At 42.8% G+C, this 1,153,433-nt stretch overlaps 6 protein-coding genes across 18 annotated transcripts; 2 read left to right on the top strand and 4 right to left on the bottom strand.

Moving 5' to 3' along the window:
• Positions 1-11,757: 11,757 nt before the first annotated feature.
• On the bottom strand, positions 11,758-254,915 carry usp48 (ubiquitin specific peptidase 48). Of its 10 annotated transcripts, none has more exons than XR_010016075.1 (28): positions 252,515-254,915; positions 220,525-220,645; positions 216,837-216,993; positions 188,631-188,758; positions 180,547-180,671; positions 159,437-159,545; positions 157,083-157,216; positions 145,724-145,806; positions 131,510-131,689; positions 126,915-127,049; positions 110,750-110,899; positions 110,133-110,333; positions 94,547-94,661; positions 80,384-80,526; positions 75,959-76,033; positions 70,218-70,342; positions 67,165-67,287; positions 56,240-56,301; positions 46,207-46,317; positions 33,042-33,175; positions 32,329-32,435; positions 20,706-20,810; positions 19,934-20,095; positions 17,937-18,062; positions 15,183-15,231; positions 14,780-14,806; positions 14,346-14,422; positions 11,758-11,895 (listed from the first exon to the last, which is right to left on the bottom strand). XR_010016075.1 is itself a non-coding variant. In XM_063033066.1 (27 exons), exons 1-27 carry the CDS (start codon positions 252,646-252,648, stop codon positions 14,400-14,402), a joined length of 3,114 nt encoding a protein of 1,037 aa, XP_062889136.1. In that variant the 5' UTR covers positions 252,649-254,915; the 3' UTR covers positions 13,206-14,399. The 10 variants fall into 10 exon arrangements, 5 of the variants coding, with proteins under 5 accessions (XP_062889137.1, XP_062889136.1, XP_062889135.1 ...); XR_010016074.1 differs by having other exon boundaries at positions 11,761-11,898; XM_063033066.1 differs by lacking the exon at positions 11,758-11,895 and having other exon boundaries at positions 13,206-14,422; positions 56,240-56,271.
• Positions 254,916-287,837: 32,922 nt separating this feature from the next.
• Positions 287,838-304,994, top strand: ldlrad2 (low density lipoprotein receptor class A domain containing 2). Its single transcript, XM_063033160.1, has 5 exons — positions 287,838-287,919; positions 293,483-293,735; positions 293,799-293,998; positions 298,986-299,135; positions 304,963-304,994. Exons 1-5 carry the CDS (start codon positions 287,838-287,840, stop codon positions 304,992-304,994), a joined length of 717 nt encoding a protein of 238 aa, XP_062889230.1.
• A 28,438-nt stretch (positions 304,995-333,432) lies between these two features.
• On the bottom strand, positions 333,433-879,978 carry hspg2 (heparan sulfate proteoglycan 2). Of its 4 annotated transcripts, none has more exons than XM_063033469.1 (93): positions 879,736-879,978; positions 764,094-764,223; positions 762,645-762,737; positions 700,944-701,053; positions 695,464-695,522; positions 676,521-676,681; positions 667,889-668,017; positions 664,034-664,288; positions 658,755-658,874; positions 657,123-657,254; positions 653,401-653,545; positions 651,785-651,936; positions 645,180-645,326; positions 644,816-644,979; positions 641,326-641,505; positions 639,845-640,041; positions 637,070-637,217; positions 636,078-636,205; positions 635,256-635,342; positions 635,110-635,168; positions 634,756-634,829; positions 632,715-632,855; positions 631,730-631,912; positions 629,649-629,825; positions 622,051-622,169; positions 621,514-621,625; positions 621,128-621,238; positions 620,083-620,210; positions 614,287-614,373; positions 585,508-585,557; positions 584,166-584,242; positions 571,752-571,892; positions 570,552-570,746; positions 551,923-552,015; positions 547,751-547,834; positions 546,953-547,183; positions 544,353-544,466; positions 540,790-540,917; positions 539,215-539,301; positions 533,421-533,479; positions 528,500-528,664; positions 527,087-527,197; positions 524,246-524,346; positions 523,978-524,158; positions 518,041-518,091; positions 505,472-505,585; positions 502,225-502,377; positions 493,838-493,983; positions 484,093-484,228; positions 477,258-477,409; positions 476,710-476,839; positions 475,265-475,416; positions 473,493-473,619; positions 470,096-470,247; positions 469,884-470,007; positions 468,088-468,239; positions 467,869-467,992; positions 465,482-465,633; positions 465,263-465,386; positions 460,327-460,478; positions 460,108-460,231; positions 458,235-458,386; positions 457,210-457,339; positions 455,275-455,426; positions 452,505-452,634; positions 447,991-448,131; positions 442,999-443,133; positions 439,494-439,675; positions 436,756-436,951; positions 433,044-433,223; positions 431,355-431,615; positions 426,077-426,239; positions 422,063-422,160; positions 413,689-413,955; positions 409,913-410,025; positions 407,626-407,773; positions 406,680-406,790; positions 398,407-398,491; positions 394,764-394,908; positions 384,526-384,628; positions 381,604-381,713; positions 380,164-380,272; positions 378,171-378,269; positions 376,380-376,601; positions 375,082-375,326; positions 374,059-374,230; positions 370,388-370,510; positions 355,967-356,042; positions 354,312-354,390; positions 347,855-347,925; positions 342,540-342,623; positions 341,238-341,341; positions 333,433-339,401 (listed from the first exon to the last, which is right to left on the bottom strand). In XM_063033469.1, the coding sequence occupies exons 1-93, from the start codon at positions 879,802-879,804 to the stop codon at positions 339,229-339,231; spliced, it is 12,438 nt and encodes a 4,145-aa protein (XP_062889539.1). In that variant the 5' UTR covers positions 879,805-879,978; the 3' UTR covers positions 333,433-339,228. The 4 variants fall into 4 exon arrangements, with proteins under 4 accessions (XP_062889539.1, XP_062889538.1, XP_062889537.1 ...); XM_063033468.1 differs by having other exon boundaries at positions 475,265-475,413; positions 664,034-664,291; XM_063033467.1 differs by having other exon boundaries at positions 664,034-664,291.
• Positions 879,979-983,021: 103,043 nt separating this feature from the next.
• On the top strand, positions 983,022-1,077,601 carry LOC134337855 (chymotrypsin-like elastase family member 3B). The gene is made up of 6 exons (XM_063033161.1): positions 983,022-983,043; positions 985,890-985,984; positions 986,067-986,164; positions 1,005,463-1,005,599; positions 1,045,357-1,045,499; positions 1,077,419-1,077,601. The coding sequence occupies exons 1-6, from the start codon at positions 983,022-983,024 to the stop codon at positions 1,077,599-1,077,601; spliced, it is 678 nt and encodes a 225-aa protein (XP_062889231.1).
• Positions 1,077,602-1,093,173: 15,572 nt separating this feature from the next.
• On the bottom strand, positions 1,093,174-1,100,935 carry LOC134337834 (guanylin-like). The gene is made up of 3 exons (XM_063033132.1): positions 1,100,806-1,100,935; positions 1,094,547-1,094,733; positions 1,093,174-1,093,369 (listed from the first exon to the last, which is right to left on the bottom strand). Exons 1-3 carry the CDS (start codon positions 1,100,875-1,100,877, stop codon positions 1,093,305-1,093,307), a joined length of 324 nt encoding a protein of 107 aa, XP_062889202.1. The 5' UTR covers positions 1,100,878-1,100,935; the 3' UTR covers positions 1,093,174-1,093,304.
• Positions 1,100,936-1,129,578: 28,643 nt separating this feature from the next.
• LOC134337956 (guanylin-like) lies at positions 1,129,579-1,137,203 on the bottom strand. The gene is made up of 3 exons (XM_063033400.1): positions 1,137,047-1,137,203; positions 1,135,755-1,135,941; positions 1,129,579-1,130,339 (listed from the first exon to the last, which is right to left on the bottom strand). The coding sequence occupies exons 1-3, from the start codon at positions 1,137,116-1,137,118 to the stop codon at positions 1,130,248-1,130,250; spliced, it is 351 nt and encodes a 116-aa protein (XP_062889470.1). The 5' UTR covers positions 1,137,119-1,137,203; the 3' UTR covers positions 1,129,579-1,130,247.
• Between the last annotated feature and the right edge of the window lie 16,230 nt (positions 1,137,204-1,153,433).

Raw genomic sequence — 1,153,433 nt, forward strand, 5'->3', positions numbered from 1 at the left:
GGCCAGGAGATTGCAGATGCTGCAATCTGGAGCAATACACAATCTGTTGGGAGTGGGAAATAGGGCAGGGGGTGGGAGAAATTATTGGTACTTACCTTGATGCAGGGTTTAAACCCAAAACCATCAGCCAACCCCCTCTTCCACAAATGCTTCTCCTCTTGATTTAATCAGGATTTGAAACTGACTTACAGGAAGATGCTCATTTTAAAAAAATAAGAATCTTTTCTGGTGGGAGAATTCAGAAACTTAAAATGAGAGCCAAATCACTCAGGACTAAAAGCAACTTTCATTTTCCAACCACATACAAATTTCCTGGGGGGTTGGGATCAAGTGGAGATTTGAATACTAACAGATTCGTTAGCTAACAGGTTAAAGGACAAGGAGGCTAGGCTGCAGATCAATAATCATGGAACAGGACAGTCCAGGTGGTCTGTGTAGACTCCTTTTCTGGTAATCAGCACATCCCTGGTCCTACACATGTAGTCCGTCCATAACATCCAACATAGAAAACAGTTGTTTATCGACTCCCACGCTGCATAAAGCCTGATTTATACTTATACACCGTAGACCTGATTTATACTTTTGCGTAGTCCTATGCCGTAGCAAGCATGCGTAGTTGTGTCTGCGTCGCTCTGCAATTCACCGCCACAACGCTAGTTGGCGGTGGGGTTTCTATGCCAGTGTTCAGTTTCTTCGTGAGAGACATAGACGAGGAAATGCATTTCAAATATTTTCGGATGTTGACAGGTAGACTTGACGATTTGGTTCATCGTCTCCAACCATTTATTTCGCGTCAGTGTACAGACCTGGTAGAGAAAAGCAACCGGAAATGCGATGCTACCAAGCAGACCAATCGCAGTTGTTGCGGTCTGTGTCGTCACAACGTGTGTTACTTTTTTGGGGAGGTGCACATCATCCTATGGCGTAGGGTACGCGGTACCTATGGCGTACATTTGACGCAGAAGTATAAATTGGGCTTAAGTGTTCTGCAAAAAGGGCCTTCGGGAATACAGATCTCAGCACAGAAACATTATTTACCCTGTTTAATCCTTTCTACTTCAATTAACTCCAACCATCGCTCCCAGCCCTTTTTAAAATAAAGTCGGTTAGCCGATCAGGTGTAAGGGGGGGAGGGAAACAAGGTATAGGTATCAGAATCATTAAGTTTTAACTAAGTGTCAGCTTCTTGGAAATTAAAGTGCGCCACTCACACATGGCACTGTATCGTATGAAGCAACGGAGCGCAAACGCTCTCTTGGAACAAGGGGCAGAAACTATAGGAGCGAGGAGGGCAAAATAGCCCGGAAACACCCAGCGGTCTGTGACTAGAAAATTAAATCCCTGTGCCTTGCTAATAAGATCCGTACATTTTAAAACAGAAATCTGAAATACGGATATTGCGGTAAATGCTCAACAGATCAGGCAGCATTTGCGGAGGGCGAACAGAGTCGGCATTTCAGATGAATTTAATTGAAGATGTGCAGCGAGCTTCAAACAAGCTGGAGATTTCGCCAGGTTATTGGGCACAAATTTAATGCTACTTATCTTCTCAAAGATGTTGTCTGACCCGCTGAGTATTCTTTCCCAAAGCGAAAACATCATGGTAACAATTCCGTGGTAACGAAATTCTCTAATCAAATGGAGACTTCTAGTCTCCAGCCGCGGGCAGGTAGACCGTAAGGGATAGGGACCCCTTCCCTCCACATGAGGAGGTCCCAATCACAGCATCTGCCCCACACAACCCTTCTCTCGTCCACAGATTCACCTGCCAGGTACGAAGCTTTACCAGGTTACCTGTTCGCCGGCCGTTTTCTAAAGGAAAGGATGAGGAAATACGACGCCACTTTTAGCCAAATTTCTGCATTTTTAAACGATAGTTAGCGACACCTTACCAGGTAGGAGAGGGAGGGTATTCATCAGTCCCACCCAGAACACCAGCGCTTTCTGTCAGTCTCCATCCGATGAAGCTGTACAGTCTACAAATCCAGGCACTTTTTTTGTCTGCTTTTGAAAGATGATTTAATTTGCAGTCTGTGTATCACCAGTTCCTATCGGACTTCCACCGACCGTAGCGACCCAAAAGCAAGGAGATGCGCCGCGTTTGCACACCCTCCGCTCGTTAACCCTCGGTATAGGATGTGACGCAGGCCGGGTGGGGCTCGATCACCTGAGTCACTCAGGCTCCAGGTATTCCGTCCATCAACACATCGGAGTCGTGCACCGACCATATCGGGATCAGCTTCGAACAGTTTTATTTTGGGTGGGAGGGTAGTTAGGCAAATCTTCCGCATGGAACTTCTTCCATTAACCAAAGGAGGGAGAAAATACCTCCGGCGGCATCACTGGGACCGACGAGCGGGAACGCCCTGCAGGCTCCCCAGTTAGCCTGCCTGGCAGCCGGAGAAACTGGGAAATATTGTCTGATGATTATTTGTGGGATTCTGCTGTTTGCGGGAAAATGATGATCTAACTGCAGAGCACTTTGGTCTCTCTTCAGCAAAGATCAAAACTCAACGGAGCCTCTGCAGGGTAATTTATATAGGTAGCTCGTGTGCAAAAAAGGTTCGGTTCCCGGGTCCACTCTTGACACTCTCAGAACAGATTGTCTCTCCACTGCTCTGACCGCAGAGCACCGTAAGATCACTTTACGGAATGATTCCACTGATGCCTGGCACGTCCCCCACCTGATAAAGCTAGTGGCAAAATGAGGACCAGTGCAGCTCATACCGCCATTGCTTTAAGGGTGCTGTTAAATAAAAAGTTGAAAATAAAACAAAACTATTGTTTCTGGAAATCTAAAATAAAATCAGAAAATGCTGGAAACACTCAGAAGGTAGTTCTGCAACTTGAAAACAGAAACAAAGTAATCATTTCAGGTGGAAGAAAGACCCTTGTCAGAACTGGGAAGAAAAGAAGAAGCTCGCTAAACTGAGGAAAAAGTGAATATGACGGGGTAAAATATAAAACATAGAATAGTACGGCACAGTACAGGCCCTGTGGCCCACAATGTGCCGACCCTTAAACCCTGCCTCCCATATAACCCCCAACTTAAATTCCTCTATATACCTGCCTAGTAGTCTCTTAAACTTCACAAGTGTATCTGCCTCCACCACTGACTCAGGCAGTGCATTCCACACACCAACCACTCTCTGAGTAAAAAACCTTCCTCTAATATCCCCCTTGAACTTCCCACCCCTTACCTTACAGCCATGTCCTTTTGTATTAAGCAATGGTGCCCTGGGGAAGAGGCACTGGCTGTCCACTCTATCTATTCCTCTTAATATCTTGTACACCTCTATCATGTCTCCTCTCATCCTCCTCCTCTCCGAAGAGTAAAGCCCTAGCTCCCTTAATCTCTGAGTGCAGACACTCTAAACCAGACAGCATCCTGGTAAATCTCCTCTGTACCCTTTCCAATGCTTCCACATCCTTCCTATAGTGAGGCGACTGGAACTGGACACAATACTCCAAGTGCGGCCCAACCAGAGTTTTACAGAGCTGCATCATTACCTCGCAGCTCTTAAACTCTATCACTCCACTTATGAAAGCTAACACCCCATAAAATTTCTTATCTACCTGTGCGACAACTTTCAGGGATCTGTGGACATGTACCCCCAGATCCCTCTGCTCCTCCACACTACCAAGTATCCTGCCATTTACTTTGTACTCTGCCTTGGAGTTTGTCCTTCCAAAGTGTACCACCTCACACTTCTCCGGGTTAAACTCCATCTGCCACTTCTCAGCTCACTTCTACATCTTATCAATGTCTCTCTGCAATCTTCGACAATCCTCCACACTATCCACAGCACCACCAACCTTTGTGTCGGCTGCAAACTTGCCAATCCACCCTTCTACCCCCACATCCAGGTCGTTAATAAAAATCACGAAAAGTAGACGTCCCAGAACCGATCCTTGTGGGACACCACTAGTCACAACCCTCCAATCCGAATGTACTCCCTCCACCACGACCCTTTGCTTTCTGCAGGCAAGCCAATTCTGAACCCACTTGGCCAAACTTCCCTGGATCCCATGCCTTTTGACTTTCTAAATAAGCCTACCGTGTGGAACCTTGTCAAATGCCTCACTAAAATCCATGTAGATCACATCCACTGCACTACCCTTATCTATATGCCTGGTCACCTGCTCAAAGAACTCTATCAGGCTGGTTAGACACGATCTGCCCTTCACAAAGCCATGCTGACTGTCCCTGATCAGACCATGTTTCTCTGAATGCCCATAGATCCTATTTCTAAGAATCTTTTCCAACAGCTTTCCCACCACAGACGTAAGGCTCACTGGTCTGTAATTACCTGGACTATCCCTACAACCTTTTTTGAACAAGAGGACAACATTCGCCTTTTTCCAATCCTCCGGTCCCATTCCCATGGACAATGAGGACATAAAGATCCTAGCCAGCGGCTCAGCAATTTCTTCCCTCGCCTCGTGGAGCAGCCTGGGGAATATTCTGTCAGGCCCCGGGGACTTACCCATCCTAATGTATTTTAACAACTCCAACACCTCCTCTCCCTTAATATCAAAATGCTCCAGAACATCAACCTCATTCATATTGTCCTCACTATCAAGTTTCCTCTCATTGGTGAATACCGAAGAGAAGTATTCATTGAGGGCCTCGCTCACTTCCATAGCCTCCAGGCACATTTTCCCACCTTTATCTCTAATCGGTCCTACCTTCACTCCTGTCATCCTTTTGTTCTTCACATAATTGAAAAATGCCTTGGGGTTTTCCTTTAGCCTACTTGCCAAGGCCTTCTCATGCCCCCTTCTTGCACTTCTCAGCCCCTTCTTAAGCTCCTTTCTTGCTTCCCTATATTCCTCAATAGACCCATCTGATCCTTGCATCCTAAACCTCATGTATGCTGCCTTCTTCCACCTGACTAGATTTTCCACCTCACTTGTCACCCATGGTTCCTTCACCCTACCATTCTTTATCTTCCTCACCAGGACAAATTTATCCCTAACATCCTGCAAGAGATCCCTAAACATCGACCACATGTCCATAGTACATTTCCCTCCAAAAACATAATCCCAATTCACACCTGTAAGTTCTACCTTATAGCCTCATAATTTGCCCTTCTCCAATTAAAAAAAATTCCTGTCCTCTCTGATTCTAAATTTTTCCATGATAATGCTAAAGGCCAGGGAGCGGTGGTCACTGTCCCCCAGATGCTCACCCACTGAGAGATCTGTGACCTGACCTGGTCTGTTACCTAATACTAGATCTAGTATGGCATTCCCCCTAGTCGGCCTGTCAACATACTGTGACAGGAATCCATCCTGGGCACACTTAACAAACTCTGCCCCATCTAAACCATTGGAAATAAGCAGGTGCCAATCAATATTAGGGAAGTTAAAGTCACCCATGATAACAGCTCTGTTATTTTTGCACCTTTCCAAAATCTACCTCCCAATCTGCTCCTCTGTATCTCTGCTGCTACCAGGGGGCCTATAGAATACTCCCAGTAGAGTAACTGCTCCCTTCCTGTTTCTGACTTCCACCCATACTGACTCAGGAGGATCCTGCTACATTACCCATCCTTTCTGTAGCTGTAATAGTATCCCTAACCAGTAATGCCACCCCTCCTCCCCTTTTTACCCCCTCTCTATCCTTTTTAAAGCACTGAAATCCAGGAATATTGAGAATCCATTCCTGCCTGGTGCCAGCCAAGTCTCTGTAATGGCCACTACATCGTAATTCCATGTATGTATCCAAGCTCTCAGTTCACCCCCTTTGTTCCTGATGCTTCTTGCATTGAAGTACACACACTTTAGCCCTTCTACCTTCCTACCTTTACACCGTTTATTCTGCTTCTCTCTCCTCAAAGCCTCTCTGTATGTTAGACCTGGCTTTACTCCATGCACTTCTTCCACCGCTGTCTCGCTCCGAGTCCCATCCCCATTGCAAATTAATTTAAACCCTCCCGAACCATGCTAGCAAACCTACCTGCAAGGATATTGCTCCCCCTCGAGTTCAGGTGCAACCCATCCAATCTGTACAGGTCCCACCTTCCCCAGAAGAGATCAGGTTGATAAGCTGTAAACGAAGTTACCTGGTCAGTGAGTAATCAGGAACAGATGGAGAGTGAGGACATGGGAGAATGTAGGTTGGGAAATGTATAGTAAGGCTTTCCTTCACCCAGGGGAACAAACAAGCAGAGCCTGCATTTGAAAAGCTTCTTCATGTCAGTGTTGGATGTGTTGAAATATCCAAGAAGAGAATTTGCACTCTGAATTTGCACACCTTTTGCACTCTGAGATTGTTCTTGTTTAACAAATTTAAAGCTGTAGCATCATTTAGTAATTTACAGTAAGGAACTGAGTCAGCATGGTAGTTGTGGTTAGCACAACACTTTACAGTACAGGCAGCCCCCGCTCAATTCCTGCTGCTGCCTGTAGGGTGTTTGTATATTCTCCCTGTGGGTTTCCTCTGGGTGCTGTGTTGTATGTCAATAAGTAAAAGAAAATGAAGTTCCTGCTCACCATCAAGCACCCATTTAATGCAAAAAATAAATTAGGCATCGTCTGTGGAGGCAAAAAGATGGCCAATGTTCTGGGTCAAGACCATGCAACACAGAACCTCTTGAATTATTGAACATAGGAATAATGTGCTGACTAATCCCATCTACCTGCACATTGTTGAAATACTTCCATTCCCTGCCTGTCTAAAAACCTGTTAAACATTGCTATCATATCTGCCTCCAATATCCTTTTGACAGTGTGTTTCAGCCACCTATCATTCTTTGTATAAAAAATTTACATCATAAATCTGCTTTAAATTCCCCGTCTCCTCACCTTAAATCTATGCCTTCCAGTATTTGACATTTCCATGACTCTATTCTAATTATAAATACACCTTTCATAATGTTATAAATCTTTCAACCCGTCACACCCGAGAAAACAGGAGGCATCCAGGTGAACCTCATCTTCACCCTCTCCAAAACTTCTACACCTTCCAGTAATGCAGTGACCAGAAAACCACACATAATTCCAAATGTGGCTTATCCAAACTTTTATACATGATTTGAAACTTTCATACTCAATGCCTTGACTTAACTTCCAGTGTGCAACAGCTTTCTGGTAGTCAAAAAGTTAAGAAATCTGAAAAAAAATCACTAAAAATACCTTTTCTGAGGTAAATTGTGTTATCACCACAAACAGTGAAGGGGGTGAGCGATGGCAAGGCGAGTTCGGGGATGAGCCGAGATGGTGTATTACGGAATTGTTGCGGATGGAGTTCTGATGCCCGGGTATGAGGTTCGATCGCTCTGCACGCTGAGAAAAGTCGGGGTCTGGGCAGAGGAGACAGTGGCTGTGCAGCTGGCACCAAGCTGATTTGAAGACCTTGAGGCTGGGCCGGTAGCAAGTTGCCGGGCAGTGTGGTTCAGGCCCGGAGCCTCTCACTGCAGTGGTACCCGGGTCCAAGCGCGAGGAACGATACACTGTTCAGACAATTTAAATGGCAGCCCAAATCTGAGGCAAGAGCCAATTTCACTCGCTATCCATGATGTTCATTTCTCTATCCAGGGCGCCAGAGTCTTTCACAGTTCCATTGTTTGGTCAATTCAGAGAGACTGAAAAGACAAGTGTTCTGGGATCCAGGACAACTCTCCATGGTGCTGAGGCTATGAAGACTGCCCTGGCAGCTGTGCTCTGTGCCTGCTAATATGATGAACTGATAAGTAAGGCTTTGGACCCACTCCAGGATTCGGATCTGAGGACTCAATTTTGGTTCAATTTTTGTTGTTTGCTTGATTTGTTTTTTTTTTCTCTTGCACATTGGGTGTTGGTCTTTTATTTTTATTCTTTTCTTTAATTGGGTTCTTTCGGGTTTCTTGCTCTGTGGCTTACAGATCACAAGATTGTATAACTTATACATTCTTTGATAATAAATGTAAATAAATGTAAAAGTAAAAATCTTTGATGAAAGACAGCTTCTTTACCACCCTATCCATCTATGTTGCCATTTTCATGGAGCTATGAACTTGCACTCCAAAATCCCATGCTCATAAGGGCCATTGATCACAGAACAGACCATGCTAGAAAATTCCAGTTCAATAACTCTGAAGTCAGTCAACACAAAGACTTGCCTCCTTAGATAAAGAGTGTGAGTAACTTCTCCAATGCTCCCAGGAGCACCAAACTGAGACCAAGTGCCAGAGATTTGCTGTGATCACCTGGACCAAATGAAGGCCGGAGTTGAAAGTGACTTTGACCTCTACAGCAAGAGCAACTGAGGTCTACATCTATGGCTAGAGTTGTCCTGGAAAATGTTACATATCTCAGTAATGGCAGCCTTGATTATTGGAGTCTGCATAGACATTATTCTTAGGAAGTCTGAGTCGAATTTTGTATCTCTAAAATGCTCCATAGGTGCACATTTGTGGCTCTTACTGCAGTACACCACCTCCTGTGGCAGACGATGCTTAGCTCAGACCTTCCAATTAAAAACTACTCCCAGGACTCCAGGTGAATGAGCAAACTGCTGTGAGTTCTGGAGTTTCACTGTGAGATCTTCTGCTTTTAGCAGCTTAATCGTTTAAAGGACATCTCTGTGAAGAGTATTCCGTTCTTTCACTATTGACCAGCTCCATTCTATGTCAGGAGCAGATCTAATACTGATAAATGCTGAATGAACCAATGTGGATTATGACAGAAGCTGCCTGGCCTAATCCTGCCTATTGGTTGATTTTATCCATAAATAATCACTTTTGTTCTCTACTCTGAATCTATTCCAGATCACATGGGTTTGATAAAAATAATGTAGCTCAATGTGATTTTATTTCTTTGCAATTGTTTCATCCAGGATCTTCGTTTTTAATGCAAGTTCTCCCTCAGTTGAGGCTGAAATGCTGGACTGTAAATGGATCAGGTGGAAGAGAGAATAAGAGATTGGGAAGACAAGTCGGGAAATAAATAATAATGACAAGTCAGAAGTGATGAGACCAGAATCGGTGAATGAACATTGGACACACGGTAGAATAGCGATAGAAAAGGATCTTTGCTCTTGACGCCCTGGAAGGAGATGTGAAAAATCATTTCATTTGCTTATAGCATTATGGACTGGCTATGTGAGATCAAGATTATGAAAAATTCAAATGTTCCCAAGGACTTTGGTTGAAAAACGAGGTGGGAATCCAGAGATGCTAGCTCATGTTTTTTATAGTGGCATCTGAGTCCCAGTGAGGGAGTTCTAGGAAATTCTTGATGAGTACAATTGCCAAGGCTTAGAGAGGACCCATTTAGTTGGGTTTCCTTTACTGGTTTCAATCCGCTCAAAAATTTGGAGATGGAGTCACTGTAATAAAGTTGATACATGGTTTAATGGTCCTATTTCCATAATCAGCATAAAGACTGGGGCACTCTGTGTACAAGTAAAATCTGGGAAGATTTAACTGTTTTAAAAAATAAGAAACAAAGCAGAACAGGTATGTAAAGTTCTTTTGAATGGGACATGTTAAAACGAGTAAGAGAGTATCCGTATAACTGGATGGCAGAATGGGGTTCTGTTTGAATATTATTGAGCCATGAAGTAACTGGTGGTATGTGAACATTCGCTGCAAAGCCTCAAATAGGATCTGGTTATGGCACACAGCAGGTGCAAAGTGCTTTGAGGTCACTATGCCCTCTTGCTAATAGGAATTATGGGAATGTCAACCCAGAGTCTTCTTTCTATTGACCTCCTTGGTAATAATGAGGTAGCAAGTATGTGCACTGGGATCACAATACTCAGTTGTAACTTGAACATACAAAATAACCAATTTCCCCCTGGGATCAATAAAGTATGACTATGACTATAAATGGATCATCCTTTCTTGACTTTCATTTTTAAATAGACTTTGTTGTTGAAATAACTTTCGATATCGGCATTCTAGAAAGGCACATTAAGAAAATGGGATCCAGCTTTACATAAAGGATCTTGAGTGGTTTTATTATTTTAGACCACCTTGACAAACACCTATGTCAGGATGCTGTTCATCGACTGTAGCTCAGCACTTAATACCATCATTCCCACAATCCTGACTGAGAAGTGGCAAAACATGGGCCTCTGTACCTCCCTCTGTAATTCGATTGACTTCCTAACCTGAAGACCACAATCTATGCAGATTGGTGATAACATATCCTCCTCGCTGATAATCAACACTGACGCATCTCAGGGGTGTGTGCTTAGCCCACTGCTTTACTCTCTATATACTGTGTGGCTAGGCCTAGCTCAAATACCATCTACAAATTTGCTGACGATACAGCCATTGTTGGTAGAATCTCAGGTGGTGATGAGAGGGCGTGCAGGAGTGAGATATGCCAACTAGTGGAATGGTGCCGCAGTAACAACCTGGCACTCAACGTCAGTAAGACGAAAGAGCTGATTGTGGACTTCCGTAAGAGTAAGACAAAGGAACACATACCAATCCTCAGCAGGATCAGAAGTAGAGAGAGTGAGCAGCTTCAAGTTCCTGGGTGTCAAGATCTCTGAGGATCTAACCTGGTCCCAACATATCGATGCAGTTATAAAGAAGGCAAGACAGTGACTATATTTCATTATGAGTTTGAAGAGATTTGGTATGTAAACAATTACGCTCAAAAACTTCTATAGATGTACCATGGAGAGCATTCTGACAGGCTGCATCACTATCTGGTATGGAAGGGGCTACTGCACAGGACTGAGAGAAGCTGCAGGTGGTCTTAAATTTAGTCAGCTCCATCTTGGGTACTAGCCTACAAAGTACCCAGGACATCCTCAAGTAGCGGAGTCTCAGAAAAGCAGCATCCAGCGCCCGTGACATGCCCTTTTCTCACTGTTACCATCAGGTAGGAGGTACAGAAGGCTGAAAGCACACACTCAGCAATTCAGGAACAGCTTCTTCCCCTCTGCTATCTGATTCCTAAATGGACATTGAACCCTTGGACACTCCCTCACTTTTTTAATATATAGTATTTCTGTTTTTTGTATGATTTTGAATCTATTCAATATACATATACTGTAATTGATTTACTTATTACTATTATTTTTTTCCCTTCTATATTATGTACTCCATTGAACAAGTTAAGTTAACAAATTCCACGTCACATGCCGGTGATGTTAAACCTGATTCTGATTCTGATATTCTTCCAGTACAAGCTTAATCCAATGTCATATTTTCCCAAAATAAATAAGCCATCAATGCCTTCCTCAGATTTCAGGTCATTACACAAAGAAGAGTTTTGTTCTCAGGAACTACATCTCACCTGATGATTCCCATCTAATGTGAAAGGCTTTATATACACATTGGATTCAACAACCTAGGTCTTTTCCTTTCCTACCCCCATCTCCCCAACCTTTGGAACACACTTCTTCAACCTCCCTACTTTTGCCAACTGCCTTCCTTAGTGTGCCCTCTCCTCCAGTTCCTGCTTGCTTTCATTTATTTCTTTCTTCCTTATCCTCTTGACTTCCGTAAGCTGTCCTCAACCATCATAAATCCAGCTGCCTGTGTAGATCAGATATGGTCATACTGAGGACAGGCTGGAGGGGTTGAGTCCACTAATCTTGCTCTTTTCGTATTTCATAAGTAGTAACAAATCCTCCATTTCTGAAAGATGCAATGATTTCAATATAACTAACAAGCACATGTGATTTGGTAGTTTGGCTGCCAAAATTCTAATTAAGTTTAACCAACACAACCATTTCTTTCCTTTCATAACTTACAATATTCAAGACAGATTTTATTACTGCTTTTAAAGACAAATCACAGTAATCTGTAATCAGAGGCATCTTTATTTTCAGTTGTTTACAGCTCTTGGTGAACATCTGGGAGTTGAAAGTTGCTTTGAAAGGTGCAGATCTGAGACACATGTTGTTACACTTACTAGAAATTATATCATGCTGAGTCCCAACTGAACCTGCTAACAAAACACATAAAGGTTATCACATTAAATGTTAAATATTAGCCAGATTTTTGCCAGCACATTCTTGATATGTGCAAAAGAGTGGCATTCAGTGAGTATGACAAGAGAATAGGCAGTCTACTGTGCGATAAAACGAGTCTAATGCATTTCCACAGCACTGAGGAGAATTCCCCAGGGTTATAAACTGTCGTTCATGATATTGTGCTCAGGTGGCTAAAGCAATAAAAAAAAAATTTTCTGCAACATTATTTACCGTCAGTCTAGTGCTCCCACATCGCAGGGGAGAGTTATTGCAATATATGAAAGATGTTTCAGAAATATGATGAATAATAAACATCCAACTCATTCATGCACATAGGTTCTGGGTAGCTGAAAAGCAAAATATGACGCAAACACTTAGATCAAGAGTCCCTTTGGGAAGAAAACAGTAAATATTTCAGGAAGTCAGCGAAGGAAAAAGAAGAATAGAGGTGGATGGAGTGTAGTATTAAATGATAAATGGGGTGAGAGAACTCAGGACAGGCAATACAATTTGGATCTGGTGACACTGCAAATGATAATAGCTAAACAAAATACCAGCATCAATGTTCACAATAAAAGAGAAGCTATTAAGTGAAATTGTGGAAGTCAATGGTGTGTCCCTAAGGATGCCAAATGCTTCACTGAAAGATTAAGTGCTGATTCTTAAGCTTCTGTTGAGCTTAATTAAACATACTAGAAGCAGAAGACAAAGAGGTATCAGCAGAGGGATTTAAATCAGAACATGAGTGGACACTCATGGTCACACATGTTGACTACGTTTAGTGAAAAAAATCATCCATTCTATTCCTGATCTCTGCAGTTTAGGGAAGGAATTGTAATGAGCGTACATGCAGCAGTTTAAAGTAGCCGCAATACAAATTGATGATCACCTGGAATAGTGGCCAATGGGGAAAGACATGCTCTTCCATTTCTTGCATGTGTATGGGAAGTTTGAATGGGCAAGGTGTGGTGGGAAGGTTGATCAACGTGTAATGGAAGGAACTATCTGTTCAGACTGCCAACGATGGGGACTGGTTCCAATGAAAGGGCTTCAATCTGAAACATCCACTTTTTCCCTCTCTGCATTTTCCTGTTTTTATTTGTCATTTCCAACTACTTTTTTTTTGCCTATTTTTTACTCTCTTCCTAATCTTTTTCAATGTATTATCTTTTATCTGAAGTGGGCCTTCATGACTCCAGAACAATTTACCATCGGGCTGATCTTTGACTATAATTAATAAATTAGCCTACCAGTACAAACTTAACTTTTGTATCTGTAATACAAAATTGTTTACATAAAGGGCCACTGAGAGACGAAGACAAGACAAAGGCACGGAATTCTGAACAGTAATTTGGATACAAAGTGTGTTGCTCAGAGATTTCTCTATGTTTATACTAAACACTGCCTTTACTCATTATGTATTCAATATTAAAATATATAGGCGGGTCTGGTCAGTGCCTCAACATCTTCAGGCTTAATCTTAAAAAATAAATCACATTTTCTGCAACCATCTCTTCTTTTATTTTATTACAGTAAAGTTAAGCAATATAACAACTCTAGTGGATTTGTCATTCTTACCACAGCATTTCTACAATAAACGCAGTTTGTACAACCCTTTTAACAGGATTTGGAAAAAAAAACCCACTGTAGCACACATTCAATTCCTTTTCAAGCAAATGTTGTATCAAAAGAAAACAAAACAGTAAAATGTATTAAATCAGGAAGCATTGCATTTATTTACAGCACTTCAGTGGTCCTAGTACAATATTACTTGAACACATTAGGAGACATTACTTATGTAATAATGCAGGCAACTACTCCACTGTGTACACAGCTTAAGTTGCAAATGTGAGGATCTCTTTCATACTTGTAGAATATTAAACCTATTCATCTTATTTTTGCATATTACATTCTGAAATGCAGCTCTGATGTGTTAATCTGATATTTATTACAGAAATTAACTTGATATTACACAATTTTAAGGTCAATTTGGTGTGTCATTCTAAGCAAAATCGATTGTGTGGTGGGATCACACAAAAAAAGTCATTACTGGTCAAGTGGCCAATAACAAAACCAACAGTTATAAGTGCCCGTGGAGGGAACTTTACTTCAAGCTGCTGGGATACATTAGCCATCAAGAAACCACTTATGTTTCAAACACATTTTTAGACACAGTGAACTGAGAGGAACATCTTTCCCCTGATATTAGTCAATTATCTGGCCATCATCCTATGCCAAGGCAGCATATTAAGTGATTTACTTTCCTCTATCGCCCTTTGAGCCACATTCAAGACACTGCACTTTTGCATATAAAGGCAGGAGTTGCAAGCAAATTTAAAGACTGGTCATTTCTTTTTAAAAGTATAAACCAAGTCAGTGTGCATATGCCCAGTGCAATGTCCAAGTGATTTTACCCACATACTTTTCCCACTTCCAACTTCCATTCAGTTAGCTTCAGCAAGCAGGTGTCATCACTTCAGTGGCCCAACAGACCAGTACCTGCAACAACAACCATGCCACTGTTTAACAATTCTTCATGACCAAATAATGTCATTAATAGTCAAGTGATTATGCTTATAACATATCCCCCTCACTCTACCAACAAAAGAGTGAAAAGGAGGTGTGACTAATAATCTAGGCAAACAACATCCAAACTTGCTATAGCATTACTGATAGCGAGCAAAATATCACTGCTTGGGCTAACAATTCAGATTGAAAACAAAAAATATCATTTACTGGGCGTACTGACTCTTACCAAATCATTTACTAATATTTAGGGTATTGTGTACCACAAAAAATGACAGATTGCAGAAATACTTATAGTGTTAAACCACAAACTTAATTTTATAAACTCACCTTTAAAACCCTCTTCAGGCATACACACTGGAAAAAGAGTGACATATTAATTAAGAGCTGCAATTTAAAAAGTTATAAAATCAAAAAACTCAATTTATAAAATAAAAAAGGAATTAACTATTATTCTTCATTAAAATTTAGAATCAAAATGATAACTATTTCAATATTTATTGCTTATTTATTGTTATCATATTTTTCTCTTTCTTTTTATATTTATACAATTTGTTGATTTTTTTTACACATTGGTTGTCACTCATCCTGTTGGGTATGTACATCGATAATAAATTTACTTTGAACTTTATTGATTATAATCTTCCACTGAAAAAGCCATTGCTCACTTTACATGGAAAATTAAGTTGAATTGATAAGCTATATTGATAAATCTATTAGTAAAATTTCCTACCTTGCATTATATCATCCATTGCTGTATAATCAGCAATTGGTTCATCAGCCTAAGGTGCAGAAGATAATGAAAGCAAATTCACAATACTGGCCACAAGCTTATACTCAACTCAGTAACATTTTATGATTTTAGATTAAATTGCTACCCATGGCATATGTTATGACTTCAAGTGAATTTTCATTATATTATTAAGAACAAATTAAACAATTAAAAATTTGCAGAAAATTTCTGCTTTGTATTGCTATGAACACAAAACAATAGGCCATTTGGATTTACCTGGTCTGTGGCAAAACTAATGGTGAATTAACATGTTTATTAAGTGGCTGATTGGCAGGAGACAAAGACTGGGAATAAAGTGAGTCTTCTCTAGTTTGCTCCCAGTGACTAGTGGTGTTCCACAGGGGTCTGTGTTGAGACCAATTCTTTTACGTTAGAATTGTTGGCTTTTTGCAAAGTTTGCAGACGATATGGTGGAGGGGCGGGTAGTTTTGAGAAAGTAGCAAGGCTCCAGAAGGATTTAGACAGATTAGGAGAATGGGCAAAGAAGAGGCAGATTGAATACAGTGTTGGGAAATGTACGGCCATGCACTGTGGTAGAAGAAATGAAAGGGTTGTCTATTTTCTAAATGGAGAGAAAGTATTAAAAAAACTGAGGCGCAAAGGGACTTGGGAATCTTTGTGCAGGCTTCACTAAAGGTTAATTTGCAGGTTGATTCTGTGGTGAGAAAGGCAAATGCAATGTTAGCATTCATTTTAAGAGGACTGGAATATAAACACAAGGATATAATGTTGAGGCTTTATAAGGCACTGGTGAGGCATCATTTGGAGTACTGTGAACAGTTTTGGGCTCCTTATCTTAGAAAGGATGTGCTGAAACTGGAGAGGGTTCAAAGGAGGCTCACGAAAATGATTCCAGGATTGAATGGCTTGTCATATGAAGAGCATTTGATGGCTCTGGGCTTGTATTCACTAGAGTTCAGAAGAATGTGGGGTAACCTCATTGAAACCTATTGAATGGTGAAAGACCTTGATAGAGTGGATGTGGAGAGGATGTTTCTTATGGTGGAGAGTCCAGGACCAGAGGACACAGTCTCAGAAAAGAGCAGCATCCTTTTAGAATGGAGATGAGGAGGAATTTCTTTAGCCAGGGGGTAGTGAATCTGTGAAATCTTTGCCACAGGCTACATTTGAGGTAGAGGCTGATAGATTCTTGATTGGTTAGGCGTGAAAGGATTTATGGAGAAGGCAGGAGAATGGGGCTGAGGAGAATTGGATCTGCCATGATGAAATGGCGAAGCAGACTCGATGGACCAAATGACCTAATTCTGCTCTTATATCTTATGGTCTTTTGTTGTAGAGATCAAAAGCATATAGAAAAAGGAAATACGATGAAGGCATTTAATCTTTTCTTGTTTTGTTGGATTAAGGTATGTGAATTTATCACACACTTCTAAAGATAATGCTGCTACATCAAGAGAGAATGTAAAGAGTCTGTTCAGGTAAAAGATAACCAGTCCAGTGATCCGCATACATTCCAAGGCTTCAGCTAAATACTTATATTATTTATTTAATGCCTATATCATTTTTAATGTAGAAATTTAACAGCCATTTGAAACTGAAATACACTGAAATACTTCATACTAAAATAACCAGATATGTAACTCTAGATCCAAATATAAATGCTGTAGATATAGGAGAAAGTTATGGACATGTATTAAGATACTGGAAGAATCAGCACAACAGACCTCTGTCTTAGTGGTTTCTAATCTGACAGCATCAACATCTGTTACTCCAACTTCAGGTAACCCCTCCCCTTTGTTTCCTCCCCCCTTACCCCTGTATACTTTTATCTTTCTGGACTTTACCTTGACTGCCTCCTTTCCCCTGCCCTCATTGCCTCCCATAACCTTCACCATCCTCCCTCTAGTTCCCCATCCCATTTCTTTTATTCCATGGTCTACTCTTCTCTCCTATCAGATTCCTTCTTCTCCAGCCCTTTGCCTCTTCCACCTATCACTGCCCAGTTTCTGGCAACATCTCCCCCCCCCACCCCCATGATACACATACCTTCCCATCTTCGCCCCATCATCTGGAATCACCTGTCACCCACAAGCTTATACTACTCCCTCTCCCCCTTCTCCCTTTTATTCTGGATTCTGCCCTCTTTCTTTCCAGTCCTGATGAAGGGTATTGGTCTAAAACATCAACGTTCATTTTCCTCCATTGTTGCTGCTTCACATGCTGAGTCCCTCCAATGTTTTTTTAATGTTGCTCATATTTTATATGCCATGACTATGAGAGGTTCAAACTTCAAGCTCTTAGGTGATTTCAACCTACGGCCATTTCCATGGGTTACAGGCAGTCCAATTACAGTGGCCTTGTGTTTATTAAGGAATACATGCAATGAAATGCACTAATAAAGGAGCTGAAGACTGAGGATATTTTTTATTTACTGAGCACGAGTAGGCCCTTCCAGCCTTTTGAACCACACCAGCTAGCAACCCTTGATTTACCCCTAGCCTAATCATGGCACAATTTACCTACAAATTAACCTACTGATGTTATTCATTATAAACAAAAGCTGAGATTAGATTACAGAATACTGCTAGCAAATAACTGAATACTAAGTTAATATACCGTTGACTAAGTTAAAGTAATTGACTATATTAAAGTCAACATATATCCAATATATCATGGCTTTAATAAATAAAAGCATCATAATATCAGCAATAACAAAAGTATGTCAAATAATACCTTTAGTAGAATAACTGACTCTGGGATTACTCCCAGGTTGCCCAGTGTGGCAGTATCATCAGTTAGCATCCGTCCTTTCAATGACAAGTTCTGATCAAACGGTGCGACAGAAAATGCATGCATGATCTATAGAAGGAGAAGTTATAGCTGTATATCAGAAATTGCTTACGTGGACAACCTACACACATTCCTAGCATTATCTAAAGCTAACAAATATTTATTTTTAACAATAGGAGGAAATTCAAAAAGTGCATTATTAATATAAATCATGGTTTATTTGATAACTGCTTCATGAATTGGCATATTGGGATATTATTGCACATCAGTATACATTGCATCTGCTGAAATAACATTTCACATTCCCATCAATTTTTATGCCATGGACCATTAATTAAGGGGTCTACGATATTCAGGTTGGGAGCCCCTGCTCTAGAGCATCAATTTAAATTGTACATCTGCTTTATCAGTTGAGTTTTCATTTCTTTTATATTGTTCTATTTTAATTCCACTAATGGAAACAAATATGTTAAAAAACAGAACTACTTTTAATGGATCTATGATCATTGTCAACTCTAATGCAACCAAAAGAAACCTCATCCCACAACACCACTCTTTAATAACTAAACTTAGGTTTCCTTTAGTTCTTAACAGAACTTCTTGTCACTGGTTCAGCCCATGTACTCAGAGGTGCCATTAATTAAAACCCAATACAGTAGGGGAGAAAGTTATAATAACAGTAAAAAATTTGAAAAGATCTGCCCATGACATAGAAGGATTCAGGCCAAATGCTGAAAAATAAGTTTAGCAGATTCTATTGATATCTTGTTGTCTGGTACATTCCTATGCTTATTGACTTCATATAATTGAAATTTTCAGATCATAAATGATCCAAACATGTCTAATATGCTTTGACAAATCTGAACTCTATTAATCTGCTTTTTACACCAGGCATCCAACTTGCTTTACATATACATAAATATATACTATATTACCTAATTTACACACACACACATTGTCATCATGGAACAGAGAGTGAGTTTGTAAATTTGGCAGGAGCAAAGGATGTTGGGAATGCTGAGGATGTAGGGGTGTGGGACAGGTGGAAGAGAAGGAATACTAGGTGCAGGGGTGTGGCTCGGCTATAGTCACACCCAGCCATAAGACACCAGGCAAGGTCATTAAATTCCAAACAATTGGTTTATCGAATGTTACAGAATGTCTCTCTGGTGCTTCCTGCTCCCTCCCCTCTTGCTTCCCCTTTGCCCAACCATGATGCTCCTCTCCCTGCCCCCTTCCCACTCTCAGTCCACACGAGAGACCCATATCAGGATCAGCTTTATCACCACTCACAAATGTCATGAATTTTTTTTCTTTTTGTGACAAAGGTACTGTGTGAAGATCTTAAGCACCCTAACTATATAGTACAACAATCAGTTCTCCTGGTATGTTACCCTACTGATTAAATCAGCTCAATTAAGAGAAATGTATGAATAAACTCCTCTCGGGCTTCCAGCTGGGTACAGGTATCAATTATAACCGACTTTTCGATGACAAACTCTGCTACCTTCATCAGGGATGATGCCTGGGCATGTCTAGCCTGGTGGTATTTTTACCCCCGTAGTCCATCCCTCCTGATCGGTTAGTCCTCAGTCAATCACGATTCCGCTCTCCCACCTTGTTTACAATCGAATTCCAGTTCTTACTTAGAGGCAGATCTTTTTCTTTGTTAAAATTTATTTACTCTCATTTTTCTTCAATGGCCTCTTTTACCAGGTAGTCCCAAAACCCATAGGCGAGGCACAGTAGTTTTGTGCTGTTGAAGTCAATCCTATAGCCATTGCGAATGCAATGTTCGGCTCCCGCGAATTTCTCAGGGTAACTGAAATGGATACATCTCCTGTGCTCCTTGATGCAGGTTTCCACTGTACATCAAGAGAATGTACTTCACCTAAAACCAACAACTCTAATACTCCAAGAATACATGCAAGTATTTTTACCTGTATTTTCAACTCCTTGAGAGTCTGATTGGCTGACACAATGAGCTCCTTTTCCCCACGAACTCTATGCCGTGTACTGCGTCGAATTCCCTGTTTATAGTACGTGCTACTGCCACCACCAATACAAGGGTGCATCAATTTCCGCCGCTTTGCTCCATTACTCTGAAACAGAAGTTTGGAATTCTATCTCAACAAGCATCTACACAACAGGAAAATAAAAGATCATCTGTTCCTTCCAAATACAAATGTGTAATCAGTGCAGCATTTCAAGTTCAGTCACTATTTAATTCCTTTAATTTTTCAGTGGCCAGCTGTTGACTACCTTGTCTAGATCATCTGATATTAATTCTAGGCAAGCTCTTGTTCTTGTTTATCTATCATTTCCTGTTCAGTTGTAATGCTATTACTATCTGTTCAAAGATTATGTTTGAATGATAATTTATTTCTAAAGCTGCTGATTGATAATGCAATTGCTTGCCAGTATGAATGTAATTTCAAGGCAGTTCAAGCCATAGTCCAAGATGATTACACAATGCAGTCAAAACATTCCTTGTTGTGTATTTAATATTTCAGTACTAATTGAATAATCTTATGTATACAAGTAGGTTGACATGTTGGAAATCTAAAAATCATAATATGTTGAAAATGCTTAGCTAATCAGGCCACATATGTATGAAGAGAAACAGATTCAGCATTTCAGGTTAAAGATCAATGAGATTTTTGGCGGTCACTTGTTTCTGACACATTGCTTCAAATGTCAAATGCATATCACCTGGCTGAAATCAGGATCCTTCTCTCCTTCTGTTTTGCCTTCCTCTCTGTCTTCCTCAACCTCAGAACCACTCAGGTTTAGCTCTGGTGCACCTTCTTTCATTACCTGAGGAATAATGCAATGATGATCTGACAATGTTATGACAATATTAACTAGTTACACTTTTAGGCGAAACATATAATTACTGTTTCAGAATAGAAGCGAACTAGAAATAGGCAGAACTAAGCCACACAATGACACTCTGCTCACTGACATACTCTCTGACAATCAAAAAGAAACATTTACTTCCTGATAGACAATCCCTCCCTATACCCTTTGACCTCTGACTGTCAATGTGAAATGTCGCGCAGCATATCACAGAAGTACTTGTAGGAAGTTATGCAGTGCATCACTTTTGCTCTGGAAGTGAAACACACTGTGCTGGAAGCTACCATCACAATTAACAGCAGAACAGCAGGCATCTGTTTCCTGATCATCACAGACTGAGGCCATTCAAAGTTCCTGGGACATTCTGACATTATAGGCATTGCCTTCTACTGCAGCAATGAACATATCTCTGGCACAAGTAGATTACTGTTCTGCAAGAACGGATGCCTCACAGGAAGTCAATTCACTCATTAGGAGGCAGTGTTTTATCTGTGAGAGTAGTGCAGGAAAATAATACGCAACTAAAAGATCACTCACAATCATCTTGAATGGCAGAACAAGCATGGGGGAGGATATCCTAACAGTCCAATGTCACATTCTGATCCTATGAGGGTGCTAATAACATTGTAGGGATTGCAAGTTCTTCTTAAGCCCACCTTAAGAAAAATATTCTAGACTGCTCTGTTTTGGACAATCTTAGACCCATTTGCAACCAGCCCTTTCAAAGTAAAATTTTAGAATTTAATAGAAATAAAAATTCTAATCTTGACAAGAATCAGTCAGGTTTTAGATCAAATCGTAGTACAGAAACTGCATTACTTAAAATAGTTAATGACTTGCAGCACAATGCTGACACAGGTAACAAATCAGTTCTTGTTCTCTTAGATCTGAGCGCAGCATTTGATACTGTAGAACACAATATTATCACAAACTGCCTTAATCAATGGGTAGGTCTTTCTGGTATTGCCTTAAGCTAATTTCAATCTTATATAACAGGAAGAAAATTCTTTGTTAGCTGAGGCAACTATGTGTCCAAAATCCATGATATTGAGTTTGGTGTGCTGCAAGCATCAATTCTTGGCCCATTGTTGTTCTCACTCTACCTGCTCCCATTAGGCCAGATTATTTTAAAGCACAAGGTGAATTACTACAGCTGTGCAAACAACATGCAACTGTATTTATCTATTACACCAGAGGATCCTGAGGATCCAAACCCTCTGGTCTGGTGTCTTACTGCATTATAGATTGGATAAGTTTGAATTTCTTTAAACTAAATAAGGAAAAAACTGAAATGTTGGTTATTGGTAGCAATAAAAAATGTGAATCTTCGAAATAAACTTGATTATCTGGCCTTCCATATCAAGCCTGTAGTAAAGAATTTCGGCGTTATTAATGACTCCAAGCTAAATTTCAAATCATATATTAACCATATTACTATGACTTCGTTCTTTCATTTAAGGAACTCTACAAAAGTTTGATTTCTTATAACATTTCAAGATGCAGAAATATTGATACATGCTTTTGTATTTAGTTGATTAGATTACTGTAATGCACTATTTTCAGGATTGCCTAAGAAAGAGTAAGTCAGCTGCAGCAGAAGCAAGAATCTTAATCAAAAAAAAAGAAAATCTGAGCACATTTCATCCGTGTTGGCATCATTACCCTGGCTGCCTGTGTCCTTCAGGATCAATGTTAAAATACTATTAATTGCATATAAGGCTCTGAATAATCTAGATCCTCCATACGGTACTGTAGGTTAAGTCTTAGGCACCCTAGATTTTTTATAGAAATTTTGTTTTAGACGTTTATTTTTGTCTTTTGTTAAAGAAAGTAACATATTAAGTAATAGACTATTTTTCAAATAAAAACGTGATTGCTTTACAGGTATACAGTATAGCCCAGTGCATGGTTAAACAAAGATAACAAACAGTTGCTAATGATCAATGACATAATGAATTGAATGAACTAAACTGATTTAACTGAAACAGAAATGGGTGTAGAAGGAATCAAACTGGTCAAAGAACAACCAAACTAAAAATTGAGGGTGTCGCAGGTGAGACAGTTTAACCTTCAAATCTTACACCATGACAAGAGTGAGCATAGCAACAAGACACAAGGTGGTTATTCTGCATTAGCAAGGCCTCGCCCAAGCAGTAATTTCAAGATGTGCTGTCCAAAGTCTTCTGAAGAAGCACAAAGAAACGGGCATGGTTGTGGACCAGAAATGCAATGGTCAGCCATGGAAACTGAAGGCAGTAGATGAGAGATACATCAAACTGATATCCCTTCTAAATCTTTAGAAGTCCAACATTTGCCATCAGCTCTGAACTCACAGATACCACTGGAACCTAAGAATACCCCTCTACAGTCCCCTAAGATATAGGAGCAGAATTAGGCCATGCGGCCTACTGAGTCGCCTCTGCCATTTGATCATGGCTGATCCATTTCCCTCTCAACCCCATTCTCCGACCTTCAACCCCTGACTAATCTAGAACCTATCAACTTCAGCCTTAAAAGTACCGAATGACCAGCCCTCCCAAGCCCCCTATGGCAACGAATTCTACAGATTCACTACTTCTGGCTAAAGAAATGCCTTCTCATCTCTGTTCTAAATGGACGCCCCTCTATTCTGAGGTTGTGCCCCCTGGTGCTGGACTCCCCACTATAGGATTCATATTCTCCACATCCACTCTACATAGGCCTTTAAACATTCAAAAAGTTTCATAGAAACATAGAAACATAGAAAATAGGTTCAGGAGTAGGCCATTCGGCCCTTCGAGCCTGCACCGCCATTTATTATGATCATGGCTGATCATCCAACTCAGAACCCAGCCTTCCCTCCATACCCCGTGACCCCTGTAGCCACAAGGGCCATATCTAACTTCCTTTTAAACATAGCTAATGAACTGGCCTCAACAGTTTGCTGTGGCAGAGAATTCCACAGATTCACCACTCTCTGTGTGAAGAAGTTTTTCCTAACCTCGGTCCTAAAAGGCTTCCCCTCTATCCTCAAACTGTGACCCCTCGTTCTAGACCTCCCCAACATCGGGAACAATCTTCCCGCATCTAGCCTGTCCAATCCCTTTAGGATCTTATACGTTTCAATCAGATCCCCCCTCAATCTTCTAAATTCCAACGAGTACAAGCCCAGTTCATCCAGTCTTTCTTCATATGAAAGACCTGCCATCCCAGGAATCAATCTGGTGAACCTTCTTTGTACTCCCTCTATGGCAAGGATGTCTTTCCTCAGATTAGGGGACCAAAACTGCACACAATACTCCAGGTGTGGTCTCACCAAGGCCTTGTACAACTGCAGTAGTACCTCCCTGCTCCTGTACTCGAATCCTCTCGCTATAAATGCCAGCATACCGTTCGCCTTTTTCACCGCCTGCTGTACCTGCATGCCCACTTTCAATGACTGGTGTATAATGACACCCAGGTCTCGTTGCACCTCCCCTTTTCCTAATCGGCCACCATTCAGATAATAATCTGTTTTCCTATTTTTGCCACCAAAGTGGATAACTTCACATTTATCCACATTAAATTGCATCTGCCATGAGTTTGCCCACTCACCCAACCTATCCAAGTCACCCTGCATCCTCTTAGCATCCTCCTCACTGCTAACACTGCCACCCAGCTTCGTGTCATCCGCAAACTTGGAGATGCTGCATTTAATTCCCTCATCCAAGTCATTAATATATATTGTAAACAACTGGGGTCCCAGCACTGAGCCTTGCGGTACCCCACTAGTCACCGCCTGCCATTCTGAAAAGGTCCCGTTTATTCCCACTCTTTGCTTCCTGTCTGCTAACCAATTCTCCACCCACACCAATACCTTACCCCCAATACCATGTGCTTTAAGTTTGCACACTAATCTCCTGTGTGGGACCTTGTCAAAAGCCTTTTGAAAATCCAAATATACCACATCCACTGGTTCTCCCCTATCCACTCTACTAGTTACATCCTCAAAAAATTCTATGAGATTCGTCAGACATGATTTTCCTTTCACAAATCCATGCTGACTTTGTCCGATCATTTCACCGCTTTCCAAATGTGCTGTTATCACATCCTTGATAACTGACTCCAGCAGTTTCCCCACCACCGACGTTAGGCTAATCAGATTGCCCCTCATTCTTCTAAATTCCAGGGAGTACAGGCCCAGAGCCATCAAGCATTCATGATATGAAAAGCCTTTAATTGCCAGAATCATTTTTGTGAACCTCGTTTGAATTCTCTACAAAATCAGCACATCAATTCTCATGATAAGGGGCCCAAAACTGCTGACAAAACTCCAAGTGAGGCTTCATCAGTGCCTTATAAAGCCTCAACATTACATCCTTGATTTTCTGTTCTAGTCCACTCGAAATGAATGCTAACATTGCATTTGTTTTCCTCGCCACCAACTGAAGCTGCAAGTTAATCCTGCGTGAAACCTGCACGTGGACTCTCAAGTCCCTTTGCATCTCGGACTTCTAAATTTTCTCCAATTTAGAAAATAGTCTACGCTTTTGTTCCTTCTACCAAAGTGCATGATCATAAACCTCCCAACACTGTATTCCATCGGCCACTTCTTTGTTGATTCTCTTATTCAGTCAGAGTGCTTCTGTAGCCTTCCTGCTTCTTCAACACTCTCTGCCCCTCAACCTATCTTCATATTGTCCACAAACTTGGCTATAAAGCCATCAATTTCATCATCCAAATCATTGATATACAATATAAAAAGTAGTGCTAACCCCAACCCCTGCAGACACCAGTAGCCTATCAGAAAAGTCTCCCTTTATTCCCACTCTTAAGCCAATCAGCCAATGTGCTATCCATGCTAGTATCTTCCCTGTAATACCTTGGGCTCTAATCTTGCTAAGCAGTCTCATGTAGGGAACCTTGCAAAGGCCTTCTAAAAATTGAAGTACACAAGATCCACCGATTCTCCCTTGTCTATCCTACTTGCTATTTCCTCAAGTAATTACAACAGACTTGTCAGGCAAGATTTTCCCTTAAGGAAACCGTGTTGACTTTTGCCTATTTTATCATGTGCCTGCAAGTACCCCAAAATTTCATCCTTAACAATTGACTCCAACATCTTCCCAACCTCTAGAGGTCAGGCAAACAAGCCTATAATTTCCTTTCTTCTGCCTCTCCCCTTCTTGAAGAGTGAGTGACATTTTCATTTTTCCAGTTCTCCGGAACCATGCCAAAAACTAGTGATTCTTAAAAGACATTACTATTGCCTCCACAATTTCTTCAGCTACCTCTTTCTACACCCTAGGGTGTAGTACACCTGGTCCAGGTGATTTATCTACCTTTCAGCTTCCCAAGCACCTTCTCCCTAGTAACATCAACTCCATTCACCTCTGCCCCCGACACTCATGAACTTCCGGCATACTAGTGTCTTCCCACAGTGAAGATTGGCGCAAAATACTTGTTCATTATGTCTGCTATTTCTTTGTCCTCCATTATTACCTCTCCAGCATCATCTTAATACAGAACATAGCACATTAAAGCACATTACAGGTCCTTCGGCCCATAATGTTGTGTCGATCATGTAACCTACTCCAGAAACTACCTAGAATTAACCTGCCACATAACCCTCTATTTTTCTAAGCTCCATGTACCTAGGAGTCTCTTAAAAGACCCTATTGTATCTGCCTCCACCAATGTCGCCAGTAGTGCATTCCAAGCACCCACCACTCTCTGTGTGAAAAATTTACCCTGACATCCCTCTGTACCTACTTCCAAGCACCTTATAACCATGCCCCCTGGTGTTAGCCATTTCAGCCGTGGAAAAAGCTTCTGGCTATCCACACTATCAATGTCTCTCATCTTATACACCTCTATCAGGTCACCTCTCATCCTCCATCGCTCCAAGCAGAAAAGGCCAAGTTCACTCAACCTATTCTCATAAGGCATGCTCTCCAATCCAGGCAAGATCCTTGTAAATCTTCTCTGCACTCTCTCTATAGTATCCAATTCCTTCCTGTAGTGAGGTGATCAGAGCAGCCTGATCTACTCTTGCCTGTCTTTTACTATTTATATATCTGAAAAAGCTTTAGTTATTTTTGTTATTACCTTCATATTTCATCTCTTTGTTATTACCTTCATATTTTATCTTTTCCCTCCTTATGGCTTTTTAGTTGTCTTCTGTTGGGTTTTAAAAGCTTCCCAATCCTCTAACTTCCCACTAATTTTTGTTCTGTTATATGCCCTCTCCTTTGCTTTTATGTTGGCTTTGACTTCTCTTGTCAACCATGGTTGTGTCATCCTGCTTTTAGAATACTTCTTTCCCTTTGGGATGTATCCACTCTAAGCCTTCCAAATTGCTCCAGAAACTCCAGCCATTACTGATCTGCCATCATCCCTGCTAGTGTCCCCTTTCAATCAACTTTGGCTAGCTCCTCCTCATGCCTCTATAATTCCCTGAACTCCACTGTAATACTGATACATTTAACTTTACGTTCTCCTCTCAAATTGTAGGGTGAGTTCTATCATACTTTGATCACTGCTTTCTAAGGGTTCCTTTACCTTAACCTGAAACCTGAAACGTTGCACAGGACCCAAAGTAATCAATTCCTTAGTGGGCTTAATCATAAGCTGTTCTAAAAAGTCATATTGTAAGCATACTATAAATGCACTCTCTTGGGATCCAAAATCAGCACCACTCTGATTTTCCTAATCTACCTGCATATCGGAATCCCTCATGATTTATTGTAACATTGCTTTTTTGACATGCATTTTCTATCTCCCGTTGTACGTCTGAAGAAGTCTTGTCAGAAGTGGTCTTCGTGGAAGAGTAGCTACTAAAAAGCCATGCCCTAAAGTGGAAACAAAACCAAGAGGCTTACCTACACACAAAAACACAAGGACTGGGGTGCAGAATATTGGTAGCAAGTGCTCTGGACTGGTGAGTCAAAATTTGAAATTTTTGGCTCAAACAGAAAATCTGCAGTCAACAATGAAGCACAGCGTAGGCTCCCTGATGGTTTGGGGTTGCATTTCTGCAAATGGATTTGATGATCTGGTCAGAATTAATAGAATCCTCAACACTGAGAAGTAGATTCTTATCCATCATGCAATACCAAACGGGTGGTGTCTGATTGGTCTGAACTTCACTCTGCAGCAAGGCAATGAACCAAACACATGGCCAAGGTCATAATGAACTATCTTCAGTGACAAGAAAAACAAGCAGCTCTCCAACAGATGGTATGGCCTCCACAGAGCCCCGATCTCAACATCATAGAGTGGAGAATCAGAGGAATCAGCCAAATCTGCAGGTATATTCAAAGCAGAAGTTGATAGATCCCGGCTTGGTTGGGGCATCAAGGGATACGATGAGAGGGAAGGTAAATGGGATTGAATGGTATCTGGGATCAGCCATGATGAAATGGCGGAGTGGACTCGATGGGCTGAATGGCCTAATTCTGCTTCTTGGTCTTGTTATCGATCTGTCTGGTATTACCTGGAGATAGAAACAAGCGAGGCAGCCAAAATCTGCTGAAGATCTCTGGCAAGTTCTCCAAGATGTTTGCAACAACCTACTAGCCGACTTTCTTATAAAGCTGCATAATGGTGTACTCAAGAGAAATGATACAATTTTAAATACAAAAGGATGGACACACCAAATATTGATTTGATTTAGTTTTTTACTGTTGAATTGAATTGACTTCATTTCTTACATCATTCACATACATGAAGAGTAAAAATCTTTTGTCTGTCAGAATGTGCATTGTGCAATTTATAGTAATTTGTAATAAATAGTATGTACAAAAGGACAGTCAGTACAGCATAGAAATACAATTGTATCAGCATGAATTAATCAGACTGATGGCCTGGTGAAAGATGCTGCCCTGGAGCCGGTTGGTCCTGGCTTTAATGCTGTTGTGCTGTTGTACTGTTTTCCCGATGGTAGCAGCTGGAACAGTTTGTGGTTGGAGTGACTCAGGTCCCCATCGATCCTTCAGGTTTTCTCTGTAAATGTCCTGAATAGTGGGAAGTTCACATCCACAGATGCGCTGGGCTGTCTGCACCACTCTCTGCAGAGCCCTGTGATTGAGGTAGGTACAATTCCCATACCAGGCAGTGATGTAGCCAGTAAGGATACTCTCAATTGTGCCCCTGTAGACAGCCCTTAGGATTTGGGGACTCATGCCAAACTTCTTCAACCGTCTGAGGTGAAAGAGGCGCTGTTGTGCTTTTATCACCACACAGCTGATAGATACAGACCGTGTGAGATCCCCAGTGATGTGTATGCCGAGGAACTTAAAGCTGTTCACCTTCTCAACCCCAGATCCATTGATGTCAATAGGGGTTAGCCTGTCTCCATTCCTCCTGTAGCCCACAGCCAACTCCTTTGTTTTTGAGACATTGAGGGAGAGGTTGTTTTCTTGACACCACTGACTTCTTTGTAGGCTGCCTCATTATTATTGGAGATAAGGCCAATCAATGTAGTATCGCAGAAAATTTAATTAACGGTTGGGTGGTGACAGTCATGGGTATACAGAGAGTAAAGGAGGGGTTTAGGATACAGCCCTGAGGGGTTCCTGTGTTGAGGGTCAGAGGGGCAGAGGTGAGGGAGCTGCCTCTTACCACCTGCTGGCGATCTGACAGTCCAGAATCTAGCTGCACAAGGCAGGGTGAAGGCCGAGCTCTCTGAGCTTCTTGTGTGCTCTTAATAGTAATTTTTTTTTGATATTTCAAAACTTTTAATTTATTTTTGAAAGCATCTTTGCTTTACAGAAATCCTTTACATGTGCTAAGACTTTTGCACAGTACTGTGTATTTTGGAGCCTGGCGTATCTCCGTTGGTAGAGTATTCCAGATTTTTGGTGCATAAGGCTGCATCACCAGTTCTTATATGCTTGGCTTTAGGAACATTAAGCAACACAAAGGAACACTATTCATGGTTCTAAGATCAGGATTAAGGATGTAAGGGGGTAGACATTCCAAAATATATGGAGGAGCCTGATAACACAAATAAGAGTATATTAAAATTAATCCTGAGAAACACAGGCAGCCAGTGTAATTATAGCAAAACTGGAGAAATGTGCTCCGATTTTCAATCTTTGAAGATTCTTGCTGCTGCATTATGAACAAGTTGCAGCTGATTTATATCTTTCTTAGGCAGTCCTGAAAAGAGTGCCTCACAGTCGTCTAATCGGCTAAAAACAAAACTGTGTATCAATTTTTCAGCATCTTGAGAAGTTATAAGAACTTGAACTCTTGCAATGTTCCTTAAATGAAAACAGTCTTAATAATGTGGTTAATACAGGTTAACCTTCACTAATCCGACCACCTGTAATCCGGTTCCTTTGATAATCCGCACTGATTTCAAATTTTCTGCGCAACTGTAATTTCAAATTTTCCGGGCCACCGTACCAATCTGCTGTGCATTGTTTTGGTTGTGCTAGATCTGTTCACGTGTTGGCACACTCTTGTAAGCACAGACAGGCGACTCCTGCTTGTTTTCCTGCATTTACTAATATCATTTGCATGAGGTGTGGCTGCCCGGCACCCGCCCATCTCACCCGCCAGCAGCGGGGGAGCAGGCGTGTGCTGGGTCGGTCTACCTTCTTGGCCGCCTGCCAGCAGTCGCGCACTGCCCGTCAGCGTCACCCGGCCGGTGCCTCCATTCTCTTCTGCCTATGACCTCAGATCAGACGTGGTGACCTGCTGACTTTAAGCATATTATTAAGTGGATGAAGAGAAACTAACAAGTATTCCCTCAGTAATTGCGAGTGCAATGTAGTCTTCGGGGTAACTGCAAGTCTGTGTCTTTGCTATCGCTTAGCTCACGCTTGAGTGCTGGTAGTGGATGCACTTTATTTTTTGCCGGTGGGGAGGGGGATTGTTGCTCGCTGCCGCTTACACGCGGGAGGGAGGGAAGTTGGGGGGGAACTTAGGGGTTCTAACATTTCACTGTCGCTCATTCACTCCTCTGTTTTCATAGATGGTTGCGAAGAAAAAGCATTTCAGGATGTATATCATATACATTTCTCTGACGTTAAATGAACCTTTGAATCCTTTGATATTTTAAACTTATGATGAGGCGGTTAGCTATTGCTTAATGTGATCTTTCGGTAATTCGGCATTTTCACTAATCCAACACTCCTCAGGTCCCAATGGTGCCGGATTAGTGAAGGTCGACCTGTATATGATTTGAAATTTAGTTGAGGGTCAATAATAACACCTAAATTCTTTACTCCTGACATGATTTTTAAGGCCAGATGATCAAGTTTATTTCCAAGGTTCATATTTTTATTATTGCTAACAATGACCAAAGTTTCTGTTTTTCCTTATTTAGTTTAAGGGAATTCGAATTCATCCATTCTATAATGCTAGTAAGACACTGGACCAGAGGGTTTAGAGCCTCAGTGTCATCTGCTGTAAAAGGCAAATACAGTTATGTGCTGTGTTTTGAAATAATCTGACCTAATGAGAGTATATACAGTGAGAACACTGAGCCAAGAATTGATCCTTGTGGCACACCAACCCAAAATCATGGATTTTAGATGTACAATCATCACAGCTAACAAAGAATTTCCTTCCTGTTATACAAGATTGAAACCAGCTTAAGCAGTACCAGAAAGAACTACCCATTGACTAAGGCGGTTTATGAGAATGACGTGATCTACGGTATCAAATGCTACACTCAAATCTAAAAACAAGAACTCATTTGTTACTTGAGTCAGCATAATTCTGTAAGTCATTAATTCCTTTAAGCAGCGCAGTTTCTGTACGATGATTTGATCTAAGACCTGACTGATACTTGTCAAGAATAGAATTTTCATCTCTATTAAATCCTAAAATTTTACTTAGAAAAGGCAGGTTGGAAATAGGTCTAAAATTGTCCAAACAAAACAAATTATTTAGAGAATTTCCCAAATTGTAATTTAGAACTGTGGACATTCATAAACGGATTCTTACTTAATATGCCCTAACACATTCCTGAATATGGTTCATAAACTAGTAACAGAAATGTGTGTAACTTTATAGCTTCAGCATTTAAAATGCACTCCACATCCATGCATTCACACAAACTTAAGTATAGTTGTTGCTTTGATGTGCACTGCTGTGGTGCTTCAAACAGGATCGGGTGCAAGATTAGCAAATACTGTATCTGACTTACATTCAGTGAACAGACAAACATTAATGCAGGGTTCCATTCCTGTGAACTTATTGTAACCTGAACAGTTTGCAAGCCAGAAATGCACCTGTGACCCACTTTTTCAGGCAGCAGAAGAGGCCTACAGCCCAGCATAAGCTGGCAAATCCATCTCAGCTTCTTTCAAATGTCATTTATAGGTATGTGTTGTACATAAGCTGGAGAGGACTTGTAAGTGCGCTACAAATTACAAAAAGATCATCACAGATCACAGCGTTCACTGCAGAAGTCCCGCAGTGAGACTACAATTTGTTTTTATTGAGTACCATAAACTAAAATCACAGGACCCTTTTTAAGATATAATTCACAAAAATTTATTACCTTTATACTCTCTACCACTTTACGGATATATATGGTGGCCTGAGTATACTCTCTTAAATCTCGCTGTTGTTGGCAAAGCAGTCCTTCTCGACATTCTCCACACAGACCTACAAGTAAAAATGCAAAAGGAGAAGCTAATGACCTTTAAACTTAAAACAAGTATCTGTGCATTCAGTAAATATGAATATCAAGCACTAAGATGATCTGTTTCAGCCAGTGCAATTGGCTGGTCATACAGTTAGCTTACTTACAACTCCACTTACAGCTTTATCCAACAGTTACACATTCAGCATTTTATGTTTGAAAATAAAGTTAGGCACTAAATAGCCTCCTCTTGTCCCTATTATTAGCTTAGGTTCAAATTACATAATTTAAAGGTTATGTCCAATTGCAGTTGCACTTTTATCTGTTTAAAGCTTTTGTTTTGTTACCGCACATTGTTAAAATGGAGTTAATTCTCCAACCGCGTCAAAACTTAGATTGCATTTTTCAATTTCAGAGCCTGTTATATTCTGTACCTCACACTGAGCATATACAAAATATTATTTGTGCAAAGATTGTGAGTGACAGCAGTGTGGTTAAGGTTAAGCATAAAATTTGCTTTGGGGCTAGAGGAATAGAATACCTCTGATGTTAGATATACATTTCTGTAATTAACGTTAATTATTCAATGTAAGAAACATCATGCCAACCCTCATGGGAAATTCCCTTACCAGGACTAGTACTATATTCCAATTGTACGGTTCCAGTTTCTCCAGTTTTTCTCAGTCGAATGACTTTAATTGTGTTATCAACAACAAATAATTTGTGGATGATGTCCCATTCACTTGGCCATATCAGAGCTACACTGTGCAAAGGAAGATACAGGTTATTGAAATTTGAAAGAAAGTTCAACTTAAACAATGAAACATTCAATATTCAAAATCTCAGTAGTTGTGGTTTAATGTTGCAAAGTAGACCGCCACATAAAAATGTAAATATTTTATCACTGACCTTCAGTGAAGATGGCCAAACATTAAATGTACCAGCTATTCACATGAAAACTGTCAATCACTGCATATTATCCTGGTTTATCAAAATATTTATTTAGTCAACAGTCATTGAAAAGTACAGAACAGTGGCCACTCTCTCACGGTGGTGTCCGAAAAGAGGATGCTGTCTAAGTTGCATGCCATCTTGGTCAATGTCTCCCATCCACTACATAATGTACTGGGTGGGCACAGGAGTACATTCAGCCAGAGACTCATTCCTCCAAGATGCAGCACAGAGCGTCACAGGAAGTCATTCCTGCCTGTGGCCATCAAACTTTACAACTCCTCCCTTGGAGGGTCAGACACCCTGTGCCGATAGGCTGGTCCTGGACTTATTTCATAATTTACTGGCATAATTTACATATTACTATTTAACTATTTATGGTTCTATCACTATTTATTATTTATGGTGCAACTGCAATGAAAACCAATTTCTCCCTGGGATCAATAAAGTATGACTATGACTATGAGATTCTAGTCTGTGACAAAACCATTTAAACTGTCTACTTCCATCGATCTTCACCTTGACCATAGCCCTCCATACCTCTACCATGCATATCCCTATCCAAACTACTCTTTTTTTTTAATACTTTATTTTCAATATCCAAACTACAGTTAACTGTTGAAATTGAGCTTTCACAGACTACTTGCACTGGCAGCTCACTCCACACTCTCATGACCCTCTGAGTGAGGACGTTTCTTCTCATGTTCCCCTTAAACTTTTAACCTTTCACCCTTAACCTCTAGTTGTAGTTCCACCCAACATCAGTTCAAAAAGCCTGCTTGCATTTACCCTATCTACAGTGCCTATAAAATGTTTTCACCAACTTTGGAAATGTTCATGTTTTACTGTTTTACAGCATTGAAGCACAGTGGATTTAATTTGGCTTTTTTGATATCGATCAACAGAAAAAGACTCTTTCATGTCAAACTGAAAACAGATCTCTACTAAGTGATCTCTAAATTAATTACAAATATAAAACAAAAAAAATTGATTGGTTAAGTATTCACCCCCTTTAATATGACAGACCAAACCATCAATGGTGTAGCCAATTGGGGCCATGCACAATTCTAATTTGATGGAGACAGCCGTGAGAGCACGGAGGAACATCTGGAGTAACTTCTGAAATGCCTGGTTCGCTGCCGCTGCTACTGTGCAATCGAGAATCTCTGGAGGGAAGGCCCCAAAATCCTCGGCTTTGCCTGCTGCTGGCGACTGGGGCTGGGGTCGAAGCGTTCGGTAGAGATGGTGCTCGGTGTCGGAGGGCTGGTCGGAGCTCGAAGTTTTCGGACGATTCAGAGTCAGACTGTGGTCAGATATGGCAGGGAGAGTTTTCTTCCTTCTCCCGTCTGCGTGAGATGTGGGACTTCCGAGAGACTTTGAACTTTTTTACTGTGCTCACGGCCTGTTCTTCATCAAATTACAGTATTGCTTACATTGTTGTAACTATATGTTATAATTATGTGGTTTTTGTCAGTTTTTCAGTCTTGGTCTGTCCTGTGTTTCAGTGATATCACACCAGAGGAATATTGTGTCATTTCTTAATGCATGCATTACTAAATGACAATAAAAAAGGACTGCGTGTCCTCATAATCTAAATAGTTAATTGGTTTTAGAGGTCACATTATGAGTTAAATGGAGATCTGTTTTTGGAGACCTATGTGCAGTCAAGGTGTTTCGATTGACTGTAGTAAAAATACACCTGCATCTGGAAGGTCCAACTGCTGGTGAGTCAGAATCCTGGCAAAAACTATACCATGAAGACAAAGGAACACTCCAAGCAATTCTGCAAAAAGGTTACTGAAAAGCACATGTCAGAAGATGGATACAAGAAAATTTCCATGTCACTGAATATCTCTTAGAGTACAGTCAAGTCAATCATCAAGAAATGGAAAGAATATGGCACAGCTGTAAATCTGCCTCGAGCAGGCAGTCCTCAAAAACTGAGTGACTATGCAAGAAGGGCACTAATGAGGGAAGCCACCAAGAGACCCATGACAACTCTAGAGCTTCAGTGGCTGAGATGGGAGAGACTGAGCGTAAAACAACTGTTGCCCAGGTGCTTCACCAGTCACAGCTTTATTGTAGAGTGACAGAGAAAGCGACTACTGGAAAAAACTCACTTGAAATCTTGACTTGAGTTTGCATGTGGGAGACGGAAGTAGCTTGAAGAAGGTTTTATGGTCTGATGAAACCAAAATTGAGCTTTATGGCTATCAGACTAAATGCTATGTTTGGCAGAAGGGGGTGAATACTTATGTAAGCAATTGTGTTTTATATTAGAAATTAATGTAGATCACTTCGTAGAGATCTGTTTTCACTTTGACACGAAAGTGTCTTTTTCTGTTTATCAGTGTGAAAAAAAGCCAAATTAAATCCTCTGTGATTCAATGTTTAGAAACATAGAAAACATTCAGCACAATACAGGCCCTTCGGCCCACAAAGCTGTGCCAAACATGTCCCACCTTAGAACTACTTACGTTTTACCCATAGCCCTCTATTTTTCTAAGCTGCATGTACCCATCCTGGAGTCTCTTAAAAGACCCAATCATTTCTGCCTCCACCGCCGCCGTTGGCAGCTCATTACACGCACTCACCACTCTCTGCGTAAAAAACTTACCTCTGACATCTCCTCTGTACCTACTTCCAAGCACCTTAAAACGATGCCCTCTCGTGCTAGCCATTTCAGCCCTGGGGAAAGCCTCTGACTATTCGCACGATCAATGCCTCTCATTATCTTGTACACCTCTATCAAGTCACCTCTCATCCTCCGTCACTCCAAGGAGAAAAGGCTGAGTTCACTCAACCTATTCTCATAAGGCATGCTCCCCAATCCAGGCAACATCCTTGTAAATCTCCTCTGCACCCTTTCTGTGGTTTAACATCCTTCCTGCAGTGAGGCGACCAGAACTGAGCACAGTACTCCAAGTAGGGTCTGACCAGGGTCTATATAGCTGCAACATTACCTCTCGGCTCCTAAACTCAATCCCACGATTGATGAAGGCCAATGCACCACGTGCCTTCTTAACCACAGAGTCTATCTGCGTAGCAGCTTTGAGTGTTCTATGGACTCGGACCTCAAGATCCCTCTGATCCTCCAAAATACCAAGAGTCTTACCATTAATGCTATATTCTGCCATTATATTTGACCTACCAAAATGAACCACCTCACACTTATCTGGGTTGAACTCCATCTGCCACTTCTCAGCACAGTTTTGCATCCTATCAATGTCCTGTTGTAACCTCTGACAGCTCTCCACACTATCCACAACACCCCCAACCCTTTGTGTCATTAGCAAATTTACTAACGCATCCCTCCACTTCCTCATCCAGGTCATTTACAAAAATTACAAAGAGTAAGGGTCCCAGAACAGATCCCTGAGTCACACCACTGGTCACTGGCCTCCATGCAGAATATGACCTGTCTAAAACCACTCTTTGCCTTCTGTGGGCAAGCCAGCTCTGGATCCACAAAGCAACGTCCTCTTGGATCCCATGCCCCCTTACTTTCTCAATAAGCCTTGCATGTAAAACAATAAAACATAAAACTTCCAAGCGGGGTGAATACTTTTTAAGCACAGTATACCCCTCATAATTTTGTACAATTTTATCAACTCTTCTCTCAATCTTCTACGTTCTAAGGAATAAAGTCCTAACCTATTCAATCTTTCCTTATATTTCAGTTCCTCCAGACCCAGCAAATCCTTGTAAGTTTTCTCCGTACTCTTTCAACGTTATTTATATCTTTCCTATAGGTAGGTGACTAAAACTGCACACAATACTCCAAATTAGGCCTCACCAATGTCTTTTACAACTTCAACACAACACCCCATCTCCTGTACTCAATACTTTGATTTATGAAGGCCAATGTGGCAAATGTTTTCTTTACGACCCTATCAACCTGTGATGCCACTTGCAATGAATTATGGATTTGTATTCTCAGATCTATCGCATTCCTTAGTGCCTTACTGTTCACTGTGTAAGACTTACCCTGGTTGGCCCTTTCAAAATGCAACATCCTGCATGTGGCTATAATACCATCTGCCATTTTTCAGCCCATTTTTCCAGCTGGTCCAGATCCCGGTGCAATCTTTGATACTCTTACTGACTGTCCATTATGCCTCCAACTCGGTGTCATCTACAAATTCGCTTATCCAATTAATCACGGTATCATCCAGATCGTTGATTCAGATGAAAAACAACAATGGACACAGCACCAACCCCTGTGGTACTTTAATAGTCACAGATCTCCAGTCAGAGAGGCAACCATCTACTATCACCCTCTGGCTTCTCCCATAAAACTAATGTATAATCCAATTTACTACCTCTATCATTTTCTATTGTTATCGATATACTTTGAGGTTTCAGACACTAACTCAACAAATTAATGAATGGCCATAACTGTCTCCTCCCAAAAATACATGCGTCTGATGAAGTCAAAGAAACAAGAAATGTTTGTCTTTATCAGATATCACAAGTAAAGTAGCACAGCTGCCATCAGATGTTCTATCCACTTACCTGTACTCGTTCAAAGTTAATAACATGAGAACTGCAATCTAAGAAAAGATTTAACTTCTTTGTAAGGGTACAAACTTTGATTCAATGGGTCTGCGAAACTACTAACCTTAAACAATGTCTTGAACTTTACAAAGGGCAAATGAGCAGCACTCACCAATGAGCTGCTGCATGTAATGGCAACAAATTAATGTATTTATTTATTTATACTTGGAGATACAGCGTGGACCAATGAAATACACTGCCCAGCAGCCCACCCATTTAACACATTGTCCTGTGATGAGGCTAGTTTTACAATGGCACTGGTACAACTTTGGACTGTGAGAGGAAATCAGAGCACTCAGAGGAAACCCATGTAGTTACAGGGAGAACGTATAGTTGGCACTGGAATTGAAGTTTGAACTCCAACACCACAAGCTGTAATAAAATTGTGTTAACCACTACACTACTGTGGTGCCCATTTTATCATTGTAAAACAGCCTGAGATGCTTCCAAAGTGGATCATCATACAATTTCAGGGCAGATTGCCAATAGCTTGGCTGTGAGATAGGACTTCAGAACGAGATAAGGCAGAAATGCAATGGTTGTAGAGAGAAAATTCCAAAGCTTTTGGATGTACAGTAGACTGCTAAAGGTATTCCCAGGAATAGCATTCCCAACAATAGTGAAGTGATTAATTCAGTGTTGTGCAAGAAGCTATAACTGGAGGACTACTGGCATCTTGAGGGAATGGAGGTTAGAGGCTGCCAATACAGAACAATGACCAACTTGAAAGTGGAGGTAAGAACTATAGAACCGAGTTTCTGCTTGAATGGTAGCTACTGCAAGTCATTGAGCTCAGGAGCGCTGGGACAACTTAAAAGTCATGGAGGAACAGAAGTGGATTGTAACGGTCAAGGTAACATATGCAGGTATTTAAAAAAAACTATTTAATAGGATGTAAGCTACACTGGCAAGACCAGACTTATTGTCCTTCCCTTATTGTGCTTAAAAAGATAGTGAAGTCATCTTAAATAGCTGCAGTCTTTTTGGCACAGGTAATCTTAAAGTTTTTTGGAGTCAGGCACTCTAGGATTCACACCTTGTAGTAATGAATACCAGAACAAAACCCAGAGAAACACAAATGTGACTGTCTAATGATATACGCCAAATGAGCAGACAGGAAAAAATATATTGTGAATGACTGGTTACTATGAGGTGCTAAATAAAATTGGGTCAGAATAGCGTATGACGTCAAGGGGAGAAAAGGTACATACCATATATTTGCAAAGACAAAAATTCCATCCACGTGGTATATTACTACACTGAAGAGAATGCATAACTATAGGCTTCTTTCACTCAGGGAGTAAAACTTCAACACCTTACACTGATCCAACTTACTGATATGGAAGAAATGCATTAGAACAGAATGTGAATTTATAATTAGAGGCATGGGATATAGTTTAGAGGAAAAATGGTGACTACTTTATCCTAACCTGTAATATGGAAATTTTGATTCTACCATATCGAATTGGAATGTTTAACTTTAATTGTCATTTTCTTTGCAGTTTAACAATTAATTATCTGCTTGTATTTTAAATAGCCTTTATATGCCTAACAGTTTGATATGCCTCTAGTGGCTGTACGAAATATAATTCTAGAAGCCTCTTAGCTTCTTTGTACTTCATTGAGTGAATAAGTGCTTTTTCATTATTTAAAGTTTACTGCAATATTGGATAAGTATTTTCTAATTAGTTGTCTCCCATTTACAGATTTGAATGGAATTTCTCTTATCTCTGGGTATAAAAGCAGCTGTTTCAAAGTACAAAGCATGTATACAACACATAAATAACCCTGAGACTCATCCTCCTGCAGGCATCCAGAAACACCATGGAACCCATTTAGGGACAACGTCAAAACACAATGCATGAAAATAAAGAACAAATCATGCAAACATTAAAAGTGATCAAATAACACACAGAATATTAAACATCACATCACAGAGACCCCAAAACAGTCCAGGAGTGACAACCACTGTCAGTTCAGTTTAGCGCTGTGCCAGTGACTGCAAATCCCAGATGCAGAGCCAAATAACAAAACAAATAACCATAAGCACATGGAACATAAATCGCAGAGTCCTCCAAAAAGGAGTCTACAACAGTGGAGCACGTTGGGTGTTGAGGACATTAAACATCAAACCACGAAAGCCCTCGAGAAAGAGTCCCACAGCCACGAGCCACCTTTGCGGTTTTATGCTAGGCACCATCTTTAGCTTCTCTCTCCAAGTAGTAAGACCTTCTGTCCCTGTTTGCTTCAACTTCCCTTATCAACTTTTGAAAAGACAATCATGAAACAACAAGTTTTATTTCTCGTTCCTGACTGAAGAACCTTGGATTTAAACACCAGAATCCACAACCACAATAAAGGTTCAGACTGTTTGCCAGAGAAAGGTAAACATTTTTCACCTTTAAATTTTAACAATACACATTGACTATTTGTTTAACATCCAAGCGATATTCTTTAAGCAGATCCTAGGTTATGTCTCGTAATGTATATATTCAAGGGATATATACAGTGAATTCCACAGATCACTATTCTCTATCCAAAGAAATTCATCCTCATCTCCCTTCTAAAAGGACGTCTCTCTATCCTGAGGCTGTGTCCTCTGGTCTTAAGATCCCCCCACCACTCTATCCAGGTCTCTCAGCATTCGAAAGGTCACCCCTCAGTCTTCTGAATTCCAGTGAGCAGTGGCCCAAAGCCATCAAACTCTCCTCATGTAACAAGCCTTTCAAACCCAGAATCATTTTCACGGACCGCCTTTGAACTCTCTCCGATGTCAGCACATCCTTTCTTGGATAAAGGGCCCAAACTGTTCACAACACTCCAAGTGAGGCCTCACAAGTGCTTTATAAAGTCTCAACATTACATCCTTGCTTTTGTATTCTGGTTCCTCTCAAAATGAATGTTAACATCACACTGGCTACATTCACCACTGACTCAACCTACAGATTAAGCTTTAGGGAATCCTGCATGAGGACTCCCAAGATTTTTGAATGTTCTCTCCATTTAGAAAACAGTCTACCCTTTTATTTATTGTACCAAAGTGCATATCCATACACTTCCCGACACTGCATTTCATCTGTCACTTCTTTGGCGATCTGCTGAATCTGTCTGAGTCCTTATGTAGCCTCTCAACTTCCCCAAAACTATCTGCCCCTCCTCCATCTTCATGTTATCCGCAAACTTGGCCATAAAGTCATCATCCAACTCAATGACATATAATGTAAAAAGAAGCGACCCCAACACATGTGGAACACTAAGTCTCCCTTTACTCCCACTCTTTGCCCCCTGCCAATCAGCCAATGCTCTATCCATGTTAGTATCTTTCCTGTAATGCCATGGGTTCCTAACTTGTTAAGTAGTCTCATGAGTGGCACCTTGTCAAAGGCCTTCTGAAAATCCAAGTACACAACATCAACCGATTCCCCCTTGAATATCTTGCTTGTTATTCAAAGAATTCCAACAGATTAGTCAGGCAAGATTTTCCCTTAAGGAAACCTTGCTGATTATAGCCTATTTTATCAAGTGCCTCCAAGTACTCCAAAACCACATCCTTAACAATTTACACCAACATTTTCCGAACCACTGAGGTCAGACTAATTGGCCTATAATTTCCTTTCTTTTACTTCTCACCCTTCTTGAAGAGCAGAGTGACATTTGCAATTTTCTATTCCTCCAGAACCATGCCAGAATCAATTGATCTTGAAGGATCGTTACTAACTCCTAAGTGGAAGGATGGATCTTAGGAGATGATGAAGCCTAATGGCGACTCCTTTGCTTGCATCTTCGGAAACAGCTCTATTTCTATCTTTAATAGATCAAATTTTCCCTCTCAGTGTTCTTTTGAAGACCCTGACCAAGAGTTACACACTGACTTTGGTTCTTTGCGCTCCTGGGGTCTCACGACTGACCACTATTCGACATGCCAAGGACGCGGCTTAGAAGACTAGCACGCCTTTGGAGTTTCGGGATTTTGTGGCTCTGGAGGTGGGTGGACTTGCGGTGCCTCTGCAGGAAATCAGTGTGTCGTGGGAGACGGAAGATTGAAAGCAACAAGTTGGCTGCTGGCTGTATGCCTAGAGACCTGAGTTCTTTGGGCACAGTGCTTGGAAAAAGCGACGCAACAGACCTTTAACATCGTAAATGAGCGAGTTGTTTGTTATGTCTCCCCACTTGCTGTGAAATGAGGACACCTCTTTTTCCCTTATTGGGGGGAAGGAGGGAGGGGGGATGGGGAGAGGTGGGGAGGTGGAGGGGGAGAGGGGGGAGGGGGAGGGGAGAGAGGAGAGACTAACTGTGGTATGTCGAATGGGTAAATCAGAAGTCTTTGGGGTACTGCAAGTCTGTGCCTTTACTGATGCTTTGCTGCATGCTTGAGTGCTTGGTGGGGGCTGCTGTTGCTTTTTTGCTGGTGGGGGAGGGGGATCGTTGCTTTGCTGCTGCTTATGCATGGGAGGAGGAGTGGGAGGGCTTTGGGGTTCTAACATTTAACTGTCAATCATTCTTTGGGGCACTCCGCTGTTTTCGTGGATGATGATCGTAATTTTGGCCTTTTAGCATGCATTTTCTGTCTCCCTTTATCAGTTGTGGACCACATCTTTACTAATGTTTAGAGATCTGTATGTAACAGTACTTGCAACACCGTGTGTTCGACATAGTGATCAGCAGCACTGGGGCTCCACAGGGGACTGTCTTGTCTCTCTTTCTCTTCACCATTTACACCTTGGACTTCAACTACTGCACAGAGTCTTGTCATCTTCAGAAGTTTTCTGATGACTCTGCCATAGTTGGATGCATTAGCAAGGGAAATGAGACTGAGTACAGGGCTACGGTAGGAAACTTTGTCACATGGTGTGAGCAGAATTATCTGCAGCTTAATGTGAAAAAGACTAAGGAGCTGGTGGTAGACCTGAGGAGAGCTAAGGTACCGGTGACCGCTGTTTCCACCCAGGGGGTCAGTGTGGACATGGTGGAGGATTACAAATACCCGGGGATACGAATTGACAATAAACTGGACTGGTCAAAGAACACTGAGGCTGTCTACAAGAAGGATCAGAGCCGTCTCTATTTCCTGAGGAGACTGAGGTCCTTTAACATCTGTCAGACAATGCTGAGGATGTTCTACGAGTCTGTGGTGGCCAGTGCAATCATGTTTGCTGTTGTGTGCTGGGGCAGCAGGCTGAGGGTAGCAGACACCAACAGAATCAACAAACTCATTCGTAAGGCCAGTGATGTTGTGGGGATGGAACTGGACTCTCTGACGGTGGTGTCTGAAAAGAGGATGCTGTCCAAGTTGCATGCCATCTTGGACAATGTCTCCCATCCACTACATAATGTACTGGGGGGGCACAGGAGTACATTCAGCCAGAGACTCATTCCACCGAGATGCAACACAGAGCGTCATAGGAAGTCATTCCTGCCTGTGGCCATCAAACTTTATAACTCCTCCCTTGGAGGGTCAGACACCCTGAGCCAATAGGCTGGTCCTGGATTTATTTCCTGGCATAATTTACATATTACTATTTAACTATTGATGGTTTTATTAATATTTAATTATTTATGGTGCAACTGTAATGAAAACTAATTTCCCCCGGGATCAATAAAGTATGACTATGACTATGAACTCCCTTCAGGGTCTTTTTACCTTTTCATTCATTAGGTTCTACCCACACCTTCAACACCTTCTGACCCTATCTCACTTTTTTCTAATGATTTGATTTCATTTTTTATCAACAAGCCATGCCACATCCTCTGTCTACCCATCTGTCCTTGGACATTAAGTTCCCAGCGATACACTTCTTTCAGCCATGACTCAGTGATGCCCACATCATGTATGCCAATGTGTAAATGTGCTTCAAGTTCATCTACCTTATTCTGTATACTGTGCACATTCAAATATAACACCTTCAGTTCTGTATCACTCCTTTCGATTTTGTCCACCTTTTACATTGCAACTCATCCTGTTGACTGCAATTTACCTCTATCATCAGCCTTTCCTCGCTAGCAGTCTCCGTACACATTGCCTGTTTGTAATCTAACTACCTCATCCTCAGCACTATCTCTCCAGTTTCCATCCCCCTGCCAAATTAGTTTAAACACTCCCAAACAGCTCTAGGAAACCTGCCGGGAAGGATACTGGTTTCCCTCAGGTTCAGGTGTAACCCGTCACTTCTGTACATCCCAATGATCCATAAAACTGAACCCCTGGCCCCTGTACCAGTTCCTCAGCCACAGAGTCATCTGCCAAATCATCCTATACTTTCGCTCACTGGCATGTGGCATAGGCAACAATCCATAGAATACTAGCCTGGATGTCCTCCTACCTAGCTCCCTAAAGTCTCTCTGCAGGACCTCATGTCACTGGTGCCGATATGTACCAAGACTTCTGGCTGCTCCCTCTCCCCCTTTAGAATCCCATAATCCCGATCTGAGATATCCCTGACCCCGGCATCTGGGAGGCATCTTCAATGACTATGGTCTCTTGGTGATGGAGTCCCGGATCCAGTTGCAGAGGGATCACAGAGACCCAGGCTTTGAAGCTTGTTGATTTGACCTTAGAGTATGACGGTATTGAATGCTGAGCAGTAATTAATATAAACTGCAGCCTGACGTTCATATTGCTACTGTCCAGGTGACCAAAGGTTGAGTGAAGAGCCAGTGAAATTGCATCAGCTGTATATCTATTGTGGCGATAGGCAAATTGCAGCGGGTCCAGGTGCTTACTTATGCAGGAGTTGACTCTGGCTGTGACCAACATCTCAAAGCAGTACAATTGAGTGCAGCTGGTTGAAAGTTGTTGAGGCAACTCACCCTGCTCTTCTTGGGCAGTGGTATAATTGTTGCTCTTTTGAAGCAGGTGGGAATCTCTGCCTGCAGCAGTGAGAGATTGAAGAACTCCTTGAATACTCCCGCTAGTTGGTTGGCACAGCTTTTCACTGCACCATCAGGGCCTGACACTTTGCGAGGGCTCACACTCTTGAAAGATGTTCTGACATCGGCTTCTGAGATGGCGATCATAGGGTCACCAGATGCTGCAGGGATTCGCACAGGTATAGTTTTGTTTCCCCTTTCAAAGCGTGCATGAAAGGCGTTAAGCTCATCTGGGAGTGAAGTAATAGAGACATTCATGGTATTAGGTTTCACCTTGGCGGATGTAATGGCCTGCAAACCTTGCCAGAGCTGATATGCATCTGATTCAAACTCTAACTTCAATCAGAATTGTTTATTCACCCTTAAAATAGCCTTGGACTTCTTGCATTGTTCTGGATCACCAACCTTGAATGCTATAGATCTAGCCCACAGTATTCTATAATTCTCTTGGTTCATCCACGACTTTTGGTTTGGATATTATGGTATGTCCTCGAAGGCATACACCCATCCACACAGGTCTCGAAGTCAGTGACAACTGTGGCATATTCATTCAGATTCGAAGATGAGTCCCTGGATATTGCCAATCCACGCACTCAATGCAGTCCTCTAAGTGCTCCTTTGCCTCTCTTGACCATACCTCCTTGGTCCTCACCACTGGTGCTATGCTCTTTATTCTCAGCCTATAAAAGGAGTGCAGAAGTACAGCCAGGCGATTTCAAAATGTGGGTATGGGATGGCACGGTAAACCTTCTTAATGGTGGTATAACAGTGGTCAAGTGTGTTGGCTCCTCTGGTTCCACAGGTGATATGCCGGTGGTAGTTGTTCAGACACTTCTTCAAGCTGGCCTGGTTGAAATCCCCCACAACAATAGGGAAGCATCAGGGTGTGTAGAAATCTGATTTCTATTAAGCTTCTTTGTGAAAACTGATTCCAGAAATTACTCCTGAATATCTTGCCTTTAACTTTGAACAGTTTTTGATTTTCGTGTGAGATTATAAATTTATAGCAATCATTAAAAAAAATCATAATTTTTTTCTTAATTCAACTACCCGTAAATCTTCTGAAGGAAATAAAGGCCATATTCATGCAATCTATTCTATTAAAATCACTAAAGCCCTCGTAAAATGCAACTAATATGCACTGTACTCAAGAAGACAGCTTGGGGTGTGCTGCCCAAAGTTGAACACCTCTACTCCAGATCAGGTCTTGTCAATGAGGTATATAACTGATATCTCTGGTTTGTATTTCAGCCTTTGAAGAATCTCTTTCACATGAAGGTAATATCTTTGAATTCGGTTACTGAACAAGTGATGAGATCCAACACATTTTTATATTTTAATCAGGTTTCAATAAAACATATAAGAAAACAATTAAAACACTTAAATCACAAATAATGAAAATCATGGAGTAAGACTCACTGTTTTGAATCCTCTTTGGTCATTGACTCTGCCGTAAACATGAGGCCTCCATGCGGACAGAGAAGTGCATTGTTGCCTACAGACGATACAGGACTGCATTTCGTTGGCTTCCTTCAGCAAGCAGAATCAAATGAAAGTAGTCAGAGGAGGGATTTCTAGCAATGCAATACACGTACAATGAAAGACAACTTTGCATGTAAATATTATAATGGAAAATTGCTTCAATGTCTCTGCTCAGATTGTAGCCTTACAAGGTAAGTTTCTCCTCTGTATCTTATGACTGTTAATTGAAGGTATCACTTTGACTTACAGTATACTGATGGACCTTTGTAATGATATCCCTTCCGTCTGTACAGTATCTTAATTGATGCTAGCTACTGTGCAAGGTACTGTGTGAACCCTGCTGAGGTAAGTTAATTATACCCAATATTGAGAATGCTGAAGCTATTCATGTTCAGCTCTCACCAACAGTGACAAGTTGCCAGCACAATTTCCATCAACATTCCTTCAAGTTTTCAAAAGGTTTAAATTACAGTACGCAGTAACAACATTTAAATTTTGATTAGCTTCATAACCAACACACAAGGATTAACATTTCATAACAGTAAATTATTTATCATGTCTGATTTGAATACAAGCAACACAAACAATGCATAGCATAATTGTTTAGAATCAGAATCAGATTTATTATCAGGTTTATTATGTGAACTTTATTAACAGCAGCAGCAGCAGTTCAATGCAATACATAATATAGCAAAAAAATTAAAAACAAATAAATTACAGCATATGTACCTGTATATTGAATAGATAAAAAATCTTACAAAAAACAGAAATACAGTATATTAAAAAAGTGAGGTAGTATCCAAGGGTTCAATGTCCATTTAGGAATTGGATGACAGAGGGGAAGAAGCTGTTCCTGAATCACTGAGTATGTGCCTTCAGGCTTCTGTACCTCCTACCTGATGGTAACAATAAGCATGCCCTGGGTGCTGGGGGTCCTTAATAATGGACGCTGCCTTTCTAAGACACCGCTCTTTGAAGATGTCCTGGGTACTTTGTAGGTTAGTACTGAAGATGGAGCCGACTAAACTTACGACCCTTTGCAGCTTCTTTCAATCCTATGCGGTACCCCCACACCCCCCCCCCCCGATTCCAGAGGAGTATGTCCACAATCACCTTTGTTTCCATCAGATTTAAGCAGCGATAGTTTACTTAATCGCATGAAGACATCATATTAATGTACTGACTTTGGAAGCAGTTGTGGTTTTTTGCTGTATCAGGCTGAAGCAAGAATATTTAATTGTATCCATTGAGAGTTCAGTTGCCACACGAGTTGCCATTCGAGGCGCCCTGTAAGTATACTACATGTATCTTTTACTCATTTGTCATGTGTCATTCCTGTAACTCATTCCCAATCACCATTTCTACAGGAGGCTAATAATGGACAAGAGAATTTCAGCATTGTGTATCAGCAATGTTGGTATTTATGTGTAATGCTAAAGAGACGAATATTCTTTTTCAATCTAATCTTTGAATCATATCAATTAATTTCAGATGATCTTTTAACCATTATAAATAACAGTGCACACTGCGCCAACACACCTGCATTAACTGCGGATTGGGTAAGCAGAGTACCTTTCCTGAATGACATCAGTAAACCAGACTTTTTAAGGAAATTTAATAGTTACACAATTATCATTATTGATAAAAGCATTTTCTTAAAAAAAAAACACGATTATTTTCAGTACTCCAGAATTACCTACCGAATACTGAAAGACCTAGATAGAGTGAATGCGAAGAGGTTGTTTCCAATAGCAGGAGAGTATAGAACCACAGGGCACAGATCCAGTAATTTAACTACAACATGCCACTGCCTAAGTGGGGAGCATTATCTACCATCAACACTCAGCTGACCAGTTCTCCTCAAACTTGGAAGAAGAGTACAGTAAGCAAAAAGATCACAGATGAGGAGTAACAACATCTTTCTAACTTTAAGTCCATGCTTGCTCCTAGCAGAGTAATCTAATCCAATCATTAGATGAGGAGCAGCACAGTAGTTAGTGTTATATTACAGCACCAGTGACCTAGGTTCAATTCTGTCACTGTCTATAAGGAGTTCTCCCCTATTCGCTTGGGTCTTCTCCAAGAATTCCAGCTTCCTCCCACTTTCCAAATATGTACAGTTTAATAGGTTAATTGGTCATGTGTGTGCAAACGGGTGGCACAGGCTCATCAGGCCAGAAGGACTTGTTACTTCGCTGTATTTCGAAATTTAAAAAAACCCAATTCCCCTCTATTTCCTTGTACCGCTGCAATTTATTCTGTTTCAAAACTCATCTATTTCACTTTCCTTTCTCACTTGGGTTAACTTACAGAGGCCAATTAAAACACATCTAAACACAATTAACACATCTCTGGGATGAGGAAGAAAACTGGAGCTTGCAGTAGAAACCATGATGTCATTGGGAGAACATACAAACTCAAAATAGACAATGTTATAGGTGAGGATCAAACCCAAATGATGTGAGGTAGCTGTCCTAATTGTTGTGCCATTCTGCTGCCCTACACTAATGAGTGACTCATTATCATGTCTTCTGGTTGTCTTGGCATATCCCATAGGTCTATAAAGAAAGAGAAAACGTGGGAAGGTCAGCAGAATCTGTGGAAAGTTAATGTTTTAGGTTTGAGAAGTGAACAGCAAACCTGAGGGATAAACCAATTTCAAAGTGTGTTTGCAAATCTATCTGGTGTAGATTTATCTGTCCACAACAATGCTGGAGAAAGTCTAACATTCACATTAAGAACCTCATGGTTACATGGCACTACTATTGCATTAAATTGGATAGGTTATAAACAGATCTGATAGCAAAAATTGTGCATCAGGAAAGTGCTGTGAGCCACCAGCAGAATTCCATTCCATTGCAAATGTAACTTGATATACCCCTCATTCAACCACTACCACCAGTCAGCAGACCTATGAAAATGAACAGCGCAGAGGTGTACCAAAAAATGAAATATTAACCTGGTGAAAATGCAACAAAAACTTCTATTGAGCAAAGCCATGCAAATACTAGGCAACGTAGTCACCAATAATCAGATCTAAGCTCTGCTGTTCAGTGATAGTCAGCAGTTAATGGTTTTCGAGAACAGCTAACTGGCAACAGCAGATCCAAGAAGGTTCCTATTCTTAGTTGTGAGAGGATCCAATATGTGTGCCCAATGACATAGTTGAAACATGTTCACTCATAGTTGAACATTTACAACATGTTCAGTCAGAAGTAGTTTACCCATGTCACTCCATTATTTAAAATGCACAGCATCACAGAAGCTAGTCCTCATTGATTTAATTGGCGCCATGGGATATCAAGAAAGAGATGAAACCATTGGATTCAACAAAGGCCATGGAACAAGACAATATTCCAAATCCAAACAAACAAGCTCAAAGCAGCTGCGGAGGTTGACTCTGTGGTTAAGAAGGCGTATGGAGTATTTGCCTTTGTCAATCGTGGAATGGAATTTAGGAGCCGAGAGGTAATGTTGCAGCTATATAGGACCTTGGTCAGACCCCATTTGGAGTACTGTGCTCAGTTCTGGTCACCTCACCACAGGAAGGATGTGGAGGCCATAGAAAGGGTGCAGAGGAGATTTACGATGTTGCCTGGATTGGGGAGCATGCCTTATGAGAAAAGGTTGAGTGAACTTGGCCTTTTCTCCTTGGAGCGACGGAGGATGACAGGTGACTTGATAGAGGTGTATAAGATGATGAGAGGCATTGATCCTGTGGATAGTCAGAGGCTTTTTCCCAGGGCTGAAATGGTTGCCACAAGAGGACACAGGTTTAAGGTGCTGGGGAGTAGGTGCAGAGGAGAGGTCAGGGGTAATTTTTTTTTAATTCAGAGAGTGGTGAGTGCATGGAGTGGGCTGCCAGCAACGGTGGTGGAGGTGGATACGATAGGGTCCTTTAAGAGACTTTTGGATAGGTACATGGAGCTTAGAAAAATAGAGGGCTATTAACAGTCAGTTACCACACAAAAAATCAGCTCAGCTGTATAAGCGCTGTGGCTATAACAAAAGGCCAAAAGCTTAAAGTGAATAACTCACCTTATGACACCGCAAAACATTTTCACAACCTGCAAGGAACAAGGAGGGTGAAGGAATACTCTCCATTTGCTGGAAGTGCAGCTGCATCCAATGTTTCTCAAGGTATTCAACACCATTCAGAGAACCATTTGTATGAATCTCTGACAAACAAAGCTGGTCCACCTCAAGGATGCGTGGTTAGCCCACTGCTCTACTCTCATGAGAACCATGACAGGGTGACTAGGCACGGCTCAACTGGCACCTATAAATGTGACGATGATACAACTACTGTTGGCAGGATTTCAGATGATGATGAGGAGGCATACAGGAGTGAGATAGATCAGCCAGTTGAGTGGAATCGCAGTAACAACCTTGCACTCAATGTCAGTAAGACAAAGGTATTATAGACTTTGGGAAGGGAAAGTTGAGGAACACACACCAATCCTTATTAAGGGATCAGCAGTGGAAAGGGTGAGCAGTTTTAAACTCCTGGGAGTCCGGATCTCTGAAGATCTATCCTGGGCACAACATATTGATGCAATTACAAAAAAGGCACGACAGCGGCTATATTTCATTAGAAGCTTGAGGAGGCTTGGTATGTTACCAAAGATTCTAACGAATTTCTACAGATGCACCGTTGAGGGCATTCTGACTGGTTGCACCACCATCTGGGATGGAGGAACCCACCGCACAGGATCGGAAAACGGCAGCAAAAAATTACAAAGTCAGCCAGCTCCACCTTGGACACTAGCCTCCCTAGCATCGAGGACACCTTCAAAAGGCAATGCTTCAAAAAGGCGGCATCCATCATTAAGGACCCCCATCACCCATGACATTTCCTCTTCTCATTATTACCATCAAGAGGTAGAGGAGCCTGAAGACACACATTTGAAGTCCTGCCGAAGGGCCTCGGCACAAAACATCAACTGTACTTTTGTCCATAGATACTGCCTGGCCAGCTGAGTTCCTCCAGCATTTTGTGTGTGTTGCTTGATGCTTTAGAAACAGCTTCTTCTCCTCTGCCGTCAGATTTCTGAATGTACACTACCTCACTATTTCTTTCTTTTTTTTTGCACTACTTATTTAATTATATATTTATTATTTTAATTTATAATTTTTTTATTATCCAACACAATGTACCTCCATTGCAAAACATCATCTTTCACGACATATGCCAGTGGTAATAAACCTGATTCTGATACCACATGTACCATCTTGGAAATGGACTACAGTACTCAACTACGCTATTTCAACAGCACCTCTCAAACTGTCCAACAAGCACAAGGGAACAACACAACCTTACCATTCCCAATATGTGTCTTATCCTTTCTTGAAAATATTACTGGTCACACTAGCTTGTTCTAACCACACCGTTACAAAGTACCCATTTGAGCAACACTCGGTTCATATTCACCATCTCACATATTCCATCACTGCGTTCCAAGGCTGTAGTGGGCACCACTTACAAGCACCTACTTGCCAAAATTGCTAGGAGAGCACCTATATCTATTCTGGAAATTACGGAGTTTGCATGACTTTGCCCTTGCAGAAAAATTAAAGCGCTTAATACTCCCTTGGTTAATGCTGTGGAAGGACTCAGCTACTCCTCATGATCAAATTGACAACCCATGAACAATTTGGGACATACATCAGCGACACATATGTTACATTGAGATCAAATTACGAGGGGTGATTGATAAGTTCATGGCCTAAGGTAGAAGGAGTCAAATTTAGAAAACCTAGCTCATTTATTTTTCCTACATTTACACACTTAGTCCAGTGGTCGTAGAGCATATGGATCCCTTCTTTGTAGAAGTCGGCATCTTGGACCTCCAGAAGTGGTCCACAGCAGGGGTGATTGATATGTTCTTGGCCTACGGTAGAAGATGAGTTATTAACTTCAAACTTCCTGCATTTTCACTCAAAGAGTTGAACTGCACATGCATTTAACAAGAGTTGTATATCTCATCTCCTTCTACCTTAGGCCATGAACTTATCAATCACGCCTGCTGTGGACCACTTCCACAAAGAAGGGATCCGTACACTCCACAACCGCTGGACTAAGTGTGTACATGTAGGAGGGGACTATGTCGAAAAATAAATCTGCTTGGTTTTCTAAAATTGACTCCTTCTAACTTAGGCCACAAACTTATCAATCACCCCTCGTATATTAGCTCTACTTTAATTTTCTAGGAAGACACTCCAATGGCACAAGATTGGTTCGATTATAGCCTTACGTATGCCTATTTCTACTAGGAGCTTGACTATCAACTGACTTTCTCTGTCAACCCACACCTTTTCATCCTATACCCACCCATATCATTCTGTTTGCGAATGTCCTACATTACAAGTTCAGGCCACTCTCCTCAAACAAGAAAATGATATTTATTCGGCAAAGAATGAAGCATCAATGACTAGCCAAGTTTGTCTCATCTCAACTTCCACCCCCAAACTGACTCCATTGCACAACAATCATTTTGGATGACTTCATGAAAGATCAACTTTAATGATTCTGAACAGTGAAGGTTCTTGGTTGTACTAAGTCAGTGGTCCCCAACCAAGGAAACAATATGATTTGGCGATAGGAGTAAGCTGCACCTTTCCTCATTCCTTGTCATGCCCACTGCTGAGCCATTACGCATGCGAGGTCATTACCCGCGCGCCATCCATGTCAACGCGGGAAGAAGATCAACTCCTCGAGCTTGCAAATGATGGCGGGCTGAAAAGTATGTTTGACATAACATCTCTGCCGGCATTCTGGGTCAAAGTCAAGGCTAAATATCCTGAGATAGCCAGGAAAGCAGTGAAAACGTTGCTTCCATTTCCAACATATCTCTGCAATGAATGCAACGAAAACCAAATTGCGGAATACACTGGACATAAGGAACCCCCTTCGAGTATCGCTGTCTCCAGTCACTCCTCGACAGGACTGTCTTGTTGCAGGGAAACAAGCCCAGGGCTCCCATTGATTCAGCGATATTGGTGCGTTGCAATGATTTTATATGTTCATACGGGGAAAATATGTGCTGTGTGTTTAATATCTAAACGTTACTTAAAATGTTATGATGCTATTGACTTACTTATATAACCATATAACAATTACAGCATGGAAACAGGCCATCTCTGCCCTTCTAGTCCGTGCCGAACGCTACTCTCACCTAGTCCCACCAACCTGCACTCAGCCCATAACCCTCCATTCCTTTCCTGTCCATATACCTATCCAATTTTTCTTTAAATGATAATATCGAACCTGCCTCAACCACTTCTACTGGAAGTCCGTTCAACACTTACTTCAAGCTCCCCGTCCTCCCCTGATAATTGACTTATCACTATATTCATGCGAGGAAAATATGCGCTGTATGTTTAATATTAAATTCGTTAGAGAAATCCTTTTAGAAATGAAATTGAGTGTATTAGCCACTTATCACATATATTCCGGTCGTGATTAACACTGCCCCCCCCCCGCCACAGAATCGCCAAAAATAATTTGTAGAAAAAAAAGGCACGTACATGCATGCGCAAATCACGCATGCGTACTGGTGCCCGCGCAAGGCTTCCTGGTCATTGTAGTCTCTTGGGGTAAACAACGTATTTGACTGCTACTCTTGTCCGTTGGCAATCCTACCCCCCCCACCCCACCCCCTGGGTCGGCCGGTCCACAAGAATATTGTCAATATGAAACCGGTCCGCAGTGCAAAAAAGGTTGGGGAACCCTGTGCTAAGTAATGAACACTATACATTTATTTCCCTTGGAGGAAAGGAAGTTAGAACATGATATTAACGTAATATTACATATTGTTAAAAGTGTGAAACATTCAAATTGAAGTGCCCTAATAAAGTTTACATTTCATAAAATGTTACTTCAAGTTAATTTCAAGCCAATAAACATCTGCTTAAATCAGTTATGAGTAAGCTAAATATTAATTTAGAATGAGCATGGAAGCACAGGTCGAATTAAAGTAAAATGCTGACTACTCCATTCAACATTCAGTATGTCATGAGATAGATTTCTCATTGTTTATAAAGTATTACTTTTAAAAATGTGCAATGTTGAAATAGGCTTAGAAGCAAGCCGAAAAATACTGTCCTTACCAAAAAAAAATCTTTGGTGCTGGTACAAAGAGGAGTTATCATCTCAGAGTGTATGGGAACTTATGTGTCCCTGGAATGTGAGGTCAATACTCTGATTTTAAAGAAAAGCCTATTGAAAGAAAAATTCAAACTCAGAAAACTGCAGCAATGGGTGTGCCAGTGAGTCTCACTTCAGTGATTGGTAAATTGATGGAGAAGATCCTGAGAGGCAGGATTTATGAACATTTGGAGAAGCATAATATGATTAAGAATAGTCAGCATGGCCTTGTCAAAGGCAGGTCGTGCCTTACGAGCCTGATTGAATTTTTTGAGGATGTGACTAAACACATTGATGAAGGTAGAGCCGTAGATGGAGTGTATATGGATTTCAGCAAAGCATTTGACAAGGCACCCCATGCAAGGCTCATTGAGCAAATAACGAGGCATGGGATCCAAGGGGACCTTGCTTGGTGGATCCAGAACTGGCTTGCCCACAGAAGGCAAAGAGTTGTTGTAGATGGATCATATTCTGTATGGAGGTCGGTGACCAGTGGTGTGCCTCAGGGATCTGTTCTGGGACCCCTACTCTTTGTGATTTTTATAAATGATCGTGTTGAAGTAGTGGAGGGATGGGTTAGTAAATTTGCTGATGACACAAAGGTTGGGGGTGTTGTGGATAGTGTGCTGGGCTGTTAAGAGTTTACAGCGGGACATTGATAGGATGTGAAACTGGACTGAGAAGTGGCAGATGGAGTTCAACCCAGATAAGTCTGAGGTGGTTCATTTTAGTAGGTCAAATATGATGGCAGAATATAGTATTAATGGTAAGACTCTTGGCAGCGTGGAGGATCAGTGGGATCTTGAGGTCCGAGTCCATAGGACACTCAAAGCTGCTGTGCAGGTTGACTCAGTGGTTAAAAAGGCATATGGTGCATTGGCCTTCATCAACCGTGGGATTGAGTTTAAGAGTCGAGAGGTAATGTTGCAGCTATATAGGACCCTGCTCAGACCTCACTTGGAGTACTGTGCTCAGTTCTGGTCGCCTCACTATAGGAAGGATGTGGAAACCATGGAAAGGGTGCAGAGGAGATTTACATGGATGTTGCCTGGATTGGGGAGCATGCCTTATGAGAATAGGTTGAGTGAACTTGGCCTTTTCTCCTGGGAGCAGAGGAGGATGAGAGGTGACCTGATAGTGGTGTACAAAATAGTGAGAGGCGTTGATCATGTGGATAGTCAGAGGCCTTTTCCCAGGGCTGAAATGGCTAGCATGAGAGGGCATTGTTTCAAGTTGCTTGGAAGTAGGTACAGAGGAGATGTCGGGGTAAGGTTTTTCATGCAGAGAGTGGTGAGTGTGTGGAATGTGCTGCCGGCAGTGGTGGTGGAGGCTGAGGAAATGATAGGGTCTTTTAAGAGACTCCTGGATAGGTACATGGAGCTTAGAAAAATAGAGGGTTATGGGTAAGCCTAGGTAGTTCTAAGGTAAGGACATGTTCAGCAGAGCTGTAGGTTTTCTATGTTCCTAAAGTTGAAAAGCTGAGAGCAAATTTGTAGATCTGAAAATATTTCAAAATAAAAATTGCAATGATTTAATGATGAAGAGTTGGACAATACTAAGTGCTGGTGATAATAAATGAAAGTATCTGGGTGCACATCTGGACCAAGGTGTGATACTCCCGGAAAGACAAGTGATAATTGTGTTATCCCTTTGGTTTTTGCTATTTGTGGAATTGATTAATGGGAAAACTATTTTCCAAGTAAAATACAAATGACATCACTCCAATTATTAAAATGAAAAGTTATTTTTCAACAGTGTTTAGAAACTCATTTGATTCTTCTTTTTTTATTTATAAAAAACAGAATTGATATAAAACAAAATCACCTGATAAACTTCTTCCATTCTTCAACAAAAAACTGGGAAACAACATAAAGAACATCAGTTTCCTGGAAAACAAATTAAGAAACTGTAAATAAAAATATCACAATATTATATGTTACATTATTAAATCAAGTTAGTCAAAGCAGTTCATATTCATCTTTGGAGAAGTATGAGAAATGAGGCTGTATGTTAATAAAAGCATTAGCCAAGGCAGTTATAGATATTAAAACATATTCTTAAGTAGTATTTTGCTAATGATCAATATTATTGCTCATATTCTTTTTGTTCCTGAAAGTCTGCTGTTATCCTGGTTGAATCCAGTGGCATTTAACAAAAATATGCTGGAATAGCTCAGATTAGTTAGCATCTATTAAGAGAGAATAAGTGCTTCGATTCAATAAACTTCCAACAGCATTGATCTATTTCTCTCTTTTCACAGGTGCTGCCTGACCACTTGAGAATTCTGCTTCTGAATTATCAATTCTCTGAAGAATTCTCCCCAAACAGAGGCCAAAATTTCGTGATGAGAATTAAAAAGCTGGAGGCCATCCCCTGGTGCCTTTGCCCCTTCCCAAAGTACAAGAATATTAGGTTATTGTCAAACAAAATTTGCCAAGAACCCTATTTTCTCCTCTTTGCTATTAAAACAACCATCAATTCTGCTCACTCATCAATTTTGTTAAAGTCCATGCCTCCTTATAATGCTGCTCAATGTAAGTTTGGATTTTAGTACTATTAGACCATAAGACATAGGAGCAGAATTAGGCCATTCAGCCCATTGAGTCTACTCTGCCATTCCATCATGGCTGATCCCAGATCCCACTCAACCCTATACACCTGCCTTCTCGCCATATCCTTTGATGCCCTTGACCAATTAGGGAACCATCAACCTCCAACCTAAATATCCACATGGACTTGGCCTCCACCGCAGTCTGTGACAGAGCATTCCACAGATTCACTACTCTCTGGCTAAAAAAATTCCTCCTTACCTCTGTTCTAAAGGGTCACCCCTCAATTTTGAGGCTGTGCCCCCAAATTCTGGATACCCCACCATAGGAAACATCCTCTCCACATCCACCCTATCTAGTCCTTTCAACTTAATAAATATTATTCAATAAATAATGAGAACTAATTATATTTTCTAATTTCAAAAAAGAGAACACTTCCAGAAGTGTGTTAACCTAGAATAACATCCAAAAATTAACGAAATAATACATTTCACATTTATTAATGTTATGTGACAATGTCTGCCCAGCCAAATGAACATATTGCACCTGAATCAGCTTTACTTACCTTTTGCTCCTTTCCTTTTCTGCACAAGCATATCTAATTGCCTCAATCACATTTAATAATTTTAACAATTTACTTCCATTGTTCTGTTCAATGGAAACACAATCAGTTTTCTGTTCCATATTACTTCTTTGAATTTTGCTCACTGATACTTGAATACAGAAGTGACAATGATGTCTAATTGACCTGAAAGTTTCTTTTATTCATGTTCAGAGGATCAAATAAAATCACTTGAAATCGCCTTTTTTTAAGAGCAAAACCTTGCCAACTTTCATTATCATACGTAAGTCTTTTTAAATTCTCAAGAGGTAATAACTTGATTTTACATTAATTACATACTTACAGGACTGCTTTTACCCATATTATTCTGCTCATTTCACTTACAGTCAATTTTCAAACTAAAGAGGTAGGTTGATCAAATACCACCTTCTCTAATGCTTTTGAAAGATTACGTGGCTGCTACTTTGTGCAAAGAAATCTACCATTAGTTCAAGGTTAATTATCATTCAACCGTATATGAATATAGCTAAACGAAGCAAAGTTCCTCCGGGGCCAAACTGCAAAACATATTACCAACAACACATAGTACATATAGTTATGACAGCAAAAAATATGGTGACCAAAATAACGCACAGATCCCTGAAAGGCATAGCCTGTCGATTGATGATACATGGCATGTGGTCCTGGTCTAGCTTGTTCTTCCACTGAACATAACACTGGAGAACAGCACCAATGGGAGGGGTCAGCCCTCAACCCAGCACAGACTCCAGTGTGACCACAGAGGTCTCTGCTCCCTCCCACATAGGGTTGCCAACTGTCCCGTATTAGCCGGGACAACCCGTATATTGGGCTAAAAATTGGTTTGTCCCATACGGGACCGCCCTTGTCCCGTATTTCCCCTGCTAAGGTAGTGTTCCTATGAAACCGTTCGTAAGCTGAAATGGCATAAAGCGAAGAAGCAATTACCATTAATTTATATGGGAAAATTTTTTTGAGCGTTCCCAGACCCAAAAAAAACCTACCAAATCATACCAATAACACATAAAATCTAAAATAACACTAACATATAGTAAAAGCAGGAATGATATGATAAATACATAGCCTATATAAAGTAGAAATAATGTACGTACAGTGTATCAGAATCGGGAAGATTAAGGCAAAACCAATTTGGAGAAAAAAATCCACACAGGTGCCCGCGCAAGGCTTCACGGTCATGGAAGTCTTTCTCGGGGTAAACATAAGCGTCCTGTATTTGACTGCTACTTTTGTCCCTTATTTGGGAGTGAGAAATTTGGCAACCCTACTCCCACACCACCTTGGCATCGCCTCCCCTGGGTGGCTGCAACAGGAATCACTGTAGCCCGAGGGCTTAGTCTTTGCCACAAGGGAAACAATGCAGCTCCCCTGCTGTTGGTTTTGCTGATGAACCAATGCAGTGGACTTGCATTACCAATGTCCACCATGATCTTGCGATCACAAGAAAATTGTCCACACCAATTACTCACACTTTCTTTGGACTGTACAATGCCTCAACACAACATTAGTACACAACAAGTCTAGGTGACAATACAACGGTAGGTAATAAGTACAGCTCTATCACTATTGAGCAACTCACTGATGGGGTAGACCTGCAGTATTGATAACCAGCAGTGTCTTGCGATTGTAAAAAAGACAAAGAACAAATAATTACATCTTTGGTTAGATGCGGAATGGCCGCTGCATCTGAGTGTGTGCCATCTTACCAGAAACCAGCATAAAGAGCAATGTGTACAGAACAAATAGTCTATACTGAATAGTCTATAGTAAATACATGTTGAGGAATAAACATTAGTTAGGATCTTGGCTCCTGTGTTATCTTCAAATTATGCTTTGAGATCTTCTCCATTCAAGCAGAGTTTTGTAGGAGAAATGAAACACATGGTCATTGGTGTAATTTCTCCTACAAATGACGCCAATGACCCAGCAAAGATGCACCCATACTAGACCCAGGTTGACGGCAGTTCCATCCCCCAAGGTGACCAGAACCTCTGAAATTAAATGAGGTGGTTATCCCCAGTATAAAAGTAGCACAAGCAGATCAGAGCATCTTGGAATTCCTGCCTCTCCTAAGTTACATTTCCATGATGATGGCCTACAGAAATGCCAGATCTAGTCTTAAGAAGTTCTGACAACGGGGTTTTAAAAGGCATGACTCTGAGGTATGAAAAGCTGTTTTTATGAGAAGTACTCAAAAACCTAAAAAGGCATTTTCTAATATATTATAAAGTTTGAGGATCAGAAATAATTATCTGCACTCCTGGTAGGCTGATCCAGAAGATTAAGATGTATGGCAGAACTGAACAGATTGGGTAACTGTCGCCATTTTCAACGGGATCCCACCACCAAACACAACTTTACCTCCCTCTCACTCACTGCTTTCCACAGGGATCACCCTCTATGAGATTCTTTTCTCTATTCCTCCCTGGCCAGTGATCTTCCTCCTAGCATATCCCTGCAAGTGGAAGAACTGCTAAATCTGTTTTCACCTCCTCTCTCACCTCCATTCAGGGCCTCAAACAGTCTTTCCAGGTGAGGCAACACTTCACCTGCATGTCTGTTTCACCTCAAGCAGTACTTTATGTACTTTATGAATCCTTCAGTCAGTCACAAGAATTGCAAATCAGGGTCAGGTAAAATTTCTATAGATTCCAGCATATGCAGGGGTGAAGGGGAATGAGAGGGTGGATGAGTTGGCAAAGAGGGCGTTAAAGAAAGAAAATATAGAAATGCATTAGTATCAGTAAAGCAGAGGTTAAGTGTGTAATCTGGGAAAAAATCAACCAAATGTGCCAAGAAAGATGGGACAGGGAGGGGAAAGGGAGGCATTTATATCAAATACAAAAAAGTGTTGCAGGTACTGGGGGAGGTAGTGGTTCCACAAGAGAGGAAACTGGATGGACTAGGTTAAGGCTGGGGCACTGTGCATTAAACAAAACATTAAAAATGATAGGGAAACACCAGACAGGATTGTGTGAGGAATGTCAGGAAGAGGAGTTAGTAGAACATGCTGTTCTGAGTTGCAGGAAGTATGGGATACAGAGAGAGATGATGAGAATTAATCTAAGGGAATTGGGGGTGCAGGAATTCACATTAAAAGGGTTGCTAGGCATGGGTGAGAGAGCACAGGTTAAGGTATTTTTAGCTTTCTTAAGGGGTACAGGGGTTTTTTTTATAGGATATGACGGATAAGCAGGAATAGGGTACTAGGATGGCCAAAGAGGGGAGGATAAAGTGTAGATTAGGGTATGTGCGTGTGTGTGATTGGGTGAAGGGATTTAGAATATTGCACACTCCGGAGCAGAAGGTGGTGGTAATGCACCATTAAGCTGAGTGCCAACTGCTGTAAAACAAGACGGAGAGAGAGGGAGTCTGTCTTGGTCATCTACTGCATCCGGTGCTATGGTGAGACCCAATGTAGATTGGGAACTAGCTTTATCAAGCTCCTTTGTTCTGCCCACAAAAAACAGGAATTCCAAGGGGCCAACAACTTTAATTCCACTGCCCATTCCCATTCCGATATGGTGGTGCATTCCCTCCTCTAACTGCTCAATGAGGCTACTCTCAGGTTGGGGGTGCAATACCTCATATTCCTCCAACCTGACAGCATGTACATCAATTTTTTTAACTTCTGGTAATTTTTCTCCCTTTTCCCTCCCCTCTTTTTCCACTCCTCTTCTGGCTCCCCTCTTACCCCTTCTCTTCTCCTCACCAGCCTATTACCTCCATCTGGTGCCCCTCCTCCTTCCCTTTCTCCTACGGTCAATTCTGTACTCCTATCAGATTCTTTCTTCAGCCATTTACCTTTTTCCACCTCTCAGCTTCTCACTTCATCTCCTACCCCCACCCACCTACAGGTGGCTTCACCTATCACCTTCCATCTTGTACTCTGTCTCTTCCCCCCACTTTTTTTTTCACGCTTCTTCCCCCTTCCTTTCATGTCCTGATTAAAGGTCTTGGCCCAAAACTTCGGCTCTTTATTCCTCTCCATAGATGCTGCCTGAGCTGCTGAGTTCCTCCAGTGTTATTTTGGATTTCTAGTATCTGCAGAATATCCTGTGTTTATGATTAAGATACATGTGACTTTGCTCTTTGGATTTGCAATCAGCTTGCCCACAGAAGACACAAAGTAGTGTTTTATTAGACCTATTCTGTCTTTAAGTCCATACCTACTGGTGTTCAGCATGAATCCGTACTGGGACCTCTGCTGTCTGTGACATGTACACAGTAAATGACTTTAATTGAAAACCTAGACGGGTGGGTTAGTAAGTGTGCAGGTGACACAAATACTGGTGGGACTGTGGAGAAATGGCAGATGGTTGCTTTATCCAGCTACGTATGAGGGCAAATCGTTGTATAATCTAGCTAAGTATCAGGTGTTAGGAGATCAAAGATGTAAAGAGACAGTACACAGTTAATGGCAGGACCCTTAAGTGTTGAGGTACAGAACCTTTTGGTGGGCTACAATCATTGCAAGAAGTCCTTTATCGGTGAGGCAGCGTGAGCTTTAAAAAGCTCAGGGCTTTCTAGAACTTCTCAGCAGATTGTAATCATTGCAAAATGTTGTGGGTTGGTGAGGCAGTATCAGGGTTAAAAAGAGCTCAGGGTCTTTCAGAACTTTTCAAAGGGCTACAATCATTGCAAGAAGGCATTTGTTGGTGAAGCACCAAGAGGTTTAACAAGAGCTTGGGGCTTTCGGAACACTTTGGTGGGCTGCAATCATAACGATCTCTCAGGCACTCAGCAGGAGCCAAGAAAAAAAGAGGTGAGGTGTAAACAGTCTGGCCATTGTTGGAGGGATAGGTGCTAGAGAGACCAAGCTTTGGCTCAACAGGCTTAGTTGAGAACAAGTGCAGTCTATAACTTAAGCTTGAGAAATTGGAGGTATAACAAGTGTAGGCAGGATGGTAGTTAAGGCAGTAGAATGCTCCTCCTTTGATCTGTGGGATTTCAGGGTACCTCACAGTCTCCCTGATGACTACATCTGCAGGAAGTGCACCCAACTTGAGCTCCTGACTGACAAGGTCAATGAATTGGAGCTGGATGTACTCAGGATCATTTGGGAGGCTGAAAGCCTCATAAATGAGACTTCTACTGAGGTGGTCACACCCAGAATGTAAGCTCCAGATAGTGGATGGGCCACCGAGAAGGAAGGAAAGTATTCAGTCAGTTCAGGGCTATTTCCCTCAGCAACAAATATACCTGTTTGGACATTGCTGGGGGACACAGTAGCAGCAGCCAGTGGCCGGATCTGAGGCTCAGCAGGGAAGGGTCAGGTCTGGCAGAGTGATAGTGATAAGAGACTTGGTAGTTAGGGGGTGGATAGGAGATTCTGGGGCCGCAAAAGAAATGCCAGGACGCTATGTTGCCTCCCAGATGTCTCAGAAAGAGGGAGGGTGTGCACATTGGCACCAATGACACAGGTAAAAAGGAGGAAGAGGTCCTGCGCAGTGAGTGTAGAGAGATAGGGAGGAGGCTGAAGAGTGGACCTTCAAGGTACTCCCAGTGCCTCATGCTAGGCAGGTTAGGAATAAGATGATAATACAGATGAATAGTTGGCTGAGTAAGTGGTGCGGGAGGGGGCAGGGTTTCAGGTTTCTGGACCATAGGGATCTCTTCTAGGGAAGGTATCACCTCTACCAAAAGGATGGGTTACACCTGAACCCGAAATTGTATAAAGAGGTAGGCAGAGGATGTGGTGTGGCCCTGTTGGTTAAAAATGAAATCAAATCTTGAGAAAGGAGTGACATAGGATCAGAAGATGTAGAGTCCTTGTGGGTAAAGTTAAAGAACTGCAAAGATAAAAAGACACTGATGCAAGTTATATATAGGCCTCCGAACAGTAGCTAGGATGTGGGATAAAATTACAATGGGAGATAGAAAAGGAATGTAAAAAGGGTAACGTTACAATAGTCAATATGCAGATCTATTGGGAAAATTAGGTTGGTGATGTATCCCAAGAGGGGGAATTTGTAGGAAGCTTATGAGTTTTTTTTTAAGAGCAGCTTAAAGTTAAGCCCACTAGGGGAAAAGCAATTCTGGATTGGTTATTGTATAATGTACAGGATTTGATTTGGGAGCTTAAAGTAAAGGAACTGTTAGGAGCAAGTGATCAAAATACGATAGAGCAAACACGAGGAAATCTGCAAATGCTGGATTTCAAGCAACACAAATAAAAATTGCTGGTGAACACAGCAGGCCAGGCAGCATCTATAGGAAGAGGTACAGTCGATGTTTTGGGCCGAGACGTTTTGTCAGGAATTCACCTGGCAGTTTGAGAGGGAGAAGATAAAGTCGCATGAATCAGTGTTACATTAAAATAAAGAGAATTACAGAGGCATGAAAGAGGAGATGGCCAAAGTTGACTGGAAGCGGAATTACGGCGGAACAGCAATGGCTGGAGTTTCTGGGAGTTATTTGGAAGGCACAGGACAGATACATCCTAAAGATGAAGAAACATTCTAAAAGGGAGGATGAGGTAACCGTGGCTGACAATGCAAGTCAAAGTCAGCATAAAAGCGAAAGAGGGGGCATATAATATAGCAAAAATCAGTAGTAAGTAAGTTTTTAAAAACCAAAAGAAGAAAGCTAAAAAACCAGAAGGGGAGAAAAGATTAAATATGAAGATAATTTAGCCAAAACTGTAAAAGATGATACCAACATGTTTTTTCAGATATATTAAGAATAAAAAAGAGCCAAGAGTGGATATCAGACCACTAGAAAACGACACTAGAGAGGTAGTAATTGGGCACAAAGAAATGGCGCATACAGTTAGCAAGTATTTTGCGTCAGTCTTCAACTGTGGAACACACTAGCAGTATGCCAGAAATTCGACAGTGTCAAGGGACAAAAGTGAATGTACTTAGTATTCCCAAGGTGAAGGAGCTTAGGAAGCTGAAAGGTCTGAAGGCAGATATGTCACCTGAATGAGATGGACTACACCCCAGGGTTTTGAAAGAGGTAGCTGAAGAGATTGTTGAGGCATTAGTCATGATTTTTAAAAAATCACTAGATTCTGGAGAATTGGAAAAAAGCAAATGTCACTCCACTCTTTAAGGGAGGGAGGCAGAAGAGAGGAAATTATAGGACAGTTAGCCTGACCTCAGTGGTTGGGAAGATGTTGGAGTCCATTACTAAGGATGAGGTTTTGAGGTACTTGGAAGCATATGACAGAACAGGCTGAAGTCAAGGGGAACTCTTACCCAACAAATCTATTGGAATTCTTTGAGGAAATAACCGGCAGGATAGACAAAGGAGAGTCAGTGAGTGTTGTTTATTTGAAATTTCAGAAGGCCTTTGACAAGATGCCGCACACGAGGCTGCTTAACAAGATAAGAAAAGATCAAGGCAAGATACTAGCATGCATAGAAGATGGCTGACTGGCAAGAGGCAAAGAGTGGAAATAAAGGGGGCCTATTCTGGTTGGCTGGCAGTGACTAGTGGTGTTCTGCAGGGGTCGGTATTGGGACCACTTCTTTTCACTTTATATGTCAATGTTTTGGATGACGGTTTTGTGGCCAAGTTTGCGGACAATGCGCAGAAGGTAGAAAAATAGGTGGAAGGGCAGGTAGTGCTGCGAAAGCAGAGAGTCTTAGAAGGCCTTAGATTGGGAGAATGGGCAATGAAGTTGCAGATGGAATATAATGTAGTGAAGTGTATGGTCATGTATTTTGGCAGAAGGAATAAAAGCATAGACTATTTTTTAAATGGGTAGAAAATTCAAACATCAGAGGTGGATTCCCTAAAGCTTATCTTGCAGGTTGAGTTAGTGGTATAGAAGGCAAATGCAATGTTAGCACTCATTCTGAGAGGACTGGCACATAAGAGCAAAGATATGATGCTGAGGTTTTGTAAGGCATTAGTCAAACCACACTTGAACTATTGAAAGCAACTTTGGGCCCCTTATGCAAAAAGGATGTGCTGGCATTGGAGAGGTTCCAGAGGAGATCCACAACAATGATTCTGGGATTGAAAAGGTTAATATACGAGGACCACTTAATGGTTCTAAGCCTGTCTTCACTGGAGTTTAGAAGAATGGGGGGTGGGGGATCTCACTGAAACCAATTCAATATTCTATCAAATATTAAAAGGCCTAAATAGAGTGGATGTGGAGAGGATGTTTTCTATAGCCTAGAACCAGAGGCTGGTCAGTCTGTGGAATTCATTGGCACGAACAGATGTGGAGGCCAAGCCATTGAGTATTTTTAAAGCAGAAGTAGATAGGTTCTTGATTAGTCAGAGCATCAAAGGTTACGAGGAGAAACCAGATAAATGTTTATAGGATTATGAGGGGCATCAACAAAGAAGACAGCTAGTTATCTTTTTCCCCAGAGTTAAAATATCTCCTACTGAAGGCCATGCATCTAAGCTGAGAAGATTTAAGTTCAAAGTAGACGGGTGAGGTAATTATTTTTTTAAACAGAGAGCGGCAGGTGGCTGGAATACGCAGCTAGGGGTGTTAGTAAAGGCAAATATGAAGGTGGTGTTTAACAGGCTTTTAGGAACATAATGTGCAGAAGATAGGAATATATGCAGTTGTGTCAGCAGAGGGACGGGTTTAATCGGCTTTCAATTGCTTGTGTTATGAGCTTGGCCCAACTTTGTGGCTGAAGGACAAGTTCATATGCAATACTGTTCTATATTTATCTGGCACATGGACACTCCACTTTACATATGAGTGGGTGGTCCTGACACGTGCTACATCTCATAAATGAAGCCAGAAAATTTTTAGATTCTTGTAATGATTTATCAGAGTAGGGGATCTGTTTACGGGTAGAAGTTTTAAACAAAAAATCAACTCATTTTTGTGTGGGAAACACGAATCAAATGACTTCTACTTTATTTTGCTTTAAATGCTTAAAAATACTTTTTGGTGCCATTGACAGTCTCTTCCCATCTTGTGTGTAAACTGCATGTGAACATCCTGGAGATTATGCTAAACCAAAATGACAGTTATTTATTTATTTAGTTTGAGATACACCGCAGAACAGGCCCTTCAGGCCCAACGAGCTGCACTGCTCAGCAACCCTAGCCAAATCACACAATTATTTACAATTACCCGTCCCCCCCCCACCCCCATTCTTCTGGAAACTCACACATGCGCTCACAGGAAAGATGTACAAACTTCTTACAGAAGATGCTGGAATTGAATTCTGAACTTCGACACCGAGCTGTAATAGTGCGCTCACCACCAGGCTACCATAGCATCCTAAGTGTATAATGACTATAAGAATAAGAAATTCTCCGACAACCTACATCATCAAATGATAAATAAACTAGTCATTTATGGCATTGCTCTTTGTGGGACATTGCAAATGCATAACTACAACATTGAATGGATAACACTTTAAACTTGAACTCAACTGCGATACTGCAAATGAATAGAATGATAAAGTTCCATATATAAACTCAGATATTTCACATGTGCTGCATGTTTTACCTTGTTCTGATAAGAATCCAAGTTAAGATCTTCTAAATGGAAAAAATAAATTTCTCATTTATAACATTTTTAACAATATACATAATCACAATTTAAATCAGTACCAACGTTTCAGATACCAATTGAGCAAAGACAGTAAAGATATCTGATCAAATCCTCTCACCTCAGGCCATTTGATAATGAGTGGTCTATTTTTATCTTGAAAAAGACACAGAAGTGCTGATTTCTGCTCATTGGCCATCATTTTGCTCAGGGTCTCATTCTCCTCGCCTTCCTTTTCTAACACCTTTTCCACAAAATAAAAAGTCTGCTGTTAGACATAGGAAATCATAATCAATAACAGAAATGATGGAAGATTTTGGTCAGTTAACCTGAGTAAAGAAGCCGCAGCACTGTATGGCAGTTTATTGTAGTTTGCAGTCTCATATTGTACCTTCCTTTTATAATTTCTTGCATTATTTGCAATGCCATCGCGTTCCCTCCGATCTGGTCGACATTTATATGTCGGGCGGCACCTATTTAATTAGCTTGTTTATTTCGGCTTTTTTCTTAAAGATGTGCTGGGTGCGTTCCGGACACCACTGTACCCCTGCATGCTTCGCGGCAATGTATTGGTCCACAGCCCAGAGGTTGGGGACCACTTCAGTAATTTATGGGAATAGGCGGGAAATGAACAGAAAGAAAATAACCAAGGAAATTGGGTGTACAATAATTCAAAAGTTGGTTGTCCTGATGCTGCAAGAGTAATAAAAAGTGCCATTCAAAAAGGGGCGATGACACAGAAATGCTGTGCCAAAATTACAGAGACAAAGAGCCATAATCCATCCATGACAGGAGTTATCAAGGAAAGGAATGTTTTACACATGTGGTGGAACAATAACATCTGGAATGACAGGAATGTGATGAATGTAAAAATGGAACACAAAGCAAAGAGTAATTCATCCTGCAAAGAATATGAAAACAACATCGGGTATAAGGGAGGACCAGACATGTAAAGACTTGTGCAATTAAGGGAAGCTTCAAGAGATTTGCAAAGCCTTAAATGGGGAGAGATATGTGAAGTAATTCACGATTACAGTCATCAGTTGCACTGGAAGGTTTTGATGAAACCGCGTAAAACCTACTACCTGCTGCTTTGTTTGGATGGAGCAACTCTGGCTGACTTCTTCAAGAGTGCCCAGTCCACCAGCCCATGGTAACTCAGGATCAGACAAAACAACACATTAGGGAAAACTGTGTATGTGGGAAAGGCTATCTATTGAAGACCAGAATAAAATCTACCCAGGGATTGGTCCTGTAAAATATATACCAAATTGAATAGACCCAGATGCAGATACTGGATATTCAGCCTATATGAGGATCAACTGGAAAGCTGGAAGTGGTCTCTGAGATAAGCGAGTGGATAGGATTTCCACAATCCACGCTGACACAAAGGGATTGAAAAATGTAGAATGCATAGTCCCTTAATCTAATTGACATGCAAATGAGACATCTGAGGCCACTTACTTCAAGAAAGGAAGAGTACAGGAGCAAAGGAATCAACCTAGGGTTACATGTACACAAGGAGAAATATACACTTAGGCTAACAAGATTTTAAAACACTCATTTCCATTGGGAGAGATACGAAGAGTTAAATTAAACTTCTACTGTGATCACCACACTGGCATCTTCATGGGAGGTTTGGTGAGAGGTATGCCCTCTGATACTATCTCCGCCACCTGGAGAGGGATGGGCTCCGCCAGGTTTCAGATGCCCAAGACACGCTGTACGAGGAGCATACCAAAAAAAGCTTGTCATGACGACGCCCCAATGACTCCATCAGGAGGTAAGGGCAGGCACACACACACACACACACACAATCAACATAGTGAAGCTGGTGAGTGGAGGGTGGTGAAACTGTTCTGATTGTGTGTGTGACACCATCAACAGGTGGATATGGTGAGTAGAGAGGACAGTGGCCAGCATATGACATTTTTTGACTGATAACACTGGACAACGAAGATTTTGTTTCCTGAATACCTTTAGGTGTATCTTATGAATTTTGGGCTACTGATCATGAAAATCACCAGGAAATTTCCCTATCACGCACAATTTTTTGAAATCACTTATGTTTATTATTTCAATTCATAATTCAAGTCAATTAAAATGTTGTCTACAATGTAAGCTGGAAAGTTTCCTATCTTGTCCAGGCATGCTTGGGCAGGCTTAGGTGGCACGGTTGCTGCATGGCAGGACAGGTTTTAGTAATAATTATTGGGTTCAGTACTATAAGGATGGAATTTGCTATCACCATGCACAAACATTTCTATGAAGGATTTTGATATTTGAGACAGATGCTTCCCAGAATAACTGATGCCAAGATTAAAGAAAGCATTTTTGTTGGTCCACAAATCAAACAGGTCATCAATGACAGGCAATTTGAAGAATTTCTAGTGGGACTGGAGAAAGTCACATGGAAGGCATTCAAGGAAGTTGCTGAAATTTTCCTCAGCATCTACAGAGCACCTAACTACATGCAGCTGGTTGAAAGCATGCTTCAAGCATATAAAATCATAAAATGCAACATGTCACTAAAGATCCATTTTCTGCATTCCCATTTAGACTTCTTCCCTGCAAATCTCGGTGCTGTTAGTGACGACCATGGTGAAAGGTTTCACCAGGACATTGCGGTCATGGAGAAAAGATACCAGGGCAACTGGAATCCATCAATGCTGGCAAATTATTGTTGGACACTTAAGCGAGAAGCCTCAGACACTGAGCACAAATGAAAATCATTAACAAAATATTTTTAACTTGGATGAACTATTGCAAAGCATCAGCACCATTATGCAATTAAACACATTAGGGTTAATTTGTTGTTTCTCCAAATCCCTACGTGATACAAGTAGTCTGAAATTATATTTGTGTTCATCTTCAAGCAGTCTATCATAAACAAAAAATTCTGAGGAAGCGACACTTTTGAAAAAAATTGTTGTCCAGTGTAATGTCTATTTCTTCTGGAAATTGACATTATCATGTTTTCATCAAGGTCATTTTTTTTCAATTGAATAACTGATAAAATCCTGTAACTAGATTCCAATCAAACAAAACTGTTGAATTTTGATCTTCTCTTCTAAGGAAATATCAATCTCACAGTGTAAGAAACAACAAATAATTTTACAATTTAATTTACAATTAAAATTACATTTTAAAATCGAAACTATATATAGCTGTTACCTGACACTGAACACAAGGTGAGTGATAATGTATGAATTCTGGTGATTTGGGGAAATAAGCCTTTAGTCTATGCCATGTTTCATCAGAGACAAGTCTTCTTTCACTTTCAGACGTGCATAAGTCTCCTGTTGAAAAGATTTGTAAATTATTCAATGTTTTTGTTCATTCTGTTAAATTTCAGACATGAATGTTTCTCTGTTCCTAAAAATCTTTCCAAGTCTATAAATTTGCTGACAGTACAACTGCTGGCAGAATTTCAGATGGTGACAAGAGGGCGCACAGGAGTGAGATACATCAGCTGGTTGAGTGATGTTGCAGCAACAACCTAGCATTCAACGGTAGTGAAATCGAAGAACTGATTGCGGACTTCAGAAAGGGCAAGTCAAGGGAACACACACCAGTCTTCATAGAAGGATCAGAAGTGGAAAAATTGGGTAGTTTCAAGTTCCTGGGTGTCAATATCTCTGAGGATCTCTCCTAGGAGATATGGTATGTCACAAACGACACACAAATTTCTACAAATGTTCCACGGAGAGCATTCTAACTGGCTGCATCACCATCTGAGGGGCTATTGCACAGGATCAAAATAAATTGTGAACTTAGTCAGCTCCGTGATGGGCACTAGCCTCCCCAACATACAAGACATCTTCAAGCAATGTCTCCAAATGGCAGCATCTATCAGTATGGACACTCACTACGCTGGACATGCCATCTTCTCACTGCTATCATCAGGGAGGAAGTACAGAAGCCTTGAAGGCACACACTCAATCATTCAGGAACAGGTTCTGCCATCTGATTACTTTTTATAGTGTCTATAAAAGTATTCCCCCCCCCGGAAGTTTTCATGTTTTATTGTTTTACAACATTGAATCACAGTGGACTTAATTTGGCTTTTCTTGATGCTGCTCAACAGAAAAAGACTCTTTCGTGTCAAGCTGAAAACAGATCTCTACAAAGTGATCTAAATTAATTCTAAATATAAAACACAAAATAATTGATTGCATAAGTAATCACCCCCCTTTAACAAGACACACAAAAACATCACTGGCGCAGCCAATTGGTTTTAGAAGTCACCTAATTAGTTAAATGAAGACAACACACACAAAATGCTGGAGAAACTCAGCAGGCCAGGCAGCATCTACAGAAAAGAGTATTGTCGATGTTTCGAGCCGAAACCCTTCGGCAGGACAAGAGAAAAAAAGTTGAGGAGTAGATTTAAAAGGTGGGGTGAGGAGAAAGAGAAGCACAAGGTGATAGGTGAAACCTGAGGGGGGAGGGATGAAGTAAAGAACTTGGAAGTTGATCAGTGAAAGTGATGGAAGGGCATGGAAGAAAGAGAAATGGGGAACTATTTTTGGAGACCTGTGTGCAGCCAAGGTGTTTCAATTGATTGTAGTAAAAATACACCTGTATCTGGAAGGTCCAACTGTCGGTGAGTCAGTATCCTGGCAAAAACTACATCATGAAGACAAAAATACTCCAAGTAACTCCACAGAAAGGTTATTGAAAAGCAAAGTCAGGAGATGGATACAAGAACATTTCCACCCCTTGGAGTACAGTTAAGTCAATTAAGAAATGGAAACAATATGACACAGCTGTAAATCTGCCTAGAGCAAGCCGTCCTCAAAAACTGAGTGACCATGTAAGAAGGGGACAAGTGAGGGAGGCCACCAACTCTAGAGCAGTTACAAACTTCAGTGGCTGAGATGGGAGAGACTGCACATACAACAACTCACATCAAAGTTGCTGGTGAACGCAGCAGGCCAGGCAGCATCTCTAGGAAGAGGTACAGTCGACGTTTCAGGCCTTCTTAGAGATGCTGCCTGGCCTGCTGCGTTCACCAGCAACTTTGATGTGTGTTGCTTGAATTTCCAGCATCTGCAGAATTCCTGTTGTTTACATACACCAACTGTTGCCCAGGTGCTTCACCAGTTGCAGCTTTATGGGAAGGTGGCAAAGAGAAAGACATTGTTGAAAAAATCTCACATGAAATCTCACCTAGTGATTGCCAGAAGGCAGAAGGGAGACTTTGAAGTCAGTTGAAAGAAGGTTTAATGGTCCAATGAAACCAAAATTGAGCTTTTGGCCATCAGAGTAAACTCCATGTTCGGCATAAGCCAAACACTACACATCATCAAAAACACACCATCCCTACTGTGAAGCATGGTGGTGGCTGCATCATGCTGTGGAGATGCTTCACTGCAGCAGACCGTGGAAGACTTGTGAAGGTAAAGGGTAAAATGAATGCAGCAAAATACAGGGGAATCCTGGAGGAAAACCTGATGCAGTCTGCAAGAGAACTGCGACCTTGGGAGAAGATTTGTTTTCCAGCAAGATAATGACCCCAAGCATAAAGCCAAAGCTACACAGGAAAAACTTAAAAACAACAAAGTTAACATCCTGGAGTGGCCAAGTCAGAGTCCAGACTTCAATCCAATTGAGAATTTGTGGCTAGATTTGAAAATGGCTGTTCACTCTTGATCCCCATGCAATCTTACAGAGCTTACGCAGTTTTGTAAAGAAGAATAGGAAAGTTGCAGTGTCCAGATGTGCAAACCTGACAGACCTATCCAGACAGACCCACGGCTGTAATTGCTCCCAAAGCTGCATCTACTAAATACTGACTTGAAGGGGGTGAATACTTATGCAATCAATTATTTTGTGTTTTATATTTGTAATTAATTCAGATCGCTTTGTAAAGATCTGTTTTCATTCTGACACAAAAGTCTTTTTCTGTTAATCAGTGTCAAAAAAGCCAAATTAAATCCACTGTGATTCAATGTGGTAAATCAATAAAACATGAAAACTTCAAGGGGAATGAATACTTTTTATAGGCATTGTATATATTTTTACTGAAATTAAAGTCTTTTTTTCCTATTATGTATTCCTGTTAAGCCAACAAATTTCACAACATATGCTGGTGATATTAAACCTGATTCTGAAGTCTTACAAAGAAATTCTGTACTGTTTAGCATATCACTCTTGAAGCATTGGAGTTTTCATTAGATTGCATGTCTCAAAGGTTACGATATTCATCTAATCAAAAACAGGTCATCTAAGCTGCTACCTGATGTGTGTCTGAAAACTGGAATGCATGTCACCATGGGGCAACAGGCTCCAAACCTCTAACAACTTAGTCCAAACAAATTGGAGTGAAGATTCTACCTAAAAGCTTACTAATATGTTTATAGTTCTTGGTGTGTATCTATTTCTGTCCAAGAACATGGTTGCACAGGTTCATCAATGCAATGCTCTAGACCCATGCTTCTTTAGCAATGAGAAACGAGGGAGTTAGCTGACAATTCAGTTTGTCAGCTTCTTATACATGAAGCATTCAAAACATGGATGACATTTAGGTTTGGACTTGTAAATGGCATGTAACCTTTCTGTCACACAGTTCCAAACAATGATTATATTGAACAGGGAGAGCATCTCACTACTCCCCATTGACAAAGAGTGGCATTACCATTGACAAATAACAGTAAATCGTTAATTTATATGACTGGGAAAAAAAGTCACAAATTTTAAATACTGTTAATATTTATATAAAATTGAAAACAAACTACAAAATCCTATTTTTGTTTATAGGTGAAGGAAGAAACAGTCTAATTTCTTCTTACTATCCTACAATAAAGAATTTGACTTAGCAGAGTGATCTTAGACTAAATGGCTTCCTCATTTGCCACTCAATTCTCTCAAAAGTTATTTATCCAGTCACACCCATATCCTGTATAAAGCAACAGTCATACTTAATAATACTCCGTTTCTTATTATCAACAACCTTTTATTAAATCCTTGTTCAATTTCATTCCATTATCAGCTTCACTTTTTCCAATGACAGCTTCCATTAGCAAAGTAAAATAGTGACTAGATCTTTTGCTAAAGATTTTTAAATCTATGACTTCAAAAAACAGAACCTCTTGCGAGAGGAACAACTTAACCTTTTTTTGTCTTTGTCAAAACCTCATAATTTTCAAAACTTACCTTTTACACCTCCCTGCTTCAAGGAGAACAATACTAACTTTTCCCAAGTTTTTCTGACTGGAGTCCATTACCCACAGTAGTATTCTGACAAACCTCTGACGTATTTTCTAATGGCTTTATATACTGTAATTTCCAAAGTGTGGTCTCCAAAATCAGATGCAGTTTGAAGCCCAATCATTTTTGAAGTAGTAGCAGCCTGCTTTCATATCCTGTACATCTGTTAACTAATAATCCTAAGTGTTTTCTAATCACCTTATCATCCTTCCCAGCACCTTTAGGTAATAGCCATTCTAGCTTTTCTGCTGATTTTCAGTTTCCAAAATCATATCAACAACATGCTCTCTTTCCACATTAATTTTCCCCAAGATGAATTATTTAACATTTCTTCACACTCAACTTCACCTGGAAGTCTTCGGTTCATTCCATTTGTGAACACCATTCTAGCATATTCATCTACCTTCATCACTCTTACATAGCATTATGGTTTTCTTATTATCCCTATACCATCTTCAACTTCATAATTTTGCTCGCCACACTGAAGTCCAGGTCATAAACAAAACCTGATAAAAACAACGGATACAAAACTGATCCATTGAGAATTTCATTGTGAAAAAAACTGGTAGCTGGGGAAACATCCATCCACCACTGCCTTTCGTTCACTATCACTCAGACAATTCTGTAGTCATACACCCACTTTCCCTGAATGTGCATGGCTTCGATATTTGAAGGTAGTCAAACAGTAGTATTTACCTTGCATTAGCCATTTGAAAACCTTCTATTCAACATCACAGCTCCACTTAGATACAACCTCATCAAACAAGTTAATGCAGTCAAGCATCAACTGTAATAATCGTAATAAATGAAATTATAAAATCAATATTCTTGAATAACTCTTGCCAAACTAAATGAGCTGATTGTCTTTCGATAATAATTTTCATTACTTCCCCATTAATTTGAGAGAAACATGAACATACTTGGAGTACAAAGGGCAACTAGACAACAAAGTTTGACATTAGTGCTGATAAAATGCATCAGTTTACATTTGCTTCCATCAGCCATCTTTATGTCCATCTCACCAAAATATTGATAGCTCTGCAGCGTGAGACTGTCTTCCACACTACCTATAACTCCGCCAATCTTTGTGTCATCTACAAATTTAATTTATTGTGCCTCCCACATCCACGTCTTTTATGCATATTATCCTAACACAAATACTGTGAAATTTGCCACAAGTAACCAATCGCACAGACAACTCTTAACCCTCTCTTTGTCTCCTATTGCCAAGCAAATTCTGGATTTAATTTGCTAACCTGCCCTGAATTCATGGGCCCTAAATGTTAGGGCCAGTCTCGCACACAGGATCTCATTAAAGGTTTACATGTGGTCCATGTAAACCACATCACTGCCCTGACTTCATTGATATACTTTATTACTTCTGCAAATAATTCAAATTGGTTAGACAGGCTCTGGTACTGACAAAGCCACCTTGGCTATTTTAACTATCCCCTGCCTTTACAAATAATCAACCTAGAAACCTCACTAGTTAAGAAAGTATGTTTCATTAAGGTCAAATAACTATTGTGTTTCATCACACCATTATCAACAATCACACCCAGCAAGTTACTACATAGAATACTTCAACAGAAGTATGAAGGAACAAGGCTACTTCATAGGACAAGAATAGCTCAGGATTAAAGAGAGTAAAGTCAGAAATTTACAAGAAAAGAATTTCACTGTATTAAATACTTCTTAATTACCATGTGGACAGACAAGGTCTTCATTGAAATTCAGGTCCTCGCTTTCTTCTTTCTCTCCTGTTACTTCATCATCTCCTTCAACAAATTACAACATTAAATGAGCTCTTCAAAAGGTACACAACAAAAATGTCAACTAAACTCAAAACAGTTTATGAGCATAGATTAAATGGTTACATAAACAGTACAACTTCTGGTAAACAATCTAAAATGAGATGATAGTGAGCTAACACTTCTCAAAACAAACTTTTCAAATCACCAATTTTTGTTATAATTTTTTTAAATTTAGAGATGCAATGTGGTAATAGGCCCTTCTGGCCCAATGAGCCCAGTACTGACTACTTACACCCACGTGTCATAGGATTAAACTGGAACACCCAGAGAAAACCCATACAGTCACAGGGAGAACATACAAACTCATCACAGAGAGCTGGTGCTGTAACAGCGCTGTGCAACCGCTTCGCTACCAGCCATCACAAGGAAGCTTTGAAGGGTTGGTCTCATTGTTTGGAATACAATCCTACATGAAATTCAGTTTGAAAGAGATAATCAATTGTTGAATATGTCATGTAAATGAAGGACACCTGGATGTAAATTTTTGTTAATGAGATTGAAGCTTACGATATCCTTAAGGAAGTTACTAACACTTTAGTCTATGAAGGTTCTCACTCATCCAGGTCACTATATATCAAGCAGTAGTAAATCTAGACACCTGAACTTGCTGTGTTGTCTAGAATACATTTTGCCACTCATCTGAGAGGCTCCTTCAGTTCTGATCCATGTGTTCCAGCTTATAAAGTCTGAGTTGTTTAAAGGTATAGCAATCATATGAGGGTCGTTGAGGTAATGAGAAGGCCATTAGTCTTATTTTTGCATGAGTGGAGGTGTGAACTGTTGTGAAGACATGGGGTAGAGATGTTAGGACTGCACTGTAAGTAGCTGATAGGTGGTGTACCTCTGTTCAGGGATGGGTTTTCCAGTTTGACAAAGATGGCTTCTTTAACCCCTCTTTCAAACTACCCGAGTCTCAACCTGAGGTGTAAGCCCTCCTATGTCGGGCCATTAAGACTCGGCTGTATATCTACACCTAAAGGACAAGGGACACTCCTTTGATGATAACAATATGCACATTTTGGATAGGGAAGTCAGGCAGTTTGAACACAGCAAGTCCAGTTGCCTTGATTTACTAATGCTTACTACTTACAGTTTTATATCATTTAAAGTTTCTCATTCTCTGAACAAAGTTTAATTTACATACACTTGGCAATTTGTCATTTAAAGCACTTATTATGGCTTTGTTCAAATGTCGACACTTCAATTAGAAACTATGAGCTCCAGCCACACATCAGCAGACAGTGCCGCTCTCTTGAAATCGGTAGAACCAATTTTCAGGAATATAAAATACACTCAACTCCAGAGTAAGATGTTATACACTGGTAAGATATCTAATTTCTTGTTACCTAACTCTTCTGAAAGAGACATAACTTCTTAGCACTTGGGTAATAATCCTCCTCATAGTCTCCTTCACACAGCCATTCAATTACCTTATATTACTTACACAACTGAAACACAATTTACCTTTTTGCAGAGCACCCACGCTGTCTGCAAGCAGCACCCTTACCTTCCTGCTGCCTCTTACTTCAATTTACCATCTCTTTTTCATTCTGATGTTTGTGTCCTCCTGATCTGTCGTTTATGAGGCCTCTGCAGGTTTGAGGATTAGCACTTTATCTTTCATCTGGGTATGCTGTAGCTATCCAGACATAGCATAAAATTCCCCTACTTCAGGTAACTGCTTTCACCTGCACTTATGATACCAGCCCCATCAGTTTTTCCCTTCAACGCAGCTTGACAGGTCCCTCAGACAAATACGAGAGGTGATTGATAAGTTCATGGCCTAAGGTAGAAGCAGATGAATTATACAGCTCCCGTTACATGCACATTCAGTTCAACTCTTTGACTGATTATGCAGGAAGTCTGAAGTTAATAATTCATCAGTCAATAACTCATCAGGGGTGATTGGTAAGCTCGTGGCCTAAGGTAGAAGGAGATGAGTTATTAACTTCAAACTTTCTGTATAATCACTCAAAGAGTTGACCTGCATGTACATGTAACGGGAGCTGTATAATTCATCTCCTTCTATCTTAGGCCACAAACTTATCAGAGAGAGAGAGTGTGTGCGTGTGTATGTGTGTGTGTGTATATATACATATATATACACACATATATATACACACACATATATACATACATATACACACACACATATACATATATATATACATACATACATATATATATATACATACATATATATACATACACACACATATATATACATACACACACATACATACACACACACATATATATATACATACATATATATATATATATATACATACATATATACACACACACACACACACACATATATATACACACACACACATACAGCTATCTCTATCATACTATCTCTAACAACCCATTTGACTGGGGACTTCTAAAACCCAAACCCACAGCCACCTGGGCCACACAAATAACCCATTGACCTATCTATGCCTAACTATCTCTCTACAACTTAAAACTAATTTTTTCCCCCTTCTCCAGTATCTTTGACCAGAAACATTAACTCTGTTTCTCCTTTGAAAGATGGTGCCTAACCTGGGAATGTATCCATCATTGTTTTGCTTCAGATTTCCAACATCTACAGTCTTTATGATATACATTTATCCCAGCACTGGAAAGCTACTCACTAAGCTCACATATGAAAACACTGCCACAGTTCAGCTGCAACAACAGTATCTGAATGAAAATGATCATATACAGGCCTTAATACTTGTTTCAGAATTTATCCCTAATCGGTTAGCTAAATTCTGGTGTGTTAGGTTGGTGGGGGGAGAAGTTTTTCTCATTAAAATAAACACTGGCCTACAAAAGCACCAAAACCCTATCTCTATAATCTAATAAAGCACTGGCAAGCAGAAAGAAATTGTTTTCCTCCTGTGTTTTTCTTCACTGCGTCTGGGTGAACCAACATGATATCTGCTCATGTCCGCTGTACAACATAATCTGTGCAAGAGAGTACTAATTGCAGCCTGGGAATTAAGCTGATCATATTAATAGATTCTAAAGTTTCTGAGCTTGGCAACTGTGGGTATAAGATATCTATTAAGGAAAATTTATTTATTTTGTTTGTAAAAGAAAAGCTGTTACAATATTTTGCAGCAGCTAGATTGTATGGAAAATTTTTAACCCAATTTTTCCAGTGGTTTACCTTGTAGACATGGGACCAGAAAGGGAAATTACCTTTTAATATTTTTCTATTTCCTTACGGACCAGGCTAAGTGTTCTGCTACCCACACGGAAACCATGGGCCAAGAGAAAATCTGCAGATGCTGGAAATCCAAGCAACACACACAAAATATTGGAGGAACTCAGCAGGTGAAGCAGCATCTAAGGAAAAGAATAAACAGTCGATGTTTCAGGCCAACAGCCTTCATCAGGACTGTATTTAGTGTGTGTTGCTAAGAAACCATGGGACTCCAATATGACAGGCTATCCTCTTCTTCCTCTGACCACGGTGCATTTCTGAACCTTTAAGTACTTAAGCTCTTCCAGGCATCTGGCAGAGTGTTCTGCCGCCAGTCACCTGCTCTTTCTTACTGTTCAACAAATGGTACCATTTGGATTTAGGCCTGACAAGGAAGAGCAATTCTGCATTTGCCCTAGCTTCCTGCATTCATGGCTGATTTTTGACATCAAATTGGCTTAGGCATGTTTAGTTCTTCATATTTACTACTTACTGGAATACCAAAATGCAAATGTTGTAGCTTGGAAGTGAAATTATATCGTGACTGAAAGACAGAATGATGGCATGTTGCAGATTTGGGTTGTACCACAGCACATCCCAGCTGCATGACTTGATCTTTACCCTTCCCATCCCATCACCTATTGTGCCTTTCAGCTGACAAACCAAAGCAGCTCAGAGGCTGTAATTAACCTCATTACAATTGAGGTATCATTCAAAGAACTAAGTTGTGAACAAAGTTTTCACTCTACAAAAGTGCATTGAGGGAATCAGTTAATTTCGAGAATGAGAAACGTTAAACTAACAGGTCTACATGGAGCTTAAGGATTTACACAATATGCATGCCTTCTAGAGTCTTAACTTTTAGGTGAACCATTAGCATTAAACATCTCCAGAAACCAATCAAGACTGACAAATCCCCGTAGCGTCTGAAGATGATACAGTGAATCATCAAGTTTGTATCCAACAAAAATGCATCCAACAAAAAGGCAAACATACAACAGTGATGTCATTTACAAATTTCCTACAGGAAGTTGGCTGCGTAATTTTTGAAGCATCTATTTCCTCACTTTCCCTCAAAACAAACTTAATTAGAATAATCCTGCTTGGAAAAATACCTTTGGCATGCAAATTGTTTGGACCTTCACCATTGCTTTTCCCATTAGTGCGATTGGAATCATTTTCCTTTCCATCCAGCTGATCAAGTGCTAGTTGGCGCCAGCTCCGAAGTGAAGTTTTCCCCACCCAGTATCCTTCATGGCTAGGAAAGTCACAGAAATTGAAATCTAATATATTCCTTAGCTTAAAAAAACACTTAACCATCAATTCCTAGGTTTATAAACCTGACAGTTAATACTATAGTGGATTCAAACTGTTTTGGGGGAAAAACTCAAACCATTCTAGAAAATAAGAAAAGCTTTTAAATCAGAGAAAAATTGCAATTTTTAAATTTATGTAGAACATTAGATACTGTTAGTTACCCTGCCATACTCACTTATTCATGAAGCAATAAGTTGTTACACAACTCCCCTGCTAATTACCAAATCTGCTTAATTTTCATTCCATTGAAAGCATTGGAATGAGATTATGTGGGTTTGTTAGTGGGCAGGGAACCTGCTGTGCAAGATTGCAATCAAAGTGATGAAATTATATTTTAACTTTCTGTATTCTGTATGTTGTGCCTTAGCAACACTGGACTATTTAAACAAAACCGCTAAAGATAATTAAATAATTTTCGCCTCTACGTGCTAGTCCTAAAAATGCATTAATCATCTCTCTAGTTGGCTGTTTTGCTCAGCTTGTATCATGGTCGCAGAAAAATCAAGAGCAATATTTATGCCATGCATAACTGATTCCTGCCTTGTTTTTAGGAAAAGCAGATATATCAACACATTAAAAATTCTGTGTACAAGTGTCACATACTATTTCTTGTCAAATATTTTATGTCAGCGTGAAAGAATACCATTTGAACATTTGTACTGAAAAATCTCAAAAAGATATAAACATTGATACTACAAATGGGTCACTTATTAAACCATCAAAGAAACTTAAAAACAAGAGAAAATCTGCAGATGCTGGAAATCCAAGCAACACACACAGAATGCCGGAGGAACTCATCAAGCCAAGCAGCATCTATGGAAAAGAGTTCAGTTGATATTTTGGGCCAGGTCCTGGCTGAGACCCAGGACTCAGCCCAAAACGTCGAGTGTCCTCTTTTTCACTGATGCTACCTGGTCTGCTGAGTTCCTCCAGCATTTTGTGTGTGTTGCTTGTATCAAAGAAACTTAAATGGTTTTGGAACTGCATGTTCTAACATCCTTAAAATATGCCCTATAATAACAGAATGCATTTTATACCAACAGCATATGTATTAATATCTCTTAAAATACTACTTCCAAAGCGTCAAAATGTCTTCCTGCCTAGACATTTTTACCTCAATCATTACAATATGCTAAAAACTACTGTAGGACATTCTGAATAAGTAGTTTGCAGAGCCTCCCAACAGACGTTTCAAAGTAGACGTCTGTGGCTTCTGATGCTAAAAGTATTATAAGTGTTTTGAAGTACATCCTTCCTAGCTAGTCATGGATTGAAGTCACACCCGATTCAATGTGTCATTTAGGCCAATGTTTGTAATGATACATAACAACATTGGAAACTAGGATGTAATCAATAACATTTATTGCCCTTCCGTTGCATTCAAAAAGCTTTGTTTGAGAAAAAGTTATTTTATGAGCTGTCTGTTAATTGTGTTCCATTTTCATGAAAATTCCAGGTTCCAAAATCATTTAAAGAATGGATGAAGCAGTTGTCAATATGACCATTGGAATGGTGTATAAAAGCAATTAAGTCTTGCTACAGAGTACTAATAAAACCACATCAAGAACTGTGAGTATAGTATTTTTTTAAGGTTCTTTGTTTTTCACTATTCAGGCTCCTATGGTATCACCACAGCTATACAGACTCACATGAGTGAGTTTGAAATGATTTTAGTTCAGCGTTAGAGACAATGAATGCCTCAACTGAAAGACATTAATGAAATGCCTTTTGTGTAACAAATAATTGTTTGACCAATTTTTCCCTAATATTGATTAGTTATGCTAATGGAATAACTGGATTCTAATTTTTGTAACTGGTCTGCTTGTTTGAAAACACACAACAATTGCTAATTAGCTTTGTCAGATGTTATGGTGCAAAATTTTTTATGTGATTGGTAGAAAAAAAGAAATAGGTCAAAGAACATTATCTTGATAAAGCATACTTCAGGTTTAGAAAAGATCTACAATTGCTTAATCAGTACTGCCAGCCAAAAATCTAAATAAATGTTCTTGGCAGACAACTATGCTGAAAGAAACCTCACCTACTGTCCTCCCACAAGTACAAAACTACTAGTGAGCTCATGGTTAAAGCTGAAAAGGTGATCAATTTCAGGATCTTCAAGCATTGCCCACACCTTCCTGGAAGATAAAACTGATATGAGAGTAAGAGAAGACTGCTGCTATATTAACTGCCCTGTGACTTACTTTTGACCCAACAAACAATCAAATTATCCCTCACTGGGTAATCTGTGATTTCTGACAAAAGTTAAAATCTTATATTTGTCCACTGATTTATTCACCTCTTCAAAAGATTCCTTAAGTATAGATTTATGGTCACTTTCTCTGATCAGCCAAAAAATTTGAAGTAAATCATTTACTCTTCTTTTCCTTGGGCAGTCCTTTGAGATTGACGATGACTTGCTTCCACTCCAGTTCTTTGGTTTCCAAGGTGACCAACGAGTCTCATGCAAGATTCACAAGTACCACTACAAATGGTGCACATGCTGCTGGACAGAGCAGGCGGATGGTTACAGAGGATGTTGTGTGCTTCTTTCACTCTTTGTACTTGGTCTCTGTAAGCTGCTGTTGAGTGATCCAAGATGCTCTGTGCCATCTCCACACTGAGTGAGCCAGGGATCCCCAAGACTCAGGAAGGGATTACTTTTCAACACATTGCTGCAAACGTCCTTGAAATGTATTTCCTATCCCTCAGACAAATATTTTGTCATGGTAAACTTGGAAGAGGGCAATTATTACAGGAGGCCAGTGTTAGGAAGCCGTCGACATGTCTCATCCTTTGGAGCTGGGCTGATCTAATTCAAGCCTTGATGCTGGGCTAGAAGATATTGACACTAAATTTGGAGGATTTTACTAAAACAGCAACTTGTACTACTTCTTTTAGTTTTTTAAGTTACTTTCCTACAGTTGATTGCCTACATTATTCACTCTATTCAGGATGGAGCAATTTCCTGACAGTAGATGTTTGGCTAACTGGCATTTACTTTGATTTCAGCTGAAGATGTTTAGGAGCATTATTTTCTTTATCATTCTCCTTTTCATCTGTTGATTTTAGTGAGTCCATATCGCTGGTATAAAATTATTTTCCTTAGGGTATCCAGCACATTACATCCTCTTACCCCACTGCACATGGTCTTATTAAATAAGTATTCCATATACTTACCGCTTCCTTCTTTTGATTTAACCCATGTTTCCTTTGACAGTTTTCCTAATTTTAGTTTTCTTAAAAGTGCTTTTGATATTGTTGCAAATTCTTCTCCTGCGAGCTTTCTGAATCTACTTTGACATTTTTAATAATCTCTGAATACAGAATCTGTGCTAAATTTTGCAAGTTTCTGTACATGTGATTTATATTTTATATTTTCTTTGCTTTAAGATAATTCTGGCAAATATCTTAAAAACAGAGGTGGATCGCCTGCCCTCTTAAGAGTACAAACTAGTTCAATAATCACAAATTACTGCACACTTCCGAGTCATCTTCTGTTGCTAACCCATTAAGAGATTTGTGCAAACACATCAATATTAGGCTTAGCTTGATTTAGAATATTACTGTTTCATACTTCACTATTTAATGTTCAAAGTTCAAAGTAAATTTATTATCAAATACATATGTCATTATATACTACCCTGACATTTGTTTTCTTGCAGGCATTTAGAGGAAAAGTGTATAGATGATGAGAGGCATTGATCGTGTGGATAGTCAGAGGCTTTTTCCCAGGGCTGAAATGGCTAGCACGAGAGGGCACAGATTTAAGGTGCTTGGAAGTAGGTACAGAGAAGATGTCAGGGGCAAATTTTTTTCATAGAGAATGGTGAGTGCGTGGAATGGGCTGCCAGCGACTGTGGTGGAGGCTGATACGATACAGTCTTTTAAGAGACTCCTGCACAGGTATATGGAGCTCAGAAAAATAGAGGACTATAGGTAACCCTAGGTAATTTCTCAGGTACAGATTTGTGGGCTGAAGGGCCTGCATTGTGCTGTAGGTTTTCTACGTTTCTATGAAAATAAAAATACAATAGTATTAATGAAAAACTATAAATCTATAAATACTGATAAACAACCATTGTGCAAAATAAGTCAAATCATGCAATTTAAAAAGTAAGTAAATAATACTGAATTGTAGTCCTTGAAAGTGATTCTTTAGGTTGTGGAGTCATTTCAGCATTGAGGTGAATGAAGTTATCCATGCTGATTCAGGAGCCTGATGGTTGTAGGTTAATAAATGTTCTTGAATCTGGGTATATGGCATCTAAGGCTCCTGTATCTCCAGCCTGATGGTAGTAGCGAGAAGAAAGTATGAAATGGATGATGTGGGTTTTGATGATGTATGCTTCTTTCTTGGGGCAGTGCTCCTTGCAAATGTGCTCAATGATGAGGAGGGCTTTACCATTCATGGGCATTGTTGTTTCCATACCAGACCATGACACACATAGTCAGGATACTCTCCACTATGTATCTACATATGTTTGTCAAAGCTTTAGCTGACATGCTGTATTTACACAAACTTCTATGAAATAAATTGGTCCCAGTATGATCCTCTGATATGGTAACACCAAGGAATTTAAAGTTATTCACCCTCTTCATCTCCAATTCCCAAGGACTGGCTCATCGACCTCCAGTTTCTTTATCCTGTATTAAATACAGCTCTTTGGCTTTGCTAGCATTAAATGAGAGAAAAGGAAGCTGAGGGGTGAACTGATAGAGGTATCGTTTTCCCCATAGGAGTATTAAAAACATGAAAGTATACATCTCAGATGAGAAAGTGATATAAAGGGGATCTCAAAGGAAAGTTATGTTTTGTTTTAAACACCAAACATACTTGATATCACAAACTTGATATCATGCCAGAGGGTGTGGTGGAATCAGATACAACCACTACATTTAGAGAATAGGCAAGGCAGAGAAGAACTCGATCCTATTGTGGACAAATGGGATTAAGTGCAGATAAGCAAAATGGATGACATGGTATAAGACCATAAAACATAGGAGCAGAATTAGGCCATTCAGCCCATCAAGTCTGCTCCACCATTCCATCATGGCTGATCCTGGATCCCACTCAACCCTATAAACCTGCCTTCTCGCCAGATTCTTTGATGCTTTGACCGATCAGGAAACGATCAACTTCCGCCTTAAATACACGCATGAACTTGGCCTCCAGCTCAGTCTGTGGCAGAGCATTCCACGGATTTATTACTCTCTGGCTAAAAAAATTCCTCCTTACCTCTGTTCTAAACGGTCGTCCCTCAGTTTTGAGGCTATGCCCTCTAGTTCTGGATACCCACACCACAGGAAACATATGCTGAAGGACCTGAATTCTGTACAACATGACTATGACTCTATCATTAACTTCATTCACATTATGATCACAATTAGATAATTAGTTAGCTAAATCTAGCTCATTAGTCACAAGCCTGAGTGCCTGAATGTCATTCTAGATTTTCCACTTCTGTAGGATCTGGAATCATAATCTTTTGACTACACATCTCTACAATAGAATGATCAATCATTTACTTCATTGTTACGTGTGGAATCTTGCTCACTTTCAAGGACCCTACAACTTATGTTATCAGTTTTGTCTTTTTCTCTCTCTTCCTTTATTTTCACAGTTTGTCTTCTTTTGCACATTGGTTGCTTGTCAGCCTTTGGCTATAGCTTTCCACTGACTCTATTGTATTTCTTTGTTCTTCTAAGAATGCCAAGAAGAAAATGAGCCTCAAGCACGGTTACATATACTGTATGTACATTGATAATAAATTCACTTTGAACTTTGCTGTGTACACGGTAAAACCTGTTTCTCCATACAGTGTAGCTACACATCAAAAAATACGTATCAGTACCCAAGTGCATCCAGGCCATTATTTAGATGCAGCATTTACACAAATACATATTTATTTGCTCTTTGCTTTTGTCAGAGAACTTTAAATTAAAATAAAGCTTTGAATTCCCAAAGATACCTTGCAGGTGTGGTATTTATGCACAATGCTGAACTAGTCAGAAGGATGACAATAACAATATAAACTGCTCTACCTGCACCCATGTTGATAGATTTGATTTTCAAAAGAAGTTCATTGAAACTTTAATTTTAGGAGGAGACTTCCGGTAGCGCTCATGGAGTGAAGTCGCGTTCTTGACTCGCTCCATTACCTCTGAGTTTTTTCTCTCTATGGTCAGCTATACTTTAATATCGGCTATGTCTAAGAACGGGAAAGACGGCAAGGATGGTAAACCTCCGGTTAAACCGAAAGCTACGGATCTCCCTCCGACTGAATCACCGGTGACTTTGAAAGCGATATCGGAGTTAATTCAGAGGGAAATTTCAACCTCTGTTAGGGAGATGATTCGTACAGAAATTATGGGCTTTGTTAAAGACCTGATTCATACGGAAATCTCAACTAAGTTCCAGAAAATTGCCGATTTAATTGATAAGATGCAAACATGTATTGCGGAACATCAGTCGGCTATATCTGATCTTCAAAAATCCGCGCAACAAAGTGAGCTTAAGATGGGGAAAGTCGAAGAAACAATTAATGTAATGAAGAAGAAACTTGACTTTTTGACTTTTAAAAACTCTGACTTGGAATCTAGAATGCGACGGCAGAATTTACGAATGATTGGCGTCAGGGAAGCCGTGGAAGCTAACAACCCTATGAAATATTTCTCCCAACTTTTAAAAGATGCATTCCCTACTGTATTTCCTGACCAACCACCGTTACTGGATCGTGTTCACAGAATCCCATCATACTCGTCTAGGTCAGATAGACCGAGGCATGTTATCTTACGTTTTCATTACTTTCAAGACAAGGAGAGACTGTTTCGATTCGCTCGATCTAAAGGTTTCATTGATTTTTCGGATCTTAAGTTCCGATTCGTGGAAGATTTCAGTAAACCAATCTGGGACCAACGGGTCCGTTACAGATCCGTGATGTCGGAATTCTATAAGATGGATTTAAGACCAGCGCTGCTGTACCCTGCACGTCTAAGGATTCGCATGTTAGATGGAGCCCTTCGTTTTTTTGATTCTCCATCGGATGCCCAGAGTTATCTGGATCAACTTTCATCTTCAACATCTTAATTGCCTTTTTTTAAATTTTCTCCGTTGATCGGAGGCTGTGAATTGGTTGGTTTTAACTTTTCTGTGCCCTATTTGGGCAGAAAAGTTTACTTTCGATTTCTTAATATGGCTGCTAAACTTTCTTTTTAACTGCGTCATTTCTTTCTTTTCCCAGGGGATTCTGAGTGGTTACTTCCCTTTTGTCATCTTACGTATTTCCTGTGCGGCCTTAAATTTTGTAGTTTTTTTTTAAATTTTATTCTGTTTTGCTTTTTATAATCATTTTATGTTAATAATCCTATTTTTTTTCTGTTGCTGTGTCTATTTATGAGTTTGAGGTTTATTGTGGTTTTTTTTTAATATATACTTTCCGGCTTTTGTTCTGTTCTGTGTGTATTTTAATTGAGCTAACTTTTTTTTACTTATTTTTTTACTGTTTTACAATTAGCTGACCCTTTTCATATTTATACCTTTTTTTTAGGGAGCGTATACCGGAAGTCATGGGGGTAGTTTTAGCGCTTGCTTCTTTCTGGCGGGTCTGCTTTAGATTTCGCCTTGGGGTCTTGGGGTGGGGGGTGGTGGGAGGGGCTTCACGTTTTAGTTTGTTTCTCTTTGGGCTATATACATTATTGAAGTATTGGTTGCGTCCTTTTCCCCGGTATCTTTTGTATGTTCTGTTTCCTCTCCGGGTTTGTGGGTCGCGCCTATTGTCAATCCTCCTTGTTATGGGTTGACTTTAGGATTTATGGAGTCTATTATTAATTTTGTCTCCTGGAATACTAATGGTCTTAATCATCCTATTAAAAGGAAAAAAGTTTTTAAAGTGTTCCGGAGACTTAAAGCACAAATTTTATTTTTACAAGAGACCCATGTACGGAGGGGGGACAGACTACGTTTTTTCAAATTCTGGAAGGGACAACAATTTCATTCGAACTCCAATGCTAAGATTCGAGGTGTCTCTATTTTTATAGACTCCTCAGTTACTTTTATACAACAGGATATTATCTCTGATCCGAATGGTAGATTTTTACTGGTTAGTGGTTTACTATTTAATAAAAAAGTAGTTTTGGTTAATGTTTATGCTCCTAATATGGATTGTCCGGAATTTTATAAATCATTGTTTGATCAGTTTCCGAATTTGAACGAGTTTTCATTGATTTGGGGCGGAGATCTTAATACCTGTTTATCTCCAGCTTTGGACCGTTCGGCTCCTTTACGGACTTTACCTAATAAATCTGCAAATTTGATAAATTTTTTCCTTTCTGATTCTGGGTCGACGGACATTTGGCGTTTTCTGCATCCTCAGGAAAAAGATTTTTCCTTCTTTTCACATGTTCATCATTCCTATTCAAGAATTGATTATTTTTTCATTGATTCTCGTCTCATTCCTTCAGTGATTAAATGTGATTATGATTCTATAACCATTTCGGATCATGCTCCACTTAAGCTTTCTATTAAAATTATGGCCAATATACCAAACAATAGACAATGGCGTTTTAATTCGCTGTTGCTTCAGGACTCGGACTTTGTTAATTTTATGAATGAACAGATTGAGCTTTTTTTTACAATTAACCATACAGAAGATATTTCGGTTAACACTCTTTGGGACACTTTTAAAGCCTATATTCGGGGTCAGATTATTTCGTATTCCGTTGCTTTGAGGAAGAAACAGAAGCAGGAGGAGATGGCAATTGTGGACAAGATTAAAGAAATTGATAAGAAATATGTTATGGCTCCTTCTGAGGAGCTATACAAACAAAGAACTGAACTTCAAATGGAACACAGTTTACTACTCTCGTCCTCGATTGTAAACCAATTAAAGAAAACAAGAAGTGATTTTTATGTTCACAGTGATAAAATTGGCAAGCTGCTGGCTAATCAATTGAAATCTAATTATGTTAAATCTCAAATCAATCAGATTTATAACCAAAATGATCGATTGATATTGGATCATGTGGGGATTAATCAAACCTTTTGTGATTTTTATTCTTCTTTATATCAATCAGAGTCTCCTCGAGATTCTAAATATATGAATGATTTTTTAGATAAGTTAGACTTCCCTCAGATTTCACAGGATATGTCTTCTTTATTAGATACTTCCATTACAATGGATGAGATTAAGAATGTTATTTTTTCTATGAATCTGGGGAAAGCTCCTGGCCCTGATGGGTTTACCGTTGAATTTTATAAATGTTTTGCTTCTTTATTGATTCCTTGGCTCTATAAGGTTTTTGAGGCTTCTTTGAAACTTGGTAAACTTCCGGAATCTTTTAATAGAGCATCAATTTCTTTAATACTAAAGAAGGATAAAGACCCTGCTCAATGTGCATCTTATAGACCAATATCTTTATTAAATGTTGATTCTAAAGTTTTTTCTAAGTTATTAGCAAATAGACTAGAAAAAGTACTTCCTTCTATTATTTCGGAAGACCAAACGGGTTTTATTAAAGGTCGTTACTCTTTTTATAATATTCGTACATTGTTAAATATCGTTTATACTCCCTCACAAAATGTTCCTGAGTGTGTTATTTCTTTAGATGCCGAGAAAGCTTTTGATAGAGTAGAATGGCCTTATTTATTTAAGGTGCTTGAAATGTTTAATTTTAGCTTGAAATTTATATCCTGGATTAAACTGTTATATCACTCCCCTGTAGCCTCGGTTCGTACTAACTCCTTAAACTCACCTTTTTTTCCTCTCTTTCGTGGTACTCGACAAGGCTGTCCTCTTAGTCCCCTATTATTTGATATTGCATTAGAACCTCTTGCAATTGCTATTCGAGAATCTTCAAATATTACTGGGATAACTCGGGGATTAAAGTCCCATAAATTATCACTCTATGCTGATGATTTACTTTTATATATTTCTAATCCTGAGAGATCCATTCCTGCTGTTTTAGAGTTATTAGCACAATTTGGTCTTTTCTCAGGTTATAAATTAAATCTTAGTAAGAGTGAACTTTTTCCGATTAATAAACATCTTCCCTTATATTATAAATTTCCATTTAAATTGATTAATAATTACTTTTCATATCTTGGGATTAAAATTACTTGTAAACATAAAGATTTATTTAAGACTAACTTTTTACCATTAATAGACCATATTACTCAACTTTCATCTAAATGGTTTCCCTTATATTTAACTTTGATTGGTCGTATTAATGCAGTTAAGATGTTTTTTTTGCCAAAATTTTTATATGTGTTTCAGGCATTACCAATTTTCGTTCCTAAATCTTTTTTTGATAAAGTTGACTCTAAAATTTCTTCATTTATTTGGCAGAATAAGAATCCGAGACTGGGTAAAATACATTTACAGAAAGCTAAGAGAGATGGAGGTTTAGCATTACCTAACTTTAGATTTTATTATTGGGCTATTAATATTCGACATATGAAATTTTGGTTACTTGACCGGGACATACTATCTATTCCTAAATGGGTAGCATTGGAATTACAATCTGTTCAGGGTTATACACTTGGTTCTATTTTAGGTTCCTCTCTTCCTTTTGATTCGAAACGCCTTAAGCAGGTCTCTAACCCGATAGTTAAATATGCTTTGCGCATTTGGTTTCAATTCAGAAAATTTTTTGATCTTAATCAATTCGGGTTAGCGATTCCTATTTTAGGCAACATATTTTTTCCTCCCTCTTTTACGGATCGCGCTTTTCAAACTTGGAAGACTAAGGGTATTTTACGGTTTTTGGATTTATTTTTAGATGGTTCCCTTATGTCTTTTGAACAATTATCTAATAAATATAACTTATCAAGAATACATTTTTTTAGATATTTACAAGTTAGAAATTTCCTAAGTACTATACTTTCTTCCTTTCCAATGCTTCCTCCTATATATATTTTAGATTCGATAATTAACCTTAATCCATGTCAGAAAGGTGCATCGGCTATGATTTATAATATTATTATGAAACTTAGGAAAGCTCCATTTGATAAGATTAGGGTAGATTGGGAACAGGAATTGGGGCTTACCATTTCTGTGGATGATTGGGGGCAGATTTTACAATTAGTTAATACTTCCTCTATTTGTGCTAAACATTCCCTAATTCAATTTAAAGTGGTTCATAGAGCACATATGTCCAAAGATAAGTTAGCGCGTTTTTACTCGCATATTAATCCTTTCTGTGATAGATGTTCGGGGCAGATAGCCTCTTTAACTCATATGTTTTGGTCTTGCCCTACTTTGGAAACTTTTTGGAGAGATATTTTCAATATTATTTCTAAGGTATTAAATATAGATATCTCTCCTCACCCTATTACTGCTATCTTTGGACTACCTAAAATTTCTAGTAATCTTTCCCCTTCAGCCCGTAGAATGATTGCATTTCTTACTTTAATGGCGAAAAGATGTATTTTACAACATTGGAAAGAGCTTAATGCTCCAACTACCTTTTTTTGGTTTTCTCAGACGATTTTATGTTTGAATCTGGAGAAAATTAGAAGTAACCTTTATGATTCTTCATTTAAATTTGAACAGATTTGGGGACCTTTTATTCGATATTTTCATTTAATGTAATATTTACCCTTCTTGTTTTTTTTTCACTGTTTTAATGGAGGTCGGGATTGAGGACGTGATTTTAAGTTTACCTCTGTTTGGTTTCAAGTTAGCCCATTGCTTTGCTTTGCTTTTAGGTAGTTGCACGGTGGGATTTTTTTGGGGGGTTTTTTTTTCTTTTTTTTTTCCATTGATATATATAAAATCTAGTATACTATTATGTTATCTTGGTTTCTTATGCTTAAATTACATTGTTTGTAGTATTTTCTTTTTGGTATTGTTATCTTTTGGAATTTTATTGTACTTTAACATTGTATTAATGTTTATATGGCTTACCTTTTTTGTATACTTACTCAATAAAAAGATTTAAAAAGAAAGAAAAAGAAAAGAAACTTTAATTTTAGTTCCTATTTGTCAGCATGCAGCATAAAATTGATGTCTGATAAAAAGTTAATATTTAAAGGTTTCATGATTGTAAAGCATTGATAGAATCACAACTTATGGGCTTTAATTTTGTTTTTAAAACATTTTAAATACAAAAATTATAAACAATAAATGATAAATTTATCCATAAACTGTAATACTTAAAGTCCATTGAATATTTTATCAAGGGCAGAATGTGATTAATGATGGGTAGGATTGGGCACCTTTCCAATGAAAATGACAAGTCTTCCACTTGCACGGCACCTTTAATGTAACAGAAATTGGCCAAGGTTCTTTACAGAATGATCGTCCAAAACAAAGTGATGGTGCCATGCAATTCAAGGCAAGTGGCAAATTAGATCCAAAGCTGTCTTGGTGATAGAATGGCATCTGAGTAAGGGTAGAAAATTTTGATTTGAAGACTGACCAGTTTCATAAAACAGTGATTCATATTGGGACACTTGCTGCTTGAGCTTTAATCTTTCGGACCAGTTTCCACATAGGAGCTTATCAAACACCTTACTCCAGCGCACTACATCAAATACACTGCTTTCATCAATACATATTGTTACCTCTCTGAAAAATTCTATGACTCTCTAAAAGTTTGGAGTCTTATGAACAGTTGAGCTCACTAGCTAGGGAAGGATAAACTGCCATTGGAGAGTGTCCAGAGGAGGTTTCAAAGAATGATCCTAGGAATGAAAGGGTTAACAAATGAGGAATGTTTGATGGCTCTGGGCCTGTAATCACTGCAGTTTAAATATTGAAAGTCTTGGATAGAGTGGATGTGGAGAGGATATTTCCACTGGTGGGAGAGTCTAGTACCAGAGGGCACAAGCTCATACTAGAAGGGTGTCCCTTTAGAATGGATATGAGGAGGAATTTCTTTAGCAGAGAGTGGTGAATCTGTGGAATTCATTGCCACAGACGGCTGTGGAGGCCAAGTCATTGGGTATATTTATAGCAGAGGTTGATTGGTAAGGGTGTCAAAGGTTGCACGGAGAAGAGGGCAGGTGCATGGGTTTGAGAGGGAATATAAATCAGCTATGTTTGAATGATGGAATTAATGGGCAAAATGGCTTAATTGTGCTCCTATGTCTTATGGTCTAAAAGCTCAGTAAATTAGCTTATAATATGCAATTCAGCCCATTTCCTTAACTATAAAGCCAAATGACACAAAATCATAGATGCAATGGCCCAAAGTACAAGATGTTCATGTTAACTTTAACTGCAGGAGTTGCTGATAATGGGGTGCAAATTATCTGAAGAAATGACTCTTTATTTAACTCAAATCAGAAAAAGCAGCATGTAGCAACAACTAAAAAATATCTCTTAAGCAGTTAAGACTTTGATCAGGCCTTTCTCCATTTCTCTATTCAAGGTTTCCATTTTAAGTTGCTGTCTTGTCCAAATTGGTAGAATCAGGAAAGTATACATTTTCACCATATTATTCCTCCCAAGCTATTTTGCAATAGAAAGTTCAGAGTGAGTCGAAAGCATGGAAGAAAATCTTCAACAGCTCCTCCTAAGAACAAAATATCCTCCCCATCTAGAAGGACTAGCATAGAAGGCCCATGTCAACATCATCACCTTCAAGTTTTCTTGCAAGTCATGCAATACCAATGTGAGCTGGAAAAAGATTTGCATTCCTTGATCATTGGATCAAAATCCTGGAACTCCCTACCTAACAGCACTGTGGGAGTGCCTTCATCACAAGGAATGCAGCAGTTCAAGATGGGAGATTCACCACCACCTTCTCAAGGGCAATTAGGCATAGGCATTAAATGTTAGCCTTACAAAAGGATGTTGCTGTTGCTGCATGAAGAAGAAAAATCCGTAATGAAAACCTGCAGTATAGTGTCACAAAGCATATCAGTGCATTTAAAAGTAATCCAATTCTACCAAAAACATGATAAGCAATGGCTTTCAGCAATTAGGAAATAATTGGGATAGTTTAAAAAAAAATACCTTTGTAATGTGATTCGAGTTAGGTTGGAGATAATCTTGTAATCTTCATTTAATTGATTCTTTAATCTAAGTATCCTACATTTCTCCATGACACAATCTCTACATAAAGCAGAAGCTAAGGATAAGAAAAATGCTTGATTAGTTTACCTTATTTACAAATTTTATACTCCATGCTTTTACTTCTTACAAGATGCAAATTATGTTTGTAGGCAGATAACGAAGTCTAATATTTTCTTTTAAAAGCAGTATTTTGATAATTAACAAATGCAGAATTTCACTGGTAAAGAATTAATTGGACAGGTTCTGCTACTTGAGTGCATCTACACTCCAATCTTTACTCTTATTTTAAGAAAACAGCATCAGTCTCCTCCCCTTTAGATACACAGTTCTAATATGATACAGTAACCATGCATGCCCAATAATTTCATTAGATGACTTTAAAATAGATACCATAAACAAATAGTGCTAAAATTTACAAAACTGAGTTTTACTAAAATTTCATAAATTCACACACAAAGTTGGATTTGAAGCGATTACAGAACAGGCAAAGATGATCGAGAAGAGTAAGCTCCACACAATACTAGGTACAAAACCAAGAAGGACCTGATACAAGGTTTCCCCCTATTGAGTAGTTTCAGCAAGCTCTGCCTTTATTTTTAACGCAGAAAAATAAGTTGGATAATCAGGAATTGAAAAAGAGGGGAATAAAAGGAACAAGAAATAAGCTTGCAACTGGCACAGTAGGAACATCTGCAGACAGATATTCCTACTCTAATCAAATCAAAAATGTCAGTTATGTGTATGCAGGAGGGGAGAAAGGCAGGGTGCAGTTGCAAGGGTAGTTTTCAAAATCTGAGATGTAATAGAGAGCTTCATGCATTTGAAGTTCAAGATTAGAATAACTGAAAGACAATGCTTGAAGGTATTTCATTTTCTTTTAAAAATCTGCTTTGATGATGCTTAAATCAACATTTATCAGAATCTGATTTAATATCACTGGCATACATCGTGAAATTTGTTAACTTTACAGCAGCAGTACAATGAAATACATGATAATATAGAGAAAAAAGTTAAGTATATATAATGTCTTTTAAATAATTAAGTTAAAACTAGTGCAAAATAACAGAAAATAAAAAAACTCGTGAGATAATGTTAATGGATAAATTGTCCATTTAGAAATTAGATGCCAGAGGGGAAGAAGCTGTTCCTGAATCGCTGGGTGTGTGTACCTCCCTCCCAACAGTAACAGCCTGAAGAGGGCATGTCCTGCATGTGGGGATCCTTAATGATGGATGCTCATCTTCCTAAGGCACTGCTCCGTGAAGGTGTCTTGGATACTACGGAGACTGGTACCCATGATAGAGCTGAATAATTTTACAAGTTTCTGCAACTTATTTCGATCTTGTGCAGTTTTAGGAAATCTAGAACAGGACTTAAAATTTTACTGATTGGTTGCTGATTTGTAACATTAAGTGGCTCTTTCTCTATAGAAGCTACTGCATTTCCAAATTTTGTTTTATTTTAGATTTACAGCATATGCAATAACTTTCCTTCAAGTTTTACCCTGCTTTCAAATTAGAGATATGGTTGCTTTCTGATTGTAAAGCATCAGCATTCCACTAATGCCGAGATTCGGCCAACTAATCCAATTTCTTCTCAATTATTTACAGATTATACATACTTGAAATGCATGCCTATCTAATTTAAAATAGGATCTTGAGCACTTTATTTTTATTCAATTATATATGCAAAGTCTTCTTGTAGTAACATGCTTACAATGCTGCGAAAATTGTCACCCCAGGGTGTATCTGACCCAAGTTACTCACACTACATAATGAAGTCAAGTCTTAGGCAAGTTCAGAATGAACAAGAGTACATGCTTCACACAAGTTGCTGGTGAACGCAGCAGGCCAGGCAGCATCTCTAGGAAGAGGTACAGTCGACGTTTCAGGCTGAGACCCTTCATCAGGACTAACTGAAGGAAGAGTTAGTAAGAGTTTGATGCTTGAATTTCCAGCATCTGCAGAATTCCTGTTGTAAGAGTACATGCTTTCTTATATCAGGTCCTGGAAAAATTAAAGATCTTGTAGTTAGGATCCTTTTGGAAAGACTGATCACAGTATGATTTAATTGGTTTTACAGATGAAGGGTGCAAGGTTTGATCAAAAACCAGTGTATTCTGCCGACACAGGGGACACTGCAAAGGGATGAGAGAAGAGCTGGCGAACATACACTGTGAACACAGGCTATAATGTGGGTTAATTGAGGAACAGTGGAAGATTTTCCAGGTGATTTTTCACAGTGATTAACAAAAGTATGTTCCAGTTAAAAGCAAAGACAATAAAGATGGGGAGACCCTACCTTGGATAACACAGGAAATAAAGAAAGGCATCAAACTAAGAGCTTATGGATACAGTTGCCAAAAATAGTAGGAAATTTTAAAAGAACAACGAAGAACCAGTATGCAAGAACAAAGGGATGATAGAATATGAATGTATAGTTGCAAACAGCATAGTAAAAGTATAAAGCAGAAAAGGGTGGCTAAATGAATATGGGTACCTTAGAAGATGAGAAAGGGGATCTAATAGTCAGCAGTGTGGAAATGACCTGGGCTTCAAACAACTATTTTGTGTCAGTCTTCACAGTGGAGGACATGCTAAAGACAAATGCATGAATGTAATGAGAAGTGAGGATCACAATACAATCGCTATCACTAAAGAGAGAGGTAGTTGATCCCCTGGTCCGAATAGAATGCATTCCAGGGTACTGAAAGAAATGGTGCAAGTTATTGCAGCAGTATTTCTGATAATTTACCAAGCAGATTGGAAGACAGCAAGTATCATGCCACTATTTAAAAAAAAAAGTATGTAGGCAGAAGGTGAGTAAGTATAGGCCAGTTAGCTTAATGCCTGTAGCTGGGCGAATGCTTGAAGCTATCATTAAGGAAAACCAAGCTGGCTGGATAGAAATAATTCCATCAGGCAGACTCAGTATGAACTCAGGAAGCACAGTCCAGCTTGATAAATTTACTGGAGGTCTTTGAAGATGTAATGAGTGCAGTGATAGAGGGGTTCAGGTGGATGTTGTATACTTGCATTTCCAAAAGGTGTCTGATAAGCAGCAAAAAACACTTAACTATAAGGTAGGGATGCATGGAGTTGAGATAATGTAATGGTATTGACAGAGGATTGGTTAACCAAGAGGCAGAGAGTTAGGATTTGGTCAGCAACCAGTGGTGAGTGGAATGCCACAGGGCCCTCAACTGTTCATGATATATATTAATAATTTGAAAGAGAGGACAAAGACTAGCATATCTAGTTTTGCTGATTACACTAAATTGAATGGAAAAATAAATTGTGCAGAGGAAGTGGAGCATTAAAGTGAGGTCATCCATTTTGGAAAAGAAAATAGAAGATGAGATTATTATTTAAATAGTGAAAGACTGCAGCATGCTGTTGTGAAGAAGTACTTGGGAATGCTTGTGCACGAATCCCATGAGGTTGGTTTGCAGGTTTGTTGGTTCCATCATGTGCACTAGGCTCTTCACCATAGAGGACATCTTCAATAAGTCCTCATCTCATTGCTAACATCAGGGAGAAGGTACAGGAACCTGAAAACACACACCCAACATTTTAGGAACACCTCTTCCCCTCCACCATTAGATTTCTGAACGGATCATGAACTCATGAACACTTCCTTCACTTTTTGCATTAAATCTTTTGATATAGAATTTTTATTCTAACTGATGTAATTTTATTTTAAGAATTGCACTGTACTGCTCCTGCAAATAACAAATTTCACAACATATGTCAGTGATGATTTCAATTTTCCACACCAAGACTGGGAAGCCCATTCTGTAAAAGGGCTGGATGGTTTGGAGTTTGTCAAATGTGTGCAAGATAGTTTTTTGCAGCAATACTTAGAGGTACCAACAAGAGAAGGGGCAGTGTTGGATCTCCTGTTAGGGAATGAGATAGGGCAGGTGACGGAGGTATGTGTTGGGGAGCACTTCGGGTCCAGTGATCACAATACCATTAGTTTCAATATAATTATGGAGAAGGATAGGACTGGACCCAGGGTTGAGATTTTTGACTGAAGAAAGGCTAACTTTGAGGAGATGCGAAAGGATTTAGAAGGAGTGGATTGGGACAATTTGTTTTGTGGGAAGGATGTAATAGAGAAATGGAGGTCATTAAAAGGTGGAATTTTGAGTATACTGGATCTTTATGTTCCTGTTAGGTTGAAAGGAAAGGTTAAAAGTTTGAGAGAGCCATGGTTTTCAAGGGATAATGGAAACTTGGTTCGGAAAAAGAGAGGGATCTACAATAAATATAGGCATCTTGGAGTTAATGAGGTGCTTGAGGAATATAAAGAATGTAAAAAGAATCTTGAGAAAGAAATTAGAAAAACTAAAAGAAGATATGAGGCTGCTTTGGCAAGTAAGGTGAAAGTAAATCCAAAGGGTTTCTACAGTTATATTAATAGCAAAACGATAGTGAGGGATAAAATTGGTCCCTTAGAGAATCAGAGTGGATGGCTATGTGCAGAGCCAAAAGAGATGGGGGAGATTTTGAACAATTTCTTTTCTTCGGTATTCACTAAGGAGAAGGATATTGAATTGTGTAAGGTAAAGGAAACAAGAAGGGTAGTTATGGAAAGTATGATGATTAAAGAGGAGGAAGTACTGGCACTTTTAAGGAATATAAAAGTGGATAAGTCTCCGGGTCCAGACAAGATATTCCCTAGGACGTTGAGGGAAGTTAGTGTGGAAATAGCAGGGGCACTGACAGAAATATTTCAAATGTCATGAGAAATGGGGATGATGTCGGAGGATTGGCGTATTGCTCATGTGGTTCCATTGTTTAAAAAGGGTTCTAAGAATTATCCCCATAGGAGATAATTCTCCTAGGAATTATCGGCCTCTGAGTTTGACGTCAGTGGTGGGTAAACTGATGGAAATTATTCTTAGAGATGAAATATATAATTATCTGGATAGAGAGGGTCTGATTAGGAACAGTCAACATAGATTTGTGCGTGGAAGATCATGTTTGAAAAATCTTATTGAATTTTTTGATAAGGTTACTAGGAAAGTTGACGAGGGTAAAGCGGTGGATGTTGTCTTCAGTAACACCTCTGACAAGGTCCCACACGGAAGATTAGTTAGGAAGGTTCAATCGTTAGGCATTAATATCGAAGTAGTAAAATGGATTCAGCAGTGGCTGGATGGGAGACGCCAGAGAGTGGTGGTGGATAACTGTGTGTCAGATTGGAGGGCAGTGTGTAGCGGTGTGCCTCAGGGATCTGTACTGGGTCCAATGTTGTTTGTCATATGATCGGGATGATGGGGTGGTAAATTGGGATTAGTAAGTATGCAAATGGTACTAAGATAGGTGACGTTGTGGATAATGAAGTAGGTTTTCAAAGCAGAGAGATTTAGGCCAGTTAGAAGAGTGGGCTGAAAGATGGCAGATGGAGTTTAATGCTGAAAAATGTGAGGTGCTACATTTTGGTAGGACTAATCAAAATAGGACATACATGGTAAATGGTAGGGCATTGAGGAATGCTGTAGAACAGAGGGATCTAGGAATAATGGTGCATAGTTCCCTGAAGGTGGAATCTCATGTGGATAGGGTGGTGAAGAAAGCTTTTGGTATGCTGGCCTTTATTAATCAGAGCATTGAATATAGGAGTTGGGATGTAATGTTGAGATTCTATAAGGCATTGGTAAGGCCAAATTTGGAGTATTGTGTACAGTTCTGGTCACTGAATTATAGGAAAGATGTCAATAAAATTGAGAGAGTACAGAGGAGGTTTACTAAGATGTTGCCTGGATTTCATCTCCTAAGTTACAGAGAAAGGTTGAACAAGTTAGGACTTTATTCTTTGGAGCGTAGAAGGTTGAGGGGGGACTTGATAGAGGTGTTTAAAATATGAGGGAGATTGATAAGTGTTGACGTGGATAGGCTTTTTCCATTGAGAATGGGGGAGATTCAAACAAGAGGACGTGAGTTGAGAGTTAAAGGACAAAAGTTTAGGGGTAACATGAGGGGGAACTTCTTTACTCAGACAGTGGTAGCTGTGTGGAATGAACTTCCAGCAGAAGTGGTTGAAGCAGGTTCGATGTTGTCATTTAAAGTTAAATTGGATAGATATATGGACAGGAACGGAATGGAGGGTTATGGGCTGAGTGCAGGTCAGTGGGACTAGGTGAGAGTTAAGAGTTCGGCACGGCCTAAAAGGGCTGAGATGGCCTGTTTCCGTGCTGTAATTGTTATATGGTTATATGTTATATGATAAACCTGATTCTGATTCTAATTGCGAGGTGTAAAAGGGTCATCATGAAGGCATGAAAGTAGCCCTTCACTGATAAGAGTGATTGAATACGAGAGCAAGGGTGTTATGCTGCAACTGTACAGGTAACTGATGAGGCTGCATCTGCAATACTATGTGCAGTACTGGTCACTTTCCCTGAGAAAAGATATACTTTGAAGGGAGTGCAGAGGAGGTTCACCTGGTTGATTTTGGAGATAAGGGGGTTAAGCCTATGAGGTGAGATTGAAGCCTGTGACTACTCACTGGAATTCAGAAGAATAAAAGGGGATCTTAAAGAAATATATAAACTTAGGATATAGGTATAAATTTACATATGTATAAATTTAAATTTATATATAGATTTACACCATACGCTGCATCCGCAAAACAAACAGCATTATGAAGAACCCCAAGCACCCCTCATACAAACTCTTCTCCATCCTGCCATCTGGCAAAAGGCACCGAAGCATTCGGGCTCTCACGACCAGACTATGTAACAGTTTCTTCCCCCAAGCCATCAGACTCCTCAATACCCAGAGCCTGGACTGACACCAACCTACTGCCCTCTACTGTGCCTATTGTCTTGTTTATTATTTATTGTAATGCCTGCAGTGTTTTGTGCACTTTATGCAGTCCTGGGTAGGTCTGTAGTCTAGTGTAGTTTTTGTGTTGTTTTACGTTGTTCAGTGTAGTTTCTGTATTGTTTCATGTAGCACCATGGTCCTGAAAAACGTTGTCTTGTTTTAACTGTGTACTGTACCAGCAGTTGTGGTCGAAATGACAATAAAAGGTGACTTGATTTGACTTGAAAGAGATAGATTAGATAGATGAAGGAAAGTTGTTTCCATTGGTAGGTGAGACTAGAATTAGGGGATAGAGTCTAAAGATTTGGGGATAGATTTAGGATGGAAATGATGAACCACTATTGCTTTTCCCAAAAAGTCATGAATCTGTGGAATTCTCTGCCTGGAGAAAGGTTAGAGGCTTAAAAATACTCAAGACACAGTTAGAAAGAGGAATTAAGGGTTATGAAGAAAATGCATGGTATAAGGAGATAAGTCCACAACCAAATCAGCCATGATCTTTATGACCAGTGGAGCAGGCTCGATTGACCAGGTGGCCCATGCTTGCTTCTATTTCTGAAGTTCCTCAAACAAATTAAGCTGATTATAGAAGCCGGCAAACAGAAGACAAATATAAGACCTACTCAGCCTTCTGAACGTAAACCAGGGTATAAGAGTGGCTGAATGAGCTCTATTCCCAGGAGTGTTATGGAATGCTAAGTTTTCTGGTTTGTACCTAGCTTCTGAAACAGTGATGAATGGGAAAGGGTTGAGTGTGATTTTTGTTTTGTAAGACAGGTAAGAAACAAGCACAGACACAGCTAGAGAAAAGCTATTAACGGATGTCAATTAATATGGGATTAGGTCCTCAAATGTGACTATAGGACTGCTTTGATTACCACAGACTAAAATAACTGGGTTGAACCGAGGGTAATTCTTTTATATATAAAGAGAAAGGGGTATTTATTCTTATGAATCTATTGAAAACAGGTGATCCTCCAATTTTCAACATCAAATTCAGGGAAGTGGTACAGAACAGAAGACGGCGGCATGATGCAACGCGCAGCGGCCACTCTGGTGATGCATATCTGTTATCTGCCAAGTCAGGTGCCGTGCACAATCCTGATTTGATGGAGACATACGTGAGAGCTCGGAGGAACATCTGGTGAAACTTCTGAAATGCCTGTTTAGCTGCCGCTGCTACTGTGTGATCCAGAACCTCCGGAGGGGAAGGCCCCAAGTCCTTGGCTTTGCTTGTTGCTTGGCGGCCGGGGCGGGGTTGAAGCATTCGGCAAAGATGGTGCTCGGTGTCGGAGGCTCGAAGTTTTTGGACGGACTCAGAGTCGGCTGTGGTCGGGTGCTTCCAGGGTGCTGCATCGGCAAGTTTGCGGCGCTGGAGGTTCATGGCAGGGAGAGTTTCTCCCTTCTACCGTCTGCGTGAGATGATAGGGTTATCGGGACTTTGAGACTTTTTTTTACCGTGCCCATGGTCTGCTCTTTATCAAATTACGGTATTGCTTTGCAGTGTTCTAACTATATGTTATAATTATGTGGTTTTTGTCAGTTTTAGTCTTGGTCTGTCCTGTGTTTCTGTGATATCATACTGGAGGAACATTTTATCATTTCTTAATGCATGCATTTCTAAACGACAATAAAGGAGGACTGAGTGTCCTCATAATCTAATCTAATCTAATCATAAGGGAAAATTGTAAGGCATATAAAACTAAAAATTCAAAAATCGAAATGTCAGCAGTTCAAAGGTATTAACCCCCCTTTGCTCAGTACTTAGTTGAATCACCTCTCGCAGCTATTACAGCCAGCAGTCATTTTGGATAAGTCTCTATTAACGTTGCCCAACGTGATGGAGCAAGATTTTCCCATTCCTCCTTGCAAAATTGCTCAAGTTGTGCGAGGTTAGTTGGGGCGCAGCAATGGACAGCAATCTTGAGGTCTTACCAGAGATGTTCGATTGGATTAAGGTAAGGACTCTGATTGGGACATTCAAGGACATCTATTTTCTTCACTTGAAGCTACTCCTCCGGCAGTGTGCTTCGGGTCATTGAAAGACTAACTTCCGTCCCAGTTTAAACTTGCTGACAGAGGTTAGTAGGCTTTTATCCAGGACCCCTCTGTACTTAGCAACATTCATCTTCCCATCAATCCTGATCAGATTTCCAATGCCTGCTGCTGAAAAGCATTCCCATAGCATGATGCTGCCTCCATCGTGCTTTACAGTAGGGATGATGTTATGTGGCTGATGCGCAGTATTAGATTTACGTGATACATCCCACTTCATGTTAAAGCCAAAAAGTTGACCTTCAGTGTCATCTGGCCACAAGACATTCTTCTCCATCTTTACGGTATCTTCTAAGTAATGCCTGGAAAGACTTTGCAAAGCATGAATATGCTTATTTTAGCCAGGGCTTCTTCAATATATACCCTTTTTGTGCAAGGCCTTAGAGATTGCACAGTCATGAACTTCTCCAGTTGCAGCACTGACTTTTGCAGCTCACTCAGAGTGACTGCTGGCATCACAGTAGTCTCCCTTGAAGGTGCCATTCTTCTCCAGTGACTAAATTCAGAGGGGCGGCCTGACCTAGGTAGTGTGGCTGTCGTTTCACGTCTTTTTTCCCACTTTTTCATGATGTACTGCACTGAGCTCCATGATATGTTCAGTCCCTTTGAGATACTCTTGCACTTTCCCCAGATTTGTACTTCTCTATTATCATTTTCCTGACTTGTCTTGAATGCTTTTTTGTCTTCATTATGGTATGGTTTGTTGAAAATCTACCATACTGTTGGACCTTACAGAGAGAGTGGGGGTATTTATTATTATGAATTCACACACACACTTACAGTATATGTCTTAGGCATATGTAAAAAAAATTCTGTAAAACGAAGATGCTTTCAAAAATAACGAAATGAAAAGTTTCTAAGTATCCAAAAATCTACTACAAAGAACAGTAAGCAGTAAAACAAAAATATTTGATGTGACCACTCTTTCACCTTCAAAACTGCATAAATTCTCTTTGGTACACTGTCATACAGTTTTATAAGAAAATTGGATGGTACGTTGTTCCAAGCAGCTTAGAGAACTTGCCACAGTTCTTATGCAGACTTGGGTTTCCTCTCCAGGTATTCCCAAACCGCGCTGATGATGTGGAGGCCATACCATTTGTTGCAGAACTTCGTGTTCTTCATTTCACTGAAGATAGCTCTTTAAAGACTTTGGCCAGGTGACTGGGGTCATTATCCTGCTGCTGAATAAATTTGAGACGAATCAGACGCCTCCCTGATGGCATTGCGTGATGGATGAGAATCTGCTTGTACTTCTCAGCACAGAGAATTCCATTAACTTCAACAAGATCATCAACTCCATTTACAGAAATGAAGCCACAAACCTGCAGCAAGGGAACCTCCACCATGCTTCACTGTTGACTACAGACACTCATCCATGTAGTGCTCTCCAGTTCTTCTATGGACATGCCTCCTATTTCAGACAAAAATTGCAAATTTTGACTCATCAGTCCAGAGCGCTTGCTGCTATTGTTCAGCAACCCAATCTTTATATTTTTGTGTGTGGGCGAGTCTCTTGGCTTTGTTTCCACTTTGGAAGAATGGATTTTTGGCAAAATTCTCCATGATGAACACTTCTGACAAGATTTCTACAGACTATAGAGGGATGTACTGGGGTTCCAGTGGTTTCTATAAGTTCAAAGCTGATAATAATGCTGGACTTCTTCCAATTTAGAACAGATGTCAGCTTGATGCATCTCTCATCTGCTGCACTCAGTTTCTGTGGCGAACTAGTTTTTCTGGTCCTCAACCTTAGACCAGAAGACCTTTGATGCCATGTCTAATCAAAAACCTATCACTCACTGCCTTAATTACACCTAACAACTTGGCCTCCACAGCTGTCTTTGGTAAGAAATTCCACAAATTCGCCACTCTCTGACTGAAGAAATTTTTCAGCGTCTCTGTTTTAAATGGACACTTCTCTATCTTGAGGACATGCCCTCTTGTCCTAGACTCCCCCATTATGAGAAACATCCTTTCCACATCTACTCTGTCTAGGCTTTTCAACATTCAAAAGGTTTCAATGAGATCCCTCTCATCCTTCCAAATTCCAGCAAGTACAGACCCAGAGCTATCAAATGTTCCTCGTATGATAACCCTTTCATTCCCAGAATCATCCTAGTGAACCTCCTCTGAACCCTCTCCAATGCCAGCATATTTTTTCTTGGATGAGGAGCCCAAAACTGTTCACAATACTCAAGGTGAGGCATCTCCAGTGCCTTATAAAGCCTCAGCATCACATCCCTATTCTTGTATTCTACACATCTTGAAATCAATGCTAACATTGCATTTGCCTTCCTCACCACCAACTCTACCTACAAGTTAACCTTTTGGGTGTTCTGTACAAGGACTTCCAAATCCCTTTAAATCTCAGATTTTTGGATTTTCTTCCTATTTAGAAAATAGTCTGTGCATTTATTTCTTCTACCGAAGTGTATCACCATGCATTTTCCAACATTGTATTTCATTGGCCACTTTGTTGCCCATTCTCCAAATCTGTCAAAGTCCTTCTGCAGCCTACCTGTTTCATCAACACTACCTGCCCCAATCATCATAACATCTGCAAACTTGGCAACAAAGCCACCTATCTATTCCATCATCTAAGTCAACATAAAAAGAAGCAGTCCCAACACAAACCCCTGTGGACCACCACTTATTACCTGCAGCCAACTAGAAAAGGATCCTTTTATTCCCACTCACTTCCTCCTACCAATCAGCCAATGCTCTAACCATGCCAGTAACTTTCCTGTAATACCATGGGCTCTTAACTTGGTAAGCAGCCTCATATGTGGCACCCTGTCAAAGGCCTTCTGAAAGTCCAAACATACAACATCCACTGCATCTCTTTCATCTATCCCACTTGTAATCTTCTCAAAGAATTCCAACAGCTTGGTCAAGGAAAAACTTTCCCTTAAGGAAACCATGCTGACTTTGTCCTATCCTGTCCTGTGTCACCAAGTACTCCATAACCTCATCCTTAACAATTGATTCCAACGTTTTCCCAACCACTGAGGTCAGGCCAACTGGTTTATAATTTCCTTTCGGCTGCCTTCCTCCTTTCTTAAAGAGTGGAGTGACATGTGCAATTTTCCATCTGGCACCATGACAGATTCCAATGATTTATGCAAGATCGTTGCTAATACCTTCACAATTTCTACCTCTTTCAGAACACTAGGGTGCAGTTCATCTGGTCCGGGTGACTTATGTACCTTTAGGTCTTTCAGCTTTTTGAGCACCTTCTTGCTTGTAATAGTAACAGATCTCACTTCTCTTCCCTCACACCCTTCAACATCTGGCACACAGCTAGTGTCTCCAAGTGAAGACTGATGTAAAATACTCATTTAGTTCATCTGCCATCTCTCTGTCCCCTGTTATTATTTATTCGGCCTTATTTTCTAATGGTCCTATATCCAATCTCATCTCTTTTTTATTTTTTACATACTTGAAAAAACTTTTACTATCCACTTTGATATTGTTTGCTAGCTTGCTTTCATATTTCATCTTTTCCCTCCTAGTGATTTTTTTAGTTGCTCTCTGTAGGTTTTTAAAAGCTTCCCAATCCTCTGTCTTCCCTCTAATTTTTGCTTTGTTGTATGCCCTCTCTTTTGCATTTACATTAGCTTTGACTTCTCTTGTTAGCCGTGGTTGCACTATTTCACCATCTGAGTACATCTTTGTTTTTGGAATCCATCCATTCTGATTTCTGCATTTTCCCCAGGAATTCAGGCCATTGCTGCTGTGCCATCATGCATGCCTGCCAGCAGTTCCTTCTAATTTACTTTGGCGAACTCCTCTCTCACACCACTGTAATTTCCTTTACTCCACTGAAATACTGCTAAATCAGGATTTACTTTCTATTAAATTTCAAGTTGAGCACAATCATACTATGATCACTGCTTCCTAAGGGTTCTTTTACCTTAAGCTCCTTAATCGCCTCTGGTTCATCACATACTATGCAATCCAGTATAGTGGATCCCCTTGTATGCTCAAGGATGAACTGCTCTGAAAAGCCATCTCGTAGGCATTCAACAAACTCACTCCCTTGAGATCCATTACCAATCTGATTTTCTCAATCTATCTGCAAGTTAAAATCTCCCATGACTATCATAACATTGCCCTTTTGACACACCTTTTCTATTTTCCATTTTAAGCTACTGCTGGGAGGCCTATATATAGCTGCCATCAGGGTCCTTTTACCCTTGCAGTTTCTTAACCCAACCCACAAGGATCCAACATCTTCTGATCCTATGTCACATTTTTCTACTGATTTGATGCCATTCTTCCCAGATGCCACCCTCTCTGCCTACCTTCCTATCCCTCTGATACAACGCGTAACCTCAGACATTGAAACTTGCCCATTTCCTAGTGCTTCTTCAGAAGAGCTTGGACAGCACATCTTTAAACACTTATCTGCTTTGAAATAACCCTGTTGATGCAGGATGACCACCTTGTTTCTTGTTACTAAGCTCACTCTTGCCATGGTATAAGAATTGATGATTTGGAGGTTAAACAGTCACATCTGCCACACCTTCACCTTTTAGACTGTTTGTCCTTTACCCAGTTTGATTCCTTCAGTTAAATCAGTTTAGCTAATTCAACTCATTACCTCATTCATCAAGATGGCACCACTGTACAACACTCACTTGGTCGACATCTCTCAGAGAGCTCATGAAAAGGGTCTTCTTTACTTCTTATATATGTTTCTGGGACTGTTAGAGCTTGCAGTATACAGCTGCAAGATTGGTTTAGTAATCCAGTGCTTTGCCATCTCCGAGCAGATTCCAGGAAGCGAGCATGTACTCCACGAGGTCATAACTAGGACAGCCTCATTGCAAAGAAACTTCATGGCAGGGCGCGAGCTGATGTTCGACTCCAGTGTGCTGGTTAAAGCGTCCATTAATCGCCAATAAAAGCATGAAGGAAGATTGAAACATTGAGGTGAATGCGGAAGGCGAGGGAGAGATCAGCACTGACTGCCTTCCTTTTGATTGCTGCTGAGAAAGGGCCTGTCAGCAGCCTATCGCTGTGTGTCTCCCTGTGGCAGGTGTAGCCTCATGTGGTGTCCCACTCTTTCGATGAATGTCAGTGGTTCCGCGTTTATGGATTGGACTATTGAGTTTACATACTGTGGATTTTTCCAGGCTTATGGTTTTTATATTCTGTGCTTTTTTAATCACGTGTTCCTTTCCTATTTTGTTGTGTGAGGGGAGGGAGTTTGAGGGTTGATGTCCTGTTGGTTTTTTGTGTGAAGGAGGGCTTGTTTTTTGGAGGTTGATGTTCCTTGTTCAGTTTCATGCAAAAAGAGGGGTTTGGGGGTTGTTGAACTTGTCGCTGTTCTTTTTTGTGCGGGGGTGGGGGGATTGATGTTTTTCTCTGAACAACTTTCATGTTCTTTCTTAGCACCTGTTTGTTATCTTTGTTTTTATCAAGAACTAGGCTATATAGCTACAAAGTAATCAAGTTTTTATTTTTAAAAGTGGTCTATTTCTTAATGCATTACTTGCTTTAACAAAATACAAAGATTTCTCCCTGCAACAATTAATATTTTTGAAAATGAATGTTTGGAAATCTAAAATGTGCTCTTTTCTACTGACACAATAATCCAGAAGACAAAATAAACATCTAAAACAAAATTTATATAAAAGGTCCAAGGTAGCTAAGACTTTTTGACAGTAGTGCAAGTGGGTGCGAGTGTGTTCAAAATAATTCCAGATAGCACCAATGTGAAACATAGAAACAATTATGATACAGCTGAAATGAATCCAAGATAAAAGAATCTTGGAAGAGTAATAGCACACAATACTTCCATTAGTCCCCATTAAATGTAGTCTGGTCAAACCTGTTTACCAAATTATCAAGCTGGAATTCATGAGCACTTTTTCATCTGACAGGACATTAATTCAAATAATGAGCAATAAGATTACGACCAGAATTCTGTGTTCCAAACAAGTTTCTCAATAATATTGACTTAACTGCTCTGCTTGAAAGTTTGCCCCTCTATAAATTAACATTGTGTTTTGCATGTCAATCACATACCCATATTTATATATCTACAATTCCTAGCCACTTTTGACTGTTATAAGGAGTTTTCTTTCACTGTAGAGAACATTGTACATATAAACAAGAGAGGTTGTAAGAAATTTATAAAACAGAATACTCCATGTACTGGGAATCCTGAAATGAAATGAAAAGTGCTGGAAATAATACATAAGGCAGTATCTGTGAAGGAAAAAAGTTAGTGCCACAAGTTTTAAATCAGAATTAGGAACAGCGGAACTGAGTTTTAAAATACAGGGAAACTGAGGTAAGAAAAGAATGCAAATGAAAATATGGTATACTACAGAAGGGAGAAGGGAGAACGAGTAGCAGTAACAAAATGAGTGAAAGGTTTTTGTTTTGGAAGAAAATACTCAGTACTTCTTGGAAAGTTAAGTACTCAGTTATGCAAAAATACACGAAAAATTGCAAATGCTGGAAAGGCTGAATATCATAAAACGTGGGATCCAGAAGGCTATCTGTATTATACCTAACTGAAAGTTGAGGTGTTGTTCCTCAAGCTCCCATGATGCACCAGTGGTCCTGGAAGCTGAAGCATAGATTAAAATTAATGGTTCATATGAAAATGAACTACTTACCATCTAATCTGGGGCCACCTCCATATCTGGCATAGAAGATGTCAGCTGCCTTCTGAGAAATCCTTTTAACATCACAAATTTTATCAGGAGTCAATCTGTTATGTGCACATAACTGCTGAGAATTATCAATTGGCTTTGTTGCTGCAGAGTCATCCAGCCATTTTCGTAGCCAGTCTACTGGTAGAAATTCATAATGCTCTCCTACAACAAATAATAGGTAACTTTTAGATCCTGGTTTTAAACTAGCAACACTACCTTGTAAAAAGATATGAACTTAGACATTTTCAATGTCTGAAACAGTTAGCAAACTTCTTTCATGATTGGAATCTCCAATCAACCTTTAACACCAACTATGTTCCAACGTCTAGCCACACTTCCAAATTTAATCTGTGCCTGACAGAAAGACCTCTATTTCAGTAATACAGTAACATCTGCAAACACTGCCCTTCCCACCTATGCACTGCTACAATTCAGTTATCATTATCTATATAATTTGGCCTGCGTTACTGACTCATGATTGCATACAAATATTTCAAGCGGCTGAAACTCCTCCTTCAAATGAAATCTTTTATATAGATGTGCATATTAAAAAACTCCATCTTTTAAAATATACATACCTTCTTTTGCTGGTAACATGTTAAAGAGTTCTTGCACTTCCTCGTGCTTGGCTTTGCCCTTGTCTACACTCTGCTTCCTCATCTCAGCCATTTCCATGCACCATTCTTCAAATTTTTTGTTGTCACGTTCAACCATTTTCTGTAGATGTGCTGAAAAAAGGGAAGGAAAATCCTTTGGAAAGTGAGTTAACTATGGGTTTACTGTTTATAGCCAATGGAAATACAATTCTACCATATAACAATAACAGTTTAACATATAACGATATAACAAAAGGAACAATAGGAATCTTGCTTTGAATGGACATGGCATGAATAGTAACCACAACTTGAACTTAGATGGACACTTTAATATAGTAAAACTACATGTATGTGTTTAGTCAAATCCAGCCAACTAAAGAAAATATTTGGGCATGATCAAAAACTTCACCAAAACCTTAAAAAGAGGCAGAGGGGAGTAAAAGTTTGAAGTTTAACTTCCAGAGCTCAAGGCTTTGCCAGCATGGTTAGTGTGGTATAGCAATGTTATTCGGGAATAACTAAGAGGCTGGAACTGGAAACACCTGCATCACAGAGCATTGTGCAGGGGTGGAGCTGCTTGGAGATATAAGGGCAATATATCTGATAACATTGATGAGAAATAGAAGATATGCCTGGTCCTCGGGTTGAGATTCTAAATTGAAGAAAGTCCAATTTTTAAAGATATCAGAAAGGATTTGACAAGTGTGTATTGGGGCAGGCTGTTTTCTGGCAAAGGTGTACTTGGTAAGTGGGAAGTCAGCAAAAAGTACAATTTTGAGAGTACAAAGTTTGAATGCGCCTGTCAGAATATAAGGTAAAGATAACAGGTGTAGGGAACCTTGGTTTCCAAGAGATATTGAGGCCTTGGTTAAGAAAAAAAATAGGAGATCAAAAGTAGGAACAAATGAGAACATTATGAAGTATAAGAAATGCAAGACAACATTCAGGAAAGCAATCAGGAGGACTAAAAGAAGGCATGATGTAGCCCTAACAGACAAGGTGAAGGAAATGCTAAGGGATTCTACAGATACAGTTGCAAGAAAAATTTTGTGAACTCTTTGCAATTATCTGATTTTCTACATTAATTATTCACAAAATGTAGTCAATAATACACAAACACAATCTGCCTAAACTAATAACACACAAACATTTGTACTTCTCATCAATACTGAGTACACCATTGAAACAATCACAGTCTAGGTTCAAAACGCTATGTGAATCTCTGAAGTAATGCTTTCTACAAAACCTATTTGGAGTCAGATGTTCCAATCAGTGAGATGAGATTGGAGGTGTGGGTTATAGAGATCCCCTGCCCTATAAAAAGACACACAAAGTCAGGTTACTGACAGAGTCTGCTATTCTCAAGAAAGATCTGTTATGTGCACCATGCCTCGATCAATATGTGCACGATGCCGCGATCAAAACAACTTTCAAAGGACCTTTGAAGAAGAATTGTAGAGATGCATGAAGCTGGAAAAGGCTACAAAAGCATTTCTAATGATCTGAATGTTCATCAGTACATGATAAGAGAAACTGTCTACAAATGGAGGAAATTCAGTACTGTTGCTACTCTTCCTGGGAGTGGGCAACCTGTAAAGATCACACCAAGAAAACAACATGCAATGTTGAAGGAAGTGAAAAAGAATCCAAAGGTAACTGTAGGCTTTCTATGTAACAGCAAAAGACCTGCAGAAATCTCTAGAACTTGTTAAAGTCTCCGTTCATGTGTCCGCTAGAAGAAAAACACTGAACAAGAATGGTGTTCAAGGAAGGGCATCACAAAGCTGAGAAAACCACTGCTCTCCAAAAAAAAACATTGCTGCACGTCTCAAGTTTGCAAAAGACGACCTGGATGTTCCACAACGCTTCTGGGACAATGTTCTATGGACAGATGAGACAAAGTTGAACTTTCCGGCAGAAATGCACACCGTTATATTTGGAGGAAAAAGGGCACTGCACACCAACACTAAAACGTCATGACAACTGTGAAGCATGATGGAGGGAGCATCATGGCTTGGGGTTGCTTTGCTGCCTGAGAGCCTAGACAGCTTGCAATCCTTGAGGGAATAATGAATTCAAAATTGTATTAAGCCATTTTACAGGAGAATGTCAAGGTAGCAGTCCATCACCTGAAGTTTAGAAGCTGGATGATGCAACAAGATAATAATCTGACACATAAGAGTAAATCAACAACAGAATGGTTTAAAAAGAAGAAAATTTGTGTTTTGGAATGGCTAAGTCAGAATCCAATTGAGATGCTGTGCCATGACCTGAAGAAGGCTGTTCATACAAGGTATCCCAGAAATATTGAAGAACTGAAACAGTTTTGTATGGAGAAACGATTTAAAATAGCTCCTCACCATTGTGCAAATCTGACCAGTAGCTACAAGAAACGTATGATGGAGGTTATCGCTGCTAAAGGAGGTTCTACCAGTTACTAAATACAAGGGTTCAAATACTTTTTCCAGCCTGGACTGTGAGTGATTAAACAATCTGTTCAATAAAGACATGACAAGTATAATTGGTCTGTATTATTAGTTTAGGCAGATTGTGTTTGTCTATTATTGTGACTTACACAAAGATCTGACCGCATTTTATAACTAACTAATGCAGAAAAACAGTAATTGCAAAGGGTTCACAAACTTCTTCTTGCAACTGCATTATAAGAGCAAAAGGATTACAAGGGACAAAATTGGATTTCTGGAAGATCAGAATGGTAATCCACATGTGGACTCAAAAGAGATAGGGTAGATCTTAAATGAATTTTTGCATCTGTACTTACTCAGGAGACAGACACAGAGTTCATAGGAGTGAAGCAAAGTGGCATCAACTTCACTGTACAGATTACAGAATAAGAGGTGTTTGATGTCCTGAGGCAAATTAGGGTGTTTAAGTCCCGAGGGTCTAACAAGGTGTTCCCTTGGATCCTGTGGGAGCCAAGTGCAGAAATTGTCAGGGCCCTAGCAGAGATATTCAAATCATCCTTAGTGACAGGTGAAATACCACAGGATTGGAGGATAGCCAATATTGCTCTGCTGTTTAAGACAGGCTCGAAAAATAAACAGGAAATTATAGGCCAATGAGCCTGACATCAGCAGTGGGAAAGTTATTGGAAGGTATTCCAAGGGACTGAATATATGAGTATTTGGATCGACATGGACTGATTAAGGATATTCAGCATGGCTTCATGCGTGATAGGTCATGTCTAACCAAGCTTACATAGTTTTTCAAGGACGTTACCAGGAAAGTGGATGAAGGCAAGGCAGTGGAGGTTGTCTACATGGATGTTAGCAAGGCGCTAGACAAAGTCCCTTACAGGAGGTTGGTCAAGAAGGTTCATTCGCACAGCATTCAAGATGAGGTAGCAAATTAGATTAGACATTGGCTTTGTGGGAGAAGCAAGAGAGTGGTAAATGGTTGCCTCTCTGACCAGAGGCCTGTGACTAGTGGAGTGCCACAGATATCAGTGCTGGGTCCATTGTTGTTTGTCATGCGAGAACCTACACACTTTTATAGAAGCTTCCTTCACTGTGCTATCAGAATTTGGAACAGCCTTCCAGATGCTGTGGTTGGAAACATCTGCAACGATGGGGTCCAAGCCTTCAAGAGTCAAGTGCACAAACACCTATCATCTCTGGAAGGGAAGTCACATGCTTCTTCATAAGCTATCATGAAGGGGACCAGGATGGCAATGCTTGGTTGTTGGTAGATAGGGTTAATACCTGACTTTCAAGAGCACTTGTGAGTTATGTTCCGGCTGGACTTAGTCCTTAAACTGTTGGAGAACAGTGCGGAAAGTACAGGGGCTGTTTTCTCCTGGTAGGGATTAGTTTTTAGTTCCAAGTGCTCTTGCCACGTTCTGTCACCCTGCAACCTTATCCTTCAGACTCTTTGAATTATGGAGGACAGCAGGTGTATGAATGTCTCTCTCCAGCAGACTTCATCATGATCATCATGACTCCAGTATTTCTACTATTTTTTAATGTTTCTTAATTGTACATATGCTTTTTTTGTGTTCTATCGCTGGGCAGCAGTGAACCATCTGATTGGCCTATCAGAATTCTCTTTGGGAACCAGTTGACTTAATCAGCATTTCTTATCTGGTTATTGTTCACGATTGCAATTAATTAAAAAAAAAATCTACATGAACAATCTGGATGATAAGTCTGAGTCTGACCCTGTGGTGCAGAAGGGTGGGACAGAGAAGAGGAGAGCTGTCGTCATTGGAGACTCTATAGCCAGGGGAGCTGACAGGAGATTTTGTGGACGTGAGAAGGACACCCGCATGGTTTGCTGCCTCCTGGGTGCCAGGGTCCGGGATGTCTCTGACCGGGTGCACGACATCCTGGTACGAGAGAGAAAGCAACCAGAAGTCGTGATACATGTTGGCACCAACGGCATAGGCAGGAAGAGGGATGAGGTCCTGAAGTGTGAGTTTCGGGAACTAGGCAGTAGGCTGAAGAACAGGACCTCAAGGGTGGCTTTCTCAGGATTGCTGCCAGTGCTACATGATAGCGATGGTAAGAATTGGAGGAGATGGCAGTTGAATGCGTGGCTGAGGAGTTGGTGCAGGGGGCAAGGTTTTAGATTTTTGGATCATTGGGATCTCTTCTGGGGAAGGTGGGACCTGTACAGATTGGATGGGTTGCACCTGAACTCGAGGGGGAGCAACATCCTTGCAGGTAGGTTTGCTAGCATGGTTCAATGGGACCTGGAGCGCTAGAGCTGTGAAAGAAGTGCATGGAATAAAGCCAGGTCTAACATATAGAGAGGCTTTGAGGAAAGAGAAGTAGAATAAAGGGTATAAAGGTAGTAAGGTAAAAGGGCTGAAGTGTGTGTACTTCAATGCAAGAAGCATCAGGAACAAAGGGGGTGAACTGACCGCTTGGAAACATACATGGAATTATGATGTAGTGGCCGTTACAGAGACTTGGCTGTCACTAGGGAAGGAATGGATTCTCAATATTCCTGGATTTCAGTGCTTTAAAAGGGATGGGGGGGAGGGGAGGAGGGGTGGCATTACTGGTCAGGGATACTATTACAGCTACAGAAAGGGTGGGTAGTGTAGCAGGATCCTCTTTGAAGTCAGTATGGGTGGAAGTCAGGAACAGGAAGGGAGAAGTTACTCTATTGGCAGTATTCTATAGGCCCCCTGGTAGCAGCAGAGATACCGAGCAGATTGGGAGGCAGATGTTGGAAAGGTGCAAAAATAACAGGGTTGTTATCATGGGTGACTTTAACTTCCCTAATATTGATTGGCACCTGATTAGCTCCAATGGTTTAGATGGGGCAGAGTTTGTTAAGTACGTCCAGGATGGATTCCTGTCACAGTATGTTGACCGGCCGAACAAGGGGAATGCCATACTAGATCTTGTATTTGATAACGAACCGGGTCAGGTCACAGATCTCTCAGTGGGTGAGCAGCTGGGAGTCAGTGACCACCGCTCCCTGGCCTTTAGCATTATCATTGAAAAGGATAGAATCAGAGAGGACAGGAAAATTTTTAATTGGGGAAGGGCAAATTATGAGGCTATAAGGCTAGAACTTGCAGGTGTGAATTGGGATGATGTTTTTCAGGGAAATGTACTATGGACATGTGGTCGATGTTTAGAGATCTCTTGCGGGATGTTAGGGATAAATTTGTCCCGGTGAGGAAGATAAAGAATGGTAGGGTGAAGGAACCATGGGTGACAAGTGAGGTGGAAAATCTAGTCAGGTGGAAGAAATCAGCATACATGAAGTTTAGGAAGCAAGGATCAGATAGGTCTATTGAGGAATATAGGGTAGCAAGAAAGGAGCTTAAGAAGGGGCTGAGAAGAGCAAGAAGGGAGCATGAGAAGGCCTTGGTGAGTAGGGTAAAGGAAAACCCCAAGGCATTCTTCAATTATGTGAAGAACAAAAGGATGACAGGAGTGAAGGTGGGACCGATTAGAGATAAAGGTGGGAAGATGTGCCTGGAGGCTGTGGAAGTGAGCGAGTTCCTCAATGAATACTTCTCCTCGGTATTCACCAATGAGAGGGAACTTGATGACAGTGAGGACAATATGAGTGAGGTTGATGTTCTGGAACATCCTTGCAGCACTCCACTAGTTACAGGCCTCCAGTCACACAGGCAACCATCTACTACCACTCTCTGACTTCTGCCACAAATCCAATGTCTAATCTAATTTTGATGGAGAATGGACGTGAAAGCACAGAGGAACATCTGGAGAAATTTCTGAAACGCTCGTTCGCTGCTGTCGTTACTGCATGGTCAGGAATCTTTCAGAGGGTAGGCCTCAAAATCCCCGGCCTTGCCTGCTTTTGGCGACCGAGAAGGAGGTCAAATCGCTCGGACAGAGATGGCGATCAGTACTCGGTGTCGGAGAGCTGATCAGAGCTCGAAGTTTTCGGATGACTCAGAGTCGGATTGTGGTCGGCATGGCAGGGAGAGTTTTTCTTCCTTCTCCTGTCTGTGTGAGATGTGGGACATTTGAGAGACTTTGAACTTTATTGTGCTCATGGATTTCTTCATCAAGTTATGGTATTGTTGCACTGTTGTAACTATATGTTATAATTATGTGGTTTTGTCAGTTTTTCCATTCTTGGTCTGTCCTGTGTTTTGTGATATCACACCAGAGGAAATATTATATCATTTCTTAATGCATGCTTTACTAAATGACAATAAAAGAGGACTGCGTGTCATAATCTAATTTACTACCTCACCTTAAATGCCAAGCAGCTGAACCTTCCTGACAAATTTCCAAGGCAGGACTTTGTGAAATGCCTTGCTGAAGTCCATGTACACAATATCCACTGCTTTGACTGCATCCACTTTCCTGGTAAAATCCTTGAAAACTTTAAAATATTGCTTAGACACAACCTACCACACACAAAGACATGCTGACTATCCCTACTCAATCCCTGTCTATCAAAATAGTCAATTATCCAGTCTCTTAGAATGCCTTCCAATAACTTTACCACTGCTGATGACAGGTTCCAGATTTATTCTTAAAGTCTCTCTTAAACAGCTGAACGACAAAAGCTATCCTCCAATCCTCCAGTACCTCACCTGCTAAGGATGATTTAAATCTCTTCTACAGCCCTTGCAATTTCTGCCCTCACCTCCCACAGGATCTGAGGGAACACTCTGTCAGGCCCTGGGGATGTGAGCACCCTGATCTGTCTCACACAACAAACACCTCCTCCTCCGTAAAATGTATAGGTCCATTACCTCACTGCTGCTTTGTCTCACTTCTATAAACTCTGCATCCATCTCCTAAGTAAATACAGACACAAAAACTTGATTCAAGATCTCCCCCATCTCTCTTAGCTCCATGCATAGATTACCATTCTGATCTTCCAGGAGACTAATCTGTCCCTTGCAATCCTTTTGCTCTTAAAATATCTGTAGAAGCCCTTCGGATTCTCCTTCACCTTTTCTGCTAGAGCAATGTCATGCTTTCTTTTAACCCTCCTGATTTCTTCAAGTGTTCTCTTGCATTTCTTATACTCAAGTATCTCATTTGTTCCAACCTGTCGATACCTGTAATACACCCCTCCGTTTTTTCCTTAATTAAGGCCTCCTATATCTCTCAAAAACTAAGGTTCCCCAAACCAGTTATCTTTGTCTTTTATTTGGAGCAAACGAGATGCTGAGAATGTTGTGGATAGTACATTTAGTGAGTTCATCACATCGCAGCTTAAGGATCCAAGGAAAGATAGGGAATGGGTGACCAACAGGAAGAGTAGTAGCAGGAAGGTAGTACAGGGGTCTCCTGCAGTCATCTCCCTCCAAAACAGATTTACCGCTTTGGGGTCTGTTGGGGGAGATGACTCATCGGGTGAAGGCAGCAGTAGCCAGGATCATGGCACTGTGGGTTGCTCTGCTGCGCATGAGGGCAAGAAAAACAGTGGCACAAAGAGTGTTGTGGTAGGGGATTCCATAGTAAGGGAAATAGAGAGGAGCTTCTGTGGCCGCAAAAGGGACTCCAGAATGGTGTGTTGCCTCCCGGGTGCAGGGGTCAGAGATGTCTCGGAGAGGCTGCAGGGCATTCTGAAGGGGAGGGTGAGCAGCCAGCTGTCGTGGTGCATGTAGGTACTAACGATATAGGAAGAAAGCGGGATGAGGTCCTACAAGCTGAATTTAGGGAGCAAGGAGATCAATTAAAGAGTAGGACCTCAAAGGTAATAATCTCAGTATTATTACCGGTGCCACGTGCTAGCCAGAGTTGGAATAGCAGGATAGCTAGAATGAATATGTGGCTTGAGCAGTGGTGCAGGAGGGAGGGTTTCAGATTCTTGGGGCATTGAAACCGCTTCTGGGAGAGGTGGGACCAGTACCATCCGTACGGTCTACATCTGGGCAGGGCTGGGATCAATGTCCCAGGGAGAGTGTTTGCTAGTGCTGTTGGGGAGGCTTTAAACTAATATGGCAGGGGGATGGGAACGCACACAGAAAAGAAGAGGGCAGTGATGCAGAGACCAAAGCTAGAGTTAGTGAAGGAAAAAGTAAGAGTAGAGTGCGTAAAAGTAAAAAGCAAAAATTGCATAGGTCACTAGATTCTAAAAGGACAATAAGGGCACTTTATCTAAATGCCCGTAGTATTAGAAACAAGGTTAGTGAACTTGTGACACAGGTCAGTACAGAAATCCCCCACTTTTCGAACATTCGCTCTACGACACCTCACTGTTACGAAAGACCTACATTAGTTACCTGTTTTCTCTAATAGAAGGTGTTTTCACTGTTATGAAAAAAGGCAGCGCGCGAAAAAAAAAGCAGCATGTGCCCCGAGCAGCCGCTCTCCCCCGGATTCGGAACGGCATTCTCGCCGGCATTGCTTTAACACTTGCCTGTGAGCATCGGTTTGCAAGATGGGTTCTAAGGTATTGGAAAAGCCTAAAAGAGCTCGTAAGGGTGTTACACTTAGCGTAAAACTAGACATAATTAAGCGTTTCAATCCTGGTGAACGAAGTAAGGACAAAGTGAGTTTGGCTTGTGGAAGTTGATGAAGATGATGTTGAAGAAGTTTTGGCATCCCATGACCAAGAACTGATAGATGAAGAGCTGATGTAATTGGAAGAGGAAAGGATAACAATCGAAACCAAATACAGTAGCAAACGGACTAAAAGTGAAGTCGTCCAGGAACTGAACATGAAACATCTGTGTGGGATTTTCGCTGCAATTATTACAGAAAAGTACGACTTTAATTTTGAAAGGTTTAGGGCATATTTGCAAGATGGCTTGAGTCCTTACAAAGAACCGTATGATAGAAAAATGCGCAAGGCTAAGCAGTCAAGCAAGCCTTCCACATCAGCCACAGCAGACGACGAACCTTGACCTTCAACATAGAGGCAGGTAGACATAGAAGATGACCTGCCTGCCTGATGGAAACAGACGACACCTCAGTGTCCCACCACCCCATCCCCCGGGCTGCGGACAGATACCGATTCGCGAAGAATGCAGCGGTAGCCGGGAGGCACCCAGCACATCTTTAAGAAAAAAAGCCGAAAAAAACAAGCTAATTAATCAGGTGCCACCCGGCACGTAAATGTCAGCCCAGATCAGAGGCCATTGCCCATTGTGTCGCCTCTGATCTGGGCCAACATTTACGTGCCGGGCGGCACCTATTTAATTAGCTTGTTTATTTCGGCTTTTTCGTAAAGATATGCTGGGTGCATCCCGGCTACCGCTGCATTCTTCACAGATCAGTATCGGTCGGCAGCCCAGAGGGTGGGGGCCACTGCACCACCCCAACCTCTGACGACTCAGCCTAACACACCATCATCAGTGTGCTCGGTGCTGACTTCCCAATTCCAGTAAGAGATACTACACTGTTTATACATTATTTCTACCTTATATCGGCTGTGTATTTTTATGCGTTATTTGGTATGATTTGGCAGCTTCACAGCTTAAAGGTTACTGGAGAGAGATTTTCATCCCAGAGCAGTTGCATGAGATTTTCTGCCGAGAGTGCTTGCGTGAGATTTTTGTTGCAAGAGAACAGTGCAGGCAATGATTGTGGAGAAATATTTCTACTTTATATAGGCTGTGTATTTATCATATCATTCCTGCTTTTACTGTACGTTACTGTTACTTTAGGTTTTATGTGATATTTGGCATGATTTGGTAGGTTATTTTTGGGACTGCGAACGCTCACCAATTTTTCCCATATAAATAAATGTTAATTACTTCTTCGCTTTATGACCTTCCAGCTTATGAACCGTTTCATAGGAACGCTCTACCTTCGGATGGCGGGGGAAACCTGTATTTGGTATGATTTGGCAGCTTCATAGCTTGAAGGTTACTGGAGAGAGTGCTTTTGCCGAGAGCGCTTGTGCCGTGTTTCTGCTGAGAGCGCTTGCGTGAGATTTTCTCTATGGTGGGCAGTGCAGACAATGATTGTAGAGAAGTATTTCTACTTTATATAGGCTGTGTATTTATCATATCATTCCTGCTTTTACTATATGTTACTGTTACTTTAGGTTTTATGTGTTATTTGGCATGATTTGGTAGGTTATTTTTGGGTCTGCGAATGCTCACAAATTTTTTCCATATAAATTAACGGTAATTGCTTCTTCGCTTTACGACATTCCGGCTTATGAACCGTTTCAGAGGGACGCTCTACCTTCGGATGGCAGGGGAAACCTGTAACAAGGCATATGAGTTAGTGGCCATTACAGAAACCTGGTTGCAAGGTGGAGATGACTGGGAATTAAATATCAAATGGTATCAGGTAATACATAAAGATAGGCACGAAGGCAGAGGAGGTGGGGTGGCACTCTTGATTAGGGATGAGATCAGGGCGATTGTGAGAGACGCTATAAGATCTACAGAGCAGAATGTTGAGTCCATCTGGATAGAGATTAAGAATAATAAAGAGAAAAAAAATCACTGGTGGGTGTGGTCTATAGGCCACCTAGTAAAAATATTTCAATGGCAGAGGCGATTAGCTGAGGCTTGTAAGAACGGAACGGCAGCTGTTTTGGGGATTTTAACTTTCACATAGACTGGGTGAATCAGGTTGGTCAAGGAAGTCTTGAGGAGGACTTCATAGAATGCATCCGTGATGGCTTTCTTGAGCAACATGTTAGTGAACTTACAAGGGAAAATACAATCTTAGATCTAGTCCTGTGCAATGAAACAGGTAAGATCAACGATCTTGTAGACAGGGATCCTCTTGGAAAGAGTGATCATAGTATGATTGAATTTCGCATTCAGATGGTGGATGAAATAGTGAGATCAAAAACTAGTGTATTATGCTTGAACAAGGGAGAGTACAATGGGATAAGGGAGTATAGGAGTTATAATGGGATATAGGAGTTGGCTGATGTGGATTGGGAGCACAGTCTATTTAGTAGGACAGTTGAGGAACAGTGGAATACTTTCAAAGAGATTTTTCACAGTGGTCAACAAAAGCATATTCTAGTCAAAAGTAAGGACAGTAAGTGTGGGGAGAGCCAGCCTTGGATAACTAAGGAAATAAAAGGTAGTATCAAATTAAAAGCTCATGTACACAAAGTCGCAAAGAGTAGTGTGAGACTGGAGGATTGAGAAAACTTTAAAAAGCCACTGAGAAAAACTAAACAAGAAATAAGGAAAGGGAAGATAGAGTATGAAAGTAAATTAGCACAAAATATAAAACCGGATAGCAAAAGTTTTCATAAATATATAAAGTGGAAGAGGGTGGCTAAAGTCAATGTAGGTCCCTTGGAAGACAAGAAGGGGAAATTGATATTGGGTGATAAGAAAATGGCTGAGGCACTGAACGACTATTTTATGTCGGTCTTCACGGTGGAGGATACGTCTAATATGCCAAAGAAGGATATTATGTACGAAATGGGAGGTGAGGACCTCAATAAAATCACTGTCACTGAAGAGATAGTGATGAGCAAACTGGAGGGCCTGAGGGTAGATAAGTCCCCTGGTCCTGATGGGATGCATCCCAGGGTGCTGAAGGAATTGGCAGAGGTTATAGCAGACACGTTGGTATCATTTATCAAAACTCTCTAGACTCTGGGCAGGTCCCGGCAGATATCATAATAAATGGCGGAGCAGGCTCGAAGGGCCGAATGGCCTACTCCTGCACCTATTTTCTATGTTTCTATGTTTCTAAATAGCGAAACATTTAGAAAGGAGTGGTTCCATTAGACAGACGCAGCTTGGATTCAGAAAAGGCAGGTCCTGTTTGACAAACTTATTGGAGCTCTTTGAGGACATAATGAGTGCAGAGGATAGAGAGGAACAGGTGGATGTCGTATACTTGGATTTCCAGAAGGCATTCGATTAGATGCCGCACAAGAGATTTATAAATAAGATACGGATGCATGGAGTCAGAGGAAGTGTACTGGCATGGACAGTGGATTGGTTAACCAATAGAAGGCAGAGAGTTGGTATAAATGGGTGTTTCTCCGGTTGGCAGTCAGTGGTGAGTGGGGTGCCACAGGGGTCGGTGCTGGGCCCGCAGCTGTTTACCATTTACATTGATGATTTAGAAGAGGGGGCTGAGTGTAGTGCAGCAAAATTTGCTGATGACACTAAACTGAGTGGAAAAGCAAATTGTACAGAGGATGTGGAGAATCTGCAGAGAGATATAGATAGGTTGAGTGGGTGGGCCAAGGTCTGGCAGGTGGAATACAATGTTGGTAACTGCAAGATCATCTACTTTGGAAGGACTAATAGAAGAACAGATTATTATTTAAATGGTGAAAGATTGCAGCATGCTGTTTTGCAGAGGGACTTGGGAGTGCTTGTTCATGAACCATAGAACCATAGAACACTACAGCACAGAAAACAGGTCATTTGGACCTTCTAGTCTGTGCCAAAACATTATTCTGCTAGCCCCATTGACCTGCATCCAGTCCATAACCCTCCAGACCTCTCCCATCCATGTACCTATCCAATTTATTCTTAAAACTTCAGAGCAAGCCGTCATTTACGTCAGATGGCAGCTCGCTCCACACTCCCACCACTCTCTGAGTGAAGAAATTCCCCCTATGTTCCCCCTAAACCTTTCCCCTTTCACTTCAAAGCCAGGTCCTCTCGTATTTATCTCTCCTAATCTAAGTGGAAAGAGCCTGTTCACATTTACTCGGTCTATACCCCTCATAATTTTGTAAACCTCTATCAAATCTCCCCTCATTCTTCTACGCTCCAAGGAATAAAGTCCTAACATGGTCAATCTTTCCCTGTAACTCAACTCCTAAAGACCCGGCAACGTCCTAGTAAATCTTCTCTGCACTCTTTCAATCGTACTGATATCCTTCCTACAGTTAGGTGACCAGAACTGCACAGAATACTCCAAATAGCTCAAATAACATCTACAAATTTGCTGATGATACAACCATTGCTGGTAGAATCCCAGATGGTGACGAGAGGGTGTACAGGAGTGAGATATGCAACCAGTGGAGTGGTGTCACAGCAACAACCTGGCACTCAATGTCAGTAAGATAAAAGAGATGATTGTGGACTTCCGTAAGGGTAAGACAAAGGAACACATACCAATCCTCAGAGGGATCAGAAGTGAAGAGAGAGAGCAGTTTCAAGTTCCTGGGTGTCAAGATCTCTGAGGATCTAACCTGGTCCCAACATATCGATCTAGTTATACAGAAGGCAAGACAGTAGCTATACTTCATAAGGAGTTTGAAGAGATTTGGCACGTCAACAAATACACTCAAAAACTTCTGCAGATGTACTTTGGAGAATGTTCTGACAGGCTGCATCACTGTCTGGTATGGGGAGGGGTGGGGGGGGGGGCTACGGCACAGGACCAAAAGAAGCTGCAGAGGGCTGTAAATCTAGTCAGCTTCATCTTGGGTACTAGCCTACAAAGTACCCAGGACATCTTCAGGGAGTGGTGTCTCAGAAAGGCAGCGTCCATTATTAAGGACCTCCAACACCCAAGGCACGCTCTGTTCTTTTTTCACTGTTACCATCAAGTAGGAGGTACAGAAGTCTGAAGGCACACACTCAGCAATTCAGGAACAGCTTCTTCTCTTCTGCCATCCGATTCCTAAATGGACATTGAACCCTTGGACACTACCTCACTTTTTTAATATACAGTATTTCTGTTTTTTGCACATTTTTTGATCTATTCAATATACATATACAGGAACTGATTTACTTATTTATTTATATTATTTATTTATTTTTCTCTTCTATATTATATATTGCATTGAACTGCTGCCGGTGATAATAAATCTGATTCTGTTTCTGATAGGTGGAGGGGTAGTTAGTGCTGAGAAAGTAATGCGATTGCATCAGGACTCAGACAAATTGGAAGAATGGGCAAAAAAGTGGCAGATGGAATACAGTGCTGGGAAATGCACGATAATTTATTTTGGTAAAAGGAACAATAGTGCACACTTTTAACTAAAACGGGAAAAAAATTCAAACATTAGAGTTGCAAAGGGCTTTAAGAGTCTCGTGCAAAACTACCAGGTGGTTAATTCACAGATTGAGTCTGTGGTAAAGAAGGCAAACGCAATGTTGACATTCATTTCAAGGGGAATAGAATATAAAAGTAAGGAGATAATTCTGAGGCTTTATAAGACACTAGTCAGGCCACACATGGAGTATCGGCAATAATTTTTGGGCCCCATAGCCCAGAAAGGATGTGTTGTCATTAGAGAAAGTCCAGTGGACGTTCACGAGGATGATTCCAGGAATGAAGGAGCTAACATATGAGGAGTGTTTGGCAGCTTCGGGCCTGTACTTACTGGAATTGAGAAGAATGTGTGGTAATCCCATTGAGACCTACTGAACATTGAAAGGACTAGATAAAGTGAATGTGGAGAGGATGTTCCTTTCGTAGGTATACCCAGAACTGGAGGGCAGAGCTTCAAAATTGATGAACAGAAGTAGAGAGGAAAATATTTAGTCAAGAAGTGGTGAATCTGTGGAAATCTCTGCCACAAACTGCGGTGGAGGCCAAGTGTGTGAGTATATTCAAAGAGGAAGTTGAAAGTTTCCTCATTGGTCGGGGCATCACGGGATATGGTGAAAGGGCAGGTGTATGGGATTGAATGGGATCCGGGATCAGCCATGATGAAATGGCAGCGCGGACGCGATGGCTGAATGGCCTAATTCTGCTCCTATGTCTTATGGAGATATGGTACAGCAGCGAAGACATGCAAATTTCTACAGATGTACTGCAGATAGCATTCTAACTGACTGCATGACCGTTTGGGTTGGGGAGTAAGGGGTTACTGCACAGGATCAAAATTAGCTGCAGAGAGTTGTAACTTAGTCAGCTCCATCATGGGCACCAGACTCTGTCCCAAGACATTTTCAAGGAGGAATGCCTCAAAAAGACAGCGTTCATCATTAAGAACCTCCCATCACCTGGTCATGCCTTGTTCTCATTGTCACCAGCAGGAAGAAGGTACAGAGCTGTGCACAGTTTCTTCGCATCTGCAGTCTGATTTCGGAATGGACATTGAACCCATGAATATATATTTACTGTAATTCAGTTTTTTCCTCTATTAGTATTTACTGCATTGTACTGCTGTTGCAAAGTCAACAAATGTCACAACATATGCCACTGATTGAGGAATATCCTTCTCGTCCATCAAACATCCTATTCCCCTCACTTACAATCCCCTATTACAACAGCTCACCTCCTCTCCTCCTTCCCTTCTGAGCCACATTGCCAGACTGGGAGCCATACTGCCAGACTGCTGTGACTTCCCTCTGCTAGGTTATTCCTCCACTCCCACAAGTTGCCTGTTGTTGAGGGTGCTGGCCACAGGGGTACTCTGCACTAGCTGTTTAACCTCTTTCATCCTGACTGTCATCCTATGTCCTGCACCTTGGGTGCAACCACCTCTCTATATTCGCTGTCTATCACTTCTTCAGACTCCCGAATAATCTGGAGTTCATCCAATTCCAGCTCCAGCTCCTTAATGCGGAGTATTCAAAGCTGCAGCTGGATGCACTTTCAGCAGGTGAAGTCATCAGAGACCCCGGAGGTCTCCCTGCCTTCCCACATCCCACAAGAGGAGCATTCAACTATGCTACTTGTTATGCCTTCTGCTCTAACTGTGCAATTATAAATACATGAACTAAAATAAATCTACAGCCTTAATGCAATCTTAGATCAACATTGTTACCAATGTTAAAGTGCATCAAACATAAGAGAAAAACATTGATAGGGACATAGAAACTTACATGGGAGTTGAACACTTATTTCCTTTTCATTGCATACTTCCACCTTCCGTCTGTACACCAACATGTAAGCGTTTCTTGAACAGTGGACACCTTTAACACATTTAGGTTTGCGTGCCTGTGATTTCGAAGGCTCTGCTACAATAAGAGCAACATTAAACCTCAATGTTTGTACCAAAGGAAGAAATGAAATGTGCAAGAAAATCCACCTTTAATTGAGAGCTACAGCGTTCTACCAGATAATATAATTATTTTTAACTATCTCTCTTAAATTTTATTGCAAAGGAAGCAGATATACTTGTATTACTTTGTGAGATGAAATATTCTAAAAAGGCATTTTAAACTGCAAATGTTGAACACAACCCTTCCAAATAAGTTGATTTGAAGACAGCATGACATATAATTGATTTGAAATATGGTTCCTGAGACCCCAATCCAAATGCAGTACTTTTGAATATGAGACTTAAACATATCACAAATTCTAACAAATCATCTATGTGCTGCCCTAAGGTAATATCAGTTGAAACAATGTTAGGTTCCCCATGTTTACTGATGATACTTAATTGTACTGCACCACCATGCTGCTACTACTATGTACTATTTAGTGTTTGATCAGTATCAAGTCCAGGATGGATCAAATTTTATTTCAACATGGCATCGATACGATTTAAGGCTAGAGTTCTTGACTCCAACTAAACTCAATTCCTAAATCTCCAATCTGATTCCTCAGGGAGGCTAAAGACAGGTACAGGAGGAAGCTTGAGTGGAAACTCCAGCAGAACAACATGAGAGAGGTCTGGAGGGGGATGAGGACCATCACTGGGTTCCGGCAAACTAGCAACAGAGGAGTTGAGGGAAGTGTGGACAGGGCCAACGAACTTAACCTGTTCTTTAACAGATTTGACATTGTGACCCCTGCCCATCCCCCACATGAGCCATCTGTTGTCAGCCCCCAATCAACACATGTTCCACTCTCCCCTCCTACCCCTCCTCACAGTCCCCCACCCTGCTCTCATGACTATACCCCTCCCCCACACAAAACTACCACAGTGGGCTTCACGGCTGAACAGGTGAGAAGACAGCTGAAACGTCTCAACCCAAGCAAGGCTGCAGGACCGGATGGTGTCAGTACCAGAGTGCTCAAAGCCTGTGCCCCTCAGCTACGTGGAGTACTTCGCCATGTATTCAACCTGAGCCTGAGGCTCCGGAGGGTTCCTGGACTGTGGAAAACGTCCTGCCTCGTCCCTGTGCCGAAGACGTTGCGCCCCAGCGGCCTCAATGACTTCCCCCATCATGAAGACCCTGGAGAGACTTGTTCTGGAGCTGCTCCAGCCTATGGTCAGGCCAAACTTAGATCTCCTCCAGTTCGCCTACCAGCCCCGACTAGGAGTTGAGGATGCCATTGTCTACCTGCTGAACCGTGTCTACGCCCACCTGGACAAGCCAGCGAGCACTGTGAGGGTCATGGTTTTTGACTTCTCCAGTGTGTTCAACACCATCCGCCCTGCTCTGCTGGGGGAGAAGCTGACAGCGATGCAGGTGGATGCTTCCCTGGTATCATGGACTCTTGATTACCTGACTGGCAGACCACAGTGCGTGTGCTTGCAACACTGTGTGTCCGACAGAGTGATCAGCAGCACTGGGGCTCCACAGGGGACTGTCTTGTCTCTCTTTCTCTTCACCATTTACACCTCGGACCTCAACTACTGCACAGAGTCTTGTCATCTTCAGAAGTTTTCGGATGACTCTGCCATAGTTGGATGCATCAGCAAGGGAGATGAGGCTGAGTACAGAGCTACTGTAGGAAACTTTGTCACATGGTGTGAGCAGAATTATCTGCAGCTTATGTGAAAAAGACTAAGGAGCTGGTGGTAGGCCTGAGGAGAGCTAAGGTACCGCGGTGTGACCCGTTTCCATCCAGGGGGTCAGTGTGGACATGGTGGAGGGTTACAAATACCCGGGGATACGAATTAACAATAAACTGGACTGGTCAAAGAACACTGAGGCTGTCTACAAGAAGGGTCAGAGCCATCTCTACTTCCTGAGGAGTCTGAGGTCCTTTAACATCTGCCGGACGATACTGAGGATGTTCTACGAGTCTGTAGTGGCCAGTGCTATCATGTTTGCTGTTGTGTGCTGGGGCAGCAGGCTGAGGGTGGCAGACACCAACAGAATCAACAAACTCATTCGTAACGCTAGTGATGTTGTGGGGATGGAACTGGACTCTCTCACGGTGGTGTCTGAAAAGAGGATGCTGTCTAAGTTGCATGACATCTTGGTCAATGTCTCCCATCCACTACATAATGTACTGGGTGGGCACAGGAGTACATTCAGCCAGAGACTCATTCCACTGAGATGCAGCACTGAGCGTCATAGGAAGTCATTCCTGCCTGTGGCCATCAAACTTTACAACTCCTCCCTTGGAGGGTCAGACACCCTGAGCCAACAGGCTGGTCCTGGAATTATTTCATAACTTACTGGCATAATTTACATATTAATATTTAACTATTTATGGTTCTATGACTATTTATTATTTATGGCGCAACTGTAACGAAAAACCAATTTCCTCCTGGGATCAATAAAGTATGACTATGACTATACTCTGAATGTTATCAGGTGGTTCACAACCATATTAGTCCACGCTCAGTTTCAAGCTCCATATCCTCCTCACTTTCTCAGATTTGTGCAAATGATTCCTGACATCATCCAACGTTGAGTTGAAGAGGTAGAGAGCAGGACCGCCATCACTGCAAACTAGAGAAGAAAATGGAAAAGAACAGCCATTCCATGACACTCCACACAGCTCCCACTGAGGAATTATTAACCAGTGCCAATAGAAAAAGCATATAAACAAGTCGAGGACAGCAAAAGGGCGCTAAATCACAGCCCCAGTGACTCAAATTCAATCTTAATCTCTGGCGTGATCCGCATGGAGTTTGCAAATACCCCTGTGACTCTGTGGATTTCCTCAAGGTTCTGTAGTTTCCTCACACAATCCAAAACTTTGTGGCCAAGTTTGCGGATGATGCTAAGGTAGGGAGAGGGGCAGACAGTGTTGAGGAAGCCGGGAGCCTGCAGAAGGCTTAGGCAGAGTAAGAGAATGTACAAAGATGGAATACAGTGCAGGGAAATGTATGGTCCTGCACTTTGCAGAAGGAATAAAGTCACTGACTAGTTTCTAAACGGAGTGAATTCAAAAAATCAGATGCGCAGGATTCCCTACAGGTTAACTTGTAGGTTGAATAGGTGGTAAGGAGGGCAAAGGCAATGTTCGGATTTATTTCCAGAGAACTAGAATATAAAAAACTATGTAATGCTGAGGCTTTATAAGACATTGGTCAGATCGCATTACAGAGATAAAGAGGTGGTTCACAAGAATAATACTGGGAATGAAAGGGTTAATGGGTGAGGAATGTTTCATGGCTCTCGCCTGTACTCGCTGGAGTTTAGTAAAATGAGGGGGAATCTCACTGAAATCTATCGAATATGGAAAAGGCCTAGATCAAGTGGATGTGGGGGGGGGGGATGTTTCCAAAGTAGGTGAGTTTAGGACCTGAGAACAGCCTTAGAACAGAGAGAAACCTATTTAGAACAGAGATGAAGAGGAATTTCTTTGGCCAAATGGTAGTGAATTGAGTATATTTAAAGCAGAGGTTGATAGTTTCTTGATTAGTCAAGGCATCAAAGGTTACAGAGAGAAGGCAATAGAATGGGGTTCATAGGGATAACAAATCGGCCATGATGGAATAGCACAACAGACTCAATGAGCTGAATGTCTTAATTCTACTCCTATATCTTATACAGGTATGCAAGTCAACTGTCCACTGAAAATTAGCCTCATGTGGAGGAGAATCTGAAGTGAGTTGATGGGAACATGAGGAGAATAAATTGGGATTAATGTAAATGGGTGTTTGATGGCTGGTGAGGATTAGGTGGGCCGCAAGGCCTGTTTTTGGTTTGTATGTATCTACAAAAATGTCTGCAACCAAGTGATCTTTCCAATCACTTTGCATGGAAGGTACATAATTTGCAAGATGATAAGTTAAAAGGGAAAGAAAAAAATCAAAGTTTTTTCTTAAAATTAATGTTGCAGCAAAGCAGCTATCAGTAGCATACTTTTATTTCAACACATATGGTTGGTACATCAGTTACTAAGCTTTGATTTAAACAGCCTACACTTAATGAGTAATTTTCAGATAGGCTTGTCCATCAATGGTATCTATAAACCACTATACTAATTAAATACCAATGACCAAATAAATAACTATTTAACTTGTGCAAGAGCTTAAGCTTAAGATACAGTGGAATATTTTGATCAGCACAGGGTCCAATGTGCCAAGACTATGGCATGGCATGAGTTCGTTGTCAGAATCCTCTGCATGCAGAGCTTCCCATCTCAGCCGTGGGCATTTGACTGCACAATATCAGAGCTGCATTGGAAGAGACAAATAAACAAATTGCATAACTTACCACCGAGCTAAAACAGTGTGTAGCCCTGACAACTAAGGACCAAACATGCAGCACAGCACACTCATTCTACAAAAAATTATTTGTAAAACTTCTGAACTCATCCCAACAGCAAGTCTTTGGTTGCTTACCAAGATCTTCCTCTATTCCCAACTGCAGCTTCTTTCCTTCCATTTTCTCAATCTCCTCATCATTAAATTTATACCAGTCGCCAGTCCTGTCATCTCGTACGTGTGCAATGTAATGGCCGGAATATGCACTCACCCCTCTGTGGATCAGCACTGCACTTAACTCATAAACACAGCCAATATCTAGCAGGTAAGAAAAACAGAAAAAGGCAATTTCTTCAGTGCACAATATGTCAGTGGCAACAATTCTAACACCAGTCATAAGACTTTTAACAATCCTCCAATGGAAATAATCTACCATTAATTTTTGAAAAAACAAAGAATATTCATGTATAACCTTATATCCAGCCCTTGGTAACAAATGTTACAAAATATTCTAAACAGAGAGTGAAAAAAATGTTGTTTTTTTTCCCTAGAGTTAGAAAGAAAATCATGATGCTGATATTAAATAATTGTATCTGTGATTCAGTAATCTGCTTCATATACAAAAAGAATTACAGAAACTTGACACAGGTGGCATTCCTTTGTGCCGATATTGGCAAAGAAGGAGCAACTGAAACTAATCCCACTTCCTTACTCTTATTACATAGCTTTGTATTTATGCCAGAAGGAGGACTGCTTCAGGTATCTTTTGTAAATATGTGAAAAATTTCAGCCTTACTTTTTTGAGCAGCAAGTTCCTAACACCCGAAAGACTGAATAAAAATATTTTTCACATGCCTTTATTCCTTCTCTTCCACCATTCTGAGGAAAACAAACCTTTCTTATTCACCCTACCAAGGTATCTCAGTTTCGTACAACTTGATTAAATTTCCCCAAAGCGTTTTCTGTACCTCAAAAAAAAAATCCAACCTGGCTACTAGTTTCTCATATCTAAATCTCCATTCCTGGGAACATCCTCCTAAATCTTCTCTGAACCATCCTTTTCAGCCAGCTCATTTTGTACTTATGACTGAGAGGCACAGCTTCAATGCCATTTTTAAGATTGCTGACAACACTACTATTGTTGGCCAAATCAAGGGTGGTGACGAATCAGTAAATAAGAAGGAGACTGAAAATCTGGCAGAATGGTGCCACCACGTGACTTACTCAATGTCAGCAAGACCAAAGAGATGATTATTGACTTTAGGAGGAAAAAACTGAAGGTCCATAAGCCAGCCCTCATTGGGATATCAGAAGTGGAGAGGGTCAGCAACTTTAAATTCCTCGGTGTTATCTTTTCAGAGGATCCGTCCTTAGTCGAGCATGTGAATGCCATTGTGAAGAAAGCACGGCAACGCCTCTACTTTCTTTGAAGTTTGCAGTGATTTGGCATGTCATCTAAAACTTGAACAAACTCCTTTAGATGTGTGGTGTAGAGTATATTTGCTGGTTACATGACGGCCTGGTATGGTATGCCCTTGAACGGAAAATCCTACAAAAAGTAGAGGATACAGCCCAGGCCATCACGGGTAAGCCTCCCGACCAATGAGTGCATCTACATGGAATACTGTTGCAGTAAAGTAGCATCCATTATCAAAGACTCCTACCACCCATACCATGTTCTCTTCTCTCTGCTGCCATCAGGAAGAAGGTACAGAAGTCTCAGGACTCACACCATCAGGTTCCGGAACCGTTATTACCCCTCAGCCATCAGGGTCTTGAACCAAGGATAATTTCACTCACCTCGTCACTGTTCCCACTGAAACAGACTCACTTTCAAGGACTCTTCATCTCATTCTTGATAGTTAGTCCTTATCTACTTTTTTTCTCTTTCTTTTCACATTTGCAGTTTGTTTTTGTTTGTACATCGGTTGTTGTCCACCCCATTGGATGTCTTTCATTAATTCTATTGTGTTCCTTGTATTTATTGTGATTGCCCACAAGAAAAGGTTTATGGTGACATGTATGTACTTTGATAATAAACTTACTTTGAATTTTGAACTTTGCACTCAGTGTATCACAGTGCCTTTCAATCTGTGGGTCATGATGTAGGGTTTCACTGTGAACCTGAAGATCATGCTAACTGCGCCTCAATGCATAGAATCCACAGTGATTCTGGCCACTGAAAGGAGGCTTTTGAAAGCAGCTCAGGTAATCACCTTCTATCTGAGACAACTGGGAGATCCATCTGTAGTGCCATCAGTGCCACAGTTGGACTTGTTTGCTGTCCATCTTTACAATCATGATATCTCTGGGTTCTTCTTCCCAAATGCAGATGATGAGATTAGGTATTAGTGACTTAAAACATTTTACTGACTAGGTTTAGAACTTCTGCAGGAATACCACCTGTTCTCGAAGTTTTGTCATTTTAAGTTGGGATATGGCCTTCTCAACTCCTTATCAGTCAGGCATGGCCACAAGACTGCAACAAACACATCAGTGAAATTGTATCTAGGACACACACATCATGGACAGAATCTTTTCAAAGTTATCTGTGCAGTGGGCAATGACTAACTTTATGTCTTTGATAAGTTTGCCCGAACTTTTTTATTCTGTGAGATGCAGCCTTGGACATTGGAGTGTTGATGCACACTACAGCACAGAGGAAACCATGCAGATCATGCCTGTTAGCAAGTTGTTGTAATTCCTGCACTACTCGCTGTCCACAATCTGTCCATTAGGTCATTGATTTTTTTTGCTGGGCCTCTACCTTCAGACGATTGATCTTCTGTCTTTTCACTGAATAAAGTGAAGCTTCCAATCCATGAATGTCATCGTATTTTTATTTATTTTATTTTATTTGCAAGCATCTGCACTTGGGTTACTCAGCTTGGTACCCCATCTAATACTTCTTCTGACCACGGTCCCAAATACATTTCAGACCTTGTGGCTACAATGGCCCAGAACCTCAGCGTTAGACTACCTCACATCCCAGCTTATCACCTACAGCCCAACGGCCTATGTGAGCCGTTTCACTGCTCTTTAAAGGCTGCTCTGAGGGATTCCCTGACGTATGAGTGTTGGCATAATCATCTACTGTGGGTCCTGCTGGAGCTCATAAGAGTGCCAAAAGAAGACCTGCAGTCACCCGCAGCTCACTTAGTACACCAGCAGAGATTACAAGTGCCAGGTGATTTTATTCCTGCTCTGAATAAAATCTGTTGGCCTGGTCTGCGTCTCAACAGCATCCCACCCATCTCAGTAAATTAATTCATTTGTACCTATTCCTACCTCCCATCACAGCAAAGAGCACTCTTGGTTTCCTGTTGACCTCGTTTGTTTTCGTCTGCTATCTCACACACCAACATCCAGTTAGGCCTCCTTACGATGATCCGTTCCACACTTTGGAAAGGAACTAGGAGACTTTTATCATAGACAGGAGGGGTAAACCTGAATGTATTTCAGTATGTCGGCTTAAAGTGGTCTACCAAGATTTGGAGGATTCCGCTTACATGCCCATTGTCACAACATGGCCATAAGCGTTGTCAACACTCCTCTGGATGAGTCAGAGGTACCTGCTGTTCCTCTACCCATGGAACATAGAACCCAGGCCATATGGCTCATCCAAGCTCTAGACAGGCTGACAATGCCGGTTTTAGTGAATTCTGGGGAGGGGTAATGTAATCAGTGGAAACATACACAATTCACAGCCACCAACATAGAGTTGGGATCTCATTACGAGGCTGGTCTGTGTGACGGCTTATTACGTAAAGTTCTGTTACTGAGTGTCTTGCGTTCAGTGTATGGAGTACAATAAACAAACTGTTACAGCTTTACTTAAACAAACATACAACACCTCACACCGTTTTATTTGCAAAAACCTACAGTACAAGACCAACTGCACAGAGTACAGGACAAATATGTTATGGTCAGAAGGAAAAACAAGGATGGCAAAGTAACAGAACAATGGTTGGTGAAAGAGGTGATGAATTTAGTCAAAAAGAAAAAGGAAAAGTATGTAAAGCTCAGGAAATTAGAATCAAACAGAACCATTGAGGATTATAAAGAAGTCATAAAAGAATTCAAGATGGAAATTAGTAAAGCCAGGAGGAGCCATGAAAGGCAAACAGGAATAAAGTGAATCCCAAGGCATTCTATACATACATCAAGAGCAAGAGCATAACTGGGGAGAGGGTAGGGAAAGGGGGCAACATTTGCTTCGATGCAGAGGATGTGGGTGACGTCCTTAATGAGTACTTTACATCAGTATTTACCAAGGAGAAGGTCATGGAAGATCAGAGCAGAGCGTATTAACATGCAAGGACATTTCAAGGTAAAGGCAGAGGTAGCGTTGGGCCTCTAAGAGCATTAAGGTGGATAAGTCCCCAGGGTCTTATTCAATATACCCCAGTTTACTGAAAAGCAAGAGAAGAGATTGCTGGGGGCTTAACCAATATCTTCATGTGCTCTCTAGCCACAGGAAAGGTCCTTGAGGACTGGTGAATAGCTAATGTTGTTCCAACATTCATGAGGATTATCAAAGATAATCCTGGAAACTGTCAGCTGGTGAGTCTCACATCAGTGGTAGGAAAGTTACTGGAGAGAATTCTTTGGGATAGGATTCATGAGCATTTGCAAAACCATGGCCGAATTAGGGAGAGCCAGCAAAGGTTTGGGCGGGGCAAGTCATGTCTTACTAACTTAATTTTGTTTTGTTTGACAAGGGTGACTGATGAAGGTAGAGAGCTGTGGATGCTGTCTACATGGATTGTAGTAAGGTGTGGGAAGTTCATCCAGCAGATTAAGATACATGGAATCCATTGTGAATTCAGAATTTGGAATCAGAACTGGCTTGGCCATAGAACACAAAGGGTAGTGGTCAAAAGGACTTTTTCTAGCTGGAGGTCGGTGTTTAGTGGTGTTCAGTGTGGATCTGTGCTGGGACCTTTGCTGTTCGTGATGTATATAAATGACCTGAATGAAAAGGTAGATGGGTGGGTTAGTAAGTATTCACATGATATGGAGATTGGTGATGTCGTAGATAGTGTTGAAAACTGACCAAAAATACAATGATATAGATCAGTTGCAGATATGGACGGAAGTTTAACCCAGCCAAATATGAAGTGTTGCACCTTGATAGGTCAAATGTACAGAGACAGTACACTGTTAAGGGCAGGACCCTTAACAGTGGTAATGAGTAGAGGGATCCAAGTTCATAGGTTCATGAAAATGATTACACAAGTTGATGGGGGGCTAAGGTGGCTTATGAAATGTTTCCTTTTATCAGTCGAGGAGTTACGTTGAATGTCAAGAAGTTATGTTGCAATTTTATAAAACTCTGGTTAGGCCACATCTGGAGTACTGCATACAGTTCTGGTTGTCCATTATAGTAAGGATGTCAAGGCTTTGGAGAGAGCGCAGAGGTAGTTTCACAGAATGTTGCCTGGATTAGTGGAGGGCATGTGCTATAAAAAGAGGCTGGACAAACTTGGGTTGTTTTTGCTGAAGCGGCAGAAGCTGGGAGGAGACCTAAAAAAGGATCATAAGATTATTAGAGGCATTGATGGAGCAGACAGACAATGTATTTTTCCAAGGGTTGAAATGTTTATACCAGAGGGCATGCCTTTAAGGTGAGGGGGTAATTTCAAAGGAAATATGAGGGGCAAGTTGTTTTTAAATATACACAGAGTGGTGGGTGCCTGGAATGCACTGCCTCGGGTGGTGGTAGTGGCAAAAACATCAGAGACTTTTAAGAGACATTTAGATAAGCACATCAATGTGACGAAAACTGAAAGATATGGACATTGTGTAATAGGCAGAAGGGATGAATTTAGTTGCCCATTTAATTATTTTAGCAATTAATGTTATAGTTGATGTTTATTTTCATACAAAGAAAAGATTTAAAAAAAGCTACCATGTTTCAACATAAACTGGAACACTGATTCACAAACAGAACAATTTTTAAAGCAGTTATCTAGTGAGAAAGCTTGGCCACACCACTGTTGCATTATTTGAAAAGGAAAGTAAATGAAAAATTTCATCTTAAGATACTGTAATGCCATACCTACAACTAAATGAACTACTAAATCTTCTTAATTTGTTATTGCTATGAATTTAACCACAATTTTGGACTTCCAGGAAGGGGTAAAATGGTTTCAGTGAATATTTCTGGGCTTCAGGTTATTTGCTATCCACTCAATTCATAGACATCATTCGTATTTCAACAGCACTTTGAGTCTAGTGTTAAATTACACTAAGTTCTCTTATTTCTGTTTCTTCTCTCTAAGAAATTTCTGGCAGAGGCTGATAGCACAGATTACCAAGGAAACCATGCCTGAATTTAACTTGCCTCAAGCCTCAGCAGACAAATAAATTACGTTTACTACACTTGCATAGAAGGGCAATCTCATATTTCAGTGTTAGTACTCTGTTGTTTTCTGTGATTTCTATCCTAAACATGGAGACAGTTACAAAAGGAGCTTCCCTGAAAGACACATGACTGATAAACTATAGGTGTCTTAGCGGGATAGCCGTTGAAGCTACTGACATCTCTGCAGGATGATAATTTAGTGAAGTACCACACAAGTTAAAGCACCAACATATTAATTTATTACAATTATTTTGCTAAGTTTTTGGTAGTTAAAATATTTACATTACAGCATGTACACAAAAGCACAAAGGAAAAGGAAAATCAGCACATTAATAAATAAACTATTTAAAACTATCCGACTGGCTTAGTCAGCTCTCTCAGTTTTATTCCATCACTGGAAAATTGCACAAAAATATGGGAAATATTTCATTTTCTCAGTTGATGTTCATTCAAACAAATGCCATAGTGAGGGACTTATTATTCCGTCTGTTTGGAGAAAATCCAGTTGGCAAAAAAAGGCACTTCTGTGCCTCTGGAAACGAGAGCTCAAAGTATCACGATCTTTAATTATCTGCTTTCTGTGTGCACTTTTAATGTTTTCGATCCAAAATACGGCACTATCTCTTAAATGGATGCCTCTGACACCTTAATGCAGCTGATAATGCAGAACTAGCAAAAACAAATCTCACTCACTGTATGGGCAGGAGCATAGATACACCAAGAATCAGGACATTTTGACAAATAATCCAGGTTGATGCTTGTAATCCTTCAACCTTACCACATCTAATATCACTTAATAGAGCATTCTGTTCCTTTCTCCTTCAGGCACTTGACTGTTTCTTTTTAATATTTCTATTCTATTCACCCAGGAACTTCATGAGAAACAAGAATGGTGAAGGTGTTATTAGATTGTAGGAATTACAATTCCTAAATTTTAGATTCAGTATGCAGAAGCATTTTTACTTCTTTCCTACCAAATCTTCTTCCCACTTTCAAATTACAGCATTCCTCAAGCTTAAATTTCTGAAGAAAATGCCAAAGATCCGCTCGATTTTTCCTGTCATTTCTAGTATAAACCACGCAAATCTTGAAACAAGAATTATGTACTGTTTTCTATGCAATAACTTCTCTTTGACATCATGCTGTTAATAACTTGGTTCTAGTTACAGGATTTGATCTCCCAGCCAACACTATTTTATAATCAGAATCTGAATTAGATGTAATATCACTTGCATATGCTGTGAAATTTGTCTCTGCGACAGCAGTACATTGCAATACATAATAATAGAAAAAACATGAATTACAGTATATATACTGTTAAATTCAATAATTGGATCAAAAATAGTTCAATAATTCAATAAATAGTTAAATTCAATAATTAGAACAAAAATAGAAATAAAGTATTAGTGAGATGGTGTTCATGGCTTCAATGTCCATTCAGAAATCAGATGGCAGGGGGGAAGAAGCTGTTCCCAAAATGTTGACTGTGTGTCTTCAGGCTCCTGTATCTCCTCCCTGATGGTAACAATGAGAAGATGGCATGTCCTGGGTGATAGGGGTCCTTAATGATGGATGCCACCTTTTTGAGGCATCACTCCTTAAAGATGTCCTGGATACAAAGGAGGTCTGTGTCCATGATGGAGATGACGGCAGTCTGACCACCCCACCCCCATACCAGACGGTGATTCAGCCAGTTAGAATGCGCTCCACGGTACATCTGTAGAAATCTGTAAGTGCTTCTGGGGACATACCAAATCTCCTCACACTCATAATGAAATATAGCAGCAGTTGTCTCTTTTTTATAGCTGCATCGATATGTTGGACCCTCAGAGATAATGCAACCCAGAAACCTGAAATTGCTCACTCTTTCTACTTCTCATCCCTCTACGAGGACTGGTGTGTGAAGTGCACAATCAGTTCTCTGGTTTCACTGCTAGTGAGTGCAAGGTTCTTGCTGCAATACCACCCAACTAGCTGATATAGCTCGCTGCTGTACACACCTCCGTCACCATCTGAAATTCTGCCAATAATAGTTGCATCATTGGCAAATTTATCAATGGCATTTGAGCTGTGCCTAGCCACACAGTCATGGGGTGTAGAGAGTAGAGCAGTGGGCTCAGCACACATCCTTGAGGTGCACCAGTGTTGACTGTCAGCGAGGTGGAGATGTTGTTTCCAGTCTGCACAGATTGTGATCTATCAGTTAGGAAGTAGAGGATCCAATTAGATTATGAGAACACTCAGTCCTCTTTTATTATCATTTAGAAATGCATACATGCAATAAGAAATGATACAATGTTTCTCCGGAGTGATATCACTGAAAACAGGACAAACCAAAGACTAACACTGACAGAACCGATGACTATAACATATAGTTACAGCAGTGCAAAGCAATACCATAATTTGATGAAGAACAAACCATGGGCATGGTAAATAAAGTCTCAAAAGTTCCCGAGTCAATCGACTCCCGAGTCCCCGACAGCGGCGGCAAAAGGGAGAAACTCCCTGCCATAAACCTCCAGGTACCGTCAACTTGACGATGCCTTGGAAGCAGCCGACCACAGCCGACACTGAGCCCATCCGTCCAAAAACTTCGCGCTTCCGACCAGCCTCTCCAATACAGCCTCCCGAGTGCCATCCTCTGCCGAGTGGCTTCGACCTCGCCCCGGCCACTGAAACACGCAAAGCCAAGGATTCCGGGGCCTTCTGCTCTGGAGATTCCGGCTACCACACAGTAGCAGCGGCAGCGAAGCAGGCATTTCAGAAGTTTTCCCGATGTTCCTGCGTACTCTCACGTTCGTCTTCATCAAATCAGAATTGTGCATGGTCCCCTACTTGACAGATACAGAGATCACCACCGAAATGGCCGCGTGAGCTGCCATCGCACCGCCATCTTCTCCTCCTCCAGTTGCAGAGGAAGGTAGAGAATCCCAGGTTCTGGAGCTTTTCGATCAGAACTATCGGAATGATTGCGTTAGATACTGATCTGTAGTCAATAAATATAGGTATTTGTATAGTCCAGTTGGTCCAATGCCATGTGAAAAGTCAATGAGATCGCAGCCAATGTTGGCCTGTTGTGGTGATAGGCAAATTGCAGCAGGTCCAGGCCCTTGCTGAGACAGGAATTAATTCCAGCCACAAACAACCTCTCAAAGCATTATTACTGTAGATGTGAATGCTACTAGAAGATACACATTCAGGCAGCTCACCCTACTCTTCTTGGGTACTGGTATAACTGTCGCCCTTTTGAAGCAAGTGTGAGCTCCCGACAGTAGTAATGAGAGATTGAAAATGTCATTGAACACACCCGCCAGTTGGTTGGCACTGGTTTTCAGAGTCCTACTAGGTACTCCATTGGGCCTGTCGCCTTGCGAGCGTTCAGCCACTTGAAAGACAGCCTAATGTTGGCCTCCAAGACAGAGTTCACAGGGTCACCAGGTGCTATAGTTTTATTCTCTCTTTCACAGCAGGCATAAAAGGTGTTGAGCTCATCTGGGAGTGAAGCGTCACTGCTATTCATGATGCTAGGTATTGCTTTGTACTAAGTCATGGCCTGCAAACCCTGTCAGAGTTGACATGCACCTGATTCTACCTCCAACTTTATTCGGAATTGTTTCTTTGCCCTCAGCAAGACGTTCCTAGTTTTCTTGTACAGAACTGGGTCACCAGACTTGAATGCCACAGATCGAACCCTCAGCAGACTATGAACCTCCTGCTTCATCCACAGCTTTTGATTTGCGTATGTACTGTATGTTCTCGTAGGCACACACTCATCCACACAGGTTTTAATGAAGACAGTGGCAGCTGTGGCATATTCATTCAGACTCGAAGATGAATCCCTTAATACAGTATAGTGCACCAATTCAAAGCAGTCCTGTAAGTGCTCCTGTGCTTCCCTTGTCCATACCTTCTTGGTCCTCACTACTGGTGCTGCAGTCTTCAGTCTCTACCTATACTCAGACAGTAGAGTACAGCTAGGCCATCAGACTTTCCAAAGTGTGGCCGTGAGATAGCACAGTAAGCACTCTTGCTGGTGGTGTAACAGTGATCCCTGTGTTGGCTCCTCTTCTACTACAAGTCATTTGTTGATCATAATCAGAGACTTTTTCAGGCCGACCTTGTTACATTCCCCCAAAATGATAGGGAAGGCAACAGGATATGCTGTTTCATGCCTGTTTACTACATCGTTCAGTTCAGTTAGAGCTTGTTTGACACTGACCTGAGGTGGACTGAAGCTGCCATAATGTAAGAGCAATGTATACCTAATGGTATTCATTGTTGCCTATTAAATCAAGACCTATGCATACTGCCTAACCTGCTGAGTGTTTCTAGCATTTTCTGATTTATTTCCCAGCTTTTACTTTTTACTGGCAACAAGCCAGCTCAGCTCATTTCCCACTTGAGTTGTGAAGATGGCAGAGTCACAGTTACTGCCACCATGACACTGGATTGTACTATTGCAGTCTACCCATCTGATTCTCTTATTGGGTTTACTGTTACTGAGAAGGGCAGTCTGAGCAGTGCAAACTTTCTCTCCAGATGAAAACATACGTCTACTATTCTGCTCCTGCCCCTGGAATTTGCATTTTAGCCAATCAGCTCAAGCTGCTGAAATCATCCACTCTGACATCACAGACAGCTTTGACATCAAGAGTTATTTAAGGAATCCTCCAAGGTCACCTACAATGTACTCAACTAAAAACCAGAAACCATTCACTATTTCTCATAGGATACTGGAAAAATACTTTGTACAAGCACCAGCTCCAACAAAAGCACTGAAATCACAAACTCTGAAGGGAATGTACAAGGTCAATCTGTTTGCTTCTGCAAGCCATTTGACCAGGTACAATTTATAAATCTAGACTAGAAAGCTTGTACTGCGATCATATTATTTTAAGACCATTAGGCCATAAGTCTTAGGAGCAGAATTAGGCCTTTCAGCCCATTGAGTCTGCTCCAACATTCCATCGTGGCTGATCCTGGATGCCACTCAACCCCATGCACTTGCCTTCTCACCATATCCTTTGATACCCTGACGGCCCTCAATTTTGAGGCTGTGCCCTCTAGTTCTGGATAAGCCCACCACAGGAAACATCCTCTCCACATCCACCCTATCTACTCCTTTCAACATTCAGTAATTTTTGCATTGTTTGCAAGTGGAGAACATGTTGGTCAGTAATAAGATTGAAAGAGTTCAAAAAAATTGGAAGGATGTTGCCGGGACTTAAGGACCTGCGTTACAGGGGAAGGTTACATATATTAAGACTTTATTTGCTGAAGTGTGAGAGAATGGGGTGAGACTTGATAGAGGTATACAACATTATGAGGGTATAGAGTGAGTAAATACAAGCAGGCTTTTTTCACTCATATTGGGTGAGACTAGAACTACAGGTGAAAGGTGAATTATTTAAGGGAACCTGAGGAAAACTTCTTCACAGATGGTGATGCGAGTGTAGAACGAGCTGTCAGTGCAAGTAGTGGATGCAGGTTCAATTTCTATACTTGAGAAATTTGCATAAGTACTTGGAATAGGAGGGATAAGGAGGGCTATTATCCAGATGTGGATTGATGGAAATAAGTGGAAGAACAGTTCAGCAAAGACTAGATGGGTTGAAAGGTCTACTGCTGTGTTGTGGTGCTATATGACACTAACAAACACTGACCTGTACTTGGGGAGAAAGCAAACCCTTCTGCTAACGGCTGTAGCAGAGTTGATCTGAGGCACAAATAAAGCAAAGCGGGGGGGGGGAGGGGTTTGATATTCTGCTAAAACTATATTCTTTACAAGCCCTATGCTCAGTGATCCCCAATAAAAGGAACTGAAATGAACTATTTTGATATTCATTTTGTTGGGGTTTGGGTATTGTTGGCATTTATTGACGTCACTAACTGTCCACATGAGCTGGTGGCAAACAATCTTCTTGAAGGGCACACTGATAATGCTCATAATTATTGTGAGATAAACACCTTTTTAATGCAATGCTCTAGCAATTGCCCCTTCTGGTACATCTCTTCCAGTTATCATCTTCACAGCATCTTTGATTTTATGAAGGTAATACTGTCACCCACAGATGTAGCTCAGAGGAGGTTCATGAAAATCATTCTGGGAATAAAAGGGTTACCATACAAGGACTGATTGATGGCTCTAGGCCTGTATTCCCTCATTCTTCTGAATTCCAGGGGGGTAACCTTATTGAAACTTATCAAATATTGAAAGGCCTCGATAGAGGGGATGTGGAGAGGATGTTACCTATGGTGGGGGAGTCTAAGAAGAGGGCACAGCCTCAGAATACACAGACGTCCATTCAAACAGAGACGAGGTATTTCTTTAGCCAGAGTGGTGGTGAACCTGTGGAATTCATTACCACATGTGGCTGTGGAGGTCAAGTCATTGGGTATATTTAAGGCATAGGGACTGACAAATTCTTGATTAGTCAGGGCATGAAGGGTTATGGGGAGAAGACAGGAGATTGTGGCTGAAAGGATCAGTCATGATGCAGTCTCGATGAGCCAAATGGCCTAATTCTTCTCCTATATCTTATGGTCTTATTGTCTAAATGTTCAGAGTGATTGTTGAAACTATATTTAGTATAATTTCCATAAACATCTTAGGATGAACACAGCTGACCTCCATGCCTGTAAATATTTTTTCAAACCAAAAGCAATCATTTGTGTAACACGCACAAAAAATGCTGGTGAACGCAGCAGGCCAGGCAGCATCTATAGGAAGAGGTACAGTCGATGTTTCAGGCCGAGACCCTTTGTCAGGACTAACTGAAAGAAGAGCTAGTAAGAGATTTGTAAGTGGGGGGCGGGGGAGATCCGAAATGATAGGAGAAAACAGGAGGAGGAGGGATGGAGCTCAGAGCTGGACAGTGGATTGGCAAAAGGGATACGAAGCTGGAGAAGCAAGAGGATCATGGGACGGGAGGCCTAGGAAGAAAGAAAGGGGGTGGGGAACCCAGAGGATGGGCAAGGAGTTATAGTGAAAGGGACAGAGGGAGAAAAAAGAGAAAAAGGGGGAAAGAATAACTAATAATAATAAATAAATACCATCCCTTATTTATTTATTTCAGATTTTATTTTGGATCTCCCCCTCCCCCTTTCAAATCTCTTACTATCTCTTCTTTCAGTTAGTCCTGACGAAGGGTCTCAGCCCGAAACGTCGACTGTACCTCTTCCTATTGATGTTGCCTGGCCTGCTGCGTTCACCAGCATTTTTTGAGTGTGTTGCTTGAATTTCCAGCATCTGCAGATTTCCTCGTGTTTGCAATCATTTGTGTAATTATTTGCAGATTCTACACCAAAATGTAAATCAGATGACAAATATTTCCAAAGGACCAACTTAACATGTGACGACTTTTCCTTCCGAGCTTTTCTTCTGATAGGTCTATTAAAGAGGAATAAAATAATCAGATGCTGTACACACCATCTACTACCCATTTGCAGCCTTGTATCTTCTTCCATTGCCTATTTACCTCTTTTGAAGGCATTTCATTTTTTTTAATAAACAATGTCAACTGACAGAGCATTACTTCCCATCAGTCACATATCATTTTATATTTTAAAATACTTTTTACACCATCAGAATATTTAATACTTTTCTTTATCTGGATCAAATTTTAGTTTTTCTCATGAAGATATTTTCAGAGTTCAAGCTCAAAGTAAATTTATTATCAAAGTACATATAATTACCATATGTAATCCTGAGATTCATTTTCTTGCCTTCAATGTCACTTAAAATGACCTGTGAATAAACTTACTTTTATATTCAATGGATGGTATAAAATAGGTAAGAACTACATCAGCACTGAGCAAATATTTTCATCATGAGCTAATGGGCAGGCTTAAGGGTTTTCAGAAGATGTATTTTCCACATTGCAAATAGGTTTGAATTAGATCCTGAAAACTAAGAACAATGAATTCCAGAAACAATGGAAGTCCAACATCATTACTGAACTGATAAATATTAAATTACCCCTTACCTTTCCTTTCAAGATATGTAGTTAAGTCTAAAACTTCAGGAAAACTGATGTAGGAGTTTAGTTTTTTCTTATGACCAGTTTGCCTGCAAGGTTAAAATTTCATAACTTATTGACAAATTCTGACTCAAGCAAACCAGTTTTTATTTCAAAATAAAATTATGTAAATTCAGAAAAACAAATGTAATAAAGATAAAAGTAAGAGTGAGCTTCTGGTATCATTCCTCTATTTGATTAGATTTTAAGTTAATGACCGATGTAAATATGCAACGGTGCCCTGCTTGGTGTTAGCCTGCTAAGTGAATCCTTAAAACTCTTGGTCTTTTAGTCCCAATCCTAACAGGTCCTTATCTCCTGTACTTTAAAAAGGACATCCACTCAGGACATCTTTACTGCTGCATTAACATCAAAAAATGCTGTAACCATGTATGTCAGGTTAATGTTTCAGCCGTAAAGGGTGAGACAAGATGGCCAAGCAAAGCAAGTAAGGAGCAGTTAAAATAAGATTAAGCATGTTTAAATGTGAAATATGTAGCTAAGGTAAGATTGTGAGCAAGGCCCAGCTGACCAGACTATCTAATATAAAGAACAAATGAAATATTAAGTAAAAATGATGACCAGTTCTTCTACAGACAAACAGAAAGAATGAGGTTACTGAACTTAGTAAAACCAAACCTGGTTTATCCAATGTATAAAGATCAAAGTTCAAAGTAAATTTATTATCAAAGTACATATATATGTCACCATACATAATCCTGAGATTCATTTTCTTGTGGACAAATTCAATAAATCTATAGAATAATAACCATAACAGAATCAATCGTAGCATGCAGAAAAAAAACTGCAAATACAAAAATAAGAAATAACAGTAACAAATAAAAAGCAATAAATATTGAGAATACAAGATGAAGATTCCTTGAAAATGAATCTGTTGGTTGCAGGAACATTTCAATGATGGGGCAAGTGAAGTTGAGTGAAGTTATTACCACTGGCATAGAGACTGATGGTTGAAGGGTCATAACTGTTCCTGAACCTGATGGCATGAATCCCGAGGCTCCTGTATCTTCTTCCAAATGGCAGCAGCAAGAAGGAGAGCATGTCCTGGGTGGTATGTTGGATGTTGCTTTCCTGAGACAATGTTTATTGATTGATTGACTTATTGACATGCAGTGCAGAGTAGGCCCTTCCAGCCACCCCACCCAGCAATTCCACAATTTAATCCTCGCTTAATCATGGGACAATTTACAATGACCAATTAACTTACCAACTGCTACGCCTTTGGAACGTGGGAGGAAACCCAAGCGGTTATGGGGAGAATGTACAAACTCCTTACAGGCAGCAGCAGGAATTGAACCCGGGTCACTAGTATTGTAAAGCGTTGTGCTAACCACTACACTACCATCATGTAGACATGGTCAATGGTTGGGAGGGCTTTACCCTTGATGGACTGGGCCATATCCACTACTTTTTGTAGGATTTTCCATGTAAAGGCATTGGTGTTTCCCTCCCAGAATGTGATGCAGTCAGTCAATATATTCTCACTACACATCTATAGAAGTTTGTCAAAGTTTTAGATGTCATGCCAAATCTCTGCAGGCTCCTAATTAGAGGCACTGGGGTCCTCCGAAAAAATAACACCTAGGAATTTAAAGCTGCAAACCCTCTCCCCACCTCTGATCCTCCAATGAGGACTGCCTCATGGACCTCTGGTTTTCTCCTGAAGCCAATAATCAGCTCCTTGGTTTTGCTGACAATTATGTTGATATGGCACCACCTCAGCCAGATTTTCAGTCTCCCTCATATATGCTGATTCATCACCACCTTTGATTTGGCCTACAACAGCGGTGTCATCAGCAAACTTGAATATGGCATTGGAGCTGCCACACAGTCATAAGAAAAAAAGTGAGAACATGGGACTAAGCACACAGTTCTGTGGTGCACATGGAGATTGTGGGGATCTTCAATAAACTTTCTCCCTCTCACCTTAAATCTACATGCTCTAATATTTACATTTCCACCCTGAGAAAAACAGTGATATCTACCGTCTATATGCCAGTCATTTTATATACTTTTAACAAGCTACCTCTGAGCCTCCAAAGCTCGAAGAAAAACAATCCAAGTTTGCCCAACGTATTATTTTAGCCAATATGTTCCAAATCCTGGTAAAACACTTCTGTGCCCTCTCCAAATCCTCCACATCTTACCTATACTATAGCAACCAGAACTGGACACAATACTCCAAATGTGGCCCTAGTAAAGATTTATACAACTACAATATGACTTAATAATATTCATAATTATTACCCTGACAAATAAAGAATCAGAATCTGAATCAAGTTTAATATCACTGGCACATGTCATGAAATTTGTTCTGCATAGTTCTTACATTCTTATAAGAAATATTAAAATATATTAAATCAGAAGTGCAAAAAGAGAGCAAGCAAAGAAATGAATGGTGATGCAGTGTACATCACTTTACTGTTCATTAACGAATCTGATGCCAGCATGCAAGAAGCCCTTCCTAAAATGTTGAGTGTGTCTTCAGGTTCCTGTACCTCCTCCTTGATGGTAGCAGTGAGAAAAGGGCATGTCTTTGGTGATAGGGGTCCTTAATGTTGGATGCCACTTTTTTGAGGCATCGTTTTTTGATGTTTCCCTTGTCCATACCTTCTTAGTCCTCAGTACTGGTGCTGCAGTCTTCAGTCTTTGCCTAAACTTACAGAATAGAAGTACAGTCAGGTGATCAAACTTTCCAAGTGAGGGCATGGAATAGGACGGTATTCATCAGTGGTGTCATCAGTTGTGATGAGTTTGAGTACAGAGAGGAAATTAAGAACCTGGTGGTATGGTGCAAAGACAATAACCTATCTCTCAACGTCAGCAAGACGAAGGAATTGGTTGTTGACTTCAGAAGGAGTAGCGGACCGCACAACCTCATTTATATCGGTGGTGTGCAAGTGGAACAGGTCAAAAGCTTTAAGTTCCTCAGGGTCAATATCACAAATGACCTGACTTGGTCCAACCAAGCACAGTCCACTGCCAAGAAGGCCCACCAGCGCCTTTACTTCCTGAGAAAACTAAAGAAATTTGGCCTGTCCCGTGAAACCCTCACTAATTTTTATAGCTGCACTGTAGAAAGCATTCTTCTAGGGTGCATCACAACCTGGTATGGAAGTTGTCCTGTCCAAGACCGGAAGAAGCTGCAGAAGATCGTGAACACAGCGCAGCACATCTCACAAACCAGTATTTATTATTTTTGTTATTTCTATCTTTTTGTATTTGCAGCCTGTGGTCTTTTGCACACCAGTTGAATGCCCAAGTTAGTGCAGTCTTTCATTGTTTCTATTATTGTGCATTTATTGGGAATGCCCTCAATAATATAAATCTCAGGGTTGTATTAGGTGATCTTCTTCTTCGGCAGTCCATCGATTTCGATGTTGACTGTTTTTCACGCCTTGCACAGTAATAAGACAGACGGTGTCGTGCCCCCACCATACAGTCTCTCTGGGCTTCCAAATCTGATGCTAAGTGGTACACAGGAGTGTAACAGACTTAGTGGATAAGGAAGCTGCCCCGCAGTGACAACTAACTAGTCTACTGATGCCATCCGATGACCAGCACTCTGGTTCCTCCGCATGCCAGTGGTGGCTGTACCATTGACCCTTTTGGATTTATCTGCTACAGACATCATCAGACGCCCTGCTGCCGGCATCCTCATTGCGTGCAGCCTTTGCCTGAAGAGGCATAACCAACAAAGTAGCAAAGATATGCTTACCTCGTTGACTTAGCTAGCCATGATCCTACTACTAGATCTAGTCTAGTAGTATACTGATGGAACATCACCTTCACGGCCAGGTTAGACCTGCCAGAGGACAAATCTCCGCCGTACTTCGCTGATGTTCGGCCAGTGTCACTAGATTTTGTAGGTGATATACAGTACACGTACTTTGATAATAAATTTACTTAGAACTAAGCAGAGCAGGGGCTATTCACAGAGCCTTGTGGTGCTCCTACGCTGATAGAGCTTGTGGACGAAATGTTGCCAATCCAAACTGACTGGTGTCTACAGGTGAGATAATTGAGGATCCAACTGCTCATGGTCTTGAAACTCATTGATTAGTTTTAAGAGGATGATAGCATTGAATGCCAATCTGTTGTTGATAAAGAGCATTCTGATGTATTCTTCTTTGCTGTCCAGGAGTTGATATATTTCATTACCAATCTCTCAAAGCACTTCATCACAGTGCATAAATGGACGATAATCACTGAGGCAGGTTACCATGTATAATTGACATCGGTATAATTGATGACTGCTTGAAGTAGGTGGGCACCTCAGAATGCCGAAACTTGAGGTTAAGCATACAGGTGAACACTCCAGCCAGTTATTCAGAACAAATCTTTTGGACTACCAGGTACCCAATCTGGCCGGATGCTTTCCATGGGTTCACAATCCTGAAGGATGCTCTCATGTTGGCCTCAGGGACTGAAATCACAACATCATCGGTCTCTGTGGGAGTTCATGAAGTTTCCTCCATGTTTTGACAGTCAAAGTGAGCACAGAAGGCATTGAGCTCATCTGGGAGCGAAGCCTTGTTGTCACCTATGTTGCTTGGTTTCACTTTGTAAGAGGTAATAGCATTCAAACCCTGACACAGCTGTTGAGCTTCCTTCGGTGATACATTTGGTCTGGAATTGCCATTTCACACCAGATGGCTTTCTGAAAAATCGTAGCTAGACCTTTTGGTCACCAGACCTGAATACCACTCTGATCTGGCCCTCAGTAGACTGTGGATCTCATGGTTCATCCATGGCTTCTAATTGGGGAAGACTGAATGATTTTGTGGGGGAACACTCCTCTATCACTGTTTTTATAAAGTCTGTGACAACCGTGGTGTATTCATTCAGATCCTCTGAATGAGTCCTTGAACATGGCCCAGTTCAGTGATTCGAAGTAATCCCGTAGCTGCTCTCCCATGACCACCTCTTTGTTGTCCTTATCTCTGATGTCTTCTCTTCAGCCTCTATCTGTATGCACGTAGCAGAAGAACAGCCAAGTGATCAGATTTCTCAAAATACAGTCTAGGCATTCCTAATTGTAGCATAGCAGTGGTTGAGTATGTTGTGCTGCAGATTATAAGCTGATAATAACTGGGCAAAGATTTCTTCAAACAAGCCTGATTGAAGTCGCCAACTATGATCTAAGGTGCATCACAGTGAACTGTTTCTAGTTTGGTTTTTAGCGCTGGAAATAGTTACATTCCGACACGTCTCATTAGCAGGGCAGAAGCACGGTCGCATTGTTTATTCCAGGGACCAGCTGATTGAGCCGGCCGGTTTAGCGAGCAGAGCAGCGGACACCCCTGCTGAAATCTGGAGGAAAACACACAGAGGATGCAGAGGGGGACCACAAAGGCGAGGAAAGAGGATCGGGTCAAGACAACAGAGACTTATGGAGAAGAGGTGTTCGCTGGGTAATAAAATGGACGAGTTCACGGCGCTAGCCAGGCGTCAGAGAACATTTCGGGGGTACAGTGTTATGTGTTTTACTGGAACGGGGCTGCACGAGGACATACCCGATCAAATCTTTTCCATGGACGGCTTCCAGACCGTTCGGGCTGACTGGAAGTGCATTGAGAGCGGTAAGCGTAAAGGAGTTGGGTGCTTACTGTTCTGGTTAACAACGAGGATGGTGCAATCCAGGTCATATTACGATCGAGGAACGTGTTTATAGACCAGATATTGAACTTTTTTGCTGTTGGACCCCGGCCATATTCCACCGAGATACAACACAGAGCGTCACGGGAGGTTGTTCCTGCCTGTGGCCATTGAACTTTGCAGCTCCTACTGTGGAGGGTCAGACACCCTGAGCCAATAGGCTGGTCCTGGACTTATTTCCATCTGGCATAGTTTGCATTTTGTTGTTTGATTGTTTGCGGTTTTTGTATTGCTATATTTCTGCTCTATTCTTAGTTGGGGCAGCTGTAACAAAACCCAATTTCCCTCGGGATCAATAATGTATATCTATCTATCTATCTGTAACATTCAATATCTCAAGTGCCTGATTAATGTCGGCTTTTCATGGTAGGTAAACTACAGTCAGGATCATGGAGGAGAACTCACTTGATAAGTAGAACGGTCGACGCTTAATTGTTATAAGTTCTAGGCTGAGGAACAAGAGGTTGACAAGACCAGGACCTTTGTGTCCAAGCACTACAGGGTGTTCATCATAAAACACAGGATGCCCCCCCCACCCCATTTTTTGCCTTCTCCCAATCAGGAGATTGGTCCACCCTGTATATAAAGCAAACCTCAGGTCTTATCAGCAAATTAGGTGTGTTCAGAGTGAGCCATGCTTCCATGGAACACAGAATGCAACAAATCCTCATCCCCTCAGCAATCATGTGCAATCTCTCAATCTTGTTCTCCAGCGACTACACATTTGTTAACAAGATTCTGGGTAGAGGAACTTCCATTTCTTTGCATTTCAGTCAGGCTTCAAGTCCTCCCCTCCTCCCTCTCTTCCAGCCACGGTGATGTACTTACTTCCACTTAAAGGAGCTATACCTGCATGCTTGACAGTTAAGTCCACCAAGCTCATGAAATCACTCGTTAATTAAGACAATTCAAAGGTACATTGCTTAAAGGGAAACTATAGACTGCAGATTGCAGTGAGTAATTGAGAACAAGTATATTTAGAAGTTTTGTAAGCAGCCTGCAACACATCACCATAGTTCACTGGCACCATCTTGGCAATCTGAGGAGACGTACATCAATATGTTGGATCTAGGATAAACCTTCAGAGATGTTGACACCCAGGAACTTGAAACTGCTCACCCATTCCACTGCTGATCCCCCGATGAGGACTGATGTGTGTTCCCTCAATTTGCCCTTCCTGAAGTCAATTCCTTGGTCTTACTGACACTGTGTGAAAGGTTGTTGTTGCAACACCACTCAACCAACTAATCTATCTCACTCCTGTATGCCTCCTCATCTCCACCTGAACTAAATACAACAGCGTGGAGGGGTGTTTTTCTGAGTGGAGCTCTGTGACCAGTGTTGTTCCACGAGGATCAGTGCTGGGATCTCTACAACTCCGATGAAAACTTAAATGGTCCGATTAGTAAGGTGACAGAAAAATCAGTGGAGTTGTGGATTTCCTATGTTTGATTCACCTGCCCCCCCCCCACCTGTGCTGCAAATTTCAGAGAGCAATGCACTTGCACCCCAAGATCCCTATATTACTCCTGAAGGTTCTGTAAGTTATTACCAAAACGAAGCAGCTCGCACTTGCCGGAATTAAACTCCATCTGCCATTTCTCCACGTTTACCACTGGTCTGTATCCTGCGGATTCCTTTGACAACTTTTCTTTCAATCCACAACTCCACTGATTTTAATTAGAGAGGTCCCAGCACAGGTCCTTGCAGAACTCCACTGGTCATAACTTTACTCAGAAAAACACCCTTCACCACTGTTGTTTATCACCAATCCAATTTTGGATCAAACTTTCCATCTCGTAGTGGATAGCCTACCATGAGGGACCTTGTCAAATGCTTTACAATAATCCATGTAGACAAAATGCACTGCCCAAAACACATCAAGTATCATTAACTTCTCTAAAATTTCATCACAAATTTTTAAGTCAGGATTTTCCAAATTCAAGTAAATCCTGTTTCTAAGAATCTCTTGCTGTAATTTCCCTACCACTGATGTAAAGCTCACCAGCCTGAGCGTGGGAAGGGGGCAGGGAGAAGCGAATCACTGTTGGGAAAAGGGGAAGACAAAGGGGAGGGAGCAGGAAGCACCGGAGAGACATTCTGTGATGATCAATAAAACAATTGTTTGGAATCAAATGAACTTTCCTGGTGTTTCACGGCACTGGTGTGTCTGCACCTGTGTTACTTCCCACGCCTGGTACTCCTTTACTGCACATGTCCCTCACCCCTCCCATGGCGTTCCATCTCACCCTTCCCAACATCCTCAGCTCCCGCCAGATTTACAAACTCGCTCTCCGCTCCACACTGACAAATAGAGTACTGTACAAAAGCCTAAGGCACTGTGGTTAAAGTGGGTAAGAGAATGGAAGGTGGAATTTAACTCCCACAAATATGATGTGATCTATTTTGGGATGCTAACCAGTGTAGGACGTACATAGGAAACTTCAGGGCTCTGGGGATTGTTGATAAACAGACACCCCTGGGTGTACGTATCTAATTCACTGAAAGTGGCAACACAGGTAGGCAGGAATGTGGCTCCTAGTCCACTTATCCTTCTCCACTGATCTTCCACATGGCATTTATCACTGCAAGCGTGACAAGTGCTACACCTGCCGATACACATTCGCCTTGGATGTTGGGGTCACCTATTGAATCCAGTGCTCCGGTGCAGGGCCTCCATAAATGCTGCCTGACGTGGTGAGATCCTCCAGCATTTTATGTATACTTGGGAAGCTCACCTCTGCAAGCCAACGCACTGAGTACATGAGTTAGGATGTCATAATTAAGTTGTACAAATATGATGAATACACTGAACATGGAGTACTGTGAGCAGTTCTGGTTACCACACGATTATGATAGAAAGAGCAAAAAGAAAAACAATATTCACAAGGATGTTGTCTAGATTGGACCTCTAGGGAGATTAAAGAGGCTGGGTCTGTTTTCCATGGAGCAAAGGAGGCCGAAAGGAAACATGATAGAAATGTATTAAATTGTGAAAGGCGTAGATATTGTGGCCCCTGTCCATCCCCCACGAGTCATCTGTTGTCGGCCCCCAACCAACACATATTTCACTCTCCCCTCCTACCCCTCCTCACAGTCCCCCACCCTGCTCTCATGACTATACCCCTTCCCCACATGAAACCACCATGGTGGGCTTCACAGCTGAACAGGTGAGAAGACAGCTGAAACGTCTCAACCCAAGCAAGGCTGCAGGACTGGATGGTGTCAGTACCAGGGTGCTGAAAGCCTGTGCCCTTCAGCTATGTGGAGTACTTCGCCATATCTTCAACCTGAGCCTGAGGCTCCGGAGGGTTCCTGTACTGTGGAAGACGTCCTGCCTCGTCCCTGTGCCGAAGACACCGCGCCCCAGTGCCCTCAATGACTACAGACCAGTGGCATTGACCTCCCACATCAGGAAGACCCTGGAGAGACTTGGTCTGGTGCTGCTCCGGCCTATGGTCAGGCCACACTTAGATCCCCTCCAGTTTGCCTAGCAGCCCCGACTAGGAGTTGAGGATGCCATTGTCTACCTGCTGAACCGTGTCTACGCCCACCTGGACAAGCCAGCGAGCACTGTGAGGGTCATGTTTTTTGACTTCTCCAGTGTGTTCAACACCATCCACCCTGCTCTGCTGAGGGAGAAGCTGACAGCGATGCAGGTGGATGCTCCCTTGGTGTCATGGATTCTTGATTATCTGACTGGCAGACCACAGTACGTGTGCTTGCAACACTGTGTGTCCGACAGGGTGATCAACAGCACTGGGGCTCCACAGGGGTCTGTCTTGTCTCCCTTTCTCTTCACTATTTACACATCGGACTTCAACTACTGCACAGAGTCTTGTCATCTTCAGAAGTTTTCTGATGACTCTGCCATAGTTGGATGCATCAGCAAGGGAGATGAGGCTGAGTACAGGGCTACTGTAGGAAACTTTGTCACATGGTGTGAGCTGAATCATCTGCAGCTTAATGTGAAAAAGACTAAGGAGCTGGTGGTTGACCTGAGGAGAGCTAAGGCACCGGTGACCCTTGTTTCCATCCAGGGGGGACAGTGTGGACATGGTGGAGGATTACAAATACCTGGGGTTACAAATTGACAATAAACTGGACTGGTCAAAGAACACTGAGGCTGTCTACAAGAAGGGTCAGAGCCATCTCTATTTCCTGAGGAGACTGAAGTCCTTTAACACCTGCCGGACGATGCTAAGGATGTTCTATGAGTCTGTGGTGGCCAGTGCTATCATGTTTGCTGTTGTGTGCTGGGGCAGCAGGCTGAGGGTAGCAGACACCAACAGAATCAACAAACTTATTCGTAAGGCCAGTGATGTTGTGGGGATGGAACTGGAATCTCTCACGGTGGTGTCTGAAAAGAGGATGCTGTCTAAGTTGCATGCCATCTTGGACAATGTCTCCCATCCACTACATAATGTACTGGGGGGGCACAGGAGTACATTCAGCCAGAGACTCATTCCACCGAGATACAACACAGAGCAGCATAGGAAGTCATTCCTGCCTGTGGCCATCAAACTTTACAACTCCTCCCTTGGAGGGTCAGACACCCTGAGCCAATAGGCTGGTCGTGGACTTATTTCCTGGCATAATTTACATATTACTATTTAATTATTTATGGTTTTATTACTAATTTATTTTTTAATGGTGTAACTGTAACAAAAACCAATTTCCCCCAGGATCAATAAAGTATGACTATGTCTATAAGCAGGTAGCCAGAGTCTGCTCCCATGGTAGTAATGTCTAAAACTGGAGTGCACAGGTTTAAAGTGAAAAGGAGGAGGATTAAGTGGGATCTGAGGGGTAAATGTTTTACACTAAGGATAGTTGATACCTGAAATAAGCTGCAGATGAGGTGGTGGAGACAGGAACAGCAAAAACATTTTAAGGTGTATAGGTACTTGAATGAGCAAGGCATAGAGAGATATGGGATTAATCCAGGCAAGTGGGATTGGAATAGATTGGCATGCTGGTCGGCATAGACTCGGTGGGCTGAAAAGGCTGCATAATTCTATGACTCCATTGTTCCCACTGGGAATCAGATAGGGCACTACCATCAACTGCAATGCTCCCACAATTATGTTAAAAACCATAACAGATGCCCAATTCCTATATGGTTTCTTCAAAGCCATTCCACACTCCCATTAAAAGGCATAAGTGAGCTTTCCGATCATTTTGCTGGAATGAAAAAGCCCATGAGTGGAGGAGCAAGGTGCAAGGCAAGCTGTCCATCAAGAGGTTCAGAATGTTGAACAAACCTAGTACATTGATAGAGAAGCTTATTGCATGAGTACACGTTATCACTCCCTCAAAACCCTACACCAAAACTATTATACCTGATTTGAAAACTCAATTTGATTCAAAAGCTAAACATAAGTGTGAAGATATACCCATACTCACAAAAGCATTAATCTATGCGCATGAATGCTTAAACTTCAATTAATAAAATCTACAAATTATAATTACATAATTTTAAAAAACTCACTGAAAAATTTACACAGTGAAAAATTCAACACAGATTTCACAAGGAATTGTTAGACAAAGTATCATGGCACTAAAAACAACAGTATTGGATATTCCACCACAGCAAAAAAGCAATTGTAGATTGGTGATGTTTTCAGATTTTTAAACTATGACTGACCTGTCAAAGACAAACCTCAAAAGCTGCAAATTGAGGGTTCTTGGAAGGCTGAGAAGTTTAATTTTTCTGGTGGCATTCTGTTTATCTTGACATTCATCACAAAAATACCTATTGTCCCCCTCCAACTTTTCTTCCTGAAATAAAATTCAAGATTAGCAAAAAGAAAGCGAAAATATTCAAAGCAAATTTTACATGCATTAAGTAGCTTCTTAATTAGCCAGTGATGTTTATAAAATTAATGGACATCTATATTTCAGTGTTCTAAATCAAACTGAATTTCTATTTAAATAAAAACACAAAACACACCTGGCAATATTACAGAATGTGGCAGTGATATGCAGGACAAGGGTAAAACTTGATGTACCAAATATCACATGATGCTTTGTTTAAACATTCCACATAAAGTTAATAGCACAGATAGAAGACTGGACTGAAGAAGTGAACTGTAAACTAAACACAAAGAAGGGAAGTATACTGATGATAGAAGGATTGGTGCAGCATGACACAAGGATAGCAAAATTGGAATGTACTGAAAATAAAAAAAGGTTGATTTAAATGGAAAATGAAAAAAGTGAATTTAAGTCTCAGGTCTTGGGGGATTAATAAGATAAGTGTAGCAGAATTTGGACATTGAACTTTTACAGGAGAGAGAGATCAAGACTGAAGTTTGTTATGGCATTGGTGGTTGGAATTTTCCTGTGACTATCTTATTTTAAAAACACATCTAAATCATTTGTTTACCCTGTCCTGTAGCTTTTATGTGATTCATTCACAGGACTTTTATCAAAAACCTCTGAAAATCTAAATTGGCAAGAACACGCTTTCCATTTTTCAGAAGCCAAGATGGTGCATCAGCTTGCACATTGTTTCTACTCTGCATACATAGATACTTAAATACCAGAGGAAAACAGAGAGCACGTTTATGATCAAGGAATACTGCAGACAGTGTAGCTATAATTAATTGTGTATTTTGTATGCATTAAAATAATGCACGTTTAGAAATACTAAACAGTTGGATGGAACTATTAACCTTTGCTGCAGTAAAATTTTAAATCAACTGGTCATTTTAATTATAAAACTGCACAGTCAGAGCAGCTGCATGGGTTTTAATCTATTTCCTATAAACAATTCTTAACAATATTTCCTTCTGTTTTTCTTTTCTCAGACTACATTTGATCAGAAATCATGGCCTGTTTAGGAATCTCAACAGATGTCAACTACTATTCCACAAATTCTGCTTGGTCACAAATTAACTGATGAATTTACCTCAAAGATTGATAATAAAATTAAAAATTTGTTCAACAGCGATGACCAAACTCTGAACAGCAGTACGTGTTAAGTAGTGCTGTAAGAACACGAAGGAAACTGAGGTTTAAAAACATTAAAAAACTAATTGCTGAAGGTTATTGATCACAAACAAGATAAAATCTGCAGATGCTGGAAATCCAAGCAACTAAAGGTACTTACTGGGTCAAACAGCACCTGTGGATGGAAAGGAACTGCAAATGTTTTGGGTCAGGACCCTGCAATAGGACTGAGTAGAAAGGGAAAGTAGGCTCGTATCCCACATTGTCTACTTTTCAAACTTCAGGCAATGCTCATCTCTTGCATTCCTCCCCTCATTCCTTCCAATCTATCCCTGTCCTCCTATTTTTGTTCCCTTTTTCTTATAAACAATCTTTAACAATATTATCAATCCTACGGTAGCTTGAAAATTTAAGTCTGCACTAGTCATCAGTGATATAGATTGTTCAGTTTTGTTTCTCTTTTTTCATCAGAAAACCACCTAGCATTCAGTATCAGATTTGTTTCCTGTTTTTGCATCTTAAACTGCAACTGAAGGTCTATGGAAAGGAATCAATTCCACATGAGCAAGAAGTTCTTCAACTTGCCTTTAACTAGCTGTGCCACCATGCAGAACCCAACTAATCTTATTAAAACTTGGAAAAATACGTTATATTCATGCACACTGCTCATCTGTGTCTAATCATAACTTTTAATTTTGAACATAAATGTTCTATAATTTCTGATACAGAAATAATAAATTCACAATAATGCATTTCAAAATGAGTATTTACATAGGCAGGATTTTAACCCCACAGTGGACTTGAAAGAAAATTAATAGAACTATATATACAATTTTTCAATCTCATGCCAATGAGAATGCCAGATTTAATATAATAAGGACATGAGAACTTGTAAACTTCACAACTTTTGGGTCAAAGAGACCAATATTATTGAAATTTAAGATAAAGCCTTCTGCTTAATACAGGTGAATATATGTAGTAGGCAAGATATAAATGCTTAGTAAGAGCTATACGACCCTTAACTGGCCCAGTTAGATGGATATTTACCTTCAGAAACTCATCAATGCAATCTGTCAGCTGCTTATGTCCTTGGATATTTAACTCCAGTTCATAAAAACGGGATAACAGCTTAGACTCACGGCCACACTGATTACACCTGAAAGTAAGGAGAGATTTTTGATTAAGTGGAGGTTAAAGTACTGACTGTTTTTAAAATAGCAATTCTATAAAGCACACAAGATTATGCAGATGCTGAAGGAACTCAGCTGGTCAGGCAGCATCTATGGAAAGGAATGAAGAGTTGACGTTTCAGGCTGAGACCCTTCATCAGAACTAAAAATATTGCTCCATACATCAGAATTCAACCACTAAATTATTGGGATACAAAGTTCTAAAATCAAGTGACTTTCATTTCTTCTTATTAATATGAACAAAAGTTTCATTCTTCCATTGAAATAGGCTTTCAACATTTGATCAGAATACTTGGCCTGTTTAAGAATCCAACATATGTCAACTATTATTCAACAAATTCTGCTTGGTCACAAATTAACTGATGAATTTACTTCAAGGGTTGATAATCAAACAAAAGATTTGTTCAAGCAAGGTGATCAAACACCTACTCCTGTTCAAGTTTTAAATAGTGCTGTAAGAACAGGAAGGAAACTGAGGTTTAAGAACAAAAAACAAACTATTGAAAGTACCTAGTGGGTTGAACAGCACTTGTAGATGGAAAAGAACTGCAAATGTTTTGGATCGAGACTCTGCATCAGGTCTGAGAGCAGAGAGGGAATGTAGGCTCATATCCCACATTGTCTACTTTTCAAACTTCAGGCAATGCTCATCTCTTGCATTCCTCCCCCCATTCCTTCCAATCTATCCCAGTCCTCCTATTTTTGTTCCTTTTCCCAGGTCCACACCTCTCCACATTTCAGTCTGGTTCCGTCCACCTACAATCAACACACTTCACCCATTCACCAAATCTCCTTCCCTCTCTGGCTCCAACTATCCATCTCTCACTAAAATCATTACCACTGTTGCATTCCTTACTGCCAAATCACATCGACCCACATCTGGATCGACACTCCATACCCCTCCCATCCATGTAGTTCTCTGATCTTCTTTTAAAATATTGTAATTGAACCTGCATCCACAAATTCCACACTTGCACCATCTTTTGAGTGAAGAAGCTCACTATCAGGATCCCTTAAATATTTAGTCTCACCCAACCTCAGTGAAAAATAAACCTGCTTCCATTTACCCTATCTACACCACTTCCAATGAACTATGGAACTATATTCCTAGATCGCTCCATTTTACCCCACTCCTTAATGCTCTACCGTTCATTGTGTAGTTTGTCCTCACAAAGTGTAACACCTCACACCTGTCTGCATTAAATTCCACCTGCCACTTTTCAGCCCATTTTTCCAGCTGTTACAAATCCTACTGCAAGCTTTGATAGCGTGCCTCACTGAATACTATGCCCCGAAGCTTAGTGTCATCGGCAAATTTCCTGATCCATTTTGCCATCATATGAATCATTAACATAGCTGACAAACAACACATTAATAATCTGGATAACAATACTGTTATGGTTCTTAGAGGTTTGTGAATGACACCAAACTTGGTGTATTGAAGAAGTTTATTTAAGATTACAACACTGTGAGGTAATGTTACAGTTATATAAGACCTTGGTTAAATCTCACTTTGAGTACTGTGTTCAGTTCTGGTCACCTCACTGCAGGAAGGATGTTGGTACTATAGAAAGAGTTCAGAGGAGATTAACAAGGATGTTGCCTGGATTGGAGAGCATGCCTTATGAGAACAGGTGAAGTGAACTTGGCCTTTACTCCTTGGAGCGACAGAGGATGAGAGGGGACCTGATAAAAATGTATACGATGATGAGAGGCATTGATTGTGTGGATAGCCAGAGGTTTTTTCCCGGAGCTGAAAAGGCTAACACGAGGAGGCATAGTTTTAAGGTGCTTGGAAGTAGGTACAAGGGAGATGCAGAGGTAAGTTTTTCACACAGACAGTGGCGGGTGCGTGGAATGCACTACCAGCGAAGGTGTTAGAGGCAGATACAATAGGGTCTTTTAAGAGGCTCTTAGATAGGTACATGAAGTTTAGCAAAATAGTGGGCTCTGTGGTAGGGAAATTACAGGCAGTTTCGAGAGTGGGTTTCATGGTCGGCACAACATCATGTGCTGTAGATTTCTGTGTTTCTGTGAGAACACATTGGCTATAAAGATACAGCAGCTCCTTAACATTCAATATATTTTGACAGTAAATATGCTACCTAAACAATATCAACATAATTCCATCTGAAATTTTTGAGAATGGGCATCTGCCTCTTGCCTCCAATATTTATTCTACTTAACCCATACCTCTGGTTGTAGTCCCACCCAACCTCAGTGGAAAAAGCCTGCTTGCATTTTCCCTCTCTATACTCCTCATAATTTTGAATACCTCTATCAAATCTCAATATTCTACATTCCAAGGAATACAGTCCTAACCTATTCAATCTTTCCTTAGATCCTTCAGATCCAGCAACATTTTCTCTGTATTCTTTGAACCTTGTTTACATCTTTCCTGTAGGTAGTTAACCAAAACTGCACAAATTAGGCCTTAGGCCAATGGCTTACACAACTTCAACATCACATTCCATCTCCCGTACTCGATGCATTAATTTATGAAGATCAGTGTGCCAGAAGCTTTCTTTACGACCCTATCTCCCTGTGATGCTACTTTCAACAAATCTGAAATGGCAGCTCCTCTATTTTATGTAGTACTGTGCACAAGTCTTAGGCACACGTGATTTGTTATATAAATTTTATTTTAGATGTTTATTTTTGTCTTCTGTATTAGTGCGTCTGCAGAACAGAGTAAATTTTAGATTTTCAAACATTAATTTTCCAAAAAAAATTAGATGTTACAGAAAAATGATTGTACTTTGTTAAAGAAAGTAATATACTAAGTAATAGACGACCTTTCAACTAAAAAACTTCACTACTTTGTAGGTATATAACTCAGTGCATGATTAAACAAAGATAACAAACAGGTACTAATGTTCAATGACATAATGAGTTGAATGAACTATACTGATTTACTGACACAGACACAGGTGTAGAAGGAATCAAACTAGGAAAAGGACAACCAAACTGCACAGCAGTTGTGATGGTTTAACCTTCAAATCATCAATTCTTACACCATGGCAAGAGTGAGCCTAACAACAAAAAACAAGGTGGTTATCCTGCATCAGCAAAGTCTCTCCCAAACAAAAATATTGCGGCAGACAGGTGTGCTGTCCAAGCTCTTCTGAAGAAGCATGAAGAAACTGGTAAGGTTGAGGACAAGAATAGCAGTGGTTGGCCCATGTAAGCTGAGCGCAGCAGGTGAGAGACACATCAAACTGACATCCCCTCTAAAACAGAAGTAGTCCAGCACTGCTATCAGCTCTGAACTCACAGAAGGCAAGTACACCTCTCAACAATCCAGAGAATTCTCGTCAGAAGTGGTCTTCATGGAAGAGATGCTGCTAAAAAGATATTCCTCCAAAGTGGAAACAAGGCCAAGAGACTCACCTACGCACAAAAACACAAGGACTGGAATATTGAACAATGGCAGCAAGAGCTCTGGACTGACAAGTCGAAATTTGAAGTTTTTGTTTCAAACAGGAGGCAGCTTGTCTGTAGAAGAACTGGACGGTGCTAAATGCATGAGTGTAACACGAGGGGGAACTTCTTTACTCTGCAGGGGTAGCTGTGTGGAATGAGCTTCCAGTTGAAGTGGTAGAGGCAAGTTCAATTTTGTTATTTAAAAAGAAATTGGATAGGTATATGGACAGGAAAGGAACGGAGGGTTTTGGGCTGAGTGCAGATAGATGGGACTAGGTGAGAGTAAGCATTCGGCACGGACTAGAAGGGCCGAGATGGCCTGTTTCCGTGCTGTAATTATTATATGGTTATATGTCTGCAGCCAACAGTTAAGCACAGCAGAGGTTTCCTGCAGGTTTGAAACTCAATTTCTGCAAATGGAATTGGTGACTAAAGAATGAACGGAATCCTCAATGCTAAGAAGTACAAGCAGATTCTCATCCATCAGACAATACCATCAGGGAGGTGACTGATTGGTTGCAACTTCATTCTGCAATAGGACAACACCACCTAACATATGGCCAAGACAATAAACAACTATCTTCAACAAAAAAAAAACAAGGAGTTCTGCAACACATGACATGGCCTCCATAAAGACCCAAATCTCATGATCGAGGTTGTCTAGGAATATCTGGAAAGACAGAAGCAAGCTAGACGGCCAAAGCCTGCGGAAGAACTGTAGCAAGTTCTCCAAGAAGTTTCGAAGAAACATCAGTTGCTTTTTTAAATCAAACTGTACAATGCTTTCTTTTTCAATCTTTTTTAGAGTTTCAAATTGATAAACATAACAATGATAATAATAGAGATCGGGATTACATTAATAATGGTTAACGTATACAGACACAGACTCCGAGTAACATATTTAATTTAAACCTCCCAATCTCTTAATAACTGAACTTTAAAAAGATTCAAAAAAAAAATTTTACCTCTACACTAAAAAAAACAAACCAAAACAAAGACTGGGCTGCCATGCTTCATCGGTTAAGATGATTATTTGTCACTAACTCTGGTCCTTTATACACAAACAAAAAGTTATTAAAAAGGATTCAGACAAGGTCAACTTACATCACATGAAAATGTTGAATAAATGGCCTCCATGTTTCTTCAAATTTAACTGAAGGATCAGTGGTACCACTCCTAACTTTTTCCAAGTTTAAACATGTTAAAGTTTGGGAAAACCAGTGAAATGTAGTAGGGGGTTTAGAATCTTTCCATTTAAATAAAATGGATCTTCTGGCTATTAATGTAACAAATGTAATCAAATGACAAGCTGAAGGGGATAAATGACTAAAGTCTATCATTGGTAGTCCAAAAATTGCAGTAATGGGATGAGGTTGTAAATCAATACGCAAAACTACTGAAATAATACCAAAAATGTCTTTCCAACATTTTTCCAAAAGAGGGCAAGACCAGAACATGTGTGTCAAGGAAGCTACCTCAGAATTACATCTGTCACAGACAAGATTTATATGACCATAAACATGAGCTAACTTATCCTATACGAGCCCTATGAACCACCTTAAATTGTATCAAAGTGTGTTTAGCACACATTGAAGAAGTGTTAACTAGTTGGACAATTTTCTCCCATTTCTCTATGAGTAAAGATAGCTGAAGTTCTCTTACCCATTCATTCTTAATTTTATCAGACATAACTAGACGTATTTTCGTAATTAAATCATAAACAATTGATATTAAACTATTCTGATAGGGGTTTAAATCTAAAATATTTTCTGTAATTTCAGTTTGATGTGATATCGGAAAAGTAGGTAAAATAACCTTTAAAAAGTTTCTAATGGGTAAATCTCTGAAAAAATGTGATCTAGTCAAATTATATTTATTAGACAACTGTTCAAAGGACATGAGACAATTATCCATGAATAAATCATGAAAACATATTATTCCCTTCGTTTTCCGTAAAAGAAAAGCTTGATCAGTTCTGGATGGTTGGAAGAAAAAATTGGATATAATAGGTCGTCGTTGTCTAAACCCTTAGTGCCTAGGTGGTACATGGGGCCTTATAATACCAGCTTCATTGAGTTCGGAAATTTGCCTTTGTTGTTTTTCACACTCCCGCTTAAGTGTTCCCAGTCTACTTTCGATCTCCTTTAACAATACTTCCAAATTAGAAAATCTTGTATCAAATTTATCATCCAGGAGCTTCGACATAGCTTCCAAAGTGAGTTAAGACTTAGGATGTTGAGAGTCACCTTCTTTCTTTCCATTTCCATCACCGGCTTCCTTGCCTTCAGCTAATGCCTTTTTCCCTCTGGTACTCATTTCCAGCGATTAAAAATCAAAGTTCAAGCACATAAAAGTGTTATAAATGCTTTAATATAGATAGTAAAAGGGTGGTAAAAAGATTGAAAAATGAACGGAGCAAAGCCAAAATGCAACTTACTCCATCTAGTGCCTCAAGAGACCTCTCCAAACTGTACAATGCTGTTCCAAGAAAATTAATGCAGCTTTAATTTCATCACACCAAATATTAATTTGATTTAGTTTGTTACTGTTTGCTGCTCTTTATGGTAATATTTTTGGTATTTAGAAACTTTTCATTATTTTTGAAAGTATCATTGCTTTACAGAATTTTTTTTACATGTGCATTGACCTTTTGTACAATACAGTAAGCACATACTTTGCAGCACAATCCCTCAAATTCATCCTGAAAGCACTTGATCACTTTGTGTCCAATGTACCAGCAAAAGCAACCTTTTCAGAGTTCCTGGCAGAAATTATCTTTGCAGGCCTTATAGTAAATTCTCACAATCTAATGCCTGTAATTGTAGAATCCAAAGAAATTTTACAACTTCATCTAGATAAACCAAAACACCCACATCAAACTTAGTTGTTCATTCTCCTGGATCTTGAAAAAAAACTGTACATTTTATTTAGTATTCTACGGTGCCAATATTGAATCAACATGGATAATATTTAAAAATTAAAATTAATGGCAAAACTAATGAGATAATATTTAATATTACTGTAACTGGAAGAGAATGGATTACAGCAAAGTCCAGATCAAAACACCATTAGGTAAGACGACCTAGATGTGGGTAGAAGGGTGGGTTGACTTATCCGTCCTAATGTATTTCAATAACTCTAACACCTCCTCTGCCTTAATATCAACATGCTCCAGAACATAAACCTCACTCATATTGTCCTCACCATCATCAAGTTCCCTCTCAATTGGTGAATACCAAAGAGAAGTATTCATTGTGGACCTCGCTCACTTCCATAGCCTCCAGGCACATCTTCCCACCTTTATCTCTAATCGGTCCTATCTTCACTCCTGTCATCCTTTTTTTCTACACATAATTGAAGAATCCCTTGGGGTTTTCCTTTACCCTACTTGCCAAGGCCTTCTCATGCCCCCCCTTGCTCTTCTCAGCCCTTTCTTTAGCTCCTTTCTTGATACCCTATATTCCTCAATACACCTGTCTGATCCTTGCTTCCTAATCCTCATGTATGCTGCCTTCTTCCACCTGACTAGATTTTCCACCTCAATTGTCACCCATGGTTCCTTCACCCTACCATTCCTCATCTTTCTCACCAGGACAAATTTATCCCTAACATCCTGCAAGAGATCTCTAAACATCGACACATGTCCACAGTACATTTCCCTGCAAAAACATCATCCCAATTCACACCCGCAAGTTCTAGCCTTATAATTTGCCCTTCCCCAATTAAAAATTTTCCTGTCCTCACTGATTCTATCCCTTTCCATAATGCTGAAGGCCAGGGAGTGGTGGTCACTGTCCCCCAGATGCTCACCCACTGAGAGATCTGTGACCTGACCCGGCTTCTTACCTAATACTAGATCTAGTATGGCATTCCCCCTGGTCGGCCTGTCAACATACTGTCACAGGAATCCGTCCTGGACACACTTAACAAACTCTGCCCCGTCCAAACCCTTGGAACTAATCAGGTGCCAATCAATATTAGGGAAGTTAAAGTCACCCATAATAACAACCCTGTTATTTTTGCACCTTTCCAAAATCTGCCTCCCAATCTGCTCCTCGGTATCTCTGCTGCTACCAGGGGGCCTATAAAATACTCCCAATAGAGTAACTGCTCCCTTCCTGTCCCTGACTTCCACCCATACTGACTCAACAGAGGATCCTGCTACATTACCCACCCTTTCTGTAGCTGTAATAGTATCCCTGACCAGTAATGCCATCCCTCCTCCCCTTCTCCCCCACCCATCCCTTTTAAAGCACTGAAATCCAGGAATATTGAGAATCCATTCCTGCCCTGGTGCCAGCCAAGTCTCTGTAATGGCCACTACATCACAATTCTATGTATGTATCCAAGATCTCAGTTCATCACCTTTGTTCCTGATGCTTCTTGCACTGAGGTACACACACTTTAGCCCTTCTACCTTAACACCATTTATTCTGCTTCTCCTTCCTCAAAGCCTCTCTGTATGTTAGATCTGGCTTTACTCCATGCACTTCTTTCACTGCTCTATTGCTCCAGGTCCCATCCCCCTTGCAAATTAGTTTAAACCCTCCCGAACCATGCTAGCAAACCTACCTGCAAGGATATTGCTCCTCCTCAAGTTCAGGTGCAACCCATCCAATCTGTACAGGTCCCACCTTCCCCAGAAGAGATCCCAACGATTCAATAATCTAAAACCTTGCCCCTGCACCAACTCCTCAGCCACGCATTCAACTGCCATCTCCTCCAATTCTTACCATCACTATCACATAGCACTGGCAGAAATCCTGAGAATGCCACCCTTGAGGTCCTGTTCTTCAGCCTTCTGCCTAGTTCCCGAAACTCACACCTCAGGACCTCATCCCTCTTCCTGCCTATGTCGTTGGTGCCAACATGTATCACGACTTATGGTTGCTTTCCCTCTCGTACCAGGATGTCGTGCACCCGGTCAGAGACACCCTGGAGGCAACAAACCATGCGGGTGTCCTTCTCACGTCCACAAAATCTCCTGTCTGCTCCCCTGAATATAGAGTTTCCAATGACGACAGCTCTCCTCTTCTCCGTCCCACTCTTCTGCACCACAGAGTCAGACTCAGTGCCAGAGGCCCTGCCACCATGGTTCACACCTGATCGGTCGTCCCCGCCAACAGTATCCAGGATGGTAAACTTATTATTCAGGGGAATGGCTACAGGGGTGCTCTGCACTACCTGTCTGCTCACCTTCGCCTTCCCCCCTCTGACTGTCACCCAAAGACCAGCTTCTGGCAGCCTAGGTGTGAGTACCTCCCTGTAGCTCTCACCTATGACTGCCTCATTCTCCCTTACGAGTCAAAGGTCATCCAGTTGCTGCTCCAGATTCCTAACATGGTCTTCCAGATCACCCAGCCACATGCACTTCTGGCAAATGTGACTCTGCGGGAGAGGGGAGCTCCTCCATGGTTGGTGCATGGAATATACTGCCTGAGTCAGTAGTGGAGGCAGATACACTAGTGAAATTTAACAGACTACTAGACAGGTATATTAGGAATTTAAGGTGGGGGGGGGTTACATGGAAGGCAGGGTTTGAGGGTCGGCACAACATTGCAGGCCGAAGGGCCTGTACTGTGCTGTACTATTCTATATTCTATGTTCTTTCTTTCTTTCTTTTTAAATCTTTTTATTGAGTAAGTATACAAAAAAGGTAAGCCATATAAACATTAATACAATGTTAAAGTATAATAAAATTCCAAAAGATATCAATACCAAAAAAAATACTACAATGTAATTTAAACATAAGAAACCAAGATAACATAATAGTATACTAAATTTTATATATATCAATGGAAAAAAAAAGAAAAAAAAAACCCCAAAAAAAAAACCCACCGTGCAACTAACTAAAAGCAAGGCAAAGCAATGGGCTAACTTGAAACCAAACAGAGTTAAACTTAAAATCACGTCCTCAATCCCGACCTCCATTAAAAACAGTGAAAAAAAAACAAGAAGGGTAAATATTACATTAAATGAAAATATCGAATAAAAGGTCCCCAAATCTGTTCAAATTTAAATGAAGAATCATAAAGGTTACTTTTAATTTTCTCCAAATTCAAACATAAAATCGTCTGAGAAAACCAAAAAAAGGTAGTTGGAGCATTAAGCTCTTTCCAATGTTGTAAAATACATCTTTTCGCCATTAAAGTAAGAAATGCAATCATTCTACGGACTGAAGGGGAAAGATTACTAGAAATTTTAGGTAGTCCAAAGATAGCAGTAATAGGGTGAGGAGAGATATCTATATTTAATACCTTAGAAATAATATTGAAAATATCTCTCCAAAAAGTTTCCAAAGTAGGGCAAGACCAGAACATATGAGTTAAAGAGGCTATCTGCCCCGAACATCTATCACAGAAAGGATTAATATGCGAGTAAAAACGCGCTAACTTATCTTTGGACATATGTGCTCTATGAACCACTTTAAATTGAATTAGGGAATGTTTAGCACAAATAGAGGAAGTATTAACTAATTGTAAAATCTGCCCCCAATCATCCACAGAAATGGTAAGCCCCAATTCCTGTTCTCAATCTACCCTAATCTTATCAAATGGAGCTTTCCTAAGTTTCATAATAATATTATAAATCATAGCCGATGCACCTTTCTGACATGGATTGAGGTTAATTATCGAATCTAAAATATATGTAGGAGGAAGCATTGGAAAGGAAGAAAGTATAGTACTTAGGAAATTTCTAACTTGTAAATATCTAAAAAAATGTATTCTTGATAAGTTATATTTATTAGATAATTGTTCAAAAGACATAAGGGAACCATCTAAAAATAAATCCAAAAACCGTAAAATACCCTTAGTCTTCCAAGTTTGAAAAGCGCGATCCGTAAAAGAGGGAGGAAAAAATATGTTACCTAAAATAGGAATCGCTAACCCCAATTGATTAAGATCAAAAAATTTTCTGAATTGAAACCAAATGCGCAAAGCATATTTAACTATCGGGTTAGAGACCTGCTTAAGACGTTTCGAATCAAAAGGGAGAGAGGAGCCTAAAATAGAACCAAGTGTATAACCCTGAACAGATTGTAATTCCAATGCTACCCATTTAGGAATAGATAGTATGTCCTGGTCAAGTAACCAAAATTTCATATGTCGAATATTAATAGCCCAATAATAAAATCTAAAGTTAGGTAATGCTAAACCTCCATCTCTCTTAGCTTTCTGTAAATGTATTTTACCCAGTCTCGGATTCTTATTCTGCCAAATAAATGAAGAAATTTTAGAGTCAACTTTATCAAAGAAAGATTTTGGAACGAAAATTGGTAATGCCTGAAACACATATAAAAATTTTGGCAAAAAAAACATCTTAACTGCATTAATACGACCAATCAAAGTTAAATATAAGGGAAACCATTTAGATGAAAGTTGAGTAATATGGTCTATTAATGGTAAAAAGTTAGTCTTAAATAAATCTTTGTATTTACAAGTAATTTTAATCCCAAGATATGAAAAATAATTATTAATCAATTTGAATGGAAATTTATAATATAAGGGAAGATGTTTATTAATCGGAAAAAGTTCACTCTTACTAAGATTTAATTTATAACCTGAGAAAAGACCAAATTGTGCTAATAACTCTAAAACAGCAGGAATGGATTTCTCAGGATTAGAAATATATAAAAGTAAATCATCAGCATAGAGTGATAATTTATGGGACTTTAATCCCCGAGTTATCCCAGTAATATTGGAAGATTCTCGAATAACAATTGCAAGAGGTTCTAATGCAATATCAAATAATAGGGGACTAAGAGGACAGCCTTGTCGAGTACCACGAAAGAGAGGAAAAAAAGGTGAGTTTAAAGAGTTAGTACGAACCGAGGCTACAGGGGAATGATATAACAGTTTAATCCAGGATATAAATTTCAAGCTAAAATTAAACATTTCAAGCACCTTAAATAAATAAGGCCATTCTACTCTATCAAAAGCTTTCTCGGCATCTAAAGAAATAACACACTCAGGAACATTTTGTGAGGGAGTATAAACGATATTTAACAATGTACGAATATTATAAAAAGAGTAACGACCTTTAATAAAACCCGTTTGGTCTTCCGAAATAATAGAAGGAAGTACTTTTTCTAGTCTATTTGCTAATAACTTAGAAAAAACTTTAGAATCAACATTTAATAAAGATATTGGTCTATAAGATGCACATTGAGCAGGGTCTTTATCCTTCTTTAGTATTAGAGAAATTGATGCTCTATTAAAAGATTCAGGAAGTTTACCAAGTTTCAAAGAGGCCTCAAAAACCCTACAAAGCCAAGGAATTAATAAAGAAGCAAAACATTTATAAAATTCAACGGTAAACCCATCAGGGCCAGGAGCTTTCCCCAGATTCATAGAAAAAATAACATTCTTAATCTCATCCATTGTAATGGAAGTATCTAATAAAGAAGACATATCCTGTGAAATCTGAGGGAAGTCTAACTTATCTAAAAAATCATTCATATATTTAGAATCTCGAGGAGACTCTGATTGATATAAAGAAGAATAAAAATCACAAAAGGTTTGATTAATCCCCACATGATCCAGTATCAATCGATCATTTTGGTCATAAATCTGATTGATTTGAGATTTAACATAATTAGATTTCAATTGATTAGCCAGCAGCTTACCAATTTTGTCACTGTGAACATAAAAATCACTTCTTGTTTTCTTTAATTGGTTTACAATCGAGGACGAGAGTAGTAAACTGTGTTCCATTTGAAGTTCAGTTCTTTGTTTGTATAACTCCTCAGAAGGAGCCATAACATATTTCTTATCAATTTCTTTAATCTTGTCCACAATTGCCATCTCCTCCTGCTTCTGTTTCTTCCTCAAAGCAGCAGAATACGAAATAATCTGACCCCGAATATAGGCTTTAAAAGTGTCCCAAAGAGTGTTAACCGAAATATCTTCTGTATGGTTAATTGTAAAAAAAAGCTCAATCTGTTCATTCATAAAATTAACAAAGTCCGAGTCCTGAAGCAACAGCGAATTAAAACGCCATTGTCTATTATTTGGTATATTGGCCGTAATTTTAATAGAAAGCTTAAGTGGAGCATGATCCGAAATGGTTATAGAATCATAATCACATTTAATCACTGAAGGAATAAGACGAGAATCAATGAAAAAATAATCAATTCTTGAATAGGAATGATGAACATGTGAAAAGAAGGAAAAATCTTTTTCCTGAGGATGCAGAAAACGCCAAATGTCCGTCGACCCAGAATCAGAAAGGAAAAAATTAATCAAATTTGCAGATTTATTAGGTACAGTCCGTAACGGAGCCGAACGGTCCAAAGCTGGAGACAAACAGGTATTAAGATCTCCGCCCCAGATCAATGAAAACTCGTTCAAATTCGGAAACTGATCAAACAATGATTTATAAAATTCCGGACAATCCATATTAGGAGCATAAACATTAACCAAAACTACTTTTTTATTAAATAGTAAACCACTAACCAATAAAAATCTACCATTCGGATCAGAGATAATATCCTGTTGTATAAAAGTAACTGAGGAATCTATAAAAATAGAGACGCCTCGAATCTTAGCATTGGAGTTCGAATGAAATTGTTGGCCCTTCCAGAATTTGAAAAAACGTAGTCTGTCCCCCCTCCGTACATGGGTCTCTTATAAAAATAAAATTTGTGCTTTAAGTCTCCGGAACACTTTAAAAACTTTTTTCCTTTTAATAGGATGGTTAAGACCGTTAGTATTCCAGGAGACAAAATTAATAATAGACTCCATAAATCCTAAAGTCAACCCACAACAAGGAGGATTGACAATAGGCGCGACCCACAAACCCGGAGAGGAAACAGAACATACAAAAGATACCGGGAAAAAGGACGCAACCAGTACTTCAATAATGTATATAGCCCAAAGAGAAACAAACTAAAACGTGAAGCCCCTCCCACCACCCCCCACCCCAAGACCCCAAGGCAAAATCTAAAGCAGACCCGCCAGAAAGAAGCAAGCGCTAAAACTACCCCCATGACTTCCGGTATACACTCCCTAAAAAAAAAGGTATAAATATGAAAAGGATCAGCTAATTGTAAAACAGTAAAAAAAGTAAAAAAAAGGTAGCTCAATTAAAATACACACAGAACAGAACAAAAGCCAGAAAATATATATTAAAAAAAAACCACAATAAACCTCAAACCCATGAATAAACACAGCAACAAGAAAAAATAAGATTATTGACATAAAGTGGTTATAAAAAGCAAAACAGAATAAAAATTAAAAAATTTAAAAAAATTTTTTAAAAACTACAAAATTTAAGGCCACACAGGAAATACGTAAGATGACAAAAAGGAAATAACCACCCAGAATCCCCTGGGAAAAGAAAGAAATGACGCAGTTAAAAAGAAAGTTTAGCAACCATATTAAAAAATCAAAAATAAACTTTTCTGCCCAAATAGGGCACGAAAAAGTCAAAACCAACCAATTCACAGCCTCCGATCGACGGAGATAAATAAAAAAAGCAATTAAGATGTTGAAGATGAAAGTTGATCCAAATAACTCTGGGCATCCGATGGAGAATCAAAAAAACGAAGGGCTCCATCTAACATGCAAATCCTTAAACGTGCAGGGTACAGCAGCGCTGGTCTTAAATCCATCTTGTAGAATTCCGACATCACGGATCTGTAACGAACCCGTTGGTCCCAGATTGGTTTACTGAAATCTTCCACGAATCGGAACTTAAGATCCGAAAAATCAATGAAACCTTTAGATCGAGCGAATCGAAACAGTCTCTCCTTGTCTTGAAAGTAATGAAAACGTAAGATAACATGCCTAGGTCTATCTGACCTAGACGAGTATGATGGGATTCTGTGAACACGATCCAGAAGCGGTGGTTGGTCAGGAAATACAGTAGGGAATGCATCTTTTAAAAGTTGAGAAAAATACTTCATAGGATTGTTAGATTCAACGCCTTCCCTCACCCCGATCATTCGTAAATTCTGCCGTCGCATTCTAGATTCCAAGTCAGAGTTTTTAAAAGTCAAAAAGTCAAGTTTCTTCTTCATTACATTAATTGTTTCTTCGATTTTCCCCATCTTAAGCTCACTTTGTTGCGCGAATTGTTGAAGATCAGATATAGCCGACTGATGTTCCGCAATAAATGTTTGCATCTTATCAATTGAATCGGCAATTTTCTGGAGATTAGTTGAGATTTCCGTATGAATCAGGTCTTTAACAGGGCCTGCAATTTCCGTACGAATCATCTCCCTAACAGAGGTTGAAATTTCCCTCTGAATTAACTCCGATATAGCTTTCAAAGTCACCGGTGATTCAGTCGGGGGGAGATCCGTAGCTTTCGGTTTAACCGGAGGTTTACCATCCTTGCCGTTTTTCCCGTTCTTAGACATAGCAGATCTAAGTTCCATCCAGTTGTCGGAGAACTCAGTTTAATTCAAAGTATTGTAAGAGTTGATGCCTTAATGGTTAATTAAAGTATAGCTGACCATAGAGAAAAAAAACTCAGAGGTAATGGAGCGAGTCAAGAACGCGACTTCACTCCATGAGCGCTACCGGAAGTCCTCCTATGTTCTATGTTCTAAGATAATCTAAATACTTCAGCTTTGGAATTAACATAAATTCTATGGTACTTTCAATGATATAAAGTAAAAGCATTGTGATAAAGTATGAAAACTCCAAGAACATTTTCCCTATACATGTAAGATTACCTTAAATGCATTAAGGGTAATAAAAAATTAAAAGCATTTATGTGTGCTGCTTGTATTCCTGTGCTGTATGCTTCTTTCAATACAGTAAAATTGAACAGGCAGCAAGAACTAACTGGCATGTTTTGAGTAACAGGAACAGATGCACCTGGATAATTATTTACTTCTGAAGTAGAAAGCTAATTCAAAGTTCAAAGTAAATTTATTATCAAAGTACATATATTTCACCATATACAACCCTGAAATTTATTTTCTTCTGGGCATACTCAATAAATCTATAGAATGATAACCATAACAGAATCAATGAAAGACAGCCCAACTTGGCCATTCAACCAGAGTGCAGAAGACAACAAACTGCAAATACGAAAGGAAAGAAATGGGAATGGGACGTGGACCATTCTGATATGTTTATCCACGGCCTCCTCTACTGTCAAGATGAAGCCACAGTCAGGTTGGAGGAACAACACCTTATATTCCGTCTGGCTAGCCTCCAACCTGATGGCATGAACATTGACTTCTCAAACTTCCGCTAATGCCCCACCTCCCCCCCTTGTACCCCATCAGTTATTTATTTATATACACACACTTTCTTTTTCTCTCTCTCCTCTTTCTCCCTCATTTCCTCTCATATACCCCTTGCCCATCCTCCGGGCTTCCCCCTCCCCCTTTTCTTTCTCCCTAGGCCTCCTGTCACATGATCCTCTCATACCTCTTTTGCCAATCACCTGTCCAGCTCTTGGCTCCATCCCTCCCCCTCCTGTCTTCTCCTATCATTTTGGATCTCCCCCTCCTCCTCCCACTTTCAAATCTCTTACTAGCTCTTCTTTCAGTTAGTCCTGACGAAGGGTCTCGGCCCGAAATGTTGACTGTACCTCTTCTTAGAGATTCTGCCTGGCCTGCTGCGTTCACCAGCAACTTTTATGTGTGTTGCTTGAAATTCCAGCATCTGCAGATTTCCTCGTGTTTGCGAGGGAGATATTAAATGCATTTTTTGCATCAGTATTTACTCAAGAGATGGATTCAGAGTCAATAGAAATAAAGCAGTACAGCAGTGAGGCCATGGACCCTATACAGATTACAGAGGATGAGGTGTTTTCTGTCTTGAGGCAAATTAGAATGGACAAATCCCCAGAGCCTGACAAGGTGTTCCCTCAGACCCTGTGGGAAGCAATTTCTGCAGGGACCTTAGCAGAGATATTTCAATCATCCTTTGCGACACGCGAGGTACTGGAGGATTGAAGGATAACTAATTTTGTTCCACTGTTTAAGAAATGCGATAAAAATACACCAGGAAATTATAGGCTGGTGAGCCTGATATCAGTAGTGGAAAAGTTATTGGAAGGTATTCTGAGGGACGGGATACATGAGTATTTTGATAGTCATCTATATCAACAACCTGGATAATAATGTGGTTAAATTAATCAGCAAATTTGTGAATGACAGCAAGACTGGGGGTGTAATGGAACATGGAAGATGATCAGAATCTGCAGATGCTGGAATTTCAAGCAACACACATAAAAGTTGCTGGTGAACACAGCAGGCCAGGCAGCATCTCTAGGAAGAGGTACAGTCGACGTTTCGGGCCAAGACCCTTCGTCAGGACGAACTGAAAGAAGAGCTAGTAAGAGATTTGAAAGTGGGAGGGGGAAGGGGAGATCCGAAATGATAGGAGAAGACAGGAGGGGGAGGGATGGAGCCAAGAGCTGGACAGGTGATTGGCAAAAGGGATATGAGAAGATCATGGGACAGGAGGCCTAGGGAGAAAGAAAAGGGGGAAGGGGGAACCAGATGATGGGCATGGGGTATAGTGAGGGGGACAGAGGCAGAAAAAGGGGAGAGAGAGAGAGAGAGAGAGAGAGAGAGAAAAAAAGAATGTGTGTATATAAATAAATAACGGATGGGGTACGAGGGTAACAGATGGAACTTAATGCAGACAAGTGCAAGGTGTTCCACTTTAGTAGGACCCACCAGGATAGGTCATATACAATGAAAGTCATATACATATATACTGAAGAGTACAATAGAACAAAAGGATCTGGGAATACAGGTCCATAATTTATTGAAAGTGGCAGCACAGATAGATAAGGTCATAAAGAAAGCTTTTGGCACATTGGCGTTCATAGATCCAAGTTTTGAGTACAGAAGATGGGATGTTATGTTGAAGCTGTATAAGACATTGGTGAGGTCTAATTTGGAGTAGTGTGTGCAGTTTTGGTCACCTACCCACAGGAAAGACGTAAATAAGATTGCAAGAGTACAGAGAAAATTTACAACAATGCTGCCGGAACTAGAAGACTCAGTTATAAGGAAAGATTGAATAGGTTAGGACTTTATTTCTTGGAACATAAAAGATTGAGGCGAGATTTGATAGAGGTATACAAAAATATGAGTGGCATAGATAAAGTAAATGCAGGTGAACTTTATCCACTGAGGTTAGGTGGGACTGGAACTAGAGGCCATGGGATAAGGGTGAAAGGTGAAATATTTAATGAGAACATGAGGGGAAACTTCTTCACTCAGAGTGTCGTGAGAGTGTAGAATGAATCTGCCATTGCAGATCATTGCAAGCTTGATTTCAATGTCTAAGAGAAGTCAGAAGTCCTCCCTGATGGTAACAATGAGAAGAGGGTATCTTGAGGCATCGCTCACTGCAGATGTCTGGATGCTTGGGAGGGTAGTGTCCATGATGGAGCTAACAAAGTTTACAACTTTCTGCAGCTTATTTCACTCCAGTGCAGTGATACAGCCAGTTGGAATGCTCTCCATGGCAGATCTGTAAAAATTTGCAAGCATCTTTGGTGACACACTGAATCTACTCAAACTCTTATGAAATATAGCTGCGGTTGTGCCTTCTTTCTAATTGCATCAATTTGTTGGGCCCAGGATAGATCCCCAGAGATGCTGACACCCAGGAACTTGAAATTGCTCATCATTTACTTCTGATCCTTCAATGAGGACTGGTATGTGTTTTCTCGTTTTACTCTATCTGATGTTCACAATCAATCCTTTCGTCTTACTGACGTTCAGTACAAGGTTGTTGCTGTAAGACCACTCAAACAACTGATCTATCTTGCTCCTGTATTCCTATTTATGAGCATCTGAAATTCTGCCAATAGTTGTGTTGTCAGAAAATTTATAGATGGCACGTGAGCTCTGCCTAGCCACAAAGACAGGAGTGTAGAGAGAGTAGAGCAGTGGGTAGGCACACATGCTTGTGGTGCACACCAGTGTTAATCATCGGTGAGGTGGAGATGATATTTCCAATCCGCATAGACAGTGGTCTTTTGGTGAGGAAGCTGAGGATCCAGTTGCAGTGAGAGGTTCAGAGACCCTGGTTTTGGAACTTTAGGAATGTTGGTGTTACACACTAAGCTACAGTCAATAAACGGCAGCCTGACAAAGGTATTACTATTGTGCAGGTTATCCAAAGCTACAAATAGAGCCAATGAGATCGCATCTGCTGTAGACTTATTGTGGTGATAAGAAAATTGCAGTGGGTTCAGGTCCTTGCTTAAGTACGTGTTGATTCTAGCAATAACCAACCTCTCAAATACTATATCACGTAGATGTGAATGCTACCTGATGATAATCGTTAGGGCAGCTCACACTGCACTTCTTGGGGAATGGCATGATTGTTGCCCTTTTGAAGCAAGTGGGAACTCCAACTGTGGCAATGAGATTGAAAATGTCTTTGAACACACCCACGAAGTTGGTTGGCACAGGTTTTCAGAGCGCACTTGAGTGCTCGGTGGAGGGCACTGATGCTTTTTCCTGGTGGGTGTGGGGGTGGTGCCATTGCCATGTTGCTGCTTGAGCGTTACAGGGAGGAGCGGGGGGGGGCTTTGGGGTTCCAACATTTGACTGTCATTCATTCTTTGGGGCACTCCTCTGTTTTCGTGGATGTTTGCGAAGAAAAAGAATTTCATGATGTATACTGTACACATTTCTCTGACATTAAATGTACCTAATGAAACCTATTGGTCTGTTTTCACACACTCATCCACACAGGTTTAATGAAGTCAGTGACAACTGTGGCATATTCATTCAGACTCAACAATGAATCTCTGAATACTGTCTAATCCACCAACTCAAATCAGTCTTTTAAATGCTCCTCTGTCCATACCTTCTTCGTCCTCTACTGGTGCTGTAGTCTTCAGTCTCTGCCTATACTCAGGGACTAGAAATACAGCCAGGTGAGCAAACTTTCCAAAGTGCGGGCATGGGATGGCACATTAAGGGTTCTTGATGATAACAGTGGTCTAGTGTGTAGGTTCCTCTAGTTCCACAAGTGACATATATATTGGTGATAATTATTTAGGGACTTTTTCAAGCCGGTCTGGATAAAATCCCCCAAAATGATGAGGAAGGCATCAAGGTGCGCCGTTTCATGCCTGTTGAATATATCACTGAGTTTGTCTAGACTCTATATAGTCTGTTTGACAAGGGTCTGAGGTGGGACGTACACCACTACCAAGATGATAGCTGAAAACCTCTGTGGCAAATAATCTGGGTGACATTTGATCATGACATATTCCAGGGTCAGGTGAACAGGACTGGGATAGAACCGCCATGTTTGTGCACCACAAGGAATTAATCATAAGCATACTCCACCTCTTCTACCTTTGAAAGACTCAGCAGTCTATCTTGGCAGTGAATCATGAAGCCAGCAAGCTGTATCGCTGTGTTCAGAATAGCCAAGACATTGTGAAACAAAAAACATTAACAGTCCCTGATGTCTCTCTGGTACAGCAATCTTGCTCTGAGATCCTTCACTTTATTTTCCAGAGACTGTAAATTTGCCTGCAGAATAGATGGTAGTGGAAGTCGGAACCCTCTTCTCTATAAACAGACCTTTAATCCAGCGCAGACTCTCCTCCGCTGTCTTAAAGGGGTACTGCACTTGTAAAGGTTGACTGCGGTCGGAGATTCATCAATGTTTGAGTAGCAAAAATTTTTCTGAAAGCCTTAAAATGATGTTGCTTACTGTATTGTCCATGGCCATAGCTGTGAATTGCTGTTGTAGCCGTCTAAAATGGGAATATTTGAAGATTTCCATTGGAGCTGCGCGCACAAGTCGCCTTCTTAAATGGTTTCACCGGAAAGATATTGATATTGACCAGTTAATATTAATAATACGTAAAATAATAACACTATAAATGGGTGCCTCAGGTCAATGAAAGAAAATCTTGAGGATATGCACAGGGAAATCTTAAAACTGATCAGTTATTTTCAGCAGAAATTTCTAAAATATTGGGCACCAATATGACATTTTCATTGCGTGTTTGTGGTTTGTCTGTTGTTAATAGGACCTGGGTGTGATACAATAAGCAGAACTGAAAAAATAGTATACCAAAAAAAATCATTCTTGGATTGAAATATGGACACCAGCCAAGCTCACTGGTCAAAAAATACGAACTTCCAGCAAAATGTGGAAATGACCCCAGTTTCGGCAGAGTTTTTACCTGCCATTTCTTTTCTCTTATGTACAGTGGCAATTCAGTCCTGCTATCAGTGGTGTTTGTGTGGAGTCTGCATGCTCTCTCAGGGGCCACATAGGTTTCTCTTAGATGCTCTGGTTTCCTCCCACATCTTAAAGATGCATGAGCCTGTAGGTGAACTGCCATTGTAGTTAAGTGCCGAATCAGTGGGGTGTTGATGAGAACATGGTTCCCATGATTGACAGATCACAGGGAAAATGAAGAGGAAGAATGGAACTGTTCTGTGAGTAGGCATATACTCAATAGGCCAAATGGCTCCTAATGTCAGAGGGAAATATCGAAAATACAGATATATTTATATTAGGATGAAACATTCAAAGAACATTTTCAGCACTACTCAATTTAAGCAATACATTTTCATTCACTTACACTGTGACATATGCATACTGTCCACAGAATTGTTGCTGGATAATATTCTGTACATCTGGATTGTTCTGTTTTGATAATGTGTCTTCTAATAGGGACATAAAAAGCTTGGAAAATTCTTGGGCATCCTGTAAACATAATTACAATAGATTAAAATATTTTATAATTGAATTACAGCAAAAGGTCTTCCTAGCATTGTTAGCCAAGACCGGAATAAATTCTGGAGTTTCAAAAAATGGCCAACAAACACAATACAATAAATACTCCCAAATGCAATCAGATAATTAATAGCTTAATCTTCGAATGCATAAATATCACAATTTAATAGACAAAAAGAAAATGCTAAAAGTGAGTCAGGTGCATCTGAAGCAGTAAATACAGGTAAACATAGAAATAAACAGAAATTGATTAAATAAAGTTGCGATTAATTGAAGACAATTGAGAATTTATATCCTCAGTGAAGGTCCCTTTGAAAACCAGAATGGGCCTTCGGCCTCCAGATGGCATAATAGTTAAGATAATGAACTTGTATCTGAGTGATCTGAAGATAAAATATTCTAAGCTAATATCAACTGTAGATGCGAAATTTGCATTGAAGCATTAAATAAATTAGGAATAAATCACAAGCATCAATAAGGGTGATGATGAAACTATTGGACTGGTTTATGTATGTCCTGCAGGGAAGGAGCGATATCACCTTTGCCCATGATGTCCAATGTATGATTGTAGATGTACTTCAATGCAGCAGGTTCCGAAGTGCTTTTGAAAATAGTTTAACAACCCAATATTGTCGGGGGCAATTAAGAACATGAAAATCCAACTACCTTCCTTAAATTTAGTCTAGCATTTGTCTCTTGTCAAATAACTTCCAGTGCTTTTGTAAAATTATAACAGTTCTTATTATAGCTTCAAAGTTCTTAAAATTATGGAGGAGTCGTCTGGACCTCGGGTTGAGATTTGAAATTGGAAAAAGGCCAATTTTGATGATTCAGAAAAGATCTGGTAAGTGTGGATTGGGACAGGTTGTTTTCTGGCAAAGGTGTACTTGGTAAGTGGGAGGCCTTCAAGGTGAAATTTTAAGAGTATAGAGTCTGTATGTTTCTGTCAAACAGATTCAGGGAACTTTGGATTTTGGGAGATATTCAGGCCCTGGTTAAGAGGAAGATGGCACAGAGCAGGTACAGTAGGCAGGAAGGTATCCAGTCAAGATGGCACCAGCATACATTTCCTCGGTTAACATCTTCCAGATAGGTCACAAAAATGTCTTTTTTTTTACTCTTCATATGTCTGTTTTTCAGACGTGCTTCTGGGACTGTTAGACTCTGCGCTTTACAATTTGGTGATTGTTGGAGTGATCCAGCGCTTTGCTGTCTCCGAGAAGATCTCAGGAAGCGAGCGCGTACTCAGACAGCCTCTGTGCAAAGAAACTTCGAGACAGGCCATTAGCCGATGTTCAGCTCCACTTTGCCAGTTAAAGCGTCCATTAATCGTCAAGGGAGATTGAAACATCAAGGCGAATGTGGATGGCGAGCAAGAGTTCAGCACTGACTGCCTTCCTTTTGATCACTGCCGTTGAGGGAGTCTGTGAACAGCCTATCGCTGTGTTGTTTGCCATGGCAGATGGGTAGACCTCTCTGCCTCATGTGGTGTCTCTCTATTTCAATGAATTCTGGTGATATTGGAGGATGGTATCGTGGTTCTGCACTTATGGATTGGACTATTGTGTTTATGGACTGTGGACTTTTTCAGACTTATAGTTTTTATATTCTGTGTTTTTTTTATTGCCCGTTCCTTTTCCGTTTTGTTAGGCAAGGGGAGGGTTTTTCAGATTTGATGTTGTTAGTTTTTTTGTGAGTGGGAGAGATTGTTTTTGTGGGGTTGATGTTCCTGTTCCTCTTTCTGCAGGGGAGGGGTTTGATGTTTCTCTCTGAATGACTTTCACATTCTTTCTTTGTTTCGTGGCTATCTGGAAAAGACAAATTTCAGAATCGTATGGACACATGATAAATGAACCTTTGGGGTACTTGAGGAGTATAAGAAATGCCAGAGAATACTTAAGGAAATCAGGAGTAGTAAAAGAAGACATGAGATTGCTTGAGCAGACAAGGTGAAGGAGAATCACAAGGGATTCTACAAATATATTAAGAGCAAAAGGTTTGCAAGGGAACAAGTTAAAACAGTTTATTAAAACAGTTATAGATGAGTGTGTCCCCACAAAATCATTTATTTCCCCCAACCGGAAGCCCTGGATGAACGATGAGATTGGCAGTCTGCTGAGGGCCAGTTTAGAAACATTCAAATCTGGTGGCCAAGACAGTTACAAGTCTAGGTATGATCTCCAGAAAGCCATCTAACTCCAGACTAAACTAGAATCAACAAAGGATGCTCCATAATTGTGGCAGGGCTTGAATACTATCACCTCTTATATATTTAAAACAAGTAATAACAGGACTTCACTTCCTGATAAACAGGACTTCACTTCCTGATAAACTTAATGCCTTCTATGCTTGCTTTGACCATCAAAACCTAGAGGAACCATCACAAACTCCCACAGCCCCTGATGATCCTATGATTTCAGGATGAGGCCAACATGGAAGAAGCCTTCAGGAGGGTGAAGCCACGAAAGGCATCCAGCTCAGACAGGGTAGATGGCCAAGTACTAAAGACCTCTGCTGATCACCCGGCTAGAGTGATCACTGAGATCTTAAACCTCTCACCTCCACAGTCTAAGGTACCCACCTGCTTCAAGCAAAATTTAATTATACCAGTGCTTTAGTGACTGAGCAACAGGTCCACAGCAGATGCCATCTCATTGGCTCTTCGCTCAACCTTCGAATATCTGGACAACTGAGATGCATACTTCAGGATACTCTTTATCGACTACGGCGCAGCATTCAATACCATTATCCCCTCAAAACTAACCAATAAGCTTCAAGACCTTGGCATTAATACGTCCTTGTGCAATTGGATGTTCAACTGTCTTACTCGCTGACCCCAGTCAGTTCAGATTGGTAACAACATCTCTTCCACCATCTCCATCAACACAGGTGCACCACAAGCCATGTGCTTAGCCCCCCTGTTCTAATCACTTTACAATTATGACAGTGTGGTTAAACATAACTCCAATGCCATATTCAAATTTGCTGATGACACCACTGTTGTAGGCTGAATCAAAGGTGGGGACGAATCAGAATACAAGAGGGAGATTGAAAATCTGACTGAGTGGTGCCACGACAATATCTTACTCAATGTCTGCAAGACCAAGGAGCTGTTTACTGATATCAGAAGGAGGAAACCAGAGGTCCATGAGCCAGTACATATCAGAGGATCAGAAGTAGAGAGAGTCAGCACCTTTAAATTTCTCGATGTTATTATTTCAGAGAATCTGTCCTCGGCCCAGCACGTATGCAGTTACAAAGAAAGCATGGTAGCGACTCTGCATCCTTAGGAGTTGCGAAGATTTAGCATGACATCTAAAACTTTGACAAATTTTGCGGATGTTTAGCGGAGAGTTTATTGATTGGCTGGATCACAGCCTGATACAGAAACACCAATGTCCTTGAATGGGAATTCTTACAAAAAGTAATGAATACTGCCTAGTGAATCACGGATAAAGCCCTCCCCACCATTGAGCACATCTACACAAAGTGGTGTTGCAGAAAAGGAGGATCCCGTCATCAGGAACCCCCCACTACCCAGGACATTTGAATCCTCAATTTGCAAACTCCAGTCAGTTCGGACTGGCAACAACATCTCCTCCACCATCTCCATCAGCATAGGTGCACCACAGGCTCACTTCTCATGCTGCCATTAGGAAGGAGGCAAAGGAGCCTAAGGAGTCACCCACCAGGTTCAGGAACAGTTATTACCCATCAACCATCAGGCTCTTGAACCGAAGGGAATAACTTCACTCAACCTCAGTTGCCCCATCATTGAAATGTTTCCACAACCCACCGATTCGCTTTCAGGGACTCTTCATTTCTGTAAATGCACAGTTTATTGTCTTTTGCATATTGGTTGAATGCCCAAGTTGGTGCGGTCTTTTACTGATTCTATTATGCTTATTATTCATTATTAATTTATTGAGTATGCTCGCAAGAAATAAATCTCAGGGTTGTATATGGTGACATACATGTACTTTGAAAATAAATTTACTTTGAACTTTGAAATTGGTCCTCTTGAAGATCAAAGTAGTCATCTACTCATTGTGTCAAGAGATGGGGAAGATCATAAATGGATTTTTTACATCTGTATCAGGAGACGGACATAAAGTCTATACAGCGAGCGAAAACAGCAGTGAAGTCATGTACCATACACAGATTAAAGGAGGAGATTCTTGCTGTCTTATAACAAATTAGGGTGGATAATTCCCCTTGGACTGACAGTGTCCCCTCGGACCTTGTGGAAGGCTAGTGCAGAAATTGCAGGAACCTAGCAGAGATTTTTTAAAAGTCCTCAGCAACTGGTGCCGTATAGGAGGATTCGATGATAGCTAATGTTGTTCAGTTGTTTAAGAATAGGCCAGTGAGCCTGACATCAGTAGTGGGTGTTAGCCGTAGGTATTCTAAGGGTCCGGATATACAACTATTTGGATACACAGGGACGGATTAGGGACAGTCAACATGGGTTTGGGTGGTAGGTCACCTCTAACCAGTCTTATAGAGTTTGTTGAGGAAGTTCCTAGGAAAGTTTATGAAGGCAAAGAAGGAGATGCTGTCTACATGGATTTCAGCAACGCATTTGATAAGGTCACGCATAGCAGGTTAGTCAAAGAATTTAGTTGCTTGGCATTCAGGATGAAATAGTGGATTAGGTTAAACATTGGCTTCGCAGGAGAAGCCAGAAAGTGGTAGTAGATGGCTGCACTTCTGACCGGACGCCTATGATTAGTGGAGTGCCGCAGGAATCGGTGCTGGACCGTCGATGAGTTACCACTACTTATTGAATGATCTCAATGGTGTGCATCTCAAATAGCCTCTAATAACCTGGTCTACACATGTGGCTTAACTACAAAGCCTGGCAGAACTGTTTCTACTAACAGGAGAAGGGGCAAGAGCGAATACCGGCGCCTTAATACCAACTGCTCTCAGCAGATGGGGCTCGTCAGCTGAGGTTAGCAGCTCACTTAAGAGAAGGAATACTCTGATCTTAATCCTCCACTACAGTTATACCCAATCATGGAGAAAGCTTCAGAAGTAAACCCCAAGGAGAAATCTAGAGATATTCCCTCAGGCAGCCCTATGTCGAGTTCAATGCTGACTAGCAACTCCTGTGACAGCACTGGTGCCAAACTGTATTAGTCTGCAAATGAATTTGCAAGTGACACTAAAACTCGGGGCACAGTGGACAGCGATGAAGGCTATCAAATGTTGCAGCAGCATGATCTGAACAAAATGGAAAATGACAGATGGAGTTTAAGGCAGACAAGTGAGGTGTTGCACTTTGGAAGGACAAACCAGGGTAAGTCTGAAATTGTGAGTGATAGGGCACTGAGGAGTGTGGTAGAAAAGGAGAATCTGGGAATATGGATCCATAATTCCTTGAAAGTGGAATCACAGATAGGTAGGGTCATAAAGTGTGCCGTCATAAATGAAAGTACTGAGTACAGGAGTTGTACAAGGTGTGGGTGAGGATTAATTTGGAGTATTGTTTGCAATTCTGGTCACCTACCTACTGGAAATATATCAACAAGATTTAAAGAGTGTAGAGAAAATTTTCAGGATCTGAGGACCTGAGTGAAAGCAGTTATTGTGACACTATCACAGCTTGGAGTTCAGAGTTCAATCCCAGATTCCTCTGTAAGGAGTTTCTATGTTCTCTCTGTAGAATGTTGTGTTTCCTCTGGGTGCTCTGGTTTCCTCCCATGGTCCAAAGACATACCGTTTAGTAAGTTAATTGGTCATTTTAAATTGTTCTGTGATTAGGCTGGGGTTAAACCAGTGGCCTGCTTGTGACACATCTATTAGGGCCGGATGTCTCGAAATAAATAAATCTCTAACGTGTAGAAGAATGAGGGAGATTTGATAGGGGTATAAAAATTATGAGTATAGATAGGATAACTATTAACAATGGGTTCAATTTCACCATTTAAGAGAAATTTGGATAGGTACATGGATGGGAGGAGTTTAGAGGGCTACGGTCCAGGTACAGGTTGATGGAACAAGGAAAGGAAAGGTACGTCACATCTGGAATTTCTCCGGTTAGCGGACGATTTCCCTCCACGCCTCTCTGATGTAGTGGGGAACCGCGTTGGAGTCAAGTTACAGCAGTGGCCTTCTGCCGGGTGAGTTTCCAAAGAGATCACCAGCTCGTAACCCAGCACTAATGGAAAGCATGCAGGGAGCCGGCTGCATATGATCTCAGGACCTTTCGTCCCAAAGTCCGGCACTGATGCAACTACACTGATACCACCAGCCGGTTCAATGATGGAACAAGGCAGATTAATAATTCAGTAAGGACTAGATGAGCCAAAGGGCCTGTTTCTGTGTTGTAGTGAACTATGACTGCAAGTTAAATCTGGAAAATACAACAACAGTAACCTAGAAAACAGTATTTAATTGTCCACAAAATACTGGTGTGCTACTTTGTTAGGCAATTACATTCAGATGTTTCAATTAATGCACACTAATTCAGGATCAACTGACTACTCAAGGGAAACTGGCAGATTTGATCCTTAAACATTTTCACTCCAGCCCCAAGTATATGGTCCCTATCATGATCTGTCACACAAATCTGACTCTGTTTGAAAGCTCAATGTCATAAATTCAAAACTCAAAGTGTTACTTCCACACCTGTCACCGCCATCTTCATATTTTTCATTTATCTACAGGACCCTTCTACCGTATCAATCATTCTTGTTCCCTGCTCTCATTCCAGTTTAGTTGAAAACCAATAAATAATCCTTCGCACTTGTCTCAACTCTCATATGCCAAAGAATACAAAAACGCAGCAATGGCAACTATCCTCCTTGTGTATGTTACCGTTCAAACATATCAACTAATCAGTTCTTCTCGCTTCCTCACCAACAACTCCAATTGGAATTCCTAATCCCATAATTATTTCAATTTTTTCTCAAATCTATTTCTGTAACCAACTGTAGCATTCATCAACACACATCAAAGTTGCTGGTGAACGCAGCAGGCCAGGCAGCATCTCTAGGAAGAGGTACAGTCGACGTTTCAGGCCAAGACCCTTCGTCAGGACTGAACGCAGCAGGCCAGGCAGCATCTCTAGGAAGAGGTACAGTCGACCTAGTTTTTTTTTCCCAATAGAACAGGACCGCATTGTTTGAAGAGAGGCATCACCTCCATCAATAAACAAATTTATCTTCCAAAGTTTTGTATAAATTACTTTCAAAGTTTACAAAAATTCTGAAACTCATTCATTACACATAAGAACACCATGCATGTAGTAAAAGTGCTGCTCCTGTCAATGCGCAAGTCAAGAATATCAAAGAGAGTCGCTGCCATTTTGGCCTCTACACATCACCATTGAGCTGAGGGCTAGGTCTGTGGCACTCAAGACTGGTGATCCAGAACTATTCAATAAGTCCAGTTATGACCTACAGAAGGCTACTTAAGTGCAAAAAATGAAATTTCCAATTGAAATTAGAGATTGAATCAGATGCACTTCACCTGTGTCAGGGCTTGCAGGCCACTACTTCCTACAAGACGGAACATAACATCATTAATAACTGGGATAGTTCATTCCTTTTATGCAGGTGTTGAAAGGGCGAATAAAACTACACCTATGTGACTCACTGAAGCATCTGGTGACCCTGTGACCTCTGTCACGGAGGGCAATGTCAGAACATTTTTCAAGAGGGTGAACCCTCACAAGACATCAGGTCCTAATGGAGTATCTGGTTGGGGACTGAAAACCTGTGCCAACCAATTGGTGGGGTTGTTCATGGATATCCTCAGTGTCTCACCGCTACAGTCAGATGCCTTCCTGCTTCAAAAGGGCAACAAAAGGAGAAGGATGAGCAGCCTCCATGATGATTGCCATTGAGTTCCTCCAGTATTTTGTATGTGTACATCCACGAATAATAATTTAACACATCAGTTACTAGGTTCACGTCTACATACCTGTTGCTGTCCCGTATCCAGGCCCAATGCTTTTACAAATCCAGAAGGATCAATATATCGTCTATTGCTGCTCTGAAGCAAAGCAAATAAGTACTGAAGGTGCTCACAGATGGACTGTGGTTCAAAATCTGAGATAAAAAAAATACAACAGTAAATAATGTTTTAGAAAATAGTTACTTGCTTCTACTTTTAATACAGTTGCTCATTGCATGCTATACAGTGCCTATAAAAGATATTCAGCCCTCTTGAAAGTTTTCATGTTTTATTGTTGTAACACCCTGAGAAAGGTTCCACTGCTAATGCCATAGTCATAGTCACACTTTATTGATCGCGGGGGAAATTGGTTTTCGTTACAGTTGCACCATAAATAATTAAATAGTAATAAAACCATAAATAGTTAAATAGTAATATGTAAATTATGCCAGGAAATGGTCTTTCCTGTAATGTAATGGTCTTTCTGTAGAAGCACTGCTAAAGTAATGGTTTTTCTGTAGCAGCAGTGTTTGGGTTATGGCTAGAGATAACAGGGGCTTTAGAATGTGTGCTGTCCAGTGAAGGGAGCATTTTTTCTTGTTGTGTGCCTCAGACCAAGGTGATCTGGGTCTTTAGTTCGGCAGAAGATGGAGAGAGAAGATACCAGACAGGAGATGTCTAGACACCAGAAAGGGAGTCGACGAAGCCCGGGGAAATCAATGGAGGACCAATGGAAGGGAAACCGTGATCTCCAACTTGTGCACATTAGACTGTTTCATTAAACCCTGTTCTTTTTGTTTTACTTTACTAACCCTTTAGTCAAATTAAGAATTATAAAGCTAAATCGTTTAATTATATATGGTGTACTGTCTGTTATTTTGTGGTACCAGGGGAACAGATCACACAGTATCCACACAAAGAAGAGGTTTTGCACCTCAGATTTCATACGATTGGTGGGGCCAGAGACTGCCTTTCCTAGACTAATGCCGTCGGCCGCACCTGAGGGTTACATTGTTTTATAACATGGAATCACAGTGGATTTAATTTGGCTTTTTTGACTCTGATCAACAGAAAATGACTCTTTTGTGTCAAAGCGAAAGCAGGTCTCTATAAAGTGATCTAAATCAATTACAAATATAAAACACAAAATAACCGTTTACATAAAAGTATTCACCCCTCCCCCCTTTAATATGACACACCAAATCATCACTGGTGCAGCCAATTGGTTTTAGAAGTCACATAATTAGTTAAATGGAGATCTTTTTTTTTGGAGACCTGTGTGCAGTCAAGGTGTGTCAATTACTTATAGTAAAAATACACATGTATCTGGAAGGTCAAACTGCTGGTGAGTCACTATCCTGGGAAAACCCACACCATGAAGACAAAGGAACACTGCAAGTAACTCCACAAAAAGGTTATTGAAAAGCACAAGTCAGGAGATGGATACAAGAAAACTTCCAAGTCATTGAATAGCCCTTTGAATATAGTTAAGTCAATCATCAAAAAGTGGAAAGAATATGGCACTCTGTAAATCTGCCAAGAGCAAGCTGTCCTCAAAAACTGAGTGACTGTGCAAGAAGGGAACAGGTGAGGGAGGCTACCAAGAGACCTATGACAACTCTGGAGGACTCAGAAGCTTCAGTGGCTAAAATGGGAGAGACTGCGCATACAACAACTGTTGAATGGTATATCACCAGTCACAACGAAAAAGCAATCGTTGAAAAACCTCACATGAAATCTTGGCTTGAGTTTGCCAGAAGGCATGTGGGAGATTGTGAAGTCTACTGGACGAAGGTTCTATGGTCTGATGAAATCAAAATTGAGCTTTTTGGTCATCAGACTAAACGCTATATTTGTCTTAAGCCTAACAATGCGCATCATCACAAGGGTTCACAAGGATGATTCCGGGAATGAAAGGGTTATCACTTGAGGAACGTTTGATGGCTCTGGGTCTGAACTCCTGAAATTTAGAAGGATTGGGGGGGGGGTGATCTCACTGAAACCTTTCAAATGTTGAAAGGCCTAGACAGAGTAGATGTGGGAAGGATGTTTCTCACGGTGGGGGAGACTAGGACAAGAGGGTACAGCCTCAGGATAGAGGGGTGTCCATTTAAAACAGAGATGCACAGAATTTTGTTTTAGCCAGAGGGTGGTGAATTTGTGGAATTTGTTACCACAGGCAGCTGTGGAGGTCAGGTAGTTGGGTGTATTTAGGGCAGAGATTGATAGGATCTTGATTGGACATGGCAGCAAAGGTTACAGGGAGAAGGCCGAGGAATGGGGTTGAGAGGAAAAAAGGATCAGCCATGACTGAATGGCGGAGCAGACGCAAAAAGCCAAATGACCTAGTTCTGCTCCTATGTCTTATGGTCTTATCATCAAAAACACATCATCCTTACCGTGAAGCATGCTGGTGGCTACATCATGCTGTGGGACTGCTTCGCTGCAGCAGTCCTTACCTTGTGAAGGTAAAGGTAAAATGAATGCAACAAAATATAAGGAACTCCTGGAGGAAAACCTGATGCAGTCTGTAAGAGAACTGCAACTTGGGAGAAGATTTGTTTTCGAGCAAGACAATTACCCAAAGAACAAAAGCTAAAACTAAACAGGAAGGGCTTAAAAACAACAAAGTTAATATCCTGGAGTGGCCAAGAGTCAATCCAATTGCGAATTTGTGTCTGGACTTGAAAAGGGCTCTTCACTCACAATCCTCAGCAATCTGATGGAGCTTGAGCACTTTTGTGAAGAAGAATCGGGAACAATTGCAGTGTCCAGATGTGCAAAGCTGATAGAGAACTATCCACACAGACTCAAGGCTGTAATTGCTGCCAAAGGTGCATCTTCTAAATACGGACTTGAAGGGGGTGAATACTTATGCAATCAATTATTTTGTGTTTTATATTTGTAATTAATTTAGATCACTTCATAGAGACCTGCTTTCACTTTGACACAAAAGTCTTTTTCTGTTGATCAGCGTCAAAAAAGCCAAATTAAATCCACTGTGATTCAATGTTATAAAACAATAAAACGTGAAGACTTCCAAGGGGGTGAATAATTTTTATGGGCACTGTATATCTTCTAAGCCTGCACAGAGAAACCCACTTTCTATGACTCCTGCTGTAAATGGCTAATCATTGCTTTACATTGCTTCGCCAAATGTGAACAATCTCACAGAGTACATAAATTCTACCTCCAAATTTATTTTTGAAGTCTGGGCATCACAGGCAAGACGAGTACTTATTATTCATCTCTAACGTTCTTTAATGTGGTGCTGGTGAGCAACCTTCTTGAACCGCTGCTGTCCTGGTAAAGCACAGAAACAGACTTTTTGGCATACCTTGCCAATGCCAACCACCATGCACCGATATGTACGAATTCTATTTGGTCCATCGTCACCTCTGTCTTGGTAATTCAAATGCCTGCTGTGGAAGTACCAGCCTTCACCTCTGCTGGGTCAGTGTAATCCAAATTCTAACCACCTTCTAAATGAAAAGAAATCTTCCTCAGCTCCTCTCTAAACCACTGCCCCTTATCCTAAACCAAAGCCTGTTTCAGATACGTCTTCTATGGTGAAAAATGTTCTACTATCTACACTGTCTAAGCCTTCTATAATTTATACACATATGACAGGTCTCCCTTTGGCTTCCTCTGCTCCATGGAAAGTAAATCCAGTCTCTCCTCATAGTTGAAACACTCCATTACACACAATATCCTGATAAATCAGCTTTGTACGTTTTCCATGCAATAGTGTGGTGACCAGAACTGTACAAAGTAGTCCAAGTATAGTCCAACCAATGTTTCATGAAGCTGCTCTTATATTCTCTGCATATCAATGAAGGCAGGTATCACCTTACCTACCTGTGCTGTCACCTTCAGGGATGTGTGGCCTTACATACCAAGTCTCGCCTGAGACCTAATATTACCGTGTTTGCCCTACTTTTAATAGTCCTCCTGAAATGCATCACCTCACATTTAACACAATTAAATCCCACCTGCCATTGCTCTGTCCACCTTACCAACTAATCAACATCATTTGTGGCTCAAAAGAGGGGAGCCATGGAGTCATAAGTAGCTAGCCATCTGGACACAAGCTGGAGTCTGATCAGCCCCAGCTGGGTCACCTGGAGGAGGTTGTATGATGTTGAAAGACCCGAAACACCCGATGATTCCAGGAACATCACTGAATATGTGTCCAGAAGCATCAATAGATGTATGTACACAGTGTAACCATGACTACGATCAACAATAGTACTGATATTTTTATGTCATCTGAATATTTCCAAATCACATGTCCTACTTTCATATTCATATTGTTCATGTATATGGCAAACACTAAGTGTCCTGACACTGATTCCATTAGCACACCATTGGCCAAAGACTGCCAAACCCAAAAACCTCCACTGCCATTTACTTTCTACTATCAAGCTAATTTTGGATTTAATTTGCCAACTTGCCCTGGATCCCAGGGCTCCAACAGTTCAGATTAATTCTCTCGTGAGACCTGCAAAAATCTTACTCAAATCTCACTGTCCTCATCAATGTATTTTGTCACCCTATGAAAAAATTCAATCAAATTGGTCAGACAAGACCTCACTCTAATAAAATCCTACTGACTATTTTGATTTATCCCAGCCTTTCCAGATGAACTTTAATTCTGCCCTACAGAACATTTTCCAATAATTTCCCTTCCATTAACATTTATCAAACCATAAGCTTACTGAAATACACAAGATGTCCTCCTTTTTAATGATAACATGTTCAGAATTTCACCATTCCCCTCGACAATAAAACATTTTTCTCCATAGTGAAATCAGATAAAAAGCCTTCATTAAGACCACGTCCTCTGGCTTCACAGAGATTGACATTCAGATCTCCTCTTCCCTTGCATATCCTCTAGCTCTTAATATATCTATAAAATTGGATTTTCTTAGTGTTGTCCATCAGTAATACTCGTGTCCCACTTCTTACCTGTCTTTTTTTTCCTCAAGTACTTCCTTACATTTTCTACAGTCTTGATAGATCCCATTTTCAGTTTGCTATATGGGTTAAATGTTTTTTTTTCCTTTATTTATCACTCTATATTTTGACTCCCAGAATTCTTTGGACTTGCTTTACCTTTCACCCTTATTGGAACATACTGGCACATACTTTTCATTTCACTTCTGAATGACACCAACTCGTATGATGTAGTCCTATCTGCAAGTAACTATTCCCCATAACTATTACTGCCAAGAGGAGATACAAACAACTGCAAGTACTAGAATCCGGGCAGCATGGTAGTGCAGTACCAGTGACCTGGATTCAATTCCCGCTGCTGCCTACAAGGAGATTATATGTTCTCCCTGTGACCGCATGGGCTTTCTCCAGGTGCTCTGGTTTCCTCCCACTGTCCGAAGATGTACTGGTAGGTTCATTTGTCATTGTAAGTTGTCCCGAGATGAGGTTAGGGTTAAATCAGGGGTTGCTGGGTGGAGCAGCTAGAAGGGCCTACTCCGTGCTGTATCTAATAAAAGAATTTCCCCCTCAAGTTCCACTAAAATTTTCACCCTTCATAGAAACATAGAAAATAGGTGCAGGAGTAGGCCATTCGGCCCTTTGAGCCTGCACCGCCATTCAGTATGATCATGGCTGATCATCCAACTCAGAACCCTGTACCAGCCTTCCCTCCACACCCCTGATCCCTTTAGCCACAAGGGCCATATCTAACTCCCTCATGATCTTCACCCATGATCCCTAGTTCTAGTCCCTCAGTGGAAAAAGGTTACTCGTATTTACCCCATCTATTTTCCTCATAGCTTTGTATACCTCTATCAAATCTCCCCTCATCTCTTGCACTCCAGGGAATAAAATCTTAACCTATTCAACCTTTCCTTATAACTTTGGTCCTCAAATCCCAGCAACATCCTTCCAAATTTTCTCTGCACTCTTTCAATCTTATTGATATCTGTCCTGTAGGTAGGTGACCAGAACTGCACACAATACTCCAAATTAAACCTCAACAACATCTTAGAGAACTTCAACATAACATCTACTCCTGCACTCAATACTTTGATTTATGAAAAACCAATATGCCAAAAGCTTTCTTTTCGACCTTATCTCCCTGTGATGCCACTTCCAAGGAATTATGGAGTTGTACTCTCAGATCTCTCTGTTCTACTGTACTCCACAGTGCACTGATAGAGGTGTATAAGATGATGAGAGGCATTGTTCGTGTGGATAGTCAAGAGGCTTCTTCCCAGGGCTGAAATGGTTGCCACAAGAGGGCACAGGTTTAAGGTGCTGGGGAGTAGGTACAGAGGAGATGTCAGGGTTAAGTTTTTTACTCAGAGAGTGGTGAGTGCATGGAATGTGCTGCCAGCAACAGTGGTGGAGGCGGATACGATAGGGTCTTTTAAGAGACTTTTGGATAGGTACACGGAGCTTAGAAAAATAGAGGGCTATAGGTAAGCCTAGTAATTTCTAAGGTAGGGACATGTTCGGCACAACTTTGTGGGCCGAAGGGCCTGTATTATGCCGTAGGCTTTCTATGTTTCTACTCCCACTCACCGTATAAGCCCTACCCTGGTTTGCCCTTCCAAAGTGTAATACCTTGCACTTGTCTGCATTAAATTCCATCTGCCATTTCTTAGCCGATTTTTCCAACTGGTCCAGTTCCCACTGCAAGCTCTGATATCCACCCACTACATCAGTTTACCACATCATCATCCAGATCACTGATGTAGATGATAAACAATAGCAGATACAGCACCAATCCCTGCGGCACAGAACAGATCACAGGCCTCCAGAAAGGAGAAAGAGACCACTCTCCTACCACTCTCCAGCTTCTCCCGCAAAACCAATGTCTAATCCAATTTACTACCCAATCCTAAATGCCAAGCAACTTAACCTTCTCAAAGTTTAAAGTACATTTATTTTCAACATGTAAAAATTATACAACTTTCAGATTTGTCTCCTTACAGTCAGCCATAAGACAAGAAACCCAAAAGAAGCCATTTTAAAAAAAGACCAACAAAAACCCAATGCACAGGGGTGGGGGAACACATATTTTGTAAACAATAAAGGCAAGCAACAGCATTCGGAACTAAAATGAGTCCATAGATACAAAGCCTAGAGCAGCCACAGCAGGCCACAGCTTCAGTCTCAGTGTTGCAGAGCGTGGAATAAACATCGCAGAGCAGCAACCTCCGGTCCCCACACCTGGCCTCATCAATCCATGCAGCATGGTGTTTAAGTTGTCCAAACATCGGGTTGTTCCCCGCACTAGGACCCAGCAACTGTCACTTTGATACACTCTGGGCCTGGACCCCACAGCCATGATCTGGCCCGTACCCGAACTTTCCAAGTCGGCCCGGCACCTTGATCAATCAGACCGGGCTCGCGGTTTAGATGGATGGGCTCTGAAACTCCTCTTCTTCTCTTGCTCCAAATCCATCTCTGACTCCAACCACTTCTCCTCGAACATGCCTTGAACCTCCTCTGACCACTTCTCCTTGAACCTGCCACAACCTCACTCGCACATGCACATTGAGTCAGCCTCACCTTCACTCGTCTCTTCGTTGTTTGTGGTGATCGTTTACTACAATTTTCCACAGAAAATGTGTTGTTCGTAGTTGTATTTCTTGCTTTATGAACCATCAGCAAGCTGTCGACCGACTTCAGAAGTGCCATCTTAAACTTCCCATGAGGGACTTTGCCAAAGTCCATGTAGGCACCATCCACTTTCCTGGGAACTTCCTCAAAAAACTCTATAAGAATGGTTCGAGACAACCTACCACACACAAAGCCATGCTGACTATCCCTAATCAATCCCTGTCTATCCAAATATTTGTATATCTGGTCCTTTAGAATACCTTCCAATAACTTACACACTGATGTCAGGCTCACCAGCCTATAGAAACATAGAAAATAGGTGCAGGAGTAGGCTATTCGGCCCTTTGAACCTGCACCGCCATTCAGTATGATCATGACTGATCATCCAACTCAGAACCCTGTACCTGCCTTCTCTCCATACCCCCTGATCCCTTTAGCCACAAGGGCCATATCTAACTCCCTCTTAGATATAGCCAATCAACTGTTTCCTGTGGCAGGGAATTCCACAGATTCACCACTCTCTGTGTGAAGAAGTTTTTCCTCATCTCGGTCCTAAAAGGCTTCCCCTTTATCCTCAAACTGTGACCCCTCATTCTGGACTTCCCCAACATCAGGAACAATCTTCCTACCTCTAGCCTGTCCAATCCCTTTAGAATTTTATACGTTGCAATATGATCCCCCCTCAATCTTCTAAATTCCAGAGAGTATAAGCCTAGTCAATCCAGTCTTTCATCATATGAAAGTCCTGTCATCCCAGGAATCAATCTGGTGAACCTTCGTTGTACTCCCTCTACAGCAAGAATGTCTTTCCTCAGATTAGGGGACCAAAACTGCACAGAATACTCCAGGTGTGGTCTCACCAAGGCCTTGTACAACTGAAGTAGTACCTCCCTGCTCCTGTACTCGAATCCTCTTGCTATGAGTTTCTCATCTTATTCTTAGAGCACGTCTTAAACAAGGAAACAATATTAGCTATTCTCCAATCCTCCAGCACTTCATCCATGGCTAAGTAAAGGCATCCGTTAGTCTTGCGAGACCCTGGATCTGCGCCTGGGAAGTCTTCACTCTCCAGGGCGCAGGCCTGGGCAAGGTTGTATGGAAGACCAGCAGTTGCCCATGCTGCAAGTCTCCCCTCTCCACGACACCAATGTTGTCCAAAGGAAGGGCATTAGGACCCATACAGCTTGGCACCAGTGTCGTCGCAGAGCAATGTGTGATTAAGTGCCTTGCTCAAGGACACAACACACATTGCCTCGGCTGGGGCTCGAACTCACAACCTTCAGGTTGCTAGTCCAATGCCTTAACCACTTAGCCACGTGCCCACACATCCATGGCTAAAGACATTTTAAATACCTCTGCAATATCTCCACTACCCTCCCACAAGATACGAGGAAACACCTTCTCAGGTCCAGGGGATTTAGCCACCATAATTTGTCTCAAGACGGCAAGCACCTCTTCCTTTGTAATCTGAATATAGTCCATGACCTTACTACTATGTGGCCTCACATTTATAGACCCCCCAGTCCATCTTCTGAGGAAATGCAAATGGAAAAATTACATTTAAGATCTCCCCATTTCTTTCGACTCCATTCATAGATGACCACTCTGATCTTCAAGAGGACCAATTTTGTCCCTCTTAATACATCTGCAGAAGTCCTTGGGATTCTCCTTCACTTTGTCTGCTGGAGCAAACTCATCCCTTCTTTTAGCCCTCCTCTTTTCCTTCTTAAATTTTGTTTATCCACATGTGTGCGGTTTTTCATTGATTCTATTGTGCTTCTTTCTATTTACTATGAATGCCTGAAAAAAAGTGAATCTGTGTAGATTATGTGACGTATATGTACTTAGATAATAAATTTATTTCAAACTTTGAAGTGTTCTCTGGCATTTCTTATACTCAAGTACCTCATTTATTATTTCCTGCCTATACCTTCTATACTTGTTTGTCTTCTTACCAAGGCCTCAACATCTCTCAAAAACCAAGGTTCCCTAAATCTGATACCTTTGCCTTTTATTCTGACAGAAACGTAGATACTCTGTACTCTCAAAATTTCACTTTTGAAGGCCTCACACTTATTAAACACACCTTTGCCAGGAAACAACCTGTCCCAATCCATACTTGCCAGATCCTTTCTGATACCATCAAAATTAGTCTTTTTCCAATATAGAAACTTAACGAGGACCAGGCATATCCTTATCCTTCATTTTAAAATTAATGCCATTATGATCACTAGATCTAAAGTGTTCCCCTACACACAATTCTGTCATCTGCCCCGTCTCATTCCCTAATAAGAGATCGAGTATGACACTCTCTCTAGTTGGAACCTCAATATATTGAGTAAGGAAACTTTCCTGAACACATTTGACAGCTAAATCCCATCCAACATACAGTATCCCATATAGTATAGGAGTCCCAGACAATATGTGGAAAGTTAAAATCACCTACTATCACAGCCTGTTTCTTGCAACTGTCTGCGATCAATGCGAAATGTCAAACCTTTACCTCCACAGATGCTGCTTGACCTGCTGAGTCTTTTTTTAATCTATCTTTTTTTTTACCAACTTTGTTTTTTCCCATTGTTATTCCCGTGTGTTATCTTACGATTCTGACTCTGGCCTTAGACCATAAGACATAGGAGCAGAGTTAGGCCATTCAGCCCATCTAGTATGTTCCTTCATTCCATCATGCCTGATACTGGATCCCATTCAACCCCATTCACCTGCCTTCTCACTACATCTTTTGATGCTACCGCATTAAATATACCCACCGACTTGGCCTCCGTCACAATCTGTGGCAGAGTATTCCACAGATTCACTACTCTCTGACTAAAAATAATTCTTCCTTACCTCTGTTCTAAAAGGTCACCCCTCAATTTTGAGGCTGTGCTCTCTATCTGGACACCCCCACCATAGGAAACATCCTCTCTACATCCACCTTATATAGTTCTTAGAACATTCGATAAGTTTCTATGGAATTCCCCCCACCCCGCCGCATGCTTCTAAATTCCAGTGACTACAGGCCCAAAGCTGCCAAACAAACCTCATATGATAACCCCTTCATTCCCAGAATCATCCTCGTAAATCTCCGCCGGACTCTCTCCAATGACAACACATTCTTTCTGAGATATGGGCCCTAAAACTGTGAAAATACTCCCAAGTGCGGCCTGACCAGTGTCTTATAAAGGCTCAGCGTTATCTGCTTGCTTTTACATTCTTTTCCCCTTGAAATAAATACCAACAAGCATTTGCCTTCTTCACCACAGATTCAACCTGTAAATTAACCTTCTCGGAGTCTTGCACGAGGACTCCCGAGTCCCTCTGCATCTCTGATGTTTGAACCTTCTCCCCATTTAAATAACAGTCCACACTATTGTTCCTTTTACCAAAATGCATCATCACACATTTCTCGCTGTCTTCCATCTGCCACTTTTTGCCCATTTTCCAATTTCTCCAAGTCCTGCTACATTGCTTCCTCAGCACTACCTAGCCCTCCATCTATCTTTGTATCATCCGTAAACTTTGCCACAAAGCTATCAATTCCATTATCTAAATTACTGTCAAATAATGTGAAGAGTAGCAGTCCAAAGACTGACCTGAGGAACACTACTAGTCACTGGCAGCCAACCAGAAGAGGCCCACTTTATTCCCACTCGCTGCTTCCTGCCTCTCAGCCACTCCTCATCCATGCCAGTATCTTTCATGTGACACCATAGGGTTTTATCTTGTTAAGCAGCCTCATGTGTGGCACTGTAGCTAATGTCTTCTGAAAATCCAAGTACATGACAAAGGAAATGCCCCTCCTTTGTTCACCCTGCTTGTTACTTCCTCGAAGAACTCTAACAGATTTGTCAGGCAAGATTTATTTTATCATTAGTCTCCAACTACCATGAAACCTCATCCTTAATAATAGACTCCAATACTTCCCAACCACTGAGGCTGGGCTAACTGGTCAATAATTTCCTTTCTTTTGCTCTCCTCCCTTCTTAAAGAGTTTGCCTTCTTTTGCCTTCTCCTGATTTGAGATCTTAATTTCCTGACCACCTTGTAACTACCCTGAAATTTAGACTTGTGGACACAATCACCAAAATCCCCTCCACTGACAATCCAACGGCTTGCTTAGCTACTTTCCCTAGAATTATGTTCAGTAGACCCCTCCTTGTATTGTAGAACAATCTACATATGCGCTCAGAAAGCTTACATAGCTGCACTTTAAAAATTCCATCCCCTAATTTTCCTTCCATTCCAAAATAATCAGAGTTAATATTGTGGAAATATATCCTACTAGTACAATTTTCTTATACTCTCTGCAGCTTGAATGGATACCTTCTCCACTTTGATTGTTAGGAGACCTCTAGCAATTGCGTAGCAAAGTAATCATCCCCTAACCATGAGCTCTGATCAATCTGCCTTGGTCATCAGACTCCTTGCACTAATTTGGATGCATTTTAGTTCAGCATTTCATCTCTGTGCCTTGTCATCCCATGTCTGTTCTGACTACTGTACTGATGCAGTTTTCTTTTTATTGTATATTTGACTGCACTGTCCCCACACAGTTTGGTGCCCTATGATGCTTCCATAGGGATTAAGAATTTAGACCCAACGAGCATAAAGGACAATGCTGTACAGCCTAAAATATTTCAATCATGTCTTGGTTTATTAAGTGTGTTGAATATATGATGCTAGCTTTAAGTAAAATTTCTATATTGCTCCTGTGAATAGCAGTTAAGCAGAAAGATTGCAGTTCACTCCATCCATTGAAATGAGGGATATTTCCTTTGATCGCTGCAGATTTAACTTTAGAGTACAACTCTCAGGGTAGTGGCATGGTCTAAGTTCAGCTTTTGGGGGACATAATTGCGCTTCTTAAGGAGTTAAAAATATCTGTATTTACCATAAGGCTGTGTATTCATCCCAAAATAGAATACCAGTAGAAAGAAGGATTATATGCTGCAATATGACAGATATCTTGTATCATTAAATTTGACAAAAACTCCAAAACTATGAGGCCATGTGACATTAAAAAACAAATTCAGAAGAAATATGGACCAATTAGTTGGATGGATCTAAATGTCAACTGATGCTTTGAACCAGCTTACTATGTTCATCAAAGTGAAATAACAGAAGGAAATGAGGATAGAGTTAGATAATGTGTGGCTCGCCGACGACTCTATTAATGCTACAAGCTCTGGATTGATCGAAGACCCACCTCAACAGTTCAAAGCATATTACTGAAAGGTAGCAATTTTCAAAGATGTGTGTAAAAATCATTTGGTAAGATTTTCCTCTCTGGCATAGAACACATTATTTATCATACCTGCTGAACCATACAGACTCTCATCAAGGAGACAACAAATTATTCTAAATGATTCAGAAAAAGATGAATTGGTGCTTGGCATTAAAAATTACCCTGTCTTTTCACATCCACTTTTTAGTTAAATTTCACAGCAAAGGTCAACTTCAAATATCAGCAGGCAATGAGTTTTCAAGTTCAATGAACCAGAGGGTATTGGTGAAGAAAATTACAGACCTATATCATGACATCAACATACATTCTTAAAGGGACACACTGATAGTTTCTATCTTTAACATAGAACATAGAACTGTACACCACAGGATCAGGCCCTTGAACCTACAATTTTGTGCGGAACCAATTAACTCAGTAATCAAATAGCTATGTAGCTAATCTCCTCTGCCGACACAATTCCCATATCCTTTCATTTTTCTCACATTTACGTGCCTATCTAAATGTCTCTTAAAAGTCTCCAATGCAGTGATATGTAGTGATTCCCAAGGGGGGTGGTTACATGTCCTAAGGGGGTGATAGGGGAAACAGGAGTTATCAGGGGGTATTCAAGATTCTTTGGGGGGGGGGTAGTGGCAGTAAGCAGCACCATAACTTGAGGCACGAGACCTAACTGACTGTTAGTAGAACAGACACTGCCAAAAACAAAGGATGAGGCACCAGAACACAGGATAAACCATAGCTCTGCAGGCGGTGAGAACTTGTTGTCACAATGCATCTGAAACTCAGCAATCTCATCTGACCTTACCAAACAAACAGATATTATAGGGGATGCATACACTAGTGACCAGGATGCCAACAGTTCCCCTTTTCTCGTGGCACGAAACAAGTTCATGCAATTCAACAGTTGGGAACTGAAGTACACCCTCTCAACGTTGTCTACAGATCTACAGAAAACAGGTCGTGCAACGATACAGCGCTAGCCGGAATCAAACAGCGAAATACAGCCAATCAGTGAACCTGCCAACGATGAAGATTCTCTGAGGTGTTCAAAGTGAGATGTATTCATATGTGCAGTCAAAAACCATCTTTGAGGATTATGAGACCTTACGTGATTGGTCATTCATGTTAACTGGAATAGTATAAAGGTAGCTTGCCGAACACCAGCTCTATCCCGACTAACATTCAGGTTCCAGTCTGAATCCTTGTCAATGTAATTTTAGCTGTTGCAATCGTCTTCATCCTTCATCTTCGCCTCGCCGTTCTTTTGCATGCCGCTACCATTATTTCATCTGCGTCTTCTTACTGCTGTCGTCAACGTCCGATTAGCATTCCAAGTTTGTATCAATTTTATATTTTAATTTAGCTCCATTAACAATGCATAAACACGTATGGCACAATCTCTATTCTATGAGTCAGAAGGCAGGTGAAGCCTTGAATTCTAAGCCTGCTGAGAAACAGAAAACTATAGAATGTGTGTCAATCCAATGTCACATACCTGGAGTACGGTTTTATTCCACTCCAGTCTGATCAACAATGCCCTATGTGTTTTATTTGTAATACTGTACCGTCTAATGGAAGTCATGAAACCATAAGGTTGCAGAAACACTTCCATAAAAGACATCGTAAAAAGGCTACCTATGGTATTACTCAGTTCCAGAGATGAAAGCATTTGAAAAGCATTGCACATTCGAGTCATTTGTCAAGAAAGATAGTGATCTCATTGCTTCTCATAACATTTCCAACATGATTGCAAAGTGTGGAAAGTCTCATACAATTGGTAAAAGATCAATAATGCCTGCTCTATCAGCAGTGCTCACCACTGTTCTCAAAATGGAAACCAGTATTTTAAAGTTAATTCCTCTGACTAATAACTCTGTAGCTTGTCATATTGACAAAGTGAGTGAAGACAATGAGCATCAACTATGGACAGAGCTACAAGAAAAGCAGAATTTGGGATACAAATGGAGACAATAAGGCATTACTGATGGCATATGTACAATTGATCAAAAATGGAAAAGTTTATATAAAAAATTAAATACAAATATCAACGAAGAATCAATTTACAATGAGCGCAAAATGTATATTGAGGATAAAGGTATTCCAATTGGAAATATACAAACGTTTGTAATTGCTTGCGCAACAGATGGAGCATCATGCTAGTTTAGTGGCAAAAAGAAATTCCAAGTCTGTGTGCAATGGATTCTTAGAACAGCTTGTACTGGAGCCTACCAGAGAGAAGGCAATTCTAGATTTAGTGTTGTGCAATGAACCGGATTTGATCAGGGACCTCAAGGTAAAGGAGCCATTAAGAGGTAGTGACCATAATATAATGTTTTAATCTGCAAACCGAGAGGGAGAAGGGAAAATCGGAAGTGTCAGTATTACAGTTGAACAAAGGGGACTATGGTGCTAAGGAGGAGGAGCTGGCCAAAGTTCAATGGAACAATACCCTAGCAGGGATGACAGTGGAACAACAATGGCAGGTATTTCTGGGAATAATGCGGAAGGTGCAGGATCAGTTCATTCCAAAGAGGAAGAAAGATCCTAAGGGGAGTAAGGGGAGGCCGTGGCTGACAAGGGAAGTAAAGGACAGTATAAAAATAAAAGAGAAGAAGTATAACATAGCAAAGACGAGTGGGAAGCCGGAGGATTGGGAAACTTTTAAAGAGCAACAGAAGATAACTAAAAAGGCAATACGCGGAAAAAAAATGAGGTACGAAGGTAAACTAGCCAAGAATATAAAGGAGGATAGTAAAAGCTTCTTTAGGTATGTGAAAAGGAAAAAAATAGTTAAGACCAAAATTGGGCCCTTGAAGACAGAAAGGGGTGAATATATTATGGGGAACAAGGAAATGGCAGACGAGTCGAACAGGTACTTTGGATCTGCCTTCACTAGGGAAGACACAAACAATCTCCCAGATATAATAGCGGCCAAAGGACCCAGGGTAATGGATGAAATGAAGGAAATTTATATTAGGCAGGAAATGGTGTTGGATAGACTGTTGGGTCTGAAGGCTGATAAGTCCCCAGGACCTGATGGTCTGTATCCCAGGGTACTTAAGGAGGTGACTTTAGAAACTGTGGATGCATTGGTAATCATTTTCCAATGTTCTATAGATTCAGGATCAGTTCCTGTGGATTGGAGGGTGGCTAATGTTGTCCCTCTCTTCAAGAAGGGAGGAAGAGAGAAAACAGGGAATTATAGACCGGTTAGACTGACGTCAGTGGTGGGAAAGATGCTGGAGTCAATTATAAAAGATGAAATTACGACACATTTGGATAGCAGTAACAGGACAGGTCCCAGTCAGCATGGATTTACGAAGGGGAAATCGTGCTTGACTAATCTTCTGGAATTTTTTTTGAGGATGTAACTATGAAAAAGGACAAGGGAGAGCCAGTGGATGTAGTGTACCTGGACTTTCAGAAAGCCTTTGATAAAGTCCCACATAGGAAATTAGTGGGCAAAATTAGGGCACATGGTATTGGGGGCAGAGTACTGATTGAAAATTGGCTGGCTGAGAGGAAACAAAGAGTAGCGATTAACAGGTCCCTTTCGGAATGGCAGGCGGTGACCAGTGGGGTACCGCAGGGTTCAGTGCTGGGACCGCAGCTATTTACAATATACATTAATGATTTAGATGAAGGGATTAAAAGTAATATTAGCAAATTTGCAGATGACACAAAGCTGGGTGGCAGTGTGAAATGTGAGGAGGATGTTATGAGAATGCCGGTATGGATAAATGTGAGGTTATCCACTTTGGTGGTAAGAACAGGAAGGTAGATTATTATCTAAATGGAGTCAAGTTTGGAAAAGGGGAAGTACAACGAGATCTAGGTGACCTTGTACATCAGTCACTGAAAGTAAGCATGCAGATACAGCAGGCAGTGAAGAAAGCTAATGGCATGCTGGCCTTCATAACAAGGGGAATTGAGTATAGGAGCAAAGAGGTCCTTCTGCAGCTGTACAGGGCCCTGGTGAGACCACACCTGGAGTATTGTATGCAGTTTTGGTCTCCAAATTTAAGGAAGGACATTCTTGCTATTGAGGGAGTGCAGCATAGGTTGAGAAAGTTAATTCCCGGGATGGTGGGACTGTCATATATTGAAAGTTGGAACGAATGGGCTTGCATACACTGGAATTTAGAGGGATGAGAGGGGATCTGATTGAAACATACAAGATTATTAAGGGATTGCACACGCTGGAGACAGGAAGCATGTTCTTGCTGATGGGTGAGCCCAGAACCAAAGGCCACAGTTTAAGAACAAGGGGTAGGCCATTTAGAACGGATTTGAGGAAAAACTTTTTCACCCAGAGAGTGGTGGATATGTGGAATGTTCTGCCCCAGAAGGCAGTGGATGCTTTCAAGAAAGAGATGAATAGAGCCCTTAAAGATAGCGGAATCAAAGGTTATGGGGATAAGGCAGGAACTGGATACTAATTGTGGATGATCAGCCATGATCACAGTGAATGGCGGTGCTGGCTCAAAGGGCCGAATGGCCTACTCCTGCACCTATTGTCTATTGTCAATCCATTGTGTAATTCATTGTCAACATCTCGCAGCCAAAAACCTCAGCCAGCGACTTTTTTTTTCAAGCATGACTCTTGTAATATCTGCTATCAACAAAATTATAGCTCATCCATTAAATAGCAAAATATTTTGCCAGTTTTGGCTTGGGGAGACAGACAAGTGAGAGGGAAGGGCAAGAGTATTCCTGTTTGAGTACTGTTGGGGGAGACGGCCTACCTGGGGGAAGCAACAGTCGTTGCACCTCTGGCACAGAGTCTGACCCCGTGGCTCAGAAGGGTAGGGAAAGGAAGAGGATTAGATTAGATTAGATTATGAGGACACTCAGTCCTCGTTTATTGTCATTTAGAAATGCATGCATTAAGAAATGATACAATGTTCCTCCAGTATGATATCACAGAAACACAGGACAGACCAAGACTAAAACTGACAAAAACCACATAATTATAACATATAGTTACAACACTGCAAAACAATGCCGTAATTTGATGAAGAGCAGACCATGGGCACGGTAAAAGAAAGTCTCAAAGTCCCAATAGCCCCAACATCTCACGCAGACGGTAGAAGGGAGAAACTCCCTGCCTTGAGCCTCCCGCGCCGCAAACTTGCCAATGCAGCATCCTGGAAGCAGCCGACTCTGAGTCCATCCGAAAACTTCGAGCCTCCTACCAGCCCTACGACACCGAGCACCGAGCAGCATCTCTGCCCAGCGTTTCGACCCCGGCCCTGGCCGCCGAGCAACAAGCAAAGCCAAGGACTCGGGGCCTTCCCCTCCGGTGGTTCTGGATCACACAGTAGCAGCAGCAGCGAAACAGGCATTTCAGAAGTTTTACCAGATGTTCCTCCGTGCTCTCACGTCTGCCTCCATCAAATCAGAATTGTGCACGGCACCTTACTTGACAGATGGCAGCAGTGACTGGAGACTCTATAGTTAGGGGGTCAGATAGGCGATTCTGTGGATACAGGAAAGATTCTGCCTCCCAGGTGCCAGGGTCCGGGATGTTTCTGATCGCGTCCACAGGAAGTGGGAAGGAGAACAGCCAGAGGTCGTGGTACATATTGGTACCAATGACATGGGTAGGAAAAGGGAGGTGGTCCTGAAAACAGACTACAGGGAGTTAGGAAAGAAGATGAGAAGCAGGACATCAAAAGATAGCAATCTCGGGATTACTGCCTGTGCCACGTGACAGTGAGTACAGGAATAGAATAAGGTGAACGATAAATGCATGGCTGAGGGATTGGAGTAGGGGGCAGGGATTCAGATTTCTGGATCATTGGGACCTCTTCTGGGGCAGGTGTGACGTGTACAAAAAGGATGGCTTGCACTTGAATCCGAGGGGGACCATAATCTGCATGGAGGCCGGTGACCAGTGGTGTGCCTCAGGGATCTGTTCTGAGACCCCTACTCTTTGTAATTTTTATAAATGACCTGGATGAGGAAGTGGAGGGATGCGTTAGTAAATCTTCTGATGACACAAAGGTCGGGGGTGTTGTGGATAGTGTGGAGGGCTGTCAGACGTTACAATGGGACATTGATAGGATGCAAAACTGGGCTGAGAAGTGGCAGATGGAGTTCAACCCAGGTAAATATGAGGTGGTTCATTTTGGTAGGTCAAATAAGATGGCAGAATATAGCATTAATGGTAAGACTCTTGGCAGTGTGGAGGATCAGAGGGATCTTGGGGTCCGAGTCCATAGGACACTCAAAGCTGCTACACAGGTTGACTCAGAGTCAATGCATATGATGCATGGGCCTTCATTAATCGTGGGATTAAGTACAGAGGAGATGTTGGGTAAGTTTTTTTTAAGCAGAGTGGTGAGTGCGTGGAATGGTCTGCCGGCGGCAGTGGTGGAGGCGGAAACGATAGGGTCTTTTAAGAGACTCCTGGATGGCTACGTGGGGCTTAGAAAAATAGAGGACTATGGGTAAAGCCTAGGTAGTTCTAAGGTAGGGACATGTTCAGCACAGCTTTGTAGGCCGAAGTGCCTGTATTGTTTTGTAGGTTTTTTTCCTATGTTTATGCCAAGATAACAATGAATAAATTGAACACTTGCTTCTTCTCACTGAGCTGTGTTGGCTGTCAAAAGGCTGCCACTTAAAACTTTTCTTTGATCATTTTGACGCCATGGTTGAATTTTTGCTCAAAGTCAACAAGCACTCAGGAAACAAGATTGAGCTTCTGCACGCAGATGCGGCATATGTAGCCGATCTGTATGACAAAATGAACATTCCAAATATGAAACTCCAGGGTGAGGATTCCAATTTAATCCAGGCAAAAAGTGGTGTCCACTTTTATTGGAAAATTGGAAAACACTGGGAAAAGAATGTCCTCAGTTCCCCTGCATAGAAAGTATGGCACTCTCCTTCACATATGGTGATTTGCAAGAGTACTGCTTACATCTGAAGTCACTGAAGAAGGATTTTCAGAATCGATTCAAGGATTTGAATGATCTGGAAATTCTGGAATGGGTAATTAACCCATTATTTTGCAAGGTGGAAGAACAGAAAGAGCTTGCAAGAAGAAATTACCAAAATTCAGAATGATGAAGAAACAAAAATGCTTTTCAAAAATGTCAGCTTTTGTTGTACATGGCTGCGATGTCATTTCAAGTTTCCTGGTCTTTAGCGAGAAACCAAACTGCTCTTCATTACATTCCCATCCTCCTACCTTGTTGAAAGAAGCTTCAGTGCAATGAACCAGATATTCTCAAAAAACAGAAATGGCTTGGACATTATTACATATGGGGAGTTAAGGATTTTGCTATCACACTTGAACCAGATATTTCAACTCTTGCTAATAATGTTCATGCTCAAGGATCACATTGATATCAAAGCTGCTGTATGCTAAATTTAAAGACAAACAAAAATTTAAAGCAGAATCATTTTTCTCATGTTAGCATATGGCAGACATTTTTATACAAAAGGGGTGCCGGAAAGTATATTCTGCTTAAGAGAAGCTTTGGCTAGTGTGAAGGGCTAAAAAAAGGGTTGGGAAACACTGCTCTTATGTATCTGCCTCTACCACCTCCTCAGGCAACGCATTCCAGTCACCCACCTGTGTAAAAATATTGCCTCTCATGTTTCCTTTGAAATTATCTCCTCACCTTAAATGCATGTCCTCTGGTATTAGATATTCCAACCCGTGGAAAAAGATAGTCCATCTAATCTACATCTTATCATCATCAGGTGCTGTGCCGTGCCATGGCCCACACACTCCTGTTTCGGGTCAAGTGGATTAATTCATTGGTATTCATTTCCAGTTCTCTGGCTGCTGTCTCCATCATCATTTGTCTTTGTCTTCCTCTTGCTTTCTTCCTTTCAATCTTTCCCATAATTATCGTGCATTCTAACTCCTCTTTCCTAATCACATGTCCAATTAAGTTACATTGCCTTTACATGATCGCATACATTATTTTTCTTTTTGTGTTTGCTCTGTTCATGACATCCTCATTAGAGATTCGTTTCATCCATATTCTTTGCATCCTCCTCAAAAACCACATCTCTGCTGCTTCAATTCGTTTCCTCATGTTACTAAATATTGTCCAACAATTGCAGGTTGTCATGCCTAGTTTAGTATTGGTCAGCATACTCTCCATTCTCGAAAAGGTGTCTTTTGCCATCCCTATTCTTCTTTTGATGTCCAGGTCGCACCTGCCATCTGATGTCACCCAGCTTCCTAAGTAGCAAAAGTTCTGTACTTGTTTTATGTCTTCCCCGTTTATTCTCAGCCTGCAGACAGGATTCTCCTTCTTTCTGGATATCACCATACATTCTGTCTTTTTGCAATTGATAGATAGACCCATTTTTGTAGTTCTTCCTCCGTACTTGCAATTAACCTACATCTATGCCACTCATAATCTTATAAGCCTCCATCAGATCGACACTCAGCCTCTGCCGCTTGAGAGTAAACACAAGTATGACAAACCTCTCATAGAATATGTCCTATCCTGGAAAACCTCTTCTGCATCCTCTCCATCTCCAAAGCCTCACTATCCTTCGTATAATGCTCCAGGTGCAGCCTAACTAGAGTTTTATAAAGCTACAACACAACTTCCTGACTTTTGAACTCAATGCCTCCACTAATAAAGACAAGCATGACCACCCTAACAACCTATGCAGCTACTTTCAGGGAGCTATGAACTTGGAACACAAGATCACAAGCTCATCAACACTGTTTAGGGTCTTGCCCTGAACAGTGTACTATCTCTTTATATTTGACCTATACAGGTGCAGCACTACACAATTGGCCAGGTTAAATTCTATCTGCCATTTCTCTGCCCATATCTGCAACTGATCTATATCCCACTATATTCTTTGCCAGTCATCTATGCTATCCACAACACCACCAATCTTCATATCATCTGCAAGCTTACTAACCTACTCATGTCCTATTCATTTTCATCCTGGTCATTTATATACATGACAAAGAGCAGAAGTTCCAGTACAGATCCCTGCGGAACACCACTAATGACAGACCTCCAGCTAGAATAAGTTTCTTCAACTATGACCCCTGTTTTCTATGGACAAGCCCGTCTGAATCTAAATAGCCAATTCAATAAGAGTACCATGCATCTTCATCTTCTGAATTACCCTCCTATAAGGGACTTTGTCAAACACCTTATCCATGCAGACAACATCCACAGCTTGAACTTCATCAATTACCCTCATCACCTCATCAAAAAGCTCATTCAAGTTAGTAAAACATGACTTGCCCTGCACAAAGCCATGCTGGCTCCACCTGATAAGCCAATGATTTTCCAAATGCTCATAAATCCTTTTCCTACGAATTCCTCCAGTAACTTCTCTACCACTGATGTGAGACTCACCGGTCTATAGTTTCCAGGATTATCCCTTGTTCCCTTCTTAAATAATGGAACAACATTACCTACTCACCAGTCCTCCAGGACCTCACCTGTGGCTAGAGATGACATGAAGATATGGTAAAGGCCCCAACAATTTCTTCTCTTGCCTCTCTTTTCAGAATGGCAGGCAGTGACTAGTGGGGTACCGCAAGGCTCAGTGCTGGGACCCCACTTGTTTACAATATATATTAATGACTTAAACGAGGGAATTAAATGCAGCATCTCCAAGTTTGCAGATGACATGAAGCTGGGCAGCAGAGTCAGCTATGAGGAGGATGCTAAGAGGATGCAGGGTGACTTGGACAGGTTAGGTGAGTGGGCAAATTCATGGCAGATGCAATTTAATGTGGATAAATGTGAGATTATCCACTTTGGTGGCAAGAACAGGAAAACAGATTATTATCTGAATAACACACATCAAAGTTGCTGGTGAACGCAGCAGGCCAGGCAGCATCTATAGGAAGAGGCGCAGTCGACGTTTCAGGCCGAGACCCTTCGTCAGGACTAGTAGTCCTGACGAAGGGTCTCGGCCTGAAACGTCGACTGCGCCTCTTCCTATAGATGCTGCCTGGCCTGCTGCGTTCACCAGCAACTTTGATGTGTGTTGCTTGAATTTCCAGCATCTGCAGAATTCCTGTTGTTTGCGTTTTTATTATCTGAATGGTGGCCGATTAGGAAAAGGAAAGGCGCAACGAGACCTGGGTGTCATTATACACCAGTCATTGAAAGTGGGCATGCAGGTACAGCAGGCGGTGAAAAAGGCAAATGGTATGCTGCATTCATTGCAAGAGGATTCAAGTACAGGAGCAGGGAGATACTACTGCAGTTGTACAAGGCCTTGGTGAGACCACACCTGGAGTATTGTGTGCAGTTTTGCTCCCCTAATCTGAGGAAAGACATCCTTGCCATAGAGGGAGTACAAAGAAGGTTCACCAGATTGATTCCTGGGATGACAGGACTTTCATATGATGAAAGACTGGATTGACTAGGCTTATACTCTCTGGAATTTAGAAGATTGAGGGGGGATCATATTGCAACGTATAAAATTCTAAAGGGATTGGACAGGCTAGAGGTAGGAAGATTGTTCCTGATGTTGGGGAAGTCCAGAATGAGGGGTCACAGTTTGAGGATAAAGGGGAAGCCTTTTAGGACCGAGATGAGGAAAAACTTCTTCACACAGAGAGTGGTGAATCTGTGGAATTCCCTGCCACAGGAAACAGTTGATTGGCTATATCTAAGAGGGAGTTAGATATGGCCCTTGTGGCTAAAGGGATCAGGGGGTATGGAGAGAAGGCAGGTACAGGGTTCTGAGTTGGATGATCAGTCATGATCATACTGAATGGCGGTGCAGGCTCAAAGGGCCGAATGGCCTACTCCTGCACCTATTTTCTATGTTCCTGCCAATAACCTAGGATATTTCCCATCAGGCCCTAGGACATACCACCTTAGCGCTCCTTAGGAGACCCAACACCACATCCTCCTTTACCTCAAAATACCCTAGCACATCAATATGCACAGCACTGACCTCTCTGTCCTCCATGTCCTTCTCCTTGGCAAAAATCCAGGTAAAGTATTCATTAAGGACCTCACCCATATTCTGCACCCAAGCATATATTCCCCCGCCTATCACTGAGTGGCCCTCTCCTCTCCCTAGTTGTTGTTCTTGATGTATGTATAGAATGGCTTGGGTTTCTCTTTAATTCCACCTGCCATGGACTTTTCATGGCCTCTCCTGGCTTTCCTAATTCCCCTCTTGTGTTAGTTTCTGACTTCTTTATAATCCTTAAGGGCTCTGCTTGATCTTAGCTTTACATACGTTTCCTTTCTTCTTGACTAAATTCATCACCTCTCTGAACATACAAGGTTCTCTTACCTTGCCATCCTTGTCCTTCCTTCTTACTGGAACATACCTGCTCTTTACTCTGTGCAGTTGGTCTTTAAACACCCTCCACTTGACAGATGTGGACTTAACCAAAAACAGTTGCTATCAATTAATTCTCCCTAGTTCCTGCCAAGTACCCTTGTAATTTGCTCTGCTCCAACAGAATAGTCTCCTGCTAGGTTCCATACTTATCCTTATTTACAGGCATCTTAAAACTTAAGGGGTTATGGTCACTTTTCCCTAACTATCTACAAATTCATTTAAGAAAGTGTCCTGAATGTACCGAGCAAATTCAGCACCATCTAAACATCCTGAACTAAAAAGGTCCCAGTTTATATTAAAGAAGTTGAAATCCCCTATGACAACAACGCCATCGTTTTACCTTTCCTTACTCTGACTGGGTATCTGTTCTTCAATGTCCCTGTAGCTATTCATTGTACTACTGATTGTCTGTAGTACAATCCCAGCAAAGTGATTACACACTTCCTATTTTTGAGCTCTACCCATACAGGCTCAGTGGACGAGCCACTGAGGAGGTCCTGAAGTGAGATTTTAGGGAGCTAGAGAGAAGATGGAAAACAGGATCTCCAGAATAGTAATCTCTGGATTGCTGCCCATACCACGCACCAGCAAGGTTAAGAATAGGACGATTTTCCAGATGAATGCACAAGGGCAGCAGTTCAGATTTCTGGATCATTGGGATCTCTTCTCAGGAAGGTACAATCTGTACAAAAGAGACGAGTTACACCCAAACCCGAGGGGGACCCATATCCTTCCCGGCAGGTTTGCTGGAGCGACTTGGGAGGGTTTAAGCTAATTTGGCAGGGTGGTGGGAATAGAAATGATAGTGCTGAGGATGAGGTAGTTAGTTTACAAACAGAGGTAGTGTGTACAGAGAGTGCTAGCAAGGAAAGGCTGATGACAGTTGTGGTCATCAATGAATTGTGGCTGAACAAAGATTACAGCTGGGAGCTTAACATTCAAAGATACATAGTGCATCAAGAGGACAGGCAGGTAGGCAGAGGGGTGGAATGGCTCTGTTGGTAAAAAATTAAACCAAATAACTAGAAAGAGGTGACATAGGGTTGGAAGGTGTTGAATCAACATGGGTAGAGCTAAGGAGCTGCAAGGGTAAAAAGGATCTGATGGGAGTTATAGACAGACACCACCCCCCCCCCCAACAGTAGTAAAGATGTGATTTACAAATTACAACAGGTGACAGAAAATGCCTGACAAAAGTTATGATAGAGTCACAGGAGATTTCAATATGCATGTAGATTGTGAAAATCAAGTTGACGTTGGATCCCAAGAGGGGGAATTTCTAGAATGCCCACAAGATGGCTTTTTAGTGCAGCTCATGGTTAAGCCCACTGGGGGATTAGCTATTCTGGATTGGGTGTTGTGCAATGAACCGGATTTGATTCGAGGTAAAGGAACACTCATGGGCCAAGTGATCATAATATGATAGAATTCACCCTGCAATTTGAGGAGAAGCTAAATTCAGTTTTACAGTGGAGTAAAGGGAATTACAGAGGCACGAGAGAGGAGCTGGCCAAAGTTAGTTGGAAAAGAACACTGACAGGTATGAAGGCAGAGCAGCAATGGCAGGAATTCTGGAGCAATTCAGAAGGCACAGGATAGATACATCCCAAAGAGGAAGTAGTATTCTAAAGTCAGGATGACAAAACTGAGGCCGACAAGATAAGTCAAAACCAATTTAAGCCAAAGAGAGAGCAAATAATACAGCAAAAATTGGTAAGAAGTTAGAGGATTAGGAAGCCTTTAAAAATCAACAGAAGGCAACTAAAAAAAGTAACAAATAATGAAACAATGGAATATAAATGTAAGCTAGTCAGTACTATTAAAGAAGATACAAAAATGTCTTCAGATACATAAAGTGTAAAAGAGAGGCGAGAGTAGGTATTAGACTGCTGGAAAATAATGATGGAGATTTAGTAACGGGGGACAAGAAAATGGTGGATCAACTGAGTAAGTACTTTGCATCAGTTTTCACTTCTGAAGACACTAGCAGTACAGTAGAAATTCCAGGTGTCGGGGGCATGAAGTGTGTGAAGTTACCATAACTAGAGAGAAGGTTCTTGGGAAACTGAAAGGTCTGAAGGTAGATAAATCACCTGGACCAGAGGGTTCTGAAAGAGGTGGCTGAAGAGATTGTGGAGGCATTAGTAATGATCTTTCAATAATCAATTGATTCTGGCATGGTTCCAGAGGAATGAAAAATTGCATATGTCACTCCATTCTTCAAGAAAGGAGAGAGGCAAAAGGAAGGATATTATAGGCCAGTCAGTCTGACCTCAGTGGTTGGGAAGATGTTGGAGTCGATTTGTACGGATGTGGTTTCAGGATACTTGGAGGCACATGATAAAATAGGCTGTAGTCACCATGGTTATCTTAAGGGAAAATCTGACGAATCTGTTGGAATTCTTTGAAGAAATATCAAAGCATGATAGACAATGGAGACTCAATGGATTTTGTGTACTTGTATTTTCAGAAGGCCTTTGACAAGGTACCACACATAAAACTGCTTAACAAGTTAAGAGCCCATGGTAATACAGGAAAGACACTAGCATGGATAAAGCATTGGCTGACTGGCAGGAAGGAAAGATGGAATAAAAGGAGCTTTTTCTGGTGGGCTACTGGTGACTAGTGGTGTTTCACAGGACTGTTTCTTTTGTGGCCAAGGTTGTAGACAATACGAAGTTAGCTGGAGAGGCAGGTAGTTTTGAGGAAGTACAGAGGCTACAGAAGGACTTAGACTGATTCGGAGAATGGACAAAGAAGTGGTAGATGGAATATAGTGTCGGTAAGTGTTTGGTAATGCACTTTGGCAGAAGAAATAAAAACGTAGACTATTTTCTAAATGGTGAGAAAATTCAAAAATCTGGTGCAAAAGGACATGGGAGTCCTTGTGCAAGATTCCCTAAAGGTTAATTTGCAGGTTGAGTTGGTGGTGAGGAATGTGATGGTAGTGTTCATTTCAAGAAACTGGAATATAAAAGCAAAGATAAGGCACTAGTGATGCCTCACTTGGAGTATTATAAACAGCTTTGTACCGCTGATCTAAGAAAGGATGTGCTGACATTGGAGAAGGCTCAAAGGAGGTTCATGAAAGTGATTCCGGAATTGAAAGGCTTGTCAAATGAGAAGCGTTTAATGGCTCCGGGACTGAACTCACTGGAATTCAGAAAAATGAGGGATAACCTCATTGAAACCTATTGAATGTTAAAAAGACTCAACAGAATGGATGTGGAGAGGATGTTTCCTATGGCAGTGGATTCTAAGACTACAGGACATAGCTTCAGAATAGAGGGGTGTCCTTTTAGAATGGAGATGAGCAGAAATTTCTAAAGCCAGAGAGAGGCGAATTCATTGCCACAAGCAGCTGTGGAGACCAAGTGTTTGGCTATATTTAAGGCAAAGGTGGATAGGTTCTTGATTAGTCAGGGCATGAAGAGATACAGGGAGAAGGCAGGAGATTGGGGCTGAAAGGAAAATTGGATCAGCCATGGTGATATGGCAGAGCAGACTCGATGTGCCAAATGGCCTAATTCTGCTGTTACGATTTTTACCTATAATATTCTTAGCATTAAAATACACACACTTCAAACTACCATCCTAACATGTCTATTACTTTGCTCCAGCCTGTTTTTAACTGGCCGAGTGCAAAGAGGAAAAATATATTTCCCTAGCCAAGACTGTAGAAAAGTGTCTTCAAATGTAGACTACCAGTTCTGTTCCTAAAAGTCAATCTGACACTCAGTTTTAATCTCTCCACATAACCTTACTGAGATCAAATACTCATCAACTGATGAAATACTTTAGCACAAAACATTGAGGTAACATTTTCCACATGCTTATTTTAAATCACCAATGAAAAGCAACAAGATTCTCGCATATCAACTTCTATATTAATGTGTCTTAAGTTTCAAGATCAAGATTCAAGATTGTTTATTGTCATTTGTCAGTATACAAGTGTAAAGAATGAAATGATTGTTACATTATTGATCTCCACATGGATCATCCTCACTAGACGAAAATATGAATGAAAATAGAGGTTACTACACTACAGCTTAATTGAAGTTTGCTTAGATTTCTTTAATACTCACCCGCATCTTCCTCAATCCCTTGTCCCAACACTGTCTCCTTTTGAGGACTATGGCAGAGATACAGTGCTTGTCGTAATTCAAGGTTATGAAACCAAACCTGAAGCAGGGTGTTGACATAACAAGTAGCTCCAAGATTAGTTAGGCCTACAAAAGCATTCTTAAGAAAAAGAAAAACAACAACAACTTGAATTATGAGGGCTCTTTTATAATCAACGAGAATATTCAAGTTTGCTAACATTGCCAAAGTAAAGAGTTTACTAGACATAAATAGAACACTTTTCACTTTACAGTTCATTTTATCCTGTCCAAATACTGGAGTTAAGGACAGAACTCATGAAATGTATGCCTACAAGGAACGAAAATGCAATATTAATATTTCACGTAACGCTATTATGGCATTGTCCAATACATGAGCCAAAAAGCCTAAGGCCATTTGTCTAATAAACAAAATAGGAAATAAAATGTAATCCCAATAAGAGTTAGAGTTACACAGCACAGAAACATTTGACTTCATTTTGCTCATATCCCTCAAAACCTTCATGTACTTGTCTAATACTTGAGCTGTCATAGAATGTGCACTTATAATCTAAAAGATTTCTGCATTTAGAGTTGGTAAAAGCAGAACATGCAATTATTTGTTAAATATTGAGTACTTCTATTCAAATTGTGCTAAATGTTAACTACAGATATATAGAATTTAACCATATTGAGAGAGTATATACTGTACCTTTGTGAAACTATAGTTAAACGTGTCACAGCATTTTTTTGGGAATTAGCACATATACCAAACAATGTCAGCAACTGACTTTAACCACGTATCTTTAGATCCCAATATGAACTGGGGATTAAATCTGAAATGCAGCTCCAAACAATGAGTTCCTAAGAGCCATTATTTGGATGGGAGGTTTGAGGGTGGTGTGTAGTTCAAAGGAAGCACTGTAAAAATGGAATTGTCCTGAATTGTCCTTTGATCATTAGCATAAAAAATGTCTTGTAGTGTTCAGTGAAGTAAGCCTTTTCCCTCCCAAAGCATTCTCAATAGGAAGCCTGCTGGGTCTCATTTTGTCAAACAAAGAGACTGCTTCAGATCTACCTATACTTCTCTTCGGTGACTGTTCACATGACCACAAAGGATGACTATCGTCAAAAATATATTTAGTCAATATTTGTTGATGAGCAATCCTTTATAAATATTTCCCTTATAGCTCAGCATTATCCAGCAAGATTTTGTTAACTTTTTTCTACACAAAACTATAAAAATAAAAAAGCAGTGCACTTCCAAGAGCCCAAAATCTCTTGCAAATTAAACTTCAAAATATCTGCTGGAAGAAAACATGACTCCAACCCTTAGGGATTCTTTGCCAGTTAAGCCATTTACACAGATCCAAGCAACATATCAAAAGTACTCAAAAATATTCCAATTTAAGAGATGTTTGGATAAGCAGGTGGCTGGCAGAGGTATAGAGGGGTATGGATCAATGGGACTAGGCAAGGTAACAGTTCAGAATGGACAAAATGGGCCAAAGGGCCTGTTTTTGTACTGTAGTGCTCTATCACTTTATTTTGGCAGAAAGTTAGTCTTAAATTTGTTAAGTTTATTGTCATGTTCACAAGTACAGTGAGATACAGGTACAATGAAAAACCTGTAGCAACATAAGCATGTAAGTTCAGAACACAATAAACAGGATATCTAAGCAAAAAAAAGACTAGTCCATGGTATCGCAAAAGGTAGTCCATCGTGCTCCGTTGCTCAGGTAGAGTGCTCAGTGCAGGTTGATTCAAGAAGTCGATGGCTGTAGGAATCTATCTGCTGGTTTAATAGGTGCCAAAGACCAAAGGACTTTGAACCCAGGGTAAATTTAGTACAAGTCAAATTTTACCATCTTCCGCGTTGGCTCAAAAATAATGGCTAGAACCAAATCTCTCGCAAAACTGATAAGTGGACAAAAAGAAAAATTCAAATGTCATGTCAGCTCTAGAAAGTTCCTAGTTATTGGTAGCAAAGCAAGGCAGCTGCTAAAACTTAATCACTAAGTTATGAAGAAATTGACTACTGCAGAACAAAAAGATTAGTGAATCATTTTGGTTTAAACTACTTTCTTTTATTTCAAAATCAGATTACATTGCAATTTCTTATATTTTAGAATAAATTCATTTTCAACGGTAGTCACAAAACTTCAGTGATCCCCACTTTGAGGATATTTTGAATGGTTCAAAACGTTCTACAGCCCATTATGAAGGCTCATGAAAGATTTTAGGGTCACGATCATACAAATTATTTTGAACAGAAGTCAAATCATAAACAAAATGCTGCAGGAACTCAGCAAATCACGCAGCACCTATGGAGTGGAATAAACACTTGATGTTTCAGGCTGGAAAAAAGGGAACAAAAACCAGATTAATCTGAGGGAGTACCAGGTGAGGAGGGTAGTGGGTGGGAAATGGGGGAATGAAGTAAGATGTAGGGAGGGATGGGTAGAAAGAATAAAGGACTGAAGAAGAAGGAATCTAATAGGAGAGAACAGTGGATCATGGAAGAAAGAGAAAGAGGAAAACTACAGGGAGGTGATGGGGTAGGTGAGAAGAGAAAGGGTGAGAGGATAAGACCATAAGATATAGGCTATTTGGCCATTGAGTCTGCTACACCATTTGATCATGGGTGATTTATTATCCCTCTCACCCCTATTCCCCTAGCTTCTCTCCATAACCTTCGACATCATTACTGGTAACTAGAATGATGAACAGAAAAAGAGAGCAGGGAGGGAAAGAAATTACTAGAAGTTAGAGAAATTGATGTGGATACCATCAGGTTAGAGGCTGACCAAGTGGACTATTAGGTATTGCTATTCCAACCTGAGTTTGGCCTCATCGCAGCGGTAGAGGAGGCCATGGACAGGCATGTCAGAATGCAGATGCAAAGTTGAATTAAAATGGGTAGCCACCGGACAAATCTGACTTTTGCAGCGGACAAAGTGAAGGTGCTCGACAAAGCAGTCTGCCCATCTGCACTGGGTCTCACTGATGTAGGAGGTGGCTGCACTGGGAGCACTATACACAATAGATGACCCCAACAGACTACAATTGAAGTGTCACCTCACCTAGAAGGAGCATTGAATGGTGATGACGAAGTTGGTGAAAGGACAGGTGTAGAATTTGTCATACTTGCAAGGATTAAGAACCAGGAGAGAGACGTGGGGAGAGACAAGTGGACAAGGGAGTCATATAGAGAGTGATTCTGATGAGCGAAAGCAGAGAGGGAGGGGAAACAAATATGTGATGAATGGTAGCATCCTACCAGAGATAGTGGAAGCTACAGAGAATGAAATACTGGATACAGAAGCTCACCGGTGGTAGATAAGGTCAAGGGGAACCCTATCCCTACTGTGACTGCAGGAAAATGAGTTAGGGGCAGATGTGCTGGAAATGGAAGAGATGTGTGTGAGGGCAGCATTGATAGTCATGGAAGAAAACCCCAAACTTTGGAGAAAAAAAAGAGGACATCTCAGATGTTCTAGAATGGAAGCTCATCCCGAGAACAAATGTGGTGGACAAGGGGGAACTGAGTTTGAAAAATAAAATCTGCATTATTCAGAGCAAAATTTGTGGCAAGATTCGATGCCCAGTGCAGAAACTCTAAAACTTGTAACTTAGCAATAATCTTTCTTCAAAATGCACTGTATTTACTCACCTTGCATCTCCTTTCAGAATTAGGGTCATCAATGTTGTGGAAGCTATTTTCATCAATTTCCCCCAGCCATACATGTTCACCGAGACCCACTAAGCAGTTGGGATTGCCTCTACAGTTGCGTCTACATTGGGAAAGCAAATATTAAAATGAAAACCTTGAATAAATCTTGAAGGCAATTATTAAAATACAGTTTTAGTGAGAAAACAAGATGATCCAATTATGGTATCTAATGTAATTCCAGAATCAAACTGTAATTACCTCACTCCCAAAATTGTTCCAATATGTAAAACATTGAGCTAACCACAGCAAATGGACTTTATTTGATTCTAATCTCTACAGGGGATAAAAAGCTTTGAAGTCTTCACTCATGAGAATCAGAAAGGTCAGGATGTATGAAGGAATAGTGAAATAAGAATGGAAAAACAACTGGAGCTTCCATTTCCAATCCCCACTCAATTACCTATTCTACCTATCCCTAAATCAGTCCACATCCAACAATGCACAAAACCCCTACTACCACACCACCACATGGACCTTCTTTAAGTCTACAGATCAGTCTCTGATCCAACCTGCAGTTAGCCTCCAGATAATCATATCCAATATACAGCCAGTTTCTGGACCACTCCAACTATCTCCCAGCCAAAAACTGGAAAAAGAAAATGAATCTCAAGGTTGTATATGGTGATGTATATGTACTTTGGTAATACATTTACTTCTAACTTTTTGAACTTTGAACGACCCACCACCTAGGCCTTCCCCACTATTATTTACTGGTCCCACATTATTTACTTCTGTCCACATCTGAGTGCAGTGCCACTTCCTACCAGCACCATCCTGCAGGTCCCTTTAATTTCTCGCCACCTTCCTCCAAATCTGGCTCAAACCTTTACCTTTACTTCACATGCAAGTTACTGGACTACTATCCATTAATGCAGTTCTGTTTCTGATTATAGGCTTTCAGACAACGAAAAAAAGATCAATTTACATATATCTGCTGTTTCCCATTTGCCAGTCAACTTTCTAACTACACCAATATATTATTCCCTATACCACAAGCTTACATGTAACAATCCAGATTCCTCTATCCTGACCCATTTACAGGTTACGTCTACCAGAAGCAGCAGTGTAGGAGGGGATAGCCCTGGAAGTGTATACAACTGACTTTTGGTTTCATGAACCCTCAAAGTCAGAACTAAAACATGGACAAGGACATCAAACCTCCCCAACCAATGTATCAGTGCACTACCTTGATGAATATTTGGTAAAAACACTGAAAGTAGCAAGACAATAGGTATGAGAAGTTCAAAGCTGTTCACTAAGAGAACACAGTAATATCGATAAGGACCTAGACTCTCTTAGCTTTGAAAGGCATGGAAATGCAGCAGATGATAAGTGCACAAGAATAATCTACAGTATTTGACCTCATTCTCACCAATCTATCCTGTTTCAGACAAATTTGACCATGAAAATAGATCTAATCAACAATTTGCAGTCCTTTTAGATCCAGTTGAGAATGATGGGAGACAACAGAACAGCCATAATATTGGAGGTGGTCCAAGACATGCTCATCTTCAATGATGGCAGGACTTAGTATACAATTGCTGATAACATCAAATGGATCATCCATTTTGGCTTCTTCCCGAGATCCTCATCATTACAAGCACCAGCTTTCAAATCATTCTCATTTGCTCCATGGGATATTATATAACCATATAACAATTACAGCACGGAAACAGGCCATCTCAGCCCTTCTAGTCCATGCCAAACTCATACTCTCACCTAGTGCCACCGACCTGCACTCAGCCCATAACCCTCCATTCCTTTCCTGTCCATATAGCTGTCCAGTTTAACTTTAAATGACAACATCGAACCTGCCTCAACCACTTCTGCTGGAAGCTCTTTCCACACAGCCACCACTCCCTGAGTAAAGAAGTTCCCCCTCATGTTACCCCTAAACTTTTGCCCTTTAACTCTCAACTCATGTACTCTTGCTTGAATCTCCCCCCACTCTCAATGGAAAAAGCCTATTCACGTCAGCTCTATCTATCCCTCTCATAATTTTAAATACCTCTATCAAGTCCCCCCATCAACCTTCTACGTTCCAAAGAATAAAGACCCAACTTGTTCAACCTTTTTTCTGTAACCCAGGCAACATTCTAGTAAACCTTCTCTGTACTCTCTCTATTTTGTTGACATCTTTCCTATAATTTGGTGACCAAACCTGTACACAATACTCCAAATTTGGCCTCACCAATGCCTTGTACAATTTCAACATTACATCCCAACTCCTATACTCAATGCTCTGATTTATAAAGGCCAGCATACCAAAAGCTTTCTTGACCACCCTATCCACATGAGATTCCATAGTTCCTTCAGGGAACTATGCACCATTATTCCTAGATCCTTCTATTCTACTGCATTCTTTAATGCCCTACCATTTACCATATATGTCCTATCTTGATTAGCCCTACCAAAATGTAGTAACTCACATTTATCAGCATTAAACTCCATCTGCCATCTTTCAGCCCACTCTGGCCTAAATCTCTCTGCAAGTTTTGAAAACCTACTTCATTATCCACAACTCCACGTATCTTAGTAATATCTGCATACTTACTCATCCAATTTACCACCCTATCATCCAGATCATTAATGTATGTGACAAATAACATTGGACCCAGTACAGATCCCTGAGGCACACCACTAGTCTCCAGCCTCCAATCTGACAAACAGTTTTCCATCACCCCTCTCTGGCGTCTCCCATCCAGCCATTGCTGAATCCATTATACTACTTCAATATTAATACCTAACGATTGAACCTTCCTAACCAACCTTCAGTGTGGGATCTTGTCAAAGGCCTTACTGAAGTCCATATAGACAACATCTACCACTTTACCCTTGTCAACATTCCTAGTAACCTCTTAAAAAAATTCAATAAGATTTGTCAAACATGACCTTCCACGCACAAATCCATGTTGACTGTTCCTAATCAGACCCTGTCTATCCAGATAATTATACATACCATCTCTAAGAATACCTTCCATCAATTTACCCACCACTGACGTCAAACTCACAGGCTGATAATTGCTAGGTATACTCTTAGAACCCTTTTTAAACAATGGAACAACATGAGCAATACGCCAGTCATAAGACCATAAGACAAAGGAGCAGAAGTCGGCCATTTGGCCCATCGAGTCTGCTCCGCCATTTTACCATGAGCTGATCCATTCTCCCATTTAGTCCCACTCCCCCGCCTTCTCACCATAACCTTTGATGCCCTGGCTACTCAGATACCTATCAATCTCTGCCTTAAATACACCCAATGACTTGGCCTCCACTGCTGCCCGTGGCAAGAAATTCCATAGATTCACCACCCTCTGACTAAAAAAATTTCTTCGCATTTCTGTTCTGAATAGGCGCCCTTCAATCCTTAAGTCATGCCCTCTCGTACTAGACTCCCCCATCATGGGAAACAACTTTGCCACATCCACTCTGTCCATGCCTTTCAACATTCTCCCCTCATTCTTCTAAACACCAAGGAATACAGTCCAAGAGCGGACAAACGTTCCTCATATGATAACCCTCTCATTCCCGGAATCATTCTAGTGAATCTTCCCTGTACCCTCTCCAACGTCAGCACATCCTTTTTTAAATAAGGAGACCAAAACTGCACACAGTACTCCAAGTGAGGTCTCACCAGGGCCTTATAGAGCCTCAACATCACATCCCTGCTCCTATACTCTATTCCTCTAGAAATGAATGCCAACATTGCATTCGCCTTCTTCACTACTGACTCAGCCCCGAGGTTAACTTTAAGGGTATCCCGTATGAGGACTCCCAAGTCCCGTTGCATCTCCGAACTTTGAATTCTTTCCCCATTTAAATAATAGTCTGCCCGTTTACTTTTTCTGCCAAAGTGCATAACCATACACTTTCCAACATTGTACTTCATTTGCCACTTCTCTGCCCATTCTTCCAATCTATCCAAGTCTCTCTGCAGACTCTCTGTTTCCTCAGCACTACCAGCCCCTCCACCTATCTTCATATCGTCAGCAAACTTAGCCACAAAGCTATCTATTCCATAATCCAAATCGATGATGTACAATGTAAAACAGAGCAGCCCCAACACGGACCCCTGTGGAACACCACTGGTAACCGGCAGCCAACCAGAATAGGATCCCTTTATTCCCACTCTCTGTTTCCTGCCAATCAGCCAATGCTCTATCCACGTATGTAACTTTCCCGTAATTCCATGGGCTCTTATCTTAAGTAGCCTCATGTGTGGCACCTTGTCAAAAGCCTTCTGAAAATCCAAATATACAACATCCACTGCATCTCCCTTGTCTAGCCTACTGGTAATTTCCTCAAAAAATTGTAATAGGTTTGTCCGGCAGGATTTTCCTTTAAGGAACCCATGCTGAGTTCTGCCCATCTTGTCATATGCCTCCAGGTACTCTGTAACCTCATCCTTGACGATGGACTCCAACAACTTCCCAACCACCGATGTCAAGCTAACAGGTCTATAATTTCCTTTTTGCTTTCTTGCCCCCTTCTTAAATAGCGGAGTGACATTTGCAGTCTTCCAGTCCTCCAGTCCTCCAGAACCATGCCAGAATCTATCGACTTTTGAAAGATCATCACTAATGCCTCCGCAATCTCCACAGCTACTTCCTTCAGAACGCGCGGGTGCATTCCACCTGGTCCGGGAGATTTATCTACCTTTAGACTATTCAGCTTCCTGAGTACTTTCTCTGTCATAATTGTGACTGCGCACACTTCTCTTCCCTGCCACCCTTGAGTGTCCAGTATACTGCTGTCTTCCTCAGTGAAGACTGATGCAAAATACTCGTTCAGTTCCTCTGCCATCTCCTTATCTCCCATTACAATTTCTCCAGCATCATTTTCTATCGGTCCTATATCTACTCTCACCTGTCTTTTACTCTTTATATACTTGAAAAAGCTTTTAGTATCCTCTTTGATATTATTTGCTAGCTTCCTTTCATAGTTAATCTTTTCTCTCTTAATGACTTTCTTGGTTTCCTTTTGTAAGGTTTTAAAAACTTCCCAATCCTCTGTCTTCCCACTAATTTTTGCTTCCTTGTATGCCCTCTCCTTTGCTTTAACTTTGGCTTTGACTTCTCTTGTCAACCATGGTTGCATCCTTTTTCCACTCGAAAATTTCTTCTTTTTTGGAATATACCTGTCTTGCACCTTCCTCACTTCTTGCATAAACTCCAGCCACTGCTGCTCTGCTGTCTTTCCCGCCACTGTCCCTTTCCAGCCAACTTTGGCCAGTTCCTCCGGCACCATCCCCGTTTCTATTGACATTTGAAATATTTCTGTTGGAGCCCCTGCCATTTCCACACTAACTTCCCTCATTGTCCTGGGGAATATCCTGTCAGGACCCAGAGACTTAGCCACTTTTATATTCCTTAAAAGCTCCAGTCCTACTTGTTTAATCATCATAGTTTCCATAACTTCCCTACCCGTTTCCCTTATTGTACACAATTCAATATCTTTCTCCTTCGTGAATACTGAAGAAAAGAAATTGTTAAGAATCTCCCCCATCTCTTTTGGCTCCACACATCGCCGTCCACTCTGATTCTCTAAGGGACCAATTTTATCCCTCACTATCCTTTTGCTATTTATATAACGATAGAAACCCTTGGGGATTTATTTTCACCTTATTTGCCAAAGCAACCTCATATCTTCTTTTAGCTTTTCTAATTTCTTTCTTAAGATTCCTTCTACATTCTTTATATTCCTCGAGCACCTTATTTACTCCATGCTTTCTGTATTTCCAATATTTCAAGTTTCCAATATCCCTTGAAAGCCATGGCTCTCTCAAATTTTTAACCTTTCCTTTCAACCTAACAGGAACATAAAGATTCTGTACTCTCAAAATTTCACCTTTAAATGACCTCCATTTCTCTATTACTTTACTTTATACTTTATTGTCGCCAAACAATAATTGATACTAGAACGTACAATCATCACAGCGATATTTGCTTCTGCGCTTCCCGCTCCCTACATCCTTCCCATAAAACAAATTGTCCCAATCCACTCCTTCTAAATCCTTTCGCATCTCCTCAAAGTTAGCCTTTTTCCAATAAAAATCTCAACCCTGGGTCCAGATCTATCCTTCTCCATAATTATATTGAAACTAATAGCATTGTGATCACTGGACCCAAGTGCTGCCCAACACAAACCTCCGTCACCTGACCGATCTCATTCCCTAACAGGAGATCCAACACCACCCCTTCCCTCGTTGGTACCTCTATGCATTGCTGCAAAAAAACTATCCTGCACACATTTTACAAACTCCAAACCATCCAGCCGTTTTACAGTATGGGCTTCCCAGTCTATGTGTGGAAAATCAAAATCTCCCACAATCACAACCTTGCGCCTACTACTAATATCTGCTATCTCCTTACAAATTTGCTCCTCCAATTCTCGTTCCCCATTTGGTGGTCTATAATACCGCACCTTTCCCATTCCTCAATTCCACCCAAATAGCCTCCCTAGATGAGCCCTCTAATCTATCCTGCCAGAGTACCGCTGTAATATTTTCTCTGACAAGCAATGCAACCCCACCCCCTCTTGTCCCTCCAATTCTATCACACCTGAAGCAATTAAATCCAGGAATATTTAGTTGCCAAACACACCCCTCCTGTAACCATGTTTCATTAATAGCTACCACATCATACTTCCAGGTATCAATCCACACTTTAAGCTCAGCCACCTTTCTTACAATGCTCCTAGCATTAAAATAAATGCACTTAAGAAATTGTCCACCTCTTACTCTCTGTTTATCACTAACTGTGCAAACAATTTTACTATTTTCTTTTTCTTCCTTCTTCCCTACATCTGTTCCTACACTCTGGTTCCCCTTCCCCCCATATCTAGTTTAAATCCACTGGAGCCTCTCTTGCAAAGCTACCCGCAAGAATATTTGTCCCCCTCCAGTTCAGATGCAGACCGTCCCACCGGAACAGGTCCCAGCTTCCCTGGAAAACTGCCCAATTATCTATAAATCTGAAGCCCTCCCTCCTGCACCATGCCTTCAGCCACGTGTTGATCTGCGCTACCTTACTATTTCTAAACCTGCCTGCATGTGGCACTGGTAGCAATCCTGAGATGGCTACCCTGGAAGTTCTGTCCTTTCACTTGGCGCCTAACTCCCTAAACTCACCTTTCAGGACCTCCACACTCTTCCTACCCATGTCATTGGTCCCTACATGGACCACGACATCCGGCTGCTCACCCTCCCTCTTGAGAATACTGAGAAATATCAAGAAACAATTGACAGTTCTTAACACAACAAAGAATATATAACCAGATACATCTGGCTGAAGTATTGAAGACTTCCATTCCAAACCAGCTGTACCTCAAGCTAAGCTGTTCAAGTACAGCCACAACACTGGTAATGTACTGGCAATATAAAAGAAACCACATTATAAATACTGGGGGATCACGGATGATGCCATCATGTTATAGTTATCAATAAGCTTGCTTAACCAAACCCACTTATGGCTTAAGCAAGTTCTCCCAGTTGCAGGTATCATTATGTGGATCAAGGAAATGTGGTGCAAGTGACTGGCCTGAATATCAAACCATCACTTGACTGAGACGAGAACTAAAGAGCCCTGTTAAAGCCATTAGGTACCAACAGAAAAGCTCAATAATAACTGGATTCTTCAAAATATCCCAACCCAAGATTACCACTTAATATTGCTACTAACACAGGGTCAGAATCTCATCATGGAAGTTATAAAGCATGGATAATACTTAAGCATTGACTGCTAAATGGCAAATGATATGTATATCACAGGAATGTGAGCAATGATTATTTCCAATAAGAAACCCTTTAACAGAATTCACACAATTAACATCCTAAACACCATTGACCAGAAATTCAAATGAAGCAAGCAGATATGAATATTGTGGCTACTAAAGCAATCAGAAATTAAGTCCCCTGCAAGGAATAACTCATCCGTCGACACCCCAAGGCCTTTTTACCACCTACAAGGCACAAGTTAGAAGCATAATGGAATACTACCCACCTTCCTGGATGAAAAGAAACGTTCCACCACCAAAAGCTCAACACCATTCAGGACACAACTGCCCACTTTTCTAAAACCTGATCCACATCCTAAGGATGACTCCCTCTACAATCAGCATCCTGTGGGTGCAATATACACTAAAGAATCATACAGAATGTTAAAAGACTCTTCAGCCATCAAGCACTCACCTACACTAATCCTATTTTTACCTTCCACATTCAACTAGCCCCGATATTATCACCCAGTGACAAACTACCAGCAATTTATAGTGGAAATTAACCTCCCCACCCATGTCTTTGAGATGAGGGAGGAAATCATACCACACAGACTAAAGCCATAAGACACTGGAAGAATTGCAAACTCCACAAGGACTGCACCAGAGATCAGGATAGAGCCCAGGTTGCTGGTGCTGAGGCAGCAGCTCTACCAGTTACATCACAGTGCCATCCATTTATAAAAATGTACTGCAATTACAGTTGCAAGAGAAAGTTTGTGAATCCTTTCCAATCACCTGGTTTTAGACCATAATACAAAGGAGCAGATTCAGGCCCGATTCCATCAGGTCCGCTCCGCCATTTCATCATGGCTGATCCATTTTCCCTCTTAGCCCTAATCTGCTGCCTTCTCCCCTTATCCCTTCATGTCCTGATTGGTCAAGAATCTATCAACCTCTGCCTTATATATATCCAATGACTTGGACTCCAGAGCCATCCATGGCAATGAATTTCACAGTTTAACCACTCTCTGACTAAAAGAATTCTTCATCTCCGTTCTAAAAGGACGCCACTGCATTCTGAGGTTGTGTCCTCTGCGGAGGCGGGGGGGGGGGGCCAAGGCAAGAGCAGTGGGGGTGCATGAGCCGGGGAGACTGGTTTATTGATACTGAGTGGGAAATTCTTTCATTACAGCAGAGACATTTAAAAACACAGTTGGTGTGCAGACTTACCTGATAATAAAGTACAGAATAAATATACTCAATAATAGTTTACCAATGTGCAATAATTGCAACAATAATGTACAAAGTAATAAAATAGAGACTAGTATACTGTGATGTGTGTTTGGTAGGAAAGATTTTCTGTAATGATCATTGTGACAGTGAACCTGAATGAGTCTGTTTGAAAGGGTGCTTCGCTTCTTATTCAGTAGGTCATGGAGAGGATGTGTCAGATTGTCCATAATGGATAACAGTTTTAGTCATAGTCATAGTCATACTTTATTGATCCCGGGGGAAATTGGTTTTCGTTACAGTTCCACCATAAGTAATTAAATAGTAATAAAACCATAAATAATTAAATGGTAATATGTAAATTATGCCAGGAAATAAGTCCAGGACCAGTCTATTGGCTCAGGGTGACCCTCCAAGGGAGGAGTTGTAAAGTTTGATGGCTACAGGCAGAAATGACTTCCCATGACGCTCAGTGTTGCATCTCGGTGGAATGAGTCTCTAGCTGAATGTACTCCTGTGCCCAACCAGTCCATTATGTAGTGGATGGGAGACATTGTCCAAGATGGCATGCAACTTGGACAGCATCCTCTTTTCAGACACCACCGTCAGAGTGTCCAGTTCCATCCCCACAACATCACTGGCCTTACGAATGAGTTTGTTGATCCTGTTGGTGTCTGCTACCCTCAGCCTGCTGCCCCAGCACACAGCAGTGACCTCCTCTCCACCACTAACTCAAAAGAGTCCGGGTTGTAGCCAAGGACAGATCCAGTCTTTCTGAAGAGTTTATTTAGCCTTTTTGTACCACCAGCACCCATACTGCTCTCCTAAAATAAAGCTGCAAAGAAGACTGCACTCACTACAACTGACTGGTAAAGGATCTCCAACATCCTGCTGCACATATTGAAGGATCTCAGCTTCCTCTGCTCATCCTCCTCTTGTAAACAGCCTTGGTGTTGGTTTTCCAGTCAAGTCTCTTGTCGAGGTGAACACCCAAGTATTTGTACTCCTCCACCACCACAACAGCTTCTCCCAGAAAGTATACAGGACTCGTCACAGTCCTCTTCATCCTACAATCAATCACCATCTCCCTGGTTTTGGCCATATTCACGAGCAGGTGATTCCTTTAGGGAATTCTGCATAAGCAATCCCAAGTCCTTTGGCACCGCAGTTTTTTGTATTTTCTCTCCATTTAGAAAATAGTCATCCCTTTCATTTCTTCTACCAAAGTGCATGACCATATATTTCCTGACTCTGTATTCCATCTGCCATTTCTTTGCCTAGGTCCTTCTGTAGCCTTTCTACTTCCTCAAAACTACCAGACCCTCTACCTCCCTTCGTATCATCCACAAACTTGGCCACAAAGCCATCAATTCCATCATCCATGTCAATGAGACATAATGTAAAAAGAAGTGGTCTCAACGCAGACCCCTGTGGAACACCACTAGTCAATGGCAGCCAACCAGAAAAGGATCCTTTGTGTCCCACTCTTTGCCTCCTGCCAGTCAACCACTATTTTATCCATGCTTGGACCTTCCCTGCAATAAATTATAAAGCAGTCTCATGTGTGGCACCTTGTCAAAGGCCTTCTGAAAATCCAAATACACAACATTAACTAATTCTCCTTTGTCTATTCTTCAAAGAATCCCAACAGATTTATCAGGTAAGATTTTCTTTTGAGGAAACCATGCTGACTATGGCCTTTATTATCATGTGTCCAAGTACTCTGAAACCACATGTTTAACAATCCACTCCAACATCTTCCCACTAACTTCTCACTAACTTTTGCTGTATTATTTGCCCTCTCTTTGGCTTTTATGTTGGCTTTGACTTCTTTTGTTAGCGACAGTTATGTCATCTTGCCTATAGAATACTTCCTCTTTGGGATGTATATATCCCAAGCCTTCTGAATTGTTCCCAGAAATCCCAGCCAATGCTGCTCTGCTGTCATCCCTGCCAGTATTCTTTTCCAATCAATTCTGGCCAACTCCTCTTTCATGCCTCTGAAATTCCCTTTACTCTACTGTAATACTGATACATCTGACTTTACCTTCTCCTCCTCAAAATTCAGAGTGAATTCAATCATATTATGATCACTTGCCCCTCAGGATTATTTTACCTTAAGCTCTCTAATCAATTCCAGATCATTGCACAACACCCAATCCAGAACAGCTGATCCCCTAGTGGGATCAACCACGAGCTGCTCTGAAAAGCCATTTCATAGGCACTCTAGAAATTTCACCTCTTGGAATCCAGCACCAACCAGATTTCCCCCATCTACCTGCGTATTGAAATCCATGACTAATTGCTCTTTTGGCATGCATTTTCTATCTCCCGTTGTAATTTGTAGACCTTGTCTTTACTGTTTGGGGGGCTGTACATCAACTCCCATCAGGGTCTCTTTACCCTTACCAATTCCTTAGCTCTATCCACAATGATTCAACACCCTCTGACCCTATGTGACCTCTTTTTAATTATTTGATTTCGTTTTTTACCAACAGAGCATTGCCACCCTCTCTGCCTTCCTGCCTGGCCATTCGATAAAATCACTTGATTCTGGCATTTTCCCCCAGGACTGAAAGATTGCAAATGTCACTCCACTCTTTAGGAAGGGAGGAAGGCAAATAAAAGGAAACTATAGGCCAATTAGCTTAACACTGGTGGTTGGGAAAGTGTTGGAGTCTGTTACTAAGGACAAGGTTTTGAGGTAATTGGAGACTAATGATAAAATAAGTCAAGGTCAGCATGGTTTCTGTAAAGGGAAATCTTGCCTGACAAATCTGTTAATGAGTTCTTCGAGGAAGTAATAAGCATGGTGAACAAAGGAGAGGCAGTGAATGTCATTTACTTGATTTTCAGAATGTATTTGATAAGGTGCCACACATAAGGCTACTTAACAAGATTAAATCCTATGGCATTATAGGAAAGATACAGGCATAGGTAGAGTGGGAATAACTGAAGCCTTTTCTGGTTGGCTGCCAGTATCTAGCGGTGTTCTGAGGGGTCAGTACTGGAAACACTCTTTTCACATTGTTTGTCAATGATGTGAATAATGAAATTGATGGCTTTGTGGCAAAATTTGCAGATGATACAAAGATAGGTGGAGAGGTAGGTAGTGCTGGGGAAGCAATGCTATTACAACAGGACTTACACAAATTGGAAAAATGGGCAAAAAGGCAGCAGATGAACACAGTATTGGGAAATGTATGATAATGCATTTTGGTAAAAGGAATAAAACTGGGGTCTATTATCTAAATGGGAGAAGGTTCAAACATCAGAGGTGCAGAGGGACTTGGGAGTCCTCGTGCAAGACTCCCAGAAGGTTAATTTACAGGTTAAGTCTGTGGTAAAGAAGGCAAATGCAATGTTGGCCTTTATTTCAAGGGGAATAGAATATAAAAACAAGAAGATAATGCTGAGGCTTTGTAAGACACTAATCAGACCGCACTTGGAGTGTTGTCAACAGTTTTGGGCCCCAAATTGCAGAAGGGATGTGTTATCATTGGAGACAGTCCAGAAGAGGTTCACTAGGATGATTCTGGGAATGAAGGAGTTAACATATGAAGAGCATTTGGCAGCTTTGGGCCTGTACTCACTGGAATTTAGAAGAATGCAGGGGGATCTCATTGAAACCTATCGAATGTTGAAAGGAATAGATAGGGTGGATGTGGAAAGGATGTTTCTTCGGGTGGGAGTATCCAGAACTAGAGAGCACAGCCTTAAAATTGAAGGGCAACCTTTTAAAACAGAGATAAGGAGAGTTTTTTTGCCAGAGACTGGTGAATCTGTGGAATGCTCTGCCACAAGACTTTGGTGGAGGCCAAGTCCATGGGTAAATTTAAGGCAGAAGTTGATAGTTTCCTGATTGGTCAGGACATCAAAGGATCTGGTGAGAAGGCAAGTGTATGGGGTTGAGTGGGATCTGGGAACAGCCGTGATGGAATGGTGGAGCAGACTCAATGGCATATTTCTTAAGGCATTCCTTGGACATTAAGTTCCCAGCTATAACCTTCTTTCAGCCATGATTCAGTGCTACTTTCAACATCATACCCGCCAGTCTATAACTGTGCTACAAGTTCATCTACCTTGTTCCATCTGCTGCACGCATTCAAATACAACACTTTCAGTCCTGCATTCATTACTCGTAAAATAGGGTCTGCTCTTCATCTAAGTCACAATAACACACAAACATAATCTGCCTAAACTAAAAACACACAAACAATTGTACCTGTTATGTGTTTATTGAACACATTATTTAATCATTCAGTCCAGGCTGGAAAAAATGTGAACCCTTGTACTTAATAACTGGTAGAACCTCCTTTAGCAGCAATAACCTCCACCAAATGTTTCCTGTAGCTGCTGATCAGACTTGTACAGTGGCAAGGAGGAATTTTAGACTATTCCTCCATACAAAGCTGTGTCAGTTCATCAATATTTTTGGGATACCTTACGTGAACAGCTATCTTCAGGTCATCCCACAGCTACCCAGAAGGAATACAAAATGTGGCCTCATTGCGATAGTACAGCAGACCATGGATTGGCATGTCAGAATGGGAATGGGAAGTGGAATTAAAATGGGGAGCCACTGTGAGATCCCATTTCTTCTGGCAGATGGTATATAGGTTCTCGGCAAAGCAGTCTCCCAATCTACGTCGGGTCTCATCAATGTACAGGAAGCCACACCAGGAGCATCGGACACAGTATATGACCCCCAACAGACTCACAGGTAAAGTGTCGCCCAATCTGGAAGGGCTGTTTGGGGCCCTGAAAGGTAATGCAGGAGGAGGTACAGGGGCAGAAGTAGCACTTGCTTTGCTTGCAAGGGTAAGTGCCAGGAGGAAGATCAATGGGGAGGGACGAATGGTCAAGGGAGCTGCATGGGGAGCGATCCCTGCAGAAAGCAGGAAGTGGCGGGGGGGGGGAGGGAAGGATATGTTTGGTGGGGGATACTGTTAGAAATGGCAGATGTTCCCGAGAATTATTTGTTGGATGCAGAGATGGTGGGGCGGTAGGTGAGGACAAGAGGAACCCTATCCCTGAGAGGGTGGCGGAAGGATGGGGTGAGAGCAGACGTGCATGAAATGGAAGAGTTGCGGTTGATGGTGGAGGAAGAGAAGCCCCTTTTTGAAAAAGGAGGACATCGCCTTCATTCTGGAATGAAAAGCCACATCCTGAGAGCAGATGCGGCAGAGACAGAGGAATTGAGAGAAGGGGATGGCATTTTTACAATTAACAGGGTGGGAAAAGGTATAGTGCAGGTAGCTGTGAGAGTCTGTAGGTTTATAATAGACATCAGGAGATAAGCTGTCTCCAAAGATAGAGACAAAGAGATCAAGAAAGGGGAGGAAGGTGTCAGAAATGGGCCAGGCAAACTTGAGGGCAAGGTGGAAGTTGGAAGTAAAATTGATGAAGTCGACAAGCTCCGCATGGGTGCAGGAAGCAGCGAGTTGTTCAAAGCTGCCCTCAACCACATCTCTTCCATTCCTTTCCTCCACATTAATGCAACCCTCAACCACATCTCTTCCATTTCACGCACATACGCTCTCACCCCATCCTCCCACCACTCTACTAGGGATAGGGTTCCTCATCCTCACTTACCACCCTGCACCCTCCACATCCAGCGTATAAGTCTCCATAACTTCCACCATCTCCAATGGGATTCCACTACCAAGCACATCTTTCTCTCCCCTCACCCCACTTTCTGCTTTCCGCAGGGATCACTCCCTATGCAATTCCCTTGTCTATTTGCCCCTCCCCACTGATCTCCCTCCTGGCACTTATCCTTGCAAGCAGAACAAGTGCTACACCTGCCCCTACACCACCTCCCTCACTACTATTCATGGCCCCACACAGTCCTTCCAAGTGAGGCGACATTTCACTTGTAAGTCTGTTGGGGTCATATACTGTGTCCGGTGCTCCCAGTGTGGCCTTCTGTATACTGGTGAGACCCAACGTAGATTGGATGATCACTTCGCCAAGCACCTATGCTCCATCCACCAGAAGAAGCGGAATCTCCCAGTGGCCATCCATTTTAATTCCACTTCCCATTCCAATATGTCAATCCATGGCCTCCTCTACTGTCACGATGAGGACATAGAACATAGAATAGTACAGCACAGTACAGGCCCTTCGGCCCACAATGTTGTGCCGACCCTCAAACCCTGCCTCCCATATAAGCCCCACCTTGAATTCCTCCATATACCTGTCTAGTAGTCTCTTAAATTTCACTAGTGTATCTGCCTCCACCACTGACTCAGGCAGTGCATTCCATGCACCAACCACTCTCTGAGTAAAAAACCTTCCTCTAATATCCCCCTTGAACTTCCCACCCCTTACCTTAAAGCCATGTCCTCTTGTATTGAGCAGTGGTGCCCTGGGGAAGAGGCGCTGGCTATCCACTCTATCTATTCCTCTTAATATCTTGTATACCTCTATCATGCCTCCTCTCATCCTCCTCCTCTCCAAAGAGTAAAGTCCTAGCTCCCTTAATCTCTGATCATAATACATACTTTCTAAACCAGGCAGCATCCTGGTAAATCTCCTCTGTACCCTTTCCAATGCTTCCACATCCTTCCTATAGTGAGGCAACCAGAACTGGGCACAGTACTCAAAATGTGGCCTAACCAGAGTTTTATAGAGCTGCATCATTACCTTGCAACTCTTAAACTCTATCCCTCAACTTATGAAAGTTAAGACCCCACAAGCTTTCTTAACTACCCTATCTACCAGTGAGGCAACTTTCAGGGACATGTACCTCCAGATCCCTCTGCTCCTCCACACTACCAAGTATCCTGCCATTTACTTTGTACTCTGCCTTGAAGTTTGTCCATCCAAAGTGTACCACCTCACACTTCTCCGGGTTGAACTCCATCTGCCACTTCTCAGCCCACTTCTGCATCCTATCAATGTCTCTCTGCATTCTTCGACAATCCTCTACACTACCTACAACACCACCAACCTTTGCGTCGTCTGCAAACTTGCCAACCCACCCTTCTACCCCCACATCCAGGTCGTTAATAAAAATCATGAAAAGTAGAGGTCCCAGAAACGATCCTTGTGGGACACCACTAGTCACAACCCTCCAATCCGAATGTACTCCCTCCACCACAACCCTCTGCCTTCTGCAGGCAAGCCAATTCTGAATTCACCCGGCCAAACTTCCCTGGATCCCATGCCTGACTTTCTGAATAAACCTACCATGTGGAACCTTGTCAAATGCCTTACTAAAATCCATGTAGGACACACTCAGGTTGAAGGAACAATACCTTATATTCTGTCTGGGTAGCCTCCAACCTGATGGTATGAATGTCGATTTCTTGAATTTCCGGTAATGCCCAACCCCCTCCCCCTTTCACCATTCCCCATTCCCTTTTCCTCCTCTCAGCTTATCTCATTGCCTGCTCATCACCTCCCTCTCATGCTCTTCCCCACTTTTTTTCCTTCCATGGCCTTCTGTCCTCTCCTAATAGATTTTCCCGTCTCCAGCCCTGTATCTCTTTCACCAATCAACTTCCCAGCTCTTTACTTCACCACTCCCCCTGCCGGTTTCACCTAGCACCTATCCCTCCGCTACGCCCCACCGTTTAAACCAACTCATCTTTTGTTTCTCCAGTCCTGCTGAAAGGTGTTGGCCCCAAATGTCAACTGTACTCTTTTCCATAGATGCTGCCTGGCCAGCTGAGTTCCTCCTCCTCCAGCATTTTGTGTGTGTTGTTTGGATTTCCAGCATCTACAGGATTTCTGTATGTGATCTTTTTCAGTCTGTTCTCTACCGTTCTATCTGGCTAACCTTCACTATTTATATATAATTGATATGGGGGTTGTAAATATCAATGGAAGAGAAATTACAATTCTGGAAAAATAGGGTTAGTTAGAATCAGGCATGTTAACCAAGATAGCATTTGTGCAAACATATATGTTTGTTTACTAAAACTGTTTACGTTTAGAGGATCTCTGTGCCTAGGTACAATAGCTTTTTAAAATCTTGGAATGTTCCTGTAATAAATGAAGAATCAATAAGGGTAAAGAGTAAACTCCTAGAATCGCAGGCTCAGTAGCTTGATGTAACTTACTGGGAAGTTATTAAAAGGCATCATTAAGATTATCATTTTGATTCCTTCACAAGCTTTACTGAGTTAGTTGATATGTAAAGTTTAAAATTCCTTTAACAAGATAATAATCTTGTACATTTCATCTTATCAAAAGTGCAGATGTACCTATTCCTTAACCCCCTGGGTTACTTACATTGACCCGTAGTCTGGAACCTGCCCATTGACACACAACCAGCTTAAAATCAAGAATAAAAAAGAGAACTAGATGCTGAACCACATTTACCTTATAAAGCACGAGAATGTCATGGGACTGGAATGAATGAAAGTACAGTGTTGAATCAGAAATTTAGAGGTGCATTTTCAAAAATGAAGGATCATCTATAATGACAATAATTTTGGTTGAATTAAGTAACTGGTGTCCTGTAGGGTAATGCTATAGCACTGTTCCTTCTCTACCATATACATTAATGGTCTGAATGAAAGGACTAGGCACATATACAAAAACATTTGCCAGCTAATAGTAATCTTAATGATTACCACTGAATGCGAATGAAGAAAAATTACTATTTGTTCTACATGCAAAGGGCCAGGAATGATATTTTATAGCAACAAATTGTGCTTTTATTGAAAGTATGACAAATATGTGAAAAATGATGTGTATGAACTTGAAAATGCTGACGTCAATCCTAGTTAACTACAGTAAGTCCTAGTTACACAAAATGAAAAAATGTATGCTGGTCAAAAGATTAACAAAAGATTCTCTAAAGTTAACATTGGTTCCTTACAGACTTGATGACCTACAGTGCATGCCAGAATTTTAAAGCTAATGAATATGGCAATGATGGATGCAGGGTATCATTTTCCAAGTTTCTGAAGATTTCAGTGTACACAGAATGAGAAGCAAAATAATCCCAAAATTTAAGAATGGAAGGAAAGATAAACTAGTCAACGATAACTCAGTTATGCTCACAGCAGTAGTCGGAAAAGTAATGGATTATTAAGTAACAAGGTAGTTAATTTGGCAGAATGAATCGAGATTTAAAGGGAAATTACATTGGACTGATTTGTTAGAACTGTAAGGTTGTAATCAGAACAGACATGGGGGAACCAGTTGATGTTGTGCATTGGGAGATTTGAAAAACTTCCATTACCATAGCAAGGATTATTAGACAAATTAAAGTGTTTGGGGTATGAAGTGAGGAGTAGTTAATAGCTCATACGGGACACTGAGGAAGTGATAGAAACTAAGGGGAGGTGATCACTCCTAGGTTGCAAGACGCGGGTAATTGGGTGACTGTCAGAAGGAAAGGAGCCGGTACAGAGCACCCCGGTGTCCATTCCATGCAATAATAAGTATACCACTTTGGATACTGTTGAGGGAGCTTCAGTGAGCAGGTCTCTGGCACCGAGTCTGGTGCTGTGGGTCAGAATAGCAGAGAGGTGAAGAGGACTACAGTAGTGATAGGAGATTCCATGGTTAGAGGAATAGAGAGGAGACTCTAGACATGATAGCGACATCCGGATGGTATGTTGTCTCTCAAGTACCAGCATCAGGGTGGTTCAGATCAGATTCACAGCATTCTAAAGGGGGAAGGTGAGCAACCAGAAGTCTTGGTACACTTTGGAACTAAAGACATAGATAGGAAGGGTGAGGAAGTCCTGAAGAGAGATTTTTAGGGATCTAGGCTGAAAGCTGAAAAGCAGGACCTCAAGGGCAGTAATCAATGGATTGCTGCCTGTGCCACGTGCCAGTGAGGATAAGAATAGAATGACTTGATAGATTGTGTGGCTGACGAACGGATGCAGGGGGCAAAGGTTCAGATTTCTGGATCATTGGGATCTCTTCCTGGGGAGGGTACAATCTGTACAAAAGGGCTGGGTTACACCCTAACTTGAAGGGGACTAATATCCTTGTGGGTAGGTTTACTAGGGCCTTTTGGAAGGGTTTAAACTAACTTGGCAGGGGGGTGGGAACTGGACTGAAGGGTTGGGGATGGGAACTGGACAGAAGGGTTGGGGATGGGGTAATTGATTTAGAAACAGGCAGTGTGTAGGGATACTGCTGGCAAGGAGAGACCGATGAAAAGGCAAAATTGCAGTCAATGGGATGAGATGCAACCTAAAAGGGGGCAGAATCAAAAAGGGTGACGAACACAGGACTGAAGGTGTTACATTTGAATGCACACAGTAGATGAAATAAGGTAGATGAACTTGTAGTACAGTTACAAATTGGTAAATATGACATGGACATCACTGAATCATGGCTAAAAGATTACAGCTAAGAGCTAAACTTACAAGGATACACATTGTATTGAAAGGACAGGCAGGTAGACAGAGGGGGTGGGATGGTTCTTCAAATGGTTAAAAAGAGGTGACATACAATCAGAAGATGTAGAATCATTATGCATAGAGCTAAGAAACTGCAAGGGTAAAAAGCCCTATTTACAGGCCTCTCAACAGTAGCAAAGATGTGGTCTATAAATTACAACGCGAGATAGAAAATGCATGTCAAAAGGACAATGTTATGATAGTCATGGGGGATTTTAATATGCAGGTAGATTGGGAAAACCAGGTTGGAGGGGGAAGTTCTAGAATGTCTACAAGATGGATTCTTAGAGCAGTTCATGGTAGAGCCCACTATTACCTAGTTATTCTGGATTGGGTGTTATGCAATAAACTGGAATTGATTCAAGAGCTTAAGATAAAGGAACCCTTAGGGGCCAAGTGATCATAATAGAATTCACCTTGTAATTTGAGAAGGAGAAGCTAAAGACTGATGTATCAGTATTACAGTGGAGTAAAAGGAATTACGGCGGCATGAGAGAGGAGCAGGCCAAAATTAATTGGCAGGGAACACTAGCAGAGATGATAGCAGAAAAGCAATGGCTGGAGTTTCTGAGTACAATTCAGCAGGTGCAAGATAGATACATTCCAAAGAAGAAGTATTTTAAAGTCAGAATGAAGCAACTATGGCTGACAAGAGAAGTCAAAACCAACATAAAAGCCAAAGAGAGGACATATAATAGAGCAAAAATTAGTGGGAAGTTCGATTGTGAAGCTTTTAAAAACCAACAGAAGGCAACTAAAAGAATGAAAAGAAGGAATACAAATGTAAGCTAGCCAATAGTATTAAAGAGGATAAGAAAAATTTCTTCAGATACATAAAGTGTAAAAGAGAGGTGAGAACTGCTGGAAAATGATACTGGAGACGTAGTAATGGAGGACAAGGAAATGAAGGGCAAACTGACTAAGTATATTGCATCAGTCTTCAATTTTGAAGTCACTAGTGGTATGGTGGAAGTTCCAGGTGTCAGGGGGCACCATAACTAGAGAGGAGGTTCTTGGGAAACTGAATCACCTGAACCAGATGGTATACACCCCAGGTTTCTGAAAGAGGTGGCCAAAGGGATGGTGGAGGCATTAGTAATGATCTTTCAAGAATCAAGGGATTCTGGCATGGTTCCAGAAGACTGGAAACTTCCAAATGTCACTTCACTCTTTAAGGGAGAGAGGCAGAGAAAAGTAAATTGCAGACCAGTTGGAGGCACATGATAAAATAGGCTGAAGTCAGCCTGGTTTCCTTCAGGGAAATTTCTGCCTGACATATCTTTGAAGAAATAACAAGCACGATACAGAAGAGCCTTTGATAAGTTGCCACACATGAGGCTGCTTAACAAGATAAGAGCCCAAAGTATTACAAGAAAGATGCTAGCTTGTCTAGAGCATTGGCTTATTCGCAGGAGGCCAAGAGTGGGTATAAAGGGAGCCTTTTCTGGTTGGCTGTTGGTAACTACATGGTGTTCCACAGGAATCTGTGTTGGGTCTGCTTCTTCTTACATTATACGTCAATGATTTATATGAAGGAATTGATGGCTTAGTGGCCAAATTTGAGGACGATATGAATATAGGGTGAGGGGCAGGTAGTGCTGAGGAACCAGAGAAGCTACAGAAGGACTTATCGACAGATTAGGAGAATGGGCAAAGAAGCAGCAGATGGAATACACTGTTGTGAAATGTATAGTCATGCACTTCGGTAGAAGGAATGACAGCATATACCATTTTCTAAAAGGTGAGAAAATTCAAATATCTGAGGGGCAATGAGATTTGGGAGTCCTCGTGCAGGATTCCCTGAAGGTTAATTTGCAGGCAAATTTGATTTTAGTACTCATTTTGAGATGACTAGAATATAAAAACAAGGATGTAATGTTGTAGTTTATAAGACACTGGTGAGGCCTAACTTAGAGCACTGTAAGCAGTTTTGGGACACTTATCTCAGAAAGGATGTGCTGACGTAGGAGAGAGTTCAAAGGAGTTAACGGAGGTTCACAAAGATGATTCCAGGATTGAAAGACTTATCATATGACAAATGAGAAAATCTGCAGATGCTGGAAATCATTGAATTGAATTGACTTTATTACTTACATCCTTCACATACATGAAGAGTAAAAATCTTTACGTAACGTCTCTATTTAAATGTGCAATCATAGTAATTCATAATAATTTATGATAAATAGAACAGTCAATATAATATAGAGTAAACTCAAATCAGCATGAGTTCATCCATCTGATGGCCTGGTGGAAGAAGCTGTCCCGGAGCCTGTTGATCCTGGTTTTTACGCTGCGGTACTGCTTCCTGGATGGTAGCAGCTGGAATAGATTGTGGCTTGGTCCCCAGTGATCCTACGGGTCCTTTTTACACACCTGTCCTTGTAAATGTCCTGGATCATGGAAAGTTCACTACAGATGCACTGGGCTGTCTGCACCACTCTCTGCAGAGTCCTGTAGGGTTTCAGAGTCCTAGGATCTGAATATTCCATGGCTCTGGGCCTGTACTCATTGGAATTAAGAATGAAAGGCCTCAACAGAGTGGATGAGGAGAGGATGTTTCCTCTGGGGGGGGGGGAGAGAAGAGTCTAAGACCAGGGGACACAGCCTCAGAAAAGAGGGGCATCCATTTAGAATGGAGCAGAAGAGGAATTTCATTAGCCAGAGAGTGTTGAATCTATGGAATTCAATGCCACATTCAGCTATGGAAGCCAAGTCCGTGGGTATTTCTAAGGCACAGGTTTCCTGATTAGTTCAGGGCAGAAGTATTACGGGGAGATGTGTGCTTAGCCCACTGCTCTACTCTCTCTACACCTATGACGGTGTGGGTAGGCAGAGCACAGATTTGCTCAGATGGTCACGAGAGTGCATACAGGAGCGAGATACATCAGCTAGTTGAGTGGTGTCGCAGCAACAACCTTGTACTCAAAGAGCTGATTGTGGGCTTCACAAAAGTATAAGACAAGGGAATACAAACCAATCCTCATGGATCAGAAGTGGAAAGAGTGAGCAATTTCAAGTTTCTGGGTGTCAATATCTGAGGACCTTAGCTGGATGCAACATATTGATGCAGCTATAAAGAAGGCAAGACAGTGGCTATATTTCATTCGGAGTCTGAAAAGATTAGGCACGTCGTCTGAAACACTCCTTGAAAATTTCTACAGATGTACTGTGGAGAGCATTCTGACTGGATGCATCACTGTCTAGTATGGGTGGCTACTGCACAGGATCAAAGTAAACGGCAGAGAGTTGTAAAATTAGTCAACTCCATCATGGGTACCAGCCCCCATTCTACCCAAGACACCTTCAAGAAACGGTGCCTCAAAAAGGCAGTGTCTGTCATTAAGGACACCTACCACCTAAGACATGCCCTCTTCTCATTGTTACCATCAGAAAGGAAGTACAGAAGCCTGAAGACACACACTGTGATTCAGGAACAGCTTCTTCCCTTTGCCATCTGATTTCTGAATGGACATTGAACCAGTGAACTACCTCACACACACCTGATTCTGATTCCAAGTCTCTGTTCATTTTGGTACTGTAGATTCAATGCAAGTGTCATAAAAGGAACTTGATATGCTCCTGAAGTAAACTGAACTCAGGGAAGTTAGAGACATTTTGCCCCAAAGCTGTTTATTTAATCTTACTTTTTTGTCTCTGCCAAAAATTTTAAAAGTACTGATTGATAGGGAATCTTGAAGGCCCTGATACTTGGTGGCAACTTGAGAGTACAGATGTACCAATTGGTCATCTTTTATTTGTTGTATGCATATAACACTTCAACTGTTACAACTTTAATGTGTCAACCAGGGAACGGGCACGCCTAGAAAATATCCTTTAATGTGCTCTCACTTTATGAATGAAATCAGAGAGAACAAATTAGCACAATTAGAATAAAATAGTTATTCTAAATGCAGTATCATTAATGCTGCTATCTACAATCAGAAAAGGCAATTTAGTGCAACAGGAACTATCATTTTCATCCCACAAGATTTTTTAACAAAGACCATTATGAAAATTCATTGCAATTTTGTTCTTTCTTTCTGGAAGGGACCCTCACAATATGAAACAAGTGGGCCTGAACACTCATATCAAATCACTCATTTACAACCAAATATTTTGCCAACTTTTCCACCTCCAAAAGTATTCCATTAATTTGTTATCTAACATTGTCAAGCACATTGGAGTTCCACCATATTCTGCCATTCTACTTATCTGAGTACAAATGGGTAGTGCACTAGTGTGCCGATAGACCAAATCAATAGGCTGCCTTAATCCAACTCTGAAATCTATCTATGTGGTTGCTCAGGCATACTGGTAGTCAAGTTTTTAATTTTTCCTCCAATAAAACTACACACTCTATTGTGAAAATTATTATAATGACTGAAGTGGCATCGTTAATCAAGCATCACAAAAGTTAAGTCCTGCTTTTTTCCCTCTTGGGAGCTTATACATGATTATTAATGCTAGTACACAAAATTTACCTTGTTGGCATGGAAATGCTCTGTGTCGGTAACTAACCTACGAAAATATGAACAGAGGAAGCTCAAACATGATAAAAAGCATTGTTGGCCAGAAAGTACCACAGTCTACAAGTGAATTCAAATGATTCAAGAACAAAGGCAGTTGGTCTGTCTGCTTCCACTGTATTTGATTCATTCAAATTCACTGATTTGTAGACTGTCTGGCCAATAGCACCAAAACTTGGTAGCTCTGTTTAGGAACAAATGCCAATTTACACCCAGTAACCTTGTACCCTGCCACTCAGTTGTATGTGGCTTGGGTTCACTCACCACTGGTGCCCTGACAGACATACTCCCCCTACTACACTTCCTTAATTATATATTACAAATATTAAATATTACAAATTCCAAATCATTCAAACTCAAGTCCACTAGAAATCACCTGCCACCTTATGAACATACTGTTCCTTTTTTTTACTTATTTCCTTACCTTTCTACTCTTTAATGCATATATGGTATTCCATGCTGCAATAAGTTCCACATTCTTATCATTCCAGACTAAAGAAAATTTCCTCAGTGGGACTTCGACTGCATTCATGAGACTTCGCTACTGACTCCTTTCTATGTGATAGTGTATTACCATCTCTAACATACTGAACTCCTTTACAATTAGGGAAAAAACTTGAAGTAGGTCATTGTTTATCCTTTCTTTACTGAAAGGAAACAATGCCAACCTGTTCACTCATTCTTGGCCATTCTACTTTCAGTTCTGATTATACCTTAGTGAACTCCTTTTCAAACTTTTCCCCAGAGCTTCTCTACCTTAGAGACCAAAATTGAGTTCAGTTTTCCGAGTGTGATCCAAACATTAAGGCTTGATCAACAACAAAAAAGAAAATCCCATTGTCCTGTTATGAAAAGTTATTCCCGGTAGCAAAATTGCCAGAAATATTCGTAATACCAAAAGACCCTAAGACATAGGAGCAGAATTAGGCCATTCAGCCCATCGAGTCTGCTCTGCCATTCCATCATGACTGTTCCCAGATCCCACTCAACTCCATACACCAGACTTCTCACCATAACCTTTGATGCCCTGACCAGTCAGGAAACAATTCATTTTTGCTTCAAATATATGCACGGTCTTGGCCTCCACAGATGTCTGTGGCAGAGCATTCCACAGACTCTCTACTCTCTGGCTAAAAAAATTCCTCCTTACCTCTATTCTAAAGGGTTGCCCTCAATTTTGAGGCTGTGCCCTCTAGTTCTGGGAACCCCAACCACTGGAAACATCCTCTCCACATCCACCTTATCTAGTCCTTTCAATAATTGCTAGGTTTCAATGAGATACACCACCCTCCCCACCGCCCCCCCACCGCATTCTTCTAAATTCCAGTGAGTACAGGTCTAAAGCTTCCAAATGCTCCTCATATGTTAACCCCTTCATTCCTGGAATCATCCTCGTGAACCTCCTCTGGACTCTCTCAAATGACAACACTTCCTTTCTGAGATATGGAGCCCAAAAATGTTGACAATACTCTAAGTGCAGCCTGACTAGTTTCTTATAAAACCATTATCTCCTTGGTTTTATATTCTATTCCCCTTGAATGCCAACATTGCATTTGCCTTCTTTATCACAGACTCAACATGTAAATTGACCATCTGGGAGTCTTGCACAAGGACTCCTAAATACCTCTGCACCTGAGGATTGAACCTCCCTCCCATTTAGGTAATAGTCCGCATTATTGTTCCTTTCCTAAAATAGATTATACATTCTCGAACGCTGCATTCCATATGCCACTTTTTGCTCATTCTTCCAATTTCTCTAAGTTCTTCTGCAATTGCATTGCTTCCTCAGCACTACCGACCCCACCAACTATCATCTGCAAACTTTGTGACAAAGCCATCAATTCCATTATTTAAATCATTGACAAACAATGTGAAAAGTAACAGTCCCAATACTGACCCTTGAGGAAAACCACTAAATCACTGGCAACCAACCAGAAAAGGCCCCCTTTATTCCCACTCGCTGCCTCCTGTCTGTCATCCATTCCTCTATCCCAGCGGTCCTCAACCACCGGGCCGCAAAGCATGTGCGACCGGGCCACGAGGAAATGATACGAGTCAGCTGCACCTTTTCCTCATTCCCTGTCACGTACTGTTGAACTTGAACATAGGGTTGCCAACTGTCCCGTATTTGCCGGGACATCCCATATATTAGGCTAAATTGGTTTGTCCCATACAGGACCGCCCTTGTCCCATATTTCCCCCGCTAAGGTTGAGTGTTCCTTGAAACCTTTCGTGCCGAAATGGTGTGAAGCGAAGAAGCAATTACAATTAGTTTATACGGGAAAAATTTTTGAATGTTCACAGACCCAAAAAATAACCTACCAAATCATACCAAATAACACATAAAACCGAAAATAACACTAACATATAGTAAAAGCAGAAATGATATGATAAATACACAGCCTATATAAAGTAGAAATAATGTATGTACAGTGTAGTCAGGAAGATGAAGGCAAAACCAATTTGTGGGGGGAAAAAAATCGGCACGTACACGCATGTGCACACAGGTACCCATGCAAGGCTTCATGGTAGTCTTTCCTGGGGTAAAGTATCCCAGGATTTGACTGCTACTTTTGTCCCTTATTTGGGAGTGAGAAAGTTGGCAACCCTAACTGTAAAAGACATGTTCAGTTGAGTTTAACCCTGCTTGAACACCCGCCCCCTGCCCCCGTTTGGCCAGTCCGCAAGAATATTGTCAATAATAAACTGGTCCACGGTGCAAAAAAGGTTGGGGACCTCTGCTCTATCCACACCGGTATCTTTCCTGTAACGCCATAGGATTTTATCTTGTTGCAGCCTCATGTGTGGCACCTAATCAAATGCTTTCTCAAAATCCAAGTAATCTAAATCCTTTCCTTCGTCCACCCTGCTTGTTACTTCCTCAAAGAACTCTGTAACAGAATTGTCATGCAATATTGCCCTTAACAGAAACCATGATGACTTTGACTTATTTTATAATTTTTCTCCAACTACCTTGAAACCTCCTCCTTAGTAATGGACTCCAACATTTTCCCAACCACTGAGGTTAGGTTAATTGGCCTATAATTTACTCGTTTGTCTTCCTTCCTTCTTAATGAGTGGAGAGACATTTGGAATTTTCCAGTCCTCCTGAAACAAGCCAGAATTAAGTGATTCTTGGAACGATCATAACCAATGCATCTGTTATCTCATCTGCAACCTCATTCAGCACCCTGGGAAGTCATCCATCTGGTCCAGGGGATTTATCCATCTTAAGACCTTTCAGTTTGCTCATTTTTTCTTTTATTCACTCCTGCTCCCTGACACTCACGGACCTCTGGCACACTGTTAGTGTCTTCCACAGTGAAGACTGATGCAAAGTACCCATTAGGTTCATCCACCATTTCCTTTTCTCCCATTACTACCTCACCAGCATCATTCTTCAGTGGTCCAGTATCAACTCTCACCTCCCTTTTAATCTTCATATAACAGAAAACAAAAACTTTTAGTATCCTGCTTTATATTATTGGTTAGTTTGACCTCGTATTTAATCTTTTCCCTTCTCTTGGCTTTTTAGTTGCCTTTTGTTGGATTTTAAAAACTTTCCAATCAACCAACTTCCCACTCACTTTTGCTACCTTATATGCCCTTTCCTTGGCTTTTATACAGTCCTGAACTTCTCTTGTCAGCCATGGTTGCCTACCCCTGCCGTTTGAGAACTTCTTCTGTGGGACATAATCTATCCGGCACCTTGTGAACTATTTCCAGAAACTTCAGCCACCTCTGTTCTGCCGTCATCCCCACCAGTATCCCCCTCCAATCCACATGGGCAAGCTCCTCTCTCATGCCTCTGTAATTCCCTTTATTCTATTGTCATACTGATACATGTGACTTCTGCTTCTCCCCATCAAATTACAGTATGAATTGAATCATATTATATTCACTGTCTCCTAAAGGTTCTTTCACCTTCAGCTCCTTAATTATTACACAGCACCCAATCTAAGCTGGCCTTTCCCAAGTGGACGCAAGCACAAGCTGCTCTGAAAAGCCATTCAGTGGCCAAAAACATTAACTGTTTCTTCCTCAGGAGATGCTGCTGAACTTTGAGTATTTTCAGCATTTATTGTTTTTTTCCGGTTACCAATGTTGTCAATTAAAAATGGTCAATCACAAAATTGGCTGCAATACTACAATGCAAAGTTCAAAGTAAATTTATTATCAAAGTACATACATATCACCATATACTACCATGAGATTCAATCTCTTGCAGGCATTCACAGTAGAACAAAGAAACACAATAGAAAACCTACAGCACAATACAGGCACTTCAGCTCACAAAGCTGTACCGAACATGTCCCTACCTTAGAAATTACTATGGTTACCCATAGCCCTCTATTTTTCTAAGATCCATGTACCTATCCAAAAGTCTCTTAAAAGACCCTATCATATCCGCCTCCACCATCGTTGCCGGCAGCCCATTCCACGCACTCACCACTCTCTGCGTAAAAAACTTACCCCTGACATCTCTACTCCCAAGCACCTTAAACCTGTACCCTCTTGTGGCAGCCATTTCAGCCCTGGAAAAAAGCCTCTGACTATCCACATGATCAATGCCTCTCATCATCTTATACACCTCTATCAGGTCACCTCTCATCCTCCGTCGCTCCAAGGAGAAAAGGCCGAGTTCACTCAACATGTTTTCATAAGGCATGCTCCCCAATCCAGGCAACATCCTTGTAAATCTCCTCTGCACCCTTTCTATAGTTTCCACATCCTTCCTGCATTGAGGCAACCAGAACAGAGCACAGTACTCCAAGTGGGGTCTGACCAGGGTCCTAAGTAGCTCTACATTACCTCTCGACTCCTAAATTCAATTCCACGATTGATGAAGGCCAATATGTTGTATGCCTTCTTAACCACAGAGTCAACCTGCACAGCTGCTTTGAGTGTCCTATGGACTCAAACCCCAAGATCCCTTTGATCCTCCGCACTGCCAAAAATCTTACCATTAATACTATATTCTGCCATCATATTTGACCTACCAAAATGAACCACTTTTTGAACAAATGAAAAAAAAACTACATAGAATCAAAGACTGACAAATAATGTACAAGAGATGATAAAACTGAGCAAATACAAAAATAGATAGATAGATAGAGAGATATACTTCGATCCCGAGGGAAATTGGGTTTCGTTACAGCCGCACCAACCAAGAATAGAGCATAAATATAGCAATACAAAAACCACAAACAATCAAACAACAAAATGCAAACTATGCCAGATGGAAATTAAGTCCAGGACCAGTCTATTGGCTCAGGGTGTCTGACCCTCCACGGGAGGAGCTGCAAGTTTGATGGTCACAGGCAGGAACGACCTCCCGTGCCACCCGGTGTTGTATCTCAGTGGAATATGGCCAAAGTCCAACAGTAAAAAGTTCAATATCCAGTCTACAAACACGCTCCCCGATCGTATTATGACCCAGATTGCACCATCTGTTGTTAACCAGAACAGTAAGCACTCAACTCCTTTACGCTTACCGCTCTCAGTGCACTTCCAGTCAGCCCGAACAGTCTGGAAGCCGTCCATGGAAAAGTTTTGATCGGGTATGTCCTCGTGCAGCCCCGTTCCAGTGAAACACATAACACTGCACTCCCGAAATGTTCTCCGACGCCTGGCTAGCGCCGTGAACTCGTCCATTTTATTACCCAGCGAACTCCTCTTCTGCATAAGTCTCTGTTGTCTCGACCCAGTCTCGATCTTCTTTCCTCGACTTTGTGATCCCCCTCTGCATCCCCTGTGTGTTTTCCTCCAGATTTCAGCAGGGGTGTCTGCCACTCTGCTCGCTAAACCGGTCGGCATTAGCGCAAGCAGCTGGTCCCTGGAATAAACAATGCGACCATGCTTCTGTCCCGCTAATGAGACGTGTCGAATGTAATTACTTCCAGCGCTAAAAACCGAAATAAAACTCTCTCTACCAGCATGTTAGAGAGGGTACAGCTTCCACATGTTACCGTGAAAAAAAATACAAAAAATACAAAAATACAAAATACAAAAAAGTTTAAAAAGTAAGAAGAAGAAAGTAAGAATACTGATCGGAATGGCTGTAACAGGCTGCATGCACGACCGGCGCATGCGCACTAATGATAAAAAGGCAATAAATAAATAGGATAGCTACTTCACACTGAGAACATGAGCTGTAGAGTTCTTGAAAGCAAGTCCATAGCTTGTGTTCAGCAATAAGTTTAGAATTGAAGTGAGTGAATTCGTTCACACTAGTTCAGAAGCCTGATGGCTGAAGGGTAATAACTGTTTCTAAACCTGGTGGTAGTCATACCCAAGTCTCCTGTACCTCCTTCCTGATGGTAGCAGTGAGAAGAGCAGCCTAATGTGGGGGGTCTTTGCTTTTTTGTGACAACATTCAACAAATTTCACAACATATGCCAGTGATACTAAACTTGATTCTGATTTGTAGCTGTGCTCAATGGTAATATGGGCTGTACTTGTACGGTACTTCAAAAATACTTCATTGTTTTTATATCAAGGCACAAAAATTCCAATTTTTTACTAAAATAATACAATATAAAGATCACTAGTTCTCTGTAACATAACGCTGACACGTTTTGGACATTTAGTTTCAAAATTGGTCAAATAGACTGTGTGCCAAAATGAAGCTCTGAGCATGTAGATTAATTTTACTGATCTTCCCTTCAACTTACTGGCAGAAAAAATGGACAGCAATTGTTTATAGTGTATAAATCATCAAATTATCTCTTAACTTAATCGTATCAAGTTTGCATTTCAAAACCTCATCAGTGCAGATGTTATCATTTCAGATGACCTGTCCTGACCCCAGTAGGCAAGTACAATTATAAAGGATGAACGGCAGCCCCCCCCCCCTTCCTTAGAAGTTTGCAAAGATTTGGCATGACATGCAAAAGTTTGACAAACTTCAATATATGTGTGGTGGGGAGTATATTGTGGGACTGCATTACAGCCCTTGAATGTATAATCCTCCAAAAAGTAGTCGATACCACTCAGTCCACCATGGGTAAAGTCCTCTCCACCATTCAGATGTCTACATGAAGCACCGTCACAGGAAAACAGCGTCCATCATCAGGAACCCCCACCTCCCAGGTCTGCTGCCATCAGGAAGGTGGTCCAGGAGTCCCAAGACTCACACCACCAGGTTCTGGAACAGTTACAACCCCTCAACAATCACACTCTTGAACCAAAGGGGATAACTTCACTAAAATTCACTTGCCTCATCACTGAACTGTTTCCAAAACACTTTGAAGGATTCTTCACCTCATGGTCTCGATATTTATCACTTTATTTATTATAAATGTTTCATTTTTTTCTTTCTTTTAGTATTTGTACAGTTTGTTGTCACCCAGTTGGTGCAGTCTTTCATTGATTTTGTTATGGTTATGAGATTTATTGAGTATGTCTACAAGTAAATGAATCTCAGGGTTGTATATGGTGATATATATGTACTCTACTAATGAATTTACTTTGAACTTTGACAGTGACCACAGACATCTCATTCAGAACAAATAATGAGCTATATTGCTTGCACTTACCAAGCCCAGCAGCCTTCATGCTTTGAACGCAGGTTATAACAAAACTCCAAAGTGCGTAGGATTATGTCAATCCAACAGACCAAAAAATCCCTGGCTAGCTTAAAGGGAAAATGATTCTCATAAAGGCTACTGCCACCTGCTATAAAGCATACCAAGGATGACCAGCCACACTCACCTAAAATGGCACTAAAGCAGACTGTATATTTTGAATTTCAGATGACACATAGTATATTTGGGCTGAGAAAAAAATATGCCGCCAGCTGCAAGGTAGTGGCTGCAGTTATTTACCGATCATCGGATCGCCCAAGGAGCATCACATTATAATGAATAGGCTCTTCAAACGCTCAGCAGATCATAAAATGCCACACACACTAGTGAGGCGGTCACCGTAGCACGGGTCAAACTGCACCCCCCCCCACCCCCGCCTCCCAGCGGATCCAGGGTCACCAAGGCGTCGTCATCTTTACGACTCACGCCCCTCGGGGCCTGGAGGCGGCCGAGTGTCACTAGGCGCACCTTGTTGCCCCACGCTGTGCCCCTGTACCTGCGGGCGTCCCTCCGGCACGATCCCAGGCGGATGCGGTACGCCAGCTCGACGTGTTCCTGCTGCACCTCCTCCGGCCTGACGCTCTCCGCCCACTGCCAGGCCGCCTTCTCCAGCTGCTGCTTGGGGGCCATGGGCGCGCTGAGTTCTACCGACGGCGGGGCGGATAGGGAGGGACGGAGAGAGTGTTTCCGGGACTCCCGCAGTAGGAGGGCCTCCTATCCCCACGCCCGAGGCCTCGGCTTCAGCTCCAGCTCCGGGCCTGCTTTGCGCCGCCAAGCAACCGAGAACGTGACGTACAGCTCAAAGGAGCACAGGGCGAGGGTGACGTCGATGACCGCAGCAAGCCGTGGCGTGGTACGCAGGCAGCCCGCAGACCGCTAGAGTTCGCCTTGCGAGCGGGCAGGCGGCTCGGGTGAATGTCTCGGCCACGCTGCGAATCGAATGAATGTGACTTGAGTTTAAACGTCGCTGCGCACCGCAGGAGGCGAGGGAACCCCGCTGCGAACGGCCTGCCAGATCCTAAACATTCAGCAGGTCAGGCGGCTTCGGTGAAGAGGGAAACAGGGACCAGCATTTCCGGTCGAAAACCCCCGTCAACAGTTCAAAGGGAAGAATCTGCAGCTGCTGAAAACTTAAATAAACGGGTCAGGCAGCTTCTGTGGAGAGAGAATGTTTCATGTGGCTGACACCAGAGAGGCTGCAGGTCCAAGAAACTAGAGGAAGGGAACTCAGTGGGTCAGGCAGCATTTATGGAGGGGAAACGAACAGACAACATTTCCAGCCGTGACCCTTCTTCAGGATTGTCCTTATGAAGGGTTTCTACCCAAAGCATCGACTACTTATTTCTCTTTGCAGACGCTGCCTGGCCTACAGTGCTCTTTAAGTGTTTTGTTTTCTCAGAACTGTTGACAGTCACGCCTCTGACACAAAACCTATTTTAGATCCACTTACAATTCCCCTTTGATTACAAGAGTCTTTAGTAATCCTGGAACCAACATAGACTACATCATACCCTATATCAACGACAGGCGTGAGTGGTCTGACGATACACTTGCTGATGGCAAGAATTCAATGTTTGACTGGCGAGGGGGTGCAAACATGTAGGAGTATGTAGACAAGCCATATGAGTGATCAACATAATGACAGATGTAGAAGTACAATGTAGACAGTTGGAGAAACGTAAATGATAAATATTTCTTTTAGATATGAGGCAGAGGGAAGTGCTCAAAATGTATCTTAGAATATAGAAATTTACAGTACATTACAGGCCTTTCGGCCCACAATGTTGTGCCAACCATGTAACCTACTCCAGAGACTGCTTATAATTTTCCTCGTGCATAGCCCTCTTATTTTCCTAAGCTCTTAAAAGACGCTGTTATCCTTCTGGCATTTTTGATAAATTTTTAGGTTTTAATCCTTTGCAGAAGGGATTAATAGCAATAATTTATGATATAATTATGAAATTACAGCCAGATATATCTGATAAAATCAAAAATGAATGGGAAAGGGAACTTCAACTTTCCCTACCTATAGAGAAACGGGAAAAAATTTTTCAATTACTTAGTACTTCTTCTATATGTGCTAAACATACATTAATACAATTTAAAGTAGTACACAGAGCTCATATGTCCAAAGATAAACTAGCTCGTTTTTATTCCCATATAAACCCTACTTGTGATAGACGTCACTCTGAAGTGGTTTCTTTAACTCATATGTTTTGGTCCTGTCCTCTTTTGGAAAAATATTGGAAAGACATTTTTGATATTATTTCAACAGTTCTATGCTTCGATTTAAAACCTCATCCTATTACGGCAATCTTTGGATTGCCAATGGTAGAACATAGATCTTTGTCTTCTTCAGCCTGTTGAATGATAGTTACTTTAATGGCGAGAAGATCTATTTTGTTGAACTGGAAGGAAACTAATCCTCCAATTACATTCCAATTGTTTTCTCAAACCATGTTAAGTTTAAATTTAGAGAAAATTAGAAGTGGTATTTTTGACCCTTCGGTTAAATTTGAAGAAACTTGGAAACCTTTTATGCAATATTTTCATATGATGTAATCTGACCTTTCCAAATCTTTTTTCTAAACAAATTATATGATGAGAGGAGTGGCGTTAACGACATTATTGAATGCGCTAGCTTATACAAGCTGTTGGTGTAGCCCTGTTTTGCGTTTTTTTGGGGGGATTTTTTGTCTTTTTCTTTTGGGGTTTTTTGTTTATATATTTTTTTTCTTATTATTTCTTTTTTTAATGTTTAATCTCATTATGAGTTTGCAAGTCTTTTATATCTATGTTACTTAAAATTCATTTTATATATGCTGATGAACATTTTTCCAATCTCTTTGTACCAACTGCGTTATTGAGTGTATAATTTTGAAAAATTATTAAAAAGATTCCACACATCCACCAATCTCTGTGTGAAAAACTTACCTCTGACATCCCCTCCAAGCACCTTAAAACTATGCCCCCTCATGTTAGCCATTTCAGCCCTGGGTAAAAGCCTCTGGTTATCCACATGATCAATGCCCCTCATCATCTTGTACACCTCTATCAGGTCACCTCTCGTCTCTGTCACTCCAAGGAGAAAAGGCCAAGTGTGTGCAATCTATTCTCATAAGGCATGCTCTCCAATTGAGGCAACATCCTTGTAAATCTCCTCTGCACCTTTTCTATGGTTTCCACATCCTTCCTGTAGTGAGGTGACCAGAACTGAATACAGTACTCCAAGTGGGGTCTGACCAAGCTCTTATATATCTGTAACATTACCTCACGGCTCTTGAACTCAATCCCACGGTTGATGAATGCCAACACACAATACGCTTTCTTAACAACACTGTCAACGTATGCAGCAGCTCTGAGTGTCCTGTGGACACAGACCTCAAGATCCTCCACACTGCCAAAAGTATTACCATTAATATCAAATTCTTTCTTCCAATTGAACCTACCAAAATGAACCACTTCACACTTACCTGGATTGAACTCCATCTGCCAATTCTCAGCCCAGTTCTGCATCCTATTGATGTTCCGCTGTAACCTCTGCCAACCCTCCAGACTACCCACAACACTGCTAACCTTTGTGGCATCAGCAAACTTACTAGCCCACATTTCTACTTCTTCATCCAGGTCATTTATAAAAATCACAAAGAGGAGGACCAAGTTGGACCCTTGGATGCAAGTTACAGGTGACAAGAAAATTAGGAAGGCAAATAATATATTGGTTAGTTGCTACTGACTTTGAAAACAAGTGTAAAGATGTTTTGCCACAATTATATAGAGGCTTGATAAGATAACAGCTGGAGACTTGGAGTATCATGTACAATGTTGGGTCCTTGCCTAAAACAATGACATATTTGCTATTAGAGGGAGTGCAGTTAAGATTCTCCAGACTGTGTCTTGAGATGGCTGGTCAGTCAAATGGGGAGTGATTGAATAGGATTGTATGCCAAGGTCATGGATGTTCTTGTTGCAGCCTCCTCTACATCTGTGATATCCCATGCAGATTGGGGGACTGCATCGTTGAGTACCTTCGTTTGCCACAGAAGGCAGGATCTCCTGGTGGCTACCCATTTTAGTTTGACTTTCCAGTTCCATTCTGACATATATGTCCATTGCCTCCTCTACTACCAGGATGTGTCCAAACTCAGGTGGAGGAACAACAGCTCATCCTCTGGATAACCTCCAACTTAATGGAATGAACTTAGACTTCTCTGACTTCTGGTAATTTCTCCCCCTTTCCCCCTTCTCTCTTTGTCGATTTCTGGCTAGCCTCTCAACCCTTTTCCTCACCTGCCCATCACCTCCCTTTGGTTTCCCTCTCCTTCCCTTTCTTCCACAGTCCACTGTCCTATCCTATTACAGTCCTTCTTCAGCCCCTTACCTCTTCCACTTATCACCTCCCAGCTTCTTATCCCTCTTTCTCCACCCATCCACCTTCCTCCTCACCTAGTCTCACCTGCCAGCATGTACTCTTTCCCTTCCCTCCACCTTTTAATTTTGGCTTCTGCCCTCTTCTTTTCCTGTCCGGGTGAAAAGACTCGGCCCAAAACATCAACTGTTTATTCTCCTCCATAGATGCTACCCGACTTGCTGAGTTCCATCAGCATTTTGTGCATGCTGCTCAAGATTTCCAAAATCTGCAGAATGGCACGTGTTTATGAATAGGTCTAGTCTGAGTTTGGAAGAATGAAACCTGACCTTAAATGCAAATCAGGGAAGAGCATCCATGCCAAGACTGTTAGACTCAAAAATGGCTGCTTTGTTTTTGGACATGCAGCATGGTAACGGCCCCTTGCGGCTCAGTAAAACCACAGCACCCAATTAACTTAAAAAGCCATACCACTTTAGGATGCGGGAGGAAACCCACACAATCACAGCTGTGGATTTGAATCCAGCTTGTTAGCGCTGTGATAGTGTTACGCTAACCTTTAGGCTACCGTGCGGACCATAAAGAAAGGCTCTAAGAATAAACCCGGAAATTATACAGCAGTTAGCTTGATGACAATTATGGGTAAATTATTGGAAGGTACTTGAGAGGACAGATATATAAATATTTGGATAGTCAACATGGCTTTGTGTGTGGTAGGTCATGTCTAACCAATTTTATGGAGTTTTTTGAGGAGGCTACCAGAAAGGTAGATGAAGAGAAGGCAGTGGATATTGTCTACATGGACTTTGGCAATGCCTTTGACAAAGACCCGCATGGGAGGCTGGCCCAAATGTTACATCTTTTTGCATTCAAAATGAAGTTGTTGGTTGTAGTCAATGTTGGCTTAGTAGCCTGAAAGTGGTAGTAGATGGTTGTCTCTCGGATTGGAGGCCTGTGACTAGTGGTGTACTCTAGGGATCTGTGCTGGGTTCATTGTTGTTTTTCATCTAAATTGGTGATTTAGAGGCTAATTTGGTAAACTGGATCAGCTTACTTTGCAGATGACACCAAAATTGGGGGCATAGTGGACAATGAAGAAGGCTATCAAGGCCTGCAGTGGGATCTGGACCAGCTGGGAATATGGGCGAAAAATGGCAGATGGAATTTAAAGCAGATAAGAGTGAGGTGTTGCACTTAGAGAGAACAAGTCAGGGTAAGACAGTGAGTGGTAGGGCAGTGAGGTGTGCAGTAGAATAAAGTGACCTAGGAATACAGATCCGTAATTCTTTGAAATTAACATCATAGGTAGAGAGCGCTTTTGGCACATTGGCCTTCATAAATCAGGATACAGATCACAGGAGTTGGGATGTCATGGTGAAATTGCATAAGGCCAAACTTAGAGTATTGTGTGCAGCTCTGATTACCTACTAATAGGAAAGATACCAATAAGCTTGAAAGGGGGCAGAGAAAATTTACACAGACGTTGCCGGGACTTGACCTAAGTTACAGGGGTAAGATGAATAGGTTTGAACTTTATTCTCTGGAGCCCAACGGAATGAGGGTAGATCTTATCGGGTATACAAAATATGAGGGAGAAAGGGTGAATGCATGCAGGCTTTTTCCCCTCAGGTCGGGTGAGACTAGATCCACAGGTCAGAGGTTCAGGGTAAAAGATTGAATATTTAAGAGGAATCTGAGGGAAAATTACTTCACTCAAAAGGTGGTGTGTGTGCTGAATGAGCTCCCAGTAGAAGTGGTAGATTTGGATTCAATTATAGCATTTAAGAGAAATTTGGATAGGTACATGGGTGCAAGAAGTTTGGAGGGCTGTCCACCAGCTACAGGTAGATGGGACGAGGCAGAAAGCCAGCTGGCGTCTACCAGCTGAGCTGGAGGGCCTGTTTCTGTGCTATAGTGTTCTAAAACTATTTCCCCTGGTTGAGAAATTCTGAACTTAGGGAGGAATAAACAATTTGGGACTGAAATGATTTTTTTTCACTTGTAGCATGATCTCAGTAGGCTGTGGAGTCTCAGTCATTTATTTCAGTCATAACTAAGACTGATATTTTAAATACTGCAGGGATCAAGGAACACGGAGATAGGGAAGGAAAATAGTGTCGAATTAGAGGATCAGCCATGAACTTGTTGAATAGCAGAGCACATCTGAGGACCCAAGTGACCTGATCCTGCATTTGGTTCCTGTGAACCTATACATATCAGGAAGGCTACTCATCAAGCTTCTCTGTTACCTTTCAGGATTTTGGTGTTGGCCACACTGGAACCTCTTCAACAATCTACGCTGACTATGCTTTTCTAAATGAGGGTTAATGCTATCGTAATGTTATTGGGTTTACTGTCCACCTTCCTTTCCTTTTAGATGCCATCATCTGTAGGCCCTTTTTGCCTTTACCTATCACCTCCCAGTCTCTGTTGCTATTTCCACTCAACCTCTTCACTGGTACCCAACTATTGCTTGTTGGTTCTAGCTCCACCCCTTGCACTCACCTCATTATACTTGCTATATTCCTTCGATCTTTTTGTCCTGTTGAAGGATCTTGAATCAAGATATCAACTATCCTTTCCCTATACCGATACTGCTTAATTTGCTGAGTTCCTTTATCATCTTGTTTGTTGTCTGGATGTATATTAAACCATACCAACACCTTCAGCTCATTAATTCAGGCAACACCTGCATTATGGCTGTTCGGATTATGAACATTTACCCTTTTGAACATTGACAAATCACTCCCCAAAAACATGAGATACAGAATAGAATTTGTGTGAAAAAAAACGTAAATAAATCAACACAAAATGTATTTATTTTAAACTCACTTTTCAGGATGTACGCGCAGATGATGCAGGCTTGACATTACGGAAACACAACCATTTGTAACACGGGATCACCTACATAACTGATCCTTGAGTCACTCCACTTTTCCTATTTGAAAACGATGTATTTATTCTGACAGTTTCTTCCACGTGATACCCAGTTTTCAATCCGCGTTAATTTGCTTTATCCTCTTGAGTTCTCGTTTTTAGTACCACCTTATTGAACGTCTTCTGGAAATCTAAATACACAACTGCTTTCCATATATTCTTTTTCTTTTTTTTCCCTTTTTCAATATTTTTATTATTAATTTCTATATGAAGAATACAGAGTATAAGAAGTATATAAGTCCAAAAAAGATAAAATAATACCAATACATATTTGAATCACACTTGCAATCCCATTACTCTATATTCATGTAAGTTAAATTAAACCATAATATTGAAAGATGATAGTGAAATATGTTATTAGCCAACATCTGTAGTTTAACAACAAATCAAAGATTTTGAAAATAGTTCAGAAATGGTCCCCACAATGTGTGAAAGTTTTGGCTAGATTCAGAAATTGAAGAACGAATCTTTTGTAAATTTAAACGTGACATAACATCACGTTACCGTTGAGCGTGAGTAGGCGGAACGACATCTTTCCATTTAAGCAGAGCGCCCTCCGAGCTATAAGAGAAATAAAAGCCAAAATGTGCAAATCAGACGTCTCCAGAATAATATCTTTTTCTCCAACAATACTGAATAAAGCAGTCAAAGGGTTAGGCCTAAAGTTTACTTTGAAAAGTACAGAAAAAGTTTGAAATACTTCCTTCCAGTATTTCCCAAGACTCGGACATGTCCAAAACATATGAAATAGTGAAGCTTCTGTTGCAAAAGGGAGATATATCCGAATAAAAATGAAATAGCTTATCCTTGGTCATGTGGACCCTATGGACCACTTTAAATTTTAAAAGGGAGTGGCGGGCACATAACGATAAAGTGTTAACCAATTAAAAAATTTCATTCCCAGTTTCCTCAGAAATTGAAGACTGTAAATCTTGTTCCCAAAGATTTTAAATTTTGTCTAAAGGAGCATTTCCATGTATTCTTACAGAAGTCTGGCAAATTTGTCTTAACATTTCTTATCTCCCGGGCCCAGAATACCAAGCTATGTGAATAAGGACATTTTTATCAATATATTTATATTAAATTTTGGTTAGTTAGTAATTCTGAAGTATTGGCAATTCTGGCTATTGCATTACAGCAAGGATGTGGAGGCTAGAGGTTCACCAGGATGTTGCTTGTATTAGAGAATATTAGCTTCAAGGGAAACTGGAAAAATTCAGATTTTTTTGGTTGGTAAATTAAATTTCGTAATGTTATATACCTAATAGAGGCATATAAAATTATGAGAAGCATGTGTAGTGCGTACAGTCATGTTATTTTCATGTACTATTTTTGCCTTGATACCCAAATGACTCTTGGATAAACTGCCAGATGAAATCACCCTTCTCTGCAAATTAAAACATATTTGATTTGGTTTTTCCAAGTTTTTATGAAATGTCATCAACCTGTATCATTAACTGTATTTCTCTCTGAGAGGTGATCTGAATATTTTAAACCATAAGACATAGGAGCAGAATTAGGCCATCTGGCCCATCGAGTCTGCTCCACCATTCAATCATGGCTGATCCTTTTTTCTAACTCCTCCTCAACCCCACTTCCAGACCTTTGATGCCATGTCCAATCAAAAACCTAGCAATCTCTGCCTTAAAGACACCCAACGACCTGGCCTCCAATGCTGCATGTGGCAACAGATTCCACAAATTCACCAACCATTGGCTAAAGAGATCTCTTCGCATCTCTGTTTTGAAAAGGCTCTTGTCCTAGAGTCTTTCCACATCTACTCTGTCTAGGCCTTTCAGCATTCGAAAGTTTTTAATGAGAAAACTTCCTTCTGAATTCCGAAAGTACAGATCCAGAGCCATCAAACGTTCCTCGTATGATAACCCTTTCATTCCTGGAATCATCCTTGTGAACCTCCTCTGGCCCGTCTCCACTGCCTGCACATCCTTTCTAGATGAGGGGGCCAAAATTGTTCACAATACTCAAGGTGAGGCCTCACACTGTGCCTTATAAAGCCTCAGCATTGCTTCCTTGCTTTTGTATTCTAGACCTCTTGAAATGAATGCTAACATGGCATTTGCCTTTCTCACCATCAATTCAACCTGCAAGTTAACCTTTAGGTTGTTCTGCACAAGGACTCCCAATTCCTTTTGCATCTCAGATTCCTGGATTTTCTCCCCGTTTAGAAAATAGTCCACACATTTATTTCTACTACCAAAGTGCATGGCCATGCATTTCCCAACATGGTATTTCATTTGCTACTTTCTTGCCCATAGAACCAAACTACAGCACAGAAACAGGCCCTTTGGCCCTTCTTGGCTGTGCCGAACCATTTTCTGCCTAGTCCCACTGACCTGCACACAGACCATATCCCTCCATACACCTGCCATCCGTGTATCTGTCCAATTTATTCTTAAATGTTAAAAAAGAACCCGCATTTACCACCTCGACTGGCAGCTCATCCCATACTCCCACCACTCTCTGTGTGAAGAAGCCCCCCCCTAATGTTCCCTTTAAACTTTTCCCCCCTGACCCTTAACCCATGTCCTCTGGTTTTTTTCTCCCCTTGCTTCAGTGGAAAAAGCCTGCTTGCATTGACTCTATCTATACCCATCATAATTTTATATACCTCTATCAAATCTCCCCTCATTCTTCTACACTCCAGGAATAAAGTCCTAACCTATTCAACCTTTCTCTGTAACTGAGTTTCTCAAGTCCCGGCAACATCCTTGTAAACCTTCTCTGCACTCTTTCAACCTTATTTATATCCTTCCTGTAATTTGGTGACCAAAACTGAACACAATACTCCAGATTCGGCCTCACCAATGCCTTATACAACCTCATCATAACATTCCAGCTCTTATACTCAATACTACCTGTGATGACACTTTTAGGGAATTTTGTATCTGTATTCCCAGATCCCTCTGTTCCACTGCACTCCTCAGTGCCTTACCATTAACCCTGTATGTTCTACGTTGGTTTGTCCTTCCAACGTGCAATACCCCACACTTGTCAGTATTAAACTCCATCTGCCATTTTTCAGCCCGTTTTTCCAGATGGTCCAAGTCCCTCTGCAGGCTCTGAAAACCTTCCTCACTGTCTACTACACCTCCAATCTTTGTATCATCAGCAAACTTGCTGATCCAATTTACCACATTATCATCCAGATCATTGATATAGAGACAAATAACAATGGACCCAGCACTGATCCCTGTGGCACACCACTAGTCACAGGCCTCCACTCAGAGAAGCAATTCTCTACCACCACTCTCTGGCTTCTTCCATCGAGCCAATGCCTAATCCAATTTACCACCTCTCCATGTATACCTAACGACTGAATTTTCCTAACTAACCTCCCATGCGGGACCTTGTCAAAGGCCTTACTGAAGTCCGTGTAGACAATATCCACTGGCTTCCCTTCATCCACTTTCCTGGTAACATCCTCGAAAAACTCCAACAGATTGGTCAAACATGACCTACCACGCACAAAGCCATGTTGACTCTCCCTAATAAGCCACTGTCTATCCAAATGCTTGTAGATTCTGTCTCTTTGTACTCCCTCCAATAACTTACCTATTACTGACGTTAAACTCACCGGCCTATAATTTCCCGGATTATTTTTCGATCCTTTTTTAAACAACGGAACAACATGAGCCACTCTCCAATCCTCCGGCACTTCACCCGTAGACAGCGACATTTTAAATATTTCTGCCAGGGCCCCCGCAATTTCAACACTAGTCTCCTTCAGGGTCCGAGGGAACACTCTGTCAGGTCCCGGGGATTTATCCACTTTAATTTTCCTCAAGACAGCAAGCACCTCCTCCTTTTCAATCTGTACAGTTTCCATGGTCTCACTATTTGATTCCCTCAATTCTATCGATTTCATGCCAGCTTCCTTAGTAAATACAGACGCAAAAAACCTATTTAAGATCTCCCCCATTTCCTTTGGTTCCGCACAAAGCCATCCACTCCGATCTTCAAGAGGACCAATTTTATCCCTTACAATCTTTTTGCTCTTAATATACTTGTAAAAGCTCTTTGGATTATACTTCACTTTGACTGCCAAGGCAACCTCATGTCTTCTTCTATGCCTATGCCCATTCTCCTAATCTATCTAACTCCTGCAGCTTACCTGTTTCCTCAACACTACCTGCCCCTCCACCAATCTTCGTATCATCTGCAAACTTGGCAACAAAGCCATCAATTCCATCATCTAAATCATTTATATACAGTATAAAAAGAAATGGTCCTAACACCGACCCCTGCGGAACACCACTAGTCACTGGCAGCCAATCAGAAAAGGATCATTTTATTCCTGCTCACTGTATCCTACCAATCAGCCAATGCTCTAACCATGTTAGTAACTTTCCTGTAATAGCATGGGCTCTTAACTTGCTAAGCAGCCTCATGTGTGGCACCTTATCAAAGCCCTTCTGAAAGTCCAAATATACAACATCCACTGCATCGCCTTTATCGATCCTAATTGTAATCTCAAAGAATTCCATTAGGTTTGTCATGCAGGAAAACATGCTGACTTTGTACTATCTTGTCCTGTGTCACCAAGAACTCCATCACCTCATCCTTAACAATTGACTCAAACATCTTCCCAACCACTGAGGTCAGGCTAACTGGCCTATAATTTCCTTTCTGCTGCCTTCCTCCTTTATTAAAGAGTGGAGTAACATTTGCAATTTTTCAGTCCTCTGGCACCATGCCAGAGTCCAATGATTTTAAAAAGTTCCTTTCTAATGCCACCATGATCTCTAACACTACCTCTTTCAGATCCTTAAGGGTGCAGTTCATCTGGTCTGGGTGACTTGTGTACCTTTTGGTCTCTCAGCTTTTTGAGCACCTTCTCTCTTGTAACAGTAACTGCACCCATTTCTCTTCCTTCACATACTACAACATTAGGCATACTGCTAGTGTCTTCCACAGTGAAGACTGATGCAAAATACTCATTTAGTTCAGCAGCCATTTCCTTGTCCCCCTTTATTATTTCTTGTGGCTCATTTCTAGCGGTCCAATATCCACCCTAATTTCTCTTTTATATTTAACGTACTTGAAAAAACTTTTACTATCCACTTTGATATTATTTACTAGTTTGCTTTCATATTTCATCTTTTCCCATCTAATGATTTTTTTAGATGCTGTAGAAACAGAGAAAACCTACAGCGCAATACAGGCCTTTTGGCCCATGATGCTGTGCCGAACATGTACTTATTTTAGAAATTACTAGGGTTACCCATAGCCCTCTATTTTTCTAAGCCCCATGTACCTACCCAGGAGTCTCTTAAAAGACCCTATCTTATCCGCCTCCACCACGATGGCCGGCAGCCCATTCCACGCACTCACCACCCTCTGCGTGAAAAAACTTACCCCTGACATCTCCTCTGTACCTACTTCCAAGCACCTTAAAACTGTGCCCTCTCATGTTAGCCATTTCAGCCCTGGGAGAAAGCCTCTGACTATCCACACGATCAATGGCTCTCATCATCTTATACACCTGTATCAGGTCACCTCCATCCTCCGTCACTTCAAGGAGAAAAGGCCAAGTTCACTCAACCTATTCTCATAGGGCATGCTCCCCAATCCAGGCAACATCCTTGTAAATCTCCTCTGTACCCTTTCTATAGCTTCCACATCATTCCTATAGTGATGTGACTAGAACTGAGCACAGTACTCCAAGTGGGGTCTGACCAGGCTCCTATAAAGCTGTAACATTACCTCATGGCTCTTAAACTCAATCCCATAGTTGATGAAGGCCAATGCACCTTACGCCTTCTTAACCACACAGTCAACCTGCACAGAAGCTTTCAGTGCCCTATAGACTCAGACCCCAAGATCCCTCTGAACCTCCACACTGCTAAGAGTCTTAGCATTAATACTATATTCTGCCATCATATTTGACCTACCAAAATGAACTACCTCACACTTATCTGTGTTGAACTTCATCTGCCACTTCTCAGCCAGTTTTGCATCCTATCAATGTCCCGCTGTAACCTCTAACAGCCCAGTACACTATCCATAACACCCTGAACCTTTGTGTCATCAGCAAATTTATTAAACCATCCCTCCGCTTACTCATCCAGGTCATTTATAAAAATCACGAAGAGAAGGGGGGACCCTGAACAGATCCTTGAGGCACACCACTGGTCACTGACCTCCATGCAGAATATGACCTGTCTACAACCACCCTTTGCCTTCCGTGGGCAAGCCAGTTCTGGATCCACAAAACAAGTTCCCCTTGGATCTCATGCCTCCTTACTTTCTCAATAAGCCTTGCATGGGGTACTTTATCAAATGCCTAGCTGAAATCTATATGTGCTACATCTACTGCTCTACCTTCATCAACGTGTTTAGTCACATCCTCAAAAAATTCAATCAGGCTCGTGAGGCATGACCTGCCTTTGACAAAGCCATGCTGACTATTCCTAATCATATTATACCGCTCCAAATGTTCATAAGTTCTGCCTCTTAGGATCTTCTCCATCAGCTTACCAACCACTGAAGTAATACTCACTGGTCTGTAATTTCCTGGGCTATCTCTACTCTCTCTCTTGAATAAGGGAACAACATCTGCAACCCTCCAATCCTCCGGAACCTCTCCTGTCCCCACTGATGATGCAAAGATCATTTCCAGAGGATCAGCAATCTCCTTCCTCACCTCTCACAGTAGCCTGGGGTATATCTGATCCGGTCCCGGTGACTTATCCAACTTGAAGCTTTCCAAAAGCTCCAGCACATCCTCTTTCTTAATGTCTATATGCTCAAGCTTTTCAGACTGCTGTAAGTCATCCCTACAATCGCCAAGGTCTTCTTCCATAGTGAATACTGAAGCAAAGTCTTCATTAAGTACTTCCCCTATCTCCTCCGGTTCCATACACACTTTTCCACTGTCACACTTGATTGGTCCTATTCTCTCATGTCTTATCCTCTTGTTCTTCACATACTTGTAGAATGCCTTGCTCTCTGTAGGTTTTTGAAAACTTCCCAATCCTCTATCTTCCCACTAATTTTTGCTTTGTTGTATGCCCTTTCTTTTGTTTTTACAATAGCTTTGATTTCCCTTGTCAGCCACAGTTGTACTATTTTAACTACTATTTATCATTACTATTTTAAATTGGTAATTTGTTTATTGTCACATGTACCAAGGTGTAGTGCAATACTTTGTTTTTCAAGACATCCATACAAATACTTCATCACAACAGTGCATTGGGGTACCAAGGAAAAGCAATAATCTAATGCAGAATAGTGTTACATTTAAAGAGAAAGTGTAGTACAGGGAGACAATAAGGTGCAAGGACCACAATGAGGTAAATAGTGAGGTCAAGATTCCATCTTTTCATACAAGCGGACAGTTCAATAGTCCTATAGCAGAAGCTGTTCTTGAGTCTGGTGGTCATGCTTTCAGGTTTTTGTATCTTCTGCATGATGGAAGAGCATAGCAGTTGCAATTCCAAGTTGTGATGCATCTGAGCTTTCTGAAATGAGGGCCAATGGGGACGTGTGAAATTACTTGAGGAAGTAGAGTCACAGGTGAGCTGTCTCGGCCATGGAATCCATGTGGTCTGATCTGGACAGGCAACTGCTGACACTCACTCCTATAAACCTGAAATTCCCAACCCTCTAGACCTCAGCACTGCTGATGTAAATAGGAGCACGTGCACTGCCTCCTGGCCAGCTGTTTGGTTTAGCTGATGATAAGGAAAAGATTGTGGTCATGGTACCATGCCTCTGACACATTGTGACTTGGGATTCAGCCCACTACAGTTGTGTCATCTGCAAACTTGTGGATGCATTTAGAGCAGAATTTAGTCATGCAGCTGTGAGTACATAGGAGATAAAGTAGGGGGTTGATGATGCAGCTCTGTAGGTCAATTGTGTTGGGTGTTATCATGGTGGAGATGTTGCTGCCTATCCTTACTGATTCAATCCTGCCTATCCAATATTTCACACTTCTGAAAGTTTCTACTTTGCTAACGTTATAAGGTAGCGCAAAGTATTCTTCTTTGGCTCCATGAATATTACATTTTACAGTTATAAAACATCTTGGAATTTTTCTTTGATTTATTTTACCTTTGCCCTTCCTATGATTTTTTTAGCCGAAGTATTTGGTTCTTATCATTTGACATAAATGTTTCACTTCCTAACTTTGTTGTGACAAATTAAGACCATAAGACATAGGATTAGAATTAGGCCATTATGCCCATTGAATCTGTTCTGTCATTCCATCATGGCCGATTTAGTATCCCTCTTGACGCTATTCTTCTGCCTTCTCCACATAACCTTTGATGCCCTGACGAATCAAGAAGCTATCACCCTCTGCTTTAAGTATTCTCAATGACTTGTCCTCCACAGCCTTCCAGGGCAATGAATTCAACAGATTCACCACCCTCTGGCTAAAGAAATTTCTCCTCATCTTTGTTCTAAAGGGACGTCACTGTATTCTGACGCTGTGCCCTCTGGTCCTTGACTCCCCTGTTATGTATTTATTACTTCAGTAATACTTGAGTACTATTATAAATACATAGTTTGATTAAGCACTCTTTGTTTATTTACATAATTCATTCTGGGTTATATGTAAGAAGTATGTGAACGGTTTATGTCACTATGCCACCACATCATAGGTGAGTGTCTTGCTGATGTAAAACTAAGTATACACACATACTTGGATTCCATATTTTTCTTTTGATTAATTTCTGAAGGTACAAAACATAACAGTGGCAATGATTAAGTTTTAAAACAAACCTTTACATACTTGTTGAAGTGCAGCACATATCTCTTCAGAAGGAGAGAGAGATGTTCAAGTTTTAAAAAAGACAGAAAACTGACAAAATTCATGGATTCATAAACAATTACCAGATGATGATAATATTAAATAAATAAGCAGAAATGGCTGGCTACATTGGAAAGATAGATGCATTTGATTGCACAACAGATGAAGACTATTAAGATCTGGCTGGAGGGTGCTAACTCTGCTCTTCAACACCAATTCCAGCACACAGACTGGAGCACGTTTGCTGCCCATGCCACCACAGACTCTCAGATTAACATTGATTTATATACCAACACTGCCCTTCAGCACATCAACAAGTGTGTAGGTAGAGTGACATCACAAAAACAAATAAAAGTTTTCCCAATCAGAAACCATGGATGAACAGAGAAGGTCGCCTCCTGCTCAAAGCCAGAGATTCAGCCTTCAGGAGGCTTACAGCTCAACCAGGGCCAACCTGAGGAAGGGAATTTCTCAGGCTAAACACATATGCAGAGAATCGAGGAGCATTTCAACTCATTGGACCCCCGGTGCATGTGGCATGGCATACAGGTCATTACAGACTTCAAACTACTTAGTACTGTGTCCCTTCCAGCTCTACTTCCCTCCCTGATGAGCTCAATCACTTCTATGCTCGCTTTGACTGAGAGAACAAGGAGGTCACCTTCAAAGCAGATCTCCCACCTGGTGAACTGCCTCGCTCACTTTCCACCTCCGATGTTTGCGCTACCCTGAGCAGGGTGAATGTACGGAAGGCAGCTGGTCCGGATGGAATATCTGGCCGTGTGCTCAGAGTCTCTGCAGGGCAGTTGGCTGGGGTCTTCATGGACATTTTTTAATCTATCCCTGGCCCAGACAGTTGTCCCCACAAGCTTCAAGATCGCCACCATCATGCCAGTGCCGAAACACTTCACTGCCATGGGCCTGAATGACTTCCGTACAGTGGCACTCACCCCCATCATTGCAAAGTGCTTTGAGAGAATGGTTCTATCACATCTGAAATCCTGTCTGCCCACTACCCTGGACCCCCATCAATTTGCCTATTGCACCAACAGGTCAACAGAGGACACCATCTCCACGGCACTTCACTCTGCCTTGACCCACCTGGACAGCCCCAACTCTTACGTCAGAATGCTGCTCATTGACTTTAGTTCAGCATTCAATACTGTAAACCCTTCCAAGCTGATCGCCAAACCTCGTCAGCTTGGTATCAGCTCATCCCTCTGCAATTGGACCTTGGACTTTCTGACTAACAGAACCCAATCAGTTAAGTTAGACAACCTCTCCTCCTCCACTCTCACCCTGAACACTGGCGTGCCTCAAGGCTGTGTACTGAGCCCTCTTCTGTACTCCCTGTTCACCTATGACTGCGTTCCTGTACACAGTTCTAACTCTATAATCTAGTTCGCAGACGACACCACGGTGGTTGGCCTGATCAGAGGGGACGACGAGACGGCTTATAGGGACGAGGTCCAGCACCTGGCCGCATGGTTCACAACAGGGGGATGGGAACGAGTGCAGAGAGACAGAAGGGTGTAAAGTGAGGGTAGAAGCAAAAAGTACTAAGGAGAAAAGTAAAAGTGGCAGGCTGACAAATCCAGGGCAAGCATTAAAAAGGGCCACTTTTCAACATAATTGTATAAGGGCTAAGAGAGTTGTAAAGGAGCGCCTGAAGGCTTTGTGTGTCAATGCAAGGAGCATTCGTAATAAGGTGGATGAATTGAAAGTGCAGATTGTTATTAATGATTATGATATAGTTGGGATCACAGAGACATGGCTCCAGGGTGACCAAGGATGAGGGCTCAACGTTCAGGGATATTCAATATTCAGGAGGGATAGACATGAAAGAAAAGGAGGTGGGGTGGCGTTGCTGGTTAAAGAGGAGATTAACGCAATAGAAAGGAAGGACATAAGCTGGGAAGATGTGGAATCGATATGGGTAGAGCTGCATAACACTAAGGGGCAGAAAACGCTGGTGGGAGTTGTGTACAGGCCACCTAACAGTAGTAGTGAGGTCGGAGATGGTATTAAACAGGAAATTAGAAATGTGTGCAATAAAGGAACAGCAGTTATAATGAGTGACTTCAATCTACATGTAGATTGGGTGAACCAAATTGGTAAAGGTGCTGAGGAAGAGGATTTCTTGGAATGTATGCGGGATGGTTTTTTGAACCAACATGTTGAGGAACCAACTAGAGAGCAGGCTATTCTGGACTGGGTTTTGCGCAATGAGGAAGGGTTAATTAGCAATCTTGTTGTGAGAGGCCCCTTGGGTAAGAGTGACCATAATATGGTGGAATTCTTCATTAAGATGGAGAGTGACACAGTTAATTCAGAAACAAAGGTTCTGAACTTAAAGAGGGGTATCTTTGAAGGTATGAGACGTGAATTAGCTAAGATAGACTAGCAAATGACACTTAAAGGATTGACGATGGATATGCAATGGCAAGCATTTAAAGGTTGCATGGATGAACTACAATAATTGTTCATCCCAGTTTGGCAAAAGAATAAATCAAGGAAGGTAGTGCACCCGTGGCTGACAAGAGAAATTAGGGATAGTATCAATTCCAAAGAAGAAGCATACAAATTAGCCAGAGAAAGTGGCTCACCTGAGGACTGGGAGAAATTCAGAGTTCAGCAGAGGAGGACAAAGGGCTTAATTAGGAAGGGGAGAAAAGATTATGAGAGAAAACTGTCAGGGAACATAAAAACTGACTGTAAAAGCTTTTATAGATATGTAAAAAGGAAAAGACTGGTAAAGACAAATGTAGGTCCCCTACAGACAGAAACAGGTGAATTGATTATGGGGAGCAAGGACATGGCAGACCAATTGAATAATTACTTTGGTTCTGTCTTCACTAAGGAGGACATAAATAATCTTCCAGAAATAGTAGGGGACAGAGGGTCCAGTGAGCTGGAGGAACTGAGCGAAATACATGTTAGTAGGGAAGTGGTGTTGGGTAAATTGAAGGGATTGAAGGCAGATAAATCCCCAGGGCCAGATGGTCTGCATCCCAGAATGCTTAAGGAAGTAGCCCAAGAAATAGTGGATGCATTAGTGATAATTTTTCAAAACTCATTAGATTCTGGACTAGTTCCTGAGGATTGGAGGGTGGCTAATGTAACCCCACTTTTTAAAAAAGGAGGGAGAGAGAAACCGGGGAATTATAGACCGGTTAGCCTAACGTCGGTGGTGGGGAAACTGCTGGAGTCAGTTATCAAAGATGTGATAACAGCACATTTGGAAAGCGGTGAAATGATCGGACAAAGTCAGCATGGATTTGTGAAAGGAAAATCATGTCTGACGAATCTCATAGAATTTTTTGAGGATGTAACTAGTAGAGTGGATAGGGGAGAACCAGTGGATGTGGTATATTTGGATTTTCAAAAGGCTTTTGACAAGGTCCCACACAGGAGATTAGTGTGCAAACTTAAAGCACACGGTATTGGGGGTAAGGTATTGGTGTGGGTGGAGAATTGGTTAGCAGACAGGAAGCAAAGAGTGGGAATAAACGGGACCTTTTCAGAATGGCAGGCGGTGACTAGTGGGGTACCGCAAGGCTCAGTGCTGGGACCCCAGTTGTTTAATATTAATGACTTGGATGAGGGAATTAAATGCAGCATCTCCAAGTTTGCGGATGACACGAAGCTGGGTGGCAGTGTTAGCAGTGAGGAGGATGCTAAGAGGATGCAGAGTGACTTGGATAGGTTGGGTGAGTGGGTAAATTCATGGCAGATGCAATTTAATGTGGATAAATGTGAAGTTATCCACTTTGGTGGCAAAAATAGGAAAACAGATTATTATCTGAATGGTGGCCGATTAGGAAAAGGGGAGGTGCAACGAGACCTGGGTGTCATTATACACCAGTCATTGAAAGTGGGCATGCAGGTACAGCAGGCGGTGAAAAAGGCGAATGGTATGCTGGCATTTATAGCAAGAGGATTCGAGTACAGGAGCAGGGAGGTACTATTGCAGTTGTACAAGGCCTTGGTGAGACCACACCTGGAATATTGTTTGCAGTTTTGGTCCCCTAATCTGAGGAAAGACATCCTTGCCATAGAGGGAGTACAAAGAAGGTTCACCAGATTGATTCCTGGGATGGTAGGACTTTCATATGAAGAAAGACTGGATGAACTGGGCTTGTACTCGTTGGAATTTAGAAGATTGAGGGGGTATCTGATTGAAACGTATAAAATCCTAAAGGGATTGGACAGGCTAGATGCAGGAAGATTGTTCCCGATGTTGGGGAAGTCCAGAATGAGGGGTCACAGTTTGAGGATAAAGGGGAAGCCTTTTAGGACCGAGATTAGGAAAAACTTCTTCACACAGAGAGTGGTGAATCTGTGGAATTCTCTGCCACAGGAAACAGTTGAGGCCAGTTCATTGGCTATATTTAAGAGGGAGTTAGATATGGCCCTTGTGGCTACGGGGATCAGGGGGTATGGAGGGAAGGCTGGGGCAGGGTTCTGAGTTGGATGATCAGCCATGATCATAATAAATGGCGGTGCAGGCTCGAAGGGCCGAATGGCCTACTCCTGCACCTATTTTCTATGTTTCTATGGTGTGCCGACAACAACCTGGCCCTTAACACCCAGAAGACCAAGGAGATCATCTGTGGACTTCAGGCATGCTAGGAGCCGCATTCACGTCCTCATCTACATCAATGGAGCTGTAGTGGAGCATGTATCAAGCTTCAAATTCCTTGGTGTCCACATTTCCGAGGATCTCACCTGGTCCCTGAACTCCTCCATCCTGATCAAAAAAAGTGCAATAGCACCTTTATTTCCTGCGGAGCGTCAAGAAAGCTCACCTTTGTCCCAGGATACTGACGGACTTTTACCGCTGTACCATTGAGAGCATACTCACCAACTGCATCTCAGTGTGGTATGGCAATTGTCCCATATCGGACCGCAAAGCATTCCACCATGTGGTGAAAACTGCCCAGCGGATTATCGGCACCCAATTGCCCACCGTTGAGAACATCTACCATGAACGCTGCCTGGGCAGGGCGAAAAGCATTATCAAGGATGCACCTCGCCCTAACCATGGACTTTTTACTCTCCTCCCATCCGGTAGGTGCTACAGGAGCCTCCGCTCCCGCACCAGCAGGCATAGTGTTGCGTACCCCATAACTGGGTTGCCAAACCAGCAGAAATGGATCACTCAGTTGAAGTCTGGATTACTAGAACTAAGAAAGTTTTATTAAAGAAACAAGCAACACAGTACTCTAATCAAAAGGATAATAAATGCAACAGTTCAGCAATGATAAACATACATGTACACAGAATTAAGATAACAGGATCAATCAAGCTCTATCGTTGTCTAGGGGTAAATGACCAGTTTCAAAGTGACGCAAAGTTCAGTTCAATTTAGTTCAGTTCAGTTCGCAGTAATCGCTGCCGTGGCGATGGACAGTGGGGGGAAGGAGAGAGAGAGCAAAACGAATGAATATTCAAAACAGCTTCCACACAGACCTTCGCAGTCAGCTTTCGGGTGAGCCCTTTGTGATGTCATCTGAGGTCACCGACCGTGACCCCTCCGTTTCCAGATACGATCGTTTCTCTGCAGTGAACCCGGCACCCAGGCAAGGGTGGACACACACCAGGTTCCCGCCGATCGTGCCTTTCCACCCTGTGCGTCTATGGCCTGGTCCCGCAACCGGCCTTCCAAAACTTCCCACCGACTTGTGAGAGACACACCGCTTCCAGGGTCTCATTACCTCGGGTGTCGTGTGTGTCTTGCCTTAGTGAACCTGTCCCTTTTTATCCCCCTGCTGGGGTATCGCCTGTCCATTACTTCAAACAGTTCAGGGTTCAAAGGGGGATCCGATCTTGACAGCTCTCCTTCCGTTACTCTCTCCCGTCCCTTCATTAACATCTCCAAATGCTGCTCCATTGTTTTCCTTATCTCTCTCCTGAAGACAGGCGGCAGACCAACTGCTGATCCCACTGGTGCCAGCACAGGACAGCTAACATCTTAATCAATGTGTATTCTCGTCACAATAGGAAGAGCTTCTTCCCTGAGGCTGTGACCCTGCTGAACCTCACATCACAGTGCTAAGCAGTATTGCACCCATATCGTACTGTCTCAGTACTTTTATATTTGTGTGCCGTAGCAGTTACTTTTTATTCGTAGTTATTTTGTAAATAACACTATTCTTTGCATTTCTGGTCAGATGCTAACTGCATTTCATTGGCTTTGTAACTACTCGGCACAATGCCAATGAAGTTGAATCTAATCTAATCTAAGAGGAATAGATAGAGTGGATAGCCAGCGCCTCTTCCCCAGGGCACCACTGCTCAATACAAGAGGACATGGCTTTAAGGTAAGGGGTGGGAAGTTCAAGGGGGATATTAGAGGAAGGTTTTTTACTCAGAGAGTGGTTGGTGCATGGAATGCACTGCCTGAGTCAGTGGTGGAGGCAGATACACTAGTGAAGTTTAAGAGACTACTAGACAGGTATATGGAGGAATTTAAGGTGGGGGCTTATATGGGAGGCAGGGTTTGAGGGTCGGCACAACATTGTGGGCTGAAGGGCCTATACTGTGCTGTACTATTCTATGTTCTATGTTCTATGTTTTAATAACTGGATGATGTATATGAATGAATTGAGCAGTATTTTAAAGCAAGTGAAATAGGTAATGAGAAACAAATGGCAGTCTTACTGAGTGCAGTTGGTGGAAAAGCTTATAGTTTGCCTGCTCCAGCCAAACCAGCTAAAGTAAACCTTGCTGGTATTGTGAATGTAATGCAGCAACATCTGGAACCAAAACCACTGTTGATTGTTGGCTTCATAAGCAGAGAGAAAGGGAGTCCATTTCAGCTTACGTGGCCAAATTGAAGAAATTTTCTGAGCATTGACAAAAATAGCTCCTAAGTGAAGAAGAACTCACATTTAAAAGAACAGTTGAAGTTGCTGTACCAATAGAAACAGCAGCCAGAGACACAATTGAGTTGCAGTCAGGAATGAAAGTGAGCGTGAACAAAATTGTAAAATCTGAACAGAAACCTGCCTGGCTGAACAAATTGGGTTACCATTGTAGCAGGGAATCACATACACCAGACCAATGCAGGTTTAATATCAAAACCTACAGAAAATCCAACATGGTAGGGCGCATACAAAGAGCATGCCAGGCAGCCAAAAATAAATGGACAGCACAGAGAAGAGAAAAACTTAAAAAAAAAAGTCAAGTTGCAGTTTCAAAAAGAGCACTAATCTGCATGCTTTTGATGAAAAATCTAATAATGATGAGACAAGGACTGTATAGCCTTGAGATTTACAATGTGAAAACAAACAAGAGTCAAGCAATATGGCTTACACCAGAAGTGAACACCAAATTGATTAAAATGGAATTGGACCCTGGCTTGGCTGTTTCAGTCATTCCACAAAATGAGTTTAAATGCATTTCAAAGATACTGAAATGAAGCCTGCAGATATCCAACTAAGAATTTATACAAGGGAAAGGAACACCTGTAGGAATGACATCTGCCACATCCCCTGCAACAGAGACAACTGAAAGCTAATTTAACAAGGTATTGGATGATGCTACAACAGTGTTCAAGGATGGCATTGGAAAACTCATACATATCAAGGGTAAAATAGTGTAAATTGGAAAGGTCACACCCAAGTTTTACAAAGCCTTTCTGGTTCCTTATACTATTCATGATAAAGTACCTTGAGCAATATCACATGGAGGCTGAAGGAGTTTTTTCCAAGGTTGAGCTGAGCCCATAGGCAACACCAGTGGTCCAAGCAGCCAAGAAGGATAAATCTGTCAGAATCTGTTGTGATTTTAGTGTCACCGTTAACCCAGTGCTGGAAGTATATCAGTACCCTCTTTATTTATTTATTTATTTAAATCTTCCATCCATCCCACAGCATGAGGGAGTAAAAATCTTTGTGTTATGACTCCATTGCAATGTACAGACACGTGAATTTATAAGTCTAATGGCTTGCAGAAAGAAGCTGTTCCGTACACGTAGGTCTTGGCTTTAATGTTGCAGTAGCGTTTGCCAGACGGAAGCAGCTGGAACAATTTATGGTTGGGGTTTCTGGTGTCCCCGATGATCTTCCAGGCTTTCTTTACGCATCTGCTGTAAATGTCCTCAATGGAGCGAAGTTCACATCCGCAGATGCGCTGGGCTGTCATTACCACTCTCTGCATTGCCCAGTGATCAAGGTTGGTGCAGTTCCCATACTAGATGGTGATGCAGCCAGTCAGGATGCTCTTAATGGTGCCACTTGTGACGAGAATACACATAAAATTAAGATGTTTGCTGGCCTGGGTTAGCATCAGTGACATCAGCAAGTGGTCTGCCACCTGCCCTCAGGGGAAGGAGAGATAAGGAACAATGGAGCAGCGTCTGGAGATGTGTAATGAAGGGACGTGGGAGAGAGAGCTGTCTGGAGCGGCTCCCCCCTTTGAACCTTGAACTGTTTGAAGTGATGGACAGGCGATACCCCAGCAGGGGGATAAAAAGGGACCGGTTCGCTAAGGCAAGACACACACGCCACCCGAGGTAACGAGACCCTGGAAGCGGTACGCTTCTCACGAGTCGGTGGGAAGTATCAGACAATGGCCAGGGTGGAAAGGTACGATCAGCGGGAACCCGGTGTGTGTCCGCCCTCGCCTGGGTGCCGGGTTCACTGCAGAGGATCGACCGCATCTGGAGGAGGGGTCACAGTCGGTGACCTCAGGTGACATCACCAAGGACCCGCCCAAAAGTTGCTTGTGAGCCATATCGTCGGTCTGTGAGTGAAGCCGTGTCTGAATGATCAGTTGTTCCTGTTCTATCTCTCTCTTCCCCCACGTTGTCCATCGCCATGGCAACGATTACTGCGAACTGAACTACTAAACTGGACTGAACTTTGAGTCACTTTGAAATTTGGTCATTTACCCCTAGACAACGATAGAGCTTGATTGATGCTGTTATCTTAATTCTGTGCACATGTGTGTTTATCATCGCTGAACTGTTGCATTTATTATCCTTTCGATTACTGTGTTGCTTGTTTCTTTAATAAAACTTTCTTAGTTCTAGTAATCCAGACTCCAACTGAGTGATCCATTTCTGCTGGTTTGGCAACCCAGTTACGGGGTACATAACACACTGTAGAAGGTGTTGAGGATTTTGGGGCTCATGCCAAATGTCTTCAGGTTGCCTGAGGTGGAAGATGTGCTGTTATACATTTGTTTGCCACACAGCCAGTGTGTACAGTCCAGGTGAGATTTTCAGTGATGTGTATACCGAGGAACTTGAAACTACTCACCTTCTCAACTGCAGACCCATTAATGTTGATAAATAATAATAAGTAAATAAATATTTTCAAAGAATGTATAGATTATACAACCTTGAGATTTGCTTGTTCACAGGTAGCCACAATGCAAGAAACCCAAAAAAAAAACAATTAAAGAAAAAAATGAATAAAAATAAAAATAAAAGACCAAGAAGAAAAAAATACAAATTACTCAAGCAATTGAAACAAATAACAACATTGTGAACCAAAACCGAGGCCTTGGATCCAAACCCTAGGGTGCCCAGAGTAGGCCCAAAGCCTCACTTATCAGTTCATCATATTAGCAGGCATGGAGCACAGCAGCCTAGGCAGTTTTCAAAGCCTTAGTGCCATGGAGAGAAGAGGATGAGTAAAATTGGTTCTTGTCCCAGATCCTGACACTTTGTCTTTTCAGTCTATCTGGGCCAGCGTTTAAATTGAGCAAACAATGGACAGTGAAAGGATCCAGCACCCTGGAGAGAGGAGTGATCATCGTGGAGAGCGAGCAAAATCAGTTCTTGCCTCCAATCTGGACCGGCATTTAAATTGTCTAAACAGTGAATTGTACCTTGCAATAGGATCCAGCTGCAGTGAAAGGCTCTGGGCCCAGTAACTGGTCACTGCCCAGCGACTTGTTCTGGGTCCAGATTTCGCCACCCAGTCCGAAGCTGCTCTCAAGCTCTTCAAATCAGCTTGGCGCCCAGAGCAATCCAACCTCGCACCCGGGCCAATTGTATGGGCACCAAATCTTCTCTGACCAAACCCAACCCTGCTCTTAGCACCTAAAGTGTTCCAACCTTGCAGCTAGGCCAGTCGTATGGGCATTGAAATTCCATCTGCAATGATTTTGCAACACACCATCTTGGCTCACCTCCCAAACTCGCCTCGCCATCACTAGCCCCTTCACTGTTTACAGCGATGATTTAACAGAAATTACCTCAGAAAAGGTATTCTTAGTGATGTTTCTATTCAGAATTTTTTAATGATTATCTTTTTATCCTTCTAACTATCGCACGTGTTTGACAGCACCATCTTAACCAGAAGTTCCAAAGTCAATTATGAGGATGACAAGGAACCTCTCCAAAATCTCAAGACAATGTTAAAACAATTAGAAGATTATGGGCCCAGAGCAGGATGCAATAAGTGTGAATTGTTTAAACTAAGCATCACCTACTGTGGTCACACCACTGATGTACAACAATTAGACAAACGTGCTGAGAAAATTTTAAAGTTCTGGATGCCCCAAGGCTAAAAGATTGTGGTTCTTTTAAGGATTTGTCAATTAATGTCAAATCAAGGATTTATCAAACCTGGCTACTGTTCTCCACCCCTTGAACTCATTGCTACAGATTGGAAAGAAATGGCAATGGACAAAGCAGTGTGAGGTGGCTTTCCAAAAGGCAAAGGAATAGGTGACATCAGACACTGTACTCACACGTTATAACCCACATTGTCCAGTGAAGCTTGCCTGTGATGCCTCACCTTCTGGAATAGGTGCAGTCATATCACGTGTTATGAGTGATAGAGTGAATGCCCTATAGTCTTTGTAGCATGTTCCCTTACCATGCAGTGAAAAACTATGCACAGATTGACAGAGAGGCCTTGAGTCTGATTTGGGGTGTAAAATATTTCAAGCAGTATTGTATGGGAGAGAGTTTACCGTCATTACTGATCATCAACCACTGGTGACAATTTTCAATCCATGGAAGGGTGTTCTACTAACAGCAGCAACATGAATGCAGAGATGGGCTCTGTTTCTTGGAGGACATAATTACAAGTTCAAATTCAAGAAGACAGCTAATCATGGAAATGTTGACGGATTGTCTATCACTCCGCAAAAAGAAAATGAAATACCTAAAAAATTTACTAAAGGTGATACTCCACTTGATGAATTCTCCCTAATGCAAATTGGAAGTCTCCTTATTACGGCAGAGATAATCCAAAGGGAAAGCAAAAAAGGCCCCGACCTGTCTCAGGTCTACATGGCAACTCAAAATGTCTGGAATGTGCAGCAGAAATTCCAGAAGGCAGTGAGAAATATAGACAGAGTCCATGGAGTTTGCACGATTTGCTGAGCTGTGTCCACAATTCTGCACTTTCTTGTGGTCATGTGCAAAGCAGTTGCCATACCAAGCCATGATGCATCCAAATAGTGGATCTATGTGCATTGATAAAAGTTGGTAAGGGTCGATGGGAAATACCCTTATTTTTTAGTCTCCTGAGGAAATAGTGGCATTGGTGAGGTTTCGTAACCATGACATCTACGTGGTTGTACAAGGGCAGACTATTTGTGGTATTCAGTCCTAGGAACTTCAAGCTTTCAACCCTCTCACCCTCTGCACCATTAATGTATTGACCATTGACAGGAACATCTGCATTGCACCTCCTCCTTAAGTCAATGTCCAGCTCTTTTGTTTTGCTAACAATTTTACATCGGTAGTCCTGTCCAGGTTGGACACATTTTGGCAATCTACATCCTTCCATAGATGGACTATTGGTTACCAAGGAAATACCTTTATTTTCCATTTCATCTAATTTGTAGCATCCATGCTATAAGCAGTGAGCCAATCAAGTATTTGATTGTTTCTAATAATTGCTTGCTTCTGACAGTTTATACAAGAACCTCATTGTCCACATAGAATCAGGCTTCATTTACGTAGGCCTCTTTTTATTTGATTTTACCATAGTAACAGCCGGCTCTTCTGCTTGCCCTTGAAACTCCTAGTTGCCACTGATGGAAGGGAATGAGTACAGCTATAGGTAACACCGGGTGAGGGGAAGGTAGGTGAATGGAGATGGGGATGAAGTGACTTCTCAAAATTATTCCTGATTCAGAATCCTACGATCAATCAGTCCTGGAGATTCACTCCCTCAATTAAACAATTAAAAATCTCCTTGTCTAGATTTTCTGAAAATTCTCAGAGAACTCAACTGTTAATCACACTTGCATATGGCAACCTCCAAATATCTGTTAAGGCTTACACGCTGATGATGATTTTATTCTGTGATGGCTAATTTAACCCTTTGTCTACCACACTCATCTCACTGTATTCTCAATATCCATGAGCCTAAGATTTGTGAGTCACACTACTTTTGTTTACCTTAAGACATTTGGTTCACCTTTTGATTATCCAGTGCTTAAAATATGCAAAAGGTTCCCAATGCAATACATTGCACTGACCAGATAATGAACTACTCCTCATTTTTGGGTACCAAGAGTCAATTTCTACTCTGCCCCTTAAAATACAGTTGCACTGTCACGTATGTTTATACGTTTTCTATACAGTCACTGGAAAAGGTTGAAAAAAATTATGACGGTAACAGCAGAACATGAGATTTTAACTAAAAAAAAGATTGCATATGCCATGACACTGTAAAAAGAAATGGCTGAAATGGTGATCCGATAAGGGTCTTAAAATTTAAAGAGATGCTTCAACTTGTTGGGTGGTGCAAAATCCAGAGGACTCAAATACTTGATAGTTACTAATGAATCCCATTGGAAATTGAGGTGATAAACCTTTAATCACTAAGTGGCCATGAAGTGCAATTAAATGGATTTGCTGAGACAAACAGCATTGATGAGTTTAGAAAGATTTTAGATAAATAAGCAAGTGGGAGAGGAATAGAACAATAGAGTGGCACCTTAGGGTAAAGTTGAAGTCCTTGATTAGCGTGGTAATGCTGTAACAATTTGCACACTTGTGAAACCTACTGAAACATTGTCTGATTTCTGATTGCTGATTTTGCTGTACATGGTGCTGTTGTGTTTTGGGATTAGTGTGCAAAAGGACTTGCAAGTGCTTCTGGCGATCCACCACAGCATCCCCTGGTAAGTGATAATGCCTCCGTTTAGTACAAAGCTACTCACTGCTATTAGATAGACACCTTTCATATACCCACACTTATAATTCTGCCTGTGTCCTTGTGGTTGCCTCTCAACTATAGAGAATCAGAAATTCTACTGCTAGAAGTAAGACAATGCTGTCCACAATCGGGCATTCCAGGCCCAAAGCCAGTCTGGGTGATTCTCAAAGATCTGCAATGCATGTTCTGTCAAGCACTGTCCCTCCAGAGCAGACCAATGGAAATGCAGCTTTAGCTTACCAATGATTTGCTCTGTTAGTTTTCAGGAGACAGCATGGTCTTTCAGACTCTGCATAACTTGTGCACCAAAGTCATCAGCCATACTATCACTCAGCCAAAAGGAAGCCTTTGGTTTTCATTGTGACTTAAATATTGCAATTATAGTGGAGTTGGCAAAAAACCAACATCATAACTGGTAACAGATTACTGAATATTGAAGGCATCCAAGGTATGCCTTCTCTGATGACACACCAGCTGACTGATGGAAGAAAAAAATCTTCAGTGGTTTCATTTTGGGGAGTAGTTGATATTTAAGAACCCCTGTGTTGTGAGGAAATTTACAGCTCCAAAGGGGCTGGTCTCTTGAATGAGAGAATGAAATGTAGGGAGCACCCTTTGGTTTAAATGGTGATTTGCCAATGACGCTTACAACACATCACTGAGTGAGGAAAAATAAGAGGAACTTGAACACCATTTGTGGCATAGATCCCAAGTTACAGTCAGATTTCAGACTGTGAATACAAGATCCAACCAAGTGAATATATTAAACCATAGTATTCAATCAATGATACCAGCACCTTAACTGTTAGCTAAGCACTGTTGTAAAACCCTATTTTCTAGACCATAAGACAATAAGACACAGGAGCAGAATTAGGTTATTTGGCCCATCAAGTCTGCTCCACCATTCAATTATGGCTGAACCCTTTTTCCCCTCCTTAGTTCACTGCTCAGCCTTCTCCCCATAACCTTTGATGCCATGTCTTATCAAGAACCTATCATGCTCTGCCATAAATACACCCAACGACCTGGCCTCCACAGCTGCATGTGGCAACAAATTCCACAAATTCACCACCCTTTGGCTAAAGAAATTTCTCCATATTTCGTTTAAAATAGGTGCCCCTCTATCCTGAGGCTGTGCCCTCTTGTCCTAGACTTCCCTACCATGGGAAACATCCTTTCCACACCTACTCGGTCTAGGCCTTTCAACATTCGAAAGGTCTCAATGAGGTCCTCCCTCATCCTTCTGAGTATTAAGAGTAAGGACTAATTCTGCTAGACGGAGCAGAGTGGTGGTAGAGGGGAACTGATTAGGTCTGGAATCCAAAAAGAAGCATAGAGCTTTGAGACCTTCCCGATGGGGGGGGTAGAAGTATATATTTACTCTTAATAATTTCTCCTTTGGCTCCTCCCACTTCCTCCAAACTAAAGGTGTAGCTATGGGCACCCGTATGGGTCCTAGCTATGCCTGCCTTTTTGTTGGCTTTGTGGAACAATCTATGTTCCGTGCCTATTCTGGTATCTGTCCCCCACTTTTCCTTCGCTACATCGACGACTGCATTGGTGCTGCTTCCTGCATGCATGCTGAGCTCGTTGACTTTATTAACTTTGCCTCCAACTTTCACCCTGCCCTCAAGTTTACCTGGTCCATTTCCGACACCTCCCTCCCTTTTCTAGATCTTTCTGTCTCTGTCTCTGGAGACAGCTTATCCACTGATGTCTACTATAAGCCTACTGACTCTCACAGCTATCTGGACTATGCCTCTTCTCACCCTGTCTCTTGCAAAAACGCCATTCCCTTCTCGCAATTCCTCCATCTCCGCCGCATCTGCTCTCAGGATGAGGCTTTTCATTCTAGGACGAGGGAGATGTCCTCCTTTTTTAAAGAAAGGGGCTTCCCTTCCTCCACTATCAACTCTGCTCTTAAACGCATCTCCCCTATTTCACGTACCTCTGCTCTCACTCCATCCTCCCGCCACCCCACTAGGAATAGGGTTCCCCTGGTCCTCACCTACCACCCCACCAGCCTCCGGGTCCAACATATTATTCTCCGTAACTTCCGCCGCCTCCAACGGGATCCCACCACTAAGCACATCTTTCCCTCCCCCAATCTCTCTGCTTTCTGCAAGGATCGCTCCCTACGCGACTCCCTTGTCTATTCGTCCCCCCCATCCCTCCCCACTGATATCCCTCCTGGCACTTATCCTTGTAAGCAGAACAAGTGCTACACATGCCCTTACACTTCCTCCCTTACCACCATTCAGTGCCCCAAACAGTCCTTCCAGGTGAGGCGACACTTCACCTGTGAGTCGGCTGGGGTGATATACTGCATCCGGTGCTCCCAATGTGACCTTTTATATATTGGTGAGACCTAACGCAGACTGGGAGATTACTTTGCTGAACACCTACGCTCTGTCCGCCAGAGAAAGCAGGATCTCCCAGTGGCCAGACATTTTAATTCCACATCCCATTCCCATTCTGACATGTCTATCCATGGCCTCCTCTACTGTAAAGATGAAGCCACACTCAGGTTGGAGGAACAACACCTTATATTCCGTCTGGGTAGCCTCCAACCTGATGGCATGAACATCGACTTCTCTAACTTCCGCTAATTCCCCACCTCCCCCTCGTACCCCATCTGTTATTTATTTTTATACACACATTCTTTCTTTCACTCTCCTTTTTCTCCCTCTGTCCCTCTGAATATACTCCTTGCCTATCCTCTGGGTTCCCCCCCCCCCCGTCTTTCTTCCTGGACCTCCTGTCCTATGATCCTCTCGTATCCCTTTTGCCAATCACCTGTCCAGCTCTTGGCTCCATCCCTCCCCCTCCTGTCTTCTCTTATCATTTTGGATCTCCCCCTCCCCCTCCAACTTCAAATCTCTTACTAACTTTTCCTTCAGTTAGTCCTGACGAAGGGTCTCGGCCTGAAACGTCAACTGTACCTCTTCCTAGACATGCTGCCTGGCCTGCTGCGTTCACCAGCAACTTTGATGTGTGTTGCATGCATTTCCCAACATTGTATTTCATTTGCCACTTTCTTGCCCATTTTCCTAATCTGTCTAAGTCCTTCTACAGCCTACCCGTTTCCTCAACACTACCTGCCCCTCATCCAATTTTCTTATCATCTGCAAACTTGGCAACAAAGCCATTTATTCCATCATCTAAATCATTGATATACAGCATAAAAAGAAGCAGTCCCAACACTGATCCCTGTGGAACACTGCTAGGCACTGGCAGCCAACCAGACAAGGATCTTTTTATTCCCACTCGCTGCCTTCTACCAATCAGCCAATTTTGTAACCATGCCAATAACTTTCCTGTAATGCCCTGGTAAGGAGCCTCGTGTGGTACCTTGTCAAAGGTCTTCTGAAAGTCCAAATATACATTTCCACTGCATCCCATTTATCTATCCTAAGTGTAATCTCCTCTAAGAATTCCAACAGATTTGGCAGACAAGATTTTCCCTTAAGGAAACCATGCTGACTTTGTCCTATCTTGTCCTGTGTCACCAAGTATTCCATAACCTCATCCTTAAAAATTAACTCCAACATCTTCCCAACCACTGAGGTCAGGCTAACTTGTCTATAATTTCCTTTCTTCAGCCTTCCTCCTTTCTTAAAGAATGGAGTGACATTTGCAATTTTTCAGTCCTCTGGCACAATGCCAGAGTCCACTGATTTTTGAAAGATCATTATTAATACCTCCACAATCTCTACTGCTATATCTTTCAGAACCCTAGTGTGCAGATCATCTGGTCCAGGTGACTTATGTACCTTAGGTCTTTCAATTTTTTGAGCACCTTCTCCCTTGTAATAGTAACTGCAGTCATTTCTCTTCCCTCACACCCATCAACATCTGGCACGCTGTTGGTGTCTTCCACAGTGAAGGTTGATTTTAAATACTCATTTAATTAATCTGCCATTTCCTTGGCCCCCATTATTATTCTGTCTCATTTTCTAGTGGTCCTATATCTACTCTCATCTCTCTTGTGTTTTACATACTTGAAAAAGCTTTTACTATCCACTTTATTATTGTTTGTTAGCTTGCTTTCATATTTCATCTTTTCCCTCCTAATGATTCTTTTAGTTGCTGTCTGTAGAGTTTTAAAAGCTTCCCAACTCTCTGTCTTCCCACTAATTTTTGCTTTGTTGTATGCCTTTTTTACTTTTACATTAGCTTTGACTTCCCTTGTCAGCCATAGTTGTACTATTTTGCCATTTGACTACTACTTCATTTTTGGAATACATCCATCCTGCACCTTCCTCATTTTACCAAGAAACTCATGCCATTGCTGCTCTGCTGTCATCCCTGCCAGCTTCTTCCAATTTACTTTGGCCAACTCCTCTCTCATACCACTTTAATTTCCTTTACATCACTGAAATACTGCTACATCGGACTTTACTTTCTCTCTATCAAATTTCAAGTTGAACTCAATCATATTGTGATCACTGGTTCCTAAGGGTTCTTTTACCTTAAGCTCCCTAATCACCTCCGGTTCATTACGTAACACCCAATCCAGTGTAGCTGATCCCCTAGTAGGCTCAATGATAAACTGCTCTAAAAAGCCATCTCAGAGGCATTCAACAAACTCACTCATTACCAACCTGATTTTCCCAATCATAACATTACTATCATAACATTGCCCTGTTGACATGCCTTTTCTATTTCCCATTGTAATCTGTGGTCCACATCCCAGCTACTGTTGGGAGGCCTGTATATAACTGCCATCCTATATGAATTCTTCCTGCCTTTGTCCATCCTATTTTGTTTGTATTGTGTTTTACTGTGGCAGCAGTAAAGCTGGTCAAATATGCAGACTGCAGATAACTGCTCTGGGCCCAGTGATAGTTTTGGATTTCGGTGGAACAACATAAAAAGGGACTGGAGGAACTTAATGGATCGGACAGCATTTAAGGAGGGGAATGGAGAGTAGACATTTTGAATTGAAACCCTTCACCTGGACTAATAAAGGGCATTGGTAAGATGGCAGCATGCTCGGACACAGCAGCCTCTATAGTTCCAAACAAAGTGCAAGTGTTGGTCCAACAAATGGTGGAAATAATTGGCTTGGACATTTTTCTAGTGATCACATGACTTTGTTGGACATTGGTAATGTAGAATACTGCGAGTCCGGTTCATTGGAAAGACTGATGGCAGGGGAGCTGCATTGCCTCGGTTGTTGTGCAAACAAAGCCTTCATGCCTTGGAGTCGCCTATTGTGGTCACAGGCGAAAAAGATGCTGGAGCTGGCTGTGTGCTGCTGGATTCTGCACTGGGTTGGGAGTTGGCTGCTCCTGTTGGTGCTGCCATCCAGTGTTCATTCCGGGAAGGACAAGTTAGATTGCATTCATCTGTGGATGAACTTAAGCAAAATGAGGAACTGCTACGGTTTGTTCTTGCAGAAACGTGGCTACAGGACAACATACAGCAGCAATTTACAGGCCATGATATTATTTTTAACTAGTTTTTTGCTGTTATCTTAATTATATGTGCTATTTGTGCTGTGTGTGACCATTGGTATAGTGTATAGTGATATCGGGAACCCTCATCTCCGGAGGTAATATCAATGTAGCAGCTGTTCTATGAAATAGAGCTGTTCTTCAGTACAATATTCCAATAATACCTGTCATTGTTTAAATCCTACATTATCAACGCACAACATTTAATGTATCTGCACAATGTGTTAGAAGTACGTGCGTTTGTTGCATTAGATATAAAAATAATAAATAAAGATGTTCTTATATTTTTGGGTTTTCAAACCCTCTAACAAATAAGATATTTAAATTCATTTTTCAGTATTTGTTGAGAATGTTGAAATCTTGGGCAAATCCCCATAAGCTTCTAGTACAAAAGGTTCATCCCTAACATGAGTTAAAATATTACAGAATGATAATATTTGTCGAAGACACTCGAATATTCCTTCAGCAAAGATTTTTGAATGTAATATAGTTCTGTAATTAGCAAAGCTTAAATTGTCACCTGGATAGCTGGCACTTGGTTGTTGTGCTTCACCAGATTTCAGTGAAAGGTAGATTGAAATGTTCAGGCTAACAAAATTCATTCTGCGGAAAAAAGGTGACAAACTTGTATTTATATCAGTTCAACAAACTATGAAGGGATATAGACACCATCAGCACAAAGTCTCATGTTGTCTAATATATTGGACTCTCCAGTAGTGGAATGGTTAGTTCTGTATTTTACAGCACAGTGCACTGTCAAGCAGTTAACATTGAGAGAAAGATGTGTCATTGTTTGAGCTGCACTGTGGTTGTCTTTTTGCTCAATTAAACTCATATTGTCTCCATGGTTTCCCCCAAAACACACATTACTGAATGAAATGGACAAAGAAAGACAGTCGGCTCTTTGTGTGCCAAGTATCCTTGTCTTTTGGGATCTCCCACCACATCTTCCCTCCAACAAAAATCTCGATCTGCTTGGAATAATGATAGGACCAACTCTTTCAAAAATTTCTCAAAGAACTGATGAGTTTATTGGTTGGTTGGGACAACAGATCAATCACATAAGAAGGTGGAGCTTAAACAACCTCCCAGTGAAACATATCGTACATCTTTCAGTGTTCAGGAACCATTAGTGCAGGAATATGGAAAAGGACCTGAGAAGATTTCTGCAGCCCAGTCTCTTCCTTGTGCTGTACTTGTCGCACGTGAAGTCCATCCAAACAGGTAATCAACTGACCAGTCCTTTTGAACTAACTTGGTTCAGTAAATTGCACAGCAAGTTCAGAACTCTCCTATTAAATTAATTTAATAAAAATCTGCTTTCTTGACTTTCAGAGTTTACTCTGGCCAATTTGTTTTCTGGACATGGCTGCACCCGTTCTTAATTCCCATTTTAGTGGACTTACTTTATTTTCTATTTGCTTTTTTGACCGTTCATTCATTCAGAAATGTACCATTCTCTTTACTTCATAAAGGACTGCTGTTCAGTTTTTTAACAATTCCTCCTCATTGATGGAGAAGCATGCTGTGCAATTGTTCTGATGTAAAAAAAAGTTATTAGAATTAGAAACTACTTCACATTTCCACCAGGCTTCTGCACAGGCTTCAAATGTTTCCCTTCCTTCTCCCTCGTAACTGGATATTGGTGGAAAATTAATACTTTCCATTTCTTTCATTTTTGTGGATCTTCAGGCAATGTTGATGGGACCATGAGAATATTGACTTTTTCATGGGTCCTATCTCACTGCTGACGATTCACTACTGAACTTGGTTTAGATTAGCTATAGATTAGAAAAGAAACAAAAATATGCATTTTCACAGTGCTGCAATCACTGCCAATCCCAAGGAATTCTACGGCCTATTAAATAACTTTTGAAACATAACCATTTTACATATCTCAAAAAACATACTGTGATAAAGATAAATTAATTTATTTTGTTGATGTTGATTAATCAATAATAAAAAGGTGGTTGGGACTCTAGGAATAACTATTTGGATTGTCCTCAAAGTAGTGCCATAAGCTCTTAATTTTTCCCATGGAGAGCTGACAGAACCTTGATTTAATGTTTTAACTGAAGTAGAACAGTACAGTACTTCCTCATTACTGTAATTAAATCCTAATCTAGATATTTGAGTTCGAGTTTCTAGAATGAAACTTGTACCCATAACATTCTAAATGAGACATTAGGGCTCTGATATTGTAGGAAAGGCAGATGAGCACAGGGCATGGATCAGCACATGGAATTATGACATTGTAGCCAGTAGTGAGACTTGGTTACAGGAGGGGCAGGACGGGCAGGACGGGCAGCTCAATATTCCAGGCTTCCATTGTTTTAGACATGACGGGGTTGTGGCATTACTAGTCAGGGAAAGTGTCATGACAGTGCTCAGTGAGGACACACTGGGGAGCTCATCTAGTGAGGCTTTATGGATGGAACAGAGGAATAAGAAAAGTATGACCATGTTAATGGGGCTATATTATAGACCACCCAACAGTCCACGTGATTTAGAGGAATAAATTTGCAGAGAGATCTCAGTCTGTTGCAAGAAACATAAGGTTGATTTTAACTTTCCACATATTGACTGGGACTCCCATACTGTAAAAGATCTAGAGTCATAGAAAAGTACAGCACAGAAACAGGTCCTTTGGCCCATCTAGTCCTTGCTGAGCCATTTAAACTGCCAACAACCATTGACCTGCACCAGTACCTTAGCCCTACATACCTCCACCATCCATGTACCTATCCAGACTTCCCTTAAACATTGAAATCAAGCTCGCGTGCACCACTTATGCTGGCAGCTCATTCCACACTCTCACACCTTCTGAGTGAAGAAGTTTCCCCTCATGTTCCATTTAAACCTTTCACTTTTCTCCCTTAACCCATGACCTCTGTTTGTAGTCCACCCAACCTCAGTGGAAAAAGCCTGCTTGCATTTACCCTGTCTGTACTAGATGGGATAGAGTTTGTCAAATGTGTTCCGGAAAGTTTCCTTTATCGGTACATAGAAATCCCAATGGAAGAGTGTGCAACACTTGATCTAATATTAGGTAATGAGATAGGGCAGGTGACTGAAGTTTGTGTGGGGGAATGCTTTACATCCTTTAATCATAGTGCCATTAGCTTCAAGATTAATTATGGAGAAGGATAGGTCTGGTCCACAGGTTGAGATGCTATATTGGAGAAAGGCAAATTTCGATGGTATCAGAAAGTATCTGGCAAGTGTGGTTTTCTGGCAAAGGTGTACTTGCTAAATGGGAGGCCTTAAAAAGTGAAATTTTGAAAGTACAAATCTTGGATGTGCCTGTCAGTAAAGATAACAGGTTTAGGGAACCTTGGTTTTCAAGAGATATTGAGGTCCTGGTTAAGATATTAAAAAAGAGAAGGTACATTGTGGGTGTAGGCAGGCAGGGACTGATGAGGTGCTTATGGAGTATAAGAAATGCAAGAGAACACTTAAGAAAGAAATCAGGAGGCTAAAAGAAGGCATGAGGTTGCCTTAGCAGACAAAGTAAAGGAGAATCCTAAGAGATCCTGCAGATAAGTTAAGATCAAAAGGATTGCACGAGACAAAATTGGTCGCCTGGAATACAAGAACGGTAATCTATGCATAGTCAGGAGATGGACACAGAATGTATAAAAATGAGGCAAAGCAGCAATGAAGTCATGGACCCTATACAGATTACAGAAGAGGAAGTGTTTGCTGTGTTGAGACAAGTTAGGGGTGGATGAATCTCCAGGGCCTGTCAAGGTGTTCCCTCGGACCCTGTGGGAGGCAAGTGCAGAAATTGCAGGGGCTCCAGCAGCGATATTTAAATCATCTTTAGCAATAGGTGAGGTATCAGAGGATTGGAGGATAGCTAATGTTATTCCACTGTTTAAGGTAGACCCTAAAGAAAAACCAGGAAAATATAGGCCAATGAGCCTGACATTAATAGTGGGCTAGTTTATTGGAAGGTATTCTAAGGGACCGGATATATGAGTATTTGGATAGACATGGACTGATTAGGGATAATCAGCATGGTAATTTTTGACTAGCTAATCTTTAGAGATTTTCAAGGAAGTTTCCAGAAAATTTGATGAAGGCAAGGCAGTGGATGTTGCAAGGACTTTTTGCAAGGCATTGACAAGGTCCCACATGGGATGTTGGTTAAGAGGGTTCAGTTGCTTGGCATTCAAGAGGAGGTTGTAAATTGGATGAGACATTGCTTTGTGGGAGAATCCAGAGAGTGATAAGAGATGGTTGCCTCACTGATTGAAGGCCTCGGACTAGTGGAGTGCCTCAGGGATCGGTGCCTGGTCTAGTATTATTTGTCATCTATATCAATGATCTGAATGATAATGTGGTTAACTGGATAAGCAAATTTGCAGATAATACCAAAATTGGGGTATAGTGCACAGTGAGGAAAACCGTCAGAGTTTGCATTGGGATCTGGACTAGCTGGAAGAATGGCAGATGGAATTTAATGCAGACAAGTGTGAGGTGTCACAGTTCAGTAGGACCATCCAGGGTAGGACTTACGCAGTGAACAGAGGAGTATGGTAGAACAAAGTGATCTGAGAATACAGGCCCATAATTCATTGAAAATGGCGGCACAGGTAGATAAGGTCTTAAAGAAAGCTTTTCCATAAATCAAAATGTTAAGTACAGAAGTTGGGATGTTATGTTGCAGTTGTATAAAGTGTTGGTGAGGCCTGATTTAGAGTACTGTGTGTAGTTTTGGTCACCTACCTGCAGAAAAGATGTAAACAAGATTGAATGGGTACAGAGAAAATTTACAAAGATGTTGCTGGAACTGGAGGACATGAGTTATAAGGAAAGATCGAATAGGTTAAGACTATATTCCTTGGATCGTAGAAGACTGAGTGAAGATTTGATAGAGGTATACAAAATTATGAGGGATATAGGTAGGGTAAATGCAAGCAGGCTTTTTCCACTGAAGTTGGGTGGAACTACAACTAGAGGTCATGGGTTAAGGGTGAAAGGTGAAAAGTTTAGGAGGAACATGAGGGGAAACTTCTTCAATCAGATGATGAGAGTGTGGAACAAATTGCCAGCGGAAGTTTGTGCATGCAAACTCAATTTCAATTTTTAAGAGAAGTTTGGATAGATACATAGATTGCATGGATATGGAGAGATATTTTTGGGGGGGGTGCAGGTTGATGGGACAAGGCAGCTTAAATGATTCAGCATGGACTAGATGGGCCGAAGGGTCTGTTTCTCTGCTGTACCTTTCTATGACTCTATGACTTTATATCTGAATCATCCGTATCACTGGCAAAGACTGAAGCCATTGTCTTTTGTTTCCATAGCGAACTGTGTTCTATAGCCATAAACACCGTCCCTGTTTTGGAAATTGTTTGAGAATCTGTGACATTGGCATGATATTTCACCCGAGCACAGACCTCAGACTACGTCACCACACTATCAGTAAGACCATCTCTGCAATGTGGCCTGACTCCACCCCTTCTTTTCATTTATTGAACTTTTTTGGTGTTCTTGTAGATGACTATTCCAAGGCATCTTGGCCAGTTTTGCACCCTCCATAAAGTAAAGCTCATCCAGAACTTCATTGCTTATATCCTAACTCTCAACAGGTTCTGGCAATGAACTGAGCTCCATCAACAGTAGCTGATCAGCTCTGTGGTAAAATTATAACTCCTGTTTTGTAAAATAATAACTCCTGTTTTGTAAAATTATAACTCCTGTTTTGCCAAGTGTAAGCAGCTGCTGCGACCCTGTGTTCCAAACTGATGACCTCTAACTGTAGAATGACCGTTGTAAAATGGAGAAAGCTCTGTTTGCCAGCTTTAAAGATTCTTTTTAAAAACGCTACACTTACTGTAGTGAAATTTGCTTATTTCCCAAGGATGTGGCATGATTTGGGAAACAAGGGCATGCATTATGAAAGAGATTGTCCTGAAGATAATGCTTTTCAATGCATTGATCAAACTGAATAGACTCCGAGAAGCTATTAACAATGGATCTAAGGGGTGACAAATTAAATCAGTTTTAAACATTTTTCTGAATGTCCCAATTGAATTTCCCTCAGCCCCTGGAAACCTCAGTAATAAATACTGAGGACACAATAAATGTCAAAGCCCTCCTTGTCATTCATGGGCTGTGTGGTCTGAGGAAAAGGATAATGCTTGATTTAAGCTCTGGCAGGTTTTTCATTAGGATTCCCACATAGCCCTAATAAAGGGACCACTTTATGGCTTTACAACTGTATGCCCCATAGAATACCAGTAACAATAGGTTGCTTCTATTGTCAAAGAAAACCATTTCTACTTCTAGCAATTGCAATAAATATTCCTGTAAATTGAGGAATTTTATGGCAATTCCACTGGATATTTACATCCACTTCTTACAAACAGATCACTTGCTTTATTTTCATTTTTACATCTGCTCTCATATTAATGTTAATCCATCATGTCTGATCATCTTTTGATGGTCAGTCAGCAATGTAACATTCACAAAGGTAGAATATCACTGTAGGATATAAATACTCAGTTTTATGCCTTAGAATTGACTGTATTTCTATTCTATTCTAAAAATGGACCAGAGAAAATGCTTGTATGACAATAAAATGCAGCATTTTATTTTAGAAGAAATAACACCCTGCCTAGAATCAATAAATAATATATAAGCCACATAGACAGCCACATAAATAATATCTTTTTCACTTTTTGTTAATGATGATAGGTGAATGAAGCAGATTGAATGTACATGAATAATGTTAATTATTTTATACCAATAATTCAATTGTGTTTTCTGTTGCTCCAAGTTAATCTGGTGGATTTCTGTGGACAGACCATCAGGGCTGATGGGATCATTGTCAACTCACACCAAGAAGCTCAGAAGTACTATTTTGTCACAGTCGGGACTGATTGTAGATTTACGGTGCAAGCCGTTTCGCCAAAGGACAAAGTTCATTTCCAGTTTAGATACTTTTTGGTATATAGCCTGCTGAGAGAGTCTTCTATCCTTCAGCCCCTGACCTTGCCTCCTCACCTGCAGCGCAATGCAACAGGACCTCTATCCCTTCTAAACACCAGTAGGTCTCGGAGAGGAGTTATCTTGCCACTCAGAGGAGAGATCACTGACACATGCAATGCTGGATCATACGTGCAATTTTATGATGGTAAGGATAGAACTTCTTCACCAATTGGCTCTCTTTTATGTGGAAAGAACATCCCCAAGCCAATTTTATCAACTGGCAACTACCTAACTCTGAGACTGGTCACCAGAGGTCAACAGCCCAGGGTGGACTTTATTGGACATTTCACATCTTACAGGCCTGGTGAGAACTTTTCAGCTAACTTTTTTGTTAATATTGTCACCAGTATTTTTTTTCTCTTTGGGTACTGTCACTATTCAATGAGATTTACAGGAATTAGTTATTTCCTGCTTATCATTGCTGCCTGCCGCACCTCTAACAGGGCTCTTCGGTCAGCTGCGGAGTCATCAGTCAGGGACCACTGCTCACTGATGTTTCAAAATTTAAGAAATTATCTTGGTGTTTGTTCATGATATATAGGCATTGCTGATAAGTCCAGATTTACTGCCCGGTCTACTTGGATGTAATAATAGAAGGAGGAATGATTTGGTTCTTGAGGTTACAGATTGTGGTCAAATACATGTCTTCTCTGATGATGGCCAACACAATTGCATGAATACTCCTCCAGCCTGCGCTGTAAAATCAGCCCTTCACTCCCTGTAACATTGCCAGGAACAGGGAGTTCTGCATAAGATAGGTTGTGAGGTCATGATCTTGCCTAGCTTTCCCGTGTTGGGAGGGTGACAGGTTTGTAAATTATAATGTGCACAGATAAGGTGAATAGTCACAGTTTTTTCCCCAGCTTAGGAGAATCTGAAACTAGAGAGCATAGATTTAGGACAAGAGCAGAAAGATTTAAAAGGAACCTGAGCTTTTTCACTCAGAGGGTGGTGAGTAAATGGAACAAGCTGCCTGAGGAAAAAGTAGAGGCTACTTAAATTGTAACATTTAAATAGGATAAGAAATGTTTAGTCCCTGAGGAAAAGTGAGATGCATCAAACGTATAGTGCAGAAGGTGAAATTATCAGAACAGATTTGCTGGAGACAAAGAAGTTTGGAGAATGGTTCAGATTTCTTCAGGTTGTGGTAGTCTGTGTCTTGTGGTGGATATTGATTGGAAACCTACGTCCTGAAATGAGATGGAGAAATTGAGGATGAAGGAGGCTATTCGGCCTGCAGAATCTGTACCACCTCTATGGCATAGCAATCCAGCTAGTCCACCACTCCACTGGCCCTCTCCCCACTCTGCCTTCTGCCTACTATTTATATAGCTCCATGTTGAATGCAGTAATTCAATAATTCAAAGTTCAAAGTACATTTATTATCAAAGTATGTATACATTATACAACCTTGAGATTCATCTCCCTGGAGGCAGCCACCAAACAAGAAACCCAAAACAACCCATTAAAAAAAATCCAACGAACATCCAATGTGCAGAGAGAGAGAGAGAGAGAGAAAGAAAGAAAGAAATCATACAAACAGTAAAAGCATGCTGACAGCATTCAGAACAGAAGTGAGTGGATAGACACGAAGCCTGGAGCAGCTGGAGCAGACCGATTGACCTCAGGCTCAGTGCAGTGAAGAGCAGAGCAGTGAGCAGAACTGGCCCAGCCCTCACCTCCAGTCCCAACACCCTGCTTTTTCAATCCATCCGGCCTGGCCTTTAAATCATCCAAAAGCTCAATAAGGCTGAACTATTAACCTGTGGAGTGCTCTGCAGACGCTAACTATATATAAAGCAAAATTTCAAAGAAAACTATTGTCTTCTCTGTAACATTCTCTGATGTCTCTTTGGTACATTATTTAGTGTTTTGAGCACAATTACACAGAAACAGAGAAAAGTACAGCAAAGGAATAAGCTCTTCTACCCACTGAGTTTGTTTAAAATAATTAAACTAATTCCATCTCCATTCAAGTAGAAGGAAGGATAGGATTTAATTATTCCCATAAGTGTTTACTGGATGGATGTGCATGGGATGGTTCAAACTGGATAATTCAAGTGTATTCAAAGTTTTCTATGTTGTAATATTAACTCCATACAAAGTAATTTATTTATTCAAAATAAGCAGACAAATTGTAGAAATACTCAGCAGGCCAGGCTGCATCTGTAGGAAGAAAAACGGTTCAGATCAAAGACTCTTCATTGGAAGGTCTTTGACCTGAAATGTTAGTTTGGTTTCTCTTCCCACAGATTTGGTCTGACCTGCTAAATAATTCTGGAATTTTCTTTTTTTATCTGTTTTCTGTTTTGATTTTAACTTCTTTATTCACTTGCCTATAAGACTTGCCTGATCAGTACTGACTTCGGGTCCCAGCATTTCTAATGCATGATATTAGCTGCTTGTTAAGTATCCTGTTTGATGATGAATGATTGTGCAAAACAATTTAACAGAATAATTGAAGATTTTTTTGTTATACAAAATAAGGAGAGATGAGAATCAGTTTTATTATCACTGGCGTGTCGTTAAATTTGTTAACTTAGCAGCAGCAGTTCAATGCAATACATAATATAGAAGGAAAAAAATAATAAATAAATAAGTAAATCAATTATAGTATATGTATATTGAATAGATTAAAAATTGTGTAAAAACAGAAATAGTATATATTGAAAAAGGAGGTAGTGTTCACAGGTTCAATGTCCATTTAGGAATCAGATGGCAGAGGGGAAGAAGCTGTACCTGAATTGCTGAGTTTGTGTCTTCAGGCTTGTGTACCTCCTATCTGATGGTAACAGTGAGAAAAGAGCATGCCCTGGGTGTTGGAGGTCCTTAATAATGGATACTGCCTTTCTGAGACATCGCTTCTTGAAGATATCCTGGGTACTAGTAGCCAACATGAAGCCGACTAAATTTTCAACCCTCTGCGGCTTCTTTTGGTCCTGTGCAGTAGTTCCGCGCACCCCCCCCCCCATACCAGACAGTGATGCAGCCTGTCAGAATGCTCTTCATGGACCATCTATAGAAGTTTTGAGTGTTTTTGTTGATATACGAAATCTCTTCAAACTCCTAATGAAGTATAGCCACTGTCTTGCCTCCTTTATAGCTGCATCAGAATGTTGGGACCAGGTTAGATCCTCAGAGATCTTGACACCCCGGAACTTGAAACTGTTCACTCTCTCCACTTCCGATCCCTCTATGAGGATTGGTATGTGTTCCTTCATCTTAACCTTCCTGAAGTCCACAATCAGCTCTTTCGTCTTACTAACATTGAGTGCAATGTTGTTGCTCTGACACCACTCCACTAGTTGCATATCTCATTCCTGTACACCCTCTCGTCACCACCTGAGATTCTACCAACAATGGTTATATCATCAGCAAATTTGTAGATGGTATTTGAGCTATGCCTAGCCACACAGTCATGGGTGATGTATCAAGTAGAGCTGCAACTTCCAGGTTCAACTCACATTCAGTACTGACCTCTGTGTGGAGTTTGCACATTCTCAGTGTGTTCACATTGGTTTCCCACTCATGTTCAGTCCCATTCCACATCCCATGGACAGGCAAAATAGTAAGGCAGTCAACTGACCACCGTAATTTGCACCCTGTGTAAGTTGACGATAAAATTGATGGAAATTAGTTAGAGAATGGGATTACACTGTAAATCAGCCAAATGTCCTCTTTCTGTGTTGGAATTAAGTTCAGAAATATTCCTACTTAACCCCGTTGTTGGAAATCTTCAGTTATTGGAATGATTTGATATTATTAAACTGGGACTGCAAGTTTGGTCCTCTGGGCATTTCACAACCAATTCATTATTTGGTCAAACTTCCATTTGAATACTTGAAATTGAAACTGTTTTTGTAAAGGTGCTGCTGGAGTTGACAGTTCCATGGGAAGATAGCTTGGAAGAGGCCTTTGAAAGGAAGCTCTCCAAGTACGCAGGACTGGTCAGCAACTGTCAGCAGGCTGGATGGAGAGCGAGGTGTCTCCCAGTGGAGGTTGATTGTAGGGGATTCATAGCCCGTTCTTTAGTTACAGCCTTCAGCATTTTGGGCATCGAGGGAGAGAGGAAGAGGAGAGCCATCTGCAGTACCACTGATGCGGCAGAGAGGGCCTCAAGATGGTTGTGGCTCCAAAGAGGGGCGCCATGTAGTCATAAGTAGCTAGCCATCTGGACACAAGCTGGGGTCTGATCAGCCCCGGCTGGGTCACTTGGAGGAGGTTGTATGATGTTGAAAGACCCGAAACACCCAGTGACTCCAGGAACATCACTGAATATGTGTCCAGAAGCATCAATAGATGTATGTACACAGCAGTAAAGAGATTAAAGTAATTTGTGTATACAAGTTTGAATAACATGGACACAAGCTCTAGCCAATATGTAGACCCATAGATTGAGTTTTGAAGTATCTTTCCTAATTACAATCACCACCTCATTAAAAAAAACTACTATCACTTTATCTTATGCATTATGTAAAACCACACATTTTCCCAGAAATCAGTCCAATGAAGTTTTGTTTTAGTCCATCCAAGGCACATTTTTCCTAAACATTCTATTTTTACTCAATAATTCTTTACTTGGAAGTATAATGGAAGAAGGAGAAGATGGCGGCGTGACGCAGCTTGCAGCGGCCACTCCGGTGGTGATCTCTGTAATCTGTCAAGTCGGGTGCCGTGCACAATTCTGATTTGATGGAAACAGATGTGAGAGAACGGAGGAACATCTGGAGAAACTTATGAGATGCCTTTTTCGCTGCCGCTGTTACTGTGTGATCCTGAATCTCCGAAGGGGAAGGCCCCGAATCCTTGGCTTTGCTCGTTGCTCGGCGGCCGGGACGGGGTCAAAGCGCTCGGCTGAGATGGTGCTCGGTGTCGAAGGGCTGATCGGAGACTCAAAGTTTTCGGACAGACTCAGAGTCGGTTGGGGTCGGGTGCCTCCAATGCATCGACAGTTGTCGGTGCCTGGAGGTTTATGGCAGAGAGAGTTTCTACTTTCTGTCGCCTGCTATCGGGGATTATAGGGAGTCAATCAGAACTTTGAGACTTTTCTTTACCGTCCCATCGTCTGTTCTTTATCAAATTATGGTACTGCTTTTCACTGGTGTAACTATATGTTATAATTATGTGGTCTTGTCAGTGTTAGTCTTTGGTTTGTCCTGTTTTTTTGTGATATCACTCTGGAGGAACATTGTATCATTTCTTAATGCATGTATGCATTTCTAAATGACAATAAACGAGGACTGAGAGTCCTCATAATCTAATATCTGAAACTTTCAAATACTTAATCACAGGTTTGAAATCTTCAGAGTGCAGTGGAGAGGCATATTTTCAATACCAAAATGGAAACTGTATTCCGATGAGTCTGGTCTGTGATTCAGAAAGTATTGACAACTGTAGTGATGCAAGTGATGAGTCAGCATTTCTTCCAGACAAATGTAGAGGTAAGACCAACATATTTGGTTTGGCATAAGTTAATATTAGAACATCTGTCTGTCTACCGATGCGGATGTTGGTGACCATGGTTTGCCATATAGATCTATCCTTCGTTTTTTGGATGACTTCCATTTCCTCGATGTGTAGCCACTTGGCTATGCTTTTGATGTACATAAGCCGAGGTCTTCCTCTAGGTTTACTCCCCTCAATCTTTCCAGAGAGTATGAGTTTTTCTAGTTCATCTTTCTGCACGATATGCCCTAGAAATCTGAGTTGTCTTTCTCTTATTGTTGGTGTGAGTGATCGAACTGCTTGGGCTCTTCTGAGAACTTCTTCATTTGATGTGTCTGTGGTTCATGATATTTTTAACATTCTCCTGTAGAACCATAATTCTGCTGCTTCTAGTCTCTTTTCCATTGCTGGAGAAATGATCCAGCATTCACTTCCATAAGTCAGGATAGAATAAATGTAGCACTGCAGTATTCTGTTTTTAGTGTACGTGCTCATCTTTCTGTCTGTTAATATGGTCTTCATTTTTTGGAAAGCTTCTTTCGCTATTGCTGTTCTGTATTTGATATCTGTGTCGCACCTGCCATTACTTGTTATTAGGCTGCCAAGATATTTGAATTTGTTGACTTGTTTGATGTTTGTATTTCTGATCTTGATCACACATTGTGGGATGTTTGTCTTTCTGGAGATGACCATGCTTTCTGTCTTCTTGGTGTTGGTTGAGAGGCCTCTGTGATTACTTTCTGCTGCCACTATAGTGAGTAGTTCTTGAAGTTTTGTTTCTGAGTCAGCTATTAGTATGATGTCATCAGTATATCTGATGTTATTTATATTATGGCCTCCAATTGTGAACCCTTTGATGTATTTGATACTTCTCAAGATATTTTCACTATACAGGTTGAATAAGTCTGGTGAAAAGACACAGCCTTGCCTGACTCCTCTCATGATATTCACACACTCACTCACTTCTCTTTCTATTCTGATGGTTGCTCTCTGGTCCCAGTATAAGTTTCTTAAGAAACGCATATCTTTCCCATCTATGTCAAGATCTTGAAGCGTTTCCAGAAGATCTTGCTGTTTGACAGTGTCAAAAGCTTTTGTATAGTCAATGAAACATAGGTAGATGTCTTTTTGTACCTGGATGGCTCGTTCGCCGATCATCTGTAGCATGAAAGTTGCATTTCTGGTTCCAGAGTTTTCCACAAAGCTGCATTGTTCTTTACTGATTTCTGGTTTTATACAGCATTAGAACATACAAGAAAATAATGCATATCTCTGTGCCAATACTGGATTAAACCTATAATATGGTTAGAAGCAGAAATAATTCTGAATGATCTTAATTTAACATGAAACAATTTATCTTTATTACCATTTTCAAAATAATTATTGCACCAGCTGAGCCAGTAGGTTAATCTCGATCTAGATTGCAATGATAAAGTTGTCTTCAGACTATTGGCTGTAAAGTCATCAATTAGTATAATCAACATCCAGCTTAGCACAAATCATCCTATATTATTTTTCTGTCCCTTAGTACCACTGGTATTCAAAGCTGTATCTAATTCAGTCCTGGTGTATTCAACTAAAGCGTTAATATCCCTCTGATGTAGAGACGGAACGGATTTGTAACTCTGAATGAAATATGTCTTCCTCATTCCAATTCTAAATGGTTAACTGCTGATTTCGAGTTTGACCTTTCTCCCTGGCCAGACAAAGCATGCTTTCTAGCATTCACTATTTTAATCATTTCAATGGAATTCTTCAAGTCTCTAAAAAAAACATAGGGCTTGGTGACTCAACTTTGTCTCACAGAACCACATATCTTTTCAGAAATCAGAAAGGTGAACCTTTGTCATAGTCCATCCAATGCATATAATTGCTTGCTGAGTAGCTATAAATCTTTTTTTAGAGATGATTTGTTTAATAATTTGTCCAGTAACATATTTATAGAAAATACTTCATTTTGATTGTTAAATGATATTTTTGTCTGGAAAGGCTTATTAATTTTTAATTGCATTTGCTTTCATTACAATTTTTAAAAAATAAGTTCAACCTAATCTGCTTTATGCATAATGGGTTGAGCAGATGGCAGCCATGTTGAAAAAGCTAGTGACAGGCACATTTGTCTCTGGGGCAGAAAGTTGTGAATTTAAGCCCGACTCCACAGACTTAAGAACCTGCTCTGGATTGTTTCAATTATATACTGAAGGATGGCTCCAATAATGAAGGTATTGCTGCGAACACGAGGAAATCTGCAGATGCTGGAGATTCAAGCAATGCACACAAAATGCTGGTGGAACGCAGCAGGCCAGGCAGCATCCATAGGAAAAAGCACAGTTGTTTCAGGCCCGAGACCCTTCGTCAAGACTAACTAAAAGAAGAGATAGTAAGAGATTTGAAAGTGGGAGGGGGAGGGGGAGATCCAAAATAATAGGAGAAGACAGGAGGGGGAGGGATAGAGCCAAGAGCTGGAAAGTTGATCGGCAAAAGGGATACAAGGCTGGAGAAGGGAGAGGACCATAGGATGGGAGGCCTAGGGAGAAAGAAAGGGGTAGGGGAGCACCAGAGGAAGATGGAGAGCAAGCATGGGGTTATTGTGAGAGGGACAGAGAGAGAAGGAAGAGAGAGAGAAGAAAAAAAAAGGGGGGGAAATAAATAAAGAAATAAACAAACAAACAAGGGATGGGGTGAGAACAGTAGGTGGGGCATTAACAGAAGTTTGAGAAGTCAATGTTCATGCCATCTGATTGGAGGCTACCCAGACGGAATATAAGGTGTTGTTCCTCCAACCTGAGTGTGGCTTCATCTTGACAGTAGAGGAGGCCATGGATAGAAATATCAGAATGGGAATGGGACATGGAATTAAAATGTGTGGCCACTGGGAGATTTTGCTTTCTCTGGCGTCCTGGAATGAGAAGACTATAACTATAAGCCTACTGACTCTCACAGCTACCTGGTCTATTCCTCTTCCCATCCTGTCTCCTGCAAAAATGCCATCCCCTTCTCGCAATTCCTCCGTCTCTGCCGCATCTGCTCTCAGGATGAGACCTTTCCTTCCAGGACGAAGGAGATGTCTTCCTTTTTTAAAGAAAGGGGCTTCCCTTCCTCCACCATCAACTTCGCTCTCAAACACATCTCTCCCATTTCACGCACATCTGCTCTCACCCCATCCCCCCGCCACCCCACTAGGGATAGGGTTCCCCTTGTCCTCACCTACCATCCCACCAGCCTCCGGGTCCAACATATTATTCTCCGTAACTTCCGCCATCTCCAACGGGATCCCACCACTAAGCACATCTTTCCCTCCCCCTCCCTTTCTGCTTTCCGCAGGGATCGCTCCCTGCGTGACTCCCTTGTCCATTCGTCCTGCCCATCCCTTCCCACCGATCTCCCTCCTGGCACTTATCCTTGTAAGCGGAACAAGTGCTACACATGCCCTTACACTTTCTCCCTCACCACCATTCAGGGCCCCAGACAGTCCTTCCAGGTGAGGCGACACTTCACCTGTGAGTCAGCTGGGGTGATATACTGCGTCCAGTGCTCCCGGTGTGGCCTTCTATATATTGGCGAGACCCAACGCAGACTGGGAAACTGTTTTGCTGAACAACTACACTCTGTCTGCCAGAGAAAGCAGGATCTCCCAGTGGCCACACATTTTAATTCCACATCCCATTCCCATTCTGATATGTCTATCAATGGCCTCCTGTACTGTCAATATGAAGCTACACTCAGGTTGGAGGAACAACACCTTATATTCCGTCTGGGTAGCCTCCAACCTGATGGCATGAACATCGACTTCTCTAACTTCCGTTAATGCCCCACCTCCTGTTCTCACCCCATCCCTTATTTATTTATTTTCCCCTTTATTTTCTCTCTCTCTCCTTTTTTGCTCTCTGTCCCTCTCACAATTACTCCTTGCTTGCTCTCCAATCTTCCTCTGGGCTCCCCTCCCCCTTTCTTTCTCCCTAGGCCTCCCGTCCCATGATCCTCTCCCTTCTCCAGCCTTGTATCCCTTTTGCCAATCAACTTTCCAGCTCTCGGCTCCATCCCTCCCCCTCCTGTCTTCTCCTATCATTTCGGAACTCCCCCTCCCCCTTCCACTCCCACTTTCAAATCTCTTACAATCTCTTCTTTCAGTTAGTCCTGACGAAGGGTCTCGGGCCCGAAACGTCGACTGTGCTTCTTCCTATGGATGCTGACTGGCCTGTTGCGTTCCACCAGCATTTTGTGTGTGTGTTGCCTGAAGGTATTGCCTTTTGATTGAGATGTTAAGGTGAGGTCCTTTCTGGTCTATTAAGGTCAAGATAAAAACATGAGTTGTCTTTAGTTTCCTGGTCACATTTATCCCATAAACAATCCCAGGTAAAAAGAGCGGCTTGCAAAATTTAAGTTGCAAACAAGGAGGGCATGATCACATTGCTGTATACAGATGAATGGTTGCTACTTTTTCACAAGGATTACATTTGAATAGTATTTCAAGGCTATAAACAACTTGGGATGACTCTGAAGTCAGGAAAATAATTAAAGGAGTACCAAGTTCTTCCTTCTATGGCGTTCTGTTTATGATATCTGAGAAGAGCCATGGTTAGAGATTAACAAGGAATTTCACATAAAGTCATAAAAATCCCATCTGATCCTCATTTTCTAGCAAAAGGTTAATCTCTCCCCAGTAACTGATTTTTTTCAGTAGCTATGTATTCACTTGGTAATATTATCACATGAAATGAGAAATACCTATACAGTATTATCTATAAGCCTCAGATCAAGAGCACCATGGAGCACTCATTAGCTGAATAATGTTTTGTTCTTTAACTGCTATAACAACATCTCTCAGGAATTTTGGACTTTTCATAATAGAGCAGTTTATCTGATATGGACTTCTGCTTTGAAAACAATATCAATTTCCTTCACCATGGCCAGATCTGTCTGGATTTCTGCTTTGGAGATCTTATGTCCAGTAAGATGTTGGAGCATTTGGATTCAGCGGCCAAAGGCTTTTTGTTTCTTTGTTAAATGTCTTTTTTATGATAGCAAGACAATGCTAGACTCTAAGAACTTGGCGTACTGCAGGTCTACCCCATCAGTGAGCTGTTCGTTGGTGGAAGTGCTGGACTGGGAACAAGCCATGTTGTCGCCTGCTACAGGAAAACATCAAAAGCATTGGAGTTGTTGCACAAAGGCAGTGTGCAGTGTAACCATGGGGAATTGTCTTGGATGTTTCTCTTGCAATCATGAGACCCTGTCAGACATTGATAATGTAAGGTGAGGCAGGACTGTTTCCCTTGTTTAGTTGCCTCAGTTGCAGCAAAGACTAGGTCTCAAGCCACGAGCTTGCCTGCTGCTGCAGTCTGGGAGATGTTGGAGGCGGTGTAGCATGGCATTGATGCTCTGTTAGGGAACTGGCCATGCCTGTTGGTGCTGCCCTCTGGTGTTTGATAGGTGATATGACATGCTGGTTTGTGTGCATTTGCACACTGCCGAGAACTGTGCCATCAATTTTTGGGACATGTCACTCAGGGACTTGGGCTACATGTATGTTTTGCTGCGTGACTATGATTTTTGCTATTTTGAATGTACTCTGTATGTTTTGCACCTTGGCTTCAGAGGAGTGCTATCTTTTTTGCTGTATTCATGCATCGTTGAATGAAAGTTAAACTTGAATTTAAATTTGATTTGATTTGACTATCCCAAGATCCATTGGAATAAAAACAGAAAGGACTAAAAATACTCAGTAGTTCAGGTAATGTCCTTAGGACATGAAACAGTGGGCGTTTTCCTCAGAATATCAAGACCTGCTGCACTCATCCCCTCTGTGATCATCTCCTTCAGATGATCCTGTGCACTGTGCCAGGATCATCTGAAGGAGAGCTTCCAGGTGAGGCAACAATTCACTTGCAGCTCCTACAACTTTATCTACTGCATTCCACTTCTGCAAATTAGATGACTGCTTTTACTTTCCTTTCCCATAACTCCCCTCCAAACCCCATCACCCATTTTCATTCACTTCCATTTCCCATCCACACAACTTACCTTCCAGATCCCATTTGACACCTGGTTTCACCTGCCCTTCTTCGCTCCCTTAATGGTTCCATTATCAACTTCCTTACTGATCAGATTCCAGCAATGGTAGCCATTATGTTCCAACTTATCTCCCTCCATCAGATATCTCTACCTTCACTCTCCCCTCTCCTCACCTGGTTTCATCTACTCTTAAGTTTTTTTGTCTGGATCCACTTATCACTCACCTGCCTCTGCCTGGTTCCTTCTGACCAGGTTCCTCCTCAGTCAGTTTATCAAACCTCCACCTCTCCTCTTTGTTGGGGCATATTCTGGATTTAGGGTATATAGCAAATACTAAGTTCAACAGCAGCCATGCAGGTTGAATTTAAAATGCAGCTCAGAACAATGGGTTTCCTGGAGCTGCAAGTTGGGGTCAATTGCAAACAAAGAAAAACTCCGCTTAGATCTTAGATGCCTGCATAGAGTCAGTGGGGATTAACATTCATTTTTGGGTGTCTGGAGTGTAGGTGCGAAGAGGATGGTGCTTGAAAACTATATGTAATTCAAAGGAAGCATTGTAGATACATTGTAAATATAGAATTGTTCTGTTGTTACCTTTGATCCTTAGCATAAAAAGTCATGTAGTATTGAGTCAAACAGGCCTCTTCTTCTAAGAGGGTCTCGAATATGATGCCTGTATACTCGATTTGCTAGAATAAAGGCTTCTATATCCACTAGCTTCAGTGTCTCTCTGGTGACTTTGTTTACAGTTACATCATCTGGGGGCTCAACCAGGATATGTTTGTATCTCATCGTGTGGCCAGTGATCTCAGCAGTCTGAGTGAGTGAGTATTTTCTTACTGAGTGGGTGTGGGTGAGCACCCACACACGTTTCTGTTCAGGTCGGTGACCATGGGATCACAAAGTATCACAGACATAGTGGACAGCTGAACTGGTGGATATAAAAGTCGTGTGGTATGTGTGCTTATGTCAAAGGCTAGACATTTTTGTGCTAATTTGGCGAGACAGGGCCACCTGTTGCGAAGGGTGGTTACTGACCATTTGGGACACAAGCGGAATGTGTGTATGCTCGTTCGGGGAACCGTGTAGTAGCAGACACATTTGTGAGTGTGCTTGTGTGTTTTACAAATAAATCTGTAATCTTGATGTAACAGTATTAAATGCAAAGGATACAACAGCATTCTGAGTTCAGACACAAATAAGTGGCAGATTGCAGAGTACGTACTCTGTGGTTTTAAGTAAGTACTGTTCAATTTTTATCCATCATTTATATTTTGCACAGTGTGGGAATTACTGTGAAGATACTTGAGGGGAATTACTGTGAAGATATTTGAGGGAGAGGCTGTACCCAGATGTATCTGTCAGAATGGCACCAACTGAAGTCAGACAATGTTAGATCAAGAATCCTGATGACCCAAGCCAGTCTTTGACTTTGATTACAACCATCCATAAGCCCTTCGCTCCTGGGGAGAAGCAGAGCATTTTATCAGAGTTGCCCTCACTTAAGGTCACCAGTGGGAATACAGAATTCTGTTGCAAGCTCAAGGAAATGATTGAAATTGACCAGATGCACCCTAAAGATATACATGTGTTGGTAAAAACAAAGTACCTGAGGAATATGTGGGACAGTATGACCCAGAGGGTGCAAGATGGTACACGGACAACTACTGGGAACACCCCAGGTCCTTGAGTTTGAGGGAGTGCAGATTCCTGTAGATTTTTGGGTATGCCCTAACAATAGTCATAGTCATAGTCATACTTTACTGATCCCGGGGAAATTGGTTTCCGTTACAGTTGCACCATAAGTAATTAAATAGTATTAAAACCATAAATAGTTAAATAATAATATGTAAATTATGCCAGGAAATAAGTCCAGGACCAGCCTATTGGCTCAGGGTGTCTGACCCTCCAAGGGAGGAGTTGTAAAGTTTGATGGCCACAGGCAGGAATGACTTCCTATGACGCTCAGTGTTGCATCTCGGTGGAATGAGCCTCTGGCTGAATGTACTCCTGTGCCCACCCAGTACATTATATAGTGAATGGGAGACATTGTCCAAGATGGCATGCAACTTGGACAGCATTCTCTTTTCAGACACCACCGACAGAGAGTCCAGTTCCATCCCCACAACATCACTGGCCTTACGAATGAGTTTGTTGATTCTGTTGGTGCCTTCTACCCTCAGCCTGCTGCCCCAGCACACAACAGCAAACATGATAGCACTGGCCACCACAGACTCCTAGAACATCCTCAGCATCATCCGGCAGATGTTAAAGGACCTCAGTCTCCTCAGGAAATAGAGACGAATAGAGACAATGAAGGTACTATCCTAGATATATATGCACTGAATAAGGCAGGTATTATTATAGACTCAGGAAAAGGAGAAATAATATGGACAAGACAGGAAAAGCAAACGTGTGTGGTCCACAGTGAGACAACAGCCCCAAGCAGGGAAGGGAGACAGGGCAATGTGTGGGATGTTAACAATATATTTCTTTCCCACACTACATATGAAATCTCTCTTTGTTCTCCAAAATCTTTGAATAAATGTTTCTCCAGTATGTCCATCTTTATATGGGCATCCATCCCTGTCAACATTACCAAGCAGCTCTAACCTTTGGATCTTCCTCCATGGTGAAACATCCTTCTTCATATCCTCTACCTTGCACCATCCTCTTCCAGCTACCACTCTGTTGTCCTGCTCAGTCAAAAGATGTACCTTGATATACCACCTTCAGAGACTAAAGCATTTTGCAGTCAGATGAATTACTTTCCAAGTAGTCACTTGCAATGTAGAAACTACTGTAAGAACTTAAGGAAATGTGAACTGGGCATTCAGACCCTCTGATCAGCTCTGCTATTCAACAAGATCATGGCCCATCTTTTTTTAAACACAGACAAAATACTGAGGAACTCAGTAGGTCAGGCAGCATCTATGGAAAAAAAGTATAGTCGACGCTTCGGACCAAAACCTCGACTGTACATTTTCCATAGATGCTGCTTTACCTGCTGAGTTCCTCCAGCGTTTTGTGTGTGTTGCTCAGATTTCCAGCATCTGCAGAATTTTCTCTTGTTTGTGAATCTATCTCAAACACTGTTTTCCTATCCGTCACCATAACCCTGATTGCTTTAATATCCAGAAATCTATTGGTTTCTATTGTAAATGCAATCAATAGCTGAGCTTTAGTCATCTACTGGAATGACAAAGATGCATCAATCTTCAAGTGAAGGAATTTCTCCTCATCCATACTCTAAGTCTTGGAATTCTACACAAGCACAAATGCCTACTCACATCTACCTTGTCAAGCCCTCTAGACATGTTACATATTTAACTCTAAACTCTAGACTCTAGAGGATAGAGCTCTAGCCTTTTCAGTCTCTATGACCATCATGGGAAACAGTCTTGCAAATGTTTGCTGCTCCTTTTTTAGATAAGGATACCAACACCATACTCATTACTTAAGGTGTCGCCCTGTGTATACAATCAGAATCAGGTTTATTATTGCTGATATATGTCATGAAATTCGTTGTTGGCTGCAGGGGATTGTAGTCAGTTTCATCACAGACATACCCACCTGCCATCTGGGATGTCCTTTAGTGGTGATGCCTCAAAAAGGTGTCATTCATCATTAAAGGCACTCACCATTAGAGACTTTGTGTTACTTCAATTGGAGAGGAGGTAAAAGAGCAACACTCATATTTTAAGAACATCAAGAAGAAGGCAAGACAGCAGCTATATTTCATTAGGAGATTGTAGAGACTTGGTTTGTCAACTAAAACACTTCTATAAATGTACCATGGAGAACGTTCTGACATGGGGGGGGGGCGCGGAGGAGGCGGGAGTACTACTGCACAGAACCAAAAAAAGCTACAGAAAGTTGTAAAATCAGTCAGCTTCATCTTGGGTACTAGCCTCCATAGTATCCAAACCATCTTCAAGGAGCAGTGCCTCAGAAAGGTGACGCCCTTTATTAAGGATCCCCATCATCTAGGATATGCCCTCTTCTCATTGTTACCATCAGGAAGGAGGTGCAGAAGCCTGAAGTCACAAACTCCGTGATTCAGGAACAGCTTCTTCCCTTCTGTCATATGATTCCCAATGGACATTGAACCATGAACACTACCTCACTTTTTTCCCTTTTTTAAATATATTTATTTCTGTTTTTGCACTATTTTAATCTATTTAATATACATGTGTATACTTACTGTGATTGATTTACTTTTTTTCTTTCTATATTATCATGTATTGTATTGAACTGCTGCTGCTGCTAAGTGAAACTTTATGACACATGTTGGTGATAATAAACCTGATTTTGATTCTGAACAACTTCTTCTCCACCATCAGATTTATGAACAGTTCATGAATCCATGAACAGTTCCTTGTTATTTGTCTATTGCGCTATTTATTGAATTTTTAACTTACAGTAAATTTCGTCTTGCATTGTACTGCCCCAACCCTTTTATACAAGCTGTCCTGCAATAAGATTTGTGCAACTATGTTTGCACAAACAATGATATGATAACTAGACATTTTTTTTTGCTTTCCTGGTGTTGCCAGACAAATAAATCTTAGCAAATATACAGGGATATTATCTCCCCTCTTTAAAATTCTGCCATGGGTTCCTTTACATTCCAAGAGAAAGTAAACATTGGTTTATTGCCTATGTAAGTAGCAATAATTTGTGTGGTACTTTTCTATGGAAGTATAACACATCTGTAACTAACTGCATCTTGTACTTTTAAAAGACTTCTGATTGCATAAGTTAACTTGCCCTTATTTTATCACCCATTATTATCTTCTTTTGTAGATGGTACCTCCATCTTGTCAGCTTCCAATGAAACCAGCACTAGCACCATGGAGCGCAGTTCTCCGTCACCTTCTATCAATATCAGTACTTTATGCCAGACACCAAGAAGACATCATCAGCTTCTGTCAAACAATATTCCTTATCTGGACTCTGCTGCAGGTGATTTTAACTTGATCATTTTCCCTTTAAAGAAGTTTCTTGTCTCTCATTGGTCTTAAGTTGCATGGACTCTAATCCTGTGAGCTGGGCTCCCAACTTCTACTCAACATTAACTGCTGAGCTGAGGTTATAGGTTTGAGAGGAAGGTATTACATGAAAGGTGTTACTATTATGCTGACTGGTTTAGGATGGCCCAATCCCTAGCCTTGCCGCTGTTGGATTGAAATTCTACTCCCTACAAGTTAAATAAATGGGCAGATGGAATATAATGTGGAGAACTGATCGGCCATCAACTTTGTGAGAAAATGGCAATGGGTGACATTCTGAAAGACGTCAGTGTTCAGATGAATTGGATGCACTAAGGTGCATGTTATACTTCGTTACAGGAGCACAGAGTAGTAATGCCTAACTCCATCACTACGAGGCCCTGACAAGATCGCATCTGGAATATTACGTACAGATCTGGTCTATGAAACTACTAACGGATCTACATAGTTAGAGTGAATGCAGCAAAGGTTCTCCAAAGAGATTTGCCAGAAGGATGTTGTACCTCTTGTATGAGGTGATATTAAACTCTCCTGAGTTTAGAGGATTGAGATGTTGGGACATTATGTTTGCATTTGTGTTAGTTGTTGGTATACCCGTACTTGGGGTACTGTATAGATCTGGTCATCCTGTTATACAGAAGATGTGGTTAAATTGGAAAGAGTGTAGCAAAGTTTTATGAGGATGTTGCCAGAACTAGAGGGAGAGGTTAGCCAGACTAGGTCTTTATTCCTTGCAATGTCAAGAACGAGGAGTGAACTTATAGAAATATTTAAAATTTTGAGAGAAATAGACAAGGTCGATAAGCTGGTTGTGGTGTAGTGGCATCAGCACTGGACTCAGAGTCAAGTGGTCCTGGGTTCGAATCCGGCTGGCTCCTTGCATGCATTGAGCTAGCAACTTGGCCTCGTAAAATGACAAAATGTTAAGGTTGCCACCCAATGCACCACAAGGGGTGGAGAGGAATAATAACAAAATGAGGTGGATACTGACTGCCTTTTCCCCAGGGTATGAGAGTCCAAAACTAGGGGGCATAGGTTTAGCATCGGAGGCGAAACATTTAAAACAGACCAGAGGCAACTACATTACACAGAGGGTGGTAGCTATATGGAATGAGCTGCCAGAGAAAATGGTTGAACAGTTGAATGGGTATATGGACGTGCAGGGCTGAGAACAAATATGGACTGAACACAAGGAATTAGGACTATGCGGGTGAGCAGCGTGGCCAGCATGGACTTGTTGGGCCAAAGGGATCGTATCTGACCTGTACTGCTCTATGACTCTATAAGTTGACTCAAGAATGAATTTCTTCCAGGTGTGTTGTTGAATATTTCTTGAATATTTCTTGAATATTGACTTGAATATTTGAATATTTCTCTCTTTTTTTCCAGACAACAAATCATACGTTTCGCTCCTCACTCTCTACATCATCCTGGGAGTCATTGCAGGGGTTGCGCTGCTGTTGTGGTGTTGCTGGTCACCAGGCTGGTTAGTTTGGAGGCTCAGTGTCTGCAGATTTCTGCCATGCTGTATCTGTGCTGCTTTCCAACTCTGCACGCGCAGCTGCTGTCAGATGGACAGGAGCCGACTGGCCAAGGTCACTCCACAGGCTGCAGCCCCCATACCTGTGTGATATCTGTTGCCAAAATTCCCCCCCTTTCCCCCTAAATGTATGTCATTAATAGCCTGACCAGAATTTGGTACCGCTGCAGCCTGATATTGCTAAGTTCCCGGGGGTACAGTTTGATTGTAACAATTTAGCCTAATTTATCACTTAGAGTACAATTCACTATAATAGTTTTATTAACTGATGGGATTCCCTGTTTTTCAGGAGAGAACTGTGTAGATAGTCTGATTACTGTCATGTGATCTAAGCTGTAAGAGACTGCAAACACGAAGTTAGACCCACATTTTGGACTCAAGTTTTTTGCTTTGAATTGAATTGAATTGACTTTATTTCTTACATCCTTCACATACATGAGGAGTAAAAATCTTCATGTTATGTCTCTGTCTAAATGAGCAATGTGCAGTTTATAGCAATTAGTAATAATTAGTATGTACACAGAACAGTCAATATAGCATAGAAATACAATTGTATCAGTGTGAATTAATCAGTATGACGGCCTGGTGGAAGAAGCTGTCCTGGAGCCTATTGGTCCTGGCTTTAATGCTGTGGTACCATTTCCCAGATGGTAGCAGCTAGAACAGTTTGTGGTCGGGTTGACGCCGGTCCCCAATGATCCGTGAGCCCTTTTGATGCTCCTTTCTCTGTAAATGTCCTAGATGGTGGGAAGTTCACACCCACAGATGCGCTGGGCTGTCTACACCATTCTCTGCAGAGTCCTGCGATTGAGGGAAGTACAGTTCCCATACCAGGCAGTGATGTAGCCAGTCAGGATGCTCTCAATTGTGCCCCTGCAGAAAGTTCTTAGAATTTGAGGACCCATGCCAAACTTCTTCAACTGTCTACACAGACCACGTGAGATCCTCGGTGATGTGGATGCCGAGAAACTTGAAGCTGTTCATCCTCTCAACCCCAGATCCATTGATGTCAATAGGGGGTAGCTTGTCTCCATTCCTCCTGTAATCCACAACCAGCTCCTTTGTTTTTGTGACATTGAGGGAGAGGTTTTTTTGACACTACTGTGTCAGTCAGAGTGATGACTTCTTCTCCATAGGCTGCATCATTATTATTTGAGATAATAATAATGGTGTTTTTATTATTATTATTATTTGAGATAAATTATTTGAGAATATTGTTATTATTTGAAATAATAGGCCAATCAATGTAGTTTCATTAGCAGATTTAATTAGCAGATTGGAGCTGTGGGTGGAGACACAGTCATGGGTGTACAGAGAGTAAAGATACAAAACAGAACTGAATCCTCTAGAAAATAGTGGATTGTGTAGAATTATGTTTAGATAGGGTCATAAAGAAAGCTTTAGTAAATAAAAGTATTGAGTACCTAAAGTTGGGATGTTATGTTGAAGTGTGTATGACATTGGTGAGGCTTAATTTCGAGGATTGTATGCATTTCTGGTCACATACCTATGGATAAGCTATCAATAAGATTGGAAGAGTGCAGAGAAATTTTACAGGGATATTTCCAGCACTTGAGGACCTGAGTGGCAAGGAAAGGTTGAATAGGTTATGACTTTATTCTCCAGAGTCTTGGAGATTGAGGTGCAATTTGATAGAGCAAGACAGAATTATGAAGGATATAGATAGGGTAAATGCAAGAAGGCATATTCCACTGAGATTGGGTGAGACGAGAACCAGAGGTCATCAGTTAAGGGTGAAAGGTTGATTTCAATATTGAAGAGAAATTTGGACATGTACATGGATCGGATGGGTATGGAGAGCTATGGTCCAGGGGCAAGCCAATGGGACTAGGCAGTATAATAATTTGGCAAGGTCTAGTTGGGCCAAAAGGCCTGTGTCTGTGCTGTGGTGCTCTATGACTCTTATCTCCTTGTTCATGACTCTCTCACTAGCGAAAACATCCTGACATCTACCCTATCAAGTCCCTTTCGGAACTCACATGCACCAGTAAGGTCATCTCTTATTCCTCAAAACTCCAAGAAACATTGGCCCAAGCTATTTAGCCTTTCTTGGTAAGATAATGCTCTCATCCCGGGAATTAACCTGGTGAATCTTTTTGGAGCTACCTTACCTTTTCTTAGATAAGGGGACAAAGGCTTTTACGCAGATGACGGCTTTCCAACACCGTGTACAACTGTAACAAAACCTCCCCATTTTTAAATTCCAATTTCTTTACAATGAAATGTTGTTTTCCTTCTTAACAACTTATTCGACCTTTCCCATTCTGACATGTCAGTCCATGGCTTTCCCTTTTGCCAAATGACACCACTCCTGGTTTAAGATTGCGCTACTGAAGCTGGGTGACAGCTGACTGGTAGTTCAAAAAGCAAGAAATACAACTAAAATCATCATTAACAACACCTTTTCTGAGGTAAACTGTGGTAGGCTATCAATGAATAGGTGAGTGAAGGATGAGCCATGCTGGTACATTGCAAACGTGTTTGAAACGGTTTGAAAGGAGTTGGGATGGGGGAATTTTGATGTCTGTCCACCTAAACTGGGAGTGAGGTTGGATTGATCTAAGCGTTCAGCTGATTTGTAAAGGTCGAGAATGGCTTTGGGTGGGTGGTGAGGTCTAGGCCCAGAGCATATTGCTACAGTGGGGCCCGGGTCCTAATGCGAGGCATAACCTGCTGTTTGGACAACTGAAACGCTGGCCCAGAAAGACTGGAAAAGGAGGCTGTTGAATCTGGAGGTGAGAGTCGGGCCGATTCTGTTTGCTCTCCCGCAATAATTCACTCCTCTCTCCATGGCGTTGAGGCCATGAGATTGCTCCAGCTCCTTCATGCTTCGTGCCTGCGAGCTTTGCGGGCGATTTGCCTGCTATATGATGAACTGAGACTGAGGCTTGGGCCTACTCTGTCTGCTGTAGGATACAGGTTTATGGACTCACATTGGTTTGGAATGCTGTGGCTTGCTTCTATTGTTTGCATGATTCATCTTTTTTTCTCTTTCTCTGTGAATTGGGTGTTGGTCTTTCTTTTACTTTAATTGAGTTCTTTTGGGTTTCTTGCTTTTTGGTTGCCTGTAAGCAGATGAATCTCATGGTTGTATAGAACCATAGAAACTACAGCACAGAAACAGGCCCTTTGGCCCTTGGCTGTGCCGAACCATTTTCTGCCTAGTCCCACTGACCTGCACACAGACCATATCCCTCCATACACCTCCCATCCATGTATCTGTCCAATTTATTCTTAAATGTTAAATAAGAACCCGCATTTACCACCTTGTCTGGCAGCTCATTCCACACTCCCACCACTCTCTGTGTGAAGAAGCCCCCCTTAATGTTCCCTTTAAACTTTTCCCCCCTGACCCTTAACCCATGTCCTCTGGTTTTTTTTCTCCCCTATTTCCTTGTATAATTTATAAAAGTATAATTTACTTGTATAAATGTACTTTGAACTTTGAACTCTCAGCGTGAAGGAGCAAAACTCATGTTCCGTCTGAGTAGTCTCCAACCTGAAGGCATGAACATCTATTTCTCTTTCCAGTAGGAAATACTTTCCCACCCCTTCCCTCTTCATCTACTGCCCACTCTGGCCTCTTACCTTGTCTCATCACCTGCCTACCACCACCCCTGGGGTTTCATCTTCTTCCTCTTCTCCCATGTTCCACTCTCCTCTCTTATCAGGTTCCTTCCTCTCCAATCCTTTAACTTCCCCACCCCCTGGCTTCACCTATCACTCCTTTTTATTCTGGCATCTTCCTCTTTCCTTTCCAGCCCTGATGAAGGGTCTTGGCTCAAAATGTTGACTGTTTATTTATTTCCATAGATGCTGCCTGACCTGCTGAGTTCCTCCAGCATTTTGTGTGTTGCTCTGGACTTTCAGCATCTACAGTATCACTTGTGTTTATTACCTGTTGGACCTGCCTGCTAGTTTGATCTTATTCATACATTAGAACAACTAAATCTCTCTGCACTTCATTCACTTGCAGTCTCTCTCTATTTAGATAATATCCTGCCTTTTGATTTCTCTTATCTAAGTGCACGACCTCATTCTTCCCCACATTAAACTGCATTTGCCAGTCTTTTGCCCTCTCTGTTTATCTACATCCCACAATGCCGAATTACAGTATCTTTGTTACAACTGCCCCTGTCACTATATTCCTCTCGTCAGCGGTTGGGAGAAGGAGCCGTCCTGCTGCTTACCCGACTCACCCGGAGCACATTGAGCTCAGCCAGCTGTTCCTCAAGATGATGGCTGATACTTCACTTTAGTTCCAGTTTTTGCATTTCCCCATAATTCATTATGCAATTATATAGAGCATTTGTAATAAAGCACGTGAAGTGTTTACCTACACTTTTCACCTTTTTCCTCCACTGAAAATGAAGACATGTTTAGCACAGAGCATAAGGAGAGTGTGTTGAAGATATGCCAGGTGACATCAGGCAGTAGATGGGATGCTAAACTTCATCGCCTGGCAGTCAAGCCTGGATACCTGGTATTCATTGAGTAGAGTAGGCCTTCTTCTGGAGGGAATAGAGATGATCTTATTGAAATGAGAAAACTCAGGGCTTGATCAGGTGAACATCGAGAAGAAAATGTACCTCACTCTGAGACTGGCCTTTCCGAAAATCATGGCCCCATTTAGCTATTTGTGTGTATGGAAATCGTCCCTTGGCAATATTCAAATTACAAGAATTTTCTCATAAAATCCTGGCCAAAGTACATTGGCTAAAACATCAAAACACAAGTAACATAAAATTGTTAAATCTATTTCTTCACAAACATTGCATGAATAGTGCTGTAATTGTGTAATTCCAACAATTTCTGCATTTTTTTGGTTCAAACCCTTGCTGCATAGCAATTTGTTGTACTTGTTAAAACAGTTAACTTTGGTATTAGATTGCCACTACCACGGACTCTGCTGCAGGGTCTACGCGCCCTCACAGGCGGCTGCCCTATCGGTTCGGCAATTGCACTTGGGTGTGTGCATATTCCAGCTAATTACTGTTTCATTATGGTGGCATTTACGTTCTAGTCTTGTGAGACTTGACCAAAAGCACAGCAGCATTTACGTTCCCTGCTTACCCTCATCCTTGTCTGGGAAAGAGGACCCCATTTCAAAGACGCTGTTAGGGATTGGTATTCATTTGGCATTTAGTTATTGCTTCCATCCGTAGAGAAGGAGAGAGGGAGAGGGAGAGAACTGGCATGTCAGCTGCTATGATAAGTTCTCATTCAATGCTCACCTGACTCTTGGTCTTAACAACTGCATCGTTACATCTGATCATGAAAGGCCATGGTCTAGTCAAGTATTGCCCCTGATGGTTAGAAAGGGTATTACTCAGTTGGCTCGGAGGGAGAGAGGGAGCGAGAAGGAGAGAGGGAGAATGAGAGAGGGGGAGGGAGAGGGTAGAGGGGAAGGGGAGAGGGGTGGGAAGGAAAGGGAGAGGGGAGGGAGAGAGGGAGGGAGCATGAGGGTGAGAGCGAAAGGGTGGGAGGGTAGCGGGGAGGGGGAACGGAGGAGGGAATGGGAGAGGGGAAGGGGAGGGGTGAAGAAGGGGAGAGGAGAAGGGGCGGGGGAGTGGGGGGAGACTGGGAGGGGAAAGGGGGAGGGGGAGAGAGGAGGGGGAGCTTTCAGGCTGTGGAAAAGTTGGAATGCTGGGTTTCTTTTGGAACAATCTGCAGTCTCCACTTGTGGAACCCATTTAAACTCAGCGTAAGTCACAATGAATGAGCATTGGCCATCTTTTTCTGATCATTAACCTTCCTTACTGAATGACATGGATATGTAACAGGATAGAGTGGTAGAGCAGCACATTCTCACTGAGGGGACTGCTTCTCCATGAATAGTGGTATCACAAACACAGTTGTGGTAGGGAGAGGCACGGGCTGTTTCCGAGGCGAGAAACGCAACATAACAGTGCTACGTGATAGTGATGGTAAGAATTGGAGGAGATGGCAGTTGAATGCGTGGCTGAGGAGTTGGTGCAGGGAGCAGGGTTTTAGATTTTTAGATCATTGGGATCTCTTCTGGGGAAGGTAGGTCCTGTACAGATTGGATGGGTTGCACCTGAACTCGAGAGGGAGAAATATCCTTGCAGGTAAGTTTGCTAGCATGGTTCGGAAGGGTTTAAACTAATTTGCGAGGGGGATGCGACGTGGAGCGATAGAGCAGTGAAAGAAGTGCATGCAGTAAAGCCAGATCTAACATACAGAGAGGCTTTGAGGAAAGAGAAGCAGAATAAACAGTGTAAAGACAGTAAGGTAGAAGGGCTAAAGTGTGTGTACTTCAATGCAAGAAGCATCAGGAACAAAGGTGGTGAACTGAGAGCTTGGATACATACATGGAATTGTGATGTAGTGGCCATTACAGAGACTTGGCTGGCACCAGGGCAGGAATGGATTCTCAATATTCCTGGATTTCAGTGCTTTAAAAAAGATAGAGAGGGGGTAAAAAGGGGAGGAGGGGTGGCATTACTGGTCAGGGATACTATTACAGCTACAGAAAGGATGGGTAATGTAGCAGGATCCTCTTTTGAGTCAGTATGGGTGGAAGTCAGGAACAGGAAGGGAGCAGTTACTCTATTGGGAGTATTCTATAGGCCCCCTGGTAGCAGTAGAGATACAGAGGAGCAGATTGGGAGGCAGATTTTGGAAAGGTGCAAAAATAACAGGGTTGTTATCATGGGTGACTTTTACTTCCCTAATATTGATTGGCACCTGATTAGTTCCAAGAGTTTAGATGGGGCAGAGATTGTTAAGTGTGTCCAGGACGGATTCCTGTCACAATATGTGGACAGGCCGACCAGGGAGAATGCCATACTAGATCTAGTATTAGGTAACGAACCGGGTCAAGTCACAGATCTCTCAGTGGGTGAGCATCTGGGGGACAGTGACCACCACTCCCTGGCCTTCAGCATTATCATGGAGAAGGATAGAATCAGAGAGGGCAGGAAAATTTTTAATTGGGGAAGGGCAAATTATGAGGCTATAAGGCTAGAACTTGCGGGTGTGAATTGGGATGATGTTTTTGCAGGGAAGTGTACTATGGACATGTGGTTGATGTTTAGAGATCTCTTGCAGGATGTTAGGGATAAATTTGTTCTGGTGAGGAAGATAAAGAACGGTAGGGTGAAGGAACCATGGGTGACAAGTGAGGTAAAAAATCTCTTCAGGTGGAAGAAGGCAGCATACATGAAGTTTAGGAAGCAAGGATCAGATAGGTCTATTGAGGAGTATAGGGTAGCAAGAAAGGAGCTAAAGAAGGGGCTGAGAAGAGCAAGAAGGGGGCATAAGAAGGCCTTGGCAAGTAGGGTAAAGGAAAACCCAAGGCATTCTTCAATTATGTGAAGAACAAAAGGATGACATGAGTGAAGGTAGGACCGATTAGAGATAAAGATGGGAAGATGTGCCTGGAGGCTATGGAAGTGAGCGAGGCCCTCAATGAATACTTCTCTTCAGTACTCACCAATGAGAGGGAACTTGATGATGGTGAGGACAATATGAGAGAGGTTGATGTTCTGGAGCATGTTGATATTAAGGGAGAGGAGGTGTTGGAGTTGTTAAAATACATTAGGACGAATAAGTCCCCAGGGTCTGACGAAATATTCCCCAGGCTGCTCCACGAGGCGAGGGAAGAGGTTGCTGAGCCTCTGGCTAGGATCTTTATGTCCTCATTGTCCACTGGAATGGTACCGGAGGATTGGAGGGAGGCGAATGTTGTCCCCTTGTTCAGAAAAGGTACTAGGGATAGTCTGGGTAATTATAGACCAGTGAGCCTTCCGTCTGTGGTGGGAAAGCTGTTGGAAAAGATTCTTAGAGATAGGATCTATGTGCATTTAGAGAATCATGGTCTGATCAGGGACAGTCAGCATGGCTTTGTGAAGGGCAGATCGTGTCTAACAAGCCTGATAGAGTTCTTTGAGGAGGTGGCCAGGCATATAGGTGAGGGTAGTGCAGTGGATGTGATCTACATGGATTTTAGTAAGGCATTTGACAAGGTTCCACACGGTAGGCTTATTCAGAAAGTCAGAAGGCATGGGATCCAGGGAAGTTTGGCCAGGTGGATTCAGAATTGGCTTGCCTGCAAAAAGCAGTGGGTCATGGTGGAGGGAGTACATTTGGATTGGAGAGTTGTGACTAGTGGTGTCCCACAAGGATCTGTTCTGGGACCTCTACTTTTCATGATTTTTATTAACGACCTGGATGTTGGGGTAGAAGGGTGGGTTGGCAAGTTTGCAGACGACACAAAGGTTGGTGGTGTTGTGGATAGTGTAGAGGATTGTTGAAGATTGCAGAGAGACATTGATAGGATACAGAAGTGGGCTGAGAAGTGGCAGATGGAGTTCAACCCGGTGAAGTGTGAGGTGGTACACTTTGGAAGGACAAACTCCAAGGGAGAGTACAAAGTACGGATCTGGGCCACACCCTCCAAGTATCCGGACCTGCCTCTCGGTTTTTTTTTGTACTACCTTACTTTCCCTTTTCTATTTTCTATTTATGATTTATAATTTAAATTGTTAATATTTACTATCGATTTGTACTCCAGGGAACGGGAAGTGCAGAATCAAATATCGCTGTGATGATTGTACGCTCTAGTATCAATTGTTTGGTGACAATAAAGTATAAAGTAAAGTAAATGGCAGGATACTTGGTAGTGTGGAGGAGCAGAGGGATCTCGGGGTACATGTCCATAGATCCCTGAAAGTTGCCTCACAGGTAGATAGGGTAGTTAAGAAAGCTTATGGGGTGTTAGCTTTCGTAAGTTGAGGGATAGAGTTTAAGAGTCACGAGGTAATGATGCAGCTCTATAAAACTCTGGTTAGGCCGCACTTGGAGTACTGTGTCCCGTTCTGGTCACCCCACTATAGGAAGGATGTGGAAGCATTGGAAAGGGTACAGTGGAGATTTACCAGGATGCTGCCTGGTTTAGAGAGTATGGATTATGATCAGAGATTTACTCTTTGGAGAGAAGGAGGATGAGAGGACACATGATAGAGGTGTACAAGATATTAAGAGGAATAGATAGCCAGCGCTTCTTCCCCAGGGCACCACTGCTCAATACAAGAGGACGTGGCTTTAAGGTAAGGGGTGGGAAGTTCGAGGAGGATATTAGAGGAAGGTTTTTTACTCTAGTGCTTGGTGCCCGAGTCAGTGGTGGAGGCAGATACACTCGTGAAGTTTAATAGACTGCTGGACAGGTATATGGAGGAACTTAAGATGGCGGGTTTTATGGGAGGCAGGGTTTGAGGATGGGCACAACATTATGGGCCGAAGGGCTGTTACTGTGCTGTACTATTCTATGTTCTATAACGCTTGTTTTCCCCATGAGTACAGCTTCTGTCTCAGGCCAGGCATGTAACAATTCTCAATGCAGTGATGATAGGCCACAGAAACAGAAATATAAAGGGAGAAATAGCTAATTACTTTAAGGACTGCTTGAGATTGGGATGGATTTTGCGCAGGATTTGCTAGGTAGGGAGAACGATCTATTCTAGAGCTAAGAGCTGGCAGGTGCTGAAATCTGAAGCAAATAAAACTGCAGGGGGATCTCGGTAGGTAAGGCAGCTTCTGTGGAGGGAAGTGGAGAGTTCACGTTTTGGGTTAAGAGCCTTCATCTTGCCTGAAAGGGTAGATGAGATCAAGCCAGTAAAAAGAGGTGAGGGGAAGGGACGGGGCAAGAACTGACAAGCATTAGATGAATGTTCTATACCTTTTGGTAATCAGGAAAGGAGTTTTATTTAGAAAGGGGACACAGGAGATGTAGTGAATTCAGGAATACAGGCTGCAAACTGTTCTTCTGAGCTTCTGAACCCTTGTTACCTAGAAAATAAAACTGATGTCTTAACAATGTTCCAGGTTCAATCCATTATATGAGTTATTCCATGGTGATATAATGTGTTTTTCTCAGATTTAGCAAAAGCAGGGCATGTCTTTACAAATTTGCCCATTTGCCTTCACCAGCCAATAGTGCAGGAGTTCCTGCAGTTCAGAAACTAACTACGTGATCCTGTGCTTTGAAAGCCAGTCAGCATTCAAATGGTATTCTGCACAAATGAGAAGCAGGCACTCCCTGACGATCAGGGAAAGAAGATGAAGAATGCGGACACACACACAAAAACAAAGCTCCGTGGATAAAGACCTGGATCATGACACTGAAATCTTGGTGCTGACTTCAATGTACGTGGTGAGTGTTCAGATTCCAGTCACCCTCATTAAACCTTTAGAGACCACTTTGTGGCTTTATGAAGGTGCATTTTTTTTCTAAATCCTTGAGTACAGCAAGGAAAGAGGTCGAATTACTGATGCAATAACCTAAAGAATGTGTGATCAGTCTTGTTAATTTTGGAATTACTAAACAGGACAGAACTATCTTATTTAAAATTAAACCTGAAGCTGCAAAATTGTTGCAAATTAATAATTACTCCACAAATATCCTCTTCTCATTTTTACCCAGTGTAAGGTAATCCAGGAACATGAACTTCAGTCATCTCTCTGCAGAATACACTTAAAAGCACCCAGAAATGGCTTAGAACACTACATCATTATGAATTCAAGGAGGTCAGTATCCACAGCTCAGCAGAGTGTAGACAGGGAGGGAATGGACGATGTTCAGATGGACAAAACTTTAATGCAGGAGACCCCAGAGAGCATCGTATATATTTTTGGATACAGGAGAGGGAGTGAAGTCAGCACCAAGACAATATGAGTGGTTCATCCCTACACACATGCCAGGGATATCACCAAACAACTCTGGAACATCCTGAGGGAGAAGGTGAACAGTCAAAGGTTATGCTCCATATTCACAGTAAAATAAAGTTAGTAGAAAATGAGATGATATCCTGCAGGCAGTGGTAAAGAAGGGAAAGAGTTTGAGAAATAAGACTTCAGAAATGGCACTTGTGGGAATATTCAGAGCCATTGAGTTTTCCAACATGGAAACAGGCCCTACAGCCCAAGCCAGTGTTTGGCCCATAATCCTCTCAACCTTTCCTATACATGTACCTCTCCAATTGTCTTTGAATGTTGATGTTGTACCTGGCCCAGCCTCCTCTTCTGGCATATACTGACCAGCCTCTATGTAGAATGGTTGCAGTTGAAATTCCTATTAAATCTCTCGCCTCTCACCTTAAACCTATGCCATCTGGTTCTTCAATTCCCAAGCTTGGGGAAAATGAGTGCATTTACCTTCTTTATGCTCATCATGATGGACCTCCCTATAGGGTGAACTCCTAGTCTCTTACACTCCAGACAGAGCAGTGGGAATGGTAGTCAGGGGAGTGGGGTGCTCCTTTTGCAGGATATGGGCATTCAGAGCAACCTCCAGAAGTCCTCGTGACTACACCAACAAGAAGCGCATCCGGCTTCAGCTTACAGGTCGTGTTAGGGAACTGGAACTGGATGAACTCTGGGTCATTTGGAAGGCTCAGGGGATGATAGACTGGAGTAACAGGGAGGCAGTTACACCCAAGTTCAGGATACAGGTAGCTGGGTCATGGTCAGGAGAGGGAAGGGGAATAGGCAGTCTGTGCTCAGTAGCCCTTTGGATGTTCTCTTCAATAACAAGTATACCATTTTTGATACTATTGGGGAGGGGATAGGGGAATGACCTACCAGGGGAAAGTCACAATAATCAGCTCTCTGGCACTGAGTCTGGCTCTGTGGCTCACAAGGGAAGTGAGCAGGAGGAAATTCCATGGTAATAAAGGATAAAATTACAGGAAAGATATCATGATATTACAGGAAAGATTCTAGCATGGCTAAAGCAGAGGCTGATTGGCAGCAGGCAAAGATTTGGCATTAAGGGAGCCTTTTCTGCTTGGCTGCCAGTCACTAGTGGTGTTCCACAGGGGTCCGTGTTGGAACTGCTTCTTTTTACGTTATATGTTAATGACTTGGATAATGGATTTTATGCAAAGTTTGCTGAAAAATATGAAGGGATGGAGGGACAGGTAGTTTTGAGGAAGTGGAGAGGCTACAGAAGGATTTAGGCAGATTAGGAGAATGGACAAAGAATTGGCAGATGAAGTACAGTGTCAGGAAGTGTATTGTCATGCACTTTGGTTGAAGAAATATTTTCTATATGGAGAGAAAATTAAAAATATGAGGTGTAAAGGAAATTGGGAGTCCTTGTGCTGGATTTCCTAAAGGTTCATTTGCAGTTTGAGTCAGTGGTGAGGGTAGTAAATGTGACCCGTGTCAGCTATTTATTATTTCATTGTGATAGATTTAACTTCATTCTTTCCATCGTAGTGATTGTCGAGACTTGAATTCAACACAGCCACATTTCACTGTTTGTATTCGGCCTTGCCTGAGAAATTGGACTGTCGAGTCAATTGACTCTGATGACTAGCGGTATTCGTTTTTTATGAAGTTATTCCTTTCAGCTGCAGTGTAGGCTTCCTTTTCTGTTTGAGCATTTTAGTTAATGGCCCTGTTTGGCCTAGCATTTATTGTTTTCTTTTCTCTTTTAACTCTGTTCGTATTAAAGTCTATGAACTATCGACCTGCTTCTGTGTCTCTCGTTCCGCACTTGGGCCATATCCGAACTTGGTGACACATATGCCATTAGCAATGCCTCGTTGTCCCACACAGCTGCCTCATCCAGTTGTATCCTAAATTCTGGTTTTTTTTTTGCAGCTCTGTGTATAGTTCATACTCAATGTCTTCACTCATTTTGTCAATAACAAAACTATTAGTCAGAGAAATTGATTTTAAGATACTGGTATCCATTTTGAGAACAGTAGTAAGCACTTCTGATACAGCAAGCATTATTAATCTTTCACCAATTGTATGAGACTTTCCACACTTTGCTGTCATTTTGGAACTATTTTAAGAAGCAATGAAACCACTATGAAGGTAATATTTAGCTTTCTTGGCAAATGACTCGTGTGTGCTACACTTTACATATGCTTCTTTCATCTTCTGGAACTGAGTAATACCATAAGTAGCCTTTTCAGGGTGTCTTTTATGGAAGTGTTCATGCAATCTTGATGGTTTCATGGCTTCATTAGACAGTCCAGTATTACAAATAAACACATAGGGCATTGCTGATCTGAGAGGAACAGAATAAAACCATACTCTAGATGTGTAACATTGTATTGACACACTTTCTGTAGTTTCTATTTCTTAGCAGGATTAGAATTCATGGCTTCACCTGCCTTCAGACTCATAGAGATTGCATCGTATATATTTATCCACCATTAACAGGGCTAAATTAAAACAAAAAAAACACAAACTGGGAATGCCTATCGGGTGCTGACCACAGCAGTGAGTTGACATGGATGGAACGATGGCAGCGGCACACAAAAGAATGGCGAGGCGAAGATGAAGACGATCACAGCAGCAAAAATTATATTGACAAGGATTCACCAATCGGCATGTTAGTCGGGTTAGAGCTGGTGCTTCGCAAGCTGCCTTCATACTATTCCAGTTAGCTCAATTGACCAATCACATCAGGTTTCATAATTATAGTGCCATAGTTAGTGCCATTTCCGCACCCCCCCCCCAAATCTTAGGGGTGACCTCATTGAAATCTACCAAATGCTGATTGATAGAGTGGATGTTTCATATGGTGGGAGAATCTAGGACTACGGCCTTAGAATAGAGAGGTACCTTTTAGAATGGAGATGAGGAGGAATATCTTTAGCCAGAGAGTGGTGAATCTGTAAAATTCGTTAACACCGACGGCTGTGGAGGCCAAGTGTTTACGTATATTTAAGGCAGAGGTTGATAGACTCTTGATTGGTCAGGGCATGAAGGGATATGGGGATAAGGTTGAGAGGAAAATGGATCGGCCAAGATAAAATGGCGGAGCAGACTCAATGGCCAAATAGCTTAATTGTTTCCATAATCCTTTGGTCTTATGGAAAACGGTAGTGATAGGGGATTCACTAGTTAGGGGAACAGAACAGAATAAATGGGATTTTACCTTCTAAGTTCAAAGGTCAGAGATGTCTCACGTCAAGTTCAAAGCATGTTTAAGGGGGCGGACAAGCAACTGGAAGTTGTGGTACACTTCAGTATCAACCACAGCTAGGAAAATGGATGCGGTCCTAAAGGGTGGATATGGGGGGTTAGGAAGGAAGCTGGAAAACAAGACTTCAAGGGTAGTAATCTCTGGATTACTGCCTGTGCCACACACCATTGAGGGTAGAATAGGATGACTTGCCTGTTGAATGTGTGGCTGAGGAGTTGGGGTAGGAGGCAGAGTTTTGGATTTGTCTATTATTGTGATCTCTTAACCATAACCATATAACCATATAACAATTACAGCAGGGAAACAGGCCATCTCGGCCCTTCTAGTCCATGCCGAACTCTTACTCTCACCTAGTCCCACCGACCTGCACTCACCCTATAACCCTCCATTCCTTTCCTGTCCATATAGTTGGCCAATTTAACTTTAAATGACAACATCGAACCTGCCTCAACCACTTCTGCTGGAAGCTCGTTCCGCACAGCTACCACTCTCTGAGTAAACAAGTTCCCCCTCATGTTACCCCTAAACTTTTGCCCTTTAACTCTCAACTCATGTTCTCTTGTTTGAATCTCCCCCACTCTCAATGGAAAAAGCCTATCCACATCAACTCTATCTATCCCCCTCATAATTTTAAATACCTCTATCAAGTCCCCCCTCAACCTTCTACGATCCAAAGAATAAAGACCTAACTTGTTCAATCTTTCTCTGTAGCTTAGGTGATGAAACCCAGGTAACATTCTAGTAAATCTTCTCTGTACTCTCTCTATTTTGTTGACATCTTTCCTATAATTTGGTGACCAGAACTGTATACAATACTCCAAATGTGGCCTCACCAATGCCTTGTACAATTTCAACATTACATCCCAACTCCTATACTCAATGCTCTGATTTATAAAGGCCAGCATACCAAAAGCTTTCTTCACCACCCTATCCACATGAGATTCCACCTTCAGGGAACTATGCACCATTATTCCTAGATCCCTCTGTTCTACTGCATTCTTCAATGCCCTACCATTTACCATGTATGTCTTATTTTGATTAGTCCTACCAAAATGTAACACCTCACATTTATCAGCTTTAAACTCCATCTGCCATCTTTCAGCCCACTCTTCTAACCGGCCTAAATCTCTCTGCAAGCTTTGAAAACCTACTTCATTATCCACAACTCCACGTATCTTAGTATCATCTGCATACTTACTCATCCAATTTACCACCCCATCATCCAGATCATTAATGTATATGACAAATCGCATTGGACCCAGTACAGATCCCTGAGGCACACCACTAGTCACCAGCCTCCAAACTGACAAACAGTTATCCACCACCACTCTCTGGCATCTCCCATCCAGCCACTGCTGAATCCATTTTACTACTTCAATATTATTACCTAACGATTGAACCTTCCTAACCAACCTTCCGTGTGGGACCTTGTCAAAGGCCTTACTGAAGTCTATATAGACAACATCCACCGCTTTACCCTTGTCAACTTTCCTAGTAACCTCTTTAAAAAATTCATAGAATTTGTCAAATATGAACTTCCACGCACAAATCCATGTTGACTGTTCCAAATCAGACCCTGTCTATCTAGATAATTATATACACCATCCCTAAGAATACTTTCCATCAATTTACCCACCACTGACATCGAACTCACAGGCCAATAATTGCTAGGTTTACTCTTAGAACCCTTTTTAAACCATGGAACATGAGCAATACGCCAATCCTCCGGCACCATCCCCGTTTCTAATGACATTTGAAATATTTCTGTCAGAGCCCCTGCTATTTCCACACTAACTTCCCTCAAGGTCCTAGGGAATATCCTGTCAGGACTTGGAGACTTATCCACTTTTATATTCCTTAAAAGCTCCAGTACTTCCTCTTCTTTAATCATCATAGTTTCCATAACTTCCCTACCTGTTTCTCTTATCTTACCCAATTCAATATCCTTCTCCTTAGTGAATACCGAAAAAAAGAAATTGTTCAGAATCTTCCCCCAACTCTTTTGGCTCCACACATAGCTGTCCACTCTGATTCTCTAAGGGACCAATTTTATCCCTCACTATCCTTTTGCTATTAATATAACAAAGTTAGGTCATGTTTGACAAATCTTCTCTTCTGGGGAAGGTATCACCTGTACAAAAGGGATGGTTTACAACTGAAGTTGAGCGGGACCATTGTCCTTGTGGATAGGTTTGTAGAGCTTTTGGGGAGGGAGGGGAATGAGAACCAGAGTGTTAGGTCAGATACTCTGCAGATGCTGGGGTCAAAGCAACACGCACAACACGCTGGAGGAACTCAGCAGGTTGGGCAGCATCCGTGGAAATGAGCAGTCAATGTTTCGGGCCGAGATCCTTCGTCAGGACTGAAGAGGGAAGGGGCAGAGGCCCTATAAAGAAGGTGGGAAGGAGAAGGCTGGTAGGTTCCAGGTGAAAAACCAGTAAGGGGAAAGATAAAGGGGTGGGGGAAGGGGAAGCAGGGAGGTGATAGGCAGGAAAGGTGAAGAAGGAATAGGGGAAAGCACAACGGGTAGTAGAAGGAGGTGGAACCATGAGGGATGTGGTAGGCAGCTGGGGGAGGGGGCAGAGTGAAACTGGGATGGGGAAAGGGAGGGGGAGGGAATTACCAGAAGTTGGAGAATTTAATGTTCATGCCAAGGGACTAGAGACTACCCAGACGGTATATGAGGTATTGCTCCTCCAACCTGAGTTTAGCCTCATCATGGCAGTAGAGGAGGCCATGTATGGACATATCCAAATGGGAATGTGAAGCAGAGTTGAAGTGGGTGGCAACCGAGAGATCCTGTCTGTTGTGGCAGTCGGAGCGGAGGTGCTCGACGAAGTGGTCCCCCAATCTGCGTCGGGTCTCACCGATGTAGAGGAGGCCGCACCAGGAGCACCGGATGCAATAGATGACCCCAACAGACACACAAGTGAACACTCACAACAAGCTGGAGGAACTCAGCAGGTCGGGCAGCATCCGTGGAAACGTCGACCGATCTTTTCCACGGATGCTGCCCGACCTGCTGAGTTCCTCCAGCTTGTTGTGAGTGTTGCTTTGGCCCCAGCATCTGCAGATTATTTTGTGTCTAAGACTCATAAGTGAAGTATTGCCTCACCTAGAAGGACTGTTTGGGGCCCTGAATGGTGGTGAGAGAGAAGGTGTAGGGACAGGTGTAGCACTTACGCTTGCAGGGATAAGTGTCAGGTGGGAGATCCGTGGGGAGGGTTGTGTGGACCAGGGAGTCGCGGAGGGAATGATCCCTAATTCCTCCATTTCCCGCACTTCAGCCCTCACCCCATCCTTCCGTCACTACAACAGGGACAGAGTTCCTCTTGTCCTCACCTACCACCCCATCAACCTCCGGATCCAGCACATTATCCTCTGCAATTTCCGCCACCTTCAACAGGACCCCACCACTAAGCACATCTTTCCCTCTCTACCCCCCTCTGCTTTCCGCAGACTCCCTGGACCAGACGTCCCTCCCCACGGATTTCCCACCGGCACTTATCCCCGCAAGTGTAAGTGCTACACCTGTCCCTACACCTCCTCTCTCACCACCATCTGGGTAGTCTCCAGCCCTTTGGCATGAAAATTGAATTCTCCAACTTCCAGTAATTCCCTCCCCCTCCCTTCCCCCATCCCAGTTTCACTCTGCCCCCTCCCCCAGCTGCCTATCACATCCCTCATGGTTCTGCCTCCTTCTACTACCCATTGTGTTTCCCCCTATTCCTTCTTCACCTTTCCTGCCTTTCCCCTCCCTGCTTCCTCTCCCCCACCCCTTGATCTTTCCCCTTACTGGTTTTTCACCTGGAACCTACCAGCCTTCTCCTTCCCACCCTCCACCCACCTTCTTTATAGGGCCCCTGCCCCCTCCCTCTTCAGTCCTGACGAAGGGTCTCAGCCCGAAACATTGATTGTTTGTTTCCACCGATGCTGCCCGACCTGCTGAGTTCCCCCAGCGTGTTGTGCGTGTTAGGTCAGATGATGGAGTAGCTGGTGTAAGGGAAGGTGCAATGTGCAGTGAAACTGTGAGGAAGGAAAGGACATACTGTAACTACACCCAGCTGGATGTGTTTACTGTAATGCAAGAGGGTTTAGAAAAAGGGTGATGGACTTAGAGCATGGATCAATAGATGGAATTACAACGAGGAGGCCATTACGGAGACTCAGCTGTTGCAAAGGCAGGATTCACTTCCAGATGTTCTGGGGTTTAGATGTTTCAAAAAGGATAGGGAGGGAGGTAAAAAAAAAGTGTGGGGGGTGTGGCATTGCTAATCAGGGATCGTCTCACAGGGGACAGGGATTTTGTGGGTGGAAGTTAGAAACAGGAAGGGAGCAACCACTCTATTGGGAGCAATCAGCATACTGAAGAGCAGATAAGTAGACAGGTTTTGGAAAGGTACAAAAATAAGGGGGTTGTTGGCATTTAACTCTCCTTGCTTGGCGCCTCCTTGGTGCAAAAGGGTTAGAAAGGGCAGAATTTGTTAGGGGTGTCCAGAAAGATTTCAATAAAGTTCAAAGGTCAAAGTAAAAATTATTATCAGAGTACATTCATGACAACACACATAACTCTGAGATTCTTCTTCTGCAGGCACACTTGGCAAATTTATGGAACAATAACTGTAAACAGGATCAATGGACAACAAACTGCAAATGAAGATCTAAATAAACAGGAATAAATAATGAGCATGAAATAAGATTTTTAAAAAGTCCTTAAACAAGTGTAGTTATCCTCTTTTGTTCACGAGCCTGATGGTTGAGGGGTAGAACTGTTCTTGAACCTGGTAGTGTGAGTCCTGAGGTGATAGCAGCAGCAAGCAAAGAGCACGGCCTGCGTGGTGAGGATCTTTGAAGATGGATGCTGCTTTTCTACAGCAACATTTCATGTAGATGTGCTCAGTGGTTGGGAGGGCTTTACCAGTGATGTACTTGGCCGAATCCATTATTTTTTGCAGGATTTTCTGCTCAAAGGCATTGGTGTTCCCATACCAGGCCATAATGCAGCCAGTTAGTATACTTACCTCTACAGATCCATACATGTTTGACAAGGTTTTTGATGACATGCCAAATCTCCGCAGAATCGTGAGTAAGTTCAAGTGCTGCCGTGCCTTCTTTGCAATTATATGATGGGTCCAGGACAGATCCTCCTAGATAGTGACACCCTCTCCACTTCTGATCCTCTATTGATTACTGGCTCATGGACCTCTGGTTTCCCTCTTCTGAAGTCTACCATCAGTTCCTTGGTTTTATTGACATTGAATAAGAGGTTGTTGTTGCTACACCACTCAGCCAAATTTTCAATCTCCCTATTTGCTGATTCATCACTACCTTTGATGCAGCCCACAACAGCAGTGTCATCAGCAAACTTGTATATAGGGTTGGAGTTGTACTTAGCCACACAGTCACAGGTGTAAAGCAGGTAGAGCAGGGGGCTAAGTACACATCCCTGTGGTGCTCATGTACTGATGGAGATTGTGGAGGAGATGTTTTGCCAATCCGAACTAACTGGGTCTACAAATGAGGAAATCCAGGATCCAATTGCACAAAGGATATTGAAGCTCAGGTCTTGGAGTTAATTGATTAGTTCTGAGGGGATGATACTGTGAAAAGCCGAGTCTAATTGATAAAGAGCATCCTGCATATTTGCTGTCTAGATACAGTATATGGGCAGGCCGATTAGAAGAGTGGCCTTACTAGATCTAGTACTAATGAACAATGAACTAGGAAATTATAGACCGATGAATCTAACGTCAGTGGTGGGCAAACTAATACAGAGGTTTCAGAGGCACAGGATCTACCAGCATTAGGAGAAGCATTGTGTGAGGCTGGTCATGCCTTATCATTCTGATTGAGTCTTTTGAGAAGATAACAAAACACATTGATTAAGGTAGGGTGGTGCGTGTGGTGTAAATGGATTTTTGTAAGGTTCACTTTTTTTTGTGATCTTCACAGGAGGCTCATTCAGAAAGTCATAAAGCATGAGATCCAGGGAAACAGCTTCGCAAATTTAAAAGTGGCTTGCTCACAGAAGGCAGAGTGGTAGTAGCGTGTTTCTGTTTGGAGGTTAGTGACTGGCGGTGTTCTGCAGGGATCTGTTTTGATACCTGTACGCTTTGTGATAATTATAAATGACTTGGATGAGGAAGTGGAAAGATGGTTTAGTAAGCTTGCAGATGACACATAGGTTGCCGGTGTTGTGGATAACGTGGAAAGTTGTAGTAGACTGAGAAGTGGCAGATGGAGTTCAACCCAGAAATGTGTGAAGTGATGCGCTTTGGAAGATAGTACGAGGTTCATGGCAGGATTCTTTGCAGTGCCAAGGAACAGGGGGATTTTGGTCCCTCAGGTTGCCACACAAAGTTGATAAGGTGGTTAAGACCATACTGTAAGAGCAGAATTAGGCCATTTGGCCCATCCAGTCAATGCTGCCTTTCCATCATGGCTGATTTATTATCAACCCCATTCTCATGCTGTCCCCCCCGTAACCTTTGATGCCCTGACTATCACCCTCTGCTTTAAATATACCCAATGACTTGGCCTCCACAGCCATCTGTGATAATGAATTCCACTTATTCACTACCGATGGGCTAAAGACAGTCCTCCTCCTCTTGGTTCCAAATGGATGTTCCTTTATTCTGGGGCTGTGCTCTCTAGTCCTAGACTCCCCCACTATAGGAAACATCCTCTCCACATCCACTCGGTCTAGATATTTTAATATTGAATAGGTTTCAATAAGATCTCCCTTCATTCTTCTAAACTCCAGTGAGTAGAGGCCCAGAGCATGAACCCCTTCATTCCTGGAATCATTCTTGTGAACCTCCTTGTTTCATGTAGATGTGCTCAAAAGTTGGGAGGGTTTTTACACCTGATGGGCTGAATCCACTACCTACTGAAGGATTTTCTGCTCAATGGCGTTAGTGTTCTCATACCTCTCCAATGCCAGCAGATTTTTCTTAGCTAAAGGACCCAAAACTGCTCACAATACTCCTAGTGTGGTCTGATCAATGCATTATAAAGCCTTAGCATTATATCCTTGCTTTTATATTCCAGTCCTCTTAAAGTGAATGCCAACTTTGGAGTTGCTTTTCTCACCACCAACTCAACATGCAAGTTACCCTTTAGAGAATCCTGCACGAGGACTCCCAATCCCCTTGTACTTCTGATTTTTGATTTTTCTACCCATTTAGAAAATACTCTCTGCTTGTATTCCTTTTCCTAAGGTGCATGACTATACACTTTGCAGCACTATATTCCATCTGACACTTCTTTGCCCATTCTCCTAATCTGTCAAAGTCCCTCTGCAGACTTGCTGCTTCCTCAGAACAACTTGCTCCTCCACGTCTCTTCAAATCGTCAGAGACAAGAATTGTGACCAGAAATGACTTTGCTCAGAAACAATATCAAAGGTTTGTAGATGGGCATAGTCGTGGAAGTGTTGGCAATTATTGGGTATTTCCACTGAGATAGTGATGGCGAGTCATTCTCAAACTTTGGCTGTGGTGATGCTGACAGTGCACAGACTTCAGTTTATTTGTGAAAGTCACAGATGATAATTGAGGTGACAATGTGTGACTTGGAGAGTCCCAGAACAAAAGAACCAGTTGAGTTTCTTTCTGCCTACAATGATTACTTATGCAAATAGGTTTGTTGATCCAATCTGGATGTTATCCCAGGTTCTTCTGCAAACTGGAATAAATCAACCATAGCATTCTATGTATGTAAAGGAACAGCAGCTCCAGTGAATTAAAAAGCTTTTATTGTTTAAATAAAATGCATTGAACACAGACAGCAATGGTAGGTTCAAATGGAAATCCCAAGGAACCTGCTTAAGCACCAAACAATTGGCATTTTTGATATATAGTTGCCAGGACTATTTTAAAAACATCTTAAAACAGTTCTGAACTCTTTATCAGTTACTTTTCTCACCAGGCCATGCCACCCAGACTGTTACAACCCCTCTGTGACAGCTTTGTACAGATGTGCTACACTTTTATGCCTGTTCTGCTTTCCCTGATGTAATAAACAAATATATTGCTGTGTGTAAAAAAAGATAGCTTATGCCTACTCTCTGTTTCTGCCACAATTTCCGCAATCCTATTTATCATTGCACTCCAAAGTGAATCTTTTCTAATCACGAGGAGCACTTTTTCCAGGGCATTTCTCTTTATAAATGCCCAAGGATGCAATGATTTCTGAACACTTTTAAACTGACAAGTAACTGATTCTTGGTAAAATGGGACACCTCAGATAAAAACCTGAAAGATGACTGTTAGCACCTTGTGCACATCCCGTGCTCGCTTGTCACAGTGACTGAGGTAGGAGTTTTGTACTTGATGGTCCAAAATTAAGAAGTGGTGATTTGGGAAGTAAATGGATAGATCTGAAGCTGGCTCATTACCTTGGAATGAGCCATGAAAATTGCAGTTTGGTAGGTCCAACATTAGAATCATGTGTTGCAAAAAAAAATCAAGGGCCACCGTTGCTAAACTCAGAGTAACAGTTCTCACAACGTTCTGCTTGTTTTCCATAGTACTTCAGCTAGTCAGCTACTTGCTCTATCATTAGCTAGAACTGAGCCAGAGATTAACCTAATCCAAAGTAGAGAAACTTAAAAACTCTTTAAAAATCTATTCCTTCCCTATTCACATATTTTACCAGGCTAGCCTACATCTCCCCTGACTTTAGTTGCTTCGTGGTGATATCTGTAAGGAATTTGTGTTTCTTCCTTTAACAGGGTGGGTTTTCCTTGAGGCTCTAGTTTCCTCCCACATTCCAAAGATATGCAGGTCATTGAGTTACGTGACTCTAAATTGCCCCTAGTGTGTAGGTGGATTGTAGAGTTGAAGGCACTGTAGAGAGGACACAGGCAGATTGAGTAATAAATCGAGCTTTTGGCACATTGACCATAAATCAGAACACTGAATTCAGGAGTTGGGATGTTATGTTGAAGTTGTACAAGATGCTGGTGAGGCCAAATTTGGAGTTTTGTGTCACCTCCCTATGGGTAAGGTATCAATAAGCTTGAAAGAATGCAGAGAAAATTTACAAATTTGCGACCATGTTGCTGGGACTTGAGGGACTGAGTTATAGGGGATGGTTTAATGGGTTGGGACTTCATTCCTTGGAGAGTAGAGGAATGAGTGGAGAACTTATAAAGGTATATAACATTATATGCAGTGTAGAAAGGGTTAACGCATGCAGGCGTTTCCCCCAAGGTTGAATGAGACGAGAATTAGAAAGCAAAGTGGAACCTGAGGGAGGAATTTAATTGCTGTTTTAATTGCCACATTTAAGAGAAGTTTGGATAGGTGGGTACATGGATGAGGAGATTTGGACTGCTACCGTCTGGGTGCAAATTTATAGTTCTAGGCAGAAAAGCAGGCTGGAATAGTCTGTTTCTGTGTCTATGACTTTCTAACAGGTTACAGGAACAATCAGTGATGGAATGAGATTTCTCTCCCGATGTAGGAGCTGGGTGTAACTGATGGAACCGGACTATGTAAAACAACAGTGTGGCGTGAATGACTGTCATCAGATTTAAGTCTGATGGCTTCTCCTTGCTTGTAAACTGTTGAGGTGATGATAGTAAATGGTGCAGTACACTGATGGGCTGTAGAGACAGAGGTGGACACCTGGATCAAAGCACAATACCATGGAAAGCCAAGCTGTTGCCAGATTTGGCTTGGGGAAAACAATGGAGCAAGAAGAGTTAGATGCATAATAACTTTAGAGATATAAATTGTTTTTATGGCCAAGCTGCAGCAGAGTGGAAGACAGACTATTTCAAATCTGCCAAATTTTAATAAGTCTATTTTCTTTTTATTTTGAATAGTTCATATAGTTTTCCATCTTGAGGCTAACAGTGTTGAGTCCAGAAATTTCTCATGCTGGACTTCTGTTTTATGGGATACCTTAAGCTATTAAACAGCGAATACTTTGTCTACTGGAAGTAAAAACTTCAATGGCCATTCAGTGTGCTTTACAGCACTGTCTCTCAACGCTAAAGGGATGGTCATAGAGTCATAATGATTCAGAAATAAAGTCAACTGCATCTGCACTTACCACATTATCTACACTAAATAAATTTCCTCAACCTTTAGCCTTCCCTTAAGTAAAAGAATGTTTCTCGAGACAGGTTGGGAGAGAACAGACTTGAATCCAGGTCTCTCAGTCTGTGTTGTTTAACAACTTTGCAGCAGTTCCTGCCTTTGATAGAGGAAGTTTTAAATATATTGTGCATCTGGACCACCAACTGGGTTTTCACTGTCTCTATTAAATTACTGTTTAATAACATTCACACTGACTCCAAATTAAAGAAGCCTGGAAGTATGGAGATTACTTTGTTCAACTTTGAAAAGATTATCAATTAATACTTCAGTTTTATCCTTACTTCCCATTGCCTAGGTCACTAAAACACCTCCAAAATGGACTATAAATTGATGTAACAATCTACATTGCAAGGCCTTTATCATATAAAAATACTGTATATCCTTCAAAGTTGTTTAGTGGGTTAATACAACAAACAGAATGTGGATATGGCTAGTCGGGCTGTTAGAATTATCATTAGTTCTGCCAGTGAATGCTTTGGAGGATGACGAATGCTCCCATTTCCATATTTAAAAAAGACAAGGAATCAATCTGCTTAAAAGTCACAGGCTTCTATCTGCTTGATTCACATTTTCTCTTCATTGTTTGGTTATAGGGACTGACCTACAAGTACCACACACAATATACAAACTCACTGGCTGCAGCCAGTCCGCCAACAAATTTATGGTAAATCACAGTGAGAAAGTATAGAATTATTGCATCAGTTTAACTGGGACCAAGTGTTGAAAGTAAATGATGCCTTTCAACACACGTAGAGCACCTGATTGTATCAAATACCACACACTACCTATCCATGTGGCAGCTTCACTGTACACTTTAACCACAGTGGAACTAAGAAATCAAATTAACAAAATATGGCTAAACAAAATGCTTAAAATCGTTAGAAGTTGCATTTTACATATCTGTGTAACAATGTCTGGGGAGACATGAATTACTTCCCCAGTGAGAGAATATAGGAAAGCATTTTAAACTATTGTTTGTTTGTTGAAAGTTTGTATTATGTTGCTGCTTTTACTCTGGAACCAGCCAGTATCACCTGCCAACAAAAAATAGGCTTCCAATGATTTGTGAAGAGTGACTTTGACCCAGGTACATCTTACTTTTATCTTTAGGAACCCTCCTTTTCCAACCCTGTCCCACCTGTCAGCTCATCAGATTGACTTAAAATAAAACATAACATCTGTCTAAGAAGGTTTACTGGATCAGAAGTGAAATTAGTTTCCAGGAAGCATTTCAAAGTGACCATGGAAGTGAGTCTTGTTTTCTAGCCTGCAGCATTAGTGCTCAAGTGAAAGTGATGTAATATAGGAGTGGAATTCTTCATATATATCTTTCTAAATCAGAATGAAAATTAATTACTGAAACTTTCTACTGTGAAGCCATAGGCATCTCACTAACAAGCAACAATGCGAAGAAAAATGAAGCCTTTATAAATTATTCTATTTTAACAAGAGTAAGATTATTAATTCTTTATGGCTTTCCACGCACACACAAAATCAAAGTGTTGCTGCAAATCTGCTGAATTTTATAGTAACATACTATTAAATTGGTAGCTGAAATACTGATTCTCTAATTGAGGAATCAGCTCTCATTAATACTGCAATTAATGGAAGAGAATGCCTTTGATTAAAAGAAACACAGAAAATGATCAAATATTACAATAACATTCAAAGGATGCTGTACATATAATTAAATGAACAGATAAATATTAAGTACTAACATATGTTGCGTGTGTCTTTGTCTTAGGGAGGGAGGAAGATGGGGTGGGGGAGAGAGAGAGCAAGACAGGATGGAGGGAGGAGAAGACAGCAAGAGAGCGAGAGATATCAGTAGTTCTAATAAAGCATTGACTATAAAACTGTGCTGTTTATGTCTCCAGCAAACAATTTTCACAAAAGGTTCACAAGATGGCTAGTTAATTAATGAATGAATTCAGAACAGGAACACTTTTAAAAATAAAATTTCAATCTTTCATTTAGTCTGAACATATTCTTGCATTTGAATTGGGGATGGTATTTTGGTAGCTGAGGTTCATTGTTTCCTTGCTACATATATGGCAATGCCTTACCAACAGTTCAAAAACAGCTCTCCTGTCTGGAAGATTGGATCTGAATACTGAATTTAATGTTGCCCTTTGCATTCACTGTACCTCGCTTAAAAAACAGAAACACTTCTCCCTTTAAAGCCTATTCAGATCAGGATTTCCACTTATACTAATAAAACAACTCCCAAAGAGAACAAGATTCAGAAGATTCCATTTTGCTGGATTATTTTCCCCTTTTTGCTTTCTAAAGGAAGTGATTAACATCGAAACAATCAGAAGATTGGCAAGTGTCTGAGGTGTGAGTTGAAGGGACATTGCTATAGCTTGGTGTCAAAGCTTTAATCACATTGTCTTGCAGGTTAATGCAGCTCATCCCATACATATAAACTATTGAAAAGCTAGTTAAATACTTTGAAGGCAATGTCCTTTAATGGTTTGTTGATTTAAACTCTGGTATTTGCCAAATTCCTTTATTTAAAACTATAACTGCCTTGAACTGAGTGCCTTTGTAAAGGGCTTTAGAGATAGAGCAGTCAGGACCTTTGGATGAAGAAGCCTCTGACAAGGTCCAAAGCCACAACTGAACCTGTTTACAGCACATCAATTAACAAATACAGTTAATTCTATTTCTCATTTGGAATTTGGACTCACAACTTCTCGATCTCTATTGGGAAACCAGCTCCTAATCCTTCACTGACATTACTTCTTTGCAATCCAAATCATCTTCTTCTGACTATTAAACCCTTCTGCACTTAATACCTGTCATTCCAACATATATACCAGAGGATCCAGAGCCAAGCTTCAGCACAATCTTGGATTTTAGCATTGCTGAACAATTGGTAAGTCAGTGATACACAATGAAGAGTTGATAACCATGTTACTTCTGTCAGTTGGAATGGCTGCCATTGGTACCAATTAAGATTATTAAAATTTCATGTACAATGATAAAGCTCCTATGAGGACCAGCCATTCAATACTTCCACACAAAACTTTCAGGTATCCAACTTGTGAACCTTTTCCTTAAATTAACTGGGAATAAATAAGTAGAGACAAAAGGGGCCAGTGTGCCTTAAAACCCAGAGACCTCAGTAGCAGAGAGATTCCTAGTTGTTCTTGTTGACCTATGTTCCAAATTTCAGTGCTAGAGCAACCTAAATCCATAGGATCATCAGCCTTGAAGGATAATGCGTGTGTTCTTGTATGGCTGTTGTAGTACAAAATCTAAGTCGTCGAAACCTTCATTCATCAGAATAGAATTAGATGACATTGCAATGATTTTTTGGTTAAAATGGACTGCATTAAAGAACAGAAAACAATCCAATTTAATAGCAGCAAAGCACCTCTCCCCAGAAGTCTCTACTTTGCCTTCAGTGAATGTGAATGTCTACGATTGACACTCTTCAGCATTTACACCTCCCTCAGCGTGAACCCGCAGGTCAACCGGCTGAACCCGATGTTGTCCAGGTCGTTTATTTACAAGGACCACTTTCCTGATGCAGCCAGTAATTCCAGATGTGAACTTTCCCCCTGTGAAGTATTTGGCATCTGGAGCTCCACCTGCAGACAAAAAGCAAGTCTTAAACCTGGGAGAAACACTAGCTTTAAGTTCTGCTGAGCTGAACTGTGTGAGGAGCCAGCACAGAATTTAAATGAGAGATGTGGGATTCTTCTCTGAAACTGAAAATAAATTACATTAGTGAATAAAAACAATGTGCATTTTTTAATGCAGTGTAACCTCCCTAGGGAGCGTTAGGAATTATAATTTGGCACTAAGATATCGATGGACAGATAATGAAAGCTTCAGCCCGTAAGGGCCATTCAGGAGCAGGAAGTAGAGAGGTTTAGGCGAGTGATTCCAGAACCAAGGGCTTTGATAACTGAAGCACAGCTACCAATGATGAAATACACAGTGACCGCTGCCGTAAGTTCATCAGCTTAGTGAAAGATCTACTCTGGATTGGCCAAACCCCTTTGGGCTTCCAGTGCATGGAGCTGTCCCCAACTGCATGACACGGACAGATATATTCCAAAGTGCAGGAGTACTTGCTGAGGGATGCATGGATCCATTACAAAGGGGATATGGGAAACTGCCACAGTGCTGTGTCTTGCTACAGAAAACAGAAGACCTGGTGCCTGTCCTTAACCTTTGAAAGAACGCTGAGATTGAACTCTGTTCACATTGTGATGTGCTCGGTAGAATGACTGAAAGTGTTGCAATGTCTGCATTGATTAATCGTATATTTTAAGAATGGAGGCCCTGACAAGTCTATCAGACAGATTTAAAATATCCATTAGCTCCATCTAAAGTGTAGCAGAAGATTTTCCTGTGTCCTGAATCACATTCACCTCGCCATGGCTAGTAAAATGAATTAAATGGCCAATTATCTCATAGCTGTCAGCGGGATCTTGCTGTGAATGGGATGGCAACAAGCTTGTCTTTGAACCCCACGATAATAACACCCTGAAAGTGATTAAGTGATGGCACAAAGCTTTAGATCAGGGGTTGAAACAGCTCTCGGAACCAAGAAGTGTGCTTTCTCAATCCATTAGGAAGGTGAAATGGGAGCACTCTCGGAGAATTTACAGCCACTTCTGTGATACCACAGACATGAGGCACAGATGACAGAGGATTACAAGTCTCCCCTGTGCATTGTTGGCCAGGATGCTTCACTCTCTGAGAGGAAGAATGAAGATTGAAGCAAGCAAGTCCCCCATCCTCCCCCCACCCACCATCTAACCGCGTTTTACATTGAGAATATCCTAAGAAGTCGAGCATCGAACGAGAAGCCCCAACAAAGGACTGTGAGAACAGCTGACAGGATCGTAAGGGTATCCATGCCAGCCGTCGGGGCATTGCATTCACAGGGTCCTTATATTATTAAGGATCCCACCCATCCATCCAGCATCCTCTTCGACTTCCTACCATCAGGCAGGAGACAACAATGCATAAAAACAAGAATGGTCAGGATGAGAAACAGTTTCCCCAGGCCGTTACACTTCCGAAGTCACTGCTGCATCATATTCAAAGCATCACTGGTTAATCTGTTCCGTATTTACAATATTTAATATTAATGCACTTTAGTTTGATATTTATGTGTGATTCCTCTGTAGATTTTATCTGTGCCTTCATAAATTATCATGCGTGTTACTATGCTTTACACGCTGGTTTCTATATACATTATATGGTTTTATCTGTTATATACATGTATGTAGTTAAATGACGATAAACTTGACTCATTTGTAATGCCCAGGGTCTAAGAAAGGCCAGATTGATCTCTTTCCAAGCACAACACAGGAAAAGTTTTCTGTGACAGCTGGTCCAGTCACGGGGCTTTATGGTACAATTGGATGAATTGAATCGATGAAATCCATTCAATAAAACTTCAGGCTTACCCAGATAGATGCTCCCACTGGTGTTCACCATGACCTTGTCACCTTTAGACTCTCCTTGCACAACCTTGCCACCATCCACTTGGACATATCCTGACTTGCCCTCGCTGTGGGAAACACAAACAATTACAGACAAAAAAATTTCTCCTGTGAAACATTCACAAAGTTCTTCTCTCCACAGATGCTGCAAGGGGAGATGCAAGTACAATTGAAAAAGTGCAGAGAAATTTTACAAGGATGTTGCCAGGACTTGAGGACCAAGAGTTATAGGGAAAGGTTAAATATGTTAGGGACTTTATTCCCTAGAACGTAGAAGATTGAGAGGAGATTTGATAGCGTTATACAAAATTATGAGCGGTATAGATAGGGTAAATGTAAGCAGGTATTTTCCACCAAGTTTAGGAGAGACTACAACTAGAGGTCATGGGTTAAGGGTGAAAGGTGAAATGTTTAGAGGGGATCATGAGGGGAAACTTCTTCACACAAAGGTAGTGAGAGTTGCCAACACAAACGGTGGATGTGGGTCTTTTTCAACATTTAAGAGAAATTTGGATAGTTACATGCATGGGAGGTGTAAAGAGGGCTATGGCCTAGGCAGATTAATTGCCCGAAGGGGCTGTTACTGTGCTGCAGTGTTTTATGACTATGACGTCGAATATCAAGCTGTAGGGACCATGATGATCTCCAGCATCATTCTCATTAAGGCTGGGAATGATTGCTGTCATATTCAAAACCTGACTTACTGAGATTGCAATTAGGATCATTCAGAATGAAGATTGATATGAAAGATCCTTTCAAAATGCGAACTAGCTTTTTGAGGGTATCTTACTTCTCCCAATTTTGTGATTTATAGTTTTGCTACATTTAAGGACCAGGACTAATTTTAATGCTCAGCAAATTCCAACATAAAAGTTGAATGCACTCACAGCTTTAAATGGAAGGTGGTCTGTGGACAACATTGTAAGCTGAGCTCCTTCTGCTGTTAAACATGAAGCACATTGCTGCACCATTCAAACGAGGAAAAGCTGCATCCTAATCAAATCCCCTAAATCTAATTAATTGTTAAATTTGTAGATTATAAATGTTCAGTGTTGCAAACAACTGTGTCGTTACCTCAGAGCAACTGTAATGGATTTGAATCAAATCTGATTTTCAAATATGTGAAAAGTTTTGTATAATTACATCATCTGCTTCCTTTCATATCCTCAGATGCTCCAAATTACTCCTGTACTTCTTAACGTGCAGCAGGCATTATTGTTGATTGGACGTACTAAACTTATTAAAAAGCAGTTTCTATTCTCTTACCGCACAGCAATTAATGTATGCCATTCCCCGTCATTGATTGGATCTTCTGAGAGAATATTAGCTTCACCACTTCCCAACTGGTAACTGTATGCACACAATAAAACACATAGAGAAGGTGATTACTCATCTGCACCGCAGCTCCAGCCAGTGACATTACTCCGTCTTCCGAGATAAAAACCTTTACACAGAGAGTGTCGGTGTCTTTACACAGTGAGTGTCAGGGCCTTTACACAGTGAGTGTCGGGGTCTTTACACAGAGAGTGTCGGTGTCTTTACACAGTGAGTGTGAGTGTCTTTACACAGTGAGTGTGAGTGTCTTTACACAGTGAGTGTGGGAGTCTTTACACAGAGAGTGTTACACAGTGAGTGTCGGGGCCTTTACACAGTGAGTGTTACACAGTGAGTGTCGGGGCCTTTACACAGTGAGTGTCGGTGTCTTTACACAGAGAGTGTCGGTGTCCTTTCACAGACAGTGTCGGTGTCCTTTCACAGAGAGTGTCGGGGTCTTTACACAGTGAGTGTGGGTGTCTTTACACAGTGAGTGTGGGAGCCTTTACACAGTGAGTGTGCAACACACATCAAAGTTGCTGGTGAATGCAGCAGGCCAGGCAGCATCTCTAGGAAGAGGTACAGTCGACGTTTCAGGCCGAGACCCTTCGTCAGGACTAACTGAAGGAAGAGCTAGTAAGAGATTTGAAAGTGGAAGGGGGAGGGGGAGATCCAAAATGATAGGAGAAGACAGGAGGGGGAGGGATGGAGCCAAGAGCTGGACAGGTGAATGGCAAAGAGGATATGAGAGGATCATGGGACAGGAGGTCCGGGGAGAAAGACGGGGGGCGGGGGGAACCCAGAGGATGGGCAAGGGGTATAGTCAGAGGGACAGAGGGAGAAAAAGGAGAGTGAGAGAAAGAATGTGTGTATAAAAATAAATAACAGATGGGGTACGAGGGGGAGGTGGGGCATTAGCGGAAGTTAGAGAAGTCGATGTTCATGCCATCAGGTTGGAGGCTACCCAGACGGAATATAAGGTGTTGTTCCTCCAACCTGAGTGTGGCTTCATCTTTGCAGTAGAGGAGGCCGTGGATAGACATGTCAGAATGGGAATGGGATGTGGAATTAAAATGTGTGGCCACTGGGAGATCCTGCTTTCTCTGGCGGACAGAGCATAGGTGTTCAGTAAAGCAGTCTCCCAGTCTGCGTCGGGTCTCGCCAATATATAGAAGGCTACATTGGGAGCACCGGACGCAGTATATCATAGTGAGTGTGGCAGACTTTACACAGTGAGTGTGGGAGCTATTACACAGTGAGTGTGGCAGACTTTACACAGTGAGTGTGGGAGACTTTACACAGTGAGTATTGGGGCCTTTACACAGTGAGTGTGGGTGTCGTTACACAGTGAGTGTGGGAGACTTTACATAGTGAGTATTGGGGCCTTTACACAGTGAGTGTGGGTGTCTTTACACAGTGAGTGTGGGTGTCTTTACACAGTGAGTGTAGGAGACTTTACACAGTGAGTATTGGGGCCTTTACACAGTGAGTGTGGCAGACTTTACACAGTGAGTGTTGGGGCCTTTACACAGTGAGTGTGGGTGTCTTTACACAGTGAGTGTTGGGGCCTTTACACAGTGAGTGTGGGTGTCTTTACACAGTGAGTATTGGGGCCTTTACACAGTGAGTGTGGGTGTCGTTACACAGTGAGTATTGGGGCCTTTACACAGTGAGTGTGGGTGTCTTTACACAGTGAGTATTGGGGCCTTTACACAGTGAGTGTGGGTGTCGTTACACAGTGAGTGTGGGAGACTTTACATAGTGAGTATTGGGGCCTTTACACAGTGAGTGTGGGTGTCTTTACACAGTGAGTGTGGGTGTCTTTACACAGTGAGTGTAGGAGACTTTACACAGTGAGTATTGGGGCCTTTACACAGTGAGTGTGGCAGACTTTACACAGTGAGTGTTGGGGTCTTTACACAGTGAGTGTGGGTGTCTTTACACAGTGAGTGTTGGGGCCTTTACACAGTGAGTGTGGGTGTCTTTACACAGTGAGTATTGGGGCCTTTACACAGTGAGTGTTGGGGCCTTTACACAGTGAGTGTGGGTGTCTTTACACAGTGAGTGTTGGGGCCTTTACACAGTGAGTGTGGGTGTCTTTACACAGTGAGTATTGGGGCCTTTACACAGTGAGTGTGGGTGTCTTTACACAGTGAGTATTGGGGCCTTTACACAGTGAGTGTGGGTGTCTTTACACAGTGAGTATTGGGGCCTTTACACAGTGAGTGTGGGTGTCTTTACACAGTGAGTGTGGGTGTCTTTACGAGTATTGGGGCCTTTACACAGTGAGTGTGGGTGTCTTTACACAGTGAGTGTGGGTGTCTTTACACAGTGAGTATCGGGGCCTTTACACAGTGAGTGTGGGTGTCTTTACACAGTGAGTGTGGGTATCTTTACACAGTGAGTATCGGGGCCTTTACAGAGTGATTATACAAGCTGCCTCAATGACTATCACCGAGTGGCACTCATATCTATTGAAATGAAGTGCTTTGAGAGATTGGTCCTGCTTAAGCAGGGGATTAGACCCACTGCAATGTGCTTATTGAAGACACTAGGTCTTCAGCGGCTGCATCCTCACTGGCTCTCCACTTGGCCTTGGATCACCTAGACAATAGCAATACCTACATTGAGCTGCTGTTTGTTGACTACAGCTCAGCATTCAACACAACTCAGTTCTAATCAACAAACTTTAAACCCTGGGCCTCTAAACCTCCCTCTGCAACTGGATCTTTGACCTCTTCAACGGAGACCACAATTTGTTTGGATCGGAAAGAACTCCTCCTCCTCACCGAGAATCAACATTGGTGCATCCATTGCTCTAATCTCTCTACACCCACGATTGTGTGTGCAGGCACACCACAAATGACATCTATAAATTTGCCAACGACACAACTATTGCAAACAGGATTTCAGATGGTGACAAGGAGGCGTTCAGAAGTGAGACAGATCAGCTGGTTGAGTGGTGTTGTAGCAGACCAAGGAATTGATTGTGGACTTCAGAGAGGGGAAGGAAGTCAAGGGAATACACGCCAGTCCTCATAGAGGGATCAGAAATGGAAAGGGTGAGCAGTTTCCAGTTCCTGTGTATCAACATCTCTGAGGATCTATCCTGGGCCCAATATATTGATGCCATTACAAAGAAGGCACGGCAGCAGCTGTATCTCATTAGGAGCTTGAAGAGAATTGACAAGGTACCAAAGATACACACAAATTTCCACAATGTACAGTGGAGAGCATTCTAACTGGTTGGATCACAGTCTGGTACGGAGGGGACACTACACAGGATCGGAAACGGCTGCAGAAAGTTGTAAACTCATGGGCACTATCCTCCCCAGCATCGAGGACACTTTCATAAGGTGATGCCTCAAAAAGGTGGTGTCCATCATTAAGGACCCCAACACCCAGGACGTGCCCTCTCCTCATTGTTATCATCAAGGAGGTGGTACACAAACAAGCCTGAAGCCACTTACTCAACATTTCAGAAACAGCATCTTCCCCTCCATCATCCGATTTCTGAATGGACAACAAAAACCTATGAACCTCACTATATCTTCCTTCTCTTTTTGCATAGTATGTTAAACTTGATCCTGAAGTCTGATGAAGCAGTGGAAGTGAGATATATAACACACGTCAGATTGTTAATACACGTGAGGACCAGATTGATTATCACTGTCTGTTGCTCACTATAATGATTGTCTCTGAAGAAGGGTTGCATCTTCTGCAATACAGAATGCAGTTACAAAATGAAATGTCATGCACAGATGAGCCATTTATTACTGAGATAATACTACCTGAGCAGAGATGTCCTCTTTTGGTGGGATATTAAATCAAAAGACACAGTTGATCCTAAAATATTCTATTCATCCTTTCAGGGAGTGTGCAAAGGCATCATTTATGCCCAAATCAACATCACCAGAACAGATCAGATATGCCCCGATCCCAGGATTGTGAGGAGTGTGTGGTGTTTAATTTGGTGGACCTACATTTTTCCAACTTCATAGCCCTTCCCTGAATTGCATCAAACACTTCATTCATGGGGAGTTGTCCTACAACTGCAGCAGATTCCCTTGAAATGCCGATGATCTACGCCACCATGAGCATGTTGATGGGAAATGAGACCCATAATTGTTTGAGATCTATTGGCTTCACATGATGAGCTGGCCAATCAGATAAAACAGCTGATTGTTCATTGTCCACAGACGGGTGACCGATTGGCAACCTATGATCGACACTGTATCTAAGGTGAGTGGACCAAGGCTCTAGTTCTTTCCACTGGTCCCTGCCATTAGTTTGACTGATGTACAGGCTAAGCTTTGGTCTATTAGAGCTACATTGAGACTGATTGAATGACATTTCCTTCCAGAACTTGTGTTCAAGACTAGCGTGGTAGGACTCTTAAACCGCAATGGGGAACTGGGGAGTAAGAACTGGGTGGCAGTGACTGAGATTATGTCCATGGTGCTTGGATGAAGGTCCCTGATCAACAGGAATGAAAACTGATCTTTGCAGGCTCATAGGGATTTCTATTCGGTGAGATTGCTCAGGGACTTGCTACTCTCCTATTGGTCGGGGTCCCGCCACCCTCCTATTGGTCGGGGTCCCGCCACCCTCCCATTAGTCGGGGTCCCGCCACCCTCCCATTGGTCGGGGTCCCGCCACCCGCCTATTGGTCGGGGTCCCGCCACCCGCCTATTGGTCGGAGTCCCACCACCCGTCTATTGGTCGGGGTCCCGCTACCCTCCCATTGGTCGGAGGCCCTGTAGCCTCTGGCCAATTCCAGCCAAAAATAATAGCCCAGATGATTTACAATCTATACACAGACCAAGCCCTGAAACAATCGGGCAGTTTAAACTCCAGGAAAAAGGAGGTGAGAAAGCAAATAACATGTTTACCCAATTACTTCAGGATATCTCAGAGCAAATAAAGTGCAGTTGAAATATAATGTAATGTAGTTGTCCACAAGGAATGATAATAACCATGACAACTGTTTAGTCAGCATTCTGGGACAAACTTAGCTGTTCTTTGGTTTGTACCATGGGATTTCTTGCATCAATCAAAGAGAGACAACAGGGGTCGCTTTGACATGTCTTTCAAAAACAGCAGCACCAATGAAGGACTTTCCCTCAGCAAGTCCCCAAGTGGTAGCCTATGCTCAGGTGCGTGGAGTGGGATGTGAAAATTCAGTCATCACATTCTGGGCTGATGCCTTTGTTCAGTAGGCTGTGATCATGCACAAACGTGGATCTGACACACCTGGCCAGGCTTACCTGAAGAGCACGTGCCCGTTCTGGAGTCCCAGAGTGACGTAGTCTTTTCCTTTTCCACTTTCCCCGTGTTTCTGCAGACAAAAGAAACCATGTTATTGACAACAGGTCCTTCATTCTCATTGAGCTGATGACACTATTGGTTGGGTGGCAGCAAAAAAAAGGATGGAGCGCAAGTGTTTCTACCCCTACAGTTTCTTGTACATCACTGTAAGTTCCTCCCTTCCACTAATTACTGCCAACTTGGACGAGAACTTATCGCCAAGAAATAGTCTGAGCACAGGCTTGTTCTTTTAATTCTCCAACCCCAACCTGTTTAGTGATCGGAAATGTTGAACTGATCTCTAAATAATGGTGAAAATCAGGTGCATTTGGGATGAAGCAAATGGCAGTGTGAAAGAACCACTTGTCCTGACCCATCTGTAGTTCTGAAGAAGAGCCATATAGAGTAAAACTCTGATTTTCTGGCTCTCTCGAATGGTGCCGGGCTGGGAGATAGAGTCATAGAAAAGTCCAGCACAGAAACAGGTCCTTTGGCCCTTCCAGTGAGTGCCGAGCCATTATCTTCGGAACTATTGGATGCTGCTCCTAGTTAATTCTCAAGCAGTGTTATTTCACTCTTCAGCACTGTGCATGACCAGAGTGTGTCCAGCTCAAGGTGACTGCCATGATTTTAAGCAATGACTTTGGTCATTCAGTGTTATGGTGAGGTTACTTTACTTGTGGTGTTATCTAATTTGTGGAAACCCAGCCAATATTAAGTGTGTGTGTGTGTCTGTCTAATGGCAAACCTAATTAATATTTCATATTCATAAACATGCATATAAAGTGCAATATGAAAACTCTTAAGTACTGTGTCACTTCTCTCACGACATGGAGTTCAACCCAGGTAAGTGTGAGGTGGTTCATTTTGGCAGGTCAAATATGATGGCAGAATATAGTATTAATGGTAAGACTCTTGGCAGTATGGAGGATCAGAGGGATCTTGGGGTCCGAGTCCATAGGACACTCAAAGCTGCCGCGCAGGTTGACTCTGTGGTTAAGAAGGCATACGGTGTATTGGCCTTCATCAATCGTGGAATTGAATTTAGGAACTGAGAGGTAATGTTGCAGCTATATAGGACCCTGGTCAGACCCCACTTGGAGTACTGTGCTCAGTTCTGGTTGCCTCACTACAGGAAGGATGTGGAAACCATTGAAAGGGTGCAGAGGAGATTTACAAGGATGTTGTCTGAACTGGGGAGCATGCCTTATGAAAACAGGTTGAGTGAACTCAGCCTTTTCTCCTTGGAGCGATAGAGGATGAGGTGACCTGATAGAGGTATATAAGATGATGAGAGGCATTGATCGTGTGGATAGTCAGAGGCTTTTTCCCAGGGCTGAAATGGCTGCCACAAGAGGACACAGGTTTAAGGTGCTGGGAAGTAGGTACAGAGGAGATGTCAGGGTAAGTTTTTTACACAGAGTTGTGAGTGCGTGGAATGGGCTGCAGGCAACGGTGGTGGAGGCGGATACGATAGGGTCTTTTAAGAGACTTCTGGATAGGTACATGGAGCTTAGAAAAATAGAGGGCTATGGGTAACCCTAGGACTTTCTAAGGTAAGGACATGTTTGGCACAGCTTTGTGGGCTGAAGGGCCTGTATTGTGCTGTAGGTTTTCTATGTTTCTAAAATGAGTAATGCTTTTTCTTTAACCCCAGATAAATTTAGATTATGATTTCCCTGACATAACATTTGCTGATGTACTAAAGAAAATTGTAAATTAATTTGGTTTTGAAAATTAGGCATAATTATTTCCTTCATGAGCATGTTGTATCCCTTGACCTATACTCATATCACGCTGGAGGAACTCAGCAGGTCAGGCAGCATCCGTGGAAAAGATCAGTCGACGTTTTGGGCCGGAACCCTTCGTCAGGACTGTAGAGGGAAGGGGCAGAGGCCCTATAAAGAATGTGGGGGGAGGGTGGGAAGGAGAAGGCTGGTAGGTTCCAGGTGAAAAACCAGTAAGAGGAAAGATAAAGGGGTGCCGCCAAAACAGACAGGATCTCCTGGTAGCCAGCCACTTCAACTCTGCTTCCCACTCCCATTCAGGTATGTCCATACAAGGCCTCCTCTACTGTCATGATGAAGCTAAACTCAGGTTGGAGGAGCAACACCTCATATACCGTCTAGGTAGTCTCCAGCCCCTTGGTATGAACATAGAATTCTCCAACTTCCGGTAATTCCCTCCCCCTCCCTTCCCCTATCCCTATGTCACTCTGCCCCCTCCCCCTCCCTTCCCCTATCCCTATGTCACTCTGCCCCCTCCCCCTCCCTTCCCCTATCCCTATTTCACTCTGCCCCCTCCCCCAGCTGCTGATCACCTCCCTCATGGTTCCGCCTCCTTCTACCACCCATTGTGTTTTCCCCTATTCCTTCTTCACCTTTCCTGCCTTTCCCCTCCCCCACCCCTTTATCTTTCCCCTTACTGGTTTTTCACCTGGAACCTACCAGCCTTCTCCTTCCCACCCTCCCCCCACCTTCTTTATAGGGCCTCTGCCCCTTCCCCCTACAGTCCTGACGAAGGGTTTCGGCCCGAAACGTCGACAGATCATTTTCACGGATGCTGCCTGACCTGCTGAGTTCCTCCAGCGAGTTGTGAGTGTTGCTTTGACCCCAGCATCTGCAGATTATTTTGTGTTTACGATCCCTTGACCTATGCTACCTATGACCCTGAGACGCCAGACTCCAATATTGTGTTGGACATCTTGCCTGCAGTGCCTTGGTGTTTGCTTCACAGTCACAGTCATGTTCATTAATTACTGGAAGTCACACTGGACAATTTCTGGGTCTTCTATTCAAGACTAAAACCACACAAAAGCTACCAACCTCGATATAAACTTCCCCTGTTCTCAGTTTGTGAATGCTCCTGTTGGGGACATCTGAAATGACTCCATCTTTTCAATTGCTTTAACAGCACAGATGATCATACCCTCTGGAAAGTGGATGGGCTGTAGGCTGACCTGAGGCTGGATGAGGAGCAGTGGCAGAGCGTGGCCACATAACATAGAAACATAGAAAACCTACAGCACAATACAGGCCCTTTGGCCCACAAAGCTGTGCCGAACATGTCCTTACCTTAGAAATTACCCAGGGTTACCCATAGCCCTCTATTTTTCTGAGCTCCATGTATCCATCCAGGAGTCTCTTAAAAGACCCTATCATTTCCACCTCCACCACCATCGCCGGCAGCCCATTCCACTCACTCACCAGAATACTTACCCCTGACATCTCCTCTGTACCTACGTCCAAGCACCTTAAATCTATGCCCTGTTGTGCTAGCTATTTCAGCCCTGGGAAAAAGCCTCTGACTATCCACACGATCAATGCCTCTCATTATCTTGTACACCTCTAACAGGCCACCTCTCATCCTCCGTCGCTCCAAGACTGGGTATTACTCCACTCCGTACGACACAACTCCTTATCCCACTGGGTAAGGAGATAAGGAGGCCTGCAGCTCTTTCAGCAGGGATCGAAGTGACATAGTGTGCCACCTGCTGGCAGAACAGCCCATTACAGCTCTGAAAACAACCGACAAACAATCTCTCGGCGTGGCTGTGTTTCAGGAGCATCTCAGGAGCAAAGGATATACTGAGATAATTTACAAAGCTGGACATCTCGACATCAGTACCTTTAAGCGTGTGTGACCGTAGTGTGGGTCAGTGTCTGGCATGAAAGTGTTGATGCTGGTGCTCTGAGTATATGGTTGAATAATCTTAGTGAAGGCTGTTGGTGTGAGCCCAGACTGCTACTGAAAGAGGATGGTTAAACCAAAGCTCTGAAGCATAATTCACTTACTTCCAGAAGGAAGCCATTTGGCCTGTCGAGTCAATGCTGGCTCTCAGAGCAATCCCATCAGTCCCATTCCTGTATTTATCTCTCTGTAATCTGTTTTCTCTCACATGATTTCCCTAGAACTCACCTACCCAACGGACAGGCTAGAGCAGCCACTTTACCTCTCAGCGTGTTTTTGAAATGAAGGAGGAAACCAGAGCACCCAGACAAAACTCAGACTTATTACAGAGAATGTGCAAACTCCAGGGACACAGCAGCCAAGGTCAGGGTCAAGCTGGAGCTGCTGGAGCTCTGAGGCTGTAGTTCTATCATTGTGCATAGTTGTCTGAACTTTGTGGAAGGACAGAGCTATGGGAGATTCCAGCTAGGGGCATCTCCTCATTTAAACAGGATTTCATGACCTGTGGATCACTGAACCAAACCCAGCCAGGGCAATCAGGAAGGGCTACCACAAGTGGCTCACATCAGGGTTGCAGGGTAATAGAGCACCTTAGCCCTCAGTGAGATCGGTCATCTCCTGTACAGCCCCACACCTGTGCTGCACTACCTTGACATTGGAGGTCAAGATCAAGATCACACTCAGCTTCCTACCCGCAGGTCCTTTCCAGACCAATTCTTTTGATCTCTGCAGCATCAGGAAGGTTGCTGAAACACCTTCCTCAGGGAGAGGGGAACTCATGTAATGTCCATCGGCCTACAGGGGCAGTCAGAATGAGGTGACTATGTTGTGGGTATCCCCACGGTGCAGATGTTCAGAGACCCTACTCACGTAGTCCCTGGTACCTTCTATTTGCAGCACATGACTGACATCTGAGGAGAACTCTCTCACCTTCCTGCTGTCAATAGAGTACCCATTCTTCATGTAGCATCTCTCTCCAGGAGCTGGAAGAGTGCTGCAGTCCTATAGAGCCCACCTGTGGGAGAACTTGCAATGGATCCATATTAATTAAATTACCGAAACTTAGGCAAATGTTACACAAGGTAAATCAGGGACGGGAACCACGTAATCGGGCACCACTGTATCGTAGTGATTAGCGTGATGCTATTACAGCACAGGTGTTCTGGAGTTCAGTGTTCAATTCCAGCACTGAACGTAAGGAGTTTGTGCGTTCTCCCCGTGACTGTGTGGGTTTCCTCAGGGTGCTCCGGTTTCCTCCACAGTCCAAAGATATACCAGTGAGTAGGTTTGCCTTGTGATTAGGCTAGTGTTAAACAGGTGGGTGGCTGGGCTGCAAGGCTCAATGGGCCAGAAAGGCTTGTTCTGTATGGTATCTCTCAATAAAAAATAAAATTAATTGAAAATAGTAAAATTATTGAAACACAAGAAGGCAGCAGATGCTTGAATCAAAAACCAAAAATCAAACTGCTGGACAATTTGAGTTAAGTTCCTCGCCATACATATCAATGAGGATCTCTCGTGGTCTGTACATACCAACTATGTGGTGAAAAAAACACAACAGCGCCTCCTTCACCTCAGACGGTTGAAGAAGTTTGGCATGAGTCCCCAAATCCTAAGAACTTTCTGCAGGGGCACAATTGAGAGCATCCTGACTGGCTGCATCACTGTCTCATATGGGAACTCTACTTCTCTCAATCGCAGGACTCTGCAGAGAGTGGTGTGGACAGCCCAGCACATCTGTAAATGTGAACTTCCAACTATTCAGGATGTTTACAGAGACAGATGCTTAAAAAGGGCCTGAAGGATCATTGGGGACCCGAGTCACCCCAACCACAAAAGGTTCCAGCTGCTACCATCAGGGAAACGGTACTGCAGCATAAAAGCCAGGACCAACAGGCTCCGGGACAGCTTCTTCCACCAGGCCGTCAGACTGATTAATTCACACTGATGCAATTGTACTTCTATGCTATATCGACTGTCCTGTTGTACATATCATTACAAATGACTATAAATTGCACATTGCACATTTAGACGGAGATGTAACGTAAAGATTTTTACTCATGTATGTGAAGGATGTAAGAAATAAGGTCAATTCAACTCATTTGTGGGTTGAGTAGCATCTGTGCAGACAAAGATGTGATCAGATCACGACCCAGCATCAGGGCTGAGTGTCGAGAAGAGAAAGTCAGTACGGAGAGGCAAGAGGGAGAGATGAGACAGGGACTAGTAGAAGATAGGTGCAACCAGGTCAGGTGGGAGGGGGCAAAGGAAAAGGAGGGGGGAGGAGGAAGAGGCTGGTGGGCGCCAGGTGGAAACAGAAAAGGTAACCACATTTTTTTGTGGACAGAGCTTGGTGCGTGAGTGGAGGGGAAGGTAGGAACAGAGGCCGGAAGAGGATAATTTGAAACAGATAAGGAAAGGATGTTAGATGGATCCAGATGGGGAAAGGGATGGTAATGGTAGACCGGGGAGAAGGCCAGTGGATAGGTGTGTGGGCAATGGAGAATTGGTGGGGAAAGGTGTCAAATCTAAGTAGTCATAGTGCCCGCAGGTGGGGGTGACTGGGATGTAAAGAAAAAGGTGAACAAAGTGAGACAGACCCTAAGTGGGCTAAAAGGAGTGGGAAAAGAGGAGTGGGTCACCTGAATTTGGAAAACTCAGTGTTGTAGGCATTGCCTAAGCTTAACTGATTACATTGGTGCGTGAGAATATAATCAAAGTACTTACCACACCCTGCCAGAGCAAGAGGCCATTGAGTGCTGTTGTGCGAACCTCCATTTCAATGGTTTCAGGGGCAGATGGGGAGCTGTGGACATTCATTAAATGGGAAGACATTAGAATTCTCAAGAAGCCTCTGCATCTTCCCCTGGTAAGCCCTGGACAGGAGAAAACCCCTTAGGTTTAAAGATTCATAATATTGACGGTTCAGCTCAAAGGCTGTCCTGGTCCCTCTTGAAGTTTCCCTTCACAGTCCCAGTCTTCTCCACAGGAGGCCGCGTGGCTTTATTCATGGTTCACCCAGTCAAGTTTAGAGCATGGCTGGCAGGGGAGAATTTGTTCATCTCAGTCTGAATGTGTATCAGTTACCCATATGGCCTCTGTAGGAAGATGAAGGATCAAACCCATCTAGAGAATGGAACTTTCTAAAAATGCCTTCGCCAGGTTGTCCATCATATCCGATGATGACAGGAAACCTGTGGGAAAGCCTTTAAAGTGCGAAATCCGTTGCACTGGGCAGTTCCACTCTTAAACTTGGGTCCAGGTCCAGTGGAACGAGCAGTTGTCACAGCTGTGGTCTTTGCCAGGATAATATGAGGAAGAGGATGGGTTTCATTGGAATGATCACAATAATTGGAACAAACCCTAGACATAGAAGAAAGTATGATGATGTCTGCCCAGAGAGATCAGGTTCATCACAGGGCAGAACTTTTCCACAGTTTCTACATAGTCTGACAAAGTCAGTTCCTACTGGGTCAAGGGTCAGATAACCAACAGAGAGTCTTAGGGAGTCCTGAAAGTTTAATTTGCAGGTTGTAAGATTTAATTTGCAGGTAGCAAGAAAGACAAATTTAAAGTTAACATTCATTCCGAGTGGACTACAATATAAAAGCAAGGATGTAATGCTGAGAATTGATTAAACCACATTTGGAGTATGGTGATCAGTTCTGGTGCCTCTATCTAAGGAAGTATGCATGACACTGGAGAGGGTCCAGTGGAGGGTCATACAAATGATCCCAGGAATGAAAGGATTAATGTATGAGGAGTATTTGATGGCTCTGGGTCTGTACTCACAGGAATTTAGAAGAACTGGGGGAGAACCTCATTGAAACCTACTGAATATTAATAAGCCTAGAGTGGATGTGGATAGAATGTTCAAGAGTTGAGGACCAGAGCCTCCGAATAGAAGGAGGTCCCGTTAGAACACAGGGTGGTGCCACAGACAGCTGTGAGGGCCACGTCATTTGCTATATTTAAAGAGGAGGTCGATAGCTTCTTGATTAGTAAAGGTGTCAATGGTTATGGGGAGGAGGCAGGACAATGGAACTGAGGGGGAAAATAAATCAGCCATGTTCAAATGGTGGCGTGGACTCGATGGGCCAATTGGCCTAATTCTGCTCCCATGTTTTCTGGTCTTATATTGACACCCTTTATATCCAAATTCAGTTGAAGCCCAACCCTCCACACCCTCTTTATCTGAGAGATAGATAACTGTTCACACAGAGACCACAATGGCTCGATTCGCTACCTGGTTTCCAGATTCTCATCACGGGAGACCAGCCTCATGTCCTGCAGCCTGTTCAAATGCCACACTCCCCCACCCCATCCCACCCCCACACAGCCACGCACACAACCCCGTGCCCACCCTCTCTGTGTGACCTTACCTGCGTGAGAACATTTGTTTTGGTAGAACGATGTATCCCCCACTGTGGAAGAGAGCTCCATACTGCACAGGTGAATCTGCAGAGAAAAAATATTTAAAGATTACATTACGGTCGATCCTGATTGTAAAATCAATCATGCTTAGTGATTTTGCAGTTAATCACATACACACTCTGCCATCACATCCTCTGCATCCCATCTGCTTCATAATAGACTGCTGATGGAACCACCACACAGAAGGGCTATCCCGACCTAAAATATCTCCATTTGGTTTGAATTTTAGAATGTAAACCAACACACTGCACTTGAACCTGATCAAGTGAAACACCCACTACAGCCACTGTAATAATTCAGGCATTCAGTAGGGCCAACAGGGTGGCTAACCTCTTTGAGACAGTATAACCAAATCTTCCAAAAAACAGAACTTCCTTCACATACCATGATAATTTTGAGCAGAGATTATCATTGAATAAAAAATTAGTACGAATAATTATGACTTTTTGTAAGGAGAATGGATTAATCCTTTATTTACACATATACGTTGTTTTACTATTAATGAAAATTTATTAGAGACAGATTGAAATAAATGAAGAATTTTAGAAAATCTGTTCAAAATTATTAATATTAATCTTTTAAAAAGACAATTAAAAATAAAAACATATGGAGGTGCTAAACTACATACAAAATTGATTGTTATTAACACTGAATATCCAGTTTTTAATCACAAAGAAGAGAAAATCTGCAGATGCTGGAAATTCAAGCAACACACACAAAAGGCTGGAGGAAATCAATGACTGCATTGGTGCTGCTTCCTGTACCCGTGCTGAACTCGTCAACTTCATCCACTTTGCCTCCAACTTCCACCCTATCCTCAAATTCACCTGGTCCATTTCTGACACCTTTCTCGATCTCACTGTCTCTGTCTCCAAAGACAACTTATCCACCATTGTCTATTACAAACCCATGGATTCTCACAGCTACCTGGACCACCCCCACCACACACTTTCACTTTCCGCAGGAATCACTCCCTAAGCAACTCCGTTGTCCATTTGTCCCTCCCCACTCACGCACTTATCCTCGCAAGTGGAACAGGTGCTACACCTGCCCCTACGCCATCTCCCTCACTACCATTCAGGGCCCCAAACTGTCCTTCCAGGTGAGGTGACACTTCACCTGTGAGTCTGTTGGGGTCATATACTACATTCGGTGCTCCTGTGTGGCCTCCTGTATATTGGTGAGGTCCAACGTAGATTGGGAGACCACTTCGCCAAGCATCTACGCTCCATCTGCCAGAATAAGCGGGATCTCCAAGTGGCTACCCATTTTAATTCCACTTCCCATTCCTATTCCGATATGCCCATCCACGGCCTCCTCCACTGTCGTGATGAGGCCACACTTGGGTTGGAGGAACAACACCTTATATTCCATTTGGGTAACCTCCAACCTGTTGGCATGAACATGGATTTCTCAAACTCAGAATCAGAATCAGGTTTATTATCACCGGCATGTGACGTGCAATTTCTTAACTTAGCAGCAGCAATTCAATGTAATACATAATATAGGAGAGGGAGAGGGAGAGAGAGAGAGAATAAATAAATCAATTACAGTATACGTATACAGGTGTCCCCCACTTTTCGAACATTCACTTTATGAAACCTCACTGTTACGAAAGACCTACATTAGTTCCCTGTTTTCGCCAACAAAAGGTGTTTTCACTGTTACGAAGAAAGGCAGCGCGAGATAAAAAAATCAGCGCGCGCCCTGAGCAGCTGCTCTGCCTCGGATTCGGAACGGCATTCTCGCTGGCGTTGCTTAAACACGTGCCTGTGAGCAGCCGTTTGCAAGATGAGTTCTAAGATATCGGAAAAGCCTGAAAGAGCTCGTAAGGGTGTTACACTTAGTGTAAAACTAGACATAATTAAGCATTTCGATCATAGTGAACGAAGTAAGGACAAAGTGAGTTTGGCTTGTGGAAGTTGATGAAGATGATGTTGAACAGGTTTTGGCATCCCATGACCAAGAACTGATAGATGAAGAGCTGATGCAATTAGAAAGGGAAAGGATAACAATTGAAACCGAATTCAGCAACGAAAGTGAAGTCCTCCAGGAACTGAATGTGAAGCAACTGCGTGAGATTTTCACTGCAATGATAAAGTACGACTAATTTTGAAAGGGTACGTCGGTTTAGGGCATATTTGCAAGATGGTTTGAGTGCTTACAAAGAACTGTATGATCTAAAAATGCGCGAGGCTCAGCAGTCAAGCAAGCCTTCCACATCAGCCACAGCAGACGACGAACCTCGACCTTCGACATCGAGGCAGGCAGTCATAGGAGAAGATGAGCTGCCTGCCCTAATGGAAACAGACGACGATGAGATGACACCCCAGTGTCCCACCACCCCAACCCCCAGGCCACAGACAGATACCGATTCGCGGAGAATGCAGCGGTAGCCGGGAGGTGCACAGCACACCTTTAAGAAAAAAGCCGAAATAAACAAGCTAATTAATTAGGTGCCACCCGGCACGTAGATGTCGGCCCAGATCAGAGGTGATTGCCGATTGCGTCGCCTCTGATTTGGGCCGACAATTACGTGCCGGGTGGCATCTAATTAATTAGCATGTTTATTTCGGTTTTTTTCTTAAAGATGTGCTGTGTGCCTCCCGGCTACCGCTGAACCCCTACATGCTTCACGGATCGGTATCGGTTGGTGGCCTGGAGGGTGGGGGCCACTGCACCACCCAAACTCCGACGAGGCAGCCTAACACACCATCATCAGTGTGCTCGGCCCTGTCTTCCCGATTCCTGTAAGTGATACTACACCGTACATACGTTATCTCTGCTTTATATAGGCTGTGTATTTTTATGTGTTATTTGGTATGATTTGGCAGCTTCATAGTTTAAAGGTTACTGGAGAGAGTATTTTTGCCAACAGTGCTTGCGTGAGATTTTCTGCTGAGAGCGCTTGCGTGAGATTTTCTGCTGAGAGCGCTTGCGTGAGATTTTCGCTATGGAGAACAGTGCCAGCAATGATTGTGGAAAAGTATTTCTACTTTATATAGGCTGTGTATTTATCATATCATTCCTGCTTTTACTATATGTTACTGTTATTTTAGGTTTTATGTGTTATTTGGTAGGTAATTTTGGGTCTGCGAATGCTCACAAAATTTTCACATATAAGTAAATGGTAATTGCTTCTTCGCTTTACGACTTTCCGGCTTACAAACCGTTTTATAGGAACGCTCTACCTTCGGATGGCAGGGGAAACCTACATTGAATAGATTAAAAAAACATGCAAATATCAGAAATACTGTATATTAAAAGAAAAGTGAGGTAGGGTCCAAGGGTTCAATGTCCATTTAGGAATCGGATGGCAGAGGGGAAGAAGCTGTTCCTGAATCGCTGAGTGTGTGCCTTCAGGCTTCTGTATCTCCTACCTGATGGTAACACTGAGAAAAGGAAAGGGCATGCCTTGGGTGTGGAGGTCCTTAATAATGGACACTGCCCTTCTGAGATACCACTCCCTGAAGATGTCCTGGGTACTTTGTAGGCTAGTGCCCAAGATGGAGCTGACTAGATTTACAACCCTCTGCAGCTTCTTTTGGTCCTGTGCAGTAGCCCCCTGCCCCCCCCACACCAGACAGTGATGCAGCCTGTCAGAATGCTCTCCATGGTACATCTATAGAAGTTTTTGAGTGTATTTGTTTACATACCAAATCTCTTCAATCTCCTAATGAAGTATAGCTGCTGTCTTGCTTTCTTTATAACTACACCCAGGAACTTAAAACTGCTCACTCTCTCCACTTTTGATCCCTCTATGAGGATTGGTATGTGCTCCTTCGTCTTACCCTTCCTGAAGTCCACAATCAGCTCTTTCATCTTACTGACGTTGAGTGCCAGGTTGTTGCTGTGGCACCACTCCACTCGTTGGCATATCTCACTCCTGTATGCCCTCCCGTCACCACCTGAGGTTCTACCGATAATGGTTGTATTGTCAGCAAATTTATAGATGGTATTTGAGCTATGCCTAGCTACACAGTCATATGTATACAGAGAGTAGAGCAGTGGGCTAAGCACACACCCCTGAGATGCGCCAGTGCTGATCGTCAGTGAAGAGGATATGTTATCACCAATCCGCACAGACTGTGGTCTTCCGGTTAGGAAGTTGAGGATCCAATTGCAGAGGGAGGTACAGAGGCCCAGGTTCTGTAACTTTTCAATCAGGATTGTGGGAATGATTACTTTCAGTAATGTCCCCCAACCCCTCTCACCATTTCCCATGCCCTTTTCCCTCTCTCATCTTAACTCCTTGCCCACCCGCCGTCTCCCTCTGCTGCTCCTCCCTCTCCCCTTTTCTTTCTTCTATGGCCTTCTGTCTCTTTCACCAATCAACTTCCCAGCTCCTTACTTCATCCCCCCCGGGGGATGTTTTACCTATCTCTTGGCGTTTCTCTCTCCCCTTCCCCCACCTTTTAAATTTACTCCTCACTTTTTTTTCCTCCAGTCCTGCCAAAGGGTTTCAGCCCGAAATGTCGATTGTACTTTTTTTCCATAGATGCTACCTGGCCTGTTGAGTTCCTTCAGCATTCTGTGTGTGTTGCTCAGATTTCCTCTTATTTTTCTTTTAAATGTTGTTATTGTACCTGCATCAACGATTTTTTCTGGCAGTTTGTTCCATATTCACATCACTCTCAGTATGATGAAATTGTGCCTCAAGACCAATTTTAAATATTTTCCTTCTCACTTAACCTACAGTACGCCCTCTCACTTTTAATTTCATTTTCCTGGGGAAACTACTGCGCATTCTAAGCCCTCATGATTTTATACGTCATTCAGTCAAAATTATTAAGGGAACAGTTTAGCCTTCATTATCATTGTACATATGTGGAATCTTGCTCTGTAAATTTCCACTCCTTTTGGGCATCAGGTAAGGGTGCAAAATCTCACAAAATGGAAGCTTGTGATGAAAGATTTCCTCCATAACACTGTGAGAACTTTACAAATCAAACATTAAATATACCCTCAGTGACCACTTGATCTGGTACACCTGCTCGTTAATGCAAATGTATAATCAGGCAATCATGTGGCAGCAACTCAATGCATAAAATCAAGCAGACATGGTCAAGAGGTTCAGTTGTTGTTCAGAACAAATATCACGATGGGGAAGAAATGTGATCTAAGTAACTTTGACCTTGGACTGATTGTCAGTGCCAGTTTGGGGGGGGGGCAGGGTTTGAGTATCTCAGAAACTGCGGATCTCCTGGATTTTCACATACAACAGTCTCTAGAGTTTACAGAGAATCAGAATCAGGTTTATTATCACCGGCATGTGACATGAAATTTGAATGGTGCAAAAAACAAAATAAAATCCAGTGAGTGGCATTTCTGTGGCGAAAAACACCTTGTTAATGAGAGAGGTCAGAGGAGAATGAACATACTGGATCAAGCTGACAGGAAGGTGACAGTAACTCGAATAACATGTTACAACAGTGGAGTGCAGAAGGGCATCTGAGAACGTACAACTTGCTGAACCTTCTACTGCAGCAGAAGACCATGAGCAAACACTCAGTGGCCACCTTATTGTGTATATAAGGTATCTAATAAAGTGGTCACTCAGTGTACAAAGAAAATTTGTGTCAGCCCCGCAATCCCGAAAAAGACGGCACTTTAAATAGTCTGAACCCTAACATTACTGAGGTAAACTCTGTCTCCTCAAGAGCAACAGAGTAGTTAACTAACCGCAATCTAATTAAATGAAAGAAGGATGATGTCATTACATACTTCTCACAGTCTCAGGGTTCTCTTGCAGCCATCCAATACTAAGTGAATTGCTGTGGCAAATACAGCAACAAATTGCAATACAGCAAGATTTTGGTTAATTGGAGGAAAAAAAAACATAAATAGTTGGAATTATACAACATGTCAGGCAACATTTGTGAAATAACACACATAAAAGTTGCTGGTGAATGCAGCAGCCAGGCAGCATCTCTAGGAAGAGGTACAGTCGTACAGTCAATGTTTCGGGTGAAGTATCAAATTTAACAAATTCACATTATTCTTGTTTTGATGTTTGTGATTAATCAATGTAGTTTGACCAGGATTTTATGACATTTGAAATTAAATACTTTGAATATTCCTTGTATTTTGAATATTGCCAAGGGGCAATTTCCATTCACCGGAATAGCTAAACAGGTCTACGATTTTCAGAAAGGCTTGTCTCTGATTGAATCTGATACTATATTGAGCTGAACTTTCAACTAACACTCTGTGTGCTACAGTTGCCGAGGAGATGTTGAACTGTGCATAATTAGGTACTTGGCAAGGGCCAATAAAAAGAATTTAGGTTTAAGCAGAGCAGCTATTGTGGGAGTGGGCCAGTGTTAGAGTGGGGAGTTCAGGCTTTGGCTCAGAGAGGCTTTGGTGAGGCAAGGGAGCCGGGATCAGCCATGATGAAATGGCAGAGCAGACTTGATGGACTGAATGGCCTAATTCTGTCTTATGGAGGCGAGGCGAAGGCTGCAGGTAGATTTCTTTCTTTCTTCACAGGTAGAACAGCGGAGATGCCAGGCAGGAGAGTGGAATGCTTCTCTTGCGGGATGTGGGAAGGCAGGGTTCAGTATTCCTGACGACTACACCTGCAACAAGTAGAAGCAGCTGCATTGAGGAAATGGACACCAGATCATCTGGAAGGCTAAGGGTTGACTGACAGAACATACAGGGAGATAGTTACATCCAATGTACATGGGAAAGGTAACTGTCGAGAGGGGGAGCGGGAATAAGCAGCCAGTGCAGAGTACTCCCATGGTCGTTCCCCTCCGCAACAGTTATATCACAATGGATACTGTTGGGGGGCGATGGCCTAGCAGTGGGAAGCCACAGTGGTCAGGTCTCTGGCACTGAATCTGGCTTTGTGGCGAAGGGGAAGAAGAGGCAAACTGTACTAATAGAAAATGTATTGGTGAGGAGAACATACAGGAGGTGCTGTGGAAAAGAATGAGATTCCGGGTAGTACATTGCCTCCCAAGTGCCAGGGTCAGGGACATCTCAGATCGAGTCTAAAGCATTCTTAGGTGGGAGGTGAGCAGCCAGAGATCGTGGTCAGCCTTGGTACCAATAACATGGGTAGGAAGGGCGACAAAGCCCTGCAAAGTGAATTCAGCGAGTTAGGTGCTAAGAACAGGACCTCCAGGATTGCTAACTGTGCCGAGTGCTCGTGAAGCCAGAAATCGACAGATCATACAGATTAACACATGGCTAAGGAGATGGTGCAGGAGGGAGGGCTTCAGATTTTTGGATCTTTGGGCTCTCTTCCAGGGTAGGTGGGACCTGTATAGAAGGGACGGTTTGCACCTGACGGTTTGCAATTCCTTACTCACTCTTCCTTCAGTTAGTCCTGATGAAGGGTCTCGGCCTGAAACGTCGACAGCACCTCTTCCTACAGATGCTGCTTGGCCTGCTGCGTTCACCAGCAACTTTGATGTGTGTTGTTTGCACCTGAACCTTGTTGGAAGGTTTGCTAGTGCTGTGTGTATGTGTGGGGGGGGGGGGGGGGGAACCGGAACAGATAATACCATGATTGCTGTTGTTAAGCCTACATACAAAGGCAGGAATCGAAAGGTTTAACATGGTGGAACTAAAGTTCTGAGTTGTATATATATTTCAATGCAGAGTATTGTAGAAAAAGCAGATGAGCATTGGATCAGCACGTGGAATTATGACACTGTAGCCATTAGTAAGACTTGGTTGCATCAGGGGCAGGATTGGCAGCTTTCTGTTGCTTTAGGCATGACAGAGCGGGAGGGATAAAAGGGGCAGGGGTGGCATTACTGGTCGAGGAAAAATATTTTAACCGTTCACATATTGACTGGGATTTCCTTACTGTATAACTGCTGGATGGGATAGTGTTTGTCAAGTATCTTCAAGATGGTTTCCTTCATCAGTACATAGAGGTCCCAACTAGAAAGAGTATGATACTAGATCTGGGGGATATGACAGGGTGGGTGACAGAAGTCTGTGTAGGGGAACACCGCATCAAGTAATCATAATGCCATTTGTTTCAAGATAATTATGGAGAAGGATAGGTCTGGTCCTTGGATTGAGATTCTAAATTGGAGGAAGGCCAATTTTGATGGTATCAAAAAGGATCTGGCAAGTGTGTGATGGGGCAGGTTGTTTTCTGGCAAGGTGTACTTAGTACATTAAATTTTGTGAGGAGTGTTTGAATGTTCTTGTCAGATTAAAAGGCAAGGATAACAGGTTCAGGAAACCTTGTTTTTCGAAGGATATTGAGGCCCTGGTTAAGGAAAAGGAGGTACATAGCAGGTATAGGCAGGAAGTAGCAAATCAGGTACTTGAGGAGTATAAGAAATGCAGGAGAACACTTAAGAAGGAAATCAGGAGGGCTAGAAGGAGGCATGGGGTTGCTCTAGCAGATAAACTGAAGCAGCATCCCAAGGGCTTCTACAGATACATTAAGAGCAATAAGATTGCAAGGTGTCTGGAAGATCAGAATGGAGCTGAAAGAGATGGGGGAAATCTGAAATGAATTTTTTTGCATCTGTATTTACTTGGGAGATGACACAAAGTAACACTGAGGTCACAGACCGCATACAGATTACAGAAAAGAAGGTGTTTGCTGTTGAGTCAAATTAAGGTGATTAAATCCCCAGGGCCTGACAAGATGTTCCCTTGGACTCTGTGGAGGCAGAAATTCCAGGGACCCTAGCAGAGGTATTTAAAACGTCTTTAGCCACGGGTGGGGTGCTGGAGGATTGGAGAATAGCTGATGTTGTTCCATTGTTTAAGAAAGGTTAAGAGTAAGACAGGATATTATAGGTTGGTGAGCCTGACATAAGTAATGGGCAAGTTATTAGAGGGTATTCTGAGGGATAGGATATGTAAGTATTTGGATAAGACAGGAACCGAATAGGCATAGTCAACATGGCTTTGTGCATGGTAGATCATGTCTAACCAATCTTTTAGAGTTTTTTTTAGAAAGCTAGTAGGAAAGTTGATGAAAGAAAGGCAGAGGATGTTGTCCACATGGACTTTTCCGCAAGCCTGGTCCACAAGGCTTTTGACAAGGTCCTGGATGGAAGGTTGATTAAAAATGTTCTATCACTTGGCATTTGAGATGAGGTAGTAAAGTGGATTAGCCATTGGCTTTGTGGGTGAAGCAGAGAGTGGTAGTAGATGGTTGTCTCTCTGACTGGAGGCCTGTGGCTAGTGGTGCATTGTAGGGATCAGTGCTGGATTTGTTGTTTGTCATCAACATCAGCAAATTTGAGGATAACATTGAAGGTGTAGGGGACAGTGAGCAAGACTATTAAAGCTTACAGTGAGATCTGGACCAGCTGTAAAGATGGGCTGAAAAATGGCAGATGGAATTTATGCAAATATTAGGTGTTGCACTTTAGGAAGACAAATTGCCGTAGGTATTTCAAGGTAAGCAGTAAGGCACTCGAGGAGTGTGGTGGAACAGGACCACAATTCACTGAAAGCAAATGGGGTCATAAAGAAAGCTTTTGGCAAATTGGCCTTTATAAATCAAAATATTGTGTATGGGAGTTGGGATGATATGTTGAAGTTGCATAGGACATTGGTGTGGCCTGCTCTGGAGTATTGTGATCAGTTTTGGTCATCAGCCTACAGGACAAATGTCACAAGATTGAAGCAGTGCAGAGAAATTTTACAGGCATGTTTCCAGGACTTGAGAACTTCAGTTATAGGGAGAGGTTGAATTGGTTGGCACTTTATTACCTAGAGCACAGAAGAATGACGGGGAGATTTGATAGACGTATACAAAATTATGAAGGGTATAGATAGGGGAAATGTAAGCCGGCTTTTTCCATTGAGCTTGGGTGGGACTACAACTAGAGGTTATGGGTTAAAGGGGAAAATGAGGGGGGACTTCTTTACTCAGAGGGCAGTGAGAGTGTGTAATGAGCTGCCAGTGGAAGAGGTGGATGTGGGTTCAATTTCAATATTTGAAAGAAATTTGGATTGGTGCATGGATAGGCTATGATCTGGGTGTTGGTCAATGGGACTAGGCAGATTAATAATTTGGCATGGACTAGATAGGTCAAAGGGCCTGCTTCTCTGCTGTAGTGTTCTATGACTCTACGACTCTATGAAGGTATTGTGGAGGATATAGTTAAGGCAACATAGCAGAGGTCAACCTTCACCGTCAATAGTTGACAAAGAAAATACGACAAAGGACTAGGTTTAATTCTAACAGATGCTTTGAAGACACTACTTAAAAGTGTTAATAATGCCCATTTGTGGATGAAGCTAAATGATACACTAGTGATTGTTTTCCCTGAAGCGAACTGCAAATATTGCCCACTATTTTTACTTTGTTACTAGTTCTATACTCATTCCATTTTCCTCAAATATTGAGCTGCGACAATATGAAGCATTTCTCCCAGCCATAACTTCTCAATCATAATGGAATCATTTTTGAAATGATCACTTAAGGAGATCCAGTTGCTCATGTAATGGAGATGGATTCCTGGGCGAAGGTTGCAGTGAGTGTAATGAGTCAGCTGGCCAACCAGCATTTGTGGTCTGTTGACAGCAGGTCAGTCAGAGATGGCACTGAGGGAAAGAAGAAAATCCACACATAAATTGAATAAGGAATGCTCAGCATTACTGAAGGGAATTTTTTTTAAAATGGGAAAATCCAGGGAAAATAAGCAAAGAATTGAACTGGAAGCCCAAGCAGATAAGAAACCTCCTGGACTTCATTGCTGTGAAGAAGTTGAGGAAAGAACCCTCATGAATTCAGCAAACATGCTGTTTCACATTTCCAGTCATTAGTTACACAAATATTGGAGATGGGGAGAAAAGGTTTTCCAGCCAGTTGAAAGTGGGAGATGATGAGGTAAATCCTCTTATTATGTGCAACCAATCTTGGCAATCCCAGATAAGACTAACCTACGCAAACATCAAGGGCATACTATGCATCAAAAAAGACAAACGTAATCAAATTTTGTTCCTGCTGTTGGGCAACATCTGGGCCTGAGGTATTTGCTAGAAATCCACTGTGTTTCAGGAAATTCCTCTCAGGCTTCAGTGCGTCATTTAACAAACAAATGCAATAATTATTTGTAACTAGGATTATGGAATCATGCTAAATTAATAACCATCCTGTTAGATTAAAGTTCAACACATTGGTAAAGTTCATTGTCCACACTATCCTCCATGTGCCACAGAGGTGGTGGGTAACAGCAGGCATTCCTGTGTAAGTACAAATAAATCTACTAACAAACCATTGTATCTGGTCACAAACCATAACATAACATAGAGTATACACAAGAGAAACATAATGCCCAAGCTGAGCTCAGAACAAAGTGTGTGCTTTTGCGGGCCAGGGTAGGGCAAGCACATTTCACAAACAAGCAGCATTGTGCAAATAGTGACTCCAACACTAACAATCCTTCAGTCCAATGTTTCCTTTTGATTCAAAGCCAAAGTACCTGGTAAACACGAACTTCTAGATGCTTGCCGCCACCACTATCTTACATATATGAGTGAGTGAGAGTGTGAGGTTGAGGTTGAGGGTGAGGGTGATAGAGATATAATGAAGATAGAAACATATAGAAACATAGAAAATAGGTGCAGCAGTAGGCCATTCGGCCCTTCGAGCCTGCACCGCCATTTATTATGATCATGGCTGATCATCCAACTCAGAACCCAGCCTTCCCTCCATACCCCCTGACCCCTGTAGCCACAAGGGCCATATCTAACTTCCTTTTAAACATAGCTAATGAACTGGCCTCAACAGTTTGCTGTGGCAGAGAATTCCACAGATTCACCACTCTCTGTGTGAAGAAGTTTTTCCTAATCTCGGTCCTAAAAGGCTTCCCCTCTATCCTCAAACTGTGACCCCTCGTTCTGGACCTCCCCAACATCGGGAACAATCTTCCCGCATCTAGCCTGTCCAATCCCTTTAGGATCTTATACGTTTCAATCAGATCCCCCCTCAATCTTCTAAATTCCAACGAGTACAAGCCCAGTTCATCCAGTCTTTCTTCATATGAAAGACCTGCCATCCCAGGAATCAATCTGGTGAACCTTCTTTGTACTCCCTCTATGGCAAAGATGTCTTTCCTCAGATTAGGGGACCAAAACTGCACACAATACTCCAGGTGTGGTCTCACCAAGGCCTTGTACAACTGCAGTAGTACCTCCCTGCTCCTGTACTCGAATCCTCTCGCTATAAATGCCAGCATACCGTTCGCCTTTTTCACCGCCTGCTGTACCTGCATGCCCACTTTCAATGACTGGTGTATAATGACACCCAGGTCTCGTTGCACCTCCCCTTTTCCTAATCGGCCACCATTCAGATAATAATCTGTTTTCCTATTTTTGCCACCAAAGTGGATAACTTCACATTTATCCACATTAAATTGCATCTGCCATGAGTTTGCCCACTCACCCAACCTATCCAAGTCACCCTGCATCCTCTTAGCATCCTCCTCACTGCTAACACTGCCACCCAGCTTCGTGTCATCCGCAAACTTGGAGATGCTACATTTAATTCCCTCATCCAAGTCATTAATATATATTGTAAACAACTGGGGTCCCAGCACTGAGCCTTGCGGTACCCCACTAGTCACCGCCTGCCATTCTGAAAAGGTCCCGTTTATTCCCACTCTTTGCTTCCTGTCTGCTAACCAATTCTCCACCCACACCAACTTTGGTTAACATCGATACCTGTACCCGACTGGAAGCCCAAGAAGAGTTTATCCGTCATAAACACTGGGAAAGCACTAGATCCTTTTTTAAGCAACACACACAAGATGCTGGTGGAACGCAGCAGGCCAGGCAGCATCTATAGGAAGAGGTACAGTCGACGTTTCGGGCCGAGACCCTTCGTCAGGACTAACTGAAAGAAGAGACAGTAAGAGATTTGAAAGTGGGAGGGGGAGGGGGAGATCCGAAATGATAGGAGAAGACAGGAGGGGCAGGGATGGAGCCAAGAGCTGGACAGGTGATTGGCAAAAAGGATTCAAGGCTGGAAAAGGGGGAGGATCATGGGACAGGAGGCCGAGGGAGAAAGAAAGGGGGAGGGGAGCACCAGAGGAAGATGGAGAGTAGGCAAGGAGCTATTGTTAAAGGGATAGGGAGAGAGGAAAGAAGGGGGAGGGATAATAAATAAATAAGGGATAGGGTAAGAAGGGGAGGAGGGGCATTAACGGAAGTTAGAGAAGTCAACGTTCATACCATCAGGTTGGAGGCTACCCAGACGGAATATAAGGTGTTGTTCCTCCAACCTGAGTGTTGCTTCATCTTGACAGTAGAGGAGGCCATGGATAGACATATCAGAATGGGAATGGGATGTGGAATTAAAATGGGTGGCCACTGGGAGATCCTGCTTTCTCTGGCGGACAGAGCGTAGGTGTTCAGTGAGACGATCTCGCAGTCTCCGTCGGGTGTTGCCAATTTATAGAAGGCCACATCGGGAGCACCGGACGCAGTATATCACACCAGCCGACTCACAGGTGAAGTGTCGCCTCACCTGGAAGGACTGTCTGGGGCCCTGAATGGCGGTGAGGGAGGAAGTGTAAGGACAGGTGTAGAATTTGTTCCGCTTACAAGGATAAGTGCCGGGAGGGAGATCGGTGGGAAGATCCTTTTTTATATTTATATACTTTGATGCTTAGAAGAATGAGGAGTGTCATTGAAATATTTAAATCTTAAAGGGCTTCAACAGTGTAGATTTTGACATATTTCCACCAGTGGAAGAGTCTCAAATGAAGGGACATACTGTAATTAAAAGATAAATTCCTTTGTCATGGACGGTACCAAGCATAGCTGCGAAAGGTGGAGGGTTGAGTATTGAGCATGGGGCGAGCAACCTCACCCTATTAAAACCAAAAGCTACCGAAACGCCAACAGAAGCTCCAGAGACTTCATGTCTAGGGGGAGGAAGGAGACACCAAGAAGATGGGCTACATCTGGGGACAACCTGAAGACTGGCCCAGGACAGAGGACTCTGGTGAGCTACTGTCAGCTGCCAATGCCCCAGCAGATAAGAGAGGTCATTTTGAAGGGTGTGGCAGCAGGATCATTGGGGGATTTAAAATGAAAGTAGGCAACTTTTTGGAAGATTGGGGAACTAAAGGTAATGTGGAAAGGAGGGGTAAATTAGCCATGATTATGCTGAATAATGAGGGAGGCTTGAGCGGATGAGTGGCCTTCAGCTGCTATTTCTTCGTGTCCTGTTACGTATCAATCTTCAGTAACCATCTCCTTAATGAAGCAGATACTGTACATCAATCACATAACTCAGCGAGATCAGCATTGCCTTAACAAAAACCTTTTACTGCTAATACCAACGTATTCTCTTGGACCGAGAATACATTATAAAATAATCTCGCAGATGCTGGGAAAGTTGGACTGTGATTGTAACCAATCTGTACCTTGCTGGCAGTATAATCCAGTGTATCCCATGGGACATAGGCACCGGTTCTTCTCACACGTCCCTCCGTTCATACATGGGTTCCCCTCCAGACAGCTGTCCTGGAAAATTTCACAGTGTACACCTACAAACAGAAGAGACAAAATAATACTTCAGTTCACATATTAACCAGGGTTAAAGAAGTGCAGTTCGCCAACAGAAAGTGACTACTTTCTTCAAATTGAAAAGTAAAAATGGCAGATGAACAGCAGTTCTTTCACTCCACTGGTGGATGCAGGGTAGGAAGAGAGCAGCAGATGTGTGCTGAGATCCCAGAAAGACTAAGCCTGCCAGCTTGATCTAAATCACAGTGGGATCTGCAGTTTGTCCAGTGCGACGAGAAGAGGGATGTATGTTCTGGGAGGGAGGAGGAGGGAATAGTTGAGACGAATGGTGGAGAAGTAGGAGAATGGTGATGATGAACGATTAGCCAATCAAAGACTGCGATGTGCAGGAAAGTGGACAGCTCAGCCAATCTGAAGGAAATGGAGAAGGTAGAGTGATTACAAGCCAATCAAAAGGGATGGGTGTTGGCCAATTACAGACTGGAAATGTCGGGGATTCGTAAGATGGCAGCCATTTGGCCAGGGGACAGGTTTGGGCAGTAATTCTGCTCATCCCTCTGGTCCACAAGTGGTATTGAAAGGAACACATCTACAACCTCCTGCCCTTTGACACCTCCCGTCTCCTGTTGGGTTTCCCAACCACTCGGGAAACCTGGTTTTGGCATTAACACTTAAACCATCCCGGGAATTTGATGACTGCTGCTAATTGCATCTGTATGACTGATATCATTTAGTGCCAGTGATCTTCAGATACTCCAGTCTCCATTTATATGTGCATAGATTTGTGAAGAGGTGTGCACACTTAACAGTGCAAGCTCCCCACCATGGGAAACATCTTTCCACATCTACTCTGTCCAGGCCTTTCAACATTCGAAAGGTTTCAATGGGATCCCCCTCATCCTTCTGAATTCCAGCGAGTACAGACCCAGAGCCATCAAACGTTCCTTGTATGATAACCCTTTCACTCCTGGAATTCTCCTTGTGAACCTCCTTTGAACCCTCTCCAATGCGAGCACATCTGTTCTTAGATGAGGAGCTGAAAACTGCTCACAATACTCAAAGTGAGGTCTCACCAGTGCCTTATAAAGCCTCAGCATCACATCCCTGCTCTTGTTTTCTAGACCTCTTGAAATGAATGCTAACATTGCATTTGCCTTCTTCACCACCGACTCAACCTGCAAGTTACCCTTTAGGGTGTTCTACACAAGGACTCCCAAGTCCCACTGCAGTCAGAATTAGATTCTGTTTTGTAATTATGTTTTCCATTCTTACCAATGGATTAAAGCTCTTAAAAAGTTATATGACAACATTATCTTGTGATAGGGATGTTAAGAAGGCATATGGTGTGTTAGCCTTCATTAGTTGGGGGGGTGGGGTGGGGGTGATTGAGGTAATGTGGCAGCTCTAAAAAACTCCGGGTAGACCACACTCAAAGCATTGTGTTCAGTTCTGGTCATTTTATTATAAGAAGGATGCGGAAGCTTTACAGAGGGTGCAGAGGAGATTTATAAGGATGCTGTCTGGATTACTAAGCATGTCTTATGAGGATAGATTTTCCGAGCTAGAGGTTTTCTCTTTGGAGTGAAGGAGGATTAGAGGTTACTTGATAGATTATAAGAGACATTGATCGAGTCAACCACAAGCGCCTTTTTACAAGGATAGAAATAAGAAATATGAAACAACATAATTTTAAGGTGACTAGAGTAAAATATGAGGGGAATGCCAGAGATTGTTTTATGCACAGAGTGGTGGGTGTGTGGAACACACTGCCAGGGACGGCAATAGTAGAAGTTAAATTCGGGGCATTTAAGATGACAGGAGAATGGAGAACAACGTGGGAGGGAAGGGTTAGATTGATCTTGGAGTAGGTTAAAAGGTCAGTGTAGCACTTAGTGCTGAAGGGTCCTTCACAAATTCCCACAATCCCTGACGTCCCTGTGATTTCAGTCCCTGAGGCCGATGTGAGAGCATCCTTTGGGGGGTGAACCTACAGAAAGCATCCAGCCCAGACAATAGATCTGGCCAGTACTGATTAACTGGCTGGGTATTTACTGATGTCTTTTACCTCTTGCTATGGGAGTCTGAGGCTTCAACTATACCGGTGCTTAAACAGAACATGGTAATCTGCCTCAATGAGAATCGTCTAGTAGCACTTACATCCACTGTGATGAAGTGCTTTGAGAAGCTGGTGATGGAACACATCAACTCCCGCCTGAGAAGCATCTTGGATCCACTCCTATTTGCGTTCTGTCACAACAGGTCAACAGTAGATGCCATTTCTTTCACTCTTCACTCAACATCGAAACATCCAGACAGTGAAGATGTACAAATCAGGATGCTCTTCATCAATTCCAGCTCAGCATTCAATACTATCATCTCCTCAAAACAATAAGACATTGACCTCAATACCTTCTTGTGTAATTGAATTCTTGATTTCTTCACTTGCAGAACCGTCAGTTCGGATTGGCAAAAAATACCTCCTCCACAATGTCCATCAACACAGGTGCATCAAAAAGCAGTGTGCCTAGCCCCTTGCTCGACTCATTTTATACTCATGAATATGAGGTTTGGCACAGCTCTAATGGCATATTTAAGTTTGCCCATTGATACCACTGTCACTGGCCGAATCAAAGGTGTTAACGAATCAGCATATCTGGTTGGGTGGTGTCACATCAGCAACCCCTCACTCAATGTCAGCACGGCCAAGGAGCTGATTGACTTCAGGAGGAGGATCAGTAACTTTAAATCCCACAATGTTATCATTTTCAGATGATCTGTCCAGGGTACAGCACAAAAATGCGATTATAAGGAAAGCACGGCAGCGCCTCTACTTTCTGAGAAGTTTGTGAAGATACGGCATGTCACCTGAAGCTTTGACAAACCTCTGTAGATGTGCGGTGAAGAGTATAGTGACTGGCTGCGTCATGGCCTGGTATGAAAACAGCAATGCCCTTGAATGGGAAATCCTACAAACAGTAGTGGATATGGTCCAGTCCAATACAGGTAAAGCCCTCCCTACCATTAAGCACATCTACGTGGAGTGGTGTCACAGGAAAGCGGCATCCATCATCAGGGACCCCAACCATAAAGGCCATGCTCTCTTCTCACTGCTGCCACCAGGATGATGGTACAGAAGTCTCAGAACTCACACCACCAGGTTAAGAAACAGTTATTACTTTTCAACCATCAGGCTCCTGAACCAGAGAGGATAACTTCACTTGTCCTAACCTGTGAATTCACTTTCAAGGAGTCTTCGTCATCTTACTTTTATTGGTTATTTATTACTGTTATTTCTGTTTGTATTTGCCTAATTTGTTGTCTTTGTAGATTGATTGCTTATCTGTCCTGATGGGAGCGGCCTTTCACTGATTCTATTGGTTTTCCTGTATTTACTCTGAATGCCACCAAGAAAATGAATCTCAGGGTTGTATATAGTGACAAATACAGTATGTTGTTTGATAAATCATGGTGACACCCATCAAAATTTCTTATGTAAGATCTGTCTGTAGATTTATTAGAGCCCTATTATTCACCCCGATTGTCCAAACAAAGGGAAGTGGGAGCTCACCCTGATATTCACTTGTGCAGATGCACTGAAACTCGTACTCTCCAGTCATCAGACACCTTCCACCATTCTGGCAAGGCTCACGGTCACATGGTGAGTTGTCATAACACTGATCCACGTCTTGGCTTTCAGTAAATGTGTAGGAGATGTCCACTTTCTTCCCATTGATCGACACCTGGTTAATAGCAGATAGGTTTTACACATTGCATGCAAGCACACCGTGACAACAATCAGCGTGCAACAATCCAGGTAGCAGCTGCTAGTTCTGAGACTTAAACCAGAAACGGTGACAAAGTATTTCGCTTTTAGTCCAATCATGACTTTAATCACTTTATTTTTCAACAAATGGGCAAGGAAAGATGGAGGAATAATGTTTGACCTGGAGTTGGAGGAATTTAGCGTCTGTAAAGGGAAATAGACAGTTGATGTTTCAGGGTGAGACTCTTTGCCTGGACTTTGATTTGTAATTGGGAAGATGAGTAACATTCTTGCCTCAGAGATGATGGGATATAATTATATCTTTGAACATCTACCATAAGGCTTATTCCAACAGATTATCCCTTTGACATCTGGTGTCACTTGAAGACTATTTTAAATATATCAGTACTTTTAAAAAACAGTGAAGAACTGAACAGAAGCATAACATCATACGAAGTGCCAGAGGAACGTCTTACAAGAGGAGTTCATCTGGGCCGTGGTGTTGGTGAGGCAAAGTTGAATGGTGTGAGGAGGGGTATTTCACTAGGGCTGGATGAAGGTATTTTACTAAGGGGGAAGAGAGGAGAGAGTCGGCTGAGGCTCTACCAATGTGTCATTTACACTATGGGAGAGAGGGAAGAGGAGGGTTTGATTGAGATAAGTTTCTCTCACTGATCTGCACACAGTGTGTATTGAGCTGAAAGTAACTTCTCTAACCTTTGGCCCATGGAGTGGTGCTGCAGGCCAGGGGCAAAGGGAGAACATGTGTACAAGTAGGCTTTTACAAACGACAGCAAATGTTACCATGTCCTTGCTTTAGAGACTCACCTTGGCAATACACCCATCAATTCCTTCTGTTACATTGATCGCTTTCGGAAGAATCTCTGACCTTGACACACCACCAAGATACATAGGGCTTCGAAGATTAAGGCCTTGGCTTTTCCCTGGAGAGACATTTCGGATCTCTTCTTCTTTGTCGACAGTCAATGAGCCATTCCTGTCATGTCGGTATGCTCTTAGCCGGTGCCATTTGTGGAGAGACACTGGGTTGACACTCTTCAGAATAGCTAGTCCTGTAAAAACCCAAACAGGGGCAGGCTTTCAGTAAGTGAAGGAAAGAACACCTGCACCCAAATTAAAGAGAGGAATCTGCCTGAGATTCAGTACCAGAAACCCTTTCCTAATGGGGGCATTGGGGTGGATGCACAAAGACTCTGCTTTCCTAAATACGGGAGCTCTCAACCGCAGGGCTTGAGTTCACAGCCAAGAGACTACAGCATCGTAGAGGCTGATCACAAGGATGTCCACCTCTGGTGCTTTAAGGATACCTGACCTTCTTTCCCTTCATGCTCTTTGAGGCAAGGGAGAGCGTGTTGTCCAATGGAACCCTCCTTGCACCGATTAACAGGTCTGTAGCATTAGCAATCAGACCCACACTTGGCAGGCTAGCAAAGCGGGGCTATAGTGCCACAACAGCAGAGTGGCAGTGATGCTGTTTGTCCATTAGATAGGCAAGTAGAGTAAGTTGCTGTAGACGTACTGAAGGCGGTTTGTGTGATGTTGGCGGGATCCAGAGAAACATCAGCATTGGATGATCTCGGGAAGAAGGGAAGCAGGACGAAGGGTCTCGGCCTGAAACGTCGACTGCACCTCTTCCTAGAGATGCTGCCTGGCCTGCTGCGTTCACCAGCAACTTTTATCTCTCCAAGGGATTGTCCATCTCATTGTCTTCCCCCAAAACCCCAAACTTCAGCCTCAAAGGTGGCATGTTTCCTTTGTACCATCAGCGTGACAATTTCCCAAGTGTATTGTCCTCTCCCTTAGAGGAGAATCTGACACCCCCTCCACTCCATCAATAATATAAAGTGGCTTCTACAATAGGAACTCGGCGCTCCTTGTATTGAACATCTTGCTGATGAATTGCATTCCTTGTTACTACCCCTTGCTGCAGAAGTCCCACAAATTTCCACTGCCCCCCCAACCAGGTTACATTCATTGCCACAACATCACTTCTTTAAGAAAATGGGACTTGGAAGGAAATCAACCGGAGGAATTAAATGGCATTGCTCAATATTAAAGAAACGATTTAATGCTGAAATGCTTGAACCAGATTAAGCTCCACCAACCTGATCCTAAGTCATAGCGGAATTCCACATGCCCATTGAGCATGGCAATAGAGATGAAGTCGTTCATTTTCATCCTCTTCCCGCTGCTGTAGAACATGAGGCCCGTAGGTGAGCGAGGTTTGAACTCCAGCTCAATTGTCAACTCATTGTGAACATTTGTCAGTGGTGGATATGTCACAAAGGAATCACCCCCTCTGAAGGAAGGAGCTGTAATCAAGACACCTATGAAGAGACAGGAGGTGAATTTACTTTGTGAATCTGCATCTTACCAAGTATTAGATAAGGAAAGTAGATATTTAGTGGGTCTGTAGATCTATTTGGGTTACCTGTTGTCCTAGCATTGGTGAAGCTACAGCAGCTCACACGAGCCTCTGTTCCCCTTAGGAATCTTCATAAAGTTTGTTATTTTTAAGGCATTGCCTCCAGAAAAGGAATAAAATGGCAAAAAAAAACATTGGATGCTCTGCTCACTGAAGCCTTTAATTAGTTGGTTCTTCTTGAGTAGGCTGTTAAAACCTCAAGCACCCTAAAGTAAATGATGGAATCCTCAAATCTTCACATGTGCTCCTTCCAGTTTAGTACACTTTAACTTATGCTCTGATGTTACATTCTCTGAATTAGTCAAAGAGCTGTAGTCATGCAGAGCAGCATGGAAACAGACCCTTCATCAGTGAGACCTTGCCAACCACGCACTGGGGAATCTACATTACTTGGGCGATGACCCTGGTCTTACAGCTTCCAGCCTCTTCAATTTTCCATCTCACTCCCACTGTAGCCTCTGTGTCTTTGGTCTCCGACACTGAAGTTCAAGGAACAGAATCTTTAAGCATGTAAGGCTCTCAAGACTCAACAATCTCAAATGACCAACCTTCCCAATTTTAGCCAGCTCTCTTGAAGGTCACCAACCTATGATATCAGCACAGATGCTGCGTGTCACCAGCAAGCTCGGCTTTTACTTTCAATTTACCAGTCTAATGGAGAATCACTGCTCTGCAGCCTCGCTTCAGCTTCATGATTCTTCCCGACAACTTTTTACATGTTTATTTAGTAAAAATCCTCTCATTTCAGTCTTGACTCTACTTTCTTCTCAGAACAGAACATTCTAGATCTCTGTAATCTTCATGAAAAGATTTTTCCTGATTCCCCACTTAGCTTTATTTTAAATAATGTTCACTCCTTCCTGATTCCTTTACCAGAGGAAATGATTTCTCTATGGCTACGTGGCTGACTATTTTCATTATTTTAAACAGCTTGACATTGAGGAAATTACAGTTCATGGTTGGGTAGATTTGAAAAGTAAAAATCTGTGGGTTCAGGAAAACTGAAAATAAAATAGCATGCTCTGGAAACTGTCAGTTGGTTGGCGAGATACTGAAGAGAAGTTTTGGTCTGACGATCTTCAATCAGAGCAGTTGTGAAATGTGAACTTCAGGATCCATTGAGTCATCTTTTTATATCATGTTTATGGAACCTGCCCTCAAACTCCTGATTACTCAGAAGTTCAGAATGGATGACATCAGGAAATCTGAAGGGTTTTAGTTTCAATCGTGCTGTTTTATTTTTGGTTCTTAAACCTGTACAAAAAGTGCTAGCTTTGCTCGGGGCTTTGTTTTCTGAGCTGACCATAGTTGAAGTTTTCCATTGCCAATGCTCTACTTCAAACTAGCAAACTATACGTGACAAATTAAAGTGAAGTAAGTGTAATTGAAATAATCTTATTTTCTTCCTGTCTAACATCTCAATACATTAACAATAAGAGCGAGACGACTGTAACCAAAGAGCGAGACTCACCATCCATACATTTTGACCCACTTTTACCAAGGTGGCAGCGGCAGGTGTAACCAAGGCCATCCGGTCTGTTCACACAAGTTGCATCTGGACCACAGGCCTCTGTAGACCCAAACCAGAAACAGGTATCATCAACTGCATCCATCAGTTCCATTCCCCCTCCTTTCTGGCCTGCCTTAGCCCACTTTATACATCAGTGCAGCTCTTTAAAGTGAGTTTGAGCTTCAGAGACTGTTATTAGGTGTTTAATGTGATGTTTGGTTCTGCAAATGGATACCACCAACCCAACTAAGAACAATCGAAACATGTCCAGGTTCTTCAAAACAGTGAAGCTCTTTCCCTGTTATCCTGCAAACCAATTCCCCACTGCAGGCTCCACTGGAAAGTAATTAGCTGTATGACTCGGCACATGAATTCCTTTCAGTTCTCAGTCAAAACCTTGTCTGACCGTTATCAATAGAACTTGTGCAGCATTACCGCTTCCTTCATGGATGGAACTCTGTCTCCAACTTCCAACAGAGTCTCCAGGATCAGTTATTCTTGCATGCCTAACCTGTTGATCACACCGAAGGAGGAACATTCGCTTTTTAAGGTCTAATTTGAAATCCCGTAATCTTATCTATTTGATTTTACTGATTGCCTTCATGGAAAATTGACTTATCTCAGAGAATTTCTGTAATAAGGAAGGGACATTAAAGACACCTTCTATTCTAAACATGTATCTATCCAACATTTCTCAATTCTTATGGTGTTTTAAAGCAAATCCAATCAAGTTGTTTGATTATCATTCAGACCGTACAGTCACATGAGACAGTATTCCTCTGGGGTCAAGCTGCATAACATACATTCAAAACAGACAGAGAGAAAAAAAATCATACACATCATTATGCAAGAAAACACATATATAGTCCCGGAGCGACAAGCAAGTTGATGGTACGGCTCCCAGCAATCCAGCCTGTCATGACAGGAGGGCAGCACGGATGGGAGCTGCCAGCTCCCAACCAAGCACAGACTGCACGCTACACCGCCTCCAGCGTCGTCTCACCTGGACCGCAGCAGCAGGCAAGAATGCTTCAGACCTAGTCCTTGCTACCATCGAGGCCACACTGCTGCCTCTTCGCCTGTCTCTCCACCAAACAAGGGGAATAGGCCTGCGGCATCTCACATTATCAATGCCCGACAGGGTTTTGCGGTCACAAGAGAAATGTCCAAGACAGTCACGGTTACGCTGCACGCTGCTTTCGCACCACCAGCTCCGGTGTCTTCGAGTAGCAGGTGGCAGGACATCCTGCACCCAGGTCAGCTCTTCTGAACATGATCTGTCCCGTCCAGTGGCTTCCCCCTTCTCCGACCCTCCCGCCAGCTGAGCATCAGCTTCCCTTCTCTGACTTGCCTGCCGGCTGGCGGCTCTGAACAATGAACAGATCACTGATGCAGTCGACCTGTTGTGCCCATTGTTCTTGGAGTACAGTATAGTCTTACAATCTTAAAAAACATATTCAAAAAAGAGAAGTGCACCTTTGCATGGCCCCCAAGAGGCTGCTGTCTTCAAATGTGCCGCTATCTTACCGCAAGCTCACAATTATTCCTGAAGTGTTGTTACTGCTCTGACAACAGTTGAGTTGTACATAATGAAAATCTATAAACCCCAAGGAAGCAAATGAATTGTTAATCAGGAGAATTTCCCTACTAATCTACTCAGGTCATGATTTACTGTAAAACAGCATTTTTGAAGGTGCTCTCTACCTTTGGACTCTTCACTATAATATGTGCTGCTGTGATTTCCAAAACAACAAAAAAAGTTTAATTTAGCGACGAGCCTCTGTGCCAAACTGGCATCACATCTTGGTGGTGGGTCAGCTTTCTCCAGTCCTTGTTTTGGAACAGATGAAATGAAAAGGGTCAGTAAAACAATTCCCCTTCTGATATCACAGACCCACGAAATTGAGGATTAATTTACCTATCTTGCCGTCAATGTTTCAGAAGTCACATTTACCTGGGTGACAGTGTAGAGCCTGTGAATATTCACAATTGCTCCCAGTAAACCCTTCCCTGCAGTGACACACATAGCTGCTGGTCTCAGAGTCAACACATCGACCTCCATTCTGAAAGGAAAGTATTAATATCCTTAATTTTGGCATAATTACCAAATATATTAACATTATTTATTCATACTCCTTATTTCAATAAAGCTTCATGTAACAAGGAGGACTAAATAATGACAGAATTTGTATAAATATGTTTCTAAAACCCATTTCAGAGATATGTTCATGGTGATTAACACCGGGAATTAAATGTTCTACAAAGCACGAACTTCAGAAGGAATGGATTAAAGGGAAGAGGCCTTGGTGAGGTGGGGCATTCTTAAAAATAAAGAGAAGTAACAAGAATTGAAGTAGCTTATGAAATATCAGGTGGTCAGATCATTAAATCAGTCCATTGGTTTATTACAGTCACATGTACTGAAGAACAGTGGGATTCATCCATACAGACACTATCAGTGCATTGAGGTAGTACAAGGGAAGGCAATAACAGTTACAGAAAAAGTACAGTGCAGGCAGTCAATTAGATGAAAGGTAATTGTACAATACCAGTGGAAATGGGAGAAAACAAGGGATTAAAAAAAAAAGAACACTTTACAATTTCCCTCCACATACAGTAACTGTACGCTTTGGATAAATGATCTGTTGAAAAATAATTACAAAGATAATGTAACAATCATGGGAATCTTTAAACCTCAAAGAATCGATAAAACAAATTAGCAAAAATAGTTGAGAATTTGTTGATAGAACACATTAGAGATAGCTTAGGATAGTTTCTTAAAGCAATGCAAAATGTAAATAACTTGGAAAAGGTGATTTCAATTTGATATTCTACAATGGGGCATAGTTAATCAATGGTCTTGCAGTAATGGTTTGTACTGGGATGGACAACAGAATTCGACATTGAGTGTAAGAGTGTTGTCTGCAGAACCAATGTCTTGAACTTAAATAAACCCATTAGATCGTTCTGTTGGGTGAACTGGCTCAAAAGTTGTGATGGTAGATAAACAAAGGGAAACACATAAATAAATATTTTAGAATTCTCGTTAAGTTTACAAGGCACTGAGAAATTAGAAACTCAATGACAAGGAGAGCTAATTAGGCTCTACCCTAGGAGAGCAGGGAGGGTGAATTCTGGGAGAGTTTTACAAAGCAGCAATGGAGAAGCAAAAGGAAACAGATAGTGATATTGCTCTGTCCCTGCACCATTGCTGCATCTGTGTAGTAGTGCCCAGTAGTAGACCCAGTTTCACTGGGATTTCCCAGCACGTCACTGGTTCTAAATTCTGGCCCACTGCAGTGGAAGAGAATCAAAACAAAATTTCCAAAGCAACGTAAGAGTAATTTTAAAACTGACAAGTGAACAGTAACTAAAAACCAGATGAAGCCTGTACCTTGCAAGGATTATCTTTGCAGACAGGACAGTTGGATATTCCCTTGGCTTTCAGGTCTGAAGCTGAGAAGATCACCTCATCACCTTGAATGATCAGCTGGCGGATGCAACCTGTTTAGACCATAGAGTTAAATCAATGTATTCAATGTCAATCATCTGTGTTACTTAAATATTTGGCAAGCACCACAAGGTTTGTTTGTTCACAATTTCCATCACAATAAACGACCACCTAAAGCATAGTTCCCTCTAAGCTGTGCGCATGTGCGCACGCACACACGTTTTTCAACCAGTGCACAAAGGAAATTAATGTGGGCACAAAAGGTTAGTTACCTAAAATAATGTAGTAGTTAATAATTATACTTATTGAAAATGATCTTTTAGCTAACTGTTTCTGTTAACTAGTTAGTCGGTTTTTCAAATACCACAATGCACGTCACTAATTTACGTCACCTCACCTATCCTGTTCCAGTTTGTACAGCCAAGTGGCAGCCATGTTTTGGCGGACAGTGTTCATATCGCAAAGTTTACAAAGATCTGTTTCAAGTCCTGTAGAGAGCTTACTAAGTTTTTATTGGAAAAAATATTGATTCACTATGTTGAATTCAAAAGAAGCGAAGGGCGTGAAGTGCAAAAGAACTGCATATTTGTTTAAAGTTGAATGGCTTAACAAAATAGTAGAAACTGTTACACCGAAAGCTCATGAGGTCATGAACATTCAGCTACGAGAAATATTAATGTATGATTTGGAAACTGGAGTTATCTGTTCGTATTGTCGTGATGCGAAAGTTGCTGGAGAATTTGCTAGTGGAAAGAAGTGGGATGATATTTGGAAACTTGACTTTTTGAAGTGTCATTTGGCAAGTAAATCGCATTTGGACGGTGTACAAAAGCTCAGGCAACAGAACCCGTCATTATCCGTTACAGGAGTGCTACGCATGTTACGGTTGAGTGCAGATGAGCGAGAGCGAAAACGACCAAACCCAGAGGAGATCAAAGTTGAGGTACAAGAATGGTCAGCTTTTGATTTCTCCGCAATTGCAGATTGTGTCTTCACATTTGGCAATGAACAAATTAATGCCTTATGTCTAAAATATCATGATTTTCTAGCTGAAAATATTTAATAGTTAGTCAGTTTAATGATTTCAAATTTTCCGTGCAAGAAAAAATTAAATCCAAACCGATTTCAAATTTGCTCAAATGGTGGCATTTGTACTTCAAAATAAACAGTTTTGCGACCTTGCACAGTTGGTGGACATTGGGGGAACCTTTCTTGCGTCTAGTGCGGACTGTGAGCGAGGTTTTAGCTTAATGAATCAACTCAAAAACAAGCTGAGAAACCGTTTAGGTGAATGTCATCTGTATATGTTAATGAGAATCAAAAGCTATCAACAGGATATAAGTTCTATTAGTCGAGATAGAATTTACAAAGAATGGGTAAATGCCAAAGACAGGAGAGAGAAAAAATAACTGAGTGACTTAAATATGATAAAAATTAAATATTTCCAACCTGATGGCATGAACATTGACTTCTCTAACTTCCGTTAATGCCCCTTCTCCCCTTCGCATCCCATCCCTTATTTATCTATCTATTTATTATTATGATTTTTTTTCTTTCCCCCTTTTATCTCTTTTTTTCTCCCTCTGTCCCTCTCACTATAACTCCTTGCCATCCTCTGGGCTTTCCCCCCACTTTCTTTCTCCCTAGGCCTCCCGTCCAATTATCCTCTCCCTTCTCCAGCCTCGTATCCCTTTTGCCAATCAACTTTCCAGCTCGTAGCTCCCAGCATTTTTTGTGTGTGTGACTTAAATATGTATGTTATTTTGTTGTTATTCTGTGCAGTTTTATGTCAAATATTTTGTAAACCTACATAAACTGTCCCATGCGTGCATTCAGTATGCACATACTTTTGTCACAGGAAAAACAATTGCACAACCTAAGATTTTTGTGCACACTGACTACTAAAAATTAGAGGGAACATTGCCTAAAAGATGCACAATGCCAGGATTTATTGTCTGTTCTCAAGTGATTCTGAATTGAGGAAACAGTTGCAAGACAACCACTCTGCTGGTTCAGGGACAATATGTCCGCAAGGCTGGGTGCAGCAGATTTCCTTCTCTGAGTAAAGTTCTCTGAAAACAGAGGAACTTTTACATATTTACTCAACTACTTAAGTCTAGATTCCCTAGCCTAGTTGAGATTTGACCTTGAGTCCCTGCAGTAATGGCCCAGGATGCTGGCTGCTAGTCCTGTAATTTATCCACCACACTATTTTGCCCAAAGAATCCATGTTTTCCATCTGAATGTTGCCAGTGGAATGAAGCCAGCCTTTACTGTTAGCTCTCAGCCTCACTCTGTGCATCTAATTCCCTGGACATGAATGGATAAGGGTGGGTAAGGACCACTGCCTGAGAGTTGGGAGATGATGCTCCATCACGGGCACAACCCTCCCCACCATTGAGGACATCTTCTAAAGGCAGTACCTCAGGAAGGTGGCATCCATCATTAAGGGCCCTCACTATCCCCCCTTTCGTGACTTCTAGTAGAGATGAAGTGCAAGAACTTGAAGATCTACACTCTGCATGTTAGGAACAGCTTCTCCCTTCTGCCATCGGATTTCTGGATGGTCCGTGAACCCCTGAATGTGACCTCACTATTCCTATTTGGCGTTATTTATTTACTTTTGTAACTTATAGTAATTATTATACCTTACACTGTACCGCTGCTACAACACATCAAATTACTTCATGTGTTTGTGAAATTGAACCTGATTTTGATTCACAATTAAACCTTGATCTTTAGGCATGAACCTTGCAGTTTCAACCTCACTCACTGGAGGAGAATCACTTCAGGTTTAGACATATGGGGCTTCTCAGCAGATTTTAATCAGATTTTCTTCAGACAACTTCTGAACATCCTTCTTACCCACAAATCCACTGTTACTTCCAGTTACTTTCGAAATGTTATCGAAGTTGAGGTATCCACCAACATACAGCTCTTCATTCAAATCCAGACCTCGGAAATTCCCCTACAATCAAAGATCAATGTATCATTTCAATGAAACTAGAGTGAAACAAGACAGATGGGTCAATTTTATATCCAGTTAGTGCAGATTACTATCCAATCTGCTATCCCATCATATTTAACGTTCTGCGAGTATGGATTAGGAAAGGTTAAAGTGAAAAATTTACAGTGACTGTATGTTTCAAAACATGGAATCACAAATAGAATATGGAACGAGGAGACAGGTCAGGAAACATCACAGGGAGTTGTGAAACTCCATGGGCAAGGAACAAACTCTGTCTACACAAACATCATGTGTGGTTCCAGTACCCAAGAAAGTCTTGAATGACAACCGTCCAGTGGTCCTGACCTCAAGCATCATGAAGACCCTAGAGAGGCTGGCTCTGGCTCACCTCTGACCCCTGGTCAGATCAGCCCCCGATCCCCTGCAGCTTGCCTACCAAGAGCACATTGGAGTTGACAATGCTGTCATCTACTGGCTGAACAGAGCCTACTTGAATAAGCAGGGCAGCACTGTGAGGATCATGTTTTTTGATTTTTCAAGTGCCTTCAATACCAGACAGCCCTCATTACTAGGGGAAAAGCTCCATTCAATGCAGGTTGGCACTTCCATTGTATCCTGGATAATGACTATCTGACTAGCAGATTATTGTATTGCTTCAGAGTTGTGTGTCAGACATGGCTATAAGCAGCACACTGGGGCCCCATGGGGGACAGTATTGGCTCCCTTCCTGTTTACCCTGTATCCCTCAAACTTTAGATACAACACTGAGTCATGTCATCTGCAGAATTTTTTGATGACTCAGTAATAGTTGGATGTATAAAGGGAGGACAGGAGGATGAATACAGGGCCCTGGTGGAGGACTTTGTCAAATGGTGTAAGCTGAATCATCTGCAGCTCAACATCAGTAAGGCAAAGGAGATGGTGATGGACTTTAGGGAGACTAAGCCTGCACTGCTCCCTGTTACTATTAATGGTGGCGATGTGGATGTGGTGAGGACCTACAAGTACCTGGGGGATGCACCCGGATGACAGACTTGAGTGGAGCACCAACACAGAAGCTGAGTACAAGAAGGGCCAGAGTTGCCTCTACTTCCTGAGGAGACTGAGGTCTTTTGGAGTATCTCTTTCACATGTTCTACCAGTCTGTTGTTGCCAGTACAATCTTCTATTTGGTGGTGTGCTGGGGCAATGGCATCAATATGGATGATACCAAGAGGCTCAATAAACTGATTAGAAAGGCTGGCTCTGTTATAGGAGTCAAACTGTACATAGTGGAGGCTGTGGTAGAACAGAAGACCCTATGGAAAATGCTGGCAATTCTGGACAATGTTTCTCACCCTCTGCAGGCCACCTTGGCTGAACAGAGGAGCGCTTTCATTAAAGACTAAGACAACTGTGCTGATTGAAAGAGCACTATATGAGATCATTCTTACCTTCGGCCATTAGGCTCTATAATGAGACAACCTATAGCCAGGGAAGTGATGACCCCCTCCTGCTAGACTGTTGTTAACTCCTGTTTACCAGAGCCCTGTTTAAGCTCTATTTACCACACCCTGCAACTGTGGACGCCCTTGCAATACTACATCACTTCTTATCTGGACAGTGTGAATGTGCACCCATTACTGTATAATATTACAGTAATTCTTGCACAATCACCTTATCAGTGTGAACTTGTAAATCTTGTAATCTTTGACTTGTAAATTTTGTACATCTTATTTTTTAAGGTGACTTTTTAAAAAAATCTTACTTCTCTTGTAATGTTTGTATATCTGTGCACCTGTAATGCTACTGTGATGCTGTAATTTCCCTGGGATCAGTACAGTATCGATCTATTTATCATTCAATTAGAGAGGTTGATTTTGAAAGAGGGCAGAGGAGGTATAAAAAGGATTGAATCCTTAGCTTATTAAATGGCCAACCTCCAGATAATAACTTCCCTATGTCTGCGGATCATTGTAGTTCCTCAAAGCACATTTTCAGCTGCTCTTGTCCATGGACTTCCAGTCACAGAGTCTTCATATTTTGTGAAAATTTCAGGTCATGACTTGACTTCCAAACAGCTCCCTCTCCTACACCAGGAGGGCATTTCCCATTTCTGGGATGACTCCCTGCAGGGCCTCAAAGACCACAACAAATCTGACTGTGAATTGGAAGCATCTGTGTCCACCAATGCGTAGCAAAGCACTAGTGGATTTGGATGCAATACTTAACATGGCCAGTGTGCAACCTACCAGTCATGCAATTCTACAGCTTTATTATGGACTACACTATATAATGTAGGTCTCGAGTTTCACAATGGTGTCATTGTAGCCACAGTCTAAAAGCCATCTCCATCTTAAATAATGTCGTGTCAGGTTTCCACTCTCATTTTATAATTACTTTTTGTAATTTGCTATTAAAACATTAACACTGTAGAAAACATTGAGGTGGCTACCTAACAACATCTGTGGGACTCAGACACAAAGGTATTAGAATGGGGCAGCACTGTGGCCAGCTGATGGAGCTGCTGACTCCGCAGTGAAGAGGGCTTGCACGGCTCAGAAGGTTGCGGAGGTTCGATCTGGGAATGTTTACAAAGTCATCATTAGGGGAAAGCATAATTGGTATTGGCATTGTCTTATTACTGTCACATGCGCCGCGATAAGTGAAAAGCTTGTCAAACAGATCAATTCTGCTCAGTACAATGAAGCAGAACAAATCAAAACAATAACAATGCAGGATAAAGTAGAGACAGTGCAGGTAAACAATAAAGTGCAATATTGAGGTAGCTTGTCAGGTCAAGAGTCCACATTTTGTACAAGAGTGAAACTATCCTTGAGCTTGGTGGCACTGCTTTCAGGCTTGCCCAGTGGGAGATGGGCTTTTACAGGGTGGGAGGGTGAAGGCTGATGAGACAGTGGAAACAAGTATGACAATTGAAAAGAAGGCGTGCCTCCAAGGTGCTGAATATGCCCTTGAGCAGTACAGTGATGGGGGAACAGGACTCGAATCCTGCAACAGGTTACGTAGAGTGGGAGGTGAGAGGGCAGACAGTAGTGCTCTGGAATAGCCAAGTCTAGAGGTGGCACCAGCATGGATGAGGAGGACGAGACCGCGCCTGTCTGCAAATGGAGTAGCAGCAATCTTGTGCTGCTCTTAGTTTTGTTCCTCTCCCCCTAGTTTAAACCTCGAATTTAAAATTTTTATTTGCTGATTTTTGAGGGGGAACAATACGTCAATGTCTATGAGGAATGGAAAGAACTTGTCTGAACCTAGTGACAAAGGTAATTGGAAAGGAAAGATGCAAAAGGAAAGATCTGATGAAATGCCACCATGGGCTGAAGATATCGTTCAGACACTGAATGCAATTAAAGATCAGAATGGATCAATTAAAGACCAACTGGAAAAGAATAGTAATGAAATGAAGTCATTTCTGGGAAAACTTAAAGATTTGGAAACTCAAGTTATTACACACGAAGAGGAATTGAAGATAACTAAGCAAAAATTGTTTGAAGCTACAACCTGTTTGGAAAGATATCAAAATAAGATTATAGACCTGGAAACTAGCTCTCGCCAAAGGAATATACGAATTGTTGGGCTGTAAGAAGGAGCTGAAGATGGAGAGTTAATTGCTTACTTTGGTAAGCTTTTTCATACTTTATTTCCTACCATAGTATCACAGCCGCCTGCTATAGAAAGACCACACAGAGCTCTTACTTCGAAATTTAAAGATCCAAATTAAGCCAAGATCTGTTTTGGTTTGTTTTCATCACTTTAAAATTAAAGATCAAATAATGCGACAGGCAAGAAAACAGGGAGTTTTTAGATTTAAGGAATCCGAGCTCCGTTTTTATGAAGATTATCCGAAGGAAGTAACGGAACAAAGATCAAGATTTGCTCTGGTAATGAAACAGGCTTATGATAAGAAATTGCTTCCTTCGTAAGTTTTTCTTCCTAATTCTCCTCCTCGTACATCTTTTGATCCAAAAGCCGCACTGGACTTCATTCAAACTATACCTGCCACCACTACCGAATGAACTATCTGAAAGGTTGTTTGGTTATCTATATATTATTAGCATGGATGAGGAGCATTGAGTGGCAGGCGGTCAATGGGAGGGGCAATCACATCATTGATGGGGATGAATGTTGTCTCAGTTCATCTTTAGTTCGGGTTATGAGATTCTGAATTAGTGTCAGACTAAGAGAAAACTTGAAGTTTGGGGTGTACATTAGGGAAAAGAGAGGCAGCATGAAGTGGAGGGAATTACTGCTTGTCCATGACAGTCTGTGTAACCAGAAATCTGACATGTTAGAAATAAAGACAGGTGTTGAAGGAGTAGGTAGAACATCTTTTATTTTTCAGTGCTGATGATGAGGAACAGTGAATAGGTAGGATAAATCCTCATGTTGTACCAAAGGCAAGCACCAGGGAAGGTGCTGAGTCCAAGCCCATATGAAACTCAAGGCCTCGACACAAAGCAAGTTCTGAAGTAGAAGGTGGGACGATGTTGCACAAACAGAGGTGTTACTACTAGAGGAAGCATTGAACTGAGGCCCCATCCATCCCCTGAGATGAAGGAAAAGATCAAATGGCAGAACGTTTCTGCAGTGACCTGGCTAACATTTACCTTCCAGCCAACCAGCTCTCAGAAATAATCAATGGTTTACGTTTGTGGGAGCTAGAAACTGCAGCTGCATTTCCCACAATAAAACACAAACGCCTGAGCACTTTGGCAGTTCTTTGGTAGCTTGTGAATTGCATTTGATAAGCTCCTTGATAAGCCCTCAAAATATCACAAGATGACTCTCTGTCCATTACTTACCCACTCTTGATTATAGAGCTTGGAACATGGGACTCTACAGCATAGTACAGGCATTCCAGCAAACAATGTTGTGCCAACCTCATTTCCCACTTCTCCGGATTGAGCTCTGTCTGCCACCTCTGACCTCAGCTCTGCATCCTGTCAATATCCTGTTGACTTTCCACATTATCCAGAACTCCACCAACTTTCATGTCATCTGCAAACTTGCTAACCCACCCTTCCACTTCCTCATCCAAATTATTTATAAAAATCATAAACAGCAGTGTTCGCAGAACAGCACCGGTCACTGACCTCCAGGCAAAATATACTCCACTTACATGGACAGACCAATTCTGAATCCACAGAGCTGGGTTTCCCTGGATCCCATGCTTTCTGAATGAGCCCATCATGGGGAACCTTATCAAGTGCTATGGTTTACTAAAATTGATTAACACCACATCAACCACTCTACCTTCATCAATGTGCTTTGTCATATTCTCAAATAATTCAATCAGGCTCATGAGGCCTGACTTGTCCCTCACAAAGACATGTTGACAATCCTAAATTAGACTATGCTCCTCCAAATGCCTACAAATCTTATCGCTAAGAATCTTCTCCAATAATTTGCCATTCACTGAAGTAAAACTCTGTGGTCTAAAATTCATGTTATCTCTACTCCCTTCTTAAACAAAGGAATAATATTTGCCACTCTGTCATCCTCTGGTGCTACACACAAGGATGCAAAGATCATCGCCCATCTCTTCCCTCACTTTCCTTAATAAATTGGGGTATATCCTGTCTGGCCCTAACGATTTATCTATCTGAATGTTTTTCAAAAGTTCCTGCACTTCCTGTTCTTAATGTTAACATGTTCTCGCATATCATTCTGTTTAATGCTGAACTCACAACTGTCAGATTCCCTCTCACTGGTGAATACTGAAGTAAAGCATTCATTAAAGACCTCTCTTAGCTCCTCTGACTCCAGGCATGGTTCCTCTTCCAACCTCGATTAGCCCTACCCTCACACTCATCATCATACTGTTCATCACACATACACATAGAACGCCTGGAGGTTTTTCTTAATTCTATGCACCAAGGCCTTTTCATGCCACATTGAAGCTCTCCTAAGTCCATCCTTTACCTCCTTCCTGGCTACCTTGTAAATTCTAGAGTCCTGTCTGAATCTTGCATCCTAAATCTTCCTTTTCCCTCTTGACAGGATGTTCCACACCTCGTCACCCAACCATCCTTTCCATGCCTTAATGGGACAGAACCTATCGAGAATGCCATGTGAGTACTCCCCAAACAATGTGCACATTTTCATTGTGCATTTCTGTGAGTACCCCCATTTCCTATCTATGCTCACAAGTTCCTGCCTGATAGCATCATAATTCCCCATCCTCTAATTAAACACTTCCTCATACCATTAGCTCCTAGCCCTGTCTTAGGCTATGGTGAATGTCAGGGAGTTGTGGTTACCATCTCTGAAATGCTCTCCTGCCAAGAGATCTGACATCTTTGTCATTCATTGCCAAGCACCAGATCCAGTATGGCCTCTCCTCTAGTTGGCATGTTTACATATTGTGTCAGGAATCCTTCCTGAACACATGAAACAAATTCCAGCCCATCTAAACTTTCTGCACTAGGAAGGTGCCAATCAATATTAGGGAAGTTGAAGACCCCATGCCAACAACCCTGTTATTTTGGCACATTTCCAAAATCAGTCTCATGATCTATTCCTCAGTGTCTCCACTGCTGTTGGGGGTTCTATATGTAACCCCCTTTTACTGGGTATCTGTGGAAATGCAGCCCTTTAACCCTCACTAACAACCACTGGACTCCACCGTGAGAAACCCATCTTTCTCAGGCTCCGTATGTCTAGGATGTATATGACTTTGGTGAGCTTGGAATGTCTTACCCACCCAAACCCTGGTTTGTGTGACTGCTGTGTGATTTACTGACCCTGGCAATCACCCATCGGCAAGAAATAGCAGATTGTACACGCATACAGCTTTAAAGAAAGAATAAAGTATATTTATGAATGTTAACTTAACCAAAGAGTTATAAAAGAAAAGAAAGAAGAAAACAAACAAGGGTCAATTATAATTAAACAGAAAAATGTGCATGTAAGTTGAAGCTCATCTTGAAGTTGTCTGTAACTCGTCTGCTGGACCCACGGTCTGGCTGTAAGCACACAGCACCTTCCGAATGTCGCTCGACATCCATCTGGAACAAATGGCTCTCCCACGGAAGTGTTGGTCATTCCTCCTTGAACCCATGCATCTGCACAAAACACCTTGTGCCACAGTGATGGCATCCTTGGCTAATATCCCTCCTGTCTTCTCCCTGCCCCCGCCAAAAGACCTCGACCCACACCAGTATCCCCCACAAAAACTTCTCTGCCCAGCGTTGTCTAGGACCTTCTCCCAATTCTACCATCCTGATTGGCTGACACCACATTCCTAAGTTGAACAACAAAGCTCCTTATCTCAGCTGAAACCCAAACAGGCTGAAAGCAGAACAGACTGTTCTTACAGAACTGTTAAAATGAAATACCTACAGCATAATAGTAAAAATCTTAACCAAGACGTTATATACTCTCAACAGGGTGATTGCTACCTTTCTGATATTGACTTTCAGCCACATTGACTCAGTGGACAATCCCTCCACAATGTTCTCCCTTTCTGCAGCTTTGATACTATCCTCAGTCAGCAATGCCACTCCTCCACCTCTGTTACCTCCTTTCCTGTTCATTTTGAAACATCTAAAGCACCCCCCCCCGAACATTCAGCAGCCATACCTGCCTTTGTGGCAGCTAAGTCTTTGTAATCACCTCAACGTCGTAGTTCTCATGCTCAAGTTTCATCACTCCTGTTCCTGATACATCTTGCATTAAAAGAGATGCACTTGAGTCCACCTGACTGATAGTGATTTTCCCCTATAAACTGCCTGCTATTTCTCAGTCTCACTACACACTGCATCTCCTTGCATACCAACTGCCCCACCCTCTGCCCTATCACTGCAGTTTCCATCCCCCTGCCAAACTTGCCCACAAGAATATTGGTGCCCCTCAAGTTCAGGTGTAACTCATCCTTTATGTGCAGTTCATACCTTCTCCAGAAGAGATCCCAATGAACCACAAGTCTGAAACACTGTCTCTTGCAGCAATTCTTCAGCCCCATGTTCACTTGTCCAATCATCTTATTGTTATTGTCATCCTCACTGGCGCATGGCACAGGCAGCAACCCAGAGATTGCTACCCATGACATCCCACTTTACAGCTTCCTCCCTAGCTCCAAAACCTCATCCCTTTTTCCAGCTATGTCATTGATACCAATACACACCACGACTTCTGGCTGCTCACCCTTCCCCTTTAGAATGCTGCGGTCCCGATCTGAGATGTTCCTGACCCCGACACCTGGGAGGCAACATACCATCCAGTATCTTTTATCATGTCCATGGAATACCCTGCCTGCTCCTCAAACTATTGAATCTCCTCTCACCACTGCACTCTTCTCCCAATTTAGCTCTGAGTCACAGAACCAGAGATCTAGCTGCTGTGGCTTTCCCTTGGTAGGTCCTATACCACCCCCACCAGTATCCAAAGTGTTATTGAAGGGAACAGCCACAGAGGTGCCCTGCACTGTCCGTTATCTTTCCCTCTCCTGACAGTTACCCAGCTATCTGCCTCCTGCAGGTTAGGAGTGACTGCCTCCCTGTAGCTCCTATCTATCACCTCTGCATTCTCCAAAGGTTATCCAGCTGCAGCTCCAGTTCCCCGACATGGTTTACAAAGAGCTGCAGTTAGATGCATTTCACACAGATGTAGTTGTCAGGGAGACTGGAGGTCTCCCGGAAATCCCACGCCTGTCATGAAGGACACACCACTGATTCTGGACCCATTCTCTATACTACTAGGCAGTAGTAGATAAAAGTAGACAAAAATAAGGGAGAACTTACCAGAAACCTCCAACAGGATCCCACCATGAAACACATCTTTCCCTCCCCGCCCCCACACACTTACTGCTTTCCACAGAGATCGCTCCCTATGCAACTCCCATGTCCACTCGTCCTTTCCCACTGATCTCCCTCGCTACCATTCAGGGCCCTAAACAGTCCTTCCAGGTGAGGCAACACTTCACCTGTGAGTCTACTGGGGTCATATACTGTGTTTGGTACACTTGGTGGGGCCTCCTGTATATCGGTGAGACCTGACACAGACTGGGAGACCGCTTCGCTGAGCATCTAAGCTCCATCCACCAGAACAAGCCACCCATTTTAATTCCACTTCCCATTCCCATTCCGATACGTCCATCCATGGCCTCCTCTACTGTCGTGATAAAACCACACTTAGGTCGGAAGAACAACAACTTGTATTCCATTTGGGTAACCTCCAACCTGTCGATTTCTCAAACTTCCAGTAATGCCTCTACCCCACCCCCGTTTCCCTCTCTCACCTTATCTCCTCGCCTACCCATTGCCTCCCTTTGGTGCTCATCCCCCTGCATTTATTTCTTTCTTCCATGGCCTTCTGTCTGTTTCTCCAATCAACTTCCTAGCTCTTCCCCCCCGCCTCCAAGTTTCACCCATCGCCTGGTGTTTTTTCCCTACCCCCACCTTTCAAATCTACTCCTCAGCTTTTTTTTTTCTCTAGTCCTGCTGAAGGGTTTTGGCCCGAAACGTTGACTGTACTTTTTTCTATAGATGCTGCCTGGCCTGCTGAGTTTTTTGTGTGTGTGGCTCAGAAACCCACCTTTTCCTCTCTCCTCACTGATGGTTCTTGGACAAAGCCACTCTAACACCGTACGACTCCAACAATAGCTGCTCCGTTTAAACATAACCTCTTTTTATTGGCCTTTGCCAAGTGCCTAATTACCCAAAGACCTCAAGAGTGTCGAGTGACCCAAACTGGACTGTTTATTTTAAAAACATAACTCATGCTTAAAGTCCACAGGCCAAACATCTGCCGATTACAAGAGTGCCAAATGACCCGAAAATTACCAGTTAATCTGTTTTGCGTAATATTGGTTGGGGAAGGAATGTTGACCTGGACAACAGAACTTCAAGTTGTTCATTGAATCATGCCTGAGTAGAGAACAAGGACCTAAGGATAAAGTCTTATCAGAAGGAAAGAGCTTCCAGTAATGCAGCTTTCACCCACACTCTGTGCTTTCGTGGTTGTCTCTGAACAGACAAGCACCAGATTCAACATTGCTCCAGTCTGCCTGCTTACACTGCAGGTGAACGAATCACTCAACACCCAGAATACAAGTTCAGGTGGATCTAAATACCTGAGGGCCAAAGACCAAAACTCATCCTCTGAAAGACTTCACACAATTTTCCATTTCTCTTACCTGAGAGCTGCCATTGGTAGGAGGATTGTTGTCCACGAACAGGGAGCCCTGAGTTAAGTTCCGATACAACACCACGGTGTGATATTCTCCCAGACTGATGGGATTTGGATGGCGGATGGTAGCCATGCCAGATCCCACGTCAAACCTAAGGAGGGAGCATGTGCATTAGAAAACTGAACCCATAATTATCAGTGACTGAATGCCAGAAAGAGTACATAGATTGACTGACAAGGTTCACCAAAAGACTCAATAAAGCAAAATCTGAAATGAACATGCATAGGTGCTATAACCAGAGATACACAAGTACTCTGTGAGTTTATTTCAAAATGGAAGAATGTTACCAACCCTTACGGGGAGCATCACACTCAGGAACAGGGTATGAGACAGTGGGGCCACGAAGTCCCACAGACTTGTCCTGCCATAGTGCATGGTCAGAGCTGATCTGTGCTGGCCTCATCTTCTCTCCTGTGCCTTCAGTTCTGATTTTTCAAATAGTTATCTACCTCCACCTTAAATATATCCATTGATCTGGTCTGCATCATACCCTGGCAGGGCCAGAAAATTCCAGAGACTCACTACCCTGTGAGAGAAAAAATGATTCTATACACCACAGCTTTAAGTCTCTGGCTCCTTATTTTCTGGTTATTTCCCTTTGTTGGTGACTCCGAATAGTGAGAGCTTCTCTCAATATCTAGCCTGTCGAGCCCCTTATACGATGATAGGAACATCCCCCTTGTCTCGGGAATTAGCATGGTGAATGTCCTTCTGATTGCTTCCAATGCTAGTATATCCTTTTTTCCTGTAAGGAGACTAAAATTGAGCACGATATTCCACAGCAACCTGACTGGGAACCCTGCGTTACTTTCTGATACAACAACTCACAGCAGTATTTTCTCTGAAAACCTCCCCATTCTTAAACTCCTACTCCTTTCCAATAAAGGCCACAATTTCCTTTACCTTCTTCTCAACTACTCATTGGACCTGTCCATGGACCTTTTGTGATTCATGCACTGGAACACGTTGAAGTTCACTCGCTTGCGATCTCCCTCCACATAAACAATGAACTGACCTTTGATTCCTGAAGTGCATGACCTCACATTCAACTCCATTTGCCCAGTCTTTGTCCACTCACTCAATTTATCTCATCACAGAAACACAATGTCCTCATTACAACATGCCCTCAATTACACAGTATATACTATGCTTTGTTCCCTCCTCCAGGTTATTAATGCAATGGTAGATACTCAAGGAGCAAGAGCCTATCCCTGGGATAATCCACTACTTACTTCGGTTCAACCTGAAGTCATCCATGTATTCCACCTTTCTAACTGGGATAAATTCCTGCTGAGCATTAGGGGCCATTTGATCTGTCTCTCAGCTATTTTCCATAGATAACTCCACCTTTGTACCATTACAAATGGCGTTAGTTAAGCCGCAGACAATGCCTTGGTCCTGAGGTGTTCACCCTCAATCTGCACACGAGCCTTTATCACTCTCGTAGCACCTATCAACAGCTGAAACAACTAACTCTTACCTTCTCGAGATGTATTCAAAGTTCATTGACCTCCTTGATAGTTCCACAGCCCCTCGCTTTCCTACTCCCCCCACCTTGCCTCTGAACTTACAGCACTCCTCTCATGAAAAACAAATCCTGATAGCATCATCAAAGCTGCCAACTAAGGTTGCACACTTGTGGTCTAACAAAACGAGTTTTCTCTTGCAGAGGCCAATCATCAGCCTTCAGACACCACCCTCATAACTCCAGCTGAAACACAGCTCCATCATTACAGATTATGGCCAGGACCCAAACAATCCTTTCAAGTGAAGCAGAGGCCTACAAGACTTCTTCCAATCTCTACTGCATTGCATTCAATGCTCACAATGAAATCTTCTCTTCAGCAAATTGAGTGGCCACTTTAAAAAACACAAGTGTGAACCTGAGCTTCTGGTTGTTTGCCGTGCATTGTTACAGCTATGCCCATGGAAACCCGAGGATCAACACCAGTCTTCTGCCTTTCAGACTCAAGATCCAATTCTCTAACATTAGGTAACTTGCTCTTTCTTTGGTAACTCACTTTGTACGAAAACTGGCTGCTTCTAGCTGTCATTTGTCTGCGATATTGGCTCCATCTGTGATATTCTGTTATTCCCCATAAGTCTGCCCTGCTGGGAATGTCCCACAATCCTGTGATTAGTAACACAAACACAGACAAAGCATAACCTGCTTCTTATCCAGTTGGTCTTGTCCTATCATAGATGTTTCCTTTGTCCTACCGTTCATCCACCACTTTCTCTGCAGCTGAAAACTGTTTTCCCTTTTCTCCAACAGAGGTGAAGAGGCCTGACCTGAACCATTAATTCTATTTCTCTTTTCACATGATGCTGCCCGACTTTGAGTGTTTCAAACACTTTCCGTTTTTTACTTCAGGAATCCATTATTGCAGCTTTTTAAAAATTTTGTTCTAAACATTTTTTCTCCCTACCACCAGCACACATCAGCTACACTGTAATTTGCACTGATTCTTTGATCAGACTGTTCCGACCGCACCTCTCAAATCTGCAGCCTCTGCACACAAGGGCAGCAAATGCATGGGAGGGAACAGCTTCTACAGACTCCCCTCCTATTCACACAGCACCATGACTTTGAAACATGGTAATCTAACATTTCAAATCGTTTATGGTCACTGGGTTGAAAATACCTGCATTTCCTCCCCACAGCACTTTAGATGCATCATTGCCACCAGGACTGCAGTGATTCAAAGGCAGCAGATCCCCACACCTTCTCAAGGTCAATCACAAACGGGAAATAAATGATCACTTAGCTAGTGACTTAGCTTAGCTCGTGCCTTGTAAGGCATGAAAATACCCGATGCAGGCCTCTCATGGTCTGAGTCGATGTTCTCTCCCTCCCTAGCTAGTGACATAGAAACCCTCAAAACTTATTTAAATAGTAATGGAGCTAACTTCGAACTCTCTGAAGGAACGGGGAGAAAACTTTGGGGTCTTCAAATCAAATCAGAAAAAACATCAGCTGAGTACTAAGAAGGGTCCTAATGAAGGGTCTCAGCCCCAAAACGTTGACTGTTTACTCTTTGCCTGACCCCAAAACGTCGACTGTTTACTCTTTGCCTGACCCCAAAACCTTGATTGTTTACTCTTTGCCTGACCCCAAAATGTTGACTGTTTACTCTTTGCCTGACCCCAAAACCTTGATTGTTTATTCTTTGCCTGACCCCAAAACGTTGACTGTTTACTCTTTGCCTGACCCCAAAACCTTGATTGTTTACTCTTTGCCTGACCTCAAAACGTCGACTGTTTACTCTTTGCCTGACCCCAAAACGTCGACATTTTACTCTTTGCCTGACCCCAAAACGTTGACTGTTTACTCTTTGCCTGACCTGCTGAAGTTTTGTATGTAAGCTGAATCTGTAGCTCCGCTTCGCCTCACACTGATGAACTGGCACCTTCACTGTATTCATGAACATTAAGAGGATTTCTGAACCATTGGCTGCCTTCAGCATTGATGGATACCCATGTGTGGCAGAAGGCAGCAACCTTACAAATCTGTTCATCACTCTACCCAAGGTTTTGAACATTCAAAATGTTTTACGGACATCACAATGTAACAAAGCTCCTTCCTCACCTGAATTCAGGTCTGCCTCCCACTAATGCAAAAGAGATGAAATCTGCTCCAGCTGTCTTCTTTTGCCCATTGTATATGATCATACCTGCAATGCAAAGAATGTGAGGAATCAATGGAAAAGTGACTTCCAGTTTTATTACAAGTCCAAGAACATTCAAAAAGCATGGGTTGCATGTTTACAGCCTCCCTCAAGCCAATGACAATTTTCTGTTAATTTGAGATCGTAGAATCCAACTGAGCAGAGCTGACCAAAGCTGAGCTAGTTCTGGAAAGAACTGCTCAATTAGCCCACTTTCCTGGTTTAAGGGAAGCTTAGCCTTTATCATCTGGATATTATAAGGAATGTCAGAATAGGAGATCAATTGGCTCTTAAGCCCGTCCCACCAATCCATGAGACCACTTTATTGCTTATCCACTGCAATTTAGTTGAGTACTTGACAAGTTAGTCTGCTTTAATGGTAGCATCTCACCCCAGGCATGGATCCATAATTTAAAGTAGATGCTGCACTGGTGAATATTTTTAGTAATTTTAAACAATAATTACATGCACTTCTAACATAAAGCTCATGTTAACAAAAGCAATGAGCAGGCCTTGCAGAGATGCAGCACAAACTCACCAGAGTACAATAGGAGAGCTTGGAAATAGAGGTGGGAAAAGACAGAGAAATACAAAGGGACAGTGAGAAAAAATGAATAGACGAGTTACAGATTTACAGCCTCCTACACCTCCATCAAAGATTGCAATTATATACAGTGCCTTTTATATACAGTATTTAGCCTCCAACTCTTTGTTCCTGTAAATGAGTATTACAACCAGGGATTTTGATCAATTTAACTGAGAATTTTTATTTGTGAATCACATACTCCTTTTTTCACAGTAGAGCCCAAAAAGGAATAATTGTAAAGCATGAAAAACTAAGATATCAAAAACTCAAATGTCAGCAGATCCAAAGGATTCCTGACAGAGACTAGCAGGTTTTCATCCAGGATTTCTCTGTATTTAGCAGTGTTCATCTTCTCATTACTCTTGATCAGATTTCATGTCCCTGAAAAGCATTCCCATAGCATGACGCTACCACACCATATTTTACAGTAGAGATGGTGTTACCTGGCTGATGTGCAGTATTAGATTTATGCCACATATATACCACCTGATGTTGAGGCCAAAAATTTCAACTTTAGTCTCATCCAACCACAAAACCTTCTTCCACATCTTACAGTATCTTCTAAGTGACATTCTGCAAAGTCTTGATGGGCAAGGATATGTTATTTTAAGCCAGGGCTTTTTACTTGACGCTCTTCCATAACTACCCCTTTTGTGCAAGGGCTTAGAGATTGTTGAGCCATGAATTTCATCTCCAGTTGCAGCCTCTGACTTCTGCAGCTCAGAGTGATCGCTAGCCTCTCTTACAGGTGACATTCTTCTCCAGTGACTAAGTTAAGAGGTCAGCCTGACCTAGGCAGTGAGGCTGTGGTTTCATATTTTTCCCACTTTTACATGATGGACTGCATTGAGCACCAAGGTATGTTCAGTGCCTTTGAGATGGTCTTGCCCCCTTCCCAAGACTTGTGCTTCTCAATCATCATTCCCCTGACTTGTCTTGAATGCTGTTTTGTCTTCATTTTGGTTTGGTCTGTTGAAAATCTACTGCACTGTTGGACCTTACAGAGAGAGGGAGTGTTTATTCTTAAAAATTCACTGAAAACAGGTGATCCTCCACTTTTTTACATCAACAATTTGGGTAAGTTGATAAGGTACTATGCAATATTGCAGCTGAGGAAAGTTAGCGTAGTAATTACAAAGAGGATGAATGCTTTTTCAGCCTCACAATTTTGGTTTTAATTTTTAGTAAATTGATGACGTGTTTCAGAATTATTTCCTTTTGATTTGACATGATGCACAATGTTTTGTAGATTAACTTGAAAAATCCTACTTCAATATATTTTGAATTCAGAAGATGTGGCAGTACAATGGGAAGATAGTTGTGAGGACTGAATACTTTTTCAAGGCACTGTACATCCAGATGACGACTAGGTGGTGATAAATCAGCAATGGTTGGTTGCAAGTGAAGGCACTCTGCCTGACCTGTTTTACGCTCTCACAGGACGTAAGCATGTCCAACAAAGCCACGTCTACCTCCATTACAATAAAGTGACTGGCAATGTGGTTCTGTCTCATGTGGAGGGGAGCTCCTGGTTCCATTCTCGTTCTATGTGGTACAGATCGTGGGTTTGGAAGTTGCTAATGGAAAGCATGGCAAGCTGACTCAGTGCTTATTCTGCTTACATGCTTCTCAAAAAGTACGAAGTGAATGTTCATAGTGGTGGAAGGGGTGACAATCAGATTTGGCCTGGATAACGTTTAACACCTTGAGTGCTTTCTAACTGCACTCGGACTGGAAAATGGAGAGGATTACATCACACTCCTAATTTGACACTCTCAAGTGTGGAAAAGATTTTGGGACTCAGGAGGTGACTCACTCAATAAAGAACACCCAAACTGTGAGCTTCTACTGTGGTAGTCACAGTGCACAGGTGATTGCTCCTTTAAATTACCAGTTGACAGTGACCACCGACCCTCCCCCAGGATGTCTTGGGCAGGGATCTCAAAACAATGACAAGGAGAAGTGGTTAAATTCTTTTGACGAAATTTGTGCGACTTCCAATGTTTGTAAATTGGATGTTGCTCATATTTAACAGTCCAGAACATTGTCCAGGTCCGACTGCACAGCAAATTGACATGGTTTATTATCTGAGGAGTTGTACAAGGAATTGCATGTTATGGAATCATCAGCAAACATCCTGTTTCTGTGGTGCGAAGAGTTGATCATTGAAACAGTTTAAATAATATGGAATGCTGCTTTGAAGAACTCCTGAAAGATGGGGACAGAGGTGATTGGTATCCAAAGGCCACAATCATTTGCTTTGGCTCTCAGTACAATTCCAGGAACTGGAGAACCTATCCCATCCCCCAACCCATTGAATTCAAATTTACAAGAGTTTGCAATGCCACACTTGGTCAAAAATTATCTTGATATCAGAGTCACCTCTTCTGTCCACAGTTAATCCAATACTGAGGTCTGTGAACAGGTGACTGTAGTGAAGATTAAATACAGCATCGGTTGCAAGCTGGTGAGAAAGTGCCGTTGCTGTCATCTCCATCATGCTGGGGTTATGGGAAGTGTTGTTTTCATTATCATCTGTAAGTAATTCATAGCTGGGCAAGGTTGCATGTCAGTGTGTAGATGGCAGTATTGTAACTGGAACAGATTGAGGAAAGTCAGAGTGAGATCCAGGATAATTAATCTCCACTGTCACAAAGGGGCCTTAGCTTTTGCTGTATACACTCTCTAGTTGATTATTGACCTTGTGTGTACCAGATTTATGGAAGTCTACATTTTATTATGGCAGTGACCACAGGAAGACACCAAGTTGGATCACCAGATTGGCATCTCTGAAGGCTGCAAAGTAGTCAGCCTCATTTTTTGTATTCATCAGCTGTGTTCTGCCATCACTGAAGACACAGAGACGTTCACCCTTCTTCTCCGATTTGTCATTTAAAGGTTCACTACCTCACGGCATGTTCGGAGTCAGAATCAGATTCATTATCACTGGCTCATATGGCGAGAAATTTGTTGTTTTGCAGCAGTAGTACAAAGTCAAAATTACTAAAAATTACAAAACTAATAAATAGTGCAAAACAAAAAGGAATAATCAGGACCATTCAGAATTCTGACGGTGGAGGAGAAGGAGCTGTTCCTGAACCACTGAGTGTGGGTCTTCAGGTTCCCACATCTCCACCCTGATGGTAGGAACGAGAAGAGGGCACTTCGGACGGTGATGAATATTAGTACCTCGGGGTGAGGCATTTGGTATTGCAGTGGTCACGGACTTTGGCAATTAGCTTGCAGGCATTTCATCACCAGTCCAGGTGACATCCTCAGTGCGCAGTTGGTGGAGGGGGCATTTCCCGAATGGCAAGGGTCCTTAATGATGGATGCCACCTTTCTGAGGCATCGCTTCTTGAGATTCCTTGATGGTGGGGAGGGCTGTGCTCATGATGGGGGGGCCCTTTTGCAGCCCCCTGCTGTCCTGTACATAGAAGCCCCCACACCAAGCTGTGATACAACCAGTCAGAATGCTCTACCATGTTGATTGCATGTGGCAAGACTGTAAAACATCAACCTGACCCATTGTGGATAGGTAAACAACAGGAATTCTGCAGATGCTGGAAATTCAAGCAACACACATAAAAGTTGCTGGTGAACGCAGCAGGCCAGGCAGCATCTCTAGGAAGAGGTGCAGTCGACGTTTCAGGCCGAAACCCTTCGTCAGGACTAACTGAAGGAAGAGTGAGTAAGGGATTTGAAAGTTGGAGGGGGAGGGGGAGATCCAAAATGATAGGAGAAGACAGGAGGGGGAGGGATAGAGCCAAGAGCTGGACAGGTGATTGGCAAAAGGGATACGAGAGGATCATGGGACAGGAGGTCCGGGAAGAAAGACAAGGGTGGGGGGACCCAGAGGATGGACAAGAGGTATATTCAGAGGGACAGAGGGAGAAAAAGGAGAGTGAGAGAAAGAATGTGTGTATAAAAATAAGTAACAGATGGGGTACGAGGGGGAGGTGGGGCATTAGCGGAAGTTAGAGAAGTCGATGTTCATGCCATCAGGTTGGAGGCTACCCAGACGGAATATAAGGTGTTGTTCCTCCAACCTGAGTGTGGCTTCATCTTTACAGTAGAGGAGGCCGTGGATAGACATGTCAGAATGGGAATGGGATGTGGAATTAAAATGTTAAATAGGTGTTCTCTTTACAACATAGTCCTGCAAAGTGGCTTCTCCTGCTGGTCTTCTCACAAGCTGGAGGGGATCTGATTTATCAGCTGGAGGAGAATGGCAAGTGACAATCAGAGAAGGCTTCACAGCCTCTCTTTGGCCTGATAGGTGACCATGGGTCTCAGGTCACTCTCACCTGGTAACGTATCTTCTAGTTGCCATCTCTGGTGGTCTTGGTATGAGATAGGACGCATGCAGGGATCATTACAGAGGAGCCTAGAAATTGGTTTGAACAGGTGGATTTTTGAATCTTGCAAATAAGTTACTCAAGTGTATCTCAACTGAAGCTTGTTAACAATGCGTAACGACTGTCATTCTCAAGGATGAAGTTCCAGAAGAGGTCATCAAAGAAGCAGCTGCACGTCGCCATGAAGATGTCGGGGGACTGAGATGACTTGTTTTATAGACAATTTTTCTTCTTGGGAGCCGGATCTGTGGTAGCCCAATTCGCAATGTTACAGTTCAATTATTCTGCATTGTTATTGTTTTACCTTGTTTATCCCAACACACTGTGTAATGAGTTGATTTGCATGAACAACGTCCATGACAAGCTTTTCACTGTACATGATAATAATAAACTATTTCCAACTCCATCCATAGGACTGAGCAGACTACATTCATTAAAGGGAAAAAGTAGCTTTGGGCCAATTCACTGACTATATACCCCCATGTGTGAAGTGGAGGGGTACTGTCAAAGGGCAGATCTCATAGTCTCTTCTTCCTTCTCCTACAGAATGTGGGCCCCCTTAGGGACTGGAGAATTCCTCCACTAACTCTTGGTGATTTTCCTGATACAGATGTTGAGAAAAGTAAATTCTCTGTAAATGGATCAAACATCACAAGGACTACAACTAAGAAAGCAACATTGTGTCATGGGCCACAACTCGGCAATTACTGGTGACGCGTTTACAACTGCTTGGAACCACAACTCACTACAATACAACTTCACTTCACTCTGATGACTTGAAACCGGGGAATTAGTCCATCTTATGTACTAAATTTAACAAAATTTCAGGCAATTTCTATCAATCAACAAAATTCTGATGATGTGCAGCAAAGTATTTTTGACGGTGGTAACACAAAGACTGTCTGAGGGGTAAATGGGGTAAGGTACCTGGCAAGGTGGGCAGTCTGCCTGGCAGCGACCATTACAAAACAGAGTCACAAGACTTAGGACTGACACCTACAAGTATTCTCCCAATGCACAAAATGCTGGAGGAACTTACAGGCCAGGCAGCATCCATGGAAAAAAGTACAGTCGACGTTTTGTGCCGAGACCCTTCTGCAGGACTGCATAGATGCTGCCTGGCCTGCTGAGTTCCTCCAGCGTTTTGTGTGTGTTGCTTGGATTTCCAGCATCTGTAGATCTTAATTCCCCGGTTTCTCTCTCCCTCCTTTTTTTAAAAAGTGGGGTTACATTAGCCACCCTCCAATCCTCTGGACTAGTTCCTGAGGATTGGAGGGTGGCTAATGTAACCCCACTTTTTAAAAAAGGAGGGAGAGAGAAACCGGGGAATTATAGACCGGTTAGCCTAACGTCGGTGGTGGGGAAACTGCTGGAGTCAGTTATCAAAGATGTGATAACAGCACATTTGGAAAGCGGTGAAATCATCGGACAAAGTCAGCATGGATTTGTGAAAGGAAAATCATGTCTGACGAATCTCATAGAATTTTTTGAGGATGTAACTAGTAGAGTGGATAGGGGAGAACCAGTGGATGTGGTATATTTGGATTTTCAGAAGGCTTTTGACAAGGTCCCACACAGGAGATTAGTGTGCAAACTTAAAGAACACGGTATTGGGGGTAAGGTATTGGTGTGGATGGAGAATTGGTTAGCAGACAGGAAGCAAAGAGTGGGAATAAACGGGACCTTTTCAGAATGGCAGGCGGTGACTAGTGGGGTACCGCAAGGCTCAGTGCTGGGACCCCAGTTGTTTACAATACATATTAATGACTTGGATGAGGGAATTAAATGCAGCATCTCCAAGTTTGCGGATGACACAAAGCTGGGTGGCAGTGTTAGCTGTGAGGAGGATGCTAAGAGGATGCAGAGTGACTTGGATAGGTTGGGTGAGTGGGCAAATTCATGGCAGATGAAATTTAATGTGGATAAATGTGAAGTTATCCACTTTGGTGGCAAAAATAGGAAAACAGATTATTATCTGAATGGTGGCCGATTAGGAAAAGGGGAGGTGCAACGAGATCTGGGTGTCATTATACACCAGTCATTGAAAGTGGGCATGCAGGTACAGCAGGCGGTGAAAAAGGCGAATGGTATGCTGGCACTTATAGCGAGAGGATTCGAGTACAGGAGCAGGGAGGTACTACTGCAGTTGTACAAGGCCTTGGTGAGTATTGTGTGCAGTTCTGGTCCCCTAATCTGAGGAAAGACAAAGAGGGAGTACAAAGAAGGTTCACCAGATTGATTCCTGGGATGGCAGGACTTTCATATGAAGAAAGACTGGATGAACTGGGCTTGTACTCGTTGGAATTTAGAAGATTGAGGGGGGATCTGATTGAAACGTATAAAATCCTAAAGGGATTGGACAGGCTAGATGCAGGAAGGTTGTTCCCGATGTTGGGGAAGTCCAGAACAAGGGGTCACAGTTTGAGGATAAAGGGGAAGCCTTTTAGGACCGAGATTAGGAAAAACTTCTTCACACAGAGAGTGGTGAATCTGTGGAATTCTCTGCCACAGGAAACAGTTGAGGCCAGTTCATTGGCTATATTTAAGAGGGAGTTAGATATGGCCCTTGTGGCTACGGGGATTAGGGGGTATGGAGGGAAGGCTGGGGCGGGGTTCTGAGTTGGATGATCAGCCATGATCATAATAAATGGCGGTGCAGGCTCGAAGGGCCGAATGGCCTACTCCTGCACCTATTTTCTATGTTTCTATGTTTCTCTTATTCTCCTCCATTTTGCTTGATACTGAAAGAATAATCACTGGTTATATCACTGAGTGAGCTCGATGGTCTGGTGGATGAGAAAGGAGTTATCCTCAATATCCAGGTCCATACCTATCTCTCAATCACTGCCTATAAAGAACGATGATCTGCTCACCAATTTCACTGAAATTGTAGCAACAGAGCATCAACTCACCATGATACAAGACCAGCAACTGATGAGAAGTACTATCCACTCCACAGTCTCCAGCACTTACTTTTCAAAAGGTCTGGTGCTGGTCGATTCTACAGTGAGTGATGTTTTCTCACCGAAGTACAAGCATATTCAGTGGGCTGGAAATGAGCCATTGCACAGGAAACGTTCACATGGTTGACTGTGGTATCAGTGGGGTTACAGTCTTCCATTCCTTCACTGACCAGATCGCACAAGAACATGTCAGCTAGCTGAGGTGAAATGAATTTTGTTACCTACACTTCATTCAGAGCTTTCAAAATACTTTTGGAGAAAACGGTGGTGGGGTAGAAAACTCTTACCATCAGCTGCATCCGGACGGAATGTTATTTTGATTTCAAACTCATGGTAGGCATCTTTTATGGTAGGCACAGCAATGTAGGAATGTCGCGTGAAGTATGGGATCTTGCGTTCTGTAATAACAGGAAGAAGGTACTGAAGTTTGGTGAAAAAAAAAACACCCTTAATATCCAACACTTAAACCTCTGTATCACCTCCAGGTCAGATCATCTCCATTCAATTTTTAACCTAGATACTGCAGGCTGACATTTCAGGGCAGTACTGGATGGAACTAGACTGCCAGAGTCTTTAGAAGATCCACCACACTATCCTCCCCAGCAGATGAGAAGATAGGAGAGTTCTAGGTGACACTCACCTCTCAACTCATACTGATATAACAGGAATCTGATTTTTAATGCTATTGGTGCCTGTTGGATCTCACTATATGCAGGCTGCGGTGGATTCTTTCGACACAGCATTGAAAGCTCTCCACAGGTACTTCACTGTTGGACCTCACTTGTGAGCATGTGGAGGATGAGGAAGTTGCCAAAACACCATGTCATACAGGCCTGTTAAACTGTGACACAGGGAAACTCATCCTCACATAGAGTAAATCCCATTGTTTATTTATTCCATATCAGGTTGTGGACATCCCCAACAAGACCAGCTACCATCGCCCATCCTTCACAGCCCTGGTTCATTAGCTAGTTCAGCCATTTCAGGGCACAGTTGAGGTGGACCAGCAGTCGCAGATGGTGAAGACGGCAGATCTCCTTCCCTGCAGAACCCCAGCTGCACTTTCAGACATATTCCTACTCACTAGATTTTTATTCCAGGTTTAATTATTTGATTTAAATCTCCAGCTGCCAAGGTGTGATTTCAACGTATGCCCCCAAATCAATTGTCCAATCATCTGATTGACAGCGCAGTCAAACAAACAGATAAAGTGCAGCAGGTGTTCTGTTGTACCTCGCACTTTCAGCATTGCGTAGGCTGTCTCAGTTCCTTGTTCATTAGTGGCTGTGCAGACATACGTTCCAGTATGTTCAGAGCCAGCAGAAGGTATGGTCAACACGTTATTCTCAACGTAAGCCCCAGGGGGGAGGTCTCCCTCCAGCTGAAAGTAATCACAAACATATTAGAACAGGGTGAAGACCTCCAAACAGGACAAACCTACCAAACCATCTCATTTCAAGCTGGATCAGACACACATTTTAAGGTAGTGTTGCTTATCCTGAGTAGCAATATATCCAAGAAGCGTGGCTTCATCCCAGCCTTACCTGCAAGTTTATGTGGAAGAAACCAGATATAGAATGTGGTTTTTAAACCACATTCTGTTATGGAAAGATTAAATATATTCAGGTGACATTATCAATATCAACAAAGACCTTCAGTGGAAAATACCAAAATAATTTAGCCACAATCCTAATTGAAAACATCCTGGTAATGTAGTGATGCCCTGCTGAGATAGCTTCATTTGTCTGTATATTATCATCCATAAACTTAAGACCATAAGATATAGAATCAGAAGTAGGCCATTCCGCCCATCAAGTCTGCTCCGCCATTCAATCATGGGCTGACCTAATTCTTCCAGTCATCTCAACCCCCTGCCTTCTCCCCATACCCTTTGATGCCTGGCTAATCAAGAACCTATCTAACTCTCTCTTAAATGCACCCAATGACTTGGCCTCCACATTGCTCATGGCAACAACTTCCACAGATTTAGCAACCTCTGACTAAAGTAATTTCTCCACATCTCTGTTCTAAATGGTATCCTTCAATCCTGAAGTCGTGCCCTCTTGTCCTAGACTCCCCTACCATGGGAAATAAGTTTGCCATATCTAATCTGTTCAGGCCTTATAACATTCGAATGTTTCTATGAGATCCCCCCTCATTCTCCTGAACTCCAGGGAATACAGCCCAAGAACTGCCAGACGTTCCTCATATGGTAACCCTTTCATTCTTGGAATCATTCTCGTGAATCTTCTCTGAACCCTCTCCAGTGTCAGTATATCCTTTCTAAGGAGTCCAAAACTGCACACAATACCCCAAGTGTGGTCTCACAAGTACCTTATAAAGCTTCAACATCTCATCCCTGCTCTGATATCCTATACCTCTTGAAATTAATGCCAACATTGCATTCGCCTTCTTCACAACCGACTCAACCTGGAGATTAACCTTTAGGGTATCCTGCACAAGCACTCCCAAGTCTCTTTGCATCTCTGTATTTTGAATTCTCTCCCCATCTAGGTAGTAGTCTGCCCATTTATTTCTTCCACCAAAGTGCATGACCATACACTTTCCAACATTGTGTTTCATTTGCCACTTCTTTGCCCATTCTCCTACACTATCTAAGTCTCTTTGCAGGTTCACTGTATCAGTTGTCGGAGCACTGGGAGAAAGTGCTTGGCCTATCATTAATAATATCAATGAATAATCATGGCAAAGACTTGGGCCTCTAGTAAAGATTCAGATTAATTTATTTATCACATTGTCAGTAAAAACATAGAGAGAAATATGTCATTTGTGTTAATAACCACCACAAATTAAGAATGCACTGTGGGCAGCCCACAAGTGTTGGCACACAGTTGACCATGGGGCAGCACGGTAGTGTAGTGGTTAACACAATGCTTTACAGTACAGGTGAACTGGACCGAGGGGCGAGGGGAGCAAGGGGAGGGGGGCAAGGGGAAGGGGCAGCGAGGGGAGAGAGGAGTGGCGAGGGGGGCGGCGAGGGACAGGGGCGAGTACAGAGGCCTGTAGACTGGTTGGCAAGACAGTAGTAGTAAGAATGGATAGAGTCAACACAGATCTAGGAAAAGGGAAATAGAGTTTAATAAGCTTGTTAATTTCTTGAAGCTGTAACTAGCAGAATAGAAAGGGAGAACCAATTGGTTTGATGTGCTTATGCCAGCTGGTTTTGGTTAAGTGCTACACAAGGGGTTACAGAACAAAGTCAGATGGCATGGTATTTGTGGGACTGGACTGAGGAATGAAGACACAGAGACAGAATGAAAGGGCCATCTTCTGGGGGGGGGGGCGTGGGGAGGCTGTGAACTGTGCTGGGTTGGGGGGCGGGTGGTGCAGGAGCAATGCTGGAGCCCGAGGTGTTTAGGGTCTATCTCAAAAATTTGGATGAGGGAATCGAACTTCACCTGACTTGGTGTTCGCCTTAATTACAACGGGATTTGAAGAGAAGAGTGGAAATCTCTGTCTAGAATAATATTGATAGGGAATGATATGAAACAATAAGTACCTTACTCCAGGTCACCTCTGGTACTGGGAAGCCCGAGGCTAGACAAGGGAAAACAGCCGTGGATCCGATGGCAACTTCTTTCAGTTCTGGGTGAGGGGCAATCATGGGAACGGCTATAAAAGCAGGGAAGTTGTTATTAACTTTATAACCCATAAACCAAATCTTTATACACATTCCTTGAAACATTGTACACATGTACTTTAAAAATACATACTAAATTGAATAATAATTTAGAGGAACATAGAAATGAAATCTTAGTCAGGCTGTTGCAGTAATCAGGAACAAATGAAAGTTTGAGACTGGCTTAGTTTAAGATTTATTCATATTTGTTCTTGGGATGCAGCCAATGTTAGTAAATTCACATTTCATGCCCATTTCCTGATCTCCCAAAGGGCATTAACAATCAAACAAATGACAGAGAACTGGAAACAAGTCACATCTGGAAATAATAGTATTGCTGAATCACATCTGGGAATTTTCTTGGAACCATGCCTTTTCTCAGAATTCCAGGATGCAGTGCCCCAGTGGACTGGACAAAAAACCTAGAGAGTTCAAATCCCACCAAGTCAAGATTTGAAAGTGAATTCAGGAAATCTGCCAAGTTAGTGCAAAAACAGCACAGATCAGGGTGTACTTGAGTTAATAAAAGATGAAGGTGGGATGGCATCGATGAAAGTAAAGACTAGATGCTAAAAACCCAACTCTTCATATTTACGAAGCAGTTTGAAAAAAAATTCAAGTTCAGGATTAGAATTAGGTTTAATATCACTGGTATATGTTAGACCATAAGACATAGGAGCAGAATTAGGCCATGCTCCACCATTCCATCGTGGCTGATCCCGGATCCCACACAACCCTATACACCTGCCTTCTCGCATATCCTTTGATGCCCTGACTGATCAGGAAACAATCAACTTCTGCCTTAAAGATACCCACAGGTTTGGCCTTAACCACAGTCTCTGACAGAACATTCCACAGATTCACCACTCTCTGGCTAAAAAAATTCCTCCTTACCTATGTTCCAAAAAGTCATCCCTCAATTCTGACGCTGTGCCCTCTAGTTCTGAATATCTCCCACCATAGGAAATGACCTCTCCAATCCCACCCTATCTAGCCTTTTCAACATTCGGTAGGTTTCAATGAGATCCCCCTGCATTCGTCTAAATTCCAGTGGGTACAGGCCCAAAGCAGTGAAATGCTCCTCATATGTTAACCCCACTCATTTCCAGAATCATCCTTGTGATCCTCCTCTGAACTTTTACCAACGACAATACATCCTTTCTGAGATAAAGGCCCAAAACTGTTGACAATATTCTAAGAGCGGCCTGACTAGTGTCTTATAAAGCCTCAGCATTATCTTCTTGCTTTCATATTCTATTCCCCTTGAAATAAATGCCAACATTGCACTTGCCTTCTTTACCACAGACCCAACCTGTAAATTAACCTTCAGGGAGACTTGCACGAGGACTTAAGTCCCAATGTACCTCTGATGTTTGAAACTTCTCCCCATTTAGATAATAGTCTTCACTATTGTTCCTTTTATCAAAATGCATTATCATTCATTTCCCAACACTGTATTCTATCTGCCACTTTTTTGCCCATTCTTCCAGTTTGTCTAAGTCTTGCTGCAAATCGTATTGCTTCCTCAGCACTACCTAACCCTCCACCTATCTTCGTATCATCCACAAATCCATCAATTCCATTATCTAAATCACTGACAAATATGTGAAAAGTAGTCGTCCCAATATTGACCCCTGAGGAACACCACTAGTCACTGGCAGCCAACCAGGAAAGGCCCCTTTTATTCCCACTTGCTGCCTCCTGCCTATCAGCCATTCCGCTATCCATGCCAGTGTATTTCCTATAACACCATAGGACTTTATCTTGTTAAGCAGCCTCGTGTGAGGCACCTTATCAAATGTCTCCTGAAAATCAAAGTAAATGATATCCACTGCCTCTCCTTTGTCCACCCTACTTGTTACTTCCTCGAAGAACTCTAACAGGTTTGTCAGACAAAATTTCCCTTTACAGAAACCGTGCTGACCTTGACTTATTTTATCATTAGTTTCCAAGTACCCTGAAACCTCATCATTTATAACAGACTCCAACACTTTCCCAACCACTGAGGTTAGGCTAACTTGGTGTTTCATTTCCTTTCTTTTGCCTTCCTCCCTTCTTAAAGAGTGAAGTGACATTTGCAATCTTCCAGTCCTCTGGAACCATGCCAGAGTCAAGTGATCATGACTAATGCATCCGTTATTTCTTCAGCAACTTCTCTCAGGGCTCTGGGATGTAGTCCATTTGGCCCAGGTGACTTATCCACCTTAAGGCCTTTGAGTTTGCCTCACACTTTTTCCTTTGCAATAGTAATTACTCACTTATGCTCCCTAACACTCACGGATCTCTGGCACACTGCTAGTGTTTACCACAGTGAAGACTGATGCAAAGTACCCATTAAATTCATCTGCCATTTCTTTGTCCCCCATTATTATCTCACCAGCATCATTTTCCAGTGGTCCAATATCAACTCTTACCTCCCTTTTACTCCTTATATAACTGAAAAACCTTTTAGTATGCTACTTTATATTATTGACTAGATTGCCTTCATATTTCATCTTTTCCCTTCTTACAGCTTTTTTAGTTGCTTTTTGTTTTGCATTTTAAAAGCTTCCCAGTCATCCAACTTCCCACTCACTTTTTCTACCTTAAGCAGCCTCATGTGAGGCTCGCTCTTTGGCTTTTATGCAGTCCTTAACTTCCCTTGTCAGCCATGGTTGCCTACACCTGCCATTTGAGAACTTCTTCCTCTGTGGGACATATCTGTCCCAGCAGCTTCAGTCACCTTTGCTCTGCTGTCATCCCTGCCAGTATCCTCCTCTAATCTACCTGGGCAAGCTCTTCTCTCTTGCGTCTGTAATTCTCTTTATTCATTTGTGATACTGATACATCTGACTTATCTTTCTCCCTCTCAAATTTAAGTATGAATTCAATCATATTATGATCACTGTCTCCTAAGAGTTCCTTTACATTAAGCTCCCTGATAAGATCTAGGTTATCAACACAACACCCAAACTAAAACAGTCTTTCTCCAAGTAGACTCAAACACAAGCTGCTCTAAAAAGCCATCTTGTAGGCAGTCAACAACACACACAAAATGCTGGAGGAACTCAGCAGGCCAGGCAGCATCTATGGAAAAGAGACAACAGACGATGTCTCAGCTTGAAACATCAGCTCTTTACTCTTTTCCTGGCCTGCTGTGATCCTCCAGCATTTTATGTGTATGTTTCCTGCGATGAGGGTGTTGTCCATTGAGGAAAGATTGAGTCAGATAGAGCTACACACTCTGGAGTTTCAAGGACCAAGTGACAGTCTTGTTGAAACATATGCCAGGAGATTACTTCCTCTGGTTGGAATGCTGAGACCCAGGTACACAGACCCAGAAGAACATAGAGGTTAGATGCTTACTGATGAGATGAAGGGGAATTCAAAAGGTGACAAGTCTTTGTAATTCTCTGCCTCAAAGAACTATGAATTGATTATATTCAATCAGTATTCAATAACGTCACGGGCATCCAGTAAGTGAAATTTTAATTAGAAAGATAGCTTGGAAAGTCAAAGATTAACCACAATTTTATTGAATGGCGAATAGCTTCACAGGACCATATGGGCCTTGTTCGCTCCTGTTTGCTACTTCGTTATGAGGCCAAATGGCCTGCTTCAGTAGTGTTCATTCCATTTAATGCAACACACTCTAGAACAATACAGGCTTCACTTACTCTGTACATACAGAACCACCTCAGACTGGACAGATCCCACATCATTGGTGGCTGTACACCTGTAACGTCCAGCATCAGATTCCTTCACGTACTCAATTTTCAGCATTCCATTCCGAATAAGGACTTCAGGCGACATTGTTCCCTCCACCTTACTCCACCGGACGAAAGGCTGGGGATCTCCGATTGCTTGGCATTCGAATTCCACTGAGCCACCAACCATTACCATCTGCATGGATGTTCTTACGTTTATCATGACAATGGGTAGAGCTGAAAATGATCAGGGGAAAGGTTATTTTTATTCCAAAAACCTGTAAGGCCTGTATATAACTCCCAACAGGGTCTTTTACCTTTGCAGTTCCTTACCTCTATCCACAATGATTCAAAATCTTCGAATCCTATGTCACCTCTTTCTAACGATTTGGTTTCATTTTTTTTCCCAACAAAGCCACACCACTCCCTCTGCCTACCTGCCCATCCTTGGACATTCGGCTCTCAACTATGATCTTCTTTCAGCCATGAATTAGTGATGCCCATGACATCATACCTGCCAATCTGTAACTGTGCTACAAGATCATCTACCTTATTCTGTATGCTGCATGCACTGGAATAAAAAACCTTCAGTCCTGTATTCATCACCCGTCTGACAGTACGGAGGCACTAGCCTCAGCACCAAGGATATCTTCGAAAGGTGATGCCTCAAGACGGCGACATCCATCATAAAGGACCCTCACCATACAGCCTCTTCTCATTACTACCATCAGGGAGGAGGTACAGGAGCCTAAAGATGTACACTCAACATTTTAGGAACTGCTTCTTCCCTCTGCCGTCAGATTTCTGAATTCCCCATAAAATCTTTTAACTCCATCTCACTGTTTTGCTTTCCGTTTGTACTGGTTTTTTTAATATATATTATTGTAACCCAAAGTATTTTTATGCATTGTACTGCACTGTTGCCGCAAAATAGCAAACTCATGACAGGTTTCCGTAATAATAAATCTGAAGGCAGTGGTGGAGTGAGGGTGCCCAAGAAAGCAGAGTAGTAGGAAAACATGTAGTAGGAGGAGTTAGCACAGGTCCTTCGGCCAGGAATTGGATCTGTAAGAAATGTTTGCATGTTCTCAAAGTTTGCTGTTTCCTCCCACATCTCACTGATGTGCTGGTTTGCCTGTTACCTGGCCACTATAAATTACTCTGAGTGGCAGGGTGAATGGCTAAATCAGGTGAGAGCTGATGGGAATAAGGGGAGAACAGGTTACAGGAAGAATCAGTTGTGGTGCAGGATGAGGGATGATAGCTGGATAGATTAGATGGCTTCCTTCTACATTGCAAGGAATTAAATTTTGCCACCCAGGTGCCAGGATCAGGGACATCTCGGATCAGGTCTACAACATTCTAAAGGGGGAAGGGTGAGCAGCTGCAGTCGTGGTACATATTCGTACCAAAGACGTAGGTCAGAAAAGGATGGAAGTCCTCAAGAAAGAATATCGTGAGTTAAGTAGAAAGCCAAAAAGCAGAACCTACAGGTAGTAACCTCCGGATTGCAACTTGTGCCACACGCCAGTGAGGTAAGAATAGGATGATTTTGCAGATGAATTCGTGGCTCAGATATTGGTGCAGGTTGGGTGATGGTTTCAGATTTCTGGATCACTGGGATCTCTTCTGGGGAAGGTATAACCTGTACAAAAAGGATGGGTTACACCTTAACTCAAGGGGGAGCAATATCCTTGTGGGCAAGTTTTCTAGAGCTGTTGGGGAGGGTATAAACTAACTTGGCAGGAGGATAGGAACCGGGGTAATAAGGTTAAGGATGGTATAGAACTAGATGCAATGTGTAGTGAGAGTGTGAGGAAGGACAGATAGATAATAGGGCAAACCTAAAGTCAGGGGATGAGTTAAAGTGTGACAGGGTGCCAAAATCAAAAAGGGTGATGAATACATGATTGAAGTTGTTATATTTGAATGTACACACTGTATGGAATACAGGAGACGATCTTGCAGCACAGTTCGAGATTGGCAGGTATGATGTTGTGGGCATCACTGAGTCATGGCTGAGAAAAGATGATTGTTGGGAGCTCAACATGCATATTGCATCGAAAGGACAGACAGGTGAACAGAGGGGATGGCATGGCTCTGTTGGTAAATAATTAAATCAAATTCTTAGAAAGAGTTGAACATAGGATTGGTAGAATAATTGTGGGTAGAGTTAAGAAACTGCAAGGTTTAAAAGGCCCTGACGGAAGTTATACACCAGCCCCCAAAGAGTAGCCAGAATGTAGGATACAAATTACAAAGGGAGATAGAAAAGGCATGTGAAAAAAAGGGCAATGTTATGATGGTCAGGGGGATTTCAATATGCAGGTCGACTGGGAAAATCAGGTTGGCGCTGAATACCATGAGAAGGAATATGTAAAATGCTTACAAAATGGCTTTTTAGAGCAGCTTGTGGTTGAGCCCACTAAAAGAAATGCAATTCTTGATTGTGTGTTGTGTAATCAACCAGATTTGATTAGGGAGCTGAAGGTAAAGGAACCCTCAGGGTCCAGTGATCATAATATACTGTAGCATTCAGCTCGCAGATTGAGAAGGAAAAGTAAAGGCAGATGTATGAGTATTAGAGTAGATTAAATGGAAATACAGAGGCATGAGAGAGGAGCTGAAAAAAGCTGATTGGAAGGGGAAACTAGCTGGGATGACAGCAGAACAGCAATGGCTGGAGTTTGAGGGAAAAATTCGGAAGGCATAGTATAAATACAGTTGCATGAAAAAGTTTGTGAACCCATTGCAACTACCTGTTTCTCTGTTTTAGTTAATCATAAAATGTGGTCTGATCTTCATCTGAGTCATGATAATAGACAAACACAATCTGCCTAAACTAATAACACACAAAACAATTGTACTTTTCATGTCTTTATTGAGCACATTCACAGGAAAAAGTATGCTAATCCTTGTATTAAAAACTAGTCAAACTTCTTTAGCAGCAGTAACCTCTGGCTGTTGATCAGATTTTCAAATGGCGAGGAGGAATTTTAGACCATTCTTCCATACAAAACTGCTTCAGTTCATCAATATTTCTGGGTTACCTTGCATGAACAACCCTCTTCATGTCCTGCCACAGCATCTCAATTAGGTTAAAGTCTGGAGTCTGACTGGGCTATTCCAAAGCACAAATTTTCTTTCTTTTAAACCAAGCTTCAGGTGATGGACCGCTACCCTGACATTCTCCTGTAAAATGGTTTGATACAATTTTGAATTTATTGTTCCCTCAACAATTGCAAGCTGTCCAGGCCCTGAGGCAGCAAAGCAGTCCCAAACCAGGATGCTCCTTCCACCATGCTACACTGTTGGAATGAGGTTTTGTTGTTGGTGTGCAGTGCCCTTTTTCCTCCAAACATAGCAATATGAATTTCTGCCAAAAAGTTCAACTTTTGTCTCATCTGTCCATAGGACGTTGTCCCAGAAGCATTGTGGAACATCCAGATGGTCTTTTGCAAACTTGAGATGTGCAGCAGTGCTTTTTTTGGAGAGCAGTGACTTCCTCTGTGATGTCCTTCCTTGAACACCATTCTTGTTCAGTGTTTTTCTTTTAGCAGACACATGAACAGAGACTTCAGCAAGTTCTAGAGATTTCTGCAAGTCTTTTGCTGTTTCCTGTGGGTTATTTTTCACCTCCTTCAGCACTGCACGTTGCGCACTTGGTGTGATCTTTGCATGACGTCCACTCCTAGGGAGAACAGCAACAGTACTGAATTTTCTCCATTTGTAGACGATTTCTCTTACTGTGGACTGATGAACTCAGGTCTTTAGAAATGCTTTTGCAGCCTTTTCTAGCTTCATGCATCTCTACAATTCTTCTTCTTCTAAGGTCCTCTGAAAGTTGTTTTGATCAAGGCATGGTGCACATAAACAGATCCTGTTTGAGAAGAGCTGGATCTGTCAGTAACCTGACTTTGTGTGTCATTTTTTAATATATATATAGGGAAGAGCACCTCTACAATCCACACCTCCAATCTCATCCCATTGATTGGAACACCTGACTCCAAATAGCTTTTGTAGAAGGCATTACCTCAGAGGTTCACATACTTCTTTGAATTCTTTGAACCTAGACTGTGATTATTTAAATGGTGTATTCAGTATTGACGAGAAGTAGTACAATTGATTGTGTGTTATTGGTTTAGGCAGATTGTGTTTGTCTATTATTGTGACTTTGATGAAGATCAGACCACACTTTGTAAGTAATTAATGCAGAAAACTAGGTAACTGCAAATGGTTCTCTTAACTTTTTCTTGTAACTGTACACTCCAAAGAAGAGGATATATCTTAAAGCAGTGGTCCCCAACCACTGGGCCGCGCGGAAACGATATGATTTGACGATACGAGTCAGCTACACCTTTCCTCATTCCCTGTCACGCACTGTTGAACTTGAACACCTCCCCCGCCCCCGTCAGTCAGTCCACAAGAATATCGTCAATATTAAACCGGTTCACGGTGAGCAAAAGGTTGGGGACCCCGTCTTAAAGGGATGATAATGCATCCAAAAGGGATTATAATGCATCCATGGCTGACAAGTCAAAAGCAGCGTAAGAGCAAAAGAGGGAGCATATAATAAAGCAAAGATTAGTGGGAAGTTAGAGGATTGGGAAGCTTTTCAAAACAGAAGGAAACTAAAAAAGCCCGAACGAGAAAAAAAAAGAAATATGAAGGTAAGCTAGCCACTAATATGAAAGAAAATACCAAAAGATTTTTCAGACATATAAAGAGTAAAAGAAAGGCGAGAGGGGCTATTGGACTGCTGGAAAATATTGCTGGACAAGTAGCAATGGGGGACAAGGAAACGACAGATGAACTTGATAAGTATTTTGCAACAGTCTTCACTATAGAAGACACCAGCAATATGCCAGAAATTCAAGAGTTATCAGTGGACAAAAGTGGATGTAGTTGTTTTTACTAAGGAAAATGTACTTGGGAAGTTAAAAGGACTAAAGGTAGATAAGTTACCTGGACCAGGTAGACTGCACCCCAGGGTTCTGAAAGAGGTGGCGAAGAAACTGTGGAGACAGGAGTGATCTTTCAAGAATCACTAGATTCTTTAATGGTTCTGGAGGACTGGAAAACTCCAAATGCCTCTTTAGGAAGGGAGGAAGGCAGAAGAAAGAAATTATAGACCACTTAGTCTGACTTCAGTGGTTGATTAAGTTGTTGGAGTTCAGTATTAAAAATGAGGTATTTGGAGGCACATGATAAAATAGGTGAAATTCAGCATGGTTTTCTCAAGGGGAAATCCTGTCTGACAAATTTGTTGGAAATTTTCAAGGAAATAACAGGCAGTATAGACAAAGGAGAGTCAGCGGATGTTGTTTACTTGGATTTTCAGAGGCCTTTGACATGGCGTTGCACATGAAGCTGCTTAACAAGATGAGCCCAAGGTTTTATAGGAAAGATACTAGCATGGATTGGTTGACTGGCAGGAGGCAAAGAATGGGAATAAAGAAGGCCTTTTCAGGTTGGCTGCCGGTAACTCGTGGTGCTTTACAGGGGTTGGCACTGGGTCTGCTTCTTTTTATGTTGTATGCCAGTGATTTGGATGATGGAATTGATGGTTTTGTGGCCATGTTTGCAGATGATACAAAGATAGATGATACAAAGGCAGGTAGTGTCGAGGAAGCAGAGAGTTTTCAGAAGGACTTAGACAAATTCAGAGAATGAGCAAAGAAGTGACAGATGGAATATAGTGCAGGGAAATGTATGGTCTTGCACTTTGGGAGGAGGAATAAAGACAAAAATCATTTTCTAAACAGGTAGGAAATTTAAAAATTAGAGTTTTAAAGGGACCTGGGAGGCCTCATGCAGGATTCCCTAAAGGCTAACTTGCAGGTTGAGTTGGTGGTGAGGAAAACAAATGCAATTTTATCATTCATTTTGAGAGGATTAGAACATAAAAGCAAGGATACAATGCTGGGGCTTTATAAGGCGTAAGCCAGAGCCGTTTTGGGCCCCTTATATTAAAAAAGATGTGCTAGCATTGGGCAGGGTCCAGAGAAGGTTCACAAGAATTATTCTGGGTTAACGTATGAGGAGTGTTTGATGACTCTGGTCTTGTACTTGCTGGAGTTTAATAGAATGAAGGGTGACCTCAATGAAACCCATTGAATATTGAAGGGCCTACCTAGACAGAGTGGATCTGGAGGGAATGTTTCTCGTGGGGTAGTCTTGGACCACAGGACACAGCCTCAGAATAGAAGGTTGCCCATTTATAACAGAGATGAGGATAACTTCATTAACCAGAGGGTAGTATACCTGTGGAATTCACTGCCATAGAAGGAAGTGGAGGCCAAGTCACTGGGTATATTTAAAGTGGAGGTTGAAAGGTTCTTCAATTATGGGAAGCAGGCAAGGGAACAGGGGTGAGAGGAATAATAAATTGGCCACGGTAGAATGACACAGCAGACTCGATGGGCCAAAATGCCTAATTCTGTTCCTATGTCTTATGATTTTAGAGAGATAGACAGGTAATATCAGGCCAAGTTTGAAATTAAGGACAACTATTTTACTCTGAAGCAATGTATGTGAGCGTGAGTAGAGAGTGAATGGGAAGTGTAAGTTGCAACAACACCTGCAGCTTAGGCAGTGTGATACATGGCAGATTGTCCATTCAGATTGGCAGGACCGAAGGTAATGAGGCCAGGGAGGTGGGCTCAAGCAGAAGATGAGCTAAAGGGAAGGTGGTTGGTTAATACTACAAAGTTGAAAGAGGTAGTAATGCTCCAGGAGCCCATTGCTGGAAGCTCATCTCGGTGTTGGACACAACTCTAAGTCTGTATGAGCTTTGATCTCGTACAAGACAATGGATGGAGGAGAGGAAAGCAACACACATCAAAGTTGCTGGTGAACGCAGCAGGCCAGGCAGCATCTCTAGGAAGAGGTACAGTCGACGTTTCGGGCTGAGACCCTTCGTCAGGACTAACTGAAGGAAGAGCTAGTAGATGGAGGAGAGGTCCTGACTGGTGATTAAAAATTAGATCAGAAAGCACGAGGTATCAATGTAGCAATGAAACATCCCCAGAACATGCACCATTATCAGTTCAGAATGAATGAAGTCTATCGACAGATTATGCCTCTCCAATCCTCATTCTGCTCATACAACAGATGGAGTGTTGTCGATACACGTACCACTTCAAGACATTGAGGACTACAGCAAAAACCCATAAGGTAAGCTGTAGATGCCTAATGCACCGGTTCTCTAACAAGCACAATTAGTTGACCATCTTCCCGCTCTGTCACCACCTTCAGCTGGTTCCCACTTCTCCAGTATTCTCTATACACCTTGAAACTGCCTTGTTTTCTTCATTCTCCAGCTCCATCGTACAGCATCCTCTCAAACTCCCATACCCCATTTCTCAGAAATCCTGATGAGTTGATATCTGACTCATTGGGCAATGTATCACATAGACTCTTTAAAGTCACAGACCACAGGTTCTTGTGTACTTTTAAACCTTGTTTTTCACACTCATCAGGTACACTTGATGACTTGTTATCCTAGTGTGTAACATCACTTAAAAAATTATAATGGCATATTTGGGCATTAAAAATCTGAGAAATCAGCCAGTTCTGCATTACTAAAATCCCAAGGGTGCTGGATTAGTGGATTTTCACACACATTTGTTGGTCACTATGTTATTGCTTATCTTGGGGTGAATGTAATACATTTTACTTCGATGAAGAAAGAATCTATGGTTATTCTCTTTGGAGCAGAGGATGATGAGAGGTGATATGATAGAGGTGGAAAAGTTATAAGGAGCCTACATAGAGTGGACAGCCAGCACCTTTTCCCCAGGGCACCAATGGCTAATACCTGATGATATCCTTGCAAGAAGAGTGGAGGAAAGTTTAGGGGAGATAGCAGAGGTAGGGATTTTTCCACAGAGTGTGGTAGTTGCTTGGAACACACAGGGTTGGTGGTGGTACTATTGCATGTTCTGTGTTCTAAATTGATCAATGCCAAGCGTGGCCTGACATCAAGTTGTTATCAGTGGAATCTCATGTGTGTTCATCAACAGGAACTTCTCTTCTAATTTTCCTCATATTAAATAGTGCTTTTCTGGCAGAGGCATTGTGAAACTGTCCAGTAGGCAATCTGTCACATCCAAATGCCTAACATAGCTTTCAGGCACATTCAGGCTAGAGAGAACTGAGATAAATATAATGTATAAAAGACTAAAAAAAAACAAATGCTGCAAGTCTCAAAGAAAAATGAGAAACTCCAGGAAATACTCAGTAGGTCGGGCAGCATCTGTGGAAATGAACATCTTAGGTTGATGACAGCTCATCAAAACAAAATACAGCACCTCTTCTGGTGAATAAATTTTCTCAGACATACCTTGGATGACCAGTTTGGCACTGTCCTGTGCCCGTCCAAACTGGTTAGATGCTCTGCAGATGTAAACTCCTTCATTTCCTTCTTGTATGTTGTGAATTCTGAAAGAAGACCAACAATGGAATTTGATGTCAGAAACTTGCTATTTCCAAGTGAAATGTGTATGTGCAAAGCATAAGGCAATGACAACCTTTTATTACTCTGTTTTGATCATGAGTTGATTGCTACCCAACAGAAAAATTAACATGGTTGAAGAATGGTGTGGCCCTCCATACTATTATTTCCTGGTTAACTCACACTCAAATGTTAGTGCTAGTAACTCAGATGGAAAGAAGGAAAAAGCATATTCATATTATGCCTTTCTTTGCTTCAGTGTGTCCCAATGATTTCACAAGCAAGAAAGTATTTTAAAGTTATAGCGCATCCGTTTATTTCCTCATAGCAAGACTGAAGTTAGCAATGACAAATGACCAGAGAACCTATTGTTTACTTGTGCCTGAGGGATGAACATTGGCTTTCACTGAGGATCACATTTGGAGCAACGCCATCTCTTAGAGTTGTCTTGGATACCACTGAGAATTCACTTTTATTGTTATATATGTTAAAGGAAAGGAAATCATAGTAAATCTTCATTGGCCACTGACTCGACATATCCAGTTCTGGGCACCGCAATTCAGAATGTAAGGAACGGAAGCCTGACTATTCCAGATGGCCCCCTTGAGCCTGATCCACCATTCAATGAGGTCATTAATGATCCATTCTTGAACTCAGCACCCTTTCCTCTTCTCTCCCCACCTTGTTGAGAGCCTTTCAGTTTAGATTCATAATTAGATAAACTGATACTTTATTGATCCCAAAGGAAATCACCCGTGTTACAGTAGCATTAGTTTTAGAAAAATAAAAATGCACTAAGATGCTTACCTGAGCTAGTCACATTTGCCTGTGATCCCTCAAAACCAGGGGTTCCAAACCTGGTGTCCACGAACCCTTGCTTAATGGTATTGGCCATTGGCATAAAAAAACGTTAGAACCCCTGCTCTAAACCTTTGCGATCTAAGCACCTGTCCAAATAGCTTTTAAATGTTGTAAATGCTCCCACCTCTACTACTTCCTTTGGCAGCTTGTTCCAAATATTCGCCACCCCATCTGAAAAGCTTGCCCTTCAGATAGATCCCCATTAAACATTTCTCCCCTGATGTTAAACCTATGCCATTCTAGTTTCAGACTCCCCTAGCCTGAGCCTCATGACTATCCTATCTGTGCCCCTCATAATCTTATAAACCGCTATCAGGTCACTCCTCAGCCTCCTGCACTCCAGGGTCTTGGCCTGTCCAGTCTCTCATTATAACTCAAGCCCTTCAGTCCAGACAACATCCCTGCAAATCTTTTTAGCACTCTTTCTGGCTTAATTACATCGTTCCTACGGAGCGGAGACCAAACCACACACACCACTCCAAGTTTTGTCAGGCTGCATCTAGCGTATATTCAGTAACTCTGCCCCCACAACTCTTTGTTGTAGGGAAAGCCAAAGAGTTAAGAGTGTCAGAGCAGAAAAGCCTCCTCACCTCCTTCTTAAATGCACAAATTCTGGCTCTGAAAGTCTGTCCCAAGTTGTAGATATCCCTGCTGGGGAATATCCTCTCAGCAGACTCTGCCAATCCCTCTTAGAATTCTTCTGTTTCAGCAACAAAACCTTTTACTGTTCTAACCTCAATGGCGACAACTCAGACCTAGAGAGAATGTCAAAGGCTTGTAGGAGTAAAGAGAAAGTTAAAGGTCGGGATCAGGGAATTAAGTGGAGAAATAGGGTAAGATTGAATTGTCTTTAAAGAAAAAGGATTAAATTGAGATTACAGATAGGTACTAAGCAACGAGATGTTATGAATGCATAGAGAGACAGAGATGGCTTCCAGTGGCAGGAAGATAATAGTGACTTTAATAGATTAAGCTAAAATGATCTGAAATGTCTTGCTTGAAAAGGAGTGGAAGCAGATTCAACAAGGACCTTCAAGAGGCATTTGAACACATTCCCATTAGAGTCAGAGTCAGAGTCATAAAAAAAACTACAGCACAGAAATAAGCCCTTTGGCCCATCTAGTTAGTGCTGAACAATTTAAACTGCCTGCACCCACCAACCTGCACTAGGACCATACCCCTACCATCCATGTACCTATCCAAACATCTCTTAAACATTGAAATCGAGCTCGCACTTGTCCTGGTAGCTTGTTCCACACTCTCACGACCCTTTGAATGAAGAAATTTCCCCTCATGTGTCCCTTAAACATTTCACCTTTCACCTTTAAACCATGACATCTGGTCGTAGTCCCACCCAACCTCCGTGGAAAAAGCATGCTTGCTATGCACCCTATCCATACCCCTCATCGTTTGCTATACCTCGATCAAATCTCCTCTCAATCTTCTATGTTCCAAGGACAAAGTCCTAACCTTATTCAATCTTTCCATATAACTCAGGTCCTCCAGACCTAGCAACATCCTTGTGAATTTTCTCAGTACTCTTTCACTTTTACTTACATCTTTTCTGTAGGTAGGTGACCAAAGCTACACACAATGCTCCAAATTAGGCCTCACCAACATCTATTCCTCCCTCCTGAATGCTGTGTTGCTCGGGCACCTCAAAACATTGCAATCTCTGTCGAGAGGAAGCAAATGGGGAAGAGTTCCAGGGATTTAGATAGGAGGGGGACCCAGTGAAGGGAAATAGCAACGTATTTGCCAGTCAAGACCAGCTGTGACTTTAAAGCAGATTGACTGCTACAGATGCCTGCATCTGCTGCCCCTGAACTTTGAGGAGACGGGGACTGTAGGTTTCAGAACTGTTGCCAGAGGAGACTTGGCAATCTGCTGCAGTGCATTCTGCAGATGGTTCACATTGTTGTGATAGTAAACGAGGGAATAAACATTTAAGATGAAGGATTGGATATCAATGCTCTACTATTGCTCTTGATGGAGATGAATCGTGGTCGTTATTCAAACAACACTCATTCAGACTTGAGCCCTCCAAGTGGTTAAGTCACTCAGTGAAGGGGTTTCCGGCCTCACCGCCTCTTGAAGTCACATATTCATTAAATTTCTGAGAATTTAGTGATGCATAATACATAAGAATGTACAAATTGCACAGATGTGTCTTATAGATACCATATGGTGAATACTGATGTTTTACAAGCTGAGAAACTTTGTAACACAAGCTGCTTAGGTAATTGAGCAAAGAATGAAGCCTTTAGGCACATGATCTGCGCTCAGTATGTGTAGGAGCTTGTCTAATAATAATTCTATGCAGCACCTAGGAATTTTTTCTGATATTACCTGCTTATGAAACATGAGGTGTTTTTGATGGGGCCATTTGTTAATTTGTCTTGCCAGCACTGAACAAAAGACACAGACTAATATTCACTGTTTTATATAAAACAGTGGAATATGGTCAAATACTTCAGTGCACTTTGTTGTAACCATGGCAAAAATTGCACTTTAATTCAAGCACTTACCTGTTTAGAAACAACAAAATTCTTATTTTTTTACAGTATAGCTGCAGCTCAATAAAAAGCAACTGTGTATTCACATTGTATTAAATAGATAATTGCTTCTGAAGGTGTGACGAAGGACATTTAGCTTACTTACACGAACACATCCTCCCTTAACACACCCACGCACAGTCTCTTCACACACTCACGTGCACACATCACCCTCTTCTCCCACACACACTTGCACAATCCCTTTCACACACCCATCACCCTTCACACACCCACACGCCCCCTTGAACAGAAACATTGTGGTCTCTAATTGGTTCAATGATTCCAAAGTTTTTGATTCACAATTTTATTCCAAGTATTAGTCACACAACTAAATATTTCTTTGTTGGACCTTTAGTTACTGTTCAACTGTTTTAATAATTCACTTGGTATTAAGCTGCTGTTTGATGTATGAGGCTCTCTTTAAAAGATAACCCCTGTCCCTGTGCCAACCTGAGTACCTGATTGTTGAAAATAACAGTCATCCTACCTCAAAACTCCTTTTGTGATTTTGTGATTTGGTGGCAGGCGACCTCCCTCCTTCAACCACTCGACCTTGGGTGCTGGGTGACCAATAACGGAGCAGGTGAATTCCACAGTACCACCGACGTTTTTCACCTCAATCTGTGGGGATACTCGTGCAGCCGGGGGAGCTGGTGTCGTAAACAGCACAGGAAAGAAGAGAAAATCAGTCTCTGGCCACTGTGACGTAGTGGTGTCTGAATGTAGAATGATGAATAGAGTGGCTGCTGAGAACCCCTCTCTCTAAAAGATCACCAGCAAGCCTGTGAGGACAGTTTCCTGAAGGTAGGTACCGGCAGAGCATCCACACGTCAGAAATGTAACCTCTTACTACAGTCTATTAGACAGCACAGTGGTGCAGCTGGTAGATCCAGTGGCTCAGTGCCAGCTCTGACTCGCAGAGTGTACTCTCACACCTGTGACTAGGCTGATTTCCCTGGAAAACTCTAACTTTCTTCTTCTTCCCAAAAACATGCAGGTCGTTAGTTAATTTAAACACTATAATTTGCCTGTGAAGGTGCGTGGCAGAATCTGAAGGGGTGTGTGGTAAGAATAAAGAAGGATTAGTGTGAAGTTGGCGTAAATGGTTGTGAGATGGCTTGAATGCACACAATGGGCTGAAGCACCTATTGTTGCTGTTTGCTCTTGGGACCGTGGGAACACCTAGTCTCTGGGCTAGTCTGACCTCATCCCATGTCTGTTCCGTGTATGTCAGCTTGGAGAATCCTTAGCAACAATCAACACGCACAAAATGCTGGAGAAACTCAGCAGGTCGGGCAACATCTATGGGGGAAGTGAACAGTCAATCTTTTTGGGATGAGACTCTTCATTGGGAAGCACAAAATGCGTTTTGATCCAGGTAGCCAACATCTGAAGTCTCATAGAACATAGAACAGTACAGCACAGGCATAGGCTCTTTGGCTCAATGTCTACATCCTTCCATTTTCCTCAAATTCTTGTGTCTATCTAAACATCTCTTAGAAGTCTCTAATGTTTCTGCCTCTACCACCATCCCAGCCAGTGCTTCCAGGCAGCGACCACTCTGTAAAAAATTTACCCCTCACATCTCCTTTGAAATTACCCCCACCCTGCCTTAAATGCATACCCTCTGATTTTAGGCATGTCAACCCTTGGAACAAACACCTTCTGTCTATTCTATTTATTCCTCTCATAATCTTATAAACCTCTATCAGAACTCCCCTCAGCTTCTGCCACTCCAGAGAAAAAAACCCAAGTTTGTCCAACCCCTCATTATAGCACATGCCCTCTCATCCAGGCAACATTCTGGTAAACCTCTTCTGCACCCTTCCACAGCCTCAACATACTTCCGATAATGGGGTGACCACAAACGTATGCAATTCTCCACATGTGGTCCAAATGGAGTTTTATAACTGCAACATATTTGTAATTTGTAATCCAGGGAGCGGGAAGCACAGAATGAAATATCGCTATGATGATTGTAAGTTCTAGTATCAATTGTTTGGCGACAATAAAGTATAAAGTATAACTTCCTGACATTTGATCTCTAATTGGTTCAATGATTCTAAAGCTTTTGATCCACAATTTTAGGGAGCTATGAACTTGGACCCCAAAATCCCTCTGCTCATCCACACTGTTAAGGGTCTTGTCCTAAACAATGTATTGTCGCTTTGCATTTGCCCTACCAAGGTGCAACACTTCACATTTGTCTGGATTAAACTCCATCTGTCATTTCTCAGCCCATATCTGCAAGTGATCTATATTGCGCTAAATTCTTTGCCAGTCTTCTACGCTATCCACAACTCCACCAATCTTGGTATCATTTGCAAACCTGCTAACCCATCCATCTACATTTACATCCACCTCATTTATACACGTCACAAACAGCAGAGGTCCAAGCACAGATCCTGCTAATCAGACATCCGGCTAGAATAAGTCCATTTGAACACTACCCTCTGTCTTCAATGGACAAGCCAGTTCCGAATCTAAATGGCTAAATCACCATGGATCTTAAGGACCTTACATCTTCAAGATCAGCATCTCCTGAGGGACTTTGTCAAACACATTAATAAAATCCATGTAAACAACATGCACATCTCTACCTTGACCAATCACCCTCATCAAAAAACTCAATCAAGTTAGTCAGACATGACTTGTCCTGCACAAAGCCAAGCTGACTCTCCCTAATTAAGCCAGGGCTTTCCAAATGCTCATAAATTCTATCCCTAAGAATTCTGTCCAGTAACTTCCCTACTACTGACATGAGACTCACTGGTCTAAAGTTTCCAGGATCATCCCTGGTTCTCTTTTCGAACACTGGAACAACATTAGCTACTCGCCAGTCCTCCGAGACCTTGCCTGTGGCTAGAGAGGACACAGAGATATTTGTCAAGCCCCCAACAATCTCTTCACTAGCCACTCTCAATAACCTGAGGCATATCCCATCAAGTCCTGGGGACTAATGCCCTTTAAGAGACCCAACACCACCACCTTCTTTACCTCAAAATTCCCGAGCATATCAATAAGCTCAGAACCGACCTCCCTATCCTTCACGTCCTTCTTAGTAAATATTGATGTAAAGTACTCATTAAAGATCTCACCCACATCCTCTGCACCCAAGCAAATACTCCTTCTCTATCCTTGAGTGGTCTTACCCTCTCCCTATGCTCTTGATGTACAGTACCCTCTTGGGATTCTCTTTAACTCTACTTGCCAAGGACTTTTTTATGGCGTCTGCTAGCTTTCCTTATTCCCTTCCTGAGTTCTTTGCTGGCTTCTTTACAATCCTTGGGGGCTCTGTTTGATCTTAGCTTTACATAATTTTCCTTTTTCTTCTTGACTAAATTCATCACCACTCTTGACATCAGAGGTTTTCTTACCCTGCCATCCTTGTCCTTCCTTCTTATTGGAACATACCTGCTCTGAACTCTGTGCAGTTGGTCTTAGATGTGGACTTAACCAAAAACAGCTGTTCTCAACTAATTCTATCTAGTTCCTGCCAAATGCTCTGGTAACCTGCCCTGGTCCATTTAATATTTACCCTGATCTATAGCTATTTTAAAACTTGAGTTGTGGTTACTGTTCACCCACTGAAAGATTGGTCACCTGTCTGAGCTCATTCCCCAACATCAGATCCAGTAGAAGCTCCTCTTCTTGTTGGACTATAATTCGAGGCCGGAGCTTCGGACGATGGCCCCTAAAGGTGACTCCTCTGTTTGCATCTTCATAAACAGCTCTATTTCTATCTTTAGTACTTCTTTTTTCCTTTTCAGGGTTCTTTTGAAGACCCTGACCTGGAGTTGCATGCTGACTTTGGTTCTTTGCGGGAATGGGACCTGCTCTCAGGGCCTCACAACTGGCCACTTTTTGATATGCCAAGGATGCAGCCTAGAAGACTAGCACGCCTTCAGCGTGCCAGATTTTCATGGCTCTGGAGGCGGGCGGATTTGAGGTCAGTGCCGCCACAGAAAACTGGTGTATCATATGATATGGCAGATCATAAGCAGCGATCTTTGGGCACAGAGCTTGGAAAAGGCGACGCAACAGACTTTTAACATCATAAATCGGTGAGTTGTTTTGTTACATCTCCCCTCTCACTGTGAAATGGGGACACCTCTTTTCCCCTTATTCAGGAGAGTGAGAGCCTGTGGCATGTCGAATTACCAGGTGAACGAGTAGTCTTTGGGGTACTGCAAGTCTGTGTCTTCACTGATGCTTTGCAGCAGGCTCGAGTGCTTGGTGGGGGGTGCCAATACTTTTTTTGCTGGTGGTGGTGGGGGGGGGGGATGGTTGTTTGCTGCTGCTTATGCATGGTAGAGGGGAGCTGGGGTTCTAACATTTAACTGTCATTCATTCTTGGGGCACTCCTCTGTTTTCGTGGATGTTTGTGAAGAAAAAGAATTTCAGGATGTATATTGTATACATTTCTCTAACATTAAATTGAACCTACCTATTACATATTGATTTAAGAAGCCATCCTGAAAATACCTAACACATTCTGCTCCATCAAAACTCTTTGCTCTCAGAAGGTCCCAGTTTATATGGGAGAAGTTAAAGTCCCATCAGTGCTTGCATCTGTTCCACGTTTGAGTTCTACCCATATAGTCTCAGTGACGGAGTCCTCCATTATGTCTCCTCTGAATGCAGCTGTAACACTGTCCTTGATTAGTACTGCAACTCCATTACTTCTACTTCCCTCTCTATCATTTCTAAAACATCGAAACCCTGAGACATTCAGCACCCATTCCTGTCCCTCTCTCAATTAAGTCTCTGTAATGGTCACAACATGATAGTTCCATGTACCGAGTCCATCGCCTTTACCCATAATACCCCTAGCATTAAATTACACACACTTCAAACTACCCATCGTATCATATCTATTACTTTGCTCCTGCCTGTTTTTTCATTACTGGCCCTGACATCTATCTTCCTCTTCATCCCTCCATTTTTCACCTGGTGCTCTGGTTCCCATCCCTGTCAAACTAGTATAAACCCTCTGACACCTTATCAACGATGTCTGTACATTAATGAGAATGTAGGTAAAAGGTCTGTAACTCACTTGTACAGCTGGCAGGCCTTTCAAATGCTTCCACTGGCCGTGCCTATGACTGGGTCCCAGTACAGAGCAGGTGAGGGAAGCAATCCTTTACACCTCCTTTAATATGTTGAGTAATGTGGCCCCATACATAAACTCTGAGTGTAACCAAAACACTTCACGTCTCACAGAACCACCGAGTGTCTGAGCAAACGCATTGGTTTTCCCAGCCTTTCCCGTTGCATGAGCACTCAAACATGAATGACAATGTAGTAATCTTCAGCGTTCTGCAAATGCTGGGCATTTCAATATGTAGACACCCTCATTTTCTGTTCCTTTCTGTGCTTTCCACTACATCTCATTAACAACCAAATTGCTAACAGGAACAATCTCTTGTTGGCTAAGTTGCACATGAAAGTTCTCATGTCCAGTTGATATGTTTACCCATTAGCTATCTTTGATTACTTTGACACAAGTCCAAAAACCAAATGAAGATAACATTTGAGAATGTTGAATCCAAGAATCCAAACAGTGATGGAATGCATCATGCTGCACACAGTACATTCAGCCAGTTCCATTGGTGATAGCTCTTGGGCAGACCCATTTCCCCTCTTCATTTCCCACAGTATGTTTCCCCCTCTGTCATTTACCTACTTCCCATTTGAAAGTGACGGCAATGGAAAAGAAGATAAGATTTTGTAGAAAAGTGAAAGGATTAAGAGGTTGTACTCACATCTCACATTTACTGTTGCAACCGCATCACTTTCACCAACTCTGTTCTTCACCAGACACCGGTACTTGCCCGAGTCAGACACCACGGCGAGGTTAATCTGCAGGATTCCATTGCCTTTGATAGCCCGGTTAGGTAAGGTTCCATTTACTTTAGACCATTCATATGTGATTGGTGGGGTTCCTTGGGAAAGGCAGTGCAACCGGATAATCTCACCCACACGAACGGTGACAGTCTCGACATCAAAGGTGGCATACGGTGTTGCTAAGGAACAGGATAAATCAGTGAGGATACATTTAACATCTATTGTTATTTTGACCCTATGTATCTCAAAGCAATGGTTAATTTAGGATTGAGATGAGCATGATCAATTTCACCAAATAGAATCAAGTTGCCTTTACAACACACACAAAATGCTGCAGGAATGCAGCCAGGTAGGTTTTGGGCCAAACCCCTTCCCCCTGTTTATTTCCTTCCACAGATGCTGCCTGACCTACTAAGTACCTCAAGCATGTGTGTGTGTGTGTGTGTGTGTGTGTGTGTGTGTTGCTCAAGATTTTCAGCATCAGCAGAATCTCGTGTCTCCAAGTTGCTCCTTCTATAGTTTGAAACCAGTAAAGAACTTGAGCCAAATTGTTGACAGTTCCTTTCTCCCACAGGAGCCACCCAACCTGTTCACTTCCTCTAGCACATTGTTTGTTGCTTAAAACCAGCAAAGATTACTGACAATCTCCTGTGGCATGTCCTGTTACCTCATTTCCCACAGTCACTGAGAATGCCTTTCCAGAGCAACCAGCCTCATGCTGTAACTAAGATGGACAAAGAGGGTTAAATAAGTGGGTCACTGGGTAGTGTGGCTCGATGGGACAGAAAGGTCTGTTATGCAATGTATCTCCAAATTAAAATGAACTTTGACTTTGCATTACCAAGGCCACCTGGGGAGGTCTACCTGTCTTCAAAATCTTCTGCAGAGCGTCAGTGTTCACTTTAAGATTGCAGCATAAGGAAAATGTGCAAACTCCACAAAGTCTGCACCAGAGAACGGGATTGAACCTGGGTCACTGGAGTGGTGAGGTAGCAGCTCTATGACAGGTCCTCTCCAGGTTGTGAAATGCAACAGAAAACAGAGTTCCCAGGTTGCAGAAAATGCCTGCAGTCCCAGCAAATCCACCCCACTGATGATCCAAGCATTTGTTCATATGCACCGATTGTACAAAGATTGTTAGTCTGTAGTTAGAGAGGATCTTCAAAATTATTTTCTGAACTAGAATTGCAGCAACACATCAAACGCACTATATTATCAGTAAAATGGCTTTTCTCCATTCCCTGCTCACCCAGTTACTTCCAGAACTTCTCACCTTCATGCAATTCTAGCTGTTTACACAGTGCAGTTGACAGATTTAATATTTGCACACCTACCAAAAAATCTGGAACTTCTCATTTTCAAAGAGTGCTTAAAACATTCTAGCAAGGCTGTAAATGCTGGGAAAACTGCTGGAAATACTCACGTAGCTAGGCAGCAACTATTGAGAGAAAAAGAAAATTAACAATCCAGTCTGATGACCTTTCATCAGCTCTGGTGAAAGATTATCAACCCAACACATTAACCTTGTTTTTTTCCCACAGATGGTGCCTAATCTGCTGCGTGTTTGCAGTGTTTGTTGGTTGTGTTCCAGTTGGGAGTGGACTTACTTTCGACATCCAGCATTATGAAGAGCTCATTGAATCCAGCAGAATTGGAGGCATTGCAGATGTACTGGCCAGAGTCCTGCAGTCCTACGTGAGGAATAACCAATGCTCCATCAACAATCTTGTGTTGCCATGGCAATGGGGCCCGCAGTTTAGACCACTGAATAATTGGAGTGGGATAACCTAGAGACCAGAGGGAAAATCAAGGGTTAATTCAAACAAAGTGTCACATTTGAATTTTTTCCCCTTTTGTTCAGACCAGGCCTAGGCATTTAATACTAGATAGCTATACCCTTATCAATTCTGAGAGCTGTTTCTTTTTACAGAGGTTTTAAGTTAAAAACTAGTGTGAATCTCACTGGAAACATCAGGTAGCTAGAAAGTACAATTCCCAAAGTTGCCTCATTTACAAAATTTACTCAGACTAAAAGAATTGAAGGATATTAATCTGAGAGGGGAATGTCACAAGTCAGATTAAAGAATAAGTCAGAAAAGGGCCATGAAGCGGCTACAAACTCACTTCTCTGATAAAGAGGAAGAAACAGTAAAGGAAAAATCTTATACATATTCTGTTAAATTAATGTAGGAATGTAATCACTAAATGGTGGTGAAAGGAAGGGATACAGGGATTCTCGTGATTCCCACCCTGTAGTATAAATTCCCAATATATTTTAGCACTCCTGCAGTGGTGTAAACAAGTTTTGTACCCTGCTCAACCCTTCCGGTGGCTTTTGAGAGTAACTATGGACCCATTCTGTATTCTACCAACTAATATCCCAGGTAGTTGAAATACCACCATGTCAATTCTGGAATGTGTTCTTCTGTTGATCATCACCTCAAATTAGTTACATCGTAACTAATTGTCGGCTGTCTGCCGATTTTGACGATAACAACTGTGCTTGTGCAGCTCGTCTGATGTGTGTTTGGAGGTGACTGTAGAGGCCAATTCGTAAACGGCATAGGTGTTCACAGTGGGGACAAGGGAGTTGTCCTGATTCCATTGGCAAGGCCATTGCTGCTGCTTTTCTCTTCTGTCGGGCGGCGTCCAGCTCTGCGTGACGCCCATCTTCTAAGTTGCTGTAAGCAAGTTTAACCAAGGTGTGCCAGCCAGTTCTGTTGTGTACCCTATGGTCCAGATACCAGGGAGCAAGCCCGCTATAAGCAATGCTGGCTTTCACAGCCTTTTTACCTCTTACGAGGTCCATTATGTTTTTCTGCTCCCCTGTGATCACTGGCCATAGAGCAGCTGCTTAGAGAATCAGGAGTCCTCCATGTGTTAAACATGTCCGTTCCAACCAAGCTGTGCTTTCAGGAGCACGGCTTCAATACTGGTAGCCTTTGCCCTGTTAAGGTCTTCCAGCTTTGTGATACGGTCATTCCAGCAGATACCTATAACGGATCTCAGGCTGAGCATGTGAATCGCTCCAGCAATTTGAGTTGCCTTTTGTATATGGTCCACATTATACAACCGTACGGGAGGCTGGTGAGGACAACAGCCTTGTACAGGTTGATCTTAGTGGACATCTGGACATTGTGCTGGCTTAGCACATCGCAGGCAGCCCAGGCGCTGACTAGACTTGCAAATCCTGTTCATTTCCTTATCCAGGGAATCATCACTGGAGCTGACACTGCCGAGGTGTTTAATTTCCTTTACTACCCTCAGCGTGTGCCTTCGATGGTGATGGAAGGTGGCACAGCAGCGGATCCAGAAGCAGACTGAAATAAGGCCTCTGTTTTGTGTAGACTGATGGTGAGGACAAACTGACACGTGTGGGCCATTAGAGTGCAGCCGTCCACATAGAGTGCTTCCAGGATGACTCTTTTAACTGTCCTGGATTTGGATGCAGATCAAATGATGATCCATCAAGTCTGTGCTCTCAGGACACCCCATGTTTAACACCCCCGACTGCATGGTTGAGTGTGCATGGGAAAAAGAGGTTGAATAGCACGAGGGCAGCACAGACCCTTGCCTCGTGCCATATGATACAGCATAGAAGTGGGATCAATAGTGTTGAAATCAGCAAAGTCAGGCCTCCAACCAAAAAAGAAAGCTGATCGGGATTGGTTTGACGAAAATGAAGAGAATATCACCAGGATTCTGGAAGAGAAGGAAAAGGCATTTCTTGTATGGCAGAAGGACTTTTCTTCAATCCTGAAACATAATCACTTCAATCATCTTCAGAAGCAAGCACAGGCTGCAGTACGCAGAATGTGAACTGAATGGTGAGAGAGAAAGGCAGAGGAAATCCAGTACTACACTGATTAAAAAAAACTTTAAAGATTAAAACAATCTATGGGCCACACAAGTTGCACCACACCCCTTCTGTAAGCAGATGGCAGAGTCCATTCTCAGAGAGAAGAAGGATGCTTGTGGACAGGTAAAGAGTGCATTTCAGCAACTTGTTCAACAGGTTCTCTACCACAGACCAGGCTGCACTCGATCCAACCCCCCAGAAACTCTCTGCCAACAACCTCAATCTCCCTTCTACTGTGGCTGAGGTCAAATAAACCAATGCCCACTTAAATTCTGGAAAAGCCTCTGGAAGGGATCTTTAAATCAATGGGTCAGTTGCACTACAGACCCTACATGACATTCTGAAAAACATCTGGGAAGTAGAGAAACAACATAACCAATGAACTCAGAGACACTTTGATCATAACTCTTTTCAAGAACAAAAGCAGCAAAGCTGACTGTGATAACTATCGTGGTATCTTGCTGCTGTCGATCACCGGGAAGGTCCTAGCCCACATCATTCTCAACCGTCAAATCACCATCATATCAGAGAAGAAAATGCCTGAGACGCAATGTGAGTTCCACCCTGGAAAAAGCACCATTGATATGATACTCGCCGTCCGTCAGGTTCAAGAAAAATGTATCCAGCAGAACCTGGATCAGTGTCTTCAACGGGATGCCCATGAAAATTCATCACTCTTGCTCGCCTCTTTGACGATGATATGACTGACCTTGTTCTCTCAAATGGGGAGGCCTCAGAGCTGTTCAATAACTAATTACTGTTTCCTTAATTACCATTTTATGAAAGTAGACATTTTTTAAAGCACTAGAAGTTTGCAAGATTACGATTTTTTCAAAGAATCCAAGCAAAGTGTTCAAAATATTAGAGACAGACTCAAATTAGGAAAATGGAAATACAAAGGCAAAATAAACGGAGATTTCCCTGTCCAAAGGAGACGAGGAATTGGAACAATGGTTTAATGAAGCAAAGATATTCGTTGCATTTCTGACATGACTGCAAAAGATGTGTTTAAGGTAAGTGAACTAGGCTGACCCTTGAAATAGCAGCTAACATCTTGGAACCAATATCCTTTGCTTATTCCAATAATATCCTAATTTAATGTTGTAGTAAGAAGCAGAGAAACCCAGTCTGGATACACAGTGAAATTAAACATTGCCCTTACAACAGGAGTGTTTTATGTTTTCCTTTAAGTTTTGCATTGTTGTAGCAGTTTATTCTTGCAAATCATTTTAAGCTTTTCTATTGAGATGCACAAGACTTGCCTTGAGTGAAGTTTAACCCTTCAACGTAACTGAATGAAATATTCATCTCATGAAGGGTGAGCCTGCTGACATTCCAGACTCATTCTTGGACAGATTCACAATAACCTACGAGATCTAAGTAGGCTAGATAAGGAGGAAGCATTCAATAATATCCTAAGCTTTATGATCAACACCAGACATTGTCAATGTCATACACACCAGTAGCTGAACAACGCAGGGTAGCGGTCTGGCCTGCTGTGGTGGTTATTGAAGGTTCCTCTGCGGTAACCTGAGGAGCTTGAGGTGTGGAGGCTGAACGCTCGACTATGACCTCCACCTGTGCTTCTGCTTTTCCAAACATATTCGTGGACCTGCAGGAGTAGATTCCAGAATCCTGCAGCCGGGCAGAAGAAATCTGAAATGGGAAATTCAGTAACTGGGATTAAATAGGCACGAATGTTGTAGTTCCACGAGTCGTAAATCATTGAAAAATTAAGTAGCACACATTGAGTGCCTACTGTTGATCACTCATGGCAGTGGCCTGAGTGATCCTAGGGTAATGGACAATAATTAAGGCAAGGTAGCGGTGAAGTTTATTGGATCAGTGAGAGGTGTCCTTATTTTTACATAATAGAGATTCTGGCTGTTGAAGGGAACAAGCTTTCCCTGTGGTGTAGGATGAGAAGCTGGGCTGACGTACTGCATTTCTGGGCTACTCTGCTGCCCCCAGTGCTAGGATAGTGAAACTCCAGTAATTTCCACTGTCAACATGATCTTTCATATTTAGTGGAAGAAATCGATATATAAATATGATTACAATTTAACAGTAAGAAAAAAAGCAATTATAAGGTCAAAATTGTCTAAATGTATATAATCAAAAGATATTTTAAACTGGGATTTAAAATGACATTTATTTCTTTGTGTTCTTTGCAAGGGATAACGGCTTTTCTTGCTGAAGTTATGCACATACCTTTGGAAATATCAGAGACCACAGATGGTGGAATCTGAAGAAAATAAACATGTCACAACAAACATTTCTGGTCGAGACCCTGCATCAGGACTGAGACTGTAGAGGGAACACTCTCAGTAGCAGTGTCACTACTCTAAATATCAAACAAACCTTTCCCTTCACAGATGCTGCAGAAGCCAACGAACTCCAGAGGTATGTTTTCATGCACATATTTCTGCCTGAGCATCCTCTCTGTTTATGCTGTGTAATTGTGCAACAAGTGTGATGCAAACACAGCCTGGATCTGTTGTAGATCATTAGGCAGCAAAAGGAAGATCCTTCAGAGGATTCTAAGGTAATACTGCCCAGAGTTCATAGATTCCCAACATCACAGAAATGGTTACAAATCAGAGAAATTAACCTGCTAAAACAGGGAATTGTGGTGTTTATTTCATCAGCCTGGTGTGATTCTGTACCTCAGGGTGCAACTGGACTTGCTGATTTATAAGAAAACACTGTGCAAGATTAATAACATTGTGCCCGTAATTGAGGCTCTACAAAACCAGGAGTGATCTGCAGAGAGTATATGATGTTTGTGCAAAAGGTAATGGACATCTGTCTTGCATCAGCACAATCTTGCTCATTTCATCCAACTCCCAACTTTACAAAATAAAGTAGCTCTTTGAACCTGTACATAATTATATGCTCTAAGTGCACAATAACTTTAATTAACCCAGTGAGAGTACACTAAGCTAAATCATTATTCACAAGCATCTTGCTCATACTGATCATAGTTTTGCTCTGTGAGGACAAGATACAGCTGTAAATGGCCTGCATCTGTTTATGGTGCTTACGTCAGGGGGAACCAAATGCGATATTTGTACAATTATTGACAAAATGAAACTGGGTGGGAAAATGAGTTGTAAGGGGGATGCAAAGAGGTTTCAGGGTGATTGGGACAAGCTGAGACAGTGGACAACTTTACAACTGATGCAGAACTAATGTTGATTACTGTGAAGTTGTTCACTTTGATCGGAAGAAAACAAACAGTCTGAGTTACTTAAATGATATACGAAGTCTCCGGGCACCTCTGTACACCAGTCACTGACAGCAAACATATGCAGATACAGCAGACAGTAAATAAGGCAGGATGTATGTTGGATTTCCTTGCAAGGGATTCTGAGCACAGAAGCAAGGAAGTCATAAACAGTTATACAGGACCTTGGCGAGACCACACTGGGAACATTGTAAAATGACCTGGAATCCTCACTAAAGAAAGGGTGTGCGACAATGGTTCGCCAGACTCACTGCTGGAATTCAGATTAGGACTCAGTACTCAAAGACAAAAGTGTGCTTTATTTGTCACACGTACATCAAAACATACAGCAGAATGCGTCGTTTGCACCAAAACAAATTAGCGAGAATTGTGCTGGGCATCCCGCGAGTGTCGCCATGCCAACAGAGCACGCTCACAACTTACTATCACTAATCATACTTCCTTTGGGAAGGTGGGAGGATATCTGAGCACCAGAGGAAACCGTCATGGTCACGGGAAGAAGGTACAAAGTCCTTGCAGACAGCAGCAGGAATCAAACTCCAATCTTATAGCTGTCGCGATAAAGCGATGAAACATACAAAACTCTATTTGACAGTGGTTTATTACTTTGATATTGGTTTATTGTTTTCACATGTACCAAGGTACAGTGAAAAGCTTGTCTTGCATACTGTTCATACAGATCAGATCATCACACAGTGCACCGAGTGAGGATAAGGTAAAACACTAATAATGCAGAATAAAGTGCAAGTGGATGCAGGGAAAATGTTTCCCCCAAGCTCAAATTTGTCAGAGACGATGTTGGAAGAAGTGGAAATGAGAATTAAGAATCGTAACTAAAATTAGAAAATAGCAGAAACACTCAGCAAGTCAGGCAGCATCTGTGGAGAGAGAACAGAGATAATGCTGCAGGTTAAAGATCACTGTCAGTATTAAGGGTCAATGTTTACTCACTGTCAGGATGGGATCGCCTTCCTTTAGCACCTGTCTCCCCAAGTTGTTCCTTGTCCTGCCATTAACCCGATGCCAGCTTATTGTAGGACGAGGCTCTCCCATACCTACACATTCCAGTGTGATGGAATTACCCACACCTAGCCGGACTGGACCTTGGGGAGAGATGGACACAGTGGGAAACCCTGGAAGGAAGGAAAATTCCACTGATGAAACAGACACCAATAAGCATAGACAACTTTGTATAGTGCAGGAGGACTGTGCCACATCCCACTCAGACTTCAGATAGATCAATACATGAGAGTCAATTCATCCTACTGGCAGCTTACAGAAAATATCTATAACTTCAAGGCAAAATTACACCAGTACTCATTGCAAAATAAATGTCCCATTACTCTAAACAGAAGCTTCAGCATTGACAAGGCAGCAGATGGCTGAACACGCCAGGGAGAGGACAGATTTTCATATTACACAGACAAAAGAGATTCTGCAGAAATCTTGAGCAACACACAGAAAACAGGCACCATGGTGGGGTAGTGGTTAGCGTGACCCGACTACAGCTTGGGGCGTTCCGGTCCGGAATTGAGAGTTCAAATCCGGTGTCACTCCGCACATCCTGCCCGTGGAATGTGTGGGTTTTTCCCCCCGGTCACCCAGATACCACCCGCCTCTCCACAGTCCAAAGTCGTACCAGGTAGGTTCACCGATTGTTGTAAATTGTCCTGTGATTAGGCAATGGTTAATCGGGTTTGTCAGGGGTGTCATGGTGGCATCGTTTGAAGGTCAGGAAGGACCGACTCCATGTGTACTGCTAAATAAATACACAATGCTGGGGGAATTCAGTAGGTCAGGCTATCGGGGGGGGGGGGTCGAACAGTCAATGTTTTGGGACAAGACCCTTCTCTCGGGATTGGAAAGGAAGGGGGCAGAAGCCAGAATAAGGTGGGAGGAATGGGGGGGGCAGAGTGTACAAGCTGGCAGGTGAGGGGGCAGGTGGGTATGTGGGGGGAGATGTTGTGAGAAGCTGGCAGGTGAGGGGGCAGGTGGGTGGGAGAGGGGGGATGTTGTGAGAAACTGGCAGGTGACGGGGTAGGTGGGTGGGAGAGGGGGAAGTTGTGAGAAGCTGGCAGGTGAGGGGGCAGGTGGGTGGGAGAGGGGGAAGTTGTGAGAAGCTGGCAGGTGAGGGGGCAGGTGGGTATGTGGGGGGAGATGTTGTGAGAAGCTGGCAGGTGAGGGGGTAGGTGGGTGGGAGAGGGGGGATGTTGTGAGAAGCTGGCAGCTGACGGGGTAGGTGGGTGGGAGAGGGGAAAGTTGTGAGAAGCTGGCAGGTAAGGGGGCAGGTGGATGGGAGAGGGGGAAGTTGTGAGAAGCTGGCAGGTGAGGGGGCAGGTGGGTGGGAGAGGGGGGATGTTGTGAGAAACTGGCAAGTGACGGGGTAGGGGGGTGGGAGAGGGGGGAAGTTGTGAGAAGCTGGCAGGTGACAGGGTAGGTGGGTGGGAGGGGGGGAAGTTGTGAGAAGCTGGCAGGTGACGGGGTAGGTGGGTGGGAGAGGGGGGAAGTTGTGAGAAGCTGGCAGGTGAGGGGGCAGGTGGGTGGGAGAGGGGGGAAGTTGTGAGAAGCTGGCAGGTGAGGGGGCAGGTGGGTGGGAGAGGGGGGAAGTTGTGAGAAGCTGGCAGGTGAGGGGGCAGGTGGGTGGGAGAGGGGGGAAGTTGTGAGAAGCTGGCAGGTGAGGGGGCAGGTGGGTGGGAGAGGGGGGATGTTGTGAGAAACTGGCAAGTGACGGGGTAGGTGGGTGGGAGAGGGGGGAAGTTGTGAGAAGCTGGCAGGTGACGGGGTAGGTGGGTGGGAGAGGGGGGATGTGAGAAGTTGGCAGGTGACGGGGTAGGTGAGTGGGAGAGGGGGAAGTTGTGAGAAGCTGGCAGGTGAGGGGGCAGGTGGGTGGGAGAGGGGGGATGTTGTGAGAAGCTGGCAGGTGACAGGGTAGGTGGGTGGGAGAGGGGGGATGTTGTGAGAAGCTGGCAGGTGACGGGGTAGGTGAGTGGGAGAGGGGGAAGTTGTGAGAAGCTGGCAGGTGAGGGGGCAGGTGGGTGGGAGAGGGGGGAAGTTGTGAGAAGCTGGCAGGTGAGGGGGCAGGTGGGTGGGAGAGGGGGGAAGTTGTGAGAAGCTGGCAGGTGAGGGGGCAGGTGGGTGGGAGAGGGGGGATGTTGTGAGAAACTGGCAAGTGACGGGGTAGGTGGGTGGGAGAGGGGGGAAGTTGTGAGAAGATGGCAGGTGACGGGGTAGGTGAGTGGGAGAGGGGGGATGTTGTGAGAAGCTGGCAGGTGAGGGGGCAGGTGGGTGGGAGAGGGGGGATGTTGTGAGAAGCTGGCAGGTGACGGGGTAGGTGAGTGGGAGAGGGGGAAGTTGTGAGAAGCTGGCAGATGGGGGGGATGTTGTGAGAAGCTGGCAGGTGACAGGGTAGGTGGGTGGGAGAGGGGGGAAGTTGTGAGAAGCTGGCAGGTGACGGAGTAGGTGGGTGGGAGAGGGGGGAAGTTGTGAGAAGCTGGCAGGTGACGGAGTAGGTGGGTGGGAGAGGGGGGAAGTTGTGAGAAGCTGGCAGGTGAGGGGGCAGGTGGGTGTGTGGGGGGAGATGTTGTGAGAAGCTGGCAGGTGACGGGGTAGGTGAGTGGGAGAGGGGGAAGTTGTGAGAAGCTGGCAGGTGAGGGGGCAGGTGGGTGGGAGAGGGGGAGCTGGCAGGTGAGGGGGTGGGAGAGAGGGGATGTTGTGAGAAGCTGGCAGGTGGGTGGGTGGGGGAGAGGGAGCTGGCAGGTGACAGGCAGTAGAGGTAGGGGTATATTATACATATTTCAAATTTGCAGGATGCCCCAAATACCACAGGACTAATACACTACTCTCTGCAGCCGGGTATGGAAAAGACCCCTGATAATATGTACAATGTGGTTGCAAACACCAGAATGAGATAAATAACTAATGTAGTTAAACTTTACTTGGGTTTCAAGCCGGGTACAGGTATCAATTATTATCGACGTTTCAATGACAAACTCTGCCATCTTCTTCATATATCATCATATACGCTGGGAAAGCACATGATCCTCTTTTTCAACTAATGTCGTTATTTTAGTGGGAATGAGTGGGGATAAGTGTGGTTGGACCCAGGTGGGAGGGCAAACCCTTACCCTCTCAAGGAGCCTGGGGTCCTTTACTTTGAACTGAGACAGTAGACAGCTCCTTAGCTTTGCATCTTATTGAAAAAGAGGCCCCAGAGAGCAGCAGCCTGTCAGTACAGCAATACAATGACATCCACAACTACTGACAAGAGCTAGAGAAAACTACACATCAGCCTAAGCTCACACTAAAACTAGAAAGCAGGCACTTGGTGAGAGAACATACAAATGAGAGGAACATCAAAAACAGGCATCATTGTTGTGCCAAGAAAACTGTTGACAAATTGCAGAGATAAATGGATAAATGAAGCTTACAGCTTTACAATGGTTTTACAGCTTTGTACCTTGTACGACCAGGGTCGTTATTCTGAATGCTGATCCAAACCGATTGCGAGCCACACATTTGTACTGGCCTTGGTCTTGTTGGCGAATCCTACTGATGGTTATGACAGAGCCATCGCCACTGATCTTTATATTGTCTGAAACACCAGGCAAACAGGAGAAGTGTTCGTTTCATATAGTATTATATTGCTTCAAACTTTCCTTGTGCTGTGTGCATTAGTACTCTTAATTTTTCCAAGTAGTTAAGCAAAATAGCAAGGTGATGGCTAACAATTTATCAAAGTCCCCCTTCAGCTGCCAGAAATCTGAGATCAATGCAGTTGGTTTGTTTGAAGCCAGAGCAGAACAACAGGGTCTCTCACAATAAGCTATAGCAGTTCCTACTCTTTATAAAAATAATTATACCTAAACCATTTTACATTACTAATATTAAAAGCTCGTCCTTCAACTCCAACACGATACCTCCGGTTAGTTTTCATTCTTTGGACCCCACAGTACCAAAACTCACATAATAAACCCTTGCAACACACACAAAAAGTGCTGGTGAATGCAGCAGGTCAGGCAGCATCTATAGGAAGAGGTACTGTCGACGTTTCGGGCCGAGACCCTTCGTCAGGACATATAATAAATCCTTTCTCAAATTTCAGTAGGCAAGGAAAACATACGTAAACAGCAAACATCTCAATATCACTGATCAAAATTCATACCATAACTGCATTTCAAACCTGAAGGAACACTTGTAAAGTTTGCTGGAGTGGAAATCACAGTTGTGGATAACTTTCTCTACATTAAAATAGGCTATTGTGAGTGGAACACAGTCCTGACATTAGAACATAGAGAGTACAGCAATGGAAAGGCCATTCGGCTCATGATGTGCCACACTTGATGCCAATTTATATTGAATGTCCTTCTCCTGCGTATCATTATGTCCCTCCATCCCCTTCATATTCAGTGTCTATCTGAAAGGCTCAAACTCGACCAACCTGCCTGCTTACACTATTACCCCTAGTAACCCTTCCAGGCTCCCACCAGTCTCTGTGTAAAAAGCTTGCCCCTCACGTAGTCTTTAAACTTCCTCCATCTAGCCATAAAATCACATCCCCGGCATTTGACATTTGACATTTCTACCCTGCGGAAAAGATTCAGACCGTACCCCCATCTATACCTCCCATAATTTATAAAACCTCTGTCCAGTCTCCCACCAACCTCTGACGCTCCAGGGAGAAAAACCCAAATTTGTCCAACCATTCCTTGTAGCTCATATCATCCAATCCAAGCAGCAGCAAGCTGCACCTTATCTACAACCTTCTGATAATGTGGTGAGCACAGCTGCACACAGTACTCCAAACGCAGTCTAGCTATTTTATATAGACGCAATATGACTCTCCTTACTCTTATACTCAACACCCCTCCCAATGAGGATAAGTATGCGAAACACCGTCACCACCTTACCCACTCACATCGCTACTTCCAGTGAACTATGCACCTAGATCCCCAGACCTCTCTGTATCTCAATGCTACTAATTGGTCTACCATCAACTGTATACTTTGTCTTTTCCTTTGACCTCTCAAAGTGCAACACTTCACACTTGCCTGGATTAAACTCCATCTAACGCTTTTCTGGTGTCATCCATAAAACCTACTAATCCACCTATCTGCAATTTCATCCAAGTATTTGATATATATCACAAAAAAAAAGAGGTCCCAGCACCTTTCTTTACTGAGAAAGGCCTACAGGGAAGAAGTCATCACCCCGACACAGTGGTGTCAAGTATAAAACCTCTCCCTCAATGTCACAAAAACAAAGGAGCTGGTTGTGGATTACAGGAGGAATGGAGACGGGCTAACCTCTATTGGCATCAATGGATCTGGGGTTGAGAGGGTAAACAGCTTCAAGTTCCTCAGCATCCACATCACTGAGGACCTCATGTGGTCTGTACACACCAGCTGTGTGGTGAAAAAGGCCCAACAGCGCCTCTTTCACCTCAGACAGTTGAGGAAGTTTGGTATGGGCCCCCAAATCCTAAGAACTTTCTACAGGGGCACAACTGAGAGCATCCTGACTGGCTGCATCACTGCCTCATATGGGAACTGTACCTCCCTCAATCACAGGACTCTGTAGAGAGTGGTGCAGACAGACCAGTGCATCCGTACTTGTGAACTTCCCACGATTCAGGACATTTACAAGGACACCTGTGTAAAAAGAGCCTGTAGGATCACTGGGGACCAAGCCATAATTTATTCCAGCTGCTACCATCTGGGAAGCGGTACCGCAGCATGCAAACCAGGACCAACAGGCTCTGGGACAGCTTCTTCCACCAGGCCATCAGACTGATGAACTCACACTGATTTGAGTGCATTCTATATTACATTGACTGTTTTATTTATTATAAATTATTATAAATTACTATGATTGTGCATTGCACATTTAGATGGAGATGTAACATAAAGATTTTTACTCCTCGTGCATGTGAAGGACGTAAGAAATAAAGTCAATTCAATTCAATAACACCATTGGTCAGGAACACCCAGCCAGAATAACAATCTTCCACCCCCTACTCTCTTTCTTTTATGGGTAATCTAGTTCTGACTTCAAACTTGCTTTTCACCTTGGATTCCATGCATCTTCATCTTAGAGTCAACTTACCATGAGGAACCTTAGTGGATGCCTTACTAAAATGCATGTAGATAATATCTGCTGCCTTACCCTCATCAAGATCCTCAACCATTTACCAGTGGGCCACGCTTTTCCAAATGTGCAGATATCTTATCACTCAGCGTCCTTTCCAATAGCTTCCCTACCACTGACTCATCACTCATCGGCTATAGTTACCTGGTTTACCCCTATTTCCTTTCTTGAACAACACTGGCTACTCTTAAGTCCCGTGGGATCCAACCTGTTGCTAGTCTGAACACAAAGATCTATATCACAGTTTTGTTGAAAAATACTTTCCGAAGAAGGAGAATACCAAAAATATTGACCAGTTCTGGTTTGCTGGCTAGCCCATCGGGATTCAGTCACACGGGAATGATCCTTCAGAATGACAAAATTCCATTATAGCCAACACAATCACCTGCACGGTCGCCCCTCTTTCTGCAGGTGATGGTGAATCTCTGGAATTCTGCGGGGTTGTAGAGCTGCGTAACTGGAGGGATTTAAGGATGAGCTAGATTTCCTTTCTATCTTATGTAGATATGTTTTGAAAGGATGAGTTGGTTATAAGGTGCTGGCACAATAAAGGAGAGGAAGCTTGGGCCAGATCTGCCACAGTCAGATTGACTATGGGGCAGCTAGAGGGACCAGTTGGCCTTGCTCCTGTACCAACTTCCTCACCTTCTGTTTTCTTGTCTGCTTTCCAGAATGTAATGCATGGTTAAAGGAATAGCAGAGGATATGAGGGAAATGACAGTGCCCACTGCTTATAGACAAGCATTATTTCCAATGAGGTTTGGTCATTGATTCCACTTAAGTTTTATTAATTTCTTTTGCTGCTGACTAATGCACAGAAGGCACCTGGTGCTTTAGGATTTGGCACCTTGTGGAATTCTCACACTCAGCAAAAAGGGCAGAAAGCATACAACACTCTCTGAACTCCCCACCTGTGTCTCCTTAATCATAAATACAATCAGTAATTTTAAACTAGGTTTGATTTACTCACTGGACCTCAGTGCGTAGTGAAATAAACTGAGACTGAATATGGTGTAATTGATGCAATAGGAATAGAATATTGTTATAATTTATTTGCATGTGTTAATTATGGAATTATACACTCATTGGCTACTTTATTAGGTATACCAGCTCATTATTGCACGTTAATCAACTGCTTGTTAATGCATGCAGACATGGTCAAGAGGTTCAGTTGTTGTTCAGACCAAACATCAGAATGGGGAAGAAATGTGATCTAAGTGACTTTGACCATGAAGTGACTGTTGGTATCAGACAGGGTGGTTAAAGTATCTCAGAAACTACTGATCTCCTGGGATTTTCATGCACAACAGTCTCTAGAGTTTACAGAGGATGGTGCGAGAAACAAAATACATTCAGTGAGTGGCAATTCTGTGGGAGAACACACTTTGTTAATGAGAGCAGTCAGAGGAGAATGCCCAGACTGGTTCAAGCTGACAGGAAGGTGACAGTAACTCAAATAACCACATGTTACAACAGTGATGTGCAGAAGAGCATCTCTGAACCAAACAACACATCAAACTTGGAAGTAGATGATCTACCTCAGCAGAAGACATAGAAACATAGAAAAGAGGTGCAGGAGTAGGCCATTCGGCCCTTCGAGCCTGCACCGCCATTCAGTATGATCATAGCTGATCATCCAACTCAGAACCCTGTACCAGCCTTCCCCCCATACCCCCTGATCTCTTAGCCACAAGGGCCATATCTAACTCCCTCTTAAATATAGCCAATGAACTGGCCTCAACTGTTTCCTGTGGCAGAGAATTCCACAAACATACACTCACTGGCCACTTTACTAGATACAGGAGGTACTCAATAAAGTGGCTACTGAGTTTATGTCAAATGAAGAGCAAAATACCAGAAGCTATCAATTTGAAATAAAACCAAACTTGTTGGAAGTATCCAGCAGTTTAGGCAGCATCTGTGAACTGAGAGCACAGTTAACATTTCAAATCAACCTCCAAAGTATTTCCAGTATTTCACACTTTTACTGTTGAAAACTGCAATCAAATGGCCTTCGGTAAAGGATCCCCACATAAACATATTCCAAGCAATGCCCACCTCCTTTTCTAATAGCAAATTGAACATCAATGGTTCAGGGTGGTCATTTCAGTCTCTCAGCCATGTTAGTGCAGGAACAAGGTGGTGATTTTCAAGTGATGCTTGTAGAGTTTCAGGGCCAGCAACGGCAATGCCCCAACAACTACTGCTATCAACACCCCCAACCCCTCAAAAATGAAACATTCTGCATTTAATTCCAGTACTGATCTGCTTCTAACAGAACTCTGCAGGGAAAGAAGCCATGTACCTGGTTGGTGTTGATGAGGTGTTTTCCACTCTATCGTGAATGGCCGAGCTCCCTCCGAAACGTGACACTGAAGGGTCACATCATTGCCTTCGATTTCTGTAACATCCTGTGGCCCGGGCATTATAACAGGTAATTGGTCCCCTGCAGCAGAATACATAAAAATATAAAGTTAGTTATGAGGGGTATAGGTAGGGTGAATGCATGCAGGCTTTTCCTCCTGAGGTCGGATGAGGCCAGAACTAGAAGCCATAGGTTTCGAGTAAAAGGTGAAATGCTTAAAAGGAATCTGAGGGGAGCTTTTTTACTCAGAGAATGGTGCAGGTGTGGAATGAGCTACCAGCAGAAATGGTAGATACAGGATGAATTGTAACACTTAAGAGGTATAGAAGATAGGTACATGGATGGGAAGGGTAAAGAGGGGTTTGGTCCTGGTGCAGATAGATAGGTCTATGCAGAAGCAAAGTCAGTATGAATAAAATGAGCTAAAGGGTGTGCTTCTGTGTTGATGTAGCCTGAGACTCTATATGCTAACTGCTGGAGTTTAATGAAAATTTACAAACTCTTTGTACTGGAAAGAAGATGAATTTTCATCTCCACGTCATGACAAACGCATCTGGGCTACTGAGTGATGAATTGAAATATCTGTGGCCAAGCAACAGCTGGCAAAATCTACAAGTAGCAACAAGAAATGCAACCAAACCACTTTTTCCTGTCTGATGAAGTTCAGGTCCATTACTTTCAGACAGAAGTCGTATCACTACTGTCTCTTTAACTCTCTAGCTGAGTCACCTAATAAACCACAACTACCCCTTCTCCCATCCCCGTTCTTACCCAAATGCCCTGCCCAGTTTTCTGTTCATATATTTATCATATTCCCTTCTGGACTTTACGACTGAACCTGCTTCCCCTAGCTTCTGAAGCACCAGGTTAAAGATCATGATAATTCCCTCCAGGTAAAAACGTGTGCACATATTGTCTATTCCTTTTGTCACGGTTGCCTCCCTGGCAAACACAATCATGGTGCTATACAGAGCAGAAACCCTGCATTCTACCACATTCATATCAGCTGCTGCAGAATTACACTGGTCCCACTGACGTGCATTATCAGAGCCATAGTCTCCTATGCCTTGGTAATTCAAATGTCGTCAATATGTGTGTTAATGCCTTTGTATTTTTTTCTTTACATCATGGAAGAAGGTATGTCATGTCTTCTTATGCATTTCCCCCTTGACTTTTTTCTCCGACATGCTTACCATCCCCATCTACTGCCCAACAACCCATCACGGAGCAATTTACAATGGTTAGTTAACCTAGCAACTATCAAGTCTTTGAGATATAAGATGAAACTCATGGTTGAACCCAGGTTTCCAAGGCCGTGACCCAGCAATTCTACCAGCCGCATCACTGTGCCACCCGTATTTACTATTTCAATATCGTAATAAGACCAAAAGTCATAGGAGCCCATCCAGTCTGCTCCACATTTTTCAAAACGGCTAGATTATTATCCCTCTCAATCCCATACTCCATAACCTTTGACACCATGTCTAAACAATAATCTAACTATCTCCAATCTCCATTTAAAATATATTCAATGACTTAGCCTCCATAGCTGAAGTGGGAATGAACTCCACAGATTTACCATCCTCTGGCTCAAGAAATGCCCCCTCATCACTGTTCTAAATGGATGTCCCTCTATGATGAGGCTGTGCTCTTTGGTTCTAGACTTAGCCACTATAGAAACACCCTCTCCACATCTATTCTGTCCAGGTATTTCAATGTTCGCTAAGTTTCAATCAGATCCACCCCCTTTCTTCTGAACGCCAGTGGGTACAGGATCAGAGCCATCAAATGCTCCTCATACGTGGGTAACCCTAGGTAATTTCTCAGGTAAGGCCATGTTTGGCACAGCTTTGTGGGCCAAAGGGCCTGTATTGTGCTGTAGGTTTTCTCTGTTCTGTGTTCTACATTAAACTTTTCATTCCCAGAACCATTCTCATTCTCCACCTATCTTTGTATCATCTGCCAACTTGGCCACAGAGCCATCAATTCGATCATTCAAATCACTGACATATAATGTGAAAAGAGGCGGTTTTAATAATGACCCCAGTGGAACACCACTAGTCACCGGCAGCCAACCAGAAAAGGCCCCCTTTATCCCAGTTTTTGCCTCCTGCCATATAGTCCATGAACCTCCTCCAATTCAGGTACACGTTTTCTCAGATAAAGGGCCCAAAACCGCTCACAATACTTCAAGTGCAGTCTAACCAATGCATCAGCAGTACACTCTTGGTCCTATATTCTAGTCCACTTGAAATGAATTGTAACATTGCAAATGCCTTCCTTACCACTCACTCAACCTGCAAGTTAAACTTTAGGGAAAATTTTGCCTGATATATCTGTTGGAATGTTCTGAAGAAATAACAAGCACGATAGATTGAGAATTGGTTGATGATGTGCACTTGGATTTTCAGAAGGCCTTTGACAAGGTGCCACAATATTATGAGCCCATTCTCGCAGGAACACAGCAGTGGCTGATTGGCTGGAGACAAAGTGTGGGAATAAAGGGAGCCTTTTCTGGTTGGCTGCCTGTGACAAGTGACATTCCACAGGGGTCTGTGTTAGGAATGATTCATTTTACGTTATATGTCAATGACTTGGTTGACAGAATTGATGGCTTTGTTGCAACGTTTGCAGACAATAAAAAGATATGTGGAGGGGCAGGTAGGTCTGAGGATATAGAGAGGCTTCAGAAGGACTTAGACAGATTAGGAGAATAGACAAAGAAATAACATATGGAATACAGTGTGGGGAAGTGTATGGTCATGCACTTTGGTAGAATAAATAAAATGGTCGACTGTTTTCTGAATGGAGAGAATATATAAAAAACTGAAACGCGAAGGAACTTGGGAGTCCTTGTGCAGGATTCCCTAAAGGTTAATTTGCAATTTGAGTCTGTGGTGAGGGAGGCAAATGGGATGTTAGCATTCATTTCAAGAGAACTAGAAAATAAAAGCAAGAAGGTACTGTTGAAACATTATAAAGCATTAGTGAGGCCTCAATTGGAGTATTGTGAGCAGGTTTGGACTCCTTATCTCAGAAAGGACGTGCTGAAACTGGAAAGGGTTCAAAGGAGGTTCACAAAAATTATTTCAAAATTGAATGGCTTATTATATAAAGAGCATTTGACAGTTCTTAGTTCTTGGCCTGTATTCACTAGAATTCAGAAGAATGACGGGTGACCTCATTGAAACCTATTGAATAGTGAAAGGCCTTGACAGAGTGGACGTGGAGAGGATGCTTCCTATGGTGAGAGAGTCTAAAACCAGAGGACACAGCCTCCAAATAGAGGAGAGTCCGTTTAGAACAGAGATGAGGAGGAATGTTTTCAGCTACAGAGCGGTGAATCTGTGTAACTTGTTGTCACAGGCAGTCATGGAGGCCAAGTCTTCATGTATATTTAAGGGAGAGGTTGCTAGATTCTTGATTGGTCAGGGCTTGAAGGGATACGGGGAGAAGGCAGGAGATTAGGGCTGAGAGGGAAGGGGATCAGCCAATGATGACCTGGTGGCCTATTTCTGTTCCTACATCTTATGGTCCTATGGAAATAGACAATTGAAGTTTTGGGTTGTAGCCCTTCAACTGGACACCACCAGGTAGATGGTGGTGCGTTCTCTAGCCATCACTGGCGTCACTTATCTTTTTATATCTGTTAATTACTTAAGGCTTGGGTGTACAGGGTAAAATTTCAAAATTTGCAAATGACATGGCAGATGGGAAAGTGTAGCAAATAGCAAGGAGGATGGCATTAGACTGCAGGAAAATTGGCGGAGTGAGCAGTGAAATGAACAATGAGTATAAGAATAGACATGGGTAATGCAGATTAAATGGACCAGTTTCAAAAGGCGTGCAAGAAAAATAAAGAATCCAGATACATATGGGCATAAACCTTTGTAAGTGAAAGGGCCTATAGTAATAGGTGGTAAAGCATATGCAGTCCTGGCCAACACAAACTTCTTGGAATGAATGGCCTCCGTATTACACCCCTATGATTCTACAGATCTGTGAGTAACTGGTTTTCAATTCATTTTGAATCTTTAATTAAACCCCTTCCAGTCCCTAATTACACCTCTAACCTTTACAGATCATCAAATATTAATCATTTAATGCTATGCATCCCATGATAAAAGTAATTGTAGTTTGCACCTGTGTCAGCTGTTATAAACCTCTCCATATTATGAAGTTACTGGACTTTGATTAGAACAGTTTATAACCCATTCTGTGCTCTTCAAAGTAATTACAATCCAACACTACTTATTGGCTTTGATGTCCTTTGGGGGGTGTTTGTGAAAAGTCTATTCGCAACAACAACTCACTGTCTGTGATGAAACACTGCTTAACAACCGTAAACCCTGCTTCCCATCTAGCCCAAAACAGGGCCAAACAATAAAACAAATGGTGAAATCAAGAAGTGACAAATCAAACAAAAGTGAAAGAGAATTGATTAGGTTACGTACTGGATGTTGTGGAGATGAGTGAGACCAGAAACGTCAGTTGCTCCGTTCCAAAGATGTTTTCGGCGCGGCAGATGTAATCCCCAACATCCTCAGGAGTCACCTGCAGAATCCGCAGTACTGAACCCTCCACCTGTTCACCAGGAAGAAAAGCACAAGGGTTTGCCACACCGAGCTGCCTTTATCAACAAACACAGTCCCACCGAATGGAGACAAGTTTCTGAGCAATGGGTTGTTACGCAGATAAATTTGATACTTGCATTGTGATTATCATATCTAGCCCATCCACACAGTGACATGAGCCAGATTCAAGATCCATCCGTCCTAAATAAAAGTTTTTCTTTTGAATGTGTTCACTCTTTCTGGGTCCTGGGTATTGTTGGGAAGGTATTAGTTGTTGTCTGCCCTTAACTGCCCCTGGAACTGTAAGAACTGCTGAGCCTCTGGTGAAGGTACTTTCAGGTGGTTATTGGATATGTAACCAACATCTGTATGCAGCAAGACCAGGATAACATTTAGGTAAGGGCTGAGAATTAGTAAATAACATTTATTCCAGGCAATGGTCATCTCTGGTAAGAGAGAATCTAATCAACTGTCCTTGAGACATTTGATGCCATTACCATTGCTGAGTCCCTTGCCACCTACATCTAGAGATCACCAATGATCAGCCACATATAGACAGCGTCTACAACAACAGGTAAGAGGCTGGGTATCCTGCGTAGTGAGCGATATCCCCAAAGCTTCTGCACTATCTAAGTAGCTCAAATTGTGGAGCAGACTCAATGGGCCAAATAGACTAATTCTGCGCCTATATCTCATGGTCAATCAGCAGCTTGACGAACACTCACCACTTGCATGGACAAGTCCAGCTCCACAGCCCTCAAGAAGATCAACGCCATTCGGAATAGGCCGTCCACTTCATTGGTGCCTAATCCACCACCCTAAGTGCTCATTCTCTGCTTTGCTGTCAGACAATATCTCAGAATGTGCTGCAGTTATGCTACTCATAACCCATGACCCTTAGAGCCAAAGTAAAGCAGGTGCATTGGAACACCACCATCTATAGGTTTCCCTCAAATATACCCACAACCTCTTTTAGAATTACAGCACTGGATCTTCGCCACTGGGTCCAAATCCTGGAAACTCCGCCCAAATAGTACTGTGGGAGAAGCTTCAGCAGAAAGATATACAGCAGTTCAAGAAGATGACTCACCACCATCTTCACAAGGATAATTAGCCCTTGACTATAAACATGGGCCAGTGATGCCCTGACCAACTGAAGGCAAACAGTGGTTGTAGACAGGTCATATTCTGCATGGAGGTCAGTGACCAGTGGTGTAACCATAGGACACGCAAAGCTACTGCACACGTTAACTCTGTGGTTAAGAAGGCATACAATGCATTGGCCTTCATCAATAGTGGGATTGAGTTTAAGAGCCGAGAGGTAATGTTGCAGCTAAATAGGACCCTGGTCAGACCCCACTTGGAGTATGGTGCTCAGTTCTGGTCACCTCACTACAGGAAGGACATGGAAACCACAGAAAGGGTGCAGAGGAGATTTACAAGGATGTTGCATGGATTGGGGAGCATGCCTTATGAGAATAGGTTGAGTGAACTCGGCCTTTTCTCCTTGCAATGGCGGAGGATGAGAGGTGACCTGACAGAGGTGTATAAGATGATGAGAGGCATTGATCATGTGGATAATCAAAGGCTTTCTCCCAGGGCTGAAATGGCTAGCACAAGAGGGCACAGTTTTAAGGTGCCTGGAAGTAGGTACAGAGAAGATGTCGGGTTAAGTTTCTTTTACGCAGAGACTGGTGAGTACGTGGAATGGGCTGCCAGTGATGGTGGTGGAATTGGATACGATAGGGTCTTTTTAGAGACTCCTGGGTAGGTACATGGAGCTTAGAAAAATAGAGGGCTATGGGTAACCCTAGCAATTTCTAAGGTAAGGACATGTTCAGCACAGCTTTGTGGGCCAAAGGGCCTGTATTGGACTGTAGGTTTTCTATGTTTCAATATTAAAGAAAGAAATAATTGTTCAGTGCTATTCACCATCAGTTCAGAGGGGTATGTTCATCTCTACACTGCATTGTACCTCAATTTTATAACATTTGGCACTTGGGAATTTCGGAGTGAAACAAGGCAAGTTCCCGTGCTGGTTGGAGGCAGCAACAGTACAAGTATTGCTCACTGTTTAATTTGCCTTAAAGTGCTGATGAGCGGAATCACACTAACATAGCTTTCCCACTTAATTCTGTCACAGTCACAGGCGGTACAAAAATCCATGGAATATTAAACAACAAAATGAATCCGCAGAACTTAACAAAAGAACAACAGGTTTCAAAAGTTTTTGTTATTTATAAAATATAATTGTATTGATTTACATTTCACTATTAACTCTTTATTTGTTGCTATATTGCCTTATTTCACTTGTTTTAATTTTCAATTTGCAGAACTCCAACCAATTAAAATAAAATCTCATCTTCCTTGACAATGAAATGCTGTTATTCGCACATTCTTTCAGAATAAAGGGAACTCAGAGCTCATTCCTACCATTTGAAGTTGAGGCCAGATGTTGGGGTGTGTGAATGCACGGTTGGTCACCAGGGGCACAACGTGGGATTGATCAGAGGGAGGGACTCCGAACACTGCAAACAGTTCAGTAGCTGCTTTTGGCTGGTAAGTAGCCGGGAAATTGTGGGTTGGATGTTCTGGTTTATGTCTCTGATAATAACCCAAAGGTATAAGGCAGGTTGTCACAATTACATACCAGGTGTCTATCGGTGAGAGAACCTGCCAACTTGTACCAAGTAATCATGGGCTCTGGCTGCCCTGTGATCTGGCAATGTAGCTCCAGCATGCCTCCTTCTCTTACTGAGGTGGGTGTGGGCCGCTCCCTCACTATCGGTGCACCTTCATAGTCTGCAGAGAAGAGATTCAGAAGAGTTATCAAAATCTGGAAAAATCAGACACTCCCATTGGCTGAACTGAATTGAATGAGGTCAACATAACCAACAGCGTTTGGTGCCAAAGTGAGGGCTGGCTCGTAGCATCCATGTTTCAAATTGTATTTGTTAAATATATCACCTCTAGACCATCTCATACTTCAATGCTCTGTTGACATCTGCAAACACTGAACTAGGTAGAATGTAAATTCAGCAAAAGGTTTGCATATCAGGACCATGGGTCAAAGAGGAACCTTCCATTTTCAGGTCAACTCTCTGGTGCACTGAATGACTGGCAGAAACACAGCGCCAAGAAGTTGCTCTCCTTCTTGTAACCATGGTAAACTGAAACTAACCGTTTTCTTGCTAAGTGGAAAGTTCTTAGATGATACTAAACAAAAGTTTTTTAAAAAAATCTTTGCTTTTTAAATTCCCTTTTAAATCACAAATGTTTAATTATAACTCCCCAAAATTGGTTTTAAGTAAACATTTTGCATCCGTTGGTGTCTACTACCCAGCTGACATGTCAGATCTAAAAATGCTGCTCTCCTTTGAGCAAAAGCATTTTCATTTAATCCTGCTTAAATTCCAGGAATGCAATTGTGATCCAGTGTCTATAAGCAAACACTGAGACTTAAAAATTTGATGGCATTATACATATTTACCATTTATGGTGGTTGTTACATCCAATATGGCAGCAGAGTGTGGAGAATTTATCCCTTATTAGGGAGAGTCAACATGGCTTTGTGCGTGGTAGGTCATGTTTGACCAATCTATTGGAGTTTTTTGAGGAGGTTACCAGGAAAGTGGATGAAGGGAAGGCAGTGGATATTGTCTACATGGACTTCAGTAAGGCCTTTGACAAGGTCCCGCATGGGAGGTTAGTTAGGAAAATGTATAAGGCATTAGTGAGGCCGAATCTGGAGTATTGTGTTCAGTTTTGGTCACCAAATTACAGGAAGGATATAAATAAGGTTGAAAGAGTGCAGAGAAGGTTTACAAGGATGTTGCCGGGACTTGAGAAACTCAGTTACAGAGAAAGGTTGAATAGGTTAGGACTTTATTCCCTGGAGTGTAGAAGAATGAGGGGAGATTTGATAGAGGTATATAAAATTATGATGGGTATAGATAGAGTGAATGCAAGCAGGCTTTTTCCACTGAGGCAAGGGGAGGAAAAAACCGGAGGACATGGGTTAAAGCTGAGGGGGGAAAAGTTTAAAGGGAACATTAGAGGGGGGCTTCTTCACACAGAGAGTGGTGGGAGTATGGAATGAGCTGCCAGACGAGGTGGTAAATGCGGGTTCTTTTTTAACATTTAAGAATAAATTGGACGGATACATGGATGGGAGGTGTATGGAGGGATATGGTTCGTGTGCAGGTCAGTGGGACTAGGCAGAAAATGGTTCGGCAAAGCCAAGAAGGGCCAAAAGGCCTGTTTCTGTGCTGTAGTTTCTATGGTTCCATGGTTCTAATTAATGTAACCTTAACAGCACTGCCCAATATGTTGGTAAAGGCAGGAAAATGAACACAAGCGCCAGAAGCTGAAACAGCCATTCATTTCCTTTGTTACCTTAAACTGAATGCAACCATGGAGTTACCAGTTGCAGGCCAGGTGAGCTTACAGTCTCCCTGGGTTTATTACTTGATCATCAAATTTGTCCTACACACCACACAAAGATATGTTGAAAGTAGGAGCACAAAAAGTGGTGAGATCAGAGGACATTGCCAAGCACACATGACTAGAGTGACAGATTACGTACAGGATGATGTGGAGCTGACCAAGAGAGAGAATTTGACCTCTTGCATTCCAAGGGTGTTTTCGGCGCGGCAGATGTAATCCCCGGTGTCAGCGGGACTCACGCGAAGGATGCGTAGCACAGGACCCTGCACCTGAAGCAGCAAGAGGAAAATCACTCACACTGGGTCCAGTGCCCCTGCATGTGCTGGGCACCTCAATACAAAGGCTGATTTGTTTTGTCGTTTACATTGGTCCCAAATGGTGACTTGTAGCAGCACGCTGTTGCACTGTGGTTTAAAAGACCTAGTCCTCTTCCTCTGTATTCAGCACTCAAATTGAAGTTGAAGGTTACTATTATTGCCCGCACAAATGCTCCACCACAGGTCGCTACAAGCACCTTTGCAGGAAATAATGTGGTTCTGCCTTGACCCTGTCACTTGATCTTCATGATTGGTCTTCCCATCCCCTCCCCCAACACACACTCGCTGCCATTGTAGCTGTTGCCTCCAGTTACAATGGACGCCTTCTTCCTGCATTAGTTCCATGAAGCACATAGAACACAGAAGAGCAGAGTGCAGCAACATGCTCTTTGGTCCATGACATTGTGCTAACTAATTAAATAGTTTAACTAATCCCTTCTGCCTACATAGTGCTGATATCCCTCCATTTCCTGTGCATTCATGTGCCTAAGAGCCTCCTAAATGCCTGCATCTTATTTGCCTTTGTCACCACCCCTGGCAGCACATTCAAGGCACCCACCACTCTGTAAAAAAAAAACTTGCCCTGCATATCTCTGTTGACTTTACCCCCTCTCACTGTAAGTGCAAGTCTATAACACATATCAGCATCCCTCCCTTCTCCACCACTTCAATACATTATAACAACCACCTCATCATTTGAAGATCGTACACAATCCCACCTGGATCTTTCTTCAACAAGTTCCTTCATTCTACCATGAAATAACAAACTATAAAGCCCACATTTTCTGATTTTGGATTAAATAACATCGGAAGAGGAAGTCCGCTGTCACTCACAACCTTGATTTACCTGGTGATTGGTTGTTAGATGACCAGCTGTCCTGTACCATGTGACCCTAGGTTCTGGTTGTCCCGTGGCCTGGCAGTGTAACTCCAGCATTTCTCCGGCTGTTACTTTGTCAGGAGAGGAGTAAACCCTCACTTTGGGAGCTGTTCCATGTGCTGTGGTGAGGGTGGACGGCAGAAGCAGATTTTAATGGAAAAATATACCAAAAAAAGACATCAGTGAAGCTGGATCTAATTGAACTGCAGACACACTCCTTGGCTTCATCATGGACAATTTTTCTCCCTCCTGGCTTGAACATCTTCTATCTAAATACAACAGCATCCATCCGTGTACTTTTCACCTTCAGTTACTGCTTTGAGCTTTGCACCTGCAAACAAGCCAGTTATTCTATACGAGGGAAGAGTTAACATGCTCACATGAAAAACCTCAAATCCTAAAAAAGCAAGGGCTAAACCTACTGTGAGTTGGAAGGTCATACATTACTCTTGCAGATTCAATTAGGGATTGTAGTGGATATGCATCGAAACAGGGAACTTAGACTTGCTGTAGGTGCAGTCTGTGAATCTATTAGTGTTCTCATTCGGGGGAGACTGAACTTGCTGAGAATCCCCCAGCACTTATTATGTTGGCATTAATGTTTCTGATAACTTACATTATTTCAGGCAACTTTTTTCTAAGATATTCAATTAACTTTTTTATTTTTGGAATATTTATTAATAAATATTCCAAATCCACAGTTCTGAATGTTTCTAAGGGTTGGGGAGGGATAAGACAGCCTCCTCAAAGAGCAAAACTGCAGGGAAAAAGAAAGCATGAAGTTCTAACTTATTTCCTCACTTATCAACAGTCACTTTTCCAAAGTATTCCATATTTCTTTACAATGCAGTAAGTTGTTTAGTCCATGGAATCTGTGCAGCCTCAAGAGCAGTCTTCTTCTCCAACTAATTCTACTCTCACTGCATTCAAAGTACAAAGTAAATTTACTAACAACGTTATAAACACAAGAGCTTCTGCAGTTGCTGGAAACTCAGAATCAACTCAGCAGGTAGGCAGCATCTATGAAAGTGAATAAACAGTTGACATTTCAGGCCAAGACTGGAAAGGAAGGGGGAAAGATGCCAGAATAAAAAGGTGGGGGAGGGGAAGGGGGAACAACTTAGAAGGTGATAGGTGGGTGGAAAAAGTCAAGGGCTGGAGAAGGAGGAAATGATAGGAGAGGAGAGGAGAGTGGACAATGGGAAAAAGGGAAGAAAGGAGGGCACCAGGGGGAGGTGATAGACAAGTGAGAAGAGGTAAGAGGCCAGAGTGGATAATAGAAAAAGAGTGAAAGGGGAAGGGAAAAGAAAAAAAAAATGATCAGAAGAAGCAATCGATGCTCATGTCACCAGGTAGGAAGCACCAACCTCCTCCTCTCCTATTATATTGCAGCCATCCACAAAAAAAAGGAAATACAATAGTTTTATAAAAAAGTGTACATAAACAAATACTGACAAACAGCCAATGTGCAAATGAAAATAATATTGAAAATATGAGTTTTAAAGAGTCTTTGAAAGTGAATCAGTTCATCGTAGGATCCATACAGAGTAGTGGTGAGTGAAGCTATCCACGTGGATTCAGGAGCCTGGTGGTTGTAGTGCACATTGGTCAAATAATGGGCACAGATTTGAAATACTTCTCTCCTTAAATATCACTTCAATTGATCTATGGGATTGTCTCCTTCCTTCTATAACACGCTATTAAATCCTCTCTTCAAAGACCTCTGAAACTCGGTTCCCAACATTTAAAGCTGAGCACAGATGCAGTCAGAACTTGGTTATAAGGACAAGGAGAACAGATGGTAAAAACCAAAGATTTTGGAGAATGACAGGTAACGTACTTGTCAAAGTGATGGAGACGGAGAATCTGACCTCCTGCATTCCAAGGATGTTTTCAGCGCGGCAGATGTAATCCCCAACATCAGCGGAAGTCATGTGAAGGATGCGCAGCACAGGACCCTGCACCTGAAGCAATAAGAGGAAAATCGCAGCCTCTGTCACTCATACTTGGTTAGATTGGGTTGAGTGCTCAGAAATATAGAGTAGAGTTTGTTCCTTACCTGGTGATTGCTGGTTAGAGAGCTGCCTGCCCTGTACCATGTGATTCTGGGCTGTGGTTGTCCTGTGATCTGGCAGTGTAACTCCACTGTTTCTCCCTCAGTTACAGAGGTAGGAGAAGGGTAATCCATCACAGTCGGGGGCCGACTTTCTGCTGTGGGGGGTGGAGATGAGAGTGAGTCAAGCAGATCCAAAATTGTATGATATAGCTTTTGTTAGTTACACAGGAGGTGTCTGTAAATCAGCCCCTCAAACTTGCTCAGCCAATCAATAATATCATGGCTGATCCAATCTAGGCCACAATACTGTTGGCCATGGAGAAGTTATAATGCAGAAGAAACTGACAAATTCATATGGGTCAAGGACAGTAGAAGCAGACAAACCTATTGTCTTGGTTCTTGTTATGAGGTCAAAGGAATGGAGGCTGCCATTTTGTGAAGCTGCTCTGCAACCTCAATTTTGTGAACTCAAGTTGCCTGGGTTGATCAATGTTTTAAAGCAGACTAAATGATGCTCTAGGTAATTTGCTGGACTAAATCATTTCCAAATAAGAAGCTATTTGTGAGATGTTCTTTGGTTAGGTATAATATGGAGTTTTGTGAATGGCGGGGTCTGTGTCTGCTCTGAGTGATTTGAGCTGGTTGTTGATTTACAACAAAGGGTCATAAAGAGCCATAAATTACCAGTTGTGACTTGCAGAAGAAGGCAATAAATGGATGCTGGCTTGGACCAGAGCCAATAAGGTGTTGTAAGTCAGTCAGATGACCCAAAGCCAATAAATTGAAATGTAACATTTGAACTAGTAAGGAATTAATGTAAAAGCAGAGGCTTGAAATACAAAGTAGAGTTAAATTTGAAGGTTCATCATTGAAAGGAAAAACCCCCATGCCAGGTGCTAGGATAAGAAGGACCAATCATCTGGTAAACAGGAGATCCCTAGTTTGGTGTTATAAATTGGAAAAATATTCTGAGTGAGGATTGATATGAAGGGGAGAGTAGACCTCGTGGTTTAAGTTGTTGGCCTCGGGTCAACATGGTTACAATGTTGTTTGTACAGAGACAATAACTGTGTGCGCTTTGATTCAGAGTTGCCTTATGAGCTTCCTAACCTAGTTTCATTGGTGTGAATAGTCAACATATTTTGGTGTCCCTGGATGGGTGAAAAAGAGGTTCAGGACCCTAGTTTTGATTTGAACCACCACGAGGTCAGGATATTAAAATGGGAAAAGGGAAGTCCCAGGGGGTTTGGAGGATTGGAAAATGGCCCGATTACGAGGAGTGGGTAGGAATGATTGAGATTGGAGGGTCAGGGACACTGGGGGGATGCATTGTGGAAAGCAGATAGTGAAAAGGAACCAAATAAATTACAAGATACATCTTATAGAACGTTTTGTTTAATGAACTTCAATAAAAAATAAATTACAATAAATAAATAAATAAATAAATAAACTATTATCGTGGAATATACGTGGGAAAATCTAAATGAAGTGAAAAGAGGGAAACATATTGGCAGAGCAATTGTGTAAATGTAGGGAAGAGTTAGAGAGAGACAGAGAAAGAGAAAAGAGCTGAAGAGAGAGGGGAAAGAAAATGAAACGCTGAGGGAGCAGGGTCAGGCGAATTTGATACATGACAGTTTCAGGCTCAGTGTGAATGTGTAATGAGAGAAAATGAGAAAAGTGAAGGGGAATGGAAAGTGTCAAGTACAGAATTAGAGGAATGGAAAAGTCAGTGTCAGGATCTATGGACTGCTATGAATGTTCTGTAAAAATTGGCAGCTGAGAAGAAAGGCAGCATCGATCACACAAGTGTTTAAAACAGGACAAAAAGCTGCAAAGTTAACTCTCAGCTCAAAGAGGAATGATAAGTGCATTTTAAATCTGGTTGTTGGAGGACAAATGTTGTCTCAGCTAGCAGTAAGTGTGGTAACAAAGGAAAATGTCACAATCCGATGCAGTGATTTACAGATCAATAACTGAGGGCTTATTTAGATACATAACTACCACTCTTCCACCTATCTGTTACTTTACTGCATAGCTGAACAGAATTATTAACCATAATGCAATTATTATTAGACATTGGGATGAGTTACCCAAGTTATTAAAGATCATGCGGATTTAGCTAATGATGTTTTGGAGTAAAGTTTGGAACTGGGGTCTGAACGTTAATGTACATCCTTGATTCGTATTATTTCACATATTGTTATTGTTCTGCTCTTTGTTCTGACGGTAATTCAATGTATTTTCCCAAGTGTTTATTGATGCAACTTAACCAACTTTAAGTGTTTGTGTGCTAAATACCATTCCCAATCCCTTTCTGGTGATTTTGCCTGATTTCATGCCATCATGTTGCCTGTAAGTATTATTAATTGTTGTTACATCAGAATCAGAATCAGGTTTATTATCACCAGTATGTGACGTGAAATTTGTTAACTTAGCAACAGCAGTTCAATGCAATACATAATATAGAAGAAAAAATAATAAATAAGTAAATCAATTATAGTATATGTATATCGAATAGATTAAAAATTGTGCAAAAACAGAAATATTATATATTAAAATAGTGAGGTAGTGTTCATGGGTTCAATGTCCATTTAGAAATCGGATGGCAGAGGGGAAGAAGCTGTTCCTGAATCGTGTGTGCCTTCAGGCTGCTGTACCTCCTGCATGCTTGATACCATAATGAGGGACATTTTTTTTTTACCACATTTCTTTTATATGCTTTTGCACTGACAATATTTTTTTAAGTATGCCAGCTATTTGATATAGTTTTATCTATGCTTACAGTCTATGGTATTTTGTTAGTATCTTTATCAGTATTACTTGATGCAGTCATGAATGTTGGTGTTCCTTTTGTACTGTATTCACTCAGACATATAAACAGTAATGTGATCCCCAGAACTTTCTGTGGATCCAAAGGTTAATGAATACTCAACAATATTATTTCTCCAATTGTCTATCCACAGACATTATGGAAGGACACACCAAGACACCTCGGAAAACTGTGATTCAGGATTAACCAGGGAAGATAACATAGGCATTCCAAGATTATTCCCTCCACTCTCTTTTAAAGCACTAGACACAATTATATATACTTCAATTGGAATCTGCACAAAAAATTGTGAAATTGGCAACAATTTATTAGATATAACCTTATTAGGGGTTGTGCACAGGCCACATCATAAATGATTTTATGTTGCTCCTGCTAAGAGCTACAGGAAGATCCATCACCCGTTTTGTTATTGTACAGACTATTGGGGAAAATGTCAGACCTAATCATACTCCCCCACGGCAGCGACCAGCTACACAATATCTGTCAAATGTGGAAGAAGAGTGAATGGTGAGCATAAGCAATCCCCTGTGTGGATACTTCCCATAGTATCACAGATTCACACAGTACAATCCCATGCCAATCATTAGGTACCAGTCCATTCCATGGTATCACAGATTCAGACAGTACAATCCCATGCCAATCATTAGGTACCAGTCCATTCCATGGTATCACAGATTCAGACAGTACAATCCCATGCCAATCATTAGGTACCAGTCCATTCCATGGTATCACAGATTCAGACAGTACAATCCCATGCCAATCATTAGGTACCAACCCATTCCATGGTATCACAGATTCAGACAGTACAATCCCATGCCAATTATTATGTACCAGCCCATTCCATGGTATCACAGATGTGATATTCTAACCTCATTAACCACAACCCTGTCTTAGCCTTCGATGTCTTGGCAATTCAGATGCCCGCCGAGATGCTCATCAAAATTGTGAGTCTCTCTGCCTCCACCACCCTCTCCAGCATTGTGTTCCCAATGTCAACCACCCTCAGGGGAAAAAGTTTCAGATCACTTCTCAGCCTATTAACCCTTTCCCTAAACCTGTGCCTCCTAGTTTCAGCCACAAATTGACTTCCAAATCATCCTAGAACACTAAGATTATTGAACAGTAGAGCATTTTGTTGTGCCGATCAATACTCCATACTCCATCGAAACCTTTCCTCCTACTCAGTCAATAACATACCATCATTTAAAACAAGGTGCCTGGCATCATCTGCCTCCTTTTTACTCTCACTCCTTCTCTCTTTCTCTATCCTTCACCCACATGTCCCCACATTGGCATTCCTCCCCCTCCACTTGATTCCAACCACTCGTCATCTCCCTTCTCAACTGGACCCACCCACTGGCTGGCAATCATCAACACTCTTATTTCTGATATAGGCTCATGACCTGAAATATTGACTATTCCACTGTCTTCGCATATGCTGCCCAATGCGCTAAGAAAACTTATGTGTCCAGAGACGGATTATTTGATAAGCAAAACTCCTGTTGTGCACAATTTCACCCGTACGGATAAAGCCACCTTAATATGTGATATACTAATGACAAAGAGGTAGCAATAGATCCAATTCCTGGGTATTGGTCTGATTGGATAATTTGCCATTAGCTCTGTGATATGTAAGTATCCTTTAAAAGCCCAAACAGAATCACATCAGAGATTTCTTGGAACCCCAAGTCAGCAACATCCTTTGGACAGTTCTCAACTTTTCAATTTCCTCCTCCAAGATTAGGGCATGCTAACGTATTATTTGCTGCAGCCAATTTCCTGATAACGATTTCACTTGTATGTGATCTAACCCAGTAAAACTGCTCTACCAGAAAACTTATAAATGAAACAAAAAAGAACACTAGTGGATCCAGTATCTTGGCTACAGATTTGAAATGCTTTCACTCCTTATGTAATCCCTGAGATGGGCTCCTTCCCTTACAATAGTCATTAATTTTTGAATTGTCTCTGGGAAGACCTCCGAACCTTGCTTCCCAACATTTCAAGCTGAGTTGTTTTAACCCCAGATGTGGTCACAACTTGGTTATAATGTTCAGGGGTACAGTTTGTGCAAACGAAGGTTTTGGAGAATGATGGGTAACGTACATGTCGAAGTGATGGAGACAGAGAATTTGACCTCCTGCATTCCAAGAGCATTTTCGGCATGGCAGATGTAATCCCCAGTGTCAGCAGTAGTCACGTGAAGGATGCGCAGCACAGGACCCTGAACCTGAAGGAGCAAGAGAAAAACCACATCTTCCATCACTTACACACGCCATGACTCGATTCAATGTTCAGAAATACAGAGCAGAGGTCATTCCCTACCTGGTGATTGCTGGTTAGAGAACTGCTTGTCCTGTACCATGTGATCCTGGGCTGTGGTTGTCCTGTGACCTGGCAGTGTAACTCCACTGTTTCTCCCTCAGTTACGGAGGTAGGAGAGGGGTAAACCATCACAGTCGGGGGTCGACTTTGTGCTGTGGGAGGGTGGAGACAGATGGATCAAAATGGACAACACAGATTCTTTTTGTTACATTAGAGTATAAGGGTGAGGTGAAGGTGAAGGTTCAAGCCTGCTCTCCATTTCAGTAAGATCATGCTCAACCTTGGCCTCAGTTCCAATTTCTTGTGCTCTCTTCATAATCATCAATTCTCCTGTAAGTTCAGATATCAGTGAATGTCCATCAATATATTCCAGGAATCTACCTCCACTGTCCCCTGAATGGAGAACACCAAGTCACTTACATTGCATGGAGAAATTCTACTTCACTTCAGTCTGAACTAGTTTGACTCCTTATTCTGAAACTATTCTCTCTGTTTTAGAAACTTTTACTGGAGGAAACACCCTTGTACATATTCACACTGCTAATGTGCAGAATTTACATTCTGTATGAAACCTTTATCCTTCTCTCATAGTTCTCATCAACCTTCATGCACGAGAGGGGACATCACTGACAATGCCAGTGTTTATTGTCTATCCTTAATTGTCCTTAAATCAGAGAGACAATCAAAAGTTAACTACATCAATCACATTGGAATTGAATTTTTTTTCTGTTGTTGATATTTACAACAATTTGCTGCTTTACTGTTACTGTTGTTAATTCTAGCTTTTTAAGCTTCAGTTTTGCTGAATTAGTTGAATTTATGTATTTATGTCCCACAGGTGCCATGGTGGAATCCAAACACGTCTCTGGATCAAAGCTCTGGGCTTCTAGATACTAGGCACAAGCCATGATACACCAGCAGTCATGTCTCATGGCCACAATCCCAGTGCTGGGGTTTCAACCTCTCGCTAAATGTTGCAGCATGAGCTCGGTTTTTTTAAGTGCCACTGATGCATTGCTAAATGTGTGGAGATGATGCATCAAAGTGTATTGCCATTTTTATCTCCCTCTGCCGTTAAGGTCTGACATTCATCCCAGTAATCACTACAGAAATAACACTGCATTTAAGAGATAGACTCACAGAGAAAGTACAACATAGAAATAGTACCTTCAGAAGAAGACCGACCTGACCATACACATAGCCTAATCCTATATCAATCCTATCTCCACGCATTCTCCCAGCAGCTCACAGATCCCACGTTGTTTTCATTATTTAGAGATACAGTATAATAACAGACCTTCTGGTCCAATGAGCCTGAGCTGCCCAGTTATACCACATGATAAATTAACTGACTAACCCGTACATCTTTGGAACATGGGAGGAAACCAGAGCACCTCGGGCAAGGTCAAGCGGTCATGGGGAGAATGTATAATTTCATTACAGACAGCAGTGGAACTGAACTAAGTGGAACTCTCTAATGGTGACACGTTAACTGCTACGCTACTGCGCTGTCCCTTCTGTACCATTTTTACACATGACTCTGTGCACAAACTCCTGGTGGGGCCACTTCCAATTTATTTTTGCCAGGTTTATGAACTCCACAGAGGCTTGAATATATCTGCATGACGTCTACATTTTATGCTTTCAAGCACAGTTTTCATAAACATCCGCTATGAAAGCTATCTGTCTATCCCGTTTATGCAATGCAACAATTCTGAGGTAGCTGCACAAATTTCATGTTCAGCAGCAATGACCTTCATTCGCAGCTAATTGTCTAGTCTAAACTCTGCAGACTAGTAAAACTTCCCCCTGCCAAGCTGGTATCGGTCTGACTGGATAATTTGCCATTAGCTCTGTAGTGTGAAACCATCCTTTAATGGATCACATTGAATTCCATTAAAGGCTTCCTGAAACACCAAATCAGCAACATCCTTTGGTCAGTTCCTACACTTTCAATTTGTTCCAGCAAGATCAGGGGACGTTAGGGAAGTAGGGCATGCTGAGATATTATTTTCTGGGATCAATTTCCTAATAGGCATGATTTCACTGGTAAATGGTCACCAGTGTGATCTAACCCAGTAAAATGCATTTAATAGACAATTTATAAATGAAAAGAGAGGTAGCAATGGATCCAATTTCTTGGCTGCAGATTGGAAATGTTTTCCCTCCTTAAATATTTATTTAACTAGCTATTTGTGAGATGCACCCATTCGTTCTATAATAGTCTTTAATTTTTAGACTGTCTCTTGAAAACACTCCAAACTAATTTCCCTAACATTTAACGCTGAACACACTTTTCATCCCCAAATACAGTCACAACGTGGTTATAAGGGTGAAGGAAACAGTTCCTACAGGCCAAAGATTTTGGAGAATGACAGATAACATACACGTCGAAGTGATGGAGACAGAAAATTTGATTTCCTGCATTCCAAGAACATTTTCGGCACGGCAGATATAATCCCCAGTGTCAGCAGGAGTCACGTGAAGGATGCGCAGCACAGGTCCTTGTACCTGAAGGAGCAAGAGGAAATTCACAGCCTCTGTCACTCACATTCATAAAAACTGGATCCAGTGCTCAGAAATATAGAGCAGAGGTCGTTCCCTACCTGGTGATTGCTGGTTAGAGAACTGCCTGTCCTGTACCATGTGATCCTGGGCTGTGGTTGTCCTGTGACCTGGCAGTGTAAGTCCACTGTTTCTCCCTCAGTTACAGAGGTAGGAGAGGGGTAAACCATCACAGTCGGGGGCCGACTTTGTGCTGTGGGAGGGTGGAGATGAGACTGAGACAGATGGATGAAAATGGACAACACAGATTCTTTTTGTTACATTAGAGTACAAGGGTAGCTGAAGCCTGCTCTCCATTTCAATATATCCATGCTGATCCAACCCTGGCCTCAGTACAATTTTTTTGTGTGCTTCATGATTGTCAACTCTCCTGTAGTTCAAATATCAGTGAAATATCAATATAATCCATGATTCCATCTTCACTGCCCCCTGGACAGAAAATTCCAATTCACTTACATCGAGAGAAGAAATTCTACCTCACTTCAGTCTGAACTAGTTTGACTCCTTATTCTGAAACTATTCTCCCAGTTCTAGAAACTTTTACTAGAGGAAACACCCTTGTGTTTCACACTGCTAATGTGCAGAATTTAATGTGCAGTATGTAACCTTTATCCTTCTCTCATAGTTCTCATCAACCTTCATGCACGAGATGGGACATCACTGACAATGCCAGTGTTTATTGTCTATCCTTAATTGTCCTTAAATCAGAGAGACAATAAAAAGTTAACCACATCAATCACATTGGAATTGCATTTTTATTTCTGTTATTGATATCTACAACAATCTGCTGCTTTTCAGTCACTGTTGTCAATTCTAGTTTTGCTGAATTAATTTAATTTATACCGCACAGGTGCCATGCAGAAATCTAGGGGCTTCAGGATATCAGGCTTAAGCACAATACATACTTCATAGATGTTGTGGAGGTTTGACCTCTTGAGAAATGTTTCAGCATGAGTTTGATTACTTTAAATGGAACTGAGGCATAACTAAACGCATGGAGCCAATGAATCAAAGTGCATTGTCGTTTGTTTCCCTTTGCTATTAAGGTCTGAAAGTCTTCAGAATAATGAGTGCAGCAGTAAAACTGTACCAAAGAAATAGAGTCATGGAAACAAGACCCTTAGCCCAGTTCCACCCCATCCATCCACATACACGAATACCCGAGCAATCTAATTTTTTATTGCCACTCAGACCCCAGTTTGGCACATTTCTGTATTCGTACTTCTCCTAGTTCTCTAATTTATTTTTGCCAGTTTCACAACTTGAGCCTTCAAAAGAGCTCTATTTCATCATGTTTAGTCCTCCAATAAAAGGGCATCATTCTGACTGGCCACACACATCAAAGTTGCTGGTGAACTCAGCAGGCCAGGCAGCATCTCTAGGAAGAGGTACAGTCGACGTTTCGGGCCGAGACCCTTCGTCAGGTCCTGACAAAGGGTCTTGGCTCGAAATGTTGACTGTACCTCTTCCTAGAGATGCTGCCTGGCCTGCTGAGTTCACCAGCAACTTTTATGTGTGTTGCTTGAAATTCCAGCGTCTGCAGATTTCCTCGTGTTTGCATCATTGACTGGCTCTGGGATCTGTAAACATCCTTTAAAAGCTCATATAGAATCACGTCAAAGGCTTCCTAGAATCCCAAGTCAGCAACATCCTGGGATGGGCTGCTTCCTTCCATAATACTCTTTGATAATTAAACTGTCCCTTGAAGGACCTCCGAAATGTGTTTCGGTTAAAGTGGGGCCCACCTCTGACCCCAAGTGCAGTCTCAACTTGGTTGTAACGGTGAGGGGAACAGTATGCACAAACCAAAGATTTTGGAGAATGATGGGTAACGTACATGTTGAAGTGATGGAGACAGAGAATTTGACCTCCTGCATTCCAAGGACGTTTTCAGCACGGCAGATGTAATCCCCGGTGTCAGCGGGAGTCATGTGAAGGATGCGCAGCATAGGACCCTGCACCTGAGGCAACAAGAGGAAATTTACAGCCTCCTTCCCTCACCCAGACTGGATCCAGTGCTCAGAAATATAGAGCAGGGTCATTCCCTACCTGGTGATTGCTGGTTAGAGAACTGCCTGTCCTGTACCATGTGATCCTGGGCTGTGGTTGTCCTGTGACCTGGCAGTGTAACTCCACTGTTTCTCCCTCAGTTACAGAGGTAGGAGAGGGGTAAACCATCACAGTCGGGGGTCGACTTTGTGCTGTGGGAGGGTGGAGATGAGAATGGAGGTGATTGAAACTAGACAACAGAAGTATTCCTAGCTCTTGAAAAGCAATATGTTTCTGGTATTATTATCTAGAACAACTGTACTATCTTTTCAAATAGTTAAACTGTCTCTCTGGTATAATGTTTTGTCCAGAGATATTTATTTAAGGAATATGTATTTCTAGTTGGCTCTGTTTGTACTACTCTTGACATTGAGCCAGGACTAGGAACATAAACCTGGCTACGGAGCTGAATACATAATCTATGTTTATATTTCAATGCCATATAAGGGAGTGATTCACTGACACATGTGCTTTCAGTTCCATTCCAATCCACTGGGACAATTCCAGATCTATGATCATTGTCAGAATACAATTAATCATTCCAGCACTAATGGGAAAGAACAGAATGTGGTACAGGCTTGATCTTACAACCTGATGAAGATGTTCCACCTGACAATAATATTCTGACTGATCAAATACACTCAATCCTCTTTCTCAAGGATTTCTGTGTTCACATATCTGTTGATCTCAGTCATGAAGTGTGCACTGGCTGGTGTGATGCAGAATTTCAAAGACTAACAAGTGCAAGTGAAGAAACTCAGTTCAAAATGATATCCTGATATGTTATCCACTGGTTCGAGAGACCCACGGGGTGAATTCAAGTCAAAATCTTAAATTGGATAGTTGGTGGAGAATGGATGTGGTGCCATTAGGAGGTATGGTGGGGTAGGTAAAGGATAGTGTGAGGCAAAATGGTGGCCAGATTATGGGCAGAGACTGGGTCACTGGCTGAGGGACCAGGAAGGGCATATGGCAAAGAGTTAAAGAATGGGATGGCATAGCAAATGAGCTGGGGATGGGGGGGTGGAGGAAATGTGCGATTCAGGAACAGCTTCTTCCCCTCTGCCATCTGATTCCTGAATGGATTTTGAAGCTTTGGACACTACTTCACTTGTTTAATATACAGTATTTCTGTTTTTGCACATTTTTACTTGTTTACTTTGCACATTGATTTATGTGTTTATTTATTATTATGTTTTACTTCATTTATTATTATTTTTTCTCTCTCTTTGCTAGATTATGTATTGCATTGAGCTGCTACTGCTAAGTTAACAAATTTCACGTCACATGCTGGTGATAATAAACCTGATTCTGGTTCTGAATTTGGTCTTTAATGGTACAATAATTAAATACTGGCAGGGGTTCCAGCACTACCCCCTCTGACTGTCTGGAAGAAGAGCAAATCTGGTGGGTTTGCAGCTGTATTAAAGCTGAGAGCTTCATTGGCGTTGAGAGGATAAAATGCCCTCTTCTCATTGTTACCATCGGGAAGGAGGTACAGAAGCCTGAAGGCACATGCTCAACGATTCAGGAACAGCTTCTTCCCCTCTGCCATCCAATTTCTGAATGGACATGGGACCCATGAACACTACCTCAATATTTCTTTTTATTTCTGGTTTTGCACTATTGTGTAATTTAATTATATCAAATATATACACACATACACTTACTGTAATTTATTTTTTTTTATATTATCACGTATTGCATTGTACTGCTGCTGTAAAGTTAACACATTTCACAACACATGCCAGTGATATTAAACCTGATTCTGATTCTGATATTACTGAGGCAGCAGGATGAACAAAAGCCACTGGGAAAAGCAACTGTCGCAATTTGTTTGGAGAGGTCCTCGAGGAACAAGAAGACCGTCATTTCTTAGCCAAAGAGCCGAATCATATCACAGTACAGACCTTTACTCGAGGTTCGGTGCTGTGTGCATTGTGTAGTGGTGTAGTGTTATCTAAATTACCGGGCAGAGACCGATTAGAGACAAGGCCGATCCCTCCATAGATGGAAAAGCTTTACTGTCTCTGAAGTGAAGTTTTATTATTGACCTGTTTTGTCTGTCTATTATTGCCACCCAGATCCCAATCCAACTAGATAAGTTGCTGCTGGCTCCATGATCTTTAATCAGCTCATTTTGGAGTCATACCAAATGAGAACTACATCCTAAAGTCAGCAGCATTCTTTGGTAAAAGTTCACTTATCCAAAGAAATGCTCATTATTTTCACAGATATAATTGATTTTGGGAGAGAACAGTAACTTGGAGGGACATACAGCACAAACATGCCCTTCTTTATAAACCTAACTGGTTTGTGAATCATCCCTTTCACAATGTGTGAGGAACCAGAATGAGATTAATCTTTCAGTCCCGTTCCTACACTCGTTAGTGAGTTGCATTTAGTTGCTGTAGCTCCAGATCACTCCAATTAGGTAGGTCCATCTACTACTCTAAATATCCTCCATAATATCCTGAGATGTTAAGGTTCAAATTTCTATTTCCCTTTGTACGGAAAAATTGCTTCTGAACTTCCCCCGAAGGACTCATTGTAGTTTTAGGATTGTTCTTATTCGTGATTCTTGCACTAGAGAAAAAAATAAACCATTTGATAAACATTTCACACACATTCACTGTCCTGAAGAAGGGTCTCAGCCCAAAAAGTCCACTGTTTTATTCATTTCCATCGATGCTGCCTAACCTGCTGAGTTCCTTCCTTGTGTGTGTTGCTTTAGATTTCGATCATCTGCAAACATTCTTGCGTTTATGATTTCACATACCATACTCAGATCAGCCCTCAAACTCCTGCATTGAAGGGGAAGCTAACTATCTTGTCCTCATAAGTTGATGCTTATAAGCTCCTGTGCCATTCTCCTTGATAACCACAGAAAATATAGGAAACACTCAGCAGGTCAGGCAGCACCCATACAGAGAGAAACAGAATTACTGTTTCAGGTCATTGACCTTACATCAGAGCCATTCCTCTGACCTTGTGCTAAACGCACACCCAATGCGGACTGATAAAGTGATAGGCAGAACTGACTGCAGCGTTCCAGTTGTGACCTGGTGAAAGATCCTCACAACTGAAGCACATCTTCTTCATGCCGTAATCCAGGTCCAATACTTCCTGGATCACTGCTTGTAGCTTTTAATGTTTTTGCCTGGATTCCCAATTCTCTGCCATTACATTTCCCAATTTCTCACCAGATACTGACTGACATTTTTTTTGATCAAGGATGGTGCTATATTTCCTTTGAAGCTTGCCAGTAAATTGACAAACACTTTATCAATTTCTTTCTGTAGATTCTTGCATCTATCTGCACAAAAACTGGCCATCATCCCCAACAACTAAAGCTAGAATATCTCAAAGAGATGCTGAGGAACAATTGGCTACATACAGGGTGAGGTGGTGACAGAGAGAGCGAATTTGACCTCCCGTGATCCATGGATATTTTCAGCACGGCAGATGTAATCCCCGATGTCAGAAGGCATCATGTGCAGGATGCGCAGCACAGAACCCTGGACCTAGAGGGTTGAGAAGAAAATCAAGGGCTGATTTAAGTAGGCACAAACATATTGACAGCTATAACAGACAACAGTTATGCCATTCTAAAGAGGTTAGGGTAAATGACTGTTTATCTTCTGACTGAGGAATCACAAACGTGGTAAGAGCAGAGAACCCAGGTGTGGGTCTGCAACTTCAGTGTCACCCAGTGACCTCAGCTCAGTGTCACCCAGTGACCTCGGCAGCTCTGTGTCACCCAGTGAGCTCGGCAGCTCAGTGTCACCCAGTGACCTCGGCAGCTCTGTGTCACCCAGTGAGCTCGGCAGCTCTGTGTCACCCAGTGAGCTCGACAGCTCAGTGTCACCCAGTGACCTCGGCAGCTCTGTGTCACCCAGTGAGCTCGGCAGCTCTGTGTCACCCAGTGACCTCGGCAGCTCTGTGTCACCCAGTGAGCTCGGCAGCTTAGTGTCACCCAGTGACCTCGGCAGCTCTGTGTCACCCAGTGAGCTCGGCAGCTCTGTGTCACCCAGTGACCTCGGCAGCTCTGTGTCACCCAGTGAGCTCGGCAGCTTAGTGTCACCCAGTGACCTCGGCAGCTCTGTGTCACCCAGTGAGCTCGGCAGCTCTGTGTCACCCAGTGACCTCGGCAGCTCTGTGTCACCCAGTGAGCTCGGCAGCTTAGTGTCACCCAGTGACCTCAGCAGCTCTGTGGAGCGGAGTGGCTGGTTCAGTCCTGATTCAATATACATGGAATTTGTGTGTTCTCAGAGCCACATTGGTTTCTCCTGGGAATGAACGGGTTAACGCATGAAGTCTTTGATGGCTCTGGGCTTGTACTCACCGGAGGAAGAATCACATTGAAATCTACTGAAGAGCCTAGATAGAGTGGGCGTGGAGAGTATGCTTTCTACAGTGGGTGAGTCTATGACAAGAAGGCACAGCCTCATAATAGTGATGTTCATTTAGAACAGAGATGAGGAGGCAGCAGGTGATGAATCTGTGAAATTCACTGCTACAGAGGCCAAGTCACAGAGTATATTTAAAGCTGAGGTTGATAGGTTCTCGGGTGTCAAAAGTTATAGGAAGAAGGCAGGAGAATGGTGTTGAGAGGATAACAAATCCATGATGGAATGGCAGTGCAAACTCGATGGGCCAAATGGCCTAATTCTGCCCCTATGTCTAATGGCCTTATGGGTGCCCTGGTTTTCTCCTGCATCACAAAGATATGCTGCTTGGTTCAATGCCTCATCGGAGTAGTTAAGAGGCAGCTCATGGGTGGGTGGGAATAATTCTCAGGCCTATCGAGATTAGGAGAGGCTGAGTGAGAATGATGGATTGCTTTGTTTGGAGTTAGACCGGAATCGATGGGTTAAATGACCTCCTTCTGTGTCAGAATAACCAGGTAAGTGAGAGAGAGAATGAATGGAGAGTTGCACGGGGTAAGGGTTTGTTTTTGGTATAGATTAGTAACAGACAGTGAACAAAACTGTATAGACACAGGACAACTACATTTTCAAAGTGCTGCTGTTGGTGTGACCTGAAATTGTTTCTTTCTCTGAATCAGCTTCAACGACAGGACATATGTTTGATTGTACACTTATTTTTAATGGCATAAGAGACTCCTCATAACAGGAATTGAAAGTTATCTCTGCCACCATCACTCACCTGGTGATTGGCTGTCAGAGAGCCGCCTGCCCTGTGCCACGTGATCCTGGGCTGTGGATAACCTGTGACCTGGCAGTGCAACTCCAGCATTTCTCCCTCGGTCACAGTGCTCGGAGAGGAGTAAACCCTCACTGTCGGCACAGTTCTTCCTGCTGTGGAGGACCAGAGGTTTCAATTGAAATGGGTCACAAGGCTGACATCAACTGAATCCTGGGATAATTCAAGTGTAGGGCAGAACCACATAGTTGAGTCACCTGGCAACTGGCTTCAAACATTGGCCTCATGACTGGTCTGTGCCAAGGCAAGGCCTGCACTCATTTATAGAGAAATTACCCTTGGAAACGATCAACATGCACAAAATGCCAGAGGAAATCCACAGGTCAGGCAGCATCCACGAAGGGAAATGAACAGGTGACGTTTCCGACTGAGACATCAGGATTGTTTATTTCTCTCCACAGAGGTGCTTGATTTGTTGAGTTCCTCCAGCAGTTTGTGTGCATTGCTCAAGATTTTCAGCATCTGCTGATTCTTGTGTCTTGGATATAAGTTTTTGTTAGTTTGCAACCACACAGATAGTTCTCTTGTTCCACAATAATCCATGTTTCCACTTGGAGAAAAGTTAGGTCCAGTAGGTTTGTGCAGTACATAATGTTATTGTCTAATTTTCCTCATAATAAACTTAGATTTTATTAACTTGTTACTTCTTACCTCGGGGATGACATTAAATTTATTCAGCTTGCTTATTGATTGACTAAATGACCCAACAGTATTTCCCATTTATTTCTCATAAACTTCACACTATTACAAGTTTTTTAAAAATAAACATGCCCTAATATTTCAAACATCCTCTTATGCCTACATTTGATCTCAGTTAATCTCGTTCACTCTCTCCAAGAACTGAATAAATTTCCCCTGCTTCAGTTGCAATGTCTTGACAGACCTTAAGTGATTCTGATTTAACTCCCTGAACCACTGTGTCATCATTAATATGAAGCTAAAAATTCACAATATCAGAAGAACAACCCAGCCTTCTCCTGCAACAGTCTCAAGGTTGACATGATGTCACGCAGATGCAATAATATGCAACACACTGGCTTCTCTCCCGTCACTAACCGTCCAAGGTGAGAAGGTGGGAAAGGGTTCACGTACCTGAAAGCAGACGATCCAGATTCAGTGAATGTAGGAGGTGGTTTAGAAGATGTGTGAGGCGGTGGTTGGTATTCGGAACACACTGCCTGAGGGGGTGCTGCGGGCAAAGACTCTCACACCATTTAAGAAGTATTGTATATAAATAAGCACTTGAATCACCGAAGCAGAGAAGGCTGATCAAGTGCTGCTGATAAATGTGATTATGATAGATTGGTGTTTAAAAGTCAGCTTGGACATTTAGGTTCTGTGCTAAGTAATTCTCTAACACTACAAGGAAGATTTTCTGGGATACATACGTGAAGCAGCAGGTGTGACTGAAACAGACACTGCCACATCCTGCATCCCAAGGCTGTTCTCAGCGTGACAGATGTAATCCCCGGCATCAGCGCGGCTTGCTTGTCGGATGCGCAGCATGGGGCCGTGAGCCTGCGGGTTCAGTCAGAGAATCAGAACACATTCACACTCCTTCTCCAAAACAACACCACCTCAACCGTCAGCCGCCACTGAGAGTAGAGGTATATATTAGATCTTGAATAAAGATATGAAGGGGAGAATCTCATAGCTCTGTTTGTTCCCATTGCTGCCCAGTAACACGTTACAGCACTTTGCACAGTCTCACAGCGTTCAAGAGTGTTGCATAATAAAGTATAGCTAGTGTTGAAGTGTAGTAAACATGAAACTGACACGAGCACTGGGACATTACTCACTTTTGCAGTTGGTGGTCCACAGATAAACTTTAGTTAGGGTACTAGGAATGCTCTCCTGTACTCATTCACAAGAGAAAGCTAGGAATCCTCCCCCCTCCTTTACTGCCCATTCAGAAATAATGATCACACTTCTCTACCTGGTGATTGGAGGTCAGATAGCCATGGGACCTGCGCCAGGCGATCTTAGGCTGAGGGTCTCCGGTCGCTTGACAGAATAACTCCAGCTTCCCTCCCTCAGCTACTGTGGCAGGGGAAGGATGAATGCGAACCAAGGGCACAGATCCTTGAGCTGAGAGGAGAGGTGAAACAAACCATCAGAAGGTGGAACAAAGGAAAATATATTTCAAGATCTTCCGATAGGATGGAACCAAAGATAAAAGAAATCACACATCTTTGCACATAGGTGTTGAGTCAGAAATATTTCTGAATAAAACATGCTGAATAAATTCAAAGACCAGCAATGTAATAGGGAGTGGACTAGGCTGCATTGATATTTAATTTCATAAATTACATTGTGTTTTTTCTAAATGACCGCATTAATCATGGCACCAATTTGCTTCTACTGGTAGAGGCTTTGGTATGTAGAGAGGCACATTGATGGTTTTTAATCAAATCTTTATATGATTTAACAACATGAGAACATTGAATTTCGCCAGTCACTGTTTTACATCACAAATACGATATCGTGGAATTACATGCAAGCTGTTGCGAGAATCTCAGCAGGTCAGACAGCATCTCTGTGTGGTAAGCAACTGCTGAGCTTTTGGCTTGAAACCAGGACAAAGCAGACTGCTTGTTGCACCAGAATCCAGTATCTGTAGTCTCTTGTGTCTCCGTGGTATCCTAGATCTGGGTATACATGTTCCACATTCATGGCTTTAGGATGACTGAAGAAGACAACTAGAAGGGAAGTGTACTGACTTAACATTGTAAGTGCAAACGCAGCTAGTTTGCATCAGGCGGAAACAGCTGCACCATTGGCTCTTCACTCAACCCTGGAACTTCTGGACAGCAAAGATATCAACAGAGCTCTACCAACTAAATAAAAGTACAGAGGGATAAGCAGAGCAGCCATTGTCAGCAGTGGGCCAGTGGCAAGAATAGAAGCAACAGGCTTTAGCTCAAAGGAGTCTTTGGCTCGGAAGAGGTGTTGGCTCTGTGTAGTGTCTGTTAAGGTTTCCATTTTATCTTTTTTCCCTCTCTTACTGCACTATTTAAACGACTGCGGTGTGTTCTTCATGCCGTATGTTGGAGAACTGGGAGACCCAGAGTCTCCCGGGAACTACAACTGCATGAAGTGCATCCGGCTGCAGCTCCTTGAAGACCGTGTTAGGGATCTGGAGCAGCAACTGGATGACCTTTGGCTTGTAGGGGAGAGTGAGGAGATTAGAGTTACAGAGTGAGGTGATCAGAGTTACAGGGAAGTAGTCACCCCAAAGTTGCAGGAGGCTAGTAGCTGGGTGACTGTCAGGAGAAATGGAAATAGACAGTTAGAGCAGAGCAGCCCTGTGGCTATTCCCCTCAAAAACAAGTATACCGCTTTAGATACCTTTGTGGGGGATGACCTCCCAGGGGAATGCTACGGCGACTGGATTACAGGTACTGAGCATGGGTCCGTGGTGCAGAAGGGAAAGAGAGAGAAGAAGGGAGTGATAGTGATAGGGGACTTGATAGTGAGGGGAACAGACAGGAGATTCTGTGGACGTGAACGGGATACCCGGATGGTATGGTGCGTCCCAGGTGCCAGGGATAGGGATGCCTCAGATCGCGTCCACAACATCTTGGAGAGGGAGGTGGAGCAGCCAGATGTCTTGGTACATATTGGTACCAATGACATGGGAACGAAAAGCAATGAGGTCCTGAAAGGAGAATTTAGAGAGCTACGTAGAAAGCTGAGAAGCAGGACCTCCCGGGTAGTAATTTCTGGATTGCTGCCTATGCCACAAGCCAGTGAGGGTAGAAACAGGATGATTTGGCAGATAAATGTGTGGCTGAGAAGCTGGTGCAGGGGGCAGGGCTTCAGGTTCTTGGATCATTGGGATCTCTTCTGGGGGAGGTATAACCTGTTCAAAAGTGACGGGTTGCACCTGAACCTGAGGGGACCAATATTCTCGTGGGCAGGTTTGTTAGAACCGTTGGGGAGGATTTAAACTAACTTGTAGTGGGGGTGGGAACCGGAGTGAAGAGACTCAGGAAAGGACGGGTGGTAAAAAAGCAAAGATAGCCTGTAGTCAGATTGTCGGGAAGGGCAGGCAGGTGATGGGACTTGGTTGCAGCCAACAGGCTGAGTATCAAATCATTAGGGATGCAGAGTCAGAAAGGACAGCAAATACGGTACTCAAGGTGTTGTATCTAAGTGCGCATAGTATAAGAAATAAGGTAGATGATCTTGCTGCAATATTACGAATTGCCACATATTATGTTGTGACCATCACTGGATTGCGGCTGAAGGATGGTTGTGTTGGGAGCTGAATGTCCAGGGTTGCACGTTATATCGGAGGGATAGGAAGGTAGGCAGAGGGGGTGGTGTGGCTCCACTGGTAAAGAATCCCAACAGTGACTGAGAGGTGGACCACAGATTGCAACAAGCAAAAGAAAAGGGGAGTCAAAAGGACAATGTTATGGTCATGGGAGATTTTAACATCCAGGTCGATTGGGAAAATCAGGTTGGTAATGGATCTCAGGAGAATGAGTTTGTTGAATGCCTAAGAGATAGATTTTTAGAGCAGTTTGTTGTTGAGCCCACTGGGATCAGCTATACTGGATTGGGTGCTATGTAATGAACCGGAGACGATTAGGGAGCTTAAGGTAAAAGAACCCTTAGGAACCAGTGATCACAATATGATTGAGTTCAACTTGAAATTTGATAGGGAGAAAGTAAAGTCTGATATAGCAGTATTTCTGTGGAGTAAGGAAAATGTGGTGTGAGAGAGGATTTGGCCAAAGTAAATTGGAAGGAGCTGCTGGCAGGGATGTCAGCAGAGTAGCAATGGCGTGTATTTCTGGGAAAAAAGAGGAAGATGCAGGACATACGTATTCCAAAAATGAATACTCAAATAATAAAATAGTACAACCGTGGCTGACAAGTGAAGTCAAAGCTATTGTAAAAGCAAAAGAAAGGGCGTACAACAAAGCAAAAATTAGTGGGAAGATAACGAATTGAGAAGTTTTTAAAAAACCTGCAGAGAGCAACTAAAAAATCATTAGAAGGGAAACGATGAAAATGAAAGCAAGCTAGCAAATAATATCAAAGTAGATAGTAAAAGTTTTTTCAAGAATGTTAAAAATAAAAGAGAAATGAGAATGGATACAGGACCGCTAGAAAATGAGTCAGGAGAAATATTTACAGGGGACAAGGAGATGCAGATGAACTAAATGAGTATTTTGCATCAGTCTTCACTGTGGAAGACACTAGCAGTATGCTTGATGTAATGTGTGAAGGAAGAGAAGTGGGTGCAGTTACTGTTACAAGAGAGAAGGTGCTCAAAAAGCTGAAAGACCTAAAGGTACATAAGTCACCCGGCCCAGATGAACTGCACCCTAGGGTTCTGAGAGAGGTAGCGTTAGAGATTTCTAATGCTGGCATTAGAAATGATCTTTCAAAAATCATTGGACTCTGGCCAGAGGACTGGAAAATTGAAAATGTCACTCCACTCAAGAAAGGAGGAAAGCAACAGAAAGGAAATTATAGACCAGTTAGCCTGACCTCAGTGGTTGGGAAGATGTTGAAAACAAATGTTAAGGAGGAGGTGATGGAGTACTTGGTGACAGGACAAGATAGTACAAAGTCAGCATGGTTTCCTTCAGGGAAAATCCTGCCTGACGAACCTGTTGGAATTCTTTGAAGAAATTACAAGTAGGATAGATAAAGGGGATGCAGTGGACGTTATATATTTGGACTTTCAGAAGGCCTTTGACAAGGTGCCACACATGAGGCTGCTTACCAAGTTAAGAGCCCATGGTATTACAGGAAAGTTACTAACATGGTTAGAGCACTGACAGGTTGGTAGGAGGCAGCAAGCGGGAATAAGAGGACCCTTTACTGGTTGGCTGCCAGTGACTAGTGGTGTTCCGCAGGGATCGGTGTTGAGACCACTTCTTTTTATGCAGTATATAAATGATTTAGGTGATGGAATAGATGGCTTTGTTGCCAAGCTTGCAGATGATATGAAGATTGGTGGAGGGGAAGGTAGTGTTGAGGAAACAGGTAAGATGCAGAAGGACTTAGACATTCTAGGAGAATGGGCAAGAAAATGTCAAATGAAATACAACATTGGAAATGCATGGTCATACACCTTGGTAGTAGAAATAAATGTGCGGACTGTTTTCTAAACGAGGAGAAAATACAGGAATCAGAGATGCAGAGGGACATCAGAGTTCTTGTGCAGAGCACCCTGAAAGTTAACTTGCAAGTTGAGTTGATGGTGAGGAAGGCAAATGCCATGTTAGCATTCATTTCAAGAGGTCTAGAATACAAGAGCAGGGATGTGATGCTGAGGCTTTATAAGGCACTGATGAGGTCTCACCTTAAGTATTGTGAAGAGTTTTGGGCCCCTCATCTTAGAAAAGATGTGCTCGCATTGGAGAGGGTCCAGAGAAGGTTCACAAGGATGATTCCAGGAATGAAAGGGTTATCATACGAGCAACATTTGATGGCTCTGGGTCTGTACTCGCTAGAATTCAGAAGGATGAGGGGGGATCTCATTGAAACCTTTCGAATGTTGAAAGGTCTAGACAGAGTAGATGTGGAAAGGATGTTTCCCATGGTGGGAGAGACTCGGACAAGAGGGCACAGCTTCAGGATAGAGGGCGCCCCTTTAAAACAGAGATGCAGAGAAATTTCTTTACCCAGAGGGTGGTGAATTTGTGGAATTTGCTGCCACTTGCAGCTGTGGAGGCCAGGTCGTTGGGTGTATTTAAGGCAGAGATTGATAGGTTCTTGATTGGACATGGCATCAAAGGTTATGGGGAGAAGGCTGGGAACTGGAGTTGAAGAGGAGATAGAAAAAAAGATCAGCCATGATTGAATGGCAGAGCAAATTCGATGGGCCAGATGGCCTAATTCTGCTCCTATGTCTTATGGTCTTATGTTGCATACATCAGGATGCTCTTTATCGACTACAGCTCAACATTCAATACCATCATCCCCTCAAAACTAACCAATAAGCTTCAAGACCTTGGCCTCAATACTTCCTTGTGCAATTGGATCCTCGATTTCCTCAATTGGCGACCCAGTCAGTTTGGATTGGCAACAACATCTCCTCCACGATCTCCATCAGCACAGGTGCACAACAGGTCTGTGTGCTTAGCCCCCTGCTCTACTTACTTAATACCTATGACTGTGCGGCTAAGCACAGCTCCAATGCCATATTCAAGTTTGCTGACGACACCTCCGTCTCAGGCTGAATCAAGTGTGGTGATGAACCAGCATTTAGGAGGGAGACTGAAAATCTGGCTGAGTGGTGCCACATCAACTACTTCTTACTCAATTGTCAGCAAGACTGAGAAGCTAATTATTGACTTCAGGAAGAGGGAACCAGAGTCCTCATTGGAGGATCAGAGGTGGAGAGGGTCAGCAACTTTAAATTCCTTGGTGTTGTCATTTCAGGGGACATGTCCTGGGCCCAGCTAGTAAGTGCAATTGTGAAGAAAGCACGGTGGTGCCTCTACTTGCTGAGGAGTTTGCGAAGATTCGGCGTGACATCTAAAACTCTGACAAACCTCCAAAGATGTGTTCTCAAGAGTATATTGACTGGCTGCATCAGGGCCTGCTGTGGAAATGCCCTTGAATGGAAAATGCTACAAATAGAAGCGGATATGGCCCAGTCTAACATGGGTAAAGTCCTCCCCATCATTGAGCAGATCTACAGAGAGTATTGTCACAGGAAAGCAGCATCCATCATCAGGGACCCCAGCCATAAAGGTCATGCTGTCTTCTTGCTGCTGCCATCAGGAAGAAGGTACAGGCGCCTCAGGACTCACACCACCAGGTTCAAGAACAGTCATACCCCTCAACCATCAGACTCTTGAAACAAAGGGAATAACTTCGCTCAACATCACTGAAATGTTCCACAGTCTATGGTCTCACTTTCCAGAACTCTTCATCTCATCTTCTTGATATTTATTGCTTACCTATGATTTTTTTTTGTATTTGCAGAGTTTGTCATCTTTTGCACACTGGCTGAACATCTAAACTAGTGCAGTCTTTCATTGATTCTACTACAGTTATTATTATTACTATTATGGATTTATTGACTATGCCCACAAGAAAATGAATCTCAGGGTTGTATATGGTGACATACATATACTTAGACAATAAACTTAATTTGAACTTATCGCACTAGAGAACTATTTATAACAGCGGAGTAGAAGCTGTCCTTGACCTGGTGGTACCAGGCTTTTGTATTGTCTGCCTGATTGGAGAGAATGTACAATGTGGATTGGGTCTTTGATTATGCTGGCTGCTTTGCTGAGGCAGTGAGAAATAGGGACAGAATCTACACTGGGGAGACTGGTTTCCGTGATGAACCGAGCTGTGTCCACAACTCTCTCCAGTTTGTTGTGGTCACTTGCAGAGCAGTTGCCATTGTGCAGAAAGGATGCCTTCTATGGTGCATCAATAAAAACTGGTAAGGATTAATGGGGACACCAAATTATTTTGACATCCTGAGGAAGTAGTTGCACTGGTGAGCTTTCCTGGCTGTGACATCAAAGTCATTGGACCATTATTAGGCTATTAGTGATGTTCACTCCGAGGAAGTTGAAACTTTTAACCACAACACCATTAAGAATATCTTTTCTTCAACAGAAATTATCTGAAATGTGTTTCTTGCTTGAAGCGTAGTCATTGAATTAGCATTCTAAAGTAATTGACATGATTAAGGAGTATTACCGTGGCAACAATAGGCTGGACTCTTGTACCTCAAGCCCCAGTACAAATAAGCTGGATAACTTTGGAGAGCAGACACTTACAGGCAAAGACTGTGACTTCGATGCGACCTTCCGAGGAGCCCACCACATTGGTTCCCACACACAGGTAGACACCGGCTTGGGCAGCCGTGATCGAGGGGATAATGAGACTCCCAATGTTAGCATGTTCAATCTTGGCCTGGAAAAATTAAAAGAACTTTGCAGTGGATGATCATACATTGGTGCACTTCTGCATAAGTACATGATGGAGTTGTTGTTGAGAACCCAGCATTTGTGTGTATTACCTGCCACCACCTTTCATTATAAAATTCTACATTCCAAGGTACAGAGACAACTTCTCATCAATCTCCAATGGAGAGAGGAGTAACTACATCTTAGTCATAGAAATCTACAGCACAGAAACAAGCCATTCAGACCAGCTAGTCTGTCTCGAACCATTTAAACTGCCTAGTTCCATTGACCTGTACCTGGAACATAGCCTTCCATACCCCATCACCCAAGCACCTATCCAAAATTCTTTTAAACATTGAAATCCAGCTTGCATACACCAGTTGTGCTGACAGCTTGTTCCTCTATCTCACAACTCTGAGTGAAGTAGTTTCCCTTCATGTTCCTAATAAACATTTCACTTTTCACCCTTAACCCATGACCTGTAGTTCCAGTCTCACTCAACCTCAATGGAAAAAGGCTGCTTGCATTTATTTTATATACCTCATAATTTTATATAACTCTATCAAATCTCCCCTCAATCTTCTATGTGCTAGAGAATAAAGATCTAATCTATTCAATCCTTCTTTATAACTCAGGTCCTTCAATCCCAGTAACATCCCTCTAAATTTTCTCTGTACTCTTTCACCCTGATTTAAAATTCCTGCGGGTAGGTGACCAAAACTGCACACAATTCTCCAAATTAGGCCTCACCACTGTCTTATACAACTTCAACATAACATCCCAACTTCTGCACAATACCTTGATCAAAGAAGGCCAACGTGCCAAAGGCTTTCTTTATGACCCTGTCTACCTGTGACGCCACTTTCAATGAACTACAGACGCGAATTCCCAGATCCTGTTTTTCTACCACACTTGTAGGTGCCCGACTGTTCACTGTGTAAGACCTGTCTTAGTTGGTCTGCCCAAGGTGCAACACCTAACACTTGTCTGCATTAAGTTCCATCTGCCATTTTTCAGCTGGTCCTGATGCATGCTTTGACCAGCTTCCTCACTGACTCGGTCCTCCACAGCTCGATCCCTGTGACACTCCACTGGCCACAGGCCTCCAGCCAGGGAGATAACCACTCTCTGGTTTATCTCACAAGGACAATGTCCCAGTATGCTCAATAGCTTGATTCCTGACTTTGTCTGAGGTCTTAACAACATCTGTCTCCACGATCCACTCCACTCTCTGCTCTGGCACTCTGGTTCCTATTTCCCTGCAACTCTAGTTTAAACATCTCCACCATGAGTACCAGCAGATCTTTCTGCTAGGACATTAATCGTCCTCCAGTTTAGGTGCACATCATCTCTTCTGCACAGATCTTGCCTTCCCTGGAAGAGAGCCCAATGATCCAAAAAACCAGACACCTTCTCTCCTACACCAACTCCTTATCCATGCGTTGAACTGTTTGACCTTCCTACTTCTGGCCCTACTGGCATGAATCACATGCAGCAATTCTGAACGCTGGAGGACCTGTCCTTTAACTTAGCACTTAACTCCCTGAACTCTCTTAGCAGAACCTCATCCCTCTTCCTACCAATATGGACTTCGACATCTGGCTGCTCACCTCCTCACTAAAAATGCTAATAACTCAATCTGAGATGTCCCAGACCCTGGCACCCTAGAGGTAACATACCATCTGGAAATCTTGTTCTCGTCCATTGAACGTCCTTTATGTTCCCCTAACTAATGAATCCCCAAACACCACAGCTCACCTCTTTTACCCCCACTACCCTTCTGAGCCACACAGTCAGACTCAGTGCCAGAGACCTGACTGCTGTGATTTGTCTCTGCTAGGTCATCCCACCACCGCCCCCCCCCAACAATATCCAAAGTGGTATACTTGGGTGTAACTACCTCTCTATATGTCCTGTCTATCATCCCCTCAGCCTCTTGAATGATCCGGTGTTCATCCAGTTCCAGCTCCAACACTTTTAACGCTGTGTTAGAAGCTGCAGCTCCTGCAGATGAAGCTGTCAGGGACGTTGGAGGTCTCCCTGCCTTCCCACATCCCACAAGAGGTGCATTCCACTATCCTGCCTGGCATCCCTGCTGGTCTAACTGTGCAATTGTAGAGAACAAAACAATGAATAAACTGAAAACAAAATCTATCTACCTCTGCTGTGCAACTGTAATAACTTGATGAGACATCCTTCGCCACAACTCTCGCATAGTACATCTGATACCTGCACGTGTTACCACCTCAGCTTGCTGCCCTTTCCAGCATGACGACACACCTAGAGCGAGAGTCCTAGAGTGGTCAGCCGAGAAACAGAACCTTTGCTCTGGCTGTTCTGAGCTATCCTCATCTACTGCCCCGGACCTCTCTTATCCATGCACCTATCCAAACTGCTCTGAAGTGTTACAACCAAACTCATACCTACCACTTGTGCTAGCAGAAGATAGTCCCACATTCACACCATTCTCTGAGTGAAGAAGTTGTGAAATCTCTTGTACTACAGACTATATATCAATGCAGGCAGTTGTTGTACTTCTATCTTCTAACTTATTATGACCTCAAGTTGCATCAGATGAACTATTTTATTGGAGACTGCCTCGAATTTGACATAATCTGCTCTGGTGCCATGACCAGTACCTGCCCCATTTCACCATTGTTCAATCAACTCCCAACAAGTTTTGTCACACACACTAGAAAAGCTTCATTTCATCCACAAGTGTTCAGAATTCAGTCAATTAAAAGCAAAACAAATCATTTCAAAGCTACAAACATTCGCTAGCACTCAAATATTGTTGAGATATTTGACATTATAGTCGTCCTCGGCTGCAACTTCACCAGCCACCAGGGGGCATATTTGCTCAGGGTTGAAAGCCCATGTCACATTTTGGAGATCAGCTGTTCAGAATCAAATCTGCCTCAGACATGATACTAGCAGCCAAGAGAATAAAATATTCTAACATTATTTTCATAATTTATTTTCATTGCAACTTTATTCCATGGTTTTAAACAGAAACAAAGGTGATCTGCAGAGAAAAAAAATATTATATGGCAGAATGCACGATCAATGCATGGACTGATCAGCCATTGAGACAGGGGGCTCAATGAATCAAGAAGAGACTAGCGGGGTTCTATGAAGTTGAAAATTAAATGAGAGCAGTGGTGGGCTGTGTATATGTGAAGCTGCTGCCTCATTATGCCAGAGACCCAGGTTCAATCCTAGTTTTGGGTGCTGTCTGCCAGGAGTTTGCACGTTCTCCCAGTGTAGGTGTTCTTCAGGTGCTCTGTTTTCTATCTATATCCCCAAATATATGTGTTTGCAGGTGAATTGGCCAGTGTTAAATTCCCCCATTGTATGCTGATGGAATCTGGGGGCAGTTGATGTCAATGTGGGGAGAATAGCAGAAATGGATTGAAGGTAGGATTGGTGTGAAGGAACTCATGGGCTGAAAAGCATCATCTGTGCTGTAACCTTCTGTGACGACATGAATTGCATAGGAATTAGCCATTCAATTCAATAGGACCAAGCTGATTTTTATGTTCCATTTGACCTTCCTCTCATTCTTCTTCATGTAACTCAATTAGCACAAGCTGTCATTCACTTATCTTCCTATCCTTCCAGTTGGGACCAGTGCAAAGCCTCATAGGACCTAGAACTGCCAAAGGTGCAAATGAAATTCCTGGCCAAGGGCTAGTCATGTTTCACCGTTGTGATGGACTGGTCTTCATTTAGTTACCATCTAACCAATCAGGAAGAAGAACCTACCTACTATAAAACTCAAAGCTTTGTGTTGAGAAAACGTTTTTTTTTCGAATGAACTCTGAAGCCTTTAAAGAGTCATCAAATTCCAATGGAAATGTTCTGAGATTAAAGAGTTAATGGTAGGATGAACACTTACCTGTTCAACAATGAAGCTGTGATTTAATCATAAAACCACAATCGACTGTAAATTCTACTGAGGATCATTTTACAGAAATACACACACATGCATGCTATTTATTATCTGAGCACTCAGGTGTAAAACACAGTACTCTGTTGACAACTTTACAGTGTAATCATCATTCACAGACATGGTTTCTAAACGTGATGGGGTGGGCATCGTTATCACACAGATTTCAGTGAATCTATTATCCCTGAGCATGAGATAGGTAACAAAGTATTAAACCAAATTAACAACGGTAACAAATCATTAAACCAAATGACAAAAGCCACTAAGTATTAAACCATGTAGGGAAGGCACAAAGTATTAAACATGACGTCTGTTAATCCAGGACTCACCACACTTCTGAAGTTTATTTTTAAGCACACAATCTGTGGGAAGTTCTACAAGTGTTAGGGTAATTACAGTGAGAAAGAACTGTACTGCTTGAAAAGTGAAGCTTTCAGGCCATTTTACTTGTTACCTCAGATGGATCAACTAATATCAGGCTGTCAAGTCTTGGTTCTACATTTGGAAAATAATCCCTCCGTCAAATGTAGATGTGGAGTTTGCATTTCAACATGGCTTCTCTGTTCATTAACTTTACCTCTACCAAATCACTAATCCAAATTCCTTCAGCAAAACTTTACCAACCATCTCACCAAAGAGATTTCAAAGAACTAATAGTATGGAGACCTTAACCGGAGGTGGGAAGAGATGATTAGTGATTATATACTCTTGAATAAATCTGTCCTGTGTTCTTGGGTTGCAAATTGCAAGATTAGTTGATGTATGGACTTACTGATAAGCATTCCAATTATCCGACAAGAGATAAATGCAAACAAGAAGTTGTTGGAGCAACTCAACAGATCAGGCAATATCTACTGATGTTAAGTGAACAGTTGACTTTTGGGAGATGGCCAGCTTAAAAGGTGAGGGGAAAGACCAGGGGAAAAGCTGGCAAGCGATAGGTGGATCCAGGTGAGGGGGGCAGATGGAGCAGGGAGAGTACGAAAATTTTTTAAAACGTGAAATAATTCTAGCTGATGAAGAGTACTGTGGTAAATCTGGTAAGTAGATCAAAGGAAATTGACACTAGTTGATCAATTATTATTTGTTAACTTATGTGAGTTATAAGTACTGTGCTGTGCACCTTGGTCTAGAGGCGGTATACATGTGTACAGTTGGATGATAACAAAGTGAACAATGGTGACTGTGGACTGGTTGGGTCAAAGCGCCAACAATACCACAGGAGAGTTAAAATCAATCTGTAAACAGTACATTTTACAATGACACAATGGAAGTAATGAATGCATTAAAGGAACAATTAAGGATTGTGTCAAGAGATTAAATGCTCCCTGGGTGTAACAATGTTGATAGAAGATTCTAGAGACAGTCTGTGAGAAGTCACTGAATAAACCAGATTCCCTTTCCAAGACCTTTAGAGGCACACATGTTCTAGTTAGTGCTGTTTACCCAGTCAAAGGTTATAAACTCAAGGAGAACAACTATATATGAAGAGTAGCTGCTTTGATAAAGGGTTTTGGTAACAACCTGATTTTTTTCCCCTCTTCTGAGCCTCAGTAGCAAATTTTGACCCATAATACTTGAGTAAAGCTGTCACCATAAAGGTGCTACAGGAATGCAGATTGTTATTCCAGTTATCAGGGACTTGGCTGGGTTCCACATTTTGTCCCCCCAACACAATTCCACACAAGTTGGAAACAAGCCCAGCAGATGCCCAGTTAAGAATGAGAATTATTTTAAATTTGTTAAAAATTAGAAGGGAATGAAAGTGTGAGCTAGCAGGGATACATGTCAGAAAATAGGATAATGCTTAATCTATTGTAGTATTTACGCGGTCAAACAATTAATTCTACCCTATCAGACTACCAAGACAATTAATTCTATTCTATCAGACTACCAAGACTTCCTGCATACAAACTGAAGCTGAAATGGGAGAATCCAGTACAGAAAGTCCTACTGTGCTCTCTGAGGAGGCAGAAGAGTGTCTATGCGACTGCTTTAAGTCGACAGACCGGTGCATGTTTAAGGAGTCAGCTGCCACCTATGACACTGCAACTGCAGATTTTATCAAACTTTTGAATAGACCTCTTGTACAATAGAATGGACCATTGGCCTCATATCTACCTTCCTTTGGTTATCTGTACTGCATTTCCTCCGTAACTTTCACTTTATGGTGCATCGTTATTGTTTCACCTTGTTCTACTTCAATGTACTGTGTAATGAATCACTGTATCTGTATGAACAGTATACAAGACAAGCTTTCACTGTATCCTGGTAGAATCACAAACCAAATGCAATACCTGGGCCCACTGTGCATGGGCTAGGTTTTCCAGTACATGGGCCTGGTAACCTGCATCTGCCATCACCCCAGACCCTTGCTGCCTTCAGTGCTGCTCTGGATATGGCAACTCACATCTGCACTGCTCTAGAAAAGCTCACATCAGGCTGGAGTGGAATGCTCTGAAAGCAGTGGGTTAGTAATTGCTGAGCAAATTCTGGTGCCCAGACCCGGGCAGCGACCTGCAGCTCTTGGATGTGCCTCTCCAAGTTCTCAGCACTGTAACCACTTTCCAGTGGAAGGAAACCAAATAAGGAGACAGCCTGGACAGAGAGGAGAGGAGAGGAAAACACAAGTGCAAACAGCAAACTCAGATCAGATGCAACAGGTCACCGAAGATGATAGATTATGGAACTATTCAGGCCACGTTGCTGAGGGACCTTAACACTGGCAACTCAGACATCTGATCCACAGTACCCATGCTAGGTCCTCGCATACCCTTGTACAGATTTGTAAAAGCCACATTCCAGTCTTCTTTTCCAAATGATCCATTATCTTCGCATCATGGCAGGAATCACAGTTCAGACCCACAATTACCTCCTTAAACTTTGACTTGATCAGCAGCAGAAGACAGGGAACAGCAGTTGCTGAGTGAGTGTACAAGGTGGTCAGGCTTGCAAGGTCACATCATATGTGCAAAGCCTACCCTTACCTCTGAAAGAAATCATTCATCAGCCTGCATGTTACGAGCCCGGTTCTCAGAGAGACAAAATACCATGTAGTTTAATACTGGAAAGAAAAGACTCCAGGTCCAGTCCCTGGCTGCAGTGAACTGTCTGAGCTGGAACACTCAGCAGTGGACAGGACACTGGGGAGAATACGGCCTTCGATTGAGACCGGGCTGGACTCCTTTGTCTGCTTGCTAGCTGGTCAAGGGTCCTGTGACTATTTGCTGATGGTGGAGGTAGTTCAGATTACGGTCATCTGCCATCTGGCTATGTTCCTGTAGGATTGCAGAAAAACTGGAAAAGTGAATGATACGGGATGGGAGATACGACTCTACCAAAGGAGGTTTAAGGCGCTCCTTCCCTCTGCGAGCCTGCAGGACATCCTTGGGCAAGGTGTAGCACCTGCTTTGATCCTCTAATCGGTATCTCGTGAAGCCATGGGAGCAGGTGGTTGTGGTCGTACGAAAAGGAAAGCAAGTGCAATGTTAGCATTCATTTCGAGAGGACTAGAATATTAGAGCAAGGATGTAATGCCCAGGCTTTATAAGGCACTGTGAGCATTTCTGGGCCCTTTATCTAAGAAGGGCTTAACATATAAGGAATATTTGATGGCTCTAGGCCTGTACTCACTGGTGTTTAGAATGGGGCGGGGGTGAGATCTCATTGAAACCCATCAAAAATTGGAAGGACTAGATAGAGTGGATGTGGAGAGGGTGTTTCCTATAGTGGGGGAATCTAGGCCACCCAGAGGGCACAACCTTGAAACTGATTGACATCCTTTCAGAACAGAAATGAGGAAATACTTCCTTAGCCAGAGGGTCATGAATCTGTGGAATTCATTACCTCAGATGGCTGTGCGGGCCAAGTTAATTTAAGATGGAGGTTGATAGGTTCTTGATTGATCAGAGCATCAAAGGTTAAGGGACAAGGCAGGAGAATGGGGTTGGGAAGGATATTAAATCAGCCATGATGGAATGCAGAGCAGACTCGATGGGCTGAATGGCCTAATTCTGCTCCTATGTCTAATGGTCTTCTAGAGAGCTGGCTAGGTCCTGTGTGCCTTCCTGTTGCTATCAAGACATGGAGGTGCCTAACAAGGATTCATTCTGTGATACAAAACAAAGGGAGCTGAGCAAAACGAAACTTGCTTTAAGAACGTATGAAATGGGAACTGGAGCAGACAGAGTTTGCTCCACAGTTCAGGGACCACCAAAGCTGATCTAACCTTGGCCTCAGCATCACTTTCCTGCTCACTCCTCAACTCCCCTGCCATTTAAAGTCTGTTACCTTGCATCTTGAACATAAACAATAAATTCACCCTCACACTTCTCTGGAACAAGGAGCTCAAAGATTCATACTCTGAGAGAAAGAACTCCTCCTCAGTCTGAAATGGGGAACCTCTCATCTGAAACTAAGCCCCTCAATTCCAGACTCATCCAGCAGGTAAAATATTCACTCAGTATCCACCCTGGCAGCTCCTCTGAGAATCACATGAATGATTCTTCAGGAGTACATTATCTTGTTAATGGGCAGAAAGTCATTGACAATGCACCTCCATTTCCAGAGCTGGCCTCGCTGGATAGAATGCCTGATCTGAGAATCCGCTCATTGATTCATACCCATTTATAATGTCTTTTAAGTATATTGAAACCATCAAGGACTACTTTTTTATTAGCTGTAACAAATGAAACATTCATGGACACTTTGCTGTGTGACAAACTGAATATAATTCTTTAGGAATCTCTTCCTAAGGATTAGCACACTGCATTTAAATATAAAAGAAACATTATGCAACTGTAAAATACAAGATACGCATGTCATCTTCAAACTTTATTCAGTTGCCAAAGGAGGAATACTTACAGCCGCCCCACAAGAAGTTCTCCCCTTTAAATCGCAAAGAGTGCATTGTAAACATAATTACTTCCATGATATTGCTTATTATGAAACTGCTCAGCTTGGAAATTGACCGTGGATTACTTTCTTGTGTGCAGAACCAAAACACAGTGCCCTTTATACTGCTCTGGATCAACACTCAACTGAGTTCTCAGGATGCAAGAAATGGACAACCAAAAGAATCCCAGCCAGAGACAGTCACACATGGTAGGTGAATCAGAAGTATAAACTAAACAGCAAGTTGTTGATTAACTAGTGCCACATTTGGAAGTTTCAATGGCATGTTTCAAAACTGAAAATATCAAAGATCTATTAACTATAACTATCGACCAAAGCAAAAGTAAGTAAAAATTAAATTGTATTGCAAAAACAATATTAAAAAGGCTATCTTTTTACAAACTTGTTTCTGAATTTATGGAAATGTAAACACTGATATATCACACTCCACAACCTTTGGTACAAGAAATCATTTTTCACTTCATTGACTGTGATATTGTTCACGCACCAATCGACAAATTACTAGAGCAATGTGTAAGCTGTCTTGGTTGAACTTCGTCAATGATTAAATATTGGAGGTGGTGGATCAGAAGGTTCAATGGAATGAGTGGGAAGGCATCAAACTTGTGCATTAGAGGAAAATCTTTCTTCCTCATGAGAAATTAACTGTGCTCTTAATAAAAGATAATTAAAATTGCTTTAAACTAAACAAAGATATTGAATCATTTGTTTTCACGTGATTAAACAAGATTTTTGAGTTAATGTCATTGGTACCTGGGGTGGTAGTTCTCCTCCATGTTTCTTCCATGTGAGTGTTGGTGAAGGATGTCCTCCTGCTCGACAGTACAACCTTACTGTATCACCCTCCGGGACCTCGACCCGCTGGGGACTGACTTGTACCTGAGGCACGTTACCAACACCTATAAATAGGACACAGCTCTCTTAAACTAGATCAAAAAGCATAGATAAGGGTGAGCAAAATATTCCTCAAGAGGTTAGCCACATTAGAATGGCAGCAGATGCAGCACCTAATTTAGTTTATCTAACTTTTCAACACCCTTACAGCATAGAATTACACTGAACATGCAGAACAGAAGCAGGTATGCCCAGACTGGTATTTATGTTCCACAAGTCTCCCTCTAAACTTCCTCATCCTACACTCATAACACTCTGTCCCTTCTCTCGCTCATGTTTTTTTTCTGGCTACCTTAAATATCTCCCAACTTCTCACATTAACCCTCCTTGTGGTACAAAATACCATAAATCCCAAGTTTTTGGGTAAAAATATTTCTCCCAAAGTCCTTATCTTTTTTTAGCTTCACGTACTGCAAGACTCCTGCTTTCCTCACCCTCATAAGCGAAAACACTGTCTCCCCATGACAAACATCTCATGCCTTTAATAAGGCCACAAATATCCTTCAAGGATGAGCCTAACCTTCACTCTTTCAGAATAGGTAAAACCTCTTGATACATTGCTGCAAGTCTTCATTGTACTTCAGTGTACTTTTTACAATGTGCCGACCAGAAATGTATGCACAATAGTCGAGATCGAACCAAGGTCTGACACAAGCTAAGCAAAACCCCTCTACTTTTCAATTCTCCCGTCAACATAAATCTCACTGTTTTTATACCTCAATGAACTGATGCTCTTATTAAGCAGCTGTCACCACTTTTCATGATTTGCATCTTTGCTGCCTAAAGTTTTTGCTCTTCTATCTCATGAGATTATTCGATTCCTAGTTCCAAGTAATTTGTAGCGTTATATTTCTCACTGAAATCTTACACTTCACAGTGCACAGCGAAATTAATTTGCCAATTATTTTTTATTTAGAGATACAGTATGCCAACAGGCCATTGTGGCCAAATGAGCTCCTGCTACCCTGTTACACCCATGTGTTCAGTCACTGTAACTCTCTAACATGTACATCTCCGGAATGTGGGAGGATTCTGGAGCATCTGGAGGAAACCCATGTGGTCATGGGGAGAACATTCAAACTCTTAGAGAGGCTGGTGGAATGGAGCCTGGTCACTGGTGCTGGAACAGCGTTATGCGAACACCTACGCTTTCATGCCTCCCACAATTATGTCCAATTTTCCTACACTTCAATGTTCCTCAATAATAATCATCCTTGCTAATTCAGTGTCATCTACAATCAATATCTTAAAGGATGCTACTGCAGGGTCACTATTGCTTTGATAGTCCAACACTGGTTTTGATTGCTTTAGTTTATTCCTCTTTCCTGCATCAAGTAACCCACCAAATGGTCCTTCCACACGTGGTTACACTGAGGCCCAATGCACACTTGAAATACAACACCTCATCTTCTCTCTGGGCACGCTGCAACCTCAGTATTAAATTCTCCTTTGTTAGAAAACTCGGTTCACTATATCCATTTCAGAATTAGTCATCTTTGATTGACAGAATGTTGATCTCAGGAGAAAGTTTGGAAAAAGAATTGCTGCATGTGGACAATGAAAAGATAAGGCATAGCTGGGGTCCATGTTTGATTTGAAGGAAATGATTGGAGCCAGAAGGGAAGCTATTTAAGGTAAGAACAAGCCTGTCAGGGGATGAAAGTGACGGTGAAGGTGAACTAAATGGAGCTCTGGTGGAGAAAGAAGCAGAGGATTTTAAGTCCTTTCTGCTGGGGAATGGAAGTGTATACATTCTGGCTTTTATTCTGATGGTGAGGAAGTGGGGGGGAAATCAGAAGTTGTCGAAACGATGGACAGCAGGCAGTTGTCCATGATGTAGGCAGGAAGGGAATGGACAAAGGGAGACAGGAAGGAGTCAAGGCATGAGAATACGAGTTCAGTGGAACAAGAGTAAGACAAGAATAAGCAGAAATGGGTCTACCAGGACAGTCTTGTTGGTAGATGCTGATTACAAATAGAAGCAGGAAGTACAGGGTCGAGGCACTGTCAGGTTGGAGGCTGTGGAGGGGAGACCTCTTGAGACCATGAAATCTGTGACAATGTGGGGGATGATGGCCGCCAGTTGTCAGTGGAGTCATAGTCCAGGGTTTGGTAAAAGGAAGTATCTGAGAACTGTTTTCTGGCCACTGCAAGGTAGAAGTCAGTCTACCAGAATATAACAGCACTGCAATGTGAGCTGCCTTAATGACTACAGCCCAATGGCACTCACATCTACAGTGATGAAATGCTTTAAGAGGTTGGTCATAACTAGACTGAACTCCTGCCTCAGCAAGGACCTGAACCCATTGCAATTTGCCTATTGCCACAATAGGTCAATGGCAGATGCAATCTCAATAGCTCTTCACACAGCCAGGATGCCGTTCATCGACTATAGCTCAGCATTTGACATCATTACTCCCACAATCCTGACTGAGAAGTTGCAGAACCTGGCCATCTGTACCTCCCTCTGCAATTGGTCCTCAACTTCCCAACTGGAAGACCACAATCTGTGCGGATTAGTGATAATATCTCCTCCTCGCTGACAATCAACACTGGTGCACATCAAGCATGTGTGCTTAGCCCACTGCTCTACTCTCTATATACACATGACTGTGTGGCTAGGCATAGCTCAAATACCATCTATAAATTTGCTGACGATACAACCATTGTTGGTAGAATCTCAGGTGGTGACGAGAGGGTGTACAGGAGTGAGATATGCCAATTAGTGGAGTGGTGCCACAGCAACAACCTGGCACTCAACGTCAGTAAGATAAACGAGCTGATTGTGGACTTCAGGAAGGGTAAGATGAAGGAACACATACCAATCCTCACAGAGGGATCAGAAGTGGAGAGTGAGCAGTTTCAAGTTCCTGGGTGCCAAGATCTCTAAGGGTCTAACCTGGTCCCAACACATCAAAGCAGTTATAAAGAAGGCAAGACAGTTGGCTATACTTCATTAGGAGTTCGAAGGGATTTGGCATGTCAACAAATACACTCAACATCTTCTACAGTTGCACTGTGGAGAGCATTCTGACAGGCTGCATCACTGACTGGTATTGAGTGGAGGGATAACTACTGCACAGGACTGAAAGAAGCTGCAGAGGGTTGTAAATTTAGTCAGCTCCATCTTGGGTACTAGCCCACAAAGTACCCAGGACATCTTCAAGAAGCGGTGTCTCAGAAAGGACCTCCAGCACCCAGGGTATGCCCTTTTCTCAGTGTTACCATCAGGTAGGAGATACAGAAGCTGAAGGCACACACTCAGCGATTCAGGAACAGCTTCTTCCTCTCTGCCATCCAATTCCTAAATGAACATCGCACCCTTGGACACTACCTCACTTATTTAATATACATTATTTCTGGGTTTTTTGCACGATTTTTAATCTATTCAATATACATATACTGTAATTAGTCCTGACGAAGGGTCTCGGCCTGAAACGTCGACTGTACCTCTTCCTAGAGATGCTGGCTGGCCTACTGCATTCACCAGCAACTTTGATGTGTGTTGCTTGAATTTCCAGCATCTGCAGAATTCCTGTTGTATACTGTAATTTATTTATTTATTGTTTTGATTTTATTTTGTTTTTTTCTATATTATGTATTGTATTGAATTGCTGCTGCTAAGTTAGCAAATTTCATGTCACTTGCCGGTGATAATAAACCTGATTCTGATTCTGCAGTGCATTTTATAGATGCAGAGACACACTACAACACTGGCGGAGGGAATGAAAATTTAGGCTGGGAGACAAGGTTGAAGAAAGGTGGAAGTTATTTGCAAAGTAAACAGTTGCCACTAGATTTGTAAATTTTAACCAGTGTTGAATAGCAGACTGACTCTGGCATGTTCTGGATCCGAGTGGGGGATCAAGTTCCTTTATTAGATGTTTTATTAAAAGGCAGATGTCATACGCAGCTCACGACATCAGCTTGACAGCACATTACAGAGAATTAATGTCCGGCTTAGACTGACTGAGAAAATATTACAAATGCTGAGTATTACAGTGACAGCAAGAGGCATTCCCGATGGTGCATTAACATTTCAACTGACTGGCAGCTTGTGATTTTTTAAAGAATAGGTTGTTGCAATCTCCTAACCACTCAATACTGCCAAAGCTGGGCCTGTGCCAACTGTCAAGGAGGAGGAAGGCAGACCACTTTGGTTTCTTAATTTGATCACATTATGCCAATCAGTCTACAAGATCAACACGACATAGTCCTTTAACAATGGGCCTGACAGACCTCATCAATCGAAGGGAGACATTTAATCCCCATTCCTGTAGCGTGGCTCTGCCTGATTACACAAGAATGTTTCTGCAAATGTGATGAGACCTTCTAAACAGTGGAGATATGATGCCCATGCACATGTTATCCACAGATCCAGTGAGCACTGCTCATCACCCCATAGAATGGCACTGATAATGATCATATTTTAAAATATTGTACTCATTCAATAATTATTGTCTTTATTCAATGCTTTACATGTTAAATTTATGCTAGAATTTTAATTTACTGATTTGAAGTGCATTGAACTCTCCCTGTAAACCACTTTTCCATATCTGACCGAGGTTTGGTTTGTTGAAACAAATTTCTACATGTTGCCTGCTGCAGTCCAATTTGCACCATAGATTCAGACAGCTTGGAGGCAGACCATTCATCCCAACACATCTATCAGTGGGCACCCATCCATTTTAATCCTATTAGCCTACTATCCCGAGGAAATTCAAGTGCTCAGCCTCCTAACTGCTGTCAGTGTCACCATTCTCTCAGGCAGAATATTCCAGATACTCAATAGCCTCTAAAAGATCCTCTTCAGATCTCGTGTCACTCACTTAACCTAAGCCCTCTGGTTTTATCTATTTCTAAAATGGGTCAAAGTTATCTGCAGTCTGCCCTTTCTCCACTTCTTGTAATTTGATACACCTCAGTGATGTTGCCTCCTAACCTTCCTCACTTCAAGGAAAACACACTCAGCCTCCCTAATTTCTCCTACTCATCAAACCTAACTGGAACTATGACCCAAATCCTGTTTGCCTTTCACCTCCTTGCTTGCACATCTACACAAGCAATCTGACAGCAGCACCCCACAATTCTTATCTCCATGCAACACACATCAAAGTTGCTGGTGAACACAGCAGGCCAGGCAGCATCTCTAAGAAGAGGTACAGTCGACGTTTCAGGCCGAGACCCTTCGTCAGGATGAACTGAAGGAAGAGTTAGTAAGAGATTTGAAAGTGGGAGGGGGAGGGAGAGATCCAAAATGATAGGAGAAGACAGGAGGGGAGGGATGGAGCCAAGAGCTGGACAGTTGACTGGCAAAAGGGATATGAGAGGATCATGGGACAGGAAGCCCAGGGAGAAGGAAAGGGGGGGGGGAACCCAGAGGATGGGCAAGGGGTATAGTCAGAGGGACAGAGGGAGAAAAAGGAGAGTGAGAGAAAGAATGTGTGTATATAAATAACCGATGGGGTACGAGGGGAGGTGGGGCATTAGCGGAAGTTAGAGAAATCAATGTTCATGATTCTAGGTTGGAGGCTACCTAGAGGGAATATAAGGTGTTGTTCCTCTAACCTGAGTGTGGCTTCATCTTTACAGTAGAGGAGGCCGTGGATAGACATATCAGAATAGGAATGCGATGTGGAATTAAAATATGTGGCCACTGGGAGATCCTGCTTTCTCTGGTGGACAGAGCGTAGGTGTTCAGCAAAACGATCTCCTAGTCTGCGTCGGGTCTCGCCTATATATAGAAGGCTACATCGGGAGCACCGGACGCAGTATATCACCCCAGCCGACTCACAGGTGAAGTGTCGCCTCTCCTGGAAGGACTGTCTGGGGCCCTGAATGGTGGTGAGGGAGGAAGTGTAAGGGCATGTGTAGCACTTGTTCCGCTTACAAGGATAAGTGCCAGGAGGGAGATCAGTGGGGAGGGATGGGGGGGACGAATGGACAAGGGAGTTGCGTAGGGAGGGATCTCTGCGGAAAGCAGAGAGAGGGGGAAAGGGAAAGATGTGCTTAGTGGTGGGATCCCACTGGAGGTGGCGGGAGTTAAGGAGAATTATATGTTGGACTCGGAGGCTGGTGGGGTGGTAGGTGAGGACAAGGGGAACCCTATTCTTAGTGGGGTGGCGGGAGGATGGAGTGAGAGCAGATGTGTGTGAAATGGGGGAGATGCGTTTGAGAGCAGAGTTGATGGTGGAGGAAGGGAAGCCCCTTTCTTTGAAAAAGGAGGACATCTCCCTCATCCTGGAATAAAAAGCCTCATCCTGAGAGCAGATGCGGCGGAGACGGAGGAATTGCGAGAAGGGGTTGGCATTTTTGCAAGAGACAGGGTGGGAAGAGGAATAGTTCAGGTAGCTGTGAGAGTCAGTACGCTTATAGTAGACATCAGTAGATAAGCTGTCTCCAGAGATAGAGACAGAAAGATCTAGAAAGGGGAGGGAGGTGTCGGAAATGAACCAGGTAAACTTGAGGGCAGGGTGAAAGTTGGAGGCAAAGTTAATAAAGTCAACGAGTTCAGCATGCGTGCAGGAAGCAGCGCCAATGCAGTCATCGATGTAGCGAAGGAAAAGTGGGGGACAGATACCAGAATAGGTTCGGAACATAGATTGTTCCACAAAGCCAACAAAAAGGCAGACATAGCTCGGACCAATGCGGGTGCCCGTAGCTGCACCTTTAGTTTGGAGGAAGTGGGAGGAGCCAAAGGAGAAATTATTAAGAGTAAGGACTAATTCCGCTGGACAGAGCAGAGTGGTGGTAGAGGGGAACTGATTAGGTCTGGATTCCAAAAAGAAGCGGAGAGCTTTGAGACCTTCCTGATGGGGGATGGAAGTATATAGGGACTGGACATCCATGGTGAAAATAAAGCAGTGGGGGCCAGGGAAGTTAAAATAAAATAAAGCGGTGGGGGCAGGGAACTTAAAATCTTATCTCCATGCTTGACTTCCATTCTGGACTTGAACCTCATTTTTGTAACCTCCATCAGCACTTCGAATCTGTGTCCCCTTCTGTTTGGGCCTTTATTACAAATGTATCTTCATTCACCCCCTTTCAGTTGCATTTGTTTGATGCTCTAGACCTTGCCCCTGATGGACTTCAAAACCATTTCTTTTGTTGCAGTTGTGGTAGAGAAAATAAACATTCAGGAGTGTGGGTAGGGAGCTAATGATACAGGCAGAATAGTCTCGGAGACCACCAAGCATTTGAATTTGTTTGGAAGTGCATTCATCCAGGTTAAGTGGAGAATATTTTATTACCTCCCTAACTTCTGCTTTGTAAAAGGTTACAACACGGGGAATAATCTTTGGGAACTCAAGGGACTGAGTCACACAGACAGGGGGGATGGGGGTGTTGACATCCAGTTTCCAATTTGCTCCTGTTGCCATGGTATTCACATGACTGGTCAGTTAAGTTCCTGGTCAGTTGATGTTAGAGATCTGATGATATCAATAAAACTGAGAACCAAGGACACTTTCACATGTTGGAGACAGACATTGCTTGGCAGTAGTAGGTAAAGATAAGTTAATAATAGAAGGTGTTAGTATCATGTGTCAACAATATTTCTTACTGTCCCCCAGCACAAGAATGAACCCTGTTTAGAATTTTCGACATGCATCAAGGACTGCTTTGCTGTTTGGGTTCTGGAAACACAGACCTCATTGAGGGGTCAGCAGTGGAAAGGGCAAGAAACTTCGTGTCAAAATCTTGGAGGATCCTTCCTGTGCGCGACACACTGATGCAATCACAAAGGCAGCTCTACTTCATCAGAAGATTCAGGAGATTTGGTATGTAACCAAAGACTCTAGCCAATTTCTACAGATGTACGGTAGGGAGCATTCTGACTGGTTGCATCACTGCCTGGTATGGAGCCTTCAATGCAGAGGACTGAAAGAGGCTGCAGGGGCAGTATATCAGCCCGCCCCATCATGGGAACAGCATTGCCACCATCAAGGGCATCTGCAAAGACGCTGCCTCAATAAGTTGGCCTTATTGGGCTGAAGACCCTCACACAATGCCTTTGCAGCAGCCGTTTTCCCTTCTGACATCAGATTTCTGAACAGTCTACGAACCCATGAACACTACCCCATTATTCCTCTTTTGCACTGTTCTGCTGCCAAATAAAAAAACAAATCAACCAACTTTGTGATACAATGTCAGTGTTAATAAACCTCATCTGACTTTGAAGGTTATTGATAGAGCAGGTGAAGTTGGGTCTACGATACTGCCCTGTGGAAATTTAACTTGATTCTTACTTTGCACATAGAGAATTGTTGTGGCGATGTGGTGTCCAGCACTGTTTGATGCTTTGCAAGAATACTCTGCTTCATCGGAATGCTCTGTAGCGACGATACGGAGGAGTCCACCCTGAATTACTGCATTTGGTGAAATAATATTACCTTGACCTCCTGGAAGATAGAAACACCCAATTATCATAATATCCACATTCCAGAGTTTCTTCCAACATAGAAGGGAGTCGTGCCGGCTCTTAGACAAATCCGATTCCCCCACATTTTCCCTGTAACCTACTCTCTTTATACGTCTTCCCAATTCACCTAACAGCCACCATTTACAGTGGCCAATGCACCCAACAATCAGCAACATTGTTGGGAGCACCCAGAGAAAAAAAAACATTTCACATTTCATGCAGAGGTCAGAATTGAACCTGGGTCCCTAGAGCTGGAAAGCGGAGTTCCACGAGCTGTCCTGCTGATATCATCATTTTATGAACTAATTTATTTTACTGGTCACTCCGGGAGATTATTTAAACTTCTATACAGAAGCAGATTAAGATGACTGTATATTTCTGCCATTACTACCTATCACAGAATGACTACACCTTCATTCCCTCACGCAGTGAAGGTATAATTATGCAATTCTGAATGTGGAAATAGGGTTTAACAACAAAGATTATTTCCCATTTCTGAGACAAAAAGTAACCTTTGCCTTCACTGTGATTGAACACCAGCTTGCACAAATCAGCAGCTCTTGCAAAACTAATGCCAGCATATAATTCAGGATTTTAAAAAGCATACTTCAAAAGCTTGAATGCTGGATAATTTGCAACTTATTTTCTGCCTTGACAGAACTAGTGTTAAAGAGTGTTACTAGTGTTACATTTGACTGTTGCAGCATTTAAAACCAAAGGTGTATCTTCTGTAACAACATTATACTTCCAAAATTTGGTTTTCAAATAAGTCAAATACTCCGCCAGCTGGGAGCGGTCCAAGTGTCTAAGACTAGTGTTTGGATTCGCATGAATTCCTTGGACATAGTTGTACAGGTTCCTGTATGTGTTAATTTAGGAATCCTTGAACTCTTCACTCTAAATTCCGAAACATGTAAGGACTTGTGCATTACCCAAGTCAATAGCATGTGGGACATTTGAATGTGAGCTGTGTGGTTGATTTGCTAACATTCAGCATGCATTGTAAATTGTACTTAGTCTGCGAACATGAAACCGTCTGAAATCTTTTAGTGTTAACGAGACGAGTGAACTTACTGTTTGATTTTTTTTCTTTCAATAAGGGACTGTTTTAGTGAATGGTCTCTGGTATGGAGGGACAAACGTATTTTAAAATACTTTATGAATGGCCCAATTTTAGCTAAATAAAGATAAGCAATCTACGTGACAATGTGCTGCATATTCTTACCATGAACTGGGCAGCCTAGGTTGAGAGTAAGATTAGGAGATTCTCTTGTACACTAGCTTCCTGCTCAAACATACCATTGCAGAAAAAGTTTGTGAACTGTTTGCAATTATCTGATTTTCTGTATTAATTGCTCAGATGAAGATCAGACCACATTTTGTAAGTCACAATAATAAACACAATCTGCCTAAAGTATTCACACATAAACAATTATACTTTTTGTATCTTTATTGAACACAATGTTTAACCATTCATAGTCCTGGCTGGAGAAAGTATTTGAACCCTTCTATTTAATAACTGGTAGAACCTCCTTTAGCAGCGATAACCTCCACTGAACGTTCCCTGTAGCTGCTGATCAGACTTGCACAGTGGCAAGGATGAATGTTAGACCATTCCTCCATACAAAACCGTTTCAGTTCATCAATATTTATGGGATACCTTGCATGAACAGCCTTCTTCAGCAACTCAATTGGGTTAAGGTCTGGACCCTGACTTGGCCATTCCAAAACATGAACTTTCTTCTTTTTAAACCATTCTGTTGTTGACTTACTGTTTCGGATCATTGTTTTGTTACATCATCCAAGTTTCAGGTGATGGACTGCTACCCTGATATTCTCCTGTAAAAAGCCTCGAAACAATTTTGAATTTGTTCCCTCAATGGTTGCAAGCCGTCCAGCCCCTGAGACGGCAAAGCAGCCCCAAACCATGATGCTCCTCCTACAATGCCTCACAGTTAGGATGTGCAGTGCCCTTTTCCTCCAAACAGAGCGGTGCGCAGTTCTGCCAAAAAGTTCAACTTTTGTCTCATCTACAACAGAACATCGTACCAGAAGCATTGTGGAACATCCAGGTGGCCTTTTTGCAAACTTGAGATGTGCAACAATGTTTTTTTTTTGAAGGGCAGTGGTTTCTTCTATGGTGTCCTTCCATGAACACCATTCAGTGTTCAGTGTTTTTCTGATAGCGGACACATGTACAGATAACTTAAGCAAGTTCTTTTGTTGTTAGCTTTGGGTTCTTTTTCACCCCGTTCAGCACTGCACATTGTGCTCTTGGTGTAATCTTTGCAGGACACCCACTCCTAGGAAGAGTAGCAACAGTACTGAATTTCTTGCATTTGTAGACAATTTCTCTTACTGTGGACTGATAATCATTCAGGTTTTTAGAAATGCTTTTGTAGCCTTTTCCAGCTTCATGCATCTCTACAATTCTTCTTCTAAGGTCCTCTGAAAGTTTTTTTGATCGAGGCATGGTGCACATAAACAGGTCTTTCTTGAGAATAGCAGGCTCTGTCAGTAACCTGATTTTTTGTGTCTTTTTATAGGGCAGGGCACCTCTACAACCAACACCTCCAATCTCATCTCATTGATTGGAACATCTGACTCCAAATAGATTTTGTACAAGGCACTACTGCAGAGGTTCACATAACTTTTTGAACTGAGACAGATAGTTTAAATGGTGTACTCATTATTGACGAGAAGTAGTACAATTGTTTGTGTGTTATTAGTTTAGGCAGATTGTGTTTATTATTGTGAAGATCACAATCAGATGACGATCAGACCACATTTTACGAGTAAGTAATTCAGAAAACCAGGTTCACAAAACTTGGTTATATGGTTCTTTTTTTTCAGATAGCTGGGTCACCAGAAAAACAAAGAAGCCTAAAAATTCCTGGTGCAGTGGCAGAAGTTCAGAGTCCAATCTAATTTGATACATAGAAAAGATAACTACTACAAAACTACTCTGACTGGTACAATATGTGATTATAAGAAAGGCTTAATTAAAGATGTGAAATGCTTTCATCGCTAACTTCACTGTTTGGAAAGATCAAAATAATGACGTAATAACATACCGAACCATTCCAAGGTGGGAGGAGGATTCCCAGTTGCAGTGCATCGGAATTCAGCAGTTTGTCCCTGTTTAACTCTAAGGATGGTAGGTTCGATGGTGGCTACAGGTGCTGTTGCTAAGGCAAGGTAAAACACAATTTTATTCTACATAAGTATTTTAATAGCAATATTTTTTCCGAGGACATTTGATTGTTTTGTTTTTCTCTGTCACTTGAATGTCTACAGGAGACAATGGCTGAGGAATTAGGAAGATCTGTTAATTGAGCAAGTAACATGATTCTATATCTCTATGACTCTAACATTCTTCTAACAATAAAAATAAAGAGTTTGATGGGAGACTGGTCGAAAACATGGCACAAACACAGGAGATTCTGTAGATGCTGGAAATGTTGAGCAAAACACACCAAGTGCTAGAGGAAACCAGCAGTTGCTGGATTCCTCCCTTTAGCAGAATCAATCAGCACAGTACAACTGCAAACACTGGACTTTCTCACACTGGGGCCACAACATACCAACATTTGTACCAGTTAGACAGAGGTGATGGCCAGTGAGGTCCTCGACCTGAACCTCTTATCTTCATTTTTATACAAAGAAACTTAGGAGGCATATCAATAGATTAACATTTTAAAACTGCGCAATTATTCTCTGCTAATAATTTTGTACTAACAGATATGTTCATAACTTCATAAGAGCTGAGACTGCTGTGACTCCATCCTTTCTCACTTGTTCAGAACTTTGTCTGAGGCCTTTCTGTCCGTTCGATTTCCCAAGACCTCACCAGCGAACGCTTACCATGGACGTACAATCCCCTACATCTTTAACCCATATCAGGACATTCTGAGGGCACTGTTTCTTCCATAAGTACAGGCACAGTCAGTTCCTCTTCACCATATCCCCCTCACATGAAACATTTTCTTAACCTCCAGATGAGAGGAGTAGTTCTGGGAGCTCATGTGAGCTCAAGCTTTGCTTTATTGGGTATATATTAAAAAAATTTATTTCACAAACAATGCAGTTGTTGGAATTTGGCGCATAAAAAAAATGCTGGCGGAACTCATCGTGTCAGACAGCGTCTGTGGAGGCAAAGGGATAATTTACATTTCAAGTCCTTCCGGGGTCTTCTTTCTCTCTGGTACTATGTTGGTTCTACAACCTGCCCTCAGAACTTAATTTCATTAATGGTCTTGCCAATTTCCACCATTTTGTCACAAGGTCCGTTTCTGTCTTTTCCCTTTCCGGACGTGTCCATCACCAGGGTAGGCTGGCGACACACATCCGTGTAGGTTTACAGACATCTGTTGGCACCTCAACTCTCAATCACTGTCACATTTGCTCCAGTGATAACAATTTCCACAAAGTGGTCTCTGATACATCTTCCTTCCACCTGCTCCACCTATACCATGGCTTCTCTTCACCCATAGTTGATAGGTCACTTGACTATTTTTATTCCATTTTCTGCACTTCTGCTCTTACATCCCTCTCCTCCTGGATTAGTGGAAAGACTTCAGTCTTCAGCTTCTATGGCGCCAGCCTCCAAATACAATTGATCATCCTTAGTAACTTCTCTTACTCACCAATAGTTAGATCTTCTCTTCCCCTTTCAGCATTCACACGAATCATTCTGTTTTATGGCATCTTTCCATGCAACCACAGAAAATGTAACACCAATTGTTCTACCTCCAACCTTCCCAACATCCAGACATCCAAACTGAACTTCCTGCCACCCAGGTATCCACAGAACTTCCCATCATCCAGGGGTCCAACCAGAATGTCCCGTTTCTCTAAATTACTTGTAGCAGTTAGCAGTGAATCTGGCTAAATTACTCCTCTCATTATTGGTTTAAAATTCTCCATCTGAGGATGGAGTCATGGTGATACCCAATTAAGTGCATTTTCATGGTTGTTCAACTAACTTGAAATCATTTGAACTGGGTTGAATAATTCACTCAGTTTACTGAATTTGGTTCACTCAACAATTTAACACACAGTTGCAGAAAGAATTTCAACCTAGACTGTTTTCTGAGGGCCAAAATAACAAAGAAAAAGAGCTGAAGTCCTTCAAAACTGGCCCACGAATCCACATGATCATGACTGATCTCCACAGGCCTCATCTTCTCTGTGCTACTTTGTTACGTCTCTGACCCGTCAAAAATTGACCTATCCCCTTGTTAAAACGATCCAGTATCTGCAACCCTCTCAGACAGAGAAACCCGGCGATTCACCATCTTCTGTAAGACGCTGTCCCTATGCAACTCAATGATTGATCCCTAATCAAATATTCACACACCCTTGTCTGATCATAACCAGTCAGGTAGAAGATGCAAAAGCATGAGAGCACCTACCACCAGGCTCAAAGACAGCTTCCACTGTGCTGTTAGAAGACCACTGAAAGGTCCCCAGTACAATAATCCAGACTCTTTATGTTACAATCTATGCCATCATGACTTTGCACCTTATTGCCTGCCTGCACTGCACTTTCTCTTCAACTGTAACACTCTATTCTGCATTCTGCCATTGCTTTCCCCTTGTACTACTTCCGCAATGCACTAATGTGATGAAATGATCTGTATGGATGGCATGCAAAACAAAGTTTCTCACTGCACCTCGGTACATGTGACAAGAATAAATTAATTTGCCAATATTTTTATAACTTGGGTTCCTAGCTGCACATGCAGATCATATCAGTTACTTAGTCAATGTAATGGCCACAGACTTCCAAGAGTTGATCTTCTCTCAATTCCAACAAGTATCTTTGGAACTGGGATTTCCATTTTTGTCAATCCAGTTTGTTCCAGAGTACGAGGACATGCTGAATACATCCAGACCCTTGACTTAGGAGAAGATGGGGCCAGAGTACACTGGCGATTCTCTGTCGTCTGCAGGAAATTTTACCAGTTTTCCTCTTAAATATATTCCTTTTGAACTACTTTCAATGCAGTCTGCAGCATCTAAATTTTCTCATAACAGCAGACTACGAAAATTACCTCAATGATTTTCAGGTCATTCTGACGCATTTCAAATTATAGTTGGCGACTTTAACCAGGCCTGTTTGAAGAAAACCCTGCCCAATATTCACCAGCATGTAGCCTGTTGCACCAGAGATTCCAGCACACTATACCACTGGTACACTGCGATAGGAATGCCTATCATTGCTTTCCAAGTCTGCATTTTGGCAAGTCGGATCATTTGGCTGTACTCTTACTCCCTGCATACAAAGCCTGAAGAGCAAGGCTCCAGAGATCAAAACAACCAAGAGATGGTTGCAGAGGCTGATGAATGGTTACAGGATTGCTTTGAGAGAGCGGACTGGGCCATGTTCAAGAACTCATCTGTGCTAAATATTGCGAAATAGGGGACAGCAGAGCTTCACTTCCAGAAGAGCTCAATGCTTTCTATGCTCGCTTTGATCACCAGATCAGGGAGGAACCATCGCACAGCCCCATCCCTCCTGATGATCCTTTGGTCTCAGTATCTTACGCTGGCGTGTGGGCTGCCTTCAAGAGAGTGAATCCAAGGTAAGCATCCTGTCCAGATGAAGTACCCGGCTGAGTACTGAAGACCGGTGCCCACCAACTGGCTGGTGTATTCAGGGATATCTTCAACCTCTCGCTCCGGCAGTGTGTGATACCCACCCGCTTCAAGCAGGCTTCAATCGTACCAGTGCCCAAGAAGAGCATGGTAAGTTGTCTAAATGACTATCGCCCAGTGGCACTTACATCCACAGTGATGAAGTGTTTTGAGAGGCTGGTGTTGAAGCCTATCAGCTCCAGTCTGAATGGTGACTTGGATTCGCTCCAATTTGCCGACCCAAGCAAAAGGTCTGCAGCAGGTGCTATCTTGTTGGTTCTTTGCACAACTCTGGAACACCTGAACAGCAAAGGTGCATACACCAGGATGCTCTTTATAAATTACAGCCTGGTATTTAACACCATCATCCCCTAAAAGCTAACAGTAAACTCTAAGACCTGGACCTCAACACCCCCTTGTGCAACTGCATTCTGGATTTCCTCACTTGCAGACCCAAGTCAGTTCGGATTGGCAAAAACGTCTCCTCCACAATCTCCATCAGCATAGGCACACTGCAGGGATGTTTACTTAGCCCCCTGATCTACTCGCTTTACACCTATGACTGTGTGGCTAAGTACAGCTCCAACACCATATACAAATTTGCTGACATTACCACTGTTGTGGGCTGTATCAAAGGGGGTGATGAATCAGCATACAGGGAGATTGAAAATTTGGCTGAGTGCTGTAGCAACAACAACCTCTCACTCAATGTCAATAAGACCAAGGAACTGATTGTAGACTTCAGGAGAGGGAAACAAGGTTCATGAGCCTATAATCATCCGAGGATCAGGGGTGGAGATGGTCAGTTACTTAAATTCCTGGGTGTCACTATCTCAAGAGGACCTGTCCCAGACAATAAATAAATAGATAGATAGATATTTTTGCGAAGAAAGCATGACAGCACCTCTGCTTCCTCAGGAGTGTGTGAAGATTCAGCATGTTATCAAAAACCTTGGCAAACTTCTATAGATGTGTGGTGTAAAGCGTGCTGACTGGCTGCATTATGGCCTGGTATGGGAACACTAATGTCTTTGAGCAGAAAATCCGACAAAAGATAGTGGACTTGGTAGTGGATTTGGCCCAGTAGATCATGCGTAAAACCTTTCCAACCATTGGGCACATCTACATGAAACGTTGCTGTAGAAAAGCAGCATCCATTGTCTAAAATCAGCACCACCCAGACCATGCTATTTTCTCACTGCTGCCATCAGGTAGAAGGTACAGGTGCCTCAGGACTCACACCACCAGGTTCAAGAACAGTTATTACCCCTCAACCATCAGGCTCTTGAATAAAAGGGGATAACTACATTCATTTAAGGACTCTATTACAGGTGTCCCCCACTTTCCGAACATTCTCTTTACGACATTTCGCTTTTACGAAAGACCTACATTAGTACCTGCTTTCGCTAACCGAAAGAGGATTTTCGCTTTTACAAAAAAAGATGCCCGCTTTAAACTTGTGCTTACCCCGAGAAAGACTACCATGACCATAAAGCCTTGCACGGGCAGGTGTGTGCGCATGAATGTACGTGCGCATGTGATTTTTTTCTACAAGTCGCTTTTGGCTCAACCTTCCCGATTCTGTTAAGTGAAACTACACTGTACATACATTATTTCTACTTTATCTAGGCTGTGTGTTTATCATATCATTCCTGCTTTTACTATATGTTAGTGTTATTTTAGGTTTTATGTGCAATTTGGTATGATTTGGTAGGTTATTTTTTGGGAATGCTCAAAGATTTTTCCAATATAAATTAATGGTAATTGCTTCTTCGCTTTACGCCATTTTGGCTTACGAGTGGTTTCATAGGAACGCTCTACCTTCGGATAGCAGGGGAAACCTGTATATTGCTATTTCATGCTTGTTATTAATTGCTATTTATTTACTGTATATCTGCATTTGCAGTTTGTTTACAGTTCAGTTACTAATGTTTACAGTTTCTGCTCTGTAGATTTGCTAAGAATGCTACAGAAAAAGAATCTCAGGGTATGTGGTGACACTCTGACAACAAAGCTTACTTTCAACTTAAAACTTCTCTACAGCTCATAAGACAAAGGAGCAGAAGTTGGCCATTCGGCCCATCAAGTCTGCTCCGCCATTTTATCATGAGCTGATCCATTCTCCCATTTAGTCCCACTCCCCCACCTTCTCACCACAACCTTTGAGGCCCTGGCTACTCAAATACCTATCAACCTCTGACTTAAATACACCCAATGACTTGGCCTCCACTGCCACCCGTGGCAACAAATTCCATAGATTCACCACCTTCTGGCTAAAATAATTTCTATTCATCTCTGTTCTGAATGGGTGCCCTTCAATCCTTAAGTCATGCCCTCTCGTACTAGACTCCCCCATCAAGGGAAACAACTTTGCCACATCCACTGCCCAAGCCTTTCAACATTCGAAATGTTTCTATGAGGTCTCCTCTCATTCTTCTGAACTCCAAGGAATACAGTCCAAGAGCGGACAAACGTTCCTCATATGTTAACCCTCTCATTCCCGGAATCCTTCTAGTGAATCTTCTCTGTACCCTCTCCAACGTCAGCACATCCTGTCTTAAATAAGGAGACCAAAACTGCCCACAGTACTCCAAGTGAGGTCTCACCAGCGCCTTATAGAGCCTAATCCTCCTTAATAATCTTACCATAGAACCATAGAACATTACTGCACAGAAACAGACCTTTTGGCCCTTCTTGGCTGTGCTGAATCATTTTTCTGCCTAGTCCCACTGACCTGTCCTGTCCAAGTTTTTCTTAATTGTTAGAAGTGAGCCCGCATTTACCACTTCATCTGGCAGGTCATTCCACACTCCCACCACTCTCTGTGTGAAGCACCCCTTAATGTTCCCTTTAAACCTTTCCACCTTCACCCTTAACTCATGTCCTCTGGTTTTTTTTCTCCCCTGGCCTCAGTGAAAAAAAGCCTGCTTGCATTCACTCTATCTATACCCATCATAATTTTATATACCTCTATCAAATCTCCCCTCATTCTTCTATGCTCCAGGGAATAAAGTCCTAACCTATTCAACCTTTCTCTGTAACTCACTTTCTCAAGTCCCATCAACATCCTTGTAAACCTTCTCTGCACTCTTTCAACCTTATTTATATCCTTCCTGTAATTTAGTGACCAAAACTGTACACAATACTCCAAATTTGGCCTCATCAAAGCCTTATACAACCTCACCATAACATTCCAACTCTCCCTTTCTCTTCACCATTTACACCTCGGACTTCAACTACTGCACAGAGTCTCGTCATCTTCAGAAGTTTTTGGATGACTCTGCCATAGTTGGATGCATCAGCAAGGGAGATGAGGCTGAGTACAGGGCTACGGTAGGAAACTTTGTCACATGGTGTGAGCAAAATTATCTGCAGCTTAATGTGAAAAAGACTAAGGAGCTGGTGGTAGACCTGAGGAGAGCTAAGGTACCGGTGACCCCTGTTTCCATCCAGGGGGTCAGTGTGGACATGGTGGAGGATTACAAATACCTGGGGATACGAATTGACAATAAACTGGACTGGTCAAAGAACACTGAGGCTGTCTACAAGAAGGGTCAGAGCTGTCTCTATTTCCTGAGGAGACTGAGGTCCTTTAACATCTGCTGGACGATGCTGAGGATGCTCTACGAGTCTGTGGTGGCCAGTGTTATCATGTTTGTTGTTGTGTGCTGGGGCAGCAGGCTGAGGGTAGTAGACACCAACAGAATCAACAAACTCATTTGTAAGGCCAGTGATGTTGTGAGGATGGAACTGGACTCTCTCACGGTGGTGTCTGAAAAGAGGATGCTGTCCAACTTGCATGCCATCTTGGACAGTGTCTCCCATCCACTACATAATGTACTGGGTGGGCACAGGAGTACGTTCAGCTAGAGACTCATTCCACCGAGATGCAACACAGAGTGTCATAGGAAGTCATTCCTGCCTGTGGCCATCAAACTTTACAACTCCTCCCTTGGAGGGTCAGACAACCTGAGCCAATAGGCTGGTCCTGGACTTATTTCATAATTTACTGGCATAATTCACATATTATATTTAACTATTTATGGTTTTATTACTATTTATTATTTATGGTGCAACTGTAACGAAAACCAACTTCCCCCGGGATCAATGAAGTCTGACTCTGACTATGACTATACTCAATATGACTATACTAAAAAGGCCAATGTACCAAAAGCTCTCTTTACAACCCTATCTACCTGAGACGCCACTTTTAGGGAATTTTGTATCTGTATTCCCAGATCCCTCTGTTCCACTGCACTCCTCAGTGTCTTACCATTAACCCTGTATGTTCTACCTTGGTTTGTCCTTCCAAAGTGCAATACCTCACACTTGTCTACAGTATTGAACTCCATCTGCCATTTTTCAGCCCATTTTTCCAGCTGCTCTAAATCTCTCTGCAAGCCTTGAAAACCTTCCTCACTGTCCACTACATCTCCAATCTTTGTACCATCAGCAAATTTGCTGATCCAATTTACCACATTATCATCCAGATCATTGATAGACAAACTTTTGTAGATGACAAATAGCAATGGACCCAGCACTGATCCCTGTGGCACACCACTAGTCACAGGCCTCCACTAAGAGAAGCAATCCTCCACTACCATTCTCTGGCTTCTTCCATTGAGCCAATGTCTAATCCAATTTACTACCTCTCCATGTATACCTAGCGACCGAATCTTCCTAACTAACCTCCCATGTGGGACCTTGTCAAAGGCCTTACTGAAATCCATGTAGACAACATCCACTGCCTTCCCTTCATCCACTTTCTTGGTAACCTCCTCGAAAAATTCTAATAGATTGGTTGAACATGACCTACCACGCACAAAGCCATGTTGACTCTCCCTAATAAGTCCCTGTCTATCCAAATGCTATCTCTTAGATCCTATCTCTTAGTACTCCTTCCAATAATTTACCTACTACCGACGTCAAACTTACTGGCCTATAATTTCCGGGATTACTTTTCGATCCTTTTTTAAACAACGGAACAGCATGAGCTCCAATCCTCCGGCACCTCACCCGTAGATACCGACATTTGAAATATATCTGCCAAGGTCCTTGCAATTTCAACACTAGTCTCCTTCAAGGTCCGAGGGAATACCCTGTCAGGTCCTGGGAATTTATCTACTCTGATTTGCCTCAAGACAGTAAGCACCTCCTCCTCCTCAACCTGTATAGGTTCCATGACCCCACTACTTGTTTGCCTTATATCCATTGACTCCGTGCCAGTTTCCTTAGTAAATATAGACGCAAAAAACCCATTTAAGGTCTCCCCCATTTCTTTTGGCTCCATACATAGCCAACCACTCTGATCTTCAAGAGGTCCAATTTCATCCCTTACTATCCTTTTGCTCTTAATATACCTGTAGAAGCTCTATGGATTATCCTTCACCTTGACTGCCAAAGCAACCTCATGTCTTCTTTTAGCCCTCCTGATTTCTTTCTTAAGAATTTTCTTGCACTTTTTATACTCCTCATGCACCTTATTTGCTCCCTGTTTCCTATACATGTCACACACCTCTCTTCTTTATCGGAGTTCCAATATCCCTTGAGAACCAAGGTTCCTTATTCTTATACTGCGTCCAGTACACTTCACCTGTGAGTCGGCTGAGGTGATATACTGCGTCCGGTACACTTCATCTGTGAGTCGGCTGGGGTGATGTACTGTGTCCGGTGCTCCCGATGTGGCCTTCTATATATTGGCGAGACCCAACGCAGACTGGGAGATCGTATTGCTGAACACCTATGCTCTGTCCGCCAGAGAAAGCAGGATCTCCCAGTGGCCACACATTTTAATTTACATCCCATTCCCATTCTGACGTGTCTATCCACAGCCTCCTCTACTGAAAAGATGAAGCCACACTCAAGTTGGAGGAACAACACCTTATATTCCGTCTGGGTAGCCTCCAACCTGATGGCATGAACATTGACTTCTCAAACTTCCGCTAGGCCCCACCTCCCCCTCGTACCCCATCCGTTATTTATTTATATACACACATTCTTTTTCTCTCTCTCCTTTTTCTCCCTCTGTCCCTCTCACTATACCCCTTGCCCATCCTCTGGGTTTCCCCCCCCCTCCCCTTTTTCTTTCTCCCTGGGCCTCCTGTCCCATGATCCTCTCATTTCCCTTTTGCCAATCAACTGTCCAGCTCTTGGCTCCATCCATCCCCCTCCTGTCTTCTCCTATCATTTTAGATCTCCCCTTCCCCCCCCCCCCACTTTCAAATCCCTTACTAGTTCTTTTTTCAGTTAGTCCTGACGAAGCGCCTCGGCCCAAAACATCGACTGTACCTCTTCCTAGAGATGCTGCCTGGCCTGCTGTGTTAACCAGCAACTTTGATGTGTATTGAACAAAATAAAAACACTTCTTCACCTTTGCTCCACAATAAACTGAGGTAATAATTGATCACAGACTGGTTTTGGATGAAGATGTGACTTGAGAATGTTAGCCGTGCAATCACGATGGGCTAGTCCAGCAACACGCAGGACAACCGCGATGGGCCAGTCCGGCAACACGCAGGGCAACCGCGATGGGCCAGTCCGGCAACACGCAGGACAACCGCGATGGGCCAGTCCGGCAACACGCAGGACAACTGCGATGAGCCAGTCCGGCAACACGCAGAGCAACTGCGATGGGCCAGTCCGGCAACACGCAGGGCAACCGCGATGGGCCAGTCCGGCAACACGCAGGGCAACCGCGATGGGCCAGTCCGGCAACACGCAGGACAACCGCGATGGGCCAGTCCAGCAACACGCAGGACAACTGCGATGGGCCAGTCCGGCAACACGCAGGGCAACCGCGATGGGCCAGTCCGGCAACACATAGGATAATTGTGATGGTCTTGCCCTATAACACTGATGCAAGCTGGCAGCCTAAAAAAGCCATCAAGTTAATTTTGCACTCCCTGTGCCAGTTTGGCAATGGATGAGCTCACATAATTACAATGTAAAGAGAAGAGAGCACAGAATTACGACAAAAGCAGCTGGGATTACAGCCAGTTTTTGGTTGGATTACAGCAACAGTGTAAAGAGTCAGTTTTTGTTATTTATGCTGATGGATGCAGTGAATGGTGGGGACAGTGACACATTAACTCTTCGTTCAACATCATTCAAACTCTTGTTTAATTTTTTCATAGGCAAATTGTTACTAGAAGTCACAGATTCTGTTTCTCCAACTATTTAAATGTTATATGTACATTAATAATCTGCTGAAAATTTCAGAAACATTTTACCAAAGTTTAGTAGGCAGTAACAGCAATGAGTCAATGTATCGAGCTCTGGGTGAATAAATGGACAAAAGCCATTTACTGACACCATGGTTACATGTTTAAAATTAATTGTGACATCTAATCTAACAATCAATCCATCATGATTTTCATACTTTAGCTGCTGTACCAATTAAAACATTTAAGTTTAAAACTTCAAAGGCATTTGCCCGTATTTTCTAGAAACCGGAAGGGGCCATTTTCTCTCAAGTTTATTGCACATCTACTCAGTTTGATCACTGTCCTAACTCCATTTAATTTAGTAAAGTTCGGACAACCTCAGTTTGGAAATCTTCAGTTCAGCTTCTGCCTCAGCAGTTCTGGCTGATTGCCACCAATGCCCGTACCTTCCACCATCAGCCCTGAGTGGCTCCTTCTGCTAAGAGTTCTCAACCATCATCCCCGGCCCCCGTCAACACTGTTTGTGGTGGATGGTCCACATGAGGAAATCATTTCCCTTCATCTAGCCATTCATATAACCACAAACATCCCACTTGGGTTACTCTTAAAAAAAACCCTAAACTCAAAAGAACAGGCCCCTAATCAAACCAGGCTGACTTTATTTGAACCCTTTAATTCCCATAACATTGATGTCAACACACGTCCTGATGCCTTAAGACAATATACAAATTCAGGAGGTGCCTATGGCAAAATGGGTTTACTGCGATAACTGTGAAGTGTTTAAAGACCCATTCAACTGGTGTCTTGCTGCTCCCTGACATAAACTAATCTACTTTTGTATTGTTCACGATGTTTAATTTGCAATTTGTCTTTCAACCCCACCCCACCTATTACCTCACAGCATTATAAACCACACTCTGGTTCAATAGCATTTATACAAAATGACCTTCTCCATGACCTTACCAACTTCACTCACACCACAAAAACAATCACAAAAAGTAAAAAAGGAATAAATTAGGAATAAAATCAGATGTATACAAGAAAGGCATGCTGACCTATTGTCTGGTCTGAAATGAAAGCAAAGTGATGTTTTGTGGCCATGCACTGAGAAATCATGCCAGAAGTAAATCGCATTATGAATGTCTGCATTCTGCTTGCATGCACTGCTACAATAGCACAATGTGTGAGAATTAACTGGAGCCAAATCAAGCATCCTAGTTATATCTGTTATCAAAATGAAGATTGGTGTACGCTCTCCATTTGGAAATATTTCAAGAGCTGGCTAGAAAGAGCTGCCAGGTGCTGACTGGTCCTTTTCTAAATGCTTTTACCACAGGCCTGATGGAATCGAAGAGAAGATAATCTTTCCCAAAGCTCACATGGAGGTGGGATTTTGTGATGCAGCAGGATCGCCCCACAGGAATGGGTAAGGCGTCTGCTTGGGGGCAATATGACGTGGTTGAAGGAGGGAACTGCACCTTTGTTGATGGACGTAGGGCAAGTATGACAAGAAAGGCCTGAGTGGCCTTTTGTTTAGAGATGCACTGGAGATGTGAATTTGGTGGGGTAGTGAGTTGGATTCAAACTTGCTGGGCTCATCCTTTAAATGTTCCCATGTCTTTTCATTTTATATATTTATATTAACATAAAGGTGGCTATTCAGCCCATCAGATCTATACTGGCTCCTGGAGAGCAACTGTATTCATGCCACTCCCCCTCCGCTCATTCTTTTATACCCTGCAACTCAAAGAACGCACACCAATTTCTCGAAGGGATATTGGAGAGAGATCTGTAAATAAGGATTGAAGAAAAAAAATCATAATCACATGATGCTGACTTACGTTGACTGTATCCTACTGTTTCAAATGCCTGAAACTGGATCTGTGATGTAGCTGTGGAGTTAACAGGTCAGATTAAGTATCAAGTCACTTTGCAATGCATGTGAGAACATATCCCGTTCTTCCATAAATAATAGAAGACTTCAAACCGAACAACATGAAACCCACCACAATAAACTTGATTCACACTCTGAAGTGTATGTTGTAATTTCACTGAAATTTTTTAAGTGCTTTACTTGTGGCATTAACCTAGCAACCCAGACATTACAAAACTATATCAATACAGAATGCTGCAAGTATTTACAACTGGTTAATTTGCCCCAGGTATTGGCACACTGGCCACACTGAAATATTTTGGAATTTGCTTCTCCTGCTCTTGTCTCACTGGACCAGGTTATATAAACTAACAGATGAGTCGTGCTTCTTTTGAAGAGACATGGATTGGACATCACAGAACGTAATTGCACAGGGTCAAAGTTTGTCCCAAAATAACACCAAACTTAGTTCCAAACAACAATAATTACAAAAAGGTCTAAACACATCAGCTTTGTATTCAGATCAAAATTACACACTGGTTTGAATAAAGAAACCAAGAGGTTAGAGATTTTGATCCACAACCGCAGTCAGGGTGTAGTGTATAGCACAAACCCATGGCGACATCAGTAAATAATGTCAACAACCATCAGCTAATTGTCAGTGCATTATCTCAGCTGACGTGACTCCATCATACTTGGGGAAAATCAGCACAAGTTCATGAAACAAAACTTGTGATTGATAATCCTACCTGGCAGTTTTGACGCTGTAACTGATACAATAAATTAGAGGCAGGGCATGTGATGTATTTGGGTTTCCTGAAGGCCTTTGATGACGTTTCATACAAGATGGCAGCGTGAAAAATGAATGCTGATGGAACTAAGGGCCATATAGAGGCAGAGATTGAAAAATGGTTGAAGAAAGGGATGGGAATAAATGAACCTTCCTTGGGAAGGCAGACAGTTATGCAGAGATCAGAGATGGGCCCCAGCTATTCTTAATATGTATATTTGTATGATTTGAATAACAGAACTGATGTATATAAGTATGCTATTACACAGAACAAGGTGAGATTGTGAAAAGAACGCAAAGAGGCCAAATACCTGCCAAGTACAGTAATGACGAGGACATGTGAAAGCCTATGCTTGTGCTGCTGTAGTAGCTAAACGTCTCACTGCACCAGTGGATACACACATTGGTGTGCATGACAATAAACTCGCCTTTCACATTGAAATGTGAAGTTCTCCACTTCGATAAGGAAAAGAAAAAGGCACAACAGAAAGGCTGACGTGCAAAGGAATCTGGCAGTCCTTGTACACCGGCCGCCGAAAGCACACGAGGGTGTGCAAGTAGTTAAAATGATAAATCGTACATTAGACTTCATTGTAGGAGGCCCTGAATACAGGAGCAAAGATGTCACTCTCCCACAGCTGGAGAACCAGGCATAGCTTTGGGCTCCTTACCTACAAAAGGAAATACCTGGCACTAAGAGAGTGCAACAGAGCACTTGAGATTTACTATTCACTGGAATTTTGTCAGATGAGAGCAGATCAATTGAAATGTCTGGATTTCTGCCAGCACTCGACAAGCTGAATGCAGGGAGGATGTCTGTCCTGGCTGAGGGTTTTAAAACCAGAGGTTACAGTCTAAAGATGTGGGGTAACTGATTTCATTCTGTTGAGGAGAAATCTCCTGAGACAAGGATGGCGAAACTATGGAATTTTCCATCACAGAGAGCAGTGGAGGCCAAGTTACTGAAAGAAAGAGATGGAGAGATTTCCAGGCTCAAAGACAAGAACAAGGAGGGAAGAAAGAGCATGTAGTAATAAGGCAGAGCATCACCTAGATCGTTTTGAATGGTAGAACTATTCAAGAGGCTGAATAGTTTATTCTGCTGTTATTTTTCTATGCATCTAGTTTCACAGATGCACTTAACTAGAAAAAGATAAAGTTAAACAGAGCATTAAAACTATGAAGCATTAATTCTTATCACAAATAAAGTACATTTCATACATATTCTTGCAGTAACTGATGAGTCTAAGCGAAGTACCTCTTACAGTGTTGCAATAACTAACTTTATTTTTCAAGTTAACTACCACAAAACAGAAAAGGGGTAAAATATATTTCTGCATGAAAAATGAAGCAACCCACCTCTCCAGTAATAAGCACTGAAATTCACTTGCCATCACAGAATGGCAACAACAGGATTTGAATGTAGTGTAGCAGAAGATAATTACATGGAAAAATTATAAGCAGAAAATACTGGAAGCGTTCAGCAGCCTAGGCAGTGTTTGTGAAAACATTCTTTGCAACTCCCACCACCTTCAATGAAACCTCACCACCAAAAACATCTTTATCTGTGCCCCCACTCTCCACTTTCCACAGAGATTGCTCCCTCCCTGCTTCCTTTCCCCATTTGTCCCTCCCCACTCATTAACCTCTGATGTGATATACCTGCCCATTCACCTCTTCCTTCACCTACGTTCAGGTCCTGAAACAGTCCTTTCAGGTGAGGCAGCACTTCACCTGTGAATCTGCTGGGGTCATCTATTGCAGCGGTCTCCAACCACTGGGCCGCAAAGCTTATGCTACTGGGCCGCGAGGAAACGATATGAGTCAGCTGCACCTTTCCTCATTCCTTGTCACGCACTGTTGAACTTGAACATAGGGTTGCCAACTGTCCCATATTCGCCAGGACATCCTGTATATTGGGCTAAATTGGTTTGTCCCATACAGGACCACCTTTGTCCCGTATTTCCCCCGCTAAGGTGGAGCATTCCTATGAAACCTTTCGTGCCGAAATGGCGTAAAGCAAAGAAGCAATCACCATTAATTTATATGGGAAAAATTTTTGAGTGTTCTCAAACCCAAAAAATAACCTACTAAATCATACCAAATAACACATAAAACCTAAAATAGTTCTAACATATAGTAAAAAACATCAATGATATGATAAATACACAGCTTATATAAAGTAGAAATAATGTATGTACAGTGTAGTCGGGAAGATTAAGGCAAAACCGATTTGTGGGGAAAAATATCGGCACGTACGTGCATGCGCACGTCACGTATGCAAACGTCACGCATGTGCACACAGGAGCCCGCGCAAGGCTTCATGGTTATGGTAGTCTTTCTTGGGGTAAACACAAGTGTCTCGTCAACACACACAAAAGTTGCTGGTGAACGCAGCAGGCCAGGCAGCATCTATAGGAAGAGGTACAGTCGATGTTTCGGGCAGAGACCCTTCAGCAGGATTTGACTGCTACTTTTGTCCCTTATTTGGGAGTGAGGAAGTTGGCAACCCTAACTGTAAAAGACATGCTGAGGTGAGTTTAATCCTACTTGAACACCACCCCCCCGCCCTGTCGGCCGGTCCGCAAGAATATTGTCAATATTAAACTGGTCCGCGGTGCAAAAAACGGTTGGGGACCCCTGATCTATTGTATCCAGTGCTCCTGGTGTGGTCTCTTCTACACGGGTCAGACGTGATGTAGACTGGAGGGCCACTTTGTCAACTATGTCCGCTCCATCCGCAAAAAGCAGAATTTCCTAGTGGCTATCCATTTTAATTCCTATCCCCATTCCCATTCCGACATGACTTACACCCAATGGAGGCATGGCAATATATTGCCAAGTCAGAATGGTGTGCATCCTTCAGAAGGTAGGGCTCCCATGTACCTGTTGTACTGTCCTTGGTGGTACAGGTTGTGGGCTTGGGAGATGCTATAGAGTATCCTGTAACTGCATCACATTTTGTTGACAGGGCTGTCTACAGCCACCACCGGTGGTAGAGGGGATGTTGTTTAACAAGGCAGGTGGATTTTATAGAATAATTGGTTTGAGACAAAGCTCTTTGCCAAATTAATCAGGGGCTTACTACAGTACCAGCTGCAGTGGAATGAATAGCATGGATGGTTTGTGAAGCTAGACAGGCTTGTTGTATCAGTGCTGACATGCTGAGGAGACTATGAGATAGGTTCACTTCCCAGCTTGAGACACTTGATTCAAACCCTTCCACTGTTGTGACAAAAGAACTGGCATATGTCATCATTTGTAGACCTGTTTTCTGGAAAGACTGGCTTCAATCAATGAAAGCCTTTTCTAAAATCCCTTCTACAAATCTCCAAAGCAGGCAGGAAAGTCTGAATGAAAACGGCAAGTTTATTAAAATTAACACATAAGGCAGGATTGGAATGAATTGATTGGATAGATTCCAATTGAATGCATTGGGTCAGAATTGATTTCGTGAATGTAAATTTTTGTATGCAATTTCTTTTTCTTACCTCATTTTAGAGGAAAGGGTTTAACTTCAATATAGCTACCCAACTTTGTTCTGAACACCATTCAGCAACAGTAATAAAATGTTATTAAAATGTAAATTTCAGAGTATAACTAAACAGCTCTGTCAGAAACTAGTGATATTCAAAATAAGCTTCCACAGCTCTGGGAAAAGCAAAGTTGTTTTTAATTGGAATTCCCACCTCTTATCTTGTTGAATGTGGCTCTTCGCCTGTTATCAAAAGCTTGTAACCATCTTGATGTTGTGAAAAGTGGTGATCTTCGATTCCCTTTAACCAAGTTGCAACAAGGTATTCAAAAACTTGCTAGTTTGCAACAGCTGCAAGGACCTCACTAAATACTCAGAGTAACAATATTAAGCACTTTTTTGCTGTAGATTGAAAGAATATTATATTATAAATAAAAGATCCTATTCAGAGCAATGAAATAGTTTTATTTTTCATATACACCTGTAACATTATATTTAGACCCAATGGAGGCTTCTTCTTCTTCATGTGCCTTGCGTGTTACACGCTTGGGCGATCATGGCTCTCTACATCGAACGATCCCTCGCAGTGTCAATGTTATCTCGCACACTTAGATCTGTTAGTTCTTTCACAGCATCCATATATTTTCTTCTTTGCCTTTCTCTACCGCATTTCCCAGGCATATGGCCTTGTAATATAAGGCATTCTATTTCTGCCTTTATGATGCCATGGCCCAGGAATTTAAGTTTCAACTCATTTAATGTTCTCATTAAAGATCTTTTTGTTTGGGCACGTTGGAGTACTGTCTCATTAGTTACCCTATCTCTATGATATTTTCAGCGTTCTTCTAAGAAACCACATTTCTGTTGCTTCTAAGTTTCTTTGGAGTTCTGGTGTTATAGTCTATGTTTCGGAAGCACACAGCAAGATTGACCAGATGTAACATTTTAGTAGCCTAAGCCTTGTTGTCATAGAAATGTGTCTGTTGGTAAAATTGGGTTTCACTTTTTGGAAGTTGGTTTTGGCAATGGCAATTCTTCTTTTTATGAAGGCATTGGGTCTAAATATAATATATAATACTTACCATCTGTTAAAACATAAATATTTACTGTATATTAGAATATTTAGAACAGTTGTCCAAAAATAACTTCAGCAACTAATGCAGACTGTGGAGGGCGGGGGTCCACAAGCATAAAAAGGTCGTGAACCACTCAGCTAGTCCACGTACTGGGATTGAAAGCTGCTGAAATTTACAGCTTTGTCCAACAAAATCTGGATTGTAAAAAAGACATCAGAGTCAATTAATAACGTTTTATTCCAAATTAATCTCTATTATATTGCTAAAAATCAAATGTCATCATTATTTATATGATTTTAGCTTGATGTACCAAGGCCAAATGGCATGAAAGGGATTAATGACAATCTAGGTTACATCCAAAGGCAGCAACTGAAAAGTTCAGAGAGGTGAAGCAAAGGTTTAGCTGTAACATTCAGAAAGCAAAGGATGAAGAGACAGACAGAGAGATGTTGTACTTCAAAGTGCAGTGCTGTTGCAGTTCAAAGTGCAAGGGAGATAAGTTGGTGAATGCCATGCACCATTGAAGAAGAGGATAATGAGTATATGACAGTGTAGATCACAAACCTGACACGTGTAGGACAGCAGTGCCTTCGTCCATTGCAAGCATGTTGGAGCCCGTGCAGACATATACGCCAGCATCCTCTGGACGAACGTTACGTATGGTCAAGATTCCATTGAAGTCCACTGCAGTGCTTGGCAGTTTACCTCCAAGCTGACGGGTCCACACTAGTGTGTATGCTGGGGACTAGAGGTCACATCAATCATCACAGTTTGCTTCAGAAATGAGCAGCTGATAGGTGGTACATCTGACTGCTGAATATATGTTGCATACCTGACTCTTTGCTGTGCAGATGAAACTGACAGTGACGCCAGTTATCACAGTCTGTGTCTTTGGTTCTTCCACTGTCACAGTTATGGCTTTGAAAGAAGGGGCTGTGGAGAGAATTGGTCAAAGCATATCACAGACTTTTATCTACATGCAATCTCTATCTGGATTTTTTTTAAATCAAGGGTATCACAGTGAAAAGCCCAGTTCTGGACACACATAAATAGAAAATCTAGGAGTAGCTGTTCTGAGACAATGTAAACTAAGTTAAGCCTTTATTATGAAACTAGTGTAAATCAAAAAGAAACAATACACTGTTTCAGATAATAAATGTGAGAGGAAAATATTAACTCAGAGCTGGTGTGTTTTGCTGGACAGCCGCTTCAGGCACTACATTATATCACATTTAAATTGTACAGTTTTTAGCATGTACTTTATATACAACATCCATCAAGAACATTTAACATAGAACATAGAGTATTACAGCTCAGTACTGGCCTTTTGTCCCAAGATGCTGTGCAAATATTTAACTTACTCCAAGATCAATCTCACCCTACATTTTTCTTTCATCTTGTGTCTTTTAAATGTCCCAAATGTCTCTGTCTCTAACACCATCCACAGCAGCATGTTCCACACACTTGCCATCTCTGTATAAAAAAACTACTTCTGGCATCCCTCTTTCACTTTTCTCCAATCATCTTGCATAACTATGTCCTTTTGCATTAGTCATTTTTGCTCTGGGAAAAAATTGCGCACTCTATCTATGCCTCTTACCATCTTACACAGCTCTGTCAAGTTATCTCTCATCCTCCTTCACTCCAAAGAGAAAAGCCCTCGTTTGCCCACCCTTTCCCCATAAAACATATTCGCTAATCCTGGTAAATCTAATCTACACCCTCTCTAGCCTCAGGAGTAGTAGCCAAAGATTGGAAGTTGGCAAATGTTATTCCTTAGTTCCAGAAAGGTACTAGGGATAATCCTGGCAATAACAGACCATAAAACCAGAATAGGCACATTGCTTCTCCTCTGCCAGTCTATCATGTCTAATTTATTATCCCTCTCAATCCCATTCTCCTGCCTTCTGCTCATAACCTTTGACGCCCTTACTAATCAAGAACATATCAACTTCACTTTAAATATACCCATTGACTTGGCCTCCACAGCAATCTGTGACAATGAATTCACAGATCCACCACCCTCTGGCGAAAGAAATTCCTCATCTCTGTTCTAAAGGGACATCCTTCTATTCCGAGGCTGTGCCCTCTGGTTCTAGACACCCCCACTATAGAAAAACATCCACTCCATATTCATCTATCTAGGTCTTTACATATTCAAATAGTTTTCAATGAGATCTCATCTCATTCTTCTAAACTCCAGCAAGAACAGGGCCAGAGACATCAAACATTCCTCATGCATTAACCCTTTAATTTCTGGAATTATTCTCGTGAACCTCCTCTGCACCCGCTCCAATGCCAGCACATCTTTCTTTCATAAGGGGCCTAAAACTGCTCATAATACTCCAAGTGTAGTCGGACCAATGCCTTATAACGCCTCAGCATTACATTCTTGCTTTTATGTTCCAGTCCTCTCGATGTGAGTGCTATCATTGCATTTGCCTTCCTTACCATCAAATCAATGGGGAAGCTGAACTTCCGAGAATCCTGCACAAGTCCTCCAAGTCCATTTGCACCTCTGATTTCTGAATTGTCTATCATGTAGAAAATATCCTACATCTTTATTCCTTCTAGCAAAATGCCTGATCATGCACATTCCCTGCACTACATTCCAGTGAGTCTTATGTCAGTGGTGAGTAAACTATTGGAGAAGATTCTTAGAGACACGATTTATGGGCATTTGAAGGAGCAATGTCTGATTAGAGATGGTCAGCACAGCTTAGTGAGAGGCAGGTTGTGCTTCATGAGGCTGATCAATTTCTTTGAGAAAGTTCCCCACACAGGTCACACTACACCCTGGAGCCGTGAGGTTCTATCTAAGATTTAAATTGAGAAGGGGGTTTCAACATTCACATCAAACCGGAAGTAACTGAAATAAAGGAATTGTATCTGGTTTAAAGGGACAGACCAGTCGTTAGCTTTCACTTAAAGTGCTCTGAGAAGAGCCCCTTAATGCACTGCGAGCTCTTCAGAAATATAATTGAGCCTTAGCTCTGACCACAACTAAAGAATGTATAGAACTCTTTTAGCTAACAAATTCCCTCCCTTGGGGCTCATTAAGCTAATGTTAATAGCTGTCCACATACTGCCCAAAGTTTGTTTGGAGCATATTGACTACAATTTAGAAAGAAGTATCACACTCTAGAGTATCTGTAACACACACTGCGACTTGAAGGCAATAATAAATTTGTTACTGTAGGTTTATGGCTAGACGGTGAAAAGTACTCCCGCAGTTAAATAAATTTACAATATATATGTCATTTTTGTCAATGTTAACATCTGAAAAAAAATTATCAGGAAGACATGTGCAGTAACTAAAAGGACTATAGTTTTGTATATAATATAATTTGTAAAGTATAAAAGATTTGGCTCTTTTGTCTGCAGGGTAGAAACTGGGACACAGAAAAACATGTCTACATAAACCCATGGAGCAGTCAATCATTTTCAAACTCAATTGATTCTAACTTTAAAATGACATAGGAACAGATTACCATAATGCCAAAATGACAATAAGACATCAAATACCTGCAAGGAACAGATATGGAAAAAGTCACAAGCTTGCATTCTCCCAGAATAATGACCGAGATTGGTGAGGTTTGTTCCAATATTGCAGAGAGTTATTCAATGTGCAGTGTAAAGTTCAATTAATTTTACATCATTTTCTCAAACTCACCAGAAACAATGACTTCAACCTGACTTGAATTGGTGCGCTCTAAATTTCGGCATGTACATATATAAATCCCAGCATCAGATGGATTGATTTCATGGATCAAAAGTTCTTCTCCTGAAAGTGAAAGAAGCAGTGGAAACCGATGAGGCATGCTGATACAGCATCATACAAGCTCTTCCAAAATTCTATCAAGCTTTCAGTGGCCAGCTGCCTACGGCAGCAAAGGAAATTGTCTATACATCCAGTCAGCCAACTTCAATATCCAATTAGATCAATATTGTTACAAAAAATCTTGTCCTTCTACATTTAAAAACAAACATTGCATTAGACAAGCAGATTCCTTTTCAAGACTTTTCTAAAGTTAATGGTTACTTGTGAGCACATTGACTGGAAAAATTCTGTCACAAGAATGCGCGCCTTAAGAGCATAATCTCTTGTGTTCCTATTTAGAGATACAATTTTCCTCAGGCTAGCACTATACTGAATAGTGGAATCCAAAGTAAAACATTCCTGGACCTTTCAGCAAATCAAGAGCAATAGTTATGCTCAATAGCCATTTCGCCCTCTCATAGTCAAGGCTGGGCAGGAATAATTCAACTAAAGACCAAAGAGGGGAAAGAAATGTAAGTGGGTAAGAAGGTTTGGCTCCTCTCATATCTCTGATTTAGGAATCTCCTCAATTATGGAAAATAACCATCACAAAAAAATGTTGCCTTCCTTATCAATTTCAAGAATTATCCTGGGCTTAATGAGCATTATCAAGAAGGAACAGTGATATTCTGAAGCCCAGATAAATCAGAACAATAAGAAAGGGAAGACTTTAATCAACAATTAAATTAGAAGATCAGAGTTTATCCAACAGTCCCAATACAACCAGTTTCAGCTAACTACAATAATTTATAATGTGCTCATAGATGCAGTATTGCAGTTTCAACTGATGTTTCTTTATTTGCTTCTTGGATAGAAATATCAGCATCTTTCACTTTGCTGAATACTATAGCATAAAGTACAGCAAACAACAGATATATGATAGTTGAACTACCCTCAGTCTGTAATAATGTGGGACTAGTGTAAGATTTGGGTAACTGGATGGTCAGCACAGACATGATGGGCCAAAGAGCCTGTTTCCACGCTGAATGACTCTATAAAATGGATTTCCTTTCACCATTCCATTAGCAAGCTTCATATCAGATGGGAATGGCAAATGAGCTTATACCAGGGCACTGCTGAATTGCCTTTGCTCAGGCTGTATGTCTTCTTCTCACTGTTGGCCTTGTTGTCATTGCAAAAACCGGTACCACCATGCCTGCTAATGAAAGGATCCACCGCAAACAACCAACGCTTTCTGAGTGCAGACTGCTGTCCTCATTGCACGTACTGCAGAGCACTCACTAAAGATACACCTCAATGCATTACCTTGGCCTCTTTGCTGAACGCGGCTGGACAGGGCCCGACCGTCAGCTCTGCTCCAGTAGTAGTAGAAAGGAGCTTGGCCAATGACCTGGCACCTCAGACTCACTGTGCCACCCTGTTCCACTTCCACTCTCGGAGGGATGACACTAACCACGAAAGGATTGTGATCTAAAGGAAAAAGCAATGAGGTTCATTATCACTGACATGACATGACATCTGTTGGTTTTATGGCAAAAGTACAGTGAAAGGCACGAAAATGACTGTAAGTTACAATATAAAAAAAATAAATAATTAGTGCAAAAGAGGAATGGTGAGGTCGTGTTCATGGGTTTGTGGAACATCCCAAAATCTGCAAATCACATTCAACCATTGAGTTTTTTTTAAATTACAGGATATTTATTTCTGCAAGTTGAGCAAAGACTAAATTATATCCGGCCATTGGAAATCCATAATATTTCCATCGGCTATATTTAACCTATTCACGAGCAGCAGCCACAGGAAATTCCAACCTACTCTTGAACTACTTTTAGTCTCTTTCTTACCATTTAGGTAATTACTATTGTTCAAGTGATCTAAACATTTCAATATTTCTATTGTACAATTTTCCAAATGTCAGACTCCCCTGATTAAAGGAACGGTGCTGGAGGATTGGAGAATTACTAGCATTGCTCAGTTGTTTGGATAGGAAAGGATAAGCTCAGTAATTATGGGTTAGTTAGGTCCCACGTGGCCATCTAGTTAAGAAAGAAAAAGCCTTCGGGATCCATGGGAGGGGATCTGCTAGCTCAATTCAAGCTGACAGGAAGGAAAAGGTAATGGTTGATGGGTGTGACTGTGGCTGGAAGTTTGTGAAATGTGGAGTTCCAAAGGACTGGGTATATTGTCCCTTGCTTATTGTGATATACATGAAATATCTGGACTTAAAAAGAAGGGAAGCCGAAAGAAAAATTTGTAAATGGTAATAAATTGACTGGTTGACAGAAAGGACATAAACTGTAAATTGCAGGAGGATATAGCTGGTCTTGTCAGTTAGGTAGCAAGGAGCAAATTTTAATTTAATTTAATCCAGGGAAATGCAAAATAAAGCATTTGGGTGGTGCAAAAAAGGCTAAGGAAGGGGAAAAGAACAGTAAATGGGATGGTGTGGAGCAATCATCCAAGGTCCTTAAACATTAGAGGACAGGACAGATGGTGTGAGAAAAAGGCATGTGGGATGCATTATTAGCCATAAAATTTAACAAGCAGCTTAGACTCAAAATACAAACAATAGCAGTTAGACAGAGCTTGACTATTACAGACAATTCTCCTCACAGTATTATCACAAAATCTGATTGTATTGGCAAGGGCACAGAGGAGATGTTGCCAGCGTCGGAAAATGCTACTTAAAAAGCATTCAAAGCTGGATTTTTTTCTTCCAAAAGAGGGGACTGAGGAAAGATTCCGATAAGGTGCATAGAATTAGAAAAGACCTAGTGAAAATAAGTATTTCCCTAAAAAATATTGGAAATAATTGAAGCATAGAAAAAATAATTTCGCCAAAGCCTGATAGGAGTCTGGAGCTCACTGTCCGAGAGGGAGGTATGGGCAGAAATTCTCTTCACATTTAGAAATACTGATCTGTATTTTTAAAGAATCATGACTAAATTAGGCCACTTCTAGTGCCAGAATGGGGGAATTTCAACGTGTGCAAATACAATGGATTGCTTCATTGCCGACGTTTTCTGTGATCCTGTGCTCATGATACTGCAGACACTAAAGATCTGCTTCAATTCTATCTATATGAGTGACTCTGAGTTTCCAGTCACCTCTCACAGCCTCACTTCCACTCTGGCTCAGGCCTCCTCTATAGTTCTAAGCCTAGCATGAACTAGAGCAGCGGTCCCCAACCACCGGGCCGCAAAGCATGTGCTACCAGGCCGCGAGGAAACGATATCATTTGGCGATATGAAATGATATGAGTCAGTTGCACATTTCCTCATTCCCTGTCACGCCCACTGTTGAACTTGAATGCACGCGAGGTCATCTGTCGGTCATTAACCTACAACTACTTGATGAGTAAAAAACAAACGTCACTTGAGAGTTTCTTTGGAAGAGGTGGTAGGGGACGTAAAAGGCTTAATGATGATGATATCGCAGAACGAGCTGAGGCTGAGACTGCAAAAAAAAAGAAAGCTTCTTTCAACAGAAAATACAACGAGTTGTACATAAAATATGGCTTTATTGCGACCGGTGACTCGCACGCTCCAAGCCCCCCGTGTGTGATATGTGGAGACAAGCTGTCTAATGAGACAATGAAGCCCTCAAAACTGCTTCGGAACCTTGAGTCCAGCACCCTGCACTTAAAGACAACCCGTTGAGTTTTTTGAGCGGAAAAAACATGAGCAAGAGGGACAGAAGCAAGTGCTGAGAGCGACTACCTCCACAAATGCTGCTGCTCTGAGAGCGTCGTACTTAGTGGCTAGCCGTATTGCTAAGGCTAAGAAGCCTTTCACTGTTGGTGAAGAATTGACTCTGCCTGCTGCCAGGACATGTGCCGTGAACTGTTGGGAGAAGCTGCAGCTAACAAGGTGGCACAGGTTTCTCTTTCAGCGACCACAGTTTCAAGGAGAATCGATGACATAGCGGAGGACATCGAAGCACAGTTGTTGGAACAGCTTAACGAGTCGCCATGGTATGCTGTCCAGGTCGATGAGTCTACCGATGTCGACAACAAGGCAATACTGCTGGTTTATGTGCGATATATATTTCAAGACGATGTGTAGGAGGAAATGTTGTGTGCACTGCCGCTGCCAACTAACACAACTGGGGCAGAACTATTCAAGTCTTTGAATGACTACATGTCAGGCAAACTGGACTGGTCATTCTGTGTTGGAATATGCACAGACGGGGCTGCAGCTATGACTGGACGGCTGTCTGGTTTCACTACCCGAGTCAAAGAGGTTGCTCCTGAATGCCGGTCTACACACTGTGTCACACACAGGGAAATGCTGACTAGCCAAAAAATGTCACCTGATCTTAACAGCGCATTTAGTGACGTTGTTGTAGCTATCAATCACATCAAAGCAAAAGCCCTTAACTCACGTCTGTTTGAGCAGCTTTGTGAGGAAATGGATGCAGAGCACAACGCTTCTCTTACACACTGAAGTCAGGTGGGTTTCAAGGGGAAGAGCCCTGGCCAGGGTTTTTGAGTTAAGAGAGCAGCTACAGAGATTTCTTTCAGGAAAAAAGTCACCACTGGCAGCACACTTCAGTGACGAGGAGTGGATAGCAAAACTCACTTATCTGTGTGACATCTTCAACCTGCTCAATGAACTTAATTTGGCACTTCAAGGGAGAATGACAACTGTCTTCAAGTTAGCAGATAAAGTGTCTGCTTTTAAAGCCAAACTGGAACTGTGGGGACGGCGAGTCAACAGGGACATATTTGACATATCCCAACATTAGATGGGATTTTGGGAGAGACTGAGGCTGCACTGTCCTTCTCACAGCTGGTGCGTGATCACCTATCTTCACTGTCGACAGAATTCGAGCGTTACTTCCCAACCACAAATGACCCAAGATGTGCAAAGGAATGGGTCCGTGACCCATTTGTGAATGTCCCCGGTGAATCATCCATGTCAGCACGGGAAGAAGATCAACTCCCCGAGCTAACAAATGATGGTAGGCTGAAAAGTATGTTTGACTTAACACCTATGCCAGCATTCTGGATCAAAAAGTCAAGGCTGAATATCCTGAGACAGCCGCGAAAGCACTGAAAACGTTCCTTCATTTCCAACATCCTATCTCTGCGAAGAGGGGTTTTCTACAATGAATGCAACGAAAACTAAATTGTGGAATAGACCGGACATAAGGAACCCCCTTCGAGTATCGCTGTCTCCCATCACCCCTTGATGGGAGGGCAATAAGCCCAGGACTCCCACTGATTCAGTGATATTGATGTGTTGCAATGATTTTATATGTTCATATGAGGAAAATATGCGCTGTGTGTTTAATATCCAAACGTTACTTAAAATGTTATGATGCTATTGACTTATAAGTGACTTATAACTGATTTATTACTATATTCATGCGAGGAAAATATGTGCTGTGTGTTTAATATTAAATTCGTTAGATAAACCCTTTTAGAAGCAAAATTGAGTGTATTAGCCACTTATAAGTGACTTACAGTTGACTTATCACTTACATTCCCGTTGTGATTAACACTGCCCCCACCACCCCATCAGCCGGTCCACAAGAATATTGTCAATATTAAACCGGTCTGCGGTGCAAAAAAGGTTGGGGACCCCTGGACAGGAGGAGCAGGACACAATCCATTGTTCCTGCTCAGAACAGCCTTCCAGGCTCAACATTGAACTTAACAACCTCCATTTCCCACATCCTTATTCCAAATTTCTGGCCACTCAGCCAAGTTCTTTGGGTAATTTTAGATTATCATCCTTTATCTCCTCAGTACCCATACTCCCTTGCTCCTTTTAAAACCTCCAGATCCTCTAACTGGTTCAACAGGACCACTGTTTCATTTACCATGACGCAGCCAAGTATTTCTAGCATTTTGCTTTTGCTACTAGCACAAACTTCCACTCCTATCCAATAACTGATGATTCAGCGATGGAAAACTAGAGTCTTCCAAGTTGAGGAGCTGATCAGCATAGTTAACGTCCTGCTGTGGACAAGGCATTCTGCCACATTGTGCACTTCTATACAGCTCAGTAATGATAAAAGAATTGGTGAATTTAGAGATGTATGATCCAAAATCTCAATTGAATTAGTAGATTCCATGCTCTGATGTTCGTAAAAAGACATCGTTTTTGAAATGGCTTTTGGATACAAAGAGTTACACGACAAATTCTTCGCAACAATGATGTGCACACAGATCAATAGAAAGCTTCAAATCTTCCCCTCTCAGACCTATTCATATACATACCAATCGGAAGGCACCTCTGTCCTGGAATTCCAGGATTTCCAGTATACCCAGGAGCACAGCTGAAACAAAACCCACAACGTTACTGGATGGAAAGTCAGAAATCAGTAGCAGGTTGCTTATACCCCTCAAGGGTCAATTAAAACTATCATTGACATGTCCTAGCACAATTTTTAGTGCATTTATATTAAGACTTGTATCTGTCTAATATATAAATGTAAATGACAAAGTGTGAGCTCAAATGATTTAAATGCTTAATTCCAGCATTGCTGTAGCACTAGACAAAGCTTTACTCAAGACGAATATGCTAATATACACACCACAGGATTAAGTGGTGTTGCAAACCCAAAGTATTCACTCAGGTTCATGATACATCCTGATCTCCTGTCAAAGCCCTTGATGGAGGACCACAGGCAAGGTTCAGAAGAAGGGGTGGGGAACAGGAGAGTAGCTATAGGTCTGAAAATCCACTGGGAGTGTGTTATCTCATTGGGTATTCTTCTTTATTAGGGAGAGGGGGGTTTAAACAAAGTTGGCAGGGGATGGGAACCAGAGTGATGGGGCTGAAGATTGGTATACATTGATGAGTCTGTGGGGATGGACAGGCAATGATGCGGTGAAATTGAAAAGGGTGAAGAATACAGGAGTGAAGGTGTTATATTTTAATGCATGCAGTATATGAAATAAGGGAGATGATTTGTAGCACAGTTAGAGATTGACAGGTATGATGTTGCTGGCATCACTGAGGTGTGACTGAAAGAAGATCATAACTGGGAGATTAACAACAAAGGATACAACTTGTTTCAAAAGGACAGGCAGATAGGCAGAGAGGGTGGGGTGGTTCTGTTGATAAAACATGAAATCAAATCCTTAGAAAGTGACATAGGATCAGAAGATGTGGAATCCTTGTGGATACAGTTAAGAAATTGCAAGGGTAAAGAGACCCTGGTGGAAGTTATACTGTATATGATAGTCATGGGGGATTTCAATATGTAAGTAGATTAGGAAAATCAGGTTGGTGCTGGATCCCCAAAGAAAGAGTTTGCAGAATGCTTACGAGGTGGCTTTTTAGAGCAGCTTATGGTTGAGCCCACTAGGGGATAGGCATTTCTGGACCAGATTTGACTAGGGAGTATAAGGTAAAGGAACTCTTGGGAGGCAGGGATTATATGATAGAATTCACCCTGCAGTTTGAGAGGGAGAAGTTAAAGTCAGACATTAACAGCATTACCGTGGAATACAGGGAATTACAGAGGTATGAGACAGGAGTTAGCCAAAGTTGATTGGAAGGGGACACTAGCAGGGATGATGATCGGAAGGGGACACTAGCAGGGATGATGATTGGAAGGGGACACTAGCAGGGATGATGATCGGAAGGGGACACTAGCAGGGATGATGATCGGAAGGGGACACTAGCAGGGATGATGATTGGAAGGGGACACTAGCAGGGATGATGATCGGAAGGGGACACTAGCAGGGATGATGATCGGAAGGGGACACTAGCAGGGATGATGATCGGAAGGGGACACTAGCAGGGATGATGATCGGAAGGGGACACTAGCAGGGATGATGATCGGAAGGGGACACTAGCAGGGATGATGATCGGAAGGGGACACTAGCAGGGATGATGATCGGAAGGGGACACTAGCAGGGATGATGATCGGAAGGGGACACTAGCAGGGATGATGATCGGAAGGGGACACTAGCAGGGATGATGATCGGAAGGGGACACTAGCAGGGATGATGATCGGAAGGGGACACTAGCAGGGATGATGATCGGAAGGGGACACTAGCAGGGATGATGATCGGAAGGGGACACTAGCAGGGATGATGATCGGAAGGGGACACTAGCAGGGATGATGATCGGAAGGGGACACTAGCAGGGATGATGATCGGAAGGGGACACTAGCAGGGATGATGATCGGAAGGGGACACTAGCAGGGATGATGATCGGAAGGGGACACTAGCAGGGATGATGATCGGAAGGGGACACTAGCAGGGATGATGATCGGAAGGGGACACTAGCAGGGATGATGATCGGAAGGGAACACTAGCAGGGATGATGATCGGAAGGGGACACTAGCAGGGATGATGATCGGAAGGGGACACTAGCAGGGATGATGATCGGAAGGGGACACTAGCAGGGATGATGATCGGAAGGGGACACTAGCAGGGATGATGATCGGAAGGGGACACTAGCAGGGATGATGATCGGAAGGGGACACTAGCAGGGATGATGATCGGAAGGGGACACTAGCAGGGATGATGATCGGAAGGGGACACTAGCAGGGATGATGATCGGAAGGGGACACTAGCAGGGATGATGATCGGAAGGGGACACTAGCAGGGATGATGATCGGAAGGGAACACTAGCAGGGATGATGATCGGAAGGGGACACTAGCAGGGATGATGATCGGAAGGGGACACTAGCAGGGATGATGATCGGAAGGGGACACTAGCAGGGATGATGATCGGAAGGGGACACTAGCAGGGATGATGATCGGAAGGGGACACTAGCAGGGATGATGATCGGAAGGGGACACTAGCAGGGATGATGATCGGAAGGGGACACTAGCAGGGATGATGATCGGAAGGGGACACTAGCAGGGATGATGATCGGAAGGGGACACTAGCAGGGATGATGATCGGAAGGGGACACTAGCAGGGATGATGATCGGAAGGGGACACTAGCAGGGATGATGATCGGAAGGGAACACTAGCAGGGATGATGATCGGAAGGGGACACTAGCAGGGATGATGATCGGAAGGGGACACTAGCAGGGATGATGATCGGAAGGGGACACTAGCAGGGATGATGATCGGAAGGGGACACTAGCAGGGATGATGATCGGAAGGGGACACTAGCAGGGATGATGATCGGAAGGGGACACTAGCAGGGATGATGATCGGAAGGGGACACTAGCAGGGATGATGATCGGAAGGGGACACTAGCAGGGATGATGATCGGAAGGGGACACTAGCAGGGATGATGATCGGAAGGGGACACTAGCAGGGATGATGATCGGAAGGGGACACTAGCAGGGATGATGATCGGAAGGGGACACTAGCAGGGATGATGATCGGAAGGGGACACTAGCAGGGATGATGATCGGAAGGGGACACTAGCAGGGATGATGATTGGAAGGGGACACTAGCAGGGATGATGATTGGAAGGGGACACTAGCAGGGATGATGATTGGAAGGGGACACTAGCAGGGATGATGATCGGAAGGGGACACTAGCAGGGATGATGATCGGAAGGGGACACTAGCAGGGATGATGATCGGAAGGGGACACTAGCAGGGATGATGATTGGAAGGGGACACTAGCAGGGATGATGATTGGAAGGGGACACTAGCAGGGATGATGATCGGAAGGGGACACTAGCAGGGATGATGATCGGAAGGGGACACTAGCAGGGATGATGATCGGAAGGGGACACTAGCAGGGATGATGATCGGAAGGGAACACTAGCAGGGATGATGATCGGAAGGGGACACTAGCAGGGATGATGATTGGAAGGGGACACTAGCAGGGATGATGATTGGAAGGGGACACTAGCAGGGATGATGATTGGAAGGGGACACTAGCAGCAATGGCTGGAATTTCTGGGGGCAACTCAGAAGACACAGGATAGATGTATCACAAAGATGAAAAAGTATTCTAGAGGGAGGATGAGACAACTGTGGCTGACAAAGGAAGTCAAAGACAGCATAAAAGCAAAATAGAGGGCATATAATAGAGCAAAAATTAGTTTGAAGTTAGAGGATTGGGGAGTATTTAAAAAAACAACAGAAGACAACAAAAAAAGAGACAAGATGAAGTATAAAGGTAAGCTAGCCAATAGTATAAAAGAACATGTCAAACGTTTTTTAAGCTGTAAAAGGAGTAAAAGAGAGGCGAGAGTGCATATTGGAGATAGTAATGGTGTACAAAGTTACTGAGTATTTTGCATCAGTCTTCACTATGGAAGACGTTAGCAGTATGCCAGAAATGCGAGAGTGTCAGGGGGCAGAAGTGAGTGTAGTTGCTATCACTAATGAGCAGGTCTGGAGGGAGCTATGTTACCTGGACCAGATGGACTACACGCCAGGGTTCTGAAAGAGGTCCTGAAGAGATTGTGGAAGCATTAGTAATGATCCTCTGCAAATCACTAGATTCTGGAATGTTTCTTGGAGGACTGGACAATTGCAAATGCCACTCCACTCTTTAAAAAGTGAGGGAGGCAGAAGAAAGGAAATTGTAGGCCAGTTAGCCTGACTTCGCTGGTTGGAAAGATGTTGGCGTATATTATTAACGATGAGGTTTGAACTTGGAGTCACGTGATAAAATAGGCCAAAGCCAGCATGGTTTCCTTGAGGGAAAATCTTGCCTGACAAATGTGTTGGAATTCTTTCAGGAAATTACAGACTGGATAGACAAAGGAACGTATGTGGATGTTGTTTACTTAAACTTTCAGAAGGTGCTGCACATGAGGCTGTTTAACAAGATAAGAGCCCATGGTATTACGTGAAAGGTACTAGCATAGATAGAAGATTGGCTAACTGGCAGGAGGCAAAGAGTGGGAATAAAGGGGGCCTATTCTCGTTGGCTAACAGTGACAATTGGTGTTCCACTTGGGTTGATATTGGGGCCACTTCTTTTTGCATTATACTGTATGTTAATGATTTGGATGATGGAATTCATGGCTTTGTAGAGGGGCAGGTAGTGATTAGGAAGCAGGGGGCGTACGGAAGGTTTTGAACAGATTAGAGAATGGGCAAAGAAGTGGCAGGTTGAAGACAGTGTAAGGAAGTGTATGGTCATGCACTTTAGTAGAAGGAATAAAGGTGTATACTACTTTCTAAATGAGGAGATAATTCAAAAATCAGAGATGCTAAGGGACTTAGGAGACCTTGTGTAAGATTCCCCAAAGGTTAACTTGCAGTTTGAGTTGGAAGTAAGGACAGGAAATGTAATGTTAGCATTTATTTCGAGAAGACTGAGATATAAAAGCAAGGGTGTAATGCTGAGGGTTTATAAGATATTGGTCAGATCCCACTTCAAGCAGTTTTGGGCCCCTTATATAAGTAAGGATGTGCTGGAAATGAGGGGGTCCAGATGAGGCTCATGAGAATGGTCCCAGGAATGAAAGGATTAACATATGAGGAGTGTTTAATGGCTCTAGGCCTGTACTCACTTAGGTTAAGAAGAATGAGGAGGATCTCATTGAAACCTATCGAATATTGAAGGGCCTAGACAAAGTGGATGTACAGAGGATGAGTCGAGGACCAGAGGGCACAGCCTCAGAATAGAAGGACGTTCAGTTGGAACAGAGATGAGAAGGAATTTCCTTAGCAAGAGGGTGGTGAATCTGTGGAATTCATTGCCACAGGAGGCAGTGAAAGCCAAATCATGGAGTATATTTAAAGCAGAGGTTGATGGGTTAGTCACGGTGTCAAAGGTTATGATGAGAAGTCAGGAGAATGGGTCAAGAAAGATAATAACTCAGCCTTAATGGAATGGTGGAGCAGAGTCAACGGGCAAAGTGGCCTAATTCTGCTCCTCTGCCCTTTTGTCTTATGTTCTTTAGCTTGCTGACATGACTACTTGGACCTTTTTAATCAAAGACAGCTCCAGCCTCTAATTCCTCCATCTGGATTCAGGAAGGTGAGAGAAGTAGCAGAGCCCTTGTCCACTGACTGATCAACTAGACCCCAGGCGGGGAGCAATTGAGAAAGTGATCTTGTTACCCAGGACTGAGCCCGGGGGGAGAGTAGGCTGCAGGGGAGTGGATGGACAATCAGGCCAACTTACCTTTCACAGTGCTGCCCAGTGTAGCCTGGTAGACAGGCTGAACACGTGTAACCACCCACACCATTGCTCTCACAGATGGGTGAGAACCTAGGAGAGAAAAACTTGTGAGACACACACCACAGAAACATCATTTCCACACAGTCAGATGCATTCAAATCTATAATGACCCACAAGCTGAGATTCGCTTTGCGCTGCTTTAACAATGACCCTGTTAGGATCAATGACTGACAGTGGCAAAGGTTGTGAAGAGGGAGATGGAGGACATGGAGAGCATGGTCTGTCAGGATTTGGCAATGACTCTCTCACACCACTTGACTGCTGAACTACAGGGAGATAGTTACATCATTCAGTCTCCTGCTGTAGCATCAGTAGAGAAAACAGAAACAGAAAGGAGTCAGTAGGTCAGGCACAGAGAAACAGAGACTCTTACACAAGCCCAGTGGCTTCTGCAAGGGTGACACGGTCAAAGTCCGATCTGGGGGTAGAAGGGTGGGTTGGCAAGTTTGCAGACGACACAAAGGTTGGTGGTGTTGTAGATAGTGCAGAGGATTGTCAAAGATTGCAGAGAGACATTGATAGGATGCAGAAGTGGGCTGAGAAGTGGCAGATGGAGTTCAACCCGGAGAAGTGTGAGGTGGTACACTTTGGAAGGACAAACTCCAAAGCAGAGTACAAAGTAAATGGCAGGATACTTGGTAGTGTGGAGGAGCAGAGGGATCTGGGGGTATATGTCCACAGATCCCTGAAAGTTGCCTCACAGGTATATAGGGTAGTTAAGAAAGCTTATGGGGTGTTAGCTTTCATAAGTGGAGGGATAGAGTTTAAGAGTCGCTATGTAATGATGCAGCTCTGTAAAACTCTGGTTAGGCCACACTTGGAGTACTGTGTCCAGTTCTGGTCACCCCACTATAGGAAGGATGTGGAAGCATTGGAAAGGGTACAGAGGAGATTTACCAGGATGCTGCCTGGTTTAGAAAGTATGCATTATGATCAGAGATTAAGGGAGCTAGGGCTTTACTCTTTGGAGAGAAGGAGGATGAGAGGAGACATGATAGAGGTGTACAAGATAATAAGAGGAATGGATAGAGTGGATAGCCAGCGCCTCTTCCTCAGGGCACCACTGCTCAATACAAGAGGACATGGCTTTAAGGTAAGGGGTGGGAAGTTCAAGGGGGATATTAGAGGAAGGTTTTTTACTCAGAGAGTGGTTGGTGCGTGGAATGCACTGCCTGAGTCAGTGGTGGAGGCAGATACACTAGTGAAGTTTAAGAGACTACTAGACAGGTATATGGAGGAATCTAAGGTGGGGGTTTATATGGGAGGCAGGGTTTGAGGGTCGGCACAACACTGTGGGCCGAAGGGCCTGTACTGTGCTGTACTATTCTATGTTCTATGTTAAGTCAGGACCTTGAGACCTCTGATAGACACCAAAATACAACCAATTGGTTAAACAGAAGCTTATGCTTCAAAATGATACAAATTGACAGCGCAGGACTGCATAACATTCTTAATTGCATGTAAAGCACACTGAATGAGCTGTTAAATGTTAAGTGTTTGTTTAACTAGGTAACTTACTGGTTTTCTGGGATCGTCAGAGGACAAGCACAGGGTTGGCAATCCCCTGGAGTTCTGGTTGTGGCATCACCATAATACCCAGGCGCGCAGTGAGCACAGAACTCCCCAGCAGTGTTATGTAAACAGTTCTATTTAAAGGAGTTAAAAAGAAAATTGCTTTAGTTAAGCCAATTTCATACTAGAGGCTGTAGCAGCGTATTAGTTATCAACATGTGTAGAGAACAAAGTACTCAGCCTATATTGATTTTGTATTGCGGTAAATCCATCTATTCAAGCTTCTTTTTCCACTGGAAGCAAACAACTCATCCTCTGCCAATAGTCAACTAACATATCCCATCAGTGAGTTGCTCGATAGTCATGGAGCTGGACTTACTGCATACTGATGTTGTGTAGTCATCTGGACTTGTGTACCGTCGGACAGTGCGTGGTCAAAAAAAGTTCAAGTGATTGTTTTTATTGTTATTGCAAAACCCTCTTGAACATTGGTACGTGCTACATGCAGTGTGCTGTGTACAGCTGGTACCATGTTTCATACCTTGCTGCCAGAGGAACACCGTTTCATTATTCATGTATAACTGAATGATAATTGAACTTGAACACAGTTAAATTTCTCTTTGATGATACAGTGATGTTCCCTACAACTGGAAAAAATGAAGTGTAAATATCGCTGTCTTTAACAACATGTCCGAGCCAAGTGTCACCTCTTCCCCACGTCTCACTTCACTCACATCCTCAGTAAACACTCACTAAAGTTGCCTTTATACTAATGCCAAGGTCCAGTACCTGCACGTGGCATGACAGCCACACTCACAGAGAATAGGAACAGGCCTTTCACACCACCAACTCCGCACCAACCATTGAGCACACAACCATACTGCACCCGTCACATTATGTTCTTCACTGGAATCAATGTATTATTGTAGCACATACTGAAAAACTTGCCTCACATACTGTTCATACAGATCAGATCATTATACAGCGCAGTGAGGTAGAACAAAGTAGAACTATAACAGTGCAGAGTAAAGTGTAACAACTACAGAGAAAGTTCAGTGCAGGTAAACAATAAGGCGCAAGGTCATAACGAGGCAGATTGTGAGATCAAGTACCCATTTTAACATACTAGGGAACCACCTGATTATCTAACAAGAGCAGGGAAAAAGCTGGTCTTGGGCTTGGTGGAACATGCACTCAGGGTTTTGAAGCTTCTGAAGGAAGAAGAGGTGACTCTCATCAGCACTCCACTGCCTGCACACTTGGACCACTTTACAACGACCAATTAAATGACTAACTCTCATGCCTTTGAAATACCGGAAGACTGTGGAGCCTCCACATGGATAGCAACACCGGATCGCAGGACAGAACGTGGTTCATTAGAGCTGCAGCTTTGCAATATATTGATCAGCGCTCATTGCCAAAGCAGGGACTGGAACCATTATCAACAATTAAAGCAGCACTGCTTTGGTCCAATAAAGTTCACAATGCTTCGTGAAGAAGCAAGCGTGATCTGGATCAGTCTCTCTGGGTCCTTAACCAGAGTTGTCATATCCCTGTTAAAAGCTTCCAGCTTCCTGTGTTGTTGCTGCACTCACTGCCCAGCCTTCCATCAGCGTGATCTTTGGTGAACCAGCACCATCACTCTCAATCAGCCTTCCCATCTACACATATGGAAATGTATTTTCACAAGATGCCCACGTGGAAAAAGTAGTCTCTCGAAATGAAGCTGGTCAGAGCTTGAGTTCTTTTTTGAGAAGAACATCGCTGTTTATTGAACATTCAGAGTACCCCTCAAGGAACTCCAGAACATATTTCATATTCATATTGGTCTTGAACAGTTTGGCATTTTTCAATGTAAAATTAATTTGAATACCAGTTTCCCAAAACTTTGCAACCTGGTATCCTGCAACACTGTGAAAATAACAGGCAAAACCTAGCTGGATTTAATTTTTACAGCAGTTTGTTTGACTTGCAGTGTTTTAGGCCTGCAATGGAAAGGTTGTGCTCTAAATCACGACCACGATACAGTGATACTGTGGAACCCACGAACAAACATCAAACCTCCCAGCTCACAGCCTGCTTTATTCTGCAGCATTCCTACTGCTTCAAGCTCTCGGTCCCTGTGAACGACATTGAGTGAGGTCTGACCGGGTTAATCAACACCTGTGGTAAGATTGAGTTAGACTAGATACACACCAAGAACTGTTCACAACTGGCTGGGTTAATGCTTCTTTTCTCATTACCCTGAAAATTCTCTCTTTGAAGATGCATGAGCTGTTCCTCTTTGAAGGTTTTTGCTGCACCTGCTTTCTCTGCCTTGTCAAGTAGAGTTCTCAAGACCCTAAAAATAACTCAGGGCAACTAAAAAGCTCCTGTCTGGTTCTTTTTCATTATGTTTATTACCTTTTGAAACACATCAATCAAAATACACCTCCTTCATTTACTTGACAAGCAATCTTCAGAAATTTAAACATTATTGAAATAGTAATAAACATCTGGTACCTTTTAACAGCTTGATGAAATTCTAATTCACTTTAGAGCCAGAGAGGATCCCAAGGTCTGCAACGAAATACTACCACTTCCAATAGGATTCCAAACTGGTTGGTAACAATACAGACTGGTCATCAAATCCAAAGCATCCTCCCTCACACATATTTAGGGACTCATTGCTTTAACTAGCTAGACTACAGATTGCTTTTATGGGCCTCCCACTTAGCAGTCCTTTGCCTAATGGCTACACAGTGAAATGTAGGCCTGAAGTAAATAGATTTCAATTATTTGTGCAACTATAAGGTTTACAGTACTCTTTACAGAGGTTCCTTGTACCCAGAAGCTTTTAAAATCTCTACCATTCAGAAGATGGTAATTGTGTGACATCTTCAATCTGTTTCATAGCTAATACTTATTGGTACAAGAGGTCCATTAGAAACATGAGACAAGCATACTTGGACAAAGGGAAAATTTGTTATTGAGCACCTTGTACTAAATCACTGACACACTGAAGTGGACTGGAATTCATGGCTTTGTGGCAAAGTTTGCGGATGATATGAAGACAGGTGGAGGAGTAGGTAGTGCTGAGGAAGCAATGCGATTGCAACAGGACTTAGACAAATTGGAAATATGGGCAAAAAATTGGCAGATGAAATACAGTGTTGGGAAATGCATTTTGGTAATAGGAACAATTGTGCAGACTATTATCTAATTGGAGAGAAGATTAAAAAACATCAGAGGTGCAGAGGGACTTAGAAGTTCTCGTGCTAGACTCCCAAAAGTTTAATTTACAGGTTGAGTCTGTGGTAAAGATGGCAAATGCAATGTTGGCATTTATTTCAAGGGGTATAGAATATAAAAACAAGGAGATAATGCTGAGGCTTTATAAGACATCAGTCAGGCTGCACTGGAGTATTTAAATTTCCTGATTGGTCAGGGCATCAATGGATATGGTGAGAAGGCAGGTGTATGGGGTTGAGTGGGATCTGGGATCAGCCATGACGGAATGGCAGAGCAGATTCAATGGGCTGAATGGCCTTAGTCTGCTCTTATGTCTTATGGACTGTGAGACTACGTACCATGCAAGCACCAGTCTCCGGATGGCAAGTGTCTGAGTGTCCATTACAGTCGCACCGCTCACAGTGTCCCAGGTACAGACCTCCTCCAGTCCTTGTGTAACCAGGTGCACAGTCCTAGGAAAGAAAAATAAGAGATTCACATGCACTGCTTTTCTCAAGCATCCTCCTGGTTGCACTTTGTTCTGTCTAAGCAAGAAAAAGTAATCATAATGAGAAATCTGAAGAATACTTGCCAACTCACTGGGCATGGAGAATCCACCTGGAGATCAGGGTCTAGGCTGCAGTTTCAATGGTCTCATAGTTCAAAGTAAATTTATTATCAAGGCACTTATATGTCACCATACACAACCTGGAGATTTGTTTTCTTGCTGATATATCTTTCAGTAAAAGATGAATTAATGAAAAATGGCAAAACAACAAGACAGGTAGACAAGCAGTGTGCAACAGACAACATATTGTGCAAATCAAAAGAAAAATAAATAAATAAATAAGCAATAAATATCAAGAACGAGAGATGAGGAGTCCTTGAAAGTGAGTCCATAGCTTATGGGAACAGTTCAGTGATGGGGTGAGTGAAATTAACCCCCCTGATTCAAGTCTGATGGTTGTGGGGTAATAACCTGGTGGTGTGAGTCCTGAGGCTCCTGTACCTCCTTCCTGAGGGCAGGAATGAGAAAAGAGCATCAACTGGCTGGTAGATCCCTGATGATGGATGCTGCTTTCCTGCAACACTTCATGTAGATGTGCTGAATGGTGGGGAGGGGATTTACCCGTGATGGACTGGGCCATATTCACTGCTTATTGTAGGAGTTTTCATTCAGGGGCAATGGTGTTTCCCGACCAGGCTGTGACGTAACAGGTCAATAGACTCTACACCATACATCTACAAAAGTTTGTTCAAGTTTTAGATACCATGCTGAACCTTTGCAAACTGTGAAGGAAATAGAGGCACTGTTGTGCTTTCTTCAAAATTGCACTTACATGCTGCACCCAGGATAGGTCTTCTAAAATTATAACACGGAGGAATTTAAAGTTTCTGACCTTTTTGATGATGGACCTCATGAGGTCAACAATCATTGCCTTGGTCTTGCTGACATTGAGTGAGAAGTTGCTGTTATGGTACCATTCAGCCAGATTTTTATTCTCCCTCCTATGTGCTGATTTGTCACCAGCTTTGATTCAGCCTGCTGTCAATCAGCAAACTGAAATATGGCATTGGAGCTGTGCTTAGCCTCACAGCCATAAACATAAAGTGAGCAGAGCAGGCATTTTTTCACTTCCTGAATCAGCTGTCACCCTTTCTATCATCTCTTTGAGAGTTGCATTTTAGTCAAAACGCAAAAAAAAACAACTGCAGGCACTGGAGGCCTTAAATAAAACTAGAGAATGAGAAAAATCCTCAGATCAGGTCATTTCTGTCTTTGAAGGAGTCTGTACTTAAGTACACCTGAACCGCAACATTAACTCTGCTTCTTTCTTCACAATTAGTCTAACCTGATTGAAGATATTGTAAAGGTAAAGTGAGGAAACAAAGAAGCAAGTTAGTGGGGAATGCTGATGCCTCCAGGAAGATCATCTCTGCAGGTGGATAGTAACACAGTAATTCTCCAGTTTGACAGAGACTTCTCTCCCCTCTCGTCCTTTTCTCTCTCCACATCTACCCACTTCTTCCAACGACACACTGCCTTTACCCTGTGTCTGCACCCTTTTCCACCCACTCCATTCTGCCGTCACCTACATACTCCTCCCACTGAGTCCCCTCCCTCACGGTTTGCACCTGCTCTCCACGTTTATCTTACTTGATTCCATGATCCGCCTTCCTTTCCCATCAGATTCCATCATCTACAGCCAGCATAGGTCGTCCACCATCACCTCCCAGCTTCTGTCACTATTCCCAATCATTCCTTCCCCATATGCCTTCCTCAAACAGATCCATCCACTGCTTGCCATCTCTTGCTCCACCTCTTCAGCTGAGTCCCGAGATGTCAGCTGTCCATTTTCCCCCATGGATACTGCCCAACCTGCTGAGTTGTTAGCTCCATACCTAGACCCATCTGCTGTCCATGATGGATATGCACCACACACACAAGTCACCAACACAGACTGTAAATTTGTAGAGCCATCCCAGAAACAAATAAAGAGGGTTACAGAGAGCCAGCTCCCCACCTTTGAGGGCATTTTCAAAGGTGGTGCCTTAAGGAGGTATTCTTCATGAAGAACTCTCACTATTGAGGACATGCCCTCTTCATATTACCACCATCAGGGAGGTACAGAAGCCTGGAGACCCACACCCAACAGTTTCTTCCCCTCTGCCATCAGATTTCTGCACAATCTATGAACTGGCGAACACTATCTGACTGTCCTCTTTTGCACTTCCGTTATTTTTACTGTAACTTCCTGTTTATTACGCTTGCACTGTCCTGCCACAACAACACATTTCATGACTTAGATCAGTGACAACAAACCTGATTCTGATAACCCTCAGTCCATTAATAAAACATTGATGACTGCAGGTCTACCAGAATCCAAAGTACCATGACTGTGGAGCTGGTTGTCAGTTACAGATACAAAATCATGGCCTGGGGTGGCACTACAGTTACCTGACAAGACAAGCCGTGGTAGCCTGGTGGACAGTGACATTCCTCCACCTCTCGGGCCAGTGCTAGGCCGGTGTGGTAGGGCACCGCAATCTCCATGCTCACATCAGACAGGCTGGCTGAGATCATCTCTGTCGAATAGGTGGCTCGGATGAGAACTTCATCCAGATCGGCCAGGACCATCAGCAGGTGCTCCCTGGTGGCAGGCTGCTTATCCGGACGTTTCCAGAATTGCTGAGGGGATGGAAGAGAATCACGACTGGCACTGGGTTCCTGAGAAAGATGACCAACCCACCCCCAACACTCCCCTGAGCCCACACCACATCTGACCGTGCTCCCACACTCTCCCGAAGTCCAACCCACCCTCAACACTCCCCTGAGCCCACACCACATCTGACCGTGCTCCCACACTCTCCCGAAGCCACACTCCATCTGACCACTCCCCAAAGCCCACACCCCATCTGACCACCCCAGTGACCACTAACCTGATTTGACCATCCCCTCCTTAATTCTCTGTAACCTCACCCCTTTCACATGCCCTTTCATAGCCCTTCAATGCTTTACCTCCTCAGAGAAGTAATGTACAGCAGCCTATGAGAGACCATGTCACCTGGAGAAAACCCACACGGTCACAGGTAGAACATGCAAACTCCACACAGCCAGCACCGAGGGCCAGAACGAACTTTGGTGCCAGAGTTGTCAGACAGTCAAGCTACTGCCCAGATTGTTTTCACATTTCCCATTTTTGACGTTTCCGGCAGTGGAACGTTGAAACAAAAAGCTTAGAATGAAAGTCTTTACCTCTTTGAACATGACTTCAAAGGTCCTGGTCTCTCCCGGCTGCAGCTGGTGAGTGTGGTGGGTGACTAATGTGATGTCATTACCCTGAAAGAGTAAAGGGAAAACACGTCCACATCGACATTCCATAGATTTCAACGGATGAGCATGGAAAAGGTACAATTCTTTAAGGATCCAACGTATGAAGGATTGAACAGTGGTTCCTTTCACACTCCAAATATAACAACCAACAATCTCTCTTTAGCAGGGAATGTTCTGCTGCGTCAATCCTCTTCGACAGGCTCAAATTTAGCGAGGGCCTTTTTGAAGGATTGCACCTACTTTAAGCACACAGAAGGAACAATAATGGCAAATATAGCAATTGCTCGGCTTCATTTAGTGCCTGGAATGTCAGGATTGATTAAAAATGCTGCCACCTGGTAGGGAGAGAGGCTAACATTACAGATTAGCCCAACTGTGGAATGCCTCACACGGTTGACCAACTGCCCTGTATGTGCTCCAGCAAAGCAGGAAGGTAAAGGCTGGAGAGTAAGAGGCTGCAGAACCAGCCACTGGCACTGAGCAAACTGCATCACAGCTTATATACAGCTATGGTGTAAACGAAAGCAATTCCTCAGTGTTTTGCCCAGTGCAGGGAGAGTCTAAAGCTACCATAGATCCATAGAATACTTTCTGTATGGAACACACACAAAATGCTGGAGGAATTCAGCAGGTCTGGCAGCACCTATGGAAAAGGGGATAGTCAATGTTTCAGGCCGAGACCCTTTATCAGGACCTACTGTATGCCACTGGGGTAATGAGATTTGCCTTCCTACAGAGTAATGCACTGGTGTAAGGGGTGGATTATCCTTCCTCTGATATGATTGCATCCTTTGGAGCACTAGGAGAGCTGGAATTACTTCTCACAGAGGGTGGTGTATCAGAGAAATTCTCCATGTTGCTGGGTTGTGGAGGTTGGATCATTTGTGGATATGTTAGGAAAAGATGGATACATTTTTTCAAAGATCAGGGAATGAAGGGCTATGTGTGACTGCACAAGAGGAACTTTGCGGCCCTGTAGCAGATCAAACATGGATATCTTGCATAGTAGATCAGGCCTGAGAGGCCAAGTAGCCTACTCCTGCTAATATTTTCTACTGCTGTGCTTTTGTACTGGGATTAGGGAAGGATGGAATCATAGACTACTGCAGCACAGAAACAGGCCCTTTGACCCATGTAGTCCATGCTAACTTGTTTCTCTGCCTAGTGCCATCTAATCACACTTGGACCCCTCCACACCTGTCTCATTCATCCATGCTTCTCTTAAATGTGGCAAATGACCTCACCTGCACTATCTCCCGTTGGCACTCATTCCACGCTCATACCACCCTCTGAGTGAAGTAATTCTCCCTCAGGTTCCGCTTAAGTATTTTACTTTTCACCTTTAACCTATGACCTTTAATTCTAGTCTTACCCAACCTCAGGGGTAAAGCCTGCTTACCCTATACTTACCATAACTATGCCCCTCATAATAGTTTATACTTCTATAAGATCTCCTCTCATTCCATGCTTTAGAAAATAAAAATCTTAATTTGTTCAACCTTTCCCTCTAACTCAGGTCCTCACTCCTGGCAATATCCTTTCAAGCTTATTAATATCTTTCCCCTGGTTTGGTGACCAGAACTGTGCACACAATACTCCAAGCTTGCCCTCACCAATATCTTGTACAACTTCCACATAACATCCCAACTCTTATTCTCAATGCTCTAATTTATGCAGGCCAATGTGCCAAAAGCTCTCTTTATCACCCTATCTACCTGTGATGCCATTTCCAAGGAATAATGGATCTGTATTCCCAGATCTCTACACTCTGCGCAGGTCCCGGCGGATTGGAAGACAGCAAATGTCACGCCACTTTTTAAAAAAGGGTGTAGGCAAAAGACGGGCAACTATAGGCCAGTTAGCTTAACATCTGTAGTCGGGAAAATGCTTTGAAGCTGTCATTAAGGAAGAAATAATGAAACATTTAGAAAGGAGTGGTTCCATTAAACAGATGCAGCATGGATTCAGAAAGGGCAGGTACTGTTTGACAAACTTACTGGAGTTCTTTGAGGACATAATGAGTGCGGTGGATGTCGTATACTTGGATTTCCAGAAGGCGTTCGATAAGGTGCCGCACAAGAGATTTATAAATAAGATACGGATGCATGGAGTCGGAGAAAGTGCATTACCATGGACAGTGGATTGGTTAACCAACAGAAGGCAGAGAGTTGGTATAAATGGGTGTTTCTCCGGTTGGCAGTCAGTGGTGAGTGGGGTGCCACAGGGGTTGGTGCTGGGCTCACAGCTGTTTACCATTTACATTGATGATTTGGAAGAGGGGACTGAGTGTAGCATAGCAAAATTTGCTGATGACACTAAACTGAGTGGAAAAGCAAATTGTACAGAGGATGTGGAGAGTCTGCAGAGGGATATAGATAGGTTAAATGAATGGGCCAGGGTCTGACAGATAGAATACAAAGTTGGTAAATGCGAGATCATCCACTTTGGAAGGAATAATAGAAGAGCAGATTATTATTTAAATGGTATAAGATTGCAGCATGCTGTTGTGCAGAGGGACTTGGGAATGCTTGTGCATGAATCGCAAAAAGTTGGCTTGCAGGTACAACAGGTTATTAAGAAGTCAAATGGAATGTTGGCCTTCATTGCTAGAGGGATTGAATTCAAGAGCAGGGAGGTCATGCTGCAACTATACAGGGTACTGGTGAGGCCGCACCTGGAGTACCATGTGCAGTTCTGGTCTCCATACTTGAGGAAGGATATACTGGCTTTGGAGGCAGTGCAGAGGAGGTTCACCAGGTTGATTCCAGAGATAAAGGGGTTAACCTATGAGGAGAGATTGAGTTGCCTGAGACTATACTCTCTGGAATTCAGAAGAATGAGAGGAGATCTTATAGAAACGTACATGATTTTGAAAGGGATAGATAAGATAGAAGTAGGAAAGTTGTTTCCATTGGTAGGTGAGACTATAACTAGGGGACATTGCCTCAAGATTCAGGGGAGAAGATTTAGGACAGAGATGAGAAGAAACTGTTTTTCCCAGAGAGTGATGAATCTGTGGAATTCTCTGCCTGGGGAAGCAGTTGAGGCTTCTTCATTATTTAAGATACAGTTAGATAGATTTTTACATAGTAGGTGAATTAAGGGTTATGGGGAAAAGGAAAGTAGATGGAACTGAGTTTCCGGACAGATCAGCCATGATCTTATTGAATGGTGGGACAGGCTCGATGGGCTGGATGGCCAACTCCTGCTCCTATTTCTTATGTTCATTCTACCATGCACCTCAGAGCCCTACTACTACTGTGTTAGTCTGATCCTGGTTTGTCCTGCCAAAGTACAAAACCTCACTCTTGTCTGCACTAAACTTCATCTGCCATTTTTCACTCCACTTTTCCAGCTGGTCCAGATCACAGAGCAAGCTTTCAAAGCCTTCCTTCCACTACCCCTCCAATCTTGACGTCACCTGGCAGATGCACCACAATAAACCATCACATACCATTTCTTGTCTCCCTTATTCCCTTACTTCTACTCTCTGTTTCGTTGTGCTGCCTTTCGCAGTCCCATAGTTCTTTAAACCATTCCTTAAGAACAATGGGAAGCTTTGAATATGATGTGGAGCCTCACTAATACCCCGGTTGTCCTGCATGTTGACCATGCATGCTCTTATCTTACTGTTCTAATGTGGACTAAAGCAGCAAATTAAATAATTATACACAAAATAACAAATAAATGCAACAGCTATAAAAAAGGGACTCAGAACCTAAATAGTTTTCCAGTTACTCCTGAAACAGCATTAAATAAGGCCTTATTTTGTCAGATGTCCAGCTGTTTGCCAAAACAAACCTGCAGAAACTGTCAGAGAAAACAATTTAAATAAGAAACCCTGAATCCATTAGAGGTTTATTGCATCTCAGCTGAGTGGTCTGTTGTTTGATGTCTGTCTGTGCCTCTCTCTGGGGTTGGTAGCTGATATGTACCAAATGTGAATAGTCACCTTTCCCCAAACCCCTGCTAATGTCAGAACCCCACCTTGCCATTCATGAGGAAGTTAACACACAGTAGAAATCTAAAATTAATTTTTCTGATCAATTCTTTCATGTCAACGAACTTGCAGTTGGAGTACCACAGTGACGTACAATGATCTGGACATCCGCATCCTCGGCTGAGGCACCCCGGAACCCCGAGTCGTAGGACAGGGTATATCGAAGCAGTCCACCATAGGATGTCACCTGATGAAAGAAAAGAAAAATTACAAGGTAGATTGGCACTCTTATTACACCACAGTGTTTGGCATTGCAAGAAAACACATTCTCCCGAGTACAGCTCTCAGTCAACAGTCAAGTTAGATACCCACAAAAAGATAGTGAGCAATTTTATAACTTGCTGAAACTTATACCAGGTAAACTCTGAGCTGTTGATTAGAAATTTATTACTTGCAGATTCTATTTATATCTTTCAGAAATTTGAAATTAACTAGTATTACAGAGCACTGCTCAGAACTGGATTAGCACCGTGGCTGGGAAGCAATTGTGGAACAGAGCACTGAAGGAGAATGAACTGGAATAGTGTCGGAACACCCGAAGAGATTAACAACTTGCTGCCACTGGTTGAAGCCGCTCCTTGATCCAGTGTTTGGAGATGGTTTTGGAAGGAGGGCAGATAAACATGAGCTGTGGGATGTTTAAACAAACTTCCCATCATTACAATTCAATGACCAAAGAATATTTATAGAGAGGAAGATATTAATAGCAGTAATCGTAAGTTGCCATCGAAGTATACCACTGCTAATACAGTGACTAGCAGTAAATATAGAGAATCACAATCAGCAATGCACAGCACGAGCTCAGCAGAGAGAGTAGTTTCATCTCCATGAAGCCTCTGTTGAATACTGAATATTACTGTACATGAGTAGTCTGCAGGTTAAAGCCATCTTCTCTTTGGAAGTCTAAGAGCACGTGCAAGGCTGCCCCATTAACAAAATCATCTGATTTTTCTCATACACGACGAAATCTGCAGATGCTGGAATTTCAAGCAACACACATAAAAGTTGTTAGTGATACTTCTAGGAAGAGGTACAGTCGACTGTACCTCTTCCTAGAGATGCTGCCTGGCCTGCTGTGTTCACCAGCAACTTTGATGTGTGTTGATTTTTCTCATGATGAGACAGAACCTCCTGATCAAAGTCCTTCACTGACTTTGGTTGAGAACTTCATCTAAATAAGTAAACGTTGAGTTAAACCACTGCATCTGCTCAACTCTGTCAAGAAATACCTCCATCTGCCACCGATCAGTGTTAATATGCATAATTTCAATGTACTTTTATCTCTATGATACCAGCTCCAAATAGACAAAAGCGATTCCCAGCAACACATACAATATGCCAGAGGAACTCAGCAGGTGAGCCAGCATCTATGGAAAAGAGTAAACAGTCAACACTTTGGGCCCAGGCTATTCATCACGATGAAGGGTTTCACCCCGAAACGTCAACTGATTACTCTTTTCCATAGAGGATGCCTGGCCTGCCAAGTTCCTCCAGCATTCTTTGTGTGTTGCATTGGGTTTCCAGCATCTGCAGATTTTCTTGTTTGTGAAGAAGCCATTCAGCCCAGCCGGTCTGCAGCAGTGGTCATTGTTCCATGAGGTCCACTCCTGCTCTATCTACATCCACCGCCCAACCAGCAGTAGCACCCCACTAACTCCAGCTTTTCACCATTTCACGGGATTCTTTAGCAAAACCACATACATGCCTACACTGAAAACACTGCTATTTTTGCTATTTGCTTAGTCTTCTATAAAAATAAAAGTAACAAGCATCCTGTGTTTCAGCAAGTTACCATGAGTGGGGACAATAAACAGCAACCAGACTGGTTTACCCTCAGTGAGTGGTCTAATGTCAAAAAACACAGGAGGAAGGAATGAATTGGAAAAGACATCTTGAGTTATTTTAGCATAAAAGTTCTGGTAGGGCACTGACGAGATTGGAAGAATAGGCTAATGTTCTCTCCACAATCTCAATGAGAATGAAACATGTTCTTAGTTAACTTCCCAAATCGTACGTGTGAATGCGCAGTCCAGGGAGAGGTAGCACCTCCGGTGAAAGGGCTCGTCACGTCCATTCTGAGACAGTTCACTCACATTTAGTCCCCATCGGACACTCAGCTCTCACCTGTGGCTCCAAGTACCTGTTTGCATGCAACAGTGGCCACACCCTAGTACACCACTTTGATAGGAGGGCTAAACATGGTGAGGGTGGCCAGCGGCCTCATACCCTGGTGAGATAGGGACATGCCTATCCTAGCATGTGAAGTCAGCTTCGGCAGACTGGGCAGATGAGAACAACAGTGAGATCCAACAACTCAGAAAGCTGTTCTGTAATGCTTCATGGAGAGTGATGGACATGGCAAGGCACAGAGGTAGTCATGGTCATCCACTGCAACCAAGGAAGACCCCAGCCAGACTTCCAAGGTGAAAAGAGTGGAACTGCCTCAGTACAAGAGCTTTCTGCTTTACAGACTCTCCTGAACAGGTCTCCTGTCATCATTGGATAAGACGGACAACCAACAAACCATAGCTTCATATCAACATTCTGGCACTGATGTTCACCAACAAACCATAGCTTCAGATCAACGTTCTGGTACTGATGTTCACCAACAACTATCTTTTCAGTGATCTCCAAACGTGGAAGTCTGAAAGCCAAAGTTGCACGAGCAAAACTTGATATATGCTCTGATGTTTTGACCATCAATGTGCATTAGTTGTGAAAGCTGGAGGGCTCTGACATATTCTTTACCCGCAACCACAGAGGTTAATCCAACCAGTGCATCTTCCCTTAAAGAATATCATCCTAAATGAATTTCTCTTTAAAATGTTACTATTAAGATGAACTAGAAGCAGATGTATCACACATAATTTAAATTCTTAACTGTGCAAAAAAAAGAGGCTTTCAAATTATACCTCTGAAGATTACTGGTTACCTTGTTGCCCAGGTACTGGTGAGGTAGTCGCCAATAGAAAATGTTTTCAGGCAGGAGGCTGAAGCCCTTGTAAATCAGAGCATACTGGGATAGGGAAAGAGGCGGAGACAAGATGACGAGAGAATGTTTACACAAAGCAGCAGTCAAAGCTGTGGTCAGCAAAAGGCTCTGGAATTCTGTCCTTAGGATTTTTTGAAGCAAAATCTTCTGTCCCCTCACCACCACCCACCGCCGCCCCCCCCCCACCCACACACACACACATAACTGCAAAAACCTCCCCCTCACTTCCTGCTGACAAATTGAGCACAGGCATTTTTAATAGGAAATTATTAAAGCCAAGTTTCAAAAATTAAACTGTCATTTGAGTATCAGAAGTAATGCATTTTGATATACGTGGTTAAGCAAAAAAATGCAAACAAGCAAGAGAATTACTTAATGGCGAACTCATAACTTTGAGAAAGGCTATCAGCCTCATATTCTGGCTTTTTTTTCCTCTTCATGGCCTCATGAACATTTCCCACTCTTCCTCTCCTATTAGCAAGATGATCTTCCATTTCATCGTCTTTGCGTGATCAACTGAGAAACCAATCTGCAACCCTGACTGAGTGTTTACCTAGAGTTACAATCTGCCAGAGTTTCCGTATGCCTGAGATGGAATGCACATCTAGCCAAGAGGAGATCGAAGAGTTGGGAAGACCTGTCTCCAGTCAAGGTACAACCTGTTTCTACAAATAATGCCTCCAAGGATCTAGGTACAATCAAATAACTGGTTCAAAAATGAGATGCAAACACTATTTTAAATGGGAAGAGAAAAGATTAAAGAGAAAATCTCTTTCAAATGGAGATCAGCCCTGGGTTTAAACAAAGCTATATCCTCAGTTCATCTTCCATTTCTACTCACTATGAACTCTGAAGTGCAGGCCACAGCTTGTTCTGTTGCCAAATTAACCAGGGGAAGACACATCCCTACTAGTCTGTGTGATGATTAGAAACCCAAAGCACCATAATTTCATTGGGTCATATAGCACGAAACGGGCCCTTAGGCCCAACCCAACTAAAATGAGCGGGTCTCTTTATCGCCCAAATCTCTATAGCCTTTTTCTAATAGACTGGTGCACCATGGTTAATTCCAATACAAGCTCAGCTTTTTTTGGGCATCAGGATTAGGAATTTGAAGTGATCCTTATCTGGTTATTCTAATAATCTGGTAGAAAAGATGGCAGATGCTGCAGGCCTTTGAAGTCTGACAGGATCCCTCCCTGTGGAGGGTGGTTCAAATGGAAGGAGAGTAAGTTGATGAAAATAGTTTGTGTAGGCCGCAGGGTTAGTGAAGCTCTGAACAAGGGGCTAAGTTGCCCAATTGTGTATTTTCAACCAGTGCAAGGGAAATCCAATTCAGTTTCTTTCTCGTGACTTTTCTCACTTTCTTGCGGAAAATCTTTGTGACCAGCATCCAATTAATTACACTCCAATAAATTCTAAATATCCTCATCAGAACAATGCCAGCTTTCAATAAACCCAAATGGGCCTAGCTTACACCTAGTGTTGCTATGACAACCAGCACAATTAGTGATCAACAGCATCAACCCACCAATACCACACATTTTCAAGACATCCACCAGGTTAGGGTGGACACACCCAACAACCAACGTTATTTCCAGTAGAAAATCAGGAAGCAGGGACAGGCTGACCTTCTATGTTCAGATCTGTTGAGAGCTGAGGAGGAGAGCTCTCCAGGTCTTCTCCCCAGCTCAACATCCGATAGGAACTGTCCACGATAGTTTGCACATGACATGGACACACTTCAGAGTCAACAGCAAACCCACATCAAATATTAGTGTAGCAAAAAAATCCAACAAAAACATGCTGATCAGCAGGGGATGGTTTCATGCTGAAACCACATGCGAAATGGATCACATCACACAAACACATTGCTCGGCTGATTGTTCTAACACCTTGGGCCAATGGAACTGGCATGGTTTCGTGGGCATTTGAGCAACAGCTGCAACTAAACAGGTATCTCACCCAGAAATCTGTGGTCTGCAGTTCAAAAGGCTGACTGATTCACAGGGAAATGCTGGAAATCTGAACACCTGGGAATATTTGCAGGGACATACGAACATCAATGAAAATCAGTCAAGCTAAAACAGTCATGTACTTTCTCTCTCCGCAGATGCTATCCACCCTGCTGTCTATTTCCAGCATATTCCCTCATTAAAAAATTTCTGAATACAGTCACATCATTGTCATGCAGAAGGTCACAGAGGTTCTGGAATATTCCATGCCACTAACCACAGCTACCTTCTCTGTCCTTGGGCCCCAAAAAGAGGAAGAAATGAGATTTGATGATTCTTGATCTTGCAAAGAGGGAATCTTAGATGCACTTTTTATCTGTATGAAAAAATCAACAGCAATTGAAAGCGAACGCACATTTTTGCATCCAAACTTAATTTTCCTCAATTCATGGTTCAGGTGAGACAATGTTTCATCCAGTCTTACCGTTTACTCAAACGGGCAAGGCATGTGTGGGCCAGAACTGTGAAGGGGCTCTCTGTATGTCGAGAGAGCACTCACATGGCATGGGGATACTCAACAGTGGTGCCCCATCCACCTCAGCTATACGCTGTAGACTGACCACTGCAAAACTCTGAGCCTTCTGTCTATCCATGTCCAAATAACCTTTAAAAGTGGGATATGGATCCAAAACCTCCTCTGGCAGCTTGGTCCAGATAACTATACCATCTGTGCTCTCCGGATCTAGACTCCACTGCCCTGTGAAGAAGATCCTGGCCAGCCATCTCAATTATGCCCCTTGTAATTTTATTAACCCCTCTAAGGTCACCCCCTTCATCTTGCTACATTGCAGAAAGAATTACCTCAAACTATTGAATCAGATGATCCCTTCATTCCAGGCAATACACTAGTCAATCTCATCTGCACTGTCTTGACAGCTATCATATTCTTCCTGAAGCGGGGCACCCAGAACCATTTACAATACTTTTAGTGCAGTCTAACCAAGCTTTGGTACAATACTAACGTGACATACCATGGGACAATGGAATCCGAGGCCACTCAGCCCACTGTCCTATACTATCCCTGCTCTCCCCCACAGGTTTTCCCTTTTTGTATTTATCCAAGAACCTGTTGGATAGCTAACATGGAATCTGTTTCAGACAGAGTGCTCATGAGCAAAGTGACCTGCTGCCACAGTGCTACACAGGACTGGATGTGAAACAAGGCCCCTTCCCAGCCTAAGAACCCAGGTCAGGATACACAACTGCTCCTCCCTTCCTGTCATCATCAACAGAGGTACTGCCAGGGCTGTACCTGCTGTAGGCTCTGCTCACACATGACTGCATGGCCAAACACTTTGTTGGTGACACGACACCGGTGGGGCTCATCACCAACAATGATGAGACAGCCTACAGAGAGGAGGTGGAAGAGTCTGAGGCCCAGTGCCAGGCAAATAACCTCTTTCTCAGTGTCAGCAAAGCAAAGGTAACAGTTACTGACTTCAGAAGAATTCGCACCATTAACCTATCCAGTTAAAAACAGCTATTTTCACCAAGCAGTAAGGTTGAGCAACACCTCTACTCACCACCACCACTACTTCATTATCTCCTCTGAGTCATCTTATGTAAAGATACTCTGCTGCCCAGCATCACTTTAGGGACGTACAATCAACCTGTGTATATTAACTATCTCTGTATTTGCAGTGCCTATAAAAAGTATTCACCCCCTTGGAAGTTTTCATGTTTTATTGTTTTACAACATTGAATCACAGTGAATTCAATTTGGCTTTTTTTTGACACTGATTGAAGTAAACAACTATCGTGTCAAAGTCAAAACCGATCTCTACAAAGTGATCTGAATTAATGACAAATATAAACTGCAAAATAATTGATTGCATAATATGACACAACAAATCATCACTAGCGCAGCCAATTGGTTTTAGAAGTCACATGATTACTTAAATGGAGATCACCTGTGTACAGTCAAGGAGTTTCAATTGATTGTAGTAAAAATACACCTATATCTGGAAGGTCCAGCTGTTGGTGAGTCAGTATCCGAGCAAAAACTGCACCATGAAGACAAGGGAACCACTCCAAGCAACTCCGCGAAGAGGTTATTGAAAAGCACAAGTCAGGAGATGGATACAAGAAAATATCCAAGTCACTGAATATCTCTTGAAATACAGTTAAATCAATCATCAAAAAAGTTGAAAGAATATGGCACAGCTATAAACCTGCCTAGAGCTGGCTGTCCTCAAAAACTGAGTGACCATGTAAGAAGGGGGAATGGTGAGGGACGCCACTAAGAAATGACAACTCTGGAAGAGTTACAAGCTTCAATGGTTGAGATGGGAGAGATTGTGCATACAATAACTGTTGCCTGGGTGCTTCACCATTTGCAGCTTTATGAGAGGGTGCCAAATAGAAACATAGAAAACCTACAGCACAATACAGGCCCTTCGACCCACGAAGTTTTGCCAAACATGTCCCTACCTTAGAAATTACTAGGCTTACCTATAGCCCTCTATTTTCCTACGCTCCATGTACCTATCCGAAAGTCTCTTAAAAGACCCTATCATATCCGCCTCCACCACCGTTGCCGGCAGCCCATTCCACGCACTCACGACTCTCTGAGTAAAAGACTTACCCCTGATATCTCCTCTGTACCTACTCCCCAGCACCCTAAACCTGAGTCCTCTTGTGGTAACCATTTCAACCCTGGGAAAAAGCCTCTGATTATCCACATGATCAATGCCTCTCATCATCTTATACACCTCTATCAGGTCACCTCTCATCCTCTATCGCTCCAAGGAGAAAAGGCCCAGTTCACTCAACCTATTCTCATAAGGCATACTCCCCAATCCAGGCAACATCCTTGTAAATCTCCTCTGCACCGTTTCTATGGCTTCCACATCTTTCCTGTAGTGAGCCAACCAGAACTGAGCACAGTACTCCAAGTGGAGAAAGTCACTGTTGAAAAAAACTCACATGAAATCTCAACTAGAGATTGCCAAAAGGCATGTGAGAGAATCTGAAGTCAGCTGAAACCAAATTTGAGCTTTTTGGCCAACAGACTAAACTCTATGTTTGGTGTAAGCCAAACACCGTACGTCATCAAAAACACACCATCCCTACCGTGAGGCACGGTGGTGGGTGCATCATGCTGTGGGGATGCTTCACAGCAGCAGGCCCTGGAAGGCTTGTGAAGGTAGGGTGCAAAATGAATGCAGCAAAACACAGGGAAATCCTGGAGGAAAACCTGATGCAATCTGCAAGAGAACTGCAACTTGGGAGAAGATTGTTTTCCGGCAAGACAATGACCCCAAGCATAAAGCTGAAGCTACACAGGATTGGCTTAAAAACAACAAAGTCAATGTCCTGGGGTGACCAAGTCAGAGGTCAGACCTCAATCCAGTTGAGAATCTGTGGCTGGACTAGAAAAGAGCTGTTCATTTACGATCCCCATGCAATCTGACAGAACTTGAGCAGTTTTGTAAAGAAGAATAGGGAAAAATTGCAGTGTCCAGATGTACAAAGCTGATAGAGACCTATCCACACAGACTGAAGGCCGTAATTGCTGTCAAAAATACATCTACAAATACTGACTTGAAGAGGGTGAGTAATTGTGCAATCAATTATTTTGTGTTTAATAATTGTAATAAATTTAGACCAATTCGCAGAAGTTTGTTTTCACTTTGACACAAAAGAGTCTTTTCTGTTAATCAGTGCCAAAAAAGCCAAATTAAATTTGAGGTTGTAAAACTATAAAACATGAAAAACTCCCAAGCCGGGTGAATACTTTTTATAGGCACTGTACATGTACTGAGTTTTTTTTAATTACTACTTTCTTTATCTTATTGTGTGTTTTTTTTGTGCTGCATCATATCTGGAGTAACAATTATTTCATTTCCCTTTACACTTGTGTACATGAAATTATGCAAATAATCTTGAACCTGAGATGCAGAATCAGGTTTGTTATCACCAGCGTGTGTCATAAAATTTGTTAACTTAGCAGCATCCGTACAATGCAACACGTGAAAAATAGAAAAAATAAATAAGGAAATCAACTACAGTAAGTATAAATATGTATATTAAACAGATTGAAAAAAGTGCAAAAACAGAAATAACATATATTTTTAAAGTGTTCACCTGATGGCTCTTCCCGGGGTTCGGGCCTGGCATGATGTGCCAATTACTTTGAGGTACCATATGGTCTGTTTGCCATTTTACAATGCCAGATATACTGACATTGAATACTTTAACCACTTGCCACCTGATCCTCATGAACAGCATTGTCTTTGGAAAACAGCTCACCGCATAGCATGCAACCTAATGCATAATTTTGTTACTCCTTCAACCAAATGCAAAGATTTTCCTTAAAGAAGATTGTTCGCGATAATGCAAAATTTCCATACCTTTTTGTGGAGGGCAGGATAACCAAGCAGAGATGGAGGAAGAGAAGAATATGAAAAAGCAGTTCTTGAATCGGATGTGGAGGACATGGAAAGAGATGAGTTTTTGTGAGAGACAGAGGGAGCAGGAAGTCCAGCTATCGACAGTCGAGATAAGGAGTGTGAAGACCGGGACAGATTCCTGTCACTGGAAGGGACAGGACTGTGTGGCTTGTGTGACTTCTCAGCGTTAAAGCTACTTATAATTGCCCATATTTCATCGTCTATACGCTTCTGTTCTTCCATATCAGGCATAGACTATAAAGGAATGAGTGGACAAGTCATCCATAACAGCTTCTTAATAACAAAGCAATTTTCCTGCAGTTTACCATGACAATCTTAACAACCATCACGTGAAATCACCACACAGGCGATAGTGGAAAAAGTACAAGAGATTCCACAGCTGCTGGAGGAAGACCACAGGTCAGACAGCATCCACGGGGGGAAATAAAGTCAGTGTTTCAGGCTAACAGCCTTCATCAGGTCTTGGTCTGAAACGCTAACTGTTTACTTTCCTCCCTAGATGCTGCCTGGCCTGCCGGGTTCCTCCAGTATTTTGTGTTGCTCAAAGTGAACAAGTATGCAGTTTGTACACAAATGTTCACATGCTCTTATTCCTCTGAGTTTTGTGAATGTACAGTAAAACTCTGACAACCTAGCACCTACAGACTTCGCTTGTTTTCCTTTGGATGTTAGGTTCAGTCGTTCTATGACTCTATAATACATTTTGCAGCAAACTTGGTGCATGGGAACAAGGCCCTGGTGAATTTAAAGGGTGCACAGAAATCAGAGCCCTGGGGTGTTTTTTTTCCAAACAAAGCATGAGAAGCAGAATCAGGTGAACATGAAGCTGAACAACGGAGTTTCAAATAGCTGGATCCCGGAGTTTTACTGTATTTATTCACAACTCGGCATCCAGAATCATACCCTCTCTCACTCTTGCCCAAAGAATTTCCAGTGCATGCAACAAAACTGTTTATTTTAGGTATTAAAGCAGAGCATTCAGAACAATAATGATGCCCAAACAAGACCATGCTAAGACAGCTTTCCCATGTAAAACAGGGAGTTCAAGTAACGTGTGCAACAGAATGGGAATGCTTGTCCACAACCCATGATTAGTGTGCAGGATACATGGTTCACTACATCCTGGAGAAATTAAAACCAGATCCTCAAGCAGGCCAGCTGATGTAATACACGCTCCATTTACAGCTCACGCTGAATGTTAGCTCACACCACCCCACACAGTGAAATGAAGACTTTGCCCTTCCCACACTTTTGTAGGTTGTTAAAAAAGACAATGAAAATTCAGTTATGGACAAATAGTCTGATTAGACTGATGGGACTGACGTTACTAGGCTTCCCTTGCACTGCTTGCTCCACGTGCTGCAGAAAGACAAGTTTCATGCACTTTGGCTGCTACCTTCGAAGACCTTTTAGCCCTAGATCGTGAGGAAGAGGAGCCCAAGAGTCCCCAGATGGCTGCATCCTTTCTCAGCTGCTCCTCCGTTAGGGATGAGTCCTTCTATTAAATGTAATTCTCCATATTACTCAGTATCTATAAATCATGTTCAGCAAGATTCTCCACAGGCAAAATTCAACATTGTCACAAATGAATGAATTAAAGAACCGCAACGTTAGCAAGCTGAATTTCAGAATATGCAGCCTGACAACTGGTTTGTGGTTAGCCAGGATGAGGAGCTCTAATCATAGATCAATAACACATCAAGTTTAAAATGATCCATCACATGTGCACGTTTAAAGCATGCTGAATATTAATACACAACAGACCGGAAGTTCGAGAAATCGATATTCATGCCATCAGGTTGGAGGCTACCCAGACAGAATATAAGGTGTTGTTCCTCCAACCTAACTGTAGCCTCATCACGACAGTGGAGGAGGCCATGGATGGACATATGGGAATGGGAATGGGAATGGGAAGTGGAATTAAAATGGGTGGCCACAGGGAGATCCTGCTTTTTCTGGAGCGTAGGTGTTTGGCGGTGGTCTCCCAATCTATGTTGGGTCTATCAATATACAGGAGGCCATACCGGGAGCACCGGATAAAGCATATGACACCAACGGACTCACAGGTGAAGTGTCACCTCACCTGGAAGGACTAGAGATGCTAAAGGGTACTTTATTTTCCTCACTCAGCTGGTTCTCCTCATTTTTCTCCTTTCATCACTGTTCCCAATAGCTTTTGTGCTTGTCACTAGAAATTATGCTACTGTTCTTTGAAGAATTAGGACACTTTGCAACATGAAAATGTTTTATAAGTGCCAGATATTGCAGTTTAACTACATAGTTAAGAGGTACCAGCGTCCTATTCTCAAACATCAAAAAAGCCAAGGAGTACTGAAGAAAAGTCAGGTTTTGGAGCTGTTTACAAAGCAATCTCCTCAGAACAACAGGTGATTTCACTGGGGTATCCGGCAATACTTTTGTGCTTGGAAGCTTGCTACAACCATATTCACATGTTGATCTATTTTAAATCCAAACTTCCGTCTGGTCAAGAAGGTTTATTGAGACCCCAAGTTACTCCAGCTGGCGAGGTGATCAGAGGACAATAACAAGCTGGGAGTGAAGGGGAAGGAAGGCAAGCACTAACATTTTAAGTTTACATTAAATAAGGAATACAACTAGGATGAGAAAACAGTTAAAGCATAAAAATAAAAAGCGGAGAATAAAGTGAAAATGTAAAAGAGGAAAAAGTGGTTGAAGGGTGTCACTACAGGAATCAAGTGAGCTTGGGAGATAAGAGTTAAACATTGGGGAGACAGATCATTAAATTGTCAAATGGTCCTCATAAAATAAATGTTAAATTGTACAGTACTGCCTTGAACTATCTCTTGGCTTGCTAACTATCTCTGTGTGTTTACTCTTTAATACTAGATTTAGCTCAGAACTTGGCCACAGGAGAGTGTCATGCACCCAAGACCATTCTATTGAGAGTTCAATAATTTTCCAAAAACTACATACTTGTACCACTGCAATCAACCATGCACAGGCAAACTCAAGCAAACACAGCCATCACATCAGAGAGAAGGCATCACTCTACCTTATGCCCACGTCTAATGCGGGCAAAAAATTCCTCCTGCTGAAAAAAAGGGAGTAAGACACCGATTGTACATACTGAGCAGAGGGTTCACAGTAACAGACTCAAGTACAGCGAGAACAACTGGCCCACCTTTATCTACCACCTTTCACATTCTCTGGATGCACTACATCCTTTTACAGCCAGCAGGGCACCCTAGGTCTGGTCACTGTTGAAACATAGGGATTGCTACAACTGATTTGCACCTATCAAAGGCTCAGTAACAGCAACTTTACAATAACCAAATAATGTACAGGTAAAAAACCTAGAGATGGCTGATAACACTCAGCAGATCAGGCAGTACCACAGCAGTGACACTTTAGGTTTACCTCTCAAATACTGCTTGACCTACTAAGCTTCACCAGTAAGTTGTGTTTTGATTATCGAGCAGTTTAACTGATTCAGTCTGCTATTTAAAGATACACCAGAGTAGAGGGGATTATGGTTGGGGGCCTTGATTGGATGGTACCTTTGCATCCATATAGATTTTTTGTTCCTGGAATGGTGCTTGAACTCACAACTTCCTGTTTCCAATGTCTACGTTGGTACATTAGCAGGCCTTTCAACTTGAACCAATGAAATTTAGTATCACACTGGTGTGGCTGAAGTAGCTGTGGGCGTACAATGTAAGATTAACCTGCTGAGGGGCAGACCATATTTTATGTTATTTATTTTGCTGCGAGAATTCTATTGTGGACAATTATAATTTTAACAAATTATCCGAGGCCTTATGTCAAAATACCGATACAGTTCCTGAAATTGATATCCTAGACTCATTCAAAGCAGTAGATTATTGGTGTTGCATTGTGAAGACAGGCACTGGCTTGTTTTGAAAGAACACTGCTTCGCTTACCATCTATCCATGCAAGACTTTTTCAATGTTCAGTCTAGTGATATTCACAGAATTTATCCCAGATAGAATCTAACCTTTGAACTAGAAGCTAACCATTAAACTTTGGAATTTGGTAACTTGACCTGAATAAGGATCGAAGTTTTCAGTGAGTTCAAGAAGTCAAGCTTTAGGTTTCAAGGTATCAGCTTCCAGAAGAAGGGCAGAATTAAATGTATACGCAAATTAACACTGAGACTTGAGATTAACCCTCGACTGAACTCAGTGATTCACACAGACAGATAATCTATGTTATACACTGTACTCTATTTTATTCAGCTGCAAGAACCTTTGCAGTGAGGCAGTGCTGTTCTCCTTTGAAGTGCACTACTATCATGTAATAAAGACCGCGTGCTCAGTCAGATATACCAGTCGAAATACTATTCACAAGCATGCATGAAATTTTGAAAGTGCATATTACACCAGTAGCCTTGGCGGAGATTCAATCAGGCTGGGTGGAAAAGCACAACAGTAACTTTCTCTAACTTCACAGAAGTGGGAAGGAGCTGAAGGAAGAAAGGAAAGTGTGGGAAGACGTTCAAGAACATAGGACACGGGAACAGAATTTAGGCCTTTGAGCCCATTGACTCCGCTCTGCCATTCAATCATGGCTGATTTACTTTCCCTCCCAGCCCCATTCCCCTGCCTTCTCCCTGGAACCTTTGATGTCCTTACTAATCAAGGACCTATCAACTTCAACTTTAGATATATCCAGTAATTTAGCTCCACAGTCGTCTGTGGCAATGAATTCTGTATGTTCAACACCTTCTGGATAAAGAATTTTCTCCACATCTCAATCATGATCTTCAAGCACATACTAACCCTATTAAGTGGAATTTCCACAATACAATCCTTATAATGCCTCATAAAGCCTCATCATTACATCTTTGCTGTTGTATTCTAGCCCTTTCGAAATGAAGACTTCCCCTTTAGAAAACCGTGTTGATTTTGGCCTATTTTATCACATGCCTCCAAGTACACCAAAAGCTCAAACTAAATAATAGACTCCAACTTCGTTCCAACCACTGAAGTCAGGCTAACTGGCCTATAATTTCCTTTCTTCTGCCTCCCTCCCTTTGCAAAGAGTGGAGTGAGATTTGCAATTTTCCAGTGATTCCTGAAAGATCATGACTAATGCCTCCACAATCTTGTCAGCTACCTCCTTCAGAACACTGGAATGTAGTCCATCTGGACCAGGCGACTTATCTACCATCAGATTTATCAACTTCCCAGGTACTTTCTCCTTGGAGCAATGAAACTCACTTCTGCCCCAACACTTTCATATTTCTGATATTCTGCTAGTGTCTTCCACAGTGAAGACGGATGCAAAATACTTATTCAGTCCGTCCGACATTTCTTTGCCCTCCAGTTACTACCTCTCCAGTGGTCTGTTATCCACTCCCATCTCTCTTTTACTCTTTATGTACCTGAAAACAAAAACTTTTTGTATCCTTTTTTATATTATTTGATAGCTTACCTTCATATTTCATCTTTTCTCTTTATGGCTTTTTAGTTGCCTTCTGTTGGTTTTTAAAAGCTTCTTAATCCTCTACCTTCCCACAATTTTTTCTAAATTGTATGCTCTCATTTTAGTTTTCAAAGTTCAAAGATCAAGATACATTTATTATCAAAATATATATACATTATACAACCTTGAGATTCATTGCCTTGCAGTCAGCCGCAGAACAAAGAACCCATTGAATAAAAGACCATCAGACTCCCAATGTGCAAAGAAATAAAAGACAGATTGTGTAAACAAAAGTAAGCAAATAGCATTCAGAACAAAAGTCCATGAAAGCAAGTCTGTACATAGGCACAAAACCAAAGACCCTCAGTTCAACACAGAGCTAGCCCATCCCTCGCCTTGGGCCCCGACACCCTGACCTTTTCAATCTGGCCTGGCGCTTAACTCAACATCCAAACATGAGGTTCTATTGCTTTGACGTGCTCTGGGGCCTGGACTCCGCCACATTGATTCGACCTGTACCCAACCTTTCCAATTCGGCCTGGTGCTTCCATCAGTTAAACCTTGGGGGTCTTCCCCACTGTCTTGCCTCAATTCTGCCACATCAAATCACCTCCATACAAAGGGAAGTTAGATTGTTTAACAGAAGGAAGTGTAATTAACGAATTATTTTGTTGCCATTGGCGACCAGCAAGTAGGCACTGAGCTTCAGTAGCACCATCTTAAACTGGAGGTCATGGGAGATGTGCTGCCTTTGACTTCCCTTGTCAGCCTCATCCTCCCTTTAGAGTACATCTTCATCTTCGGGATGTATCTCCCCTATGCCTTCTGAACTTCCCCCAGAAACACCAGCCATTGCTGTTGTGCTGTCATCCCGGCTAGTGTTCCCTTCCATTCAACTTTGGCCAGCTCCTCTCTCGTGCTGCTGCAATCCCTTTCCTCTACTGAAACATTGATACATCCAATTTTAACTTCTTCTGAACTGTAGGGTGAACTCTATCACATTATAATCACAGTCCCTTGAGGGTTCTTTTAGCATAAGCTTCCTAATTAAATCTGGCTCATTACAAAACACCCAATCCAGAAATGCTGTTCCTTAGTCTTGTAGGTATTCTACAAATTCCCTCTCTTGGGATCCAGCACCAACTTGATTTTCCCAATCTACCTGCATTTTAAAATCCCCATGAATAGTACAACATCACTCTTTTTAAATGCCTTTTCTATCTCCTGTTGTAATTTGTATCCCACATTCTGGCTATTGTTTGGAGGCCTGTACATAATTCCCATCAGGGTCTTTTTAGCCTTGCATTTTCTTAACTCTAACCACAAGGATTCTATATCTTCCAATCCTATGTCACCTCTTTTGAAGGATATGATTTCAATTTTTACCTACAGAGCCACCACACCTCTTCTGCCTCCCTGCCTGTCCTTTCAATACAATGTGTGTCCTTGGATATTGAGTTCCGAACTATGATCTCCTTTCAGCAACAATTCAGAGATGCTCACAACATTATTCCTACCAATCTCTAACTCCGCTACAAGATCACCTACATTATTCCATCTACTGTGCACATTCAAATATAACAACTTCATCACTCTTTTTGATTTTGGCCTTCTGTTACGCTTTAACAAATCCCATTGATAGCAATTCTACCTTATCATCTGCCTGGCCTTTCTCACAGTCTCACTACACAATGCATCTAGTTGTATCCCAACTGTCCCATCCTCAGCCCTATCACTCCCGTTCCCATCCCCCTGCCAAATTTGTTTAAATCCTCCCCAACACAAACTTACCTACAAGGATATTGGTCCCTCTTGGGTTCAGATGTAAATAGTCCTTTTTGTACAGGTCATACCTTCCCTAGAAGAGATCCCATTGATCCAGAAATCTGAAACCTTGCCCCTGCACCAATTCCTCGGCCATGCATTCATCTGCCAAGTTGTCCTACGCTTACCTTCACTGGCATGTGGCACAGGCAGCAATCCAGAGATTACTATCCTGGAGGTCCTGCTTTTCAGCTATCAACCTAACTCCCTATATTCTTTCTTCAGGATCCTCCCCCTTTAGAATGCCATGAACGTGATCCAAGACACACCTGTCCCTGGCACCTGGGAGGCAACATACAATTCGGGTGTCTCTTTCATATCCACAGAATCTGCTTTCTGCTCCTCTAATTATGGAAATCCCTATCATTACTGCACTCCTCGACTTCTCCCCTTCCCTCCTGAGCCACTCAGAGCCAGAGACCCAGTGTCCCAGTAGGTTGCCCTCCCCAGTAGTGGTTTACTTATTATCAGGGGAATGGCGTAGCAGTACTCTGTACTCACTGACTATTCTTTTCCCTCTCTCGACAGTCACCCAGGTACGAGTCTGCTGCAACACAGGGGTGACTACTGCACAAGGTGCAGTTCCAGTTCCTTAACATGGTCTCTAAGGAGCAACTTGATGCCCTTCATGCATATGTAGTTATCAGGGAGACTGCAGGTCTCGCAGAGTTCCCACTGCCTCATAAGCAATTCCTCACCAGAGGATCAGAGGTTGAGAAGGTCAGCAACTTTAGGTATCTCGGTGTTATCATTCAGAGTATCTGTCCTGGGCCCAGCATGCAAAGGCAGCAATGAGAAAAGCACAGCAGCACCCTGTACTTCTTTAAAATTTTGTGAAGATTTGGCATGGTATCTGAAACTTTGGCAAATCTCCATAGATATAGTGGAGAGAATACTGACTGTCTGCCTGGTAAGGATCCACCAAAGTTCTTGAATGGAAAAGTGGATATGATCCAGTCCATCATGGATAAAGCCCTCCCCACCATTCAGTACATCTACATGAAGCATTGTTGCAAGAAAGCAGCATCAGTCATCATTGACTCCCATCACCAAGGTCAAGCTCTCTTCTCTCTACTACCATCAGGAAGGAGGTACAGGAGCCGCAGGAGCCATCCCGCCAGGTTCAGGAACAGTTATAACCCCTCAACCATCAGGCTCTTGAACCAAAGGGGATAACTTCACTTGCTGCATCACTGAAATATTCCCACAACCTATGGACTCACTTTCAAGGACTCTTCATCTCATATTCTTGGTGTTTATTGCTTATTATTTACTTTTGCATTTGCACAGTTTGCAGTCTATTGTACACTGGTTGTATGCCCTAGTTGGTGTGGTTTTTCATTGATGTATTATGGTTATTATTCTATTATGGATTTATTAAGTATGCCTGCAAGAAAATGAATCTCAGTGTTGTATATGGTGACATTATATGAACTTTGATAATAAATTTACTTTGAACTTTGATCTCACACAAAGAACATCCCACTATCTCTGGATCCGTTCTCAGTTCACTATCTATAGGTACTTACAAACAGTAAGAACTACTAGAAACTTACTTAGAATCTCGACCTGTGCCTGCCCAAGCCTATTCTCACCTGGGCCTGTTGAACCATAGCTAGACTACTGTAACACTGTCCACTCGTGCAATGGTCACCCTGCTGCTTACACCTCCCTTCTTTTCGTTGGCCCTGCGCTGATTGCAGCCTGCCGAAAAACAGCCAAAAAGCAGCTGAGTTCTTTTTAAACCTTACGCTGTGTCACCAATAAATGACCTCTCCCGTTGACTGCTGCCTGCACAAAAAAAGCCCTAGTAAATACCAGGCCAGGTATTTCAAGCTGGACCCTTGTTTCAGTCTGGAATCACTGACAAAATATTCATGGACCAGAAACCTGGCAAATCAATACTGCAGTGGGATACTCCTCATTCACCATAACATACATGGTTTATTCACCATCTCCTTTATAAGATGTGAGCAGCACCTCACAGGTGGCCTGTTTTAATCTTTAAACTTTCCTGTCCAATGGACAAGGGTGTGTAGTTCTGTGGCCGTACCTTGTCCCCTTGAAATGCTTCTGGAAGCTGCCAATAGTAGGACTCCTGGGTGTACTGCCCAAAACGTCCAAAAGAGAGCTGTGGCTGGCCCTCCCTCACAGTCACCGTGAATCCAGAGTTGATGTGTGTACTGCGCTGGCGGCTCACCAAGGAGAAGTTCTGGAAGTTATTTGGTGGAATAAATGGGCTGGTGACCTGCAGAAGTTAACAGAAAGGCATCAGCAACAGTGACATGTGAGAATAGGAGACTAGATCCTGTAAGACATTCGCTCTGCACAATAACCATGAAGTTGAAATGGCTCAATGATGAATGAGACTTTAAGGAGAGGAACACACAACTCTTACCCCTTCATCTCTTTTCCTTTCTAGTCTTTCAATTTATCTCAGCTTTGACAGGTAAAAGAGCTATTGGCAATAATGCATTCAGACAGATGACTTGGGGCTAAGGGAGTGGTAAAATGATAGTTCAGAATATCCACAGTGAACATTTTGATACTCCACTGGGAATATTTAATGCATGGGATCAGTGAGGTTAGATCTTCACAGAGACATAACCACACCTATCAAGACCATCGGCATCTGTAAAAATCCATCAGGGAGCTGGAAGGTACCTTTGTGCCTGAAACACTCTTTCTGAATGTGGCAATAACGTTCTTGGGCCTGCCAATACTGAGGTCTCTGCTTCCAGCCTTAGCCTCAATATTTTGAAAGGGGGTGCCACTTTGGAATGTGACTGAAGACAATTTCAGCTCATTGTGGCATCAAGTCAAGTGCTGGACTCCAGATTCTTACAGATCCAAGCACTCAACTCCCATTATATACTGTATATCTTCAGCCTTCCAGAATCTTTCCTTCTTCACTTGTCCAGATCCATTTATACATGAAGCATATGTGTGGTCTTTTAATGGACCAGTTTCTACTCCACAGGTGAAGGCACTGCTGGAGGCAAGCGTGGCTAATTACAGAGGGGAAGTGATACTGGAAGCGCGAAGTCTCCAGCTGTAGTAAGTATTAACTCAGTCAACATTACACTTGTCTAGGACCCAAACCTAACACCAGTTACATGTTGACAGGAATTGAAAGGTTATCATTGCCCCAGGACTCTTGAGCAAAGTGAGACTAATACGCTTCACCCGTGGCTGATGTTAAAGCCTCAGGATCCTCAGTTAACCTGCCTTTGTGGATTGAATGTAAACATACCAGTTTCCTGTAGTACGAGGAGCTGCTGCATTTCTGGATCACCCCCATACAGAAGCAAGGCAGGCATCCTTCTCTGTTGTCTGCACTCAGGAAGAAATAACCATGTTTGCAGCTGTCACAGGTCTTCCCTTCCACGTTAGGCTGCAATGAGAAACAAATGATACGTCAACAAGCTGAACGTGAGCTTGTCAGATTTAATGTTACTGGGTCATACATATCAAACTTGAGTGGCATGAATGGGTGTGCATTTTGAGGTTCCTATCTCGTGGAGACAGTACCCAAACCAGACTGTCAGCACAATATCTAGTCAAGGAAGAATAATCTGTGCTGATTTTGTTCATTTACAGTCAAAAGAATATGGCAGCATACACTGGATGAATTCCTCTGCAGGTAACTATTGGGATCTAATATACAGCTTTGCCCTGCTGCAGTAGTTCTAATTTGTTCTGTATTTCACTTAAATACATAACTTGTTACTCAGAGTTCCTTTTTGTTTTATAAGTTTTTAACTATTTCCATTAAACTTTGGCGGATTGAGGCAGCCTTTTAATTGGGCCAAAATGTACTGGACCCAATGTGCCCTAATTAACCAGAATCCACAGTACTATTTATATTTATTTATAGATGTTGTGTGTGGTTGCCTGGCTAATATTATTTTTCATGTACATTAGTCTCTTGTCCTTCACGTGCAAATGTCCTCATACCACCACATGTTTTTATGACAAAGGAGCCTATCGAGTTTACAGACTAATCCAGTTCTCTCACCAATTTCCACTGGAGTGTATTCTACCCACATTCCCATCAAGAACCTCGCCCAAATTCTTTCAAGATTCTACTATTAATCTACACACTAGTGGCAATTTACTGTGTTCTATTAACCTACCAACCTGAACATCATTAGGATGTGGAAGGAAACCGGGAATCTCATAAGGTCACTGGCTGAATGCAATCAGGAAAACCCACCAATGCCTCTACCTTCCAAGGAGGCTGAGGAGACCTCAACTATGCACATCAATACTCACGACATTCTATAGGTGTGCACCAGAGAGCAATCTTAACAAGTTCCATCATTGCAGGATATGGAAAGGCTACCTACCATCAAGGACACAAATTCAGAAAGGTTTTGGAAAAGATCATAAAGCCATTTGACCATTTAGCCTGCAGTACCATTTCAGCATGGCTGATCCATTTCCTTCTCAACCCCATTCTCCCAGTGCCCTTTCACGTACTGACTCATCAAGAACCTATCAACCTCCACTTTAAATACACCCAATGACCTGGCCTCCACACTCACTGGCTAAAGAAATTCCTCCTCATCTCTGTTCTAAAGGGAAGTTCCTCTCTTCTGAAGCTGTCCCCTCTGGTCCTAGACTCTTTCACCATAGGAAACATCCTCTCCATGTGCACTCTATGGAGGCCTTTCAACATTTGAATACTTCAATGAGATCCCCCTCATTCTTCTAAATACCAGCGAGTATAGGCCCAGAGCCATCAACTGCTCCTCAAATGATAAGCTTTTCATTCTTGGAATCATTCTCATGAACTTCCCTGATCCATCTCCAATATCAACATGCATAGACATTGCCTTATAAAGCCTCAGCATTACATCCTTGCTCTTGTATTTTAGTTCTCTTGAAATAAATGTTAATATTTCATTTGCCTTCCTCACGAACCTTCAAATTAAACTTTAGGGAATACTGCACAAGGACTCCTTTGTACCTCAGATTTTTAATTTACTCCACATTTAGAAAATAAACAATGCTTTTATTCCTCTGACCAAAATGCACGACCATACACTTCCCAACACTATATTCCATTTGACACTTCTTTGCCCATTCTCCCAATCTGTTCAAGTCTTCCTGCAGCCTCCTTGTTTCCTCAAAACTCCCTGCACACCCACCTATCTTCATATCGTCCCAAACCTGACCACAAAGCCATCAATTCCGTCATCCAAATCATTGACATATAACATAAAAAGAAGCTGTCCCAAGACTGACCCCTGCAGAACCCCTTTAGCCACTGGCAGCCAATCAGGTAAGACTCTTTTCATTCCTATTCTTTGTCTCTTGTCAATCAGACAATACTCTACCTATGCTAGTATCTTTTTAGTAATACTATGAGCTCTTATCTTGTTAAGCAGCCTCATGTGTGGCACCTTGTCAAAGGATTTCTGAAAATCCAAGTACACAACATCCGATTCTCCTTTGTCTATTCTGTTTGTTATTTCCTCAAAGAATTCCAACCGAATGTCAGGCAGGATCTTCCCTTAAGTAAACCATGCTTTGTCCTACTTTATCCTGTGCCAAGTACTCTGAAACTACATCCTTAACAATCAACTCCAACATCTTTCCAACCATGGAGGTCAGTCTAACTGACCTAGAATTTCCTTTCTTCTGCCTTCTTGAAGAGCAGATGACATTTCCTATTTTCAAGTGCTCCGGAACAATACCAGAATCTATTGATTCTCCAATGATCATCACTAATGCCTCCACAATCTCTCCAGCTATCTCTTTCAGAACCCTGGGGTGTAGTCCATCTGGTTCATTTGACTTATTTACTAACAGATGTTTTAGTTGCCCAAGCACCTTCTTCCTAGTAACAGCAACAGCACTTGCTTCCACATCTTAACACTCTCAAACTTCCAACATACTGCTAGTGTCTTCCACAGTGGAAATGGATGTAAAATACTTATTCAGTTTGTCCATTTCCTTGTCCCCTCATTACTACTTTGCCAGTGTCATTTTCTAGTGGTTCAATATCTATTCTTGGCTCTCTTACTCTTCATACATCGGAAAAATCTTCTGGTATCCTCTTTGATATTACTGGCTAGCTTGCCTTCATATTTCATCTTTTTCCCACTTTTGGCTTTTTTTAATTGCCTTCTGTTGAATGGTTTTTAAAAATTTCCCAATCCAGTAATCATTTTCCAATGTTCTATAGATTCAGGATCAGTTCCTGCGGATTGGAGGGTAGCCACTTTTTAAGAAAGGAGGGAGAGAGAAAACAGGCAATTATAGACCAGTTAGTCCGACATCAGTGGTGGGGAAGATGCCGGAATCAATTATAAAAGGTGTAATAGTGGCATATTTGGATAGCAGTGGCAGGATAGGTCCAAGTCAGCTTGATTTACGAAGGGGAAATCATGCTTGACTAATTTTATGGAATTTTTTGAGAATGTAACTATGAAAATGGACATGGGAAAGCCAGTGGCTGTAGTGTACCTGGACTTTCAGAAAGCCTTTGATAAGGTCCCACATAGGAGGTTAGTGTTCAAAATCAGAGCAAATGGTATTGGGGGTAGGGTACTGACATGGATAGAAAATTGGTTGGCAGACAGGAAACAAAGAGTAGGGATTAATGGGTCCTTTTCAGAATGGCAGGCAGTGACTAGTGGGTTACCACAAGGCTCGGTGCTGGGACCACAGCTATTTACAATATGCATTAATGATTTAGATGAAGGGATTAAAAGTAACATTAACAAATTTGCAGATGACACAAAGCTGGGTGGCAGTGTGAAATGTGAGGAGGATGTTATGAGAATGCAGGGTGACTTGGATAGGTTGGGTGAGTGGGCAGATGCATGGCAGATGCAGTTTAATGTGAGTAAATGTGAGGTTATCCACTTTGGTGGCAAGAACAGGAAGGCAGATTACTATCTGAATGATGTCAAGTTAGGAAAAGGGGAAGTACAACAAGATCTAGGTGTCCTTATTCATCAGTCACTGAAAGTAAGCATGCAGGAACAGCAGGCAGTGAAGAAAGCTAATGGCATGCTGGCCTTCATAACAAGGGGAATTGAGTATAGGAGCAAAGAGATCCTTCTGCAGTTGTACAGGACCACACCTGGAATATTGTGTACAGCTTTGGTCTCCAAATTTGAGGAAGGACATTCTAGCTATTGAGGGAGTGCAGCGTGGGTTCACAAGGTTAATTCCCAGGATGGCGGGACTGTCATATATTGAAAGATTGGAGCGACTGGGGTTGTATACACTGGAATTTAGAAGGCTGAGAGGGGATCTCATTGAAACATATAAGATTATTAAGGAATTGGACACGCTAGAGGCAGGAAACATGTTCCCGCTGATGGGTGAGTCCAGAACCAGAGGCCGCAGTTTAAGAATAAGGGGTAGACAATTTAGAACGGAGTTGAGGAAAAACTTTTTCACACAGAGGGATGTGGTTCTGTGGAATGCCTCAGAAGGCAGTGGAGGCCAATTCTCTGGATTCTTTCAAAAAAGAGCTAGATGGAGCTCTTAAAGATAGCGGAGTGAAGGGATATGGGGAGAAGGCAGGAAAAGGGTACTGATTGTGGATGATCAGCCATGATCACAGTGAATGGTGGCGCTGGCTCGAAGGGCTGAATGGCCTACTGCACCTATTGTCTAGGTCTCCAACTTCCCACTAATTTTTGCTCTTACATATGCCTTTTCTTTTGATTTTATGTTGGCTTTGACTTCCTTTGTTAGCCATACACTGCCTTTAGAATACTTCCTCTTCTTTGAGATATATCTATGCTGCACCTTCCAAATTTCTTCCAGAAACTCCAGCCATCGCTGCTCTGCCATCGTCCCTGCTAGTGTCCCTTTCCAATCAATTTTGGCCAGCTCCTCTCTCATGCCTCGGTAATTCCCTTTACCCCACTGTAATACTAATACATACATATCTTCACAAATTTCAGGATGAATTCTATCATATTATGATTGCTGCCTCCTAAGGGTTCCTTTACCTTAAGAGTCCTAATCAAATCTGGTTCATTACACAACACCCAATCCAGAATAGCTGATCCCTCACGGGCTCAACCTCAAGCTGCTTCAAAAAGCCATCTGGAAGGCATTCTACAAATTCTTCCCCTTGGGATTTCAACTAGAGCTGCAGGGAGGAGAACTAAAGTGGCAGAACAGAAAGTGGGGACAGATGTTGAATGCGCAACTCTTGAGTCGCATAAATTTCAATGCAAAAAGTATTGTAGGAAAGGCAGATGGAAAGGCATGGATCAACACATGGAATTACGATATTTTAGCCACTAGTGAGACTTAGTTGCAAGAGGGGTACAACTGGTATCTCAATGTTCTGGGGTTCTATTGTTTTAGACGTGATAGAGTGAGAGAGGTGAAAAGAGGAGGGGTGGCATTACTAGTCACGGCAGTGCTCAGTCAGGACAGACTGGAGAACTCGTCTTGTGAGGCTTTATGGGTGGAATTGAGCAATAAGAAAAGTATCACCCTCTCCGTGGATTGTCATCTTGTCACGGTGGAGAAGCTTGTGTGGTCCTGTGATCCCGAGAGCGATGTCATCTGGAGCTATGCTCCTGGTAGGGTCACCCATGACGGTAAGGTAGGGGTGAGGTCCCTGACAAAGAACAATCCAACCAAGACCTCAATGGTGGAACAGGCGGACGAAGTTACTTCAAACTCAACGGCTGTGAAGGCGGATGAAGGCTGCAACAAATCCATCAGCTCCAATCATCGTGGTTTCCATGCCATTGGAATCAGCTGGTTGATTTGTGAAGTATCATGTGCTTCTTGGAGTGCAACATCAAGTACACATTAAACAAATACACGCACAGGCGTCTTCACTCTGTGGGCCACTTCTTCAGAACGAAGACCATCATCCTCGACCTCGAGGGATAGCCACGACGACGACGACGACATTATGAACCACCCAACAGTCCATGGGATTCAGAGGAACAAGTTTGTAAAGAGATCAGTGTGTTGCAAGAAACATAAGGTTGTGGTAGTAGGTGATTTTAATATTCCACATATTGACTGGGTCTCCCATACTATAAAAGGACTAGATGGGACAGAGTTGATCAAATGCGTTCAGGAAAGTTTTCTTAATCAGTACATAGAAGTCCCAATGAGAGTGTGTGCGATACTCTGCTCTTTGGGAATGTGACAGGGCAGGTGACAGAAGTTTGTGTTGGGAAACACTTGGTACCTAATGATCACAATGCCATTAATTTGAAAGTAAAAATGCAAAAAGATAGGTCTGGTCTTCAAATTAAGACCAATTTTGATGGTATCAGAAAGGATCTGGCAAGTGTGAATTGGGACAGGCTGTTTTCTGGCAAAGGAATCCTTGGTAAGTAGGAGGCACTCAAAACTGAAAGCTTGTACATGCCTGTCAGAATAAAGGGCAACAATTACAGATTTAGGGACCCTTGGATTTTGAGTGATATTAAGGCCCTGGTTAAGAAAATAAAAAGGAGGTACATAGCAGGCACAGGCAGGCAGGAACAAATGAGGTACTTGAAGAGTATAAAAAATGCAAGAGAACGCTTAATAAGGAAATCAGGAGGGATAAAAGAAAGCATGAGGTTGCTCTAGCAGATAAGGTGAAGGAGAATCCTAAGGGATTCTATAGATATATTAAGAGCAAAAGGATTGTAAGGGACAAAATTGGTCCTCTGTAGAACAGAACGGTAATCCACGTGTGGAGCCAAAACAGATGGGGGAAGATCTTAAGTAGATTTTTTTGCATTTGTATTTACTCGGGATATGGACACAGTCTATACAAATGAGTCAAAGCAGTAGTGAGGTCATGGACATTATACAGATTACAGAGGAGGAGATGTTTGCTGCCTTGCGGCACATCAGGGCAGACAAATCCCCAAGGCTTGACAAGGTGTAAGGCAAGTGCAGAAATTGCAGGGGCCCTAGCAAAGATATCTAAATCATCCTTAGCGACACATAGAAACATAGAAAATAGGTGCAGGAGTAGGCCATTCGGCCCTTCGAGCCTGCACCGCCATTCAGTACGATCATGGCAGATTAACCAACTCAGAACCCTGTACCAGCCTTCCCTCCATACCCCCTGATCCCTTTAGCCACAAGGGCCATATCTAACTCCTTCTTAAATATAGCCAATGAACTGGCCTCAACTGTTTACTGTGGCAGAGAATTCCACAGATTCACCACTCTCTGTGTGAAGTTTTTCCTAATCTCGGTCCTAAAAGGCTTCCCCTTTATCCTCAAACTGTGACCCCTCATTCTGGACTTCCCCCAACATTGGGAACAATCTTCCTGCATCTAGCCTGTCCAATCCCTTTAGAATTTTATACGTTTCAATCAGATCTCCCCTCAATCTTCTAAATTCCAACGAGTATAAGCCTAGTCGATCCAGTCTTTCCTCATATGAAAGTCCTGCCATCCCAGGAATCATGAGGTACATGAGGTACTGGAGAATTTCAGGACAGCTAATGTTGTTCTGCTGTTTAAGAAAGGTTCAAAGAATTAACCATGAAATTATCAGCCAGTGAGCCTGACCATCAGTACTGGGAAAGTTATTGGAAGGTCTTCTATGAGACTGGATAAATGGACAGGGGTTGGTTAGGGATAGTCAGCATGGCTTCGTGCATGGCGGGTTGTGGCTAACCAATCATAGAGCTTTTTGTGAAAGTTACCAGGAAAGTTAACAAAGGCAAGGCAGGGGATGTTGTCTACGTGGACTTTAGCAAGCCATCTGACAAGGTCCCGCATAGGAGATTGGTCAAGAAGATTCAGTCACTTGGCATTCAAGATGAGGTGGTAGACTAGATTAACCTTCCACACGGAAGGTTGGTTAGGAAGGTTCAATTGTTAAACACTAATATCGAAATAGTAAAGTGGATTCAGCAATGGCTAGATGGGAGACGCCAGAGAGTAGTGGTGGATAACTGTGTGTCAGATTGGAGGAGGGTGTGTAGCGGTGTGCCTCAGGGATCTGTACTGGGTCCAATGTTGTTTGTCATATATATTAATGATCTGGATGATGGGGTGGTAAATTGGATTAGTAAGTATGCAGATGATACTAAAATAGGTGGCGTTGTGGATAATGAAGTAGGTTTTCGAAGCTTGCAGAGAGATTTAGGCCAGTTAGAAGAGTGGGCTGAAAGATGGCAGATGGAGTTTAATGCTGATAAATGTGAGGTGCTACATTTTGGTAGGACTAATCAAAATAGGACATACATGGTAAATGGTAGGGCATTGAAGAATGCTGTAGAACAGAGGGATCTAGGAATAACGGTACATCGTTCCCTGAAGGTGGAATCTCATGTGGATAGGGTGGAGAAGAAAGTTTTTGGTATGCTGGCCTTTATTAATTAGAGCATTGAGTATAGGAGTTGGGATGTAATGTTGAAATTGTATAAGGCCAAATCCAAATTATAGGAAAAATGTCAATAAAATTGAGAGAGTACAGAGGAGGTTTAGTAAAATGTTGCCTGGGTTTCAATTCCTAAGTTACAGAGAAAAGTTGAACAAGTTAGGTCTTTATCCTTTGGAACGTAGAAGGTTGAGGGGGGACTTGATAGAGGTGTTTAAAATTATGAGGGGGATTGATAGAGTTGATGTGGATAGGCTTTTTCCATTGAGAATGGGGGAGATTCAAACAAGAGGACATGAGTTGAGAGTTAAAGGGCAAAACTTTAGGGGTAACATGAGGGGGAACTTCTTTACTCAGAGAGTGGTAGCTGTGTGGAACGAGCTTCCAGCAGAAGTGGTTGAGGCAGGTTCGATGTTGTCGTTTAAAGTTAAATTGGATAGATATATGGACAGGAAAGGAATGGAGGGTTATGGGCTGAGTGCAGGTCGATGGGACTAGGTGAGAGTAAGAGTTCAGCACGGACCAGAAGGGCTGAGATGGCCTGTTTCCGTGCTGTAATTGTTATATGGTTATTAGACAATGGCTTTGCAGAATAAGCCAGAGGGTGGTATTAGATGGTTACTTCTCTGACTGGAGGCCTGTGACTAGTGGAGTGCCACAGGGATTGGTACTGGGTCCATTGTTGTCTGTTACCTATAGTAACAATCTGGATGATAATGTGGTTAACTAGATTTGCAAATTTGCAAATGACACCAAAATTGGGGGTGTAGTGGACAGTGAGGAAGACTACGAAAACTTGCAGTGGGATGTGGACCAGCTAAAAATGGCAGATGGAATTTAATGCAGATAAGTGTGAGGAGTTGCACTTTGGGAGGACCAACCAGTATAGGTCTTACACAGTGACCAATAAGCCACTGAGGAGTGTGGTAGAATAAAGGAATCTAGCAGTACAGGTCCATAATTTATTGAAAGTGAAATCACAGGTTGATAGGGTTGTTAAGAAAACACATTGGTCTTCATAGATCAAAGCACTGAATAGAGGAGTTGGGACGTTATGTTTAATTTATATAAGATCTTGGTGGGTCTAATTTGGGGTACTGTGTGCAGTTTTGGTCACCTACCTACAGGAAAGATGAAAATAAGAAAATTTATAAAGGATGTTGTCAGGACTGGAGGACCTGAGTTATAAGGAAAGACCGAATAGGTTCGGACTTTATTCCTTGGTAGGAATAAGGTTAGAAGACTAAGAGTAGATTTGATATACAAAATTATGAGGGGTATAGATAGGGTAAATGCAAGCAGGCTTTTTCCACTGAGGTTAGGTGGAATTATGACCAGAGGTCATGGGTTAAGGGTGAAAGGTGTAAAGTTTAAGGGGAACATGAGGGGAAACTTCTTCACTCAAAGAAGTTCACTTGAGAGTGTGGAACGAGCCACCAGCGACAGTGGTGCATGCGAGCTCAATGTCCACGTTCGTTTGAGAGAAGTTTGGAAAGGTACATAGATGGGAGGGGTATGGAAGGCTCTGGTCCAGGTTCAGGTCAATGGGACAAGCAAGCTTAAATGGTTTGGTACAGACTGATGGGTTGAAGGGCCTGTTTCAGTGCTGTGGTTTTCTGTGACTCTATGACTCCAGTCTGATTTTCCCAATCTATTTACATATTGAAATCCCCCATGACTATTGTAACATTGCCCTTCTGACATGCCTTTTCTACCTCCCATTGTAATTTGTACCCCACATCCTGGCTACAGTTCGGAGGCCTGTATATAACTCCCATCAGGGTCTTTTTATCCATTCAGTTTCTTAACCCTACCAACAAGGATTTTACATCTTCCGATCATGTGTCACCTCTTTCTAAGGAATCGAATTCACTTTCTACCAACACAGCCGCACCAACCCCTCTGCCTACAAGCCTGTCCTTTCAATACAATGCGCATCCTTCCACGCGAAGCTCATAACTATAATTTTCTTCCAGACCTGACTCAGTGATTCCCACAAAGTCAATCCTACCAATCTTTAAATGTTATACAAGGTCATCTACTTTGTGTATTCAAGACAGTCAGTAACATCATGAAGGATCCCACCCACCCAACCTGCCCATAGACTACTTGACCCACTTCCATCAGGGAGAGGCTACATAGGTTTCACACAAGGACTCAGTCAGTCAGTCAGTGGGTGTCATCCCGAATCTGTGGTCGGCGGCTATGCACCTCCACCTTCTTTGATCTTGCGACAGCACCGAGTACAGCCTCTCCTCCAGTGGTGCAGCGCCCAAGTTCATCATGTCTCTTCCAACTAGGTGCATAGCATACGATTCGTAGATATGTGGTGAGGCTTTAATCTCTTCCAGGGAAGATGGCCGTTGGCTCACAAGGAGCTCATCCGCCCTTTGTCAGGTCTTGTTTTTTTTTAGTCCTGCTGGGTGTCCTCACACCCTCCTCACCAGACTAAGTCCGGTGGGGGAGCCAGTCCAAGTTGCCGACCACTCGACCACGGCCCCCGGCCGAGCACCGGGCCCCACCCCCACCGAATCTCTCTGAGCGCCCGACCGAGAAACACAAGGACTACCAGACTCAAAAAGAGTTACTTTCCCCAGGCAGTAAGGCTAATCAACATTTCCACCCACTAACCCACCCTCGACACCCCCAACCACCACAACTTTATAATTTCCTGTCAGTTATCTTGTCTTACGTCACTTTATGGTCATACAATCAATGTTTATAAGCCATCTTGTGTATTTATATTTATTGTGGGCTTATTATTATTATTGTGTTCTTTATCCTATTGTTTTTTTGTGCAGCATCGGATCTGGAGTAACAATTATTTTGTTCTCCTTCACACTTGGGTACTGGAAATGACGTGAAACAAACTTGATAACTTGAACATACAAATCACACTCAGTCAGCACCAGAAGACAGGTTTCAACCTGGCGACAAAGGTACTACCAAGCTGCGGTACTGGGGTATTGGTTGACCAGGCTGCTTTCTCCTGAATGTGCTCAATCACTCAATTATTCTTGCAGACAAAGATACCTTGCAAGTATTAAATAAGCCTCAGGGAGTCAGAAGATTATGTGACCTACTTCAGCTCTGATCAGCTCGCAGTCACAGTATTTATATGGCTGGCTCTGTAAAGTGGTAACATCTACAATGGGAGACTGTGCTCATGCTGAAGTCTTGGCAAGAGACCAATGAGAACTCTCCTAACCTCAACACTAAAACCACATGCAGAACCACTGGCCTACAAGTGACACATACTCTGCCTGCGTACCTAAAATTCAAAGGTATGAACACCAAGTTATCCAAATCCCTTCTGTTACTTTTTCTTTCCTTGTGTTACACCTAGGTTCTCTCACACATCCCCTTCTTTTCTCTCCCTAACCTGGTTCTATCTACTATTCACCCACATACTCAACGCATTCTCATAACCCCTCCCACTACAGTACCCATCTGCCAGACATCCCTCCCTTATCTAGTTCCACTCAATACCTTCCTTTCTTATCAGACGCCACCATCTGTAGTCTCCACCTACCCCCCGCCCCCCCCCGGCTTCTACCGCGATCTTCACCCTGCTCCATCTGCCCATCAACCCTGCTCACCTGGATCTACCTATCACCCCGCCCCTGGCCTGTATCGTGAACCTCACCCTGCTCACCTGGATCTACCTATCACTCCCGGCCTGTATCGTGATCGTCACCCTGCTCACCTGGATCTACCTATCACCCCCGGCCTATATCGTGATCTTCACCCTGCTCACCTGGATCTACCTATCACCCCTGGCCTGTATCGTGATCTTCACCCTGCTCACCTGGATCTACCTATCACCCCCGGCCTGTATCGTGATCTTCACCCTGCTCACCTGGATCTACCTAGCACCCCTGGCCTGTATCGTGATCTTCACCCTGCTCCATCTGCCCATCATCCCCGCTCACCTGGATCCATCTATAACCTGGCAGCCCCTGTCTCAACCCTCCCCATCACTTGCTTACAGTGACTACCTCCCTCCCTTACTTTCAGTCCGGGTGCAGGGTCTCAATCCAAACCACTGACTTTAGGTTCCACAGGTACTGCTGACCAGCTGAGCTCCTCGAGCAGCTTTTTTGCTTACACCAGACCAAACAGCAGCTCCCGATGGTGAAATGGCACAAACTGCTTCACCGATCTGTGATGACAGATTACAGCAATTCCTTTCCTTATACCCCAGGAAAATATTGCTTCAAAATATATTCCTTTTACCAGTCCTAATATTTGAAAGTACATTGTGGAATGTATTGATATCAAATTGGAACATCTGAATCAGTCAGGTACGTGAGTTAAGGAGACACATTTTACCTTGCATGGGCAGCTTCCAACAGCATCACATTGAGTTTCAGTGCTGCCTCTCCAGTCACAAGTACAACGGTCTGCAACTGAGCAAACAATCAAATCAAACACTGTATGCTCACTTATAAGCTTATGAAGATTACAAAGGTTAACATAAGGTCCTAATTATCAACAGGTGGCATCAGTGCACATCTCTCTGGAGTGGAGAACAGCAAAAAAATTGCTCTTACTTTAAAATGAAAGTACAGATCGGAGAAGTTAACCTTAGCAGTTTAGGGGGAAAAAAGGATTAGAAATCAGTAAGTTGGGGTAGTAAGAAAAATTACTGAAAAATGTTGATGTTGGGAATGTGATAAATATTGGGTGTAGCCATTTGTCAAGGTGTGGGACTCCAATAAAGTGAAAATAGGAAGAAGCAATGCTCACTTCTGTGTCAGACGTCACCCAGTCAAATCCTTCACCAGAAATTAACTGTGATATGTTGGGACAGCAAAGAAGAAATTCAAGACCGTCAGAGATACTGCCTTTCAGATAGAAGTGGAAAGCTCGTTAACTGAAACCAGTTTGAAATGAAGGACCTCAAGATACTCTTGACCCAGAGGAGGGAAGTTACCTTGCATGCCCAGCCCATTATCTCTCTTAACCTACTTTAATTATGGGTCACTTATTTCACTCCCTTTTGGTGGGAATTTGCTGTGAACAAACTTGCTGCCACAACAGATATCCAAAGGTTGACAAATATGATACGAGTCTGATGGTTGTAAGTTTACAATCCTCATGAGCTTTCCAATGCAATACATACCTTCTCACCCTTTTTCCAAAAAGACTTTGCACTTCCTGCTAATCTGAGAATTCTCCTTAATGTTTTCCTTTTGTTCTGTTCTGTGGGCTTTTTCCAATCCATTCTGCTATTTGACCTGATTTCCACAGTTCATGAGTTTATTCAAAGCACAAATCAATAGATCTCTTGATACCAAGGGATTCCAGATACATAGGGGCAGCGCAGAAAAAAAAACGAATTTAGAAGATCAGTCATAATGCGGAATGCTGAAGCAGGCTCATAGAGCCACAGGGCCTAATCCTGCTCCTATTTCTTAAATACTGGGTTAGTGGATGTTTTGTTATTTGATCTGCTGGCAAGCTACTTCAGACCTCTTGAGTTCCTTAGATCAGTGGCAGTTTCCTCCCCAATGTCCTCTGTGACCATCAATCACTCGGCTGAATTTATACAGACATCCTAGGACTCTCCCATCTCCTTCCTTTGAGCTTCACTGGCAGAACTCCACACTCTTGTGTAATGTCAGCTACAAAATACAAGCCATGGGAAGAATTGCCGGGCTTTGACACTTACTGATGCAATGTTCCCCAAATACGGGATTCCCAGTGTATCCTGGAGCACATCTGTAACAGGTATTGTAAACAAGTTAGAAACAGTTCTTCAGACAGAATGCAAAGCTATCTAGATGTCAACTTTACTGAGCCCACAGAAAAGTGTTAATGAAGGTGAGATTTTATTCTGGAAATGATAAACAGATCACGGCATGATTTATTCTATTTAAAGATCTGTATCAATGAAAAGGCCTCAGTAGCCAAGACAGGACAATCTCTGACAAAGGAATCCTGGGCAGTGACACAAGTTTCCACAGTTAAATACAGTGACTGTGGAAAATGCTGAGTCCTTGGACAGAAAGGTAAAGGAGTGACATTATTATCGAAAGCTCACCTGACCAAAATGACCTATGAAAGGTTTTCCAGTGCTATTGGTGTGCATAAATTGTGTTCCAACTATTCCTAGTACACCAAATGCACCGTGCGAAACAAGGAATTTTGTCCAGTTCCAGAAGGCCTAAATAGAGTTGGAGTGGAGAGGATGTTTTCCATAGTGGGGGAGTCTAGGACCAGAGGGCACAGCCTCAGAATAGAGGGATGTCTATTTATGACAGGGATGAGAAGGAATATCTTTAGCCAGAGGCTGATGATCTCATTGCTGCCAGAGGCCAGGTAATTGAATATACCTAAAGCAGAGGCTAATAAGTTCTTGGTAGGTCAGGGCATCAAAGGTTATGGGGAGAAGACAGGAGAATGGGGTTGAGAAGGATAATAAATCAGCACGATGGAAATGGTGGAGCAGACACTATTGGGGCCTACTCTGTTCCTATGTCTTATTGTCTGAACAACTATTGCAGGATGCAGGTCTGATGGCAAAGCTTTAGTTACAACTGGATTCTACAGGAGCTGGGAATGTCCTCTCCCGGATATTAGAATGCAACTTCATGGAGGGATCAGGTAAAACCTGAAAGGTAGAAAGGGAAAAGAAGCACTAACCATGCGAGATGTATTCATCCGGGCATAAGGATGAAGTGGGAGATAAAAACAGAATCATCAGGAAGGTTCAGAAGAAAACCAGATACAACAGATGGGATTAAATGGAACATCCTTCAAGGAACTGACACCAACACCATGGACCATGCTGACCCTTCGGGGCTCCCTGAACCACAATATATCAGCTTTAGCGGGGAGAATGTTCCCTCAATATCATTATTGTAGGCTTGGGTTGATGCTCCGATGTTTAGCTGCTCTCTTGCAGTTTATGGCCCTTAGACACAAATCTCTTATCTGTTTATGGTCATTATTTAATCATTACCAACAGCATAACTAGCAATTAGCCCTAAAGTACCATTAACATGCAATTTAGTTGGAATGATTTTGGAAAATAACAAGCAAGGAACAAACAACAATACTTCCTCAAAACTCAATGATAATTAATCAGCTCCAGTTTCATCATAATAACACACGAGGGTTTTTAAAGATTATCGGTTATTGATTTCACACAGCGGTAAAGGAGAAAGCAGTCATCTTATTCAGTCACCAACATAACACGTAGAGAACACAAGGTAGGAAATATGACAAGCAGAAGAGGTGAGCACAGCAATACCAGCACCAGCACCCACCAGCACTGACACTGGCACCAGCTACCAGCATCAGCACCCACTGGCACTGGCACCAGCTACCAGCATCAGCACCCACTGGCACTGGCACCAGCTACCAGCATCAGCAGCAAAAGGGCAGGGGAATCAAGGCAGCAAATCAGAAAGGTGCAATGAATTGGATTGATCAGGGAACGAGATTGGCAAACAAATTTACTGTTCTGATGATGAATACTCGTCACACAATAAAACTTGTGGGAAATCGTTAACATTTGACAAAGAACCACCTAGACATAAAGCAATCTGCAAATTAAACCATTGCTCAGTCAACACAAAGCAAATCAGTGCAATGTCAATGAAGATTCCCGACAGGTGTATCACAGTGGGCACTGAGACCAGGTGCCTTGCACATTAACACCTGCCACAGTAAACCTTCCCCTGCAGATCCCTCCTCGAGACTGACTTTGCCCCTCAAGCACGAACAGCTGATCACTATTACACAATTATGCAAAGTAGAACTAAAGCACAAATTTCAACCACCATGTTTTACCATGAGACAATTTAGTCTTTTTCTCTCATTTCTATTGAACTCCACAATACTAAGCAACTGCTCACCAGTGTATCACAAATGTCTAACTTCTGCTAGAAATTCAAATCCAAAACAAGATTCAAATGCAGAGAGATCCAAATCCAGGACATGCAAATTACAGCTCAACTATTGAAGAAGTCCCTGTCCTCTATCCTGTCCGAGGAATGCCAGTCTACAGCACAATGTGCTGCTACTCCCTATTAATCCCTCTCATTTTGAGTTTCTCCTCTACAAGTTTTTGGTGGGACTTCCTTTGCACTATTTAACATCTGTAGGGCTCCCCCACTTTGACTTGTTAAATTTAACTTGTTATGAGTATCTTTACTTAAATATATCTGTACTTATTGTTTTGTTGCCATCTCATTTATGGGCTGGTAATAATGGATTAAAATATTGTATTAAAAATTAGCTTTAATTCAATATAAAAAAGTTGTGTAGGGTCATAGTGGGTTAAGTGGTTATCAATTGTGGGTCTTGTAATAATCCACTCAACCATTAAGTTTGGCTCATTGGTGCCACGATGAGTTACTACAGGGAGGCACTATGGTAGTGTTGTGGCTAGCACAACATTATTACAGTTTGGGGTGTTTGAGTTTGGAGTTCAATGTCAGCATCCTCTTTAAGGCGTCTCTGTACCTCTTCCCTGGGTTTTCCCCGGGTCCTCCAGTTTCCTCTTTGCAAAGATGTGCTGGGAGGTTAATTGGTCATTGTAAATTGTCCCATGATTAGTTGAGGGTTGAATTGGGGATTTCGGAGGTCGCTGGAGGGTGCAGCTCAAAGGGCCAGAAGGGCCTATTCCGCGAAGTATCTGTAAATAAATGAATGATTGGCTAACTGACTCACTGACTGACTATGGTTTCAAGTAACCAAAGCCAGAAATTAAATGTCGTACGGAGGGAGTGATGCACTGCTGGAATTGATGTATAAGCGCTTTTTACACAGCACAGCAACTCTTGCAGAGTCCAGAGCAAGATTTAATCTTTTCGTTGTTACCTGTGCCTAGGCCCTGATGAGCATTGTGTCAATCATCTGAGCAACAGCACCAGCCCACATAACAGCGGCCTTACTTCAGAATTCATTCGTTCCTGTCATGCGCTTGGCTTGGTTTTAAAAGGTCAGCTTTGCTATTCAATTGCATTTTTTTTAAGTGATTCAACTCCCAGGGAACTATTCAGATATCCTAAATTGTGGGACCTGTCTCATAACTGTAATAAATGTATAAAGTCATGATCAGGAGCAACTTATGCTGGGCACATTATCAAATAATAACTATATGAAGAAAACAGAGTACAGGGCTAGATGAAAACAGCTTTGTATCACACTACATTCAATCTCAGTTCACTAGGACCAGAGAGAAGCATTTCTAGTACCAGACAGATCCTAATGATACAAGGATGCCCCAAAACTGTGGCATTAGCCCTAAATGCAGAAACAATATTAATGTTTTTTTCAGTGCCAGAGTTCCCAGCTAACCTGAATGCCACGAGTAATTTCCAAGTAAAGCACATTTAGAGAAAATCAGTTGAACGTATGCACAGCTGCAGATCCAGGACTGTGACGACCAAAACAATGGAGACAAAAGATAAACATGCTACATAAGTCAATATAAAGGAATATATGCAACCTCTCAGTCTTTAACAACTATTCTATTCAAATATGAGCACTCAAGACACATAAAATTCATACACACATGAACACACACTCACAAAAATACACACATGTATGCACATGCTCATACCTATAATATTTCATTCACTTATAAAGCCACCTGCACCCAGAGGTAATGAGGATAGCTTGAAGTCCAGCTAGCCCAGGAAAGCAACTCTTCCGAGGAGTGTGGAAAGGATGGCAGAAACAAAACTACCAGTGCAGCAGCCACGCTAAATATCATAGACTCTTACCTTGAAGTCAGGGGCTTACCCTCTGCACCTGTATAGCCAACCAGAACAATTCTTGCACCGAAGGACAAGGAATAGGACTGAAGCCACAAACACTTTATTACATTAACTGTGGTAAACATCCTTGCTTTTTAATGAAGTACAGTGTTAGAAGCACACATGCTACAATTATGAAGATAATAATATACTTTAGCAACCTTTTTCTGCATTTCATGCAAAATAATGATATGGTATTTTATATAACAAGGCAGATTAACAAATTATTGATCACGACTAGACTTTCCTGCTGATGTTCACTTTCCATCACTTGGTGATCAATCGCATCAATAAGAGCTTTAAACTTACCATTTATAAGGCACAACCAGAAACTCTCTCCGAATCACCTTTTCCCTGTGCTTAGACAATCAGTAGCCAAAAAGGCTTCTTTGATTTTGAGGCAATGTCTCTGGATGTGTGCTGCAGAGTTGAAGCCTGGATCTGGAACCTCCCACACAGATCCAGGATTTCACAGTCCAATAGACTAGAGAAAATCAACAAGGTGCAGGCAGCAGCTGACCGGTCTACTTTCCAACTGCTCTAAGTGCCTTGATCATATAACCCGTCCGCAGCTCACAGGTATGACAGGAGCCCTAGGGTGAGGCAATGGCTGAGTAGGGGAGGGGTATCAGTTCTGGACTACTTCAGTCACAAGCTGAACAACTTTTTTCACAGCCACCTGCACTGAGTAGAACTACAAAATAACAGCAATCATTTAAAACTTTGTACAGAGAAAAATTGCTCTTCAACACAATCTATTGCTGTTATTCTCCTTAACACACAGGCACAGAATGTAAGAATTATTGATAGTGCCCTATTTAAATGGCTTCAAAAGAAAAAAAAAGTTATTTAACTTCTTTAAGAGTGGTAATCATTCTTGTAAGGTTAATGTTACAGTCTATACTGAAGGACTAAGTGTAGATGAAGACTACACCACTCTCAAATTGATAACCATTGGACTGTCTGACCCTCCAGTCTGTCTCTCACTGATCCACTGGGATTATTTAATATCCTATAATCTCACAAATAAAAGACTGATAGGCTGATGAATAGCCCTTTGACACCGACAGCATTGCCTGCACAGCTTAACAGAGTGATTACCTATCAGCCCAGTGTAGGGGCTGCACAGTGACACAACTGGTCGACAACTCCAGCACTGTTGATTTGCACATTCTCTGTCAGTTTCCTGTCACGTTGCAAAGATGATGGGGGTAGTAGAATAATGGGCCATTGGTGAGTAGTTGAGTAGTAGAATGTGTGGGGGAAGTGGAGGAGTTCATGGGAATGTGGAGACAACAAAAATAAGGGATTGATGTAACTGGGTGCCTTTTTGGCCAAAGAACTTGCTTCAAGTTTTTTGTTTATTTCATACACATTTCAAAGCAATAAAATCAAATTGGACCCTGTTCAGAAAAATATATTTTGCAATAGTATGTCTCAATCATGTGGGTTTGGGAGGATCAGATGACCTTTGACTCATGGTTACCAATCAGATTTCACTTGACTTGGTAACTTTGTCTTTATTAACAGGGTTCACGGGAAAGCACTGATGAGCCGCTATGCAAATGAGACTCTGATTTTCCTCAGCCTGTAAATCCTGGGCTATGGTATGCTCTCATAGCGAGAAGGTACAAAACACTGGGCAGAAGCATTCAGGCTGGAACAAGCACACCCAAACTCTGTCGATTGAAATCATGAAGGCAGGTGGCTGAGGCCCCATTTGACTGGCAGCCTGGAGTCTGTACAGTCATTCACAACCCAGTGGGCATTATGTCACTAAGACTGGTTAACACGAGCAATGAGATATGTGCTCATTGGAAAGATATGGCCAGGAACCTTGTGACATCCTACAAGTCTCTGTGGATGCAGCAGCCCAGAGGGGAAATTTGGACACATGCGGAGAGAGCCGGTCATTTCACTGAGCTCCATTCTCAGCTTGGAGCCCACCTACAATGGAACACAGCTTTAAGGCATTGCTCCAACAGAAGAGGACCACTAAGCTATATGATGACTCAGTGAAGCTGAGTCTGAGCAACTCTCATAGTAGTCCAACTGGCAATATATAGTAACTGCCAAGTTAAAACCATGTAAATGTCCCAACAATCACAAATTTAAAAAGATGCTGAATAAATCAGGTTGTGGAAATGGCAATTTATTTCATTAGGAATTTTATTGACAAGGAAATGTTATAGAAAAGCACATGTCAATGTAAACACAATGTAGAAACATTACTTCAATAGTAGTCCCAAATTCGATGTGCTCTAAACTTACAATTACTCCTTTAAGTTTTGAAATAATTATCTAGAGTACACAATACCTGAAAAGAAACAAAAACATTAAGCACCAAAAACAGAGAAACTCAGCAAATCAAGCTGCATCTATGGAGGAGAACAAACTGAGGCCATTCATCCAGATGTAAAAGGTAGAAAAAGAAGGTAAGGGGAGGAATGCAAGCTGGCAGGTGATAGGTGAGACCAGGTGAGGGGGGATGGGTGAAATAAGAGACTGGGAAGAGATAGGTAGAAGAGGTAAGAAGGTGAAGAAGGCGGAATCCAATAGGTCAGTGGATCATGGAATAAAGGGAAGGAAAAGGGGAAACAGAGGAAAGTGACACCCATTTGGGATGGGATGAGAGGGTATCTGGAAATGAGAAACAGAAAAAGAGAGGAAGGAGGGAGAGAGAGGGGAGAAATTAGCAGGTTAAAGAAATTGATGTTCATGTCATCAGATTGGAGGCTACCCAGTTGGAATATGAGGTGTTGCTCCCGAGTTTGGCCCCATCATGGCAGTAGGGGAGGCCATGGGCAGACATGTTGGAATGGGAATGGGTAATCAAACTGAAAATGGGTAGCCACTGGGAGGTCCTGACTTTAGTGGAGAAAGTGATTGGTATGAACCCCCCCCACCCCACCACCAGCTTATACTTCTTCCCTCTCCCCCCCCCACCAGCTTATACTTCTTCCCTCTCCCCCCCGCCACCAGCTTATACTTCTTCCCTCCCCCCCCCCCCTTCTTATTCTGGTTTCTGCTCCCTTCCTTTCTATCTTTGATTTAGGGTCTTTGCCCAAAACATTGCCTGTATTGTCCTTCCACGGATACTGCCTGACTTGCTGAATTCCTCCAACATTCTGTGTGTTGCTCAAGTTTACCAGCATCTGCAGAATCTCTTGTGCTTACAAAAAACAGAATAGAAGTTAAGCTGGTTTCTGTCTGTCAAAGTGATTGCTGTTTGCTGCTTGTCCGACTGTTTGAGTTTGGAACTGGCCAGATCATTAACGTACTCATACAACCCCTGCCCTTTGCAGCCTATGCCATTAGTTACTTCTATTGTTAAGAACATGAAAGGGCCCAAAAACAGACAGGAATTCATCTTTTACTTCGTCTATTAAATTTCAAATTTGATCTCCGTTTGCAACTTATTTTGTCTGCATCCTTCATCTATTGGCTCTGCCTGGTACCTATTGAAATATCACATCACATTGACAGCTTTGGTTCAATTAGCCAACATTTCATCTTGTTCATCTGCTTCACCAGTGTGTGCCTGCACTGAGCCCACCTACTGGGACACCTGAGATAGGATTCTATCCACTTTCTAAAATACAGGCCATCAACTTCCCTTTGCTAGGTTTAACAGGCTTTTGCCATCACTTGTTAATACCCTATTCAACACTTTCCTTTCCTTAACAAGGGGAAAAAAGCTTGTGATTAAAACTTGGCATAGCTATTTACATAGCTAAGTGGTAAGATTGTGGGCAGATGCTCTTTTCCATGTGTGCACATGGAGTTCCTTACTCCAAATAATTCTTTGAGCAAACATAAAGCAGGAATGAAAAAAAATCAAAAATGGTGCTCAAAAAAGTACAAGATCAAGGAATTGAAGAGACACAAAAGAGAACTGTAAGACTGAGCAATGTTCAACCAACAAGGAACACAGCTACACAGAACCGATGTTTGGACGATGATCTAGGTGCCAAGCCAGCCAGATTGCAAAGCGCAGTGTGTTGGGGCCCTGGGCGGCGACAGGCCGTTCAGCTCGCTGATCAGCAGGGCATACTCAGTTCTACACTGAACTAAGGGTCTGTGGTCGGACTCTCTTTGTGGACTTCGGTTCAGAACACTATTTGCGTGAGTTGTTTTTGATATCTCTTTGCACACTGGGTGTTAGGCAGTCTTTTTTTAAAATGCATTCTTTTGGGTGGCTTTGTTCTGCGGCTGCCTGTAAGGTGACGAATCTCAAGGTTATATGATGTTAAAGGCATCCGTTAGTCTTCAATCTCCAGGGCGCAGGCCTGGGCAAGGTTGTATGGAAGACCAGCAGTTGCCCATGCTGCAAGTCTCCCCTCTTCACGACACCAATGTTGTCCAAGGGAAGGGCATTAGGACCCATACAGCTTGGCACCAGTGTCGTCACAGAGCAATGTGTGATTAAGTGCCTTGCTCAAGGACACAACATGTTGCCTCAGCTGGGGCTCGAACTCACGACCTTCAGGTCGCTAGTCCAATGCCTTAACCACTTGGCCACGTGCCCACATGATGTATACATTGATAATAAATGTATCTTGATCTTTGAACTTCAAAAACTAAAGAGAGGGCATATAATTTAGGGAAAAAAAGTGCGAAGGTAGAAGATTGGGAAGCTTTTAAAAACCAACCGAAGGCAACTAAAAAGCCATAAAGAGAAGATGACGAATCTCAAGTTTGTATAATGCATACACACTTAGATAATAAATGTACTTTGTACTTTTGAACTCTGAAAAAGATGGCTTGGCTATGTCCCATCAGCTAAATGTAGAACATATCAATTGATTTTCAGTTAATTAGTTGATAGGAGGACTAAGCCATGAAATAACATCCTTCATATCCTGTTCATTCAACATGTAGCTCCAGTTTCACTGGAGCCACCTGATCAAGATTTTATCACATTCTTGATCCAGTCATGACCTGCAGGGCTGAAGGCCATAATATAGGCTGAAGTCCTACCTGCATCTGACAGAATATTTGATTGCATCGTGGTACACAACAGTCCAAGAAAAAGTCATCCATGAGGCTTATCAGGAATCCCTTTCTGTGGCTACAGTTGTACATGATACATAGGAAGATGCTGATGTTTGCTGAAATCATTGCAGGCAATTATGTTTGGCTTCCTAAGCAATGAGTATCTCTTCATTGTCACTAATATTATGGTGCTCGCTTGCACTCCTAGCTCTTCCAATATAGATGCTGCCCTTCTGAACCTGTGGTAGTTGAGAACTTTATTTGATACTGGCCAGTAAAAACATGTTACAGTGTGAAATAGTGTCTTTGCAGTAGAAGGGAAAGTGAGGATATCACTATAATCCAACCTTCAATTCCACTATCATCATTACGTACCCAAGAAATAACATGGGGTCACCAGAAACAAGAGTTGAATTGGATTAACCGCATCAATGCTGATAGAACAATGATAAGGCAGAGACTGATTTGTCTGAACAAGTGGCTCTTGAAACCCTTTTCACATTCGACAAGATTCAAATCAGTATTGAGTTGGACTATCCATCATTCACCTTAATAGAGAAACTCAGGAAGCTCACTCAGTATTACTCAAGATGTACAGCCACCTGCTGCTTCACAGGGATCACCCTCTCTCACCGGTACATGGTGGCCAGTGTACTCAATCAGGCCCTTTGACAGTCACAGCAATGACAAAACTTTTCAGAGAGGCAAGGAGAAGAGGGCTGGTAGGGGAAGGATAACTTCCTGCATTTCCTAAGACAAATAAGACTCCCATAGTGAGAATCCAAGTAGGCACTAAGCATTATGAACTGCAAATGAATGGAAGGTGAGGTTCTGTGCACACCCCTTTAAACTGCCCCTGAAGTCCAAGGGCAACAGTTTGGAATGGAATTAAATGAAGATTATGAAAAACCATTTCATTAAATGAGATAGAAGATGATTTTGTTTGCTGCCAAATGGCAAACAGCCTTAATTTCCTGAATGCACGTATCACTCAGGGATCATTGACCGAGCTCTTCTTCCAAGTTACAGTAGGTACAGAGCTTCTCATAGCCTTGTTGCACAGTCAAACGAAGGAGCAGAATACCAGAGGTCAGGTGCAATAACAAGGCAGTATTTGACCATCATGGAAGAAGCATACTTGTAGACTTGTAGTAATCAAAGGGAATGGGGGTGGGAGTGGGAAACCTCCAAAGGCTGGAATTAGGCCAAGCACAAAGGGAATTTGATATAGTTCTTGGAGTTCAGTTATCTCAGATGCAGGAAAGTGCTGCCTGTGTCCAATGTTCAACAGTCTTCAACGTCCTTTCCTCTAATAGGAAATGTAAACTGGGGTGCACACTCACCATATATCATCCAATTCCATTCTCAAGTCTTCATATCAAGTCATCACTGAGGGAGTACATTCAATGGACCGTAATCAGACAAAGCATTGCCTCACCACACTTTCTCAATGGCAACTGGAACAGGTGTTAGCAAGTGGTCTGTTCAAAAATGGACTGGTAAAGGATATAAGCCAACAACGTGATACCAAGGCATGGTCATCACTCATTGTCAATGAAGTTCACTTTCTCAACAGCCAGACAAGTTGACAAAGGTTGGGAAAGTTGCACTTATCAGCTGTCCTTTCTCAATACGAATATATGATTGGGAAAATCAGAAAATCTTTGAAGAATTGCAACAAGTAATTAAAACTTCATGAAACTTCTTTGTATCACTGGAGCTAAGTAATAGTTACACTTGTCTGCTAGTTTCAGCAAGAAGTTCTTGAACAAGTGAATATAGTTTCAAGATAAGAAGACAGGTTTAGTCAGGTGAAGGCAAAATAATGATCCAAAGTTACCAGAGAATAAAAAGCAACGAATGCTGGGATAAAAATGGAACTTGCTGATTATCTGATGATGTTAGACTCAATACCAAGCCTGGAATGTTGTGTCTGGTTGGGAGGTGACACATTGTTCTTTGAGATTACACTGAGTTTTATTGGAACAAGAAGCCTGAAGCTGACCTGTGATGCTGAGAACCTCAGAAGTATATTTTACTTTGTTAACGAAGATGTCATTGGTGTTTCTCAGACGTTTCCCATTTTCCATGGATTTCCACCAAGGCTAATAGTCCTCTTAGCTGTGTTTCCACTATTTCTGCATCTCTGTTATCATCTCCTCAACTCAAAGCCAGAGGATGTATAGGGTTCCTCACCTTCCTCACTACCAATCTCCACATCCAGTGGATCATGCTTTATTGTTTCTGCCATCTGTAATGAGATTTTACCATAGGTCATATCCCCCACTCCACTTTCCTGTCAGCTCAAAGGGACCCACCAACCACTTCCTTTCTTGCGGCACATTCCCACACTTCCATAAGATATAGGAGCAGAAGTAGGCTATTTGGCCCATCGAGTCTGCTCTGCCATTCAATCATGGGCTGATCCAATTCTTCCAGTCATCCCCACTCTCCTGCCTTCTCCCCGTACCCTTTGATGCCTTGGTTAATCAAGAACCTATCTATTCTGCCTTAAATGCACCCAATGACTTGGCCTGAACAGCCACTCGTGGCAACAAATTCCACAGATTTACCACCCTCTGACTAAAGCAATTTCTCCGCATCCCTTTTCTAAATGGAAGTCCTTCAATCCTGAAGTCGTGCCCACTTGTCCTAGCCTCCCCTACCATGGGAAATAACTTTGCCATATCTAATCTGTTCAGGCCTTTTAACATTCAGAATGTTTCAATGAGATCCCCTTTCATTCTCCTGAACTCCAGGGAATACACCCCAATAGCCTCCAGACGTTTTTCATACGGTAACCGGAGATGCAGCATCTGCCTTTTAACCTTGTCCCTTCCTAATACCAAGGATGCAACCAATCTTACTAGGTGAAGCTTGTACTTGTACAAGCATTTCACTTGTACTTCCAATTCAGTGTATCACTTTCAGTGTTGACAATGTGGTTTACAGTTCAATGGAGAAATCAGATGCACATAGGGTAGCTGTCTTACATAACACCTTTGTAAGAATGAATGTGGGCTTTCAGCTGCTTGTAGCTTTATTTCTAAATCTAAATCCCACTCTGTCTTTGGCCTCCTGCACAGTTCCAGTAAAGCCTGAGGGTAAACTCAAGGACCTCTCTAAGCCAGGGGTTCCCAAACATTTTTATGCCACAGACCCCTACCATTAACTCAGGGGGTCTATGGAACCCAGGTTGGGAATCCCTGCTCGAGGCATATCTCAGCCCTGAGACCTCAATTCATCAACTTCAGGTAACCACCCTTTCCTGTTTATTTCCAAAATGGCCAGCTTTTGACTCTCCTGATCAATGGATATCTCCAGCATTCTCTTCTCTTTCAGCAACAGCTGTTCTGCATTTGTCAAGTCCAGAAAGTCATTTTTGTTTTGGTTTCTCTAAATTCCTTAATTCATTTGTCTCGATTTCAGCCGCGAATAACTAGGTGGCGTCTATCAAAGACACTGCCTTTATTTATTCATCTTTCCCAATCTGCAATTAAAACAAATTTATTTTCACACTTCTCCAGTTCTGATGAAATTCCATTTCTCTCTTCATAGATGTTATTTGACTTGCTGAATATCACCAATATTTTCTATTTTTAAAAAAAAAATGAGTTTTCAAATATCTGCAACATTTTGCTCTTGAGGTCAAAATTAAGCCTTGGTGCGTTCAGACCAATGTGGCCTGAGAGTCTCTGTATTTGCACACATTGTATCCATGAGCACAGAGATGTGCCTAATTGACCACTATAATTTCAGATTGTTAACTCTACTAATAATCAAAGGAACAAATCTACAAATGATGAAATAAGATTTCACATTTAGTTTATAACCCTCCAACAGGAAAACTGAAACACTCAAGTAAAATGGGATGTAATGTTCATTCCCTTGGATGCACTGATCATTTCTTTGAATTGAAAACAGACATTTGTTGAAGTCAATAAATTATTACTCCAGACAAGTTTCTGTAGATATTCCAACAGGACAAATAGAAAGGAACCAAGTGCATTGCTTGTATTTGAGGTAGATACCTGCACTGACTGACTGAGAAGAGCTACATTTTAGTTACATAAACTACATCACAAAGCATCTTCAAAACTTTTGACAATTACTTTGCATGACGTTTCACACAGACAAGCAAAAATGGACTCAGCTTATTCCCAGTAACTGTACCATACAGTGAGGAAAAATGATGTTGTTAATCACACAAGTTGGAAGATTCATTTCAAGCATTTTTCACAAAGGTGGTTACACAAAAAGCCAGCACAGAGGCACCTCAGTCTGGGATAATTTTTATTGGTATGGCAAGGCGACCAAGAGAAATATAGAGGGGCACATTCTTAACCTTTCTGTTCGTGTTGGAATAGCGTCCATATCCACCTTTCAGCAGCTGCAGGATGTCCAGCGCAGCTGCTTTTTTAGTCTTTTTCTTTCTGGTTCCTGTGGTTTTGTTTCTTGTGGGGCTATCATTGACACATATATTTTCCTGTGGCCCAACTACTGGTTGGCTCTCGGACCTCTTCAGTGACCACACAGTTGCCGAGATCTCAGTGACGTCCTTCGGCTGGGATCTCCCTTCGGCTGAGATTTTCTTGGCAGGCACTGCTGTTGGGGGGTGTCTCTTGCTTGCCAATGTAGGCTGTTCTATAACAGGGGACAATGTGGATACATCAGATCTAAGGAATGCCTTTCTCTTCCTGTGCATTGATGCACCTGTTGATGGGTCCTTGATCTTATGCTTTTCAGGTGCCTCAATATTACCTGTTGATGCACTAGAATGACGATGTTGTTTAGCTGTTGTGTTGCCACGTTTTGTTTCATCTTTGGGGTGTGCTGTTATTTTTTTGCCTGGTTTTACTTTAACATGGGACTGTCCGGGTAAACGTCCGCGAGGTTTTGTTTTACCTGTATTAGAGCCGGGCTTTGTTACCCCTCTACCCTTAGCTGGGACCTCTGTGTGATTTACAGTTTCTAAATCTCCAGCTTTCGCTTTCTCCTTTGATCCCCGTGGAAATGTTTTCATTGGTTTTTTCAGCACAGCTGTCGGGGTTAGTTGAGTACTCAATGTACTTGGTGCAATGGTGAAACCAGTCATATTTGCATGCAATGTTGATGAGACTCGGTCAAGTGTGAGTGCAGGGTTCTCTGTTCGGGGAACTTCCTTACCAACAGTTCTACCTTTACCAGGCAGAGGTTTATTTTTAGCTCCAAGCTTCCTGCTCACTTGGGTTTTGCTCGTGGACTGCATAGGGGAAGCTGTTGTTATGACCTCTGTTTGTACACTTGGCATGAGATCAACACGATTAGTTTGTTTCTTGTGAAAGCGAAACTGTTTGCCTTTTCTGCGTTCAGTTGCACTTACAGAGGGAGCTTTAACAGAAGGCGTTGTGGAAACAACGCTTAACGTTTTGTTGTAGCTCCCATGAGATGCTGGCTTTAATTTCAAAATTGTTTTGGAAAGTGCCTTCTGGTGCTGTGGAGATATACTTATAGGAGAGCTGGTGGCAATCTTAGAGAAATCAGGTTGATCACTGTTGGTGCGAAATGCCCTCTTTTTCTTCAGCTCAGAAACCTCCTCTGCCAAAGCTGCAAATCCATCAATCAGAATTTCCAGTCGTACTTGCAATGCAGTCAACTTGTCGTCCACTTCTGTGTACTTCCACGTGAGGTCAGATATCAGCTTGTCTTTGGAAGGTGCTGCCAACATCTGGGTGAGGTTTCTCAGCTGATGGCTCAGATCATCTTGTCTTTTTTGTAAGTGTTTGAAGCTGTCTTTCAGATCCAAGCCAGTGTTTTCTAACATTACCAATCTTCTATTGAAGCCAATGACAGAAGTTTTCATTAAATGCCTGAAGTTAGAGGCTCGCTGTGACAAAGTAGTCCTTTGAGTTGCTTTTTTTCGCTTGGTGTCACTGACATTGGAAGTGTTTCCCACATTTGTAACATTCCCAGCTGTGTTTCTGACTGTTGAAGATACATCTGGCTTACCGTTAACTTGGAGACCAGCTGGTTCTGTCGTATTGCCAGTTACTCCGGACCCACCTCTGGTAATCTTCTGGCAGTCATCTGGAATCACCTTCTTGGACTCCAGTATCACTGGCTGAATCCAGACTTTGCAGAACTCTGTCAGATTTCTTTTTAAAGGATCAAAGGTCTTGGTCAGCAAACAAAGACATCTTTTCTTGCTTTAAAGAAATATCTAACATGGAATTTGACAACTTGGCCACTGTCTGGCAGCCAACTGGTTAGACAAAAAGGGTTTCATTTTAAGCAGATCTCTGTGTTGCTTTGATGGAGCACAAAGACTGGGTGGTGAAACTCTATGGCTTACAACAAGACATATTTCAGCCAGGTAGTTTTCTGGATACAAACTTGTGCATAAAAGCTTTATGCAACATCTAGCATTGTCTGCAAGCTCTGACAGAGTAACCAACATGGAAGCCCCATGTTAGTGCACAGGTTTGTTAGCAACAGAAGCAGAGGCAGGAAGAGGTTGATTAGGCAGTGATTAAAGCAAAGATCCAGAACCAGTCTGTACATAAAGGCCAATGGTCTTAATATATTAGACCTTCATACCAATTGCCACCAAAGTTAAAGCAAACGCCTAACCCAAATTAAGCAGTAATTTGCTACTGCCTTCAGTTGAAAAGCAAACGTGGATCACGGTCACAGAAGGAAGCACTTTTAAGAATGTAGACAGAGATAATTGAAAATATAATTCACTGATGAAACAAATAGAATCTCAACAATACATGGCACCTGGAATCATACTTCCTTTCCATTACAACTGCAAAATTGTGTTCAACAGTACTTATTGCTCAGCACAGTTACAAGGGTGTGACTTTTTAACTAAAAAGCTAGACTTACAATGAAATGATTCTCAACAGAACACCAGATTTTGCAAAGGATTCTACACAGTACCCTCACAACACTGGATGTTTATAACCAATGGCTTCAAAACAGAATCCATTTTCTTAGATGTACTAAATGATGCTCAAAGCAGTAAACTTCAGCCATGGAGTGCCTGCAGTCTATGATGAGGGCGACTACCACAAACAAGTCAGTCTCCAACTGTAACCATGGCTCCCCTGAGGCAGCACAAATGGAAAAGCAATTTCAATTGTGTAATGAAAATCTGGTCGAGGTTAAACAAATATCTTCAGCACTTCAGGGCATTACTAAGATGATAGAACAGTATATTACAAAGAGTAGATTTTTTTATGTCTTAGTAAATTTCATTGAAGACTTTTACATTAATTTCGGTTAGTGTCACTGTCTCTGCTTATCAGAAGAAAAAACTGAGCAGTTTAAAGAGTAATTCATTGTTCTTCAAAAGGTATTAAATATTGTAGTGACAGAAAAGTCTAATGTTGGATTAGGGTGTAGACTTCTTATTTTCCTTGTAATTTAACTTTCCCATGTTTGCTTTTTTTTGGCAGGCTGCAATCATCGCGAGAAGTCATACATTGGTGAGGTAGCGCCAGGTTTACGAAGAGCTTGAGGCCTTTTGGAAATTTTCACCGGGCTGCAATTATAATGATCTCTTAGGCACTCTGGCAGGGGCCAATAAAAAGAAGTGAGGTGTAAATAATGTAGACAGTGTTAGAGTGGCCAGGCTTTGGGTCATCAGGCTTGGGTAAGAACAGACACAGGCTTCAGAAGTTAGAGGCATAAAAAGTGTAGGGAGGATGGTAGTAAGGGAAGTGGAATGCTACTCCTATGAGATGTGGGGTACCTGACAGTCTCCCAGATGACTACGTTTGCATCCAACTGCAGTTCCTGACTAACAAGGTCAAGGGTCTGGAGCTGGAGCTGGATGTATTCAGGATCATCGGGGAGGTTGAAAACCTCAAATGAGACTTTTACTGAGATGGTCACATCCAGAGGGCAGACTTCAGATAGTAGCTGAGTGGTCACCAGGAGTAGCAAGGCCAGTAAGCAGTCAGTGCAGGGTTCCCCTCAGCAACGAGTATACCCCTTTGGATACTGCTGGGGGAGGGAGGATGGCCTATCAAGGCACTGAAGCAGTAACTGGGACAATGACACTGTGGCTGGCTCCGAGGCTCAGCAGGGAAGGGGAAAAATCAGGCAGAGCAATTGTGATAGGAGATTTGATAGTTTTGGGCAGGTGGGGGGGAGGAGATTCTGTGGCCACAAAAGAGACACCAGGATAATGTGTTGCATCTCAGGTGTTAGGGTCCAGGATGTCTCAGAGCAGTTGGAAAAGATTTTCAAGAGGGAGAGGGAGCAGCCAGAGGTCATGGTGCATATTGGCACCAATGACATAGATAGAAATGGGGAAGAGGTCCTGTATAGTGAGTATAGGGAGTTAGGGAAGAAGCTGAAGAGCGGACCTCCAAGGCAGTAATCACTGGATTTCTTCCAGTACAATGTGCTCATTAAGGCAGGAATAGGTTAAAAATACAGATGAATGAGTGGCTGAAAAAGTGGGTGCAGGAGCACAGTTTCAGATTTCTGGATCTGAAACCCTGGATTGGGTTTCTGGATCTCGACCTCTTCTGAAGATGGTACGACCTGTACAAAAAGGACATGTTACACCTGAACCCGAGGGGGACCACCAGTATCCTTGCAAATAGGTTTGCTAAAGCTGTTGGGGAGGATTTAAATCAATTCGGCAGGGGGATGAGCATCGGAATGATAGTGCTGAGGATGGGGCAGTTAGGATACAAGTTGATGCAGTGTGTAGTGAGACTGTGAAGAAGGACAGGCAGACGATACAACAATATTGTGGTCAGTATGATGAACTGAAGTGTAACAGCAGGGCAGAATCAGAAAAAAAGGTGATGAATACAGGACTAATGGTGTTATATTTGAATGCACGCAGTAGACAGAATAAGGTAGGCAATGTAGCACATTTCGATGTTGTAACGCAGGTATACTGTTGTGAGCTTTACTGAGTCATGGCTGAAAGAAGGTCAGAGTTGGGAGCTTAATATACATGGATGCACATTGTATTGAAAGGACTGGCAGGTAGCCAGAGAGGGCAAGGTAGCTTTGTGGGTTAAAAATGAAATCAAATCCTTAAAAAGAGGTGATATAGGATCAGAAGATGTAGAATCATCTCATAGGATCAGAGTCATTGTGGATAGAGTTAAGAAACTACAAGCATTAAGAGCCTTTGATAATAGTTATATACAGGCCTCTGAAGAGTAGTCCGGAAGTGAGATATAAATTACAATGGGAGACAGAAGAGACATGTAATAAGGGCAACATTACAATAGTCATGGGGGATTTCAATATGCAGGTATATTGGGAAGATGAGATTGGTGCTGGATCCCGAGAGAGAAAATTTGTTGTATGCCTACGAGATGGCTTTTTAGAGCAGCTTGTGGTAGAACCCACCAGGAGAGAGAAAGGCAATTCTGGATTGGGTGTTGTGTAATGAACCAAATTTGATTAGGGAGCATAAGGTAAAGGAACTCTGAGGAGACAGTAATATGATCCATCTTGGAGATGCAGCATGGATTCAGCGAAGGCAGGTCCTGTTTGATAACCTTACAGGAGTTCTTTGAGGATGTAATGAGGGGAACAGATGGGCATTATTTAATTGGATTTCAGAAGGCATTTGATAAGGTGCCACATAAAAGACTTATCCATACGATAAGGATGCATAGAGTTGGGGTTGATGTATTAGAATCGATAGAGGATTGGTAAACTAATAGCAAGCTGAGAGTTGGGATACATGGGTGTTTCTCTGGTTGGCAATCAGTGGTGAACGAGCGGGTCGGTGCTGGGCCCAGAACTGTTCAAGATGTACATCAACGATCTGGAAGTGGGAACCGAGTGTAGTGTATCTAAGTTTGCTGATGATACTAAATTGAGTTGAAAAGCAAATTGTGCAGAAGATATGGAGAGTCTGCAGAGAGATATAGATAGGTTAAGTGAATGGGCAAGGTTCTAGCAGATGGAGTGCAATATTGGTAAAATGCGAGGTCATCCACTTTGGAAGGAAAAATGAAAAAGCAGATTATTATTTAAATGGTAAAAAAAAATTGCAGCATGCACCTCTACAGAGGGACATGGGAGTGCTTGTTGGTTTGCAGGTGCAGCAGGTTATCAAGAAGGCAAATGGGATGCAGGCCTTCATTGCCAGAGGGACTGAATTTAAGAGCAGGAAGGTTATGCTGCAACTGTACAGGGTACTGGTGAGATCGTGCCTGGAGTACTGCGTGCAGTTCTGGTCTCCTTACTTGAGGAAGGATATACTGGCTTTGGAGACGGTGCAGAGGAGGTTCACCAGGTTGATTCCATAGATAAAAGGGTTAGACTATGAAGACAGATTGAGATGACTGGGACTGCAATTCAGAAGAATGGGTGGAGATCTTATAGAAACATATAAAATTATGAAAGGGATAGATAAGATAGAGGCAGGAAAGTTATTTCCACTGGTAGGTGAGACTAAAACTAGGGGACATAGCCTCAAGATTCATGGGTGTAGATTTAAGACAGAGATGAGGAGGAACTGCTTTTCCCAGAGAGTGGTGAATCTGTGGAATTCTCTGCCCAATGAAGCAGTAGAGGCCAGCTCAGGAAATATATTTAAGACAAGGTTGGACAGATTTTTGCATAGTAGGGGAATTAAGGGTTAACTGGAAAAGGCAGGTAGGTGGAGATGAGCCCATGGCCAGATCAGCCATGATCTTATTGAATGGCAGAAATGGCCTATTCCTGCTCCTATTTCTTATGTTCTTATGACAGAATTCACCCAGCAGTTTGCGAGGGAGAAGATAAAGTCAGATGTTTCAGTAATTACAGTGAAGTAAAGGAAATTACAGAGGCACGAGAGAGTTTCTGGAAGTGCACACTATCAGTGCTGATGGCACAGCAGCAATGGCTGGAGTTTCTGGGGGCAGTTAGAATGTGCATCTAGAATACAGATACATCCCAAAGATGAGGAAGTATCCTAAAGGAAATATGTGGCATAAAAGCAAAAGAGAAGGTATATAATATAGAGAAAATTAGTGGGATGTTGGAGGATTGGGAAGCTGTTAAAAGCCAAAAGAAGGCAACTCAAAAAGCCAAAGAGAGAAAAGATGAAATATGAATGTAAGCTAGCCATTAGTGTAAAAGGGAACACCAAACTTTTTTTTCAGATATCTAAAGAGTAACAGAGAGAAGAGAATGAATATTAGACTGCTGGAATATAATGCTGGAGAGGTAGTAATGGGGGACAAAAAAAATGGCAGACGGACTTAATAAGTATTTTGCATCAGTCTTCACTGTGGAAGACACTAATAGTATGCCAGAAATTCGATAGTGCCTGGGGTAGGAGTGAGCATAGTTGATACGACTAAGAAGGTGCATGGAAAGCTGGAAGCTCTAAAAGGTACACAAGTCACCTGGACCAGATGCACTGCAACCCAGAGTTCTGAAAGAGGTGGCTGAAGGGATTGTGGAGGCAGCAGTAATGATCTTTCAACAATCATTAGATTGCGGAATGGATCCAGGGGACTGGAAAATTGCAGATGTCACTCCATTCATTAAGAAGGGACAGAGGCAAAAGAAAGGAAATTATAGGCCAGTTAGCCTGACAGTAGTTGGGAAGATGTTGGAGTCAATTGTTAAGGATGAGGTTTTGGGGTACTTGGAGGTATGTGATAAATAGGCCAAAGTTAGCATGGTTTTCTAAAGGGGAACTCTTGCCTAACAAATCTGTTGGAATTCTTTGAGGAACTAACAGGCAGGATAGACAAAGGAGAGTTAGTGGATGTTCTGGTACAGTGTTTTCCAGTCCTGATAAATGATCTCCGCCCAAAATATCAACTGTTTGTTCTTTTCCATAAATGCTGCCTGACTTGCTGAGTTCCTCCAGCGTTTTGTGTGTGTTGTGTCAGTGCAGGTTGTTTCTATGGATTTTCTATCATGGATAGAAGATTGGTTGACTAGTAGTAGGCAAAGAGTGGGAATAAAGGGGCCAATTCTGGGTGGCCACCAATTACTAGTGATGTTGTATACAGTTGGGTTTTGGGACCACGATTTGGATGAGAGAATTGACAGCTTTGTGGCTACATTTGCAGATGATACAAAGGTAGGTGGAGGAGCCGGTAATGTTGAGGAATCAGGTAGTCTGCAGAAGGACTCAGACAGATCACTTGAACCTGGCTGTCTCATGGGTTACATCTTATCATTGGAACGTGTTTTCCAGCCTTATCTGCAGTGAGGGTATGAGAGGACCACAACTTTGTTTTTCTTTGTCCTTCTATCTTCGGTTGTTCTTTGTTCTTGCAACACTTAATAAAATGGCTGTAACCACAAAGTCTTATGCATCATTCTTGACTTTGGAGGGAACCTTGAGATTAATATCACCAGATCCAACACCAACCTTGACAAAAAACCCATGAATATGTTGACACTGGGTGTACTAAAGCCCCGCAGTATCTACGATGCACCAGTAAATGAGATACAACTGCAGTGGACTACTGGGCAGAGGCACCCCGACGCAATGCTGAGCTATTAACTTCAACACAAGTACTCCCTGTGTATTTTGAAAAAAAGATATGCTACATTGAATGTCTAGCCTCCGCCCTTGTACTTCATGGTGTGGCACCCTGCCCTCTGCTAATATTTACACATCCTTTACTTCTTGGCAGGGTGTGGGGCGTCCCAGGCTTTGAGCACTGAGGGCACATGGCAGATGTGACTGACAGCCTAAGGGGACAAGTGGATCAGATTCAAGCTCAGTAAACCTGACAAATTCAGTGAGATTGTATCGAGAGGGATCCACACTGTTTTGTTCTTCTTTACCGATTTGTGTATGACGGGAAACTGAGTGGGCTGGGACTGCATTTTCCGTAGTTTTGGAGAACGAGAGGATATCTCAGGCTCAACAGGGAGTATGTTTACCTTGCTTTAGAGTCTGGTACCAACCAGTAGTTACACTCTCAGAGTATGGGTTGGGTTACTCAGAATGGAGCCCAGGAGAAATTTCTTCACACAGGGTTGGTGAGCGGGGAGGGCTGTGAAGGCTTTGTTATTTAGTTCATGCAAAACATATGTTGTTAGACATTTAAAAATTAACAGAGTCACAGGATTAGAAACAGAGGCGAAGTTAAATATCAGGCACAAATGTAATGAACAGCAGGGCAGGTTTTAAGGGTCAAGTGGCCCTTTTGTCATGATTGGTGATGAACTGGAGAAAGAGGTTCCATGAAGATCTGTGTTCTTGGTGAGGAAGAAGAGCTACATGTCACTGCCGAAGATGTGATCCACAATAAGCCAGTGCTGTAGTCAGGCTGTTCTATGGCAGATTCAGAATTGACCATGAAGTGGCAGACTGTGTTGTCTATCCTGTCTACAAGATGCAGATGAGTGAACAAGATCAGTCTTTATCTCATTGGCGATGTGCTGGCTGAGAGCTTTGACAACTGAACATCAATAACCAGCTCTGCAATGTTCAAATTGGGTTTTGCCAGGACTGCATTGCCCCAGGTCTCACTGAGGCATAGTCACAAGTTCAAGAGGTGAGTAACTGCCCATGGCATCAAATAATATCAAAGTAGTTGATGTATGTTAAGAAGAAATCATCCTAGCCCAACTATCACTACACCACTTCCTCAGTGCAATCCTCTAGAGTCAAACATCCTTATCTGCTCCAATTAAAGGTAGGAGATGGGCTGATCACTTATCAGTATTCAGAATCAGATTTAAAAGTTAGTAATTTTACAGCAGGACGATGAAATACATGATAAATAAATACAGAGACAAAAAACAGAATTAGAATATATATATATAGTTATGTTAAAATAAGTCATTAAAATACAAATAAAAAAGTAGTGGGGTGGTGTTCATTGAGAAATCGGATGGGAGAGGGGAAGAAGTTGTTCCTGAATCGCTGAGTGTGTAACTTCAGGCTTCTGTACCGCCTTCCTGATGGTAACAATGAGAAGAGGGCATGTCCTGGGTGGTGGGGGTCCTTAGTGATGGACTCAGTTCCATTTGCAATTTCCCTGATAATCAGTGTGGCCTGTTCTCCTTTAACCATAGACAGCTGCTGGATTTGGGACCTGAACAAGCCAGAAATAATTCAACAAGCAAGTTGATCCATAGCATCATGCTCAACCAGCCATCAAAAGGTTTGAGTGTGTTTATGAATGTAAACATTCAAAGCACAGTATTGGACAGAGATACTTGCTGGCCTTCCAGTAACAGCAACATCCCAAGAGCATGGAGAGAAAGACATAAACCTCTCAATTCCATATCAGCTGCTCCAGACAACTAAATCCAGACAGTGCCCCGTCCACCTCTTCAGAAGTTTAAGGAGATGATCGAAGTTCTCAGAAATTTAAGATATGATAGAAAATTCTGACAAACTTCTATATATGTACAATGAAACGCATTCTGGCTGGTTGATGTAGGACTCCAATGCACTGGAATGTAAGAGGCTACTGAAAGTGATTAACTGAGCCAAATCCATCACAGGTACAGCTCTCCCCACCACTGAGCAGATCTACAGGACATGATTACTCAGGAAGGCAATTTCATGCCCTTTTCACTAAACAAGAGAAAATCTGCAGATGCTGGAATTCCAAGCAGCATACACAAAATCCTAGAGAAACTGCTTGGTTCTGAAATGAAAAGCCTCATCTAGAGAACAGATGCGGCAGAGACAAGAAGGGGATGACGTTTTTACAAGTAACAGGTGTAAGAGGTACAGTCCAGGTAGCTGTGAGGGTCTGTGAATTTATAATAGACATCAGTGGATAAGCTGTCACCAGAGACAGAGACAGAGAGATCGAGAAAGGGGAGGGAGGGAGGTGTAAGAAATGGACTAGGTAAATTTGAGGGCAGGGTGGAAGCTGGAGGCAATGTTGATGAAATTGATGAGCTCAGCATGGGTGCAGGAAACAGCATCAATGTAGTGTAGGAAAAGTGGTGGGGGGGGACCCTATTACTTGTAAAAACACCATCTCCTTCTCTCAATTCCTCCGTCTCCACCACATCTGCTCTCAGGATGAGGCTTTTCATTCCAGAACGAAGGTGTCCTCCTTTTCCAAAGAAAAGGGCTTCTCTTCCTCCACCATCAATGCTGCCCTCAACTACATCTCTTCCATTTCACACACGTCTGCCCTCACCTCTTTCTCCTGCCACCACATCAGAGATAGGGTTCCTCTTGACCTCACCTATCACCCCACCAGCCTCTGCATCCAGCACATAATTCTCCCGAACTTCAGCCATCTCCAACGGATCCCACCATCGAGCACATCTCCCCCCCACCCACCCCCTTTCTGCTTTCTGTAGAGATCACTTCCTATGCAACTCCCTTGTCCATTTGTCCCTTCCCAGTGATCTCCCTCCTAGCACTTATCCTTGTAAGCAGAACAAGTGCTACACCTGCCCCTACACGTCCTCCCTCACTACCATTCAGGACCCTAAAAAGTCCTTCCAGGTGATGCGACACTCTGAGTCTACTGGGGTCCTATATTGCATAAGGTGTTCCCGGTGCGGCCTCCTGTATATTGGTGAGAACCGAGCATGCACGTTCTGTCTGCCAGAAGCTGGATATCCCAGTGGCCACCCATTTTAATTCCACTACCCAGTCCTATTCCAATATGTCTATCCACGGCCTCCCCTGCCGTCGCGATGAGGCCCCACTTAGGTCAGAGGAACAACACCTTATGTTCCGTCTGGGTGGCCTCCAGCCTGATGGTATGAACACGGATTTCTCCAACTCCCCCTTTTCACCATTCCCCATCTCCTTTTCCCTCTCTCAGCTCATCGCTTTGCCTGCCCATTGCCTTCCTCTGGTGCTTCTTCTCATTTTTCTTTCTTCCATGGCCTTCTGTCCTCTCCCATTTCATTTGCCCCCTCTCCAGCCCTGTATCTCTTTCACCAATCAACTTCCCAGCTGTTTACTTTGCCCCTCCCCCTCCTGGTTTCACCTCTCACCCTGTGTTTCTCCCTCCCCTCCCCCCACTTTTAACTCAACTCCTCATCTTTTTTTCCCCTGCAGTTCTGCTGAAGGGTTTTGGCCCAAAAGGTCGACTGCACTCTTTTCCAAAGATGCTGCCTGGCCTCCTGAGTTCCTCCAGCTTTTTGTGTGTGCTTGCATGCCCTTTTTCCATTGTTGCCATCAGGCAGGCAGTGTAGGAGCCTGAAGACCCACATCTTGAGATTCTTGAACTGATCCATAAAACACTAATTCTACCTCAGACTGTATTTCTGTGAACTTGAACTAATGCTCTTATGTTATTCCATTTGGTTTATTTTAGTTATCGTGTTGTTTAAGGGTTGTTATATTTTACCCTGAATATTATGCGTATTTTATGCATTTATACCCTGGGATCTGCATGCCCACGACAATAAACTTGAACCTGCATGATAAATTGAAACAATTAATAAGTAACGACAACTACTGAAAAATCATGCTTACAAAACTGTACAACTGCTTCCTCAGGGCAGAATGCTAGGATGGACACAGTGTGAACATAGCTTTACAAAGGAAAGGCAGAGTGGTGAGTGTCTGGAACACACCGCCTGGGAGGGGATGGATGCAGAGTCCACTGACTGTATGTATGGTATGTCTAGATGAGTGTGTGAATCATCATGGCATGTACATCCTTTGGGATGAGTGCTGGAAAGGTGGGATCAATGTGGATGCATGCCTACTGGTGGGATGAAGGGCCTCTTTCTAAGCTGCAGGACTCAATGGCTCTATGAAATATTCTTATATTACTAATTAATCCAACCTGAACATGTGTGTCCAATTCTGAGGACAGTACCTTATGAAAGGTGCTAAAGAGATTTACTGGAATGAATGAGAGATTTTAGTTAGGTGCTATGGTACTTTAAGCAAGGACCTTGAAAGGAATTTAAAATAGGAAATTATGAATGTAGCTGAGTGAGTGAGTGTCCATTGGTCAGAGGCCCAAGACAAGAGGCTAAATGTAAAGAACTTTATACTCAGCTTGCTGCTGCGATGCTTTAATGATTATTTTGGAAACATAACTGAATAATAACTTTATTGGATATTGATGCAGTAATTGGGGAATAGGCATTGCAAGGGGAAAAAAAATTACTATTTCTGAAATGAGGTATGATGGGCTCTACCATTCTGTGATTTTCAACCTCCAGGTACTCCTTGAGATGCCAGGGTTGAGGAAGCTTTGACTAGAATGACCACTGAACAAACCTAACCAAGGCATGTGCTTGCTGTACAATCCAGTATCAAACTCCAAACCATAGACCAGAATGGAAGCAATCAAGTTCCTCCTTCCTCCTTAAGCTGCCATTGTCGTCTACTGACCCAAGTTGGCACAACAATGTTTTGCATGGAACTAGCCAGGTTCCAAGGCAAAGCAACAGCAATTTGCATATTGTTGCTCATGTGTTTATAGGTGAGATCAGGTAACATTAAAAGACAGTAAGGGAAAACCAGTCACTACTTTACAGCACAAACTGGTTTGAGGAATGGAGGAGACCGCTCAGAGTTGGCAAGAGTAGAGAGGAAAATTGGAATTCCCTGCCAAGGAATGGTTTATCAGGGACTAAACATTTATTTCAAACTCTCTGGGTGTGGAACTATATTTGGAATATAGCTAACTGCTGTGACTGAATTCTCAGCAGAAGTTTCAGGGAAAAGCACTGGAGCAGCTAAGTAAGATAATGCAAGGTCCTCAAAGCTTTCATAAAAAATCCACCTTCTTCACCACACCAAGGCAGCATGTGACCATTCACATCATGTCACACATCAACTAAGACAGCAAACATCCCTGGCAACCCATCAAACATGATCTGCCACACCCGTGACAAAGTCTTAAAGCCTTTTCAGCCGCTTGACTATGTACGGAACTGGAGTGAAAAGCCAATCACCCTCAACCCCATGAGGTCACCTTAGAAGGTGTGGCATTTCTAATATTCCTGCAGATCCGAATTCAGCTCTACAACTGAATAATTGCTTTTTGCAAACCTACTTCTCAGCTGCTGAGTAACATGAGTTACCCCTTTTTCACAACAGTGAGGCCATGTATGGATATTTAACTGGATTTCCACAAGTTAAAGTACAAGTTATGAAAGCTCCATGAGAGGCAGAAATGCACAGCGAACACACCACCACTAGAAGACTTCAGCCTGGCCACCTGAGAAAGCCCAGCCCACCAAGAAGCACCTGAAGAACAGCCCTCTGCAAGTACACAGGAGCTCCCACAAGCAGTTCCACTTACACCTTACATGCAGAGCTCTGGCTTTTCCATATGTCTGGTTCTTATAAACACCTTTTCACAGAAACTGAAAGGCTGTGCTAGTCAAATGAAAGCTCCATTTGGACCGAGACTTATGAGAAATCTGCTGTAATTTGATATCCAAGATTTCCCCTTTATTTTCAAGAGACCATTCAAATTCAACAATGATCCAGAATTCTCAAAGCATTCCCATTAGTGATGATTAATAAGAAGAAATGAAAAAAATACTCTGAATTTTTTTTCAAAGCAGAAAAACAGAGCCAAACTGTTCTTCAGGCTCTGACTTTAGGGTGTGAGACCATCTGAGTGCCCCTTCTAGTAATCATCATATTTTGAATCAGAGCTTCTCCCAGGAATCTTCACAATTTAGCATGCTCAGTTCTGTTGTTTAAGGTTCAATAACAAATTATTTCCAATGAAAGCCACCTCAAACATAGCCAGTGGTAATTATATTTTAGATCAATAGCACTACTGATGTCATGAGCAATTCTACCCATCAACAGTCACAGAAGTATAAAGGTGTTTTAGTAATCATTGATTTATTCTCTCTGCAGGAAATTCCTTTCACTTTACCAGTTGATGAGATCTACGTTTTATTTTACCTCAATTTCCTGCACGCTCAACACACTGCAGAGCCGGGAGAAGCTATACATGAAGCTGGACCTGCTTCTGAGAACTACTGGTGTCATATTCCTAAATGGACTTTTAGTATTGAAGGGTTTTCACTTTCTTTAGAGGGAGTTAGTAGTGGAACTGGCGATTCATTGCATAGACCCTTGACTATCGCTCAACTTTCTAACTTCCTAACCAATACGTGGGTTAAGATAAACTCAATTTTGATGGGTTTTTGTGTTATTAGGAAAAAGGGATGTTCATACTGTTTCTGGTGATAGGGTTAGATTTAAATAAAGTAAAAGTGTGCTGAAACAATATCATTCCAAACACTGGCAAAACTTACATTTAAATTTAGTTTTAACTTTCGACCAAATAAATTTCTACCCAAAAAACAGCCTGTAATTGAAAAGCTTAAGCATAATTTTAAACTTTTATACCGGATCTCCAAGTCAATGAGGAACAACGAGCTTCACTAACCCATAAGATTTCTGGTCAGGGAATAACAAAGTCAATTAACTCGGGGACTCACTTTGTGGACAGTTAGATTGAACCCTTTCACCGGAGTCAAGACTAAACTCTATGCTTGATGGGTGCTTTTTGTTCAGTTTTGGGCATTTTATGCCAAAGTCTTGAGGTGTACTATGCACAACATGACTAACAGACGCTGCCTAACTCAGGCTGAGCTTGTCCATATTGGAACTGGAGAAGGGGTCTTTATATCTGATTAGACGCTACTTTATGGAATTGACATATTTTGGAATTAGCTCCCAGTATTAGACGGAATAGTTGGGCCATTAGGAATGGGAATTATTGTAATACACCATAAAAACTACCACATAAAAGCAAGGTGTGTCATGGTTTAGTGGATTATACCTTTCACAGTTCCTGCCTCCGAAGCCACTTGGGCAATTATTACACGTTGGCTTTCCATCTGAGTCCAAGAAACAAGTCGATGAAAACCTGAACAAAAATTAAAAGAGAGTTACCAAAGTAATAACTAACCCCTCTAGCTTTTGAGACAATGGGATATTTACACTGTGTTGTACGACAAGCAGCACAAGAATGAAGAGCATTTGAAAAATGTAAACATGTTTTTAGTGAAGTTCCTCCCCATTCAGCTGCCTGCAAACTGAAAAACTCTCTGCCTTGTGTTAGGATGCTGGCTCAATGAACTTTTCTCAGAATGTGTAACTGCTGACCCAAGTGGGTTGCTTCACTGCTCTGCAATCAACTGAGTACATAGAACAGTACCTTTGGCCCACAGTGTCGTGCAAAACTAAACAAATGAGTGATCAAATGGCCAACTAAACCAATCTCTTCTGTCTATACAATGCCCATATCCCTCCATTTTCCTCACATTCATGTACCTATCTAAACATGGGATGTTATGTTGAAGATGTACAAGATGTTGGTGAAGCCTAATTTGGAATATTGTGTGCAGTTTTGGTCACCTACGTACAGGAAAGATGTAACTAAGGTTGAAGGAGTTGAGAGAAAATTTATAAGGACTGGAGGACCTGAGTTATAAGGAAAGATTGAATAGGTTAGGACTTTATTCCTTGGAACGTAGAAGACCGAGAGAAGATTTGACAGAAGTATTCAAAACTATGAGTGGTATGGATAGGCTAAATGTCAACAGGCTTTTTCCTCTGAGGTTGGGTGAGACTACAACTAGAAGTCATAGGTTAAGGGTAAAATGTGAAAGTTTAAAGGGAACATGAATGGAAACATCTTGATTTAGAGGGTTGTGAGTGTGTGGAACAAGCTGCCAGTACACGTGGTGCTCGATTTCAACATTGAAGAAAAGATTGGATAAATACAGAGACAGTAGGGGTATGGATGACTATGGACCCAATGGAGGTCAATGGGACTAGCAGTTTAAATGGTTCGGCACTGACTAGATGAGCCGAAGGGCCTGTTTGTGTGCTTTATTTTTCTGTGACTCTATCTATTAAAGTCTCTACTGTTTTTGCCTCTACCACCGCCCCAGGCAGTGCATTCCAGAGTGCAGATGGACTGTCATTTTCAGCCCATGGTGGGGCAACATTGAAAACAACATCCAATGAAAATTAGTGAGGTAATTGGGCAAAACCCCGAGAAATTACTCCATACACAAATACAGTTTCACAAATCCTTGCTCACCTCTCCAGTCAGCTTAATCCCTACACCCAAACGCCATCAAATGTTGGGGTACAGATTCCCCTTGGCAGTAGCAGGTGCTGTGTTCTTTGCAATCTGCATATTTGTCTTTTCCACTTGTTACATTGTCTCTTCGGTTACAGTAAGAAGCAGTACCGACCAATTATCAGATAAAGGTTTGCTGACCACATTGACCATGATATCCACCTTACTAATCACACCAAAATGATCCACCTGCTGCTTTTAAATTTCCAGTAAAGCCAGCCCACAGGATTCCTCTAACACTATCATATCCTTGCTATAGCAAAGTTTCTGCTTTGTCCTTGATTATTGTGATGGTTCCAAGAGGCTCAACTATATCCCTGATGATGCTTGTATTTAACTTAATTCAATAGACGTCTTCCTCAAATCCTAGGGCAACACACAAAATGGTGGAGGAAGGAACTCAACAAATTGGACAGCATCTGTGGAGGGAGGCGGACTGTCAATGCTTCCATCCAGATCCTTCATCTGTTCTGAATGACAGAGGGGATAAAACCAGATCAGGTAAGGGCCATGGGTGGGACGAGTGATAGGTGGATCTGGGAGAGGGCAGTGGGACTCACAACACGCTGGAGGAACTCAGCAGGTCAGGCAGCATCTGTGGAAAAGATCGGTCAATGTTTCGGGCCGGAACGCTTCATCAGGAGTGGTGGCAGAGAGAGGGACAGGGCCCTTAGGTCAGGGGTGCCCAACCTTGATCACACTGCGGACCGGCCAACCGGGGGGGGGGGGGGGTGGTAGGGTTGCCAACGAACAAGAGTAGCAGACAATTACGTTGTGTTTACCCCGAGAAAGACTACAATGACCATGAAGCCTTGTGCGGGCACAAGTGCGCATGCGTGTACCTGCCGATTTTTTTCTACAAATCGGTTTTGGCGATTCTGTCGGGGGGGGGGTTAATCACGAATGCTATATAGATGATCAGTGGCTAATACACTCAATTTTGTTTCTAAAAGGGTTTATCTAATGAATTTAATATTAAACACACAGCGCATATTTTCCTCGCATGAATATAGCGATAGGTCGATTATCAGGGGAGGACAGGGGAGCGTGAAGTAAGTGTTGAACGAACTTCCAGTAGAAGTGGTAGAAGCAGGTTTGATATTATCATTTAAAGAAAAATTGGATAGGTATATGGACAGGAAAGGAATGGAGGGTTATGTGCAGGTCAGTGGGACTAGGTGAGAGTAGCATTCGGCACGGACTAGAAGGGCAGAGAACGCCTGTTTCTGTGCTGTAATTGTTATATGGTCATATAAGTCAATAGCATCATAACATTTTAAGCAACGTTTGGATATTAAACACACAGCACATATTTTCCCCGTATGAACATATAAAATCATTGCAACACACCAATATTGCTGAATCAGTGGGAGCCCTGGGCTTGTTTTCCTGCAACAAGACGGTCCTATCGAGGGGTGATGGGAGACAGCGATACTCGAAGGGGGTTCCTTATGTCCAGTCTATTCCGCAATTTAGTTTTCGTTGCATTCATTGCAGAGATATGTTGGAAATGGAAGCAACGTTTTCAGTGCTTTCGTGGCTATTTCACGATATTTAGCCTTGACTTTGATCCAGAATGCCGGCAGAGATGTTATGTCAAACATACTTTTCAGCCCGCTGTCATTTGCAAGCTCAAGGAGTTGATCTCCTTCCTGCGCTGACATGGATGACGCGCGGGTAATGACCTCGCATGCGTTCAAGCTCAACAGTGGCTGTGACAGGGAATGAGGAAAGGTGCAGCTGACACATATTGCCAAATCATATCATTTCCACACAGCCCAGTAGCGCATGCTTTGCGGTCCGGTACCGGTCCGCGGCCCGGTGGTTGGGGACCACTGCCTTAGGTATCTTCGCATGGCCATTTCAACTCTGCTTCCCACTCCCATTCAGGTATGTCCATACATGGCCTCCTCTACTGCCATGATGAGGCTAAACTCAGGTTGGAGGAGCAACACCTCATATACCGTCTAGGTAGTCTCCAGCCCCTTGGTATGAACATAGAATTCTCCAACTTCCGGTAATTCCCTCCCCCTCCCTTCCTCTATCCCTATGTCACTCTGCCCCCTCCCCCAGCTGCCTACCACCTCCCTCATGGTTCCGCCTCCTTCTACTACCCATTGTGTTTTCCCCTATTCCTTCTTCACCTTTCCTGCCTTTCCCCTCCCTGTTTCCCTTCCCCCACCCCTTTATCTTTCCCCTTACTGGTTTTTCACCTGGAACCTGCCTGTCCTCTCCTTCCCACCCTCCCCCGCCTTCTTTATAGGGCCTCTGCCCCTTCCCTCTTCAGTTCTGATGAAGGGATCCGGCCCGAAACATCTACTGATCTTTTCCACGGATGTTGCCCGACCTGCTGAGTTCCTCCAGCGTGTTGTGAGTGTTGCTTTGACCCCAGCATCTGCAGATTATTTTGTGTTTAGAGGAGAGTGGGAATAGGCAGAGGCTGGAAGGGGAGTGTGGGAATAGGCAGAGGCTGGGAGGGAGAGTGAATAGGCAGAGGCTGGGAGGGAGAGTGAATAGGCAGAGGCTGTGAGGGGAGAGTGGGAATAGGCAGAGGCTGGGAGGGGAGAGTGGGAATAGGCTGGGAGGTGATAGCTACAGACAACAAAGGGATGCAGATGATAGAATCTGATAGGAAAGCAAAGTGGAAAATAGAATGAAATCAGGGAGGTGGTGTGGGCAAATGAGAACAGTGGAGGTACGGGAAGCCCTACTGGGAGGAGTGTGAGTGATGGGCAGATGGAGCAGGTGGATGATGGGAAAGAAACAGAGTAATGGTGGCTGGGTTGAGAGTAAAATAAACTGGATGGATCAAAAGGAGAGAGAAAAGGGACAGAGGAGTACCAGCTTGCCTAAAATTGGAGAACTTAGGGCTGAGATCATTGGGTTGTAGACCACCCAGGCAGAATATGAGGTGCTGGTCTTTTAGTTTATGTTTAGCCTCAACTCCTTATGGGCCAGTTTCAAATAGCTCTCAATTACGCTATCAAAGATTTACCTGCCTCCTCTTCAAACACCTCCAACAATCTAGTTTCCAAATGCTCCAGATTGGAGAATCCCAACTATCTATGCTACATCCTCTGCAAAATGAAACTCCTATACACTGCTGTTTTAAATGACCAACCACTTTTTTGTAACTATAATATAGAGTTGCTTATTTCATCACTATAAAAATCAAATCCTCTTTTGAAAATAAAACAAGTCAGAGTTCAGAACCCGTATCTGGTGGTGAACAACAAAGGTTAATCATACAGAAAGAGTAAGGACTGAGCGGCAAAAGTCAGCCATTATTTAGGTAGAGAACAAGGGAAATTCACAACCGCTGCTCAATTCCAGTCTTCAACAAGAGACAGTATTCCAGCTCATTTCCTTCACTTGATTGATTAGTGACTGTGGAGATCGATTAAACTGATATTTACATTTCTCTCTCCCTCCTCTCTTTTTCCATACCCCATTCTGGCTCTCCTCTGTCCCCTTTTCTTCTGCTAACCTGCCTGTCACCTGCCTCTGGTGCCCTCCCTTTCCTTCACCCATGGTGCACTCTCCTCTCCTATCAGATTCCTTCTTCAAAAGACATTTACCTTTCCCACTTATCACCTCCCAGTTTCTCACTTCATCCCCTACCTTCTCCTTCACCTGCTTTCATCAATCACCTTGTATCTTGTACTTGTTCCCCTCCTCCACCTTCTTAATCTGGCTTCTTTACCCTTCCTTTCCAGTCCTGTTGAAAGGTCTTGGCCCAAAATGTCGACTCTATACGTGCTGCCAGATCTGCAGAGTTCCTTCAGCATTTTGTATGTGTTACTCCAGATTTCTAGCATCTGCATAAACTCTTTATGATTTACATCAGTATAAATTGTAAACACGAGGAAATCTGCAGATGCTGGAATTTCAAGCAACACACATAAAAGTTGCTGGTAAACACGGCAAGCCAGGCAGCATCTATAGGAAGAGATACAGTCGACGCACATTTTACAGTCCCATTCCCATTCTGATATGTCTATCCATGGCCTCCTCTACTGTAAAGATGAAGCCACACTCAGGTTGGAGGAACAACACCTTATATTCTGTCTGGATAGCCTCCAACCTGATGGCATGAACATTGACTTCTCTAACTTCCGTTAATGCCCCACCTCCCCCTCGTACACCATCCGTTATTGCCCATCCTCTGGGCTTCCCCCCTCCCCCTTTCTTTCTCTCTAGGCCTCCTGTCCCATGATCCTCTCATATCCCTTTTGCCAATCAACTGTCCAGCTCTTGGCTCCATCCCTCCCCCTCCTGTCTTCTCCTATCATTTTGGATCTCCCCCTCCCCCTCTCAAATCTCTTACTAGCTCTTCTTTCAGTTAGTCCTGACGAAGGGTCTCGGCCCGAAACGTCGACTGTACCTCTTCCTATAGATGCTGCCTGGCCTACTGCGTTCACCAGCAACTTTTATGTGTGTAGTATAAATTGTAGAAAGATTAGCTTCCTTTAAAAAAAAACTTACTGATTTGAGGTGGTTGTTCCTGGGCAGGGGCAAGGTTGACAGTCGTCTGGCCTTCCAATTGTGGCATCACCATAGAAACCCGGCATACACTGCTCACAGCTTTGGCCCTGGGTGTTGTGTTTGCATACCTGCAGTTAAATAACAAGAAAAACAAAACTCAGTCACTGATGAAAGCAGGTAGTTAAGAACTATCAAAAACTATTCAGATGGAAGACTATTTTATTGAAGCGTCTAAAATGTTAGTTCGGTTTCTCTATCTACAGATGCTGCCATATCGATCAAATGTTTTCAGTATTTTCTGCTTTATTTTAGATTTCCATCATCTGCAGTGTTTTGATTTTAATTACTATAATCTGACAGAATAATTGTTTTAAAAAATGAAACAAATTTTGAACATGCAACAGTACACCCCTTTAAACAGAAATCAATATCTTCATGTCCACTTTTTCAAATCAAAACTGAACACTGTACGAAGGGATACAGGGTTTGTTATAGAGTAGCAATTATTTGAGGCAATTTAAAAAAAATTGTACAATTGATCAGTGTCCAATCAATCCATGCGTGAAAGGTGTCTCTGTGAAAGGACTGCTCCATTTGGGGCGGGGGGGGTGGGTTAACTTATTAACTCCCCAAGAGCTCAAAGGGAAGTTCACCGTCCAGTTGCAGTGATTCAGACATTGAAATCTCAAATGATATCACATAAACAACATATCATTATCCTGAACACAAGAGATTCTGCAGATGATGAAGAAACCCCTGAAACACTGACTTGTTTATTCCCTTTCCATAGATTTTTCTTGACTTGCTGAGTTCCTCCAGCATTTTGTGTGTGGAGATCTTTATCCAGGAGACTGTTTTGACAAAAGTAAACAGATTTCCCAGGATAATGATCTGAGGACAGATGAACAAGTGAAGCCAAAGTCACACGTCAAGCACAAAAAGAAATCAGCTGTAGAGATCAAGCCAGCAAAGAAACAACACTCCTCCAAGTTAGAACACGCTGCACACGTAACACAAAAGAGCGTAATGTTTCAGAAACATATACCAGGCATTTTCCCGTCTGAAAATCACAGTCGGAATGACCATTGCAACCACAACGCTCGCAGGTCCCCAGGTAAAGGCCACTTGCTTTCCGTACGTAGCCAACGTCACATTCCTGTGCATAAGAAAGATTGTTCAAACATTCTGCAGTTTTCTTTGGAAGTAAACAAAGCAACTCATTTTTTAGAAAAGTAAGTATTTAACATTAATGCCATTACATTTTCCCTGTTTGATGAAGAATTCAAGCAACAAACTCCATCAACAACTTTTTTCCCCACAATTTCAGCGACTCCTGCTCTCTTGAGTGTGGCTGCTGAAATTATGAAAAACAAAAAACAAGGATGTCTCGGAGTCACGGAAAACTTTAAGTAAATGGAAAAAGGTCTGTACCTGGCACGATGATCCTCTGTAGCCTTCTGGGCAGACACATTCCTCAACCTCTACAGCTTGTTTTTGCCCAGTGGAATGTGGGACTGCAACATCCATAAGGATCTGGGAAATCCTGTAAGCAAACAACTGCAATTTATCCCCAAAAGCTGCTGGATTTTTACAGGTGGAGCATTGTTTTCCCCGAAAGAGGAAACAGCACAGAAACCGAACAGAGCATAAAAAATAAGAGAATGAATTTCAGGACATGCAACTTTAATATCATTCATCAAGCTGCTTCACATCAGTCACCACACTTACAATTGATTTTAATCGTTTCTTTGAAATGCTTTAAAAATTGGACCCTCATTAGAGCTTTGTGTTGGATTCGAAGGAGGCATTCAGCAGGTGTCAGCATGCACTAGTAACTGACGTGAAGCCAGATGTTGCAGCAATAAACTTTGGCCTCTCAGCTCCTGCAATCCAGGTTAAATCCTCACCTCAGCTGCTGTGCATGCAGTGAGCTGGCAACACCTATTCAGGGATGTGTCCATACACTACCTCGCCTCAGTTGTTCCTTCAGAATAACTTGCTCGGATCATCAAAAGCTTAATATCAGCCAAAGCCATTAGGAAGTGTTCTCTGGTGGCAGGTTGTCCATCCGCACGGCGCCATTCCGTCTAAAAAGACAATCAGACTGAATTGTAAGTGACTGAAAACCGAGACAAGTGGCTAGTCTGTTCTTTCTTCACAAATCAAATGTTCAAGATAATGGAAAATGCAGCAAATTCTATCAATGAGCAATGTTGTTTGAAGTCCTTCACTTATCAACCTAAACATTTACTGTTTCCTTTGCTCTAGTTAACACCCGACCTGCTGAATTTTACAGAGTTTCTGTCCTGATTACAGATTTCCAGCTTTCACTTTATCATGTGTCTGTTCTTGCTTGGGATCTGGTTCACTCTCCAGCCGTTGTGCTTTCTTGTTATAGGTAATATAGTTCTAATGTGAGTCATTTAGTGACAGAGTACCCATCGCTGATGTGCTGTCAACTTAAAGAAGTGATACCAAGTCAAATTGTATTACATTGTTAACATAAAGGAATGGGCAGGTTTCCGTGCTCTGCTCAACCTCCCAGCTACTGTGGGTGTTGTCTCTGTTGTCTAAGGACATGGATCCAATCCTGATCTCCCAGCTACTGTGAGTGTTGTCTCTGTTGTCTAAGGACTTGGATCCAATCCTGATCTCCACTGCACATTCTCTTGATGACATGCAGGTCTCCCTTGTTCACCTGCTTTCTTTGCTGGCAGTTTAATTTGCTGCCAGGGGTAATTTAAAGGAATCAAAAGGGAACGTGCTGGGCATGCCATAGGCTCATGGAGCACTACAGCACATAAGTAAGTCCTTTGGCCCATCTAGTTGGAACCAAACTGTTACTGTGCCTGGTCTCATCAACCCGCACTTGGACCATCACTCCCCCACACCCCTCCTATTCATATACTTACCCAAATTTGCCTTAATTATTGCAATTGAACCCGCATCCACTTTCGGTAGTAGCTCATTCCACATTCACACCACCCTGAGTGAAATTCCCCCTCAGATTTCCCTTCAACATTTCACCTTTCACCTTTAGCATTTGGTCTAATTCTAGTCTCACCCAATCTCAATGAAAAAAGCCTGCTCGCAATTACTCTATCAATATCCTTCATAATTTTTTATACCACTATCTAATCTCCCCTCATTCTCTTACATTCCAGGGAATAAAGTCCGAACCTATTAAATCTTTTCCTACAATTCAGGTCCTCAGGTCTCGGCAACGAGGGAGGATGTAAGAGAGGGTAAGCTGCATGGGATGAGGGGAGTGCGATTGCTGTGGACGCTCAGCTGGGAGTCTCTCCCTCACCGATGGTGATGCAGGGAAGGTGGTAATCTTCCTGAGGTGCGGGCTGATGGAGAACTTCTGTCTTCTTCAAGCTGACTTCCAGTCCAAAGAGCTCGGCAGCCTCTGCGAAGCAGGATGTTATACGCTGCAGGGCTGTCTCTGTGTGGGCAACAAGGGCAGCATCATCGGCGAAGAGTAGCTCTCGGATGAGTTGCTCCAATGTCTTGGTGTAGGACTGTGATCGCCTCAGTTTGAACAGGCTGCCATCGGTGCGGTATCGGATGTAAACACTGTCCTCGTCATCAAGGTCTTCTGTGGCCCTTTTGAGGATCATGCTGAAGAGAGTCGGCGCGAGGATGCAGCTTGCTGTACTCCGTTGCCTATTGGGAAGGGTTCTGAGAGGTCGTTGTTGTGTCTGACTTGGCCGCTCTGATCTTGTGTAGCTGGATGACCATGCTGAGGAACTTTGGGGGGCATCCCAGTCGTTCCATGATTTGCCACAGACCTTCCCTGCTCACGGTGTCAAACGCTTTGGTAAGGTCGACAAACGTCACGTACAATCCATTGTTCTGTTCCCTATATTTCTCTTGGAGCTGCCTGAGAACAAATACCATGTCGGTGGTGCTCCTGTTGGCTCTGAAGCCATACTGGCTCTCTGGGAGGTGTTCTTCTGCAATGATGGGCACCAGTCTGTCATCCTCACTCTTGTGAGGATCTTTCCTGCGATAGAGAGTTATCCCCCGGTAGTTGGAGCAGTCGGACTTTTCCCCCTTGTTCTTATACAGGGCGATGATGACCGCATCACAGAGGCCCTGTGGTAGTTTACCTTGTTCCCAGCAGCAGACAAAGAACTCGTGGAGTTTGGTGTGTAACGCTGGGCCCACATGCTTCCAAATCTCAGGTGAGATTCCATCAACTCCCGCTGCCTTGCTACTTTTCAGCTGCTGTATGGCCTTGACTGTCTCTTCTAGGGTTGGAATCTTATCCAGTTCTGTTTTCTCTGGCTGTTGTGCGATGTGATGAATTGATGAGTCTTGGACCATGCGGTTGGTGCTGAAGAGAGTCTGGAAATGTTACGACCACCGGTTCAGGATGGACGCCTTGTCTGTGAAGAGCGCCTGACTGTCTGCACTGCGCAATGGACTCTGGACCTGGTGCGAAGTGCCGTACACCGCTCTCAGGGCTTCATAAAACCCTCTGTAGTCACCGGTGTCTGTGCAAAGTTGAGTTCTCTTTGCGAGGTTGGTCCACCACACGTTCTGAATCTCTTGAAACTTGCACTGGGGGTTGCTGCATACAGGGCAGAAGGCTGCTTTCTTATCAGGACAAGATGGCTGAGCAAGGTGCGCCTGGTGGGTGGATCTCTTCTTCGCCAGCAATTCTTGGATCTCCTGCTTGTTTTCATCGAACCAGTCCTTGTTCTTCTTTGTGGAAAACCCTAGGACTTCTTCAGAGGTTTGCAGGATGGTGGTTTTTAGGTGTTCCCAAAGCAGTTCTGGAGAGGAGTCTGTGGGGAAACTGGGATCCTGAAGCCTTGACTGAAGATTCGTCTGAAAGTCAGCTTTCACTTCAGCTGACTGGAGGTTGCCAACCTGAAACTTCTTCCTTGGAGCGCCTCCTGTCTTTGGCTTGGGTTTGAAATGGAGTCTGAGTTTGCAGCGGACAAGACAATGGTCCATATGACACTCTGCGCTGGGCATCACTTGGGTGAGTAAGATGTTCTGAAGGTCTCTGGTGCACCAAGATGTAGTCTATGAGGCGCCAATGCTTGGACCGAGGATGCATCCAGGTTGTCTTCAGACTGTCTTTCTGCTGGAAAGTGGTATTAGTGATGGTGAGTTGCTGCTCCGTGCAAAACTCTAACAGAATACGCCCGTTGTCATTGCAGTTTCCAACACCATGTTTGCCAAGTACTCCTTTCCAGGCTTCTGAACCTTGGCAAACTCTGGCATTGAAGTTGCCAAGGATGAAGACTTTGTTATTTGCAGGGGCGCCCCATACAAGGTTCCACAGATCAGTGTAAAACTTGTCATTTTCTGCAGGATCCGCTTGAAGAGTGGGGGCGTACATGCTGAAGGGTGTGGCATGCTGCTTGGTTCGAAGTGGGAGGCGCATGGAGATGATGCGGTCTCAGTGACCTGTTGGCAATTTTTCAAGTTTGGAGGCAATGGAGTTCCTGACCAGAAGGCAGTCTCTGGCTTGCCTGACCAGTAGAGGGTGTAGCCAGCGCTACACAACTCTGAATCCAAACCCAGGCAGGTGGGGCTCATTAGCCTTGTCAGGCCATCCACCTCGGAGAAGGACACTCCAACATAACTCCTACGACCTGAGGACCTCGTTGTCACTGTCCTACACCAAGACATTGGAGCAACTCATCCGAGAGCTACTCTTCGCCGATGATGCTGCCCTTGTTGCCCACACAGAGACAGCCCTGCAGCGTATAACATCCTGCTTCGCAGAGGCTGCCGAGCTCTTTGGACTGGAAGTCAGCTTGAAGAAGACAGAAGTTCTCCATCAGCCCGCACCTCAGGAAGATTACCACCTTCCCTGCATCACCATCGGTGAGGGAGAGCTGAAGACAGTCCACCAGTTCAGCTACCTGAGGTGCACAATCTCATTAGATGCCAAGATCAACAAAGAAACTGACAATAGACTGGCAAAGGCAAACAGCGCATTCGGCAGGCTGTATGAAAGAGTCTGGAACAACAAGCGTTTGAAGAAAGGCACAAAGATCAGCGTGTACCGAGCCGTTGTACTGACCACCCTCCTGTACGGCTCCGAGTCGTGGGTCACCAACCGTCACCACCTACGACTCCTTGAGCGTTTCCACCAGCGCTGCCTCTGCACCATCCTCAACATCCACTGGAGTGACTTCGTCACCAACATCGAAGTCCTTGAACAGGCGGAGGTCACCAGCATCGAGGCCATGCTGATGAAGAGGCAGCTACGCTGGGCAGTGCATGTCTCCAGGATGGAGGATCATTGCCTGCCCAAGATTGTGCTGTATGGCGAACTCTCCACTGGCCACAATGACAGAGGGGCACTGAAGAAGAGGTACAAGGACTCCCTGAGGAAATCTCTTGGTGCCTGTCACACTGACCATCGGCAGTGGTCTAATCTAGCCTCAGATCGCGAGGCCTGGCGACACACCATTCACCAGTCTGTCTCCTCCTTCGAGAATGCACACAGGACTGGCATTGAGGACAAAAGGAGAAAGAGGAAGAACCGTGACACAGCAGCACCAAACCCAGAACAGAACTTCCCTTGCAGCCACTGTGGCCGGGCCTGCCTGTCCCGTATTGACCTCGTCAGCTACCAGCGAGCCTGCAGCCTAAATCTTCATTTGCGAAGCCAAGCCTTAATGATGAAATCTGCTTTTCCTCCAAGCCTATGTTGGCGAAACCCCACACAGTCACCAGCAGAGTATGCAAACTCCACCAGAGATCTGGATCGATCCCAACTTCTTAGACTATTGACACAACACTCAAGTTGGTGGTGCTGATCTACCCACATTGATTCATAGAAAGCTAGACAGTTGGAATTGGCCACTGGCTCTTTGGATCTGCTGTTCCCTTTTCTGATCTTGATTCTAAGATGCTGTGACCCTTGATTCTGGGCACTACAGCCATCAGGAACAACCTCCCTGCATTTGATTTATTCAATTAAAATCTTTGATATCAACTTTCCTTTTCTGACATTCCTGTGATATTGATCTAATCATGTCAGACTTGCCAGCCAAAGAGTCACTCAGGTCCCTGAACAGAAAGCAGTAAACCTTTAGTGCACTCCAACCATGGTAAAGACAACCCTCCTCAGATCCGAAATGACAAACAGAACTCCAGATGGAACTACAGCCCATGTGTGTTCTATTGCCTGTTAACTAATCTAACGCCTCACATTCCAAGTTGGCCAAGCAAAAAGCCCAGGCATGTTTACATAGAAACATAGAAAATAGGTGCAGGAGTAGGCCATTCGGCCCTTCGAGCCTGCACCACCATTCAGTATGATCATGGCTGATCATCCAACTCAGAACCCTGCACCAGCCTTCCCTCCATACCCCCTGATCCCTTTAGCCACAAGGGCCATATCTAACTCCCTCTTAAATATAGCCAATGAACTGGCCTCAACTGTTTCCTGTGGCAGAGAATTCCACAGATTCACCACTCTCTGTGTGAAGAAGTTTTTCCTAATCTCGGTCCTAAAAGGCTTCCCCTTTATCCTCAAACTGTGACCCCTCGTTCTGGACTTCCCCAACATCGGGAACAATCTTCCTGCATCTAGCCTGTCCAATCCCTTTAGGATTTTATACGTTTCAATCAGATCCCCCCTCAATCTTCTAAATTCCAATGAGTATAAGCCTAGTTCATCCAGTCTTTCAACATATGAAAGTCCTGCTATCCCAGGAATCAATCTGGTGAACCTTCTTTGTACTCCCTCTATGGCAAGGATGTCTTTCCTCAGATTAGGGGACCAAAACTGCACACAATACTCCAGGTGTGGTCTCACCAAGGCCTTGTACAACTGCAGTAGTATCTCTCTGCTCCTGCACTTGAATCCTCTTGCAATGAATGCCAGCATACCATTCGCCTTATTTACCGCCTGCTGTACCTGCATGCCCACTTTCAATGACTGGTGTATAATGACACCCAGGTCTCGTTGCACCTCCCCTTTTCCTAATCGGCCACCATTCATATAATAATCTGTTTTCCTGTTCTTGCCACCAAAGTGGATAACCTCACATTTATCCACATTAAATTGCATCTGCCATGAATTTGCCCACTCACCTAACCTGTCCAAGTCACCCTTAGCATCCTCCTCACAGTTAACACTGCCGCCCAGCTTCGTGTCATCCGCAAACTTGGAGATGCTGCATTTAATTCCCTCATCCAAGTCACTAATATATATTGTAAACAACTGGGGTCCCAGCACTGAGCCTTGCGGTACCCCACTAGTCACTGCCTGCCATTCTGAAAAGGTCCCGTTTATTCCCACTCTTTGCTTCCTGTCTGCCAACCAATTCTCTATCCACATCAATACCTTACCCCCAATACCGTGTGCTTTAAGTTTGCACACTAATCTCCTGTGTGGGACCTTGTCAAAAGCCTTTTGAAAATCCAAATATACCACATCCACTGGTTCTCCCCTATCGACTCTACTAGCTACATCCTCAAAAAATTCTATGAGATTCGTCAGACATGATTTTCCTTTCACAAATCCATGCTGACTTTGTCCGATTATTTCACCGCTTTCCAAATGTGCTGTTATCACATCTTTGATAACTGACTCTAGCAGTTTCCCCACCACCGATGTTAGGCTAACCGGTCTATAATTCCCTGGTTTCTCTCTCCCTCCTTTTTTAAAAAGTGGGGTTACATTAGCCACCCTCCAATCCTCAGGAACTAGTCCAGAATCTAAAGAGTTTTGAAAAATTATCACTAACGCATCCACTATTTCTTGGGCTACTTCCTTAAGCACTCTGGGATGCAGACCATCTGGCCCTGGGGATTTATCTGCCTTTAATCCCTTCAATTTACCTAACACCACTTCCCTACTAACATGTATTTCCCTCACTTCCTCCATCTCACTGGACCCTCTGTCCCCTACTATTTCTGGAAGATTATTTATGTCCTCCTTAGTGAAGACAGAACCAAAGTAATTATTCAATTGGTCTGCCATGTCCTTGCTCCCCATAATCAATTCACATGTTTCTGTCTGTAGGGGACCTACATTTGTCTTAACCAATCTTTTTCTTTTCACATATCTATAAAAGCTTTTACAGTCAGTTTTTATGTTCCCTGCCAGTTTTCTCTCATAATCTTTTTTCCCCTTCCTAATTAAGCCCTTTGTCCTCCTCTGCTGAACTCTGAATTTCTCCCAGTCCTCAGGTGAGCCACTTTTTCTGGCTAATTTGTATGCTTCGTCTTTGGAATTGATACTATCCCTAATTTCCCTTGCCAGCCACGGGTGCACTACCTTCCTTGATTTATTCTTTTGCCAAACTGGGATGAACAATTGTTGTAGATCATCCATGCGATCTTTAAATGCTTGCCATTCCATATCCACCGTCTTAGACTGGTCACTAACTAGGAAAGGCGTAGAACGATGGGATCCTAATGCAGGCAAATAGGGTTAGTGGAGATAAATAAAAGGGTAATGTGCTGGGTCGATGGGCCCACCATGGTGGTGTCCAGCTCTGGGAAAAACATCATCGCCAATTTTAACTAACAATGGGGCTCCTCTCCATTCTAGTGTACATCGGGATAAAGTGACAACCTACTTCTTTAAAGGGGACTGTAATGGTGGTGTGTACACCCTGTTCCGGTCTCCTGGTGTAGTGCTCCAGGAATATGTTGTTGCCTCGTAGAATTACATCCGGGAGTCCGGTGACAAGTGAGGCACCAGGCGAGATCCTGTGTAGGACGGTGTATTGTAATTTCCCTCCATAGGAAGTAACCTACAGAAATTGATAGAAGAGAGAAAGTAATCAACAATATTTAAAAACAGAAGGCAGGAACTACCGAATGTAACTTGCTCATTTTTGTCTGTTTTTTATTCATTACAAGGAGGTGGGATTTAGAGGATGATAGCTGTGCTGCTTTTCTTTTCTTTCTTGGTTTCGTGGCTAACTGGAGAATTGAAGAATTTCAGAGTTACATACTTTGATAATAAAATGAACCTTTGAGCCTTTGCTGGAAATCTCCAAATCGAAGCAGATGCTGAGCAGAAGTTGCCAAGGTAGCACCTCTGGGTACAAGGCATCTCAACAGAACAGGAAATAAACAAACATTATTCCTTCTCTATAAATGAGACATGAAGTGCAGAAACACTTGCACTGTTAGCTGGCATAGAAACAATTAAATGATATCCTGCACGGGCACTGTTTGTCATTCTTTCTCATAAGGTCTTTACTCAAATGTTGAAATCACTCGACTTTTGCCCTGGACAGGACCCAGAATGGGTGTACCAGTTCTCGATTCATCAGTTTTCTGATGTACAAATTTTCACTGAATCCTTCAGAAAAGCAGTGAAGTGATAGTGAGCAACAAAACATACAGGGCATGATAAATGCAAATAAGATACCTCAGTTACAGGAAACGAAGACTACCACGCAAGGCAATCAATTAACAGACTCTGTTATTTCTTTCACTATTTTCATATTTTGGCAATTGGTTTATTACTGACAAATGTACCGAGATCTGAGACACAAAGACCAAAAGAAGGTGCAGAAGGTTGTGAATCTAGTCAGCTCCATCTTGGGCACTAGCCTACAAAATCCCCAGGACATCTTTAGGGCGTGGTGTCTCAGAAAGGCGGCATCCGTTATTAAGGACCTCCAGCACCCAAGGCATGCCCTTTTCTCACTGTTACCATCAGGTAGGAGTTACAGAAGCCTGAAGGCACACACTCAGTGATTCAGGAACAGCTTCTTCCCCTCTACCATCCGATTCCTAAATGGACATTGAATCTTTGGACACTACCTCACTTTTTTTTAAATATACAGTATTTCTGTTTTTGCACTTTTTAAAAATCTATTCAATATATGTAATTGATTTACTTGTTTATTTATTACTACTATTATTTTTATTTAATTTATTATTTTTTTTTCTCTCTGCTAGATTATGTATTGCATTGAACCGCTGTTGCTAAGTTAACAAATTTCACGTCACATGCCAGTGATAATAAACCTGGTTCTGACTCTGAGAAGATCTTTTGTTTGCATGCCATCCAGACAGATCATTCCTTACATACACGAGGAAAAGTTATAACAGAATATAGAATATTCTGTTCTATATCTCTATTAGTTATTCTGTAACTAATCTCCAACAGTTACAGAGAAAGTGCCGTGCCATTGTCAAACAAGGTATGAGGGCCATGAGGAGGGAGATTGAGGAGTTACTTCACGTACAATTGGTCCGTTCAGGAGTCGTATAGAGCAGGATAGAATCTGTCCTTGAGTCTGCTGGTACATGTTCTCAAGCTTTGTTTCGTCTGTCCAATGGAAGAGGGGAGAAGAGAGAATGACCAGGGAAGGGTATTTGATTATGCTGACTGCTTTCCCAAGACAGTGGGAAGCGTAGTCAAAGTCCATGGAGGGGAGAGTGATTTTTGTGATAGGCTGGGCTATGTGCACAACACTGCAATTTCTTGAGACTGTGGGTACAATAGTTGCCATACCAAGATGTGGTGCATCTAACAGAGAAGGCCATTCAGTCTGCCTACTCTGTGTTAGCTCTCACAGCAAAGTGGGGCTGGAACTAGACTGGGCCACATAGCCAGAAGCCATCAGCAATTTTGTTGTGACTCTATTGTGCTGTAACTCGACTTGCAATGGCAACCCAAATTAGGAATTTTATTTACCTTATCACCTTTAAAATGCTCAGGCAGAACTAAGTAGTAGATGTCTCGAGGGATCGTGGCAAAAGCTGTAAAAGTCAGCTCATTTGAAGCACTGAACTGAATTCCTTCAGACGTCCTACGAGTGTCTGCCATATTGCTCAATGCATAAAGACTCTGCTTCTGGGCATCAAAACCTCCCCGCACCTTGTGAGGAACAAACAACACAGTTCAGTAAAAGCAGAGAAAGAAAAGTGCTGAAAAGTTCACCTGCTCTAGGTATTTACAACTACTTTATGAAGTACTGGGCTGAAAAGTTCTATTACTGGGACACATCTATACAACAAAACCCTGCTGTGTACAGTGAGTGCAGCTGCTGGAAATCTGAAACAAAATACTGATAACACTCAGCAATCAGGCCATCAATGGAAAAGAAAAAGTTTAGCTTTCAGGTGGAAGACCAAATATCTCACTGTGAGCTGCCAAGTTCATTTGCAGTGTTCTGAAACAAGGCATGTTCAGTAACGTCCACTAGACCTAGAAACATGAAGGATTAGCCCAAAAAAATCCAGATTTTCCTGCATTGTGTATATCATTGCAAATGGCAATGTAGCTGTTAAAGAATTTAGATGAAAATTTACTGCAAAACCTCAGCTTTTTGAATAATGACAATAAATCCTTAAAAAAGAACATGGCAAAAGCTAACACTCAGTTTAATCCCCTGTAAGAAATACACAGCATCTGCCATACTGATATCACAAGCACCTCAGTACAAATTACTCACTGGGAAAAAGATGATGAAACACTTCTCGACTGGAGAGCAAATAACAATAACAGGACAAGCAGTTTTCCCCTGCTAACATCCTCCATACCTATCCTATGCTTCATTGAAAAATGCAATCAGCAACATACTGTAGTTGTAAACCAGATCAGATTCTGTTAAAATAAATCCAAAAATTTCCTGGAGAAACGGGAATCACTTCGCTAACAGTTTTACTTGTGGACTAACCTGGTCTCTGTGCCAAGATGAACTGGCACAGTCTTTGCTGTTCCCCATGCAGAAACATTTCAGGCAGCCATCCACATTAGAGTCATCTAAATTGAAGGATCCCTTTTTGCATTCATTACATAATCTTCCAACAACATTGGGCTGTAAGAGAGCCAACAGAGCAACAGCTTGATAATGGTGCACGAGACCTGGGCCTCTGGTACTTAGAGTCAAAAGGATGAGACACAACAGAAAGGTGCACTTGAAGGCAATCCATTTGTCATAACAAAATTGCAATGGCAAGACTTGATCGTCAAGTCAAGTGTAGTATCTCTGCATTTCACAATCAGAATATAACATGTAATATCAATGAGACAAAACAAATTGAAGGAACTTGTTCTGAAGGGTACAAATAATAGTCACAAGGATGTTACTGGGACTGCAGGGCTTGAGTCATAAGAAGGATGAATAGGCTGGAACAAAGGCAATCAAGGGTCGCCCTTACAGAGGTACATAAAATCATGAGGGGAGTGGGTAAAGGATAGTCAGTTTTTTTCTCCCAGGATGGAATTTTCCCAAGCAGGAGGAGGTAGGTTTGGAGCAAGGTGGATTATCGGAGGCTAGAGAACCACAGCCTCTGAAATATATATACAGCAGCAAGCATGCATGCAGAATCAGAAAACAATTTGGCCAAAGATGCAGAGGATTTTCAAATCTTTACTGGCATATAATCAATTTTGAAATTCAGAAAGCATCAATATAAAATACAGAGTGGGCTTTGTTTGAACACAGAGCCAGAATTCAAACAAAGATATGTAAATAAATAAACATGTTGAATTCATAGGTCAAATACTCTGGTCACAGAGTCCTACAGTGCAAAACAGGCCCTTCAGCCCATCACGTCACTGCAAACTATGAAGTACCCATCTATACTAACCCACTTATCAGCACATGGTGTATAGTTTTCCTTGCTTTGGTAATTAAATTGCTTATCCAGATGTTGAGAAACTATCTCCACTATTCTCTCTGAGAGAGCCTTTCAAACTCTAACCAAAATCATTCTCAAACCCTCTATCCCTTTGTCCTCATCTTAAAACTCAGACCTTTGGTTTTAGGTATCTGCATTGTAGGGAAAACTTTCTCACCATCTATCCCATCTTTGACTGTCATAATTTTATTCAACTCTATCAGATCCCTGCCCTCAGCCTCCTCCACGTTAAGAAAATCAAATCTAGCCTTTCCAGTCTCTCTTCACAATGGCAATGTTCTGTCCCATTGATGTAGTCACTGGTTCAATGGCTATAACTGATTCAAACACATCACTCAAAACCACTTCCGACAGGAACCTCCCACTGCTGCCAAAGCTCTGTATAGCCACCGTCTTCTCCCGTGGATGTCCAATACAGTACCACTGACAGTACAGACCACATTCCCCATTGTTCAAGAGCCGTGAGGTAATGTTAAAGCGATACAAGACCTTAGTTGGACCCCACTTGGAGTACTGCGTTCAGTTTTGGTCACCTCACTACAAGAAGGATGTTGGTACTATAGAGAGAAAGTGCAGAGGAGATTTACAAGGATGTTGCCTGGATTGGAGAGCACGCCTTATGAGAATAGGTTGAGTGAACTTGGCCTTTTCTCCTTGAAGCGACAGAGGATGAGAAGTGACCTAATATAGGTGTATAAGGTGACGAGAGGCATTGACCGTGTGGATAACCAGATGCTTTTTCCCAGGGCTGAAATAGCTAACACTAGAGGACATAGTTTTAAGGTGCTTGAAAGTAGGTACAAAGGGGATGTCAATGGTAAGCTTTTCAGAGAGAGTGGTGGGTGCGTGGAAAGCACTGCCAACGATGGTGGTAGAGGTGGATACAATAGGGTCTTTTAAGAAGTTTAGATAGGTACATGGAGCTTAGAAAAATAGAGGGCTATGCAGTAGGGAAATTCTAGGCTATTTCTAGAGCAGGTTACATGGTTGGCACAACATTGTGAGCCAAAGGGCCTGTAATTAGCTGTAAATGTCTATGTTCATTCCCCCCAATGCCCAAGCATTATAACATACCTTGCACACACAATATCCTTCCAATTGATTTGTGAAGTCAGTTCCCTTGGGGTCACACTTTGCAATTTCACCTGCTTTATTACAGAACAAGGAACTTTACTTAGGATTATAACATATATGTCAGGGCAACAAGAACTGTAATTAGCAATGTTTTCAACGTGTTACCACCCATTTCCTAAATATTAGTGAAGAAATTGACAGCTTTTCACTTACATTAGAATCCCAAAATGAAAGCATGCTGAGTTAATTTGAACTCTGATAACAGTGCTTACACTGAGCTTCTGACTGAAGGAATACAGTCCCTAGATCACTTACTCGCTGTGTGTGAGGTGTGTATGGCTCCCTGGAACTTACCACTTGGCGTGCATTTTCCACCTGGAGCCAGTGGGTTTCCAGTGTAACCAGCAGCACAACTACAAAAAAACACAAACACAGGTTAAAGCAAAACCACTTGCTTGTCGCCAGCCCGGAGAAACAGACTGTGGTCGCAATGCACCTACGTTTCACATCGTCGCCCAGCGTAGCCAGTCCGACAGGCATCACAGGTGGGACGCCCGTCTGTGTCCAGGAAACAGCTGTCTGAAAACCTGCAGGCAAACACAGACATCAGTTAGGGCTCGGGAACACAAAACCCTCCGCAGATCTCAGCTGGATGTCCTTTCTGAAGGAACAGCCTGCATCCTGAACCCTAAACGCAGTGGGTTAGAAAGCACAACTGTAGTGTCCTGCAGGGGGTAGGAGGAGAGGCATGCAGGGGCAGGGGGGGCATAGAGGCTAGCAGGGGAGGTGGGAGAGGCGTGTGGAAGGGGCTGTGCAAGGGAACCGGGGGAGGAAGACACAGGAAAAGGGGAGGGGGGAGAGTGCCAGACGCTGATGGCAAGGGGAGAGGTGTGGGGTAAGGGAAGAATGGGAAAGAAGTAATGAGGCAGAATGGATAAGTGGGACTATGAGAGAGCTAGGGGGCAAGTGATGAGTGGGTACTCAATGAAACGAGATGGGAAGCATGGAAATATCCAGTTTTTGGTAACTTAACTTCCGGGGAAAGATGCAGATATTTAAGTTTTTGAAGCTCAGTCGGTGTCAGACTGATTAAGGCATCTGTCATTAATGAACATATTGCGGAACAACAAATGTAGAAAAGGCTAAAATGAGGAAACATAAGGCGACTGAACAAAAACCATGTGATTAATGTGGCAACTATTTAATCTTCTCCTAATTCAGTGCCAAGCCATAAAGCTGACACAGTCGAATGGACTGCATCCAATACACCAATTTGTTCCAGCTCTGCTGTTCTGCTAGGCTGCCTGCTGTGGAACACATACCTGCTGTTGGATTCAATGAATGGGCAGGGGCAGGGCATGCAGTCATTGGGAGTTCCTCGGGTGGGATTGCCAAAAAACCCTGGTTTGCACTTGTCACACTGTGGGCCCTCTGTGTTATGCTGGCAGTTCTGTGAGATACAAAAGCGGGAAGACATTCAGCCTTAGTACACAGAAACAGAATAACCTCCAAATCCTCCATTCTTGTTAATATTCCTGGATCACACCCACATGAATCAGGAGTCATATATCCAACTGCAGACGTGCACCAAGCAACGATGCTCGATCAAAGTGGATAACGTCATGTTTCCATGCTGTACTCCATCTGTTAAGTAGCTGCCTGGTCATTCAGTTTGTCTACAAACTCTCACAGCCTCCTTGTATCTGCAGTGCAGCTCGCATTCCCATTTCATTTTATGCCATCAGCAAACTTGGAAATATTACATGTGGTCCCCTCAAGCCAAGGAATTGATGTAGACTGTGAATGTCTAGCAGCCGAGCATTAACCCTGCACGTGCCACATTAGTCAAGCCCTGCCATCTTATGCTTTCTGTTAACCAACCTTAATTGTCACCCAATTGCAGCTACTCTAACTTTGTTAACCAACCTTTTGTGTGGGACCCTACCAAAAGCCTTTTGAAAGATCCAAGTGCACCACATTCAGTGGTTCCCTTTAATCCACCACACCAAACTCATTTTATTCTCCCCACAAACCAATCAATTCTTCCTAGATCCTATCACTCACTCAGAGGTCAATTCACAGCAGCTAATTAACCTGCTAGCCCAGGCATCTTTAGGAAGTGGAAAACCACAGTAACTCTGGGAAACCCACGTGGCCACGGGGGGAAGCGTGCAAACTCCACACAGACATTTCCGCAGGTCAATACTGAAAGCTGGGTCTCTGGAGTTGTCAGGCAGTGCCACTACCAGTTGTACCATTGCTTTGCCACCCCCTAAAAGAAAACAAAATGTCCTGACACATTTGAAGCTCTTACCAGACAGTACCCAGTAACCTTGTCACAGGTGCTAGCATGACCATTGCAGCTGCAGCCATCACATACACCGAGGTACGAGCCTGTGGCAATACGATTAAATCCAGAGGCACAGCTCTCACAGGAAAGACCCATGTAACTCTGAGGGCATCTGAAAGCAAAGATAGCATTGTTTGTGTTCATTTGGTCTACATTTAGTCAAAACAGTATACATGGTGTTTCCCTGCAAACACATTCGTCACTCAATAATTAATCACTAGTCCAGATTTTCCAAAAGTATCTTGACAGACATAATAAAAGTGCAAATAAAATACAAACGTATTAAAGTAAGGTGAAGATAGGATCACACATTACCATCAGAAAAGTTCACGACAAAACACTGCAACCTACAAAATCCAATTCTCCTTTTTTGCCTAAAATTCTCCAGTGTCAATAGCACAGAGGTCCCCAATCTTTCTTGCACCGCGGACCGGTTAATATTGGCAATATTCTTGCGGACCGGCCGACGGTGTGGGGGGGGGGGGTGTTAATCACGACCGGAATACAGGTGATAAGTCAACTATAAGTCACTTATCAGTGGCTAATACACTCAATTTCGTTTCTAAAAGGGTTTATCTAACGAATTTAATATTAAACACACAGCGCATATTTTCCTAGCATGAATATAGTGATAAGTCAATTATAAGGGGGTTCCTTATGTCCAGTCTATTCCGCAATTTAGTTTTCATTGAATTCATTGCAGAAAACTCCACTTCGCAGAGATATGATGTTGGAAATGAAGGACCGTTTTCAGCGCTTTCGTGGCTACCTCAGGATATTCAGCCTTGACTTTGATTCAGAATGCTGGCAGAAATGTTATATCAGACATACTTTTCAGCCCACCATCATTTGCAAGCTCGAGAAGTTGATCTTCTTCCCGCGCTGACATGGATGATTCACCGGGGACATTCACAAATGGGTCACGGACCCATTCCTTTGCACATCTTGGGTCACTTGTGATTGGGAAGTAACGCTCGAATTCTGTCGACAGCGAAGATAGGTGAATTGCGCACCAGCTGTGAGAAGGACGGTGCAGCCTCAGTCTCTCCCAAAATCCCAGCTAATGTTGGGAACATGTCAAATATGCCCCTGTCCACTCACCGTCCCCACAGTTCCAGTTTGGCTGTGAAAGCAGACACCTTCTCTGCCAACTTGAAGACAGTTGTTATTCTCCCCTGAAGTGACAAATTAAGTTCATTGAGCAGGTTGAAGATGTCACACAGATAAGCAAGTTTTGCTATCCACTCCTCGTCACTAAAGTGTGCTGCCAGTGGTGACTTTTTTCCTGAAAGAAATCCCTTCAGCTGCTCTCTTAACTCAAAAACCCTGGCCGGGCTCTCTCACCTGACTTCAGTGTGTAAGAGAAGCGTTTGTGCTCTGCATCCATTTCCTCGCAAAGCTGCTCGAACAGACATGAGTTCAGGGCTTTTGCTTTGATGTGATTGATAACTTCAACAATGTCACTCAATACGCTGTTAAGATCAGGTGACATTTTTCGGCTAGTCAGCATTTCCCTGTGTGTGACACACTGTGTAGACTGGCATTCAGGAGCAACTTCTTTGACTCGGGTAGTGAAAGCAGACTCGTTAAGCCGTTCCAACAGCTGTGCTTCGATGTCCTCCGCTATGTCATCGATTCTCCTTGAAACTGTGGTAGCTGAAAGAGAAACCTGTGCCATCTTGTTAGCTGCAGCTTCTCCCAGCAGTTCGCGGCACATGTCCTTGGCAGCAATTCTTCACCAACAGTGAAAGTCTTCTTAGCGTTAGCAATACGGCCAGCCACTAAGTACGACGCTCTCAGAGCAGCATTTGTGGAGATGGTGGCTCTCAGCACTTGCTTCTGTCCCGCTTGCTCACGTTTTTTCCTCTCAAAAAACTCAACGGGTTTGTCTGTAAGTGCAGGGTGCTTGGACTCAAGGTTCCGAAGCAGTTTTGAGGGCTTCATTGCCTCATTAGACAGCTTGTCTCCACATATCACACACAGGGGTCTTGGAGCGCGCGAGTCACCAGTTGCAATAAAGCCATATTTTATGTACAACTCGTTTTATTTTCTGTTGAAGGAAGCTTTCTTTTTTTTTGCAGTCTCGGCCTCGGCTGTCTTTGCGTTATCATCATCATTAGGCCTTTTATGTCCCCTACCAACTCTTCCAAAGGAACGCTCAAGTGACGTTTGTTTGTTACTCATCGAGTAGTTGCAGGTTTATGACCGACTGATGACTTCGCGTGAGTAATGTTCTCGCGTGCATTCAAGTTCAACAGTGGCCGTGACAGGGAATAAGGAAAGGTGCAGCTGACTCATATCGTTTCCTCGCAGCCTGGTAGCACATGCTTTGTGGCCCGGTACCGGTCTGATCACCTCGCATGGGTAATGACCTCGCATACGTTCAAGTTCAACAGTGGGCGTGACAGGAAATGAGGAAAGGTGCTACTGACTCATATCATTTTATACCGCCAAATCATACTGTTTCCTCGTGGCCTGGTAGCACATGCTTTGCGGCCCAGTGGTTGGGGACCGCTGCCTTACAGAACAACCCTCCAATCCTAAGTGTCATTCTAATGAATTATGTATGGTCCTTCAGGCTTCTGTACCTCCTCCCTGTTGATAGTACTGAGACAGCATGTATCAAATGGTGAAGGTCCTTAATGATTGAAGTTTAATCATGCAAGCTGGGACAAGGGAATTCTGACTGCAAAGTAATTTCTAAAGTAACAATGAACTATGAAGAAAACCTTTCGTTACCTGCATTCCTCAACAAGTAGTGGTTTTCCCAGGGTTGTGAACTCCACACTGGTGGTATCCATGACAATGTCACTCAGGCCGACACTGGCCATCCTGTTGTCATACTTTGTTCGAATAAGAATGCTGTCCAGATTAGCCAAAGTCATCATGAGGTCTTCCCGGGTAACTGCAGTGCCTGACTCATGCTGCCAGTGATCCTAAGCCAAACCATGAAATATTCATTGGCTTTAATTTAAAACATGAAATTGTTTTGAAGCAGAATAGTAATTGTCAGATTCTACATTCTGCTCCCTCATCCCGTTCAATAAAAACCATAGTTGATACCCCTCCCTCCACAATTCCTTTCCTATTCAATCTCCATGCATCTTGCATTCAAAAAATTGTGAATTTCAGCCTTGACTGAGCCTTCCGTTCCCTCTGGGGAAGAAAATTATATAAATTCTGGCTTAAACGAATTTCTCTACATTGCAAGATTGTCTGACCCATTTTCTTGACACTATCCCTCCTGCTTCTGCCCGTACACAACTATCATCAAATTCTAGGGATCATGCTAATGAAGCAGGTGCTCTAGGCATCTGTATCCTTCACTAAATACTGAAACCAAAAGTGCACATACTACTTCTAGTACATATCGGTACAGCTGAGCACAGCTGGAGCAAGATTTCCTTGCTCCTGACCTGCCAATAGGGTTCAATCTCTAAACACCATTCACTTCAGAGTGAATTAGATCCCAAGCACTAATCCTAACCCAAATACTAAAGATCAGCTGGTAGGTTTCAGTGATTACTATGAACAGATTATAGTAAATTATCCCTTTCTGTTGATGAATAGCTGAAAGAATTCAGCAAAATTGATGGGCAGTTGAGAGAGGGGATATATAGCAAAGGCACAGAGAAATTGGAGAATGACAGCCAGTGCTGCCTGATGGGTAAAAGTGGACTCTTTCTCTGCTTATTAAGTCAGAGCCATATAGTGCAAACACAAATCTGGCTGCCCGTGCAGATCATCAATGAACCATCTATGCTAATTCACAACTTGATCTGTAGGTTTCCATGGCTCACTAATGCAATGTTTCTAGACCCTTCAAAGTTGTGAGCATTCTGCCCCCACTACTCACCCAAGGACAAGATTTGATTAACAGCGATGGGTTCTCTTGGCCACTTCCCTTCCAGATGTCAGACTGGGATACTGGATATCTTAATTAGCTGAATGATCAGACACCCCCTGACAGCAGCAGAAAAGCTGACCACCATTTCTCAGGGTAATTCAAAAAGTTGCCTGGCCTGAACATCCTGGTGGCATTGAAAAGGACATCTTCTTTTGAGTGTTCCAGTGAATCCCCCGCCTGAGGAGCTGTAACATTGCCTGCATCATATCTGGATTTCCTTCCAGAGTAACACAATAAAACCACTGTGAAAGCTTCCAAACTGTTATCTACAACCAAGCAGACAGAAGACTGGGACTGGAAATTCTCCACTTACCTCAGTGAAGAGAATTTCTTTCTGATTGATGATATTGGGCTGAGTAGGTTTCTTGTCTTTGTAGATTAATTTTCTTCCATTTCCTGTTATAATGACATCGGGTTTTACTTCAGACTCCACTTGTCCTCTCGGCACACTGTAGCGAACCTTGTAGTGCAGGTAACCACCATAAGAATCGATCTGTGGAAAACAACCATGAAAACTGCTAGCATTTTGGGGTTTTAGGATCCTTCACTATGCGCGACACTGTTGCCTTTCAATGGGTGATTGAATAGACTTTGAAAAGTCCAATTCTGGTAGGATACAAAGTAAATCAGAGGGACCTCAGGAGTGATGATCCACAGAGAAATCTTAGCATGCAAGTCCATAGCACAATGTGCAGACATAGGTGGATAAGGTACTGAAGAAAACATTCAGTATGCTTGCCTTCGTGGGCCAAGACATTGAGCTGGGATGTCTTGTTACAGTTGCACAAAATATTGGTTAGACTGTGTACAGTTTGGTCACCAGACCACGGGAAGGATATGATGGAAAAGAAGAGTGCTGAAGAGATTCATGAGGATGTTGCCCACAATGGAGGGCCGTATTATCAAGAAGAGATTGGGTCGGCTGGGTTTATTCGCACTGGAGGATGATCTTACAATGGTTTATAAAAGTGAAGAGTACAGACAGAATCCTTCTCTTAGGGCAGAGAAGTCTGAAGCTAGAGGGCACAGATTTAAGGTTGGGGGGGAGGGCAGTTAAATTTCAAGGAGATCTGAGAGGCAAGTTTTCCAAGGGTGGCGAATATTTGGAATGATCTGCCATAGGAGATGGTGGAGGCAGACAAAAGTGTAATATTTAAAAGGCATTTAGATAGGTACTTGGTTAGGAAGTGAGTACAGGGACATAAGCCTAATGAAGGCAAATGGGATTAGCGTAGTTGAGTATGTTGGCTGGTGTGGATGAGGTACACTGAAAGGCCTGATTCTATTGTTTCCATGGTCAAAAGGTTACATATTTTCCACATTCATTCCCACTTCTCCCTTTCGATTATGCAGCTCCCACTGTCAAACAATTCTTGCTCTCAGTTCTCATTATGTAAAATGCCTCCCAAATAATATCATTTAAACTTGTAGATTGCTAAACAAATATCACACTGCAGAAGCTAACAACAGTGCCCACTAAGTGAGCTAGGCCTGTTAGTAGGAGAACAGAGACACATCCATGATATTTGGATCAGAATCAAGTTTATTATCATTCACATATGCTGTGAGTTTGTAGTTTTGTGGCAGCATTACAGCGTAAGAAATAAAAATGACTACAAGTTACAATAAAAAGTGAAATAAATGAAGAGTGCAAAAGAGGAATAACAAGGGAGTGTTCATGGGCCATTCAGAAATGTGATGGCAGAAGGGGAAAAAAGCTGTTCCTAAAATGTTGATAGTGCACCTTCAGGCTCCTGTACCTCCTCCATGGTGGTAGTAATTTCCAAATTCAAGCAACTACTGGGCTGCCAAATAATATGTAAGAAGCGCCAGCAGTGTTACATTGTTTACTTTTAACCTGTGTCATAAATACATATTATTTGTTAATACGTTCGTGGTAATATTACTTTGTGTGAGTTATACGTACTGTGTTGTGCACCCTGGTCCAGAAGAATGTAGTTTCATTTAGCTGGTGTACACATATATGGTTGAATGAAAATAAACTGAACTTGAAATTGAAAATTAGAGGTTTAGAACCCAGGCCCTGGTGTTAGATCTGATCACAATGTCGGTAAAGCAATGAGCAACCAGAACTGTCAGATTAAGATAATGAAAGCACATCATTGTTTTAGAGTAATGACTGCCGCTGTCCGATGAATGACCAGAGAAGTGGAGAAGCCTGGTCACTGCTCAGTGAGTTAATAATGACTAGCAGGTCTGTTAGACAAACCTGCAAAGGACAACAGGTCTGTATCTCCTTCTCAAGGAGGTAAATTGGTTTGTGAGTAAAATCTGTCAGTTACTTGGGGATAAATTAGACACACAATTTCATGGGAAAGACATTCCATGCAAACTTTAGACTGAAGTACTGATATCAGTGTGAACTTGCCTTCATTATGGATCATGCTGTTGACAAAACTACACTGAGAACCATCAGTACAAAAACTTCCAAAGAAGAAACTTTAGAATCTACAGACCAGAACTCATCCTGCATGAGATCCATGAGCTGGGAATACAAATCCCAACCTTCAACTGTTAACTTTAAGGATGCTTTAATTTTTGTTTGTGCTCAGGAATAGTTGTTAAAAGAACCCCTGGAACAGCCATGTGAACCTTCGTCAGCAGGTTCTTTAACACAGCGTCACGACTGAAATATCACACCACAGCACATCACCATCAATCAAATGGAACTCCGGGTTTGAGATGTCCTGCCCGTTATTGCCCAACAAAGCAGGAAGTTTAATCAAATTAGACTTCCCTTTAAGGCTCCAGTCAAGTGAAACTATTAGAACAAAATCTATTTTGACGTCAAGTTAAACTGGTGGGGTGTAAGAACAACACAAATACAGAAGGTTTCCAGGATCCAGCTGCCATATTTGTTTTCAATGTGCTTCACTTTTGATTGTTTTCTTTCCAAGAGTTAACATCAGACTCTTTTCAAATAGGAGGTGTTTGTGTAAACAAGAGCAGAGGCCACTCATCCCTCGAACCTGTTCTGCCATGTAACCTGACTATGGCTGACTTGACTGTATTCTCAACTCCACACACAGTATCCTCGCAGCCCCTCATTTATCAGGAATCTACCTTATAGCAAGTCTCAGATTCTTTGCACTGCCCATTAAGGAAGGGAATTCCAAAGTCTCATCTCAGTCTTAAATGGATGGCTTCATATTTCTCAACAGTGATCCCTGGTCTATATTCTCCACAAGAGCAAACAGCCCCTTCATTTCTCCCCTCTCAAGAGCCTGTATGTGTCCAAAATGCTTCAGGCAAGTCCCTTATCAATTTTCCAATCTCCAGCAGATACAAGACTAAACTTACCTCATAAGACAGCTTGTCCATTCCAGGTACAAGTATCTCACAAGCCCTGTTCTTTGCCTGCTTGCAGATGAGTAATTGTACTTTGTATTTTCTCTCTTCCACAGGAGCCCAACAACTGATTCTCTCTCCACTCTCACTACCTTCTCGTGAGAGCTGCTAAGATAGCTCCATTATGCCTCAAAATGAGTAAAAAGATAGCATTCTATTCAACTACCACCAATATCACAAATAAAACCGCATAGATAAAAACGCATCAAGACAATTTGCAATATCTACCAAAAAGCCCATGATACACAATTTAAATAAGTATAATAGGAGCAAGAAATCAGCATTTCATCAATTGCCACAGATAATGACAAACTTCCAAACATTTCTACAAGAGTTTTAAACTGAATTTCCAGTAGGTAAACATGTGAGGTGAACTCATTAGCAAAATGAGAGGAAATCATGAATACTTCAAAATTCTATCAAGCCAAATGCACCTTATTTCCCAAAAACTGCTTTGGCAGAATCCAGAAAGTCTCCTGGTTGAGGAAGCGTCTTGAAAGATCGACGAGCTGAAACTCTCCGTAGTTGGGGTCCACCACCATTTGGGAGGTGGAGAGCGGAAGTGTTGCTGGCTGGGTCGGCACCGTCACATTCACACCTGTAAAGAGAACACAATTGTACTTTAGTGACATCCTGAAAGCCCATTTTGTCAAAGGCAATTCTAATCCAGAATGAAGATATCAGCTGAATGGCTTTTACTGTCAGAAAGAAGGCACTGGGAGCTTGATGGCTGGCTTGGACCCAGTGAGCCAAAGGGAACGTTTTCATACTTATCTCTCCACAATTCTAATCACTTACCCATAAAATTATCTTCTTCTGTAAAACGAAGATGTATCTGGTCTCTGTAGCGACTTGTAGGAACACAGTTTTTCGTAAGACCAAAGCAGAAACAGGGAATACATTGCAGTGTACCTTCCACATTGAAGTGACCTTCTGAACAGAATCCTGAAAAAGAAAATAATGCCCGAAATCAACTGCAACAGCTGGGGCACTGCACGCCTTTCGTGGTGAGGGGTTAATCAAATTAAAGCCTACACTTACTTAATTTGTGATATTCTCAGAGTTACAGACAATCCCTAAGCAAACATAGCCATCATTCAAACTTGTCCATCTTGACTGTATGAACACTGCTTGTTTTGCACTACTAATTTAACACACAGACACGGACACACTAATTTAGTTTTTATTATGTATTGCAATGTACTGCTGCCACAAAAAACAACAAATTTCATGACATACACTGGTGATATTAAACCTGATTCTATTTCCTCATGGGTTATCAGGTAGTCTCTCTTTTTCTGTTTTACTAACCTCAACATTATGCCAACCACCATAATTTTTTGAAGGATTGGGTTGGGATAAGCCACAATATATTATTCACTGCATAAGCTCCAACACTTTAAGGTAGCATAGTGGTTAGCGCAATGCTTTACATTACCAGCAGGGAGTTGTCTACGTTCTCCCTCTGATGCAGGGGTGCAGTGGTAGCCAGAGCGGTCTGAAACGCATCCGGCACCTCTTTAAGAAAAAAGCCGAAATAAACAAGCTAATTAATTAGGTGCCGCCCAGGGTGATTTGAGTCTCTCAGGCTACGTCCACACTAGACCAGATAAATCCGTAACCGAAGCTTTTTCTCTTCGTTTTGACCCTCTGTCCACACTGAAATGGCGTTTTCCTCCCCCCAAAATGGAGCTTTTCTAAAATGCTCTCCAGAGTGTGTAAATCTGAAAACGCTGGTTGGGTGGTGCAGTGTGTACAGAGTAACCAGAGCTTTTTAAAAACGCTGTCATGACATGCCGGCAGCACGACATTTCATTGTTTTCTTGAACGCAACCTCCAACACCACAACAACAATATCTGACAATAGATACGTAACAGCCTAATGTAACATTGTACGGAAGTACAAGATAACACTAATGCAGACATGTTTTATACATTTAACAAGGTGTTTTATTAATGTATTGCTTGTGCAAACATTCAATAGATGCAATTGTCACTACTTTTGTGCGCATGCGCCGGTCGTGTATGCAGCCTGGTACAGCCGTTCCGATCTATTCTTTTACTTTCTTCTTCTTACTTTTAATTTACATTATTTTTTGTATTTTTTTTCTCACGGTAACATGTCGAAGCTGCACTCTCTCTAATATGCTGGTAGAGAGAGTTTTATTTGGGTTTTCTTTAGTGCTGGAAATGGTTACATCCCGACACGCGGGACAGAAGCAAGGTCGCATTGTGTAATCCACGGACCAGCAAATTCCGGCCGGCTTAACGAACAGAGCAGAGGACACCCCCGCTGAAATCCAGAGGAAAACACACAGAGGATGCAGAGGGGGATCACAAAGCCGAGGAAAGAGGAGCGGGTCAAGACAACAGAGACTTTTGTAGAAGAGGAGTTCGGTGGGTAATACCATTCCTCCTGACCGGAAGTGCACTGACAGCGGTAAGCGGCGTGAAGGATTGGGGTGCTTACTGATCTGGCAAACAACGGATGGTGCAATCCGGGGCATATTACGATCGAGGAACGTGTTTGCAGACAGGATATTGAGCTTTTTACTGTTGGACTTCGGCCACATTCCACCGAGATACAACACTTGGCGGCACGGGAGGTCGTTCCTGCCTGTGGCCATCGAACGTGCAGCTCCTCCCGTGGAGGGTCAGACACCCTGAGCCAATAGACTGGTCCTGGATTTATTTTCCATCTGGCATAGTTTTGCATTTTGCTGTTTCACTGTTGGGGTTTTTTGTATTGCTATACTTACGCTCTATTCTTGGTTGGTGCGTCTGTAATGAAACCAAATTTCCCTCGGGATTAATAAAGTATATCTATCTATCTATCTACTTCCAAAATGTCATTTTTAAGTAGTCGCTATGTTTGGCATAGGCGTGAAAATGTTAAGGTCAAAAAAGGAAAATTGTAAGTTTCACTTTTACTCAGGTAAAAATAAAATCACTTTTGTCCAGTAACTCATTTTATTGTACATGTTAAATACAGCAAAATAATACCGAAAGACATGGCGAAAGGCAAACAAATGAGGTAACAGCAAATTCCACTTTTGCCCAGAAACAAGCCTTATTGCATTTAGTTGTACCTGTCGTCCCTTTCATCGGTGAAGAGACTATGGCTGTAGAAAATGTTTCCAGGGTGACCCCTCTGTGGGAGTGGGGAGGATGTTGGTGGGGCCACCCGGGGGTCTGTGTGTCTGTATGTGTAGCTATTGTAGTGGCTGTGAAGCCAGTATTGTGGCGGTGAAAAGTACTGGGGGGGAGCCATCATATTCCTCATCATTGCAATCCCTCTGCAACAGAGTTAGTCAGTTTTTCAATGTTCGTCGTCAGCCAGGTCATACTGTCCGTGAACTTCCTGTCGGTTGCCTCCATACGCTCCAATATGGAGGCAGTTTTTTTTTTAGTTTTAAGTCCTCCTGCGCGAGAGCCAACTACTGTCCATCATTTGGCAATTTCCTTTTAAGTTTTTCTAGTCTGTAACTGGACAAACGCGCACCAAGTATACCATTTCCTCTTCGCTTGTTTCCTGTAGATGTGTCCTGCGCATGCCCAGTAGGAGGAGATTCACCCAAATACCCGTTTTAATGTGGACGGAGGTATTTTCAAAAACGCTTGGTGTGGACGCCTATCGTTTTTACACAAAACCGGCGTTTTCAAAATTATCTGGTCTAGTGTGGTTGTAGCCTCAGAAACTGCTGACCTCCTGGGATTTTTACGCACAACATACTCTGGAGTTTACAAAGAATGGTGCCAAAAACAAAAAAAAAATCTAGCAAGTGGTTGTTCCGTGAGCAAAAACATCATGTTAAATCCACTCGCTGGATTTCTTTTTGTTTTTGGCACCATTCTTTGTAAACGCCAGAGTATGTTGAGCATAAAAATCCCAGGAGATCAGCACTTTCTGAGAGACTCAAATCACCCTGGGCGGCACCTAATTAATTAGCTTGTTTATTTCGGCTTTTTTCTTAAAGAGGTGCCGAACGCGTTTCAGAGCGCTCCGTCTACCACTGCACCCCTGCTCTGATGTCATGGGTGTTCTTCAACAGTTCAAAGACGTGCTAGTTGGTAGATTAACTGGCAATTGCAAATTGCCCTGTGATTAGGCTATGGTTAAATCGGGGGTTGCTTGGGGGCCTGGTTCATAGGGCCAGATGGACCTATTCTCTGCTGTACCTCAATAAATAAAATTTAAAAATTACTGGGCAAGTTAGAATCGTAGAGTCATAGAACTCTACAACACAGAAACAGGACCTTCAGTCCACCTAGTCCATGCTGAACTACAATCCTGCACCTGGACCATGGTTTTCCACACTTCACCCATCCACGTATCTATCCCAATCTCTCTCAAATGTTGAAATCAAATCTGCATCTGCATTCTAACACTAACTTTAACCCTAATGTTGAAGTCAAACCCTAATGCAGTTCATTCCACACTTTCATTACCCTCTGAGTGATGATGTTCCAACTCAGGTTCCCTGTAAACCTTTCATCCTTAACCCATGAACTCTACTGCTAGTTTCACCCAACCCCAGTGGGAAAAGCCTGCTTGCCTTTACCCTACCTATATCCCTCATAACTCTGTATACATCTATCAAATCTCCTCTCATCCTCCTAAACTCCAGAGAAAACAGCCCAACTGATTCAATCTTTCCATATAACTCAGGTCCTCAAGTCCCAGCAACATCCTTGTAAATTTTCTTTGTACTCTTTCAAGTTTATTGACACCTTTCCTTAGGTAGGTGACCACAGCTGCACACAATACTCCAAATTCAGCCTCACCAATGTCTTACATAATATCCTAACTCCTGTACCCAATACTTTGATTTATGAAGGCCAATGTGCCAGCAGCTCTCTGTACAAACCTGCCTACCTGTGATGCCACTTTCAAGGAATTCTGGATTTGTACTTACAGATCCTTCTGTTCTACTTCAGTGCCTTATCATTTCCCCTTGCAAGTCCTAGCCTGGTGTTCTCCCAAAAGTGCAACACTTCACACTTGTCTGCATTAAATTCCAAATTACACTTTTTAGCCCATTTTTGCAGCTGGTTCAGATCCACTACAAGCTTTGACACCAGTCTTGGTGTCATCTGCAAATTTGCTGATCCAGTTTACCACGTTAGCATCCATAAGACCATAAGATATAGGAGCAGAATTAGGCCATTTGGCCCATTGAGTCTGCTCCACCATTTCATCACAGCCGATCCAATTTTTCTCTCAGCCCCAGTCTCCTGCCTTGTCCCTGTATCCCTTCATGCCTGACCAGTCAAGAATCTATTAACCTCTGCCTTAAATATACATACAGACTTGACCTCCACAGCTGCCTGTGGCAAAGAATTCCATAGATTCTCTGGCTAAAGAAATTTCTCCCCATCCTTGTTCTAAAAGGATGCCTTTCTATTCTGAGACTGTCCTCTGGTCTTAGACTCTCCCATCATAGGAAACATACTCTCCACATCCACTCTACCAAGACTTTCCATCATTCGCTAAGTTTCAATGAGGTCACGCCTCATTCTTCCGAACTCTAGTGAATACAGGTCCAGAGCCACTAAACGCTCTTTATATGATTAGCCATTCAATCCTGGAATCATTTTCATGAACCTCCTTTGAATCCTCTCCAGTTTCAGCACATCCTTTCTGAGAAGGGGCCCAAACCTGCTCCCAATACTCCAAGTGAGGCCTCAACAGTACTTTATAAAGTCTCAACATTACAATCTTGCTTTTATATTTTCGTTCTCTTGAAATGAAAGCTAACATCACATTTTCCTTCTTCCCACAGACTCAACCTGCAAAGTAATCTTTAGGGAATACTGCACAAGGACTCACAAGTCTGTTTGCACTTCACTTTTTTGAATGTTCTCTCCAGTTGGAAAATAGTCAACCCTTTCAATTCTTCTAGCAAAGTGCATAACCATACACTTCCCAACACTGTATTCCATCTCCCATTTCTTTGCCCATTCTCCTAATTTATCTAAGCCCTTCTGCAGCCTCTCTACTTCCTCAAAACTACCTTCCCCTCCACACATCTTTGCAAACTTTCCAACAAAGGCATCAAGTCCATCATCCAAATCATTGACATATTACGTAAAAAGAATCATCCCAACACAGAACCCCGTGGTCACCAGCAGCCAACCAGAAAAGGCTCCCTTTATTCCCACTCTTTGCCTCCTGCCAATCAGTCTCTGCCTTCTCCATACCAGGATCTTTCCTGTAATACCAGGTGCTCGTAGCTTGTTAAGCAGCTTCATGTGTGGCAGCTTGTCAGAAGCCTTCTGAGAATCCAAGTACACAACAGCAATCCATTCTCATTTGACAATCCTGCTTGTTGTTTCTTCAAAGAATTCCAACAGATTTGTCAGGCAAGATTTTCCTTTGAAGAAACCATGCTGACTGCAGACTATTTCATCACGTGCCTCATAGTACCCCGAGACCTCACCCTTTATAATCGACCCCAACATCTTCCCAACCACGGAGGTCAAACTAACTGGCTTATAGTTTCCTTTCTTCTGCCCCTCTCCCTTTTTGAAGAGTGGAGGAAAATTTGCAGTTTTCCAGACTTCTGGAACCATTTCAGAATCTAGTGATTCTAGAAAGATCATTACTAATGCCTCCACAATCTCTTCAGGCACCTCTTTCAGAACCTTGAGGTGTCCACCATTTGGTCCAGGTGACTTATCTACCTTCAGACCTTTCAGTCTTCCAGAACCTTTGCTCTAGTAATGGCAACTTCACTCACTGACACAATACTGCTCCCGTCTTCCACAATGGCCACTGCCCTACACACCGTCCTTACACATCTGGAGAAGGATGCTTATGTGAGAATGCTGTTCTTGGACAGTTGAGCATTCAACACCATAATTCCATCCAGGCCCAACAAGAAGCTCAGAGACATCAGCCTTGTCTCTGCCTTGTGCAGCTGGATCCTGGACTTCCTGTCAGATCGCCAGCAGGTGGTTAGAGTCGGCTCCCTCACCTCCAACCCTCTGACTCTCAACATAGGAGCCCCTCAGGGCTGTGTACTGAGTCCCTTCCTTTACTTCCTGTACACTGTGACTGTGTCACCACCCACAGCTCTAATCAGCTAATTAAATTTGCCGATGACACTACATTGATTGGCCTCATCTCAAACAATAACGAGGTGGCTTACAGGGAAGAAGTCATCTCTCTGACATAGTGGTGTCAAGAAAACAACCTCCCCCTGAATGTCGCAAAGACAAAAGAGCTGGTTGTGGATTACTGGAGGAATGGAGACGGGCTAACCCCTATTGACATCAATGGATCTGGGGGTGAGAGTTATGACAGGAGTTCAGAGTTTCTATGTCCGGTGATTGATAGTCATCTTTAACAATTAACACATTGCAGTGGCATTGAACATTAGCAGCTTGTGAAGGGGTTTTACCTGAGTTGGATTTCAGAACAAGTAGTGCATCAGGGATTGCAAAAATCATCCCTCTGGCATTGATAGCCTCGCAGGTGTACGCCCCTTGGTCAGATTCTTTGACATCCCGAATGATCAGCGTGCCCTGTCCGTTTTGACTTGTCATTGTAACTCTGCAACAGGAAACCCCAGTGAGAAAGGGTTGCTGAGATAATGCAGTAATAATCACACACATGGTCACCGGGAGGTTCAATGCAAGTTCAAAGAGCTTAGCACAACAATTCCAAAGAGGATGGGAGTGTTCATAGAGAAGTCCATACTAACACAGGTGTTGTTTAACCACGTGTAAAATAAAGTGTAATCCACACAGGGAATTAGTTGCTTCCCATTTAACTGAGTTCTATGTGAATACTACAAATAGTTTCATTCAGTGGATTTGAGAGTGAGGCGAGAAGAGTGGGGTATGCAGAGAGAAGGGAGTACCATAGTATGAGTTTGGGGTGAAAGGAACACAGGAGTTGAAGGGGCTTCAGGCCAAGAGCAAGAGGAGTGGGCAGTGGGGTAGGGGTACCAACGAAGGAGATGCAGACTTGGGTAATAGTGGATAGAAGAGTGGGGGGAAACAGAGTGGTCAACAGGGAGGGAGTGGAAGGGATGGGGAGAGAACAAAAGTGAACATGAGAAAAGACCCAGAGGGCAATTTAGAGTGAGGCAAGCTCGTGCAGGCAGGCACAATCAGAGAAGAGAGGGAGAAAATTAAAGAGAAAACTTTGAATGAGGCTGGCAAATACTCCACGAGTGAGAAGGCTGTTAACTTCCAGCTACGAACCACGCATTGGCTGGCATATGTAATCGTTTTTATCTTTCATTTTGCCAAGCTGTAGTAATGCATTATATACCCAACTAATACTGTGGGTGTGTAACATGCAGGACCCAAGACCCCGAGTGTGCTGTGTCTATCAAGCTAACAATCAAAGTTTCAAAAATATATCAGCAGTGACTCGGAAAGCTAGACATACTGATAGAAAGAGGACTAGAAGCATGTAGCCCACAGATTTCAATAGTCTTAGCTCTGCTTCCAGGACACAGGTCAGACCCAAGGCGTGGAACAACAAGGCCTTATCACTGTCTAACATTTACCCGGTCAGACTGATCTCCTGCTGAATTCTGATTGCCCAAGACAATGAAAGAGAAATTAGTCAGAATATTTCTCTGAACTTTTTCTAACCTTCTGATTCATCCTTTCACCCACCCAAGAAATTATGAACTGAAAAGTCTATTTATTGTAAAGTTTTTGTGTGGGACGAGACCATACTGCCCTTTTCTCTCTCCTGTAGAGAATGAGATAGAGTCATGGAGAACGACAGCACAGAAACAGGCCTTCAGCTCAGATAGTTCACACAGGCCTAGTTCTCCACGTAGTCCCTTCCACCTGCATCTGAACCATAGCCCTCCACACCCCTCTCTCCATGACCTATTCAAACTTTCTTAAATGTTACAATTGAACAAATCTGCATGTCCGACTATCTTCCCCCACTCCGAGTGCTGAACTTACTCTGGTCGTCACTTACCAGCATTCTCACTGATAGGAGATTTACATTTCTAACTGTGCTGCCTTGCGGCTGTAGAGTATTTACCTGCTGCTGGCAGGGATGTGACCCCAATTTAGCCTCCAGGTGATGATGGGGGTGGGGACTCCAGCCGCCACGCAGGTGAGGGTGACGGTGGCACCACGCTTCACCATCACTGTTTCTTCTGGTGGTGTGATCACCTGAGGAGGGGCTGCGTGGAACAACATCCGTCATCAGTGAATTTCTTTTAATTTCAAGAATAGACTTTGTTCATAATAATTAAATAGATGGATAAATAAATAAACAGGAATAAACTGCAAGAAATGTGTACATTCATCGCCATTTCATCCAGTAGTGTAAATCAGTGAATAAATGGCATCTAGTAGTGTAAATCGGTGAATAAATGGCATCTAGTAGTGTAAATCAGTGGATAAATGGTGTCCAGTAGTGTAAACCGGTGAATAAATGGCATCTAGTAGCGTAAATCAGTGAATAAATGGCTTCTAGTAGTGTAAATCAGTGAATAAATGGCATCCAGTAGTGTAAATCGGTGGATACATGGCATCCAGTAGTGTAAATAGGTGAATAAATAGCATCCAGTAGTGTAAATCGGTGAATTTCTTTAATTTAAAAAATAGACTTTATTAATGACAAAGAATGTACAAGATGAAGGAACACTGCCAAAACCTTTACACTCACTGTGACTACATTGGGTAGCGTAAACTTCAGAGAGAGAGAAAAAGAGAAAACCAGATACAAACATAACCCATCATGTGACTCCGAGGTGATATCCCGCTCATTGTTTGAGGGGTCTGCCCACCCAGTTACAGTATCAGGAGCCTAGACTGTAGTCCTTCCCCACAAAGCTTCAGTTCCTGTTGGAAGCATTCCTTTACAGACACCTTGTTGTGCTGGAAGACCAATTTCAGGCAGACAAAAGGGAGTCTTTCACCGAGTTGATCACCTTCCAGCAGCACTTGATGTCTGTTTTGGTGTGAATCCCCAGGAACAGTCCTAATTTATGCAGCTTTGGGGATGAACCTGGATACAGACCCTTGCATCAGGTTCCACACCCTCTTAGCAAGTCCAATCTGCAAAGAGGTTCATGATTGATTTTTCCCAACACAACCATCCCAAGGCCAGCGGACATTGGGGGGTGACATGTAAATCAGTGAATACCCAGCAGATGCCTGTGAGAATGTAATACTCTGAATTACAACTGGCTTCACATGAGAACTCAGGGATCTACACAACTGTGGGGAATCAGCAGGAGAAGGAAAGGGAAAATATTGCTAACAACAGCATGACGGCTGTGTTGCAGAAAGCTGGCAGGGAAAGTCACTGGCTTCCACAGTAACTGCCATACATATCACAGTGTTTCTTCTCAGTTCTTCTGGCATTTGCAAGTGCTTCTTTGCCAGCTTGTATTTCATATAAAATGAAGGCCAAACATTGAGGCAGAGTGCACAAAGATGGATATTCTCAGCAGTTAAATGGCAATCTCTTTATGAACTCCCTCTTTCAATTAGTGCTCAACCTGTTCCATGAATTGGATATCATGCTGAGTGGAGAAAATTCCACAACAGGAATCTGGGTCCTGCCTCCCGCATCTATTCCCTGACGTTCTGCTTGCATTACAGTGATGAAGCCTCTCTACTTTCCTTTGACTTACTTCTTAAAGCAGTTCCTTGGCTCCCCCAACTAAACACAAACTCTCAACACTATAATCTAGGCTGCACTGTTTGTACCACAGTGCTGAAATAAGATCTTGAAAACTGGATCTTTTGATTATCAGAAACATCATGGAAACATAGCTTTCTCCACCTAATCAGTCACTAATTGCTCATATTTTCCTGGAGACCAGTCTGTGGCTTTGGGCAGCGTCCCTTCAAAGACTTGGGAACGGTGGCTGTTTCATACCATGAAGGGTCAATGGAGCAAGCCATGCGCTGGAATGTATGACGTCAGTGACATTCTGCATTGGTGGAGACATCTCTGACACACCTTGGAATGCTATTCCCAACCTTCCTTTTTCACAGACCTCCATCACCTTGTTTTGATCCCGGTGCCTCAATTCCCCCTGCTTTGCTTCCTGATTAGGTTTTTCCCCAGCTTCTCTTTGGATACAGGGTAATTCGTCTATTTGGTGCACCCTTGACTGATCTGCACCAATAATTGTTTCCCATTTGTTTGTACTGCCCTTTTCATCCTTGAGACTGGAGTTGAGAGTTCTTGAACTGCTGTGTCCTTTCACATCACCCTCCTTGCATCCCCACAAAGGCTCAGCACTGGTGCTTCAAGCTTCCCACCTCAGAGACCTGCTCTCTGCATCTCTTTCTTCTGCCCTGGGCAGTCTCTTACCTTGCTCCTTCTTATGACCATGTCCCTTCTTGTGATTTAGATGCCTAAGAACTTCCCAAGCAAGACAGTCACCCATTTCTAGCTTGGGATCCACTCAGTCCTCCTAGTCAGACCAACCAAGTCCTCATCTCTCTCCTCACTGCCACATTCTGGGGGACATGACACATGTCTGGACTCTGTGCCTGGGTTTCTGATTTCAGTGTGTGGCTTACTCTTTAAGTGCAGCTTCTAGTGGCATCACGAGCTGTACCCTCCTCTCACCAAGCCGACAGTCTGAGCCTTTATCTGGGGATTGAATACCCCTCAGTAGAGCAGGTGGGCACCCCTCCAACAGCACACACTTCAGCCACAGGAAAAAAATGTTTCCGGAATTGGGCACCCACTGACTTGTACCTGCAGACTATCACCCAGGGTTCAATATTTTAGTTGTATTTTATGCACACTGTTTTAAGACTCCTGTTTATAAATCCAGATGTGCCCAGAAGACCTGGACAATTTGTAAGACCTGGTTGCACATGCAGCTGAAGAGGTCTTTAGCGAGGTGTCCATGGTTACAACAAATCTCTGGCTCCAGTCCTGGAGCTCTTCTCTCTCCATACAAAGAGGTTTTAAGGTGCTGCCCCTGGATTATAGGAATATTCCCTGGGATGACTTCGATTTCATCCCCTTGTTATCACTGAGTACAGGGATATTCCCTGGGACAACCTCAATTTCATCCCCTTGTAATCACTCAGAGAAAAGGAATATTCCTAGGATCTACCTCCATGTCATCCCATTGTTATCACTCGGACTACAGGGTTATTCTTGGGATCGATCTCCAAGTCATCCCATTGTTATCACTTAGAGATTAGCTGCAAAACATTGGGTGTTTGGAAGGCTGGTGGTCTCTAGTTACAAACCTGAGGGTGAGGACAGGGAGAGGGTCAGCTCAATGAGACTCTTTAATTGCTGATCGATTCCTCTGTTCTGTGTCCTTGCACTCTCGCTGATCAGCTAGACGTTGTGAATCCACAGAAAGCTCATTCATATTTATTACCAGGAGAGGATGAAGGAAGGAGCCAAAGTCGGGAAGAGGAAGGGGGGCAGAGGTTGGGGGGCAAAGGGAGCAGGCATGGGGGAAGGAAGGGGACAGCTGGTCCTGAAGACAAGTACACAGTTGTGTAGGAAGTGAGTCCCTATGTGTACCTCAGTTCATAGATGTGACCTCCTGAAAAAGATCTCCAGTTCCACCACAAATTCCACCGCACCCACTCTTTTCCCATTGCCCTGCAAATTTCCTCAGTGAAAACTACCAACAGAATTGTCAACATGAGCAACCCTCTCAGTGCCAATCCCCCAACTCACTGCTAGAGGTTAAACGAGACCCCAATGCACGATAGCTGAGGAGACTCCACTCCGTAAACATAACGCCATTGCATGTTACTTACTGCATCCAAATTCATCTGAGCGATCAGGGCAGTCGGCCTCCTCATCGCATTGGTAGCTGGCAGGAATACACAACCGGTTGGACACACAGACAAACTGCTCAGGGGCACACATGTCCCCAGGCCCTCTGGTAGCTGCAAGTTGGCAAAGACACATTTACAAGAATTTATTTACCAGAAAGGTGTCTGATTAAACTCTTAGCATTCAGTCTGGTCAGCTGACACAGGTTTTATGACAAGACCTGGGACGAAAGCCCTGGGCAAATTTTGAGTGGAGAGATCCATTGCACGGTTCTCCATCACCTTAACCTTCAAGTAATGACATTAATGAACTCTGCAGATTCTGGAAAATTTCAGCAACACACACAAACTGCTGGAGGAACTCAGCAGGTCAGGGAGCATCTTGAGAAGTTTTGGGCCCAAATGTTAACTGCTTATTTCTCCGTAGACGCTGCCTGTCTTGTTGAATTCCTCCAGCAGTTCGTGTGTGCTGTTCATTATCAAGAATGTTGGCCCTGCCTGAAACTGCTTCAGATATCTGAGCTGAAACTTTAACTCAGAGTCTACAGAGCTGATGGGGACATTCGGCATTCATTTTAAAATGTCCACATCTGCAGTACGTTGCTACTTGCTTAATTGCCAAGTGCACAAGTAGCAGCTGCTATCTCGTTGCCTCTGCATTTTCTTGACCTGTACTCCATGAAATCGTACGAAAACATAAATAATTACAGTTCACTTTTAGTTGCTTGTAGAGGAAACACCCCATATCTACCTACTTCCTTCTCCTATTGGACAGAAGATACAAAAGCCTGAAAGCACATACTATCAGGCTTCTATCTCGGTTATCAGACTCTTGTATGATGAGATGGAGTCTTTGCCTCACAATCTACCTCATTACGATCTCACTGCACTTTCTCTGTAGTTTTTACATTTTATTCTGCATTTATTGGTTTACCTCCACGTACTGTGCGCTCATTCCATCTGTACGAACAGTATGCAAGATAAGCTTTTCTATCTTGGTAAATGTGACAACAATGAGTACCAATAATGCAGGTCAAATAAATCTCCATTAAAATGGATCAAACTTAAGGTGATGGAGAAGGTCTGATGCTTCTGCTGGGTGCAAATCATTGAATCCCATCCAACACCCCAGCCCTCCAATATGACACTGGGCCACTGGGCCACCCCTGACCTGTATACATCAATATTCAGATCCCGAATAAACAAGGATGTCCAGGTTTGAGAAAGTTAACAACATACAGCTCCGGGAGCAGGGGTAGACGCTGCCTATTCTCCACTCACTCAGAATCATTAAAAGAAAACCTGCAATGCAGGAAAAGGCCCTATCCCAGTTGAAAAAAAATCTTTCCCAGCATTACCACTTTTAGTCTGCCAATCAGCTCCCAAAGAATACGTTGAGAATGATGAGACATGACCAGGGCTTCAAAACTCCCACAGCTCCAGGAAGTGACTCTGACTTCTCCCACCGTCTGGGTGAAAGCATTTTGCTGTCACCCCTACTCTGCTGTTTCCACCATTTGCTTCAACTTGAAATTGATCCCTGCCATCTGGAGCTTGATCAGAACAGGACCTTCCTATTTCATACGCCTCACCTTCTCTGTTCCAAATACTTACGACAGTATTCCTCATCAGAGTTGTCCCCACAATCATTGTCACCATCACAGCGCCACAACTTGACAGCACAGCGACCATTCTTGCACTTGAACTCATTAGGCTCACATGGTGATGGTGTTCCTGGGGATTAAAAATGAGAATATGAAAAACTCACCCCTTTGATCCTTATGCAGAGTTGTTCTCGTCAAGAAACTGCCTGGTACAATGCAATAAGATGAACTGGTGGACACCCTGATTGCGTCCAGAGAAAGTAAGGCTGTGCCCTTCCCTGCTGGTGTAGTTCTTGGGTTCATTTGTTTCTGGGGCTTAGGGTGCAACAACTGGTTTTGGACTCCTGACCTGATAGGTCCTTTTTAATCCACATGCACTGGAACTGGTGAAGCCTGTTGTAACAGCTGGTTGGGATCCAATGGCTACAACAAGTAGGCAACTCCAGTCAGAGTTATTGAGTCACTGAGAGATATATCAGGTTGTTCACCTTATCCAGTCATTGTGGACCAGCACCCACCCATTTACACTGATCCTACACCAATCCACCTTATCCAGTCATTGTGGACCAGCACCCACTTATTTGCACTGATCCTACACCCATCCCACTTTATTCACCCTATATTTCCAACAGCACCCCAGGACTCTGTCACACCTGGGGCTATTTACAGTGGCCAATTAATCCATGAAACTGTATGTCTCTGGGATTTTGGAGGTAAACGACAAAACTTGCAGAGAGAGAATATGCAAACTCCACATAAGTAACAGGGAAGCTCGAGTTTGAACCCTCGTCCCTGAGGCAGCAGCTCGACCAGTTGTCTCACTCCCACGTTTCTTCTCTGTACATAACAGGATTTTAAGGTTGCTGGGACAGACCCTGTGACTACAGCAGTAACTATAGGTATGACTGTGCACCACAGAATGATGATAAGCAACATACATACCAACTAAACCTATTGCTTTGATCAGGAGTAAATGAGTGAGCAGTTTGGACACCAGTTTATCGCTGGATATATACTGGTTTGTGGAGAGGTTACAAACAGTAATACACATATGCAGCAATCTTGGTACAGGGCCTTGAACCGAGACTTCGACTACCCCTCTGCATCCAGAGATGCCATCTGACATACCAAGTTCCTCAGGCAATTCGTTCTGTTGCTCTACTATGAGGTTACAGGAAAATGGGCATGTTTTGAAAACCCTCTGAACCTAACTGGGCCAAATGGCCTCCTCCTTTGTAATGTAGAAAACTGAGATACATGAGGAATATAGTGTGACTTCCAGCTGAGTTCAGGATTGTGGACTATTAATGGGCTCTCAATTCCTGGACTAGAGGGAAACAACTTAAGAGTTCCCTTTTTGCCCCTTGCCCCTCCAGCGAGACCCACTAGAGGTTTATGCATCCGATGGCTAATGTCTAAAGATCCAATTTAGCTGTGAAGGTTCGCTCTGTCGGCCAATTAGGCAGCAGTCAGGGCACAGGCTTTGGAACAACTCCAGTGAAAATCAGCAGCTTCATGTCATTCACTGAAGCCCCTAGTGTCTCAATCTTAATAAGTACCATCCACCACCTCTGGAACTTGACCAGCACAAACAAATTCAGATCAACACAACTCATTACTTACGCAGTCAAGAGATAAAAGGAATATGTTACTCTGCTGTCTCCCAAAGGTGAATGGACTTGACCAGTCACACACACCCAAAACCAGGGGTGTCAAACTCATTTTAGGTCACGGGCCGGATTGGGTAAAATGCGACTTCATGCGGGCTGGATCAGTTGTGCACGTGCGCGTGCTCCCACAGCTTTTGTTGCCTTTGGTTTTTCAACCTGTTCTTATGTGTCTCAGTCTCTGCCTCTCAAGCACAAAGTGCTTCACTTTACGAATTTTGTTTCTTATGAAGAAGATCGCCTAGCAAGCATTATTTTTATGATTGATATTAACTTACAGTCGTAGGCTGCAAAAAAGTTGTGATGAGACAGTAAAAACGATGCTATTTTGGCTAAGATTGTTCTGGGAGCCACACCCTTTCCATTAATAAACCATTTGAAATCGAACATTAGCAGACACAAATGTAGACCTAACGAAACAAATTGTAAATGTAGGCTACACAACTGCACCTAACTTTTATTAGCTTGCTTCCAGCAATCGAACTCAATGAACACAGTTAGCCTCTAATTTTTATTGAATTGATCACATTTACAATAGAATAGTCAGAAAATGACTGAATCACAATATTATGACACTCAATATTTCATAATGCATTTTGCTTACATGTCGCAGTGCATTGAACAGTGTCACTCATTTTTCACTTGCTGCTTCCAGACACCTGACATCTCTTGGCTTTAACCAGCCTGTCAACATCAGGGACCAGTTTCTGGGCAGTTGTGATTTTCATACTGTCATTTAGATGTCTGTGTGTCAGCTGCGAGTGCAGTTTGGATTCATTAATGTTTATTATGGAGAACGCCCGCTCACAGAGATTTGTTGTCCCGAACATGCAAAGGATCTTTGAGGCAAAGTCTGTCATCTTGGGGCACATTGGTCCCAGGTATTGATAGAATGAGTCCAGACCCACAGTCTCAAATTTATATTTCAAAGCTGAGTTACACTGAATTTCAATTAGTTCCATTTGGAATTCCTCCGGCACGTCTGATGCTGTGTTGACAGCAACCAGTGAGCAAAATAGTGAGAACTCCTTCTCAGGCTGAGTGAAGATTTGGAAACGATTCTGAAACTCACTTTTCAGCCGTGATATTTTGACCTTGTACCTGTCCAAGTTGTCATTATTCCCATGAGCGACACACACAGACTGCAAAGAGGGGAAATGAGCTGGGTTGCTCCAGGACAGTTGCATCTCCCACAGGCCTAATGTAATTTGAAAGACACGAATGCTGTCGTAGTATTCCGTAACAAGTTTGTTGCTGCCTTGCATGTTAACATTAAGCACATTTAAGTGCTCTGTTATATCCACCAAAAGTGCAAGAACATGAAGCCAGTCTGGGTCATCCAACTCTGCCACTGGCTTCCCTTTCTCATTCATGAATAGTCCAATTTCCGTACGTAATTGAAAAAAACGTTTGAGCACAACCCCTCTGCTCAACCAGCAGACTTCAGTGTGGTAGGGTAGGCCGTGTCCAATATTACATTCAGACAAAAGAGTGTCAAATTGCCAATGGTTGAGTCCCTTGGCTCTAATAAATTAACCATTTTGATTACTACATCCATGATGTTGTCCATTTTCAGGCTCCTGCTATGGAACACCTCTTGGTGTATAATACAATGAAAATTCCAGAATTCCTGCTCTGGATCATCAGTCTGAATGTTCTCTCTGAGTTTCCCAATAACACCTGCCTTTTTTCCGACTATGGTCGGTGCGCCATCTGTTGCCATGCTGACAGCGTGACTCCAGTCAACACCCAGCCTGTCCAAGGACTTGACGAGGCTGGAGAAAAAGTTGTTCGCCATTGTGGTCTTTGTCATGGGCACCATCTCCACAAACTCCTGGGTGACAGTCAAAGATGCATCAACACCATGAATAAATATTCCCAATTGAGCTACATCAGTCACGTCGGTGCTCTCATCAATTGCAATAGAGAAGGCAATAAATGGCTTCACTTTGTCTTTTAGTTGACTGTTCAAATCTCCTGCAAGGTCCCCGATTCTCTCTGCCACAGTATTTCTTGACAAGCCGATATTACCAAAAGCCTGTCTCTTCTCAGGGCACACCAGCTTAGCCGCCGTCAGCATGCGTGCTTTGATGAATTCCCCCTCTGAGTATGGCTTCGACGCAGCAGCTATTTTAATGGGAATAATATAGCTGGCCTTGACAGCTCCATCATGAGTCTCTCGACTATTGGTGAACACTGATTGCTGTTTTTTCAGAGCTGCTTCAAGCTCATTTACCTTTTGCGTTCTGAGTCATCCTGCGTACTTGTCATATTTTTCTCCGTGTGACGTCTCATAGTGTCGTTTGATATTGTACTCTTCTGCCACAGTCACTTGTTGTGAACATATCAGACACACCGGTTTGCCTTTGACCTCACAGAAGGAAAAACAATCTTTCCAAATATCGTTGAATATCCGACCTTCGATGTCAGCTTTTCTTTTCTTGGAAAGCATTTTGAACCACAGCAGCAAACAGTCTCAGCCTCACTACAGGTGTTACTTACCTGAGTACTCTGTGTGTTTATACTGTGTCTGACGACGCAAGTGGGGCCCTAGTGGTCTTCAATGACGGGTGGTAAGTGCTTACGCACAGCGGGTGGTTAACTGCCGCCTATTGTTTTCTAAGCACACACAACAAGCTGCCGGTACAGCAGGCAGCACAGACAGCGGTGGGACAGTGAGTGGCTGCCGTACAGATACATAATAAATGGTCGTGAATATACTTTTCTCCCCCCAAATCATCCCGCGGGCCGGATTGGACCCCTTCGCGGACCGGATACAGCCCGTGGGCCGGTAGTTTGACACCCTTGCCCTGAAGGAATGTGTCACTCTTTTTGCTGCTCTGTGACAACGACTGCACTTGACCAGTCACACACACCCTAACGAAGAAAATAGTTCAGTAAGACAGTCATTCTTCAAGAAACAGTAAGAAATTAAATTCTTTTGCTGCATGTCAAATAATGAGATAGAGTAAATCACTCAAATGCTACAGAGGGAACATTTGCTATCGCGCTTTTCAAGTACCAGGTTTTTAACCCTTTAGTTAACCCAAAAGGTTATCCCTAATTTCAGATTTCAAGTCACAAATCAGATCAAGTCATAAAGCAAGAATAGATGTTTAGAAAGTAAATTCAAGAGTCTTGTGCCTAGAGGGCTGAAGATATAACAGCCTGTTAAGATTGCTGTCTTCAAGGCAGCAATTACTTTAAAGACAGCAATCTACACTGAAGTGGTCAGAGAGACAGTCAACAGTCAACAGTTGCATTATAAGTGAGTCAACTTAGCTTCATTTCATGGGTGCAGAGCATCCAATAACAATTTTTTTGTGGCAGTTCTCCCTGCAGACTTCCCAGCAGGGCTGGCGGGTGGGGGCGTCAAATGCTACAAATTTGGAGCATGGCTAATTTCTGCTCTTTGGCCTTGGATTTTTCTCCTCTACTGCTCACTTGCCAGTGTGTTGCAATATTTATTATTCCCACCATCCAGAATTGACCTGTTTGTAATATCTTAGTCTAAAATGCAGCTACAAAACTCGTTGGAGAAGGTAACCTATGGCTGTTGCACTCCCATAAGGACACAGAGTGAATGAAAAAGTGCTGAAGAATTTCTGCTTCAGGTACTTACCACAATCTAGTTCATCACTGCCATCGCTGCAGTCTTTTTCACCATCACACAGATAGTCCCTGGGGATACACTGACCATTCTGGCACACAGCCTTGTCTATTGAACAGGGTCTCATAAAAGTGGCTGCAGTAATTGGTGCAGAAACTGTAGGAATCTGCACTGGCCTGTCAGGTCTGGTGATGACAAGCACAGACGTGGTGTCTTCTGGTCCGACTGGCTGGACAATCGGAGGAGTGGGAATGGCATCAGTTGTTTCTGCTGCGGGATTTGCAAAAGAATGATTTAGACACTGGCAACAAAACTGCACTACCCCTAGTCGCAAAGCCACAAAGGCTAGAACTTTTACTACAAGTCACTTAAGGATTACTCTCTGATGAATTATTCTTGATACTTTCACCTTGAACATGATCAATATTAAAATACAAGAGTATTAATTCAACTCATGCAGTAATAACACATAACAGCAAACTGGCAGCTGCTTGCTTGTTTTGGCATTTATTGTACCCAGGCTGGGAGAGAGAAGGACCCCTACTCCGCTGCCTCTCCCTTCTCTGTTGTTTACTGAGGATTGAAGAAGAGCACAACACCAAAATCTCAGGACGCTTGCTGTGTCTTGAGCGGAAATGGGGGAAATTGTGATTAATCACTCCCAATCATTCCGAGAAGATATGCTTTAAAAAGAAATTCCAAACATGAAAATCACCATAGCCTCTGTATTTTGTAAATGGCTCTTTACAGAAGCCGATTTAAAAGTGTTACTGAAGACAGAAGGCTTCCTTTTGTCACGAACTGCATACAAAAATCCACCTGTTACTATAGTTGCGCACTGTGGCTATCTGGAGACACAAGGAGACAAGGCCTAAGGCATTTAAAACAAAGTGGTACCATCTTGTGGCTCACCATCTTCTCTCTCAGTTGAAGTGCTTAATGCAACCCACTTGAAACAGTAAGATATATTCAAAGATTGGGCTTATCAAGGAAACATTACTCCACAGAAGAGCAGTGAGCATTGAAACTCTTCTGTTTGCGTGAAAATGTCATTAAGTTTTCTCCCTCAGAAGTTACGTGGAATTGGCACCATGTATTGCCCACTCCCACCTGCCCTCCAGAGGTGGATGTGGGCTGCCGACATCAAATGAGGAGTGATCTTCGTGAGGGAGTCACAGGCTCTCTCTGGATCTGGTCACGATCAGTCAGATTGGCACTGCTCTGCAATGCCAACAAATGGGAACCTCGAGGAAAATTTATACCCTATGGATGGAGGGAAATTCTATTTTTCTGAAAGGATGAGTAAGTCAAAAGATTACTTACAGTTCTGGTCACCACAGCATAGGAAAGATTTAATTGACTTGTGAAGGTGGACAGTAGATTCAGCAGGATGCTATGTGGGACGGAGCTTGGTTAAGTGAAGATACTGAATAAGCCGGGGTTGTTTCTCTTGGAGAGAAGGAAGCTGGCGGGAAGGGGGAGCTGACAGAGACGTACAAAATTACCAAGTACATAGATGAGGTGGATCTAAGGAATGTTTTCCACCGGAGTCGGGGGTCTGTTGGACTCAGGAACACACTGCCTGAATGCGATACTGGGGGTAGATAGTCTCACAATAGTTCAGAATCTAAGCCAGCACTGCAATCAACAAGGGAGGAGTGCTGGGAAATTGCATTAACATTGGTAGATTGTGTATCGAGTTCTTTGGCAGCTGGACAAAACATAGTGGAGTAGCTTGGGTGCCACACTACAGGAGAATGTGGTACTTGTTCTATATACTATGTTCCATTTCTGCTATAAGTTATCTGTTTGCATTAACCAGCTCAGTTTCTCTCTGTTAGTTCTGCTGTGCCTGCTTAACATGTTCCACAGTCCTATATAATCAATGCCTAACACAAACAGATTTACAGACCATCCCCTCCACCGACCTGGTTTAATTCAATCATGGAAATCTCCTTCATTCACTCCATTGCTCTCCCTAACCTTACCTGCAACTTAAAACAGCCATTTTCTATATCACACCTTCCCAGTTCTGATGAAAGACCTTTCTCTGAAATATTAAGTCTGAATTTCTTTCAATCTTATTGCCTGATCAACTGAGTGTTGCCACCAGTTTTACAGAGATAGAACATAGAATTACAGCACAGTACAGGCCCTTCGGCCCACAATGTTGTGCCGACCCTCAAACCCTGCCTCCCATATAAGCCCCCACCTTAAATTCCTCCATATACCTATCTAGTAGTCTCTTAAACTTCACTAGTGTATCTGCCTCCACCACTGACTCAGGCAGTGCATTCCACGCACCAACCACTCTCTGAGTGAAAAACCTTCCTCTAACATCCCCCTTGAACTTCCCACCCCTTACCTTAAAGCCATGTCCTTTTGTATTGAGCAGTGGTGCCCTGGGGAAGAGGCGCTGGCTATCCACTCTATCTATTCCTCTTATTATCTTGTACACCTCTATCATGTCTCCTCTCACCCTCCTTCTCTCCAAAGAGCAAAGCCCTAGCTCCCTTAATCTCCGATCATAATGCATATTTTCTAAACCAGGCAGCATCCTGGTAAATCTCCTCTGTACCCTTTCCAATGCTTCCACATCCTTCCTATAGTGAGGTGACCAGAACTGGACACGGTACTCCAAGTGTGGCCTAACCAGAGTTTTATAGAGCTGCATCATTACATCGCGACTCTTAAACTCTATCCCTCGACTTATGAAAGCTAACACCCCATAAGCTTTCTTAACTACCCTATCTACCTGTGAGGCAACTTTCAGGGATCTGTGGACATGTACCCCCAGATCCCTCTGCTCCTCCACACTACCAAGTATCCTGCCATTTACTTCGTACTCTGCCTTGGAGTTTGCCCTTCCAAAGTGTACCACCTCACACTTCTCCGGGATTTCTGCTTGATTTGCTGCTTAACTGAACGAGACTGAAAACAAAAGGTCAGCATTCTCCTAATTCCTATTCTCAACAGGAAAGCAGTTATAAGTTTTATGCCATTTCATTTATTATAAAGTTTTGTATGTTTTATAAATTATGTTTACATATTACATGTTATATATGTATTCATTCTATTTTATGCATTTTTTCTGTTTTATATATTTTATGAATTTTATCATAAATAAATATGCACTTAAATATATACAAAAGTAACAAATAATAAGGAAATACAGTTTATCATTTATCACCAGATAATGGCTTGTCATATAATGTAGAACTTCCAGAGGGAGGGTGTGCCACAACAAACAGATCTGTTACCATTCTCTGGGATACAATCCCTCAGTAGTAACTATGTACAGTGGATTGGGACACATTGGAACCAGTACAGTTTGGCCCAATTAGCCAAAGTTTCACAGAGATAGTTAAAAGGCATTAAGAAATCCAACAAACTACCGTTTAACTGAGTAACAATTACTGTATTTCAGTTAAATACTGAACAAACTAGAACACTACCAATAGCTCTATAGCACTATAAATCTGTGTATTCGTTCCTAAAGCTTGAAACCACAGTGAGCAAAACAGTTCTGAATTGTCTTGCTGCTTATTTCTTGCCAACTCTCAGTAACAAAAATCACTGCTTTTGAACACAAACACATGTAACTGATGCTATTTAAAAACTGTTTGCTATAAGCATGGTATAGTGTTTAATGGCCATGTGACTGACACTAATTAAAAACTATTCGGTAATAATCTCCTGTCTCAATTAAGCAGCATTGTGTCCCAAATAACCAAGGAATCCCTGCTATTTTCTCAATTTAGTTTCTGTTCTTTAAGAGTTCGCCCAAATAAACTGCTGCCCCAATTACCACTGGCCCAGGTATTAAATTCCAGATTCCTTCACCTTAAAAACTCATTGAACACTTACCACAGTTGTCTTCATCAGACATATCACTGCAGTCTGCTCTCATGTCACAGCGATAATCAAGAGGGACGCACTCACCAGACCCACAGGAAAATTCATTGGACTGGCATGGGCGAGGTGATGATATGATCTCTGAAATCGAATGGGGGGGGGTGGAAATGAAACTGATTAGACAAGAACAACAATAGTTATTACACCTTAATCTTGCTACATCTGAGTGTGTTCAGATAATCAAAAAGCTATTTTTAAAAGACGCTGGACTCTGGCCAAAATATTAAAACAAGATCACTGGATTGATGAAAGAAGCCATGAAGTAAAGCTGGAAGAACTCAGCAGGTCAAGCAGCATCTGAATGTAAGTGGATGTTTCAGGTCGAGACTGAGCACAGCTGGATGTGGAGAGAGGTGGGGCAGAGGCCGGTGGGTGATTGCTGGAGCCAGATGAGATGATGGTAAAAAGGGAACCAGGTGGATAAGGGGCTGGAAGAAGTGAATAGAGGGAGAAGAAAACTAGGTGGATGGTTGAGTGTGTGTGGTGAGAGAACACTGAGGGTGTGGGTTACCTAAAATTTGGAAACTCTTAAATTGTAAGGTGCTCAAGTTGAACATAAGATGATGAAATTCATATTTGGCCTCTCTGTAGCAGTGGAGAAGGCCGAGCACAAACAGGTCAGTGTGGAAATGGGAAAGGCAGTTAAAAAGACTTTCAACTGGAAGCTTGAGGTATCTCCTGGATACAGGTGCCCAGAAACACAGTCCCTAATCTATACTTTGTTTCTGCCGAATATAGGAGGCCACATAACAACCAGCAAAGGCACTAGATGAGGCGAGGAGAGGTGCAAGTGAACCTTTGCCTCACTTGGAAGGAACGTTTAGTTTTCTGAATGGCGGTGAGGGAAGTGATGATGGAATAGATGCTGTGCCTCCAACAGTTCCTGGTGGGCAAGGAAGAATGAGTGCTCACTGTGGAAAGAGGCTGGGGGAAGAGTGGAAGTTGCTACTGTTGGTGAGTTCACCTTGGAACTAGGGGAAATGACAAGGGATGATACATTGGATGTGGAGGTTGGTAAGGACCAAGGGAACTCTATTGCTGAGCAGATCTGCAGTAAACTGAGGAAATGTGTGTGAGGCCCCCATTAACAATAGTAGAGGAGAAGCCATGTTTCAGGAAAGAGGAGATTTCTGAAGAACAAGAGCAAGGAGACATCATCTTGAGACTAGATACAGCAGTAACGTGAAAGGTTGGCTTCTTAGCCAGTTGAAAACTGCTTCGGCATTGCTGGTCATTGATTGGCCCGTTCGAAGGATAAAGCAGCTGTCTTCCTCTGGTTGCCTTCATGCCAAAGCAGCGGTTTCTGGCTCCAGGCACCTCAGGGGTATCAGAATGGCATGTGAGAAACCCATTCTCTTTCTCCTTTATCTCCGGGGTCATCTTCACACTGAAGCCACAACCAGTGCTAAAGAACCATTGGGAAAGTACTGCAGATATAGGAGAGCCCATGCTCCCACCTAGAAAAGTAGCTGTTGTTGAATGTTTAGTTTTGTAGTTGTATAACTTGAATTTGTTGAGTCTGAAGTGTTACTGAATGTTTATTGTCATAGTTTTTGTAACTTAGGTTAGTTTTGATGACTTACTAGACTTGAATGTTTGAGTCTTTCACTGTATCTTTGTAAATAAATGGTTAATGTGCTTACTCATAATCAGCATCTTCTGTCTCACTCACTGGGTACTTGAAATTGTTTCAACATTAGACCAGTGGAGAGGGAGAAAGTGAGTAAAAGGGATGGCACCCTTACAGGACACAGAGTGGGAGGAGATACAGTTGAGGTAGCTGTGGGAGATGACCCTGGCCTTCACCATCACCAAAGATTGGAAGAATAACCCTTCATTTTCTCCGCTTGGCCGGTAGATTCTGATCAGTATCACCTGCATCGGAATGAGGATAAATACTGGCAATACTGGAAATATAACAACTAGACTTGCACCAATTTATTCCTTTTTCAACAAACCACGATAATTATCCAGAACCCATCTGTGTCCCCTTTGTCTCCTCTTTCATCTCCATCATTTGCCCTCATCTTGTTTTATGAAGAACATCGACACTGTCGCACACTGTCATAACAACACGAGCCTCTAGCAGAGCAAAACAATCCAAAATGCCTTACAGGGTGTAATCAGGATGTAACATCTCATTAGCGGGAGTTATCACAAAAAAATTGTTAAAGAATCGAACATAGAAGAGGGACTGGCCATTCAGCCCACAATGTTGTGCTGAACCAGCTAAAAAGTAAACCAAAACCCCCCAAAAAACTGATCCCTCCTACCTACACAATGCCCACCTTCCTCACATTATGTGCCTATCTACATCTCTCTTAAAACCTCTAATGTATTTGCCTCCACCACCATATCATGGAGGGCATTGCAGGCATCCACGACTCTGAGGAAAAAATCTATGCATTACACCCCCTTTGAATCTACCTCCTCTCATCTTCAATGCATGCCCTCTGGTATTTGACATTTCTACCCTGGGATGAAGATATTCTCTGTCCACTCTATGCCTCTCATAAAACTCTATCAGATCCCCCCTCAGCCTCCTCCACTCCAAAGAAAACAACCCAAGTTTGTCCAACCTCTCACGTTAGCACAATCCCTCTAAACCAGGCAGCATCCTGGTAAACATCTTCTGCACCCTCTCCAAAACCTCAATATCCTTCCCATAATGGAGGAACCAGAACTGTACGCAATACTCCAGATTTGGCCCAACCAGTTTTAAAAAGTTGCAGCATAACCTCTTGACTTTTGAACTCAATGCCTCGATTAATAAAAGTAAGCATTCCATGAGCCTTCTAAACCACCTCTTTGACCTGTATAGCGACTTACAAGGAACTATGAACTTGGATCCTACGATCTCTCTGATCAGCAACACTGTTAAGGGTCTTGCCCTTAACAGTGTACTGTTTCTTTGCTATTGCCCCATCAAAGTGCAACACCTCACATTTATCTGGGTTAAACTCCATCTGCCATTTCTCTGCCCATATCTACAACTGATCGATATCACACTGTATTCTTTGCTGGTCTTCTACACGATTCACAACTTCAGCATCTTGGTATCATCCACAAATTTACTAACCCACCCATCTACATTTTCATCAAGGTCATTTATAAACATCACAAACAGCAGAAGTCCCAGTACAGTTCCCTGTGGAACACCACTAAGTACAAACCTCCAGCTTGAGTAAGTCCCTTCAACCACTACCCTCTGTCTCCTATGTGCAATTCAGTTCTGAATCCAAGCAGCCAATTCCCCACGGGCCCCATGCATTTTAATCTTCCACATTAGCCTCCGATGAGGGACTTTGTCATGCGCCATGTGGACAACATCCACTGCCCTACCCTCATCAGTCGCTTTTGTCACCTTGTCAAAAAACCAAGTTGGTAAGACATGACCTGCTCCACACAAAAATTCTTAAAGATGCAAGTTTTAAAGAGACTCAGATTAAGCAAAAAGACAAGGCAAAGAAATCCAGAGATTAGATTCCTGGTATATTTGGGAATGATCAAAAGGCCAAAACTGGAGGAACACTGGATCCTTGGAGTTATGTAGGTTGGAAGAGATTAAATTTTAAAAGCCGTAATACCAAAATCTGTGACATTTAAAATATCATATAACCGCAATACACACCCAAGCAACCCTTCTGCACAGATTGAAAATAATTTAGTCAAAATAGGAAATAAATAATTTGCTCATTTCCTAATGTTATGCGTTGCAGCTGGTCATCAGGAAAGTATTCAATCCCAGAACAGCAATTAGCAATCATAAGAAATGTTATACAAAAGATACAACTGTGATGAATACAGTCACACCATTTATTTCCAAGGGCTCATACATGCTGTTCTTATTCTTCCAGGCTGGCAGAAGTGACAATGACTGACGTAAAGGTCAACACTCAAGTTGAGTTCAAGGGGTTGACTGCTGTTCCCACCAGCAATAGAAAATCAAAATAAATAAAGTAGCAGAAAGATAGGCATCGGGCCTATCAGGCTCACAAATAACACAGAGAGTTTGTGGAGAAGTGCTGATGTTTTCCGGGCTTCATCCACTATTTATCTGCAAAATCATTTGAGATTTGATTTCACCTTTACAAACGATCCATCATGAAATGATCTATTCTGTGCCCAGCATACAGGTGCAATCGTGAAGAAGGCAGTCCTAGAAATGTTACTGTCATTGAAGATATCGGACTCAACATGCCACCAAAGACGCTGATAAACTTCTGCAGATGTACAGTTGAAAGCCGTCTGGCTATTGTGTCAAGCCTGGTATAGGATTGAAATGAAATGCCCATTGATTGAATGTGAGAAGCTACAGAGAGTGGTGGCCTCAGCCACTTCAATCATGGACACAGCTCTCCACACCATCAAGGGCATCTGTAAGAGCCAATGTGACAGCACGGCAACATTAAGGAACACCAACATCTGGGTCATGCCCTGCTTTCACTGCTGTCATCAGACAGGAGGCGCAGGAGCCTGAATAATACACAGCACAAGGTTCAACAACTGCTTCCTCCTCACGGCCATCTTGAACCAAGCTGAAAAACCATGATTCTACCTCAGACTGTATTTCCTTCAACTTGTGCTAATATCACTATGTTTAATTTTGTTTACAATGGTGTGTAAATCTAGAATTTATGGTCATTTAAGTTTATGTAGTTTATGTTTGTTGTATCATGCTGCTGTTGCAAATAGCTAATATTTTACAGTATTTATGACCCTGAGCATGTATGCCCATGATAATAAACTACTCAAGTTGAGGAGAAGCGTGACTACCGCCTCTGTGGCGATCACAGCGGAGACCAGTCGCCGATAATGGGTCAGTGTAGCAAGAGATTAACTCAAGGATTAGCAGTTGAGATGTTTTTAATAATTACTTGGGGTTATTTGAATATTCAAGGTTTTTATTTCATCTTTTCCTAACATTTTTAAAACTAATTTTTCAAACTTTTTATAGATTTGGAATATTTGAAAGATAGTATTTAACAAATTGGCACCATCATGTTTGACAAAATATACATTGGCTTTACAGGCAGTACAGAGGATATTCACCAAGTTGATTCTGAAGATGAGAGGGTTATTCTATGAGGAGAGACTGAGTCACCTGGGACTACTCTCACTGGAATTCAGAAGAATGGGAGTGGATTTTATAGAAACATGGAAAAATATAAATGGATAGACAAGATAGAGACAGGAAAATTGTTTCCACTGGTAGGTGAGAGTAGAACTAAGTGAATAGCCTCAAGATTCAGGAGAGTAGGTTTAAGACAGAGATGAGGGGCCAATTGCATTTCCCAGAAACTTCGATCCACTCCAGTTTGCCTAACAGAGCAGCAGGCTCACAGCAGATGCCATCTCATCGGCTCTTCACTCAACCCTGGAACATCTGGACAGCAAAGATGCATATAACAAAGTGCTTTTCATCGACTACAGCTCAGCATTCAATACCATCATTACCTCAAAATGTATCAATAAGCTCCAGGAGCTTAGCCTTGATAACTCTTTGTGCAATTGGATCCTGAATTTCCCAGTCAGTTCAGATTGGCAACAAAATCTTCTCCACGACCTCCACCAGCCCTAAGCTGTGTGCTTAGCCCCCGCTCTACTCGCTTTAAACTTATGACTGAGTGGCTAAGCACAGCTCCAATGCCATCTTCAAGTTTGCTGACAACACCACTGTCATAGGCCAAATCAAAGCTGGTGACAAATCAGCAGAAAGGAGGGAATTTGGAAGTGGTGCCATAACAACAGCCTCTGATTCAATATCAGCGAGACCAAGGGCTGATTATTGACTTCAGGAGGAAATCAGAGGCCCATAAGCTGGTCCTCATCGGAGGTGGAGAGGGTCAGCAGCTTTAAGTTCCAATGTTATTATTTCTGAGGACCTGTCCTGGGCCCAGCACAGAAGTGCAATTACAAAGAAAGCACGGCAATGTCCTACTTCCTTAGGAGTTTGCAAAGATTTGGCATGACATCACAAACTCTGACAAACTTTCTATAGATATGTAGTGGAGAGTTCATTGACTGGCTGCATCACAGCCTGATATGGAAATACCAATGACCTTGAACAGAAAATCCTACGAAAAGTAGTGGATCCGGCCCAATCCATCACAGGTAGTGCACCCCCAACACTGAGCACATCCACATGAAATACTATTGCAGGAAAGCAACATCCATCATCAGGGACCCGCATCACCCAGGCCATGCTCTCTTCTAGCAGCTGCCATCAGAAAGGTGGTACAGGAGACTCAGGACTCTCGCCATCTAGTTCAGGAACAGTTATTACCCCTCAACTATCAGACTCTTGAACCAAAAGGTATAACTTCACTCATTTCACTTACCCATCACTGAAATGTTTCCAAAACCTGTGGACTCACTTTCAGGACTCTTCATCTCATGTCCTTGATATTTATTGCTATTATTTCTATCTTCTTGTATTTGTAGTTTGTTGTCTTTTGCACGCCGGTTGAATGCCCAAGTTAGTGCGATCTTTCATTGATTCTGTTATGATTATTATTCTGCAGATTTATTGATTGCGCCCGCAAGAAAATGAATCTCAGGGTTATCTATGGTGACATACAAGTACTTTGATAATAAATTTACTTTGAACTTTGGTGAATCTAATTGAATATGTATATTTAAGACACTGTTAGATAGATTTATGGATAGTAGAGGAGCTGAGGGTTATTGGGAAAATGCAGGTGGTGGATCTAGAACAGCCATGGTGTCAGATCCACCACCAGGATCTGAGTCTTGGTGGTGAATCTGAGTCCACGGGTGTTCTAGCAAACCAGGCTTGACAGGCCAGATGGCCGACTCCTGCTCCTGTTCTGTCCTTAGAAACACGATGGCCAATGAGTTGAACACGGCTCAGCTATCTCTTAGTGCTTGTTTTGGAGGCCAAATTCCACAAAATCTCTCACCAATCCACACCACGAAATGTTCCTGCTTCTGCTAATAATCTGGTTGAACTAGTTCAACACAGATTTCCACTGTGGCATGTGAAATAGAAAATTTAGATTCTGTGTGAAAGTCACCTGGAACCATTCATTAAAATGTTTTAAAAGTCATCTTTGATAAAAAAAGGCCTAGAGGTGTTCAGGCTTGAGAAGAGCTAACGGGACTGACATCAATAGGCATCATGAGTAGCATGAACAGCAGGGCCCATTTCTGCGTTATTTTATTTGATTGCTCCCTGCTGACACAAATCAAGGCAGATAATTCTCCTGCTTTTTTATACCTGCCACATCTCAGTTTAATTTCACTACTTCTGTCACTGGCGCAGAAATTTGCATTAAGAAACTTCAACTGTCAAAATTAATTTGACATTAAAAATCATTGAAGCTTATAGTGAAATATTTGGTTGACATCCAGTTCAATGGTAATCTTTGCAGATGGAGGAATCATATGGCTTTACAATGAGCTGACTCAGGCTAACACTGAAAGAGGCCTGCGGTTCAGTGAAGATAGTAAACCAAAGCTCTACTGGCCTATTTGTGTGGACACAAAGGATTCTCTGGTGCTTTCAAAGAGGAGCAGATGCCATGGGTAATAAAAACAATAGAACACTTATCTGGAGTATATCCCCTTGCAGCCTGTGAGAAAGATGATGGCCATGTGCTTGATTGCAAAAGAACTTCAGTTACTGTAAAACACATTGAATTCTCAGAGTATAAATTGATGCTCAATATAGTTATGCTTGATTCTCACTATTGGGTTGTTTAAGCACAGAACTACGTTGTAGGAGTGTTGTGAATGAATGATTCACTCATCCGTGCTGGAAGACCCTGTGATGCATCTGTTATGGAATGGAATAAGGAATTGTACCTGTACAGCCACAACTGCTTTAATACACAACACTGGCACTGCATGAGAGAGGCACATTGATTTCACATGAAAAATATAAACAGGGAATGTCAGCATCTCTGGAGAGAGAATCAGAGTAAATGTTGCTGGTTGATATCCGTTCATGTTGGAGGTACAACTGGATTTAAAAGGAAGATAAAGGATAGGGGAGGCATGGTAGGTGGAAGTGACAAACAGAAGGTCATTGCCACTGAAAGTGTCTCCTGTGCTGGAATTTTAACAGTGGTTATATTTACTCTACAGCACCTGCTGATTCCCTACTCATAGTCATCCTACTTTTGTAAATATAAAAAAGCATCAGTAGTTTTAAAGCTCAGAAATAACTCCTCTGCAATATATGTGAAGCGGCAGCTATAGCCACGAACACACTTCCCCTGGTTGTGAAAGACTCTCAGCTACAGAAAGAGTGAAGAAACTCAGATCTCTCGACACAAGTGTGCTACTTTCAGTGCCAAATTTTCAACACTACTGCTCCTCTCTAGTTATATCACCAGAACCCTTCTCCTCTGCAGTTGATCTAGATCCTGGATCCCTTGGTAGAGCTGTAGAAGCTTAATCATTTGCTATTGCTTTAGAACACACCCAGGTGAGATCAGCACCAGTTGCATTATTTGAATTGACAATGCTTCATCCTAACAAAGTAACATCCTAGTGTTCAGTTTAATAGTTTCTTGACTATTCAGAGTGTGTCAGTCATTCTATAAAACACTGTAGATACCTTCACCAAGGTGCCGGAATGAGAAGCCTTGAAGTGACGTTTCATAAGGGCCAATGGATCCACTTTTAACAGCCGAGAACACCACATCTTTTATCTCCACATCGTCGCTGTTGCCATCAGATCCCACATCCAACTCCACGATCACACTTTTGCCCACTTCTCTGTAAGATTAAACAGAAACAAGTCTGGGATGATATGCCATGTACAATACTGCAGAAGGAAGCCATTCATTCCATGAGGTCCATGCTGGCAATCACGCTCCCCTTCCCTTATTTCTCTGCAATCGATTCTTTCTCACTTACACTAAGGGGGTAATTTACAGCACCCAACTGACCCAGCACAACTTTGGGAAATGGGAGGGTGCTGGAGCACCTGGAAAAGCCACACAGTCACTGTAAAAATGTTCAAACCCGACCGACAGAGACTGGACCAGAAGTCAGGATTGCACCTGGAGCTGTGTAGCAACAACACTCACTGCTGTACCACTGTGCGTTCTCAATCGTGCAGCATGCAGCAAAACTGTATTAAGAATGCAATGATAATGAACTACTGCACCAATACATTAAGGAGGACTGCAGGATTGCTGTTAACCGTTGCTATTTTATAGGACAATTTTGGATTAAGAATCTCTCAACCATCAGGATGCACCTGCCTACCACAGTTATCCAGAATTGTGCAGCCTGATTGACAGTAGACTGCTTTTAATTCCCAACATGTTGCCAATAGGAAGACATTTGACTAATTCAGCAATATGCAACTTTAGTCAGTTTATAAAGACTTAGGCATTGGTATGCCTTTCAACTATTTCATGAGATTACAGTGGCTTTTCATTGTAACATTAACCATGTGAATTGCCTTTTATAGCACTGACAAATGAAAATCCACTGGTACCTGATTTTATACTTCTGACCAAATTACCTTTTTCAAACCAATTAGCAAGACACAAATGTCTTTTTGCGAGATAGTGCACTGTGCTTTTATCACTCTTAGTATTAAGTAGCTGCTAAAATTGCTCCCAACTGGCCTAGTTCAGCATTAGTATACTGTCTGGACTAGCCCATCAGAGAGAAATGCCTCACTCTTTTCAGAACCCAAAAAAAACTGCAGAGACTGAAAATTTGAAATAAAGACATTAAATACTAGAAATACTTAGCAGGTCAGACAGTAAATGTGGAGAGAGAAAAAGAGTTAATATTTTCAATTGCTGACTTCCTGTTCCACTATCCTATAGAGTTCTGCCAATATTCTAAAACAGTCTTTCAAATTCCAATCCTCCTCAAGATTAAACCTTTGAAATTCTGAAACCATTATACATGTGTTAATCTGCAACTACACGACCAATAATAATTTTTTCCAAAATGAATACACACTGTACACTGTGTTCCAGATGTGAGCTCTCTGGAGCTTGGCTCAGCTGTATCAAAATCTATTCCACTTTGTATTCTAAGAGTGCATACAAAAAATAATTTCATGACCCGTTCACTGTTCTGTGTTCCTGCACAAAAATCCTTAAACATTCAAGGTCTTGAAAAAATTAACAGAAATAATAAATATTATAGTACTCATATTCATTATCAAGTTGGAGTATGGATGGGGCACATTCAGAGCATGTACTGTATGTTGTGTTCTGGTTATTGGGTTTTAATTCAGTTGAACACTGGGGTCATATAGAAGGATAATGTACTGGAGAACCAGATTCTGACTCATAGGACAAGGGCTTTGATTCAAACCTGATCTAACCAGCTTCAAAAATCTTAACAATGCAATGAAGGGGGTGGTAAAACATGCAAGAAACTTCCTCAGAAAAATGAGGTAAGTTGGGAGTATTCTCCCTCGAGAAGGAAATTAAAAGATTTCATGGAGCTCTTCAAAATATTCACATTCCAAATTTCATTCAAGTTTGGTCATTTGATCCATCAAGACTCTGGTAGCTCTCAGAGTACTCCCACAAATCCATTTCCCTTTGAAGACTTCAGACAGAATAAGCAAGGAGAAATTATTATTCCACCGGGAGGGTCAGGACACAGTCAGAGGTGACGAGGAGAACATCTGTTATGCCATGATCTGGAATCCGCTGTTTGAAATAGTGCTGCAGGCAAATTAAATCATAATTTTCAAACGGAAAATTGGATAACTGCTTAAAGAAGCAGCCAAGGAGTGGAATTCATTAGATTGTATTTTCAAAGAGCCGGTACCAGGTCAGTGGGGAAGTGAGCTAAATCTTCTCTAATTCCAAGATTTCCGAAAAACAAGAGAGGGAAAAATCAGCCCCACATGGTGGCAGGATGGTTACCAGATATCAACTGACTAAACTGCAACATGGAGGAAATCAAAGAATTTGTTAACCTCGCAAACAGAACAAATATTAAACACAAGTCCTTCATAAAGTGGAAGCACATAATGAAATGTCAAGGCAGCCTGGACAACTTATTTGTTTCCCCCAGAAAGGAAGAAGTAACGTAAAGATTTTTACTCTTCGTGTGTGAGGGATGTAAGAAATAAAGTCAGTTCAATAGTGCCACACCAAAGGCCATTAGTTACACAACAGAGAGTGATCTAATAATAAATAACCCCAAAGCAGGATGCAATTTTTTCCACAGTTCAGCAAGGAGACAGGATATCAAAACAAAGAATTAAGAAAAAAGATCAAGTTTGCTGTTGCACAGTCAGGAAGCAGAAGGAGCCTGTTGCAATGTTGAGATAAGAGTGGCTGTGATTCAACTGAAAAGACGGGAGGACCAGGGCTGGCACTGGCCAGCAATGAGGTTAGCGAGAATGGAAAACAAAACAGGATAAGTAAACTTGGTCAGTACAACTGGCAATAAGGCCGTGTAGAAGGTTGGAACTTTTTAGGAATATTTTCGGGTGGAAAGGATCTAATAGACTATAAGCATACAGTACAACTAGAGTTAGGGGCAATGACCAGCAGAGCTCTCTGGGCAGTGAGTATTCAGGACTGGTTTCATCAGTTTAGTTGGTGTCCATCCATGGAAAACTGCCAAACTGCTCTGTCCTTGGACATGGCTCCATTATAACATCAGCCTTTATCTTTTCGGCCAAATGTTGAGAGAACATCATTCAGATGGAATCAAGGGATTTGAGGTTTGGGAAGTGATTCACTGGTCCTAATTCTGAAGGGACTCACAACATTTAAAAAATCTGAGAGCAGAGGCTGAAATCTAAGCAACACATACAAAATGCTGGAAGTCCTGATGAAGGATCTCGGCCCAAAATATTGAATATACTCTCTTCCATAGACGCTGCCTGGCCTGCTGAGTTCCTGCAGCAGTTTGTGTGCGTCATAAGGTAGCCATAAGAACTGGGGTCCAAAACAACATTTCCTTAGCCCCTTCCTTCCAGAGAGAGATAACAAATGAATAAAGGAATCCAGATGTTCTTCTGCACGAAACAACAAAAGAAATAAAAGGAGTATTGGGGCCATCTGGACCATTGAGACCGCTCTGCCATTCATTAAGATCATGGATGACCTGGCCGTGGACCCAGTCCCACCTACCTGCCTTTTCACAACCCTTCATTGCCATACTATGTAAAAATCTATATGACTGTGTTTCAAATATACTTAATGAGGCAGCCTCAGCTTCACTGGGCAGAGAATTCGACAGATTCACCACTCTCTGTGAAATGCAAATCCTTCTCATTTCTGTCCTAATTTTACTCCCCGAAACCTTGAGACTATGTCCCCTAGTTTTTGTCTAACTTATCAGTGGAAACAACTTCCCTGCCTCTATATGACCTACCCCCTTTTGTAATTTTACATGTTTCTAGAAGATCCTCTCTCATCTTTCTGAATTCCAATAAGTATAGTCTGAGGAGACTCGATCGCTCCTCGTAGGCTAACCCCCTCATCTTTGTAATCGAGCTGGTGAACCACATCAGCAACAACTCTAAAGCTAGTATATCTTTTTCTTAAGTAAGGAGACCAGATCTGTATTCAGTACTCCAGCTGCAGCCTCAAGTACCCTGCATAGTTGCAGCATAACTCAAATTCAGGTTCTCTAGCAACGAATTCCAATTTCCACATGACAGTTTCATACCTGTTGCACCAGCAAACCAACCACTTGCGATTCATGTACAATCCCAAGTCACTCTGCACAAAAGTACGCTTCAATCTTTCACCATTTAATAATAATCTAATCTTCCATTTCTGCTTCCAAAGTGGATAACCTTGCATTTACTAATAATATACTTCATTTGCCAAACATTTGCCCATTCACTTAACCTATCTATATCCCTCTGCAGGCTTTCAGCATCCTCTGCACAATTTGCTTTTCCACACAGTTTAGCGTTATTAGCAAACCTAGATTTTCAAATTGTTAATGTGTCTTGCAAACAGTTGTGGGCCTAGCATCTATTAATGTGGCACTCCATTTATCACTGATTGCCAACCAAAAATACCCTTTCTTCAGTCAGGGCCCCAAAGGATATGGTGAGAAGGCAGGTGTATGGGGTTGAATGGGATCTGGGATCAGCCATGATGGAATGGCAGAGCAGACTTGATGGGCTGAATGTCCTAATTCTGCTCCTATGTCTTATGGTCTAAAGACTCATTTATCCCAACTCTTTGCCTTCTATTGGTTAACCAATCACTCTATCCATGCTAATGCATGCCAACTCCATACACGGTCACTGGTACACCACAAGAATTAATGCTTATTCCTCTGCTCCAATCTCTCTACACCCTTGACTGTATGGCTAGGCACAATGCAAACACCAACTATAAATTCAGCAGTGACACGATTGGTGTCAGAATCTCACATGGTGACAAGGAGGCATGCAAGAGCGAGATGGATTGGCTGGTTCAGTCCATAAGACTATAAGACACAGGAGCAGAATTAGGCCATTTGGCCCATCGAGTCTGCCCTGCCATTCAATTGCATCTGATCCTTTTCTCCCCTCCTCAGCCCCACTCCCCGGCCTTCTCCCCGTAACCTTTGATGCCATGTCCAATCAAGAACCTGTCAAGCTCTGCCTTCAATACACCCAATGACCCAGCCTCCACAGCTGCCTAGGTTAATAAATTCCACAAATTCACCACCCTCTGGCTAAAGAAATTTCTCCACAACTCTGTTTTAAATGGAAGCCCCTCTATCCTGAGGCTCTGCTCTCTTGTCCTAGACTCTCCCACCATGGGAAACATCCTTTCCACATCTACTCTGTCTAGGCCTTTCAACATTTGAAAGGTTTCAATAATATCCCCCCCATCCTTCTGAATTCCAGTGAGTACAGACCCAGAGCCATCAAACGTTCCTCTTATGATAACCCTTTCATTCCCAGAATCATCCTTTTGAATCTCCTCTGAACCCTCTCCAATTCCAGCATATCTTTTCTTAGATAAGGAGCCCAAAACTGTTCACAATACTCAAGGTGAGGCCTCACCAGTGCCTTATAAAGCTTCATCATCACATCCCTGCTCTTGTTTTCTAGACCTCTTGAAATGAATGCTAAACATTGCCTTTGCTTTCCTCACCACCGACTCAACCTGCAAGTTACCCTTTGGGGTGTTCTGCGCAAGGACTCCCAAGTCCCTTTGCATCTCAGATTTTTGGATTTTCTCCCCATTTAGAAAATAGTCTGCACATTTATTTCTACAACCAAAGTGCATGACCATGTATTTTCCAACATTGTATATAATTTGCCACTTTCTTGCCCATTCTCCTAATCAGTCTAACTCTTTCTGCAGCCTATCTGTTTCTTCAACACTACCTGCCCCTCCACCAATCTTCATATCATCTGCAAACATGGCAACAAAGTCATCTATTCCATCATCTAAATCATTGATATACAGCAAAAAAAGACAGACCTCTGTGAAACACCACTAGTCACTGGCAGCCAACCAGAAAAGGATCTATTTATTCTCAGTCACTGCCTCCTACCAATCAGCCAATACTCTAAGTATGCCAGTAACTTTCCTGTTATGCCAAGGGCTCTTAACTTGGTAAGCAGCCTCATGTTTGGCAACTTGTCAAAGGTCTTCTGAAAGTCCAAGTCAAGTCGTCACTTTTTATTGTCATTTTGACCATAACTGCTGGTACACAGTAAAAACCAGACAACGTTTTTCAGGACCATGGTGCTACATGAAACAATACAAAAACTATATTTTTTGTTTTGGGGTGGTTGGGACTGGTGAACTCCAACGGGGGGCAGTGTAGCGTCGCATCCAGGCAGGTAACTGTACAGACCCCCTCCCCCGGGTTCGATTGCACAAGTTTTGGACTCTTTTATTGCATGATTTTGATACCACTTGTGCTTACAATCTTGTATGGGCTTTGAGCTGTGCATGGCTGTGTTACTCTGTTTTGCACCTTGACCTCAGAGTAAAGCTGTTTTGTTTGGCTGTATTCATGAGTATTTATCTATGGTTGAATGACAATTAAATTTGAATTGAATTGAATTGATGCCACAACAACAACCTCTCACTCAATGCCAGCAAGACCAATTATTATTGAGCAGGAGGAGGAAACCAGCGGGGGATCAGAGATGGAGAGGGTCAGCAACTTTAAAAGGTAGTGGATAAATTCTAGTCCATCGTGGATAAAGCCCTCCCCACCAAAGAGCACATCTACATGGTGTGCTACTGCAGGAGAGCAGCATCCTTTATCAAGGACCCACACCACCAGGTTCATGAACAGTTATTACCATGCAGCCATGAGGCTCTTGATCCAGACCAGATAACTTCACTCAACTTCAGTCGCCCCATCACTGAACCATTTCCACAACCTATGGATGCACTTTCAAGACTATTTATCTCATGTTCTTGATATTGTTTATTTATTTATTATTATTTTCCTTTTGTATTTGCACAGTTTTGTTGTCTTTTGCACTTTGGTTATTTGTGCGTCCTGTGTATGCCCACAAGAAAACAAATCTCAGGATGATATATGTGATAATAAATTTACTCTGAACGTTGAACTTTGGTAAAGAAACTGCATTGTGGCAGACATACAGGATATACCAGAAAGGTGACAGAGAAAAGAACGGCAATATTGTGAAGGGTCCCACCCACCATGCTTATGGACTTATTATTCCACTCTCATCAAGGAAGAGGCTACGTAGCATCCATGTCAGGACCACCAGACTCAAAAACAGTTACTTTCCCCAAGCAATAAGGCTGATCAACCCCTCCACCCACTAACCCACCATATCAGCGAGAACTGCAGCGTAGGTTCACAAGGTTAATTCCTGGGATGGCGGGACTGTCATATGTCGAAAGATTGGAGCGACTGGGCTTGTATACTCTGGAATTTAGAAGGCTGAGAGGGGATCTGATTGAAACATATAAGATTATTAAGGGATTGGACACGCTGGAGGCAGGAAGCATGTTCCCGCTTATGGGTGAGTCCAGAACCAGAGACCACAGTTTAAGAATAAGGGGTAGGCCATTCAGAACGGAGTTGAGGGAAAACTTTTTTACCCAAAGAGTGGTGGATGTATGGAATGCTCTGCCCCAGAAGGCTGCGGAGGCCAAGTCTCTGGATGCTTTCAAGAAAGAGATGGATAGAGTTCTTAAAGATAGCGGAATCAAAGGTTATGGGGATAAGGCAGGAACTGGATTCTGATTGTGGATGATCAGCCATGATCACAGTGAATGGCGGTGCTGGCTCAAAGGGCCGAATGGCCTACTCCTGCACCTATTGTCTATTGTCTACACTGAACTATGTAAAACAACACAAAAACTACACTAGAATACAGACCTACCCAGGACTGCATAAAGTGCACATAACAGTGCAGGCATTACGATAAATAATAAACAAGACAATAGGGACAGTAGAGGGCAGTAGGTTGTTGTCACCCCAGGCTCTGGGTATTGAGGAGTCTGATGGCTTGGGGGAAGATACTGTTACATAGTCTGGTCGTGAGAGCCAGAATGCTTCGGTGCCTTTTGCCAGATGGCAGGAGGGAGAAGAGTTTGTATGAGGGGTGCGTGGGGTCCTTCATAATGCTGTTTGCTGTGGATGCAGCGTGAGGTGTAAGAGTCTGTAATGGTGGGAAGAGAGACCCCAATGATCTTCTCAGCTGACCTCACTGTCCGCTGCAGGGGCTTGCGATCCGAGATGGTGCAATTTCTGAACCAGGCAGTGGTGCAGCTGCTCAGGATGCTCTCAATACAACCTCTGTAGAATGTGGTGAGGATGGGGGGTGGGAGGTGGACTTTTCTCAGTCTTCGCAGAAAGTAGAGATGCTGCTGGGCTTCCTTTGTTATGGAGCTGGTGTTGAGGGATCAGGTGAGATTCTCCGCCAGGTGAACACCAAGAAATTTCATGCACTTAACGATCTCTACGGAGGAGTCATCAATGTTTAGCAGAGAGTGGTCGTTCCGTGCTCTCCTGAAGTCAACAACCATCTCTTTTGTTTTGTTCACATTCAGAGACAGGTTGTTGGCTCTGCACCAGACCGTTAGCCGCTGCACCTCCTCTCTGTATGCTGACTCATCATTCTTGTCGACAAAAAAGCCTTGCAGAGGGTGGTTAGGGGAGCAGAGAAGGTTATTGGGGTCTCCCTACCTTCTGTCCAAGACCTCTTTCAGAGTCGATGACTCCAGAAGACACGGTACATCATTAAAGACCCCTCACACCCTCTCCATGAACTGTTTGTTCTTCTGCCATCAGGCAAACGTTACAGGAGCATCAAAACTAAAACCACAAGGCTACTAAACAGCTTCCTCCCACAGGCAGTCAGACTGCTAAACAGCTGCTCTACCTGACTCTGCTTTGGACACTTTTAACTTGCACTGGACACTTACAACTTGATTTTAACTGACATGTGGCTGTTGTGTTTTACTATTTATTGTTATGTTTATTATTTAGTGTTGCATTTGTTATGTTATGATTGCACTGCTCCTGAGAAACGCTGTCTCATTCTGCCCTGCAGAGCTGATATACGGTTAGAATGACAATAAAGTTTTTTGAATTGAATTGTTGATGAGACCCATCGTCCTGTCATCGGCCAACTTGATGATGTGGTTCGAGCTGTGTGTTGCAGCACAGTCATGGATCAGCAGAGTGAACAGCAGTGGGGGTGCCCCGTGCTCAGTGTGATGGTGTTGGAGATGCTGCTTCCAATCCGGACTAACTGAGGTCTCCCAGTCAGGAAGTCTAGGATCCAGTTGCAGAGGGAGGTGTTCAGGCCCAGCAGGCTCAGCTTTCCAATCAGTTTCTGAGGAATGATTGTGTTGAAGGCTGAACTGAAGTCTATGAACAGCATTCGAAAGTACGTGTCTTTTTTGTCCAGGTGGGTTAGGACCAGGTGGAGGGTGATGCCAAACATACAATATCCACTACATCCCATCCTACTTGTCATCTCCTCAAAGAATTCCAACAAATTTGTCAGGCAAGATTTTCCCTCAAGGAAACCATGCTGACTTTGTACTATCTGGTCCTCTGTCACCAAGTACTCCGTAACCTCATCCTTAACAATTGACTCCAACATCTTCCCAACCACTGAGGTCAAGCTAACTGGTCTATAATTTCCTTTCTGCTGCCTTCCTTCTTTCTTAAAGAGGGGAGTGACATTTCCAATTTTCCAGTCCTCTGGCACCATGCCAGAGTCCAGTGATTTGAAAGATCATTACTAATGCCTCCACAATCTCTACCACTGCCTCTTTCAGTACCCTGGGGTGTAGTTCATCTGGTCTGGGTGACCTACATGTACTCTTAGGTCTTTCAGCTTTTTGAGCATCTTTACTTTTACTTTATTGTCGCCGAACAATTGATACTAGAGTGTACATCACCATAGTGATATTTGATTCTGCGCTTCGCGCTCTCTGGAGTACAAATTGATAGTAAATATTAAAAATTTAAATTATTTATCATAAATAGAAAATAGAAAAGGGAAAGTAAGGTAGTGCAAAAAAACTGAGAGGCAGGTCCGGATATTTGGAGGGTACAGCCCAGATCCGGGTCAGGATCCATTCAGCAGTCTTATCACAGTTGGAAAGAAGCTGTTCCCAAATCTGGCCGTACGAGTCTTCAAGCTCCTGAGCCTTCTCCCGGAGGGAAGAGGGACGAAAAGTGTGGGTCGTGGTCGCTGGGTGGGTCGTGCCCTTGATTATCCTGGCAGCACTGCTCCAACAGTAACAGTAACTGCACTCCCTTCTCTTCCCTCATATTCTTCAACATCTGGCACACCGCTAGGGTGTTCCAAAGTGAAGAGTGATGCAATAACTCATTTAGTTCATCGGCCATCTTCTTGGCCCATTATTATTTCTCCAGCCTCATTTTCTAGTAGTCCTATATCCACACTCATCTCTTTTATTTTTCTTTTACATAATTGAAAAAGCCTTTACTATCCACTTTTATACTGTTTGCTAGCTTGCTTTCATATTTCATCTTTTCTCTCCTAATGATTCCTTTAGTTGCTCTCTGTAGAGTTTTAAAAGCTTCCTAATCATCTATCTTCCCACTAATTTTTGCTTTGTTGTATGCCCTCTCTTTTGCTTTTACAATAGCTTGGCTTCCTTTGTCAGCCACATTTGTATAATTTTGCAATTTGAGCATTTTTTCATTTTTTGAATACATCAATCCTGCACCTTCCTCATTTTTCCTATAAACTCACACCATTGCTGCTCTGCTGTCATCCTTGCCAGCATCTCCTTCCAATTTACTTTGGCCAACTCCTCTCTCACACCACTGTAATTTCCTTTACTCCACTGAAATACTGCCACGTCAGACTTTAATCTCAAATCTCAAGTTGAACTCAATCATATTGTGATCACTGGGAGTCAATTTACAACAGACGGCTCAGAGTTTAAAGTAAATTTATTATCAAAGTACATATACTATACTGCCTTGAGATTCATTTTAGTAGTCATTCACTAGATCAAAGAAATACAACAGAATCAAGAAAACTACACAGAGTGATAAACATCAAAGTGCAAAAACGAATAAAGTAAATAAATAATATTTGAAATAGATTTGTCAAGTCCCTAGAGTGAGAGATGAGATTGTGGAATCAGCCCAGTGTTGAGGTGAGTGAAGTTAGCCTGAAGGGTAGGGACTGTCCATGAACCCAGTACTACGGAACCTAAGGCTCCTGTACTTTGTGATGGAAGCAGGGAGAACAGAGCATGGCCTATACGGTGGGGGCTTTTGATGAAGGATGCAGCCTTCTTGTGGAATCTGTCCTTCTAGATGTACTCAATGGTGGAAGGGTTTCCCTGTGATAGACTGGGCTGTGGGCTTTTCCATTATTGGGCATCAGTGCTTCCACACCAGGCCATGATAGAGCCAGTCAGGACACTGTGCACCTACAGAAGTTTGTCAGCGGTGTATCTGTGCAAACTTCTAAGAAAGTACCGGCACTACAGTGCCTTCTTTGTAATGGCACTTACATGATGGTCCCAGGACAGATCCTCTGAAATGGTAATGCCAAGGAGTTTAAAATTACTTATCTTTCTGCACCTCTGTTCCCCTCATGAGGATTAGTTCATGGACCTCCGGTTTCCTTCTCTTGTAGTCAATAATCAGTCTTCTGAATTGGCATGGGTTTTCAATCTCCCTCCTTCTGCCAATTTGTCACTGCCTTTGATTTGGCCAACAAAAGTGATAGTTTTCAGAAAATTTACTGAAAGCTGAAATTAACCTCACAATTATAATATAAAGCGAGTAGAGCAGGGGACTAAGCACGCAGCCTTGTGGTGCTCCTGTACCGATGGTGATTGCGGAGGAGATGTTGCCAGTCCAAGCAGGGATAACCGCAGGGTAGCAATGGCAAGAGAAAATTGAGTATGCGGTTGCACAAGGTATTGAGATCTAGATCTTGGAGCTTATTAATTAGTTTTGAGGGGTGATAACATTGAATGCTGAGCTGTAGTCAATGAAGAGCATCCTAATTCAATGAAGAGTATTCAGATATTCCTGGGCTGAGTGAAAAACCAACGAAATGGCATCTGCCGTTGACCATTTGTGATGGTCAGCAAGTTGGAGTGGATCCAAGTCACTCCTTGGGCAGATGTTGACATATTTCATGATCAACCTCTCAAAAGCACTTCATCACAGTGGATGTAAGTGCTGCTGGATGGTAGTCACTGAGGCAAGTTACCAAGTTCTTCTGCTGACTAGGGTTGTCAACTTTCTCACTCCCAAATAGGGACAAAAGTAGCAGTCAAATACGGGACACTTGTGTTTACCCCGAGAAAGACTATCATGACCATGAAGCCTTGCGCGGGCACCTGTGTGTGCAGGCGTGTATGTGCTAATTTTTTTCTACAAATCAGTTTTGGCTTAATCTTCCCGAATCTGTTAAGTGAAACTACACTGTACATACATTATTTCTACTTTATATAGGCTGTGTATTTATCATATCATTCCTGCTTTTACTATACGTTAGTGTTATTTTAGGTTTTATGTGTTATTTGGTAGGTTATTTTTTGGGTCTGGGAATTCTCAAAAATTTTTCCCATATAAATTAGTGGTAATTGCTTCTTCGCTTTACGCCATTTCAGCTTACGAATGGTTTCATAGGAACGCTAAGGAACACTCTACCTTAGCGGGGGAAATACGGGACAAGGGCGTTCCTGTATGGGACAAACCAATTTAGCCCAATATACGGGATGTCCCGGCTAATACAGGGCAGTAGGCAACCCTAAGTATGACTGAAGCAATTGGGTACCTTAGACTGACGAAGCTGGAGGTTAAAGATGTCAGTGAACACTCCAACCTGATGATCATCACAGGTCTTCACTACATGACCACGCATGGCCAGATGCTTTCCATTGGTTCACCCCCTTTACATCATCACCATCAACCATGCATTTGTACTAATCCTGTATTTTACTCTCCTCACACTCTCGTCGACTCCCACCACAACATTACCACATACCTACACACTTTGGCCAGTTAACCTACCAAGCCGTCCATCTTTGGGACTTGAAAGGAAACCAGAGCACCCAGGGGTGACTGTGCTGTCAACGGAAGAACATGCAAACAGCACCGGAGTCGGGTCGGAACCTATGGCCTCTACTGTGCAAGGTAGCAACTCCATCAGTTGCACCCTCTGCTCCACCCTCCGCTCTGTAGATTGCAGGAGAGTGAGGAGTGAGAAGTTTCACTCGGTGCTAGATTACCAGCTGAGGAGTGTTGTCAGTGGCAGTCAATTAGAACTGAGAAAAACAGAATTTTTTTCTTTCAGAGGGCGGCAATTTACTGGAATGTTCTACCCCACTGAGCTACAGGGGTTAGATGAGTAGGGGCCTTTCAGGGAGATAACATCCTGAAGGAGCAGGGAATTGAGTGCTTTGTGGAGCAAACACATTCAAGGAGCAGAGGTCGGGGTGAGATCAGCCATGAGGTTATAGAATGATGAGGCAGGCTCGAGGGCCTGAGTGGCCTACTCCTGATCCTTTGCTCTTGAAAAAAATTCAGAGGAATATCTCTGTGTGACTTCTGTTAGTGTCATCTAACTTAGTACAAACTGGAGATCAAATCAGGGGCCTCCATCCTGTCAGTCAGCTGGGTTAACTGTCAGGGGACCTGCTGTATGAAGAGAGTGGGTTGCTGTGATCAGGAAATCAGTGTTGAAACACGCTCTGCAGCATGTTAAAAATTAATGCTCTATCTCAAATGTAGCAAGAAGCCAAAAGAGACTCTGAATTTGCCAAGCTGACTAAGTAATACATGGATTGTCACCAGACAAGAGAGTGGGAGTGGGTCATCATTGGAAGTAAAGCGTGATCTATTCCTAAAGTGGTTTGTGTGACATAGCTTCAGCACGATGAGTGATGAATTTGGAATGCTGTGGTCAGTGGGATACTTTTCAGCTTTCCTCTTCTACATGATTAGAGAAAAATATTTGTTAAGATCGGCTGGGTTCCAGCTGCAGAAAGCTGGCATTCTCCACATATCATTTCCAAGATCCTCAAGGGAATTTCAAAACTTGTTCAGTTTTTATAATTCATATACATTGCCAGTCTTCACCTTTCCCATCACCCCTTCAGTGGACATCTGTGGCACCTGCAGTCAGAGCTGCTGTCTCACAGCTCCCGTAGCCAGGCTCAGTCCTGATCCGTCGTTGTTGGTGTACAAACAGGCCCTTCAGCCCACCACATCTCTGCTGACCACCATGCCTATCTATATAACGTTGTGTGCCTGTATTAATTCCATATCCTTCTTTTCCCTGCTTATTCAAGTACCTGCCAGCTGCCTCTTGAAATGTTGTTGCTATTCCATCTCCACCACCTGCTCTGAAAGCCCAATGTGAAAAATTACCACTCAAGTCACATATAAACCTCCTAACTCTTGGCTTAAACCTAGTTTTATACATGTATAACCATGCCAGCCTAGTTTTATACATGCCAATCATGGAAAACAGACTCTGGACACTCACCCTGTCTCTGCCTCTCAGAACTTTAGACAGCTCAATCGATCCCCCCTTATACCTCCTATCATCCAATCTGCTCTGATAATGCAAGACTTCCAACCCAGACAACATCGCTGGGAATATTTTGTTTGCCCTCTTAGTCACATCCTTCCTACAGTGTAGTCACCAGAAATGCACACATAGCTCGATGTTCAGTTTAGATTAGATTAGAGTAGATTCAACTTTATTGTCATTATGCTGAGTACAGATACAAAGCCAATGAAATGCATTTAGCATCTGACCAGAAATGCAAAGAATAGTGTTATTTACAAAATAACTACGAATAAAAAAAGTGCTACAGCACACAAATATAAAAGTACTGAGACAGTACAATACGGATGCAATACTGCTTAGCGCTGTGATGTGAGGTTCAGCAGTATCACTGCCTCAGGGAAGAAGCTCTTCCTGTGCCTGCTAGTGCGGGAGCGGAGGCTCCTGTAACGCCTACCGGATGGGAGGAGAGTAAAAAGTCCATGGTTAGGGCGAGATGCATCCTTGATAATGCTTTTCCCCCTGCCCAATGGTGGGCAATTGGGTGCCGATAATCCACTGGGCAGTTTTCAGCACACGCTGGCGTGCTTTGCGGTCCGATACGGGACAATTGCCATACCATACTGAGATGCAGTTGGTGAGTATGCTCTCAATGGTACAGCGGTAAAAGTCCGTCAGTATCCTGGGACAGAGGTGAACTTTCTTCATGCTCCGCAGGAAATAAAGGCATTGTTGCGCCTTTTTGATCAGGATGGAGGAGTTCAGGGACCAGGTGAAATCCTCGGAAATGTGGACACCAACACTTTGCACAGCTGTATCATGATGTGCAACGACCCAGCCAATGAAGTCAAGCACCACATGCCTTCCTCACCAGCCTGTCTACCTGTATTCCACTTTCAGGGAACTATGTACTCCGAGTTCAACACCACTCCACAGGGCTGTGGCAATTACTGTGTATGCCCTGGCCAGGTTTAACTTCACAAAATGTATCACTTTGAGTGGCAAATTTGATTTGCCATCATTGACAACCATTCTCAATGTCCACTCTACCTTCAATGTTGGTGCTATCTGCAAACTTGCAAATCATGTCGCCTAAATTCTGTTCCAAATCTTTAATATATATGACACAGGGGGCCAGCACTCCATTGCCCAGAGGCCTCCAATGTCATCCTCTGCCTCCTATCACCAAGCTAATTTAATTTCCAATTAGCTAGCTACCCTGAGTCCTGTACAATCTAACCTTCTGGACCAGCCGTCCATGTAGGACATTATCAAAGACCTTGCAAGAGTCTATGTAGATAATGTCTACTACCCTGCTCTCATCAATCCTCTTGATAATCTCTTTAAAAACAGCCAGTCAAATTCATGAGATGCCATTTACCCACACACAAAGCTAGGATGACTGGCCCTAATCGGTACTTTTCAAATGTAAATAAATTCTGTTTCATAATCTTTCGCAATAACATTCCCACCACTGATGAAAAGCTCATCAGCCTGTGGTTGCCTGGCTGAGTTTGTATGTTCTCTATGTGACTGTGTGGGTTTCCCGCAATGCAGTTGCTTACTCCCACGTCGCCGTAAGTTTCTCCCAGAATTAATCAAACAAGAGGAATTGATGAGTAGGTGTGAGTAAGAGAAGGTTGCGGGATACTGGGAAATAGGAGAGGGAAAAGGAATGTGTTGCTCGGATGCCCGGCATCTGCAGATTCTCTCGTTTGTGCATGTTGATGAGACAGCTCTTCAGCTGTGGATATGAGTGGAATAGCCTCCCTCTGAGTTGCTGTAGGTGTAAGACTTCATCTCAGTATCAGGTATCAGATATCAGGTAGATACGGTAATGTGACCAGAATCATGATCAATAGTTCTGCACATCTTCCTTCCTCTATATACCCAGGTGAACAGATGGGTACAACAGACTCTCAAACAGTGTATTCCACTATAATTTACATCTCGTTGCACATAGTAACCAGTGATGGCCTTACAACAATATAACCTACATCGCTTAGAACTGACCACTTTTAAATTCAGATCCTGAAGCTTAGTCACTGAGAGCCTAAGGGAAAACGTGGCGAGATGGGTGAATTGATCTGATCTTGGAAAGGGCTGGCTGTGATATAGAGGGCCAAATGGCCTCTTTCAATGTGGAATGATTCTGTGACTGAATCAGCCTCTACCACCACCTCCACTGAAATGCCAAATCACAGGGCCAGTGAAATGTTATGTACTGAAATAGTTCTGCATGGAAGGAAGGGTGTTGGTAGCCAGTCAGGGTAGATACGGATATGAAAGTGCAGGATGCCGGTAGCCCGTCAGGGTAGATACAGATATGAAGGTGCAGGATGCTGGTAGCCAGTCAGGGTAGATACGGATATGAAGGTGCAGGATGCTGGTAGCCAGTCAGGGTAGATACAGATATGAAAGTGCAGGATGCCGGTAGCCAGTCAGGGTAGATATGGATATGAAGGTGCAGGATGCTGGTAGCCAGTCAGGGTAGATACAGATATGAAGGTGCAGGATGCTGGTAGCCAGTCAGGGTAGATACAGATATGAAGGTGCAGGATGCTGGTAGCCAGTCAAGGTAGATACAGATATGAAGGTGCAGGATGCTGGTAGCCAGTCAGGGTAGATACGGATATGAAAGTGCAGGATACCGGTAGCCAGTCAGGGTAGATACGGATATGAAGGTGCAGGATACCGGTAGCCCGTCAGGGTAGATACAGATATGAAGGTGCAGGATGCCGGTAGCCAGTCAGGGTAGATACGGATATGAAAGTGCAGGATGCTGGTAGCCAGTCAGGGTAGATACAGATATGAAGGTGCAGGATGCCGGTAGCCAGTCAGGGTAGATATGGATATGAAGGTGCAGGATGCTGGTAGCCAGTCAGGGTAGATACAGATATGAAGGTGCAGGATGCTGGTAGCCAGTCAGGGTAGATACGGATATGAAAGTGCAGGATGCCGGTAGCCAGTCAGGGTAGATACGGGTATGAAGGTGCAGGATGCTGGTAGCCAGTCAGGGTAGATACAGATATGAAAGTGCAGGATGCCGGTAGCCAGTCAGGGTAGATACAGATATGAAGGTGCAGGATGCTGGTAGCCAGTCAGGGTAGATACGGATATGAAGGTGCAGGATGCTGGTAGCCAGTCAGGGTAGATACAGATATGAAGGTGCAGGATGCCGGTAGCCAGTCAGGGTAGATACGGATATGAAGGTGCAGGATGCTGGTAGCCAGTCAGGGTAGATACAGATATGAAGGTGCAGGATGCTGGTAGCCAGTCAGGTAGATACGGATATGAAAGTGCAGGGGCACTCCTGAGTGCAGCTCAGCAAGTGTTGTGTGTTAGTGTACTCTTTCAGCTGAGAAGTTAAAATACCCGGGATGGAAGCCAAGCCCAGCCAGACAGAAACATGAATTATAGTTTTATCTTTTCATGTTACAGGTTTTCAATGCACCTAAGTCTAGGTAACTCCTGGGTCATTATCTAAATCATAATAAATTCTTCCTGTTTGGCAGGTTCACTCACTCAGCAGGAGGGTATGTCGACAGAGAGATGTGAAAAGTGCAAACAGAACAACGTATGTTAAACACCTCCAAGGCCAATTCACATCGTGGCCTCTGATGAAATAAACTTCATCTCAGCACATTGTCAAAAACTCTCCAGGGCAGGGGAGCTCACAGTAATCCATTAGCTAATGTCATTGTTCAGAAAATTAACAACCCATAACAAGAAAATGTGTTTTAAAATATAAACCATCAGGGTAATTTGTGCTGTGTGAATTGTGAATGTCAGTAGAAATAATTGTGCAACTATTCAAGACCAGAAGAGAGACTTGGCTTAACTACAGCATCTGTGTGAAATTTGCACCTTTCTCTGTGACTGCCTGGGTTTCACCCAAGTGCTTTGGTTTCACAGAAGCATAGAAAACCTACAGCACAATACAGGCCCTTTGGTCCACAATGCTGTACTGAACACATAGTTACTTTAGAAATAATCTAGGGTTACCCATAGCCCTCTATTTTTCTGAGCTCCATGTACCTATCCAGGAGTCTCTTAAAAGACCCTATCGTATCCATCTCCACCACCGTCGCCATTCCACGCACTCACCACTCTCTGTGTAAAAAAACTTACCCCTGACATCTCCTCTGTACCTACTTCCAAGCACAAGACTATGCCCTCTCGTGCTAGCCATTTCAGCCCTGGGAAAAAGCCTCTGACCATCCACACGATCAATGTTTCCTCCCACATTCCAGAAAAGTGGATCGAGTGGTTAATCAGCCAGTGTAAATTGCTCCTACATATGTGAATGGCAAAATGGGGGGGGGGGGGGGGAAATTGATCCAAGTGCGACGGAGTCGTGTGACAGGGAAATAATTGAGCATTGGTACTAATGGGATTACTATTAGAGCTTACATGAAATTGATGGACTAAATGGCCTCCTTCTGTAATACGTTAAGAAAATATAATTTGAAAATAAATTGTGACAGGTGCTGAGATTAATGTCTACTGTTTTAGTTTCATGCTTGGTATGTCCTCCTGTGGTTCTCATACAGTGAGACTGTGTCGAAATGACACTTACCTAATCCACACCACAGTGACTGACTGGTCTCCTGAGATCCTGTAGAATTCAGATTCAAGCTGTAAAGAGATGGTATTATTAGTGGTGAAGACGACATTACCAAGTCTGTTGCTGCCTTTACTTAAAACATTGAATTCAGTGAGCCTGTCATGTGTGATACCATCACAAGCTTTTACAACTGGCATGCTGACTACAGCAAGCTGCTCAGGAATTGCACTCAGTGCAAAGTCCAGATCAGAACTTTGCACTGATTGTCACAAACTGGGTCCTACCGCACTAGTTATCCTGGGCAACAGGCTGCCACTAGGCTACATCAGCCGATCTACCAACCAATGTAATAAAGAAAAGCACAACATATCTTAGAAAGCAAATGGCACTGAAATTGGTAGCCTTTGCATCAACTGCCTGTCCTCCAATATACCAGCAAACTGGCTGGGAGCGAATGCTGTGCTGTTATCGTCAAAGATAAACCTAGGACTATTGACAGTAAGTCTAACACCTGTGGCAGGGAAGTTACAGGAGTCATTTGAGTGATAAGGTGTACGTGCATTTAGAAACACGGGTTAATTAGGGGTAGCCAGCATGGATTTGTACATGGATGATCATGTCTTATGAACTGTTTTGAGCTTGTTGATAATATGACGACACAAAAGGTGATGAGGCAGGTTTGCTGCCATGGTTTATATGGAATTCAGTAAGGTCTTTTCCACATCGTGAGTTGCTCTGGATGGTGAAAACACATGGGACCCAGAAGAGCTGGCTAACTGGATACACAACCAGCTTGATAGTAGAAAGACCATATGACCTGAAGACATTGGAGCAGAATTAGCCCATTTGGCCATTCCATCATGGCTGAGTTATTATCCTTCTCAATCCCATTCTCCTGCCCTTTCCCCATAACTTTTGACGTCCTGGCTGATCAAGAACCTATTAAATTCTGCTTTAAATATACTCATTGACTTGGTCTCCACAGATGTCCGTGGCACTTAATTCCACAGATTCACCATCCACCGGCTGAAGAATACCTCCTCATCTCTGTTCTAAGTGGGCAGGCTTCTACTCTGAGGCTGTACCCTCTGGTCCTAGACTTCGGCACTATAGGAAACATCCTCTCCACTTCCCCTCTATCTAAAGCTTTCAATATTCAACAGGTTTCAGTGAGATCCCCTCTCATTCTTCTGAACTCCAGTGAGTACAAACACAGAGCCATCAAACATCCCTCATATATTAACCCTTTCATTCCTGGAATTATTCTCGTGAACCTCCTCTGGACCCTCGATGGCAGTACGTCTTTTCTTAGATAAGAGGCCCAAAACTGCTCACAATACTCCAAGTGCAGTCTGACCAATGCCTTATAAAACCTTAACATCACATCCTTGCTCTTATAATCTAGTCCACTGGAAACGAATGCTAACATTGCATTTGCCTTTCTTACCACCAACTCAACCCGCAAGTTAACCTTTAGGGAATTGTTCACATGGACTCCCAAAGTCCCTTTATACCTCTGAGTTTTGAATTTTCTCCCCAAGTAGAAAATAGTCTATCCCCTTATTCCTTCCACCAAAGTACATGACCATACACTTCCCAACACTATGTATATCCAAAGTGCATGATCATACACTTCCCAACACTGTGTTCCACTATCCATGTTGGTGTCTTTCCTGGACGCTTATCTTGTTAAAACAGTCTCATGTGCAGCACCTTGTCAAAGGTCTTCCGAAAATCCAAGTCAACAATGTTAACTGACTCTCCTTTCTCTATCCTGCCCATAATTTCCTCAAAGAAATCCAACAGATTTGTCAGGCAAGATTTCCTCTTAAGGAAACCATACTGACTTTTACAAACAAGAGCAAATCTGCAGATGCTGGAAATCCAAGCAACACACACAAAATGCTGGGGGTATTCAGCAGGCCAGACAGCACCTATTGAAAAGAGTAAACAGCTGATGTTTCAGACTGAGACCCCTCATCAGGACTGGAGTAAAAAAGATGAGAAGTCAGAGTCAGAAGGTGCAGGAGGAGAGGGAGAAACACAAGGTAGTAGGTGATAGGTGAAACTGGAGGAGGGGGAGGGGGAAGGGAAGGGTAGAAGTGGAGAGCTGGGAAGTCGACTGGTGAAAGAGATAAAGGGCTGGAAAGGGGGAATCTGATAGGAGAGGACAGAAGGCCATGGAAGAAAGGGAAGGGGAGGAGCACCAGAGGAAGAGGAAGGTCAGGTAAGAAGATAAGATGAGAGAGAGAAACAGGAATGGGAGAATGGTTGGCGGGGGGGGGATTGTTAAGGGTTGCGCAATTACTGGAAGTTTGAGAAATCGATGTTCATGCCATCAGGTTGGAGGCTACCCAGACAGAATACAAGTTGTTACTCCTCCAACCTGAGTGTGGCCTCATAGCAGCAGTAGACAAGGCCATAGTCTGACGTCAGAGTGGGAATGGGAAGTGCCCACTGGGAGTTCCCGCTTTTTCTGGCAGAAGGAGCAGTCTCCCAATCTATGCTAGGTCTCACTGATATACAGGAAATATAATGACTTTCGCCTACTTTATCACGCACCTCCAAGTAGCCTGAAACCTCATCCTCAATAATGGACTCCAGCACCTTCCCAACCACTGAAGTTAGGTCAACTGGCCTATAATTTTCTTTCTTCTGCCTCCCTCCCTTCTTAAGGAGTGGAGTGACATTTTCAATTTTCCAATCCTCCGGATCCATTCCAGAATATACTGATTTTTTAAAAGATTAATACTAGTGCCTTCACAAACCCTTCAGCTACCTCTTTCAGAAGCCTGGGGTGTAGTCCATCTGATCCAATGACTTATCTACCATTTTTCATATTATTGGCTAGCTTACCTTCATATTTCATCTTTTCTTTCCTTATGGTTCTTTTTTAGTTGCCTTCTATTGGTTTTTAAAAGCTTCCCAAATCATCTAACTTCCCACTAATTTTTGCTTATTATACGTCCTTTCTTTCCCTTTTATGCTGACATCCCTTGTCAGCCACAGTTGCCTTAGCCTCCCTTTAGAATGCTTCTTCATCTTTGGGATGCACTGTATCTATGCTGCGCCTTGCAAATTTCCCTCAGAAACTCCAGCCATCGCTGTTCTGCCGTCATCCCTGCTAGTGGCCCCTTCCAATCAACTGGCCAGCTGGTTGTACGGGACAGTGGAGACACTGCAATTAACAGCATTGTGTATAGTTTTGGTCATTCTGTGATAGGAACGATGTTATTAAACCAGAAAGAATGTAGAAAAGATTTACAAGCCAGAGCTTGAGCAATTGAGTTGTTGGGGGACTTTTCACTGGCTAGAACTTTACTCTCTGGAGCAAAGGAATAGAAGCAATGTCATATACATTTATAACAACATCATGAGGAGCATGGATCAGGAATGCAGTCATCTTTCCCCCAGGATTAGGAATCAAGAACTAAAGAGAACAGTTTTCAGGTGGGTGGGGGAGGAGATCTAATTGGAGCTTGGGAGGCTACTTTTTTATGACACAAACAATGTTATCTATGTGGAATGAATTGCCAGAGGAAGTGGTTCAGGCAGGTACAATAAAAGCTTTTAAGAGACAGTTGGACAGGTGCATGGATAGGAAAGGTTTAGAGGGCTGTCGGACAAACACTAGCAAATGGGACTATCTTGGTCAGCATGGGCCATTTGGGCAGAAGGGCCTGTGTCCATGATCTCTGATTCCAAATATTTTTAAACCAACAAATTAACATCTCATTCTCTGTAATATGGAGAATGATGCTATTAATCACAGCAGGTTACTAAATAGGGTAAAGTGTGCATCCCTAAAGTATCAGCAAGATTTACAGTGGCCAGAAAAAACAATGACCTTGTGATTAACGAACTAACAGAGAACTTACAGCACAGACTGGCCATTTCAACCAACTATTCCTCTGCACAGTTAGTGTTTATTTATCCAATGTTACCTTCCAGTTCCTTTCCAATCACATTTCTCCTCAAATGCATTGCTCCCAATCACTTCAGATCCTCCCACATTGTAAGGAAGTTTCACATTCTCATTACCGATAAACAAACAAGTTTCTCCTCATTCCTAACAGAACACTTGCTTCAAAGAACATAGAGCAGTACAGGACTGTTAAGTTTTCAATGTGGTACCAACCTATTGCCTACTCCAAGATCAATCTAACCCTTCCCTCCTACATAGCTCATAACCTTCCACTTTTCTTTGATCCATGTGTCTATCAAAATGTCCCTGATGTATTAGCTTCTGCCACCAGCCCTGGCCGTGCATTCCAGGTCCCATCACTGTGTGTAAAAATCCTACCTCTGACATCTCCCCTAAACATTCCTCCAATCAACATAAAAGGATAACCCCTGGTATTAGCCATTGTCACCCTGGGTAAAAAGGCACTTGCTTGTCCACTCTAAGTCACTTATCATTTTATACAATTTTATCAAGCTCTGTCTTATCCTCTTTCGCTGCGGAGAGAAAAGCCCTAGTTTTATGATCCCATCATATTTTTGAGGAACAGAGTTCTGGAAATTCTGCTGCTAGGGTCACCTCCAGAGCTCTCTTAATAATTCTAATGCCCTAATATCACTTGGAGTAATGTGAGCAGGTTTGGGCCCATTATCCAAGAACAGATGTGCTGAAACTGGAGACAGTTCAAAGGGAGTTCACGAAAATGATTCCAGAATTGAATGACTTGTCATATGAAGAGAGTCTGATGGCATTGGGCCTGTATTCACTAGAATTCAGAAGAATAAGCTGTGACCTCATTGAAACCTATCGAATGATGAAAGGCCTTGATAGAGTGGATGTGGAGAGGATGTTTCCTATGTTGGGAGAGTCTTAAATCAGAGGATACAGCCTCAGAATAGAGGGACATCCTTTTAGGAAGCAGATGAGGACGAATTTCTTTAGCCAGGGAGTGGTGAACCTGTGGAATTCTTTGCCATATGCAACCGTGGAGGCCCAGTCTTTATGCATATTTAAGGCAAAGGCTGATAGAAGCTTGATCGGTCAGGGCATGAAGGGATACGGGGAGAAGGCAGGAGTTGGGGCTGAGGAAAATTGGATCAACCATGATGAAATGGCAGAGCAGACTCAATGGGCCAAATGGCTTAATTCTGATCTTATGTTTCTTCCAATATAATAGGCCATTCAGCCTATCAAGCTTATGCTGGCTCTCAGTGCTATCCCACCTCGCAACCTATTCTCTTCCTACTTGGTTTTCCTGTCACTCTAGCTTACAGCAAACAACTGACCACTTGTGCATCTCTGGGATGCAGGAGGAAATCAAAGCACACTACATGCAAACACAGGAAGAAGAAGCAGTCTCCACACCGACAGGATCCATGGTCGGGAATGAACATCGATCACTGGAGCTGTGAAACTCAGCAGTCCTCAGCCTGTCCTTTTCTGGGGAAGGCCCCAGTATGTCTGGTTTTTTCTGAATATTCACAGAATTAGCACAGCCTGGATTGATAATCCATGATCCTGCTCAACTCACCGTGTCTATGATTCCTTCAGATATTTCTCTGAAAGATGCAGACTCAAAATCTTCCAGTTCTGAAGTGTACTCGATTGAATTTGTGAAGTTCACCAACACCCGGTAGTAAACTGGAAAGAGAAAAACAAGAACCTTTATTGATCAATAAACAGAGACGTTGGCCATACCACAAACTGCTTGTGATCCGGACCACCCTCAGACACACCAATTATCAAAGTCCTGGTACAGACACGGTATTTACAGGGTTGAAGGGGATTATGCAACTCCACACTGACAAACCAGAGGACAGGGTGAAACTGAGGTTGCCAGTGCTGACCACCAACTAAGCCAGATCTTTCTCAATCGTTATGGAGAGAGAAACAGCATGAAAGTGAATAGCAAGATCCAAAATTGTGCAATGAAAGAATTGATGATGTCATGGGTCACTTCAGCATTGGGGAAGTGGGTGGTGGAACAGCTCTGCTCCTCTTTCAAAGGAACCAGTCGCAAAGCCCTGGCTGAAAGAGGAATTTGTTTCAGCCCTATAAGAGGAAAATTATTTCATTATGGGTCCAAACTCACATATCAACTTATCCCAGCCCATTCTTACCATCTTCCCCACCCTTCCAAACAGATCTATTTTAAGTCTCTTAAAGTACTTTTTGTGATTACCTTAAAATTGTATCTATTCTTCTCTTAAGTAGAAATCACTTAGCGCAGAAAGTATCAACAACAACCTCCATCAACCCAGTAACTCCCCTCTGAAACATCACTACATGAACTTCACCCCGATGGGCTTCTGTAAGCTTTCTGTTCAATTGTGGAATGTTCTTTGTCGACCAATTGCTCAGTTGTGAAGAAAGTCAAGAAATATGTTTCTAATGTCTAATTCCAGAGGACATGCATGTAAAGGTAGAGGGAGGAAGCTGAAAGGAGATGCGTAAGGCAAGTTCTTTTTGACAGCATGGTGAGTGCCTCGAATGTGGTACCAGAGACTGCAGCGGAGACAAGTACAATAGGGGCTCATGGGTAGGCACATGAATGCACTAAGTGTCGGCAGAAAGCTTTAGTTTAATTAATCATTTAATGACTGATTTAAAATTAGTTGGATACAACATCTAGGTCAAACAGCCTGTTCCTATGCTGTGCTGTTCTAGGTTAAAAGACCCTCTGTGTTATAGGCTGGGCCCGATGAGGATTCAGTAGATTAACAATGTCCTTAGATTACAAATGCTTCAAGGAGCCTCTTGACTGGAATTGGTTTATTATTGTCACATGTACCGAGATACACTGGAAACTGTCTTGGATACTGTTCACAGAAATCAAACTGCTACAGAGTGCACTGAGGTAGAACCGAGTAAAGCAAGAACGATGCAGAATAGAGTGAAACAGTGCAGAGCAGGTGCAAAATGATAATGAGGTACATTGTGAGTGCAAGAACCTGTGACTCTCAGTAAGCAGGGTAAAGCTGTCCGTGAGCCTGGTGGTAGACATTTTCAGGCTTTTGCATCTCCTGCCCAATGGACCGGGGGGCGGGGGGAATATCCAGGGTGGGGGGTGGAATATCCAGGGTGGGGGGGGTCTTTGATTATGCTGGCTGCTTTACTGCTGCAGCAAGAAATATGGCCAGTGTCTGTAGAGGGGAATTGGTTTCCGTGACGTGCTGAGCTGCATCAAAACTCTCTGGAATTGCTTGTGGTCAGGTGCAGAGCAGATGCCATATGAAGCCATTGCAGAGTCCATTTTAATTGTATCAGTGACAGTAAAAAGAGCCGATGCCAGTCACATAGACTGGTACCACCCACTGGAGCCCAGTACTGTGGCAAGGCTGCCTAACCAACAGCTGCTGGTCTGTGCTGACACTTAACAGCAGCTGTGGTTCAGGGGCTTGTTGAGCCTCTAAAAACAACTGTACCTTGCAGGAATGTACATTTATAGATTTATTCTATTTTGTATTTTACTCTCATACTTTTCAAGACACAGAAGTAAACAATCTTGGAGCATTCATATCTACCTCATTCCCCGCTTATTCATTCTCCTTCCTACCGTGTTGAATCGCCACAATTTGCCAGTACATTCGGGATCATTTACAGAATCTAGTCACACTACGCAGCCAGACATCTTTGGTGCATGAGAAGCAAGCAAAGTACCTGGGGGAAACCCATGAGTTCACACAAACAACTTTCAAACTCCACACAGACAGCACTGTGGATTAATATGAACCTGGGTGCCTGGGATTGTAAAGCAGCAACTCTCTCAGTCACATCACTCTGTTACCCCGAGACCAATGAGCAGAACAAATGGATTAGCTGGATTTGTGTGCTGGTCTTCCTGCCTCCAACTGTGACAGAGAAGAACTTTTCTGTCAGCAGAAATTCAATCTCGCACTCCTGGCAGCAGTAAGACATTCCCTCTTCTCCTCTCTCCCATCAGGTAGGCAATACAAAAACCTGAACGCATATAACACCAGGCTCAGGAACAACTTCCACCCACTGTTATCAGACCCCTAGGTGGACTGCTTGTATGATAATATGGACTCCTGGCCCAACAACTGAGCCCGTTATGATACTGCACTTCATCGTTTACCTGCACCGGACTTTTTCAGTAGCTTTTACACTTCATTCTGTTATTACTGGAACTTATTCCAGCTCAAGCACTGTGCAATAATTTGATCTGCATAAAGAGTATGCAAAACAATCCATTCATTGTATCTTGGTGCACGTGACAATAATAAACCAACACCTGTACCAACTTACACAAATGGCTTCATTGGCAACAGTTATTTCTAGGACATTTTGTACATATCCTCTCCACTCCACATTCACCAATTACGGTTGTTCAACACCTCCCTGGAGAGGTGTAAATGTTACTTGAGATTACTACCATGTGCTCCCAAAACTGGGCACTGATCACAACCAGATACGAACCACAAGCTCGAAAACACTACACAATGCATCAATTCAAAATCTTCTGCTTTTGACATGTGCGGAACACTAGCGTACAATGTAATCTCTCAAAATAAATATCAGCATCAGTATGTTCTATTGAAGGAGATAAAATTATGAAGTGCTTTTGTAAACAGAGATCCTTCCACAACTCGGCAGTCCAACGGCAGACTGGGTGTACACAAGCCAGCCGCTAACATCAGTCCAGAGCAGTACTGCTGCTGCTGATTATTTTTTCATCCACTGCCGCGGGATTGCAACAACACTGGCCTCTGGCCACCACGTATATCCCATTCTGAAAACTGTCACCCAATTGGTTTACTCTCGCTCATTAGCAAAGTGATGGAGGTGGTACAGTAGTACTATCAGGTGGCACTTACTCACCGGAAACCTATCCAGCGACGCTCATAGGATCGGAATTGGAATACTATCGTCAAACAGTGCAAAACCTAAACTTTACAAGATATTCATACTGATCATTTCGAAACCCAAATACACCAAGGTAGTACAAGGACAAGCGGCAACATAATGTGGAATATAGTCCCAAGAAATTCTGTGGTTGCTGGAAATCCAGAACAACATACACAAAATGCTGGAGGAACTCAGCAGCTGAGGTAAAATCTAAGAAATTAATAATCAGTCGATGCTTCAGGCCATGACCTTTCTTCAGGGCCGAAAAGGAAAGGGGTAAATGCCAGAATAAAAAGGTGGGGTGGGGTGAGGGGAAGGAGGTCAACCAGAAGGTGATAGGTGAAGCCAGGTCAGTAGCACAAAGTGCTGGAAAGGAAGGAATCAGATAGGAGACGAGAATGGACCATAGGAGAAAGGGAAAGAAGAGGGACATCACAGGGAGGTGTTAGGCAGGTGAGAAGAGGTAAAAGGCCAGCGTGAGGAATAAAATAAGAGGGGAGGGAGCAAGGAAAATAATTTTTTTATTACCGGAAGGAGAAATTGATATTCATGCCATCAGGTTGAGAGCTACCCAGGTGGAATATAAGGTGTTGCTCTTCCACCCTGAGGGTGGCCTCGTTTTGGCACTAGAGGGCCAACATGGCAGAATGAGAATGTGAATCAGAATTAAAATGTTTGGCCACTACCTAAATCATAGAAAAACAATGTGTAAAGTAGCGGTCCCAATACTGACCACTGAGGAACACCACTAGTCACTGGCAGCCAAACAGAAAAGGCCCCCTTTATTCTCACTGTCTCACTGCCTCCTGCCTGTCAGTCATTCCACTATCCATGCCAGTATCTTTCCTGTAACGCCATAGGATTTTATCTTGTTAAGCAGCCTCATGTGTGGCACCTTATCAAATGCCTTCTGAAAATCCAAGTAAATGACATTCACTGCCTCTCCTTTGTCTGCCCCGCTTGTTACTTCCTCAAAGAATTTTAGCATATTTGTCAGGCAAGATTTACTTTTACAGAAACCATGTCGAATTTGACTTATTTTATCATTAGTCTCCAAGTACCCCGAAACCTGATCCTTAATAATGGACTTCAACACTTTCCCAACTACTGAGGTTAGGCTAAATGGCCTTTCACTTCCCTTCTTTTGCCTTCCTCCCTTCTTAAAGAGGGGAGTGACATTTGCAATTTTCCAATCCTCTGGAACCATGCCAGAACCAAATGATTCTTGAAAGATCATAACCAAAGCATATGTTATCACTTCAGCAACCTCTCTCAGGACTCTGGGATGCAGTCCATCTGGCCCAGGTGACTTATCCACCTGAAGACCTTTCAGTTTGCTTTGCACTTTTTCCTTTGTAATAGCAATGCTACTCACTCCTGCTCCCTGACACTCACCGACCTCTGGCACACTTGTGGGCATCACTAAGTCGTGGGTGAAAGGCAGTCATAGTCAGTAGCTTAACATCAAAAAACACTGTGCCTTCCACAGTTACGACAGATGCAAAATATCCATTAAGTTCATCTGCCATTTCTCTGTCCCCCATTACTACCTCACCAGCATCAATTTCCAGTGGTCCAATATCAATTATCACCCCCCTTTTACTCTTTATATATCTGAAAAGTCTTTTGGTATCCTGTTTTATATTATTGGCTAGTCTGCCCTCATATTCCAACTTTTCTCTTCTTATAGATTTTTAGTTGCCTTATGTTGTATTTTAAAAGCTTCCCAATCATCCTACTTCCCACTCACTTTTGCTACCTTATTTGCCCTTTCCTTGGTTTTTACGTAGTCCTTAATTTCCCTTGTCAGCCACAGTTGCCTAACCCTGCCGTTTGAGAACAACTTCCTCTCTGGGACTTATCTATCCTGCGCCTTGTAAACTATTCCCAGAGACTGCCACCATCTCTGCTCTGCCGTCATCCTTGCCAGTGTCCTCCAATCCATCTGGCCAGGCTACTCTCTCATACCTCTGTAATTCCCTTTATTCCTTTGCAATACTAATACATGTAGCTTATGATAGCAGTACAATGCAATACATATTAATATAAAAATTATAAATTACAGTAAGAAATATATATAAAAATTCAATTCAGTATGTTGTGCAAAAAGAGCAAAAAAATAAGAAAGAAAAACTATATATATGTTAAACTCCCCAATAAGATCTGGGTTATTACACAACACTCAATCTAAGATAGGCTTTCCCTCAGTAGGCTCAAGCACAAACTGCTCTAAAAAGACATCTTGTAGGCATTCAACAAATTCCCTCTCTTGTGGTCTGACACCACCCAATCCCCTTGCATATTGAAGTTCCCCATTACAATTGTGTCATTATCCTTATTACATGCCTTTTCCAGCTCAGTTTGCAATCTCAACCCCACATCTTGGCTGCTATTTGGAGGCCTGATTCTCACAGTGATTTTTTTCACTCTTGCAGTTTCTTAACTTCACCCACAAGGATTTGACATTCTCTGACCCTATGTCACCCCTTTCTAAAGATGTAATTCCATCTCGTACCAACACAGCCACACCATCACCTCTGCCTTCCTGCCTGTCCTTCCGACACAAAGTATATCCTTTGATGTTAAACTCCCAACTATGGCCTTCTTTCAGCCACCACTGAGTGATGCCCACAACATCATACCAACCAATCTCTAATTGCGCCACAAGTTTGTGCACCTTATTCCAAATGCTATCCACATTTAAATACAGCACCTTCAGTCCTGCATTTAAATACAGCACCTTCAATCCTGCACTTAAATACAGCACCTTCACTCCTGCATTTAAATACAGCACCTTCAGTCCTGCATTTAAATACAGCACCTTCAGTCCTGCATTTAAATACAGTACCTTCAGTCCTGCATTTAAATACAGTACCTTCAGTCCTGCATTTAAATACAGCACCTTCAGTCCAGCATTTAAATACAGTACCTTCAGTCCTGCATTTAAATACAGTACCTTCAATCCTGCATTCTTTGCCCTTCTGAACATTGCCTCTGTGGTACAATTCAACTCTTTGCATTTGTACCCAATCATTGTCCTTCCTTACTTGTAAACCTGCCAAATCATTGTCAGCCCTATTGTACTGGTTCCCATCCCCCTGCTATATTAGTTTAAACCATTCCCAACAGCTCTGCTAAATCTGCCCACAAGAATATTGGTCCCCCTCAGATTCTTGCCCTTGAAATGAGGCAAAAGCTGTCCTTTAGTCCGGGGGTGCATGTTTTCAAGCATTTCTATCTTCTGCCCAAAGAAGCGAGGAGGAGGGAAGAGCTGGACATTGAGAGGTTACTGATTATACAAGTTGCTTTTCCCAAGCAGTGAGAAGTGTAGACAGAGTCCATTGAGGGAAGGCTGGTTTTCAGGTCGGACTTGAGCTACTCTCCACAGTGTTCTGTGGTGTTGAGCAGAACAGCTCTGTACCATACTGTCGTACATTCATATAGCATGAGTTCTGTGGTGTAAGTAAATGTCAGAAGGGCTGCTTCCATGTGCATAACTCTGAACTTGATGACAGATGTTTTCACAAGTTTCATCAATGACCTCTCTTCCTACAAGGTTAAACGTGGGGTCTCTGATGTTCAATTTCATTTAAAGCTCTTCATAAGATAAATATCTCATGCAGTAAGATCTGAACAACAATCAGACATGGTTGTTACTATCACATATCAACCCTTGCCAAAAAATCCCAAACACTGATCTTCTCTGAGAAGGGAAAATCTAACCACAGTCATTGACATTACCAGACATCCCACCCTGCAAAAACTCATTTCAGGGAGGCAGCACCCGCAACCCCATATCCCCCCCCCACCCCGTCAACCTCCAAGGGTGAATGTAATACTTTGTTTAGTGATTTTGTCTAATCTGTAAACCAAGTTGGGTATATGCAGAAAATGTGACATTAAAATATGTATTTATATTATATTATATTATCATGTTTATTCTATTACAACTTTAAGCAAGTCTACAGGGAGTTTGGCCTCACCACATAGGACATCAATAACGTAGCTCCTTAGCAGCCAGCCAGCTAGTTTAAATAACATTAGCTATGCTAATAAACGAATGACACCTGTTAAACTCACCTCAACATGTCTTTTACATTTTAACCCACCATGGGCAATAGGAAAGTCACTGTTGCAAACAGTGCAGCGAGCAACACTGTCATTATTTTTGAGGTCAACTGTAAAGCCCGCCCACAGAGAAAACTGATAGGTCTACTTAGCAGGGGTCCCCAACATATTTTGCATCGCAGACCAGTTTATTATTGACAAACATTCTTGCGGACCGGCCAACTGGGGGGGGGAGGGGGGGGAGTTGTTAATCACGACTGGAATATAGGTGATAAGTCAATTATAAGTCAATAGCATCATAACATTTTAAGTAATGTTTGGATATTAAACACACAGCACATATTTTCCCCGTATGAACATATAAAATCATTGCAACACACCAATATCGCTGAATCAATGGGAGCCCTGGGCTTGTTTTCCTGCAACAAGACGGTTCTATCGAGGAGTGACTGAAGACGGCGATACTCGAAGGGGGTTCCTTATGTCCTGTCTATTCCGCAAATTTAGGTTTCGTTGCATTCATTGCAGAAAACTCCGCTTCGCAGCGATATGATGTTGGAAATGGAAGCAATGTTTTCATTGCTTTCATGGCCATCTCAGGATATTTAGCCTTGACTTTGATCCAGAATGCTGGCAGAGATGTTATGTCAAACATACTTTTCAGCCCACCGTCATTTGCAAGCTCGAGGGGTTGATCTTCCCGCGCTGACATGGATGACGTGCGGGTAATGACCTCGCGTGCGTTCAAGCTCAACAGTGCGTGACAGGGAATGAGGAAGGGTGCAGCTGACTCATATCGCCAAATCATATCGTTTCCTCATGGCCCGGCAGCACATACTTTGCAGCCCAGCACCAGTCCGCAGCCCGGTGGTTGGGGACCGCTGTGTTACTTCATTTGTTGTATAATATCGAATCTGTTGGAATTCTTGAGGAAATAACAGACAGAAAAGGCAAAGGAAAGTTAGTGGATATTGTGTACTTGAATTTTCAGAAGGTCATTGACAAGATGCCACACATGAGGCTGCTGAAAAAGATGGTTATGAAGGAAAGCTATAGTTAATTGGGGACCAATCTTAGCACGAAGAGAGACCAATCAGGATGCTCGCTCTCCCTCTCAAAAAAATCTATTTCCGAGATATTGTATATAATTTCCGGGCGTCAGGGAGCCACTATCGATATCCGAGAGACTCTCGGATCTTCCGGGAGAGGTGGGATGTCTGCGTTACTGTCAATTGCATCAGGGCTACGGATAAAAGCAGATTCAGCTGGACCAGTAACATGCAGGGACTTTAAGAATCAGAGGCAAGTTATTCTCCATTGAGTGACTCACCATCTGACACCTCCAACTGTACCCCCAAGCCCAGGATCTTATTCCCACGTTGTGAGCTCTGCCCTTGCCTGATGTGGGTCAATGGATTAAAAACCTAATGCAAAGATCACTTATCAATAACTGTGTTGAATCACATGCTGATTACAAACCTGACCCCCTCTCAGAGCCAGGAATAGGACAGGACAGTGGCATAGTGGTTAGCACAGCACTTTACAGTACAGGTGACCCAGGTTCAATCGCCACCGCTCCCTGCAAGGAGTCTGTGCGTTCTGCCTGTGACCAGACTGGCTTCCTCCCACAGATCAAAGACATACCGGTTGGTAGGTTAATTGGTCATTGTAAATTGTCCTGTGATTAGGTTTGGATTAAACCGGGGGTTGCTGGATGGCATGGCTCCAAGGGGTGGAAGGATCTAATAATGCAAAGGCAATACTGGAGAAAACATGTACACTGTCCTTAGGTTCTCTTAAATTAGAGAATTATGTCGACTAAAAAAGTTTTTATAGAAAGCGATAAAGCTCTTTAACAGAGATAAGCACCAACAGCAGAAGCAGAGAGTAAAAGAACAATGGAAAAATTTAATGATTTCATGCAGATCATTCACGCAAAACATGTTCCTGAGATATAAAATTTATTTGGTGTTTGGAACACGGTCTTCTCTATATTGGACAGACTAAGCACACACTGGGTTTGGGGAATCACTTTGTGGGGCACAGTGCTCAGTCCATAGAAGTGATTCTGAGCATGCAGATCTATGCCACATAACTCACCATCACCCTCCCTTCTCTGACCTCTCGTACAAAATAAGCAATGACTCGGTGCATAGCTCCAATGGGAATTATCAAATATTCACATTTAGGACCTACTACAGCTGAAATCCTCAGACACAACCACAGTAACTACAGTAAGCAACAGTATTTTAAGATGTTTTAAAAATCTATTGATCCTCAAAATTGGCTGTCCCTGGACAGCAGACAAATGACCTGACAACAGCTTCCCTTTAAGAAAATGGAAGTGCGGAAGGCCTGTTGGGCTATAGTACGAGTGAAACTCGGAGACCTTAGACACCCATTGCTGGCGAATATAGTCATAGTCATACTTTATTGATCCCAGGGGAAATTGGTTTTCGTTACAGTTCCACCATAAATAATAAGTAGTAATAGAACCGTAAATAGTTAAATAGTAATATGTAAATTATGAAGTAAGTCCGGGACCAGCCTATTGGCTCAGGGTGTCTGACCCTCCAAGGGAGGAGTTGTAAAGTTTGATGGCCACAGGCAGGAATGACTTCCTATGACGGTCTGTGTTGCATCTCAGTGGAATGAGTCTCTGGCTGAATGTACCCCTGTGCCCACCCAGTACATTATGTAGTGGATGGGAGACATTGACCAAGATGGCATGCAACTTAGACAGCATCCTCTTTTCAGACACCACCGTCAGAGAGTCCAGTTCCATCCCCACAACATCACTGGCCTTACGAATGAGTTTGTTGATGCTGTTGGTGTCTGCTACTCTCAGCCTGCTGCCCTAGCACACAACAGCAAACATGATAGCACTGGCCACCACAGACTCGTAGAACATCCTCAGCATCGTCCAGCAGATGTTAAAGGACCTCAGTCTCCTCAGGAAATAGAGACGGCTTTGACTCTTCTTGTAGACAGCCTCAGTGTTCTTTGACCAGTCCAGTTTATTGTCAATTCATATCCCCAGGTATTTGTAATCCTCCACCATGTCCACACTGACCCCCTGGATGGGGTCACCGGTACCTTAGCTCTCCTCAGGTCTACCACTAGCTCCTTCGTCTTTTTCACATTAAGCTGCAGATAATTCTGCTCACACCATGTGACAAAGTTTCCTATCGTAGCCCTGTACTCAGCCTCATCTCCCTTGCTGATGCATCCAGCTATGGCAGAGTCATCCGAAAACTTCTGAAGATGACAAGACTCTGTGCAGTAGTTGAAGTCCGAGATGTAAATGGTGAAGAGAAAGGGAGACAAGACAGTCCCCTGTGGAGCCCCAGTGCTGCTGATCACTCTGTCAGACACACAGTGTTGTAAGCACACGTACTGTGGTCTGCCAGTCAGGTAATCAAGTATCCATGATACCAGGGAAGCATCCACCTGCATCGCTGTCAGCTTCTCCCCCAGCAGAGCAGGGCGGATGGTGTTGACCGCACTGGAGAAGTCAAAAAACATGACCCTCACACTGCTCGCTGGCTTGTCCAGGTGGGCGTAGACACGGTTCAGCAGGTAGACGATGGGATCCTCAACTCCTAGTCGGGGCTGGTAGGCGAACTGGAGGAGATCTAAGTGTGGCCTGACCATAGGCCGGAGCAGCTCCAGAACGAGTCTGTCTAGGGTCTTCATGATGTGGGAGGTCAATGCCACCGGTCTGTAGTCATTGAGGCCGCTGGGGCACGGCGTTTTCGGCACAGGGATGAGGCAGGACATCTTCCACAGCACAGGAATCCTCCAAAGCCTCAGGCTCAGGTTGAATACATGGCAAAGTACTCCACATAGCTGAGGGGCACAGGCTTTGAGCACCCTGGTACTGACACCATCCGGTCCTGCAGCCTTGCTACAGTCCCATATACAGTCTCTGGAAAATAAAAATGAAGATCTCAGAGCACAATTGCAGTACCAGATGGACATCAGGGACTGCTGTGTACTTTGCTTCGTGGAAACATGTCTCACCACTGCCATTTCGGACACAGCACTGCAGCTCCGGAATTTTACCATTCACCACAAAGACAGAAGAGCTGAGTCCTTCATAGGTAGAGGAGGTGGAGTACACTTTATGATCAAATCATCACGGTGCACAGACGTGACGGTCCTGCCTCAACCCCGCTCAACTGACCCGGAACATCTAGAGGTCAAATGTCATCCATCTTATCTGCCAAAAGATTTTTCCACCATCATCCTGGTGGTTTGTTTCGCCCCTGGCCAATGTTACGCAGGCACTGGAGAAGCTGTGCACTGTGTTTAGCAGTCGCAAAACAGTGCACCTGGATACCTTCCCAACCATTGCGGGGGATTTCAATGAGGCCAGCTTTGAAGTCTCTGAACAACTACCACCAACATATCACCTGTGGAACCAGAGGAGCCAATTCAGTTGACCGCTATTATACCACCATCAAGAACGCTTACTGTGCCTTTCCACGCCAACAGTTTAAGAAGTCCAATCACCTGGCTGTACTTCTGTTCCAGGAGTACAGGCAGAGACTGCAACGCTAGTGGTGAGGACCAATAAGCTCTGATCAAGGGAAGTGGGGGAGCACTTACAGACTGCTTTGAATTGGTGGACTGGACAATATTCAGGAATTCATCTTCAAATCTAAATGAATACGCCACAGCTGTCACTGACTTCACCATAACCAGTGTGGATGAGTGCATACCATCGAGAACATACCAGACATCCACAAACCAAAATCAGTGGGTGAACCAGGAGATCCATTGTCTGCTGAGGGCTAGATCTGTAGCATTCAAGACCGGTGAATCAGAATTATAAAAAAAGTTCATTTACAACCTACAGAAAGCTATTTTATGAGCGAGAAAATTGTGATTGAAGTTAAAGACAGAATCGGGTGCACGTCGATTCTGGTGTGGTTTGCAGGCATTACTTCCTAAAGGCAAAACCTAACATCATGAATGGTTGTGATGCTTCACTCCAGGTGAGCTCAATGCCTTTTAAACATGCTTTCCAAAGGGAGATTAAAGCTGCACCATGTGAATCTCTGCAGCATCTGATGACCCTGTGCCCTGTGTCTGGCAGGTCAATGGAAGAATACCTTTCAAGAGGGGGATCCCTCACAAGGTGCCAGGCCCTGATGGTGTACCTGGTAGAGCAATGAAATCCTGTGCCAACCAACTGGGCATCTTCAATCTCTCACTGCTTCAAAAGGGTAACAGCCATACCAGTGCCCAGTGTAGGGCTAGTTGCCCCAATGACCATCGCCTGATACACTTACATCTACTCTGATGAAGTACTTTGAGAGGTTGGTCATGGACAAAATCAACTCCTGCCTAAAGACCCAACTAAGGATGGACAATGGATCCATGTACACTATGTCACTATATACAGATCTTCATTCTTTTCTTGTCTTTTGCTCTTTTTGCACGACACACTCGGATCAGATCGCCTCGGATCACAAGACCCTGCAGCGGATAGTGAGGTCAGCTGAGAAGATCATCGGGTCTCTCTTCCCGCCACTACAGACATCTACACCATACGCTGCACCCATAAAGCCAACAGCATTGTGAAGGACCCCACACACCTCTCATACAAACTCTTCTCCCTCCTGCCATCTGGCAAAAGGTACCAAAGCATTCAGGCTCTTACGACCAGACTGTGCAACAGTTTCTTCCCCCAAGCCATCAGACTCCTCAATACCCAGAGACTAGACTGATCTACATCATTTATTATTATATTGTAATTTGTCCTCTACTGTGCCTATTGTCTTGTTTATTATTTATTGTACTGCCCTGCACGGTTTTGTGCACTTTATGTAGTCCTGTGTAGGTCTGTAGTCTAGTGTAGTTGTTGTGTTGTCTTACGTAGTCTAGTGTAGCCTTGTGTTGTCTCACTTAGTCTAGTGTAGTTTTGTGTTGTTTAATGTAGCACCATGGTCCTGGAGGAACGTTGTTTCGTTTTTACTGTGTACTGTACCAGCAGTTATGGTCGAAATGATAATAAAAAGCGACTTGACTTGAATAGAGAGCGAATGTTTCAGGCCAAGACCCTTCATTAGGACACCACTGCTGGTTCACACCTTGGGACCCAGAAAGCCCTGGCCTCTAGTACCATGTTGGAAGTAGGAAGACTTGCAGACCTCCATCATTCCCTGGGCAGATGGCTTGTCATTATCCTTGGAACTACAGGTAAAAGGTGATTAAAACCAGGTTTCAACAGATGTATGCTCCATCATCATCCAAGGTTAATTGTGGATATTGTTTAAGGCAATACCCGTCTATCTACAACATTAATTCCACTTCACATTCCAAAGTTACACAGAGGAATGGAAATGCCTTCAATGTATTGCCATGAATAGAAGGTACTTGTTTGAGCTTACTCTTCATTTATTTTTCATTGGGAATGATTAGATTGACAATAATCGAAGCACATTTTACACTAAGCAGTCATCAGTTACATTGACTGGCTAAGCTAAGCTTTGCAGTGCCAATCAAAAGCTCCACCAATATGAAATGGTTACTGCTAATATACTTGCCTCACTCCTACAACACCCAGCAGCAAGGAGGTCAAGTCAGGAGTACCACTTTCTCCAGAGAACTCAGTAATTCACTCTGAGCAGAGATCTACATTCTTTCAATGCTGCTGCATCAACAGCCTGGAATGTGCAAATGTGAGATGCAATTGTTGCTTCAATGGACAACTACTGAGGAACAAGAAATACAGTGTTCAGTGTTACTCATGTACAAAAAAACAAATAAAATTTTAATAGATGTAGAATTATACGAAAAACAACCTTTGCCTAGAATGTGGGGGAAGGGAATGGACAACAGTTTTGTGTCACCGGAATGGACAGAGAAATAGTCCCATCTCTGATCACAAAGCAGTGACTTTTGTCGAAAGGCCACCACCAGTTGCTGTGATCATGGGGCAGAGCCACTGCTGGCCATTGAAAGGTGGTGTCAAATCCGCGTATAGGAGGGAGATTGAACATCAGATAGAGTGGTGACACAACAACAATTTCTCACAGTGTCAGCAAAAACCAAGAACTGATCATCAACTACAGAGGGAAGGGGCCAGTGGTCCATGGTCCAGTCTTTATCAGGGTGATGGAGATACAGAAGGTCGGTAGCTTTCAACTTCTTTTGTGCAAATTTGGCATGTCACCAAAAACTCTGACAAACTTCTATAGATGCACAGTGGAGAGTACCCTGACTGATTGTATCACAACCTGATAAGGGAACTCCAATGCCCAGGAATGGAAAAGGCTGCAGAAAGTGGTGAATACAGCCCAGTCCAGCACAAGCAAAGCTCCATCACCATCTACCACATCTACATGGAGCACTGCTACAAGAAAGGAGCAACCATTATCAATGGCCCCCACCATCCAATCCTTGCCCTCTTCTCACTACCAGTGGGCAGAAAGTACAGAAGCATTAGGTCTCACACCATCAGGTTCAGGAACAGTTACTACACTACAACCATCAGGCTCCTGAACTGACATGGATAACTTTAATCACCACCAATCTCAACCGATCCTACAACCTACAGACTCACTGTCAATGATTCTTTACAACTCATGTTCTTAGTCGTCTTGCTTATTTGCAGTTTGTCTTCTTTTGGACATCAGTTGTTTGTCAGTCTTTAGATGTTTACAGTATTTTTTGGAAATTCTATTGTATTTCTTTTTCCTTGTAAATGCCAGCAAGTAAATGAATCTCAAGACAGTACATGATAACGTACTGTCTTGATAATAAATCTTTGATAATACTTTGATAATAAATTTACTTTGAGCAGCCAGCTGATGGCCAAGTCACCTGCTCAAATGTCTGAAGGAACAGAGGGGGAAAGTGGATCTGCAGAGTATAACCAATCACATGGAAGGACTGCAAGGGTGGAAGAAATAAATCAAATGTATGAACCCCTTTCCCCTTTAAGGAACAAGGCTAGATTAGACTCATGGAGCAAATGTGAATTCTAGGCTTATTTCAACTTCAGGGAAGCCCCAGCTCTTTGTAAAATCAATAACGGCAGTTAAGTCAGGTCAAGGTAAACCTATTGAAATATGCACAAGCTCATGTCTTGTACGCAGAGGTACAATGAAAAACTTACTTGCAGAAACATCACAGGCCCTAGAGTCATAGAGCACAGAAACAGGCCCTTCAGCACAAACAGTCTAAGCTGACTATGACTCATGTCTAAGCTAGACTCATTTGCCCACATTTGTCTATCCATGTGCTTTTCCAAATACTTTTAAGTGTTAATGTGCCAACCTCAGCCACTTCCTTAGACAGCTCATTTCAGATTCCTATGAAATCCCTCCCCTCTCACCCTAAATCTATACCCTCAAGCTGTTGATTCCTAACCCTGGGAAAAAGGCAGCTTGTCCATGCACTCTATACTCATAACTTTATACATCTCTATAATATTATCCCTCATGCTCCAACTGAATAAAGTCCCAACCTCTCTCCACAACTCTGTCTTGAGTTCTGGCAACATTCTCGTAAATATCTGGGGCACTCTTTCCAGTATAGTGGCACCTCTCCTATAGCAGGGTGATGGAAACGGATCACAATATTCCAGACGTGGAGATGTGGCCTCACCAACCTCTTGTACAACTGTCAGCATGCCAAACATCTTCTTCACCACGTTCACAGAACCACATACTCGTTGTCCTAGTCCCCCCTGTTCTAAGCAGTTAGCATTAGAGACGGAACATTCACAAGAAAAACAGAAGTTATACAAGACAATCATATTTGCTCCACCATTCCCTGGCAGCCTGTTACATACAGTGCCTACCAGTCACTGTGTAAAACAAAACTTCTCTCATAAATCTCCTTTAAATCTCTTCTTTCTCAATTTTTTTTCAATCTACATCCTTGAGTATTTCACATTTCTACACTGGGGAAAAACTACTATCTGCCCTCTCATAATTCTATACATCTCTATCAGGTCTCCCCTCAGTCTCTGATGCCCCAGATAAAACAGTCCAAGTTTCCTCAGATCTCACAATCCACAAGCACAGTTGTTAGTCATACGCCCTATAGTTTTAAACAAGACAAAGGTATTTATAAATTACATACGTGGCCTGGCAGTGACTCAGTGCTAATAAGTGAAATTCAAACAGTTAAAGTAAGCAAATTGCAGCCAACTTACTCAAGACTATGAGAAGATGTCTAGTAACCCGATTTCAACACTAAGCCGAGAAATAAATAATGATCAGGAACTCTCCAACCTTTGTTTGAGTGAGAAGACAATCCACTAGCACCTCACTTGACTAAACCTTTATTGTTCAAAGTTCAAGAGTCCTTCAAAGTGAGTCCATAAATTGTGGGAACATTTCAATGATGGGGCAATTGAATTTGAGTGAAGTTATCAGCCTGATAGCCGAGGGGTAGTACCTGGTGGTGTGAACCCTGAGATTTCTGTAACTTCTTCCTGGTGGCATCATCAAGAGAGCACGGCCTGGGTGGTAGGGGTCCCTGATGATGGATGCGACTCCTCATCTCATGTTCTGGATATTTATTGTTTATTTATTATTATGACTACTTTCTTTCTGTATTTGCATAGTCTGTCTTTTTTTGCATACGGGTAGTATGTCCAGTTGTTGCAGTCTTTCATTGATACTATTATTAGATCTATCGAGTATGCTGGCAAGAAAAGGATTGTGTATGGTGACAAAGTAATTTCATTATCAATAAAGCTTTACTCAAATGAGGTCTTAGCAGATTATCCTAGTAACTGTCACAAATAGGAGGGAGGGAGATCCTGGAGATCTTCTCGGCATTTTTTCCTATCCTCTATATACACAATGATACAGCCAGACACGACACTCTCCTGTGCTCCTGTAGAGAGTTGTTAGGATGAGGGTGGGGAACATTGCATGCCCCAATTTCCTCAGAAAATGTAGATGCCGTTGTGACTCCTTGACTAAATGAGGTGGTGGTGGTGTTGGTCCAGCTTCGATCATTTTTTATGTGCACACCAAGGAACTTTGTGCTCTTCACCCTCTCCACGGCACAGCCACTGAGGCGCAATGGAGATGGTCACCTGGCACCTTCTTGAAGTCCACAATCTTTTTTTTTGTCTTGTTCATGTTGAGACTCAGGATGTTGTTCTCACACCATTCGACAAGCCTCTCTACTTGTTCTCTGTATGCCGGCTCATCATTGCTGCTGTATCAGCAACAGCAGTGGGCTCAGCACACAACCCTGGGGACACCAGTGCATAGCATGATGGAGCTTGGCATGTTGCTGCCAACTTGGACTGGCTGGCTTCTTTCCATCAAGAAGTCCAAGATCCAGTGAAGGAGAGGGGTGCCGAGTCCCAACGAGGAGAGTTTACCCACTCCCCAGTCTCTGAGGGATGAACATGTTTAAATGCCGAACTGAAGTCAATGATCAACATCCTGACGTACGAGGCAAATTTTTTCCAGATGGGAAACAGAGTGGAGGGCTGAGGCTACGACATCATCAGTGGACCGGTTTGAGCAGCAAGTGAACTGCAAAGGGTCCAATGTAGCTGGAAGGTGGGATTTTATACAATCATTTACCAACCACAAGAAGTACTTCATGATGGTTGTAGTCAGTGCCGTTAGGTGGCATTTGTTTAGGCCAGTTACCATCGCTCTGTTGGGCACCGGAATGATGGTGACCATCTTGAAGCCTGCAGGGACAGTGGAATGCTGCAAATAGATGTTAAAAATGCCCGTGGAGAGCTCTGTCAGATGGGCCGCACAATCCCTCAGCACCTGACCAGGTATGTTGTTTGGCTCCAGAGCTTTGCATAGGTTTGCCTTGGCCAGCATCCTCCTCACCTCAGCCTCAGCCAGATGGAGTACCTGTTCCTCAGGAGGAGGAGGGGGCTTTCCTCGATGTCACACAATTCATTCCTCAAATCTTGTATTGAAGGCATTCAGCATAAAAGGGAAGCGTTGGTGTTATGGACATGTAATCTGTTATGATTTATATACCATGACACATGCACCCGATGTCTCCGGTGTCACAAAGGCTTCTGTGAATTTTGCTTTGCCTTCCTTGCGGCATGGGAGAGCACAGGATCTTGTTTCCCAATCTGAAGACAGTGTCCCAATCCCTAAACAGTGTATGAAGCTCTGCAGTCAACCATGGTTTCTGATTTCCCTGGCAGTGTGGTGTTTAATCACGGATACACCCTCATTGCATTTTCCTATGTGGCCAGTCACCAAGCCCGCATTTATCAATGTTAACCTGATGACTGTCATAGCTGCCTCCCTGAGTATGCTCCAATCCGTACTTTCGAAATAGCCCTGCAGCGCTGAGGTGGTATCTTCTGGCCAGCTCCTGATCTCCATGTAAACTGGTTTGACTCGTTTAAGCAATGGTCTGTATCCAGGGATTAACAAAATGGATATATGGTCTGAGTATCAGAGGTGAAGGGAGAGACGGCCTTGTAGGCTCCACAAACATCGGTATAAACCAGGTCTAATATATTCTCTCCATTCGTCGCAAAGTTGACATGCTGGTGGAACTTCGGTAGGAGTGTTTTTAAGTTGGCATGATTGAAGTCACCAGCAACATTGGTGTGAGTGGTTTTAAAGCTGTAGATGGGTGTGAGTGATTTTGAAGGTGTAGCTGGTGCTGTAGAACTCCTATAACACTTCCCAGCACTAGCATGGGGGGCAGAGGGAATGTAAACGGCAATAATCACAATGACAGTGAACTCCCTCAGTAAGTAGAAGGGCCTGTACTTCATTATAAACATTATCTGCGGTGAGCAGTGGGCTGCACACCAATTCTTAGTGACGTAGACACACAGACCTCCTCCGCTGGTCTTACCAGAGGCCACAGCAGTTCTGTCCACCTTGAAGGAGATCAGGCCTTCCAGCTACATGGCTGCATCTGGAGTGATGTCTTCGAGCTACGTCTCTGTCAGAACAGGTGTGAAGCATTCCCTCATCTCCTGCCTGGTTCAGACGGAGATGTAGGCAATCCAGCTGATTTTCTAACAATCAGATGCTAGTGAGTAGAATCATCAGGATCACGGGCCTGCAGGGATCAGCTTTAAGTCTCGCTCAAATATTGGCGTGCATGCTGCACAACTGCGCCTTCCCACACTGCTTCCAGCATCCACTTCCCCCGGCAAGGGCCTGCTCTAAGCATTACACCGTAACTGCTCAGCGCCTTCATTATCCTGCTCAATAGTGAGGCAGGTTTGCAGATTTTAGTGTTCTTTACGATAAGCAGTGTTTTTCAGTCATAGAAAAGATGAACAGGACAAGAAATTTCACCACAGATTAGAACCAAAGAGTCCGCTGCAACCACGTGTACCGCCATCTTGTGATTTGTTCAAGAGGAGGTTCACGAGAATGAGCTCGGGAATGAAAAGGGGGAAGTATGAGGAATGTTTGATTGCTCCGGCCTGCACTCATCCAGAAGAATGAGGCAGGGGAACCCCAATAAAACTTACTGAATATCCAAAGATCTAGATGGCGAGCATGTTTCCAATTGCGGGAGAGTCTAGGACCACAGGGCACAGACACAGAATAGAAGGACGTCCATTTAGAATAGAGATGTCTTTAGCCAGGGGTGGTTGAATGTGTAGAATCCATTGCCACAGACAGCTGTGGAGGCTGTCACTGGGTATATTTCGAGTGATGGCTGATAGATCTTTAATAAGCAAGAGCATCATGAGTGATGGGAAAAAGCAGCAGAATGCAGTGAGAGGAAAAGTAAATCAGCCATGATCGAATGGCGGAGCGAGTGATGGGCTAAATCGTCTCATTCTGCTCCAACGTCTTCTGGTCTGCTTCCACAGTTTATTATTGTAAGCCCTATTTTCAAATCTTCAAAGCAAGACAATCTATTCCAGCCATCAGTCACTTGTGGATTTACAGGAAATGTAAGCCTTAAAATAACACAGACTGTGAATGATATCCACAATGTGCTGCTGGGGGTGGTGGTGAGATCGGATTATGAGATATCTAGATAGATATTAAAATAAGCAAGGTATAGAAGGATATGACCGTAATGTGGGCAAATGGATTAGTGTAAATGGGCAAGCAGGACATGCAGGGATATGCTGGGCTGAATGGCCTGCCTTTGTGCTGTACCACTTTATGACCTCAGAGGAGTTGGCTAAACTGTTAACAGTTTGGTCAGTCCAGCCTCGCGTATCAGTCAGTCCGGCCTCGAGAACCGGTCAGTCCAGCCTCGCGTATCGGTCAGTCCAGTCCTGAGAACCGGTCAGTCCGGCCTGGCGTATCGGTCAGTCCACACATCACCCATCAACTGATTCTCCCAAGCCACTTCATGCCCTTCTGTGTGTGGCTCAGTCTGCACATCATACCCCCTGCAGCTGGTTCTGCTCGTCTGCCAGGCTGTCTTAGCCCTCCTTCTCACTGCTTTACACTGGCCATCTCCCCGCTAAACTCTCAGTCCTGATGCAAGCCTAAAGTGTAGATCATCCCTCTGCCTCCAGTGGTGCTGCTTAACCCTCTGAATTCTCCCAGCCGTCTGATTCTGTTCCTGGTACCGGAGTCTCAGACATCTGGTGTGAGCGGCCAACAGCTTTCTCACCTTGGTAGCTTCTTAGCTCTGATTCCAAAGACAACGGCATCTCTTTGAACACCAATATTCACCCATCTATCGCTACTGAGACTTCTGCTTCACAAGCAAAGTATGGTTGGTATCTGCCTTGTTATTGTCCACACACTCAGCTTGTCCTTACCCACCCCCTCAAAGTCTCCTTGTATCTTCACCACAACTCAAAGATTCAACAAAGTACATTGATCATCGAAGTGTGAACACAGAATACAACTCTGAGATTCGCCCTCTCGCAAGCAGCCATGAAACGAAGAAACACCATGGAACCCGTTCAACAAAACATCAAAAACCTAAGATGTTAAAAAAGTAAGAACAAATTGCTTAAATGGCAAAAAGTGGACAACACAGAACATCAAACTTCAAACCAGGAGTCCAGCTATACTCATTTTAGTTCAGCTCAGTGTCTCACGGCTAGCCCACTGCAGGACACAGGGCAAAGCATCACATAGAACCACACTTGAAAGAAGAAATAGAAGTAGTTTTGTAAACTGTCTGACCCCCACCACCAGGACATGCCCTCTTCTCATTGCTACCATCAAGGAGGTGGTTCAGGAGCCTGAAAACACACAAATAATGTTTCAGGAACAGCTTCCTCCCTCCGTCATCAGATTTCTAAATGTATACCACCTCAGTATTTTTGGCTCTCTTTTTGCACTATTTATTTAATTTTATAGTAATTTATCTGTTGCAATGTACTGCTGGGACAAAACAAGACATTTCCTGACATATGCCAGTGATATTAAACCTGATTCTGATTCTGAACTAGAAGGAAAGGTTAAATAGGTTGGGACTATTCCCTGGAGTATAGGAGTATGAGCGGACTACTTATAGATGTGTACCACATTATGAGGGAGATAGCTTTTCCCCTTGGGGTTGGGTGGCACTAGATAGAAAGGTCATATGTTTAGGGTGAAAGGTGAAATACTTCACTCAGAGGGTGTTGCGAATGTGGAATGAGTTGCCTGTGGAAATGGTGGACATGGGTTTAATTGCAACATTTCAGAGAAGTTTGGATTTCTATATGACAGAGAGGAATGGAGGGCTAATGTCCAGGTGTGGATAGATATCATGAGACAGGGAAACAAGTCAACATGGACCAGGTGGGCCACAGGACCTGTTTCTGTGCTGTAGAGCTCTACGACTCCAAGTGAATTGATACCACACTCACTATTAGAACTTTACAGCAATTCACTAAGATATGGTCAGTGGCCTCTATTTTCTCATGCTGTCCTTTCTGGAGTCAAATTTGCCACCATCCAATATGCAGAAACAGTTCCAGGAGCTCAAGGATTCAGGAAGAAGATTCACCAACTGTCTCTTTCACAACTCTGGGAGAGACTTGGATGGTGTTGTAGCTGCAGACAGGGGTGTTGAAGAGTAATTAATCGCAGTCAAGGGCATGGACTGAAGGGCACAGGGTAGTGGAGGTATAATTTGTCCATCTGTGCTGATCACCCCATCCTTGACTAAGCTGTTCCACCGTGAACACGATCTGTTATGAGTTAACATGATGCTTTCAGATCAGGTCATGCATAGCACATACCTCTGCCGCACTGTTCAAGTATGTTTCTGGGGTACAGGGGCTAGCGACTCTTGTGCCTGTTCTATGTACTTGGCATATGATTTCTTTTTGTGTTCTATCGCTGAGCAGCAGTGAACCATCTGATTGGTCTGTTGGAATTCTCTTTGGAAACTAGTTGACTTGATCAGCATTTCTGATCTGGCTATTGTTCACGATTGTACTTCGTAAATAAAAATAAGTGGAGATGAAAAGGAAGAGAGGAGTGAGATAATAATATGAATGTGACATACAGAACAGGCCATGGTAGAATCAGAAAGAACAGAGAACGTTGGAAATGTCCAAGAACATTTGGTCCACTATATTTATTCTGGCTCCTTGAGTAATCTCATCAATCCTCTGCGCCAGTTCTCTGTAATCTATTCCCACTCACATACTCACCAACTCTCCCATCATCCAAACACACAGGGACAACTGACAAGAGCCAACTCACCAACCAAACAGCACATCTTTCAGAAGTGGAGGGAACCAGAATTGTAAGTGGAAAACAAAATATGATCATCATATGATTAATGTAAGTAGTTTTTTGATGGTTGGGGCTGGCTGGATGGTTTAACAGTCTGTTATCATGCTGAGTAATGTGGCTTTATGACAAGATGGTGACCACACTCTACAAGTATGGGCTGTAAAGAGTAACGTACCTTCTTAGGATATGAACAACACATTGTGGACTCAATTCCCTCCTTTCCAAAGTTAGCTAAAGATTGTGACTTTTGACTTGATATGGAAGATAATGTTGACTTAAATCAGGGGAATTGCATCTGGTTTTTAATAAAATTTATTTCATTTTCATTTTTCTTTTAAGTCAAGTCAAGCAAGTCATAAAGATTAAAAGTTTTAAATGCAAAACAAGTAAGGAGGAAGGGAAGTATTTTTTGCGAGCTAGTCATGTGGAAGCAACATTGGTTTAAAGTTTGGAAATGATATTGGAAAGTACTCAGGAACTCAAATTAGTCAGGAAATAAATTAAGCAACTTAACTGAGAAATGCAGATTCCTTTAGGACTTATTTCTCTGAAATATTATTCATCAGATTTTTTTTTCCCCACAGCAGCGGGATGACAGTAAAATTGTGAGTTTGTGTGTGTGTGTGTGTGTGTGTGTATATACTTGCGTGCGTGCATCTCTGTCTCTGTATCACCTTATCCTGTTTCTCATTTCACCAGCCTATATCTTGTGCCTCCATCTTTGATTTCTAATGCCTCCTGGGCATCCCCTCTCTCAATCTGTTATACCCTTTGGCTAACAATCATTCCCAATACCAGCCTCTTGTCAATTTCGACTTCTTGAATATCTACAATTTTTAATTATTCCAGCTTTGGCCTTTATTTTTAGCTGCAAAGTCTTGAGCTCAGGAATTCCCCTTGCAAACCTCCCTGCTTACTTTTTCTCTCTTGTGGGGGAATTCTTCAGTCACTTTTGCCTGAATTGTTCTTTGGCTTTCTGTGGGATTTTATTTACTGATATAAAGATATCACTGGGATTTGAGGGACTTTTTTTTTACAATAATGGTGATGGGACTCAGGGACCTGAATTTAGAAAAATGTCGACGGATTCAAATTATGTAGAGGGATTCAGCCAGTTGTGACTGTTTTCATTGAAGCACAGAAGGATGAGAGGTGATCATATGGGGGTGAACATAATCATGACGGACATAGATAGGGTACATGCACACAGTATTCAGGGAATCAAGAACGAGAGGGCATAGGTTTATGCTGAGGAGAGATTTAGTCAGAACCTGAGGTTGATCAGTATATGGAATGAGCTGCCAGAGGAAGTGGCTGAGGCAGGTATATTACCTCAGGTGCTAAGATAGGTACGTAGATAAGAAAAGTTTAGAGGGATATTGGCAAAATGGGATTAACCGAAATTGGAATGAATTTTGGGCGGCACAATATTCTGTTTCTGCAGTGTGTGATTCTATGACTCTATAACACTGTGAAACAACGCAAGATGTTCTACTGTTCCAAAGATGCTATAGTTTCCGATAACAGGTCAACAACCCGAGTTACTTTTCTCTGTAGGGGCTGCCTGACCTGCTGAGGATTCCCAGCTCCGTCTTCCACCCACAGCAATTTTCTCACATACAAGTTACTGCTGCTGTTTCTCAGCTCTCCTGTGTTACCAAATCTTTGTGTTCTACCAAGAAGCAGCCAGAGCATCTCAGGACTGTATAAGCTGGAGTATGAGGCTTTCCTTAACTCATCTCATAAGCCCTTAGTCTTATTCTGTGACCAACCTGGGCATAACAGAAAATTCTAAGCCTCAGGAACCCCAGGGTTTTAGGAAGCACCCATTCAGTGATCACGTTATTAAGTACTTTATCAATCCAAAAATCTAATCAGCCAATTATGTAACAGCAACTCAATACATAAAAGTATGCAGACGTGGTCAAGAGGTTCAGTTGCTGGTCAGATCAAACAAGAGAATGGGGAAGAAATGTGATCCAAGTGACTTTGACCATGGAGTGATAGGTGGTGCCAGATGGGGTGATTTGCTCATCTCAGAAACTGCTGATTTCCTGGGATTTTCATGCACAATGGTCTCTAGAGTTTACAGAGAATAGTGAAAAGAATGAAACAACATCCAGCGGTTGGCCTTGTTAATGAGTGAGGACAGAGGAAATGGCCAGACTGGTTCAAGCTGACAGGAAGGCGACAGTAACTTGAATAACCACGCAGTATAACAGTAGTGAGCAGAAGAATATCTCTGAATGTGTAACATGTCAAACCTTGTGTGGATGAACTACAGCAATAGACACCACATACTTTATTACCTATATCTAATAAAGTGGCCACTGAGTATATAAAGGGGGCCTTCTTGTTATTTTATACGGAGCGTAGTTGATATCTGGAATACTATTCTATAGTAGGTGGTGGCATTGGGCAGAAATGCTACATTTAAGAAGCATTTTGAGAAATAGGCAAGGTTTTAAAACATACAGACCTAAAGTGGGCAGGGAAGACAAACTGGATGTGCTGGGCTGGAAGACTATACCATATGGCTGTGTGCTAGACGACTGTACCACCTGTAACTGGACAACTGTGAAGGTATGACTCACTGTTTGAAGAATAGTTAAGGGCTCTGCTTCCACTATCATGAGGAAGTGTTCCAAATGTTTTCACGACAAAAATCACCACCTTTACCCAGTTTGTTTAAACAGTGATCCCTGGTAATAGGTTCTCCTAGAGAAGGAAACATCTCCTCCACTCCCATCCTTCATGACAACTCAGGATTCCAGCTGTTTTAATTCAACTTCTTTCACATTCTTCCTGTCTCCAGTGGAAACACAACACACCCCTAGTTGGGGAAACCTTTCCTGATCTTCTTCCACTGCATTAACATTCTTTCTCAAACAAGCAGACCAACACCGCAAGCAATCTTCCAGCAGTAATCTCACCAATACCTGGAAAGATTAAACTTTCACTCCCTTCTATTTCTACTCCAATCGAGTGAGGCTTGACCTCATGTTGGATTGAAAGATAAATGGACCCATAAATTGCACATGGCAGTCATTAAAATCAAACAGCCAGCACTAAAGGAAATAGTGCTTCTTTTGTCAGACTTCCCTGTGTTAAGAAAAATTGTTTTGAAAACTGTCAAACCACTTTTATCCATTTAGGCTTCAAGTACTAACAAAAAGCACTTCTCCCGAGCTTTAAAGAGAAATCACTAAGGAAGGAATCAATCAGGATGTTTGCTGCCAGATCTGTCTGCTGATGAGTTAACCTCACAGGTTGGACCTATCACCAATGGCCTCTACGTTTTCAAAGGAGACTGACATCCTACTTTCTGAATTTGCATCAACTGTGCATTGGAATCTTGGTGTAGTTAGGAGTCATTGCTCTGAAAGGACTGCTTTGAAATGTAAGATACAAAACAATCATCTTGTGTGGGGTGGTGGGGGAGGCTGCAATCAGAGTGGGATTAGTCAAGACTTTCTCAGGGGGAGCATAGGGAAAGTGAATGCGACTGCAGTTTGTTCTTCAACATTTAACCGCTGACATCAGGCCCTGTTGCTCATGTACACAAAAGAAACAGGATCCAACAACCCTATCCTTTGATATCTGCTTGTGGCAGATTAACACAGCCTGGTGGTCTATCACAGTTTAATTGCTCCTTTTTGGTCAGTTTGGACAGAGAAAGGTGCTGAAGTTTTTAGTTAGCAATAAACTGTTTTTTTTTCCTCTCCATCTGACATAAGACAATGGCAGACTGGAGCCATTTATCACCCTGCAGTGTTGATCATATGGCTTAATCCATTCCAGTGTGCATCAGATCCAGCGTTCTGTTTGTTCAGCAAAAGCTCACACAATCATGGCATTGTTATGGGGAACTCACTCCCCTTTCACCATGATTTTCATTTACCTGCTCTAAAGGAGTTCTTATGATCAACATTAACCCCCTTGAAGAGTCAATGGCCAAAGCCCCACTAGGGCCATAAGACAAAGGAGCAAAATTAGACCTTTTGGTCTCTCAAGTCTGCTCTGCTGTCCATCGTGCGGATTATTATCCATCTCAATCCCATTTACCTGCCTTTACCAGTCAACTTTTCTGGTCAAGAGGCCGCCAGTAAACCATGATTCCTCAGGTGACATCTCTCCAGATAGCCAATCTCTTCAATTATTCCACTTTTTCTACATCTTCACCTTGTTCGTTTTGTCGGGATTGTGTTTTGGAAATGGGTGGAGGCTGTGACGTGCAGTTTCGAATTCGGTTGTAGATTCCAGCACTCTGCTGTCCTCAGAGAGGACCAAGAGCACGAGCTACCCCCTGGAGAGGACCAGAAACAGGGCGTGGGGCCATGATCGCCTCCATTTCGAAGCGTCGAGGAAGACTGCAGCATTGAGGTGAATGCAGAGGAGGTCAGTGGACAGCAGTTGGCGTCATTCAGTTCTGGCGTGCTGGTTGCTCTTCATGGAAGGACTGAGTGCAAGAAGCCACTCTCCTCAATGCTGTTGGGTGCTTTTGAAATTCGGAGATTTATGTGATTATTGGACTGTAGTTTATATTGGTCTCCAGTTTTCTTTCTTGTTGCTGACCGGTGGGAGGGCGATGTTACTTTTTGTGAGAGGGAAGGGTTGGGGATTTGAGGTCTGACGTTTTTCTGTGTGGGCGATCTGTTAGTTTTTGTGTGTGAGACAGAAGTCTAGAGGTTTGATGTCACTGTCACTGTTCTTTTGTGCGAGGGAGGGGGTTGGGGATTTGATGTTATTGTTAATGTTTTCTATAAGGAGGGGGTTGGGGATTTGATGTTATTGTTAATGTTTTCTATAAGGAGGGGGTTGGAGGGTTGGGGTTTTTGATGCTCCAGCTGTCATTCTCTGGATGGGCAATCTGTTAGCCTTTGTGCGAGGGAGGGGATGGGGGGTTGGGATTTGTGAGCTTTATTTCATTTTCTTTTACGTGCGAGCGGAGCGTGGGGGCAGTTGGGGGGTGAGGGGAAGTTGATGTCTTTTCTTTCAACAACCCCTATGGTTTTTCTGTATTTCATGGCTATCTGGAGAAGACAAATATCAGAGTTATATTGTACATGCATACTTTGACAAAAATAAAAATGAACCTTTTCTCCCCATAACCTTTGACTAAGTATCAACAATGATGAGAACAGGTTACCTGACCCGAGATCAAGGTAAACCTTCCATGTTAAGAGCATTTTCCTGTTCTGCCTACATACACATGCAAACATCTGTCTGTATCTCACTTTGATATAGTGAATAACAGCTAAGTGGAGATTTCTAATGATTAATGACTTACAGAACTGCTTACTTAAGTTGCTGTTATTTTAGTCTTCAATAACATCTTCACACTACCCGCCCCCCAAATCTGTAACTTGCTCAATCCCTTCTTCTATTCAAGAACTAGTCCCATGAATCTTCACTACATTCCATCTATAGATAGTATAACCTGTTGCAGCAAGAATGAACAAAGTAAAACATAATATTGCAGCTGTGATCTCACCAAGGCTCGATTAATTGCAATAAGAAATTATTACATGAGTCATCAAATCCTTCAACAATGAAGACCGGCATATTGTTTGTTGTCCGAATTGCCTGCTGCACCTGTCATAATTTTACAGATTGTTCTCAGTCCTTAACGAACTGCTGCCACTACTGCAGTCAAAGATTGACCATAAGATACAGGAGCAGAATTAGGCCATTTGGCCCACTGAGAGTTTCTCCCATTTGATCCTGGCTGATTTACTACCCCTCTCAAGCCCATTCTCCAGCCTTTACCCTGTAACCTTTGACACCCTGACTAATCAAGAACCTATTCACCTCCACTTCAAATACATCCAATTACTTGACCTTCCCAGCACTCTGTGGTAATGAATTCCACAGATTCACCACCTCTGGCCAAAGAAATTACTCCTCATCTCTGCAACACACACAAAACACTGGAGGAACTCAGCAGGCCAGGCGGCATCTATGGAAAAGAGAACAGTCGATATTTTGGGCTGAGATCCTTCAGCAGAACAGGAAAACCAAAGATGAGGAGATCTCTATTCTGATGCCAAAAACATAGAAATATAGAAAACATACAGCACAATACAGGCCCTTCGGCCCACAAAGCTGTGCCGAACATGTCCTTACCTTAGAACTACTGAGGTTTACCCATAGCCCTCTATTTTTCTCAGCTCCATGTATCCATCCAGGAGTCTCTTAAAAGACCCTATTGCTTCTGCCTCCACCACCACCGCCGGCAGCTTATTCCACACACTCACCACTCTCTCCATAAAAAACTTACCCCTGCCATCTCCTTTGTACCTACTTACAAGCATCTTAAAACTATGCCCTCTCGTGCTAGCCACTTCAGCCCTGGGAAAAAACCTCTGACTATCCACACGATCAATGCTTCTCATTATCTTGTACACCTCTGTCAGGTCACCTCTCATCCTCCGTCGCTCCAAGGAGAAAAGGCTGAGTTCACTCAACCTATTCTCATAAGGCATGCTCCCCAATCCAGGCAACATCCTTGTAAATCTCCTCTGCCCTCTTTCTATGGCTTCCACGTTCTTCCTGTAGTGAGGCAACCAGAATTGAGCACAGTACTCCAAGTGGGGTCTGACCAGGGTCCTATATAGCTACAACATTACCTCTCGGCTCTTAAACTCAATCCCACGATTGATGAAGGCCAATGCACCGTATGCCTTCTTAACCACAGAGTCAACCTGCGTATCAGCTTTGAGTGTCCAATGGACTCGGACCCCAAGATCCCTCTGATCCTCCACACTGCCAAGTGTCTTGCCATTAATGCTATATTCTCCCATCATATTTGACCTACCAAAATGAACCACTTCACAGTCATCTGGTTGAACTCCATCTGCCACTTCTCAGCCCAGTTTTGCATCCTATCAATGTCCTGTTGTAACCTCTGACAGCCCTCTACACTATCCACAATCTCCCCCAACCTTTGTGTCATCAGCAAATTTACTAATCTATCCCTTCTCTTCCTCATCCAGGTCATTTATAAAAATCACAAAGAGCAGGGGTCCCAGAACAGATCCCTGAGGCACACCACTGGTCACCGACCTCCACGCAGAATATGACCCGTCTCCAACCACACTTTGCCTTCTGTGGGCAAGCCATTTCTGGATCCACAAAGCAATGTCCCCTTGGATCCCTTGCCTCCTTACTTTCTCAATAAGCCTTGTATGGGGTACCTTATCAAATGCCTTGCTAAAATCCATACACACTACATCTCTGGCTCTACCTTCATCAATGTGGTTCGTCACATCCTCAAAAAATTCAATCAGGCTCGTAATGCACGACCTGCCTTTGACAAAGCCATGCTGACTATTCCTAATCATATTATGCTTCTCCAAATGTTCATAAATCCTGCCTCTCAGGATCTTCTCCACCAGCTTACCAACCACTGAAGTAAGATCACTGGTCTGTAATTTCCTGGGCTAACTCTACTCCCTTTCTTGAATAACGGAACAACTTCCGCTACGCTCCAATCCTCTGGAATCTCTCCCGTCCCCATTGATGATGCAAAGATCATTGCCAGAGGCATTTTGGTCCCAGACTCTTCTCAGATGTGGTACTTTGAAATACAGCAGTTGCTGAGTTGGAAGCCACGTACTGGAACAAGTGATAACCCATCTTTTTCCCTGAAGTTTCAAGAGTGACACAAACCTAATGTAATTTGGAGGAGAAAGCCCTGCCAAAGCCTATTTCTCAATCTTCCATTCACTTTTCAGATTGTGGTAAAGATCAGTCCGAGTCAAAGTGCTCTGAGCTGGTGGAGCTCGGCCTTTTCTCCAACCACTGCAACTTGATACCAATGGTTGCATTACTGAGCTTTTCAGAGGGCAATTAAAGGACTATGGTTGGAAAACCACATTCCTGAGTCCTGAGTCACCAGCACAGGCACAGACATTAAATGGAGGCCCCATCGACAGTCTAAAGTAGCATAAGTAATCCCCAGTGTCACTTATAACAGAAAGTTGTGTGGAGTTCTTGGTGCATTAACCAGTCAATTCCTCAACCCTTGTGAGCAATTATAATTACCTCAATGGTGTCTCTGTGCAAACCAGCTTCCTTACATCACCACAATCACTACAATCCCAGATTATTTTTATTTAATTATTAATGAATTATTTGAACACATTTGGATGCACTGAGGCTACAAACGATGCTGTGCAAAGTGCCTTCTGGGCTCATTGCCAACTCAAGGTGTGGGTTACCTTTAACTGGTATGACTTTTCATCAAATACATGTGTAAATTTTATTGAAAATGAGAAGTTATAAAACAGAAAGCAACTCCCTTGATATGGTTAAGTGTGTTCCATTTTATTTGAAATCTTTCCCAAGGACAGCTCAATTCAGCTACAGTCTGTTTTAAATTACTGCAAACATAAATCATGGCTTATTGGCAACTCCTGAGTTTCTGGCCAGCCCATTTATAGAAGCAGCCAGCATCAGATAACAAATTGCCAACCACAGAATTTGTCATTTTGCTTGCAAAGACATTTTAACCTGCTCCAGCTCAGTATCCACTCCACCACTTGGGGAAGGAACCAGGATGAACGACTGGTCCCAACAGTAAGTGACTGAAGAAAGGGATGTTGGCCCAATGAGACAGGCAGCAAACCATGAGAGACTTTGCAGGATCCAATGACATTCACACAGAAGAACAAAGCTGTGATTTAACTGTCAATGTCTAACCAGCTGTAACACAAAAGTAATTCCATGAGATTTGCTATGTTACCAACAACTCTAGCGAGTTTCTACAGCTGTACATGAGAGCATTCTGACTGGTTGCAGCATTGCTGGGTATGGGGGGGGCGGGTGGTGAACTCAGTCAGCACCATTGAGGACATCTTCAAAAAGTTGGCCTCAAGCACCCTCACCATCTGGGGCTTGCCCTCTTTTCATTCTTACCATAAGAGAGGAGGCACAGGAGCCTGAAGATACACACTCAACACTCAGCATGACCTTCCTTCCCTCTGCCATCAGATTTCTGAACTGTCCATAAACCCATGGACACTATTCCTCTTTTGCATTGTTATTCCATTTTTTAACTGCATTTTATTGCCACAGAAACAACAAACTTCATGAGATATATATACCATGTGTGGGCACGTGGCTAAGTGGTTAAGGCATTGGACTAGTGACCTGAAGGTCGTGAGTTCGAGCCCCAGCCAAGGCAGCGTCTTGTGTCACTTAACCACACATTGCTCGCGACAACACGGGTGCCAAGCTGTATCGGCCCTTGCCCTTCCCTTGGACAACATCGGTGTCGTGGAGAGGGGAGACTTGCAGCATGGGCAACTGCCGGTCTTCCATACAACCTTGCCCAGGCCTGCGCCCTGGAGACTGCCCCTTTCCAGGCGCAGATCCATGGTCTCGCAAGACTAACGGATGCTTTTATATACAAAAATAATAAATAAGTCACGGGAAAATGCAGTGGGGTGAGGTGTAAACACATAAATTAGTTGTTTGTTAGCCTTCAATAAAATCTACACACTATTTTGAAGTTCCTAGTATCTTCGAGAGATAATCAGGGTAAGGGTGACAACCCACTTGTGCTTACCCTGAAGGTACACAATTGCCCTGCAATGGCACTGTGCACAAGACTGAACTTGATCAGGATTGCCCACGTCCTGTTCAGAAGGACTCTGCCTCACCACAGGACTGGTTCAGTACGACAATGGCCTGCAAGCCACGAAGTAAACTGCCCCGCACTGGCTGCCTGCCAAAGCTTTACTGCAATGCTTCTGGTTGCCTGCAACACTCACAGATAATTTCACCAAGTTATGGCCAGGGGTGTAAAAGAGAGTTAGCATGTTAAACAGAGTCAACGAGCAGCCCAATGAACAAAATCTCCAGCATGGCGCTCCATCGCTCACCACCTCTGAACCAAAGCAGTGATGAGAGTAGAATTACCATGTGCAGCAACTCTGTTTTAGGTTGCACAGCACATGTTCCAAGCCAGCAACAATGTCTACTCAGGTGGTGGTGGTCCTGTCCTAGTAATTCCAGAGAGGTTGGACCGATGCTGTCACAGACCCCTGAGAGAAACACTGTGGTCTATCCTCCAGCTGATACCCAGTGGGCAGTGGATATGGCTTTCTCATGTCCTGGAACTGGGTGGTTCTAAGTATCAAGGAAGCCGGAACATGTTGGAAGTTGAAGGAAATAAAAGGACTTGTAAAAGGTTTTCAAAATCATGCAGGATTTCATAGTGTGGATGAAGTGAATGATTCTTCCTGTCAGGGAATTCAACTTTGGGTCAACAGAATACAGACACAATGAAGACCAAGGGAAACTGCAGGGAAGGGGCTCTAGTCAGAGCGTGATGAGAATGTGGAACGTTCTGCCACAGAAGACAAATAAAATCTATAGTAAAGGGGAACAGGATATACACATGAAGGTAAAAGCAATCGAAGGTCTCAGATGACATTGAGTCAAAGGAGGATTATGAGGACCATAGTAATTGGCAAAAACCTACTAGACTGAAAGAGCCCATTTCTCCACTCTATATATTGTTCGTTTGAGGTACTCACAGCACCTTTAGTTTGTGAAAGAAGTGTCAGTGAAGTTAATATACACAACATGCTCCCTCGTTGCATGCAGCATGCCACACTGCACACTGACCCAAGATGCACCTGCGTCAGAGGTAACAGAACAGGATGTTCCGGGAATACAGGCAGCAGGTCCAGGAAAACTCACCGTATTCAGGGGGCTCTGGGCTGCTGTTCAGTTCTGCGACAACCGGGATCACTGCAGGATGAAATCGGCCATCCAGAAGGCAGACACAGACAAACAGGGGTGAAGAGCGTAAAGGAAACAGGCAAAGGGGAGGAGGAAAAGAAGGACAAAATGATTGAGGAAGGACAGATGATGGAAACAAAATAGGTGACAGAAACAGATTTAAAGAATGGGAGAGGGGAAAAGAAAAAGAAAAAGTAAAGGTGAGATAAAACATAAAATTTATCACAAATTAAAATTCAATCTCATTTGGAAAATGAATTCATTTTAGCTCATAGTAAGCAAAGTTTTGAACTGTTTACATGGAACTAATAAGGAACATGAAAACTGAAACCTCACTGCTAGCACTGTTTCAGATGGGGGGCAGCATGTTGACAGGACATGTGTTGATTCCTGGGCATCCCTCAAATCACTGAGCAAAAGCTGTTGTCCACAACAGAATCTAGCGAATTAATCTCCAAGCTGGGAAACTACAGAAGCACAGAAAGGACAACTCCCGTACATTCAAAGATCAAACAGCACCCACAAGTAAAGGAGGATCAATACAATGGAATACAGAAAATACAAGATTGAAACTAAAAAGGAAATTAGAAAATCAAACAGAGCACATACAAAAGTGTGACAAATCAATGGATGTCAATAATATTTTATCAACATGGAAAAATCTAAGGGATAACTACAGATAAATTGGGTGCAAATTGAACACTTTACAATAGTGTTCTTTGGGGATGGCATAGTAGCTTAGCAGTTCGCATCATGTTACAACTCCCATGACCTGGGTTCAATTGTGGCTGCTGTCTGAGGATTTTGTACGTTCTCCCCATGACTGCACGGCTTCCTCCGGATGCTCCGGTTTCCTCCCACATTCCATTGACATGCGAGGTAGGTTAATTGGTCAATTAGGTTTAACTTGGCAGTACGGATTTCATGGGCCAGAAGGCCCTGTTGTTGTGCTCTGACTGGAAATATATAAATAAACAGAATGATCTTCATTTAGAAAGGCACGGATCGATTTGGGACACTCAACAGGGACCTGTCAGGCACAACGACAGAATTTGCTGTGGCAGGAACCAGCAGAGGTGACAAGGACAATGTGTAAGTTGTCACCATACGGGACAGAGGCAGATCCTTCGGCCCTCATATCCCTCCATAAAAATCCCGTTTGGCCACATTAGTGTCACTTCCAAAGACTCTTCAACTCGTTCTCAGTATTTACTTTTTTATTTTTTGCACAAATTGTCCTCTTTCACACAATGGTTGTTTATCACTTTATTTATTTGTAGTTTCTCATAGATCTTATTGTATGTCTTTATTTTCCTGTAAATGCCTGTAAGAAAAAAGAAACTCAAGGTGATATACAGTGGAATATATGTACTGCGATAATAAATTTAGTTTGATACCCTTCTATGCCTTGCCTATGTAAGCGTCGGTACTCCATTTTCTGTGAATCTCCTTGTAGTCCTATGTCTCATATGTCACAACTTTGTGTTACGAGCTGTCTTCCTGCACTTACAGCAAACACACCAGCTGCCCACATTCCTCTGATCCCACAGCACACTATGTTTGGGTCAGGTCAACTCTATACACTACTGCAGACTGGAAGACTAAGCCTATTATCTCACACTCTGACACCATCAGGCAATCCACCCATGGTGACTGACAAACCATCCACATCTCCCGGCAACCAGAGTTAAGAAATGGCATTGAGATTGCACTGACAGTGTTTGGCCCACTGATGAGAACAAGGAGGTGAATCCGTAATCAATGAGGGATCATGGTCAATGGAAACAGGCAGGGAAGTGTCCAGATAAGATTTATGAGAATGACCGCAGGAAGGAAGGAAGGAATGTTTGATGGCTCTGGGCCTATACTAACTGGAGTTTAGAAGAATGAGGGGGGAATCTCTTTGAAACCTATTGAATATTGAAAGGCCTCTAAAGAGTGGATGTGAAGAGGATATTTCCAACAGTGGGGGAGTCTAGGACCAGAAGGTCATCCTTTTAGAAAAGAGATCAGCAGGAATGTCTTTAGCCAGAGGGTAGTGGTACTGTGAAGTTCAGTGCCACATACAGCTGCAGACACCATGGTACCGAGTATGATTAGTAAGAGTGTCAAAGGTTACAGGGAAAAGACAGGAGAATGGGGTTGCGAGGGACATAAATTAGCCATGATTAAATGATGTTACAGACTCAATGGGCCAATTGGCCTAATTCTGCTCCTATGTTTTATGGTTTTATGTGGACATATGTAACATTGAATCAGCCACAATCCTACTGGATGGTATAGTATGTTTGAGGGGCTGAATGGCCTGCTGCTGCTCCAGTTTCTCACAGTCCAAAGCAGCAGGAGCTTCTTCGACAGTCAGGGTTGTCCAACTGGAAAATTTCAGGCATGAAATCTCTTTTGTAGTTTCAAACCAGGTAATCGTGCAACTTTCTGCTCAAAATGTAAAACACTAAATTTTCATTTGGATCCATCGAATTAGAAAAACAGATACTCAAGCTTGGTAATTATTGGATCCAAACATGGAAAACAAAATGTAATCCCTACTTTACATACAACATTGTGTCCTTAGTTAGGCATGATCATGAAAGCTGCTAATCTGAATGAAAACCACTTACGTAAACACATCATACTGTAGTTATACAGGCAGTCCCCAGGTTACGAATGAGATCTGTTCCTAAGTCTACCTTTAAGTCGGATTTGTACATAAGTAGGAACAGGTACATACAGTTCTTATTTAGTGTCAGTCAGTCAAATGTTTGTGTTAGTATATAGTATATATTTCACCTTTCTATGCATTAGACTCCAGTGACGATTCCCCACCACCTCCACCTCCCAGTAATGTCTCCGCGATGTGAATCCCTTCGATCCCAGTACACAAGCCTAGCTTGTGAATCCCTTCCCGGTGTCAGCGAGGTCCCTTTGTGTTCCGGTACATCTCACACTCTTCCGACCCTCAGACACCTCCAATTCCCGATGCACCGTTTCAACATGCAGGGTGACAGATCGGGAGGAGTCTCGGGCAGCGCGGTCACGGGATCAAGAGGGGAGACTCGGGCAGTGGGACCAGGGGAAGAGACTCGAGCAGTGCGACTGGGGGACCGGGGGAAGAGAGTCGGGCAGCGCGGTCGCAGGACCAGGGGAAGAGACTCGAGCAGCGCGACCAGGGGACCGGGAGAAAAGACTCGGGCAGCACAGCTGCAGGACCGGGGAGAAGGCCGCTGAGCCTCAGGCACAGTCAGATAGCCGACAGGAACTGTTTCTGGGGTTTTATCTAACTACAGTGGATGGACAACCAGTATCTCCGCGAGATTTATCCTCCGGGACGGAGAGCGGATTTCCCGATCAACACACACAAAATGCTAGAGGCAGCATGTGCTCCGAGGGACGGACAGGCTTTATGGCAGTCCGTTCATAAGTACGAGTTGTCCGCAAGTCGGACGTTCGTAACCCTTGGACTGTCTGTACTCTAATGAGAGTGATGCTGAAGTACTTGGGAAGGATGGTTTATCATTAAATCCTAAACAGCTTCACAAACTGCGCTTTCATTGCAAAACAGGTTTCAATCAGCCATTGCGTCACCCAGCACAGAAGTAGGTTGACCATTAGCCCCATTGATAATAATCCCGTTTTTATTCTCTCCCCTGTGCGCCCCCCCCCCCCAGATCTACCAGTTGTCTGCACAGCAGCGGTAATTTACACCGGTGGATTAACCTACCAGCCTCTTGGGGCGTAAACAAGAGGCCCGAGAGAAACCAGTGTATCTCAGGGAGAATGTTCAAACTTCCCAAAAGGAGCATCGGGTGTCGTATCAAACCCTGATCACGTTGGCTGTGAAGTAGCTCTGGCAGCCATACCAACCATGTCTACGTGACGTGGCCATCACAAATACAAAATCATCTTTAAGTTATTAAACTGCAACTTGAAACGTTGATGCCTTTGACCCTGCTCAATCTCTAAACAATCCAACTCCAATGCCAGGCTTACTAAATTATGCACTATAGCTTTCTTTCAGCTTTACAGGAAAGTTATATATTTTCTGGAACACAGAAGATAATTATTGAACCTATAACCAACACACCAGTCAACTAACCACAAGTACAAAAAAATCACAGAAGATTAACTTTATGAATAAGATAACTGGAAAGTTTAAGATTGCATGATTCCCATGACAGCTGGTTTTGTTTTGAGTGGATAAAATCAGATCAGTATTGTCAAATAGGAATCACTACACAAACTCTGAAATGTTATCACATCCGGCTGTTCTACAGAATAGTCTCATAATTTTTTTTTGCATCTAAATTGCTTAAAGGAAAAGTCTAGTAAGAACAATTGAGTGTTTTCAAGCCAGGAAGTGACACCTACTACATTCATTTGGTAGAGGTGGTGTGGGCTGAATGGTGTCTGCTGGGACAGTGCTTTTATAATTATAGCTTTTCACAACGAAAGTTACCATGCTCTTCGTGCTGTCCAGTTGAAAGGCACTCTACAAATTCAAGCCTTGGAGTACCAGTCCCAACACTGATAATTAGCAGGATTGATTGATTTTCAGATTTAACTGTTCATACGGCATCTATTTATAACAAAACAATTCTGGAGTCCTGAAAACCCAGATTGTTATCAGTTCTGAGTGAAATAAAAACCGAGATTGCTGGAAGCCTCAGTCGGTCAGGGAGCACCCGTGAAAGAGAAAGAGTTAATGTCTCAAGTGAGAATCTTTTGTCAGAACTCTACAGATTTGTGGTTCTGTCTTCGGTTTCCACTTCACCCCTCGCCCTATAACCGTCTGAAAGCAAACCCAGAGATGAGCCTCAAACCACCCATTTCTGTCCCTGTAAATGATCAGGCTTTACCTCAGCTGCTAACACTGACACAACTTAGTTAAATGTAGACTTCATCACTCCTATCTTGTCTTAATGATTTGATCCTTGAAACTCAAGATCATCGCTGTGGCTAACCACATCTCCCTCCCCTCCCCCACTCCCACAACACCACCACCCCCCACATCCCTCTCTCATTCATTCATTGTGAAATTCTATTCTGTAGTTCTGTGGTGGGGCAGCTTCAAATATTTCACCGCGAAACTGTACGAAATTGATCAAGCAGAGAGGATTTCCTTTTTTTTTACCTGGACTCAACCGAAACTCCAAAGGGTGAAATGGCAATGTGTCGGCCAGGTGATGAATTGTTTCCCAGAAAGGTTCACCTTTGGTCTCCTTCCTGAAAAGGTTTCATACTACATGGTTACACTCCACGGGGAAGCCTGCTTTACTTGTGCGCTCAAAACACTTCAGTGGCAATTACAAGACAGCTGTTAAATTGAGATTAATGACAGCACAAATAAACCCCATTTCAATGGAGTTCATTTATATCTCACTGCTATTGAGACCCAGACAAAGACTTGATTGAAACCAACTAACTCTGCACAATACTCCTCTGGAACTTGAGGCATTCTGCAAATGTATAGGACATTTCACAGATTGTGTGTTCAAAACAAACCTAGGAAACGGTACAATAATCCCTCTTAAAAGTAATTAGCTCCTGTGCATTTCCTAGGTGATTGCTTCAACATACATATCTAATAGGCCGATCGGTGAGGTAGTGGCATCCGCACAGGACTTAGAAGCCAATGGTCTTGGATTCGAATCCGGCCAGCTCCTTGCAACTACCAACTCGGCCTTGTAAAAGAACAGATGAATGCCAAAGAAATGGCATGGTTGGACCACAAGGCGAGGCGAGGAACAACAATAGATCTAATTTTATGAAACGGTATGATTTCTTTAACAAAATCACATTAATCTTCCCCTCCGTTCCTACTCTGTCATTGTTTCTTGCCGCTGTTACACTCTGCAACGTCTCAAACCAGCCTTTGTAAAAGCTGGCTGCCATGAGTTGTCCTCCCTTCTGCAGAGATCCCAAGTTCAAACCCAAAATATCAATACTTTATGCAGCACATGCCTGTGCTCTTTATAAACCAGAACATAAACCCAGTGCCTTCTGTGCCTAATACAGGTGAAATTAAATGGAAAATGAATAGGACACCATGTGTTTATACAAAAACAGTACGACTTTGAAAAGATTATCAGAATCCTTTGGTAGATTTTGGGTTATACATTACAGAGGAGCGATCAGAACCAAAGGAGATTTACTTGTGGCATCAGAGAACTACACATCAGCCAGTCTGCCAGCTCCCTGCTGGGCGGCCAGCCCATAAGCTCCCCGTAGAGCGGTCAGTTCATAAACTGCCCACTGACGAGTCAGGTCGTGAACTCCAGTCTCCGTGTGAATCAGTGAAAGTATACAGTGAACATCAGGTGAATAACGGACTTTGTGAAGTAATTAAGCTGAAGCACCTCAGATCACAGACGTGCAGAAGTCTCCCAAATCCAGCCCTGACAGGCTACCTTAACCCAGATAACCAAGCCTCTGTTTTGTAAACTTCAAATTGCTGTAATTCCAAAACAGAGCAATTCCTAATCAAGATAAGATGCAAGTCTGTAAATAAACTAAATTAACTCAGATTCAAAGTAAGACTGTTTGTGTTTTTTAGTCTGAAAAACCTTGCAGAAAGCGGTTTAATAGGGTTAATTTAGGTTGGTCATTGAGCTGCAGTCCGTCATTGGGTGATGTTCATTTGTTCTCCTCAGAGTTTTCATCACAGCTCCAAGAACCTCTGCTGCATGTATTGCAGTTCCAGGGTCAAACAACAGTTTGAAGGGTAAAGTATTGAATTGCCAATAAAATGAAACTGAATTAGTCTGCAGGCACTTAGCATGATTTTTATTGATTTTTCCTCCACGGTTTGCTGAGTTCATTTGCTTTATAAACTCAACATCAAACCCTCACACGACCACCCCCTCATGACCTTCTCCCTCTGAGTCCCCAAGAGGCTAGGACACCACATATTGCGACTCCTCATTGCCCTCCTGTCGCCACTCTTGGTCTCTGAACTAGTATGATTAGTCTCAAAGTTTGACTACTTCTAAAGGGCCAATTTCAAAAGTTTCATGACCAGTCTCAGGCAGTCCTGTTATCGTCACACAGCTCTCATGCATTTTTACCATCTCACTTTGATTTACTGATAATTGATGACTACAGCCTACTGCTTTCATGGCCATTATTGTGAGGCTATGGAATGAATCTGAATTTGAACTGATCTCTTCCTCAATGCTGGGAAATGTAGTCCAGCTCTTGCTACTTTTAGGGACAGGAATTACAAACATATGGAGAAGCACAGACATATTAAGGGTAGTCAGAATGGCTTTGTGAGGGGCAGTTCAAAGCCGGCACGGTAGCATAGCGGTTGGCACAACACTATCACAGCCCGCGGCGGAGTTTGGAGATCAATCCTGGTGCCCTCTATAAGGAGACTCTCTCGTACACCTACACCCTCCCTGTGGAATGTGTGGGTTTTCTCCGGGTGCTCTGGTTTCCTCCCACAGTCCAAAGACGTACTGAGTAGGTTAATTGGTCATTTTAAGTTGTCCCGTGATCAGGTTAGGGTCAAATCCAGGTAGTCAGGGGTTGCTAGGCAGCGTGTCTCGAAGGACCAAAAGAGCCTATTCCACACCGTATCTCGAAATCAATAAATAAATACAATTAAGACCATGCCTCAGGAGCCTGAGTTTTTCAAGGTGGTAACAAAATTAATTGATGAAGGTAGAGTAGTAGATGTTGTGCATATGGGTTTTAGGAAGCTGTCTTACAAAGGTCCCCATGGTAGAGCAGTCAATGCAGGGTGTATAGATTTTAGTAAGGTGATTAACGAGGTTTCCTATGGTAGCATGCTGGATGTGGTGCATGTAGATTTGAGTAAGGTTTTTGACGAGGTTCTTCATGGTAGAGCAGTCAATGCGGGGTGTATGATTAACACCTTACTAAAATCCATATGCACTGCTTCAACTGCTCTACCATGCAGAACCTTGTCAAAGATGTTACTAAAATCCATACACCCCGCATTGACTGCTCTACCATAAAGAACCAAAGGTCATCCAGCTGCGGCTCCAGATCCCTAATATGGTCTTCAAGGAGCTGCAGCTGGATGCACTTCACACAGATGTAGTTCCCTGGGAGATGCTGGTATGAAGAACACACCAGCTATTTACTACACTAGGTACCACAAGAGAAAAATGGAGGTGGAATCAAGACAAGTAGAGCACCAAATTATATTAATAGACTCCAGCAACTAGCTTCTTCTCCCTGTGTCACCAGGATTTGGGTAGAGGTAGTCTTCTCTTCTGCTCTGAACACTTAGTCAGCTACAATACAGTTAAAGTATTCCTGAAGCTAACTCAAGTCTCTGTACAATTGCACTCATTACTTTAAAATGAAGCTACTTAATGTGAGTAATATTACTTTATATATGGGAGGAGGCAGAGACGCCTGCTAATGACCACAGAGAGGACAATAACCACTGCCCCAAAATTATGAAATATGAAAGCCCCTGGGGTACAGAAATAGACTTCAAGCTCTTCTGCGATATGAATTCGAGAGATGCATTCCTTCAAGCCCATCTCAACCATCGATAACACCTAACTCCTCATCACTGAGCTCTCATGCATTAGATACTAATATGCTACGGAACATCGCAACCATTGCCTTCTTTGTCATTAAACCTTAAATCCTTTTCTATTTGGAAGCTCTCAGGTAAGTTTTCCACATCGCTCACATACACCGTCAATAAGCCTCATCATCAGCTGCAGACTTCAATGTGCTAACCCCACCACTCACTCTCACCTCTGGGACAGCAACATTGAATGTACTGCATTTGGTCTGTGCTGAGGAGCCTGGATAAAGTGAGTACTTTAAGATGTTGAAAGGAAGGCATGCCGAAGGATAGGTATCAGAGCGATGGGTATAATTCACTGATGATGCAGTACATTAAAATCAACAAGGCCCTGAAAGCGTACATCTGGTGAGGACTCTATGCTGATTTGCAAACCCTTATCAAAACCCTGAGAAACGACAGCACGCAAGTTTGATGTATTCAAGATTTTATTTGAAAGAAAACACGGATGTGGAGAAAGCTAACAAGGAGCACGAGGCGGGAACAGTGGTGAGATCAAAGCATACATCAACGTTTTCCATCTTCAGCACAATATAAACATTCATTTGGATGTATGCTTCCAGAAAACAATCATTTCCCAACAAGATTATAGTCTGGGATAATGTTTCAACTATAAAATTGAATTGTGAAACAACATGAATAAAATTAAATGGTGATTGCAACATATTAACAATTAACCCACATAATTACCAGCAACACAGCTGGCAGAGTTTAGTTCAAAGGCATGGGGTGTAAAGCAACTCAAGCTGCTCCAGACTGAAAGAACAACTGATAATATCCGGTTTCACTCAGAACACACCACTCACATCAAAGGATGAGGATGCTGCCTGCAGAATGATTACTTTGATAAGTAGCCGAAACATCCCAAAGTATACCCGTTGTATTCTTCCCTGTAATTACTCTGCATGACAGTGCACAGGAGCATCATCAACCTTGCCAGCATCAGCGCTCAAGCTACTGGGGCTGGAGAGTGTACGGGTTGGTTTGCAGAGGCCAGATGATAAGCTCTCCCAAACTATCTGTCTGTTAGACTGTGACTCAAGATTGAGGATGACTTACGCCCACTCCAGTTGTGTAGATTCTGAGGTGACTGATGTGCAACAGGTGAGACAGGAGGCAGACAGGGTGAGTCCAGTTGGGGAATTGCATTGTTATCATGATAGGACATAACCCAGCCAATGTGTGCGAAGAGTACATCGGGGTTAGAGGATATTGAAACTTTGGGCATGTTCCTTTGTAAATAATCTTTTAGACTGACGGGCAGAGAGATGTGCAGCATGTAATCTCATTTGTTGTATAATATCAAATCTGCTGGAATTCTTGAGGAAATAACAGACAGAAAAGGCGAAGAAAAGTCAGTGGATATTGTGTTCTTGAATTTTTAGAAGGCCGTTGACAAGATGCCACACATGAGGCTGCTAAAAAAAGATGGTTATGAAGGGCTGCTGGTCAGATTGAAGCTGAGGGGCTTCAGGGTCCCTATGCCCACCATCCTACTAGCTAATGTGCAAGCCATAGAGAACAAGGTGGATGATCTTAAAGAGAGACTCACCTACTGCAGGGAGATGCAGAACCGCTGTGTATTCTGTTTCACCGAGACCTGGCTCTCCCCTGCCACCCCCGAATGTGCCATCCGACCGGAGGGATTTTCGATCCGTACGGCGCCTTCGGGCAAGACGAGGGGAGGTGGTGTCTGCCTACTGATCAACACTGTGTGGTGCTCGGACACAGTGGCACTGACAAGCTCCTGCAGCCCGGACCTGGAACACCTGTCGGTGAAGTGTCGTCCCTACTACCTGCCATGGGAATTCACCTCAGTCATACTGACAACGGTCTACATTCCCACCCCAGGTGGACATGGAGTGTACTCTGAACATACTGTATACCAACATCAGTGAACTTGAGACCAGGTATCCGGAGGCTTTGCTCATTACAGCCGGGGACTTTAACCAGACCAACCTCAGAAAGGCGCTGCCAAAGTTATACCAACATGTCTCCTGCCCCACTAGAGGCCCGAATATACTTGACCACTGCTACACAGCAGTCAAGGATGCCTACCGTTCCGTCCCACGACCTCACTTTGGAAAATCAGATTATCAGGCCGTACTCCTCCTCCCGGCTTACAAACAGAAACTGAAGTTGGAGGTCACGGTGTCAAAAGTAGTGTCGTGTTGGACGGAGGAAATAGATGAGGTCCTCCGTGACTGCTTTGAATCGGTGGACTGGTTAGTATTCAAGGACTTGGCAGCTCACCTTGATGAGTATGCCCCAGTTGTCACGGACTTTATTTGGAAATGCACGGAGGACTGTGTGTCTCGCAAGACGATCTGGGTATTCCCTAACCGGAAACCTTGGATGAATTATGAGGTCAAGTCCCTTTTAAAGGCTAGAGCTGCAGCTTTTAGGTCCGGGGATACCAGTCGCTACATGGAATCCAGGCGTGAACTCCGGAAAGCCATTAAGGACGCCAAGAGGCAATATCGAGCCAAGTTGGAAGCTCAGGCTAGCCAAAGGGATGCCAGTAGACTATGGCAGGGTCTAAATGAGATCACTGGGTGCAAAGAAAAGGATGGGAATATCAATAACTGTGGCGCTTCTCTTCCTGACAAACTTAACGTATTCTACACAAGATTTAAACAGAAGAGGAGCGTCCCGCTCCCTCCGGATGAACCGGACCTGGTGGCATCGAGATTCATTGTCACTGAGGAGGATGTTAGAAGGGCCTTCCTGAAGATAAATCCAAGGAAGGCGTCGGGCCCAGATGGCGTCCTGGGACGGGTTCTTCGGGCCTGTGCAAGCGAGCTAGCTGGAGTGTTTGCTGACACCTTCAACTGCCCCTTGCTTCAGTCTAAGATCCCCTCGTGTTTTAAGAAGGCAATGATAATCCCAGTGCCGAAGAAGAGCAAGGTGGCATGCCTGAATGACTATCAGCCTGTGGCTCTGACATCAATTGCTATGAAGTGCTTCGAGAGATTGGTTATGGCACACATCAACCACAGCCTACCGGTCAACCTCGACGCTTTGCAATTCGCCTACCGGAGCAACAGGTCAACGGCAGATGCCATCTCTCTGGCCCTACATTCCTCCTTAGAACACCTGGTGAATAAAGCAGCATACGTAAGGCTCCTTTTCATTGATTACAGCTCTGCCTTTAATACTATCATTCCAAATAAACTGATTCCTAAGCTCCGGAACCTGGGCCTTAACACTCAGATCTGCAGCTGGATCTTCAACTTCCTGACAGACAGGACCCAGGCTGTAAAAATAGGGGACAAGCTCTCCTCTACAATCACTCTGGGCATCGGTGCCCCACAAGGCTGTGTACTCAGCCCCCTGCTCTACTCACTGTACACCCATGATTGTGTAGCCAAGTTTCCATCAAACTCAATATATAAGTTTGCTAATGACACAACAATTGAAGGCCGTATCTCGGGTAACGATGAGTTTGAGTACAGGGAGGAGATTAAGAACCTGGTGGCATGGTGCGAAGACAATAACCTATCCCTCAACGTCAGCAAGATGAAGGAATTGGTTGTTGAATTCAGAAGGAGTAGCGGACCGCACGACCCAATTTACATCGGTGGTGCGCAAGTGGAACAGGTCAAAAGCTTTAAGTTCCTCGGGGTCAATATCACAAATAACCTGACCTGGTCCAACCAAGCAGAGTTCACTGCCAAGAAGGCCCACCAGCGCCTTTACTTCCTGAGAAGACCAAAGAAATTAGGCCTGTCCCCTAAAACCCTCATTAATTTTCATAGATGCACTACAGAAAGCATTCTTCTGGGGTGCATCACAACCTGGTATGGAAGTTATCCTGTCCAGGACCGAAAGAAGCTGCAGAAGATCGTGAACACGGCGCAGCACATCACACAAACCAATCTTCCGTCTGTGGACTCACTTTACACCGCACACTGTCACAGCAGAGCTGCCAGGAATATCAAGGACACGACCCATCCAGCCAACACACTTTTCAACCCTCTTCCCTCCGGGAGAAGGTTCAGGAGCTTGAAGCCTTGTGCAGCCAGATTTGGGAATAGCTTCTTTCCAACTGTGATAAGACTGCTGAATGGATCTGGGCCGTACCCTCCGAATATCTGGACCTGCCTCTCGGTTTTTTTGCACTACCTTACTTCCCATTTTTCTATTTTTTATGATTTATAATTTAAATTTTTAATATTTACTAATTTTAACTATTTTTAATATTTAGTATTTGTAATCCAGGGAGTGTGAAGCGCAGAATCAAATATCGCTGTGATGATTTACGTTCTAGTACCAATTGTTTGGTGACAATAAAGCATAAAGTATAAGATATAGTACGGACAGAAACACTGGCAGAGGCAAAAAGTGGGAATAAAGGGGGCCTTTTCCAGTTTGCTGCTGGTGACTAGTAGCGCTCCGCAGGGATTGGTGTTTTCACATTGAAAGGGAAAATAGATCAGCCGTAATTGAATGGCATATCCGAATTGTTGGGCCAATTGGGAAGATACATACCAGGAAAGGTGGGTCGATACACAACGATTCATTATACTGATGAAGCGTAAGTGTAAACGGAGGCAGTGTGAGATGTGTGAGAAACACCAAGTAGGAAGGAGGAAGACAAATTGGAGACCAAAAGCATATTTAAGTTAAGAACAAAAACCTAGTTTTTGTTAATAGAACAGATTAGCTTTATTTGTCACTTGTACATGGAAACATCGAAACACACAATGAAATGCGTCATTTGCATCAACAATCAACCAACAGTTGGAGGATGTGCAGGGGGCAGCCCGCACGTGTTGCTAAGCATCCAGCACCAACACCAACACAGAACACCCACAACTTACTAACCATGTGTCTTTGGGCTGTGGGAGGAAACCAAAGCAGATGGAGGAAACCCACAGGGCACAGGGAGAACACAAAAATTCCTGACAGAATTCAGCACCAGTCACTGGCGCTGTAAAGTATTATTGCGTAGCTCTGTTAACAATATTGGATTTATTCTTCATCTACACTGCAAAAGCATGAAATGAGCATTTATTTAAGGTAAGTAGTTTATACCTCAGAAACTTAAATCTTCAATAAAATTTCTTTTTGAATAACTTTGATGTTCACTTCAGTTTCACTTGCAAGGTAACATCAGGCCGATCACAGACACAAAAATATTCATTCAATAAAGATTACAATCAAAATGCTATCACAAATTCAGATATTCATTGTCAAGCACTGTGCAACTCCGATCACCAAAACAATGAAATCCCCATCAGGTGCAGATTACTTAAACCTAGACCAAGCTAAACAAAGATACAAGGTCTTCAGGGAGTGAAGATGGCAAGGAAATGAAAAAGATTAAACCCAAGATCCAAGGTCACGAGAACTGGATCTGTTATTTATAGAAACATAGAAAACATAGAAAACGTACAGCACAATTCAGGCCCTTTGGCCACAATGCTGTGCCAAGCATGTATTTACTTTAGAAATTACCTAGGGTTATCTATAGCCCTCTATTTTTCTAAGTTCCATGTACCAGGAGTCTTTTAAAAGACCCTCTCATTTCCACCTCCACAACCGTCATCGGCAACCCATTCCACGCACTCACCACTCTCTGTGTAAAAAACTTATATAACCATATAACAATTACAGCACGGAAACAGGCCATCTCGGCCCTTCTAGTCCGTGCCGAACTCTTACCCTACCCTAGTCCCACCGACCTGCACTCAGCCCATAACACTCCATTCCTTTCCTGTCCATATATCTATCCAATTTAACTTTAAACAACAACATAAAACCTGCCTCAACCACTTCTGCTGGAAGCTCGTTCCACACAGCTACCACTCTCTGCGTGAAGAAGTTCCCCCTCATGTTACTCCTAAACTTTTGTCCTCTAATTCTCAACCTATGTCCTCTTGTTTGAATCTTCCCCACTCTCAATGGATAAAGTCTAACCACGTCAACTCTATCAATCCCCCTCATAATTTTAAACACCTCTATCAAGTCCCCCCTTAACCTTCTACGCTCCAAAGAATAAAGACCTAACTTGTTCAATCTTTCTCTGTAACTTAGGAGATGAAACCCAGGAAACATTTTAGTAAACCTCCTCTGTACTCTCTCAATTTTATTAACATCTTTCCTATAATTCGGTGACCAGAACTGTACATAATACTCCAGATTTGGCCTTACCAATGCCTTATACAAATTCAACATTACATCCCAACTCCTATACTCAATGCTCTGATTAATAAAGGCCAGCAAACCAAAAGCTTTCTTCACCACCCTACCCACATGAGATTCCATCTTCAGGGAACTATGCACCATTATTCCTAGATCCCTCTGTTCCACTGCATTCTTCAATGCCCTACCATTTACCATGTATGTCCTATTTCGATTAGTCCTATCAAAATAAAGCACCTCACATTTTTCAGCATTAAACTCCATCTGCCATCTTTCAGCCCACTCTTCTAACTGCCCTAAATCTCTGCAAGCTTTGAAAACCTACTTCATTATCCACAACTCCACCTATCTTAGTATCATCTGCATACTTACTAATCCAAATTACTACCCCATCATCCAGATCATTATTATCATATTACAAACAACATTGGACCCAGTACAGATCCCTGACGCACACCGCTACACATCGTCCTCCAATCTGACACAGTTATCCACTACTACTCTCTGGCGTCTCCCATCAAGCCACTGCTGAGTCCATTTTACTACTTCGATATTAATGCCTAACGATTGAACCTTCCTAACTAACCTTCCGTGTGGAACCTTGTCAAAGGCCTTACTGAAGTCCATATAGACAACATCCACTGTTTTACCCTCGTCAACTTTCTTAGTAACCTCATTCAAAAAATTCAATAAAATTTGTCAAACATGACCTTCCACGCACAAATCCATGTTGACTGTTCCTAATCAGACCCTGTCTATCCAGAAAATTATATATACCATCTCTGAGAATACTTTCCATCAATTTACCCACCACTGACGTCAAACTCACAGGCCAATAATTGCCAGGCTTACTCTTAGAACCCTTTTTAAACAATGGAACCACATGAGCAATACGCCAATCCTCTGGCACCATCCCTGTTTCTAATGACATCTGAAATATTTCTGTCAGAGTCCCTGCTATTTCTACACTAACTTCCCTGAAACTCCTAGGGAATATCTTGTCCGGACCCGGAGACTTATCCACTTTTATATTCCTTAAAAGTGCCAGTACTTCCTCTTCTTTAATTGTCATACTTTCCATAACTATCCTACTTGTTTCCCTGACATCTCCTCTGTACCTACTTCCAATCACTTTAAAACTGTGCCATTTCAGCCCTGGGAAAAGCCCCTGACTATTCACATGATCAATGCCTCTCATCATCTTATACACCCCTATCAAGTCATCTTTCATCCTCTGCCACTCCAAGGAGGAAAGGCCGAGTATACTCAACCTATTCTCATAAGGCATGCTCCCCAGTGCAGGTAACATCCCTGTAAATCTCCTCTGTACCCTTTCTATAGTTTCCACATCTTTCCTGTAGTGAGGCAACCAGAACTGAGCACAGTACTCCAAGTGGGGTCTGCCCAGGGTCCTATATAGCTGTAACATTACCTTTCGGCTCTTAAACTCAATCCCACAACTGATGAACGCCAATGCACTGTACGCCTTCTTAACCACAGAGTCAACCTGTGCAGCAGCTTTGAGTGTCCTATGGACTCGGACCCCAAGATCCCTCTGATCCTCCACACTGCCAAGAGTCTTACAATTAATACTATATTCTGCCATCATATTTGACCTACCAAAATGAACCACTTCACACAGATCTGGGTTGAACTCCATCTGCCACTTCTCAGCCCAGTTTTGCATGCTGTCGATGTTCTGCTGTAACCTCTGACAGCCCTCCACACTATCCACAACACCCCAACCTTTGTGTCGTCAGCAGATTTATTAACCCATCCCTCCACTTCCTCATCCAGGTCATTTATAAAAATTTCAAAGAGAAGGGGTCCCAGAACAGATCCCTGAGGCATACAACAGGTCACCGATCTCCATGCAGAATATGACCTGTCTACAACCACTCCTTGCCTTCTGTGGGCAAGCCAGTTCTGGATCCACAAAGCAATGTCCCCTTGGATCCCATTCCTCCTTACTTTCTCAATAAGCCTTGCATGGGGTACTTTCTGAAATACCTTGCTAAAATCTGTATACACTACATCTACTGCTCTACCGTCATCAATGTGATTAATCACATCCTCAAAAAATTCAATCAGGCTCGTAAGGCACAACTTGCCTTTGGTAAAGCCATGCTGACTATTCCTAATCATATCAGCCTCTCCAAATGTTTATAAATCCTGCCTCTTAAGATCTTTTCATCAACTTACCAACCACTGAAGTAAGACTCACTGGGCTATCTCTACTCCCTTTCTTGAATCTGTCCAACCCTCCAATCCTCTGGAACCTCTCTCATCCCCAATGATCATTGCCAGAGGCTCAGCAATCTCCTCCCTCACCTCCCACAGTAGCCTAGGGTGCATCTCCTGGAGACTTATACAACTTGATTCTTTCTAAAACCTCCAGCACATCCTCTTTCTTAATATCTACATGCTCAAGCTATTCAAACCACTGTAAGTCATCCCTACAATCGCCAAGATCCTTTTCTGTAGTGAATACTGAAGCAACGTATTCATTAAGTACCTTTGCTATCTTCTCTGCTTCCATACACACTTTTCCACTGTCACATTTGATTGGTCTTATTCTTTCACGTCTTATCCTCTTGCTCTTCACATACCTGTAGAATGCCTTGGGGTTTTCCTGAATCCAAGGCCATGTCATGGCCCCTTCTGGCTCTCCTAATTTCTTTCTTAAGCTCCTTCCTGCTAGCCTTAATCTTCTAGATCTCTATCATTACCTAGTTTTTCAAACCCTTTGTAAGCTTTCTTTTCTTCTTGACTAGATTTTCAACAGCCTTTGTACACCACGGTTCCTGTACCATACCATCCTTTCCCTGTCTCATTGGAACGTACCTATGCAGAACTCCACGCAGATATCCCCTGAACATTTGCCACATTTCTGCTGTAAATTTCCCTGAGAACATCTGTTCCCAATTTATGCTTCCAAGTTCCTGCCTGATAGCTTCATATTTCCCTTTACTCCATTTAAACATTTCCCTAACTTGTCTGTTCCTATCCCTCTCCAATGCTATGGTAAAGGAGATAGAATTGTGATCACCATCCCACCACAATTGTAGGCCGAATCTCGGGTAATGATGAGTTTGAGTACAGGGAGGAGATTAAGAACCTGATGGCATGGTGCGAAGACAATAACCTATCCCTCAACATCAGCAAGACGAAGGAATTGGTTGTTAACTTCAGAAGGAGTAGCGGACCGCACAACCCAACTTACATCGGTGGTGCGCAAGTGGAACAGGTCAAAAGCTTAAGTTCCTCGGGGTCAATTTCACAAATAACCTGACTTGGTCCAACCAAGCAGAGTTCACTGCCAAGAAGGCCCACCAGCGCCTTTACTTCCTGAGAAAGCTAAAGAAATTTGGCCTGTCCCATAAAAACCCTCATTAATTTTTATAGATGCACCATAGAAAGCATTCTTCTAGGGTGCATCACAACCTGGTATAGAAGTTGTCCTGTCCAAGACCAGAAGATGATGCAGAAGATCGTGAACACAGCCCAGCACATCACACAAACCAATCTTCCGTCCTTGGACTCACTTTATACCACACGCTGTTGGAGCAGTGCTGCCAGGATAATCAAGGACACGACCCACCCAGCCAACATACTTTTCGTCCCTCTTCCCTCCGGGAGAAGGCTCAGGAGCTTGAAGACTCGTACAGCCAGATTTGGGAACAGCTTCTTTCCAACTGTGATAAGACTGCTGAACGGATCCTGACCCGGATCTGGGCCGTATCCTCCAAATAACCGGACCTGCCTCTCGGTTTTTTTGCACTACCTCACTTTCGATTTTTCTATTTTCTATTTATGATTTATAATTTAAATTTTTAATATTTACTATCGATTTGTACTCCAGGGAGCGCGAAGCGCAGAATCAAATATCGCTGTGAGATTGTACTTTCTAGTATCAATTGTTTGGTGACAATAAAGTATAAAGTATCTTCAAAATGCTCTCCCACTGAGAGACCTGACACCTGACCAGGTTCATTTCCCAATAGCAGATCAAGTACTGCCTCTCCTCTTGTAGGCTTATCTACATATTGTGTCAGGGAACCTTCCTGAGTGCACCTAACAAACTCCACCCCATCTAAACCCCATGTTCTAGGGAGATGCCAATCAATATTTGGGAAATTAAAATCTCCCACCACCCCAACCCTGTTATTATTACACCTTTCCAGAATCTGTCTCCCTATCTGCTCCTCGATGTCCCTGGTACAACTGGGTGGTCCATATAAAAAAAAACACCCAGTAGAGTTATTGATTCCTTCTTGTTTCTTCTTGTTTCTAACTTTCACTCACAGAGACTCCGTAGACAACCCCTCCATGACTTTCTGCTTTTCTGCAGCTGTGACACTATCTCTGATCCCTGTCCTTTCTGAAAGATCTAAAGCCTGGCACTCTAAGTAACCATTCTTACCCCTAAGCCATCCAAGTCTCTGTAATTGCCACAACGTCATAGCTCCAAGTACTGATCCATGCTCTCTCATCTGCTTTTTTCATGATGCTTCTTGCATTAAAACAGACACATCCCTAACCATCAATCTGAGCGCATCCCTTCTCTATCACCTGCCTATCCTCCCTCTCGCACTGTCTCCAAGTTTTCTCGATTCGTGAGCTAACTGCCCCTTCCTCCATCTCTTCAGTTCAGTTCCCACCCCCCAGCAATTCTAGTTTAAACTCTCCCCTGTAGCCTTAGCAAACCTCCCTGCTAAGATATTGGTCCCCCTCGGATTTAGGTGCAACCCATCCATTCTGTACAGGTCGTGCCTGCCCCAAAAGAGGTCCCAATGATCCAGAAATCGGAATCCCTGCCCCCTGCTCAAATCCCTCAACCACGCATTTACCCTTCACCTCATTCTATTCCTACACTCACTGTCGCGTGTCACAGGCAGTAATCGCAAGGTTATTACCTTTGTCATCATGCTTCTCAGCTTCTTTCATGGTACAGATTGGTATCAACGATATAGGTAGGAAAAGGGAGGAGATCCTGAAAACAGACTACAGAGAGTTAGGAAAGAAGCAGTTCTCCTTCCCACTTCAGGATATCGTGGACACAATCAAAAACTTCCCAGACCCTGGTACCTGGGAGGCAAACTACAATCCGTGTTTCTTTCCTGCATCCACAGAATTGTCTGTCTGACCCTCTAACTATCGAGTCCCCTATCACTACTGCCATCCTCTTCCTTTCCCTACCCTTCTGAGCCACAGGGTCAGACTCTGTGCCAGAGGCGCAGCCACTGTTACTTCCCCCAGGTAGGCCGTCTCCCCCAAAAGTACTCAAACAGGAATTCTTATTGTTAAGGGGGACAGCCACAAGGGTATTCTCTAGTATCTGACTCCTGCTCTTCCATCTCCTGACTGTTACTCACTTAACTGTGTCCCAAGACCCTAGTTTAACTACTTGCCTATAGCTCCTCTCTATCACCTCCCCATTTTCCCTGACCAGACGAAGGTCATAGAGCTGTATCTCCAGTTCCCCAACCCGGTCCCTAAGGAGCAGCAGCTCGACACACCTGGTGCAGATGTGGCCATCCTGGAGGCTGGGAGTCTCCCGGACATCCCACATCTGACACCCAGTACAAAACACCGGCCTCAAAGACATAATTCCTGTTTCTATTCCTCACAGGTAACTTACCTCGCCTCAAACTGTTATCGCCGAAGCCTAAATGAGCCAAGGCCCTACGACTCTGCCTCAGATCACTCCATTTAAGTACTGTATTTAGGTAAATACTTCTGCTTAGTGTGTAATATGATTGGCCATTACTTTGATTTTAGTATGAGTCATGACAACATAAGAAACAGCACTATCTACTCCTGAATTAGCAGATGGATGTAATTGGCTATTACCCTTCCTCAGTAACACATTTAACAAAGGCAGATCTCACCACAGAATCACGTCAACTGGTACTACCTCCAGAACCCCCACTTTCATCAAATGCTTCTGCCATTCAGCTCAATAGTCAGTTCTGCCAGTGGTTCAGACTTCCAGTCACCATGGACACACTGGACAGGTGTTTGGTGACTGTAGCCAACACCAAAGGCAGGGGCATCATTTTTCTTAACTAATGGAGTGAGCTGCCAGAATCTATAGGGGCTTTAACAAGTTTTCCATTAACTCTGATCATTATAAACAGCCTCTTTCTCTTCTCATTCTGCTTGTTTTCCATTACCATACTCACAGTCATAACAATCATTATCATCACATTCTCCCTTGCTTGGTACATAGCATATATCTGACAATCTGGCCTTCTTGAGAGGACACACAGAGGGTTCATGACCTGGCTACTGACAGTGGTAGAAGAAACTAGCTAAGATTCTTTGCTATCGTTTCTCCCTCTCAGCAATTCTACAAAATTACTCTGAGCCGGTTAAAGTCTCTGTTGCTTTGGAATGATACTTGTGATGGCGTCCCTTGAGGGGACGGGACTGAGGTACTGCAGGGCAGGTCAGGCTGCCATGAGTCCATCTGCTGGCTCATGCTTTCGGACCCATGTTCTGGTGTCTGGAGGACAAACCTGCAGCAGTTGCTCCAGAACAATGGCCTCATCAATCTTTTCCTTGGACTTCTGCTCTGGTTGAGACCCCTCAGGTGAAGATATGTCACAGTGGGTGACTCCCCTGGTGGTAGAGTAGTGGAATGGAAACGTTGGGATAGATTTCCGCCAAGATATCAAATTTAGCCAGTAGCGCCTCCTTCAGGTCAGGATAGTTGTTGAATCTCTCTTCATCCATTGCAGTGTAGGCTTCAGGAGAGTTACCCATCAGTAGTGGCACGAGCTGGCAGGACCAATCCTCCTCTGGCCATTGCCATATCTGGACCATCCTCTCCAACCTGAGGAGATAGTTCCCAGTATCGTCACCTTGTTGACAAAATGTCATCTTGGGACCCTTCCACAGATTTTGGAGTCTCTTTCTAAAAGCATCACCTCTCCTCTGCTGGGTAGACAGAAAGTCTCCGAACAGATTTTGCAGGGTAGTTTGGAGGTGGTGCCACTTGAAGGCCCTTCACATTCTGGCCTGAGTTTGGCCCTGGGCTAAAGTTCTTCCTCCTCTGAGGTCTCCGCTATTTCCCCGGGCATCTGCTTTATTTTTAGCCTCGTGGGTTTCCTGACTTGGGACCGTAAACCTATTTTGCCTCAGGTTGAATACACCTCTTTCCAACCAGCCATCCCAATGCTGCCAACATATGTTGGATACGTGGGTGATGACCAAAGGAAAAATGACTGGAGTCGCTTAGCACTCTCAAAATTCAGTGAAAATAGTGGAAAGAAAACTGCCAATATTTATCAAAAGATATCTATCAGAAACACATTAATGGCTCCATATTTATTCTTGTCCAGTGTGAACTCCTGGCAATCCCTAGCTCTCTCTCTCATATTCAGAGCAAAGAGTTTCTGCTAGGACATACCATATTTAATTACCCACAAAGTTAACTTAGTAGAGCTACTAGGACTTGATGTTTCAATCCCTATGGTAAATTGGCAATCCCGAGATTGGCAGTGGGTTTGGAGTGGTGAAAAGGAGGGAGGGTAGGTACGTCATCGGGGTCATCAGGTGGGCACCCTCCTTCTTTGGTGTTTCGTTGATAAGCCCACGACGTCTCCAGAGGGCTCAACGGTGTTACCTGGCATCCCAGATACACCTCCCTCATTTCCATACCCTCCTGTCTTCGTCTTGCTGCCCAGTTGTTGTCTTTCCTTTTAATCCAAATCCAATTGCTGCTTTCTTCTGCTGCGTTTGACAAGGACTTGATTGCTTGCTGGAGGGAGTGACCCCTCACCCCCATCTTCCTCAATAGACTGGTCGTAGACGTAGCAACGAATCCCCTGCATCCCACTTCTACAGGGAAAATCTTGGTCTTCCAGCCATTCTGGGCAGCTTCAGTTGCCAGTTCAGAGTACTTGGTCTTTTTCCTCTCATAAGCTTCTTCAACACCATCTTCCCATGGTACTGTCAATTCCACAACATATGCTAGCTTGGCTGTTGTGGACCACAGGACCATGTCTGGCTGGAGTGTTGTAGCCGCAATGTCTGGGGGAAACACAAGCTTTTTTTCCAAGTCCACGTCCATTTTCCAATCCCGAGCAACCTGCAAAATGCTTACATCTTTTGATGTGGACTACACATGAATTAGAATACGAAGCACCCCACAACGTAGTTACAATCATATTACAAAAGAAACAGAAGTATCGATCTTAAATACAGTATACAATTACATATTTACACTTTATTTCCTGTCAATCAATTAAAACTGAATTTGGCTGGCCCTACCTACCCATCACCCATCCCATGATCCCCTATCAGTTAAGACAGAGACAAAGTTGCATTTATATGGTACCTTTCAGAATCTCAGGATGGCACAGAATGTTATTGATTCACAGACAATACCCCCTTCTTGTCAAAGGAAAGACCGTCCACTGTACTGTGGTACACACCACACATAGTTGTACCACACGAAACCACCACATAAAACTGTACCATACAGAATCTCCATACACAGCAGAACCACACTGAATCACTATACACAGTTGTACCATGGGTAGAAGATTGGCTGACTTGCAGAAGACAAAGAGGGGGAATAAAATGTAGTTTTTTTTCGGTTGGCTGCTGGTGACCAATAATGTTCTGCAGGAATCAGTGTTAGATCCACTACTTTCACATTATATGCTACTGATCTAGATGACAAAATTGTTGGCTTTGTGGCCAAATTTGTGGATGATACAAAGATAGGTGGAGGGGACATGTAATGTTGAGGAAGCAGGGACTCTGCAAAAGGACTTGGACATTAGGAGAATAGGAAAAGAAGTGGCAGATGAAATACAGTGTCGGGAACTGTATGGTCATGCACTTTGCTAGAAAGAACAAAGTTGTAAACTATTTTCTAAACAGCAAGCAAATTCAAAAATCACAAGTGCGAAGAGACTTGGTAGTCCTAGTGCAGGATTTCCTAAAGTTTAGCTTGAAGGTTGAGTCAGTAGTAAGGAAGGCAAATGCAATGTTAGCATTTATTTCAAAAGGACCAAAATATAAAAGTGAGGATGTAATCCTGATGTTTCATAAAGCACTGCTCAGACCACTTTTGGGGAATTGTGCGCAGTTTTGAGCCTCATATACAAGGAAGGATGTGCCAACATTGGTGAGGGTCCAGAGAAGGCATATGAAAATAATCCAGGAATTAAATGGTGAATGCATGAAGAGCATTTGATGGCACTGCATCTGCACTTGCTGGAGTTTAGAGGGGGTATCACTGCCTCAAAACAGAAGGACATCCCTTTAGAACAGAGATGAGGAAGAATTTCTTTAGCCAGGGTAGTGAATCTGTGAATTCATTGCCACAGACAGTTGTAGAGGCCAAGTCAATGGGAATATTCAAAATGGAGGTTGATAAATTCTTAATTTGCAAGGGTGTCAAAGGTTATGGGGTGAAGGCAGGAGAATGAAGTTGAGAGCCGAGTCGATGAGCCAAATAGCCAATTTTGTACTTATGTCTTATGAAAATAACTTAATCTCACTGTTGTCAATCTATCTGAGTTTCTGTGCTTTTTCCTCTCCCCTTCATAGTCCCTTTCAATAACGCTGTGCTCAACTTGAGACTATTTTAAACATGTGAAATTATGAAGAGTAAAACAAGGCAAGAGAGTTTTGCAAAGAAACGTGTTGAAACAAAATTCTTGTGAAAGTTTTCACCAATTTCCAACGGAGTGAAAATAAGGTAATTAATTAGTGTCTTCATTTGCATAAAGGTACTGACCTATGGTGTATTTCTCTCCTGGGTGGCCCTGTTGTAATTGTCACAAGAAGGGACCAACATAACTTCAATAAACATTTAACAAAATCAGGCATGACAAGTTACACAGGGCTGATCTTCTTTGTCACCCTATCTCCAGAAAGGCCAAAAGTTACTTTGCTTACTGAATTTATTTGTTGTCTTTAAAATAGCTCAGGCGACTACCAAAGTAAAGACGTGTCCTGGTGCCTTTACAGAGGTATATTCAGATAAAAATTGTCAGTGAACCAAAGCAAATATTAGTCTGGGTGTATATTAGTTTGATATAAAAAGAGAAATTGTGTTTATTGGTGGATGCTTCGAGAATCAGAATGGAAATGAATAGCAAAAGAACAAAAAAAAGACACATAGTTATTTTGCAGGGAATGGCTCAAGCCTGGAGTACACTGTTAGAGGTAACGGTGCGGGGAAATCCAACTGCTGTGTTCAATAGGGAGCAAAATAAACGTTGGAGAGGAAAATACGAGCAGGGCTCTGCCGGGCGGGGTGGGGTGGACAGATCTGCTGGGTGGGCGAGCATGTGGGTGGCTCTGTTGCGTGGGTGAGTTCATTACACCTTTACCTCTTTGGCCTTCAGGTACCCTGAGGATATTAAACTACAAGTAAAATAAGTTAGTCTGCTTATCACAGTCTGTCATCATTTGATTAAATTGTTCTCTCTCCTTGAGAGGATTGTAAAAATATTGTATAACAGAGTTTCCATTTGAACAACTGCTAACTTGTGAACATTATGAAATAATCAATAATACTAGCCACAAAAGGCTGAAAGTAAAGCCTAGCCATTATAGCTAGTGTCTTTAAACAGTACAGCCATGTTTGTGGGCAAAGTTTGCATGTCACTAAGCAATCCACCATTTTCAGACCAGCACTGATCAGCTGTTCAAATGCATTAGCTGAGTTAGAAATAATACTGTAACGTTTTGCCAGGTCTAATCTTTTAGACAACAGTCACAAGCATGCAATGTTTATCATGGAGAAACTTAAAACTATACTGAGATGCATCACTCCACCTGTGCAGGCTTAACAACCACTTCAAAACAGTCACTCGGCTTTGCTGCTTGTGTCGGGGTGAGTGATGCACTTGGGAATAGCAGAGTCATCGAAGATGTACAGCACAGAAACTGCTTCTTTGGCCCATTTAGTCTACGCTGAAAACTTTTAAACTGCCTCCTCCCATCAAGCTGCACGGGGACCATAGCCCTCCTTACCCCTACCATCCATGCACCTATCCAAACTTCTCTTAAAAGCTGAAATCGAGCTCACATGCACCACTTGCGCTGGCAGCTCATTCCACACTCTCACAAACTTCTAGGTGAAGAATTTTCCCCTCAATTTCCCCTTAAACTTTTCACTTTTCACTCTTAACCCATGATCTACAGTTGTAATCTCACCCAACTTAAGTGGAAAAAGCTGCTTGCATTTCTCCTATCTATACCCCTCAATTGTGTATAAGTCTATCAAATCTCCCCTTATCCTTCTACATTCCAAGGAATACGTACCTAACCTATTCAACCTCTCCTTATAACTCAGGTCCTCCAGACTCAGCAACATCCTTATTTACATCGTTCCTGTGGTAGGTGACCAAAACAGCACCAAGTACTCCAAATTAGCCCACCGACGTCTTATACAACTTCAACATAACATACCATCTCCGGTACGCAATACCTTGATTTATGAAGACAATGTGCCAAAAGCTTTCTTTACAACCCTATCAACCTGTGATACTACTTTCAATGAATTATGCACCTGTATTCCCAGATCCCTTTGTTCATCTCCACTGTGTTGAACCTACCCTTGCTGGCCTTATCTGAAGGCTGACTCACATTCAGTACCTGGGCCCCTTGCACAATATACTGTCAACCCCCTATTGTGAGCTACTCAGTGTTTTTTTTATTACACTGTCATTTTCTAATGGTGTTTATACGTCACTGACACTTCCTAGCAATGCACAGTTGGTGACACTCCAAGTAAGACGCAATTAAGAAAAATGTCCAGAAGAATGGTATCCAAAAAGGTGGATTGGAGGAGGAATTTAGAGAACAGAATTACGTTCAATCAAGGCTTAGCCAGCAAGGTAGCAGTGAGATAAGACAGGAATCAGGTTGAATATTCAAATGTCATGAGCAGAGATGGACAGCTCTTGCTGTCAGCAGAAAGAAAGCAAATAATAAGAAAGGCTGTTCTCATATGATCCCACTCTTTACCTCAGCTCCAGCACAAGAGAAGGTCTTCGCTCACTGAGTCCATCCAGACACTGAGGAAGCTTTGTAATGAAATAACTAAATTAATTCAACACACATAAAAGTTGCTGGTGAACGCAGCAAGCCAGGCAGTATCTCTAGGAAGAGGTGCATTCGACGTTTCAGGCTGAGACCCTTCGTTCTGACGGTCTCGGCCTGAAACGTCGAGTGTACCTCTTCCTAGAGATACTGCCTGGCCTGCTGCGTTCACCAGCAACTTTTATGTGTGTTGCTTGAATTTCCAGCATCTGCAGAATTCCCGTTGTTTGTAACTAAATTAATTACAAGCTTCCCCACAGCCAGGTGACCAAACAGTATGCTAATCTGTTTTAGTGACATGGATTGGGGGATGAAAGAGCTAATCCACATTAAATCACGCCATGTACAGATTGACAAGCTTGGCCAATACAACACGGTGCCACAGTGGAGACTCGCATCCAAATCCTGCAGGGCGACACTGAGTACTTCTAAAGTTAGAACTGATTTGGAAATATAAAGCAATGAGAAGAGGGAAAAGATTGTAGGGTGCCCAACTGAATCAAAAATCTTGGACATCAACAGCTCTCAAGAATCTACAGTGTCACTTGGCTGCCTTGAATTCACAAGCTGGTCTGGAAATGTAATTCAATCCTTGTCTCCTCATAAGATTTTTTCTCTGCATTAAATTGATGAACACCAAATCTGAAGACTTTCCCACAGACACTAAGCAACAAATGTATGTCATACATGTTCAATATATACACACAGAAATGGGTATACCCAGAGAATTTAATATGTGGCAGCAACCACCATCATCAAACGACACGATACCCAAAATTCAAATGCAATTTATAACCGTCATCTGAAACCTTGGTGTCAGTGAAATAAAAAGATGTTCTGCATTTTTACTCTACAAAATAAGAAGGATGATGATGGATGCAGATTTTGATCTTGAAATACAGCTGGGACTGGGGATCTTGCCAAAACAGATTCTAATCACACTACTCCACAAAGCAGACATCCACTGACCCACTTGCTGAGGTGGAACTGTGCATCAGAAACCAGCACGAGATGACTCACTAGGAAGTCATTCTTAGTTCACTATGAACAGGACTAGATTTTTCTCTCATCACAAATACAACTTAGGGCTTCAAGAAACAATTCCATTTTTTTTTACCTGTTTTCTTTCCCTGTGGAGTTGTTGGAAAATGTTCTGTGGTGTAATTGAACATATCTGGTGTGCTGCCCTCTTCAAAATCAGCACTGCCTTCTGTGGAAAATAAGAGGAAAACAACAAGATTAATTCCAGCCTTTGAAGGCCTCTGTTCTAAGTCCTGGATGGATAATGGCTCTCAGAATAAAATATCTGGGTTTTTGCACCAATAATCATGTAATTGTCATGATTCAAATGTATTTCTGATTTGCACAAAAGCCATCCACACAGTTTATACACTGTTGCACTGTACACTGCATGGAATGCAACCCATTTTACAGAATGCAAAAAAAGTAACTTTCATGAGTGGCCGTGACTCGATTCAAGTTACTGGTTTATTATTGTCACAAGTATATCAAGATATAGTGAAAAAACTTGTCTTGCATACAGTACACACAAATCAAATCTTCACACAATGCACTGAGGTAGAACAAGATAAAATAACAAGTCCAGAATAAAGTGTAACAGCTACAGAGAAAGTGCAATGCAGGTAAACAAGTGTGAGAATATAACAAGGTAGATTGTGAGGTCAAGAGTCCATCTTGTCAGACAAGGGAATCACTTCGTAGTCTTACAAGCTGTTCTTGAGCCTGTTAGTATGTGCTTTCAGATTTTTGTACCTTCTGCTCAGTGGAAAGGGGGAGCAGAAGAGAAGAGAATGACCAGGATGGGAGGGGTCTTTTGATTAAGCTGGCTGCTTTGCCGAGGCAGTGACAGTCTGATTGCCATGATGTCCCGAGCCATGTCCACAATTCTCTGCAGTTTCTTGCGATTGTGCATAGCCCAACGTAGAAGGGCAGCCTTTAACTCACTTGCCTCAGCATCGCTGCCCTGATCCCAAGTGTCAACAGAGAACAGAGAGACCCGCACTCATCACAGGCAGCTACACTTTATTCAAGTAATCAGCTGTGTTAGGGATAGCTAAAAAGGATACCATTCATCCTGACCTAAAATTACTCCAAATGATGCCTCCACCACAGACTTATTCCACACACTCCTCACTGCAAGTCTCTACAGCCACACAGCCTTAGATAGGGTAAATGCAAGCAGACTACAACCAGAGGTCATGGGTTAAGGGTGGAAGGTGAACATGAGAGGAAATTTCTTCACTCAGAGGGCGGTGACAGTTGGAACAAGTTGCCAGCGCAAGTGATGGATGCGATTTTGATTTCAAAGTTTAAGAGCAGTTTGGATAGATACGTGGATGGTAAAGGTATCGAGGGCTGTGATTGAGGTGCAGGTTGATGAGAGTAGACAGTTAAATGGTTTAGATTGGTCGAAGGGCCTGTTACTGTGACTATGAACTGTGGAAAAGCTGATGGCTATGGCTTCAATACAGGCAGACAGGGAACAGGAAAGACTCCAAGCTGATGCTGAAGGCTGTTTCAATCCATCTTTCCATTTGCTACCTACCAGCAGACACAGTAAGGTCCTCATCGTCTGATGTTAGTGAGTACAACCTCTTCTCTCTATGGTGACTCTGATGCAACTCCGAATCCAATGGGATTGGGACTTCATCCAAAACCCTCGATGCATTTACAACCTGTAGGAAAACGGAGAAAAATGCAATTTATACTCAGACATCACCACAGTTAATCTTATATTGCCTCCACAGAAATAAACTGAGTAAAAGACCTAACAGAGGGTCTCTCCAACAGGATGTCGTGTTCGAAGGCTCTAAGTGTTCACCAAAATGTCAGGCATTTTACCTTCTGGTTGTTTGTTGACTCACTGAATACACCTCACAAATCACAGCTAATTTTACAACTGAATAACCTGGTTTGAGTGGCTGGACTATAGCATCCCAGTCATATTTACGACAGAACAAATCGGAGCAGACACAAAACTACCAGGTGACTTTAGATTCTCCGTGGAGAGCAATCAATAAACAGAAGTCGTGGAGGGTTGGGAAAGAAAGAGACACCTTTCCCTTACACAGTAAAGGAGAGTTGCAAAGTCCTCTCTGAAAAGCTGGGAGCTGATTCCATGTTATATTTTAAACATGACCTGGGTGGATCATTGAGAAAAGGCGCTTACGGGATTGCAGACAAGGTCCAAGGAAAAGTACCAGCACTAGATCAGTGTCTAAAATGTCATTTTATCTTTATGCTTGCTTATATGTTTGCATAAATACCTGTTTGTAATTTTTCAAAGGATTTCCAGTCATTTGTAGTATAGCTAGTTCTGTTTTTTTTTGCTTTTATGGGTAAGCCTACACCATGCCAGCAAAAATCAAACTGTTTCATGGACTGTTCTTATCAAAAGAATTTTCTTATTTGTCCATTTTAAGCTAGTTTGAAGTATAAAGACAATTACAAGGCAAGGTTCTTTAAATTTCTCCAACTGTTTTTTTGTTCTTTCTTGGCGCGCTCTCTCTCTCCCCTCCTCTTTACGGTAGAACACGTTGCTTACTGTTATTTCTTATAAAGAAATAATAAAATAGATGCAATCTCAGGATTTATACCTCATTCTTGACTTCCAAAGAGGTGGTTCTTCACAACATCATCTCCAGATCCAACAGTTTGATGGGCTGAAGGGATCTGGGATTCTATGATTCTCACAGATGGTTAGATGCCCAGTAACTTCACTGACTTTATCTGTGGCATTTTGGTTTCCTGCACCAGTCCCCGTTTCCCTCCCCAGCTTCCCCCCCCCCAAATACACGTCAGTAAATATTAATCACAGGAGTGCATTCTATGAGAAATACCTATCAAACCATCAACCAGAGCACACACTAACATCACCATGGTAACAGAGCTTCAAAGCAAAAGCAGTGATTTCCTCAATGACTCAATCATGCTGTTTGTGCACTCGTTGTACATGTACACACAGCGTCAAATATTAACCTAAACAGGAGGCCTTGAATTCCATACCTCAATTAAGGCTATCTGTTGCATTTCGAGCCACATTCTTCTGGAAGTCCGCTCAGGGTGGGCCCATCCTAATACATTAGTTTTAATAGTGTTTAAAAAATGTACTCTTCTTAAAACTCCATCAAGGTGAACCGTTGAAGCTCAGTTAATGAGGTCAGGCTTTAAATTGTCTTGGCTTTTTTTCTTGTATTTATTCATAAGAGATATGAGGTTGTTGTCAATATCAGCATTTACTGTCTATCCCTAAATGCCCTCCAAACTGAGGAGACATTTTAAAAATTCATGGTGGGTCAGGAGTCACATAGACCAGACAGTAATACCCTCATACAACTGATTATACACCCAGGTTAGAAGCCGGGTGGCTCAGATTGTGCAGAATCAAATCCACCATCTTTCAACATGAAGCCTCAGAATTATTCCTCCAGTGTTTTCCATTCCAAATAAAGTTTAAAGTTTCAGCATGCCTTTGAAGTATACTGTAAGAGCACTAGGTGAAGCAAGCTGTCAAATCCATCTGCTGGCTGCTGTTACCCTCAGAACCACAACAGAGCTAAGCATTGGAGCTCGTTTTTACTCAGACTCCTTTCTGCAGATTACAATGGAAGGAATTTTTTAACTCTGACAGTTTCCAACTTTGATGACATTTTGATTGCAGCTCTGAATTCATGAGAGAGCAGGATTTAGAAGGCAAAGAATTGCGAATGCTGAAAGTCTAAAGCAGGAACAAAATACACTTGAAATATTCAGCAGGTTAGGAAGTATCTGCAGAACATGGAATGTGTAAATTAGCCTTATTAAATAAAACAGAAAATGCTGAAAATATTCCGCGGATTGTGCATCATTATAGCTGAGATGAGGTGATTGTGGTCATCTTCAGTAAAGAGTAAGCACATTTTTGAAGCTCACAGTAACTTAACAATCATCAGCTCTATAATCATGTTCAAAGACCGCGCCCCAATCTTCTTCTTGGGCAGCTTCCAGGATGAGGGCAACTTGCTTCCACTTTAGTTCTGAGGCCAATGTGGGGACTGCATACCCTTCCATCGATGAGACAAAAGGTGAAAAGTCGACATTATTGCATATGTTCACCACTCAACAGTGGTGATGAGCCAATTCAGGAGGTAGGTCATTGACCCAAAACATCAACTCAGTTTGCCCCTCTACAAATGATGTCTGACCTGCTGAATACCTTAGGCATTTTCCGTATTTATTTCATTACAACTGGCATTGTATGGATAAGAAAGTAACAGTCTCATAAGGATCAGAGAACAAAAAAGTCTCATGTTTTGAAGGAGATCTTCAAAGAACCTGTGAGGATCAGTGACCAGCAGCAACAAACAACTTTAGCGACTACAAAGCCACCAATAGTTTCTATCTCTGTGAGAGTCGGATAAGCAGACACAGGACAACTGGACGTTGTGTCGAGGAATGCAGCAATACTTGGGAAACTGGACAGACAGCCAGTTGAAATACAAACAGGATACACCAGCAGCTTTGAAGTATGAACTCAGCATGAGTCTTCCACATCATTTATGTCATATTTTGAAAGCAGAGAATTACACTAGAGAGGCAGACACTGAAAGTTGGCACAATCATTCCTGCAGTTCTAATCAAAGAGTTCCAACAAACCCTGTGCAGATGAGAAATAATGCCTCTACCACCTTACTGATAACCACCAGCGGTGCACCTGAAGGATGCGTACTTTAGCCCACCGTTCTATTCTCGCTGCACTCATAACTGTGTGGCTTGTGATCTATATTTGGGCCGATTCAGTGATCTGGTGCTTTGCCGTTTCCAAGAGGTTTCTCTGAGGCTTCGGGTAGCCTCAAGGCCAAGAAGCCTGGAGACCATGATCAACTCCATTTCTCGCCAACCTATGCGCTGAGGACGATTGAAATCAGAGGCGAGTGCGAAAGGCGAAGGGGTGTTCTGCTCATTCTACTAGCCTCTCGCTTGCTGCTGCCGGAAGAAGGTCTCTGTGAGTGACGGTCTCTCACTCCCTCTCGCTTGCTGCTCCAGAATGAAGGTCCCTGTGTTCAAATGGCCTCTCTCTCCCGCAATGCTGTCAGAGGACGTGCCAGTCCTGGGTTTTGGGCAAGGTTTTTGGATTGGCCTCCATGGTTCACATTGTCACAAGTTTCTAGTCACTCCCTTTTTGCTGTCATTTTGGGCAATTTTGATTGGGGTGGCCTGTGGATAATGAACTGAGCTAAACTGAATGTGGACTCTTTCGATTTTGTGTTTGTCACTCGTTTCTTTTGTTCCCTGTTGCCAGATTTGGTTTTTTTGTGCACGGGGAGGGGGGAAGGGGGTTGGGATGTAATGCTTTTCTTTGAGTGGGTTCCATAGTTTTCTTTGTTTCATGGCTGTCTGTGGGGAAGATGAATATACTGCATACATACTTTGATAATAAATAGTTTGAATCTTTGAAGGTGTACAGGAGCAAGATAGATCAGCTGGTTGAGGGGTATCACAGCAACAACCTTGCACTCAACATCAGCAAAACGAAAGATTGTGGGCTTCAGAAGGGATAAGATGAGGGAACACACACCAGTCCTCATAGAGGGATCAGAAGCGGAAAGAGTGAGCAATTTCAGGTTCCTGGGTGCCAACATCTCTGAGGATCTAACCTGGACCCAACATACTGATACAATTACAAAGAATATTTCATTAGGAGTTTCAGGAAATTTGGTATGTCACCAAACTCTCGCAAATTTCTACAGATGTACTTCTCCGTGGATTGTCACCTTGTCGCGGTGGAGAAGCTTGTGTGGTCCTGAGATCCCGAGAGCGATGGAGGCTTAAATCTTGCAGATGCTCCTTTAATTGTCCTGATAAAGCAACATGTGCTCATTCATGTAAAAACTATTTAAGTGCCCTGTGTTTGCAACCTGGAATGTACTGCCCAATGGTAGGGGTGGAGGAAGGTTCCTGCATGACAGAGATGGAGAGATGTGTGATAAAGAAAAAGCTACAAGGGTATGGAATGGAGAAAGGAGCCCTAGGCAGAACGAGTCATTTGTTCTATCAGAGAGCCAGCATGATGCGATGGGATGAATGGCCTCTTGCTGTGCTGTGACCAGTCGGCGAGTGTTGACACAAACTGGGAATATCAGTGACCCATGAGGGAACTGAAGACACACATTATGTGCCTGAGCCCACTCAGTTGTTTAAGACAGAGGCTGAATGCAGAGGAGGGGGCATGTGGCCAAGGTGGAGGTACAGTACTAGAGCCGAGCTTCAGGGTGACAGAAGTAAGGCTGGGGTTAGGGTAGAAGGACAAGTTTTTGTTTTTTTAAACAAAGTGGTCTGTCGCAATTTGTTCCTACCACAGTGAAGGAGATACAGGAGCCTGCAAACTCAGACAAAGTTTTAAAAGCAGCTTCTTCCCCTCCACCATCACCATCAGGTCTCTGAATGCCCACGAACACTGCCTCATTAATTGCCTTGTACACTTTTTCATTTATTTTTGCAACTTAGAATTAATTTTATGTCATGTACTGTACTCCAGCCACAAAATAGCAAATTTCACAACATATAATAAACCTGATTCTGACTTTGTGTCACTCCAAGTACTGTTAGGTTTTTGGTGCCAGAGGAAGTTTGCCCTGTCTGGCCCTGGGCACTCTGTTGTTTCTGCCACTCCCAGGAGATTACACAGCTATTCAGTTAGGCTTGGGAGTGCATTGGGTGTTTGGCTGAGGGACTGAGTGTTTATTAGGGAGGAAGATGGGGCAGATCTGGTCTACCTTTATTGATTTTTCCTGGCTGTCAATTTTATGCACTGCTAGCCAACTCTAAACCCTGTTCTCCTCCAAAAGTGCCCTAATTCCTCCAAAAGTACCCCAATTCCTGCCAATTAGCTACAATACAAAATGAGTAAATTGAAAATAAGAACAGGCGTCTATATTCCTTCAATATGCAACTATTCCTTTGGCCTTTAACCCCTTCACTTGAGGCCTGCATTTGATGGAACGTCAACTTGTGCAGTAGACATGGTCTGATCCATGTTGAACTGTGTGCAAGGCTGCTAGTCAGAAGAAAAAACAACCACAGCTGGATAACTTCAGTCTCAGAGCACAAACAATTCGTCCTGGCATTGTCAACCCAACTGAATCCCACATTTAATCTCCACTGGCTGCTCTTTAATAATAAAGTCTGTATCTGTCTTTGTTGGCAAATGTGCCTGCACAAAATATGGCAGAAATCCAACATGTGTATTGGAGCGAGAGCTAGTATATATCCACCGAGAAATCGCCCTGAGGTTAAAAGTTTGAACGTTCACAAAGCTGTAGAATGCCTTTCCCTGAACTTCCAGGAAAATTAAATGATCGATAATATTGGGTATCCCACATTCTCCACATACCCTGCTCCACCAGTCTACTGGGCATTTCACAGAACAATATCCTCAGGGCAAGGTTTTCAGCCCTGTTAATAAATCTCCCTACAGTGGTGGTAACCCTCACCATAAAGCACGCCTGCTGCCGTACTGTTCAGAGTAACTGCCACGAAGGCTGCACGCCCAAAATCAGTCAGAAAATACAATCAGATTCAGACTCAAACCGAGAAAGAGGAGATATATCTGCCTGCTTTGGAAAAACTCACAAATCAAGCATCCTGTCTCCATATTCCCTCATGGGTCATTGGTTGAGATTTGAAGAGGATCACACACACAAGGCTGGTTCTCAGGTTTCCGAGGGTGAGGCATGCCTCAGTCTAGCCAGGATTCAGTGATTACAGCTGAGGGCCATGGAGGAGTCTGACAGCTGAGGACTGTTAGAGTGAGTTTTTTTGGGTAGATGATTTGTTTACACTTAATGACTTTGGCCACCAGACTTCTATTTGACAAAGTACTGTGGATTAGATCCACAACAATACGCTCCCTAAAAATGAGTGACTACCAGATGCTTCTGGCGCTGTAGTTTGACCTGATGCTGTAGTTTCGAAGACAGTCTTATCTATACATTATAAATATTAATTGTCTTCTATGTTAGCACGGAAAATGCCAAATAAATGTATTGCAGATTTAATTGCATTCCTAAAGGCTGTGGATACCAATCCAGACATGTTGGCATCGGAAGGAAAGGATGAAGCTTAGGTGGTGTGATATTTTGTATGTAGCTTCAAAAGGAAGCATCGTCTATGCATTGTCTATAACTTTTTAAGTAGCGATTGCCTTTGTGTTTAGCATATAAATATCGAGCCCACATTGGGCTGGCAGACCTTTCTACCGAAAGTGTCTCTGTCCGCAGATGCCTGCTGTACCTTGTTGTGTCGAATAAAGAAGCTGCTTTGTATCTACCAGTGACTCTGTCTCTCCGGTGATTTCATTCACGCTACAACAAGGACCATGGAGGAGTCTGACAGCTGCAGTCTTCCGACTTCCCACAACTATCCAAGAACAGGTTACATCAGAACAGGCAACCACTTGTCCAATGGGAGAGGCCAAAACAAAGCAGCTCCCCCAAGCTATTCTGATGATAATGAGGAAAAAATGCTCAAAACTCACAGCTCAGAGGCATGTTCCTTACACCAATAGGACCATACAGTAGGTGAGTCACCTTACATTAACATGGTCCTCAATCCCTTCCAACCTACAGACTTCCTTTAGCAGTACCAGTGCCTCCAGGCCAACTATAATCCTGTAGCAATCAGCCCCACAGACTTCAGTCAGAGTTGCGGTCTTTCACGTCGGGACATTTAGCCTATAAATGTAAACACTTACCTAAACAGACACTCGACTTTTGTATTCTCTAGGGGGAGTAAAAAAAATCTCCACTTCAACATATATGCATCACATCCATTTTAAAGGGACTTCAGTGAATAATACTGGGCTGCAGGCTACTCCACACAGATCCATTCAGTGTCATTGTCACATGGGTTTAAAGCTATCCAGAAATGTCTAGGGTCGGTCATTTTCACAACTTCAGTTTCAGTTACACCGGGAATGTGTTGCATGAAGGGAAGCTGTAAATTCAATCCCCACCTTCCACAGGTCACAATGAGAGACACACATACTCTGTTCAATCCCTATCCAACCCTCCACAGGTCACTATGAGAGAGACACATATTCTGTTCAACCCACACCTTCCACAGGTCACTATGAGAGACACACACTCTCTGTTCAACCCACACCCTCCACAGGTCACAATGAGAGACACACATACTCTGTTCAATCCCTATCCAACCCTCCATATCCAACCCTCCACAGGTCACAATGAGAGACACACACTCTCTGTTCAACCCACACCCTCCACAGGTCTCAATGAGAGACACACATACTCTGTTCAATCCCTATCCAACCCTCCGTATCCAACCCTCCACAGGTCACTATGAGAGACACACATATTCTGTTCAATCCCTATCCAACCCTCTGTATCCAACCCTCCACAGGTCACTATGAGAGACACACATATTCTGTTCAACCCACACCCTCCACAGGTCACAATGAGAGACACACATACTCTGTTCAATCCCTATCCAATCCTCCGTATCCAACCCTCCACAGGTCACTATGAGAGACACACATACTCTGTTCAATCCCTATCCAAGCCTCCGTATCCAACCCTCCACAGGTCACTATGAGAGACACACACTCTCTCTGTTATAAATCACCTTGATGATGATGTTATTCATCTCAGGCTCTGCAGTAGTGGCTTGCAAAGCATTAACAGCACGCAGAATGTGAAATGGACTAAGCCAAGCAGTGGGTGCTATTTATTGTATCAGCACACTCCCCACACCGAAAAGCCATCATTTAGAATGATCAGATGGAACAGGGAAATGGAATTTAGTAACATTGCATAATGCTTACTGTGCCTCTCTATATTTCATAAAAGCTAGTGACTTCTTGGCTGTAAATATTCCACTCCACAAGGAACGTTAACACCTTGGAGCCAACACTTGAATTCACTGAGATCATTGAGGTATTTTCAGCACGATTAAATTTAGGGTTACAACTCAGAAGTTCAATCATGTTGACTGCTCCATATTAAATTTTTGAAGCAAATTCTCATCCACCAAACTTGTCCCCCAGCCTGCAATTTAATGCTCAATTTATTTATAACCTTGCTTTATTACATTCTATTTTCAATCCAACGCATATGAGTGGTGTCAAGATGACATCATTTACACAGATGAGAACATTAATTCATCAGTCAACACCACTGAAATTAGCTTTAAACAAAACATATCCATGGATGTGTAGATAATTAGAGGGCGATTTGCAACTACGAGAGGCTGTCAATGCTCATCCCATTCTCCAGTGGGCTCTAATATCAAAGCATTGGTTAGATAAGTTATTTCAAGAGTCTGCTGTCATTGTTATAGACCCTTTCTACATGCTGGGATGAGAAGATTGGTCAATAATAAACGGATAAAGAAGTTGGATCTGTTTCTTTGGAGGTTAGACCAATGAGGAATGATCTTACTGCAATACAGAAGATCCTAAGCATGGTGACAGGGCAGAGGTGAGGTACTTCCATCAGTGGGATGGTCTCAAACAAGCCAACGTGGCTACAATATTTAAAAAATGCCATCATTTTAAATAGAGGTGTGTAGGAATTACATTTCATAGAGAATAGTGAATATCTGAAAATCTCTGCCACGGTGGGTCATGAAGGCTGGATCACTGGGGGCACTTAAAGAGGAGGTAGAAACATTTCCAAAAGATTGAGGAAATGAAGGCGACGGGAATCTGGCACAGAAGAGAAGGAAATAAAGTTAGAAATAAAGTTAAAAATAATCTAAAGTAAGATTTATTATCAGAGTACATACATGTCACCATGTACAATCCTGAAATTCTTTATCCTGTGGGCATACTTAGCTAATCTATAGAACACTAACTGTAAACAGGATCAATGAATAACAAACTGTGCAAATGCAAATATAAATAAATGACAATAACTAACGAGAGCATGAAATAGTCATAGTCATACTTTATTAATCCTGGGGGAAATTGGTTTTCATTACAGTTGCTCCATAAATAATAAATAGTAATAGAACCATAAATAGTTAAATAGTAATATGTAAATTATGCCAGTACATTATGAAATAAGTCCAGGACCAGCCTATTGGCTCAGGGTGTCTGACCCTCCAAGGGAGGAGTTGTAGAGTTTGATAGCCACAGGCAGGAATGACTTCCTATGATGCTCAGTGCTGCATCTCGGTGGAATGAGTCTCTGGCTGAATGTACTCCTGTGCCCACCCAGTACGTTATGTAGTGGATGGGAGACATTGACCAAGATGGCATGCAACTTAGACAGCATCCTCTTTTCAGACACTGCCGTGAGAGAATTCAGTTCCATTCCCACAACATCACTGGCCTTACGAATGAGTTTGTTGATTCTGTTGGTATCTGCCACCCTCAGCCTGCTGCCCCAGCACACAACAGCAAACATGATAGCACTGGCCACCACAGACTCGTAGAACATCCTCAGCATCGTCCGGCAGATATTAAAGGACCTCAGTCTCCTCAGGAAATAGAGACGGCTCTGACTCTTCTTGTAGATAGCCTCAGTGTTCTTTGACCAGACCAGTTTATTGTCAATTCGTATCCCCAGGTATTTGTAATCCTCCACCATGTCCACACTGACCCCCTGGATGGAAACAGGGGTCACCAGTACCTTAGCTCTCCTCAGGTCTACCACCAGCTCCTTAGTCTTTTTCACATTAAGCTGCAGATAATTCTGCTCACACCATGTGACGAAGTTTCTTACCGTAGCCCTGTACTCAGCCTCATCTCCCCTGCTGATGCAGCCAACTATGGCAGAGTCATCCGAAAACTTCTGAAGATGACAAGACTCCGTGCAGTAGTTGAAGTGGTAGAATAACAAGATAAAGAGTTTTTAAAGTGAGACCATCGGTTGTGCGAACAGCAGAAACAGAACGAGTGTAGTGTCCCACTTTGTTCAAGAGCCTAACAGTTGAGCCTGAAAGCTTGGCCTTCCCACACCAGGCCATAATGCAGCCACTTTCCACCACACACTTATAGAAGTTTGGCAAGGTTTTTGATGACATCCCAAACCTCTACAGACTCCTGAGGAGGTAGAAGTGCAGTTATGCTTTCTTTGCAATTATATTTATATGATGGGTCCAGTTCATGTCCTCTGACATAGTGATGGTCAGAAATTTAAAGTTTTTGATCCTCTGCACCTCTGATCCTCCAATGATTACTGGCTCACAGACCTCTGGTTTCCCTCCCCTGAAGCTCCTTGGACTTATTTACAATGAGTGACAGGTTGTTGTTATTACACCACTCAGCCAAATTTTCAATCCCCCTCCTGTATGCTGATTCATCAACTCCTTTGATATAGCCCACACAGCAAACTTAAATATGACGCCTGAAGCCTGAAGCAGATCAGCCACGGTCATACTGAATGGGAGAGTGACGTTGAGGGGCCAAGTGGCCTTTTCCTGCTCCTATTGTGTTCATATGACCGCCAGACCAAAAGGGTTGTATAGCAATCTCGAAACTTTCATGGTCAAAGTCACATTTTACTCCAATGAGGACAGGGACTATCAATCCATTATTTGTCCATTGATATAATCCTACACTGTTGATTATGAGATTCTATCATGCATAAAATAGCATCTATTATAGGCATTATACACAATATCATCTCTTTTTTGCAAATGAGGTAATCTGGGACAGTTTGAAGGAACAAGAAAAGGAATGTAGCCAATGCAACAAAAGCACTTGAAAGACAGGTAAAGGTTTTACAGGAGCCACGGGGTATGTGAGCAGCCTTGACAAATGGACAGCACAATCTCTATCATCCTCTAACCTGAGGTATACAGGAAAAAGAAAGAAAGCCAAAGGAAAAGTGCAGTTCCGCAGGCTTGGTGCAGCAGGGAGTTAGAGTTTGAGGATGCAAGACACTAGTCCATCTTTAATACACGACCTAAGCACACAGCGATTCCTGGTCTCCACAAGAGTACACTTAGTGACAATGCCAACACTGTATATACCTGATCTGACGAGGTGTCTTTTGGGAGTCTGGACCAGCACACACAGTGAGAAGCTACAAGTTACTGGAACCACCCCCCCCCCAACAAATTAAATAATACAAGCAGCATTGCAAAGGAAACACATTGCCAATGCAAGAATGCAGACTCAAGGCAACCAAGTCTTTCTTATCTGTAGATCAACAGACAAAGGAGGATGAATGCTGAAAAGAATTGGTTTGCCTGTCAGAACAAGCTTCTCTACTCAAGAATAGTATCCATCAATTACAGCACAGGCCCACTTGAAACACAAGTACTTTTATTCATCGCATCTCAGAACTAACAAAAAAGGTTTGCCGGCAAGCACAAAGCAGCCAACAAGACATGTATTACTCCCCCTTTCACACAGCTCATCATGCTGCAGTATATTATACCTCCATAAACCTTCTTGTTAACATTATTAGTAGACAGTGCTTTCACCAGACAGAATCAACAAATGTAAACTGCTCACCATGTCTTACTCTATTGGTAAATCCCAGTCCTAGTTAGTCGCAATATTTCAACTTGTCACAAGTATTACATTGGCATTGTCACTCAATCGCAACAACATTCAATTGTTGAACATTTTCAGTAAAACACATCATCTCATGGTGCTTCAAAGCAACTTTGCCAAAGGCTGTTGACACCAAATCAAAGGGCCAGCATTTATTGCCCATCCCTTCTGATGAAGATGTTGTTTGGGCAGTAGCTCTGTGATTTAGACTATGGTGAAGGCTGGTGATGCATTTCCAGGTGTGAGTACTGTGTGATTTGGAAGGGAACTGCAGATGGCAGTGTCTCCATACACCTGGTACCCATGTTCTTCTTGGTGACAAATGTCCAGGGTTCGTGAGGTGCTGTTAGAGTAGCCTGGTAGGTCACTGCAGTGAATTTTGTCAATTGACTACACTTCAGCAACTTTGGAAAGAATAAATATTTAGCATGGTGGATTGGATAGCAATTAAATAGGCTGTTTTGCTCTGTTTGGTGTAGTTTTGTACGTGCTGGGGGAGCTATACTAATGCAGGAAGGTGAAGAACATTGTAAAATACTTCTAAATTTATAGATGGTGAAAAGTCTTCGAAGTGTCAAGAGGTAAACGAGTCTTTGATCTGCCTTTATCGCCATAGTACTGAGGGTGACCCGGAGGATCTACCGCTCAAGGGCAAAGACAAGGAGACTGATGGTGGTTCGACTCTCCTCGTCTGAGACAGTCAAGATCTGCACATTACTTGCCTGTTATCAACTTGCAGAGAAACTAAAGACGGAGGCTAAAATATTTACGGAGAAAAATCCATCAGGATCACAATTGCTGAATGTGTGGCAATAAACTCATTGACACAAAAAATAATGGGACTCACCCCGACCGTGTGTATCACAGGGTTGTCTGACCCAATGCACCTGGGTCCCACCAGAGTATATAGTCACTGTGACCCGATGACCCTGGGCCACACTACAACACAGGATCACCCTGACTCAACAATCTGATATCACATTGGCAAGTTCACCCTGGGTATTATTTAGCACAGGATAAACTCCGGCATATCAAAGAACAGGGCAAATTCAAGGCACCTCCCTTCTGGCACTTATCCTTGTAAGTGAAACAAGTGCCACATCTGCCCCTACACCTCTTCCCTCACTACCATTCAGGGCCCCAAAAAGTCCTTCTACATGAGGCGATACTTCACCTGGGAGTCTGCTGGGGTCACATACTGTATTTGGTGCTCCCGGTGTGGCCTCCTGTATACGGGTGAGACCCGACATAGATTGGGAGACTGCTTTGCTGAGCACCTACACTCTGCCCCCCAGAAGAAGCAGGATCTCCCAGTGGCCACCCATTTCAATTCCACTTCCCATTTCCATATGTCAATCCATGGCTTCCTCCACTGTCACAATGAGGCCACACTCAGGTTGCAGGAGCACAGGTATTCCATCTGGGTAGCCTCCAACCTGATGGTATGAACATCGATTTCTTGAACTTTCGGTATCGCCTCCCCCTTCACTACTCCTCAGCCTCTTTTCCCTCTCTCATCTCCTTGCCCATGCATCACCTCCCTCTGGAGCTCCTTGCCCCATTTCTTTCTCCCATGGCCTTCTGTCCTCTCCTATCAGACTCCCCCTTCTCCAGCCCTGTATCTCTTTCACCAATCAACTTCCCAGCTCTTTACTTCATCCCTCCCCCTCCCAGTTTCACCTATCACCTTGTGTTTCTCTCTCCCTTCCCCCACCTTATAAATCTTGTCTTTTTTTCCTCCAGTCCTGCTGAAGGGCCTACTGTCGTGATGAGGCCACACTCAGGTTGGAGGAGTAGCAGTTTATATTCCGGCTGGGTAGCCTCCAACCTGATGGCATGAATATCGATTTCTCAAACTTCTGGTAATTTCCCCCGTCCCCACTTCACCATTCCCCAGTTACATTTCCCCTCTCTCACTTTATCTTCTTGTCTACCCATCATCTCCCTCCACCTTTTATTTCTTCTATGGCCTTCTGTCCTCCCCCATCAGATTCCCCCTTCTCCAGTCCTGTATCTCTTTCACTTATCAACTTGCCAGCTTCTTACTTTGCCCACCCACCACCCCTGGTTTCACCTACCACCATGTGTTTCTTCTTCCCCTCCCTCCACCTTCTTACTCAGACTCATCTTTTGTTCCCCAGTCCCGATGAAGGGTCTCTGCCTGAAACGTCGACTGTTCTCTCTTCCATAGATGCTGCCTGGCCTGCTGACTTCCTCCAGCATTTTGTGTGTGTTGCTTCAAGGACGGTGTCCCATTGAACCTGATGGACAGAGGCACACAAATCACTGCTGTGCAGTGTGCGTTGCATTCTGAGTAGTTCTGACTAAGGGAGGAACTGGCTCATTACAAACACCCACAGTAGGATTATCAACCCACAGAACTTGTGGGTGAATTGAATGCTTCTTTGAACGAAGGTGAAGGTTTGCAGTGTCAAGTTATATCAGGAACTCAAATCCTGGTGTAAGTGTTGAACCTCCATCTCTGACTGGGAACCAATACATTTGACAAGAAAAGGCAATTCTTGGATACTAAATAAAATCTCATCTTTGTTACAAGAGGCTGGGCAGCAAAACCTTGTTCCATATTCAGGTATAAATTTGCTAATAGCACCCAATATTTTCCATTAACTGAACTTCAACCAAGCTGTGATCCCTTAACCCATGAATGAACTAATAATTGAGCAATTGATTTGATCTTCCAAAATATTGTGAAGCAAGTCAAAAGTGAGATTTACTTAGTGAATCGACTTTAGAACTGGAATTTTGAGAAATTCTAAGTATATGACAATAACTTTCTCTTCAAAGCAAATGCACCATTTCACTTATATCTGTCAACACATTAAACAATTGCAGCATTTGCACTTCCAGCCAAACTTTCTAAACACTGTGTGCAACTTTCCTACCTATTCTCAGGCAGTCCACCTCCTCTCGCAGGCACAGTCCCACTGTCTAATGGATAATACCGTGGGAAAATTATTAGATCTTTGTGCAAACATCGCTAATTTCCAGCTGCTCCAGAATATGTGATAAAGCAGCCAACTCAAACTAATAATCAACTACGTTTTTGTAAGTGGACCCCAAGCAGAGGAACACACTATCACAGAGGAACAATGGGCAGCAGTCACTGACTCTTCTGTACAAAAGCAGACCTTGAAAAAAATTCTCCAGGTTCAGCCAGCCTAAATTGGACATAGCCGGTCAACTGCCCTTGACCTCAGCCTTGTTCCAATTCATCAAATTTTTTTAAAGTTTCTGGCAAGGAGAAGCAGCCTTGCCTATCACCAGAGAGTGGGTAGAGGGAGAGGGGAAGATATAAAAAAGTCAACACACAATTGCTGAACTGTAGTTCTTAATGACGTGCAGGTCAACAAGATGAAGTACTCAGTTCTCAGGCTGCCTTTGAAGGTAGGTCAAAGTATAACTTGAATATTCTTCACTGAGAACAATTCCTGGCTTTGATAGTTCAGTGACGTGCATACAGCAATCCAGCCCATGAAGACCTGTGCAGCCACAGTGTGACTACACTTCAAATAAAAAAAATCTAATTGATCATAGAGATCTCTGGGAGAGATTGCAGGGTGAAAGATTCTTTATAATAGCAAGCTTCTCTTTTAGTTGAAAAGCCTGAACATGTGTCCAGGCTTGCCTTGGGGAGAATAGCTCGAGCCAATACATGGGTTATAAGCCAACATGTACTTAGGGAAGGTGAGGATAGTGCAAAGGAAGACCTATGAAGAAAGTAATGGCTGACAGAATAGAGAGAGTTAACCAGTATGTTCCTTTGTTTCAGTTTCCTCTTCATAGACAGGAAGTTTCTATGATGTTGACTCAACAATAATAACTAAAGGATGGTTCCATGCAAGTTAAAACAAACCACACTCACCCAAACAGAGCAGCAAAAACACCATAGTGTCGATTTCTGAAATGCACATGGTCATGAGAGTTTGAGAAGCTGGGGACTACATTGCTTGATGCAGAAAACAAAGCCACCAATAGCAAAGATACCTAGTCTGAGTCCAGTTAAATTTCTTCTCAATTTTTCAGAGGTTATAATTGAGGGACAGAGACCGGGATGATCTGATACAAATAATGGAGAGGGATGAACACATAATTCATTCAATGAGTAGAGGTGTCTGTAATGCAATACCTTTACACGGAAAATCCTACATGAGGCAGTAGATACGGCCCTGTACGTAATGGGTAAAGCCCTCCCGACCATTGATCACATCTACATGAGACACTGTCATAGGAAAGCAGCATCCATCACCAGAGATCCCCATCACCCAGGTCATGTTCTCTTCTCGTTGCTGCCATCATGACTCGCTCCACCAGGTTCAAATACAGTTACTACCCGTCAACCATCAGATGTTGCTTACTTGGATTTTCAGAAGGCCTTTGGCAAGGTGTCGCACATGAGGCTGCTTAACAAGATAAGAGCTCATGGTATTACAGGAAAGAGAAGAGCATGGATAGAAGATTGAGTGGCAGGAAGATAAAGAATGGGAATAAAGGGGACCTATTCTGGCCGGCTGCTGGTGACTAGTGGTGTTCCGCAGGAGATCAGTATTGGGACCACCTCTTTTCACATTATATATCAACGATTTGGATGACAAAATTAATGGCTTTGTGGCCAAGTTTGCACACAATATGAAGATAGGTGGAGAGAAATGTAGTGTTGAGGAAGCAGAGGGTCTGCAGAAGAACTAAGAAAGATTGGGAGAATGGGCAAAGAAGTGACAGATAGAATATGGCATAGGGAAGTGTATGGTCATGCACATTGGTAGAGAAAATTTAGGCATACACTATTTTCTAACTGGGAAGAAAATTCAAAATTCAGAGGTGCAAAGGGTCTTGGGAGTCCTTGTGCAGGTTTCCCTAAAGGTTAATTTGTAGATTGAGTTGGCGGCAAGGAAGGCAAATGCAGTGTTACCATTCATTTCAAGAGGACTAGAATTTAAGAGCAACAAAATAATGCTGAGGTTTTATAAAGCATTGATCTGACCTCACTTGGAACGTTATGAGAAGTTTTGGGCTCATTATCTAAGAAAAGATGGAGAGGATTCATGAGAATTATTCCGAGAATGTAAGGGTTAACATATGAGGAGCGATTGATTGCTCTGAACTTGTAATTGCTGGAGTTCAGAAGAATGAGGGGATCTCACTGAAGCCTATCAAATATTGAAAGGCCTAGGGATGAATCTAGGACCAAAGGGCACAACCTCAGAATAGAGAGACGTCCATTCAGAACAGAGATGAGTAGCAAGAGGGTGGTGAATTTGTCGAATTCATTGCTACGGACAGCTGTGTAGGCCAAGTCACTGAGTATATTTAAAGTGGTGGCTGATGGGTTCTTGATTAAGGGAGAAGGCAGGAGAATGGGGTTGAGAGGGATAATAAATCAGCCAGGGCTCCATGCCACAAGGAATGCATTACCTCCAGGGACCTGGGTCATCCATGTTTGCAACCAACCAATGCCACTGAGATCCCAGCATGAATGAGATCATCACTGCTGACCATTATGCTGATACGACTAAAAGCAGAGTCTGTATCAGTCATTGTCTAGAGTGGATCTACCTTTTTAGTTTACAAAGCTTTACAGTGACATCGACTTTAGCTAAAATCCAGATTAAAATACGAACTCCTAGTTTAAAAAAGCCCTGGTGTAAAAACCAGGAGTTTTTAATATTCTACCTCAAGGAACAGGAACCAGAGAAGTTGAAGGTATATTTAACACGACCTACTTGGGGTGAGTGCACGATGGGAGTTACTTTAACGGAGCATAAAGCCCATTTCACACCTCAACAGACTCCCAACCGACTGATTAATCACAATTTATGAATGTTTGCACATACAAATACAGCTTTATGCAGCAAAATACAATCTGAACATAGAACATAGGAAAAGGCCTCTTTCACCCATGATACTGTGCCAAACTAATCAAGCTTGTGACACGTAAGTATATTAACCCTTTTTGCCTGCACATGGAGCATTCCTTCCATTTTTTATACTTTATTGTCACCAAACAATTGATACTGGAACGTACAATCATCACAGCGATATTTGATTCCGCGCTTTCCGCTCCCTGGATTACAAATATTAAATAATAAAAATATTAAAAATAGTAAAAATGAGTAAATATTAAAAATTTAAATTATAAATCATAAATAGAAAATAGAAAAATGGGAAGTAAGGTAGTACAAAAAAACTGAGAGGCAGGTCCGGATATTTGGAGGCTACGGCCCAGATCCGGGTCAGGATCCGTTCAGCAGTCTTTTCACAGTTGGAAAGAAGCTGTTCCCAAATCTGGCCGTACGAGTCTTCAAGCTCCTGAGCCTTCTCCCGGAGGGAAGAGGGATGAAAAGTGTGTTGGCTGGGTGGGTCATGTCCTTGATTATCCTGGCAGCACTGCTCCGACAGCGTGCGGTGTAAAGTGAGTCCAAGGACGGAAGATTGGTTTGAGTGATGTGCTGCGCCGTGTTCACGATCTTCTGCAGCTTCTTTCGGTCTTGGACAGGACAACTTCTATACCAGGTTGTGATGCACCCTAGAAGAATGCTTTCTACAGTGCATCTATAAAAATTAGTGAGGGTTTTAGGGGACAGGCCAAATTTCTTTAGTTTTCTCAGGAAGTAAAGGTGCTGGTGGGCCTTCTGGGCAGTGAACTCTGCTTGGTTGGACCAAGTCAGGTCATTTGTGATATTGACCCCCGAGAAACTTAAAGCTTTTGACCTGTTCAACTTGCACACCACCGATGTAAATTGGGTCGTGTGGTCCGCTACTCCTTTTGAAGTCAACAACAATCCCTTCGTCCTGCTGACGTTGAGGGATAGGTTATTGTCTTCGCACCATGCCACCAGGTTCTTAATTTCCGCTCCGTACTCAAACTCATCATTACCCAAGATACGGCCTACAATTGTTGTGTCATCAGCAAACTTATATATTGAGTTTGATGGAAACTTGGCTACACAATCATGGGTGTACAGTGAGTACAGCAGGGGGCTGAGTACACAGCCTTGTGGGGCATCGGTGCTCAGAGTGATTGTAGAGGAGAGCTTGTCCCCTATTTTTACAGCCTGGGTCCTGTCTGTGAGGAAGTTGAAGATCCAGCTGCAGATCTGAGTGCTAAGGCCCAGGCTCTGGAGCTTAGGAATCAGTTTATTTGGAATGATAGTATTAAAGGCAGAGCTGTAGTCAATGAAAAGGAGCCTTACGTATGCGACTTTATTCTCCAGGTGTTCTAAGGAGGAACGTAGGGCCAGAGAGATGGCATCTGCCGTTGACCTGCTGCTCCCGTAGGCGAATTGCAAAGCGTCGAGGTTGACCGATAGGCTGTGGTTGATGTGTGCCATAACCAATCTCTCGAATTCTTGGCAATTGATGTCCTCTCAAGTTTCTTAAACATCTCCATCCTAACTGTCTCTACCACCACACCTTACAGCACATTCCAGAAACTCTCCACTGTGTAAAAAACATTTGTCTCTCATCTTAAATACATGCCCTCTAGCATTAGGCATTCAGCCCTGGGAAAAAGATGCTGGCTATCTACTCTGTCTTTGCCTCCCTTGTTATGAACATCCATCAGGTCTCCCCTCAGCCTTGGCCACTCCAGAGAAAACAATCCATTTTTGTCTGAAGTCCCCTTATAGCACATGCCCTCTAATCCAGTCAGATCCTGGAAAACATTTCTGCCCCATCTCCAAAGCCTTAGCATCCTTTCTATAATGGGTTGGCCAGTACTGAATGCAATAATCCAGATGCACCCTAACCACATTTATATAAATCTGTAATATCACTTTCTGACTCTTTGAACTCAGTTCCTTAACTAATAAAGTCAAGCATGCCATTTGCCTTCTTTACCACACTATTGATTTGTGTGACCCCTTTCTCCAAGCACCCTCCGTATATCAACACTACTAATGGCCCTGCCATTAACTGTATAATTTTCCCTTTACATTTGATTTCACAACCTACCTTAGAGCAAATTTTTGATAATTTACTTAGATGTTTGGCAGAGTTTCTTAATTATTACTCCCATTTGAAAAAACACAGCTGACAGTTTATTACATTAAGGATGCTCTGCTAACATAAATGTTTAGGCTGTTATGGAAAACAGAGAGCAATTCGGTTAATAATAAATGTTAGCTTCAAGGAGCAAAATTTTGTCAGCATTCTTTGAAAGAGAATGTTAGAGCAGGGTCACTCTCCCAATCAGACATACCAAAGATGAGTACCAAGAGAACAGATCACCTACACCATTGAAAGTTTAATAGCCCAGTCTCTGGGTTTGTATGAAAATATTAAACACATCATTAACATTCATTATTTACAAATCCCAGTCAGAGGGTAACTGGTTTCTGAATCTGAGTATAGAGAAGTTACATGCAAGGACACATTCACATCAACTAGCTCAGAAGGATTAGCTGAAAATCTTGTTGAATTTATTTTGGAGACGGGGTAGAGAAATGGGCCATTTTACACAGCTGGAGATTTTAGCTGTTGTACCTCACTGTCTCAGCAATGTGGCTGAAAATGTGTTCTGTTTTATTCTTGCGATTTTTGGAGTATGCTCAGTCCTCCTCCACGACCACCACTCGGTCTTACTCTGCCCGCCTGTTTAATGCTCTGTTTGCAATGGGGCTGAGCAGAGAGCGAGCCAAAGTACTGGAAGCACATCCTTGAAAGATGTATTTTACAATAGAGCACAAGTACATCTTTTTAAACAAATAAATATTCATCCAGTGACTACCCCTAATCTAAGAATGCTTCCCCAGAGTTCCAGTGACAAATTTCTTTTTTTAATGTAATTTTTATTGAGTTATCAAAGTAATTACAAGAGAAAATAATATCTACCCTCCCCCCTCCCCTTAACCCTCCCCCACCAATATATACTCCTACCTAAAGAGAAAAGAAAAAAGAAAAAAAAGAGAACCGCCTGAATATTGGAAGGTTTGCACATGCTCCATGGGATTAAAAATAAATTTAATATATATTTGTTACTTTCCCCAAGGAACCAAGATCTTTATCATCGAAGCTGTAAATAAGGGCTCCAAATATTCAAAAATATTTCATATTTGTCTCTTAAAATCTAAAACATTACTTAGCTTCTCAACTCTCATAGTTCCCTGGGGAATCTCTTTGAACCTCACCATGTTGCTATGTGTTTCCCTCCCAATCATCCATGCAAAAAGAAAAAAAGATAGATAAGATACAAAAAAAGAAAAAACAAAAACCGCCCCCCACTAATGTTGTGAATGAAAAGATACACAACACTACCCCCCTCCATTTTGCGGGTCCTGGCTATTGCCACACTTGCACACATGAATAACGTAGCGATTGGTCAGTATTTCTTCCAGCTCCCCCGTAACAAAACATTGTATATATATATTTTAAAAATTGTCATTATTCCCAGCTAATATTCCTCAAATTTTAACCTTTCTTCCCCTCCCTCATATAATTAATATATTTATATATTCATCCACCTTAAAATCCAACAGGCCTAATCCTTGATCCAGTCTTCATCTTCAATCCATCTCGCTCCCCTAGGTTTGTTCTTGTATCTGGTGAATATTCAAAGAATCTCGCACTAACTCCTCTGCTTTCCGGTAATCGTCAAAAAATCTTTTTTCTCCACCAGCCAAAAAAATCTTCAAGGTTGCAGGATAACGTAATATAAATTGATAACCGTGATCCCATAGGGCTTTTTTCACTGGATTAAATTTCTTCCTTCTCTTTATAAGTTCATAACTTATATCAGGGTAGAAAAAAATTTTCTTCCCTTCTATCATCAGTGGCCCTTTTCTCTTCTTGGCAGCTTGGGCAGCCGCCTGTAGAATCCTTTCTTTGTCTTGAAATCTGAGAATTTTATTAAAATTGATCATGGATATTGGTCATCTTGTGGTTTTGGTCTTAGAGCTCTATGCACCCACTCAATTTCAATTGATCGGTCTTCCTCTTTCATTTGCAAGGTTTTCGGGATCCATCTTTGAAAAATTCTATTGGATTATCCCCCTTTATACCTTCTTTAAGACCAACAATTTTAATTTTAATTTTAAAAACAATAAGACCAACGTCTACTAAAATTTTCCAACACGTCCACTTTCTCCAAGAGTCGATTTCTTTCCGTGTTCCAGACAATCACATCATTTTCTGTTTTTTCCACTCTATTGTTAATATGCTCCATTGTTCTTTCCATCTTCTGAAGTTTCTTATCCATTTTATCCTGTCTTTTCATAGCTTTATCACAGCACATCTTCACGTCTCTAAGCTCTGTTCTTAATTTTCTTAGTTCAGCCGTTAATTGCAATAAAGCCTCTCTTATGTCTACGTCGTCTCCTTTACTTCCAGTCCCTTCCAGTTCTTCCTCCTTTTCTTCATCTGTATTCTCTGTGATATCCAATTCTGACTCTGAGTCACTTTCAGTTGCAGTGGCCGTCGGTTCTTGTAGTTTGAGTTGTGTTGATTTGCTCATGCGTACTTCTTTACGCATGTGCAATTCCGGCATCTTCTTCCGAGAGACCGCTACCGCCACCATTGCTCCCCGTTCTTCTACGCCAGAGATAAAATGCGTCTCCTCTGAAGGAGATCCAACCTGAATCCGAGGCTCCCTCGCTGCAGTAGGCCCTTTTTACTCCCCATCTCGTGGCGATTTTACAACAACAGACTTCTTCTGTTGCGGTTTACGAGGCATATCGTAGAGTAGTCTTACGAAGTTTATAAGTAGTTTTCAGAAAGTTTTTATTAACTTTTCTTTGTTTAAATGGTACTTTGCTGATCTTTTACAGGAGAGCTGGAATTATACGTCTCAATCCCACGTCATCATGTGACACCCCCCCCCCCAGTGACAAATTTCTTGAAGTAAGACCTTCAAATCACAGGGTAAAGTGCAATGTGCCCCTAGCACACTATGCGGAAATAATAAAACTAGGAAGTTGCTCCTAAGAATTAAGTGCAGATATTGGATTCAGTTAATTGATTGGTTCTTTGCCAGTACCTGCAGAGTAATGCAGTACCAGCAGAGTAATCACAGATCATGGGCTGCTCCTGATATTTCGTATTAGCCAATCCCTGTTGGTAAAACAGCCTGATAGAGGTTAAACTGCATTCAACCACCTCTGAGCAGAGCAAGATGAAATGAGCACCTCGCAGGGTGTGAAAAGAAATTCCTCCCAAACATGCCAACTGTTATGGGCAATCCCCAATATACTTCAATCAATGAAAACTACTGCTATCACCCAACGTTTACGATGATGCTGGTCACTGAAGTCCAGCAACTTTACCCACATTCAAGACTGCCCACAGAAGCTGGAAATGGAACAGTGGGTGTGACTGCAAGCAAGTGTAGATGCAGGGCTCTCGAGAGGCTCCGAGAAGATTAACCATGACCTTGCTTGGGATGGAGCATCTCGGTTACTAGAATGTGGATGCAATGAATTTGCTTTCCTTAGACACGAGGAGGCTGAGGAGGGAATGAAATTATGAGGGGCTTTAGATAGGGCAGATAGTGAGAAACCTTTTGCAAATGCTCTAAAACTGGAGGGTACTGGTTTAAGGTAAGGAATAGGAGGTTTAGAGGGCACTCTCCACTCAGAGGACAGTTCGAATCTGGGATGCACGACTTGAAGAAATGGTGGAGGCAGAGACGCTCCCAACCTTTAAGAAATAACTAGATAAGGCATTGTGGGCAAGTGGCGGTAAAAAGGAATGATGTAAGTGAGACATAGTGGGTTGAAGGGCCTGAACGTCTGCTGTGAGACTCGGGCCACAGCCTCACGCTTCAGTAAGAACAGCAAATGATGCTCTTTTCTAATTTTACATCTATCTCAAGCTATTCATATAGAAGCCCAAGTAATTCCCTCTCGATATAACAACTGGTCACCAACACACCAATAGTCTTTGTTATTTCAGCAGGAGCTTGTTAACTAAAACCATAGTCTGAGTTCTGAGTCACATTATCCTCCAGGATGATGAAATACAACAGGCATCCCAAAGCTCTTTTTAAACAAAAAGCTTATTTACCGAAGTTATCAAAAAGTTTCCAAATTACTATCCCCAGCAGGAATATGAGTGCATGACTAAGGAATTCAGCCTCTATACTTTGAACTTGATGATACAAGCAAGCAATTCAGCATTTTAAAGATGTACGAAATATCCAAGGCAGTAGATGACAGAACAGTGAGAATGTTCACAATTACTCCATAAAACAAGACGCTCTTCAGTTTTATTTCTGAGCCCGAGTTCAAGTAGAATGTTAATTGAGGAGATACGAAGAAATACTTGTCATCTCTTCATCAGTAGAAATGCAAATGTAGAAAAATCAAAAAGCTGCAGGTGCTGGAAACCTGGAATAAGGTTCTGATGAAGGGTGCTTGGCTTACAATACTAGTTCAATTTCTCTTTGACATACAATTACTGACCTGCTGAGTGCTTCAAGTATTTTATGTTTATAGCTTTATTGCCAGTACAATTACCTTAATAAAAATTCCTGCAGTGACTGAACTGAACCTTGCTTTATACCATTGATAAAAGACACTAGAGTGTGATCAACAAACAGCAGGTAGCAACAATGGAGCAGTAACAGAAGAGGGACACCAAGTCTGCAAACACAAAAAGCAAAGATCATTGATAAAAATAAACTGGAAACTACTTGCTACTGACGACAGAATTATTCGCTCCAACCTTTTCATCCTGGAAGGGTTAATTAGAGGTCCTCACCTCATATGAAGAATCATGTTTCCTAGATATCTTAAATCATCACTAGGGATGAGCCAAACACTTTATATATCAGGGTTTCTCCACACTATCTTGTATTTTTACTACCCAGTTCTGTGGGAATTAACTTTAAGCGTTATCACACCTTTTAAAGCAAAGAACAGGACTGCTAATCTAAACATCAGAACGAAAACTAATCAATGCCATCAGGAGGAAAAATAAAACCCAACATAAGGCAGAACTAAGCAGGCTTCATTTCATATAGGTCTTGTACCTAAGAAGTCTCAGCCAATCCCACCAGACACTCAGCAGTTGTTACAGGGAGAATGTTGGAGGCTTTGGAGACAATGCGGAAGAGGTCCGCCGGTAGTTGCTGCAGCGAGAGTGTATTAGTTATATGGGGAGGTTGAACAAATTTGGGTTGTTCCCTCTGACGCATCAGAGCTGAGGGGCAGTTTAAATGTAACATTTTAAGAAGCATGTAGGTAGGAGGCAGACAGCCAGAGCCTTTTTTCCTAGAGTAGAAATGTCAAATACTCTTGGCCGTAGCTTTAAGGTGAGAGGGGAAAAGTTTAAAGCAGATGTGGAGGGCAAGGTTTTTTTATCCCTTACACATAGAGTGGTGGAGACTCCCAGAATTCGTGTGGGGGCGGAGGGGAGTATAAGCAGATACAATAGCAACATTTAAGAGGCATGTAGACAGGTACATGAACAGGCAGAGAATGGAGGGATATAGACCCTAGGCAGGTAGATGGAATTGATTTAAATCAGCATCACAGTCAGCCCTGGCTGAAGCACAAGTAAAGCAGAATCTCACAAAACAGTAAATTCATTAAGGAAGCAGCTGATCTCTTTTCTCCCACCACCCACACCCGCCCCAGTGTTTAGTAAAACAGACACCATGGCAGAATTGTCAAGAGTGATAGCCCTTAGTTGCAGGTAACAGATTAAAACCAAGCCTCTTGCAATGACTAGTATAAAACAAAAGAAATAGCAGAAAGCAATATAACTGCAGATGCTAGAAATCTGGAAACAAAGCAAAGATGATACCGCAAATACGCAGGTCCGAAACATTTGTGAACAGAGAAACAGAGGCAATCATTTGGGTTTCCAGACAGGGGAAAAGAATAACTATTTAAGACTCATGGCCATTAATTCAAAAGAAGTAAGGATTAGAAGAAGGAACAAAGGTGCCTTGCTGGCGTCTTTAAACCAGTTGCTTTGTGTAGTTGGGGCTCATCGGCCATTGTTGGCTGTTTATCTAGGAGAAGGAAAACTGATCTGAAACCTCCGCTGTTTTACAGCTATACCCATATTGAGTTTGCAGTCCTACACTGAGCTTAACGCTGACTGGCAACTCCTGCCGGTGCTAAACTGCGTCGTTCTCTGATGTTCCTGGTGTTCTGGTGATCAGCTGTGTGGGGAGGGGGAGTCTGCTGCGTTGGCAACAGTTTGCTCTCCATCGTAATGCCCTGGCCCGCTTATCAACTCAACATAGCTACGACGCAACAAGCGTCCCAGGTAAAGCCATTCTGCGAAGTACAGCAGCTACTGAGAGGATGGGTGTCCAGCTTCCTGACTCAGCCTTGTGGGCAATTTTTGTCTTTCTCTGAGGAAGATGAGCACAGCTCTCATTAATGAAAGACACATAGCTTTCATGGATTGTAGGTGTGTGCTGGAATCTAGCCGGGAGTTGACGGGAATGTGTGGAAAATAGGCCACTGGGAATTTTAGTGGGGAATAGGAACAACATAAGCTTGATGGGCTGAATGGCATCCTTCCATGAGGAAATATGGAAGTAAATACCATGCTGCACTCTCGGGATTGAATACTCGTTTCATTGTGAAGAGGCAATATAACTCCACTTCCAGGTCAGCATCTTACATTGAGTGCATCCTCTGCACCGATGTTCAAGTTACTGCGCTGCAAAACACATGCATTCAATCCATGAAGGTGACCAGGGCTTCTACTTTAATTGAACATCGAGATCCACCTTCCAATAAAACCCAAGGCAAACCCTGGCTACAGCACCTCATCTTCCACCTTGGCATGAGACAGCCGTCTGCGCTCAAAACTGAACTTAATCATTCTCGAAAGACAGATTTTTTGGTTTGTGTCCGAACAGTCAGTCCACTGCTAAGGCCATCAAACCATTAACTGTTTGTTCCCTCCCTACAGACACTGCCTGAGCTGCTGAATATGACCATAAGCCATAGGAGCAGAATTAGGCCATGTGGCCCATCGAGACAGCTCCACCCTTCAATCATGGCAGATCCATTTCCCCCTCCCTTCCTCAGCCCACTCACCAGCCTTCTCCCCAGCCTTTTTCCCATGACCTGTGATACAGTGTCCCATCAAGAACTTATCAAACTCTTCCTTAAATACACCCAATGACCTGGACTCCACAGCTGCCTGCGGTAATAAATTTAACAAATTCAAAATGCTCTGGCTAAGGAAATTTCTCTGCATCTCTGTTTTAAATGGATGTCCCACTATTCTGAATCTGTGTGCTCTTGTCCTAGACTCCCCAACCATGGGAAACATCCTTTACACGTCTACTCTGTCTGAGCCTTTCAAAATTTGAAAGGTTTCTATGAGATCCCCCCTCATCCTTCTAAATTCCAGTGAGTACAGACCCAGAGCCATCAAATGTTGCTCATATGATAACCCTTTCATTCCTGGAATCATCCTTATCTCCTCTGAACGCTCTCCAATACCAGCACATCTTTTCTTAGATGAGGAGCCCAAAACTGTTCACAATACTTAAGGTGAGGCCTCACCAGTGCCTTATAAAGCATCATCATCACATCCCTGCTCTTGTATTCTAGACCTCTTGAAATGAATGCTAACATTGCATTTGCCTTCCTCACCATGACTCTGCCTGCAAGTTAACCTTTAGGGTGTTCTGCGCTAGGACTCCCAAGTCCCTTTGCATCTCAGATTTCTGGATTTTCTCCCTATTTAGAAAATAGTCTGCACATTTATTTCATGACCATGCATTTTCCAACATTAAATTTCATTTGCCACTATTTTGCCCATTCTTCTAATCTAACTCTTTCTGCAGCCTACCTGTTTCCTCAACTCTACCTTCCCCTGCACCAATCTTCGTATCATCTTCAAACTTGGCAACAAAGCCACCTATTCGATTATCTAATTCATTGATATACAGCATAAAAAGAAGTGGTCCCAACACTGACCCCGGGGAACACCACTAGTCACTGGCAGCCAACCAGACAAGGATCCTTTTATTCCCACTTGCTGCCTCCTACCAATCAACCAATGCTCTATCCTTGTTAGTAACTTTCCTGTAATACCATGGGCTCTTAATTTGGTAAGCAGCCTCATGTGTGGCATCTCATCAAAGGCCTTTGAAAGTCCAAATATACAACATCCACTTCATCTATCCTACGTGTAATCTCCTCAAAGAATTCCAACAGGTTCATCAATCAAGATTTTCCCTGAAGGAAACCATGCTGACTTTGTCCTATTTTGTCCCGTGTCATCAAGTACTCCATCACCTCATCCTTATCAATTGACTTCAACATCTTCCCAACCACTGAGGTCAGGCTAACTGGTTCATAATTTCCATTCTGCTGCCATCCTCCTTTCTTAAAGAGTGGGGTGACATTTGCAGCATTCTCTTTTATCTCAGTTTTCCAGCAGCTGCGGTGTTTTGCACCTTGCTGGTACACCGTCCCAATGACAGACAATGCTCAGTTCCTTGAAGTGAACATTTGAAGAGTGAGAACGGGACACCCCTGTATCCGTCTCTTACAAGAAATCCTGGGACAGCTGTGGGATGTCTCCACACAGACAGAGTGGTGCAGCCGCCTCACAGATCAGCCGACCCAGGCTCAATCCTCAGCTCCAATACCGTCTACAAGCAGCTTGTATATTCTCCATGGTTCCAAAGATGGACAGTACATGCTGGAAGGTTATCTGCCATTTTAAATTATTGCTGGTGTGTGAATGAATGTTAATGGGAATTAAAAGGAATGTGGGGAAATACATTGGAATCAGTGTAAAGGGGTGTTTGATGGTCTTGGTGGGCTGAAGACTCTGCTTCTGAACTGTGAGACTGAATGTTAATGAGAACTGTGATCAGGTGAAGTGCTCATCATGAAAACATTCAGAACGGATGGAAACACATTGTGGGATTGGTCACACTGATGATCACCTGAAATTACTGAAAGCAGAGAGAGCAGTGAAATATGAAGTCATTCACATTGTGTGGCAGTGACTACCAGCCAGGGCTGTGGCAAACACCGACAATCACTTCTGACTGGCAGAAGCTTTGCTGCAGCCCCACACACCCTACAACGTAACTTTGACCCAGCACAACCTATCACACATCACCTTGTACTCCCCCACCTCCCTCCGTCCTGCAACACCAGGGCAGCAACATGCAGTAATAAAATGCAACCGACGCTTTGTGGAACAATCAAAAATAATTCATTAATGGTCTTAAGGTCAGCCCAATACATATTGTCATGTGAGAAATTAGCAGGTCCGTTAGCTGTTAAAGCAATACCAGTATTTATCCACTATCGCTTTCCCACTGGCTTTGATTGAAATCATATCGCCATGCTTCTGATCACTATCAATGTGGTCATGAAGCCTCAGCACTGGACAGTACTTGGTGCACAAGTGACAGGTTCACCACTCTCTGTATCGTGTCCACTCCTATCTGCACAGTCACTGTCATCAGAGGGCAGGAAAGGTCAGGGAAATGGTCGGGTCTAGGAACAGAAAGCCCTGACAAGCAGCCAGCTTGTGACCTGGACAAGAGCGAGAGGATGAGGCAGTGATCAGCAGATGGAAGGCGGCATGTTTCCCCGGGAACCATGGGTGAGAACTCCTCCATCTTCGGCTCCAAGGAGCGCAAGAGACAGCATTCACCATCCAGACAGCTCCCAAAAACAGGGTATGCTCGCGCTCCACAACCCCAGTGCTGCATAACACATGACACACGTGTTCCGCAAGCCCAGTCCTATGTAACACAGGACATATTCTACGAAACCAGCCCTGTGTACCTGCACAATATTTCATGTTCTACAAAACCCATCCCACATAATTACAGGGCTTCCATGCTCCCAAGTGCGCATGCCCCGGTCGTGCATGCAGCCTGTTACAGCCGTTCCAACCAGTATTCTTACTTTTTTCTTCTTACTTTTTAACTTACGTTATTTTTTGTATTTTTTTTCCCTCGGTAACACGTTGGAGCTGCACCCTCTCTAACATGCTGGTAGAGAGAGTTTTATTTGGGTTTTTAGCGCTGGAAATAGTTACATTCTGATACTTCTCATTAGAGGGACAGAAGCATGGTAGCATTGTGTATTCCAGGGACCAGCTGCTTGCGCTAACGCCGGCCGGTTTAGCGAGCAGAGCGGCAGACACCCCTGCTGAAATCTGGAGGAAAACACACAGAGGATGCAGAGGGGGATCACAAAGTCGAGGAAAGAGGATCGAGACTGGGTCGAGACAACAGAGACTTATGGAGAAGAGGAGTTCGCTGGGTAATAAAATGGACGAGTTCATGGTGCTAGCCAGGCGTCAGAGAACATTTCGGGAGTGCAATGTTATGTGTTTCACTGGAACGGGGCTACACGAGGACATACCCGATCAAAACTTTTCCATGGACGGCTTCCAGACCATTCGGGCTGACCGGAAGTGCACTGAGAGTGGTAAGCGTAAAGGAGTTGGGTGCTTACTGTTCTGGTTAACAACAGATGGTGCAATCCAGGTCATATTACAATCGAGGAACGCGTTTGTAGACCGGATATTGAACTTTTTTCTGTTGGATTTCCGCCATATTCCACTGAGATACAACACCGGGTGGCATGCGAGGTCGTTCCTGCCTGTGGCCATCGAACTTGCAGCTCCTCCCGTGGAGGGTCAGACAGCCTGAGCCAATAGGCTGGTCCTGGACTTATTTTCCATCTGGCATAGTTTGCATTTTGTTGTTTGATTGTTTGTAGTTTTTGTATTGCTATATTTATGTTCTATTCTTGGTTGGTGCGGCTGTAATGAAACCCAATTTCCCTCGGGATCAATAAAGTATATCTATCTATCTATCCATCCACAAAATCAGTCTCTTCTGCAATGCAGGACACACATGCTCCACAAACCCACTGCTGTATAATGCAGGGCACACACATTCCACAAACCCCTGCTATGTTACGCAGGACACACACATTTCACAAAACCAGTCCTGTGTAACACAGGACACATGCTCTATAAGCCCAGTCCTGTGTAACACAGAGTTCTTGCAATGCTGACACTGGTTTCCCCTATTTCAGTTCTGAACTCCTGTAAGTACTGCGTAGGAATTCCACACAAATTCTGTACAGGCACGAGGACTGAAGAAAGAAATTCATCTTGCGACAATGGCACAGAAATCTAAGAATACAATATGACCCCTTTTTTGGGTCTTAGTCAGCATGAGTCAGAGAAGTAATTTATAATTTACAATTTGGCACATTGTCTTGTGTTACTGCCAAGTTAACTGCTGCCTAATTCACCTAATGTCCTTCTAGGGTGGTTAATTCATAACCACTCCATCACGACAAGTTCTGTCCATGAATAAAACTAAATATGGGCCACAACTCGAAGATCAGTTCACCAATTTAAAAAAAGCACAAAAACAAAATGGTGCACGCCTGGTTTTTACAAGCTGGAGTTTAACCAGAGATGATCTACAACTGAGGAGTCCCTACGCCTGTCTTCCTTACCTCAGACCTGCCACTCAATCCCCATCACAAGGGCAGGACACTTTCTCAGTTGGTTACCCTCATACCCCTGAATTAGAAGATTCTGGGCCCAGGTGACAGAACCAGGCCCTTGTAAGTCCATCGTGCCCACGGCACACTAATCCCACCTACCTATCTCTGACCTGTTACGCCTTGGCAATTCAAGAGCTTCTCTAGATGTTGCGAGAGGATCTGCCTCCACCATCTTCTCACAACAGTAAGGTCCAGATTTCAACCACTGTCGGAGTGAAAACAGATCCACCTCAGATCCCCAGTGAACCTCTGACCTCTCACTGTAAATCCATGCCCCTTTGTCTCAGACACCACCACCATGGCAAGAGTCTTATCACCTCATTCCCCAGGTCCTACCCCAGGGATGTCTGTTCTCTTCCACACTGAGGGACTGGTCTACCACTAGAGGTGCCCCCATTCACTGTTTATCACCTGCAGTGAATACAGAATATCCATTGGGATCAGCTGTAAGAAGAACATGAACCTTCTCCTGCTCCCCCGCCCCCCAACGGTGCCCTGATTGATATTTATCTTCAATTAACTTCTCTGCAGGACCTGCAGTGCAGTACAATCTGTGTGATCTTCATGTATGGAAAAAAAGATGGCCCTGCATCACAAGGGAAAACCTTGTGAATTGACTGGGAAGTGTTTAGAGATATGTTAAGTCAGCGGTCCCCAACCACCGGGCCACAAAGCATGTGTTACCGGGCCGCGAGGAAACGATACAAGTCAGCTGCACCTTTCCTCTTTCCCTGTCTCCTACTGTTGAACTTGAACATAGCATTGCTAACTGTCCCATATTTGCCGGGACATCCCATATAGAAACCATAGAAACAACAGAAAAACTACAGCACAGAAACAGGCCTTTTGGCCCTTCTTGGCTGTGCTGAACCGTTTTCTGCCTAGTCCCACTGACCTGCACACGGACCATATCCCTCCATACACCTCCCATCCATGTATCTGTCCAATTTATTCTTAAATGTTAAAAAAGAACCCACATTTACCACACCGTCTGGCAGCTCATTCCATATTCCCACCACTCTCTGTGTGAAGAAGCCCCCCCTAATGTTCCCTTTAAACTTTTCCCCCCTCACCCTTAACCCATGTTCTCTGTTTTTTTTTCTCCCCTTGCCTCAGTGGAAAAAGCTTGCTTGCATTCACTCTATCTATACCCATCATAATTTTATAAACCTCTATCAAATCTCCTCTCATTCTTCTACACTCCAGGGAATAAAGTCCTAACCTATTCAACCTTTCTCTGTAACTGAGTTTCTCAAGTCCCGGCAACATCCTTGTAAACCTTCTCTGCACTCTTTCAACCTTATTAATATCCTTCTTGTAATTTGGTGACCAAAACTGAACACAATACTCCAGATTTGGCCTCACCAATGCCTTACACAACCTCATCATAACATTCCAGTTCTTATACTCAATACTTTGATTAATAAAGGCCAATGTACCAAAAGCTCTCTTTACGACCCTATCTACTTGTGACGCCACTTTCAGGGAATTTTGTATCTGTATTCCCAGACCTCTCTGTTCTACTGCACTCCTCAGTGCCTTACCATTAACTTTGTATGTTCTGCATTGGTTTGTCCTTCCAAAGTGCAATACCTCACACTTGTCTGTATTAAACTCCATCTGCCATTTTTCAGCCAATTTTTCCAGCTGTTCCAAGTCCCTCTGCAGGCTTTAAAAACCTTCCTCACTGTCCACTACACCTCCAATCTTTGAATCATCAGCAAATTTGCTGATCCAATTTACCACATTATCATCCAGATCATTGATATAGATGACAAATAACAATGGACCCAGCACTGATCCCTGTGGCACACCACTAGTCACAGGCCTCCACTCTGAGAAGCAATTCTCTACCACCACTCTTTGGCTTCTTCCATTGAACCAATGTCTAATCCAGTTTACCACCTCTCCATGTATACCTAGCGACTGAATTTTCCTAACTAACCTCCCATGCGGGACCTTGTCAAAGGCCTTACTGAAGTCCATGTAGACAACATCCACTGCCTTCCCTTCATCCACTTTCCTGGTAACCTCCTCGAAAAACTCCAATAGATTGGTCAAAGATGACCTACCATGCACAAAGTCATGTTGACTCTTTCTAATAAATCCCCATCTAAATGCTTGTAGATTCTGTCTCTTAGTACTCCCTCCAATAACTTACCCACTACCGACGTCAAACTTACTGGGCTATAATTTCCCAGATTACTTTTTGATCCTTTTTTTAAACAACGGAACAACATGAGCCACTCTCCAATCCTCCGGCACCTCACTCGTGGACACTGACATTTTAAATATATCTGCCAGGGTCCCTGCAATTTCAACACTAGTCTCCTTCAAGGTCCGAGGGAATACCCTGTCAGGTCCTGGGGATTTATCCACTTTAATTTGCCTCTAGATAGCAAGCACCTCCTCCTCCTCAATCTGTACAGTTTCCATGATCTCACTACTTGTTTCCCTTCATTCCATAGACTTCATGCCAGTTTCCTTAGTAAATACAGATGAAAAGAAACCATTTAAGATCTCCCCTATTTCTTTTGGTTCTGCACATAGCCGACCACTCTGATCTTCAAGAGGACCAATTTTATCCCTTACAATCCTTTTACTCTTAATATACCTGTGAAACTCTTTGGATTATCCTTCACTTTCAAGGCAACCTCATGTCCTCTTTTACACATCCTAATTTCCTTCTTAAGTATTTTCTTGCACTTTTTATACTCCTCAAGCACCTTACTTACTCCCTGTTTCCTACAGATGTCATACAACTCTCTCTTCTTCTTTATCATAGTTGCAATATCCCTTGAGAACCAAGGTTCCTTATTCCTATTCACTTTGCCTTTAATCCTGACAGGAACATACAAACTCTGCACTCTCAAAAATTGGGCTATATTGGGCTAAATTGGTTTGTCCCATACAGGACTGCCCTTGTCCTGTATTTCCCCCGCTAAGGTACAGCATTCCTATGAAACCGTTTGTGCCGAAATGGCATAAAGCAAAGAAGCAATTACCATTAATTTATATGGGAAAATTTTTTGAGCGTTCCCAGACCCAAAAAAAACCTACCAAATCTAACCAAATAGCACATAAAACCTAAAATAACTCTAACATATAGTAAAAGTAGGAATGATACGATAAATGCACAGCCTATATAAAGTAGAAATAATGTATGAACAGTGTAGTCAAGAAGATTAAGGCAAAACCGATTTGTGGAAAGAAACCGGCACGTACTCACAAGCGCATGTCAGGCATGCGCACACAGGTGCCCGCGCAAGGCTTCATGGTCATGGTAGTCTTTCCTAGGGTAAACACAAGTGTCCCGGGATTTGACTGCTACCTTCGTCCCTTATTTGGGAGTGAGAAAGTTGGCAACCCTAACTGCAAAAGGCATGTTGAGGTGAGTTTAACCCTACTTGAACAACACCCGCCCCCCGCCCCCCCTGCAGGTGGCTGGTCTGCAAGAATATTGTCAATATTAAAATGGTCCGCAGTGCAATAAAGGTCGGGGACCCCTGTGTTAAAGGCACCACACAATACAAGACACCTTTTCTCCATCCTCGACTGGGTAATCTGTTCCAGATCTCCTCAGTGCTGTTCGAAAGCTGACTGCCATATTTCATATAGGCAGACTTCAGTAGTCCCTGCTACATGAAGCAGAGCCTTCTGTATAATCTGACCCACCTGACAATATCATTGCTGTACCTGCAAATCCAGCACAGGGAGCTGGAAATACACGCTCTAGTTTTCTGTGAGATGATGCAAGTGCATCTTTAATCCAAAGTCAAAGGCCTGGTGTATGATAATCAACCAGAGGTAATCACATTACACAATTCATTACCCAAGTGTGGAAGATAATCTCAGTGTAGAAGTCTAGAAGGTACCCAAAAGCTTCCTTAGAAATGAAATATTCTACTCAAAGGCTAATTTTTTCTCACAGCTCAGGCTAGAATTTCCATCATTTTAACAGGAATTCACAGCTGGCTTAGTTAGTTAGAGCTTTCCAAATTAATTCCACATCTGGCATCCAGCAGCTGGACACCACATTCCAAAATGCGTGTCAGAAACTGTCCAAAGAATGCCGGTATTAGGCTGTGGTAACGCAAACCAGGCAGAAACCCCACACCATCATCCTTATTCGCTAAACTTCAGGGGGAGGAAGAAAGATACAAAAGCAGATGAGACCAAACATCTTTGCTTGAAAGATAAAGAAAGGCAATAATACTTGACTATCAGTACAGAGAAGTGCCTGTTTTCCTACACAAAACTGCATCATGGCATGAAATTGCCACACGGATTGTTCAGGCTACATTAGTAAACATGTTACATGGTCTACATAATCAGAATAATAAATTAGTAGCCACAACGACTGAAAAATAGATCTTGGAATATTAGCAGTGTCCCTGTAACAAAGAAAATGCACATTTGTACAGAATGAAATCACTTAACTTGAGCTAGAAGTAGATGCTGATGAACTGTAATCAGTCAGAGAAAATGTAAGAGCAAAATCAGTGTCAGGAAAACATTCCAGAACCTAGTTTGATCTCAGACATGATACGGTATTACAATGTATTCTTACATGTTTTGCAGCAGTGTTGATGCCATTACATCAGTATTGAAGACTAAAAAAGAGTAGAGACAGTGAGGTTGTAATTTGAGAGGTTGGTTCACTGGGATCCATTGTGTCAACTGAAATTTGTGTCTAGTGCCACGAGTTACAGATTGTAAATTCTAATCAGTGGTGATGATGAAATCCAATTGTGTTGACATTCTGGATGTTATCACAGTGAATTAAAACTCATGTTAAGCAAAAGGCATTAGGATCTGTCCTTGGGGAACAAAACGATCCATTCCTATCAGGCAGACTTCTCTAAAACAGGAAAGCAAGGTGCATACATAGCACATTATGGTCTTCAGATGGTGAATGAGCCAACTGCATGTTCCTCATAGTTATTTCTAATACCTCCTTCCAACGTGGGAAACCTATAGGTTCACAGAGAGAATGGGTGAACTCCACACAGACAGCCCGAGAGATCAGGAATGAACCCGGATCACTGGAGCTGTGGGGTAGCAACTCTACCAGCTGTGCAACTGTGTTCCAGCAGCTCTCTGCACCTCCTTGTGCTTCTCTGTGTATCGTGGGTTTGAAATGGGGAATATTCATACATGGACATACATCGTGTGTGTGCACATGCGCTATGGAACAGGTATTTTTGCTAGGCTCTTTGGATAAAGGTAGGGTGCAAATTTTGTAAAGTAGGCAGCATGATTTGTTCATCAAACAGCTTCTAAATTCATCTTCACCGCATCGTCCAAAAGCCTTGTCAGCCCTGGGTTCCCTTACAGTTGCTGAAGCCCAGGAGCTCTGCTTCATAGTAGTTCAGATACACAATTCCCTGAAAGTGGCGTCACTTAGCTAAAGAGAGCCTTTGGCACATTGACCTTCATAAATCAAAGTATCGATACAGGAGTTGGGTTATACAAGATGATGTTCACTATCTACAGGAAAGATATTAATATTATTATTAATAACAATAATAATAAAATGGACAATGACGATAGACCTGAGTTAAAGGGAAAGGTTGAAAATGTTAGGATTTTATCCCCTGTAATCTCCCTAAATGAGGGGAGATTTGAAAGGATATACCAAATTATAAGGGGTATAAATAAGGTAAATGCCAGCTGGCATATTCCACTGACGTTGTGTGAGATGAGAACTAAAGGTCATAGGTTAAGGGTGAAAGTTGAAATATTTAAGGGTAAGCTGACGGGGAACTTCTTCACTCTGAGGGTGACACAAGCGTGTAAGTGGTGGCTGCTGGTTTGATTTCAACATTTAACAGAAATTTGGGTATGTACGTAAATGGGAGGGTTATGAAGGACTATGGTCCAGGCGTGGGTTAATTGGATTAGGCAGAATAATAATTCAACATGGACCAGATGGGCTGAAGGGCCTGTGCGTGTTGTAGTACTCCATGACTCCATGTCCACAGATATCCCCAAAGTTGAATGAGCAATTAAGAAGACGTATGGTGTGTTCACCTTATTGGGGGATTGAATTCAAGAACCGAACTCGGATTACTGTGTTCAGTTCTGGTCGCCTGACAAAGGATGTTGAAGCTTTAGCAATTCAGATTGATTTATTTATCACATATACATCAAAACATAGTGAAATTTGTCATTTGCGTTAACAACCCAAGACCCAATGATGTGCTGGGGGGCAGCTGGCAAGTGTCTCTACAGAAAATGCCTACAGTGCTCAGCAGAACACAGAATACCACAAAACAGAACACACAAAGCAAAGCTTCTCACACACCCACATACATAAAGTTCCAGGTGCAAATATATTATCAAAGTGCGTATACCATGTGCAACCTTGAAACTCATCTTTTTGCAGGCAGCCACAAAACAAAGAAACACAATAGGACTTACAAGAAACCACCACAACAAGCATCCAATGTGGAAAAGAGGACAAATGGTGCAAATGGTAAAAAACAAGTAATACATTGAACATGAACTGCAGAGTCCCTGAAAGAGAGCCAACAGACTGTGGGGTCAGTTCAGCACTGAGGCAAGTTCAGCTGTCCTGCTCCCATCGGCTGCAGGACAACCACTGCTCCCAAAACTGGGCAGTGTGGGACCTGTGCACTTCCTGCCCAATGGGGGAGGGGAGAAACAGTGGGGGTGGGGGGGGTGGACTGGTCAAATGCAGGCAGACAGCACCGAAAACCAATTCATTTTCCGCTCTAGGTCCTCGGTGCTCTTATCTCTTACTAGCACAGAGTAATGCAAAGCTGAGCTGAGAAGTGGCAGATGGAGGTCAACCCAGATAAGTGTGAGGTGGTTCATTCTGGTAGGTCAAATATGATGATAGAATATAGTATTAATGGTAAGACTCTTGGCAGTGTGGAAGACCAGAGGGATCTTGGGGTCCGAGTCCATAGGATGCTCAAAGCTGCTGCGCAGGTTGACTCAGTGGTTAAGAAGGCATACAGTGCATTTTTCCTTCATCAATCGTGGGATTCAGTTCAAGAGCAGAAAGGTAATGTTAAAGCTTTATAGGACCCTGGTCAGACCCCACTTGGAGTACTGTGCTCAGTTCTGGTCGCCTCACTACAGGAATGATGTGGAAACTATAGAAAAGGTGCAGAGGAGATTTACAAGGATGTTGCCTGGATTGGGGAGCATGCCTTATGAGAATAGGTTGAGTGAACTCTGCCTTTTCTCCTGGGAGCAGAGGAGGATGAGAGGTGACCTGATAGAGGTGTATAAGATGATGAGAGGCATTGATCATGTGGATAATCAGAGGCTTTTTCCCAGGGTTGAAATGGCTAGCACGACAGGGTACAGTTTTAAGCTGCTTGGAAGCAGGTACAGAGGAGATGTCAGGGCTAAGTTGTTTTTTTTTTATGCAGAGAGTGGTGAGTGCGTGGAATGGGCTGCCGGCAACGGTGGTGGAGACGGATACGATAGGGTCTTTTAAGAGACTCCTGGACAGGTACATGGAGCTTAGAAAAATAGAGGGCTATGGGTAACCCTTGGTAATTTCTAAAGTAAGTACATGTTTGGTACAGCATTGTGGGCCGAAGGGCTTGTATTGTGCTGCAGGGTTTCTATGATTCTATGAAACTGAGCAAGGGTACACTTTCTGTTCTCGGGCCTCGAAGCCGCATCTGCTGCCAGCAACAGCCGCACCTGCCGTACCTGCATTCTCACAAGTTAAATTTACTGAATCCTTCAGGAGATTACACAAGCACTGTTCCATTTAGATGGTTCAACAGTACATTTCTTAAAGGGAAATTACAGACTGCAGATTACAATGATGGTAATTCATAAGAAGTACATCTAGCAGAGTACGTAGTTTTGCCTACAAAACGCTGCCATACGTCATCAGCACCATCCAGGCTCCAGAGTCATGGATTCACAGGCAATGAGCCTTCAGTTCATCCAGCAAACTTGCAGAGATTCACAAACTCGGGGCTCTGGCCATCAGACCTTGACTTTGGGACTTCTGATTGACCTTTGGCATCGACGCAGTATTTGCCAAGGATGAGGAATGAGGCCCCTGGATGTGGACCTGGAATCCAGGCCTCAAACCCCAGACTCATCGATAAAAGAACCACGGACACTCGATCGTGAACTCTAGTCTGACAACTCATATACCTAGAGGGATCACTGGCCCTCATTCCTCTAGCCCATATGGAAATCTGATTCTGGAACACGCCAACGATTCCAGCCCTCACCTTTGGCGCTCTGTCGGCCCAATCTCTGACCACGTCAACATCAATAACCTTCAAATGCTGAGCAGTAGCTGAGACTCTGGCTTGTCCTCTAATTCTCCCCACATCCTTGTCTCTAAACTCCAACTTGATCCCTAACCGTCTGTGCCCAAAACAATCCCTATGAACCGAAACTCAATAAAACAGCTAGGCCTGAGTCTGAAGAGGATGCAGAGATTTACTGGAATGCTGCCTGGATGGGAGAGTGTGACTTGTGGAGGAAAAGTTGTGGGTGGAGTTTCTCTCTTTCGAAAGCAGGGGGATGAGAGATGACTTGGTAATTAATAAGATGACAGATGATTAGCTAGTTCCTTTTTCCCAGGGTGGAATTGACTAATACAAGGGCATAGTTTGTCATCAGGTGACTGGAGGAATGTATTGGGGTGGGGGGAGTCGTCAGAAGTAAGTCCCCCCCCCCAACACAGAGAGTAGTGGGCATGTGGAATGCTTTGTCAGGGGTGGAGGAGGAGGCAGATACATGAGGGACATTTAAGAGACTCTTAGATATGCATAGGAATGAAAGAAGAATGGAGAGCTCTGTGGAAGGTGTTAGAATTGATCTTGGGTTACATTAAATGGTCAAGACAAAATCATGGGCTGAAGGGTCTGTACTGTTCCATGTCCTATTTAAATCAGAAAGCTGTTAGCACTGATGTTAATAGGTTCAGCAAAAAAAGCCCTCCTGGTACCCTACACAAAGGAAGGAAGTTCTACTGAGGACGTCCTGCCAAACGTTAACTTCCACATTCTTTGGGACTGAGACTGATGATTCATAGGCAGCCTGAAAGACTGTTTAAAATCATGTTCCAACAAGAAAATTCCATCACAAGCACAAATTTAACTTGGAATGGGAAAAGAAAACCGTGTGGCGTGTAATACAGGCAGCTGCTTCATTACTAAAGGGAAATGGTTTGACGAAGCAGAGAAAGGGCTGAGAAAAGGAACCAGTCAGTATTTTCACAAGGTTTTATGATATATCATACATCCAAAGTCCTGGATTCTTCAGCAGACTCCTTTCTTTCCGACTCCTGTACACAGCTGACAGCTTAACCTCATGCCATAAACCTCTCCATTTCATTAACTTCCTTTAGCATCTTCTTCAAAACTCTTCATGACTTCGACCATTCATTTTCAGTGAACACACTGCTGCGAGGGGTTCTTGCATCAAAACCACTGCATAAACTTCAGATGGTTGCAGATTATGTCATTTACGTCTTGGAGTTAAGTGGCAAAAAAAATCAAAGAGACATTTTGCAAGAGTGCAGGGAATGAAAGGAGTGGGATTGCTGTGACTGTTCCTTGGGACCCCAGAGAGTTGGTGGGTAAAATGGCCTTCTGTGTTATAATAACCAACCCATTTTAGAAATGATGTTAAAATATAGTGCAGTATATTCATTTTCAAATGAGTGCCAGACTAGCACACACATTGTGGAAGTCCACCCTCTCAACCGCTACTTGAAAGAACTGCCAGAAACCACAGCAGTCCATCACTGTGGGTACAGATAGATAGACATATTTTATTGATCCCGAGAGAAATTGGGTTTCGTTACAGTTGCACCAAGAATAGAGTATAAATATAGCAATATAAAACCATAAATAATTAAATAATAATATGTAAATTATGCCAAATGGAAAATAAGTCCAGGACCAGCCTATTGGCTCAGGGTGTCTGACCCTCTAAGGGAGGAGTTGTAAAGTTTGATGGCCACAGGCAGGAATTACTTCCTACGACGCTCTGTGTTGCATCTCAGTGGAATGAGTCTCTGGCTTAATGTACTCCTGTGCCCACCCAGTACATTTTGTAATGGATGGGAGACATTGACCAAGATGGCATTCAACTTGGACAGCATCCCCTTTTCAGACACCGCCATCAGAGAGTCCAGTTCCATCCCCACAACATCACTGGCCTTACGAATGAGTTTGTTGATTCTGTTGGTATCTGCTACCCTCAGCTTGCTGCCCCAGCACACAACAGCAAACATGATAGCACTGGCCACCACAGACTCGTAGAACATCCTCAGCATCGTCCGACAGATGCTAAAAGACCTCAGTCTCCTCAGGAAATAGAGACAGCTCTGACCCTTCCTGTAGACAGCTTCAGTGTTCTTTGACCAGTCCAGTTTATTGTCAATTCGTATCCCCAGGTATTTGTAATCCTCCACCATGTCCACACTGACCCCCTGGATGGAAACAGGGGTCACCGGTGCCTTAGCCCTCCTCAGGTCCACCACCAGTTCTGAATGTCAGAGAGTCAAAGCATAGCAACTGCCCTCTTTCCTGCATTTTCTAAGGAATAACTTTCTCTGTGACTGATGATGCAGAGGGAATGGCAGAAAACTTTTCCAGAACTCCACTGGACTGAAAAAAGCTGCTGTTGTATGGAAAATGTTGTTTTCCACAGGATAACATCTGTGTAGAACAGCTGGAGGTGACTGTGAATTATGCTGAAACAAAATGTGGAACTTACGTACAAACAGAATTGTGGAGGCAGTTGTGTGCATCTGGGGAGCCCAACATTTGGGAATTCAACAGGAACAGCTTGTATTCCATTCTGAACTTTTAGTTCTCCCACTGACCATTTTGACATGCTGTGTGGGAGACACCTACTCATTTAAACTAGGTCAAGTATAGGGGCCCCGTTGAATGCTGAACGCCGAGGAACAAGGTTGCAAGCTAGCTCTATGGCCTAGTGAGTGGCTGAGGTGGCACATAGTCAACCAGAGAAGCAGACTGCTAGCCTGGGTTATGACTGGACACGAGGCAGACTCAGTCTTCAGAGTCCTCCTCACATTCACTGCACGTTTTGCCAACTTTGACCATGCTCCTTCTGGAGACAGAGTTATACCAATCCAAAATGGAAACCAAGGACACCAATCAAACAAATTTCAGGGCATTTTTCTGTGAACTCTTCAATTTCATGCACAATTAAAAAACTTATATTTCACAAAGATACCATCAAATTGTCATGGCATTGCAGTCCCATTGTAGGAGTCCGATGTCCATGATTTACAACCTTGTGGAACATGTCCAGACTGCACAGATGTGAGGGTCACCAAACTATTGGGAGGAATTGGCTTGCTCACATTTGTCTGGCTTTGACTCAAACTCATATCCCAGGAGATTAACTTTTGTAAGGACAGTTGTAAACTGGGAACAGCACAGCTCACAATACATTCCCATCACTAGCTTCAGGCTAGTCCATATACAATCCCCTCACCTATCATTGCCAGCACTGGTGACAACCTCCACCCTCACCTTAGTACTGCCTATCACCCCTCTACCTTTCAGTCTGGTTGAAGGGTCTCCACACGAAACATCGACAGTCTGTTTCCCTCTATAGCTGCTCGCCCAGCAGTTTGTTTCTTTAAACTACACGTATGCTGAAGATTCCCTCCCAGTGTGACAGCAGCATTTTGATGGGTGGAAGAGCTTGAAGCTACTCACACAGTTACCCATTGAAGCTCCGAAACTCCACGAGGGCATACTTTAAAAAAAATTCATTTCTAATACTTGGTCAAGAAAGGTGGCAGTAGAAGGGAACTGGGCATATTTTTTTTGGACTGAAGCACAAATCCACACCACTGCTGTGGCACAAAATTTGACTGCAGAACAGCAGAAAGATGAGAATTACCACCAGATGAAGCAAATTCAATCAAATATGTCAGGAGCTAAGGAAATACTTGATAGGCTTAAACTAGAGTGTACAGTATGCTCCTCCAACCTTCCAAGTAAACTTAGACCTCCTTGACCAGTGAATTACTATCCTCTGATGCATGAACTTGCGAAGTCAAAACAGACTCCAACAACATTTTTTAAACAAACGCATGTCTACACATGGAGAAATAATCACTTTAGAAATAGTGATCAGTTTCCAAATCGCTTAGTCTGTCAAGTGGCTCCCTGCTCTATGCTATTCTAATAGAAAGCTGTCTTTGTTTATGCACCACAGAACATGTGACTTCAAAACTGATTGCTGATTGGAAGGATCAATGTAATTTGTTAGCTAATATCTTCTTTCAGGTATTCAAATACTTCAATATGCTAGTAAATACATGTTAATGCTTTTTGACCATGATACATATTTATATCTATTTGGGAGGCTGCACTTGATATACTGTAATGGAGAGGATAATGTGGGAAGTGCCTACACCAAGCCTATGTAGGTGATGAGGATTCGGGGTGTACATCGAAATAGAGGAGTACCAGAAGGCTGTAGGAAGATTCTCCTCATTCCTCTGGATGTTCCAGGTTCCTGGCACATTCCAAAGACAAACTGTTCGGCAGGTTAATTGGCGATTGTAGAGGTGAGTGGTGGAATTCAGTGCAGTTGATGGGACTGCTGTTAATGGTTGTGGGCATGGTTGGCCAAAGGGCTGTATCTCTGTATAACTCACAGCAATCCCATCACCCTCTTTTCCTGTGTGCTTCCTTGTAATGCATACTCACTCACATGCCCTTTATAGACCCTCACTCTCTGGAACATGTCCTCTTCTTACTATCATCAAGCAGGGCTTAAGGGAACGTGACGATCCACACTCAAGTGTTTTAGAAACAGCTTCTTGCCTCTGCCATCAGATTTCTGAACAGTCCATGAACATGAGTTTGCTTCTGTCTCCTCATATTCCATCTGAGTAGCCTTCAACCTAATGCCATAAATATCGATTTCTCCTTCCATCAAAAAAAATTCCATCCCCCCCCTTCTCATCTGCCTTTCATCTCTCCCAGGTCCCCTCCTCCTTCCCTTTCTCCTGTGGTCCACTCTCCTCTCCTAACAGATTCCTTCCTCTCCAGCCCTTTACCTTTCCTACCGACCTATCATCTTCCAGCTATCCTCCTCCGCCTATCCCCACGCTGGCATCTTCTCCCTGCCTTTCCCGTCCTGAACAAAGGTCAGCCTGAAATGTTGGCTGTTTATTCATTTCCATTGATGTGCCTGACCTGCTGAGTTCCTCTGGCATTTTATCTGCACTACCCTGCACCGCTTAAGTTTGTCACTTTTATTTATGTCTTATACTGTACTGCTACAGCAAAACAAATTTCACAACATATGTCACTGATAATAAATCTGATTCAATATTCATCCCGCAAGCAACTTCACAAATACAAACAAAAATCAGGTTATCTGATTATTATTGCATTGTTGTTTGTTTGCAGAACCTCGGTTGTGCTAAACTGCCACACTTTTTATTTATAGATACTTCTCAGTTACAGGCCCTTCTCAGCCCAATGAACCTGTGCTGCTCACGTGACCTATTGACCTGTACGTATCTGGGATGTTCAGAACCCACAGAGGAATTCAACACAGTCACGTGGAGACTATACAAAATCCTCATTCCAAACAAAAGTTGTGTGCTTGATGAGGCTAACATGCAGTAAGTGGGAACTAATTCAAGTGCAAAGTAGCTGACTGTGTCTATACCTGCCATGATGCCAGGCAAGTCTGCTTTCTCATCTGGGTCCAGCGTGGTTCTCTGTATGCGCACATCACAATCAGTGTCCAGAGTGATACCTGTGTGTGTGCACGTTACAATCTGCGTCAAGATAATTCCCTGTGTGTGCACTTGTCACACGGTCTCTTAACTGCAAAGTACAACCAAAGTGAAATGAATTAATCCAGACAGCTGGTGGAGCGGGTGGGGGTGGGGGCGGGGAGTAACGGCGACTGATGAGGGAGGGAGGGAGGAAGGGAGGGAACCAGAGTGCATACATAAACAGAGCCCAATCCTTCGAGATCGCCACGATGAACCACAGCTCACTTTTATTCAGTAACTATCTACATGCTGAGAGTCATGATTGTGCTCTGACACCAAGTATTTTTTACCCCCACCAGGATCAACGTTCATGCCTTCACTGGGCTGAGGCTTGGATGTGTGGTTCCCAAGGGCCAAGGTTGTTAGGACTAAGTTACTTCTAAGCTATAGATTTCCATTTTACCAAAAGGAAACCCATTGCAGGCTCACTGCATATCATGGATTTCTAATACACACAATACTTCTGGTTGAAAAGTCAATGATTCTGCATGATTATCATTATGTTTGCTTTTCCAAAGCCAAACAGATGCATGCTTTACAGGTGAGGTATTTGTTCATTACACTCTTTCAAAGGTTTTCGTCTGATCTGGCATGCCTAACAGAAGAAAAATCTTGTTCCACGAGCAAAGCTGCCCACCATTGCTGGGAAGAAAAATTGCCTCTTGTCAATCAGGCTTACTGATGATAGCTGGCTGTGGCTGTCATTGTAAGCAAGGTCCGAGTGATGGAAGTCCCCAGGTCAGAACAGCAGTGCATAGAATAAAGGGGAATGTTATCCAGTCAACAAGGCATTTGGCAAAGCACAGACACAAGTTATAGAAACATAGAAAATAGGTGCAGGAGTAGGCCATTCGGCCCTTCGAGCCTGCACCGCCATTTATTATGATCATGGCTGATCATCCAACTCAGAACCCCGCCCCAGCCTTCCCTCCATACCCCCTGACCCCCGTAGCCACGAGGGCCATATCTAACTCCCTCTTAAATATAGCCAATGAACTGGCCTCAACAGTTTGCTGTGGCAGAGAATTCCACAGATTCACCACTCCCTGTGTGAAGAAGTTTTTCCGAATCTCGGTCCTAAAAGGCCTCCCCTCTATCCTCAAACTGTGGCCCCTCGTTCTGGACTTCCCCAACATCGGGAACAATCTTCCTGCATCTAGCCTGTCCAATCCCTTTAGGATTTTATACGTTTCAATCAGATCCCCCCTCAATCTTCTAAATTCCAACGAGTACAAGCCCAGTTCATCCAGTCTTTCTTCATATGAAAGTCCTGCCATCCCAGGAATCAATCTGGTGAACTTTCTTTGTACTCCCTCTAAGGCAAAGATGTCTTTCCTCAGATTAGGGGACCAAAACTGCACACAATACTCCAGGTGTGGTCTCACCAAGGCCTTGTACAACTGCAGTAGTACCTCCCTGCTCCTGTACTCGAATCCTCTCGCTATAAATGCCAGCATACCATTCGCCTTTTTCACCGCCTGCTGTACCTGCATGCCCACTTTCAATGACTGGTGTATAATGACAAACAGGTCTCGTTGCACCTCCCCTTTTCCTAATCGGCCACCATTCAGTTAATAATCTGTTTTCCTATTTTTGCCACAAAAGTGGATAACTTCACATTTATCCACATTAAATTGCATCTGCCATGAATTTGCCCACTCACCCAACCTATCCAAGTCACCCTGCATCCTCTTAGCATCCTCCTCACTGCTAACACTGCCACCCAGCTTCGTGTCATCCGCAAACTTGGAGATGCTGCATTTAATTCCCTCATCCAAGTCATTAATATATATTGTAAACAACTGGGGTCCCAGCACTGAGCCTTGCGGTACCCCACTAGTCACCGCCTGCCATTCTGAAAAGGTCCTGTTTATTCCCACTCTTTGCTTCCTGTCTGCTAACCAATTCTCCACCCACACCAATACCTTACCCCCAATACCGTGTGCTTTAAGTTTGCACACTGATCTCCTGTGTGGGACCTTATCAAAAGCCTTTGAAAATCCAAATATACCACATCCACTGGTTCTCCCCTATCCACTCTACTAGTTACATCCTCAAAAAATTCTATGAGATTCGTCAGACATGATTTTCCTTTCACAAATCTATGCTGACTTTGTCCAATGATTTCACCGCTTTCCAAATGTGCTGTTATCACACCCTTGATAACTGACTCCAGCAGTTTCCCCACCACCGACGTTAGGCTAACCGGTCTATAATTCCCCGGTTTCTCTCTCCCTCCTTTTTTAAAAAGTGGGGTTACATTAGCCACCCTCCAATCCTCAGGAACTAGTCCAGAATCTAACGAGTTTTGAAAAATTATCACTAATGCATCCACTATTTCTTGGGCTACTTCCTTAAGCACTCTAGGATGCAGACCATCTGGCCCTGGGGATTTATCTGCCTTCAATCCCTTCAATTTACCTAACACCACTTCCCTACTAACATGTATTTCGCTCAGTTCCTCCAGCTCACTGGACCCTCTGTCCCCTACTATTTCTCGAAGATTATTTATGTCCTCCTTAGTGAAGACAGAACCAAAGTAATTATTCAATTGGTCTGCCATGTCCTTGCTCCCCATAATCAATTCACCTGTTTCTGTCTGCAGGGGACCTACATTTGTCTTTACCAGTCTTTTCCTTTTTACATATCTATAAAAGCTTTTACAGTCCATTTTTATGTTCCCTGCCAGTTTTCTCTCATAATCTTTTTTCTCCTTCATAATTAAGCCCTTTGTCCTCCTCTGCTGAACTCTGAATTTCTCCCAGTCCTCAGGTGAGCCACTTTCTCTGGCTAATTTGTATGCTTCTTCTTTGGAATTGATACTATCCCTAATTTCCCTTATCAGCCACAGGTGCACTACCTTCCTTGATTTATTCTTTTGCCAAACTGGGATGAACAATTGTTGTAGTTCATCCATGCAACTAAAATATTAGGTCATACTTCTTTAGTTCTTGCAAGTGGCTGCCACAAACATGTATTGGCTGTAATAGAGAAGTTCTGGGCACTCTCTCTGATGGAGGCAAGAGGCCTCTCAGCACTAATGCGTTTTTTTCAGGCCCAGCAGCTTGAAACTTCAACTCTGTTTCAGAATCAAAATTGGCTTATTATCACTGACATATTTTGTGAAATTTGTTGTGCTGTGGCAGCAGTGCAAGACAAAATATTACTGTAAGTTACAATAAAAATAGTGCAAAAGAGGATTAGTGAGCTAGTGTTCATGGACAATTGAAAATCTGACAGCTGCTGCTGAAATGCTGAGCGTTGGTTCTGGAGGTCCTCTCCGATGATAGTAATGAGAAGAGGACATGTGCAGGGTAGTGGTAAAGTTTCTAACGATGGATGCTTCTGCTTTTTGAAGATGTCCTCAACGGGAAGGAGAGCTGTGCCCTGACAGAGCTGAGTCTACAATCCTCTGATTAGGCTAGGGTTAACTCAGGGGTTACTGGGTGGCATAGCTCAAAAGACCGGAAGGGCCGATTCCGTGCTGTATCTCAATAAATTAAATAAATAAATTCTATCGTCATCAGCAAACAACAGCTATCTGATTATCAAACTGCTGCACAAATTACCTCGTGTGGAAATTTCTCTTAGCGGTTGCTGAATCTCCGGAATTCTCTGTCCCTGAGGCTATGGAGGCTGGATCATTGAACATGTAATGTAGAGGAAGATAAATCTTACAAATCATGGAATTGATTGTTAAGGGGGACTGAGCCAAGTAAAGACTAGCTATGATTATATTGAATGGCAGAATAGCCTAAAGGACAGTGGCTTACTTCTACCAGTGCAGCAGGAGCTCGAGACAAACAATATGCTGCATCTAGTCCTAGCTCAGATTTCTGTCACACTGTCCATCTAGGTCCAAAAAACAAAGGCAGCCCTAATTCACATTTTGGGACAATGAACTCTGCAACAGAAGGAAATCCTGACGAAGGGTCTCGGTCCGAAATGTTGACTGTACCTCTTCCTATAGATGCTGCCTGGCCTGCTGCGTTCACCAGCAATTTTTGTGGGTGTTGCTTGAACTTTGCAATAACTTTCCACTAAAGTATTTTAAAAATATTTCAAACTATAACTAGAAACAGAAAATAAATTGATCTTGAATGAACTTTCATCCAATAATGAGCTTGATTGAATGAAGTTTGAACACATGGTACAATTCAAGACTCAGAAGTTCAGTCGTTACAGATGCGGGCTATCAGGAGGATGTTTTACTATACCACTGTTAAAACATTTGAAATGCCAAACCAACAGGCTGTAATTAAAGACAGACTTTAAAACACTGCACAATAGGTCAGCTGTGCAATAAAATTAACTTCATGTTAAATGTATTTCCCTTTATAATTGTTGCAGTTCCATACGGTGGTCAGGAGACTGGGAACCAGCATATTTTGCTTTTCACTGAACATTAGACAATTCCATTTCAGGAACAGCAAGGAGTCAATTGTTAAGGATGTGGTTCAGCATACTTGGAGGCACATGACATATAGGCTGAAGTCAGCATGGGTTCTGTAAGGGAAACTCTTGCTTGACAAATCTGTTGGAATGCTTTGAAGAAATAACAAGCAGGATAGACAAAGGAGAATCAGTGGATGTTGTGTACTTGGATTTTCAGAAGGCCTTTGACAAGGTGTGGCACATGAGGTTGCAAAAAAAAAGTTAAGAGCACTTGGTATTACATGGATAGAGTACTGGCTGATTGGCATGAGACAAAGAGTAGGATTAAAGGGATTAGTTGCCGGTGAGTACTGGTGTCCCAGAGGTTTGTATTAGGATGTTGTATGTCAATGATTTGGATGATGAAATTGATGGCTTTGTGGCCAAGGTTGCAGATGATACAAATATAGATGGAAGGGTAGGTAGTGTTGAAAGAGCAGAAAGGTTGCAGAAGGACTTAAGACAGGTTAGAAGAATGGGCAAAGAAGTGACAGGTGGACTATGATGGAAAAAGTGCATGGTCATGTACTTTGGTAGAAAAAATAAAAGCACAGACTATTTGCTAAATGTGGAGAAAATTCAAAAACTTCAAAGTGCAAAGTGATTTGGGAGTCCTCGTGAAGGATTCCCTAAAGGTTAATTTGCAGGTTGAATCAGTGGTGAGGAAGGCATGTACGATATAAGTATTCATTTCTAGAGGACTAGCATAAAGAGTTAAAAAGCAAGGATGTTAAAGGCACTTGTGAGGCCTCACCGGGAGTATTATGAGCAGTTCATTTAAGAAAGGATGCACTGGCATTGAAGAGGGTTCAGAGGAGATTCACGGGAAAGATTCCAGGAATGAAAGGGTTATCATATAAGCAGCTATTGAAAGCTCTAGGTCTGTACTCGCTAGAGTTTGGAAGAATGAGGGGGAATCTCATTGAAACCTATCGAATGTTGAAAGGCCTAGATAGACTGGATGTGAAGAGGATGTTTCCTTTGTTGGGGGAGTCTAGGACCAGAAAGCCCAGCCTCAAAATAGAGGGCCATCCACTTAGAACAGAGATGAGGAGGAATTTCTTTAGCCAGCCGGTGCTGAATCTATGGAATTTGTTGCCATAGGCGGCTGTGAAGGCCAGGTCACTAGATGCATTGAGGCAGAGGTTGATAGGTTCTTGATTAATTAGGGCATGAAAGGTTATGAGGAAAAGGCAGGAGAATGGGATTGAGAGGGAAATGGATCAGTCAAGATGAAATGGTGGAGTAGACTCGATGGGCAAAGTAACCTAATTGCGCTCCTATGTCCTATGCTTTTGTATGACCAGACATATTCTCCCTCTCTGTTGCACTATTTCACTTGCAGTCCAAGTCCACAAGGACTCCAGAGTTCAATAGCAAATTGTACCGGTGACTGAATGAACATGTGAATATGCTCTGTTTGGGATTACCACTCCAGGCTACTTGGTATCATTCCCCTTTGTGGCATTCAGCATGTACCGTACAATCTTCACACTTGTGTGTTCAGATACGTCATGCACCTGGTAGCTCAAGAGTTGGCCATTCAGATTATAGACATTTATGACTTCAAAACAAAATCAGTCTTCACATTATAGGACATAGAAATCTACAGCACATTACAGGCCCCTCAGCCCACAATGTTGTACCGACTACGTAACCTACTCTAGAAACTGCTACAATATCCCTACTGCAGAGCCCTCCATTTTCAAAACTCCATGTACCTATCTAAGAGGCTCTTAAAGGACCCTATTGCATCCACCTCTACCATCATCTCTGGCAATGCATTCCACACACCCACCACCCCTGACATCACCTCTGTATCTACGTCCAAGCACCTTAAAGCTATGCCCCCTGTGTTAGCCATTTCAGCCCTGGGAAAGAGCCTCTGACTATCCACACGATCAATGCCTCTCATCATCTCATCCTCCATCACTCCAAGGAGAAAAGGCCAAGTTCACTCAACCTATTCTGTTAAGGCACGCTCCCCAATCTGGGCAACATCCTTCTAAATCCCTTCTGCACTCTCTCCATGGTATCCACATTCTTCCTGTAGTGAGGTAACCGCAACTGAACACAGTATTCCAAGTGGGGTCTGACTTGCATAGCTGTAATATTACCTCACGGCTCTTGAACTCGATCCCATGGTTGATGAAGGCCAACACACAATACGTTTTCTTAACAACATTATCAAACCTGCGCAACAGGTCCTATAGATATAGACCCCAAGATCTCTCTGATCCCCCACACTGTCAAGAGTCTTACCATTATTATATTCTGCCTTTAAATTTGACCTACCAAAATGAACCACTTCACACTTATCTAGGTAGAACTCCATCTTCCAGTTCTCAGCCCAGTTCTGCATCCTACTTTCCTGTCATTCTAACTTCAAAGTAAATGAGACAAGGCAGCAAGTTTGCAAGCTCAGATATGAAAAGCATAACAGCATTAAGGCCTGCCAAAAGATACCCTGCTGAATAGAGTGAGCACTTGGGAGTGGAAGGAACTGCTGACAGGTTGTACTCATAGCCAACTTATTTAGTCTAGGAAAATATGCAATTCTACACAAAACAATCTGTGCTTCAAAGTTAAAGGAAATTGCATCAGGTCTCTGCAAAGGGAAATTCTTTATTTGCTCTCCACAGTTCGAGCCCCAAAGATAAAAAAAATCTCCAAACAAAAAGTCTCTTTAAGAAGTCAGCTCCATGCCAGTCCGGTGGCTCCCATCCATCTAACACGAAATAGATTTGGTCTTGTATTTTCACACCAAATGAATGCAGTGCTGAGGCAATGCCTCCTAGTCATGAAAGGGAGGAAGAAAAAAAGTTAGTACAAGGTCCAGACTAATACATGAAGAATGAAATCAGATCAGGTCACAGAGCTGCACAGACGAATAGGTGTGAACAGAGTTTCAGCAATGTACAACAGAATCACAAAAGTTTATGACAGAGCAGTCCACGAAGCCGATTGGCCCATCCCACAGGTAGATTCCCCACAATCTGCCACTATTGAAGATTACATCAGAGGTTAATGATGATCCTACAGCAAACAGACAAAAGGAGTGCTGTACAACAGAGAACGTTGCAATTGTTATTATGAACTCGTTTGCATGTGAAATACTCTATGTTCATTATACCGAATAAATTAAAGGCAAATGCAATGTTAGCATTCATTTCAAGAGGTCCAGAATACAAGAGCAGGGATGTAATGCTGAGGCTTTATAAGGCACTGGTGAGGCCTCACCTTGAGGTATTCTGTACAGTTTTGGGCTCCTCATCTTAGAAGAGATATGCTGGAATTGGAGAGGGTCCAGAGGAGGTTCACAAGGTTGAATCCAGGAATGAATGGGTTATCATACAAGGAATGTTTGATGGCACTGGGTCTGTACTCATTGGAATTTCGAAGGATAAGAGGGGATCTCATTGAAACCTTTCGAATGCCGAAAGGACTAGAGAGAGTAGACGTTCCCCTGGCTGAGAGAGTCTAGGACAATAGGGCAAAGCCTCAGGATAGAGGGGCATCCATTCAAAACAAAGATGCAGAGAAATTTCTTTAGCCAGAGGGTGGTGAATTTGTTGCCACATGCAGCTGTGGAGGCCAGGTCATTGGGTCCACTTAAAGCAAAGATTGATAGGTTCTTGATTGGACACGGCATCAAAGGTTACGGGGAGGAGGTCGGGAAAGGGGGTTGAGGAGGAGGGAAAAAAAAGGATCAGCCATGATTGAATGATGGAGCAGGCTTGATGGGCCAAATGGCCGTATTCTGCTCCTGTGTCTTATGGTCTATAGTCTAAATACCTAAACTTTGTTCACTGAATTTTGTAATTGTACCCAAATATAATTGGCAGTGATGCTTAATTCCCCAAAGAGCTGAACCCCTTTCGTGCAGGCTTTGAAAGTAGCTTCACAGGTTGACAGGTGACCAGGCTTGCCTTTATTAGTAAACAACAGGAATTCTGCAGATGCTGGAAATTCAAGCAACACACATCAAAGTTGCTGGTGAACGCAGCAGGCCAGGCAGCATCTCTAGGAAGAGGTGCTGTCGACATTTCAGGCCGAGACCCTTCGTCAGGACTAACTGAAGGAAGAGTGAGCTTTCAAATCCCTTACTAACTCTTCCTTCAGTTAGTCCTGACGAAGGGTCTCGGCCTGAAACGTCGACGGCGCCTCTTCCTATAGATGCTGCTTGGCCTGCTGCGTTCACCAGCAACTTTGATGTATGTTGCCTTTATTAGTGGAAGCTTTGAGTTCAAAACACAGGAAGTCGTGTTGCAGTTTTATAAAACTCCAGTTAGGCTGCAGCTGGAATAATGCATCCAGTTCTGGTCATACCATTATAGGAAGAATACCGTGGCTTTGGAGAAGGTGCAAAAGAGGCTTACCAGATGTTTCCTGGATTAGAGGACATGTGCTAAAACAAGAGTTTGGACAAACTTGGGTTGTTTTCTCTGGAGTTGCGGAGGCTGAGGGGGTGGGATCTGACAAAGGTTTATAAGATTATGAGAGGAATTATTAGAGTAGACAGGCAATATCTTTATCCAAGGGTTGAACTGTCTAATGCCAGGGGCATGCATTTAAAGTGAAAGAGGGTAGTATCAAAGGAGATGTGTGGGTATCTGGAATACGCCTGGGGTGCTGGCAGAGACATTTAAGAGGCATTTAGATAGGTGTATGAATATGAGGAAAATGGAACAATATGGATACTGCGTAAGCAGGAGAGTTCTGAGTTCTATGCACGACTCAGCATCCTGGAATGTCACAGTCTGATGGATTCATCACTTTACAGTAACACTTTGGAGCACCTTGAGCTAGACCTAACCTATTCATCAAGTATTTACAAACTAACTTCTGTCTCAATGAACTTTGAGCACAGTCTCAATGCACACAACACTAGGGAAATCAAATGAAGCAGCCTCTCTCAGTAATCACCATTGTGTCTGCAGCTGAGTGGCCAGGTATAACAGATTTCTGGGTCAATACCACGACACTCAACAAAAGGCAGAAATGTTGATTTGCCTAACCTATCGAAGCAGAAAATGAGAGCTCCAGATTCGGACCATTTGTTAACACAGCATGTCCTACCTTGATTCCTGCTCTACTAGATATGATCTTTGAAACTTTCTTTCCTCATGAGCTGATGGAAACAGAGCATTTTTAAGGCACAAATACAGAGATGTCTGATAAGAAAGTGGGTGAAAGGTTATTGTGGGTAAAGAGGAACAAGAGGACAGATTACCCACTTAGTAAATGGTGGCAAAGCACTGTTATTTCATGCTTATATGTAATTCAACATACCACAAGCAATTGACATGTTGTAAGCCTTGTGTTTAATTACTAAAGTTGCAGCTTTTGAGCTAACTGTATCAAAAGGGAAAATTGGAAAACATTTAGGTCAGTAAGAGTTGGAAAGCTGTGGGAGAGTGTAACAGCAGACTGGACAACAACACAGGCCTTTACACTTCTTGAACAAATTCCTATTTGGAAAAGACAATCCAGTAAATGGTTTCAGTAAGTCACCAGGTAGTGGGAGAGGATGCCATGGAGAATAAAAAATTCCCCTCTCCTCCCTCAACGCCAACCTTAAAAAGAAAGGTTGAGGGCCAGACACTGCGCTGAGAAAGCCCTGCAGTGAGATGCTGGGATTAGAATAATGGCCATTCAACAACCACAACCATCTGTCTAAATGTGAGGTCCAAGTCTAGGCAATGGAGAGGTTCCCGTGACACAAATCTGCTGCAGAAGCCCTGCAGGTCAAGTAGCGTCTGTGCAAGGAATGAAACCGAATCAGGAACAGGAAAGTGCAAAAGAGGAATAACTAGGATCCATTCAGAAATCTGATGGCAGAGGGGACAAGGCTGCTTCTTATTCATTGAGTGTAGGTCTTCAGGGTCCTATACCTTCTCCCCGTTGGTAGTAATGAAAAGAGAACATGTCCCAGATGGTGATAGTCCTTGGTAATTGATGCTAATGTTTCGCGCTGCGACCCTGTATCAGGACCCTTCACCAGGGAAAGGGAAACTTTGCCTAAAGAACAGAAGAGTCTCTAAAAAAAAACTGCAAAATCTCAACCAGCACCAGAATGGGGAGAAGGGTAATAACCGTTTAAAAATCCTGAACAGAAATGGCAGTGAACTCAAGACAGTATGAATCATCATTGAAAACAATGAGGGAGTTATAATCAGGAAACGAGACACTCGAAACTAGCAACAACCTTACAAGTTAAAGAAGTGACATGCTTAGTTACCAACATTTATTCCAATCTGCTAGTTCCTTCAGTTAGTCCTGACGAAGGGTCTCGGCCTGAAACGTCGACTGCGCCTCTTCCTATAGATGCTGCCTGCCTGGCCTGCTGCGTTCACCAGCAACTTTGATGTGTGTTGCTCTTTATGACCACCTTGATTTCCTCTGTCTGCTCCTTTTCCCTCCTGCACCCCAAAAACATGAGGGTTTGTAGGTTAATAGCCACTAAGCTGGGGTGAGTGGTAGAATCTAGGGGGAAACTGATAGCAACATGGAGGTATAAATGTGATTATGTAGGATTGATGCAAATGAGGAGAGTACAGACTGTGGGTTGAGCCCTCTGTCTTGTAGAACTCAGTGAGCACGCTCCTGTCTGTAGGAACTTGTTGCAAGCAAGACTTGCTGACACACTTTCCACATTGTACCTTCAGCTGCAGTGCCCTGGATCAGTGCAAGGAACTTCGCAAATACAATTCACACAAGAGATAGGAATTACCCAGATAAATGGAAATGAAACAACATTTAGAATTATTACAGTGAATTATGAAACACTGTTAACCCTCATTTGTGAATTTGCTTCAAGCTCTATATCTGGAGGGTGTTTACATGAGAACAAGTGAGCCAAGTAATCTTGTGCCCACAGGCTTGTGTGTACCCATGAACCTCCAAACTTCCCATAAAATCTGATGTCAATTAGCGCTAACTTAAGAAGGAAAACTTTTTTCCTGAGACAAGAGAATGCAGGTGCAGGCAGCCAGGTTCAGTTTTATTGTCATGTGCACAAGTACATTCATGCACAGCTACAATGGAAAATCAGAACACAATAAATGAAAACAATACACCCAAGAGTGTCTGCAGATGCAGGATACCTTGAGCAACATACACAAAACGCTGGAGGAATGCAGCAGGGCAGGCAACATCAATGGGGAGATGTTGTATTCACTTCCTGAACCAGGAGGCCTCATCTTTTTACCAAGCTTGGCTTTCTAAACACAGCAGCTGCCACTTGTAAAGATCAAACCATGTTGTTAAATTTCCAACTTATATCCTTTGTTTAGCTCCTGGTCATAAATGGAAGCCAGTCTTCAGTTCTTAAACTGTAAGTGGAAAGCAATAATCAGTTCGAAGTTTGAAAACACAGTTCATCAGCTAACCAGAGAGAGTGATTCAAACTTGCTTCATGGAAATGGCGAAAAGTGTTTGTGAACAAGATCTTAAAGATGGACTAATAAGGATATTGCATAATTTGGTTATTGATGCATTGTTATCATATGTGTATGGAAAGTTCTAATGGTGACAATACTTCGAGGTTTGGGAAATGTGTCTAGCCTGAGAATGAGGACGTAAATACTCTAATGAGAAAATCACACAGAAACTCCTACAATGGGAAGTCCTGAATCAGTTCTTTGGGCATTGGATCAAAGAAAGCTTTTGTAGCACTGGTACTAGAATGTTTGGTGGAGTGATTGTCTGTTCCCAAGAGGATTCTTGGTCACTGTCTTCTACTCAAAGCAGATATCCGTAGGAAGAAGTTGGGTTAGAAATCTTTACTTAGCAAATGAGATATGTGATGGCATTGACTTCTTGGACCAGCAGGCCTCTTCTTTTCTAAATGTAACAGCTGCCTCTTGTAAAGATCTAACAGTGTTTTTAAACTTCCAACTAACATCCTTTTATTTAGCTTCTGGTCATAAATGGGAATCAGTCCTCAGTTGCTAAAATGTAAGTGGCAAGCAGTAATCAGTTTAAGTTTGAAACACAGTTTTGCAAATAAGCTCTATATATAGCAGACACATTGTCTGTAGAAAGCAGGATATTGGATCACTGCATCTGGCTGATAACTGCTAAAGAGATGCAGTGTAGAACAATAGGTTATTTAATTTGGCTTGCTTCAAAACAGACAACGCTGGCTAGATTGTTTAGCTCAAGGAAGCTTACAGACCAGATGGAGACAATCACTTAGTATATCGATAACTGATGTACAAATAAATTGGGAGTTTTATGTACGCAGGAAGTTAGTTCACAGCGTTAATTGAGAGCAGCTAGGAACTGTGTCATCAAGAAGCATTTAGACCATTTGATCATTTGTGTAAAAAGGATATCTGAAAGAATATCAGGTGTGTGAAGATACCTAAGTGGTGATGCCCACTGTATAAATGTAAAGAGCAGTTAAGATTTAGTCGGAATGGGGTAAGGAACATCAAGAAACACAGGGCAAACAGAGTCCATTTCTCTGTCTTCAATTTCTACAACAGACAATTCAGTTGCTTACATCAACGTTTCCCAACACCCCCGCTAAAGTACCTTCATACTTGCCAACAACCCCCTTACACACAATATATGTAAACACGTCTACCATATGCTAACATGAGAAAAATGATTCTGCTTTAAATTTTTATTTGTCTTTAAACCTAGCTTACACAGTACCTGTGCACTGTACAGCAGCTTCAATGTGATCCTTAAGCTTGATGATTTTTTGCAAGAGTTGAAATATTTGGTTCAACTTGTGACAGCAAAAGTCTTAAGTCCCCACACGTAACAATGTCCAAGTGGTTTCTGATTTTTGTGAGTATATGGTTCACTGCACTGAAGCTTGTTTCAACAAGGTAGGAGGATGGAAATGCAATGAAGAGCAGTTTGGCTCTTTTACAAAGACCAGGAAGCTTAAAATGACAGTGTAGCCACATACCATAAAAGCCAACATTTTGAAAAGCATTTTTACTGCTTTGTCATTCTAAATTTTGATATTTTCTTCTTGCAAGCTCTCTTCCTGTTCTTCTACCTTTCAAAGAAATGCATTAATTACCCAGTCCAGAATTTCCAAAACGTTCAAATCCTTGAATTGATTCTGAAAATCCTTCTTCAGTGACTGCAGATGTAAGCAAATCACTGTCTGTGAAAGACAGTGCCATACTTTCCATGCAGGGAAATTGAGAACATTCTTCTCCCAATGATTTGCTTATATACATTGCCAATTTTCTGAGAAAGGTGGAGACTGCACTTTTGCCTGAACTAAATTGAAATTCTCACCCTGCAGTTTCATATTTATAATGTTCATTTTGTCATACAGATCGTCTAGCTATGCCACATCTCCACGTAGATGTTCAATCTTGATTCCTAAGCTCTTGTCAACTTTGAGCAACAATTCAACCAGTGTCAAAAAGATCAAAAAACCGTTTCAAGCGGCAGCCTTTTGACAGCCAACACAGTTCAGTGAGAAGAAGCAAGCATTCAAACTCTTCATCATTATCTTAGCATAACTGGCAGATATTCTGTTATTTAATGGATGAACTTCTAATTTTGTTGACAGCAGATACTACAACAGTCAATGCTTGAAAAAAGTCACTGGCTGGGGTTTTTGGCTGTGATTTGTTGACGATGAATACACAATAGATTGCAAACAGACTTAGAATTTATTTTTTCATAAATGCCACTAAACCAGCAATGCTCAATCTGTTGCTCAAGAAATCATGTTCCTAATTGGAATACTTTTATGCCCAGTATACATTTTGAGCTTGTTGCATATTGATTCTCGGTTGATATTTGTTTTTAACTTTTTACAAAAGAGAATCTCTTCATAAACGTTTCCACTTTCGATAAACCGTACATATGCTATTAGCAATGCCTCATTGCCTTACACAGTTGCCTCATTTGGTCGCACCCCAAATTCTGTTTTTTGTAGCTCTGTGCATAGTTGATACTCAATGTCTTCACTCATTTTGTCAGTACAATGAGCTATAGAATTATTACTCAGAGGAATTGATTTTAAAATACTGTTATCCATTTTGAGAACAGTGGTGAGCACCTCTGATACAGCAGGCATTATTAATCTTTCACCAACTGTATGAGACTTTCCACACTTTGCAATCATTTTGGAAGCAGTGAGACCGCTATCAAGGTCATTTTTAGCTTTCTGGGCAAATGACTTGATTGTACAACGCTTTTCATATGTTTCTTTCTTCTTCTAGAACTGAGTAATACCATAGTAGCCTTTTCAAGGTGTCACTTACAAAAGTGTTCCTGCAACTTTGATGGTTTCATGGCTTCATTAGACATTTCAGTATTATAAATAAGACATGGCGTGTCACTGATCTGGTGAGAAGGGAATAAAACCATACTCCAGGTGCGTAACATTGTATTGACACATTTTCTGTAGTTTTTGTTTCTCAGCAGGACTAGAACTCAAGGCATCACGACTCAGAGATCACGCCGTACATAGTTATCCATCATTAACGAGGCTAAATTAAAAACTTTAAAACGCACACTGGGAATGCCTATTGGATGCTGACAATGGCAGTGAGTTGACACAGTCGGTCAGGTCTCATGCTTCAAGTTAGGGTGCCGCTTACGGCCACCCACCCCACCCCACCCCTCCAAGAACCTTGAAGATGCCCCGAACTGAATTCTACCTCTCTAACCTCCCTTAGGACATGCAACCGCCCCCGTGGGGAATCACTGGCCTGCATTGTTGCTATGTCTTTTTAGCTTATAGGAACTGTACCTTTGTTTTGGAAACCCTTTGTGTTAGAAATTATTCGTAATTTTAAAATGTCTAATAAAACAGAAATCTTCAGTTTTAAATGTTTTTTTAAGAATGTTGTTTGGATTTAAGCGAGTATCACCGAAAATAAATGAACTGTGTTTTAAACAATAAACAGCAGATTCTGCAGATGCTGGAAATCTAGAGCAACACAAAAAATGCTGGAGGAACTCAGTCCTGATGAACGGTTTCAAACAGAAACATCAAATATTTATTCATTTCCTTAGATGCTGGCTGATCTGCTGAGTTCCTCCAGCATTGTGTGTGTATTCTCTGTATGTTGAACTATTTTTAGAAGTGTTCTTTTATATTTAAAAAAGACGTGGACTACGGCGCCCCACCAAGAAATATAAAATGGCCCACATCCTGGTTCTGGTAGTTGTGCAGGCAAATGCTGGTCGAGATTATGAAAATGTTAATAATATATCAGAATAATGGGATATATGCTGAATGCTCCTCAAATTGACCATGATGGATATTTTGTTCTTCAAATGATGAAGTGATAGAACAGAAAAGGATGCAGATTAGACAGACCAAGCCCCCCAACCCCACCCCGGCTCTACGACCTGCTGGACTCGGACCAGCACAATTTGTACAAGATCCTAACAATGTAGCAATAATTCATACCCAGAGACAACAAACTTGCCCCGTTTCAGACAGAAACTGAGCACCCCTGTGGGGACCATATGCTTGTGTGACAGAAGCTGGTGACCCACTTCTTAATCCCGATTCCCTCCAGGCACACGAGGTTGTACCATAGTGGTACGAATAAAACTCATACAACAGATACTAGGGATTGACGAAATGAAAGAATACAAAGACAGGTTCCTATACAAGAAGCCACTGCAGCTTCCTAGTACAAACTTCCCATCCGGCTTTTTCACCTTTGACTATTCAGAGTATGCGGGCAGTGTGCGCCATGCCACCAGCTGAAGGTGAAGGAATTCTGAAGTAGTTACTTTAGACATCCTTTCGAGCAGTATTCTCAAATGTGCACTGTGATAGATCCGCAATGAAAATCCAGAAAGATGGATCCCATCAATTATAACCACTGCTCCTGATTATAAAAGATTTTCTTTTAAAAATCAGAAACCGAAATTGAACCACATGAGTTGCAAGCGCATCCTTTAGGGAATCATACAATTCAATTTGCCCTAGGGTTATGCATAAAACAAGCAAATACACAGAACCAGTCTCAATATGTACTGACTCTTTGCTAAGTTAGGAATGCAGTAGAAAGAGTTCTTCTCATCTGATCAGCTACTGGATGGAGAACACACAGAGGTAAAGTGCTTCCACATTTGTCCATGAGGAAGAATATTTATGAATTATTATTAACTAGACTATGATTTAGATGATGGAATAGATGGCCTTGTTGCCAAGTTTACAGATGATACAAAGATTGGTGGAGGGTGAGGTAGTGTTGAGAAAACAGGTAGAATGCAGAAGGACTCAGGCAGATTAGGAGAATGGGCAAGGAAAAGGTAAATGAAATATAATGTTGGAAAATACACAGACATGCACTTGGTTAGTAAAAATAAATGTGCGAATTATTTTCTAAACAGGGAGAAAATCCGAAAATCCAAGATGCAAAGGGACTTGTGTGTCCTTGTGCAGAACACCCTAAAGGTTAACTTGCAGGTTGAGTCGGTGGTGAGGAAGGCAAGTGCAATGTTAGCATTCATTTCATGAAGTCTAGAATACAAGAGCAAGGATGTGATGCTGAGGCTTTATAAGGTACTGGTGAGGCCTCACCTTGAGTATTGTGAACAGTTTTGGGCCCCTCATCTTAGAAAAGATGTGCTGGCATTGGAGAGGGTCCAGAGGAGGTTCACAAGGATGCTTCCAGGAGTGAACAGGTTATCTTACAGGGAATGTTTGATGGCTCTGGGTCTGTACTCGCTGGAATTTAGAAGGATGAGGGGGGATCTCATTGAAACTTTTCGAATGTTGAAAGGCCTAGTCAGAGAAGATGTGGAAAGGATGTTTCCCATGGTGGGAGAGTCTAGGCCAAGCGGGCACAGCCTCAGGATAGAGGGGCATCCATTCAAAATAGAGATGCAGAGAAATTTCTTTAGCCAGAGGGTGGTGAATTTGTGGAATTTGTTGCTACATGCAGCTGTGGAGGCCAGGTCGTTGCGCATACTTAAGACAGAGGTTGATAGGTTTCTGATTGTAACACAGCATCAAATGTGATGGGGATAAGGCTGGGAAATGAGGTTGAGGAGAAAAAAAAGGATCAGCCATGATTGAATGAAGAAGACTTTTTGAGCCAAATGGCCTAATTCTGCTCCTATGCGTTACTGTCTTATGGTCTAAATTGATGATACGAGCCCATTTCTGGCATCCCAAGGCAACCCACCTTATCGGAAACCTAATAAGTATACATTTGTGATCACTGACCATTGTATGGATTAGTCTCCATGACTTCTTGTAGTGGGGCCACAACTATATCACTCAAAAACTCCATATTCCACTACGCTGGCACCCCCTCCTGCATACTTTTTGACTGAGGCTCTTCCTCCAGTGGTAAAGGTTTTCAAGCCATGTGTGAACAAACAGGCATACAAGTGGAATACAGCACTCCATTCCATCCTCAATCGTGGCAAAGTGGCATGGTGGACAGAGGAATCAAGAGATTAAGGAGACCTGGTAAAACTGGTCGACCTTTGAGGCACAGCAGGCTATATTTGTGCCTGAAGTACAATTGTCCATAAACAAAGTGCCAATTGGGAAAAATCTAATCTAATCTAAATGTAATCTAATCTAAAATTGGAGTACACAAGAATGTTTTACATTATTCCTTGATGTACAATGTCCACCTGATTACACCTCTGATCACTAACCATCGTTCACTCAATGCAACTTACCTTAAGGGTCTGAGAGAGCTCACAGGAATTCAAGAGAAAGCAAAAGAACCTGACAAGACAGTTTGGAGACCACAAAAGCTGACTGGGTCCAAGGAAGGAAATTCCATAAGAATAATTCCGCCTCAAATGGGAACCTCCTTCTCTTGTGACCTAGGTTATCAACAATAGTCTGTGGTAATTGAGACCTAAGAGGGGAAACAAGAGTGTAAGTAAAAAAAACCGTCTTCACAGATAACACCAATCCTGCCCAAGCAGCATTTAACCCCCAGAATGAGTGCAACCCTTAGAATGACTGGTACACAGGTCCACCATGGGACTCCAACAGGAAGGGGGGGGGGGGGAAATCGAGATGTACTGAAAAGGTAAAACAAATGTTTAGATCTGAAAAGCAACAAAAACATTCCTGTTCACTTGAGGAAGGTCTCATAGATACAGTGCCCAGGGATAATACATCCAGAATGTGTTGTTTTCCCAAGTAAGGCAGATTTAAACACCAGGAAGAAATGTTGGTTTTGCTGGATTTTACTTTTAATATTTGTGTTAATAATATTGTTCAGTGCTGCCTTTCCCAGACATCCCGCCGAGTCCATCTTCCCACCGCTCAACAGGGATAGAGTTCCTCGTCCTCATCTACCACCTGCATTATTCTTCACATCTACAAAGGGATTCTAACACCAAACACAGCATTACCTCCCTCCCACTCTCTGCAGTTATCTCCCCCTCCATGATTTCCTTGTCTATTCGTCCCTCCCCGCGAATCTCCCTCAGGGCACTTATCCCAGCAAATAGAACCATAGAACATTACAGCACAGAATCAAGCCTTTTGGCCCTTCTTGGCTGTGCCGAACCATTTTTCAGCCTAGTCCCACTGACCTACACCTACACCATATCCCTCCATACACCTCTCATCAATGTACCTGTCCAAGCTTTTCTTAAAAGTTAAAAGTGAGCCCGCATTTACCACTTCATCTGGCAGCTCATTCCACACTCCCACCACCCTCTGTGTGAAGAAGCCCCCCCCCCAATGTTCCCTTTAAACTTTCCCCCCTCACGCTTAACCCATATCCTCTGGTTTTTTTTCTCCCCTTGCCTCAGTGGAAAAAGCCTGCTTGCATTCACTCTATCTATACCCATCATAATTTTATATACCTCTATCAAATCTCCCCTCATTCTTCTACGCTCCAGGGAATAAAGTCCTAACCTATTCAACCTTTCTCTGTAACTGAGTTTCTCAAGTCCCGGCAACATCCTTGTAAACCTTCTCTGCACTCTTTCAACCTTATTAATAGCCTTCCTGTAATTTGGTGACCAAAACTGTATACAATACTCCAAATTCGGCCTCACCAATGCCTTATACAACCTCACCATAACATTCCAACTCATACTCAATACTTTGATTTATAAAGGCCAATGTACCAAAAGCTCTCTTTACAACCGTATCTACCTGTGATGCCACTTTTAGGGAATTTTGTATCTGTATTCCTAGATCCCTCTGTTCTACTGCACTCCTCAGTGCCCTACCATTTACCTTGTATGTTCTACCTTGGTTTGTCCTTCCAAAGTGCAATACCTCACACTTGTCTGTATTAAACTCCATCTGCCATCTTTCAGCCCATTTTTCCAGCTGCTCCAAATCCCTCTGCAGGCTCTGAAAACCTTCCTCACTGTCCACTACACCTCCAATCTTTGTATCATCAGCAAATTTGCTGATTCAATTTACCACATTATCATCCAGATCATTGATATAGATGACAAATAACAATGGACCCAGCACTGTGGCACACCACTAGTCACAGGCCTCCACTCAGAGAAGCAATCCTCCAGTACCACTCTCTGGCTTCTTCCATTGAGCCAATGTCTAATCCAATTTACTACCTCTCCATGTATACCTGGCAACTGAATCTTCCTAACTAACCTCCCATGTGGGACCTTGACAAAGGCCTTACTGAAGTCGATGTAGACAACATCCACTGCCCTCCCTTCATCCACTTTCCTAGTAACCTCCTCGAAAAACTCTAATAGATTTGTTAAACATGACCTACCACGCACAAAGCCATGTTGACTCTCCCTAATAAGTTCCTGTCTATCCAAATACTTGAAGATCCTATCTCTCAGTACTCCTTCCAACAATTTACCTACTACTGACGTCAAATTTACCGGCCTATAATTTCCCAGATTACTTTTAGAACCTTTTTTAAATAACGGAACAACATGAGCTATCCTTCAATCCTCCGGCACCTCACCCGCAGATCCCGACATTTTAAATTTATCTGCCAGGGTCCCTGCAATTTCAACACTAGTCTTCTTCAAGGTCTGAGGGAATACCCTGTCAGCTCCTGGAGATTTATCTACTCTGATTTGCCTCAAGATAGCAAGCACCTCCTCCTCTTCAATCTGTATAGGTTCCATGACCTCACTATTTGTTTACCTTAGTTCCATTGACTCCAAGCCAGTTTCCTTAGTAAATACAGACACAAAAAAAACATTTGAGATCTCCCCCATTTCTTTTGGTTTCATACATAGGCGACCACTCTGATCTTCAAGAGGACCAATTTTATCACTTACTATCCTTTTGCTCTTAATATACCTGTAGAAGCTCTTTGGATTATCCTTCACCTTGACTGCCAAAGCACCCTCATGTCTTCTTTCAGCCCTCCTGATTTCTTTCTTAAGTATTTTTCTGCACTTTTAATACTCCTCAAGCACCTTATTTGCTCCGTTTCCTATACATGTCATACATCTCTCTCTTCTTCTTCATCATCAGAGTTCCAATATCCCTTGAGAACCAAGGTTCCTTATTCTTATTCACTTTGCCTTTAATCCTGACAGGAACATACAAACTCTGCACTCTCGAAATTTCTCCTTTGAAGGCCTCCCACTTACCAATCACATCCTTGCCAGAGAACAACCTGTGCCAATCCACGCTTTTTGGATGCTTTCTCATTTCTTCAAATTTGGCCATTTTCCAGTTTAGAACCTCAACCCAAGGACCAGATCTCTCTTTATCCTTGATCAAGTTGAAACTAATGGTGTTATGATCACTGGAACCAAAGTGCTCCCCTACACACACTTCCGTCACCTGTCCTAACTCGTTTCCTAATAGGAGATCTAATATTGCATCCTCTCTAGTTGGTACCTCTACATATTAATTTAGAAAACTTTCCTGAGCACATTTTACAAACTCTAACCCGTCTAGACCTTTAACAGTATGAGAGTCCCAATCAATATGTGGAAAATTAAAATCCCCTACTATCACAACTTTACGTTCCTGCAGTTGCCTGCCATCTCTCTGCAGATTTGCTCCTCCAATTCTCGCTAACTATTGGGTGGTCTATAATACAACCCCATTAATGTGGTCATACCTTTCCTGTTTCTCAGCTCTACCCATATGGTCTCGGTAGACAAGCTCTTTAATCTGTCCTGCCTGAGCACTGCTGTAACATTTTCCCTGACTAGCAATGCCAACCCACCCACCCCCTCCACCCTTCATTCCTCTGCCTCTATCACGTCTGAAACATCGGAACCCTGGACCATTAAACTGCCAGTCCTGCCCCTCCTGTAGCCAAGTTTCACTAATGGCTATAATGACGTAATTCCATGTGTCAATCCACGCCCTCAGCTCGTCAGCCTTCCCCACAATACTCCTAGCATTGAAATAGACACACCTCAGAAGATTATTACCACCACACACAACCCTTCTATTTGTGACTTTGCATGAACTTTTAACATCATTTATTTTCACCCCCGCTCCACTATCTGCTCTGGTACACTGGTTCCCACCCCCCTGCAAATCTAGTTTAAACCCTCCCCAAAAGCACTAACAAACCTCCCTGCAAGGATATTTGTCCCCTTGTAGTTCAAGTGTAACCCATCTCTCTTGTACAGGTCCCACCTGCCCCAGAAGAGGTCCCAACGGTCCTGAAATCTGAAACCCTGCCCCCTACACCAGTTCCTCAGCCATGTGTTCATCTGCCAGAGCATCCCATTCTTGCCCTCACTAGCACGTGGCACAGGTAGCAATCCTGAGATTACCACCCTCGAGGTCCTGCTTTTTAACTTCCTACCAAGGTCTCTTCAGGACCTCCTCACTCTTTCTTCCTACGTCATTGGTACCGATGTGCACCATGACATCTGGCTGATCACCCTCCCACTTCAGAATGTTGCGTACGCGGTCAGAGACATCCCTGACCCTGGCACCCAGGAGGCAACAAACCATCCGGGAGTCTCCGTCACGACCATAGAACCTCCTTTCTGTACCTCTAACTATCGAGTCCCCTATCACTACTGCCAAAGTGCTACACCTGCCCATTCATCTCCTCCCTCACCTCCATTCAGGGCCCCAAGTAGTCCTTCCAGGTGAGGCAATACCTCACCTGCGAATCTGCTGGAGTTATCCATTGTGTCCGGTGCTCCCAATGTGGCCTCCTCCACATTGCTACGACCTGTCATAAATTGGAGGACCACTTTGTTAAGTACTTTTGCGCCATCCATCAAAAGTGGAATTTTCCAGAGGCCAACCAGTTTAATTCCTTGTCCCATTCCTGCTCTAATCTGTTGGACCATGGCCTCCTCTTTAGCTATAAGTCCACTCTCAAGGTATAGGAGCAACACCTCACATGCTATCTGGGTAGCCTCCAACCTGATGGCATGAACATCAATTTCTCCTTCCGGTAAAACTTATTTCCTTCCCCATTCCTTCATCTTCTATTCCCCACTCTGGCCTCCTACCTCTTCTCACCTGCCTACTACCTCCCTCTGGTGACCCTCTTTCTTCCCTTTCTCCCACGGACCACTCTCCTCTCTCATCATATTCTTTCCTCTCCAGCCCTTTATCTTTCCAACCAACCTGGCTTCACCTATCAACTTCTAGCTTGTCCTCCTGCCCCTCCCCCAACCATTTTATTCTGGCATCTTTGCCCTTCCTTTCCAGTCCTGATGAAGGGTCTTGGCCCAAAATGACAACTGTTTAAGCATTTCCATAGATGCTACCTGGCCTGCTGAGTTCCTCCAGCATCTTGCATGTCTTGCTTTGGATTTCCAGCATCTGCAGGCTTTCTCCTGTTTAACATTTTAGCTCTATTTGTCACAAGTACATCGAAACATCACAACATAGTGCACTGCGTCACTTCACAACAGTCTGAGGATGAGTTGGGGACAGGCTATGGGAGTCACCAAGTATCCAGCGCCAATATTACACGCCCATAAATTACTAACTCTTACGAACCCGTAAGACTTTGGCATGTGGTGTACTGTAGCGAGGACCAGGTTTGACCAACTGATCTCCTCAAGTACACATGCCTCCAAGTGCGGCCTCGACCTCTACCAAAATAAGTCAGGGGCTCTGTTCCTTGTTAACTAAATGCTATGTGTGTCTTACAGTGCAATGAATGTTGCTTTTGAGGAGAAATTAATTGAACTAGTTCTGTACTCGCTTGTTTACTATAAGAGATGACGTCATTGAAACTTACAAACTTCTTACAGCACTCAACAGTCTGGATCCTGGGAGTGAAAAATTCAGAATCAGGTTTAACATCACCGGCATATGCTGTGAAATCTGTTGTCTTTACGGCAGCTGTACAATGCAATACATAACAAATAGAAAAAAAACTGAATATATACGCACACACACAATTTTTTTTATATATATACACACACACACATATATATATATATATATATACACACACACACACATATATATACACACACATACACACACACATATATATATATACATACACATATACACATAGGCACACACACATTCATACACACACATGCACATATTACTAAAAAGTTAAGTTAAATAACTAGTGCAAAAAAAAATCAGCGAGGTAGTGTTAATGGGTTCAAAGTCCAGTCAGAGGGGAAGAAGCTGTTCCTGAATCATTGAATGTGTGCCTTCAGGCTTCTGTACCTCCTTCCTGATGGCAGCAATGAGAACAGGGCATGACCTGTGTGATGGGGGTCCTTAATGATGGACGTCACCTTTTTGAGGAACCGTTCCTTGAGGATGTCCTGGATACTACGGAGGCTCGTGTCCACAATGGAGCTGACCAAGTTGACAACTCCTCACAGCTTACTTCGATCCTGTGCAGTGGCCCCGGCCCCCACCGTACCACACGCCGATGCAGCTAGTAAGAATGCTCTCCACGGTACATGTGTAGAAATTTGCATGTTTTGGGTGACATACCAAATCTCCTCAAACTGCTAGTGACATATAGCCGCTGTTGTGCTTTCTTTGTAGCTGCATCAATATGCAAAATAAACACTGGAAATCTAAAACTGGGTGGGGTTTGGATTGAGCTACAGGCCAATTTTAGTCCCTTCTCCCAGGGGGTTTCACGACAACATGGCAGTATCATGGTTATCACAACTGAGTGTCGACATTCTGGGTTATTTCATTAATGCAGCTTAAATTTCACCATTAATTTTGTGGGATTTGAACTCCTATTTAAGTGTTTTTAAGTTCAGGCCTCTGGATAACTACTCCTTATCCACAGTTCAGCAATTCACACATTCACCAGACCCCTAATAGAGCACAGCACTCTTAGAAAAACCGGGAATGTATACCAGAGCATAGAAATAATGGGGGCCTTACGCTGGATATTGACATTTTTCACAAACTTTGGATACAAAGTGCATAGCGTTGATAGAGGTAAGGCACCATGTTGAGAACTGTGGTGCTGACAGAGGCAAAGCAACTTCTGATGACACAGAGACTGCCAGCTCTTTCCGAGTTACATTCATATTCACTTACCCAAGCTGGAGTCAGACATCCCAGTGGCTGCACAGACTCACACAATCAGCAGGCAGACTGACTGGGACTGAGCAGTAAAAGAAAACTACTCACAGTGTCACTTTTCAGCAATCTGTGTACATTGCCAACACTTAGGCCACAATTAAAATGCATTAAAACAGAGAAAAAAATCCATAACTAAAACAAGGAATGGATTCCAAGTTTCATTTGGTCTTGACTTTGCCCTCTTTTCAGAGCATGGTGACAAACAGTTAACCAAAGCAAAGTCACTGTGCACAAATGGAACAGTCACTTGTGCTTTATGACACCCACTGTACCACTGCACACTGTCACTTTACTTGTCGTTCCAAGATGCCACAAAGGCACCAGCACCACCCCGCCCCGCCCCCAGTTCATCGACAAACTGGGCACAAAATTACAACAACTAAGCCACAAATTGTGCTGGAGCTCTTAGGAGAAAGCAATGGCACATGATCTTTCACCTGATGCCTATATTTTACCATGAGGAAAAAATAATCAGCAGAAATGCTAGTTTGAATTCACTCTTGGAAACAGGGGTGTGTTCAACTCACAAGGAAACCATGCCCTCAAGCCCAGGACATCCTCAGAGTAGTCAGATCTCAACACTCAACTCCGATTTAGAAGAGCAGCCACTGGATGAATACTATTGAATGAGGGCCATTTCAGTGCAACTGTTTCACTTTCTGACTATAGACTACTTTGATCGTAATTGCTCCAAACAATTAGCTGAGAGTAAAGCTATACCACTGAAATACAAGTAAACAAGCAAATAATCCAAGCATTTCTGACTGAATACTCCTGGTAAATTGATCTGTTTGCTGGCTGCTTAAAATGCACTCTGTATTTACTTCAGTCTGTTCCCATAATCCAAACAAAAAATACATTCAAGGGAAGCAATCTGCAGGATATGACAGCAGTATTCCAAGATGGGAATAACACATTTCCAATGTGCTATCTTTGGGTTATTGATCAGCTGCTTCTGGGTCAACATATCCAAAGTCTGATAGGAAGTAGCAGAGTTGTCAAAGTCCAGCACACAAACACAAACTTTCACAATAAACATCTGCTTTTCACAGCAGCTGAGAATAAGCAGTTCTTGATCTCCAAAGATTTCCAACACTGCATCCAATCTCAGAAACACAAACTCACTTGGGGTCTGGAGATTGGAAGATGGGCCAGCAACATCTGCTCTACGAGATATGATGGGAGCTGTTCCCCATAGTCTCAAAGAACAGCAAGACCGGAAGCCAAGTTAAGGTCACAGTTTACAACAACAGACTGCCTCAAGTTTTAAGTTCTTCTACTCAAAACGGCTCAAATTCTTTGACTTAATGCAGTTGATTTAATGGGTGGAGTTAAAATGGTACCAATAGGCTGCCTCTTCGAGCTCATCTGTGGAAACAGCTTAAATTCCTCTCTTTAATGTTGTTTTGTTTTCCTTTTCAAGATGGTTGGGGTTCTACTGAGGTCCTGATCTGGAAGTGGCACTCAAAACTGCATTTTTTGGGTTTTTTTTTTAAACGGCAGATGAGTTCCTGTTCTTGCCAGCCAACCATTTTCTGGCATTCTTCCAGCATGGCTTGGAAGATGGTGTCGCCAGGGTGCGGCCCTATGAATGACCAACTCCCGGCTGGTATTGCCGACAGAGGTGTCGCAGGAAATGAAACGTCAGGAACTCACTGTGGCGGATAGACAGTCAGAGGCCTCTGTAGTCGAGCGGTCACTCTCTCGCTCTCTCTCGATGGTAAGGAGAGTTTGCTGTTGATTCTCGGGTTGGAGAATCTCAAAATAAAAAGGGACGCAGCAGACTGTAATATCATGACAGCGACTGTCAGTCTCCCTCTTTGCAGTGAAAATGAGTGATATCACTCTGTCCCTTGATAGTGAGAGAAAGCCTGTACTATGTTGAACTGTCAGGTAAACAATAGTTTTTGTTGACTGCAGATCATGGTCTCTCTTTGGGTGTTTTACTTTTGCTTGGTGGGCGGTGGGCACTGAAGCTTTTTGCTGAAATGGACGGGGAGGGGGAGGTTGATGCTGCTTGCGCAGGGGAGGGAGAAGAGGGGGCTTTGGGGTTCTGATGGTTTTCTGTTGTTCATTCTTTTGGGGTTCTTCTGTTCTTCATGGACGTCTACGAAGACTAAGTATTTCAGGTTGTATACTGTATACGTTCTCCGATAAAACAGAACCATTTGAATTCCAACTTCACCCAAAAAATTCTTCTCTACACCTCACTTCCACATCAATGGAGACAGCAAACCTAGCTGGAGCACAGAAGGTGCCTGCACTGTAATAGCCAGACCCCAGAGACGTTCCCACTTCCTCTTCCAATATCCGCAAACCTATGATTGTTGCCTGAATGAATTAACTACCTCTGGGAAGATGAAATCTGGAAATGAGCTGGTGAGACAGCAGAACAATTCAGTGTATGAATTCAACCACTGTTCAAAACCATAAAGTCTACCACTTGAATAATCTACCCAACAACATATTTAAACGTTGCAGTACTGTTTGACTGATCCATTGTGACAGAGTCCAAAAGCAGCCTGCAGGTTGTGTGTTTAAGCCACTGAGATGCTGAAACTTTTGATCTGATCTTGTCTGGTCTGGCCTAGCCTGCTAAGCCCACCGTACAGAGCCAACCAGACTCAAATAGAAATACTGGCTTTAAACCAAGCACTACCAGGAATCAACTCTCACCTCTCCTCAATGATTCTATTGAGGCTGGGATTCTACCAACATTTGAAGAAACAGAACAGTTAAAAGGAAAAACAAATGTTAAGTGAAAATTGAGAACTGACAGGAAAGGAAGAATCAAGTAGACACAAGGTGGCCTGCTTCACCTTGAAACTGATTGACAGAATGCAAAGAAGAACAAGTACTCTTTCTTCCCAGTTGGTGCATTGGCAGTGCAGCAGAAATCAGTGTGGAATCCCAGACTTTCACAATTTATATCAATAGTTTAGATGATTACACCAAGGTGTGAATGATAATTTACTCCTGCCTGTCAATGAAAGGGAACGAATGCTACCTGCCAGTGAGGAGACAAGTAGTTCAATGCCTGTACGAGAGGTAGCATTGCCAACCGTACCACACTCCATCTGTGTAGCAGCTGAGATCTTAATGTTTTGAAATGCACACGATGAACAGGTATTGAATAGACAAGCCGGAATGTTGCATTTGAACAGGAGATCGGTGAGTGTTCATTTAGAATGCGATGTATGTTGAGTTCGGATCACCCTGCGATGGGGAAGTGGTTGTTGTGAAAGGCACAGATAAAGAAGTGGTGAAGGGGTCTATCAGCCTTACTGCTTGTAACTATTTTTGAGTCGGATTGTCCTGGCTATGATGATACATAGCTTCCTCCCTGATGGGAGTGGGAGAAACAGGTTGGGGGGGGGGGTCCTTCATGGTGATACTGCCATTTTGCCAGCACCTTTCTGTATTTGTGTCCTTGATGGCAGATATGCTGGTGTCAGTGAAACATTGGGCAGTTTTGACTACCCGCTGTAGAGCCTTCCTGTCCGCCACAGTACAGTTTCTGTACCCCACATGTCAGTGATGTAGCTTGTTAGGATGGTCTCTACTGTGCATCCTTGCAACCTGTGGGTGATATCGGGAATGCGTTGCCAGAGCAGATGTACAATTACTACATTTGAGAGACATTCAGACACACACGTAAATAGCAAGTCATAGGCAGGTACACGCACAATGCAGACCAACAGGATTCTTGTAGTTGGCTAAAGTGTCAGCATGGACATAGTGAGATGAAGCACCCAGTTCTATGCTCTATAATTCTAAGTCTGAAAAGTTGGCTGGGCTTCAGGAAAGTTGTCCATTCTAACTTTGTTCATGTCTGTTAGAAACAGGGACAAGGCAACACCATACAATTTCCAGAGTTTATAGGAATCAATTCTAGCTCTCCTTACTCAATCATTCTTTTTCCCTCTTTTGCAGAAAACTACAAAAAAAACCACAGCAATTGGATTTTTGGTAAAATAAAACTCAACATGAAAGCTTTACATTTCTCACTTTACAAGTGAGCATGAAGAAGCAGGGCTTTGATAACTTCTGGCAAAGTGTAAAGTTTTACGTGCAGGGCTGCACAGTTCCCTACAACACAAGAACAGTAAATCAAGCAGTGAAAAGAAATGTATCAACGTGTTGGTACCAGTGACATAGATAGGACAAAGGAGGAGGTCCTGAAGAGAGAATTTCAGGAGTTAGGAAGGAAGCTGAGAAGCAGGACCTCCAGGGGAGTAATCTCGGGATTGCTACCTGTGCCACGTGCTAGCAAGGGCAAGAGTAGTCGGATCAGGCAGATGAATGCGTGGCTGAGAGACTGGTGTAGGGGGCAGGGCTTCAGATTCTTGGATAATTGGGATCTCTTCTGGGGGATGTATGACCTGTTCAAAAAGGACAGGTTACACCTGAACCCGAAGGGGACCAATATCCTGGCGGGAAAGTTTAATAGAGCTGTTAGGGAGGGTTTAAACTAATTTGGCAGGGGGATGGGAACCGGAATGATAGAGCGGAGGAAGGGGAAAACAGAAATAAATCTAAGATAGTGAGCAGTAAAGATGTCAGGAAAGACAGGCAGGTGATGGGGCAAATTTGTAGCCATTGGGATGAGTTGCAGTGCAATAAAGCTGCAGTGAAATCAAAGCAAAAAGTTATCAAATACTGGTCTTAAGGTGTTGTACTTAAATGCACACAGCATGAGGAATAAGGTGGATGATCTTGTTGTACAGTTACAGATTGGCAGGTATGATATTGTGGCCATCACTGAGACCAGGCTAAAGGATGCATGTCTCTGGGAGCTGAACGTCCAAGGATACACGGTGTATCGGAAGGATAGGTAGGCAAGGGGGAGGCATGGCTTTATTGGTAAGAAATGATATTAAATCATTAGAAAGAGGTGATATAGGATCGGAAGGTGCAGAATCTTTATGGGTTGAGCTAAGAAATAGCAGGGGTAAAAGGACCCTGATGGCAGTTATTTATAGGCCTCCAAACAGCTGCAGGGATGTGGACTACAAATTACAAGTGGAAATAGAAAAGGCTTCTTAGAAGGGCAGTGTTATGATAATTGTGGGGGATTTTAACATGCGAGTAGATTGGGAAAATCAGGTCAGCACTGGATCTCAAGAGAGAGAATTTGTAGAATGTCTGCGAGATGGCTTTTTAGAACAGCTTGTTGTTGAGCCCACTAGGGGATCGGCTGTACTGGATTGGGTATTGTGTAATGAACCGGAGGTGATTGGAGAGATTGAGGTGAAGGAACCCTTAGGAGGCAGTGATCATAACATGATTGAGTTCACTGTGAAATTTGAAAAAGAGAAGCCGAAATCTGATGTGTCGGTATTTCAGTGGAGTAAAGGAAATTACAGTGGCATGAGAGAGGAACTGGCCAAAGTTGACTGGAAAGAGACACTGGTGGGAAAGGCAGCAGAACAGCAGTGGCTGGAGTTTATGCGAGAAATTAGGAATGTGCAAGACAGGTATATTCCAAAAAAGAAGAAATTTTCGAGTGGAAAAAGGATGCAACCGTGGTTGACAAGAGAAGTCAAAGCCAAAGTTAAAGCAGAGTTAAAGGAGAGGGCATACAAGGAAGCAAAAATTAGTGGGAAGAGAGAGGATTGGGAAGTTTTTAAAACCTTACAAAAGGAAACCAAGAAGGTCATTAAGAGAGAAAAGATTAACTATGAAAGGAAGCTAGCAAATAATATCGAAAAGGATACTAAAAGCTTTTCAAGTATATAAAGAGTAAAAGACAGGTGAGAGTGGATATAGGACCGATAGAAAATGATGCTGGAGAAATTGTAATGAGAGATGAGGAGATGGCAGAGGAACGGAACACGTATTTTGCATCAGTCATCACTGAGGAAGACAGCAGTATATCGGACACTCAAGGGTGGCAGGGAAGAGAAGTGTGCGCAGTCACAATTACGACAGAGAAAGTACTCAGGAAGCTGAATAGGCTAAAGGTAGATATATCTCCTGGACCAGATGGAATGCACCCTCGTGTTCTGAAGGGAGTAGCAGTGGAGATTGCGGAGGCATTAGCGATGACCTTTCAAAAGTCGATAGATTCTGGCATGGTTCCGGAGTACTGGAAGATTGCAAATGTCACTCCGCTATTTAAGAAGGGGGCAAGGAAGCAAAAAGGAAATTATAGGCCTGTTAGCTTGACATCGGTGGTTGGGAAGTTGTTGGAGTCGATTGTCAAGGATGAGGTTACAAAGTACCTGGAGGCATATGACAAGATAGGCAGAACTCAGCATGGATTCCTTAAAGGAAAATCCTGCCTGACAAACCTATTACAATTTTTTAGGGAAATTACAAGTAGGCTAGACAAGGGAGATGCAGTGGATGTTGTATATTTGGAGTTTCAGAAGGCCTTTGACAAGGTGCCACACATGAGGCTACTTAACAAGATAAGAGCCCACGGAATTACGGGAAAGTTACATACGTGGATAGAGCATTGGCTGATTGGCAGGAAACAGAGAGTGAGAATAAAGGGATCCTATTCTGGTTGGCTGCCGGTTACCAGTGGTGTTCCACAGGGATCAGTGTTGGGGCCGCTTCTTTTTACATTGTACATCAACGATTTAGATTATGGAATAGATGGCTTTGTGGCTAAGTTTGCTGACGATACGAAGATAGGTGGAGGGGCCGGTAGTGCTGAGGAAACGGAGAGTCTGCAGAGAGACTTGGATAGATTGGAAGAATGGGCAGAGAAGTAGCAAATGAAGTACAATGTTGGAAAGTGTATGGTTATGCACTTTGGCAGAAAAAATAAACGGGCAGACTATTATTTAAATGGGGAAAGAATTCAAAGTTCTGAGATGCAACGGGACTTGGGAGTCCTCGTACAGGATACCCTTAAAGTTAACCTCCAGGTTGAGTCAGTAGTGAAGAAGGCGAATGCAATGTTGGCATTCATTTCTAGAGGACTAGAATATAGGAGCAGGGATGTGATGTTGAGGCTCTATAAGGCGCTGGTGAGACCTCACTTGGAGTACTGTGGGCAGTTTTAGTCTCCTTATTTAAGAAAGGATGTGCTGATGTTGGAGAGAGTACAGAGAAGATTCACTAGAATGATTCCGGGAATGAGAGGGTTAACATATGAGGAACGTTTGTCTGCTCTTGGACTGTATTCCTTGGAGTTTAGAAGAATGAGGGGAGACCTCATAGAAACATTTCGAATATTAAAAGGCATGGACAAAGTGGATGCGGCAAAGTTGTTTCCCATGATGGGGGAGTCTAGTACGAGAGGGCATGACTTAAGGATTGAAGGGCGCCCTTTCAGAACAGAAATGAGAAGAAATTTTTTTAGTCAGAGGGTGGTGAACCTATGGAATTTGTTGCCGCAAGCAGCAGTGGAGGCCAAGTCATTGGGTGTATTAAAGGCAGAGATTGATAGGTATCTGAGTAGCCAGGGCATCAAAGGTTATGGTGAGAAGGCAGGGGAGTGGGACTAAATAGGAGAAAATGGATCAACTCATGATAAAATGGCAGAGCAGATCGATGGGCCGAATGGCCTACTTCTGCTCCTTTGTCTTATGGTCTTATGGGTAGCAACCTCAGGAACACCACTCTCTCAATTGAGACAGCCAACCTCAGCAGACATGTACTCGGTCAGACCTCATACAGCAACATTTTACTAGATTAAAATCCATAATTGCATTCCTAACTGCATAGAGGTCCTGCCACATCATTACATTTCCATCAGGCGAGGATGACTAAAGCACTCAATTTTTCCACAGAGACACAAGAGATTCTACAGATGCTGTAAATCTTAAGCAACACAGACTAAATGCCAGAGGAACTCAGCAGATCGGGCACATCTACGGAGGGAAATAAACGGTCGAATTTTTTGGTCAAGACACTCCATCAGGAATGTTTCCTCCTATTCTCGGACAGTCAGGCGAATGGACACTCAAGTACTGGCTGCACTTCTATTTAAGACGAGTTGGAATTCCCAAAAGTGAGAAGGGACAGGAGTTTGGGGTTGAGAAGGATAACAAATCAAGTAGCAGACTGGGCCGAGTAGCCTAATTGTGCTCTGATGTTTTATAGTATACAAGACAAGTTTTCCACTGTGATATAATAAATCAATACCAAAGCTGCTTGCCCTAAGACTCTTTTAAATACTCTAAAGAAAGGAAGAAGTAAGAAATATGAATGTGTAATTTACACCATTAAGCTGCCCTGTGCACACCATAAGATGTAGTAAGAGAATCTCAAGGCCATTGTCTGGTGATCACACTCCCTGCACAGTGAAGTTCATGTTGCTGAACAATATAAAGTGGAGCCTTGAGATTGGCTTTACAGTGCACACCCTCACTCGTACTGCAGTGCCTCGCACTATCTCGCAGCACAGACCAGCCTGTGCCTGGTAATTCTGGGATATCTGAGCTTGTACTTTGAACAGTTACTTGTGTGACGAGAGTACACATAGATTAAAATGTTAGCTGTCCTGTGCTGGCACCAGTGGGATCAGCAGTTGGTCTGCCACCTGTCTTCAGGAGAAAGAGAGATAAGGAAAACAATGGAGCAGCATTTGGAGATGTTAATGAAAAGACGGGAGAGCTGTCAAGACCGGCTCCTCTTTGAACCCTGAACTGTTTGAAGTGATGGACAGGCGATACCCCAGCAGGGGGATAAAAAGGGACAGGTTCCCTAAGGCAGGACACACACGACACCACGAGGTAACGAGACCCTGGAAGCGGTGTGCCTCCCACAAGTTGGTCGGAGTCTTTGGAGGGCTGGTCACGGGACCAAGCCAGAGACACACAGGGTGGAAAGATACGATCGGCGGGAACCTGGTGTGTGTCCGCCCTTGCCTGGGTGCCGGGTTCACCGCTGAGGAAAGATCGTATCTGGAAACGGAGGGGTCACAGTCGGTGACCTCAGAAGACATTACAAAGGGCTCGCCCGAAAGCTGACTGCGAAGAATATCGAAGGTCTGTGTGGAAGCCGTTTGAATATTCATTCATTTTTTGCTCTCTCTCTCCTTCCCCTCACTGTCCATCGCCACGGCAGTGATTACTGTGAACTGAACTGAACTTTGCGTCACTTTGAAACTGGTCATTTACCACTAGACGACAATAGAGCTTGATTGATCCTGTTATCCTAATTCTGTGTACATGTGTGTTTATCATTGCTGAACTGTTGCATTTATTATCCTTTTGATTAGAGTACTGTGTTGCTTGTTTCTTTAATAAAACTTTCTTAGTTTCAGTAATCCAGACTCCAACTGAGTGATCCATTTCTGCTGGTTTGGCAACCCAGTTACGGGGTATGTAACACTTGCAGATGCGATGCTCACTGCCTCCCCGGCCCACACTTTTCACTTAGAAACCTGCAAACCTTGCCACCCATGTTTATTTACTGCGTAAGGTAAAGGGAGGAAATAGCCGTCTACAGACCACCTTTTCTGTAAATTTCCAAGTCTCCTCAATTAGCTCTGCTGCCTTACCATGTTTTGTGGCAAGTTTTTTGCTATCTATCTGAAATTACATGTTACATGTTTGGATATAGACTCTTCCTCCTCGTTGTAGTCATTCCATATTTATCCTCTTCATTCCACTAACCATGTTACAGAGTTACAAACAATCTGCTCTCACTTCTCATCTTCAGGTTGAATCATTGAAGGATATGACATGGAAGAAGACCATTTGACCGATCATGTTTGTGGTGGTTCTTCGAAAGAACATTCCAATTCCCTCACCTTTCCCCATCTGCATGCTGCTTCCTCCTTCTCCACTCCCCTTATCAAAATTACTGTTAAATGTGCTTCAAGACAAAATTTGTATGATCATATTGTACAGTGGACATGGATCTTCCCTATTTTTTCTGCAAATTATCTGCTGGTTATCTTCAATAATCAGGGACCTCTGTTCACTAAACAGAGCTTCACCTTATTTACTGAAAAACACAAGGCATGCTTGATAACATTTCTCTTGAAATGAACAATCATCAACCATCTCCATCCCTGGTATTGTCCCACTTGCCCCTCTGACCAGAATCAAACACTTGAGTGAACCTTTCTTCATTCCATTATTTTGGCCACATTCCTAAATGTCAGACCAGAACCATAAGACATAGGAGAAGAATTAGCCCAGTCAACTCAACAAGTCTGCTCCTCCATTCCATCATGGCTGATTTATTATTCTTTTCAACCCCATTCTCCTACCTTCTCTCCATAACCATTGACTAATCAAGAACATACGAACCTCAGCTTTAAATATACCCAATGATTGGGCCCACCGTCACCTGTGGCAATGAATTTCAGATTCACCACCCTCTGGCTAAAGAAATTTTTCCCCATCTCCCTTCTAAGTAGAGGTCCCTCTATTCTGAGACTATGCCACCTGGTCCCAACTCCCCCACTATAGGAATCATCCTCTCCACATCCACTCCATCCCAGGTCTTTCAGTAATCGATAGGTTTCAATGAGATTCTCCCCATCCCCATTCTTCTAAACTCCAGTGAGCACAACAGCAGAGCCATTAAATGCTGCCTTCATTCCCGGGGTCATTCTTGTGAACCTCATCTGGACCGTCTCCAATACCAGCACATCCTTCCTTAGATAAGGAGCCCAAACCTGCTCACAGTACTCCAAGTGCGGTCTGACCAATGACTAATAAATTCTCAGTATTACATCCTTGCTTTTGTATTCTAGTCCTCTTAAAACAAATGCTAATATTGCATTTGCCTTCCTTACCACTGACTCATCCTGCAAGTTAACCTTCAGGGAGTCCAGCAGAAGGTCTCCCAAGACCCTTTGCACCTCCGAATTTTGAATTTTCTCTCCATTTAGTAGAGCAGTAGAAAATAGTCAATGCCTTTATTCCTTCTGCCGAAGTGCATGACCATGCACGTCCCCACACTGTACCTATCTGCCATTTCTTTGCCCATTCTGCTAATCTGTCCAAGTCCTTCTCCAGACACCCTGCTTCCTCAGCACACCTATCCCTCCACCTACCTATGTATCATCTGAAAACTTGACCACAAAGCTATCAATTCCTTCACCGACATATAATGCGAAAACATCCCAACACCAACCCCTGCTGAACACCACTAGTCACTGGAAGCCAAATTGAAAAGGCTCTTATTCCCACACTTTGCCTCCTCTGCCAGTCAACCTTCAATCCCTGCTAGTATCTTTCCTGCAATACCATCGGTTCATATTTTGTTAAGCAGTCTCGTGTGTGGCACCTTGTCAAAGGCCTTCAGAAAATCCAAGTACACAACATCAACCGATTCTCCTTTGTCTATCCTGCTTGCTATTTCTTCAAAGAATTCCAATAGATTTGTCAAGCAAGATTCCCATGAAGAAAACCATCCTGACTTTGGCCTATTTTGTCATGTGCTTCCAAGTACCCTGAAATCTCATCCTTAATAAGTCTCCCACAACTTTTCAACCACTGAAGTCAGACTAATTGGCCTACAATTTCCTTTCTTCAGCCTCCCGCCCTTCTTAAAGAGTGGAATGGCATTTGCAATTTTCCATTCCCCCAGAACCATGCCAGAATCAATTGATTCTTAAAAATTCATTAGTAATGCCTCCATAATTACTTCAGCTCCCTCCTTCAGAATTCTGGGGTGTAATCCATTTGGCCCAAGTGACGTTACCTTCAGACATTTCAGCTTCTCAAGCACCTTTTCCAAAACAAAAGCACTGACACTCACTTCTGTCGCCTGACACTCTTGCATTTCTAGCATTCTGCCAGGGTCTTCCATAGTGAAAATACTGAAGTTTGTCACAAAATACTTACTAAGTTAGCCCGCTATTTCTTTGTCCCCTGTTACTATCTTGTCAGCATCACTTTTCAGCTGGAGAAGTAGCAACGGGGGACAAAGAAATTTTGCAAAGAAAAGCCTACATGTTTTATAGACTTTTCTGTCTGCAGCATGCTCCCTCATGCTGCAGGGTATATTATGTCTGCTTGGATACTCTTGAAAACTGTACACTGCGTGTTCAAACCCGTACACCCACTACACATGCCTAATCTACACTCGGGGTGGGGAAAAGGGAGCTATGGGGCAAACTGCTTGGCAAGGAGTCAAATTCCCACAACAAAGCAAACTTTATCTGATGAATCTTGCCTCGTTAAAGTGAAAAGATTAGACAGGTTTCGAAAGTGATAACATGATAATGTTCCTTGCGATTGATGGCAGACAGTACAAAAAAATTCTAGTATTTTCAGCAAATAATTTTATATCAGATGTCCCTTGCATTCCCACCCAATTCCTATCCCTGCCCAAGGGACCAGATGTGTAACACTGCTCTACGTCCCTGAAGGCAATGGCACTTAGTCAATTGAGAAAAAAATACTGCTTGAGGAACTCAGCAGGGTGGGGGTGGGGGGGGAGGGTGTGTGTGTGTGTGTGTGTGTGTGTGTGTGCTGTCGAAGTTTTGGGTCAAGATCTTACATTAATGTCCTAATATAGGATTTTGACCCCAATGTCAACAAATCCTTTCCAATCTCCCCCCACCTCCACAGATGCTGCTTGATCCCGAGTATCTCCAGCAGTTTTTCCTCCATAATCTGCATTCGCTTCTGTCTCTATCCTTAGCAGAATAGCATCACCGGACCTTAAAAAAAATGTACTTCTCAAATAAAAAGCATCCCTTTCCAATCCCAGAGTTATCTATTGAGGTATAACCACTGACAAGACCGCAGAAACATACGTGTGCACCACTGCACTGTCAACCGTCAGCAGAGTCAGGCGCAGGAATCAGGGACGTGGCCCTTCATCCGTTCATCAGGATTGTGGCTCAACTCACCTCATGCACTTTCCGCTTCATGTCCAATTCCCGAAATTCCAGAAACTGGCACAGGGTTAAGAAGATTAGGGAGTTAAATGGATGGATCGAGGATTGGGGTGGGAGAAGTGGGTGTAAGTTCACGGGAAAGTGGCACCAGTACTGGGGAAGGAGGGAGCTGTACCATTGGGAGAGGACCTGGACCTGGACCTGCCGAATCACAGAACTAGGGATGTGGATAGGGCTTTAAACTAAATAGCAGGGAGTAGGTTCAACAGATTGGAGAAGTATGAAGAAAGTAAAAGAGAAAAGTAAATAAAAGTAGAAGTGTAAAAAAAGAGAACAGTAAGGGTGCAGTGCAGAGAAGTCAAGTGCAAAAGAGACAAAGATCACCAGATTTTAAAGGCACAAGTGTAAGGGGACTTTATCTGAATGCCCATTGTATTCAAAAAAAGGTCAGTGAATTTGCACAAGTCAGTACAAAGGGGAGTGATTTACTGGATATGTAGTTGCAGGGTGGAGAGGATTGGGAATTAACTATCAAAGGATATCAGGTACTACGGAAGGATAAGCAGGAAGGTAAGGGAGGTGGGGTAGCACTCTTAATTAAGGATGAGATCAGGGCGATAGTGAGAGACAATACAAGGTCTAAGGAGTAGACTGTTGAATCCATCTGAGTAGAGATTAGGAACATAAAGGGAAAAAAATCACTGGTGGGAGTTGTCTACCAGCCACAGAATAACAACATTACAATGGCACAGGCAATAAACTGTGCCATTGAGGCATACAAGAATAGAACAGCAGTTATCATGGGGGACTTTAACTTGCACGTAGATTGAGTGAAACAAGTTGGTCGAAGAAGTGTTGAGCAGGACTTCATAGAATGCATATGATAGCTTTCATGAACAGTATGTTACTGAACCTACAAGGGAACGTGCTATCTTAGATCTGGTCCTGTGCAATGAGACAGTATGATTGAGTTTCTCATACAAATGGAGGGTGCAATAATTGAACCGAAAACCAGTGTATTATGCCTAAACAAGGGAGACTACAACAGGATGAGGGAGAAGTTGGACAGGGTAGACTGCGAACACAGGCTATATGGTGCGACGGTTGAGGAACAGCGAAAGAATTTCGGAGAGATTTTTCACGGTGCTCAACAAAAGCATATTCCAGTTCAAAGCAAGAACTGCAAGGGTAGGGAGAGCCAGCCATAGATAAAGGGTTTAAAGGAAAGGCATCAAACTAAAAGCTCTTAAATACAAGTTGTCAGGAGTAGTGGGAAAATGGAAGATTGGGAAAATGAAAAGCAACAAAGAATCACTAAGCAAGCAATAAAGAAAGGGAAAATTGATTATGAAAATAAACTAGCACAAACTATAAAAACAGACAGCAAAAATTTTCATAATTATATAAAGCAGAAAAGGATGACCAATGTGAACGTAGGTCCCCTGGAGGACGAGAAGGGAGAATTAATATTGGGTAAATAGGAAATGGCCAAGGCTTTGAATGACTATTTTGTGTCAGTTTTCACGGTGGAGGACACATCTAACATGCTGAAGAGAGAGGATATGGATGCGGTGGGAGGTGGGGACCTCAATACAATAGCTGTCACTGAAGAGGCAGTGCTGAGCAAACCTGTGGGCCTGAAGATAGCAAACACGAGGAATTCTGCAGATGCTGGAAATTCAGGCAACACACATCAAAGTTGCTGGTGAGCGCAGCAGACAGCATCTCTAGGAAGAGGTACAGTCAGGGTCTCGGCCTGAAACGTCAACTGTACCTCTTCCTAGAGATGCTGCCTGGCCTGCTGCGTTCACCAGCCACTTTGATGTGTGTGGCCTGAAGATAGACAAGCTCCCTGATCCTGATGGAATACATCCCAGGGTACTGAAAGAAATGGCAGAGGTTATAGCTGAGGCTTTGGTGATAATTTACCAAAATTCTCTGGACTCTGGGCAGGTCCCAGTGGATTGGAAGAAGGTGAATGCCACACCACTGTTAAAAAAAGGATGTAGGCAAAAGGCAGGTACCTATAGGCCAGTTAGTTTAACATCCATAGTTGGGAATATGCTTGAAGCTTGTAGTGCTGCCCAGGAGCAAGCCAGTCATTGATTTGGAGCATTGTCTGGTGTCTGACAATACAGAACACACTTCTGCCTGTATAGTAGTGCAATCGCTCAAGTCGAGTAAGCTGTTCTCCCAAGGATTGTCTATTGGCGGGTCCACAGGTGGCTGTAGAGGCCATTCTGGGATCCACATATACTGGTGCAGTGCAGGCAAAAGTAAGTGGTGACTGTGGTTAGTGGCTGAGTCTTTTGGTTGCCTGTGTATATAGTTACAACCATGCTCTGTGTCTTTGAGCTATCAGAATTGATTCTCCTGCCTATTCCTGCCACTCATTTCACGTGTGAATTTTAACATCTGGAGGGTTAACTTGCAACACTGGACCTACTAAACAATGATGTCTTGTCTCCAGCAAAGCTTGAGTATTATTATAAAGCTTGCATTACAATGGTAACAATTTGCCTTGGTTTATTATTGTCACATCTACCAAGATACAGTGAAAAATTCATCTTGCATATGTTTGTACATATCAAATCATTACACAGTGCATTGAGGTAGAACAAGGTGAAACAATAACAGTGCAGAACAAAGTGTAATAGCTACAGGTAAAGCGCAGGTAAATAATAAAGATCATAATGAGATAGATTGTGAGGTCAAGAGTCCATCTTACTGCATGAAGGAACGATTTAACGGTCATTTATAAAACCAAAGTAGTATTCCTTGAGATTGGTGGTATGTACATCTGGAAGGTTAATTTGAAAAAATAATCCTACTATATTCAGTGAAATGTTGTGTGCAGCAAAGCTGAGTTATGTAATAAAGCTTCAAATGCAATGGTTAACAAGTTGCCTTGATTTGCTCTGGTGAAAATTGTAGATTGCTTCATTCACAATGCTTGATTGACTTTTAAAGACTTAAAGTCACATTAGGATTTGTGCAGTGGGAATATTTGCCAATAGCTTATAGTATTGAAGAATCTTGGTACATCAGGTCATCTGCCTTTCAATTGAGCAGTGTTTACTAAAGCAGAAGACTTGCCAGTCACTCTTTGTTGCAGTGTGGAAAACCTACTTAGTCAGAGTTATAGAGATACAGGAAGGATACATGCCTTTAGCCTGTTGGTAATACACCAGCATCGAGCTCCCTTTTTTTTAAACACTAATTCTATTTTATTCTCCATATGTTCCCATTGAATTCGTGCCTACCTACCCGGGCAGTTTATTGGCCAATTAACCTTCTGACCTATATGGCCCTGGGATGAAAGAAGAAGCTGGCCCACCTGGGAGAAAACCTTGTGGCAACAGGAGAACATGCAAACTCCACACAGACAGTGCCCGAGGTCTAGATGGAACCCAGGTCTCTAGCACTGAGGCAGTGGTAATTAATTCAGATCACTTTGTAGAGATCTGTCTTCACTTTGACACAAAACAGTAATTTTCTGTTCATCAGTGTCAAAAAAGACAAATTAAATCCACTGTGATTTAATGTTACAAAACAATAAAACATGAAAACTTCCAAGGAGGGGAGGGGTTTATAGGCACTGTATAATTGCATTGTTTGACTACAATGAAGGCACCATGTAAATGCACAATTGTTACTGCAGGTAGAATTTAAAAGTATTCTCATGTTATCTGAGCCATTCTGAAGGTGAGCATCAGTCACCTGGCCTCCTGCCTTCAATGTTGTTTCTATAGGTGGTGTTGATGTATACAGCGCCCCCTCTGGCCACTAACGGCTATCTATGTGTAACAAGAAGCTGAAGGAAATTGAGGATTTCTTTTAAAATCAAAGGCTTGTCTTTGGATCTCATCTCAAATAGACTGTCCAGGTCTCTAAGCAATAACACCTTGTGAAACTTGACATTGTTTGGATCAAAACCTGACCTCTCATCGAATCCATAAGAAATAGTTCATGGCCTGTAAATTCCACGCATTCTCCGAGCATTGATCTCCTCTTGAAGGCGAATAGAGCTCGGGGGATGGGAGGCTGTGGAATCTTGATAATGATGCATATATAGAGCATTGCAATCAGAGATAAAGCATGGCCTTGCCTCTACAATGACACCCTGCTTGCCACTCAGTGAATCACTTTGATCTTTCCTGGTTGCTAAGAGGGTGGACGAGCAAACTAGTGTGATTTATAAGCAGACTCTTAGTGTGGGGCTGTATGACCCTGTTAACTTTCATCAGTGGACTGTGTCAGGGTTTGGGTAACACAGTTGGTGGGGGAGGGGAATAGACTTGGTTAACTATTGAAACTGACTGTTTAATGTTCTGATTCCCTTGTAAAGTTTCACATTAAATCTCATGGTCTCTTAAAAAGTAACCTGTTGCCTGGGGCTCCATTCAGTGTTTTCAACAGTTAACAGTTTACATACCAAGCTGACTGAAGCATGTACTGGGAATGCCCAGACCCAGCATTTGACAAGTCCTCATGAAGGGTCTCAGCCCAAAACGCAACTGTACTCTTTTCTATAGATGCGGCCTGGCCTGCTGAGTTCCTCCAGCATTTTGTGTGAGTTGCTTGGATTTCCAGCATCTGCAGATTTTCACATTTGTGATTTGAAGGGTGTGAGGGTTTGGTGGAGCACGGCTTATTTCTACTAATTCCTTCCCCTTGGTTCCATATAAGCTGCACACAGATTGATTGGTGAGTGCTATCCCAGCACTTGGGCAAGTGCTTGAGCCAGGCACCTCCTTGGAAGAATGGCTCACTTACCCATGCAGTTGGAATCCAAGTCCATCTCCAATGACGACTGGTCACCAAATGACTTGCTGAGATTTTTACTCATCGTTGTGATTTTAACTTAAATATTTCAGACCATAATGTGTATCCAAACATGACCCATTTACAACAATGCCTCTATTTTCTTGAGGGTAAGGTGGTCTGAGATGTCACCAAACACTTTAGCAAACATCTCCTGATGTTGGAAGTATCTTACCGTTTGCATTATAGTCTGATATCGCAACTGGAATGAGCAGGAATGAATGTAGGAAGCTGTAACTCAACTCTCCCAGCCAACAGTGGCATATACATGAGGTGCTATCTCACAAAGGCAACATCTGCAATCAAAAAGATCACAACAGTCTGGATCCTGCCATCTTCTTGTAAATACCATTGGGCTGGATGGAGGTACAGAAGCCTGAAATCTCTCACAACCAGGTTCAAGAACAGCTGATTCAACCATTCAGTTCTTGAACCAACTGGCAGAGCCCTTATTGCTACCTCAGTCTACCAACTATTACTTTGCACTACAGTTGACAATTGCGTTTTTTCTTGTGTGATTTTGCATAATTTATGTATAATTTGCTTTTCTTGAGAATGTTGTATCTGTAAATGCTATGTGCCTATGATGCTGCTACATTTAAGTTTTCCTTGTATTTGTGTAAAGGATTGCATTTGACAATATACTCAACTTGACAGCGGGGAAACCAGCTGTGTCAAATTACTGTTGGCAGTGCAGTCAGTGACCTGGCCCAGCAGTGAACAGAAGTTGCAATTCGCCAACTCCTTTTTTTTTCCCATTTTTTGTTTACTTACAAAGCATGTGTTATATTTTGTAGCTCCAAAACTTAAAACTAATCAAATGAAAAACAAGGGAGACTGAGACATGCATGTAAATTGTGAGGTGGCATGATGACGTATACCATTCACATACTTTTACATACAACCCGGAATGCATTCTGTAAACAACAAAGAATGCTTAATCAAACACTATATGTACAATACTACTCAAATATTACTGAAATATTAAATACAAAAACTCCTCCTTGCTTAGCTATAAACTCCATCTCAATAGAGAACGCAACTCAATTCAGATATACATAACATATTGTTCTCTAGTCCTCCATATATACCTACACACAGCATACTATACAATATCATGACTATATATACATCCACAGCATAGTAAATTGTAAATTGCCCCATTCAAGCCTAAAGATTTCATCGCTGTGGAATGTTTCATCGTTACAGACTCTTGTGGGATAACATCATTCCTGACAAGGGGTGGGGGGGTGGTCACAGTGTTTGGGAGTTGAGACCTGTGGCTGTGAAACAATCTCAGGTTCTGCAGTGATTGTAGGAGTTGACTGGCACTGCAGCAAGTGGTATGACAGCTGTCACACCTTTCTTCTGGGAATGCTGGCATCACAAGCTGCTCGATCTGCTGATCTATCCCGGACCATCAGACAAAGCTTCCAGCCAACACATTCATGTTGAGCAAGTCTAGATGACCAGCATGTTGCTCCTCCGACACTTTAGCTCTCAGCTTGGATGGTGCAACAATTCTCAATCCTTGAATAAAGCAACCACCATTGATGGCAGGTTCATCCTGGCATGGGTAAAATTGAGGGGACTGGAGTTTCTGCTGCACATTCCAGCCATTTTGGGTGGCCATGTAGACCCGAGTCAGTGTGGAGTCTTTTCTGGTTTCCCTTTGGATCATCTCTGCCGTAACAGAGAGAATTCCCATTTGCGTTAGGGAGAATATGTCAAGAGGAGTGTCATCTTTTGTAAATTTTTCTGTTATTTCCAAGGGTAAATGGGACAGTCATACAGCATTTCCATAACTAAGTACCCTCTTCAATTCCATCTTATAATTGTGTCCTCCAAGAAACATTTTATTCTCTGTATTTATGTTGCTGCTGTTAATGGAACACCATTCTGTGGGTTGAAAATGGACACTAGCAGTTGATGATTAATAATGAGAGTAAACTCTGTCCCATACAAGAATTGGTTGAAACATTTTATACCCGAAATCAGACACATGGCCTCTGTCAATCTGTGCATAATTTTTTTCTGCAGCAGTAAGGGAATGCGATGCAAAGACTATGGGGTGTTCACTTCCATCACTCATAACAAGAGACATGAATGCACCTATTCCAGAAGGTGAGCCCTGCTGGCTGATGTGGATCATAACATGTCAGTACAGTGTCTGATGTCACCATTTCCTTTACCTTTTGGAAAGCAACCTCACTGAGCTTTGCCCATTACTTTTAGCAAGGTGCATAAGAAGCAGAAGTAGGAGTCGGCCATCTGGCCCATCGAGCCTGCTCTGCCATTCAATAAGATCATGGCTGATCTGACTATGGACTCATCTCCACCTCCCCACCTTTCCCCCATAAACCCTTCATTCCTCTACTATGCAAAAGTCTATCCAACCTTGTCTTAAGTATATTTACTGAGATGGCCTCTACTGCTTCTTTGGGCAGAGAATTCCACAGATTTACCACTCTTTGGGAAAAGCAGTTCCTCCTCATTTCCATCCCACATTTACGCCCCTGAATTTTGAGGCTATGCCCCCTAGTTCTAGTCTCACCTACCAATGGAAACAACTTTCCTGCTTCTATCTTACCTATCCCTTTCGTAATTTTGTCCATCTCTGTAAGATCTCCACTCATTCTTCTGAATTCCAGTGAGTAAACTATGGTGTTTAATGCTCAAGGTGATGGCATGCCTAAGATAACTGCCATACTTTCATATCTATTGCTGAAGAATTGAGGTTTTCTATTTGGGTGGCCAAAAGAGCACAGCACGTGGAATATAGAATATGGAAACTGAGAGAATACACACCAGTCCTCAGAGGGATCAGAAGTGGAAAGAGCAAGCAATTTCAGGTTCCTGGGTGTTAACATCTCTAGGACCTAACACACGGATGCAGCTATAAAGAAGGTAAGACAGCGGCTATATTTCATTAGGAGTTTGAGGAGATTTGGTATATCACTAAAAACGTTCATAAATTTCTACAGCTGCACTGTGGAGAGCATTCTAATTGGCTGCATCACCAACTGGTATGGGAGGCCTACTGCACAGGATCAAAGTAAGCTGCAGGAGTTGTAAAATGAGTCAGCACTTGCCTCCTTAGTATCCAGGACATCTTCAAGGAGCGGTGCCTCGGAAAGGCCCTCTTAGGAAGGAGGTACAGATGCCTGAAGACACAATCTCAATGGTTCTGGAATAGTTTCTTCCCCTCCGATTTCAGAATGGATGTTGAACGCCACCTCACTACTTATTTAGCTATTGTATTTACTGTAAAGCAGTTTTTTTTTCTCTATTATCATGTATTGTCATTTCACAACATACCAGTGATATTAAACCTCATTCTGCAAAAAAAAAGGGAGGATATCCATTTTGGTGTTTAGAACAGAGGAACAGAGTATTTGGTAAGTGCTGAGAGATTGGATAACATTGATGTTACAATGGATCTGGGTGTGCTTGTACAGATCACTGAAGGCAAATTTATGAGCACTGCAGGTGATGCAGGGGAAGGGAATAGTATCTTGGCTTCCGGTGAAAAAATCTAATTGCGTAAGATCTTGAAGCAATTGCACCCCCAGTACTGGGTACAGTTTGGGCCTCATTACCAAAGGAGGGGTATACTTGCCACAGAAAGTGCAGCAAGATTCACTGGACTAGTTTCTAAGGAAAAGAGCCTCACAGCATAGAGAGAGGCTGGGACCATAGTCTTCAGAGTTTAGAAGTCAAAGAAAAGCTCTCATCCATCCATACAAAATTTGTAAAGATCTAGACTGATGTGCTGCAATGAGATCTTCTCTGACCGAGATATGTGTACATACACACGTACATATGTACGTACGTAAACACACACACACACACACACACAATACTTTGTAATTCTCTACCATAGAAGGCTGTGGAAGCTCAGCCATTTGACACAGATCCACAACTTTCTACATATTTGGGAATGAAAGAATGTGAGATAGTGCAGGAATACAACATTGAGGACCAGCCATGATTTTGATGACTGTATGAGGTGGTGGGAAGGCTAATTCCTGAAGCTGTGTGACAGGGATTTTACCTCCTCTGCAATGTTCCCACAAAATCCAAGCTGCCTTTTCAGCGGGACTAACATTTCATGGCATGGGTTAAGAACAGAAGGTACACTGGCTCACATTTATCACTCAGTAACCATCACTAATCATTCGGCCGGCTGGTGGCGCAATGGCATCAGCGCCAGACTCTGGAGCGAAGGCTCCTGAGTTCGAATCCAAGTCGGGCCACCCCTGAGCACGCTTTTCATCTGTGCTGGGTTGAGCATCGAGCTAGCCACTCGGCCTCATAAAAAAACAGGGGTTGAGTCAGGAACGTTCATATCGTGACCCGGTTAATCTGAAAGGAGATCAATCCTGACACCACGCGCCAGATAAGAATGGCTGGCTGGCTGTCTGGTGCGACACGCTTAAAAAAAACTAACCATTTAGCAGTGCTTAACATGCACTCAAGAGCTATCTGCAGTTTGACTGGCATCTCCTCCAATGGCAAACAGACTTCATAGAAGGTAATGGACAGGCATTACATGCTTGGAACCTTGGCTGCAATAAAAGGATTCAGGTGTTCTCTCCAGTTCTGTCCCCACTTGGTCAGAGAGCCACAAACACCAGTTCAAATGGCTCACGCTGGAAAATGACCCTCTTCCATTATTTGCACGAGGGGTATTTGTGCATTGCTGCCCGTTCACAGAGGCACCAGACATCCATCAACACAAGGGATATAACTTCACCACAGTATGCTCATTAAAAGAAACACTAATCAATTGAGCTTCATTCGAGAAGTGCACAGCTATTGTGTAAAGAGGATGTTCTGTACACCCTGACACTTTGACATGCTCTCTTCTCAGTGACCCTGAAAACAAGCTTTTACTTATTTACTGAACCCCAACAATGATCAGGGTCAATTCACAATGGACTCTGATAAATTGATTTTTTCTGAATGTTCTTGAACCAAATTCCTTGGAACATAGTCTCCTTTTCAACAAAACAAAAGCCTTTGAATGGATACCAAATCAGATCTTGTTGATCTTTATGTACCGCAGACAACAGCTGGGATAAACTCTAACCATCCGAGAGTTGATAGACTGTCCATTAAATCGGCATTCAAATCCATGACTTTACTACAACTTTCAAACCACTGCCTTCCCGATGTTCATGTGTTATGAACTACTGTTAGTAATCCGTATGCAGCCGTTCCAGCTCCCCCATTATAAAAAAACAGACTGGATAAAATGGAAAATTTCGAATTGCAACAAGATACTTTTCAAATGCTTTATAAACCACAAACAGAGCAGATTAAAATTTCAACACAAGGTTAATCTATAGCAAGAGAGCCATATAAACACATCCCAAACCATAAAAGGATGGAACATTGGTTAGCGCAGAACAAAAATCCCACGATGATTTACATGGGGGGGGGGGTAAGGTGCTACAGGGAGATTCCAATTGGCCTGATGAGTGACAAAGGGATCAGTCATGTGAGGCAGGCTCACCTCATCCTCACTGCCAGACAATTTCTAGACAAAAATCACCAGTCGATCTGTGGGTGGCAATGACATCTTCCTCCTCATTTAAGAAGCATATTTACACAGGCTGCCTGTTGCCTTGAGCAGAAATGAGCATGTTTGAGGAGAGCATACAATTTGTAAGCGGAAAAGGTTTTGCACACCAGTGAATAACCCGAAAAGCAAGTGCTGCTGGCCCATCACAGATAAGTGGTACGGATAGATCAGTGATTTGAAAATAGTAATGTGTATAAGACCACTCTCTCAGGCTGCTCAAATGCAGTGGCTAGGTTAAGGAAACAACCAAGTATTTGGAAGCACAAAAATACAACCCTCCCCCCCCACCCCACCTTGCAGGATTTAGAAAATGGCACGAGCTTACTCCACTGCTGTCAATTATGCAAAGACCAAATGAACGGATGTTTTAGAGCAGAAAGTTTGCATTCTAATATGCAGCTATCTTGCACAAGAAGGTCATGGTATATAAAGAAGTGAATGTACCAACTTCCTTCCATCTACAGGTGAGATTTCAAATAGGAAAGTACGTGCCTGGATTGAGAGAAAAAAAAAATCACTGGTGTGAGTTGTCTATAGGCCACTGAATATTAACATTACAATGGCACAGGCAATTAGCTGAGAAATAATCTGAGACACGTAAGAATGGAACAGCAGTTATCGTGGGGAGTATTGAGGAAGTCATACTTCCCCAATACTGGTGCCAATTTCTCATGAATGAAAACCACTTCTCCCACATAGATCCTTAAACCACGCACTTAACTCTCTAAACCAGGCATCTACTGTCTTCATTGTTAAAAATCCTTCCTGGATCCCTAACTGAATGTCATCTCCAACAGGAAACAAGATGAACATCAAGAAAACCAGAACATATTGCTGTGGTATCGCGCACGAGTGCAGAGATGTGCAGCAGCTGAGAAACAGGGCAGTAGTTCACCAGGAACCAATCCTGACTTGGGACTAATGTCACATTACCAATTTTGAGGGAACAATTTAATGAAAACTCACTCAGGAGTAATCCAATCTCATCTCAAACATGAGCACAGTCCCAACTGGGGTCATGACAGTGCCAAAGCACTGAATCATAAACTGATCACCATTGTTGTGCTTGCATTTTGCCTGCATCCAAACCTCCTTGCAGCTACAGCTGTATATCCAAAGGATCCAAAGTCCTGAGACAAGGTCAACGTAGCTGTCTGAACAGAATGGTAGGGAGTGTGGTTTCAAGGAGTCCTAGTATGGACTCAACACCAGGAACAAAAAGACACTGGGCATCAAAAGGGAAACAAGCCAATGGGTGGAGCCCTACCTTTCAAAAAGAAGGTGGCATGGTTGTTGGACAGCAAGTTAGTGTCTGAGGTTCAGCCATCTCCAACTGCTTCCTCAACGGCCTTTCTTCGCAGCAGAAATGGAAATTTGCCTTCATGATTCCACAGTCTTCAATCCATTCACAACTCCTCAGCAAATAATCAGCCCATATCTGCATCAGCTTGGGAAAGCAGCCAACATAATCAAGGTCCTCTTTCACCCTGGTAATTCTCCCCTCTCCCATCGGAAAAAAAGACACAGAAGTCTGATAGCATGTACCAGGCTCAAGGACAGCTGTCATCAGGCTCTTCCACATGAAGATGAACTCAATCTCTTAATCTAATTCATTGTGGCCTTTTGCACTTCTGTCTACCTAGACTTTGCTTTCTCCAGCTGTAACATTATATTCTGCACTCCGTTATTTTCCTTCTTTAATGTTCGGATAGAAAGATCTGAAATAATATGGTAAGATACTGGACAGATATCCTGGGATGAGTGGCTCACCTCCTGATTCCACAAATCCTTTCAATCCGTGAACTTCCCATTATTCAGGACATTTACAGAGACAGGTGCATAAAAAGAAGGATCACTGGGAACCCGATTCACCCCAACCACGAACTGTTGCAGCTGTCACCATCCAGGAAACTGTATGGCAGCACAAAAGCCAGGACCAACAGACTGATTAATTCATGCTGATACAATTCTATTTCTATGCTATACTGACTGTCCTGTTGTACATACTATTTATTACAAATGACTATAAATTGCACATTTAGAAGGAGACATAAAGATTTTTACTCATGTATGTGTAGGATGTAAGAAATAAAGTCAATTTAATTCCAGCATTGCCAGGGTATGAGTGTCACAGAATGCATTTTCCTTGCCTGTCACTTATTCTTGCACCAACAACTCAATAAACTTGACACTTTTCAGGAAAAATTAGCCTATCGAAAACTCTTGAGTTTTGTTTCCCTCCACCAGACACAGAATAGTTGTCAAATGAAACTTCTACAGAATGCCTGAACTATACCAGCAGCATTTCCCAAACCCACATAAAGGAAGAAGGTGTGATGCATATGGGAATACCACCTACTCCAAACCACATGCCATCCTGACTTGGAAATACATCACCTGCCCTTCATTGCTGCTGGTTTCAAATCCTGCAGCTCCCTCACCAGCAGCTCTGTGGGAGGGAGCACCTTCACCAAAAGCTCCCTCACCAGCAGATCTGTGGGAGCTCCTTCACCAGCAACTCCCTCACCAGCAGCTCTGTGGGAGCTCCTTCACCAGAAACTCCCTCACCATCAGCTCTGTGGGAGCACCTTCACCAGAAACTCCCTCACCAGCAGCTCTGTGGGAGCTCCTTCACCAGAAACTCCCTCACCAGCAGCTCTGTGGGAGGGAGCTCCTTCACCAGAAACTCCCTCACCAGCAGCTCTGTGGGAGCACCTTCACCAGAAACTCCCTCACCAGCAGCTCTGTGGGAGCTCCTTCACCAGAAACTCCCTCACCAGCAGCTCTATGGGAGGGAGCTCCTTCACCAGAAACTCCCTCACCAGCAGCTCTGTGGGAGCACCTTCACCAGAAACTCCCTAACAGCAGCTCTGTGGGAACTCCTTCACCAGAAACTCCCTCACCAGCAGCTCTGTGGGAGGGAGCTCCTTCGCCAGAAAGACTGCACTCCCTCACAGTTTCAGCTTCCCACAAACACAGCAATTAAGGATGGCCAATAAATGTTGGACTTGTGAGAAAAACCTGCATCCTGAAAAATAAAGTGAGAGACTATGAATTTGTCAGGAACGAATTGGACTTTGCTTCCTAAGAATTTCATAGTTTGGAAAATAAATTTTCAGTCCCTCATCTACATCACCTTTTTAAACAAATGACAAATGATCCTTTCATTTTGTAACATCTACTCCAGGAGTTCACTCACATGAGACGGACAGAATACAAAAACTACATATAAAATCATCGGTCGCCGTTTCGGGCCGGAACCCTGACGAAGGGTTCTGGCCGGAAACGTCGACCGATCTTTTCCATGGATGCTGCCCGACCTGCTGAGTTCCTCCAGCGTGTTGTGAGTGTTGCTTTGACCCCAGCATCTGCAGATTATTTTGTGCTATAAAATCATCACCATCTCTCCAGTGACCAGACTTTTTTTTTTGAAGATAGCCTCTTCCCAGCCTCCAGGAGGACTCGGCCCACATCAGCAACCACACTCTGCAAAACACAACTACCCCAACCTTTCGGAAAGCGCAGGTCATGGCTCTGTATCCACTGGCAACCAACCGAGAGCAGGCTCTTTGGCCTTGGGCTTGCACACAGTAAGATCACTAGCTGTCCACACCTTAACTCCATCAGCCTAATTTAGTTTTGCAGTTCTGGAGACCTTATCCACACACTCTTATTTCCTTATGATTGTGAAGGTAGGAACAGATGTGCAACAAAGATTACTAAACAAGTCAAGGTCTAATCTAATGGTGATTCTGGCTCATGGGACAAACTAGTCTCATACTTTTCAACAATACAGAGGGAGGTCATTCAGTCCATGAAATCAATTCCACTTCTCAGGGCAATCCCATCAGAGCCATTTCCACATTCATATCCCTAGAAACTATTCACTCAGCTCCACTCCATTACCCTGATGTAGTTGGGGCAGGAGAACTTATCAAAGCCAACTGCTCCACTGTGTCCATGTTTAATATTTAACAAAACTAGGCAAATGCAGCACAGCAAATCTACAAGGGGTGATTTTGCAGACTTCATGTTGTTACATTTCATAAAACAGAAATAACCAAATTAAGTACCAACTAAACCTCAGCGATGACATAGTCCTCCTTTTAGCCATAATTCAGAAGTATAGTCCATGCTCCAGGCTGAGACCCTGCATCAGGACCTGCTGAAGGGTCTCGGCCCAAAACATCGACGATACGCTTTTCCATAGATGCTGCCTGGCCTGCTGAGTTCCTCCAGCATTTTGCGTGTGTTGCTCAGATTTCCAGCATCTGCAAATTGTTCTTGTTTGCAATTCTCTTCAGTAAATGTAGCACTTCCCGTCACCACAAGAAATTCGGCAGTGTAGTGAATGGCCCAAAACCATGGGCCAGGACTCTGGAAATGGAATCTTTCATACTTGCTTGTGAGGGAAAATGTTAATTAGGCAATGGAATGGTGAGCCCAGACATTACAGCATGCCCACAGCTCTGGACAAAAGCGTTATCAGATCAAATCTCTGGAATTACTTCCCCACCCCACCCACAACCAATCTACGACTCAGAAGCAAGGAAGGTTGCCTGAGTCAGAGTCTGGGGGCCAGGCAGTGAGAAACAGCAGTGAACTGTCATCATGTCTGTGCTGGAAATAAACCTAGGAACTGAAATACTCCGAAGGTTTATATTCTCACTAGGTCTATAAGTTTCCAGTGAGCAAGATAATGGCAAAGATTTGGGCTACAATTACAGTTGTTTAAAAAAAAAATCACTATTTCCATTACAAGTTTGGATTTTCAGGAGATGTTCTATTTGACTTCTGAAGTGACTGCAGGCAGTAAGTTTAATACAACAGAGTAGAAAGAGCCCATTGCAACTTGTTGTAACCTCAATAAACCAGAACATCGAGGACACAGATAGCTGCACATGCTGAGCTGGGAGGGGCAACAGGCTCCATTATTTGACAAACCTGGATTGCTGAAGGGCAGGAGGCCTCTAGCTGGGTGAGCCCTGCAAGGAATAGGTTGCTGGTTCAGGCTGGGATACGGATCAGGCCAGGTCTGTGATAGTGAGTGTAGGACAAATGCAAAACATACTTCAGCCCCTTAACCAAGGCCAGGCACTGGGGTATTTTCACAACTGCTGCAATACATACTTCCTAATGAACAATGCAGAATTCTGCTGTCCTGTTAGCATACATCACTACGTTGTGAGCTTGGTAAGTCAAAAACACCACTTACTTTAGCTGGGCCCAAAGCCACACAACAAAGAAAGCAACACCAGTAATTTTACAACCTTAAATTTTTTCTCAGCAGTCATCGTGGTAGTACAACAAACACAGGCAGCTCACGGATGCACAGCTCCAAATGATCTGTCTTGGACACTACAGCACATTACAGTGCTGTGCCAAACTTTTAACCTACTCTACAATCAACCTAGCACTTCTCTCCGACATAACCCATAAATCCATGTGCCCATGTAAGAGTCTTTTAAATGCCCCTAACATTATCAGCTTGGCCAAGGGCCAGTGTCCAATCCAAAAAGCTAACACTCCCACAGCACCCAGCTGAACACCCAGCCTTGGTTACAGCTCAAACCTTCGAAAGGGGACTTGCACCCAAAGATCAATTGTCAAACGCACATCACTACACTATAGGTGGCAGGCCAATCGGAGAAGTGGATGGGTATGAGAGATGAAATTGATTATATGAAAATCAGTAAAAGCCAGCACAGACTTAATGTAAGAAAATACAAGATATGTTTGTAATATCAGAAAATCGGTCCCTTTAACCCAACATATTATCTCTATATAGTTACACTATTTCTTTAAAATCTTGTCCTGTTTCCTAATCCAAGGCTTCCCTCCTTCACTGATTACCACAATATTTTCCCAAACCTTTGAAAAGATTCCTTGCCCTACAGAAGACATAGGTGCAGAAATAGGCCATTTGGCCCATCGAATCTGCTCCATCATTTCACCATGGCTGATCCATTTTCCATCTCAACTAATCAAGAGCCTACCAACCTCTGACTTAAATACACCCAATGACCTAGCCTCGAAGTCCACACATTCACCACTGTCTGGCTAAAGAAATTCCTCTCATCCCCATCCTAAGTGGTCATCCCTTTATTCTGAGGCTGTGCCTTCTGGTCCTAGACACCCCAACTATAGGAAACATCTTGTTCACATTCATTCTATCTAGGCTTTTCAATATTCAACAGGTTTTGATGAGCTTCCCCCTCATTCTCCTAAATTCAAGTACAGGCCCAGAGCCATCAAACACTCCTCATATACTCCTCTTTCATTCCCAGAATCATTCTTGTGAACCTCCTCTGAACTCCTTCCAATGTCAGCATATCCTTGCTTTTATATTTTAAGTCCTCTTGAAATGAATGCTAACATTGCATTTGCCTTCCTCACCACTGACTCGACCTGCAAGTTAACCTTTAGGGAATCCAGCATGAAGATTCCTAAGTCCCTTTGTTCCCTGTTTAGAAAATAACATACACTTTTATTCCTTCTAATAAAGTGCATGACCATACACTTCCTGATACTGTATTCCATCTGCTACCTCTTGGACCATACTCCTAATCTGTCCATGTCCTTCTGCAGCCTCCCTGCTTCCTCAACACCACCTGCCCCCCCCCCCCGCCGTTTTCTGTGTTGTCCACAAACTTGGCCAAACCTCTAAACTTCAAAGATTACGAGTTGGCAAAATCTCCTGTCAAACTTTAGAGCATTTTAGCATAACACACGAAATGCCATATTCAAGGTTGCTTATGACACCACTGTCTTAGGTGGTGATGAATTAGCACGTAGGAAGGAGACTGAAAATCTGGCTGAGTGGTGTCACACAAAACAACCTCTTACTCAAGGTCAGCAAGACTAAGGAGCTGATAATAGACTTCAGGAGAAGGAAACAAAAGGTCCAAGAGCCAGACCTCATCAGAAATTCAGATTTGGAAAGGGTTAGCAACTTTAAATCCTTGGTGTCATCATTTCAAAGGACCTGTTCTTGGCCCAGCATGCAAGTGTAATTACGAAGGAAGCACGGCAGTGACTCTTCTTCTTCAGCTTGACATCTAAAACTTTGATCAACTTCAATAGATGTGCAGTGAAGAGTGCATTGCCCAATGCCCTTGAAGAGAAAATCCTAAAAAAAAGTAGCAGATATGGCTAGTCATCACAGGTATCCCCTCCCAACCACTCAGCACGTGTACATGAAACACTGTCGCAGGAAAGCAGCGTCTGTCATCAGGGACCCCACCACCCAGGTCATGCTCTCTTTTTACTGTTGCCATCAAGGTGGTACAAGAGCCTCAGGACTCTCACCAGCGGGTTCAAGAACAGTTACTACCCCTCATCCATCAGGCTCTTGAACCAAAGGGGATAACTTCACTCAACTTCACTTGTCCATCATATTCCCACAACCAATGGCTCACTTTCAAGGACTCTTCATCTCATGCTCTCGGTGTTTATTGTTTACATATTATTATTATTCATTTTGTATTTGCACAGTTTGTCTTTTGCACTTTGGTTGAACACTCCAGTTGGGTGATCTTTCATTGATTCTGTTGATCGTTATGATTTTATAATTTACAGAGTATGCCTAAAAAATTGAATCTCAGGGTTGTATATGGCAACACGTGTGCTTTGATAATAAATTTACTTTGATCTTTGAATTAAAAGATTCAGCTTTAACTCCTGAAGCAAGACAGGTTACTAAAAGAAACCATGAGGAAGAGTGCAACAACAACACTGCATTTGTTTGGATAATGGTAGAACTATGTCTGAAAACAAATAAACTAGATGAACCCACTGGTGAAATGTTTTGCAATGAGCCCTTGCAGCAAAACTTTGCCATATACCTGCCACAGTTGCAGGTACATTTAAGAGCATTTTGAAAACAATATGCAGTTCCTTGCATGCATGACAACAAATAAACACGTAATGGAAGCCCTAAAATAATCTAAAGATTAGTTTGAAGTACAGGTGTCCCCCACTTTTCGAACGTTCGCTTTACGAAACCTCGCTGTTACGAAAAAAGCAGTGCGCGCCCCGAGCAGCCAAACTCCTCCCCTGGAACGGCATTCTCGCCGGCATTGCTGAAAATTGTGCCTGTCAGCAGCCGTTTACAAGATGAGTTCTAAGGTATCGGAAAAGCCTAAAAGAGCTCGTAAGGGTGTTACACTTAGCGTAAAACTAGACATAATAAAGCGTTTCGATCGTGGTGAACGAAGTAAGGACAAACAACAGGAATTCTGCAGATGCTGGAAATTCAAGCAACTTTGAAGTAAGGACAAAGTGAGTTTGGCTTGTGAAAGTTGACGAAGATGATGTTGAAGAGGTTTTGGCATCCCATGACCAAGAACTGATAGATGAAGAGCTGATTCAATTGGAAGAGGAAAGGATAACAATTGAAACTGAATGCAGTAGCAAATGGACTGAGAGTGAAGTCGTCCAGGAACTGAACGTGAAGCAACTGCGTGAGATTTTCACTGTAATGATAAAGTACGACTTTAATTTTGAAAGGGTACGGAGGTTTAGGGTATATTTGCAGGATGATTTGAGTGCTTACAAAGAACTGTATGATAGAAAAATGCACGAGGCTAAGCAGTCAAGCATACTGTCATTTTTCAGGCCTTCCACATCAGCCACAGCAGACGATGAACCTCGACCTTCGACATCAAGGCAGGCAGACAGAGAAGATGACCTGCCCGCCCTGATGGAAACAGACGACGATGAGATGACACCCCAGTGTCCCACCACCCAACACCCGAGCTGCAGACCGTTACTTTGCCACAGAGAATGCAGCGGTAGCCGGGACGCACCCAACACATCTTTAAGAAAAAAAGTCGAAATAAACAAGCTAATTAATTAGGTGCCGCCCGGCACGTAAATGTCAGCCCAGATCAGAGGCGATTGCTGATTGCGTCACCTCTGATCTGGGCCGACATTTACGTGCCGGGTGGCACCTAATTAATTAGCTTGTTTATTTCGACTTTTTCATAAAGATATGCTGGGTGCATCCCGGCTACCGCTGCAATGCTGCATTCTTCGCGGATCAGTATCAGTCCACAGCCTGGAGGTTGGGGACCACTACACCACCCCAACCTCCGACGACTCAGCCTAACACACCATCATTAGTGTGCTCGACGCTGTCTTCCCAATTCCAGTAAGTGATACTACACTGTACATACATTATTTCTACTTTATATCGGCTGTGTATTTTTATGGATTATTTGGTATGATTTGGCAGCTTCCTAGCTTAAAGGTTACTGGAGTGTTTCTGCCGAGAGCGCTTGCGCCGTGTTTCTACCAAGAGCGCTTGCGTGAGGTTTTTGCTATGGTGGACAGTGAGGCAATGATTGTAGAAAAGTATTTCTACTTTATATAGGCTGTGTATTTATCATATCATTCCTGATTTTACTATATGTTACTGTTATTTTAGGTTTTATGTGTTTTTTGGCATGATTTGGTCGTTTTTTTTGGGTCTGCGAACGCTGACAAATTTTTCTCATATAAATAAATGGTAATTGCTTCTTCGATTTACGACATTCCGGCTTACGAACCATTTCATAGGAACGCTCTACCTTCGGATGGCGGGGGAAACCTGTATCCTGTTTACATTACATGATTGGAACAAGAATGGATTACTGTAACAATTGTCAAGAAAAGCAACTGAAATTAATCATTTTTTTCTAAACAGTAATAAAAACCATAAAGACAAAAGACCAAAAAAAAAATCAAAAAATGAGCCCCAGTGACATCCAATTTTTTTTCTCTGACGAGAGCACACATACACACTTAAGAAAAACGTTGTTGAAGTCTTAGGAAATCTCGTTTAAAAATACTCTACGAACCTTGAAAGATTCATCTTCCATTTGAAGTAGAAGACTACAGATTATAAACTTGCATAATCTAAAAGCAGTCGTAACCAATAAGGGATTAATAGCTTGAGGAAACTGAAACTCAGTTCCTGGATAATTCTGCATTAAATATAATTATTTGGAGCTTTTAATCAAGTTTGTTCGTATTATTTTAAGATCTTATCTGTACAAGCACGAAATGCCGAACATGATCTATGTAAATGCAAATACCCACTGGAATGAGACTCATCACAACAGGCAGATATAAATTCAAACGCGTTACCACATGGAACTGAATTAGTAACTGCAAACGAGTTACACTTTCTAGACATACCACTGATCTATTTAAAATCAATAACACAATATACCATTTCTAAAATATTACTCTATTTCAAAATGTGAAATTCATGGCCATAACAAAATTCTTTATTTAACTTTAAAAAGAGTTTAAAGAATTCAAAGAGATAGACAAAGATTCATTTTAACTGAACACGTCTGATTTTCCATTCCACATTAATTTCTGATGTAAAGTTAAACTTATCATCTTACTTTTCAATCCTCAGGTTATTTTAACCTCCCTTTCGCATATATTCCAACCAAATCTCTCACACCAGGCATTGGCATGGTGGCTCCTGCACTAGGGTCTCACTGTGCTGCTTCTAGGTTTCAACCAGGACCACCGAGGAAATGAAGTGCTACTTTGAGTCCAAGGTGTTCCAAAGCATACAAACTCACTGTCAGCCTGAATTAAAAGAACATGGGTCGAGGCACACTCCACACTTGAGCACATAATCCAAGTGTACACAGAGTAGTTCTGATTAGATGCCACATGAATAAAAATCTGAGGGTTTGAAGAAAGCCTTAAATCAGGGTACTTTTTAACTCTAGTCTAAGCGCAGTCACTAGGTGCTCTCTGGGTGTAAGGCTGCCTTCAGTAAGAGTGCCTTTGAAACCATAAACAGTCTGAAAAACTGATCTGGTTCATGAACATCATTCGAAAGAGGAAATCTACTGGCCACACTCAGCCTCGTCTGCATGTGACTCCAGACTGACCCCGGTTGACTCCTTGATGCCTCTCCAGTCCATGGCAATTACAGTTGGACAAGTTCCAGAATTGCCACTGACATCCACATCCTGGGAATCGGGGTTCCCAACTTTTTTATGCCGTGGACCCCTACCATTAACCAAGGGGTCCAAGGACCACCAGGTTGGGAACTCCTGCTGGGAATAAATATAACATAACTGGCTTTGATATTTCCTCCACATCATCAATCCTTCATTGACCACAAGGAACTCAAATGTCCTGCCATCTTTTTCCTTGTGGTTAAAAATATAGTGGTAATAATCATGCAATCACTCAGGTCAAGTATGATGGCCCCTGAGGGGGTGGTCAATTGGTGGGTCCTCTGCTGGCTGTAGAGGCTGATCTGGGATCCACATATTCTGGTGCAGTGGTGTCTGTGGTTAGTGGCTGGGTCTTTTGGTTGTTGTCTCTCCTTCCTCAACTGTTGCTTGCTCTCTGAGGCACAGTGGAGGTCATTCTCACGTGGTACAGCTCCCTCTTGAACAGATTTCCTCCAGGTGTATCTACTGAGTGCAATGTCTTCCCAGTTTCTAGATATAAAGTTGAAATACTTCAGGCTGAATTTGATGCTATTCTTGAAGAGTTTTCTGTGCTCACTGGCCTTCATTCAACTGGGAGTAAAGGACCTGTTCGAGGAGACACGAGTCTGGCACCCAGAAGACGTGACCTATCCATTGGAGTTAGTATTGTTTTATTGTGGCGGAGATAAATTGATTTATCATTTATGGGTCAGCTGGTTAAAAATATAAAAGGTGCTCCATGATAGAAGCCATATCCCTGTTTTAAACAGACCATTTAAATCATGGTTCTGCCGTATTCTGATATCTAAATTTAAATCAAAAATATAACAGTAAAATAGATTTGAAACATAAGCAAATTTTACTTGGGAAATAAGTATTTTTTTCTCTGTATTCTATCCAATTTCATATCAGAAGCCCTGATGCACATTTAAGCAGGAGTGGCTTGTCCCATCCCTTCAGGAGTTTGCTTTTCCTGCTGGCTCCCACTTCACAAAGCCAGAACTGGAGTTCTGACTCACACTGCACCAGTTCTGAAAGCAAGTCCAGTAAACCACCCTCAGCTATCATCCCATTCGTGTTCCGTGGTCAAGAGAATCTTAATTCATCAGCAATATACCCCCACATACAATAATGTTCCCAAACAGCTGGAGATTAGAAATATAACTGGGTTTTGGCCAAAGAAGCTGATCCAGTTTATCCCCTCCTTCGACAGGCAAGAACAAATGATTGGAAAATGAACCACACACAACAACCCACCAGCAGTCCACTCTGGCACAGCTGGTATAACAACCCAGGACTGCCTGTGCAAGTGGGGGGGAACAGATCAAGAACAGATCACCAACAGTTCAAAGGAAGATGCTTTGCACAAAGTGATGAAATTGCAGCACAACTACAACTTAAACTGGTTGTTGGTACCATGCATTTATAGCAGGAGCCAATACCTGTGCAAGGGGAATGGGATCGAAGAAAGTTGAAGGGGAATCTGAGCTTCAGTGTTTTATTAGAAGCAAACACCAGGTGTGTCCTTCCTAAGACCTGGGCACAAGTGCCAAATTGAGAGGCAGTACTGAGAGACTACCACACTGTTGGAAGTTATGTTTGAGATGTCACACCAAAGTTCCTTCAAGGACAGAGGTGCACTGGGGTCCCAATAATCACAATTTCCAATGTAGAACACCTGGTTATCACACTGTCCGTGGGATGTTGCCACAGATTCATTGGCTCCACACAAGAGTACAAACACTTCAGAGCTTATCATAAACTTTGGTTTCTTTTGGGAAGGATTCAGAGCGTTCTCTTGAAATACTTTGTCAAAAACTCCGATCAAATGGTGAAACCAATTGATATCCTGCCTCTGGCTCTGCCTATCGAAGTACATATATTCTGAGTAATCACCGAAATCTTTGAGCAAGCCCACCATATAGAGAACTTCCTCATGGTAGGTGTCAGCTTGTGTATTACATTAAAACCCAGCCCAAACGCAAGCTGACCATAACCAGACCCCAGCTAACCTGAAAATGGGACTAACTCCATTTCCTACACAGGAGCCAGGAAGCAGAAAGACATGTCCCTCAGCACATCTGTATCACCATTGATCAAGATCAAACATCATGTGTAGCAACAGAAGACATGTTCCCTGCTCCAGCTGTAGATTGGCAAGGCTTGACCTGACCCATAGTTGACACACTGTGCTGGAATCCATGCCCTTGGGTCAATTACTTTCCAATACATGCCTCTCCATCTTCCTGAGTCTATTTTATTGCTACAATCCTTCCCTTGAATTATAGCTACAGTTAAGACATGTAGGCATCAAAGACAGAGGTAGCAAGAGTGATGAGGTTCAGTAAAGCAAGTTCAAGAAGTTAGGTGCTAAGTTCAAGGTCAGGACCTCCAGGGTTGTGATCTCAGGATTGCTACCCATGCCACATGCTGAGGCCAGAAATAGGGAGATCATACATTTTAACATGTGACTAAGGAGTTGGTGTGTGTGTGTGTGTGTGTGTGTGTGTGTGTGTGTGTGTGTGTGTGTGTGTGTGGGGGGGGGGAAGGCCATCAGATTTTTGGATCATTGTGCTCTCTTCCAGGGAAGGTGGGACCTGTACCCAAACTGAAGGGGGGGGGCAACATCCTGGTGGGAGGTTTTGCTAATGCTGCATGGTCATGGTCAGGGGCGGGGGGGAACTAGAGTTGCTGGGGGATGGGAAAACAGATAGTGGAGAGGCTGTAGACACACATGTAAAAACCTCAGATAAAGTCAGGAATCAAGAGGTTGAGCATGGTGCAACTAGTGTCCTGAGCTGCATGTATTTCAATTCAAGAAATTCTGTAGGAAGGGCAGACAAGCTCAGGGCATGGATCAACACATGGAATTATGATACTGTAGTCATTAGTGAGACTTGGTTGCAGGAAGGTCAGGACGGAGAACTCAGTATTCTAGGCTTCTGCTGTTTTAGACTTGATATTATCGAGTGGGAGGGATTAAAGGGGTAGGGCAAGCGTTACTAATCAGAGAAAATGTCATGGCAGTGCTCAGTTAGTTCAGACTGGAGAATTCATCTAGTGAGGAGTAAGAAAGGTATCACCATGTGAATGGGGCTATATTATAGATTATACAGCCTGTAGAATTTAGAGGAACAAATTTGTAGAGATCCCAAACTGTTGCAGGAAAGACTAGTTTGTAATACATAGATAGATACTTTATTGATCCCAAAGGAAATTACAATGTCACAGTAGCATTACAAGTGTACAGATATATAAATATCAGAGAAGAAAGAATTTTGAAAAAGTTACCTTAAAAATAAGACGTGCAAGAATTACCATAATATCATACAATATTGGCTGCACGTTCACACCATCCAGATAAGAAGTGATGGTAGTATTACGCAGGATGTCCCTAATTGTGAGGTGTGGTAAACAGAGCTAAACAGAACTCTGGTAAACAGAGGTTAATAACAGTCTACAGGAGGGGGTCATCTCTTTCCTGGCAATAGGTTGACTCATTATAGAGCCTAAAGGCCAGAGTAAGAATGACCTCACAGCATTCTTTGGAGCACTGCAGTTGTCTTAGTCTATAACTAAAAGTGCTCCTCTGTTCAGCCAAGGTGAAATGTGGAGGGTGAGAAACATTGTCCAGAATTGCCAAGACTTTCTGGAGGGTCCTTTGTTCTACCACAGGTTCCAGTATGTTAGGTGATTTTAACTTTCCACATACTGACTAGGACTCCCATACTGTTAAAGGGCTAGATAGGATAGCGTTCATCTAATGTGTTCAGGAAAATTTCCTTAATCAGTACATACAAGTTCCAATAAGAGAGAGTGCAAAATTTGATCTACTAGGGAATGAGACAGGGTAGGTGATAGAAATTTGTGTCGGGGAACACTTTGCATGTGGTGATCGTAATGCTATTAGTTTTAAAGAAATATGGAAAGATTAGGTGTAGTCCATGGGTTGAGATTCTAAATTGAAGAAAGGCCAATTTTGATGGCATCCCAAAAAGGATCTGGCAAATATGGATTGGGACAGACTTTTTTCTGGCATTGGATTACTTGGTATTTGGGAGGCCATCAGAAGTGAAATTTTGAGAGTACAAGGCTTGCATTTGCCTGTCGGAATAAAAGGAAAACATTACAGGTCCAGGGTACCTTGGATTTCAAAAGATATTAAGGTCCTGGTTAAGAAAAAAAGAGAATCTTGCGGGATTCTACAGTTATGTTAAGAGCAAAAGAACAAAACTGGTCCTCTGGAAGATCAGGATGGTAATGTATGTGTGGAGCCAAAAGAAATGGGGGAGATCTAAAATAGACTTTTTGCATCTATATTTACTCAGGAGACGGACAGAGTCAACAGAAGTGAAGCAAAGCAACGGTGAGGTCCTGAACCCTATACAGATTACAGAGCAGGAGGTGTTTGCTGTCTTCAGGAACATAGAGTGGATAAATCCACAAGTGTTCCCTTGAACCCTATGGGAGGCAAGTGCAGAGGCAATAGCAGTGATATTTAAATCATCCCTTGTGACAGATGAGGTATCTGAGAACTGGAGGGTAGCTACTGTTGCTCTGCTCTTTTAGAAAGGCTTTGAAAATAAAGCAGGAAATTACTGCCTGGTGAGCCTGACATGGTAGTGGTAAAGTTATTCTAAGGGACTCGATTTGAGTACTTGGATAGACTGGGATATCATGCTCCATGGTAGGTCATGTCTAACCAATCTTAAGAGTTTTCTGTGGAAGTTACCAGGAAAGTTGACAAAGGCAGGCGGTGGATGTTGTCTTCATGCACCTTAGCAAGCCATTTGACAAGGTCCTGCATGGGATGTTGGTCAAGAAGGTTCAGTTGCTTTGCATTCAAGATAAGATAGTAGATTGGATTAGACATTGGCTTTGTGGGAGAAGCTAGAGAGTGGTAGTAGATGGTTGCATCTCTGACTGGAGGCCTGCGGCTAGTGAGTGTCACAGGGACTGTTGTTGAGTCCTTTGATGTTCAACATCTATATCGATGATTTGGGTGATAATGTGGATAAATGGATCAGCGAATTTGCAGATGACATCAAGATTGGGGTTGTAGTGGACAGAGGAAGACTATCATGGCTTGCAGCAGCTTCTGAACCAGTTGAAAAATGGCCAATGTAATTTAATGCGGACAAGTGCGAGGTATTGCACTTTGGTAGGACCAAACAGGGTAGGTCTTAGACAGTGAACAGTAGGACACTGAGGAGTGTGGTAGAACAAAGAAATCGGAGTACAGGTCCATAATTCATTGAAAATGGCAACATAGATAGAGTCATAAAGAAAGCTTTTGGCACAATAGCCTTCACAAATCAAAGTAATGATCCATTATGTTGAAGTTATATAAGACACGGTGATGTCTAATTTGAGGTATTATGTGCAGTTTTGATCACCTACCTACAAGAAAGATGCAAATAAGGTTGAAAGAGTGCAAAAAAATTACAAGGATGCTGCTGGAACTGGAGGACTCTAGTTATAAAAAATTGAGTAGGTTCAGACTTTATTCCTTGAAACACAGAACATTGAGTAGAGATTTGATAGAGGAATACAAAATTATGAGGGCTATAATTAGGGTTAGCCGGCTGGTGGCTTAGTGGCATCAGCGCCGGACTTTGGAGCGAAGGCTCCCGAGTTCGAATCCAGCCGGTTCCCTTGAATGCTTTCCCTCTGGGTTGAGCGTCAAGCTAGCAACTCGGCCTCGTAAAATTAAGAAAGCCTGCTAAAACAAAACGCCGTCATGACAGTGTCCCGATGACTCCACTCAGAGTTGAGGGCTTTCTTCTATAGATAGGGTAAGTGCAAGCAGGCTATTTCCACAAAGGTGGGGTGAGACTACAACCACAGGTCATGAGTTAAGGGTGAGAGGTGAAAAGTTTAGGGAAGCTTCTTTACTCAGAGGGTGGTGAGAGTGTGGAATGAGCTGCTAGCACAAGTGGTGGATGTGAGCTCAACATTAAGACACGTTTGGATAGGTACATGGATGAGAGGGCTATGGTCTGGGTACAGGTCAATGGGACTAGGTTAAATGGTTTGGCGTGTACTAGATGGGCTAAAGGGCCTGTTTCTGTGCTGTACTTTACTACAGCTCTAAATATCACTGTTGAACACTAAACCCAATTCAAATCTATTCTCATGCAAAACACAACATGGTTTACTACAAAGTACATAAATTACCCACATCTTTGGCTTTCTTTAAAGGCTAGTATGTCCACAGCTTCATAGCATAATATATAGCTTCCATACATTCCTCTATTTAACTATATTCTTACAATAGCTTTGTATACAAGTATTGAAGTATGAAGCAGATGTGCTTGTTGAATTCGGGAAGGTTTAACTCCAGAAACTTGGAAAGCTGCTGTCAGCATTGTTTTAGCAATTGTTCTCCTTCCTGTTCAGATACCTGAACACTCCACCTTTTTTTTTAAAAAAACAAACCACCTCAATACAAGTAGTTGCTTAATTTAGCTTGTAGCACCCGTCTCCCAGTCAAACGTTTTTGAGCGAATGCAAATGTGCATACAGTTCTTTAAAAGTGGCATGCCAGGTTGAGAAAGCAGTTATAAAAAGCCAAGGGCTTTATAAATAGTGTCTGAGAACATGAGAAATCTTAACAACCTGGGATATGGTGTCCAATTATGGGCGCCACAGTTAGGAAAGATATAAAGACTTTAAAAGTGCAGAAGAGATTTGCTAAAATGATTTCAGGGGTAAAGAACTTTAGTTATGCGGAATATAACAAGTTGTTGGTGGTGGTGGGTGGATTTGATTGACCTATTTAAAATCATGATGGGTCTGGCAGAACAGAGAGAAACTGTTCCCATTGGCAGACAGCAAAACACACAAAGTGCTAGAGTAAAATAGCAGGTCAGGCAGCATAATGGAGGGAAACAAACAGTCAGCATTTCAGACTGAGATCACAAAACTTGTTCAATGCTCTCCATGGATGCTACTTAACCTGTTAAATTCCTTCAACATTTTGTCTGTATTGCTCAAGATTTTCAACATCTGCAGAATCTTGTCTCTCCATTGGCAGAGTGGTCAAGAACAAGAGGGCATGGGATGAAGCTGAAGACTAATTTGGATCTGAAAATCAACACCAGTGGTCACAGTGGGGGCAGGTTCAATTCTACTGCTCAATAGATGTGGGTAAGTATCTGAAAGGAATGACTTTGCAGAGCAATGGAGGGTGATGAAGTGGGATCAGCTGAGTTACCAGTAACTGGTATAGACTTGTTAGGTCAAATGCTTCTGTGATTCAAGCCAATAATGAAAACTGACAGTTCACTGCTGTGCTGGGGAGAACCTTGTGGACAAGTGATCAAAACACATCCTGAGCACATCTTCAGCTACATGCCCAGGGCAGCCGAATAATGCTTACAATACATCCTTCTCCATAATTGTTATGTCTGGTACTTGGGCCGAGATTCTACATTGGCGAAAGGCCAATTTTTATTGGCATCAGAATGATCTGGCAAGTGTGGATTGGGTCAGGATGTTGTCAGGCAAAGTTGTGTGTGGTAAGTTGGAGGCCTTTAAAACTGAAATTTTGAGAGTAGAGTTAGTATGTTCCTGTCAGAATAAAAGTTAAAGTTTACAGGTTTAGGGAAACTGGATTTCAAGAGATACTGAAGCACTGGTTAAGAATAAAAAAAGGTCTATAGCAGGTACAGGCAGGTAGGAACAAATTCAAAGATTCAAATGAGGTGCTTATGAAGTATAAGGATTCAAGAGAACACCTAAGAAAGAAATCAGGTTTCCCTAGCAGACAAGGTGAAGGAGAATGGGATACTAGATAGGTTAAGAGCAAAAAGATTGCAAGGGACAAAATTGGCCCTCTGGAAGATCAGAATGGAGCCAAAACAGATGGGGGAGATCTAAATCGGATTTTTTGTGCCTGTATTTACCCAGGAGACGGACACATAACCTGAAGACTTCATGGACCCTATACAGGCTACCGAGGTGTTTGCTGTGTTGAGGCAAATTAGGGTGGATAAATCCCCAGAGCCTGATAAGGCATTCCCTCAGACCTAGTGGGAGGCTTATGAAGAAATTGCAGGGGCTGTAGCAGAGATATTTAACATTTCCTTTAGCAGTGAGTAAGGAGCCAGCGGATCGGAGGATAGCCAATGATGTTACCATGCTTAGGCTCTAAAAGCAAGCAGGGAAATCATAGGCCAGTGAGCCTGACATCAATAGTGGGCAACTTATTGGAAGGCCTTTTAAGGTACCAGATACAGTACATAAGAATTTAGGTACACAGGGTCCGTGCCAGTCCATTGATGTTTGTCATCTACATCACTGATCTGGATGATAATGTGGTTAACTGGATCAGTAGATATGCGGATGACATCAAGATGGAGGTGTGCAGTGGACAGCACAGAAGACTATCAGAGGCTGCAATGGGATCTGGATCAGCTGGAAAAATGGGCTGAAATATGGTTGATGGAGTTTAACACAAACAAGTGTGTTACACTTCGGGAGGACAAAGTAGCAAAAGAATACAATTGTTCTCTAAATGGTCCTGATCAAACCACAAATCATAGCTGGTCAATCTTCAGTCTGAATTTTGCAAGCTACTTTCCTCTTGTTTTCGGGAAATACTGAATTTGATGCTGCTTTCATACTTTCACAACACACAGCTCACTGGCAAATACATTGTCCCTGCCCTGGTACCTGCAAACACAATCCCATTCCAGTTCACTCGGGAGGGGCTAGCACCAACCTACTGCAGGTACATTCTTTATGCTGGGCAATGTAAGTCTATTTGGAGAATACCCAAATCTTCACTGTCACTGCTCTTATTTCTTGCCAATCAGCTCTCTGCATGTGAGAATGCAAATGTCAACCGTTATTTATTTAACTGCATAGCAGAAGGTGCTCAAACAGCTAAGTTGCCAACTCTTTCAAAATTTCCAAAGGAACGGAATGATGACCTACCCCTGTTCCTAACACTGCCAAGAACTCTGACTTTCTAAGGCACAATACAGCCCATGATTCTAAGCAAAGTGTTGTACAGTAAAATTAGATTTTCTAAAAATACAGCATCTATGCAAAGAGATTCAATTACAATAACTCTCAAAATGGCTTGTTCCAGCTCTTGGTCATAGGCCTCTGTTCAAAGAGTAGGTGTAAATGGTTTAATAAGCACCCCACTTTTTTTTCCCTTTCATTCCTAATGGTGGAACAGCTGAAATCCGTCTTCAGTCAATATCTTTTAGATTCCTCAATAAAATAACTGTTGATGTGCACGAAAGGATGTGCTCATCAATATAATGGGAATTTTCAATTGTTTTCTCACACAACCTCACTATCAGCTCCGTGAACACATTTTGCCTCTCATCCATTCTCTCCCCAGCAATGCCTCAGCAGACACCAGTCCTGGAGCAGGAGTCTACATCAAATCATGTCTATTTTATGAAGCTCAAGACCAGAAATAATCTCACATTTCTAGTAGGGAGCATCAGCCACTCAGGTCTGAAAGGAATTCTGTATTTCTCAGCAGCTGAAGGGTCTCAGCCCAAAATGTCAACTGAATTCTTTTCCATAGATGCTGCCTGGCCTGCTGAATTCCTCCAGCATTTTGTGTGTGTTGCTTGGATTTCCAGCATCTGCAGATTTTCTCTTGTCTGCATTTCTCAGAGTGTAGGGCAAGGATAATGTTCTGCCCTAATCTGTGGGTTGAATGTGTGAGTCACAGTTACCTAACTTCCAGCTTTTTGGTTTGCCTTTCACCATCACAATCAAAATTAAAACAAGACAGACGATTGAAAATTAAAGGACTACCAAGATTAGTCTCAGTGGATCTTTACCTATGCCATTCCTTTCCCTACTTTGGCGAGAGGGTTTTAATTAGTCTAGAAAACATTAATACTATTTATTACTTCTCCAGTTCCTGACCCACAGTCATTCCCCATGCAGCAATCCAGATGCTATGAACTTCTCACCATTCTTATCAAACCCCTCAATGGCTCCACACCTCCCCATTTACAAAAACCCTGACCTTACAATCCTCCAAGGTTTCTGTACTCCTCCATTTTACTAAGGCAGGGGAAAGTGCAGAATTAAATGCAGGTGTGATACACATGAAGGTCTTAGTGTGCAGCAGAAGAAATGTGGAGTGTGCAACGTTATTGGAGGACAGGCGGCCAGCTGTGAGAATATTGGTGCAGTCAAATTTATTGTGGTTATAGGCAGCATAGAGAGACAGGCAGAAACAGAGTGTAATGTTTCTAAGAAATTGCTCTAAAAATCAGAAATGAATCCAAGCCTGTGGCTCAGTGGTAAATGAAACAGCCTGACTGCACTCTGTTAAGTACAAATTAGGTTAAGGAAGGGAAAAGAATGAATTTTCCATATTTCTGACAATGGCCTGATTCATTCAGTACAAGATGTCAGGTGATGATTATTGACCACAGGGGCAGTCAAAAAATGACACAGCACAGTGGTGTGGGAATCTTCACTGAGTGTATCCAATCTAGCCCCATCTACATGGGCAATTTCTCACACAACGGCAGATGAGAGAGGGAGCAAACCAAAGGATTGGTGATTCCAGCTGGGGAAATTGGCAAATCAAATAAGAAGAGGGAAAGATAGAGAGGGCATAATGGCCATCCATTGCACCAATTCCATCAGCCTGCTGAAACAAAACTGGGAACAGGGAATGAAATTGTTTCACAGTCTAGCACTATGTTGAAAGAGTTAAACCAAAGAAATATACTCTGAAACAGGTTCACAGAATCTGTAAAGCAGACAGTACTTCCCGCTACAAGTCACCTTGTAGGGTCCCCGCTCCCATCATAGCTGGGTGACGGAAGCAACAGAGTGCAAAGACATTTCGACTCTAACCCGGTAAGGAGCAGCAAGTCCCGTGTTTGAGTGAGTGTTTCGAGTCCTATTACTGTATGAGGCTGTACGACGCTAAAGAATATATATATAACACCTCAGTTTAAAGTTTCTTCATTTGTTATTAAACTTTTATGCGAGTTATTCTTTTGAGGTGCAATCGAAGACATCAATAACAAAAAATCTTTCTGTAGAAATGATGGAGATTGACTCATTTAGACGAAACTATGAATAGGTTTAAGACATAGCAATGGTTCCAACCTGGATAAAATTAGCCATTACTGCTATCTGGTAGCAGTTTTACACAAATACACTCTGGAAACTGATGCGAAATCGGGCATACAGCTGATCCAACCTCTCCTAAAGTATCCGCATCGCTCGGCTCCCTGGGACAGGCTGAGCTCAGAGTTTCTCCAACTTTGGAGAAGTTTGCAAACTTTGTGGATTGTTACTGAAGGGGAGCCCGCTGTCCCTCGGGCGCCACGTTAACTGCCCTCACATGCTCGGGGAAGAATGGAAAGCGACCCCCTTGTACTCACAGCGAAGGAGAGCAGAAGTACGTGAATGAGGAGCCGCCAGCCAACCGGCCACGCTTCGCTGCCTCGCATTTTTCTGTGCCCGGCGCCCTCCCGCTCTCGCTGCCACCGTCAACTTGTTCAGAGTCCCTGGATCGGAGCAGCACCGTCCCTGAGCTGCTCTATTCACCACGGTGCAACCACAAGTCCGCACCGCCCCTCCAGCCTCTGCTCTAGGCAGTGGCAACGCCCGCCCGTCCGTCCGCTCCAACCTCAGTAGGGTCAGCACAAAGCCCATCATGGATTCAACGGAATGGACCCGCTTCGAGTCCTACTCTCCGGACTGGATTTTCAGGAACGGGATCACAATCCCAAACACGCTGACTTCCCATTGGTGTTTGTTGAGATGAAGTCTGGCGGTAGCTCTCGGGGAGTGTGGCAAATTCCGCCTGGAAAGTTCAACCAAGGTCCTCTGCATACTCATGACACCTGTGGCAGACTATACGAGAGAGATCACCTCCCGCACCTCCTTCAGCTTTTAGACAATGTCACAGCTTCCACACTACCCGCGGTCGCCTTTCAGATCAAGGTTTTCTCTCGCTGTGCTCAGAAGCATCTAAAAAAGTGTTTCCACTGCTTTTTGAGAAGGAGAGTTGCACAGATCCAATTCTGTATGAGAAATAAACGTTGCTTTGTCTGTGGCAACAATGAAGATCTGGGTGTTCACAGTACTCTTCTGGTTGATACCTGTCCAATACCAGTGTAGCAGAATCGGAGGGAGAGGGTTCAGTCCTGACATCCAGTACTTTGTATGTGGAGTTTGCATGTCCACTTTATGTCTGCACAGGTTTCCGCCCCTGACTCATTTCTACCCACTTGCAAAGACATGCTACAGTAGTGGCTGAGGTAATTGGCTGTTGTAGCACTGGAAAAAATCAGCAGGTCAGGCAGCAACTCCGGAGAGGAATAAAGAGTAGATGTTTCAACCCAAGACTCTTCATCAGGATTGGAAAGGAAGAGGAAAGGAAGTTGAAGGAGTCAAGCAGGAAGATGATAGGTGAAGCCAGGTGAAGTGGGAGGGGGGATGAAGTGGGAAGCTGGCAGGTGATAGATGGAAAAGGTAAAGGATTGAAGAAGAAGAAGAAGAGAGTGAACCATGGGAGAAAGGGAACGAGAAGGGGCACCAGAGGGATTTGTTAGGCAGGTGAGGAGAAGATAAGGCATAAAAAGGGAGCCAGAACAAGGACTGGAAAAGGAAAAAAGGACAGAGGTTGATTACTGTGTTGATGCTGCTTCCTGCACCCTTACTGGGCTCATCAATTTCATCAACTTTGCTTCCAACTTCCACCCTGCACTGAAAGGGGAGGGATGGTCTATTTCTCACACCCCTCTCCCCTTTCTCAATCTCTCTGTCTCCATCTCTGGAGACCTGACCTAGATTGGGGGACTGCTTTGTCTAGCACCTTCACTTTGTTTGCAACAGGAAGGACTTCTGGGGGCCAACCTTATTAATCCCCCTCCCCAATCTAATTCCAACCTGTCAGTCCATGGCCTCCTCTACTGCCACAATCAGCCCACTCTCAGGTTGGAGGAGATACAGCTCATAATCAATCTGGGTAGCTTCTAAGCTGATGGCACTGACTTCAATTTCTCCATTTTCTGGTACTTTCTCCCTCCTTTCTCGTCTCTCCTTTAAAAAATCCACATTCTGGCTCCCCTCTTACCCCTTCTCATCTCCACACCTGCCTACCATGTCCCCCTGGTGCCTTTCCTCCTTCCATTTCTCCAATGCTCCACTTCCTCTGCTATTAGGTTCCTTCTTCTTCAGTATTTTACCTTTTCTATCCATCACCTTCCAATTTCTCACTTCAACCCCTTTCCCCCAACCACATACCTTCCCCATCACCTGTCTTCACCTATCCCCTTCCTGCTTGTACTCCTTCCCCTCCCCCAACCTTCTTATTCTGGCTTCTTTTCTCTTCCTTTCCAGTCCTGATGAAGAGTCTTGGGCCAAATATCTACCCTCCAATCATCTCCAGAGATGCTGCCTGGCCTGCTGAGTTCCTCCAGCATTCTGTGTGTTGTAAATTACCCTCACTGTGGGTGTCTGGTGAGAGAGGCGAGTGGCATTGATGCATATGTGAAACAGAACAGATTGTAGAAAATTAAGTGGGCTACTGGGATGATGGACATGTTCTGCCAGACAGCATAGACTCGATAGGCTGAATGGTCTGCTACACTGCATGGAAATGCGAAACAAAGTGTCAACTGATTACCATAGGCATAGGTGCAGAGTTAGGCCATTTGGTCCATCAATTCTGCTCCAAGATTTGATCTGACTGATTTAGAACATCGGATATAGAATACCACTGCACAGTACAGGCCCTTCAGCCCACAATATTGTGCCAACCTTTTGACCTACTTTAAGGTCAATCTCATCCTTCCTTCATACATCCCTTTCATTTTTATTTCTTGTTTTATTTTCCCTCTCGACCCCATTCTCCTGCTTTCTCCCCATAACCTTTGACACATTTTGTTATTATACACCTATCCACCTCTGTTTTAAAAATACCCAATGCTTTAAATATACCCAATGACTTGGCCTCCTCAGCTATCTGTGGCAAGGAATTCCACAGATTCACCACTAAAGATTCCTCCTCATTTCTGTTCTAAAGGGACACTCCCCCACCCCATACCAGATGGCGATGTAGCCTGTTAGAATGCTCTCCACAGTTCTTCTATAGCAATTTGCAAATTTATTTGGTGACATACCAAATCTCCTCAAACTCCTAATGAAATATATCTGCTGTCATGCCTTCTTAATAACTGCATCAACATGTTGGGCCCAGGATAGATTCTCAGAGATGTTGACATGCAGGAAGTTGAAATCGTCTACTCTTGCCATTTCTAAGCCTTGCTGAGGACAGGTGTGTGTTTCTTGCCTCACCCTTTCTAAAGTCCACAATCAATTCTTTGGTCTTATTGGCACTGAGGGTGAGGCTATTGGTGTGAAACTACTCAACCAGCTGATCCAACTCACTCCTAGACACTTTCTCTTCACCATCTGAAATTCTGCCAACAATGGTTGTTAGCAGACTGAGACAGGCAGAATTTTGGTCTGTAAACTTCAAGGGTTAAGAAGAAGAGGCAAAAAAGAATGGAATTACCAGTCAGTGTGCACTTCTAAACATGCATATACTTTGATAAGAGGTTGGGGAGATTTGGTATGTCACCAAAGACTCTAGCAAATTTCTACAGATGTACCGTCAAGAGCATTCTGATTCATTACATCACTGGAGAGTTCTATGCACAGGATCACAGGATGTTAGATAGGGTTGTAGATTCGGTCACCTCTGACACGAGGACATCTTCAAAAGACAGTGTCTCAGGAAGGTGACAGTCATCATTAAGGTCCCTCACCATGTAGCACGTACCCGCTTCTCATTACTGCCATCAAGGAACCTGAAATTCAAAGTTCAAAGTAAATTTATTATCAAAGTGCATATATGTCACCAAATACCTACAACCCTGAGGTTCCTTTTCTTGCAGACATTCACAGCAGATACAAAGAAACAGCACAGAATCAATGAAAAAGCACAAGAAAATGGACTAACAACCAATGTGGAATAGGCAACAAGCTGTGCAAATACAAAAAAAAATAATGATAAATAAATAACCAATAACTATCGAGAGCATGTGGTTCTAGAAAGTCCTTGAAAGTGAATCCACAGGTTGTGGGAACAGTTCCGTGTTGCGTTGAGTGAAGTTATCTCCTTTGGTCCAAGAGCCTAATGGTTGAGGGGTAATAACTGTTCCTGAACCTTGTGATGTGGGTCCTGAGGCTCCTGTATTGTCTTCCTGACGGCTGCAGCGAGAAGGGAGCATAGCCTGAACGGTGAGGATCCTCGATGATGAATGCTGCTTTCCTACAACCCTGCTCCTTGTAGATGTGCTCAGTGGTAGGTAGGGCTTTACCTGTGATCGAGTAGGCTGTATCCATTACTGTACTTTCTGTAGGCTTTTCTTGTATAAGAACATCAGTGTTTCCACATGAGGCCATGATGCAACCAATCAGTATACTGTCCACTATTTTGCTCCACTGACCACTATATTTATATACTGTATTTTTTATTGTAACTCACTGTATAGTAACTTTTTTATGTATAGCCACCAAACAATATATCATGACCCTTGTCAGTGATAATAAGCCTGATTCTGATGTACCTGACCTGACCTGACCTGTTAGTGGAACTCTGCAAATTATGTAAGACTACAGATTCATCTGTTAACATGAAGGAGAAGAGCCTAGTCCTTCCAGTGTTCATTAGGCAACACACAACATGTTACTGGCATTACTGTTTGATAGTTTTAGTGCAGTAGGTGTGAACTTTGCTCCTACCCAGGCTAATTTACAGCCCATAGGTTGGTGGGGCTCCGCGGCGGTGAAAACCATACAAGGCGGAGGTGGATTGAAGACTTGGCTTTGTGAGCTGTCGAAGATGGTTAAAGAGGGAGAAAGCCTGAACACTCATGTAAAGGGAAGCAATGTGACTCCAGACCCCAACCTCGACTGCTGGGGTGGGGGTGGGAGGGAAAACAGAAGTGCTTTCCTGATCAGATCAGCATCAAAATGGCATCTGGTTTCTGCTCATGATCCATCGAGCATATTTCAAGAAATACCCCTTTCCCTATGGTGGCTTCCCGGATGATTAGGTTAAATCCATGACTCTTGAAATGAAGTCATGTCTGACCATAATTAACTTGAGTGTTGATTTATCACTCCATTCCTATGGATACCAAATTATATAAGCTGGACCCCACCCAATGCTAAGGACACTCCAAGTGATCTCATTTAGTTAGAGCTGGTTAAGGAAACCAAGATTCCCATTCCTGCTTCATGTGTAGATCTTAGACGAGAAGGGGAGTTTGGGCGTGAACATTGGCTGGCACATGGACCTCTACCCCAGCAACTTAACCCCAGAAACAGAGCAGAGGACATTGCAGATCACCTATCATCGGAATAAGAGTCTCCGTTCCTTCCTCCGGTACTTAAAATTTTTTAAAATAATTCAGGAAATGTTAGTGGTGGAATCTTTCTACCCTCCATTTAACTTCTTACTTTAAGTTATTCTTTACAACTGCTTTCCTGACACTGCACAAACATAGCTACAATATCAGCAGCAGGAAGCCAGAAAAATTATATTTTAAGTTGGTACCATCTATTTTAAGCCCTGACTGGATTTCCTTTACACCTATTTGTTTTTCTCTCCTTTTCGAGCTTCAGGTCCCATTAGAATATCTGTCTGACATATTGTTTCCTAGCCTAAACACGAGAAACCCACTGAACTTGCTCTTAATTGATGGTTTAAACTCGGCAATACTCAGTGACACCCCAGGGTGAAAGCCAGTCCGATTTCCCCATTGAAGTACAGAAGGCGTGCCTCACAGTAGGGGTGTTAGTTTTCAGCTGAAAAGCTCAAATAAAACTTTGCCCAAAAGTTACTTTTCAACAATACCTTAAATCATATTATTAAGACAATATCACATTGGCCGCTTTTGGAGTCTACAGAATCTCTCCTACTCTCTACCTAAAACACTTACAAAGCTGGTTCCAGTTTAAACCTCGGTTGAGGATCAAATTATGATCCCACCCAGCAGCCTGGGATGTTTTACAGTATGGAGTTGAGTTTTTTTACCATGCACAAGTACAGTGAGGTACAGGTACAATGTTACAGCTTGTTTGCTGCAGCAGCATGGGCATGTAGGTAAAGAGAAAGCACAAAATATAATTTGCGTTAATCAGGCAGAAATTATACAAGACAGAGGGAAAAAAAGTATGCAAAAGCAAGAACTTAATTTTTTTAAATCCTTTTCAGAGACAAGCCCATGGTAGTGCAAGAGGTGGCCTGTAGTGTTCCGATACGTTTAGAGTTAACATAGAACACAGAATAGTACAGCACAGTACAGGCCCTTCAGCCCACAATGTTGTGCCGACCCTCAAACCCTGCCTCCCATATAAGCCCCCACCTTAAATTCCTCCATATACCTGTCTAGTAGTCTCTTAAACTTCACTAGTGTATCTGCCTCCACCACTGACTCAGGCAGTGCATTCCACGCACCAACCACTCTCTGAGTAAAAAACCTTCCTCTAATATCCCCCTTGAACTTCCCACCCCTTACCTTAAAGCCATGTCCCTTTGTATTGAGCAGTGGTGCCCCGGGGAAGAGGCGCTGGCTATCCACTCTATCTATTCCTTGAATTATCTTGTACACCTCTATCATGTCTCCTCTCATCCTCCTTCTCTCCAAAGAGTAAAGCCCTAGCTCCCTTAATCTCTGATCATAATGCATACTTTCTAAACCAGGCAGCATCCTGGTAAATCTCCTCTGTACCCTTTCCAATGCTTCCACATCCTTCCTATAGTGAGGTGACCAGAACTGGACACAGTACTCCAAGTGTGGCCTAACCAGAGTTTTACAGAGCTGCATCATTACATCACGCCTCTTAAACTCTATCCCTCGACTTATGAAAGCTAACACCCCATAAGCTTTCTTAACTACCCTATCCACCTGTGAGGCAACTTTCAGGGATCTGTGGACATGTACCCCGAGATCCCTCTGCTCCTCCACACTACCAAATATCCTGCCTTTTACTTTGTACTCTGCTTGGAGTTTGTCCTTCCAAAGTGTACCACCTCACACTTCTCCGGGTTGAACTCCATCTGCCACTTCTCAGCCCACTTCTGCATCCTATCAATGTCTCTCTGCAATCTTTGACAATCCTCTACACTATCTACAACACCACCAACCTTTGTGTCGTCTGCAAACTTGCCAACCCACCCTTCTACCCCGACATCCAGGTCGTTAATAAAAATCACGAAAAGTAGAGGTCCCAGAACAGATCCTTGTGGGACACCACTAGTCACAATCCTCTAATCTGAATGTACTCCCTCCACCACCACCCTCTGCCTTCTGCAGACAAGCCAATTCTGAATCCACCTGGCCAAACTTCCCTGGATCCCATGCCTTCTAACTTTCTGAATAAGCCTACCGTGTGGAACCTTGTCAAATGCCTTACTAAAATCCATATAGATCACATCCACTGCACTACCCTCATCTATATGCCTGGTCACCTCCTCAAAGAAGGCTTGTTAGACACGATCTGCCCTTCACAAAGCCATGCTGACTGTCCCTGATCAGACCATGATTCTCTAAATTCTTAGAGATTCTATCTCTAAGAATCTTTTCCAACAGCTTTCCCACCACAGACGTAAGGCTCACTGTCTATAATTACCCAGACTATCCCTACTACCTTTTTTGAACAAGGGAACAACATTCACCTCCCTCCAATCCTCCGGTACCCTTCCCGTGGACAACGAGGACATAAATATCCTAGCCAGAGGCTCAGCAATCTCTTCTCCCACCTCGTGGAGCAGCCTGGGGAATATTCCCTCAGGCCCCGGGGACTTATCTGTCCTAATGTATTTTAACAACTCCAACATCTCCTCTCCCTTAATATCATCATGCTCCAGAACATCAACCTCACTCATATTGTCCTCACCATCATCAAGTTCCCTCTCATTGGTGAATACCGAAGAGAAGTATTCATTGAGGACCTTGCTCACTTCCACAGCCTCCAGGCACATCTTCCCACCCTTATCTCTAATCAGTCCTACCTTCACTCCTGTCATCCTTTTTTTCTTCACATAATTGAAGAATGCCTTGGGGTTTTCCTTTACCCTACTCGCCAAGGCCTTCATGCCCCCTGCTTGCTCTTCTCAGCCCCTTCTTAAGCTCCTTTCTTGCTTCCCTATATTCCTCAATAGACCCATCTGATCCTTGCTTCCTAAACCTCATGTATGCTGCCTTCTTCCACCTGACTAGATTTCCCACCTCACTTGTTCCTTCACCCTACCATTCTTTATCTTCCCCACCAGGACAAATTTATCCCTTACATCCCGCAAGAGATCTTTAAACATCGACCACATGTCCATAGTACAATTCCCTGCAAAAACATCATTCCAATTCACACCCGCAAGTTCTAGCCTTATTGCCTCATAATTTGCCTTTCCCCAATTAAAAATGTTCCTGTCCTCTTTGATTCTATCCTTTTCCATGATAATTATAAAGGCCAGGGAGCAGTGGTCACTGTCCCCCAGATGCTCACCCACTGAGAGATCTGTGACCTCACTCGGTTCATTACCTAGTACTAGATCTAGTATAGCATTCCCCCTGGTCGGCCTGTCCACATATTGTGACAGGAATCCATCCTGGACACACTTAACAAATTCTGCCCCATCTAAACCCTTGGAACTAATCAGGTGCCAATCAATATTAGGGAAGTTAAAGTCACCCATGATAACAACCCTGTTATTTTTGCACCTTTCCAAAATCTGCCTCCCAATCTGCTCCTCTGTATCTCTGCTGCTACCAGGGGGCCTATAGAATACCCCCAGTAGAGTAACTGCTCCCTTCCTGTTCCTGACTTCCACCCATATTGACTCAAAAGAGGATCCTGCTGCATTTCCCACCCTTTCTGTAGCTGTAATAGTATCCCTGACCAGTAATGCCACCCCTCCTCCCCTTTTTCCGCCCTCTCTATCCCTTTTAAAGCACTGAAATCCAGGAATGTTGAGAATCCATTCCTGCCCTGGTGCCAGCCAAGTCTCTGTAATGGCCACTACTTCACAATTCCATGTATGTATCCAAGCTCTCAGTTCATCACCTTTGCTCCTGATGCTTCTTGCATTGAGGTACACACATTTCAGCCCTTCTACCTTACTGTCTTTACACCGTTTATTCTGCTTCTCTTTCCTCAAAGCCTCTCTGTATGTTAGATCTGGCTTTACTCCATGCACTTCTTTCACTGCTGTATCGCTCTGGGTCCCATCCCCCTCGCAAATTAGTTTAAACCCTCCCGAACCATGCTAGCAAACCTACCTGCAAGGATATTGCTCCCCCTCAAGTTCAGGTGCAACCCATCCAATCTGTACAGGACCCACCTTCCCCAGAAGAGATCCCAATGTTGTGCAAGTTACTTCAAGATCCTGATGTTTGTAGGAGAGTAACACACACAAACAACTGGAGGAACTCAGCTGGCCTGGCAGCATCTATGGAAAAGAGTACAGTTGACGTTTCAGGCCAAGACCCTTCAGCAGGACTGGAGAATTAAAGATGAGGAGTAGAGTTAAAGGTTGGGGGGAAGGGAGAGAGAAACACAAGGTGAGAGGTGAAACCAGGAGGGGGAGGGGTGAAGTAAAGATCTGGGAAGTTGATTGGAGAAAGAGATACTGGAGAAGGGGGAGTCTGATAGGAGAGGACAGAAGGCCTTGGAAGAAAGAAAAAGCCGGGGGTGAGGTATACCAGAGGGAGGTGATGGAGATAAGGTGAGAAAGGGAAAAGGGGATGGAGAATGGTGAGGGAGGGAGGACATTACTGGAAGTCTGAGAAATCGATATTCATGCCATCAGATTGGAGGCTACCCAGACGGAATATAATGTGTTGTTTCTCCAACCTGAGTGTGACCTCATCACGACAGGAGAAGAGGCCATGGTTGTGGGAGAGTAGCTATTCCTGAACTTGGTGGTGTGGGACATCAAGCTCTGTACCTCCTGCCTAATGGTATCAATGAGAAGGGGTCATGGTAGGATTATCGATAATGAAACTTTTCCTATTCTCTGAAATAGCACCTTTGACTGGAATCAAGGAGTGTTTTTTTTTACCTTACTAAATAACTAATGTTTGGTATTTGTGCAAGTCTGGGAAATTGGTTTAAAGGTTATTTACACGTGCATAATTATTTTAAACAGTCAGAAATGGAAATTGGCATTCACAGCCAAGCAATGCTTGCTGTGTTTTGTACTTTCTGACTCGCTTCAAACTCCATCAAGTACAGAACTAACTCTGTTGTCTAAAGCACTATCATTGTGGAACTTCTGATTGTAGCTGTGTGCAAGACGGATCATTGCACTAAGTGGTTTGACAGGTAGGACACTAAGCTGGGCATTTATTGAATGGAGGTAACCTTAAATCGTGGAAGTTTCTTTTATTAGTTCAGCCAGATGTGATTAAAACTCAATTACAGTTGTGGCAGGCACAAAAGTTCACTCAGTCAACAATCAATCCTCAAATCAATTTAAGTTACCAATTACAGTATTCGGGACTTGCTCGCTTGGCACCATTTAAAGCAATGGTGAGATGTGAGTTCATGACTACAGTCCCTCTGAATCAAATTCCCAGTTGAGTCGTGACATTAGGGAATGTCTTTTTGATTCAGCATGTTATTTTTAAGTTAGGGAGTTAAATCTATCAGGAATCTACATCACTATTAACAGTGTAATGTTGCGTGGGGCAGGTCATGTCTGATGAAACCAACTGAGTTTTTCCAAGAGGTGAGCAAGGTGCTTGATGAAGGTCAAGCAGTGGATGTTGTATACATGCATTTTAGTAAGTCATTCAAAAAGGTCCTGTATGCACAGTGACTTAGCTGAATGGATCCAAAATTGGCTCACACATAGAAGACAGAGAATAGTTGTAGGTGGATCTTATTCTGTATGAAAGTCTGTAACTAATGATGTTCTACAGGGATGTGCATTGGGACTTCAGTTGTTTGTCACATATATCAATTATTTGAATGACTATCTGGTAGGATGGGTGAGTAAGTTTGCAGATGGGAAGGGAGGAAGGCGAAAGAAAGGAAGTTATAGGCCAGTTAGCCTAACCTCAGTGGCTGGGAAAGTGTTGGAGTCTATTATTAAGGATGAGATTTCAGGGTACTTGGAGACTAATGAAAAAATAAATCAAAATCAGCATGTTTCTGTAAAGGGAAATCTTGCCTGACAAATCTGTTAGAGTTCTTCAAGGAAGTAACAAGCAGAGTGGGCAAAGGAGAGGCAGTGGATGTCATGTACTTGGATTTTTAGAAGACATTTGATAAGGTGCCACACATGAGGCTGCTTAAAAAGATAAAATCCCTTAGCATTGCAGGAAAGATACTGGCATGGATAGAGGAATGGTTGTTAGACAGAAGGTAGTGAGTGGGAATAAAAGGAGCCTTTTCTGGTTGGCTGTCAGTGACTAGTGATGTTCCTCAGGGGTCAGTATTGGGACCGCTACTTTTCACATTGTTTGTTAATGATTTGGATAATGGAATTGATGGCTTTGTGGCAAAGTTTGCCGATGATACGAAGATAGGTGGTGGGGTAGGTAGTGCTGAGGAAGCAATGCGATTGCAGAAGGACTTAGACAAATTAGAAGAATGGGCAAAAAAGTGGCAGATGGAATACAGTGTTGGGAAATGTATACTAATGCATTTTGGTGAAAGGAACAATAGTGCAAACTATTATCTAAATGGGGAGAAGGTTCAAACATCAGAGGTGCAGAGGGATTTAGGTGTCCTCATGTAAGACTCCCAAAAGGTTAATTTATAGGTTGAGTCTGTGGTAAAGAAGGCAAATGCAACGTTGGCATTTATTTCAAGGGGAATAAAATATAAAAGCAAGGAGATAATGCTGAGGCTTTTTAAGACACGAGTCAGGCCACACTTGGAGTATTGTCAGCAGTTTTGGGCCCCATATCTCAGAAAGGATGTGTTATCATTGGAAAGAGTCCAGAGGAGGTTCACAAGGATGACTTTGGGGAATGAAGGGGTTAACATATGAGGAATGTTCGACAGCTTTTGGGCTGTACTTACTGGAATTTAGAAGAATGCATCGGGATCTCATTGAATGTAGAAAGGACTAGGTAATGTGGATGTGGAGAGGATTTTTCTTATGGTGTGGGTATCCAGAACTGGAGGGCACAGCATCAAAACTGAGGGGCCACATTTTAAAACAGAGGTAAGTAGGAATTTATTTAGCTACAGCTTTATTAGTAGTGAATCTGTGGAATGCTCTGTTACAGACTGCGGTGGAGGCCAAGCCCATGGGTATATTTAAGGCAGAAGTTGATAGTTTCCTGATTGGTGGCGTTGCAGTCTGCATAGAAGATTGTCAAAAGATGCAACAGGATGTAGTTCAGTTGCAGTTATGGGCAGAGAAGTGGCAGATGGAGTTTAATTTGGTCAAGAGTGAGGTGTTGCACGTTGAGAGGTTAAATATAAGGGTAAAGTACATCATTAATGGCAGTGTTATTGATAGCACTGATGAACTGAGGGATCTTGAGGTTCAAGTATGTGGTTGGACAGGTTGATAGGGTGGTAAAGAAGTTACATGACATACTTGCCTTTATTAGTGCAGGCACTGAATTCAAGAGTTCGGAAGGATGTGGAGGCTTTGGAAAGGGAGGAGAATCCATGTTTCCTGGACTAGATGGCCTGTTCCATAAGGAGATACTAGACAAACCTGATGACATGATGTAATGGGTCACCTAAATGTCTTCTCATGTTATTCCACTGCCTTGGTATGTGTGTGTTATTCATATATTGCCAGTAAGGCCAATCCAATCCTTTCTTCCGGATTTAGTAGACAGATTGTTGGCATTGAAGGCTGGGGTTGATAAGAGGCCCAACGTCTTCGCCCTTACACTTCATAAAAATGGCAAAAAAAGGCAATTGATCAAGGTAAAGAAGGTCTGGAAATTTCCTAGACAAGTAGGTTTAAAGGATATCCCAAGGCATTTTACATACATTAAAAACAAGTGGTAACTAGAAAGTGGACATAGGGGCCAGAGGAAGTGTGCAAGGTAGAATATGAGTAAATGACATCTGAATTCACCAAGGAGGAAAAATAACATCAAACATAGAAAATTACAGCACAGTAACAGGCCTTCTCCCACTCTGCTGTTGGTATGGAGCTCCAGGATCTGAATATCTATCACAAAGAAACAGTGATATATTATCAAATCAAGGTGGTATGTAATGTTAAGGGAAGTCTACAGATTGTGGTGCTCCCTATTGCCTACTTTCCTGGTTTCAGGCTGCCAAGGGTTATTGTGTAGGTTAAGAAAATGGTGGCATTGAAGCTTTGGTAGAAGGAAAGAATGTTGAAGGAGATAGAAGGGTTGTCAATCATATGATATAGATAAAGACCTGGATTAGTGGCAGACCAATCGACTTGCACAGAGAGAGAGCTTGGCACAGATCAGGGAGAAGAATTTTAAAAAGGAGTATTTTGCGGGTCTCGGCACATTAGCGGCGGACCAATCGATTCGCAATTCATTAGCAGGTGCAAATAAAAGAAGGGTCAAAGTGGAGCAGCCACTGTGTGAGTGGACCAGTGTAGGAGTCGGACCTTGAGGCTTTGGCGAGGAGGCACAGGTAGGTAGCATGTAAGGCCATTGTAGTGGCTGAATAAAAAGTCACTAAATACAGCTAATTAAGTAGGGATGATGCAGGATCAGGTGATGTGAGGTAGCAGCATTATGTGGGTGCTGATGGACCCCATTGTGGTTCCTGGTGACCACATCTGCAGCACGTGTTGGCTGCTCGAGGAACTCAGGCTCAAAGCTGATAACCTGGAATCTGAGCTTCAGACACTGCAACACATCAGGGAGGGGGAGAGTTACACAATGTAGTCACACCCATTAGATTAGCTGCCTCACATTCGGTCTGTGGTTAGGGACAAGAGGGTGTGACTGCGAGTGAGGCAGGTTGTGGAATCCAAGAGACAGTGCTGGAGGAGCCTCAGCCCTTGAGCTTGTCCAACAGGTCTGAGATCCTTGCTCCCTGTGTGGATGAGAGTGGGGGCTGCAGGAAGGATGAGCAACCAAACTAGTTCAGGGAGCCATTCAAGAGAGGGGAGAGAAGAGAAGTGTAGTGGTCATTGGGGATAATATAGTTAAGGGATGAGAGGTGACCTGATAGAGGTGTAAAAGATGATGAGAGGCATTGATCGTGTGGATAGTCAGGAGGCGTTTTCCCAGGGTTGAAATGGCTAGCACGAGAGGGCACAATTTTAAGGTGCTGGGAAGTAGGTACAGAGGAGATGTCAGGGTTAAGTTTTTTACTGAGAGAGTGGTGAGTGCGTGGAATGGGCTGCCAGCAACGGTGGTGGAGGCAGATACGATAGGGTCTCTTAAGAGACTCCTGGACGGGTACATGGAGCTCAGAAAAATAGAGGGCTATGGGTAACCCCAGGTAATTTCTAAGGTAAGGACATGTTCGGCACAGCTTCGTGGGCTGAAGGGCCTGTATTGTGTTGTAGGTTTTCTAAGTTTCTCTGTTTCTATGTTTCTAGGGGAATAGACAGAGTTCTCTGTTGCGAGGATAGAGCATCCCGAACGCTGTGTTACCTGCCTGGTGCCTGGGTTCAGGACATCTTATCTGACCTGCAGAGGAATTTGCAGTGGGAGGGAAAAGATCTGGTTGCCGTGGCCCATGTGGGTACCAACGAAATAGGTAGACTGAGGAAAGAGGTTCGCTGAGGGAATTTGAGCAGCTGGGGACTAAATCAAAAAGCAGAACCAAAAAGCTGGTTATCTCTGGATTACTACCTGAGCCACATGCAAATTGGCATAGGGACAAGAAGATTAGAGAGTTATATACATGGCTCAAGAATTGGGGTGGGAGAAGTGGGTTTCAATTCATGGGAAATTGGCACCAGTACTGGGGAAGGAGGGAGCTGTACTAATGGGATGGGCTCCACCTGAACTGTGATGGGACCTGGATCCTAACGAATCGCACAACTAAGGCTGTGGATAGGGATTCAAACTAAATAGTGGGGGGTGGATTCAACAGATTGGGGAAGTATGGATAAAGTAAAAAAGAAAAGTGTGGATAAAGATAAAGAAAAAGCAAAAGATAAAAAAGAGAAAAGTAAGAGTGGAGTAAAGAAAAGTCAAGTGCAAAAGAGAAAAAGATCACTAGATTTTAAAAGCATAATAAGTATAAGGGCACTTCATCTGAATACCCGTAGTATTCGAAATAAAGTCAGTGAACTTGCACAAATCAGTACAAAGGGGAATGATTTAGTGGCCATTACAGAAACGTGGTTGCAGGGTGGAGAGGATTGGGAATTAAATATTAAAGGATATTAGGTAAGACGGAAGGATAGGCAGGAAGGTAAGGGAGGCGGGATAGCACTCTTAATTAAGGATGAGGTCAGGGCGACAGTGAGAAACAATATAAGGTCTAAGAAGCAGACTGTTGAATCCATCTGGGTGGAGATTAGGAATAGTAAAGGGAAAAAAATCACTGATAGGAGTTGTCTATCAGCCAACGAATAATAATATTAAGTGGCACAGGCAATAAACTAAGAAATATCTAAGGCACAGAAGAATGGAACAGCAGTTATCATGGGGGACACTAACTTGCATATAGATTGGGTGAAACAAGATGGTCGAGGCAGTCTTGAGGAGTACTTCATTTGTGACAGCTTTCTTGAACAACATGTTACTGAACCTACAAGGGAATGTGTTATCTTAGATCTGGTCCTGTGCAATAAGACAGGTAAAATTACTGATCTTGTAGTCAGGGATCCTCTTGGAGCAGTGATCACAGTCAAATTCAGTTTCTCACACAATTGGAGGGTGCAATAGTTCAATCGAAAACCAGTGTATTATACCTGAACAAGGGAGACTACAATGGGATGAGGAAGGATTTGGCTAGTGTAGACTGGGAACACAGGCTATATGGTGAGACAGTTGAGGAACAATGGAAGACTTTTAAAGAGATTTTTCACGGTGCTCAACAAAAGTATATTCCAGTAATAAGCAAGGACAGTAAGGATGGGGAGAGCCAGCCTTGGATAATTAAGGAAATAAAAGAAGGCATCAAGCTAAAAGCTCGTGCGTACAAAGTTGCGAAGAGTAGTGGGAAGCTGGAAGACTGGGAAAATTTTAAAAAGCAACTAAGTACCACCAAGCAAACAATAAAGAAAGGGAAGATATATGATGAAAATAAACTAGCATAAAATATAAAAACAGGTACTAAAAGTTTTTATAATTATATAATGCGGAAAGGGATGGTTAAAGTGAACGTGGGTCCCTTGGAGGATGAGAAGTGGGAATTGATATTGGGTAACGAGGAAATGGCAGAGGCTTTGAATGACCATTTTGTGTTGGTCTTCACAGTGGAGGACACGTCTAGTATGCCAAAGGGAGATGTTATGGATGCGATGGGAGGTGAAGACCTTGAAACAATAGCTATCACTAAAGAGGTAGTGCTGAGCAAACTTGTGGCCTTGAAGGTTGATAAATCCCCTGGTCTTGATGGAATTAGATTAGATTATGAGGACACTCAGTCCTCGTTTATTGTCATTTAGAAATGCATGCATTAAAAAATGATACAACGCTCCAGAATGATATCACAAGAAAAACACAGGACAAACCAAGACTAAAACTTACAAAACCACATAATTATAACATATAGTTACAACAGTGCAAAGCAATACCATAATTTGATAAAGAGCAGACCATGGGCACGGCAAAAGAAAGTCTCAAAATCCCGATAGCCTCATCATCTCATGCAGGCGGCAGAAGGGAGAAACTCTCCCTGCCATGAACCTCCTAGCGCCGCAAACTTGCTGATGCAGCACCATTGGAAGCACCCGACTGCAGCGGACTCTGCGTCCGTCTGAAAACTTCGAGCCTCCAACCAGCCCCTCCGATACAGCCTCTCTGAGCACCATCCTCTGCCGAGAGCTTCAACCCCACCCCGGCCACCGAGCAACAAGCAAAGCCGAGGACTCGGGGCCTTCCCCTCCGGAGATTCTGGACCACACAGTAGCAGCAGCATGAATTCAGCAAAGGCAGGTCCTGTTTGGTAAACTTACTGGAGTTCTTTACGGATATAATGAGCACAGTGGATAGAGGGGAACAGATGTGCGTAATTTACTTGGATTTCCAGAAGGCATTCGATGAGGTACCACATAAAAGACTTATCCATAAGATAAGGATACATAGAGTTGGGGGTGATGTATTAGCATGGATAGTGGATTAGTTAACTAAGAGAAGGCAGAGAATTAGGATACATGTTTGTTAAGCTGGTTGGAATCAGTGGTGAGTGGTGTGCCACAGGGGTCGGTGCTGGGCACGCAACTGTTCACAAAATACATTAATGATCTGGAAGTTTGCTGATGATACTAAATTGAGAGGAAAAAGCAAATTGTGCAGAAGATATGGAGAGTTTGCAGAGAGATATAGATAGGTTAAGTGAGTGGGCAAGGGTCTGACAGATGGAATACAATGTTGGTAAATGCGAGGTCATGCACCTTTGAAGGAAAATGGAATATCAGATTATTTAAACTGTGAAAGATTGCAGTATGCTGCTCTGTAGAGGCTCTTGGGAGTGCTTGTGCATGAATCATGAAAAGGTTGGTTTGCAAGTGCAGCTGGGTATCAAGAAGGCAAATGTTAAGTTGGCCTTCATTGCGAGAGGGATTGGATTTTAGACAGGTAGGTTATGCTGCAACTGTACAGGGGAATGGTGAGACCCTGTCTGGAGTACCGTGTGCAGTTCTGGTCTCCTTACTTGAAGAAGGATATACTGGCTTTGGAGGCAGTGCAGAGGAAGTTCACCAGGTTAATTCCAGAGATGAGGGGGTTAGACTATGAGGAGAAATTGAGTCGCCTGGGACTCTACTCGCTGGAATTCAGAAGAATGAGAGGAGATCTTATAGAAACATGTAAAATTATGAAAGGGATAGAGGTGGGAAAATTGCTTCCACTGGTAGGTTTGACTAGAACTAGGGGACATAGCCTCAAGATTCTGGGGAGGAAATTTAGGACGACAATGACGAGAATCTGCTTTTCCCAGAGGATGGCAAATCTGTGGAATTCTCTGCCCAATGAAATGGTGAAGGCTACCTCAGTAAATATATTTTAGATAAGGTTAGATAGATTTTTGCATAGTAGGGGAATTAAGGATTATGGTGAGGTAGGTGGAGATGAGTCCGTGGCCAAATCAGCAGGCAGAACAGGCCAGATGGCTGACTCTGCTCCTATTTCTTATGTTCTTAAGACGTAGATGGGTGGGTTAGTAAGTTCATAGATGATAGTAATATTGTTGGGGTGTTGTGGATAGTGAAGAACATTACCAAAGGAATCGATATGTTGCCGTTTGGAAAACTAAATGAAAGGGGACAGTACACTGCTAATGGAAGGTCCATTCACAATGTTGAAGTACAGAGGGATATCAGAGTCCAAGTTCATAACTCCCAGAAAGTGGCTGCATGGATTGACAAGGTGGTAAAGAAGGCATATGCATTCTGGTCTTTATTAGTTGAGGCTTTGCATTCAAAAGCTGAGAGTTAAGTTGTAGCTTTTCACAAATCTGTTAGGACACATTTGGAGTATTGCATTCAATCCTGGTTGTCCCATTATAGCAAGATTGTGGATGCATTGGAGAAGGTGCAGTAAAGGTTTGCCAAAACGTTGACTGAATTTGAGTGCATACATAACCATATAACCATATAACAATTACAGCACGGAAACAGGCCATCTCGGCCCTTTTAGTCCAAGCCGAACTCTTACTCTCATCTAGTCCCACTGACCTGCACTCAGCCCATAACCCTCCATAATAATAAAGGGAGTCTGGACAAACATGGGCTGTTTTCACTTGAGCAGCAGACGCTGGGGGAGACACGATAGAAGTCAATAAGTTTATGAGATTCAGATATAATGAAGAGGGCAGGTAATATTTTCCCAGGGTCAAAATGTCTAATACTAGAGGACATGCATTTGAGGTTAGACTGGAAATGTTCAAAGATATGTGAGGGACATTATCTTTACAGAGTGAGGTGGGCGTCCGGACCCAGCTGGCAGGGGTGGTGGTGGAGCTAAATATGAGAGAGAAATTGACGAGGCTCTTAAAGAGCATGCAAGAAGGGAGAAAGATGAGGTTCATAAGACAGAATATGCAGAGAATTGGAGGGAGAAAAACACTGTGTAGGCAGAAAGGATTGGTTTAGTTCGGCATTTAATTACCAGTTTCATTAGTTCAGCACAAAATCCTGGGCTGAAGGATCTGTTTCCTGAATTCTTACTTTATAAAACTTGAACTTGACAGAGACCATTATCCTTGCGGGCATATTTGGTAGAGCTGTTGGGGAGTGTTTAAGCTAGTTTGACAGGGGAATGGGAACCAGAGTGGTAGGTCCGAGGATGGTAGAGTTGGTGTACAGGAAGATGCAATGGGTAGAGATTGAGAGGAAAGATAGGCAGTTGACTGGGCACAATTGCAGTCAGTGGGATGGTTTGAAGTGTGTCTATTTTAATGCAAGAAGTATCAGGAACAAGAGTGATAAATTTAGAGCAGGGTCAGTACATGGAACTTCGAAGTTGTGGCCATTACAGAGGCTTGTCTCTCACAAGGGCAAGAATGGCTACTAGATGTTCTGGGGCTGCTAAATGTTTCAAAAGGGACAGGGAAAGGAGGTAAAAGAGGTCGGGTTGTGGCATTGCTAATCAGGGATACTATCATAGCTGCAGAAAGGGAGAATGTCAACTGAGTCAGGGTCAGACACAGGTCAGGAGCAATCACTTTGTTGGAAGTATTCTATAGACACCCCCTCCCCCTTACTACCACCAACAGCAACAGAAACACCAAGGAACAAATCAGGAGGAAGATTTTGGAGAGGTGCAAAATTAACAAGGTTGTTGTCACAGATGACTTCAACTTCCCTAACATTGATTGTCACCTCCATTGTGAAAAGGGCTTAGATGGGACAGAATATGTTAGATGTGTCCAGGAAGGATTACTGACACAGTATGTAGACAGGCTGACTAGAGGAGAGGCTATACTGGATCTGGGGCTAGGCAATCAACCAGATCAAGTGTCAGTTCTCTCAGTGGCTGAGCATTTCAAAAAGAGTGAACACTTTCCCTGACATTTACTGTAGCCGTGGAGAAAGACAGGAACAGACAGTGTGCGAAAGTACTTAATTAGGGGAGGTGGAATTATGATGCTATTAGACCGGAACTTGGGAGCATAAATTGGATATACAGAAATGTTATGTTTAGGGAGCAATTCCATGGGGTTCTAGATAGGTTTGACCCATTGAGGCAGGGAAAGGATGGAGAGGTGAAGGAACCATGGCTGACAATAGATGTGAAATATGTAGTCAAGAGGAGGAAAGAAGCTTACTTAAGGTTTAGAAAGTAACTATCAAACAGGGGTCAAGAGAGTTCCAAGGCAGCCAGGAAGGAGCTAAAGAATCTTAGGAGCTTAGGAGATGATGGTGCCTAACGGCAACTCCTCTGCTTGCATCTTTGAAACAGCTCTATTGCCATCTTTAATAGATCAATTTTTCCCTTTCAGGGTTCTTTTGAAGACCCTGACCTGGAGTTAAATACTGACTTTGGTTCTTTGTGGGAATGGGACCCGCTCTCGGGGTCTCACAACTGGCCTCTATCGGACATACCAAGGACGTGGCCAAGAAGATTAGTGTGCCTTCAGAGTCTCAGGATTTTGTGGCTCTGCAGGTGGGTGGACTCGAGGTCGGTGCCACCGTCTGGTGTGTCATGGGAGACAGAAGATTGTAAGCAGCATGCTGGCTGTGTGCCCAGAGACCTGAGAACTTTGGGCACAGAGCTCAGAAAAAGCAACTCAACAGACTCCTAACATCGTAAATCAGTGAGTTGTTTGTTATGCCTCCCCTCTCACTGTGAAATGGGGACACCTCTTTTTCCTTTATTAGGGAGAGAGAGAGCCTGTGGTATGTCTCATTACTGGGTGAATGAGTAGACTTTGGGATACTGCAAGTCTGTGTCTTTATTGATGCTTTGCTGCATACTTGTGTGCTCGGTGGGGGAGGGGGATTTATCGCTTTGCTGCTGCTTATGTGTGGTGGGGAGCAGGGGAGTGCTTTGGGATTCTAACATTTAACTGTCATACATTCTGATGGTTGCGAAGAAAAAGAATTTCATGATGTATATTGTATACATTTCTCTGACATTACATGTACATTTGAAACCTTTGAATAATGGACTTACGAGAGCTAGAAGGGGGCATGAGAAGGCCTTGGTGAGTAGGATTAAGGAAATCCTAAAGGTGTTCCACATTTATGTGAAGGAGGGTGACTAGAGTGAGGGTAAGACCGATCAGGGATCATCGAGGAAATATGACTGGAGTTGCAGGTGGTAGTGGATGCCATTAATGAATACTTTGCTTCGGTATTCAGCAGTGAGAGGGACCTTGACGTTTGTGAGGATAGTGTGAAACAGGGTGGTATGCTAGAATATGTCAATATTAGGAAAGCCAATGTTCTGGAACATTTGAAAAACATTAGGATAGACGTGTCACTGGGGCCGGACAGGTTATTCACGGGTTGCTAAGGGAAGAGAGGGAAGAGATTGCTGCACCTTTGGCGATGATCACTGGCCACAGGAGTAGTACCAGCTAATTGGAGGGTGACAAATTTTTTTCCTTTGTACAAGAAAGGATAACCCTGGGAATTATAGATCAATAGGTATTAATTCAGTGGTGGGCAAATTGGAGAAGATTCTTAGGGAGAAGATTTATGAGCATTTGGAGAAGCATAGTCTGATAATGATATTCAGTATGGCTTTGTGAGGGTCGAGTCATGCCTCACAAGCCCGATTCAATTCTTTGAGGATGTGACAAAGCACATTGATGAAGATAAAGCAGTGGACATGGTGTATATGGATTTTAGTAAGGCTTTTGATAAAAAAATCCCCATGTTAGGCTCATTCAATAAGTCAGGAGACAGGGAATCCAGGGAAACATGGCTGTGTTGATACAGAATTGGTTTTCCCTCAGAAGGCATTGGGTGGTTTTAGGTGAAGCATATTCTGCCTGGAGGTCTGTAACCAGTGATGTTCTGCAGGCTCCTGTTCTGGGACCACCGCTTTTTATGATCATTATAAATGATTTGGATGAGGAACTAGAGGGGTGTGTAAGTAAGTTTGTAGATAACACTAAGGTTGGTCCAGTTGTGTATAGTGTGAAGGGTTCTCATAGATTGCAATGGGGCATTGACAGAATGCAGAGCTGGACTGAGAAGCGGCAGATGAAGTTTAGCCCAGAAAAGTGTGAAGTGATTCATTTTGGAAGGTCAAATTTGAAGGCAGGATACAGGGTTAATGGCAGGGTTCTTAGCAATGCTGAGGAACATAGGGACCTTGGGGTCCCTGTTCATCAAACCCTTAAATTTATGTTGCAAGTTGATAGGGTTGTTAAGAAAGTGTATGGTGTGTTGGCCTTCATTAGTCAGGGAATTGAGTTTGAGAGCCGCGAGTTTATGTTGCAGCTCTATAAAATCATGAATAGATCACACTTGGAATATTGTGTTCAGTTATAGTTGCCTCATTATAGGAAGGATTCGGAAACTTTAGAGAGGGTGCAGGGGAGATTCACCAGGATGTTGCCTGGAATAGAGAGCATACAGTATCTAATCTGGGTAGGTTGAGCAAGCTAGGGATTTCCTCTTTGCAAAGGAAGATGAGAGGTGAGTTGATAGACATGTACAAGATGATAAGAAGCAGAGACTGAGTGGATACCCAGAGACTTTTTCCCAGGACTGAAGTAGCTAAAATGAGAAGGCATCATTTTAATGTAATTGGATGAAAGTATAGGGGGGAATGTCAGAGTTCAATTTCTTTACACAGAGAGGGGTACATGCATGCAACACCCTGCCAGGAGTGGTGGTAGAGGAAGATACATTAGGAACATTTAAGAAGCTCTTAGGTAGGTACATTGATGATAGGAAATGGAGGGCTATGTAGGAGGAAAGGGTTAGATTGATCTTTGAGTGGGTTAAGAGGTCAACATAGCATTATGGGCCAAAGGGCCTGAACTGTGTCATAATCTGCCTTGTTCTAGAACTCTGGCAGAGGGGATGTTCCTGAATTGCTGAATGTGTTTTTCTGACTCCTGTACCTTTTCCCTGATGGTTATAATGAAAACAGGTAATGTGGTGACTCCTTATTTTCCTTAGGCAGAATTCACCCAGATTGTTAAGGGTTAAGTTCGTCATGTATGTTACGTTGTATGTTATTATGTTTTTGGGCAGGTTTTTTCTTTTAGATTAGATTAGATTAGATTCAACTTTATTGTCATTGTGCCGAGTACAGATACAAAGCCAATGAAATGCAGTTAGCATCTGACCAGAATTGCAAAGAATATTATTTACAAAATAACCGTGAATAAAAAAAGTGCTACAGCACACTAATATAAAAGTACTGAGACAGTACAATACGGATGCAATACTGCTTAGCGCTGTGATGAGAGGTTCAGCAGGGTCACAGCCTCAGAGAAGAAGCTCTTCCTGTGCCTGCTGGTGCGGGAGTGGAGGCTCCTGTAGCGCCTACCGGATGGGAGGAGAGTAAAAAGTCCATGGTTTGGGTGAGATGCATCCCTGATAATGCTTTCCGCCTTGCCCAGGCAGTGTTTATGGTAGATGTTCTCAATGGTGGGCAACTGGGTGCCGATAATCTGCTGGGCAGTTTTCACCACACGCTGGAGTGCTTTGTGGTCTGATATGGGACAATTGCCATACCATACTGAGATGCATTTGGTGAGTATGCTCTCAATGGTACAGCGGTAAAAGTCTGTCAGTAACCTGGGACAGAGGTGAGCTTTCTTGATGCTCCGCAGGAAATAAAGGCATTGTTGCGCCTTTTTGATCAGGATAGAGGAGTTCAGGGACCAGGTGAGATCCTCGGAAATGTGGACACCAAGGAATTTGAAGCTTGATACACGCTTCACTACAGCTCTGTTGATGTAGATGGGGACGTGAGTGTGGCTCCTAGCATGCCTGAAGTCCACAATGATCTCCTTGGTCTTCTGGATGTTAAGGGCCAGGTTGTTGTTGGCACACCACACGGCCAGGTGCTGGACCTCGTCCCTGTAGGTCGTCTCGTCATCTCCTCTGATCAGACCAACCACCGCGGTGTCGTCTGTGAACTTGATTATGGAGTTAGAACCACGTACAGGAACGCAGTCATAGGTGAAAAGGGAGTACAGAAGAGGGCTCAGCACACAGCCTTGAGGCACGCTGGTGTTCAGGTGAGAGTGGAGGAGGAGAGGCTGTGTGTGTATATACACACACACACACACACACACACACACACACACACACATACACACACAGAGTCGCCATTTGTTGGCGGGTTCAATAAAGTGTACGTTAAAAGCAATTGCACGTGTCAATTTTTTTCGACACTCCTACATTGGTGACCCTGACATTCCTCCGGATGATTCTGGAGCGATTTCACTTGTTTTACAGTCATGACTGCAAATGCTGTTGCTCTCAAGCTCCCTGAAATCTGGCAGGAATGTGCCGCTGTTTGGTTCACTCAGGCGTAGGCTCAGTTCGCAGTGTGGGGAATCTCGCCAAATGACACAGAGTATTACTACGTCATCACAGCATTAGACAGCTCTACAGCGACCAGGGTGACGAGTGTCCCACAGCAACCCCGGGGAGTCAGAAAGTACAAGACTCTTCAGCAACTCCTTCTAGAGACTTTTGAACTTTCTGAGTCTCAGTACGCCCGTTAGCCCCTCTGACTTCCCAGCTTAGGCGACTCCAAGCCATTGGAGTTGATGGCCCACATGTTGTCCCTCCTTGGCAGGTATCAGCTATGTTTCATCTTCAGAGAGCTATTCTTGTAACAACTATCAGGTGAGGTGCCGTCAGCTCTGGCTGGCTTTCCCCTCAAAGACCCCTGGGCTCCAGCGAGAGGGGCTGCCAAGGTGTTTTCCGTCACCAAGAAGACCTGTGTGACCAAGTGGCTTGATGACTTCGCCTGAACATGAGACAATTGCTGTGGCTCAATGACGGTCTCTTACCTTGTGTTTCTACCACTTGAGGCTTGGGCCAAGAGCTAAGAAGTACCGCCCAGCCTGTGAGATCAAGGAGTCAGGAAACGGAAAGGCTGGTGTCTGTTAGCTGCTAAAGGCGCTGGCAGGTCAGGCAGTTGGTTGTTCGTTACAGATCCCGTTTCTGGGCACCATTTCCTCTGTGACACCGGTACTCAGGTGGGTGTCCTGCTCACGTCTAAATTGGACATATGAATTGGGGAATATGGACCGTCTCTTGATGCTGCGAACGGCAGTGCCATCCAAACTTCTGGTAAACGTAAGATGGCGTTGTGCTTTGGTGGGCAGAAATCCTGCTGGAATTTTGTGTAGGCAGCACCGTCTACACCCCTGCTATGGCTGACTTCCTCTGTGTCAGCAGCCTTCATGTTGATGTCTCGATTTCCTCCGTCTCCTCGCTGAGTTCCCGGACCTGACGGAGCCCAACTTCTCCTCCTCCGCCGCTAAACAAGGGGTGGAGCACCTTATCCTCACCACTTGCCTGCCTGTTCATGTCCGCACCAGGCGCCTCGACCCAGAGCAGCTAGCTGTCACCAAGGCTGAGTTTAATGCCATGGAGTGCTTAGACATCAGGCAGTCCAGCAGTCCATGGGCTTCCCCTCTCCATATCGTGCGAAAGCTGGGGGACGGGACAAGTAGTGTCCACGTGACGATTACCACCGCCTCAGCGATGCCACGACCCCTCACCAATACCCGATCCCGCACTCTAGATTGCTTTTCCCGCCTGGCAAGGAAAATCATTTTCTCGAAGATGGATCTCGTTCACGGTTATCACCAGGTCCCTGTCCACACGAGTGACATTCCTAAATCCGCCGTTTGGTTTGGTTCAGTTCCTTCGAATGCCATTGGGTTTGAAGAACGTGGCCCAGACCATTCAGCGCCTCATGGACAATGTTCTCAAGGGTTTGCCATTCCTGTTTGTTCACCTAGATGACATTTTTTTAGCAAACTCTTCTAGGGATGAACATCTCTTACACTTGAGAACCCTTTTCGAACACCTTTGTCAGCACCGTCTTATCGTCAACCGGGGGAAGTTCCAGTTTGGACTGTCTGTGGTCGATTTCCTTGGACACCATGTCAATGCAGCGAGGGCAGTTCCCCGCTGGCTAAAATTGAGGCCGTTAAGTGCTTCCCTCGGCCAGTCACCGTTAAGGCGCTGCAGGAGTTTTTGAGTATGGTGAACTTTTATCACCATTTTGTCCAGAGAGTGGCTCAGCTCAGCTCTACGAGACACTTAAGGACAAAGCAGCCAAGCGTGTCGTGGACCGGACAGAGGAAAAGTCCAAGGCGTTCTTGGACACTGAGCAGGCATTGTCTAATGCAATGCTGCTGCACACCCCTCCCAGACACGGACGTGTCGGATTATGCAGTCAGCGTGGTGCGTGAACCGTCGGTCAACGGCGTTTGGCAGCCTCTCGCCCTTTTTAGCCGTCAGCTTCACCCCCGTGAGTGTAAATTCGGCACGTTCAACTGTGAGTTTCTCGGCCTGTACTTGGCTGTGTGGCATTTTTGTTTTCACCGAGAGGGCCGCCCACATGGCTTTTGTGGATCATAAGCCCCTAACATTCGCCATGGCTCAGGTCTCTGAACCTTGGTCTGCTCGACAGGAGCGCCATCTTTCTTTTATTTCAGAGTTCACCACAGACATCCAGCATGTCGCGAGGAAGCGTAACCTCGTGGCTGACAGCCTTTCCCGGTCCTTCACTGGACTACACACAGATGGCGGCAGACCCGGTTTCGGTCCCGAGCGTGTGGGAGCTGTGTTCAGCAGGTACAGGGTAAAAATCGGTGGACGTTGCTTTTGGTGACAGTGGCGTTTCACAACTGTGTGATGTGTCAACAGGGCGACACAGGCTGGTTGTGCCAGTGAGCTGGCGGCAGTGCGTTTTCGATGTGGTCCACAGGCTCTTTCACCCGGGTCAGAGGGCATCGCAGAAACTGGTGACTGGTTTGTGTGGCACAGGCTTAAGAAGAATGTCAGGGACTGGGCTAGTGCTTGTTTGGCATGTCAACACACAAGGGTGCTTCGACACGCCACGGCTCCTTTAATTCCCTTCGTGGTCCTTGAGTGGCGTTTTGACCACATGCACGTGGATTTGGTTGGCACGTTGCCCCTGTCCCTCAGGTTTACTCACCTCCTCACCATCATTGATAGGACCACACATTGGCCAGAGACAGTGCCATTATTGTCCATTTCAGCTGCAGAGGTGGCTCATCAATCACTTGGTTCGGCGTCCCATTCGACTTCTCTTCAGACCGAGGAATGCAGTTTCCATCCGAGCTTTGGTGAGCGGTTGCCCGTGATCTGGGGGTCAAACTGCACCAGACCACAGCTTATCACCCTCAGGCCAACGGTCTGTGTGAGCTGTTCCACCATTCAGTGAAAGCCGCTCTGCGTGCTCCTTCCTTTCATTAGGCAGAATTCACTCAGACTGTTAAGGGTTAAGTTAGTTCGCTGTGTATGTTACGTGTTACGTTATACAGTATAACGTTTTGGGGGTGCGGGTTTTTTTATATATATGTACAGACTGCCGTGGGTCACGTTGGGCCTGACGACAGTCCCTAAGACAGACCTACAGCCCTTCTCTGCCTCATTTTCAGGTAACTGCTGCGGGTGCCGGGAGAGTTTCTCCCGACATCCATGGTCCCATGGTCCACCTCACAGCAGTGGTCGACTTTTATCGACAGCACCGAAACTTTCACTCCAGTGCCCACGATGCAGCATGTCCTGCCACGGTCACACCTGCTGCCGGGTCTGTGGGAGGCAACGTATGTGTTTGTTCATCGTGATGGACATCGGGGTCCCCTGTGACTGCCTTATGGTGGCCCGTTCTGCACGTTGGAAGTGGGGGATAGTTTTTTACGATGGACTTTGGAGGTATCCCGGACAGTGTTTCTATGGATCATCCCAAGCCTGCCCATTTGGACCTGGTCTCTCCAGTGGAAATGGCACGGCCCCCATGGAGGGGCCAGCCTCCCAACTTCAGAGCTTCTGACATTGACTATTCTTCCTACCCGGCACCTACCCGTGAAGGCAGGAGTAGGTTCGGCCAAGCTTTGTGGGGCTCTGCTTGTTTAACTTTGTCTTCTAGGGTGAATTCTGAGTGGGGCGTGTATAGGACTCCTTCATTAGGCAGAATTCACCCACACTGTTAAAGGTTAAGTTAGTTCGCTGTGTATGTTACGTGTTACGTTGTACGTTATAACGTTTTGGGGGTGCGTTTTTTTTCCACATATATATATATATCATGGCCATTTGTTGGTGGGTTCAATAAGGTGTACGTGAGAAGTAATTACACTCGTGTCGATTTTGGTTGACACTCCTACAGTATGTCTCAATGGTGAGGCTCCTTAAAGATGGATGCCACCTTTCTGAGGCACTGTCTTTTGAAGATGTCCTCAATGGTGGGGAGGGTTGTACCTGTGATAGAACTGGCTGATTCTACAACCTCTTGCAATCCTGTGCATTGGAGCCTCCATACCAAGTCGTGATCCAATCAGTCAGAATGTCTTCCACCGTACTCGGCAGAAACGTTTTTTGGTGACACAACCAACCTCCTGAAACTCCTAATGACGGAGAGCCTTTGTTGCAGCTTCTCTGTGGTTGGGGCTGAGATGTTGATGTCAGTCAGCCAGCTGGTCTGCTATATGCCTCCTCACCCTGAGCTCAGATTCTGACCCTGCAGTCTCCAACCTGTATAACTAATATAAACTAGGGGGCACAATTGCAAAAGGAGTACATAAATGTATACTGTAGATCAAGCTATATATGCATAGTTCATTCTATGTGGCAGGACGTTGTGAAAGTGATTTTAAAATGTATGAATTCCTGTGCCAGAGGCAGAGTTACATGTGCAACGATGTCCCAATAACTGTTTCTGAATGGCTTGGGGATAACAGGAGTATTCTGTGCAGATCTGTGTGCCACCAGTTAGGAGAGAAGCAAAGGATTTATAGAAGATGCAAAAACAATATATGGAAGTGGATTCAGGAATGAGGAACATTAGATATGTGGATAGACAGGAGAATGACCGAGCTGGAATGGTCCCTCTCACAATAGAGGGGAACAGTTGGAGTTATTTAAGATTACAAATAGGATCGGTAAAGAGGATGGAGTGGATGTTGTATATTTGGACTTTCAGAAGGCCTTTGACAAGGTGCCACACGAGGCTGCTTACCAAATTAAGAGTCCATGGTATTACAGGAAAGTTAGAGCATTGGCTGATTGGTAGGAGGCAGCGAGTGGGAATAAAAGGGTCCTTGTCTGGTTGGCTGCCCGTGACTTACTGGTGTTCCGCAGGGATCGGTGTTGGGAATGCTTCTTCTTATACTGTATATCAATGATTTAGATGATGGAATAGATGGCTTTGTTGCCAAGTTTGCAAATGATACAAAGATTGGTGGAGGGGCAGATAGTGTTGAGGAGACAGGTGGGATGCAGAAGGACAGATTAGGAGAATGGGCAAAAAAGTGGCAATGAAATACAATGTTGGAAAGTGCACTTTGGTAGTAGAAATAATTGTGCGGACTATTTTCTAAACAGGGAGAAAATCCAGGAATCTGAGATGCAGAGGGACTTGGGAGTCCTTGTGGAGACCACCCTGAATTTAGCTTGCAGGTTGAGTCAGTGGTGAGGAAGGCAAATGCCTTCTTAGCATTCATTTCAAGAGGTCTAGAATACAAGAATAAGGATGCGATGCTAAGACTTTATAAGGCACTGGTGAGGCCTCATCTTGAGTATTGTGAGCAGTTTTGTGCCCCTCATCTTAGAAAAGATGTGCTGGCATTGGAGAGGGTCCAGAGGAGGTTCACAAGGATGACTCCAGGAATGAAAGGGTTATCATACAAGCAACATTTGATGACTCTGGGTCTGTACTCGTTAGAATTCAGAAGGATGAGGGGGGATCTCATTGAAACCTTTTGAATGTTGAAAGGTCTAGACAGAGTAGATGAGGAATGGATGTTTCCCATGGTGGGAGAGTCTAGGACAAGAGGGCACAGCCTCAGTATAGAGGGGTGCCCTTTAAAAACAGAGATGCGGAGAAATTTCTTTAGCGAAGGGGTGGTGAATTTGTGGAATTTGTTGCCACATGTAGCTGTGGAAGTCGGGTCGTTGGGTCTATTTAAGGAAGAGATTGATAGGTTCCTGACTGGACATGGCATCAAAGGTTACAGAGAGAAGGCCGGGAACTGGGGTTGAGGAAGAGATAGAAAAAAAGGATCAGCCATGATTGAATGGTGGAGCAGACTCGATGGGCCAGATGGCCTAATTCTGCCTCTATGTGTTATAGTCTTATGGTCTAAAATCAGGGTCTATGTGAAGTAAATCAAAGGAAACAATTCCCACTGAGGTTCAGAAATTAGAGGCAAAGAACAAACACACTTCGCAAAATATTCAACAGTGCCTAGAGGAAACCTTTTCTTGCACAGCAATTGGCAGGTGTCTGGAACATTCTGCTAGGGAGAGTAGTGAGATGAATTCATCTGGATATTGCAAAGAAACACCAGAGAGGAAAGGATTTGTAGGGCTGTGGGATAAGCTACAGTGTAGAACCAGTATAGATCCAGCTGACTATAGGGCCTCCTCCCAACCTGTAATCATCTTTTAATCAGTGATTTTATCATAGAGAGTCCACAGGGCACATGCTCTCTGCCTTCCCACCTCCCAGCAACTGAAAACATGTTGACCTCAAACTTCCTTCAGTTCTGCCGAGGGATCATTGTCCTGAAACATTGGCTATTCCCTTTCCACAGATGCTGGCTGACCTGCTGACCGTTTCCATCATTTTCTATTTTTGTTTTGCAGTCACAGTGCCTGTGTAAGAAGACCTGGAGCTGAAAGGGCAATATAACAAGGCATTGAGTCTTACACTTGTAGATCATGTCACAGGGCTTGGACGACAGGGTCAAGGTTTACCAGACTTGGTTAACCGATATTGTGTGTTCCAATGTATCAGCCAAGGAATCCTGGAGTTATATTTGGGGGGCTGGGGTTTACAAAGCTTGTGAAACTGTGATGGAGCTTTGGATCTGCAACCAGGCCAGTGATATTTTTTGCACAGAGCTCAGAGATACCATCCTGGCCTCTAACCCAGGAAGGTCTGGGTTCATCGTCAGGCTCTGCAAACTGGACAGCGGAGGGAGCATTGCTGACATTTCAGAGGGAGTGAGACTGCTGGGCCTTCCTTCCTTTAGATGAAACTTCATCTGAGTTGTTCCCTCTCCAACCCCGCTGCTCTTGGGTGAGGCAATATTTGAAGAAGGGGGACAGTTTTTGTCTCTCACAAGCAACACTGCCAATAAGGTAACTGTGCAGGTTGTATCAATGCTGGGCTCAAAAGGCTGTGAGTTTTCCACATCATTTACCACGAACATCATTCCAAAGATTCTTTTGCCATCAGTACTTGAAGTGTCTTGAGGTTGAGGTATATAAACTCGCAATCTTTCTCATTTCCCATTTTTGACCCAAGTCACAGAGGATTGTGAATTACTCCCACTCAGGGTTCACCTCATATTTCAACTGAAGTTTGAAGACAAATTCTCACCTTTCTAAGAAATTCTGCAGTCTGTTGCAAAAAAAAACTTTTCAGAGGAATTTTCTCAACCCGGCTGTGTTCCTATAGATTAAAAGACCAGCATTCAGTGATAACAGTCATTGGCAAACAGAGATACATCAGTCCAGTTTACAAGCGAACTTCAAATGGAAGATATCAGATGAAAATTTCTCATGGAACTGATAGCTGTACACAATAGTCATTATATTACATGTTCGCATTTGTTGGGGTTTCATTGCTCTGTCTAGTAAAGTTTCCAAAACAATGCTAGCATTGTGCTTGGGTAACTCCAGTGGTGGGATTTGGCCACACACGTAGACACACCGTTGGCCCGTCCCTGCAGATTGGCTTGTCTAGGTCCTATCAGACTTTATACGAGAGCTGCCCCACTCCAGCCTTCAATGCTTGTTTCAATACAGGCCCTGGTCAGCCAGCTCAAAGCTGGCAGTGTGTTGTAGGGCACAATCCTGATTAGCTGAAGGCTGCCTGGATCCTGGAACTGTGAACTGGGAGTGACACTGACATCCATTCTGAGGTTGTGCCCTTTCGGTCTAGGCTCACCCACGATCGGAAACATCCTCTCTACATCCATTCATCCATCCTCTCTACATCTAGGCATTTCAGTATTTGATTGGTTTCAATAAGATTCCCTCCCCCTTACTATTCCAGACATCCCACCCTGTAAAAACTCATTTCAGGGAGGTAGCACCATCAATTTGCTGGAGACGATCGGAACTTCCAGGAGAGGTGGGATGTCTGCAATAGAGTAGCTCCTTAGCAGCTAGCCAGCTAGTTTAAATAACGTTAGCTATGCTAATGAACTAATGACACCTGTTAAACTCACCTCAACATGTCTTTTACAGTCTTAACCCATCATGGGCAATAGAAAAGTCACTGTTGCAAACAGTGCAGCGAGCAACACTGTCATTATTTTTGACCCCTATTAGGCAGGGGTACACTTTAGGGTAGTCTGGGGTGACGTACGTTTTATATTTTCTTTTTTTAGAACACTCTCCCACGGCGCGCGCGCGCTCTCTCTCGTGGTCGCTCTCATGCTCGTTCTCTTGCTCACTCTCTCTAGCGCGCTCTCTTGCTCTCTCTCTCTCGCACTCACTCTCTCTCTCTCACTCGCTCTCTCTAGCGCGCTCTCTCGTTCTCTCTTGCTCTCTCTCTCTCACTCTCATGCTCGCTCGCTCTCAAAAAGGTTGATTTCCGGGATATTGTATATAATTTGCAGGCATCAGGGAGCCACTATTAATATATAGGAGACACCCGGAACTTCCGGGAGAGGTGGGATGTTTGATAGTCTTCTAAACTCCAGTGAGTACAGGCCCAAAGCCACCTCAAGCTCCTCATGCATTAACCTTTTCATTCCTGGAATCATTTTTGTAAACCTCCTCTGAACCTTCTCCAATGCCAGCTCATCTGTTCTTTGATAGGACCTAAAACTAATCACAACACTCTAAGTCAGGGGTCCCCAACCTTTTTCGCACTACGGACTAGTTTAATATTGACAATATTCTTGCGGACCGGCCGACCCGTGGAGGGGCGGGGGTAGGGGTGCCAACGGACAAGAGCAGCAGTCAAATATGTTGTGTTTACCCCGAGAAAGACTACAATGACCATGAAGCCTTGCGCGGACACCAGTGTGCATGCATGTACATGCCGATTTTCCCTTACGTACAAATCCTTTTTGCCGATTCTGTTCGGGCGGGGCGGGGTATTAATCATGACCGGAATATAGGTGATAAGTGGCTAATACACTCAATTTCGTTTCTAAAAGGGATTATGTAACGAATTTAATATTTAACACACAGCGCATATTTTCCTCACATGAATATAGTGATAAGTTAATTATCAGGGGAGCTTGAAGTAAGTCTTGAATGCACTTCCAGTAGAAGTGGTAGATGCAGGTTCGATATTATCATTTAAAGAAAAATTGGATAGGTATATGGACAGGAAAGGAATGGAGGGTTATGGATTGAGTGCAGGTCGGTGGGACTAGGTGAGAGTAGCGTTCAGCACGGACTAGAAGGGCCGAGATGGCCTGTTTCCGTGCTGTAATTGTTATATGGTTATATAAATAAGTCAATAGCATCATAACATTTTAAGTAATGTTTGGATATTAAACACACAGCGCCTGTATGAATATATAAAATCATTGGAACACACCAATATCGCTGAATCAGCAGGAGCCCTGGGCTGAATACTTGTTTTCCTGCAACAAGACGGTGCTATCGAGGGGTGATGGGAGACAGCGATACTCAAACGGGGTTCCTTATGTCCAGTCTATTTCCAATTTGGTTTTCGTTGCATTCATTGCAGAGATATGTTGGAAATGGAAGCAACGTTTTCAGTGCTTCTGTGGCTATCTCAGTATATTTAGCCTTGGCTTTGATCCAGAATGCCAGCAGAGATGTTATGTCAAACATACTTTTCAGCCCGCCGTCACTTGCGAGCTCGAGGAGTTGATCTCCTTCCCGCGCTGACATGGATGACGTGTGGGTAATGACCTCACATGCGTTCAAGCTCAACAGCGTGTGACAGGGAATGAGGAAAGGTGCAGCTGACTCATATCACCAAATCATATCATTTCCTCGCGGCCTGGTAGCACATGCTTTGCGGCCTAGTGGTTGGGGTCTGCTGCCCTAAGTGCTGCCTGACTAATGCCTTATATAAGCCTCAGCATTACATCCTTGTTTTTATATTCTAGTCCTCGAAATGAATGCTAACATTGCATTTGCCTTCCTTACCACTGACTCAACCAAGAAGCTGACCTTTAGGGAATCCTGCACTAGGACTCCAAAGTCCCCTTGCACCACTAATTGCTGAATTTTAATCTGTGTAGAGAATAGTTAACACCTTTATTCCTTCTACCAATGTGGATGGCTATATACTTACCAACACTATATTCCATCTGCCACTTGGTTGCCCTTTCTCCTAATCTGTCTCAGTTCTTCGACCTTTCCTCATATCATCTGCAAACTTGACCACAAAGCCATCAATCCTATCATCCAAGTAATTGACCTATGATGTGAAAAGAGGCAGACCCAATACCGACCCCTGCAGAACACCGCTAGTCACCACCAGCCAGCTGGCAGAGGCCCACTTTATTCCATAAGACCATAAGATACAGGAGCAGGATTAGGCCATCTACCCGTCACATCTGCTCAGCCATATCATCATGGTTGATCTCTTTCCCTCTCAGCCCCATTTTCCGGCCTTCTCCCTGTATCCCTTCATGCTCTGACTAATCAAGAACCTATCAACCTCTGCCTTAAATATACCCAATGACTTGGCCTCCACAACTGCCTGTGACAACGAATTCCACAGATTCACCACTCTCTGGCTAAAGAAATACCTCCTCATTTCCATTCTAAATGGATGTCCCACTATTCTGAGGCTGTGACCTCTGGTCTTGATGGGAAGCCTCCTCTCCACATCCTCTCTATCGAGGCCTTTCAACATCTCAACATGAGATCCCCACTCATTCTTCTGAATTTCAGTGAGTGCAGACCCAGCGTCATCAAACGCTCCTCATCTGATAAGCCTTTCAATCCTGGAATTGTTATTGTAAACCTCCTTTGAACCCTCTCTAATGTCTGTACATCCATTAAGGGGCCCCAAACTGCTCACGATATTCCAAGTGAGGCCTCACCAGTGCCTTATAAAGCTTCAACATTACATCTTTGCTTTTATATTCTAGCCCTCTCAAAATGAATGCTAGACAATTTAAATTGTTTAAAAAAAAATTAGAGTTGCGAAACTGAAATCAAATCCGTAAGGACTGTTTAATAACAGGGTAGAAATTTAAATTGGAAATTTGCTATTTAAACCTTCAATTACTGATCCCCTCTTTCTTTTATGGAGAAATAAGGGGATTTGTTCTTTTGCAGATTTATTTAGTGATGGTCGATTGATGTCTTTTGAAGAGTTAATTAGCAAATATTCTCTCTCTCATACACATTTCTTGCAATATTTACAGCTTAGACATTTTTTACAAAAATATGTTTCTACGTTTCCATATATGCAAGAATCTGATTTGTTGAAAACTATTTTGAATATAAATCCCTTAGTGAGAGGCTCCATTGGTAGAATTTATAATTTATTTTTACTACAAAAAGATAACCTTTCGCTAAAGATTAAACAAGATTGGGAGAGGGAACTTAATATGACTTTTGTTAATGAAGATTGGTTGCAAGTTCTAAAAATGGTTAATTCTTCTTTGATATGTGCCAATCATTGTTTAATTCAGTTTAAAATTGTTCACCGTTATTATTGAACAAAGGAGAGGCTATCCAAAATATTTCCTGATATAGATAATTATTGTGATAGGTGCAAAAATGAAGTAGCTGCTTTATCACATATGTTCTGGTCATGCCCGTCATTGAAATCTTTTTGGAAATCTTTATTTTCTACAATTTCTAAAGCTTTGAAATTTAATTTACAACCTAATACATTGACTGTTCTATTTGGAATAGTTCCGCATCATATTCAGGGTATTTCATTTTCAAACCAACATGTAATTGCATTTGTTACATTGTTGGCAAGAAGAGCTATTTTATTGAAGTGGAAAGATACCTCTGCTCCTACACTAACTCAGTGGTTTTCCCAAGTAATGTTATGTCTTAGTTTGGAAAAAATTAGTAGAACTTTCGATCCCCGATTTGATTTTGAGAGAAGGTGGGGCTCTTTTGCTAAATATTATCATTTAATTTGAATTAATTTACATGGTTTCCTTCCAATTTTATGTTATATAAATGTGATTTGGTGGTTGTTGTTTTCTTTTTCTTCTTTTATATATAAATGATAGTAAGACGTATTGCTCCAGGAGTTGGTTCCCAATATTTTTTTTTCTCTTTTTTTTGTCTTATAGTTGGTGGGTTTTTTTTTAGTTAGTTGGGGTTCTCTTTTTTCCTTCTTTTTCTTTTATACTTTTTTTTTCATTAGCATATATAAGGGTTTTTTTCGGCTTTATTAATTATATATACTGATTTGTTGAATTTCTGTATTTTATAGCTGTAGAAGATTATATATCAATAAAAAGATTTAAAAATGAAATGAAATGAATTAAAATGAATGCTAACATTGCGTTTGCTGTCCTCATCAGTGACTCAACCTACAAATTAAACTTTAAGGAATCCTGCACGAGGTCTTCCAAGTTCCTTTGCACCTCAGATTTTGAATTTTCTCTCCATTTAGAAAATAGTCTGCACTTTTATTTCTTCTACCAAAATGCATGACCATACACTTCCCAACATCATATTCCATCTTCCACTTCTTTGCCCTTATTCCTAATCTGTCTAAGTCCTTCTGTGGCCTCTCTGCTTCCTCAAAACTACCTGTCTCCTCCACCTATCTTCGTTAATCATCAGCAAATTTGGCCACAAAGCCATCAATTCCATCATCCAAATAATTAACATGTAACGTAAAACAAAGTGGTCCCAGCATAGACCCCTGTGGAACACCAGCATTCACCAGCAGCCAAACAGAAAAGGCCCCCTTTATTCCCAATCTTTGCCTCCTGTCAGTCAGCCAATGCTCTATCCATGCTAGTATCTTTTCTGTAATGCCACGGGCTCTTAACTTGATAGACAACTTGTGTGGCACCTTGTCAAAGGCCTTCTGAAAATCCAAGTACACAACATCAACCGATTCTCTTTTGTCTATCCTGCTTGTTATTTCTTCAAAGAATTCCAACAGATTTGACAGGCAAGATTTCCCCTTTAGGAAACCATGCTGACTATGGCGTGTGCATCCAATTACCCTGAAACCACATTCTTAACAACCAACTCCAACATCTTCCCAACCACTGAGGTTAGACTAACTGGCCTATAGTTTCCTTTCTTCTGCTTTTCTCTCTTCTTGAAGAGAGTAGTGACATTTGTAATTTTCCTCTGGAACCATGCCAGAATCTATTGATTCTTGAATGATCATTACTAATGCCTCCACAATTTCTTCAGCTACCCCTTTCAGAACCCTGGGGCGTAGACCATCCGATTTACCTTCAGACCTTTCAGTTTCCCAAGCACCTTCTCCAACTATACTTCCAGTTTCAGATGATTCTGGTGATTCTCAGGGACTTCTGGTTAGTGGCTAATGAAACAAGGAAACCGACTAAATAGTTTCTTAATCTCTCTTTTTCTGGTAAATGATCATCACAAACAATAGCCTGTAACTTCCCTTTGAACTTGAGGGCAATTCAATGTGGCAGAACCAAGGCAAGGTGAGGCAATGGGCCCATTGCCCAGAACGAGGAAGACCTGAGGTTCGATCAATTTAAATGCCAGTCCGAATTGGAAAGGTCAGGTACGGGCTGAATCAAGGCAGCAGGCTCCAGGCCCCAGAGCATACTAGATTATGAAGACACGCAGTCCTCTTAGATTAGAAGTGACTGAACTCGATGCTTGGACAACGATCTAAGCCCGGAGTGAATGGAAAGGTCAGGCACAGGCTGAATCAAGGCAGCAGGCTCCAGGCCCCAGAGCATACTGAAGTGACTGAACTCGATGCTTGGACAATGATCTAAGCTAGGAGTGAATGGAAAGGTCAGGTACAGGCCCCAGAGTGTATCTGCTTGGATGGCGATCTAAATGCAGGGCCGAATCGGAGAGCTAGGGTGCAGGATGAATCCCGTTTGCGGGCTCCAGGCCTCAGAGTGCATTGAAGTGACCGAACCGATGTTTGGACTATGATTTAAGCATGAGCCAGTTTGAAAAGGTCAGGGTGTTGGTGCCCAAGGCAAGGGATGGGCTGGTTCAGTTCGCTGCTCCGATCTGTGCTTAACTAACTGTCTGGGATTGGACTTCAGTTCAGAATGCTATTTGCCTGTGTTTATTGCTTGCATGATTTGTCGTCTTTTCCCTCTCTGCATGTTGGGTGTTTAATGGTGTTATTCTTTTTAAGGGGCTCTTCTGGGTTTGTTTCCTGGCTGCCTGTTAGGAGACGAATCTCAAGGTTGTATAATATGTACAATCTTTGATAATAAACATACTTTAAAACAAAATTTAAACACTTCTGGATCCTGACACTCTTGAATTTCTGGCACACTGCTGGTGCCTTCCACAGTGAAGATGGATACAAAATACTTACTAAGTTCTTTGTCCCCATTACTATCTCTCTAGTGTTATTTTTCTGCATCCGATATCCACTCTTGCCTCTCTTTGACTCTTCATATATCTGAATAAATCTTCTGCCATCCTCTGTTATATTATTGGCTTCATTCTGGAGGCCCAGTCACCAGCGGAAGCAGGGCACAGCGGATTATTGGGAGTAGGCTAGTGTTGAGAGGGTCAGGCTTTGGCTCAAAAGAGACTTTGGCTCGGAAGAGGTGTTGGCTCTGGGTAAGTTTCTGTTAAGGTTCCCTTTTTCTCTCTCTCTTGCTGTACGAGTGTAGTAAATGGTTGTGATGTTTTCTCCATGCTGGATGTTGGAGTGCCAGGGAACTATGTCTGCATGAAGTGCATCCGGCTGCAGCTCCTTGAAGACCGTGTTAGGGATCTGGAGCAGCAAATGGATGACCTACAGCTTGTATGGGAGAGTGAGGAAATCATTGATCAGAGTTACAGGGAAGTTGCAGGAGGTGAGAAGCTGGGCGACTGTCAGGAAGAAATGGAAATGTATATAGGCAGTTAGCGCAGAGCACCCCTGTGTCCATTCCCAGCAAAAATAAGTATACTGTTTTGGATACTGTTGTGGGAGACGACCTCCCAGGGGAATGTCATGGAGACCAGGTTACTGGTGCTGAGCATGGGTCCGTGGTGCAGAAGGTAAAGAGGGAGAAGAGGGGAGTGGTAGTGGTAGTGATAGGGGACTCAATAGTCAGAGGAATAGACAGGAGATCCTGTGGACATGAAAGTGACACCCGAGTGGTATCTTGTCTCCCAGATGCCAGGGTCAGGGATATCTCAGATTGCGTCCACAGCATTTTGGAGAGGGAGGAAGAGCAGCCAGATGTCCTGGTACATACTGGTACCAGGGACATGGGAAGGAAAAGCAGTGAGATGCTGAAGAGAGCATTCAGAGAGCTAGACAGACAGCTGAGAAGCAGGACCTCCAGGATAGTAATTTCAGGATTGCTACCTGTGCCAAGTGCTAGTGAGGGTAGAAACAGATGACTTGACAGATAAATGTGTGGCTGAGAAGCTGGTGCAGGGGGCAGGGGTTCAGGTTCTTGGATCACCAGGATCTCTTCTGGGGGAGGTATGACCTATACAAGAGGGACGGGTTGCACCTGAACCCAAGGGGGACCAATATTCTCGTGGCAGGTTTGTTAGCGCTATACAGGAGCATTTAAACTAATTTGGTGGGGTAAGGGGGTGAGAACTAGAATGAAGGGACTCAGGATAGGACGATCGGTAAAAAAGCAAAGATAGACAGCAGTCAAACAGTCTGAAAGGGCAAACAGATGATGGGACAAAATTGCAGCCAGCAGGATGAGTATCAGTGCATTAGGAATGCAAAAACAAAAAAGGTAGCCAATGCAGCACTCAGAAGTGTTATATCCCAATGCACGGAGTATAAGAAATAAGGTGGATGATCTATTACAAGATTGTCAGGTATGATGTTATGGCCATCACTGAATCATGGCTGAAGGATGGTTGTAGTTGGGAGCTGAATGTCCAAGGTTACACGTTATATCAGAGGGATAGGAAGGTAGGCGGAGGGGGCGGTGTGGCTCTGCTGGTAAAGAATGGCATCAAATCAGGAGAAAGATATGACACAGGATCGGAAGATGTTGAATCCTTGTGGATTGAGTTTAGAAACTGCAAAGGTTAAAGGACCCTGATGGCAGTTATACACAGGCCTCACAACAATGGCTGGGAGGTGAACCACAGATTACAACAGGAAATAGGAAAATCATGTCAAACGGACAATGTTGCGACAGTCATGGGAGATTTTAACATGCAGGTCAATTGAAAAAATCTGGTTGGTAGTGAATCTCAAGAGAGTGAGTTTGTTAAATGCCTACAAGATGGCTTTTTAGAGCAGTTTGTCATTGAGCCTACTTGGGGATGAGCTATACTGGATTGGGTATTATGTAATGAACCAGAAGTGATTCAAGAGTTTAAGGTAAAAGAGCCCTTAGGAGCTAGTAATCAAAATATGATTGAGTTCATCTTGAAATTTGATAGGGAGAAAGTAAAGTCTGATGTAGCAGTATTTCAGTGGAGTAGGGGAAATTACAGTGGTATGAGAGAGGAATTGGCCAAAATAAATAGGAAGGAGCTGCTGGCAGGTATGTCAGCAGAGCAGCAATGGTGTGAGTTTCTGGGAGAAATGAGAAAGATGCAGGATAGATGTATTCCAAAAACGAAGAAATATTCAAATGGCAAAATAATAGAACTGTGGATGACAAGGGAAGTCAAAGATAATGTAAAAATAAAAGAGAGGGCGTGCAACAAAACGAAAATTACCAGGAAGATAGAGGATTTGGAAGCTCTTAAAAACCCACGGAGAGCAACCAAAAAAATCATTAGAAGGGAAAAGATGAAATATGAAAGCAAGCTAGCAAACAATATCAAAGTGGATAGTAATGCAAACACAAGGAAATCTGCAGATGCTGGAATTTCAAGCAACACACATAAAAGTTGCTGGTGAACGCAGCAGGCCAGGAAGCATCTCTAGGAAGAGGTACAGTCGATGTTTCGGGCCGAGACCCTTCGTCAGGACTAACTGAAAGAAGAGAGAGGAAGAGATTTGAAAGTGGGAGGGGGAGGGGAGATCCGAAATGATAGGAGAAGACAGGAGGGGGAGGGATGGAGCCAAGAGCTGGACAGGTGATTGGCAAAAGGGATATGAGAGGATCATGGGACAGGAGGCCTAGGGAGAAAGAAAAGGGGGAGGGGGGAAAACCAGAGGATGGGCAAGGGGTATAGTGAGGGGGACAGAGGGAGAAAAAGGAGAGAGAGAAAAAGAATGTGTGTATATAAATAAATAACGGATGGGGTACGAAGGGCAGGTGGGGCATTAGACCATAAGACCATAAGACAAAGGAGCAGAAGTCGGCCATTCGGCCCATCGAGTCTGCTCCACTACTCTATCATGAGCTGATCCATTCTCCCATTTAGTCCCACTCCCCCGCCTTCTCACCATAACCTTTGACGCCCTGGCTACTCAGATACCCATCAATCTCTGCCTTAAATACACCCAAGGACTTGGCCTCCACTGCCGCCCGTGGCAACAAATTCCATAGATTCACCACCCTCTGACTAAAAAAATTTCTTCGCATTTCTGTTCTGAATGGGCGCCCTTCAATCCTTAAGTTATGCCATCTCGTACTAGACTCCCCCATCATGGGAAACAACTTTGCCACATCCACTCTGTCCATGCCTTTCAACATTCGAAGTGTTTCTATGAGGTCTTCCCTCATTCTTCTAAACTCCAAGGAATACAGTCCAAGAGCAGACAAACGTTCCTTATATTAACCCTCTCATTCCCGGAATCATTCTAGTGAATCTTCTGTGTACCCCCTCCAACGTCAGCACATCTTAAAAAATCTTAAAAAAGGAGACCAAAACTGTCTACAGTATTCCAAGTGAGGTCTCACCAGCGCCTTATAGAGCCTCAACATTGTATCCCTGCTCCTATACTCTATTCCTCTAGAAATGAATGCCAACATTGCATTCGCCTTCTTCACCACCGACTCAACCTGGAGGTTAACCTTAAGGGTATCCTGTACGTCGACTCCCAAGTCCCGTTGCATCTCAGAACTTTGAATTCTCTCTCCATTTAAATAATAGTCTGCCCGTTTATTTCTTCTGCCAAAGTGCATAACTATATACTTCCCAACATTGTATTTCATTTGCCACTTCTTTGCCCATTCTTCCAATCTATCCAAGTTTCTCTGCAGACTCTCCATTTCCTCAGCACTACTGGCCCCTCCACCTATCTTCATATCGTCAGCAAACTTAGCCACAAAGCCATCTATTCCATAATCCAAATCGTTGATGTACAATGTAAAAGGAAGCGGCCCCAACATGGACCCCTGTGGAACACCACTGGTAACCGGCAGCCAACCAGAATAGGATCCCTTTATTCCCACTCTCTGTTTCCTGCCAATCAGCCAACGCTCTATCCAGGTATGTAACTTTCCCGTAATTCCATGGGCTCTTATCTTGTTAAGTAGCCTCATGTGTGGCACCTTGTCAAAGGCCTTCTGAAAATCCAAATATACAACATCCACTACATCTCCCTTGTCTAGCCTACTTGTAATTTCCTCAAAAAATTGTAATAGGTTTGTCAGGCAGAATTCTCCTTTAAGGAATCCATGCTGAGTTCTGCCTATCTTGTCGTATGCCTCCAGATATTCTGTAACCTCATCCTTGACAATCAACTCCAACAACTTCCCAACCATTGATGTCAAGCTAACAGGTCTATAATTTCCTTTTTGCTTCCTTGCCCCCTTCTTAAATAGCGGAGTGACATTTGCAATCTTCCAGTCCTCTGGAACCATGCCAGAATCTATCGACTTTTGAAAGATCATCTCTAATGCCTCTGCAATCTCCACAGCTACTTCCTTCAGAACACGAGGGTGCATTCCATCTGGTCCGGGAGATTTATCGACCTTTAGCCTATTCAGCTTCCTGAGTACTTTCTCTGTCGTAATTGTGACTGCGCACACTTCTCATCCCTGCCACCCTTGAGTGTCCGGTATACTGCTGATGTCTTCCTCAGTGAAGACTGATGCAAAATACTCATTCAGTTCCTCCGCCATCTCCTTATCTCCCATTACAATTTCTCCAGCATCATTTTCTATCGGTCTTATATCTACTCTCACCTGTCTTTTACTCTTTATATACTTGAAAAAGCTTTTAGTATCCTCTTTGATATTATTTGCTAGCTTCCTTTCATAGTTAATCTTTTCCCTCTTAATGACCTTCTTAGTTTCCTTTTGTAAGGTTTTAAAAACTTCCCAATCCTCTGTCTTCCCACTAATTTTTGCTTCCTTGTATGCCCTCTCCTTTAACTCTGCTTTAACTTTGACTTTGACTTCTCTTGTCAACCACGGTTGTATCCTTTTTCCATTCGAAAATTTCTTCTTTTTTGGAATATACCTGTCTTGCACCTTCCTCACTTCTCGCATAAACTCCAGCCACTGCTGCTCTGCCGTCTTTCCCGCCAGTGTTCCTTTCCAGTCAACTTTGGCCAGTTCCTCTCTCATGCCACTGTAATTTCCTTTACTCCACTGAAATACCGACACATCAGATTTCGGCTTCTCTTTTTCTAATTTCACAGTGAACTCAATCATGTTATGATCACTGCCTCCTAAGGGTTCCTTCACCTCAATCTCTCTAATCACCTCCGGTTCAGTACACAATACCCAATCCAGTACAGCTGATCCCCTAGTGGGCTCAACAACAAGCTGTTCTAAAAAGCCATCTCGCAGACATTCTACAAATTCTCTCTCTTGAGATCCAGTGCCGACCTGATTTTCCCTATCCACTCGCATGTTAAAATCCCCCACAATTATCATAACACTGCCCTTCTAACAAGCCTTTTCTATTTCCTGTTGTAATTTGTAGTCCACATCACTGCAGCTGTTTGGAGGCCTATAAATAACTGCCATCAGGGTCCTTTTACCCCTGCCATTTCTTAGCTCAACCTATAAAGATTCTGCACCGTCTGATCCTATATCACCTCTTTCTAATTATTTAATATTATTTCTTACCAATAAAGCCACACCTCCCCCTCTGCCTACCTTCCTATCCTTCCGATACACCTTGTATCCTTGGACGTTCAGCTTCCAGAGACGTGCATCCTTTAACCACGTCTCAGTGATGGCCACAATATCATACCTGATAGCTACAATATCATACCTGCCAGGAGGGAGGTACTATAAGCCTACTGACTCTCACAACTATCTGGACTATTCCTCTTCTCACCCTGTCTCTTGCAAAAATGCCATCCCCTTCTCACAATTCCTCCGTCTTCGCTGCATCTGTTCTCAGGATGAGGCTTTTCATTCCAGGACGAAGGAGATGTCCTCCTTTTTTAAAGAAAGGGGCTTCCCTTCCTCCACCATCAACTCTGCTCTCAAACGCATCTCCCCCATTTCAAGCACATCTGCTCTCACTCCATCCTCGCACCATCCCACTAGGAATAGGGATCTTCTTGTCCTCACCTACCACCCCACCAGCCTCCGGGTCCAACATATAATTCTCCGTAACTTCTGCCACCTCCAACGGGATCCCACCACTAAGCACATCTTCCCCTCCCCCCCGCTTCCCGCAGGGATTGCTCCCTACACGACTCTCTTGTCCATTCGTCCCCCCCATCCCTCCCTACCGATCTCCCTCCTGGCACTTATCTTTGTAAGCGGAACAAGTGCTACACATGCCCTTACACTTCCTCCCTCACTAACATTCAGGGCCCCAGACAGTCCTTCTAGGTGAGGCAACACTTCACCTGTGAGTCGGCTGGGGTGATATACTGCGTCCGGTGCTCCCAATGTGGCCTTCTATATATTGGCGAGACCTGACGCAGACTGGGAGATCGTTTTGCTGAACACCTACGCTCTGTCCGCCAGAGAAAGCAGGATCTCCCAGTGGCCACATATTTTAATTCCACATCGCATTCCCATTCTGGTATGTCTATCCACGGTCTCCTCTACTGTAAAGATGAAGCCACACTCAGGTTGGAGGAACAGCAGCTTATATTCCGTCTGGGTAGCCTCCAACCTGATGGCATGAACACTGACTTCTCAAACTTCCGCTAATGCCCCACATCCCCCTCGTACCCCATCTGTTATTTATTTATATACACACATTCTTTCTCTCTCTCTCTTTTTTCTCCCTCCGTCCCCCTGACTATACCCCTTGCCTATCCTCTGGGCTTTTCCCCCCTCCCCCTTTTTTTCTCCCTAGGCCTCTTGTCCCATGATCCTCTCATACCCCTTTTGCCAATCAACTGTCCAGCTCTTGGCTCCATCCCTCCCCCTCCTGTCTTCTCCTAACATTTTGGATCTCCCCCTCCCCCTCCCACTTTCAAATCTCTTACTATCTCTTCTTTCAGTTAGTCCTGACGAAGGGTCTCGGCCCGAAACGTCGACTGTACCTCTTCCTATAGATGCTGCCTGGCCTGCTGCATTCACCAGCAACCTTTATATGTGTTGCTTCAAAGTGGATAGTAAAAGTTTTTCCAAGTATGTAAAGAAATAAAAGAGTGACAAGAGTGGGTATAGGAGCACAAGAAAATGAGGCTGGAGAAATAATAACGGGGGAGAAGGAGATGGCAGATTAACTAAATGATTATTTTACATCAGTCTTTACTGTGCAAGACACCAGCATTGTGCTAGATATTGAGGGGTATGAGGGAAGAGAAGTGGGTGCAGTTACGATTACAAGGGAGAAGGTGCCCAAAAAGCTGAAAGGCCGAAGGGTACATAAGTCACTCAGACCAGATGAACTGCACCCTAGGTTTCTGAAAGAAGTAGCAGTAGAGATTGTGGCGGCATTAATAATGATCTTTCAAAAAAGTCATTGGACTCTAGCATGGTGCCAGAGGACTGGAAAATTGCAAATGTCACTCCACTCTTTAAGAAAGGAGGAAGGCAGCAGAAAGAAAATTATAGACCAGTTAGCCTGACCTCGGTGGTTGGGAAGATGTTGGAGTCAATTATTAAGGACAAGGTGATGGGATACTTGGTGACATGGGACAAGATAGGACAGAATCAGTATTGTTTCCATAATGGAAAATCTTGCCTGATGAACCTGTTGGAATTCTTTGAGGAGATTACAAGTAGGATAGATAGAGGGGATGTCAGCAGGCCTTTGACAATGTGCCACACATGAGGCTGCTTCCCAAGTTAAGACCCCATGGTATTACAGGAAATTTACTGGCATGGTTAGAGCATTGGCTGATTGGTAGGAGGCAGTGAATGGGAAAAAAAGGATCCTTTTCTGGTTGGCTGCCAGTGACTAGTGATGTCCGGCAGGGGACAGTGTTGGGACCACTTCTGCTTATGCTGTATATCAATGATTTATATTGTTACGTAACCGGCAACAATGAATATTAATCAAAACAGGTTATATAAAAACAACCAAACATTTATTAAGCACAGATAAACAATAAAAAAAAACAAACGAAAACCTTGACCGGAAGTTAACCGCTATGCAGCCGTTCAATAAATCTTCACTCACTACTGGTTCTTAAAGTGTTAAATGCGAAAACAGTTCTTAAAGCGGTAAAGTCAGATACAGTTCTTAAAATGGTAAATTCGAAAGTCCAACAGATTTATACTTTCAATTGGGAGAGACTTCTCTGGAGAAGGATTTCTTCATAGACGCGACTTTTCTGTTGGTTCTGTCCAAAGGATTCACGATGCAGGAAATAAACGGCTTAAAACAACTGACCTTAGTTTCTAGAGAGCAAATCCCGCATGAACTTCCTTGCTCTTTTGGCAAGAGTTATCATAGATGCAGGTTGCTACTTCTTCAACGAAGACCCAATAAGGTCGATCCTTTATTAAACTGCCGAACATTCCCGACTTATTTTAATCCTTCATATCCTGTATTTCGATGAAGTCTTCACTCTCCAATATTGCTGGAAAAAGGTACATCAACACATCTAGCAAAAATTGCCAGTCCAGCACTCTTGTACCTTGCAACAGAACGTAACACTCCGTTTTAAAAATGAAACTGTGTCATAAAAACAAATACGCAACAGAAACGGAAACACAGACACACGTTCTAGCTGGAAAACTAAAAATTAAAAACTAACTGCGTCATCTGAAGTCTTCCCTTATATACCCGTGGTGAACATGTCATCACGTGACCTCACATCGGCGGGAAAATTACATCAGGTGACCTCCAAAAGACCATTACATCATTCTCACAAGATCTCCTTGAGGTAGGTAACTATATGATGAAGTAGATGGCTTTGTTGCCAAATTTGTAGATGATACAAAGATGGTGGAGGGGCAGGTAGTGTTGAGGAAACAGGTAGGATGCAGAAGGACTTAGACAGATTAGGAGAATGGGCAAAAAAGTGGCAAATGAAATACAATGTTGGAAAATGCATGGTCATGCACTTTGGTAGTAGAAATAAATGTGTAGACTATTTTCAGAATGGGGAGAAAATCCAAAAATCTGAGATGCAAAGGGACTTGGGAGTCCTTGTGCAGAACACCCCAAAGGTTAACCTGCAGGTTGAGTCGATGGTGAGGAAGGCAAATGCAATGTTTGTATTCATTTCAACAGCTATTGGATACAAGAGTTGGGATGTGTTGCTGAGGCTTTATAAGGCACTGGGGAGGCCTCACCTTGAGTATTGTGAATAGATTTGGGCTTCTCATCTTAGAAGAGATGTGCTGGCATTGGAGAAGGTCCAGAGCTGGTTAACAAGGATGATTCCGGGAATAAAAGAGTTATCATAAGAGGAACGTTTGATGGCTCTGGGTCAGTACTCGCTGGAATTCAGAAGGATGACAGGGGGACATTATTGAAGCCTTTCTAATGTTGCAAGGTCTAGACAGAGTAGATGTGGAAAGGATGTTTCTTATGGTGGGGGAGTCTAGGACAAGAGGGCACGGCCTCAGGATAGAGGGGCAAACATTTAAAACGGAGATGCAGAGAAATTTCCTTAGCCAGATGGAGGTGAATTGTGGAATTTGTTACCTCAGGCAGCTGTGGGGGCCAGGTCATTGGGTGTATTTAAGCCGGAGATTGATAGGTTCTTGATTGGACACGGCATCAAAAGTTACGGGGAGAAGGCTGGAGAATGAGTTTGAGGAGGGAGAGAAAAGGATCAGCCATGATTGCGTAGCAGAGCAGCCTTGATGGGTCAAATTACCTAATTCTACTCCTACGTCTTATGGTTATATTTCATCTTTAAATTTGTTGCTATTTCTGACACCTTTCTTTACATCTGGTAATTTCCTGGATGCTACCCAAAGTTCAGGTTTCCTAAACCTCTGACCTCCAGGCACCTGGAATTAACTCTGTCTCATAGGTCACTCTTCACCTCTCACAATTCTGTCTGATCCTTGTGCTGTGGCAGGTGCAGGGACACCAAGCTGCAGCCTCAGTTTTAGATAGGCAGTGCACTTGTCACTTATCATCGAGGACACCAGAAGGATAGGGAGCATGAGAGGAAGAATTACTACATTGCATTCCCTTACAGCAAAGAATGAAACCATTCAGCCTATAAATAAATGAAAACCAATTAAAAAACTGCAGATGCTGGAAATCTTAAATAAAACAGAAAATGCTGGAAATTCTCAGCAAGTCAGGCAGCATCTGTGAAGAGAGAAACAATTTTCATTTTAGATCCAGGATCATTCATCAGAACAATGAAGGGACAATGTCGTTCATTGACTGAGGAGATCAGCTGAGGTCAGCTGAGAAGATCATCGGTGTCTCTCTTCCCGCCATTACACCACACGCTGAATCCGCAAAGCAAACAGCATTGTGAAGGACCCCACGCACCCCTCATACAAACTCTTCTCCCTCCTGCCATCTGGCAAAAGGCACCGAAGCATTCGGGCTCTCACAACTAGACTATGTAACAGTTTCTTCCCCCAAGCCATCAGACTCAATACCCAGAGCCTGGACTGACACCCACCTACGGTGCCTATTGTCTTGTTTATTACTTATTGTAATGCCTGCACTGTTTTGTACACTTTATGCAGTCCTGGATAGTCTAGTGTAGTTTTTGTGTTGTTTTATGTAGTTCAGTGTAGTTTTTGTATTGTTTCATGTAGCACCATGGTCCTGAAAAACGTTGTCTCGTTTTTACTGTGTACTGTACCAGCAGTTATGGTCGAAATGAGAATAAGAAGTGACTTGACTTGACTTGAGGTGGGGCGAAGTTAAGGTGGTGATAAATGACGACTCCTTTGCTTGTATCATCGGAAACAGCTCTATTTCCATCTACAATATCTTTACTTTTCCCTTTCAGGGTTCTTTTGAAGACCCTGACCTGGAGTTACACGCTGACTTCGGTTCTTTGCGGGAATGGGACCCATTCTCAAGGTTTCAGCACTGGCTGTTGTTCGGCATGTCAAGGGTTCAGCCTGAGGGTCCGGCTTGAATTCGAAAGCCTAAGATCTTGGGGCCCTGGACACAGACGGATCGAGGGTCGGTGTCATGACAGGAAACCCATGTGTCATCGGGGGAGTCAGGTTATCTGCTGTGGGCCCAAAGACCCAGGATCTTTGCGCTCTTTGGGCACAGAGCTCGAAAAAAGCGATGTAACAGACTTTTAACATCATAAACCAGCGAGCTGTTTGTTATGTCTCCCCACTCGCTGGGAAAATGGAGACACCTCTTTCTCCCTTATCAGGGAGAGAGAGAACCTATGAGATGTCGAATGCTGGATGAAAGGTGAAGTTTTTGGGGTAACTGAAAGTCTGTGTCTTTGTTGTTGCTTTGCTCATGCTCGAGTGCTTGGTGAGGGTGCCATGGTTTGCTGCTTTTGCCACTGGGGGGAAGGGGGTTGCTGCTCGCTGCCGCTTACGTGTGGGAGGGAGGGAAGCTGGGGGGAGTACTTTGAGGTTCTTACGTTTATCTGTCATTCATTCTTTGTTTTCGTGGATGTTTGCAAAGAAAAAGCATTTCAGGATGTATATTGTATATATTTCTCTGATATTAAATTGGACCCTTGAATCCTTGAAATATTCAATGTTTCTCTTTCTACGTTCAACCTAACCTGCAGGGTGTTTCTGGCAATTCCTGATTCTATTCAGCCCATTGAGTTAATTGCAACCGTCAGAGTAAACCCTTCACCCCACTTCCTAACATGTTTCCCTGAAGCCTCTTTTCTGTCGCATCCCATCAGCACCCTAACGATTCCACTACCATCCACCAACGTATGAAATAATTCAACAAGTCACAGGTCTGGCAGGAGGGAGGAAACCAGAGCACCTTCAGTAATGGAGAATATTCAAATTCAACACAGAGAGCAGCCGAGTTCAGGATTGATCCTGACCTCTGGAAGTGTGAGACAGGAGTTTTACCTGCAATGTCATGGTGCCGCCATCAAGGGTAAGGCATTTATCATTAATCACCAGCGCAGGATTACTGATATCTGGTTGAGCACAGTGTTTTGATTAAAGCTGATGGAACTGTAGAGCTGGACACAATACTCACTCAAGGGCAGACAAAGACCAAGTCCCCTCCCTGTGTCTGACAGCAGGGTTTACTGCGAAAGAACAGAGTGTCAGCAATGTTTTCGGAGAAGGTGAAATCTTTGCCTTTCCAGTATGTGCGAGTTCTTTCTTGCCCTTTTGGAAAGGTCTTGGCTTTGGTGCTCTAATGTTTGGAGGAGGATTTTTGCCAGTGATTTGGTAGATAATATATTGAACTGTGTAAGGTAAGGGAAACAGGTAGGGAACTTATGGAAACTATGATGATTAAAGAAGAGAAAATATTGGCACTTTTAAGGAATATAAAAGGGGATAAGTCTCCGGGTCCTGACAGGATATGAAATAGCAGGGGCTCTGACAGAAATATTTCAAATGTCATTAGAAATGGGGATGGTGCTGGAGGATTGGCATATTGCTCATGTTGTTCCATTGTTTAAAAAGGGTTCTAAAAGTAAACCTAGCAATTATCGGCCTGTAAGTTTGATATCGGTGGTGGGTAAATTAATGGAAAGTATTCTTAGAGATGGTATATATAATTATCTGGATAGACAGGGTCTGATTAGGAACAGTGAACATGGATTTGTGCGTGGAAGGTCACGTTTGACAAATCTTATTGAATTTTTTGAAGAGGTTACTCGAAAAGTTGATGAGGGTAAAGAGGTGGATGTTGTCTATATGGACTTCAGTAAGGCCTTTGACAAGGTTCCACATGGAAGGTTAGTTAGGAAGGTTCAATCGTTAGGTATTAATATTGAAGTAGTAAAATGGATTCAACAGTGGCTGGATAGAAGACGCCAGAGAGTAGTGGTGGATAACTCTTCATCAGGTTGGAGGCCGGTGACTAGTGGTGTGCCTCAGGGATCTGTACTCGGTCCAGTGTTGTTTGTCATATACATTAATGATCTGGATCTGGTGGTAAATTGGATTAGTAAGTATGCAGATGATACTAAGATAGGTGGCGTTGTGGATAATGAAGTAGGCTTTCAAAGCTTGCAGAGAGATTTAGGCCAGTTAGAAGAGTAGGCTGAAAGATGGTAAATGGAGTTTAATACTGATAAATGTGAGGTGCTACATTTTGGTAGGACGAATCAAGATAGGACATACATGGTAAATGGTAGGGCATTGAAGAATGCTGTGGAACAGAGGGATCTAGCAAAAATGGTGCATAGTTCCCTGAAGGTGGGATCTCATGTGGATAGGGTGGTGAAGAAAGTTTTTGGTATGCTGGCCTTTACAAATTGGAGCATTGAGTATAGGAGTTGGGATGTAATGTTAAAATTGTACAAAGCATTGGTAAGGCCAAATTTGGAGTATTGTGTACAGTTCTGGTCACCGAATTATAGGAAAGATGTCAACAAAGTAGAGAGAGTACAGAGAAGATTTACTAGAATGGTACACACATCAAAGTTGCTGGTGAACGCAGCAGGCCAGGCAGCATCTCTAGGAAGAGGCACAGTCGATGTTTCAGGCCGAGACCCTTCGTCAGGACTAACTGAAGGAAGAGCTAGTAAGAGATTTGAAAGTGGGAGGGGGAGGGAGAGATCGAAAATGATAGGAGAAGACAGGAGGGGGAGGGATGGAGCCAGGAGCTGGACAGGTGATTGGCAAAGGGGATATGAGAGGATCATGGGATAGGAGGTCCGGGGAGAAAGACAAGGCGGGGGGGGGGAACCCAGAGGATGGGCAAGGGGTATAGTCAGAGGGACGGAGGGAGAAAAAGGAGAGTGAGAGAAAGAATGTGTGTATAAAAATAAATAACGGATGGGGTACGATGGGGAGGTGGGGCATCAGCGGAAGTTAGAGAAGTCGATCGATGGAAGAGCTCTTGTACTGCTAAAGGCATCTAGTGTAGGCATCTAGTACCTAAGAACTGTGTTAGAACTAATTTCCATATCCTAACAACACACATCAAAGTTGCTGGTGAGCGCAGCAGGCCAGGCAGCATCTCTAGGAAGGGGTACAGTCGATGTTTCGGGCCGAGACCCTTTGTCAGGACTAACTGAAAGAAGAGCTAGTAAGAGATTTGAAGGTGGGAGGGGGAGCGGGACTAAGTGTGTAAATGTAGGAGGGGACTATGTTGAAAACTAAATGTGCTACCTTAGGCCATGAACTTATCAATCACCCCTCGTACATGTACTGTGGAGAGCATTCTAACTGGTTGCATCACTGTCGGGGATGCGGTGGGGTGCGGGGCTACTGCACAGGATTGAAATAAGCTGCAGAGAGTTCTAACTACAGTATAGTCAGCTCCATCATGGGCTCTAGCCTCCATGGTATCCAGGACATCTTCATACTTAATGTGATTCATGTTTTCTTACTATTATTATGTATCACGTTGTACTGCTGTTGCAAAGACAACAAATTTCACGACATATGCCAGTGATATTAAATCTGATTTTGATGAGAATGACCCTGAGTTAACATATGAGGAGTGTTTATGACTCTGTGCTTGTACTCTCTGGAGTTGAAGAGAATGAGGGGGGCATCTCATTGGAACTGATTGAAAGGCCCAGAGAGGGTAACGTGGAACGAGTGGCTAGCATGAGAGGGCACAGTTTTAAGGTGCTTGGAAGTAGGTATAGAGGGTAAGTCTTTTACGCAGAGTGGTGAGAGCGTGGAATGGGCTGCTGGTGATGGTGGTGGTGGCAGAAATGATTGGGTCTTTTAAGATTCCTGGATAGGTAGATGGAGCTTAGAAAAATAGAGGGCTATGGGTAACCCTAGGTAATTTCTAAGTTAAGTACATGTTCGGCACAGCATTGTGGGCTGAAGGGCCTGTATTGTGCTGTAGGTTTTCTATATTTCTTATAGTGGGGAAGTCTAGGACCAGAGGACTCAGCCTTGAAATAGACTGAAGGACATCCCTTTAGAACAGATGAAGAGAATTATCTTTTTAACTAGAGGTTGCTGAATCTGTGCCAGTTATTTGGTATATCTAAAACAGGGTTTGATATGTTCTTGCTCAGTAAGGGTTTTAAATGTTACAGGGAAACGGCAGGAGTATGGGGTTTAGAAGTATAATAAATTAACCATGATGAAATGACGGTGTAGACTCGATGGGCCAAATGGCCTAATTCCACTCCCTATGTCTTATGGTGGATTGTACGTCCTCTCTCCATGCTGTACCTCTCTGTCACTCACCCAGAGAGTGGTTGCTGTCTGATGGGCACTGTCTGAGAGCTGGTGAAAGCAGGCTTGGCCATCTTTTACAAAACATCCGTAAGTGTACTTGGGAGCACGAAGGTGGAATGCAACACCCCAAAGCTGGGAAATGGGATTACTATAGACAGTCAGCACAAGACAGATGGGCTGTAGGACTTATTTCTTCACTGTCTGGATCTCTGCTCGGAGTCCTTTCCCCACAATGCTTTGCAGTGTTATTAGCTTCACTCTTGTGCCATCTGCAGGTGAGCCGTGTGAATTCATGCTCAGCTGCCCAGATTCCTCTCCACAACTATCTCACAGGTGGCTCGAGCTTCTCTTTGATTCACACTGGTGTTAGTGGAGGTGAAAATAATGAATGCTATCAGTGAATTAAATCAACTCATGCTCTGAGAATGAAGGGTTGTGCTGGAACAGGTTTCTGAGGGTAAAAGCAAATCTAAAACAAAAACATAATTTGCTTGGAATGCCCAGCAGTCAGACAGCATGGGCCAAGAGAAAATAAAATAAATATTTCAGGTTGATGACCTGACATCAGAAAGGATCAGAACTCTTTCATTGCAATACAGTGATTTGCATTGTTTTTTACTGTCACACTTAACAAGATATAGAGAAAATCAAATCATTACACAGTGCATTGAGGTAGAACAAGGTTAAGCAATAGCAATGCATGACTGGAAATTACAAACCCTCTCTCTCTGTTAAGAGGGATAAGGATAGGACTGGCTACTGTTGCAGTGGCTTCCCAGAGATCTGATGTCAATGGCTGGACTCATACAAGCAGGACGGTGAACCATTCTGTGACAATGGCCCAGATCCTTGAGGAAAAGGTGGAAGTATAAGTATCAGGAGAGTGTCCCAGTTGTGTGGCTCAGTGTGGAAATGCAAGAATGTGTGCATGGGACCTGGTCTGAGGGGAATGTGGTGACAGAACCAATCTGCAGATGCTGGAAATGATAAGTAACATACGCAAAATGTGGAGGGGACACAGCTGGTCAGGAGGCATCTATGAAGAGAAATGAACAGTCGACATTTCAGAACTGGAGAAGAAACTAGAAGAAAATGGTTGGGAGAGCAGGAGGAGCACAAGCTGACATGAGTCCAGGTCCCAGCTTTTCCCTTTCATCCCCTCTCTCTCACCGACACACCTGGTCTCACCTATCACCTGCCTATTACACCCCTTTCCTTCCCTCACCTTCTTATTTTAGCTTCCATTCCTTTCCTTTCCAGTTCAGATGAAGGGTCTCAGCCTGAAACGTAGACCCTCCATAGAACCTGCCTGACTTGCTGAGCTTCCCCAGCATTTTATGTGTGTTGAGGGGGAATGTATCCCATTCCTATTCATCAGAGTTAATTTATGTCAGTGGAATTCGGGAATTGCATAGTTGCTATTGCTATGGAGCTGTTCTGTGATGTCACCAATCAGCTTGCTTCTTACTGAAAACACAGGATATTGTGACATCACCAATGAACTTAAATTTCAACTGTAATCTCACTGCCTAAGTGACCATGGAAGCTTCAGCCTTTTAATGTTCAACCACATTGTTGTTGACTGTCCTTTCTTTCAGCTGGAGGGGTTGGTGTTTGCAGGTGAGGCTTCAACTCTGCTTTTGCTTATTTTGGGTGTTAGTTCCTGCAATTGGGACTAAATTCTGTTCAGATGATGCAGGTTTTAATAAACAGTCTTCCATAAGATCTCCACTCGAGATAAATTGCTGAGGAGCCTTAGACCTGGTGCTGAGAAACACTTCTGGCTCTCAGGTTTTACTCTGGGAGGCACAAGAGACTGCAGATGCTGAAAACTGGAGCGTCTGGTCCCTGACACAGCCCTGGAGCTGGCTGTCAATCTAAAACCCCAGCTCCCCCTCTGTCTCCACAGGTACTGCCTAACCCACTGAGGTCCTCTTTTTACTCTGAGAGAGGTACCTGAGTGCAGAGTGGACAAAGCCTTTGCCAATCATATTCATTAAGGTCCAGTACAAGTTCAGATAGGATCCAATGCTCTTATTTACCTCCCCAAAACTGGACAGTATCACAGGAGAATGGGGTGCCATGATAGCATAGCAGTTAGTGTGACGCTATTATAGCTCAGTGCATTGGAGTTTGGAGTTCAGTTCTGATGCTGTTTGTAAGGAGTTTGTACGATCCATGCCATGAACGCATGGGTTTACTCTGGGTGCTTGGATTTCCTCTCAGACTCCCAAGAGGTACCAATTAGTAGGTTAATTATTCATGGTAAATTGCCCTGTGATGAGTTGGGCTGCTGGGCAGCGTGACTCTGTGGGCTGGAAGGGCTTGTTTTGAGCTGATCTCTAAATAAACAAACAGACAGATTGATAAATAGACAGGTAAATAAATAAATAAACAAATAAAGACAGCACATGCGTGGGGCAGCACGTTAAGGAGTGCAGTTTTGGAGGGGCGCTCTTTAACCCCAGCTAAGTGCAGGACTTTTGGCTCCTAACGATGACCCCGCCACTGTCACCACATCTCACTTGCGCCTGTGGGATCATGCTGTACACAGACCACTGTCTCAGAAACAGAATAAAACACGTAAAATGCTGGAGACCGTTTATCACAACTCTTTATTAGAATCAGAATCTGGCTTATTATTACTGACAAAGGTGACGAAATGTGGTGTTTTGTGACAGTAGCACAGTGTAAGGATTAAAGATTACGGTAAGTTACAATAAAATAAGTAAATAATGCAAAAGTGAACCAGTGAGGTAGTGTCCATAGGTTCATGAACCATTCAGAAATCTGATGGTCTAGGGAAGAGGCTGTTCCTAAAATGCTGAGCACGGGTCTTGTCCGTAACAGGTGTGACTGCCCAACTTTCACTTGTAGTAATGTGCTTCAAACTTCCCTGAGGACAATAAACACAACATGAATCTCGTTTACAACTGTTTCATGGACAGGACTTGCGAGCATTTGGAGAAGCATTGTCTGATTAGGGATGACTGACATGACTTTGTAACAGGCTGGTCGAGCCTAATTGAGGAAGTAACAAAGCATACTGATAAAGGTAGAGCTGTAGATATGGTGAACATTTATTTTAGTAAGGCATTTGACAATGTTCCAAATGGTAGACTTACTCAGAAAGTCAGGAGCATGGGATCAAGAGATACTTGGCTGTGTGCATTCAGAGTGAGACTGACCATGGAAGGTAGAGGGAAGTAGTAGATGGAGCATATTCCTCCTGGACATTGGTGACCAGTGGTGTTCCACAGGGATCTAAACTGGGCCCCCTGCTCTTTGTGACTTGGATGAGGAAATGGAAGTGTTTGTTAGTAAGTTTGCAGATGACGTGAAAGTTGATGGTATTGTGGATTGTTTAGAAGGTTGTCATAGGTACAATGCAACATTTACAGGACGCAGAGTTGGGCTGATAAGCGGCAGATGGAGTTCAACCCGGAAAAGTGCAAATTCATTCACTTTGGAAGGTCGAATTTGAAAGTAGAGAACATGGTAATGACAGGATTCTTAGCAATGTGGAGGAAAAGAGGGATCTTGGCGTCCACTTCCATCGATCCTTCAAAGTTGCAGTGTAAATTGATGGGGTGATTAGATTAGATTAGATTATGGGGACACTCAGTCCTCGTTTATTGTCATTTAGTAATGCATGCATTAAAAATGATACAATGTTCCTCCAGTATGATATCACAGAAACACAAGACAGACCAAGACTAAAACTGACAAAAACCACATAATTATAACATATAGTTACAACAGGTCAAAGCAATACCGTAATTTGATAAGAGCAGACCGTGGGCACGGTAAAAAAAATTCTCAAAGTCCCGATAGCCCCAACATCTCACGCAGACGGTAGAAGGGAGAAATTCTCCCTGCCATGAACTTCCAGCGCCGCAAACTTGCTGATGCAGCATCCTGGAAGCACCCAACCACAGTCCAACTCTGAGTCCGTCCGAAAACTTCGAGCCTCCGACCAGCCCTCCGACACCGAGCACCGAGCACCATCTCTGCCGAGTGCTTTGACCCCGGCCCTGGCCGCCAAGCAACAGGCAAAGCCAAGGATTTGGGGCCTTCCCCTCCGGAGGTTCTGGATCACACAGTAGTGGCGGCAGCGAAACAGGCATTTCAGAAGTTTCACCAGATGTTCTTCCGTACTCTCACGTATGTCTCCATCAAATCAGAATTGTGCACGGCATCCTACTTGACAGCTAACAGATATTCATCACCGGAGAGGCCGCGCGTGCTGCATCGTGCCGCCATCTTCTCCTCCCGCCATCAGGGCTTAAGAAAGTATTTCATTTGTTGTCCTTTGGAGGACTGAGTCAGGGGGTTGAGTTCAAGAGCCATGAGATAATGTTATAACTCTCAAACTGTTACACCACACTGGAATGTTGTGTTTAGTTCTGTTTGCCTCATTATAGGAAGGATGTGGAAGCTTTGGAGAGGGAGATTTACCAGGACGCTGCCTCAATTGAAGAGCACGTCTTACGAGGATAAGCTAAGTGAGCTAGGGCTTTTTTCTTTGGAGTGAAGGAGGATAAGAGGTAACTTGATAGAGGTGTACAAGATTGTAAAAGGCATAGATTGAGTGTACAGCCAGTGGCATTTTACCAGGCATAGACGAGGGGCATAACTTTAAGGTGTTTGGAGGAAAGTATAGGGGGAATGTCAGAGGTAGGCTTTTTACATAGCGAGTGGTAGGTCCATGGAATGCCAGTGGTGGTGGTAGTGGTGGATTCATTCGGGACATTTAAGAAATTCATGGATAAAAGAAAAATAAAGGGAAGGGTTGGATTGATCTTGGTGTGGGCTAAAATGTCAGCACTACATCTGTTTTATTAGGTATATACTGTCAATTTATTAGTGGTGACTGAGTGTACGTTTGTGGTCTTCTGCTGCAGTAGTCTATATAATCCAAGGCTTGCCATGTTGTGCATTCAGAGATGCTCCTCTGTACGGTACTGTTCTTTGAGTTACTGTCCCCTTCCTGTCAGCTTGAACCAGTCTGGCCATTCTCCTCTGATCTCTCTCAATTTTGCCCACAGGACTGCTGGCCATTGTATGTTTTTTGTTTATCGCACTATACTCTGTAAATTCCAGAGACTGTAGTACATAAAAATCCCAGAAGATCAGCACTGTGATACTCAATTCACTCCACCATTCCATCATGGCTGACATGTTACAAAGGGAGATTGGTCCTGAGGGGGACAACAGACTGGGTGGCTGGAAGGAAAGACAGCATGGTGATGAACAATTATTCTGTGGTCAAAGTCACTTAGATGACATTTCTTCGCTCTTCTCATCTCTGGTCTGAACAATAACTGAACCTCTTGATCATGTCAGCATGCTTTAATGCATTGAGTTGCTGTCACATGATTGGCTGATTAATTATTTGCATTGTTCTACATTCAGTGACCACTTTATTAGGTACACCTTCCTGTTAATGCACATATCAGAATCAGAATAAACAGAGCATGCAATACCCACAGGTTGGGTGCTGAGTTCATAGCTCAGCTTGTTGTTTACTCAGTGCTGGGGGAATCTCGAAGAGCTCATCAGATTTGAAAGTTCAGTCTGTGCTTTCGAGCACAGACAGGTTCCTCTGCTGCTGAGCAGGTATAGTGACCATAAAAACATAAAACATCGGAGCAGAATATGGCCATTCAGACCATCAGCCCACTCCACCATTCCATCGTGGCTGACATGTTACAAAGGGAGATTGGTCCTGATGGGGTCAGTATACAGGGTGGCCGAAAGAAAAGGCAGCATGGTGACGGATTTCTTACACTCAGGTTGCAATTTCCTTCCAGTCCGTAATTTGCGAAAATATCTTTTCAATATGATGTGATGTTCAAGAAATCATGCCAGAATTACAGAGTATGGAAATGGGTCGTTTGGCCCATCAAGTCTGTGCTGACCTTCATTTATACTAACCCTCACAATTCTAATTCTATTCTCAAAACACTTTCACCAACTTCCCTCAGATTCAACCACTCCACACCAGGACAACTTTAATGTATATGTTTGCTTCATGAAGAACTTCTTTGGCCTCTCACAAGATCATTGCCAGAGGCACAGCAATCTCCTATCTCACTTCCCACAGAAGCCTGGAGTATATCTCGTCCGGTCCCACCGACTTATCTAACTTAATGATTTTCAAAATCTCTAGCACATCCTCTTCCTTAATGTCTCTATGCTCAAGCATTTCAGTCCACTATAAGTCATCCCCACAATTGCCAAGTTCCTTTTCCCTCGTGAATGTTAACAAATACACTCAAGAACGTCTACAGTTGTACTGTGGAGAGCATTCTGACATGCTGCATCACTGTCTGGTATGGAGGGGCTACTGCACTGGACTGAAAGAAGCTGCAGAGGGTTGTAAATTTAGTCAGCTCCATCTTGAGTACCAGCCTACAAAATACCCAGGACATCTTCAAGGAGCAGTGTCTCAGAAAGGCAACATCCATTACTAAGGACCTCCAGCACCCAGTGCATGCCCTTTTCTCATTGTTACCATCAGGTTGGAGGTACAGAAGCCTGAAGGAACGTATTGTGCGTTTCAGGAACAGCTTCTTCCCCTCTGCCATCCAATTCCTAAATGGACATTGAACCCGTGAACACTATCTCAAATTTTTAAATATATATTATTTCTGTTTCTGCACGATTTTTAACCTATTCAATAATTGATTTACTTATTTTCTTTATTATTATTATTATTTTATTTTCTCTTTTCTTCTATATTATGTATTGTATTGAACTACTGCTGCTAAGTTAACAAATTTCACGACACATGCCGAGCCGATGATAATAAACCTGATTTTGAATACTGAAGTAAAGTATTCATTAAGTACCTCTGCTACCTCCTCTGACTCCATGCACACATTTTCACTATCGCACCTCATTGACCCTATTCTCACACGGCTCATCCTCTTGCTCTTCATACTTGTGGAATGCCTCGGGGTTTTCCTTAATCCTGCTCAATCAGGCCTTTTCATGGCCCCTTCTAGCTCTCCTAATCTCATTCCTAAATTCCTTTCTGACAACCTTGTAATTTTCTAGAACTCTATCAGTATCTAGTTTCTCGAACTTTCATAAGCTTTTCTTTTCTTATTAACTAGATTTTCCACATCCTTTGTACACTATGGTTCCTTTACCCTACCATCCCTTCCCTGCCTCAATGCAACATACCTAAGCACAACGCCATGCAAATGTTCCCTGAACATTTGCCACATTTCTGCCGTGCATTTCCTAAGAACATCTGCTCCCAATTTATACTCTCAAGTTTCTGCCTAATAACATCATATTTCCCCCACCCCAATTAAATATTTTCCCAAATTGTCTGTTCCAATCCCTCTCCAATGCTATGGTAAAGGAGATAAGAGTTGTGATTACCACCTCCAAAATGCTGTCCCACTGAGAGACTGACACCTGAACAGGTTCATTTCCCAATACCAGATCAAATACAGCCTCTCCTCTAATTGGCTTATCTATATATTGTGTTATACTGCATTCTTATCTACATACTGCTCCTCGATGTCCCTGGTACTATTGGGGGGTCTATAAAAAATATCAGTAGAGTTATTGCCCCTTCTTGTTTCCGATTTGCACCCACACTAAATCTGTAGACAATCCCTCCATGATTTTCTCCTTTTCTGCAGCCATGACACTATCCCTGATTAGCAATGCCACGCCCCCACCTCTTTTGCCTTCCTTCCTGTCCTTTTTGAAACATTTAAAAACCTGGCACACTCAATAGTCATTCCTGCCCCTGAGACATCTAAGTCTCTGTAATGGCCACAACATCATAGTTCCACGTATTGATCCATGCTCTAAGTTCATCTGCCTTGTTTATGATACTCATTGCATTAAAATAGACACATCTCAAACCACCAGGTTGAGTGCATCTTTATCATCTACCTATCCTTCCTCACAAACTCCCTACGAGCTGTCGCTACTTGTGCGCCAACTACCCCATCCTCTGCCTCTTCACTTCGGTTCCCAGCCTGCCAGCAATTCTAGTTTAAACCCTCCCTAATAGCCTTAGCAACCCTCCCTGCCAGGATATTGGTCCCTCTGGGGTTCACATGCAGCCTGTCCTTTTTGTACAGGTCACACCTGCCCCAGAAGAGGTCCCAATGATCCAGAAATCTGAATCTCTGCCCCCTGCTCCAATCCTTCAGCCACGCATCTATCTGCCACCTCATTCTATTCCTATTCTCACTGTCGTGTGGCACAGTCAACAATCCTGAGATCACTGCCCTTGTGATCCTGCTTCTCAGCTTCCTTCCTAACTCCTTGTATTACGCTCTTTAGGACCTCCTCCCTTTTTCTATCTACGTTGTTGGTACCAATATGTACCACGACCTCTGGCTGCTCACCCTCCCATTTCAAGATATTATAGACATGTTTAGAAACATCACGACCCTGGCACCTGGGAGGCAAACTACCATCTGTGTTTCTTTTTCACGCCACAGAATCGCCTATCTGTCCCCCTGACTAAAGAATTCCCTATTACTGCTGCCATCCTCTTCTGTTCCCTACCCTTCTGAGCCACAGGGCCAGAGACATGGCTGCTGTTGCTTCCCCAGGTAGGTCCCCGCACTCCCCCCCCCACAACAGTACTCAAAATGGAGTACTTATTGTTAAGGGAGATGGCCACAGGGGTTCTCTCCACTACCTGATGCTCTCCCTTCCCTCTCCTGACAGTCACCCACCTACCTGTCTCCTGTGGCCCCGGGGTGTCTACCTGCCTGTAGCTCCTTTCGATCACCTCCTCACTTTCCCTAACAAGCCGAAGGTCATCGAGCTGCAGCTCCAGTTCCCTAACTTGGACTCTAAGGAACGGCAACTATTGATCATCCCCTTGAATATCTCAGAACACCCAAACAGACAACACGTGAAGCAGCAGCACCCTACACTCTTTTCCAATCTAGTGTATTGCACTTGTTGTTCACACTAGTCTGCTCAGCACCAGGAAAGCACTGATTATGCAATCACTTTCTGGAGTACCCGTGTTTAGACCACAGGGACATTGCCCGGATTTGAAAGCTTGATCTAGAAGGAGAGATTGGCATGGCTGGGTCTGTTTTCTCTAGTGTAAAGAGGAAGAGGTAGGGTGGTTAGCCACAGTCTGTTTCCATTAAGAAAATCTTCAAAAGGTACTGCTTCAAGAAGATAGCATCATCACTGGTGACCCTCAGCGTCCCAGAGATGCCTACTTCTCATTATTGCCATCAGGAAGGAGGTTCAGAGCCTGAAGATGCACACTCAACATTTTAGAGGAGTTTCTTCGCCTCCACCATCCAATTTCTGAATAGTCCATGAACCCCAAAACACTACCTCAACTATTTCGCTCTCTATTTGTATGATGTATTGTAACTTATTCATTATATTGTAACTTATTGTAACTTTTATGCATGACATTGTACTGCTGCAACAAAACAACAAACTTCATGACAATGAAGGGACTGTTTCTATTCTCTGCAGCTCTTTGACTTTAAGGAGTTGCTTTTGCTTCCCACGTTAATTCTACGCCAACTCCTCTCTGCTCTCTTTATCTGCATCTCCCTGCACTGTGACAACAAGATTCAATAAAAGCTGGAGGAACAACATTTCTTCCTTCGGTCTGGATGAGTTACAGCCTTCTAGATTTAATATCAAATTCTCCAACTTTGGATAACTTACCTGCTCTGTCTCCATCAGATTCAGACAATTCTGCCTGTAATCATTTTGACTCAATTTCCTTTTCTATCTGTGTACAAAAAATATCCAGACCTAAAAAATGCAAAACTCAGTCACCCATTCTTACCGCACCCAGGAAATCCCCTTTGTTCCAACCTCTTCCCACATACTTTCCCTCCCAAATCTAGCCTGTTTCCCTCTTTCCCTTTCTGATGATGGCCTACGGACCTGAAACTTTGACACTTTCTCTGCACAGATGCTGCCTGATCCACTGAGCATTTCCAACATTCTTTATTCTTTATTCAAATATCCCCTTTGTGGCTTGGAATACTTTTTTTAATCAGGTCTTGTGATGCAACCTGTGTCAGCTTATTAGATTTAAGTATTATATGAATTTATGTACAGTTCTAGCTGTCAATTCTGAAGTTGTGATGCATCAGTCAGAGTTACTGTGAAGATAATACATATTTCATGTGAATAATGGAACTAATGTAAAAGTTGTAGCCAAACCATAATGATATGTCATGAGATACAATCGTAAATTCCATTCTGGCAATGCTAAGGTTATAACAGATACTGCTTCACCCACTGAGTTTATTTTAGTCACAAGTCTTATGCTTAGTGCTTATGCATTCCAACGCAAAACAATGTCAAGTGATTATTACTAACTTACACAAACTCTGCATATTTCTACTTACCATAATATCTGCTCAGGTACATTAGGATGGGTGAGGGGGGTGTGGGGAGGTGGGTGCCTTGTACAAATGATCACATGGAACTGAGAATCATAATCACTGACATCTGTCATGAAATTTGTTATTTTGTGGCAAAAATGCAATGGAAGACTTAAAAATTACTACAAGTTATAAAATATTTTTATAGCAAAATGCAAATAGCGTTGTTCCGAAGTCTGATGGCAGAGGGGAAAAAGCTGTTCTTAAAACAAAAGAGAATGGGTCTTCAGGCTTCTGCATCTTCTCTCTGAATGGTTGTATGTAAAGAGAGCATGTCCCCAGATAGTGAGGGTCTTTAATGCTCAATGCCTGCGGCCATACCCCTCAACAACAGGTATACCACTTTGGATACTGTTGGGGGGGGGTGTGATCTAGCAGAGGAAAGTCACTATGGTCAGGTCAGGTATCTGGTGCTGAGTCTGTCTCTGTGACTCAGAAGGGAAATGGAGAAAAAGCGATCTGTGGTGACAGAAAATTCATTAGTTAGGAGAATAGAAAGGAGGTTCTGTGAAAGAGAACAAAATTTCCACATGATATGTTGCCTCCCAGGTGCCAGGTTCTGGGACATCTTGGACTGAGTCTTCAGCATTCTTAACTGGGAGGGTGATCAGCAAGAGGTGGTGGTCCATCTAGGTAGCAGTGACATAGGTAGGAAGAGTGACGAGGTTCTGCAAAGTGAGTTAAAGGAGTTAGGTGCGCAGTTAAAGGGCAGGACCTCCAGGGTCCGATCTCAGGGTTGCTACCCATGCAATGGGCTAGCGTGGCAAAAAATAGGAAGATTATACAGTTTAACATATGGCTAAGGAATTGGTGTAGGAGGGAGGGCTTAAGATTTTTGGGTCATTAGGATCTCATCCAGGGAAGATGGGACCTGTAGAGTTGAGACAGGTTACACTTGAACTGGAAGGGGACTAATATCCTAGCTGGAAGACTTGCTGGGGGGGGGGGGTTTAAACTGGAGTTGCAGGGGGATACCAACCGGAGAGCCAGACTAGATAGTGCAGAAGTTATAAAGATAGATGCTTTTAAGAGCTCAAAGTCAGGAATCAAAAGGTTGAAAACGGTGCGACTAATGTTCTGAGCTGCGTGTATTTCAATGCAAGAAGTACAAAAGAAATAGGTTGAACTTGAATCTGAGAGGGACCAATATCCTTGTAGGCAGGTTTGCTAGAGCTGTTGGGAGTGGTTTAAACTAATATGGCAAGGGGATGGGAATCAGTATGATAGAGCTGAGGATGAGCCAACAGGTTTGCAAGTAGGAGGTGTAATACGTAATATAAATGTAAGGAAGGATAAGCTAATGATTGGGGTTAACTGCAGACAGAGCAAAGAGTTAAGTTGTACCACCAAGGCAAAATTCACAAGGGCGAAGAGTTCAGGACTGAAGGCGCAGTATTTAAATACATGCAGCATTTGGAATAAGGTGGACCAACTTGTGGCACAGTTAGAGACTGGTCGGTATGATATTGTCAGCATCACAAAGTCATGGCTGAAAGAAGGTCATAGTTGGAAGTTTGACATCATAGGATATACTTTGTATCGAAAGGACAGGCAGGAAGGCACAGGTAAGAGATGGAATTACATCTTTAGAAAGAGGTGACATAGGGTCAGAGAATGTCGAATCTTTATTGATGGAGTTAAGAAACTGCCAGGGTAAAACAAAACATTATGGGAATCATATATAGGCCTCCAAATAGTAGCCAAGATGTGGTGTTGCAAAGAGAGCTGGAAAAGGCATGTAATAAGGGTAATGACACAATTGTAATGGGGGTCTTCAATATGCAAGGGGATTGGAAATATCAGGTTGGTGTTGGATCGCAAGAGAGGGAATTTGTTGAATACTTATGAGATAGCTTTTTAGAGCAACTTATGCTCGAGCCTATTTGGGGAAAGGCTATCTTAGATTAGGTGTGCGTACTAAAATAGATGGCACTGGTCAGCTTAACATAAAGGAACCCTTAAGAGACAGTGATTGTAATATGATTGAATTCATACCACAGTTTGAGAGGGAGAAGCATGCCATGTGTATCAGTATCGCAATGGAATACTGTAAAGGGAATTAGAAGATGCATGAGAGAAGAGCTTGCTCAGGTGGATTGGAGGGGGATACTGGCAGAACAGATGTGGCAGAAACTTCTGGGAATAGTTCAAAAGACACAGGATAGATATGTCCCACAGAAGAAAAAGTTCTCAAACAGCAGGGCTAGGCAACCATCGTTGACAAGGGAAGTTATGAACTGCACAAAAGCCAAGGACAGGGTATTTAAGGTAGCAAACATGAGAGAGAAGTTGGATGATTGGTAAGTTTTTAAAATCCAACAAAAGGCAACTAGAAAGCTATAAAAAGGGAAAAGATGAAATATGAGGGCAAATTAGCCAAAAATATAAAGCAGGAAACTGAAAGGGAGGTGAGAGTTGATATTGGACCACTGGAAAATGATGCTGGTGAGGTAGTAATGGGGGACAATGAAATGGCAGATGAACTTAAGTACTTCCCTTCAGTCTTTAGGATGGAAGACACCATCTGTCTGCCAGAGGTCTGTGAGTGTCAGGGAGCAGGAGTGAGTGCCATTGCTATTACAAAAAAATATGCTAGGCAAACTCAAAGGTCTTAAGGTGGATAAGTCATATGGACCAGATAGACTACATCCCAGAGTCCTGAAAGAGGTTGCTGAAGAGATAATGAATGCATTGTTCATGATCTTTCAAGAATCACTTGATTTTGGCATGGTCCCGGGGGATAGAAGATTGTAAATGTCACTCCACTCTTTAAGAAGGGAGGAAGGCAAAAGAGAGGAAATTATAGGTCAGTTAGCCTAACCTCAGTGGTTGGAGAAGTGTTGGAGTCCATTATTAAGTACAAAGTTTTGGAGTACTTGAAGTCTAATGATAAAATATGTCAAAGTCAGCATAGTTTCTGTTAAGAGAAATCTTGCCTAACAAATCAGTTAGAGTTCTTCAAGGAAGTAACAAGCAGGGTGGACTCCTCTTGGCAGTGGATGTCATTTACTTGGATTTTCAGAAGGCATTTGATAAGGTGCCACACATGAGGCTGCTTAAAGAAAATAAAATCCCATAGCATTACAGGAAAGATACTGGCATGGATAGAGGAATGGCTGACAGGCAGGAGGCAGTGGGTGGGAATAAAGGGGGTCTTTTCTGTTTGGCTGCCAGTGACTAGTGGTGTTCCTCAGGGGTCAGTATTGGGACCGCTACTTTTCACATTGTTTGTCAATGATTTAGGTAGTGGAATTGAAGGCTTTATGGCAAAGTTTGCAGATGATATGAAGATAGGTGGAGGGGTAGGTAATGCTGAGGAGGCAATGCGATTGCAGCAGGACTTAAGAAAATTGGAAGAATGGGCAAAAGAGTAGCAAATGGAATACAGTGTTGGGAAATGTATGATAATGCATTTTGGTAAAAGGAACAACAGTACGGACTATTTTTGAATGGGAAGAAAATCCAAACATCAGAGGTGCAAAGGAAATTACGAGTTCTTGTGCAAGACTCCCAGATTGACAGGTTGAGTCTGTGATAAAGACGGCAAATGCAATGTTGGCATTTATTTCAAGGGGAATACAATATAAAAACAAGAAGATAATGCTAAGGCTTTATAAGATACTAGTCAGGCCACACTTGGAGTATTGTTAACAGTTTTGGGCCCCATATCTCAGAAAGGATGTGTTATCATTGGAGAGAGTCCAGAAGAGGTTTACGAGGATGATTCCAGGAATGAAGTGGTTAACATATTAGCAGCATTTGGGAGCTTTGGGCCTGGACTCACTGAAATTTAGAAGAATGCATGGGGATCTCATTGAAACCTACTAAATTGTGAAAGGACTAGGTAAGGTGGATGTGGAGAGGATGTTTCCTCTCGTGGGGGTATTCAGAACTAGAGAGCACAGTCTCAAAATTGAGAGGCAGCCTTTTAGATCAGAAGTAATGAGGAACATTTTTAGCTAAACGATGGTGAATCTGTGGAATGCTGTGCCACAGACTGGGGTGGAGGCCACATCCATGGATATATTCAAAGCGGAAGTTGATAGATTCCTGATTGGTCAGGACCTCAAGGGATATGGCGAGGAAACGGATGTATGGGGTTGAATGGGATCAGGGGTCAGCCATAATGAAATAGTGGAGTGGACTCGATGGGCTGAATGATCTATTTCTGCTCTTTTGATTATGGTCTAAGTACCATAGGAACGACAGATGAGCTAAGGGCATGGATCAACATCTGCAATTATGACATTGGAGCCATTAGTGAGACCTGGTTGCAGGAGGGGTAGGAACAGCAGCTCAATATTTTAGGGTCCTGTTGTTTTAGATTTAACACAGCGAGAGGGATTAAAGGAGGAGGGGTAGCATTACCAGTCGAGGAAATGTTATGGTAGTGCTCAGTCCAGACAGTCTGGAGAACCTGTCTGTTAAGGCTGGGGAGTGGGGCTGAGAAGGGGAGAAAAATATCAGTCATGATTGAATGGTAAAGCAGACTCAATGGGCCAAATGGCCTAATTTCTGCTGCTACGTCTTATGGTCTTAGTATGGGTGGAACTGAGTAAAAAGAAAAGTATGACCACATTGGGTTATATTACAGACCGCCCAACAGTCTGAGGGATTTAGAAGAACTAATTTGCAGAGAGTTTGCAGACTGTGCAAGAAACATATGGTTGTTATAGTAGGTGATTGTAACTTTCCACATACTGACTGGAATTCCCATACTGTAAAAGGACCAGATGGAATAGAGTATGTCAAACTCTTAAGGACAGTTTTCTTAATCACTACATAGAGGTCCCAACGAGAGAATGTGTGATACTTGATCTCCTGATTGAATTGACTTTATTATCTACATCCTTCATATACATGAGGACTAAAAATCTTTCAAATGTGCAATATGTAATTTTAGTAATTTATAATAAATATTATGTACAACAGGATAGTCAATATAACATAGAAATACAGTTGTGTCAGCATGATTTAATCAGTCTGATGGCCTGGTGGAAGAAGCTGTCCCGGAGCCTGTTGGCCCTGGTTTTAATGCTGCGGTACCGTTTCCTGGATGGTAGCAGCTAGAGCAGTTTATGGTTGAGGTAACTCAGGTAACCAATGATCCATCGGGACCTTTTTACACATCTGTCTCTGTAAATGTCCTGAATAGTTGGAAGTTCACATCAGATGCGCTGGGCTGTCCGCACCACTCTATGCAGAGTCCTGTGATTAAGGGAGGTACAGTTCCCATACCAGGCAGTGATGCAGCCAGTCAGGATGCTCTCAATTGTGCCCCTGTAGAAAGTTCTTAGGATTTTTTTTTAGATTATGAGGACACTCAGCCCTCGTATATTGTCATTTAGAAACGCATGCATGCATTAAGAAATGATACAATGTTCCTCCAGAGTGATATCACAAAAAAAGGACAAACCAAAGGCTAACACTGACAAGACCACATAATTATAACATATAGTTACAGCAGTGCAAAGCAGTACCATAATTTGATAAAGAACAGACCATGGGCACGGTAAAAAAAAAGTCTCAAATTTCCGATCAACTCCTGATAGTCCCCAATAGCAGGCGGCAGAAAGGAGAAACTCTCTCTGCCATAAACCTCCAGGCACCGACAACTGTTGATGCATTGGAAGCACCCAACCCCAGCCGACTCTGAGTCCATCCGAAAACTTTGAGCCTCTGATCAGCCCTTTGACACCGAGCACCGAGCACCATCTCAGCCGAGCGCTTCGACCCCGTCCCGGCCGCTGAGCAACAAGCAAAGCTGAGGAGTTGGGGCCTTCCCCTCCAGAGATTCAGGATCACACAGTAACAGCGGCAGCGAAAAAGGCATCTCAGAAGTTTCTCCAGATGTTCCTCTGTTCTCTCATGTCTGTCTCCATCAAATCAGAATTGTGCACGGCACCCTATTTGACAGATTACAGACATCACCACTGGAGTGGCCGTGCAAGCTGTGTCGCGCCGCCATCTTCTCCTGAAGGGGCCCATTCTTCAACCGTCTGAGGTGAAAGAGGTGCTGTTGTCACACAGCACCTGTTGTCGTACAGACCACGTGAGATCCTCGGTGATGTTTATGCCGAGGAATTTAAAGCTGTTTACCCTCTCAACCCCAGATCCATTGACGTCTATAGGGGTTAGCCTGTCTCCATTCCTCCTGTAGTCCACAACCAGCTCCTTCGTTTTTGTGAAGTTGAGGGAGAGGTTGTGTCAGGGTGATGACTTCCTCTCTGTAGGCTGCCTCATTACTATTTGAGATTAGGCCAGTCAGTGTAGTGTTATCAGCAAATTTAATTAGCAGGTTGGAGCTGTGGGTGGCAACACAGTAATGGGTATACAGAGAATAAATTTGGGGACTTAGTACACAGCCCTGAGGGGCACCTGTGCTGAGGGTCAGAGGGTAGAGGTGAGGGAGCCCACTCTTACCACCTATTAGGGAACATGACAGAGCAGATGACAGAAGTTTGTGTAGGGGAATACTTAGTATCTAGTAATCATAATCCCAGTAGTTTCAAAGTAAATGTGCAAAAATATAGGTCTGGTAAATGGATTGAGATTCTAAATTGGAGCAAGTCCAATTCTGATGATATTAGAGAGGTTCTGGCAAGTGTGGATTGGGACGGGCGGTTTTCTGGAAAAAGTATACTTGAAATTTGAGATACAAAGCTTGTATATGCCTATCAGAACAAAAAGATAAAAATTGCAGGATTAGGGATCCTTGGTTTTCAAGATATATTGAGTCCCTGGATAAGACAAAAAGGAAATGCATTGACAGGTAGGAACAAATGAGGTGCTTATGGAGCATAAGTTAAAAAAGAGAACATTTAAGAAAGAAACCAGGAAGGCTAAAAGAAGGCTAAAAGTTTGACTTTCCAGACAAGGTGACGGAGAATCGAGTCTACAGATGTGTGAAGAGGAAAGGGATTGCAAGCAACATCATTGGTCCAAATGGTAATCCATACATGGAGCTACACGAGATGGGGGAGAACTTAAATGCATTTTTTTGCATCTGTATTTACTTGGGAGAAGTGAGGCAAAGTAGCATTAAGTTCATGGATCATACGCAGATTACAGAGGAGGAGGTGTTCACTGTCTTGAGGTAAATTAGGGTGGATAGATCCCCAGGGCCTGACAAGGTGTTCCCCCTGGACCCTGCAAGAGGCAAGGGCAGCAATTGCCAGGGCCCTACAGAGATATTTAAACCATCCTTAGCAAGAGGTGAGATACCAGATGATTGAAACATGCTGTTCATGGCTCTAAAAATAAATCAGGAAATTATAGGCTGGTGAGCCTGACATCAGTAGAGAGAGAAAGTTATTGGAAGGTATTCTAAGGGACAAGATATATGAGTATCTGATAGACATGGACTGATTAAAAGTAGTCAGCATAGCTTCATGCAGGGTAGGTTATGTCTAACAAATCTTATAGAAATTTTTCAAGGAAGATACCAAGAGAGTTGATGAAGGTAAGGCAGCATCCTGATTGGCTGTATTGCTACCTGGTATGGGAACTGTACGTCCCTCAGTCGCAGGACTCTGCAGAGAGTGGTGCGCATCTGTAAATGTGAACTTCCCACTATTCAGGACATTTACAAAGACAGGTGTGTAAAAAGGATCACTGAGGACCTGAGTCGCCCCAATCAGAACCTGTTCCGGCTGCTACTGTCTGGGAAATGGTACTGCAGCATTAAAGCCACGACCAACAGGCTCCAGGACAGCTTCTTCCACCAGGCTATCAGACTGCTTAATTCATGCTGACACAACTGTATTTCTATGATATATTGACTGTTCATATTTAACCACCTTGTTACTGTCCTGTTGTACATACTATTTATTATAAAATACTATAACTTGCACATTGCATATTTAGACGGAGACGTAATGTAAAGATTTTTACTCCTCATGTATATGAAGGACGTAAATAATAAAGTCAATTCAATTCAATTCTGTAGATGTTGTCTACATGAACTTTAGCAAGGTATTTGACAAGGCCCTGTATGAGATTGGTCAAGAAGGTTCAGTCGCTCAGCATTCAAGATGAAGTAGTAAATTCGATTAGACATTGACTTTGTGGAAGAACCCATAGGGTGGTAGTAGATAGTTGCCCCTCTGACTGGAGGCTGTGACTGGTAGTGTGCTGCAGGGGTCGGTGCTGGGTCTATTGTTGTCTGTCACCTATATCAATGACTTGGATGATAATGTGGTTAACTGGATTAGCCAATTTTTGGATGACACCAGGTTTGGCGGTGTGGTGAACAACAAGGAAGACTATCATGGCTTGCAGCAGGATGTGGATCAGCTGGAAAAATGGACTGAAAATGCCAAATGGAATTTAACGCAGACAAGTGTGAAGTGTTGCACTTTGGTCAGACCAACCAGAGTTGAAGCGTGTGGTAGAACAAAGTTATCTGGAAATACAGGTCACTGTACAGGTCTATAATTGTTTCAAAGTACTGTCACAGGTTAATACTGTCATAAAGAAAGATGAGATGGATGTTATGTTGAAGTTTTATAAGATACTGGTGAGGACTAATTTGGAAAAGCGTGTGCAGGTTTAGTGACCTACCAAGAGGAAAGATGTGAATTGCTTTGAAAGCGTAGAGAAAATTTACAAGGATGTCAGTGTATTGAGGGATAGTGCCATAAATATACAATACACTGTATAACTAGGCAGAATGTTAATTAGCAAACTAGATCTGTCCTGAACTGCACATTGAACAATATGTTATAGCTGAAGGTGGCCCCTAATCTCATTCTGAGGTTTTCAATGATCACTGATTACCTTAAACACTCATCTGTTGTGTTCCCCTGCAGAGGTTCAACGGGATAAAATCTGAACGTCTCAGACCCAATGATTGGTTTCACAAGTATCATTAGAGGCTAAATTATGAAAAGGTTTATTTCCTGAAGACTAGTTCCTCATTTGATTTAAAATCTGATGTATTCACACAATACAATAACTCCCTGGTAATCCCTAACAAGCTGCAGTCTGAATGTCCATCATCGAGTAACAATTCTAGCTTTTTCATGGGTTTGCTGAATTAGAATGTGCTACCTGATGTCGTGAAGCTCATTTACTTCACAGCATCTAATTCTCTTGCTCTTTCAACAAACTTTCCCATTGACTATTGTTTCCCTGATGTTGCAGAGAAGTTATAGCTATGACTTGGTAAATGGTGCTCCCAGACACACGAGCAGGTATATAAGGTTTCAAGTAATCCCTTGAAAGATGTACTTTACCTCAGCACAATGGCTTATTTAGAATGTAACTAAGTGAATGCTCAATGGTAAAAATGAGCACAGACAATAAACCCGCAGGTTGTATTTATTTGCATATTGCAAAGAACATAGAAACTTGAACATTACAGCACAGTACAGGCCCTTCAGCCCATGATAAGGTGCCGACTCTTTAACCTATGCTAAGATCAATCTAACCCCACCCTCCTGCATAGCCTTCCATTTTTCTGTCATCCATGTGGCTTAAACATCCCTCATGTATCTGCCTCCACTGCCAATCCTGGCAGGGTGTTCTATGCATCCACTACTCTCTGTGTAAAAACCTTACTTCTGACATCTACTCTATACCTACCTCCAATCACCTTAAATTTATGCACCCTCACATTAGCCATTTCTGTCATGGGAAAAAGTCTCTGGCTAATCACTCAAGCTATGCCTCTGATAACCTTGTACCCGTATATCAAGTCACCTCTCATCCTCCTTCTCTCCAATGAGGGAAGCTCACTCAACCTGTCCTTATAAGACATGCTCTCTAATTGTCAGCATCCTAGCAAATTTCCTCTCTAAAGCTTCCAGATCCTTTCTATAATGAGGCAACCAGAACTGACAAAATATTGATTTAACCAGAGTTCCATTGAGCCGCAACATTATCTTGTCACTCTTGAACTCAATTGCCCGACTAATGAAGACCAACACACAATATGCTTCTTAAAAACCCTGTCAACTTGCGCAGCAAATTGGAGAGATCTATGGACATAGACCTCAGATCACTTTGTTCCTCCACACTGCTTAGAATCCTGCCATTAACTCTGCATTCTGCTTTCAAATTCAACCTTCCAAAGTGAATCATTTCACACTTTTCCAGGTAGAACTGTATCTGCCACTTCTCAGCCCAGCTTTGCATTCTGTCAATGTCCCTTGTGACCTACAACAACCTTCTAATGTTCCACTAACCTTTATCATAGAGTCATTGAGAAGTACAGCACAGACACAGGCCCTTTTAGTCCATGCTGAAACCATTTAAATTGCCTTCTCCTATTGACCTGCACTGGGCCTATAGCCCTCCAAATCCCTTCTCTTAAATGTACCAATCCAAACTTCTCTTAAATTTTAAAATTGAGTTCACATGCTCCACTTGTGCTGGCAGCTCATTCCACATTCTCATGACCCTCTGAGTGAAGAAGTTTCCCCTCATGTTCTTCTTAAACTTCTCACCTTTCACCCTTAACCCATGACCTCCAGTTGAAGTCCCACCCAACCTTAGGGGAAAAAGCTTACTTGCAATTACCCTATCTGTACCCCTCATGATGTTGTATACCTCTATGAACTCTCCTGTCAATCTTAATTGTCCTAAAGAATACATTCCTAACTTACACAATCTTTCTTTATAACTCAGGTCCTCCAGATCCAGCAATATTGTTATAGATTTTCTCTGTACTCTTTCAACCTGGTAGGTGACCAAAACTGCACACAACACTCCAAATTAGGCTTCACCAAAATCTTATACAACTTCAACATAACAATCCATCTCCTGTACTCAATCATTGATTTATGAAGGCCAATGTGCCAAAAGTTTTCTTTACGACCCTTTCTACCTATGATGCCACTTTCAATGATCCTTTTGTTCTACCACACTCCTCAGTGTCCTACCATTTACTCTGTAAGACTTACCTTGGTTTGACCTACTGAAGTGCAACACCTTGCAATTCTTTGCATTAATTTCCATCTGCCATTTTTCCAGCTGAGGCAGATCCCTCTGCAAACCATGATAGGCTTCCGCACAGTCCATCACACCCCCAGTCTTGGTGTCATTGGCAAAGTGCTTGATCCAGTTAGCTACATTATTGACCAGATCATTGCTATAGATGACAAGTAACAAAGGACCCAGCACCCTGCAGCACACTACCAGTCACTTGTCTCCATTTAGATGGGCAACCTACTCTATGGGTTCTTCCACAAATTCAATGTCTAATCCAATTTACTACTTCATCTTGAGTGCCAAGCGACTGAAGCTTCTTGACCAATCTCCCATGTGGGACCTTGTCATATGCCTTACTAAAGTCTATGTAGACAACATCCACTACCTTGCCTTCATCCACGTTCTTGGTAACTTCCTTGAAAAACTCTATGTATAAGATTGGTTAGAAATGACCTACCATGCACGGAGCCACGCTGACTATCCTTAATCAATCCATGTCTATCCAAATACTCATATTTATAACACCTTCCAATAAATTTCCCACAACTGATGTCAGACTCACCAGCCTGGTTTCTGTTTAGAACTTTTTTTAAAACAGCTAACATTGGCTATCTCTTTAGAGTCATCTTCAACCTTACTAACCCACTGTTTCACTTTCCTACTCAAGTCATTTATACTAATCACAAAGATTAGGGGTCCCAGAACAGATCCCTGCAGAACACTACTGGTCGCTGATCTCTAGGCAAATACACCCTGCCCATAACTGCCCTCTATCTCCAATTCTGTATCCACACAACCAGTTTTCCCTGCATTCCATGCCTTCTAAACGTTTGTAACTTTTTGACTGAGCCTACCATGGAGAAACTTATCAGACACCTTACAAAAGTCCATGTACACCACATCTATTGCTCCATGGCATCAAAGAACTTAACTAGGCTCTGAGGCATAACCTGCCCCTTCACAGAGCCATGTTGACTATCCCAAATCAGATGATGCTTCTCCTAATCCTTGTGAATCCTGTCTTTAAGGATCTTCTTCAATAATTTGCAAACCACTGAAGTAAGACTCACTGGTTTATAATGCCCAGGTTTATTCATACTCCATTTCTTGTACAAAGTAATAATACTTGCTTCCCTTTAATCCTGTGGCCAGTGAAGACCCAAAGATCATCACCAAGGGCACACTTTCCATAGTAACTTGGGGTATATCCCATCCAATCCCAGAGAGTTATTCTGGGGTCACCAATGTAGGTCTTCACAAATAAAACACTAACTGTAAGTGTTGCCATGGAAACAGGGCCGAGCTGAATTGATCTGGGACAACCCATTAACTGGGACCAGACTGGCTGCGTTGTCTTCTTGATACGGAATAGGAGGCTGAGGATTCCTTCATGTTTAAATATCTGAACTATTTTGGAATCAGAATCAGGTTTATTATCACCACATGTCATGAAATTTGTTAACTTAGCAGCAGAAGTACAATGCAATCATCATCATCATCATCAGGTGCCATGCCCAGTTTGAGCTTTGACTGCCATGGCCCACACACTCCTGTTTCGGGTCAAGTGGATCAATTCATTGGTGTTCATTTCCAGTCATCATTTGACTTTGTCTCCATCATCATCATTTGTCTTTGTCTTCCTCTTGCTTTCTTCCCTCCAATCTTTCCCTTTATTACCGTGCATTCCAACTCCTTTCCTAATCACATGTCCAATGAAGTTACGCAAACAACAGGAATTCTGCAGATGCTGGAAATTCAAGCAACATACATCAAAGTTGCTGGTGAACGCAGCAGGCCAAGCAGCCTATAGATGCTGCTTGGCCTGCTGCGTTCACCAGCAACTTTGATGTATGTTGTTCCAATGAAGTTACGTTGCCTTTTCATGATCTCATACATTATTTCTCTTTCTGTGTTTGCTCTGTTCATGACATCCTCATTAGATATTCATTTTGTCCATGATATTCTTTGCATCCTCCTCAAAAACCACATCTCTGCTGCTTCAATTCGTTTCCTCATGTTACTAGATATTGTCCAACATTCTGAGCCACATAATATAACTGGATAAATGTAACATTTCAGTACTCTGAGGTGGTTGTCACGCCTAGTTTCGTTTTGGTCAGTATACTCTTCATTCTCGTAAAGGTGTTTTTTGCCATCCCTTTATACTATATATTGTCGCCAAACAATTGGTACTAGAACGTATGATCAGCACAGCGATATTTGATTCTGCGCTTCATACTCCCTGGATTACAAATATTAAATATTAAAGATATTAAAAATAGTTAAAATTAGTAAATATTAAAAATTTAAATTATAAATCAGAGGGATTTGGACCAGCTGGAAAAATGGGCTGAAAAATGGCAGATGGAGTATAATACAGACAAGTGTGAGGTATTGCACTTTGGAAGGACAAACCAAGGTAGAATATACAGGGTAAATGGTAAGGCACTGAGGAGTGCAGTAGAACAGAGGGATCTGGGAATACAGATACAAAATTCCCTAAAAGTGGCGTCACAGGTAGATAGGGTCGTAAAGAGAGCTTTTGGTACATTGGCCTTTATTAATCAAAGTATTGAGTATAAGAGCTGGAATGTTATGATGAGGTTGTATAAGGCATTGGTGAGGCTGAATCTGGAGTATTGTGTTCAGTTTTGGTCACCAAATTATAGGAAGGATATTAATAAGGTTGAAAGAGTGCAGAGAAGGTTTACAAGGATGTTGCCGGGACTTGAGAAACTCAGTTACAGAGAAAGGTTGAATAGGTTAGGACTTTATTCCCTGGAGCGTAGAAGAATGAGGGGAGATTTGATAGAGGTGTATAAAATTATGATGGGTATAGATCGAGTGAATGCAAGCAGGCTTTTTCCACTGAGGCAAGGGGAGAAAAAAACCAGAGGACATGGGTTAAGAGTGAAGGGGGAAAAGTTTAAAGGGAACATTAAGGGGAGCTTCTTCACACAGAGAGTGGTGGGAGTATGGAATGAGCTGCCAGACGAGGTGGTAAATGCGGGCTCTTTTTTAACATTTAAGAATAAATTGGACAGATACATGGATGGGAGGTAAATGGAGGGATATGGTCTGTGTGCAGGTCAGTGGGACTAGGCAGAAAATGGTTCGGCACAGCCAAGAAGGGCCAAAAGGCCTATTTCTGTGCTGTAGTTTTTCTATGGTCTATGGTTTCTATCATAAATAGAAAATAGAAAAAATGGGAAGTAAGGTAGTACAAAAAAACCAAGAGGCAGGTCTGAGTATTTGGAGGGTACGGCCCAGATCCAGGTCAGGATCCATTCAGCAGTCTTATCACAGTTGGAAAGAAGCTGTTCCCAAATCTGGCTGTACGAGTCTTCAAGCTCCTGAACCTTCTCCCGGAGGGAAGAGGGATGAAAAGTGTGTTGGCTGGGTGGGTCGTGTCCTTGATTATCCTGGCAGCACTGCTCCGACAGCGTGCGGTGTAAAGTGAGTCCAAGGATGGAAGATTGGTTTGTGTGATGTGCTGCACTGTGTTCACAATCTTTTGCAGCTTCTTTTGGTCTTGGACAGGACAACTTCCATACCAGGTTGTGATGCACCCTAGAAGAACGCTTTCTATGGTGCATCTATAAAAATTAATGAGGGTTTTAGGGGATAGGCCAAATTTCTTTAGTTTTCTCAGGAGGTAAAGGCGCTGGTGAGCCTTCTGGGCAGTGAACCCTGCTTGGTTGGACCAAGTCAGGTCATTTGTATTATTGACCCTGAGGAACTTAAAGCTTTTGACCTGTTCCACTTGCACACCACCAATGTAAATTGGGTTGTGCGGTCCACTACTCCTTCTGAAGTCAACAACCAATTCCTTCGTCTTGCTGACGTTGAGGGATAGGTTATTGTCTTCACACCATGCCACCAGGTTCTTAATTTCCTCTCTGTACTCAAACTCATCATTACCCGAGATACGGCCTTCAATTGTTGTTTGATGGAAACTTGGCTACACAATCATGGGTGTACAGTGAGTACAGCAGGGGGCTGAGTACACAGACTTGTGGGGCACCGGTGCTCAGAGTGATTGTAGAGGAGAGCTTGTCCTCTATTTTTACAGCCTGGGTCCTGTCTGTGAGGAAGTTGAAGATCCAGCTGCAGATCTGAGTGCTAAGGCCCAGGTTCCGGAGCTTAGGAATCAATTTATTTGGAACGATGGTATTAAAGGCAGAGCTGTAGTCAATGAAACGGAGCTTTACGTATGCGTCTTTATTCTCCAGGTGTTCTAAGGAGGAACGTAGGGCCAGAGAGATGGCATCTGCCGTTGACCTGTTGCTTCGGTAGGCGAAGGTGGGTGGAGTAGTAGACTTCCAGGTCAAAAGAATAAGTTTCTCAGCCACCACCATTCTGAGATGCAGAGTAATCTGCATGTCGTGCGGCAACTCAAGAGTCTCTGCAGAGCATCCAGCGATGGCGAGGTCGTGATTGGGTTGAATGTCTCCAGAATAGACTTTTGAGAGCCACTCAAAAATTGCTGTCCAGAAGTTGTATAACGTAGGGCAAAACCAGAAAAGATGTGCTAGTCAGCCCTCAGCAGAGTGGCACTTATCACATTCAGGAGACACAGATGGGAAGATGCGATTCAGTTTTGTTTTTGAATAATGCAATCTATGCATCACCTTGTACTGGATTAACCTGTAACGTGAATTAATAGAACTACAGTGAACCCGGGACATTGCCTCCTCCCAAAGTTCCGCTGTTATCTCTGAGTTCAAGTCCCTGGCCCAGGCTTCCCTAATAAAATCTGTAGAAACCAAAGGAATAAAGCAATTCACAAATTTTGATATTAACTGTTTGGAGTCTGGAGGGAGCAAGAGGTTTTCAAGAAAGGGATGGGTGGTGGAAGTAGGCTCGAAGTGTGGGCACTTTTCCTTAACGTAGTGTCTGACTCGGAGATAGCAAAAAAAATGTGAATTTGGAAGGTTGAACTTAGTGCTTAATTGTGTGAGTGATGCAAATTGGCCGTCAATGTACCGATCGAAGAAAGTTTTGATATCCCTCTCTCCAGACTGCAAACACCCCGTCTAATTGTCCAGGCTTGAATGAATGATTTTGACAAATGGGGGCGTGTACGGAAACACTGGGAGTTTGGTGAGCCACTTTTATCTGGTTTAATATTCATAAAGAATTCTTTAAGGTAAAGTTTTGTTGGATTAGCTTGTCTGTTGAGGCATAAGTGGAAAGCAGAAGAGCAGGAGTGAAGAATATTTAACAACAGAGGCTTCCAGCTGTAGCCATGAAGGTTTTTCTTGGGTCTCAGCACCTGCACATTTCCAGTATGTAAGAGCCCTGGAGCGAGCTGCCCAGTAGTAATGTTTGAAAATTGGCAGACCAAGACTGCCCTTCTTAAGAGGTTTGTGGAGGTGAGCCTTAGATATCCTGTGTGATTTGTAGCCCGACACAAAGGGCAATATGATAGAGTTAAGTTTCATGAAGAAGGATGCATTTAAAAATATAGGCGGGTTTTGAAAAAGATATAGAAACCTGGGTAGGCTCACCACTTTAATCGCATTTACCCGTCCAATCATGGATAAGGGCAGTGTCCTCCAGGACTCGATATTTGTTCTGAGTTTTTCTGATGATTCTATAAAGTTAAATTTGAAAAGATGCTTTGGGTTCTTAGTCAGTTTAATCCCCAAGTAGGTGAAACAGTCCTTCTCTACTCTAAAAGGCAACTTTTTCAGGAAGTCTTCAGTAAATTGATCCACTAAGGGCATGAATTCGTTCTTTCCCCCATTTATGGTATAGCCAGAAATACTCCCGAAGGAATTTATATATTCTAGTAGGATGGGAATAGAGACCGCGGGGTCGGCTAGACAGACAAGGAGGTCCTCCGCGTACAGAGTCACGCGGGTCTCAATACTGCCCAACTTAGTACCTTTAATGTGTGTGTGGCCCCTGATGCCAATTGCCAGGGGCTCCAGCGCTGTGTTAAACGGCGGGGGGGGAACAATGGGTCCCCTTGGGGAACACCACATTGCAGAGAGAACGGATTGGATTTATCCCCATTTGTGAGAATGAAGGATTTTGGATTAGTATATAATATTTTGACCCATTTTATAAAAGTGTCGCCGAATCCAAACTTCTTGAGTATTGCAATTAGATAGGGCCACTCTATCATATTGAATGCCTTGTGGGCATCTAGAGACAGTATAGCAGCTCTATCATCTTTCCCATAATCGGCATACAAGATATTGAGAATTTTGCGGACATTACAGAAAGAGTACCTGCCCAGGATAAATTCCCGTTTGGTCCGGGTGAATGCTATTTACTATATGCTTACCGAGCCGATTTGCTAACACTTTTGTAATTATTTTCAGATCATAATTTAGTAGTGCAATGGGCCTATAGCTTCCAGGGTCCATTTCGTCTTTATCTTTTTTCAATAAAACACAGATATTTGCTTCACTGAGAGAGGGTGGGAGCCTCTTGTTTTTAAAGGTATCCCGAACCATTCTCAGCAAAGTCGGTGTAAGGACATCTCGGAAGGCTTTGTAGAACCCTGGCGGGAACCCGTCCAGTCCAACTGCCTTGGAAATGCTGTGATGGCATCCTGTAACTCAGATAGCCAAAAATCCAAATCCAAATTCTCCATGAAAGCTGCATCTAATTGTGGGAAGTGAAGCGGATCAAAAAATATATCAAAATTTTCCCGTGTAGCTGTTGATTTGGAGGTGTAAATTTCTGAATAGAACTCACTAAATCATTTGTTAATATCCTTTAAGTCTGTAAGCATCAGGCCAGATTTGGATTTTATTTTGTAAATGGCTTGATTTGCTTGTTCTCCTTTTAACTGCCTTGCCAATAACTTCTGTGGTTTGTCACCAAACTCAAAGTGTCGTTTAAGTAGTATGTTGCCAATTTGTTCCCCTAGAATGGAGATGTATTCGTATTTTAATTTGAGAATGTTATTATAATCTGATTGGAGCAAAGTGTTTTTGTAAGCCTGTTCAGCCGCTAGTAATTCTTCCTCAATCACTTCCAATCAACCTTGCTTAGCCCTTTTCAGTGTTGCTTCATAAGAAATAATTTGTCCTCTGATATACACTTTAAGTGTTTCCCACAGTGTTGAGTCATTCACCTCACCGTTGTCGTTGGTCTCAAGGAAATGTGAGACGTGCGTCGTAATGTATTCTTTAAATGCCCAATCCTTGAGCAAAAAGGGATTAAAGCGCCAGTTATAGGTTTGCTTAGGGAGGGACAGTTGAAGATTGAGATTGACAGGACTGTGGTCAAATAATATTATGCTGTGATATTTGGTGTTGTCAATATTAGAGATTAATCTGTAGACAACTAAAAATAATCGATCCGTGTATATGATCTGTGTACATGGGAATAAAAAGAATAATCACAGTCAGATGGGTGTTGTAGTCTCCAAATATCCACCACCTTCTTCGACTTCATCAAATTGTTAAGAGTTTGCACAGCAAGAATATTGGGTGGGGGGGCAGAGGAGAGCCTATCTAAATACGGGTCCAGGTAGCAATCGAAGTCACCCCCCCCCCCGATCAATATGTGGCTTGAATCGTTATCTGGGATCAAGTCAAACACCTTACGGAAGAAACCTGGATCGTCTGAGTTTGGCCCGTAAACGTTTACCAGTATAAGGGGAAGTAAATTGATATGCCCAGTTAAAATTATAAACCTGCCATTTGAATCAATTGTGGATGAATGAAAGTGAAAAGGCACAGTATTATGGAAGAGAATGGCAATGCCTCTGGCTTTGGATGTGAAAGATGCCTGATAGACCTGTGAAATCCAATTAGTTTCCTATGCTGAGTGGCTTTAACGTGAGTTTCTTGTAAGAATATAATGTCAGATTTCAATGATTTCATATGTGCGAAAACTTTACCTCGCTTTATTGGGTGACCTAAACCACGCACATTCCAAGAGACCAAGGACATGGAGTCAAGAGTATTATTCATTTGTGGTACTTTTTGCATTGTAATGAAACACAAACTTAACATTCAGTCTGGCAGCCAACAAAAACCAACAAAAAATAACATGAACAGTTAACAAATATGTGAACAAAACCCCCACCCATTGCTTCCCCAAACAAAGCAGAGTTGCCCTCATCCAAATCGGGGACCGCCGGACAAAAGCGGAGAAAAACACCTCCAACTAACAGCCCCTCATTGGCACACATAATAAAGAACAAATTGAGTGAGGATAGAAAAAAGAACTGCTATGGTTGAAGTCCGCTCAGAGCACATTTAGACTCTCTTCATTTATGTTGTGAAAAATAGCCTTTCAAAGTTTTTGGTCTACAAAAGTCTTGGCTTCAACCGGGTTGCTGAATACTTTTACTTGCCCTTGGTGATGAACATGGCGCCTGGCCGGGAAACGTAGCGAATGCCGGACCTCCTTCTCTCTCAGCAGTTGCAGCACCTCACGGAAACTCCGTCGTTGCTCCATAACCTCCACAGTGTAATCGGGGAAGATTAAGATTCAATGACCTCTGTAATCCATCGAGAGTTGCCTCCCGAGCGCAGAATCTTTTCTTTCTCCTGTGCGAAATGCACCCGTGCAATTATCATGCGGGGCCTTGAGCCTTTCGGTGGTTTAGGCTGTTGTGCGCAGTGCGCTCTATCGATAACGACCGGCTTGGTGAAGTTGTCATCCCCCAGCAGCTTGGGGATCAGGTTAGCGACAAATTCAGTCAGCCTCCCTATCTCCTTGCCTTCTGGGACGCCAACAATCTTTATGTTATTGCGTCTGGATCTCCCTTCCAGATCTGAAAGCTTGGCCCGCACCTTTTATTTTCTTGCTGCAGCTCAGCGACTGAAGTTTCCGTGCCACAGATTGCTGCTCGTGGTCGGCAATCTGATTTTCGGTGCTCGACAGTCTCTCAGTGAGCACTTGCTGGACGGACAACAGACTCTGGAAACTGTGCTCAAACTTGTTAAACGGCTCGTTGGAGGACAGCAAAAGCTTGTTTGACATTTTCTGCCAAATAAGAGGAAGCTTGTCTTCCTCTTCGGCTGACAACATGTCTGGAGGGTTCTTGCTCACTTGGTCCCGGCTAACATTAGCTACAGCATCGGCTAGCGGGCGAGTGGCTCCCTTTCCACCTCGTGCTGTTTTACTGGACATGTTCATGTTACACTTTTTGGTGGCGTAAAAGAGAAACAAACAACGGAGTTCTTGCAACAAAAATTGAGAGTCAAGCGTTCAAAAAGGCAGTTTTAACTCGTAAAGTTTGGTGTGTCATGAGGAGCTTGAAAAAACACGTCTATACTGCACTCGTCTCACTATTGATGTCTTCACCGCCAAATTTGATTCCCAAGATGTCTCTTATTTTTTGTAATATTGTTTCACTGTACACATTAAATAAATCAGGGGAGAAAACACACCCTTGTCTAACACCTCTCTTGATTCTCCTAAACTTACTCACTTCTCCATCTATTCTTACAGCGGCAGTTTGTTCCTAGTACAGATTTCTGATTAGGCGGTGGTCTTTTGAATCTAGATCTAGAGTTTCCTGTAATATTTCAAATAACTTATTGTGCTTCACTTTACCAAATGCTTTTGTGTAGTCGATGAAACAAACAATTTTTTTTGCACTTGAATATCCCATACTGATAGTATCCTTAACATCAATATTGTGTTTCTTGTATCTTTGTCTTTCACAAAACAACATTGTTCTTTACCTATCTCAGCTTATATCTTACTTTTAGCTCTTGTCATCAAAATTCTTAGAAGTATCTTGGTGATATGACTCATTAAACTTATGGTCCTATGTAATTCACATTCTATTGCTCCAGGTTTCTTAGGAAGAGTGATAAATCTTCTGGTATTATTCCAGGCTCATAAATGTCATTGATTAAATCAGTAAGATTTTCAATTCCATAATCTTCATGGGCGGTAATTTGTTCTATTACTAATTTATCAGGAACTGCTGCCTTTCCTTTCTTCATCTTATTTATTGCATTACGAACTTCAGATTTTAAAATACTTGGACCTTCAATGTTTTTCTTAATTTCTGGTTTTTCGCGTCGATCATCTTCAAACAATTCCTGAATATACTCAGTCCATCTGTTCATAATCTCATCTTTTTCCATGATAATGGTACCGTCCTTTGCTTTCAAACATCCACCTGAAGAACAGAGGAACTTTTTACCAGTGATATTCTTGATCTGTTGATGTACGCTTTTCGGATCAGTAATAGGGATTCTTTCTACTTGCTCACATTCCTGGTTTAACCATTCTTCTTTGGTTTTTTGACATAAGATTTTAACTTTTTTATCTAAGGACATATTCTATAGGATTTGCTTTCTTCCATTAGATTTTTGATTTCATCTGTCATCCATTTATTCTTGGCGCTTTTTTCTTTTTTAGGAATCACTGACTTTGCTGATTCTACCAAGGCATCCTTTAGAGAGTTAAACTTCATTTCCACATGATTGCTATCACCTTCAACAGATTCTATTTCTAGACTTTGAAATCTATTCCTTACTTCAATTGTAAATTTTTGTCTTAAGTTTTCTTCTTTAACTAATTGTGAGTAGTCAAGGGATTGTTCAGGTTTTTACTTATTTAGTTTTTTAAGTTTTACTTTTACACGACATACTACTGGGTTATGGTCACTATTACAGTCTGCACCTGGACATGTTTTGTATTGAGTCACCGAGTTTCTAAATCTTTGGTTTATAGTAATAAAGTCAATTTGATTTCTAGTGTTATCACCTGGACTTTCCCAGGTCCACAAATGTTTTGCATGGTTTTTAAAGTTGGTATTCATAATATAACCATATAACAATTACAGCACAGAAACAGGCCATCCCGGCCCTTCTAGTCTGTGCCGAACTCTTACTCTCACCTAGTCCCACCGACCATAATGACCTGATTATTCATTTTGCACCATTCTACCCATTTCTCACCCCTTTCATTTCTTTCCCCGAGTCCAAATTTTCCTATGGTATTTCCATCAGCACCTTGTCCTACTTTAGCAATGCAATACATGATAATATAAAAAGAAAAAAAGGTAAATCAATTACAGTAAGTATATATATATAGTGAGTAGATTAAAATAGTGCGAAAACAGGAATAATATATATTAAAAAGTGAGGTAGTGTGTTCAAGGGTTCAATGTTCATTTAGGAATCATATGACAGAGGGGAAGAAGCTGTTCCTGAATTACCGAGAGTGTGTATTCAGGCACACACCCAAGGCAAAAACAAGAAATGCTGCAAGAATTGAGCCATTCAGACAGCATCAAAAGCGAAATCAGTTGATGTTTGGGTCAGAAGTAACATTCAGTCTGTTAACCATGTTGTCTTTGTGAATTCAATGTACTCCCTCAAGATCCTAACACTTGGCCAGTCGCACCTTTTCTTCTGCAACAGCCACAAAGTAGTCGAGGACCCCAGCACATCAGGAAGCTTGTATGGAGAGGAATAAATTGTGATGTTTCAGGTAAAGACTCTTCATCAGGATTGGAAGGGGAGGGGGAAGAAATCAGAATAAGAAGGTCATGGGAGGGGAGGGAGCACAGTACCACTGGCAGGTGATAGGTGAAGCTAGGTGAGGGGGAGGGGGATGAAGTGAGAATCTGTTAGGAGAGGACAGTGGATTATGAGAAAGGGTGAAAGAGAAGGTGCATCAGAGGGAGGTGATGGGCACCTGACAAGAAAAAAAGGGGGAAGAGGAAAGCTAGAATAGGGAATTGAAAAAGAGAAGGAGGGAAGGGGCAAAATTACCAGAAATTAGGCAAATGAATATTCAAGCCATTAGGTTGAGCTCACCCAGATGGGATATGAGCTGTTGCTCCTCCAACCTGAGAATGGACTCATTTTGACAATAGAGGAGGCCATGGGCTGCCATGTCGGAATGGGAATGGGAATTCAATTGGAATTTTGGGCTATTATTTAAGAAGGGATGTGCTGGCAATGGTGAGGGTCTTGAGGAGGTTTATGAGAATGATCCTGGGACTGGGAGGGTTAATGTATTAGGAGTGTTTGATGGCTTTGGGCCCATACTTGCTGGAGTTTAGAAGAATGGATAGATATCATTGAAACCTGTTGAATACTGAAAGAATAGACATGGAGAGGATGTCCTTGACTTCCTAGGGAAGTCTAGGACCAGAGGTCACAGCCTCAGAATAGGAGGACGTCCCTTTACAGCAGAAATAAGGAGGAATTTCATTAGCCAGAGGGTGGTGAATTTGTGGAATTCATTGCCACAGACAGCTGTGGAGGCCAAGTCATTGTGTATATTTGTTATGGTGAGCCAAAACAACCATCACCTAATAGTCAGCTGACAACCAATCCCAGGCTGACTTTCACTGATTTGTCGCTGTTCCTAACAACGTCTCAAATGTTCTTCGATAAGCTGTTCAAATAGTCATGCTCTGGATGCACTTTTGAGTTTTTAGCTGTGTGGTTTTATTGAGAGAAGGTTTATTTTGAGTTCCAGCTTTGGGTCTTATCAGTAGTTGTAGGCGAGGGAACACAACATATTGGTGACGAGGATGGGAGGATGGGAGAGGATGAGTGATGATATCTGGGCTACTAGAAACTATTGACACGGTTTTGTTTGACCAGAAGTATGGTACAAATTCCACCATGGTCACTTTGGCATTAATCAAATGAAAGCCCTGGTGAGAAGCTTTGTGTACTGGCTGGGCATAGACAAAGATATTACGTCGTACACAAGCAGGGTACTCAGTGCTCTAAGGCAGCAAAGAATCCAAGTAGAGTTTATCCACAACCATGGCCTCAGGCAAACGGAGTTGAGTACATATTGACTTTGCTGGCCCAGTCAATGGGTATACTTACCTTTTCCTGGTTGTCGCCTATTCTAAATGGCCAGAGGTATTACCTATGAAGTCAAAACTACAGAGGTTACCATCCAACAGCTGCTGCAAATCTTTAGCCACTGTGGTGTGCCAGAAATGCTTGTTTCTGACAACAGTACTCAAATCAGTTCACAGCAGTTGCTGCATTTTCTGCTAGAACAGTGGAATTATCCACATCTGCTTACCCTCATATCATCCATAGTCCAATAGCCAAAGAGAGGTTTGTGAACACATTCAAGTGGTCGTTTCTGAAATCAAGAGAGGAAGGCGCATCGGCCAAGTATCTCAACACATTTCTGCTGACTTATAGAATTACATCACATCCAGGCCTCGAGGGAAAGTCTCCAGCTGCAGTGTGGGCCAGAACCCTGAGTATCAGGTCAGGTGGGGAAAGTGTATAGTTATCGTAGATGGGCATCCTTGGCATCAGCGTATCAACAAGTTGCATCCACGTGTTCCTGAAGGTACATCAGGCATTTCATCAAACGCAGAACTAGAGCTTCATCTCCTCCTGGAAGTGTTCAACTTACCCCGACCGAACCAACCACCAGCACCAGCACAGCCGCAAGCAACATTGTGATGAGAACATGACAGCCTGCAACCACAAGTAAGGACTGACCGCCAGTACCAGTTGGTTGTTCCAATCCAAATCAACCCTTGGCTCAATTCCTACAGGTAATCACCTTCAACAGTGAGGTGTTGCTGCAAAGCTCAAACAGCCAACTCCTATTGGTCAGCTGACAACCAATCTGAGGATGACTGTCACTGATTGATCATTCTTCCTAACAACATCTTGAATGTTTATTTTGGTAATCAGTTTAAAAAGTCATGCTCTGGATGCATTGTTGAGTTTTTTGGCTGTGTCGTTTTACTGAATAAAGTATTATTTTGTGTTCTGGCTTTGTTCTATCTCCTGGCTTCAGGTCTTATCAGTAGTTACAGGTGAGAGAACGTAACAGTATTTAAAGCGGAGGTTGAGAGGTTCTTCATTAGAAAGGGCATCAAAGGTTATAGAGAGAAGGCAAGGGAAAAGAGTTGAGAGGGATAATAAATCAGAGTGGACATCCAGTGTTGAAAAGACAACAGACTGCAAATACAAAAAGAAAGAAAAACAAATGATGATAATAAATAAATCAGCAATAAATGTCGAGAACATGAGATGAAGGGTCCTTGACAGTGAGTCCATTGGTTGTTGGAACATTTCAGTGATGGGGCAAGTGAAGTATAGTTTGAGTCTGATGGTTGAAGTCCAATAACTGCTCCTGAACCTGATGGTGTGAGTCCTGAGGCTCCTGTATGTCTTCTTGATGGCAACAGTGAGAAGGGAGCATGATGGAGGTGGGATGGGGGAGGCCCTGATAATGGATGCTGCTTTCCTGTGACAAGGCTCTGTGCAGATATGCTCAGTGGTGGAGAGGGCTTTACCTGTGATGGACTGGGCCATATGCATTATTTTTTGTAGGATTTTCTCTTCAACGGTATTGGTGTTTCCATATCAGGCTGTGGTGCAGCCAGTCAATATGCTCTCCACCACACTTCCATAGAAGTTTGTCAAAGTTTTAGTTATCATGCAGGATCTCTGTAAACTTCTAAGGAAGTAGAAGCATGGCAGTGTTTTGTTCATAATTGTGCAAGTGCTTGGCCCAGGACAAATCTTCTGAAGTGACAGCACTGAGGAATTTAAAGTTGCTCACCCGTTTTACCTCTGATCCCCCAATGTGGACTGGCTCAGGGACCTCTGGATTCCTGTTCCTGAAGTTAATAATCAGCTCCTTGGTTTTGCTGAATTGAGTAACAGGTTGTTGTTATTGCACCACTAAGCCATATTTTCAATCTCCCTCCTATATGCTGATTCGTCACCAGTTTTGATTCAGCCTGTGACAGTGTTGTTGTCAGCAAACTTGAATATGTGCCAACAGAGCTGTGCTTAGCTACACAGTCAAGTGTAAAGTGAGTAGATCGGGGTTAAACATGGAGTCTTGTGGTGCATCTGTGCTGATGGAGATTGTGGAAGAAATGTTGTTCCAATTCAAACTGACTGGGGGGACTGCAAGAGAGGGAATCGAGGATCCAATTGCACAGGGAGGTATTGAGAGAAGGTCTTGAAGCTTATTGGTTAGTTTTGAAGGGATGATAGTATTGAATGTCAGGCTGTAGTTTATAAAGGGTATCACACATCATCTGCCAGCTTGTACTCCTCCTCCTCCCTTCACCTTCTTAGTCTGGCTTCTTCCTTCTTCCTTTCCAGGACTAAGGAAAAGCCTTAGTCAGAAATATCGATTGTTTATTCCTCTCCATCGACCCTGTCTGACCTGCTGAGTTCCTCCAGCATTTTGTGTGCGTTGCTCTGGATTTCCAGCATCTGCAGACTTTCTTGAGTTCCTTCTGCAAGTTTTACATTTCCTTTTACTTTGACCTCTCACCTGTTTTCCCAGGTTATCCCGGCACCTGTGGTTTCTCCCCTTCTCCCTTCCCATGGTATTGTGTCTGGGTTTCCTGCTGTGTGATATTCCATATCTGATCTGGCATTAGCCATAAACCTTTCTCTAGTTGATATTAACCTGCCTCTTGCACATCCAGTTGCATCACTTCTTTTTGCCATGTTCCTTCTGATTGGACTATGTGCCAAGTGTACCTGACTGATCTTGTTTTTAAGGCCCGCTGGCTGCCTTCTTGCACAGGCTTTAGTCCCAGTTTATCCCAGTCAATTCCTTCTTCAGATTCTTGGAAATGGATATCTCCTAGTTTTCCATTAATCCTTGCCATAAGACTTAGGGCATTGGACTCTCCCATTCCATCATGGCTGATTTATTATCCCTGTCAACCTCATTCTCCTGCACCTTCTTTGCTGCTGTCTGCTTAGAAACTATGCTGAGAGTGAATGCCATGATCAGTCTGTGCAATCCTTTTGTTTTCACAGTTGTCCTGTAAGAAGATGAAGGAGCTTCTTCTCACCCTCCTGCTCGCAGTCACCAGTAAGTCTCAGACTAACTTCCCATGATTTGTGTCTGGGGCATTAAAATTTAGTCTGGTTTAAGCCCCCCATTGTCATTTTCAAAGTAGTTCTCCTGCCATTTCACACAGGGAGCATATTGACTTTAGCCTGAGAAAGATTTCTCAAAAAAAAGTAAGACCATATGACGTTATAAATGGTATTTAATATACTGTATGTTTTATGCTGTAAATGTTGTCATCTTTTATTTTAAGGGTAACTGGTGAAAATCATAAGTAGGTGGACTTGTGCCTGTGGATAATGGAGAACCTTTGGGATGACAGGAGGTGAAATGCTCAAGTCAAGTAAAGACTATGTCATTTATTATATATATGTATATAATGTACAGTATATAGCCATATAATGTATATAGAAATGAGATAACGTTTCTCTGAACCAGAGAGTAAAACACAGTAGCGCACATAACACATGATAACTTAGAAGTTAAGAGGAATCACACATAATTAAAAAACTAAACTGCATTAATATTAAATATTGTAAGGCATGAAACAGATTAACCAGTGACACTTCAAATATGATGTGGCAGGGAGTTCAGAAGTCTAATGGCCTGGAGGAAGAAACTGTTTCTCATCCTGACTCTTCTTGTTTCTATGCATCGTAGTCTCCTGCTTGATGGTAGAAAGTCGAAGAGGATGCAATACGCAATACACCTGATAAATGCCCCTCATGGAGGATAGGGAGACCCCTATGATCCTCTGAGCTGTTCTCACAGTCCTTTGTAGGGACCTGCGGTCCGATGCTCCCAAACAGATGGAGATGCAACTAACCAGGATGCTCTCAATGTGCTCCTGTAGAACGTAGTAAAGATGGTGGTGGCAGGGGTGGAGCCTTGCTTGCCTAATCTTCTTTGGAAATGGAGATTATACTGTGTCTTCTTGTTCAGGGAGGTGATATTAAGGGATCAGGTGAGGTCATCTGTGATGTGAACTCCCAGGAACTTGGTGCACTTCACTCTCTTCACAGAGGAGCCATGTATTCGCAGAGGGGGATCGTTTGTTTGCACCTTCCTGAAGTCCACAGTGATTTCCTTTGTCTTCTCCATCTTCAGGCTTAGGTTGTTCTTCTCACGACAATCCACTAGTTGCTCCATGACCTCTCAATTCTCCATCTTGTCATCATTCATAAGGCGAACCTCGGTTCTGTCATCCACAAACTTGCTGACACGGTTTTGAGCTGAATCCTGCGACACAGACATGCATCAGCAGCGGGCTGAGCACACAGACCTGGGGGGGGGGGGCGGCACCAGTGCTCAGCAGAATCAGACTGGAGCCATTGCTACCCATACGGACTAACTGTGGCCTTATTGTTAAGAAGTCCAGTATCCAATTTCATGGGGAGGTGTTGAGACCCAGCAAGACAAATTCCCCACTAGTTTCTGGGGTATGATGGTGCTGAACGCTGAAATGAAGTCTAAACAGCAGTCTGGCATATTCCAGGTAGGACAGGACAGAGTGGAGGGCAGAGGTTATTGTATCATCATTGGATCGATTTGAGCGATAAGTATACAGGAAAGGGTCCAATGTAGCCGGGAGAAAGGCTTTAATGTGCACCATGACCAGCCACTCAAAGCATTTCATAATGGTTGATGGTAATGCCTCTGGATGATAGTCATTTAGGCAGGTTACCGTCACTTTCTTTGGCATTGGGGCAATGGTTACTGCCTTGAAAACCCAGGGGACAATGGATGTTGAATATATACATAAGCACCTCCGTCAGTTGTGCTGCACTGTCTTTCAGAACCTGACCTGTTTTCTTATCAGGCCCCACAACTTTGCATAGGCTGATTCTGACCAGGATCTTCCTGCTTCAGCCAGACGGAGTGTCTGCTCCCCTGGGGGAGGGGTGCCTTCCTCATCAGCACTTTGTTCTGCGCATCAAACCGGGTGCAGAAGACATTCAGCCTCTCAGGGAGTGAAGCATCCCAGTCACTGATGCGCAGGGTGGACTTGTAGTCTGTAATCCTCTGAATTTCCTGCCATATGTGCCTCATGTCTCCGGTGATGGAGAAATGGCTGTTAATTCTCTGAGAATGCTCCCGTTTTGCCTTCCTGATGGAGCAGGAAAGCACAGTTCTTGCTTCCTTGAGACCTATCACATCCCCAGTCTAAAGACAGCATCACAATTCCTCAGCCATACACGGAGCTCTGCAATAAGGCATGGCTTCTGATTTGCCCTCACCCTGATGCTTTTCACCTGTCCAAGCCATCACCATCCCCAGGTGAACCAAACTGTTGGCAGGCGTTATGGTTTCAGTGTTACTTCCCCATCAGAAAGACCAACAGCAATGACACACAGCAGGTACAATACAGCTTCTAAAACTGGCAAAGTTCAGCTGCTGTTGGTGGGCACTTTGGAAGTGTAGTGGTTAGCGTGGCCCTATTACGGCTTGGGGGTATTCCAGAGATCGGAGTTCCATTTCGGCGCCATTCTGTAAGGAGTTTATATACGGCCTCCCTGTGGAATGCATGGGCTTTCTCTGGGTCCTCAGGTTTCCTCTGCAGTCCTTTGTTAATTATCAACCTCTCACTGCTATGAGTGGAAGTTCCCACTTGCTTCAAAAAGGCAACAATTATACCAGTGCCTACGAAGAATAATGTGGGCCTCCTTAATGACTATCGCCCAGTAGCACTCACATCGACAGTGATGAAATACTTTGAGAGGTTGGTCATGACTACACTGAACTCCTGCCTCAGCAAGGACCTGGACCCACTGTAATTTGCCTATCGCCACAATAGGTCAACGGCAGATGCAATCTCAATGGCTCTCCACACAGCTTTAGACCACTTGGACAATACAAGCACCTATGTCAGGATGCTGTTCATCGACTGTAGCTCAGCATTTAATACCATCAGTTCCACAATCCTGATTGAGAAGGTGCAGAACCTGGGCCTCTGTACCTCCCTCTGCAATTGGATCCCCAACTTCCTAACCAGAAGACAACAATCTGTGCGGATTGGTGATAACATCTCCTCCTTGCTGACGATCAACTTTGGCACACCTCAGGGGTGTGTGCTTAGTCCACTGTTCTACACTACGTACACATGTCTGTGTGGCTAGGCATAGCTCAAATACCATCTATAAATTTGCTGATGATACAACCATTGTTGGTAGAATCTCAGGTGGTGACAAGAGGGCGCACAGGAGTGAGATATGCCAACTAGTGGAGTGGTGCCACAGTGACAACCTGGCACTCAACGTCAGTAAGATGAAAGAGCTGATTGTGGACTTCAGGAAGGGTAAGACGAAGGAACACATACCAATCCTCATAAAGGGATCAGAAGTGGGGAGAGTGAGCAGCTTCACGTTCTGGGGTGTTAAGATCTGAGGATCTAACCTGGTCCCAACATATCGATGTAGTCATAAAGAAGTCAAGACAGCAGCTATAGGAGTTTGAAGAGATTTGGCATGTCAACAAATACACTCAAAACCCATAGGGAGAGAAGCAGAAGAAAGGAGACTATAGGCCAATTAGTCTGACCTTAGTGGTTGGGAAGATGTTGGAGTTGATTATAGGATGAGGTCTGAGAGTATTTGGAGGCACATGATAAAATAGACCATAGTCAGCATGGTTTCCTGCCGAACAAATCCGTTGGAATTCTCTGAAGAAATAACAAGCAGGATAGGCAAAGGAGAATCGGTTAATGTTGTGTACTTGGATTTTCAGAAGGCTTTTGATAAGGTGTCATAGTCTGCTTAACAAGCTATGAGCCCGTGGTATTGCAGGGAAGATTCCAGCATGGATAAAGCAGTGGCTGACTGGCAGGAGGCAAAGCGTGGGAATAAAGGGAACCTCTTCTGGTTGGTTGCTGCTGTTGGCACCGATGCTTCTTACATTATGTGTCAATAATGTGGATGATGAAGCTGATGACTTTGTTGCAAAGTTTGCAGATGATACAAAGATAGTTTGGAGGAACATTGAACCTCCTTGTTTGAAGAGCCTTCAATTTGTCTCAGCTGTTTGTCCTGCATACTCCTTTTGAGATTAAGTTTGAATTCCAAGCATGAGTACAACAGCTGACCCAGGAACAGCATAGCAGGTGAGTTGATGGTTGTGGAGCATGCTGCATTGTAATCTGCAAGGAGGACAGTGGTGAGCGTTTCAGCCGTTGCAGTCTGTTCTGCTGACATTGCTTGCAGTGTGTTCTTCAAACTCTGGACAAAACTTCTTGCCAAGCCACTTGTGGCTTGATGGTACCATTCAGTTGTAATATAAGACCATAAAATATAGGAGCAGAATCAGGCCTTTCAGCCCATTGAGTCTTCTTAGTCATTTGATAACAGCTGATCCACTCCCTCTCAACCCTATCCTCCTGCCTTCTACCCATAATCTTCCATGTCCTGACTAATCAACAACCTACAACTTCTACCTTAAACACGCCTATTGACCTGGCTTCCACAGTTGCCTGGGGCAAAGAATTCCACAGATTCACCACCCTCTTGCTAAAGAAATTCCTCCTCATTTCCATTCTGTGCCCTCTGTTCCTAGATTCCCTACTATAGGAAACATCCTCTCCACATCCACTCTATCTAGGCCTTTCAACATTCAATAGGTTTCAAAAAGATCAGCCCTCATTCTTCTAAATTTCAGTGAGTACAGGCCCAGAGCCATTAAACACCACTCATATGATAAGCCTTTCATTCCTGGAATCATTTTCATGAACCTCCTTTGAACCCTTTCCAACGTCTGCACATCCTCTCTCAACAACGAGGTTTCTCGCAGGTCGTGTTTAGAAGGAGACCTTCGTGGGCATTCAGGCTCATTCCGGTGGCCCAAACAGCTGCAGCAGCAGGCCCCAGTGACAAGTTTCTCGCAGATTGACACTGCTTGCTTAAAAGTGCAGAAGGAACAAAGTGCAATTTCTGGATTGCTGCCTGTGCCATGTGCCTGTGAGGGTAGAAACAGGATGATTTGGCAAATTAATGCATAGTTGTGAAGCTGATGCAGGGAGCAGGACTTCACGTTCTTGGATAATTGCGATCTCTTCTGGGGGAGGTATGACCTGCTCAAAAGTGACGGGTTGCACCTGAATCTGAGGGGGACCAATATTCTCATGGACAGGTTTGTTAGAGCTCTTGGGGAGGGTTTAAACTAATTTGGCAGTGGGGTGTGAACCAGAGTGAAGGGACTCAGGATAGGATGGATGGTGAAAAAACAAAGATAGTATGCTGTCAGACTGTCAGGAAACATAGAAACATAGAAAATAGGTGCAGGAGTAGGCCATTCGGCCCTTCGAGCCTGCACCACCATTTATTATGATCATGGCTGATCATCCAACTCAGAACCCCGCCCCAGCCTTCCCTCCATACCCCCTGACCCCTGTAGCCACAAGGGCCATATCTAACTCCCTCTTAAACATAGCCAATGAACGGGCCTCAACTGTTTGCTGTGGCAGAGAATTCCACAGATTCACCATTCTCTGTGTGAAGAAGTTTTTCCTAATCTCGGTCCTAAAAGGCTTCCCCTCTATCCTCAAACTGTGACCCCTCGTTCTGGACTTCCCCAACATCGGGAACAATCTTCCTGCATCTAGCCTGTCCAATCCCTTTAGGGTCTTATACGTTTCAATCAGATCCCCCCTCAATCTTCTAAATTCCAACGAGTACAAGCCCAGTTCATCCAGTCTTTCTTCATATGAAAGTCCTGCCATCCCAGGAATCGATCTGGTGAACCTTCTTTGTACTCCCTCTATGGCAAAGATGTCTTTCCTCAGATTAGGGGACCAAAACTGCACACAATACTCCAGGTGTGGTCTCACCAAGGCCTTGTACAACTGCAGTAGTACCTCCCTGCTCCTGTACTCGAATCCTCTCGCTATAAATGCCAGCATACCATTCGCCTTTTTCACCGTCTGCTGTACCTGCATGCCCACTTTCAATGACTGGTGTATAATGACACCCAGGTCTCGTTGCACCTCCCCTTTTCCTAATCGGCCACCATTCAGATAATAATCTGTTTTCCTATTTTTGCCACCAAAGTGGATAACTTCACATTTATCCACATTAAATTGCATCTGCCATGAGTTTGCCCACTCACCCAACCTATCCAAGTCACCCTGCATCCTCTTAGCATCCTCCTCACTGCTAACACTGCCACCCAGCTTCATGTCATCCGCAGACTTGGAGATGCTGCATTTAATTCCCTCATCCAAGTCATTAATATATATTGTAAACAACTGGGGTCCCAGCACTGAGCCTTGCGGTACCCCACTAGTCACCGCCTGCCATTCTGAAAAGGTCCCGTTTATTCCCACTCTTTGCTTCCTGTCTGCTAACCAATTCTCCACCCACACCAATACGTTACCCCCAATACCGTGTGCTTTAAGTTTGCACACTAATCTCCTGTGTGGGACCTTGTCAAAAGCCTTTTGAAAATCCAAATATACCACATCCACTGGTTCTCCCCTATCCACTCTACTAGTTACATCCTCAAAAAATTCTATGAGATTCGTCAGACATGATTTTCCTTTCACAAATCCATGCTGACTTTGTCCGATCATTTCACCGCTTTCCAAATGTGCTGTTATCACATCCTTGATAACTGACTCCAGCGGTTTCCCCACCACCGATGTTAGGCTAACCGGTCTATAATTCCCCGGTTTCTCTCTCCCTCCTTTTTTAAAAAGTGGGGTTACATTAGCCACCCTCCAATCCTCAGGAACTAGTCCAGAATCTAACGAGTTTTGAAAAATTATCACTAATGCATCCATTATTTCTTGGGCTACTTCCTTAAGCACTCTAGGATGCAGACCATCTGGCCCTGGGGATTTATCTGCCTTCAATCCCTTCAATTTACCTAACACCACTTCCCTACTAACATGTATTTCACTCAGTTCCTCCATCTCACTGGACCCTCTGTCCCTTACTATTTCTGGAAGATTATTTATGTCCTCCTTAGTGAAGACAGAACCAAAGTTATTATTCAATTGGTCTGCCATGTCCTTGCTCCCCATAATCAATTCACCTGTTTCTGTCTGCAGGGGACCTACATTTGTCTTTACCAGTCTTTTCCTTTTTACATATCTATAAAAGCTTTTACAGTCCGTTTTTATGTTCTCTGCCAGTTTTCTCTCATAATCTTTTTTCCCCTTCCTAATTAAGCCCTTTGTCCTCCTCTGCTGAACTCTGAATTTCTCCCAGTCCTCAGGTGAGCCACTTTCTCTGGCTAATTTGTATTAGAGTAAGAGCAGACAGATGATAGGACATAATTGCAGCCAGCATGGTGAGTTCAGTGCACTAGAGATGCAGGATCAAAAAGGATAGCAAATACAGTACTCAAAGTGTTATATCTCAAAGCACAAAGGCATGTCAAAGGGATAGTCATGAGAGATTTCAACATGAAGGTCGATTGGGAAAATCAGGTTGGCAATGGATCTCAAGAGAGTGAGTTTGTTGAAAGCCTAAGAGGTGGCTTTTAACAGCAGTTTGTTGTTGAGCCTAGGGGATGAGCTATACTGGATTGGGTGTTATGTAATGAACCAGAGGTGATTAGAGAGCTTAAGGTAAAAGAACCCTTAGGAGACAGTAATCACAATATGACTTAGTTCAACTTGAAATTTGGTAGGGAGAAAGTAAAGTCTGATATAGCAGTATTTCAGTGGAGGATAGGAAATTACAGTGGTATGAGAGACAAGTCGGGCAAAGTAAATGGGAAGGAGATGCAAAATACTCATCAGTCTTTACTGTGGAAGTCACTAGAAGTGTGTCAGATGTTAAAGGGTGTGAGGGAAGAGAAGTGAGTGCAGTTACTATTACAAGGGAGAAGGTGCTCAAAAAGCTGAAAGACATAAGGGTACAGGAGTCACTCAGACCAGATGAACTGCACCCTAGGGTTCTGTAAGAAGTAGTGTTAGAGACTGTGGAGGCATTCGCAAAGGTCTTTCAAAAATCAATGGACTCTGGCATGGTGCCAGAGGACTGGAAATTGCAAATGTCACCCCAGTCTTTAAGAAAGGAGAAGGCCGCAGAAAGGAAATTATAGACCAGTTAGCCTGACCTCAGTGGCTGAGAAGATGTTGGAATCAATTGTTAAGGATGAGGTTATGGAGTACTTGGTGACACAGGACAAGATAGGACGAAGACAGCATGATTTCCTTAAGGGAAAATCTTGCCTGACAAACCTGTTGCAATTAAGCCTCAGTATTATATACATGTTTTAGCTTCTAGTCCTTTCAAGATGAATGCTAATGTTGTATTTGCCTTCCTCATCACCGACTCAACCTGCAAGTTAACCTTTAGGGAATCTTGCACGAGGATTCCCAAGTCACTTTTCACCCTGGATTTTTGAATTTCCTCCAGTACTTAGAAAATAGCCTATGCTTTTATTCTTTCTAGAAAGTGTATTCCATCTGCCACCTCTTTTGCCATTCTCCTAAGATATGTAAGTCCTTTTGCAGCCTCCTGCTTCCTCAGCACTACCTGCCCCTCTGCCTACCAATGTATTGTCTGTAAACTTGGATACAAAGCCATCCATTGACATAAAATATCAAAAGTGGTCCCAAATGTAGTGGTAGCTGATAGTGGCATTCCCATACCACTCAGTTAGCCACTCCCACACGGGAGGTGTTCACATACTGTACAAGCTGGGTTATCAATAACATTCAGTTGGGTTACCTGCATGCTGGCATCCTGGTGAGTTCTGCACTATCCCTTTATAACTAACAAAACATTGTTAAGTGGTTGAGCGTTGATGAAGTGTTTCTACAGATCATGTGAGATCCCCAACAAGAAAAAAATTACTGTAATTCTGTTCTTGTTCATACAGTATATATCTGTGAAAAATATCCAGAAATTTATCAACCTAATCTGCCTATTCTAGCTGTTAACTGCATGTAGCATGAGGCATGAGCTGGGAAAGCTCCAGGTTGCTAAGCAACACCTTCAGGCTACTCCCAAAAGTAGATACATTGAAATAACGGCAGGTCATTAGCCCAGGGATGTGCACAGAAACACAGCCACAGCAGAGAACTCAGGGAAAGTCAGTCAAACTCTGAGGGAGAGAAAAGAAGACTTTCGTTGTACAAATAAATACGTAAACAAACAGGAATATAGAGTAAATACTTACCCAATACATTTGACTACACTAAACCAGGGGACTTTGAGAGATGGCTCAGACGTTTTGAGAGATTTAGGGTCACTCAGGCTTCGGAAGAGCATCGAGTAAGCACACATGGGTGACAAAGCAGATGGCATCATGGGTGGATTAGGAATGAGAGGCTCAGAAACAGGAGTACAAAACAGTGCAGGGCAAAGTCAAAGAATATTTCATAGGAAAGCAAAATGTGATACATGAGAGGGCAAAGTTCAACTCCAGAAAACAGTAGCCAGATGAAAGTGTAAAGGACTTCATCACAGTACTGTACGCTCTGTCAGACAAGTGTGCATATGGAAATCTGGGAAATGAGCTCATTAGAAACAGGATTGTTATCGGGCTACTAGACATCAAACTGTCAGAGAGGCTTCTGTTGCAGGTAATTCTCACACTAGAAAGAGCTATTACTATTGTCAGGCAGAGTGAGAATATTTGTCAGCAACAGGCAGAAGTCAGGCAAGAAAACAATGCTGAGGAAAGGCTAGAAGCTGTACAAAAAGAAGGGTCAAACAAGATGCAGTCAGAAAGATTACAGATAGAGGTGAGAGTAGAGGTCAGCTCAAATAAACAGATGTGAGGTAAAATGTCCAACTGCAGGAGATGTGACAAGTCTCCATTCCACGTCAAAGAGCTTTGTCCAGCAAAGGAAGTGAGAGCCAGCAATGCAATAGAGTTGGCCACTATAAAAATCCGTGTCACTCAAAAGCAGTTCTTCAGGAGATCAAAGGCGGCCATGAAAGAGCTGTCCTTGGGGATTTAGATTCAAATAGACAAAGCTGGTGTGCTATGGTTCAGATGTAAAATGAGGCAGTGACATTCAAAATGGACACTGAGACAGATGTCGCAGTCATCCCTGAATGTATGTACACAAAACTGGTTAAGAAAACAGGCATTAAGCAATACTGTACCCAACAAGGAAAGTGCTCATGGGGCCAGGGAACCATAAGCCCAATGTGAAAGGAATCTTTACTCCTTCCATCCGTAAAAAATGAGGAAGAGTTAAAAGAGGATGTCTATGTTGTTCAGAATCTCTTCTCAACACTACTAGGATGACATGTCATTGAGAAGCTGAACCTCATTACCAGGTTGGATTTGCTAAACCATGTTCAGTGGCAGGAGAAATACCCAGAGTTGCTCACAGGTGTGGGGGTATGAAAGAAGAGTAGCTTGGATTGCTTTAAGTAGCTCATCCAGTGTAATAGGAGAGTCTAGAGTTTTGGTTGTCCTCTAATGACAACGCAGGGAGGTCTAATCCACTAAAAAAATCTGTGAAGTCATTCTCAGAAGGAACTGAGCCACTTGTATACGGTTCTTTAAGGTAATTCTTGAATGTCTCGTTTATTTCCTCTGTTGAAAATACTACTCCACGTTTAGCACATCTAATCACTGGTATAGACCTTTTAGCTTCCTGTTGTTTGAGTGTTAGTGCTAAAAGATGGCTCCGTCTGCTGCCTTCTGCGTAATACTTATGTTTGGTTATATGGATCATATATTCTGCCCTGCTTCTTAATAAATCATTTAATTCTGCTTGTTTTGTTTTGAGCTCATTTTCTTTTGTTATGGTGTATCTCCTTTTGAGATCATTCTCCAAAACCTTACATTGTTTTTCTAGGGTGGTAATCTTTTGAAGCCGGCTTTTATGTAGGTAAGAACTGAACCATATAGCGTTATTTCGTAAGAAACCCTTGATGGAGGCCCAAATCACTGTCACATCTGAGACACTTTTTTTATTTAAATTTATGTCAGTTTTGTTCTCAGTTGTGATAGAAATTAGTCATTTTTTAGAAGGGTGGAGTTAAACCTCCACCTAGTAGCCTTATTTTTAATTTTGCCATAATTAAAAGTAGATATGACTGTGTTGTGATCAGATAGATGTCTGGGCAAAAATTCTATTGAGTGTACTAAAGGCAGCAGACCGGAGGATATAAGAATGTAATCTATCCGAGAGAAAGTTTTATGTCTTGTGCAGAAGAAGGTATAGTCTTTAGCATATGGATTATGCACCCTCCACACATCAGTTAAATTTAAATCTGTTAGAAAAAGGTTAAGTGCTTTGGAAGCAGATTCTTGAGAGTTTGATATAGTTGAGAAAGATTTATCGAAGTTAATGTTTACCAAAGCATTCATGTCCGAACCAACATATAGTTGGTAGTCACTTAATTTCAGTGATTGTGAGGTAATTGAGGGAAAAAAATTCAACCTTGAATATAGTTGGGGCATATAGGCTAATGAATGCAACTTTTTTTACTCTGAATGGATGTACAGCAAAAAGCTAGATGTCCTTTATTGTCGGCGCCAGTCCTTTCAATTGATACATTAATACTACGTCTCATTAGTACTGTGCTGTACTGTTCTATGTTCTATGTTCTACGACAGTGTATAGCAAGCTGCTTGATCTGCTGATCTATCCCAGGCCACCAGACAAAGCTGAGAACCAAACCTCTCATTTTCTCTTCACCAAAATGACTGGCATGTAGCTACTCCAACATGTTAGCTCTCAGTTCAGATGGTACAACTCCCAATCCCCACATAAGGCAACATCCATCAAAGATGTTCATCCCTGCACTGGTAAAAATAGGGGAAGTAGAATTTCTGCTGCACATTCCAACCATTCTGAGTTGCCATGTCAACCTGAGACAGTGTGGGGTCTTTTCTGGGTTCCCCTTGGATAATCTCTGCCATAATAGGGAGACTTGATTTGCGTCAGGGGAATGCATCAAGAGGTGTCATGAATGTAATTCCCACAGGAGTTGTCTTTTCTCCAGTTCTTAGTTAGATATCTGCAGGTTTCGCTTCAGTATCTTTGAAATATCTTTGAAACTCATTTTGTGGAGTAACTGAAGTAGTCGAGCCATAGTCCAATTCCATTTTAATTAATTTGCCATTCACTTCTAGTTTAAGCCATGTTGCTTGTCTCTTGTTAGTTTTCACAATATAAATCTCAAAGCTTCTCAGTCTTGTGTCACTCATCATTATCAGATTTTTCATCAACAGCATGCAGTGTACTTTTGAAACTGCCACTTGATTTTTTATCTTTCTCTTCCCTGTGCAGTCCATTTATTTTTGTCTGCCTGACATGCTCTTTGTATGTGTCCTACTCTGTTGCATTTGCTGCAAGTTTGGCCTTTAAACCTGTATTGGACTAGTGTATGTGACCCCACAATTTGTTCAGCCAGGCAGGTTTCTGTTTAGACATTGCAATTTTGTTCATGTTCATTTTCATTCCTATCTGCAACTCAATTGTGTCTGTCTGCTGTTTCCATTGATACAGCTAAAGGTTTCCCCCACTATCCGAAAGTAGAGTTTTCCTATGAAACCTTTCGTGCTGAAATGGCGTAAAGCAAAGAAGCAATTACCATTAATTTATATAGGAAAAATTTTTGAGCATTCCCAGACCCAAAAAATAACCTACCAAATCATACCAAATAACACTAATATATAGTAAAAGCAGGAATGATATGATAAATACACAGCCTACAGTGTGTATAGTAAGCCTTAATTGTGGCTATTAGGCCTTGGTCACATGGTTGCAGCAACAATGTCGTATTCGGCAGGAAAAACGCAACATGAATGTTACCACCGTACTCGGTAATGCCAGGTGGATGAGCAGCACAATTATCGACAATCACAAGACACCTATTATTGAGGTTATTTTCTCTACAGTATTTATCAACAAAAGGACTAACGTATCCACTCATGTACTCAGAAAAAAGCACCTGGGTATTCCAACCATTTGGATGTGAATGGAACACAACGGGAAGTGTTTTCTTATCAACGCCTTTAAGTGCCCTCAGATTTTCTGAACGGTACACTAGTAGAGGCTTAAGGACAGCATCACCAGTGGCGTTAATAATAGGCATTAGGGTAAACCTGTCCTTCGATGCCTTGCGTCCCTTAGCCTGCTTTTCTTCTATCGAAATAAATGTCTTGCTCGGCAATTTTTTCCAATAAATTGCAGTTTCGTCACAGATAAACACTTGCTTATACGAATAACCACCTTCTGTAATTATTTTCTTCAGTTTTTCTGGGAAATTTTCGGCACCTTCAGTATCAGCTGTAACCTTTAGCTATGAAGCTGCCCTCGCCTTAAAAACCAATCAAACCACCCATGACTACCTTTAAATTCCACTTAATGGAATAACTTAACGGAACACTATGCTTTGTACATCCTTCAATCCACTCAAGCAATAGACTTTCCATTTTATCCATTACTGGATGCTGACTAAAAGAGACCACTTTGCTACTAGCGGAACCAATAATAACATCGGCAGCTTTCAAGATTCTTTCTCTCTGCGTGTAAATAGTACGAATGGTGGATGCGGGCAAGTTCAACGCATGCACGATGTCTTTATTTCGTTCACCATGATCAAAACACTTAATTACGTCTAAGCGTAATACCCTTATGAGCCCTCTTAGGCTTTTCTGATACCTTAGGGCACATCTTGCTAACGGATGCACAACATAAATTGAGATAAAGCACAGATGCTCACAGACACAGTTCAAAGCCATGGCGGCTTGATGCTGAGATGCTGAGTGTAGTTCCCGGGGAAGGAGCTTGGTGGTGCCGCTCTCACTGCTCAGGGTACGCGCTGCCTCTATAACGGATCGCTGCAAAACAAACGCTGAACGCTGTTTTCACTTTTCGTCTTTTTTCATAAAAGCGAAAATCCTCTTCGGATTTCTTCCAGTTAGCGAAAACGGGTACTAATGTTGGTCTTTTGTAAAAGCTAGGTGGCATACAGCAAACTTTTGAAAAGCGGGGGATACCTGTATTTCAAATCTCTTCTAAATGTGAGTTTTGTTTCAGTTTAGGGGCCATTTTTGAATGATTTATTGTAAGATTCCACAAAGTAAACAATCTCATTAAGTCCATCCCTGAGTTAACAATCTCTTCAATTCAGCCATGTCAACTGAAGTGGGCTTCGCTTCCTTTTGATTCCACTGATGAAGCCGGAAGTATTCTGCAATTGGCTGCGGTTTCAGTTCTGAATGTTCCTGCATTACCTGCACAATAACAGCAAAGCTCATTTGGGTTGGTTTGGTTGGGGTTTCTAAGCAAACTGTATGCTTTTCCGCCAATTGCACTCAGCAACATTGGCACTTGTGTTTCATCAGCTGTATCATTTGTTTCAAAATACCGTACAATTCACTCAGTATACATCATCCAGTTATTTGTTGTGCCATTGAATATGTCTATGTTTCCAATGTGGATAGCCATTTCTGCTTTTTATTTACTTATTACCCATGACTTTATCATTGCTTGTTAGTTTCGTCCATTTTCTGCCTTTGTTTTAGCTCGAACTTCTCTCTCCCCTTCCAAAGAAAAACATGCTGCACTTCAACAGTTAGGTAGTTATCTTGGGTTAACTTTAAAACTTCCTCATCACCACTGTTTTGTAACTCCAAAAACTAACTGAAAGAAAAACACAGCAGCTGGGATTCTTACCTACTTGGATTTTCTCCTCCTTCTATCTTTTTCAGTGAGGCGCCCAGATATGACGATAGCGTTATGACATATGCCATTCATGCACTTCTTACATAATGAATTATATAAACAAACAAAGACTGCTTGATCAAAGAATATATTTACCATATTACTCAAATACTACTGAAATACTGAATACACTACACTGCTCTGTTTTCCTGTGATGAGATATGGAACCAAAACTCTGGCTGGACATTTAGGTGGACATATTAGATCTTGTGGAAGTGATCATTGAGAAGAGGGGAGTCTTCTTTAGACTTTATTTATCCCCCAGTCAAAGAGAATATCTATTGGACCTACACACACTAGAAATCCTGAAGCAAAAGCTGAGAATGCTAGACATGCTCAGCAGGTCAGGCAGCATCCCTGGAGAGAGAACAATCATGTTTCAGGACCTCCCGTCTCTCTCCCCCCAGTGTTGGCTGACCTGATATTGATATTGGTATTGGTTTGATATTGTCATGTGTTCAGTGAAAAGCTTGATTTGTGGACTGTTCATACAGATCAAACCTTTGATTGAGGCAAAACAAGTTAAAACAGTAACAAAGAAGAATAAAGTGTAAAGGTTACAGTTAAATTACAGTGCAGCTAATTAGTAAAATACAAGATTATAATAAATTAGATTGTGAGGCATTTTATCATGTAAGAGGTCCTTTCAAGAGTCTGATAATAGTGGGACTGGTGGTTCATACTTTCTCTCTGTTTTAGTTCTGAAATCTATCCGTTATCTCATTGTTGCTTATTGGGTCTTGTCGTGCTGAAATTGATGGTGACTGCACTTCTACCAGCTTTAGTGATATTGTAAATTTGTTATATAAAAACTTACCTTCCCATAGCCATTATCCATTTCTGTGTTTTTCATTACATTATTACTTCTCCAAGTTCCAAAACAGCAGTGATGATGTTAGTGGACAGGATAGCACTCAGTGATGATTTCTTTTGCTTGCAGCCTATGCTTTTGAGTACAGTTGTGGAGACCCCGTCTACAGACCAGACATGGATGAAAAGAGTAACAATGTAGTTCCATTCAGCTGGCCCTGGCAGGTAAATCAAGTCATAAACTTCACCTATGCAACAAAGTAACTTTCTGATAGTGCCAACAACCCTGTGTGTTTGTTGTGCATAGGTTTCATTACAAGCAAAAAAAGGAATTTCCTACTTTCATATGTGTGGAGGAGCCCTCATTGACCCCATCTGGATCCTGACTGCTGGCAAATGTATTAAGTGAGTATTGTCTGAGGAGAGTGTGGCTTTCCACCTTTGGTACGTCCCACTTCCCGCACCTGGCCACAAATAAGTTGTTTGTACATTCTTCTAATTGTACTTGACACTAATGTTACATTCTTGTCTTTAAAGTGAAGGTACTAAATATCGCGTTGTACTGGGGAAGTACGATTTGACACTAACTGAAGGTTCAGAACAATACATCGAACCGATCAAAATGATAGCTCACCCGATGTTTAATCCTAAATGTATCACTTGTGGGTAAGTCCAGACCTCATTATTTGCACCAATTTTCCATGAGCTTTTTAAAAGTTCGACCGTACAAATGTGCAAACTAGGAGCAACTTTAGGCCTGTACTGCTGATTAACTCTCATCAGACCCAACTTATCAAATACCTTGTTACCTTTGCCCTATGAGAGAAAACAAACCAACCAATCAAACCCCCCCCCACCACCCACTGCCTTCAACTCCAGTAGGTACATACTTGACTAGGTCAATGTCCCTCGTGAAGATAGCCTTCCCTTTCCAACTATTCATCCATTACATCTTCCATTGCAGTAACATCCTTCCATAAATAAGCAGAGTGCCATACACTGTAGCCCAGATAATGCCTCACCATTGTTCAATATATTTCCCTCCTTTTTATTCAACTCCCATAGCAATAAGACTGATGTTCTGTTAGCCCAGTACCTGTGCGGGAGCTTTCTGACAGTCATACTGCACTGGGACAGCCAGAGCACTGAGCATTTCAGAGAGTGGCAGGCATCATTTGCCAAGAAAAAAGCTTCATTATTTTTCTCTGCCGATGGAACCAGCTGATAGTTGGTTCTGGAATCACAGATGAATTTCAATCAGTTTTGAGAATGAAAAGTTGTAGCAATGACAGGATTTGAAGTTTGCAGTGAGAGACACTGGAGATTGTGAGTATAGGCAGGACTGTGAACATGTATCCTCAACCATCCTGGGTTGTGATTGCTAAATCACATTACTGTGCTGTATTGGACACTAAGGGCGGTCAATATTCACGGAGAAATGTATTGCCAATTAAGTATTAAATTTAACACTTTTAAGTGTGATTAAAAATTTCTTTTCTTGTCTTGCTGATATTCTTCTGCCCGCTCCCAAAATTAGATTTTAAAAGTGGTCTTAGAATGCAGCACAGGATGAGTGAAAATGGATCAATACCTGAATTCACTAGACACTCACTTACTTCTCTTATATGATTAATGAAAATAAAAGTTTTGTGGGGGTATAAAACCAACTGTTGAATCACTTGTTGTTTAACCAAAGGAGTGTTTCTCCCACTACCTTATAGATAATACTTCTGGTCTCTGAATCACGCAATAAAAGCCTGGTCATTAGCGGTAAGAAAACTATTGGATTAGGGTCAAGACTGACACCACCGATAGTGGATCCTTCATTTCACAGACACACACATGCACAGCTGCTTTACTTTGTTAACACACGGATACAGTGTATACAGAGTCATACAAGAACAGACGGATAGTTTCAGATGTATACTTGCATCCATTCACACAATCGTACACACAAATCCACATAAATATGTTCACTTCAAGAATAGAAATTAAACAGTCTCTCCTCCAACACCCCACTTCCCCCTCTCTAGGATATGTTGATGTTGCGATTATCTGCCAATTTATCTTAAGCTGATTGAACCTAAGGTTAGTGTGTGTGTAGCTGAGCAATAAGAAACATATGACCATGATGGGAGGTGTGTGGAGGGATATGGTCTGTGTGCAGGTCAGTGGGACTAGGCAGATAATGGTTCGGCACAGCCAAGAAGGGCCAAAAGGCCTGTTTCTGTGCTGTAGTTTCAATGGTTTCTATGATAACAGGGTTATATTACAGACCACCCAACAGTCTGAAGGATTTAGAGGAATTAGTTTGTAGAGAGATCACACAAAAGAGACTGTGGCAAGAAACATAAGGTTGTTAAAGTAGGTGATTGACTGGAACTCCCAGACTGTAAAATGATTAGATGGGGTAGAGATTGTCAGTTGTGTTCAGGAAAATTTCCTTAATCAGCACATAGAAGCCCAACAGGAGAGTGTGCAATACTTGACCGGCTATTAGGGAATGAGAAAGGACAGTTGCCAGAAGTTTGTGTAGAGGAACCAGTGATTGTAATGCCATTAGTTTTAAAGTAAATATGGACGAAGATAGTCTGAGTATTTTGGTTAGACATGGACTAATTAGGGATAGTGAGCATGGCTTTGTGAGTGGTAGGTTATGTTCAACCAATCTAATAGAGTTTTTTGAGGATGTTACCAGGAAAGTTGATGAAGGCTAGGCTGTGGATGTTTTCTACATGGACTTCAGCAAGATACTTAAGAAGATCCCGCATGGGATGTTGGTCAAGAAGGTTCATTTGTTTGGCATTCAAGACGAGTTTGTAAATTGTATTAGACATTGGCTTTGCAGGAGAAGTCAGAGAGTGGTAGCAGATGGTTGCCTCTCTGACTGAAGGCGTATAACTAGAGGAATGCCGCAGGGACTGGTGTTGATTCCATTGTTCTTTTTCATCTCTATCAACAATCTGGATGATAACGTGATTAACTGGATCAGCCAATTTGCAGATGACACCAAGTTAGGGGTGTAGTGAAGGCCAGAACAGATTAGATATAGCAAAGTTATTTCCCATGGTAGGGGAGTCTAGGACAAGAGGGCATGACTTCAGGGAAGAAGGACGTTCATTTAGAAAAGAGATGCGGAGAAATTACTTTAGGCAGAGTGTGGTAAATCTGTGGAATTTGTTGCCATGAGCGGCTGTGGAGGCCAAGTCACTGGGGGCATTTAAGGCAGAGATAGATAGGTTCTTGATTAGCCAGGACATCAAAGGGTATGGAGAGAAGGCAGGGGAGTGGGGATGACTGGAAGAATTGGATCATCCCATGATCGAATGGCAGAGCAGACTTGATGGGCTGAATAGAAACATAGAAAATAGGTGCAGGAGTAGGCCATTTGGCCCTTCAAGCCTACACCACCATTCAGTATGACCATGGCTGATCATCCAACTCAGAACCCTGTACCTGCCTTCTCTCCATACCCCCTGATCCCTTTAGCCACAAGGGCCATATCTAACTCCTTCTTAAATACAGCCAATGAACTGGCCTCAACTGTTTCCTGTGGCAGAGAATTCCACAGATTCACCACTCTCTGTGTGAAGAAGTTTTTCCTCATCTCGGTCCTAAAAGGTTTCCCCTTTATCCTCAAACTGTGATCCCTCATTCTGGACTTCCCCAACATCGGGAACAATCTTCCTACATCTAGCCTGTCCAATCCCTTTAGAATTTTATACGTTTCAATAAGACTCCCCCTCAATCTTCTAAATTCCAGAGAGTATAAGCCTAGTCGATCCAGTCTTTCATCATATGAAAGTCCTGCCATCCCAGGAATCAATCTGGTGAACCTTCTTTGTACTCCCTCTATGGCAAGGATGTCTTTCCTCAGATTAGGGGACCAAAACTGCACACAATATTTCAGGTGTGGTCTCACCAAGGCCTTGTACAACTGCAGTAGTACCTCCCTGCTCCTGTACTCGAATCCTCTTGCAATGAATGCCAGCATACCATTCGCCTTTTTCACCGCCTGCTGTACCTGTATGCCCACTTTCAATGACTGGTGTACAATGACATCCAGGTCTCGTTGCCCCTCCCCTTTTCCTAATCAGCTACCATTCAGATAATTTTAACGCAAACAACAGGAATTCTGCAGATGCTGGAAATTCAAGCAACATACATCAAAGTTGCTGGTGAACGCAGCAGGCCAGGCAGCATCTATAGGAAGAGGCGCAGTCGACGTTTCAGGCCTTTCACTCTTCCTTCAGTTAGTCCTGACGAAGGGTCTCGGCCTGAAACGTCGACTGCGCCTCTTCCTATAGATGCTGCCTGGCCTGCTGCGTTCACCAGCAACTTTGATGTATGTTACCATTCAGATAATAATCTGTTTTCCTGTTCTTGCCACCAAAGTGGATAACCTCACATTTATCCACATTAAATTGCATCTGCCATGAATTTGCCCACTCACCTAACCTATCCAAGTCACCCTGCATCCTCTTAGCATCTTCCTCACAGCTAACACTGGGGTCCCAGCACTGAGCCTTGCTAGTCACTGCATGCCATTCTGAAAAGGTCCCGTGTATTCCCACTCTTTGCTTCCTGTCTGCCAACCAATTCTCTATCCATATCAATACCATAGCCCCAATACCGTGTGCTTTAAGTTTGCACACTAATCTCTTGTGTGGGACCTTGTCAAAAGCCTTTTGAAAATCCAAATATACCACATCCACTGGTTCTCCCCTATCCACTCTACTAGTTACATCCTCAAAAAATTCTATGAGATTCGTCAGACATGATTTTCCTTTAACAAATCCATGCTGACTTTGTCCGATGATTTCACCGCTTTCCAAATGTGCTGTTATCACATCTTTGATAACTGACTCTAGAACTTTCCCCACGACCGATGTCAGGCTTACCGGTCTATAATTACCCAGTTTCTCTCTCCCTCCTTTTCTAAAAAGCGGGGTTACATTAGCCACCCTCCAATCCTCAGGAACTAGTCCAAAATCTAAAGAGTTTTGAAAAATTATCACTAATGCATCCACTATTTCTTGGGCTACTTCCTTAAGCACTCTGGGATGCAGACCATCTGGCCCTGGGGATTTATCTGCCTTTAATGCCTTCAATTTACCAAACACCACTTCCCTACTAACATGTATTTCCCTCAGTTCCTCCATCTTATGAGACCCTCTGTCCCCTACTATTTCTGGAAGATTATTTATGTCCTCCTTAATGAAGACAGAACCAAAGTAGTTATTCAATTGGTCTGCCACGTCCTTGTGCCCCATAATCAATTCACCTGCTTCTGACTGTAAGGGACCTACATTTGTCTTAACCAATCTTTTTCTTTTCACATATCTATAAAAGCTTTTACAGTCAGTTTTTATGTTCCCTGCCAGCTTTCTCTCATAATCTTTTTTCTCTTTCCTGATTAAGCCCTACTTCTGCTCTTATGTTTTATGGTCTTATAGTGGACAGCGAAGAAGACTGTCAGAGCTTACAGTGGGATTTGGATTGGGTGAAAAATGGCAGATGGAATTTAAAGCAGACAAATGCAAGTTGTTACGCTTGCAGCCAGCCAGCCAGAGTAGGTCTTACACATTGAGTGGATGGTCACTGAAAAGTGTGGTAGAACAAAGGAATCTGGGAATACAAGTCTATACTTCATTGAAAATGGCATCACAGCTAGATAGTGTCATAAAGAAAGCTTTTGACAAGTTGGCCTTCATAAATCAAAGTCTTGAGTACAGGAGTTGAGGTGTTACATTGGTGGGGCCTAATTTGGAATATTGTTTGGTTTTGGTCAGTTACCGACTGAAATGATGTAAATAAGATTGAAAGAGTACAGAGCTGGGACTGGAGGACCTGAGTTATAAGGAAAGATTAAATAGGGTAGAACTTTATTCCCTAGAATGTTGAATATTCTGAGGAGATTAGATAGAAGTATACAAAATTATGAGTTGTATCGATAGGGTAATTACAAGCAGGCTTTTTCCACTGATGTTGAGTGGGACTACAACTACAGGTCAAGTTAAGGTGAAAGGTGAAATGTTTAAGGGGAACATGAGGGGAGAATTCTTCACTCAGAGGGTAGTGAGAGTGTGGACTGAGCTGTCAGCACAAATGGTGGGGGGTGTGATGTTGATTTCAATGTTTAAGAGAAGTTTGGATAGGTACGTGGATGGGAGGGATGCAGGTCAATGGGAGTAGGTAGTTTGGCTCTGACTAGATGGGCCAAAGGGCCTTTTTCTGTGCTGTAGTTTTCTATGACTCTGAAAGAAAGGACGTATGACAGGGTGGTTGGATTTACCATTTTTACTTCAGTGCTAGAAGCCTCACAGTTAAGATGGATGATCCAAGTGTGGATCAAAATATGGAACTGATATTGGAATCACAGTAAGGTGGTTGAGGGAACAACAGGTCTGAGATATAGAGGCATGTCAGAGCAGTGTGTAAGAGGGGGTCTGTGTTGCACTGCTGATGAAAGAGAGTAACTACAGGAGTAATTAGAGAGAATGTTCTGGAGTGTTCAGCCAGGGAGGCTGTATGGATAGAACTAAGGAATACAAGTGGGGAGATCACATTGATAGGGTTATAAATACAGACTTCCAAATAGTTAGCGAGAATTAGAAGAACAGATCATGGAAAGGTGTAAAAACACCAGACTGTAGTAATGGACGGTTTTAACTTTCCCAATATTAACCAGGATTGCCATAGAGCAAGGGGCTTAGATGATGAAGTTGAAAAATACATTCAGAAGGCTTTTCTGACACAGTATGTGGAAATACTGCTGAGCAGGGGTGTGTATCTTAGGGAACAAGGGTGGGAAAGAGAGTGAAATTTCTGTGGATGAATCCTTGGGAACAGTGACCATACATAGCAAAGTAGTCATGAACAAAGATAATCTTGATCCTTGAGCTCAGGCCCTAGACTGAGGGAAGGTGGATTTTGACTGGACCTGACAGATGTAGACTGGGAGGATCTGCTGGGGGTCGAAGGACAACAAGTGGAATAGTTTGAAAGTGAGATAGTAAGTGTTCAGGGCCAGATTGTCATGCTGAGAGGCAAAGATAATGGTAAATTTAAGGAAATTTGGCAACTATAGATATTGAAGGTTTGATCAGAAAAGAAGTAGGAAGCATGTGTCTTATAGGAAATGGTATCAACTGAGGTATAGAGGACAGAATTTGAGGAAGACCAAAGGAGTGAAAAAGGGGCTATGAAATGAACTTGGTGGGAATCTGAACCAGGTTTATGTTGTGAAAATAAACCTGATTCTGATTCTACCTTTGGTGAATAAGAATACGGAGAATCCAAACAAATATTCTAAATGTACTAGAGCAGTACTCTACTACTCTTAAATGTACTCTTTCCTTGGTAGCCAGTGACTAGGGGGGTAATCTATGTGTGGAGCCAAGGGTCCAAAATGAATACTCGTTATGGGTATTCACCAGAGAGAGGGGCATAGAGGATGGAGAGTTAAGGGGGAGGGTGTCAAGCGGTCAGTGATGTTCTGGATAATGTCTGTTGCAGGAAGGAAGAAATGTTAGAAGTAGGAGATCACATTAGGGTGGGTAAGTCCCTGGGACCTGGTGGAATCTAAAGGAAAAAAAGAAGGGAACAGAAGGAGCCTTTTCTGGTTGTCTGCTGGTGACTAGTGGAGTAACACAGGAGTCAATGTTGTGACAGCTTGTTTTCATGTTAAATATCAATGATTGGGATGACATAATTGATGGCCTTGTGGCCAAGATTGAGGACGATAAGAAGATAGGCGGATGGGCAGGGAATGTTGAGGGAACAGGGACACTGCAGGAGTACAAAGACGGATTAAGAGCAATATAACGGAATACAGTGTCTGTGAGTATATGGTCATGCACTTTTGGTAGAGGGTATAAAAGTGTAAACCATTTTCTAATCAGAAAGAAAATTGAAAAATCTGAGTTGCAATGTAGCTTGGGTGTTCTCGCAAGGATTTCCTAAAGGCTAACTTGCAGGTTGAGTCAGTGGTGTGGAAGGCAAATGCAATCTTAGCATTCATTTCGAAAGGACTAGAATATAAAAGTAAGGATGTAATGCTAAGGGCCTATAAGGTACTGGTGAGGCCTCTTGGACAATTGTGAGCAATTTTGGGCCCCGTATTTAACAAAGCATGTGCTGACATTGGAGAAGGTACAGAAGTGGTTCACAAAAATGATACTGAGAAAGAAAGGCTTATCATTTGAGGAGCATTTGATGGCTCTGAGCCTGTACTCACTGGAATTTAGAAGAATGATGAGAGAATCTTATTGAAACCTATCGAATGCTAAAAGCAGGATAGACAAAGGAGATGCAGTAGACGTGGTGTACTTGGATTTTCAGAAGGCCTTTGGCAAGGCGCCGCATATGAGGCTGCTTAGCAAGATAAGAGCCCATGGAGTTACAGGGAAGTTACTAGCATGGGTGGAGCATTGGCTGGTAGGCAGAAAACAGAGAGGGGGAATAAAGGGATCCTATACTGGCTGGCTGCCAGTTACCAGTGGAATTCCACAGCGGTCGGTGTTGGGACCGCTGCTTTTTACGATTATGTCAATGATTTGGACTACAGTATTAATGGATTTGTGGCTAAATTTGCTGATGATACAAAGGTAGGTGGAGGAGCAGGTAGTGTTGAGGAAACAGAGAGCCCGCAGAGAGACTTAGATAGTTTAGGGGAATGAGCAAAGAAGTGGCAATGAAATACAATGTTGGAAAGTGTATGGTCATGCACTTTGGTGGAAGAAATAAATGGGCAGACTATTATTTAGATGGGGAGAGAATTCAAAATGCAGAGATGCAAAGGGACTTGGGAGTGCTTGTGCAAGATACCCTAAAGGTTAACCTCCAGGTTAAGTCAGTTGTGAAGAAGGTGAATGCCATGTTGGCATTCATTTTTAGAGGTGTAGAATATAAGAGTAGGGATGTGATGTTGAAGCTCTATAAGACACCTGTGAGACCACACTTGGAGTATTGTGTGCAGTTTTGAGCTCCTTACTTTAGAAAGGATATACTGACATTGGAGAGGGTTCAGAGAAGATTCATGAGAATGATTCCAGGAATGAAATGGTTACCGTAAGAGGAATGTCTGGCCGCTCTAGGGCTGTATTCCCTGGAGTTCATGAGAAGGAGGGGGGGATCTCATTGAAACATTTTGAATGTTAAAAAGCCTGAACAAATTATATATGGCAAAGTTATTTCGCATGGTAGGGGATTATAGGACACGAGGGCACTACTTCAGGATTGAAGGACGTCCTTTTAGAACTGAGATGTGGAGAAATTACTTTAGTCAGAGGGTGGTAAATCTGTGGAATTTATTGCCACGAGCAGCAGTGGAGGCCAAGTCATTGGGCTTATTTAAGGCAGAGATAGATAGGTTCTTGATTAGCTAGGGCATCAAAGGGTATGGGGTAAAAGCAGGGGAGTGGGGATGACTGGAAGAATAGGATCAGCCCATGATTGAATGGCAGAGCAGACTCGATGGGCTGAATGGCCTACTTTCCTATAGCTTATAGTCTTATGAATGTGAAAGCAATGTTCCCTCTACGGTGTGCACGTATGCACAAAGCAATTTAAACTGTACACGAAAGGATGTCATCCTCTATCTTGTTGGCATGTTAAGTATATTTCATGATTGTACACAATCACATTTCCTTTTCCGGTTTCTGAAGTGGAAGCTGTTGACAATGTGGAATTTGTGATTATTTGTCTGCAGATTTTTCTGCAGAACTGGCTTATTTTTACTGTTTTTATTGAAGAAATTATTGATTCACTATGTCAAATTCCAAAGAAGCAAATGGTGTGAAGTGAAAAGGAATTGCTCATTCATTTAAAGTGGATTGGTTTAATGAAACAGTAGAAACTGCTACACCAAAAGCTCATGAGGTCAGGAATGTGCAGCTACGAGAAATATTTACATACAATAACGAAACTGGTGTTACCCGTGTGTGTTGTTATATAGTATATGAGAAATAAGACTAATTGATGTGTATTATTTTACTTCTTTTAAACAATGAACAACAAACTGGACTGCTAATTTATTATCCTTAGAATAGCTTCAGTTTCACTTCCACTTAAAAATTCAGTGTGTGCATGTCACTGGGCAAAAATTGCACAGTATAAGGCTTTTGCGCACACTGGTCATTACAAATTAGAGGGAACATTGGTTGAAAGGCCAAGATAGAGTGGATGTGGAGGAGATATTTCTTATAGGGGAGCCTAGGACCAGAGGGCACAGATAAAGTGGATGTGGAGAAGATATTTCCTATAGTGGGGAGTCTAGGACTAGAGGGCACAGCCACTTAGAACGGAGATGAAGAATTACTTTAGCCAGAGGGTGGTGAATGTATTGAATTCATTGCCACAGGTGGCTGTGGAGGCCACATCATTGGGCTTATTTAAGGCAAAATTTGATAGATTTTTGATTAGTTCGGGCATGAAAGGTTATGGGGAGGAGGCAGGAGAATGCGGTTGAGAGGGTAAATGGATCAGCTATGATGAAATGGCGGAGCAGAGTTGATGGTCCGAATGCCCTAATTCTGCTCCCATGTCTTATGGCCTTGTGGTTTTTTGGAGATTGCTGGGTCTCTGATGAACATTTTCACATCTTTGTTAGCCATTAATGAGGTACAAGAAAACTAGAGAATAGCTTATTATGTTCCCTATTTAAAAATAAACTTAGGAATAAGTTTGGAAAACTGCTGGCCAGTGATTCTTTCATCAGTAGTAGGGAAGTTGGTGAAAAATCTAAGGAACAAGAATCAAAATCAGAATCGGGTTTATTTTGTGGATATACGTTGTGAAATTTATTGTTTTGCAGCAACAGTACAGAGCAAGATATAAAAAACTGGTGTAAATAATAGTAGAGCTACTAGGACTTGATGTTTCAATTCCTATGGTAAGTTGGCACTCTCGATGTTGGCAGTGGGTTTGGAGTGGTGACAAGGAGGGAGGGTAGGTACGTCATCGGGGTCATCAGGTGGGCACCCTCCTTCTTTGACGTTTCGTTGATAAGCCCACGACATCTCCAGAGGGCTCAACGGTGCTACCTGGCGTCCCAGATACACCCCCTCAGTTCCATACCCTCCTGTCTTCATCTTGCAGCCCAGTTGTTGTCTTTCCTTTTAATCCAAATCCAATTGCTGCTTTCTTCTGCTGCATTTGACAAAGACTTGATTGCTTGTTGGAAGGAGTGACCTCTCACCCCCATCTTCTTCGGTAGACTAGTCGTAGATGTAGCAACGAATCCCCTGCATCCCACTTCTACAGGGAAAATCTTGGTCTTGCAGCCATTCTGAGCAGCTTCTGTTGCCAGTTCAGAGTACTTGGTCTTTTTCCTCTCATAAGTTTCTTCGGCACCATCTTCCCATGGTATTGTCAATTCCACAACATATGCCAGCTTGGCTGTTGTAGACCACAGGACCATGTCTGGCTGGAGTGTTGTAGCTGCAATGTCTGGGGGATATACAAGCTTTTTTTCAAGTCTACGTCCATTTTCCAATCCCGAGCAACCTGCAGAATGCTTACATCTTTTGATGTTATATGGTGCTCTGGAGGTTGGCCTGCTGGTACAAATCGTGTAATGTGGACATTTCCTGCCGATGTTTGTGGGAGAGCATTTGTGATGATTCGCCTCTGTTCCAAGACTGATGCCAGCTGTCTGAGAACTCGGTTATGCCGCCGAATGTACGCTCGTGGATGAGGCTCGTGGTGCATCCTGTTAAAATGTGCCTTCGTGATCCAGGTGCTTGACAAAGAGAGCAAGCGGGATCTTCTCCCCACCACTGGTTCAGGTTCTGGGGTGTGGGTAGGAGGTCATAAGTGGTTCTGATGACAAACTTAGCCGACATCCCTCCATCTCCCAGATGTCATGCAAGCTAAGTTTCCTCTTTTTCAGGGTCTCCCAATTAGACCATTGGCCCTGCTTGGTCATTGAGACGGCCCTGGCGTGTCGCTCTGCCTCCTCCTGTCTTCTCAACTCCTCCACCACGAGTCGTCTCTTCTGCACTGATGTTGCCTTGTGCCATTGAGGAGCCTTTGGGACAAGCCCGAGCCCGGCTCTCCCGTGTTGGACTTGGCCAACCATATCCCTGAAGCGAAGAGCAGACTTAGCACTCTGATAAATATGTAGTGCAAAAGACAAATAATGAGGTCATGTTCATGGGTTCATTGACTGTTTAGATATCTGATTGTGGAGGGGAAAACTGTTGTTAAAATATTGATTGTGGGTCTTCAGGCTCCTGTATCTCCTCCTTCCTGGCAGTAATGTGAAGAGGATGTTGCCGCCAGTTAACTGAACTTTGAAAACTCACACTCGATCTTCAATCACACTTTACTTGTGTACAAGGAGAACATCATGGTCCCTTTATCACATTGTTCTAAAGTATGAGCAAAGGAATGCCATTTTTATACAGAAATTGTCTGGTGGATACATATATTAACCAATTGGTAACCTTGTGTGGATCCAAATTTCTTATTTGCATAATCAATCACCAATCACATTACGATAAAATCGGTGTTATTGGCTAATAGAATCTACATGTTAAAAACCAATAATACTTTACATGTTAAAGACCAATAATACTTCAGAATTAGTCAAGTAACTGACCAATATTTAAGTGTCACCCTAGAATTCTTCATTTCCATCCTTTCCTTGTCTTGGTATGCCAATTGTCTATAGTCCCCTTCCATGTAAAGGAAGCTATGCCCTGCTGACTGCATACTATCTGTAAACTATCCTTTCCTTTCCTCAAAGTACATTTATTATCAAAGCATGTATACCATGTACAACCTTGAAGTTCATCTTGCAGTCTTCCACAAAAAAAGAAATGCAATAGAATCTATGAAGAATCCCACACAACAAAGATCATCAAACATTCAATGTGTGAAAAAGAACGAATCATGTAAACAAATAATACACAGAACATGGTCTGCTGCCACAGAGCCAGTTCAGTGCTGAGGCGAGTGGAGCCGGTCAGGAACCAGGTGAGTGCAGACCACAACTGCAGAGCCAGTTCAGTGCTGAGGCGAGTAAGACATGAAGCAGTAGGCTGAACACCGATTTGTCCTCCATTCGGCCTCGACACCTTAATCTTTCAATCTGGCTTTGTGCCAGATCACCAGTTCATTTTTCAACCTCGGGCCGATCTGGTCCAAAGTTTCAATTCAGCCTGAAGTCCGCTTCAGTCGTGGGTATGGCCGTACGTGCATTCTCGAGAGTCCAGTTTGCCAAATCCTTCAGGATACCACAAAAACACAGGATCATTCAGATGTTTCAAAAACAGGACTCCCAAAGGGAAATTTCAGGCTGCAGATTGCAGTGATCGTCGATAAAAATATATATTTAATTGAATAGTTAGTGCTTTTGTTAGGTGTTGGCAAAATCTCACCATATGCCACCAGCACCATTTTGACCCTTGCCTTTCTGTAATTTCCACAAGGGCATGTTGCAGATGGTGAGGGTCTTTAAATGATAGATGTGCCAGATCCTGTAGATGTGCCCATGATAGAAATGGCAGAGTTTACAACTCTCTGCATCCTTTTGCAATCCTGTTCATTGAGCCTTTAAACCAAATTGTGATGCAACTAGTCAGAATACTTTCCAAAAAACATCAATAAAAATTTGCAAGAGTCTATGTTGGTATACCAAACTCCTCAAACTGAAGCAGAGCCACTGGTGATTGTGGGTCAGAAAGGGTAAGATGGGGGCGCACAAACCAATCCTCATAGAGGGATCAGAAGTGGAGAGAGTGAGCAATTTCAAGTTTGTGGGTGTCAAGATCTCTGAGAAACTAACTTGGTTCCAACATATCGATGCAGCTATAAAAAAGGCAAGACAGTGGCTATATTTCATTGGGAGTCTGAAGAGATTGGTTGGTCACCTAAAACACTTGAAAACTTCTATAGGTGTACCGTGGACAGCATTCAGACAGGCTGCATCACTGTCTGGTATGGTGGGGGGGTGTTACTTGTGTTCATGATGGAACTGACTGAGTTTACAACTTTCTGCAGCTAACTTCGATCATGAGCAGTGGATCCCCGTCCTCCATACTAGAGGGTGATGAAGCAGTTAGAATGATCCCCACTTGCATGTCTTGAAATTTGTGTGTGTTTTTGGCGACATACCAATTCTCCTCGAACTCTTAATGAAACACAGCTTCTGTCATGCCTTTTTGTAACTGCATTGATATGTTGAGCCCAGGATACATCTTCAAGAACTTGAGATTGCTCACCTTTCCACTTTTGAAACCTCGATGAGTACTGGTGTGTGTTCTCTTTATGAAGACAACAATCATTTCTTTGGTCTTACTGACAATGAGTGCAAGGTTGTTGCTGTGACACCACTCAACTAGCTGATCTACCTTGACACTGCATGGCTTCTCATTACCATCTGAAATTCTGCCAACAATAGTTGCGCTGTCAGCATATTTATAGATGCTGTTTGAGCTGCGCCTAGCTACACAGTCATGGATGTAGAAAGAATAGAGCAGTGGATTATGGAATGATTGTGTTAACCGCTGAGCTATAGTCAATGAACAGCAGTAAGTCTGACTATTGTCCAGGTGATCCAAGGCTGTGTGAAGAGCCAATGAGATCGCATCTGCTGTAGACCTGTTGTGGCGATAGGTATACTGCAGCAGGTCCACGTCCTCGCTGAGAAAGGAGTTAATTTTAGCCATAAACAACCTCTCAAAGCACGTCATCACTGTAAATGTGAGTGCTACTGGACGATAGTTGTTGAGGCAGCTCTCCTTGCCCTTCTCGGGCACTGGTATGATTGTTGCACTTTTTAAGCACATGAGAACTTCTGACTGTAGCAATATGAGATTGAAAATGTCTTTGAACACCCGCTGGTTTGTTGGCACAGGTTTTCAGGGCTTTACCAGGTGCGTCATTGAGCCCTATTGCCTTGCGAGAGTTCATCATCTTGAAAGATATTCTGCTGTTGGCCTCCAAGACAGAGATCACAGGGTCACTGGATGTTGCAGAGATCCTCATAGCTGTTGTTTTATTCTCCCTTTCGAAGGCGTTGAGCTCATCTGGAGTGAAGCATTACTGCCATTCATGATGTTAGGTTTTGCTTTGTAGGAAGTAATGGACTGCAAACCCTGCCAGAGTTGATGTGCATCCAATTCCACCTCCAACCTCACGCGGAATTATTCCTTAGCTCTTGAAATAGCCTCTACAAGTTGTACCTGGTTTTCTTGTTTCGTCCTGGGTCATCAGACTTGAAAACCACAGATCTAGCCCTCAGCAGACAGTGAATCTCTTGGTTCATCCACAGTTTTTGATTTGTATATGTATGGTCTGTTCTCGAAGGCACACACTCATTCACACAAGTTTTAATGAAGTCAGTGACAACTGTGGCTTATTCAATCAGACTTGAAGATGAATCCCTGAATGCAGTCCAGTCCACCAACTCAAAGCAGTTCTGTAAGCACTGCCATGCCTCCCTTGTCCATACCTTCTTGGTTCTCACTACTGGTGCTACGGTCTTCAGTCTCTGCCTACACTCAGGGAGTAGCTGTACAGCCAAATGATCTGACTTTTCAAAGTGTGGGCGTGGGATGGAACAGTAAGCAGCCTTGATAGTAGGATAACAGTGGTCCAGTATGTTAGTTCCTCTGGTTCCACATGCAATATGCTGGTGATAATTATTGACAGACTTTTTCAAGTCTCTGGTTAAAATCCCCCAAAATGATGGGAAAGGTATCAGGGTGCACTGCTTCATGCCTATTGATAATGTCGCTCAGTTCATCTAGATCTTGTTCTCTCAATTTTATTTACATCTTTCCTATAGGTATATGATCAGAACTGTACATAATACTCCAAATTAGGCCTCACCAATGTCTTATACAACTTCAACATAACATCCCAACTCCCTGTATTTAATACTTTGATTTGTGTAGGTCAATGAGGCAAAGACTCTCTTCATATCCCTATCTACCTGTGTATCCCTTTACATCCCTATCTACCTGTGTTGCCGCTTTCAATGAATTATGGATCTGTATTCCCAGATCCCTCTGTTCTACCACACTCCTCAGTGCCCTGTTCACCATTCAAGTCCTACTCTGGTTTGTCCTTTCATAGTGCAACATCTCTCACTTAAATTTCATCTGCAATTTGTTAGTTAATTTTTTCAGCTGGTCTAGATCCTGCTGCAATATTTGATTACCTGCAAGGTGTGATCCGCTGATTTGCTGATCCAGTTTATCATCCAGATCCTTGATTAACTCACAAACAACAATAGACCTGGCACCGAAACATGTGACACACCAGGAGGCACAGGACTCCTGTCAGAGAGGCAACCACTCTCTGGCTTCACCCTCAAAGACAATGCCTAACCCAATTTACCATGCCTCATCCTCAACATCAAGTGACTGAACCTTCTTGACCAACCATGTGGGAACTTGTCAAAAGCCTTTCTAACGTCCATCTAGGTGAAATCCACTGCCTTGCCTTCATCCACTTTCCTGGTAACTTCCTTGAAAAACTCTATAAGATTGGTTAGACATGACCTACCATGCAACAGCCATATTGACTATCACTAATCAGTCCTTGCCCATCCAAATACTTGTATATCGAATACCCTAGAACTTACACACTACTGATGTTAGGTACACTGGCATATAATTTCCTGGCTTTTTCTTAGAGTCTTTCTTAAACAACGGAGCAACATTACCCATTCTCCAATTCTCTGACAAGTCTGTTCTAAAGACATTTAAAATATCTCTGCTAGTGCCCCTGCAATTTCTTCACTAGCTTCCTACAATGTCTGAGGGAACACCTTGTCAGGCCCTGAAGGTTTACCCAGCCTAATTTGCCTCAAGACAGCAAACACCTCTTCTTTTGTAATCTGTATACTGTCCATAACCTTACTGCTGTTTTGCGTCTCTTATAGAGACCCTATGTGCATCTCCTAAGTAAATACAAATGCAAAAAATTCATTTAAGATACTGTAACTCCTGTCTCCATCGGCACCATGCATGGATGACCACTCTGATCTTCAGGAGGACCAATTTTGTCCCAGACTACCTTTTTGTTCTTAGTATATCTGTAGAATCTTTGGGATTCTCCTTCACTTTGCTACAGCAACGTCATGCCTTCTTTTAGTCCTTCTGATTTCCATCTTAAGTGTTTTCTTGCATTTCTTATGTTCAAGTGCCTCATTTGCTCGTTCCTCCCTATATCTGATATGCACCTTCTTCTTAACCAAGGTCTCAATATCTCTGGAAAAACCAAGGTTCTCTAAGCAACACTCACAACACACTGGAGGAACTCAACAGGTCGGGCAGCATCCATGGAAACGGTCAGTCAACGTTTCGGGCCGGAACCCTTCATCAGGACTCCCTAAACCTGTTATCCTTGACTTTTATTCTGACAGGAACATACAAACTCTGTACTCTCAGAATTTCACCTCAGAAGGCCTCCCACTTACCAAGCACACCTTTGCCAGAAAACACCTGTCAGAATCCATACTTTGCAGATCGTTTCTGATACCATCAAAATTGGCCTTTCTCCAATTTAGAATCTCAACCCTTCTGTATAATTATCTTGAAACTAATGGCATTATGATCATGAGATTTACAGCGTTCCCCTACACAGACTTCTGTCACCTGTTCTGTCTCAGTTCTTAATAGGAGATCTAGTATCACACTCTCTCTTTTTGGGAGCTCTGTGTATTGGTTAAGGAAACTTTCCTAAACACGTTTGACAAAATATCCCATCTAATTCTTTTACTGTATGTAGAATGTAGAATATATATAATATATATAATATATAATATATCAATCAATATGTAGAACGCTAAAGTCAACTACCATCACAACTTCATGTTTCTTGCAACAGTCTGCAGTCTTTCTACAAAATTGCTCCTCTAAATCGCACTAACTATGGGATGGTGTATAACATAATCCCATTAACATGGTCATCCCTTTCTTATTCGTCAGTTCCACCCATATAGCCTCAGTAGATGAGCCCTTCTGTCTGAGCACTGCCATGACATTTTCCTTGACTAGGAATGCTACCGCTCCCCCTTTAATCCCTTCCGCTCTATCCCGTGTAAAACAATGAAACCCCGGAACACTGAGCTGCCAATCATGCACTACCTGCAACCAAAACTCACTGATGGCTGCAAGGTCAATTCCTTGTGCTAATCCATGTCTTGAACTCCTTCATCTTTCATACAAAATAAACACAACTCAGAATATTAGCCCCACCATGCTCAACCTTTTCATTCCTGACTTTGTATGTTAGTGTTCAACAGAACCACAGCTATTGCATGTCATACTTGGATTCACCAGCCGAAGCACTGAGTACAGATGTTCCATGATTGTTTAGAGGTGATTACAGAAAGTCTGAGAGAGCAGCTCTTGGCAAGCTGAGCCAGCAGATGATGTCTCTCCCTGTGTTCCGCAGCAGCTAGTGATCTTTTGAAGGTGACTCTACAGAGAAACGGACCATTCAGCACAGCAGGCCTGTGCCAAGCTGCAAGCATTTGTGTGGTCTTGCATTCCTTTCTCTCTCATTCATGGCTACTTCCCCCTTAGCTGCATGCCACCTTTAAAATAACTTAGCCTCCTCTCATGCATCCAATTTCTGTTCCTCCTTGTATCCCAGTGCATGGAGGAGCAGTGCTATAGCAGAGGAGGAACGACACTGTTCCTCCCTATGTGGGGTGGAAAGTGAGATGGACTTGATTCCACCAGACATGTAACCTGGATATTTACTCTCCTGACCTTGGAAGTTGGATCTGGCATAGGAGAGGAGAGATCCCTGTCTCTACTGGTGAGCCCCATCATGGACGTTATTATTTCTTGTTCATTGTGCAGTTATGGAGAGGGAAAGCTGGCAAAGTTTGTGTTTGTTCTCCCATTACCCTTGTGCGGCAGACTCTTACTCCCATGAAGATACTTGGTGTCATTGGCTGGAGAGGTCCAGTGATTCTCTGCAACCACAAAGGAACAGTGATGTATTAAATGAATTGGTTTATTATTGTCACATGTACTAAGATACAGGGAAAATCTGTCTTGCTACAATTTGTACAGATCAAATTATTACACAGTACATTGAGGCACAGTAACAGTAGAGTCTAACAACTGCATACAAAATGCAGTGCAGCTAAACAATAAGGTGCAAGATCATAACGAGGTAGATTACAAGGATTTGGGATGTGGAAATTTGGAGGTGAAAATTCCCTTCTGGTGCTGCAAGTTGTTGGGGGTGTAACTGACTATCTGTGCTGTGATAGTGGAACCTACTGTCTCACTGCTGTCAGGCCTGAACCTGAACCTGAACTCAGATACTGTCTGTGCAGGGTGTACACATTCTCTCGGTCACTGTGTGAGTTTTCCCACACCCTGACAATGAGCTGGTAGGTTAATTGTTGGTGAAAATTACCTGCCAGCTAAATAGGTGACTAAAGTGGCAAACAAGGGTGAGAGACCATAAACTGCAAGGTTGGCGGGGGGATGGTAACACTAGGGTTGACCTCCTGGGATCTGCCATGGACCTGATAAGCGGAATGGCCTCCTGTGCACTTTGGTGAATAGCTGTAGGCACTGGCCCTTTTCAACTTTGTTTATTGCCACACAAAACGCCTGTGTGTGCTTTTTAATGATCTGTAAGTTATATCCCCACATTGTCTGAATAGAAATAGAGCTGAAAGCATATATAACAGAATGTAAGCTGCACATTTTTGCTTGTAGGTTTGATTTAGCTTTATTAAAGCTCTCCTGGCCTGTGGTCTTCACTGACAAGATCAGACTATCATGCCTTCCTTTAGCGGGTGAAGAGCTACCAAATAACTACACATGTGTCGTGAGCGGATGGGGAAAGCTCAATGGTACAGTATGTAATTCTTAATTGCCTTTGAAAGACAAACATTACAGACTGTTAACATAAGGAATCAGAATCAGGCTTATTATCACTGACAAATGTTATAAAATTTGTTGTTTTGCATTAGGAATACTTTGCAATACATAAAAAATTCTGTAAGTTACAATAAGGAATACACACACACACACACACACACACACACACACACATATTATACGTACACACACATTTTTATATATATATGTAAGTAATGAAAAATGGGAGCAAAATATTGAGTTTGTGTTCACGGGTACATGGACTGTTCAGCGATCTGATGGCGGAGGGGAAGAAGCTCTTCCGAGAATGTTGAACGTGTGTCTTAAGGCTCCAGTCCTCCCTCCCTGATAGTAGTGATGAGAAGTGACATGTCCTGGATAGAGAGAGTCGCCAAAGATAGATGCTGCCTTCTGAGGCATCACCTTGTGAAGATGTCCTCGATGGTGGAGAGGCCAGTGGCCATGATGGAGCTGGTTGAGTTTACAACCTTCTGCAGATGTCCTGGGTGGTGGGGTTCCTGATGATGGCTGCCGCTTTGCTGTGACAATGCTTCATGTAGATGTTCTCGATGGTGCACAATAGAGCCTTTGGTGATATAGCAAATCTCTTCAAACTCCTATTGAAATATAAATGTTAGTGTACGCTCTTCTTAATTGCATCAAAATTTTGGAACCAGGAAAGATCTTCAGAAGTGCTGACACCCAGGAACTTGAAGCTGCTTACCCGCTTCACTGTTGACCCCTCAGTGAGGAGTGGTATGTGTTTTCCTGACTTCTTCCTGAAGGCCACAATCAATTTCTTTGTTTTGCTGATGTTGAGTTGTTGTTGTTGCGACTGAGAATATTACCAGTTCCAGTTGTGGCAACTACAGAAGGCAGCTGGGGTTCCCTCTCTTACAATCACCATCAAAACAAAAGGATTAGCGGACACTCAGCCGTGACCTTTTGCTTTACCATTCAAAAGGAACATAGACCATCCGCCATGTCGTTATCATTTTTCCCAACAAAATATTTCATCCAAAAATCTCTGACTATTTTTTAATACATTTAGCACTTGATATGCTTCAGCACTCTTGTAGAAAATTCCAAAGGTTCACTCCTTGAAGGGTAGAGAAGTTTCTTTCATCTCACTGATGAATGGGTGACATTCTGGTCTTGTGTCCAGGAGAAATATTATTGATGCACATTTGGATGATCTGAGTTGGATGATCAGCCATGATCATACTGAATGGCGGTGCAGGCTCGAAGGGCCGAATGGCCTACTCCTGCACCTATTTTCTATGTTTCTATGTTTCAGTGTGCACTTCTCACTCTTCTCAACTCTCGAGGGTATAATTTAGCCTGCGTAATTTCTCCACATACAGGACAAACCTGCTAACACAGCAATCAACCTGGCGAATGTCTTCTGCATTCCCCTATCACAAACAAGCCTTTCTGTTGGCAGGGAGGCCAGACCAGTACACTTTGCTCTAGCTGCAGCCTCAATAGCACAAAGATAATTACATTTACTCACTTATTGCAATGCTCACTTACTGAAATCCTCTAGCAATGAAGTCCAACAAAAAACGTGTCTTGCCTACTATAGTTGCAAGACAATGTTCAGTGATTTGTGGACAACTCCAGTTTTCTTCACACCATCATCTTTCAATCTCTCACCATTGATTATATTCTCAGCTTTTCAATATTTTGTGCCAACAATGATGCATTCAGATTTTCCATGTTATACTATATCTGCCATATCCTTCACTTAATCTGTCCACATATACTGTACCTGAAACTTGCCCTGCATCTTTCTCACAACCCATGCTGACACCCAGCTTTGTGTCATTAGCAAACTTGAGACAGGCATTGTTGAGATTGTGATCGAAATTACCAGCGAGACACTGAAAGCTGATAATATAGAAGTATTTATTCAGCACAACAAGCTGGCATCATTCTGGAGATGCTCTCATTAGAGGCTCACAAACCCACAGGTACATCACATTTTATACCCGTAAGATCAAAGGTAACAGTAGCTGATACAATACAATTTCAATAGTTACAATGATATTGTTTGCTTCAATACTTTAAGCTAGCAAATGGTTCCTTTGAGATACAGAGTGGAAGCACATTGTAATTGATTAGGCGCCTCTGAAGATCCAAGCACCTTTAGGAGAAACTAATTAACACAAATATTCTAAACATTTTAGATGACAGAGATCCAGTCACCCAAAATTAATGTTGTTAGGGCTTTTTCTGAGTACACAAATATGGTAAGTAAACAAAAAGTAATGATTGCCTGTACCTGTAACCACCTTTTATTTGCTAAGTGACAACATCCTTCTGGTCTGTCAGTTTGTGCTCAAGTCACAATGGTGCAACAACTTAGACTTATTGCCTGGTTTGATGTGATCCAGTTAATATAGCACCATTGTCTTAACCTTTGGCTCTTGCATAAACAATCGCTTAGTTTGTGGAGTAGCCTGTGCTTTTAACCTCAATTTACCACTTGCAGTTTACAAAAAGAACTGAAGGCTAATTGTAAGCTTCCTGAACTTATTTATATTTACAACAAGAACTGAAGCCTGGTTCTTGTTTGAATTAATATCTGCTATATTCATATAACTCCAGAATACTCCCTAACAGGCTCTTGGTCACATCATCCTTGTTACTGACACAGGTGGGGAGCAGCTGGGACCCCACCACCAGTCCCTCCACACATAAACCCCTAGCATCAGTCCTTCACACCCACAGGGCATGACACCACAACATAAAAATGACATGTGTGTTCAGTCTCTGCTTAATTGTCAGTCAACAGCAGTATTTGCTCCAAATCTTCCTGCTTAAATTTTGTTTAATAATCTTTTGTGCACCACCATGAGTTCTCCCTACCTAGTTCCAAACATGAACAATTAAATTGATTTGTCAAGCCTGATTTCTCTTTCAGTAGCACATGGCAACTCAGACCAAAAGTTTTACTTTTCATGTTCTCTGTTGCCACTTGTTTAATAAAAGGTTCTAGCATTTCCTCTGTGACTGATGACTGATGCCTCACTGGGCTTCTGCCACTGTTTTTTTCCTCTGTCATTTTTCAAGTACTCCTGTTACATTTGTTACCTTATGATCAATGGGAATCATTCTAGAATTCTCAGAAGTCTCTGACAACTAGTGCATCTCCACAACAACCTTCTTGAGACAGGATATCTTGTCTTGGAGATTCAGTGGCCTCCTGTCCCCTTTGATTTCTGCAGTACCATATTTTTACTGACCCTAATGCTTGTCAACTCCTCTTTCACTCACACCTTCTGTGAACACAGACACCAAGTACATATTTAAAGTCTCTGCAATCTCTAACGTGCCCACCTTCTCATTCTGCAAGAATGCCATGTTACCTTTGCTAATCTTTACTTTGTTATTCATCCGCAGTAGGTTTTCCAGTCTGTTTCTTATATCATTCACTCTGACGTTTTACTTTCTCATTCCTTATTGATATCCTGGCCCTGCTTTGGTGATTTCTGATATGTTCACACTCCTTGGATTTACTGTTCATTTTGACAATGTGCCAAGCCTTTTCCTTTGATCTAATGCTGTTTATAAGTTCCCTCCTGACTTGGGGTTCCGTGCCTATAATGGATATATATTTATTTTAAACTATGCATTTTTTAATGATTACTGTTGCTTGTACAGTACTATACGAAAGTGTTGGGCACACATATATATAGCTAGGGTGCCGTAAACTTTTGCACTGTACTGCAGTAATTTTATGTATTGCACTGTACCACTTCCTCACATTTCATGATATATGAGAATGATGATAAACCTGATTCTGTTATGGGTCTCTATTGTGGACTGAGAGTGGGAAGGGGGCAGGGAGAGGGGAATCATGGTTGGGAAAAGGGGAAAGGAGAGAGGAAGGAGCAGGAAGCATCAGAGGGACATTCTGTAATCATCAATAAACCAGTTATTTGAAATCAGATAATACCTTTTGGGCTGGGTGTGTCTTCACCCACGCCACCCACTGTCTCTGGCACGCTTTCTCTGCCACCCGTCCCGCACCCCTCCTGCGGTGCTCCACCCTCACCATTCCCAACACCCTTTGCTCCTGCCAGATTTACGAACTCACTGTCCGCTCCATGTTTACAAATACAGGACTGTGCAAAAGTACTAGTTATATATATGTGCCTAAGACTTTTGCACAGTACCGTAAATCAATGTGTCATAATGTTATACATTTTACAGCACAGATGGAGGCCTTTTGACCCAACTGACACATGCTGTTAGGTTGCCTACATGAGCTAGTCCCATTAGCATGCACAGCCCATATCCCTCTGAACCTTTCCTAGCCATGTACGTCTATGGAATGAACCAGGCCCTCTAGGCCACTATGTTACACCAACCTAATTAAATGAATAAGAAATGACCAACCAACACTAATCCCTTCTGCCTACACAATGTCCATATCTTTCCATTTCCTGCACATTCATGTGTCTATCTAAGAACCTCTTTAATGCCTCTATTGTATCTACCTCCACCACCACCCCAGGCAGTGTATTCCAGGCATTTACCACCCTTTGCTTAAAAAAACCCCTGCTCCACACATTTTGAACTGTCCCTCTCTCAGCTTAAATGCACACCCTCTGGCAATAGACATTTCACCCTTGGGAAAGAGATGCCATCTGACTACTCCATCAATGCTTTGTATAATCTTATAAACTTCTATCAGGTCTCCCCTGAGCCTTCCCTGCTCCTGAGAAAACACTCTAAATTTGTTCAACCTCTCCTTAGAACATATTCCCTCTAATCCAGGCAGCATCCTTGTAAACCTCTTCAGCATCCTCTCCAAAGCCTCTGCATCCTTTCTATAATGGGGAGACCAGAACTCCAAAGTTGTAATTGTACCCACCTCCACCATTTCCATATTCCCCCCACCTTCTGCGTGAAAACCTGGGCACTCAGATTCCACTTTCTATCTGGTTTTAGACTACACTGCTCTAGGAAAAAATGCTACGTCCATCATGATTTAAAAGATTTCAATAAAATTGCCTCTCAAGTTTTTTTGCTGCAGGCAGTACAGTCCCAGACTCTTGTTATAACTTAATCTCTCTAGTCCAGGCAACAGCCCTGTGTATCTTTTCTATATCTTCCCTAGCTTATCACATCCTTCCTATGGTGTTTTGACCAGTGCTGTACATAATGAATTAAATCATTTTTAATCATTATCCATGTGATTCACTCTACCAGGAGCAAGTTATGTTGACTAAGTGTGATAGTGACGAAGATTGCAGATGACACTAAAATAGCTGGTGTCGTATACAATGAAGATGGTTATCAGAATTAACAGATTGATCTTGATCAGCTATGTAAGTGGACCAAGGAATGGCAAGTGGAGTTTAATTTGGATAATTTTTAAGACATTTAAGGGATCTTAGATAGACACATGGATGTATCTATCTGGAGGGGGTTCAAAGAAGGCTCACAAAAATGATTCCATGACTGAACAGCTTATCATATGAAGATCATTTGATGGCTCTGGGTCTGTACTTATTGGAATTCAGAAGAATGAGGAGTAACATAATTGATACTTATTGAATGGTGAAAGGCCTTGATAGAGTGGATGTAGAGATGATGTTTCCTATGGTGGGAGAGGCTTAAGACCAGAGGACCAGAGGGACATCCATTTAGAATGGAGGTGAGGAGGAATTTCTTAAGCTAGAGAGTGGTGAATCTGTGCAATTCATTGCCACAAGCAGCTGTGGAGGCCAAGTATTTATGTAAGGCAGAGATTAATAGATTCTTGATTGGTCAAGGAATGAAGAGGTATGGGGAGAAGGCAGGAGATTGGGCCTGTGAGAAAAAATGATCAGGCATGATGACTTGATGGCTTAATTCTGCTCCTATATCTTATGATCTTATGGTAGGGAAAACAGAGGCATCTGAGCTGTATAAAGTGAGGGTCAGGTTGATCATGGAGTAGGTTTATATAGACTGGCACATCATTGGCCAAAGGGTCCATACTGTGCTGTACTGCTCCATGTTTTATGTTGTAAGTGCTAAGTGTTGTTGTTTGGACAACATGGATGGATGATGGAGAACTTTCACAGAGAATTTTGGCCCCCTGTGGAGTGTTGCAGAAAAGAGGGATATAGGAGTACAAGTACATCGCTCCCTGAAAGTGACAACACAGGTAGAAAGGGTAGTGAAGAAGGCTTTAGGCATGTGGATTTCATCACTCTGGGCATTGAGTAAGAAGTTGGGATGTTATGTGGCAGTCATACAAGAAACTAGTGAAGCCATATTTGGAATATTGTGTTCAATTTTGGTCATTTCAATGTTGGTCACCCTGCTATAGCAAAGATGCTAGGAAGCTGGAAAGAGTGCAGAGGATGTTACTGGGATGAGGGACAAAGTTATAGAGAAAGGTGAGCAAGTTGGGACTTTTCACAGGAGAATGAAGGGTGATCTAATAGAAGTGTACAAAATTATGAGAGGCATAGATAGGGAGAGTGCTCACAGTTTTTTCTCCCAGGATTGAGGAATCAAGAACTTGGTGGCAGAGATTTCAGGAGAGAGGGGACAGATTGAGTATGAACCTGAGAGGCAACTTCTTCACCCAGACAGATCAGTATAGGAAATAAGCTGCCAGAGGAAGTAGTTGAGACAGGTACAGTACGTTAAAAACATTTAAAAGTTACCTGGACATTGACAGGAAATGGGTCAAACCCACACAGATGGGACTATAATGGACTATTTGGTCACTATGGACTGTTTGGGCTGAAGAACCTATTTCCAAGCTTTATGACCGTTAGTGTTCTGCGCACGTTCTACCTGAAAGGGTGCCGAACACAGAAACTCTCACAACTTTTAGGAAGTATCTAGATGAACATGTGAAACAATCATGCTATGGACCAAGTACTGATAAATAGGACTAGTGTCGATGGGCACTTGGTAGTCAACATGGATATGGTGGACTGAAGGGGTTGCTTCTTTGTGGATGATCATGTGCTTCCATGTATTATCCTGGGATATCACAGAGGAAAGAACTGGAGGAACTCTGGAGAGTGACACCAGGCCCAGATCTTTCCCATCATCGGGCACTCGATGGGTCAGAGTACCCATCAGTGTCTCCACATCCTGCTCAGTTGCATTATTTGCTGCCCCTTCAAATCAGGTCTCCTATTTACTGCCACTAAAACACTGATTTCTACAGATAGATCTATGGGTTTAGGATTGCTGTCATCTCAGGATTATTTAGTGAATAATGATCGATTCACAAAAAGAAGGGGCTGGTGAAGCACGTAACTAGATGAGTTGAGGTCGTTCAGTGAGTTTGCAGTTTAATCCTAACTTCTTGTGCTGTTGTGTTGAGTTCTCACATTCTCCCTGTGACCATGTAGATTTCCTCTGGATGTGCTAATTTCTTCCCACATTTAATTATTTTACTTACTTAACTCCCTCACCCCTTCAGGAGAATAGGTTGCTGTCAGCAGCTCACCTGTATCTTCTGTTCTGGGCCAGTCTTTCAAGTTGGCAAAGCCAGGTTGGTAATGGATCTAAAGAAAGTGAATGTTAAATGCTTACGTGATAGCAGTTTGTTGTTGAGCCTACGAGGGGATCAGCTGTACTGGATTGGGTGTTATGTAATGAACTGGAGGTGATTAGGGAGCTTAAGGTTAAAGAATCCTTAGTAACCAGTGATCACAATAGGATTCCTGAAAGCGGTGTGCCCCCCCACTAGTTGGTGAGAGTTTTTGGAGCTCTGGTCGCGGGACCAGCCATAGATACACAGGGTAGAAAGGTACGGATCGGCGGGAACCTGGTGTGTGTGTCCACCCTTGCCTGGGTGCCGGGTTCACCGCAGAAGAACGATCGTATCTGGACGGAGGGGTCACAGTCGGTGACCTCAGAAGACATTACAAAGGGCTCGCCCGAAAGCTGACTGCGAGGAATATCGAAGGTCTTGAGTTCAACTTGAGAGATTTGATAGGGAGCAAGTAAAGTCTAATGTAGCAGCATTTCAGTGGAGTAAAGGAAATTACAGTGGTCTGAGAGAGGAGTTGGCCAAAGTAAATTGGAGAGTTGCTGGCAGGAATGACAGCAGAGCAACAATGGCATGTGTCTCTAGGAAAAAAAGAGGAAGGTGCAGGGTAGATGTATTCCAAAAAGGAAGAAATACTCAAATGGCAAAATAGTAAAACTGTGGCTGACAAGGAAAGTCAAAACTAATGTAAAAGCACAAGAGAGGGCATACAACAAAGCAAAAGTTAGTGGGAAGACAGAGGATTGGGAAGCTTTTTAAATCCTACAGAAAGCAACTAAACTTTTTACCCACTTCCCATCCGGTAGGCGCTACAGGAGCCTCTGCTCCCGCACCAGCAGGCTCAGGAAGAGCTTCTTCCCTGAGGCTGTGACCCTGCTGAACCTCACATCACAGCGCTAAGCAGTATTGCATCCGTATTGTACTGTCTCAGTACTTCTATATTTGCATGCTATAGCACTTATTCGCAGTTATTTTGTAAATAATACTATTCTTTTGCACTTCTGGTTAGATGCTAATTGCATTTCATTGGCCTTGTATCTGTACTCAGCACAATGACAATAAAGTTGAATCTAATCTAATCTAATCTAAAAGGATCATTAGCAGGGAAAAGATGAAATATGAAAGCAAACCAGCAAACAATATCAAAGCGGTTAGTAAAAGCTTTTTCCAAGTATGTAAAAAATAAAAGACAGATGAAAGTGGATATAGGAACACTAGAAAGTGAGGCCAGAGAAATAATAATGGGGGACAAGGAGATGGCAGATGAACTAAATGAGTACTTTGCATCTGTCTTCACTGTGGAAGATGCTAGCAGTGTGCCAGATGTTGAAGTGTGTGAGGGAAGAGAGGTGAGTGCAGTTACTATTACAAAGGAGAATGTGCTCAAAAAGCTGAAAGATCTAAGGTTACATCAGGTCACCTGGATGAACTGCACCCTAGGGTTCTGAATGGGGTAGTGGCAGAGATTGTGGAGGTATTAGTAATGATCTTTCAAAAATCATTGGACTTGGGCATGGCACGAGAGTACTGGAAAATAGCAAATGTCATTCCACTCTTTAAGAAAGGTGGAAGGCAGCAGAAAGGAAATTATAGATCAGTTAGCCTGAACTCAGTAGTTGGGAAGATGTTAGAGTCAATTGTTTAGGATGAGGTTATAGAGTACTTGACAAGACAGTACAAAGTCAGCATGTTTTCCTTAAGGGAACTGGTTGGAATTCTTTGAGGAGACTACAAGTAGGACAGATTAGTCATAGTCATACTTCATTAATCCCGGGGGAAATTAGTTTTCGTTACAGTTGCTCCATAGATAATAACTAGTAATAGAACCATAAATAGTTAAATAGTAATATGTAAATTATGCCAGTAAATTATGAAATAAGTCCAGGACCAGCCTATTGGCTCAGGGTGTCTGACCCTCCAAGGGAGGAGTTGTGAAGTTTGATGGCCACAGGCAGGAATGACCTCCTATGACGCTCAGTGTTGCATTTCCGTGGGATGAGTCTCTGGCTGAATGTACTCCTGTGCCCACACAGTACATTATGTAGTGGATGGGAGACATTGAACAAGATGGCATGCAACTTGGACAGCATCCTCTTTTCAGACACCGCCGTCAGAGAGTCCAGTTCCATCCCCACAACATCACTGGCCTTACGAATGAGTTTGTTGATTCTGTTGGTGTCTGCCACCCTCAGCCTGCTGCCCCAGCACACAACAGAAAACATGATAGCACTGGCCACCACAGACTCGTAGAACATCCTCAGCATTGTCCGGCAGATGTTAAAGGACCTCAGTCCCCTCAGGAAATAGAGACAGCTCTGGCCCTTCTTGTAGACAGCCTCAGTGTTCTTTGACCAGTTCAGTTTATTGTCAATTCGTATCCCCAGGTATTTGTAATCCTCCACCATGTCCACACTGACCCCCTGGATGGAAACAGGGGTCACCGGTACCTTAGCTCTCCTCAGGTCTACCACCAGCTCCTTAGTCTTTTTCACATTAAGCTGCAGATAATTCTGCTCACACCATGTGACAAAGTTTCCTACCGTAGCCCTGTACTCAGCCTCATCTCCTTGCTGATGCATCCAACTATGGCAGAGCCATCCGAAAACCTCTGAAGATGACAAGACTCTGTGTAGTAGTTGAAGTCCGAGGTGTAAATGGTGAAGAGAAAGGGAGACAAGACAGTCCCCTGTGGAGCCCCAGTGCTGCTGATCACTCTGTTGGACACACAGTGTTGCAAGCACACGTACTGTGGTCTGCCAGTCAGGTAATCAAGAATCCATGATACCAGGAAGCATCCACCTGCATCGCTGTCAGCTTCTCCCCCAACAGAGCAGGGCGGATGGTGTTGAAGGGGATGTAGTGGATGTTGTATCCAGTATTTGAACTTTCAGAAGACTTTGACAAGGTGCCACATGTGAAGCTGCTTAGCAAGTTAAGAGCCCAAGGTATTACAAGTTACTGGCATGGTTAGAGCATTGACTGATTGGTAGGAGGCAGCAAGTTGGAATAAAAGGATCCTTTTCTGATTGGCTGCCAGTGACTAGTGGTGTTCCTTGGGAGTTGGTGTTGGGACCACTTCTTTTTATGCTGTATATCAGAGATATAGATGGCTTTGTTGTCAAGTTTTCAAATGATACAAAGATTGGAGGAGAGACAGGTAGTATTGAGGAAACAGGTAGGATGCAGAAGGACTTAGACAGATTAGGAGACTGAGCAAGAAAGTGGCAAATGAAATACAATGTTGAAAATGCTTGGTCATGTACTTTGGTAGTAAAAATAAATGTGCAGACTATTTTCTAAACAGGGAGAATCCAAAAATCTGAGAAGCAAAGGGACTTGGGAGTCCTTGTGCAGACACCCTAAAGGTTAATTTGGAGGTAGAGTCGGTGGTGAGGAAGGCAAATGCAATGATAGTATTCACTTCCTGAGGTCTAGGATACAAGAGCAGGGGCTTTATAAGGCACTGGTGAGGCCTCACCTTGAGTATTGTGAACAGTTTTGAACTCATCGAAGAAAAGATGTGTTGGCATTGGACAGGTTTCAGAGGAGCTTCACAAGGATGATTCTGGGAATGAAAGGGTTATCATGCGAGGAATGTTTGATAGCTCTGGGTTGGTACTCACTGGAATTTAGACGGATGAAGGGGGAGCTCATTGAAACCTTTCAAATGTTGAAAGGCCTGAATAGAGTACATGTGGAAAGGATGTTTCCCGTGGTGGGGGAGTCTAGGACAAGAGGTCACAACTTCAGGATAGAGGGGCATTCATTTAAAACAGAGAAGTGGAGAAATTTCTTTAGCCAGAGGGTGGTGAATTGTGGAATTTGTTACCACAGGCAGCTGCGGAGGGCTGGACGTTGGGTGTATTAAAGGCAGAGATTGATAGGTTCTTGATTTGACATGGCATCAAAGGTTATGGGCAGAAGGGTCTAAGGAGAGGAAAGAAGGATCAGCTATGATTGAATGGCAGAGCAGATTCATGGAACCATAGAAACTACAGCACAGAAACAGGCCTTTTGGCCCTTCTTGGCTGTGCCAAACCATTTTTCTACCTAGTCCCACTGACCTGCACCTGGACCATATCCCTCCATACACCTCTCATCCATGTACCTGTCCAAGTTTTTCTTAAATGTTAGAAGTGAGCCCGCATTTACCACTTAATCTGGCAGCTCATTCCACACTCCCACCACCCTCTGTGTGAAGAAGCCCTCCCTAAAGTTCCCTTTAAACTTTTCCCCTTCACCCCCTTAACCCATCTCCTCTGGTTTTTTTCTCCCCCAGCCTCAGTGGAAAAAGTCTGCTTGCATTCACTCTATCTATACCCATCATAATTTTATATACCTCTATCAAATCTCCCCTCATTCTTCTACGCTCCAGGGAATATGGTCCTAACCTATTCAACCTTTCTCTGTAACTGAGTTTCTCAAGTCCTGGCAACATCTTTGTAAACCTTCTCTGCACTCTTTCAACCTTATTAATATCCTTCCTGTAATTTGGTGACCAAAACTGCACACAATACTCCAAATATGGCCCCACCAATGCCTTATACAACCTCACCATAACATTCCAAATCTTATACTCAATACTTTGATTTATAAAGGCCAATGACCCAAAAGCTCTCTTTATGACCCTATCTACTTGTGACGCCACTTTTAGGGAATTTTGTATCTGTATTCCCAGATCCCTCTGTTCTACTGCACTCTTCAGTGCCCTAACATTTACCTTGTATGTTCTACCTTGGTTTGTCCTTCCAAAGTGCAATACCTCACACTTGTCTGTATTAAACTCCATCTGCCATTTTTCAGCCCATTTTTCCAGCTGGTCCAACTCCCTCTGCAAACTTTGAAAACCTTCCTTACTGTCCACTACACCTCCAATCTTTGTATCATTGGCAAATTTGCTGATTCAATTTACCACATTATCATCCAGATCATTGATATAGATGACAAATAACAATGGACCCAGCACTGATCCCTATGGCACACCACTTGTCACAGGCCTCCACTCTGAGAAGCAATCCTCTACTACCACTCTCTGGCTTCTTCCATTGAGCCAATGTCTAATCCAATTTACACCTCTCCATGTATACCTAGCAACTGAATCTTCCTAACTAACCTCCCATGCGGGACCTTGTCAAAGGCCTTACTGAAGTCTATGTAGACAACATCTACTGCCTTCCCTTCATCGACTTTCCTGGTAACCTCCTCGAAAAATTCAAATAGATTTGTTAAACATGACCTACCACGCACAAAGCCATGTTGACTCTTCCCTGATACGTCCCTGTCTATCAAAATACTTGTAGATCCTATCCCTCAGTACTCCTTCCAATAATTTACCTACTTCCGACGTCAAAATTACTAGCCTATAATTTCCCAGAGTATGTTTAGAGCCTTTTTTAAACAACGGAACAACATGAGCTATCCTCCAATCCTCCAGCACCTCACCCGTAGATACCGACATTTTAAATTTATCTGCAGGGCCCCTGCAATTTCAACACTAGTCTCCTTCAAAGTGAGAGGGAATACCCTGTCAGGTCCTGGGGATTTATCTACTCTTATTTGCCTCAAGATAGCAAACACCTCCTCCTCTTCAATCTGTATAGATTCCATGACCTCACTACTTGTTTGCCTTATTTCCATTGACTCCATGCCTGTTTCCTTAGTAAATACAGGCGCAAAAAACCCATTTAAGATCTCCCCCATTTCTTTTGATTCCATACATAGCTGACCACTCTGATCTTCAAGAGGACCAATTTTATCCCTTACTATCCCTTTGCTCTTAATATACTTGTAGAAGCTCTTTGGATTTTCCTTCACTTTGACTGCCAAAGCAACCTCATGTCTTCTTTTAGCCCTTCTGATTTCTTTCTTAAGTATATTTTGCACTTATTATACTCCTCAAGCACCTTATTTGCTCCCTGTTTCCTATACATGTCATACATCTCTCTCTTCTTCTTTATCAGAGTTCCAATATCCCTTGACAACCAAGTTTCCTTCTTCTTATTTCACTTTGCCTTTAATCCTGACAGGAACATACAAACTCTGCACTCTCAGAATTTCTCCTTTGAAGGCCTCCCACTTACCAATCACATCCTTGCCAGAGAACAACCTGTCCCAATCCTCGCTTTTTAGATCCTTTCTCATTTCTTCAAATTTGGCCTTTTTCCAGTTTAGAACCTCAACCCGAAGACCAGATCTATCTTTATCCATAATCAAGTTGAAACTAATTGTGTTATGATCACTTGAACCAAAGTGTTCCCCTACACACACTTCCGTCACCTGTCCCAACTCGTTTCCTAATAGGAGATCTAATATTGCATCCTCTCCAGTTGGTACCTCTATATATTGAGTTAGAAAACTTTCCTGAACACATTTTACACCTTTAACAATCTAGACCTTTAACAGTATGGGAGTTCCAATCAATATGTGGAAAATTAAAATCCCCTACGATCACAACTTTTATGTTTCCAGCAGTTGTCTGCTATCTCTCTGCAGATTTGCTCCTCCAATTCTCGCTGACTATTGGGTGGTCTATAAAACAACCCCATTAATGTGGTCATACCTTTCTTGTTTCTCAGCTCCACCCATATGGCCTCGGTAGACAAGCTCTCTAATCTGTCCTGCCTGAGCACTGCTGTAACATTTTCCCTGACTAGCAATGCCAACCCACCCACCCTTCATTCCTCTGCATCTATCATGTCTGAAACATCGGAACCCTGGACCATTAAGCTGCCAGTCCTGCCCCTCCTGTAGCCAAGTTTCACTAATGGCTATAATGACGTAATTCCATGTGTCAATGCACGCCCTCAGCTCGTCAGCCTTCCCCACAATACTCCTAGCATTGAAATAGACACACCTCAGAAGATTATTACCACCACACACAGCCCTTCTATTTGTGACTTTGCATGAACTTTTAACATCATTTATTTTCACCCCCGCTCCACTATCTGCTCTAGCGCTCTGGTTCCCATCCCCCTGCAAATCTAGTTTAAACCCTCCCCAAAAGCTCTAACAAACCTCCCTGCAAGGATATTGGTCCCCGTGTAGTTCAGGTGTGACCTGTCTCTCTTGTACAAGTCCCAACTACCCCGAAAGAGGTCCCAATGATCCTGAAATCTGAAACCCTGCCCCCTACACCAGTTCCTCAGCCATGTGTTCATCTGCCAGAGCATCCTATTCTTACTCTCACTGGCACGTGGCACAGGTAGCAACCCTGAGATTACCACCCTCGAGGTCCTGCTTTTTAACTTCCTACCAAACTCTTCAGGGCCTCCTCACTCTTTCTTCCTACGTCATTGGTACCGATGTGTACCATGACATCTGGCTGATCACCCTCCCACTTCAGAATGTTGTACACACGATCAGAGACATCCCTGACCCTGGCACCTGGGAGGCAACAAACCATCCGGGAGTCTCTGTCACGACCACACAATGTCCTTTCTGTACCTCTAACTATCGAGTCCCCTATCTCTACCGCTCTCCTCTTCTTCCACCCTCCCTTCTGCACTGCAGAACCAGACTCAGTGCCAGAGATCCGGCTGCTGCAGCTCGATGGGCCAAATGGCCTAATTCTGCTCCTATGTCATATGGTCTTGTCCTTAGGTGTAGCCCATCTTCAAAGATCTTCCTTCTCCCAGGGGTGAGGTCTTTGGAGCTTCAGTTGGTGTTTCTGTAGCTCTGGGCTTTTACGGGATGGGGTTGCTAGCCCCACACCTATGTCTGCTTCTTTTGCAGATGGGTTTGGGATCATCCATGGCAGAATTCACATTTCGTTAATTACTGTGACTTGCTCCTGATGTGCAGACAAACCATGGAACCTGGAGAGGAATCGAGATCAAGATTAGGGAATAAATTAGTATTTATGTAATGGATGCTACATGGACAGCACAAGTCAATGGGCCAAAGAGTCTATATTTGTGCCATATCATTCTCTGACTCTTTGTCACTGCTGCATAGAGGCTGCTACAGCTGAAAGATGAATGCTCAACCTCAATGGAAGTTGGTTCAACATCCTCCTGGATAACAGAGAGAAATGATGTTGATGTAGTGTACAGCTCTGAGTGTTCTCCTTCCGCTTGTTCAGTGTGAAGGCTTCTGAGTCTGGCTCTTGAGCTAGAGGGGAAAACTTCACTCCGCTTCATTCTCCACAGCACTGAACTGTTCCCACAACTTACGGACTCACAAGGACACTTCATCTCATGTTCTTGATGTTTATAGTTTATTTATTTATTGTTATTATTTTCCTTGTTTTTCTTTGTACTTACTGTGAAAACCCATAAGAAAATGAATCTCAGGGTTGTATGTGTTGACATATATGTACTTTGATAGTAAATTTACCATGATCTTTGAACTTTGAAATGGGAGAGTAGTACTCAGCTGCTCCAGACCTTTTGATCGTATTTGAATCTGTGCTCAGTTATACCTATCCCATTTGCACTCAACCCATTTGGATAAACTTGCTGAAATGTTAAAGTAGATAACCACTTCTAGGCTTAGAGAGGTCTGCGATCGTGTCTTTGCACAAGTTCAAATTCCACTTCGAAAGTATGTGTTTTCGACCATAGGACCATTAAGACATAAGAGCAGAATTAAGCCATTCAGCCCATTGTCTGCTACGTCATTCCATCATGGCTGATCCAGGATCCTACTCAACCCCATTCACCTGCCTTCTCGCCATATCCTTTGATGCCCTGACCGATCAGGAATCTATCAACATCCGCCTTAAATATTAGATTAGATTAGATTAGATTCAACTTTATTGTCATTGTGCCGAGTACAGATACAAAGCCAATGAAATGCATTTAGTGTCTGACCAGAAATGCAAAGAATAGTGTTGTTTACAAGATAACTGTGAATAAAAGAAGTGCTACAGCACACAAATATAAAAGTACTGAGACAGTACAATACGGGTGCAATACTGCTTAGAGCTGTGATGTGAGGTTCAGCAGGATCACAGCCTCAGGGAAAAAGCTCTTCCTGTGCCCTCTGATGCGGGAGTGGGGGCTCCTGTAGCGCCTACTGGATGGGAGGAAAGTAAAAAGTCCATGGTTAGGGTGAGATGCATCCTTGATAATGCTTCTCGCCCTGCCCAGGCAGTGTTTATGGTAGGTGTTCTCAATGGTGGGCAACTGGGTGCCGATAATCTGCTGGGCAGTTTTCACCACACGCTGGAGTGCTTTGCGGTCCGATACGGGACAATTGCCATACCACACTGAGATGCAGTTGGTGAGTATGCTCTCAATGGTACAGTGGTAAAAATCCGTCAGTATCCTGGGACAGAGGTGAGCTTTCTTCACGCTCTGCAGGAAATAAAGGTGCTGTTGCGCCTTTTTGATCAGGATGGAGGAGTTCAGGGACCAGGTGAGATCCTCATAAATGTGGACACCAAGGAACTTGAAGCTTGATACACGCTCCACTACAGTTCCGTTGATGTGGATTGGGTTGTGATACACACGGACTTGGCCTCCACCTCAGTCTGTGGCAGAATATTCCACAGATTTACTACTCTGGCTAAAAAAATCCTCCTTATCTCAGATTTGGGGTGGTGCCCTCTTGTTCTTGATACCTCCAGCGGAGGAAACATCCTCTCCACATTCACCCTATCTAGTCCTTTCAACATTCAGTGGATTTCAGTGTGATCTCCCTACATTCTTCTAAATTCCAGTGAGTACAGGCTCAAAGCTGCCAAGCACTGCTGACATGTTAACCCCTTCATTCCCAGAATCATTCTCATGAACCTCCTCTGGACTCTGTCCATCGACAGCACATCATTTCTGAGATATAGGGCCCAAAACCGTTTATAATATTCCAAGTGGGGCCTGACTAGTGTCTTATAAAGCCTCAGCATTATCTCCTTGCTTTTATATTCTATTCCCCTTGAAATAAATGCCAACATTGCGTTTTCCTTCTTTACCACAGACTCAACCAGTTATTTAACATAGTTCACGATTATTTGCACTATTGTTTTGTTTGCTTTTTGATTCTGTACAGCGAGAGCTCAGGGAAACCGGCATCAAATTCCCTGTATGTGTCCACATACTTGGCGATAGTAAAGGATTCTGATTCTGATTGCACAAGGACTCCTCAGTCCCTCTGCACATGTGATGTTTGAACCTTCTCTCCATTTAGATAATAGCCTACACTATTGTTCCTTTTACCAAAATTCATTATCATACGTTTCCCAACACTGTATTCCATCTGCCACTATCTTGCCCATTCTTCCAATTTGTCAAAGTCCTGCTGCAGTCACATTGCTTCCTCAGCACTACCTACCCCTCCACCCATCTTTGTACCTTCCGCAAACTTTGCCACAAAGCCATCAATTCCATTATTTAAATCATTGACAAACAATGTGAAAAGTAACAGTCCCAATACTGACCCCTGAGGAAAACCACTAATCACTGGCAACCAACCAGAAAAGTCTCCTTATATTCCCACTCCCGGCCTCCTGCCTGTCAGCTTTCCATGCCAGTTTGCCTTTCCCCGCTTTGTATTACATTTAACAGACATAATTTTTTGATTATTGCACATGGTCCTGTCACATTTCTCTCTACAGACAGATCTACTTCAATCTAAGGAATTGCCTATAGCTGTCAAAACTAACTTGAGTAATCAGAAATTTCATTTGAGCGAAAGTATTGTCCTGATCACTTATCACAGTCAATTTTGTTAAGCTTTCAGCTGCTTGGTGAGGTCATGACACCTCTGAACTTGTAAAGGTACAAAAGCCTGCAGCTCAGCACTGAATGCAGAAACTTCTTCGTTTTAGTTGGACAAATTGCAATTGTGACAATGTTCTCTGTGTCTGCAGCCTTTAGGTGATCTGTAAAGCTTTTTGTACAATTTTACAGTTTCCATTTGTTGAAAAAAGATACATTTTAGTAATGTATAGGCATCCTATTAGTTGCTGGGACGCTGTGAATAATCTGTGCCAACGTAAGAGTTGATGGAACGTGATACTTGGTGAAGAGTAAATCAGGTGAGATTTAAATTGAGTGAGCACAGCAGTCATAACTGACCTCTCAGTTGTCCATGGTGAACATAGCTGAGTGAAATCAGGGATTGACCCACCTCAGACAGCCCATCACAAGTTGCTGATTTGTAATGCAGAATTTATTTATTACTTGAGATATAGCATGGAAAAGGCCTTCTGGCCCTTTGAGCCACGCTGCCCAGCAATCCCCCGATTTAATCATAGGCGAATGTACAATAGTCAATTAACCTAGCAACTGGTACATCTTTGGACTGTGGGACGAAACCGGAGCACCTGGAGGAAACCCATGTGGTCATGGGGAGATTGTATGAACTCCTTACGGGCAGCAGTGGGAATTTAATGTGATTTTATTAGTTTTGCGTTGGCCATATTGGTCACATTGTCCACACTGTTTGAATAGTCACATTGACTGCATATTTGGGGAAACTGGGAAATGTATCTGTCATTCAAAGGAATGGAGAAATTATCAGAAAGTTCCAGTCAAAGCAAATTATTTAGGACAAGGTGATTGGATACAATGAAAGTAACTTATTTTTGTGGAAGGATGGATTTTTTATGGAAGATTTTGACATGGAATCAAGCCTTTTATGTGTGAACTGGTTGAAAGAAGTCTTCCCAGTATAGTCCCTCAGTTCCTGCACAGAATTTGAGGCCCTGCTGGTCCTTCCTAACGGGAAACTGGAGTTCTGAGGGGAAACTCACATATTCACATGGAGAATTCTCATGAAAATTGTTCACAGACAGTGCCCATGTCTCTGGAGTTGTGAGGCAACAGCACTACCTTCTGTGTAACTGTGCCGTCAATTTGTGTTTCATATGACAAATATGAAACACAAATATTTCATATTTCATATGTTAAAATAATTGCTTTAAGTGAATTGACTTTCTCAGTTACTAAACCTCTTGTTCTTCCCCAATATACTTATCTTCCGTATAGACCTTACCACTGGAGCAGTGTTATGGTGTTTCTCCTGTGGCAGCCTCTGAGCTGCTACAGCATTGTTTCCTTTCTGTGGTGGGACCAGCCATAGTCCCTGGTGGACCTCTATGCTGAGTTCCGTCCCTGGCAGAGCAGATTGCACATTGGGTGGGTGTCAAAATCAGAATCGGGTTTATTATTTCTGTCATATGCAATGGGATTTGTTGTTTTGTGGCTACAGTGCAAGACATAAAATTATTGCTATACGTTATAATAGAAAAAGATAAACGAACAAATAAATAGCATCAAAGACAGTTAGTGTTCATAAACATTTCAGAGATCTGATGGCAGGGGAAGAAGCTGTTTCTAAAATGCTAAGGTGTGCATTTTCAAACTCCTGTACCTCCTCCCTGATGGGAATAGTGAGAAGAAGGCATGTCCTGATTGCTGAGGGTCCTTAATGACTGATGCGGCCTTCTTGGGGCACTGCTTTTGAAGGTGTTCTCGATGCTGGGGAGGTTAGTGCCCATCATGGAGCTGCCTGAGTCTTTAGCCTCTTTATATCCTGTGCATTGGAGGCTTCAGGTCAGGTGGTGGTGCAGCCAGCTAGAATGCTCTTCATTGTACGTCAGTAGAATTTTACAAGATCTTTTGGTGACATACAAATTCTCCGTAAACTCTTGATTAAGTATAACCAGTAGTGTGCCTCCTTTGTGAATTCATCAATGTGTTGGCTCAGGAAGCTGCTCATCCTTTCCACCACTGGCCTTTCAGTATGAACAGATGCATGCTCTCCTCACTTCCCCTTCATGAAGTCTGCAATCAATAATTCTTTGATGTTGCTTACGTTAGGTGCAAGGCTGTGGTTGTGAAAACAACCATCCCGTTTATCTACACTCAGAGGCCATAAGACAAAGGAGCAGAATTAGGCCATTCAGCCCATCGAGTCTGCTCTGCCATTTCATCATGGCTGATCCTGGATCCCATTCAACCCCATATGTATTAACTTCCGCTTTAAATATACCCACAAACTTTGCCTCCACCACAGTCTGTGGCAGAGTATTCCACAGATTCACCACTCTTTGGCTAAAAAAATTCCTCCTTACGTTTGGTCTAAAAGATCTCCCCTCAATTTTGATGCTGTGCCCTTTAGTTCTGGATATCCCCACCATAGGAAACATCCTCTCCACATCCACCTTATCTAGTCCTTTCAATATTCTGAAGGTTTCAGCAAGATCTCCCTGTATTCTTCTAAATTCCAGTGAATACTGGCCCAAAGTTGCCTAACACTCCTCATATGTTAACCTCTTCATTCCCGGAATCATCCTCGTGAACCTCCTCTGAACTTTTACCAATGACAACACATCTTTTCTGAGATAAGGAGCCCAAAACTGTTGACGATACTCCAAGTGCGGCCTAACTACCATCTTGTATAGCTTCAGCGTTATGTCCTTGTTTTTTTTTTATTCTATTCCCCTTGAAATAAATGCCAACATTGTCCATTAAGGAATGGGATGGCAGAGGGGAAGAAGCTGTTCCTGAATTTCTGAGTGTGTGCCTTCAGGCTTCTGTACCTCCTACCTGATGATAAAACGGTTGACAATATTCCAAGTGCGGCCTGACTAGTGCCTTATAAAGCTTCAGCATTAAGTAGTAGTCCCAATACTGACCCCTGAGGAACAACACTGGTCACTGGCAGCCAACCAGAAAAGGCTCTTTATATTCCCACAAGCTGTTTCCTACCTGTCAGCTATTCCTCTATCCATGCCAGTATATTTCCTGTAACACCATAGGATTTCATCTTGTTAAGAGACACTTTTTTAAATGCCTTCTGAAAATCTATGTAAATGACATCCACTGTTTCTCCTTTGTCCACCCTTCTCCTTTATCCACCCTGCTTGTTACTTCCTCAAAGAATTCTAGCATACTTGTCAGGCAAGATTTCCCTTTACAGAAACCATGCCTAGTTTGACTTATTTTAGCATTAGTCTCCAAGTACCCCAAAACCTCTTCCTTAGTAATGGACTCCAACACTTTCCCAACCACTGAGATTAGGCTAACTGGCCTATAATTTCATTTCTTTTGCCTTCTTCCCTTCTTAAAGAGTGGAGTGACATTTGCAATCTTCTAGTCCTTCAGGAGCATGCCAGAATCAAGTGATTCTTGAAAGATCATAACCAATGCATCTGTTATCTCTTCAGCAACCTCTCTCAGGACTCTGGGATGTCGTCCAAGTGACTTGTCCAACTTAAGACCTTTCGGTTTGCTTTGCACTTTTTCCTTTGTAATAGCAATGGCACGCACTCCTGCTCCCTGACACTCACCGACCTCTGGCATACAGCTAGTGTCTTCCACAGTAAAGACTGATGCAACGTACTTATTAACTTCATCTGCCATTTCTTTGTCCCTCATTACAACCTAACCAGCATCATTTTCCACTGGTCCAATATCATCTCTCACGTCCCTTTTATTTTTATTTAACTGAAAAAACTTTCAGTGTCTTGCTTTATATTATCGACTGGTTTGCTCACATATTTCATCTTTTCCCTTCTTGTATCTTCTTTAGTTGCCTTTTGTTGAATTGCAAAAGCTTCCCAATTATCCAACTTCCCACTTTATTTTGCTACCTTATATGCCCCTTTTTTGGCTTTTAAGAAAGCTAGGGCTTTACTCTTTGGAGAGAAAGAGGATGAGAGGAGACATGATAGAGGTGTACAAGATAATAAGAGGAATAGATAGAGTGGATAGCTAGCGCCTCTTCCCCAGGGCACCGCTGCTCAATACAAGAGAACATGGCTTTAAGGTAAGGGGTGGGAAGTTCAAGGGGGATATTAGAGGAAGGTTTTTTACTCAGAGAGTGGTTGGTGCATGGAATGCACTGCCTGAGTCAGTGGTGGAGGCAGATACACAAGTGAAGTTTAAGAGACTACTAGACAGGTATATGGAGGAATCTAAGGTGGGGGCTTATATGGGAGGCAGGATTTGAGGGTCTGCACAACATTGTGGGCTGAAGGGCCTGTACTGTGCTGTACTATTCTATGTTCTATGTTCTATGTTTATGCAGTTCTTAACTCCCTTGTCAGTCACGGTTGCCTAGCCCTGCTGTTTGAGAACTTCTTCTGAGAGACATATCTATCTTGTGTCTTGTGAACTATTTCCAGGAACTTCAGCCACCTCTGTTCTACCATCATCCCCGCCAGTATCCTCTTCCAATCCACCTGGGCAAGCTCCTCTCTCATACCCCTGTAATTTCCTTTATTCCATTGCCATACTGATACATGTGATTTATACTTCTCCCTCTCAAACTGCAATATGAATTCAATCATATTATGATCACTGCCTCCTAAGAGTTCCTTTACATGAAACTGACTAATATTTTCCGGGTTATTACACAACACCCTTAGTAGGCCTTTTCCCTAGTAGGCCTGAGCACAAACTGCTCTAAGAAGCCATCTTGTAGGCATTCAACAAGTTCCCTCTCTTGCAATGGCTACTATTTGGAGGCCTATATATGATTCCCATCATGGTTTTTTACTCTTGCAGTTTCTGAACTTCACCCATAAAGATTCAACATTCTCTGACCCTATATCACCTCTTTCTAAAGATGTAATTCCATCTCGTACCAACAGAGCCACACCACCACCTCTGTCTTTATTAGGTGCACCTGTACATCAGTTCATTAATGCAAATATCTGATCAGCCAATCATGTGACAGGATCTCAATGCACAAAAGTGGACATGGTCAAGAGGTTCAGTTGTTCACAACAGTCCATCAAAGTGTCTTTTGCAGGGGAAGTCGGAGAGCCAAAGTAAAATTAAAAGATACCCATTTTTGGATTTGGTTAATAACTGGACTGTGAAATTGAAACTGACTGAGGAAGACATAGTTGGCCAAATTTGCTTGCTTCCAGAACCAGAAGTAGACCTATTCCTCCTTTTCAGCTTAAAGGAAGCAGTGCAATTTCATCAGTGTTGATCACAAATGAATATTTAAATAATAAATGGGGGTCTTATCTGAAGATTTTTACTGATGGCTCAGTGGACCCAGAGAGCAGTAGGGCAGGATTTGGGATGTGTGTCTCAATTTGGAGTTAAGATTGGTCACTGGGTTTCAGATAGTGTTTCTGTCTTTGCAACAGAATTATTAGAAATCCTCTGGGCCTTATGGTGGATAGAGGACTCTCGACCATGTAGGGTTATCGTCTGTTTGGATTCCCCTGCTGCCTTAGAGTCTATAAAAGGGAGTAAATCAAAAGCTTGTCCTGACATAGTTATTGAGATTCTCTTAGTGTTGTTTAGAGTAGGGAAGATGGGTTGTGCAGTTAGATTTTCATGGATATCTGGGCATGCTGGGGTGGAGGGAAATGAAATTGTGGATGGCATTGCAAAGTCTTCCTCACAGAGCAGGCAAGTAGAAATTAGAGTTCGCCTTGGCAGAGCAGAATTGAGAAGTAGGATTCAAAAAGGTATGGAGAAGAAGTGGCAGGAGGATTAGAAAAATGAATTAAGGGGCAGGCATTATTCTTCTAGTCACCCACTAGTTTAAAAGGTCTCAGACTGTTACCTTTAAAATCGTAGAGATATGGTGAAATTTACAAGACTTAGGTTGGGGCATTGTGGGCTAAACTATTATTTAAAGATAATAGGAAAACATCCTACTGGATTATGTGACTGTGGTAGTCCAGAGACAGTCCAGCATGCTTTGCTGAACTGCAATTGATACAAAATTGAAAGAAGCATGTTGCTCAAGAGGCTATCTGGCTTAAATTTATTTTGGTTTTCTATTCAATCTTTGTTTGGCCATCGAGAATCAACATCTGATTGAAGAGTCGATCATTCAGTTTATACGTGAGACTAGGTTGTATTTGAGAATTTGAGTTCCTTGAAGTTCTATAATTAATTATACATCCTGCGGAGGGCTGTAATACGCCTAGATGCATCTAAACAGCTGGAAATAGTAGAAGAAGAAGAAGAAGAAGGTTCAGTTGTTGTTCATTAGAATGGGGAAGAAATATGATCTGAGTGGAATGCTTGCTGGTGCCTGACTGGGTGGTTTGAGTATCTCAGAATCTGCTGATCTCCTGGGATTTTTAAGTACAACAGTCTCTAGAGTTTACAAAGAATGGTGCAAAAACAAAGAGACACTCAGTGAGCACCATTTCTGTGGGCAAAAACACCTTGTTAGAGGTTAGAGATATTGATATATATAGATATTGATATACATTGAGATATTGATAGAGATAGAGATATTGTTAGAGTTATTGATAGTGAGGTCAGAGGAGAATGGCCAGACTGGTTCAAGCTGACAGGACAGTGACAGTAACTCAATTAACCATGTGTTACAACAGTTGTGTGCAGAAGAGCATCTCTGAAGTGGATGGGTTACAGCATGCGAAGGCCACTGAGTGTATCTTGCTCCTGTAAGCCACCTCTTCGCCATCCATGATTCTCCCAACAACAGTGGAGTTATTGGCAAATTTATAGATAGCATTTGAGCTCTGCCTAACCGCAGAGTCAGGAGTGCAGAGAGAGTAGAGCAGTGGGCTAAGCACCTGTGTTGATTGTCAGTGAGGAGGATTTGTTATCACCGATCTGCACTGATTGTCGTCTCCTGAAGCTAGGCACTTTCCTTGTGAATTTGTGGTGGGAGGAAAAATCATTTCAATCCCAAGGAAGGATATCTCGTGGGGTTGAAGAAGACAGTGAGTGTGATATCTAGATCACAAGTCTACAGGCCCAGTTGTGTTGACTAGTTCACATCTCCTTCTGGTGGAGAGTAATCAGATCCCAGATGGGATCTCCTGTTCCTGCAGATCAGTAATCTGCTCATGGGTGGTAGTTACCACTTCCCAGTGAATAGCAGATAACACTCTATTCTTATTATAACTTGGCTATCTTCCTTCTAGCTCTCAGTCCTATTCTCCATCTCCCAGTGAATAGCAGATAACTCTTTTTTTTATTATAACTTGGCTATCTTCCTTCTAGCTCTCAGTCCTATTTTCCATCTCCCAGTGAATAGCAGATAACTCTCTTTTTTTTATTATAACTTGACTATCTTCCCTCTAGCTCTCAGTCCTATTGCAGGGTCTTGACCTGAAACATTGACAGATTCTTTCCCCCACATATGCTGCCCAGTCTGCTAATTTCCTCCAGCAGTTTGCTTTTTTCTGCATCTGTAGTCTCCTGCGTGGACCTGCCTCTTGATCTGTGTGTTGAATTGTCTGCCTTCCTCTGGGCCTGATGGGTATAAACCTGCCTGTTTCCGAATCCATTGTATACATTTATAGAGGAATTTGCCCATCTTTGGGCATGTTTCTTCTGCTTTTCCTTCTTCTTCTGCTTAAGTCCATCACCCCTACTAAGGCATAGGCCATTGATAGCAACTTGCCAGAGACTTGGGCTAGTCTTTCAAATTGTTCCCAGATGTAGCCTATTTTCTTTGTATCCTTCCTCTCCCAGGGATGAGATCTTTGGAGCTTCTGTTGGCATTTCTGTAGCTGCAGATTTGTTTGGAATGGGGTTGCTAGCCCCATGCCCAACACTCCTCCTTTCACAACTGGGCTTGGGATTGTCCATGGTGGAGTTCTGTATCTGGTTACCAAGTGTGAATGCGCTGCAGATTGTGGAACTTCTTGGGTTGTTATTCAAGGTCTCCTTGTTCTTCCCTTTTTTTCACCAAGGAATCTTTTGTTCACTGTATTAACTCCCAAAATTTGATACAGTCATTGAATCAAACCTGATTTTGACAGTGTGTGGCAGCAGTGTGTGGAAACACCACTCAGTTTACATCTCTCCTTTTTAATTACACCACTTTCAAAGCTGGACTCATCCAGTCCCCATGATAGAAATATTCCTTTCCATTTGGATTGATGCCCAGTGACGCCAAAGGAAGCTGATGACACCATCGTTTGGCTTCTGTTGTGCCTTGTGCTGTTCTTGGCCCTGTACTTATCTTTGGTGCTGACTACATCGCAGCATCGTGAAGGTCACGGTGATGTCACAGGAAAATCGCTGCACCTCACAGTGAGATGAGAATGGGGAATATGTGGAGGTGCCACAAGCTTCTGCTTGTTGATGTTCTGTCTCTTTAAACTCAGAAAAGGAGCTTGGCTGACAGTTAAGGTGTGGTGGGTGAGGAAACAGGTTGTGAGGGTAGTCGACGTAGATAGTGGAAGTGGGGTGGGTAGTTTATAGTGGATGTGATCTTGTGTGATACTGTGTAACCTACTGTTTAATGGAGGGAAAATCAAAGTTTTTGGATCATTGGGACCTCTTTTGGCGCAGGTGTGACCTGTACAAAAAGGACGGGTTACACTTAAATCCTCGGGGGACCAATATCCTGGCAGGGAGATTAGCGGGGGCTACTGAGGTGACTTTAAACTAGAATGGTTGGGGGGGGGGAATCAAATTAAAGCGGCTAGGTGTGAGGAGGTTAGTTCACAACAGAGGGATGGGAACCAGTGCAGAGAGACAGAGGGGTGTAAAGTGAGCGTAGAAGCAAAAAGTACAAAGGGGAAAAGTAAAAGTGGCAGGCCGACAAATCCAGGGCAAGCATTAAAAAGGGCTAAGAGAGTTGTAAAAGAGTGCCTGAAGGCTTTATGTGTCAATGCAAGGAGCATTCGTAATAAGGTGGATGAATTGAAAGTGCAGATTGTTATTAATGATTATGATATAGTTGGGATCACAGAGACATGGCTCCAGGGTGACCAGGGATGGGAGCTCAACGTTCAGGGATATTCAATATTCAGGAGGGATAGACACGAAGGAAGGGGAGGTGGGGTGGCGTTGCTGGTTAAAAAAGAGATTAACGCAATAGAAAGGAAGGACATAAGCCGGGAAGATGTGGAATCGATATGGGTAGAGCTGCGTAACACTAAGGGGCAGAAGACGCTGGTGGGAGTTGTGTACAGGCCACCTAACAGTAGTAGTGAGGTCGGAGATGGTATTAAACAGGAAATTAGAAATGTGTGCAATAAAGGAACAGCAGTTATAATGGGTGACTTCAATCTACATGTAGACTGGGTGAACCAAATTGGTAAAGGTGCTGAGGAAGAGGATTTCTTGGAATGTATGCGGGATGGTTTTTTGAACCAACATGTCGAGGAACCGACTAGAGAGCAGGCTATTCTGGACTGGGTTTTGAGCAATGAGGAAGGGTTAATTAGCGATCTTGTCGTGAGAGGCCCCTTGGGTAAGAGTGACCATAATATGGTGGAATTCTTCATTAACATGGAGAGTGACGTAGTTAATTCAGAAACAAAGGTTCTGAACTTAAAGAGGGGTAACTTTGAAGGTATGAGACATGAATTAGCTAAGATAGACTGGCAAATGACACTTCAAGGATTGACGGTGGATATGCAATGGCAGGCATTTAAAGGTTGCATGGATGAACTACAACAATTGTTCATCCCAGTTTGGCAAAAGAATAAATCAAGGAAGGTAGTGCACCCGTGGCTGACAAGAGAAATTAGGGATAGTATCAATTCCAAAGAAGTAGCATACAAATTAGCCAGAGAAAGTGGCTCACCTGAGGACTGGGAGAAATTCAGAGTTCAGCAGAGGAGGACAAAGGCTTAATTAGGAAGGGGAAAAAAGATTATGAGAGAAAACTGGCAGAGAACATAAAAACGGACTGTAAAAGCTTTTATAGATATGTAAAAAGGAAAAGACTGATAAAGACAAATGTAGGTCCCCTGCAAACAGAAACAGGTGAATTGATTATGGGGAGCAAGGACATGGCAGACCAATTGAATAATTACTTTGGTTCTGTCTTCACTAAGGAGGACATAAATAATCTTCCAGAAATAGTAAGGGACAGAGGGTCCAGTGAGATGGAGGAACTGAGCGAAATACATGTTAGTAGGGAAGTGGTGTTAGGTAAATTGAAGGGATTGAAGGCAGATAAATCCCCAGGGCCAGATGGTCTGCATCCCAGAGTGCTTAAGGAAGTGGCCCAAGAAATAGTGGATGCATTAGTGATAATTTTTCAAAACTCGTTAGATTCTGGACTAGTTCCTGAGGATTGGAGGGTGGCTAATGTAACCCCACTTTTTAAAAAAGGAGGGAGAGAGAAACCGGGGAATTATAGGCCGGTTAGCCTAACGTCGGTGGTGGGGAAACTGCTGGAGTCAGTTATCAAGGATGTGATAACAGCACATTTGGAAAGCGGTGAAATGATCGGACAAAGTCAGCATGGATTTGTGAAAGGAAAATCATGTCTGACGAATCTCATAGAATTTTTTGAGGATGTAACTAGTAGAGTGGATAGGGGAGAACCAGTGGATGTGGTATATTTGGATTTTCAAAAGGCTTTTGACAAGGTCCCACATAGGAGATTAGTGTGCAAACTTAAAGCACACGGTATTGGGGGTAAGGTATTGGTGTGGGTGGAGAATTGGTTAGCAGACAGGAAGCAAAGAGTGGGAATAAACGGGACCCTTTTCAGAATGGCAGGCGGTGACTAGTGGGGTACCGCAAGGCTCAGTGCTGGGACCCCAGTTGTTTACAATATATATTAATGACTTGGATGAGGGAATTAAATGCAGCATCTCCAAGTTTGCGGATGACACGAAGCTGGGTGGCAGTGTTAGCAGTGAGGAGGATGCTAAGAGGATGCAGGGTGACTTGGATAGGTTGGGTGAGTGGGCAAACTCATGGCAGATGCAATTTAATGTGGATAAATGTGAAGTTATCCACTTTGGTGGCAAAAATAGGAAAACAGATTATTATCTGAATGGTGGCCGATTAGGAAAAGGGGAGGTGCAACGAGACCTGGGTGTCATTATACACCAGTCATTGAAAGTGGGCATGCAGGTACAGCAGGCGGTGAAAAAGGCGAACGGTATGCTGGCATTTATAGCGAGAGGATTCGAGTACAGGAGCAGGGAGGTACTACTGCAGTTGTACAAGGCCTTGGTGAGACCACACCTGGAGTATTGTGTGCAGTTTTGGTCCCCTAATCTGAGGAAAGACATCTTTGCCATAGAGGGAGTACAAAGAAGGTTCACCAGATTGATTCCTGGGATGGCAGGTCTTTCATATGAAGAAAGACTGGATGAACTGGGCTTGTACTCGTTGGAATTTAGAAGATTGAGGGGGGATCTGATTGAAACGTATAAGATCCTAAAGGGATTGGACAGGCTAGATGCAGGAAGATTGTTCCCGATGTTGGGGAGGTCTAGAACGAGGGGTCACAGTTTGAGGATAGAGGGGAAGCCTTTTAGGACCGAGGTTAGGAAAAACTTCTTCACACAGAGAGTGGTGAATCTGTGGAATTCTCTGCCACAGCAAACTGTTGAGGCCAGTTCATTAGCTATGTTTAAAAGGAAGTTAGATATGGCCCTTGTGGCTACAGGGGTCAGGGGGTATGGAGGGAAGGCTGGGTTCTGAGTTGGATGATCAGCCATGATCATAATAAATGGCGGTGCAGGCTCGAAGGGCCGAATGGCCTACTCCTGCACCTATTTTCTATGTTTCTATGTTTCTATACCATTCAAGAAGATGGCCCATGGGATGCAGCTGACCATCCCACTGCATTCATAACTTTGGGACCCAGATTACTGAAAGCCTTGACACTAACTTATGGTTAAAACTTGCACAGGTTTCACATTAGGGTGTCCCGAGGCTCTCACAGTAACATTATCTGACAATGTTTCATATTGAGCCATGCAAGAAGACATTTCTCCCAGTCACTTAGAGTGTCAACAAAGGAAGCCCATTTTAGAGATGCTTAAAGGAAGGGAGAGTGTTGGAGATACAGAAAGAGTGAAGGGGGATAGCAGAAGTTGCTATTGGCTGCCAGCATTGAGGGAAAAGAAATGGTGATGCAGAAGGGGGAGAACTGGAGACAACAGACCTGGAGTCCTGAACTGGCAGCTGAGAGGGGTGGTGTGGTTCTGGCTACACATGGCAGGAATGGTCAGCAGCTGAGAGGAGTGATTTGGTTCTGACGACATATGAAGATCTTGAGAGGTAGGATTTATGAACATTTGGAGAGGCATAATATGATTAGGAATAGTCAGTATGGCTTTGTCAAAGGCAGGTCGTGCCTTACGAGACTGATTGAATTTTTTGAGGATATGACTAAACACATTGATGAAGGTGTATATGGATTTCAGCAAGGCATTTGACAAGGTAACCCCTGCAAAGCTTATTGAGAAAGTAAGGAGGCGTGGGATCCAAGGGGACATTGCTTTGTGGAAATTGGCTTGCTCACAAAAGGCAAAGAGTGGTTGTAGATGGGTCATATTCTGCATGGAGGTCGGTGACCAGTAGTGTGCCTCAAGGATCTGTTCTGGGACCCCTAATCTTCGTGATCTTTATAAATGACCTGGATGAGGAAGTGGAGGAATGGGTTAGTAAATTTGCTGATGACACAAAGGTTGGAGGTGTTATGGATAGTGTGGAGGGCTGTCAGAGTTTACAGCGGGACATTGATAGGATGCAAAACTGGGCTGTGAAGTAGCAGATGGAATTCAACACAGATAAGTGTGACGTGGTTCATTTTGGTAGGTCAAATATGATGGCAGAATATAGCATTAATGGCGAGATTCTTGGCAGTGTGGAGGATCAGAGGGATCTTGGGGTCCGAGTTCAGAGGACACTCAAGGCTGCTGCACAAGTTGACTCTGTGGTTAAGGAAACATACGGTGCATTGACCTTCATCAATCGTGGAGTTGACTTTTGGAGCCGAGAGGTAATGTTACAGCTGTATAGGACCCTGGTCAGACCACACTTGGAGTACTGTGCTCAGTTCTAGTCACCTCACTACAGGAAGGACGTGGAAACCACAGAAAGGGTGCAGAGGAGATTTACAAGGATGTTGCCTGAATTAGGGAGCCTCGTGAGAATAGGTTGAGTGAACTCGGCCTTTTCTCCTTGGAGCGACGAAGGATGAGAGGTGACCTGATAGAGGTGTATAAGATAATGAGAGACATTGATCGTGTGGATAGTCAGAGGCTTTTTCCCATAGCTGAAATGGCTAGCATGAGAGGGCACAGTTTTAAGGTGCTTGGAAGCAGGTACAGAGGAGATGTCAGGGGTAGGTTTTTCACGCAGAGAGTGGTGAGTGCGTGGACTGGGCTGCTGGTGATGGTGGTGGAGGTGGAAACTATAACGTCTTTTAAGAGACTCCTGGACAGGTACATGGAGCTCAGAAAAATAGAGGGCTATGGGTAATCCTAGGTAATTTCTAAGGTAAGGACATGTTCGGCACAGCTTTGTGGGCCGAAGGGCCTGTATTGTGCTGTAGGTTTTTTGTGTTTCTATGTTTCTATATGGCAGGAAAGGCCAGCAGCTGAGACAAGCAAGGCATGGCAGGAAAGAAGAAGATGCCCCTCAGGAACGTCTCAATCCAGTGGCTCCAAGCTTTAAAGTTTGTGGAGTCATAGAGTATTACATCAGCACCGCAATGGCTCTTGGCTCAAACATGTCCATGACAACTATCAAACACCTATCTTCATACCCCATTTACTAGCACTTGGCCCATAATCTTCCAAACTCGGTGATTCAGGTGCTCATCCAAATGCTTCTTAAATAATGTGAGAGTCACTTCTGTCACTTTCACCAATGGTGTATTCCAGATTCCAATCACCCTCCAGGTGAGTAAATTCTTCCTCAGATCCCCTCTTCCTCTTAAACCTATCCCATCAGTCTGACATATGTTTGTAGTTGGATCAAGTTTATCTACCTCAAATAATTCTGTATACCTCTATTAGTTCCCCTCCTCTGCTCCAATGAAAATAAATACAGCATTTCCATTCTCTCTGCTGACTGATACATTCCATTCCAGGCAACATCTGGGTGAATCTCCTCAGTATCCTCTCCAGTACAACAACATCTTTCCAACAGTGTGGTGACTAGAACTGCACACAATTGCCTAGCCAGTTTTTATGAAGTTGTGCCAAGACCTCCCCTCTCACATTCTATACCTGGTTAATGAAGAAACACATTCAATATGTCTTCTTCACCATCCTTTCTACCCCTGCTGCCACCTTTAGATCACATGGTCCTGAATCAGAAACACCGAGCAGTCGGTCAAAGTGGTGATGGAAGGTAATGAGTCATTTTGTAAATGAGCACAGGTAGGTGCACAGTACTGACCTCCCCTGAAGCACTGATGGAGCAATGGGGGAACCTTCTATCAGATTGGCTGCATTTACCAATACAGAGCATACAGGGAGCAAAACAGGAATAGGACACCATGAATATGCCAGGGAAAGAAGCAGTACAGTACATGGGACTCATTCGAAGGATGAGATATCAGTGTAGCTTCATTCCTTCTACCTGCTCTTTGAGAAGCTTCTCTGAAGGTAATGTAACAATAATTCAACCTTAAGGAAAAGCAATGGTGAGATTGTTCACACATCTGGTGTTGCCTAAACCTTGTGACTAAATATCACTGGTATTCCTCAGAGTCTGAGTCTCAGGGCAGAAAATTTCAGGCAAACTCCCAAGGTCATTCAGAGTAAAAAGAAATCTGGAGATGGTATCTGTAAGAGGGCTGGATCTGAGGAGGTCAGACTGGTCAGCTTTCCATAATTGGCATTTCACTTGTCTCTTATAAACTATAATCTCTAGATTTCAAAGTGTGCAGGGAATTTGGAAGTAGCCTGTTCTAACACCAGAATTGTTCACCAAAGGACACCAGAGGTGATATGCCTCTGACTACATTGACATATGTCAGTAGTGTCAGTAGATTTGGGAACAGCTTCTGTCCAACTGTGATAAGACTGCTGAATGGAACCTGACCCGGATTTGGGCCGTACCCTCCAAATATCCGGACCTGTCTCTCGGTTTTTTTTTGCACTACCTTACTTTCCATTTTCTATTTTCTATTTATGATTTATAATTTAAATTTTTAATATTTACTATCGATTTGTACTCCGGGGAGCGGGAAGTGCAGAATCAAATATCGCTGTGATGATTGTACGTTCTAGTATCAATTGTTTGGCGACAATAAAGTATAAAGTATAAGGTATAAAGTATAGTGACTGTGTGCCAATTGGATATAGTCAACTCATAGAAAAACATAGAAACATAGAAAATAGGTGCAGGAGTAGGCTATTCGGCCCTTCGAGCCTGCACCGCCATTTATTATGATCATGGCTGATCATCCAACTCAGAACCCAGCCTCAGCCTTCCCTCCATACCCCCTGACCCCTTTAGCCACAAGGGCCATATCTAACTCGCTCTTAAACATAACCAATGAACTGGCCTCAACAGTTTCCTGTGGCAGAGAATTCCACAGATTCACCACTCTCTGTGTGAAGAAGTTTTTCCTAATCTCGGTCCTAAAAGGCTTCCCCTCTATCCTCAAACTGTGACCCCTCGTTCTGGACTTCCCCAACATCGGGAACAATCTTCCTGCATCAAGCCTGTCCAATCCCTTTAGGATCTTATACGTTTCAATCAGATTCCCCCCTCAATCTTCTAAATTCCAACGAGTACAAGCCCAGTTCATCCAGTCTTTCTTCATATGAAAGTCCTGCCATCCCAGGAATCGATCTGGTGAACCTTCTTTGTACTCCCTCCATGGCAAAGATGTCTTTCCTCAGGTTAGGGGACCAAAACTGCACACAATACTCCAGGTGTGGTCTCACCAAGGCCTTGTACAACTGCAGTAGTACCTCCCTGCTCCTGTACTCAAATCCTCTTGCTATGAATGCCAGCATACCATTCGCCTTTTTCACCGCCTGCTGTACCTGCATGCCCACTTTCAATGACTGGTGTATAATGACACCCAGGTCTCGTTGCACCTCCCCTTTTCCTAATCGGCCACCATTCAGATAATAATCTGTTTTCCTATTTTTGCCACCAAAGTGGATAACTTCACATTTATCCACATTAAATTGCATCTGCCATGAGTTTGCCCACTCACCCAACCTATCCAAGTCACCCTGCATCCTCTTAGCATCCTCCTCACTGCTAACACTGCCACCCAGCTTCGTGTCATCCGCAAACTTGGAGATGCTGCATTTAATTCCCTCATCCAAGTCATTAATATATATTGTAAACAACTGGGGTCCCAGCACTGAGCCTTGCGGTACCCCACTTGTCACCGCCTGCCATTCTGAAAAGGTCCCGTTTATTCCCACTCTTTGCTTCCTGTCTGCTAACCAATTCTCCACCCACACCAATACCTTACCCCCAATACTGTGTGCTTTAAGTTTGCACACTAATCTCCTGTGTGGGACCTTGTCAAAAGCCTTTTGAAAATCCAAATATACCACATCCACTGGTTCTCCCCTATCCACTCTACTAGTTACATCCTCAAAAAATTCTATGAGATTCGTCAGACATGATTTTCCTTTCACAAATCCATGCTGACTTTGTCTGATCATTTCACCACTTTCCAAATGTGCTGTTATCATATCCTTGATAACTGACTCCAGCAGTTTCCCCACCACCGACGTTAGGCTAACCGGTCTATAATTCCCCGGTTTCTCTCTCCCTCCTTTTTTAAAAAGTGGGGTTACATTAGCCACCCTCCAATCCTCAGGAATCCAGAATCTAACGAGTTTTGAAAAATTATCACTAATGCATCCACTATTTCTTGGGCTACTTCCTTAAGCACTCTGGGATGCAGACCATCTGGCCCTGGGGATTTATCTGCCTTCAATCCCTTCAATTTACCTAACACCACTTCCCTACTAACATGTATTTCACTCAGTTCTTCCATCTCACTGGACCCTCTGTCCCTTACTATTTCTGGAAGATTATTTATGTCCTCCTTAGTGAAGACAGAACCAAAGTAATTATTCAATTGGTCTGCCATGTCCTTGCTCCCCATAATCAATTCACCTGTTTCTGTCTGCAGGGGACCTACATTTGTCTTTACCAGTCTTTTCCTTTTTACATATCTATAAAAGCTTTTACAGTCCGATTTTATGTTCCCCGCCAGTTTTCTCTCATAATCTTTTTTCCCCTTCCTAATTAAGCCCTTTGTCCTCTTCTGCTGAACTCTGAATTTCTCCCAGTCCTCAGGTGAGCCACTTTCTCTGGCTAATTTGTATGCTACTTCTTTGGAATTGATACTATCCCTAATTTCTCTTGTCAGCCACGGGTGCACTACCTTCCTTGATTTATTCTTTTGCCAAACTGGGATGAACAATTGTTGTAGTTCATCCATGCAACCTTTAAATGCTTGCCATTGCATATCCACCATCAATCCTTTAAGTGTCATTTGCCAGTCTATCTTAGCTAATTCACGTCTCATACCTTCAAAGTTACCCCTCTTTAAGTTCAGAACCTTTGTTTCTGAATTAACTATCTCACTCTCCATATTAATGAAGAATTCCACCATATTATGGTCACTCTTACCCAAGGGGCCTCTCACGACAAGATCGCTAATTAACCCTTCCTCATTGCTCAAAACCCAGTCCAGAATAGCCTGCTCTCTAGTTGGTTCCTCGACATGTTGGTTCAAAAAACCATCCCGCATACATTCCAAGAAATCCTCTTCCTCAGCACCTTTACCAATTTGGTTCACCCAGTCTACATGTAGATTGAAGTCACCCATTATAACTGCTGTTCCTTTATTGCACACATTTCTAATTTCCTGTTTAATACCATCTCCGACCTCACTACTACTGTTAAGTGGCCTGTACACAACTCCCACCAGCGTCTTCTGCCCCTTAGTGTTACGCAGCTCTACCCATATCGATTCCACATCTTCCCGGCTTATGTCCTTCCTTTCTATTGCGTTAATCTCTTCTTTAACCAGCAACGCCACCTAATAACTCATATTCATTCAACAGCTGACTTCATAAACAGTGTCCTTTAGAGTCTGCTACCAAAACCATGAACATCACTACACACACCTCTGCTACCCTGAGACCATCACCAACAAAATTCTTCTCATTCAGTACATAGGACATAAAACAGTAGAGCACAAGAACAGGTCCTTTGACCCATAATATCTTGTGAATCATGATGCCAAATAAAATTAATCCTATCTGCTTGCACATGATCCACCCCCCCCATTCCCTTTATGCTTGTGTGTCTGCATAAATGCTTCTGAAGCACCACTGTCATATCGTATGTAGGACACAGCTCCCATCTCTGCTCCCAGCCCCAGATGCTGCACCTCTTGTAATCCCTGTCATGAAAATCTGTCTAATGATCTGATGGCTCCTTTATCAATTAGTCATGCAACCCATTCTGAAATTCAGAATAAGTTAAACATGCCAAAGGAACATCAGTGAGTGTTGAGAGGGATTGAAAAAACATATTCCTAGTTTCATCCATTTAGTTTCTTTTCCTTATCCCAAGTAGAATCGGTCCTATTAGATGATGTGAAATGTGCATTTCATGCTATGTACGATGGTTATAATTGCATTATCATTGAATTTATATTTTTAATGTAATTTCACTCTCATTGCTTCAGGTTGATTATTTCATTGATTCAGATCGGCACTAACCCTGATTCTAGTTCTCTCCCCCTCCCTCTGAGGTTGCACTTTGTACAAACATTTCCTGACAGGCTCCTGGAAATAGAAGCCCCCCCCCCCCCACACCATAAAAGATAAAGTTGCTGGTTAAGCCACTTGGTCCTTTTTGAAATATGCATCCAGTTAAATTTATGGAAATTGACTTAAATCTCAAGTTTTAAACAAAACTCATTTCCAAGTTCTGAATATGAAAAACAAATCATCAAAAACCTTTACACATGAAAAAAGTAGGAAGGAAGCTATTTTAGTTGTCACCAGGTAAGTATACCTGGGCCTAGGGTTTCTGAGTGCTGAGATAGATAGATAGATAGATATAGTTTATTGATCCCGAGAGAAATTGGGTTAATTAGCTCTCATCATTCCACATTAATTTCACTTTGTACTAATGTCAGACTACCACAGGAGCCCTCAGAAAAGTCCCCATTTAAAAAATTTGTTGATTGACTATGCATAAAATTCTCTTACCATAAGACCATTAAGATGTAGGAGCAGAAATAGGCCATTCAGCCCATTGAGTCTTCTGTGCCATTTCATCATGGCTGATCCTGGATCCCATTCAACTCCATATATCTGCCCTCTCACCATATCCCTTGATGCCCTGACCAAGCAGGAATCTAACAACTTCCACTTTGAATATACACTTGGACTTGGCCTCCAGCACAGTCTGTGGCAGAGCATTCCACAGATTCACTACTCTCTGGCTAAAAAAAATCCTCCTTACTTCACTTCAAAAAGGTCTCCCCTAAATTTTGAGGTGATTTCCTCTGGTTCTGGATACCACCACCAGAGGAAACATCCTCTCCACATCCACCTTATCTAGTCCTTTCAACATTTGGTAGGTTTCAATGAGATCCTCCCGCATTCTTCTAAATTCCAGTGAGTACAGGCCAAAAGCCTCCCAATGCTCCTCATATGTTAATCCGTTCATTCCTGGAATCATCCTCGTGAACCTCCTCTGGACTTTCTCCAATGACAATACATCCTTTCTAAGTTAGGGCCCAAAACTCAGAATCAGAATCAGAATCAGGTTTATTATCACCGACATTTGATGTGAAATTTCTTAACTTAGCAGCAGCAGTTGAATGCAATACATAATCTAGTAGAGAGAAAAAACAATAATAATAAAAAATCATAATAATAAATAACCAAGTAAATCAATTACATATATTGAATAGATTTTAAAAAGTGCAAAAACTGAAATACTGTATATTAAAAAAAGTGAGGTAGTGTCCAAAGCTTCAATGTCCATTTAGGAATCGGATGGCGGAGGGGAAGAAGCTGTTCCTGAATTGCTGAGTGTGTGCCTTCAGGCTTCTGTACCTCCTACCTGATGGCAAAATTGTTGACAATATTCCAAGTGCGGCCTGACTGGTGCCTTATAAAGCTTCAGCATTATCCCCTTGTTTTTATATTCAATTCCGTTGAAATAAATGGCAACATACAATCACATTGCTTCCTCAGCAAACTCTGCCACAAAGCCATCAATTCCACTACCTAAATCATTGACAAACAATGTGAAAAGTAGTAGTCCCAATACTGACCCCTGAGGAACAACACTGGTCACCGGCAGCCAACCAGAAAAGGCCTTTTATATTCCCACGCTGCCTCCTGCCTGTCAGCCATTCCTCTATCCATGCCAGTATATTTCCTGTAACACCATAGGATTTCATCTTGTTAAGAGACACTTTATTAAATGCCTTCTGAAAATCCAAGTAAATGACATCTGCTGCCTCTCCTTTGTCCACCTTGCTTGCTACTTCCTCAAAGAACTCTAACAGACTTGTCAGGCAAGATTTCCCTTACAGAAACCATGCTGACTTTGATTTATTTTATCATTAGTCTCCAAGTACCCTGAAGCCTATAATTTTCTCTCTTTTGTCTTCCTCCCTTCTTAAAGTGTGGAGTGACAATTGCAATTTTCCAGTCCTCCAGGACCATGCCAGGATGAATGGCAATAGAAAAACACACACCAGCAGCAAGAAAGACAATGGATGCTTTCAGTACAAACACGAATTATAAAATGTTCATACAGTAATTTGCTCTGCAGGAACATTGGATGGAGACTTGACCTACTCAGCATTTTGATGTTGTTTCACTTGATCTGACTGGTTTATCTGTACATAAAGTCCATCTGCTTGGCTTGCATTTGTAATACTCCATCTTAAAAACAATCTGAGTGCTGAACCCTCTCCAGTCCAAAAACAGCATTTTGCTGGAGAAAGTTCCGCTGGTCGTCTCCCCTTTGTGTGATGGTTGACATTGCTCCCTGAGCTGCCGTCATCAATTTTCAAGGGCTCTAAATTCCACCCGCTCTCTGTCCAACATATCAAATCTATTAACCATCATAAACTATCCAGTTATATCATCCCTGAACCCCTCTACTCATGGGTAAAAGTCATTCAGCATGGGAAGTGTCCCTCAAACCATGGCGTCCCCACTGATCATCGAATACTCATTTATGCTTATCCTATACTCATTACATTATTTTCTCCCCACATTCCCATCAGTTCCTATACACTAGGAACAACTTTCAATGACCAATTCACCTAACAATTCATATTGGGATGTGGGAGGAAACTGGAGCACCTGGAGGAACCCACCTTGACCCAGGAAGAGCGTGTAAACTCCATACGGATAGTACTGGAAGTCAGGATAGTACCTGCTGAGACAGCAGCTGTTGTGCCAATGTGTCACCCTCTTTCGGTTTACACTTCTAGCACAGGTAATCTTGCATTATGTGGATACCTTGCAGCCAATTAAAAATTTCAAACCAATGCATTTGAATTCATTTCTTGGGCCACAACTAGTTTTCTGTTTTAACCTGAACTGACGACATATGTTTGTCGTTATGTAGGGAAAGGGCCTAAACCACGCAAGTTACTACAAGCTGTTCTACCCGCAGTCGACTATGACACCTGCAGCCGGAGTGACTGGTGGGGCACTAAAGTGATGGACACCATGATTTGTGTTGGAGGTTACTCCAAGAATGCATGTGAAGTATGTCATTAAGTCTATACCTTTCAGTCAAATTGTATTTGTATCATTGTATTCATCAGACCTTTTTTTCCTCTGAACTCCATGATTAAGCTTTTACTAGCAGGTCATAGAAACAGAGCAGTCAAAATCTAGTCCCTTAGATTGTTGTTGAATCTTACTTCATTTTAACACTAAATTCAAATCCAAAGATTAAAAGGGAATATCATTTGATTGTACTTCTGTGAAATTGAACACTGCAGTGATTCAGAGTATTGCAAACTTTGGCAGTAGTGATGTACAAAAGTTTTACTGGGATCTTGTCCATATTCTTGTTCCTGGAATGTGGAAGGAGTTAATCTGGCAAGAAGTCTTATTTTCCCAGCAACATCCTCCAGAAGGAAGTTAATTTCCTGGCAGAACATCACATTCATGGAAATTGGAATAATTTTGTTGTCAATAGTTGGATATCTTAAATACACCACTGAAGGGGAAAGACATGACTTAGACAATAGATCTGTTTTGTTATCAGTATGTTTTAAGTACACAGGGGAGAGTGCAGAAGAACTGAATGATGGAATGTTGTAAAAGTAGATGAGCAAAGGTATAATAATCTATGAAGAAGAAGCAGGAGTAGTTTATTTGGCCATTCATGTACGATACCCCATTCACTGCTCTTCTACCACAGTAACAGGCATTTTAGACCATGATGTTGTGCAGAACTAATTCAGCTAATGCAACCTAATCCATTTCTCCTGAACATAATCCATCTCCTTACATTCTCTACGTCCAAGAACCTCTTAACACCACTATTCTATCTGACTCCACCACCACACCTGGCAGTGCGTTCCGGGTACCCACAACTCCAAAGGATATTGCCTTGCGCACCTTCTTTGAGCCTCCATCACCTCAACTGAAATGCATGCTCTCTCATACATTATCAGAAATACAACAGCTAAAAAATAGCAACTGTCTACTCTCTCATAATCTTATGACCTTATGTCAGGCCTCTCCTCCATGTCTACTGCTCCAGAAAATAAAACAAGTTTGTCCAAACTCTCCTTATAGCATCTGGTAAACCATTTCTGCACTGTCTCCAAAGCCTCCATATCCTTTCTATTGTGACCCAATAGAAAACGATACTCCAGATGTGGCCTACCCAGAGTTTTATAAATCTGCCATATATCTTCCTGACTCTAGAACTCAATGCCCAACAAATGAAGGCAAGCATGTTGTACACCTTCTTTACCACCTTATTGACTTGTGTGGCCACTGTCAGGGAGCAATGGACTTAGACTCCAAGCTCCCATAAATATCAAATGCTGTTAAGGATCCTGGCATTAACTGTGTAACTTCACTTTAAATTTGATCTCCCAAAGTGTGATACATCACACTAGGCTGGATTAAAATCTATCTGCCATTCTTTGCCCATATTTGCAGCAGGTCTATATCCCGCTATAATGTTTGCCGAACTTCTACACTCTCCACAATGTGGCAACTTCTGTGTCCTCTGCAAACTTACCAACCCCACCATCCAAATCATCTATATGGGCTCAGCGGCCACTTTATTAGGTATACTGTGACACTTGCTCATTAATGCGGCAGCAATTTAGTGCATAGGAGCAGGCAACCATGGTCAAGAGTTTCAGACCAAACATCAAAATGGGGAAGAAATGTGATCTAAGTGACTTTGGTGATTGTTGGGGCTACATGGGGTCATTTGAGTATCAAAGAAACTGCTGATCTTCTGGGATTTTCATGCACAACAGTCTCTAGAGTCTACAGAGACAGAGTTAGAAACAAAAAAAAAATCTAGTAAGTGACCGTTCTGTGGGAAAAATACACCTTATTAATGAGAGAGGTCAGAGGCCAGAAATCAGACTGCTACAAGCTGATAGGAAGGTGACTGTAACTCAAGTAAGTACACATTACGACATTGGTGTGCAGAACACTCAGCACAAAGAAAGTTGATGTGGCAGGTCTACAGTGGCAGAAGACCATGTAAGCTTGAGATGAAATGCAAGGGGTAGTAAATTCAACACTAAAGCTTTTGCAATGATTTGTGAGCAGTGAACTGGTGTACCAAGTAGAGCTGCTGATTCACAGCTCCACTTCCGTCCTGACACTGAGAGCTGTTTGCGTGCAGTTTGTAAGTTCACCATGTAACTCCATGGGCTTCTCTAGAGTGCTTCAGTTCCCCCCTAACCTCAAAGATATGCTGGTACGTTAACTGGCTACTATAGATTACTCTTGGTGTGGCCAGTGCAGGGAAATCAAAGGTCCTTGAAATCATAAATCCTGGCTGTCATCCGCCCTGCAACTGGTCCAATATAGAGGACCAGCCCTTCACATTATCATAATGTGTTGCTTTCATCAGTCATCATTCCCGGATCTAGCATAAAATTCAGTTAGGTTGCAGTTGTGCAACCAACTAGCTAACAACAAAACCGACTCATTCTTAACCCTTTCCAGTCCACAAAAGCCCACAAGGTTTTACATTTCCTGTATTAGTGCAGCAGAGCAGTTCTGGAATCTGCAGCTGACAAGGAGATGGAAATGTAGTGGATGTGATTGTGTCAGAGAGATTGCAGATTAAGGTTTGCCAGAATGTTGTCTAAATTGAAGGACTTCAGTTATTGGGAAAGACTGGATGAGTTGGGCTTGTTTTCCTGGAGTGAAGGAGGCTGAGCAGTGACTGGATAGTCACGTTTTTCCCAGAGAGTGGTGAATCTGTGGAATTCTCTGCCCAGGGAAGCAGCTGAGGCTTCTTCACTAAGTATATTTAAAATACAGTTAGATAGATTTTTACATATTAGGGGAATTAAGGGTTACGGGGAAAAGGCAGGTAGATGGAGCTGAGTTTACAGACAGATCAGCCATGATCTTATTGAATGGCGGGGCAGGCTCGATGGGCTGGATGGCCTACTCCTGCTCCTATTTCTTATGTTCTTATGTCATGTAAAATTGTAAGAAACTTACATAGTCTAGATAGTGAGAATCTTTTTCCAGTGGTAGGGGTATCAAAAACAAGAGGGTATAGGTTTACGTGGAGAGGGAGGAGACTGAAAAGGGGATGTGAATGGTAAAACTTTTACGCAAAGAAATTCTATAAGCTGCTGTATTTCAGCAGAAAGAATTGTTGCTTCTCCTGCTGACCAGAAATTGTTGACACCTGGAATGTGCTTTGTGTGAGGAAGCGGTGGTGTCAGATGCAATCACTGCATATAAGAGGCAGTTAGACAGGCAGTTAAAGAGGCAAGTCATAGAAGGATATGGTTCTAATGTAAGCAATGGGATAAGTGCAGATGCAAAAACGTCAAGGGTATAGTGTGCTGATGGACCCCTTTCTCTGTGATATGATTGTATGCCTCCATGACTTGGAAGAGCTTATGGTACATTTGAAGCCATTTCGACTGATAGGAGTGCTGTGAGTGAATGGGAAAATGTTGTCTGCAGGCCGGGAGGGATTTCAACAGGTACAAGTGGAATCATTCAGGAGATTGTCTTCATGATTTGCTGTCCCTGAGAGTGGGAGAGAAAACCTGCCCAATTTGATGACAACTGCCAAGCCTGCTATCATGAACAATGTACACAAGAAACTCAGCAGGTCAGGCATTGTCTAAGGGGGAAATAAATAGTCAAGGTATCAGGCTGAGACCCTTCATCAGGCCATTTGGCTGTTATCATGAATTCTGGCCAGTAGGTGACTCTTACCCATGTTCTGCACTGGGTCTGGCAGGCGTAATTAGAAATGGACAGTCAGTGCTGCCCTGGCTACCAATACCTTTGACCCACGAATAAACAACAAACATTGCGCAATTGAGGCTTCTGTTCAGCAGAGGAAGTAAGAAGGTGCCAGAAATATTATAACATGCAGATTTTCTGGAACTTATTACAAATTAAGTGGGAGTGTGAACATCTGGAGATTGTGGTCCATATAGGTACCAATGACATAGGTTGGAAGAGGAATAAAGTTCTGCTCAGTGAGTTCAGGGAGTTAACCGTTAAGTTAAAGGACAGGACCTCCAGGGTTGTGATCTCAGGATTGCCATGTGCTAGTGAGGCCAGAAGTAAAAAGATCGTAAGTTCAACACATTGCTGAGGAGTTAGCGCAGGAGGGAGGGCTTCAGATTTTTGGATCATTTGGTGTCCTTTCAGGGAAGTTGGGACCTGTGCAGAAGAGGTGGTTTGCACCTAAAATGGAAGGGGACTAATATCCTAGTGAGAACATTTGCTAGTTCTGCATAGGGGTGGGTGGGTGGGTGGGGGTGGGTTGGTTTCAACTAGAGTTGCATGGGACAGGAACCAGAATGCCAGAACAGATAGTGCCGAAGTTGTGGAGGCAGATGTTGTTAAGACATAGAAACATAGAAACATAAGACCTCATACAAAGTCAGGAATCAGAAGGTTGAGTGTGGTGGGACTAATGTTCTGAGTTGTGTATATTTCAATGCAATAAGAATTATAGGAAAAGCATGGATCAACACGTGGAATTGTGATATGGTAAATATTAGTGAGACTTGGTTGCAGGAGGGGAAGGACTAGCTGTTCAATATTCCGGGGTTCTGTTGTTTTACACAAGATAGAGTGGGAAGGATTAAAGGGGAAGGGGTGGCGTTTCTAGTCAGGGAAAATGTTATAGCAGTGCTCAGTCAGGACAGACCGGAGAATTTGTCCGGTGAGGCTTTATTTGTGGAACTACATTAATTTGGCTATATTATAAACCACCCAACAGTCAGCAGGACTTAGAAGAAAAAACCTGTACGGAGGTCGCAGACTGCTGCAAGAAACAACATTGTGACAGTAGGTGATTTTAACTTTCTACATATTAACTGGGACTCCCATATTGTAAAAGGACTAGGTGAGATAGAGTTTGTCAAATATGTTCAGGAATGTTTCCTTAGTCAATGCATAGAAGTCCCAAGGAGAGGGTGTGCAATACTTATCTCCTATTAGGGAATGAGACAGGGCAGGTGACAGATGTTTGTGTAGGGGAGCACTTTGCATTTAGTGATCATAATGCTATTAGTTTCAGGGTGAAAGCAAAAGGATAAGCCTGGCCATCTAAGTTGGGGAAAAAAAGGCCAATTTTGATGGTATTAGAAATAATCGGGCAAATGTGGATTTGGACAGGCTGTTGTCGAGTGAAGTTTTGCAATTACAAGGGCTTTCTATAGATACATTAAGTATCAAAGAATTGCAAGGGATGAAACTGGTCCTCTGGAAGATCAGAATGGTAATCCATGGGTGGAGCCAGAAAAGATGTGGGAGATCATAAATGGATTTTTTGCATCTCTATTTGCTGAGGAGATGAACACAGAGTCTGTAGAAGTGAGACAAAGGAGCAGTAAGGTCATGGTACCTATACAGATTACGGGCGAGGAGGGTTTGATGTCTTGAGGAAAATCAGGGTGTTCCCTCAGACCCCGTGGGAGGCAAGTGCAGAAATTGCAGGGGCCCTAGTAGAGATACATTAATCATCCTTAGTGACAGGTAGGGTCCAGAGGATTGGGGAGAGCGAATGTTGTTCTACTGTTTAAGAAAGGTTTTAAGAATAAACCAGAAAATTACAAGCAGCTGAGCCTGATATCAGTAATGGGAAAGTTACTGGAAGATATTCTAAGGCACCTGATATATGAGTAATTGGATAGACAGACTGACCAGGGATAGTTAGTATGACCTTGTGCATGGTAGGTCATATCTCACCAATCTTATAGAGTTTTTCAAGGATGCTACCAGGAAAGTTGATGAAGACAAGTCAATAAATGTTGTCTACATTGATGTTAGCAAGGTATTTGACAAGGTCTGTGCTGAACCATTTAAACTGTCTCCTCCCATCAACCTGTACCCCGGCCATAGCCCTCCATACCTCTTCTATCCACGTATCTATCCAAACTTCTCTCAAGTGTTGAAATTGAGTTCGTGTGCACCATTTGCACTAGCAGCTCGTTCCATACTCTTTTGACTCTTTAAGTGAAGAAATTTCTCCTCATGTTCTCCTTAAACTGTTCACATTTTACCCTTAACCCATGACCTCTGATTGTAGTCTCACCCAACTTCAGTGGAAAAAGCTTGGTTGCATTTACCCTATCTTTACTGGTCATAATTTTGTATACCTCTATCAAATCTCTCATCAATCTTCTACGTTCCAAGGAATAAAGCCCTTACATATTCAATTTTTACTTACAACTCAGGTCTCCAGTCCTGGCAACATCCATGTAAATTATCTCTGTACTCATTCAACTTTATTTATATCTTTCCTGTAGATCTGTGACCAAAAACTGCACACAATACTCCAAATTATGCCTCATCAACATCTTATACAACTCCAACATAACATCCCATCTCCTGTACTCAGTACTTTGATATACGAAGGCCAATGTGCCAAAAGATTTCTTTACGGCCCAATCTACCTGTGCTTGTACTTCCAATCAATTATGGACCTGTACTCCCAGATCCCTTTGTTCTACCACATTCCTCAGTGCCCTACTGTGTAAGATCTACCCTGATTAGTGCCAAAGTGCAACACCTCTGCATGAAACTCTCTGCCATTTTCAGCCCACTTTTCAAGCTGGTTCACATCCCACTGCAAGTTCTGATAGTCTTCCTCGCAGTCCACTACACCCCCAATCTTGGTGTTGTCATCCAGAAATTTACTGATTCCGTTAACCACATTTTCTTCCAGATCATTGATATCAATGGCAAACAACAATGGACGCAGCACCGATCCCTGTGACACTCACTAATCGTAGGCCTCCAGTCAGAGAGGCAACCACCTTCTACCACTCTCTGGCTTCTCCCATAATGCCAATGTCTAATCCAATTTACTACCTCATCTTTAATGCTTAGCGACTGAACCTTCTTGACCAACATCCCATGCAGGACCAATAACTTTCCCACTACTGATGTCAGGCTCACTGGCCTATAATTTCCTGGCCTATTTTTAGAACCTTCCTTAATAGCAGAACAGCATTAGTTATCCTCCAGTCCTCTGGTACCTCATCTGTTACTAAGAATAATTTAAATATCTCTTCTAAGACCCCTGCAACTTCTGAACTTGCCTCTCACAAGGTCTGAAGGAACACCTCGTCAGACCCTGAGGATTTATCCACCCTAATTTGCTTCAAGTCAGCAAACACCACCTCTATATTCTGTATAGGCTCTGGGGATTATCCACCCTAATTTGCCTCAACACAGTAAACACCTCCTGCTCTATAATCTGTATAGGGTTCATGACCTTGCTGTTACTTTGCCTCACTTCTGTTGACTCTGTGTCCGTCTCCTGAGTGAAGTCAGATGGAAAAGATATCTGGCAACACACATCAAAGTTGCTGGTGAACGCAGCAGGCCAAGCAGCATCTGTAGGAAGAGGTGCAGTCGACGTTTCAGGCCGAGACCCTTCGTCAGGACTAACTGAAGGAAGAGTAGTAAGGGATTTGAAAGTTGGAGGGGGAGGGGGAGATTCAAAATGATAGGAGAAGACAGGAGGGGGAGGGATAGAGCCAAGAGCTGGACATGTGATAGGCAAAAGGGGATACGAGAGGATCATGGGACAGGAAGTCTGGGAAGAAAGACAAGGGGGGTGACCCAGAGGATGGGCAAGAGGTATATTCAGAGGAACAGAGGGAGAAAAAGGAGAGTGAGAGAAAGAATGTGTGCATAAAAATAAGTAACAGATGGGGTACGAGGGGGAGGTGGGGCCTAGCGGAAGTTAGAGAAGTCGATGTTCATGCCATCAGGTTGGAGGCTACCCAGACGGAATATAAGGTGTTGTTCCTCCAACCTGAGTGTGGCTTCATCTTTACAGTAGAGGAGGCCGTGGATAGACATGTCAGAATGGGAATGGGATGTGGAATTAAAATGTGTGGCCACTGGGAGATCCTGCTTTCTCTGGTGGACAGAGCGTAGATGTTCAGCAAAGCGGTCTCCCAGTCTGCGTTGGGTCTCGCCAATATATAAAAGGCCACATCGGGAGCACTGGACGCAGTATATCACCCCAGTCGACTCACAGGTGAAGTGTTGCCTCACCTGGAAGGACTGTTTGGGGCCCTGAATGGTGGTAAGGGAGGAAGTGTAAGGGCATGTGTAGCACTTGTTCCGCTTACACGGATAAGTGCCAGGAGGGAGATCAGTGGGGAGGGATGGGGGGGACGAATGGACAAGGGAGTTGTGTAGGGAGCGATCCCTGCGGAATGCAGAGAGGGGTGGGGAGGGAAAGATGTGCTTAGTGGTGGGATCCCGTTGGAGGTGGCGGAAGTTACGGAGAATAATATGTTGGACCCGGAGGCCGGTGGGGTGGTAGGTGAAGACCAGGGGAACCCTATTCCTAGTGGGGTGGCGGGAGGATGGAGTGAGAGCAGATGTACGTGAAATGGGGGAGATGCGCTTAAGAGCAGAGTTGATAGTGGAGGAAGTGAAGCCCCTTTCTTTAAGAAATGAAGACATCTCCCTCGTCCTAGAATGAAAAGCCTCATCCTGAGAGAAGATGCGGTGGAGACGGAGGAATTGCGAGAAGGGGATGGCGTTTTTGCAAGAGACAGGGTGAGAAGAGGAATAGTCCAGATATCTGTGAGAGTCAATAGGCTTATAGTAGACATCAGTGGATAAGCTGTCTCCAGAGACAGAGACAGAAAGACCTAGAAAGGGGAGGGAGGTGTCGGAAATGGACCAGGTAAACTTGAGGGCAGGGTGAAAGTTGGAGGCAAAGTTAATAAAGTCAACGAGTTCTGCATGCGTGCAGGAAGCAGCGCCAATGCAGTCATCGATGTAGCGAAGGAAATGTGGGGGACAGATACCAGACAGTTCCCCTCTACCACCACTCTGCTCCGTCTAGCAGAATTAGTCCTTACTCTTAATAATTTCTCCTTTGGCTCCTCCCACTTCCTCCAAACTAAAGGTGTAGCTATGGGCACCCGTATGGGTCCTAGCTATGCCTGCCTTTTTGTTGGGTTTGTGGAACAATCCATGTTCCGTGCCTATTCTGGTATCTGTCCCCCACTTTTCCTTCGCTACATCGACGACTGCATTGGCGCTGCTTCCTGCACGCATGCAGAACTCGTTGACTTTATTAACTTTGCCTCCAACTTTCACCCTGCCCTCAAGTTTACCTGGTCCATTTCCAACACCTCCCTCCCCTTTCTAGGTCTTTCTGTCTCTGTCTCTGGAGACAGCTTATCCACTGATGTCTACTATAAGCCTACTGACTCTCACAGCTATCTGGACTATTCCTCTTCTCACCCTGTCTCTTGCAAAAACGCCATCCCCTTCTCGCAATTCCTCCATCTCCGCCACATCTGCTCTCAGGATGAGGCTTTTCATTCTAGGACGAGGGAGATGTCTTCATTTTTTAAAGAAAGGGGCTTCCCTTCCTCCACTATCAACTCTGCTCTTAAGCGCATCTCCCCCATTTCACGTACATCTGCTCTCACTCCATCCTCCCGCCACCCCACTAGGAATAGGGTTCCTCTGGTCCTCACCTACCACCCCACCAGCCTGCGGGTCCAACATATTATTCTCCGTAACTTCCGCCACCTCCAACGGGATCCCACCACTAAGCACATCTTTCCCTCCCCACCCCTCTCTTCATTCCGCAGGGATCGCTCCCTACACAACTCCCTTGTCCATTCGTCCCCCCCATTCCTCCCCACTGATCTCCCTCCTGGCACTTATCCGTGTAAGCGGAACAAGTGCTACACATGCCCTTACACTTCCTCCCTTACCACCATTCAGGGCCCCAAACAGTCCTTCCAGGTGAGGCAACACTTCACCTGTGAGTCGACTGGGGTGATATACTGCGTCCGGTGCTCCCAATGTGGCCTTTTATATATTGGCGAGACCCGACGCAGACTGGGAGACCGCTTTGCTGAACATCTACACTCTGTCCGCCAGAGAAAGCAGGATCTCCCAGTGGCCACATATTTTAATTCCACATCCCATTCCCATTCTGACATGTCTATCCACGGCCTCCTCTACTGTAAAGATGAAGCCACACTCAGGTTGGAGGAACAACACCTTATATTCCGTCTGGGTAGCCTCCAACCTGATGGCATGAACATCGACTTCTCTAACTTCCGCTAGGCCCCACCTCCCCCTCGTACCCCATCTGTTACTTATTTTTATGCACACATTCTTTCTCTCACTCTCCTTTTTCTCCCTCTGTCCCTCTGAATATACCTCTTGCCCATCCTCTGGGTGCCCCCCCCTTGTCTTTCTTCCCAGACCTCCTGTCCCATGATCCTCTCGTATCCCCTTTTGCCTATCACATGTCCAGCTCTTGGCTCTATCCCTCCCCCTCCTGTCTTCTCCTATCATTTTGGATCTCCCCCTCCCCCTCCAACTTTCAAATCTCTTACTCACTCTTCCTTCAGTTAGTCCTGACGAAGGGTCTCAGCCTGAAACGTCGACTGCACCTCTTCCTACAGATGCTGCTTGGCCTGCTGCGTTCACCAGCAACTTTGATGTGTGTTTCTTGAATTTCCAGCATCTGCAGTATTCCTGTTGTTTGCGGAAAAAATATCCGTTTATGATCTGCCCTATCTCTTTTGGCTCCATGCATAGATTACCATTCTGATCTTCCAGACGACCAATTTTTCCCTTGCAATCCTTCTGCTGTGAACGTATTTGTAGAATCCCTTAGAGTTCTCCTTCACCTTGTCTTCTCGGGCAACCGAGTATAGAGAGCTTGGTCGGAAGTTGAAAAGCAGGACCTCAAGGGTGGTAATCTCAGGATTGCTACCTGTGCTAGGTGCCAGTGAGGGTAGGAATAGGATGCTCTGGAGGAGGAACAAGTGGCTGAGGAACTGGTGTAGGGGTCAGGGTTTCAGATTTCAGGATCATTGGGACCTCTTCTGGGGCAGGTGGGACCTGTACAAGAGAGACGGGTTACACTTGAACTACAGGGGGACCAATATCCTTTCAGGGAGGTTTGTTAGTTCTGTTGGGGAGACTTTAAACTAGATTTGCAGGGGGATGGAAACCAGAGTGCCAGAGCTGACAGTGTGGCTGGGGTGAAAATAAATGATGTTGAAGGTTTAAGCAAATCCGCTGATAGAAAGGTTGTGAGTGGTGGTAAAAATCTTCTGAGGTGTATATATTTCAATGCTAGGAGTATTGCGGGGAAGCTGGATGAGTTGAGGGCATGGATTGACACGTGGAATTATGATGTTGTAGCAATTAGTGAAACTTGGCTACAGGACGTGCAGGACTGGCAGCTTAATATTCCAGGGTTCCGATGTTTCAGATGTGATCGAGGCAGAGGAATGAAAGGTGGGGGAGTAGCATTGCTTGTTAGGGAAAATATTACAGCAGTGCTCAGGCAGGACAGATCAGAGGGCTTGTCTACTGAGTCCTTATGGGTGGAGCTGAGAAACAGGAAAGGTATGGCCACATTAGTGGGATTGTATTACAGATCACCCAATAGTCAACGAGACTTGGAGGAGCAAATCTGCAGAGAGATAGCAGGCAACTGCAGGAAACATAAAGTTGTGGTGGTAGGGAATTTTAATTTTCCATATATTGATTGGGACTCCCATACTGTTAGGGATCTAGATGGTTTAGAGTTTGTAAAATGTGTTCAGGAAAGTTTTCTAAATCAATATATAGAGGGACCAACTAGAGGGGATGCAATATTGGATCTCCTGTTAGGTAACGAATTAGGGCAAGTGATGGAAGTCTGTGTAGGGGAGCACTTTGGTTCCAGTGATCATAACACCATTAGTTTCAATTTGATCATGGACAAGGATAGATCTGGTCCTAGGGTTGAGGTTCTGAACTGGAAGAAGGCCAAATTTGAAGAAATGAGAAAGGATCTAAAAAGCGTGGATTGGGACTGGTTGTTCTCTGGCAAAGATGTGATTGGTAGGTGGGAAGCCTTCAAAGGGGAAATTTTGAGAGTGCAGAGTTTGTATGTTCCTGTCAGGATTAAAGGCAAATTGAATAGGAATAAGGAAACTTGGTTCTCAAGGGATATTGCAACTCTGATAAAGAAGAAGAGGGAGTTGTATGAAATGTATAGGAAACAGGGGGTAAATCAGGTGCTTGAGGAGTATAAGAAGTGCAAGAAAATACTTAAGAAAGAAATCAGTTGGGCTAAAAGAAGTCATGAGGTTGCCTTGGCAGTCAAAGTGAAGGATAATGCAAAGAGCTTTTACAAGTATATTAAGAGCAAAAGGATTGTAAGGGATAAAATTGGTCCTATTGAAGACCAGAGTGGTCGGCTTTGTGCGGAACCAAAGGAAATGGGGGAGATCTTAAATAGGTTTTTTGCGTCTGTATTTACTAAGGAAGCTGGCATGAAATCTATGGAATTGAGGGAATCAAGTAGGGAGACCATGGAAACTGTACAGATTAAAAAGGAGGAGGTGCTTGCTGTCTTGAGGAAAATTAAAGTGGATAAATCCCCGGGACCTGACAGAGTGTTCCCTCGGACCTCGAAGAAGACTACTGTTGAAATTGCGGGGGCCCTGGCAGAAATATTTAAAATGTCGCTGTCTACGGGTGAAGTGCTGGAGGATTGGAGAGTGGCTCATGTTGTTCCGTTGTTTAAAAAAGGATCGAAAAGTAATCCGGGAAATTATAGGCCGGTGAGTTTAACGTCAGTAGTAGGTAAGTTATTGAAGGGGGGTACTAAGAGACAGAATCTACAAGCATTTGGATAGACAGGGGCTTATTAGGGAGAGTCAACATGGCTTTGTGCGTGGTAGGTCATGTTTGACCAATCTGTTGGAGTTTTTCGAGGAGGTTACCAGGAAAGTGGATGAAGGGAAGGCAGTGGATATTGTCTACATGGACTTCAGTAAGGCCTTTGACAAGGTCCCGCATGGGAGGTTAGTTAGGAAAATTCTGTCGCTAGGTATACATGGAGAGGTGGTAAATTGGATTAGACGTTGGCTCGATGGAAGAAGCCAGAGAGTGGTGGTAGAGAATTGCTTCTCTGAGTGGAGGCCTGTGACTAGTGGTGTGCCACAGGGATCAGTGCTGGGTCCATTGTTATATGTCATCTATATCAATGATCTGGATGATAATGTGGTAAATTGGATCAGCAAGTTTGCTGATGATACAAAGATTGGAGGTGTAGTGGACAGTGAGGAAGGTTTACAGAGCCTGCAGAGGGACTTGGACCATCTGGAAAAATGGGCTGAAAAATGGCAGATGGAGTTTAATACTGACAAGTGTGAGGTATTGCACGTTGGAAGGACAAACCAAGGTAGAACATACAGGGTTAATGGTAAGGCACTGAGGAGTGCAGTGGAACAGAGGGATCTGGGAATACAGATACAAAATTCCCTAAAAGTGTCGTCGCAGGTAGATAGGGTCGTAAAGAGAGCTTTTGGTACATTGGCCTTTATTAATCGAAGTATTGAGTATAAGAGCTGGAATGTTATGATGAGGTTGTATAAGGCATTGGTGAGGCCGAATCTGGAGTATTGTGTTCAGTTTTGGTCACCAAATTACAGGAAGGATATAAATAAGGTTGAAAGAGTGCAGAGAAGGTTTACAAGGATGTTGCCGGGACTTGAGAAACTCAGTCACAGAGAAAGGTTGAATAGGTTAGGACATTATTCCCTGGAGCGTAGAAGAATGAGGGGAGATTTGATAGAGGTATATAAAATTATGATGGGTATAGATAGAGTGAATGCAAGCAGGCTTTTTCCACTGAGGCAAGGGGAGAAAAAAACCAGAGGACATGGGTTAAGGGTGAGGGGGGAAAAGTTTAAAGGGAACATTATGGGGGACTTCTTCACACAGAGAGTGGTGGGAGTGTGGAATGAGCTGCCAGACAAGGTGGTAAATGCGGGTTCTTTTGTAACATTTAAGAATAAATTGGACAGATACATGGATGGGAGGTGTATGAGGGATATGGTCCGTGTGCAGGTCAGTGGGACTAGGCAGAAAATGGTTCGGCACAGCCAAGAAGGGCCAAAAGGCCTGTTTCTGTGCTGTAGTTTCTATGGTTTCTATGGTAACCTCTTGCCTTCTTTTAGCCCTCCTAATTTCATTCTTAAGTGTTCTCTAGCATTTCTTGTACTCCTTAAGTTCCTCACTTGTTTCTTCCTGCCTCTACCTGCTACGCATCTCCTTTTTTTTAACCAGGGCCTCAATATCTCTTGAAAATCAAGGTTATCTAAACCTTTTCATCTGACAAGCATGTACAAGCTTTGTACTCTCAAAATTTCACATCTGAGGGCCTCCCACTTACCAAATATGCCTTTGCCAGAAAACTGCCTGTCCCAGTCCACACTTGCCATATCATTTTTGATACGATCTCAGCCTGAGGAACGAATCTATCTTTTCCATTTTTAATTTGAAACTAATGACATTATGATCACTAGATGCAAAGTGTTCCCCTACGCAAACTTCTGTCACCTGCCCTGTCTCATTTCCTAATAGAAGATCAAGTATTGAAAACTCTCTTGTTGGGAGTTCTATGTACTGATTAAATAAACTTTTCTGCACGTCTTCACTCAGAAGGTAGTGAGAGTGTAGAACGTACAGCCAGTACAAGTGGCGGATGTGACTTTGATTTGAACGTTAAAGAAAACTTTGGATACATACAGTACATGGAATTTACTATGGAGGGCTATGGGCTGGTGCAGCTCAATGGAACAAGACAGTTTAATGGTTTGGCATGGACTAGATGGGCTGAAGGGCATGTTTCTGTGCTGTAGTCTTCTATGACTCTATGAATTTATGAATGACCCTCAATCATCTGTGGAGCCACATTTCTCCGTCCAAGTGTTGCTCTAACCTCTGCCAGTTGTTCATAGACCAGTACAGCACAATTCAGCACAGTATGGGCAGTTTGGTCTACAATTATGATTGAAAGCTGGAGCACAAACCCCAAGAGGTGACCAGAGTTGAACGTCCTGCCTTTCCTGAAATGTACCAGGAACCTCATTGCTCTGGGAATTCCTCCAGTCATGAAATGTGTTACAGAAATGCAGATTGTAACAAAATTTCCCTATTCCTAGTTCCAATTCTTTTACAACAAAGGACAAGGCCACTCCACCCTTCATCTTTGTTGCATTTCAGCGTAATCTTAGATAACCATTTACTTCATACAACCTTTTCTCCCACTGGTTTCATGAATGAGCTACTAGAGGAAGTGGTAAATCAGACACAATTGTGACATTTGAAAACACTTGAGTAGGTACACAGATAGGAAATGTTGAGGTGGATATGGGCCAAGTTTAGTTGGATAGAACTAGCTCATGTAGGCAACTTGGTTGGAGTGAATGAATTGGATCAAAAGCCCTGTTCCAATTGTATCTCCATTAGCACTGTCCCTCATCTGCCAATTAATCGCCTGCCCCTGTAGCTTCACACTATTACACTGGAGGTAATTTACAGCAGCCAGTTCGTCCATCTGTTCGCATATTTTTGGCATTTGCAAGGAAACCAGAACCCCTGCAGTCACATGGAGAAAATACAAACACCATACCTGAGGACATGAAACATGACAGTCAGCTTGCTGGGCCTTACCAGTGGTGATAAGTCATTTATTGTGGCATCAGCTGTTCCTCCTGAGAAATGAGAGGAAAGGAAGAACTTTGAGATTAGATTAGATTAGATTATGAGGACACTCAGTCCTCATTTATTGTCATTTAGAAATGCATGCATTAAAAAATGATACAACGTTTCTCAGAAAGATATCACAGAAACACAGGACAAACCAAGATGAAAACTGACAAAACCACATAATTATAACATATAGTTACAACATTGCAAAGCAATACCGTAATTTGATAAAGAGCAGACCACGGGCACAGTAAAAAAAGTCTCAAGTCCTGATAGCCCCATCATCTCATGCAGACGGTAGAAGGGAGATACTCTCCCTGCCATGAGCCTCCAAGTGCCGCAAATTTGCCAATGTATTGACAATGTACTGACCGCAGCCGACTCTGAGTCCGTCCGAAAACTTCGATCCTCCGACCAGCCCTCCAGCACCGAGCACCACATCTACTGAGCGCTTCGACGCTGCCCCAATCTGCCGAGCAACAAGCAAAGCCGAGGACTCGGGGTCTTCCCCTCTGGAGATTCTGGATCACACAGTAGCAGTGGCAGTGAAGCAGGCATTTCAGAAGTTTCACCAGATATTCCTCCGTGCTCTCACATCCATCTCCATCAAATCAGGATTGTGCACGGCACCCTACTTGACAGATAACAGACATCCCACCGGAGTGGCTGCTGAGAGCTGCGTCGTGCTGCCATCTTCTCCTCCCTTCCCGACACTGAGGAAATATGTGCTCATATTTTTGGATTCCTGCACATTCAAGTCTTTGTAGACAGTTTATGTGAGTCTTGTATGCTGCCCAGATTGACACAACCTGGCAAAGTGCCGGGCTGCCACTTGCTGAATGCTTAATCTGCTCATCATCAGAAGGTATAAGGTAACCAGATCTGCACTCAGAAGGCCAATGGTTCCCTGCTGCTTCAGTTCTCCCTTGCTGGCTAGTGGAACATCTGCTGGGGAACACGCACTTGACTTCATGACTTGCCTCAGAAACCCGGACACAGACATGATGAAAGCCAAGTTCCCAAGCTCAACTGAACAAATCGATCAAATACTGAAGGACACATTCCAAAGTACGATGGCTCTGGGAGCTTCATAGTACCTAGAGCTCATGATTGGGTTATTCATTCTTCTCTGTATATGCTGCACTCTGAACATAGAAGAGACTGGCCTCAGAGCTTCCTGAGGAGGTGGGAAGGGAGCAGGGCGATGAAGAGATTTGACCGTCTGACTGTTTTCTTCCTACCTGTGTATAGTGAGACGAGGACAAAAAAGAGGTAGTCACAGGAAGGAATTCCTTTGAGTCAGTGGACTGGGCCACATTCAAGGATTCATCAGAAGATCTGAAGGAAAAAGCCACAGTTGACATTGACTTTATAAAGACAGTCATGGATGAGTATGTTCCCGTAAAATCATTCCCTGTCTTCTCTAACCAGAAGCCCTGGATGAATCAAGAGATTTGAAATATGCTAAGGAATAGATTGGTTGTCTACTTGGACAACATTTGACAAGATTCTGCATGAAAAGCTGGTCAAGAATGTTCAGTCACTCAGCATTCAGGATGAGATAGTAAATTGGATTGGACATTGGCTTTGTGGGAGAATCCAGGTGGTGGTACTAGAGGGCTGCCTCTCTTACTGGAGGCCTGTGACTAGTGGTGTGCTGCAGGGATCAATGCTGGGTCTGTTATTGTTTGTCATCTATATCAATGATCAGGAATATAACGTGGATCAGCAATTTGCAGATGACACCAAGACTGGAGGCGTAATGTTCAGTGAGGAAGGCTATCAAGGCTTGCAGAGAGATCCGCATCAGCTGGAAAATTGGCAGATGGAATTTAATGCAGACAAGTGCGAGGTTTTGCACTTTGGTAGGACCAACCATGGTAGGTCTTACACTGTGAATGGTAAGGCACTGAGGAGTGTGATAGAACAAAGGGATCTGGGAATACATGTACATAATTCATTGAAAGTGGTGTCACAGGTAGACAGGGTCGGAAAGAAAGCTTTTGGAACATTGGCATCATAAATCAATGCATTGAGTACTGGAGATGGGATGTTATATTGAAGTTGCACAGGGCATCGGTGAGGCCTAATTTGGAGTACTGTGTGCAGTTATGGTCACCTACTTACAGGAAAGATGTAAACAAGGTTGAAAGAGTACAGAGAAAGTTTACAAGGACGTTGCTGGGTCTGGATAGATAGGGTAAATGTAAGCAGACTTTTTCCACTGAGGTTGGGTGGGACTACAACTAGAGGTCATAGGTTAAAGGTGAAAGGTGAAAAATTTAACAGGAACGCAAGGGGAAACATCTTCACTCGGAGGTTCGTGAGAGTGTGGAATGAGTTGCCAGCACAAGTGGTGCATGTGAGCTCGATTTCAATGTTTAAGAGAAATTTGGGTAACTACATGCATAGTAGGGGTATAGAGGACTATGGTCCTGGTGCAGGTCAATGGGAGTAAGCAGTTTAAATAGTTTTGGCATAGACTAGATGGGCTGATGAGCCTGTTTCTGTGCTGTACTTCTCTATGGCTGTATGACTGGTGATCCAGGAAAGTATACCTCTTGCAAAGCAGAACCAAGCAATGTACCTGAGAACAAAGTTTTGGTCCCTGATACGTTCAATGCCTCTTATGCTTCCTTTGAATGAGAGGACATGGAGGCAACTTCATGAACTCCCACAGCACCTCATGACCTTGTGATCTCAATTTCTGAGATTGAATGAGAGTATTCTTTAGGAGAGTGAATCCATTGAAAATATTTGATCCTGACAGCATACCGACCTATCCTAGGCTGGAGCACCTACAGACATCTGCAATCTCTCACTTCAGCAGTCTGAAGTACCCAATTGCTTCAGTCATACCAGTGCCCAAGAAGAACGTGCTAACGTGCCTCAGTAACACTCCAATAGTCCAGTAGCACTCCATCAACTGTAAAGTTCTTTGAGAGGCTGGTCATGAAGCACATCATGGCTGAGAAGTGACCCGGATCCACTCCAAATTGCTGACTCTTTCAACAAGTTTACAGCAGAGGTTGTCCAATTAGGTATTCACTCAGCTCAGGAATACCTGGATGATGAAGATGAATATACCCAGATGTGTTTCATTGACAACAGCTTAGCATTCGACACTATCACCCCTCGAAACTCATCCCTAAGCTTCAAGACCTGGTCCTTGATACTTCCCTGTGCAAATACTTGATTCTCAATTTCTGTACTGGCAGACCCCAGTCAGTATGGATTGGCAACAACATCTCTTCCACACTCACCATCAGCACGGTTGCACCAGAAGGCTATGTGCTGAACCACAACTTTACTCACTTTTTACCTATGATTGTGTAATGAAGTACAGCTCCAATGCTGTATTTAAGTTTGTTGATGACTTCACTGGTGTTGGCTGAATCAAAGGTGGTGATGAATCAGTGAGACCATAAGACACAGGAACAGAATTAGGCTATTTGGCCCATCGAGTCTGCTCGGCCATTTCATCATGACTGATCCATTTCTCCTCTCAACCCCGTTCACCTTCCTTCTCTCCCATAACCTCTGACACACTGACTTATCAAGAACCTATCAACCTCCACCTTAAATGCACCCAGTGATCTGGCCTCCACAACCAGCTGTGCCAAAGAATTCTGCAGATTCACTACTCTCGGTCAAAAGAAGCTCCTCCTTATCTCTGTTCTAAAGGGACATCCCTCTATTCTGTGTCCGTGTTGTCTGATCCTGGACTTACCCCACCAAAGGAAACATTCTCTTCACAGCCACGCTATCTAGGACTTTCAACATTCAATAGGTTTCAGTGAGATCCCCCTCATTCTTCTATATTACAGCGAGTACAGGCTAGAGCTATCAATCTCTGCTCATATAATAACCCTTTCATTCATGGAATAATTCTCATGAAACTCCTCTGAAACCCTCTCCAATTTAAGAAAGGATGCACTGACATAAGGGGCCCAAAACTGCTCAAAATACTCCGTGAGACCTCAGCAGTGCCTTATACAGCCTCAGCAATACGTCCTTGATTTAATCTTCTAGTCCAACGTGAAAAGAATGCTAACGTTTATCTTCCTCACCAACGACTCAACCTGCAAATTAACCTGCTTGAGCACTTCCCAAATTATTTTGCACCTCGGATGTTTGAATATTTTTCCTGTTTACAAAATAGTCTATGCTTTCATTCCTTCTTTCAAAATGCATGACCATACCCTTCTGACACTGTATTCCATCGGCCAACTCCTTGCCTATTCTCCTAACCTGTAAGACCTTCTACAGCCTCCCTGCTTCCTCAACTCTACCTGCCCTTCCACCTTTCTTCGTATTGTCTGAAAACTTGGCCACAAAGCCATCAATTTCATCGTCCAAGTGGTTGACATACAATGCAAAAAGAAGTGGTCCCAACACAGATCCCTGTGGAATACCACGTCACTGGCAGGCAATCCAGAAAGGAAAGGATCCTTTTATCCCCACTCTTTGCCTCCAGCCAATCAGCCAATGCCCTATCCATGCTAGAATCTTTCCTGTAATACCCTGGACTCTTACCTTGTTTGTGTGCGTGTGTGTGTGTGTGTGTGTGTGTGTGTGTGTGTGTGTGTGTGTGACCTTAACTCCTGGTGGAATCGTCGGGTGCTGTCATGACAAGCCCATCTCTCTCCAGGTTTTTTTTTCGGGGTCGAGTTGTTAGCTCGACTCTCAACCCAGGCACGGATGGAGAGCGTGTAAGGGAGCCAGCCAGATTCGAACTCGGGTCATCTCGCCCCAAAGTCCAGTGCTGATGCCACTATCTCACCAGCTGGCATTTATGTTGTTTAGCAGCCTCAAATACAGCACCTTGTCAAAGGCCTTCTGAAAATCCAAGTACACAATGTCTACTGATTCTCCTTTGCCTATCCTGCTTATTGTATCTTCAAAGCATTCAAATAGATTTGTCAGGCATGATTTTTCCTGGGGAAGTCATGCTGACTTTGGCCTATTTTGTTATTGACCTCCAAGTACCTGGAAATCACATCCTTAACAATTGACTCCAACACCTTCCCAACCACTGAGGTCAGGCTAATAGGCCTATAATTTCCTTTCTTCTGCCTCCCTCCTTTCTTGAAGTGGAGTGACATCTGCAATTTTACAGTCCTCTGGAACCATGCCTGAATTTAGTGCTTGTTGAAAGGTCATTAGCAATGCCTCCAAAATCTCTTCAGCCACCTCCCTCAGAACCCTGGGGTGTAGTCCATTAGGTCCAGATAACTTATCTACCTTCAGACCTTTTAGCTTCCCAGACACCATCTCTCTAGTAATAGCAACTGCACCTTGACACTTTCAAACTTCTGCCATACTACTAACCTCTTCCACTGTGAAGACTGATGCAAAATACTCATTCAGTTTATCTGCCATTTCCTTGTTTCCCCCATTGCTATCTCTCCAGCGTCATTTTCCAATGTCCAATATCTACTCTCGCCCCTCTTTACTCTTTATATATCTGAAGAAACTTTTGGTATCGTTTTAGTTATGATTGGCTAGCTTACCTGCATATTTCATCTTTTACACCTTATGGTTTTTATTAATTACCTTCTGTTAGTTTTTAAAGATATCCCAGAGCTCTAACTTCTTACAAATTTTTGCTCTATTATATGCCCTCTCTTTTGCTTTGATGTTGGCATTGATTTCCCTTGTCAGCCATGGTGGCATCATCCTGCCTTTACCATATTTCCTCCTCTTTGGGTTTTATCTATCCTGCACCTTCCAAATTGCTCCCAGAAACTTCAGCCATTGCTGATCTGTTGTCATCCCTGCCAATGTTCCCTTCCAAGAAACACACAAAATGCTGGAAGAAGTCAGCAGGCCAGACAGCATCTACGGAAAAGAGCAAATAGTCCACATTTTGGGCCAAGAATCTTCATCAGGACTGGAAAAAGAGATGAGAAGTCAGAGTAAGAAGGTGAGGGAGGGGAGGAAGAAGTACAAGGTGGTAGGTGATAGGTGAAACTGATGGGGAAGGGTGAAGTAAAGAACTGGAAAGTTGATTGGTGAAAGAGATAAAGGGCTGACGAAGGGAGAATCTGAGAGGAGAGAGTGGAAGACAATGGAAAAAAGGGAAGGGGGAGGAGAACCAAAAGATGGGCAGGCATGGAGGTAAGGTGAGAGACTGAATTACTCCCTACATGACTCCATTCTCTATTCGTCCCTCCCCGCTGATCTCCCTCCTGGTACTTATCCTTGCTAGTGGAACAAGTGCCACATCTGGCCCTACAGCTCCTCCCTCACTATCATTCAGGGCCCCAAATAGTCCTTCTAGGTGAGGTGACACTTCACCTGTGAGCATGTTGGGATCATCTACTGTATTCAGTGCTCCCGGTGTGGCCTCCTGTATATTGATGAGAACCAATGTCAATCGGGAGACCGCTTCGCCGAGCACCTATACTCTGTCCGCCAGGAAAAGTGGGATCTCCTGGTGACCACCCATTTCAATTCTACTTCCCATTTCCATTCTGAAATGTCAGTCCATGGCTTCCTCTACCACTGTGATGAGGCCACACTCAGGTTGGAAGAGCAACACCTTATATTCCGTCTGGGTAGCCTCCAACCTGATGGCATGAACGTAAATTTCTCCAACTTCTAGTATATGCCCCCCCCCACTTCACCATTCCCCGTTCCCATTTCTCTCTCTAACCTAATCTCCTTACCTGCCTATCACCTCCCTCTGGTGCTCCTCTCCTTTTTCTCTCTTCCATTGTTTTCTTCCCTCTCCTATCTGAGTCCCCTTTCTCCAGCACTTTATCTCTTTCACCAATCAACTTCCAAACTCTTTACTTCGGCCCTCCACCCCCAGTTTCACCTATCACCTACCACCTTGTAGTCCTTCCTCCCCTCCCCAACCTTCTTAATCTGACTTCTCATCTTTTTCTCCAGTCCTGATGAAGAGTCTCATTGACTGTTTGCTCTTTAACATCGATGCTGCCCGGCCTGATGAGTTCCTCCAGCATTTTGTGTGTGTTGTTTGGATTTCCAGCATCTGCAGATTTTCTCATGAATGCCCCTTCCAATCAACTTGGCTGGCTCCTCTCTCATGCCACTGTAATTCCCTTTACTCCACTGTAATACTATACATCTAACTTTAGCTTCTCCCTCTCAAATTGCAGGTGAATTCTATCATATTATGATCACTGTTTCCTCAGGATTCCCTTACCTTAAACTCCCTAATGCTATCTGATGCATTACACAGCACCCAGTCCAGATTTGCTGGTCCCCTAGTGGGATTCACCACAAGCTGGGAGGTGGGAACTGAACTGAAGAGACGGAGGAAAGGGAGGTTGTCTCACAAATAGAGAAAGCTTGGAGACAGTGCGAAAGGGAGGATAGGCAGGTTACAGAGAAGGGATGTACTCAGACCGATAGTTTGAGATGTGTCTATTTTAATGCGAGGCGTATTATGAACAAAGCAGATGAGCTTAGAGCATGGATTAGTACTTGGAGCTATGATGTTGTGGCCATTACAAAGACTTAGATGGTGCAGGGGCAGGAATGGCTACTTCAAGTGCCAGACTTTGGATGTTTCAGAAAGGACAGGGAGGGAGGCAAAAGAGGTGGGGGCATGGCACTGTTGATTAGAGATAGTGTCACGGTTGCAGAAAAGGAGGAAGTCATGGAGGAGTTGTCTACGGAGTCTCTGTGGGTGGAAGTCAGGAATAGGAAGGGGTCAATAACTCTACTGGGTGTTTTTTATGGACTACCCAATAGTAACAGGGACATTGAGGAGCAGATAGGGAGACAGATTCTGCAGAGGTGTAATAATAACAGGGTTGTTGTGGTGGGAGATTTTAATTTTCCAAATATTGATTGGCATCTCCTTAGGGTGAGGGGTTTGGATGTGGTGGAGTTTGTTAGGTGTGTTCAGGAAGGTTTCTATGTAGATAAGCCTACAAGAGGAGAGTTTGTACTAGATTTGGTATTGGGAAATGAACCTGGTCAGATGTCAGGTCTCTCAGTGGGAGAACATTTTGGAGATAGTGATCACAATTCTATCTCCTTTACCATAGCATTGGAGAGAGATGGGAACAAACAAGTTAGGGAAATGTTTAATTGGAGTAAGGGGGAACATGAAGCTATCAGGCAGGAACTTGGAAGCATAAATTGGAAACAGATGTTCTCAGGGAAATGTATGGAAGAAATGTGGCAAACGTTCAGGGGATATTTGCGTTGGGTTCTGCATTGGTACATTTCAATGAGACAGGGAAAGGATGGTAGGGTACAGGAACTGTGTTGTACAAAGGCTATTTTGTAAATCTAGTCAAGAAGAAAAGAAATGCTTACGAAAGGTTCAAAAAACTGGGTAATGATAGAGATCTAGAAGATTATAAGGTTAGCAGGAAGGAGCTTAAGAAGGAAATTAGGAGAGCCAGAAGGGACCATGAGAAGGCTTTGGTGGACAGAATTAAGGAAATCCCCGAGGCATTCTACAAGTATGTGGAGAGCAAGAGGGTAAGACGTGAGAGAATAGCACCAATCAAGTGTGACAGTGGTAAAGTGTGTATGGAACCAGAGGAGATAGCAGAGGTACTTAATGAATACTTTGCTTCAGTATTCACTCTGGAAAAGGATCTTGGTGATTGTCGGGATGGCTTACAGCGGATTGAAAGCTTGAGCATATAGGCATTAATGAAGTGGATGTGCTGGAGCTTTTGGAAAGCATCAAATTGCATAAGTCACCAGGACTGGATGAGATGTACCCCAGGCTACTGTGGGAGGCGAGGGAGGAGATTGCTGAGCCTCTGGCGATGCTCTTGGCTTCATCAGTGAGGACGGGAGAGGTTCCAGAGGATTAGAGGGTTGCGGATGTTATTCCCTTATTTAAGAAAGGGAGTAGAGATAGACCAGGAAATTATAGGCCAGTGGGTCTTACTTCAGTGGTTGGTAAATTGATGGAGAAGATCCTGAGAGGCAGGATTTATGAACATTTGGAGAGGCATAATATGATTAAGAATAGTCAGCATGGCTTTTTCAAAGGCAGGTCGTGCCTTATGAGCCTGAATGAATTTTTTGAGGATGTGACTAAACACATTGATGAAGATAGAGCTATAGATGTAGTGTATATGGATTTCAGCAAGGCATTTGATAAGGTACCCCATGAAAGGCTTATTGAGAAAGTAAGGAGGCGTGGGATCCGAGGGGACCTTGCTTTCTGGATCCAGAACTGGCTTGCCCACAGAAGGCAAAGAGTGGTTGTAGATGGGTCATATTCTGCATGGAGGTTAGTGACCAGTGGTGTGCCTCAGGGATCTGTTCTGGGACCCCTACTCTTTGTGATGTTTATAAATGACCTGGATGAGGAAGTGGAAGGATGGGTTAGTAAGTTTGCTGATGACACAAATGTTGGGGGTGTTGTAGATAGTGCGGAGGGTTGAAAGAGGTTACAGCGGGACATTGATAGGACGCAAAACTGGGCTGAGAAGTGGCAGATGGAATTCAATGCAGATAATTGTGAGGTGGTTCATTCTGGTAGGTCAAATATGTTGGCAGAATATAGTATTAATGGTAAGACTCTTGGCAGTGTGGAGGATCAGAGGGATCTTGGGGTCCGAGTCCATAGGACACTCAAAGCTGCTACACAGGTTGACTCTGTGGTTAAGAAGGCGTACAGTGCATTGGCCTTCATCAACTGTGGGATTGAGTTTAAGAGCCAAGAGGTAATGTAGGACCCTGGTCAGACCCCACTTGGGGTACTGTGCTTAATTCTGGTCGCCTCACTACAGGATGGACGTGAAAACCATAGAAAGCACGCAGAGGAGATTTACAAGGATGTTGCCTGAATTGGGGAGCATGCCTTATGAGAATAGGTTGAGTGAACTTGGCCTTTTCTCCTTGGAGCGACAGAGGATGAGAGGTGACCTGACAGAGGTGTACAAGATAATGAGAGGCATTGATCATGTGGATAATCAGAGTCTTTTTCCCAGGGTTGAAATGACCAGCACGAGAGGGCATAGTTTTAAGATGCTTGTAAGTAGGTACAGAGGAGATGTCAGGGATAAATTTTTTGCGCAGAGAGTGGTGAGTGTCTGGTATAGGCTGCCGGCGCAGGTGATGGAGGCGGAAATGATAGGGTCTTTTAAGAGGCTCCTGGATAGATACTTGGAGCTTAGAAAAATAGAGGACTATGGGTAAAGCCTAGGTAGTTCTAAGGTAAGAACATATTCGGCACAGCTTTGTGGGCCGAAAGGCCTGTATTGTGCTGTAGGTTTTCTATGTTCTATGTTCTAAGCTGCTCCAAAAAGCCATTTTGGAGGCATTCCGCAAATTCTGTCTTGGGATCCAGCATCAGCTTGATTTTCCCAGACTATCTGCATATTGAAATCCCCCATGACTCAATTTTCATTTGCCTTTTTTACATGTTTTTTCTATCTCCCATTGTAATTTGTAGACCACATTCTATTCAGAGGCCTGTAAATAACTCCCATCAGGGTCTTTTTACCCTTGCAGTTTCTTAACTTTACCTACAAGGATTCTACATCTTCCGATCCTATTTAATTGATGGAAGATTGGAAATCTGAATGAACTCACTGAAGTCAGCAAGACCAGAGTTTATTATCGACTACAGGAGGAAGAAGCTGGAGGTGTATAAGCATGTCTTCAGCAGGGGATTGGAGGTGGCGAAGGGCAGAAGCTTTAAATTCCTTACTGTTAACCTATCAGAAGATCTTACCTGGAACCCACACAGAATGCCATCATGAAGAAGGCACAGCTGCACCTTTACTTGCTTAGAGGTTTGAACACAGAAAGTGGAGGATACAGCCCAGTCCATCACAGCAAATCCCTCCCCACCATTGACTACATTTACATGGAGCAGTGCCACAAGAAAGCAGTATCCCTCATCAAACTCCCCCCAAAGCTTGAATAAAAGCTCACAAAATATAGAATTTCAGAGTTTTCACAAGCATTATGGCACCACCATTTTTCTAAAACAAAAAATCTTGGTTCTTTTGTCCAGTAGGCTCTGTTCCTGATTGGGTAATTTTTAATTCAGCTCATGCTTGTCTCACTTCACTCGGATTTGAAGCCTTAGTCTCAACCTGTGTGCTTGGTTACGCTTCCTAGAGCTCTTCTGAGGTACCTTGCTCTGTGTGCCAGCTTACGGATGGAACCTCATCGAACCTCCACTGGAGGTCCTTGGTTAAGTATCTGAACTGGTGGATCTCTTCCTTGCCACCTGCACAGGCAGTGAATATAAAAGCCCATCTCTATTTAAAATTTCTCAAGGAATGAACATTTTTGTTAAAATATATGAAGGAATAAACCAACACACGTTCGTGTTTAGTGTTGCATTTATCTGTCCTGTATTAAATGAGTGATTGAATCGTACAGCACAGCACCAGGCCCTTTTCCCCACCACTTACTAGCTCTTGGCCTGTAATTAGCTATGTGTTGGTGATCTAAGTTCTCATTTTGATATTTTTTGACTGTGGTGAGGGTCTCTGCCTCCACCACTCCTTCAGGCAGTTTGTTCCAGACTTCAATGATTTCTCCTTCAAATTTCCCCTCTTAGATTTCCCCCTCTAACCTCACTTATTATTTTAAACCTATGGCCTTCTGGTTTGGGACATGTCTGCTTATGGGAAAAGTTTTACACTGCATGCCCTATCTATCATCTTCACAACTTTATATAAATCTACAGGATCACTTCAGAGCTTCCACCCACTCCAGGGAAGGTGAACTCAATCTCTACTGTCCTCATCCCAAGCAGCACCCTCTCCATTCTAATTACAAACTTCCTATTGTGTGGTAAACCAGACTGTCAACAATACTCCAGGCAATGGCCTTATTAATGCTTTATAAAGCTGCACCTTAAACTCCCAGCTCTTATATAAGGGATATAAGGTATATTACAATAGGTCGCCAGTGAATGCAATCTCACTGGCTTTCTACGGCCTTGGATTACCTGGACATAGTAATACCAGCGTCAGGGTGCTATTTATTGACTACAGCTCAGCATTTAACACAGTCATACCCTCAGTTCTAATCAACAAGCTCCAAAACCTGGGCCTCTGCACATCCCTCTGCAAATGAATCGTTGACTTCTTCGCAGGAGACCATACTCTATGCAAATCAGAAATAACATTTCCACCTCGTTGACTATCTGCACTGGCGGACCTCAAGTTTGCATGCTTAGCTCACTGCCCTACACTACACACCTGATCGGGTGGCTAGGCACAGCTCAAATCTCATCTATAAATTTGCTGATGACACAACTGTTGTTGGCAGAATTTCAGATGGTGACAAGAAGGCGCACAGGAGTGAGACAGATCAGCTGCTTGAGTGATATCGCAGCAACACTTCAGGAATGGGAAGTCGAGATAACACCGGTCCTCTTCAAGGGATCTGAATTGGAAAGTGTGAGCAGTTTCAAGTTTCTGGATCAACATCTCTGAGGATCTATCCTGGGCCAACAGTTACAAAGAAGACAAGACAGTAGTTATATTTCATTAGGAGTTTATTGGTATGTCACCAAAGACTCGCTAATTTCTACGGATGTGGTGTGGAGAGCATTCTAACTGATTGCATCACTGTCTGGTATGGTGGAGCTACTGCACAGCATCGAAAGAGGCTACAAGAAAGTTGTAAACTCAGCCAGCTCCATCATGGGCTCTAGCCTCCTCAGCATCCAGGACTCTCTCAAAAAGACAGCATCCATCATTAAGGACCCCCATCACCTAGCATATATCTTTCTCTTTGTTACCATCAACGAGGATTCTGATTTCTGAATTAACAATGAACCCATGAACACTAGCTCAATACTTTTTCCTCTCTTTTTGCACGACTTATTTAATTTATTATTCATATACAGTATATGTTTATTGTAATGTATAGTTTTTATTATTGTAATCTACTATTGCCACAAAACAACACATTTCACAATGTATGCCAGTAATATTAAACCTGATTCTAATTCTGATTCTTTATGATCTTACATACTTGTACTGCCACCTTCAGGGATCTATGGATTTTTACATCAGGTTCCCTCAGTATCCCAGAGACCTTTTTATGTTCTGGCTTTACTAATCCTCCTAAACTACATCACCTTATCAACCGATCAATATTAACTTATGACCTCAGTCATAAGTCAGAGCACTAAGGATAGAAGTTGGGACGTTATGTTGCAGTTCTACAAGATCTTGGTTGTGCTGGATCTGGCATATTGTAAACAGGAGATTCTGCAGGTGCTGGAAATCTCGAGCAACAAACACAAAGTGCTGGGGGAACTCAGCAAGTCAGGCAGCATCTTTAACTAACCTATTGCTACACCTCTCACTATCAACAATTCCAGCAATTTTTCAGTCAACTATCAACTTACTAATCATACTTCTTGCATTCCCAATGTTAATGTATGCAGAAATTGTAAGGGACCCTGAATTCGCTTCTCTGGTACACTACTAGTTAAAGGCTTCCAATCATGAAAATAATCTTCTCACCATCACACTCTGTCCCCTATTTCTGAGGCAATTCTGTATCAATTTGCCAACTTGCCCAGGACCCAAGTGTTCTAACTATACGGACTATCTCCCTTGTGAGAACATGTGAAAGGTCTTACTGAAATCCTTGCAGACTATATCACCGCCTTATCAATACAGTTCGTTACCTTTTTGAAACACTCAGTCATCTACCTTTGCTTACTTTGCTGTAAATACCTATTGCTGCTGTTATTGAACACAGGTTCTTTGTTGTCTTTCAGTTCTTTTGGACACCATCTGCGGCTAATGAATATTTCAAGATTTAAAACTCTTCTCTTGCTAGAAGTTGTGGGTAGATCTCATGGCTTGAGTTGGTGGTGAGGGAGGCAAATGCAATGTTCAAATTCATTTCGAGAGGATTAGAATATAAAAGCATGGATGTAATGTTGGGGCTTTATAAAGCAAGAGGCCTCATTTGGAGTATTGTGAGCAGTTATAGGTCCTTATCTAAGAAACGATGTACTGACATTGGAGGGGGTTCAAAGGAGGTTCACAGAAATGATATCATATGAGGAGGCTTATCGTATGAGCTCTGGGCCTGTACTTACTGGAATTCAGAAGAATGAGGTGGGGTCTCATTGAAACCTATCAAATGTTGAAAGGCCTCAGAAGAGTAGATTTGGATCGGATTTTTCCTATGCTGGAGGAGTCTAATACCAGAGGACACAGCCTCGGAATAGAAGGATGTCCACTTAGAATGGAGATGAGGAGGATTTTCTTTAGCCAGAGTGTGGTGAATCATTGCCACAGACAGCTGTGGAAGCGAAGCCATTAGGTATATTTAAGGCAGTGGCTGATAGATTCTTCATTAGTCGAGGCATGAAAGGATACAGGGAGAAAGCGAGAGATTGGTGCTGAGAGGGAAATGGATCAGCCATGATGTAATGGCAGAGCAGATTCGATGAACCATATGGGCCATAATTCTGCTCCTATATCTAATGGTCTCATATGGTCTCATCAATTTCTGAAGCCCTGAGGAATCATTCATCTTTTTAAGACCACCAAGACTTCCAATAAGTCCTCTATTTTAAGGTTTTAACCACATCTTCATCAGTTGCCTCAGGTCTGGTGTAAGAGGATTGGGAAACGGCTAATCAACCCCAAGTATATTGTCCACAGCTGATGCCTGAGCTGTAACTTCCTTCCTTCTCCTGGCCTTTGTTCTATAGTTCCAACTTCAAAATTCATCCATTTCAAATTTCAGGTGTTAACTAACATGATATGAATAACTGTTTCTTAATTTCGTGCCGATTGACTTCAAGGTTAGGCTCGCTTGTTGTGGAATCTCTCCTCAGGAGAATTAGTTTCTTTATTCAATGCTAACAGTATGGGTGGATATATAGTGAATCCACGCTCTGAAAGTAATCAGGAAGCATCACTTATTATTTATATGCTTAATGAATTGGTGATAGTTTATACTATGTGGCTCTCAGTTGTGATTCTGGTATTGAATGAAGACTCTGGGTTAATTAAAGCTTTTTAAGTTTACAGTAGTAACTTCTAGGTTAGACTCATTGTGAAACGTGCAGGGAAATTTTACAACTCCAGATGATGCTTCTGCAGACATCCCACCTCTCCCAGAAGTTCCGGGAGTCTCCTGCATATTGATAGCGGTTCCCTGTCACCCGCAAATTATATACAATATCCCAAAAATCGATTATTTTGAGAGTGAGAGAGTGAGAGGGGGAGAGAGAGAGAGAGAGAGAGCGAGAGAGAGAGAGAGAGACGGATAGACAGACAGAGCGAGTGACAGACGTAGCGAGATAGTGACCGAGACAACATCCTGATTGGTCTCTCTTTGTGTGCTAAGTAGACCTATCAGTTTTCTCTGTGGGCGGGCTTTACAGTCGACCCCTTGCTCTCTCTTTCATTGTCCGGTTTAGTGTCCTGCACCACCATCGCAGAGTATTCCAACAAAAGAAAATATAAAACGTACGTCACCCCAGACTACACTAAAGTGTACCCCTGCCTAATAGGGGTCAAAAATAATGACAGTGTTTCTCGCTGCACTGTTTGTAACAGTGACTTTTCTATTGCCCATGGTGGGTTAAATGACTGTAAAAGACATGTTGTTGTGAGTTTAACAGGTGTCATTCGTTCATTAGCATAGGTAATATTATTTAAAGTAGCTGACTAGCTGCTAAGGAGCTACTCTATTGATGTCCCAAGTGATGAGGCCAAACTCCCTGTAGACTTGCTTAAAATTGTAATAGAATAAAAAAAATGACTCCATGATAATATATTATAATTGTGAATCTTATGAATCTGATGTCTTGCAAAATTAACAAATTAATTGATATAGACCACTGTGAGGTTGAGACTTCTGGTAAAATGCTCAAATCTGCCAAGCAAGCCACATCACAGTACAAGGAAGTTTGCAAAAGAAATAGAAAAGCTATTTGCATTAGCATTTAGCTATTAGCATTGAGACTGCCAACAAAATACACAACAAGGAATGTGTGTGTAAATAGTTTCAATATGTGATGAAATAAATTGTTATGTTCTTTCATAATCAAATGTCCTGTATACATACACCCTTGGAGGTCGATGGGGGCGGGGGGGGGATATGGGGTTGGGGGTGCAGGGGTGGTGGTGCTACCTCCCTGAAATGAGTTTTTGCAGGGTGGGATGTCTGCTTCTGTTAGCTTCAACTGCGGGCAGGTCAGATCAGACAAATGTCAACTAATTCTCCATAATTTTCAATCCATCTTGATTTTCTGTTTAGGATCTAAAACCATAGGGAAGCTATTTACAATGCTCTGAAATATCCTCCTGGCATGAAATTTGCCACTGGCTGTCTAAGTATATGATAAAAGAACACAAGTTCCCAAAAGTGTGGCATGTCAATTATTCTAGGTAACAAGTGTACTGCAATCGAATGTCAGGGTGGGCAACATTTCTCAAAAAAAAAACATAATGACAATATTTTTTTTACTTCAGGGTGACCCAGGCAGTCCTTTGAATTGTTTTGGTAGTGATGGCAGGTGGTATGTCAATGGTATAGGAAGCTACTTGGGACCCGTTCAGTGCAACACAGCAAAGAAACCAAGTATCTATACCCGAGTGTCTGCCTTCAATGGCTGGATCAATGATGTAAGTCCACCCTTGAAATTCTTTGTATGATAGTGACTGTTGTGCTTCAAATCTAATGTGAATGCAAAACATACCAGTCTGAAATTCTGATATGGTGCCTCACTCTGGGGTAGACTAGCCCTCGCAACTGGACACCCGCATGATTTGGGCAGAAGAGCCTTCTATATGAATGAACTTACCTGTGGTACACAGATACGACACGATAGAGAAGACTTCACTCACAACACGCTGTAGGAACTCAGCAGGTCGGGCAGCATCAGTGGAAAAGATCGGTCGACGTTTCGGGCCGGAACCCTTCGTCAGGACTGTGACTTCGACAGTCCTGATGAAGGGTTCCGGCCCGAAACGTCGACTGATCTTTTCCATGGATGCTACCCGACCTGCTGAGTTCCTCCAGCGTGTTGTGAGTGTTGCTTTGACCCCAGCATCTGCAGATTATTTTGTGTAATAGAGAAGACTTCACAGTGAGTGGAAAGGTACTCACTCCTGATGTAGAAATGGTGTCTACTATAGAGAAGACATTATTATTATTGGTAAGCTCTATGACACAGTGATCCTACACTGCAGATAACTTGTTACCAAAGGCAATGTCTTATCTCATAGGTGGTATAGGTGGTAATTAGTAGTTAGCATTTGGTTTATTGTTGTCACATGTACGCATTCAGATCATTTCACCAAATTTCTACCTCATCAAGGTAGTACAAAGAAAAACAATACTAAAGTACAGAATGTAATGTTACACTTACAGAAAAAGCATAGTGCAGGCAAACAACAAGATGCAAGGTCTATGGTGAGGTAGATTGTAAGATCATGAGTTCATCTTATCATACAAGATGTCTGTTCAATAATCTCAGAACAATGAGAGAGAAGCTGTCCTTGAGACGGGTGGTTCGTGCTTTCAGTGTTTTGTATCTTCTGCCCAGTGGTGGTATTCTCTCAAATATCTTACCAAAGAGAAACATCACTTTTAGTAATGAGCTCCCTTAAAAGTGCTACATAGAGATCTCCATAGAATTGTAGAGATATCTTTTTAGTAAAGCAGGTTTCCCAAGTCCTATATAAATAGCTGTCCCAAAATATAGAGAACAGTATGAAATAATATATTTACATGCTGGGACGATGCATGAACTGGAGGGGAGTTTTCAGTTGCTGGAGTCATAGAACTATTGGCAATTTCCTTCAGTATATTCTGTAGATATTATGCACTGTGATAAAGGGAGTGAATGTTTAGGGAGATTAAGCTGGTTGGTTGAACTAATATAGTTTTGCTGGAGTTTCCTTATCCACACAAGTGCTTGTGCCTTGTGAATGATAGAAAGTTTGGGAAGAATTGGGATGTGAGCTAGCTTAATATCTGACCTGTTCTTACAATATCATTGCAGGTGGATTCAGTGATGGTAGAATCATTAAGTGTTAGAGTGGCGGGGTGGGGGGGGGGAGAAGGGGAAGGACGGATAGACACACCCTCTTGGAAATAGAGCATTTTTTGCACCTGTGTGGTATAAAAGTCTATTGCCACTATTCAAACCAAGCCTGTATGTTGATCATATCATTTCCAATTTTCATCATCTGTTGGACTTTGTTTTTGGACTTTGGCAATAGCTGTGTTCTTCTCCTTCATTCCAAATTTTTTAAGATTGTGGATGTTCCTGGAGATCCTTCCGCCACTTTTTCAGGAATCTGGGCAAATGGGTAAGATTCTAACTGGATAGTTGTCACCGAGGAGAATGACATGGAAGATAAGGAGTTTTAGGGGGAAGTATGTGTGTAGTCCAGAAGAGGTCAATATAAGGAAAGAAGAAGTGTTAGATGCCATGGGATGCATAAGGGTTGCATCAGCCATACTAGTCACATCTGGACATTCAGTTCAGTGGAGCTTTCATCTGATTGATTAGCTGTGGGGTCTACTGTGTGTAATTCTGCTGTTTAATATGTGTGTATTTCAATATCAGAACTTTGCCAGGGTGCCGTGTCATTTAAAGCACTATAATGTTCCTATTGGTTAAAATATGGAGCAAATATGCAGCTGACATCTTGCAGTGAAATGTATGTTGGCTGCTGCAGCTGGCCTGGTGTGTGTGGCTACTCAGCTTTGAGCTGCTGGAGCTCCCTTAGCAAGATAGTAACACCACGCAACACAGTGGAGGGAGATCCATAAGGTGCACATGTGCACCTGGATTAGATAGACAGCCTGCCTCGGATGATTTTGTGCTTTGGATGCTTTGTTAAATGTCTTACTAAGGTCTATATGGACAATGTCCACTATTCTGCATTCATCAGCCTTCTTGGTTACCTTAACATATATAACATATAACAATTACAGCATGGAAACAGGCCATCTTGGCCCTTCTAGTCTGTGCCGAACGCTACTCTCACCTAGTCCCACCGACCTGCACTCAGCCCGTAACCATCCATTCCTTTCCTATCCATATATCTATCCAATTTAACTTTAAACGACAACATTGAACTTGCCTCAACCACTTCTGCTGGAAGCTCGTTCCACACAGCTACCAGTCTCTGAGTAAAGAAGTTCCCCCTCATGTTACCCCTAAACTTTTGCCCTTTAACTCGCAACTCATGTCCTCTTGTTTGAATCTCCCCCACTCTCAATGGAAAAAGCCTATCCACGTCAACTCTATCTATCCCCCTCATAATTTTAAATACCTCTATCAAGTCCCCCCTCAACCTTCTACGCTCCAAAGAATAACGACCTAACTTGATCAACCTTTCTCTGTAACTTAGAAGATGAAACCCAGGCAACATTTTAGTAAATCTCCTCTGTACTCCCTCAATTTTATTGACATCTTTCCTATAATTCAGAGGCCAGAACTGTACACAATACTCCAAATTAGGCCTCACCAACGCCTTATACAATTTCAACATTACATCACAACTCTTATACTCAATGCTCTGATGAATGAAGGCCAGCATACCAAAAGCTTTCTTCGCCACCCTATATACATGAGATTCCACCTTCAGGGAACTATGCACCATTATTCCTAGATCCCTCTGTTCTACTGCATTCTTCAATGCCCTACCATTTACCATGTTTGTCCTATTTTGATTAGACCTACCAAAATGTAGCACCTCACATTTATCAGCATTGAACTCCATCTGCCATCTTTCAGCCCACTCTGGCCTAAATCTCTCTGCAAGCTTTGAAAACCTACTTCATTATCCACAACGTCATCTATCTTAGTATCATCTGCATACTTACTAAACCAGTTTACCTTCTCAAAAAAAAATTTAAATACACAAATTCTATCCTTTATAATTTCCAACAATTTCCCTACCACTGACATAAGGCTCACCAGCCTGTAGTTACTTGTTTTTCCTCTGCTGCTCTTTTTAAATAATGGAAAAATATAAAGCTATACTTGGCCTTCTGGTAACTCAACTCTGGCGACTGAAGGTATAAAAGATTACCATCAGAGATCCAACAATCTCTCCCTGATTCCCATAGTAAACTGGGATGGATCCCATTCAGGTCTGGGATTTATCAACACCTATACATCTCGTGATATCTCATACTTCCTCTTTTGTTATATTGACCTCTTCTGAATTAACTGTGTACCTCTCCCTGAAGTTATTTTCCATGTCCTTCTCCTTGGCAAGAACTATTCATTTAGAATCATGATCATGTGGTTTGAATTGATTTTTATATCAGTCAAGATAACACTTGAGAAAGCTTCCTGATTGTGGGATCTTCCTCATTCTATTATTCCATGTTTTCATGAACAATCCTAGCTGAGCTGAGGCTCTTACGTTCACAGAATTGAGAAAGAATTATAGCTGTGAGTGCTGATGCCGTGGATAATCACAGCCCGATCTGACTTCAGCAAAGTGGGCACAACAATGACCAAGTCTATGGGTTGTCTGCATGGATAGAGTTCTAGACTGATAAGTTGTACAATTCAATCCAAATAGCATGATTATAGCTTGATAACTGCACCAGTCATCAGGAGAATGTGCCTTTTGGATCCAACAACAGACAGAAATAAAAATCACACCTACTTCCTTTTTTTTTCTCCTAGACAATGACAAGTAACTAAAGCATGGAAACAAAATGTTTCAAGCAGTCACATGCCTTTGATCAACAATTAAATTGGCCTGGAGATTTCTTGGTGATTTCCACAGCAGACTCGCCTGCTCCGCGTTATTAAGAAGAATGTAAAGAAATACTTTTGACAGTTTAAACATGATTTTCTGGTTCAAATGAACTGCACCTTTATTATGTTTGATTGTAATTTACTCTTAGAGCAGTTCTTGTATAGTTTTCAAGTGCCAGGATTTATTTTATACTAACCTCACATCAACATTTTACTTCTTTAGAAAGAAATGGGAATAGCAAATAGCAGTATCCAGATTTTGGATGGGAAAATGAATGGGTTGCTGCTGTATTTGCTAGCTGTTTATTTAAAAAGCAATGTTAGTACTACCTGTGCCCTTACTGAATCACCACGGACTATAGCTGCCAGGCAACAACAAAATGGCCAAGTAATGATCGAGCTGGTAGTTACCACCCGAGGTGATGGTTATCAACTCATAGAGTGGGTTTAAACTGTGCCCCCAATGTCACAGACGGATCGTGCTGAAATTTGATCATAAATGAATAAATGTGGTTTATTATTCTTTGTATTCTCACAAATTCTTTGAATGAATTACTGCTCAATCTGGTTTGGGTGTAATAATGCCTGAAAGATATTCAAGCTTTTCCTCATGAAGTGGGGGTGTCTGGGACTGGATGCACAGTATGTGACTTCTAAAAAATGAACGTACTCAGAAGGAGATACTGTAGGTAGTGTCTGTTAATGTGAATCCAAAGCCAAGAGGCAAAAAATAGAAGAATAAGACAACAAATAGAAAATCAAAGTTCACAGTAACTGTTATTATCAAGGTACCAACATGTCACCGTATACAACCCTGAGATCTAGTGGGCATAGTCAGCAAAACTGTAGATAGCATCTATAAAAGCATCAGTGAAAGATCTGCCAGAGTGCAAAAGACAACAAACTGTGTAAATGCAAATATAAATAACAGAACATGAGATAAAGAGTCCTTAAAAGTGAGATAAGGTTCGAACTAGCGACCTTCAGATCACTAGATGAATGCCACGCGCCAACAATAATGTTCTACAAAGTGAATTCAGAGAGTTACGAGATTAAAGAGCTGGGTGTCCAAAGGGTTACCGTGGATACTGTTTAGAAACAGGATGATGGGTCGGATGAAGGTGATGGCTGGAGCAATGTTGCAGGATGGTGCAGATACTTGGATCACCAGGACCACTCCTAGGGAAGCAGAGCTTGTACAAAGAGGACAACATGCACTAGAACTGGAAGGGGACCAATATTATAGAACATACATAGAATAGTACAGCACAGTACAGGCCCTTCGGCCCACAATGTTGTGCCGACCCTCAAACTCCGCCTCCCATATAAGCCCCCACCTTAAATTCCTCCATATACCTGTCTAGTAGTCTCTTAAACTTCACTTGTGTATCTGCCTCCACCACTGACTCAGGCAGTGCATTCCACGCACCAACCACTCTCTGAGTAAAAAACCTTCCTCTAATATCCCCCTTGAACTTCCCACCCCTTACCTTAAAGCCATGTCCTCTTGTATTGAGCAGTGCTGCCCTGGGGAAGAGGCGCTGGCTATCCACTCTATCTATTCCTCTTATTATCTTGTACACTTCTATCATGTCTCCTCTCATCCTCCTTCTCTCCAAAGAGTAAAGCCCTAGCTCCCTTATCTCTGATCATAATGCATACTCTCTAAACAAGGCAGCTTCCTGGTAAATCTCCTCTGTACCCTTTCCAATGCTTCCACATCCTTCCTATAGTGTACTCTTGCAGTACTCTTACAATATTCTTGCAGGAGGGTTTGCTGTTGGGGAGATTTTGATGTAATTTCACAAGAGTGAGTTGCAGAATAGGTGGGGAGTTGGATTGAATATAGAGAGTAAACCAAGTAGATTGAAAAATGATAAGCCATAAATTAATACAGAAGCATGACCAGTAAGGCAAGTGAACTGAGAGCATTAATCATCACATGGAAATATGATATTATTGCAATTACTAAATCACTTTTGTTAACACTTTTGGTCAGCTGGTAGCGCAGTGAGATCAACGCCAGGCTCGAGAATGGAGGTTCCTGAGTTCGATCCAGTGACAGACCGCCCCCATGCGCGTTCTCCATCCGCGCCGGGTTGATGTCGAGCTTGCAGCTCGGCCTCGTAAAATAATACTGCGAAATATCTCTGCGAGGAGTGGTGCCCTACACAGCCTTTCGAACTGCGCCTTGTAAGGCATGAAAATGCCCGACGCTGGCCTCTCAGGTCTGAGTCGACGTCATCATCATCATCATCATCATCACCATTTGAAAGAAGAACAGCGCTGGCAGATCAATGCTTCGGGATGTAAGCAGTTTCACGTTGAGAGGCAGGGAGGCACTACCATATTGTTTAGAAAGAATATTGCTACAATACTTGAGGAGTATTGAACCCAGGTCTCGGCATGGTGAAGCAGTCATACCTGTACCTGTACTATGGTGAATCAGTGGTACCTGTGCTAATGTTGTCAGTTAAGTTCATGGTTACAAGTGTAGAGATATCAAAGGCTGAACACTAGGTCTTCATGAATTCAACATTCCCAGTGAGCTACATCTTGAAAGGTTCTTCTAGTCAGACCAGATGACTTGAAGTCCAAAATAAGAAAGGGATTATCATTTTACTGGGGTTATATTAGAGGCTCTCTCACAGCAGTGGCTGGGAAATAGAGGAGCAGATCTGTTCACAAACCACAGAGAGGTAAGATATGGTAATTTTTATTTTTCACACAGTGCCGCCTCCACAAAGCAACAAATTTCAGGACGTACCTCAGTGATAATAAATTCAATTTAAATTCTGCTTTGGGGGGTGACCTTGCCAGGATGTACCTCAGGCTGAGGTCAATGGGTGGTCTCATTCTTTTCATTCCAGTAATGTTCAAAAGTGACATTTTGACAGAACAACTTGGATTACCAGATCATTTCAGGAGATTCTTACAAACCAGTGTTCCTGTGTCCAGAGTTAAATATAAGCCTAGGTGACCAAAGATGGCAAAATCCCCCCTAAAGGATTCAATAAAATAAATGGATCTTTACAAAATACCTTCAGCATTTCAAGGTAGAATAAATTCTACATTATCTAATATTAAATTTAGAAACTTTCTCAACACTGAGAGACCATTTGGCCCATTCAATCCATGTAATCACATTAATTTCATCATTCTCTGTCTCATTATTAACCTGTTTCTACTTGCTTTCTCTTGCATTGTTGGCCAGGAAAAATTTACAAGTCAGTGAACAGGAATGAGGCAAGGGCAGTGGAAGCAGACAAAGCAAAAGTCTTTGTTCTTGGCATGTGGTGGCAGGAATAGAGGTGGACATTTTGTGAGACTGTCCTTGCAGTCACCATTTTGTGAACTGTTTGGTGAATTGATTCTTGCTTTGGGATAACAATCAGAGCAGCAGAACATGGGCACAAAAGTTTCTGCTAATGATCTGCTAAACCAGAGACCATTTTCAGATAAGAAGTTGTAAAATGGCAGGTTTGTAGAAAGAACAGCCTGTGATCTGGTCAGCTGGACCCAGTGTTTGGCTTGAACCTGTCTGAGTTCGATAGAACAAAAGCAATCACCTAAGGAACAATGCTGAAGGAAACTGCTGTAAAGCAATAGTACTTGTAGTCCTTGGCTACACCGATGTATCCAGTCAGATGACTTCGAGCCAACAGAACTAAAATATCATTGATTGATCTGATAAGTAAAACAGTAAAAATGGAGGATTTTAGAGACCAACCATGGCGGATGTGGAGGACCCCACAAAAGACATGTGGAGATCACATCAGGACCACGAGAAATACCTGACCAGCACAGACTCTTTCTCCTGGGTATTACCTTTTCTCTTCTTTGTTCATGGAAGGTCAGGAAAATCTAGTAGGTGTGCACATAAGTACTTAGTTGTGTAGATTCACGTGCTTGTGAACTGAGCCAATAAAGATATTTGTCCAATATAGATTCTCCTGTGCCACACTGATTATTATTATTGAGGATAATCCTTGCATCAGCCATCAGCATACCCATCAGCTCCACCTAAGCTCTGTTGCCAGCCTCCTGTACTAATAGTTTACAGTTGTCATTTAACCCAGCCATGTGACTTTACAACATGGGATGAACTGAGGTCTTCATTGTCACTGAGAAGATGTGCATACTCTTCACAGACAGCATCTGAGGACAGGATTGAACCGAAGCTGTTGGAGCTATGGGCCAATGGTACTACCCACATTAACTGCTCCACTACACCATCATATAGGGACCCTGTAACAGTGAGACTGGCCAGTGGCACTACCCACATTAACTGGTAAAATATGAGTGTCTCTGCTGAGTACAACAGTGTCTGCTAAGAGAATCACATCTCGAGAAGCCCAGATTGTAACAGTTGGAGCATGATTCCGTCACACAGTGACTGAATATCCACTTCAGAAGCCTGTTCCATTTCCCATTAATCACTTGGTATTAAGAAAGATAACAACCTCCACCTTGAATACTCCTTGTACATCCATCCCACCATCTTAGTAATTGTGGTTACACTCTTTGTGGCAAAGACATCCTTCTTCAGTTGAGAGGAGACCTTCATGCAAGATAAGGTGGAAATCTGATATGCTGGATTTGGTTTTCCTGGAATGAAGGAGGATTGGCTGGGGACTTGAACACAAATAGACTGGAGAGTCAGAATCATTTTTTTCATTGTGGGGGTGTCAAAACAAGGGTATTGGAGGAGTTTTAAGGAGATTTGAGGGATAAGTTTCATACAGAGAGTTGTTCATTACTTGGAATGCACTGTCAGAAGAGAAGGTGGAATCAAATACAACCATTATAGTTAAGAGGCATTTAGATGCATACTAAAATCGGCAAAGTACAGAAGGATAGAGTTGTAATGTAGACAAATAGGCTTAGTGCAGATGGGCTGTTGAGTCAGTTTCTGTGCTGTATGACTTTGTGACTATAAAAATTCAGGACTGAGTCTCACTAAGGCTTTGTAAAGCTGCAACAAAAGCATCAGTCTTGCTGCACTCAGATGGTTAAGACAAAGGAGAAGGTTATGGACTTCAGGAGCATTTGCACCACTAACACCCCTCACCCACTTCCCCTCCCCTTACATCAGCAGCAGAACAGAGGAAACTGCAAGTGGTTTCAAACTTCACATCACTCACAAACTCTCATGGTCCTTGAACACATCCTACATAGTCAAGAAAGCTCACCAACACTTCTACTTTCTGAGGAGGCTGAAGAAAGCTGGATTTTGCTCATCCACACATCTCTGATGGTGGTGTCTGAAAAGAGGATGCTGTCCAAGTTGCATGCCATCTTGGACAATGTCTCCTATCCACTACACAATGTACTGGGTGGGCACAGGAGTACATTCAGCCAGAGACTCATTCCACCGAGATGCAACACAGAGCGTCATAGGAAGTCATTCCTGCCTGTGGCCATCAAACTTTACAACTCCTCCCTTGGAGGGTCAGACACCCTGAGCCAATAGGCTGGTCCTGGGCTTACTTCCTGGCATAATTTACATATTATTATTTAATTTTTTATGGTTTTCTATTGCTATATTTATACTCTATTCTTGGTTGGTGCAACTGTAACGAAACCCAGTTTCCCTCGGATCAATAAAGTATGACTATGACTATTCACAGTCAATCACCCTGACAAGCTTCATCACTGCCTGATATGGAAACTGTACTGTGGCAGACAGGAAAGCTGTACATCGAGTAGTCAAAACTACCAGCACCATCCTACCAGCCATCAAGGACATATATACAGAAAGGTGCTGGAAATGGGCCAACAACATCATGAAGGATCCCAGTGACCCTGCTCATAGACTGTTTGTCCCACTTCCATCAGGGAGGAAGCTATGTAGCATCCACACCAAGACTATCAAACTTAAAAACAGTTACTTTCCCCAAGCAGAAAGGTTGATCAAAACCTCCACCCACTAACTCCACCAGTACTTTATTATTTCCTGTCAGTAACCTAGTGTTACTTTACAATCAATGTACTGTATATATAAATGCTATCTTATGTATTTCTATTTATTGTTTTTTATATTATTGTTGTGTTCTTTATCTTTTATGTAATATTTTGTGATGCATTGTATCTGGAGTAACAATTATTTTATTTTCCTTTACACTTGTGTACTGGAAATTACATTAAACGATCTTGAATTTGGAATCCTCTTGCATCGAAGTTAAAGATACCATTTGCTTTCCCAACTACTAGCTACACTTTTTATTTGTAACTTGTACACAAAATTGCCTAGGACTGTTTGCATTTCTCCCTTTTCCAATCTAACACGATGGCCCCATGAGCCCCACTCATGCCTGCCTCTTCCATGGCTATGATGAACAGTTCATGCTCGAAGCTTTGCCCAGTAATACTCCCCAACTCTTCCCTCCACTACTTTGACAACTGCATTGGTGCTGCTTCATGCACGCATGCTGAGCTCATCAATTTTATCAACTTTGTTTCTAAGGTTCAAGGTTCAAGGTACACTTATTATCAGAGTATGTATGCAGTACACATCTCTGAGAATATCTTCTCTGGACAGCCACGAAACAAAGAAAATGATGGAAGCCATACGAAGAAAAAGATCGATCCCGCCCATGGGCAAAAATAAAATCGTGCAGACGGCAACAAAAACATCAAACCCCCAAGCCCCAAACTGCATCCCGTGCAAAAGAAAATCAAGCGGATTGCGCAAACAGCAACAAGAAAGAAAGAGTGAAACTGAAAGAGTCCAAATGAGCTACAGTTGAATCCAAAAATCATAGAACCCAGAACGTCGGTATCATCCTCAAAGCGTGGGAGAGAGAGACCACCCAAACGCAGGAGCCTTCCCTTAGGAACAATGAGACTGTCACACATAGACACCGTCCCCTGGCCACAACGAATGAGAGACTGTCACACATAGACACCGTCCCCTGGCCACAACGAATGAGAGACTGTCACACACAGACACCGTCCCCTGGCAGCAGCGAATGAGAGACTGTCACACATAGACACCGTCCCCTGGCCACAACGAATGAGAGACTGTCACACATAGACACTGTCCCCTGGCAGCAGCGAATGAGAGACTGTCACACATAGACACCGTCCCATGGCAGCAGCGAATGAGAGACTGTCACACATAGACACCGTCCCCTGGCCACAACGAATGAGAGACTGTCACACATAGACACCGTCCCCTGGCCACAACGAATGAGAGACTGTCACACACAGACACCGTCCCCTGGCAGCAGCGAATGAGAGACTGTCACACATAGACACTGTCCCCTGGCAGCAGCGAATGAGAGACTGTCACACATAGACACTGTCCCCTGGCAGCAGCGAATGAGAGACTGTCACACATAGACACCGTCCCATGGCAGCAGCGAATGAGAGACTGTCACACATAGACACCGTCCCCTGGCCACAACGAATGAGAGACTGTCACACATAGACACCGTCCCCTGGCCACAACGAATGAGAGACTGTCACACACAGACACCGTCCCCTGGCAGCAGCGAATGAGAGACTGTCACACATAGACACCGTCCCCTGGCCACAACGAATGAGAGACTGTCACACATAGACACCGTCCCCTGGCCACAACGAATGAGAGACTGTCACACATAGACACCGTCCCCTGGCCACAACGAATGAGAGACTGTCACACACAGACACCGTCCCCTGGCCACAACGAATGAGAGACTGTCACACACAGACACCGTCCCCTGGCCACAACGAATGAGAGACTGTCACACATAGACACCGTCTCCTGGCAGCAGCGAATGAGAGACTGTCACACATAGACACCGTCCCCTGGCCACAACGAATGAGAGACTGTCACACACAGACACCGTCCCCTGGCAGCAGCAAATGAGAGACTGTCACACATAGACACCGTCCCCTGGCAGCAGCGAATGAGAGACTGTCACACATAGACACCGTCCCCTGGCCACAACGAATGAGAGACTGTCACACATAGACACCGTCCCCTGGCAGCAGCAAATGAGAGACTGTCACACATAGACACCGTCCCCTGGCCACAACGAATGAGAGACTGTCACACATAGACAACGTCCCATGGCCACAACGAATGAGAGACTGTCACACATAGACACCGTCCCCTGGCCACAACGAATGAGAGACTGTCACACATAGACACCGTCCCCTGGCCACAACGAATGAGAGACTGTCACACATAGACACTGTCCCCTGGCAGCAGCGAATGAGAGACTGTCACACATAGACACTGTCCCCTGGCAGCAGCGAATGAGAGACTGTCACACATAGACACTGTCCCCTGGCAGCAGCGAATGAGAGACTGTCACACATAGACACCGTCCCCTGGCAGCAGCGAATGAGAGACTGTCACACATAGACACCGTCTCCTGGCAGCAGCGAATGAGAGACTGTCACACATAGACACCGTCCCCTGGCCACAACGAATGAGAGACTGTCACACATAGACACTGTCCCCTGGCCACAACGAATGAGAGACTGTCACACACAGACACCGTCCCCTGGCAGCAGCGAATGAGAGACTGTCACACATAGACACCGTCCCCTGGCCACAACGAATGAGAGACTGTCACACATAGACACCGTCCCCTGGCAGCAGCGAATGAGAGACTGTCACACATAGACACCGTCCCCTGGCCACAACGAATGAGAGACTGTCACACATAGACACCGTCCCCTGGCCACAACGAATGAGAGACTGTCACACATAGACACCGTCCCCTGGCCACAACGAATGAGAGACTGTCACACATAGACACCGTCCCCTGGCAGCAGCGAATGAGAGACTGTCACACATAGACACCGTCTCCTGGCAGCAGCGAATGAGAGACTGTCACACACAGACACCGTCCCCTGGCAGCAGCGAATGAGAGACTGTCACACATAGACCCCGTCCCCTGGCCACAATGAATGAGAGACTGTCACACATAGACACCGTCCCCTGGCAGCAGCGAATGAGAGACTGTCACACATAGACACCGTCCCCTGGCAGCAACGAATGAGAGACTGTCACACACAGACACCATCCCCTGGCCACAACGAATGAGAGACTGTCACACACAGACACCGTCCCCTGGCAGCAGCGAATGAGAGACTGTCACACATAGACACCGTCCCCTGGCCACAACGAATGAGAGACTGTCACACATAGACACCGTCCCCTGGCCACAACGAATGAGAGACTGTCACACATAGACACCGTCCCCTGGCCACAACGAATGAGAGACTGTCACACATAGACACCCTCCTTTGGCAACAGTGATCGAGATGCTGACAGATGGTATTGAATCAACACACATCAAAGTTGCTGGTGAACGCAGCAGGCCAAGCAGCATCTATAGGAAGAGGCGCAGTCGATGTTTCAGGCCGAGACCCTTCGTCAGGAATGTTGTTTATGATGGTATTGAATACTCACTCACCTTCTGCATTCATCTCAATATCTCAATCTTCCTTAATAATTTAATTGGCGAAGTTGGTGAGAAATGGAGTTGATCATGGGCTCATGCCCCATCTCTAAGCCTCTAGGCCTTGTGGTTGCTTGTCTTTTGGAAACTTCATGGGGATGACAAAGCGCCAGATCGCTCAATCTTCAAGCTCCAACAGTACCAAAAACACATTTAAAATAAAAAGAAGATGTAGAAGAAGTGAAGGAGACAGTATTGTGGACTACCTGGAAGATGTAACCAGAGGTCATGTTGTTCACTAGCACCATCCTGGCCGGCTTCAAGGGTGGAAGAAGACTTAACTTTCACCCTGCCCCTAAATTCATCTGATCTCTCTCTCCTTTTTTAATCACTCTGTCTCCACCTCTGGAGACAAACGATCAAACAGCATCTTTGGTAAACCTATAGATTCTCATGTTTGACTATACTTCCTCTCACCCTATCTCCTGTAAAAATGTGATTCCCTTTTGTCTGTTCCTTCACCTTCACCTCATCTGCTCTCAGGACTTGGTTTTCCTTTCCAGGACAGCAGAGGTGTCCTCCTTCTTCAAAGAATGAGGTTTCCCTCCCTCCACTATTGATGCTGCCTTTACCTGCATCTCTGCGCTCACTCCTTCTTCCCACCACCTTAACAGTGACAGAGTACCTCTTTGTCTACCTACCAACCCATCAGCCTTTGCATCCAACACATCAGCCTCTGCAACTTCCACCATCTCCAAAGGGATCCTGCCACCAAACATATCCCTACCTCCCCTCCCCCTCAACTTTCCTGCAAGCGGCTAAGTGCCACACCTGCCCATTCATCTCCTCCATCATCTCCATTTAGAGCTCCAGGCAATCCTTCCAGGTGTGGCAACACTTCACCTGCAAATCTTCTGGGGTTGTCTATTTCGTCCAGTTCTCCCGATGCATTGGTGAGACCCATTGTAAATTGAGGAACTGCTTTGTTGAGCACCTCTGTTCCCTCCACCACAACAGGATCTTCCTGGTGGCCAAACTTTTAACTCCAATTCCCATTCTCACTCTGACATGTCAGTCCATGGCCTCCTTTTGTGCCAAGGTGTGGCCGCCCTCAGGGCAATACCTTATATTCTGTCTGGGTAGCTTCCAACCTGATGGCATGAATATCGATGTCCCCTTGCGGTAAAAAAAATCCCTCCCCCTATCTTCCCCCCACCAATTTCCTCTATTTCCCACTCTGACCTTTTACCTCTTCTCACCTCTCCCTGGATCCCTTTCTCCTCCCCTTTCTCCCATCAGATTCATTCTCCAGCCCCTGACCTCTCCCACCACCTGGCTTCACCTGTCACCTTTTATCCTCCTTCCCCTCCCCCCACCTTTTTATTCTGGCATCTCCCCCTTTCCTTTCCAGTGCTGATGAATGGTTTTGGACTGAAACATCAACTGTTTATTTATTTCCACAAAAATATCTGACCTGCTGAGTTCCTCCAGCACTTTTATGTGTTGTTTTGACTATTTGTCTTTGATTTTAAAATAAATGGCCTTTTGTATTCCACTCTTCATGGCCCATTCACAGTGCTTGGCACGAAGAGGAGATACGTTTTGTACACTAAACAGTCCTTCTGACACATGGGTGAAATGTGTTCGGCACCAACAACCATCTCAACATTTGAGACAACATGAGGGGCATGAATACGGTCATTGTGGGTCTGTACTCAGTCTGTTGTTTTTCACACATCGCTCTGAACCAGAGTGGAGCACCCCGATTATAGTCTCTCCCTAGTACAGAACAAAGTACCACTGATAATGTTATTATCTCAGATAAGGAGCAGAACACTCTGGGAACACTGTGACGTTACTTTACAGTCAGATATTGAATCATAACTTCAGTTGTTTTTCAATTGAAATTGCATGAGAAATTTAAAAAAGCCTCATGTAGATTGAAATCAAACATTTGCAGTAATGTGAGACTGGATGATCAGAAGGTGAAGCTGGCATCTATTTCTTCCTAATTGAAGACAGCAACATGTTGATTTTGATGACTTTTATTATATCAAAATTCAACTAATATAAACTACAAAAAAGCATGGCTTTTACCTTGGCAGAGTTGAAGACAGGTATGAAAAATATAAAGCAGCAATCGAGTTACTGGAAATGATGATTGCCATGATGGAAGACCCAAAAATACTAACGGGCGACTGCTTATATATATATACTCCCAGGTTAGCAGTCGGTGCAGGCAGGATGCACACAGATTTCACATTCATCAGATCGCACTGCTATCTTCACTGTAGAAGGAAAGAAAAGAAATATTCATTCTATCATAATCCAAATGTATGTAACCCTTAGTGGATAAAGAGTATTAGTGGATCACACACATCAAATGCAGGCCGAACACAGCAAGTCTGGCTGCATCTATGGAGGAGAATAAACAAACCATGTTTCTGGCTGAGATTCTTCATCAGGCCTCATCATGTTACTCTGGTTTGCTGAGTTCCTCCAGCATTTTGTATGTTTCTCAAGCTTTCCAGCATCTGCAGAATCTCTCGTGTTAGTGGGTCAACAGCCTGAGTTACAGTTCTTCTCAGTTTTAGTCATTTTTGAAGTACAAGCTCAAGTCAGTCTCGTTTATGTTTCTCAAATTCTGTAGTCACTACTCTCCACATTTGCATCCTAAAACTATCCCTCTCTTGCACTTCCTCCTGGCTCATCCGCAGAACTCCTCTCTAGATCTTCACCATATACTATCTCTGACTTTACCCACCCCTCACAAGGTGCAAGGGCTCTCAATCTTTCATCCCTTGCACAGATGGTGAGACCCAGTCTGTGTCACCTCATCTCCAATCTCTCAATCGGGGTGGCATGGTCGTGTAGTTGTTAGCACGATGCTTCACAGTACCAGTGATCTGGGTTCAATTCCTGCCACTGTCTGTAAGGAGTTTGTATGTTCTCCCTGTGACTGTATGGATTTCCTCCAGGTGCTCCAGTTTCACCCCACAGTCCAAAAGTGACCAGTTGGTGGGTTAATTGGTCATTGTAAATTGTCTCATGATTAGGCTAGGATTAAATCAGGGGATTGCTGGGAGGGCCAGAAGGGCCTATTCTGCACTGTATCTCAATAAATAAACACTACCTTTGAAAATCAAAGATCTGCAGATTTTCAGAACAAGAAAATGCACTGCAAATTGATATCCGTTCTTTTCTCTCTTTCTCAATTCTAAAGGAGGGTCTTTAATCTGAACTGTTATCTCTCTCTCTCTCTCTCTCTCAGTTGAAGTTGTCTGATCCACTGAGTGTTTCAGCACTCTCCCTTTTTACTGTAGTATCCCTATCCTGCAGAACCTCTGGCCTCTTCTGTCTTGAGGTAATCTTTATGTCAGAATCTTGGAAAAATCCTTCTGATATCTGATTGGGGAAATCTATAAATTCCCCTGAAATATTTCACTGCAGCAAAATTCCACTCACCCAGTCTGAAGAAAACCTGATCAGCATCTTTCGAGGTGCAGATTGGTTGCAACACCTTTGGTAGCTCAGAGGAAGCGCAGAGCCCAGTTGAGATGGAGCTGGCAACAGCTGGGTTATACTTATCCAGAGTGCCCATCACTGCCCACAGCTGCTTCACATCTTCCAAAGGGAATGTATAGTTTCCTTCCTATGGAAATAGAGAAATGGCAAGTCTTAGTTGTACCCAACAGCCAGACATGGAACTGAAGCTAAAAAAGGCATATACAACCTCAGCTTTTGGTAAAGTTTGATACAGCCAATGAGGCAATCTGCAGTTTGGTCAATATACAGAGTAGCAAATACTACAATTAATTTGTGTACAGCAAGATCCAACTCTTCAATTGTTGGCCAGATAGTGGGTTTTAAGCATTTGTGAGGGCACTGGAGAGTTTTGTTGGAAGTTTGTCCTCAGTCACTCTTAACAGACTTGTAAGAGAGGTTGATGTGCCCTCAGTTTAACATTACATCTAAAGAATGGCTCCGCAACAGTGCCACAGTCTCACTGGAATGCTTCAAGAAAGCTTCAATTATACTGGTGCTGGAGAATAATGAGGTAACCTGCCTCGAAGGCTATCACCCGGTAGCACTTACATCCACTGTTATGAAGTACTTGGTAATGAAACATGTTAACTCCTGCCTAAGAAGCAGCTTGGATCTACTCCAATTTGCTCACCTCACAGCAGATGCCATTTCACTCAGATGGGGAACATCTGGACAGCAAAGATGCATACGAAAGGATGCTCTTTATCAAGTACAGCTCAGCATTCAATACCACCAATCCTCAAAACTAATCAACAAGCTTCAAGACCTTGCCTCAATATTTCCTTGTGCAATCGAATGCTCAATTTCCTCACTTTCAGACCCCAGTCAGTTTGGATTGGCAACACCATCCGCTTCACAAACTCCCTCAGCACAGTTGAACCACAAGTTTTACACTCCAGTCCCTCCCCCACCCTGCTGCTGTATTCACTTTACACTTATGACTATGTGGCTAAACACAGCTCTAATGCCAGATTTAAGTTTGCTGACACCACCACTGTTGGCTGAATCAAAGGTGGTGACGAATCAGCAAGTAGAGAGTGAATGAAAATCTGGCTGAGTGGCGTCATAACAACAAACTCTTACTCAATGTCAGCAAAACCAAGGAGCTGATTATTGACTTCAGGAGGAGGAAACCAGAGATCCAGAAACCAGTTCTCATCGGGGGATCAGTGGTGGAGAGGGTCAGCAGCTTTAAATCCCTCACTGTTACCATTTCAGAGGATCTGTCCTGGGCCCAGAGTGTAAATACCTTTATGAATAGAGCATGTCAGTGCATCTACTTCCTTAGAAGTTGGCGAAGATTCGGCATGACATCTAAAACTTTGACAAACTTCTATAGATGTGTGGTGGAGAATATATTGACTGGTTGCATCACGGCATGGTACAGAAACACCAATGCCCTTGAATGGAAAATCCTACAAAAAGTAGTGGATATGGCCCAGTCCATCATGGCTAAAGCCCTCCTTATCTTTGAGCATGTCTACAGGGAGCAGGAAAGCAGCATCCATCATCAATGACCCCTATCACCCATGCCATGCTCTCTCCTCACTGCTGCCATCAGAAAGGACATACTGGAGCCTCAAGACTCACACCACCAGGTTCAGGAACTGTTATTACCCTCAACCAACAAGCTCTCGAACCAGAGGGGGTAACTTCACTCAACTTCACTCGCCCCCATTACTGAACTGTTCCCATAACTCATGGACTCACTTTCATGGACTTTTCATCTCATGTTCTCAATATTTATTGCTTATTTCTATCTTTTTTTTTGTATTTGCACAGTCTGTTGTCTTTTGCACATTGGTTGTTTGATCTGTTGGGTATGGTCTTTCATTACGTCTGTTGGGTTTCTTCAATTTTCTGTGTATGCCCACAAGAAAACTCATCTCAGTTTGTATGTGGTGACATAGATATATTATAATAATAACTTTATTTTGAACTTTGGACCTTGAACTTTGCTAAACAGGGCTCTGTGGTGAAATGTAGGCCCACAGCCTTTTGCTACAACTGTCACTGATACAAGCTTTTCATTCACTGACTCAGGCAACAACAGGAGGAAATTCTGATAAAGGTCACATCACGTTGTCACAAACTGCAGCCCAACATTCGGAGGTTATAGAAACGTTAAAAGCTTTGGTTTAAGTGTGTCCATAATTGCGATCCAATAACTGTAATGAGTGTGTAGAACTGCATCAGGAATATCAGAGCTGAGGAGACCTGACAGAAGATTATAAAATTATGAGGCAGAGATAGGATAGATAGTCAGAATCTTTCTCGAAGAGTAAAAATGACAAAAACTAGAGGACATACCGCAGGTTTAAACGGAAGTTTAAAGGGAATGTGTGGGGCGAGTATTTTATTCAAAGAGCAGGCTGCCAGGAGTGGTGGCATTCAAGAGACTTTGGAATATGAATGAATATGCAGAGAATAGAGGGATATGGATCGAAGAGATTGGTTTAATTTGGTATCATAGTCAGCAAAAGGCCTGATGCTATTCCTGTTTTATATAACCTTATTCATGAACTAATCACTGAAGAGTACTGTGCGGTGCCATTCCATATTCTATGTTCTAAGTCAAAGGTGCAGGGGTCTCTTCCCAAAAATCAAACTGTCAGTATTGTAATATTTAGTCTAACAAGAAACATTCATCCTCTGAAGGGGAGCAGAGTTTTGTGTCAAATAGGGTTGCCTTGGTTGTGTCAGGAACCCTCTAAAGGTGAGTCAAATGAAGTAATAGAGCTCCTCACCCAAGCCAGACTGAGGTTTCATTTGGCATGTGTAGATCAGATCTCATTCAGACTGTACCCACAATCTATCTCTGAATCTGCAAAATCCTGGCACTCACTGCCTGTAGTTTGCAGAAACTCAGCAATCCCTAATGCAAATATATAAAGGAATTAACAGCTCCAGCTCCAGCTCCATGCAGAATTCAGTCAACAGTTTTCACAGAGCCCAAGGCTTGACCTTAAAGCAGTGGAAATCACCCTGAGTGTGTTGCATAACAAGCACGCAGGGCTGGGCTGACCATCTTACTCCCAACTTCATTAAAAACAGAAAATGCTCAGCAGTTCAGGCAGCGTCTGTGGAGAGAGAAAAGTCATGGATTTGAAAGGTTAACACTGTTTACCTCGGAAGGTGCTACCTACATCATTTTCTGTTTTTATTATTTTAGTTTCCAGCATCTGCAGTAATTAGATCACTTGTTGTTTGTTGTTGTTCCTTTCCACGCTTTATGACGCATTGGGTGGCAGTCTTGCCATTTCTTTAGTATTTTTGTCTGTTTTGTTTTATGAGGCTGAGTTGCTAACTCGATGCTCAACTGTGCACAGATAGAAAGCATGCAAGGAGTCGGCCAGATTCGAGCCCAGGACCACTTGTCTCGAAGTCTGGTGCAGATGACACTACACCACTAGCCGGCTATTCGAAACACCTGCTCTAATACAATTCTAGTACCGCAATTACTTTCAAAGCCATCAATTTATCATGTGTCACCGTGAGTAAGTAAAGGCATCCGTTAGTCTTGCGAGACCATGGATCTGCGCCTGGAAAGTCTTCACTCTCCAAGGCGCAGGCCTGGGCAAGGTTGTATGAAGACCGGCAGTTGCCCATTCTGCAAGTCTCCCCTCTCCACGACACCAATGTTGTCCAAAGGAAGGGCATTAGGACCCATACAGCTTGGCACCAGAGCAATGTGTGATTAAGTGCCTTGCTCAAGGACACAACACGTTGCCTTGGCTGGGGCTCGAACTCACGACCTTCAGGTCGCTAGTCCAATGCCTTAACCACTTGGCCACGTGCCCACATGTGTCACCTTTCCACTGTTATTATGGGCCAGGATCCACAGCAGGCTGAAATCCCACAACAACATGTTCAAGAAAAGCTACCATTCAGTTCTTGAACCAACTACTACAGTCTGACACTATGGACACTTATATCACTCTGCACTAAAATGAACATTTTTTGTTGCTCTAAATGTGTTCTTTCTTGTAAAAAACTATGTGCAATTTATGCCTAAAATATGCTTTTCTTGGGAATGCTGCTTATATCTACCTGTGATGCTGGTGCAAGTAAGATTTTATTCATTAATCTATACAGCACTAAAGGTCCTTCTGGCCCTTCGAGCCACACTGTCCCAGCAACTGTCCGATCACAGGACAATTTACAATAACCAATTAATCTACACAGCATGTCTTTGAGCTGTAGAAGATAACCCAGAGCCCCCAAGGGGAAACACACATGGGGAGGATATGCAAAATCCTTACAGATGGTGTCAGAATTGAGTTCCAAACTTCGACTCCCAAGCTGTAATAGTATTGAGCTAACTGCTCTGCTACCCTGGAGCCTCATTGTACATTCATACATGTACTCGTGCAAATGCCTATGAACTCAACTTTCACTTTGAGCTTGCTGAAGAGGTGCAGATTTTGAGATGATTTCATGTGGAGACAGAAAATTGAAAGAATTATTTTCCACTACCGAAACATCTCTGCCATGAACTTCTGAGGCAACTTTGATGGGTGAGTGAATGTGAATCCTAAGATCCCTCTGTTCCTCCACACTGCTCAGAATCCTGCCATTTATTCTGTATTATGCCTTCAAGTTCGACCTTCCAAAGTGAATCACTTCTCAGCCCAGCTCTGCATCCTATTAATGTCCTATTGTAAACCATGATGACCTTCTACATTATACACAATACCACCAATATTTGTGTCATCTGTAAAGCTACAAACCCACCCTTCCACTTCTTCATCCAGGTCACATATAAAAATCACAAAGAACAATTGAAACAGAGTATTCATTAAGGACTTCCCCTACCTCCTCTGATTCCAGGCACATGATTTCTCTTTTATCCCTAACCCTAGTTAGCCTCCTGATTTTCATGTACCTTTAGAATGTCTTAGGGTTTTCCTTAATCTTGCTTGCCAAAGCCTTCTAGTCCCCCTGACTCTATTCTTAAGCTCCTTCATGGCTAGCATGGTTCCTTCACCATGACTCAATGGGACAAACCCATCCAGAACCCGATGCATATGCTCCCTAAACAACCTCCACATTTCTGTTGTGCATTTGCCCAAGTACATCATTAAGCTCGTAAGTTCCTGCCTACCAGCACCATAATTCCCCCAGTTAAATACTTCCCCCTTTCCTATCCCTTTCCATGGTTATGATAAAGGTCAGGGAGTTGTGGTTGCTGACTCTGAAATGCTCACCCACCATCACCTGGCCAGGCTCACTGATGAAGGGCAGCTGACGAGCAACCTGGGAAAACATAGTTTTCTTAACTTCTGCTAATGCCCCGCCTCCCCCTCGTACCCCATCCGTTATTTATTTATATACACACATTCTTTCTCTCTCTCTCCTTTTTCTTCCTCTGTCCCTCTGACTATAACCCTTGCCATCCTCTGTTTTTTTTCCTCCCCTCCCCCTTTTCTTTCTCCCTGGGCCTCCTGTCCCACGATCCTCTCATATCCCTTTTGCCTATCACCTGTCCAGCTCTTGGCTCCATCCCTCCCCCTCCTGTCTTCTCCTATCATTTTGGATCTCCCCCTCCCCCTCCCACTTTCAAATCTCTTACTAACTCTTCCTTCATTTAGTCCTGACGAAGGGTCTCAGCCCAAAACGTCAACTGTACCTCTTCCTAGAGATGCTGCCTGGCCTGCTGCGTTCACCAGCAACTTTGATGTGTGTTGCTTGAATTTCCAGTATCTGCAGAATTCCTCATGAAAACATAGTTTTATTGTTCATAGGTTCCATGTCGTCTCTGCATTTATCTGGGGTAGGTGGAGAAGTCAGTCAGGACAGTACTCCCTGAGAACTGCCTCGAAGCAGTGAGATCCCACATAATTGTCAAAAATACTCCTGGCACATACTCTCATTGATCTCTAACTGTGTTGTAGCTGCATCACAATCACTTTGAAAGTGATGATGGGCTGCCAAGTGAACACCATTAATGCACACTATTAACACCATTTCCCTCCTTCCCCATGTACTGTTTCCTTCCATCCCCACCATTAAAAGTTTGCCTTTGAATTACATGAGTAATTATTTAAAAATATTTCTCTAGCAATGCCTTTTAACATCCCGGTGTCACAGCAGAACAAAAATATAATTTGTAATATATTTTTAATTGTATAAGTAATTACATTTGCTACAGTTGAATTAAAAACATCTGTACACTTACTTGAACCATAACATTTGCCAAAATATTTGGCAAGCAACTGAGAGCTAAAGCAAGAGAGAAAATAAGTTTCATGGTGAGCCACAATCCAAAGTTTAGCTGGAGATCTCTGTGAAAAGTTTATTCATGAAAGATGCAATCTGGCAGCTTTTAAGGCTCTGGTTCATGGTGAAAAGTCACCTGATGTAAGACAATTAGTGTAAACATAATATATGACATTGCACTCCTTACACTGTGACACCCACACATAAAATTTAATTACCACCGGATAAGCCGCGTTCTCCCAATGCCATTAATCAATAACGAGATTTGTCACAGTTCCAACATGAGAGCAAACCCCTGTGATGAAGAATTTGGTGCAGGAGGACTGCAGGGAGAATGGCAATGTCCTTGGAATAGATGCAAAATGGGGATCTGATGACACACACCACTCAAGGTTCTCGCGGTGGGTTTTTGCTTTTATCACTGAGGGTGTTTGCCAGAAGATCTTTTGCATTTTCCATCAGCCCCACATGGCCCCAGCGCCTATTCTAAACATCAGAGGTTCATATGAAATGAGTATTGAGAGTTTTAGCATCACCTTGACTGCCACAGGAGTAATACCAGAATACTTTCCCAATAATGCTAAACTTTCATTTGACGTGGGATGTCAGCAAAGACAGCTGTCACTGCTTCCTCTGCAGCTGTGATATTTTTCCATCTCTCCCCTCCTTGATCCTCAGTCAGAATCAGAATCAGGTTTAATATCTCTGGCATATAGAAACAAACATAGTAACATAGAAACCCTACAGCACAATACAGGCCCTTTAGCCCACAATGCTATGCCAAACATGTCCTTATCTTAGAAATTACCTAGGGTTACCCATAGCCCTCTATTTTTCTGAGCTCCATATACCTGTTCAGGAGTCTCTTAAAAGACCCTATCGTATCTGCCTCCACCACCGTTGCCGGCAGCCCATTCCATGCACTCACCACTCTCTGTGTAAAAACTTACCCCTGACATCCCCTCTGTACCTACTCCCCAGCACCTTAAACCTGTGCCCTGTCGTGTCAGCCATTTCAGAATTTGTTGTGATGCAGCAGCAGTACGTCATAATAAAAACTGTGAATACAGTCGAGGTCATATACTGTTATCCAGTGCTCCCAGCATGGCCTTCTGTATATGGGTGAGACCCGACGTAGATTGGGAGACCACTTTGCCGAGAACTTATGCTCCATCCGTCAGAAAAAGCAGATCTCCCAGTGGCCACCCATTTTAATTCCAGTTCCCATTCCCATTCTGATATATCTATCCACGGCCTCCTCCACTGTTGTGATGAAGCAACACTCCGGTTGGAGGAGGAACACTTTATATTCTGTCTGGGCAGCCTCCAACCTGATGACATGAACATCGATTTCTCGAACTCCCAGTAATGCCACCGCACCTTCACCATCTCCCATTCCCTTTTCCCTCTCGCACCTTATCTCCTTGCCCACCCATCACCTCCCTCTGGTGCTCCCACCCCGTTTTCCTTCTTCCATGGACCTCTGTCCTCTTCTGTCAGACTCAACCTTCTCCAGCCCTGTATCTCCACCAATCAAATTCCCAGCTATTTATTTCAACTCTCCCCCTTCAGGTTTCACCTGTCACCTTGTGTTCCTCTTTACCCCTCCCCCACCTTTTAAATCTACTCCTCAGTTTTTTATCCCCAGTCCTGCCGAATGGTCTCAGCCCAAAATGTACTCTGTTCCATAGATGATGCCTGGCCTGTTGAGTTCCCCCAACATTTTTTTGTATGTTGCTTGGATTTCCAGCATTTGCAGATTTTCTCTTGTTTGTGAAAGGCAGTGAGGTAGTGCTTATGGGATGTCAGTTTCAATCTGCACAGACTGCGGTCTTCCATTGAGGAAGTATGTCCCATTGCAGAGGGACATACGGAGGCCTAGATTTTGAAGCATTTTGATTGTAACTGTAGGAATGATTGTGTGAAACACTGAGCTGTAGTCAATAAACTGCAGCCTGACGAAGTATTAGCATTGTCCAAGGCTGCATGAAAAGCCAGTGAGATCGCCTTTGCTGTTGATCTGTTGTGGCGATAGGCAAATTGCAGTGGAGTCAGGTCCTTGCTGAGACAGGAGTTGATTCTAGTGATAACCAATCTTCTCAAAGTATTTCATCACAGTAAGTGTGAGTGCAACTGGACGATAATCGTTAACAAAACTCACCCTGCTCTTCTTGATTGTTGTTCTTTTGAAGCAGGTGGGAGCTTCCAACCATAGTAGAGAGATTGAAAATGTCTTTGAACACACTCGCACAGCGTTTCAGAGCCCAACCAGGTACACCATTGGAGCGTGTCGCTAGCAAGAGTTCACCCTCTTTGAAAGACGTTCTGTCATTGGCCTCTGAGACAAAGATCACAGGAGCACAGGGATCCTCATTGCTGTAGTTTTATTGTGCCTCACAAAGTGAAGCACCACTGCCATGATATTAAGTTTCTCTTTGTAGGAAGTAATGGCCTGCAAACCCTTCCGGAGTTGACGTGCATCCGATTCCGCCACTAACCTCAATCGGAATTGGTTTTTTTCGCTCTTGAGATAATTTTTTGTAAGTCATTCTGGGCCTTTTCATATAGTCATGAATCACCAACCTTGAATGCCACAAATCTAGCCCTCAGCAGATTGTGACTGTCCTGGTTCATCCACAGCTTTTGATTCTAGTAAGTACAGTATGTTCTCGTAGGCACACGCTTATCCACACAGGCTTAAAGAAGTCAGTGACAACTGTGATGTATTCATTCAGACTTGAAGATGAATCCCTGATTACAGTCCAGTGAACTGACTCAAATCAGTCCTCTAAATGCTCCTCTTCTTCCCTTGTCCATTCCTCCTTGGCCCTCACTGCTGGGGCTGCCACCATCAGTCCATTCCTCCTTGGCCCTCACTGCTGGGGCTGCCACCATCAGTCCATTCCTCCTTGGTCCTCACTGCTGGGGCTGCCACCATCAGTCCATTCCTCCTTGGTCCTCACTGCTGGGGCTGCCACCATCAGTCCATTCCTCCTTGGTCCTCACTGCTGGGGCTGCCATCATCAGTCCATACCTCCTTGGTCCTCACTGCTGGGGCTGCCATCATCAGTCCATACCTCCTTGGTCCTCACTGCTGGGGCTGCCACCATCAGTCCATTCCTCCTTGGTCCTCACGACTGGGGCTGCCATCATCAGTCCATTCCTCCTTGGTCCTCACTGCTGGGGCTGCCACCATCAGTCCATTCCTCCTTGGTCCTCACGACTGGGGCTGCCATCATCAGCCTCTGCCTATACTCAGGGAGTAGAAGTACAGCCAGGTGATCAGACTTTCCAATGTGAGGGTGTGGGATAGCTTGGTAAATGTTCTTGATGATGGTATAACAGTTGTCCAGTGTGTTGGCTCCTCTGGTTCCACGAGTGATAAGTTGGTAATAATTATTTAAACTTTTTCAAGCTGGCGTGATTAAGATTCCCCAGAATGATGGGGAAGGCATTAAGGTGCACTGTTTTATGGCTGTTGGTTACAGCACTCAGCTTGTCTGAACTCTAGGGCCTGAAGTGGGATGTACACCATTGCCAAGATGATAGCTGAAAACTCCTGTGGCAAATAATCTGGGTGACACTTGATCGTGAGATGTTCCAGGTCAGGTGAACAGGACTGGGACAGAACCATGAGGAGTTAATCATAAAGTATACTCCACCTCCTCTACCTTTGAAAGACTCAGCAGTAAACCATAAGACCATAAGATATAGGAGCAGACGTAGGCCATTCGGCCCACTGAGTCTGCTCTGCCATTCAATCATGGGCTGATCCAATTCTTCCAGTCATCCCCACTCCCCTGCCTTATTCCCATGGTCTTATGGTTGTAAGATTAAGCATTATTAACAGTTTGTTACCACTGGAAAAAATTTATTGCAGCATTTACTACTTCCCACAATGCCTTATCAGCTGAGGTTCAACGTCATCGCCTGGCTAATTGCTTTACCATCTTAGTTGGTTGGACTTATCTTTTTTGAATACATGGTTATGTATTTTAAATGAATCTAAGATGTCCGTCGTTAGTTCGGTGTTAACTATTGTTAGACATAATAAGAAAATATTTGGAATTTGTTATTTATATACCTTTTGTTGTGTCTTTTTGGCGGTGGCAACGCATTACTTTGTAAGCAAGGGCTGCTAACTGGAGACGGGTCAAGGGTCATTAGAACAGCATGCTGTCTGTCTATTGGAGAGTTTCTGGGCTTTTGGGAGAGGAGAGTGGGTCTATTAGATTAGTTTTTTTTCAACTGGGCAGTCCTGTGAGTTTTTTTTGTCAATTATCTTGTTTTTCTTTCTGATCAAGTCATGTTTTGTTTTTTCTTCGAATTTAGTTTGCGCCTGCGCATTAACTTACTTTATAAAAATTTTAAATTCAATTTTAAATATAGACTTTAATAAAATTAATATAATATCTTGGAATCTGAATGGTATGAACCAACTTATTAAGTGCAGAAAGATTTTTAAGAAATTAAAAACACTTCATGCAGATATTATTTTTGCTCAGGAGACTCATATCCGTAGGCAGGATGAAAATCGTTTTTATTAAATTTTGGAAGGGACCCTCATTTCATTCTTTATCAGTAAATAAAATAAGAGAGGTATCTATTTTTATTAATTCTAAAATCCCTTTTGTACATTTCAACATGGTTACTGATTTAATTGGAAGATATTTAATTGTTACTGGTCTGTTATGTGGTCAAAAGTTGGCTTTGGTGTGTGTTTATGCACCAAATATAGATAGCCCTGAATTTTTTTAAGAAGCTATTTTCTGTGCTGCTGAACTTAGATGAATATAAGTTGATTATGGGCAGTGACTTTAACTGCTGTCTCAATCGGTCGATTGATAGATCATTCACGAATCCATCGCTTACTAATAAAGCTGTGACTTGTATTAATTATTTTTTATTAGAATACTGTCTGGTTAACATTTGGAGATTTGTGTACTCTAAAGATAAGGATTTTTCTTTTTTTTCCACATGCATACCATAAATACTTAAGAACTGATTATTTTTTGTTGGACACGTATTTGGTGCCCTCTGTTACTGATTGTGCATATGATGTCATTGCGTTGTCAGATCATGCACCTATGAAATTAAATTTGAAGCTTTCTGATAAATACTGAAGGTACCTCAGTGGAGATTTAATGCTACATTGCTACAAGATTCAACCTTTGTAAGTTATACAAAAGAGCAAATTTCTCTATTTTTTGAATTAAATACAACTGAGGAAATGTCAAATTTAGTTATTTGGGACATGATGAAATCTTTTATTAGGGGACGGATAATTTCATACACAGTAGGTTTAAGAAGGAAAACCAAGGCGGAACTTTTAGTGATTACTAATAGGATTAAAGAAATAGACAAAGTTTATTCAGTAATGCCTAGGGAAGATCTCTATAAGGAAAAGATGGAACTCCAAACACAGCATGATTTGCTTTTGACATTTCCCATTGAGCAGCAACTTCTTAAATCTAAAAGTCAATTTTATATACATGGGGACAGGTCAGGCAAATTATCGGCTGGTCAATTAAAAGCAAATTTGGCTAGAAGACAGATTCTGAAAATTCGAAGATCTGATAGAACCGAAACGATAGGTCTTTATGAAATTAATAAGGTATTTATGGATTTCTACTCTAACCTTTATAAATCTGAATTTTCAGACAACATTACTTTTCTGACAAGCAACACGCATCAAAGTTGCTGGTGAACGCAACAGGTCAGGCAGCATCTCTAGGAAGAGGTACAGTCGACGTTTCAGGCCGAGACCCTTCGTCAGGACTAACTGAAAGAAGAGCTAGTAAGAGATTTGAAAGTAGGAGGGGGAGGGGGAGATCCAAAATGATAGGAGAAGACAGGAGGGGGAGGGATGGAGCCAAGAGCTGGACAGTTGATTGGCAAAAGGGATATGAGATGATCATGGGACAGGAGGCCCAGGGAAAGAAAAGGGGGAGGAGGGGAATACCCTAAGGATGGGCAAGGGGTATAGTGAGAGGGACAGAAGGAGAAAAAGGAGAGTGAGAGAAAGAATATGTGTATATAAATAAATAACAGATGGGGTACGAGGGGGAGGTGGAGCATTAGCGGAAGTTTGAGAAGTCAATGTTCATGCCATCAGGTTGGAGGCTACCCAGACAGAATATAAGGTGTTGTTCCTCCAACCTGAGTGTGGCTTCATCTTGACAGTACAGGAGGATTCATTACTTTTCATTACTTTTATGGATATATTTTTGCAAAAATTGAATATTCCTAAAATTTCTATCCAAGATATGAATACATTAGATGCACCTACTCAACAAGAGGAAATAGCAAGGGCTATATCCTCTTCCCAACCAGGTAAGGCTCCGGGACCAGATGAATATACAGTGGAATTTTATAAGGCTTTCACTGAAATATTTACACCTTATTTATGTCAATTTTTCACTGATTCTATATCGTCTGGGAATCTCCCGAAAACTTTTTATGAAGCATCAATCTCACTAATTCCTAAACAAGAAAAAGATTTATCTGAATGCACTTTTTATTGTCATGTGACCAGCAACAATGAATATAGAATCGAGTCAGGTTTTAAAAAACAAACATAAACATTTATTAAACTCTGCTCAAACAACAGCGAAAAGAATTCAAGTGACTAACTTACGGCAACTCTGGAACAGTTCTTAAAGTGGTAAATTTGAACACAGTTCTTAAAGTGGTAAATTCAAACACAGTCTTAAAATGGTAAATTCAAAAGTCCAAGTGATTTACACAGTTAATAAGAAGAGATTTCTCTTGAAGCGGATTTCTTCGAAGACTGACGTTACTGCTGATTCTGTCCAAAGGATTCATGACAAAGGAAATAAAATGGCTTAAAGGATCTGACCTTTTCCTGGCGAATGAACACTGCAAAAAAACCTTCCTGTTCTTACAGGGGTTATCTCAGATGCAGGTCACTATTTCTGAATGAAGATTCAATAAGGTCGATCCTGTATTAAACCGCTGAACGACACCTTTACTCGATCCTTCAGGCTCCCGTACTTTAGTCTTCGCTCTCCAATACTAGACTTACAATAGAAAGTAAAACTCCACTTTAAAACGAAACTGCATCATGAGACGAATACACAACATAACGGAGTAACTGATGAATTAAACAATGAACTAAACTGCGCAACAATGGGGTTTTCCAGTTTATATACCTGTTGAGAACATGTCATCACGTGACCTCACACTGGCGGGAAAATCACATCACAAGACCATTACATCATGCTCACAAGATACTCAATTACATCATGGTCATAAGACAGTCACAAGATACCCACAGGGTATGTAACACTATAAATAGACCAATCTCTTACTGAATGTGGATTTTTAAACTCTTTCTAAGATTTTGGCTAACAGACTTGAGAGTATCTTAGCTAGTGTTATTTCCAATGATCAAACTGGATTTATTAAAAATAGATATTCACATTCTAACATTCGAAGATTATTAAACATTATTCACTCCTCTCCATCTAAAGAATCTGAATGTGTTGTTTCTCTTAATGCAGAGAAAGCTTTTGATAGGGTGGTAAACACGAGGAATTCTGCAGATGCTGGAAATTCAAGCAACACACATCAAATTTGCTGGTGAACGCAGCAGGCCAGGCAGCATCTCTAGGAAGAGGTACAGTCGACATTTCAGGGCGAGACCCTCCAGTTTGAAGGGTCTCGGCCCGAAACGTAACTGTACCTCTTCCTAGAGATGCTGCCTGGCCTGCTGCATTCACCAGCAAATTTGATGTGTGTTTTAATAGGGTGGAGTGGTTTTACTTACTTGAGATTTTGGAAAGATTTAGTTTTGGTCTGGGATTTATTTCCTGGATCAAATTGATCTATCAAACTCCTACCGCTGCAGCTATAACTAATAATCAAAAATCTCCTTAGTTTAGATTATACAGAGGTGTCCTCTTAGCCCTTTATTATTTAACTTGACTTTAGAACCCCTTGCTATTACTCTTAGAGATTCCAATACTGTTCAGGGTATTAAGAGAGGGGACAAAGTACACAAGGTTTCGTTCTATGCAGATGACCTGTTAGTTTATATTTCAGATCCTAGGAAATTTATTCCTTCTATGCTATCTATATTTTCTGAATTCAGTAGTTTTTCTGGATATAAATTAAATTTATATTAAGGTGAGTTATTTCCCATTAGTAATTACTCAGATCAATATCATCAAGTACCTTTTAGTATTGCTAAAAATTACTTTACTTATCTTGGTATTAAAATTACTAAAAATTTTAAGGACCTGTATAAATATAATTTTCTCCCATTAATTGATTACACCCAACAAATGCTTTTTAAATGGTCCCCTATGATGTTATCATTAATAGGTTGAATCAATGCTATTAAAATGATAGTTCTACCGAAATTCTCATATACATTTCAGTAGTTCCTACCTTTGTTCCTAAAACGTTTTTTGATAGAACAGATTCTATAATCTTACCTTATATTTGGAATAATAAAAATCCTAGATTGAGTAAACCTTTATTATGGAAATTAAAAAAGATTGGTGGTATGGCTTTGCCAAATTTTAGAATGTATCATTGAGCAATTAATATTCGATATATTACTTTTTGGATTCATTACTCAGACACACATGAATGTCCTTCATGGTTGGATTTGGAGGAAAACTTGGTGAAGGGGTTCTCTTTGGCCTCTTTACTGGGAGCTCCTCTTCCCTTTTTGTTTTCTAAGATTAGTAGACAAGACTTTAATCCTATTATTAAACATACTTTAAGAATTTGGTTTCAGTTTCGTAGATTTTTTGAGTTAAATAATTTTGTTCTCTCTAGTAATATCCATTTTAATTATTTTTTTAAACCATCAATTTTGGATAAGACCTTTTTAATTTGGAAAACCAAGGGAATAACAACTTTTTCATATTTGTTTTTACGGGACTGTTTAATGTCTTTTTCTCAGTTAGTAGATAAATATGGTTTACCTAATGTACATTTCTTTAGATATTTACAAATTAGGAATTTTTTACATGGTTTGCTGCCAAATTACCCTTCTGCTTATCCACCTAATATGACAGATTCTCTTTTTCAGCTTAAACCACTTCAGAAAGGGTTGATAGTTATAATTTATAAATGGATATTGAGTTTACGAATGATATCTAACGATAAAATTAAATGTACTTGGGAATTGGAAGTTCAAGAGTCATTGTCAGATAATCAATGGAGTAAAATTCTTCATTTGGTTAATAGCTCATCTATTTGTGCCTGTCATTCCTTGATACAGTTCAAGGTAGTGCATCGGGCCCATATAACCATATAACCATATAACAATTACAGCACAGAAACAGGCCATCTTGACCCTTCTAGTCCATGCCGAACTCTTACTCTCACCTAGTCCCACTGACCTGCACTCAGCCCATAACACTCCATTCCTTTCCTGTCCATATATCTATCCAATTTAACTTTAAACGACAACATCGAACCACTTCTGCTGGAAGCTCGTTCCACCCAGCTACCACTCTCTGAGTAAAGAAGTTCCCCCTCATGTTACCCCTAAACTTTTGCCCTTTAACTCTCAACTCATGTCCTTTTGTTTGAATCTTCCCCACTCTCAATGGAAAAAGCCTATCCATGTCAACTCTATCAATCCCCTTCATAATTTTAAACACCTCTATCAAGTCCCCCCTCAACCTTCTACGCTCCAAAGAATAAAGACCTAACTTGTTCAACCTTTCTCTGTAACTTAGGAGATGAAACCCAGGCAACATTTTAGTAAACCTCCTCTGTACTCTCTCAATTTCATTGACATCTTTCCTATAATTCTGTAACCGGACCTGTACACAGTACTCCAAATTTGGCCTTACCAATGCCTTATACAATTTCAACATTACATCCCAACTCCTATACTCAATGCTCTGATTAATAAAGGCCAGCATACCAAAAGCTTTCTTCACCACCCTATCCACATGAGATTCCACCTTCAGGGAACTATGCACCATTATTCCGAGATCCCTCTGTTCTACTGCATTCTTCAATAAATAATCAGAGTGGAAACAAGAGGACATGAGTTGAGAGTTAAAAGGTAAAAGATTAGGGGTAACATGAGGGGGAACTTCTTTACTCAGAGAGTGGTAGCTGTGTGGAACGAGCTTCCAGCAGAAGTTGTTGAGGCACATACGATGTTGTCATTTAAAGTTAAATTGGATAGGAATATGGACAGGAAGGGAATGGAGGGTTATGGGCTGAGTGCAGGTCAGTGGGACTATTATTTAAATTAAATGGGGAAAGAATTCGAAGTTCTGAGATGCAACGGGACTTGGGAGTCCTCGTACAGGATACCCTTAAGGTTAACCTCTAGGTTGAGGCAGTGGTGAAGAAAGCGAATGCAATGTTGGCATTCATTTCTAGAGGAATAGAGTTTAGGAGCAGGGATGTGATGTTGAGGCTCTATAAGGTGCTGGTGAGACCTCACTTGGAGTACTGTGGGCAGTTTTGGTCTCCTTATTTAAGAAAGGATGTGCTGACGTTGGAGAGGGTACAGAGAAGATTCACTGGAATGATTCCGGGAATGAAAGGGTTAATATATAAGGAACGTTTGTCCGCTCTTGGACTGTATTCCTTGGAGTTTAGAAGAATGAGGGGAGACCTCATAGAAACATTTCGAATGTTGAAAGGCATGGACAGAGTGGATGTGGCAAAGTTGTTTCCCATGATGGGGGAGTCTAGTACGAGAGGACATGACTTAAGGATTAAAGGGTGCCCATTCAGAACAGATATGCGAAGAAAATTTTTAGTCAGAGGGTGGTGAATCTATGGAATTTGTTGCCATGGGCAGTAGTGGAGGCCAAGTCATTGGGTGTATTTAAGGCAGAGATTGATAGGTATTTGAGTAGCCAGGGAATCAAAGGTTATGGTGAGAAGGCGGGGTGTGGGACTAAATGGGAGAATGGATCAACTCATGATAAAATGGTGGAGCAGACTCAATGGGCCGAATGGCCGACTTCTGCTCCTTTGTCTTATGGTCTTATGGACTAGGTGAGAGTATGAGTTTGGCACGGACTAGAAGGGTCGAGATGGCCTGTTTCCGTGCTGTAATTATTATATGGTTATATGGTTATAAGCTTTGAAAACCTACTACATTATCCACAATGCCACCTATATGTCAAAGGATAAACAAGCACGTATTTTTTCCAACATCAATCCTATTTGTAACAAATGTAATAGTGAGGTGGCCACTTTAACTCATATGTTTTGGTCTTGCATAAAGCTACACAATTTTTGGAGAGATGTTTTTAAAACATTATCAAGTCTTGGATCTGGACCTACAACCTAATTTACTTACGTCAATACTTGGGATTACCCCATCGAAACCAGGAAATATTCCTGTTTCTGCTCAACGTATGATAGCCTTTTCAACTTCATTGGCTAGGAGAGCCATTTTATTGAAATGGAAGGATTCTAATCCATCTACGGTCTATTATTGTCTTTCCTCCATTATGTCTTGTTTAAGTTTTGAGAAAATAAAACGTCGGACATTTGACACATCCTTTAAATTTGAGCAAATCTGGCGACCTTTTATTCAATATTTTCATTTGATTTGATTTATTACTCTTCCAATTTTTGTTTTTCGAAGTTTTAGATTTGATCAGAAAGCCTTCCTTTTTTTTTGGTCGTATCCTCAAAATGGACTGCCCAGTCCTTTTTTTTGGTAGTGTCATGGGGGTTTTTTTCCCTTCATTTAAAACTCAAAGTTTTTTCTTTCCTCGTCACGAACTGATAAAAGGAGAATTATCTGTTTTCTTTTTTATTATATATTACATACTAGCTTAACGCTATGTATGATTTTGATAATGTCTATTTCAATCTCTGTTTGTATCGTTATTGATATATATATTTGAGATAATTCTCCTTTTGTTTGTATTTATGTTCCTTTTAAATCACTAAAAAGATTAATAAAGAAAGAAAGACAAAGTGATATACCTGTTGTTGAGGGGCATGGCCTCTTGTCCCAGAGGAAGAAGGTGGTTCCGCTGGAGAATCTTGACAGGCCCATTCCCATCCCCTGGTTTCACCTGGAAAACTGATACATTTGGCATCTGACTCTCCACTACAAAGGGCGTAGCTGTCCATCGGTCAGCCAATTTATGCTTCCCAGGTAGCCCCAAATTCCTTATGAGGACTCGGTCTCCAGGCATGAGTTGGGAGAACCTCACCTTTTGATCATACCTCCTCCTATTTCCTTGATTCTGCTTGGCAGCCAAGACCTCACTAATTCATAAGCCTTTTTCAGCTCCCTTCTCATATCAGACACATACCTCAGATAAGTCTTCTTATTGGCCTCACTCCTGGGTATCTGGTAATACCCACTCCTCATGTCCAGAACACTAAACCACATTGTACCATTCAGGCAGGCCAGTGCGTCCTCGGTTCTTGTATTTTGTATTCTGGTTGGGGACTGTACACCTGCTCAGAGTCCGATAGTCCACACGTATCCACACCTTCCCATCCTTCTTCCTGGCCACCACTATTGGAGACGCGTAAGGGCATCTGGAATCAGTGATGTTCCCAGCTTCCTTCAGCTTCTACAAATAGAAACATAGAAACATAGAAAATAGGTGCAGGAGTAGGCCATTCGGCCCTTCGAGCCTGCACCGCCATTTATTATGATCATGGCTGATCATCCAACTCAGAACCCAGCCTTCCCTCCATACCCCCTGACCCCTGTAGCCACAAGGGCCATATCTAACTTCCTTTTAAACATAGCTAATGAACTGGCCTCAACAGTTTGCTGTGGCAGAGAATTCCACAGATTCACCACTCTCTGTGTGAAGAAGTTTTTCCTAACCTCGGTCCTAAAAGGCTTCCCCTCTATCCTCAAACTGTGACCCCTCGTTCTAGACCTCCCCAACATCGGGAACAATCTTCCTGCATCTAGCCTGTCCAATCCCTTTAGGATCTTATACGTTTCAATCAGATCCCCCCTCAATCTTCTAAATTCCAACGAGTACAAGCCCAGTTCATCCAGTCTTTCTTCATATGAAAGACCTGCCATCCCAGGAATCAATCTGGTGAACCTTCTTTGTACTCCCTCTATGGCAAAGATGTCTTTCCTCAGATTAGGGGACCAAAACTGCACACAATACTCCAGGTGTGGTCTCACCAAGGCCTTGTACAACTGCAGTAGTACCTCCCTGCTCCTGTACTCGAATCCTCTCGCTATAAATGCCAGCATACCGTTCGCCTTTTTCACCGCCTGCTGTACCTGCATGCCCACTTTCAATGACTGGTGTATAATGACACCCAGGTCTCGTTGCACCTCCCCTTTTCCTAATCGGCCACCATTCAGATAATAATCTGTTTTCCTATTTTTGCCACCAAAGTGGATAACTTCACATTTATCCACATTAAATTGCATCTGCCATGAGTTTGCCCACTCACCCAACCTATCCAAGTCACCCTGCATCCTCTTAGCATCCTCCTCACTGCTAACACTGCCACCCAGCTTCGTGTCATCCGCAAACTTGGAGATGCTGCATTTAATTCCCTCATCCAAGTCATTAATATATATTGTAAACAACTGGGGTCCTAGCACTGAGCCTTGCGGTACCCCACTAGTCACCGCCTGCCATTCTGAAAAGGTCCCGTTTATTCCCACTCTTTGCTTCCTGTCTGCTAACCAATTCTCCACCCACACCAATACCTTACCCCCAATACCGTGTGCTTTAAGTTTGCACACTAATCTCCTATGTGGGACCTTGTCAAAAGCCTTTTGAAAATCCAAATATACCACATCCACTGGTTCTCCCCTATCCACTCTACTAGTTACATCCTCAAAAAATTCTATGAGATTCGTCAGACATGATTTTCCTTTCACAAATCCATGCTGACTTTGTCCGATCATTTCACCGCTTTCCAAATGTGCTGTTATCACATCCTTGATAACTGACTCCAGCAGTTTCCCCACCACCGACGTTAGGCTAACCGGCCTATAATTCCCCGGTTTCTCTCTCCCTCCTTTTTTAAAAAGTGGGGTTACATTAGCCACCCTCCAATCCTCAGGAACTAGTCCAGAATCTAACGAGTTTTGAAAAATTATCACTAATGCATCCACTATTTCTTGGGCCACTTCCTTAAGCACTCTGGGATGCAGACCATCTGGCCCTGGGGATTTATCTGCCTTCAATCCCTTCAATTTACCTAACACCACTTCCCTACTAACATGTATTTCGCTCAGTTCCTCCATCTCACTGGACCCTCTGTCCCTTACTATTTCTGGAAGATTATTTATGTCCTCCTTAGTGAAGACAGAACCAAAGTAATTATTCAATTGGTCTGCCATGTCCTTGCTCCCCATAATCAATTCACCTGTTTCTGTTTGCAGGGGACCTACATTTGTCTTTATCAGTCTTTTCCTTTTTACATATCTATAAAAGCTTTTACAGTCCGTTTTTATGTTCTCTGCCAGTTTTCTCTCATAATCTTTTTTCCCCTTCCTAATTAAGCCCTTTGTCCTCCTCTGCTGAACTCTGAATTTCTCCCCGTCCTCAGGTGAGCCACTTTCTCTGGCTAATTTGTATGCTACTTCTTTGGAATTGATACTATCCCTAATTTCTCTTGTCAGCCACGGGTGCACTACCTTCCTTGATTTATTCTTTTGCCAAACTGGGATGAACAATTGTTGTAGTTCATCCATGCAACCTTTAAATGCCTGCCATTGCATATCCACCGTCAATCCTTGAAGTGTCATTTGCCAGTCTATCTTAGCTAATTCATGTCTCATACCTTCAAAGTTACCCCTCTTTAAGTTCAGAACCTTTGTTTCTGAATTAACTACGTCACTCTCCATGTTAATGAAGAATTCCACCATATTATGGTCACTCTTACCCAAGGGGCCTCTCACGACAAGATCGCTAATTAACCCTTCCTCATTGCTCAATGATGCGGAACTTCCTCCACCTTTGCAGGTGCCAGTAGCCGCAACCTTTTTCTGAACGGGATGTCCTCTGTCACCCGGATAATGTGGCGAGTGCTTTAGGAACAACCCACATCAAACGTCATTAGAAAAGACATCTTCCAGCTTCAACAGTTTCTCTCTCAACCTCTTCTTCCAACCACCAAGTACCAGGGATTCTCCAAAGTTGAATGACTTGGCAGTCATCTTTCCTGTTTTCGGAGAGAGTTTCTCGCCGGCTTGTCTCACAGGGACACTAGACATCACCGTGGTGGGAAGAGGTGAGCCACTGGCGTCCCCCGCCTGAGGGTGACCTCCCGCTCCATAGTGTTTCTGACACTCACTGTCATCCTGTTCACCTGTACAACTGAGGGCATCGGCAGTTCGGGCCTCCCTAGTACCCCAGCAGGTAAGCCCAACTCCTCTTTGTGGTCTTCTGGAGCATCCACCAGGAGGCATTCCTGGAAATTTGGGGACTCCCATCACTCTTGCTACTTCCCCAGGCTGTAACCCGACTGCTTATGACTGGGTGAACCATACAGTCCCTCGTTTCTGCTCATCATCCAGCCCTGTGTGGCCATGCACTTCTTCGAAAGCAGCTCGGAATGGACAATGTTTTCAGAAAGCTCTCTCCAACTTTCTCCTTGCAGGCTCCCACTAGCCTCCTCACAACAGAAGTATCTGTCCTCACGAGAATTGATGCTTCGTCCCTCTTACCGGGTCCAGACAAACTGTCGTATGGATGGTCATTCGTACTAAGACCCCAGATCTCTAGCTCACTAAGTGGCGTCAATGGCAAATGTGTCAAATACCGGTGGTAAAACGAACAGTACAGTAGAGTAACCTGAAAGCCGCTGTCAAGTATGGCTCTAGCATAAATACCCTCAATCTCTAGCGATACACTGGAGCTTGGCCCCACTAAGCCTTCAGGAATAGTTTTTTTTTGCTTTAGGGTGTTCCTTGACATATTGCTGGGAACATGTTTCTCCTGAGACACCAGGCTGTTCCTTCACTGGGTCTCTCCTGGGCTCACTCTCTGAGGATTTTCCTGTCCTTCATACTCCCGCCTGAAGTGTCCCTCTTCACCACAGCTATAACAGGCAATACTGGCCGCTCCCCTTCTTGTGGGACCCTGGCCACTAGCAGCCCTCTGTGTAGTCCATCCCCTCAGGGGGTCTGCCTCCCTATCAGCTCTATTGTACTAGGGAGGGCGCACCTGCTGATAACAACTGGGACATCTCAGTCCTAAACTCCGCCACAAGCTCCATCACCATTCCCTGGGCTGGGTTATCAGTGGTCACCTCAGCCAAGGGAACCACTACCGAGGACTGTACCCAGTGGATGGAGGCCTCCTGTGCCTCCATTGCATTCTTCTCCTCTCTTACTTCTCTGATCAGCTCAACAAACGAAGGAGGGGGGCGCGTCTTACGAGACATTCGGAGAAGCCAAGCGATCAGGTCTGGTGAATGGGCACCTTGTGCCTCTTGATCCATTCTTAACTGATTCATCTCGGCCATCTGAATGACCCCTCTACACTGCAAGCAATTTAGCTGGCAGAAACTTCTCCCCCTTCCCCTGAAACCGGTTCTGAAACCCCGTCATAATCTCCAATGGGATCCCCATTACGCCGAACACCTTATTGGGTGCTTGCGTGTAGGCTACAGCGGTAGCAAAGGGGTTTTCTGTCTTTACGGATCTCACTATGTCAACTGCTAGCCCCTTCAAACTTTCAACCAATCGCTGTCTTTTTTCATCATCAAAGCACTGCCACTCATCCAGCAACTGAGAGGTCTGCTCTGCCCAAGTTTCATGCTCCTCCTCCCCTATAGGGGTGAGCTTCATTCCTGAGAACAGGCTGAGCCTATGATAGCTGGGATTTTGAACCTGGGGATTTTGCCATTTATTTGCCAGAGAGGCAGGGGCCGCTACCAACTGAGAATGCTCAGCCCTCTCTGGAGGACTCATTAGACATTCCACATAAGACCACTCCTTCCCCTCGCTCTGTAGAAACGAGAGCAACTTGTCTTTAAAGTTTCTGTCCCCAGCTATGGGAAGCTCAATTTTTGATTTGGCACCCTTACTGACACTCCCCTCCTCTCAGAAGGTATGAACAGCCCACGCCCGCCTCTCCCAGTTCCGATTCGGCACCCTCACGTACACTCCCCTCTTCTCGGAAGGTATGGACAGTCCACAGCCCCTCTTTCCCAGGGCCCCAATAGTACCAGGCAGTACACTCCCATCCTTCCGGAAAGTATGGACAGCCCACGGCCCACCCTCACCCAGTTCCGATTCGGCACCCTCACCTACACACCCCTCTTCTCGGAAGGTATCGACAGCTCGCCTACACTCGTCTACACTCCCCTCCTCCCGGAAAGTATGGACAGCCCACAGCCCGCCTCTCCCAGTTCCACTGCTGTTATGTCAGCGCTAGTCTGAACTAGAACAAAGTCTTTGCCTGCCATTTTATTAAACCTCCGCTCCACCCCTGAAGTATCCATAACTACGTATCGTAATCACTTTACCAAACAATAGTTTAACACAGACTTAAACACATGACCTACTGGATCAATGCTCAGAGCAACCACATAGCATCCAGCTAAATCGATCCTGGATGAGCCCCCACAATGAAACATCCCGGTTTCCTTGGCTGCATAAGTCTAGGGAAGACAACTTCCAGCCCTGCCAAACTCCTGAGATTGAGATGCGATCGATCCCACCCCAAACCCCACTTTGTGTGGATGCTGTGTCATTCGTTGCCCTGGTACAAATTAATGCCATGAGAAAACAGACAGCACACTGAATACAATTAAAGGAATTATATTTATGAATCTTAACTAAAGGGTTAGTAAGGAATAACAAAAAGAAATGGGCCCATTCTAATTAAACAGTGAAATGTGCACAGGTTGGAGCTCATCTTGAACTTCTCTATCACTCATGCACTGGACCCTCAGTCAACATGAAAGCACACGCCACCTTCCAAATGTTGCTCGCAATCCATCTCGAATAAATTGGTCTCCCACCGGATCGTATGCTACGACCGGTTCTCCCCAGCATCTTCTCTCTTCATCTCCTTTCAAAAAAAAACCCAAGCCCCACCTTAATGTCCCTCACCAGAGAAACCTCCCCTTAATCCAACCATCCTAATTGGATGGCACACAATTCTCTTCTCTCTCACCTTCAACAGTAACGCAAACAAGCTGAAAACAGAACAGACTGCTCTTACAGAACTGCCACAATGAAATACATACAGCATAACAGTAAAAATATAATGTTTGGTTGAATGTCTTACTATTTGTCTGTAAATAATTGGTTAATATATTTATTCAAAACCAGTGTCTTCTGTCTCAAATGTCTTAAACATTTGGTACAAAAAACACTGTCTCAGTGTTTTCAGCACCAAACTCGGGAACCTGCTTCCTCTTAACATTTGGTGCTATGAACAGGGTTTGGGGATTGAAAGGAAAATGAATATCATCAGAAGGTTAATTATGAGAGGGAATACTCTTGTGAGCAATGTGGGGTCCCAGGGTGGACTGACATCAGCACGGGATATCAGAGTCTCACCAACTTACTGGTGGACTACAGGATTCCCGTAGACTAGTCAGACAAGTTAGACTTCCACGGGGTGAAAATTGGACACTACTATACTAAAGCAGGTAGGGTTCCCCAAGAGGAAGGGGTGCCAGTGGGGTGCCTTCTGCCTGCTTGCAGCCATCGTAAGGCACCAGCGTGAGGTGTTCACACAGAGAGAGCAGGAGATAGCAAGTCTTAAGAATGAGGTGTAGGTGCAACGTAATGCTGTGTCATCATGGGGTAAATGATGGCACATTTCCCCTGAGCCGCAGAGTTAGAAGACAGGAGTCTGGAGACAGCCTGTTGGTGAATGAAGGTTCAGCAATTAGAGGTACCCTGGTAGGCAACTTGGCAAACCGGATCCTGTTAAGGTCTGAGCCTTGATGCGTCAGAGTAATGTGCCCATGTGTGAGTGGGGTATGGAGATTTCTGGCTGGATGGTGAGGATGGGGAAGAGAGGGTAGAGTGGAATCACTCGCTTCCTAATGCAGCAGAAACAGTACAGACCAAGCCAGCGATGATGCAGTCCCATACCCACCATGTGTTGAGGTGGTGGAGGGGTGGGGGGGGGGGAAGGAATATCAGCCTGCAGTCTCTTCCTCACAGAAGGGAGAGGAGGGAGGGGTCAAGAATGTGTGGGGAGTGGTAGAATGGGTGCCTTAATGACAATAGAGATTAGGGAATTCTCCGCTAAAGAACTGGCAAGATTAAGGGGTACAGACAGAAGCCTGGAGATATGGGATGAGTGGGGTACTGAAGTGAGCCTATCTGATAGAGAGATGGGTGTTTTAGGGGCCTATTGTCCCAAAATATCATCAATTATGCCCTGAGGGATGGTACTCACTTCCCCCAAGGATAATGCATCCGTATGGAATCAGGTGGCCCTGGGTGGAGTGGAGCACAGTCGAGGAAGGGACCAAAACCCTTCACCAGTGGGCTCTAATTACTGGCTTTTCCAGCATAGTGATTGCTCGCCAGGGGATTCTGAACTAGCACTTGTCATGATGGGGCATTTAGTTATGACAGCGGCTCTCCACTTGAAGGGAGTAGTGCTGTCTTTAATGGACCCAGGGATCAAACATCCTGTAAATGCAGCCATTCAGTTGTTGTGGGGCTTGGATTATATAGAAGTAGGGACATGCAGCCAGGTATGGAAGTTGGATAAGCTGACAGGGAGTGGGGGGTGGGGAGGGATCCTGCATGACTTGTAAGGAAATTCTTTTGGCATTGCTTAGAGCTGGAGTCTTGAAGGAGCAGGTTCTCACTCCCACCCTCTATGCAATGCGGAGGGAGCACCAGCAGGGGAAGAGAGGTTAAGGGGGTGTTAAGGGGGAAGGGTAAATCTTCAAGCCCGATAAAGTCTCCTTTTATTTGCTGGATTCTTTGCATTCTGTTCAGGATTCCCCATATCTCTTGCTAGAGAGTTTTCAAAATGTGGGCCTTCAGTGTCAGTAGTTGGGTGTCACCTTTCTACTCCACACCTGTTAGGAGAGTGTAATTTGGCTTGCACCCCTTCTCCTTACAATTACGTGTGAACGTTTTGAGTTTGGGAGAAATTTGGGTGAGGTGTTGCCACATATGAATTTATGAGTATGTGAGTACAAAGTCAGTCTAGTGTTGTTAAATCTGTATTGGAAGGGTTTTTGAATGAATCCTAATTACAGAGGAAGAGGTGACCATTGAAATACTTTGCTACTTGAAGTGCATTTACAGGAGGTCTTATCTTTTAAGAGAGCTGTGCCTTTAGGTGGCTGTGTAAATGTGTTCATGTGTTGGGGGCCCCCACCTTTCTGCCTTTTCTTTTTCTTTGTTCTTTGGAAAAAAGTGTTAGTTTTTCACTGTGGGAATTAACTGTCTGTTCTAAGTCTTGCAGTTACTTGCTAAATTTCTGAAAGAAGAAACCTGGATTTTTGTTTGTCCTGTCTGTTTTTAGTTTGTTACTTTATCTGTTTCCCTTGGAATTGGTTTTAAGGAAAATCCATATTCCATACTGGCCATGTGGAATCCTATTTAAGGTGATGAAAATTTATATACCTTTATTCCGGATATAAGATGCCCTCATTTCAGAGGGAAATGAGCATTTGGGGAAATTGCTTATTGGTGGACAGTTAAATTAGGAATTTGGAATTCATATTTTGGAAGATTGGGAGCAATCCTAAAAGTTGTTGTTTTTGCTAACACAGATGGTTTTATTTCTAAATACCCAGTGACTAATCAGGAGTTTGTGTTTCCTTGCATTACAGAATGGCAAAGTGGTGGATGCTAATGGCAGTGCTGATGATGCTGATGTGATGGAGATCCTATAATAAGTTCCTCTGGATAGTATTTGAATTTTCAAACAGATCCAATGTGTTGGATTGTTGGATTTGTATGAGGACCCTGAACCACACAGCAGAAGGGATGCCATTAATATTGATCCATTTCAATGACAAGGATAAAACTACTGGAGGTAATTGTCCAGCTTCTCAGATTTTGGTATTCTACTCCGGGAGGGAGTAGTCTATTCCACCCAACCTTGCCCATAGTATGGTAGCAGCCTAAAGTAACTTGAGCCTTAATAATACCCTGTGGAGTAAATGCTTCAAAGGCTGGTATTTCCCTATGTACAATTTGTTTATTTCAAAGATCCCGAATCTGAAAATGATTCCCCACCCAACAGGGGAGGGATAGGAATGTTGGTTTAGGTGATATGATAATCACAGCTCATAGTCATAGTCACAGTCATAGTCATACTTTACTGATCCTGGGGGAAATTGGTTTTCGTTATAGTTGCACCATAAATAATTAAATAATAATAAAACCATAAATAGTTAAATAGTAATTATGTCAGGAAATAAGTCCAGGACCAGCCTATTGGCTCAGGGTGTCTGATCCTCCAAGGGAGGAGTTGTAAAGTTTGATGGCCACAGGCAGGAATGACTTCCTATGACGCTCTGTGTTGTATCTCGGTGGAATGAGTCTCTGGCTGAATGTACTCCTCTGCCCACCCAGTACATTATGTAGTGGATGGGAGACATTGACCAAGATGGCATGCAACTTGGACAGCATCCTCTTTTCAGACACCACCGTCAGAGAGTCCAGTTCCATCCCCACAACATCACTGGCCTTACAAATGAGTTGGTTGATTCTGTTGGTATCTGCTACCCTCAGCCTGCTGCCCCAGCACACAACAGCAAACATGATAGCACTTGCCACCACAGACTCATAGAACATCCTCAGCATCGTCCGGCAGATGTTAAAGGACCTCAGTCTCCTCAGGAAATAGAGACGGCTCTGTCCCTTCCTGTAGACAGCCTCAGTGTTCTTTGACCAGTCCAGTTTATTGTCAATTCGTATCCCCAGGTATTTGTAATCATCCACCATGTCCACACTGACCCCCTGGATGGAAACAGGGGTCACCGGTACCTTAGCTCTCCTCAGGTCTACCACCAGCTCCTTAGTCTTTTTCACATTAAGCTGCAGATAATTCTGCTCACACCATGTGACAAAGTTTCCTACCGTAGCTCTGTACTCAGCCTCATCTCCCTTGCTGATGCATCTATCTATGGCAGAGTCATCAGAAAACTTCTGAAGATGACAAGACTCTGTGCAGTAGTTGAAGTCCGAGGTGTAAATGGTGAAGAGAAAGGGAGACAAGACAGTCCCCTGTGGAACCCCAGTGCTGCTGATCACTCTGTCGGACACACAGTGTTGCAAGCACACGTACTGTGGTCTGCCAGTCAGGTAATCAAGAATCCATGACACCAGGAAAGCATCCACCTGCATCGCTGTCAGCTTCTCCTCCAGCAGAGCAGAGCGGATGGTGTTGAACACACTGGAGAAGTCAAAAAACATGACCCTCACAGTGCTCGCTGGCTTGTCCAGGTGGGCGGAGACACGGTTCTGCAGGTAGACGATGGCATCCTCAACTCCTAGTCGGGGCTGGTAGGCGAACTGGAGGGGATCTAAGTGCGGCCTGACCATAGGCCAGAGCAGCTCCAGAGCAAGTCTCTCCAGGGTCTTCATGATGTGGATGTCAATGCCACCGGTCTGTAGTCATTGAGGCCACTGGGGTGCGGCATCTTCAGCACGGGGACGAGGCAGGATATCTTCCACAGCACAGGAATCCTCCGGAGCCTCAGGTTCAGGTTGAAGACATGGCGAAGTACTCCACATAGCTGAGGGGCACAGGCTTTGAGTACCCTGGTACTGATACCATCTGGTCCTGCAGCCTTGCTCAGGTTGAGACGTTTCAGCTGAACAGGTTCCAACAGTTCCAATGTTTAATGACTGTTCCAACCAGTCATTAGGATACAGCAAGTGTGAACGGGAACAGTGGCCTGGGATGACTGCTGTGCTGAATGTTGCTGTGAAGGTGGGCTCTCCTGAGACACCAACTGGCACTTACTGGACATGCGGCTCCCAGGTCCTGTGGCTCCTGTCTGTGTACTGTTGTCTGGAATATGTACATATTCACCTCAGTGACCTGGATGATCACCTTATCAGAGGGAGGCAGAAGTTTTTGGATGATGGCCTTTCCCAGTATGGTAGGGTCAGACTGTCCCGGGAACTGATATGGATTTTCTTAGGTTACCTGCTTGCAAAGAAAGGTGGCATTTGTGCTGTTATTGGTCAAGAACGCTGCACTTACATTTGTGTCGGGTTGGGAAACATCACTCACATTTGACAAACCGGTGTATAAGATTAAGTGGGGGACCAACTCCATATCGATTACACTCTGAAGGAAGGCTAGTAGCCTTTTGGGGTGCTAGGAGGCTGATGGACTACCATAGTACACTGAGGGGTGACTATTTGGTTTATCATACCAGGTATTGTACTTTTGTGCTTTATATGTAGTTTAGTGGGGTGTTTGTAGGGGTCTGATGGCTGGATTGTCACCATTTGAATCTTTTGAGGAGTGGAATATAATGTGAAGGGTTAGTTTACATGCCGTTTGAAAGCCGCTTTCACTGTGCCGGCTGTTGATTGGCTCTTTTAAGAGCAGTAGCTCTTTCCCATTGGTTGTCTTGCACCTGTGTCTGGTTCCAGGTGACTCAGTGGTACAAGAATAGCAATTGCAAGAGACAGGCTTGCTTTCCTTTTCTCCAGGGGCTGAACTTCACACTGAGTTGGCGACCAGTGCTGCAGAATCACTGGGAAAGTATGCCGCAGATATCGGCGGGCCCACATACACACTTAACTAAGAACCTGCTGAATGTTTAGTTTTGTAGTTGTGTAGCTTGGGGAGACTTAATAGAGGATCCAGTTAGAGTTCTTAACTGGAAGAAGGTCAAATTTGAAGAAATGAGAAAGGATCTAAAAAGCGTGGATTGGGACAGGTTGTTCTCTGGCATGGATGTGATCGGTAGGTGGGAAGCCTTCAAAGCAGAAATTTTGAGAGTGCAGAATTTGTATGTTCCTGTCAGGATTAAAGGCAAAGTGAATAGGAATAAGGAACCTTGGTTCTCAAGGGATATTGCAACTCTGATAAAGAAGAAGAGGAAGTTGTATGACGTGTATAGGAAGCAGGGAGTAAATAAGGTGCTTGAGGAGTATAAGAAGTGCAAGAAAATACTTAAGAAAGAAATCAGGAGGGCTAAAAGAGGACATGAGGTTGCCTTGGCAGTCAAAGTGAAGGATAATCCAAAGAGCTTTTACAGGTATATTAAAAGCAAAAGGATTGTAAGGGATAAAATTGGTCCTCTTGAAGATCAGAGTGGTTGGCTATGTGCGGAACCAAAGGAAATGGGGGAGATCTTAAATAGGTTATTTGCGTCTGTGTTTACTAAGGAAACTGGCATGATATCTATGGAATTAAGGAAACAAGTAGTGAGATCATGGTAACTGTACAGATCAAAAAGGAGGAGGTCCTTGCTGTCTTGAGGAAAAATAAAGTGGATAAATCCCCGGGACCTGACAGGGTGTTCCCTCGGACCTTGAAGGAGGCTAGTGTTGAAATTGCAGGGGCCCTGGCAGAAATATTTAAAATATCGCTGTCTACAGGTGAGGTGCCAGAGGATTGGAGAGTGGCTCATGTTGTTCCGTTGTTTAAAAAAGGATCGAAAAGTAATCCGGGAAATTATAGGCCAGTAAGTTTAACGTCGGTAGTAGGTAAGTTATTGGAGGGAGTACTAAGAGACAGAATCTACAAGCATTTGGATAGACTGGGACTTATTAGGGAGAGTCAACATGGCTTTGTGCGTGGTAGGTCATGTTTGACCAATCTATTGGGGTTTTTCGATGAGGTTACCAGGAAAGTGGATGAAGGGAAGGCAGTGGATATTGTCTACATGGACTTCAGTAAGGCCTTTGACAAGGTCCCGCATGGGAGGTTAGTTAGGAAAATTCAGTCGCTAGGTATACATGGAGAGGTGGTAAATTGGATTAGACATTGGATCGTTGGAAGAAGCCAGAGGGTGGTAGTAGAGAATTGCTTCTCTGAGTGGAGGCCTGTGACTAGTGGTATGCCACAGGGATCAGTGCTGGGTCCATTGTTATTTGTCATCTATATCAATGATCTGGATGATAATGTGGTAAATTGGATCAGCAAGTTTGATGATGATACAAAGATTGGAGATGTAGTAGACAGTGAGGAAGGTTTTCAGAGCCTGCAGAGGGACTTGGACCAGCTGGAAAAATGGGCTAAAAAATGGCAGATGGAGTTTAATACTGACAAGTGTGAGGTATTGCACGTTGGAAGGACAAACCAAGGTAGAACATACAGGGTTAATGGTAAGGCACTGAGGAGTGCAGTGGAACAGAGGGATCTGGGAATACAGATACAAAATTCCCTAAAAGTGGCGTCACAGGTAGAAAGCGTCGTAAAGAGAGCTTTTGGTACGTTGGCCTTTATTAATCAAAGTATTGAGTATAAGAGCTGGAATATTATGATGAGGTTGTATAAGGCATTGGTGAGGCCGAATCTAGAGAATTGTGTTCAGTTTTGGTCTCCAAATTACAGGAAGGATATAAATAAGGTTGAAAGAGTGCAGAGAAGGTTTACAAGAATGTTGACGGGACTTGAGAAACTCAGTTACAGAGAAAGGTTGAATAGCTTGGGACTTTATTCCCTGGAGTGTAGAAGAATGAGGGGAGATTTGATAGAGGTATATAAAATTATGATGGGTATAGATAGAGTGAAAGCAAGCAGGCTTTTTCCACTGAGGGGAGAAAAAAACCAGAGGATATGGGTTTAGGGTGAGGGGGGAAAAGTTTAAAGGGAACATTAGTTGGGGCTTCTCCACACAGAGAATGGTGGGAGTGTGGAATGAGCTGACAGACGAGGTGGTAAATGCGGGTTCTTTTTTAACATTCAAGAATAAATTGGACAGATACTTGGATGGGAGGTGTATGGAGGGATATGGTCCGTGTGCAGGTCAGTGGGACTAGGCAGAAAATGGTTCGGCACAGACAAGAAGGGCCAAAAGGCCTGTTTCTGTGCTGGAGTTTCTATGGTTTCTATGGTTACCTGTTGAAGTGTTACTGAACGTTAAGTATCATAGCTTTTCTAATTCAGGGTGATTGAGATGTTTGGTCAAGTGTTTTACTGTTTGTAAATTAATAGTTAATATGTTTATTTGCAATCAGTGTATTCTGTCTTATTTGCAAAACCCGTGAACCTGTTTCCTTGTAACATCAGTTTTATAAAAACCCTGTTGGAACATATTTGGAGTATTGTATTCATTCCTGGTCACCTCATTATAGGAAAGATGTGGAAGCTTTAGAGATGGTGCAGAGGAGAACGTTGACCAAAATTTTGACTGGACTAGTGAGCATGTCTTATAAGGATAGTTGATCGAGCTACATTTTTGTTATTTGGAGCAATGGACGATGATAGAGTTGTACAAGATGATTAGAGGCATAGACAAAGTGGAAGGCTGGAGACTTTTTCAGAGGTATCATTTTAAGCTGAATGGAAGAAAGTATCGTGGGATATCAGAGGTAAGTTTTTTTTACACAGAGAGTCACGCGTGCATGGAACGTGCTATCAGGGGTGGTAATAAAGGCAGATACATTAGGGGAATTGAAAAAACTCTTGGATAGGGACATGGATGATCAGCACATGGAGACGGCCCATATAGGCTGACAGAAAAATAGAGCCTGTGTACGAGGGAAGGGTTGGATTGATATGTTAACTGATTGGTACAACATTGTGGACCAAAGGGCCCATACTGTGCTGCAGTGTTTATGTTCTATATTCTATGTTGTATCAGTTAGTACAGAAGGTATTATTTCAAGATTATTAGAATATTAAAGCATGGATGTAATGCTGAGGCTTTATAAGAAATTGATTAGATCACATTTGGAGCATTGTGAGCAGTTTTGAGCCCTATTTCTAAAAAAGGATGTGCTGGCATTGAAAAGGGTGCAGAGAAGCTTTACAGGAATGATCCTGGGGATGAAAGTGTTAACATATAAGGATCATTTGATCTGGGCTGTATTCACTAGAGTTTGGAAGAATGATGGGGGATCTCATTGAAACCTACCGAGTATTGAAAGTCCATGATAGAATGGACATACAATGGATTTCTCCAGTAGCAGGAACAGGAGACCAGTGAGCACAGCCTCAGAATAGAAGGACGTCCCTTTAGAAAAGAAATGAGGAAAAATTGCATTTGCAGAGTGTACTGAATCTATGGAATTCATTGCCACTGATAGCTGTGGGGGTTGATTTAAAACAGTGATTCATAGGGTCTTGATCAGTAAGGGTGCCAATGATTACAAGGAGAAGGCAGGAGAATGTGCTTGAGAGAAAAAATAAATCAGCCATGATGAGGTGGTTGGCGGAATTCTGCTTCCATGTCTTATCGTCCTCTGGTCTTCTGGGAACATGAAATGACTGTCAGTCCTGCTCAGTCAGCGATCACAGAAGAAACTGCAGCCATACCTTGGACACTGTTGATGTTGGACATGGCTTCTTCCTTTCCTCCATGAACAGAATCCATCCTCCACCCCCATCCCGTCCCCCAACCACAGCACCAAGGGCTTTTTCCTAACAGGGGTCTGCACTGAACATTTGTTGCAGCTTGTTCGGTTTACCTCCCAGTGAGAGTGAATATTCATTTTTGGAGCCATTACTCCATCACTTCTGCTCAATGCAGCATACTGTAGTGTACTGTGGTGTACTATAGTCTACTGTAGTGTACTGTAGTGTACTAGAGTATACTGTAGTGTACTGTAGTGTACTGTAGTGTACTGTAATGTACTATAGTATACTGTAGTGTACTGTAGTGTACTAGAGTATACTGTAGTGTATTGTAGTGTACTATAGTCTACTGTAGTGTACTGTAGTGTACTGCAGTGTACTGTAATGTACTATAGTATACTGAAGTGCACTGTAGTGTACTATAGTGTATTGTAGTGCACTGTGGTGTACTGTAATGTACTATAGTATACTGTAGTGTACTGTAATGGTGGCCCCTGGAGAAGGAATAGGAAAAGGATAACCAGCAGGTATCCTGGTGACACCAGAATTTGCCGAGGAATCAGATTTCAAATGGTGCTGATTTGAAATGAATTGAGAATTGTGAACTGGGTTGTGTGAAGGGAAGGACATCTACTGCAGCAACACACACAAATTCCTGAAGGAGCTCAGCAGATCAGGCAATATCTGTGGAGGAACTGGACTGGTTCAATCATGTTGATTTCTCCCTGTTAGGCAATTATAAACTGGTGTGTTTGATGAGCTTTATTACATTGAACTGATTGGTAAGTATAATAGGAAAAATACTGGTTTATAAACATAGAGAAAAGAGAATTTTTATTATAGCCGCACCTGGGGTACTGATTCTGAAGTGAGGATCGTGGTGTCTTTCTAATCCAGCTTCCATCACACAGTGCAGACTAGGAGCAGGAATTGGCCAGTCGGCTCTCAAGTCTATTCTATCGTTTGGTAGGATCAGAGCCAAATCCGTGCCTGCATATTCTCCCTGATCCCTTCATTGGAGAAAGGTTCTCAGCCTCAGTATCTGAGCTCCCACAGCTCTTGAGATTAGAGAATTCCAGGGGTTTACCAACTGCCATTTTCCTACATCATCCTTTCTCCTTGCCTATTTACTTTATTTGCCAATGTCGCTGTGCTGCCCCCTGACACTTCTATCAAAGGTAAAATAGGCACCTCATGGTTATTCTCTTTATTGAAGGCATCTGTATATATTGTGCAGAGCTGGAGATGCCCAGGGTAGCAGTCAGTCAGTCTGAGGAGGACATGCTTTCTGTTTATTGATCAATTATTCCTTCATCCAGAAACATAAAACTCAACCCCAGAGACTTTTATTATAACCTTTCATTTTAATAATTTCATACAACATAGAAAGAAGACATTCTGCTCATCAAGTCTATGCTAGTTTACTGAGGGATCCCATGTCCCCTGAAATTTTCCCCAAAACACATTCCCATCAATTCCTAGCAGCTCATGGGAAATTTACAGCAGCCAATTAACCCAATCAAATCACTTTAAACAGATGGGGATGAAGCCAGAGGACCCACAGAAAACCCACATGGTCACAAGGAGCAGTTGTAAACTCCACACAGGTCAGGATTCGACCTGGGACTCTGGGGTCACCAGCCAGATGTACTACGCACTACATCACCGCACTGCTTTGTGGAGCTTTATCCAATTCCAGAAAAGTCATTAGAAATTTCCCTATTAAGGCAGATGTAAACTGGCAGGACAAATCATAGAGGTGAGTGTGGTAGTGAAGGCCATCACTTGGTGGTTGTCTGATCAAGGGGATGGTCACAGGATTAGCGTTGTCACAGCTCTACCTCTCTGGCTGCAGCGTCCCATGTGATATTGCAAGTCATATTGCAGCGATCACTCTGCATACTGACAGACTCTAGTACTATAAACAGAAGACTATACTGTACGTGATGTAACTATTCATCAAATGGTCCTGTCAGCTACATTCATTCAATTATGCAGCTTTACAGTACTTTTGTAATATTCACCGAGTTACAGCCGGTGCAGGCAGCATAGGCGCAGATTTCACACATGTCAGCACTCTTTGCTAATAGCTCTGTAAAAAGGAGAGAGGGGAAATAAGCTTCATCACAATCCAGCAATAAATGACTTCCATGAGTTTACTACAGAAAAGTCACGGTAGGAAACATCATAGCTCCATTAATTTGAGACATGAAACCCAGTGTCAGTGAACAGCAAGTTGAAACCGTAAAGACAATCACACAGTTTCATAAAGCTGAGTTTCCCCATGCCAAGCTGCTTATCAGGAATTCTGGATGGATACTTAAACCGGGTTTAAATCGAAAAATAATGAAGTATGCCAGTTGTTCTTGCTGAACTGAGTTAGAAAGGACTATCAAAGTAAATAGTCCAGCAATTTTGACCATTACATTGATTTTTCTTTGTGTGTTTTTATATTTTCGGAATCCTTTGATCACTTCTCTTCCCTTGCTAATTGAAAAATTCCCCCCTTGCGCATTTTCCTGGTACATTTACTACCTCTGAGTTCCTCTCTAGGTCCCCGTTGTTTACAGTTCTCCCTCTCTCATGTACAAGATCTCAGGACGCTCACTGGTGGGTGCTGTCTGTGGGTCACAATCTACTCCCTTGATGCACTGTCAATTACTCCAAAAGACTGGAAGTAGAGTAAATACTGAAAGGCTTTTATTAGCAGTAAAATGTGACCTCCAGCATGCTGAGTGTCTGCCCTGGACTGAGAGGAGGAGCAATGGCGCAATCGCCTTTACTCAGGGATCTGTGGGAGGAGCCATAGGAGCAGACAGCAGAGGGGTGTGTCCAGACAGGTAACCCAGATACAACATATATATATGATTTACCACATCCCTTGCGCTGTCTGTGCTTCACAATCTACTCCCTTGTGCTGTCTGTGGGTCACAAACTATTCATTTCATTGCTAACAATATAGTAATGGTGGTGTTCATCCTGTTCCCTTAAATGCTCTAGTATTTGGTGTCTTGTAGAAGGGGAGCTTTTGTGTCAAACAAACAGACTTGGTGATACTGTCTGACTGAATACATTTCCATATGAGTTGCAAAATGCAGATACTAACTGGTGAGGATTTTCTTTCTCCAGCTAACTTACCAGTTAATCACCAAATACTTTATAAGTTATAACTCAATTCATAAATCAAATCCAGAAAATACTCAGCAGGTTATGTAGCATCCATGGAAAGAGAAACAGAGTTAAAGTTTTGGCTCAATCATTTTTGTACTTCAATCATACACTGAACAATGTCTAGAGCCTGTCCAGAGCCAACCACATAGATGTCATGGCCAAGAATGCTGAGCAGTGTCTCTATATCCTCAGGAAGCAAAATTAATCCGGCAAGTCCCCTTTGATCCATACCAATTTTTATCAATATACTATGGAAAGACTCCTAGTTTGATACAGCAACTAATATGACCATGACTGATATGCACATAACTAATATGCACATGACTGCAAGAAACTGAGGAATCAGCTCGACATAACATGGACACCAGACTCCCTTCCAAGGACTCTGTCTATACATCCCACTACCTCAGTAAAGCAGCTAGCATAATCAAAGATCCCATCTGTTCTCTTTCCTCTCCGCCATTGGGCAGAAGATATAGAAACCTGGGGCTCAAGGATAGCCTTTCGAGTCATAGAGAAGTACAGCACAAAAACAGGCCCGTTGCCCCTCTAGTCCATGTCAAAACCATTTAAACTGCCTACTTCCATTGATCTGCACTGGACCATAGTTCTCCATACCCCTACTCTCCATGTACCTATCGAAAATTTCTCTTAAATGTTGAAATCAAGCTCGCATGAACCAATTGTGCTGGCAGCTCACTCTACACTCTCATGACCCTATGAGTGAAGAAGTTTCCCCTTATGTTCCCCCAAAACATTTCATCTTTCACTCTTAACAAATGATGTCTAGTTGTAGTCCCACCCAACCCCAGTGGAAACAGCTTACTTGCATTTACACTATCTATATCACTCACAATTTTGTATACCTCTATTAGATCTCCTCTCAATCTTCTATATTCTGAGGAATAGTCCTAATCTATTCAATCTTTCCTTATAATTAAGGTCCTTCAGACCCAACAAGATCCCTGTAAATTTTCTTTGTACTCCTTCAATCTTATTTATATCTGTTCTGTAGGTAGGTGATCAAAGCTGCTCACGATATTCCAAATTAGGCCTTAGCAAGGTCTTATACAACTTCAACATAACATCCCATCATCTGTACTCAATACATTGATTTATGAAGGACAATGTGCCAAAAGCTTATCTACCTGTGATATAACTTTCAATAAATGATGCTCCTGTAATCCTAGATCCCTTTGTTCTACCACATTCCTCAATGCCCTACCATTCACTGTGTAAGACCTACCCTGATTGGTCCTAGTGAAGTACAATACCCACACTTGTCTGCATTAAATTCCATCTGTCATTTTTCAGCCCATTTTTCAAGCTGATCTAGATCCCTCTGCAAGCCATGATAGCTTTCCTTGCTGTCCACTACATCCCCACTTTTGGTGTCATCCACAAATTTGCTGATCCAGTTAACCACATTATCATCCAGATCGTTGATATAGATGATAAACAGCAATGGACCTAGCACCGATCCTTATGGCACATCACTAGTCACTGGCCTCCAGCCAGAGAGGCAACCATCTAATACCACTCTCTGGCTTTTCACACAAAGCCAACATCTAATCGATTTTACTACCTCATCTTGAATGCTGAGCGACTGAATCTTCCTAACCAACTTCCCAGGCAGGACCTTGTCAAATGCCTTTGCTGAAGTCCATGTAGACAATATCCACTACCTTTTCTTCATCCACTTTCCTGGTAACTTCCTGGAAAAACTCTGTAAGATTGGTTAGATATGACCTACCCCACATGAAGCCATGCTGACTATCCTTGCCCACCCAAATACTCATAAATCCAGTCCCTTAGAATTCCTTCTAATAACTTTCCCACAACTGATGTCAGACTCACCTGCCTAAATTTCCTGGTTTATGTTTAGAGCCTTTCTTAAACAGCAGAACAACATTGGCTATCCTCCAATCCTGTCACTAAGGATGATTTAAATATCTCCACTAGGGCTCTGAAGTTTCTGCAACTGCTTCCCGTAGGGTCCGAGGTAACACCTTGTCAAGCCCTAGGGTTTTATCCACCCTGATTTGCCTCAGGATAGCAAGCACCTCCTACTCTGGAAACTGTACAGGGTCCGTGAAGTTGATGCTGCTTTTACTAATTTCTATAGACTCTGTGTCCATCTCCTGAGTAAATACAGATGCAAAAAAAAATCTGTTTTGGGGTCTATACATGGATGACCATTCTGATCTTCCAGAGGACCAATTTTGTCCCTTGCAATCCCTTTTCTCTTAACATATCTGTAGAATCACTTAGGATTCTCCTTCACCTTGTCTGCTAAGGCAACCTCATGCCTTCTTTGGGCTCTCCTGATTTCTTTCTTAAGTGTTCTCTTGCATTTCTTATACTCCATAAGAACCTCATTTGTTCCTACCTGCAATATACCTCCTTCTTTTTCTTAACCAGGGCCTCAATATCTCTTGAAAACCAAGGTTCCCTACACCTCTTTACCTTTTATCCTGACAGGCAAATGCAAGCTCTCTACTCTCAAAATTTCACTTTTGAAGGCCTCTCACTTACCAAGTACATCTTTGCCAGAAAACAGTCTGTCCCAATCTACACTTGCCAAATCCTTTCTGATACTATCAAGATTGACCTTTCTCAAATTTAGAATCTCAACCTATGGACCAGACCTATCTTTGTTGCATATTTACTTTGAAACAAATTGCATTGTGGTCACTAGATGCAAAATGATCCCCCAGACAAACTTCTGTCATCTGTCCCATCGCATTCCCTAATAGCAGATCCAGTATCACACACTCTCTCATTCTGGGACTTTTACGTACTGATTAAAGAAACTTTCCTGAACACATTTGATAAACTCTATGCCATATTGTCCTTTATTCAGTATGGGAGTCCCAGTCAAAATGTGGAAGTTAAAATCATCTATTATAATAACCTTATGTTTCTTGCAATAGTCTGTGATCTTTCTACAAACTTGTTCCTCTAAATCCCTAGAATTGTTAGGTGGTATGTAATATAGCCCCATTAATGTGGTCATACCATTCTTATTTTTCAGTTCCACCCACTGTAACAAGTAGTTCCCTAGTATGATAAGTTGGACTCTTGACCTCACAATCTGCCTCACTATGGTCTTGCAACTTATTGTTTAGCTGCTCTGTATTTTCTCCTAGAAGATTGAATAGAATAGAAGACTTGCTGACAGGCAGGAGGCAAGGAGGGGGAATGAAGGTTATTGTTTCCTGATTGGCTGCCAGTGACTAGTAGTGTTCCACAGTGGACAGTATTGGGACCACCTCTTTTCACATTATATGTCAATGATCCGATGATCTCGATGGCTTTGTGGCCAGGACTGGCAGATGATATAAACATAGGTAGAGGATAGTATTGAGGAAGCATGGAGTCTGAAAAAGGACTTGGACGGATTAGGAGAATGGACAAGGAAGTGGCGGATGGAATACAATGTATGTTCATGCACTTTTGTAGAAGGAATAAAGGGGGAGAAAATTCAGAAATGAGAACTGCAAAGGGACTTGGGATTCGGTGTGCAGGAGTCTCTAAAGTTAACTTGCAGGTTGAATTGGTGGCAAGGAGGGCAAGTGCAATGTTAGCATTAATTTCGAGAGGACTAGAATATAAGAGCAAGGGTGTGATGCTGAGGCTTTATAAGGCATTGGTCAGACTGCACTTGGAGTATTTGGATCTTTTATCACAGAAAAGATGTGCTGGTATTGGACAGGTTCCAGAGGAGGTTCACAAGAGTGATTCTGGGAATGAAAGGATTAATGCATAAGGAGCAACACACATAAAAGTTGCTGGTGAACGCAGCAGGCCAGGCAGCATCTCTAGGAAGAGCTGCAGTCGATGTTTCAGGCCGAGACCCTTCGTCAGGACTAACTGAAGGAAGACTCTTCAAAATGGAGAGGATGCTTCCTAGAGTCTGGGATCAGCCTCAGAACACAAGCATGTCATTTTAGAACAGAGGTGAATAAGAATTTCTTCAGCCAGAGGGTGGTGAAGCTGAGGAATTTGTTGCCACATATGGCTGTGGAGGCCAGTTCACTGTGTATATTTAAAGCAGAGTATGATATGTTTCTTGATTATGGGAGAAGGCAGGAGAAAAGGGTTGAGAGGGATAATAAATCAGCCGTAATGAAATTGTGGAGCAGACTCGATGGGTGGACTGATCTAATTCTGCTCCCACGTCTTCAGGTCTTATCATCTCTGTTCTGCATTGTCATTGTTCTACCGCAATGCTCTGTATAATGATTAGATCTGTATCAGAGTGCAAGGCAAACTTTTCACTGTATCTCAGTACACGTGACTGTAGTAAGACCAACCCATTCCAAATTCCACTCACCCAGCCTGAGAAAAACTTTATCAGCATCTTCCAAGGAGCAAACTGATTGAAACACCTTTGGTAGTGTAGAGCAAGGGCAGAGCTTGGTTGAGACAGAGCCGCTAGTATCTAGGTTACTTTTATTCTGAGTGCTCATCAACGTCCACAGCTTCTTCACATCCTCCAGAGGGAACATGTACTTTCCTTCCTTGCAGAAACAGAGAAACATGGCAGGTATTAATTGTACTCAGCAGTCTGACATGGAACTGTAGCTGAAAAGATGCAAGATGCCAGCATTTTCATAACACTACACAGCCAATGAGGCAACTGGGGGTGTAGTTAATGTCACAGAGTGGGAAATACTGCAGTTAATTTGCTTACGCAAAGATCCAGTAATTAATTGAAACGTAATAAAACTGCAGATGCTGGTGCCTGAAACAAAAACAGAAGAACTCAGCTGGTCATTTAGCATCTGTGGAGAGACGAAACCAGTTAATGCCAGGTCAGGGACACTACCTTAATATTAACAGAAGAGTACTGGAGAACCAGGACTACAGAAGGATTGCACGCAACAGCTTCATGTTCAGCCTGTTTCCGGGTGTACAGATATTCTTAGAGATGCAGAATTTAGGATTAAGTGTGGAATGATCATAACAGAAGTAATGAGTGGATCTGCAAAGAGAAGCTTGCCATGGGTGCCCACACTTGGGAGCTACTTTGCCAATTCGATTAAAAGAAGTTGCATTCATGACCCACCGATCACATCCTCAGGCACTCAGGGGATGTGTGAAGAATTGAGACAAATATGTTGTCCACCATCAACCTGCTTCTGGGCTGTGAGTTGATTTGGAAAGCCGATGAGTATGCTAGGAAAACATGGTTTCATTGTTCTTGAGGTCAATGTACCTCTACATCTGGCAGATGGGAAGTCAATGCCTTTGCCAGGGCAGTGGTCCTTCAGAAGTGCCCCGAAGCAGTGAAATCCCACATCATTGTCAGAAATACTCCTGTTTGTGTTGTAGCTGCATCACAATCAGTTAAAAAGTGTTGAAAATGGGCTGCCAAATGAATGGAATTAATACACACTCTCTCTCTCTCTCTCCCACCTTCCTTCCCACATTCTCTCTCTTCCCATCTCCATCATTAAAGGTAATATATATTTTCCTTTGGATTACATAGAAGGTGATTTAAAAATTGTTCCATAGCAATGCAATTAAAGTCCCAAATAATTTGTAATTATACTTATTTGTTGTATGATTGTAATCACATTTGCTGAATGCATGAAGCTGAATTAAGAAATAATGTGTACTTACTTGAACCATAACATTTGCCAAAATACTTGTCAAGCAACTGAGAGCCAAAACAAGAGCGGAAGTAGTTTTCATGGTGAGCTGCAACCCGAGGTTTTGCTGCAAGGTTTATTCATGAAAAGTGCAATCTGGCAGCTTTTAAAGCTCTGGTTCATGGTGAAAAGTCACCTGATGTAAGACTATTAGTGTAAACATAATATATGACATTACATTCATTACACTGTGACACCCACATATAAAATTTAATTGCCACTGGATAACCTGTGTCATCCTGGTGCCATTAATCAATAACAAGATTTGTCTCAGTTTCAAAATGAGAACAGGTGTCGGCGAAGAACTTGGCTCATGAGGACTGCAGGGGGAACGACAATGTCCTTGGAAAAGGTACAGTACTGTAACACCGCAAACACGAGGAAATCTGCAGATGCTGGAATTTCAAGCAACATACACAAAAGTTGCTGGTGAACGCAGCAGGCCAGGCAGCATCTATAGGAAGAGGTACAGTCGACGTTTCGGGCCAAGACCCTTTGTCAGGACTAACAGAAAGAAGAGATAGTAAGAGATTTGAAAGTGGGAGGGGGAGGGGGAGATCTGAAATGTTAGGAGAAGACAGAAGGGGGAGAGATGAAGCTAAGAGCTGGGAAATTGATTGACAAAAGGGATACAGAGCTAGAGAAGGGAGAGGATCATGGGACAGGAGGCCTGGGGAGAAAGAAAGGGGGAGGACAGCAACAGAGGAAGATGGAGATCAGGCAAGGAGTTATTGTGAGAGGGACAGACAGAGAAAAAAAAAGGAAAAAGAGAAAGCAGGATCTCCCAGTGGCCACACATCTCAATTCCATGTCCTATTCCCATTCCAATACGTCAATCCATGGTCTCCTTCACTGTCAAGATGAAGCCACACTTAGGTTGGAGGAACAACACCTTATATTCCGTCTGGGTTGCCTCCATCCTGATGGCATGAATATTGACCTCTCCAACTTCCGTTAATGCCCCTCTTACCCCATCCCTTATTGTCTGTAACACCACCAGGATCTACTGATGCATGCTGTTCTGTTTTTTTGTTTGTTTCCCCTTTTTGTTCTAAATGAGGACTTGAGTTTTTCAGCAGGCCCACATGGTCATAGAATCTGTTTTCCCACAAGAACCCATGATAGCCCTCCGTCCCAGCACACTGAACAGATACATCATTATAGAATTAATGGTAAGACTCTTGGTAGTGTGAAGGATCAGAGGGATCTTGGTGTCCGAGTCTATAGGACACTCAAAGCTGCTACGCAGGTTGACTCTGTAGTTAAGAAGGTATATGGTGCATTGGCCTTCATCAACTGTGGGGTTGAGTTTAAGAGCTGAGAGATAACATTGCAGCTATATAGGACCCTGGTCAGACCCCACTTGGAGTACTGTGCTCAGTTCTGGTCACCTCACTATAGGAAGGATGTGGAAACCATAGAAAGGATGCAGAGGAAATTTACAAGGATGTTGCCTGGATTGGGGAGCATGCCTTATGAGAATAGGTTGAGTGAACTTGGCCTTTTCTCCTTGGAGTGAAGGAGGATGAGAAGTGACTTGATAGAGGTGTACAAGATAATGAGAGGCATTGATCATGTGGATAGTCAGAGGCTTTTCCCCAGGGCTGAAATGGTTAGCATGAGAGGGCATAGTTTTAAGGTGCTTGGAAGTAGGTACAGAGGATATGTCAGGGGTAAGTTTTTTACACAGAAAGTGGCAAGTGCGTGGAATGGGCTGCATGCGGTGGTGGTGGAGGCGGAAACGATAGGGTCTTTTAAGAGACTCCTGGTTGGCTACATGGAACTTAGAAGAATAGAGGGCTATGGGTAAAGCCTAGGTCATTTTAAGGTAAGGACATGTTCGGCACATCTTTGTGGGCTGAAGGACCTGTATTGTGCTGTATGTTTTTTATGTTTCTATGATTGAGCGCCAACTTGAACTTCAAATCTGCTTTAATCTTTCCCCTTGCACATCAAAGCTGTGCCCTCTATTTTTTGACATTTCCATCCTGACTATCTTCCCTACCTACATCATTCCATGAGGTTTCTCCTCATCCCCCAGTGCTTCAGCGAAAACAATCCAAGTTTTCTCAACCTCTCCTTTTATCTAATACTCCATGCAACATCCTGATGAACGTCTTCTGCAGCCTCCACATCCTTCCTGTAATGCAGCAACCAGAACTGCATACGATGTCAAACAATGGTTGAATTAAAGTGTTACAGAGTGCAGTTTGAGTTCATGTTCAAGTTTAATTGTCATTCAACTATTCACACAGATACAGCCAAACAGCGTTCCTCTGAGGCCAAGGTGTAAAACAATACAAACAATTACACACAGCGCACAGCACACAGCACACATAATTATGACAGGAGAAAAATATGCAGTTCAAAAAAAAAAATAATAATATAGCTCAAGTCCCTGAGTGTCATGACCTGTAGATTGATGGTACAGGGATGTTTTACTGGAGCCACGTTTCTGTAAGAACAAGCATGCAGCAGTTCCTTATCTCACACAAGTATAGCCACAGCCAAACTTAATCCAGCTTGTCTTCCACTGAGCAAACATTGGAGGATAGTACTGACAGGAGGAGCCAACCCTCAGCCAAGTATGAAATCCAGCAGTACCCAACTAGCTCCAGCGTTTTCTTCCCTGGAGGCCGCAATAGTTGGCCCAAGGCAAGAGTGCCCAGTCTGCACAACAACCGAGGCTATGCAGCTCCCCCAACGTCAGTCTCACCACTGAATTAGTGAATCAGACTCACGGTATTCTACATTACCAATGTCCAACAGGGTCTTGCGATCACAACAAAAATGTCCAAGACAATCAGCTGCACTATTCGTTTGACCACACAACAACTATGTGCACTGCCTCTGATGCCTTCTTCCCTGGTAGCTGAACCAGGCAGCGACACGCTGTGCAACCAGTCCTGCTCCAGTGGACTCCGGTGGCAGTGGAAGCCATTCTGGTGCAGTGGGACATGAGTCAGTGGTGGGTCCTCAGGTGGCAGTGGAAGCCAATCTGGTGCAGTGGGACATGAGTCAGTGGTGGGTCCTCAGGTGGGATCCACACGTTCTGGTGCAGTGGGACATGAGTCAGTGGTGGGTCCTCAGGTGGCAGTGGAAGCCATTCTGGTGCAGTGGGACATGAGTCAGTGGTGGGTCCTCAGGTGGCAGTGGAAGCCAATCTGGTGCAGTGGGACATGAGTCAGTGGTGGGTCCTCAGGTGGGATCCACACGTTCTGGTGCAGTGGGACATGAGTCAGTGGTGGGTCCTCAGGTGGGATCCACACGTTCTGGTGCAGTGGGACATGAGTCAGTGGTGGGTCCTCAGGTGGCAGTGGAAGCCAATCTGGTGCAGTGGGACATGAGTCAGTGGTGAGTCCTCAGGTGGGATCCACATGTTCTGGTGCAGTGGGACATGAGTCAGTGGTGGGTCCTCAGGTGGCAGTGGAAGCCATTCTGGTGCAGTGGGACATGAGTCAGTGGTGGTTGTGACTATGGGTCGCATCTTTCAGTTTTTCAGTCTCTCCGTTTGAGCTGCTGCTTCTTCTGTGTGGTCAACCTCATGTAGCACAAGCCCCGTTTGCAAAAGATTTCCTCCAGGTGTATCTATTGAATGAAAAAAATATCTTCCCTGTATTTCAAGTCCTGAAGTCCTGGCAACATCCTTGTAATTTTTCTCTGCAGTTTTTAGTTGTAAAGTTGAATTTCTTCAGGCATCGTGATGTTATCTTTGAATCATTTCCTTTGCCCACCAGGGCTTACTGAACCCCCTTCATCTGTTTGGGGACATGTAAGTTAAACACCCTCTGGCTAAAGAAATTTCTCTGCATCTCTGTTTTAAAAGGATGCCCCTCTATCCTGAGGCTGTGCCCTCTTGTCCTAGACTCCCCCACCATGGGAAACATCCTCTTCACATCTACTCTGTCTAGGCCTTTCAACATACAAAAAGTTTCAATGAGAAACCCCCTCATCCTTCTAAATTCCAGTGAGTATAGACCCAGAGCTATCAAACATTCCTCATATGATAACCCTTTCATCCAGTAATCATCCTTGTGGATCTCCTCAGAACCCTCTCCAATGCCAGCGCATCTTTTCTTAGATGAAGAGCTCAAAACTGTTCACAATACTCAAGGTGAGGCCTCACCAGTGCCTTATAAATCCTCAGCATCATATCCGTGCTCTTGTATTCTAGACTTCTTGAAATGAGTGCTAACATTGCATTTGCCTTCCTCACCACTGACTCTACCTGCAAATTAACTTTTAGGTTGTTCTGTACAAGAACTCCCAAGTCCCTTTGCATTTCAGATTTTTGGATTTTCTCCCCATCTATTCTGCTCGTTTATTTCTACCAAAGTGCATGATCGTGCGTTTTCCAACATTGTATTTCATTTGCCATTTTCTTGCCCATTCTCTTAATCTGTCTAAATACTTCTGTAGCCTAACTGTTTCCTCAGTACTACCTGTCCCTCTACCAATCTTTGTACCATCTGTAAACTTGCCAACGAAGCCATGTATTACATCATCCAAATCATTGACATACAGTATAAAAGGAAGTGGTCCCACTGAATCCCTTTATTTATCCTACTTGTAATCTCCTCAAAGAATCCCAACAGGTTCACCAGGCAAGATTTTCCCTGAAGGAAACAATGCTGACTTGTCCTATCTTGTCCTGTGTCACCAAGTACTCCATCACCTCATCCTTAACAATTGACTCCAACATCTTCCCAACCACTGAGGTCAGGCTAACTGGTCTATTATTTCCTTTCTGCTGCCTCCCTCCTTTCTTAAAGAGTGGAGTGACATTTGCAATTTTCCACTCCTCCACACCCATGCCAGAGTTCAATGGTTTTTGAAAGATCATTACTAATGCCTGCACAATCTCACCCAGTATCTCTTTCAGAACTCTAGGGTACAGTTCATCTGGTCCGGGTGACTTATGTACCTTTAGCTTCAGCTTTTGATCACCTTCTCCCTTGTAATAGTAAATGCGTAAATTTCCCTTCCCTCACATCCTTCAACATCTGGTACACTTCTAGTGTCTTCCACAGTGAAAAATACTCACTTAGTTCATCTGCAATCTCTTTGTTCCCTGTTATTATTTCTCTGGCCTCATTTTCTAGCATCCTATATCCACTCTCATCTCTCTTTTACTATCCACTTTGCTAGCTTGTTTTCATATTTCATCTCTTCCCTCCTAACGATTCTTTTGGTTGCTCTCTGTATATCCTATGAAGCTTGACTGTAGCTCGTGGCAGTAACAGACTGTTTTGTAGTTCTAGAAATAAAACTAATTGAAAGAAAACATAGGAGAGCTGGGGATAAATTGTGTTTAGTTTTGTTTTGTAAAGGAGTGCACTTTTGACATGGTGGCATGACAATATATTATATGCCAGTCACATAATTATACATCTAACCTGTAATTAATTATTTAAACAAAGAATGCTTAATCAAACACTCTATCTACAACATTACATGGAGACTGCCCGCAGGAATGTCTCCACTGGGAGAAAGATTTCAACTCTTTGCATGTATAAATATTGAGTAGCCAACGTGCTCCACGGCCTCTGTAGTGCCACAAGAAAGAGAATGTGCTGACCATAATATGTGAATCCCATTCACCCATGTTGGGCCCTTATGTCTCTTTGCCTTTCCTACCTATGTATCTGTGCAAACTACTTTCAACCTTGTAAATATATCTGATGTAATATTTCTTCTAGCACCAGATATCCACCCTCTGTGTGAAAATCTCACCCTTCATATTTCCTTTAAGTTTCTCTCCTCTCATCTTAAACCTGTGTTTTAAAAGCCCGAGCCATGGGATAAAGACTGTCTACAATCGATGCCCCTCATGATTTTATGAAGCTCCATAAGGTCACTTCTCAGCCTCCTACAATCCAGGGAGAACAAACCCAGCCTATCCTCAGAGGTACTGCCCTCCATTCCAGGGAATATACACTTCTGCACTCTGTACTACCACATCCCTTTGGTGTGATAACCAGAACTGTACACAAAGCTCCAAGTGTGTTCCAACCAATATTCAGTACACTACAACTTGATGTCCTAACTCAATGCCCCAGGTTCTAAATGTTTTTTCACTATCCTATTGACCTGTCTTACAACCTGCAGTGAGCTATGGACTTGCGCCCCACTGTACTTCAACATTCCTTAGGACCAGCCGTTTACTGTCTGTGATCTATCAAAATGTACTTCCCAAACCACATTACCTCATTTATGTCTGCATTAAAGTCCATTACCACTGCTTCCTCCAACTTTTAGTTGATCTGTACCCCACTGGACAAGTCTCAGAGGGTACTGCCTATTTGACAATGACAAGCTGGTGTGTTTCAGAACCTTTATTAAAATGATTAACAAATATAACAGATGAAAACTTGCTTACAATTTCAATTACAAAAGCTTGCTTAGGATTGCCTCCAAGTGTCTCCCCAAGTCAGCCTGAATATTCTCCTCAGTCCCTGGATTGGAGAGATGATCTCAGTTTCAGTGTTGATCATCCTCAGTATCTGAGCTCCTTTGGTTGAAGAATCCCAAGGTTTCTGTCTTCTCCCCTCCCACGTTAGGCAGAAGATACAAAATAATAATAAAAGCAATAACTTTATTTATCAAGCACTTTTCATACAGATGATGTAGTTAAAAGTGCTTTACGATGAAGTGTTAACCGATTAAAAAATTTCATTCCAAGTTTCCTCAGAAATTGAAGTCTGTAAGTCTTGTTCCCAAAGATTTTTAATTTTATCTTAAGGAACACTTCTCATTCCCAGCAACATATTGTAAATATTAAATATAGATCCATTATAAAAAGGTTTCAAATTAAAAATTACATCTAGTAGATTCTTATCAGAACTTTTAGGAAATGTACATTATTGAGACCGTAAAGAGTCTCTTATTTGTACGTATCGAAAAAAGAGAATTTTTAAACTGGTTAACTAAGAATTCATTTGGCTTTAGCCTGATCTTCTAAATGTGAGATCCCTAACAAACATGGCTTTTATCTTAAATGATTTTATAACCTCTACAAAACTTGATTGTTTTACTTTATTCTAGCTCAATGCACTGTGTAATGAGCTGATCTGTTTAAACAGAATGCAAGACAAGCTTTTCACTGTATCTTGGTACATGTAAAAATCAAAAACCAATACCAATACCTGTCCATGTCACTGTGTTGTCCCCTGGCTCTTGTACCATCACCTCTCTGCCTACCCTTTTACTGAGACCCTCTGTGTGTGCTGTGCAGAGATGAAGGCCCCCGTTCATGTTGGTGGTGCCAAGGCATCCTGAGGATAACATTGTCCAATCATTTCTCCATCCTAGAAAGTCAGTGAAAGTTCAGATGCTAAGACCTGAAACAAAAGCAAATGCTGGAACAACTCAGTCAGTCAGGCAGTACCTGCAGAGGGAGGAGCCAATGTTTGGATTCGGGGAGCCTTCCTCACAACTGATTGGAGAGTGGAAGGGTGACAGATGCACCCCGTCCCCCGTCCCCACTAGTTCTGTTTGAAAACTGTAACCTTTCCACACTCGCCCAGTTCTGAGGGAGCATCCCTGACCTGATACAAGGACTAGTTTCTCTTTCGACAATGTTGCTGCCAGTATGAGCTCTTTCATCACTTCCGTCGTCACTTCTCCATCTTAGTACATAACCCCCAAATCACAGAGACCTTCGTTTTAAAGTACAGTCTTTTGGGAGGTATTTTACTGAATACTTTATTAATGAACATGATAATTCATTTTGTAATTCTGAGCTTTCCTTGAAGTTTAGTAAGTTTGGATTTTCAACATTGTTGGGTGAGACTAAAATTAGAGGCTAAAAGTTGAGGGTAAAAGGTGAAATATTTAAGGGGAACCTGAGGGGAAAACTTTCTCACTCAGGGGGTGGTGCGAGTGTGGAATGAACTGCCTGCAGAAGTGGTAAATGCAGTTTCAATTGTAATATTTAAGAGAACCTTGGATAGGTACATGGATGGGACTAGGCAGAATATCAGGTCGCCATGAACTAGATGGGCTGAAGGGCCCTTCACTGTACCTCCCGACTTTATTGGCATAAAGCAGCAAGCTACCAAATAGAATTCAAAGGTATGTAAACAGAAGGACAGGAAGTTAGTAGATTTTAAATTGTATTGCTGATGTGAAACAGAAATGTGGCCACACTGTCAGTGGCAGAAATAGGTCCAAGTGGATCTGAATGTCAGACTCCAGAAATATTAGCAGAAGACTGTCTGGGTAAGATTATTAATCAAATAGTCCTCAAAATCAAGTGCTGGATTCCTTCCTTTCTGCAGCTTTACCATCACAGCCGCTTGATTCCCCCAATTTCACAGCCACTGCACGCAGGTTGTGAACAGATGTCACAACTGTCAGCTTCTTGTGCTAGGCTCCCTGTAAGAGAAAAAGAAGGAAATAAACTCAGTCGCATTCGGAAAAGTAGCACCTTCCAGGGTAAAGAATGTCACTGGACTGCTATCATTACACAGATGTATGGAACAATCAAACTATGGTTGATGATAATATGACTTTCATGAGTTTCAAGTTCTCCCATGGAAAAACAAATCAGTACAACAACTGAGTAATTCAATCTGGATATTTTAAATGAGTTTAAATTATTTCCTTTATAAACCTCATTTCCTTGGATCGCCCTAGCATTCTCCCTCTCTTGCACATTTTCATGGTTCAGTCACCAGTCTCTTGATTCCTCAGTATTCCTTTCTTGTCCACAATCTTCCCTTTCTAATCATATTCACTCTTCCACAAGATTAGATTCAACTTTATTGTCATTATGCCGAGTACAGATACAAAGCCAATGAATTGCATTTAGCATCTGACCAGAAATGCAAAGAATAGTGTTATTTAAAAAATAACTGCGAATTAAAAAAAAGTGCTACAGCACACAAATATAAAAGTACTGAGACAGTGCAATACGGATGCAATACTGCTTAGCGCTGTGTGAGAGTGATCTCATCACTCTCAGCCTCCCCTTTCTTATACAGCCATTGGGACTTGGCTCAATAGTCCTCATACCAACATCCTTAGTTATCTTTGAAAATCAAAACTGCCCCTTTGAATTAAAAACAGAAATACCCTTTCTACAATTTAAAATCAACTTACTTCCTGTCCTTCAATCCTCCAATGAGGATTCATCAGCTTGAAATGTTAACTTTTCTCCAACCACTTTTGCTGCCTGACTTGCTGAGCATATAAAGCATTTTCTGCTTTTGCAGAATCAAAATCAGAAGCAGTTTTATTATCTCTGACATATTTCATGAAATTTGTTGTTTTGTAGCAGCAGTGCAGTGCAAAGCACTAAAAAAATCGCTATAATAAACAAACAAATAAATAGTGCAAAAGAGGAATCGCAAGGTGGTGTTCATGGGTTTCTGGACTGTTCAGAAATCTGTCAGCAGAGGAGAAGAAGCTGCTCATCCAAGTTTAATGTAGCATGGGTGTAATTGGGCAGTGTGGTCTCATTGGGCTGCAAGGGCCAGTTGCAGGTCAGGTGGGATCTGTGGAGAGAGAAACTCTAAAGTTTCAAGTCAATGACCATGCTCCCGAAAACTCACCCAGTCTGAGGAAAACCTGATCAGCATCTCTCGAGTTGCAAACTGATTGAAATGTCTTTGGTAACTCAGAGGAATGGCAGAGGCTGGTTGAGGCAGAGCTGGAAACAGCTCGGTCATCTTCAGCCAGAGTGTCCATCAATGCCCACAGCTGCTTCACATCCTCCAGAGGGAACATGTAGTTTCCATCCTTGCAGAAGCAGAAAAATAGGTTAGTTTATCCAAAAGTCAGATGTGAAGCTGTAGCTGAAAAGACAGAAGTGACCTGTATTTTGATAGCCCCACACACAACCTCCACTTTCATAGAATTCTTTCTAACCAGTGAACCAGTTTATGGTTGAGTCAGGAGGCAGGTGGCTTGCACATGGATGAAAGAGAAATAGAAGACTACTTAGGAAGGAAGGGTTAGATAGATCTTAGAGTGAGTCAAAGGCTCTGCACTGTGCTGTGTTGTTCTAGGTTCTATGCTTAGTGTTGGAAATGCTGCAGTTAATTTTGCAAAGTGAGTTTGAACTATTCAATTAGTGTGCAGATAATCACTAATAAATTGTATTGGACACATCAGCAAAAGCGCAGTGAAATATTAGTTGGGATTATTTTCTTGAGTTCGTTTGCATAAACACTTGCTGCAATCAAAAAGTACACTTTCACTGCCTGTAAAGGGATTAAATGCTGCCACACTGTGCAGAGCCAATATTTGCACTCCGTGACTGTGACCGTGCCAAATCTCCAATGAAACCACACCCTGACTGTGTTGTGCAACAGTCACACAAAGCTGGGCTGTTCAGTTCACTCTCAACTTAACTGAAAACAGAAAGTGCTGGAAATTCTCTGGGCATGCAGCATCAGTGCAGAATAAAAAGAATCATCAATCTGAAATAAGACCAAAAGACATAGGAGCAGAATCAGGCCATTCAGCCCATCAAGCCCACTCCGTCATTTTATCATGGCTGGTCCCGGATCCCATTCAACCCTATACACTTGCCTCCTCACCATATCCCTTGATGCCCTGCCCAATGAGGAATCTATCAACTTCCGCTTTGAATATACCCACGGACTTGGCCTCCATCGCAGTCTGTGGCAGAGCTTTCCACAGATTCACTGCTCTTTGGCTAAAAAAATTCCTCCTTACCTCTGTTCTAAAAGGTCACCCCTCAATTTTGAGACTGTGCCCTCTAGTTCTGGATACCCCCACCATAGGAAACATCCTCTCCACATCCACCCTATCTAGTCCTTTCAACATTCGGTAGGTTAAACCTCCTTCACTTTCCACAGATGCAAATTGCTTCAGCCTTTTGTGGCATTATTTAATTATTTCTGGCATCTACTGGAAATTGCACTTGCATTGCTCTTCCTCTCGTCATGGAGCGCAGCATAAAACAGGCTCTTCACTGCTGACCGCCGTTTCACATGCCTGTATTCATTCCATATCCCTCTACACCTGTCCAGATGCATCTTCAAAGCTGTTACTCTTCCTGCCTCCCCCACCTCCTCTGGCAGCTCATTCTAGGTAATAACTACAGTTTGTGTGAAATATTTTCCACTAAGATCCACCTTACTCTTTCTTTCTGTCATCTTAAACCTTGTCCATGTTGCTTTAGACACTCCTACCACCTGGCTAAATACATTATCAATGCTCCTCATTATTTTATATCACTCATCACCCTCCTTCAGTCCAGCAAAACAGTCCTAACCTATCCAATCTTTCCTTATAACTCAACATCTCCAATCCCATCAATATTCCCATGAATCCATTCTGCACCCCTTTAGTTTAATTATATTCTCCTGGTTTTGGTGTGGCCAGAACTGCAAGTGCAGACTAACCTATGATTTCTGCAACTGTCGCATGCAATCTTCACTGAGGTCAAGTACAGACAATTTCTCTTCTTATTTGGTCTTGTACATCTTCAAGAGGAAATTTGTCTATGGTCAATAGCATGGACTTGATAGGCCAAAGAGCCTGTTTCTGTTTTGTATCTCTCCATGACCTTTTAATGCTGCAGTATCCACTCCCGTTCTTCCCTCACAGAACCTGCCAGCATTTCCATTCCTTCGAGTCGCTGACCTTCCCACCTCTTTCCTACAATTGGTTATTCTTTAGAATGTTTCCCTTTGACCAAATTTTACCCGTCCGCGAATCTCCTCAAATGATTGGCTGTCAAACTTTTTTTTTTCCAAACTCTTTCAAAACAAGGACATGTTATAAATATAAATGGTTGATGCAAGTTCATTCATGCCCCTGGCTTTATATACAACCCATGCACTTGAAGAACTGTTCAGGAGATGGACAACTCCAGGGTTCTTGGCAACTTCTTCCATGTGGGATGGCGGTATTTCTGACTTGTGAAGTGTTCGGATTAGTAGGGGGAGCCCTATTTTAAACTGGGAGAGATGCTGTAAATGTAGAAGAATGAGAGAACATTCATCTCTGGTGCATTGCTGCCGGTGGATGTCAGCAACTCTGCTGTTCATTCACTTAACGGTGTGACGGGATCCTGAAGTACCCCTATGAACTGTGCTTTTGAAAAGAGAGAGAGAGAGTCACTTAACACCAACAGATTGTTTGTAAAAGAGAGAGAGAGAGAGAGAGAGAGACGAAGACTAACGGTTGGACTGTCACTTTAAGGCATTGGAAGTAACTTTGGATTTCTACTGAGTTGGAGTTGGAGACAGCACCGAGCAGCTCGTAAGTTGCTATGGTGACCGAAGGTGGTGTTATTTAATGGACACTCGATGTTGTGATTTTCGGCAGTTTGTTGATACTTCTTCAAGGACTTTTTGCCTGCTTGTGCATTTCTTCACAGAGAGAAGAAGGAGGGATTATTTGAATGACAGTTGATGCTCAGCACAGGAAGATAAAATAGGAGGTCAGGTGGTAGACATCAGACACATGTTCTGGACACTGAATGAGCATTGTTGTGCCCGCAGGAAAGGTGGGTTTTGGAGGATTGATCAGGCAGATCGATCCATCGCTCTTGCAGTGGAAAGAAGGGAAAAGGGGTTGACTGGTGGGGAGTTGTCCATGTGTCCACCCTCACCTGGGGGATAGCTCCACCACAGAAAACCGGTCCCCTTTGTTAAAGTCACAGTCGGTGACTTTTAAAGGATTTCAAAGGACAACAAGAAGATCGACAGCGTCAGCTCACCTGAAGACTCAAATCTCTCCCTCTCTCTCTCTCCATCACTATGCAACTCAATACCACAAATTGAATTGAACTGAACTTTACTCATCATCGTAAGACTGTATCTTTTTACCCCTAGACTTAAAGAAGCTTGGTTTTTCATACATATATTTCCACACTTACTGATATGCTTACTTATATATATAATCATTGCTAACCTATTTGATTTATCTACATTTATATTGCTATATGGCGTAGTTACTAATAAATATTATTAGTTTATAGCAATACTGGACTCCAAAGTGTTTTCCATCTCTGATGGTTGTTTATTCCCATCCCGGGTCCCTCACAAAATTGGGGCCTGCGTCCACGATATCAACAAATTGGTTGGGAGGCTGGTTTGAATCGATTGGGGAAAATCCCTTTTGATCTAGTTGTGTGGAAATACAGCAGAAATGGACGTTAGTGTTGAGGAGTTTCTGTTGGAACCAATCTGGGAAGCATTGGATGATGCTATGAGGGTTGTGCTGTTGGGAATTGCTCAAAAGTTAAAACTAAAGGTGACACAAAGATGAGGAAAGCTCGGAAGCAGACGGTAATAGCCCAGCATTATGTAGCTAAGGGAAAGTTTGATGAGGAGGCGTTAGAGTTGTTCCTGGAAAGTGAATCTGCTGAGGATGAGCTTCAGCTCATGTTGGGAAAATTAAGAATGGAGCATGAATTGAAAGTATAACAGTTCAAGAGAGAGGGTAGAGAGGCAGCAAAACGGAGAGGAGAGGCAGAAGGACAGAGACAGTTTGAAAGGGAGAAATGGCAACGTGAAGATCACGTGGCAGACAAGCAGAGGCTGTTCGAGCTGGAAAAGATAGCAGCAAAGAGGTTTAGTGTCGGACCCGGATGATTTTTACAGCTCGGAAGGGCTTGTTTGGTGTGATAATTTTAAAAGTTGTGCTCTTGATGATGTGAGGGCATACCCAGATGCAGAGGAGGCTGCTACCCTGCAGGGGTTTCATAAGAAAGCAGACAAAGAGGTTTTAACCTACGAGGTTGAGTTTACTCCAGAAAAGAGTTTGCCAGAGAATAGCTGGGAGGTTCAGGGTGACCTTGAATTTGAAACTGGGACAAGTGATGACAGCCCAGAAGAGGCAGCTGTTCCGATTGAATGTGTTCAGGTTGTGGAAGTACCTGTGAGTTCACAGGATTCTGAACCTTATGTTAAAGCTCAGTTAAAGTCGGAGGTGTCTCACTTGGTTGAAAAGGAATGCAGTTTTTTTTGTGTCAGATGATCTTGGTTCAGTGAATAATGGGTTAACCTTGGTACCAGTGGAATGTGAGGATTCTCAGCCAGTTGTATTAAATAGTGTTTTAAAAGTTGATGAAGAGGTGGAAATTGGTGAGGTCAGTGTTGCTGAAAATAATGGGAAAAGTGCTGTTCCTGGACTTTTGGATAAAGTGCTGGAAAAGGTTGGATTGGTTGCACGACCTTTGACCCTGCTTGCAGGACAAAGGCCTGCTGAGAAAGGATGCGCTACTCTGTTGAATTTTATTTGGACATATGGACACCTGCAAGGTTATGGTGTTGAGGAAAAGAAGAATTGTTATGGTTTTGGAGTGGAAGTTGCTATGGAAGCAAGGTGTAGTGAAAGCTGATAAAGAGATTGTTTGGCCTCTTCCATAATATATACATGATTCTCATAAGCCTGGTGATGGTGCAGAGTTTAGTAAACAATGGAGGAATGTTGATACCTCTCCAAGGTAAGGTTGATAAAGTTGTTCAGCTGATGAGCAAAGCTGCAGTTGAGGCCTACGATAGCAAAACCAGAGGTTTAAATTATGATGTTGTGACATAGACTTTTCTACCTTCCAGATTTCAGCAGGACTTAGAGGGTAGTACAGCTGATAAGAATAAGGTGTATGAGAAAGGCTTGTCTTTATTGAGGAAGGAATTTATAGAGGAACAGAAGCGAGACTCTCAAATGGGGGCTTTAAAGGAGATAGCTCTCACAGGAGAGGAGGTTCAGGGAGAGTCAGTAGGACATTACCTTAAAGATGGGGTGTTGGTGAGGAAGTGGAGACTAGCCACAGTGCCTGCAAGTCACGTGGTGGTTTTGAACGTTTACAGAGCTGAAATTTAAAACATGGCTTACAGTATGTCTTTAGGTGGACATCATGGAGTGAGAGAGACAGTGAATAGGATTATGAAGGAATTTTACTGGCCTAGTTTAAGAAAGGATGTTGTGAATTGTAACAGGACTTGCCATACCTGTCAAGTTGAGGGCAAATCTAATCAGGTTATTCAGGTAACACTACTTAATCTGATATCTGCTTTTAGTGAACTTTTTCCTTGGGTCATAGTGGATTGTCTAGGCCCATTGCAAAAGACTGCAGCTGGTTGTCAGTATGTGTTAACAATTGTGTGTGCTGTGTCTAGGTCCCCTGAAGCTGTGTCTTTTGAAAACACCGAGGCCAAGACTGTGGTGACAGCATTCAGTAAGTTTTACACACTGGTAGGTCTGCCCAAAGAAATTCAATTTTCCCAGGGCTGTAACTTTACATCAAGAACATTCCAGGGGATAGTTAGAGAATTGGAAGCTAAGCACATTGTGTCATCTACATATCACACAGAGTCCAAGGGAGCCTTGGAACGGCTCAACTCAACTCTTAAGACCATGATTAAAGCATATTGTGTGAGAAATAGGAAAAATTAGGATGAGGGGGTTCCCCTCCTCTTATTTATTGCTGGAGATCTGATTCAGAAGGCATTGGAGGGTAGTTTGTTGAAACCTGTGTTCAGTTACAGGCCAAAAGATCCTTTGACCCTACTCAGAGGACTCTGGAAGGGATTTAGTAAGCTTTGTGTCCTTGCATAGGGAAGTTTACAAGGTGGTTGAATCAAAATAAGACACCTGTTTGCTAGAATTGCAGTTGGGAGAATTGTTATGGAACAAAATGGAGTCGTGGAATCTGATAATGGAGTGAAAAACCCCACTAAATCTAGTCTCACCCAGATGTCAGAATTCCATTGTTTTGGAAAATATTACTGATAAGGTCCATCAGTTGGACCTTAGACTGCAAAAAGAAGTGAAAGGACTAACTGGCATTTTGAAATGGTGCACAGGTGCAGTGCATCACGTCATTACAAATTCAGCCCCGCCTATGAAACGGCATCTACACAGAGAGAACTTTGGAAAAAATAAACTGGTTGAAGAAGAAATTAAAAACAAGAAAGAACAAAGAAAGAGAATGATAGAGTGGGGAAAGCTAAATACCTTATTAAGATTGACTTGTTAACAGGATACCGGGGTGTTCCTTTAACAGAGAGGGCTAAAGAGATATCAGCATTTGTGACGCAGTCTAGACTGTACGAATACAATGTTTTACACTTCGGGATGAAAAATGCTCCAGGGACATTTCAAAGAATGATCAATTCTGTGATTGGAGGGTTAGAAAGCACAGGGGTTTATATCAATGATTTAGTGGTCTATATTTTGGGGTATATGGGGTGTCAGGGAGGGGTAGCACCTCTGGTGGGGGAACATGTCGCGTCCTTTTCAGGGCGGTTAGTCCACCTTTGGTCTCCACCTGGCACTCAGCTCTCACCTGTGGCTCCCCGTAGCTGTTTGCATGCGACAGCGGCCACACCCCGGGCAACGGCTTCGACAAGCCGGCTAAACCAGGTGAGGGT

This window comes from Mobula hypostoma, chromosome 25, assembly GCF_963921235.1.
Source record: "Mobula hypostoma chromosome 25, sMobHyp1.1, whole genome shotgun sequence".
NCBI classification, from domain to species: domain Eukaryota; kingdom Metazoa; phylum Chordata; class Chondrichthyes; order Myliobatiformes; family Myliobatidae; genus Mobula; species Mobula hypostoma.

What these genes read in the sequence shown, in the direction of transcription:
- usp48 (XM_063033065.1), bottom strand. Translation starts at nt 252,648, where the DNA reads ATGGCCCCCAAGCAGCAGCTGGAGAAGGCGGCCTGGCAGTGGGCGGAG. An exon ending in CAGTATGCATATGTCACAGT is followed by an intron (nt 159,546 to 180,546) that starts GTAAGTGAATGA and finishes CCTTACTTTCAG; the next exon opens with GTGTAATCAGTGTGGCCGTG. An exon ending in AAACAATTTGCATGCCAAAG is followed by an intron (nt 76,034 to 80,383) that starts GTATTTTTCCAA and finishes AATTTGTTGAAG; the next exon opens with GAGATGATGAAGTAACAGGA.
- ldlrad2 (XM_063033160.1), top strand. Translation starts at nt 287,838, where the DNA reads ATGGAAAAGGACCTGAGAAGATTTCTGCAGCCCAGTCTCTTCCTTGTG. An exon ending in CGCAATGCAACAGGACCTCT is followed by an intron (nt 293,736 to 293,798) that starts ATCCCTTCTAAA and finishes AGGAGAGATCAC; the next exon opens with TGACACATGCAATGCTGGAT. An exon ending in TTTCACATCTTACAGGCCTG is followed by an intron (nt 293,999 to 298,985) that starts GTGAGAACTTTT and finishes ACTTAATCACAG; the next exon opens with GTTTGAAATCTTCAGAGTGC.
- hspg2 (XM_063033467.1), bottom strand. Translation starts at nt 879,804, where the DNA reads ATGCGAGGCAGCGAAGCGTGGCCGGTTGGCTGGCGGCTCCTCATTCAC. An exon ending in TTGGAAGCTGCCCATGCAAG is followed by an intron (nt 571,893 to 584,165) that starts GTAAAATGTGTC and finishes TTCTCATTGCAG; the next exon opens with CCTAACGTGGAAGGGAAGAC. An exon ending in GAGGAGAACTACCACCCCAG is followed by an intron (nt 484,229 to 493,837) that starts GTACCAATGACA and finishes TAATTTTTCCAG; the next exon opens with GCCAAGATTGAACATGCTAA.
- LOC134337855 (XM_063033161.1), top strand. Translation starts at nt 983,022, where the DNA reads ATGAATGTTACCACCGTACTCG. An exon ending in GAATGTTACCACCGTACTCG is followed by an intron (nt 983,044 to 985,889) that starts GTAATGCCAGGT and finishes TTTTGCTTGCAG; the next exon opens with CCTATGCTTTTGAGTACAGT. An exon ending in CATTCAGCTGGCCCTGGCAG is followed by an intron (nt 985,985 to 986,066) that starts GTAAATCAAGTC and finishes TGTTGTGCATAG; the next exon opens with GTTTCATTACAAGCAAAAAA.
- LOC134337834 (XM_063033132.1), bottom strand. Translation starts at nt 1,100,877, where the DNA reads ATGAAACTTATTTTCTCTCTTGCTTTAGCTCTCAGTTGCTTGCCAAAT. An exon ending in TGGCAAATGTTATGGTTCAA is followed by an intron (nt 1,094,734 to 1,100,805) that starts GTAAGTGTACAG and finishes CTATTTCCATAG; the next exon opens with GAAGGAAACTATACATTCCC. An exon ending in TCAGGTTTTCTTCAGACTGG is followed by an intron (nt 1,093,370 to 1,094,546) that starts GTGAGTGGAATT and finishes TTCCTTCTACAG; the next exon opens with TGAAGATAGCAGTGCGATCT.
- LOC134337956 (XM_063033400.1), bottom strand. Translation starts at nt 1,137,118, where the DNA reads ATGAAAACTACTTCCGCTCTTGTTTTGGCTCTCAGTTGCTTGACAAGT. An exon ending in TGGCAAATGTTATGGTTCAA is followed by an intron (nt 1,135,942 to 1,137,046) that starts GTAAGTACACAT and finishes TGTTTCTGCAAG; the next exon opens with GAAGGAAAGTACATGTTCCC. An exon ending in TAAAGTTTTTCTCAGGCTGG is followed by an intron (nt 1,130,340 to 1,135,754) that starts GTGAGTGGAATT and finishes TCCTTTTTACAG; the next exon opens with AGCTATTAGCAAAGAGTGCT.